The 1,153,433-nt window shown below is 39.1% G+C and overlaps 1 protein-coding gene and 1 long non-coding RNA gene across 2 annotated transcripts; both read right to left on the bottom strand.

The window, feature by feature from the left end:
* Window positions 1–208,048: 208,048 nt before the first annotated feature.
* Window positions 208,049–723,389, bottom strand: LOC133271673 (uncharacterized). The gene is made up of 5 exons (XR_009744216.1): window positions 723,105–723,389; window positions 513,577–513,626; window positions 362,956–363,042; window positions 218,456–218,510; window positions 208,049–208,515 (listed from the first exon to the last, which is right to left on the bottom strand). It is a non-coding gene; the product is annotated as an uncharacterized LOC133271673 (long non-coding RNA).
* Window positions 571,106–572,005, bottom strand: LOC133271730 (taste receptor type 2 member 40-like). Its single transcript, XM_061458164.1, has one exon. It carries the CDS (start codon window positions 572,003–572,005, stop codon window positions 571,106–571,108), a length of 900 nt encoding a protein of 299 aa, XP_061314148.1.
* Window positions 723,390–1,153,433: the final 430,044 nt, after the last annotated feature.

The following is a 1,153,433-nucleotide window of genomic DNA, read 5'->3' as shown; positions in this document are numbered from 1 at the left end:
GACTTTTAGTTGATATATCCTTTCTGTCCATTAACCTCCTTCCTTCTCCCCTTGAAGGATTGCCATGGTCCCTTGCTGCTGATCTGGCATTCCATACAAGATGAGTGCATCAGTACAAAACAGAATGGAGCTTAATCTACTATTTGCAGATAAAAATGATTCTATTCCACAAGTAAATCACCATTACAATAGAGGTTCAATACACTTATTAAGCAACACTAGCCCAGGGCTTTGAGCATTCAGGTATAATGCTATCAGCCTGATTGCCTAGGGAGTACAAATATATTAACAACTAATAGGGCTATTGACCTCCTGTCCCAGGAATGAAATAATTCCAATTCTTCAATTCTGCTCTAATTGTCATAATTAAGAACTCTTTTCCTCCTTCCTTGACATTCACAGGGAGCACATGTATGTACCGAAGAGAAAGACATGTACATACTTGCTTGGTAAAGCTGGAGGGGTAATAATAAGAACACAGCAAGTTGGCAACTGGTATGCAATGAGTAGTTCACCAATATATTTCTTCATAGAAGAAATTGAGTTTAAGAAGTTCCTTGCCTGCTTTATCTGTGGTGATACACTGCTGCCCTCATCCAAGTGCTTACTCCTGTTGCGCTGACAAAAATACCTGTGAATCCTACAAGCTAATATGGGCCAAAGAAAGGACTCATGTAATGTAAAACATTATTTTTATACTTTTATTTTTTTCCTTTTAGGTTTTACTCATTTTCATTAGCTGGACCTGATTTACAAGATTTAAAAGGTATAAAAAGAATCTGACATGCTAGTTATAAACTACAAATACATGTCTGCTGTTTGCCATATTGGTTTTGATCAAGATATGACTTGCTTCAGTTTCAGGGTTAGGATAAATATATGGAGATGTTTATATGCATTTTATATATATAATAAAACACACTCTTTCTTCCTTGGTTATTCCTTATTATTTAACTTCATAAAGTAAAACAGACCCATTTTTTATGAACTATATGAACTATTCTATCTTGACAATAAACTGCAGAGTCCTTTTAAAGAAGATGTTAATCACAGGTCATCTTCCAATGTGCTTATTAAGGTTTTCTAACAGCCACCTTCACAGCTGACTTCACAATTTTCTCCTGTATTATGCCACAGGCTGCATTTGGCTTGGAACTTCCCAGCAGAACCTGAGAATAAGACTTTTTTCATAGGTAGGCTTTTTAACTGCAGGAATGGTTTTCCATGTCTGGAAAGAATTGACCCATTTGTCACCTCGTTTTTCCATGCAGCTAATGGATTTATACATTCACAAAAACCCTGAACAAACCAGAAACTTCACAATGATGGATGAAAGGCAGGTTTACATGGGTGCTCTCTCCTGACCATTTCTTTCAGAGAAATCTTCCCATTTGAAAGAAAAGGGCAAGAGAAGAGAGAATGCAATTGAAAGAAGTTCCTTTCCTCCAAGCTGGAAATCATAGAATTATAGAGCAAAAACATTAGCCTAGAGTAGTCTTATAATTACCACTTTATTTGAGATACCCTTCAGCCTCATTCGAGAGATGTCTCCTATTATGATTACTGTCACCCACTGGCCATTTCCAGTGTCCAAGAGAGTTTTGAAGCCAAAAGTGGGATATTCAGATGTAGAAGAATGTTGCTGAAGAAACCTAGACACCTGCTATGGTGATGATAAAGACATATAATCCTGTCCAGTTATAAATAACTAGATAATTTATTGTCGTGGTTTAAACCCAGTCAGGTAACTTGTTCACTCACTCCCAGTGAGTGGTGCCAAGCTGACAACAATCAAGGTCCGTGTTCGTCTCCCCCCCCCCTCCCTGCACCGGGGCTCTCCCCTTCCCCGCTCCCGGAGGAACGGGGAGGAGGATCGAGAGAGTGCAACTCCTACGGGTTGAGACAAGAACAGTCCAGCAACAAATCACCACTGCTACTATCAGCTAAAACAATGATAAGGGAAAATAACAAGGGAAGAGAATACGATACCACCGGCCAAGAAAACGAGTTCCACCCGGAAGCTCCTGTCCTTCCGGGTAACTCCCAGTTACCCCCCACCTCGGGCATGACGTGCTGTGGTATGGAATACCTCCCCGGCTAGCCCGGGTCAGGCGCCCCGTCTCTGCTTCCTCACAGCTTCCCCTCCTCCCTGGCAGAGCATGAGCCTCACAGAGTCCTTGGTCAGGGTAAACATCACTTAGCAACAACCGAAAACATCGGCTTCACCAACGCTGTTCTCAAAACTAGAAGTCAAAACACAGCACTGCACCAGCTAACACAAAGGAAAAAACATGACTGCTACTGCTGAACCCAGGACATTATCCACCCCTTATTCCATACCATTCACGTCGTGCTCAGATCCCACATTTTCAATACACCATCGCTCTCCCACATATATACATCCATATACATACAGACCAAGAGGAAAAAATCATTTTCTTAGTGCATGGACCAATCCCTATAATGCTGCCGAGTCCATTCGGTCCATGATGTTCCAAGTTCATTCTCTGTTGGGATGATGGCTGGAGGGAAGTCAGGGCCAGTCGCTGGTGACCTGGAGACATCTAGTTGATGGGCTATAAAAGCATTACACAGCAGGCAACAGCATACAATTGAGTTCACTGGCTGTTTTCCCCTAAAATCAAATCCCCTTGAGGTATACATCGGACTTCCCCATCTTCCCGCATTACCCACCAAGTATATCCAGGTCCCTGAGCAAAAGCAATCCCACGAGTGGGTTTGCCTTTACCTGAAGCAGGAATAACCCAGACTGTCTTCCCCAGCAAATTCTTCATATGCACCACGGGAACTTTGTCCCCCTCTACAATATGTAAAAGTTCTGACTGGGCTGGGCCGGCCCTGTTGGCAGATCCTCTGGTGTTGACCAACCAGGTGGCCTTTGGTAAATGTGTATCCCAATGCTTGAAAGTTCCCCCACCCATCGCTCTCAGTGTAGTTTTTAACAGCCCATTGTACCGTTCGATTTTCCCAGAGGCTGGTGCATGGTAGGGGATGTGATATACCCACTCAATGCCATGCTCTTTGGCCCAAATATCTATAAGGTTATTCCGGAAATGAGTCCCATTGTCTGACTCAATTCTCTCTGGGGTGCCGTGTCGCCACAAAATCTGTTTCTCAAGGCCCAGGATGGTGTTCCGGGCAGTGGCATGGGGCACAGCGTATGTTTCCAGCCACCCGGTGGTTGCTTCCACCATGGTAAGCACATGGCGCTTGCCTTGGCGGGTTGGTGGCAGTGTGATATAGTCAATCTGCCAGGCCTCCCCATATTTATACTTCAACCATCGTCCTCCATACCAAAGAGGCTTTAACCGCTTGGCTTGTTTAATTGCAGCACATGTTTCACACTCATGAATAACCTGGGCAATAGTGTCCATTGTTAAGTCCACCCCTCGATCACGGGCCCACCTGTATGTTGCATCTCTGCCTTGATGGCCTGAAGTGTCATGGGCCCACCGGGCCAAAAATAATTCACCTTTATGTTGCCAATCTAAGTCCATCTGAGCCACTTCAATCTTAGCCGCTTTATCCACTTGTTGGTTGTTCTGGTGTTCCTCAGTGGCCCGACTCTTGGGTACATGGGCATCTACATGACGTACCTTCACCACCAGGTTCTGCACCCGGGCAGCAATATCTTTCCACAGTGCAGCAGCCCAGATGGGTTTACCTCTGCGTTGCCAGTTGCTCTGCTTCCATTGCTTCAACCACCCCCACAGGGCATTTGCCACCATCCATGAGTCAGTATAGAGATAAAGTACTGGCCACTTTTCTCGTTCAGCAATGTCCAGGGCCAGCTGGATGGCTTTCACCTCGGCAAACTGACTCGATTCACCCTCTCCTTCAGCAGTTTCTGCAACTTGTCGTGCAGGACTCCATACAGCTGCCTTCCATCTCCGATGCCTTCCCACAATACGGCAAGAGCCATCAGTAAACAAGGCATACTGCTTTTCACTTTCTGACAGTTTATTATATGGTGGGGCCTCTTCAGCACGCACCACCTCCTCCTCTGGTGACATTCCGAAATCTTTGCCCTCTGGCCAGTCCATGATGACTTCTAGAATGCCTGGACGACTGGGATTTCCTATTCGAGTTCGTTGTGTAATTAGTGCAGCCCATTTACTCCATGTAGCATCAGTTGCATGATGTGTAGAGGAGACCCTGCCTTTGAACATCCAGCCCAGCACGGGCAGCCGGGGTGCCAGGAGGAGCTGTGCTTCAGTGCCAATCACTTCCGAAGCAGCTCGAACCCCTTCATAGGCTGCCAGTATCTCTTTCTCAGTTGGGGTATAGCTGGCCTCAGATCCTTTGTATCCCCGACTCCAAAAGCCGAGGGGTCGACCTCGAGTCTCCCCTGGAGCTTTCTGCCAGAGGCTCCAGGTAGGACCGTTCTCCCCAGCTGCAGTGTACAGCACATTTTTTACATCTGGTCCGGTTCGGACTGGTCCAAGGGCTACTGCATGAACTATCTCGCGTTTAATTTGCTCAAAGGCTTGTTGCTGCTCAGGGCCCCATTTAAAATCATTCTTCTTCCGGGTCACATGATAGAGAGGGCTTACAATCGAACTGTAATTTGGGATGTGCATTCTCCAGAACCCCACTGCACCCAAGAAAGCTTGCGTTTCTTTCTTATTAGTTGGTGGAGACATTGCTGTTATCTTGTTGATCACATCTGTGGGGATCTGTCTACGTCCATCTTGCCATTTTATTCCCAAAAATTGTATCTCCTGTGCAGGTCCCTTGACCTTACTCCGTTTTATGGCAAAACCGGCTTTCAGCAGGATTTGGATTATTTTCCTCCCTTTCTCAAAGACTTCTTCCGCTGTATCGCCCCACACAATAATGTCATCAATGTATTGCAGGTGTTCTGGAGCTTGCCCCTGTTCCAGTGCAGTCTGGATCAGTCCATGGCAAATGGTAGGGCTGTGTTTCCACCCCTGGGGCAGTCGGTTCCAAGTGAACTGGACACCCCTCCAAGTAAAAGCAAACTGTGGCCTGCACTCTGCTGCCAAAGGAATGGAGAAAAATGCATTGGCAATATCAATCGTGGCATACCACTTGGCTGCTTTTGACTCTAGCTCATACTGAAGTTCTAGCATGTCCGGTACGGCAGCACTCAATGGTGGTGTGACTTCATTCAGGCCACGATAGTCTACTGTTAGTCTCCATTCTCCATTAGACTTTCGCACTGGCCATATGGGGCTATTGAAGGGTGAGCGGGTCCTGCTGATCACCCCCTGACTCTCCAGTCTACGGATCAGCTGATGGATGGGAATCAGGGAGTCTCGGTTGGTGCGATATTGCCGCCGGTGCACTGTTGTGGTCGCAATTGGCACTTGTTGTTCTTCAACTTTCAGCAACCCCACAGCAGAGGGATCTTCTGAGAGACCAGGCAAGGTGGACAGCTGCTCAATTTCCTCAGTCTCCAAAGCAGCAATACCAAAAGCCCACCGGTACCCTTTTGGGTCTTTGAAGTACCCTCTCTTGAGGTAGTCTATGCCGAGGATGCATGGAGCCTCTGGACCAGTCACAATAGGGTGCTTTTGCCACTCCCTCCCAGTCAGGCTGATTTCAGCCTCCAGCACAGTCAACTCTTGGGATCCTCCTGTTACTCCAGAAATATAGATGGGTTCCACCCCTTGACAGCTTGATGGCATCAGGGTACACTGTGCACCGGTATCTACTAGAGCCTTATACTTCTGTGGGACTGATGTGCCAGGCCATCTGATCCACACAGTCCAGTAAATCCGATTGTCCCCTACCTCCACCTGGCTGGAGGCAGGGCCCCTCTAATGGTCGTCACAGCATTGGACACTTAAGTCGTGTTGAAAGGGATTATTCTTCGTTATCACAGGAGCTGGAGTAAAATCAGCTCTTCCACTCCATCTGGGAAACTGCTCACCAGAAACTGAAGCCGTAGCTCTCATGGGACGATCAGTCTTGGCCCTTGCTCCCCTCTTCAGTTCACTCACCCGTTCCTCCAAAGCTGAAGTAGGTTTTCCATCCCACTTTGTCATGTCTTCTCCGTGATCCAGCAGGTAAAACCATAGGGTACCCCGTGGCGTATACCTTCTGTATCTCCTCTCTTGAACAATAGGACGTCTTTTGTTAATAGCTGAGACGCGTGTTGGTACCCGTGAGGAGCTGGATAAATCAGATACATCGTCCCTCAATTTGTCGAGGTCCTGGGACAGTTTTTTCACAGCTGAGATGATGGAAGGAGTGAGATTGTCTTCGAACTCTCGGAGTTTATGAACCATTTCATCCACTGTTAGTGGTACTATGTCATTCCAGGTCACTGTTGCCAATGAATGGGCATATGATGACGGTGCATTCCGTGTAAGTTTTCGCCACATGGGTCGTGTACATTCAACTTCATCTGGATCTATAGGTGTATCCCCGTTATTCGGCTTGATGTGATAGATCATCTCTACGATGGCCGATTCCCTCAGAGACTGGATGCCTTTGTCTATAGTAGTCCACTTGGCCGAACGACTCGTAACATCGTCCTTGTACGGAAACCTTTCTTTCACAGCTGCCAAGAGCCTCCTCCAAAGGCTGAGGGACTTTTTCTCTCTTGCAATTGCTTTGTCAATTCCCCCTTCTCTAGCAAGTGATCCCAGCTGCTTGGCTTCTGTACCTTCTAGTTCGTGACCATCGGCCCCATTGTCCCAGCATCGGAGTAACCAGGTGATGATGTGCTCCCCTGGTTGACGGGTAAAATCTTTTCGCATATTCCGCAGCTCGGTTGAGGTTCGAGGTCGAGAAGTTACCTCTTCTTCTTCTTCTTCGTCATGTGAGGATGACTCCTGATCAGATTCTGGACCGGGTGGTGAATTCATTGGTTCTTCATCTCGCTTCACCCTTTTTGCCTCCTTTTTGCTTGTTCTCTTGCGTACAGGGGCAACCGATATTGGTACGAATTGGTCCTCTGGTTTGGCTGCAGTGATTATCACTGTGGTTTGAGTAGCGGCTGTACTTGTTGCTGGGGGTGGTGTAGCTACCGTGCTTGGAGCTGGGGTAACCGCGCTGTCTGTTGCAGTTGAAGTTTGAGCAGCTGCTGTACTTGCCACTGGGGTAGCTGCGCAGTTCATTGCAGCCAAAGTTTGAGTAGCGACTGTCGCTTTGCCCTCAAATCCGCCGACATTCTTTTCCTTTTGAAGGTGCTGGATAGTGTTGAACAAGGCCCTGTAAGCATAGGCCAAGCCCCAGCACGTTGCCGTGATTTGTCCATCTCTGGTATGGCCAGAATGACCACACACCTCATTTAAGTGTTTTACTAATTCTTCTGGATTTTGCAGTTGTTCGGTAGTGAAATTCCAAAATACTGGGGGGGCCCACTGACCTAGATACTTGCCCATACTATCCCACACACCCTGCCACTCATGGCTGTCCAGCCTCTGGGAAAATCTCTCGGTCCTCCTACATCGTCGTTTGACCCCAGACAAGACCCAAACCTGAATCTGCTTAACTCTTGAAATCAGTAGTGGGCAAAACACACTCTGTATGCGTGTTAGCATGGTGACTCCCATCACCATCAGCAAACAAGTCTCAAGAGCATTAAAAGGCCATTTAAAAAATTCGAAACTCTCAAATGTAAATGGTCTGGGGGGACGACTAGGAGGGTAAAAGGATGTCTCCTTCACAGGTTGAGCACCTGAGAAGGAGAAAAAAGATGTGTAATTGCTAAGCACCTCCATCATATACCTCCCAAAGTATAAAGGTGGTGACCACACTGGGAACATAAGCCAGATCAGTTTCATGATCAATGATTCTATTGTATTACAAGTCATTACCATAAAGTACAATGGGATAAAAACCTTAGCCCAAGCCCCACACTTGAAAAACACTAATACAGCCAATACCGGATGGACGTAAGATATGGTATACTGAAACTGTGAGATCAAGAGGAAAAACCTTGAGAGCCAATAAATCAGCATTGTGACGAGTGACTATCAATCCAGTCAGATCTGTTCTTATCTCAACCCCTCGTGCCCCACGTTGGGCGCCAAAAAGAACTGTCGTGGTTTAAACCCAGTCAGGTAACTTGTTCACTCACTCCCAGTGAGTGGTGCCAAGCTGACAACAATCAAGGTCCGTGTTCGTCTCCCCCCCCCCTCCCTGCACCGGGGCTCTCCCCTTCCCCGCTCCCGGAGGAACGGGGAGGAGGATCGAGAGAGTGCAACTCCTACGGGTTGAGACAAGAACAGTCCAGCAACAAATCACCACTGCTACTATCAGCTAAAACAATGATAAGGGAAAATAACAAGGGAAGAGAATACGATACCACCGGCCAAGAAAACGAGTTCCACCCGGAAGCTCCTGTCCTTCCGGGTAACTCCCAGTTACCCCCCACCTCGGGCATGACGTGCTGTGGTATGGAATACCTCCCCGGCTAGCCCGGGTCAGGCGCCCCGTCTCTGCTTCCTCACAGCTTCCCCTCCTCCCTGGCAGAGCATGAGCCTCACAGAGTCCTTGGTCAGGGTAAACATCACTTAGCAACAACCGAAAACATCGGCTTCACCAACGCTGTTCTCAAAACTAGAAGTCAAAACACAGCACTGCACCAGCTAACACAAAGGAAAAAACATGACTGCTACTGCTGAACCCAGGACATTTATCATGTTTTAAATAGGCAGGAGTAGATAAACTTGAATCAGGAGGATGGCTGAGAGCTAAGAAATAAGAAAGGTGGTTTTCCGTCTTTTCTGATTTATTCCTTTATTTTAATGGGCCAGGTAACATATAACATGGTAGAGGCAACACCTCTGAGCAGGACCTCAATGATGGAGGTGAAGCCAGTTTTGTCTCGTAGTTTACCAAATCTCAAAGTTGATGAATGGGGATTGATTTATTAAGTCACCCAGTCTGTTCTCCAGTACTTCACAGTTAGTTCCAACAGTGTTTCTGTGTGCCTAATGGATAAATACAGTTCAGTGAAGTTTATTCATGAAACAGAAAGTAAGCTCAGCATTTTTATTCCAAGTAGTATGTGAAAAACTCCTGCATAACAGAATTCAGATTTTATTTGGCAGGAACAGGACCCAAGAGGACTCATTTGCTAACCTTTGTAGCACACCCTCTCTTTCACACAAGTGACAGGAATGAGATAGTTAATGCAATCCTTGCTTTATGCTGAAAAATAGCAGCATTTTTAACAATGCACAAAGGGCCAATTTCAATCACAACTGCATGTCCCAGACCAGCACGTATTATACAATAAAGATTGATTTTAAAAGTTTTAGAAGTCTATATTTTTGGAACAGGAAAGAAGAAACAATCAAAACCCAAATCTAAAAATAACTGCATTTTCTGGGTATGTGCAGACACAACAAGAGTCGTGGGGTGCAAGTTTATCAGTTGCTGTGTTTTGCTTCCTTTGGTGTAAAAGGTGTCAAACAAAAAGAAGACAATTACAGACTTGAATGTTTATCCTCAAAATGGACAATCTTGAGTGAATGTAAAATGATTGAAAAGACGATATATAAACTGTTTAAATTTAAAGATTGTTGTTTTTTTTTTTTTCTAAGGGTAGAGGAATGGAATAACTAAAATATAGCAAAAAATCTGTCTCAGTTTGTGGAGTTATTTTTAAAGCATGTAAACATTTCAGGGTCTGCTACACTGAAAATAAAACTCTCAGAGGACAAACACTAGATCATTATGTAAAATAAGGTACTGAGAAACATCAGAGAAGAACAAGTGGGAAACACATTAACAACATGAAAAAGAAAGCCCCTTTTTATCTCATTTCTTTGCTTTCAATACTTAATGAAATAATTTTTCCCTTCAGATCTGCAAACCAAAGGGATTTCAAAAAGTTCTGGATCTCTATAGTTTCAGGTGTGTTGTGTGAATAAATAGAATCATAGAATCATAGAATCATGGAATGGTTTGGGTTGGAAAGGACCTTAAGATCATCTAATAACAAACCCCTTCTATGAGCAGGGACACCTCACACTAAACAATGTCACTCTAGAATCTGAAGTGTAGGTTTAGGATACCTGTAAGTACCATTTTGTATTTCTAATTCTTGGTTTTATTGATCAGTAACCGTGAAACAATCAAAATAATGATAAGGACTTATTACCTAACCAGCAAATTCTTAAGTATTGTATCGCTTTACAAAGTATTTTAAGGCCATAAAGGGATGGAGTAGAAATGAAATTTGTGATTCTTTCTCCTTTTCTAATCATCACGAACTCTCAAATTTTAACCATATGGTTATTTGGAGAGAGGACACATTTGATCATCATCTCTTCTTTGTTCCTCAAGTGGAAGCAGCATTTTTATTGCCTCCAGAGCCTTCCTTTTCATGCTTATACACAATAAAAAGACCATTATTTTTCATGCTCTATGACATGTAGCACGCTTTATACAACAGCCATATCATCTAACTTTGGTCTGCAAAGAACAGTGTGACCAAATCAGAGACCAGAGTATACCTACAGCAAGTATACTTCAAATTTATCTTGAGAAGGAGACACTTGACAGCAAAGTAAGGTCATTGGAGAAAACAAGAAGTTTCTACATGTTGGTTGTGTTACTTATTTTAAATACCATATTGCTTGTAATAATGTTAGTCCCATCAATTACAAAATTAGTAAGGACTGAGGATGTGTTCTTGCACTGCTGTTAGGGACTTATCAAGCATACTTAGCAGAACACATAGCTTAAGTCAGACAGACAATAACCAGACAATTCCTCAAAAGGATGCAAATTAGGAAATAATTCTGGAAATCCAGACATATAAAACCCTCACTGACATTACAGCTCCTGGATTTAATCCAACCCAGTAAGAATATCACCCATTCATCCCCAAAGAACACGGAGAAAGAGATTTGGACGTAAGTTTTTGCTGTTCTTGCAAGTAAGAATGAGTATGGGAGCTGATGAGTGTGTAAAGTTCAGGGAGCTGCCCCAAATATGTTACTTTTTCATCTTGCATGGTAGAACTTAGTTCAATACACAGTCAGAACACTGTGCTGAAGGATGTTCTGGGACACCTGAGCTAGGACAAGAGATGTTGACTTACTCCTTTAACTTGTTTTATTTATCCTATTCCCTTTTATTTCCTTTTATTCTGCCCTCCACCACCAATAGGTTGGAAAGGACTCTGAGCAAGTAAAAGGGATCACCAAGAAGACAGAGAAACATCTTGCATATAGGAAGCTAGACTCCAGGAGAAGTCCTTCATCCATCCTTCAGGCCAGCTGGCTGTGTGTCACTCAATCACCCGGACTGTCAAATATATAGGCAGCCCAAAGCATCCCTTAGTGATTTTTAGTGCAATGTGATAATTGCCTCATTTCTGGACAACTTGTTCTGGAAATCTTTGGAAGGGTTTTAAAAACAGAAGGGGATTAGATATAGATGTAGATATAGATATATAGATATATTTTAAAGAATATTTTTAAACAGGGTTTTTTTCTGTTTTGCCAGAAACAAAATGTAGAGAAGAGACATCCCAGTATGCAGTGGAAGAAACAGCAATCAAAATGTGTGGAATTCTTGTTTTACAAGAGAGTGTGCATAGGCCCCCTCAGCCAATTTAAGGGGTGTAGTCTACAGTTTGGAATCCTGAATAAAAGGAGAATTAAATAACATATTCAGTTTCAGACACCCATTTATGGTGTAACACTGAATAATATTTTTTGTTGTATGTGTTGACATCTATTTGACATATGGAGATACATTTATATACATTTGTTATTCATCACTGCAGAAGATAGTTGCGTACATTTGAATAAAAGAAATACACAAACCAATTTCCACTTAAAATAGTTCTAAGTGGGATTTTGCATCTTTTTGGTATCTTTTGTATTAATAACCCAGTGGTAAAACTAGTAAATCTACAGCTGTAAACAATGTATTTTTTGTTCTCATCCATACCGAAAGGAACACAATGGAGGAAATAATGTAGGAATATAATTCTTGTTTCAGTCATGGAGTTACACTGAGAAAATACAAGAATTTCTTGTTTGGGCATTAAGTATTCTTATCCTGTCAATCTTCTGGAAATGAAAAAGGTGTGCAATAGGTGTTAGAAATTAAAGCCATTTCATATAATTATTGAATGTGCCACTCCATTCTGAGAAGGGTGCAGCATTAAATGGGCTTTGTTTGATATTAATCAAACTTTCCTACCTGAAATACTTTCTAAATCCAATGGCTCCAGCCTGCACAAGTTCAGCTGTCATTCAAATTCAGTCTATGGGAAGATATGTCTCTATTTTTTTTGACTATATGATTACTGTATATGGAACAAGAGAAAGTTTCACGGAAATATAATGTAATTAAATGAGATGAAAGATGGAATAAAGCTGTTGGAGATAATAAAGGTATATCATTCAATACCTCATATGTTCTCTGTCATGGAAACTCTGCATTTGAAAGAAAAATGATGATTTACTAAGAGTTACATTCTTCATTTGCTAAAGCAGCATTGTACTCTTACTGTGCATGCCATATAGATGAAACTCAGCAAAAGGAGAAAACAAACGGGAACAAAAGTTTCAGTGGCAGAATCTCTTCTATATTGCTTTAATAGGACATTGCATAAAGGTCTGCATTGCAGAAGATCAGTGTCCTTTACAAAAATCAAGCATCTGAAAATGTGAAGAGGTTGCTATAAATCACCTGCTTTTCACTGAAGGCAAGTTTTCACAGGAAAGAAAATGTTAATAATGCAAGTGAAGTGGATTTTGTTGATTTACATCCTTTGAGAATCACAAAGAAACAGATTATGGCAACGGCATTGCCATACATACCACAGGGAATTTTTCCTTCACTTTCTATTTTTTCCCATCCCAGTGAAACTAAGCAAAAATCTGCTAATTTTCTTTCCCTGACTGAAAGCAAGTGTAAGGACAAGATGAAACAAATACAATATAGATTTGAGTTGCCTTTTCCTGCAGAAGGAGAGAAAAATTCTTTTCCTACTTAGTGGTCTAAAATCAACCTGACACTCCTGGGGTGGGGTGCGTGAATAAATCATCTCATGCCCATAGAAATAGAGCACATAAAAATGAAGCACATATAAACGAAGCAAATGAAAGAACAAGTGTGCACTCTGTCCTTCAGTTGCAGAGGTAAAGATAATGGACTGCATGCTATTTCTTTGTGGTTCTCCTCCATTTCAGAGTTCATATCCTTTTACCCGGCTCTGTGCTCTCTAAAATCATTTTAATGCATCAAATTGCTGTTCTTTGTCTGTAAGTTGCTTAGGGACAACTGAGATCATAGCACCTTCATTAGTGCTACTCCCTACAGCATACAAGTTCCAGCTCATGGAATGCAGAAATGACCAGTCCCCCTCCTCCCATACTCACAGCATGGCTCAAATTTTTATATTAAAGTTCCATTTATAAAATTAATTAAAGTTATAACTCTAGCACAGGAAATTGAGGATGTTAATAAATGAGATGGCTGGAGAAATTCCATGCAAATAGTTTTCTCTTATTCAGTACTATTCAGAGAAAAACAGTTAAATGTGAAATAATATCAACTTGGACAAAATTGTATTGTATGGTAGTGTACAGGAAATAAATCACTTAAAAATGTTATAATAAGACTTTTGATTTCTTGGAACAAAGAACTTTCATAATTTAAAAGCTTTTTTTTTTAGGATGAATATTGTATTACAAATGAAGAAATATTAAAAATATGAAATATCAAAATGGAATTATTAAACCAATCTGTTAAATCTATAAAGGGAATTCTACTCTAACTTCAGTTGAAAGTATTTTGATATCTTAACATTCTACTACTGAACAGAAATCCATCCTTTCACCTTGCTTAGCTGTCTTCATTCTAACTTAACCATATGAACATATGGAAAACATAGTATATACCCTGATTACATTACACCTGTTAGTAGGATTCCTTGTCCTGGAAGTTTATTCTCCTCCTGATATTTTCTTCATAGTCTCCACAACTTTTTGGTCATCTCACTGGCTCCCCTTGTCTTTCCATCCCTGCTCTTTTGCCTGTTTACTGCTCTTTTTAACACCATCATTCCACTTGTGTTTCATTTTGTGAAGGTATTTTCCAAATAAGTGTAAAATTAATGCAAGCAGAATTATGGCATTTTGCCATACTTATGCCTTGGGCGATGTGGTCTAGTGGAAGGTGTCCCTGCCCATGGGAGGCAGTTGGAACTGGATGAGTTTTAAGGTGCTTTCCAGCCCAAACTAGTCTGTGATCCTGTAATTGTATATAATATTCCACATCTTCCATTAACCTTTTTCCTGCTCTTCTGTTTAGATTGTGAGAAACTTAGGGCATGAACGGAAATCTTCCTGTCTTACCAGTGCCCAGGACAGCAGAGGTATACATTTGTCTGGTTGCTCCAAAAGTTGTTGTGTAGCAAATATAGTAATAAATAACAACATCACTCTACACCATTTTATCATTACCTAGAGAAGATCATTACCTAGAGCAGTAATTTTATTCACATTTTTAAGACAAAGTTTCTAAGAAATCCTTTCTTCCTTTTAGAATTAAAATTCCCAATCCAAAAATACAAATTCATGGTAAGCAATAAGACAACTGCAAAAGAATAAAAGCTTTGATTTACTCACAGGTGAAATTTTCATGTCTATATTTGCTTATGTTTCGTTTTAATTGCATTGTTCTTGTATGACTCCTCCAGTTTTCAAACCTAATATTCCTCCAAATTCTGCAGCAACTCTGCAGACTGACTATCCCAATAGATACGTTGTCATAATGGGATTAACAGCCTTTCCCCTCTGTCACACCAGTTCAAACACAGCTAAGGTCAATAATGACAAAATGTGGTCATCATTTTCTAATAGCTTTGGTTTAAATTAAGTGAGTCAGTGGTCCCAAGGCAGTTCCCATCAGTAGAGTGAGCATATAAATACAGTGAACATCACTGCTGTCACTCGCAGGAGACAAAAGTATGAGTGGACTGATATAAGGAATAACTTGCTCCTTTACTTCGCTAAGCAAGCTCTCCAGGTGCGGAGCAAGGTATGGAGCAAACGGAGAGCAATGTCTCTTGTCCACTTGTGCTTAAATCCCTCTGTGAAGAAGCTCAGTTTTCATTACACAGATGTGACAACTTAAAACTTTTCACAGGGAAAAGAGATCAGAAGGGAAATAACAGGTAAACCAATCCATGAAGTGTTACTTCATTTTTCTGGTTATTAAAAAAGACGTATCTTTGTAGACTGGTTAATTCTGTGTTTGTACATGGAAACTTGAGACAAGTCCTTGCCAGAAAGTTCAGCCGTGGGACTGAAATGCCAAAAGCCTAACAAGTGTTTGGATCTCTGGTTACAGGCTGAGTTTACTCCTAGCAGAAATTAAATATGCCTTTAAAAAAACCTTTACTATGAAAAATTGACTGTGGAGATCAGAACATAGAATAAATATTATTCTGGGGCACTTTCTCAAATTACCATTAGAAGATAATGGGAGTAAAACAACCAACCTAGAAAAGATATTATTTCCCTTTGGACAGCAATCTGGCTTTTTATTCTCCTTTGATCACAGCCCACTTTACATGTACAGAGTATATGCCTGGACTGGGGACAGGAATCTTTCCATCAGTCATAATTCTCTCACTATTTAAGGCATGGGAATGTCAAACTGAGAGTTACAACTGCTATGGAGGTATCACCATAACAAAAAGACTTCTCTTATTTAACTGTTACGTGTGGTTTGGTGGGAGTAGTTGGTCTTACCCAAAGGGAATCAATAGGTAAGGTGATAAAATGCAAAATGTCTAATCTGATCTGTCCTTTGTGAAATATCTGCTTTTCTTAACATAGGAAGTGAAATAGATGTAATTGTGGCTTCAGTGAAGTGCGTCATAAACCGTTATATGTGTAATTGATGTAGAAATTGGAAGAAATTAAAAGGTAAGCAAAGGGCTTAATAAAGACAATTTGGGAGAGAAAACAAGAAAGAATGTCCAGAACTGCCTGAAAAAAGCTTTGTTAATGATCTTGGCACCAGAGGTTAAATGTGAGCTCACAGAATTTACTGCTGATTCAAAGCTGGACAGTAGTGCACAAACAAAATCTAAGTATCATGAGAGAATTATTAGAATAAAGGAGGAAAAAAATAGAAATGAAACGAAATTTAGGATGCCAAATAGCCAGGAATAAGTAATCAAAATTTCTTGAATGAACTAGAAGCTTTTTGCTTAGAAATGGCACAAGAAAACCTTAGTTTTTAGCAGACTAAAATGCTTGCCTTATTTTATCAAGCTAAGTAGAGAATGACTAGGGAATATGATTTCTTTTTATAAAGGCATCATGAGCAAAAAATAATTATCTCAGCTGAAGTGAGGCTGGTTAAAGAAAAAAAAACATAAATTCCCCATAAATTTGGGTGTATTCAGTTTTTTTTTTTCTTTTTTTGTTTGGTTGTTTCTTTTAATTTAATATACTGTCATGGTTTTGGCTGGGATAGAGTTCATTTTCTTCCTAGTAGCTGGTGCAATGCTGTGGTCTGGATTTAGCCTGAGAATAATGTTAACACATCAGTGTTTTAGTTGTTGTTCAGTAGCAATTATCCTGATCAAGAAGCTCTCCATCTCTCATGCTCTGTCAGTGAGGAGGGGCACAAGAAGCTGGGAAGGAGCAGAGACAGGACACTTGATCCACACTAACCAAAAAGGTATTCCATACCATAGAACGTCATACTCAGTATGGGGGCAGTTGTCTGGGAGGCACCAATGATTGCTCAGGTACAGGCCAGGTATCTGTCAGAAGGTGGTGAGCAATTGTATTGTGCATCATTTGTCTTCTTGGGGTTTACTCCTCTCTTTCTTTTTCCCTTTAATTACATTATTATTACTATTATTATTAGTATTAATAATAGTATTAACTTTATTTTAACCATTAAACTGTTTTTATCTCAACCCACAGGGCTTCACCTTTTTTAATTCTCTTCCCCATCCCACCAGTGGTGGGGCACTGGGCAAGCAAGAAGCTGCATGGTATTTAAGTTGCTGGCTGGCGTTAAACCACAACAGGTTGCTACGCTAATTTAGTAATACAGAAAGGACACTAATAAATGCACTTTTTAAGACTAACACTGCAGCAGATACATATTCTGTTGCTATTTCTGCCTCTGAAATGCATATTCATCATGTTTTAAGACTCGCTTTATTTCCCACCATGTAGATGCACTTAATTAAAATACCTAATTTAAAGAGACTCATAGTTTACTAATATTTTATGCATATTAATATTAATGTGGGAGCTTAAATTTATGGAAAAAAAAAAATCAACTCAGAAAAGTTTGGGAAGCAGTGATTGCACAAGGGACTAACCACTTCAGATGATCTTTTCAGCTGCAAAACACTGGTCGTACCAAAAACCTGTTTACGAAACACTGAGATCACTATCCTGTGACGTAGTGTTTTCATATGTACCTTGGGCTAATATACAAAATTAAAACCTCTTTTTAAAATATCTTCAAATATTATTTTTACAGGTTTGTTATCTTTCCTATATTCAAAAGAAGGGGGTGTTGAGGTATAGATATTCCCCTGCAAGTAAATCTATTCCTTCCTATCTTAATCTTTCCAAAACCTTATCTTCTTATTTCACATTAATAGCAGCTCTTAAAAAAAACAACTCAGGGATTTATTTTTTTTTTTTCAATTTTAATGAATTCTCAGACCTATTTGGCAATATAAAGTAAACAGACATGGATAATATAACTACTGATGCTGTTTTCCAGATGATTCAACTGCAGGGAGAAGTCTCATGGGAGACAGCATTTACATACAGTGATGACTATGATTAATATTTTCTTGTTTTGGTTTAATAACATAGTAATTTCTGTATTTCACAGGGATACCTGAAAGAAGATGATGATTGGTACAGCATTATTGCCTTGTTCTGTATATCCTTGATCTTAAAGGATAAATGTCCCTTGAAAGGTGATTGAATGAAGAATCATTAATGGAAGTTATGAGAGCTAATCAGACTGTCAGTCTGCATTTTTTGGTGTCCAGAAAATGAAAAGCAAGCAAGACACTTACTAGAACAAGTGAGACATGCTTTTTACTGTGATAAAGATGCAATCCAATACAAATCTACTGAATGTCATCTTCTCTTGGAGTCAGAATGACATCTCTATTCTCTGCACTTTTAATCCTGAGGCACCTCACAGCAGCAACTGTCAAACTTGTGCTAATTCAAAAAAAGCCCTGGAGGTGAAAACGTTTGACAGCCTCTCTCACTTATCCAAATGAAAAATCAGGTTATTTCCCTTCACCAACCTTTTTGTCCACTTCTGTACACACTTCTGTCAATTTGGCTGTCATTTTCTTTGTCATTGATTCCCCCTAATTTTTCAAATTTAAGATTCTTTTTCCTCTGCCATTAGGGATTCAAATATAATTATCTATAGTGCAACACAAGACAAGGTGTGAATCACTTTGCACAAAATGTGAAAGTACCTTATTTTAAAGCTGTAGATCTCATTGAAAAAGAAGAAAACAGCCTCAATCCTAGCTCTGTTTTGCAGGAGGTCTCCCTGTTTCCTGAATACGTTAATTTACATAATTAACATTACACTTAAAGTCAAGCAAAGATTAAGTAGATTTGTTATTGCCAGAGAAAATGAGAAACAATCTTCAAGAGCTTGGCTGGTCTCAGGTTCTAATTCATTCTGTACTGGGTCTCTATTAGCTATTATAAAGGCATGAAATCTGGGCTAGTCCTTTAAATATCATGCATTTATGGTCATTTTGCACCTCTGTTGCTATGAACATAGTTAATTTCATAGCAGAAATTAAATATGCAGAATAATTGCTTAATCACTCTAAAGGATTTAAGGTCATCAAGTCACAAGATCATGCCTTTCGTAAATTACAAGTCATTGGGTCTCACTCAAAGACCCAGAGACTCTCATTACAGAGAAGTTTGTCAGTGTCACGTAATGTGGGATGACATGGAAAGCCCCAAGCAAATTTTAACCAAATTAGTGTGGCTGTGACATGTGGTGCAAACATTCTAAGGTGGGTCCCAAAACCACTGCATATGCAATGAACCCTAAGTGAAAAGTCTGTCATCAAAAAGATATTGGCATACAGCTGCAGTCCTGTATTTGGAGATGGCTTAGGCATCACAGCAGTGCAGCATGTGTGCAGCCTCATATTCTTCTTCTCATGGACCAGGTCTGAGCAGGCACAGAACAAGAAAGGCCAAACTACCACCTATTCTTAAGGCCCCTGTCATGGCTGGGATATGATTTGAATAGGTGCTTAGGTAACAGTCATACAGTCATATCTCAAAGTTCCACAATTGAACAATTAAATTACTTTATATCGAAATCACTTAATTTATCAATAAAAATAATTGCTTTAAGAAGTCTGAAAACAACGTGAGGCCTGGAAAGGAAACAAATTTTTGTGTTTCTCTTGCATCTTAATCAAAAAATCAAGATTCAGTAGGACAAATTTGGCCAAGTTCCCCAGCTACTGAGTGAAGTCTGACAACTCAGACAGATATAGTTGTATGTATGCATAAGACTTAAGGGAGAATCTCATATCTAAGACGTCCTTGTTGGGGATGATAAGATAGAAGCAAACTGCATACATTTTCACAAACCCTACTGGTTTCTTTTTCTTTTATGAGTAATTTTTGTCATAGCCTATCTAGATTGACTATGGAGGAATGAACTAATTATTAACACAGCTTCACATTATTATTTTCAGAAGATCCTTTAAAGAACTTTCATTCACAGATCAGTGACATCAAAAGAAGTGAGATTATCCATGAAACACAATGAGCTCTGGATCATATTCCATGTGTACAATCTTGTTTGTAAGGTTGATATTAAGCTGTGAAGAGCAGGACTAAATTCACCATCTTAGAGCCAGTAGGTTATCTCCAAAAGGATGTCATGGCTCTGATTCATTCATGAAACAAGGTTCACACAATCTGTTATGTATTACAGTTTGCCTGGCTAGGTTTTCTTGTTTGTATCATGGCCAAGACATTTCAGTGTTCCTGTTCCTTTGAGACCCTCTGTTTAAGATATGAGTGATTTCTAATCCAGATAGTTATTACTGTAATTAATCAATTGCCAATCATCTATTAATAAACCCACCACTGAAAGTCTTGGTCTAGGGGTCAGGATTAACTTTGCATCTTGCATTTTGCTCCTCTGGACCTACCACAGGAAATAAACGGGGATAAGAGAAGCAGGGTAAGAGTTTTCTGTAGCCATCTCATTCCAGGCAACCTTCCACCAAGGAAATGATATATTTTGTTGGTCGAAGTGAAATTCATAGTGCACAAGGGAATGTCTCCATTGGGCAACCTGGTTCTCTTTCACTGACACAGTTATTTACCTTCCGTTTGTTGTTTCCAAGTGAAGGATGAATTAATATTCTCACCCTTTAAAACAGACTGCTGAGAAGATGCATCATTCTGCATAGATGATTCTTGCCTTTGGAAATCAAACTGGTTTATAAGGAGGAGTTCTAAAACAAATCATCTTTCCTGTGTGTGAGGCTGTATGTGCAATGCATTCATGGCACTGAGCAGTGTACTAACATTTATGTCACATTTTAACTCTCTTTTTAACTGCCGGAACCATAACACTCCTTGATTCACTGCCATTCTTATATTTCAAGGAGTAGTAGAGTCCTTGAGGAGACCATTCAGGCTGAGCCCTTGTGCAGAGGAGCAGCATTACTGCACATCATCCTGCACCTGCAACCTTAATATCCTCTTCTTGACGTCAAGGCGATTACCCATTCTGTGTATATGAAAATCCATGAGGATTTATCATTTGCCTGGAAATGTATGTTTTGGCCTAGGATAACTAAGCACAGAATCTTGATTTTTTTTTTTCCCAGAATAACACGATTTGAAGAACAACTAAGACAAATAGTACTGATTTTCTCATTTTATTTTATAAATACCTCACAAATGTCACATTCCTGATCTGCATGTACTATCAGTTTTGAAATTCAAATGATAGAACTCATAGAAGAATAAAAAAACCACCCTAATTCTACTCAATACACAAGTCTAATATCACCCCAGCTACCAAAGGCTGATAGAATTTAAATTTTTCTGCATAATTTTGTTATTTCATTCCTCTGCCAAATTTGCACAGAGAGAGTAGAAGCAAAGCTGTCAAACTCCTTCTTCAGCACTGGCAACCAAACTGGGACCAGAGCCCAAGTAATGTCACGGCACTTACAACTGGGACCATAAATCCAAGATGAATTTGATTGTAGAAGTGAGGTTAACTGCCAGAAGGGCAACTGCAACTCGAGAGTAAAACTGAGGTATCACCATACAAGGGATGTTTTACATTTTCTTCGTTTGAGGTGTCATGTGGATATGTTGACAGATAACCTGGAGCTGTGATAAGAAGTATTTATTTGACCATTTAGAAGTCACTAACATCCTTGCGTCACACGTTGCTGTTTCTTACATATTGTTATAGATGTATTCTTCACAATTCCTGGCGAAACAGTACTTCATAATCTTGATTTGGTAACTAAAATCTCAAATAATGGAAAAGAATTGCCAGGTTTCTAAGGATCTTTCCCAACATCACAGTGTCCACAGTCTTACAAGGGTAATACTATGAACTTTCACTGAATTTAGGATCTTACGTTAGTTATTTGCCTAAGCAACACCTAAGTCTTGCCAGTTGAACCATCTTTTCAGAATAACTGAGGTAGAATTTAAATGATAAATGGTAGATTTGAGAAAAAGACTTCAAGCGCAATGAGAAAAATGATTTAATAGCACTAAAATAAGGGGGAAGCTTGTCATTGTCTTGCTTCTGGTATAACAGAGGCAGTAGGTTTTAGTGAAGTAGTCCAGACTAGAAACATCACAATAGCTTATATTACTTCACTGTGAACATTTCTATCAACACAGCTTACTCAGTTTATGAATACAACAGGGCCCTGTATTCTCGATATTGCCTACATTATAACGACAGTGCAAAACAATATATTTTGCCTAAAGTCTTCTCACTCTTCTTAGCTACATCTTCCAGATCTTTCAGATCTTCTGGAATTATGAGATATAATGTGTTTAAAATAAAGATCGTCCATTTCAGTGAAGTCGTCTGTGCCAAGCACTCTCCATTCTAAAGCTGATTTGCTGATCAACTGTATAAAATAATTACTGGTTTTGTAGCATGTTTTAGTTTTCTTTCAGGCAGTTTGGATATTCATTGCCAAAGAAGCTGCTTAAAACTACAGAATCCTTATGGGGTTTATTCACCACTAAGTCTTATTTTCTCAAGTAAATTAATGATTTGCTATTCCTAGAGACTTTACTGTGCTTATCACTGCATTAACTTGAATCCAAAAAAATCACACTAAGCCATTTTTCAACCCCTGACAAAAATAGCCTAGAGACATTCTGGTGAATGAAGGTCTTGAGGGAGAAAAGGCAAGTATATTTTGAATAATGGACATGTACTCAGTTAGCTTCCAGTATAACTGTCAGAGGTTACTGCTAGCATTCAGAATCAGCCCTCCTTTTTACAGACAATTGTGAGAACATAGTGAGAGATGACATTGAGCAGATCCGCATAAAGAAATGCCGTGTTTAGCTGTTAAGATTTTTGACTTCGTTGTGAAAATTGCCTGGGTATCAATTCACATTGGCATTGTGTAGCTGACACTTGGGAGATTGGTTTAAGAAATCCAGCAAATGCTTTCACCAGGCAAGAAAGAAACATCTCAGAGATCTGTCTCTGATGGAGGAGAGAGTGCAAATGAGAGAAAAGGTTTTGTGATGTACAGGTATTCACTTAATAAAGCCAGAACCTGGAAAAAAGGCAAAACTGAAGGACAGTGTTGAGCAACTATCAGCCAAAAACAAAAAGAAAGAAAAAGGTATGTTTTTTTCCACAGAAAAGGAATATTGTATCCTCTTTTTTTCTTCCATGATGTAGCAGTTAAAAGTCACACTAAACCAGATCTCTGGCAGTCTAATACAGTTGGAGATAGTTTTCCAATAGAAACCAGCTTTGTGATGGATATTAACAAGAGTCAAAGAGCTGAAGTGGGAAGAACAGGTGGTTTGAAGGCCATGTCTTTAATTTAAAGATTCCTAGGGAAAAAAAAAGTCTTTGATCAGCTGATCTTTGATTTCATACAGCCCCCATCTGTCAACATCCTCCTTCTTGCTTGGTTGGTCAAATACATTTCCAATTTGCGGCGCAGATTAAATGGGCAGGTTCACTTTAACCACCACAAAATCCATCACGTGTGGACTGAAGCACTGGGGCCACAGCTGCTGTTATTTGTTCTGAGGGACAGCACAAAGATGCTTGCCATACGGACACTGAGCACAACGGCGGTACCCTGTTGCCAGAGTACCATCTGAATTAAATAACTACAAAAAAGCAACCACAAGACATTGAGTCCTGAGGGATTTGGCAAGAAACTGATGCTGGGTAAAGACTTTTAAAGTTTTTAAATAACATTTTCCTCTCCACATACTTTTACCTCCCCTCTTGCGTTTCATCTAACAGGCCTAGGGATACTGAAAGCTCCTTGTAGCAAAAACTCTTGCTACATGTGTGTTCGATGGGTGGTACAACACCTTGTTTCTCTGGGCTGTACTGTAATGGGAAGATTAGTTCCTGAGCTACCACATGTCAGACAGAGTGAAATAAGCAGCACCTCATACAGACTAGCAACGATACGCAAATTTCAAGACATGTGGACAGCTACAAAGTCATAAGATTGGCATAACATCGAAAAAGAGGTGACTGCAACTTGGACTTCACCTACTGCATTCATGCAGAGATTGTGATGCATGCTCTGAGCACAAGCTGAAAAACATCAAAGAAAAGGTCAGAGAAGCACTTGAAAATAAGGAGGAAAAAAAGCCACCAGTGCTTCTGGCACCTCTGGAATATTTCCCTGAAACATTTAATAAGCAGCAATAATTAGGAGTTAAATATTTTGATGTAATGCAACAGACAACAGGACAAATGCATCTTCACTCGAATGTTCTTACAATTGTCTTGTAGGGATCCTGCCTAATTTGCTGCTTAGTAATTCCCAAACATCCAATGACAGCAAGATTTATTTCCTGTGTTACAATTTCCTTGAATTGTAGCTAGGAAGAGCAGCTGGGTCTAAGGAACTTGTCAAATTTGAAAATTACATTGTCCTGCATGAGGAGAAATAACAGCTTGAGAAAGTTGGGGCTGTTCAGCCTGGAGAAGAGAAGCTGCGTGGAGACCTCAGAGCAGCTTCCAGTGTCTGAGGGGGTCTAAAAGGATGCTGGAGAGGGCCTCTTCATTAGGGACTCTATTGATAGGACAAGGGATGATGGGTTCAAACTGAAACAGGGGAAGTTCAAGTTAGAAATAAGGAAGATGTTCTTTATTGTGAGGGTGGTGAGGGGCTGGCACAGCCTTCTCAAAGAAGTGGTAGATGCTGAGACAAGGGGGAGAGCAAAATTACAAAATGAAATATATAAACCTTTAGAATCAGTTTTAAGTAATGTTAAGTTTAATGGCTTTGTAACAGTAGCAATGGAAAATTACTGAGGTGCATGATACACAGAAAAAATGTAGACTACAGCTAGAGAACATACTGAGAATTCTTGTACGAGATAAATCATTATAGTCGATATAGTTTTAAGAAAAACAGTCTAGAAGAACAGGACACAGGGATAAGGAGTATCTGGGAATGGCAGGTGTCCAGGCTGGGCTACAGTTAAACTAACTGATAAGTAGGAGGACAGGAGGATTATTATGTCTCTGGTGCTAATGAACCAATTAAGTTGGTATAAGCATCTACTGTGCATGCTCCAAAGGCGGCCAGAAGTGATGAAGATTGTTGGAAGAAGTAAACGACCCTCAGAGACCACCACCACAATTCTGTATGCATACCGGGAACTTTCTGGAAAATTATGTAATCCATATGTAACCTCATGAATATGTATGCATGCCCAGGGACTATATAAGGACGGCTTGTGTAGCAATAAGCGGACACACATTAGGAGGAGCTATCCCCCGTGTCTCCTGACGCCGCAATAAAGAAAGCTTGTCAGCTTGAAGACTTTGTTGGCAAGTTTGTTTCTGGAGTTTTCTCCAAATCAATGCCCCATCCATGGCAGTGTTCAAGGCCAGGTTGGATGGAGTCTTGGATGACATGGTCTAGTGTGAGTCTAGGTTGTTGGAACTGGATCATCATAAGGTCCTTTCCAACCCTAACTATTCCATGATTCTGTGTTTAATAATATCCCTGATTCTTCTGTTCTTTATCATGTTTTCTTTCTTTTGGCTATTGTAGTCAATAAAATGAAAATATAACCAAAATCCACTGAAATGAAAACAAATTACAGAGGTGACTGTGAACAAATACTGTAATTCAGATTTATTTTAGTATATGATATGGTTGTTTTCTTTTTTTCATGAGATATACAATAACTTTTCATGTGGATCTGGTTTCAACAATGTAGTTTGGATATACTGCAAGAATGACTGAGGAGATTAAATGTATTCTATCCCTCAAATCAAATTAAATGTATTCAGAAATTAAGACCGAAAAAATAATAATCATGTATTCTGAGAATCTAACTGGAACACTGAAAAATGAAATGGTCTAATTCATGTGTCTCTTACGGTTTGTAGCATTTAATGTTTCCCTTCCAAGTTAATTAGTGGTATTTGGAATAGAATACAATTAGAAATACAACCTAAAATGCAAAGAAAGGCCCATATGATTGCTTTACAATTCAGAGAATTATCTGTATAATCCCTTGTCTATTTTCACCCTTGTGGCTTGGTAAATAATTTCTTTGTCATTTCATACACATGCCCTGATTAACAAAGGATTGATTATTTCCTAAAACAGTTTTGTAATTAATACCAAAGTCACATCCCATCCCCCTTGTTGATCCTTGCCTCTACATGTTTCTGATAAAATATAATTGTCTTAATTCTCTCTGGATTGATTAGGTATAATGTTCAAAGGGGAATCTACTTTATTACTGACCTAACATACCTTTGTTAATAAGAATTTTTTTACTCTGCACTTCAAAGATGAAAGTTTCTTAATTAACAGCAGAAGCTTTACTGAACCTAGTCTATTACAGTCACATTGCCTTTTCCTGGGGCTCTATTATTTTCTTTATTAACAAAATCCATTTGAGATAAAGGCTTGAAAATAATATTTAGACACAATGAAAAGCACACCACCTAATACCACTCATACTTTTAAAATCAAAGTTTAAGAACTAGAGGTTTGATGTAATGAAGAACATTTCAAATCTGTTCTTGGAGTGGAGTTCACCACTTAACTTCCATTTGGAGGATTTAAATGGGACTTGAGTGGTGCACATGCCTCCAGATCTGCAGGGGGCAAATTTCACCCTTAATCAAGGCAGTTTTCACTACGCTATATGAAAAGTGATATTTGCTACCTCTGAAAATTTCTCTCATTTTTGTTTTCCTCAATAATGTGCTATTTTTAAGGTTACATTTCTGGTAGTCAAGGTCAAGAAAAAGTATTTGCCAGGAATAAAACTATGCTGTAACCATTTAAGCTATTGTAGTTTAACAGTCAAAACATTTCATAGTATGCCACAATATTTTGTATAATCCACCAACATGGAAAATCTGCCCAGAAACCCTATAAATAACTTATATTTATCCATATTGATATTTGCTTGGCTATTTGTGGTATCTGAAGATTACATAAGCATTAATGGCCCATATTTAACTACTGCTACTTTAGTATTGTCAACGCCCACTATAAAATACGAAGAGAAATAAAAGCCAAATGATGCTCCTTATGATCATCTGTTGACATAGGAATATTTGATTTAAGTGCATCAGCAACACACATTCACTCTGAAACAAACTACTGAAAAACTGAAGCCTGGGGAATCACAGAAACATAGAATAGTTTGGTTGGAAAGGACCTTAAGATCATCTAGTTCCAACCCTTAATAGACATGAAGTAAAGTTCTCAGAGGTAATACCTGTTTTCCAATACACAATATTGGCAGCTCTACTCACTGACATTAATATTAATTAGATGTGCAAAAGATTGCAAGGAGCATTAGCCATCACTGTGCCATTGAAGCCATCCTAAATTTGATGACTGACACTAACCTGTACATCTCAGAACTTGGTTGAATTATGATCTCCCATTTTGATATGCAAATATGAGGGAGAGAAACCTGAAATCCTCAGGACTGAAGTAGTTAAGTGTTTAGTAATTTTATTCTGATACTGTTGAAAGAGTTGCCAACAGGTTTTAAAAAGTTGTCCTTCTGGGAACATAAAGAAGAGAGAGCTGTTTGAAAATGAATTTTTATTAGTTTAGAAAGACGACTATTGAGCTTCCCTGAGAGAACTGAACAGATTCTTTATTGCTGAACATTTCTATGAAATACTACATTTTTTATACATTTTTTTCCTTTTTTTTTTACTTGAAGAGCATTAAAAAGCAAGGAAAGAATAAAACAAATATTCACTGAAAGGAGCTGTAATGTACTGGTTATGACATTAACTGTATATTTCATAACTAGGAATGCATGTTAGATATCTACAAAAATCAAAAGAAATTTTGGAAAATTGAAGACATTTGGAATGCCAGTGAAATCGATCAGAAAAATTAAATAAAATGTATAAAACTTCCTCTGGTTTTGGAAAAGGAAAATATTTTGAGAGTATTAAAGATACAGATGGATGCATTATTCATATGTAGTTTGGTCACAGGATTTGCCTTCTTTTATCTCTTGGAGTACATGATAGCACAGAAAATCACTTTGTTTTGTTTTTTCTTCTTCTTCTTCCAGGGTTTTGAATTTCAACTACCTCTATATCACCGGTGTATTTTAATTTAGACAGCACACGAACAAAGTGGAAAAAGTTTGGGGAGGCAGCACCTCAACAAAAAAGAAACTGGAGGTTAAGAAAGATACCCAATGTTGTGGTTTAAACTCTATCAGCCACGCAGTCTCACTCACTCACTCCCTCCCTTCTTCCCTCCCCCCTGCTCCTCGAGAGATGGGGAGGAGAATCGAAAGAATTTAACTCCCAAGGGCTGAGATAAGAACAGTCCAGTAACTAAGGTATAACACAAATCACTGCTGCTACCACCAATAATAATAATAAGGGAAATAACAAGGGAAGAGAATATGATACCACCTGTTGACCAAGCCCAACCGAGCAGTGAGTGCCCTTCCGGGTAACTCTCAGTTACATCCTGGGCATGATGTGCTGTGGTATGGAATACCTTTTTGTCTAGTTTGGGTCAGGTGTCCTGTCTCTGCTTCATCCCGGCTTCTCCTCCTCCCTGGCAGAGCATGAGACTCAGAAAGTCCTTGGTCAGACTAAACATTTGAGCAGTAACTAAAAACATTGGCGTTATCAACACTGTTCCCAGGCTGAAAGTCAAAACCACAGAATTGCACCAGCTACTAAGAAGGAGAAAAAATAACTGCTACTGCTGAACCCAGGACAGACAAGTACAAAGGTATGCTGTCACACATAGAGAAAAGCAACTTCAGACCATAAACAAATTCAGAAGGGTTATAACTAGATGACATGAAACAAGTTCAAGTCCAGGCAATGGCTTTATAGTTGCCTGGTCTGCTATATCAAGTTGTGATCGTGAGTTCGAAGAAAACGTTAAAACACTTAGATAGTATCCAGAAGAAAAAAAAACAAAGGAATTTATCTCTAAATTGGAGAAACAACAATTTGATAGGTGGACCACTCAGTGGATAAAGAACTGGCTGGCTGGCTGCACACAAAGAGTTGTGGTCAATGGCTCAATGTCCGGCTGGAGGCCAGTAATGAGTGGTGTCCCTCAGGGATCGGTGTTGGTACCGGTCTTGTTCAACATCTTCGTTGCTGACCTGGACAGTGGGATTGAGTGCGCCCTCAGCAAGTTTGCCGATGACACCAAGCTGTGTGGTTCGGTTGATACCCTGGAGGGAAGGAATGCCGTCCAGAGGGACCTTGACACACTTGTGAGGTGGGCTGATGCCAACCTCATGAAGTTTAACCATGCCAAGTGCAAGGTCCTACACCTGGGTCAGAACAATCCCAGGCACAGCTACAGGCTGGGCAGAGAAGAGATTCAGAGCAGCCCTGTGGAGAAGGACTTGGGGGTGTTGGTCGATGGGAAAAAGAACACAAGACAGCTTCAGTGTGCGCTTGCAGCCCAGAAAGCCACCTGTATCCTGGGCTGCATCAAAAGGAGCGTGACCAGCAGGTCAAAGGAGGTGATCGTGCCCCTCTACTCTGCTCTCGTGAGACCTCACCTGGAGCATTGTGTGCAGTTCTGGTGTCCTCAACATAAAAAGGACATGGAACTGTTGGAACAAGTCCAGAGGAGGCCCATGAGGATGATCAGGGGATTGAAGCACCTCCTGTATGAAGACAGGCTGAGGAAGTTGGGGCTGTTCAGCCTGGAGAAGAGAAGGCTGCGTGGAGACCTCATAGCAGCCTTCCAGTATCTGAAGGAGGCCTATAAGGATGCTGAGAGGGGACTCTTCATTACGGACTGTAGTCACAGGACAAGGGGTGATGGGTTAAAACTTAAACAGGGGAAGTTTAGACTGGATATAAGGAGGAAATTCTTTACTGTGAGGGTGGTGAGGCACTGGAATGGGTTGCCCAGGGAAGCTGTGAATGCTGGCGGTGTTCAAGGCCAGGTTGGGCAGAGCCTTGGGTGACATAGTTTAATGTGAGGTGTTTCTGCACATGGCAGGGGGTTGGAACTGAATGATCTTAAGGTCCTTTCCAACCCTAACTATTCTATGATTTTATGAATAAAAACCTTGTCTCCAAAAATCAGCATGCTTGAGTCTATGTAAGGAAAACCTGCATAGAGACATCTGAATGATCTTCATATACTTTAAAGGCTCCACAGAAAAACAGATAATAAAATATTCTGAATACCTACTGGGAAGAGAAGGGCTGCAATGGGGTTAAACTGCAACAGAGGTGGTCTAGGTCAGGTAGCACGAAGAAATCTTTCTAATGATGAGAATAATTAAACATTGACATCTCCAAGGAAGGTAATAATCGAATTCCTACCACTTGAGTTTTCAAGACAGGATAAAAAGGTAGCAGATGTCAACAGGTCAGTATGACTCTACCCTGTGGCCACGGAGATCAAATGATTATTGGAGTCTTCTTCTACATGTATCCGAACTCGACTAATCTAGGACATTACCCCTGTAACTTTATAGGCATCATTTTTTGTGAAGATGCTCATTAACAACCTCAAAACACAGGATGTGAAACTATTTCTGTTGCTGAGAGACAGCTAGACAATAATGTCTCCTTTTATGAATCTCTTCAGGCAGTGACAGAAAGGTAAGGACACTGCAGACAGTAGCAGTAGTGCAATTTTCTTAGGTTTCTGGAAAGACAGAAAACCAGAATGTATGTTTTTCTTGCCTTGAAACCATTCATCAGCCAGTGGCTGTACAGAAGATGATCTACTCTTAGATGTGATGAGAAACTGAATTGAAAATAATCTTCCATTGTGTTTTCTCTACAGGAACAATTGAATACAATTAGTGCAGTGCATGTGCCAAGGCCAAGGGATACTATCTGATGGCCTCAGTAGAAAAGGGAAGGTCACCAAGAAGAGAAACTGTTAAAAAATGCTGAAGTCAGGATCATCAGCATTACTCCTTACTAGGTTTATAATTTGGAACTATTCATCGGTCATGTTGGTATTCAGGCTTTTGACCAAGAACTCTGCCATAAATTAAGAAAGATATATGTTGCTGGAATCTAATTTTAAAAGATATTAACAGCCAAAGGTTGTTGCTGTCTGCTCAACAACTGTAGGAGAGCAGAATGTAATTCACTTGCTGTGAGTAATTCATCATAGGAACAATATTACACGTTACAAAAAGATGAAATAGGTTTTCAGGTACAAAACACAGAATTTCAAAACTTAAGACTCAAAAGTTTATTTGAGCTTAACAGGTCATAGAGACATGAAAAATACCTATTTATTACCAGTTTGATTCAATGCCTTTTCAAGGAGTTGTAAATACTTCATCTCAGGCTCAACTATGACAGACAAAATCTCTTTCCATACTGAGAATGGCAATGCTACTATTGCTTTCAGTCCCTTCAGGTCAAGTCCAAACGTGACTGCATTTGTTTTACATGTTGAGGTGGGTTTTATCTTGCTTAATTTCAAGTTTATAATACAATTCCTAAGCCCCTAATTCCACAATTTAGTCAGTGGTGGAATAATCTACACAGTAAATGGAGTCCAGAGAGAGATTCAGCTGATTTACTAGTGGGCGCTTGATTTGGTTGCTCTATAGCAGTACCTTATAACAGCAGTACCATTTAAGATGGCTTGGGGTGTCTCAAGCAGTACTATTTGAGATGCCTTGGGATGTCCCATCTGACCTCCACCTGCAAGTCCAGAAAGGCAGGGTCTTCTCTTCATGGCCGTGACCTCTCTAAATATCTTGAATAGCCTAGAGTATCTCCAAGTGCCTATATGTAAGCAACTGAACTGAGTATCAGGTGTTCAGTTTATGGAAACGTCTCTGAAGTCAACTGACTAGGCCTCCACTGTTCGTAATGGAAGATTAGACACCTGTCTTCTCTTCAGGCACCTCTATTGCTGGAATCCAAGTATAGATGAAATAATTTTCACATGTTGTGCATTAATTCTAACCTCCAAATGGCTGTTAACATTTTTCCTGGAAGTCCTTCTATTTTTACCACCCCTCCCCACCCCAGGTCAGTATAGGCTAAAACTGTTGACCCTGTGAGCACATTGAAAACCCCTTGATTAAGGCTTTTGCCTTAGGGGAGAAGCAGGTTATTGGGCAAGGGCTATATTATATTGTGCAGCTGAGTCTCTTTCAATTTACTTTTACATCAGTCAACCATTACTCGTTGCTCTTAATAACTTTCATGTGCACCAAGAGAGATTTTGATGAGCATAATTCTTAAAAAAATAATAACAGTGAAGTGAAATAAATAAAGAATTAAATGAATGAGGATGTCATGCTGAAAATGATCTATTGAGGATGACGTATACCATAATGGGGAAATCAGATACTGATTTCTTATATTGTTAAAACAAAATGACTCCTCCCCAGTCATGTAAAGTAATCTGAGGCTTCAGAAGCCTGAACTTAACATATGAGGTTTCCTTTATTAACATTTAGGTTGAATAAGAGAAAATCTTTCCACTGATGAGTCAGTAGCATCCTCTCAGTCAACAGGCATAGTAAGAGTCCTGTCACAAAGATTATCACAAGAATTGTTGCAAAGATTACTTAAAATTGTGTCAGGCTAAGCACTGCTGAATGTACTACACGGAAAAAGTGTGTACCAATGAATAATGATAATCTTTTTCAGGTAAGTGTCATTCTCTCAGTACTCAAACACATGAACACGCTTAACCTTCTGTGGCCTCAATAACCTCACTGAGATTTATCCCATATGTAAATGTTTCCAAGATCAAAGAATAATTATTTTAAGTTGAAAAACTGAGAACAAGACAATGATAAAACATAAACAAGAAATGGGGGCAAAGGAAGGAAACATTACAAAACAAAGATGTTATGTGTTTGGCATCAGTTCATACATGTCTTTGTGATTCATTCATTTTATAAGCATATTCATCTTCATATAAACATAGTTTTTCCTTAAGCAGAATATATTTGAACTGCTTTTGGTATGTGACAGTTAATATTAAAACATGATTGTTGTAGCTTCAAACTATTTAATAGCAATTCTTGTCTGACATTATTGTCATACTCCTGTTCACCCTATGGACTTCATTATTTACCATCTAATTTTTCACTCTATCTTTTTACAGCTTCACTTGTGAACAACAGTTCTTACGTATTCCTCTTTCTGTCTTGTCCCTATGATTTTTTTCCCATTCATTCATATGTAAGATAAGAAACTGAGCAAAACAGAAAAAGCAGTGTGTGAAAGTTACTGTGTCCTAAGAGGAGAACCAAAGTGTACAGATACAGAGGTAGGTATAAGGATTCAAGATATATATGCACATAAATGATCATTGTACAGAAATACAAGTACTCACACAAAGAAGAACACTCCTTACATTATTTTCAACATCACATTGCAAATGTGTATATGCATATACTATATAAATATTTTAAGATATTACTTTGGTGATATGCGAAAACTCCATTTCAACAGTAAGGGAAGAATCGACTCCTTTGAATTTCTAGTCTGCCTTCTGGAAACAATTATTTCCAGCATGTACAGACAATAATGGGACTCAAGCACTGAGTGGTATGCCACATTGTACAAGACAGTATGATAATGTACATCACCCTGTGCATTCTCTTCTTAATTATTAGTATTGCACATTACAACCGGGTCATATAATTTTCTAATGATGGTAGAGCCAGGAAGGGGAGATAGCAAACATAAAAAGTCTCGATATTCTGTAGGTGTCTCATAAAACAGTATATACATGTATTACAAATCACAATTTTAAGATTTATTTCTAGTTTTATCTTCTTTGTGGATTAACAGTGTTCAAATCTTTTATAGATTTATGATTCACACATATTGAAACAGTCTGAAGAGGCAACAAAACCCTTAAGGAATCACCCATACAGTAACCATTTCCCCAATTTGACACAGTCTCTTTTACAAAAGCCATTATATATGTCAAACATCTGTTCTTTCATTCCATCTTCAATCCCAGCTGCTCTGTGTTAAGGAAGAGTCTATGAACTGAATCTACACCTACAGTTTCTTGAAAATTAAAATGTTATGCTTCATATGCTATGGGTATCAATGGCATCTTTCTGAGAGGTTAACGGGACTACTAAAATGAGACTCCTCATAACTGCTAATGCATTAAAGAGGAGAAATATTTAGTACCATAGTGCAACAGAAGCGCATACATACTATATACCAGATTTTGTCTTCAAATGACCAGAAAAGGCTCAAATACAATAGAGTTCCAAAATACAGCAACAATTTGCACAGCTGTTCATTTTCTAAAGGACCACATAGCGCAGGATAACCGAGGTGAAGAAAGGCTAGAACATTTGTACCATTGACACTGGATGGCAGGCCAATGCCTCAGAAACCCCCTTGAAGCTGATGCCAAGGCAGTTTTCTGTGATACATGTGGTGTATGAGGTAGTCACATCAAGTGAGGTAATGTCTAGAATCCAAGTCTACCATTTCTGGGCACTCAACTGCTGTATGATAAAATGGAAATCACATAACAAGCTTTTTAAACTTCCTCAGTGGCCTGGGAATTAGAAAACTACTTGCCCACCCAATATGAACTTGCAAGAGCCCTGCAGGCAGAAAACAAGCATTTTGAAGCACTCAAGATAAGTTACCAATAAAGTAGAATATTAAAAGAAGGTATGTGCATTAGATTTAGACACATTTGAAGTTAGGTAGCCCTAGAAAGTGAGTGAACTGGACTGGTTGCTGATTGCTGGTACCCTTAGGTACCCTTCTGTGGGGACTGAGGTGCAAAGAACCTTCTTGGAAGAGTACAGGAAGAGGAAATCCTACCTGCCCAAGCCGATAGAACCCACTGATGGGATGGGTGGCTCAGGTGATAAGGGGAAAGCAATGGATATGGTTTCTCTTCACTTTCGTGAAGTTTTCTGCCCTACCTCACACAGCATCTTTATGGACAAACTGAGGATGTACAGCCTAGAAAACTGAAGACTAAATGAATTGCCAGGCTCAACAGGAAGGGACTTCAGTGGACCAAAGACCGCTGGAGCCCAGTCACCAGTAGTGAACCCCAGAGGTGAATAACAGGGTCAGTACCATTTAATACTTTCATTAATGATCTGGACTTTGAGACAGGCTGAAGAAATGGGCAAAAAAGGATCTCATGAAGGTCCACAAAAGGAAATGCCAAGTCCTATACCTGGAAAGAAATAATATTAGGCACCAAGAGAGGCTGGAAGCCAAGTGGACATAGAGCAGCTTTGCAGAAGTGGACCTGGTGGTACTGATAGATACCAAGTTAAGCATAAGCCAGCAATGAACCCTGGTGAGAAAGAGAACCAAAAGCCTCCTGGGCTGGACCAGAAGGAGCATTTCCAGCAAGTGGAGGGAGATTACATTTCCTCTTTGTGCAGCCCTAGTGAGAGATATCTGGAGGGCTGTGTCCAGAATTGGCTGAACTTTTTACTGTGATGGTGATCCACCACTGGAACAGAAGGTTGTGGTTTCCATTCTTTGAGACATCCAAAAGACAATTTCTTAGACACAGCCTTGGGTATCCTGCTTTACATGACTTCCTTTAGTAAGGAAATGTACCATAGACTTCCTGAGGTACTTTCCAAAAAGTCTGTGATATTATGTTCAGCTTTTTCCCTGTCCTGATTCAGATTAATTTCTGGAATAAATTCAAATGAGTGAGAAGGTTTTATCTTAACATTCAAGAAGTAAAGCATCAAAGGCTCCAGAGACTGAGAAATGCAATACAAGGTGAAAGGCACTCTGGAATCTAGATTTTGTAAAGACTCTTATGCTGAGACTGAAAGCACATGAAGAAGTATTGGTAGGTCTTTGCATTCCACAAACAAATTATGCTGTTACACCCACCATCTAATTCTTACCCAAATCTTATATTATGATTCAGGATCCATTGAAAGTCTGGTAACAGTTTCCAGGAAATATCCTCTATTTTATATTTGCTGCACTACATCAAATGGATGAGCAGTTCCATAGACACTTATTAAGAGCCAGGCACTGAATAACACCAAAAGTAGAAATAATTGTTAGCAGAGTCCTTGATATATTGCTTCAGGAAATAATCATTTGTTACGTCAGTCATTCCACATGCCATCAGCCAGTATCTCAAAGGTTTCTCCATAATTGTTAGGGAGGCTGAAATCACCCATAATCACAATCTTACCCGTCTCCCTTATCTGATCATATAGTATTTCATTCTCCTGCCTTTCCTGTCATGTTAGTCTCTTGCAGACCCCTGCTATTAGGCCTTAAAACACTATCTATGAGCTCAATCCAATTGATTCTCTGGAGTTACAGTTCTTTTATGTGCCTTTTATTTCTTCACAGAGAAGGGCAAATCTTCTATTGCACATCTTTTCTTTGAAACATCCTATAATCATCTATTCAACATTAAACTTTGTTTTCAGGGGAAAAAAAATCCCTAAAAAAGAAAAAAACCCAAGGCTCTCTCTGTACTGTCCTTTCCATGCATTTTCAGGCATATAAATTGTTAATAAACTGCTACTCGTTAAAACATGTTTACGTCAGCAGTTTACTTTTGCATTTTAACATGTTCCACATCATGCAGTTTTAGCTTGATTCCATAAGCTGAGGCATTAATGGGATATATACATGCGTATGTGTGCTTGTCTGTGTGTCTGCATGTTTACACGACTGTATGTCAATTTGTCTTCCAACTGTTTTGGGCCATCTTTCTGATTTCAAAGTGAGTTCAACAGTTATAAAGGGATCTGAAAAAAAAGAGTTTTCTTTACATTTCAGGAATCATGGAATCATAGAACCATTTGGGTTGGAAAGACCCTTAAGATCACCCAGTTCCAACCCCCCCTGCATGGGCAGGGACCCCTCACATTAGACCAAGTCACCCAAGGTTCTGTCCAACCTGGCCTTGAACACCGCTAGGGAGATATCTTTTCTAATGCTTCTACTCAAAGTTGCATAAGCTTAACCTACAACATAACAAAGAATCTACAAATGGGAGATACCATGGAAACCTGCACTAAATTCTGCTGCCAGCACTTAATACTTCTGAGTTAGTTATCATACTTTGCTTTATTTTCATTACCAGATTTCACTCTTTTTCCTCTTTCCCTTCATTTTTTGCTAAAAATTGATTGAAAAGAAATGTAAAGAACATTGTAACAAAAATGTTAAGTATGTTTTCCCCAGGACTTTCTAAGGGAAAAAGCCAAGAAAACAACAGATTCTTTTTCATACCCCCTTATCCCACTGTCGTTGTTTTTCAGTTTCTTTCTGTCAAGGACACAGACAGTCCTTTCTGATGCTGGCAGCTTTTAAGCTGCATGCAAACAGTGCAATGCGATTGCTGAGGGAGGGTATGGCAAAGCACTGCCAATCACTTTAAGTTCATATCAGTTATATGCTTTAGATACTGTCAGAAAGCAGTAATCTAACACAAAGATAATGCCATTTTAGGTACACTTGGACTGTAGTAATTGATCTCCTCTTAGCATACAGATCTATAAGCAGAAAAGATATAAATTGCATTTGTTGTCTCCTGCATTCTTTTGAGAGATCGCATACTACAGATGATCTTAAGGCCCTTTCCAACCTTAACTAGCCTATCATTCTGTGATTCTATATGTGAAGCTAACACAATTGTCATGGCACACAGCTGAGGTTTCTCCCTTGAAGGCACCTCTTGGTGCTCCACTGGCTCCTCAGACCTTCTCTGAAGTCCTTCAAAGACATGCAAAAGAGCAATGTATGCATGGAGACCTGATGTGGTGCTGGGGGAGTCAGTTTGTTTCTGAAACAGCACAGAAAGATTTTCAAAGTGCTGTCTATACTCAGATACCCTGTTCTCAGTTATTTCATCCACCTCTTGCTACAATGCACCTTGTATGCTGAGTGCCTTGGGTCAGCTTTAAATCTGGGACTTCTATCTATCATGCATGGTGTACATACTCTTCCAGGGAATTCAGTCCCATAGTGTGTGAATGTCAGCTCAAGTCAGCCTAAGGCTATTACATGGAATTTAAATCTGGAGATAAACAAGACAGAGACACAGGCAGAGGAGAGGGTGCCTAGTTTAGGTTTTCCATAGATTTGTGATAATCTCTGAGTTTGGTCATAAAACACTGCATTTAAAGAATTCAGTTGAGATTTTACATTGCTACGTGCCTGCTTTTCCTTTTGTTTGCCATATCAACTATCTGACCAAGGCACATGACCTAATCTGTTCAATAACTACTTGGATGAACTTACCATCCTCATATTCAACACCTTCAAGAGGAACTGTTTACCTTTGCTTAAGTAAAACTAAACCCTTTTGTCTCTTGAAAGGTATCAAATAAATTATAAATCACTAGAATGCTGAGATTCTCTTTCTCCTGTGGCTCCTCCATCTGTTGCTATGAGAAAAATAAACAATGAGCAACTTGAACCTGATATAGTTCCTCCAGTCTTGGAAAAATCCAAAAAGCCCAGAATTACATACAGATTAATTATTAAAAGTAATACTATACAGTACTGTCATAGAATCATGGAATGGTTTGGGCTGGAAGAAACCCAAAAGCTCATCCAGTTCCAAGCCCCTGCTATGGGCAGGGACACCTCTCACTACAGCAGGCTGCTCCAAGCCCCTGTGTCCAACCTGCCCTTGAACACTGCCAGGGATGGGGCAGCCACAGCTTCTCTGGGCACCCTGTGCCAGCGCCTCAGCACCCTCACATGGAAGAACTTCTGCCTAAGAGCCCATCTCAATCTCCCCTCTGGCAGGTTAAAGCCATTCCCCTTTGTCCTATCACTACGTACTGTAGAATATTTTTCAGACAAAACATGTCTTGAAAAGCTTTTGGAAGTTGTACCACTCACCTTAGAGATCCAAATAATAGCAGTTGAAAGGAGAGAGCAAAAGGGCAAGAGATAACAAGTGAATAATAAAAGTTTCAGACAGAGTTTACGTAAGGATGGAAAAGCAGGGTATGATGCAAGGAGCATTTGAAACAACTGGAGCAACAAAACGTAGAGGCAAACTCTAGAAAGACACCAGAGGCAGGCACCACAGAGATGATAAAGGGCAGACACTTGGGGGAACAATGCTAAAGTACTCTGATATCAATAAAAAGTTAGACTGTTCCCTATGGGCTTGCTCTTTTAACAGTGCTGGAAATGTGCAAGTAGTTTTGTTGGAAGAATATGTCACCTAAATGGTAAATATTTTAAGTATTCCTCCAAATTGTAACATTTTCCCATAGTAATACAGAATTATGGGGAGCTTTCTTGCAGAAAGAAAAAAACCATGAAACCTGTTGAAATCCAGATTTTTGCTAAACATTTTTAATTTACTCAGCTTGTAGTAATGCAATAAAAATTAGTTCCGCATGCTGTGAAATTTATGAGGACCAGGATAAAAGCCATCTCACCTAAATCATGCAACCACAGCAGAGATTCTGACATCTGAGCTAGCCACCAAGAGGTCTTTTTATAGTCACTGAAGAGAAACAGACAATTTTGGGTCATGATTCATCTCTCTCTGGCCATCTAAAATAGGTCAGATGAATGGTGCCCTGAACTGATTGATTGTTTTTGCTCATACAGAGGACAGTTTATTTGGACTTCAGCACCTACACTAAAAAGATCTGCAGGTAGATGAGCTTAAATTTCTCTTAGGCATCACATGCTACATGAATTGCTTGTTTCCCTCATTATATACTCCCTGAGACAGCAGAATTTCTAGGGGGCTGTCTCGTGTTTGAATGCACATTTGGGCAGGATTCAAGGAATAACAAGGGAAAAACGTGTCTTGGATGAGTTCTAGTACTGTTTTTAACATGGTTTTCAATGCAAAAAAGGTTGCCTGACTCACACATGGGCTTGATGAACTGTCTACATATCTGAATTTTTAATGTTAATCAAACTGCTTTCCTATCACAATACAATATCTGATCATTGCAGAGCCTAATTTGACATCTGTCTAACTCTGCTGACAGTCACAGCTCTGGAGTTAACAGCGGGGTGCACGAGAAAAGACCCATTAGGTAGGATAAAATAATTACTGATGACAGACATTTTCATTTTAGTCTGTGGCCTGTTGCCTTGGTACTGATTTTCTCAGGTTCAGTTGTCAATTAATAAAATAAGGGGGGTTTGGGGTGTTTTTAAGATAGTTTGAATGGTTTAAATTACATTTACTTCCTTAGGTTTCCACACTGACAATAAACGGAATAGTCTTGATAAAATCTCTTTTTAAAAGGATTGGATACTTTTAATCCTGAGACTGCTTGAACAGACTTCATTATAATTTGTCTTATATTCATTAGGTATGTGTGGTAAAGGGAATACTGGCGTTCAGAAGCTACATCTGAAATGATTTAATCAAACCTTAAGACAAGGATTTCTGACAAAAAAGATTTGCCTTTTCAGGTATGGACTGTTATACTCTCTACTTGCATACAGGAAAGTGCTTTGGGATGTTGGTCTCGTTGCATATAAATACATAATCACTAATGATAAAGCTAGACATTGCAGCATCCATGAACCCAAGACCTCTTTTATGTCAGTCTCCACATCTTCCTATCACTATACGGTTAAGCTCTGACAGACAGGCTGCACAATCCAAAACAATAATCCAAAATGATGCTGTGCATATTAAGAGCATTTATTGATCATTAGATGCATACAATGACCTAGGTAAGAGTCCTGTTCTAAAGTGTTTGATGTTGTAGCCAGAGTTACTTGGGGTGATCTGTGCCTTTCTTTGTGTGGCACACAAAGGGAAGTAATTTGTGGAGTGGGTATATTTCAGTCCTCTTCTTCCTTCAAGTTAACCGTTCAGAGAGGAGTATTCATTCAGTCCATACCTATATTGAGCAAATATCCTTAAGGATAAAATTATAAACCCCTGATTGGAATGTGAAAAGCACTACCTTGCCTGCTGTCAGTGAGGACACGAGATAGGCTTCAGCCTGATTCATCTTCAACATATCACCAGTGAACATCAAATTAAGGTCATAGAGAGAAGATTTAGCTAGAATTCTGGTATTTATCAACAGGCAATTCAGCTTCTACTGCAGAGAAACTAATGCCACATGTAGGCATAACTACCACTAGACTCTCAGTTTGACTTTTCAGAGAGAACATTATGGATTTTGTGATTTAAATTTCCTCTGACATTTTTTATTACATGGTTTTGAAAAAAAAAAATGCCAAAAGGTAAGAAGAGAACAATGAGCAGTGTCAGAAAAATGGAGGATGTCAGGAAAGAGGCAGTGCTTTGGGTTTAAAGGGGAAAAAAATCTCCGCCACTTTACGTATTAGAATGGTGTGCATTAAATGTTACTTAAGGGGAAAGTAAACAAGGTTTCTCAGCTATTATTAAGGCTGCAAGACAGAGCAACTGATAATGATGGCAAACTTAATTCTGTGTTTCAATTCACTGAATCAGACAGGGACCCTCCTGTCATCATGTAAAAAATGTCTATGTGACAGTTAATTGACAGTGGTCTTACTGCTTCTCAGAGGAAAAAAGAAGTCATTGGAATCCCTCATAATGAAATGTGATAGGCAACCTAAATGTACTGATTGCTACCATCTTCCCCTACAACTGATTATATTTGTGGGATTGTTTGAATATGGCTTATAATGAGAAATCAACTCAACCCTGACAACAGAAAGACATTAGTTTCTCTTTAGTTAACCTTTGAATGTTTTGAATTATTACATAGAGAGATATTCAATTGTCATGCATGCAGGTCAGATCCTTGCTTTTCTTATTTTGTCAGTCGTTTACAGTGAATCAACTTTATACCTATTGGGTTTTTTAAACTACTGTGGGAATAATTAAATCAAACTGTCTCCCTGTCTCCTCCCATGCAGGACTGTGTAACAAAAGTGTGTTTGCTGTATAATCCATATTATTTCCAAAGCTACTTTAAGCAATGCAATTCTGCACAGAGGGTTTCTTAGAAGTGTTTTTCAAGCCCTTCCAACTTTCCGTAGGAAAGTAATGTATTTTATAACGTGTATCAATGCATATCTGGTATTTCAATATATAAACAGAAGCTTTGTTGTGGATGTTACCTCACTACCCAGTTTTCGAAAGACAGCTGCTTTGTAATTTGAGGTTTTGTGCATTTCACAGGCTAGAAGTATGAAGCTATTGTAAAACTAGATGTATGGATTTCTCCCTGGAATCTCTGATTTTTCAAGGCTATGAAAACCTTTCAAAAAATACACCTCTTTTTTAACCAAGCCTTTAAAGAACACCTTCTCAATAACAAAAATATAACAAAACATAAATTGCACAGATTACACACAATCTTTTTTAATTCACGCTTTAGGGTCACTTTAACTACCAGGTAATACCAAAATCTGACAGATGCTTTTGTAATATACTGGCCTCGACATCAGAGCAATGTGGGAGTCTATCACTTCAGTCAGAGGTAGACACCTCAAGACGAGAGTTGCAGCAGAGATTTACTGTTCTTATCTAGAAATCTGCTGTTGATGTTGTAGTACCTCCACAGAACTGTTAGTTTTGTTCCAGTTTAATAGCATCAATGCATGAATTTTAAGGCTGAGGACATTAGAGTGGCTTAACTGCTTAACTGAGAGAATATATATTAGGTCCACCTCTTAAAACTGAGCGATAATATGGAAGAAAGAGAAGAAAAATTGAAAAGGATGTTCAGATGTAATTTATTTCAAATACCTTGACAATTCAATTTTATTTTGTCATTGTTCTCAAACCACTCACTGAAAGCTTTTGTCTATATTTCTAATGTTATTATCAGTTTTAAAAGAACAAGCAGAAGCTATAATGTTGTGTGATCATATGTTCTGAAGAATTTTCTTATCTGGGTGGGAGTAGAAAGACAAACTAATGACTGAGTTGTGGTAGTCTCCTTCACCAGGAGTTACAGTGGTAGTCAAATAGAACATATGCCAATAAGAAAGATCTTTTTCATTACTGAATATGACAATTTCTTATCCTTGTTTTTATTACTGCTGTAGTAGCTTAGTGTTTCATTGAACACCCATGTAAACTTATTGAATAAATAATAATCAGCCAATCTGCAAGTCAATTTAAAGTATAAGATGGTAAACTTCCATACTGGGTCCCAAATCCTCCCTGCAACAAGAAGAAAACTCAAATCCAACTTTATTAAAACAGAACTACCTCTCATAGCAACGCTAGTGGGTGCAATTGTAATATTATATTAACGAGCTGTGGGAATTGATGTTTTTAGGATTCCTATCCTCTCAGCTTTGATCCATTAGTGGGTATGGATTCAGTGGGAGTTAGCACAATTGGAAAAAGCTTCCTAAGTGGAAAATTGATCCTGGTAAGTGCTAGCTTACTTGCTTGACACATTAATGTTCCCTGGTTTAGTGCTTTGAACTTTTGCTCTGTGATAATACAAGTCAAAGTCCCACTTGGGATGTTGAACTTTCAGTAAAGACTTAGAGTGAGCGTGGGGGATCTGTCATTCCTTTACATTTTAATTAAAAGGCAAAGCTGAAGCTAATGGAGAAAATATAATGAAATTATCGTGATCATCATCTACCTCTGGATCTAACTAGGAAATAGACCTTTTCTGTCACTTAGTCAAGGGAATGGTTGGCTAGGGAGTTAAAACAGGCGCTGACAAGTATTGAAAGGTGCTACATCCAAAGTCTGAGCTTTTTAGTCACTGTCTCCCTTTTTGCCAAGAAAAAATAAATCCAATGACTTTGAACAGTTTGCACCTCGAGCACTGATTAATCAGATAGAATATAAATAAAATGAAATAAATTGTTAGTTTCAAGAGCACCTTCCAGACTAATTAAATGATTCCCATAGAACTTCTGGGACATGGGCAATTAAGTGATTTCCCCAATAGATAATTTGGAAAAGTTGAGTAGAGGCAAGAAGTAGGAAAAGGCACCCAGGGAATCAATGCTAATGATAATGTGGAACTTCCTCAGGCCCCATCCTGTGCTTAGATTACTTGAGTGATACTGAATCTACAGAGAAAAACTGCATTTACCTAGGTTATTAAACAAGCCATCTACCAGGAGGAAAATAATACCCCTCAAACCCCATTTCTAAACTCAGTATAACACATAATTTAGCCCTGTAATAGGAGAATGTTTTGAACCCCATTTGAGGTTAGTATTGATCACCGCGCAGGTATCACTTGTAATTTAACACAGAAGCACAAGACACATTGTGTGCCTGCACAAGCTTTCAAATATGGATTCATATGAAGATCTATGGGGATGAAAATTTTCTGCTTAAAAATATTACACAAATTTGAGGACAAAAAGTTACAAAGGTTCCAAATTACTTTACAAGATCAATTTGAACTTTTGTTTTCCAGTTGTTAAGGAATGCACCATAAATCACCAAGGTTCCAGTTTGCTTTGCAGACTCTTTAAGTCTGGATAAGCCTTTGACCTTCTGGATGTTTGTCCAAGCTGAGCTTGAGGGTTTTCTATACCTCATAGACGTGCTACTGCATGAAAAGGAAATAGATTTTGAATCTATTGGCCACTGCAAGCTTGTATTTCTATGTGTAAAATGGTCAATGTTGAATGATTACAACTTAGTAACATAAGCACTGGTACCTTTTCTTATCTTCCTAGAAAGATGACGAGAGCAAATGAAAATAATTACGTGCAATTAATATTGTGCACAGCATTTGGTGTATCATCAATTCCAAAAAGACAAATAAATCCCTCATGGATTTGAAGGCTTAGCCTTGTTTTTAATGTCAATTTTTCGTCTTAAATAATGTCTTTCAGCAGACAGACATAACTGTTGATGTGCTGCTCTCCTCACAACTGCTTTTCCTACACTGAAGCCAAGAGCTCAGAAACAGGCTCTAATTAGATTTCTTTCATATTTATAGCCACTTTCCAGAGTTGTCTCATCTGATAATCTGTTGCCAAGCTCATAAAATTCATTTGACTCCCATTGCTCTAGAAATTGGTGGATATTGTAAACAAAAATGACAAACTAGTCGGATCCCAGGAAAAATGTCTGAGCAAAAAGACTGGGGGAGGAAAATCAACTAAAATAAGTCTCTTCCTTCCTTTATTTTAACATTAGATCCTAGGGCAATATGAGTTCAATCATGCTACCAGTTGTGTGGAAGGGCTGGAAGCAGCACCATGTGCTGCGGGACTAACCTGTAGCTATCAGCTCCTTGGTCACAGCAGCTTGGCATTGCCTGATTTTCAGCCTGTGTGAAATCTCATCAAATTCAATGAGAAATGGTCCACAATTACATGGACCACTGCCTCAACACTAAAACTGGCTTCCTGCTACCAATCAAGACCTCTTCCGGAGCGTCGCCCATTTGACATACATAAATACCCAGGATTATCACCCAGTTTAGGCAGCTCAACTTTATCTAGTATTTATTATCAAGCTTTTGGGGAGCATGGGGAAGAGTTTGCTCCAATAACTTCAGAGATCCTGTTAAAGAGAGACAATTTACTATATGTTTAATCCGTAACTTCTCAGCAGAATATAGTTGTACCTTTAAGTCTATGATCAAAACTAAACTAGTATTTATAACTTTTGCTAAACTGTTCTAAGATTGGATATATAACTAGTGTTCAATGCCCAGGTAAATACTTCCTCAACCAAAACCCTCTGGTGCTGTTTACAGTGATACTTAGGCAAAGCCTACTTTGCCTCAGGTGGTACCTATCTGAAAAATTAACTGGGTTCCCAAACAGTGGATTTAGGACCTCCCAAAGGAGAACTGGTCCCACAGCATTATGAATCGTGATCAGACACATCCTTTCATTCCTCCTTTTCATCCCAGAAACTTAACTCAGGCCCTTGCTATTGCCTGTTTAAGTGAAATAAAATGAATAAATAACAGAAAACAATCTGGAAGTCCTCTGCCCTCCGCTCCCAACTAATATTTGCTCACATTATCTGACAGAAAGGCCAAATAGAGAGAAAATGAATTCCTGGTATCTGATAAGTAAGTGGGATTTATTTACACAAATTTGTTTAATTCTGATCTCCTGCTTGTCTGCTGGTTCATCTGCTCTATTTCACTCATTTCATGCAGCAGAGGGTTTTTCAATTATAAATCTGGGCAGCACAGTGTATTTGAGCATTCTGTCAGCTTGATTTGTTTTTACGCCCATAATGAATTTTAAACTCTCTCCTCAAAAGTCATCACGTATGATTTGGAAATAGAACTTCTCTGGGTTGTTTTCTTTTGCTGGGATTACAAATAACCGGAAAACTGGGAAAAGTCTGAAGATAACTAAATCAACCATACAGGAGCTGGTGATGAATCCCAATAGACTGAGAAGAGTAAGGAGCCCCTTCTCATGCTCTTTATTTTACTCTCTGTCCTCAGTCTCCTCCTTCTCTTTCGTATCTAATCCATTTTATCTATTAACCCGTCTTTGATCATTGCTTATATGCTATGTTGCATGTGGCATTTGTTGCTTGTAGCACTCTGTGAGAAGGTAAGCAACACTTAGCTTAAATAGTCACAAACTGAGCCTGATGATTTCAGTCAATGGAAACCAGGCTACAATCACAAAAGGCAGCAAAATCACCCTTGGGAAAGAGCAGGGCAAAGTGTCTACAGCTTTGACTGGATAAAGGGGCCTCATCTAGGATGCAGCTACCCCAAGCTGAGAAGGGAATAACATCAGGACAGTTTCTCCTGGAGAAGACCAGGATTGGGCTCTCCAAAGGAAACGGGAATATTTTCCCATGTCCTTTCTCTCAAGCTTCAGGAAGAATGGAAAGTACATGTATGTATAAATACATACTGTTGTAGGACTATTCCCTAAGTAAGGATTACTCAAGATCTAGAGATGTATTTACAATGTATGTCAAAAATCTGTCAAAGAACTGAAGCAAAGAGCTTCATCAACAGCAAATAATTAAAACACAGCTTCTAAGCAATATTTATGCTGCTTCTGAAGTCTTTTAGCTTCCTGTGCAAACCTCAATGGTACCTTATAAGCACACAATCTCCTCAAATAAATACCGAAATCCTTTGTCTATGTAATATTTCTCTCACAAGCCTTCTATAGGATGAAGGCTAAGAGAATGAAATACTAGTGAATATGCAGGACAACCTGACCCGTTAAATCCCACACTGGCAATCTGACAATGTCCTCGTGTTCCCTGCACCTGACAAACAAGGATGTGTTTTTCTAGCTAGACCTGTTAAATGTGTTGACGACCTTAAGCAGCAGAAAACACACTGCTGTTTTGAACGCTGGGACATTCCCAGGACAATTGCCACTAAGTGGCTAGCAACCTGAATGTCAGGACAAGTCTGTAAGAAATCAGAGATCAGCAAACATTCAATACTTACTGGCTGGGAAATGGATAGCTGAGAGCTTTGAGAAATCAGGTAATTCACCAGAACTACTCTCTTGTCAATAAAAAAGTACTTATGATGACAAGATACTTTGCTACACTCTAATACTATCATACCTTTAGCATTAGGTTTGCTTAAGGCTTGGGTAGCAGAGGGGCTACAAGGATGGTTTCTGTGTGACAGAAACTTCCCCCATGTCCAATAGAACCAATGCTAGCTGGATCCAAGAGGAACCCACTACTGGCCAAGGCTGAGCCCATCAGTACCAGTAATAGTGCCCCGGGGATATGATGTTTAAGATGGAAAAAAATGCACAAAAAGCTGTAGCTGGAGAAAGGAGTGAGACTACATGGGAGAAATAGCCTGCAGACACCAAGGTCAGTGAAGAAGAAAGGAGGAGGTGCTCCAAGCACCTGAGCAGAGATTCCTCTGCAGCCCGTGGTGCAGCCCACGGTGAGGCAGGCTGTGCCCCTGCAGCCCCCAGAGGTCCACAGTGGAGCAGATCTCCACCCAGCCCATGGAAAGGACCCATGCTGGAGCAGCCTGTTCCAGAAGGATGCACCCCATGGAAGGGACCCACACTGGAGTAGTCCATGAAAAACTGCAGCCCATGAGAAGGACTCACATTTGAGGACTTCATGGAGGACTGTCTCCTGTGGCCCCACCCTGGAGCAGTGGAAGAGTGTGAGGAGTCATCCCATGAGGAGGAAGGAGCAGCAGAGACAACATGTGATGAACCAACCACAGCCCCCATTCCCTGTATCCCATGCCACTAGAGGGGAGGAGGTAGAGTGCTTGGGGTGAATTACACCCAGAAAGAAGGGAGGGGTGGGAAGAACGTGTTTTTAAGACTTGTTTTTTTATATCTCCTTATGTTACTCTGATTTGATAGCTACTAAATTAAAATAATTTGCACAAACAGAGGCTGTTTTGCCTATGATGGTATTTAGTGAGTGATCTCTCCCTGTCCTTATCTCAATCCATGAGCCTCTCCTTATATTTTCTCTCCCCTATCCAGCTGAGGAGGGAAGTGGCTTTAGTGGGCAACTGGCATCCAGCCAGGCTCAATCCACCACGGTTGGTCAAAAATCATAGAAACATAGAATAGTTAGGGTTGGAAAGGACCTCAAGATCATCCAGTTCCAACACTCTTGCCATGAGCAGGGACATCTCACACTAAACAATCTCACCCAAGGCTCTGTCCCACCTGGCCTTGAACACTGCCAGGAATGGAGCATTCACAACTTCCTTGGGCAACCCATTCCAGTGCCTCACCGCCCTTACAGTAAAGAACTTTTTCTTATATCCAATCTAAACTTCCCCTGTTTAAGTTTTAACCCACTATCCCTTGTCCTATCACTACAGTCCCTAATGAAGAGTCCCTCTCCAGCATCCCTATAGGCCCCCTTCAGATACTGGAAGCTGCTCTGAGGTCTCCATGCAGCCTTCTCTTCTCCAGGCTCAACAGCCCCAACTTCCTCAGCCTGTCTTCATACAGGAGGTGCTCCAGCTCCTGATCATCCTCGTGGCCTCCTCTGGACTTGTTCCAACAGTTCCATGTCCTTTTTATGTTGAGGACACCAGAACTGCACACAATACTCCAGGTGAGGTCTCACAAGAGCAGAGCAGAGGTGCAGGATCACCTCCTTCGACCTGCTGGTCACGCTCCTTTTGATGCAGCCCAGGATACGGTTGCTTTCTGGGCTGCGAGCTCACACTGAAGCTGGCTCATGTTCATTTTCTCATCGACCAACAGCCCCAAGTTCTTCTCCACAGGGCTGAAAAAATAAGTAGCTTCTCTCTTCATTGTGACAGAGGTAACAGCAGTCTACTCAAATCTGGACATATTTTAGTGGTTTACTGCATACATCCTAAAAATACTGACATATTTCAATCTCTGTCTTTCCATATAACTTTGAGTTTCTGAATGTGCATATGAATAATTGAAAACATGGTCTGCAGATTACTGAGCTCTGAAGGCTTTATTTTATTTTCCTGAGTTGCGTCACTACTTTAGCCTTTATAGGAGTTCTCAATATCATTCTTATTGTAACCATGCAAGACTTTGCTGGCTCTCTGATGAGCTTTGCTCATGTTATGATCCTTCCTGCCCTCTTGTCACTAACCCATCATGCTTCTTTCTTGCTGCTCCAATTAAAGCAATGGCCACAGGGAAATAAGGGAAACCAGTGCTCCTTGGAGTGTTGGAGGAAGGGAGAAAGGCAGGAAATTTGGACTGAGGAGCTCTGTGATGCCCAGATTCCACTACAAACAGCAGAAAGGAGCTTGCCCTCTTCTTCTAGGGCAACACTTGCTGGGACTTTGGTTTAAGGTTCTGGAAGTGTGGGCAGCACAGTGAGTTAACATGTCCTGACTGCTACATCACAGATGCCCTCCAGCTAAGCCAGGAAAGAAAACATTACAGAGACATGTCCACCTTGAGTCCGTGCCACTTTTCACAAAGGAGAAAAGAAGGCTCCTTTCACAGCCTGAAAATCCCTGGATTGCCAAAAGACCATAGGTGGCTTAACTGATAACATTAGGTGATTAATTTTTAGGTACAGTTACCTGACTGGAATCCCACTGCTACCAAATGAGCAAACTCAGGTCAAGAGAGGACGGTGTGAGTGAAGGCCTGTTTCAACAGACCCTTGTTTGCAATAGGACTTTCATTTACCTTGAGAACAGATGAAAGGAGCACGTTTTAAGCCTGCCAGAGGAAGAAAGGGCCTGTCAGCAAATGTGCAAATAAAAGCTTAGATGCATCCTGACAGCAAGAGATAAGTGACCTTGTCACTCTTTGATTTTTTTTTTCACTAATAAAATACATTTCAAATATATTCAGGATAGAAGCACTTATTCTGTAGGACAAGATAGCACTCTACCTGCAAAAACAAATATAGGACTTCTATGATGATATTGAAGTATCCCTTATAGATGCATTAACACATGGACGAAAGGTAGATGGATCGACCCCTCCAAAAAATGAATTGGTACAAGGTAATCAGGAGGCCCCCAAAATACAATATAACTGAGCCAACCAACATGGGGCAAGGTGCTTAGATGAGAAACAAGACACAGCTCAGGACAGGAACAAGGTTTGCAAAACATCCAGGGATGCAGTAAGACGAATAGAAGCAGAAAATTCACTTTATAACACAGAATAAGCCTTCCCCTCCCATTCTCCAAGGCTTTCAACTCCAAGACAGATCCCCAAATTTTTCTCTTTGTGAGCATTGTTCAAATGAAAAATTCCTTCATTTGGTCCTTATTTCCTTAGCTGCCCAGTTGCAAGTGTGCTTTGACAGGTACTCTAGCTCTGCTCAACATGTGTCCAAAGTGCTAATATCATTTTTTTCTGGACAACTTGTGGGAATAGGGGTCAATGAACCATCTGATAAAACCTGGCATGAAGTATACATTCAATCCATTTAGCGCCTTATTTTACAGAAGAACTAGCTTTTGAATGCATGTAGACACCAGTCTGTACTTTGGGTAAGTTTCCTGCTTTAATATTCATACATTAAGATGGAAATGATATTTTAATTAAAATGTTAGTTTGATCTTACCTAAGTTGGTAAATGCAGCTACTGCTCCATTACTTCATGGTACGATTTTGTTCCCAAACTATTAAAATTAAAAAATGTGAATATTTTTATGAATTAAAATTTAACTCGTTAAATTGCTCAGGCAGCTCTGAGGTGGGATTTGCTGGTTTTCTTATTAGGCTTGCCTTCTATTTGGCTATTTAACTATCACTATGATGCTGGGCTGTAGTTCACACCAAAACTCATCTGGTAAACACTAGAAGTCTCCACAGATGTTTGCACCAGAGCTAATAATCATGTTCAACACCTTTTATGATTAGGAGAGAGAAGCAGGCACTTGAATGGCATGACTCTTCACATCCAGAACAGGGCAGCCATAAGAGATCCTATTTCTGTTCGTTACACTGAAAAGGGCTCAGCTGCAGACATCCACGTTGTTGACATCTAAGAGTAACTGAATAATCCATGAGCTCCCCTTCAGCAGAGACACTATGGCCTGCAGAAATGACTTTAACATCTTTTACCATTTTCCCAAATGATGAAATTAAGACCTGATTTAGGTCAAATCAAAGGTCCAGTTGGATCCATATTCTTCTTTATGACCTGAATACTTTTATTGCTTTCTATGCATATCTGTTAGTTTTGAAGTTAAAGAGTTCCTAAAGTATAAAGCTGTTGGAACTTCCACAGCTGAAATGTCTTCAATGAATGTAGTCAAGAAGATAAATGTTTTAGTCTTAAATGGAGAGTATGGATTCGTTTTTCTTATCTCTGTTACTGAAAGTGCTATAAGCGGATTTTCCAGAATGGTGCTATAAAAACAAAAGTTGATTGATTAATTCAAAGCCTACAGCTAGGAAATGTTTTCCAGGAATACTTAAAGGAAATGCATGATGGTCTATGAATAGCAGCAATTTAATGCATGAAAAATGATGGCCAAATTTACAGGGATCTGATACACTCGGTTATGCCAGTGACAGATATGATAAAATGGTAACATTTTTCTATAGTCATTCCTTCCTGCTATGCTGAATCAGAAGATGAAGGTATCAGAACTGCAGACTGCCTCGGTGAGATTCCCTAATTATACCTTTCAAATGTTTAAGTCTATAGAACCATGTGAGTGTGTGTGCAAAACTACATGAAAAGGTTGACTTCAGCTTGCAGCAAACTCACTAAAAACCAGCCCCACTAAAAGGAAAGTATCTATCAGTCTACTATTTGTCACTACAGTATTTTTGCCAAAGCTTAATGAAAGCAAGGAAAGTTTGTCTTTTGATTTCAGAGCTCTTTGAAACAGGGTGTATCTTTTCCTAAAACAATCAGCGCCTAAACAAAACAAGAGAGGAGTGTTACTGGTTTCGTGTCATATACTTAAGTGGTAGGTTAGAAATGAAATGCTAACAGAACAAGAAACTTCAGGGAGTTTACCTAGGCAAAAAATGACAAGGATAATGCAAAAACCTCCCTGAATTGTTCTCTTCCTGGTGTTGTCGTGCCTCCTAGGATATTGTTCCTGTAGCTGTATTTTTTACTCTTCTACCTATCTATATACTTCAGTTGGCAGGTTTAGATATGCCCACCATTCGTTATTCTCCTGAATCATAATAACTTGCTTCTAATGTAAAAGGTTGTCCCTTTTGGCCTTGCTGAGCTATAAAAGAAGCACAACTCCTGGCTCACTGACTTCACCCTCCCACTATCAAAAGCACAACTTATTTTTGAGGTCTTTTAGAAATATACTGAACTTGGTTTAATTCTGTCCAGTGATAATACTACAGCTCCAGAACCTCAGCCTTCTAAAGGTTAGACATCATCTTTTAATTGCCAGCTTAAATATATTAATGATCAATTTATACCAAGATATTTTTTTGTGTCAGTTAAACAGACCCTTTTCCTTCCTAACATAAACACATTCTTTGATGTATTGAAAAGTTCATAGCACTAGTCTGGTTATCTGAACTCAGACTTATGTGCATACTGTAATGAATATAGTTATATTCCAAATATTTGTAATGCATGAGGGAATATTCACTACCATTTACAGTGAACAGAGAAATGAGAATGTTTTTAGTCAAATCCCGTGTGCTTACCGTAGAAGAATATATATATATATATATGTATTAAATCAAAACTCCAGGAGAAAGAGAAAAAAAAACCACAAAAAATGAAGCCATTTATTCTTTAGTGTACTTCACTCCACAGGAAAACTCTTTGTCAGGCTTATTGATATGGGTGAATAAAGGTTTAAGAACAAACACTGTCTTCTGGTATGACATTATTTCATGGTTAGTTAACAACATGATGGGCATTGAGGAAACACTAGGATATACAGCCATCTAAAAATGTACCTACAAATACATAATACAGTTCTCTTCCCCGTCTTCATATTCTTTTCTTATTTATGCCATAGTTTTTTTTTTTTTCCTTTACTTTCTTGGTAGTGCTGTAGATGTCTGGATATGAAACAGGATTTTTTTATTTCCCTTTTTATGATAAACTGTGCTAACTTTAAGCTGATGTTTGTCATAATGAGGAATAGGAAATCACTCCTTCTTCTTACTGGTATTACTGCAATTCTTTGAATTACTGTCCGTTCCTGAGGCAATGTGTCTTAATCTGATTATTTAAAATGACACCATTAGGTGTGAATGTATAGGCTCAGGAAATGAAAGGATGTACAACATGTCATGATTAGACTTTCAGATGCTCCTGGCAACATGCAGGTTTAAAACCTTTTGCATCTTTCCCTTCACAGATATAATGCAATTCTCCTGGAGTCCAATGTAACAGATGCTTAACACAGATGTCTTAGGCTACTTTTATAAAAAGAAAATCCATGACAATATAAAACAGAAAATCCATGATAATAAAGCAGAAATCAGAACCTTAAAATATCTACTGAAAGTCTGATTTTGGTAATAGTAAAGATGACACTTCAGTGAGGCTCATTCTGAAAATACTGCTGACCATGTTAACCACAATTACTTCACTCTTTCCCACTCCCCTCCTATGCATGTTTCATTTGATGCACCTATAACCTCTGGTTTAGGCTATGAAGACTTTCTAGACAAGGGTAGTACTTTGTTTTATGTACATGCCCTGGGCTGAGCTGTAACAGCTATTTTAGCACTTAGAATTTTGGGGGGATATAACAGGAAGCATGAGGAAGAACCTTTCTGAAAATGAGGCATCAGACTTGACTTTTCCTTGTGCTATAGATCTGAAAACAAAAAATGCACTGAGAATACAAAAACCTGAGTTGTTTCACAACCATTGCACGTACATATTTCTTGCACAGCCATGCTGGACTGCTTGGATCATGGGTCAGGTGTCAATGGCTATAAGAAAAAAGAGCAGAGAGGCTGTTACAGGGGGAAAAACTGGCTTTTGGCACCCATTCACTTTGTAAATCTTTGATAGAATAGATGATATTCATGGCCTTGGTGCTAATGCTTGCTCTTTGCTGCGCTGACTGCATACTGAAAGGTATGAGTTAGTTTAAGCTTGTCAAGTTGTTCCCTCTACAGAAAACAAAGCAAAGAAATGCAATTTATTTCATCTTAGGTATCTCAAGTAAGAGAAGAAGAATACTAGCCTTAGTTTTTAACTCAGAAAGCAGAGAAAGTCAGGAATACTGCACTAGACATTTTATCAACCGCAGATCTAAACGATACCTTTATTATTTATGGCCAAAATTTTATTATAGATATATATATATACACACATATATATTTATTTCAAGTTAGACATTGTTTATAAGTTATTAACATATTATTAATAGCTTAGCTGTTGTCTTTAAAGAATTCTCAAGTTAGCTGGTGTAATGATGCTGTGTAAGATTTGTACACAAAGTAAAGCTAAGAGCAGAAAAATTGCTCTTAACCAGGTCTCGTGCTTTATTGTCATGCAAGGTAAAGCTTAGAAGCTACAAGGTTAATTACTATAATTTGGAAAAAGACAGTATAGGTAAAATGCAGATGCTGTAATATCTATGTAATTAACTTGTAATTGCAGCATAATTGCACAGTGGTTTTGCTTTGCAGTAGATTGCTAAGCTGAATTTATACAGTTACTTATGATTGGGTTAATTATACAGATTTTGACATCATACTAAATTTAGTTTTGTGACAAACTTCCTTCAAATTATCAAATAGGGAGTGCATATTCTTTTCCATTTCCTCCTCAGAACATTTAACTGTATTTGCATGTCCCATGTAGACAGCATGCACAAGTTGCAGTAAGTTAAACATGGATCCTAAGAGGTTTTACTTTATACATTATGCATGATTTCTCATAGCATACCACTCATACAAAATACGTATCACTTGGGCTGATAAAGCTGTAAGCAAAAGAAGGAAGACTAAAACCTACAGGCAAAAAATATTGCCATGAAATGCAATTAACTACACAACAGAAATAATAATCAAGTCACTTCAGAGAAATAGCAGAAGTGACAATCACCCAGTGTCTCATGTGCTCTGATACCCAGATACAGAGACTGATGGACAGCTGCATCACTACTTGTACTATCACTTGTACTACAGAGGAAACAAACCCTCCTAAGCATTTTCTCTTAATGTAATAGTCATCTCAGGGGTAAGGGTAAGGAGAAAAGAGCATGCTATCCCTTGAGCAAATAACAAAACCTACAAGTTGGCTTCAGAAGCTTAGCAAAATGCTGGAACAGCTAAGGAGAAGTTTTAGTGTTAATTCATATTTTATTCATGCAACTACTTGTTTATTCAACATTTTGGGCTAAATATTCTTTTCCTCTCTGTGGAGTGATAAAGCTGCTTCTGATCAGAGTAAGGAAGTCTTCTGTCATGATTGTGTTGAGTCCTAAAACTGAGCTCCTTCAAAAACAGCTGACAAAGCAATTCCCCAAGATGTTCAGCAGGTCACAGTGTTGTGCCTTTAACTTTAGGGCTCAGGTTAATTAGAGAAATATAGACATCTGAGGGCATGTGATGCTCACCTGCAAGACTCTCTGGCTTGTGTCAATGCAGCAACGAGTAAGCATAAGCACCAGAGCCATGAATATCTATTCCATTAACCTGAATGTGCTCAGACTATCCTTGGGAAGAGGCCAGTTAGCATTAAACCACCTGCTGCATTGCATTAAACCTAGTTAGCCTCCTGCATCCACACTGCATGCTGGGAACCATCCTTAGCTGTGCTAATTCCCCAATACTGCCTGAAAGTTGTTTGACAGAGTGTGATTTGGTCAGCACAAAACTAACCAGCGTGTGCTAATTCTTCCCATTGTTATTATATGCATAATATATAGTAGACACTACAATACTATTTATTGACACAGTAAATCATAGAATCATAGAACAGTTAGGGTATTCTATCTTATAAAGAAATTCCATGTTCTGGGGTACAAAGCCAACAGTGTAAGTGTGATATGCAGTCTTAGTTAGTTATAACTAAGGAAACAATTCTTTAACACTTTCTTTGGTAGAAACTGAAATGCCTAACAATGAACAGCTCAAGGAGGTATTTGCGTAGGATATTCACTCATCAAATAATGGAACTCTCAAATTCAGCACCAACATACTCAAACAGACTAAGTCATCTGTGCAAATCATGTAATCTGGCACTTAACAAAAGCTGAGATTTGCAAATTGTGTTTTTTTTTTCTAGAATACTAAGTGCATCTGCAGCAGCAGTGAGAGTCTGGTGGGTGCCAACGGCACTGGTGCACAGGGAAACTCGTGATGCAGTTTGAGCCAGCAGCATTGGCAAGGTATTGGCATCATGAGGTTTTAATAGTAATAGTCCACACAAAAAAAAATAAGAAGAAAAAACCAGGGCGAAAGCTCAGTGGAGACTCCTATGCATTTTAATTACTGTACCCAGGGTTTCCATCTAAAGTTTCCATAGGAACCCAGTGCAAAAGCAGCATTATTTATCACGTTTGAGCCCACTATGAAGCTGAGCTTGTACTTTTAGCTATCTTGAAGTTAACTTTGGAAATACCTTGGTTTGGAGGAAGCAAGGCCCCCTGAAACACTCCATCTGTCAGAGTGAATATATAGGTCCTCTTTGCTATCATTTAAGTATTTTAAAGAAGAAAGAAATCTGAAAATCAGAAACTTATGAAAAAGCTGCCCTTTGAAGAAAGGAAAATGCAGATAGATAAGACATTATTGCCGAACAAACTGCATTCGTGAGCAGCACTGTAACTGATGTCTCCTTTTAAGTGCAGTCATCACCTTCTCCTGTCACATCACACAGACACAAGGAAATAAACAGGCATTAGAAACCTGATTTTCTATCCGGCAGTAATAACGTTAGCCACCTTTAAACATTTTCTCTTTCATAGAAGAAGATTCAGTACATTCTTATAACTTTTTACCCGAATTGAAATTCTATAAAACAGGGCTCCATTTGCCCAAAAGAAGTAGCAATAGCTATTAAATATCTATTAGACTAGGATGCTGCTGAAATTCAGAGGCAAGAAGTGGCATCATTTGACCTACAGCTCAATAATGTCCTAGCAGTTAGACACTCAATTATCCTGCTTAACTGTATCATAGCAAGAATTTACCAAGCACACCATGAAAATATCATGATGAAGCCGCATATTGAAAATACCCAAATTCTTGACAGGAAAATAGGATGCGAAAGCATCAGAAAAAGCTGATATTACATCCTAACCTAAGGATCTGTCCCAGCATACCTTATTTAACTAACTTTACAGACTTAATCATAGAATAGCTAGTATTGGAAAGGACCTTAAGATCGTCTAATTCAACCCCTCGCCATGGGCAGGGACTCTTCACATGAAACCATGTCACCCAAGGCTCTGACCAACCTGGCCTTGAACACTGCCAGGGATGGAGCATTTGTACTTCATAAATACAAATGTAGCAAAAGGGCTGTTATCTTCAGCTAATTCCCTTTCCTTTTTTTTTTTTTTTTATCCTTTTTTTTTTCTTCTGTGTGCACACACACACGATGGGTTCGGTTCCAGATATTGATCTGATACTGCCACTCTCCATATCTTCTTAAGTATAGAAAATGACAACTAAAAAGCTACCATTAGAACTAAACAGCGTATGAACAAACCTCATGAAGAGAAGCACAACAAAAATTCCCTTAGAAAGTACACTCAGAAGGCTTTTGAATCGCATGTACAACAATGGAACAAATGAGAACATAGCACATCTTTGTTAATATAATCAAGTCTCTTATCTGTGCAAAATTTCATATAAAATTCAAGGGAGACAATGACATTGCACATATACTGTGATTTGATGTAATATCTGAGATGCACCTAGTACAACATACCAATTATCATAATGAAGGTTTTTTTATATCTATATTATTTATAATGCTACTGCTGCATAATGAATGTAGGAAGCTAGAAAGGACTAACTAGGTCATAAAGTGCAATTCTAGATACTATCAGAAAATCACGATGTAGATGTTTCACAGTGGAAGAAATGACAGACTGCTACAGTGAGGCTGATAAACAAAGCAGTCAGCTGGATAGGTGATCTGCTGGCTGCTGTGACATGCTCTCTGATTTTATCACACCACCAATAAACAAGGTTGTTTTTCTGGGGAGATGACTTACTTTAGCTCAGTTTTAAATGCCATACAGCTAGTTCATTGCCCTGCCATATCTGAAATCACCGTTTCTGCTAATAGCCACCAAATTAAGTAACAAAAAAGAAAAAAAAAAAAAAAACAAAAAACAAATGAAAAGGCCCATCATAAACCCCCAAACCTTCAGTTATCCTATTTGGAAGTTGGCTGCCATCCATCAAACTGCGGCTCACTAGTCCCTCCTTATTCAGCAAGAAACAGAAAGATAAGTTTGAGTGCCTTACAATGTGCTTAAAGGATTGCTGAACAAGGGATTGGCTTGATTGCCTCCCTTAATGCTTTTCTGAAGTGGCCTGGATAGATTCAGGTATTTTAACACACTGAAGGCCTGACCTTCTCTGGCCACTTCAGAAAGAGACCAAGGAAGCCAGTTTTTTTGTACAAGACCACAGAAGTTAAATCTGGCTTCCAGTCATGCAAAAGCCAGTTCTCCAAAACCGGTCATCTTCGAGGGCATCTCGATACCTCTTTAACTGCAAAAGCATCACTTGTAACCAATACAGAAAAAGGAAACATGACCATTCAGGCCTGTTGTTAAACTCATTTTTGAATGGAGTTGAATGTTGAATAAACACTGTTCAAAGAGAGATTTTTCTTAATTCTGACTAGATATAAAGAAAAAAAATGATATATTTGTTATGGAAAGGATGCTGACTGCAGCTCAATTTCGGTCAAACTAGCTTGTTTTGCCAAAACTTCTTGTTTAATTTCTGTTTCATTCAGTACTGTATACATTTTAACTCTTCCCAGAAAATTATGTTCCCCTCTTAATGCATAAAACTATCTTGAAGCCAAAATAAATATGTTTTTTCTAAGCTTCTGGGTTTCAAATAAAGAGTACTTTCTCGTAGAAAATGGTTCCATCTATATTTTCTTTGCCAAATCATCACAATGTCATCAGTATGCTATATTGGTAGCCTGGTGTGGGAAGGACCGCAGCTCCATACAGGGTCCATTCCCTTTGGGTCACGATTAGCCTTTGGAAAAGCTTTGAAAAAGCAGCTGCTTAATTTCACAGGGCACAATGACCACAAATGTTGTTGGCCCTAACGTGGGGAGTACATTCAGAGGAGACTTCTTGCATCAGGGAAATAAAATCCATAACATGACCCTAGATAATACCAATATGAGAACAACTTCTACTTGATAAATAGATAATGATTACAGAAAGATAGCTTATTGTACAGCAAACAAAACTGTGCTGAACTGTTATATATAAACTAAAGAAAGTTCTTGCTCAGATAAAACATAGACAAAGCCAGAAGACAGCCTGAAGACATGAGTTTTATTGTTACTGGGTTCCAAATATCAAACAGGCTGTGGTTTAGAATGATTTTACAGAACTGCAGGGGATCACCTCTGGAGAAAGGTATCCTTGAATTACTTGTGCATCTGATAGGTTCCTTTCCTCATTTGCATTGCCCATTCTGTCAGTGGCCATGTTCTTAGGAAGAACTACAGACATCTCTGAAGTGTAACATGGTTTGTTTTGTAATGGACCAGATGGCATCCAGTGACAGATACATTCAAGCAATGCATTCCCAGAAGAGGACACTTCTGTTCCTCTGACAGTACCTGAATGACATACACTATCCATAGCTTCATTAAAACATCCAGAGAACCTCTAGCAGTTGCATGCAAAACTGTTTGTTTCTGTTCAGTAAGAAAAAAAAGTCATTTAGTGGTGTTTTCTTTTTTTTTTTTTTGTTATTTTATTAGGTTTTTTTGTTGTTGTTTTGTTTGTTTGTTTTGATTTGGGTTTGTTGTCATTTTCATCTTAAAAGGGAAGAGGATAAAAAGATTCTTGGTCATTTCCCTGGAAAGGGCACCTGTAAAGTCACGTCTTCCATCAATCCCAATCAGCCTGGATGTATTGTACTACAACTAAGCTTTATTTGGTGATCCAACCTTTATCTTAAAACAATCAGGTGTTATGATTACATGTGTACTATATTTAGTGACATCTGATTAGGATCTCAGTGAACAGGCTGTGTTTTCTTGTCTTGCCTTGCCTCGCCTCTAGCAAAAATCAAAGCGCTGTCATTCACAGTTACAGTTGGGATTCAGGATTTTTAGAAGCCTGGCAATAAAACATATTGAGGCTTGAATACATTCCTTCCATTTGTGGCTGAATGCCTTCTAATCATAAAAAATCCTCTAAATAGTCTCTACCAGAATAAAATAGGGTTTTGTTTAAAGTCCGAAATGGTTTTTATTTTGGGAATCGTGTGTTATTTTAGTTCCATAGTTCTGATCCTGTTCCATATTCAGAAGCAATTTATTTCTTAAGGAAGGTCTAACTTAAGCTCAGGGTTTAAGAAAATAATCAGCTGCAGTTTGTATGATTCTGCTGAATGCTATTTCAGGTGGGCAGGCAGGGACTGTGCTCAAACCCCGGAGGTTACAGCCATTTTATAGAGATTACTTTTTAACCACTCTTTGAAAGCAGCATTTTATAAATCTCTGATATTTCACTAGTTCACCCAGCTAACAAGAAAGATTTTGTTTCTGCAAAAAGGAAATTGTTCCAATTCTCATCCTATAATTAAAACCACATTTTGTTCTGCTCTCAGACTTTCAGAGGGTCTCATTCTGTGTCCCATTAAATATGAGGTTGCAAACTTAGCCTTCTGTCTCTTCCATGATAATACCAGTTTGCCATTCAAACTTCTACAGTAAGAGCCAGAAGTTACTCGCATGTTACTTGAAAGAAATAAAGTAGCATGTGTTAGAAATAGTGGATTTAAATCTATGCTTAATTTTAGTAACCTAAGTCCAATAAGTTGAGAGTAAATTGGTGTGAAGATTGTATAATGAACATAAAAACCAGGCAGAATGATGCTTTGATATGTTTACACTCAAAGCAACATTTTCAGTTTCACACATTACTTGTACATTACCAGATATCACAATGCTGTGAAGAACAGATAATTCAGAAGCTGTGGATATAGTTCAACAAGGAATGACAGTTTGTTTTCTCACACAGAAATACAGAAACGTTATCTAAAATGTAGGCATATGCTTTGAAATACAGAGTAATAGAAAAAGATTCTCAGCACCTGCTAACAACTGTTGGGATGCTTGGGTTAGATCTTGGATATAATCTGTCAATTTTCATCAGTCAAGTTAGCTTAAACTTCAAGGTGTAATGAAATGTGATCAACAAAATTAAATACAGTAACATAATATAGCAGCAAAAATTTCTTTATGATAGTGGGTAAAGAAACTGCAGTTTTGGTTTAACTCAGAAAATATTTCTTAATATTTGGAGTATTTTTAGGATACAACATGGTCTTTGCTGAAGGTTTTTGGCTGTTCTCATACAAATTTAAAATGGCATGACTAGGGCATTTTGAGCTGTTGAATTACTGAGGATTTAATTTGCAATTAAATAAGGAAAAAGAAACTGATCATCTCCAACTTTGTGTAAAAATTGCGTTCCACCATCCTATTAATACAGATTGCAGCCTACAGACCATATAGAGGTGCATAGTATCGCTCATATTTAAACACATTTACACCTACGTAAACCTAGATAGTTTTGTTAGAGATTTTAATTGAACAAGGATGACAGATTTCTTGACCAGACTTTCACAAAAACTTCATTATTTTATTGTGAAGCCAAAACTTTAATGAACTTGTGCCCTGACATCCCCTAATACAGTAATGAGAACCATGCTAACACCACCCAGAGAAGTTGATCCCAGACAACCGCAGCCAGAAAAACAGAGCTCCCTCTAATTCAGCTGTAAAAAGATTAAATCTACAAGATTCACCTCAAAACAGGTAAGTCTTTTGTGTGATAGAAATAACCTGTTCAGTTTTGGTCACATCTTGCTTATCTCCAGATATTGTTCAGTAAGTACCACTGATGTTTTATTACTATGTCTATGTATATTTGCATACAATACTTAAAACGTTTCTTTAGGACATGTGAACAGCGTTTCAGTTGTATAATAATTGCTTAATAATCACCTGCTTTTCTGATCAGTAAATAAGTGACTGATGTAAAGAAAAACAACACTCCTACATCTTTTCTCTCATACCAGTGCACTGCAATCTGTGGCTGTGATGAGTTATACAGAAGACTGAGCAGGCTGTTAACTAGCTCCATGCTACACATGCTGGTGGTAATCTCACCACACAAAGCGCAAGAGGTTGGTAAATCCGTTTGTTTCTGAGTGCTGGACTCCCATCAATCCTGTCCTTATCTTAGATTTAATCATCTGATTTGATTCAAAATGCTGCTTACAGAGAGGATCAGCAAAAGCGCTTACGAGAGATAGCCAGCTCTGCTCGTGCTGGGTTTTGTTAGTATTTGTGCACTTCACTCCCTTAAAATACTCCAACTTTATGTTTGTGACTCCATGCCTCTGGAAAGAAGTGAATAATTTTGTCTTGACACATGAACATTACCTATTCAAATCTAAGATATACAAGAAAATGCACCTCAGTGGAAAACGATGCAACCTAGAGATCAATGCTTAAATTAGTTGTCGGGTAGAGGGACCAAAAGCTTGTAAATCCCATGAGTCTTCTTTTCTCAGAGTGGGAGTTAAGGGTCCTAGGTTATATAGCTGTTTTTGAATTTCATGACATCTATAGACTGTTCAAAATCCAGATTTAGATCCTCAGGCCTTACAATTCCTGCAGGGTGAATTTTCTTATAAAGAAAAGGAATTGTTTTCTGTAGAAAGGCAATCTCTTCCCGCAGGCTGGCACAATTTAAATCTACGATGCATCTCTAACAGCAAACCAAAGAAGCCCACAGGTGCTGTTTTAGCTAAATAAGCTGCTGTAACAACAAACTCCTTATTGCATTAAAAAATGCAGCAAACTACCTTGAGTTTATAAATGAAATATAAATACAGAAAGAGAATCTCAGAGACCACTTCTTGAGATGTGAGATGCTGCAAGACTATGAAATTGTATAAAATTTGATGTTTTCTCTTTCTTACCTTAATTATAGCTTTCCATTGATGGCCCAGAAGCAAAGAACATCCCTTGTTTCAAAGCGAAGGAATATATCCATCCTAAGAGAAGAAAAAAGGAAAAAATTGGGAAAAGGCCTGGCTCCTGTTCAGAGCCAGAGGAAAGGATGTTTAATTGTATGTGCTATGAGTAAATCATAGTTATATGAAGCATTTAATGAGTTAAACTGAGAAGCAAATGCAACAGGACTGAATACTCTCCGTGTGTCACTGATTCAAACAGCTTTTAGAACATCACCATCCTTTTACATCATTCATTTATACAGCAGATTTCTGGCCTGCTATTCACATGCCATAACAGTACAATTATTTTAAACATAGTGTATTGCACTATAAAAGAAATTGATATATTTGCCTATGATGAGGTCCACGAGACTCTATTCCTTAGCCAAAATATAGAATTAGTGTTATATACACTCAAAGGAAAATGCTGGTCCATGTATACATAACTATTAAAACATGTATCTTTAAATATGAATGTTCACCTTTGCTATCCATCCCATTTCCACCAGGCCAGCAAAGATCCTCCATCACTTAGGGGTGTAATACTTAGCATTCACCACACACCACACCAGGCCAGCAAAGATCCTCCATCACTTAGGGGTGTAATACTTGGCATTCACCACACACAAACATGTATTACACACATACATATAGTTATAAATGTATACATACATTTAAGATGGCAATACAGAAAGGAAGGAAATGTAAAGCTGAAATATTTATTTCAAACAGGGATCTTTCTGATATTATTGCACCTTCACAAACTGCCAAACCACTGTAGCAGATGGCCTTGTTACCAGAACAGAAAGGGAGATCTGATGCATTGTTTTCACAAATCTTTTTGGTTATATATATGAGTGTAAGGAGGGTGGAATATAGATGATTTTCCACCTTGTTTTGTATCTGCTGGACAGATATACAACGAGGAGCAATCAGTTGCTGGCTCTAGAACCACAGGGGTGAAGAGGACAGAAGAGGACAACAAACTCGCCTGCCTACAGGCTCACCTGCTTTTAACACTTAGTCCCATATTCTGGCTAACTGCATTATAAACACACTGATTGTTTTCTCTTTTGTGGAGCAGAAGAGTATTTGCTGTTTTCCCTGAAATTCTCAGAGCAGAACCAAGTCCTTTAGTTTTGGCTATTTATGGAGTCAACATCATAGGAGCACTTATTTCCTATGAAGTCTTAGAAATCATATTAGGTTATCTGCTGTCATTTATGGCTGAAATAGGAGGTTTTGGTGCTGCTGACTCTAAACCTACATCTGATCTGGGACGTGGCCTTAAACCTAACCATCGCAGTGCCTGAGTTTTAATGCTTATCTAGAAGTAAGCCAGTCCTCCCAGTAGTTTAGGCTCAGTCGCCACCTTCATAGCAATGCTGGACACACAACATAAATTCACAGGTAAAGACTTCTTGAAGTGGTTGGCTCCAGCTCGTTCTGCCCGTTTCCCAGCTGTCTGCTTTAAGCAGCAGGCTACTGAAACCCAGCAGTGACAGTATAAAAATGCCCCAAAGACAAACTGCCTGAAAAAAGCAGCAGCTGCAGTTTAAAGTGACAATATTTGTCACTGAAGTTATGTCGATTGTCCTTCACACTTAAAGGGACGAGCCTATGTGTTGCCTTTGCTTTCAAGAGGAGGGTGATGAAGGAAAAAAAAAGACAAACCTGTAAAAACATGTGTCTAGAGAAATAGATTTCCTTTATGGAAAAATTGCAAATATTTTTTTTTCTCCTTATAATTTTACTTATTTGACATTCTTATTCTGAGTTCTTTGTATTTGCACTGCATGTATGAATCATGACTGTGTCAAGTGAGTACTTCTGACTCAGATTAGTAGTCTGAAGATTAGGGTTGGCTGAGTTCAGTTGGAAAAAGAGAAACCCTGATATAGTCGCATGCTAAGATACTACTAATACATAGTAGATACCAATACATACTAATACATAGCAAATACTAATACACAGTAATAGACAGTAGATACCAATACATCCCCATAGAATCTTTCTGCATTTGGCTCAATTTTCCTCCTACTAGCATTTGCACGGTTACTGACTTCTTTTATTCATTACCTGAAAAGATGCAATGTAACATTCAGGAAAATATGTAAGCCAGAAAGCCATCTCACTAGAATGTATTATTTATCTTGCCCTAACACAAATCCTAAACAAGAACAAGGATAGGAACACACACTTAGGAATGTGATAGAGTTATAACAATTTCATGAGTTACAGCTTATCAGTGGAGTTGCTATGAATTACTGTTTGCATAATTTTCAGCTCCCCTCTCCTTGCAGGTTAATGTAAAACTTCAAATGTGAGAGAGGATGCTTTAACTAAACCAGCTTGACTTTGAACATAGTATGCCTATGGTGAATATGCTGGCAGTTATGATGGCTTCGCTAAGAGAAAGGTGTGTTTTGTTAAGACAAAGTAACTGAAGCCTGCAACTAAAGGGAACATCATGGATTTTTCCACCATGGATTTCCGTGAAACTACTCCAGCTTGCACTAATACGAAAGAATGGGCTGAAAATGACTTATGAAATCAAGGGGGTTTTCCTTCTTTAATTTCTACCATTACATTTTCTTCTCTTTAATTTCTGCTACTCTGACAGTGCTTTCCTCTTTCTACTTGCTCTTAAAAGTTGACCTTAGTTGCTTCTTGCACTGCAGGGACTACACAGCTGTGCACCAGTTTAATGTTAATGAGTAAAAGGCTCTATTTAACAATAATTAAATGGGCACATGCAATTGATGAGCACTTGGGGGAAGAATGCAGTTCTTTAACTCAGAGAAAAATCAAACCCTTGACCTGGGTTTGGATCAGGAAAAGCTGAAAACTAAATTGAGAAATAAATTTCTATCAGAGCAGCTCAGGAGAAAAAAAAAAAAACCAAACCCTAAAAAATTAAAAAATTAAATAGAATAATTTTGAAAACCTCTGCCTAAACTTCTTGTTTTACCTGCAACTATGGAGTCCTTCCTGGAACACAAGATAGTGCTTCCAGGATTTGCATTCACACAGTATATCAGAGTTAAAGAAGAGATGAAACTAAGAACAAACATGGAAGTGTAACCCTATCTTTACAAGGAACAGCTACTAAATTCAATTGTCCAGAAAAGTGGCAAACTCCTATACCCTGCTTCTGATCTCATTCTAGCCTCCTTGCTTCTTCTGATCATTTTCAACATTCTCTTAGAGTAGGCCTTTCACTTGTGAGGCATTTTGTCATGTAATAAAGAGCAATTACCAAGTAAATCATGGTGAGACTGAACCAAGCAAACTGGACTTGGGTCATTCCTCTTCTTTCCCCCAGGTAAACTTCTTGTAGGGCACAAAGAAGTGACTCTGCTGGTATGTCTTTAACTTCCTTTGTACAACGGTAAAATATATGAATTGCCTTAATACTGAGTACTACAAATCAGAGATCATAAGGTACTCACTCAATGTAGACTGCAGTACCTATCTGATCTCATGAGCCCTGTAATATAGACACTTGTGAGAAAAAGGAAGAAGAAAATGTGTTATGTTTCATGCTGTATGTGTGAAGTTTTCAGTTGATGATCTCTTCCCACAACTCCCAGATCACACTTTTTCAGAGCAGTGGAAACCTTTAATTTACAGACAAACTGTGCCTGCCATAAGACCTTTGCACATAAGGTCTTAGTGCAAAGCAAAAGCTCCAGCATTGAACAAGTGCCAGGGACGGTCTACCTCAGGTTTCTCACTGTGGCTTCAACCATGGTTGATGATGAACCTTCCTAAATGTATGAGTTAGAAGGGGTAAAATCCAGTCTTCTCATCAGCAGCCCATAGTACAGTACATCACTGCAGCTCCATGACTAGAAATCTTCAACACCATGGCAAATTAGTTCAAACAGTATTTCAGGTTCTTTCCCTATAAGCCTTAGCTATGTAGGTTCTTTCTCCATAAGCCAACCAGCTCTATAAGAGAAGCCTTGAAGACATTCAAGGTGCCATTTTTTTTTTGCATCATGATATTGGATAAATGGCAAATACCAGCCCCAGGAAACCACAGTGTTTGTAAGAAACACCTTTCTCCCAGTCTGCTTTCCACTTTTTTTGCCCTAATTCTCTTTGGAAAGTTGAATAAGAAGAAGCAACTTTCTCTTGCTAAGCCATATGTTTAAGTTAGAGCCCATCTAGTTTTCTGTTCTCTCTGCTATGATGTTTTCAGATTGACAGACTGGAAATAAAATTAAAATGGATCACTATAGAACACCCAATGTTATTTGGCCCATAATGCAGGTTAAAAATACCTTAACTTTAGATCTGATTATTAAGTACACTAAAATCATCTGTTTAATAAACTTCCCTTTGCAATTATTTTTCTTCATAGTCAGATGAACATTTGGCATTACACTGCATTTCTCCATTACATTACATTCTTGCTGCTCCAGTTTAGTCACAATCATTAGCGGATAAACCCTATTACATATGCTGCTATAAGCATCTCAGTGCTGAAGCTGGGAATCTAGGTCAATTTTTTCACTCAAAAGTGAATCAAATTTCTTTCTGATGATATTGGAAAGTGTGATAAGGAAATACTCTAGTCCATACCTTGGTAAACTTCAACAGACTCCTAAACCTTGATCAGCATTACTAACCCATAGCATGAAATCACACACTTCTGTGTGCAGCAACTACTAATAAATGTTCATCCAGCTAATGCATCATTACAGGTTGTGGCTTATCAACTCTAGGAACAACATGCCACTCTCATTTATGTCTGTGTACTTCCAAACTCTTTCATCTCTATGACCAGGCAGGAATGTGAGACAGAATTCAGTCCCATGAGTCTATTTCACAGGGGAATTACATAAGTAAATGAATATCACTGAAAACACAGATTAAAAGAATCTGAAATGAGGTGTTAAAAACTCGCTGCTCTCCTGTGCAGTTTCAGCAGCTTCCCTCTATTAGACTCTTGGTCTGAATATCTTAACAAAAATAGCATTCCTATGAGGTCACTGTGATTCTAGACATGAAATCACTATCTAGGGTTCATAGTGCCTTATGGAGGGCTGCAGAATAACTTCTGGATTTCACTAATTTCATTTAATACTACTATCTTGTTAAAAAGCTTGATGAACTGTACAGGCCAGCACTGTTCTGCCTTACATTTACAACTTTTTAATCCTTGGCCAGTCCATAGGATCAAACAGATGCATATAAAACCTTTGCTATTACTCAAAATGAAGACAGGTTACACATTCGGAATTACTGATACATCTGATGCTGTCTAGATTATAGGATAATCTGGTCAAGTGGCTTGGTTTTCCCCTATTTCTGCCCTTATTGATGGTGCAAGGAGCACAATACCACTGTACTTTGGCTTCTTTCTTAGTAGAATGGGTAGAAAGCAATCTCCCTGCTATCCCTTGTGCCATTCTTTGAGGTCTTCTGATGAAAAGTACTAAAATAAGCACTATGTATTATTCATATATTAATTCACTCTGGCATATTGGTTTCATTTAAGTGCACTGGGAAATCAACATCAAAGAAATACAGAGTTACACACAGTGAATACACTTGGTGGTGGAGCAGGCCAGGCTTGACACAGCTCTGAAAAGCAAATAAAAACTGAGCATAGAAACTCTGTCATCTCCTTGTGACCAGAAAAAAAAACAAATAAAAGGCCTTATAATATTTTTTCTACAGCTTTTGAGACAGTCTTGTGCAGCTTAGTAGCAAATTAGACTCTATTAATAGTATTTTGTATGGCAGCCCAAAATATGTATGGAAATAAATGAATTAAGAAAGTGACGGTCCTGGAGAAAACATTCAGTGATTAAGAGCACATGGCTTCCTTGGCTTTTAGCCTGAGTTTTTAGGGGCACTTACATGCTGCTTTTCTCTTTCAGTCTTCAAAATATCTTCAGTGGGACACCCAAAATCTGACTACTTCAAAGTCCCACATCACTTCTGATGGAACAAACTAACAACATAAGAATTTAAAAAAAAACCTCTTTCTTATTAATTCACTGGGGTTTCTCTTTAGAAGTATTTATTTCACCATTTAAAAAAAAATATATATTTATAAAGTAATATTTCTTTTGTTTTTCCTCATGTCTCTCCATCACTTTGAAAGACTTCTTTCATATACACATATAAAATGAAACATTCTGAACTCTGGGGCTAAAAGCAGAAATTCACCAGGCGGCATTGAGCTATTCCCCAAAATTTTATAGCATAATTTCCTATAGTGAACATTGAAGCTTAAACTCTTGATTCCATAAACAAAGTGCAGTATATGTGCACTGAGGGAAGACAATTCATAGTCATTTTGTCAGCAAGATTGTTACAGTAAAGACCTAAGCAACACTTCATCTACCTGTCACTTGTCTTGAAAGGGCAGATTACTTTTTCTTCAATCTTGGCACATCCAATTAAGGTAGACTTACAAGCCAGGCAGGTGCAAAGTGCAAGCCAGCACTTGTTCACATTAGCAATTATCAATGGAAAAAATACATAAGTGCTGAGGCTTGGCACAACAGTTACCCTGGCAACCGTTAGCACTCAGAGCCTCAGCAGAGACTAACATGACAGTTTGACATCTTTTCCCATAAAAAAAAAAAGGATGATTGCGTTCTCTCTTTCTCGCTGTGATTTTCTTTTCCCCTTCCTCTCTTTCCATGTTGTTTCTCCAAAGCTCTCAGCAGTGACCCTGCCTGTTTAACTCTCATTGCTCACCTATCAGTGTGTAGGGCGCTGAACTGAACTACCCTCCTCTGCCAGCCATTAGAGCATCCTCTGTGGAAACCAAGCATGTTTACTGTTTACCTGGCCAAGCCTGAAGAGCAGGAAGGAAGGGTAGAGAAGCTGCACTGACCCAAGATAACCACAGACCTGCTGGCTAAGATGAGTTCACCCAGTGTTATCCTTCTTTTATGCTGGAATATCTAGTAGGGCACACCATTCATCTGTGGCAACTTGCCTTAAGATATTGGCCCTCTGGCTTATGCATGGACCTTTGCAAACACTTCTCTCTCTTTACTCACTAACTTCTCAAACAGAAAGAGAAATTCAACCAGAAGCTGAATATGTTTACTTTGTGTATAGAGGAAAAAAGAAATCATCATTTCCACCAAGAAATCCAGTCCAAGCAAGCTCTGCAGAAAGTACAACTTCGGAATATAATCATAGAATCATAGAATAGTTAGGGTTGGAAAGAACCTTAAAATCATCTAGTTCTAACCCCCCTGCCGTGGCCAGGGACACCTTACACTAAACCATGTCACCCAAGGCTCTGTCCAGCCTGGCCTTGAACATTGCCAGGGATGGAGCATTCACAGTTTCACTGGGCAGCCCATTCCAGTGCCTCACCACCCTCACAGTAAAGAACTTCTTATATCCAATCTAAACTTCCCCTGTATAAGTTTGAACCCGTTACCCCTTGTCCTGTCACCATAGTCCCTGATGAAGAGTCCCCTCCCAGCATCCCTATAGGCCCCCTTCAGATACTGGAAGCTGCTCTGAGGTCTCCACGCAGCCTTCTCTTCTCCAGGCTGAACAGCCCCAACTTTTTCAGCCTATCTTCATACGGGAGGTGCTCCAGTCCCCTGATCATCCTCATGGCCTCCTCTGGACTTGTTCCAACAGTTCCATGTCCTTTTTACGTTGAGGACACCAGAACTGCACACAATACTCCAGGTGAGGTCTCACAAGAGCACAGCAGAGGGGCAGGATCACCTCCTTCGACCTGCTGGTCACGCTCCCTTTGATGCAGCCCAGGCTTTCTGTGCTGCGAGCGCACACTGCTGCCACATGTTAGGTTTCTCATTGACCAGCACCCCGAAGTCCTTTTCTGCAGGGCAGAGCAGAGCCTGCCTTTCAATAAATAGCCTTTGTGGACAGAAGAGCTTGAAAAAGGCTCCGAATCATTTTGGAATAGGCTTTGCCCTGGGGGATGCTTGTGGACTAAGTTGTTTTAATTGGTTGACTGTGTTAGCTATCAATTCTATTGTCATTTTTATGTCAACTAGATCTAAAGATTGATATGCCTACATCAATATTTTGTTATTTAATGACTGTTTCAGTTAAGGTTTACCTGAATTGCCCATTGCTGCTGCTTGGGAGCTATTTCTATATGTTCCAGTTGAAGGATGCCTACAAGGAAGACGAAGACTCCTTTTTTACGAGAGATCACATGGAAAAGACAAGTGGTGATGGGCACAAGTTACTCCTGGGGAGGTTCCAACTGGACACAGGAGGAAAATTTTTCCCAACGAGGAAATTCAGCCATTGGGATAATCTCCCCAGGGAAGTAGCGGGCTCCCCAGTGTTGGACACTGTGAATATTGGGCTGGACAGGGTGCTGGGACATCTAGTCTAAGTCATGCTTTGCCTAAAGATATTGAACCAGATGATCCTTGAGGTCCCTTCTAAGCTGGTATTCTATGATTCTATGATTCTTTTTTTTGTTTTTAATGTTCCTTTTCTAGGCAGTCTTTTGACAGCCACTGTTTTTCTTCAGTCTTACTTTCTTTTTATTTTTTTTCCACATCTTTCAATTTTAGAAAGATAAAATCTTACAGATCTGGATCTCTCTTTTATTTTCAGTGGTTTATTTTCTCCCCTCTTCCTCCTTTGATGTATGTCGTTTTTGTCCTTCAGCTTACCGTGTTGTCACTCACTGTCATCTCCAAATGGAGAAAAGTGGAAGGACTTGGGATAGTTGTCTTCTTTTCTGAGTGAAGGGAGACAGCACTTGAGAAGCTGGGCATACAAGAAAGGTTTCATGGTGAAATTGAGCTGTTGGTCTGTTCCTTACTCTTTGATTCTAGACAAACTGAACACATACTCTCAAAGATATGCACAAAATCAAAGTAAACATCTCCCAGTGTTTACAAGAAAATTCTGCATTTGCTTATTATTGCATATGCTGCAACCTTAGACCTCACAGAGAGGAGGCTTTGGCTTTGGAATAACATTGACCTGAAAACTCAAGATGCAGAGCCAAATCTTACTGCTTAAGTTCCTGTGATCTGCTCCCACTAGCAAACAGAATCCAAGCTTTAATTCTGTCAGCAGGATGAAGGCATACTGAAGAAAGGTAATAAACCATTCTAAAACATTAAACAATCTTTCACAGCTAGGAAGTCTGACAATTTTGACCAGCATTCAATTTAATGGAATGTTTCTAATCATGAACAAGAAACAAAGTCATACTTCCTCTGGTACAGTCGCATTGATTAGAAAGGTGAACCAATAAACATGACTACTTTCAGATTCTGGGGCCAGCAGTACCCTGTTCCTCTCCCTGCTCTTCTGTGGCTTGCATTGCAATCAATTCCACCACAACATAATTTAATTTAAAATCATGATTCTATAAGTACTTCAGAAGCAGTTACAGCCATTCAGTCAGAGAAAGGTCATGTTAACATAAATATTGAAAAGAATGATAATTACTTAAGAAAACCAGCAAAACACATTAAAGAGAAATGAAGCACTTTTTAAATGTTAACATCTTCATTCAGAAATGTTTGCATTGCATTTGATGGTTCCATTTTCAATGAGCATTCCAATGAAAAAAATAAATTACTGAACAAAATTATGGAAGAGAATTACAACTAAAAATGACTTTGTGGATGTTTCACCATCTTGAGAGAAAATGAATTGTCTGAACCGCATTCGATGCAACTGAATTCAAATGGTCCAAGCATGACTTGCTGCAGAGTAAAGCAAAGTACTCTTTTATTAAGAGGAAAACACTATCTTTTGGTGATCATTCATAATTTAAAATTTGGGGTGTTTGAAGTAGTTACAACAAATCTAATTGTTTCTCTAAATTTTCCAACCTGTGTCAGATTGGATAAAGGTAAGAATACCATAGCAACATTACCAACCCCATAGCCTGAAATACACTGTTACTGCTTCTCATAGTATTGTTTTCCATGTAATCCAGACTTGATATCAAGAAACACACACTTAATGGCACATTCAAAACTCCCAAACAGGCTAAGCTTGTTGTTGTTGTTTCAGGGTGACTTCCACCTTACAGTATATGCTTTTCAAGTTTAATTTTGATGGTTTTATCTTCATTAAACACATTACAAGAAACCTTAGTACTTTTGTCATGTATTTCTGGTTTTACACATACTGAGTTCATTTTTCTTCTCACTTATAGCTGTTGCCATTTGTATACATTCACTTTTAAGAGCAATTTTAGAGTAAAAACCCTAAAATTGCCTCCCAGGAAAATGTGAATTGTTCCAGTTAGGTTTGTAATCTACCAAGACACCACAACCAAAGTCAGAGTGCAACACTACTGCAGCAGTAGCACCACAGTTGTCGAAACAAGGTCATTGTTATACAGCTAAACAGGGGTGAAAAAGTAAAAGGACAGACAGAAACACAGAACAATAAAGAAGTGGGCTTGTAACTTAACTTTTCTTGTTCTTTTATTCTTGGTGTATTTGCCACAATATAAAGCCATCCAGTTTAACCTGCACAAATATCAGGGCAAGGAAATACTTCTGGGTTTGTGTAGTTTTGAGTCAAAAGGAAGGGGTGATTGGTAACACAGAAGTCAGATATCAGGAAGAAGTGGTTAAGAAATCGTGCGAAGAAAGTTTAACTAAGAATTCCTTCCTTAATTACAACCTCCTACACCCTTCTTTAAAATGCAAATGCATCTACTAAAGTCAATTTACTTCCAAAGGGCTGTCAGGTGAGACCACCCTTATTTGCCGGGACCTGGGAACCTGAATTTTAAAGGAAAAAAGCAGAAGGAATTTCAGAGAGCTTGGAGCTTTAAGTGTATATAAAATAGCCTGACAAAAATGTGTTCCTGTGGTTTTTCATTCCCAGGGGTCAGGCTCTCTTGCTCTCATGCAGCATGTCTGCCAACAATGTAATGTCAGCAGACATCAGTATGGGCATCACAACAGGAGCATGAGAGTTGCTTGCCAGTTGTTGTAAACAGCAGGGCTGTGATACTAGCAAGCAAAATCCCAGTTATCAGAAAGTCCAGCTACCAGTAACGATCCTTCTCTCTAAGCTCTTACATCCAAATTTTATCAAAAAAGGACAAACAAAAGGTGCACAAAATTATAATGAAGACATGGAGCAGCAGCAGCAGAAGCAATAAAAGCCTTATCAAAAGTGTGGCTGTATTTTTCCCCAAGCAAAAAGCTGATTTGGGGTTTGACCAGATTATGTCTCATGACAACACAACTAAAGCCATAAAGGTTAGCAAAAAATGTACTTCTACTTTTCAACTGAAATCAATTCAATTTGGGATGGAATTGATCCCAGATTCAATCCCAAATTTCTCAGCTCTGCTGGTACTGGGAAATAGGGTATGTCTGTCCCTGGGAAAAACTGGAAAAGCAGAACTTGATAGGAAACAGTGTTTAAAAACAAGATGTAAAGCAATTATTCCTTGATAACGTACACAAAACATGGGAAAAAACTTTTCCTGGTCTATGTTCTGGCCCTTTCTATAAACCTCTCTGGGGGAGAGGCCACAGCTTCCCAAGCAACCTAGTCTTGTGTTTTGCTTTCCTGTCAGATATGTCTCCCAGAAGTTTCACCTAGACCTGTCTGATGCAAAGAACCCTTTGCTTCTTACTTTATTCATTGAGGACAAAGAGAACGTTTTACTCCTTTTCCCTTTGAAGGTCTTTTCTGCATATTTGGAGATGATTACCCTGTCTTCCTTCAGTCTTTCTCATCTCTAGACTAAACAGTCTCAGCTCTTTCAGGGATTACACTGATTTCATAATGTCTGGTTGCTGTTTTTGGAATTTGAACGAACTCAACAGATGTATAATGATGCTAGGCTGACCCAACAAAGTCTTTGAAATGTAAATATGCTTTACACGCTAGTATTTGTTGATTCTTGCAGAGGAAATTCCTGTTGACTAATACTGATAAAAATAGCAAAGAACAAATGGTGTGAACTGACATGAGTAACGCTGGTCAGTAGCTTATCATATTAACTTAGTGAATCAGAACTATTTTTACTACATGTCAGAGGTCAACTCTTTGGGTGCTATCATTCCTTAGCTCAACAACATTTGATGGCCAATATATAAGCAATGTTCAAAAAAGGAACTATTTTAGGTCTCCCTTTCATGTGTTCATCTATTTCTGGTATGACAGAATCATAAAATCTCCTGAAGAAAAGATTTGTCAATGGCATCTAATTCCCTCCTGAGAACTGGCTTGGAGTGACGATATAGACCCTTAAAACCTTGGCTTTTACGCTCATTTTAATATCAGGATTTGGTGTCTGCACAAGCCATTTGATATGGGGAAGAAGTCTTTTTCCAAGGGGATTGACTATGCACACAACAACTTAAATCTGTGAAAATGAATCAACTGAGTCAGCTGCCGATGACTGCAAAAATGGTCTGGATGTTTTATACTGTTACCTTTTCAAGCAGGAGCTTGAAATTAGGAGAATTATAGCAAAACTGTCATTGAGGAGAGATCGACTGCCTGGAATTTGCAACGCAAACCTATTCTTATCCCTTATGCAGGAGAAAGATAAGTGTGTGCGTGGAGGGAAAATTAACGGCCATAAGAGTTCTCTCCCAGTTGCAGTTTCATCTTATTTATTGTTGCTATTTATTTATATATATATATTTAAAAGCTTAAATGATTTGTTAGCTATGCATCAAGCTAACCCATATAAATGCATGTTTTATTGCAACTGCTACAGCTTTTAATATTCTTTATTATTATCCTTTTAGCACCCAGAAACTAGTACCATGCTTTAAGACTTCACTATGCAAGACTCTGTATGAGCCAGAGAAAGGCAGATTCTGCCCCACAGGGCTCAGAATATAGGATTTTGAAAGGATGAGGCATGTGAGCAGACATCAAGAGGGACCGGGTGAGGTGACAAGGTGATGTAAAAGTCAGTATGTTTACTTGAAGAAGCAAACTTTGCAGCAGAAATAGGAGAGTCAGTGCAGAATAGAGTACAGGGAGAGGTCTGTCTCTTCTGCTGCTTCTTTGTGCTTTGTGTCACATTTGCTTGTTGCTTTGTGGCTTCAGATAAAGCCCTATCCTGTGACTGGCTCGTCCTGGGCTCCTCACTACATCTGTATGAAACCAATGATAGAAAGAAGACAAATTGCTTCCAATACAGACAAGCTCTTGATTCACCTGGCATCCTGGGGAGACTTTTGCAGTCAGATGAAAACATAGATACAAATACCTTAGATTACAATTACCAGCATCTGCCTTGCACTTTGAGCATTTATCCCCTAAATGAAAAAATATAAAATCAGCAAAAGGACTACAAAACCTCCACAGCCTTAAATGATCAAAGGAAAAAAAAAAACAAAACAGACAAATAAAAAGAGGCATATAGCTGGTTAACAGATGCAGGCTGGAAAAGCAAGCACTCTCCTGAAACGCCTCATATAAAACACCTGTCATCTGCTTCTTCTTTTCATACTATGGAAGTTCTAGCCTGGATTCTGTGTCTTGATTGTCATGACACAAGAAGTGATGATTTATTAGCTGCTCTTGACCTGTCTGAGTCTTTGAAAGTTAAAGCTAGCATCCTGGTTTCCAATGACTCTCGCAGAAACATGCATTCCCTGTTTTACAGTTTCTGATGTGTAGTCCATTGGCAGATGTGTTGGTTGGTGTTCAATGTTTTATTCAGATGGACTTTGTGTATGCCTACATATATGCTGCAATCATGTAGTATCTCAGTAAACCATCCCAGGGTCTGAGGTCAGCTGAAGTGGTTTCAAAAGTAGCTGATGGACAGAAAAACATAATAAGTGCTGGTAACTTGTGTCCTCAACGAATGGCCTCCCAGCTATACAATTTAATCCACTTCATCACCCCTCTGACCTCTCTCCAGCACCATCAAGGGTTACGAGTTAACAAAATAACAAAGCATTTACAGAGGTGCCATTTAACTACACCTATTCTATGCTAAATTTTAGGAGATGACCTTCACAAGGTCATCTGTTCAATAAGAGAGAAGGTAAAATGAAACAACAGCCTCGTGAGATGTATGGGGAGCAATTAAACATTAAAATTACTGTCTGTTGTCCAAAAGAATAGTATATGCACTTGACTGAATGGCGCAAACTATGGATAGAAGCACTATTGTTGATTTGGGGGAAGGTATGATAAAAGTGTATCATACGTTATCAAAAATAGCGTGCTGCAAGCTGTGGTTGGGGTCTTCCATCCTACTGATCATGCTGCCTCTACAAGCCAAAAGTACAGGGGCTGCCAAGACTTGCATTTGTTACCATCTAGATGCTTATTGTGTTGAAATACATACTTTTGTAGTTTATAAAAGGCACTCTGCATTACTATTTGATTTTGCTTAAGTCAAAAGAGCCCATGTCACTCTGGAAACCAGAGGTGTTCACATGAAGCATTTACACGTAGAAGAGGAAGGTGTCAAACTCATATTCTCTAGACAAGGCTATAGACTGTGGAGTTAGTATTCATCTCCTAAAGCACAGTCCAAACCATGTCAGCAAGATAATACCCCAGCTACCATGACAGTCAATCTAGTTGTTGTAACTTAGGTACCTAGTGGCATTTGAGATGTTCTGGGCTGTCCCATGTGATCTCAAGCAGCCATTCCATAAAGGTGAAGATATACCCTGTGAGAAGAAGATGATTTCAGTTTCAGAAATGATGCTGATACCTACACTTTGACACCTGAATTGTGTCTTCTTGGTTGTATTGACTCTCCATTGACTGAAATGATAAATATCTAGCATGCAGGTAGACACTTGTCTATAGTATAGACACATAACCGACATCTGAAAGTAGTTAGCTGAATCTGAAGCCACACTGGGTGATAAGCAGAAACTGCTTTAGTTTATTGTTGGAAAAAAGCCTTCATCTGAGAGAAGCCATTTACCAGCTGAACAGTTGAACCATTGTGACTGAAACTAAGTGATAACAAAGCAATGAAAAAAATTCAGTACAATGCAAAAGGCAGATAGACTTGGACAGTATCTATGAATGATGTTATGACAATACCAGAGCTAACCTGAGATACTTAAACCAGAACCTGAACCAGTCTAGAGACAAAAAAAAAAAAAAAACATCCAAATTCAAATGAAAATAAAGCTACTGAACAATGGAACAGAAATTATTGGATGCTGCCTAGAGATACAGTTAGATTGACCTTGCTCTGTCCTTGAAAATAACAGACTTTGCAGCAGAAGATGACAAAAAAAGCTGTTTGGGTGGAAGAGAAGATTAAACTCCTTGAACTCTCAACCCATCTAAAGCTTTGCCACCAGATGATTGCCTAAGTTTCTCTAGAAATGCACATTTTTAAAGCAGTTATGGCTATCTCATGTTTTTTTTCTGTTCAGTCTATAGCTGAATTACCTGGAAAATAGAGAGATTGTAGACCACTAGCTTAGGTTGAATACCTGGTATTTGGAGCGTGGTGAGCTGAATCTCACTCTAAATTGGAGAGACTTGGATTTAATTTTTTCACTATACTTAAAGCATCTAATTTAGGGCTGGATGCCCATTTCAGTGGACAATGATTGTAGAAGATCTAAGAGTGCACTCCATTATGCTGCAGTTCATTTTCTGATCAGTATGGGCAGTCTGTCTAATGTAGATTATTGCTACATTACAATGCTATCGTAATGGATAAATATAAAAACATTATTAAATGTATAAAGATTAAGGTAATGGAGACTGCCTTGGCACATTAGCCAGGTGGCATGATGAATTTACATGAAAATCAATGCAAATATTAAAGTAGAGTATGCTTTAAACTGGAATGTTACTCAACTTCTGCTGTCTATGGTAGGAGACACAGACATACCGTAATTGTTTAATCTCATAATCTTGGTCTTTTTTGCATACTCTGTTCTCATTACTATAAAATCTCAACAGCAGTTTTGGATTTACTATACACTTAAAATCCTCTGTGAACCAAATCCAACTCCTCTGCTCAGCCAATCAGTTGAAACTGCTGTCATTTTGCTACTCTTTTTCCTTGCCTTAAGTCTAGTACTTAAAGTACATAGTAATGGTAACCTGCCATTCTTGAAGCATCTGAGGGAGACTTGAAGGGAAGAAACATTATATCTTCTAAGTCAGGTCTGTAGCCATTCTAGAGATTTGTATTATCTTGTAATTTTAATGGTGCAGATCCCTTATCTAGTCTGCTCCATATCTTTAGTGAGGCACACAAATGTTTGCCAAAGGACTTTCCTATTTTCTTTGCTACTTTCCTTAGAAATATAGAGTCTAACCAAATACTTCAACAGTTTTTAGTTGCTCTAATTACTCTATTATCTGCTGTTGGGCAACAGGAGATCTTTCAAACATCTTAATACTCACAAAGGAGGGACAAGTTATGGTAACACATCTGAGGGAAATTAATGACCAGTTGAGGTCCTCAGTGACATCAAACTAAATCTTATCTGTGTCATTCAGAGGTTGGGATTTTGCAGTCTTGACTGTTAAGAGATGACAACTCATGCAGATGCTGTTCTTCTACTTTACATCTGGAAATTCTGGGAATACACATAGTGTTCTAGTACACATTTGTACTTAATTCACCTGGGTCGACTGTGCTGGACAAAGACATAAATGAGGCTTTCAGTGACAGAAATCTGTATTATCTGCTGTATCGTTATGTGTTTGGAAACCAGTCAACACAAGGTATCCCAAAAGCTGGCACGCAAGTCTATACATATTTTGACCATCCCATGTCATTCTCTTCACAAAATGCCTGAAACTATGCACATGCTAGAGATGCTAAATCTTCTCTTTTAGCTGATTAGTGGTGCAAGTTTAAAGCACACTGTCATAAATCATCGTCACACATGTGTTTTCTGGAATTATGCTTCTGGGAATGGTTTCAACAAAAGGCATAATCCTCCATATAAAGAACACAAAAAGAAGAAGAGGAAAAAACCCTACAACAATTAAAAATTCCAGCCCTATTGCATTTGCCAACTTTGTTTTCAAAAAAGCCTACTATGCTTTGTTTTAATTCTGTTGTGGAAAGTGTTGAAATTGAGCTTGATAGACCCAGCTCAATTCCCAGCCATCGCCTTGTCATCACATGTGACAGGACTGTGGGACTTCCTCACTCTTCTGTTGTGGGAAGGTCTTTCCTGAAAGGAATGTCCTGGATGGAGATGGAGGCACGGCTGTGACACTCTGTAAGAATAGAAGCCACAACTAATTGTGGTAGAAAAATGCACTCTTCCATGGTCACTGGCTTTCTCTTTTGTTCCAGTCTTCAGGACATTCCAATCTTTGAGAGGTTTTACATTTAACAACTTCCATAATGTATTATCAACTCTTGTCTCTGTGGCAGAGCTCACAAAACCTTGGTTTCTTGGGGATTTCATCTTGTGGTATGTCTGTTTCCAAAAAAAAAATCACTGTGTTACTGCCACATAAGTGTGCCTTATTGCCCTCATGGGAACCCTCATGGAAGAGAGATTTGCATAGTGTCTGGGCAGTAGGAAAGTCTTCATTTGATGTTCATGATTTATTAGACACAAGAAAATTCACTCCGAGATCAGCAAGGTGCATGCTCTGGAGTGTGAGTGGAAAGTGATGGTTTTCCTGTGATTACAGCATTCATGATGCCTTCTTGTGTGCGAACCCATTGGTCTCTAATAAGGGCTGCAGTACTTGTTTTAGGACATGCAAGTGGCAAGTTTCATAGTCTTAACCTGTTAGTTCAATTGACACTGTAAGAACAAAAAGCTAGCTTTCAAATTCCATACACGTTCTTTAGAGGAAGCTCACTTCAAAATAGATACAGGTAAAGAGAATTAAAGATTAAACACAGTGATCTCTTAAATAGTTTGAAGAAAAGAATGACTCCTGCCTGTGGAAAGCAATGAGAGCAGGAAGGAAAGGGATGATGCTGACTACTGATAAATATCAATAAAATCAAGCATCATATAGGAAAGGATAAGTGGATGATGACTTTTAATTATTTCCTTTAACAGGGAAACCAGACTGGTGCCAATCTCATGACAAGACATCAGGTTTAATAAGCAAAAGAAAACAGTTATTGATGTATACTCTATAGTTACAGTTTAAAGCTGTGTTATGATGGGCCAAAAAGTGTAATTGAGTTAAGACACAGACCAGAGAAATTCATGTAGCTGTCAAAGATCAGAGTTTGGACATGATTTCTATCTTTGGAAGTTTCAAGATGCTGACAGCCAGAAGCTGGGAAATTAATAATCCCTCTATACATGCCCTATTTCTCATTTTCATCTTTAGATGACTGTCACTGCCTGTTTATAGTGACAGAATTTTGGCTTGGTGAACCCCACAGTTTGACACAGGGTGATGACTCTCATGTTCTTTAGCTAACAGATTCACTTAATAAAACAGTGAGAACATTGACGATTTCTAGCTCCAAAGTGCTCCTTGTGAGTGTGAAATGCTGTAATTTAATGTGCACCTTCATTTCAGATGGGCCATGCAGCAGTACTGGCAAGCTCTCTCACAGCTGGGCGTAACTTGGATACCTAGAAGAGTCAATTGGTGTAGTTATTCATTTTGCTTTTTTTCTTCTTGGGCTTTTAATGCCTACTTCTGTCAGTTTGGTTAAATATGCATTTAATAGACATATCTTAAGTTAACTGCAGATGATGCATGACCCCTTCAAAGGGAAATTCTCTGTAGGTGGTCTTCTGTGTTGCAAAATGCAATTAGATGAACATTTCCCCTATCTGAAAGCAGCATACCCCCAACCGTTAAGGCGCATTAGCAGCTAAGAAAAGGAGAAAGAATGTCTCTTCCCAAAGGGAAGGCAAGGTGGAAAAATAATAGGAAGATGAGGATACACCACCAGTGAGGCAGGGGGAAGGCTTTTGCGATAGTAATGAAAAAGAGCTGAAATGATTGTCTATCAAACTACGTGCACCACTGCAGTGAGGTAGCCTGGTACTCATCTTTCTGCCTCCTCCTTTTCCTCCAGCTCACTGAGGTCATTCTCTTCCTGGTGGCAGCCACAAGTAGCAGAGCTGAAGCTTATCTCCAATCTCTGGGTCAGTCATTGTGGCCCCAGTTGCTGTAGCTCTCCCTTTCTTCAAGTCTAAAATTTACTAATATATACATATACATATAACAGCTACAAACTTTTCCTTTTTTACTGAATCTGCAGCCCTATCTTAATTTTCCAACTGGACAATTCATGAGAAATTTTTTTGAACTTCTTTTCATTAGTATTTTTCTCTCTTGAAATTTCAAATTTCCACTTTCCAAGGTTCTTTTCTGTAATGGGGCAGTGAATAATGAGAATTTATTTCCCTTTCCATAAGTAATTAATAAACAAAAAGATACCACTCTCCTACTAAATCAATAGATTAATAGAACATTTTCTTCCTGGCAGCTATAAAAGAAATGTGAATTAATGCAATGTAATTCTCAGAAAATAAATATATTAGCCACTTGAAATAATGTTACATATACAATAGGGAACTGGGAGCAGCTCCTGGGCTCTCTACAGGAAAGCAATGGGTGTTGTGGTAATGCAGAGGTGCCTTTGCTTTTTAGAGAACACTTTCAGTAATATACTGGTATATATGAAACATGCTTGCCAACTGTGTAATCAATCAGCTTTAATGGTCAATTAAGAAAGACCCATCTTATACTTTCTGTGGTTCACCTGATGGAAACAGAAGTTGAAGCAAGGATAAATGGTCAAGCAATATATCTTGGAGAACTGGAGGTTCTTCAGAGTATTTGCTATAATTCTAAGTGTATGGCAAGGGCTGTGCACCAAAGGAGTGAGGGTATGGGAAGCCCAAGGGCTAAGTCAGTTCAGGGAAAAAGGAGATAACAGAATCAGACTTTATATATGCAGTGACCAGACTTGGGTTTTAAAGTGCACTGGAGAGAAGATTTGAAATGAGAAAAAATGTGTTTGCATGGGAAATACAATGCCATAGCGCTGAGAGGTATTAAAGGGCAAGAGGGAGAGAATGCAATCTCTCCAGTCAAAATTGGAATCTTGAAGCAATAACAGTAGGCAAACATGTTCAGTAAACAATTAGGGACAGGACCAAAAATAACTTAAAAACAATTAACAATCCATATGAACTCGAAAATAGAAACACAAAGTGGAAGAAGGAAAAGGAAACAATTAATTGTGCCTAGAAGAAAGAAAAGAAATATTAAATAATGAAACCAGAGCAATAAAAATAAGATGTTTAGATTATGATTCCTGTTTTCCTTTAGAGTTGTACACAGTGAGAATAGTTCACACGCTCAGGTAATCAAAAATGCTCCTGAGCAGAATAACTAAGAGCTTGGTCTAAATTAACCATCAAAACTTGACAAAGGGACAGAGTCCTTGAAGACTGACCATCATATTTGAGAAATCATGGCAGTCAGGTGAAGTTCCCGATGACTGGAGAAAGGGAAATATAACCCCCATTTTCAAGAAAGGAAAATGGATGACCTGGGGAATTACAGACCAGTCAGTCTCACCTCTGTGCCTGGCAAAATCTTGGAGCAGATTCTCCTGGAAGGCATGCTAAGGCACATGAAAATCAACAAGGTGCTTGGTGACAGCCAGCATGGCTTCACTAAGGGGAAATCCTGCCTGACCAATTTGGTGGCCTTCTATGATGGAGCTACAGAACTGATGGACAGGGGTAGAGCAGTTGATGTCATCTACCTGGACTTGTGCAATATATGTCCCATATAACATCCTTGTCTCTAAATTGGAGCGACATCAATTTGATGTATGGACCACTCAGTGGATAAAGAACTGGCTGGATGGCCGCACACAAAGAGCTGTGGTCAATGGCTCAATGTCCAGCTGGAGACCAGTAACGAGTGGTGTCCCTCAGGGATCGGTGTTGGGACCGGTCTTGTTTAACATCTTTGTCACTGACATGGACAGTCGGATTGAGTGCACCCTCAACAAGTTTGCCGATGACACCAAGCTGTGTGGTTCAGTTGATAGGCTGGAGGGAAGGAATGCCATCCAGAGGGACCTGAACACGCTTGTGAGGTGGGCTGATGCCAACCTCATGAAGTTTAACCATGCCAAGTGCAAGGTCCTACACCTGGGTCGGAGCAATCCCAGGCACAGCTACAGGTTGGGCAGAGAAGAGATTCAGAGCAGCCCTGCAGAGGAGGACTTGGGGGTGTTGGTTGAGGAGAAAATGAACATGAGCCGGCTTCAGTGTGTGCTCACAGCCCAGAAAGCAACCGTATCCTGGGCTGCATCAAAAGGAGCGTGACCAGCAGGTCAAAGGAGGTGATCCTGCCCCTCTACTCTGCTCTCGTGAGACCTCACCTGGAGTATTGTGTGCAGTTCTGGTGTCCTCAACATAAAAAGGACATGGAACTGTTGGAACAAGTCCAGAGGAGGCCACGAAGATGATCAAGGGCTGAAGCAGCTCCCGTAAGAAGATAGATTGAGAAAGTTAGGGCTGTTCAGCCTGGAGAAGAGAAGGCTGCGCGGAGACCTCATAGCAGCCTTCCAGTATCTGAAGGGGAGCTATAGGGATGCTGGGAAGGGACTATTCACTTGGGAATGTAGTGACAGGACAAGGGGTGATGGGTTAAAACTTAAACAGGGGAAGTTTAGATTGGATATAAGGAGGAAGTTCTTTACTGTAAGTAAGGGTGGTGAGGGACTGTAATGGGTTGCCCAGGGAAGTTGTGAATGCTCCATCCCTGGCGGACTTCAAGGTCAAATTGCACAGAGCATTGGGTGACATGGTTTAGTGTGAGGTGTCCCTGCCCATGGCAGGGGGCTTGGCATTGGGTGGTCTTAAGGTCCTTTCCAACCCTAACTATTCTATGATTCTAAGACAGGTCCAGAAAATGCTGTAATCAGTATGCAGCTGTGCTACAAAGGCTGGCACACTGTTAGGATGTGAAGGGAGGAAGAATCAGATTCTCATTTGAAGTCAGTTTAAAGGGGAGAAGCAAAGCAAGGAGTCTGCAATTTGGATTTTTATTTTTGGAAGACTAAATGTTTCAAAACCTTGAATTCCAGTGTAGGAAGAGTGACAGTAAAAATCAGGTATCTGGTGAGTAGAAATGTTTCATTTAAAAAAGGAAGATATAATGCTGCACTCTGATTTAAAGCCATTTCCACTGTATATTCAAGTACAAAGTAAAACAGAAGAAGTGAAAAAAAACAGAAGCAGCATATTTTGAAGTGGAAAAATCTAAGCACTCCAATACAGTCAAACTGAAACCTTTGCACTCACCAATGTATGTCTCCCTCTGAGCACTGCCCTTGCCCTCAGTTCTAACCTCCCCATGCTTGTTTCAGAGCAAAACATCAAAAGCAACAAGATTTCCTCTTGAACAGCCTGAAGCAGCTTCCTGCTTGCTTCTTGATGTCTCCAACCCCACCTGGAGGCATCCAACCTTCTCTGGTCGTGCCATCAGGAACCCACACAACTAGTCAAAGCTTTCTGGTTTTGCTCCAGCTCCCAGATGTCTGCATCCCTTTGAGCCTTAGCCTCAAATAGCTTCATGTTTCTCTTTACCTTTCTGTAAAATGGGTATTTCATAACCTACATTTAAAGTGCTTCTGAAGGAATACGACTTTCTTGTAAAGTATCATAGGAGCAAAATATGATATGTACTTGCACACATCTGTGGTCATGTATGACTAGATGCACATATACACTTGTACCATCACAAAATGTTACAGATAATGGCTAAATGACAAGAAATTGGGAATATCACTAACAGGATCATTTTAGCAGATGAATGACTATGCTAATACATAACTACACAAATCAGTGTTGACACTTGGATATGGTTATCTGGCTATCAGATCTGACTTGCACATTAGAAAATGAACTTGAAATAGGATCTAGAATAACTTGGGTGAAGATCAAGGAACCAAGATTATGCTATTGACTTGACTAACATAAAGCAGCAGCAATTATGAAGTTTTCCTGTTTAAAAAACATAAGTCTTGTAGCAAAAACTAAAAAGACAGAAAAAAAATATATAAAAAAAGAACTTGCTTTAGCTAGTTGACCAGGAAAAAGATTTGAAAATTACTGCAAAAAGGTCCCTAAAGCTCACTCAAAATTGCAGTGGAAAAGGAAACCAAAGCGCAGGTCATATTTAGGGACCACAATAGATACCATAGAAGATAGATAGTGGTTCTGCTACAATAATAATTCAACACCAGTTTCCTGATAAACTCAAGCTTTACCCATAATCAGTTGCCCCAACATACACCAAAAGACGAGAAGCATTTTTAAAGGACATGGTATAGAGCAGACACAATTTCAGTCAAAATATTGCCTTTTAGAGAAGCCAGATTACAGTGAAATATACCCAAGTACTGTCCCCATCCTGTTCTAGCTGAGGGAACTAAGAGAGATTTATCTGTAAAATGCTGATGAGGGAGATTGATAAGCATGCACTTGGGAGGAAAATCCGCAGATTAAATCACCAGGAAGCTGCAATCAAAGCATCCGAGGCTGTGCAGTTAAGGGTGCCGCTTTCAGCACTACTTCCTTTGTAGCCACACCAACTCTCTAATGCTGCGTGTTCCCAGGCTGTTGAACCAACACCCAAAAGGCAGCAGAAGAGAATAACTAGATACAGACATAGAAAGAACCTGAAGGCAAAGACAGTGATTGCAGAAGTTGCAATTTACACACTTTCTATGTACTCTTTCCATCACATCATAGTTCAAGTCTGCTCAGGACACTTCCAGGAACCCACTACTTTAAGAGACTTCTCTTTAGGGACTGTAGCGATAGGACAAGTGGGAACGGGTTTAAACTAAAGTAGGGGAAGTTCAGGTTAGATATCAGAAGGAAGTTCTTTACTGTGAGGGTGGTAAGATCCTGACACAGGTTGCCCAGAGTGGTAAATGAGAGTCCACCCCTGACAGTGTTCAAGGCCAGGCTGGACAGGGTCTTGGGTGACATGGTCTAGGTGTGAGGCATCCCTGCCCACAGCAGGGGGTAGGATCTGGATGACCTTAAGGTAATTTCCAGCCCAAGCTATTCTATGAATCTATGAGTCTATGATTCTATGATCTCCCTCATTAGGAAAGCACAAGTGACCAGCTTGCAATGGGATAAATCTGGATATCAGGTGTCTATCATGAACCTGAGCTGGTCAGCATCAGTGGGGGAATACAGTAGTGTACATATGTGTGTATATCTGGAGGAAAAGATACTCAAACCCCATTCATTTTGCACACACTCAGCATTTAGCAATAGCTAAATTAGACGACAGGAAATTTGAAATATCAAAACATTGCAAGTAAATTCACACTGATAAGAGGAGATGATCAGCTGGATGCTAAGCGATACTAATCTCAAGTGTGGAACAGGTTTTGCTTTATTTTTCTGGCAGTATGTTCCTCTGTTTCCATTTTAATGGGAATTTTCATATGCTTAAAATGAGTCACCAATTCTTTTCTTTTTTTCCCTCTTGCATAAAATTCTACTGAATTATAAATGCAAGCAGAAAATTTAATTTTATTCACTCTCAGCTCTCAGATTAGCAGCAATGAGACACAATCAGGAATGATACAGTTGGGATAACAGCTTCTTTGGGTATTTTTATTTGTCCCTTACCTCAGGCTATTGCTCTTCAAAGTTGCAGGATATTGTGGCAATAATGAAAAGTATTGGATCTTTCACAGCCCACTGGACTAGGTGCTTATACAAATCTCACCATCAACAAGAGAAAGAATTGTTGCTGTAGTTCAATCCATCTCAAAGTAAAATACAGATATTAATGAAGCCACAGCACAAGCAAATAAAGTAGTTTTAAAGTAGCTTCAATACCATTGGAAATGGGCATGTGTGACTCAAAAATATTATGCATAGCACAACATTTTCCTGCCTAACTAAAAGAGAACAAAGAGAAAGCATGGCAAAGATTATTGCCATGCAGTAATAGATTGTCTGTTTAAGTGAAAGGGTTTCTTTCAAAATCTGCGCTTCATTTCTTAGGAGCTAAATCCACAACAAATTAAGGCTGTGCTTGGCTTTAAGCATGTCTTACTCATTCAGATACTTCATTCCTGTAGTGAACAGAACCTAATGTCGCTTTAATTATGTGCTTTGCCTTCCTCCCAGATAATACTAGACCTTGGTTATTCTGGTGGTGGGGAAATAACCAAACAACCCCCAAACTATATTCATTTTCTTTATGCCTCCCTGTTTCATTTACAGCGTCATTTGTCTCTGTGATGATGCAGCAAAAATAAAGCCTTGTTTGGCTAGTTTGCATTGCACCTTGCTGCGCCAGAAAGACACTCTGTGCTTTCCTCCTGATTTACAGTATCTCTTCTCGTCCCACTACATCAATCACTGCATCTCTCACCACTGAAGGAACAGTAAAGGAAGAAGATGTAAAAGCAGAGGTTGGGGAGGAGGGTTAAAACCAAACTGCCATGCAAAGAATGGCTGGTGTTCAATTTCTGCCTGCAGAGATGGGGAGATAAAATCTGGCATGTGAGGTGTCTTAGCTGTGAATGACTGTTCTAACTTCATTAAACTGCGATTACTGGATTCAGGGTGGAAATGATGCCTCCTTTAAGGGAACATATAATCACTAACAGAGCTTTTTCCCTAAAGGGAAATCTGTATGACAAATAGCTTGTAAGATAAGTGTGGTATTTCTGTAGTAATTCTATGTTGTCCTCAACAGTCCAAAAGTAAACGCAGGTAGCTATAAGGTAGATGAAATACAAGCCTGACATTTCAGCTGGTTATTAGCTACGTGCAGGATATGCAGAACATGCCCGAAATACAGATGGTCCCTGCTTCTGCGGGCTTGCAAAACATCAGTTCTCATTCCCACATGGAACTATGGACCGAATGTTGCTCTTGATCTATGCCTTACATTTTAAGTCAACTTTTCTTTCCCACTGTGGTATTGCCATTTCCAATTAAAGGCATTTTATGCTAAAACATCAATTTTTCAGTTTCCGTTCTCTGCCAATCACTTTTCCCTCACAACAGTTAACATCTGCTTTCTTACTGCTTTGCTTCTTTAAAAACTAATTATGGGTTTGGACAATATTCCCAGTGCAGATATCCTTTCCCATCTGAAACACAGTGGAAATGCAGCTCTGGCTCAAAGATTTGGAGCTCAGACGAGAAGTGGAAAGTCAAGACATAAACATGCTTGAACTTCAAGTGCATTTTGTTTTCCCAGCGTTGTTTTCAGTCTTACATGAGTTTTAGCTTTGCTGATTCCAATAGAAGTACTTCTGGCTTACACTATCATAAGGGAAAAAGGAAATAAAGATTAATGTAAAAAGCACAAAAAAAGTCTAAGATGATCTGTTACCTATACGGTCAAACCTTGGAATCTTTTCTTGATACTTAGTAATCCAGTATTTTATTGAAATGATACCGCTTTGGATAAAGTAAAAATTAAGTAAGTAATTCCAAGATTTGCATACATATACACACACTCTGGACAATGTTTTTCTCCCTGCCTACAATAAAGAGGAAATCATAGTAATTTTTTCAACTGTTTTGTTTTCCCTAGCTCTTCTATTCTTTTTAATTGACATTTCCAATATGTTACTTAGAAATTTAAGTATAAGTCAAAGAAAACCATTAACTTGTTTTTAGTCCCTCTCTTCCTCTCTCCCATGCATATGCATAGATACATAGGATACCTGTGTAAAAAACCAGCCCAATTAGGAATATGGAATAAACTTAATCAACTAAAAGAATGTCAAAATTCACAGTAAAAAACAAAATTCTAGGATGTGAACTACATGATATTTTGTTTGTCTGTGCTTAGGCAACTACTTATGTGACTTTTATGTGTCATTTATAAGAAGAAACTGTCATAGTGTCCTCTAAGGCCAGGTTGGGCAGAGCCTTAGGTGATATGGTTTAGTGTGAGGTGTCCCTGACCATGGCAGGGGGGTTGGAACTAGGTGATCTTAAGGTTCTTTCCAACCCTAACTATTCTATGATTCTATTTTAATATTGAGAAGTAGGAACTTGACTTAGGAACTAATAATAGAAAGAACTATTATTTTGTAGAAATAATATTATGAACTACTCAGTTTAGGATAATGAGCCATATCTGACCCTCAACTTGGGGCTTCTGAGCTCAGCCTATGGGATCACAACAGTAAGTGGTACAACTATAGTAAAATGCTGGCTTAATAAGAATTTGTATTGCTAAATAATAAGGACTCTGGGACAAAACAGCTCTGACTGGCTTGTGTCCACACTGCTCAGGAGCAGCCCCCTTCAGAGGAGATTTTTCTTGGCTAGAGTTAACTGGAGCAGAGCAAAGAGCCTGGAAGAAAGCTAACAGTTTTGCAGTGGGCAGACTGAAGGTCCAGACTTGCTCCCTGGCTTTCTGCACAGAAGTTCAGAGGTGGCCTTCCAAAATGGTTCCTTCCAACGAGCAAATCATAGTGACCCCACTAATAAACCAAAAGGGAAAACAGCATCTGTACCTCCCATGTTGCACTTGGCAATGCTGTAGACCCCAAAATGGTTCATTTGGAGCAGTGCCAGACAAGGAACTGGAAAGAACAGTTGACTCAGTAATAGAGAATGTGTGATTTATATGCAGCCTATCCCAATATTAACAAAAATAAGAGCTCAATAATTTGAAAGCTGGGGAAGGAGAGAAAGGGAAAAGGTGAAAAGCACGGAGTACTTGTTAATCAAAAGCACAAGAGGTGAGCAGTCATGGTAGAGATTATGGTAGATGAGAGCCTGTGACAAGGCAAAGAGAAATTGGCCAAGCGGAGCAGCTCAGCATCTGTAGAAGATAAGAAGAAATATACCTTGAAAGGCTACAGATGGTTGAGAGGGAAAGCAGAGGAAAAATAACAAAAGAAGGGAGATCCATTACACCAGAAACATACTTTATGTCCATGTTGTACATGTTTTGACTGGAAAAGGCCTTCAGGCTGTCATTTGATAACACTTCACCACTGAACTCACAATCCTGACACTGTGTTTTTTGATCCATATGACCCTGAGCAGGTAGAAAGATTAGAATTGTGCTTGTGTTAAAATGAAATTTCCCTTCCTAAAGCATATGTTTAAGCCCTAACTCAGTTTGCTTAACATTCAAATGTTTTCTGTGAATTCTTTTGCCTCCAAGGCTTAGCCATGCTTTTCAAGACAGTTCCCTTAAGCAACTGATTTGTGGAGACTTAAGAGCTGTGAAGCAGAAAGTTAGAGCTTTACGTAGTATCAGTCACACAAGTTCATAGCAAGTCCATTAAGCCCTCTTCTCCATGGATCCTCATCTTAGACCTAACCCACCACCGTGTCCCTCCCATTCTACACTAGCATAACCTTAATGACATCAGTGGGGAGTCGATGATGGAAAAGGGATTCATGCAGTTAAATTTCACTCTGCAGACTTGCTCTTACAATGCGTGCCGGAGTCATTATGAAAATGATGGATTGTGACTAATCCTCAGGAAACTTTGGTATTCATAGTCCTCCAGCCACATATTTCTTTTTATACACAGTTAAAATTGCAGGTGTTCTCCCTGTAAGTAAAACATATTAATGTCTGTCTTTAATTTCTCCAGGACATGTTGGCTGTTATCCCTGTACTTAGGTCGAGTAGGAGTAATGCCTGGGCGCTGTTGATCATACAAAGGTGTTTTAATGTCTGTAATGGTGTGAAAAGGCGGTGGTGCTCTGAGAAGTGCAGTTAGTTGGAATTCTTGCTAGTTGAAATATCAGAAGACAGGTAAGGTAGCCTTGACACAGTGGAAAGTGGGTTTTGCTTTTGTTTGTTTTATACAGCATCATGTGTGTTTTCTGGGTTAGAGCATGATTAGGAAATACCTTCATAACAAATTATAAGGTAGCGTGGATATTTGGCTTATCAAGAGATGACAGACAAAGTGATGTAGATGGCTAAATCTGGATGTCTCAGTATGCCTATAGGAGAGCTAGATTCCTAATTTCTCATTATATTTGGTGGTGACAATAGAAGGAGCCTAGAGAACTGCTCAGCTCACTCTAATATAGACGCATTCAGCTAGGCTCCACTGACTGCATTAACTAGCTCTCCATTAACTAGAAAAGTGAATTAAGTGTGTCTAGTTCAACACCTGCTCCTAGATGTCTACAATCCAGAGCTAAGTCCCAGGCCAACAGTGTGATGCTGCAATTAAAGTGATATGAATGCACTGATGTTTAATTAGTGGGATAAACAGTGGGATAATCCTGTTCTTGCAAGCCAAGAAGGCTGTGGGTATAGAAGAGATGTCAAATTATTAACAAGGTTTTCCACTGCAAGAATGCTTTTCTAAAACCAACAATAAAGACTGGTAATTGCATGCTCTCCATTTCCACCCAAGTAAGCCTAAAACTTGCTATAATAACTGTAATAGGACTGGACACCATCTAACCTAGTAGAACTAACAAGTGCTAAATTAAGGCTTGAGCAAATCCGATCATCAGCACAATTGGCATATTGAGAAAAGAATGAAGATTATAGTCCACAGTGTAGATATCCACGTCTGAAATATGGGTTAGACACTAACTGCTGTAGTGGTTATATGTATTAGGGCAGCTATTATTTCAATTCACCCAGTAATATTATAATACATCTGTTTGCCCTGGGGAATTTGGTACATAACAGCTTGTTACCTATTGATTCTTTGAGAAAAGGAAAAAGCTAGCTTTAAACGAATCTAATATTATGTCTAGAATCACAGATATGAATTATTGGGAATCTTTAAAGGGAAAAACTTACCTAGTTCAGTTCTAATAAGCAGTCTATTTGTACTAAGGATAGCGTGTGTATATATATGAAGTATTGCAGATATGATGGGATACAGAAAAGAAAAAGAAAAATAGTTTTGACTTAAATATAAACTGATTGAATTAATTTATAAAAGGTTTATTGTTTCATTTAACTTTCCTAACAATATTTCTAGAAAGAATTCAAGGCTTTCCTTTGCCTACATCCTATTCTGTACATCAACTGTTATTTTCTTTTTTGCATGTTCATGGCAAGAGAAGATTTAGCAACTATGGCATTTGTTTCAGTAGTCAATATACTTCTAGGCTGAAGACCAAAGAAGGAACTGGGAAATATCCCACAGCCATAAATATTTGTTCTCTGACAATGAGCCTGGGATGGTACATATGCTCATTCAGGACAGGTACACCTCTTTAGCTTTGCATTTATCTCTTGCGTAATCAGTGGCTGAGGACACCGAGACATTGAAGAACAAAAGAGGAAAATGAACTCAACAAGTCTGGAATAGCAAATTAAAGAGGGCCATACAGCTGGGGAAGGAAGGGAACTCTCCAGCATACATTTCTGTGATCATTTATGCGTTCAGTGACAGACAAGAAGCTAGCACACACCTGGAATAAAATATCAAAGGCAAAGAATATCAGTTGGAAATTGTCCTTAGAATGCTGAGGATGTGTTCTTATAAAAACTGATTATCTTCTAGGGAGCTAAGATAAATAATGCAAATAAGATCAAACGAAAGGATAACAATGACCACCAGTAGCACCTTCAAGCACAACTTCTGTTTCATTTTGCTCAGACTGTGGACAAAAAGGCAAAGGGAGGGAGGGAAGGTATGTCTGCTACTCCTCCACTTGGTGACAAGAATTAACAGGTAAATCATGACTTCACTTGTTTTGGTTGTGGAAAACCAGAAGCAGACACCTGGAGGTGACTCACTTGTAAGCTGGCTGGCAGTTACTAGTGAAAATCCCATGGCCATGTTAACAATTGGGAAAAAAACAGGAGAATGAACCATAACTGCTTTTTTATTTATTTTTTTTTTTCCAGATAAATTTATCAGGAATCCAAATTTTAAACAAAACAAGGTACGAGAACTGCAGTTTTGTGTAACACAGACAAGAATAATATAATAATCAGGACTGAGTTCAGAGTATTTATATCAGGATGACTTCATGGGGACAGCAGAGCAATGCAAGACCACAGTATCATAATCATTTTTGGTTCAGGACCCTTAAAGGAGCAAGAATAAATAAGGTCAGGCCTCCTGGGCTGGATCAAGCATGAACATAAAAGGTTCATCAGTATGGATCTAAGAAACTTTCTCAGGGAATTGGTCTTTATTCTGAAAAATGAATGTTGGAATCTATGTCTTAGCTTAGGTCAAGATTGCCAAATAGAATATTAAAGTGGGAAAAAGGAACTGTCATAGGTTGGATATAAGGAAGAAGTTCCTCATTGTGAGGATGGTGAGGCACCGGAATGGGTTGTCCCAGAGAAGCTGTGGCTGCCCCATCCCTGGCAGTGCTCAAGGCCAGGTTGGACATAGCCATGTGTGACATGGTCAAGTGTGATGTGTCCCTGCTAATGGCAGGGGGGCTGGAACTAAATGATCTTAAGATCCTTTCCAACCCAAACCATTCTGTGATTCTATGATTCTTAATCAGGCACTAACATGGGGTGTAGGCAGTGGCTGTCAAGGACGCTTCACTGGGAACAAAGATGTCAGCTAAAGCCATGGTCCTCCTGACAAGGTGGCATTTCTGAGGTGCTCTGTAGTGGGAAACCCAGATCCTCTCACAGTCGTATTAAATATTGATATCGACATTATATATAGGTACAATATATGTAATATTATTTTATATACTATATCTGTATATAATATTATATTAAATACAGTACTCACTGTGCTAAGAAAAATAAATGAAAAGGGTATTTTTTTTAAGCCCTTTTACTTCAGAGAGGAGAGTGATCACTGCCAGTCTCTCTATGCACTGAAACATTCAGTACAGCAAGAAACACCCTCAACAGCAGCAGGCGAAAGCAGTTCTCATCTGAACACGGCACAGCTCAAACCAGGCTGGTGCACAACCCTTCTTTCAGACAGGAAAATCAAACCTTGATTTCACACTTTACCAGACTGGAAGACAAATGAGCAATCAAAGGGAGAAAATACCCAGAACCCTGAATGTTGTTATTTTGGTGTCACTTTGCAGAGTGTAGTCTCATTTAAGAATTTGCAACAATCCCTGTTATCGCTGTATTGCATGCAACTCTTACTTTCTGCTCTATTAGGACATATTTCTGTGTTATGCAGCTGTCTAAAATCTGCTTTTGCTTTAAAGACAGATGCAAACAGCTGTTTAATGAAGCTGTCATTTCCTTATCTTCTCCATTTCTGCAGTCTGATTATTTCTAAGTGCTGCTCTGTCTCTTAGAGACGCTTCTTGTAAGAAGACTAAGTCACATTTTCTTCTGTATTTCTAATATTTATGTCAACTTGGGAAAAATATCCTCTCAACTTTAAATCTTTAGAAATATAAAAAGAAAAAACAAAGCGAGGGAATAAGTTGATACATTAGACATTAAATCTGATGTGATGTTTTACAAGTTTGATCTCACAAGGAGCATGTTGTCAAAGGAAATTCTACAGCTTGTTCACATGCTCATGAACTGAATGCTATTTCACTGCTTGATGGAAGCAATTTAGAATAATATGTTAAAATGCCATATATCATTGGCGAGCAGTTTTCTCTGATACCTGCTGCATACAGTCTAGACTGATTTTAAAAGACGCTGTCAGTTACTGCTATAGTCTAGTACTCCTCAAGTTGACATATTCTGAATGGCAGATTGAGGCTAAGAGTGAAATACATTTAAATGTGAAGATAAAAGAAAGGCGGAAAAAAAAGAATGAAATTGCAGAGAGATTCAGGCAGTATCTAAAAAGCATTCAGGTCTACAAATTGCAATCAGGATGAGAGCCATAAGAAGCCTACTAAAGCAAGGCCAGATAAGTTATATGTAAAACCCTGAGTGAGTGAGTGATATGTGCGTGCCATCTGCTTTCCAAAAGGTATAGTTGAGCAGTTGTAAGAAAGCAAGCTATACTGCGAGAAAGCGATAAAGTTTGATTTTCAGTTTAGGATTAGTGTTGAGGTCTTTTTTTCTGTTGAGAGAATGTGAGCATAAGCTTTGAAATTCCATTTTGCTATAACTTGGACTCACAGTGTGTTCCCAACTTTAAGAATTCTATTTGAATTACAAGCTTTGAAGCAGAAATGAGCCAAGGGAAAAAATCATACATGAAAACTGGATTCTTTCTAAGTAATCAGTGGCTCCCCAATTAGATGCAGATGGTTATTGCTTTTGGGTGGCCACAATCACACTGTCATTGGGTGCTGTCAGCAAAATAAATCAGTAATACAGTTATGCCTCTATCTCCCAAGTGCTCTGGGACATGTAGATGCAATTCCTGTCACCAGCAGTCATTCAAACATTCCAGAGTACTCACAGATTAATTAAATCAGTTTTTCCACGTTTCCTATATTTCAGCTAAGCTCCGCATCAATACATAGAGAAGTCCTGATGGGATCCACTCTCATATATTTTCCCATCATGAGTGCAGGCAGGCTGCAGCAGAAAAGCCTCTCCCATTCCCAGCTCCTTTTCCATTGTTGCCAAATCCCTCCCCTCCTTTAGCCAATATGCTCTTTTCTGATTTTCATGGGACATACACAATCTGGAACACTGATTTTACCCACAATATCAGTAATTCTTATTATCCTGCTGTTTATCTGATTATTCCAATCCTGCAGTATAGCAAACAGTTGTAATCCCAGTGAAGATACTGAGATTACTCAAGGTGAGTGGTTAAAACAGGGGCTTATCTTCATTGTCTTCTTTCTATGCAAACTTGAGGCCAATATGATCTGCAGGCAGCCCCTCCCCACTGAAAAACCAGAACAACAAAATCAACCTCTTAAATACTGCAATAGTATTGAGTAAAATGGGTATGTGTACACACTGGCATATATTACTGGGAAAGATCTGAAAACTAGAAACCCAAATATTTCATTGTCTATTTGTGTGTGTGTGTTTGTGTGTGATGAGACTAGGAAGAGTACTATGAAATTATATACAGTTAATGGCTAACACAATGAAAAGATATTTGCCTATGCAATGAATTGGGACTCATTTGGCTTACGATACATGATATATTTGGCTGCTGCTACATGGCAGGGCTTAAACCCCTTTGGCTCAATTTTTAGGTCTAGGAATTAGATATCTAAAGCAAAAATAATCTACCCCCTTTCCTCCCCTGTAGTCAGTGGAGATAAGGAGTCACTTTCAGAGTGTGATCTGTCTGACCTGTTCTGATCATGTGTTTTGGATAAGACACTTTAAAAGTGATTGTCCCTCTCCTTGAACTTTAAAGGCAACATGAGGGAACAGCTCGGATGCAAGCATCCGTAGGTTGTTCAGATGACTTCTATTGCAGGTCATCATCTAGGTTAATGTTACTGTAAACTGATGTCCTGATGAATGGAGATATTAAAGATCTTGTACTAGGAAAATTATGGCTTGCAATTTCTTAGACCTTAAATTTGATTTAACTGATACAACAGCATCAAAGAATTATATATAAGAACTGCTCAGAAATACATATATATATTACTAAGACCATTCTTAATAAATTGCTAAGGTTTTATAATGTCTATTAATATATTAAGTAATATTTTATTTTCTTTAACTATTCAGAATATTTTAAAATTAAATCTCCAAATTTTCTATTGAAGTAAGGGTGGGGGTGTTAAAAATGGAGAGTTACTGATAACACAGCTTTCCCTAAAGAACTTTATCAGTAAATGCATAGTACATTTCAATAAATGCAAAATACATTTACATGGCAGGCTACAAAGCAAGCATCAAGATAAGTCCCATGCATGGAAATAGATGATGACAATCCCACAGACAGGAACAGAGTTGTGACTTTATCCCCAGATCGCAGTGAAGCACTTACATTAACATAATATACCCCTAAGTATGCAATTACATCATCATAGCAGACTCCTTAACTCCCTCCCCATTATTAAATGGTTCCTAAATTTTACTTAGCAGTATTTTGCTGAACACGATGAATAAAACGGTCTGTGCTTTACTGACTTATTGGCATAGAATTTTCTTATTGACATGTTTCATGAGAACTGAGAAAGTTTTTGAAATTAAATTATGAAACAAATGGAACTTATGAAAGCAAGAGCTAGAAGAATTAAAAATACAGTTTTACAAGGCAAACTGTAGAAAGGTGCTGACAATGGAAAGAGAAGATTTGTGGCTAGGGCCTTTTTCAGAGGCCCAGATATATGCTGATGCTCATTAACACGTAAGTGGTCTGGCCTATACTCTCCATAGGTTTATTCTCGCCTGTACCATATGTTTCCCGGAAGACTTTCAACAGACCATTTTCATGCCTTGATTTCCACTCTGGATTTTCTTGATGGTGCTGTTAGGCACGACATACGTATATGTCTGAGGAATTTGGTTGCTAAATTCACAGAGCATTTAGAAACGGAGAACCTTTATGAACTACCTAGAAAGAGGTGTACATCCAGACTCTGGTGTTATTCTACCAGTTATAGCCCCACTCATCCCCCAGTAGACTCATTTTAGCTGAGAGCTTATTTCAAATCAGTAAAGAGATTGAAAAAAAAGGACTGGATTAAAAGAGAGTATTTAAATTATTTTTCATTCTGCTCTCATCAATCAGAAGGAGTCTCTTACTAGAAATATTCCTACTGGGAAACGAATGTGGTTAAGTTATTTGTTCATAAATATGCTGCAATAAAAGTAAGAAAATTATATCTTTAAGTCCTTTGAAGATGCTGACATATCTAAAGAGTGGGAATTGCTCAGCAGGGGAGTTTAGGGGAATACATCTATGAGTATCCCCAGTAATATGTACAACAGCTTTCAATGACACGCTACATTTACTCTTTTATTAGTCATCCTTCTTGTATGTCAGAAACTTGTAACACTTCAGTTACCAGTTAAGTATTCAAAATTTGCATCTGTTTGAATTTCTGTTGTCTATTTTTGCAGTCATTGGTTTTATTTTCTGCAGGGGTGGGAGGCAGTAGGTCACTATATAACATTTATAAATACTGAAATAAACATCTCAGTACAGAAATAGACTACATTTTACACTGTGCCATATTAGCACAACCACATCTTTTAAACTGTTACTGGGAAAACTTATAAAATTGTCAATTTAATATTTCAAGTAAAATCTGGAAAAGGGAAAGATACATGATTAGATTTATATCAGTTTATATCCTTGCCTTCCCCACTAAGGGTGTCAAAGCAGAGCAATCAGTTCCATTTTGGTTTACAAGAACTAAGGAAAAGCAAAGTCTACGTGGCCTTCCAGGTAGCTAAAACTAAGCCACAAACACTGGGCAGAAGGGTTGCCTTGCATGGTGTCCTGGGTTCAGCAGTAGCAGTCATGTTTCTCCTTTGTGGTAGCTGGTGCAGTGCTGTGTTTTGACTTCCAGCCTGGGAACAGTGTTGGTGAAGCCGATAGTTTCGGTTGTTGCTAAGTGATGTTTACCCTGACCAAGGACTTTGGGGGGCTCATGCTCCGCCAGGGAGGAGGGGAAGCCGTGAGGAAGCAGAGACAGGACGCCTGACCCAGGCTAGCCAGGGAGGTATTCCATACCACAGCACGTCATGCCCGGGGTGGGGGGTAACTGGGAGTTACCCGGAAGGACACGGGCTTCCGGGTGGGACTCATTTCTTGGCCGGTGGTATCGTATTCTCTTCCCTTGTTATTTTCTCTTATTGTTGTCGTTGGTAGTAGCAGTGGCGATTTGTGTTGTACATTGGTTGCTGGACTGCTCTTGTCTCAACCCGTGGGAGTTGCACTCTTTTGATCCTTCTCCCCGTTCCTCTGGGAGGAGGGAAGGGGAGAGCCCCCAGGGTGGGGGGGGCCTCAATTGCTCTCGGCCCGGCACCACTCACTGGGAGTGAGTGAACAAGCTGTCTGACTAGGGTATAAACCATGACACATGGTCTCAGACTCTTATTTGTGGTAGTGCCTCTCAACTTCTCCCTTAGACTGTACAGTCACTGCTCAAGATAACTCTTGGAAACTGACAGTCCCAACATCAGTAAAGAATTAGTGCACAGCTTTGACAAAGGGCACATCAGTAACTCACATCTCTGAGCCACTAACTCAGACTGGGAAGTGGTTTCACTACACTTTTAGGTTACTTTGCTCAGACAAATCTTGAAGGTTTTGGTTGGACATTCCTCCAAATCTTACAGTTTTATAAAGGAAACTATTTCTCTTATCACTTCCAGCCACTCTTCAATCCAGGGCTGTATTTTCTGTAGGAGCAAGAAGCAAATATTCAGAGTTTCACAAGTGGGCACCTTATTCCTGAGTGGTGTCGGTACTGTGGGTTTAGCAAGTAAAGCCTGAGGCTTCTTCTGTATTTGTTCGATGACCAGCTGATCCATTGCAATGGCTTGTCTCATCATTTCCCATCTGGTATCTATTTTCTTGGCTAGTTAAGACAGCATGTGGTTTACTTTTGCACATGTTCCTTGTTCTTTTTTTATCAGAAAGGACACAGTGTCATAATAATAAGAATGAAAAAATAACTGCAATTCTCCCAAAACTGAGAACGCTGATCTCTTAACTAACAGATTCTATTGGCTTAATTTGTCTAAGATACTCTGCGGTTTGGTCCTGCTGACAGTGCTGGGGATTTTCCAGATGCAGAGGATTAAGAAGTCTTGGACAGCATTGCCATCTCCTGCAGTTTTTACTAGGAAACCTATAGAGCTGACATTACTGAACAGCCCAGGTCTTGGAGTCACGTGAAAATCTGATCTACTTTAAAAAGTAGTTTTATCTATGGAGTAAACAGGCAGTACTGCCTCTTAGAGTACCTCTTAAAAGGTACCTCTTAAGGGCTTTCTGAAAAGGTCTAAAGCAAAGGGTCCAGAATGCATTCCAGAAGGCATTATCACTATGACAATTGCAAATAACAAAACTACGTATGTTGTGTCAACTTTTGCTGTCCCCTTTCTTTTTTTTAGACTAGAAATCAAAAAAAAAACTTCCTGTAAAAATTACTGCTATTGTTTGTTCCTTCACCAACCAGATTCAGTATAGTCACCATGTTGGCTCAGACTCCTTATCCACGTTAGTTCTGCATCCCAAGATCCGCACTAGCCAGTGCTTGTTAACTGGGCAATGTTTTAGTTTCCTACAACCATTCAGAAAGAAACAAGAAAAAAACTACAAACAAAACCCTAAAAAACCCATAAACAACCCCATAAAAACCTAACTTCAGTCAAAATATGGTAGTTCAATTTTTTCTTCAGACTTCTTGAAAGTCATGAGCACATATGTCACTTTAAATCACCAGGAGAGAAAAAAAAAGAAAGCACCAATTTTGTCCAAAACAATGAGTAATTTAGTAACAAAAACTAGGTCCATGTTAATGAGCATCTTGTTAAAAAAAAAAACCCACATGTTTTTATTAACTTGTATTTCTTACTCCAGGGGAAGATACAAGGAATCTAGACGGAGTCATATGCAGGACTCAAGAAACACACTAACAAGTTTTGGCTCTCTAATCACTTAAATTGTGATGGCTGCTATTTTCAGTAAGTTTTCAAGACAGAATTACAGCTGGTGACCATTTGTTCTCTACAATCTGTGGAAATATAAATAAAAAACAACAAACTGCTTGTCTGAAACCTCAAATGCCAAGAGAGAATGGAGGATGCCACAAACCAGTATTTACAACACTAATGAGGTGGCAATGACTACTAGCTCAACGTGGCTTATTTAAGAGTCGGTTCGCAGCTGGTAATGTGATTTTATAACAAAAAAAACTACACAAAATTACAAAAATTATGTACATAAAAATTTAACAGGAAATTCCTGACATTGATGCTTTACAAACGTCTCAAAATGAAAATTTCATGAAAAATTCCTAATATTAATGTTTTTCAAACTTCTCAAGAAGCATTCCGTTATCATTTTATTTCTAGAGTGAGTGCTGGTTCCTTTGTACTTGGTTTCTTGGGCATCCAGATTTGCCTACATTAAAAATTAGGTCTTAATATGGTGTTGAAACTGAGTACATGTGAATCATACCATATAAACTTGTGCAAACAGAACTATTATAGAGGAATAATAGATTTGAGTTCAGAATTTTCTTACAGGTTTTCAAAAGTTAAAGTTTGTCTCATAATTACCAAATCCTTCCTCACACGCTCATGGTTAGTTCCTTCACTTTGTTTTTGCAACTTACTTTTAAGAAGTCCTGCTAACATAATCATGTCCAGTAAATAACATCTAAAAGGAAGCAGGTGCCACGAGTAAAGAACTTCCAGTCTCACAGTAGCTGAAGTGGAAATGGTTTTGGTCAGGATATTTGAATATGTTGGGAGGAGATAAACTGGGAGATAAAGCAGGTATTTTCAGTAAAACATTTCCAGATCCGCTTTGGGATCTTTCAAACAGCTGAGATATTGTTCTCTTTAACTCTCTTTCCGCTATTTCTTTCATCATTATCTGTGTAAAAGAATATTTGCTATGTGAGAACATGGATGAAATAAACTGTTTTTTTTTCATGCTTGAGAACGATGCCAGAAAAACATCCATGGAAACTAAGACCTTATTAATCCACACAGCAGATGCAGACAGGCTGAAATAGGAAACTCACTTCAGTCTCTCACTGTACCTTGCAAGGGATTAATATTAAATCATTAAAAACCCAACAAACAAGAACCAAAAATACCAAACCAAAAATAACTCCAAGAACATCTGATCTAGCCATTTACTGCTTTAAATATGTGCAAAGGTTTATGTCTGGCCTGACAATAAATGTAAGCAGAATTCCTCAGTGCAACCAGACTTAGTTGATATTCTCTTTCAGACACCCTAAAAAAACATTATAATTCTACCTTCTAAGGAGTCAAGCTGTGAGCAATATAATTTTCAAAATGGGAAAGAAGGGTATACATTGGTTATAGGTAACCTGCTCTCATATCTTCAGAAATCAGCCAAGATGATGAGCTATGGCCTTCCTCATTACAACATAAAATCAGATTTACCTCTGCCAAAAGAAATAGTAACACTTCACATTTATATAGCTTTTTACCTCTTAAAGCTTTTTAGAAATATTAACTAATTACAGGCAGAATTTTGAAGTTTTCTGAAAAGAATACCACAAACTAAAAATTCTATGAAGGGGAAATAAAATACGTACAAGGAAAAGGATCTTATGTATACTTATTCATACTTAGAAAATTACTTGCAGAGAAAACAACAAAGATCAACAGCACTCACATCAACCCTGTTACAACAATGTATTTAATATTTACAATTGCCCTGTAATTATTTCTCATCAAAAGAATCTGGTCATGAGGTTATCAAAAGGGTGACCTGACATGGTGCTTTTACCAAAAGAAATTTGATTTGGTCATTCAGGATGGGTTGTTTGGATCTTTTTTTTTTCAAGTCAGAGTTTCATTTATCTATGTGTGAGCCATTTGCTGTAGTGAAGAACAACTTTGCCAGTACAGTTTAGTGGTTTAACTGCTCTTTTAAATCACTGGTGTGGTTTAATGCTCTATGATGGACAAGCCTTCCAAGCAGAAGTATTAAAGGCAGAACTAAACTGTTAGGGCAATAATTTGTGATAAAAATTGAACTATCTCAGCCAACAGGTGGCATCCTCCAGAAATGTTCCAAATGATCATTTGGAAGCAACATTCATAAGGAAATTCTGGGGTTAGAAAGAACTTTGTTGTGGTTATTTTTTCTTTTACGTGTAAGTAGATTTATATTTCTTATTAGTGTCTCTTATTCCATCATAAACACTATCTACCTGCTAAGGGGTTCTGTAATAAAAAAGCTCTCATTTACTTTTTTTTAATGTAGTGGAGTGTTATAATATTTTTAGTTATTTATACCCTTCTTCCTGTTCACATCTTTGAAAGCAGGCCGAAGGAATATCATTTACATTTATATTTCTTCCTCAATCTTCCCACTACCATACTCTCATAATTGCAATTAAAATATGTTTAAAACAGAAAAGAGATTCCATTTGTTAAATAAGTAGACTTATCAATCATAGTCTTCATCCTAAACCTTTAGGTGTTAGAATGTGGCTGGGCATTTAGTACTAAAAGTAGGTTCCTCAGGTACTTCATGCTTAAATCCAGCAGTGCTATAGTTCATGTGGATGGGAATAGCAGTATTTATGGCTTGGGTCAGGCTAATATCCAGCTAGAAGGAAGTGATTTTCTAACCTGACAGATGTCTTATTCGTACATGCTGCTATATGAAAGAGCAACATCTGTATCCAGAAACATTTCTAAGACATTAATTCATTGTAAGCCTGTGTCTTCAGCCAAAGTAAACTGTTACTTTCCTGAAATTTCCTTTGCTTGTCACATTAATCTCTCTCTTGCTTAGGTTCACCCAAATATTCTTTGCTTAGAGATCAGTCTTATTTGAGCATTACTTTATGTCAGTTATGACATGGTTGCATCTGCTGAAAGACTGAGAGTCACTTTGCCTTATGTACTTCAGTCAGATACATTTGTCTGGGAATCTAAGGGGGTACTTGGTCTATTTCCATAAAGCCAGTATAGATATATCTAACCTTAGGTACTGCAAGAAGGATGATATTTATCAAACTTTAGCATAAGAAGAAACCAAGTCAAAGGGAAACAAAAACCAATGTACATCTATTTGCCTCTTTTCCTTGAATCAAGACACCCCCCCCCCAGTCGCCAAAACTGTAATGTGCTAGTGATGCGATGCTATTACAATTGCTACCAGACAAAAGAAAGGAAAGGTTTTAGGAAGTATGTGAAGATTTTGGTTTTACTCATTTCCCCTGTTTCTTGAATGCAAGCTCTGGGCAGGAGCTACATAAATTCTTGTCTATTAGACAGCACCAGAGTTTCTGAACATCTTGCAGATGTTACGAGTTCAACTGCTCACAAAGACACTAATGAAGTAAAATTCCTGTCTATTCACTGCAAGTTCTATTTCCATAATCCTATATAATTCTAAGTAGAAAGACAGGAACAATGTAAAATAAACCCTATCAGCCTTACAGTTGGGCAACCTTACTGTAGGGTTATGTTTTTCTTTTGAATGACATGAACCTTCTACTGAAAATATAGTTTTGGGTGGTTTTTTTTTCCCCAGAAAAGTTTTAATTTATCTCCAAGCCATTGATGTGTTTGCTCAGAGCTGAATCTACACCAAAGAAATACAATATAAGGGTATGGAACAGCTGTCCCAAGCTCTATTCTTGATTTAGTAATTTCAGCAGTCAAAATTGCTACTGGAGACAAAAAAAAATCCCAAGATGGACTTGGAGCTGCAGGAATTATCCAATCATGAAGCCTGACAGATGCTTTATTTCTTGGTCAGAAGCAAATCTGCGGTCATCAGTTTGAGAAACACAATGTTTTGATGCTATGCAAATACAGCTTTTGTATTATCCACAGGGAACTGCACTGGCAGAGAGCTACAGTGTGTTTCAGTATACATTCTTTTCCATTGTTCTTTATGATAAAATATTTTATAGATCCAGTTGAATGGTTATCCACTACCAAAATGTGGGGGAAAATATTTTTATTTACAAAAACTGGAAACATATTTCTCTCACAATTTCCAGTTATGGACACAAAGTGAGGAAAAATCTATTTCTCGGTGTAAAGATTTTCTTCAGATTCAGAAAAACACAGAAAATGCAGAAAAATGAGAAAAAAATGGTTATTTGCATTAATTCCATTGTACCTTAGTAAATTCCATAGTACCTTGAATACCATTAATTACATGGTACAAATTTTGGGCCATAAGTAGTTGCTAACAAATGGTTTCCAGATTCCAGTGAGCTCAAAGATGCTTCTTTTTGTGTGATCTTCATGTGTGGTATACAGGGGAAAAAAAAATCAGAAGAACCTATGAGAAAGAAGAGGATATGCTGTGCAGACGATTTTCTCAAGGAAACTGAAAAACTAAAGTCATAATGTTAATAAGGCCACGTTAATGCCATTGAGCATAATATCCTTGGGGGTATTAAGTGTAGACACCTCCTCCTTTTTCCAATTTGCTCAGCCTTACTTTGACTTTGCTTTGGAAAAAAACATAGATATATCACCTAATCCACTACTGAGAGCTTATCACACGTAGAACATTTAATATTCATTTTTATGTAGTTAGCATCAGCTCTTACAGGACACAAAGCTGGTTTCACTGAAGTTGTGTGTTCTCTAATCTAGGATGACAGAGGACTTTTAGCATGATCCTGCATGACTCAACGCAGCAGGAGTTTCAACACTGACTTAAATGGAATGGGATCCATGAATCTGAGTTAGAAAAATACTTCAGTATATCTTTAGTCTCTCTCTGGTTAGGAAATAATGCAATTAAACATTGTTCCTCCTCCTGTGAGGGTACTTCTCGTGATTTGGGATTTATCCGTTCCCACTAGTCATACCGTTAACAGCCAGAAACTCTCATCACTTCACGTCATATTGGGTGTTCTATAAACACACACACAAAAGCAAAACCAAACCCACAAACCTGACTGCTTATTCTCAGAGTTTTACAAGATATAAATCTTATATTATTTACCCTCATATTGTACATATCATTGTACATCTCCAGCACATTAGTGGTGTTAGAGACTGAGGGCACAGACACCTATGAGAGTTCTCAAACTACAAATGCCTACATTCTATTTCATTTTTCCACTGATACTAAGAGCAAAGATTATCATGATTTGAGCAATGAAAACCTAGACAAAAAGCTGCAAGGAAAATCAATTTAAATCCCCAAAGTCTGAACAAACTACAATATACAGAAAAAATAAGAAAGAAAAAGGGAGGAAAACAAAGAATTCCTAGCCTTTTTTTCTTTATCTGCTTGACAATGGGGCTATCCAGGTACCATACACTTCACATAGTGTGAAAACCTACTGATTATTGGGGAGACTGGCATTTGCAATAATACAAACCAGCTCTGCGTCATAATTGCTGCTGCTGCAATTAGCCGTTTCCAAACAATATGCTTCAGTGAACAATTTCTGCAAAGTTTTAATGACCCTTTCTATTCCCACCCATTTTTTTCTGCTTCCTTATGCTCTGTTATGTCATGCTATGTACAGTTCTGTTCTCTTGCGTTGTTATGTTGTGTTATTTTCTGCCCTTGTAGCCCTTTGGGGATGTATAATGAGAATAGCACCATGAAAGATAAAGCAGAAAATACAAAGTTGTGAGCGTAGGTTTAGGTAAAGTGACAGCTGCCATCAGAGATAAGGTAATTCTACTAAAAGGCTCCAGCAGAGATTAAAAACTAGCCACATTGCCAAGCTGCCAAAGAAAGAAAAAGGGTTGTTTCTAGGTGTTTTACTCTGCTGTTTTTTCCTCCTTTTGGTGGGTGTAGGGAGGGCTGGTGAAGTTGGTAAAGAATTTATCCTCTTCTTTAACTTACATGCCCTTATCAATAGCTGGGGATGGGGCAAACAAAAAATTCCACTTTTCTTTTAAAGTATATAGCTTCATTTCTCTGCAGTTGTTCTCCATGCCCAGCAAGATCTTGCTTTTTCTTGTCCTGCCCCATGGAAAAACAAAGCACAAGAAAGAAAGAATCACAGCACACAAATGTGGTGGAATTTAAAATGCACATTATCCCTTTGTGAGTCATAGAATCCCAGAATGGTTTGGGTTGGAAAGGACCTTAAGATCATTCAATTCCAACCCCCTGCCATGGGCAGGGACACCTCACTCTAGATCATGTCGCCCAAGGCTCTGTCCCATCTGGCCTTGAACAAGGCAAGTGATGGAGCATCTACCACTTTGTGAGTGTTTAAAAATAAAATAAATAGACCTATTGAAAAGAAATCCATGAACAAAATCCCCATTAGTTATTCCACATTTGGCTGAATTAATGACTTCCCTTTCGGTCTCCCTTATCTTCCAAATAAAATATGAACACCAATCAGTTATTACACATTTATGTGGCTCTTGCCCACCTCACTCTTCTTACAGAACAGCTTGAATCATACAACCTGCCTGGACGCTGGATAGTTAAATCTGTAATATCGTTCAAGAAAAGACAGTCCAAGGACGAGATTTGAGAACATAACACTTCTTGTGAGATCTTGGGTAAATGTGTTATCCACATCTATCTCCATCTTTCCATTTGTACAATCAAGATAAAACACCCCTGCCTGGACCATCCTCTGCTGTGCAGATTGATTTTTAGAAGAGGCAAAAAAAGTAAAAGGTGACTCATAAAACACACTGATGACAAAGTCGCTGCTTGCTGAATATATATTTACAACTCCTGCAGGTAGTTCACTGTGAGCCATCTCTGGGTTTTTTGCAATGCTCCTGCTGTAGCAGATTCAGTAGCCTTACACCTCTATACTCCCCGCTAGCTAGTGATTCATGCATCCTTAACAGGGATTAATAACCTGGAAGTTCAAGCTGCAGCAGATAAATACTGCAAAGGGAAACAGCAAACTGATTAAGTTAATTGGTGCTGATCTGCCCATCAGTGTAATTGGCTAGGATTTTCACTTTGAAGACAGAAACTTTAAGCAGCCACATTAAAAGACCAAATTACCTTGGAATAATAATTACTAAGAATGCTTAAAACACAATAAAATCTAACTTTGATCCAATTTGAATACTGTGAAGTTAGACTCTGATAGGAAGGAGCAATTAATACACACTCTAAGGGGCAAACTCAAGGCAATGAAGATGACTGTGCTGTCTGGAATCCTCTTAACTTTAAATCCCTAAATACTATTACCTCAAAATCTCCTGATTTTTGTTTTTTTTTTGTGGTTTGTTTTCCCTATGCTCTTCTATTATTCAGACATTTTACTATTATCTTAAGTACTATGCCTGCTCTTGTACACTGCTGCCAAGGAATCATAAAATCATAGAATAGTTAGGGTTGGAAAAGACCTTAAGATCATCTAGTTACAACCCACTGCCATGGGCAGGGACACTTCACATTAGACCATGTCTCCCAAGGCTCCATCCAACTTGGCCATGAGCACTGCCAGGGATGGAGCATTCACAGCTTCCTTGGGCAACCCATTCCAGTGCTTCACCACCCTCACAGGGAAGAGGTTCTTCCTTATATCTAACCTGAGCTTCCCCTGTGTATGTGTGAACCCATCATCTCTTGTCCTATAGCTATGGTCTTTGATGAAGAGTCTCTCTCCAGCATCCTTGTAGCCCCCTTCAGATACTGGAAGCTGCTCTGAGGTCTCCATGCAGCCTTCTCTTCTCCAGGCTGAACAGCCCAAACTTTCTCAGCCTGTCTTCATATGGGAAGTGCCGCAGCCCCCCGATCATCCTCGTGGCCCTCCTCTGGACTTGCTCATGTACTTTATCTACCCATCACAGATGAATGTCTGTGAAACTAACATTTTTCCATAGTTTTTTAATACAGAATTTTACTACAACAAATATGTATGCATTTGATTCTGAGGTACCTCATCCATAAAGAACACTGACCTGAAGTCCACCTTAGTTGGGAACTCTGACCTGTTAGACAAATAAGACCCCTTGATTACCAAGGCCAGGTTGGACAAAGCCTTGGGTGACATGGACTAGTGTCAGGTGTCCCTGCCCATGGCAGGGGGGTTGGAGCTGGATTTTAAGGTCCTTTCCAACTCCTAACTATTCTATGATACTCTATGATATTCCCTGCAGTTTTGTCCAAGGTGGACATCACGTACACCTGTGTACACACTCAGAATGATAACCGACTGAATAGCATTTGTAAAAGGTCATTTTGGGGTGATGTAAACAAAAAAACAAAATTCAAAGAAATGGAGCACTCCAATGAAGAGACCAATTTAGTACTCTTGTGCTTCAGAAAATTAGCCACTCCACTGCCGCCATTGGAGTAGTTTTCAAGTGGGCAAACACCTGGATGGCACATTCAGAAGGCAAATTTAACCATATTTAGCTGTCACAGCTCTAAACCCAAGTATTTTCCTCTTTTTCTTTTCATTTTAAATGAGTAAATTACTGAAATGACCTGTTTGCCCATTTTAATTCATCTAATATAAAAATCACAGCATTATCCAGCCAGCTTGTGCTTTAAACATACGCACATATATATACATATATGTATATATGTATATACATTATATGTAAATATATATAATCATATACATATATATATGATTTAATCTTATTCTTAAACCCACAAGTCTACATTATGTATCTGGTGATAGGACAGTCCCATCTTTTCTAACTTTAAGGAAATGTAGAAGATGGGGAAAAGCTGCTATGGGCAATATCTTCTGCTGAGACACATGATTACACATCTGACAGACTTGAACTGGAATAGTATCCCCAGGCAACCAAACCTATTAACCTTTTTCCAGCAGCTGGCTACATCTAAAAAGCTCAGGAGTTATCAATTTATACATTTGTACAGTCCTCAATGAAATGGAAGTGGAGTGATTCGAAAGGAAAATCATGTGCTGATCTACAATGTAATATTAATGGCCAGGCTTGGGAGAAATTGTGCAGAAATATCAGCATGACTACCCTGAATTAGGCATTTGAAGATAATTAAGGCAAAAATAGTATTTACAGATTGCTGGATATCCTCTCAGATGATGTGAATGTGTGTAGATGGTGGAAGTATGATAAAGAAAGATGCAACCAGATGTTTCAGGAATGGCAACTCGGGAAAAGTAGTCAAAAAACTAAACCAGTGTAACTATATATATGTAAAATATGTAGTTCAGAAGTTCTAGGCTGTTAGATGTACTGACATACAAGTAAGCATTTTAAAAAGAGCTTTGCATACTGCAGTGACATGACTACAGTAAAGAAAAAGGGTGACTCACGTGCTAAAGGATGAAACCTTACCCATATTTTTAATGTTATCATCATGACAGGACAACGGTTGATGGGTTTAAACTTAAACAAGGGAAGTTCAGATTGGATATAAGGAAGAAGTTCTTTACTGTGAGGGTGGTGAGGAACTGGAACAGGTTTCCCAGAGAAGTGATAAATGCTCAATCTGTGGCAGTGTTCAAGGCCAGGCTGGAGAAAGCCTTGGGCAACCTGGTCTAGTGTGAGCTGTCCCTGTCCAAGGCAGGGGGTTGAAACTGGATGATCTTAAGGTCCTTTCCAACCCAAATATTTGATGATTCTATTTCACATCACACATGCAAACAAAGGGAAAATTTAGTGAAACAAATGGCAAATCATAAGTGTTCAGAATTAAGGGTAGTTTAATACTAAGCTTTTTCTGAATATAATTAAGTGCTGATAAGAGAGAAATCCATATATGGTTTTGTTTTCCTTCCTTTTCCCAAGCTTTTCCTTTCCTTTCACTTCTTCATGCCTTGCATACATCTCTGAAAATGAATCATAAAGCTGAAGAAATCCAGCAAGGAGCAAACAATAGCCTTACCCATTGTGTCAGTCAAACCAGTCATGCTCCTGGTATTTCTGAGCAGGTTTTTTTTGGGGGGGTCCATTCTTCTTTTTTTATGACAGCTGATTATCAGCTCTGATTATCATTTGTATTCTTTGCTGCTAACAGCTGTCAGGCTTCTTATTCTCAGTACAGATGATCTCAAATAGCTAGCAAAGGCCTATCAAATCAGTTTTTGAAGTCTGAAGAGCAAGAGATCTGCATGTGGCACTCACACTTGCAGACGTCTGAATGCAGAAATTGATATTCTTAAGAATGGAAGAATGCTGGTAGGCAAAAGTGAGTATCTACCATGCCTTTAGTGATGAGGTCTTTCTGCCTTTCTACCCACAGTGCCAGGACACCAGCCCATCTTCTTTGGACCTTCATGCAGCCATAAGCACTGCAGCAAAATGCTACGTTTAAGTCTATAATCCACAGGATATATAAGATAAAAGCACTGTAAAGAATCGGTCTGGGCCTTAGTTCCTTAAAACAGGAGAACCTGGGAAAAAGCATCAGAAAGAAATGATGGCCTGGGGGCAATAAATTCCCTTCTTGCTATCTTACTGCTCACAAAAGGAAAGAGGCCTCTGATGATTCATACAGAGGAAAATGATGAGTTACAACTCTGATTACAGCAAACCTGCTGTATATTAACAGATGCGGTGTTATCAAGCATAGCAGAGACCACAGAGATGCTATGTGCTGTACATCTATACTGGTGAAATCTATACTGAGTCCTGCCATTATTATTCCCAAGTAACACCGCACACACCTAAGCCTGTTTCACATCTCTGTTCACTACAGACAGACTACAGTCAGTGTAAATACCAGTAGTTAAACTGACTCATTAAAGGTGGTGCAGAGATGCTTCAGCCAGCTCTGGACATTCTAGTTCTTGAAGAAAATCTGTGTTGAAGCAGCAATGACTTCATACTTTGGCTCAGTACTGAAGCTGCCCTAAAATCTGTTATATATTCAAGATTACATATATATATATATGTACATATATATGTAATCTGTTACATATTCAAGAGACCAGCATTTTTACACACAGTGGTGATAAAAAAAACTAAGCATGAAGTTATGGTATAAACACTACATAATATATAAGCATTAGGTTTAGATTAGCAATAACCTGGCAACTGTACTGGCATTTACGACATTGGGTGGACATGGAAAACTACGTTTTTCCTCTCCTATATTCTTTTAGCACTGACTATATATAAAAGATACAGCAAGGAACTTATGCATAGATGCCCACATTTCTTCTAATGACCCCAATAAATCACCGCCTGCAAATGATGAAACCCTACAGCAAATCAAAAACAATATATGTCACATGTTTTGTGTCACTGTCCCCACATCTAACCCAACAGATCACTGTGTTCTTAGACCAGTCCTTTAATCTGTGTTTCTATTTCATGCTCACACGTTAATGGACCTGAATGAAACTGCAGTGAAATAGAAAATAGTTTGCTATCATTCTGAAATATTCCTGCATTAAAAACATTTAACATAATGATGCCATAAAAGAACTGATGTAGGACTGCTGCAAAGCTGGAACACAGATTTTTTGTGATCACATCGCCTATATTACTTAGATGATACCTTGAGGGTGCTTCCCGTTTATGAAGTGACAACCATTTCCTAAGCTATATAACTCCCAGGCTTATTATGCAAGGACACAAATATTCTAGCGTAACAACATGAACTCAACGAAGTCTTGGTCCTTCTTTTCATAATTGATCATACCTTCTTCCATTCTTTATTCTCACATTGCTACAGAGATTGTGTCCCTATTGTTCAGAAAAGTTGGGCAACACAGAAAGAAAGAGACAGATTTTACTTTGCATTTGATTTAAGAGGTCCATGGAACAAGCTGCATAATGCTGCAGCACATACAAGGTTTGCTGGCTGAAGCAAACCTGTGTATAAAGCCACATATTACTGAAAACAGATGTACAAATTCTGGAATAAAAGAACCTGATCCTTTAGGGGTGCGAGGGATATTTGGAAAAATGGCTTTTATGGAGCCTAAGATGATTACAACTTTCTACTTCACATCTGAGTTTAAGGCATTACATGGTAAGTTAAAGTTCAATTTAATATATACAAAATAATTCTATCTAGTGAAGACTATGATGATTTCTTGGAGGAAAAGGTGTTTTCCAGAGAACAACCCTGATTTATCTTTGCATCATGAGTACACTTACACATTCAACTCTTTCCTTCTGTTCCATATGATACAAGAAGAGAAAGAATTCCAAACTAAGGTATGGTAGTGAATTTTTCACCCATATGTACACTTAAAATACACTTTCTACATTTTCCATTAAAAAAAAACCAAAACTTCAGAAGTTCTATGATGAAGAAATGCTTTAACCATTACAAGGAATCCTTTACCTTTATATATTTATCAGACTTCCAGGAAATGTTTATAATGAACATTATTTCAGTGTGCCTAGTTATTCCCTCTTGAAAAGTATCTTACTCTCTAGCTTCAGGTAGGAACACTGAAACCAGGTTGCTGGATATCAGTACCAGTAGCAATACCGAGCCCCATCTTCAGTGGACTTCAGACAAACAACCTGAAAACATCTCAGGGTGTTTTCTGTGGCTGCTGATCTGAAATCCTGCAGGCTAAGGACTCACAAGGCCACATCCTCCCATGTCTGCTGCTGTCTGCCTTTCTGCCCACAGAAAGGTCTGAGCAGGAGACTTTCATGCCTCATTTAAAGGGATAGGATGCTGAATGTTGTTTCTGTTTTAGAGGCTCTGCTGTAGCTCTCCCGTAGACAAGCACAATACAAGACACAGAACTCAGTTGCAGAATGTCATTTCACTTTAATACTTAATGTCAAAAACTCAAAGTGTCTTTTATGTCTATACTGTATAATCATTCAGCTTTTCAATGTGCCTACATTACAGAAAAAAATATACAGGGACTTTTATAAGAGTAAATAGTGACAGGACAAGGAGGAATATTTAACCTGACAGGGGGAGATTTAGATTAGATGCAAGGAGGAAGTTCCTCCCTGTGAGGGTGCTGAGGCGCTGGCACAGGGTGCCCAGAGAAGCTGTGGCTGCCCCATCCCTGGCAGTGTTCAAGGCCAGGTTGGACACAGGGGCTTGGAGCAAGCTGCTCTAGTGGAAGGTGTCGCTGACCACGGGGTTGTTACTGGATGAGCTTTAAGGTCCCTTCAACTCAAACCAATCTGTGATAATTCTCTCTCTTTCACCATAGTATGAATTACAATCTTTTAAGTTATACCAGCCCAGGAAGCACTTTTTCCTTTTCCTTTTTTCTGTGGGAAAGTTTACTCGTCCCACCTTTTTAATTTGAAGGGCATGAAAATGTAGTGCAGATATTTGTTCCCAGGGTAGACTTCCTTCTCAGCATACAGTGATGTGAAACTGAGCACTCATTTGATTATAAATTCACTCAGAGGAATTGCAAAAAGAATTCCCCACCAAAGCTCAAGCTGGCTTAAATTGAAACCTAAATCATTCTCCGTTAACAACAGTTTTCCCTTAGGAAATGCACCTGCCAGGCTAGCTTGCATGTGAGTGGATGAGTCCTGAAGACCGGCAGCAATAAAGTCACACTCAGATGCATTGGCTGCTCTGCTCCTTTGCTTCCTAAGTGAACTGCCAAGACACTTCAGCATCGGACACATGATCTGAATCTAAGGCAGGCAGGTAAAATTTCAATCCCAACTGCGAATGCCACAGTGGAAAAGCAGCAAAACCAGGATAAAAATAGTCCATTAAAACAAGAACTCGTAGTTATAAAACAGCAACTTAGCCTGGTAGCCATCTGGTTTGTGTGTAAGCTTTTTGGCAAGCCTGAAAGAAACAATAGTGTTTCCAAATCTCCCAAATGAACTTTGATAATATATACTAACTTCAAATAGGAAAGCAGGGGTTTAAATCAAGAAGGCTGTTTTGCGGCAAGACAGCCCAAGTTCTGTGTCATTAGCTCTGAGAACCACTACATTAAAATGAATAAGGGTAAAATCTCATTTTGTTCTAGCGCCCCGTCTGGGAATTTTGCTGCAGAGAAGTCTTGTGATGCTCAGGCCCTAACTAAGAGCTGGATTAATGAAGAAAACAGAAATAAATCACGGCAGCTTCATTGCAACATAAGCAATCCCTGTGCTGACATTCCAAGATACAAACTCCCCTTGACAAGAGCCTAAAGTAAGATAGAGTTAACAAATCCACTGAAATTAGGTGGAGTTATCTGATGGAATGAGTTTATGGGCTGAAGCAGAAACATTTCAGGTGCAGCCCACTGAACCATTGTAGGCATGTTCTCAATAGGTCTGAGAAATTTCCCTAAAGTGCCCATGTTTTTCAAGGGATGATACATACAGATTAATGGGATTACTGCAGATGTAATAATCTCCAATAAATATAATGAATACTAGCATTAGTATCAACATTGTAAAATACAATGATTTACAGGTTTGGTTTGCGGGCATTTTATTAGATTCCTTAAGAACAAATTGATTTATAGATTCATGGGATAAAACTGCTCAAACCTCTAAGTAAAATGCAGCTGGGTTTATGAATAAAAATAATAGGTATAAATTAACTCCCTAAGCTAAAATAGACTCATTTAAAATGAGAAAACAGCTAAGCGAAGTTGTGAGTAGACAACAGGTCCCAATACTATGAAAGAAAATAGACAAAAATACACTTCTGAGCTAAAATTGCAGGGACTCTGAAGCCACATGAAGGAAATATGAACTAATGTGCAGTTATGCCTTTGAAAAGGCATGCCAGGAGAAAGAACAGAAGTGTACAAATGAAGTTTACTTAAAGAAATAAGTTTGGCCAAAGTAATCATCCTAAATTGTAGCAGTAAGTGCAAACACAAAAGCGTGTTGACAGGCACATAAACCTTCAGTCTTCAGGATTTAGGGCAATTGTGTTGGGGCAGCCAATTGGTAACTATTAAGAGCAAGGTCTAAATGCTACCTTGAGGTAGTTTTTCTCTGGAAGTGTCTGGACAGGTGTTACGAAAGGTCTCCTGTGGTAGATCTGGACAGTCATATGCCTCAATTGGATGCTTATATGCCAACTCCAGCCCAACACAAGTCAAGAGGTATGCAGTGAGCATCATTAGCACGCCACTGAGCTAAGATGTGGGACAGTTAATATAACTTGTTGGGCTGATATAAATTGAGTGGATTTCTTTGGTATAACTTGTGCACCAAGCAGGCAGTCACCAGCTGATGCATGACCATATGCATGTGAAAGTATAGAATATCATCAGGTATTGACCATAACCAGTAAAACTTTTCAACTATCCTGGATGTAGGATAGACTATTCTTTTCCTGTCCCTTTCTTTCCTCACTCACTGGCAATCTGAATGAGAACTGCTGGATACAAGAAAAATATAGTTGTTGGACAGTTATTAAGCCCCAGGCAGTGGCAGGAAGGTGGTTATAAATCAAAGAGTCTTCTGGCAAGTCAAAACATACTTTAGTAAAAGAAAAGGAGGCACTTATACTGCTGTGCAAGGAAGCAGATGTGTACACTGCTGTGATGCTGGAGAAACCAACTGCCTATAGAAAGTGCTATATCACACGGTAGCCAAAGAGGCTCAGTGGCTGGATTAACCTTGACCCAGATTAGTTGTGGTTAACCTCAGCTGCAGGAGGGTCTAAGCCTCTGTGAGACTCTCCTGCAGGCACCACTGTTGCTGTCAGGGTGATATAAGTGAGTATCTATGTGAAGGACTTCTAAGGAAATGCTAGGTGAAGGCCCCCATGGTAGCTGTCAGAGACCTCAAGACCCTTTCTCATTTGCACACAGACATCAAGACTACAATCCATTGTTCGTTTTCCCCAAACTGCCCATTTGGCCCAGGAGGCCAAGACCCCGTTTGACAACTCTTATCTCAAAACTGAGTAGAGATGGGATTTTTTTGCCAACTCTTCTAGTTGTGTGAATGCAAGTGGCACTATGCTGGGTTGGTGCAGTTACTGCAATCATCAGCCTTGTTCCTGGCAAGCTTGAAGCATGTAGAAAGGTATTATTGTAAGGAGCTGTAAACTTACATATTGAGAGTTTGATGCTTAAGTACTGGAAATTCAGTATAGAGCATAGAGATCTACAAAATGGAGAGGTGTATCTGATAGAGATTTCCCATGCAGTTAGGGAAGAGGTGCAGAGACTTTTAGGATACCTAAAAATGGTTGAATGAACTACACTGAGGAAATATCCCTTTCTTTACCTTGACTGGTGGCCACACTGCAGAGGTCTAAAATGCCCCTGGATATTTCCAACATCAACAATTTTTGAAAGCTCTGGATTTCTTTTTGTCTGTCTTAAAAGTATTGAGAACATAATCCTGGGACTACTTAGCTTACTTTATCTTCTTTGTAATAGACTTCATTTTCTGAAATGTACTTTCAAATCGATTTCTGCCACTAGTCACTTAAAGTAAATATGATATTTGTGGAAAGTAATTATTCACTGTTGGTACAGCACATGTCTAGGATCATTCTTTTATTTAAATGAGATTTTAAATTATTTGTTAACTGAGTGATTGCACAATATTACTGGCTAATGACCTTAAAGAAGATAAGGTTCTGCTTAAAGGGACAAGAGAGTAGGATGTTTTAGTCAAGGAAACAGAGAAGATGGCTGTCTTCCTCCAAAACAGAGTCAAAGGAGGCAGTAGTTAATGTACTACTGATTAACATTAGGGCCCAAAATCTTCATGTATTTCTCAAAATACAGTGAGTTCAGACATTTTTCTATGAGCAATTCTATTGCAACAAACCTCTACTATTTGTTGTTGGCCATTTTGTGTATTGGGTTTGGCTCAGACAGCATGAATTTTCATCATAATCACTGGTATGGAGCTATGTTTTGTAGAAACAGAATAAGGGGCAATGAGTTTAAAACAGAGTAAGTTTAGGTCAGATACAAGTTCTTTGCTATGAGAAGTTCTTTACTTGTGACATTTAAGACAAACATGTTGTACCAGTGTGCATAGACGGGGTTAGGAAAACTGAAGCTGACCTGGACTTTAATCTGGTGAGGAATTTGAAAGGCAACAAGTGGGGCTTCTGTAGGTATTTCAGGAACAAAGACAAAAGGAAGGAAAATATCTGCCCACTGCTGAATAGGCAAGGGACCTGGTGGCAAAGGACGTACATAGGAAAAAGCAGTGTTCTCAACTCTTTCTCTTTGGTAAGCCTTGCCTTAGGAATCCCAGGTCCTTCAGACAAGTGGAAAAGTCTGGAGCAAGGAAGACTTATACACTGGTTATAGAATATTTAAACAAACTGAGAGTACTCAAGTTCATGGGACCTGATGGGATGCACCCATGAGAGCTGAGGGACCTGGTGAATGTCATTGCAAGGGTACTCTATCTTTGTAGAACTGGCAATTAGGAGGAGATCTCGAGGATGCCCCATCTGCAGCAGTGCTGGACAGAGCCTCGGGCAATATGGTCTAGTGTGAGGCGTCCCTGTCCATGGCAGGAGGCTGGAACTAAATGATCTTAAGGTTCTTTCCAACCCTAACTGTTCTATGTTTCTGTGTGAAGAAAGCAAATATATCCAAACAGCTGTTTCAAAACATAACAGTGATTTTTAATGAATTCTAATCCATTCCACAGTACCAGTCACCTATACATTTGCAAAAGTCTGACCAGGCATTTAAAAACCTGTGAGCATCGCTTTTGATGAAACTCAGTATATAGTACTGTCATATGCTTAATATATATATTAATATAGAACAGAATCATAGAACAGAATAGTTAGGGTTGGAAATGACCTTCAGATCATCCAGTTCCAATCCCCCTGCCATGGGCAGGGACACCTCACACTAAACCATCTCACTCAAGGCTTTGTCCAACCTGGTCTTGAACACTGCCAGGCATGGAGCATTCACAACCTCCCTGGGCAATATACTTAATAACTATATGCTAACTTAATAACTATATACTTAATAACTTATTATACTTATATATTCACCATATATAATATATATACTTAATAACGCTGTCATATACTTCATCATTTCTGAAACTTCAGAAAGAGAAACAAATGACCCAAGCAAGTTCCCACACTGATTATAATCAAGCTGCTCTCCCAGCATGATTCAAAGCCAGGAATAAAGGAGAGCTAATCATGTGGCATGACGAAACCAAACTATGCTTATCTTTGCCTGGAAGCTACAAAAGCGATTGCACTCACTGGGTATTTTCACAGTCCAGAAGCCACAATAGGCTGCAACAGCTTACATTTATTGGGAAAACTAGTCATCTTTGTCAGATTGCTCCCATAAATGAAGTAAACAAATTGGTGGCATCTTCACAGCTTTTTGACAAGGAATAGGAAGCAAATCATAAATATTTGCTTTAAGAAATTGCACTTTTTTTTTTTTTATTTTGATCCCTTAAGTTTATTTTTTTTCTTGAAACCAAAATGCTTTCAATAATTCACAAACTGTATGGCAGAAGCAGTGCTAAAGGCATTTTATTCCTTATATTTGTTCAAATACATTGAAAAAAGCCATTTTTAGTGATTTTTTCTTCTTATTGCCATGTTTGTCCCGTGTATTATGATGCATGACACTAAAATATCATGTTTCTTTTAAATTTAAATTACAGCTCAGAGCAGATATTCAAACATAATACATTATCCTTGTAAAAATGAAAAAAAAACAAGCTATTATTGTTTCCATCCCATCAAAGACAAAACAAGGAGCAGTGCAGAAGTGAGCAATTAACAATCTAATCTGGCCACTGCAATCTAATGGAATGAATTAATTTTAACATGTCCGTTTCTTTCTAACATAAGTAGGCATTTTAAAACAAATGATGAAAGCTCACCAGGCACGAAGCTATTTATTGCGTGACATTAACATATCTTTCTTCTCTCCCCTTATGCCTTCGATTTAAAAGGAAACAGAGGTGAATGAATGAGGCAAAGAAAATGCAGTATGCATCAGCTTGGATTCTGATTTTTCCACTCACAGCTAATTACTCAGAGAGTAACCCTGCTTCTTTATATGAGAATACGTAAAGGATGGAAAATGATATCTTCCAGTAGGCAATTGAGGAATAATACCAGCGTATTTCTTTCTGCATGAAGTTATCTGCTCATAAGATTCTCTTATGAAGCACCTGCCATAGCCTGTTTTCTGGCATGTAGCTCACTTGGCATTATTTTTTGGCTTCAAGGTCACTCTGTTATCGCTAACTGTATCATCTTCTGTACTGCAAATATGTTCTCTTTACACAATTTAACCCCAGTATTGCAAAGCTTACAGGATAGTTTCTGATCATAGAATCAAAGAAGAGTTAGAGTTGGAAAAGACCTTAAGATCATCCAGTCCCAATCCCCCTCTCATGGGCATGCTCAAAGATTATTACAGTTAATGGCAGTTAAGTATGTAAGGAGTAAGTAAGGAATACTTTGGTCTTTTGCTGTATGGCTATTTACCCTTAATGGCTATTTACTTAGAGAGTTAGATATTTTCACTTGGGTGTTTGGAAACATAATCTATCCTTAACTTAATAATAAGGTTTGGGATGTATAATAGGGTTTTGAATGTGCATCTGAAGAATGACCTACTCTTTGTTTGGCTGATTAAGTTGCCTGCGACAGGTCACGCAAAGCAACAATGTTATGGGATAAAAGCATGTTACATGACCAAAGAAGTCCTATTTTCCACCAAGATGGTAATTTTAGTTCTTGTCATAAATTTCCAGAAGTAGAAAAGATTGTTGACATTGATTCTGCATATTTGCCATTATTATATCATCCTACTGATTGATCTCTTATACTCCCTGAGCCTTTCCTGGACTGTTTCGTTGTTAGGATCAGTAATTTTCTCAAGGCCATTTAACTCAGATTTCTATTTATCTTATTTGGAAAACATTTTCTCTCCCAATTGCTGTAAGATGACATTTGTTTCAGAATGTATTATCTTAGTAGGAGCATTTATTGATGGTTATTTGATAGACTGCTGTGCAGTGACACTAATAAGAGCAATGGGGGTAGGTAACTGCTGACAGCTTATACACCAGAGGAAAACATGACGGAATAAAATACTGGATATTAGACAAAACAAAGGAATTAAGAAATTCTGCAATCAGAAGCAGAGAACTCTTGGACAGAGTAGATAAGTACAGTCCAGACAATGTTCTTTTTCCAGCAGATCTCACCATTCACATGAACTGATTACAACAGAGACCTTTAAGTTTTGGTCTGGTTTTGGCTGGGTTTAGAGTTCATTTTCTTCACAGTAGCTAGTATGGAGCTAAGGTTTGGATTTGTGCTGGAAACTACTAATAATTCAGAGATGTTTTAGCTGCTGCTGAACGGTGTTTACACAGAGTCAAGGCCTTTTCTGCACCTCACACCACCATACCAGCGAGTGGGCTAGCAGTGCACAAGGAGTTGGGATGGGACATGGCCAGGACAGCTGACTCCCACTGACCCAAGCGATATTCCAAACCACAGGATGTCATGCGTATCATGTAAAGCTGGGGGAAAAAAGAAGGAAGAGGGGAATGTTGGGAATGATGGTGTTTGTCTTCCCACATCACCATTCGGGATGATGAAGCCTGTCATGGAGATGGCTGAACACCTGATGTTCAACTGAGATAGCCTGACATGGAAAGTATTAAATGAATCCCTTGTTTTGCTTTGCTTGTGCACACAGCTTTTGCTTTATCTAATAACAGTTAGGATCATAGAATCATAGGATGGTTTGGGTTAGAAAGGACCTTAAAGCTCATCCAGTTCCAACCTCTGCCACAGGCAGGGACCCCTTCCACTAGAGCAGCTTGCTCCAAGCCCCCGTGTCCAACTTGCCCCTGAACACTGGCAGGGATGGGGCAGCCACAGCTTCTCTGGGCACCCTGTGCCAGCACCTCAGCACCCTCACAGGGAAGAACTGCTCAAGATCTCATCTCAGTCTTCCCCCTGTCAGGTTAAAGATACTACTCCTCGCCCTAGTTGGGGGATGAAATATTTGAAATGTGTCTGAGGAAAAAAGGATAAAAAAGAACCCTGAAAAGCATTGTGAAATGTTTTAAAGCAGTGAATGGGAATGGCAGCTTTAATTTAATCACAGATATTAGATGATCAAAGTCCAGACTGATTTTCAACTGGGCAGCTGCAGGTCTTTCTATGGAAAAGACTGGATCATATTTTGAATCCACAACTATAGGCCTGGCCATATGACTAAGATTACAGTTTACCTTTTCTACTCTGATGACAATACAAGCCTAGAACAAAAAGAAAAAGACGGTAAAAAAAATACAACATTTATAACAGTTATGCTGTTGTTATTATGCTGTTATCATTGATTCCCAAATTCCCTGATACCTTATCGACCTACTAAACATTAGTTGGAAAAAATATGTTTAACTGATCTCAAGGCTAGAAAAGACCTTCATGATTCTTCAGTCGAGGTGCCTGAAGAATGTAGATGACAGAAATTCATGGACTAAGCTGAGGATGTTATTCACCTCTTTTTCCATGTCTTCTCTGATTCTCTCTTTCTTCCCTTCTGTTAACCCCATGCCTTCTCATTCTACTTGTTTCATTCCTTACATCAGACACTACACCAAATACTAATGATCAGCTGTTCATTAATAAACGATGACATCTGAGTGTGTGAAAGAAGCACAGAGAGTGGGGCCACATCTTTCAGCTACCTGTAGAGCTAGAATGACTGTACTGCAGGTAAGTACATCCATTTTCCTTTGCAACAATAAGGGCTGGAATGCTTTAAATTTATTCATTACCTATGTATTTATTTTTTAACACGTATGTAATTTGGGCCAGCCACTGGGAAAGATTAAATGAGGTTAATGCCTGACCTACCTGTTTTGCAGTGTTCAGTTACAACAGATGGGTCTCATATCCAGCTCACTTAAATTGCTGTGACTTGTTGATGAAATTATAGATGTCAAAACTGGCCAAGAATCAGACCGATTTTTCCTAAGACATCATAGCATTCTCCAGTGATATCAGTATCCAAAAACACTAACACGTTCCTCAGCAAATTAATTCCTGCTGGAGACAAAATAAGTTTTTGTCTAAGTGTTTAAGTGAAATGAACTAGACTGCTTCTTCATTCTCATCCTCATATTTTGAGCATCATATATCTTATTAAATCTAAGGTTATCTAACTAATAACAAGGAAATGGTGATCTCATCATCTGCTAGTCCAGAGGAGCAGAACTGTATTGAATCTTATAAGAGGAGTAATATTCATACAATCATAGGTCTGGGTTGGAAACGACCTTGAAGACCACCTAATTCCAACCCCCTGCTATGAGCAGGGACACCTTCTACCAGAGCAGGTTGCTCCAAGCCATGTCCAACGAGGCCCTGAACACTGTCAGGGATGGAGCAGCCACAGCTTCTCAGGGCAATCTGTGCCATGGCCTCACCACCTGAGGCATATTCTTGTAAGAAAGAGCATAGGCTGATGCACAGGTAGATAAATAGCATGATATAAGGTTTGTTTAGATAAATAAAAGCAACAACAGGGCCATGTTTTATCTTATTTTCACCTTCCCAAACTACCCACAAGATCACCTGTTTATATCAGTTCTCTCTCTCATGGCCAGGGTATCTTGATAAAGCAAGGTAAGGATGATCTGATGCTTAAAATACTGCACAATTCAAATGAAAGCTTAGAAAACTGTTCTGTTTTGAAGCTCTGTTTGGTGTTAACGTTCTAGATGCCTTGTTCTCCTTTTAGAGACTGCTACAGAAACAAATAGACTAAATGGCAACACACGAACACACAAATCTCATGTAGACTACAAGTGCAGCAAGAAGGCTGCAGTCTTCTGATACCAAAGCAAAGAACGTGATTGCAAGAAAGGACTGTAATGAGAGAGACTGTGAACACAGAACTTTATGTACAAAAGATACAGGCAAAAATGGCTAAAAACAGGGCTGGTGCAAACAATCTGCAAATGGCTTCCTGTATATATGGAGATGATCCCATGTGAGAAGTATACAAGGTACCAAGAGAGAAAAGAAATAGCAAAGGCATATAAGAACACAATGAGACTTATTTTTCCCCTTGTGATTAGATAAGAGTGTCTCAGGAAAGGCAGCTCCGTTCTCCAGAGGGGAAGAAAGCAAAAAAAAAGAGGGGAAAAAAAAGGAAACATTATGGCAGAAGAAATACAATAGTTCCAAATCTTTATGATCCTTAAAACAGACACCACCACCTTCAGTATTTGCCTGCCTCTAGCACTAGATTATTACTTAAATATAAGTAGTTTTATTGCTTGCTTGAAGAACAGAGGGCACTGAAACTAATACTTTCAATGATATATGCAGCTGTCCAGAGTCCAGAAATATTATTGCTGGGCTAAGGAAATAGAAGGAAAAAAAGACCTGATTTTTCATTAAGAGGCAAGTCTCCTTTTGGTGTCTTCATCCCATTTAAATCTGCCAGAAGGTTTCAGGTATCAAGGAATCTGTTCATTATTTTATTTTCCTTTTTCTTATTGTTAATCAGTGATTATTATAGATTATTATATGAATATTATTATATATATTATTATATATTCTATATTTTATATGTATATTCTATATAAATTATGTATAGCTGATTCCAAAAGGCAGTTTCTCTACATATCTTCTCTGTTCACTTATATGATGTGCCAAGGGATACATCATTTTGTTCTCAGTGCTTTCTGGAAAACATCCAGAGCACAGAAGTAGCTGGAAGTGGAAAGAGCAGAAAACTGTGATGAAAACTTTAATGTCTGGTAAAAAAAAGATACTTGAAATCTCTAAAACCACTTGAGTGGCAGTGGACCCAACCACTTCTTACAAGTGATATGGGCAGAAAGCCCATAAAGTTTCTGGACTTGTAACATAGACACAGGCCATCCTATTCTGGCTCCACCAAAGACATTGGGTCTCCAAAGTAGTAAAGATTTGTTGAAGGGTTTAGGATGCAGCCTGACCCTGAAAAACTAGCTGTTGTCTGTACACCGGATATCAGCCAGCTGTTATTCTGGATCTGTGCTGGCAAATTTACTTGCCTGGGTCAACCTGAGTTCAGTGAATGGTGTGTAGATATATTCATTAACTGCAAAATTCGTCAAAACACCCCTATTTTTATGTTTTCCCACCACTTCAGCCAATTTTGAAAATGGCTGTGAAAAATCAAGTGTTTTAACTATTCAGTTGTCAGACTCTGACGTGATTTTGGACAAGGCCAGCTCCCTTCCAAGGAGTGTCCAGACAGATCAGGAACTAGAATAGGCCAGGAACCATTCCCAGGAGGTAGTCTGAATGCAGTTTTGGGATACAAAGGCACATTTAATATGTTAATGTAGATCTATTTTATTTGACCTTTGTCAAAGCCATTGCTTCTTCCATTTTCCTTTCTGTAAAATATAATAATAGGAGTCTTCCAACTCTCCAAAATATACATATGCATCCCTAAACAGCTGGCTGATACATAGCTGAGGTGGAAATAGGAAAGTAAAGGTGATTTATATCACTTGAACATGTGGGTTTTCAAGTTAACTGCTTGTAAACACACATTTGAAAGCAGGGAAGAGCTAAGCCTTTCTGAAGACCGCATCCTATTCCCTGTTTGTCAGTTTTCTAACATCAACAGAAACAGTGGCACCAACATTTCTGTCCCTGTCAGCTACCTGCACTAACAGAGCTGCTGTATCAATAGCTGGGGAAGTCTATGGATGTTCTGGAAGGCACTAAGGAATTCCAAACTTTGCTATGAATAATAAAGAACCACGCACATTTTTGCCTGCTGCTGGCTTTTTCTGAGGTCTGCATATCATGTTTCTTAACAAGATTAAAAAGGATGTGTTGTTTATAAAATAAGCTTGTCCCACATGACAGGTTCTCAACCAGCAGGACTAAAGATAAACAGTCTGTGCTGAATCTAGAGGAAAAAAGCACCAAGAAGTGTGTTTTCTGTAGGTTTGCTCCACAGCTGCCTGACACTTTCTACTTGCACATGCTACAGGCAAACATGGAAAAAAAGAGCAAACCCAGATGTACCTCTGGGCATCCCTGACACATAAAGCAGAATGCAAAGGTAGCTGTTTGAATACTTCTGGATATCTTTACATTGGCTTATATCGTGATTTCTTAAAATATATGTATTCAAGACAAATTCCCTTTTACATACACTGCACCTCACCCATTGCCCACCTGGATATGTCAGGGGAAGAGGTGCTGCTCCTCGCTATGTATGGATTCCAGGACTCTCCTGACCCATTACTGATCATAAAATCGTAGAATAATTGGAGTTGGAAAAGAACTTAACATTGCCTAGTTCCAACCTCTCTGCCACAGGCAGGGACACCTCTCACTAAACCACGTCATCCAAGACTCCATCCAACCTGGTCGTGAACACTGCCAGAGACGGATCATTTACCACTTCTCTGGGCACCCTGTGCCAGTGCCTCACCACCCTCACAGTGAAGAACTTCCTCCTTATATCCAACCTAAACTTCCCCTGTTTAAGTTTGAACCCATCACCCTTTGTCCTATCACTACAGTCCCTAGCGAAGAGTCCCTCCCCAGCATCCTTGCAGCCCCCTTTAGATACTGGAAGCTGCTCTGAGGTCTCCACGCACCTAGTGGCTAATAAAAATCAAGCCCCCACCTTTAAACCCACTGAACAAGAAGCAGTGTCCACTGGTGCTAGCAGCCTTTTACAAATTTATGTTGTACATGTTCTACACGCGTCTCAGTTATTACAAGCTGCCTGCTTCCATCAACAACAGTAATTGCAACCTATTTCTATCAAGTCCCTTGAATTGGCACGTCTCAGCAATGCCCCAGAAGGAAGGCTACTCCAACTACTGTATGTGTTCCTGTGCCTTATGAATCAACTTTATGATTTTAATTTTGAAACTGTTATTAAAGAGACAGATTGCATTTAATAACAATTTTACTATTGCCTGCTGCTGTTACCAGCAAGCAATAAAGCAAGCTGAAATTAAAACAGGAATCCACTGCTAGGAGGCAAGCACATACAGAGGGTGGCAGTTGTTGTTCTAACCTCCATAAAATATCGGCAGGCATAGTATTTCTGTCATTGTGGTGTTTATTCTTGTGGCTACAAAACCAAGCTGCAACGTCCTGGGAGTCATTTTTCCAATTAAACACAAAATCCCCTTTCTCTGGCTCTGTTCCGTACTTACGATTATCATGTAGACTCTCTGCATGAATCTTGCACACTCAGGTCCATGCATGCCCAAACTGTCTTTGTTATTTTTGCATGTGGTTTTGCTCACTATTCAACAGAAATACAGGATTTACTACAACAGAATGAATTTCTGAGAGGTTGGTGCTATAGATAGTGATATTCTGTCGATCACAGAGGTTCTGAATTAGCATTTCTGCATTGGCCATACCTCAGCACTAAATTATATAATGGAAAAGGTTTGTCAGAGAACATTCTATTGTCACAAATCATTTCATTGCTTAATCCATATGTGAGCACTAATTTCCTGGTACATTAGATAATTATTATTAGAACCGCTGATAATGTTTATCTTTACATGCTGCGTGGTGACCTCATAGCAGCTTTCCAGTATCTGAAGGGGGCCTACAAGGATGCTGCCTAGGGGCTCTGCATCAGGGACTGTAGTGATAGGACAAGGGGTGATGGGTTTAAACTGAAACAGGGGAAGTTCAGGTTACATATAAGGAAGAAGTTCTTCCCTGTGAGGGTGGTGAGGCACTGGCACTGGTTGCCCAAAGAAGTGGTAAATACCCCACCCCTGGCAGTGTTCAAAGCCAGGCTGGACAGAGCCTTGGGTGACATGGTCTAGAATGAGGTGTCCCTGCTCATGGCAGGGGATCTGGAACTAAATGATCTTAAGGTCCTTTCCACCCAAATATTCTATGATTCAGAATATTTGATAATCTTCAAGAGGCTTGGTTTACCTGGAATATATAAGGATTAACAGACTTCTATGAAAATCTAAGATGAAAGATTTTATGGAATAAGTTTCCCTCAAGGTTACTGCAATGTTATTATCAGGTTAAGAGTAAGATCTAGGAAGTCCAGTTTGGTTTGTTTTCACATCAGGGTAGAATTGAGCAATGATATGGTTTTGGCTGAAGTCAACTCATTATCTCCCAAGCAGTATCCAAAAATGGCTGGGGACTTAGCACAGGTAAAGACCAATTGCGAACATCAGCTGATGTGTTAATACCTTGCTCGGAGTGTAAAAGTGTTTGACAGTATGGACAAAGGTCATTCTGTATTTATTGGTTAGAGCACCAGAGGATGGTCCTGAGATGATTTAAATGCTTAGAAATTATTCAGTCACAGAGTCTTTACATGGTGTTGTCCCATTAAAACCTCACTTTATTTCATGCATTTTGAGAGTAGCAAAAAGTCAGTTTGTAATCACTGGGAAATAAGAAATGAGCCTTGCTAAGTGCTGCATTCTGTAGGGTCTAAAAGGTGAGCTAAAGAAATATAGCTCTTTGTTGTTGTTTAATCCCTGTAGAACCCTAATCATCACTGTCCTGTGGACAGATATATTAAGCAACTAATGCACTACAGAAAGCCTCGAGCTTAACTCTAAGTGTCCAGTGCTACACACAGCTATAGAAAATTAAATACTTCTGGATAGTGAACTACCTGATAGCCATGACTGGGGACCACTGCTCTCAGGGTGAGGCAGCCTGATCTTCACACAATATCAAACAGCTCTGGGGATGCTGTGACTTCCAGAAGCCTTAGAAGGATTTAAGGTGAAAGGGAAACTTGCACATGAGTGATACAGCTAAAATTGAATGGAAGACTTCTTTTGTAGTCAGAGGCATGAACAAAGAGTGGCAGAAAAGTGCAGTGGAGGTTAACCAGAATCTCCTTTCTCCATTTGTGACCTCAATCCCCTGCTTCATTTGGGAAAGAGATGGTGTTTCATAACTGCTGCTGCAATGGAGAATTCTTAAACTTGAGCTGCAATGTTACCGAAAGATTAATGCAAGGAAGAGCTGTTCCTTTAAAGCAAGACACTGATCTCCTGTGCTTCTGTATATGCATATATATGACTTTTAATTTCCCATTCTCTGTTTGCCTATAATAAAATTTCAATTAGAGAAAAAGAGGAGAAGGCTTCTGTTTGCATGTGCATTTGAGTAATTAGTGAGAATAGGAAGGGGATGCAAGATAGTTTAATAGGGGATTTAGCAAAATATTATTTTCTTTCAGTTTGCCTAACAATGGAAATAGCTCTTTAAGCAAATATGAATTACTATACTTGAATAATTTGTGTACAATTTTATTTGTGAGTCAGGATTAAAATATGTAAATATTCTAAATGCCATTCTTCAAAAGGGAGAAACTTGCATTCACAGAAACCCTTCATTCACTTGGAAATTGAGATGACACAATGTGGTATGATAACAGGAACTTGCAGTGCTGCAGTTGCTTAAAACTGAAAGGCAGAAAAGAAATGCGTCTTTTGATTCTTCTGTTGTTCTGGTTCTTTTTGACAACAGGACATCTTTCCTTTGTGTGAGAAAAGCTAGGGTGACTCTGATGTCCCAGTCGGCACCACTTTGTTCATTGGCTTTTGCTGCTTTCAGGGTGAAGGTAATTCCAAAGAGAGAGATCTAATAACCACAGAATGCAATGGGAGTTCTTTAAATTGACATCCATAGGTGCTGGATCAAATCTTATTTTAAATGAGTGGCAAATAGCCAGGCAAATCCCTGAATCAGTAGGTTGTGGTGTAAAGCCAGCTTTGGCAGTCTCTTGAAGAGATGCATCTACTGGGGTCAGCAGGTCCTACCTCACATGACAAATTCAGCAGCTGGCAGAATGAGCTTGGTTGAGACAGATTAGATTTACTAAAGGTCCTTGAAAGCAAAGGTTTTGTGGTTTTCATTCATGTTTTCCAGTAGAGCTGATGAGACCCTTACCAAACAAAGCACTCAGGAGAAAGGGAAAGACTGCAACATATAATTACTACTCAGGGCACCAACATATCTTCAATCCAAATTGTGCAATAAAGATACATTACATTAAAGCATTGAAACAGTAGGGGGATGTTCAGTGAAGCTACTTGTGCAGTCTTAATTGCTCATTCTAATTCCTTCTCTGCCTGCATGGCCGTGTTCCCTTCCAATAGAAACTAGACTGGAAGGAGATGATGCGACAGGTCTCTGATATGTTATTTACCCAGGCTGTACTTCCAGACTTAAGGAATGCTTCCAGTTCCAGCCCTGTAAATATGACAGTCACATTGCTCTTACCAAACCATGCTAAGCCAGTAAGTGATACAGGGCATATATCCTTCAATTTTCAACTGCTTTCTGGGCTGAATATGGTACTGCGCATATTGATCAGCTCAATCCACCAACAAACACTTGAGTATTTCAGACAAAAAAGTGTTCTTCACTGTACTGCACTGACAATTTGGGCCATGTCTGCAAACATAATCCTTTAAATTAAAGGCAAGCCTCACTACTGCGTGGCAAAGATGGATGCAAACTGCTCATGTGTTCTGTGCTAAATTAACTGCTTCCAAAAGACTGAAAAGGAAGTTTCCTACTGATTGCAATGGGGTAGCAATAAAATCTTGGGTTTCATTGGCTTGGGGTTGCTTTTTAGAATGTCATTTATAAGTATGTATTTTCCTCTTAAGGGAGAGAAATCAGGTATTCTGTTGAAGGGGTTCAAAGACTGAGAGATGCTGACTGCAACCATGAGATGGGGAGCAATAAAAGAAATGAAATCCATGACATGGCACTGTTGTTCCTAAGAACAAGAAATTAAAGTTTCCCTAAGAACAAGAAATCAAACATATTTAAATGTTATCTAAAATCCATTCACAGGCAGATTGGTTGAGAAAAATCTGCCACTTGCTGGGATAGCAAGTTGTGGGAGACATGAGTCATACCTCTGTATCTTGCTAGTGGAACAGTGCTGCAGCAAGCAGCTTCACCAGCTGAGATACTGATTAACAGGTGACTTACAAACAGATGTAGTACAAAATCACCTCTCAATGTTAATACCAGAAGATACCAAACGCCCTTGAGCAAGACAAGTCTTGCACACAGCAGGCGCCTCGTGTCATTCTATGACAGGTTTATGTAAGGGTTTCATAGAGACTTGAACATAGCGGCACACCTTCATGCTCAAAGCTCAAGTGGCAACGAGTCCCAGCCATGCTGAAGCACATAGCAAGTCTGTGCTCACACAAAATGGAAAACCCATAGGATAAAATACTCAAGCTGAAGTAAGCAGCTTCAAATTCAAGAAGAGAGAAAGAGAGAAAAGGAAAGAGGGAAGGGAGAAAGGAACAGAGGAAGGGAAGGAGGCAGGGAAGAAGGAAGGGAGGGAAAAAAGGAGGGAAGAAGGAAGGGAAAAAGGAAGGGAAGAAAGGAATTTTCTCCTCCATTATTTTAGATCTGTACACCAGCACAACTCTTAACCCATATGGTTTGGGTGTTGTTGGGACTGATCTTTCCTAGTCTGGCCACAAACAAGAATAGCAATGCAATAAGCACGTTACACTGGTCATGGAGACCTTACCTTCTCGTTTTCCTAGATATTCCTTCATCAAGATACAGTCATGAGGCCTGTCTTGACTATTTTGTGATTGTCTGTCACTGTCTTGAATGAAGGCAGGACTTCCCTGGAGTTCCCCTACAGAGCCTGATTTTTTCAGTGTATATAATGTCTAAATTGCATTAAGCTTTCCTTAGCAAAGGATTTATCTGTAACACATGGTGCGCCTGTGTAGCAAAATTCAGCAGCTTTGATTGTGAGAAGAAGAAAACTCAACCAAACCAATCCTGACCTCACTATATCAAAACGGTGCTGCTCAGCCCATCCAGAAAGTATGTGTGGCTTTAAAGCTTTACTATTGAGGCCAGGTTCTCCAAGAAACTTACCATAGTTTCAGTAAACAAGATAATCAAAAATAGAATGGTATCTTCTATGTCACGTTTATGCTATTTTGTGAAGTGGATAAGGCAACAAACTATTATATCTCTATCAGAATGAATTCAAGGCTACGGTGACCTCTGTACAAAGACTGGAATAGGAAAAACATGCAATAATGTTCAGAGGCCTGATCAAAAATGTCTTTGATATTTGAAGGGAAGTGATAAGAAATTCTGTTCATATATTAACAAAGGCCAACCAAAGTCCAGCTCATGATACTGCCCTTAGCAGGACAATGCTGAGGGTGCTGCTTGCACCAAGGACGCCAAACCCACTTCTCATAAAGGAAGAGATAATCTCTAGGTGTAATCAACAGTTAGAAAGAGGATACGGATTATGACTTAAAAAGCAGGATAGTCATCACTGATTTAAGTCTTTGAGCTGTATTTTCCATATTCGAATTTAACAGGTATCCCTCCTTCCTGCCTTGCTCCTCATAGTCTTTACATCTTCAGGTTAGAGACTGAAGTGAGACACTTCAGCCCTGTGAACATCTGTAGGGCAGAGAAGAGGATAAGTGGAGTTACTAGGACACTTAGAACTGCTGGATTTAGAATACATGTCATACTGGTGTGGACTACACAGCTCAAAGGGTTGTTAAGATGGGTAAGCAATAGATGTGTATATATATTTATTTTACCCATAGTGGAAGGTAAAACAATAAAACATTCTCAGCATCATGAGAACGGCCATGAAACCGCATCATCATTGCTCAGACAGCTCCTCAAGGGACCTCTCACAGATCTCAGGGGTGTCCGTGCACTTGTACTGACACCTGGTGGCAAAAAACGAACAAGAAGAAACTGAATAAAGATGGCTGGGATTGTGAAAATAACCAGTTTCCAGGTTATTTTACATGTCCACGATGAACATTATGTTGATCGGATGCATTCTGGCACCTACTCTTTCTGAAGCTTGCATTGAGTTCCTTTAAAAGTCATTTGGCAAGACAAACACACACATTCTGTTGAGTAAAACTCTGAGACTGGTGGTTATGTTTCTCATTTTCCGTATTATCAAATCACAAATACTTGTGAGCAAGGTGAGATGGATTGCAACAGTTCTGATCAAGAGACCCAGCTCCCCCTTTTCCCGCCACTGGTACACTTAGCAGTATTTACAATACCATGTTTGTAGAGCAACCTTTCTGAAATACTTGCATGTATTTTTCCAAAGGCTGAATCCCAAACCTTTGTCACAGATTACACGTTGTATTCTCTATTTCTTGGGTTGTTGTTTTTTTCTTTCCCATAATTAAATTGAACTTGGGATTCTGAGACTGATGGTTTCTTCTCATTGGAGAAGCAGCAAAATGATGCCTGAGAATATACTAAGGGTAGTTTAAATTATATATTGGCAGTGGAGCTGGAACAAACCCAGTCATAGAGTGCTTGCAAATTTTCAGTGCATTCCCACCACTGTTTCCTAGGAAGCTACTAAAATCTAATTCCATGTGTAGAGGAATAAGTAAAGGGTTGTGCCCATGAAATCACCTTTCCTCCTAAATGTGAGATATGTGTCCTATTCAATAACTTCTGCCATAATTATAGAAGCATTTACCCTTTGGTAAATAATTAATTTCAGCTTGCTCCAACAGTGGCTACTTAATGTAATATATGCTGTGCAAAACTAAAAATGACATCTGTCTCTCTTGTTCAGAAACAAAATCCGACACAATTAATAATTCATTGGACTTTCATCAGCACTGTCAAAACTGAAAGGCTGGTGTGAATTTGAACCACTACTGAGCACATTTGTTTTTCTGAGCTGCTATATTCTATAGAATGATTGTAAGCTCCACGGAGAAAGGAGTATTTTCTGACTGAAGTTTGTGAGATGGTTATTGCATGGTGTATGAACAGTGTAAAACATCGCTGCTGAACATGTAAATAATCATTACATGTTACAAGTGTTCAATGCCAGGCTGGACAGGGCCTTAAGTGACTTGATCTAGTGGAAGGTGTCTCTGCCCGTGGCAGGGGAGGTTGGAAACAGATGATTGTAAGGTCCTTTCCAACCCAAACCATTCTGTGATTCTATGATCCTAACATTTAACAACCACCAGATTCCATTTAGAAATAACCTTATTTTCCACTGTATCTAGGTTTATAAAGAATTGGGTCTAGTATTAGCTCTCATAATGAGCTGAAACTGTAGCTAATTAAATCTACTAACTTAGTACCTTTTCTAAGAAATATATGCACATAAAATGTTAAAGGAAACAGGAAAAAAATACACACCTCTTATTGTAAGTGAGCAAACAAAAAAAGCAGTTTTTTGACCAAGGAATCACAAAACAGATTATATATCCCAACTAAAACCCTTATCACAAAAGCTCAGTGCAACCATCTTCTTGTTTACTCTGTGTTTTACCAGGGAAAATGAAGGACGATAAAATGATGTGACGCAAACGTCAAGGAAGTTCAGCTAACAGATATTTACCTTGCTTTGCTTCTCCCCACCCAACTCATTTTTGGGCTGTAAGGAAAAACACTGGGAAATTAAATAATTTGTGACCTGGATTAAAATGCTGACATTAAACACAGTACTTTTATGTTTTAAGTAATTTTTACTGTCAGAATTTACATTAGCAGGTACAGAGCAGAGAAGTTTGCAATAACAAAAGCATCTGAAGACTAAGAATTTGCTCATGTTTGGAGTTGTATGTACAGGCAAGTATATGCAATTTATGCTCATGAAAACAATGTAAGTGGAAGGTCTAAATTCCACATATTACAGGCCTCAGTCACACACATGGCCATATCCTACATCTCTATATCTTCATCAGCAGCAGTTTAAACTATTCCTAACTCTGTAGAGCCAGTGATCTGAGTCACTGCTCCATCTGTACCATCCTTGTGGAAATGTCAGTGGCAGATGCTGCTAGTTAAACAGGATTTAAGTTAAAGGATTTAGAACAAGATATCAAAATACTTAGCAGTGATTTCAGCTGGCTCCTGCTCTCCTTGGAGTGTATGTATTTTGGAGTTACCCCAGAATACCATTTCCTTTATGTCATCTGTGGGAAACGCAAAGTTCCTGTCAATCCTTGTGGGATGAAAGGTTGACACTTTAGAGACTTGCATGCTTGATGGTCTATCAGAGCTTCAGTAATTAAAAATCAAACGTGAAACACTGGTGGGAATAGTATAATCTCCTCCAACACTTGGGAAGGGACTCCTAGTGAAAAGAGGTGGCTCTTTGTGGACAATCAGAATGGTAATGCTGCCTTGTGAGCAAACCTAGAGGACAACATAACCTCTGGGCCTGTGGCACTGGATAGCACTGGGGACATCCCAACAATGTGTCTCAGTCCAGAAACCTCCATTACACGGCCCCTCTGAGTTTCTTCTAACAGTGTTGGGATGCAGCAAGTGTTTTGTGCTGTTGCTGCGGGAGAGGAGGACATTGGAGCAGACATTTCCACCTTCCAGGAGAGCATCCTAACCACCATTGCTGAGGCTACTGTAGCTTGTCAAAATGAGATCTCGCTATATAGGGGAGCAGCAGATGGAATCCGGAAACCCTACTCTTGCAGGCATGTCATACATCGAGGCACAAAACTCATTCTCTTTTCTGCCAATCCAGTGAGTATAAAACTGTATTCCAGTAATCCTGGATTCCCAGGTTGTCCTAAAATTGTGTTTGTTCAGTGATGTACACATGGGTAAGACTGCTTCTGAGGAAGAGCTTAAGAAACTTTCCACAGCCACCACAAAGATAAAAACAACCCATAGCATCACTCTTGCAGATTTTACTGCCGGACACATTCTGAATGTACATACATATCGTTGCATTAAAGTCCATAGGCAGAGTTACACCCTGCAGTTAAGCTATTTTAATTGGCTTTCCCATTGCTGACAGCAATCGTAGGATCACCAGGATCTTTCACTTCCCTTACATGCCTAAAGAAATGTAAACTTCTTTGAAGTCCAAAAGCTTTTAGTACAGGGACACAGATGCTGGAGTTGTGTTGTTATGGCTCTTCAAGCAAGTTGGAGATGCCCGAGTGGGATATTCAGCACTCAGTGTGAATTAGCACAAGACTGGGAGTCAAGAACTATATGATCCTGAAGAGGTTATTTAGAAACCTTTGTGTTGTTTTCTCATTGGGAAAACTGTCTCCCTCGTTACAAAGATGTTTCTTTCAAAAGCATTAAGCACTTATCTAGAAAGCACTTTAGGTTCATTTTATTTTAATGAAATCTCTTTCACCTTTACAATACCTAAAGGCTCTGCACCTTTCCTTGTGTTGTTAACCCTGGCTCTTTTAGATCTGTAGTGCTGTAAAACCATGGAGAAGATTCTTTTAAGAATAAGGATTTTCAGAAAGTAGCATTAATAAGGTACTTGTAGGAATTCATTATTTCCTCAACTGTACCTGTGTTATTTCTGTTTCAGAGCTATAAGATGCACTTCCACTGATATTCTTTTGGTATGACTCTATGTTTTTATCTACTGAAAGTGCTGCAAGACAGAGATCTCTCCGGAAAGAGAACTGAACATGTCAAGTTTTTTATACGATGATGTATGTAACAAGGATCTTTTCTCTCCTAAATATAAGTACATTATTCCCCCTTCACTAATAGAAATTCCACTCGCACATCAAGGAACAGAAGACAAACTTGTAACATTAATAAAATCTTATATAAACAGATTTTTACCTGTAAGGAATCCCTAAAGTTTTACGCAATCCCCATGTCATTTATTCGACAGCTATTATTGATAGACCAGGCAGGAAGAACAGGCAATATTTAGCAGTTCCTAGTAGGAATCCACAAGGATATCAGAGCTTGTGGCTTTACCATTTCATATGAAGCCCTCAGTTCAGAGGAAGTATATGTAAAATCATTCCAACAGGTTTATAATTATTGCCCCTTTCTTTCTAATTTTAAAGTTAATTGCTAGCCTGGAAACAAGGCCTCCCTTCCAAGGGCAAGAAGAAATGAGATCGCACCTGTGCACATTCACGTTATCATCAGTGATACTTTCATTTATCCAAATTGAACAGTTTGGGGAGGAAAGATTAAGGGTTTCCCTTGGAATTCTGTGTAGCTCAATGGGCAAGGTGATTTGTTGCAAAACCGGACTTTGAGTGGCAACAAGTTCAGTAGAGCCTAAAATCTGTACGTCTGCACACGAGCGTAAGTATCCATGAGACAGGGTCACCATGCAAAGGCAGAGTTCCTCTTGCAATAGTCTCCTACATGTCCAGAACATGTCAGGCGAATCATGTGTTCTTTTTGACTTATGCATGAGGTGTCTTCTGAGGCAAAAGATACTTGGCAGCCAGAAGAAGAATACAAGGAACAGAAAGAAGTGTCTGTGAGCTTTACAGGACTCGGTTTAGGGGCAACTCTACTGTCATGGTTAGGATGCTTTGGACTTTACTAAAATGTAAGTTAGGCAACACTCGTTTAAAAAAGTCTTTTTTTGTAGATCCAGCCACAACTGCTCAAAGGTGGATTTTCACCTCGAAGAGAGACTGGAGAAGAGGTTGTGGAGGTGAATACAAATAAATACTAATATTACAGGGAAAAGACAGTGCTTGATACGGCCTTACAGAGGTTCAGAGTGTGGATATTTTTAAAGCCAGTACAAATACCTGCATTGCTTTGACTACGGCCTGGAGATTTCTGCTTCAGCAACTGGAGAGCAGGCAGCTGTTAATTCAAAGTTAATTCAAACAGCCAGAGCCCTGACTATTTACTGAAAGGAGTCTGGAGCATTTGAAGCAGGACTGAGATTCTTCTTACAGCTTTGCACTGCCCTTGTAACACACACTACACATAACAGCCATGTCATAGGATGGTTTGGGTTGGAAAGAACCTTAAGATCATACACTTCCAACCCCCTGCCATGGGCAGGGACACCACACACTACACCACTGTCACCCAAGACTCTGTCCAACCTGGCCTTGAGCACTTCCAGGGATGGAGCATTTACCACTTCTTCGGGCAACCCGTTCCAGTGCCTCACCACCCTCACAGTAAAGAACTTCTTCCTTAAATCTGACCTGAACTTCCCATGTTTTAGTTTGAGCCCATCCCCCCTTGTCCTATCACTGCAGTCCCTAATGTCACATGAGCCTAGATTCAGTCTGGAAATGATCAGAAGCAACCATGTTTTGATGTGTCTCAAATTATAGAAATGTCACTTTCCCACTGGAGCCTTATGTTTAAACATGAATAGAAACAAAAAAAAAACCAAAAAAAAACCAGAAAAAAACAAAAAGAAGGAAAAGCTAGAAGAAAAACACCAGTTGGTTTAGATTTTAATATTTCTTTTTTGTTTGCAATTGTCGATGGCTTTCAAATACCGTTTATAATATCATCAGCTATTTACAGTGCTTTCTGAGTGAATTTAAACTCTGCTTTAATTGTACTTGCTTTGCAAATTGACAATTGCCGTTGACATTTGCAAATTTATGGCTATTTGTGTGGTGACATACTCATAAAATAGCCCTGTGGTTTATGTGACATTTTACCATAGCTGTAATTGTTTAAGAGGGCTTTTGTGCCTAAAAGCTTGTCAGATTTTTCCCAAGCATACCCGTCAGCTTAATCTAAGATCACAGAATTTGGGTTTACAATAGTTGAGGTTGAAGAGACCTCTGAAAATCATCTCATCCAACCCAGTGCACAAAGCAGGGTCAGCTAGAGCCAGTTTTTCAGGCCTGTGAGCAGCTGGGTTTTGAACATCTCCAGGAATGTAACATCTGTAATTTCACTGGGAAACTTGTTCCACTCTTTTACCACCCTCACAGTAAAAACGTCTTTTTCTTATGTTTAACAGAAGTTTCGCATGTTTCAGTTTGCACCCCCTGAACCTTTTACTGTCACTGGACACCACTGAGAAAAGTCTGTCTCTGTTACTCCCCTCCATTACATTTTTATATGCATTGACAAGACACCCCTGAGTTTTCTTTCCTCCTGGCTGAACACTCCCAGGTTTCTTAACCTCTCCTTGCATGCCAGATGCTCCAGTCCCTTAATATTCTTCATGTTCTTGGCTGGCCTCACTCCAGATGTGTCTTACCAGGACTTATTGGGGGGAAGGATCATCATCATCATTAGGCAATACTCTGCCTAATGCAGCCCAGAAGGCTACCGACTTTCTTTACCATGAATGGGACATGGACAACACTGTGTCCATCTGGACCCAAGGGTCCTCTTCTACACAAATGTAGATGCTTTGGAGAGGCATCCAGTCATGCTGATTTCACAGATGCTTGAAGTTTCTCCATCATGCCGTCCTCTATGCACTTTTTAATGTGAACGTGCTTAGGTTTAAACTTAAGGCAGATTCAGCTAGGATACAAGGCAGAGGGTGAGGGTGTGAGACACTGCTGTGAGGGTGTTGAGACACTGGCACAGGTGGCCCAAAGAAGGCGTAAATGCTCCATCCCTAGCAGTATTCAAGGCTGTGTTGGACAGAGCCTTGGGTGACATGGTCTAGTGTGAGGAATCCCTGCCCATGGCAGGGAGTTGGAACTGGATAATTTTAAGGTCGTTTTCAATCCTAACTATTCTATGATTCTATGAAATGGAATCCCTTCAGCCTCATTTCGCTGATTACATCTCCCTCACCCACATCACCCTTTACTTTCCAACCCAATCCATCTCTTCTTCACTTGACTGTTTGTCATCTCCCTCCCTTATTGTTCCTAATTTAACCCACCCTCACCAGCCTGGCAGGACTGTTAGGAAACATGATGTTGCCCTGCTTAGTAAGGCACCTTCCTCATTAGCTTTCCTGTGTTCTATGATGCTGGACCTACAATCCAAAAAATATTCTCTTAGAATATAAACCCTGAATGATGCTGAAGCATGAACTAACCTGAGACACTTGAGGATGTGGTCGTAATAGTTATGCATAACTAATGTAAATTTGGTGGGAGGGATTTTTAATGAATCTGTAAATTCAAGGAGTAAGTACTCTGCCTGAAGAATGGCAAACATAATAGGCTACACAAAAAGGGAAAATAAAGGTGATCCCTGCAATTACAGGACTCTAAATTTGACGTGCTTTGTAAAGTATTACAACAGTTCTTGAAAGAAAGAATAATTAAGGACATAGAGACAAAGGAAAGCGAGTAAATTACCCACATGGTTTTATCAAAGGTGTCAGCTGAACCTAACACCTGTATTTTTTTTAAGCACTGGTATCTTAGATATGGTGATGCAGTGGATTTAATACATGTACGTTTGCAAAAAAGAAAAGAAAACCCAAAACCCCCAAATATTACCTATGGTTTCCCACAGGAAATTACTGCTCAAGGAGAAGATGATGAACTTTAATAGAAGAATAGTAAGCTAATAACGAGCTGGCTAAAGAGACTGTAACAGCTTACATTAAAAGGGGTAAATTGGACAGGCAAAGCACTGCTACTTGTATTCTTTAGTCATCAGTATGAGACCGGTTCCGCTTAATTTACCAATGAACTAGAAAACAAAGAAGTAGGTAAGCGTTCATCAAAACTTCTGGCTGGTAAAATTGGAAGGCACTGCCAATATTAAGGAGGACTAACTTAAAGCAAATTGGTGAAGCCTGTTGAAAAGTCTAGATAGGGAATGACATTTAAGAATGCAGGTAGAAAAGTCATGAACTTCAGTATCAACAGGGAAGACACTAATTGAAGGCAGAAGATAAACTACCTGCAGGTTAGTGTCCTGCCTTGACCTTGTCTTCATGGGCCCACGCCTATCACCATGGACGTGCCTCCTGATGCCCACTGCTATGGGGCAGAGCTTGCCTTGTGGCTGGCCTCCTGATATGAGCATGGTGGGACAGATCCTGTCTATGAGACCCTACTCTGTCCCCTTTTGCAGCCCCCAGGAAACCACTGTCTCTCATGGCACCCTGACCCTGAATTGTAGTATTGAGCATAATTCTGGTCCATCATGGTCATTAAATCAGCTTTATCAGTAAATGGTATATTTATGTCTTTTTGACACTTTTGATAGTTTCTAAGGAGGTAAAATTACAACAAATGTTGTATGTCTCCAATAACAATTACAAAGTTTGGGGATTTTTTTGTGCATTCAGGATTTAGTTGTCTCCCCTTTCCATAGCTTTTCTTCAATGGTAAGGGCTAAAGATGCATTCTGAAAATCAATCTTGGGCTGATGAAGAGTCTAACACTTGTGGTTCTAACAAACATAAGAGTGAAATATCACAAAACTCAGGATAAGAAACATAAGAATTGACCACATAACATTTTTCTCTTGTTTAATCTGAGTCAAATCAAGTCCAGTAGCTCAGTCTCACCCACTGATATACAGTGTACAACACTGATACATTTGCATATAGCAAGGAATAGCACTCATTTGACAGGTGATAATATCAGGGTCTTACTCGAGATGTACAAATGTGGGTGTGCAATCAGGCTCAGCCTCAGAAGAGTGAGATTAAATTCTAAATGACTATGCAGGTAAACCACATGAGACAAGCTGCCAATTTACACATTAGAAACCATCAGAAGGAAAATTTGCACAACTTTCCATTTTCCATTCCAGCCAAATTCAGAAAGGCCAGGTATGGAAGATCCAAATCACCTTGAGATTCAGCCAGCTTTCATGAGCATCTCAGCCAATTTTTTATACTCAAGTTATTTCAGTAATACCAGAGATGTTTACTCCACAGAATAATTATTGCTTTTTACCTTGGTCCAAAACTCATTCCCATTTTCACTCAATCAGAATGTGTGTTAAAAACGAAGCCTGTTTGTTAAAACCACAAGTAAAGTTGTGCATCAGTGAAAATTATGTAAATGTCTTACAGTTTAAATAGTCATCCTCTAAAACCTGTTTTGCATATACCAAACTCATTTCACTTCAGAAGAGTCATTGGATTTTAATCAAACTTCTCAATCCTCAGTGGGATTTGAACCACAAAACTGAGCTGCAAGGGTTTGCATCTTGCATTAAACCTGAGGACATATCCAGTCCAAAACATTCTCTCCTATCAAAGCACGGAATTTTGCAATGGGATCAGGAAATTGCATGACAATCTTTATTCACAAAGCAAATTCAGATGCCTAGCACAGGTACAACTCCATGCTGCAATGGTTTAACCTTTGTGTTACTCTGTGTGCCAATCTCGTCTTCTCATTTACATCTCCTCTCTCTCAAGTCAGAGAAGCTGGAGAGCTAGAGAGGGTACCCAGACAAAGAGAAAGCCCTGGAAGAGGTCAGCTTTTCAAATTTGCCTATTACCTCCTGCAAAATATACACGAGATTTAAACTGTGATGAGTAATTCTGATGAAGATTGCAATACAAAGAGGAAATGAACAATACAAATTTGTTCTCATGATGAAGATAATAATGAGAGGACAAAATAATACAAACACACTGTAAAGTCATTACAAATTTAACTCTTATGGTCTGCATAAGATGTACTAGGGGTGGACATGGTATTTTATAACATCAAGTCCATTTAATTTGCCCTAGAATATGAATCCACAATCCAAGATTTAATTCAAATTCTGGCAGAATTCTTGACTCTTTGATTACAATTTCCATTACCTGCATTTCCTAGCTGTTGATTTGCACTTATTGCTATCAAGTTCTTTGCTTTTCTACTCATTACATATAATTGCTACTTTCACTTTTCCTCTTATTATGTTTTTAGCCTGGATTTCTACAGGAAAAAGCTTCTGTAATCACTCTGTGATTGTGTGCTTGTAGAGGGAATATGCTTCAGGTATTGTTAAATAAAAATATTTTCAACCCATAGGTCATCCTGAAATATATTTGACATCTACATAAGGGTTTCACGGAAATTTGCATAGAAGCTAGGCCATCATTAAGAGAAAAACTGGTTTATGCATGCATTTCTTATTAGATACCAGAAAATCTCCACTGTAGAACACCTTCCTGAATGACCTTTGAGAAAAGCTTCAATCAGAGATCACAGTATTTGATACAATGTCCTGGAGAAACCAAGTTTCATGAGGTCAACTGCTTCTAGCTGAGGGAAACTTCTTTTGAAGGTGCAGAAAAATATAGAGTTTTTTTTTAGTGTATATAAGCGAAAAGCTTTCAACACATCTTATACATTTTAGAAGAAGTCTTATCTTGTCTAACTCTATCCTATATCATACCATGACAGGTACCACTGCAGCTTTGGAGCCAGAGACCACCTCCAGGTGCATCCTAACAGAAACTTTGTAGGAAGCACATATTAAACATTTTAAAATAGAAGAGCCTTTTTATCCGTGTTTCTCAGTCTGGAAGAGCAGCTTACAAATCACAGAATGGTTTGGGTTGGAAAAGACCTCAGGATTATCTAGTTCCAACCCCCCTGCCATGGGCAGGGATGCCTTACACTGCATGTTGCTGTACTGGGTTTAAGAAGCGAGGGTTTGTTCATGAGGGGGGGTGAAGGGCTGACCTCTGAGAGAAGTGAAGCTTGTTTTGTCTGTCTTGGCAATTGGCGATCAACATCAAGGTTATCTTGCCCCACAAGCTTTTTCTTGCTATTTTCTCCCCATGTTCTGCAGAGGAAGGGCAGTAAGACAGAAGTTTGCTCAGCCGCCAGCCAAGGTTAACCCAGCACAAGCCTTCTCTCATGATCAGTCTGGAAGAAATTATGGTTTCTAGGAAGTGTTCATAAATACCCAAAATTACAAAGTATAATCAATCCCAGTCATCCCTGAGATGGGTTTACACCCTACCCATCCCCAACAATCATGTTCATACATATATATATAAACTGCTTGCACCTTTTTAATATAGGCCTCTCAAAATAGACACTGATTTATTTTATGTACTGTGGTTCTATATGTATACCAACAAAATGTAATTAAACTGCTGAACACTTCAATTCTAATAGACAAACCTAAAGGTTCGATGTGTAATTAAGTCAAGTCCTACTATAGGTTTTTCTACAAGTGTTAACACAACCCTAATATCCGTAACCTGTTGCTACAAATTTGGTGTATTCTGTATTGAGCAGTGGGAAGAATTGTACCTGGCCACATCAGCATGGTAAAACAGGAAATAGTAATTTTAAGAGTCAGGTTATTTACTCTGTTACATGAAAGTGCATCACTACATTACTTTACATAGATAAGGTCTAGCGATACTGGACAGAAAAGTTGTTGCTGAGCCACCGAATCCAGTCTTTCTGCCATTATCATGGCGTACCACATCACACAGTTTTGGGGAGTTTGGTTGTTTTGGTTTATGCTTTTTGCTCTCAATCAGGTTTTGTTTCCAATATACAACAAAATACTGTCCTCCTGACATTAGTGCTAGTCCTACCACTGACTTCAATGGACCACTTTCAGATTCAGAAATGCATGGAGAAATAATAAGAGGAATGAGATAGGAAAAATAGTATTTACTGCAAAACCATTTCAAAAATAAAAAATAAATATAAATGGGAATTTAATGAACATAAAAACGAACAAATAAATTTATAAGAAATGTAAAATCAGGTTTCATATCATTGTTCTGAGTAATACAGAGACAAGGAAGAGAAACGGTGAAAAGTGGTGTTTGAACACAATTATTTTTCAGGTGTCCTTAAAACCCTAACCAAAACAGACACAATGTAAGCTTTAGAATTACCACAATGAAAATTACTTGTTTTGCAAAGTATAATTACGATCCTATCCCTGAACTTAGAAGACAAACAAAACCAGAAGAGACCTAGAATGTATAATAAAAGAGATTGCAAAAACAAAACAGAATGCTGTTTAAGCATCTCATGTGAAGATGATACTTTATCACATTCACAAGTGTAATTACTTCCTTACTTTGAAACTAGTCCTTTCTCAGCAAGCTGTACCTCAGCGAGAAATAGGAATTATAAGTTAACCAACATTTTTGCCTTAAGAAGAGTAAAACATGTAGAATACCTATTGGTCAGCAACTGCCCTCTGTGTATAAGATGACTAAATCTTCTTCATGGTATTCCTTCTCTCACAGAAATACAACTTCTGTGCCAGAAATAAGATTTTAGCTCCTAAGCTTGCCTGAATTCACGTTCATTATCTGAATACGGGGCTTCAAACATCCTTCAGAAGCTTTCCTTGTTTTGCTTTGTTTTTTTCCCTTCCTATTGTTATTGCATTGTTATTAAATAAAAGAAAGTCTTAAATACTTAAACTCTAATATAAATAGTACTACAGAACATTAATATAATCTGCACAAGTACTCTGGAAGGTTGCAAGTTCCTCATCCTGTCAACATTCTCATAATATATAGAAATAAGATGCAGGGATAAGGAACGGATGCTTCAAGAATTGCATCTAAAAATCTGTGCTTCCATGGTTGGTACACCATGATGAAGGTAGTCAGGCACTTGGGAATTGCTAGCCACACCTGCAGTAGGATCCCAAAGAAAGAAGTAGATAAGAGAGAGAGAACAAGGATGATGGGTCCTCCTTTGAGATTAGTATCTTAAGTGTTCATTAACTTATCTTCATTCTCTGGCCCAAAGATTCCCAAAGTGCCAAAGACTTTAGGAGGTTCACAGACTCATTTGTTCTGTATCATTGTTTTGCTTCAAAACAATCAGTATAGAATCGTAGAATCATATGATGGTTTGGGTTGGAAAAGACATTAAGATCATCTACTTACAACCCCACTGGTGTGCTCCCTGGAGGAGGAAATGAGGTGCTGTGTGACTGTAGTAAGCAGCATGCTTCAGTCACTTGTTGCAGCCTTTGCAATCAAGTGCAAATTGTGGGTGCCTGGAGGCCATTCTAACTGGGGAAACACAACCAGTACGCCTTGGAGAGGCATAGAAAACCGTCTTGTAACTACACTTCTCTTGTCTGCTACACTAGGGTTTTTTCTTCCAAGCCTGCAATAAACAAAACCAGCCCTATTTACCTCTTACCTTTACCCATTAGACCCAAGTAAAATATCTAATTTCATGTAAGTGAGGAGTGAATCAGGCCCACTACAAGCTCCATAAATCCCCAGAAACCCAAGCAAAGTGTAATTTAGTACAAAACTAGGCCTTTTACAATCGCATACCAAGTTTTATACATTTCAAGACCCTGATTCCCTACTGCATTACTTAGCAATACTGCTGTCAAACAGCAGGAGCATGGCTGAGAGTCATTCCCTAGGTGTTGTGTTAGCTCCATAAAACATGCCTTAACAACTCAGCCCCTAACACTTTTGTAGCACCATGTGCTACAGAATGGAGAGAGACACTGAGGGCCAGCAGGTCGGCATTAATAATTTCCTCATGGACATTATGAAGCGATATCACTGATATTGGTTAAATAGCTCACAGACACAACCAGTATGACAGGAGAAGTCTCCCCAGTGTTAGACCAGATCCTTTAATGGAACTGTCAAATATGTTGTCTGACTCCTTGCTGCCTGGCACCTTGATTAGCCATTTGTACCATGAGCTTAGCCGCTGTAAACAGCCATATAATCAGACCTCACCATTCATACTAGGGTAATATTTTATAGCAGTAGCTGCAATGGAAAGAGCTGCAGGTTCAGGCATTACAAGCTTGTACAATCTTTCCCTTTTACCTACAAGATAAATGGAAGAATAGAGCAGAACAATTTGTGTTTAATCATATGAGAGCCACTGTAGCTCTCTAGTGATTTAACTCCTTCCTTCTAAGCAAACTGTGTTGAACATATGCTAAAACTGCAGCATCACTGATGTTATTCTTAATTGTCTCCTCTGTTACTAAAAAGTCTCTTTATGAGCACTGCTGTGCTGTACAAGGTACTCAGACTCTCAAGCCCCATGCTGGGCTATTCCACTACCTGTTTATTATATGTAATTAGAGAATGCAATACTGACTTGAAATTGCTGGAATGCCTTGAAAAGCACAAATATAGTACTTCTCTGCTTCTGAGCACATAGGCAGCAAGTTCTCTAATTTTCTTAATTCTTAGCCCTTTTTTGTTGTTATTTCTTCTTTTTTGTTCATCAAATGAACATGAATCTCTACAGGAATAAGAAATGTTCGCTTTATGTGCAAGCTTTCATTTCTGGCAGAAAGCTAACAGGAAAACATCACACTTGTGAGAGTAAGAGTACAGAAGCGCACCTATATTCCTGTATTTAACTTTGTTCAGAGCAAACATAATGAGAAATGGATGCATAAGAGAATGTAATGAGTTAGGCAGGTTTGCAGGGTTTCTAAGAAACCATTTTAGATAACCTAGAATTATGTGTAAAAAATATAAGGGTACAGAGCTGCAAGAGCTCCAGAAGACTTTTAATTTAACAGCCAGATATATACACTTTGGTATATATAGTGGCATATGCAGTGAGAGCCTAAAGTGGATAAAGATGTAATCCTGATATCTTTATGACCTGCTTAACATGCCCATAACAGTGTAAAGGACATATAGTCAATCTCTGAGATGTCTGCACATTTATGTGTGTGAATGTGAAGACAGCATAGGAATATTTCCAGTGGAATTCTGTGGGGATATATGGATATCCCATATGTTTGACAGAAGGACACCTCCAACAGGAGCAGTCTGTAGGAGCAGGATCTGTATAGCGATGCATCATTTAGACAGTTAAATGCAGACAAGTAAGGAGAGATGAATGGCATAGAACAAGTGTTTGATCACTTGTAGAAGGATGCACTCTATCAGACACTTATAAAAACCCTCTGATAAGGAATATAAGCAATATTGCTCTTACATGAGGCCAATTTTCAACATTTTTTCTCCTGATTGTGGATATTCATGCACATTCATGATTTTCTGATATCATTTCTTACTTTCTAGCACAGTTACAAGATACCAAATGCAGTCTTTGTGTTCTTTGGCCATAAGTTTTTCCCCTCTGGTTCATAGCAGTGATTGATTCCTGATGTCACAAGTCAAATGCCGAAGGTTCTTTCAGAAACTAGCAATGCAACTGCATACACAAAGCTATGCACCAAGCACTGTCAGAAAACTAAAATGGCAGAAATAAATGAGGTCCAAAATAAAACTTTACAAGGATGTGAAGTTACATTCTCCTTATGCAAGTGATGCATATTATGACTCCAAGAGCAAAAGACTCTTCAAAGCGCTGTACGTCAGCAAAACTCTCTTAGTTCCACAAAACACAGACCACCACCACTATAGGAGTCCTGCTGTAGATCCAAACTCTTCTGTCTTTTTCCTTTCAAGACATGTAACTCACAGGTGTGTAATATGGCAGAAGAATTCCACCTTTGATGTCATCAAGAAGTGAGATCACCTTTCCTCATCCCTGGAAGTCTTCAAGTCCAGGCTGGGTGGGACTTTGAAAAACCTGCTCTAGCAGAAGGTGTCCGGGTCCACGGCAAGAGGTTGGAACTGGATGAGCTTTACAGTCTCTTCCAACACAAACCATTCTATGGTTCTATGGTTTTTGTCAGCAACATTTTAACACCCAGTTCATATGGACATGATAGGATACCACACAGTGTACAAATTCCCTATTTGTTTCCTTTTCCTATGCCTTAATATTGTCTATGTAGGGATTTCAACCTCACAGCTCCTATAAAATAGTCTTCCCATATATCTTCAGCTCATATAGTAGAATGACTTAAACATCTATGACCTCTCCATGCCACTGGAATATTATTTCCATTAGGTTTTTTTTTTTCAGTATTACATAATTGGTTGCTGAGGAATCTATAAAAATATAAGGAAGGAGGAAACACCATAGAGCTGAATCAAAATGACAGAATATATATTATTATTTCAAGCAGTGAAATTTTGTTTACAGGGTGTCAAAAAGTTAGTGTCCTCAACATAAGGAGGACATGGAGATGTTGCAGCAAGTCAAGAGTAGGCCACGAGGATGCTCAGGGGCTGGAGCACCTCCTGTATGTAGACAGGCTGAGAAAATTGGGGCTGTTCAACCTGGAGAAGAGAAGCTGCTTGGAGACCTCAAAGGAGCTTTCCAGTGTCTGAAGGGGGCTGCAAGGGTGTTGGAGAAGGACCCTTCATCAGGGACTGTAGTGATAGCACAAGGGGTGATGGGTTCAAACTGAAACAGGGAAAGTTCAGGCTAGATATAAGGAAGAAGTTCTTCCCTGTGAGGGTGAGGCACTGGAACAGGTTGCCCAAAGAAGTTGTGAATGCTCCATCCCTGGCAGTGCTCAAGACCAGGCTGGACGAGACCTTGGGCGACATGGTCTAGTGTGAGGTGTCCCTGCCCATGGCAGGAGGGTTGGAACTGAATGATCTTAAGGTACTTTCCAGCCCCAAAATTCTATGATTCTGTTCCATCAAAAGAATCATTACAACTTCTTATTCTCAAGATCCATATTCACTAACAAAACCTTTCTCTTTGCAGTCAGTCCTCAGAAAAATTTTTAGAAAGGAAGATGTTTAGTTTAGGGTCTGATCCTGAAGAGTGCTTAGGTTTCCAGATGAAAAATAAAAGAATACCAAAGCCTGGTAAAAAATTGTCTAGATATGCATCTCATTAGTGTCTAAACATGAGCTGGATTCTAAAATCCAGAGTCAGCCAAGTTTAGAAAGGAAAAGGCCACATTAATTCAACACTGAATCCAAGCTTAAAGGCTAGTTTTTTCTGGACTTCAAGTAAAGCAAAGGAAAAACTTGACAGTTTCAGATGTATTTTTCTGTAAGTTTGAGCTCTTTAAAGTTCATCTCACATAGATGACTAAGTGGCGGAAGGTTGATTTGCAATCTTTTCAGCTGCCAACTGTTTCCCTCATGAGGCTTTTTTTCTCTCTTTTCCTTCTGGGTTTTTTTTTCCCCTTTTCCTTTTTCTTCTCTTGTTTTTATTTTTTCCCCTGCCAGATTGTACAAATCAATGCTTATTCCAAACATGAAAAGCATTGTTTTGAAAACCAGTTAAGGTTGCCAAGGAAACTACAGTGTTGTCACTCACACATCATTTACAAAACCTATGCATTTTATGGCAAGGAAATGAATAGTTAAAGACATTATAAATCTTATACTGCAAAACAATGAACACATGAATTATTTTCCTTGGGAATATCAAAATGGAAAGGCAAGACCTTTGTTCCTAAGAATCCAAGAACATGGGGTTTTCTCTTGCAACCTAGCGGTAAATTCCTTTTAGCTATAAACTATGAATAAATGTTATTTCTAAGTTTCAGCAAGCCAGAAATACATTCAGAAGAACTTAGAAATTCAGTGGTTTAAAGAAAATGACCACCCAGCTAGAGAGAGGCCTTCTTTGCTTTGTTCAGGAATGCTGTGAATATGCTTCGATTATGAAAATTAAGCCCAAGGCTTCTCAAGCTGTGCAGCCAAATTGGGCTGCCCATGTTTGGCTTAAATTAGAGCCCACACTAGAAAATATTGATAATTGTGACTGATCATATTTCCACTGAAATAGCCAGTGAAAGAAAAATCTGACTGACTTCAAAGAGAGAAATGTTATGCCCACACTTCCTACCAAAATCTTTGACAGCAAGATTAATTCCAAATGCAGCAACATTTTCCATTGCTGTAGGGCAGTAGTTAAACTACTGTGATTGTCGAAGACAATGTTATAGGAGGAGGAGAAAAATCACATTTTAACCATTACCGTGTTTATGGAAGGACTAATGCTTTTTTGTTATAGTTCTGAAGAATATGCACAACCCTCAAAGTCTTTGTTACACCATTTCTCATGTTTCCCAGATGTTTGCTAAGTGAAAAAAAAAGTTTTCCTATGAAATTCTCCCTAACACTTCTCCACATTTCATTCCCATATCCCAAACTTGGTTAAAAAAAAAAAATCTTTTCAAATTCAGCTCTTTCCTACATATTTGCTTCCATCCAATCTCAGCTGTTGAACTCCTCTACTTCTAACCTTATTCCTTTAAACTCTTTCTGCTGTATTCAGTCTTGGTTTTTAACATCAAATACAAACAACTGAGCCTTTACCCCAACCTTTGCTCTATTTAGCTTTCAGCTTTAACCTCCTTCAAAAAATTATTAGAAAACAGATCATCTTTTACCAAGACAGACATTCTACTTGCTGGACTCTTTGACATAACCTGAAATTTGAGTAATGTCAACAACAAGTGGAGCTTGTACACAGTGATATGAGGTGTAGTGTTACCTGTGGTAGCCTAATTACCAGCTGCACTATAGTTCTATGAATCATTGCACCCTTAAGTTTCTACTTTGGTTTGTTTTCATATCTGACTTTCTGAGGACTCAACAGAATCACAGAATAGTTAAGGACACTAAGATCATCCAATTCCAAACCCCTGCCATGGACAGGGACACCTCACACTAGACCATGTTGCCCAAGGCTCTGTCCAACCTGGCCTTGAACACTGCCAGGGGTGGAGCATTTACTACTAATTTGGCCAACTGTTCCAGTGCCTCACCACCATCACAGTAAAGAACTTCTTCCTTATATCTAACTTCCAAACAGTAATATTTCTATCCAAGCAGAGGTAGGATGATGTGTTTCTTATGTTGAAGGGGACTTACCAATAGGCTTTGGCAGTAATGGTGGACAAATATAGACAACAGCTTCTGGGGGTCTTACATTTCTGTTGTAATAGAGGTCAACAGCAGAGCCATTCATCATAGTGTTGTATTATAATTTATGGGGGCTGCTGAGTGGTGGGAGCCTGCAGAAGGACTCCCTGGAGTCAAAAGTGCTGAGACCATGGTAGCTAGATCTTAGGATCTTAAACTGTTAGGGTTGGAAAGGACCTTAAGATCATCCCCTGGTGGTTTGAATGAGGCAGTAATTTGCACTTTATTTTATTTAGGTTTATTCTTTTTAAGTGTTACTGCCATTATCTCAGAACTTTAAAAACCATAATTGACATTAATTTGTTAATTTAGAGCATTTGGAGGCAGTTTTGTTGAAGAAGTACTTACAGTACATTTCTAGGCCGGAGCAAGACCTGAAGTTAATGATAATTCTCAGTGGCGTGCATCAACTTTTAAATTGGCAATTAGCATCACAAAAGACAACGTTGCTCACCAGACATGTACATAAACTGAGTGTTGACCTAAACCTGCAATGCATCATGAGAATGATGCCATTTTCCTATCTTTGAAGTGTCTTCATAAATAATGTGCTTATTTGCGCTTAACCTCCACCCCAAAGAGACAAACAGAAGCCAAACTTCTGCTTACTGTTTGTTCAGCTCTTCCATAGTCTGTAGAAGGAGATCAGGGCATCTCTGCAGAAAGATGCTTTAGCAGTGCTTTCTGCCCTGTGTGCTAATATGCATAACCCTTAGATGCCAGAGTAAAAAAAAAAAATAAAAAAAAATAAGCTGTTGATAATGGAGTTTTCTACATGACAATGAAGATTACAGATCACAGTAATTGATTTGTGGAGAGTTAGAAGAATGAATGTAGAAAACAGGATAAATAAGAGCGAATAATGTTGAAAAAGGCTCAGCGCCGAAAAAAAAATACAACACAGCAATTAAAAATACTGGATGCAAAGTATAAATGTCAAATAAATTAACTGGATATACACTGTCCTTCTGAATATGAAATCACAGAATGGGTTGGGCTGGAAGGACCTTTAAAGGTCATCTAGTGCAACCCCCCCCCTGCAATGAGCAGGGTCATGTTCAATTAGATCAGGTCGCTGAGAGCCCCGTACAAGCTGACCTTGAATGTCTCCATGGATGGGCATCTACCATCTTTCTGGGCAACCTGTGCCAGTGTTTTATCATCCTCATGGTAAAAAATTTCTTCCTTACTTCTAGCCTGAGAACTGCTACTGCAAAGTTTAGTTTCAGCTCATGAATCCTGGTGCACAAGAATAGGAAAGTGTCTAGTAAACACGTTTCTACATCCAGTAGAAGCATTGGTTCATATATCTCATATGTACATACATTTTTGGTTATGAATTGCCACTGCCTGTACCAGGAGATTCCTCTCCCAAAGTTGCATAAGGAAAAAAGAAATCAAGTATCGAGCCTGGAAAATGAATTTAAGAGAGTTTTAAGAGAAATTCCTGAGTTCTTCCAAATGCACATCTACTTAGATGGAGTCTTGACACATGGAGCTATGGAATGAATTATCAATAGCACTTTACATTCATTCGCTCTGGATTTGTTTGATCAATGCAAATGAAGTGCTGCATTGTGCAAAAGGCAATGCAGCTGTCAGCAGTGATGTATTTAGTAGAGGAAAGTCAATAGAGATATGTGAAATGTTACTGAGTGATATATATTTCACCAGATTCTTGAGTTATTCAATCTGTACTTTACACACAGGCACTGTATATATCAAAAAGGTGGTCCTGAGAGTAAGGTGTTGAGCTGGGACTGAAGGAGATCTGACTTTAGCTGCTGGTTTCACTGCATGTATATCTTTATGTTGGTCATTCAGGCCTAGTTCCACAAAGACACTTTTCAAGCATCAGAATCCCTGAGTTATATAAGTATCACCATAATAGAATATTTCATGTTACATATGGGAAGGGTTCTACTGAATTGTTTCGCTTTTTCTTCTCTACTGTACAGTACATGGAGTATTTCATATTACTGGGCCATCTTTCTTTCCAGCATTTATTTTTATTTTGTAATATTTGTATTTAAGAGTACTTTGAACAGCTTTCTGTGGAACTTTATGTAGACTGTTGTGGTTCAACCCCAGACAGCAACAAACTACAGCACAACCACTCACTTACCTCTCCCCCTGCTCCACAGTGGGACAGGAAAAAGAACTGGAAAATGGTAAAAGCCCATAAATTGAGATAAGAATAGTTTAATAATTTAAATAAAAGGAGAAAAATAATAATAATAATAATAATACAAGAGATAACTAAATGAGACAAATAAAACCCAAGCAAAACAAGTGATACACAGTAGAACTGCTCACCACCTGCTAACCGATGCCCAGCTCAATCACAACATCAATCCCTCCATTCCAGGTGACTCCCCCAGGTGTCTATACTGAGCATGATGTGCTGTGGCATGGAATACCCCTTTGGTTAGTTTGGATCAGATGTCCTGTTTCTGCTCCCTTGCAAATTCCCATGCACCTCTTCACTGGCAATGCATGGGAGACTGAACAGTCCTTGATCAGGGTAAGTGTTACTGAGCAACAACTAAACCATCAGTGTATTATCAGCATTATTCTTACACTAAATAAAAAAACACAGCACTATACCAGTACCTAGAAGGAAAATTAACTCTATTCCAGCAGAAACCAGGACAAGATAGAATCAAAAGCAATGAAGCACATGAGGCTGCTGTCAAATTAGGCATTTAAAGCTAACAATGGGAATTGAAAGCCACCTATAAACATCTTGCCAACCTATAGCCAGTTCCTTGTTGACTCAAAGAGGAAGCTTTGCACTTTGAGTAAATAAAACATAATGACGATAAACACACAAATAGAGACATATTCTCTGAATTAGCTGCTGAAATTATTTAGTAAAGCTTCAACTAACCCAAAGTCCTAGCATTTTGCACAAGAAACCTACGTGTCCTGCTGGGTATTTGCAAGGTTTCTGCAGAAAAAACAGTAACAATTTTGGTTGCCATTTGTGGAATGGACAGTATTACTTTTCTTAATATATAGTGAGGTGACCTAAAATAAGCTATAATCTTGGCTTCCTATAGTTTGTATGGAAAAAAAACTCGTACAAGTAAGGCTTCAACTGATGGAATGTGTTGTGTTATTTCTTCCCGTTGAGTAATGAGTTTGTCTGGGCAGCTGCCTTACAAACGGTGCCTAAGGATATATGGGAAGGCTTCTGCCACAGAAGAATTTACTAATGTTAAAACTTCAACATATTTCATTTAGTACAAGTGAAAAGGGTCTGTCGTTGTCTCAGTGCATCTGAAGAATATTTAATTGCTCATCACAAACAGTAAAGGACAGCTGTTTGAAAACAATGAAAGTGATGGAGAAAAAAAGCATAAACTTCTTGTTATACAGGATTTGAAATACAACAATACCCCTGGTGACATGATTTCTGTATTTTTATCCAAAATACACATTGCAATTTTCAACAATTTAAATTAATGTATAGAAAAGTAAGTTTAAGGAAATAAAAATGCAATATACTTTATAAACATCTCAAGAGAAGATAAATACAAATGCCACAGAAAATGTCATGAGGCAAGAGAAATGTTGTATGAACCAACATTTTGTCATCAAAATCAGCATTATGAACACAAACATGTTTTGCAATGCCTGCTCTATAAGTTGTAGTAACAGATGTGAATTTACTGAAGGAATTTAAAGTAGTTAATCTTTTAGGCTGTCCTGCAGTTACTGGTGTTGCAATATTCACCCTCATATAGAGTGATGCAACAATAGCCATGTGCTACTGCCTCTCAGAAGATCCGTTTGGCACTATGGTCTTCTGTAACCCCCACCCTTAAATAAACTCAGTGTAATGACAGGATAAGGGGTAAGGACTTTAAACTCAGAGACGGTAGATTTAGATTAGATCTTAGGAAGAAGTTCTTCCCTTTGAGGGTGCTGAGGCGTTGGCACAGGGTGCCCAGAGGAGCTGCGGTTGCCCCATCCCTGGCAGTGTCAAAGACCAGGTTGGACACAGGGGCTTGGAGCAAGCTGCTCTAGTGGAAGGGGTCCCTGCCCATGGCAGAGGTTGGAACTGGCTGAGCTTTAAGGTCCGTTTCAACTCAAACCAATCTATGATTCCGCAATTCTATGTTTCTATGATTTTACCCCTTTAAAAGAATACCCAAACTGGTGGAATCTCATTGGTAAATATTTGTCTACTAAGCTTTAACATCCATTCAGCTTCAATGAATAAATAAAGAATTACACTTACTACATGCAATGTTAAAGAATTTCATCTTATGCCAGCTTTAGCAAAAATGCAAAATATTCTAGCTGTATTCAGGCTCTTCAGCACAACCCAGTTAAATATACATTTGACATGGTACCCATTAATCTTAAAAGCACAGTCTTGAGTTACTCAATCTTGTGGCATAATGGATTCTTTTCCTACACCTTGGACGAGCAATCACACGGAGATTGACTTTCTTCATTTAGCGAAATAGATTTATCTGAGCCATGTTTCAAATGACTAGATTAAGTAGGGCAACGTGAGCTTTTATGTGTGAAGAAAAATCCATTTAATAGAACTGTTCCTTTGATTTTAGAGTGAGAATTGTTATCAAAACACTGGACTCTTCCCTCTGCAGGTTTTTTTGGTTTTGTTATAATGATATAGACAGTCTTATCTGCCTGTACAGCAATTGAGGGTATTAATACTCCTGTGACATGTCTGCAATAAAATATGTTCTTGAACAGAAGAGACAAAGAGACTCCCTACATGAGGCCGGTTGCGTACTATGGTATGAGTGGTGATGAAGACAGTGAAGAAATGCCCTTTTGTTATTATGTCACAGACATGATTTTCATGAAGGATTAATTCATTAAAAACAAAAAGACATTTTCTTTACTTGTTCATAATTAATTATGGGAGGACAAAGGTTCTGTGCAATAGAAAAGTGTAATTAGCTTGCAGCAGGGAATTTAACCACTCTATTGCACTGTGGAGGTGTTAGACAGTCACTCCCTAGCCTGTGTGTATTCTGGAGCCCTCTGCTGAACCAAAGGAAAACCTCTCAGCTCTGTCAAGACCCTATTAAGGTAATAGACAATGCAATGACATTTTATCAAGAGAAGAATCTCAAGGGAAAGAAAAAGAAAGTTCCTTGAGATTTCCCCTGAGCCTTTCACAGAAGAGTTGGGAAATCTGTATTTATTAATTCAAGATGAGTCTAATACACTTCATTTCAGATTACACGTGGATTTTGATTTAAAATGTGATCACAAGAGATATTCTGCTTTGTACATAAGGACTCTATTAGAATCTTTTCTAATACAATTTGAACACAAACAGTAGTTACTTTTCCTAAGATTATAATTTTTCCTTGAATTCACCATTCAAAGCAGATTATACTAAAATACATGGGATTTTCCTTTTATTTGTTTTTTTTTCCATAATGTTAGAATAGAGAAAAATCAATCCGTTTCTCATCCAACATTGCAGAACGCTCTTAGAGCAGTAAACATGGCACTCAGCTCAGAGTTCAGTTTCCTGAGCTCTGACCCATGTTGTTGTTGAAACAGTTGGTTTGTGTGGAAAATAGATTCCAGCATGTTAGACCTCAACTTTGAAAGGACTTCTAGTCCATCTTCTACTGTAGTGTAAACATTGCCTGACGTGTGGTAGACATGAGAACACTTAAAGGACTGTTCAGTCATAAAACTGGAACTTTAAGGCTTTGTAGCACATGAGAAGGTAGGAAGCACTGAACATTTCTACATCCTGTTCCTTATGATTTTCTCTTGCCTTTCTAGATTTTGGAGTTCTAAAAAAAGACTTTTGTGGGATCTCTGGGAAGAAGGTATTTAGCATATTATCACATCCACATGGGCTGGAGAAAATACAGAAGGAAGCAGTCAATCCATGACCATCTAAAAGAATAGTTCTGGAATCAAGAGACCACAAATAATTACCTATTCTGACATAAAATGTGACTCCAAATGAATTCATAACATCTGAGTGTTAGTACAGTTGCCTTCCCCACCCCCCCCAGAAGAAAACCTATCTGCATCTTGTTAGGTCCCTGTTCTTCCTGACTAAGTGGAGCTCGTGATTCTGTAAATTCCAGGGTGTTCCAAACATCCAAGGGAAGGAGCAATCCTGCATCAGAAGTGATAATATTGGTGTGTCTTGATTCCAAGTAGAAAATTATCAATGATTCTAGAGAACAGCCAAACAGAGAGAAGGAACTGTTTCTAAAACAACCAGTTTCTTTTTCCTGACTTGTTAAATTACATTAATATTTTTTTGTCGTATAAGTCAGATACTAAAAGTCAATAAGTCAGCTATTAAATCTTATTCACAGCCTCTAAGATGGAAACTACCGTAATGCTGTATTCTAAAACAGCACAAAAATTACTCTCTTGTAATATTTTATTCATTACTAGGAGAATGTTATTACCTAGTAGAATACAAAGTGCCAGATAACACTTGGTTTTCTTCAAATCTTACACTATTAAGTCAATAAAGAACAATCTGAATAAATGATTTATGCTTCTAGTTAAGAAAACCTCCAGCAACATTACCATAAGCCTAGAAATATATGAGGAAATCATCATTGCTTCAAGTGTGTATCTATATCATCATCAGGTTTTCTTTTTAATTCTTTCTTTAAAGTACTGATGGAATCTAAACCTACTTGGTTGACAAAATGTGATAGCATTGTATGTCTGGGGGAAACTTGGGTTTTGGAACAAATGGATAAAACAGCCATTGTACTCAGAAAGGCTTAATAGTATCTTAAACATGTATGAAGTACTGTGTCTAAAGGCATTTCTAAAACTAATCTAAAAGTGTCTGCAACCACTCTGAAACCATGGCTGTTTTGGGAATGTAAATTCACCAGAGTGATATCTCAACCCAAAGCTATTTATCAATGGAAAATAACAAGAACCTCATATTGCAGCTCCCCTACTGTACAGGTATGTCATTGCACAACACCAGTACATCAGAAGAAGTAAAGCGATTTTAATACAGTGATGATCTGACCCACATGATCAAATTAAATTGTAATTTAACAATTGAGATGTAAGAATAAAGCTGAAGATCAAGAAAACTGAAAAATATGAAGCAGCAGCTTATATTATCTGTGGTGAGCAATAAATAAATGGTTTGGATGACAACTGAGGCATAGTTATTATTATCCCAGTTAATGACATTCATGATTTGAAAGAAAAACACACTTTGAACATGATTGACCATGAAGGTATCATCACACCTGCAATGGCTGACCAAAGTAGGCATCTGTCATTTTCACATTTTTCTTTCTGTACTCGACAATCCTCCTCTTATTTACATCTAAGATCTAATTCAGATGGTTTGGTTTAAAAAATAACACTGACTGCACTAACTATAAATATATGGAACTAACTGTAAAGGCTTTAGGGAAAAAAAAAAGACTATAATTAGATAAGCTTTCCTTTCCCAGATCAGCAAAATACCATTTCAGGGGGTTTCACTAGTCCAGGAATAACATTTGCTTTTTTCAAGACCTATGCTGCTGCCTCATGAGGTCCTGTGCTAAAGAAAAACTCAACTCATAGATACTTCTTGATAATAGCCTTTGTAATGATGACCCTAATAAAATGAGATATATTTCTTTAAATGATATACACCAGTCTCTAAGGTTTATTGCTCAGCACTGTCTTGCACTTTGGGTGAAGTCTGATTCATCATAAAGAATCCAGTTATAACCCACAGAATGTAATATTGTTGACCACTGGTCTGACACGATTCTCTGCATATGTAGATAGATAATATTGAGATTTGATCTCCCTTTCCTCAAATTAGACAGCTCATAAGGAGAACAGTTTTAATTTTTTCTTCTTTTTTAATGTTTGGAAGGACAATTCTAAAGAGTCCTTCAGATTTCCAGAAGGACAGATCACCCTTGGAAGTTTCTCTCTTTTACCATTGATTAAACAGCTTGTGAAATCCCCATTCTTGGAGGTACTCAGAACTTGACCAGACCATGCTCTGATCAACACAATCTAATTTCTGAGATCCAACTTTGAAAAAGGACCTATCCTGATTGGTTTTGGAGGGTGGGGGTTGATCAGATGACATCCAGTTTAAATTGTGATTCTATTTTTCATTCTTTGCACTGCAGTAAGCATATAATGACAGGCAGGCTGAACCTGAAACTTTGAGTGGAACATATAACCCAGAAACCTAAATCTGCAGGAAAAGGAAGAAGGTAATTGTTTTCCTTAATAGGCAATACTTTATTACTGTCACTTAACTGTAGTTAGGGGTGGAATGTCTTTAAATCATACACTTGAATGCTCTTAGCATCACAATAGCGTACATGGTCAGAAAGATCATATACTACCTTTCCTTTGCAATAGTAATGAGAAGTCTTTTTGCAGAGAACACTATTGTCTGTATAAATTATTCACCAGCAGAGTAGGCTGTATATAGATTTCTTAAAAGGAATATTTCATTAATATGACAAATTGAATCTTTAGCCATGAAACGCTTAGTTACCACAATGAATTTAGATGGGAAAGACGCACCATTTCACACTGTGGCAGTGTATTCAGTAGAACTATTTAAAACTCCCAGAATCCAAGCATCCTGTGGTTTAAGCATGTATAGTCCAAGTATTAATTAATTTAATTTTATGTTACTATTAGTTTTCCTGTCATATAATAGAATAAAGATAAGTATCTGTTGACTTAATTTCTGTTCTGTTTTTTTTTTTTTATCCAAATGGACTTTTATACTGAATTTAGAACATTGGAGTCATTGACTGTATTTATTAATTTGATATGAAAAAAGACAATGAGATTAAAAAAAAAAAGTAATATGGAATTGCTGCCTTATATGTGGCTATTATTACCCAGTCACCTTAAATTTCAGTACCTATGACAATGCCCCGATTTACTTAGTGATCTGCTTGTAGCACCAGCTATGAATGGAACAGTGGCATTCTTGGAACTTTAATGAATTTAGTTCTTCAGAAACCAAATATTCTTTTTTACTATTATTACTTCTCGTCATTTTAAGCTGTGCATAGTTCAGCTATCCATAAACCAGCACCGTTTTGGTAATTCACCATGCGTTTATTCTCATTTCCTCCAAAAATGAAGGAAACTCCATTTGCAAGCATCTTTTTTTCAAGTTGAAACCACTGCATTTGGTGGCAGCTTAGATTGTATGTCAGCATATAAATCAGTTCCAATGACTTAATTAAAAATGGTAGCTGTGCATACTGCCATATTCAGCCCACATGTAGTCCCATGCTCATCTCCTCAATTTATATCAGTGCAGCAGTATACTGACAGTTTTCTAAAGTTTAATCAAGCAATGCTTCCTCGGCATTCGCAGATGTTAGATGAAACAGGAACATTAATGGAAAAAGCTTTTACTACTACTATTAAATGAAGTTTCATTTGCTTTTTTTGAAGGCGTTTTAAGGGTGTTCTGTATATTCTGATTTAAGGAGCACTCAGCACTCCAGTGTTTTTATCATGCAGGTTTTGTGTAACAATTTGCAAGTCTCTGAAAAGGTTTGCTGCTTCTGATATAACGTGTCATTGTTCGCTTCCATCTGACGCGCTGCTAATTTAAATATTTTACCCATGAAACGCAGGTCAAGGTGTAGTGTTAATTACAAAGCCCCCATTGTTATTGCCTTTGAAAAAACTCTGTCATAGAGAAAAAGATGAAAGGCAATGCAGCTGGCAACCAAATAGCATGAAAACACTGTTTTCCTTCTTCAAAGGCCTTGCTTACAAAATGTAAGGTCACTGTGGTTGGAATTGAAAATACAAGCACAATAAGGGAGCCCCAAGGAATCACTCTGAAAGCAAACTAAACTTCAATTAAATGCCTTTTTTTCTTTCCATTTCTTTTTTCCTCCCTGTTTTGTTTTGTTCTTTTTTTTCTTCCTGGAATAAGAGCAATTGGAAAACTCGTGGAACAAAACTAAACTTCACATCCATTTCCAAGGTGTTTTATGTAGATACATATGCAGTGCATTACAGTTATCAGTTCGGGAAAATAAACAGTGACAAGGCTTGGAACTGTAAGTTTTGCCTCATATCCATGGCTTCAAATCTGATGGCACAGTCATTTGAAAGCCTTCAGAATTGTTTGCCTCTGTCGGCTGAACTCTAACAGAAATCAGTATTCTGATTATACAGCAAGTTAAATTATCTGTTAGAGCTAAACACTCACCAAATAATCAACCTCTTTCTTCTTTGATTGGCCATAGCAGCAGATTAAGCTGCTAATATAGAAAAAGACAGATGTCAATCACTGCAGCATCTCAGCAATCTGCTAATGACTAAGCTTATGCACTCAAATAATCCTGCTTATTTTAATGGTAAGGGGTGGAAAAGCTGAAAGAAAAACTGAGTAGAGCAATGAATTGCTTATTTTAAAAGATGTGATTTTAGCATATATCTATTTTTTATACCATCTTGTGCTTGACTGCATATCATTTTTATTACCACTGTGGTAATTTTACTTAAAAAAAGAAAAAGAAACAAAACCAAAACCACAAAAAAAAAAAAAGACAAACCAAAACCACCGCAAAAGTAACAAAACAAACCCGAAACATCTCGAACTTTTTTTGAAATATAAGAAAACGTAGTTTTGTCTTCTCCTACTTAACGATTTTTAAAGAGAAGCAATGGATTAAAGTCAGGATTCCCACTTTTGATAGTCAACATAAGCTTTTTATAGAATCACAGATTAGTTTCAGTTGGGAGGGACCTTAAAGCTCATCCAGTTCTAACTCCTGACATGGGCAGGGATACCTTCCACTACAGCAGGTTACTCCCAGCCCAATCCAACCTGGCCTTTTAGTACCAAAAGAATACACACGCCCCTAGCAGAGGGATTATTCAGTTGAAGTGTAGTGAGTAGGATGTTGGAAGCAGTAACACCACTAGCCCCATGCTTCTATAACACAGCTGCAGCAACAATAAGCCATTGTCACCTCCTTCTGTATGTTTTATGGACTTTTCCTGCAGCACTACAGATGCTCAGAACTTTGTACATGACCACATTACACACGAGTATTTAGACATATGTGTATTTGTATTATGCAGGGCTCTGCAGCCACTTAGTAGGAAATATTGCCCAACAGAAGAAGGTTTAAACATTGCTGATGCACAGGGGCCTGATTATGGGCTGTGCATGGGCTCACTATCTGCTGTTAGTCCAGAGAACCAAGTCTTCTTCCAAGGATATATGCTGAACTGAGCTAGCCTCGTTGGCCAGCCTCAGGTCCTTCATCTACTCTGCATAGGACAGGAAACGTTTCCAGTCTCTGATCTAATGATTCCTTCGGTCAAATGACTTCCAAGCCAACTCATAAGTTATCTTAAGTATGCGGATGAGAACACTGGACTCCTCCTCACAGCTGAGTGGCTTTATCATTTCATACTGTAGCCTCCTTCTGCTTGAACAGAAATTCAGAGGAGACTCATTGACATATTCTTTTGATTCATGGGTCTGCATTCCACTTTAGCCTCCTTTTAGGTGGTAGGATCACTCTGCATAAGTAATCTATTATATAGAGTATCTATCTCTCTATGTAAATATTACATATTTATATGGCTCCAACTAATTGTACTCAGAAAGAGAAAGGTAATAAACCAAACTAGAATGAATTACTTACACACTTCTAAACACAAACTTCCCAAAGCTCAGATCTGAAGTCTTAGTTACATGCCTAAAATATCTCCAAAATATGAACCTTATGATCCACCTCCCTGCGGTTATACAAAAATATACAGAGTAGGGGATTACACACAATAGAGCCACATAAAGTGGGTTCTTCATGCTATAGCCACATAGGGATTAGGTATTTCCCCACCCTCCCATCCCCAAACTTTCACAGTTAAGAAAGGGAAAAACATAAAGATATCACTTAACTCTAGTGGGGTGCATTAACCCCACTGTAGTTTTTTCTCCTTAGTAAGGTAGACCAAGTAGCAAACTTGCTGTCTTAGACCAAGTATTAGTTAAGGCGAGTCAGGGTTTTACATGTTCAGTTTTCCCTTCTCTAAGCTCATGACCCCCATGCAAAGTCATCATCTACCTATATTCCTATTCCATAGCCTCATCATGCAAGAATAAGGTCATAAACACTGTGTGATCACATCACAAACATTAACTCATGTGTTCTTTAATATTTGAGGCAAATTTCAACCAGATATACAGTTGGGTGTATTTATCCAATTATATCTACTCAAACTATATGCATACATATACATGTATGTGTGTGTGGCTACTCTTTCTACACACAAAATATACTAAGACTTACCAAAAATATTCTGCAAACAGGAAAAAAAACTTTTTGTTAGTTTATTTTCCCTGGCCTGGTCCAATACAGGAGTGAAAGTCCTTGTTTTCTTTTTCTCGTGGGAGCAAGAAGCTCTGAATTCACAGCATGCCTCACAGAGAATGAGCCAATTCCCTGTCAGATGACTGTAAATATCAGACTCTGGCAGAGAATTTAGGGTGCAGGAAGACATGAATTTCTCTAGAAACTCCCTTTACACAGAAAGGCAGGGTTGTAGGAAAGTCAAAAGAACAACAGCATATTATCAGAAGGTGGGAAAGCTAAGTTTGAATGGAAAGATCTGACAAACATAAGATTGGACTGGCAACACATTTCCCAAGATAACAGAATCATCCAACCTGGAAAAGCAATTTCAAGGCAAAAGGGGTTTAGCTGTTTTAGAAGTGAAATGCACCAACTAGGAGGTTGGAAATAGTAATGCCATTAACTCTAAATTTCTTTGACAGCAATAGCATCCGATTAGGCCTCTCATTGTGTACATTTTACCAACTTACCCCATAGTACCACAGATGCTTAGACGTTCACATATCATCAAATTCCTCAGGAGTTTATCATTATTGAATCTCCAGACACTGCCTGCAGCCCCAGTTGCTACCAGGTCTCTCCACATCCTGAAACTGTCTTTATCTGCTCACTTTCCTCCTAGATTGGTATCACTTGTTGACAATTGAACTGACATAGGGGGAACATCCCTAGCAAAGAACAGCATAAAGAAGGCGGCTGCCTTAAGGAGATGAGTTGGTCTAAATGTCACAGAGGAACTCAAAAAATCTCCAGTTTATCTCAACCTCCCTTTTTTGGTACTAAGTCATTTCCTTTTAAATAATGATAAAATCAGCATCAATGACCACAGCTGAAAAACCTGATGGAGTGAAGCTATCAGTTACTGTCAACTACCCAGCCTGGTTCACAACTGTGCTGTGTTCATCCTTCCTTGGAGTGAGCCAGTGATGTTTTCAGCTATAAAGAATGAAGGGAGGTGAGAATCTCAGAGCCTCTTGACTTTTTAGATTGTGTTATACTGCTCTGTCTCTTAATTACTAGTTAAGTGGAAGCTGATTAATGCTATGAAATCTGAAGCTTAATAGAGATAAACCAAATGCTATGCATAAAATGAAAAAGCAGTGAAAGCTCAAAAATGCACTAAATCTTCTTTGCTATGAATAAGTAACCCCAGGCCCTGCGTCGTCATTAAGTGTCCTTAAAGATTTCAGTACTGATTTATTTGATTTTCAGTTAAAATTAGGCAATCAATATTTTCCCCTAGGTGGTTGCTTAAGGCCACTTTTATTGCAGATCCAATTCACTCAACTTCTCTAAAGAATGTATTATGAATTAGAATCATAGAATGGTTAGGGCTGGAAAGGACCTTAAGGCCACGCAGTTGCAACCCCCCTGCCATGGGCAGGGACACCTCACACTAAACCATCTCACCCAAGGCTTCATCCAGCCTGGTCTTGAACACTGCCAGGGACGAAGCATTCACAGCCTCCCTGGGCAACCCATTCCAGTGCCTCACCACTCTAACAGGAAAGAATTTCCTCCTTATATCCAATCTAAACTTCCCCTGTTTCAGTTTGAACCCGTTACCCCTTGTCCTATCACTACAGTCTCTAATGAAGAGTCCCTCTCCAGCATCCCTGTAGCCCCCCTTCAGACACTGGAAGGCTGCTCTGAGGTCTCCACACAGTCTTCTCTTCTCCAGGCTGAACAGCCCCAACTTTCTCAGCCTATCTTCATATGGGATCATCCTCATGGTCCTTCTTTGGACTTGTTCCAACAGTTCCATGTCCTTTTTATGTTGAGGACACCAGAACTGCACACAATACTCCAGGTGAGGTCTCACAAGAGCAGAGTAGAAGGTCAGGATCACCTCCTTTGACCTGCTGGTCACACTGCTTTTGATGCAGTCGAGGATACAATTGGCATGTTATATTTGGAAATTATGGTTCTGGTTCTTTTCTAATCTACTCTGAATTTAACTCTTTCAGATGGACATATTGGTATTTCATGTCTGCTTATGTTTATTTCTTCTTTACAACATAAAATACCGGTTATTTGGCTTAAAACAAGAGTATGTGGGTTGTATCATCTGGTTTTCGCTATACAGAAAATCCAATTAGGTGATGGCAATTTTTCCCTTTGCAAGCTATGAATACTTGGAATATCTTCCCTTGTAACAAACCAGAAACTATTACCAAACGTCTGCAAACATAATTCCTTCCATTTGAACAACGACATATGCAAAACAAATTAAGATTCCTTATGGCTTTTTGAACATTCTTAACTGGAAAGCTAAATTCTTCCTTATATTTCTACTTATTTGTATGTTCCCTCAAATGCAGAACACCGAAATAAGTAAGCAGTTAGAGTAGATAACTTTCCTCCCTTCAACACTCAAAGTCATATTAAATTCCAGGAATGGTTTCATATAATGCAGCTAAAAGACTGACTGCGTGAAGATTTCAGGGTCAAACTCTAATGCTGTTTAGCTGACTTTCATTTCTCTTATTTCTAAGTTCACATTAAGTAATTAACTACTTAAATAATTGCTTCATTTGAATACTTAAATTTTAATATTAATCAATTCAGTCATTTTTAAGAAATATAACACTCAAATTGAGATTCAAACGTGACACCCAAGCAATTTATTAAGTAATTAAAATTACTACTAGATGTGACAAATTACACACTTTAAATAATTCGATTAAAATGTGATTACACTCAGTCTAAAATATTAAACTACCCTACACATTCTGCCATTAAGTAATATATAAATAAATGTATAAATAAACAAGCCCCCCAAAACCAACCATGAATATTTAGGTTCTATCTTGCTATTGCCTTTGGTGCTAAGAGTTTGAGGATTTAGGTTCTTGCCATGGATTTCACTTCTTTGAGGCAGCAAAGTTTTCTGCTGATCAACAATGGAAAATGCAAACAACATTTCAAATGAGAAATACCAAAATGCTTTGTGTTGGTTTTGGCTGGGATAGTGATAGTTTCCTTCACAGTAGCTGGTATGGGGCTGTGTTTTAGGTTTGTGGTGGAAGTAGTGCTGATCACACATGGGTGTTTTCATTATCAATAAGCAGTGCTTATACACAGCCAAGGCCTTTTCTGCTCCTCACACCACTCCACCAGCAAGTAGGCTGAGGCTGCACAAGGAGTTGGGAGGGGACACAGCCAGGACAGCTGACCCCAACTGACCCAAGGGATATCCCAGACCATAGGATGCCACACTCAGCATGTAAAGCTGGAGGAAGAAGAAGGAAGGGAGGATGCTGGGAGTGATGGCATTTCCTCTTCCCAAGTCACCATTACCCATGTCCTGAGATGACTGAGCACCTGTGTGCCAATGGGAAGTGGTGAATTGTTTTGCTTTGCTTGCATGTAAAGCTTTTCTTTTATCTATTAAACTATCTTTATCTCAACCCATGAATTTACTTATTTTTACTGTTCTTATTCTCCCCCTCATCCTGTTGTGAGGAGTGAGCAAGCAGCTGCATGGTGCTTAGTTGCTGGCTGGGGTTAAACCATGACATGCACCAAGAGCTTCCTTACTACAGCCTGCTGTTCCCCTAACAACACATGTTGTGTTGTGGATCCCAAAATGGACTGGTACCCAAACTGCTGATTTCACAGGTCAGAGACTCTGAAAATGAGCAAAACTAACAGACCAAAGGAGATAAGAATAAAGTTCCATGTATTTCATATATATTTATCACTAATCACTATTGAAAATGAGCCACACTTAGTCTGTGTGAGCTGCAGAGGTGAGAAGTAGTTGTGGAGCTACTTGAAGCAGAAAAGGAAGCTTCACAGTAAGCACTTTCTGCAGCCTCTCCACTCGTGGCTGTACTGCTGTGAGGTTAATGATCTGGAGTCTGAACTTCTTCCTCAGCTGCTAGCTGAACTGATTATGGCTGAGATACACAAACAGGTAGATTTAACTGTAGGGCGATTTTCATAACAGCTGCTAAACATGTGAATACACCGGCTGGGATTCAGCTCACTGAACTTTACTTGCTGAAAATGAACTTTCTTTAAAGCAGTTGTATGGGTTTTCTCTATGTGCAGGCACACCTGGGCCATGGTTTGTCTCATCTTGCAATACCATACAACAACAGGAGCAGCCATGATGGCAAACAAACAGCTCCCTAGTTTGCTCCCTGATTGTACACCTTGTTGAATGCTATATTCCCCAAACAATTCTTTTTTGAGCAAAGTAACTAATTAGCCCTAAGAAGAAGCTTGGACATAGTTATACAGAGGGTTTTCCATAGGTCTTGCACAGTAGAGGTACAAGTTCTGCCTTGTGCACTCAAATGATTGCTCAGTACTTGTCCAGGAGCCCATACTCATCGGTGCCAAGTCAGGACACTCTCCAAGGCAAGGAATACATGAGCACCAGGCTGTAGAAACATCACTCTGGCAGACTAAGAAATAGCCCTCCTTGTCTTTAGGCACATGTGTGTTTTGTGATGGAGGGTTTAATGCTTCAGGAGAGGCCAGGTCATAGACAAGTTGCTAGTCTGTTAGCTAGCTCTGCACAGTGTAATTATCAGGATCTTTACAACACTTGGCCTTGGAGTCAGGAGTTACCCCTTCTGGGTAACTGTCATAGATCCAGAGGGAAGAGAGAAGGTTTTTCTCTGAAAAGAGTTTATAAAACTATGTTAGTTTAGATGCTCAATGTCTATATAACCTAGTTAAAAGCAGAGCTTCTTACCTTGGCATCCAGAGGGAACCGGATCATAATCCTCAGATTTCTCCTCCCTCTAAATTAGTTCATGAAGCACAACAAAAAACTCTCCCCACAAATAACATGAGCTGGATCACACAGAACACAGGTCAGGAACCATTTAGCACTATAATGTCCAACAATGGTCTGCCGTGTTTGTTGTCTGACCAGTTACTGCTCAGAACTGAGTGAAATGAAGCACTGGGGAAAGAGCAAAGGGAAGTTCAATTTGCATTTTAATCTGCAGCTTTACAAGCAAGCCAGTTCTTTAGGATTTGGTAAGGACAATAAAAGCTTTGTGCATGTATATGAATGTATATGTGAACACATATGTAGTCTAAATTCTACATAGAATCATAGAATAGTTAGGGTTAGAAAGGATCTTAAGATCATCCAGTTCCAACCCCCCTGCCATGGGCAGGGACACCTCACACTAAACCACGGCACCTAAGGCTCTGTCCAACCTGGCCTTGAACACTCAGAGATGGAGCATTCACAACTTCCCTGGGCAACCCATTCCAGCACCTCACCACCCTTACAGTAAAGAACTTCCTCCTTATATCCAATCTAAACTTCCCCTGTTTCAGTTTTAACTCATTATCCCTTGTCCTGTCACTACAGTCTCTAATGATGAGTTGTGGAGACAGTGTTCTCACGGGAGAATGGATAATTGGTATATGAACTCTGAATAATCCCAAAAGATACAGCAAGGCCGTAAAAGGCCCGAGGAAGCTAAAGCAAGCAAGATAAGAAGAAGCTGGAATTCACTGAGTTATGAGAACTGTGGACTGTTGGCAAGCTTTCGAGGTCAAGTTCTCACACCTGTGCTTAACCAACTATATATGTTAGTCACTAAGGGTCTTCAAGACATGTATCCAATCATAATATGCCAAATCACTGTAAGTGCATGTAAGAAATAGTATATAAGCGGTTAAGGCTTAGCAATAAAGGGCTTTGGTCTGATCTTATTGATCTCTGACTGAGTCCATATATTTTCTGTGGCAAAGAGTCCCTCCCCAGCATCCTTACAAACCCCCTTATAAGTATTTCTCTGCATGAATTTGTGTATACACATATGTTTGTATATAATTATAGGCATATGCATTTATATATAATTATATATAAATTTAAATAAATATATTTGATTTTGTGAAGGGGTTTTTCAGAGGAATTCTACAGATTCCACAAATTCTTGTATTACCCTATGTCTAGCATTGGTGTTGACTTTCTGCCTTGAATAAGAGTAAATATACAGATATTGCTCTTATTCTACTAGAAAATTCTAAGGAAAATGACAAGAAATTACAGGAAATAACCAAATTAATTGAAATCTAAGGACTTCAGCTGGATCTCTAAGGTTGCCTGATTATACTTCAAGTACCAGCTTTAGTTGGGATTTCACCACTGCAAATGATCTCAGAGCTAGATGCATTTTCTTCCATTTACCCCCATGTTCTAATACTTGTAATAACATGTAGGTACATGAAGGAGGCTCCCAGAAGGCATGAAAGATGTTTTAGTAGTGTGAAGGAAAAGACAGTTTGGAAGGGTCTTAGCAGGTGAAGAATGTCTTTGTTCATTGTGCAGGTGACATCACATTGCATGGTTTAGTGTGAAGTGTCCCTGCCCATGGCAGGGAAGTTGGAACTGGATGATCCTAAGGTCCTTTCCAACTCTATCTTTTCTATGATTCTATGATTCTATGTAGTTACTTGACTTCAATCTTGATAAGGAAAATATTTGTCCAAAAGGTATTTATACTTTCATTCTGGGGAAAAGAACTGTGAAAAAGGTGGGGGCTATTGCTTTACGAAAGTCCTTCCCTCAAGTAATTTCTGTTTACATTCAGACCAAGCTTGCGGTTGTTCTTTTGCTTGACAACCTTCCATTTAAATACGTGACTGTGCTGTCAACTACTTTAGGTATTTCTAAACAGCTTTATTTTCACCTGATAACAATAGTAATTTCTTTCTCTTAGGCTCTGTTCTCTCCTCAATTTTATCAGCTTTCCTCAATTGAGTTGTTGAGGTTAGTCTTATGTTGAACAATGTGAATAAAGGAAAAATTGCCATTATTACCCTGTTGTGACATAATGAAACAGATGCCTATATTGAAATTCCAACATACTACAGTATAAGTGACGGTACAATAAGTTGATTGCAATAGTCATAATATAGGGACACTCTGCTAGGTATATCTGCATAGAGCAACAAAGCACTTTGGTAAAGATTTCTGAGATAACACCTAGCCTGTAAAATATGTCTGTGAGTTTGTAGTCCAATCCCAGACCCCAAAATCAAAATACCAAGCCAGTGCTGTACCTAACTACCTAATACAATAATTTTTGCCTCTCAGCAGAGATAATGAGTTGAGGTGCAACTCTACCAACAAGACCATAAATGCTTGTAGTTCCAAGCCTACATCTCCCTAAAGGTAAATCTTTTGCATAGATGGAAATCTGGTGATGTCAGGGTGTTGATGGAGCTTATTTACATTGAATCCTCAGTAATAAAAATACTTAGACTCAAAGAAGTGGTAAATGCTCCACTTCTGGCAGTGTTCAAGGCCAGGTTGGACAGAGACTGGGGTGACATGATCTAGGGTGAGGCATCCCCGCCCATAGCAGAGGGATTGGAACTTAAGGTTCCAGGCTGAAGCTTAAGGTCCTTTCCAATCCAAACATTCTATGATTCTAAGATTCTGTATTATTTAAATGAGACTATTCCCACCAAATTTCATACATTATACTCTACCTTTAGGGTGACGATCTCATTGGAAACATACTAAAATATTAATTTGAGTTTGAGGCCAGAGTTTCACCTGAAGCTTCAATATCTTCTGTATTTGCCTCCAAAATTTTTAAGTTTAGAAAGTTAACAGTAAATAAAAACTTCTAGAGCATATATTACGGACATTGTTCTATTTATTTATGTAAAATTAATAACTGAGAGTTCAGCCAGTCCTTAGATTCAGCTTATTGCTGAATGAAGAATGATGGAGTATCAAAGCTATGATGCTGGAATAGTTACAGCATCATAATTGTGACATCAGTGAAGCATGAATGCTGTCTAATTCTCATAATTGAAGCTCTGGCAATTATGCTGTCATTTCATTTATAGTAACACGTTCGGTCGAGGTATCCAGGTTCTGTAGGTTAAATCAAGATTTACTTTTCTGCAGTCATTTCAATAAAACCATACACTTTGCCACATACCTGCCATTTAAGTGTGATTAGTGAGTGATTTGCACAGGCAGGAGGCATTCTGCAGGAATGGTGACAACAGCAATTTGAAATCTAGCCCGATCCTCATTCTCTGAGGTATGTCATAACAATAAGCCTGGAAGATTCTTTCCCACCCTTTGGTTTATTTAGATGATATAAACATCCTTTTGCCTACTCATTGCAGAAATGCAAAATCACATCAAGCTTTTTCATACCAGTAGCAACGAAACCTCATAATTATCTCAGCGCTGATTATTATGGAGTGAGTGTGTTGGGCAGAACTCCAGTGAAGTGCTGTCCTATGAAAAAAACACCATCACAGAAAGCATTACCTTGGTGTTTATTTGATTGCTTGAAAAGAGGTGTTTTACTTTGTGATGAGGTAACAGCAGTTACTGTGCTCAGGCCACAAACAGAAACAGAAAGGCTAATTTTTAAAGGATGTTTCTAGATTTTTATAGGGAGGTATTAGAGCTGTGACCTTTTATAGGATGACTATAAAATGCTAATATGTATCATCTCACTGTTCTCTAGTCATCCTTTTACCTCTGTGGTGTCTTGTTGCTTTCTTGCTTGGCTTACAAATGGATACTAGCTCTTCATTATAGGTTTTATGCAAAGCTGAGCACATAGGATTTGTGATCTCTCACTGTAGTTCCTAGGTAATATCACCACAAAACACTTTGGCAGATTAAGGCATTTATATTTTCAATATACCCTGTTTCATCTTGAAAATAAGCCTGAACATCTTTGGAAAGCTGCTCTTAATAGGGTCAGAGTGTTTGTTGTTCACTGTAGTTACCTGAGTCAAAGTGTAATATGGTTAGTAAGAGTTACAGGGGATCAGGAAATGCCTACTAATTGGATTTACAGTGGTAAATTGTATTCTTGAGCTCTAACTTCAGGCAACCTGAGGTTGACTTCACTGTTTCACCATTTTTCAGGATGATGGAATTAATTTCCTGATGTTGTGAGAGCTATAAATTGTTGCTGGAAATACAGAGACACATCTTATGCAGATGTAAGAGTTGTGACATCAGAGGAAGAAACAAGGCAAGGCCAGAAAATAAGAGGTTCCTACAAGTAAAGGCATTTCAGAGTCCAAGTGAACACTTAGGAACCCTTAATAACTTAAGGAGAGAAAAGAAGACAATAGAAAAAAAAAATGTTAAATGTAAATGCTATGATCTTTAACTTCTATCTTCCGTATGGAAGTGGTAAATAGGAAATTGAATCTGTGTTATTTTAGATGCATTTGTCTAAGGTCAGTGTTATGATGATGAACCCAATTAAAATCTTATGTCTGAAGTCTATTGTTTTTTCCATACAGTGCTCATTCCAGTTCCTGCTAAAGCAGAACTTTAATTTTTCATCCCTACTCAGTAACAGGAGGTAACACTGGGATAAGACTAAACCAAATAATCATAGAATCACTTAAAACCTTCGAGTCCAACCATTAACCCAGCACTTCCAAGCCCACTATACCATGTCTCAAAGTGCCACATCTACGTATCTCTTCAATACCTCCAGGGATGGTAACTTCACCACTTACCTGGGCTACCTGTTCTAATGCTTAACCCTTTTGGGAAAGAAAGTTTCCCTGACACCAGATCTAAACCTGCCCTGGTGCAAATTGAGAACATTTCCTCTTGTCCTTTCACTTGTTATTTAGGAGAAGAGATTGTCCCCCCCTTGCTAAAACCTCCTTACAGGGAGTTGTAGGGAGCCTCAGGGGCTTCCCTGAGCCTCCTTTTCTCCAGGATAAACAACCCCAGTTCCCTCAGCCATTCTTCATAGGACTTGTCCTCCAGACCCTTCACCAGCTCTGCTGCCCTTCTCTGGACCCACTCCAGCCCCTCAATGTCTCTCTTGAAGGGCCCAGACATGAACACAGGACTCGAGGTGCAGCCTCACCACTGCCAAGTACAGGGGGACATTCACTGCCCTCGTCCTGCTGGCCACACTATTTCTCACACAGTGTAACATAAGAAGTCCAAAGTACAGTTCCTCTCATCCTAAATCAGTATCCTAATGAAGTCAGGCTGGATGTGCATCTAATTGTTCCTATTCTCTCCACTAGTTCTGATGACATAGTGGGCAGTAAAGCAGGTAAGATGAGAATCACCCAACATTTTGCTGAGGGCATTGCTATGTTTGATTTAAAGCAAGGATCTGAGTGGTGATTTTAGAAATGCTGTTTCTAAAGTAAGAGAAATATGTCTCCAAGATGCTCTTTTAGCAGACACATGCTAATTTCTGCTCAGGTGTCCAAAATGATAGGATGGTTGGGTTAGCACCTGACCAAAAAACCTGAACTTTAAGAAGAAAAACAGTCAGAAGTACCACAGGCTTTAGGTTATAGGTGAGGTAGCTGTGAAGGAGGATGAAACAATATGTAACTAAAGCGTAAGAAAAGGAAAAGAAGAAGGGAAAAATACCTAAGGTGAAATGACCTGACTCAGTCGAACAGGGATTAAATGCAGAAGAGTGTAAATTTGATACTAACCCTAACCATTCTATGCTACAAGTGTCCCTTGTATCAGATGGCAGAAAGCAAAGGAATTTTAAAGCTTTTGTAAGGGAAAAAGTATATTGGTTAAACTAAGATGTTCCTCTAATAACAGTGAGGAAAGCAGGAACTGTTTCTTGAAAGCACCAATACCACATAAATTCAGTGATAGTTAAATGAAGGGAAATAGGCACAGTTTCCATTTCTGTGTTTTGCAAGTGTTCGAAACAAAGCGACCCTGCAAGTAGTAACTGCCAGAACAGGATTTGTACATTAGCCCTGAGTACAAACTGCAACCTACTCTCTGTTATTTTTCTTTGTTTTTTTTGGAGGGGTGGGAGATTTTAACCTTGCTTTTCCATTGTGCCTTTAGAGCTATCTTAGTAACTGAATTTGTTTGCTCGAATGATCACAAAGACTAAATCCTAACATGCCTGAAAACTAAGTGATTTTTTTTAAGTACAGACACTTCAGATTTCAAATCATGTATATGTCATTCAAAGATGAATACAAGTTTGTTAGTCCAATCAGGGAGAAAAACTCATGCCTAATAATCTATGTCTAGGAAAGTATAGCATTTCCTTTTAAATCTGAAACGCCTTCATTGCAGCTGCACACAATTCTCACCTACCAATAACCGTTTTTTCAAGCATGTATTATAGAGATGACATGTAAGCATTTCAAACAAATATTATTGGAGAGATTTAGGAACAGAATAACAGGAATCTGTAAATTATGAAGTTTATTGAGAATTATAATACCAATAGGCATTTACTTATTCTTATTGACAGAATAGCTTGTTTTGTTTTGCTTAATGAAAATGCCAGCATGTTCCCATACAAAAAAAAAAACAGAAATCAGAATGCTCTGTAAACCTCTAATTGGGTTTGCATGATAGAGTCCAGCAGTTATATGCCCCCCCCAAAAAACCCACCAGTGGCTAAAACACAGCACAGGATTTCTGTCTTACATGAAAGACAGCAATGTGAGTTCATCAAAGTTGCTTATGATTGCTATTGATTTATCTGCTTGATGTGAACATGCACAGCCACTGACTTGCTTAGTTAATTGTTACTGCAGCAGGATGAGATATCAAAGTGGTAGCTAATAAACACCAGCATAATTTAGGACTAGATGTAGCATATATTATACAGAAACACTGCAGTGGAGGAGAAAAGGCAGAACAGCAGCTGTTTTGTGCACAACACAGTGGGGAGCAGGCACTCAATTGTAGGAGAGTGGCAGCAGTGAAATCCTCTTTTAGAATCTGATCCAATTGACACAGTTGCTTTGATGGACCTCAAGCACGAATGAAAGGACCTAATACTGATGGCTTCTATCTTAATATCTAGACTCCATTGTATGGGGGTTTTCTGTGTCTACAGAATCATAGATTCATAGAATAGTTTGGGTCAGAAGGCACTTTTAAAGGATATTTAGTCCAACCCCCTGCAATGAGCAGGAACCAGCCCGACCTCCATTGTTTCCAGGGATGGGGCATCTACCACCTCTCTGGACAACCTCTTTCTGTGTTTTACCACCCTCATCATAAAACAGTTCATCCTTATATCTAGTTTGAATCTATTCTCTTTCAGTTTAAAACCATTACCCCTTGTCCTATCACTACAGGCCCTACTAAAAAGCCTGTCATGAAACCAATTTAGACTGACTTAAGCAGAAGTACCCAAATCATAGAATCAAGCAGGGCATGTGTTCCAGAGATGAAAGATTTGATTTCCCAGAATCCAGGATGGAGGAAGATCATCTGTCCCTCAATATGACCCAATCTTGCTGTATCCTCATCTTACCATGTACTGCTATTGCCTGGTCCACATCACATCTAACATCTATTGAAGATGAATGAACTACGTACATTAGTCTCTTTGATGCGTTTGTGATAAATTCAATAGATCATGTATGTATTCGTATGAAAGTGGGGGGTGAGTGGGGAAGTGTGTGGGGGGGTGTTAATGTGCATAAAATCCACATACTGAAGTTTATATTACATCTGTCAATCTGATTAATTTATCTTATGTGCAGCGTCCATCTGAGTTTTTCAGTCAAATTAAGGAAAAAGGCAGATATTTAAAGGGTTCTTTCTTCTTCCTTTTCCCTTATCTTTTTCCTGTGTGGTCAGAAGGTGACTGTGCCTCAACGCATTAACATTTCTAAAACTGAGCTTCAGCAACTCGGGGAAAAAGAGTTTCTAAAAACAGGTATCTTGATTAAATATTGAGTGTAATAAGAAAAAGATGAAAAACAAATCCCATGGAAACCTTAGGAAGAAAAGGAGAACTTATGCCCAATGTAGCTCCAGCTTGAGCCTAGATCTGATTCAATGATCCAAGACATCTTGCCTAAAGATCAGGTTATTGTACACTCGTGAAAGCTGCAGACATGTTCTGATTGTGTTTTAGCTGGATGAATTGCAGGCAGACAACCTCTGGAGTTTTCTCTTTATACACCCGTCTCCAAGAACAGTAACAGATTTATTAATCCTTGCACTGCTATGATTTTACTTTTAAAGTTGTTGAGAGATTTCTGAATGCTGGAGAGACATTATTTCATTTGTAAAACTGGGGATGTATTTGATAAAACACCACAGTGTTGTTGGTCAGAAATTCACAACACTTCATACAAAACTGGGGAAACTCAGGAGCAGGCAGAAGAATTTACCACCAAGTTATACGAACTGCTCACAGCAGCAGGCATCTTCAAGTAGTAAGAGTTAATGAATGGCTTTTTGGCATGCAGTGTGCATTGTGCCTGAAACTCAACAGTCTCTATCAAATTGCAATAAATGGGTCTAAAATAACACAGTTAAGCCCTGACCTTGAGTCTCGACTACCTGAGTGGTCCATCTGAGTTGAACCACCTCGAGTGGCTCTTGTCACCAGGCTGACCCCAGCCCTCAGGAAGATCCTGCAGGAGATCTTTCTTTTAACAAATGACCTCATTCCAAATACACAATTAATACCGAAGGCACCAGTCAAGCACTTTGACAACATGGACCTTTCTGTACAGTAACGAAAGCTTTGGTATCACCACTCCAGTAGGTTACTGTGTTTGAAGAGGGTCAAAGAATAGACAGATAAGCTACTGATTAATAAGACAGTAAAAGCAGAAGGTGTAATGTTATGTAATGGACAGCCTTAATTTTCACTTTAAGGGTAAAAGGACCAAATCTGATCCTCATACTAACAGAATGCAGCAGAAGTCCTCTGCTCTGTGTCACTTTTTTTTAAGACTACACCTGAAACTGCTTTATGTTTATTATCTTTTTAACTGTCTTAAGTAGAAGCTAATCCTTCAGGAACAATTGTTGCCTAGCAATTATAATTCCCCTGTAATTTAGTGAGCACACAGGTTCTAATTATGCACAAATTATTTTTGAATCCTCGTGTTGGTTCTTTTTATCATTGTATCTTCATTAGTAGTGGGCCTAAATTGGGGTGCAAGCTAAATTTTTTCCCTTCTTTTTAGTGTAGGGATAAGTCAAATTAGGACTCAAATATCTGCCACAGGAACACAGAGAGTTTGCTCCTTGATCTGGGTCAGTCAGCATTTAGTTTTCTGAAAAGGAACCACAAGGTTGTCAAAGCTGTCTGTCTTCCAAGAAGTAATGACATCTTGCTTGCTGGACCCATGGTGTCTTAGGCTTTCCACTTCTGGGGAAAGAATTTGCTTTCTGCCATGGAAGGTTCAATATGTCAGTTCAATAACACATACAGAGAGAAGTATACCATGTATAGAAAGGAGATAAAATCATATTTATCTTGTTTCTCTTGGAACCCAGACCATTATTACCTTAAAGGATAGACACAGTACAAGGTGTATGTGTATGGGTACACAATATCTAGTGTTAGGTATCTAAAGAGGCTTAAACAGGTTGTCATCCACAACCACAAGGTATGAAAAGCTGCCTTTTTTCCACTGGCTGTAGAATGGGAGAAGAGACAGTAGCATCCTTTAACATTCAGGCTGTTTTAATATATGGAGCTCACCAACCCACAGGTCTTCTGGGTAAGATAATAAGAATGTAATGCAAGCACTTTCTCTGTCTTCCTGAGGTGCATCACACATACTCTACCTAACATGGTTTAAGCCCACTAGGCAGCTAACCCCCACACAGCCCCTTGCTCCCTGGTGGGATGGAAATGGGAATCAGAAGGTAGAAGTCAGAAAACTCATGCACTGAGATAAAGACAGTTTAATAAGTAAAGCAAAAGCTGTGCATGCCAGCAAAGCAAAAGAAGGAATTCATTTACCACTTCCCACAGGCAGGCTGGTGTTCAGCTATGTCCAGGAAACCAGGGCTTCATCACACATACTTGGGAATACAGGCACCAGCACTCCAAGCATCCCCTTTCCTCCTTCTTTACCCAGCTTTTATTGCTGAGCAAAATGTCATTTGGTTTGGGAGATACAGATAGAGATAGATAGATATAGATCATAAAATCATAGAATCATAGAATAGTTAGGGTTGGAAAGGACCTTAAGATCATCAAGTTCCAACCCCCCTGCCATGGGCAGGGACACCTCCCACTAAACCATATCACCCAAGGCCTAATCCAACCTGGTCTTGAATACTGCCAGGGAGGGAGCATTCACAACCTCCCTGGATGATATAGATTATGTAGATATGTATATATACACACAGATACAGTTAGATACACATAGGTAGATACAGATATAATTATGTAGATATATAGATATAGATACAGATCAATAGATATACAGATAGGTAGATATATAGATGATATAGATATGGATGTCTGACTCTTTGGGTTGGTTGGGGTCAGCTGCCCCAGCTGTTTCCCCAGTTCTTGTGCACCACCAGCTTACTCATTACTGAGGCAGCATGCAAAGCAGAAAAGGCCTTGGTGCTGTGAAAGCACTGCTGAGCAACTGCTAGAATCTCTCTTGTGTTATGAACACTGTTTTCAGCAAAAAATCCACAGCATAGCACCGTATGAGCTACTGTGAAGACAAGTATCGTTATCCCAGCCAAAACAAATGCAGTACATTTAAAAGAAAAGAAGAACCTTTAATCTTTTAACTCTGCTCCTGTGAAAACTTAATAGGATAATAATCATCCCCTGAATTCCTGAATTTAGTTAACTGGGCATTAAGTATATGCTGTAAGTCCAACAATGTCCCGAATTTCTAAACTATCCTTATGCCATTATATAAATTGATGGCACATCCTCCCTTGAATCCTGCGCTCAATTCTGGTCATACCATCTCAAAGCAAGAGATAACGGAAGTAGAAAAGGTCTGCAGTAGGGCAGTGAAAATTATCTGAGGCATGAAAAGACTGCCGTGCGAAGGCAGATGAAAATGTTCAGGGCTGTTTAATTTCAGAGTTAAGTCAAAGTTGGATGTTAGAGGGGTTTATTAAATCAGAGATGTCATGCAAGTCAGCTGAGTGTTTCTATTTACTCCTTCATATAATGCCAAAGGGAAATATAAAGGAAAAAATATTTCTATCATCCAAAATGAAGAATAAATTTTGTACAACACAGTTCAGAAAGAAACCAAGGAATTTGCTGTGCCGAGCTACCAAATGGCTCAGAAACAGAGCTCCAGTACTCTGAGAAATTAATATAATAGATTTAGTGACATTGGACAATATAAAAGTGGGAAGAATAAGAAAGAACAGAGAAAATATAGGACTGAGTAAATTAGGGACCTTCCTAAGGCTCATCCAGGCTCTCAGCCACTCTCAGCTTCACACATATGATATGTACAAGCTGTGCCTTGTTTATGCTTTTCAGCTATTTGCACACAATTAGAGAGTGCATCTGGTAGAAGTAAACCACAGATGTTGAGTTCTACTATTCTTGCCTCTTAAGTCATTGCCATCATACTAATAAGTCTGTTGCTGGGCTTTATATATTCTTTAACCACTGTTGTTTAGAAAGAGATTTTCACCTCCTTACAGCCTTCTGTGTTACATTTGCCATCCCAGCTTACTCAAACTGATCAACAAAATTTACTTCTAAATCTCTTTAAAATATAAAACCCCTTTGAAACAGATAGAGCCTGACTCAAACAAAACAGCAGGAATTCTCTTATGCAATGATGCCCTAGTTATACTTCTCTTGAATACCAAGGTACAGGTATGTTAGGGCTCAGCCATCATTTTGAAAAAGAACAGTTTTGAGGCAGCTTACACATCCACAGATTCAACCAAATTACTGCGCCTTAAATATATTTGTACCATTCTCTTAGAATAAGGTAACAGCTTCCCAAAAGAGACTCTCAACTGATTAACTCAATATTTGGCTTCAAGTGAGCAAAATAAAAAGACTGAGAGAAGAGAGAATGGTGGCTTGAATGGCAACATATTGCCTATAACTATATAAAAAAGATGTATCCCACGTATGCATCTTCTCATTACCCAGATCTTAAAAACAAACTCAAATACCCTTTATCAATCATACTTATTGCAGCTAGTTTAATTTCCAGTGATGGTGATGGTTAAGACTCAATTAATCAAGATTCAGTCTTGAGGAATTACTGCACTGGGTTTTGTGAAGAGGCAGACAAATAGGCAGAGCCATGACATGAACAGTTCTAGAAAGGTGCTTATTATTTCCAGAAGCGATTGCATAACTGAAAGGTGCATGTTCTAACTTTCAGCTTGTTCTTTTATCTTACTTTAACCTTAATAATTAATTCCCTTTTCTTCATTTGGTACATTTGGAAAGCTGTTATATAAACGTTAGTTGTTGTGTTTCACATAAATTAATTAACAGAATGTTTTTATTGAAAGTTGAAAACATACTGTGAATGACAAGTCATAAAGCACATGGCAAGATTAGTCAGAAATCAACCGCGTTATACCGAAAAGGTACACCTCTAATGTGGAATACTAATTAAAATAGAGAACGTCTTAGAACAGAAAACACAAATAGAAAACTGTGAAAAAAAAATTGTGTTTTACTTTTCTGTGCTAGAAAAATACCCACTTTAAGGGCAAGACCAGTCTCAGCATACCACGAGGGGAAGCACTGATGACAGAACAAGCATTACAGCCAATAGCCCAAGTGCAGCACAGCATATATGTGGTATACTACCCTAAGACATGAACATCCCTCTGTGGTAGTTCATGACATGACATGTTAGACACACAGTGTCTAACAGGTTATTAGGAGCTAGGGCAGGGATCTCATGTTGCTATAGAGAAAGCAAGAAACAGCAGCCTTCCAGTAAATGAAGAAAACCCTTAAAACATCAGCTGGATCAGTGGGAGAAAGTTTGTTGAGCACTATCAATGAATTAAGTTTACTTATTTTACTGGGATAATGCAATTATATTGTATATTGCAGTAGCAGTAGCTTTTAAACAAAAATGGAAGTTAGAATGACTAGGAAAAGACCCGAGTTCTCATCAATATATTTGCTATCACTCAGGGGAATATTCTTACACTCTTATCAGTAACTAAGGTTAAGGTACTGCATTTGCTTTAATAGGATTTGGGATTGTTCACTGCTGTCCATGGATAAACTATTAATGTTTCTAACAACCCTGGGCCAAAAATAATTCACATGGTCATTGAGCTGCTTGCAGAATACTGAAGTAAGACTTCCAGATAATTTTGGGAATAAATTACTAACACTTAGAATTTACAGCCACACTCAGAGGTGCAATTTCTGTTAACAGCCTCCTACAAGGAAAAATATAAAAGCAACTGTAGCTGTCATAACCATTTGTAGCCAAGCTTCCTATAGAGGTGTCCTGATAATCAAGGATTCTGCCTCTTCAAATATTCATTTTGATACATTTAAGCCTGTCTACCACTTCCAAAGAAAGCTGACTGAATGGATGACACGTCAAAGATAAGCAGGAGCGATGGGAGAAGAAAGAGATATTCAAGTGGCCATGCTGAGGCCAAGGCAGCAGCCTGAACTTACTAGGTTCCAGAACATCCATAGCAGCTCAAGCTCTTACAAATATACCAGTTTCAGGTGCTTCAGAGTTCACTCATTACTGAAAAAGTAACTTAAAAATGAGTCATCAAGCAGCAGGAAATCAGGCTCTGCTCACGAGTTTGGGTGCTCATTCTACTACTTGCATTTCTATTTTATTTTCTGTTTTCCTGCATTTCATTCTCTTTTTTTTTTGACTTTATTTTATTCTCTATTCCAAACTATCAACCGTTTCTTTCCACCATTTAGTTATGTTTACACATCATGCAATCCTGCCTACAAATATCCACTAATGAGACATTAATAATGAGATACTGATAGTGTTTCATGGACTGATTCACCCACCATTCCTCAGCTGAAGCATTTCAATAACTGGAGAGTTAATAGGAAGGAAAAAAAATCAAAGATCAAATATGACAAAAGGTTTGCTGAAGGAGCTCCTTCAGGAGGCAGGATGGATGATGCATGTAAAGCTCATTATGAACTTCTAAGTTGTCTTATTAAAGGAAGAACAAACAAGTGACTGCTGTAGCAGAGCACAAATCACACTGTACAGGCTGGCTTAGTGCGCTGTAGAATTTCTGAGCTGTAATAAAACATGGGGGTTTAGGTACATTTTTTTCTCCTCATGGATTTTACAAGAAATGTGTGACAAATAATCCCCAGATTTGACTTTTAAAACAGCACGTTAGCTCAGGGAAATGCTTTTGTGAGAAACTGGAGGAAGCAGAGTTACAATTGACATTGCCTGCCCTGTCAAATCTTTTCTGTGTTTATATTAAAAGCATAGAAACCTAGTAGCTGCAAGGAAGATTTTGCTTTGTTTTTTTGTTTTTTTCTGGTTTTGTTTTCCTAGTGTTACATGAAGTTTCTCAGAAGGATTTTACGCATTACAAGATGTTTCTAACATATGCATCGCCTTACATTGCTGCACCCTTTATGTTCACTAAAGAGAGAACCTACAGCTGTTTTACAATGCAGACGACAGACACATATCTGGCAGTCAGTATTACAGCTGCTTCCAGAAGGGATTTGCACTGCTTTCTATGTTGAATTAATAGGTGAGTTTGTGAAGATATTGCATACAAGCTAGTAAAGGGGGCCTTGTAGGATGAATAAGAGGGAGTTTAGAAAACCTCTTGAAACTGGTTAGAAAAGACTTTTTCACTCATGACTATTGCTTCAGCAGGAAAAAAAAGTCAAAAAACATTCATCAAGATTCCATTCTGTCTTAATGTACTTCATTATGTGTTCCCTTATAATGTTGGCTTTCTCTGGCAGAATCTGCCTCTGGCCACAAGATTTTGCAGGGATAAAACTGATATGTGCCTATAAACACTTGACCTTATCTGACTGCACCATGTCAAACACTGCAATTTGTGTGAGGATGTCTGCATGTGTGATTCATTGTATGCATAAACTACCACATATTATATTTGTCCTGAAGATAAAGAGAACAACTGCAAAGCTAGGTCGTGAAAAAAAAACCTAATGAAGAAGTGTCATGCTAGATTGAAAGCATTAGTAAGTCATTACCGTTGTAGCTGTAATTACTATCAGTTTCTTCAAGTACCATGATTTGATTTCTAATTTCTTTTTCTGAACAAAGGTCCAACTAATATATAATCAGTTAAAAACCCTTGAAGAAAACTGAGGCTACCATGAGCTCAATTAATCTTCATGTTCCCTGCACTCTTGGGAAGTTTATATTTCCTACTGAAAACCCCACACATCAAATTCCGGTAGTTTCTGATTCATTCTTTATTTAATTTACATGGGATTTAAAGCTCTACAAAGGCCCATTTATCCCTTAAGACCCATTTAACCCCACCAGGGTAAATCTTACCCTTAAGGCATGACATCTAAATAAAGCTATCTTTTCCTTATTCAGATTTTCTCTTACATCTGTGAGAGTTACAGAACTAGGCTCTGTTTTTCCAAATGCTAGACAGTTTTAGATACAGAGTCCAGGAAATTTAACAAAAGGCAAGGTGTTTTTCTTTCTTTAGTTTCAGGAAGTTTTCACACCATCTATCTCTAGGTTTCTAATGGAGGAGATTACACAAAATTAGATGATCCTCTGCACAGCTAGTGGAAAAATATGCTTCTCTTGATCCTGGTTTGGAACACCTATTTGAAGCTCCCACTGTTTAGGGCAAGTCCTAGTGCTCAACTAATGCTGAGCATCAGCAGGAAACGTGTTGCAAGCAGAAGAGAAAACATCATTTGCCACAGTATAAAAGACACATGTACCCACACACTGGGTCTGATCTGTCCTCCTCATCTCAAGAGAGATGTTGTGGAATTAGGAAAAGATGCAGAGTAGCTTAATCTAAATGATCAAGTGGATGGAACGATTGCCCTGAGAGGAGAGTAGAGCTCTGGACAGAAGAAGGCTGAGGAGGAGCACTGATCATGGTTTACAAAGTCAAAAGGGAGAAGATGAGAGGAATGCAAAACTGCTTGTTTGAGTGTATTGTTGGGTTTGTTTTGTTTTTCACCCAAAACTCACAATACAAGAAAGATGACACACTTGCAGGAGATTAGTTTTTAAGCAGATAACTGATACTCCTCCTTACACAAAGTGAACCTCCAAAACCTGATGTCAAGAGAAACTGGTATAAAAAGACTCAAAACCCCCCACACATACATCACACCCATTAAAAGAAACTGAAAAGTCAGTGGTGTAACCTCTAATATCTCAAAACCTACAATTCTGGATGCTGGAGAAATGCAAGGGAAGTGGACGGCAGACAGTGATCAGGATTTGATGCTTTGCATAAGCACCTTCCCTTATTGCCTCTCTTGGAAGCCAAATACAGGTTTAGATGGTCATTTCTTACTTTCTATTTATCAAATCTTATTAATCAAACTTATTTCAGAAATAGAAGTGAAGTATGCTTATGAATGACTGGCAACTGAGGAAAATGAAGTTCCCTGACAGTAGTTTTGCCTCTGACCTTTCCTCTAGAAAGTCCATAAGGAATATGTGAGAGAAATTAATGATTATGTTTAAATATCTCATTGGATACCAGTGCTTTTACATTAGGGGTTAAATGGCTGTGTATAAAACATTTCACAGAATGCTTGGCCATTTCTGTGTATTTATTGCATAGTATTGGCAGTTAACACCCATTTATGACATGATGCATTTAAGATATCTACCTTAAGACTCACTGAATCAAAGCCTGAAAGTGCCTATTTGTCTCCATTGAGAGTAAGATGTGGATTACTAGGTCTGACGTAGACATTCACACTGGAGATTGTTGCAGTGAGGTGAGATGAACCATAACAATTCAGTTTAAACAGATGCTGATTTAACTGGATAGACTGTCACTCCTTGCTTTGGAAAATACAGTTAGTTTATTCTGTTGGAAGAAAACGCACAAGCATACGAAAGAAAATAATCATATCGAATCAACCAAATTCCCATCAAGCCCAGGATCCATCTCCAAAGAAGCCATTAGTAGATGACCAGAGTACTTCAACAACCATTTCTAATAGCCTGTGTCTTGGACAACAACTTGACGACCTTGAGAATCACAAGAGTAATGTTTGTGCTCAATAGTGCTGTAAAGTTTGCATCTATGAATTAGACCACAGAAATATCCACCCTTTGCCATTCCTGTAAGAGCATATAATATATGAATGTAGTCTATACTGTATCCTGGTGTAGGGTCTGGGACTACTACAGCTTTTTGGAGCACCTTGAACTCTCTGCCCTGGTCAAAACCCGAGTTAAGGTCTTTAAGCCAAAGAAAGCATTTATGCGGTTTTAGTATCATTTCATTGATGGTTTCTATCTTTATTTTTCTGTTCCAAGGGGCTTAGTGAAGAAATAGACACCATAGCAAATCCAATTCTTTCACTTTCTTGTTTCATCGATGTTGCTGTTTAACCCCAGCCAGCAACTAAGCTCAGAGGGTTGTGATCAGTGGCACAGAGTCTAGTTGGAGATCTGTAACTGGGTCTCAACTATTGTCCCCCAAGAGTCAATACCGGTGGATGAGCCTGATGATCCCTCTGACCTCAACCATTCTATGATTCTTTAATAGACAAAGCAAAAGCTGGACATGCGACCAAAGCAAAACAAGGGATTCATTCACCACTTCCCATGTTCAGGCATGCGTTCAGTCATCTCCAGGACAGGCTCCATCTGACGTAACGGTGACTTGGGAAGACAAACACCATCACTCCAAACATACCCCTGTCCTCCTTCTTCCCTCAGCTTTATGTGCTGAGCATGACATCAGGCAGTATGGGATACCCCTTGGGTCAATTGGGGTCAGCTGTCCTGGCTGTGTCCCTTCTCAGCTCCTTATGCACCCCCAGCCCACTTGCTGGTGGGGTGGGGTGAAGAGCAGAAAAGGCCTTGATTTCACATAATGTCAGTATCATACTATTATATTTTAAAAGAATAAAATACAAATCCTAGGGGGTTGCATTTTCTTGTGTATTTACATGACTTATGCACTATAAAATGTATCACTATAACATTATCACAACCAGTACACACACGCAGTATCCATGCCCTTTATCAATTCTTCATTTCTTTTGTGAAGCTTCTATTAGGAAGCAAATATTTCAGAATGCTCAGATTTTTTCTGAATCACTGAACTAAAAAGAATACAGTTTGATTTAGGATTCAAAAAGCTTTATCTTTTCTGACTGTTATTCAACTGAATAATGTAGAAGATCTTTAAGTTGTAAAAATCACAAAAGGTAGAAGAAAAAAAAAAGTGGGGTGATCACACTTTGTGGTTTTCTAGCTTTTTTTTTGAGGGGAAAAGATGCCATGAAATAACCTTTCTGATTTAATTAGTTTGGATCACAACTGGAAAGCACAGCAGGAAAGAAAAACACTACATTTAATAATGAGAACTTTTTTGACAAAAGGTTCAAATTTGAGAGATTAAGTAGACAAAGAAGTAGCTTTTCAGCTTTCTTTTCCCATTGCAAGTCACTGCTCCTTTATTATTTCTCACTTTATTATTATTATAACAAATGATTATGAATAGGAGCACCTGTTTCACTATGGCTAAACACGGTCCTTCTGTTTCTGTTCTACTCCTATTACTTTGAAGATATTCCCTTAGATCATTATTGTCTGCTGGCCTGAAAATGCTGAATTAAGTAAGTTAGCTATGCTTTTTAACAAGAATTACTCAAAGAGACAGTAATGGATCCCTACGTACATATCTGCTAATCCACATTTAAATTATCATGACCCACCCATAGTCATACTGGAGAAGATACAGGTTTGCTTCTCAAAACTATTCTACTGTATCAGTTGTCAGTCTCACCTCCCAAGTGACAAGTGACAGGACAAGAGAAAACAACCTCAAGTTGCACCAGTGGATGTTTAGATTGGGTATTGGTTAAAATTCCTTCCCAAAAGGGTTGTCAAGCATTGAAACAGGCTGCCCAGTGCAGTGGTTGAGTCACTATCCCTGAAGGTATTTAAAAGACATGTAGATGTGACACATGGGGACATGTTTTTTTGGGGGACTTGGCAGTGCTCGGTTAATGATTAGACCTGATCTTAAAGGTCTCTCCCAGTGTAAACTATTCTATGATTCCAGTGTTCTAATTTTGACTTCAAAAAGAATTAAGTTACTATTAAGCAATGAGTATCAACTTGTCACAATTCATTAGAAATTATAAGAACAGATACAGTACGGAATAGTCACAATTGGAAAAAGCTTCTGTACTCCTGCAATAGGTGAAGTTTTCATCCATTTAATATTTATCAGTACAAAAATATAAACACTCATTAAAATCTCATGTAATTCATCAGTAAAAAATATAAACATTCATTAAAATCTCATGTAGTTCATTTAGCAGATTATGAATGGTAGGTAGAACTCCTACTGCCTCAATACAATATTTGTTAAATATTGTCCTATTCTTGGTCTCCACGAACTAATCACGAGTCTGTTTCATTATATATACAGGCATATTCATCATGTCACAAACGCTGTTACGTGAAACCTGTAAATATGTGCAGGCATGATTCTAACAAATTTGTATATAACATATTGCACAACTGCACAATGTTTGGAATTTATTGTTTCCCAAAAATTGAAGAAAACTTTGAGAGAAACTGTTGGAAAAATAAATTAAAAGAAAAAAAAAAGAACAAACTTGGATTTTATAACAATTTTTACAGCAGCTAAGTACATGCAAGCTACATGACAAGAGGCCAAATCAAATGTCCATGTAGTTCAATAGCTTTTTTCCACTTGTGACCTGGAGCTAAAGCTTATGAAATGATCATTTCCTAAGCCAAAAGATATAACTGATTCTTTCTGTAATGCCCTCTTCTACATTCCAGAAGTAAATAGTTTAAAAGCTTCTTGGGAATTGTAAGTTTTAAGATCCACCAATGGGATTTGTCTATTCATAGTTTCAAGGGTGAAGGGTAGATCCTATTTATCCTGAGAAGTGATAAATCTACATTTCCTGCAGCTTTGTGGACCTCATTTATGACCCTATCAACCAGCCTTCACTCGTCTCTTTTTCTAAGTGAAGAATGCTTATCAATTTCCTTCATGCAAGCAGTTCCATTCTTCTGATTCTGCATGCCATTATTCTCACTACTCTTCAATTTCTTCTGATTTTTGTTATAACAGTATGGCTAGTTCATGTGCATTAAAAATTCATACAAGGAACCATCCAATGAAATAGAGATGTTCCTTTGTTCTCTACACCTTTTCTAATTATGGCTTAATATTCTCTCTTCTGACCATATCAAAAACTGACATTAGTCTTAAAGAAATACCTACAGCAATCCCGAGATCTCTTTCCTGAGTATTAATGACTAATTTAGATTTCCTCATTAAATACATATTGCTAAAGGGTCCTTGATTCTTTATTTTCCTGTGTATTGATAATTTTGTGCTTTTCAACATAAAAGCAGCCAAAAAGCCACAAAAATTTGAAATCTACAGAACAGCACAATATGCTTCACAAGAATTTGGGCACAATTCATACAAGATGAAGAATGAGTAAGCAGACAATTATTTATGAGGTGCAGAACCTGGTAGAGGTAAGCTAAAGGCAAAATTAAACCTGTGCTTTAGAAAAAAGCGTTCAGTATATATAAGAAAAATATCTACTGTCTATTAAATGGAGAAAGTTGTCAATAACAAGGTAGGTAAGTTAGAATTGTTTGATAAATATTCTGTTCTCTATTTGTAAAAAGATAATCAGGATAAAATTCTGCAATACAATCTAATGTTTTCCATTCCATTAGTAACCAAGGAAGATGTTAAACTTCCATTAGTAATACCTATTTATTACCAGGAAGGTTGGATAACAATTTACATCTGACTTTTGCACAAAGGACCATTTTTAATTAGTGCCCTGAGACATAAATAGCTCCTAATGACATTCTGAAAATGCTTAGGGCTGAAGACCATCTCATTTTACTGGAGAGAGGTGCCCATGTACTTAAAATAAATCTGATGAGCATATACCTGCATTTTACACGCCTAAATACTTTACAATTCTAATTAAAAATCTTTTGCAACTAATAATTACAGAATTAACTCATCCCTTCTGGTGGCTAAATTGAACACCTGCCTTTAATTATGATGCCTTGGGAAAGAGAAACAGCCTGAAGATTACAGGATTGTAGCATCGGAAATGCAGTGTTGCATGAGTACATTTTGTTTAAATAAAACCATCTTATCAGACAAGTGCCCAATTATCATTTGTATCAGAAAATATTTAATTTTACTCTTATTTGCTTTCATCAAACATTAATTTCAGTGCAGGTAATGGGGAAAAGCAGTGATCCTGAAAGCAGAAATCTCAGTTATAGATGATTTAGAAGCTTTCGGGAAATCAAAATTACTTCTCTCCTGATTGAAATTATTTCTGTTTTCTGATTATGCTTGTAAAATCTGGGCAAATGCTCAGAAACATCATCCTGTAGTAACTGGTGAGTAAGCTATCATAGTAAGAAGTGTACTACAGAATAGAAACTGATTATAACAAAACAAAGCAACTTAACAACCCCAAGCACTGTTGTGAAAAGCTGAGTAAAAAGTACTCACAACATTTGGCCAATGGAGTTGTCATTTTAATACATCCTAGGAAATCTTAATAATACCTGATTTTTTGGAAATCAAAAGATGGGTGAAGAGTCCTATCAAACGGAAATCACTTACTCCTTCTATATGGTGTGGTGGGCTGGATAGATAGAATCACAGAACAGTTAGGGTTGGAAAGGACCTTAAGATAATCTAGTTCCAACCCCCCTGCCATGCGGAGCAAGATGAAATACAAGATGCCTTGTATTAAAGTAACATGCTCAGTGTGTTTGTTACACCATGAACATTGTCACTTTTTAATAAGAATATATGAGAATGACTTTTGAAAACCTTTATTTCAGCTTAAATTATGTGCATCACTAGTGACTGTCATAGGTTGACAGAATTATAGGCTACATCTGTAATATCTCAAAAGTAAAAACTAGAGCTCGAACTTGGCATTGGCAAACAACCATGTACATGATTGTGTTGTTAATACAGACCCTCTCATGTGCACATAAAACAACAGATCGGAAGGGACCTCTGGAGGTTGTCCAGTCCAACTTCTCACTTGGAGAAATGCCAATTTATATGTTAAAACACTTTGCCTGGGGCCTCGTCCAGCTGAGTTCTGAAAACCAGCAAGACTGAAGATTGCACAACTTCTCTGGGCTCTTTTTTGGTGCTCACTCTCATTGTGATTGTTTTCCCCCTTTATATTTAACCAGAATTTTCCTTTTTGCACATTTTTTTCACAGTCTTTTGCCCTTTACTATGTGCCTCTGAGAAGAGCCTTGCTTCTTCATCTCTATAGCTCTCCCTTAAGTATCCTAAGACAGAAGTCGTTCTCTTGTCACAGCCTCTTCCTATATATCTTAAATCCTTTTGTTTCCCTTGCCATGCTGGGCTGCATTTACTGATGTAGGCCATCACTTGCAATGACAGGATCTCTAGACATCATGCTTTTAGTTGTGACTAACATCCACACATCCTTCATTTGGGAAAGTGCAATTTAGATACAAGACAACACTTTATGATTGTAAAATTCTATTAGGACATCTGAATGAGAGCAGAAAGCATATTTTGTTGCTTCTAAGTTAAAATTATTTGACTTTCACCTCAGACCAGATATCTTAGCTTTGAAACACTAAACATTATTAAGCTATGTAAATGTCCTTTGCAGTGTTCAGCTTTGCTTCTGTGTCAGCTGTCTCCTAATTTTCCCTTAACTCTCCACTCTATTCAGCCATGGACTTCTTGCTTTATTGTTCAATGCTTTGATTTCTACTACTGTGAACCCTCTATTCTTCCCCCTTGTCCTTCCTTCTTCTAGAAAGTTTGGAATACTGAATCAAAGGTTATAAATTCAATATAAAAATATATTGAAGAGGTTTTGTGTTATTTCAGTAATTCATTACTACCATGAAAATGAGGAATATGAGGAGATCTCAGACCAGCCTTCCAATTTCTGAAGGGGGCCTACAAGGATGCTGCAGAGGGACAAGGGAAGTTCAGGTTAGATATAAGGAAGAAGTTCTTTACTGTGAGGGTGGTGAGGCACTGGCACGGGTTGCCCAGAGAAGTGATAAATGCTCCATCCCTGGCAGTTTTGAAGGCCAGGTTGGATGGAGCCTTTGGTGACATGGTCTAGTGTGAGGTAACCCTGCCAATGCCAGGGGCATTGGAACTGAATGATCTTAAATTCCCTTTCAACCCAAACTGTTCTATGATTCTATGTTCTATGAATAGTCTATAAAAATAATATTAAAACCAGAAACCAAGACAAAAGAATATTCTAACCAAAGATGAAGCGACCTATATTTCACCATTTGATGTTATATTGGTAAATCAGCTAATCTGCAGAATAAACACAAAACTTATAACAAATGTTTCATCCACCACTTCAAACCTACAGGAGTAGCTGATAATAATCTGAATCAAGATTTGAATTTGACTATTGTTTAACATCTTAAATAATAATAACAAATCGCTGAATGTTAAAATTTAAGTGTGAAAGATTCAAAATCAGGGCAATGATCATGTCTCAGTGACACTTCTAGTTAATAAGTAGGATCTTGATCTGTAGTTTTTAATTTAGCTTAATGTGACTGTGCTAAAGATGGCATACCTGGCCCTGTGCAGCTGTCCTTCAGCACTAGAGAATCCCTGGATGATGAGGAATGCTTGAAAAGACACTTTTAATTAAATCATCCCCCATGAGAGGGAAAAAGTTTGTCCTCAAACCCAGGAAATTCCAGCTGTCGGCATGGAGGGATTACTTGCAAAAAGTACACACTAGACAGCTGTTGAAATCCAAGTTTACTCCTGAGCTGCGTATTTAAGGTTTACAACATAAATGAAGATTTAGTCCATTGTCTTTATGCAATCTCATCCTTCAGTGACAACCCAGAGAGCTGCCACCTGAGCTCAAAGAAACAGACAAACAAAAGCATTGAAACAACAGGTTTGTAAGGATATGACAGGAGCTGGATTTGGGATGTGAGACCTCACTCTTATGGAAGGTCAAATTTGCTGGGGTAAATTCCTTGGTTCTTTTTGGTTTGTGTCGTACCTACCTCAGGCACATCACCCCCTTTCACAAGGTCACTTTGAACTAAATCGCTAGTGAACTGCAGTTAGAGAAATGGAAGGAAAGTAAGAAACTGCTTCAAAACTTGTTGACCTACAGAAAGTGATGAGCATTGCAGCACACGGGGGTTCGAACTACATGATCTTAAGGTCCTTTCTAACCCTAACCAGTTTATGATGGCAGTAGAGCGAACACAATGCAAAGTTTCAGTAGAGAAACCCAAAAGGAAACGTAGGAAAACTGATTACTACTGGAAATCAGTAGGTGTAACATACTGCTCTTCCTTCAAACAAAGCCACAGCACACTATGAAAGAAATCCCAATTATTAAACCTCATTACAAAAAAGCATAAATCACCACAGGTTTTTATTTCTAAATCCAAACTCTTAAGAAAAAGAATAATTAAAGTCCACACAGACCATTCTGCTGCAGCCTACCTGAAATATGACATTGATTTCCAGGGTATCATAGAGCCTGACAAAAATTAATGCTCAGTAAGAAGCTTAGAGAGAGGAGACTGAACTGAGGGCTAACAATATTTATTTGTGAGATGTCCCAGTTATGTTTAGCTTTATCCAAAGGGTAAAGGCTTTTCATCTAATTTTTCCTCCTAGTAAGGTTAAGGTAAGGTGAAGACCTTGAATCAGCAATACACTTAATAGCAGGTTTAAAATATCTTTGTAACTTAGGGATGGATTTTGGCTTCTGTTTGTGAATTTTGCTGAATTAAAAAGAAAATTATAGGAGTACTTAAGAATGTATGAAGTTATGAAGGGGTCAGAGTATCATGGGGTACCATGGAGAAAATATTTAGGATGTCAAATAAAATTTACATAAGAAGGAGAAAATGTTGAATATGGAAAAAGAGCATGGAAAAAATCAGAATATAAGACATAATATTTGATAATCTTTAAAGCAGGATATTAAGGCAATGGGAAATATTTTATTCTGCACGGAAAAGTAATACTCTAATATTAAAACATTCCTTTCTTCAGATTAAATGATATATAATTAACTGTAGTGATTACATCTACAGATATAGACAACACCGAATTCATACAGTTTTGTATTAATTAAATAGGAGCTGCTATACTCTGGAATTTACTCTGAAGACTGAATGGAAGACTAAACAGGCACAGATATGGGGAGTGTTAATGTGACCCCCTGAAGAGATACAGATGGGTGAATTTTGGACACTGAGTACCGAGTCAGTCTAGTCTGTGTTTATAACTTGACAAAACTCCATCTCAAAACCAAATGCTGCTGACTAGTGGTTTCTGTATCCTTACTACCTTGAGATGACCGTTCCCACTTCACTGCTAAAATGATTTGTAATCTCCTAATTTCCATATACCTTCAGGGTTAGAATTACTGACAGCTAAGCACTACTCACAGCTGCCTTGGGGCAGCCTGGAAGGCACCAGAAGCTAAATAACCTCCAGCTTACCCAAAGATTGTTTTTCCATAGTTATTTTTGTTTCCTGTCCTGGGTTCAGCAGTAGCAGTCATGTTTCTCCTCCTTGGTAGCTGGTGCAGTGCAGTGTTTTGACTTTCGGCTCGGGAACAGAGCTGATAGAGATGTTTTGGTTTGGCCAAGGACTTTGTGAGCCTCATGCTCTGCCAGGGGGGAGGGGAAGCCAGGAGGAAGCAGAGACAGGACACCTGACCCAAACTGACCAAAGAGCTATTCCATACCACAGCACGTCATGCCCAGGATGTAACTGGGAGTTAGCCGGAGGGGCTGGGAGACTGCAGGGTTGGAGGAGGTATCGGTCGGAGCTTGGTCGGGCTTGGGGGGCGAGTTATCGGTCAGCGGGTGGTGAGGTGTTGTATTCTGTTCCCTCGTTATTTCCTTTATCATTATTATCATTGGTGGCAGCAGTAGTGATTTGTGTTATACCTTAGTTACTAAACTGTTCTTATCTCAACCCGTGGGAGTTGCATTCTTTTGATTCTCCTCTCCGTCCCTCCGAGAGCAGGGGGAGGGCAAGAAAGGGGGGGAAGTGAGTGAACGAGTTACCTGACTGGGTTTAAACCACGACATTTCCCTTCTCTATCTAGGATATCAGAGATACTCGTTGTTTTGAATGCACAGTGAGCAAACTGTTCTGGCTGTTAGGCTTTTATAGGGAGATTGAGGTAGGCTCTGTGAGCCCAAGTTAAAGGGACTGATGCAGTGTGAAATTAGAGTTGTAAGTGATTAACACAATGGGAAAGTTCTGCCCTATAACTCTTCAATGACCTTCAGCTCTGATATGTAAATGTCTGGTAAAACTGATCAAGGAAACTTTGTACAGCTAAGATGGAAATTCTCTCTCACAGGGAACACAAATTATTCAAGCATTTCTCAGATCTGCATTTACCACTCAGCTACCTCGGCCTTCTTCCCTCACAGGTTTTGTTTTCTGCTTCTTTGGAAGGCATTGCTTGCTCTGTCTGAGGTAGTAAGACCTTTCCAAGAAGACATGCCCATTTCATTTTTGAATATTCTTCCATCAGCCACTGTAGTTTGATGATGAATTTACTGCAGCAAATACCTTTGATTTTGGACGTTTTAAAGAGGCAAACCCTTCCTTCTGTATCAACAGAAGATTATCATATAATCATAGAGTAGTTAAAGTTGGAAAGGACCTTAAAATCATCTAATTCCAACCCCGTACTGTGGGCAGGGACACCTCAACGCTAGACCATATTGCCCAAGGCTCTGCCCAGCCTGGTCTTGAACACTGCCAGGGATGGAGCATTCACAACTTCCCTGGGCAACCCATTCCAGTGCCTCACCACCCTCACAGCAAAGAATATATAAATAAAACATATATATATATATATATGCATAGATATACATATCATTTTATACACCTGAGTTCTCATGCTGACTCCATATACCTTGTTTTAAATCTAGTGCAGAGAACAGCAGGACTCTCCTTGACTTCTTTCAGATGGCAATAGGGATTTGATTTTTCTATGGAAGTGCATTAGGTATAAACCCCCACAAAAATGCAGCAAGCTTGGCACCCTCTTATGGCTCCCTACTTCCTGAGATGTCCTGAAATATTGATATGTGCATTAAACATGCAAACACTGACCTAATGGTGGTGTGAAAAAGCAAGCGCAGCCAAGGCTGCAACATGGAGTCTTTGAATGGGTCCATGGACACTATTACCATACTGAAGCCAAGCAATTTCTATTCAAAACCAGAGTTTTCTATAGCAAAATGTTAACTAGGTGGGTGCAAGAAGATAAACTGCTAAATTAAAATGGCTTCAAAGAGTAGAGTCTGAATATAAAACCAAATTCAGATTTCATTAAAGTGATCAGGAAAATATTGTTTCTAACACAATAATGGTACAGTCTGGGCTGAATTTAAACAGTGACCTTTTGTGTAAGTAGACTGTGCAATGCAACAGTTATTTAAGTGCATTGTAATGTTAAAAACACCTTCCCTTCTACGGTGATTTAAATCCTACAGAAAAACATGTTCAGTAAAAGCATGATTTCAGTTAAACAATTGTTCCTTCTCCTTCACTTTCATCACCACTGATAGCATAATAATAATCAGGAAGAAGATACAAAGGTAAAGCAGAGCTTTTAAGAAGCTAAATCACACAAAGTAATAGTACTTTCTGCGTCTGTCCCTTTTTACTAACATTTTTTATTACCCATAAACAACAGCACTTGTGAAGAAATCAGTAAATATTGTGAAGGTGTTTCCATAAACATTCATTCACCATCAAATACATCCATGCTGTTATTTCTTGCCATGGTGGGCATACTCTCACAGACAACTGTGTATTAGTATAATGCTGGAGGAAAGGTAATTTTCAGGTTCCTCAATTTGCCTTAGAATAAAAAGAATTTAAAGGAAATCAAACAGCTTTCCCACAGGCTTACTGACCAATGAGTAATAGTGAAATTATCAGGTGATTTATGGAATAACTCATAACTATGTATAAACACTATGATAAACCTACACAGTGAAATGCACATGAATAAAATGTACTTGGCTAAGCAATAAATAAAGGAAAATAACAACCTGCTGGGTCTCAAGCACAAATACAAGCTGGGAGGATAAGGACTTGGAGCTGCTGGTTGATGAGGAGCACCCCGTGACCCAGCTTCAGTGTGTGCTTTACCTCAGAGCACCCCCGTGTGCTGGGTTACAGCCCCAGATCATGAGCAGCAGCTCAGGGAGGGGATGCTGCCCCTCTGCTGTGCTCTGGGGAGACCCCCCCTGCAGTCCTGATCCAGCTCTGGGGCAGCAGCACAAGAGGGACGTGGAGCTGTTGGAGCGAGTCCAGAGGAGGCCATGGAGATGCTGTGAGGGCTGGAGCAGCTCTGCTCTGGAGCCAGGCTGAGAGAGCTGGGCTGGGTCAGCCTGGAGAAGAGAAGGCTCCTGAAGGGGAGACCTGAGAGCAGCTCCAGTGCCTAAAGGGGCTGCAGGAAACCTGGAGAGGGGCTTTGAACAAGGGCCTGTAGGGACAGGCCAAGGGGAATGGCTTGAACCTGCCTGAGGGGAGACTGAGATGAGCTCTTAGGCAGAAGCTCTTCCCTGTGAGGGTGCTGAGGCACTGGCACAGGGTGCCCAGAGAAGCTGTGGCTGCCCCATCCCTGGCAGTGTTCAAGGCCAGGTTGAACACAGGGGCTTGGAGCAAGCTGCTCTAGTGGAAGGTGTCCCTGCCTGTGGCAGGGGGTTGGAACTAGATGAGCTTTAAGGATGCTTCCAACCCAAAACATTCTATGATTGTATGATTCTATCTTTTTTTTTTAGTTCAAATTCAGTTATGCAGTTCTCAGGCAACAAAACACAATGCAGGTGCATTTGTGTTGAAAGCAGTCACCATGGCACGTATGATGAAAGGAAATGAAGGATAAGAGACCAAGACAAAACCTTTCACAAATGGAATGACAGTATTTGAGTCCAAAGAAGCCTTGGGTGCTATAACTCCTCACAGAATAAACATTGCTTACTAGCTTTGTCCCTTTACATGCAAGATATAATCAGCTGTGACTGCCTCCATGTCCCCAGCGTACAAAGGTAATGATCATCCCCCCCTCCAAGTACCATGTCCTCTATGATTTGTTCCCACAATAACACTCTTCTACACGAGTTTGTGTCTCACAACACTACAAGTCAACCACTACAATGGGAGGTCACAGAAAGACAAATTTACCTTAGTAATCAGATGCTTTAGGACATGGTGGCACATCTAGCATCTTCAGACCCATTTTTATCAAAGGCATAGCTGGGTTTATTCAGACCATCCCACTTTAGATCATGGGATGCACTCAAAATCCAACCCAAAAAGTGTCAGTCTCCCTAAAGTGACTGAACGGGGATCCTGCAGAAGCCACATCCCTGATGTGCAGTTTAGCTGCCTAATAGTTGCATATCTTGTTTCCCAGGACAGCAACTATGAATTTAATAGCACAACAATTTATGAGACGATGAACATTCCACCTGGTCAAAAGTAAGTTTGAAGAGAAATAAAATCACTTCTAAGTTCAGAATCAGAAGCCCTTCCTCCCTTCATCAGCCGCACTTTAGCTTCAACGTAATAACTCACTGTGTTGGACCAGCAAAAGTAGGAAACTTTTGCATTAGGTTTCCCAGCTAAGCCGATATTTTCAGATGAAACATCAGGGCAGAAATTTAATCCTGATGCACACTGCTAAGCTGGGTATTTCTGAGCCAAGTCCTATGCCACACAAGTTTCACAGTCACTATGTCAAACACAAAGCGCTGATGCTCTGGCAGCTTTTGATGCGTGCTGCCCGGGACTGAGCTTCTGGTCGTCCAGGATGCAATCTGGGAGCACACCTGCTAAACAGCAAGCTCCAACATCTCAATATGTCCCCCAGTTCTCTGTTTCACTTCTCTTCCTCCTGACTGATCTGATATTCCTTCTATTCCCCAGTTAATGCTTTAAAATGAAACAGTGCTACGTCCTCCACTCCTACTTTAACCTAATTGAAGCTAGTAATAACATTAAAGTATGTATACATTTTCTTCACAGTGTTTTGGCTTTTCTCAGTACCTTAGCTTCCTACATAAATTTGTAATTTCTTCTAAAAGATGTAGTAATTGGCAATGAGCACATTATCATGACTATTCCTGCACACAAAAGCTTGAAAAAACAATAGGTAGGAGGTAAAACAAAACTAGCAGATGATTATTGAAACTGGACCCTAATATCTGCTGATTATTTTTCTGATGCCATTAGTTCTATCCCTTCAATTCTACTGACGTGATTAGTTACTTGTGCTTTCAACTAGGGAATTTAAGAAAGAGGAGGTCAGTCCTCAAATATTTTCTTTCTTATTAGAGACTACAGAGATAATCCAGAATTTATAGAGTTTTTTGGGCTTTGAGGGAGTAGCTACTGATGGATGAAATGTTTTGTGTATTGGAAAGGCAAGGGAAAGAGACAGAATAGAGCAATGCAGTTCTGCACAGTCTCTTAAGCAGAAAACATAAATGTCTGGTTATTATTTCTGATTTGCTTTCAACTCTTCAACTCAAGTGTAAAGATGCTACAGAAAGATTAAGCCTTAGAATTGTCTGTCTCAGATGTTACAGATGTAAACGTATTTCATTAAAGGAGGAATATGTTTAAATAGGAGAAGTAATCCAGTAAAATCTCAGCTCACAGACATCAATGGAAGCTTTCACATTGCTTTCAGTGGAGCCAAATTTCCACCAAGTCATTTCATTTAAACATCGAGTCAAACCCACTTTCTTTTTTCTCATGTCTCTGTATTTCAGTAAAAAACGAGTCACTGAAGCTCACTGAACAAAGAATTATTGAAAGTCCAAATGAATCTCATTCAACTCTGTAGCTGTGTCAGTGAGACTGAAAAACAGGTTTGGAAAATTCCCTACATCTTGTTAGCACTATTATTCACTGTAGCCCCTAGATGGTGCTGCTACAAACAGTCTTGCAAGTCAATCAAATGTAGGCAATTAAACCTAGCAAAAAAAAAACTATTTATGACTTGTGTGTATTTTAAAATAGCATTTACCTTGTTCTTTACCTGAAAGTCTGTGCTTAATATTCTGGGGTTGTTTTGATTCCATGTGCAACCAATGTGCAAAAGTCATGCTAATGAAAATAATATTAAACGATGTTAAAATTGTCAAACTACACCAGAAATGGGAAAATAGCTGCATCAACTTATGAATCCCATTTAGCATTACAGAATGGTTATAAGGCATAACTGGCTAAAAGCTCCCACTGCAGTTTTTCTAAGGGTAGGATTGACCTCGTCTCACTCTCAGAGAGGGGTTAGGTCCATACTCGTACACCAGAGTTTATATATCTCTATACGAACTTCAGGCACTGTATTTCAGCTAGTGCTCCAATGGCATGCAACATGGTCTAGTGTGAGGTATCCCTGCCCATGGCAGGGGTTTGGAACTAGATGATCTAATGGTCTTTCCCAACCCAAACCATTCTATGATTCTTTTAAATTTACTTGCAATCATCTCAAAAGAGAACAGCATGCAAAGAAACCAACTTGTAACCATGTTCCTTGTAGACAGCTTTAGGATAAGACACTGTCACAGTCAAAGAAAGTTAAAGAAAGGAGAGATCTTTGCATTGCAGAAGATAACTCATTTTCCATGGCTGGCTATAAGGTTAGATTGATTAGGTAACAAACCATCTGTAAAGGAAAGAGTGTGTTAGTATTTGCCAGCAATAATTGAGGCATCACAAATTTATGTCAGAAAAAGCCATTCAGGGGAAGTCCCAGCTGATAATCCTTTGGTATATACATTATTCACCTGCACACAGTGAATGCAAAACAAATGGAAGATATTCTTTTCTTAGCTGAAGCATTTTTATAGCTGGTTATCCTTATTTTTACTGGTTATCCTTACTCAAGGTACTGGGGGGAAAAAAGGTCTACTGTATTAAGATCCATCATCCACAGGTTCTTTATTTTATACCACTGCCTCAGAACACCAGAGGCTGTAAGTCATAGTTGTCATCAGTGTCTTAGAATACCTGACAGGTTTCTCTATTCTTTTTCCAGTAACATTTTGACTTTTTGGCATTTCTGTTCTGATGTGTGAGCATGTAGGTGAATGAGAAAATCGTAAGATAAGACTGAGCATCAAGAGCAAAGGACAGCAGTTGAGCCTCTTACTTCCCATCTATAAATGGATAAGGCAGTCTGAGGATGATTTGGTAGCATACCTACCATATAAAATACAAAAATGTACCAGTAGCTAACATGCATATAACTAGATAACTCAATCACCTATACAATTGAGGAAAAAAATCCCTAATATTAAAAAGCACAGATATTTAAATAATAATGGTATTAAAAGAAAGAGAAACATCATGAAGAATAAGACTCATTCAGGACGTAGATCTGAGAGGTCTGAACATCTCATATCTAACAGGAAATACAGATGGCATCAAGCGCCAAAGGAAGGAAAATGTCTAAGAAATCTACACAAACATCCTACTTTTACAGGCTGAGTGAAAAGAAAACTATCATGTCACACAGCCCATCTCTACCGAACCCACCCATATGAATAAGGATCAATTCTGGAAAGCTAAAAAAAATAAAAGGAAAACTAAAAGTGTCTGTAAAATTCCTTTTTGTTGTTGCTGTTGTATGTCCTGATGTAATTTCCATGATTTTAGGCATTGTTACCTTTGCTTGTTCTTAAATTTTCCATAACAGACTTGCAGCCCCACTTAGAAGGGAAGTGAAAGACAGGAAGATATGAGTAAAAGTGACAGGAACATGCCAAAACTCAAAGGATACTTCATGCAGCATCCATACAAAGGTTTTTAAAGCATTTTCTAAAGGCTAACCTGTCTCTAGTCCCTTCTCCACATTGACTATAATGTTATCCAAAAGAAGGTCATTCTAGGTGAGCAAAGGGCAAAGCACCAGAAATATTTCTTTGCAGTATGATGGGTAACATAGATCATGTTTTCCGCGTATCAGGATGTATTGTGTGAGATGAAGATATATCAATATACACGCAGCCAATTCTGAGCTAGAGCAGCATCACAGCTTCCCTCAGGGGAGCCCTCTCCAAAGAACATGGAGAACATTTCCTGGCTATGTCTCCTGGAGCAGGCTGGACCACATGTCAGTCAGAGTCAGAGCATCATTAAGCATGTAATCTGTGCTGAGTAGTAAAGTTTAACATTCCCAGCATAACCCCACAAACTGTTGTTAAGACCATGCAAAGAAAACCCAGCCTGGCTCCCAGGTAATCCATACCAGTGCAGAGATGCAGATAATCATAAAATCATAGAACCAGCTAGGTCAAAAAAGACCTTTAAGTTCATTAAGTCCCTCTACAAGCTTCCTTGAGAAGGCGAAACACAGGACAGAGCATGACTGACTGTCTTGTTATCCCATCTCTTGTATTTTGCAGAATCGAGGTCTACACACATAGCACAATTTAGTATTGCACTCCAATATGTCAAACCAGCAAACACAATGAGACCTGATCACATTCAGCTAGGGGTTTTCACTTCTTGAGCTCTTCCTGTTTTGTCTGCAGTGTGCACCCTATAAAGCATACATCTTTGGGGTTAAGCGGATTGCACTCCAGCAATAATACCACAGCTACTGCATGGTGCTGCAGGCAGGGTGCAGTGTGGGTGAGTTACAGTGTGAGAGGGCTAGAGTGCTTCAGGTCAAAGCTCTGCTTTCACCTTTCCCCTGTGTTATGGCTTCAGCTAGGGCCAGCATTGAATATGCAGAGAGGAGTAAAAGGCAGGTCTGTTATAAAGTGATCTTTTTCCTACACCTCTCAAATTCTAGGAATCAACAGGGTTTAGGATTTCCTAGATAAGAGGTAAGGCCAGTTATAAGGATATAAGATTTAAGATATTTTTGTTAACGTTAGTGATACAACAGAATTAAATGTAGGTCTATGTCCCATCATTAGGAGGCCTGGTTTTCCATGTTAATTTTTGACACTATAGGAAGCCTTTTTCTCCTATATTAATTTTTGAGTCTTAAGTGTGACTGGCTCCTTATTAATGACAGGAAAAAGATGTTACACACGTGGCCACGTGCATGAAAGAGCAAATTTTCAGGGTGGGACTATCCAGTGGAAGATTTTGACAGCCAGCTACAAATACTATTTCAGGTTGAAGCACCTTACCTCCCTCCACATTTTGTAACACTGAGCAGATGAAGCTCTGTGTCCACAGTCGTAACTCCTTTCTGTCTGTTAGGATTATTAAGCAGTTCCTACCTTCCTGTATTAGCTGCCAAACCTGAAAAGAACTCTTTGAGTCATACAGCTGCACTTTGATACCTGTATACTCAACCTCCACAATGCCGCTAACCAAAACCTAAAGATGGTTAAGGATAGGCTCATGAGATGCTGACATCCTCCAAAGTGAAAGAAAAAAGAGCTGCTCCCACAAACATTAGATGTGGTCCTAAAGCAGTATGTAGTTCCCTTTACAGAAAGCCCACCTGAGCTCAGGTGAGATACTTATTCTCATACGAGCTGTTCACTTTGTGTACGGAAACACATGGCATACTGAGTTCAAAGCCAGGAATATGATTTTACCCGAACACACTAAGGAAGGATTAGTGTTGGAGTCTGTGTTTGTGACAGCATTTATAAAATGAAATCAAATTGTTATTACTTGGTGTTTGTAGAGTAAAAAGGAAAATACATTAGGTTTTAAAGTGATGGGGTCAGACTCTTAAATACAGACATCTAAATTACACATCACACTCCAAAATAAACCCCCATTGGTGTATACAATCTGAATATATGAACGTGTACGTATTGGTTTTAATCTTATTTACATACGTACAGTGTTCTTTAGGATTATACATGTTATGTGTTCAGAAGACCTTCTTCCCTCATCTGCCTAGGTATTGTACTGCACTTACTGTCTACTACATGTTAAAGGATATCAGTATCTCTACTCTGTTCTGCTGGTCCCTCTCTGACAAGAACATATTAAGCCTCTAAACCACTCAAATGGGAACCCTAAAGCTCAGATGGGCATATGAAAATAAGAAGAATAAATCTCCTAGCTCATATGGTACAATGGGATCATTCAGGGAAGAAAATGTGTTTTTTCTTTCCCAAAGCTCCAAATGGATATCCTGTCATACATGTAGACCTGGCATTGGGTCTACAAGACCAGAGTCATTAAATACCAAAAGGTAACCCAGATTCCAATCAGTCCAATCAAGTTGAAAGTGTGAAAGAACCAGGAACTCCAAATCTAGTATCAAGACAGCATCTAATAGCTACACTGTCCGTGCCCCCTTGGCTTATACAATATGAATATCATTTCAACATAATTGCAGCAAAGAGTATCAGGAATCTGATGTAATTCAGAATAGTAAGAGGGACTCAATGTGTAAGAATGTGTAAGATTTTACTCCTGTAATTCAAATTATGAGCACTTAGTGTGGCTGCATAATATTCACTTTTGATAGAGGAAAACTAGAACTTTCAAGAAAGAGTTAAGTAGATATTCTAAGCCGAAGTTGGAATACCCTATGAGACAATTCATAACACCAGTGCTTAAATCTTTGGTTTAACATGTTAGTCAAATACAAACCTGGAGCAAATAGAAAATCAGATCTATTTCTTGTGGTCAAAGCTTTTCAGGAAAAGAGTACAAAAGAATGATTTATCAGCACATTCTGGAGACCACGGGAAAACACTCGGGTAGCACAGTATGACACTAGCTTTTTAGCATCAATAGCTTAATAAAATGTCACTTTACACTACATGCAACAGGCACACCTATTATTTTAAAATCCAGTTTGCCTCAGCTCTTGTTTACCTACCAGTAAGCTCTAACTTGGAACAGTACAAAGACTAAAACAATGAATATAAAGATTCCATTAAATCTGAGTGGTTAAAAGGTTTTGGTAAACTGCATTACATTAAATTACTGTGATTATTGCATGTACAAAAGCAAATCTGCAGCTGTTTTAAATGGGCCTGTGCTAACAGACACCACTGGAAGACTGGATAGATAGACCCTGTGCAAATGACACAGCCCTTGTGGCTGTTTATCTTCAGTAAATGTGCTAAATAAACAAGTGGCAACTGTTTAATATGTAAGAACTTTCTTTTCACTGTCTTTTAAAATAAACTGGAATGCTCATTAGGGAACCTAAACTGAGATGTGTTAATAGGAGTGTCACATTTTCAGGCGATAGCTCGACCATTAGCTCATGTCACTGATACAAATCTATTTGTTAAGCTACATTCTAATTCTGAAAGAACATGAAACCCTAATAGCAATAAGCCTTCTTGTAAATAAGCTGTTTATTTGTGACTAGGGAGAATGGGGGGATGCAAATCATGTCTTGTTAAAATGATTTTGGACTTTCTTACTGTTTTCTGAAATTTAAACTATCCCAGGATTATGTGTTCTGGGATATTTTGTCCAACAAATACATTCTGAAAGCAGCTGCTAGTACACATGCAATATCAACAATCATGCTTCATTTTCTGTGCCAGTGGACTTGCAGAAGGGCTAACCTCAATTAAGGGTGTAAGCTTCTAAAACAATATTGGAGGAGACATCAAGCAGTCAAATTCCTGCCTGTGAATGCCCATTATGGAATCTGAAATCACTGCATTTCAAATGAGACCATATCTCATGTAATTCCAACAAAGTATACAAGAACACAGATTTCTGAAACTCCCTAACTTTCTGTTCCCAACCATATATATTTGATTATATATATTTAAATGAAAGAACTTCTTCTGGCATGGAATGTCAAATTTGCCTACCAACCGAATCCCCTTGGTTTGCTGGCAGAAGAAAGATCAGTATAAAACAAACAAATAAATGGATTGATAATTGATTAAATTTAAATTAATTGATCTCGATATCTGGACCCTGAGAATATAAATTACCCTTGATTGCCTTGACCAGCCTCACCTGGGGCTGTTGGAGTGAGTTCAGAGGAGGCCATGGAGATGCTGCAAGGGCTGAAGCAGTTCTGCTCTGGAGCCAGGCTGAGAGAGCTGGGCTGGTTCAGCCTGGAGAAGAGAAGGCTCCTTAAGGGGAGACCTGAGAGCAGCTCCACTGCCTAAAGGGGGGCTTATAAGAAAGATGGGGACAGACCCTTAGAAGTGCCTGTTGCAATATGACAAGGGGCAATGGCTTTGTAATAGCCTTAAACTGAAAGATGATAGATTTAGATTAGATATTAGCAAGAAATCTTCCCTCTGAGGGTAGTGAGGCACTGGCACAGGTTGCCCAGAGAAGTTCTGGATGCTCCATCCCTGGCAGTTTCCAAGGTCATGTTGGACAGGGCTTTGAGAAACCTGGATTGGTGAAAGACATCCTTGCTGGTGGGGGGGGGGATAGACTAAATGAAGTTTAAGGTCTCTTCCAACCTAAACTATTCCATGATTCTATGCCATGCAATGCAAGAGTGGCACATTCACTTATGTGCTTCATCTGAGAATATTACTTGAAAAATGGAAATGATGTAACTCCCCTGGTACCTGCCCTCCACTGAAGTAGTCTGGTTTGTGCATCAGTTCTTCATTATAAGGCACAACATCCGAGATTTACTGCATTTTCAGTCGGTTCAAGTATCTCATAATCTTACACAGTGATAAATATAATTTTTTAATTAAATCAACTCTTTGGAATACTTTGAATCCTGTGTAAATTCTGTGAAAAATTCTTCCTGTGTCTCAACACTCAACATAGCTTAAGGCTTCTTCTCAGACTCTAAGCTTTGAACAGAGGATGAATGCAACATCAGTTTAAATCACTGCACTGATTAAAAAGAACATTTGGTTATGTTCAACTTCAGCTGTTTAGATGCCACTGGACAGCTCAAGTGGCCATTCTGCAGCTAGAAGAAGCTCTGTGTTGATTTGCCAGGCCGATGCTTCTCATACTGAAGAAACAGGCTGAATCAGTGAGACATGATTCATAATTGGGGTGTTTAGCTATGTCTTTCATTGTATCATTTCTTAAGCTAGATATAGGATAGATATGATTACTTTTTCAGATAAAATATTGTGGTTCTGCACATACATATTCAAGCGCAGATCAGTCTGTTTGCAGAAGAAAAACACAAAATATTTCTATTTAAGAGAATAATACTAAAGAGAAAAATACCGATAAACGAGTTAGCTCTTTTGTCTGAGATATTCCTCTACATCCAGCCACTTTAGTGCATCACTGCAGGGAATGTCAACAGGGAGTTCTGACTTTTGAGGGAATTTACAGAGACAGAAAAGATGAGTGAATAAGTTTAAACTCAGCCTTGTACTATAGAGTCAGAGGGATGAATTAAGAGATAACCCCCCCCTCTTAAATCTTGTTCCTTCTCTCTTGCTCCTGCTGCAGTTATATATGTTTAGCGGCTGCATTACTCTTTAACAACTGCAATGCAACTGTGGCAGGATCTGCGTTTTCACCTTTTTTTTTTTTACCTTTTAATCCACACATGTAATTAAAGGGATGGAAAAGTTATCTGCATGGCTTTCTGCTTTTCCTTTCCTCTTCTTTGATTCATCCTACCTCCAGAGGCTATCAAAGAGTAGATAGAACTGAGATGTTTTAAAAGACCCCTGGAAAGTTCTCTGCTTCCTAACACCACTGTACAAATGTTTCCTTATGCATATTTCCTGCACTGACTCCATTTATTCTTTTCACCAGCAGTGGTACACATTATCAGTTAATATACTGTGTGCCTTTCTGTCAGGATGAGATGAATGAACTCCTCAACTTTATGCTAGGAAACATCCAACAACAATTTAGGACACCCAGACCGATTCCATCCCCCTGCCCTCTCCTTTTCCTTTCAATCTGCACAGAAAACGTGTTGGAGTAATCTTTTTCTTAGGGACTGATGGCATCTCCAAGGCTGAGAAGGGCTGGAAACTACAATCAGCATTTGGCTTTCATGAACCCCTTGAGAGCCATTTCTGTCACACATGAAATGAACAACAAATAGTACAAGCGCTTGTCTTAGAATAGTCTTTGTGGAGGTGACAAGTCTATTGCAACAATGCAGGGCAAGCAGCATGGGCATGCCCCCTTGAAGTGCAATTTGAATTCTCTGTTGGTAAGAATCAGCATTGTTTTATCTGACTTCAGTGGAGCTATTCCTGCTGAAGGCTGCTGAGCTTCTGGCCAGCAGTTTCCAATTGTTTGATTTGATGGTAATTTTGGAATCAGAGATGTACATGGATGGTCCACAGAGCTTTCCCTTCCATTTCAGTAAATCCTTTAGTAAACTTGAATAGAATTCCTGGAAAAAACAAGAATTCGGTATACTGACTGTTGCTATCCTGCAGATTTACATAGGAACACAATGCACTACTCTCCCTAGGTACTCATTTGATATAGTCATGAAGCAATACACCCCAGAAATATCTTTTTTTTTCTGTCATATTTATAGCAATTTTGTCAAATAGTGAATTTAAATCATTTGAGTTGATTACTGCTGGTTTGTGAAAACACACAGTTTGACGTATTCGCAAGTTTCAATTACTGTATGGGGAATGTAATTATGTGGAGTACAAAGCTCCAGGGGAAGCTGTGTTTGCTAAATATACCTTGTCTGAAATGCAGTGATTCTTTACTTTTTTCCCCCAAATTTGAAAATATAATAAACTGTGTCAATGAATTATCATCCAGCAGATCCTGTATTTAAAAGCTGAGTAGACTAAGTAGAAAGAGGAAAAAGTAATTCAATTTTGGCTTATTTTTTTCCAGCCACTGTTCAAGACCCTCCCTGAGTACTTACTTACTCAGTAGAGGTTTAAAGTGCAACATCATTTGTTCCAAAGTAAGTCTTTGTAACAAGAAACTTGTGTGTACAGTTTTGGTGTCCTCAAAATAAGAAGGACATGCAGCTGCTGGAGCAAATCCAGAGGATGCCATGAGGATGATCGGAGCTGAAGCACCCACAATATGAAGATAGGCTGAGAAAGTTGGGGCTGTTCAGCTTGAAGAAGAGAAGGCTGCGTGGAGACCTCATAGCAGCCTTCCAGTATCTGAAGGGGGCTACAAGGATGCTGGAGAGGGACTCTTCATTAGGGACTGTAATGATAGGACAAGGGGTAATGGGTTCAAACTGAAACAAGGGAAGTTTACATGGGATATAAGGAAGAAGTTCTTTACTTTGAGGGTAATGAGGCACTGGAACAGGTTGCCCAAAGAAGTGGTAAATGCTCCATCCCAGGTAGCGTTCAAGGCCAGTTTGGACAGAGCCTTGGGCAACATGGTTTAGTGTGTGTTGTCCCTGCCAATGGCAGGGGCTTGGAAGTGGATGATCTTAGGGTCCTTTCCAACCCTAACTATTCTATGATTCTATGATTCTGCAATAATGGTAAATTTTCAGCTGGTTCATTAAGATCTCTTTAGGAGTCATTTTCTTAAAGGTATTGTAGTGGGTTTAGTGGCCAGACAAAAAAGCAAATTATCACCTCATCATCAAGTCCTGTCACCTATGACTGTAGAAAAACTACAGCAAATGTATTGTCTTCTACATTTATTCTCCCAAATCCCACACAGCCCAGAACTTCCATAACAAATCATGGACAGAATGTGCTACAGAAAAGGAGCCAGAGGGCTGCTGTCTATGAAAGCTAGGAGGGGATGGAAGTCAGCATTTTACCATGGTGCTGATCCCAGTGTTTATAGTACATTTCCCTTCTGTCCTTGTGAGACGTTGCTTGTTAGCCCCAGTGCCGCAAACACTGGCATAAATAGCTGTATTACTGTGAGCTCTGCAGCTCCATCCACAGAACTTCCCATATGGAAATGATGATTAAAATTTATGTTATGCTTTTAAATACACAATGTTTCAGAGCTGTTAAATCTGATCCTCCCTAAAGCATCTTTGTGTGTTTCATTTGCATCTCACAAAAAACAGATCAACATTAAAATCCATTTTATTTGGGCTGCTGTGATAATCCCAAATAACCCTAAATTCTTTCTGTTCATATTTGCTCACATTCATGGCTTTGGAAACTCCTTAGCCTTTAGATGCCTTTCCTTGGTAGTGAAGCTGTTTTCATATCTAGTTTGGGAGGCATATCTGTTTATTTGCTTGTTCAACAGTTGCGTGTCCTTTCTACAGTGCCATTTATCAAACCAATTCCAACCATTAAAGTTTCAAATTTCCTTCTTCCTGAAGAGCTTAAAAATATTTTTTTGTCAGGTTTGACAGTGATTTCATTTGAACTTCTGCTTTAAAGGACCAGTCAGAGCATTCTTTAATATCTGGGTAAATAGTACTTTCATACCCACAATAGGACATTTTAGTCCTGATTAACTGGAGTTACGTAAGAAGTGAGAGAAAGCTTTGTTTTTGCAGTAACTTATGTATGCTTCAGGTCTAATCCATTGCAAGGCAGCATCTTCCTATTGTCCTTCATGACTAAACTTACTGTATATTTACCTAATATATACTCTTAGAAAGGAATCAGGGTGCCATGTGAGTTTCTAATGTAAGCACTGTACCCCAGTATAGTTCTGTAAGTATGTTGATCTCATGTACTGGTGGTGTGCTTTGAAAAAGATCATCATAATAGGAAATCCAAACTGGAAAGTGAAATCTATAATAAGACCATTTAATTTGAGGAACCTCTGAATTAGATTCAAAATATGGCTAGAAACAATGTCTCACCTCTTGACTGTTTCTTACATAACATAGATTTTTGCTATTTGTTTTAATCTGTTTGTATGAATTCGAATGAGAGTGGAGTCTATATAAATGAGAATATACTTCCTTTCCTGAAGATGAGAGCATGGTTTACATACAAATATAAATAAACTTCCTCGTTCAGACATGTGGAAATTACAGTAACATAGAATGATCTGCATGAAGAGACAAGGAACTGGTGCCACTTTCATTTACAAAGAATATTAGTCCACATAATGCAATTAGTGCAAATAATGACCTGACTACATGATCTTCACACTCACCTTTTCTCACATGGTAGTCTTTTTCCACTAATTTAGATTGCTGAATAATTACTTAAACACGGAGCAATGAATACATAAGATGTGTGTTTCTTGGTTTCTAATAAACACAATAAACAAATTGATACTTGAGAATTAAAGGAGCTGAATGAGCTGCTGCATGGTACTTAGCTATTATCTGTGCTTAAACCACAATTCTGCCCCATCCCTGGCAGTGTTCAAGGCCAGGTTGGACTGGGCTTGGAGCAACCTTGTTTACTGGAATGTGTCCCTGCCTGTGTCAGGGAGTTGGAACTGGATGTGCTTTAAGGTCCCTTCCATGCAAACCATCCTAAGATCCAATGAAGAGGTCCAAGATGTCAGTAATTTCCTGAATCTATTGAAGGCTTCTTGAAGACTGCTGAACCAAAGTCAACATCCTGTTTCTTTCCTCCAAATATCATTATATCTGTATTGCAGAAGTTTCCTTTATCATATTCTCCAAGGCAACACAAATACCAAGTGTGTCCAAAAAGGAAAACTCGTTCTTTGCCTTGGGAAAATCTCAGGTTCCTGACTGAGTGGAAATAGCTGCAGTTCACCACGCTGTCAACCACTGTCAATAATCCCAGCAGCAAAGCTCTTCAGGCGGTGACTCACAGATGAAGAAGCTTTTTCATCACAGGACTTCCAGTAGGGTTCTAACTACAGCTCACATCAATCAAAACACATTAGTTATAGATTTATACATTGCACATTTCTAAATGAAAAACAACCCAGCTCAGGTTAATTCACTGTTACTCTTCACTCTTGTGTCAGAAAAAAAAGTAGGTTTTTTTTCCAGTGGTACAAAACACTGATTTATCTGCCTGTATGGTTAAGTAAAAATTCATCAGAGATTTTTTGCTTTTCCTTTTATACAAGCTCCTTCTCTTCGTAACTGTGGACACAGATCTTATATCTAGGAATTTCCCCTCCTCTCCTGTCTTCAGGTCCTTACTAGCAGCTAGAGAGCCTGGCTCCTCTGTAATGGATGCCCACTTTTTTTGTTGTTTTATTATTACATTACAGTCGTTGGTATGTAACAACAGCATCAAGTGTAATGTTATTGGAAGATCACGTCATGGCTTTTACTTTAAAGGATCTACTGAGTTAATTGAACAATGATGTCAAATACTAAGCTAACTGCACATTTTAATTAACAAGAAATAGATGTTATAAATAATGAATTACCTTAGAGGCATAAATCATGTAATAACTTGAAGCTTAGAGATCAATATACACAAAAAGAGATGTGAGTGTTGAAAAAAAAAGAAAGGTTTAAAAATAGATAAAATTTTTGCTATACATGGGATAAATCCATATTTAACCTCCCTGACTGCTAAAAGCACTTCTGCTACTGAATAACCAGGCTCTTTATGTGAGATGAATTGATAAACCCAGTTTATCTTTTCGGATCCTTGAATTAGAGAACGGTTTTCGAGAGACTTCTGTTCAGCAAAAGAAAGGTCTGAAGGAATTGCATAGCTACAACATCTCTAGTGAACACAATTGTTACTAAAATGTCTTTAAAAAGATAAAAACAAGGCTAACCATTGCAACAATTAATAGATGTGCACCAGGTCTCAAGAATAACAGGTGTTTCATTTTAGAATCCACCCCTATTTGAATTGCAGCTAAAACCCACTCAAGTCACTGGAAGCTTTGAATTTGCATCATGAACTTTATAACATGCCCATGAACAATCCTCTTGGTTTCAAATTGATTTCATCTAATTTAAGGCAGCTGAAATGGCCACACTTGGACCCAGTTACAAACTGTTACAGAGAATGGTTTTTATACTTTTCTTTATGGTAGAGCTGTGACATTTCTAAATAATCCTAAACCAGATGTGAATCCCCCACAGACTTGCAGAAAAATGTGATATATATGTTGTACTAAGCTACCAAGATCTATTCACTGCTGCCACAGTTCAAAGGGAGACATTATTCAATTAATACATACACTGCCATCACAGGCTATCAAAGAAAGAAAGAACTTAAGCATTTGAAAGAAAAAATGAAATATTTTTGGTTATTTACTCAAGGTAATAATATTTAACAGGATACAGCACTATCAACAAAACCTGAGAACATTTGCATTGAAGAACTGAATGGGGAGAGTGGGATTCTAACTACTATTGAAAAGTCCAGCTGCTTCAGTTTAAAGGCCAAATTGCTCTGCTAAGTGCAAATGGAATAGTAAAGCTGAGACTCTTTGCAGCAGAATGATTTAAGATGTTTACAACAGGAGAATAAAACCCCTATTTGATCAACACATGTCTCAAGTAGGGTTTTTCTGAACCCACTTTTACTGGTCTCTATAAGAAGTAATGGTCACACATCAAACTTAGTAAAAATCATCCATTTTTTAGCTATTGAAGCTCAAAAAAAATTAAGCAAAAGTGCTACTATAAATAGGTTGAATCTAGACCAGATCTCCTAGTTAAGACAGTTGAGGTGGTGCGTGCCCATGCTGACGAATGCAACAATATGGAAACAAACAATGTTCCAACAATGTAGAAAGTGGAGATAACAGAGAGAGTCCCTTCAAATGTTAATCTTCCTTTGAAATATAATTAGGATTTTAAATTCCCGATTAACTGTAGATTAATCAACAACTCTAGATTCACCCTTCACAAAATCTGAAACATCTAATGGAAATCTCTGAGCAGTTTTCAAGGCGAAGCAAGGATTCTTTAATTGTATTAATAAGGTAACACATTTGAATCTGAAAGTTTGGGGTTTGTCAACAAAAGGTGATTACATTTGATAGTGAAAGTTCAAATGCAGTCTTGGAATGCAACTTCATGCACAGGAAGACAAAGAGATTTGACGTTTTCCACTCCCTTTAAGTTCATTTGAGAACTGTGTTTGAGAACCTGTAAAAAGTCATTCTCTGGAATTCTTTTAAGCCCCCTTAAGGTATTGAAAGACTGCTGTAAGATTTCTTCCTCTTCCCCTTTTCTCTTTCCTTTGGGTTGAACTTGAATTTGGTTTTCAGCACCAGACCAAAGACTTTCCCCCTTTACTTGTTTCCAATCTCTCACTTGGCCCTAGACCTCAGTAAGTGATCCGATTTAATCTGAGTGCAAGTGCTAACCACTAAAGACACAGTTAACAACAATGCTTAACAACAACAAAACTACAAGGCATCTCTTATTTAAAGACTGTGGTAGCAGAGAGTCAGCATGTCTCAGCAGTGTTAGGAGCCTGTCCTGATGTGGTCTGGTCTATGAATAAGTTTTCAACAGCAAGGGATGAGTTAGAATTTAAACTCTGTATCTGACGCACGTTACATACAATTGTGTATATAGGCAGGTCTGGCTCAACCACCCTCCTTGTACAAATTAGAACATCTTCCAAATTTCATAATATAAGATAATCTATAATATAAAAATATAAAATATTATATAATTTTAATTATATATATAATAATATATAGCATATATAATTAATACATATAATAATCTATAACATAATAGTGATATAGATTATCTGCCCAACCTAGATTTACTCTTTGATGGAGAACAGTTTTTGACTACAAAAATTCAGGTGAAATTCAGATCTCATCCTCTGCTTTAAGATAAGTAATTTCTAACCATTTATCTTTTTTTTTTTTGCAGCACAGAAATGAACATTCACATTTAGGCCCTGCAATGGGGATCAAAACCATTTGTGTTTAGGATCCTTAGATTTTGCACAGATTTATGCTTCTGGTTCCCAAATGAGCACAGGTAATAATCAGTGGCTTATTAGAAAGATTCAAGAAACAACATGTCTTTTCAATCTGCCTACAAGGTCAAAAAAGCATCCAGCAGTATTTAATATACGTACACAAGCTTGATGTATTGAAGTGCTGCGTTTTTTTTTACTATGTTAACAGTTTGATTAGGATATCAATTAAACATGACTACGTAGTTAAGATTCCCATCTCCAAATGCAGCTGCAGCAAGTAACCGGACCTGTAATCAAAGCAGTGTTATAATTTAGCGCTGATGAGGAAAACAATATCCGTCAGAAGGGAATGACAGAAAGGAGGCAGCTGCTTTCATATCATTTTAGTGTCCATTTCTTTAATGAGCCTGAGGAGACAATTCCCTGCTGACTATTCATTAATTAATGGAATTTATGAGAAGAGCTATCAGCATGCAAACAAGTAGAGAGCAGGTGATGACAGGCTCCTGTTTGCAGGGAATGACAATATTTAGGAAAGGAAGCTTCTGAATAAAGTAAATGATCTAATGGGATATTAAACTAAACACTAAGTTCTCAATTCTTCAGATGGACAGCAATGAAGTGTGGCTTACAGCTTAATGGAAGTATATTATTCAATTCAACCTCTGAAATACCCATGGGCAGATCAGGAAGAAAGGAGGTAGCAACCCAGAGGATTCAGCCGATGGTTCTTTCCCATTCTTAGTGAATAGCAGCATTTTGCCCTGATTTGTATGCATTAATAAACAGTTGGATAGATCCTTCCAGGAAACACTATCTCCTTCCACCTTGGTCTTTCAAAGTCATTGCAGTGGCTTGCCCTTTTCTTCAAAGTCTGAGATGCCTTGAGTGAGTTTTGCAAGACAAACCAAACTTTTTCCCAGCCACAAAGATCTCAGGGTACAGAGCAGACTGTGCCAAAATCAACCTGCAGAGATTAATAGAGAGAAGACAATATCACAGCACTGGGCATCAGCCACCCTTGTATCAGACTAGAGACCCTTTGCATATGTATGGCATTGTAGGGTAGCTGAGATTGCACAATTGGTTGTAGTCTCATGGTATCAGTTCACAAAGCCTTTTCACAACTTGAATTCATGTAATATTAAAGACCCTCAGGCCAGATTCTAGTTCATCCTCTTTGTTCTGATCAGAAAGTGTAAAGTAGCTGGATTTAGACACATTTGTACTGAAGAAAACTCCCTATAATGCTGATTCTGTCCATTTTCTACTGGGGGATTTTGTGTAGTTTGTGTGAGGGATATAGTGGAGCTGAGGTCTGCAAGCACGAGCTCCTTAAAAGCTTGATATTAGCAGCATATGTCAGAGCAGCCATAAGTCCTCTGTCAACAGGACAGGCTGAGGCAGCAGAGGCTGGACATGAGAGATAGACTCCTATTGTAAAAGCTCCAAACAGCATCACAACATGTTTTGGGGATTTACATTAGAAAGGCCATAGTGACAATCACACTTGTACAATATGCCACCCTGAAAGTCTGTACCGCAGATACTTGCATCTCTTGCATATGCAGCAGCTAAACAGAAGGATTTCATTCTTGACACTCTATACCACACATAAGCTGTTCCACATATGTTCACAGGATGGGTAGCTATAGCACGTGTTTCTTCTACTAAAATATCTAAATGTCAGGCACGTTACACATTTTTCTCAATGGCTCTTCTATTGAATGATGGAGAAACAACCAGCCAACAGAAAGAGTTGCGCAATTTTATCCAGGGTCATAAAGAATGACTTAATGCAAAACATATCTGGAATGCATCATGAAAGAAGCAAAAAAACATGGCAATCAATAAGAGAAAATATGGAACTCAGGAAGCTCCTCTCCCTTTATATGATATTGCTCTATCAAAAATGTAATATTGTGGTGGAGGGAAAAAGGATTTCAGTACCATCATGGAGACATGGGTAAATAGGGATAACACATAGATAATAAAATCCTGGATTCCATTGTAAGTATATATGAAGCTATGTCTTTAATTTGTCTATTAAATATTCTTACTTTTATTGCTTACATCTCTTTGCATTTTTTTCTAAAACCTGTAGCTCCAGGAATTCTATAAAAACCTAATTTTTGATTATAACATAGATTACAATTCAAATAATAATAATAAGAAGAAACACCAAAAAAACACCAAAATCAAACCAGAAAGGTGAAGTAAAAATGTGTATTTTAAAACATTGCCTTAATATTCAAACCAGTCTCCTGTTTCTGTTTGATTTCTTTTGTATTGCAAAGGGAATTCTGCTCAACCCCTTTTCCTGACTCCTTGGAATGGCAGTACCAGCTTTCTGCAGGAAAGGACTGTAGTTATACATCATCCTTCTGCTTGTGTGAAATTCACAGATTGGCTTCAGCCTGGTTGAAGACTTCAAAGTTATTTCAGTGCAATCATGAAACAACAGAAACTAATAAGAGTAATTAACAAGTAAGCAAATTATAGTAGTCCCCTTCGCACTTCATTCATGCAGAACTATGTAGTAGAGAATGGAAGCCTGTTTTGTTTCACTGCAAAATACGCCATTGACTTCTACTAATCTGCATCTTACTTGGCTCAGCCATTTTATTCGTGGGATATCAAACCACATGCTGGTAATTACAGTCAGTCAGATTGAACTTTGGCTTTAATATTTCAATGACAGTGTTTGAACATTTTGACCATTTATCTCCTTTCATGGCTGGAAATGTCCAATGCCATCTTTAATCCAGCCGCTAGTGAAAATACGGCACATAGGAAACCATATGTCTTTCAAATTAGCTGACATGGGTATTATAGCAATAGTATCTATCAGAAAAGATGAGTGGACTGTCCAAGGCAACACATAGCAGACCCTGCTGAAAGCCTGCCAAACCATTACAAGATCTCCCCGTACCCAAGATGGCAAAACTAGCAGAAGTTTAGAGTGATGATTTCCAAAGGAACCTGAGACAAATCCATATGCATATCAAAAGAATTCCATCACTTAAGTTATAACCAAAACCATATCAAGATTAATAGCTAAGACGGGAGAGGTGGTGTTTTTAACAAGAGAAATAAACAAAAGTACTGTTTTCCACTTGTTTTCTTTTTTTACCATTGAACTCATCAGCTGAGCAGCTCTTTCACACCTGCATGGCCTGACTGTGCTGACAATCTGGTCAGTACAATGGGAGTGGAGCAGCAATCGACATACAAATGGGTAGTGGATAAGGAAACCCCATCCTTCCCTATCTCACAGTCTGCAGGTGCACACAGTACACAAGAGTACCCTGATGGTACTCGAACAATTTAGCTGGCGTACATAAACTGTGCCATAACCTCCAAAATCAGCTCACCTGCTTGTACCACACTAACAGCTTTATCCACTCCTTTCATTTGACATTTTTAATTCTCACACAACCTATCTCTCCCACACAACAAAGTCATCCATAAACAATGAATTCTTAGTTGATTTTGTACTCAGTTTTACATCAAATTTGATGACAAGTTTTTAAAACATACATTGTCCACATCTAGTGCTCTTACCTCAATAAAGCCAGCAGGACGTCTGAACAAATCCTATGAAAATCAAACCAACTTCCTAAGGAGAAAAAGAGAAAAAGGCATATATATATCTGTAGATAAAGACTGTGATCAAAACTATGAGTGTGGCATATATGAAAATAGCCAGTCTGATGAGAACATTGTATGCCAGCAATACATCAAGATGCACAGCCTCCTCCCCATCCTTTAGTTAACGGCATCTTTAGATGAGTATTTTCACATTTGCTGCTAATATTAATTTTCTTGTCCCAAGTCTGATCTGAATATGAATCTTGCATATATATGGCATCAGAAACAGCAGAGGAAATTAATAATGATTGAAATGCTTGCTGGTCTTATCTTTTATGATATGAGTAATCGGACAACTGATTTCAAAACAACAGCTGAACCTTCTCTCTGTATTTCTAGAAGATTTTGTTGTTGTTCCATGGCTTTTATCATCATTCATCATTTTATTTTCATATTTACTGAGGGCCTGGGACTAATGCATCTAAAAACTTCAGATTCTTAGAGGCTAAAATAAGAATTAATATTAAGTTAAAAGTATTAAAAATAATTATCTTACTGTACTTCATACCATTTTAAGACAATCAGTAAAAAATAAAGGCATATAACTCCAAGACTGATGAAAGATCAACCTGTTGCCATTACTACTCAGGTTTTAGTCATGATATAAGAGGAAGAGGAAACTGAATAAAGTTGAAGGAAAGAAGATGTAAAACTTTTTAAGAAACTTACTTCTTTGTAAGCTTCTTATCAAGCTTCTAAAACTGATTGCTACACAATATGTCTGAAACCAGACAGGACCATCAAAACAGTTAGGAAAGAAGCTTCATGTCTGGCTTCAGAGAAAAGTAAAAATCAATGTGCTTTAAGCTGAGCAGAGCAGAGCTGAGCAGAGCTGAGCAGAGCTGCTCTCTGACAAATTCTTTCAGTTCTGATAGGAGAACTTCTCACTCAGATACCTTGGCCTCCTTCTTCCTATGATGAAATGACCAAAAGAAGTATTGCAAGAACCAGTTTTGAGGTTTTTATACTAGTGCTACTAGGTTTGTTGTCAATGATTTAGACATGCATCACTGATTTTTCTTGGATGGATAAAAAACCTAAAAGTAAGAAATTGAATTATCATTTCTTAACCTTCAGTTTAATTTCACAGATACAACCTAAGAGACTGAGAGCATGGGTCCGTAAAAGCAAACTGTATTGTACTTCCTGCCCTAGTTATTATAGAATAAACATCTAAGTTACAGCATCCATTTCAAGACCCTTTTATAACATATATCTCCTGGTAAGCAGTAGCTAAATACAAACTGCAATCTTGACCTCCTCAGATTTACTGCCCAGAGATAGATCCAAATTCCTGCTTCCCCTTTCACTCCTCATTTTGCTTTAATTTAATTGTGCAATTCAGAAATACCTTACTAGCACCCTCTTACAAAGCTGAAGACCCCAGTCAAAAGATTTCTCTGATGTCACCCTTTACCTTCCCACACAAGTTGTGATGCCCGTTTGTCACTTACAGCGTGTTAAGTGTGCTAAGGCATTGATTTCTGGCAGCTGCACCATGGAGAAACAGTAATTAAAGGGAACATGAGCAAGAAGGATATTAAAGCTACAACTGTAACCCATAAAATATCCTGAGGAAGGAAGTTGTGGGAAAAGCACATTCACCAGAAAGGTTTCTCCAGTTATATTAACTGCAGGAGGAGGAGGAGGAGGTAAGACCACAACTGATGTATTTGAAACAGATGTGGATGGGAATTAAGCTCTAAACACATTTCTCTAGGGAGTAAAGATGGCATTGACCACGTTCTCCCTATTTTATCTAAGGCTGGCTGCATTTTTTGTTTTGCTTTTCAGTTTCAGGGTTTTTTTTTTCCATTTTCAGCTTCTAAAGGAAGATAAGGGGCTGTCAAACAAACAAGCAAACAATACACCTTTTCTATCATTCCTTTTTAAGATTCCTGTTATTAGAATTGTAAATCCTGCAGGCCATTCACTCAAGAGGGATCAGCAGGTGCTGTATATATGAAATCTGCAATGCTTTTGTTTGATTTTCAACATAAAAAAGTAATTTAGTGTAGATCACAGATTTAACCAGTAAGAGATGAAAAATAGTCCAATCAGTCCTCCAACACTGCAGTTCTGTATTCTGTGGCTGAATAATGAGATTCTTCCAACTCAACACTAGAATTTACAATTTACACTGGTGTGTAAATTCCAGGTCACTATTCCAGCCATTCCCTTAAGTTTATTTTTAGCATGGGTATAACATTTTAATGATTATGTCAAAATAAATTCTGATTTCACACAGATCAAGTGAATACACCTTATGAATCAGCTTTGGAGGCAGCAAACTTAGTCCACTCTTCTTTAGTGATGCGAAAAGGGGTAACGGGTTCAAACTGAAACAGGGGAAGTTTAGGCTAGGTATAAGGAAGAAGTTCTTTACCGTGGGTGAGGTGAGGTGCTGGCACAGGTTACACAGAGAAGTGGTAAATGCTCCATCCCTGGCAGTGTTCAAGGCCAGATTGGACAGAGCCTTGGGCGACATGGTTTAGTGTGAGGTATCCTGTCCATGGCAGGGGATTGGAACTGGATGATCTTAAGGTCCTTTCCAACCCTGACTATTCTATGATTCTAGTTGTTTGTAAGAAACAGGGTAGTCTCATCAGGAAAACTTGCTATCTATCATTTCCACTTCCTGACTCATGTAAATGAATGTTTATATGTGTTTTAGCCAACATATGTTTATAACCAGTAAGCTCCATAACCCTAGTATTTACCATAGCTTTCCATTCAAATGCATTTATTGATTTCAGTTGCTTTACTCCCAGTTCGCCCTGATGCTACTGGGAAGAGAATCATGTTCATAGCTGTTATGATGATTTGGGATATTTTCATATAGATGTGAAACAAAACACTGCTGTGTCCAATTTGACATAATTTATGCCTCATGTTATTATTTTTCCTTCTTTTCCATCTATCACAAATGCACATGACTTATTGGAAACGTTAGTTCTTGGGAAGAAATACCCCTCATAAATTCCACTAAGTAACAAACCATTTCAAGTGGCTGTATATTTGAGTAGCTCATAAATATGCCAGATTTCAGCACTGGATTTACTATATTTCTAACTTTCCAACAGATTGGCCATAGTTTCAAAGGTTTCATCTGAAGTCGTCTGGCCTGTTTAAAGGACACAATGTACTTAACTATTCAAAAAGGCACTCGATCCCATGAATGCACTTTCCTAATAATGGGACAGTCATTTTCCAGGCCAGTAAAAAGCTATTACTCACTGGAACACAAACAGATTGTGAGAGGGAACGCTCATGCTGATGGCTGGCAGCCTGACAGAGGGAAAAGGGAAATATGGCCCTTTCCTGAATTAAGTTGCATTGACTCTATCTGTTCCAAACATTTGACTCAACTCCTTTCATCTCATGATACTTATGACAATAATAGGATAACAGATTTATGTCATGAAGGCACTGACCTTTGTCAGAGGGAACATTTTGACAGGAAAAGATGTGATATGCTGCTACGCTCGATAATTTTGACAATGACTGACAGTGTGGCTGCATAGCGACATGGTAAAGCTTATGCTTATGTTTTTACATTGTCATCCTTGGATTAACTCCTGGAGTTTTTTAGTGTATGTGATCACACAAAACTTTTCTACTGAAACTGTTATATGCAAACAATTTATGCCACTGGGAAGCCTTGATTGACCCCACACCCATACAAGTAACTTGTGCTCTAAGGAAAGATGCTGCTTCTCTTCTTCACTCCAGGATGAGGATATTCTCACTTACGAAAGGCTAGTTTATATTGCCTACTTTGCTGTTGAATGTTGTATATTAACAATGAACATTTGATTCTGCCCATTCTTCTGTTGAAGAGCTGGATTTGATGGAAAGTGAGAAATTTTAACTTTGAGAAAAGAGGTGTTAGTGCATGGAGTTTGAATACTTAGGATATAATCAATATATGGATGAAATTATTTTTGCTTCTCTTCAGGATTGGTTTAGTAGCAATGTAGCAAAGAATCCCATTCATAATAAAAAGTCATAGAGTAGTTAGACAAGGTGAAATGGAAAGACTCACAGAAAAAGCCATTTGTCCAAAGATAGGGTGCAAATGTTCAGTATCTTTTTTGGTATTAGAAGTTATAACTTCCAATGTACACTTGAGTAGTCAAAATGAAGTGTTCATACTGCCCATTTTTCCTACTTGAGTAATGACCTCTTATTCTGAAGGGACTGCTGTATTCATACAGCATGTGGCATTCAACTCTTTTTGGTCTAGCATGAAGAGTATCTTCAGTGCTGTGCAGTGCAAAAAGGACTGACAGTCTCTGCCCTAGAGGATCTTATCTTGCAGACTCTTACACGTGAGTAATTTCATTCACTTGGACTTTATTTCTGTTCCCAGTGAAATCACTGGTGAAATTCCCGCTAACTCCAGCAGAGCAGGATCAAAACCAAGAATATTAACACTGAACTTATGTGAGAGCTTTCAGAGAACAAATCAAACCAAAATATAATCAAAGCAATGAAAACTTGTTTTCCATCTTTCACCTTCCGTGATTTAGGTATACAATTGCCTAGGTGTAGCATCACTTTTCATTCAGCTCTCTGAGTGACATATAATGAGGTTTCATTGTTCACTATGACACTTTGACAAATGTTGTGTTACTATTGCTCTTAAGAGTGACTATACAAAACAGCCTCACTCAGGAAGCACAGCGAAAGTATGGTGAGAATCCAAATGAATTATGCATGAAACACGAGAAAGGAAGCAAATGTTAACTAATTTGAAAAATGGGTCAAAATCATGACAATTTTGTCAGTAACAAGTGAAGTAATTTTTCTATTATATTAATCAGCTATGTCCCTTCTGCTAGACTGATTTGCAGAGCAGAAAAGGTCATTTTCCAGGCAGATGGGGAAATTTCCAAGCAGAGGGGAATTCAGCTTCTACATGCCAGATATAATGAGAACCAATAAATTAGGTAAAGCTCCTGTTTACCTAAGCTGAAATATTGATGGCCAAGCCCATGAGAATGCTAATGTCTAGATTCATCTTTCTTTTACGTCTTGAAATTCAGAGCACAGTAACACGCGTTGTGATAGATCTATATATCACTAACACAGTAACATTAGAAAAGATACCAATCACAGAAAGCAAATATAATGCATCTGAATAATATCCATTACTTGCACACAAATTTCACTTCTGTCAGCTAAGAACCCGGATGTAAAGCAATACTAACAACAAACTTTATGGCTTAAAGTATTGAGAGCAGATTAGGAGATCTTTTCACTTTTATGTTACCAGTGACTAGAAGTTGGTATTCAAGCTATGTGACATGATCCAGTGGTCTCCATCCAGTTCCCAGATTGTGATGCCATATGACTCCTTCATATGGCAGTGTAATCCAGGCACAAGGATTATAACAAACTTTTCAAGACAGAAAGGTACCATATGACAGAAAATAGCAAGTTTAATAGCATAAGTTAAGAGAAGTGATCTATATAACTAAAGGCCCTTAACTCCAGCTTCTGAAGAAGGTGTTCTGATGGAAAGAATTATTTAAGTCATGAAAACAAGCAGAAATTAGGTGAAAATACAATGCATATTTATCACCAGAGCATTGTATGACAATCTGGTAATTCAGACAAACAAAATGACCTTTAAGAACCTCTAGGCTCAATCCCAAAAGCACATCAACATATGTAGGGGAAATCAGATATAATGTTTTTCTTATAAATTTGTGTATAACTGCACAACTATGCAGCCAATGGCAGGATAACCTGTAAAACTGGAGTATGGTGGTGGATGGATACCAGGATGGACACCCATGTGGAACATGTCTAGATGGACAGCATGTGTATGGATAGAACGCATCGAGTTCTGCAAATGTGATAAAGCCAGTTGAGAATTTTTGGGTCAGGATCAGAGGGGAGGTCACAAGAAAAAAGGAAGCTGCGTCATGCATCTGTTATAGACAGTCTAATCAAAAAGAGGTAATGAATGAATCCCCCTTGGAATATCCTGATCACTTCTCTTTGGTTCTTATGGAAGACTTTAACCACATTTGCTAGGAGGGTTGTCACACATCAGGGCTCAGGAGTAGCTTTCACTGCACAAAACTGCATGTGGCATAAGAAATAACTGGGATCTGGATCTGCTACTCATGAATGTAATACTGATTCAGGGATGTAATATAATGAATGTGATAATATTCAGGGATGTGACAGTTGGCTGCAGTGACCTTGAGATCATAGCATTTAAAATGCTGAGAGAACTGAAAAAAGTGAGTAGCAGAATGTAGGCGTTTCAGGCTTCAGGAGATCAAACTACCGTTTTTCAGACAGCTGTTAGGCAAGATCCCATGGGAAAATGTTCCAAAGGGCAAAAAAGCCCAGGAATTCAGGCTGATCTGGTTCAAAAACACCAAGTTGCACCTGCATCAGGCAATCTCAAGAACAACTACAGGATGAGAGCAGCCCTGAGGAGAAAGACTTGGAGATGTTGGTTGACAAAAAGTGAAGTATAACATCTTGGCAGGAAAAATGTTGAGAAGGCAATTTGCAAGTAAGATTGAATATTGTATAACGTGGTGGGATACAAGCTATTTTGATCTAAACCTCTGAGTCTCGGTATAGCTCGTTTGCATTGACCTGTTATCTTAATGCTGAGCTAGTAAAACTCCTGGGAATTCTCCTTCTGTAAGGAAAATCCTAGCTGGCAGAGAAAGCAAATATTACTGGCTTTGCTCCAGGGTACTGAAGAGAAGACCACTTCCAGAGCACGGGTGAGAAGCTGAAATAACTCATTATAATGGATACTGGTTTTGACATTAATGAAGAAGACTACCAACTCTCTAAGTGCTTAGTGCTTAACTACGTTGAGTAATGAGACTACTGAAAATAGATACGCATTTCACACTTTGAGGCAAAAGTTTCAGAATCACTGTTTTTTGGAAATCTTTGTATTTATGAGAATAAATTGATACTATGAGATTATGCTAAAGGGAAAACTATCAATATTACTTTATTACTTATACGAATTATTTCTTCTGTAAGTTGCATTGTTTTCCATAGCAGTAACTGAAATGTGACACCGGATTCTGATATTCTGAAAACTATATAAGTGTCATAATTACTAAAGTATTTGTTATGAATAACATGGTTTTCTGAGACCAGAATTTACTTCATGTATTTCCAGTCTTCAATAGCAAGGGAGAATTGACTCTAGCAGAGAAAGAAACAATATAATCAGCATTTTAAAGGACATCCCCTTTGAAACTACATATTTCTAAACATTCAGCATCACATTTCATAAAGCACACTTATTAGATGAGACTAATGAGAAAACCATGAAAAGTCTATAAGCCATTTATGTGGATTTTCTTAGGACATGCTGCTGAATTCTAGACAAACTTTATCCTCCTAATAAATTTTATTTATGAATAATGTCAGCTTATAAAATACTGCACCACTTTCAGTACAGCCTGGAGACTAAAAAGCTTCTTCTGCCATTTATATTCAGTCTAGTTCTGGATTCCAGATGAAATTCCAGGCTGGAAGATTTATACAATGTACACAGAGTGCATTAATCCACTGCACTACAAAGTCCATTAATTTTGAATACTGCTATCAATTGCACTACATGACATGGTGATAACTACATTATTACCTTTATAAAAATGCCTTTCCTGATACTGAGGGCCTCATATTTACTCTCTGGATACTTTGTGCAGTTTTGCACATGCACAGGGGCAGACAGAAATCTCACACATGCATGTATGTTATGTATTTCATTAATATTTGTAACATTTTTATTATCATAATATTAAGATGCTCATTTAATTAAATTAGAGATCCATCATAGAATCATAGAATAGTTAGGGTTGGAAGGACCTTAAGATCATCCAGTTCCAACTCCCCTGCCATGGGCAGGGACACCTCACACTAAACCATCTCACCCAAGGCTCTGTCCAACCTGACCTTGAACACTGCCAGGGATGGAGCATTTACCACTTCCCTGGGCAACCCATTCCAACGCCTCACCACCCTTACAGTAAAGAATTTCCTCTTTACATCCAGTCTAAACTTCCCTTTTGAAGTTTCAACCCATTACCCCTTGTCCTGTCACTACAGTCCCTAATGAACAGTCCCTCTCCAGCATCCCTATAGGACCCCTTCGGATACTGGAAGGCCGCTATGAGGTCTCCACGCAGCCTTCTCTTCTCCAGGATGAACAGACCCAACTTCCTCAGCCTGTCTTCATACGGGAGGTGCTCCAGCCCCTGATCATCCTCGTGGCCTCCTCTGGACTTGTTCCAACAGTTCCATGTCCTTTTTATGTTGAGGACACCAGAACTGCACACAATACTCCAGGTGAGGTCTCACAAGAGCAGAGTAGAGGGGCAGGATCACCTCCTTCAACCTGCTGGTCACGCTCCTTCTGATGCAGCCCAGGATACGGTTGGCTTTCTGGGCTGCTGCAAGCGCACACTAAAGCCTGCTCATGTTCGTTTTCTCCTCAACCAACACCCCCAAGTCCTTCTCCACAGGGCTTCTCTGAATCTCTTCTCTGCCCAACCTGTAGCTGTGCCTGGGATTGCTCTGACCCAGGTGTAGGACCTTGCACTTGGCATGGTTAAACAACTTCATGAGGTTGGCATCAGCCCACCTCACAAGCATGTCAAGGTCCCTCTGGATGACATTCCTTCCCTTCAGGGTATCATCTTTTTCATTTGTTTGTTTTTACTGTTAAACATTGTAAATTAGATTATCCATAAATGAAAACTAATGCAATTTATTGCCAACAATAGAATCATAGAATCACAGAATGGTTTGTGTTGGAAAGAATCTTAAGATTGTCCAGTTCCAAAACCCTTTGCCATGGGCAGGCGCACCTCATGCTAGACAATGTCACTCAAGGCTCTGTCCAACCTGGCCTTGAACACTGCCAGGGATGGAGCATTTATCACTTCTGAAAGGATCACGCTATGGATCTAAGGACAAATGCTGGTTCTACTGAACCACTCAATTTCATGCAGTCAAGATGTGCTTTTCAGGTTTAGAAGAGAAGCACAAATTGTTTAGATTCAGATACTTATAGCATTTATCTCAAATGACAAGGGGAGAAAAGGGCCAAAGCATGTAAGTGTGTAAATCAGCTAACTGAACATGATCGGATGGATCTCTTAAAGGATTTTATTTTTTCCGTTTTTTTTTGATTGGAAGGTGGTTAAATACTGGGGCGGGATTTCCAGGTGGGCTGCAAAACCTTTACCTTTGGGTGTGTTCAAGACTTCACTAGAGACAGTCCTGAGCAACCTGATCTAACTAGACCTGCTTTGAGCAGATAGTTGGACTAGAAGCCTAAATTATTCTCTGATTCTGTGACTTTAGAAGAGCTCATATTGCCATCTTCAGCTAGCAAATATGTGCTTATGGACAAGAGAAGGCTGTGTGCAGATCTCAGGGTGGCCTTCCAGTACCTGAAGGGGGCTAATAAGGATGCTGGAGAGGGACTCCTCATCAGGGACTGTAGAGTCAGGACAAGGGGTGATGAGTTCAAACTGAAACAGGAGAAGTTCAGGTTGGATGTAAGGAAGAAGTTCTTTACTGTGAGAATGATGAGGCACTGGAATGGGTTGCCCAAGTAAGTGGTAAATTCTCTATCCCTGGCAGTGTTCAAGGCCAGGTTGGACAGAGCCTTGGGTGACACGGTTTAGTGTGAGGTGTCCCTGCCCACGTCAGGGGGTTGGAACTGGATGATCTTAAGGTCCTTTCAAACACAAACCATTCTATAATTCTATGATATGCAATGATAGAATAAGATATAAGGTAAAACACAGGAAATACAACACAAATATAAAGAAAAACTTCTCTACCATGATGATAAACAAGCACTGTGAAATAGGACAAGCGGAATTGTGACATTCCATGCTTGGAGGTATTCAGATCATGGCTGAAAAAGGTCTTGAACTACCTGATCTAATTCTGAAGTCAGCCTGGCCTCCATCAACCTTAAGGTGTTTTCCAGATGAAATCACTGAATGATTCTGAATGTATAGTTACCTTAAATTTCATGCTTTTTAGATGTTTGTATGAGAAGTTGTCTCCAGGAACTCCACAGTTTTATACATATATATATATGTATATATATACACACAAATATCAACGTTTGCTTGCAAAACATCCCAGGGAAACATTTTTTCCTTTCCCCAAACATATGTATTCTGCGTATTATTTTACAGCAATTTGTGATTAATGATGGTATCTGCAAAGTCCCTCTGAGAATGTGGCTGCATATATGATCAAACCCACACAGCGCATTGGCAGGAATTAACCATAGATTTTTGTTCCACTTGTCAATGAGACAGAATTAGTGACGCTGGGAATAATCAATGGTTATACCTACAAAAATGAAATCTGCAGGTTTTTCTCTGCTTTCTGTACTTAAACTGTATGACAGATTTTCTGTGACCTCTTTGGCATGTTTAAAGTGATTTAAATGCTTTCTGTCCATTGAACAGAGTACTTTAAAAGAAGGTGTTACATACCATGGCAGGGGGGTTGGACCTAGAAGATTTTTAAGCTCCCCTCCAACCCAAACCATTCTATGACATTTAGATGATGTCTGAAGGGACCTCCTTCATATTACTTCTACTACTGATATAAATTTTAATATCAAATTTATTTTCATTTATAGCAGTCTGAACTTGATGTAATACAAACGACTGCAGTGAATTTACCCTGGACTTTTGGCGAGGAGAGGCTCTGACCCTTGAAGATCATTGAAGTTGCTCCAAATTTACCTCACAGTAATATGTCAGAGAACGAATCTGAGATTTGTTTACAAGAGTATAAAAGGCTAAGTTTGCAGAGGACAATACAAGGCCCAATTTAATTAACATCAGTAACATCCCGGAGAAAATGTTGGCTGGGCTTTTATTTGCTGAGAACATTTTCTGTACAAGCTGGATGAATTCTTGGAAGAAAGAAGAGCACAAAATCCCATTTACAGCACTAAGAGTTCATTGTCATATCTCTGACACACTTCTATTAAAGTATTAAATACAGCTCAGCTTTTAATGACACTTTCAACAAAGAACTGCCAGTTCAAATAGCCATACTGAGGGTCTTGTGTGTTATTATTTTTCCTGTGCCATCTCCCATAGCATAAAATATTACTTATCATGTAGCAACCTCAACAGCTATTAAAAACCCATCTGAAACAAATAATGAAATGAGGCAGCTACACCTGTTTATTATGTCCATTTACATATGGCATTGGCTACCAATCCCACACACTTTTGGGGGCAGAAAAAAAAAACTTGTTAATTTAATGACTAAACAATAAATTTTGCTCATTTTTAGTAGTGTAACATCTAAAAAACACCCTCCAAGCCAGAACTTGGAGAAATTTATTTTCACATTATTCACAGTGAATTGCTCATGGTATTAATTACACAACAACGACGCTGAATCCATTGCTTTTTAAGGCCCACTATGCCCAGTACCCTGATCTTCCTTTTACTTTTGTAATATATCACTAGGGACTGTAGTTATAGGACAAGGGGAATGGGTTTAAACTGAAACGGAAAGTTCAGGTTGTGAGACAGTGGAATGAGTTGCCCAAGGAAGCTGTGAATGCTCCATCCCTGTCAGTTTTCAAGGCCAGGTTAGACAGAGCCTTGGGCTACATGGTCTAATGTGAGGTGTCCCTGTCCATGGCAGGGGGCTGGAACTGGATGATCTTAAGGTCCTTTCCAACTCAAACTACTCTGTGATTCTATGAAAATATCATAGTTTTAATACAGAGCAGGATATGTACAAGCTGTCATGATCTGAAGCAGTCCCTAAGAATATCTATTGAGACACAGCTAACAATGCTCAATGCTAGGAGCCTATCAATGGATGAAAAAAAATCACTACCTAATGAGATGTGTTGATAAGGCAAGAGAAATTAAGGAACTTAAAAAAAAGCTCTAGATAGCTACATTCTGCTTTAATCAACTTGTAGTTTAATTTTTCTGCTGGAATCAATGGCGTTCTTTATCAGAGTATACTTGGTATAGTTCTTAACTTATAGTAGATGCTGCAATATAAACCAAGTGTTGTATTTTTAAGGGTTAACCCTACTGGTTGTGTATTGGAGGGAAGATGAAGTTCCTGAGCCCTATTCAAACTCTTTCCATCCCTCCTCATTTAGATAGCATGAGCTAAGAGGAACCACAGTGTAGCGAGCATGAAGATTTATGAAGTCTCACATTTAGAGGAAAACACATTTCAGACATGAACAGCCCACATTCCTTACACAGTGATGGGAAAATTGAGGTTTGCTGGTTACAAAAAGTCTCAGAGATGTTTATGTCAGTTGCTCAGACATCATAATCTATGTTGCTGGAGCCTGAAACATAAATATCACAATTTACTAAGAACTTGAACTGTCAGGACTTGGATTTGAGCTTTGTCTCTTATGTGTGCGCTTGTAACAGTAAGGAAGATGAACCATTTAAATGGATATAACACCTATCATCACACTAATCAGACACGTGGAAAATTTAGACAAGCTACTGAACATCCATGTCCCTCTTCCAAGCATCAAACTGAAAAGCTGAGAAAAAGATAAGGTTAATCAAAAAATGCTCAGTTTACTTAGGTATAGGTTAAGCCATCCTTGAAATTAGCATAGGTCTAAGACAACATTAGTAGGGCCATAGAATAATAGCTAATAGCTCTCATGAGAAAAAGGGAAACATATAAGTCACTGCCTGTGGTTAGTTTTGGGGATGGCTATTATAATGTGTGAAAAGATCAGTAGTGCTTCTGGTACAGAACTGAGAATTTTCAAGAGTTTTCATTTCTGTGTTGTTTCAATTCTTCATTGAGAATCAGGACAGAGGGGGTGACAGTATTCTGTGTTGCCTTATTGTCAGTGGGGTGTTTCTGCTCTCTTTTGATTGCCTGAGTTCCTCCTGCTGTGCAGGTGTTGCTTGGTTTGTCTCATGTTGTTACCATGAGGACAACTGCTACCTAGGATGAAATCTGTTACATCCCAGGACATGCAAATGCAAGACCCATAAACGCTGACGTTTCTATTCTGATGTTATTTAGGGTGGTTGTCACGGAGAGCTGGTGGCATTAAACTCTAATGTCACAAAGCTATAAAAAAAGTCTCTTATTTACTAGGAAATAATTACTTTATCAACTTTCCTTAGTAACATCCCATAGACACTGTTTTTTTCTCCTGCAATTGATACACATCTAATTAAACCACAATCAATTGTTCCTGGCTTGAACTGAGGTTTGTATCTGAAGTAGAAGCAAGAAATTTCAAAGAAGGCCTCGTGTGCCTGACAACTCAGCTGATGTTTCACTTCTAAGAACTGGTCTTGTGTAAAATAAGACCTCTAACTGCAAACCTTATCTCACTAATATCCTTGAACTTATATCCAGAGCAGGCAACAAAGCTGCTAAAAGGGCTGGAAGGCACGTCCTGTGAGGAGATGATGATTTCTTCTCCCTGATATCCCATGACAGGACATGTGGGAATGGTCCAAATCTGCAACAAGGGAGGTTTGGACTGGACATTAGAAAGCATTTCTTTGCCAACAGGATGGTCAAACACTGCAATAGGCAGTCATAGAGGTGGTCAATGAACCTGTCGGTGTTTTAAGATGCATTTGGAAAATGCTCTTAACAACATGTTTTATATTTGTCAACTTGGTTCCAGTCCTGAAGAGGACAGGTAGTTAGACTAGGTGGTAACTGTAGTTCCTGTCCAACTGAACTAGTCTAGTCTACTCAGTCTGGTCTGATCTATTACAGTCTATTCTATTCTAGTGTATCTTATTCCAGTCTAATCCTATCCTATTGTGTCCTGTATTGTCCTGTCCTATCCTAGCCTGATTGTTATTAAATGTATTCAGATGGCATTCTGCAAATTTACAGCATCTTATTCCTGTCCTAGCCTTTTACAGCCATCATCTTCCTGTTTGCCTACACCCTTTTCCACTACATTTGCAAAGAGAAACCCATAAGGTTTTATATTTTCACCAATTTCCAGGCAGCAACCAGTGTTACTGAAACTAAGCTCCATAGCTAAATTAATTCTCATAAACTATATGTGCTTTACTAGTAAAGATTTTTTTCTGTTTGGGAGGTCTGTGCTATTTCCTCTCTCCTCATCCAAAAACCCTGCAGCACATTCCGAATTGTTATTCTTACAAAAGGTTCAACGTCAATGTGATTAAATCCTTCTTTTCCTGTGCAATACACTTGATACAGCAGCACATCTACTTCCAGCTTCTCAGCTATGCTTTAACAAATGAGATTCTTGTTAAAGTTATGCTTTTAATTATTTTAAATGTTTAAAATATATTAGGGATTTTCAGTTTTCCTTTTTCTCTTGGCTGTCAGAACTGCTTCTGTCAAAAAATCTCATGTAATTAACTCATAATATTATTTCATTTATTTATATATTTTGCTTGGGAGTTAGATTAAAACACTTGCAATTCATACTCTCAGACTAATATAAACTGAGTAACCTTCCACAGATTTCAGGGCTCAAACGTATCCTAAAATGTTTAATGGCATATTTTTACACAGTGTTTATTTAATTGGAATTTTATAGATTAAAAAAATATGTATTAAGCTAGCAGAAAGGTGGTCTGGTTTAAAGGTATCAAATTATGCCATAGAGAAACAGAAGAGAAATTAGCCTGTGAAGTATTATTAAATTTACCTTATTATGTTTCAGTTCTTTAAAGCGTGTCTATGATCTTTAATAATATATATATCTATTGCTCTAATAATCTCTTATCATACACTTTCAAAAGAAGGACAATGAAAAATATTATGTTACTTAAGAATCTGACTCAACATTAAAAAAACATAGAGAGTTTTACTAACCTATATTTGTTTTTGCCATCAGTGTTCAAAGAACCTTTTAAAACTCCATAGTCAAAGGAACAAGCATGTTATTCTTCTATATTTCTCCCTCATGTTTATATGCCAGTGTCATAAAAAAAAATATGCCTTTCCTGGAAATCCAGTTGTGACTGCCATAAAATTGGAGTTGGGACATCGTCCACTTCCAAGGATCTTGATTTGACACAGAAAATTGGTCAGATTAGTTTTATCTTAACAGTGTTGCTTTCCTTCCAAGTCATCCAAAGGGCCCAGATTGATGAGCTGGGGTAGGACACCTACATTTTAAATAAGTGAATCGGATGAGATGCATTTCCATAAACTATTTGCTAAGGGCAAGGTAGGAAACGTCTGTCTATTTTTCAGAATAGACAAATAATGATGGATCCCTTGGTTTCTTGGTACTTAATCTCAAAACATCCCCAATTGTACTCTCTGAGGTAATTATTCCACTCACTAAGTATATTGGGTGCCTGCAAACCTGCCTCTGGAAAGCATTTTTTTTTGTTTGCCATTCAACAACTGGCAACCATTTTAACACTTCAACTTTTGTAGAAGATCAGTTTTGCTTTAGCAAATAAAGGGATAGGTTTTGTAAGATTAATGACTTTGACCCCATCAAATGGGATTCAAAGTGCCATTACTTCACTGCAGTGTTATTACAAATTTGTGCAGAAGGAAACTGGTTTGTCGTATTCAGTATAAAAGACAATAGCAGACCAGTCAGAAATATTTCCATTTTGTCAGGACTCATTCCTAATTTATCATAGATTATTTTTAAGAGCCCTAAAAATGCTTTAATACAGATTGGTTCCACATTTTTGTACCTGATTGACAAGATCAAAGACTATCAGATAGAGAAATGTTAGCTGAGTATAATCTGCTTAAATATAAAACAAGACATCAAAATTCAGTGCTCTACCTTAGTTAAGCAAGGTGCAAGCAGCCTCACTCTCTCCCTCTGGAGTGCACAGACGATGTCCTGAGACCCAAGTACTGGAAGCAACTAAAATGTTTCTGAATTAAAAACCCTATTCCCCCCTATATTTAATTGTTCTCTGTAGGTCATTAACAAGAGTTGCACTACCCAGGGAGAGGTAGTACTTGTCATTCCCATACTCAACTCTACATCATGTTGTACTGTTGCTTCCAGTAGTGAGCTGAGGAAGTGGACAGTAGAACCAGGGATCATTAGTTAAGCAGTAATCCTAAATTAAGCAGGTTCCTAAGTCAAGCTCATCTGAAAGCAAATTCTATAACACTAATGCTATCAGAAGTATTTAGTTTTGTCTTTTTGAACTAGTTTTAAGTCAGTTAATTATGTTTTAGTTTTATAGCTAACAGATGTGTAAGAGTTCTGCATTATCAGTTATGGAAGTAATGTTATTTCCCACCTATATGGTAGGTTCAACTGGTTCAACTGAGAATAGGTATGATGCTGACAAAAATCACAGAAATGGGCTACTTATGAATCCCAGAATTGTTGAGAATGAAAGGAATATCTTGACATTGTCTAGACCAACCTCACTACTCAAGACAAGGTCAAATAGAACAGGTTGCCCAGGACCGTGCCAAGTTGACTTCTGGATATTGCCACAGATGGAGATACTATTTTTTGGGATTGGTTAAAGATCTGATGTGATTGGTGGACCATACGCTTCTACTTATGTATACTGCTATACAGTGTCTGGGTTTATCTCAGTGATTTGCAGATAGGAAGAAAGAAGGCTTGTGGCAGCTATCCATGAACAAGCACTGAAGTACTGCTGAAAACTACTATCAGAACAAGATGCTTTGAACCCTACTTTGTAGTACTCCTGCATAATTGCCATTGTTGGGAATGATCCAGTTTTTAGACATAAGTGAGAACAGAATCTTAGGGTTAAGGGCAATGAAAAGTAGATGAAAAATACAGTGGTCAAGGAGACCTGAGAATCTGTCAGTTCCAAAGGATTTTAGCATTTTAGTCTACTTTTTTGGAACAATGGATTGTGGTTTTTTTTTGTTTGATGTTGTAATTTAATTGCTGAATTAAAAAAAAAGAAAGGAAAAGGGAAAAAAAAAGGAAAATTGAAAGAAAAAGAGAAGGAAAGGGAAAAGAAGGAAGCAACCAGCATATACCATCCTTCATCCTTTCGCCACAGGGAAAGATTGCAAATACTCAGATTGTCCCAGGCACAGGAAAGCTGCTAGCACAGAGGGCAGTAGAGCTCAGATGTCAACAAACCACAAGGACTCTGATCTAGAAGGTCACTTGAGCATGCAGTATAAATTCAACTAAATGGAGACTGGAAGGCCATTAAAACCAGTAGGGGACATAGAAGTGCCAATTTCTGATGTGTTTAAATAGATGCTGAGCACTACGATAGTATTCCCAGTCAGGGAGTTCCTAAACGTCTGAGGGATCCAACCTCTCCACTGGGGACTTACTTCCCCTCACTTAGTATCTTTTATAAATTGGGGATGACAGCATTGCCTACATCCTTTGTCTGAAGTCAAGGCTCCTCAGGACAGCAGTACCTCTCTAGCACATAAATTCTGGATAACACCAAACAGAATGGAGGTAGTCTCTGAATGTAGATACTCATAGAATCATAGAATAGTTAGGGTTGGAAAGGACTTTAAGATCACCCAGTTCCAACCGCCCTGCTGTGGGTAGGGACACCTCACTCTAAACCATGTCACCCAAGGCTCTGTCCAACCTGGCCTTGAACACTGCCAGGGATGGAGCATTCACAACTTCCCTGGACAGCCCATTCCAGTGCCTCACCACCCTCACAGTAAAAAAACTTCTTCCTTATATCCAATCTAAACTTCCACTGTTTCAGTTTGAACCCATTACCCCTTGTCCTGTCACTACAGTCCCTAATGAAGAGTCCCTCCCCAGGATCTTTATATGTACTCACTGCTTAATGAAATATAAGTTTAGGATCCTGTTAGCCAAAAAACTCTTCCTGTAGCTCTAATACACCAACATTTCATTCTGTTATTGAAGTTTGCTTATTTGTAGTGTATGAAGAATTTAGAATGTAAATGTGATATTTACCTTTGCTTTCATATGGCTTTAATAATAACTGCTAAACTGCAAATCTACTGTACATGGGAATCAATTCTTATACCCTCACAGTAATGACTATAAAATAAGGAACATAAAATCACACAGCTAGATACACAGTAATTACAAGTAATTCATCTTCATCTGCAGCCTTCACAGCAAAGGTGTCAGTTTGGGCTTAAAGAGCTTAGGTAGATCAGTAGCTGAGAGATATTTGAGCCCTTCCTGCCTGTTTTATTTATGCTTCCATTAAACATAAACCAGTAAACAATTTGTAATTGCATAAATAAGACACACTTCCATTGTTAATAGTGCATTTCTAACAAATAAAATACAGAGACAACATTCTAAAGTATTTGCTAATAGCTGGATGAATTGAGCAACATTCTCTAAATTTTCTAAGTACTACCCAGCAAGCACAAATATAAAGGTACGTCCTCAAACAAAAACCAGGGATGGACTGAAATACCCTACTAATCTACCTCAGGCAAAAGCCTGTCTGAACAGATGGGCTTTTCTCTATGCCTTCAGGTTTTGCTGCATTACTGGTGGAAATTAGTTCCAGAGGGGAGAGATTTCCCTTGAGAATTTGTCAACACCTGCCCCAAGATATTAAAATCAGTAGCACAGAAAGAAAAAAGCTTTTCCCCAGAAAACTGGGACCTAAAGCATCTTAGAGAGTAGCATGAGTTATTGGCATGTGGTTTGCAGGGGGCTCTCTGGAGCTGTAATGACAGCTTTTGCTGTCTACATCTAATTCTTCCTCTGCAAGCGGTGTGGGAGAAGCTGTCCTGAGCAATGTGCTCACGACTGTTCTCTTTTCACAGCATGAAACCCCAAGACCAGCCAGAATTAGTGGAAGAGACTGCTAAGAAATTTCAGGAGCTGAGAAATGTGGATAGAAACGCTGGAAATTAGGTTCAGAGAAGCTGCATACTGCCACAAAGAGAGGAACTAATTTCTCTAAAATAAAAGTACTTCTAGTGCCCCAGCTGTAAGTTTTAATAATTGGTGTAGTATATAGCAGCCATTTGTCTTAGTCCTTGATCCTGTGAAGACTCATGGGGTTTGCCTATTTGCTTAAAGATAAAATGTAAGTGGAAGCTGTTGGTCTTTTATGCGCATCTGCCTGAGGCATTTATGTTGAAGCAGAATTATTTATCTCTTCCTTTTAGTTTTTCACCAAAGTTTTCATTATACAAACATGGTCCTACTGCTCATTTTATGTACAAGTTATTCTGAGCGTGATACCATGTTAATTAATGGCTTTCACAAAAAGGGAAGGCCATAACCAATTAGGGCTCTATCAAAAAGCATTTTAAAGCAAATACAATCAGAGCAACTTTTCAGAAAATCAACTCCTTTTCAGTAAATGCTGTATTGATTTTACAGCTTCGCATGCATATTGTGTCACTTAGAGAAAATGTCTATTCCAAGTGTCTGCCTACTCCTTGCAAACACGCTTCTGAAAAGCTAAATAGTTTGCCAAGGTCTGGTCTACTTTATTTACATTACAAGTTGTCAACAGCAGTAGGTGGCAATCAGCATGGGACCAAAAAAAAAGAGGCACTTTGAGAGCAAATATAAAATGGTGAATGAAGATGGTGTTTGCATTCAAGAAGAAAATAGGCTGTGAATGAACTGGACTGAAAACCAGAGGCAATACTTGAGATCGATTCTGACTTTTATTAGCTCATTATGAGGGTGAAACAGCATTTTCAGTCTTAGTAGAGTTCACTACTCACCCTATTTAAGAGGCTGTAGAATTTAAGAGAGAATGATGTGCGTTTTATGATAATGTGAGCTCTGTGGTCTGGCTGCCTAAGAAAAGTGGCACCATTGTATGTGGCTGAGTACCAGATTCCACAGCAGCAGAAGTTACTGTTACTCTGGAAGTGTCTCCAAGCTGCATGGGGTCAAACCCAGGTCTTGTATGAGTAGAAAAAACAGAGCCCACGTGATGAGGGTAAGCACTTCAAATAGAAGAAACCATGATACAAATGTCTGGTGTACCTAAGTGGGATCAGGGACGTGAAACTGGGGAATATCCCATGTGCCAGGTAAGTATTCAGGCACCTAAGCCATCAGCTATGCAGGCTAACAAAGTTGGGGTTGTTCAACCTGAAGAACAGATCAGCCTTCCAGTACCTCAAGGGGGCCCTACAAGGATGCTGGAAAGAGACTCTTCATCGGGGTCTGTAGTGATAGGACAAGGGGTGATGGGTTCAAAGTGAAACAGGGGAAGCTCAGCTTAGATATAAGGAAAAAGTTCTTTACTGTGAGGGTGATGAGGCACTGGAATAGGTTGCTCAAAGAAGTGGTGAATTGCTCCATCCCTGGTAGTGTTCCAGGATAAGCTGGACAGAGCCTTGGGCAGCACAGTCTAGTGTGAGGTGTCCCTGCCCGTGGCACGGGGTTGGAACTGGATGATCTTAAAGTCCTTTCCAACCCTAACTATTCTATGATTCAATGATTCTATGACACATTTCTATCATATTCTGTGAGTTTGAAAATGAAGAAATGAAGCAGAGAACTCTTTTCATCTCTGCCATTTCGCACTGTAGGGGACAAAGCAGCATACTCAAAGCAAGGCTTAGCTTAGTGCCATGTTAAAGAGCTATCTTATTTTAAAAGTAGGAAACAGAAGGTTGGATTTTAACCATAAATTGAAGTTTTGAAGCCATACCATTCAACTTCCATGGTCTTTTCTTCCTCACTCTTAACCTCACAATATAGGCTTTATTCTCGCTTCACTTTTTTATTTGCTTTAAACCAAAATGTAACTCTGCTGGCTTTGGTGGGCTCATTCCTGAGTTATACCCTGGAGTAATGAAGCAAATGACAACCCAATATAGAACATATGTTTGTGCAGAGCAAATTCCACATTGGCCTGCATCCTGCATAATTGCATTGAAGTCAATCTAACCTGTGTGTTATTGAAGATTTTTTTTTTTTGCGTGAAAGTAAAATAAAATGAAAGAGCCCATGTCTAGCTTTCTGTTTTATCCTCAGCCAAATGCGTAGACAGCTTGCATTTGCCAGCATTCTCAGAAAGAGCCTAAAGGGACCTGTTTGCCAACATTTGATTCCCTGGCAGCAAGCTTTTCGTACTTCTGTTAATTAGCCAGCACAGGGTATTTTCAGTTTCTCTGGAATACTCTAGCCAAGGGCAGATTCTATGGACACACATCAGAAAAAAAAGCCACTGACTCTACAGAAATACATTGAATACTCCCATACTCATTGCTTGAAGGACTGGAACAGATGCGCTGTAGAGAGCAGTCCAGGAACACAGATTTTTATGTATGGTTTTATCACAGTTTAACAATCCTATAGCGGCATTTGTTTGACTTGCCAAGCAGAAGGCAGTGGTTTCATCTGTATCGGGCACTGAGGCAGAGCAGCTTGTTTGTTAGATATTATAAACAAATATGCTACAATGAAAGCATCCTTTAATTTAATAGAAGCAGGGCTAATTTTGTGGCAGAGCAGCCTGAAATATCAGCACTTATTTAATGGAGACAGAGATGCAGAAACACGCACATCCTAGGATGCAGACACCTCCTTCCACACAAAATTAGCTGAACTCCTGAACTACTAGCCAATAGCACTCTGTTGTTAGTGACATGGGAATTTAAATATACTGTCTAATAATCACAAAGAACACAAGGTATGGGAAAATCATGAGTATATTTAATGGGAAAAAAAAATCAGACACAACTTTTTGTTAATTTCTCAGAAATTACATCTCTTTAGTATACTGAAATCTGATCTCAGTACATTGAATCATAGAAAGCAATATATATAGGATAAAACTTGACATTAAAGTGTTGTACAACAGCTGAAATGCCTCCCAAAGATTCAGACATCTAAAAATGACCAAATCAAGTAAGCCCACTAAATTTCCCCCAAAATGATTAAAGTTCAGTGGATTGCAGGAAAACAATAAATTGCCTTCTACACGGTGAAAGCACACCTGCTAACATTATTGATATGTCAGTGCTATCTGGTTTTCAATGACTGTTATCTGAGCAGCAATGTTCTCTTCAGAGGATTAAATAGAGAGAAAAGAAAATCTTTGAAAGATTTAGAATCTCTTAGAAAATAATCATGGTGAAATGGAGGTTTCTAAAACGTGCATTTAAAACAATCCTAAAACGAGACAATTTATTCTGGTCCATGTCTTCCCACTCTCCCTGTGAGAAAAGCATATGCTGAATATTCCATATTTCTGTATCCAAAAGAGAAAAATATATGTTTTTTAATAAAATCCGCTCTCTTCTGTATGCACATTTTCAAATACCTGCCATTTTTTTTTCCTGTAATCAGATTTTAATCTGAAGCTACTTTTCAACACATCAAATACAAAGGGGCCAATCATCACTTCCAAGTTAATGCAATTTTGCAACCAAACTGTTGCAAACTTGATGCCATTTTTCCGATCACTATCATGCTCTAATGAATTTATTCCAACTGATTAATGTTTTCTTCCACCTTTTTTTTCCCTAAAGGAATTTTGCAGACAGGAGTGAATATCAGACACTACAAATCATAGAATAGTTAGGGTTGGAAAGGACCTTAAGATCATCCAGTTCCAACTCCCCTGCCATAGGACACATAACTTTGTAAGAGCAGTGATTTTCTGAGAAAGAGAGACTGCGATATACACAAGTGTACTTAGCTCTATGTCAAATATAAGGAGTCATGGTATTTCACCTTATTGCACATCTGTTTGAGAGCTAGAGGTGAAAAGCAATATACGGAAGCATACACCATAACAGGCCAATGAACCAACTAAGATTTTGACTTTGACAGTGACCTATAAAAGTGCTTCAGAAGGGGATCTAGCATCTTCCTGACACACTTAGTGAAAGAACATGTACACAGAAGAATTTTCCTTACTGTCATCATACTGCTGGTTAAAAAGTATGAGTTTTATTTTAAACAGTTACATGAAATCAATAAAGAACAATTAACTAAAGAACAAAACGTGTTCAAGAGAAAGCACAAAATCTATTTTGTCTTTGATTTATAACTCATTTGTATCAATTAAAATCAAGGAGTTTGAACTTCAAAGATTTCAGATAGAGCATTTCTACAATGTCTAGAAAAGACAAAATATTAAAATCATAGAACGGTTTGGGTTGGAAAGGAACTTAAGATCACCCAGTTCCAACCCCCCTGCCATAGACAGGGATGCTTTATTCTATACAGTGTAACCCAAGTCCAACCTAGCCTCAAACACTGCAAGGGATGGAGCTGAACCCTGAGCGTTTTGTGGCTTTCAGCAACTCATTTTCCTTCCCCTTCAACGTGCTGTATCAGCAGCACTCTCCATTGATAATTACCAGAGTCCTGGCCCTGGAGTCCAGCTGAGGTTGCAGAAACTTTCAGCAAGTTCGGGGACAATGGCCTGAGGGAAAGCTCAGAGGCTTTTTTTTCTGTTTAATTTTGCCTCTTTTTATTATTAAGATTTAACTGAGCTTTGTTTCAGAGTAGTGGACTGTGAAACTAGGATGGGAAGATTAGACTTTGCTAGGGAAAAGATATGGATGAAATATTACTATGACAAGGTTGTGTAGATAGTTTGTGATGTGTGAAATGAAATCCCTACTCTATGTGCCTAGGCAATGCAATTAGTGCTATCCTGGTCAGGCATTTCTTGTTAGAACTGAAAAATGTCCCAGCTTTTGGCTGTCAAGATTTGTGTGTGCTCCCTGGCTCTGCCCATCAGCCTAGGCAGAAGACAAAAGTTGACTAGGATTATGTCTGACTGAAAACAAAGAAAGGGTTGAAAAGATGATAAAAAATAATCATAATTAAAAAAAAACCCTTTTAAAATTCTTTAAGAACTGAAAACAGAATTAAAATCAGGGTCTCCAAAATCTGAATTTCTAGTCAACACATGGTAAGCCCATGACTCAATTCTTAGGGCAGCCTAGAGAGACAGAGAGAAATATAACCTACAAAGAAATAAAACACAAACCTAAGTGGGAACTAGCCCAGAAAGGCACTGTGCATTCTATGTTCATCAGAACATCTTGAAATAAGATCTGTCATGAATAATTTAATTCAAAGGGTTAAGGTTAGACGAAGAGAACATGTACTTTGGTCAGAATAAAGGTTAAATTTTTGTCCTGTGTAAGTGATGCATTTCTGTGCCTTTATCTTTGCTTTATTGTAAATAATATATATTGAACAAATGAACAATCAGAAAAGCCTTTTCATAACACAGATCCTCAGAAATACACGCTATATCCCCTTTATCTGAAGACATTTAAATATGGATCATCCTGCCTGTTTCTTTCTTTTGCAACATCTTCTCAGACACCTGGATTAGAAATTATCTGCGAAAAACTACATTTTCCTTTGTGCAATGCCTACATCAAGAGAGCTCTGATTCATTTTGAAACCTCCAATTGGATTACTGCTACTAATAATTCTTATTACAAGTTTTAAGAGTAGTATTACCTATAGATTAATATAATTGCATTGTAGGTTTAGACACTTTGAACTGAACTAGATCTCAGGGACTGTGATCAACCTAACACAAACTGTTCCTCATTTTGGCTGTATCTTCAAGATAGGTGGACCACTCAGTGGATAAAGAACTGGCTGGATGGCAGCATACAAAGAGTTGTGGTCAATGGCTCAATGTCCAGCTGGAGACCAGTAACGAATGGTGTCCGTCAGGGATCAGTGTTGGGACCAGCCTTGTTTAACATCTTTGTCGCTGACATGGACAGTGGGATTGAGTGCGCCTTCAGCAAGTTTGCCGATGACACCAAGCTGTGTGGTTCGGTTGATATGCTGGAGGGAAGGAATGCCATCCAGAGGGACCTTGACATGCTTGTGAGGTGGGCTGATGCCAACCTCATGAAGTTGTTTAACCATGCCAAGTGCAAGGTCCTACAGCTGGGTCGGAGCAATCCCAGGCACAGCTACAGGTTGGGCAGAGAAGAGATTCAAAGCAGCCCAGTGGAGAAGGACTTGGGGGTGTTGGTAGAGGAGAAAATGAACATGAGCAGGCTACATTGCATGCTCGCAGCCCAGAAAGCCAACCGTATCCTGGGCTGCATCAGAAGGAGCGTGACCAGCAGGTCGAAGGAGGTGATCCTGCCCCTCTACTCTGCTCTCGTGAGACCTCACCTGGAGTATTGTGTGCAGTTCTGGTGTCCTCAACATAAAAAGGACATGGAACTGTTGGAACAAGTCCAGAGGAGGCCACGAGGATGATCAGGGGACTGGAGCACCTCCTGTATGAAGACAGGCTGAGAAAGTTGGGGCTGTTCAGCCTGAAGAAGAGAAGGCTGCGTGCAGCCTTCCAGTATCTGAAGGGGGCCTATAGGGATGCTGGAGAAGGACTCTTCATTAGAGACTGCAGTGACAGGACAAGGGGTGATGGGTTCAAACTTAAACAGGGGAAGTTTAGATTGGATATAAGGAAGAAATTCTTCCCTGTAAGGGTGGTGAGGTGCTGGAATGGGTTGCCCAGGGAAGTTGTGAGTGCTCCATCCCTGGGGGTGTTCAAGGCCAGGTTGGATGGAGCCTTGGGTGAGATGGTTTAGTGTGAGGTGTCCCTGCCCATGGCAGGGGAGTTGGAACTGGATGATCTTAAGGTCCTTTCCAACCCAAACTATTCTATGATTCTATGAATGCTAGAAGGGAAGCTGGAGTGTGGTAAGTCTCTAATGACTCACTGGGAATAACCCTGAATTCCAAAACAGGAGGAAACGCAGTTCAAAGCCATTTCAAAACTGGAAAACTAATAAACATTCACATGAATCTTGCTTTGGGAATTAATTGCACAGGTCTTTGAAAGAAGTATTACTACTGAAACTACTACTGTGGAATAGTAATATTTATAAGGAGGAAAAGCTGTTTGACATGGGATTACAAACGTTAATCTAACACAGGTTCCTACTGTGGCATACTTACCAGCTAGTTGAACAAATCTTTTACAAGGAACTATTTGCAAGCTTGTGACCTTTTTCTGTCTTTTCATTCCCATTTCACTAAAATTATCAATCTGAATACATCAAAGAACCTCTCAGCAATCTGATAAGCTCAAACTACATATTGAATAGAGGAAGCATTGATTGGAAAAGGAAAAGTAATTTCTTAGATGTTCTACTCTGCAAGGATTTTGTGTCTAGCAGGAGTTTAAGAATTGATATGTACTCAATGGAAATATGTTCTACGCAAAGAATAAAAGATTCAATCAACAGGTTGTTGATTGTATGTTAATTGCGGGGTTTGTACTTTGCAAATGCTTTACAAACAAAGATTTTAAACATGTAAACTAAAGCTAGCTAAAATGTTCTTTGATTCAAGTGAAATTCAACAGTATTGAGTGTTTCATAAAAGCTTTTTGTTTTCTTTGCCTTTTTTTCCCGAGAAATTACTAACATTTGTTAGGGAAGAAAAAAAAACAACAAATACAACAACAAACAAAACAAACCAACATTCTCTAAGTAGCTAAAAATTGAGAAATGTTGATTTTTTAAGCCCTAAAGTGGTTTTGATTGGGTTTCTCTGCTGTATCTCAGGGAAATCGCCATTCAAACCATCACTCTTATAGGACTGTTTCCTTCAAAATGCCAAACAATCTTATAACTAGCAATGAATACAATTCATTCTCTCACTGCCTCTTGATCTTTTCTAAATCCTTCCTTTCCTGTATCTTACGTTACAGGCTTTCCCTTCAGTGACTCATAGGGGAAAGCTACAGACTGCATGTGATAAACCCTATATAAACTGTTAGTTTCAAGAGTTAAGGTCTCACTAGGGGACACCACAAGTCTTTTATGCATAGCTTCTCAGTGCCATCAAATAAGCCTGTATATCCTTTCAGCTAATCACATGTAGGTGTTTACTTCTAGAAGAACAGCATCATTCTCTGAACTGAGGCCACTGGTCATACTGTCCTTCTATGTTTTCTTCAAAAGACCAATATTTCTGCAGAGCAATTCACCCTGCCTCTCTCAGAATCCTATTTTAGGATGGAACTAGTCAGTTTCTGAAGGTGCCGTTCTTTCAATCAGTTGTAACGACTAGTTTAGAATAATGTACAATTTAAACAGCTGGAATTATATGAGGTTTATTCCATCTCCAGTCTATGATGCCTGTTAAAACAGCTATCAATGTGGTCTTGTGGCAGTTGCAAACAGTACAGCAGGGAACTCTGAGGTTGTTCTAACTTATGCTGACTGATTGGGAGCAGGTTGACACAAGCAAATTGTGAATGCTCCATCCCTGGCAGAGTTCAAGGCCAGGCTGAACAGAGTCTTGGGTGAGATGGCATAGTGTGTGGGTGTCCCTGCCCACGGCAGTGGGTTGGAACTGGATGATCTTAAAGTCCTTTCCAACCCAAACCATTCAATGGTTCTATGATTCCATTAAACTAACGCCCAGTTTTGGGAGAGCCCAGGCTGAGAGGAGAAAGGAAAGATACTGAACTAAACTTCTGGATCTGTGATAACATAGTATGAATAGATTTTTGGTTTTATTTTATATCAGTCACTGCCTTCATATTACATATTTCTGAGGTCACTGGCAATGTGGGGTAGATTTTAACTCATGTTAAAAGGTTTAACATCTCAGTAACACTCCCCTGGGCCTCACTATGTTTAGCTTTTTAGCATTCAGACTTGTTTTTCTGTTTTCCACTTTTTTCATATTTGTTTATTAGCATTGCAAATGTGTTTATAGTACAAAGCTTACAACTTCTTTCACTGTGCTTCGGGATTGTCTCGAAGGTGTCTATAATTATGTGAAAACAGACTTCTTTTAACAGTTCTTGTTTCAAGAACAGAAAGCATTTTCTGAAATGGAAGGTTCCAAAGGGACTCGTGTTTTTTGAGTGATAAATTACATGACACTTGCATTATACATTTCGCAGCACACCTTGTTTTGTGTTGCTGAAAGATAAGATTGTCTTTTCATTTAAAATATATATATTTTAAGACACATGAATACATAAGGGCAGAGCATAGGTTTGGCGTAATTAACTGCTGTTTTAAGTTGTCCCCGTGTCTCATGTTTAAGAACTGTTGAAAGATTATTTCCCATGGCATGTTGCCTGAAGTACATTTTATTTTAAATGCAGATATAAATAAATGGCTGGTTTTTCCTCTGTAGTCTTTTAAGAAGCTGACAGAGTTCCTAACAAAATGTTTTCACCTCTACCTAAAAGCTGTAAATATTTAGGGAGCAGCCAAAATAAAAGTAGAACAATTACTGTAGTAAACAAAAGCTGAAGTAATATTATTATTAATGCAAAAGTACTTATTAAAAGGTCTGACTTGAATAAATAGCCACAGAATCACAGAATCATAGAATAGTTTGGGTTGGAAGATCATCCAGTTCCAACCCCCCTGCCGTGGGCAGGGACACCTCATAATAAACCATCTCACCCAAGGCTCCATCCAACCTGGCCTTGAGCACCGCCAGGGGTGGAGCATTCACAGCTTTTTGGGCAACCAGTTCCAGCACCTCACCACCTTCACAATAAGGAATTTCTTCCTAATATCTAACCTAAACTTACCCTGTTTAAGTTTGAACCCATTACCCCTTGTCCTATCACTACAGTCCTTAATGAAGTGTCCCTCTCCAGCATCCTTGTAGGCCCCCTAATGTTCAAGTTGTAGAAGTTTTATTTTATCTAAAATAAATACTTTTATCTAAATATCATTACAGGCCCTGCAAACAAAGAAAACTAAAGTGTGAGAAAGAAAAAAAAAATGACAGATTATTCTTTCAAAAATGAAATGATGGTATTCATCTGAAGACAGAAAGCAGACGGATGGCTCAGGTGTATTTGACCTACCCACTGTTGTTGTTCTGTTTCCTGGCTACTAGAAAAATATTAAAATACATAAAATGTATATGGCAATGGGGCTTGGTAGATAGAGTTTGTCTGCTCAGTCAGGAGCTATTTATTTAAACATCTCTTGAGACTGAAGTATTGGATCATCTAAGAAAGTAGATTAGAATCAGCAGCGTGTTTCTCTCTCCTTCATGTATCCTGCTTTTATCAATGAAGTCTTTATTAAAGAGTTTGTGTGTGTTTTTAAAGTATTGAGGAAAAATAAATAACTTATATTTGTGAGATCTAATGCAAAACCTCAGAATCACAGAATGGTTTGGCTTGGAAAGGACCTTAAGCTCATCCAGTTCCAACCCCCCTGCCATGGGCAGGGCACCTCACACTAGACCATGTTGCCCAAGGAAGGCTCTGTCCAACTTGGCCTTGAAAACTGCCAGGGGTGGAGCATTTACCACTTCTTTGGGCTTACCACCCCCTGAAAATATTTAAATGCTCCTTGGGTGAGGCAATAGCTGTTAATATGATTGGTCAGTGACCGATCCACCCTACTTAAACCTACAGACTGTCTCAGACTGTCTTGTTTTCCTTTCTAATGGCTGGAGTTTGCATCGTTATGAGGTTATGAAGGTAACTGCAATGACAAATCATGAAATTTCCTTGAAAGTCTTGAATTGAGATTTGTAATTCAGTCAAAATAAAAGTGTGGAATATTCATACCAATAAATTTCATATTACCACTACTGGCTACTGCATTTATAAACATACATTTATTATAATGATGGATGGCTTCTTTTGCAAATTACTAAATTACTATGATATTAATGCACAACCCTTATGCTATGAAAATCAAAACCCTTCAAATCCTCTCAGCCTCCTCCCCTCCCACCAAAAAAGACCAAAATTAAAAAAAAACAATAGCTTCTCAATATTCATACATGTAACAACATGCTTAAAATGACTGCTGTACTTTTCTGCTAAATAATACCAAGATACACACTTTCCTGACAGTTTGGTTATAAGTTCAGAAACAGAAAACTTTCTGGATTTTTTCTGTTAGAATTATTCCCAATGGGAAATTAAATATGAGAAAAAACAGAGCAAGTCAACACGTGTGAGCTCTGGAGACTCTGGTACATAAGGTGGATCTTCCCTATGGCCAGGGTTTAACTTTTTCTCCTTGGTGAACATAAGTTGATTTCAGACTGTTTTTTCAGCCTGCCAGGTCCATCTGACTGACAGCACAACCGTGTGGTTTATCAGCCACTTCTCCCAGCTTTGTACCATCCACAAACTTCCTAGGGATGAACTGTGCTCCATCATCTAGGTCATGAATGAAGACAAAAAACTGGCCCCAGTAGCAGCCTCTGGGGTATACCAGTCATTACAGACATCCATGGGATTTTGTGCCATTGCCAAGTGTTTCAAGCCCAGCAGTTCAGTCAGTTTTCAGCCCACTTTGTGGTCCACATATCTGCCCATGCTTAATCAGTTTGTCTTTGAGGATGTTACAGAAGGCAGAGTGGAAAGCATAGCAAAGTCAAGATGAACTATTCCTGAACCACTTCTGTCTCCTTTTCCTGTTATCTAGACTCAAAATTGCTTAACTGAATTCCTGGCTATACCATATATTTGCCGTTTTGTCAAGATAACTATTTAAGAAAAAATAAGCATTTTGGTATTATAGGACATGTAAGCACCCAGAAAATTATTTTACTGCTTAACTGGATTGCAAGAATTACATAGGTTTTTAATATTTATCTGCAAAGGTTTAAGTCCATGGGTACATGTGCACAAGTCCATGGGTCCTGATGAGATCCATCCATCTGTCCTGAAGGAGCTGGCAAATGAAGTTGCGAAGCCACTGGCCATCATATTTGAGAAATCATGGCAGTCAGGTGAAGTTCCCGATGACTGAAAAAAGGGAAATATAACCCCCATTTTAAAGAAGGGGAAAATGGATGACCCGGGGAATTACAGACCAGTCAGTCTCACCTCTGTGCCTGGCAAAATCTTGGAGCAGATTCTCCTGGAAGGCATGCTAAGGCATATGAAAATCAACAAGGTGCTTGGTGACAGCCAGCATGGCTTCACTAAGGGGAAATCCTGCCTGACCAGTTTGGTGACCTTCTATGATGGGGCTACAGAACTCATGGACAGGGGTAGAGAAGTTGATGTCATCTACCTGGACTTGTGCAAAGCGTTCAACACTGTCCCACATGACATCCTTGTCCCTAAATTGGAGAGACATCAATTAGATGGATGGACCACTCAGTGGATAAAGAACTGGCTGGATGGCCGCACACAAAGAGTTGTGGTCAATGGCTCAATGTCCAGCTGGAGACCAGTAACGAGTGGTGTCCCTCAGGGATCGGTGTTGGGACCAGTCTTGTTTAACATCTTTGTCCCTGACATGGAGTGGGATTGAGTGCGCCCTCAGCAAGTTTGCCGATGACACCAAGCTGTGTGGTTCAGTTGATAGGCTGGAGGGAAGGAATGTCATCCAGAGGGACTTTGACACGCTTGTGAGGTGGGCTGATGCCAACCTCATGAGGTTTAACCATGACAAGGGCAAGGTCCTACAGCTGGGTCAGAGCAATCCCAGGCACAGCTACAGGTTGGGCAGAGAAGAGATTCAGAGCAGCCCTGTGGAGAAGGACTTGGTGGTGTTGGTAGAGGAGAAAATGAACATGAGCCAGCAGTGTGCGCTCGCAGCCCAGAAAGCCAACCGTATCCTGGGCTGCGTCAGAAGGAGCGTGACCAGCAGGTTGAAGGAGGTGATCCTGCCCCTCTACTCTGCTCTTGTGAGACTTCACCTGAAGCATTGTGTGCAGTTCTGGTGTCCTCAGCATAAAAAGGACATGGAACTGTTGGAACAAGTCCAGAGAAGAGCCACAAGGATGATCAGGGGACTGGAGCACCTCCTGTATGAAGACAGGCTGAGGAAGTTGGGGCTGTTCATCCTGGAGAAGAGAAGGCTGCGTGGAGACCTCATAGGGGCCTTCCAGTATCTGAAGGGGGCCCTATAGGGATGCTGGGGAGGGACTATTCATTAGAGACTGTAGTGGTAGGACAAGGGGTAACGGGTTCAAACTTAAACAGGGGAAGTTTAGGTTGGATTTAAGAAGGAAATTCTTTCCTGTTAGGGTGGTGAGGCACTGGAATGGGTTGCCCAGGGAAGTTGTGAATGCTCCATCCCTGGCAGTGTTCAAGACCAGGTTGGACAAGGCCTTGGGTGGCATGGTTTAGTGTGAGGTGTCCCTGCCCACGGCAGGGGGTTGTCACTGGATGATCTTAAGGTCCTTTCCAATCCTAACTATTCTATGATTCTAAGATGTGAGATTCAAGACACTTTATCAATGCATATGCAGCTTTGATCACGATTCATACTGGTTTGTGGGTAAATCTCTCACTGTAATGAGCTGTCACACTTCTTAATGTGTGCTCTTTAGGAAAACAAATTTCTGTGAGATATCTCTCTAAACCTACCATTACTGATGTGAATTACTGTATACAGCAGAATAAATACATTAAGAACAAAAATCTGTCATTCATACACCTCGGTCTCTTTTTTCACTGCCCTTTTTAGAATGGCACGGAACCCAGATTGAATAGCCCCGTATCTCTGTTCTCTTGTGTGATCTTGTTTGTTATTTCCACATACATTTTACTTGAGAATGCTTATAATTGTAGTGTTAGAATAATCTATCTTCCCCTGAAAATGCAGTGCATTGTGAAGCAGTGTGGAAATGTATAACAAGATCTGACTGCCATTGAAAGTAAAAATAACTGTTGATATTGTTGGTTGTAGCCACAACCCTTTTCCTCTGAACATCTTTGATTATCCATATCTGAAGAGCAGTCAAGATACAGAAGACCAAAATCTGGTCTTGGTAACACTGATTTTAATACAGCGTAACTGTACTGCATTTAAGTGTTCTTAACAAAAGAGCTGAACTTTAATTTGGTTTCCACATACAAAATAAAATGTTTTTCAGTAGCAACCTGTTAGGAATCCCAAAGCCTCACCCTTTTTTTTTTCCCCACTCCTTTGATTCATTCCTTCAAAGTATGTTTATTTATGCATTCACAGCTCATTTTGCATTTCTCATTGGGATATCATTCAAGCGTAAGTCAAGCTCTGACACGTACAGTCAGATGGTTTAATAGAAAAGATTACTTAAATACCAAAAGAACTGATTAAAGCAAAGCCCTGGTGGATTTCCCAGTAAATATTTTTAGAACATTACTCATAGCTTATAACGTGTTGTTAAGAACCGTAGACACTGATGGGCTGTGGGATAGATGAAGTTCAGCAACTCAGGCAAAAACTGGACAAAAGAATTCCTGAACCCAGATGTCTGTTCACATAGATCAGAGCTTTCGTTCTCTTCCTTTTTCATTGGCAGGACCTGGAAGATAACTTTTTTCTGTTCCTTCCTGAATATGGGAATTCCTGCTTCTCCAGGTGGTGGACCAGATCCCAAGCCCATACACTAGCATAAGCAGAGAATTGCTGACTTACCCTACCAGTTCTATCTCTCAGGAAGAGCAAAATTCATATTTCAGCTGTATGCCACAAAGTGACTGGAAAGAAAAAGGGCAGTTAAAGAGCAAAGTTGTACAGGACATGTAGGTACTTCTGTTGGTTCCAACATTGCTCCCATCTAAAAACACCATCAGCAGCCAGCCCAGAAGCAAACTATTTAGTAAGTGCTACCCACACTGAGTTCAGTGCTGGCATATGAACTTTTCAGATCACAGGATTTATCAAGCCTTTTGCTGGGAGACTAGTCAAAACAGACCTTGTTCTTTATGATTTGAGGTTTCTCTTCAATTCTTTTCTCATCTTTTATGTATAAAAATTGCTACGGACATAGATTTCAAACCTATACAAACCAAGTCACTAGAAAAATGGTGTGAGGGAAAAGAGCATAGGAAAGTCCTTTCTAAACAGGATCAGAAGTTTGTATATTTGTGTATTCTGTTTTACTGTGTCAAATAGCAAGTAACTGCAAAAGAGCCTAAGAATAAGACACAAATATGACAATGTTTTCACAGTATATTTCTCTAGTGATTTCAAATAATCTATAGCTTGGAGAGTTTTTGCACTGCTGCTATATTTTATTTATTAGGTCTGAAGATATTTCTTTTCTTACGAATCTAATTGCCTTTTCAACAAAGCTACTGGCACAAGTTTCTGTGGCATTGAGTTCCACAGCTACACTATATATTTTTATTACAGCACATCTGGTTTGATTTAACTTGTCTACTGAATAAGAACATCCAGATTCAGTTATTTCACATACATTTTTCTATACACGTTATGGTTTCATGGTACTCTATCATGCATATACTTCTATATGCATGATACATGTTATGATTTCATGGTACTCTATCATGCATATACTTCATGGGCTTGTTCAGTCCAGAAAACTGGTCAGTTTAGTTCCTTTTGACTCTTCACTACTTAAACTTGGAAGCTATTCAGTATTTGGGATTGACTCATCCCCCTTTAGCTTTATCTGAATTTACAAGGAGCATCTGTCTGACAAATGAGTTCAGTAAAGCACAAGCAATCAGGGAATTTGACTATAATAGAAAACAGAACATTCTGAAACTGGGATATGAATAAATATAGATAATGTATAAAATTACACAAACACGTACACACGCCAGAATAATTTTCTAGTAGATTAAATGGGACTTTTAAATGCATTGCATCATTCCTAAATTCTGCAAGACCAACTGGACCTTCTGATCTGCAGTACAAATAGCTTTGTCTCAAAACAGCTCATATTGGTTAAAATACAGAGACCTTAGCTTGAGAAACAATTTCACTATGATGATTCTCATTTAAATAAGGGACACTGAAGGATGGAATTCAAATGATTTTATGACCAACTTTGAATCTGAGTTTAGACTAGTTCTTAGAGGAAAGTCATGACTTTAACTTCCCATGCATATTGCAGGTTTATGGGATGAAATTCAAGAGCAACTGGAATATGTTACTGAAAAATAATGTATGTTTGCCACATACTGTGGTGCTCCTAAACCGATCATTCAAGCATGGACTCTCACAATTCTGAGCCATGTGGATAGGCACTTATGAGATATGTGGATTGACTTGAGGTCCACTGGAAGAAATTACCATGTCTGATGTAGTCATGTAGAATGTGCCAGCTGGTTGAACTCAGTATGAACTTGGATCTCTTTACTAAATCTTTGCTTTGGGAAAAATCAGAGACATAAAACTTGAAAAGGATTTATAAATCATAACTTTTAAATATGACAGCAGGATTTATAAAGCTGATTATTATGGCAGGATTTCAGAGCACATTTATAGCCTAAATCAGATATATCTCAAGGGTAAAATACAGTGAGGTAGCTGTAATCTTTCTATTTAGAGATTTTTAACATGATTTGTAGGTCTGCCATTGGATTATTCTATCTTATTTGAGAAGCCAAAGAATGGCAGATGAGTCTGTGAGTTTTTAGATACACTTTTGAAGAAGTCAGCTGGTTTAGAAATTATTTTAACTAAATATGTTCTTTTAAATAAAAGTTGCAAATTAAAACACATTCCTGCACATTGATTCAGAAGATTTATAAATCAAAACAGAGGTAATCTTTAAGAAAAAACATGTCCCGAAAACACTTATTGTTTCAATGTTCCCATGTTTAAAACTATCTGGCTTATTTCTCTGATCATCTCTTAGTTTGAGACAGAAATGAAATGCATGTGTGTTCACTCCAGTTACAGTCCAAACCATGAATCTCACTTTCATTATAAATGTAATTATGCATTAGGACACTAATTTCAATTAATGTTAACTGAGTTCCCAGAATACTGGAGCAGAGAGAGGAAATATTCCCTGACCTCTCATGAAAACACTTCATGCTACTATTTCTATATGGGCTTGTAGATTTTGCATATAACACATTTTTACCCTATTTCCATATCAATTCTATCTTATAAAGGGAATGGACCCTATTCTGTTACAGGGTTTAAAGTGAAATATCACTAGTTTAAAGTGAAATGTCAGCAGAGCTATGAGAAGATGAGTGGCCGAAGAGGAGTTTATAAAATCATAGAGTTTCAGCTTTTGGGTTTTAAGCCCACAGAATATGATAGAAACATATCATAGAATCATAGTTAGGATTGAAAAGGACCTTAAGATCATCCAGTTTCAACCCCCTGCCATGGGCAAGAATGCCTCACACTAAACCATATCACCCAAGGCTCTGTCCAATCCAGCTTTGAAAACTGCCAGAGACGAAACATTCACCCCTTTTTTGGGCACCCTGTGCTAGTGCCTCACCACCCTCACAGTAAAGAACTTCTTCCTTATATCCAACCTGAACTCCCCCTATTTCAGTTTTAACCTGTTACCCCTTGTCCTGTCACTACAGTCCCTGATGAAGAGTCCCTCTCCAGCATCCTTATAAGCCCAATGTACTAATTATAATGAATCTGCTGTGACACTGCAGCCAAGTCACTTTCTCTGTACCATTGTTCATCTTCTCAATTTGTACTTCTTTCATCTATTTGGATGAAAAGATATATCTCCCCTTATAGGACAGACATTGTCTTTCATACATTTGTGTATGAACATTTATGCGCTGACATAAAACAAAAATAAACAATTGTATTAAACATTCTGCATTCAACTGAACTTTGAAACGGGTCAAAATCTTTGGCTGATGAATTAGTCTGCAGCAGATAAACTCGCTTTCTGCAATAGCAGATAATTCTTATCTTGAACAAGTTGTAATATCAGCCAATATTATCATTATCACACTTCAAAAATAGGAGATAGCTGAAAGAAAGTAATTTAAAAACAAATAAAGTGAACTCAAAAAGTGTGGCAGCAGCCTGCAAGAGTAATTATGGAGCTCTACAGTCAATATTGCCTCTGTATATCTCGGCTGGTTGATTGACTGGTAAAAATATTTTTAGCTACTTCTGTCATTTTAAATTTATAAGTATTTTTCTTTTCTTTCCACATATACTTTGTATTGCTTCATTTGTGTTCCAAACATTCTTTTTCCTACTGAGATCCTCATCTGGCAAAATAAGTAATTGTAGACCAAGCATTAAGAAGAACATTACTGTTTCTTTTTGTTATGAGGTACAAAACCACTTCTGTGAAGCTGGGTGTGTGCAGAACTAGGTGGGAAATAGCTTCAAACAATCACCCATGTAGCTCAGCCAGTGTGGTGGTGTCAGGGCAAAACCCAAAACTTTCAGGGCTGCCAGTAGACATACAAAAACGATCCTGATTTCAGTGACACAGTCTCCTGCTGTAGAGGTGTCAGACATGGGTTTAAATCCATGATTAAAAGAAGAAAAAAAGAAGGAGAAAAAAAGAAAAAAACAAAGGGAAAATAAATAAAAGCAGCCTCTGAATGTGGGTTGCCTTTTGTCGTGGTTTAAAACCAGGCAGAGGGCTCATTCACTCACTTCCCCCCTTCTTTCCCTCCCCCTACTCCTGAAGGGACAGAGAGGAGAATCGAAAAGAATGCAACTCCCACGGGTTGAGATAGGAAGAGTTTAGTAACTAAGGTATAACAGAGATCACTACTGCTACCACCAGTAATAACCATGATAAAGGAAATAACAAGGGAAGAGAATACAACACCTCACCACCAGCCGACTGATAACTCACCCCCCCAGCCTGACCAAGCTCTGACTGATACCTCCTCCAACCCTGCCGTCTACCAGCCCTTCCGGCTAAGTCCCAGTTACATCCTGAGCATGATGTGCTGTGGTATGGAATACCTCTTTGGTCAGTTTGGGTCAGGTGTCCTGTCTCTGCTTCCTCCCAGCTTCCTGTCCTCCCTGGCAGAGCATGAGGCTCACAAAGTCCTTGGCCAAACCAAAACATCCTTGTTACCAGCTCTGTTCCCAGGCCGAAAGTCAAAACACAGCACTGCACCAGCTACCAAGAAGAAGAAAAATGACTGCTACTGCTGAACCCAGGACACCTTTCCTAGTCATAGAATTATAGAGTGATTTGGGTTGGAAAGGACCTTAAGATCATCCAATTCCATCCCCCTGCTATGAGCAGGGATGCTTCACAGTAGACCATGGCACCCAAGGCTCTGTCCAACCTGGCCTTGAACACTGCCAGGGATGAAGCATTTACCACTTTTTTAGGCAACCTGTGCCAGGGCCTCACCACCCTCACAGTAAAGAGCTTCTTCCTTATACCTTACCTTGTTATTCAAAAATCTGGTATGGGATGGGGCTTGGAGTGTAATTTCTCTACCTTGGTAAAACCTAAAAATTACTAAGGACACAAAAAAAGACCAGTATGAAAGAGTTGTTTGTTTGAGGTTTTTTCCCCCCTTCTTTTCATCTCAACTAAAGGTGTTATTTGAATGTGACTTAATCATCAAATTGTCAGCAATAACACAAAATGTCTTGAAAAGATTCATCCACAAATTCAGATTCAGAACTTCAGATTGTATCAAAACTAGATGTTACTGCATCCAGTTCTGAAGAAGGGCTTCTCATAAGCCCTGCAAGAGGGAAAACTACAAAAAGCTGAAGTGCTCCATTAGTTCATGCATCAAGATACAGAGAAGTCCCAGCTAAGAGAAAGTACCATTAGCTTAATCTAACAATGTGCGGGGTGGATACAATTCAGTGACAATACCCATAAAGAAAGTATAAATGTCCTTAAGTAAAAGATGGTCTGCACTGGCTTGGGAAGCACTGCTGGGGTGTTTAAGACTTTAGCTCATTGACTTGAAGACCAGTGTCTCTCAGCATGGCCCAGTTTTATCAGCTGCAGAGCTGAATCGATTAGGAATTCCCAGTACATGCATACACCATGCAGTAGAGTACAGGAATGAGCTGTGATGTTGATTTGCTCTAATGGAGGAAGTGCTCCTGCAGTGGGAACTCTCCAGTGGTTACCACCAAACTACTGTAAATTATAATTTTGGCAAGAACACTGACTTATACCTCAAAAGACAGGGTACCAAAGGAGATTTGCTCACTTCTGGACTTGTGTTTTATTTGTTTGCTCTTCTCCTTTAAGTAATGTTAAATGCAGCGAAGGCAAATCAATGAAAGGAAATTTACTCTTTGCAAAGAGTTGCTCTTTCATTACTGGCACTATTAAGTGTAATAAGATAATCAGAAAATTTTCTTGAATGTTTGGAAAATATTTTATATCACTTTTGAGAAAGTCTGATTTGGAAGATTACATTAAAAAAAAATTTGTTAAATACTAATGAAATGCAGAATATACATCGGGTACTGCAAGCTATATACCAGGACCCAAATGAACTTGCGTGACATCGCTGTACTGGATTCAAAGCATGATGCTACTGGTGTTAAACATAATTCAAGGACAACTTCAACCTGCTCAGTGAGTTAGGTGATTATGTTTTCTATTTAGCATTACTATTAAATAGTTAGATGAGAAATAAACTGCAACCTAAACTTTTACAAAACATTGAAAAGACAAAATCTCTCTCTGGATACATATGTTTTAGATAGACTAAAAATAACTCTGAGGAAGAGCAGTTTTCATTATGCCAAAACCCTTCTTAGGCCACTATAGAAACAGGAATCATAATGGTGAAAAAAAAGGTATCTCTAAAAAGATAACTCAACTATCATCAATAAAGCTGTTAAACACAAAGGTTGTTCTTTTATTGGTAGAATGCCTGCACTAGTTGTTTGCCGTTTCTTTTTTTCACAGTAGAACAAGGTTTATACCTCTTAACCCATTATAATAATAATAATTATCATTAAACATTTTCACTACAGGAAGCACCAGGTGGTCAATAAAGATCAGGTTCTATTGTTTGCAGTACAGAGAAGTAACAAGACAAGACTTGTTTTCCAGAGACCTCATCATATGAGTGGATTAAACTAAATCTATACTAATACGTTAAAAAGCACAAAGAAAGATTCCCATGCACTGGAATTCAACTGCTTATGTTGTGAAATTGTCAGAGGGGTCTTTAGTATGTTTCTGGACAGATGCAGGTAGCATTCTTCAAAATGTTCCTGAAGTATAGATCAGGAGTATGAGCCAGAGGCTATTCACTTGACATGCTCGAACGATAGACCCATGAAAACCTCATGGAGTTCAACAAGGCCACGTGCAAGGTCCTGCACATGGCTCAGGGCAATCCTAAGCACAACACAGGCTGGGAGGAGAATGGATTACAAGAAGGACTTGGATTACTGGTTGACAAAGAGCTCAACATGTCCCAGCAGTGTGTGCTTGAACCCAGAACAGACACCCCCCTCTCCCATGTGTTGGGCTGCACCCCTATAGCATGAGCAACAGGTTAAGGGAGGGTATTCTCCCCCTCCGCTGCACTCTGGGAGACCCCCCCTGCAACCCTGATCCAGCTCTGGGGTAGGAGCACAAGAGAGATGTGGAACTGTTGGAACAAGGCCAGAGGAGGCCATGGAGATGCTGCGAGGGCTGGAGCAGCTCTGCTCTGGAGCCAGGCTGAGAGAGCTGGGCTGGGTCAGCCTGGAGAAGAGAAGGCTCCTGAAGGGGAGACCTTAGAGCAGCTCCGGTGCCTAAAGGGGCTGCAGGAAAGCTGGAGAGGGGCTTTGGACAAGGGCCTGTAGGGACAGGCCAAGGGGAATGGCTTTAACCTGCCAGAGGGAAGATTCAGGTTAGATATTAGGAAGAAATACTTTACTATGCCAGTGTTGAGACCCTGGCACAGGATGCCCAGAGAAGTTGTGGCTGCCCCATCCCTGGAAGTGTTCAAAGAAGCCTTGAACAGCCTGGTCCAGTGGAAGGTGTCCCTGCCCATGACCAAGAGTTGGAACTGGATGAGCTTTAAGGTCCCTTCCAACCCAAACAAGTCTGAGATTATGTGACTCCATATTTTAACTTAGAAATATATTTTTAAAAGGTACATCTGCAATGGCCATGCAGTAACATAGTTAAGCACAGATTCTACTTTAATGATATTTCCATTGAAATAGTCCTGTTGAACTCAGTAAATCTCCTCAGTCTCTAAAATAGAAGAGATTTCAGAAGTTCTTTCTAAATAAAGGACAAAGAGGACCAGTCTTAACTTTTTTCTAAATACCTGATGGTGAAGTAGGTTATGACATTTGTTACACTTGGTGGTTATTCTTACTTTCTCACTTAGCTTAGCATGGCATGACTACTTTGGGATTGCCTGCATTAGAGAGCAAAATTCTTCCCTTTGTATCTTATTGTCTAAGGCAATAATAGTGGATTTACCACTTGAAAAGCGGGTAATTTCTATGAATGAGACACGGACAACTGTACAAGTTCTGCAGTTGAAAACATAAAATCCACTTGCATGATTAACATAAAATAACGCATATTTTTTAGCATGGGAGACACAAGAAAAGATTTAACTTATTAAACTGAAATGAGATCAAGTTCCATTTCCTGCCATTTCCTAGTTCTAACAGTTAATGGAAGGAAAACTAATTTAATTAAACTTCAAGACAGGCTAATCCAATAACATCATGAAATGGATTTACCTTGACTACGTGTCAGGAATCTTCTCCCAACCTGCTCCTCTGAAATGAACCTCATCTTAACATTCCTACAAATTCTTTTACTAGAGTCACGCAGGATTCGGACTGGAGGGTCCTGCTGATTCACCAGTTTTTATGGAGATGCATCTCTGATTTTAGGGCCATGTGGCTATGGGGACTCTTCTAATGACAAAGAATGACTCTTGCAGGAATACATCACAAAGATGGTTGAAATGATACGATCATTCCAGCCCAGAAAATTATAGCAGCTCAGTGACCTTTACAGGCTCTGAAGTATGATTTCTAGGCAGATCTACACAACTATCCACATCCTCCTTTTGTTCCTCTAGACTGCATTGCGTCACTCTGTGACATCTGTAACTTGTTATACAAATAGTTTTGTTGTATCTGGAAAGAGTTTCTGTACATGTAGAAGATTTTATAAATGGAGAACTTAGCCCATATATGAATGATGAATAACAGGAATAGACAGGTTGCAGTTACTTCATTCTCACAGAGTAAAACTGGCTGTATGTCTTACCTTTGCTACATACTTTATGGTAACTTTCCACAACATCTTTTTTTCTGTCTTTAAGGAATACAAAATTATGATATTACTACAAAACACCTATTACTTAGTATGATGGAAACACCATTGTCTTAAACATAGAGCAGTATCGATACTTACAAAGTATATACTACTTATAAGCATAGAGCAGGACTGCTACTTATAAAATACATAAAGTAAAAGCATTCCTGGTACCCCAAACCACAAAATTCAGGTGTATAACACATGACAATAGGATAACATAGTGGCTACTCGCTGTGCACAATGGCTGTGTTTACTACTAGAAGACCAAGAACTTTCTTGTATAATATAGGAGTCAGTAGGTGCAAAGACATCTAATACCTCCATTATATACGTATATTATAGTAATATATTACTATACATATAATACATGAATATATTAATTGGAAACACAAAACAACAAACAAAAATCCACGTTTAAAACATGATTATTTCTTAGTAACTAAAGGCAAGCAAGAAACAAAACCATATAGGTACTCACACCACTAGTTCATGTATTTCCTAAATGAGACAGATTAAAATAATGAAAAATGCTGTTTTTTGCCCAGTAATCTTGACAAACATAGGTGAAAGCTATGGCCCTGCATAGAGTACATGGATTCCACCAGCCCTAGGAAGGTTAAAATCAGCAGCGCCATCCCTATTTTGTTTGTGTAACTTATCTCAATCTACTAATGCTTGCAAAGCATTTGTGAAATCCAATCATTGCAAACACAACATGAAAATAACCTAGTTGGTTCTTCTATTGGTGTTAAAAAAACTGTGCCCTTTCTCTGACCCACTGTGAATACCATCATATTCAAATGAGAACAAATACTTAGGAGGCAGCTTTGGAGGCACTGATGTAAGGATAGTGGATAAACGCTAGCAAATAGGTATTTAGGCTTGTGTCAGCTGTTTTGTCACACAATGAGCAGAAGGAGAAAAAAAATCATACAGAACCACTGAGAATGTGGGATCAGAGGAACAGCAGGCCCCTAGTGATGTTTTACAATGATAGATAAATGCTGATATTATCAATAGGAATTAAAAAGGTAAAAGAGAAAAGAAAAAGACAGAAAAGAAAGAGGAGTGAAGTAGGTTTGCAAAAGGTATTGAGTACTTATTCCAATTACTATGCTACTCAGAAAAAAGAGGGGTTTATCTTAAAATGAAAAAGAAAGCTTAGAAGGAAGGCCAGTTTGGATGGGGCTTTGAGCAACCTGGTGTAGTGGAAGGTGTCCCTGCCCATGGCAAGGGGCTGGAACTGGAATAGCTTTAAGGTTCCTCCCAACCCAAACCATTCTACGACTTTAAAATTGAAGAAGAGCAGCAGACAAGAATCACTTGTGTTCTGGAAGGAGAATTTATTAAACTCATTTAGAATAAAATAAATAAAAAGTAAAATAAAATATAAAGAGTAAAGTAAAATATAAAAAGTAAAGTAAAATAAAATATAAAAGCAAAGTAAAAAAACTAAACAAAACATACAAGTCTGGTAGGTACACTATAGTTGAATCTATATTAAAAATTAGTATAGTATCACATGGCATCATGATTAGAATTTTTAGAAAGTTTTATGCGAGGTGAATGGATTAAGTCCTATGGTAGAGGGATTAAATCTTCCTTTACTAACAGAGTGCAATATGCAATTGTTAATTTTGTGCAAGAGGAACTTTTTACACAAGGTCACCCAATAACAGCATTCTTGTTCCAATGCTGTTTAATATTCCTGCTCTTGGTTTAGATAAGAATATAAAAATATTTCCAATTAAGTGAATGGATAACACAAAAAAAAAACACTGGGACTGTATAAACATGAAGGAAGCTTCGTTGCCGCTATGAGACACTCTGAGCTTCCAAGCCCAGTGATCACAACCCAAGGAAACGTTATGATAAAGATTTGTGTAAATAAATACATTGGGAAACAAAGCAAAGCATCTTCTAGTTGGGAGATTATGGCTTGGACTGAAAATACTGTGCAGGAAAAAAGGGTTGGATCATGACTGGTGAGAACTTAAAGTGCAAGTAGCTGATCCACCTAAAGGACTGGCAGATGAACACCTCATTGTGTGTGAACCAGACTCCACTGCAAGAACCAAGCTTTAATGCACATATTTATCCTAAATTAAGTTAAATTACATGGCCACAATTGAGTGTAGAAATGAAACCTAGAGATTATATGTCACCTACAGGTTAACCACCTAGTATTCTGATTCCCACAGCAGTTAATGGAGGTAGTAAATCTGCCTCCAGATTTGTGTAATGAGGACTTCTGTATAATCCTGAGCTTCCGTGTTTAAAACCAATGAACCTTGTATAAGTCCCCTCTTTGTGCAGAAGAAAATGCAACATGAACTTGTTTGTATTTCTTCATTTGTAGATGAGGTTCTAGGAACCATTTCTGTGATGACTGTCAGCTTATTTACAACTGCACACCAGATGGGGTTCCTCCCAGTGTATCCTGACACACGAAAGGATGCATTTGCAGTTTGTGATGTAAAAAGTAGATTCCCTTAAGAGCTGATAAAAATCCTTATGACAGGGAATAGACGGAATTGCCAAACCGAGATGAAGTGTTTTTCTCTCCACTTGTAAGGAGTACACATAAACTACATACATAGAAACTTAGTGTTGAAATATGCATTCTGTATAGTTCTGATTGCAACCTCTTCTGAAATGTTTAAAAGTTACAGTCTTTCAATACATTATCTTTCATATTGTGAATATGCTCCTTTGCAAAAAGTCCTTCTCAAAAAAAGAGAGAGGTGGAGTAGAGGGGTGTTTTTCTTCTAAATCACTTATCTCTGACTTTCATTAAAAAGAATTCTAGATGTCAAATAACCGTGTAACATCCTCTGTTGAAGAAAAGCCTTCTTTCTATCTAAAGACTTTAATGATGACTTTAAGGATTCATTTCATAGAAATAAAGCACCTTGTTTCCCTGAAATCTTTTCTTGAACTAGCATCCTCTTTTTCAAGAATGCTTTCTACTGCTGCACTATAATAGCTTTAGAGTATCATAGATGATTGACTTTTTTTTATCTGTGAATTCAAATCATACAGTGTAAAGTTCTTGTTACCTATTTACTGAATTTATCTTTCATTATACTGAAATGTTTTTAGTTTGTATGTCCTGATACTCACGCATTCTTAAGCATGACAGCAACCATAAGGTTGAAATACTGAAGGACATCAAAGAAGCGAATGTGAAATGCTCATATCTTCAAGCACTTAAAGCATAGGACAGGTAATAAAGCAGAGGACAAATAAAACAAGTAATAGGAAAGCAGCTAGATGCATCTCTGAAGGAGACTGAAAATAACACTGAAGCTTACAAACACAGGGAAATGGGGGCACTGAATGCAACTAAACTGATCTTACTGAAACTATGTTTTCCACTGGAACAGATTGATTTGCAGAAAGCAGAATATTTGCAATTCTTTTTTTCAGTCACACAGCAGTTTCCAGGAAAGGTTTGTTGGAACTTCCTTCAGGAAGTGGGACGCTGACATTTCAAATCCTGAGTTACAGCATTACTGTAGATGAATTCTTGAACCACATGCTTGCTGATATCCTTTTTAACATGTGATTTAGGTACCTGCCTTCTGCAAAGCATGAGCTTTTGGTTTACTGTTTAACTGTTTTGCTTTGCCTTCCCAAGAACATTTCCTTATGTTGTTAAGATAACAACAATAACAAGATAACTACATGCCTTTAGTACAGCCCTACCTGGTACCACCTACACGGGGCAGATGTCATTGGAAATGTCACCATTCAGCCAAGAATGTCTCAAGTCTCAAAACTCATTTACAAGTGCAAGCACCCAATAATCTTTTTTTTTTAGGTTAAATTTTGTTTAGTGTTGCTAAGAGACGCTATTAAAAATTATTACACCTAAACCACCTCAGTCTGCTCAGTTCTGCTCTGCAGGCAGGAAATTATTTGCATGAGATTTTTACAGACCTTTAGGATACTGAATACACACAGACAAAGGACCTAAAAATAGATGTCTTCATTACTGAAACATGAGCCTCACATGACAGCTGTAAAGGAAGGCTAAGCTGTTGGGGGAATCTAATACATTTGAAATTTTCACTCACAGTACCACGTAAAATTCCAGCTATTTAAAAACAAAAAAAAAAAACAAACAACTATGAACATGGTCCACATGGGCATTTTTGGAGTTAAGTGAGTTATGACTGAAGCTCATTTATGATCACTGTGAAAGTCTTCTATAAGATCCTGCACCGCTAAAAATACCTTCATGCCGACATTGGTGTCACGAAGTTGGAAAAGAATGGAAATTATGGATATTATCACAGGCCAATAGTTAAGCTGGTTCTTGGCTGTGGAGTAATTCTAAAGTCTAAAGCACACTAAATGTCATATTAACTTACTGGAAGATATCACAAAAATACTACGTTGTTTCTCCATTTCTGGTCAGAACATAGATACACATTCCCGATGTTCAGAATTTCCTATGTACCTGAGGCCTTCTTCAAGAAGGTAAGACACGTGAGTGTTAGGAAGGACAGTCAAGTAGTGCAATTTGTTTCATATTCCTATAATTTCAAAGCTCAATAACTAGTTGCAAAAGCACTTGTAATACTTTGACTAACCCTGAACATGGCTAATGTGAGATTATGGAGGATGTCAAAGTGTTATCAGTGTTCAAGTGTTAAAAGCACCTTGGTCCAGAGAAAATTTATTCCAACCGTAAAAAAAAAAAAACACTCTAGTCTTATCAGGTAAACTACTTTGGGGGCTTCATTGCAGGCATTTCCTTATTGTCGGGAAAACACCAATACTTGTCTCCTCACTGAAACACCTCGACTGCTTCTCGACGCATTTGTAAAGCTTTCCGTGGTTAAATACTATTTTCCATAGGCATCTTCCACAAAGAGAACTGCTCTAAGAAACCCACGACTTGATGGAGATAATAAAATATAGTGAAATAAATGATTACATCCATAAAACTGGTCATGACCTCATTAGTGGTTGTAGGACAGAAACTGGAAGACAGTTGTCAGCTCAGAAAATCACCAGCTATAGAAGGGTGCAAGAAGACCTTATTGTGGCCTTTCAGTACTTAAAAGTGGCTTACAAGAAAGATGGGGAGATACTTCTTACCAGGGCCTGTTGCGATAGGACAAGGGGTGATGGTTTTTAAAAGAGGGACATTCAGTCTAGATGTGGAAGGAATTTTTTTATCCTGAGGGTAGTAAAAAATTGCCACAGGTTGCCCAGAGAGGTTGTGGATGCATCATCCTTGGAGATGTTCAAGGCCAGGCTGGATGTGGTTCTCAGCAACCTGGTATAGCTAAAGATATCCCTGCTCATTGCAGGGGAGTTGGACTACATGAAATTTGAAGGTCCCTTCTTACCCAAACTATTCTATGATTCTATGAAAGTTATATGTCAGACCTCAAGGTGTTCCCAAATATCAAACATTTTCCATGCAGCCTTAGCTGGGAGTCCTCCTTCTCCAAGAGACAAAGATGACCCTTTTGTACACTTATTTTATGACAGCTTAAAGGAAAATTAGGAATTTGTGGTAGCAGAACTTTAGCTCCCATAAGGAGCAATGGTTTAAAATGTAATGGTTTAAAAGGGAAATATTGTCCCCCTAACCAAAATATTTCAGTTTTGAATCTTCATTTTCTACAGTCTTTGTTTACCACAAAAGCTCCAAGAAATTGAGAACTCAGTTTTCCTTTAAAAAATAGCAGGAAAACTTTCAGCCAGTTAATTTTATCTTGTGCAGCTATTCATAATGTTTAAGGCAAACAATGGCTACTGTAAATGGAGAAATTATTACAAAACTCATTCTGGATTTGAATGCTAAATTAAGACATAATATGTAGAAATAATAGAATAGTACACTACAGGTGAGTAGAAGTATGGGTCCATTCCTACAAAATATGTTGCCAAGGGAAGTTGTGAATGTTCCATCCCTGACAGTGTTCAAGGCCAGGTTGGACAGAGCCTTGGGTGATATGGTTTAGTGGGAAGTGTCCCTGCCTATGGCAGGGGGGCTGGAACTAGATGATCTTAAGTTCCTTTCCAACCCTACCTATTCTATGATTCTATAATAAGCCCAGCAACGCAGGACCTGCCAGTCATGTAAACGAAGACATGACAAAAAGCAGAGGCATCACACCATAAGTGATGTCTCTTCAGGTCCTTCTATTCTGCTCTTCATCGGAAAGATCTGAATACATTGCAGGGTTAGCCACTGTTTGCTCCTTTCACTATAAATGTTCATGTAGAGGGCTTGCAAGAGAACCACAAGCATTAGTGAAATAAAACATTAGTCATCTGTCCTCTCCCTGGTAGAATCTGACTGATTTATCCCTTGAAATCTAGTATGGATTAGTTCAAATAGAACTGACAGCATCAGCCATCTGTGAACAGTCCAACAATGTCTAACTCCTCTGACCTTTTCTTGCAGTAGCAACTACCTTGGCAATTCTAGTCAAACCTCATCAGAGCCTTTACCCAGCTCCCACACATGCTCTAAATCAATCAGATCCAGTAAAGGCAACATTAGCCTGTGTGTTTCCTTCTCTGGTGCTCTAGCTTCTTCTTTGGGCACTTCATCCATCATTAACACATTTATTGCAGAGGAGACTGGGTAGCTCTGAAGGTTATTAATGGATGACTGAACTTTTTAGGTCAGATATGACAGATTTTCAGAACAGATTAGTGGCAGTTCAGCTACAGACCGCAGAAAAAGAGTTGTTCTCTAGATCAAGAATATTTGCAGTGTAGGGTCCTCCCAGGGGTCTTAAAGTAGGTGAGCCAAGGATGGCAGGAATAAATTGTGGTTTCTTGTAGAAGGACTAATAAGTTTGGTAATAACAGACAGGTCTTACAGAGCAGGTCTTCACGGTTAATTTTCCATTAGTCATGATGGAAAATGCAAGTGACTGTTGTTTATATCTTCCTGAGAGACTTTTCATCAGGGACGGCAGTGACAAGACAAGGGGTGATGGGTTTAAACTGAAACAGGGGAAGTTCAAGTCAGATGTAAGGAAGAAGTTCTTTACTGGAACAGGTTGCCCAAAGAAGTGATAAATGCTCTATCCCTGGCAGTGTTCAAGGCCAGGCTAGACAAAGCCTTGAGCAACATGGTTTAATGTGAAGCGCCCCTGCTTGTGGTGGGGGGTTGGAACTGGATGGTCTTAACATCCTTTCCAACCCAAACCATTCTGTGTTTCTATGATTTTATATTCTCTTTTCATACAACCTTCTCCAGCATAGTGCATGGTTTGATTACAGATTCTGGGAGATATAATTAGAAAACAAAAACAACAAATATATTAAGGTCACTTATCTAAAAAAGATGTCACTAATTGCTGACTGTTTGTGCCCAAATGATACTATTAAATTTAAAGAGGAGCCTCTCATTCATTTGCTCCACTAATGTAATGTTTTATTTATCAAACAATGGACTTGATCAACATGCTTGTAGAGCAGGAGTGGAGCTCACTCCTAGAGAAAATGACAGAAAGTCTCTATTAATCTCATTTATAAAATATTTGTTTGAAACAAATTGTTTGAATATAAGTTAACATTTTTGTTAAAAGCTGTGGTAGATCTTGGTACTGGATACAATTGATTTTTATGTTTAACTTTGAGAGATAATTATCAGTAAAATATTTTATAAATATAAAAATTCAGCTAATATTTGATGCATGCGTAAACTCACTTTCTCACACATGAAAGTCATTCTGTATATAATCATAGAATAGTTAGGGTTGGAAAGGACCTTAAGATCATCTAGTTCCAGCTCTTGTGCCATGCGCAGGGACACCTCACACTAGACCATGTTGCCCAAGACGCCGTCCAACCTGGACTTGAACACTGCCAGGGATGATGTATATGTGTAAATCTACATTTTCATGCACAGAAGAATGCAGATTTACATATGTATCCTATGCGATTCTGTATCTGTGTGCTTATATGTGTGTTAGCAATTGGGAAAACATTCCTCTGAAATACTTGCTTGTCTGGACAAGAAGTATCCAAACATACGCATGAGCTGGTGAATCCAGAGGGGACTCAAGTGTTTCAACTTCCTCGGGGCAGACACAGATGTACTTCGGTTTACAAATTTACCCTTCCATTCTCCATTTATTTGATATTAGGGAAATTCTCATAGGATAACAAGGAACACAGGCATATAAAGGAAAATCATCAAAAATGTTATATAATTAGGTGGATTTTGTGTGACTGGGTAAGAAACTGTTAATAGTTTCAATTATGTTTCTCTGGTGCTCATCACCATAGTATCTCAGTCTAACAAACATTAACGAAATTTCTATGTTCTTAATGCCCTTATGGGATAGTAACCGTACAGAACAAAAAGAAATAAGTAAATAAAGCCCCTTCATTCTTTAGATCATCTTTTGAAAAGGTCTTTACTCATTTAGTTAAGGATATAAATCACAAGCATCCACCTGTTTCCTACAAAGGACTGACTCTTATAATGACACATGGTCATTATCCACTGAAGGCCTTTGATTTATTCATCTGTCTTAGCCCTCTAAAATACAGAGGTGCTACTATTCCTATTTTATGAAGTTTTTAAGTGGTTGGTTCAAGGTGACTCAGGAAAACAGTACGCCACCTTACCAAAAATGGTTTAACAGGTCCCTTAAAAGAGGGAGTATGGAGCACTTTTGAGGAGATGGTGCATGAAATCATAACTGAAGCATTACTTCTGATAATGGTACTGACCTTTTGTAAGCACTGTGATAAAACTGAACAGGAACTGGAAAATATCTGCAAGAATCACAACTCACCTTGAGAATACTTCTTCTAGATGTCCATTATCTATATTCTAATGTATAACCCTATTCAGCACAAGCTGCCCCCAAAGAGGATACAGGAAAGAGCAAGACAAGTATGGAAATGTGCTGATTTAGTATTATGACTATGCAGCCTTCATATGAATTATTCCTATGGTCCCTTAAAGATGCTCATTTTGCTATGTTATTCTTGCTTGGAGACAACCTGCTGAAAAAATTGCTTTGAACATTATATAGCAAATAAAAGTCCAGACAGGCAGACTGTGCACAGTGATATAGTTCTGGACCTATGATATTCATAGAATCACAGAATGGCTTGGGTTGGAAGGGACCTTAAAAGGTCATTTTTTTCATGACAAACATGAAAAGTCTCATAATGTAAGATTTGGTTTGTTTTCTTTTAATCTATTGGGGTTCGGGTTGCTTAGGTTTTGTTTTCTTTTACCCCCCATAAATACATCTTATTCCTGTTAGTTCTCATCCAATCCTTATAAAGCAGGAGAAATCTTGTCCTAGGCTTTATAAACTCAAAAGCATAGAAAAAGCAAGGAGACAAAAGTAATTTTGTAGTTTCACAAGGCACACTCTTTATAGCCCTTCATTCTTGCTGCTATAAAAGGTCTGTTGGAAGCTTTTTTTAGCAGTGTCACTATAAAACATTATCAAATGGCTTAATGCAGCAAAAATTTTAAGTCGCTCCAAGCAGAATTGCTTATGCATCCTGTTCAATCAACACCCCAGTTATTTATCTCAAAGTCTACTGTACTCTAATACAATGAAGTGAAATGTTTCTTCGGATGATTTTGGGAATGACGAAAGGTAACTTTCCCTTTTCCCTCAGAGAACAGTGTGTCTGTTCAGACACTACTTCCCCCAAAATAACTAAAATGCACTCAATTAGAAGAGAAACCGCAGCTTAATATTCTCTCTCTCCTCTCTAAAGTTTTCACTGTGGAGGGGCGAAGAGGTTTTCTCTGCTTTGGACAAGGTAGAGAATACATACAATAGGAAAGGTGCAGACACATCTACCACAAAATACACAGAAGAATTGGCATCGGTTTCTAAGATAAAAGTCTATTATTTCAATATATGGCTTTGTGCAAGGGATTATGGAACTTTTTTCAACATATAGCAGCCTTCCAGTATCTGAAGGGGGCCTATAGGGATGCTGGAGAGGGGAGGGACTCCTCATTAGAGACTGTAGTGAAAGGACGAGTGGTAAAGGGTTAAAACTTAAACAGGAGAAGTTTAGGTTGGATACAAGAAGGAAATTCTTTCCTGTTAGGGTGGTGACGCACTGGAATGGGTTGCCCAGGGAAGCTGTGAATACTCCATCCCTGGCAGTGCTCAAGGCCAGGTTGGACGAGGCCTTGGGTGATATGGTTTAGTGTAAGGTGTCCCTGCCCACAGCAGGGAGGTTGGAACTGGATGATCTTAAGGTCCTTTCCAACCCTAACGATTCTATGATTCTATTCTATGATTCTATATACCATGTGAGAAGGATATGGACTTTTGGAAACGCCCCGTTACTCCCCAAGTTCATATGAAGCCTATGCAAATATAGTTTCTGATTTAATGAATATTTGATTTGACCAATACAGTTATTCTTGCCTCTGAAGAACTTCATCTGAGGACAACTTCATTTGTCAAATTTGCAGGTATCCTAATGAGTAATGAAATCCATATTGTCTTTACATCCTAGGTGACAAAGAGTTTACAAAGACTTGACAAAGCAGACTTCTAAACTTCCTCAGCAGCTTGCCTTTAGCGCTTTGGTAGTCAAACACTGCACAGATTTACAAAGTACTGCATTTCCAATAGGACTACGAAAACATAGATTGAGCTGAATATTTAAGGGGGCAATTTTAAGTAAAAGATGAGTTCAAAGTAGCTTTGAGGTGTTGCACATTCCTGTTCTTGGCTCTCCCACCAGTTTTCCACGTGTAGCCCAAGAAAGTCACAAAACAGCAAGACCTGAATCTACAGCACTCACCACATTTTTGTTTTCGAGCAAAAAGAAGCCTTGTATTAACAGGGCTCCTCTGTATGCCAACCATTCAGAGTTGGTATGGCTGCTATATATGCTTGTGATTACTGGATTTGAGCTAGGCAAGAGAAAGAATAAATCTAACTTAGTCAGATGCATAAAACACCCAGTGTCCAGCGACAGCATAAGGAGCAATGGCCATAAACTAAACCACAGGAAGTTTCACCCCAACACGAAGAACTTCTTTATGTTGAAAGGGGCACAGCCCTGGAACAGGCTGTGCAGGGTAGCTGTGAAACCTCCATCTCTGGAGACTTTCAAAACCCATCATGGACATGTCCCTGTGTGACCTGCTCTAGGTGGAGCAGGAGCAGCTTGGCAGGAGGTTGGACTGGATGACCTCCAGAGGTCCCTTCCAACCCTAATGATTCTGCGGTTCTCTGAAATACACTTGTTAAGTGCATGGTTAGATTTACTTTTCCTTTATTCATTTGGGAAGGAAACATTCTAAGAACTACTAAATCATTAAATAGTAGAAATATAAAACCAAACTGACAGCATCTCTTTAAATGAACCTGGTTTGAAATTTAGGATTTTATGCCAGAATGCAGTATTTCCTCTGTACATCAAATTGAGTTACACTTTCAGTGTCACATTTTACCTGCACATCTTGAGCTGACTCCTTTTCAGAGTTCTCCAAGTTGCACATGAGACTGGAAGTCCTGGTTCTGGCAGGGACAGAGCTGATAGAGATGATCTGTTCTGGACTTAGCATGAGAATAATATTGATAACACATTGATGTTTTAGTTGTTGCTAAGTAGTGTTTATCCAAGGGCTTTGCAGCTTCTCATGCCTTGCCAGAAAGAAAGCTGGAGGGCACAAGACGTTGGGAGGAGACACAGCCAGGACAGCTGACCCTAACTCACCCAAGTGGTATTTTATACCATAGCACATCATGCTCAGTATATAAACCACAGGAAAGCTGGCTGGGGGCCATTGCTTTGGAACTGTCTAGGTGTTGGTCAGTAGGTGGTGAGCAATTGCACTGTGCATCACTTGGCTTGCGTATTCTAATTCTTATTATCATTGTTTTCTTCCTATTCATTAAGCTGTCTTTATCTCAGCCCACAAGTTGTCTCTTTCTTTTATTCTTAGAATCATAGAATCGTAGAATGGTTAGGGTTAGAAAGGAACTTAAGATCATCCAGCTCCAACCCCGCTGCCATGGGCAGGGACACCTCACACTAAACCATGTCATCCAAGGCTCTGTTCAACCTGGCCTTGAACACTGCCAGGAATGGAGCATTCACAACCTCCCTGGGCAACCCATTCCAGTGCCTCACCACCCTCACAGTAAAGAACTTCCTCCTTATATCCAATCTAAACTTCCCCTGTTTAAGTTTGAACCCATTACCCATTGTCCAAATACCCCAAAGATTAAAAACACTTTGGTGATGCTTGGTCTGTAATTGCAACAACCTGGATTTTATTTCCCAAGGTCTGAGGCTCAACAGTGCTGATAAAGACAGAGGCAAAGAAAGCATTGAGAACCTCTGCATTTTCGGTGTTATTGGTAACTAATTCCCCTCTCCTGCTTAACAGCAGGCTAATATTTTCCTTCTATTTCTGCTTGTTGTTTACATACCTAACGAACCCTTTCTTGTAGTTTTGCATGTCTCTGGCCAATTTGAGCTGAACTTTTGCTTTTCTAACTGCATCTCTGCACATCCTAGCAATGCCCTCGTAGTTCTCAACATGTATTCATCGGCTTTTTCATCTCTAGTATGCTTCTTTTTTGGTTTGAGCAGACTCTTCCCAGTTCTGTTTGGAGGGGCTCTGTAGGGCTTAGTTACCAGCTGGAATTTAACCATGACACTAAGCTATATATTTCATTAATGGGAGCTGAGAACTTCTGTTGTTCTGAAAGGGAAAATACTGTTAAGAGCTTGGACATCAGAACATGACTTATAGCTGCTGTGTGCAAAATTTGCATTGCATTTTTATCCTTGAAATGATTCTCTCTGTGCTCTCAAAGAGCTACAAATTCATATCTGACAGCCTAATATCAGCCGTGATAGCCTTCATTTGGCCACACTCCTTTGGACAGGGTAATTAATGTAAGCATATGAGAAACCATAATTGACATTCTGATCAATAAATGTCTGCTTGGCAAACTTGCAAACGACATTGAAGTGGGTTCCCGGGAGCTATTCAAATATCAGCAGAGGGGCACAACACGTGAATGCTTTCAGCCTCTCTGCTACGGTACAGTTGGCCATTAGGAATCAAATATTTTTATCATCATCTTCTCACAGCAACTGCTGCAATGGTTTCTACCTGAATAAAACAGCTCACACAAGTTTTATCATTAAAATAATATGCAGACATACATTAGTATAATGAAATGGGGTTTGGTTGCTGTTTAACTCTGGGTTACAACAGCCAAATTATAAAGCAAAATCATTAAAAGAAGGAAGCACTCTGCTATTCTGGCTGATGATGTAATCTTTTCTCCCCTGGGACAGTGAATTCCCAGCATACTACAGCCAATATATCCCACAGAACACCTATTTTAATCTTGATTCTGCCCATGAGAACTTAAAGGCACAAATATCCATTCTTAAGATCTAAAGGAGATGCATGATTCTCTCTAATGCATATTTTTCATCAAAGGGTATTAATTTAGTTTTAAAACTGGCCACCTGTTGTTTGTAATGTAACAAAAAGGATTTTGGGAAAGGTAGGTTTAAAAGATGAAATAGCAGCGTACATCCAAACTTGACTAAAACACTGGTATAACAGCATTAAACAATCCAACCCTCTGATCTTTCCGGGTACACTGAAAGGTAACCAAGAGACTTCAAATTCTGATCATTGTCAATCATGCCCATATCCAGAACAACTCCAGTGGTTTTAACGAAATTATACTGAAAAAAAAAACAAATATGGTGTATTATACAACTTTGGATTGTGACTCTAGGAAAGCACCTAAGTACAGTGTTAGGCCTCCTTTGTAAGCATGTTGGCTTTGGCTAAGATAGTTAATTTTCTTCACAGTAGCTATGTTTTGGATTTGTGCTGAAAACAGTGTCGACAGAGATCTTCTTTACATCCCTGAGCAGCGCTTGCACAGAGTCAAGGCCTTTTATGCTCCTCACACCACCCCACCAGTGAATGGGCTAGGGGTGCACAAAGATTGATTTGTGAGGGGACAGAACTGGAAGAGCTGATCCCAGCTGACCCCAGGGATATCCTGCACCATAGGATGTCAGCTCAGCATGGGGGGAGAAGGAGGACATTGGAGTGATGGAATTTGTCTTCCTAAGTCACCATTGTATAGGATGAAGCCCCACTTCCCTGGGATGCCTGACCACCTGCCTACTGATGGGCACAGATGAAAGAATGGCTTCTTTTGCTTTGCTTGCACACACAGCTTTGCTTTGCTTGTCTTCCCTGTCTTTATGTCAACCCAAGTCTTAAATTGTCTTTATCTCACCCTGAAAGTTTTCTCACTTTTACCCTTCCAATTCTGACCTCCATCCAAGTGGGGGGCAATAAACCCTTATCTGCCAGCTGTGGTTAAATCACAGCAGTAACTACCTAAATGTTTGTTAAATCAGGGCCCTGACTGATTTACTCAAGATCACACTGTGAATAAATACTCAGCAGGGAACCCAGACACGACAATAACTTAATTGCACTTGAAACAAATGAATAATGCTATATATATTCTTCTCTGCTGTGAACCTGCACCTTAAATCAAACTGCTGCATTTGATAGGAACAGAGACTTCTTTTCTACAGCACATAGTGACACAGAGAGCAGCTGCATAATATACTGGATAAAAAAATTGTTCTCTTAGTATGTAATTCCAATGCTTTACAACATACAGGGTTACTTTTTTTTTCCTTATATACGTGTGTGTGTCTTCCAGGAACAAGGACATAAAGGAAAACTCAGGAAATACACCAGGTCAAATCCCAGGCTGCTCTTTAGCAGCAGGAAAAGCTGAGGGCATAAGCAGGATAAAAGCTATGCACAGCAGAGAGGTGTTCATGACTTGCACAGTCTCAGCAGACCTCTGTGCTGAGATTCCTTTGCTTTCCATACAATCTCAACCTGGTATCAAACATACAAATGGTCAAGGAAGCAGTTGTTTTGGGGATGCTGAAATCACACAGGATAAAACAACAATCAGACAGATGGAAAATACATAGAGCAGAATTTGACTAAAGGCATAAGCTTGTCCTGAAGCAGTCTGGGAAGTGTGGGAAAAAGGAATATAGAGCCACAGATGAAGAGAGGTTTGGGGATCCCTCTGGGTGATGCTCAGGCTCTAAGGGTTAAAGAGTTGGTTGCAGAAAGGCAAATGAAGTAACCACACATAACAGAGAAAAGGAATGCAGTGTTACTTACTAGGCATTTATCAATGTCTCAGAAGGTCTGCTGGCCTTCCTGGGACTAGGAAATCAAGAGTCTCCTTCCTCTTAGATTATTAGTGCAAAATGGCTGGTGTCTCAGCCTTTACAGGGTCACTAAATCCCAAAACCCGAGTCTGCTGCCGGAGCTCTTAAATTCCAATAAATCGAGAAAATTGACATTCCTAAAAATAGGGTTTTACCTATCCTGAAATAATTACAGCCCAGGAGAATTAGAAGCATTAAGCATACATGAAGCCTCGTGATGCCCCTGGGGTATGATTCATCTTGCAATAACCCCACCTCTTGCCTGTCTTATCCCAGCTAATCACCAACTATCTCCCAGTTTCTCTGCCTCCCTATTCTTTACCCCTCTTCCTCTCCCTGTAGGGGATTACCTATAAAACCAAAAGCTGATAAAGAGAAATAGGAACAATAGTTTACAAAAAAAAAAAAAACAATTGTTCCATTTCTGGTGGAAAAGTTTCTGGGACTTATAGAGAAAGAACATCCCCAAATGCTTCTCTGTCTCCTTGTTATCAATCTCACAGCTCTGAAATGATTTAGGCATGGTTGGGAGTAAATACAGAAAATAGTAACAAATGAAGGATTGAAAAATGGTAATGTAAGAGATGGGGAAAACTAATTGGAGTTTCATTCTAAAGAGGAATGAATGCTGACTTCAATGGGAAACAGTGGCAATAAATACTTTTTAAAAAAATCTTGTCTGCAGAGGGGCCGAGTTTCTTCAGAAATTGAAGATTTCCATGGAAGGAGATATATTTTTATTTCTCTTATCTGAAGGAAGCCTATAGCTTTTATGAGCCAGCAGTGTGTGTTCACAGCCCAGAAAGCCAACGGTATCCTGGGCTGCATCAAAAGGAGCATGACCAGCAGGTCGAAGGAGGTGATCCTGTCCCTCTACTCTGCTCTCGTGAGACCTCACCTGGAGTATTGTGTGCAGTTTCGGTGTCCTCAACATCAAAAGGACATGGAACTGTTGGAACAAGTCCAGAGAAGGGCCACGAGGATGATCAGGGGACTGGAGCACCTCCTGTATGAAGACAGGCTGAGGAAGTTGGGGCTGTTCATCCTGGAGAAGAGAAGGCTGCGTGGAGACCTCATAGCAGCCTTCCAGTATCTGAAGGGGGCCTATAGGGATGCTGGGGAGGGACTCTTCATTAGGGACTGTAATGATAGGACAAGGGGTAACGGGTTAAACTTAAACAAGGGAAGTTTAGATTGTATATAAAGAAGAAATTCTTTACTGTAAGGGTGGCGAGGCACTGGAATGGGTTGCCCAGGGAAGTTGTGAATGCTCCATCCCTGGCGGTGTTCAAGGCCAGGTTGGACAAGGCCTTGGGTGGCATGGTTTAGTGTGAGGTGTCCCTGCCCATGGCAGGGTAGTTGGAACTGGATGATCTTGGGGTCCATTCCCACCCCAACTACTCTATTATTCTATGTTTCAGAACAGAGGACAACTTCGAAAATATTAGGGCTGGTCTTTAAGGTCAGTCCCTCTCTATGCTGGCAAGTGGCACAGCATAGGTACAGCATCTTATACCGGAGAGCCAAATGAATTGCTGTGATTTTTGTGACTACCGGTTCCACTTAAAAAGTTAATGAATAGAAAGACATGACTTTTGACTACTGGCTGGGAACATAACTGGTCAGCAGCATCAGCAATCAGTTAACATGTATTTCTCCAAATTCTCTCAGAGAGTTGTTCAACTGCTTGCTTATGAAACAGAGTGCAACACTACAATGCCATAAAGCAAAACTGCTGCTTGCAGTCTAACTTAATTCTGAAGGGATCAGAGGATCAAAAATTACACTTTCATCATATAAGGTAAAGACAGCCAGCCTTATCTTAAAGACAGCAGTGAATCTCCTTGGTATATGTCCTAAACTGGAAATCCACAGTTGTCTGTTACGGTGATTTGGTACTTGCCTCTAAACTACCTGCCAGTGGCTATGGAGGCAAGTGGCCACAGTGACTAGAAGCAAGATACTGCATTAGATAAACTTATAATCTGATAGACAATGATCATATTTTTCCTAAGAAAAATTAATTTTGTACATATTCATCAGCTCAGCTGGCTGCAAGAACTTAAGAACTTATTATTACTGTAATATTAAAAGATATCTAATTAAATCCATCCACTCCCTTTAATATCACATATAATAATTAATTTAGTGTTGCACAAAATTGTTACATTTCTGAGTGCTAATTCAAAAGCTAACTTTTGTCTTCTCTGGCTCTTTCTTATCCTCACCCACGTTTATAAAGAAGTATTGGCAAAGTGTTTTTCTAAGTTGTTAATTAGACCACTGTGTACAGAATATTATTCCTTCATTACAGGAAATTACAAGAATGCTTTTTTCCAGCAGAGAAAAAAAGAGTGACTTCAATGCACACCTTCCTCTCTTGCTTGCTTTAGGAATAGTTTCCAAAACCCAAAAGGAACAAGAAAGTAGTAACATCGATAACGCAATGACTTCTTTGCAGCTGGACCTGAATAATCAAGAAGTTATGACTGAACTCAAGCTGAGACTTAGCCATGTATGTTCAATCGCCACATATCAGATGAATATATTACTTGTTTATATGCTCTGACTTTCAACCAGAACGGTTAAGTAATGACACCTCATTAAATTAGGAAGAAGACAGTCCATTCCTGTTTCTGGAACCTCCTACAAGCCTTTGTGAATAAGGCTGGGAGTAAAGTAACAACTCTGAGACACTGGCATTTACACTAACTTCAATATTTAAAGGTAATGTCTAATGCAAGAGAGTTTCCCTCTACCAACAACTGAAAAGGCAGTAAATAAATTCATAATCTAAGAAACCATAGATGAAGAAAGGTGTGTTTTTTTCTGAAGATAACAGTGCATATGAGCCCTGCATTTATACCCAGATTTAAAACCAGTTGATAGATAAGGTCCTATTAAACAACATTCACATATTAAACACATAACATGTGGCCCAGTCTGAGTTTGTGAGGATGTGCCAGAAAGGTTATGTCCTAAGAACTTCCTTTCCCTATCCATTCATATCAACATTTCCTTTCACATGTCTTTCTTTTCCCCACCAAGAAAGTAGAGATAAAGTGGTGGAACACTTGAAATAAGACTTGGAAGTTCATAAACTAGAATACAAAATAGAACCAGTTTGGAATAGCACAGAATTTTGAAGGGCTGATTATTAGAGGTCACCAATCCAAGTCTAAATGTCAGTGTGAGAAGTGACTCTTATTACCAACATGTTGGACAACTTCTGCATTAAAAGTGAAGGCAGAGAGTGCAAAACAAGTAATTCCTCTGTGATGGAGACCTTTTCTAAAAAGGAACCGAGTTTTGTTGCTTGGGGGGTAGAGAGACAGAAGGGATATCTTTTCACTTATAGGAGGTGGGTTTCTTGTCCTAAACATCCGAGGTTCCTCAGCATTCCCAGAAGCTTATAAAATCCTTCACAATCATTTGACTGTGTGTTGGATTATCCCAAAAGACAGGAATGTGCAGGGAAAAAAATGGTATTAAGCAAAAAAGTCCAAAGAGATTTCTAATGGTTATCTTATAAACTTTGGGATAGCTGCATTATTTTAATAAAGCATAGGACAAAACTTATTTAATGAATTGTAAAATGAATGCCCAAGTCAGGGGTTCAAACTAAAACAGAGGAAATTCAGGTTAGACATAAGGAAGAAGTTCTTTACTGTGAGGGTGGTGAGGCACTGGCACAGGTTGCCCAAACAAATGATAAACGCCCAATCCTTGGCAGTGTTCAAGGCCAAGTTGGACTGAGCCTTGGGTGACATGGTCTAGCGTGAACTGTCCCTGCCCATGGCAGAGGGTTTGTACTGGATGATCTTAAGCTCCTTTCCAACCCTAACTATTCTATGACTCTATGAAGTCTCAACATATGATTTTTGTAAGAGCACATATTAAGTAGTCACTTGGAGCTGTGTTCTTAGACTTTCCCCTAAAATAACCTTCCCTTAACATTTTTATGTACAAAGATTTTATTAGGGCTTAAGTGAGTTAACAACTGGAAAAGAGAAAATCAGTAGTCGATCAGGAAAAAGTAACAATATATAAACAGGATTACCTTGAGTAACCAGGAGCAGCATCTCAGTTCAGAAAACCCTCTGCATGCCTAACCCATTCAAGTGTTAATTCTACCTCAGGAGGAAGAACAGAATTAGTACTGGATCAGTCTGCACAAAGTGCTAAGTGCAGCTGAAGCGAGCCTAGAGATTTTAAGAGAAAAGCAATGTTATGAATTGATAAATTTCACAGCTACCTCTTCTTTTAGATGTGCTAGCTGTGTACAAAGATTAGAGTTTTAGGAAGGATTTATAAAGCCCAAGGAGTCAAACAGTTGTTCAGATCCATTGGATGCTTTTGAAAACCTCAGCCGTAACTGTTTCTTTTTCAACAGGGTTGTGTGCTATGCTCTGTTTACATTCTGAAATCATTGATGGAAAAACACTGTTTATTTTGGGCCAGAGTTAAGGCTGCATTAGTATGATGAAATATGTATTTCCATCTGTTTGATCAGAATAATCCTCTTCCATCTATAATGCATTCAGCATCAGCATTATGATATCTTTAGCCATTAATTCCCCTGACATCAAGTGTTTGGGATTTAAATATGAGGCAGCAAATTAGTGCATAGCTACACTTAGTAAGTACATTTAGGTTTTAGCAAAATTCTTTGGGTTTTTTTTGCTATTGGAATTTCACAGATTTTGTTGCTTTCCTTATATTAAAGAATGATAAACCAGTTTATTGATTTAAAAAAGGCTGATGTAACTGTGATGATAAGGCATATTTTATTCCCTCTTCCAGTTTTGAGGTCACCTCTGGAGGAGTCCTTAGGTTAAGAAGCACCGCCTGCAAGTGTAAAACTGGTTTGCACCAACAGGACTGCAATACCAAGAAAATATTCATCTCATCAGCATCAATCCTTTTCATGTTGAAAGATTTCATCAGTAGCACAATCTCTTCTCCATTGCTACCATTATACAACTTTAGTGTAGACATGTGACAGTGCAGATACCTTCCCATCTCACCTCTCCAAAACACTCTTAATGATATCTTTGCTCTCCAACTTTAGGAGCCACCTTCCTTCTTAGGAGAGGGACTACTCATTTTACTTCTTTATATTTATTTTCAAGCCGCTGTCATAAGACAGGATTTTCCCAATTTACTGACTCAGTTTTCTTCCCTTTCTTTTCTTCCATTACTTAACTGCATTACAATCAACCTCTACACGTCTTTAAACACAGCTTCAAACTTTCCTAAGCTGCTCTGCTGTAATTTCCTCCTTGCTTCCCATTTGCTTCTATTCACCTTGTCTCTTTTCTTGATTCTCCTGCTGTCCTGATTTTTTTTTCCTGTTGGTATCCTTCACCACAGATGTTTAACACCTTTCAATGGAAAATCTACCCTCCTACAGACCAAAATCTTGTGCAATTTACCAAAAATATAGGATAGGAATGAAATCTAAAAACCCAACTGACTCTAACTTCCACATGGTCACAGAAAAGTCCTCTTGTTTATTCTGAAAACAAAACAAAACCTATCACTCAAAGGCCTTTTCCCCAGAAATCATTGGCATTTATAATTCAGTCTCTGCATTGAAGGACATAGAAAAGTCACATCATTATGTGAGGTTTTGAAATCTATGTCATTTTTGCATTAATTGTAGTTAACAGAATGGTTCTCTAGCTTTGGATCATGTTCTTAGCACAGTCCTGGCAAAAATAAGAAGCTGCATAACTCATTGGTAGGATTTTTGTGTTTCATTTTTTCACGGTGTAAAGGAGGCCTTTTGTGATTTTAACAACCCATCTGCTCCTTGCCAGAGGCCATGAAGCTGCAATGAGTCTGGCCCCCAAAACAAGTTGCAATTCCCTTTCTAGTCTACCTGAAGCATAGACAGCGTCATCAATAATGTCAGCACAGTAATGGGCTGTGTTAGTTAACTTCTGCTTCTCTGCAAGCTGACTGGCTATGAGCTGGGCAAAGATCTTAATGTTGTCCATAAAGAACAGCTATTAAAAAAATACTCTGTTGACAGTATTAGTGTTTTAAACTAATAAAGGTAAGCTTTATCAGAACAAAGTATCATATTCTGTCCTTCCACTGGAAGATAATCCTATCTAAAATAATTACTTTAATGTAGCTCCCAAGATTTCCAGTGCCATCTTTTATGGATTTAATTAACGGTCATTGTTGTAGGCGACCAATTTTTACTGGTCTCTTGGGTAATGGCTTAAGACAGGATTCACTTTGCCAGACCAGGTAGGTCAGACTTGCAGGGTTAAAGATAATTGTTAGTCTCCTTTTGAAGAGGGGCACTACCAAGGAATAAAAGATAGGTTTGTGAACATAGCTAAGAGACGACATGTTAATTGTCTATTATTCAAACTAAAGCACATTGCTTGCTTATTAAGTCCACACTAAAGAAACAAAATGGATGCACATATGGAGGGGGTCAGAAATTTTACAACCCTCCCTCTCAAACTGTATGCCACAATATTATATTTGCTTAGTTTACAAAAGCAACTCAATCTAAATGCAACTCCCCTTTAAAAACATCACTTTACAAAAATTCTACTTACTCTTGTGATAGGAAAATAAACTAGCTTAGTTAAATATGATTATTAAAATACTAGACCAAATATTGCCTATTATTATTGTGTCAATCTTCTCAGCAAAAACTAGACAAGTATGCATTTTGCCTAGGCAATTAAATTTTCACAACCATTTCTTCAGCACTGACTTGTGTTTGTTTATAAAGACTAAATATTAGGTGTTACTTATATACTTCTGAGATGATAGAAGATGTAACAATCCAGACCCTGTCATGTACTGACTGAAGAAAACACTGAAATTCCTCTGTCATGGCTATCCAGCTCAGGAAAAGGAGTATCATACATCTAGCATACAGATTCACCAGTTACATAAGGGCTCAGTAGAAGGTGGTAACTGTATTAGGAAGCCATGAGGAGAAACATATAACATCTACATAACTTACGATTAGCAAAATGCAACTGAATCCAGTACCTTGCAGTCAGATCTTTGAGTTCAAATGCCTTTTCTCTTGGTTTGAAAGTCTTAAAACTCCACCTAAATGTCATTTCATTCACATGTGCTCCAGGTTGCATCTCACCCTAAGCTTCTAAGAAACGTCAGAGCATTTACATAATGTGCCTCACTGGCACCTAATATTCTCTGTCCTTAGCAGGCCAGTGTTGGTATTTGACTTTGCTTTTGTAAGCTTGCTTCCTGCATTTAACACTAACTGTGCAGATCTTCTGTTCAGTGAATGAAATAAACGCTTGAATCTCAACAGAAACACCAACAAGTATCACAAGAGAACAGTAACTGACAGAGAAGGAACATGTGGACGAATGCTACAGGCAGCTGGCTTCTGACATGCTTTTATCCTCAAAATGAGAACTAAACCACTGGCAAAGTCTTCCAGTTGGTGAAGGAGCCAACTTGGAAAGTTTCCCTATATGAAACATGTTGCTTACAGCATGAAACAGGAAACCTAAGCGGATGGTCTGCACTATAATTACGTTTGAACGATAACCACTCGTGGCTTGATCACCAACTAATTTTGTCCAACTTGGAACTTGCCATAAACTCAAAAGCCTTCCAGTGTTGCTTCAACTGTGAGGAATATGTTCTGTTCTGCTGGAAAATAAGAACCTCTGCTCCAAAAACAGCAGGTCAAATTCCCTGCCGACATAACTCTACTAATTTCAAGGAAGTCGTACTGGAAGAGAAATTGACCAAGAAAGCCTAAATGAGAATTTAAATTAGATGTGAGACTTCAGTAAAGCTTTCTAACTTTTTCCTTCCCGTCACTCTCCAGGGACTACATCCTCAGCAGGTATAAATTACTATAGTAGCACTAATTTCCAACTGAGCCATGACAATTTGCACAGATTGAGGAAGTAACTAGGTAGCAATATACCTTTCCAGGATTGAATAGAGGAACTCTTCACAGTGCTGTCAGAAGAAGCTGCATTTTGTTAATGTGAGGTAGAGAGAACTGCAGGACACATACTTTCACAATGCTATCAGTTAATAGCATTGAAAATTAATCTCATTTTAGAGAAATTAAATGGTCTTTTGATTTCCCATGAATGACCTTCCTAGGTAAGATCACAAGCCTGCCTAATCCAGTATCCTGTTGCAAGCTATAATGAAAAGTGAAGATGTGGTAAAGAATTGGAGCAAGAGGGTAAACTTCTAGCTATCCTTCCCCAGAAGGATTTTGCAGATTCCAATAATGTGGGGTCCAGGAACAGGTCAGGCCAGAGGAGGTAATACAGTGGAATCATGGTACTTCTAAGCAGAAAAAAAACTCTAATCAGGATGAATATATATAATTAATTTTCTACAATTCAAACACTGTAGAATTCTTATTTTACTGCATGCTTTCAAAGTTACTTATTTTTACGTCTTGCGGTTTCTTCCAGACATATGATAACAGAAAACAGCATTTGGCATGAGAATGTTATTGAAAATGGTGGATGCAATTAACTGATGTTACTGACATACTTGAACCAAATGAAAATTCAAACTAAGTTAACACAACACAAGATTGATTATGAAGTCCTTTCTCTCTGTTTCAGTGTTATTACCATTTTATGTTAACAAGTACTTTTTAGGTAACATGTAATTAACAGTGCCTATCAAGCTGCTTAACCATCTAAAATTTTTGGGAAAAAGAAAGACAAAGCCTCCCCCAAAATCCAGTACGCTTAAAAGTGTTGAACTCAGGTAATTAATATGTGTATCAGTCTTAATGTTTCCTGCAGTGATTGTCATCTGTTCCGTATCTTTTGGCCTTTCTAAGGCATACTTTCACAAAGTTTGCAGGTTTGGATATCCATCATACCCTTTGTAGGTTCTATTTTGTGGGAGTTCAATAGACAGCAGTGGCCTGTGAACAGGATGACTAAGATTTCTCCAGGTTAGTGAAAATTAGATATACAAATGATTGTAAAATTTGATAAACACAGTACCACAGGTAACATGATGCATAATCAGTAAAGGGAAAACTGTGGGCAAAATGAACTAGTGGATTGGGGAAGGGATTCTTTGTGTTCTGTTTTGCTTTTTCCATTTTACATTGTAAGCTCACTTGCAACAGCTCAGTATATTTAGGAATTTTAGAGTGAAAAAGTTGTCTCTAACAAGAAAAACACAGTTAATAATGGTAGATGGCTTTGGAAACAAAACCTGAAGACCACTGTTATTCGTGGCAAAGAAGTGCATGACTATGGAGGGCAGTGAGATAGTGAAGTGTGAGAACTACTTGTCTGAATTAATTCTGCTGATTTTAACTATGTAACATTCTGCCAGATTTTTCTTTCCTTTGGAAAAATAAGAAAATACATATTCAGTAGATACAATTTACTTAATTCACTTTCCGTTCGACAGCCCAACAGCTGTATTTAAACAAAACTCAATGAAAATGGAGAGAAAAAAATATATAGGCCCTCATACACTGATAATAAATGAGAGTAGAAAAATGTATTGTCTGTGTTAATATTGCTTTATGAGTTAACATCACTGGGGCTTGACAAGCTTTTGAAAGGTTACAGTCAAAAAAAAGAAGTTACTTCCATCAAGGAATGCACAGCTTGCTGAAAAACATATAATAAAACAGTTGTAAGTGAAGGTAAAGGAAAATATTGTACCTGATGCTGCATGACAGTCACTGAATGATGTTCACATTTGCTTTAAAGTGTTGTAGCGAGATAGTATGCTATTTTCTGATGTACTTTTAGAAAAGTACTTTGGAATTAAGATCTTGCTGTGCTGTTTCAGCTATTTGGGTTTCCATACAATTTTAGGCCAAGCACCCAGGATTCATTATATAGGTAGTATTAGATCTATAATGCCTTACCCCTTGCTCAGAAAAAACTTCCTCTTGGCCAGTATTATTTGTCAATGGGCGATTATTGCCATCAATTATTTTCCTACTGAAATTAAAAATTCACTGCCGACTGGAAGGACTTTACATTTAGAAGGTCTTCAGCAGTGCTGGCAAATAAAATAGCTTTCACTGGAAGACTGCTAACAGGAACAGAAAAATGAATATGCTGCTTGCTGTATCATTGTTGTTTGTGTGTCTAGGGCTGTATTGTACATCAGAATACAAAAATACTGTATTTTAGCATGCAAAATATAATTGAAATTTGTTTAATTAAAGAATAAATTATACTTGTTCATGTTCAAAAGGGAAAATAAAATGAAGCATTGTAGAGGACTCGCTGATCTGCACAATGACAGAAGTCCTTAACTGACCTATGGTTAAATGGCACTCATCTACTTCCAGAGGAAATGGGCTGTGCTGTAGGTCTGCAGTATATTTCAAAATACTTCGTTTTTCCTGCAAGATATATATGAAATATGCATTCTGTTGACTGGTAGCACAATCAGGAGGACATATTTTGACAGCTAAATGTCAAATTTAAATGTGACTTTCTTTTTAGTACTCTGGAATTTTGTCTCTTTTTCTTCTGCAAGTACAATATAACCCTACTGAAGGTTTTAAATATCCCACATGGCTTACCCGTAATATATCATTCACTGCATCTAGATAAGTGTCAGCATGTACATTAAGTGTAAGTTGAACGTGCTGCTCTGTTATGATGTATTGTCTCAGGACTGTCTTCAGACTTCATCTGATGGTAATTGTATCGATTACAGCTGGAATGCATAGACCAAGGAAATTCAAGGGACTAGGGACTTCTTGTCAGAGGGAATGGAGCATATTTCATGTTTAAATGGCAAAGGCAGTTAAAATGTTTAACTTTGCATGAAATTTTGTTTGGAGGAAGCTTTGACTCTACGGTTTTAGTGGCTAATTAGGAAAAATCTGTTAGAAGATATTACTCTGCAGTTTTATAGTGCTCATTACTGAAGGGTTTCCAAGCACTATACAACTACTGGACTGGTTCCCCAGTTAGCAGGAACTGCTTTCATGCACAGATTTCATGGAATTATTTTAATGGACTTGTAACAACATTATAACACATTTAAGAGACCATCCTGATGTCAGTCTGCTTGGTATCATTATGCCCATCTTACAGAAAAGTGGAATGAGGGAGAAAAAGAAAGCAATATTAATTCACCTGGGTTTAGGGCTGGGATTCAGTTTAAGATTAAAACATCTAAAGTTAATGGGATCCCATATGGGGCTTAGTTACACACACATATAACACTTAGAACGCCCTAGGATACCAAGTATTCACAGGGAACTGACACAGGAGTGACGAGAGAGTTACCTATTTAAATGGTACCCAATAACGATGAACATCAAAGGTACTAGACACATGTTTGTGATGCGATTATTCACTACAGATACCTTCTGTACACTAAGCTGAATTACCTTCTGGATGCTACTGACTATATGCTTGATGCAGTTGCCCAAATGCACACATCTTGTGCCAATTCGGCTGCCCTTGGGGCTTCCATCTGGCACACAGCTGACACTGCAAAGTCTAAGCCTCCCTTGGTCTCTGTCATTTCTGACAGCTCCTACAGGTTTCCTGGACATCCTAAGGCAATTCAATTGGTTGTTTTGCATTTTGCAGTTGACACCTGTCTTAGACGAAGACATCTGCATTTAGTACCTGGAGCTTAATCCCATCCTAGCTGTTTACATTTGAGGCAGCCAGTTTGAAATCACTTTGCAGTTAATGGAGAGGAATAATCACATTTGGAACACAAATCATCTGTACAGCTTACACATCTACCATATGAAGAGAAGGATCTCAAGTCATAGAAATTGTGTCCCACTTGACTAAAACATCATCATAATTCTCTGACGGCTAAACATCTTCCCTGTGTGACCTGCTATTTGAAGCGAAGAAATGTCTACCATAAACCGTACAGTAACACAAAGAAGGAAAACAAAACCAAAGAGAATCTATAAGGGTCCTACTAAAAGTAGATGAAAGGAAGCTGAACACATAAGTACCTGTGGCAGCAGTATGGCCCAGGAAATGAGGATAGACTTTAGAATAATACAGTGACTACAAATACAAATGAAGAATTCTATATGCAGCTTCAGAAGTTACTACCTGCATTTCAAAGCTAAAGGTGTGTTTGCCTGTCTGAAAGCTCATTTTATTTGTTTCTGAGTATGACCTAGTAAAATATATTAGGTTTCCCTGAAAGCTTTGTCTCACTGAATAATTTTTCAATCAGCAACAAGGTATTATACCTAAGAAAACAGACCTTAAAGCTTTACAGAATGGTCAATCAATTGCATAACCTTCATAGCTAGCCTGTCTGAAAGTTTAAACCCTTTCTGCTCGAGATGCCTGTAAGATCCAAGATAAGCATGACCAGATTCTTCATTACATTTGCCTAGGTCTGTCTTGTCATGATGTTGTTATGATTACATTCGATGTTTGTCCTTACCTCCTTGCTTCTGTGATAAAAAGTTGGAATGTAGATAGTGTATGGGGAACACCATTTTCAAATTAGACCTCTTTGTTCACACCAAAGCAATAGTAATTATGTTATTTTCCATGTTATTCAAAACACCGTCTTGTTCTTACAATACAGTGCACCTTAAAAGACTCATTGCAGGGTTTATGTGAGGTCTGACTCTAAGACTGGTCAAACCACAAAACATTTCTTCAAGGAAATTAAACCCCATAATTATTGACATCCTGGAAGACAAATGGCTCCAAAGGCTTGCAGCTGATCAATTGCTATAGACTAAATCACACAACATTTGCTTATATTTCAGTTACGTTCTGTCTTCAAAAGTGAAATGTGTATTTCCAGATCTTTAATTATGCTTTACCTACCAGCTCAGAAATTATTCAGCATTGAAGACTATGCAGTAAGGTTGTGGTACCCAACTTTCTAGTAAGTAATGAAAAGAATATGATATATACAGACTCTTAATTTGCAGGGCTATGGAGAATCTCCATCCTTCAGTGGATGAGGGGAAAACATAGTGACAAAGACAAGGGAAATGCTGAGGTTCTTAATCTCTTTAGTCCTTAATAGTTAAGATCAGTTGGTCTCCAGGTACCCAACCCCCTGACCTAGAAGACATGGCAGAGGGACAGAATGAAGCCCCCTGATCCAAGGGGAAACAGTCAGCCGCCCACTATACCACATAGGCACACACAATTCTATAGGGCTGGGAGGGATCCATACAAGGATCAAGGTTGTTAAGCACACAAACAGTCTGCCCAGGGAAGTGGCGGAGTCAGCGTCCCTGGAGGTACTGAAAAGATGTGCAGATGTGGCACTTAAGGACATGGCTTCATGGTGGTCTTGTCAGTTTGCCCTGGTTTCAGCTGGGATAAAGTTAATTTTCTTCCTAGTGTAGCTGGTACAGTGCTGTGCTTTGACTCAATGATCTTGTCCTGGGTTCAGCAGTAGCAGTCATTTTTTCTCCTTCTTGGTAGCTGGTGCAGTGCAGTGTTTTGACTTTCAGCTCGGGAACAGAGCTGATAACAAGGATGTTTTGGTTTGGCCAAGGACTTTGTGAGCCTCATGCTCTGCCAGGGAGGAAGGGAAGCCGGGAGGAAGCAGGGACAGGACACCTGACCCAAATTGACCAAAGAGGTATTCCATACCACAGCACGTCATGCCCAGGATGTAACTGGGAGTGAGCCGGAAGGGCTGGGAGACTGCGGGGTTGGAGGAGGTATTGGTCGGAGCTTGGTCGGGCTTGGGGGGCGAGTTATCGGTCGGCTGGTGGTGAGGTGTTGTATTCTCTTCCCTTGTTATTTCTTTCATCATTATTATCACTAGTGGTAGCAGTAGTGATTTGTGTTATACCTTAGTTACTAAACTGTTCTTATCTCAACCCATGGGAGTTGCATCCTTTTGATTCTCCTCTCCGTCCCTCCGAGAGCAGGGGGAGGGCAAGAAAGGGGGGGAAGTGAACAAATGAGTTACTTGACTGGGTTTAAACCACGACAGTTCTTAAAGTCTTTTCCAACCTGAACTATACTATGATTCTATGACAATAATTTTAAGATTAGCTCAGCATCTCAGGCATTTTCTTTCTGTATTTTATAGGCAAGTAGAATCTCCTTTGAATATACAATAAACAAAGTCTTGGTGCTATCTCGGAATGAAAAACAGAACAGGCTTGAACCATGTTAAAGAAGATTAAAATTATATTGAAAACACATGGGAAGATAAAATGTCAACATTATTATCGTAGGTTGCTTAGGATATACATTAAGAGGAAAGCCAGAGGTAGGAAGCCCAAAATGAATATATGTAAATATGCAGAAAAACCTATTCTTTGGGCACATCCTCAAGTCTGTTCTGATGGATGTTGTTTCCACTTTACTTTGTGGATCTTTTCCCTACCACAGAAAGCTTGGCTGAGATTTAACCTGCCTAGTTTTAAGCATCAACATTATAAACATCTACATGCGGTACAGTAACATGCTGAGGGTGCCTGACATGCTGAGGTCATTCACATCAATCACCTTCTTTGACTTTAAAGGTAGCATAGAATGATTAGCATACATAGTAGATATCTGAATTTCATCACATGAATCCCACCCTAAATAATAAGACTAACCACAGTACATATAAAATACCCAATTTATGAAAAGCAACAAAAAAGTAAAAATCACTGAAATGAAAAGCTATAGGTGTTCTTATTTGGAAAAGAGGCCATTGTACATCTGTTCAAACTGGTGTATGCTGTGAATATTGTGTCAGCTGTCAGCCTGTGGGTTTATCTGTTGGTTGCATTCAGTAGAATGCCCATAACAGCCAAAGGCGAGTAAACCCTGAGGGAACAGGCAACAATCAGGGGACAGAATCTGCTAGGTACTGAGAACTCATTTAAACCCATAAAAGTTTAGAACACACAAGGTTAGTGTTTCAGTACCTAGCACTGAGTGCATGATCAGCAGAGATGGTCTAGGAAGGAAGGTTGTAATTTGAACCTGTTATAAGCCAATAAAGGTCCAGAATTACTCTCTCACTACTGCTATTTTATGTCTTTGGTTCCAACTTGCTAAGCACCAGTCTAATTTGAGTTTGACCGATTTATCTTTTCCAGTCATTAGTAGCCCAGCAACAATGTGGAGTACATTTACAAAGAAGTTTGCTCCTTCCCATGTTCTTTAGGAAGGGTTGAAAGAACAAAGATGAAGCAATTAACAAGGAAGAAATAAAACAGTGTGTTTTTTATCTCCCAAACACTAACAAAACTACATCATCTAAAACTAAGATGGGGAGAAAAAAGTTTCAAAGGGAGAGTAAAATAAAACTAATTCCCACCCTAGTCTTAGTGGGAAAAAAAAAGAAACAAGAAAGCATGTCACTGCAGGCCACAAGGAGATTCCCTCCAGCTTTGGAACTCATTATTTTTCAGCTTAATATTTTGTTGTGGTTTTTTTTTAATTACAAAATACTTAAAAATCTGCAATAAAAACCATAAAATGGTCAGTTCCTAAAATACTTTGAATCCAGGCATGTATAGCACTCAAAGGTTTTCGCTTGTTCCCATCAGTTTGTTTAATATCACTCAGTTGGTTTATCTGATAAATGATAACTTGTGAATCACCACAATTTTATCATACACCTGACACTTAACTCTCCAAAAAGCATAGAACACTTGAAAATACTGCTTTTGTGTCTTCCGGCTCTGAACATTGGTACTGATCACTTGCTTCTTTATCTAAAACACAGTCTGAGACAGAAAGAACCAAGAATGATACCAAAATAAAAAGTGAATATATAAAAATATATTTATATATATTAAATATAAAAATATAAGTTAATATAAAATGCAATACTCTATGAACATCACATGAAATCCTTAAGCACATCAGGAATTACTGGCTTTTTTAACTAGTCTGGTATTGTATTTTAAAAGGATCTTACAACTTGGTAGTGATATACTTACAATTGTCTGTTCTGCTAATCTTAGAATAGTAGAAATGGGTAATTACTAAGCAAAAGCTTCTACCCTTCTTTTGTGTATTGCCATTAAATAAAACTTTGGAGAGTGTCTGTTCCTAAAAGACTCTCTGACTAAAAGTCAGATATTTCCATTGACATCTTGACGATACAAGCCTACATTTTTTACTAAGTTTACTGGTGCCTGCTAAAAGACTACTGTGAAGCAGACAGCGACAGTTACCATGGACTTGAATAAATAACTAGCTTGTTAGCAATAAACGCCTCTTACTGCAATCACTTTTATACTCCCATGAGCTACAAGTAGGATAATGTATTTTCTAACAAGAAATTAGAAAATGCAGGTCTCATTATTATAATGCAATAAAATTCAGTGTCAATAAATATGAAAATTGCAAGAACAAGGAAAGTCTTCCAATGGTTTTGCTTCGGAAGACAACTGAAAAGGCTCTTCATCTAAGCATATATGAAATTCTCACAACTAATATCGTCACATGCAGGGAAAAATAACAACTCAAAGACTGGTATGAAACGCCAATTTCATACCAAAAAGCTTTCTTGGTATGAAACAGTTGGACTTGATCTTAAAGGTCTTCCCTAATCTAGTTGATTCTATGAATCTATGTAAAGTTCCATTTATTTTCTTTAAAACCCTACATCTTTAAGTGTCTTTTCGAAATTTGAGAGCCAGATTGATCTTTAGAACACATACATCTCCTAATTTTTAAAGACCGAGTGACATTTTCTTTCTATCTGACAGGCACGGGAAAATCTTCTGTAGGCTTTTAGGACTTTGAGATGGAAGAACCAATGCATCTGGTGATGGCAATCACTCCTCACAGTTCTTACACTAAGAAATTCAGGAGTCAACCCCCACTATTATCTCATCCTAGCACGTAACAGCAGAGGTACTTTTAGTTCTGAACTGTACTAGAAGATAAATGCCAAAAGCCCCTCTGGCAGCCTTTGTGGCACTGGTCTTACCAAGGTCCCCTCAATCTGTTCCTTGAACAGGGCTCAATCAGTGCTTCTGTCAGCAGAAGACATCAGAACCTGCCACTCAACACAGCACTTCTGTTTTATCTTGCTGCTAATTTAATTCTCCAAATGATAAATCAGCTAAAGACTGATAAAAGGCAGATTAACCTTTAAAACTACTACTAGGAGCTGCTGGTTACCTTACTGAAGTTCATGAATCTTTACTAGAATTAACATCACACATACAAAGCTTTTGTTACCATTATATAGAATACGTACATATTGTTACATGCCTGCACCACAAAAATCTTTTTCCAATATTTCCTTCAAATTTTGAAGAAGATTGTTTTTTTTTGCATTATTTTCTTATTTGTATTTTAATTTACTGAGGGAGGGAGCTTGAGAGAAAACACATTCTCTTTTCTTTAAAGCATAAATACCCCCTTGGCAATCATATCTACAATATACTGTAGAGCAACATAAATGCAGGTATCTTTTATTCCTGCCTCTGAAAAACATACTTATTTATGTTGTACCCTTCCAAGTGACATCTATGTCAAATGACTTCCTTTAGCTTAAAAGGGCTGAAACTGAAGTGCTGATTATTAACCCTCATACTAAATTGCTGCTGACTGACTTTGCTTTTCAATCAGCCTTTTCTCTAGAAGAGCTGCTGATGAAGCCTGACTAAAGACTTTGACAGCTACTCTATTTAAAAATAATTCTATTTATATACTATATGATCATATTTATGGATACACGTGACAGAACCCGATTTCTTGTAATTAGTGAATCTTGCATGAGAACAGGACTTTGCTGTTTCTGTATTTTCCCTTCAGTAAAATCTCAGATACAAAACAGAAGACTCTTCCTCTCTCAAGCCATCATTATTTCAAATGCTTCAGTAAAAGAGAATGATAGTGATAACTACCAGTGGGGATGCAGATACAAAAATAGACATACAGGGCAAAAAGGAAGGGGTAAAGTAAATTCTGTTTTCAGATCTACAATTAATCTGTAGCAAAAAACTGCTTGATAATATGAAAAAGATGGGCAAGTTAGGAGAGTTTGTTACCTTTTTCTTGTTTCTCAAACTTTGTTTTTCTGCTTCACATCTGGTCCACAAGATCTGTATGATGGTACCGAAAACCATTATACTGTGTCCTCCCTGGGTTCAGCTGTAGCAGTCATTTCTCTCCTTCCTTGTAGCTGGTGCAGTGCTGTGTTTTCAACTGTAGGCTGAGAACAGCATTGCTAACACACTGATGTTTTGAGTTGTGGCTAAGTAATGCTTACTCCTATCAAGGACTTTTCAGTCTCCTTCTCTGCCAGCTAGGAGGCGCATTGGAAGCCAGGAAGAAGCAGAGACAGGACACCCGACCCAAACTAACCAAAGGGGTATTCCATACCACAGCATGTCACGCTCAGGATAGAAACTGGGGGGAGTTACCCCAGAGGCTCAAATCACTGCTCATTTTGGGCTGGGTATCGGTCAGTGGGTGGTGAGCTGTTGTATTCTATTCCCTTGTTATATCCCTTATCATTACTATTATTGGTGTCAGCAGCCGTGGTTTGTGTTATACCTTAGTTACTGGACTGTTCTTATCTCAACCCGTGGGAGTTACATTCTGTCAATTCTTCTTCCCATCCCTCCATGAGCTGGGTGGGGGGAGAAAGAGGAGAGTGAGCAAGCAGCTGTGTTGTTCTCGGTTACCAGCTGAGCTTAATCCATGACAAGGTCTCAAATACTTGGGTTCAGGAAATAAATTCATAGCCCTTAGTTTAGCAACAGTGTTCCCTGTACAGTACATGGAGGAAGTGAGAGAACTAAGAAAAAATTGTTTCCTGACAAACAGCTCAACTAAATTAGCTTATCAGGAATGTTTAAGAATTGGTTGTATCTTATCTTTCTCTTATAGTAAAAGGTCGTTAATATACCAAAAATGAAAGGAAAAAAAACACCAACAGCAAGATTCAACAAACAGAGCTGGAAGCTAGAAATGATGAAGCATGAACACCAATACACTGAAAGTATTGATCGTTAACAAGGAAAATAACCCGAGACATTATGCCTTTCCACTTGTGAGTCTTGAGACCAAGTCTAGATGTCTTTCTAAAGGATATGCCCATCAAGAACCTCCAGATTAAAATCTAAGTGATCTGACCAGACTACTCTGCCTTAATTTCTTACATGTATATTCTGAATTTCAACCTTTCTGAACTCAATGGAAGAATTTTGTTGAATGCACTGGGACCGTTGTTACTCCTGTAAATTAAGAAGACTCCTGTGCCTGCATAGACTTCTACTGAATAGAGAATATTAATTACAGTATAATTAGATAGAGAAAGGAGAGGAGGGTACATATGTGCAACGTGGTAAAATTACATTCATTCTTCCACAAAATGGTAAAAAAAGCTCCTTTTCATATGTTATATGATGAAAAAAAACAATTATTGAGGGAATATAGATAGATTTATTGATATAAAATAAGAGGTGATTTCATTTGGCCAATCCGATTTTAACATCGGAAAGATTCAAAGATCAGTGTACTACCGATTACTATTAAATTTATAAAGAATATTTGAATAGGTGTGCATTTTGGAAGGCAACAAATAAGGATTTTGGTGTGGTGCTTCTTGGCTTTTTGAAGGTCAGAAGTATTTGTAATGAAAATAGAACTGTGTGCAGAATTGCATGGTCATGGGAAGGGTATCAAGACTTGAAATTTGCTTGGATCGAGTCCTTTTCATCTAAGTTTTGTCTTTTAACACGCAAATGACTTGGCATAAAGATACTTGACTGGTGAATCTTAATACATTTGGTTAGATTAACAAATCACTATGGTTCCTTTCTGTGAGAATTCAGATGTTTTATAACATCACAGATAGAACACAGGGAGACATTCCCAAAATACATCATGAAACACGTTTTCATGGACAAAGATCATCAAAATTGTTTGCACGATTTAAATTCAATTTTATTGCCTATTCCACATCCTACCAGAATAGTACTCATCTAAGAAGCACCCAAGTTCCGGATACCTGACTACAAATAAAGATGAAAGCGTAGCCTGTTGGCATTTGGCATGTCATTTACTATGAAAGTTCCATCAACATACATGTTTTGTTAAAACATATGGGAAATGAGTAACTTCATGCACATGATTCTCATTAATTTTGTCAACCACGAACAATTAAAACAAGAATATATGTACAATGAATATTTTAAAAAAGAATGAAAATCATGAACAGAAAAAAACCAAACTTACTTTTCCATAGTCTTTAGTACATAATTAAAACACTTCATTTGTTTTACCATATTGTAGAAGAAGCATAAAAGCAATTAAAAGCACTTATGTTTTCTATTAGAAAATATCAGGCAACTGTTAAAACCAAAGATTTTTGAAATCATTTTTATATTGAAACACGGGGAAAAATATTTTTGTAACTTCTTATGTCCGCACAATTTAATTTTTATTTTAGAAATTCTATTATTCAAACCTTTTTAGGACTTTATATGCATCCACTATCTACACCGAGAATAGAGGTTCGCATATAACTTTCCTTTCTATGGCTATCAGCTAGAGCTAATAAAACTGAAGAATAGTGTGAAAAGGTGTGTGGAGACTCATGGTGATGTGACAACAAGGGAAATGACAAAATATGCCCATGCTCCTCTACCTGTGTCAAAGTGTTTTGAAGGAATGACCAAACTTCTGCCTATGCAAATACACACACATGTAAAGCCACAATATATTTTGCCAGTTTTAGTGAGCTAAGAGGACTGGGTATCTCTAGGCATACAGACTATCAGTGACTGTCAGTTATGGTTGCCCTGGATGCCCCAGTTCTTTCAGAAACCTTAACTTGGGTTATTTGTAAGTCTCCAGTGCTACTAACAGCCTTTCTGCAGCCAAGCGAGGGAGCTGCACTTGACATACTGCATCAGACATGGCTCGTCAGCCTCAAGTCAGTCACTGCAGTCTTAATAGGAAAACAGTTGATGGTTACAGTGTTCTGTCTTTGAGACTTTCTGCTGTTTCTTACAGCCATTTTGTCTCTTGCACAAGGCCTGGCCAGCTAGCCAGATGGTCATAATATCTGATAAATGTTTTCAGTGAATAAAGTGGATACTGCTGTGCACTGGCAACTGAGCATCTGATGTCAAAAGTAATCTGTGCATGCAGATTAACTAGGAGAGAGGGAAGTATAATTGCCGGACAGAGAAAAACAAGGGGTGGGGGGTGGGGGGTGTGATTCTACAAGAATGATAATGATAAAGAGATGAAATACCCCCCCCTCCCCCCACATGAATAGAGATTGCAAAGAACACTGTCATTTCCCAGAGAAATTAAACAAGCAAAAGGGGATCATAATAGTGTTAAAAAACAAATGCTGTGTGACACAAGGAATGGGGACTACTGATCCCCCTTGGCATAAAAAGGCCCTTCAATCAAACAAGAAGGGACAATTGCTGGTTATTTCTAGACAATGAATAATTAGGCTGTGCATTACACAGCTGCATGATACAAAGGGAGACTGGACAGTTATATGACTAACAACACAACTGACTTAATGATCCAAGTTTTGGGTGGTGACATGAAAACCCATAATTTAAACCAGTGCCTGTTAGCTATTAATAGAAAGTCTTTTGGAAGTAAGCAGGCTTTATCTTTTTTTTCTGCATATATTTTTTGTAGCTACTCCTCTGAAGCTATTATTGAAGACAATAGAAGACAAGATGAACCATGTATTTGATACCTTATGAATTGTACTACAGCCTATTTCACTAAAGTATGTGATAGTCTTCTGATTTTGGGTACTGTTCATCGCGAATATAGTGTCTTGGGAACAAGATGTAAAATGATCTAGTTCTGGTAGAATTATGCAGAACCTAATAATCTGCTATTAAGTCTCACACTCAAACTCTTAACTGCTCATCCAGTATCAGAGACATGAATATTCCCAGAAGCAGTACTTTCTGCCATAAATTTTATAACTAACAGGGAGTGCATGTGCTAGACATGCAGAAACCAAGCCTTAAAGGTTTTCACAGTCCTCCTTTTACAGCTTAATGGGCTGACACTTCTACAGTGCTTACCACTGTCCTGCTTTGACCTCCAGGCCAGTGCAGTTAGCTCCTGATTTGCTGTCTGGTGTTGTCCAGAAGAAGTCAACTTCTGTACTGCCTACACACTTCAGACACACTGTAAAGAGAGCCAGTGTGGGAAAGCTGAGCACAGTCTTAATAAAGTCTGCTATTTTTCCTGTTATTGCTGATATTTCCACATTCCAGCAGTTCCAGGAACTGTTTCGCATACCAATTCACATGACAGTGTAGTGTAGCTTTTCCCAAATACTTCTGTTCCTGCAACAACTCTTGTTCAGCAGCAGTTTATGAGCCAGAAAGCATCCAGGAGATGCAGGGCAGAAGATTCACCATTTCAGGGGGATATGTTACCATTCACAAGCCATGCACTTGCTAGACAGCAGTCATGCTGCCATTGCTTGCTCAAAAGCAACAGAGCGGTCTAGATCCCTGAGGATTAGTAAGACCTTTGGACAGTGAAGTGCTTACTAAGTTGACAGGACCATACACCATGCTGGTTTAACTCTGTAGGGGTTCAGCAGGCATCAGTCCTGTAGAGTTAATCAACTGGCAAGCTTCCACAGTGCTCTTGTCCTTGAGTAACCACAAATGCTTTTCTTAGGCCTTATTCCTTAAAGCAGCCTTGCCGTGGGGAAGGATTTGAGCCTCTTTCACAAATGCAAGGAGAATTAGCTCTCTACTACAGCATTTGCAGGTGGTTTCAGTGAGGTTCATCTCAGGGGACAGAGTGGCTGAAGCAGAGTTTATTAGGGCTTTATTACAGGTCGTATTTTTAATCCTTCCTGATCCAAGGAAAGCTCACTGAAATATCACAGAAAGTACCAGCATGTTAATATCCATTACCTCTCTATAGAACACCTTTGGTCAGCACTGCACAAGCTCGTGTTTATCACTTAGATAGGTTGCTCAGGGAAGTTGTGGAGTCCCCCTCAGTAGGGATATCCAAAAGTTGTCTGGAGATGGTCTTGGGTAACCAGCTCTAGGTGGCCCTTCCTATGGGTTGGACAAGATGACTTCCAAACTCAAGCACTGAGATTCTATAAAAGCAATGACATTGCAGTGAATTACAACAGTTTACTTCTAATCAGCATTTATGATTAGAACATACTGGGGTTTTATCATCACCTTTTACTGTCTAGGTGATGACTGCCCCAAAGCTAGAGCCCAATGTCAGAGTCAGTGCCAAGACCCCTCAGCCTTGTAAGGCTAAGGCCAGATTAATGATGCTAAGAGTTGCCTCTGTCACACTGGTGGTTATAGGAGCAGGGCAGAACCATGCTGTACATCCCTTTCCACAATAGCCGACTGCACATGCATTGCCATTCAGTTGTACAATGCTCCTACACAAAGCCAACATTTTACCCTCCCTGAAGCAGGTAAAAACCATCTCAGTAGCTGGGAACCTGTTCTTTCCCCTGTTGACTTCTGCCCAGAAGAAAAAGGTCTGCAGGAAGGGGACAACTACTGCTCATAAAGATGACTTCCAATTCAACTTCTTCAGACAGAAGGGTAGCAAACCAAGTGGGTAGCCCTGAACAACTAAGCCCTACAGGCAAGGACAACTTATACAATGGCACAAAAATTACTGAGCCACACAGGTAATAATGTACAAAAGTGGTATTTGCTCCACACTGACAGTTACCTAGAACCAAGAAGTGGAGACAGTATTGTTTTATAATGGCAACATCCAAACTGCACTTTTTAACCAGTAATTTAAAGTCCAGAAAGCATGAAGGCATTCCATCTTCTGTACAATTGCTCTAATCAAAACCACATTTTCATATATATCTATATGCATAAAAAAGAAGGATTGAGATCTCTTAGGATCACATCCTGTCTATTATGCAAAAATCAATATGTTTTTGTACAAAATATTTGGAACAATGTTCTCATTAAACAGCAATCATCTGGGACAAGTTTGTTTTGAAAGGATGAAATGCACAGGTTTCCTTGATGGGAACGTATCTCTCAGTAATTTGGCGCAGGATTGAAATATCTAATGACTACTTTGTTGAGTTGTTTTGCAACAATGGAAAGCTACATTGAATATAGTGTAATCGAGTGTTCTGGGCTGGGATCAAACAGCCTGGATTCACCCTATGTCCTCTGACCTGCTGTGTGATTCTAACCAAGATGCTTTGCTTCCCCATGCCTCTCCTTCTAGACATCATTCCATGTCATCACATGTTTTGTTCACTTTCCCATCTATCCCACCTGCTGTCTTGTTTCACACGCCATAGTATTTATAATAAAACCCACCATTTTTAGGGTATAAATCCATTTTCTTTTGCAAAGTAAACATAGTCCAGATAGAGTTCTAAAGCCCATTAGTAATCATCCATCATGAATTACAAAAATATACACCTAACGAGATATAAACAGAGTATAACAATATATAATATATATAACAACATATATATATTGGGGCGTATGGGAAGTAGTGTACTTTCAGGGGCAAACTGGGCAGGGAGGAAGGAGAGAAAAAGAGTTTCTTCCATGCTTTTAAAGATTTTATAACATGCCTTAAACAAGACCTTGATTTCAGTAGGAAATGGGTGTTATTGTAATATAAGTAGTACGTACCATTAATTATACAATCTAAAAGTTACTATCCAGATTTAGTATTTTTAGGCTATAAATGTGGTCCTGGTGACTATTAAAGCATTTAGAATTAGCTGCAAGAGCAGTTTTGGCCATCGACTGGAAAACTTCCAGAAAGGTCCCTATAAATAAACAGTTCTATAAATCATGGCATCTTCCCTCTATGGAAGGATGTGCCATTATGAGAAGCAATGCCAGTAGCAAATAGCTAGGAAAATGACATTTATTTATTAAATGGAAACGACACCAAAAAATACATTATACGTGCTTAAACCTTGCCTATTTTTTTATTAGTGATCCCTTCTGCTGTAAAAAAAAAATATAGCTTTTCTTGGAGGAATGCATTATAAACATGTTAATTTTGTATTGATTTTTATTTTATCATGTTTATGACCTTAAACAGTGTTGGGAGCACAAGTATAGCTCTATATCCTGGGCTTTAAATGTTTATTGCAGGAGTGCACAAGTACTACTCTAGGCTATCTACATCTGCCTCAAGAAGATCAATACCACAATGGAAAGTAATAGTGATTCTTTGGTTTTCACGGTATGTCTACATAGGTCAACAGGATGGGATTTGAAGGATCATGGCAAAAAGCACTGCATATATCCCAAAGAAGCTGTGCTGCAGCATAAACACTGACGAGTTGTGAAAAGCCCACATTATTTTTACCCCAGATTACCAAAGCAAAGATACAAATAAAGTATTAGTGGGGGAAAAGCAGCAAGTTTATTATCTGCAACAAGTTCTCATAAGTCCTACACATAGCAGAAGGACTTTAATAATGCAAAGGCCTCAGTGCCTGAAAAGCTTTCAGCATGACTGACACAGTGATATGTGTTGTAAAAGCACAATTACCTGTGAACATATCAAGTCTGATCAAGCTCTTTTCATCCTTGGTTCTGAATACAAGGAGTTGTTTGTCTATACACCTTTCCCAGTAATACATCCTTTTCACAACAGCACATGTCAAAATGAATGCATCCTCAACAAGTGTATGCACACACATATAAAAAAGCTTTTCTAAAGACCGTTTGTGGCAGGGATTTGGGGCCATGGAGCAGCAGCAGCAGCACACAAGCTGGGTGTTTCAGTCAAAACCTAGGCATTAGGTCAGGTCATGTGTTTAGACTTAAAGTGGTGGAGATTATGACAGACCATGGAACCAGAGCTCTTGTTTGACTGCAGAAGAGTAAAGTCAAAGCTTCCTTGGCCAAACTGGAGGAGACTGGAGCTTACCCTACAGAACCTAATCAACCATCACCACCTCTCCAACCTTTATCCAACCCCAGCAAGCTCTGGCACCAGCTAAGACAGGATTTATCAATCTTCCACTTATCCATAGCCTCTCTTAACTTCACCTCAAGAAGTGAAGCGATAACAAATCTCCCCGTTCACACCAGCAGAACTCCACATTGCACCCCATGAGCTACATTTCTCTCTAATATACTGGTCAGCCTGTGAGATATCCTGAGGGCACTGAAGCAGCAAATGCAGGCAGCCCAGCAGCATATAAGAAGGTCAGAAAGAGCACAAAGAGTAGAGGAAGACACATTCAGCATAACCTCACTTGCCCAAAGATGTCAAGAACACCTCTAGAAGGTAAGGGAAAGGGAAAGAGACAGTCATAATCTACTGTTTGTTACCACCTCAGTGTCATCTGCCATCCCACCAAGTTTGATTCTTGCTCTTCAGTGAGAGCCCTGGTGATCATTACCCTTTGCACCAAAGGCAAAAAAATTACATGGGTACTAGCTGGAACATTTGGGAATGGTGATGAGGACTGTTCATGCAGTTGCTGAAGATTCTGGTCCTTACTCTTCCAGCTGAGAGGGAGAAACTCTTCTGCAATCAAGAGAGGTTTTGCAAGGCTCAGCCAGCATCATCTACTCAGAGAGCATTTATGACAGCATGACCAACCACCCACTTGCAGGAAGCTTATCAACTGTGTATTTCCACATGGCATGCAAAAGAACAACGGCAAACTTTGTTCTGCGCTGACCAGGTATGGTAACATTAAGCAGCAGCACAAGTGTAGGCAGCCTTCCTGACAGACAGGTAACCAAATGCCATGAAAGGCTAAGTCCTGGCATGGAAACAAGCAGTAAATTCAGCCTGAAAAAAATTCAGAGTAATTGGGCATTACAACTTCTCCCGCAGAACCAAGTTTCACCGAGACCTCCAGAACATACTACAAGGCCTGTACTGAAATAAGTTCACAGCTGCACTGAATTATACTGAAGATCATTCCAAACACTGCTCATATATTTCAGAAATGGACCCAAAGTAAAGACCAGGTGGATTCTTAGCAGGAGAGCTCCCTTTTTAGAGGGAAATGGATGTTGGCAAAGAGACATTATCTGGATGGCGGTTAAGGAGACCTCGACCATCCTGACCACAGCCAACTTGCCTATCTTAAACTAGCTAATCTTTAACCAGTAGGTTTCAAAGACCACAGTTTCGGAATCTGTGAAAAATCAATTTTTTTTTTTAGCTTAAATAAGAGCTCCCAAAACTTTGCTCAGCTATTGCAAAGTTGTGGTGACAGCTTATAGCAGAAAGCCTCAATTCTGCTTCTCTGCATCTTCCAGTTCTGCACTGAGGACACATTTCAAACAGCTTGAGCTCAGCTCCTGCATCCATACACTTCCTCTGTCTGGGACAGAGCAATACTATTGAGAAAGTGCAAGAAAACAAGCTGTAAAGAAGCTTTGGAACATTGGTAACAAGTCTTCAAGAGTTCTCTGCAAACCTCATTTAAAGGTCCCTTGCAACCCAAACCTTTCTATGTGCTTCTATGATATTCTGCATACAAGTTACCAAACCCTACTCAACCTGCCTTTGTCCAATGACCAAACCAGGAGCTTGGCAGGAGAGGGGAACTGGGTGACAGTGCCATGATATTGCTCATGAATCATGAGGAACAAGACAGATAGCATCTGGAACAGAGAAAAAGGGAGGACTCCATCTCAGAACAGAAATGAATCTTGATTCTACTTTCTAAAGGTAATGACACTAGAAAGAAAAAAAAAAAACACAATGCAACCACACACCAAACAGAAAAACAAACAAAATCCTACCATCAGCTCCATAAGACAAATGAAAATGCAGCATGGCACTTTTAATGACAAACTGCTGAAAGCTATCCTGTTCTAAGAGTAGATATTCAGGGACATACCTTTATTTTGGACAGCTTCAGGCTATATGTCTATTGGGGATATTTTGCACACAGACCAGACTAGAAATAATCCAGGGTAAAAATTTGAAATGCTTAAAGCACATACATTATATTTTTGGTACCACTTTTTTCAATCTACTTGATCTGCTCTTGCTGTGATAATGAAAGCAAAGCCAGGCCATCAGTCTAAGATGTTGGGCATCGCTTTCTGCTCACTGGCTAGCTCTCAGGCTTAGCCTTTGAAAGAACCAACTAGTTCTCTCTGAAGATAAAGTCAGAAGTATTTCAGATGATCCTCTTACCCTCCCACACCCCTAAGAAGTGACCCATGGTGCTTCTTCCTCTCAAAAATCCCATTTATCTGCTGGGCCACAATCCACACATACAAGATGTACATTTGGCTTTATCAAATCTGTCACTGCTGGCAAGTTATGGCAGAGGACTTAACCTTTTTGGAGCACACTTTGAGCTGAAAAAGTATAAGATGTCCTCCAAGTTCACTCACTAGGACCTGGAGGAGATCCATGCCAGGTGCTCTATGGCATGAGCACACACTTCATGCTCCACAAGGAGCTACACACCGAGTGTGTGCAAGCATGCAATTCTGCACCATGACATGAATAGCTCAGTTACAGATACCATTAGCCATGTCAATGCTTGCTGCCTTCTTATGCTTCTTGTCTTCATCTTCCTACTTAAGTAACTGCAGCAACATCAAACAATCCCTACACACCCACAAAGAACTATTTCTAAATACCCGAGTTTCAGGAAGAGGCTCCAGTGATCTATTTCTAAGGGATTAATCATTTCTCCTATTTTCCAGTCTGGAAAGGAGGGACAATTTTCACTTCAGTTTGCACAGCTAGTATTTCAGTAACTCTACACACCAAAATTCAAATTTTAACTCAGTTCCTATATGTAAAAGTTTCGCATCGTTTAAAAAGGCCTTACATGAAAGTCTTTAGTGTATGAAACCTTAGTGTTTCACATAAGGTAGACACTATTTTTATCCATGTATACTGCCCACACAGAACTTAACTTGCCAACACTATTCTTTTGCTGAGTTCACTCACGTTTAACCACGTGATTTAATTTGCAAGAAATCAAAATAGACACATTAAAATCATTACTGTGGCAGGGAACTCTTTTCTAATCACTTTGCAGGAGCCCATGCTTTTCATGCTTTTTCATTGATGGTCACTCAATGGGCAAGTGAAAAAGCAGGGGAACCTCTTGAGGAAAAAGTGTAATTTCAGTGCCAACATCTCTCCTAATAAGTACCTTGCAATTTTACACAGAAGCCGGGCACCATAATGAATGTCCAATAAAACAAAATTGCTGTATAAACTGCACAAGCAGGCATTTGAAGAGGCTCTGAGTGGATGGATACTTGCCAAGAGCAAGTAACAGGGGAAACAAAACACCCAATGATACTTCAGTGAAGTGTTTGCATGGGGTTGGACTGTCAAGTTCTGTGCACTGAAAGATTTGCCATTCTGTTGAACTTGCTGCAGCTGCATGACCTGATGGCAGGAGAAGATGCTCTGCATGCCCAGTGTTGATTCCCCCCAGCTTCAGCTGATTACTTCACCAATCAGTCAGATGCAATTTACAATCAGTTTTAAGATTGCTCATCATTTTCTACAACTGGCATGCTGACTCTTTGACAGAAAACCAAATTATGGCCCATAGCAATCAACAACATAAGCCAGTTTTGAGCCTGCTCCCTTTGTTAAGCAGTGACTTGTAGGGCTCTTTCTCATCCTCGAAAAGTTGGCCACCCTTTAACAATGGAAATGGACACAATGGAAGTTCAGAAACACTCACAGCATGAGTTATTGGATACATATATGCTTACCGCAGTATCTACACTTAAGGCAACAGTGATAAATTGAACCTTCCTACACCAGCTCCATTGTTTCCCAATAGAACAGAAAAAAAGCAAACTGCTCTAAGCAGCAGCTTGAGAAACAATAGTGGGGTATCTCTGACTCCCTTGGCTGGAAGCCATCTTCCAGCAGTCTTGGTTGGAAGAGTATTTCAATTTTCTTTAATCTCATATACCATAGTACCCAGTAATGGTCATGATGGATGCTATTAAGTGCATGAGCTGATGCTTTCAGACAATCTAGCCCAAGACTTCGCAGAGAAGAGGCCCAATAGTCACACCCTCACCCCTTTAGCAAAACTACTAGTATGTCCCTACAGCTAGAATTAAAATATTAACATCTTGAGTACAACTGAGTTTATCACTCTTTCCTTACAATATCATACTCTTAGCACAAATGCCCCATGAAACAATAGCAACCCGAAGTGGTTACCCTGCCAAAAAAACTGGCAAACTCACATTAGAAGCAATCATTGTGAAAAGGTGCTTCTATATTTGATCAGGATAGGGTTTTTTTTAGGACTTTAAATTGTTTTACATCTACACAGTGATAAATTCATGGTACTTTCTTCTACTGCATTCAAGCTGTGGCTTATTCACTGTGTAAGGAGCCTGCATTCTTTGAAAGGGGATTTTCAGCTAAACTGTTGGTTAACAAGCAAACAAGCATCTTTGCTATTTCACCTAGTTTCTTATCCCTTTTTTCTTGATTCTTTATTTGCTCTGTTTAGGAACCCTCCTCCAAGCCCTAATGATTCAGATTACTTAACTGATTACTTTGTGGTTTAACCCCAACTAGCAACTAAGTACCACACAGCTGCTTGTTCACTTCTCCCACCATAGGATGGGAAGGAAAATCATAAGAAAAGTTAAATGTCATAGGTGGAGATAAGAACAGCTTATAAATTAAATAAAATCAATAATAATAATTGTAATGAAAAAGGAGGCAACAAAGAGAGGTATAAAACCTGCTAGAGGAAAGTGATGCACATTACAATTGCTTGCCACCCACTGACCAACACCCAGCCCAGCCCTGGGCAATGACTGGCCCCTCCTGGCCAACTCTCCCCAGTTTCTGAGTACAGTGTTCTGTGGTATGGAATACCCTTTTGTCTAGTGCGGGTCAGGGGTCCCGTCTCTGCTCCCTCCCACCTTCTCATGCCCCTTCTCTCTGGCAAAGCATGAGAGACTGAACAGTCCTTGATCATGGTAAGCACTACCGAGCAGCAACTAAAACACTGGTGTGTTATCAGCACTGTTCTCAGGCTAAATCCGAAAACACATCACTGCACCAGCTACTGGGAAGAAAATTAACTCTATCCCAGCCAAAACCAGGACACTTCTTCAAAAGAAATCAAGGTTCTGACAGAGAAGGCAGAAGATTCATATCACTTAATTGTACCTTAGCTCTCTGATCTGCTTTTAGAATCCTGGCAACGCAGGAAATTCCTTGCGCAGTGAACCTCAATTACGTGGCAGACTACCCCAAACCAGTCAGACTGAAGCCAAAAACCTATTCAGGCTCACTAAACCAATTTGATACACTGGTAAGTATTTGGGACATCTGCTTTATTTGCTGCAGTTGCTTCAAGCTGGAGGTATGCCAGGTAGAGGTCTCTCATCACACTCCTTCACCTTATGTATGCAAAAACACACTCCTTCAATGTGTGTATATATATATAAGGCTCGAGAGAAGCAGAGCATGAGGATGCTTCAAACACTGAAGGAAGCTCCAGCAACTCCTGCCTTCCCAAACATCAGCAATAGCAATAGCAGCTGTGGCAATGGTCAATCAGATATTTGTCTAACAGAATGTTAAGCTGCTTTTCTTTACAATTATTATGTAGTTGACTGTTTCAGATTTTTTTGTGTAATTGCCTTATTTGAAAAGGAATTCATTATTATCTCTGCATTTAAGATAATTTCTCTGATCACCATATGGACAGGATTTGTTAAAAAAACCACCCCTACAATGAAATATGTTTTAGAAAACAGCACCTTATTTGTTTGAAGAAGAGGTGCAGTAGAAGAAGAAAATATCCTTTGTTTTTTATCATTAGTTTGCCCAGATATTTTAATCAGTTTCATCCACTGGCTTAACTTGAGCTGGAGATTTTTAATAGAATTATGCCGAAGTCATGCGATGCTTTGAAAAATTAGTGTTTTCTAAAACCAAATAAATCACACCTAAAAATCCCCTGCAAGAACGGGAATCTTGTTACTGCAGGCAAGAATTGAAAATAAAGCATTCAAGTCCCTATGACAAAGCTTCTAAATCTAACTGGTAGAGGAAGTCTAATAACAGAACAAAAGAAAAAAATGGAAAGGAGATGTTGCCACAGAGGAAAGGCTGTATTGTTTCTGTAACAGCATTTGAAAATGTTCATAGTATTTACAAAGAGGTTTGGTATTTAAAGAATAGCTCAGAAAGTCAGGCTGGTTGAATTATTTCCCTGTCCTTCATATTCTTTAGTGGTATGATCTTGGGCAGATCAGTCAGCATTTCTACGTCTCTGCTTCCTACAGGTAGGACAGAAATGCTTCTCTTAAGTGTAAAAAAGCCACATACACTTAAAGACACCTCAGAATAAGAGTAGTAAACTCCCTATCAATGTAACATAACTCAACCTGTCAATTTAAGCTAGGTAATGGTTTAGCCAACCTTGCCTCAGTCATAATGTAGAAGATGCACCTACCCATTAGGAGAACACCTTTGCAGTCATATCAGTCCTGCTGTTACCTCACCTAAAACAACTACTCAAAGGGGAACTGAAAAATAGTATCTCTCAGATCTGAATGTTCAAGAGTCTTTGCCTGCTGTTTTCCAACGATCAATTTCTGGATCAAGAGAATATCACACCAGATGCATCTTTTCTGTATACAGCCAGCCTGCTGTCCTGCCCCCTCTCAGAAGACGATCATTGCCCTGACACAGGAGTTAGATACAAGTATTAAAGAGTATTAAAGTGCTAAAGAGTTTTTAGATTTGTACATCTTAAATGTAATTAAAAAAAAAACAAAATGTGGGCTCATGCTAAATTTCTATAACAATGAGTATTCCCGTTTCTGTATTAGTAGTTATCGCATCAAAAGCGACGTTAATACACAATTTCTCAGTACAACAGTACAATGTAAAGCTATCCAATCCTCAACATGCAAGTCAGTGCTGAGTGTTATCTCCTAACTCTGTACTTCACTGTCCAAGTGTTTCAACATGCAATATGTTTTTTTTATAACCCTAGAGAATGAGTTCCTTTGTTCCACAACCTTTCAAGGGGTGGAGATGATGGGACAGGATAGGATGTCTATACTACATCAACTACATCATTTTCCAGATCAACTCAATCTTATTATTTATACTGCAGGTAGTGTTATAAACAGGCCAAAAAACTATTGACATCAGTAATAATTCTACATCTCCTACACTCTGCACTCAAGTCTGTTCCCACCTTAAGGCTTTTAACACTATTTTTCTTTCAATCCATGTACCCCTGAGGCATCTGAGAAGCACTCCTTGAAGGTTGCTCCAGGATCAACCCAATGCTAAAGCAACATTTCACCCTCACCCATCCAATCCTTAGCTCCTTGTAATTTGAAGTCTGAACCAGAAGGCATTCAGCTTCTACTTTACCCATTCAAGCATGAAAAGGTGCAATCACTGCAGGAAGCTGAGCATCCTTGTCAGAATCAGCAGGAGCCTTTACCCTTAAAAGGTTACCATCAGGCCACTGTCACTTAACCTGGACTCCAGCACACCCTGATGGGTTCCCTGGTGTCCTGGCAATGCCTCAGTCATATTCAACAAGGCTAAGAGACTTCACGTTAAAAATTTTCATTGGTGAGCATTGGCTCATGTTCTGCTGGACTTGGTGTACTTGATTATGATTAAGAAGTGGGGGCAGCAGACTCTTTATCAAATATAGCTTTTTAATGATTTTCATCCAAATACAGGCTTTTTACCAGCTTATGCATAAACCCCCTGCTCCTTAACATTCACCACAACACTCTTAGCATTTATTGTGTAATGGAAAAGGTGTTTATTGTTGGGATGAAACAGATGATGTGGCCATCTATGAAGACGGATCTCAGATACAAAACAGGATGAGACATCTATCCTTCCAAGATCCAGAAAACACTAGATTTCCCCCACCTTGACTGTGGCTTTGAGATATTTTTATGTGTTCAAAATTTGATTAAATGTTATTTGTTCTTTTTAAACAAAAGTCATTGAAATTGGTTCATTGGAGAACAGGATCTCAAATGCAAACGAGACTTTTCCATTTGCACTCATTAAATGCAAATCATTTCTGGTGAATTCTTTGCTTATTATAATATAAAAAGTAGAATCATTCAGTTTTTTTTTTTCCAAATCCTAGCCATCTACTGAATTTTAGTTAGCAAAGTTTTCAAAAAGTATTTGAGTAGCACAGACAAAATTCCACATATCAATAGTGTAACATTTTGGCTGTGGTTCAGTTTGCTTTTTCTGGTGCATATTACCTGAATGATTTTAGGTTGGTTTGTCCAAAAGAATAAAGTCTTTTATGCAACTAATTATATAAGGCTTGTAGTTGAAATTCCTGTAGAGCAAAATAGCAGAATAGAGATTAAGAAAGTGCTAAAGTTGAAAAAAAACAAACACCCATGGAAAGATGCATGAGGCAAAAAAAAAAATTAATGAATGGATTTCTCAAATTTTCAGTTCAAGAAGAAATCACCTATTTCCCCTGCCCCACAAAATGCAGTTCCAACAAACACACTGAAGTCAGGAAAACCATTTTCTACTGACAGCTTACTGAAAGGAAGGTTACTCATGCAGGGGAAGAAGCAAGAATGAAAACAAGCAAGTCCTTTGCAGATGAATGTATAAACAAAACAACTTACAGGTAGAGGTAAATTTGATAGAAATCAAACCTACTCAGAAAGAAATGTTAATTAAAATCAATATGTGGTTTGTGAAAATGTTTGAAAGACCTAAATAATTACAACACTTGATGTTGTTGTCTTAAAGGAAAGTAGAAAGGTCAGCTAAGTAAATTGTCTTAATGTGAACAATCAGGAGTAGAAGCTACAGCTTTTAAACGTGTTTGAGTAGTACAAAGACAAGTGTGAGAAAGTAAATTATTCAATGTCAAGTAAATTAAACTCAGAAGGGAGAGCCCTGTACAAATTGACATTTCTTGAAACACACCTCATGCAAACCCCTAACAAAGCAAATTACCAGTAAAATGAAAATTGATAGTTTGCTTGGCTCAACTGATTTGTCATCCCATACTGTGGAAAAGTACATCCTAATTCTCAAGTGCAGTGGCAATTAACAAAGACACAAGGCACATTGAACCATGTAAAGGAAAATACTGTTAGTCCCTAGGGAGTTAAAGGGCATCCTTTTATTTGCAGTTTCCCAATCAGTTTTGGATGAGGCACAGAGAGCTGGGAGATAAAGGATGATGGGATTTTGTTCTCTCAATATAGAAACATAATCATCCTTTAAGAGGGCTTTTGCTTTTCACTGTCTAGCCTTCTTCTAACGTTTAGCCCTGCGCACACCAAACTATCCCACCTACCATATTCTCACTCTGATGGATTAACACACTCAGGGGAATACAAGACTTGATTGATAACAACAGGATGTCAGCATTACTTTTAATAGCTTAAATTGGTATAACCTCTCTTTTGTACCAGTTTCACACACACACACAGAGGAGTCTTTTAGCCAGACCATACTCTAACTTCTGCTACCTGGTATCATTTAGGAAAAAGCCATTGAAAAATACCGACTTAGCTATGTCTTTCTTTGAAGGAAGACTGCTTATATTCAAGCCTGTGAATCCCTTGGTACATTTGAGTTTCAAGAGCTTTATGAACACAGAGTTAGTACACAGAACACACACAAACCATGACTATATTCTGCAGTAAAAAATGATCTATGCTTGTCTCACCAGGTATGATTTTTTTAATGCAAAAAAAAATATTATCCCTTTCAGCTGAAGACTATCGCACTTACTACATATGCACTGTGGAAAAGCACTGTATCAGTTACAGCTCATAAAACACCCACCTATACAGGAGTGAAGATCAGGATATTTAGGCTACGTTTAGAAAGCACGGCCTGTGAATTCAGTGGTGTGCCCTGCTGTCCTACACTACTGGAAATGTAGGACTCCCACTAAAGGAGCTGCTGAAGCACTCAGGACTCCCAAGCTTTTCTCTACACCTTGACCTCAGAAGATGTAAGACGCAGCAACTAGGAAGCAGCCCACTTCGAAAACCTGATGTTGATCCCTGTCATGAATTCCAACACTTGATTCTGCTATTGCAAGACCAGGCAAGACAGTTTGTTACTCACACTTCAAGCTTTGATTAAAAACAGGTATCCTTACTTTGGAGAAGGGGAAATTCAGCATCAAAAAATACTCATGCTTGAGACCTCACCTGGAGTATTGTGTGCAGTTCTGGTGTCCTCAACGTAAAAAGGACATGGAACTGTTGGAGCAAGTCCAGAAGAGGGTCACAAGGATGGGATGATCAGGGGACTGGAGCACCTCCTGTATGAAGACAGGCTGAGGAAGTTGGGGCTGTTCAGCCTGGAGAAGAGAAGGCTGCGTGGAGACCTCATAGCAGCCTTCCACTATCTGAAGGGGGCCTGTAGGGATGCTGGGAGTGGACTCTTCATTAGGGACTGTAGTGAGAGAACAAGGGGCGATGGGTTAAAATTTAAACAGGGGAAGTTTAGATTGGACATAGGGAAGAAATTCTTTCTTGTTAAGGTGGTGAGGCACTGGAATGGGTTGCCCAGGGAGGTTGTGAATGCTCCATCCCCAACAGTGTTCAAGGCCAGGTTGGACAGAGCCTTGGGTGAGATGGTTTAGTCTGAGGTGTCCCTGCCCATGGCAGGGGGTTAAAATTGGATGATCCTTTCCAACCCTAACTATTCTATGATTCCAAGATTCTAAATTTCCCCTCGTGGATCTATTGAATTGTTGCACAGCATCTTGTTGACCAGCATGTTAAAATGCCAATTTGTTGTTTAGAATGTTGGAAGTAAAAAGCCAAATCAATATAAGGAAATGTCACTCCTTCGATTAAATAGTTATAGTTGCTTACCGAGTACTGGAAAGAATTAATTACCACAATAAAATGAAGGTTGATTTCTGTTGTTTTTTTTTCTCAGAAAACAGGTGATTTACTCCAGAAGATGTTCCACACTTGAGCTATATAAAAGAGGCTTCATTTCTAAAAATAACATACTTTAAACAAAATTATGAGTGCTTCTAATCTGTGAGGAAAGGGGAAGTCTTTTCAAACACTTCAGTCAAAGCATTCCAACAGTCCCTAGTTTGAACACCATATTCATTTATAACAGATTTCTGCCTTCACATGGCAGGTGTTTTATAAGATACAACTTTCTGTGGAAGTGCCACAGAATTGATCTATACGTTGTTAAAAAATCTCCTGAGCAAGAGTGTAAGAGATTTAGGGCAGGATAGAGAAAATATACCCTAGCAACCATCAGCAACAAAACACAAGCCAACAAAACCACCAACTTGGCTAATAAAAGAGAAACAAGAATTTCACCTCTCAGAATGATTCAGTGCAAGAAAACACAGATAGCAAGATGCAAAAGAAAACAAAGAGCCAGAGTGACACAGGCGATTTTTTCTTTACCTGAAGCGGGAAGTGAGGGCACCTGGATTCTCATTTCTTGAGGTTTAATTCTGGACAAACCACATAACCAACCCTGACACAAAACCCAGTTGCGTCTTACTTGCCTCCTCCCAAAGACCTACTTCTTTCTTGCCCTTTTCATAGGAAGAGCTGAAGCACTTCTCCTGTGAAAACAGGTGAGAGAGTTGGGCTTGTTCAGCCTGGAGAAAAGAAGGCTCCTTAAGGAGAGACCTTAGAGCTGCTCCAGTGCTGAAAGGGGCTACACAGGGGCTTGGAGCAACCTGCTCCAGTGGAAGGGGTCCCTGATCATGGCAGGGGCTGGAACTAGATTAGGTTTAAGGCCCCTTCTAACACAAAACACCCTATGCTGTAGTATTCCCTGAAGAAACTATCAAATTTAGATGGAACTGTCAGTCTCTAAATTTACTTGGCAGAAGTAGGAAAACTTCAGTGTTCTCACAAGCCTTTTCTTCATGGAAAGATTATAAATTCCCATCACATCCCCCATTGTCCAGAAAATACCATGGAACTTTACCAGCAATCAGGAATATCCGGAAGGAGGTGAAACTCACCATATAGCAAAACACAGGGGAAAAAAGCCAACAGCAAATATCTGAACACCAAATGCATACCATGAAGGAGCAACACCTTGATTTTTGATGTGCCAGAGCACTCTCAAAGCCACAAAAGAACCAAACATGCCAAGCTAATAAATACTGAAAGCAGGTTTGTATCTTATTATATCTTTTAGGTCTATTTTCAGGCACATTTAAGTGCTTAATAGCAACTCTATTTGTATATTTGAACTCACTGCTACATATCTCAGCACTTGAGAGCTCTGAGAAACAAGCCCTACATATTGATTCTGTGATTATTTCTTAATAAACAATTATGTACCATAAAACAGAAGTAACATGGTATAAATACAGACTACCAAATATGTTAAAGTTCAACAAAAAGTTACATCCATGAAAGTTCAGCTGTATTTCAAAAAGAACTGAAACAGATCCTTTCCTAGGTCAAAAGGACAGAGGTCTACCAAAGTTTTCAGACTTAATTGTATAAGAACTCAAAGATATCAATCACAAACACTAGAAGATATCCCTTTTTACTCCAACAAGGCTTCTTAACCAGGAGTCAGGCACCTTGTTACTTCTTTACCTTCATCTATTACTTCTAAGCATGCAGTAATACTAACTTTAATAAGAATATTATCAACATAGTCACAAACCTTCCAGACTGGGTTTCCACCACAAGGATGTGCAAGCATGAGTGATAAGTTATCACAACTCAGGCAGGGGTGACAACATGACCACCAAGCATGTCTTCCTAGCATACCTGAGCAAGGAGATCCAACCCAGGCTCTGCAGAGCTTCCAGTAGGCACATTCCACCAACAGCCATCACACAAAGGAGAGGTAACAAGTCACACCTGACATCAAGGACTGCTAAAGACCAGAGCTGAACACACTTGTAACATAGGTCAAATCCCAGGGCTGAGCTTAAATGAGACTCCTGACCAATGGGCAGAGGGTGATTGGGTGGGGGTCCCAGGTGAGCTTTGTCAGGTTAATGAAACTCCATGAATACTCTTAGGGCCCCTGAAAACACTTACTCAAGTGCAAGAGGTTTAAATCAGTATACACAAGAGACAGCTTGTTTCATGGTGTATCAGATTGATGACCTTTACTAGAGGTCTGTCTTACGTAGATGTATTTTCCATCATTATTCACTACCACTCCACAAAACCTTGCATATTGGCTTCTTAAGATTCCAAATACCCACACATCTATGGACAAGAATGATTTGCACAGCTTCACTCCCAACATCTGTGAATAAGCCTATGTAATGCAGCATTTTGGTATAACAATTCCAACACACAAGGACAATGTTATTTCATTCCATTTTCCAAACCTAGCTGCACAAAACCTCAGACGCTTATTTTCAAATGAAAAACACAGTAACTTGCAGAACATTTAATATGAAGAAAATCTATTTGGTTATTTATCACCCTGCTGAAGACACTGGCATTTCATTTGCATAAGATTTTTAGACATCTATTATGCCTTTGCCACTTTTAAAGAAGAGAAAAAGTATATACTGTTCTCATTTAAATTGTTCCAATCTCCTGCTCTTTCATTACAGATATGTTTCCTGTTTTGTTCATGTTGAGGAAAGCTGTGATTGATTGGAGGGTGCTATCTTCATTCTCAGACCTTAGAGTAATTAACCCTGAAACACACAATCAAGGCTTTCAAATTAGTGTGTCATAGCATAGGTCTGTATTTCTGAAAATGCTGTACCCATTACCCTACAGTTATCCTTGACATTTCATTAACAGTGGTCACAAATATATAAAGAGGGAGAATGAGCTTGCTTACACTTATTTTTATGAGAAGATCCCATTCTTTACATTTCAGCCCATTTTGATCATCATAGTTTAGTATGTTTCGGCTTTTCTGCCTGAACAGCAGCAGAGAGCTGCAGGCTTGATACCTGCCTCTGAAGGGCATGGTGGTGAACCAGCCACATCTGGAAGTCACACATCACTGAAGTAGTGCTCTCTGATGCCCTTAAGGTTCACATATGTGCACTAGCATGCATATGCAATTCCCAGCTCACATCTGGCTTACAGCTGGCCATAAACCATCTATCTGTGGGATGTATTACCCAGTAATCAGACTGTTCTGAGATACAGGGGTCTAACATACTGGTCAATGGCGGACACCATAACTCCTTAGATTAGGAGGCTGAGATTCAGCTATTACTCTGTAGTGCGTACGAAGGCACTGACGACATCAGGCAAGCAAGAGTTCATAACCTTAAGTAGCAATACTGATTCTTTATAGAAAGCAGCTGGTGATATTATGCTCTGCAGGACAGCTAAACAATGTGAAAATGAGAAATTTTGGGGGTTTGGGTTTTGTATACACACATACATACATATATATATGTGTGTCTGTTTTTTTATCTTTCAACCTACACTATGATAACAGCAGGACTAATCAGAGGATTAGTATGTTATTGCTTTGGAAAGCTCAGTGTATACATTTGCAATTCTGAACAGCTTGCAGTGGTCTAACTATGAAATTCAGAGATACTGTCAGCTTTGGTGAAGGTTAAAATGTATAACAAAGAGAACCCTGCTTTTTCTGTCACTTCTGGGTGTTTCAGGTTTGTTCCATGCAGGCTGAAAGTGTACAGTCTACTTAATTCCTAAAACTGAAGCTATTTATTAATATTAATAGTTATTACAAGACTGTTTCTGGAATGAGGAACCCTGTTGTTAATGATCTGAATCTCTCAATTTTTATCAAACTTTCCAGAGAAATATAGCATTAGAAACCAGTCATCCACCATTAGCTTCTTGGTAGTTTCCTATGAAATACCTCATAGGTATTTCTCACAGGAAATTACTCTTACTATAATGATGGGATACAACATAAGTGAAACACTTGTTTGTACTGCAGAAGGGCTCTGGTGGGTGTAAGAGTTCGCCTTTCACATATTGTAAGTTTGCCTAGTGAGTTGGCTTGTTGGGAGCCTGAAATGAAGAAGAGGAGTAGTTGAATAGGGAGCATGAAGGGCCATCAGACATACAAACAACCTGTAGCCAAACAGAGCATCATCCTTCTTTTTGTTTTTGCAACACCTTTTATACAGCTCGATAGGCTAAAATTCCTTATCTGTAATCATCCTACAATACCGATATGATTCCGATTCATTCAATGCTCCTGTAAAAGTTGAAGCTAGTACATTCTTCACGTCTGAGGAGTGAAGACTCCCCTTGAAATTCCTGTTCTAAAGAACAGAAGGAGAAGCAAAAATAAATGGAAGGAAAAAAAAAAAGAGGGAGAGGTGTGGAAAAAACATAAAATATTATTCCTATTCCTATACCAACCAGCTCGACAGAGCTGAAGATCAAAAGGGGTTTTTATGAACTATAAACATGACAAGGGTAATGGGCTGTGCCTGGCCTCATGAAAGCCGTGTAAGGGGCATTAAGAGTTGCTGCACTTTGAGATAACATGTTGGGAAAAAAAGGGAGTTTAAAGAAGTGAGACAGTAAGCCAATTAATGCTGTAATGGGAATGGTGAAAGACAGCATAGTAGCACCAACTTCTGATGTCGGACAAAAGCAAGTTGGACTGGCAAAACAACAGGGCAATCTGCAGGTGTCTTCACAGACCCAAAGCTCTTGTTCATCAGTTTTCCAGACAAGTATGTTTTTAATAGAAGAAGTCTTACTCATACCTTTTAGAAGGCAGTGAACACATTAAAGAAACTAGCTGTAATTTGTCATTTTCTGTCCATTTTCATGAGTTAAGTGAGGATAATAGGAACTGATAAGAGAGCCAGTTAGTAAAATTTGAAAATCATAGAATTACCATTTATCCTGATTCCTTGTCTGAGGCTGTCAAGAAAAGAGCTTTTGCTGATCACAGAATGTTAGTTAGCTTAAGAGATATTGCAGTTTGTTGATGTTCATTAACTCTAAAGGGTTAACTCTAATCAAAAAGTTAAATTACACTCATTATCATAGAATCATGAACTCACAGAATGGTGAGGGTTAGAAAAAACCTTAAGATCGTCAGGCTCATATACTTATCTTCAAAGGTTCCTATAACACTGCATTTTGCTCAGCTTTATATATTGCATGGTTACTCAACATTTAAGTCTCTTCAGATTTAAGGGCTAAAGGAATTTTATTCACACTTCGTACTGAAAGAACAGTCACTATCAAAGTGTTTTATACTGCTAATGTTTACTGCACCACATCATGGCTTCTCTAATACTTTTGGTATTAACACACCCTAAATCACTTTTCACCTTTCAAATTGTTTGTGTTTGCATTGATTTTGCAAGTACTTTACCAATAATTTCTCGTTTGAAGACCTCAGGAGGTACTAAACAGCATTTCAAGAACACCACATCTAGCACGTATTAAGTCATGTATTCATGGTTTTGCTTTGCTTGAACGGATCCTGCACTGTTTTATGGAATGAAGCTAATGAAAATTAAGAACAAATTTGTATCAAACTAGCAAATCGTGCTGGGAAGTACTAAAGTTGGTAACATTTGAGAACAAACTGAAAGATAGAATGTAATCATAGAATAGTTAGGGTTGGAAAGGACCTTAAGATCATCTAGTTCCAACCCCCGTGCCATGGGCAGGGACACCTCACGCTAAATCATCTCACCCAAGGCTTCATCCAACCTGGTCTTGAACACTGCCAGGTCCTTTCCACAAAACCTCTGTCAACTATTTAAAAGCCCAGACATTTTAACCTATGTTAATCACAGTGATATTTGAAATCTTGTTTTGCAAGGTCTGATACAGCTTTGGAGACACTGATAACAATCTAAAGCAACATCCATTGAATTGCATGTTTGATTGATTATCTGGAAAAATTAGGGGAAAGCTTTTTGTGGACTGCAAACAAAAACGTTTCAGACCTCAGACAGCTTCAGAGGCACTAGTCTCTGCAGGTGCAGGGATTACAAAAAACAGAATGGAAAGGAGACATAGACAAAGTCAGTGGAAAGAAAACTAGGCATGGTGACAAGGGAGAAGGATAATGACAAGAGGTTTTGCAAATGCAAAAGTTTGAAGGAGTCCTTTGCATAACACCTAGAGACAAAGGCTGTCTCAGACATATGAGATCCCTGCAGGTATTAGCCACCTAAAGTATATATCTCAGTGCTTGCTGTATGATGCTTCTAGCAGTGAAGATATTAGAAAGAGTGTAGAAAGGATATCCAAAGACCCTCAAGGCAAACCAAACCCAGTCTAGAAGTACTATGGATAAATGGGGGTTTTACACCATGGGAGAGCCTTCAAGAGAAAAGGTCTAATCTAGCCTATTTCTTTAAAATATTCCAAAATCTGCATGTGTCTAAATTGCACTAATAAGCTCATGAAAGTGACTTCACAACTTTTAGAATTTAGCTGCCCTCTGAACTACAGGGCTTGGATGGACCATGTGGGGTATGTGTTATGTGTTATGTGCTACTTTGGTGATACTCCTGTACAGAGCTTCTCAAATGAATGGTCATTGAACTCTTACCCCTCCAAGTCACCCCCAAAACCATACAGCAATACTACTTTGTCATTTTAGTACGCTACTGGAGGATGGAAGTGGAGATGGACGATATTTATCTTCTTGAATATATGAATTGAACGTGTGAATTGAAATATGAGAAAATGCTTCAGGCATGGCTCTGTTCTGAATGTATCCTAACTATTTAATCTATCCCATTGCATCAAAGACCATCATATATGCTAGGAGTGTTCTGCTGTGCTGTCAGATGCCTCTGCCCTGCCACCCTGAGGATGCTGAACTTGCTGAAGATGGTTAGTAGAGTCATCTCCACACAAATTATCCCTTTTACTACATAAAACCTCTGGTGAAAATTATTCTTCTTATTTCTACATCTCACTTTTCACTTGCTCGGAGACCTTGACCTCTGTTTATAAAGCAGAATATCGGAAATCCATCAATTACATAGAGGGTTTATGCGGCCAGATCCAATGGTGTGACTCCGCATGTTAATGCTTTACATTAATTTAACAAAAACCCTTCAGTCACTATGGTTTTTGCTCAAGGCAAAGCATTTTAGAATAAAATAATTAAGCTTGAAATTCATGCCAATGGAAACACATGAGAGAAGCTCTTTTCTAACTTGGCTACAAGTAATTGGTGTCTTGTTCTTCTTTGCTGTTTTTTCTCATTTACCTCTTAAAACACAATGTAGCATCATTAAATCTGCTCCATTGGTATCTGCAGTTTTAACAGCATGTTAAGCTGTATTTCCATGAAGTAAATGTAAAGCTTTTAATTTTCTGTTCCTCACTGCAGTTATTAAGTCTCAGAGGACTATCCCGTGTCATCTTTTCCCACATAGTGTAGCAACTTACCCTGCAAATGCTGGCATTTTTTGTTTATTATTTATTTTATTAAAGATTTCAGTGAACTATTGCATTATAAGAGAAAAGCTAGAAGAGTTTGGCCTGAGTGCATGGAAATCAGCTTTTCTTTCGCAATAAGAACAATTTGCATTTTTCAGAGGGTTGCTCTTTGTGTTTTGTAGGTTTTTTTTTGTGGATTGTTTTGGTCAGAGAGCTATTTAAAAAATCAAGTTAGAGGTTGCTGAAAACTTTTCAGAAGAACAGTTTTGAGTTAAAACACCTGCACAGCACTGCTTGAATCAAAATGGGTTTATATCAACATTTCTCTTCAATCACGTTTTCAATCTTGAGTGTCATTGTTTGCAGCCTGTGCTGACACAGTAATATGGCTTATTTCAACTTCTTTTTTTCAATAGTTTTTGTTCTGAATTTTATATAATTATTATATATATATATAATCTTAAATTGCAATGTCATATAAAGCATTTGCTTGACCACTCCATTTTCCCTTACAGAAATCCTGCACCTAGAAAAAGAAGTGTGAAACAGAAAAGAAACAGTTACCCTGACAGCTAATAAAGAAAAACATTTCAATTATGAGCAATGTTGAAAGAGAGAGAGCAAACTAAGCTGAGACTGTCAGGGTCACATCCCCTGTCATGGCTCAAAGCTACAATAAGGTCATCTGTGATGTGAAGAAGTCTCATGGAAAAGGGATGCCTTTTAAAGGTCTACAAAAGAAACACTGACCGGTGTGATTGCTGTGACAGAGCAGTTAAATGTTCTTGATGATGAACGAATGAATAGTGACATACAACATTAAAAAGATGTCAGCATGATCTTCCATAGGAAGGTCATAGGATGGTTAGTTTGCTGCAACCCAGTCGAATCAATTACTACAGCCCACTTCAGAGGTCAGCTCCTTGCCCTCACCATGATCCAGACCTAAACTGCAACACTACACGCAGGGAAATTGAGTGGTCTGTGACCAGTGTGAGGATTGCCTAACAAACCACTCTATGAGCAAAGATGTCAGTGTGGCACCAGACAACACACTGCGAGGACTGGAAAGCACAAAATTAATCGGGAGGCACCAAAAATGATGAGCAGGATGGCTCTTGATCTTCTCCAGATCCCACATTGTATGTGTGTGTGATATGGTCATCAACCACAATCCTTAAATATTAACTTGTCCTCATAAAGCGTTCGACACTGTCCCACACAACATCCTTGTCTCTAAATTGTAGAGACATCAATCTGATGGATGGACCACTCGGTGGATAAAGAACTGGCTGGATGGCCGCACACAAAGAGTTGTGGTCAATGGCTCAATGTCCGGCTGGAGACCAGTAATGAGTGGTGTCCCTCAGGGATGGGTGTTGGGACCGGTCTTGTTCAACATCTTTGTTGCTGACATGGAGTGGGATTGAGTGCGCCTTCAGCATGTTTGCCAATGGCACCAAGCTGTGTGGTTCGGCTGATACCCTGGGGGGACAAATGCCATCCAGAGGGATCTCGACACACTTGAGAGGTGGGCTGATGCCAACCTCATGAAGTTTAACCATGCCAAGTGCAAGGTCCTACACCTGGGTTGGAGCAATCCCAGGCACAGCTACAGGTTGGGCAGAGAAGAGATTCAGAGCAGCCCTGTGGAGAAGGACTTGGGGGTGTTGGTTGATGAGAAAATGAACATGAGCCGGCTTCAGTGTGTGCTCACAGCCCAGAAAGCAACCGTATCCTGGGCTGCATCAAAAGGAGCGTGACCAGCAGGTTGAAGGAGGTGATCCTTCCCCTCTACTCTGCTCTTGTGAGACCTCACCTGGAGCATTGTGTGCAGTTCTGGTGTGCTCAACATAAAAAGGACATGGAACTGTTGGAACAAGTCCAGAGGAGGCCACGAGGATGATCAGGGGACTGGAGCACCTCCCGTATGAAGACAGGTTGAGGAAGTTGGGGCTGTTCATCCTGGAGAAGAGAAGGCTGTGTGGAGACCTCCTAGCAGCCTTCCAGTATCTGAAGGGGGTCTATAGGGATGCTGGGGAGGGACTGTTCATTAGAGACTGTAGTAACAGGACAAGGGGTAACAGGTTAAAACTTCAACAGGGGAAGTTTAGATTGGGTATAAGAAGGAAATTCTTTCCTGTTAGGGTGGCGAGGCACTGGAATGGGTTGCCCAGGGAGGCTGTGAATGCTCCATCCCTGGGGGCGTTCAAGGCCAGGTTGGACAAGGCCTTGTGTGGTATGATTTAGCATAAGGTGTCCCTGCCCACAGCACGGGGGTTGGAACTGAATGATCTTAAGGTCCTTTCCAACCCTAATTATTCTATGAAATTTTCACAGGATTATAAACTAAAGCTTTAGTATTTCAACTGCATCACATTTTTTACCACATTTCAGCCATCCCTTCTGAGATATGGTCCCCAGACACCTTTGAATTATTAAAGATAGAAAACAGGAGCCTCACAATGTTGTATGTGTCATTCAATACCATTTACAACTTAGATACAAACTGAGCTTACTTGGCACGCTTGCTGGCAGGCAAGATGCTATTTTCCTAGCCAGGTCCTTGATCCTTTCAAAGGAAAAGAAAAACCCAGAGCTTGAGTTTTTAGCTGAAGCTAATTTCTAAACCTTTTGCTACTAAAGCAATGTGCATGCTAAAGTACTGCAAAATGCTCAGTAACACTGAAGTAATCAGGAATTTCAGAAGCTGTTCCTCATTCATGCTGAATGAAAACTGTCAGTCATGCATGGCTTTTGTAACCAGGCTTAAAGCATAAAGAGCTGAGGAATACATGTGCAATTTGTGTGTCCACTGTGTCTGCCAGGATTTAGAAGTGCCATGTAAAAAGCAGCTACTCTCTCCCCCAAGGATGTATATATTGAATTATTAATAACACAAATGCTTCCCTGCACTATTATTTTCTATCAGTACTTTTGCATAATTATCAGAGCTCTTTCACTGCCAGTTTTTTAAAGCTCAGCCATGCTGTGTATAAGCAAAGAGAACATTGCAAATGCAGTCTTTGGGAATACAAATTGTGAGCTGAGTGTGGATTTGCTGACACACAATGAAAAATCTCTGTCTAGATGTGGTAGTATTGATAGATAAAAGCTACCATGCAATGGAATAAGAAAATCCTAATCTACAGTTCTTTAATAAAAATATGCACTAAGGCATATTTTTAAGTGCAGTTTTAAAAATGCGTTATTCATTCATGTATTAATATAGAAAAAGTAAAATGTAACTATTGTAAAGTACATTTAAAGTACACAGTGTACTTACTGGATAATGAAGCTATCCATAGCGTAACTAGGAAATACATCCTGGGGTGATCTGCAAACCTGCACTGATTTTTCTCTCCTTCTTAACTACCTTCACCACCATTTACCTTAACAGTCAAAAAGGCATTTAAACTAGAAGGAACTTCTCAGTGTTGCTCAGTTTACGTCTCAGCTTGGTATATTTAATGTTTTCTTTCCTTACTACAGATGAACCTGAAGGAGAAACAATAGCTTCACAATCCTGATTTCAGCAGATTGTGCACCTACAAGAGTAATAACAAATATTGCAAAAAATTAAATGGCACTAAAGAAGCTTGTGATGACTGTGTTAGCAGGAACACACTAGTCATCCACATTTCACAGTAACATTCAACCGAAGCATCAGGTACCATCTTTCCCTTGGGCATGCTCAGCATCAAGTGTTCTTCAGTTGCTGATTGGTTGGTCAGGCAGCCCATTTGCTCATTAATGTAACCACATTTTTTATTGGTCTATAGCTTTTACTATCTTAAAATAAATAGGATGCAAAACCAGAAATAAAATACTAAGCATTTGAATTGTACAGGGGGTTATATCTTCACGGCCTCAAATGATCAATATATGCTTAAAGTAGTTTGGTGGTTTAAGTATCATTCTTTGGATGAAAATGAAAACTAAACTGTTGAGAGAAGACGTGAATTCCCTTGAGCAAAGTTTGTCAGCTTCAGCTAGGTTGTGATGAGCTGGGTGTGCTCAGCCCTTCTTGAGCTTCAATGTTGTTGATATAACCTTGTCCTACAAACATCATTTTCCTTCCAGAGCTGTAACTTGAAGAGAACCAATGGAAGAAGTGCAGTCAGGCTATGCAGGTTTCCCTGACTGGCATTTGGATGCTGGAGAGTCACTCCTTATCAGGGACTGTAGTGACAGGACAAGGGGTAATGGGTCCAAACTTAAACAGGGGAGATTTGAGTTGGACACAAGGGAGAAGTTCTTTACTGTGAGGGTGCTGAGGCACTGGCACAAGTTGCCCAAGGAAGCTGTGGCTGCCCATCCCTTACAGTGTTCAAGGCCAGGTTGGAGAGGGCTTGGAGCAGCCTAATGTAGTGTGTGGTGTCCCTGCCCATGGCAGGAGGGTTGGAACTGGATGATCATAATGTCCTTTCCACCCCAAACCATTCTATGATTCTATGATTCTATGATTCTATGACTCTATGAATATATACAAGCGGAGGAACCATTCAGATGTTTTAACTCTGCCATTTACAGTTTCCACCGTTCATTTCAAATCATTCATCAGACACATTTCTCCTAGTTCTTGCAGACACTCAGCTTGTGGAAATACAAATCCCACAAGGCCAGGGAAAGAATGTTGGAGTAACGAGTATATCTAATTTTGTTTTCTGTGTTTTAAAAGTATCATAACTCCAGTGGCACTCTAGTGAAAGCCATATGCGTCTAAACACAGTGTCTGTGGAAAACACATTAAAACCTAAATAAGCCACAGACAGAAATAGGCATCAAACAGATTTGGAAAGCAGAAAGGAAAGCCGATGAGTTACATGCAGGTTTTCCCTCGTAAAACTGAGCGCTGTGTTTGAATGCTGGCCAATGCACTCTGTTTCAGCTGATCCTTGCACCTTAAGATCATTTGTTATTTTTACAAACTCCAGGTATGCATCTCTTTAGCAATACACAATCCTCAGTACAAAACAGGATGGGTATCATGCTGCTCCTGGTGACTTAAAAGTTCAGTGGGATTTTTTTCTCCCTGCTTCTTAAATTCACAATCTAGTTGAACGGATATAAATCCTGAGCTTATATCCACAGGACTCTTACCACTCTGTTGCTCAGACTAGTTAATAAACATACATTTTAACTAATATATGAGAGGGGAATATTTGTGTCCCAGAGATTTAAAAACTTGATCCTTCGTAGAAATTTCATGATCCAAACCTCCCGGAGTCATGATAAAACCCTGTTGTGCTTAATCTCACACATGTTCACAAAAAATTACAAGAAAGACTCTGGAAGAAACTTCCTGAAAATAGAAGTTTAGCTTTTGAAACAAGTTTGGTGTTAGGGGAAGGTTGTTTGGTTTGGTTTGTTTTTCTTTTATTCTATGGATCACTTTAACCTTCTGAATGTAAAAATATACAGCCCAGTTATAATCCTCATGAAAAAAATCTGTGGAAGGTGTTTGCATTGGCACGAGATTTTCTTTACAGTGAATTCCCAAATCAAGTCTTTGGTTTTCTCCCCTTTTTTCTGTGATAAATCATTCTTCAAAAACACATCTGGAACTGTTGTTCCACTGTTACTTAGTGGCAGAATGTCCTTAGGGTTTTGTGATGGTGCACTGCCCAGAAGCAGCATATCCTGCTTCAACGCTACACTACTACCTTCTTCCTATGACTCAGAAGAGGTTTTATTTGGTGGGGATAAGTAGATGCTTTGAATGAATCACTTATTAAACAGATAGAATTTGGGGTTAGGTCTGAAATAATTTACAAATTCAGACTGAATTTAAGAGATAAATCATTGCAGACTGAGGGAAAATAATCCTAACCAGCCAAAAAAGCCAACCCAACACTTCAAAAGTAATTTTCAAAATGAGCAAAGCTTATTATTCTACCCAGTAGCCTACTGAACAAGACCCTTACCTGTGCCTACAAGAGATATATGTTCTAAACCTGAATGTCTCAAACCTACACTTGGCACTACTTTATGTGATTTTCTGGATAAGGCAGCTTCTATTACTTTCTTTGAGGCTAACAAAATTCAGTATGACTTGGGATAGAATTAATGATCTGATAATAAATATACCAGTGGGGATAGCCAGGTTTCAGTATCTCCTTTTTTTCTATGGAATACTAGATTTTCCTGAAATCCATGTGGCTAATTCACTTTCTTTACTGCAATAATTTTGCTCAGTTCCATAAAATTTTGAATAAATAAAAACAGAGGTATTAAATTTTCTAAGGAAAAACCCAAAATGGATAAAGAAAACCTTGTTGTTTATTTCTGTCTTTTCAATCTGAAGTTTGTGATAGAATCAGGTAGAAGACTTCAAATCAAATTATAATGTTTTGGTGAAGGACTGTGATTTCTTTGGGTTTATTATAAGTCTGTAAAGCACAAAGGATACGTTTGATGACAGGAAACCAACAAAGAAGCACCTAATATATTTTGCTGCAATATAGGATCCACAGATATCTGGCAGCTAATACTGATTTCCAGACAGTATTGTCTTGATGAAGAATTGACAGTAATTCCATCTCTGTTATCTGATGCTGAAAAGCTCTTGAAATCAAAAAGACAGACTTTAGGTGAATCTTTTTAATTATTCTGAGTGGGGAACAAAGTCTGCTTTTCTTTATCTTGCTGTTAAGTCAAGGCCTGGATACTTGCTGGTTGCTTGGTTCAATGACTGCTTCATGGAAAACTTCATTTATTTATTTATCTTTGAGTTTGCAATGAGGTATATTAAGAAAGAGATGGAAACAATTCTCCTACCCCATTGTTAGAATAAATTAGGCAGATGCAAGAAATGAAGCTTGTGTTGGAAGGAACAGATAAACTGAAATGGGTTGGAAACCTGGTAGAATTTGGGAAGGATATGTCTGGTTTTGATGCATTTTATGAGAAAACTATTAAAAAGGGCAGTTTCAGCTAGTCTCATTACAACTTTTTAGCACACCATTAAAGTATGTTTGGTTCTGATTTGATGTGAAATAAAATCAAAACTCGTGTTCCATTAAAGCAGAAATTTTGTTAGAAAAGTCAATGATGTTGTTATATATAAGAAAAGTTTCTCTTCCCAACTTTCTGTGACCTCTCTATATTTCTAGACTTGTAATTAATTAACTTCATTCCATTCTCCACCTCTAAAATGGGGTGGTTGGCAGTAACCTAACGTAAGAGACGCTTACAAGCAGCACAGAGAAGTAAGTCATCTAAGTACACAAACATCTAGGTACACTGCACTTACAAAAACATTTAATGGGAAACCTAAATCCAATCTAAGAAATTCGACTTCTGAGTTGAAAGTCTAATTAATCTTTACATTCATAACTGTTCCAAGGCCTCAAGGGGTTGGGGAATGGCAGATGGTAGTTTTCACCACTGTTATCGGCAGTCATCTTGAACACTGACGGACAGTTTCTGTAGGCTATTTTTCCCCTTTTCTTAATTACTCAGGTTTTGTGAAGTGGCCTTTTTTCTTTAAGCAATCAAGGGGTATTTCTTAGAGAAAACAGACATACATTGGTACAGATGCAGGAAGAAAAGATAAGCACAGTGCAAAACACTTCTTAATGTATCACATGGAACTGTTTTCCAAAATCTTTAAAAATAAAATAAAAGGCCAAAGATACATAGGGGTTAAAAAAAGAACAAGGAGATAGGAAGAATTTAGTAGAGGCAGGATGTCCTTCTGGGGAGATGAAATATATCCTCATCTATCAGCCTTCTGATCAGCCTTACTTTTCTTCCCCTTTTCCCTGGAGGGAAATAGGAGATTTGCTCTGCTAAAACCCATGTGTTTCACTGATAAGTAATGCTTACCTTGTCTCACCACTCACTGCTCTCGCTGCTTTAATGGTGCAGCTGTTTATTCTGTTTCCACTGCAGGGAAACAAAGACTTTGGTTAAATTTCCTTTGATGTCCTAATTTAAGCACCTTTCATTAAATGCTTGCATTTAGTAAGCAAAAGAGAAATCACCAATGAATTTTATTCTTGCTATGTTAGTGCATAAATAAGAAAACTCTTTGCAAATCAGATACTCCTTTCACAATTAGAAGGAATCTTGCCTGTACTCTAGTTGCCTCACCAGCAGACAAAGTAGCCAAAAGTAATGCTATGTACAGGCAAAAACTGTAATTTTCCCTTTTTTCCTATAAGTATTAGAGAGAACAGACAGGACATTTCCCAATGCTTTGAACTACTTCTTTCTTATAATGCACAAACTATTACACAGCTTCCAAACCTCTGTATAAATTCAACCTTTCCCAAGGCTGAGACATTTTGTTCTAATTTTAATTTAATTGTGCATTTTCTCTAATAATTACACATGTATTTTGTAATTTAAAAGGAACTCAATAATCAACTCTATTCTTCTGTATGAAATCGACATTCCATCCGTGGCAGCACAAAACAGTTGTCACCATGCATACTTGTGGCTTATTTCTGTTCAAAGACACAGGTTTCTCCCATCTGGTTTTCAAACTCGTTGTAACGTCATTATGCTTTACCATGGGAAAAGCCTACAAATCATGCTGAAATCTGAAATCAGGTTTTATGTGACTTTTATTGAGCAGGATAATGGATAACAATTAAAATGCCACAAACTTGTCTCAAGTGAGGCAATAATAATAATGGAGTACAAGCTCTCAAAAAATGATGTGTGGAAGGACTTAACCTGAAAAACAAACCAAACTACTAAGTGCTCTTTGTGTTTTGCTTCCTTGAGCTGCAATTACTTTGCTAAGTTGAAGAAGAGAAACCACAGCAATGCTGACCCTATGAGATATTAAACAGAGATGATTGCACTCAGCTTTTCTCCTGGCTGGACCTGGTGACAGCTGTGGCAGCCTTGCCTCTGTTGGGTTGCCGGATTAAACAGTTCCTAACAATCTGCCTTAGTTTGAGTGGTTTCATGGTTCTTTTGAAGTTTGGTGCCCAGCAGGGGTTTTCAAAGACTTTGTAGGAATAGTCTGTGTCTTGGAAAGTCATATAAACCGTATAAAAACTTGCAAAACCGCATAAAAACTGCAAATAATGAAGAGAAATTTTCAGGCTTTTAACTCTAAAACACACTTTTATTACATGTATGGATTCACAGAAACACAGAATAGTTAGAGCTGGAAAGGACCTTAAGATCATCTATATTCAGTATGTCCTTCATGATTGTTCATACACAAAACGATTTAATTGTCCTTATACAAGCAGGAAAGCAGATAATCCCAATCCTCCAGAGATTTCAGTATAAAACTGTTATAATTTAGATGACAGGGGATAATGTGAGAGACTAAAGGTAAACAATACTGCATGGTAGAATGACTTTTACTGTTAGAAACAGCATTTTTAATGCTAAAATCATAGAATAGTCAAGGTTGGAAGTGGCCTCCAAATTTTGTGGGGAAGGCAGCCTAGATGTGATTAACTGGCACCTATTTGTTTCATTCAAACCACTTTCTAGAAGGGCTAAAATCATTCAATGACAACTCCAAGATAGATCAACAGATGCTCTGGAGTAATTCAGTACTTTGTATATTTCATTATACAGCTTAAGCAGTAAGCATGAAACTAGAAAACTTTAAAATGAAAGGCTGCAGGGAATCTAATAATGTCTACATTATTTCAACCATTACCAGGATACTGCCTCATAAACACTGGTTTTATTATCTGCAAAGAGGACACATTTTGATTTCAACAATAACAAAATTTCCCAGAACTCATATTCAGGTATTTTGGGAGGAGAAGTTAAGTTTATTAAATTTTAAATCACAGTTTTTCTGCCATGTTATTGTATTAATTATTCCTTTAACTATTTTACTTCTTAAAGCTTTCCAGAACTGTCATACCTTTCATTAAAGCTGCAGCTTAATTGACCTTAAAATATTTAACATGAATAAAAACTTCCTTGGCAATGAAAATGATTGAAAATGAAAAATTAATTTAAATAGTCTTGGATGTGCACAGGGTGTTACATGGACCGTAGACTGGATAAACAGGACAAAAAACAAAGTATGCTTAAATGGCACTATTATGTCTTTAAAGTTTGCTTGTCAGTTCATTACATCAGGGATTGTGTTAGGCTGCCTCTCCTCATTTGATCCAAGTAGAAATTTGTTTTACATCAAGAGTTGTGTCTTTAATTAACCTGTAAGAAAGGCATGGATCTGTTGGAGCAAGTCCAGAGTAGCCCATGAGGATGATCAGGGGCTGGAGCACCTCCCGTATGAAGACAGGCTGAGAACATTTGGGCTGTTCAGTCTGGCGAAGAGAAGCTGCGTGGAGACCTCACAACATCTTCCAGTATCTGAAGGAGGCTACAGGAATGCTGGAGAGGGACTATCCAGATCAGGGACTGTAGTGATAGGACAAGTGGAATGGGTTCAAACTGAATCAGGGGAAGTTCAGGTTGGATATAAGGAAGAAGTTCTTTACTGTGAGGGTGCTGAGGCACTGGCACTGGTTCCTCAAAGAAGTGATCATTTCTCCATCCCCAGCAGTGTTCAAGGCCAGGCTGGACGGAATTTTGGGTGATATCGCCTAGTGTGTGGTATCCCTGTCCATGGCAGGGTGTTGGAACTGGATGATCTTAAGGTCCTTTCCAATCCTAACCATTCTATGATTCTATGATAAGGGGTTCTTATCAAGGCTTTGTTTAATTTCATTGCTTAGTAATGAACAGGGGCATAAATATCACTCACAGCATTAAACTGTGAATTTCACATTTGGCAGTGAGGACAGGTGAGTAATGCAAAAAGGTCCAGAGAGATCCAGGTAAATCAGGAAGTGTCCTGATTCTACCTCAATATTTGGGGCCCAGGGAAATATTCCTTCTGACTTAAGGCTTCTGTGAGTCTGAAAGATGGTTAATACCTTACTAAGCATGCAGTGTCTGCTCATGGTCCTATAAAAGCTTCAACTAGACTTCTAAATACTGATTAGTCCAACATTATTCTTGGGCAGTGCATGTAGTTCAATATAGTAAGAAAATAATCTTATCTTGTTTTATCCAAGAGTCAATCCAAGTCAGTCCAAGTTGTTCATGCAAAGGTCTTTTATCCTTAATAGTAGAGGAATAAAAGGCCCCTTTGAGGTGTGACTTGTCCCACCATCAGAGAGATGCTCTACTTGACAGGAGTGACTCACCCACTACAGGGGTTAATGTCACTCTGTTGATTTAAGTGGGAATTTCTAGTATATGGCAGCATGCTGTGTTTAATAATGGGTAGATTTGTTATTACACAACACCAAATAATGTTCTTTTAGCTATTTAATAAGTGGACCTAAAAGTACTTTCTATTTATACAGCACATTTCTCAAAGGAGGAAGGGAGGGTGGTTAATTTAAAAACACTGTTATTGTCAATATTTCTCCCAAATTACTTTTATGACTTCAAAGTAAAACAAAACACAAAAACCCAAAACAAACCAAAAAACAAACCTAATGCAAAGACATCTCTCTGACTGATATTCTGTTTTGACAATTTCACTCAACTCCTCAAAGGAAATGTGTTTTGTTTTTCTCCCCAGAGGACACAAATCTGGCCCAGGTTTGCAGGGCAAATTCTCCCATGTTCAGTCCAGCCCTTTACTTTATAATGATCGATCCTCTTAATATGTTTTTCTTTCCTTAATAATGAAAACGAGATGTGTTCATGGGGAAAAAGAAAAAACAAACATTTTAGTTTCATGGGTCACTTAGGGGAGAACATCAGAATGAGACTAGATCCTTTATTTAGGGATTTATTTCATTCAATAATCATTTAATAGAAAATGCATAAACATTGTTTGAATCATTTGCTGTTATTTAGGAGTTTTCTACTTTAAATCAGGAAACCACTATCTACTTGCATATTTGAGACTCGAGTATGTGCTGCAACCACTGGGTATACTCACAATAAAAAATGTGAATAACTGCTCATACTCTATCTAAATTTCTTGACAGTCAGGCAATGAATGAGCATCAACCACATTTAGAGCCAGGGTATACCCCTGGCTCTGAAACAGCTCAGTGAAAAAGCTCAGTGGCTGCATCATCAAACCCACAGCAGATCCCTGCCTGAGAGGATGCACCTTGAGGATGTATCAGATGCTAAACTGCTCATTTGATTCCAGCCAGGTTTCAGCTTTATTTGTCTCATGACATTTGCAGGTGAACCCTTGCTGAACTGTTTACCCTTACCAAGGTAAATCTCCCTCTGTCTCTGCTGAGGGGAAATGAAGATTCTTTTCCTCATGTAAGACAAACAGCAGCATCTCTGTCCCATCCTCCACATCCTGGGAAACAAAGCAATCATTTCTGCTATTACACTTGCCATCAGCACAGCACAAGTCTGCCAGCTTGCCCTTTTCACCTCTCCCAGCTTTCTAGTTTCTTGTCTGAATGCACTTCATCATTTCCAAATTTTCCTTTTGGTGGCTTCAATACTCAAATAACTGTTTGCAATGCACATGTAGTAACGCCGGTTCTCCATTCAATGGTTTTTCTTCATTTTCTGAGGAAAAAATAGGATTTCATTACATATCTATTCATCTGTGTGCTTGGTGAAATGGAATATTATTCCAGGCAGAATCTGGGCTATGTGATTTGTTTATTTGTTGGAGAGAAAAAGTGGAGATGGATAGGTGATTAGAAGGCATTTTGGAAGGAAGGTTTAATATGTCATTATAAGTATCCATTTAATGGACACTTTAAATCTCCAATAAAAATTTATATTATATATAGACTGTTTAAAAGTATTTCAGGGTTATATTAAAAATCAGAATTAAATAATGTTAAAGTGTTCAGATGAAAAGCTAACTGAATTCAAAACTACAAGATGATGCTTGCTTTTTGTTAACCCATAAACCCCATTCCTCGACATTAAGTGCTTTCATGTTGTAAAAGAGGTGATAAAAAGTAATGTAATGTAAGGTTTTGCACTTTTCTTTCTTTTTGCTGCTGTTCTTTTTCAGAAAGCATAAAGGAAATTTTTCTGACACCAGGAATACTGTTTCAGCTCTGCTCTTGTTGTCAGTGACCGCACTTTTGCCTAAAGCAGTCGGGCTGTTCAGCCTGGAGAAGGCTACGTGAAGAACTCATAGCAGCCTCCTAGTATTTGAAGGGGGCCTATAGGGATGCTGGGGAGGGACTCTTCATTAGGGACTGTAGCGATAGGAGAAGGGGTAACAGTTTCAAACTTAAATAGGGGAAGTTTAGACTGGATATAAGGAAGAAGTTCTTTACTGTAAGGGTGGTGAGGCACTGGAATGGGTTGCCCAGGGAAGTTATGAATGCTCCATCCCTGGAGGTGTTCAAGGCCAAGTTGAGCAGAGCCTTGGGTGACATGGTTTAGTGCGACATGTCCCTGTCCATGGCAGGAGGGGTAGAACTGGATGATCTTAAGGTCCTTTCCAACCCTAACTATTCTATGATCATCAGTTGATAGAAGAAATGAGGAGTGCAGTTTACAGGAGAGAAGAAAGAAGACCTTTCTTTAGTCTGGACACATTTAGAATCACTGCCATTGAGGACAAGAAGAGACCGCAGACATTCTGATGGACACATTTCCAACCAGAAATTCTTGTTGTAGATTTTACTCCACCACTGATACTGAAATAAAACCCCAACTGCCTCCTGGAAAAATTGATTCAGCATCATGGTTGATGATCTGATATGCAAGGTGTGAATTGTAGGAACCACTGGAGATGCTGGGATGTGTGAGAAGAAAGGAGGAGGAATCAGGCTATGCCTGAAATAAGTAAAGTATCATCAGAATTAACTATTTTCTTCCAAGGATGCTTTGTGTTTTTGTGTGAGAACTGCAATAAATGAGTTGATTGAATAACTAGATAAATAAAGCAAGATGGGGGTGGAAATAGCAGTATGTTCTTAACATATCTTCCAATCTTCAGAAACATCCTATTGTAACTTCATCTGTCTTTGGTTTGCTGCAGTATTAATGCTTTCTATATTAGGTAAGATTTAAAAACCTACAGTCCTGAAGAAGTATCCAGTGGTAATGAAAAAATAAAGTTATTCTTATAGGTAATTAAAGAATCATGATAAGATTTTACAATAAATTCTGAAGATGAAAACAAATTTCCAAATTTGTTGATGAAAGGAAACTTTTAATATTGTTTGGGGATATTTCTTTTCATTTTAAGTTTACTTTCAAAATAAAATGCAAGTTCTAAAATCTTTTTTTATTAGTTTAGTACTAGATTTAAACTGTACTATAAAATGTAAAAGAATCAGTTAAAAAAATCCAACCGCATACTAATTAAAGTCATATTTCTAGATGTTGGAAAAACACATATTACACTGTGGAAAAGCAGTGATTAACCAAGATACTTTTGTTAGCTTACATATTTTCATGACATGGATGCATCCTTATTTTGGAGTGACAGCACAGCTGCATGGCCAATTATGCATTCCAGGGTTACAAGTACATGTTCCAGTTTGCAAGAACCAATAAGGGACCTGATAAAAGGGACCATGGGTCAAGAGGGGGATTTTCAACTCTCCTTTGAAAATACGCACCTCATTTTCACAGATTGTTGTTGTCTTCCCTCCCCTTTCCCGCCCCATAGACACCCAGGGATAACAGTCTATATTTAAGTCAGTATAAATAAATAATAATGACGCTATAAAGGGTAGACAGACATTATTTCCAATACATTAAGTTGGCTGCAGTATGTTATTAATACTCACACACACATAAAAGGAAAACCAAAAGAAAATAAAAGGTTATTTTGGGATGAAGGGAATGGAAAAAAGATCAGGGAAGCTACAAACCACGAATATTCCTAAAAAATCTGTGGCTTTCTGTGTGAAACAATTATAATCATAATTTTATATTCCAATGTGTTGGCTTTTATTTGTTGTATAAGAAATTTAGTTGATGTAGTCATGTAATTAAAAATCAACTTTTCATAGTCTTATTAGTGAAATTAATGCTAATACAACATAATGACATATTACTGCTAAAATAGAATGTTTTTTGTATTAACATGATAATGGCATTTGTGAGTATACTGAACATCATGAAATGTTGCATAAAGCAACCAAAACTTCAAGTCTCTCTGGGTTCACTTGTGTGTGTCTGTGTATACACAAAAGAGGAGGATTTTCCCATGATTTCCCCATTTTCATTTGGAAGTTTCTGGCACCCTGTGGCTGACTCCTTCAAAAAGACCTTCCAAAATACATTAATTAAAAGAAAGAAAGAAAAATAAAAGCTTATTTCAATAAATGGGCTGACTCATCCCATATAAAGCCAAGAACTTTTGAAGTCTTTCTAGAGGTGGGATCTTGCGGTCATCATTGTGTCAGACATGAGAGGCAGTAGATGCGGCTGCTTCTGTGGATGGGTATCCATATACCTCATGTCTGTTTTTATTCCTTTCCTTTCTCTTTTCTCATCTCCATTTTACCCTTTTTTTCAATGGATATCTTTCAAGGGAAGCTTAATTCCTTTCCCTGTAAGTCCCCTTTTCTCTCTGTGCCCAAGTGGATGGTAAATATATGCTCCCAGGATAAACATATGCACAATGGCAGGGTACCTACCTGAATCCTGTGGCTCCCCCTTGGAGAACTAAGATTTGAACTCTTTTAACGTCTGCAGCTATTAGAAAATGCTACAGCAAAATCTGAAATGGCATTTGTTACTTTTATATCCCAAGTATAGTATTTACACCTGAACATGCACGTGGTAATTGGTCACAGAGACTACTCTCTACGCAGATTTGAACAGGGCAAGCTAACTGTCTTTATGTAATAGTCAGCAAATGAATTGCTCATTTCATTTTAGGATTGTGGCTTGCTTTAGTATCTCAAACCACACATAAGGAGAAGAAATTAACCTAAATTGTAGCCACTGACTTGTCTTTGTAAGTCACTGAATAATTTTTTTCACTACAAATATCATAAAGGTGAAAACACTGATTTTTTTTTTTTTTTCATAAGAAAACTCCAATAAATCCTCTTGTTTTGAGCTTCTCCCAGGTATGAAATCTCTGCAGAGAAAACTTGTGTAGCTTAATTTCCCACTGTGTTTTCCTCATGTGCATTTTGCTTCTGGAAGTCTGGGTTGGTGCATGTGAAGCAGTGGTTCTCCTTCATCTAAGTTAATTGAGTAAGATCTAGCAAATTAAATTTGCTTTAAACACAGTTTTAGATCAGTTATCTAGTTATCTGGGTGACCTAATGAATGCTTAGTATATATAGTAAAGATATGAAGGAGGAAGCAAATTAAGGTTGACACAGAAACTCAGTATGTGTATCGTAAAATGGTTTAACAAGATTGCTTTTACTGTATTTTCATCAACTCTTTCAGGAGAAATTACAAAGTTTAACAGACTTACAAAAGGTGCCACTTTATTGAATTACATAAGAAAAAGAAAAAACAGTCCTCATAAGCAGCCCTGTTTCAGGCCATATGTTTCCTCTGAAAATGCTATAATGTTTTGGTAAGAGACGTTTGGGTTGCTAAAGGTCTTTAAGCCAGGCTGGCCTTGTAACTTTCTTGAACACAGTGCTTTACTGTGTTTTTTTAGGGTAAAGGAAATAAGTGCAAGAAAATTCCAAATGAAAAGGACATAAAGGATATCTCATTTGCCTAGAATTTATGACACCATCTGAAAGTCTGCTAAACAGAGGATGAACTCAAATAGCAAAGACAGGATTAAGAGAAATATTATAAGATGGAGAGGAATTAAAGAGAAGGGAAAATGAAAGCTACTGGGTTGGAAAGAACTTATTGGAATACCTCAAGGTCCAGTCTGGAAATAACCTAATTTAATATTTCTAATCAGAGCATGACCTAAAATAGTTTGTTAGTCATATCTGCAAAAAGATGCAAAATGAGAAAGCATCCTCAATACAAAGAAGGGGGAACATTGTGCAAGATTAACTGAATTATAAAGCCTGCAATAAGAGAAATGGGGTGAAATTTAGCAGTATAAATAACAAGGTTTATTTTTGAATAGAAAATGAGGTAGAGATCCCAACACTGAGAGAAAACCCTGAGATCCTAAATACAGTGCTGTATTTTGATTTCTCACATTTAGCAACAATTAATTCAAACCACAATAAGTATAGGAAGGGGCTACTAGTAAATAGTATGATATCTATAAGATTACTATTTGCTAGTACATAGATGGGGAAAAATGAAAATGTAAAAGGTTGAACAAAAAGCCATAAAATAGAATATCCTCAGAGGACATGATGTCTTGCCATATAAACAGATGTGTCAGGGGAGTAAACACCCGAGATGTAAATGAACTACTTCCATTTAAAAGCCAAGAACAATATTTGGCACAGAAAGAAGACTGATGTAACCAATCTGCACACATTTAGGATGGAAATTAGAAAAAGATTTCTATCAAGGGAACAAAATTCTGGGAGAGCTTTCCAGAAGCACAAGAGAAGAGAATAAAATATAATCAACTTTGCGAGAGATTTTACAATGCAGATAACTGGTTTATGACTACATGTGATTGCCTGGCGCAATATATGACTAGACCTGAAGTCCTGTAGCCTGCATTGCTGAGTGTTAAAGCTCTTGTAGCAGCATCAGATTTATTATGGAATGATAGAATTGTTTGGGTTGGAAAGGACCTTAAGATCATCCAGTTCCAAGCCCCTACCATGGGCAGGGACATCTCACCCTAGACCATTACCACCTAAGTCTCTGTCCAACCTGGCCTTGAACACCGCCAGAGATGGTGCATTTACCACTTCTTTGGGCAGGGAGTAAAATTCAGTCCAAAGTCCAAAAAGTAACCATTTGCAAAATAGATGTACACGGTTGCACTAACTTCCAGCTATGAGCTGTCATCAGCCAGTTCTGATGTTAGGAAGGGGAGTGAGTTTGGCTTTCCTCTTGGTTTCCGTGGTTCTTTTTCCCCCTGTACTTTCTTCTTCCTTCCTGAGAACACAAGCACTCAGGTCAGTGTGTAGTAAAACAGTCTGTTAACCAACTTGGATTAAAATAAGCCAGCTCTGAGTGTGTTTGTGTTTAAATGGGATCAGTTCCCCAGAACACTATACTAGTTAATTATTCAAGTGTTCACCAGCTTCTGGCAAATGAAATTGCTTGTGGAGTTATTGAGCTAGATTATATTTGCAGTTCTGTTGTCCAGTTCCTTTCAGAAGTGGTTAATTTATCCAAAATGATTTCAGATTAATATAGGTTGCTTTACACTGTATCTAACCAACTCAATTTACTTCTCACAAAACCCTTCTTGAAAAGTGCCCATAAATCAGAACGTCATTATATTTGGAAATGAACTGCCAACTGCTGTAACACAAATCTTTCCGTTCTGGGTCTCGAGAGCTTGCAGCATTTGAGGTTCAGATACGGTGTCAACATGGTCAACAATGAATAAATAAAAGAAGAAAAATGGTATTTTAATGTTACGGCATGATGAGACCTACTGAGAGTGACCAACCAGGACCTTGCTAAAGTTGCACTGAGCTCAATCAATGAAATCAGATGTTTTAGCAGCAGACTCTGCAGTGTGGTTGTTGGGCAAGCCCAACTGGACTGACTGCATGTCGGCTATTTTTCAAAGTGACAGAAATAGTAATGGATCATCTGGAATGCTATTATTTAGTACTAATGACTGATTGTTTGGAGATGGAAGAAAAATCAATTATGACAGCTGTGAGAGCTGCTGCCCCTATTCCATTATTCCAAAAATAAATAGCAAAGCTGCCTGGGAAGATAGGAAATAAGCTAGCATTCCCTGTGAGAGGCAAAAGTTACAGGCAAAGAAGCAACTCGAACTTGTGTTTACTGCGTGTAAACGATGGCAGAGCCCCAAGGTGGAAGCAGAAGTCCTTGAACTACTGGAAAAAAACCACAACTTTTCCTATGTGTATTGCAAGTGATCAACCCTTTCCAACCCCAACTATTCTATGATCCTAACATGCCTTCTCTCTCCAGACAGTTGGACAACTTTTCCTTGAGCATCAAGCTTTGGGTTTTTTGGGAAACCTTCATGCCTGATCCAAGAAAAACAGCAGCTGGGATGACATGATGGGTGAGACGCTATTATATTTGGTCCATTCTATTTGGACTGATAGGAATTTAAGGAACAGCAAAGGTTTATAAATCAGCAGAAACATAATTTAAAATAAAAAGTAATTCTATTAAAATACTGACAGAAAGCCACACACATTTGTCAGCTGAGACCCCATATAGGACTGTTCTTACTCTAAGACTAGAGAATGTGTTGCTTGGGGCAGGAAGTCCATGCAACTAAATACAGCTAAAAGCCAAACGAAAAACAGTTTCAACAAAGATAGGACGCAGCATGTTGCTCTCCTCTAAAAAGACTACAGTTAAAGTAAACTAAAGACTCCTAGGGGTTTTTACATGTATCAATATGCATATAGATAGATAGTCAAGTACAGATAGATATGTAGGTATTGATACAGGCATAGACATAGAGGTAGACATAGATACCAGAGTCATTTGAAGACATCCCAATTCAATCTCATCTCATCTCAACTTCCACCTGTTTCCCAGGACTGAGAAAACCCTTATTCTTTCCCTGAGAACAGAAGGAAATGTGAGGAAGAAGCCATCGAGCTGGATTGTGTCAAAGATGACATCTGAGTTCTGAGTGTTGGTTACCTCCTTATGACCTCCTCATGACCTCCTCAGACCCAAAAGACTGTTGTCTTGGTCAATAACAGTATACTGCTCTCTGTGCTTCACTTCACTTTTTCTGTCCTGCCTGTGCAGAGGAAGAGGAGGAGGAGAATGCACAATGGATTGTGTGTGCAGGCCACCATGTAATGTCCACTTATTCATGGGAGTCTGCAGCTATGAGAAGTTCTATATGTAGTGCATGAACTTGTTTGGAGAACAAAACATGTATGTATAGTCAGAACCTCCACAAGACTGGTCTAGCATCCACTGATTGAGCTGAGACCCTCCTCTTAATATTAACACATTTTGACCAGTGTCTAAACGTACTGTTCAGACATGAAGAAACAAATTGCAATAGAAGTTAAGACAGCTAACCGGGTGACCATTATAAATAGCAAAAGAATAGGACAGGGAAGAGAGAATATGCTAAAAATAATGTTTATAAAATTTCATGAAATGTAGCAAGTTTAATTTGTGAATTCATTACTCCAGTGACAAGTGCTAACACATCAGTTGTATTAATGTATCACAAAACTCGACACAAATTGAAGGAGACTAAACTTCCCATTATCTAAAACTCCCCTGGTAATGGAACATGATTATTAAAGACAGTTGCTAATACGTCTTACTATGAATTTATCTGGGAGCTAGTGCCTTTGATTACCAATTGAAATCAGTGGTTTAGTTACGTTAGTTCAGTTCTATATGACAGCACAGCCAAGAGGAGTCTTACCACTAAAGTCAAGGGCAGCACCAGAAGGACACTGGTTTAGCTATAGCACTTTTTGAGGGAGTTATTGAAAACTTTAATGAGCATAATATATAAGATAATGATGGGAAAAGAATTCTGGAAGGATTCAAAAACTCATGGTATAGTTATCACAGCAATCTCTTCAGAAATAGATGGAACTGACTTTACAACATCTGCCAAGCCTGGAACTACTTAAGTCTTTCTGGCAAACTCACCTGGTTGGCAAATGACATATCATTTGGGGGGGAGATGTATCCTAACCTCATAATTCTTATTATAGGGACAGCAGGAGGTCACAACTAGCTCACTATATGGAACTAAATTTGTTACAAAATATGAAAACTGGGGCTATTCCCTACCCCAGTTTATGATTTCCAGTTATGGAAATCATAAAGAAATGAGGGATATTTTTCACAGTATAAAACTATATAATGTTGTTACAACGTGGAAAGAGAAAAGTTAGAGTATTTTATTTCTTTGGCAGGAGACCAATGGTATCCAAAGTAAAACAGAGTAATTTATTCATTGATCTTGGGTCCTTCTGTTGCCCATAAGGTCTGACAGACAATAGAAGCCCAATGATGGTTAAGACAGGAGAATCTGACAAAGAATACAGGGGAATGCGCAGTGCAGCTTCATAGCTAGAAATAAGTATTCTGCAGGCCTGCTGAGGACACCATTGGACATAGAATCATAGAATAGTTAGGGTTGGAAAGGACCTTAAGATCATCAAGTTCCAACCCCCCTGCCATAGGCAGGGACACCTCGCACTAAACCATGTCGCCCAAGGCTCTGTCCATGAAAAACATCAAAGACATCTTTGAAGACAAACAGTTAATAACCAAGGACAGCTGCAGATCTCTTGCAAGCCTTCAGTTCCAGCTAGCATGAGAGATCAAGCTCCTTCTTCAATATAATTTTCTTGCTCCTAACTTTTTTTGAAGTCATTTGTCATGCTGTGACAAGCTATAGATAGGTTACTGAGGACTTATGATTTTATCAGCTAAATATAATTATGGCAATTATAGTCCAGGTTTTCTTACAGCAAACAAAAGGCAATTGTCTTCTGGCTAGAATATGCTAAAATTTGAACCCCTAACTGAACTGACAATTTAAAATAATCTACTTGATATTAATTCGCTGTATTTTCCATTTTCAGTAAAATCACAAGTTTTTCTCAACATACAGAATCTTGCCATGCTTTTATTGTCATAATGTTTGCATTAAAAATGCCTATTTGTCTAGATTTCGGAAATAAATCATATTTAAGCTTTAGCAAACTGGGATGTTGAAAATGTTGAACTGCAGAAATATTGCAACATGAAGCAGCCTTTCCTCTTGCTCATCTGTTTGATGGAATTAGTGCACATTTGCAACCACTTTTGTGAAAAGGAATTTTTTCAGTGAATAAAATAAACAGACAACATTTTGGAGATGTTGTCTATTATGTTTGTATATTATAGAATTTGTAAATTCTATAAGCCCTGGCCATATGTTTAATGTCATTTATTAGTACTGTGTGTCTCAGTGGTCTGGTTGGAAACAAACTAAAAGTTATTACATTGTAGTGCAGTTCCTATTCCTAGCTCCTCTTCTAGGGTGAGCATTTGGGGACCAGATTAATCCATCTTACTTTATAAACCTGATCTATTCACTACCATACAAATGTATTCACCTCATATGTATAATAAGACAGAACACAGGAATGTCCTGAAGACTGCATCTCAAGCAGAATACTCAGACTCAAAACAAGAAAGTGCAGACATACCACAGGCTCTAAAATACAAGCCAAAGGTCTTGGCAGGAAAAAATTGGCAAAAGGGCAAAAAAATGGCCTGAAAAAGTGTTACTAGTTCTCACTATGATATTGAATTCTATGTTATATGGTGCAGAAAGAGCTCTGCTGTGATTGCTGGGGAAGAAAAATTAAACTGGAAATATTAATCTTAAAAAATTAGCATCCAGATGAAAAATAATTAATCAGATGTCTACATTTAGAAGCAGCAACAATGATAAACTGTTAGGAATTCAATAGGAATTGATGGAATAATAAAATATGGAAAAGACTATGCAAAATTAGAGGCAACAGAGCGGAAATAACCAAAATCAGATGTTGATAAGGATGTATTCATGCAACACACTTCTTTGGTCTGCCACTCTAAACACCACATGTAATTTGTGGTAAATACAATGCAAGATGCTGCATATTTGCACAGCAAACATAAATAAGATGTAAAGCTTCACCCTCATTTTAGCTAGAGTCAGATGAGCATTCCTTGGATAAAGCAAAACCTTGAACAAATTCTTATGCTCAAAATCCCTTGGGTTGGCAGAAGCAAGTTGTTAGGAAAGCAATTTCAAACCATACATATTCATTTATGGATATATATGCGCAGAATATGTTAGAATATCATATTCTACTGGCTAAGCATTACATTTACGTCAGATCAACATTAATGAGGGTTTGAGGGTCACCAAAGTATCATTATCAGATCTTGGCCTGGCAAGTATCTAAAAATGTTTGGTGTCAGCACAGATTGATTTCATAGCCATCTTGTAAGGATACTTGATGCTAAAACATTCTTATTATGCACTCTATGAACATTTCTAATCTAACAAATCAGCGCATTGCAGGGCTTATTGCCTTATTACCCATTTACAAAATCATGATCCTTCTCCTATGTTCAAGGTAAACCCTGACATGAGATATTACATATAATTATGGTATATAAATGATAAAACTCTTAATCAGCTAGGTCTCTCAAGAGCCTGATTGCTTCTGCCTACTTAATGAGAAGCTTTAATATAGGCAACAGAGGAGCGTGTCTAAATATACACCCTTAGGGAAGAATATTTTTCCACACAAAGGTTTTGATCACAATTTATCTCTGAGAGATTTTCAGGGGCCATAAACAGGATGGAGAAGGGTAGGTTTGTTTCAGGAGTTCATGTGAAATTTGGATTTTAATTTCCCATCTACTACTGAGTGAAAGCCAAAAGCCAGTTTGCGATTCAAGTGTTCCAAATGGACAAGTTGGCTACAAGATCAACCTGAATCTGTGGAGATGGAAAAAAACAGAAGGGATCAAGATACAGAAAATGCTTTCTTTCAGCTTATACCTTCCTTGATATTGAGTCAGAATCATTGAATAGGTTTGGGCTGGAAATGACCTTAAAATCATCTAGTTCTAACCCCTCTGCCATGGGCAGGGACACCCAAGACTCTGTCCTTGCTTCACTAAAACCCTCACAGGCTAAGTTACGTGGTTGGCTTATAGGATATTTTGTTTACATCTGCTTCTTCTGATGTAAAGTCATACTGCTTCTCCTAAGAGTAATCAGAGGTTTTTGAGATGAATCAGAGTTTTTTACACTTTTACAACCAAAACCAAAGTGATGCGCATGGCATCTTCAAGCTCTTTAAGCTGTTTGCATGCTCCTTTGAGAACTGCAGAAGTCCTAGGCATGGTGTATGAGGTTTGAATACAGGGAAGAAAGGCTAGGAATGATCCAGGGGCTCAGAATGATCATTTTGATTGAGGTGCCCAGTCACTTGTACATGGCGTGGTCAGAGTTAATGTTAGACAAACCTGCATGCTATGCTGAACTGCTGGAGCAACTGGTATTGCTCACTGGCAGTCTTTGTGGAGAGAAAACTGCAAGTTAGCCTGGTTTCATCTACAGTATGGTCTCTTTTGCAATTTAAATAGCCTGTATGATTGATTTTCTGAGTTCCAACCTTACTTGGGTTGTTTTGCTGTAAACCCAGTTCTTTTAAAGAATGTTTCATCTACCTTAGGAGGAAAAGTGGGTGAAAAGGAAAAAAGAACAACAAAGAAAGAAAAAAAAAATCATCATGTCACAATCTGCGTCAGAGCTTTCTTTTTTTTTCCCCTGAAAAAGAGCAGAAGGATCAAATGTCAGAAGCTTCCAAGAATAATCCCATGATTGATAGGGATACAAGTTGATGGTTGTCAATCTTAACAAGGAGGTAACAAGATTGCTGTGTTTCATAGCCAAATTTTCTTTCCCTGTAGGCAATCAGCAGCATCCGAAGGATGCTTTCAAATGCATGTTTGAGAAAATAAACGATCTGCAAACCTGCATTTCTTTCAGGATTAATACTGGAAGTCTCAATGCCATTATTGTGCAGCTAGAAAGCTGAAAAGATTGTGAGGTAAACCCCTTCTCTCTCTATTGTGGCTGCAGTCAGGGAACTGCTTTTGCACTACAGATGTTGTGGACATGCCTACAGTGTTTTCCTGGTGTTTTTATTGGAGGCATAAGGAGGTAGCAATGAAGCTTCACCCATGTATTCTGCTAGCTTAACCATGTCGGGGTTTCACCCTGATCAGCAATATGGGAGGTGACACTTCCCAGTTTGATTTGCTAGCATATTCCTTCCTATAATTCATCCCGTTTCCAGTGAGAGATGGTTTCAAACACTGCTCAGTCTAGTTTGAAATATTTTGAAACACTGAGAATTCCCTGGAAAGAAGATTTCACAGACTAATAATTTTCCTAGTATGTACAAGTCAGCAGGTATTCCAATTACATTTTTCTTTCCTCAGTTCCACATCTCTTAAACTGTGTCTAATAAGCAGCACTCCTCTGATGTACAATACTTCTCATCATGGGATATTGTAGAGCTGAAACAAACATTAACTAGTTTGCGAGACCTCAGCGGAGCTGGAATTTAAATATAACAGTTGAGTGCGATGAATAGATATGAGAGTTTCAAGGGAAAATATTACTAGCAAGAGTATTTAATAGCAAGAAAATATTCCTGGAAAAAATGCTGGAAACTAGGAACAAATATCTATTTTTTGTTGCTGAAAATTTTTCTTCAGGGGATTTTGATTAAATTACTTACACTTTGTACAGAGTGGATGCCTGGAGTTGAAAGAATTTCACGTGTTTCCAAAGAGAAAAAACTGGATTTAATGTAATTTTGGTATAAAATTCTAATGAAAAATCCCAGTGATCCTGAGCTTAGGTGCCTTCCTGAACATGTCAGAAAGAGTATGTGCACTGTAGAGGCTAGGAAGCCAAAGCTGGGTCTGTGTCCACACATACCAGAAAAGGAAGAGAATGAGCCACAAGAACCAATTAGCTCAATGACACACAAATGCACCTTCCTAAGCTTCTGCTGTATGAAAGATGCACAAGAGTATGAAGCATGCACAAGAGTATGAAGTATGGATGCATTGCATAAAAGCAAAACTAACTCAGGGGTCTTTGCTCTGACCTCACCGGTGTTAGAACACCCAGAAGAACTTGGTAACATAACTGACAATAAAGTATAGGAAGAGGTGTAGGTGTCCTTACTTTCAATAACATTGGTTAAACTCTTCCCCAGAGGAGCAGTAAAAGGTTTGACTGAAGAAGGAATTATTCCATGTATGGACATAATGATGCTGACAGCTTGGACATTACAGCAGTCAATAGAGATGTCTTGGAAGACACTTAAATATCTTCTTTTCCTCCCATTACCTCTGAATTGGTCTTTCCAGTATTCATTCCTCCAGGGTACATTAACGGGACCCCTCTGCAGACTCAGCAAGATAACACTACACTGGGCTGGCATTTCCCAAACAACCTTCTTAAATATGTATATGAAAAATAGAAACTGAAGTTTGGAGGTCACCCATCTGCTCTAGGTGTGGGATCCCCTGGTATGGACATCAGCTCCCAACACTGCTTCTGTGTAGAAGACCTTTAAATGCAGCTGATTGCTCCCAAGCCGTACAAGCAAGGACTCAACTCTTTAGTGAGTTATCTAATCCCTGGGATTACCTGTTTATGCTTCAGGAGATAAAACTGTTAGCACCACCACTGCCCATAAATGTCATTAGCTTTAATTAAAGGAAAACAGATAAGGATCCCAATAATGAACTGTAGTGCTCCAGTTAATAAAATAGATTGTATCTCCCTCTGTACTGTTGCTTCCATGAAGTAGTTTCATTTCTATTTAAAGTACAGATTACAGATTAGAAAAGAAGATAAGGAAACTATTTTGCTTCTACAGATAAAGTTCAGGTGTCACCCATCTTTTCTCCTTTACTTCTCCTAGGTGTCCGAATACAGAATCAGGCAGAGCATTCAGCAGCAGATGACGCATTGCAAGTAATTTCCTGCTCATCAAATTACTCTTCACAGGATATTAAAATTACACGTAATTAGACTTGTTTCTCCGAGATTACAGTTCTACTGCTCTGCACATTATTTCTATCTCTTCATTTGTTACAACACCTCAAACTAGTGCTGATCATTCCACAGATCTTGTAAACACCCCCTATGGCACTTACATATTTGTCTTTCTTTTCTCTAGTCCACACATGTCAACAAAAGTGTTACCATTGGCTTCTGTAAACTACAAATCAGTTTTCATGATCAAATGCTAGTCTTCCAATCATTTTAATCTAAATGGCATTTGATTAAAGCAGGTACAGTAGATAGAGAATGAAGCAGACTCTCCTTTGTTCTTTCTACAGCAAATGTTCAAGCTTCCACACGCATTTCAGAGTGAGTAATAAAAACAACCCCCAAAATTTCTAGAGGAAAAAACATGTCTGTCAACATGAGTTTTAAATGCAGCCTTAAAGAAGAGCAGAGTGAATGTTTCTTATTGAACAAGAAGTATTCCCTCTCCACTGGAAATCAGGGTGCTCACTGAAAAGAAAGTGCTCAACATTTTCAAGTTAACCAATCCAAATATCTCAAATCAGCAATGATAAAATCTGTGACTAACAGAACTCTCTGAATCTGCACTGCTGATTTTTAACAGGTAGGGGAGCAATACTGAAAGATCTGTGGGGATCTATTGTGGCAGTAACTAAGAAAAGATAAATAAGTTTTAATTAGGCTATTTAGTTTCAATTCAGTCTCGAACACAATCATATAAAACAATATGGGACGCCAAGCACAAAAGCTCATATTGATAATGAAATCAAAGCCACGTAAATGGTTTTATGTCTGTCACATGCTGTCACACAATATTATTGTTCTTTTATGAGATCAGAAGTTTGGTTTATACAGAAATACTGGGTAGAATCCCTCAGGATGTTCAAATAAAGCCTTATGTAAAATAAAATAAGTGACAAAATATAAAATCCAGTGACAAAATCATTAGATTTCTAAATGTCACCTACAACTAAGAACCATCAACCACTGAGAGTGCTTGAATGGGATGTCTCAGAGAGTTTATCTCAGCTTAGTGTTATTCATTGCATTATCAAGTCTGTGCAACAAAACATAAAACAACAGCAGGTAGAATTTGCAGATGAATGAGTAATTAAAGCTTGGCAAGTGGGGCTTATTTAAACAGTGCCATTTTGAGGCATATGAAAAACTGATCATTTATGAACAATTACTATTAGCTACATTTTCAAGTTAAAAAAGACCCCAGAATCCTCATATTTAGTGAGTTCAAGAGGTCATTAGGGTTCAAAAAAGCCCTGTAGACCCTGGTATATAATTTGTTGAATTCTGCTGTATATACTTGAAAGAGAAAAGTGAACATTCAAAACAGCTTGAGAGAAAGTGGAAATACAAAGCAAAATACACCCCACCATGGACTGATGGACACACCTTATAATGAGAAACTAGCAAGTTCTATTTAAAAGTTAAACTACTTCTATGTAGTAGTCTGTGATCTCTAACAAATAGTACAGTGAAGAGATTTCTGACAGCTGATTATTCTTCACAAAAAGAAAAACAAGAAACATTGGTAAATTTTACCAACTGAAAACTGATCTTAAACGCAAGGATGTGATAGACAGGTTGCACATATTTTCACAAGAGTAAATACCACCTGTGACTCCCTGTTGAATAGCTTCAGTGCCTCGATAGCCTTCAAGAAGTTATAATCCACCTCAAATATACTTACAGGCTTACTTCAGAAAAGCTTGTGTAAGACATTTAGGCACATTAATGAAAGGATTAGATCAGATGTTTGTGAGGGTTCTTTCTAGGCTTAGTTTCACTAATCTATATAAACTGAGTGGTCTGACAGATGTCCTGAATGCTACCAAATTCAACATGAAGGGGTGAAAAAAATGAGATTTTGTGACAAAGTTATATGTTCTAAGGTAGATCTCTATCTCTGAACTAGTCATCCATCATCTGCTTAGATGAAATGAAAGAAACAGGGACAACAGGACATGTTTTAACTCAGTGACTCCATGATGATGCAAGAACGTTAAAACATCTAGCCCACCTGCAGAGGTCTGCGCCATAAATCAGAGAATCACAGAATCCTAGACTGGTTTGGGTTGTAAGGGACCTTAAAGTTCATCCAGTTCCAGTCCCCTGCCATGGACAGGGACACCTTCCACTAGAGCAGGTTGCTCCAAGCCCTGTCCAACCTGGCCTTGAACACTGCCAGGGATGGGCCAGCCACAGCTTCTCTGGGCACCCTGTGCCAGCGCCTCACCATTCTCACAGGATAGAACATCTTCCTAAGACATAATCTGAATCTACCCTGTAAATACATACAAATCTGTTACATGAAGCGCCCCTTCCAGTCAGAGAGTCTAACAGCTATGATGGAAGGATAGATGGGATGAAGACAGCACTCAAGACCAAGGTTTCAGGAAGAAACTATTCACTGCATGAAACCATGATGGCTTCTAACAGATGTGATATTGGTTCTGAAACTTGTCCGTGCTGGGGACAGAATCCAGCAAATATGTTCATGTCTTCCAAATCTGCCATTTCATAATCATTTGGAGCATCAAGATGCTGACCCTGAAGTTGGGCTTACTTATTGTTTTCAAGGTTATCTCACTGACCTTCAGTGCAGAAAACATTCTTCAAGGAACTTCAGCTACTGGAGGATAGCTTTTCAACTCCATTCCTGACAGTGCTCAAGGCCAGGTTGGACAGAGCCTTGGGTGACATGGTTTATTGTGAGGTGTCCCCCCCCATAGCAAGGGGGTTGGAACTAGATGATTTTAAGATCCTTTCCAACCCTAACTGTTCTATGATTCTATGAAGTAGTGCCTACACAGCCTCGATCAAGATACCAGTTCATAAAAGTAATTAAAGACTTGAAATGACATGGTTTCAAAATTCAGAGAATCAATCATTACTCTCAGGACTGCTCCTATGTTCTGCAAATAAATACTTCTAAAGCATTTATTTATGTGAGTTTTCATGTTTTATCAGTGATGGATCCATGAGTTTATCTCTCATTCTTCTAGTCTCTCAAGAAGCTGCTATTTACACAGACTAATTGACAAAGCCATAGCAGTAAAATGGTGTCAGTCTAACATTCTCACACAGTTTTATGGTTGGCCTTTCTATTATGACAAATTGCCATGCTTAAGGATAATGAGAGAATTAATTTCAAGTGGCATATTAAGCACGTGGAAAAGCCAAAGTTATCGTAACTTAACATTTATGGTCACACGCACTGCACAGCTCTCCATCTGTATCATTGTGAACTGGCAAAGTTACATAAAGAAATCCAGTCGCAAAACATAGCAATCTTTCCTGCGGTTTCCCTAAGGAGTTGATGTGGTCCATGTTGATCAGGTAAAAAATTACAACTCACAGAAACACACGAGAATGAGTTAAAAATCCCTAAGTATCATTCCAGACAACTACATTAATTGAACACTGCCATGATCCAAATTCAGGCATTTGCTAAGGTTACCCGAAGTATTCAGACACCAACATCACATTAAATTCATTTCATGGACAGTGATAAGCTTTAACCCTTATCTATTTGAATATTCAAAATAGCCATGAAATCCTAGAGAAATTAAAATGCATTTCTAACATTAATAAGTGTTCTTAAAAATCGACCTTGCTTACAGTTGTGAACACAGAAAAAACCCAAAGATATGAAATAGAAATCTAGATAAATTGTACTCTGTTTTCATGGAGCCTGATAATTTGCTGGACCAGTAATTTGGCAAACCCCATCACAAACAGGGAAAACATCTAAATATATGCAAAATGCCACAACATACATCAAAACATGCACGTTTTCACTCAATCATGGTAAAATGATTTTAAAAGGGAAAAATCTTTTAAAATAAATAAATATATTTTTATTAAATTATAATACATAATATAAAATGACACACATATGGGGGCTTTGATTCATCACTGTGTTTTGAATTTAGATTTAAAAGAACACTAAACCAAGATCAGAGTAGAAATGATCCATATCTGTGCTGTCACTGGAAATGTTTCTGTTTGTGGTAGATGCATACATTTATGTGTGGGCTTTGTTGATGCAACACCTTTATCATTAATTCTTTTTATTCCTCTTCAGTCAGTCATTCATTTATTCTCATGGTGCTTAATCTCTGAAGTGCCAAAATCACATTGGAAAGAACAATTCAAGCTACAAGGTTGTACCTTTATTTTCCCCCTGCAGATATATGAAGGGAAACAATGTACCAGTAATGAAACACACGTGTTTTCATTAGGTTTGAGAAGTTTATCATTAACTAATTAGACTTTAACTAGAAAACAAAGAAAGAACTTTGTTTCTTTGTTCTTAAATTGTAGAAGTACAGCTGGTTAAGGTACTAATTTTCAGGCTTTTGGATCACCTTCTGTGGTGGATATCCTAGTACCCCGTGGCAGGATGTAGATGAAGGGGAATCATAGAATGAGGGGTCATTTAGGCTACAGAGGGAATTTGAAGGTCACTTCATAGTACTGAAAATCCCCAAACTGGACGTATTTTGTAAGATGTCCTCTCATGAGTGCTGAATAGTTGGAAACAGGCACTTCCCCTTCCGTGCTGCGTATACTCTTACTAGGGCAGCCCATGGTTTTGTTGGCCTTCACTACTGTGAGGGCACACTGATGGCTGGTGGATTCTCCACAGCAAACACCTGGTCCTCTTCTATAAAGCTACCATTTCATTTCAGTTCCTAACTTGTAGGGGTGCACAAGGTTATTCAATCTCAGCTACATAAGTCTACATTGAATTTCATGAGGTTTCTGACAGCCCACTGAAGCTCCTCAAGATGAGAGCCCTCCAGCACATCAATTGCTCCCTACAGCTTGATACAGGCTTTTCCATCATTCCAGTTGTTAATAAAGACAGGAATTAATTCACAAGCAGAAGCTTTGTGTTGCTCTCAAGTCATCCTTTGGACAATCTAAGCTTCAGCTGCCTTTTGGAGGGCTACAAGGGCACATGTACCCAACTAAGCCACAGTTCAGAGACACAACACTTGAGTTTTGCCCATACACTCCAGAGATAACTGTGTACAATTAAAAGAATATGCAACTGCTTAGCAACTCACAAGTGGTACATAGAAGAAGAGTAAGGATGACTCTAGTGAAGAAGGACTTTAGGAATAATGCCCCAGAAAAATACAAGATTCCTAAGACAAGAAGGAAAAAATCCTGAAGAAGCAAAAATCCTGAAAGCCACACTAAACCAGAGGCCATAAAATAAAGGAGACATCCCATCCTTACAGGTAAAGAGCTGAAAACAGAACACATTGAGTATATGATTAAAAACACATCTGAAAAGCCCTAGTAGCATGGTAATACGGTTTCACAGGATAGAAATTTGTCACACATACTTGAAATGCTCCATTGCATTGAATAAGTTGGCAGTCCAGATGCTAGAAGCCTTTTTTTAGACTTTAAAGACAGGGAGAGCAGGAAAATCTTTCAGAAAATGACTGAAACTTTGCCTTGTGAAGGCAAGTCAAGGGAGATTAGACTCCTAACATGAATGCCTGAACAAGTTAATCCTGGGGTCATCTAACCTAAACACCCGAACCACCTTTTCATAATCATTCATCTATTCCCACTCATGGCCCCCTTTCACCTAAAGGTGACGTACACATTCTTCACAACTGTTTTAGAAGAAGTGAACTTTAAAACTTGCTCCATGTAGCAACAACACATATAACAAATGTGCAACTTCAACCAGCATGAAAGATACAGGAGCTTCTTCTGAAATCCTGCCATGAAAATTAAGTTTCTGAATTTTTCAATTGGAATTTCTACTTTATTTAAAAAAAAATAACAATGGGATTTATAAGATTGGGAAATCAAGGTTTTAATTAGTGTCATTATTATTATTATTATTATTTACTCTGGGTGCCATCTTTAAAACTAAATTTTTAATAACATTTAAAACTCATAGCCTAAGGGAAATAATTTTTTCAAGAGGAGTTCAAAGGTTTAATGTTAAAGACTTTGAAGTATGATTTGATGCCTTTCCTTATAGAAAATTAGGTGTTTAAAGAAAAATATTATATGAAAGTTAAAATACTATCGAGAACGAAATACGGAGCCCAGCACCAAAACAAGGCTGGAGGATGGGGAAGTAAAACTCAGCTATGACTATGCTTTTGTGAGGTTTCCTCCTCTGTTTTCTAAATTGTAACAAAACAAACATGTTTGAAACCAGCAAACATGTTCCCAAATCTTCACAATCAGGCTGAAAATATTACAGTTTAGGAATGTGAGAGGGAAAAGCTACCGTGACTTCACCTTCAAGTGAAAGTTAGGCAAAACTTTGACCTTGGGACCATTATCCCTCCCCTCCATCCATGGCCAATGTCCAGCCCATATCTGTTATGGTGGAAATCCATCAGTGAATGTGGAAATACACTCAATGATGAGGTATTGTAAGGCTTTGGTAGGTTGTATCCCATTCTACGTAATATAGTTAGGCTGACTATAAGTCTCTGTCTTGCACTAAGTTTTCTCAGAGGCTTCTTATTTGACCAACTTTCAGCAGGTATTCAGTCACTAATGGCAGTTCTGCATTTCAAATGCTGCCTTTATTCCTCAGGATAAGGTCACTGTTATTTATGACAGAAAGAGAATTATTTCATGTTTCAAACCCCTTTCCAGAAAATTGCTGAACCACTTGGATTTAAACTGTCTGTAGGAGTATGCATTCATTGTCAGCTATTGATGTCCTATCTTTTTCCCAGAACAGAGTCCCACTAATTAAAGTTTTCGCATGCCATAAATAAATGAAACCAGACCTTTAAGAGATTTATCTGGCAACTTATTTAATAGCTTTCAGATGTCCTAGAAACATTTAGTCAGTCCATTCCAGAGTTGATCTACACTCTAAAAGAAACAAAACAGACTTCAGTTATCATGATACTGCTCACATTCATGTGAAGCAGGCTGGATGACTGTATATTGCCCAAAATAATAACAACAGTATAAAAATGATAATACAAAAAAAGATAGACACCTGCTTTGAGTTGAATGATGAAATATTAAATGTGTGCTCAGAGAGAAAATAGAAAATGTGAATTACCCTTCATATTTTCTTGTCTCTCATATTGACTGTTGCATTATTTAAAGTAATAATTATTTGACAAACTTTGATGGCAAAAGGGATTTCACAGCATTCATGAGAGTGGTAGTGAGCATGCATCAAAAGCCAGTGCACTGCTGTTTAGTTCCAAGATTTATGTACGGTCTCTTCCCCCTCCCCTTCACTTTCTACTTTGCAAATAACTGACTCTCTAGAATGGATTATCCACAAATCTGTTAGCACAAGAACAGCAGGAATGCCTGAAAAACAAGTGTAAATCCTGGAGAGACTGCCACATCTCTCCTTTATTTGAACTGCTAGGAAAAGCTATGCAAATAGTGGTAAATAAATGAGAGATTTCAGTGCTTATTCAGAGCTAAAACCAGTCGACAAACAGATGGTTGAAGACATGAAGATGAGTTCAAGCATAGAAAAGGAAATCATTTTGGTCAGTTGGATTCATACTGTTCCCATAAAAGGACTGCATAACCAAAGATAAACAAAGTAATACTAAAGAATATATTAATAGCAGGCTAACACATTGCTTAATTTATGAAATTATTATATTCTTTCATTTGCTGTCTAAATTTCTGCACATTAAACAGGCAAAGTCATTGTTTTCAGCAGAACTGGGCAACTCCATCTTTAAAAGCAAGATATAAATAAAAGACTTGGCCTTACGAAGACAGGCTGAGAAAGGTGGGGCTGTTCAGTCTGGAGAAGAGCAATGAGGAGACCTTACAGCAGCTTCCAGTATCTGAAGGGGGCTACAAGGATGCTGGAGAGGGACTATCCAGATCAGGGACTGTAATGATAGGACAAGGGGGAATGGGTTCAAACTGAAACAGAAGTTCAGGTCAGATATAAGGAAGAAGTTCTTTACTGTGATGGTGCTGAAGCACTAGCACAGGTTGCCCAAAGATGTGATAATTTCGCCATCCCTGGCAGTGTTCAGTGCCAGGTTGGATGGAGTCCTGGGTGACGTGGTCTAGTGTGAGGTGTCCCTGTCCATGGTAGGGTGTTTGGAACCAGGTGATCTTAAGGTCCTTTCCAACCCAAACTGTCCTGTGATTCTATTTGCAGGGTTGTTTGTTTTGGTTTTTTTTTGCCATTGGGGATTTTTTTGTTTGCTTGCTTGCTTGTTTTTCAACTAAAAATAGTTAAATCCTTTGAGGTAACTGACAACAATTTCGTATTTTTTGTTGTTTTGTTTCTTTTTACTTTCTCCAGGCATAAAATAATGAAGGAGGAAAAGGGAAGAAAACGAAGAGAAGAAGGAGAGCACAAACCAGAGTAGTAGAAGCAGACCCATTCCATCTCTTTTGGAATTAGAAGGAACAACCTGTGTTTCCATTTAAGTCAGCAGACTTCCTGTCTAAATCCCTTATTATTTCTGAATAACAAATCTTTTCCATAGAAAAGTAGTATTAACAAATAATTTCAGGGTTTTTTTTCCATGAAAAAGTTTTTGTTCTTTTAGAGCAAGGTATTAGACATGCTAGAAAATATGCTATTCCTAAATTTTTCTTCTTCAACACATGCAACACAAAAACAACTAAATATTCGGCTTTTTAGCAAAAACAAAATAAAAATAGATTTTCAACCCAACCTTTTCTTGATGGAAAAATATCAACATTTTTTTCCTCTTTCTATTAGCAGGCTTTTTTCATCCTGTTTACCCTCCTGGGTCTATTCCAGATGGAAACAAGTAGGATAATCAACAAATAAAACTGCTCATCATGGCTGCCAGGCTTTAAATATTAAAATCCAGACCAGTGAGGGAAATTATGTGTGCACATGTAAGTGTGCATGACTAAGTCCAATGTCGCAAATATTGCCCAGGCTATGTAGTGCTACTTTATGCCTGAACATTACCCAACACACCTGGCATTCAACATAGTGTGCAGCCGCGATTTATCCACAAGTTTGCCATAGTCACTTTTGTGGTTAACATAACCCACTATATAGACATAAATTTACTTTCTGTAACTGCAACCAGTTGCTGATAAAAAGAAAATATAAGGGAAAGTTATATATGGAAAGCATAGCTAGTATGGGGTGTGAATGTATCAAGCAGAACAACCCAGATCACATTAAGGTCTGGCAGCTCTCCCATTCAGTTCTCTGCTAGTGAGCGTAATTTGATATGGGGGACATAAGCAACTGATTAAGAGTTTGCATCTCACACCAATCTTCCATTACAAATATCTATGAGAATCTACTGTATGTTGAAGAAATTCCAAGATATCTTGTGTAAGTTGATGAAATTCGTTGAACGGACTTTGGAGTAACTGAAGACAAGCCAAATGATGATCTCAGAAGACCTTATGTAAACCTTAATGGCTTCTCTAGAATAACCTCAAGTTTATACCAGTGCCACATAGATCAGAATTTCATATTAAGTTTCACATTTTTCAACACAAAATCATCCAAGAAAAAAGATCTATTTCTTTTGATCACCCCCTAACAAACTGTACTATTATTTTCCAAACTCATCTTAGCTCTGCATCCTCTTTTGCAAGGCCAGAGAGGAGGATGGGTTAGACAATTTGCTTCAGCATTGAGTGGCTCAAGTATGCAAAGCAAAATGGGATACATGCTCTTCTTCCTAGACCTCTCCCATGCTGTTTCTCATGACTATGTTAAAGAATGATGGAAATAAACAGCAAAAGATGCATTTCTGTCTCAGTGAGATTAACCAAATTCAATTATTCTGCCCACAACATTTCAGGGAATGCAATAAAAGCAAAAGCATAAACCAGACACATGTCACCAAAGCTATAATATACAGTTACTCAGCACCCTGCTGTGCGACATTCTAACCGCAAGTAATCTACCAGCACAGATTGCAATAACGGGATAATGTTTTTACTATCTTTTTCCCAGTAGAAAAGTTCATGCTTCTCTGATCATCTTACAAAAGGGCAAGATTGTCTACAAAGAAGGTCAAGTTTGTCTCTTTTTCAAGCATGCTATTGCTTTGGCCATTCAGCACAGAATTTCAACTAAGTAAGCAGATTTAAAGACAAGCATGTGTCTTTACTCCTCTACTGCTGCATGCATAATGGTTCTCATTGTACTCAGGATCACCATTTTACCTCATCTATTTCTAGAATGTTTTGAGAGATGCTCTGAGCTCAGAGTGGTGCTACATAAAACTGTCTCCCCACTCTAAGGGTAGCTGACAATTTAAGCAATATAGCATGAGTGCTGGGTATTGAAAAGAAAGATAAATCAGTGGTTAGAAGGAGAATCCAGCAGAGGGGATTGTGTGGTCTCTTCTCAGGTTTCCTTGTGCCTTGGTGGCTGACTGCAAGGAATTTGTATGGAAAAATTAGTTGTGGTTTCAGCAATGGAAGACTTCAAAATATGTCCCTGCACTTTCTATCGCCTACAGAGTTCACTGGATTTTTCTGAATGGTCAGCAAAGGGGAGAAATACAGCTCCTCTCTCCAATGAAAGCATCAGCTAGTAGACGTTGCTTCCATTCCCACTGTGCCATGGTGCCTCCCCAGTGTCCTTCATCCTTCCTCACTGCTCAGCACCTAATGTTCAGATATTCTGCATTGGAAATCTTTGTATCCCACGATGACTATAAAGTATCAACAGATTTCTTTTCATGCTTATTTCCCCATGTAATCTCTGAGAAATAAAAGGCAAATCTGAATCCACTTCTGTATTGTTCTTCAACCCCCTATTGCTCCCTCCATGTTCCCTTTGGACTTTTAAGAATGAAGACTATATGCATCAGATTCCTTTCAGTAAAGCCTTAGATTTTAGAATACAAAAGAGAAGTTAGAGGACTATGGCAACTGTCATGGTTTAAGCCCAGCCAGTAACTCAGAACTATGTAGGGGCTCACTCACTCCCCTGCTTTCCTCCCCCCTGCTCCCAAAGGAGTGGGGAGGAGAATCAAAAGAATGTAACTCCCACAGGTTGAGATAAGAACAGTCGGGTAACTAAATATAACACAAATCACTACTGTTACCACCAATAATAGTAATTATAAGGGAAATAACAAGGGAAGAGAATACAACCGCTCATCACCTGCTGACTGATACCCAGTCTGAGTCAAACAGTGATCTAACCCTTCCGGGTAACTGCCCCCAGTTTGTATAGTGGTATGGAATGCCATACCATTGCGCTGTGGTATGGAATACCTCTTTGGCTAGGTTGGGTAAGGTGTCCTGTCTCTGCTTCCTTCCGGGTTCCCCTCCTCCCTTGCAGAGCATGAGACTCACAAAGTCCTTGGTCAGAGTAAACATTACTGAGCAGCAACTAAAAACGTCAGTGTTATCGGCGCTGTTTCCAGACCAAAAGTCAAAACCACAGCACTTCACCAGCGACTAAGGAGGAGAAAAATGACTGCTACTGATGAACCAAGGACAGTAACACAACATAATTCAGTACTCTTCTGCAATGGAATGCATCTCTTTCTGAAATAAAGCAAGTCCTTATAAATTGAAAGGAGGAAGGAAGGATAAAAGATAGAGAGAATATGACCATAACTTTAACTGAGACATAGAAAACCCACAGAGCAAGAAAAAAAAAAACTCAAGAAGAAGCAGAAAAATCTCCAGTATAAAAGACGTTTTTCTCTCCCCTGGCAGCACAGCATATTATGTGTGCTGGAGAGAGATGCAACTTCAGCTTTGCTTCAGTAGCTGTAGCTTCATCTTTGACAAATTCAAGAAATACAGACCAAGACTGGTGACATTGTAAGGGTGAAATTACGGAGCATAAAGCATTTGGAATGAATATTGTTCCTGACTTGCATTGGAGTATTAAAAGTGTAAAAAAAAGTTACAGTTTGTCTGGTGCCTGGCATTTTTCTCCCTCTGGGACATCCTCATCATCAGTGACAGCACAACGACCTTGTATGAGAATTTTTAGTGGAACGGTGGAGTCAAAGGGTACAGTGTTCATTCAAATGCAGTTGTAAGTCAATTACATATGCTTGTGCTTGCCTAGATTGCTTCATCAATGTTCACATTAATTGCATACAAAAGCTGTTTTCCTTATCAGTTTTTTTTAACTTACTTGAAAAGAGCAGAAGCCTTCCTGGTGTATGAGTCACTACTATACACTGTCAACTAGCAAAAGACAAGGAAAGAGAAAAAAACATTTTGCCATTCTTCAGCACTGCATTAGTTTCAGAGCTCCCAATTAACACCATTGTCATAAAAGTAAATGCCAGCTTCTGTGAAGAGTTTTATGTATTAGCCTTTTGCTCATTTCAATACTCATTTATAAGGGAAAGTATGAAGTGTGACAGTCACATAAAAGAGCATGTGGCAAAGCATTGTAAGAACAAAAATTAAGCTGCAGGAACTGGACATTAGCCTCCTTCAGAAATATACTGTATAATAACATGGATTTCTCTAGCAACCTGCACTTCATTTAAGGCATTCAGCTTCAGCTGTTGTCTGACAAGTATGAAAATGTTAAGATAATTTTGTTGAGACTCTAGAAATAAGAAACATCCACAAATCATAAGTTATGTCTGTAAGTCTTGGCCAGAACAGTTAAACCTTTTCCGCACACCCATAATATTGGTCCCTTTTGCCTTGACTTCATTTAGCTTCTCTCCTTGCTATTCCAGAGCCTTATTTTCATACCTGTATAATCATATGTCTAACCATAGTTGTTTATTTAGTGATTGCAGTAATACAACCTTAATATATTGAATGTGATTACTGAATCAAAGACGACTCTTTTCTCCTGAGGGAACATCTCTTAATAAGAGGGCTGCTTGCCCTTCTGGATAATCTGAATATTTCGACAGCATGTCACCTTTTATTTACTCTCATGTTGCTAATCTGTAGTGGTGATGACATAGAAGTGTGTGCCTTTGGTTTGAAAACCAATCCTGTATTACAACTTTATGATTTCTACACGTGATCTTTTAGAATTACAAACCCAGTTAAAAGTAAGAATAAATCATGATGAACCCATAAACTCAATCAAGAACTGAGTAAACATTTTGTTTAGTTTTGTTTTTTTATAGACTAATCTTTAATTTGGTATCGTAGTTTGTTTTAATGTGTTTAATTGCTATTAAAAGTGTTTGACTGCATCAACATGCAATGCAAAAATTAACTCTAATTAGTTTTCTTCTATTTACAACCAATAAAGTCTTCCCCTTTCTTGAGATACAAAACCAGTTGGAAGTCCCGGCACTGCATTTTGTGATGGGAATTTAATTATTAGTACAGCTAAATGTTCCTTTCTGACATACATTACAGCTTCCCAATATGTTTTTAGTCTCAAATCCATACTTCTGGCTATAGTAGCACCTCTTTTTTGTCAGCAGATCACAAGGATTGCTATAGCACTCAGAAATAAATTGCTAAGTCCAACATGAATGGCTAAAAAGCAAAAGATGATCAATACTGTGTTCCTGAGAACTTAACAGTGCTTTGGATCTTGCTTCCAGCATAGGTCCTGCTCCTAAGAAATATCTCTTGGCCACAAGCCTTCTACCAAAAGAAGTACCAAAATGCCTCTTAAGAAGATGCCACTCACTTTGCAAACAGAATTTATTTAGGAACTGCTGTCCTCTACAGAAATAGGAAGTAGTAAAGTTTTTAACAGAAAAACTTTTTGTTTTCCTTCCATTACTCTTTAAGGATCCACATTCTTTTCCACATTTGTTTACCATGAGATACCGGTGATCACAGTGACTAACTAGGTGTCTAGTCATATCCATGAGCATACTACTACACAAAGGCAAGGAAGGATGACCCATCTATAACTACCTCTAAGATTTTTCCATATTAGGAACAAGACAATGCCGTAACAGTTATTACTACATTGGCAACACTCTTTTTATACATAAAGATGAAAATAACATATTTTTATGTATAGCTTATCTACATATATAGATAAAGAAAAGGGTGCTGGTATTTCTTCATCAAGTTCTGTTTAGGACAGAGATATGATGTGACAAAGGAAGAAGCAACTTATCTGACATACTTCGATTGTTAAGTTTACTCCCAGTTGGAGCAATTTTCTATGTTTCCCTCAAGGCAGATTGCAAGGTACTGTCCTAGATAACATAAGAATAAACATTTCTTTCTCATTGAGTTAGAAATATGTTCTTTAAATACAGATAGAAGCTTTAGAGTACTAAAAGCAGAAGAGGTACTGCTCAGTGGCTTCATTAGGAATGACTGGATTCTCTGGCTGTCAACATGCCTAGTTACTTGCACTGAAGAAACTAACAGATTCCTGTTTGCCATGTTGTTTGCAGAGACATAAGCTAATGTGAAGAATAAACATTTCCTTTGCACATTTTACTTGTTAATCTTTCAAGTTCATTTCAGGTACTTATGCTGTTGTCATTTTCCATAGTCAAGCTGGAATGAAGCCAAGTGATTCACTTGTGCGTAGGTTTAGAATTTCTTTTTCTTTTCAAGACAAAAAGCAAAGAATATTGTTTCTAAACTAATAGAAGAGCATCAGAAATTCTAATTTCCCAACTAAATTGGTCCTAGAATACAATGAAATTTACATTTTAATGTAATTCTATAAAATTTAAATTATACATTTAAAAAAAAAAATCTGCAAAATACAGAATGTTTTATTTCTCATTTCAGAAAAAAGCACCAAAACAACAGAAAAAACAAACACACAAAACCAGACAAAGCAAAATAGTTAACAATTTGATTCTTCCCTCCCATTGCAGATACTTCTAATTCAAAATTGACCTTATTTTGCGTGGTTTAGGTCACTAAACAGCCGTGGTAACATGGTAACAGTCATGGGTATCTTCCAACAAAATCCAGTCTAAGATTCTATATGTTCTAACTATGAAACAAGTCTACATTTAATTCTTTATTCACTAGAAAATTAGATTTTTTTTTCTTTTCAAATTTCAGCAGATGAAATAACTGAAATTTTCCACCAAATACATGTAACTCCATGAACCAACCTTGATTAACTGATGGAACACAAAAAAGGCTTGAGTAAATTAAAAAATAAAACTGTCACACATAAAGTTATATGAAAAACTGCATATTCATGAACCTGAGATAATACCCTGAAAGTCCAGCTGAAGAGAGCAGAGATAAAGCACCTTTGGTGGACACCGGGTGTCCAGCCAAGGTCAACCCACCACATATACAATAGCAGCATTTAGACTGAAGACCTGTCTGAATAAACCAGACACACTCTGAAGACATCGGTATGTTCGATATTGCACAAACTATTCCACTAGATGAAGTAATGGCATAGCTGGAGCCATGTAGTAATATGATAGATTAGGATCCCGACCAGGCAGTGGAAAGGAGAATGAGATCATTGTTCAGCTACCCATTTTACCTTAGCTTATAGGATGCTTTTCATACTGTTTTCCTCAGTGGGGTTAACTTGCAAATACAGTTTATGTTCTCTCTGTGCTCACCTACCCTTCTGACAGGAGCTTTACACGCCAATAAATTTTTCCTCTTTCCTATCTATCTTCCCTTTTGTGCTCTACCCAAAATTGTAAGATGACTCTATCTGTACTGCTGATAGAGTTTATAGTGCTCCAATGTTGTCAAGTGAATTATGGCATGTTTTGACCAGAGTTTTTATCCATTACATTGTCTAATAAGTTAAAATCTCAGTGTAGTCAAATAGTATGAAGTGTTCCTTTTAACTTTTCATATAGTCTCTGTGAAGGGTCTTGAAATGCAGAATCAGATCGCAGCATGACTGTTATAGACTAAATGTATCCCTTTGGTTCTGTATTCATCTTTTCCCCCCCCTATGCAAAACTCAATTAACAAGTACTTATCTGACTGTTACAATTATTTTGGTACTTAAGTGGAGGATATAAATGAATATTTTTCTAGGACGAATAGTATAGAGGTTTGCTAGTGATCTGAACAACATTATAGAGGTAGAAACATAACGCTTCAGAATTTCAAAGGTGAGCTTATTTTGTTTCTTTAAATATGCAAGTGTCACTCCTACTCCTGGTTTTAGAACAAGAAAAGACAAACACTTCACTGGTACCTTTCTGAAAATTCTATACAACAGCAGAAGAGAGTTCAACATAAAATCCTTGAGTTAAGTGGAGGGAGACATGTTGCTACCCATTTCAGTAAGAAATGCAACTGAAAAATCAATCCAAGATGGATCAGAGAAAACAACCCAACAGCAGCTAAAAATTATTTGATAGAAGTTACCAAACTAGGGATTTTTTACTTAATTAAAAAGTGTTTTTTAAAAAAGCTAAAGAAGAGAGGCATTTATTTAAGAAATTAAAAAGGAAAATTCATTAAAACAAAAGGGTGTCTCAATCAACTTTGTGTTCCTTGCCTCAGAAGTTAGAATTGGTTTGTGGTCCCAGTCTAGGTACAGCTGTGACTTTCAGGAAGAAAGGTTTGAAAAGCAAAGAAGAACTTACCTATGTCACCAGTTCCGTAACTTCATCAGTCACGTCTTTGCTTCAAAGTCATTGACAGATTAATGTTGTCTGGAGGAATACAGTGTCCTGTAATGACAAGTTATAAATCATATAGAACAGGAATCTATCATGTTCAAACAATAAAAGCATAGAATAGCCCAAACTGGGATCCAGAAAATTGGGTTCATCTGCCGTTTCTACACAGATGCCTACAAGGCATATATTACATTTGTGTATTGTATCTACATAACTAAGAAGTGGAAAGAAAATTTACACTGTAATATAGGTAAAATATATTCAAAGGTTAAGTTTTAACCTTGACATTAAATTGCTTATTTTTTTTACAAGTGCTGAAGGAAGCTGAATAATCCAATTAACATATTATAATATCTCTCATTTTTACATGTCATGCCATGATTTTGAGATCAGGTATCTTGAACTCTTATTGTCATTTTGATATAAAGTCCAAATTCTTCTCCTGCCATGATAGTATATAAAGATCATAGAATCATAGAATGGTTTGGGTTGGAAGGCACCTTAAAACTCACCCAGTTCCAACCCCGTGCCACAAGAAGGGACACCTTCTACTAGACCAGGTTGCTCAAAGTGCCATCCAGGTTGTCCATTAAAAAAAACAACTGAATTTAATTGGATCTCTGCTTTCCTACAATTAGTTCCAAGTAAAGAGCAACTTCTTACAGTGTTTGCACAAATTGTGGGTAAAATGGATAATACTAGCTATATTAATGACATGTTATATATTGTGTCAAGTTTAACACAAGAGACCTTGAAAACAATAATGTTAATTTCTCACTTCCAATATCAAGAGATATCAACAACGGGTAAGAGACTAGATATAAAAAATATAGCATGAGCCTAGAGAGAAAAAAGAACAGGGTACGGATCTCTGCAATAGTTTAACTGATATAGGGGACTCTTCTTTCTAATTCTCATCTGAGATTTTAACATTGGTCTTTGACATTTATGTTAAGTGCTCCAACAGGGAGTTGATTAAATATTAGGGGCTGAAATTCAGCAGTTCATCTGTCTGCCTCTTACACACATGTTATGGAAATTGAATTCTGGGCTGCAGAAACCTGCCAGGATAAAAGTTTTGTTAGAAACGACTTATTTAAATGGAGAACTTTGTCTTAGTGGAAACAAATTTTCTTCAATGGGAAAAGTTGTCAGGAAATTTACAACCAGCTTTAAAAATGAAGCTTCAACTGATCCCAAACCTCAAGGCATTCTAATTGAACTTCAAATAACTGTAATTAAGATTTGGCAAGACCTCTACATTCGTGACAAGCGTGGTACAAGCAAAGTTCTTCCTTTTAGATTTCCAGAACAATCATAGGGTTACAGCAGACCCTCCCTTTCTCCCCCCATCTATCTTGTTGAATGATCAATTTGGTTTTTGAAACCTCCACTAACATCTCATTGTCTATCTAGGAGTCTTTAATATTACTGCAGAACTAACCCTGTAAGCCCAGAACTACAGAGTTGTAGAATGTTTTAGGTTGGAGGTCAACTAATCCAACCTCAGATCAGGTCCTGCTGTGAAATCTTTCAAACTCAGCTGCTTTTATGGTACAGTACTCTACAGATTTCATGAACAGTCCATTTATATTGTGCACACATTTGATCACAGAGCACACATACTACTTCACTATTTTGCAAGTATAATGCGTCACAGGATTAAGAGAAAAATGAAGTACTGAAGCACAGAAGAGAATATTAGCAACCAAGGAGAAGAATTATTGTAGCCTTTAAAAGTTTAATCAAAATTATCTTGAGACTCACGAAACACTCCCCAGGTCCATTTGGGACTTTGGGAAAAAAACTCTAGATTTCTTTTCCAAAATAAAGTACATTTTTCCCATGTTTCAACCAAATTATTTAGATTATTCGTTGGCTTGTTGGCTTTCTGTCAGTATTTCGCTGTTGGTTTTGACCATATAGAAATTCTAGAGCTGCTATGCCGCTACATATCATCATCACCTTCAGATGATACCTTTAATTAGAAAGGAAAAAAATGGTTCTTATGTCTTCATGAACACTTGCATTCCATCTTATTACATAGGCTAATAAATCTGGATATATTTCACATAGTAAATTGTTTTCCAGGTACTTTTATCATTGTACAGTTCTAGAATACTCCCAACCATACAGATTAAGTTTTGCAGTGTATTTTCATTTCTTATGTAACTGCCAGATACTAAATATGCACAGTTTTATCAAAAATAAGAAAATAAGAACAATAAGAAAAGTATCAGGTTCCAGAGGAAATATTAGAATATTGATTAGGAAGATGAAAAGTGAATTTGGGCAGCACCAATAAGTAGAATCTACATGTTTTATTATTTCCATTGAGTAAAGAGGACATGCACAGAATACAAGCTAGAAGAATTATTCTGTACTATTTTGGGAATTGTATGGCTAGTATTTCTTCTTCAATTTTCTCACATTTTGGAAAGAAGCTTATTTTCCTTCTTTCCATAATCATTGAAATAACTCTGAGCAAACTGCTGTGCATCATATCGTAATGTGCAGGCATTTACAACTACTAAAAACAGTACCACCCATAGAGAAGACTGCTGTTGAATTATGTAAGAGCAAGCCACATATTTCAGCCTGAGCGAGGAAAGGAAGAGCCATGCCGGGTATTAAGAAAACATATCAGGTTCAGAGGTCTGTAATTAATCTTGTCAGTACATGACGCAGGCTAACCTCTGTGCAAGAACACAGTATCTTGGCACATTTCACATCTGTGAATGCAGAGCCAACCATGGACATCTGGGATTTGAATCTGTCAAAGTGATTGGACATAGTCTTGGTCAAGTTCTTGAATATTATACTGCATTCTTAGACATATTAAATATTTACATCATTGGCTCATAAATGCACAGAAAACAGGCAAATGGAATGCATTTTTATTAGCTACGAGGAATAATACATGCATTTCTAGATGAGAGTTCCATTGTGCTATGAGTGGAAGCAGAGAAATTTGCTCTGTGGTTGATCACAGTGTGTCTGATTGATGGACAGAAAAGTCAATATAGCACACATAAATGCATTTTTAAAACAACATTGTCCTTGTTTTATGCAACCAGTGCAATAGCATAATTGAATACATTTACTTCTAAAACCTGTTAACACTCAAGATGCGTGTAGCGAAATTGACTGAAAACAAATGAAAATAGATTAGTTTCTTTTATTGACCTTGACAAATGTACAAATACAACACAGGATGATTATGATGATCCTCATGCAAACAAAAACTATAACCACACACGCTGCAAAGGCCACTGCCATTGACAGAGCTCTCCCCATTGATTACATGAAGCCTTCATTGAGAAGTCCAACAGCAGGTATTTTTCAAGGAAATTGTTTGCAATGATTAGAGAGACCTGAATTTCCCTTTGCTGTTTCATGAAAGAAGCATTTTGACTGAAAATATAAGTGACTAGTTTAAGTTCCTTAATGGGAACAAATAGGTACCTCAACAGGACCATTCATACTTAGAATTTTCTATTGATTTAAGCAGTCTGCATCAGAGGCAACCTAAAAGATAGGGTTAGGGAAGGCATCAAACTGCTGGTGGCTGAAGGGAGATGTCAAGAATGCCACTCATTCTACCTGTACTAATTTATTCAGTAAAGGTACATTTAAAATGATACAGCTTGCATGTATCAATAAGTTTTTTTTTTCCTGAAGATCATTAATCTGTAAGTCAAGTTTGCACCAAAAAAACTCTGAAAGTTCTAAGTATTTCCATCAAAAGTTTTACTTCTAGCAGAAAGCAAAACTATTTAAAAAGAAAAAAACAAAAGAAGTATAAAAGCATGGAATAAGCATTCAGTTTCTCTCATCCTTTAAAACTTTATATTCTAGTATAAAATAAACTATAACAACTTATGTAGCTTTTATCAAAGTATGATGTTTTGATTGAGTCTTTAATCTTCCTTCTAAAATCAAATACAGTTTACAAATCTTGAAATCATTGCCAAAGCTCTAACTTTCAGAGTACATAAGGATTTCTTGTGGTGATGTTCTGGACATGGCTGTAAGGTGGACTTCTAAATGCCATGTTATTCTTCAGTGTCTTGGGTAAATTATCTCAAGACATTCAGCTTCCCACATGACATACATGGTGTTTTTGAGTTTTTACCCATACATGGATCCAATGAAACAGTATAAGCCTCTACTCAGACATTCAAGATCTGTGTAAAGTAGAAAAGTAATTTTATAGCTTTCTAAATCAGTCAGCAAGATGGTAGGATCAGACTTTCCTGGTCCTCTAAGATTTCATGCAAAGGTAACATTTGTGACCGATCCTGATAGCTGTAGCCCTTGAGCACATAATAAGTCATCTGAGACAAAATCAATCTTTTTAGATGAACTCCATCCTTCAGGACTGACAACCTTATAGAACAGGTTTCTATTTAAAGTTCTTAGGTGCCATTTTCTCCAGTTCTAATAGAGATAATAAAGTGAAAAGCGAAAAAGGGAAGGTAATTACCACTATCCTTTCTCAGCTTTTAAAACCAGTTATGGAAGTGCAATTTACTGCCTGTTCCAATTATTACAGTGATTCTTGGTTACAACCTTGCACGTACAAATATTTAGATTAATTTCATAATTTGGGGAAGTAATAATTCACTTCACAAGCAATGACACATTTTTACATCAAGATTAGAACTGAACCTTGAGTTGAATTCTCTTGCTTGCTCTCACTGGTTTCGTGGAAGTACAATTTCAGTTTCCTTGACACATTGGTCTGGACAGTCACACTCAATAAGAACAGAGGAACTCTAATAGCGTGAATAACATAAATCTCATTTTTTACAAATCAGACACTTTCATTTATCATTAAGTTAGACCACTGCATTTTGGACTAGATAAGGGGCAAGGAAAGAGGGAGATTTGAGGAACAGCCCAGATCCTGTGTTCAAAGAAGCACAGAGGATGCAGTAAAGCTTTTGTTAGCAAACCCATCAGTTTGCCAATCACTCCTGCCCATAGTTAGCAATGCTCTCAAGTTCAGAAGGAAAAGCCTGAATATAGAAAGTTATCCAAGTATTAAAGTGATGTCAGAGACCCCACATTTGTTTGAGCTCTAAGCTGCCCAAATGTCACATCAAAAACTCTCCAAGCCTTAAAACCATTTTGTTTTGTGGGAGAGATTTTAATGGCCCAATTTCTTGCTTCCACAAACATGTTTAATAGCTTCTGAATTTCTGAACACAGAAAAATACACTTAATGACCTAAGACAGCAATTTAAATAACAGTTTTAAACTTTAGCCTGCTCTCTACTGTTTCTTAGCAATTTAATTGAAGACTTCTTACCTCATTAATTATTAAATGAATGTGTTTTCCTTATAGCTTGGGAATCTTACTGACACAGCCTACTGGAATCTAAAAGTTGCAGCTACCTTGCACATGGTGATAAAAAGAAGTTACAAATTGCAGAGCTGACATTGTTTTACAGGACAAGTATTTCCAAGTGAGATTGCTTGTTCACGCCAGTGATCAAGGAGCTCCAATAGCATGAGAGCTCCAATAGCATGGGGTAAGTCTTGATTTAGATTTAGACCTCATAGGAGTCTTCCAGTATCTGAAGGGGGCCTATAGGGATGCTGGGGAGGGACTCTTCATTAGGGACTCTAGTGACAGGACAAGGGGGAATGGGTTAAAACTTAAACAGGGGAAGTTTATATTGGATATAAGGAGGAAGTTCTTTACTGTTAGGGTGGTGAGGCACTGGAATGGGTTGCCCAGGGAGGTTGTGAATGCTCCATACCTGGCAGTGTTCAAGGCCAGGTTGGACAGAGCCCTGGGTGAAATGGTTTAGTGTGAGGTGCCCCTGCCCATGGCAGGGAGGCTGGAGATAGACAATCTTGATGTCCTTTCCAATCCCAACTACTCTATGATTCTATGGTGCTATGATTTTAGGAACGGCAACTCTTTATTCTGTGCATGAAGTAGACAGCTGTACTGTAGAGAGATGGACTTCAAAGTCATCATATGTAGAACTGATTTTCAAACAGAATAATTGTAAAATGTATATATGCACAGTTTAATAGAGGTGCACTATATTTTTGCAAAGTGAATCGGTTTCTCTGTTCAGTGCTATAGTTTTGAGCATTTCCACTGAAGCTGGGTAAGTCACTGAAACAGAATCCTACAAGCAGCTCTTTAGATTCCTTTGTTTTTCATGTAGATGGTGTGTTTTTTCTAGTAAACTGGTAACTGGCGAAACAAGGAAATCAGATAATATTCTTCACACTTTTGCTACATACCCATCTAAATTACAGGTCACTTTAAGCATAGATTTCTGGCAAAAGAGGAGCCAGAGATAAGAGGATGTGGTTTCTTCATCGGCTTCAAAGTCCTTGTGAAAGGTTGCTAGTTTACAGACACAGAAAATTTGTAGTCAGGCAGCACCTCTGTAAGAACCATATATATATATATATATGTATATGAGTGTTATACACTGAACCTATTCTTTTTCCCTTTTTGGAGGGAAGACATATTAAAATAAATAATATTGCATGTTATGACATGATGTTCTCTCTTAGTAACTAATCTTCTTATCCCCAGCTCCTCATTTAACAAAATGGGCTATGTCATGACAAAAAGTAAAAAACCCTTTAGGAATCATGTGGCACAATACAATACAGGATACAATACAGCTTTACCTAAGGGACATGAGCAACCTTTTATAATTTAATATCATCCTAAGTACCCTTTGAGATCCCAAATCCATTTTGCAAGGCACTGCATGAATAGACTTTCAGTATATGCAGTTTGAGACACTTCGTGACCCAGAAACCGTGTACTCCAAATAGAAGGAGACATAGGAGCAATAATACATAATACTACGGTTATTGCTACATAGTAACTCAGCTGTGGAATTGGAACAAGCACCAGTTGTATCAGCTCAGATCAAAAGACATTCACTCTTACTTGGACATGTAATAAAGGGCGTACACTAGGAAACAGTCTAAACTAGCGCAGCTACGGCAATACTTTTCTACAAACAGTCATCCAGCCTCCTATGCATCAAGGACTTGCTGAGCCACAGGTGATGTTTTTGTGTTTAATATCCCTGGATTCATTTTTTTCTTCAATAAATTAGTCCAAATGAATCACTTTAAAGGCCACATAACCTTTAGAAATACGCATTCCCAACACCCGGATGAGTACTACATAAGCTAAGGAGAACTGCTGTAGATATGAGTACAGTATCACCCTGGGATTTCAGTACCTTAAAGACAGAAGAGCAGGACTCTGCCTGCTGGTAACTGATGATTCTTCCGTTCCCTCAAGTGCCTGAATCCCTCCTCACTATGTTATGCAAAGCACCTCCTTAGTAGTACTTAATGTGATGATACAGCCAAGGATCACACTTGCACTGTAGCTGATGTTGAACCTTTTAATACTTAAAGAGTATCTGGAATACTTCCCAGACATCTGGCCATCTAATTTAGATTCTGGTGAATAGGTTTTCACTGGGATGTTACAAGGATGATTAAGAACCTTAGTACCAATACTACACCACTTCCACTCTCTGTCAAACCACCTTGGGCTCTACTGTAAAGAAAAGCAGGCAGATGGCTGGATGGTCAACAAATGCGTGACAAGACACTTCCTGTAGATATTTGCAGTTTAACATGTGCTAGTGTTTATCCACCTGTAGAACAAGCCACCTGCCAGTTGTTTGAGTGATATGACTGGCTAAGCATTGCTAAGCACTCAAATAACAACAGCAATAATACTGCCGGAAGGAAAAAAAAAAAGCTGTATACAAGGTATGCACACAGACAGAAAGAGCAAATATACACGGAGAAGAAAGCAATCTTATGCTAGCAAAATATTTATTCATGGCATGCATTATCTGCACAATTCAGAAGCACATACACCACTACCACATTACACAATTTGCTGACAAGATGTAGAAAAGGCTATAACACTACAGTGTCGATGCGCTTTCTTCATTGCTATGCAGAGGTAGAAGTACACGCATACATTTTCAAAACTAGTTATAGAACTGATTGTCAGCAATTCATTCTCTAGCATTTCTGCTGCATATCCTTCATTCAATTAACCCCAGAGCCATCAGCATTTGGAGGTAAATGTGAAAACATCATCTTTGCAAAATGCAGTGGAAGCAGATATCATTTAGTAATACATTGGTCTACAACAGTAATGATACCTCAGTACAAACATCAACTGGCCTGAAATCATAAACAGACCTGTGACATTAGGCAATTCTCCTTGTTCTATTACAGATTAGGTGTGTGTACAAGGCTTTAAAAATCCTCCCAGTTCCTATTTTGGAGAAAATTTATTGAATTCTCTCCATGGTCTTTTTGAATTAACTTTGAAACTTTAATTACATGAACCATTTTTATTTGTATTAATAAAATTCTGTATCTGTATTCATAAAAGCAGAAGCAATTTTATTTCCAGTCATTTTTCCTCAGCATTTCAACATTAGTGGTGATGTTACCAGATCATAATTGCTATTCGCTACCTAAGAGATGTGTAAACAAGCATTTTTTTTGAGTAGGTGGTGTATAGCAGTATTAACAGCTTCCTTTCAAGGGTAAGCAAGGTATGTCAGCCTGAGTAAGTAAATCATTGACACCTTCTTCCAAAACCCTAGTTTCAATATCCCCCTTGTACTGCTATGTCCCATATCATGGTCCAAAATCCCTTGTGCTAGAGTACATAAACATTACATATTCTTCGTTTAGATATTTTCTGCACTCACAGCGCATGCAAATATTAACGGGCTGATGCTCAGTGACAAACCTGGGACACTTCTCCCTATTTCTTTTCAGATTGCATTGAAGATAAAATGAACACTGCCTATCTCCACTCTTTCCTTAGAATAAGGAAAATTACAGACAGAAAAATGCCTAAGAGACATTTAGTACTAAAAGCTGAGTGCTATAGCAGTCTGCAAAGCAGATGTTGGGGTTTCTCCCGTGACATCAAATCAAACACAGTGCATACAGGTTCATTTAGATCTTCATTACCATAATCTTTGTTTGATACAGGTGCCCTGTGCCAAGAATGCAAGTTGTTCAGCTCCCAGAATCAGGCACCTGCAATATGTTCAAATGAAATCTTGAGAAGCATAGGAAAACTAAACAGTTGTTTGCAGGCATTTTCTCTTTTTTTTACTATTACTATTACTATTACTATTACTATTACTATTACTATTACTACTACTACTACTACTATTACTGCTACTACTACTACTGCTACTATTACTACTGCTACTCCTGTTACTATTATGTGGTCGTTAATTCTACCCACTCTTGCAGAGAGCCTTCTTAGCTACAATTCTCTACCAGTAGTTTTCTTTCTAAACCCTATTGTACTTTATTCATTACTACACTCAAAGCTACCAGTCCAGACATTATTATGTTTTAGAACTGTGCTGATGATTTTCCTCAACTCTCTGAATTCAGAGGTACGGGGGGGGAAACACTTGGCTGCATTGCTAAGTTTATTGCAGTGCAGAAGGTTGTGAGGCACAGAAAGGGTACGATCACATTGTTTCTTTTCCTCTCAGTTTTAGACCTTTTTCACCAAACTATGAGAGCAGGATTATGCAGCTGCTGGAGCTCCCCAGTCAGAGGGAAGTCTCTCTGCATTTTTATTCTGCACATTTCTGTTAGCAGATGCTTGGCTCAGTACACATTATGCTGTGTGGATCAAACCGCAGCAAACAGGTCTTAAATAGAATTACCAGTTGCTCATCACCACTGGAGAGGTCTTCGGTTACTAACAACTTCCATATATGTTAGCTCTACCCAGTCGTAACAGACTCCTCCAAATAAAGAGAGGATTACCTAATATGGATCTGCTGCCTGTCAAACTCTAGCACAGGTCAGACTGAAATAGCAGAGGTGCAACTCTTTGAAATGTGGGTCTTAAAATGAGATTGAAATAATACTATTTTGCTAAAGTACTAGGATATTCACATTAGCAACACAGCAGTATGAAAAAAATAGCTTAAAAACCTGAAGTCTCTCCTCAAAGGAAGGGATGAGGGAGCTGGGTCTTCTTAGCCTGAAAAGACTGAGAAGTGGTCTTACCAACACATACAAATATCTTTAGGGAGTGTGTCAAGAGGATGGGGCCAGACTCTTTTCAGTGGTGACAGGATAAGGGGCAACAGGCACAAACTGAAACTCAGGAAGTTCCACGTGGAAAAACTTCTTTACTTTGGGGGTAGCAGAGCACTGAACAGGCTGCCCAGAGAGGTTGTGGAGTCTCCTTGTGGCATGGTCTGAGGCTGGCCCAGGCCAGCAACATTTGGTGATGCCCAACAGAGGCAGAAGAGCCCCCCTACACCACCCACTACAAATCCCCCAGGAGCTGGCCTTGGACACACAGTTCACCCAATAGGTGCTCTTGGATACTTGTTCTTTCTGGGTACCTCACCCCTAGAGAAAACTACATACACACACACACAAAATCAGCCTGAGGGGTATCACACCTGGACAATGCTCATACTCTTATTATCTAATACAGTGCAATTTGTTAAGTAAATGTTAAAAAGATATGTCTTGTGTATATAGCAACAAACAAAATAAGAGTTCAAGTCATAAACATCAGCTACAGGGGGAAAATATAATTAGATAATATAAGCATGAGCGTCTGAATTTGTTTCAGACTCAGAGAGTTGCTATTAAAATTCTTCAAGAAAGAAAAGTATTTACGATAATGAAAAACATATTGCAAATGTTCTAGTTGCATTTGTTTACTACTTTCACAAACTACTCCAAAGAACTCATTAATGGGAACTAATTGGAACAGGTTTTGTGTCCATGTCCAGTTTCTTCTATAATTGCTGAAGTCACTGATTTGGCATGAAACAGCTCCTATTTAATCTGTTTGATTAAAAAGGACACTTTCTCTTGCTGTACTCAGTGGAGTGGAAATGAATTGTTCGCTGTCATGCACCAGGCTGTTTCCCTAAACCGAAGGATTAGGCAAATTTAATCAAGGAGTCTTGAGGACTCTTCCCTCCCTCTATTTCCTTCATACCATGAGGTGAAACACTGTACTGATTATGAGACATCTTTTTAGTTTTTTGATTACATGAGTTAATTGGACTATCAGGCTGGACTGAATTTATCCAAATAAATTCTTCAGTAGATTATTTTCATGTAATCATGTTCCTTATTTGAAAAGAGAATGCAAATTCCTTTGTCTTAAGGGAAAGCACAATGCAGAATTGAGCTTCTTACACAACATGAAAAGGCGTTTCCTTCATGGATATCCCTTCTTTCGTGATGAAAATGAAATGTGTGGGGCTGGAGAGCCCTGGTCTGCTACTGTTTGACAAATGATTTAAATACTAACAACTGCATGAAGTGGGAGAAAACTACTAGGTTTACTTGGCAGTGCACTGTACCAGTGGTACGGGCTGCAAACCTTCAGGGAGCATGGAGCGGTCAGGCCTGAAGAAGTTGTGAGGTTATCATCAGAGCGATTCAGCAAATCTACAACACAGTGAACAAGCAGACTCAGGCTTCAGGTGTGCTATTTATACACAAAGACCATGCACTGCAAAGCACTCAGGGGAAGAAAAAGCTTCCACACAAAGTTCTGCAGCAGGATATGCCCGAGACATTGTAATAAATCTGCTCCTAGTACCTGTGCGCTTCTGGGATGCTCTTGGGACTCTGAAGTCCTCTGCAGACAGCTTGTCTTTATGTTCTTACAGCTCTGCCCTGTACCGTCCTCCCTCCTCCTGCACTATGTTTTCACTTGGGAACACAAACAGTAAGGCTGAGGCTGCACAGCAGCTTTCTGTGGTAGAATTTCATACAAAAAGGTCCAAATCACTACCATTAACACGAGTAAGTGCATGACACTGCATCACTGCAATCACCACTTGTGCACATCACCTCTGAAATATGGAATAGGTGATCAGGCCTATTAGGGTGGGTGGAATAGCAAAACTATAACACTTTCAACCAACTTTATCTTGTTTGTTCGCTTTTCCCCTTGAACTTACCCTTCTGGTAAATTAATAGGTGGGGATTTTTTTCTAGCAAACAGACACAGACTACATTTTCCCAGATGGAATGGTTCTCCTTCATTTTTCCCTCTTCCCCCAAAACAAGTCATGATTTCCATGCCTAAAAATCACAATTGCAGGTCCATGATGCATGGACTTACATCCAGAAATCCATGCAAAGCAAACACAATGTAATTTTAAGAGGTGAGATGCCTGTAGCAGAGATGTGGGACCTAGCAGTTAACATCCCAAGCATGAATTAGAAAGGAGTTAATGTTATTTCTGGCAGAATGCCTCTGCCTCAGCCTGATTTGATAAATCACTTTCTCCTCTTAAAATAAAAGGCCTTATCTTGACTTTAAAGATTCAATTTACTCCAGTGTGTCAAATGTACTCAGAATATCACCTCTCCTTTTTCAAGCAGCTTATCAGTACCCCAGACACTGACTCCTGGAGACAAGAAGTCTGCAGTATTCAAGCTGACTCATTCCTGAATGGGACTAAAATTCAAGCTTTCTAGGAACTGTGGTTACATTTGTTTCATTGGAGATAGAGGGGCCAATAGACCACAAAGCTGAGGATCCTGGGACACCCATCTAAACCACTGTCACACTTTCCAGAAAGAAGGGGCTAGAAGCAGAGACAGATTTAGTAAAGCAACCCCATTCTCTTCTGAGCACTCAGGGTATTTTTCATCCCTTTGCAGGAAATGTGGTCACAGACTGTTCTGATGCGTTGTGTTTTGTTCCACATTATTTGCAGGATGACTTGATTGTGTACACTAATCCTGACAACTGGGAACTGTTTCATTAGAATCATAGAATCACAGAATGGTTTGGGTTGGAAAGGACATTAAGATCATCCAGTTCCAACCCCCTGCCATGGGCAGGGACATCACACGCTAAGCCATGGCACCCATGCTTGGCTGTTATTACACAGCATTCATTCCCTTGGGAAGCCACCTCAGGCTCCTCCTTGCAAAGCTTTTTGCATAGATGCATCTTCCATGAACCTATCCAATCACAGTTTATTTGTAGAGTTAGATAAAAAAGAGAAGACTTTATCTCTTATCCCCAGAAATGCCTTTTTGCCTAAAGGTGTGAACAGAAGATAAACTGTAACCAGTTTTCCTGTTCAATAAAGGTACCAATTCCGCAGCGCATCCCCTGTTAGTGAGATTCCTTCTGAGAGAGGCATTAACAGTTTTCTATCCCTGTCCTTGTTTTTCCCCATCCTGACAAATTCCTCTCATGAGCTATTTTTCTCCTCTTTGTGCTCTTTGGATCCCTAAGAAAACCAGGAGCAGAACCCCATTAAGGTGTCAAGTCATGCCGGAAAGTGACGCTTAGTATGTCCAGTTGGGTACTTGTAGGTATCTCTGGGAAGCTACATCTCACGTGAGATGGAATAGCTACAGCTTCTGCCTATTCCAAATCAAGTAGAAGAAGGAAATGCTCATGGCTTTTAAACCCCCCAAAAGAAACCTTATCTCAATGCAGTCACAAGCCAAACTCTGCAACTTTAGCAACGAGCTGTGATATTGTATAAGTTAAAGTGCACTAGTGTTATTCTTATAGTTGCAGAAATGATTTCTCTTAAGAGCCCCCCCCCCCCCGCCCCGGACACCCTTGCGGGAAATGAAGCTGAATGAGTTTTCAGTAATAAGCCAGTGGGCTACAGTTTGTGTTGCACTGAATCTCTCCTGCTTTATTTTTTATCTGTTTTTAGGGCAAATTTGACTCCTAGACCTTCTGCAATTCCACCAAAATCAATCGGGCTGCCTGATGAGCAATTCTGAGTTGAATTTAAACCTCTGAGACACAAGTGATCCCTAACTAATTAACCTACAAACATTATTGTGCATTGACAATTTGCCAAGGTACAGTCTGTATTGAAGATCTAAATCCATCAACAATTATGAAGTTTTCTCTTTCTTGGTTAAATCTGTATTCTCAGGTACAAGCCTTCTCCCAAAATCAGTGAACCAGCATACAACAGTGACAAGCAAATTTTGTTATAAACCTCAATACCATTCCTGCCTTATCTCTGCACATGCACAGTATTTAGCAGTGAAGCAGTGAAGAGGCATCTACGACCACAGACTCATCTGTTTAACACTGACCACACCATCAACAAGACCAGTGAAACCTCGGTGATTTGAGGAAGGATCACTGAGAGCATCAGTCAAAAGTGATGGTGCTGCAGGAAGTACTTTCACAGGCACAACCTGATTCTGAAAAAGGATCCCCTTGTCACCTTTACAGACTGAAAGACAATTGTGTAGGTGTTTAAAAGGTAGAGGAGGGGAAAGGGAAACAGCACTTTCAATATGATAAAGGTAGATATTTAGTATGGCGCATAGTATAAGTCAATGGCACTTTTTTACTAAAATGGTTTTCAGTGACTGCTCTTTTAGTGTGAAAAATAATAGCTGTAGAACCCTAGGGTTTTTATAATGTTGATAACTCTCTACATGAAGACCTCACTTCTTTTAAATTGCGACATACTTGTTTTCACCAAGAAAACCGCTATTGAGTACCACTCACTTCAACCCTTTAAAAACTCCTTTCGATGCAAGCCCATTTCCAGTTTCCAGCATCCACATTCAGATCCATCACTCCTTTTAGTTTTGACTCTGCTGTTGAAAACAGAATTATTATATTTTAATTGACAGAAATGAGGATACCAGTTGCATCTGTTAAATATTTGCTAAGTGCTCAGTATGCGAATTGAATGCAAGTAACCTCTGGTTTTGGTCTATTTAATCTCTGAAGTTGTTTTTTGGGTATGAACAATGCAAAGTGATTCCTCTCTTCCTATTGAGCAACTTTAAGCAACATTCCAACATCTGGGGTCCAAAACTTTTAGACGTTTAAGAAATCTAATAAACTGGTATCCATTTTTTCTTTACCTTCATTTTTTATTTTCCTCATAAAATACGATTTCCTGAAAGTTCTCCTAGTTCGCAGTTGTGACTTTTTATTTATTCAATTGGCAAAAAGAGCCATTCTGATTTAACCTTTTATTTGACATGGACCATGTGTTATACTTTGTTTCAAATCAGTCTAAAGATCTGTCTTTTGGGGGGGGTGTTTGTTGTTGGTTGGGTACTTTTTCCCCTAAGGAAAGTTATAGACAATAAGAATAGAGGAAATGTGAACAGTTAGTCCAATTCTGTAATGATGCTATGCTTCAGAGCTTGTCTAGCTGTTCTTGCCTAGACCTTATAATAAGAAGGCTGGGTCAGAATAGACAATGAAGGAATGCCATTTTTTCTTTAAAATACCATTTTTAAACCAGATAACTGCGTAGGCAAGACCTAAAGCTTGACAATTCTGGACCTCTGTTTGCACAACTGAAACCAGTCTGAATTTTGGCACTATCCAAAACCAATAGTTTAAAATGATTTCATATCTCTGATCTTTGCACTGCTAAGCAATAAAATGTTTCTTTGGTATTGCTGATCTACATTTACATTACATGCCTAACTCTGAAGTGTGTAATAGCTTATTAGTGCATCTTTCTCCCAGGTTTTCTGATACAACAGTCCCCCTAATGCCAAATGTAGCCGTTTTCAATATTTATACAAGTTCCCCTTGAATTACCATCTTTTGCCCCCAAGTTTGAGAAGGGGGAGGTGAGAAAAGAAGAAAACAAACAATAATAATCAGGGGAAGACTGTTAATACAGTTTTGCAAGAGTATTAAACTCCAATAAAATATTTACAGAGGATAAGCAATGCTTTTGGTACTCTATGCAATTTACATTACAAGTAGAAGCAACTAATCTTCCACACATGCTGGTTTGTAATCGCGAAGCACGCACACACCAATGGAAGGGAACAGAGTTTTCATTATGAAACTATTTAAAAATAAATGTGTGAATATAAATGATCTATTTGTATCCAAGCTCCAGTAGATCTAAAATGAAAGCCAAAAAGCAAGATGGTGTTGAACAATATTGCTTTCAAGAACTGATTTATGTTGGGTTTTGGTACTAAAGTTATTCCCAGCTTATGAGTCCTGCAAAAGAACAGCAACAATCTCAGCCTAACAACAATGAAGATTTCTGCTTACTTAAATGGCTACTTACTTAATTTTCTTTTTAACAGTGTTGCTGATACCAATTAAACACAAGTGCACATTAACTGCTATATAGATGCTATTAGTTTTTCTTTTCCAGTTGGTAGCTCAAGACGAAAAGCCAGGCTGCAGTTGTAAAGATTACTGTGTAAGTACATGATTTTTCAGCTTGCTGACAATTTGGAGCAAGTGAGAATAAAATTATTTCAGTTGGCATAAACATATGCTAAACTGATACACATATTTTACCAGACACCAAATTTAAAACTAAAGCAGCTCACATTTTCAAATGAATGCAGTTTCTGTTTGACCTTACAAATGTTTTGATTTTAGGCACTTCTTAATTTAGAAGGGTAAAAAAAAGATAAGAAAAGCTGTGAAAAATTAGATATTCTGGGACAAAAGGAAGCATTTCACATACAAAAATAGGGTTGCTCACTTCTATCCAGTTTTGCCATATTTCTCTTCAATTTACACCAAAAAAATCACAGAATCATAGAAGGGTTGGAAGGGAACTTTACAGACCATCTATTCTAATCCCCCTTGCCATGAACAGTCACATCTTTCTCTAGATCATATGCTTGGGTCCATGTCCAAGGGGAGGTCAGCAATGAGTGGTGTTTCTCAAGGGTCAGTATTGGGACTGGCACTGCTCAACATCTTTGTCAGTGACATGGACAGTGGGATTGAGTGCACCCTCAGCAAGTTTGCTGATGACACCAAGCTGTGTGGTTTGGTTGATACACTGGAGGGAAGGAATGCCATCCAGAGGAATCTGGACAGGCTGGAGAGATGGGCTAGTGCAAACCTCATGAAGTTCAACAAGGCCAAGTGCAAGATCCTGGACCTTGATCAGGGCAATCCCAAGCACAAATACAGGTTGGACAGAGAACGGACTGAGAGCAGCCCTGAGGACAAGGACTTGGGGCTGTTGGCTGTTGAAAAGTTCAACCTGACAAAGCAGCGTTCACTTGCAGCCTAGAAACCACCTATGTCCTGGGCTGCATCAAAAGGAGCATGAGAAGCAGGTTGAGAGAGGGGATTCTCCCCTTCTACTCTGTTCTGGTGAGACCCTACTTGGAGTCCTGTGTTCAGGTCTGGAGTCTCCAACATAAGCACATGTAGATGCTTGAGGGAGTCCATTGGGCCACAAAGATACCCAGAGGGCTGGAGTAGCTCTCCTGCGAAAACAGGGTGAGAGAGTTGCAACTTTTCAGCCAGGAGAAAAGAAGGATCTGGGGAGACCTTATTGTGGCTCTTCAATACCTTAAGGAGTATTGAAACCTGAAGGTTTCTGCAACAGGGCAGGGAAATTGTACTGCTGATGACAGAGTGTAAAGATTTAATACTGGTTTTAGATGATCCAGATTTGATTTTTCCCTGCTGGAAGCTACCCAGGAGCTCAGCAGGTTCACTGCTTTGCTGGCTTTTAGGCCTACCATCATTTTACTGAGACAGCTTTTGAGTGGCGCTGACCCAGCTGTGTATCTGAAGATCTACACAATCACAGGTATGAACCTCCAACGTTTGTGCTAACAATCACTTTCCAAATACAGCCTTGGCTTTAAAGTGGACAACACTGATATTTTTCTTATGTTAGTTTCCCTTTCACTTGGGCCAAAATACAGAAAATCTCCTAGCCTTGATATAAGCTTTACAGGCTCTCACTTCAATGCCTTCCCGTTTCACTCAATGCAAAAGGAAGTTTTTCTGAAAAGAAAAGGTAACACGAGCATGTTCTAGGGTCTTTTGCCTGAAATTGCATTTGTCATCAAAAAAGACATTTCCTTTAGCCAGAACTGGCTGTTCTTTCCCAAGTATGTATTATTCACTTTTTGTGCACTGAACCCCACAAAGTCCTGTGAACAACAAAATCCCACTGGGAAAAGCCTGCTCCAGAATCTCCCTAGCATCATCAGACGAGCACATTTTCCAATCCATTAGTAGTCAGGGATACTTTCCTATACTACAAGTTTTCCTTTATGGAGATAAAGCTACAGTGAACACTTTATTTAAAGAGGTTTATTTCCCCTATTTTTTCTTTTTCCATTGTATACATAAGTGCCAAATGTTTGCTGGCAATAAAAATAACAAACAAACAAACCGCCTAAACTGTATGGAATAGAAAAGGGGATAATTGCCCTTTTTAGTCATATAAATGAGTGGTTGTCTTGCTACAGGGAAGAGATAAACTAGACTGGAAAAGACAAAGTAGACTGGAATTCATTTCCACCTCCCGTGGTGAAATCTTTTATTGTTGTTTTTCTGTGCTACAGTGGTGGTATACAAAGCCTAAGTCACAACAAAGCAATAACGCTGCATTGATGTGTTCCCAGAATTGAAGCCATAGCGAGCAACACTACTTACTGACAGGCCCCAATTCAAGTCTTCTTACAGCCCTCTGGGCATTTCCAGACTAAATAGCTTTGAAAAGGGGAACAGCACATTAGGAGCCCCTCTGAGACAATCTGAGTAGAGTTACTGCATAAAAAAAACAGTTTAAATTATGGTAATAGAGCTGCGAGCTGCAAAGAAATTATTTATCAGAAGTAGTGCAAGACCCTCGAGTTTATGCATTTTTTACATCACTCTTCCATTCCCTCGCTGCAGTCTTGGGTCTCTCCAACAAACCTCTATATGCCACCAGCAAAAGGAATCAGTCATTTGTAACATCTCTGCTTTTACCAGCTGTGGTCTTTAATGCCATTCACACCAGGGCTTCTCTGTTCCCATGAGTTCATCAAACCACTCTTTGTGCCCAGAGTGCATCAAAGCCCTCAGTGCAATCCCAGCAGAGCAATGACACTGTTTGAACAACGAGAGGCAGATGAAATAGACCATGTCCTCACTGCTGAGACATGCATGGTAAAGTGCTTCAAAGGAATTGCTTCAAATGCCTACATGGGTGCCATGTAACTTGGGAAGATAATTCTTAAATGTTTGGGAACAAGGACTAGCTTTTCACTGCATGTTAATAGTTAAGAACTTGACCTTGGAGCACCAACTGTAGTATGAAACAACAATTGGCCAATCTCAGGCTTCTCCCAGTGAATACATAGGCATCAGCCACCTTCATGGATCAGACAAACAAAAGAGCAATACCAAGAAAAGAGTGGGGAGGGGGAAAATATATGTATAAAGAATCTAAATTGACCTCAAAAATGTTTAATTGGCTTGGTGCTGGGACAACTATACAGCAGTCTCATCGGTTACTTCTCTTCCTGATTATGAGAATGTTCACTGGAGAATGCTTCTGCTGGCAACAACTTGGGTTTAAAGGAAATAAAATTACATTGTCTCCAGCCCCAATTTCATTCTCTCTTGATTTCACAGAGTGCTCAGCTGTCTGAAGGAAGGAGAAGGCTCAACAGAACACCATCTGAGATGGCTGAATGGTATTGCTATGATGGGAAGAGGTTTGCATTCAAAATTTCATCAAGACGGACTGCTGCAAGGCAAGATGTGATTCCTGTCTTGCTAACACAAGCTCAAATCAGCAGGAAGCCAATAAATTCAATAGACTATCAAAAGCAATGGGGTTAGACCCACATTAAATGTGTGTGAAAATCAGTGGGAGGAGATAATGGCTCAACACACCTTTGTGTACATTTAAACTCACCATTCGCGAAAATACCACGCGTGAGAAAAATCAAAGATAATCTCAGATTATAAATGGGTCCATTTAGTTTTGACATTAAAAGGTAGGTGTCATCTTCCTGGCTTTTAGATCTCTAATACTTCCATTCTGCTTTTCAATAATTCATAGCCTTTCAAAGTTTATTGAATTGTTCAAGACTATTCACCCCTTCTTTTCCATCCTTTTATTTTAGTTCTAAAATGTGTGTGTGCGTACATGCTCAGGAAGAAATGTAAAAGAGCTGCTTAGCATTTGAAGGGGTGCTACAAACAGTTATTTCAGGCCTTTTGTTCTAAAATGAAATAAAAAGCCAAGGGAGGAGGTTTTTCACATTTGTTTCAGAAGAGTTTTTATCGCTCAGGTTTAAGAGAAAGATTTTTTCCCTTGGCATAAGCCATCATCTATCTGTGGTGCTGCTCTAATTTACACCACCTGAGGATTGGAAGTGACATAAAGTGAGCAACTAAAAAGAAAGAGACCACACGTGACTAACATCTGTCACATCGCTTAATATACTGTTCAAGAAATGAGGTGACAAGAATTGGTGTAGTGCCAAAAAACAGAGCAGGAGAAAAGCTTCAACTTCGTAACTTGCTGCATGTTCATTCCTCCTACAACTGCTTTAGAAAAGCAGCAAATACAGAAATTGCTCTTAATACTAGCAGAAAATTGACAGTTTCATTGTATCTTTAAAAATGGACCACTGCAAGTGAGTTTACAGAGCAGCTTCTGCAATTTCATGCAGCCCAAGGATCTCTTCCAGGATCTTTCTCGTGGTAACTTGTATTGTCAACTTCTATTGACTCATAAAGAGACTGCAAAATCAAGTGTTGGATACAATAAGAACACGGGGACAGTGCATACATGCAATGGCATGCTGAAGGGGAGACCCACAAGCAAAACTCACCTCCTTACTTTGGGGAAGCTATGTGCAGAAAGCAGTCTCAGGGTCCGTATACCAATGTAGAACATTGCACAGGACACCCCGCACATTGCTTTCGAAATTAAACCTTAATCTTATGGATACTACAGGAAAAGGATTATAGAAGTTTAACTGGATATTCCAGAAGTCTCATAACCCCAAGAGTCTGCAGGCAGAAATCAATGTGTTGATCACTGAAGCCGTTACTCTCCTAATTTCAGCATCTATAGTGCAATACTTAGTGTTCATACGTTGTTAGCAGGAGTTATAAATGTAACACTACATGGTACAGTTTCTCATAAAGCAATGTATGAAGTTGTACAGTATGTCCCCTTAAGAGTTCTAATAGAAACATGAACACTGAAGCATAAATATGTAATTAAGATTCATGGTACTTGTACTAGTAACTGCAGATGTATATTTTGAAGTAAATATATCATTTTAGCCTTAAATCTTGTTGAGGATGGAAGATATCCCTCACTGACCTGACACAAAATTCCATATCCATTGATGGAGTAGATGAACTTTATAGGTCCTTTCCAAACCAAACTATTCTATAACTGTATGATACAATGTCATGAGTCTTAAAAATAATTTAAAGGGTCATCTTAGCAAGTGTCAATCTGCTTAGCATATACTGCAACGGGGACCAACGTGTGCCAGCACAGAAAGGTTGAATAGACTGGTCTGAGATCTGCTGCCATGAAAATCAGAGAAGAGGGGTCCTTAGGAAATCATTCGAACTGGGAAAAGATTCTTACATGTAATTCTTTTTTTTTTGCTTCTTTTTTACTTTTTCTCCATTTTTCTTTCTTTCAGGAGCAGGAAGGGAAAGCAAAGAAAAATAGGGTATGCTCAGCACAGGGGGACTAGACAAGTCTTGCAGCTGATAACCCAAAAGAAGACAATGCCTGTTTTGCTGCATTTAAAATTCTACATCACAGGGTAGAGAATAGAGGATCTGTGTGTGTGCGTGTGTGTTGTCATTTACTCCTAGAAGAGCACTTAGACTCTTTCTACACTGCAGCAACAAGGACTCATCAATAAACCATAATGAAAATAAGAAGGTGTGTAAATGTTCCTGGGGGACAACTGCTTGTTGGCCGACAGGAAGTATCCGTCTCTTATACAACATTGTGCAGTATTTTTTTCATGCATCATATGAAAAACAATGGAAAGAAATCCTGGTTAGCATTACTTGGACAAATGTCAGAACTATTTCATATATAATTTTCTCCTAAATAATTTCCCTTAGGAGAAAAACTCTAAAACCTATTTGCTCAATATGAATCTGGAGAGCATTATTAATTGCAGGGTCAAATCAGCCACAAAAATCTCATCATTCTTAAAATACTGCAGAAATGATTAATTTATTCATACAACCATAGAATCACAGAATAGTTTGGGTTGGAAAGGACCTTAATATCATTTAGTTCCAATCCCCTGTCATGGGTAAGCATGCCTCACACTAGACTATGTCACCCAAGTCTCTGTCCAACCTGGCTTCAAACACTACCAGGGATGAAGCATTTACCATTTCTTCAGGCAACCTGCGCCTTACCATCCTCATAGTAAAGAACTTCTTCCTTATGTCTAACCTGAACTTCCCCTGTTTAAATTTGAACCCATCACCCCTTGTCCTATTGCTGCAGTCCCTGATGAAGAGGTCTGTTGACTGAAATCCTGAAGAAAACTGATTTGAGTGACACCCATGGTTATTTGGCCATAACCCTGCTATGAAAGAAGAACTATAGAAACATGGCTCTTACTACTCCAAAGTCACAGAATTGTAGAATCTCATAGTTTGAAAAAGAAATTCAAGATCATCAAGTCCAACCTTTAACCCAGGACTGCCAAGTCCACCACTAAACCTGTCTCTGAAGCCACAGAACTAGCATGATGGGCAGAACAAAAAGCAGATAGTATGTTGAAAGTAAATCTATAGAGAAAGACAAATAATCCAATACAGAAGAATCAATTATTTCAGTCTGACACACATATTGCTGAGCATCATTAATCAACTTCCCAGACTTTCAGAGGCATGCTGGGTCCATGACAGTGATACAAAGTGTTGTCCTCTATCTCCTGATCCACCCATACGGTATTCATGGTTTCACAGTGTCCTGGGTTCAGATCCCAAAATCACAGACAGATACCCTCACCAGCAAAATATAGGTATGTATTACATGTAGCAATTTTCCTTTCAACACCCCATGACTGAGCAATGCTATTTTGATGCACTTCTTTTATAACAGAGTATGGGTGCCCTTCTCCAGGCTGTTCTGACCAGACTGTTCAACAGATAGCAAGAAAAACTCATATATGTCCTCAGCAGCTCACCCATATGCAGCTTGAAAAGAGGAGGCAGAAAGCTACGGTAACATGACAGAATCCATTACTAGCTTTTAATCGTGATAGTGATGCAGAGATGAGCCATGAGCACAGCTGTATGTGCCTTCGGGAGAACACTTTGCCCAGCTCTGGTTCAGAAACAGATCATTAAAAGTAAATCAATATAACCTGCCATTCTTCTTCGCTCTGTCCTCTTTCTGAAAACTAATCAGCAGCACAGCAATGGATATTGAGAGCTATATTCTGGCTGAACCTATTCACATCACACTGAAAAGCAGAAGAAACCAGCAGCAGCAAAAAAAAAAAAAGGAGGATTTATTCTTTCTAAAGAAAGTGAGGGTAAAAAGTCACTTGCAATGAAAATTATCATGCTCTTTCTGGCTATGAATACCACAATGTGCCAACCTGTATCAGTTATTTTTGTGCAGGAAGAAAGAGCCAGGGCTAGATTTTATTTTGCTAGTTCAAGTATTTGAAGTGTGCATATAATACTGTTTCCATGTTTGTGTATCATTAGTAATATTCTGTGTCCATAATAATCAATCACATCCATTATTTGTGATGCATAGTAAATTAGTAGTGTCATAAATAATTGTTCTTTTACCTACTTTTTGTTCTTTTTCCTGCTTTACCTGCTTTTTTTGAAGAGACTAGGTGGTTGTGCAAAATACCTATCTGACAGTACTGCGCTGAATCTCAGAGCCCTGAATGTCAAGTCCCTGCCCCAGCCATAGAAGTCTCCTTATCTTCCGGATCTTGTGATCCTACAAAGCTGTCCGTTGCTCCGAGACAGACATTTTTACCCTACAGGAGAAAGATGATTCAGCAGAAGATGTAATAAACTTTCAAAGTTACTCAGTGAACAAGCTCTGAAGTTCTCGAGAGCCGCACCAGCCCTACTGGAAGAGCAAGCCAGGGAACTTTTCAGTAAATAATGTCACAGTTGAGGGAAGAATAATTCTAAAAAACTAATAAAAATTGCTTGTCAAAGCTATGTGGAAATGAAATTCAATAGTGTGCCTTGATGGTCCCGAGAACAAGCTTCTGTATCCTGAAATAGACTCCTGGCAGCCCTGCCCAAGCAAGTGTATTTCCACTCTGGGTTCCTCGCGGGTCTCACCCTCAACTCATCTGCAATCTGCTCGGTGATGCTCAGCGGACTCACACCACTAGCTGCAGGCATTCTAAGACAGGAAGTTTCTTGGAAGGCAGATTGGTGGGTGACCTGGCAGGGAACCAGGCAGGTTTGCTATCAGCCTGGCTTCTCTTGGAATCGACATGCTCCCAGGGAACGCTTCATTTTGACAAATCGGCTTTTTTCCAATGGAAAACGTTCTGTCGGCAGATTTCTGCCCACTTCTGCTGCGTCTTCATCCCTGCCACTCTGCCCTGATGGGATAATTTGACTGCTGAGTTTAGCACAGATCGGCCACTCTTCCCTCCAGGCGTTGATGTTGAACTTGATCTTCCCCTACCCCTGCTTTTAAGCAATGTCTGTAGGATGTGACATAGGAAAAATACTGTACTTGTCTGACAACTTCTTTTTACGCTACCTTTCTGGAATATTGGCTACGGAAGAAGCCTACAAGTTGTGTTTTGTCCCTTCACAATGTTGATGAGCTTGTGTGTAAGAGAACAGAGGTTGGGGGTGACACTTGTTTACAGTCTCTGGTGTAACACGCTATCGCTTAGATGTAATAAAATGCGAGTGCATTATTTTTAAATACTGCAGCAGGTTTAATTACTGCTCCTTGCAAAAATAAATGCCACTTGCTACCACAATTATCGGGTACAATAGCAGACATCAAGCACTCTGCTGTTCACACAGTTTTAATGAGAAGCAGTTACTTCATTCAGGTTCCCTTTTTCCTCTAAAATACAATTAGCAAACAGTGATTAGTTGAGCCAGTTCCAAATTTTATTCAAATGAAAGCAATTTGGCTGTTTTGCAGGTCCAATAGGTGATAGTTTCTGAAGTCCCTAAAAGAATTAATTGCATGTTTCTACCCAAACATGTTCTCGGGAGGGGAAAGATAAAAGTTCTCTTTGATACAAAGGCTTGTTTTTGACAGTGCAAATTATTTTGCTATAAAAGCATAGCCAGGACCAGCCTACAAGACTGCCTGAGAAATCTGTATCTGCACCAGAACTTTTCTTTTCTTTGGAGAAAATACTGTCCCTTACAATGAAAATTGTTCCTCTTCAACATAACATGACATGGTGTCCTGGGTTCAGCACTAGCAGTCATTTTTCTCTTTCTTAGTAGCTCTTGCAGTGCTGTATTTTTGACTCTCAGGCTGGGAACAGCGCTGATAACGCCGATGTTTTCAGTTGCTGCTCAGTAACGTTTACTCTGACCGAGGACTTTCTGAGTCTCATGCTCTGCCAGGGAGGAGGGGAAACCAGGAGGAAGCAGAGACAGGACACCTGACCCAACCTAGCCAAAGAGGTATTCCATACCACAGCACATTGTGCCCACTATATAAACTAGGGGCAGTTGCCTGGAAGGGTTAGATCACTGCTTGACTCGGGCTGGGTATCAGTCGGCGGGTGATGAGCAGTTGTATTCTCTTCCCTTGTTATTTCCCTTATCACTATTATTATTGGTGGCAGCTGCAGTGGTTTGTGTTATACCTTAGTTACTGCACTGTTCTTATCTCAACCCGTGGGAGTTACATTCTTTCGATTCTCTTCCCCATCCCTCTGGGAGCTGGGGAGGAGGAATGGGGGGGGAGTGAGCAAGCGGCTACGTGGCAGCTGAGCTTAAACCATGACGCATGGTTCAATGTGAGGTGTCCCTACCCATGGCAGGTGGGCTGGAACTGGATGATCTTAAGGTCCTTTCCAACCATAACTATTCCATGATTCTATGATTCTATAACCACGCATCTGAAACCCTCCAGCTGCTGACATTGTAATAAACTTCATATAAATAACAATGATTTTTAATAGTGATTTTTAAGTTATGCCCCAATCCTGAAAGGAAATATTCATATGCATTCTAATAATTTCTAGCAACTGATAAATCAGTGACAGGTTTCTACGGATGTTATTTTCTTATCTTCTTTGCAAAGCACTTGGCTGGAGATCTCAGCTTCACAGTAAGTACAGAACATCACTGCAGTTTAATTTTCAAACGAGTTCAGACCCAGAAACTGTGGCAGCATAGAGATAATTCTGATGGCAGGATTAATGGCTTCAGCTCCTACCCAGAGCAAGCAGAAAGCTTTCTATTTATAACTGCATTATTTCCATACCATTTATTATTTCTCAGGTATCCCAAAACATAAAATTCTGAAGAAGAAACTGCAAAATACAAGTAACCAAGAATACAAGGGCTTCAAAATGCTAAAAACAGTAACTCCTCCAAACCTCCCATGGACTACTTCCACAAGCCTAATGGGGTCAATAAAAATCCCATTGTATTTTGTGCAAGAATAAGACTGTTTTCTTTGGAGTCCTGGCCAAATTCAAATTACATTTAGCTTACCTGGACGTCTCCCTGAAGCATTAATAGGATGTGGTTTTCTTCACTTTCTGTCCTAAATTGCTGTAAAGTGCACTATTAAACAGCTGCCCAAACCTGGCTATGTTTTATGGGTGAGCAAAATAATAATGGAACTGTACACAGCACACATAAGCAAGCAGTAGGCATGCTACCCAGGTGCTAAAACACTGTCATCAGAGGGTGTTATTAGCTGTGGGGATTGACCACCAGCTGTCCCATAACAGATACAATAAGAAATAATAATAAATGCAAGGTTTTCTTTGTGATTAAGGATATGTTACTTGTTTGCATTGAAATTTATCCCAGGATTTGCTTGTGACTCTGCTTGCATGACAACTAAGCCAACAAAGGCTCACTGAAGTAAAAAGCGGGTCTGTTTTTCTATGCTTTTCTCCTCCATAGAGCCACAAAAGCACTGATCTCCATTCAGCTCCCAGCGAGCACGAAAACTCATTGCGCACAGTTGAAAAGTGTGACATAAAAATGCTACTTTTTGATGGTATTCTTACTGGATCGTGCCTCTGTTGCAATGAAGGCTACAGCTAGAGTTGCAATAACCAAATTGCAATAGCCAAGTACTGCTTTCCCTCAGTGTATCCACTCATCCTTCTTGGACTTCCACTCTCAAGTCACGTCTCAGGTTTTGCAATTTACACAGATGTATGAAATAAAGGCCCATCAAATGCTCAGAGATTTGTCTTTTGTTTTTCTAGTCCTCATCACACATTAATGACACTCGCAGACACGGCTTTGACTGTTTTCCCTTTCTTCCTCCTCCACTCCCCCTATTTCATGTTGCACAAAGAGCTGTGAAACAAAGACTCATCAAAGTCATCATTACACTACATTTATCTGCATGGAACTGCCCTTCTCATCTATTAGCCTTTTTAAACATTCCAAGTCCTTGTGTGGCTGGATTCCCTCTCATTCTTTTGGCTTCCTTGTTACTGACTATTTCTGCAGTTGCCCTCCTCCTCCTTTCCCCATTCTTGATTTTTTCTGAGCCAAATAGCACTGTGCATAATCTTCCATTTGTTTGAATTCAAATAAAACAGCACTTTCTGTTATTGATAGCAAAATTAAAATTTTAAATGACTTATTGTTTGCATTGATTTTCATATGTACAACTTATTAGTCCCTTTTTTCCACTTTCAAAGAGTGAAAAAGCTTTGCTGGTCAAACATTTAACTGTATTTTTTAATAAAGTGTAAATAGGAAACGAACATTCTCTGTTTCAATTTCTTTGCATCAGATTAAATGCAGAAACCACTTTACAGAAGTCTTTTGCAATAGATCATAGGCTCTTACAGGTGAAGAGCAAGAAGTTAGTAGTGAAAAAGCAGAATTTTTATATATATATAAAATAAAAATTATATATACATACACACACACTGGTACTGTTGCCCAGATTCTCTCATAGTCCATCAAAAGGAGAATATCCCAAAATTATTGTCTCCCATGACTGAGCAGCTCCTCCATGGAATGCTGATGCACTGGCTTTTGACAAGCTGCCTTTTAAGACCTTTGCCATCTTTTGGCATCCTTCTCCTAGGACATCCTAATTCTCCTAGAGATATTCCCTGCTCCACATTTACTCCCTGCAATTGGGTATTTTTACATATTTATAAAATCCCCCCTTGAGCTTTTTCTTCTCCAGGCTCATCAGTCACAACCCTCAGCTGCTCCTCGTATGTCAGGTGCTCCAGTGCCTTAAGCTGTCTTCATGGCCCTTCACAGGACATGCTCTGACATGTCCATGTCTCTCTTGTACTGGGGGGATCAGCTTGGATTAAGCATCCCAGATGTGTCTCATGGGACCTTAGCAGAAAATCGTAGTATCACAAAATACCAGGTTGGAAGGGACCTCAAGGATCGTCTGGTCCGACCTTTCTTGGCAAAGCATGACCTAGACTAGATGTCCCAGCACTCCATACAGCCAAATTAAAGTAGTATCCAAAAAAAGGATCACCTCCCTCAACCTGCTGGAAATGCTCTGTCTACTGCAATCAAGGAGGCTTATGTGCCTTTGCATGAATGTGCATTCCTCACTCATGGTCAGCTTGGTGACCCTCTGCACCTCCAGGTCCTTCTCTGCCAAGATGCTTCTAGCTGGTTGGTACCCAGGCTGTCCTGGTGCCTAGGGTTATTCTTTCCCCAGGAACAGGAATTGGCATTTCCTTTTGCTGGGCTTCATGAGATGTTAGAATACTTTCAGCAACGTATTGGCAATGTTAGACTTTTTTTAACTCAGCCTTTTTGGTAAAACACATTGGAGTTAATTCTAGTTCCATTTAACAAAAAAATGCCCAGCAACAAGAACAGAATCTGTAGCTTTGGAGGTGACATACAGAATTGAAGCAGTGTGTAATAGGATTGTGACTGGTCACTTCTAGTCTGATAGAACATACATGCTGTGTTGCATTCTCCACAAGTCGAGGCAGACATACATTTGGAAGATCACTACAAAGGATTGTGAACATCAAGCCCAGCATCTGCTGACACAGTGATGTCCGCAATGCAAGGCTGAGATGTACCACTCAGAAACACAACAGCCACAACAAAAATACAACCTACCGCTGACTTGAAGCAAGGATATAGACATAATGTCCTTGTCCTAAAGTCTGTTATCACACTCCAAAAGATCCTTTCACAGTGCTGCTTTAATTCAAGGCTTTGAGCCTCATCAGTGATTTTTGGCTAGAGCCAAAAGCACAGGTCAGTTATTGCTACATGCTGATGCTTCCTTGTGAAAAAGGAAAAGGTTACAAACCAAGGCTGCTGAAATAACAACCAGAGCACATAAAATAAGATAATATAATTATTTCTTTCCACCGATCTGTTTGGTTTTGCTGTGCTATTTTGTAACCTACAGGCAGCCAAAATGTGCAGGATTGATACCATCTGCATTCTTAGTGGAAGTCCCATGGGTTTTCCCTTTCTCTGCATGGATGACAGGAATCCCAGACTGCTGTCACAGAGGGTGCTAAGGCTCCACAGCTCTGGGGAAGCTCCAGCACCCTTTCACTTGCATACTGCAGTTTGAGTGAGATGGTTTCTTTCCAGCATTAAACGAATACAGAGAATGTGGTAGGAACAGAATTATGCCTAAAAGGAAGATGTTTTGTCTGTGTATCCAGCTTGCTTGTCAATAATTAAACGTGTTTATAAGCTCACCAATTTCATTTGCTCACATTCAGACTTTAAAAAACATGACTGTTTCTAAAATGTTTGTGAATTTTTCAGGCTACTCTTTTTCCCCCGCATTGCTTAATAAAGCTTAATAGCTCTTCTCAAATTAAACTAAATTAATATGCCAGCTGTACCCAGTTTTGAGCACACAAAACCCCCAACGGTTTATAATAAATTAATACATACAGTTATGGTACATCTTAACATGAAACTCTCATTTGCATGTTGGATGCCAGAATCTATTAGTTTTGCTTCATAGTTCTTACATTAAGTTTATCTCAAGACATCACTCTTCCTGCCAATAAGTACAATTAACTACATATTAATTTGCCCTAAGTGGATTTTCATATTCTGGTTTGTAACCGATGGATGCATGTTTACTAGAGAACTGTTCTAAAGTCTAATATTTTCTTATTGCCCCAATACACTTGTAATCCCTCTCCCCTGTGGGCTTCCATTATGCAGCTGTGATTTGCATTGATTATTTTTGCAGTTTAGGACCTCTAACAGCTAACACAGCCACTGTCTGCATTTAAACGGGCATTGGTTCCGTTGCCATATGAACTCCAGGCTTGACTACAATTGTGTACACACATGTTTTAAGAATCAGCATCTCAGCAGCAACCTCTCATTTTCATTTGCCATCAACTAAAAAGAAACACTGAAATCACGGGTAGTCTGAGACGTTTACTGAGCTTTAAGTTCTAGCAGAGACCAGACATGAAGGCATCGTGACTACTTACAGGGCAGATGTCTTCCAAGATTAGGATGAAAAAATCAGACCCTCTGCATTGCTTAGTATTTCATCTCTGGGTTCCATTTCAGACAGGGATGTCTAGGGCAGTTTCTCATATTGTAAAATACAGTGTTTGGCTCTCAGCTTCTGTGCCATAACTGCCTGACTGGCATGGATGTCTCTCAGATTCTATGATGATTCTCAGATGGCACTGAGCAATCATGTGTGGGCAGCGAAGTTATCAGTGGGTGAAAAGGTGATTAAGGGTAAAAGTCAGCCTGAGACAGACATCTTAATTTGTGTCCAAGTTCCCACTACAGTCAAAAGAGGGTTATTTATCAGAGATTAATTTGCCTAAAAGTAGGTCATTGATGTTATTTTAGAAATAGTGGGCTGCCTCAGATGATCATTCAGTGTAACATCTACCAGCCGTCTAAGGTGCATCTAAGCAAGTGTGTACCTAGCTTAGATAACTAAGGGAATCTAGAGTGAGTGTCATGTTCATGTATCTGAATACCAGCTACTGATGCTGTTCAGCTCTACGCTCCATTGGCTAGACTGATGTAATGGGGGCTGGCTGGGATGGCATTAACTTTCTCCATAGAAGCCCTTACAGTGTTCTGCTTTGCTTTTTTAACCAGAATGGTCTCGATGACACAGATCTTGATGACACATCAGTGTTTTGGCATCTGCTGAGCAGGGTTCCATAGCATCAAGGCTGCCTCTCCAGTCCCCCCACCCCCAATGACCGGTAGAATGGGGATGGACAAAAGATTGACAGGACATAGGCAGGATGGCTGACCCAAAGGGACCAAAGTGGTATTCCATATAATATGACATCATGTTCAGCAATAAAAGCTAATAGAAAGGACAAGGAGTGGGAATATTAACTATTTAAGCATTTGTCTTCCAATGCAACTGCTACACTTACTGAGGTCCTGCTTCCCAGGAAATGCCTGGACATCGCCCACTGATGGGAAGTAGAGAATAAATCTTTTTTGCTTTGCTTTGCTTTCATGTGCAGCCTTTGCTTTTCTTTATTAAACTGCCTTTAAATCAACCCATGAGTTTTTAATCTTATTTCTCCCCCTGTCCTGCCGAGGAGGAAAAGCGATAGAGCAGCTCGGTGGGCATCTGGAGGCCAGCCAAGGTCAACCCACATCAACTGAGTGTGTACTGGCATGTAGAAATTTAAATGCAAGCCTACAGCACTAGGGGTCCAAATACCTTCAGAGATTTAGCTAAAAGCTTTATGTGGTATGTATGCAAAAGATGTGTTAAAGCTCTATAAATACATATCTATGACACACATATGCACCTATAGATGTGTATATATATATATATATGTATCAATAGAGAAATAATACTTTAAATTAACCAGATTTAACTAAAAGCTGTATGTGCTGCATATGCTAAAGGTATATGTATTAAAGCTCTATAAATACTTATCTATAATATACATACACACCGATAGGCATATATATATGTACATATGTATCACTAGAGAAGTAGATCTTTAAATTGACCAGAACCTTACATGCCTAGAAATGTCCATTTTGATAGAACAGTGCTAATAAAAATATTCCCCACACACCATAATTATGCTATACCCACATGCAATACCTGGGAGTCCATACAGGGTATTAGCAGTTTAGTGTCACCTTTTCCAAATATTCTAAACAGAATACTATATAATGAAAGTATTTTTGTGACGCTTAATCCCTATCAAATGTGCCTCACTTCCTTTACAGGTTATAATATTCCTACATATCCATCAGCTATCTTTGAAAGCTTCGTGACAGCTATAAAAGATAGGGGCAGTCAAACAAATTAAATACAATTAGTCTATTTTTTTTTGAGTATTAGCTTTCAGTGACAATGAATTTTCCATTGTATCATTATTGGGAAAAGTATCTATAATACAGTTACAATGCTGCCACTTCTTTTTATGGGAATGACAGAAAACATTAAGTCAAAACTAAACTGTATGGATTCGCCCAAGATGTAACTGTGATTAGGATATATTAAGCATTTCAGGAGAAGTAATGCCTAATTCATTAAACAATTAGACAGCTTAATACTTGTTCCAAATATTGCATCATATCTCTAATGGTTTATGAATTTTCAGCATCAAGATCAGCAACTTTCTACTCTATAGAGGGCTCAAGGCAACTCTTCTGGAAGAATAGGCATGTCTGCAGGATTCCCTGGAGACTTCAAGAAAAGCTATGCCTTTTCTGGGGAGCCAGCAAGCCACAAGGAATTAAATATGTGATTCAACAGCTGATATTGCAGAGCTGTTAAACAGCAACATCGTAGTAAATATTTTGCCTATTCAACAGTTTTATATGGTGGGTTGTATTTGAAGGTTTTAGTCCACCCATCTGTAGAGAACGAAACTGGACTTTAAGGAATAGGACCAACACTGGCCTGACAAACAACCTAACAAATCTGGGGAGGATCCAAGAAAATCTTTGTGTTTCTATTCCCTGATCCAGTGACTTCTTATGTACTTAGAGGGAGTCATCAGGTAAAATAGCATCAGAATAAGCCACTGGGACCAAAACTTCCTTGTGAAGGTGGCCCAGTTTCAAACGACTTCCAAACCAGACTCCAGGTTCCCTCACTTCTCCTGATCCCATAAATTTGTTTCCATTTTGTTAGCAGCCAGATCCATAAAACTTGTCGAGAATGCAATCACCATTTGCAGCTTTTGGATGTGCACTTTACAGACACATGTGAATCTTCTCAGATTAAGAATGATATTAGATCATGATACTTTTGTTCCTTCCAATAAGTGTGAAGAACAAGATATTGATCCAGAGAAGGCATCTTCATCAGGGACTGTAGTGATAGGACAAGGGGTAATGGGTTCAAACTTAAAAAGGGGAGATTTACATTAGATATAAGGAAGAAATTCTGTACTATGAGAGTGGTGAGACATTAGAACAGGCTGTCCAAGCAAGCCATGAATGCTGCATCCCTGGCAGTGCTCAAGCCCAGGTTAAAGATCAGCCTTGAGGAACCTGCTCTAGTGGAAAGTGTCTCTACGTTCCTTCTAGACCACAGGAAATGGTCTTATTTTCTACCATCCCTCTGTTTGGTAACTTTATTATCAGTGTCTCAGGTGAGGGCAGCTGGGTGTCATCACCTCAGAGAGACTGGCCAAGAATGAGTTACAGTAGGAAGATGGGAAAACACGACACTTTTGGTCAGGCTCACCTACACAAGTAAAAGACAGAACTTTTGGTGGAAGCTCATCAGGCTTTACTAAGACTTACCAAGAAAGAAGTAGTTATACTTGGGTAGCTCCTACATGATGAGATTTCTAATCTCATCATCTCTTCTAATAGCAGCAACCATTGAAAAGGACTGTTGACCTTTGGTATCTATTACCTATAAATGCTCAAAGATCTCCAAGGTGGAAGTAATACACCCCTTCCAAAACAACATAAGCTGTTGTGATCATATTGATGTTATTCTCCACTTAGTCATTGCTTTCCCACAGTCATCTGGGTTTCGCACTAATCACTCTTTTCATGGCCCATGTGGTTGAAGGGTTAAGCCCTTCAAGCAGACATGGTCATTCTGCAGTTAGGAGGTCTACATACTGTTAGTTACCTTGCAAAATAGCTACTGGGCAATCCAGTAGACATATCTGTTAAGTTAGGAGGTATATTCAGAAAGAATGAGATTTTCAGCATGACAGCAGTATTTCATGAGAAATTTAAAGGATGACAGAGGATATATTGAAGGACTTCCTTTCTGAGCCTTGGCAGCAGATTCTTTCTATTCTGGAACATCTGCTCATTCTGTGGTGTTTAATATCTATACAGATGGATCTTTTATAAATCAGAATAGAAAATTAGTCACATGCCTTCTAAATTTCACATGTTTTGACATGACAAAGGTGAATAAAAATGCTATCTGTTTGTTATAGCCATACAAATGTCACTGTATATAAATTGTACACAGCAAAAATATAGGTTTGAAGCTAGCAGGTAGGACAATGGAATCTAGTAATCTTGTAGCCTATATTCCTTGCCATTATCATGATTCAAGGGATGCACAGGACTGCATATAAAAATAAATTGCTGTCTCTATTGAAGTGAATATTTAAAGTGAAAGGTTTCCCAAAAAATACTAATGGCCTACCTGTGATCAAACCAATATAACTGGCCTTGTTCCAACACTTTGTATAGCTTGAGTTTTCCCCTAAACCACTAAATTTCATCTGAATAATAATAACTCTTTCAACACCAGAAATGTGATTTTTAAGACTTCCACTGATCCTCTAGGGAACAAAAACACTTCACATGCCATGCGCCTAAATGCAACAGTTTGAATTTTAATCAACCAATATTTGCAAGGAAATGAAATGCAATCTAAAGAGCAGGATTTTTTTCAAAGGAGTTATTTGCAGAATAATAAGGCTTACTGGGAAATCCAATGTGCTCTGGGAAAACCAGCAAACAGGAGAGAAATTCACTGAATGGAATATTCATTATTTGCTTAACTTTAGTCACCTCTCAAATTCTGCTACATGAGGGAAGCACCTTTTAGTGTCCATTGACATTAGACAAACCCCATTAACACAACAAGCCTTCAGTTTTAGGCACATTTCATAGACAAGCACCAAACCCCATTAACACAACAAGCCTTCAGTTTTAGGCACATTTCATAGACAAGCACCAGACTGAGGTTAGTGCGTGAGACACCCTTCACAGTTGTGGTCTCCAGCTTTGTATCTTTTGTGACAGAGGACCATGATTAATGCAGCATCTTCCACAATCTGACTGCTCAAAAGAGATGGGAAAAGCTAAGTGATTTCCTGGCCCAATGGAAATATTTTATTAGCTCCCATCCTACCTCTATTTTCCAATAAAGATGAGCTTTTTAAGATTAGTTTTCCAAACTACTTCTACTAAAGAGCTGCTTCAAAATTCGACTCCTCTAATGAACTCCTTCCAGCTTTTTTCTCTTTTCTTTTCATGAGCTGTTTGTATCTATTTGTTCTCTTTCCAGTGCTGTGCTTTAGTTTATCTTCTACTTTTCTTGCTGTCCTTAACTTCCTGATTTACACTCTGCTGTGCTGGGCTGAGCACATTCATATCAAAAGGCTTCAAATTAGCAAAGCATTAAATTCTGCATTTAATTTTAATGTGGAAGAGACATGTCTAAGTTAGAAATTAAGTACATAAAGCTTCATATGGATAAACTGAAATGGGGGGGGTGTGTTTGGGCAAAATTTTATCTGACAGTTATGCCTTTTCAAGTACCTGTTTAATCCAAATCCACACAGAATCACAGAATAGTTAGGGTTGGAAAGGACCTTAAGATCATCAAGTTCCAACCCCCCTGCCATGGGCAGGGACACCTCACCCTAAACAATCTCACCCAAAGTATATCATATCCCCATAGACGTGAACATATCTTTAATTCCTCTTTTTTGTTCCCCATAATACCGCTGTTTGTATAGAGGCATCTAAACCAAGCTTCAAATGAAGCTAGCTCATTGGCTGGAGTGGCTGGAATATCTCTTCATTGCTATAAGCATTTATTATAGGTGCTGCAACTGACTTGGAGTGCTGGGATGAAATGATGCCCCCCTTCCCCAACACATCTGGTTTAAAGCTTTCTTGACCAGCCTGGCAAGCCTCCCACCAAAACAGCTCTTCCATTTAAAACAGCTCCACCAGCCTCCAGTAGACCTGGCCTCCCAAATTGAATCCCATGTTCTAAATACTCAAACTCGTGACTGGCACCACTGTTCTAACCATTTGTTAACCTGGCAAATCTGCCAAGTTAATACATTGCAAACTTGTGTCAATACCCACACCATTGCAAGGAGAAATAATATACAAGGATCATATTTTATTTTATGGATTTTTTTAAATGCTTTGCATTTGGGCTAAATTCTCCCATTGGATTATATGACTAAAGGCTCATCTCCATGAATACAAAGGGGCACAGAGGGATGGTGGTAGGCACATGGTTCCAAATAACCCCATCAGAGACATGAGCCCCTTGTCCTGATCCTTCCCAGGGCTGTTAAAGGAAGCCTTAGCCCATGGGCTGTGGGTGACACACAGCACCATGGGGCCAGAGGACAGCATCTTACAGGCTGATGGGGTCACTGCCTATTAGGGTGGTGCCTATTATTCCCCTTGAAGGGGAACAAGATCTGGGGACTGCACAAGATTTACAATGGAATGTCTATTGGAGAAACTAAAGGTGTGGACAGAAGGGAGCAGAGAAACAAATGTGAGAAAACAGATACGGGAGAAAAAGGGCCAGTAGTCTGCAAACAGTGCATGTGTGTGGCAGTGCCTATGGACATAGTATATCCTGTCTTCTCACCTAACTCCATTTCCAGATATTTTCTTGGGTGAGAGGCTTTCTACTCTGCATGTGTCCAGCTATCGGGCAGACTGGGTGCCTAGTCCCAGCTGCCAGGGGAATTGACACTGCATGTATGTGTATATATATGTGTTTTCCACTAACAGACCTTGATCTTGAAGAGCTGGAGGATTAGGCTCTGATTGTGTTTGTGTGAGTGCTGTGTTTCCTTCTGTGTTGATAACATATGCATAAATGCATCAAATATATGTGTATCTCTGTGTGTGCCTGTATGGAATAACCATTCAGCTTCACACCTGCCTGCACCTGGGAACAGAGCTGTAGCAGCCTAATCTCTCTCAGGCCACTGAGTTAAGAAACTTCCACAGGTCTTTGATTTACCTTTAAGAAATGTGCAAAATAATCAAAATAGCAAAGGGGGAAAAAATATGTGACATCTTCAAGGACTAAGGAAGGCATTGGAAAAAGGTAAATGTGGTTTTGTTTGAGATATTCAATTTGACATCGTTTTCTTTAAATAGTTAAATTTGTCCAACATTATGTGTTCAAAAGCCAGACAAACCCAGTATTTTCATCAAAAGACACTGAGCACAGTATATGTGTATGCATACGAGCAGAAAGGCTAAAATGAATACACTGTGGGTTGGACACACATCTACCTGATGGATGCTGGGAGAAACAGGAGCAAGTGTTCTTGCACTGCATGACCCTGAGTAACTGCAGCACTGGACATAGGGGCGATTACAGCCTCTGCAACCCCTGGAGCAAATCTGCACCTACAGGCACCAATTCATTACTGACCCACCAGAGCTTTTAAATATCTGGCTTGGCAAGAATAGCAGCATTTGTACCATATATGTCACTTTACTAAAGTGAAGAGATGCTATAGAGGCTGTTAGGCACCCACCAGGTTTCTATACATTAAACATACACGCAAGGTGCTCAAGGAAGCTACATCGCTACTGCAGTTTTGCAGTGTCAAAAGTTGTCATGTAGCAAATAGGGGACAAAACGGGAAAACCATTAGTAATGGTGCCATCTTGTGTTGGAAATCTGGAACTGTTGCATCATTTTTTGTTGTGACAATCCATTCGTAACCAACTTTATGAAGCTGGAGACTGCAGCCGGAGTTTATGTTGATAGAGAAATAAGGTTTTGAGCCTTTATTCTGCAAAACCGTTTCTGTTTCAACACTGTGTTTCAAATGAATGTTAGGGATGATTAATCTAAATGGAATAAGAGAGTACTAGCTGTGATTTTCTCAGTCTCCCAAGTCAGAAGTCTTTACCCACATTGTATTTCTGTATGTATTTTAAGCTGTGTGTAGCATTCCGAATCTAAACTGCATAGAAATTTTACTGCAATGGATGGGATAAACTTTTCAAAAGAGAAAGCCAAGTAAATTTAAAATGTTAGAATATCAGGAAGCACCTAAAAATTGCATGAATGTTTCCCTCCTTTTCCTCATTCCTAATATGACATTAAAAAAAGGGTAAACTCTTTCAAACAAAATAAAGCTGCCAATTTAGCACCAGGGCTATCTGGAAGCAAAGAGACAGGAAGTCACAAACACTACTTGCTTTTATGAAGCTGATTTTTTTTTTGCTTTAGGCTTAAAAGATGCAAACTGTGCAAAGAACTATGAAAAAATCTCGGCATCCAGATAAGCTCCATCGTATATGCGAAAAAATCAAAGATATTTCAATTTACACAAATATCACCCAGAACACTGAGAGATCTGGCCAAAGTAAAGGTATACTTTTTGGGTACATTTTCAATATTTTTTTTATCCCAGAATGTGAAATATTTTCCATTTGAACATTATGTCATAATTTGCACTTATCTTTGTCGTGCAAACACCAGCTTCAGAATCTAAAAACATACGAACAGCTTGACCTTAAATATGAATGTAACCAGATCTCAATGGAAATAGCTTGAGGTCTATTTTATTTAAATGCCTACTATTCAGCACAATATTTCAGTTGTATTAATTGCCCTGTGTGACAGATAACGTTGCATCAGCTATTGGAAAATAAACAAACACCCAAATCAGCTTTCCTTAAGACCTTAAAATAAATAGTTACTTGCTAAAATTTATAATGACACAAATTTGTCGCATACAGCTTGCTGATGGATTCAGGGAAAGAAAGAACAGCTTATATAGCTTTTTTTTTTAATGTTAGCTGTTGAGGTTTGAATTGCAAATCTCTGCATGCAAAATATTTTACAATAACTGCTGAGCTGCAACATAACCTAAAGGAGGTTTTCAGTGTGGCAATAAGAAAGTATGTTATCCTTGGTCTGACCATATACTCCAGTTGGACAGAATTCAGTTAGCATTTGGCTGGGCAGTATTCTCATTTTGCATGGAGTAAAACCTGACCACTTGGAAACCACAGGCTTTAATTTAGCTCTTTTCTACTGTTGCTAGATACACTTGGTGTATCCTTGCCATCAATGTTTTATTTAAATATGCATTATAAAACCCAATCCATTTTTCTATTAATATTAATAAGAACGTGATTGCAACAACTATGGAGCAATCCACACGAGTTGGTTTCAGTGACAGCAGCCTTGATCAACTGCTTCCCTATCACTCTCACAGGTGCTTCTGGTTATTTTTCCATAATGCTCTCAGGGCATGGGGAAAAACCTGTCTTGCAAGTGATTAACCTGATATTTTCCCTTTTCTTAAAGCTGTCATAACATCTACAGGTTGCTTCAGCTTGCCAGTGGGTAAAAAACTGATGAGTATTACTCCAGCATGTACTGCAAATGCTGCTTATTAGTGCCAAATCCCCTTACTCCATCCCAGTTTGACCCAGTACTCACCAGCTCCCAGGTCCACAAATTCCTTTAGTCCCTTTGTCTGTCTATGGAGGGACTGCCTTTGCACTTTAAAATGTGGCTAACACTCTCAATTAAAAGTGCAAATTAAGAAGGAACAGTTTAAGGCACGGTTTAGTTCTGTGTTTGGGGTTTTTATTCTTTTCCTTTTCTTGAAGGGTTGATGTTTTAAGGGCCCCTCCACCTTTCCCACAGGTCTGAATTTCCAGCAGCTTTCATGGATGCGCCTCCTGGATTCTTGTTCTACTCCCAGCTCTGCTCTTTAGCAGTTATCCTTTTTATTTTTCTGCCTCTTAGATTTATTTCAGTAAACTCACCCACACTGGTACCTAGCAGAATATATTCAGGGGATCTGTTTATATTTATAACCTATTTCCAGACCAGAAACACAAAACCAAGGGGTCATATTTTTATGTAACTAAGTTACGTTCTGATTTTGAAGCTGTGATTCACTTTTTGTCAGGCTATAAATGAAAACTACATTTGCAGATAGACTATATTTTGTGAGTTATGGCTAAAAAAAGTGGTTATTTGGAATGTTTTGTACACCACCATTTGCGGGGGGAAACTGAAGCTTGTGTTACTTTAAATAAATTATAAGCAAGATATTTAAAGTCTTTCCTTGAGAAAACAAACAGACAAAGAAACAAGACTAAATACAAGAAGCAGTAAAGATCACCTCAATACTATGGCATGATAGAATTCATTAACTAACTGCTAGCATTTGACCATGCAACCTGGAGGAAGCCGCTTAAATTCAGACACTCAAGATACGGAAGTTCAGTGTTTCTTGGTGCTTCAAGACCTGTCTGGTTTCAGTAGGCAGGAAATGTTTAGAAATTACAGGTGTTTGGATGCCTGGAGCCTTTTCATAACTCCCCAGCATCTCTAAGACAAAGAAGAGGTTAAATAAATACATTCAGTACTCAGATAGTGCCTGCTGAAACACACCTCAACATCAACATGAATGCTTTTGTAAAGAAAGCAAAGAATGACTCAGAAAATTTGGGCTTTCTAAGCTGCCTTGAGAAATTCATTCAAGGAGAAAGAACTGAAAAATCAATATTCGAATGTAGATAGATATGCATGTGAAAAGATATTTTCACGTCTTCTACAAGTGGACCTGAAGTCATTCCCCAGGAGGAATGTTGCATGCCTACATGCTTGCGATGTAGCCCAAGGAGATTTAGCAGACATCATGCACTAACCTCCCTCTATACTTCACTGCAGCCCCCAAAGTCCACATCTTCTATTCCTGCTTCCTCAAGCTGTAACTCCAAATGAACTTCATTCAGTGGTTTTGCAACTGATAGATGCTGCGAAGAAATGCATTGGCAGAAATCCTGCTCTGCAGATACTTGAAATGCCTGTTTTCCTTAAGCCCAGGTAGGACATCACTCTTCTTGACTGCAAAAACCCAAAATCTATGAGTTTTACAGCAGCAGAAGGAATAACATTATTGTTCTTCATGTGATCAAAGTCAGAAAGATAAACCAACAGATATCGGGCATACGGTGAAAAGACTGAAGTGAAGGTGTATGTACAAGGCCAGTATTTTTCTTCTCAAAGTCTTTTGCATTTAAAGAATAAATTGTGGCAACCCTCTTTGCCACTAAACTATTGGAGGATGCAAGCTCTTGATGCGGTGAAATGTGTTAAAGTATCAGCCTGCTGACTCACGGCTACATTGCATCGAAAGGGTCTAAATATTTTATGAAGCATAAAACGAGCAATGAACTGTGTAGCACTTCAACACTTGCTTACGATTCCAGCAACTGGGACCTAAAGCACAGCAAATCTTTAAAAGGGGGAAGAGAGGGAGGGAAAGAAGAAACACCCTAAAACCTAGTACCACTGGCTAATAGCTCCTACAAAGCATTCTGACTCAGTCCATAGAGAAGCAAACCCTAGAAGATGATAGTAAGAGGTTGCAAGGTGGCAGAAGAACCTTATATTAGAACTACAGCATAAAACAAATTTACTGGTTTCGGGCAGTTTTTGTGTCATCAGACTGCAATTCCCCTGAGTCTTAGGGCAAAGTATACCAGGGAAGACACAGGCAGCTCTGGTGAAGATTTGGTGCAATGTACACAAGTTTCTTTGGGCAACAAACCATGCCAGAAGCCATAAAGTTTCATGTTGCTTTCTTTGATTGCCATCACTATGGTGACTGAGATCAAGGTAATAAACTGGGTGCAGACAGCACTTCATAAGTGAGTGTTTTTAGCTTAGCCTACTTGAGAAACATACTGCAGCACAATTTTGGATTTGGTTTCCCCTTTTGATGTTTTTGACGGGTCTTTTCAAGTAACCAAATGATCAAAATCACTCTGTGTCTGACATTTCTGATACAGTCCCAAATCCCTGTTTTCACTGTGTGCTTCAGCCAAGTATTACACTAAGCTCTGCAGCTCTGTGGCAAATTAGGATCCAATCATCCACCTGAGTTTCAATTGCCAGCTCTGCTGTAATTAGCCACAAAATTCTTTAGTCAAAATCACACCAAATGACTCCAGATAGAACTCCCCCCTCAATCTGTGTCCGGTAAGGACTTTTTCCTAACTATGCTTTTAACATCATCTGCAGAACTTGATAATGAATAACAAAACCATGGACTTAGAAACATGGACTAATGTAATTTGGAAAACAGCATTGCCTAATGCTCTCAGCCTCCTAATATTATATCCTTGCCATCTTGGTGGTTCTTTATTGAACTTTCTCCAATATATTAAATCCTGTCTACTACAGAACCCAAATTGAGGAAAATACTGGAGATGAAGTCTGAGGAGGGATGAGTGGAAGGAACTGTGTGCATAAAAACAGTGGCTACCCAACGAAGAATCAGAAAACCAGCCAAAACCAAACTATCCTAAAAAAAGATGGAAGCTTGAAGCTGTAGTTCTTCTACAGTCGTAGGAAAGCACAACTTACATCCTTAAGGGAAGCACAGTATGAAAATTTATACCAGCTAAACAAACCCAAAACCAAATAAATCACTAAATAATTATTTTTAATCAATATTTTTTAACTTTTTTTTTTAAACCAATATTTACATCTAACACTCTGATCATGGGAAGCTAGGAAAGGAGAATGAATATGCAGAAGATCTACTGTAAATACATCAGGGGCTCAGTTCCCAGCTCTCATGGCTACAGCTGGCAAAACCAGCCCTTTCCTGATGCTGCTTACCTGAACAGCAGAGTCCGTTTGGCTGCAGAAATCCCACTGTAACCAATATTTTGATTGACATCTGAAGACTGATTTGGCTCTGGATGGGTAAGGTGTCTCACAGACTTCCTCCTCACTTGGCATGCTGGTGCTGCAGTATGACAAACTAGCCCATCCTTTAGAATATGTCTAGATATCTGACTTGTGTTTGCTTTGCAGTTGTGTATAGACATGCACTGTGTACAGCCAGTGATGGGGATATAAATTATCCTCTGAGGAAGAATATATGTTATATTTTTTGTATTTTTCCCCCTCATATTTCAGATTTCAATACAAACAAATAGATGTGAACCTGGTTGGTCTGTAGCAGGTTAAAAGGCTGCACTCTGCTGTTCAAAAACGATAATGTGCAACGTTCCTAAAAATCAATCTATTCTTGAATGCTTCCTTTCTTTATGCAACTAAATTTGCATATCCTGCAGCTGAAAAAGGCATAATTAGTAATTTGTGATTAATTTAAGCAGGAGCAGCTATAAAAATCTTAGGTATTTACATAGTTCTCATAAATTAGAGTCACAAACTGTAATTTGTGAAATTGAAATTCTGCTAAAAGCTTGAATTTACATAGATGTTCAGATGTTAAAGTGTTGACGAGCATTTTAAAATCAACACTGCTGGCACATTCATAATTCATGCCAGTGAGCTGGAAGGCTTGTTTGGGAAGTTATTTGGACAGTAAAATTGTGATGGCCAGGAAGAAACTGCAGTTGTAATCACTCTCAACCAAAGAAAACATACATCTTCTTTTAAGAGTTAAAGATGATTCTATGGAAGATCTGCATGCATGACCCTTGTCAAAAGCAGATACTGAACTGGTGGATGTTGTATAGCATCTCAAGCTGATTCTATGGTCCTGATTCATATGTGTTATTTATAAGCAAAGAGATTGGGAAATGGGTGCAAAACCCTTTCTGGACATTTCAACCCTTTGTACATGATGGAAGTTTGCAGATGAAGACACCAAACGAGGTGCTCACGTCGAGAATGGAACATGTAAAATGTAAAAAATCAAACCTGTCTCATCTTAAGATTTGTGCCCGTGCATCTGAATTCAGATTGAAAGGTCATATTAAGGCCTGGGAAAGCTCTTTTCTATAATGTTGCAACTGTCAGTGGTACTAATGCAAATAGCGACATGGTTAATGGACTGAAAGAGAAACATCAATGCCAGGTCACCCATTAGCTGACATAAGTCAGCAGAGATCTACAGCTAGCTTTATGTCCTCTAAGAGTCTGTCATCTAATGCACTCAAGAAAAACCCTAAATTTTACTTCTTAGCCCTGAATATCAAGAGCCTCCTGGACAGATGAGTGATTTTATTTTTTGTCTTCAAATAACACCCTATGTAACTAGACATGACTAACAGGTGGCTATTCGTTCTAACATTTGTACATTTATGGAGTAGTAAGGTACCATGGAGTTTCCTTCTAAAATGTCAACACGGTTCTGGAAGGGAGGAAGTGGATATAAGAGTTTTGAAGTATTCCTGCTGTATGGATAAACTAACTGTGGCAAAAGCGGGAAAGGTGAAACACCTAATCAATGATTAGTGATAGCAGCAGATAGGCTGTTCTGATGACTATCTGCAGAAATCTCTGTGAAAACACCTTTAGGTGGTACTGCTATTTATCCACACAGAACAGGTGAGGCAGCATCCTCTCTCTTGACTCAGCAGAGGATTGAACAACATTGCCTAGATTCATCTCACTTGGACTGAAGTGCCGACACTGGGAACAGTGTTGCTTCTAGTACAGTGAAAGGTGAAGACAGACCACTCTAGTACAGTTAAGATCACAAGCAGGCTGAAACTCCTTTTTTAATCTCTCGCAGAGAATCCAGGTGCCTAAAGGCTGGACCAACACCATTGTCCTTCAAAGTAAAACAAGAAGTATGAACTCTTGCCCTACTTTGTAAACCTTTCTTTCAAGTTTTTCACCCCTTTTTGACCTTATTTCTTGAAAAGCTTCATAGGCACATCTGTGGCTGGACAGGGTGCTGGGCCATCTAGTCTAGGTCATGCTTTTGCTAAGAGAGGTTGGACCAGATGATCCTTGAGGTCCCTTCCAACTTGGGATTCCGTGATTCTATGATCCTGTGATTCTATTATCTCCATATATTCTAAGCTTTTAAAATGCGATGCAACTTTATATCTATCTTTTTATGCCTATTGATATTTATTATCTATTTTATTGTATTGCCCAGCTCAAGCTTGATGACATTCTGCTAACACTGCACCCATGTCCATGCCTATATCCAGAGGCAAACTTCCAACAGGATAATCTCTCTCTAGGGCTCCATTCCTGCCTAAGTGCTGTGCCAGAGCCTTTGCAACCCCCAGCAGCTGCACGGTAATCTATCCCTACTGAATACATACGAGTTTGTGCCTGACTCCATCCCAAAAAGCACTGAAGCTGTTGTTTGCGTACTAAAGTCCCATCAGTGTTTACTTGAATCTGATACCCTTTAACATTACACCTCGAGTATGAGCTAAGGCAATGCCCTGGAAATGCATTGTAACAGTAAAGTCCTAATTGATCCAACACTATGGATGAGTATCTTTCCAGCCGAAGGGCAGTGCAGTCCAGTGCTGCGCACTGCAGTATTTATCATGGCGTCACTGAAATCCAGCAAAATAAAGTCTTCAACCAGAATGACAGGTTAGAAAGCTGACACAATGGAATCCTTGTTTAACCAAGTATCAGTGGGGTTAAGCTACCCATAAGGTTTAACAGATGTATGTGACAGCAGCCAAGCTGCTGATCGTAGGTGCTGAGACTATGTCAATAAAAGCAGAAATTCAATAGAGGGAAATATATAACATTCGACATAATTTTCAATGTAGTAATTGTCTTATTTTATTTGATTTTATTTACAAAGTATTACATTGCCTTTCTTACTCTGTGGCACTTCAGCTGAGATTGAGTCCCACAACCTAGGGTACTGTAAGCTCCTTAGAGAACAGCAAATTATGTTATCAGTGCTTAATTTTCGTGCACAGCTTGCACAGTGCCTAGCTCTTCTTAGAAGAGAAGCTGAGTTATTTGCTACTGCAAAGCATGCTGTTGATAATGATTAGAGTTGATGCATGCTCGTATTTTCACCCCTACCAATAAAGCCCAGCTCCCATGCATTTAACTGTTCACATCTCCACAGTGATCTGCTTTATAAAATGCCAGGCACCCAGGAGTTTCCTCAGAATTCAGCAGAAGCAGTACTCAGCAGCTCTGAAAATAGGTTTTGAAACCAGAATAATCATATAATCTAACATTTTTCATCCTATTGGTCCCATAAAATGTGTTTAGATCCCTACAAAAGCTTTTAGAGGCTTTCTTACAGACATCTGTACCTTTAGAGAAATGAATATTGTCTCTGTTTCTTAACATTTACACTATTAAATACTGCTACAAGGATCTAGGAACATATTAAAATTTTTGTGTATATTTCTTGGGGGTTGCATTGCATTAACTGGCTTTTGCATCATTTGAGTTGTGAGTTTCACATAGTCAAAACAGTACAAATTTATCACCTTTTTTTAGTTCTTGTGACTTAAATGCAGTGGTCAAAACCAGCTTGCCAGAGGTTAAAGACTGTTCTGATAAGAAGTTAGGACTTTTGGAAATGTTTTTTATAAAGAAAAGAATGTATAACATACAATATAGAGTGACAAACATGTTATTCAGTTTAAGAAATCTACAATGGACCCATTTCCTTGGGTGAAATAGTCAACACTCAATAAGAACTAAATAATATCTGTGTACTATTTATGTGTCCATATATCATCGCATCATAGCTATTTTTAAGTCACTGTTATAGTGACTTATTATTTATCTGGAGGACCATTAAATGTGTCAGTGATTACAGCAAGAAGGAGATTAACCAAATTTCCATCAGGAATGGTTTAGACTGAGCTGATCTTGGGAGGGAAAGGGGGTAGATATAGGAAAAATGGTCACTGGAAGTCTGTTTATTAATAACTATGTTTCTATTAACATATTTTAATAATGCGAAACAGATCAGTGTATGAATACCATGCTCATATATATCCCTTTATATATGAGATTCTCTTCTTTTCTGTAGGCACCCAAAAGGCAGATGGTTTCAGTGAGTAATGTACATTAAAGTTTTAATGCTCAACTGGTAAGAGCTGGCACTTGCAGTTGTGCTGGTGATGAAGTTTAGCATACAAGACCACACAGCTAATGATAAATGTGCTTACAAAACATATTAATTGACATATATTCCTGCCTGCTCTGAATCCATCACATTGTCAATACCTAGCTTTGCCTCTTATCCCAGGCGCAGATTATATTAACAGCCTCAATTCATATTCTTCTATCTCTAGTACCTCTGATGAACAAGCAGTGAATAAAATTGTACTGTTGAAATGCAACAGCAATTTGGCTGTAGCATTTGTGGTGCCAGACAAATGTCTGAGCTTTTGTAAGATTATTGGACCCAAAGAAGCATTTTAGGGCTGTACCTGGTGAAACGCACGTGGTGTTAGCATCTAAGGAAGGCAAAGAAAAACACTTCTGTACAAAAACTAAACAAAACTGGAAAAGCTCTGGTGCAATCTTAAGGTCAGTGCAGGTTCATTGTGTTAGATGCAACTGTTTTCTTAATAAGGTGTACGCACCAATATCACTGCCCTTAATTTATGTCTCATACTTGCAAATCTAAATCAATATCCAAATACAGTCACTCCAGCAGGAGTTTGCTCGATCCCTAACCAGAAAACTCCATCTCCATTCAGTCTTCCCACTCAGCACGTCGTATCTTGAGTACTGCGCACAGTAACCATACCCTCCTTCAATATGCTCATCTTTTTCATTCGATATTATTATTTTTAACTTAAAATTAAAACCTTTTGGGCTCTGTCCCTAGATTAACGAATGCTGACATCCTCCACCTCTGAGTAGCCATTCTTATTGTCTAGGTCCTACCAAAGATTACAGTTACAATATTTTTCTCTCCAGATTCCAACTCTTTGCACTTGCTTCTGCTCTTGGGAACATTAGACAATCTCATCTTAATTGGTCATATGCTACCTTTTAAAGGTCATACCCATGATTCTTATTCACTCGAGAGCAATTCTTTTAAAGGGCAGGCCTGGGTGCAGATTTATCATCATGTTCCTATATTATTGCTGGATGGGAAATAAGAGAAAACACAAGCAATCCTATAGGGAAGTCAGCTGTGAGAAGACTTCCAATCCATAAGACTCTCAGCTGAGTTCCAGACAGTTTTTCAGGGAATGATCCAGACTCCTAAATTCTTCTCCATGCTTTGAAACTTTGGACATTTATGCCTAGGCACATGAATTCACTTTTATGAAAGTGATATTACATCCCAGAGCTGACTTCTTATCTGTCAATCAAGCAGTTCTTTTAATAATATTTGAAAATACGAAAGGGCATTTATTTATCCTTTGAAAGAAGTAATTTAGGTCTCAGCAGATGATTTGCATATGTCACCAGTTTAACTAAGCAAGGATTAGCAAATTAAAATGCAATTAGGTTTTTTTGCATAATTTGTCAAAATTATATGCTTTATGTGAGTGATAGGTGGGTGGCAAAGCTTTTAATACAAAGTGTATTCCAAAAGTTCCTCTGACTTTGCAGGGACTTGGGTGGAAAAGTAACTTTATTTTATCATTTTCTTTTTGTGGGTACAGGTCTGTCAGAAACTCCAGGTTAATGTAGAGAATTAGACAATAATTTATCATGTTTGTGTAAACTGTAAGACAATTTACTTTTCTCTAGGAGCACTTTAGGATCTTATCCCCCAAAAGCTTAGAGTTTCATCAGGCTAGACAGCTTGTTAGACAAACAGAAAAGAAATGCCATTACCATCTTACTAGTGGAAAACTATCACCCAAAGGGATTATGCAACTTGGTCAAAGTCATGTAACAAAAACCAGGTGGAACTGGATTTTCTGGGTCTCAGAGCAGCTCCTCCACTGCAGTCAGTGCCTTCAAACTCACCTCAGACTGACATTCCCTCAGTCACTGCAACTCATTCAGGTTCGTGCCACATTCAGAACTATACAAACAGGTGATTTAGGCTATGTCATCAAAACAAGTTTATGCAGTATTAAAAATATATAAATTTATGATTTTATATAGTAATCTGATGGGATATCAAAATAATGGAACAGCAAAGAAATGTTTTGGTAAATCTTATGTGAGCTGTCTGTATTTGGTTACCCTTCCTAGAAACTGCTTCATCTCACATATGTGTGTTCTCTGTTTAACGTTGACATGAGATTCCATAAAAAGGCACAACTGTAAGGCAGACAAAAGGAGAAGGCTCCGGTTCTTATTAGTCACACAGTCATAGAGCATCTTCTACATTGTAGAACAGCATAATGCGGGGTACTTCTGCAGAGGCTTCTTAAATTTGACTAATGAACTGCCATACAAGCAAGTTTCCAGTATTAACGTCATCTACACATTAGTCAGCTGATCCACCTGAAAATTAAGGTATGCTTGATATTAGGGCTCTTAAAGCATCAAATGTTGAAAGTACTACAAAGAGGTCCAGGGAAGCCTCACTATATTCAGTCTTTATTCACTGAAAAATGCTTATTGTTCACAGTAATGCATCTACTCGATACTTGCATGGCATCATTTTGAGACCATAGGGAGAAATGCATGATGCCTTTGAAAAAAGAAAGAATAGATGGAAATCAGCTTGGGCTCATGGCCTGATCCAAGATGCATAGGAGGTCAATGGAGCATGCACTGATTTTAGTGGATTTAGGCTGTGTTCTATGATGAAAGGAACAAGGGACTACTCTACAGAAACAGTCCCAAATATTACATATTTTAGCACAGGACAAAGTGCAAGGATAAAGCTGATGGCTCATTTTCTTGATTTGCTGCCACCATATCTCCATTGGGAAGGGATGCTGTATTAATTCAACCCAGGTTCTACAAAAAACACAACTGACAGGAAACAGCAAAAAAGGTTTCAATGTTTTTCATTGGCTAGCATCCCCAGGGGACATCCTAAGAGCTTTCTGTCTACTTAGGTATGGAAGTGAGAGAACACCAGCCACAGTTACTGTATGTCCACACTGATCCAGCCAGCAGCTGTAGACAAGCAGGTGTTCCTACCTGTTTTAAACTGATAAAAGTAAAACAATGGTCTTCTTCTGAAACACATTATATTATTACATGGGCTAGATTTGCTAATCCAGAAAGCCTCCTTTGGCCTTAAACATCAGTGTAAATAGCTTAGACTCGCACATAAGTTTTGGCTGATTGGAATATGAGGAAATTTCAAGTATAGTTTGTAATGTGGTACTGTGAAAATGCCTTGTATGCATCTAGGAGTAAGATTCAGATTTACCCAGGCTAGAAGCATGAGACATATCTCCTAAAATAACTATTCACTTGCTAAGGGTTCCACTGAGGCTTGAAGGATGACAGAGTGCCATTATAAATAAGCTGCTGTCTGCTCAGCTTTGGATGACAAATTTAGGTGCTACAATGCTTTGCCTTTTGCAATACATCATTTTCTTAACGCATGCAGTGCTTTAAGCAAAACTCTGCTCAGGTGCTAACAATCCACAGGACAATTAACAGAAGTAGGACAATTGTATCTGACAGTTCTAGAATCATACAAACCCTGCTGAGTTCCCCAAATAATAGTGGCAAGTGAACCAGAGCCATTGTATGTTTGGTATTTGTAATTTAAAGGATAACTTGCATTTCCTGATGTGGGACGGCGCTAGTAATTATATTTTCTCAAAGATGCCTATTTTCAGTGCTGGAAAGGGATAAAGAAGTTGTGGTTGGAGAAGGGAAAATAAAGGTTTTTAAAAGGGCCACCAGAGACAGCAGTCCCATATGGCTCCTTGTGCAAGAAATGGTATTGTGGCCACTTTGTAGCAGGGCACCAGTTCTCACTTAGATTAGAATCATAGGATCAAACAACATCAGGTACTTCAGCATCTGGCAGTTTAAATAATAACTTGCACAAGGTGCAGAGGCTGCTTTCTAAGATATTTCCGCTCTGGAATAAAATGCACAAGCAATCCTCTCTTTTCCTCTCCCCTATGCTCACTAGCATTGCATACAGGAGACCAAGGGACTGTATGCAGTTGCTACACCCTAACCAAAACCAGAACACTTAAAAGGAGAAGAACAGGTATAGACCCTGAGCTTCTGGCTCAGGGCTGTCCTGGTGGGCAGACTGATAGGCCTACAACCCACAGAGATGCAGCTCAGTTCAAGACTTAGGCTTTTACTGTTTTTCTATAGACAAGCACTTTGACTTTAAGCAACAGGTTACTTAATGTCATGCTTTGAGCCTTACTCCGAAATACCCACATCTCATGCGCCACAACAGGAATTAACATTTTCACAAGGGTCACAGGGGATCACTGTCCTTAGAGTTACTCAAGTTCTTCACTGCACCTAAATAACTGTATTTGGGTGCATGATCCTTCAGTAGCTCCTGTCCACCTAAAAGGAATATAAAAGTGTTACTGGCACATCATCTCTATGTCCACAGTCAAACACACGCTTAAAGTCCTCTTTCTCAAGGAAGCATTTAACACAGTAAGATTAGGAATACAAGGGAAAAGAAGGGAAGGGAAGAAAAATGCTAGAAAATGTTTTCAAGTCATATATCAGAAGGTATGTCTGAAACTGGTGAAGGGCAGCTCATCCATGGGCAATGTAGAATGAGTTTATAAATACACAAAAAGGACAGAGTAGTTTATATACTTTGAGAAGTGCACACATTTAAATAAAACAATAAATAAGTTAACAGTCAAATCAGATATATCTCTTGACTGACCAAAAATGAGTAGAAACATTTTTTTGGACTGAAACCCCAAGAATATATAAGAATTCTTCATCACAAGATAAGAAAAGATCTGGTAAAACCGTAATAAACTAAGATATGTTAAGAGTTGTGAGAACAGGAAACACAGTAAAACTAGAGGACATCAATTACCCTCAGTAACTATGTAGATGTCACATCACAGTATGACAATGAAACTGTACCTTAGGTATTTTAAGTAACTTAAGGGATCAGGTAGTTAAGAATACCAAAGGGAAAAAGCAGCACTTGACTTGATCCAGGATAGAAGGAATTGATCTAAAATATTATTAAAGAACATCTTTGTTACAGTGCATGTAAGTTGTTAAAAGTTAAAAATCCTCATAAGTAAATCAAGAACTAAAATCTACTGAAAGAACTCTTAATTTCAAAAAGGGTAACTGATGCACAGGCTTGTCACAAAGGAACTAGGGGCTAAAAGGGTTATGGACATCACTGTCTGCACTCTAAGCAAGCGTTATGTCAGTCAGAAAGTTGTATAGCAATCAAAAAACACTATAGAAAGACCATAAAATGAAATAAATTAAAAGTCAGTAAGATGGGACAGAAGGACAAAGGAGGCTGTATAAAGTTATGACATTCCTCAAGAAAGCTATGCTCACATTCAATCAAGGACACAAATATAAGCAGGAAAAACATAAAGGCCAACCCAGTTCTGAAAATGAATTTGCTAAAGGCATAAAAACTCAAGTAGTTTAGTTGCTTGGTTTTGGTTTTCAAACACACCCAAAGCAGAAAGTTCTTCTGCTAGCTGCTAGAACCAGTAAGCAATACAGGTATCAAAGAAGCACAGATAGGTTGACAGTATAATACTGATCAGAGCTAGTGGATAACTATAAAATATGATCAACAATAGGTAAAAAGAAACAGACTATGCCAAACGCAGGTATGTTGTTATCGCTTGTCTTCTTGGCTAGCCAAAGCCTTCTGATAAATCTCCCATTAATGATTCCTACAGATTTCCTACAGAGACTAAGCTTCTGTCATACAGGAAAAAAAAAAAAAAATAAAAGATCTTCTAAATTAATATAACTAGGTGAAAATACAGAAAACAAAGTTTAGAGATAGATTATCAGCTTTGAGATCATAGGGAAAGTCCCACAGGGACTAGAGACCACTAGAATATTAGAGACTTGTGCAAGTAACTTACGTTGGTTGACATCTTCATAAACTACCTAGGAAGCAATAATGATGCAATAAAGATTGCTGATCAAACTAAGCCCTTTAGAGTAATAAAACTGAAAAACTGATTGAGAACTGCAGAAGAAAAACCATGATAATAAGAGTACCATTTATCTGACCAAATCTGCGCATCTGCAGCACATGGAGGCCTTTGTTCCCTTTCTACAATAGATGGAAGGAAACAGGTAGGTTCATGGAGTCATTTATCTCACTGTAATGCAAGGTGGGATAAATCATCCCTTAAAAATGGCAGTTTGTTTCCACATTGATTATAAAGAGAGCCAATGATAAGGACCTCAGATGTCACCAGATGAATCTCACCTTGAAAGACCTGGACATAAAATGTCAAAGAGACGCATGGGATAAACCTGACTTTGCATACAAAACATGGAGTATCACCTAGCTATTACCACTCATTAAAGCTGCACTGGTCACAGTGCTCATATAATGTGTTCAATAGCAAGCTTGATATCATAATTAGCTAAGTTTTATCTATTCCTATGGAAATCCGGTGGTTCTGAAAGAACACAGTACCTGGCTAGGTCAGGCTAAAAGGTAAGTTACCACAGGCACAGGTTCACTTTTTCTTTGGCTAATAGTGATTTGAAGAGGAATATTGTTCTAATGAATTCTGTAGATCCCATTAGATTTACTAGAGCTGTATCCATAGAGCTTAATATCACACTGCTTGCTAGAAGTGGTTTTGTGTACACCTTGCACTTCACATCACTAACTCCATGATCAGACATCTGTGTTTCCTAGAACATTTCTTTACTGACCAGATAAGAGACCACATGCTGAGGTGTCTTCCCTTGCCGCCCTGCTCCTGGCAGGGGAAACTGGATAGAGATAAATTCCCATCTTTCCCTCTGCCAGAGACTGTTTTACCCACAGGTTGACAGATATCTGTATGGAGACTCCAGAAACGATGCGCACTTGTGACTGACCCTTGTCACAGCAGGGCAGCAGCCAGACATGATGATGCTCTTGCAATGGAGGGAACAATACTAACAGGTTATCAGCTCAGTAGGCAAAGAGCATTCAAGAGATGACCAGAAGAAGGAAGCAGATAAAAGGAATGTGTAGTCTGTTTAGTGAAGGCTGTGCTTCCTCCAGAGTAACAGCAATGTCTTTTCCTTTTGTTTTTTTTTCCATTTGAGTTTGATCACAACCTGTGCAGATGTTGTTTCATGCTTCAGGTGTTTAAACTGACTAATTTTAAGGATGTCTATGGGGCATGCATCTTTTAGCACTCTGAGCAGCTTTTCACACTTCTTTTCTCTATAGGCTCTGGGAAATACTGCTTTACACTTGAAGATGCTTTTGTTAAGTGGCCTGGGAGCAGGAATTCTGTCTTGCCATTTTAGTAAATTTAGACTTAGATGAAAATAAGGAAGCCTTGAGAAAGACAGTTTTTCCAATTTTAGAAACCTATCATATATTTTCTTTCTGATTAGTTAACATGAACAGCATGGATAATTCACAATTGAACTACATATGTTAAAAAGCTCTTTCATCAAACTGGATTTATGAAAACAATTAACTTAGTGAAAGATAAGGGAAAAAAGTTTTATCAGGACACAGTCAGAAAGAACTACACAGTCAGAACTCTTACACTGAAACAAAACAGAGATGCATTAACTTTTCTAGGAGTATTAAAAAATCTAAATAAATTTCAGTGATGGTGTTAATAAATAATTTACAACATATGAGTAATAATTATACCTATAAAAAAGCAGTTGAGAGGAAATACCAAGTGAGTGGAGATAGATAATCAGTTTGGGGTCAGAAAATGACTGCTATGTGGCTGGAGACTGAACTGGCAGTGACTTTAGCAGCAACTCTGAAGTAGAGAGCTGTTCTGAAAGGTGTTGGTCCTCAAGTTTGGTGGATATAAATTTTATATAAGAATCAAATTTGTCAAAGGAATAGAACATAAAGTCAACAGATGGCGGTGGGAAAGAGAAGGAGGAATCAAGACTAAATTTCTCTCTTCATAGAATCATAGAATGGTTTGGGTTGGAAGGGACCTTAAAGCTCATCCAGTTCCAACTCCCTGCCATGGGCAGGGATGCCTTCCACTAGGAGCAGGTTGCTCAAAGTCCTTCCAACCTGGACTTAAAAACCTTCAGGGATGCCATATCCAGAACTTCTCTGGGCAACCTGTGCCAGTGTTTCACCACTCTCAAAGTGAAGATTTTTTTCTCCCAGTACCTGATCTAAATCTACCATTTTTCAGCTTGAAACCATTACCCCTTGTCCTGCCACTACATGCCTTAAAGAAGTTACACTGCCAGTGGTGAACACAGCTTTCTGGGCTGTGAGCACACACTGGCAGCTCATGTAAAATCTCTTGTCAATCAACACTCTCATGTCCTTCTCTTCAGAGCTGCTCTCCATCCAGTCTCCACTTGACCTGTAGCTATGCCCTGACCCAGATGTAGGACTTTGCACTTGGCAGTGTAGAACTTCATGAGGTTGGCACTGGCCCACCTCTCAAGCATGTCAAGGTCCCTCTGGATGACATCCCTTCCCTCCATCATGTCATCTGAACCATACAGCTTGGTGGCATCAACAAACTTGCTGAGGGTGCACTTGATCCCACTGTCCATGATGCCAATAAAGACAGTGAACAGGATCGGTCCCAACACAACCCTCTGAGGACCACTGCTCATCACAGGTCTCCAATTGGACATCATGACATTGACAATATCTGAGTGTGACCATCCAGCCAACTTATCCACTCAGTGGTTCACCCATCAAATCCTTGCCTCTCCAACGTCTTTTCTATCAAACTTCTGTGTGCTTCTCCTTGGGAAATTAAAAATAACAGAGTACTTCTGCTTTATGCTTCAGCTTTAGACTCTGCATATGCCACTGGTTGCATGGCCCCACTTTAATGTTGATCTAATACTGATATAAATCTCAGTATTCCTCACAACTGCTTACACGTCCTCAAGGACTGATTAAGAGTACATTATTTCCCAGCAAAAATTATCTTTAACTACTTGTCATAATAAAGACAAATAATCTACAGGACTGCTAATCCAATCCATTATATGGAATAGGATCAAGCATATAAAACCACCTTCACAATTTAATGTCAACACCTATTCCTGAAACTCTTTAATGAAGAAAGTCCCTCAATGTTATTGTACTGGCAATGCATTAGTTTAATACATTCCTTCATCATTAAAATTCCTGTATAAATAAACAACAGTTTTTTCTTCTTTTCTCCTTTGGGCCATGGAGAACAATGAAGTCCTCTCTACAAAAGAAAAGATGCTCAACTTTCCAGGAAAAAAAGATATATAATCCAAGTGTTTCCATTTAGGCCATGTCTTCTCTTGTTGATCATTGATGGTTGGTCTCCTCTGCCCTATCTATTACTTGTCTACACCTGTGCTAAGGTATGTTTCCCAACATTTGACAGAGTATTTAAGTGCCAACTGAAGCAGAATAATTACTTTAGACCTCTCTGAAAGTCTTATATTTTTATTCTTAAATGTATTTCATGTTACTCACAAAGCTATGCCAATAAATAAAAGCAGAATAATTACTTTTGACCTCCTGAAATTCCTGTTAATATATCTGTATCCACAATTCACCTCACTTCCAATGATATCACATTAAATTAATCTGTATCAGAATTTTGGTTTGGATGAGTAGCTGAGAAATGGATTTCCAGGCATTTGTGTTTATTGTGGGTTTTTTTCATTCTCTTAGAATGAAACTCACTGAAAGCTTTGCCCAGGAGCACATTTAAGCACCAGTGCTTCAGCTGGCTTTAAGATCACAGAAAGGAATAATCTAGCCCCTCCTGGAAACATTTTTTGTGTTGACTTTGAGTCTTCAGCATTTTTTTCTCCTTCAAAATCATTTATTCTGGGCTGCGCTACTTGTTGACGTGAACACAGCAGCTATTTTGGACTTTTGCTTGTTTCAGGAATATAGGCATATTCGTATCAACATCCTCTCCAGTCTGAAATAATCCTACATCAAAGCTCTACTGGGGATCCATGTTTAAATGACTTAGTGTTACAATGGAAGTTGATGGCAGAATGGTGGCTTGAACACAAATACCCCAAATCATAAGCTGCTAGCTCATCCTTCTCTTTGTCACACTAGCAAATGAGACCTTGGGGGGGGAGGGGATAGGGTTGTTTTGTTTTCCTCCCTCAGTGCTGTCAGATAAAATCAGGTAGTCATATCCCACATGATGATCTGTTATTGCAGGGAATATGCCTTGATTGACACAGGTTTTTGCTATTAATTAGCTTTATTGTAATCTTTCTTACTGTTGAAAAGCACTTCCCCTCCTTTTTAATGTATTATTAATTTTGGTCTACTTTCTATATCAGGAGACCAAGATTCAGTTATTTGAAATAATATTTTAATCGAGAATCTTCCATATACATAGTTGTGCTGGACCAGTCTTTTATTAGTCAGGTACCGTTAGGCTACTGCAACAATAATCTGATTTTACAATATAATATAAGCTGGAGGAAAAGTAACATTAAGTGTTGTTTGTCAGAAAGAGTGATCTTTATTAGCTCTGACCTTTCTCGAAGCCAACACAATAAAAAGGTGAGCGTCATATTTACACTTGCAAAGATTAGTTTTGCTTACAGTAAGCAAAAGATGAGTATCTCGGGGGGGGTTGGGGGGGGTGTTCAAATTCTCGTTGGAAATAATTGAATCTCATTACCAAGCATGCTCTGTGAAGCTCTTATGATTTGCCTCAATTGACTATTAAAAGCATGTTCCTACTTAGAGCACTACCTTTCCAACCTCTGCTGCTACATAGTACTAGTGAATTGACCTTTTGTGAAGACTTAAAGTACCATGTAATTAACTTTTTTCTATGTACAGAGTTAAGACTTAATGAAACTGGGAGGTTAAATGTCAATATGTCCTTTCCAAGTTTTTCTATATTACAGTTCTTGGCTTTCAGATGTTAATGATACACTTTCTGTACCCATTTGTTTCTACAAACAAAAAAAAAAAACATAGCAAATTTGCACTGCAGTGCACAACGCAGTCCAATTTCACTCTCTGAACAACCCCAGTCATCAAAGAATAACTCTGAAATGCAAAGCAATAAGCTGTGCTGGAGGTTATTTTATGATCCTGATCCAAAATCCATTGTAGTGATGGAAACATATTGTACTTGAGGTCGCATGGGTTCTGCATATGCAGTCCTGTACAGTTTCAGAGCAGCTGTGTAAGACCTCTAGATGGTCATCAACATCTTTTTGTAAGACCAGGAGTTGATTTGCACACTTCTGAAGCAAAGTGATTACCCTAGAAATAGTCATGCATAGATAGCAATTTCATCAGTGGTTTAAAGCCTTATTAATGGGTTGAGTGAATATTGTTTTCCGCATATCTGAGTGATACTCGAATCTCCCATTTCTCACATCATTTTTTCCATTCAGTTTCAAGATCTCTCCCTGACTGTAGTACTTATAAGGTACAAATGGGTACAAATGCTCATATGTTTAGCAGGGCACTCTTGGTTCAACTAGGAACAAGTTTAATCAAACACATTGAGAGTTGCTTCCTCTTGTGCACCACAGAAGCTGAATGCATTGCTTGATTGAATTAGACCCATAAATATTACCTTTTAAACTGCAGATGCTATTGTGTTCATATCAACTTAATAAACCTCCTGTACCTAGACTGTGATGCCTAAATTGACATGCACAGAGCTTAACAGATAATTCTAATAAAGACAGTGAAGAAAGATCACATTTCTAGGACAATTTTGCACATAGTTTTTTGTTTTTAAATTCCAATGACTAATACATGGAACTAGAATTAATGAGATCCACACTCCTATCTTACCAGCTGGTTCTCCTCACATATTTTATAATATATAGCAGTGATTTTTATCCACATCTCACCCTAAAAAATCCCACAAAAAACATGATGCAGAGCTTGCCAGACCAGAGCCAAACCCACTTTTCATATGCATCAGGACAGCAATTGAAAGTGTACACAGAAATCAGGAGCAGTGAGTTGTTACAATGGACGATTTAAAGCCACCTAGGAGGCAACAGGATACAGACCAGAAAGCAAAGGGTAGACAATAATCTGCCTAGTCCCCTTGACTTCATAGAATGAAGTGACCTTCTGAAAAAAAGAAGAAATAAAAGAAACAGATTTCTGAAACAGCTAGAAAGGAAATGTTAAATTGCATGGAAATTGTGCTTCAAATATCTTCTAGCCCATGGTGCCACAACATATGAAAAGGCCAATTGCTTCAAAATACAGCCTTCCGTGTTTCCAGGGAAAACGGCTTTTATTATAAACAGCAGTGGGGAAATGGTTTTGGGAACCTTTACAATACAATATTCACACACCTGTCTCCAGCATATGAATCAAGTCCCAGCAATAATTACAAAGTGTTAGGGAAATAATATTGCAAATTATAGCTAATACATTGCTTATTGGCTCCTGGAATTGCAGCATCCAGAGGGATGTTGACAGGTTTGAGGTCCCACTGCTTATCATATTATCATATGCTCTGGAGCCAGGCTGAGAGAGTTGGGCTGGTTCAGCCTGGAGAAGGCCCCTTAAGGGGAGACCTTAGAGCAGCTCCAGTGCCTGAAGGGGCTCCAGGAAACCTGGAGAGGGGCTTTGGACAAGGGCCTGTAGGGAGAGACCAAGGGGAATGGCTTTAACCTGCCAGAGGGGAGATTGAGATGAGCTCTTAGGCAGAAGCTCTTCCCTGTGAGGGTGCTGAGGTGCTGGCACAGGGTGCCCAGAGAAGCTGTGGCTGCCCCATCCCTGGCAGTGTTCAGGGCAAGGTTGTATGGCGCTTGGAGCAAGCTGCTCTAGTGGAAGGTGTTCCCTGCCCATGGCAGGGGGTTGGACCTGGATGAGCTTTAATGTCCCTTTAACCCCAACCAGTCTGATTCTGCGAATCTATGAGATTACTTCTGGGTTAGAAGACTCTGGACGTCCAATACCTATGTACTAGGCAGAACACAATGTCTCATGCAAGAGGAATCCTATGCCCTTCTTTCTTTCAGAAAGACGTCCATTCAGTTTGAAGCTTAGCGCTTTTTTCTGACATTGAGCTTGATACATTTAATGGTTTGGCTCGCAATTTACATCTTACCTGTGCATTTCTTTCTGTTCTATGCAAATAATCATGCCAATGGTGAGAGTTAGAGACCATTAAGGACACAGGCATTCTGTAATCCTTTATTTTAGGCCAGAATCTAAGGAGAGGTTCCATGCTACATGAAGGTTCTGATGGAGACCTCAGATACGACACTAAAAAGCAAAGAGTCTAATACATAATTGAAGGATTCTTTTCCATTCGTCCCTGACTTCATTCCCCAAGGTTGAGATGCAGCTTTTACATTCAGTCTAATCTCATTCAGTCAGTAGTTAAATACCAAGCCCTCCTAAACCAGGTGACAATGATGAGGTTACAGATTTTGAGACAGGAGGTATCTGTTAACTTTCACAACAAAGTGACAGTGTCTACAAGGGACAGTTAAACAGAAATGAAAGAAGTGCTTGTGTCAGAAACTAATGCCACATTTCTAGACACAATGTGAAGGAAGTTTACATTGCATCAGAAAAGATATTCTGGATTTCTGGAAGTGTTTGGTTTTGTGTTTGGCTTCTTTTTTCTTATTTGTTTTACTCAAGCAAAAAGTCCAAATGAAACAAAAATCTTCAAGCATTGCTATCTATTTCTATCTGTTTCTACTCTCTCAGAAGAGACATATGAATATTAAAATTAATCTTCTACCAGTTAAAAAAATATAAGCAGCAAGTGACTATAAGCATATGATTTATATACAGAGGCATAGTATTTATAGACGTCATAAGCTCAGACTGCAAAGCAGACAAACCAGGTCATATATAACATAAGTGCAGTCAAGGAAGATCCCAACACGTACTGTAGTCTGACCCTTTTTTATTCCCATTTACCTACTGAAAATTTGAACTTTTACGTAAATTAATCCATAAACTCTTCCAGTTTTTCTCCCATAAATCAAACTTCATTGTCAGAAATATTTTGCTTTAAGGTCACATTGCATCAATGCAAACAAAGGAATGTTCTTATTTCTGTGTTCCTGAAGGAAAACTGCTGTAGAATATTGTGCCTTATTCTCTTTATTGATCTAGTGGAAATCTTCAAGAACTTCTTTTGAATGTCACTAATTCCTTATTTGAATATGAATTATAAAGGTCTAATAAATCTGTTGGAAGTGAACTTAAAAACCCAACTTGATATAAGTAACCTACAAGAGAAACAAGAAAGCCAGGCAGTGAAAAAATTATACCAAACATTATCTCTGACAGAGCAATTTTCATCTCTACATGTGAAAATTCATTACAAAGGAAGTTAATTATCATTATTACCACTTTCCTTTCAGATTGGCAAGCTTAGTCAGAAAAAAAAAGATTCTATAACTCAACAGAGATCCAAGCAGAAAAGTGAGGGGAAGAACCTGTGTCTCTCTCTGAATACCTGCTTGTTTGTTTGTAACTCGGCCAACCATGAAATAACAGAATGAGATTTGGGGAATGGAAATGTAGCAGTCAGCCCATCACAGCACACATGTCAAAGCACGTCCAAAGTGGCCACCTTTACTTATACCCCTCCATCTTTCCTATGTCTGAAGCGCCAGCTGAAAGAGGAGGCCACAGGGGCTGGTTTACAGTATTGTACTTGGGCCAGCTTTTGATAAAACTGTGCAGATAATACTCAGAAATGGAATAAAAAGGCTTATTCTTGGAAATGTTAGTGATTTTCTTTGTGTTATATATAGCTTCCCTTTATATTTCACTTGTAATGTGCAAAACGTTCTTGATTGTGATTTTAAATCAGTTGCTGCATCTCTCTAATTTCCTCTGCACAATTGCATGGTGTTGCATAGCTTAAAAGATCAAAAGCTACATATGAAAGGATAGAATAAACCTACTGGCTTTTTTCCTGCAAGTTCAGCAGTAATAACTTTTCTTGATGCCATTCCTTAGACAAGAGAATTGTTTCTTCAGAGATTAATAGCACCCAATAATACAAAGCCACAAGCACAGGTGGTATCAGAAAACACAGACTCCCAAACCATCCTGGTTCTGAGCATTTATGTTGCCTCTTCTACTTTTAACTGTCTTTTGTGGACTGGGAATTGTTCACAGTGTAGTTACAAAGGCAACTTTCCTTCTGCAAAGCCATGAGATGCTGCAGTCTTCTAAAAACTGTCAGAAACCGCTTAGCAAGAACTTTGGGGTTTGTTCTCATTGAAATGTAGTTTCAATAAAAGTCTTACAATTAAACACCAGGTTGTAAGTAGACCTCAATTATGTCTGTGTAGGTCTGCCTGTGAGTAGAGACACAATGTAAAAGAGATTTACATTGACCCCAATTTACTTTGTTAGTAGATCTCTTCAGAACAAATCTCTTCACTTCACTTGGTGTCCCTTCCCAAGAGACTTTTCTTTCTAGCTCTCTTTCCTTCTTTCTCTGGTTGCTTTTGTCTTCTTTTTCACCTGTTTTTCACATCTTTCTTTGTCCCACCATTTTCTCCTTCTCTCATTCATCTCACTGACATACTTTCATTAACATCGCACCACACACTGTCAGATGGCACGCTACCACTGCTCATCATGTTATTGAAGCAGTAGCACTACTTTTAATCTTTCTGTAAAAACTTTTGTGAAGAAAATGTTCTCATGTTCTGAGGGAATCAAATTGCTCTGTAAACTGTGACTGTCATGACTCGTGTACTCTGATATTCATATCTGCTGATATTAATAATACTCATAAGTCACACAAAATACTACTGCAGACTCAGATCTTAGAACAACCCTGGAATTGTCCGCTGTATGGGCACAAATGTTCCATATTCATGTTAGTACCATGGAGATCACTTGGGCTTTCTCACCACTTTCTTATAATCCAGGTCTTTTTTGGAAGAAGCAAGGAAAAATTATCAAAATACTCACGCTAGGTGATGATAAGAAGCAGAACAGCTCGAGCTCTTGTCACATCAACTGAGCATCCAGGCACTTTCATCATCAGACTGAAGCTAAGCTTTACTCGATCGCCTGTTAACAACATTTATAAGCTCCTTAAACACTCTGAGGTGTACAACAGAGTATGATTTTGAGAAAGACACTTTTCAAATTGTGTCTAGCTACGAATCAAGCAGCTTATGAAGGGTTCAGCAGTGACTTCGGTAATCAATATACTGCTCTTGTGAGCAAAGACTTTTGATGAGAAAGTCTCATTACTGGGGGAAAACATCTGTTCCTGAGAGCAACTCAGGCTTCAGGAAGAAATACTACAAAAGGTAGCAATCTATAAAAGTTTCATTATTCAAGAATCTTTTATTTCATTATATTTCTCTACCTTGACCCAGGCACACACAAGTTCCGTTGTTTGTTCTCTGATAGTGTCAGCAGGTGGCATTTCAAGAATAAGCTGAGAAATTAGTGCACTCCCACAGGCCCATACCAGCAATTCCTATAGCTCATCCAAAATAAGGGCGATTTTGAGGGGTGTTTTTAGTTCAGTTTTTTTCTGGAGCTTATCCTCTGGCTTCATGGTCCCACCTAAGTAACATAGTATGCCTGCAATAGGGAAGAAATATTTGAAACATACTGACAAAGGTATTTTATTGGAAAGTACCTTCTCATATATTCCAGCTACCACTAGCTAACATTTGTGGACTGTACATCTACTGTCAAGAAGGGAGCATGCAATGGCGACAGAAGAACAGGGACATTGTGTTGAAGAATCTGGAAGAGAAGGGAAGCTCTGTTGCTTTTAAAAAGCAAGATAGTCATTTAAAGGATATTTAAGCTAATTAAATGTAGCATTTGGGGGAAAAATTAACCACTAGGAAAACCATATGGATAATCATAAATGAGATTCAAATACTAATTGCAGTAATAGAAGTTCACTTAAATCTCATAATCAATTTTATTGAGCCTATGTGAAGAATAAACATAGTCTGCACTTTTAGAAGTTGACAGCAAGAAGTTCACACCCCCAGTCCAACCCTCACTGTTCACTGCTTCCAATTTACTCATCTCAGTGAGGCAATTAACCACAAACCCACAAACAGCTGTACTAGCACAAGAGAGACTGAGGCAAACAGCATCGTAGGAAGACAGGACTGTAGAAATATCCTGAACTGTCTTTGTATGCAAAGTGAGCATCTTGTGAAACTATAGCCATAGAGGAATTTCAGTTATGGTGATAAATTGTCTTTACTGGCTGCCTGCATCCTGATATGAAGCCTGTAATGCTGAGATAGCTCTACACCTCATAGTCTGATTCAGGAAAGGCAAACGTTAAAGACAAGAGTGTTATCATAAACCCTCTACTGTCTCCTGAGCACATCCTGGGGCTCTGTTTATACGTACTGGGCTGGAGTTAATTTTCTTCACAGCAAACATATCCATTTCCTATGAAGAATTTCTTTAAAATCAGTTTTCCCATTCTGTTTTGTGCCTGCACTCCATGTCTTTATCCAGTCACTCAAACTCTCCATTTGCAGAAGGATTCATGATCAAGTTCATCAGAACAGTGATCTTCCACAGCAAGTGCAATGATGGGCAAGATGATGATCAGAGCAGGAGCTCTGAAACTTTCAGACTGCACCATTTTAGAAAAGAAGAAACCATCTTCTCTTTTGATATTTTTAAGTGACAGTACTCTTGGTGTTACGAGCTGCAGAGATCCTGGTCCTTCCACTAGTGAGGTTAGGTTTCCTTCGGTAGACTTCCCCAGGGGCCCTTCATTCAAGGGACTTCCTTCGCTGATGTTTCTATATGGAATAAGGTTGGTTGTAATCACTCATCTTTCTGTGGGTATCCAGTGGTTTAATGGGGTAAAGAAGTTAAGAGCAAATGAACAGAATTCTTTCTGGCTCCTCATATGTAGACATCTATAAGGAAAATCCTAATTTTAGGCTCCCATATAAAGATGCAACAGACACGTTGTCACATCCTAAAATAGATGTTTAAAAGAGACCAGGTGAAAAATGTATTGCTAATTCTTCCTAAAACAGCTCCAAAGCAAGTCTACTTAAAAATTGAAGGTATTTTCATCCCACATGATAAACTACATATGATGAATATCTGCATTTTATTTACTGAGAGGATCAAATTATTTGGCTGAACTTTAAAAGCAAAACCATATCTGATAGCTTGTTTTAAAGCCCTGTCCAGAATGGCTTTTAAGCTTTAAAGAACTAAAATCCTTCTCTAATAAATATCCCTGGGACTTCAGTTTACACTGTACTGAATTGTTGGCTTAAAAAGCAGTGCTTTCTGAACTGCAAGCTGAAATCCAAGTGCTCCTTTAGGGTCAACATCTCCCCCATGCAATGTGTCAGCATTCCTGTTCAAAATCAGCAATAGCTCAGTGTATATATACAGTAGCAAGGGCAAAATTGAACCTTGTATGAGTGCTGTGAATCATATTTAGTGTAATATGCACTGATTCAAATAGTAACGCTTCATTACCAGAAGAATCTGAAACACAGTTTTGAATATTTATCTAGATCTTTGTATCTTGTGTAAAACCAGCACGGCACCAGCTCACACACAATGTTCAAACTAACTTTGCTCTTTTATTATTCAACCACCGTATGCAGTTATAGTTTTAACTTATTCCTTTCATCTGTATCACACTCATCAAGAGAAAAATATCTGGGGACTCATGAGGGAATTGTGTTTTTTTCCACCACCAGCTATTTTAAAAGTAAATATTTCCCCTAGATAATAAAATGAAAACAAAACAAAACAACTTCTAAACACTTTTAATAGGCAAAGTAGCAATGCAGCATTTTCTTAAAGGCTGGCACTATAAAATCCCATAGTAAGCCCAAAATAACCCAAGATTTGTATATGACATTACTTATTTTTTCTCCTTAATGCAGTAGCATCAGAGTGTCAGGGTATCCTGACACATGCTCTGAACTTCTAGAAAGGATTTCACAGTTTGAAGGGAAGGGAAGTTAATGGTTTGTGATAAAGTGTTTGTTATTACACTGCAATGAGATTTTGTTTCTGTTTTTTTTCAAACTATCTCAAACAATAAATGCCCACATAAGTGGCTTATATCTTAACCAACCCACTGCTCTTGAGATGTTTCTATGGGAGTCGTTAGCTCTTTCATGTTTCAGAAAATACTGACATTAATATGACAGTCTCTCCATTCATTTCCTCCTTCCTTGAGTCATAATTGCTTTTCACTTACTCCATTTCATAACTGAACCATAAGCATTAAAGGAGTTCTTGCCAGCAATTCACCTATGCATTGACCTGGTGTTCTCAGAATCTCTCCATTTCTGTTAGACCCTCCAAGTGACAGAAAAGCTTTCACCTTCTATCAGTCTCTGCCAGTGATCCTTTATCACCACCTTCAGAAACAAGCATTGTATCTATAGTTTGGATTTATACAGCTTTCAGCTCCCAAACGTGGGACCAGGTCTCTTGAAGGACATCTTTTGTCTTCTTGTATGAAGATCAGCCAGTAGAACCATCACACAATAGATCTATCTACTATGTCAATAAGGCATTTATTTGGGCACTGTTTTTCAATTAACATGACAAAGTTTTCTTTACATTTATGGTGTCACGTAAATGCCTGCCAGTGATGAAGAGAAACGGTTGCTTGATCGTGGTTTCTAAAAGTCTACATGGGAGAAATACTTTTTTATAGCAAAGGGGGTTTTAATCTAGGAAGGAGAAAAAAATGAAACTACAGGAACTAATTTCAGGCTAGAAATGATGACAGGAGTTTGCTGCTTAAATTATTAAAAGCACATCATGCATCTTTCAGCACTTGAGATCAAGACTGAATACGTACTTCAACACATGGAAGTGTGCTTTGCTAAACTCTGAGCTTGAAAGGGGAATGTTGGGATGGACATATGTTCCTGTGCTGTCATTGAAGCAAGTTCAATAACCAGGATGGTTCCTTTTGATCTCAAATTGTTCAAAGAACAGAACTACAGTAAAAGATAAACCCGAATGTCAGTATAACCTATAAATAACCCTGTCACAATTTTGATTTGCCAAATTTGTTTTTTCTTTTGCCAATAAAATAGGTTTCTTTAGCCATAAAATGAACAAAAAAAGAAAACCAAACAACACTATTTTCTTGTACAACTCATTTTGAGTTTTGTTGTTAAATTACCTAAGTGAGAATAATGACTGGTAATTCCATACGTCTGTTACGGCATTTGCAATATTGACTCATTTTTGATTTTACACAGCAAGGATGAAAGCTTAAAAATAAGAAAAAACACTGAATGCCAGTTCAGCCTGGAGAAGAACACCCTGCTGTCAGCCTGTGAGAATTTGTCCCGGTTTTGGGAAGGCTGATGGAAAACTCTCCAGAAGGTAGTCAAATCTTATAGTCTGATCATGAGCCTTGGGTTCTCCATTCTGCTGATACCTAGCATCACTTTATTAGAATGTGATCAGTGCAGACATAAACAACTCTTAAATTGGTAACTTGTTTAAAAGGACCAAAATCTCCAGTTGGTTCTCTTGCTTTGGATCTCCTGTGTTAACTTGGTGTGATAAACCAGGGTGGGATGTCATTGCACAGAACAAAGAGTAGAGGTCCCTATGCAGTGATTAATCTCATTAATTCATTATGAAATAGGTTAGAGAAAAGAAAGATCAACAAACTGTTGTCTGTCTCAGTTCACATCTCACGAGGGTAATAATTGCTGGTTCATAATTATCCTTCTTTAATGTGATATGAAAAAACTCCAGTGTTTTAGGGAAGATCAGAGTTGGGAAGGAATCCTTCTTTGAATGAAAAATGTCATTTTATAAACATGTAGAAAACAATGTGAAAACTCTGATATTATGCAGACATTAAAAACTTCTCCAGACATAGAGTTTATTGTATAAAAATACCTAAATGAAAAGCATTTTGGAGAGAATTTCTTCCCCAGTACTAATAAACTCTAGAGTTAACAGACATGAGAACTATTCCTTATGGCAACATAAAAAGAATGCTCCTGAAGGGTCTGGTTCTCCCTCCTTCTGACCAATCCGCCTCTCTAAATGTAACACTTGATTTCACACACAGAGCTAGTTTAAAGTTTGTAAAGTTTTAAAAGTTTTCAGAACAAGAAACTTTCAAAAAGTTGCAAATAGCAACCAAAAGTAATCTTATGTGAGCCCCTTTCAATTTTATATATTCAGAAGTTTTCTAGGCACTTGGAATGGCAATTCATGAAATCACAGTAATAAATATTGAAGAGAAAAATATTGGAAAAAACCCTCTGGCAGGGGCAGGTCAAGAAATAATTTCACAAACCATCAGCTCGAGATTTGAAAACAAAAATGACCATACCAAATCTGCACTATGAATCTGCTTCTGAATCAACAAAGTGAATCAAGAGGAAATCCAAACATACAAAGACACAGAAGAAAAAACTATTTCATCTAAGTTTCTGAAACAGAATTTATGATATAACCTCTTCATTTTAAATAACTGCTTTCTTCTTTTCCTTCTTAAAATAGCTGGTTTCTATGATTCTATAGTTTCATTCTACAATTTCTACGAGGTCTTTCATCATACACTCAGCTCAGACATTTGTCTATGTAAACACAGAAAGAGGCATAGATATATATGCTTATGATTCCTTAGAACAGTTAATAGAAGGACTGATAACAGCTTGCAATGTCACTACCTCTCTCCCTAAATTTTTGACACTATTTAAACATTATAATATAATCTGGTTATTCAATTGCCTTTTGTAAAGAATTTCATAAACTGAAACCTTTACCATACAGATATTCTACATCTTGGAACAGGGAGACTAAGGATTTTTTTGATGGAAAAACAAACTCCACTTGCAGGAAGAGATGAGACAATTGGTGGAACTATTATATATATGAAGCATTTTCATTAAAGAATCCGATTTCTGGTTCAATCTCTGCCAAAAAGAAGGATTATTATTTTTCTTCCCTTTTCCTTTTCATTTCTGACTAAAACCACAATATTTTTGCTTTCCTATTACTACTTCATGGTTCCACATCTTAATTTGCTAACCATATGCTCAAATCAGCAGATGTTTCTCCTCCTGAGCTCAGTCTGTAAATATCTCAGCAGTGTCAAAAGAGCTGTACACCAGAAGTACTAACTAAACTAAATGTAATAGTATCCGATAAAACCCCTAACATTCAAATTCCTAGGTTATTTTTATTATCATTTCATAGCTATTATTAATCAAAATGTATCAGAAATAGAAACTATAAGCGTGGCCTCAGAATTTTAAATTCTCCTTGTTCCCAGCATCTGATCCTGTTTATTCTGTCATGGACTTTAAAACCGAAATCCTAGAGTTTCTTAACAGGCCATTCATGCTCAGCACACTCCTTTGGGGGATTGTTTTTACACCATTTCTGACCTTGCATACTAGGCCTGTCACATCTGTCTTATCCCTATCAATATGCTAAAGTATGTATTTAACATTTCACCCTTGTTTCCCTTTACCCTGTTTCACTCCCTTTGAGCCAACAATCTGTATGTAGCTGTAGTAGCTGGCTCACTGCATTATTTAGTTTTGTTTGCTTCATCAGTGTGCTGGAGAGCATACTGATGTGCATGGCTTACAGTTCTAATTCCTGACTTGTATCTCTTCATGTATATATTTTAGAGTGGTGACCATGTCCTCAGGGATTTTTAAGTATTATTGGTTTCCAAAATGCTATTCTTTTTTAGGCAAATCACAAGCGAGTCTAACACAGTAGTTCGTATACTTACCTACATAAGATGAAAATGATGATGGTATAACACCTTCAAACATCTTCACTTTTGTCTTGAGTTACTGACATGCAGTAAGAAACATCTTACCCCCAAATTCACTGAGGTTTTGCATTTTATTTCTTTGCATTTTGGATACTTCTGTACTGATGGTCATATTCTGCAAGTTCTCAGTTCAAGAAAGCCACATTCGATTTTATTACTAGAAACACTCTTATCCCAAGACCATGAAGTGTATACAACTGAAAATATATTTACGTATATGATTCTCTGTGAGACTGGATTCTCCAGTTGCTATAAGGGATGCCGGACCCCATTCCTCACCTATATAATATCCTGCCAGGTACATTAGAACATAAATGATATTGTTCTGTCAGGACCCTTTTAATCAATCTAAAGTTCTACCAGCAGCTCTGTTTGCTTTAAAATGTGCATGGTAGATGGCAAGGATAACTTCAAAAGTGGCATATATCATGATGCTTTAATCTATGCCATAGTCTTAAAGTCTGTTTAACATAAAACGTAAGGATATTCTAAGATATCCAGAATCTAGTCTTGAATATATTTGAATTTCTTTAATGGTCCAGGAAGGTTATAAGATGGTAGGGGGGGAAGGAAAATAGAGGCAGATGGACCTTGATGAATGCAGGAGAACAACCAAGCAATGTTTCTAAGGGTTTCTAAAGTTCAAAGTTTCTATAAGAAGTGACACGTTATTTGTTTCATTCAACAGCAACCCTGTTGCCTTCATTCCCATTTGAATGCCTCAGCAATCCAGGTAGGTTTTATGTTAACCTTTTCCTGGTCATTTAGCTGTTGTTAGCCATGCCTGCATGGAAAACCAAGCTAACCTTCCAGTGAAAATTTCTCTCTTCTCTAACCCCCTGTTGCTGGGTTTGTTTTTGGCGGCTTTTTTCTGTTTGGTTGTGGGGTTTTGTTTGTTTGTTTGGGAGGTTTTTAACTCTATTATTGAGACACAAACAAAGCTGCCATCATTTGGTCATTGAGAACTAAGCAGATGGTAGAGAACTATGTTATGATAATGATACTATCTAAAGACATCAACTTGTCAGCATATCTTGGCAAAACCTCTATTTTAGAATCGGAACATGTCCTTCAAAACCTTATGTATAACTGGCATTTTTCATTAGTTGGGAGTTGAAGGCATCCAGCTCTGACTGGGGAAAAACAACCGTGCACGCCAATAGGTAAATGCTGGGTCACCATCTTACTTATTTGAATATTGCAGTAGGCTCAGCTGAGCTGAATTGAGCTGAAGTTTTGTACATATTACAAAGAGTTTGAAAATCTTAATGAAAAGGAACTTTTTTTCCCTGCACCTCCAAGTACCTCACAAAATAGAGCTCTGATCAATAATTAAGGATATAAGAATAGATTTGACAGAACTAATAAACAGCATTCATGTGAAAGGTGCTGTTCTTTCTTCTTGGAGTCATTAACGGCCACAGATTTTCCTCCTCATTCATGACATGTGCATCAATAATCAACCCACTCATGAAAAAAACCCAACAAAACCCAATATACAGTTAAATACACAATATTTCATCTATCACAAAAGATTATACTTTGCCAGGAAGAGAAACCATCAGCAAGCTTAGAAATGACAAATACAATTCAGTTTATTCACAGTGAGATGAGCAGTTCACTTTTGGCAGTTTCAGGTTATTGAACTGAAGAAAATGGACACAGTTCCTTTCAAAGCTAAGAAATGCTATTTGACAGGTGATTAACATGACAATCAAAATAAGCAAGTAAAAGAAAAGGACACAAAAACTGGAATTGGATGGATCAAAACTTTTATGATATTTCTAACCTTGTAAGTCAACGGTCAGAGCTTGCAGTCCACTGGGGTTTAGATGGGTGACAAGGACCTAAACCGAGTAACAATGAAAAATAGTGGGAGAATAGAGGATTTGGTCATCATGAGATTAATTCCTTTGACAAGTATAATGTTTTCCATATCTTAAGTTTCATGGTTGTGCATTTTTGGTGTAATTACCTTTCTACAATAAGGTTTGAGGAATTTTCAGACCATGTGCACTAGACATTGATTGTGATAAAATGCACACTTCACCTCATAATCACAGGCAATTAAGAGGGCAACTATTTTAATACAGAAGGACTTACATATATTTAATATCCCAAATGTAAATAAACAGAAATAAGTAGTTTTAATCTAGTTTGGTGTTCTCAGTCTCCTGAGAGACTGCAATATGCACTTCTTCCGGGGTAGAAATGGAAACATTTTAATGATAATTTTATATCTTGTTATGAGCATTTCATCTCTTTAATGACATGACCACCATGTAATTAATGCTAACTAAAATAGAACCCTCTAACTCATCAGCTGCAGATCGAAAATAAAACCAAAAGGATGATGCTGGCTGACATACTTGGCAGTCCTCGGGTTAAAGATTGGACTTAATGATATTCAAGGTCTTTTCCAACCTAGTTGATTCTATGATTGTATGATTTTATGACATTGACCCTAAAAAAGCTGTTATACATTATCCACCATCTGATAACTTACCTCTCCAGCACCTATATCTGATAACAAAATCAACTTTTTTCTTTACTCAGTTTTGTTACTATCCTGGTCTTCATTTTCTGACATTCACTCATCTGGTGGCTTGACCGTCACTCAACTGCTCAACAGCTGAGTTACCTGTATCCTATTAACTGGCATCTCAGTTCACCTCTGATGGGGTTTGATACCGAAATACTAACGACAAGAAGAGACATTTACCCAGGCATCTATTTCTGTACTAAAAGACAAATAAAAAATAAGACAAGAAAGCCGAAGGCAGCTACACGTAGATAAAATTATTGAACTCTTGATGTAACTGGAGCCTTACCTGAGGGCAAAATAGCAATACTGAATGTATTTTTACTGTTCCTATGAAGAACTTTAGAGAGGTGAAATAATGTCACATTCTTACCCAGTACCATGAGTCAATGCGAGTGCACCTTTCAGACTTGGTGAGGGGTGGGACACACTGTGGGCTGCTGGAAATACAGTCTTTGGCTTTTACAGGATTCACCATGAAATATTTAGGAGAGTATTCAAAGGTAAAGAAAGGGAGGGGTAAAGGTAAACAAATGTGGGGAAATAGAGGGAAAACAGGAAAAAAGGATGGTTGCATGTGAGCAAGTTGCTGGTCAGTATCATGCCTTGCAGCTGGTAGGTGCAGACTTTCCTGTCTTTAAAATGAGCTCAATTTCCAGCTGTTTTCTTGGGTGAGGAGCTCTCTATTCTGCATGTGTGCATGTGTGTGGGGCTCCTAAGTGTTACTGAATGTGGTAGGACCTGGGGTCATAGGGGCCCATGTGTCTGTGGTACCACTGGAGTAACTGGGGTGACTACAGCATGTGCATATCATACGGGTGTGTATATGTCTGTGAGTGATCACTGGCAACCATCAAGCCAGACCAGGTGGCAAGTAGGGTTTGACACCTGCAAGCCTGGGTTGGCTACAGGAGGGACCCAAGCGCTATAGGAGGGACCAGGGAGTCCCAGCCAGCAGCTGTGGGGTCTGGGGTTCAAAGGAGAGACCTGTTTGCATGCACTAGGCACTGTGCAACTAAAGGAGAGGCAATCTAGGGAACACTGCTTTGCAGTGTTATCTATGGCCATTTACCAGAGGGTCCACAGTGGGTGTGTGTATGTGAGAAGTGGGGCTGCATCCTCAGAAGCTCATTTGTTCAGGTGCCAGTAAAAGGGGAGAGAGATCTGCTTGAGCTTCTTTAGTTGTGAAAGCATTTTCTCTAGTAGACCAGGTGTCCATATATGATTTGCAATACTTTATCTTTCTATGGTATGACCGTAGTTTTATATAAACAAAAATAACTACCACTTATTCCATGTACAAAGAGATACCTAATGACTGTAACGTTGATGTAGTGTAGAGAAACACAAGCTTGGTATGATAGCAGAGGCCTTGAGAAAGGGGAGACACACAGCATGGCACAGAGAAGCAAAAATAAAGAGATAGGCACAGGGTGGCATTAATGGCAGCTCACCCACAGTTAGTTGAAAAAACATAGATCTGGAGCTGGACAAAACTGGGTTTCAGGGTAACAAAGAGAATGAAGTCATATCTGACATAGGTACCATACACAGTAAACCTGTATGTAATATGAAGCTGCAGGCAGATGAAGAGGGCAAGGAAAAGGAAGCCATCAACATGAACATTGGTGGACTCCAGATACTATTTGCTACAACACCCTCCCTAACAACCACCGCCAGAATTAAACTGCCAATCCTGGGTTCCAGAGGAGCAGGGGAAGAGTAAGCACACTACCAGGACAAAGCATAGAGAATGAGAAGTGTGTTTTAACTGCATAATTCCTTCTTTTTCTGTAACATTTAGATCCCAATAAATACCAATTCCTGGATTTGATTTTTGAGATTTCACTTATACAAACTATAAATTCTTGGGTTTACACCTATAGTAAAAAAATGTCCTTGCTTTTTTCCCACAAACAAAACTTTCAGCATAACATTCTCACATTGAAGTTACTGCAATTACTGAATTACATTGGCTGGAATGAAATCTGTATTGTGCCCAAAACATGGCATATGATTTGGGCATGATTCCCAAGAAACCCAACCAAAGCATGAAGGAGAATTAATCTTCTAAAAGCCCAGCAAGACACGCAATAGTAACTACAGGAGAAGCACTGTAAGAGTGATATTTCTCATGAGGTGCAACACTAATTTTAAATTTGATCTAGAGGCAAGATTTTCAACTCATCTTTAACTAGGCATCAATTTTACAGATGTAGTGTTGTAGACAGAAATAACTACAGATACTTTTTATGCTTGCTGTGATACAAGGAACCAAAATCAACTAAGTAGCTCATGTAAAGCACAGCAAAAGGAACACTAATATAAACGGAGAACACAAGAATGGGTGAGCCATGGATAAGGACAGGTTTAGCTCATTCAGACCTTTTAACACAGTATCTTTTCACCTGAAGACAGAAGCTGCCAGTGTTTTGCTCTCGCCTTTGAAAACAACTGTCAGTGGCATGAGATTTAAAGCACCATTCCTTATTTGAAATGCTGGCACTACTCATGTGCACGCTCTCCATCCATTGTACCAACAAAGTAAAAATGGGTGAAATGCAGAAGACAATGATGATTTCCTTAAATGAATATATTTAACTTATATTGCAGTTCATTAAGGGCATGCCAAAAGGAGTTATTCAGGCTCAGCTGAAGGTTGGTAAAATTTTGTGAAAAGAGGAAATGGCTTCCTTGAATGTTCCTGCTTGGTCACTTGTCCCCATCTAATCATGTCCTTAATACTTGTTAAAAGTTATTAGGTCTCCATATAAGTGGCAACAACTGATTTACTCATAACAACTCACATATTCAGTCCTAGTCAAAGATAATGGTTTAGACACTTGATTGAATTTTCTGAGTAAACACAGACATCTTGTGCCATCTGAAATGCTCTTGCTTCCAGCTGTCACTTAGGGGACGTGTAAAGGGTCTTTCCTAAACCCAATGTTGCGTTTGCCAACCCATGCAGGTGCCTCAGATACATCAGGATACCCCTTAGCGTACTTAAAAATGTCATTACATACTAGTGTTTAGGCACCTTAATTACTCCCACCTGGTCTCAAATCACTTAATGGGAATGAATGACAACTGATACCATCAGAATAAAGCCCCGGAAAATTATTATTTCTGGAGCTGAATCCTGTGCTCTCAGCTACAACTCCATGTTTTAGGAAAGATGCCAGTGAAATCACCAAAATTATATCAATAAGACCAGGATTTTATCTTGGAATTCTAAAATAATTATTTTCAGGATGTTTTCCTTCATAGGCTACTTCAGTTCTTGTTTTTCTGCAGGTCAGCATATTGCTCTGAGTCGTAAGTCCTTTATATCCTTTCATTTCTTGCAAAGCTTTCAAACAAACAACAGTTCTTTTCCCTGCTCTCTTTCTCTCCAGAAGTACATCTACATATATTTTCCAAGGCTATTATCTGCCTCTTTGCTTTCAGAGGTCTGTTAATCTATTTTTGCTGCTACTGAACTTGCTTCTTTCAAACATATCCTCTGCAGGATATTACACAATGAAAGAGAAAAAGAAAACTCACATCACATACAGTAAGACCAGTAGGAAAAATGTGTGTGTCATCAGCTCACTGCATGCTCTTTAACAGGCACCTTTTACCATACTAGGTGATGTCAGTGTCAACAACTCATAACTTGTATATGGGTAGTCAGGTGAACATAAATATGGTTTTATAGCCTCTCCACTGCAAGCTCAAAGAAATCACCCTAGATGTGGACTAAAAGACTGAAATTTCTATATAGGTGCTTATTCTTGCTGTAGTGCCGAGACAAGGGTTAAAAGGATAGGAGATGTAACTCTTGTGTGTTTGTGTGTGTAATAATTATTAATGTTATTGTTATTATATTTTAATATCATACCTACACTAATAGTCCTTTAAAGTACCCAGGAAAAGTCAAAACTTAATTTTATACCAGTCTACATAAGCAAAAGAAGCTCCAAGTTTCCAAACCTTACCCTTGAATACGGTAAGAAAGAAAAACCTGTGAAGAAGAAAGCATAATGAATTACCATTATATTCTGCATTCAGCAACAAAGAGTTTCAGAGTTAAGGATGTGAAAAAAGTGGAAAAAAAGTTTTTAAATATATGTGAAAAAATATATGTCACGGTTGTGAAATGAACACTGTTCTATCAGTCCTGCAAAGACGAAGATGATACAAACCTCATACCCATTACAACAGCCCAAACCATATTGTTAAAATAATAACAATATAATAATAATAACGTTATTTAACAGTAATAATAATTTTGCTGAATCTTTCAGCAGGAAGCTGGACATGAGTATGCTTTCCCATCTGGTCTAATAACCAAGTGTTTCCTCCCTGAGGTATAAGCACTTCAGCTCACTTCTTTTTCCTCCATTTTTGCCTGAGGCTGTGAACTGTGATAAAATACATGGAACAGGGATTTTGTCTTATCTTTTTCAAATATGGCAGGTTGACATGCACAACATGTGCGCCCTCATCCACATTGATGGATTCATGCAAATGTTCATGTATTAATCTCATTAGTATCTAATTTGATAGCAAAAGTCATAACAATTTTCAGCAGTGCAAAATTCCTGGAAAAACTGAATGTTGAGCAAAAATAGACCAAGCAAAAGGCAACTTCATACATCAGTCAATTTAATGGAAATATGGTATTTGTCCTAGTCTCTATTGAAAGCTGTAGTTGATCTTCTGCCAAAGTCAACACGGTGTCAATTTCACTTGAGGCTGACATCGCATTGCTATGTAATCCTTATTTTTCCGTTCCTATCCCTTTTCATTCATGAGCTGTCACACTGGAATTATTCCTCCCTTAATCTTTTTATTGAGTAATAGCTGGTCATTACTGTGAAACTGTGAATTGTGGTTGTCTGGAAGTGAAATATCATTTTTCCCTTGCTCTGTTTTTGATTCGAGTGATACATGCCTTTCCATACACTTAGGAAACAGTTGTTCAGGAAATCTTGGCATAATCTCTATTCCATTCCAAAACAGGGAAGTGGTGGTTGTTTTGAAGTACCTCTACTAGAGATCCCAATAAAACTTCTGACTGCTCTGTCAAGACACCCCAAAGAGCCTTGTGAGCATGTCTGCTTGTTTCTAAACATCACAGCACACCTGAATGGGCCAGATTCTTAGCATGGCACTGGCAACCTTAATTCTCCTGAAATCAATGAACCTCTAATCATATATGCTAAATAGGAATTAGTTAGAAAAGCACCCCTTCTAATACTACAGATCTCAGAACAGCAACATCAACTGAAGTATCTTAAATAAGACTTTTGCATTAAAAACATGTAATTGTGATTGTATTAAAAGTAGGCATGTATTCTAGCCTTGTCACACAACTCCTTGTACCAACAACAAGTGAGACTCCATACTGGATATGAGGTTACCACATAAAAGATGTTTTAAAAAAGCAGAAGTGATGCACTATTGTCAGCCAATATATTTTGAGGAGTTTGTGTGTGCTTTCCAAAGTAATGACCTCAACCTATATGAAAAGCATGAACTACCTTTTTTTTTTAACATGGACTTTAAGTAAATTCTGTTTTGAAGGGAAAAGAAATTCTTATCTTGAGAAGAAGTGCACAAAGTTAGACGGAAAAAGGGTGACAAATGCTTTTAATGGCAGGGAAGGTGTCTTAGGGACATCTTATTCCCTGCACCAAGCACATGCTAAGTGGTTTCAAGTTAGTCACTGTGACCGGGAGAGAGTCTGGAGTCAAGAAGAAGGAAATTATATGGTGAGAAAAGTGTCCCAAAAGCACTTGTAAATGATGTAAATTAATGCTGAAAGCTTCACTAATAACCCAGGCCAACATATCCTTCCACTCAGCTACTAGAAAGAGAGAAGTTTTTGTATCACCAGGCTTTTTTAAATGTCACATTTGATAATAATGAAGAGGTGCAGGATTTACTGAAAATGCATAAATTACATCTCAGTGTAGAGGAATAGGGTCTTGTTCTGAACTGCATCCTACACAGACCGTATCAGCGCAAATTGTGCAAAATGCTTAAAGCAGAGTAGTGGGGCTTGATCTTTAAAGTGCCTGAATCCTTCAGAAGAGTTTTAATCATCACTAACTCTGAAGTATGTGCACAAAAAGGAGGGGAAAAGCAAGAACACAGTGCCAGGCAAAGGTATTTGAGTGGCTTCTGAACTAGCTCAGCCAGAAGGAGCTGTTTTTGTGATACTTCACTCAGTAAAATTAGAGCCTGCAAAAGTGTTTTGGGACATGAGATTATTCAATTCAGATAAACTGCTTCTGGCATCCCAGCTAGCAAAATAGAACAATTTGTGTTTGGAATAACAATAGCTCTCAGAGCTTCAATTATCTCATAGCATGTTCAGAGTCTCAAATTCACATTGACTATCAAACTATACATTAAGCTGTCTCAACTCTTTTTCTGGTTCAAGTACGTTGCTTATGATTAGTACCTACAATATATTATGTACATACAGCTCCAGACTGAAAGTTTTTTTTTCAAAATATATATCCAATAAAATAAAACTTCAGTAAAATTATACAATTTACAGGAAAATAAATGTTGAATATATTCAATGATACAGATGGTAATTTAAACCAGCAGAGCCTCAGTTATAAAGAAAAAGCTTTGATCTATCAATGATTTTTACAGCCTGACATGACACACAGGGCAATGTGAAAGCCCATCTCTACAATCTAAATGGAAAATCTGTAATATCAAAGTTTCATCTTTTATCGCCAATAAGCGTAGTTCATAAGATGTTAATTAGAATTAAAGTGTTCCAAAACAAAAGTGGGAATTCATTCCTCTTTCCCTGATTCAACATCAGACACTAATATGGTTAAAGCTCTTCATGATCTTTATAAATGGAAATAAACATGACATAATGGAAAACCAACTTTTGAAAGTGTTTATTTTCATTGTTCTCCTGGAACAGCTTGAGGTGAGCCTGACCTTGAAGAGCTTCCTAGGGGAAGAACTACTGGCCAAGGAGGCCACTGCTGAGCCATAGCTGCTGAACTCAATAAGCACCAAAGGGTGTTGATGACTGTGGTGTGGGAGCAGTTATAATACAAAACTCAGAGAGACAATAGTTATCGGTACTGGTGAGGCCAGGAAGATGAGCAACCACTGAGGAAATTATATGCTCCATTTATGGAGAAGAGATTAATATGCTCAAGAGTTAGACTTGTCTGAGCCTGGACAAGAAACTAAGAGTAGACTGAAACTGAAGCAGGGAGAAGTTACAGATTGAGACAGTGTTTAAAAAAATTATTGGCAATCCCAGACAATGGAACAAAATTTGTGCTGTTGTGAACTGAACCTTGCAGGAAGGGTCAGGTCCCTCATGTATTCTTCACTAGGAAAGGGTAGAACAGGTTTATATTAAAACCAGGATGCTGAGATTCTACAGTTATATTCTTATTTTATGTATATCGGTCTCCTGTTACTTCAATATAGTAAGAAAATCCTGCCCCATATATTAATGTATTAATAATCTAGCAAATGATCATTTCCATTTTGCAGCAAGACAGCAGAAACAGTGAAGCTAAGCATCCAAATTCACACCAACAACCATATCCAGATTGCTAGTTTCTTAATGACAAGACTGATGCCTTAATCACTTTTCTTCCCTGATTTCCATTTCTCCGTATGCCACATTTTATGACCATCATCAAGTCCCTTGACTTATGTGTGCCATCATTTAACCATCCATCATTTAAAATATTTGCTTCACAAAGGCTGCTGGAGGGAGACATTCCATGAATCATTAAATAGTTTCATTGAAAATCACTCCAAACACTACTGTTATTATTAGCTGTATTAATAATGATTAGTAATGGGCATTAGAACAGATATTTGTAGTCCTCACAGTTCTTTTCACTAAAAAGCATCTGTCTTTCAGAGAACTAATGTTGAAAGTTTTCAGGTGGCCTTAATGATATACATTTATACTGAGGTGATAATGGACCATAAAGCAAAGTTCTCCAAGATGCTATATCTTTAGTGTAAAATGTTAGCTTTGTATTTCCAAGACAAGTTTAAGACAGTAAAAATAAGTGTTTAATAAGTGTTAGACATATAAATATGTTTCTTGCTTTCTGGAAACCTGTAGTAATGTATGATTCATTAAAACCAAATCAGTAACGTGTAATAAATGAAGCTCAGGTATTAGAGAAATTATAAGAGATATCATAAAGTATTTTTCTCTTGACATACAGGCACAGAGCACACAACAGCAATATAAATATAGAGGGGTTAAAATGCAATTGTTCTATGGAACAGGACTTGTTTTTTTTTAATATGATTTGCTCTGTCTAAATAAGCTCAGATTTTGCATTGCAGCAAGCAAACTTCTCCTTTAAGCACCATCAATAAAACTTCCAGCTGACCTTTTCACGCCTTCTATAAGGAAGCTAAATGTTACCCACTTTTCACATTCAATAAAAACTATTACTGTGTTCTAGTTCAATGCCTATCTGTGTCATCATGGGGGAAAGTCACTTTGCACTATGTGTTAATCTTGCCTTTAAAGTTCATTTCCAAGCTTTTGGGTTGCTAAATCTGTCACTTTGGTTTATTCATGAGCCCCACGTTGAGTGTGACAAAGTACCTTGAAGTTCATCTGAAGGTCTTCAGACGTTTCGGCCTTCACATCTATTTGTCATGAGTTTTTTTCATTTTTAAGAAATAGTCAAAAGCAACCAGAGGATATTCTGCTTTTAGCATAATGTCAGTCAGAACTGTATTGAGTGTCAATAAAAATTGATGGTTATTCAGGCCCAAACTTCAGCTGGTGCAAAGTGATATAGTAGTACTTGTCTTCAGTAGAGCTATATTCCCCAGCAAAGAATAACTGGACACTTCCGAGGTATCTCTGAATAATGATCCTGGTCAACATTTTCAGTGACTAAAGTCAAGGTGCAAAGTTTGAATCTTCCTCAGATAATCTGTATCTTCATCAGATTTTCCTTTGATAAGACCCTCTATCAGCCTCTGGTGATCTTAATAGTAACACATTGCACATGAGCATCTTTCTAAACAAAATACTCATAAGAACACTGATGATACGATTTTTTTTTTGTTAATGCAAATTATGGCTGAAGACACAAAGGGTTAAAAGCTAAATCAGAAACTCATAGAATCATTCAAAGATTTGGATTGGAAGGGGCCTTAAATCTCACCCAGTTCCAACCCCCTGCCACAGACAGGGACACCTTCCAATAGACCAGGTTGCTCCAAGGCCCATCTAACCTGGCCTTGAGCACTGTCAAGGATAGGGCAGCCACAGCTTCTCCATGCAATCAGTTCCAATGTCTCACAATCCTTATAATAAAAAGTAATTTATTTCTTTTATCTACCTTCTTCCCTTTAAAAACTGCTGTCCCTTTTCTTTTCACTACAGGGCTTGGTAAAAAGTCTCCTTCTCTCCTATAAGCCCCCTTTGTACGTTCAAAAGACATAATAAGGACTCCCTGGAGCCTTACAGGAACAAGATAAACAAAGATTTTATGTTCACCGGAGGCAGGATTCCTCTCATATGGACTGTAGATATCTACTTTTCAGCTACTTGCCCTATTTTCCCTTTATACCAATGAAAAGAAATAGGTGTCTTTAAACATACCTAGTTTTGATGTGTATTTTTGGCTGAGATAAATCACACCCTAGAAGTGTCTATATTTCTTACGGACTGTAAGAGAAACCATTATAACTATCTCCCACCTTGGAAGCTCTTCCATTTCATCCGTTAGTAGTTAAAGGTAGGTTTCAGAAAAGTTAAAAACTATGGAAAAGTCTCTTTTTCTCTGGAGCTTTAAGATTCCTCCTCCTGCTCTATAGCAGGAAGCCTTTTAGAGCTGTTTGTTATAAGTTAGCTATAAGAAGACCTTTGACAATTTTTTGTGTAATTACAATATTGCTCAAAAGATGCTGTGTTAAAATCACAAAAGCACTGACAATTCATATCTCAAGTTCTTAAGACTCTTATAACAATGTAGAGACATCCTAGCTTACATTCTCCTAAAATACCATCCCAATATCATTCTATTAATTCATTTGATTGAAATTGTTTCTATCATACACGACGTGCAGTAAAATATAGGAAGAAGTTCAAAAGATTTCTTAGAAGTACAAACTAGGAGTAGTTAATATCTCAGGTGTTTGCATTTCAGTTGTTTAGTTAAACAGTCAGAGATATCCTGAAAGCTGCAAAGAATGATATGTCCCAAGACGAAGGATGAAACAACATAAATCTTCTAGAATATCTAAATCTATGTGAATGCTTATGAAATAAGAATTCTATTGAAATATTTTTTTGGAAGTCTGTTACATGGTGAATGGAGAACATATTTCCCAACACTTTCTTTTACATGCGATAATTAATTTGAATTCAATTGTACTGATTACTGAACTTTGATTGGAGTTGCAAAGGATACTCCACTTCAATGGGCTCTGTGAAACTTTATCTCCATATGAAGATCCTTCCTGACATCCAACCCCTCACCTTCATCCACGAATCCTAAGGATGGCAGCATGAGTCACTTACGAGACACTGGATCCAGCCCATGTGCAGAAGAAGCAAGTGAGACAGGCAATGTGCATGCATAGAGACTCCTGATGAAACTTAAAATCAATAGGGCAAGGCATAAAAACTTCTGTATATGTATGTGCAGATGGAAGATTTAGATTTCAGATAGAAAAGCTGCTTTTTATATTTCCCCTCATTTAAACTCTTGATTCCCTTTGGAAGCAAAAATAAACAAACATCCTTGTTCTCTGTCACTGGGTAGAAATGTCAATGTTTCCTTCTGCAAAGGCTACCTGTGCCTTGACATTTACTCCATGTACCCAAACGCAGATGACATGCCCCTTAGGAAAAGTCAGTTAAAGGAAAGACAGAAAGGCAGAATCAGAAAATGTTGTATCTACGATCCTTCAGTGTGTGTGTAACTGCCTTTTAGTACAAAACAGAAGTCTGAACGCATCAGGTTTCTGAGAAACACTCTCCCTTTGGTCCATACAGAGCTACAGAAGAGCGGAACCTGACTCCTTTTGTACTTAGTTTTCCCCTCTCTGAAAGCACCTTCATAAATTGTTGATTTGGAGGTGGACTCAAGCATGTACTAACAATATCAAAAAGAAAATACCAAAGTTGTGTTAAATGCCCTAAATATAGGAATTTTTTAACTAGTTTACTCCAAAGAGCACTGAACAAACCAACTACCAAACCAGTGTTCAAATAAATTATGAAAAATATAAGCACTTCTTATGTGCACAATAGAAGGTTTTTTTTCTTCTTTTCATAGAAGTCCAGTGTCTGATAACTTAAGAAATGTTAACCATAGTTACATTGTAATCATATTTTCATCAACATACAGGGCCTTGAGCAATCTGGTCTAGTGGAAGGCTTCCTTGCCTGAGGCAGAGGGCTTGAACTGGATGGGCTGTAAGATCCCTTCTAACCCAAACCGTTCTATAATTCTATGAGCAGTAGCTGGCTAATGTCAGACAAAGCTAAAAGAGATATTCATTATTTCAAAGAGTGTGATGAGCATCAGTAAAACCATCATCTAAGACTAAAATTTATTTCTCTTATTTTAGCAGCATGGGCAGTATAGAAAGAAAATTCTCTTACCTCATGTTATATAGCATTATGGAAATAAATAATAGCAGTTTCTCCCCAGTAGACTAAGGCAGCTCGTGCAACTGAAACTGGCAACTTAATATCAGATGTCTCAATGCAAAATTTCATCCAGGTGCCCCAAAAAGGGCAGTTTCAAGTTAAAACACAAATGGCAGATCTGGATGGGATTTCCAACAAACCCATCCAGTCTTAATGGTGATGTTTTGGAAAATCCTTGGCTATTTACTCCTCCCTGTAGCTCAAAAATTCATTCTTTTCCTTTCCTCCCTTCCTCAGCTAATTTTTTTTAAGGGCTGATTTAAAATGCTGAGTCACATGTATCTTACATTTTCCATCCTCTTTACCTCCTCTAGTATAAATCAAAATAAACCTTGAGTAGTCCTCTATAAAGAAATACATCACCCTCCTTGTTCCTGTGGCATTAGTCAGAGTGGCTGCAGTGAGGTTGTGCCAAATTTACAGGCTCAACTCCCTTTTCTTGTACCACATCGAGGAAGGCACTGTGGTAATACAACATTACAGCTTCTCTGCTTAGTTCCAAGAGACAGTTTAACTATTTCAGTTGCAGAGGGGGAAAAAGCTGCTTTAACTTCATTATTATCCACTAAATATTATACAGATTTAAATAACAGATCCACGCTTTTTGAGTCCTCAAAAACGATTATAAGCAACAGAAGACACTAATAGTATTAAAACTATTTAAAGGTTATTAAAGCAACCAGTGATGTGTTACATGTATCGCTCATGGAGCGGTTCATCCTGCCTAACCACAGACATCTGAAAGGTATGTGTCTCTGCCTAAGATGGTCACTAGATGTTCTTTATATCATTAGTGGGGAAAAGTAGGTTCTTGCACTGTGTAATCTGGCCAAATTTTTCAGGCACACTCTAAGAATTACGTGAAGGACATCCTAGGATTGCTGCGTTTCTTAACTGGATTCTCAAAAAGGCGTATAGAGGCATCAACACTTGGTCGACTTACAACTTCAGACTTTGAGAAGAAGGGAAACTCCTCCATTCCCCTCCAAAACTACCACAGTCCCAAAAGAACATCTCTAGGACCTTAACATGGCCTCACTCTAACTTCTGGATACAAAGCAGTCAATGCCACAAGAGCCATTGAAACAAAATCTATATATTGTATCATGAATGATGACACAATGGGGCACAGGCATTTGCTCACAAAATAGGAACACATACGGTTCATATACAAGCCATCAGCTGAATTGATATGGCTGTCTTTATCTTCTGTATCACAGCTTTCCTTCCCTAGTATCAGATCATCTCACAGATGCAGAACACAGTGTTTTCATTGTCTTCCATTGAGTCTCAGAAATAGAAACAAAGAAGTATGAAGGCCATGGGTTACATGTGTAACATTTGCAAGTACATTTTTGGTTACTTAGTTACAAATGCACATCTGAACATGAACAAAAGATTGCAAATGTTGCAATGTTTGGCCTGTTTCCTCACATATTTCCACCATAATAAAACAGAGTTCAGATTTTCTGGATCACCAGGAAACTTTGGGGAATTTTCTGGGAGTGAAGAAACAAAACTAAAAGCCAAACCAGGTGAAAAAATATGAAAGCAAAACCGGATGGACATGAGGTTGTGAACATCATCTAGAGGTTGCCGCAAATCTTCATACATCTGGAGCTGTTGTAGTTTAACCCCAGTCATTAAGTAAGCACCACAGAGCTGCTTGATTGCTCCCCCTCAGTCGGATGGAAGAGAGAATCAAAAGAACGGAAATGAGAAGCTGAGATAAGAACAGCTTAATAAGTGAAACAAAAGTCATAAGCAAAGCCAAACAAGGGATTCATTCACCACTTCCCATGGTCAGGCACGTGTTCAGCCATCTCCAGGACAGCTCCTTCACACGTAATGGTGACTTAGGAGACAGCCACCATCACTTCCAATGCTCCCTCTTCCTTTATCTTCTCCCAGCTTTATATGCTGAGCATAACATCACGGAGTACAGAATATCCCTTGGGTCAGTTGAGGTCAGCTGTCTTCGCTGCGTCTCCTCCTAGCTCCTTGTGCACCCACAGCCTACTCACTGATGGGGCGGTATGAGGAGAAGGAAAGTCCTTGACTCTGTATAAGCGCTGCTCAGCAATAGCAAAAACATCCCTATGTGATCATCACTGTTTCAGCACAAATCCAAACCATAGCCCCATACCAGCTACTATGAGGAAAATTAGCCATCCCAACAAAAACAGCACAAGAGTATATTCAGTTGGGTGCAACATCCTAGTTGTGTTACTATTTCAATAAGAATTTGATTTCTTATATAACATTAACACTTTGCTTAAAGATATCAGACTTATCAAAGAAATATTTATCATGTTTTCAGGTTTCTCTTTAACTTCCTGTAGCTCCAGTAACAGTGTAGTAAAGTGTAAAGAATTAGTAAAATTAGTTCCTTGACAACTAAAGAATTACATCCTTTTGTCCGTAGCCCCATTCCTAATCATTCAGAACAGAGAAGCTATACTTCAGAAACAGCAGATAGAGAAAAAGCTCAAAGTGTCATTCCACTTGCCTACTTCATGTCATTCAAGTGGCTTAGAGGAGAAAAGCAGTAACATCTTTCCCAGTGGTGCTCGCTTCTGCAGCTGCAGAATGCAATGCAAACAGTAATGAAAGTATTTCCACAGCTCATGCTTCGTGTGGCATGTACATAAAAATACCCCAAAGATTAAAAACATTTTGGTGACAGTTGGTTTATAATTGCAACAACCTGTCTTTTAACTCCCAAGGTCTGAGGCTCAACAGTGCTGATAAAGACAGAGGCAAAGAAAGCATTGAGAACCTCTGCCTTTTCAGTGTTATTGGTAACTAATTCCCCTCTCCTGCTTAACAGCAGGCTAATATTTTCCTTCTGTTTCTGCTTGTTGTTTACATACCTAAAGAACCCTTTCTTGTAGTTTTACATGTCTCTGGCCAATTTGAGCTGAGCTTTTGCTTTACTAACTACATCTCTGCACATCCTAGCAATGCCCTCATAGTTCTCAACATGTATTCATCTGCTTTTTCATCTCTATTATGCTTTTCTTTGGTTTGAGCAGACGCAGAACTTGCCGTTAAGCCAAAGCAGTCTGTTCCTCTGTCTACTTATAATCACAGGATCATAGAACAGTTTGGGTTGGAAGGGACCTTCAAAGGTCATCTAGTCCAACATGCTGCAAAGAGCAGCAACGTCTTCATCTAGATCACATTGCCATAACCACATCCAGCCTGGTCTTGAATGTATCCAGGGATGGTGCATCAACCACCACTCTGGGCAGCCTGTGCCAGTGTTTTACCAACCTTATTGTAAAGTGTTTTTTCCTCACATCCAGCCAGAATCTCCCCTCTTTTAGTTTAAAACCATCACCCTTCATCCTATTGCAACAGACTGTAATAAAAAGTCTTTCCCCATCTTTCTTATAGGCCTTTTTAAGAACTGAAAGACCTAAGTACTTCCCTTCCCTTTAAAGGCAATGAAATACTTTTGTGCTTCCAACAGTGTTCCTGAAATTCTCCCAGCACTCTCTAGCTACTTTATCCTCCATAGAAGCTTCCCATGGAATACTTCCCTTAGCTATTATAAAATCTAAACCCTTTGACTTAGAAGTTAGTTCAGCATTCTCAGCTGGATCCCAAACTCCACAATGTCACGATCACTGTAGCCAATGCCATCAGTAACTGAGATGGATAGAATAATAATAAAGGAATATATCATGAAATGCATCAGATTTCTACTAAGCCTGATAAACTAAGATTTGTGCAGATAAAAAGTTCATAGCAGATGTCCAGGGTGGAGAAATTCAAGCAAACAGCATTTGAGAACATAAATAACAACTGAAAATAGTAAGTTAAAGAGAGAAATTTCATATGACCATCTATTATGACTATGTCATGAGCTGCATCAATAAATAGAAGATCCCTCTGCTGAAGTTAAGAGCATAATACATTCTGATCTGTGCTTATCTCACACAAAATCTGTCAGCAAGTCCCCAGAAGATATTCTCTCAAGTACCACTAAAGACTTTAGCAAAGGCTTTCCTCTCCTTTTATTAAGGTTTTTAAAACGTTATTTTCCTCCAGAATTAGAAATCTTGCATGTAAAGACACTTTAAAGGATCACAGGTCGAGATGTCTCTGGTGGATCTCATTTTACAGACAACCACCTACATCTGTGAGGGTAAACAGATAAGCTACTAATGTCTGCTTCTCAAGTTGTAAAAATAAGCCATTTAAAAGTATCTCTGAAGAGGTTTACTATTTTACTGATATTTAGCAGTTACAGCAATGGTCTTAAAGCTCTTATAAATTGCAAAAACCTACAGTAGAAGTATTCCGAAGCCTCAAGTATTTATTTTGGTCATATCAAGAAGTTACAACCGAATACAAATGTACACATAAATAAACTAGGCTTCAAATAAAACTTGGCTAATACATTGACATTTTCTCTTAATGATGTTTCCCATTAAAACCATATAAACTTAAAAACCAAATCCAGATCTACCTAGCTGTCAAAGTTTTAGTGATCACTGTCAAATCTTTAAGAATAGGAATGCTCATTTTTAAGGCATGAGATCATTATGCACATTTTCAAGCCTAAGTGCTGTCAACTTTGAACAGTACAATGCAGAACAGACCATGGAAAGAGGGATGTTTGCTATCTTTGACATCCCGTAACAAATAGTAGCTCTATACTAGTTATTGCTACTGTTATTTCTGTTCACTTAGTCCATGCCTGCAGAAAAGTTCCCAAGGCTGTATGAGATGATCCCACAGAGAGGTGGTAGCAAAGAGCTTTATCCATGTCTTTCTTTCAGTTCTTGTGACTGACTAAAGAAGGGAATGGATTCAATACTCTAGTGCCCACAAGAGGTGTCATGTACCACAGCACGTATCGTGAGACCCCATTTTGTAAACTGAAGAATACTCTCAAGTAATGTGACAACATGCAACACTTCCCTCTTCATCAAAGCTATTCATCAAATGATATTTCCCCCAAAACATGGAAAATGGCTTTTTTGAGGAATGAATTGCCAGTATTTTTGCCTAGCCTCTGTCTCCCCGCTAAGTACACAATTTGGTTGCAATCCGTCTGAAGCACCCAGATGATCTCCGGTACTTCAGCAAATGTCAAAGCTAAAAATGAATGAAACACAGCTGAAGGTCAGCCCATATACACTTGTCCCTGGTAATGGCTGCTGGAGAAGACAGTTCAGAAGTCTCCAGGAACAGTCAATCACAGGAAAAGCAGATGGCTTAGTCCTTCTTAGGCAGAGACCTTGCCTTATATTATAAGGTATAACTGCACAAACCCACATAAAATGGCTATGACAAGTAACCATTTCTCAAGAGCTCTGCCATTTCTGATTATTATTTCTTTCCTTACAGAGCACTGAGTTTGCACTGCTAAAAACATTCACAGCCTCCTCGAGTGGACCTGCCCCTCCCCAATATCTGATGGCTTTTACATTAGTATTATTCAGTTCAGCATTGTGCTTCCACAGATTTCAATTATTTTTTTTCCAAGATCTTTCTGTGCTCAAGAGATTACAAGAAACGAGCATAAACGTGCAATTACAATGCTAGATGAATGAGACCAGTTTTGGTATTTTGGCCTAAATGACCCTTCATTGCAATTGTTCCAGGGAATGAATTGCTTCTTAATGTTTGTTAAATGCCACTGATAGAAGCCTAGGGTGCAGCTGTATATAGCAGAGAGTGAAAATGATTTAATGTTTCAAAACTACCTGGAATTCACACTGTGGCTGACTTTCTCAAATCGATTTTTGACAAAGTTATTCAACGTTATGTGCTAAGACTGTGTTATGCCATCTGCTCTGGAGTCTGCCATTGTGGACTGGTTCTGCTGTGTGCTTGCAGACAACGACACATACCCGATCATCATCGGACAACACATACCCGATCTCATCAGCTACACAATCTTCTGTGCAACAGGAAGATTTAAAATGCAAACAGACTGAAGAAGAACAAGTATCAGAAGAGAAAGAGCTGGTAGGAGGCATTATTTAGCCTTGAAGATAATGACAACAGCAAAGATTTAAATGTCAGATAAGCTGCTATCAAAGTTAACTGGATTCATGAAAGTTATCTAAGACCAGCTGAAATACATTATGAAAGGCCAACACTGTATTCACTTGTCCATTTGGGCAGAACAAGAGTGAGTCTACTGAAGTTTATTAATGTTAACACTACTGAAATGTGAACTTGGATTCACATCTCTGCTTCTACTGATGTAGATAGTTCATCTTTCCCTCAGTTATCAGAACCCTTTGGTTTGCATCTGACTCTTCCCAGATACTTCTATAATTATGTTTGCAAACAGTGAATCAATTAAAAAATCACTGTTCTTTTTAAAAAGCATTTGATCAGGTCAAGCTGTGAGAAATACACTGTGAGTTTTGTCCTATTACCCTGCTGCACCGGCTATCTGTCTTGCTTACTATTTCACATTCATAGTGACAGTGTGAACTGGGATTGTAAAGGCCCCCACACAAAACGAGCCCTTGAGCTCTATGAAAACTTGGACTGTTTAAAGAGATACAGATAGGAGGAAAAACATAAAACTATGAAGGTGAAGTCATTTGTCCAACAGATGACAGCATCGGATTAACTTCACAAGACCTGCGATTGAACTGGAGGGCTGTCTCCAAGTATGTTTTTCCTTCCTTTTAGTCTCAAACCTCATCCTGCTTGCAAATAGGGGAATGTTCTTCAAAGCAGCTCAAAAATACCTCGGGATGTACAAGTTTTGGAAAAAAAAACTTCTAAAAACCAAATTGTTGACTTGATCTAAGACTGAATTCCTCACACAATTAATAGCTACAACAGTAAAACAACATCATGCCACTTTAGAGATATATAGTGCCTATAATCCTTCATCAAGAATACCTTGCATCTTAAACTGCTTTTACCAATCTGGCTCTCTATACAGAAGACAATGTTATGCAATGGCATAAAAGTTTTATTACAACAAATCTGAAATGGCCAAGTGAATTACGCTGCCCAGACCGAACTTCTCCCAATAAAACTCTTTATAACTCCATCCTGTATTTTGCTTAAGCCTCGCATTTTATAGAAAAACTATTTTAGGGGAATTTTTATAGAGCCTTAAAAAAATGCATTGGCACCACAATTTGTATTTCTATGCCTGTAAAATCCAGGCTACCTTGATATGATACATCTAACTATACTGTCAATAAGAAAGAAAGCAAGCAAGAAAGCATTGATTTTCTTAAGGCCTGTAGAAAACATTTAAGATCATTTTAGTCCAGATTCTATGCTTTCCTTCTGGTGTAAATAGAGAAGTAATGCTTCTCATGTCAACAGAAAGATACTAGTGAAGAATGGGAAAAAGAGAAGGATCAGTCCTTTTAATATAAATCAAAATGTCACTCCTGTTTTAAGGTTCAATATTTCATCATCTGCCCGGTTTCTAAATAAATGCTGCATAACACTTGATATAACTGAAAAGCCGAAATTCCCATCTCCCCAATGAAACAGACAACCTCTTTCTAACCCTGACAATTCTCAGGAGATTGAACCTTAAAATTATCAGTAGAAAAGGACTGAATACTGCATTAATAGAACTTTTAGCAATATAATTGCCAAGCTCTACTTTTAGCAGACTCACCACTGAGGAAAGAAAAGGGAAGCAAGGGAAAAAGATGGGTAAAAAAGACTAAGAAATAAACCCACCACCCCCATATTAAAAGGTAGAAGGTATATGTTGAAAATCTGGATTATATCTGTGCACACACGTACATGATAGTTTTTAATAGGGGATGTACATTGGCAGACAAAGGGGCAGAACTTGAGCGGGCTTTTAGATGTAACATTATCTTTTTTAGTGTTCAGGTACTAAAACATGCAAAGTGCCACTTCATAGAGAGACGGCTGTACATTGCAGTACAAGAATGAGTTGAACAGAAGGAAAAGAAGCTGGAAAATAACTACAATTTATTTAATGTTCCTTTGATATGTTTTTTGCCAACTATTCTTTTACATTTACTTTTACATTTCTACTCAGCCAGGTCTCAGGGTAGGATGCCCTCCCCAGATATTTATTTCAATGCTGAGCGGGAGTTTTTATTTTCAGCTTCTATCACAGGGAAAAATGTGGTTTGGGGAGGTCCAGAACTTCTCTCGTCATGGATGCAGAACCACTACCTGTGCTATGGAGCCATGGTACTACCAGACTGTACATTACACTTCATTAGTCCATTGTACTTGATAATATTTCACCATTTATTTTTTTCTTCAGAAGGCCCCATAGAATTCATTACACAATGCTGTCTGTAGCCTACTATTCTTTCAATGAGAAACATACAAGACAGTACATTAGCATTAAAATCCTACCAAGGAATGAAGCTGGGGAGAAGAGACCAGCAGCAAGTGCAGTGACCCAACAGATCTAATTCCTGAAATTAAAGTCATATCAGGTTCTCCAAAACACAGGGTTCAATGTTTCACATGTGTGACAGAAGACTGTAATCAAGATATCCTCATTCCAGGGTGTACTAGAGTCTTGTTTTCAATGTAACTGGTATTTGTGGGCATGGATGTATGACCTGATATGGGCCATTGCCTATACTTGACAGGGACTGTACTGAGAGGTCAAGGGGTGATGGGTTAAAAATGAAGCAGGGGAGATTCAGGTTAGATATAAAGAAGACGTTCTTTACAGGATGCCCAGAGAAGCTGTGGCTGCCCCATACCTGGCAGTATTCAAGGCCCCTGGACACAGGGGCTTGGAGCAACCTGGTCTAGAGGAAGGTGTGCCTGCCTATGGCAGGGGGGTGGAACTGGATGAGCTTTAAGGTCCCTTCCAACCCAAACCAGCCTGAGATTCTATGATTCTATTATATACTCCATAAATGGCAGAAATAATGTCCTGTTATTTTGCTGCTAAGCACACAACAAAATCCCCTACAGAAGCACTGTGGAGCAAGATATGTATCATCATTCCAACTTTGCACATGTCATGCCATAAAACAAAAAAAAGAGGAAACATATTTTAAATACCTATATTTAACTATCTGAGATCCTATCTGTCCAAAAAAATGTTCCCCAACTTTGATTTTGTTACGCTGCTTGTGATATTTTATGAATTTAGACAAAGATTATCTAAATGCTGCCTTAATTCCAGATAAAATGTACCTATCTGTGTGAATATAGGACAAAGGAGAGACATCAGTCAAAGGCTGCAATGACTTAGGAAATGACCAAACAGATGACTAGTTAATGATGTAAAAAATTTCATAATTTGCCCTTAAACAGAAGATCAGGTGTGTATATACTGATGTATGTATGTGGAAAAGATCTATCAGAGTAATCTCTACCACCTACAGTGAAGTCTCTATGTCCACACTGAACAAGCAGATGACAGCAGCCACAACAGATCAGTTTTGGGGGATAAAACCAGAAGAGAAACAAAGCATCTCCACACTGCTGAATTAAGGTCAGACAGTGTATGCTTCTGCTTAGAGTGCAAATATACCATTAACAGTACCAGCAGACATGGTATATGCAACTTCAGCTGACTGTTGCCAAGTGCCGTACCGTGGAAGCACTCCAAGTCCCAGTTGGGTTATGTGTTTATGAATTCAGCAGCGCAAGCTACTTAGGAAAATAAAAGCAAAATTCAAACCAGGGAAAATGCAATCACAAAAACAAGCTAAAACTGTTCACTGCTGATCAGAAGTGCATTAATTCAAATGAAAATGTGTTATATTACAGGCACTAAACAAAGACTATCAACATCCTGGAGGTTTTCTGCATTAACAAACTAAGCTGCAACAAGACCTTGCCAGCAGAGAATGCATCTGGTTTGTAGCCAGCTTTTAAATTAATAAATCAACTGTCACGTAATTGTGACTCCTACTTGAACAACAGCTCCAATTAATTTTGTATCGGTTCCCAGTGCAGAGGTGAGGTCAAGGTATCTTTTGGCTGCATGCCTAAATTTAAACACCAGACAATCTCATCCTTCCGGTTAAAAATAATCAATATTAGCAATTTATCATAATTTGCCTTGTGGTGCACACTTGTACTGTTTAATCAAGTGTCCTGCCTGATTTGTTTGTTCACAGTTGCGTGAAAGACAGTCACTGAACATGAACATTTTTCTTTCTCTCACAGCATCACTACAGTGCCGGCTGCCCCTTGATACATGCTCTGAGTTCCTGGATGACACATGCATATTGGCAGAGACTGAAACGAGGCACTGCTCTAAAGGTCTCATGATAAATGAATTATTCTTGGCAACATGTTCCCTGATGAAAAGTAAATAAATAGATACATAGATAGATAGATAGATTAACTGAATTTGAATAAATAAATTTAAATAAGTAAATAAATCCCCCCAAAACACCCAAAAAAAGCCAACCAAAACCAACCAATCTCTTGGATTAGAACCAACCAACTTGGATTAGAAACTTTCTTATCTTAAATGTAAATCAATCTTCAATGAGATTTAGTGGTAGAGTAGCAAAGGCTGTCAAAGTTATCAACTGTGACTTTTTACAGTTAAAGTATGAGTACAACATTTCTGCTTAAGAGATTGTCAGTTCACTGTAATGGTGTATAGAGACTCTTTAAGGATCAGGAAAGAAGCTAGCTCAGCTCTTTGATGAAATGGCCAAAGAGTATGATTTCCAACTCAGGAATTTAACTTTGTCCCAGCCCAGGGTGAGAGAGTTAGATGAGGCACAGAATAACTTATTTCATCTCATTTCTCCTGCAGAAGTGCCCCAGAAGCAGTTCTGTATCAGAGTTGGCTGAGGGACATACTAGGGCATGGCCATGGACGCTGTCCAGTTTGAAGCCCTTTGAGAGTAATTCTCTTGAATGTCTTTTGGGTATGGGCTTTTTTGGTTTGGAAACTGAACTGTGGAGAAAGGAAGGGCGAATGCTCTGGTATTGCCCTGATATGAATCCTGGACATAGGTAGAATCTATCCTTAGATCTAGGAACTAGTAAAAACTACCAAGTTCAGTTAAAGACATAGCTAGGAAGACTTCATGGGTAAAGCAGCTCTACTCTAACAGAAGAGCTATCATCAGATGTATGAAATGCAGGCTTGTCTGACCTTCTATGGTTAGTCTGATAAATACAATTTAAGCACTTTTTCATTAGAGTGGCAGTAAGCATCCCTGCCTGTGTCCTAAAGGAGGAGTAGCCTAGATTCACTCAGTTGAAACCTGAATAACTGAGATTGTGCAGAGAATTAGAAGCTGTTCACTGTAGTGTCTTGCAGTTTGTCTAGGCATTGAAAGCTCTGTTACATGTCCAGGAACAGAGGCAGCTGCAGTGGTGGTAGATGGGATATACACAAGTATCTCATAGTGTAAATTAATTTCTCCATTACAGAAACACCAATATTGGTGGTTGTGTAGGTATGTGACCACAAAATATCCTCCAAAAATGGGATTGTACCTCCATGACCAGATATCTCTGCTGTTGCTATAATCCAAATTCCAGGTGCAGTACTCAAGCACACTAAGAAAGTGGTCCAAGAGAAACAGGAAGCAAAAAATGTTAGCAAAAACTCGTCAAAATCCAGCTTTTATTGTATTTTTATGTGAAATGGTACATTTCCCCTATTTGCCACTCTAAGCCGTTTTTCGGGAAGCAGGTCGGGAGTTGGTTCTTTTAACTCTCTCTTGTGGATTTCAAAATATTCATATTTTTTGAAAAAGATAGTGTTAGCAAGAGGTTAAGCATCCATAGATATGCTCCTGTTTATGCATCCCTCTGTGAAGGCATCTTTCCAAGTTTCCCAGCATTCCCTTGTTTTAGATGAGGATGATTGCCGGTGGCACCATGCCATCAATGGGTTGAGCCTGAAAGCCATCCAAGGTCAATGCTGTTCTATTCTGGAAAAATATGTGCTATATTTTACCCTCTGAAGTTAATTTGCACAAGCTACTAATACTATAAGTTAGGGCAGATAGTCTGGAAAGCATCTGTGAGCATCTGAGGAGATGCAGCTTTACTAAAAAGAAGTGTAATATAGTAGATGAACATGGTGAATGTTGGCTTTCATTAAACTGTGTGTCTGTTTATTACATGCTCTACATGCTACACTAAAGCCAAAACAAAGCATCAGCTATACTCATAGCTGGGAACTAATAAAGACAGTAATTTGCAGGACACTACACTTACATCTTTCCATTCTAAATCACTGTAAATCATTCAACTCCTTTTGACTGCATCTAAAGATTAATTTTAACCAAAAAGCTTCTGCAAGTACTATTCTAGGTTTATCTTACCTGCGGAAAGCTTTATAAAATATATCTCTAATGCCAACAGTTAGGGGAAATTCATGGTTTACATGCCTGAACAGACGTCATAGCAACCCATAATTTTCCAGATGTCTCTAAGATCAGTGGTAATGTGAGGGTATTAAGGCATAATGATTCCTTAGAAGCAACAAACTGGATGAAGTGCATGTGAAAATATCAAAGCTAAGTCCATCTAAAAGGGCTGGAGAGTGTTCGTAAAAGCACAAGAAAATTATATATATATATATATATATATATATATATAATCTTAAAAAGTTTTGAGTTTGATTAGTGTAAAGAAAGCTCAGAATTATTCACAAATAAAAAAATACCTAGGACAGAGGAGTATAAGGATGTTTTTAGAGATCAGTCTTTCATTATAAGATTAGCTCAGAACTACTGAGGTCTAGGAGAAGGGTATCTCCTTCACAGCCGTGATTTGGAGGAGCAGCCACTTGCATAAGGCACAATTAGAGACTGCTGGCTGGATTTTGGTCATAGCCACTGAAGAATTCACAGCAATGAAATTAAGGAGGGGAAATGCAGCCAAGAAATGTATTATTTTTGTTCGTATCTGGACATCTTTTCTGATACCTTTAAATTAAAAAAAGAGCTTTGCTCAGAAAACTGTAAAGTCTTTCTGTCCTTTCCATTTCTTAGCTTTTCACAGCTAAAGCAGAAAACCAAAGCATCCAGAGACTTGGAGCTTTGGTCACTCTGGTCACTTATGGGCATGAGATATTCATGGGCTGCTTGGCAGCATTCCAGTCCCATGCAGAAGTAGCATCCCTGGGGTTTTTATCACAAACAGGCTGCAGATCATCCAGAGATGATCACTGGAACCTGCTGAGATCCAGACACTATAATAGCTACAAACACAATGCACTGAGGCCCAAACACAGCAGTTTGGTCAGCCTTCATCCTAGAGGGCTTAATCTCTGGTAGACCTTGCAGGAAATAATTCTTCATCTTTTAGTGCATTTTGTACCCTGTCAGTAAAAATCTGCACTGGTCTAGATCTTGAATGACAGCCAACCATGTCATTTCTGCTTGTGAAGCTAACTCCCAGGAAAACATAGATGTTTCAAAGTCTGTGCCTCAACAAAGGCTCAGCCACGCAGTTTGTACCAATAAACCTGCATTGATGGGCAAAGGCTTTCAGGCTGTACTAGGAAAGGAGCAGTTTCTATGAACCATCTTTTTGCTGCCTATTCAATTCCACATACCTTTGCTCAAACCAGCAACAGCAAACAGGTTCACCAGGTAAAGAAAACAGGGCAGTATATGCAAGTTTAATATGAAACCCACGTCTACATTTGAAAATGAAGATATAATCTGGAATGGTGGACTTTTAAATCTGCACAAAAAATGAGCATATAAAGCCATTTTCCTTCATAGTTGCTTTTCTTTTTATAGATATAGGACCTGTCTGAAGCAAAGTGAGAGTTTTTCCATTTCAGTGGGCTTTAGATTACAACCGTAATACACAGAGCGAGCATATGCCCTTTATAATAGAGGGATAAAAACTACATCCAGAGAGCAAGATGACGTTGGAATCTCTGTGCAAGAAAATTCCTATTATACTCTTTTCACTAATAATTCATTGATTCTTTTAATGAGATCTGCAGATGATAAGGAAAAGACATTCTTTTCACTGATGACAAAGCAATTTTAAACATTAACATGCCCTATACTACATCCAAAAGGAAAGACACATTCACAAACTTCTTCTCATAGATATGTCTCTTCCCCTAGGCTTGAACACTAAATCACAAGATTCACAAACCAAGGCTGCATCTGATTATTAACAATCAGGAGAACATGACATACTGTGGATTTCTGTACCAAAGCACTCAGCTGTGCTCTGTCTGAGCCATTAACCTGCTGAACATGATTGTATTATTAATACTAGACATTTCTCTCAGTGCTGCTTGTAACCCTGAAACATAAATTAAACCATAGAGATTTCTAAAGACTTCGGGATTTAGGAGGTGAAGATCATATTGAAGGAATGTACCACAGAAAACACAAGAAGGAATTCAGAAGCAAATGCAAAAGATGCATTACTGGTTAAACAGAGGAAAGGTACTTCAGAAGCCATGTTATCAGGAGACTGAAAAGCTCTACCTACCGTGAGAGATTTAAGCAGTAAAAATATGTATTTACTTTTGTTCTTATTATTCCTCAAGTTCATCAGCTGAATATTTGCCATGTGAGCAGTGGGATGTAAACATTACTTAAAATGTCAAACTACACAAAATGTTTCTATGCCTGTGCTGTTAAAAATACTAAGGTGCTAGATCATCTGTTCAAATCATGATCTGATCACCATATCCATAGCCTCTGATTTGTGTAAGAGTTTCTCCTTATGCTCCCATCATTTGATTGGGGGTATATGTGCTTGTGTTATTACATTCAACCTTATCTTTTCACATATCCAAGGCATTAACATAAAATCACTGTTCTTGACTGAACGTTTTCAGAAGTGGATTAAGTCCCTTCCATTGGGTCAGCATCAGATGAAGGCAATGTTTGTGATGTGCTGTTATGCTGCTTTTCAAGTATCTTTGCTCAGAGTACTTTTTAATCCATGCTGTTCTCGTATTCACTCCTGCAGAGTGGACAAGTGTCCCTTGATATGTTAAAGTACGCTATTAAGGGCATTATCCAAATGCCTCTAAAACACTGACAGGCTTGGAGCACCAACCACCTCCCAGGAAGCCTTTTCTGGTGTTTGACCACCCCTTCAGTAAAGGAATGCTTCCTAATGTCCAGTGTAAACCTCCTGGTACACCTTGGAACCATTGCCACACATATGACTGTATACCAGGGATCAGCAACCGCCTCTCCACTTCTTCCTTGAGGTCACCCATTAGCCTCCATTTCTCCAAGCTAAACAAACCCAAAGTCCTTAGCTTCTCATTACAGGACATGCCTTCCAGCCCTTTCACCAGCTTCGTTGCCCACCTCTGGATGCATTCTAGGACCTTAACCTTCTTTTCAAGCAGTGGGGCCCAGAACTACACACAGCACTCTTGGTGATGTTGCACCAACACTAAAAACTGGGATAACCACCTCTTTTGGTCATGCTCTCTTTGATGCACCCCAGGATGCACTTTGCCCTCTTGGCCAGCCGGGCACACTGCTGACTCCTACTGTGCATGCTGCCGACCATCACCCCAGATCCCTTCCTGCAGGACTGTTCTCCAGCTGCTCCCCTCCCAGTTTAAACTTGTGCCTCGTGTTACTTCATCCCAGGCACAGAATATGGCTCTTCATCCCATTAAGCATAGTCCAGTTCTAGTGTTGACCTCAAGCAGTCTGGTTGGATTTCAGTTTGAGCTCCAGGTAGTTATCCTTTGTACTGCTGGCCAAGTACATAATTTAAGAGGTACTTTTAGCCCCTCCACATACAAAATTACTCTTGACATAATTACACCTGAAATAATGTTTTATTAGTTCTGCTACTTGAGTATATCCTGGACAAATCCTCACTAGTGCTGGCATGAGATGCTCACATCAGTTCTTACATCAAGAAGTGGAGGGGAGGGAAATCCTGTGATTATAATGAAACAAGGGAAATTAAGAGACTTCAATCAAGATTTCTTATTCAGATGCTGTCTCTTTAGGACACTTGCCCCTGGAGTATTTCAGAAATCCCTGGGAATACAGGGAAGGGCTGGAATACAGCACAGGTTGCAAGTCACTGCGGTTACTGTGGGCTTTTTCAGAGCAAAGCTGCAAGTTATTCGTCTGCTGATGTTTTTAAAGAAGTTCCATGTTGCGAAGACTGCTCTGCAGGGAATATAATTCATCCTGTGGCTGTATGAACTCTTCTCTGCTGGATACACAATGGGGTGAGTGAGCACCTGCAGTGCTTGCTGCAGCACAGACAAATATACGCCTCACAACGATGCTGCTGCATTAATAATGTGTATATGAGATTTAGGAAAGAAAAAGATTTGTGCAAACATGAAGAAATCCGCTCGAAGAAAATGCTAATTCTGACAGGCTTCTGAGGTTGCCCTTAGGGAAACAGTGAATATATTCATAAGACATTATATCTCGGATGTTTAAGGCCACTACTCTGAATACTGGCGAAATCAACTAATTGTCTGGGACAGTGAAACAAATTTGCCATGACAGGCTAAAACGTAATAACTTGTTTACTAAAATTTGGAAGTTTACATTGAACGAGTTGCCAGATGAATAAGAAATAAATCAGGCAGGAAGAGCTTATTATGATGGATGCCTCCTGTAGGGCACAAGCACCATCATCTGGAAAAGTGCTGTCTTCAGGCTTTACGAGAGCTTGGGAAAAAACATCTATAGATAGGACTTACGCCATAGTCAGCATGCCTGGCAGTCAGGCACGTACAAAGCTTTATGACTGGAAGACTTCTCAGTTTGTCTGCAGACACTGAAATAGTAGAAAATCCCCAGATAAATGTATTTGCCATCAGCAGCAACTTTTTATTCATTTTCATAACTCTTCCTGAGGTGCGAAGTTCCTGTTGCTCTTGCAGCTAACTTCTGGTCAGCTTTCCTGTCAACCTATTCAGTATCCCTGAAATTTTGTGCTATGGGTAGTGACTCTTTAGTTGAAAGAAAGATTAAGCTCTGATTACTGACCATTGTGCTTATGTAATAACCGCCCCCCCCAGAATAAGGTTATGTCAGATAAGCCGTTATCTAAACTTCTTTTAGCTGACCAAACCTGCAGGACTCTAACATAACAACCTGACGTTTTGTGGATGTTTTTAAAGATCATGCAGTGCTTTCTGATGTGATTCCTTATAACTTATTTTCCTTCTGCCACTCTGATTTCCAGCCCCATGACAGTTGTATGGTGTAGATAAACTTAGCCCTTTTGATAGGCTTCTCGTTCCTGTTATACAGAATCATAGAATCATAATTCATCAAGTCAAACCATTAACCTAGCAATGCCAAATCCACCACTAAACCATGTCCCTGTGTGCCACACCTGCAAATACCTCCAGGTATGGTGGCTCTACCACCTCCCTGGGTAGCCTGTTCCAAAGTTGAACAGACTGGGAGTGATGAACAACCTGTCTGCACCTTATTCTCAAAAATGGCAATTGTTGGTCTGAAGCAATTGTACTGCTGCTGTATGCAGAAGCATGTATTTGAGTAAGCAAACCTAAGGCCAAAGAACCAAAAGCAGTGACTAAAGAAATTATTGAAGATATTCTTGTGTGAAGATTTGCAATGAAGATGAGACTTATTCAAATACTGAACAAGTGAGCATCCAAGGAAGATTTCTCTAAGGAAGAGAGAAAAATCTGAGTGTTTCTTTTCAGGCTGCTAACACTTATGAAGTTAAGTAGACTTTTAAAGCCAGAAGATTCTAAGAGCCATATATTTTAAGGTCAACATCATGGCCTGGCAGAGTCACATATTCCTCTAATAACTCTTAAGTCTATATGAGAAATTATTGCCTTTAGTCAATGTATATATACTGAAAATGTTGTAAGACAATACAGAGTGGAAAAATTTAATACAATATCTTGGGGATATTACATTTCCATATACTCTAGTGATAATATACTTTCCTCATCACTTTGATTATAAGGATCCCTAAGCATGTGATGAATGCTTTTAAGCAGAAACATGGTTTTCAGAAAGACATACAGAATCACCATTGTACTGGAACAATTCCCGTTTTAATTTGAGCTCTAATGTAATAGCTGAGAACACTCCTGTCTTATCTCTAATTCAAATGTCCTCTCACTTTCTTATATCCTCATTATGGGAAAGTGAGAAGCATTTGCTAAAGAGCTTTTTCTAAAATACTTAGGGAAGTCTGAAGAAGGCTTTCAATACAATCTCCCTGAAATTTAGCCACATTCTTTACAAAGCAAATAGTAAAGGTAACAACATCTCTTGCCTTATAAAATGACTTTACTTGCCAGTATGGCTTCTTAAGGGAATAGTTCTGGATAGTTCTATATGTGTTTACTTTTAGAAGGCCCAGAGTTACTGGCTGACTAAACTCATAACTAAAACTAAAACATACACAATAGCAAAGGGAAGAAAACTGTTCTGATTTACTTTGACTTATTATATGTAGTTTGAGGCTGTCATACACTCTATACTTGGAGATTTTCAGAAATGCATCTATACTGTTCATTCTTAAACACAGTGGATATTGTCATCATATTTTGGATGGCTGAAACATATGAGGCATCTTCAGATAAATCCTTACAGCAGAGAGCCAGAAGGGTGATAAAGATGAGGGTGCGATGAGGTTAAAAATAAAAATTAATATTTAATATTCATTTCTGGAAAATGAAGAGGTTTTTTTTAAAATTAAAGGCTTAAAACTGTTATGTCAGTTTCCTAAAATAAAAAATAAACCAAATGAAATATTTCACTATACACAGGTTCATGTCGTTAGAATAGAACCATGAACGTTCACTTGCCCTTGCTCTTTAATAAGCTACAAGAAACTTGCTTGTTCCTGCCTTCAGCCGCATCTCCATGAATAAATATGTCCACATTAGCTCTTGTGAAAACAAAAAAGGCAAACATCAAAAAGGAAGCTACAATCAGTGCAGAGAACCAACCCTGCAGAGACCCTTGATTTCTTTCTGCAAGATCCTGTTACAAAGCTTCTTAAAAATGCCAAGTTTCATACAATCACTGAACATGGAGCCAAGGCTCATAGCAGCCTTCCAGTACCTGAAGGGGGCCTACAAGGATGCTGGAGATGGACTATACATTAGGGACTGTAGCAACAGGACAAAGGGTGATGGGTTCAAACTGAAACAGGCAATTCAGGTTGGATATAAAGAAGAAGTTTTTTACTGTGAGGGTGGTGAGGCACTGACACAGGTTGCCCAGAGACATGGTGAATGCTCCACCCCTGGCAGTGTTCAAGGCCGTATCAGACAGAGTATTGGTTGACATGATCTAGTGTGAGGTGTCCCTTCCGATGATAGGGGGGTTGGAACTGGATGATCTTAAGGTCCTTTCCAACACAAACCATTCTGTGATTCTATGATTTTATGCATTACCCTACGGTTTTAAGGCTCTTTGGCTTAGATTATGACAGTGAACAACAATCATTACAGTTCACAGAGGAGTTTCGCATAGAGGCGTTCAGACAGATTAATTCTGCACTCATTCAAACTTGAAATAAACCATACCAAGCACACACAAAGCAATATATTGTCTCCTCTTGTCTAAAGGTCACTGGTGCACCTCCGTTAAGACATCTGAAGCAATCCTAACAAAGTTGTCATACTTTCAAGTCATATTTACTGGACCTAATCTTCTTTGAACCATGTCACTGCTGCTGGAATAAACAGGGACATGGTTGTCAAGGACTTTTAATTTTCAGTGACAGCTGTCAAAGGGCCTTTCTTAGACACCAGTCATATTTGAGATAAGAAAATAGAGTTTCAGGCTGCATGCTGGCCGCAGAACACGAGCAGTTGTGATTGCATACAGTCTCATTTCCCCAGTTTAATTTGAAATCGCAAATGGTAAATTGGATTTTATGGTTGAAATAAGATAGAAACAGAGACCAATTATCTCAGTTTATTTATTATTTTTATCAATCAGTGTTTATTTTATAAATTAACTGACACATTGCCGTAGCTCAAATCAGTGAGATCGGACTTGTTTTTATAACTTCAATCTCATATGCACTTTGAAAAAGGAACAATAGACTATACAAAATCAAAGCCAAGGCTGTGGGGTATCAGTTAGGTTTGTAAGGTCTCCCCAAGGAAATGATTCATGGTGCATTGAAATAAAGTGACAGATGACTATTCACCTCAAAGGGTTTTGATTTATGGTCCTAGAACTGTTTCCATGAACCATAGGGAAGGTACATGATGCAGGATTTTGCTACAGGCTCAAAGACTGGTGCATGAAGCTGGGGAAAGCTCTTGAGCTCATTCATCTTCTATCCTTAGTATGGGAAATAAGGGAAGTAGGGCCATTTTGGGACAAAAAATTGGGGGAAAAAAAGAGAATTCAAATGAGGTAATGCAAAGCAAGTTTTTGATGGCTATGAAATAAGAGGGTTTTAGTCTCATCCCTCACCTTCTGTCTCTTGTCATTCATTTTTCTCCTTTTCAGCTGACTGCATCACTTCTAGGTTTTCAAAGTAATTACTAGTTTTTGAAGGACTTCAGATATACATCACAGAGGCAAAGATATAAGAAAGACTGAAAGAGACCAACAGAGCAGTCCTGAAGGAAGGATGGACAAAAGTACTTTCTACAGCTCAGAGTTAATTGTTCTGGGAGAAGAAGAGGCAGCATTATCCTTAAGGCTCAGTGCTCCTCAGACCACATATCTGAAACAATTCTCCGTTCTACGGAAGACCTTCCTGGCTATGGCTCCAATGACCTTATACTGGAGCAGGGAAATATTCACATCTACATTCTTTCCACAGCTTAGTTCTTCTCTTTATATTCCATAGAAAAAGTGCCTCTGAGCCTCAAAAGGAGCTGTGGAAACCGAGGTCTCAGAAGAATCACTCAGACGTTACAGTGCCCAGCCTAGAATAAAAAGAGACAGGCATTCTGGCAGACACAACTGACTTTAATGTCTAAGTCAAGCTATAGATCGATCAAGACTAGAATTTGCATATATGCAACTGAACAAAGTCATCTATTTGAAATGCAAGTTCTAAATCCAACTTTAAAGGCAAAATTATTCTTTAGCTAACAGCCTAAAATACAGTAAAATATAAGCTTCTAAGGACAAATACAGATGATATATGTTTTAGGTGAGATATTGACTGAAACTCTAATGAGAAAATCAAAGTCCAAGTTTGGTCTGTTTTCCCAGAAGCTCTGTTTACAAAGATCAGAAGGAGACTTCAGTCCAATACAGTTCTAAGAACACTGTTACGCTCATAGTAAAAAAGAAGAAAAAAAAACCCAAATGCTATTTATTGTTTTTAAATCAGGGTTGTAGTTTTAGGTTTCAAATCTTAGGCTGCTTTCTCAGTGTTAGAAGGAGCCCTCTCCATCCATAACACAGATAAATATCTTTTAGGACTTTTGCACCCACCTCCAAAGGCTCAACTATTAACCAGTCTTTGAGACTGATGTCTGACTGATCATTCATTAGGAAGAACACAGATAATTATCCATCTCATCTGATGTCAGCTGAATGAAGTTCAGTGTCCTGTCCAGGCTAGTCAATGAGGCCACTATTAAAGTGAAGAGAAACTTAAAAACAACTCTGGAGAGTTATTCATTTCAGTCTTGGATCGGTATTTGAGGTGAACAGGATGAACAGGATGAACAGTTTTCTGAATGTGTCTGTTTCTCTCACGAATATATAGGAAGTTCAACAACCAGGCTAGACCAGATACCAACCATTTATATCCAAGGTGAGCCAAGACCTGCTGAACATCACAAAGATGCCCAGTGCTGAGGAGTCAAGTGATTAAAGCTATTCTATCTCTCTATCCCTGCTTCACTATATAGATACTGACTAGAAATACTCCCACACTGCTTACTGCCTGTATCAGATTTAAGACCATAGATTGCATGTCTTCACATGTCCTAAGCATTTATCAGTGAAAAAAAAATCAACCCCACTGCTCTAGTAATACTATTAGAGGTTTTATATATAAACCATGATCATGATATTTGTTGTATTATAAAATTAATGGAAATGCACATCACTGTGAGTCCCTAGGGCACATGCACAAAGACAGTAAAATTGTATTTAATTCCCATTAATTCCTAACAGATTTAGTTAAATATTAAATGTGTATATATCTATAGTGTAATATACATATACATTACACCATGTTCATTATGGAGTTTGTGGGTTTTGTCTGTGAATGTAACACATAATCCTGTGGTTACCAGACACTAAGTCTTTTGGTCAATCTTTCTTCTTAGTCTTCTATCAGTTTAGTGCTTTGATTTTGTCCAAATGCGACTACTGAGCCAATTTCTGTAACAAAAAGCATGCTGATACCATGGCAGCAGAAAGCAAGCTATCAAAAGTCACTTCAGTAAACTCCATTAATTTGTCACATTCTGCAGAAGGTATATTTTGCTCTTCTTTATGTATGGGGGAGGAAGGCTTTTGACTCTACAGAACTATTTGCTCCCTCAGGATGAAGCTGAACACCCATTTAGTTTCACAGGGCTGACTGAGGTGTCTTCATTCTGCAGGCTTCAATGAAATCTAGCTGTTAAGTGCACATATGCATTCAGAGACCCAAATCCCATAGTATATTTAGTGCTGTTCAAACTGTTAAGTTACAGAAACCAGAATTTCTTTGCAACCTATATTAGCTCTTGCCCTGGGGAAAATGTTACTAACTCAAAGCTCTCATCTCATCTGCTTATCTATTCATGGTTTTGTGTTTTATTTTGGGTGTTTTGTTTTGTTTCGGCTGCTTTAGTAAGATAACCTCTTCTCTTATAAGGCTTTGATCTGTTACCATTCACCAACCACAAGCTGGAAGAAGATGAAGATGACATTTGCATTCTGAAATGTTTCTAATAGCTTTTTTACTATCAGAGAATAAGAGTAGTGTTTGGTATGCAGACTATCTCATGGTTTTAGTTCTTTCTTCAATTTTGCTGGGACAATTTTGAGTATATTTTCTCAGGAAGAAAGATAAAACCCCAGAAATGATAGTCTTTTAAGAATAGTCCTAATAATTCTAAAGTATAATCCTCAATGAGATCATTACATGTTATATTCAGTGATGGATTGACTAGCTATTTTTGTGTTTATACATAAAGTTTCTGTATTCCAAAACATTGGGCTATTTTGCAAATGAATGAAGTCAAAAGTGTATTCTGGATAGACTCACATACTTTTGGCATTGTTTAGAAGATTTTCCAAATGTAAATAAGATATTGAGCTTCTTATTTGCCTTTACCTGTGTGCATTTCAAAACAACCAGTAAGCAAGACCATACTTTATTCTTCTGGGACAGTTGTGTTGAATTACTGCCACACTGCGCAGCACTCCGATATAACACTCCAGAGTAATAAAAGGTAAGGAGTGCTCTTTAGCTATTCACAGAAGTAAAGGGAATTAGTAAGTCACCATAGGACAGGTATATTGCTATGAACTACCATAACCAAGACCTGTTTGGTATGCAGTATGCTATAAAGGTGTCTGAAACTCAACAAACTCCCAATTGATCTCCTATACTTTATAATACAGGCAACCACTCTAATTACACTACTGAGAAGTGTAAGATATACAATTATACCTTTTTGATAATAACCCTACAGAGTCTGTTTGTGAAGACAGAAAGAAAACTGAGAACATACAGTATAAATTAAGGGGTGTAAACTCAATCTTCATGATTATATGAATTACTACTAATCACTTTTCATAAAGAACCATTGCAGTGTTATAATGCTTTTAAAGCAACACAACTGCAAAACAATTACAATTGTGCTAAAAGTATGCTAAAAGGATACCATTAAATCCACCAAGTCCAGCACTCAGAAATTACCATTTGTGGCACTACACTTTGCACACAATAGGCTTAGTTTATATGAGTTCGACTACTTTTCCCCAGAACCCATGCACAGGTTAGACAGTTCTCAACACAAGGGCCTAAGCAGCCTAAGATAACTTTGAAATTGGCCTTGCTGTGAACGGGGAATTAAATTACATGACACCCCAAGATTCCTTCTAATTTAAATTATTCTATCGTTCTTTGCAGTACTTTTTCTCCAATCTTATTCTGGTTGTAAAACTCTAGATTTTATTATAAACTCACATTTCAAATAACCACGCTTCCTATTATGATACCCTCATTATTCCACTTTTATACATGGGAGATCAAAAATAGAAACATAGCCAAGACTAAAAGAGATACATGCAAGAGAACGAGGGGAATTAATTTATCTCCAGGTAATATCATACCTACTGTTTAAACCACACTCAGCTCCAATATACTTTATAGTAGCTTTAAAACCAGCTCTGCTTTTAAAAGCTGAATAGCCCCAGGGTCCTCCTTTTGGAAGGCAACAGCATGCTTTTACAGATCTGTTACGCTTCTGAAAATTGTCTTCCATAGAGTTATGCAGTGGTCAGAGCTTCCAATTCACAATGCCAAGAAGCTCCAGTTTCTTTCTTTCATGTTTTAGGGATTTCCTGGCAGCTGCATCCCTACATCACTGTATTCTCCAAGCCCAGTCAAAACTAACCAGAAACTCTGATTCAGGATAAATTTCAGCTAGATAAATAATCATTACAGTGAGTGATCAGATTCATACTGATGGGAGTCCAGTGAAAAACACTAGAAAGCTTTAAGAATGGGAAGCTTCGCCAAGAAAGTAAGCAAGCCTCCAAGTCTTTCCAGCATCCTCTTGGCAGAATCATTTGCCTCTTTTGCTATTCACTATTCTTATAAAACTCAAATATTTAGTTCAAAATTATCATCTTCATATATTTGCATGAGTGCAATATCTGCATACATCTATATTATGTTTTTTAGAAGAATTTTAGTTCTACTTAGAATCAGAACAACACTGAGAAAAGTTAACTACAACTGCAGCATCATTTTTCAAGGCTCTGTGAAGGAATGCAAAAATTGACAAGTAGCTTCTATCTTTATTGTCTCATGTCCCTCACCAATGAGAGATCATTGGCCTCTTGAAATGACCTGCTCTTCAACAATGCCACTCTATATCAGGTTTATGTGGAGCAAAATTAGCTTTAAAACTTTAGCACTTAGATCTAATCTCCTTTTAACTTCATACTAGAGGTTTGTAGCCTAACCTAAATTAATTCTTTTATGTATCTGTTCAAATCCTCAGAGCAATGAGATGGCACTTGTGCATTCCCTTCATTGATCTTTCGTAACATGGTATTGAAGGTGTGGCTCGTTGCCTTCTTATGATAGAAAACCATGTTGAATCTTTCATTGTCCATGGCCTGCTGGGATACACCTGCAGACTCCTACATGAAGGGAGCCAAATATAGTGCAATCCTCATCCAAACTGTTTAAGTAGAGAGACTCTTTGAACAACTGGCTGAGCCTGTATGTCCTTACAGAATGAATGAGCAGGCTTATTCCAGAAGTGACTGTGCAAGCGAACCAGGAAGAAGCTTGCTATATGGGTCACCAGAGGACAAAGGATTTGGAAAAGGCCAGGAAAAAAACAGAGCACCTATTCAGATCTTGAATATATTTGTCCTAAAAATAGACAATTGTGAGCTCCTTTACATGCTGCTGAGATTTATTAATTATAGAAGATGAGTTTAAACCAAGTAACCTGGAAGTATTTTAGGGGTTTCTATTGACTTAGCAAGGTCTGACTCAGGTCTAACTTTACACTGCAAATTTAATATTACCACCACAGAATTCACTTAATTTTTTACAAGTCTGATTTGGTTATAGTAAGTAAAAAAGATTCACCAGGGTATACAAGTACATGCAGAATCTTATGTTCTGTAACCCAAGTAAAACATGACCTCCCCACAGAAAGGTTTATAAATGTTTTATAAGAGAGAGCCAAAGGTTTTCATAACTCATTTTGCATATGCGCAACATGAGAAATACTGATGTCATGCTGCAAAAGGTACAGAGATATGAATAAGCAATTATCTTAATTATCTTTTTTACTTAAACAACTTCTCATGTCACTTAAAAGCCTACTCTAGCTTCCTTTTCATCGTGCCGTCAAAATACGTTCTTTCATTTGCTCAAATCTGAGAGTTTGTTAACCTACTGACCAGCTGAAATGCACTTTTAACTACATCTAACTATATTTTTTATTAAGAATTTATCAGTATACTCACCCTGCCTTCACACAAGAGAAATATTAACTCTTTACGGCTGAGAAGGTTCACTAGCCCTTCATCAGTGCACATGTGCCTTTCACTCTAAATCTTTCTCATTCCCTCAAAATGTGCCTAATGTTCTCCACCATTAACCCAAAGAATCCATAGATCTTTAATTCAGCATCTTGTACTATAGACATCAATTATGTATTTGTATCCAAGACACTTCTGATTAATAATTCAATACAAGTTCAGGCTGTGCAGCTTGTATATGAACAAGGTCAGTGCTCAAAAGGGTAGTCTCAAGAAGAAGTGACACTAAAACAGAATACAGTAGCCTTAGCAGCCTTATGTAGGTAGAGATTGTGGAACTTTTTCTTCACTGAGCTTTATCCATTGCAAACTACTGACAAACACTGTGCTAATAACACATGTTGAAGAGCTTTAAAATACTTAAAACAATTAGAATCACAAAAGATTGTAATCTAAATATGTCATCACACATTTTGGGTTTCTTTTGTTTTGTTTTCCCTGCGTTTGTGGCTGGGTTTTGTCTTGCTTTGTTTCTGGCTTTTTTGAAGCCATCAAGAGGACTGATTCAAGGAATGGTACCAGAATGTTCTATTAAGGTAGTCCCTGATCATAGGTAGAAAAGAGGAGGGTGAATATACAAGCATACGTTCCCACTTCCAAAATTAGTCTAATCTTTGGTTTTAGAAATCAGGTGCAACTGCAAGTGAAATGGAGTAAAGACATCTGAGATGAAGGTACACAGTGTAATACACAGGGTATGTATTAGGTGCACAGTATTTAAGCTCAGAAGGGATTTTAGAACTCATTTTCACATGCCAGCACGCGACATTTTGTCCAGGTACCTCTGCATTAGCACAAGCATCTAAACTGTCAGTAAATGTAATCTTAAAACAGCAGGAATGGATGTAAAACATAAGGGGACGCAGACTGCTAAAGGAAGGCAACTGCATCACTGCAGTAGCCACTGTTAATTGTCATCAGAAGGAGACAACAAAAACCTAAACCAGATCTGATCAGTGGTATGAAGAGTTGCTCAGCTATGAATAGCTGATGATAATTATTCTAGTTAACATATTTAGATGAGCAATCATCTATAAATTGTCTATGACTGGCAACTGTGAACAACTGTATATATGTGAACAGATTCAGTGTCTTGAGGATCACAGAACTAAACCAAATTCCAGGTTTTACAGAATGATCAGTCTGTGGCTGTCAGAGGAGCAGTCTCAGGAGCAGTCCTATGCTCCTGGTTTTTGCCCAGCCCCATGCACATACAGGTTCTTCATTCATTTCACTTTTATGCCAGGTTTAATCTGCTGATGGAAGAGTTTCTCTTGACTGATACCAGCAATGAGTACAAAGGGAATGAGTCCTGCTCTCCACAGTTAGTAAAACAAAATAAGCATGAAGAGCAGTAAATAAAGTTTCATAAATATTTGCCATTTATTCATTTTCAGAACTCTTCCTTTTCACTTTGGTTTTGCCTGAACCAAAGGCCAGCAAAGTCACCTGGCTCTAAGTACCTGCAAGGGATCTGGACAAAATAAATCCCTATGGCTCCTACAGGAACATAAGAATGGAATTATCCATCTATAAAGTTTATTGGTCCATGGCATCTTTTTGGGAATTTTCAAATTTCCAGACAGTTTCCAGGTCATTTTAAGATTGAATCATTTATTTTTCTTTATTACCTGTCCCTCAAGGCCCAAATGTACTGTTTTGCTTTCATGCATTTAAATTATTGTATTAATAGCAATAAAGAGTATTTAATGCCCCCTGCTAAAAATTAAAAAAAAAAAACACACACATAAAAAGAAGCCAGTAAAAAAACCCGAAAAGAACCTCAAATATTTACTGTTAGACTGTAGAAGAAATTCAGACCGAGTTTCAGTCCCTCTGAAGGTACTTTAGAGAGCAGCGTAAGTGTAGAAAGGTCTAAGTTGAAGGGTTTAATTATTTATGCTCAACTCTCTTCCAGAAAGGGAAAACCAGAATGAACTAGGAGGAAAAAAAATATGAAAGAAGGCAAATAAATAGTACTGCAAAAAAAAAAAACACTTACTTGGAGTTTATATGGCTGATGTTCTTTAACTAACAAAGAGCATCCTTAGACCTGCTGGCCCCATAACTAAGCGAATTTGTCATGATTTCAGAAATACACTTTATTATAAAATATACCAAGCCTTTCTGCCTTCTCCAATCCCACTGCCCAAAGGGAGCTAGTAAGTGTAGCTCTTTGTGTTATGCTTCAGCAATTCACACAGCATTTTAATTCCTCCTTTGGTCTCACAAAGAAAAAAACATACATGTATTTTATTGAGGGATGGGAGGAGGAGGAGGAGACTAAGAAGAACATAAAGAATGGCTGAAGGGAAAACAGAGCAATAGCTGGAATAGACATCCAGAAAAAGCAACTGTCATTTAAAAGAGACACTACAACTGAGAGGCCAGGCAAAGGAACAGTTTACTATTATTAACAACCGATAACATTTTGGTGATTATAAAAATATCTTTATTATAAGCTGCAAATTTCCAGACCCTTGGTAGAAACAGATGAAATAGAACTGCAACAAGACTAGTATTTCAAACACAAGGCAGGAACACAAGATGATTTTGAGTTATTATTATCTCCACAAACAAGGATTAGAGCCCATCACAGTCAGAAATTTTGCAGGACTTGTGAGACCCAAAGGAAATATCCCAAGAAAGATAACACATTGATATTGCATAATTTCATTATGTACCTACTTCTAGAAGAAAAGTATAATTTTTTTGCCATTTGGAGAAAACAGTAGAATATTTAATTTAACCTGGTCTTTCTGTTAATATAACACTGGAAGGCTGTAACATTAGCAGATCTCAGAAAGTCAATTTTTGTGCAACAGAATTACACTTAATAGGCATGAAAATGACCTGTATCATCTACTAAGTGTGTCTGGTCTAGTTATTAAGTTTCCAAGTCAATATGTGTAAAAAAAATGCTTATCTTTTTACAAAGAGGAATCAATTCCTTTCATGTGCTCTGAGCCCTCAGAGGTTAATTAGAAAGTGGAAAGAATGAAAACTAATCTTCTATTTTTTATGAGAGTGTGTTATTGTTTTTCATAACAGCAGTGCATCTCAAACTGGCTTGTTTAAAGACTACAGCTGTGAATAACAGTGCTATAGGCACCAAAAACTATCTTAGGGAAACAAGGCCACTCACAACTTGGGTGAAGCCAGAACTGGGGCAGTCAAAAACCCAGAGTAGGTGTGAATTTACAGAAAAGATAAAGTTTGATAATAAGTTAAATACTTTCTGATGTCAGTTCTGCCCCTTACAACTTAAGAAAGCACGTTCTTTTTTAATATAAAAACTAAATGTTTTCTACAGCTGAAAGTATCGCAGGAAGGTAACATTACCTCTGTAGCTGGTCTCTTTAAAAATCAATGGAAATCATATAAATAAAGCAATCACCAGTAAATAAAAAGGGGTGCAACTTTTGAAAGAGAAAACACAGCTAAAAAAATGAAACTATAAAGGCAGCCAAATCCTCTGGGTTTTAATACTGATGGCCTGCAGCCATACTACCTCGTGTTATGATCTTAGAGTCTCTTAGGACAAGCAAGGTCAGAACTTGGTGATGACTCAAACAGGACACCTACAAAGTAAATTCAGGTTCTGCAAGTCAGTGACACCAATTCAGAAGCAAGGACTTTTCTTATGTCTTGAGCATTCAATCATTGCCACAGGCATGGTCATAGGGGTCATTCTTCCCCTGGGAAGTGCTGCTTTCTGAACAGTTATAAAACTGCAGTCCTGACTACTTGAGGGCATTAAGAAAATCATGTCAGTCCTTAAAGTGCAGAGGCATTAACCTTGCCAGCCTGTCCAGGTTTCAATCAGATATTAAGTATTTCAGGCTGTTTTCCCTGATTAAATACATATTCTATTCACCTCTTTTCTAAAGAAGATCTTTATTGTTGCTCTCCAGATGCACACACACTTGATAACAAACATACCTTTGGGCATTATCTGGTTTAAAGATTCTTTGTAAGCAAAACCCAACATATTTTGGTGAGAGGAGTAAAAAAATTACACAAATAATCACTAATGATATTCCAGTTTTACTACTATTTTCATGCAGAATTTTATTTGGTATTTTACTCTATGAGTGATTTTCAGTGGTGCTTTGAAGATACAAATGATTACTGTAGTGCTCTCTTAGCGTGCTTTCTGATTCAACTTTTAATCTTCTTTCTATGTCATTTCCTACATTTAGAGTCTTTTTGCTTTCCTGGTGTAGTGGGGACTTTTTCCAGATCTGTCTTCAGAAACCACTTCCTTAAGACTCGCCAATGGCGATATTTTGACTAGCTCTATTTAAGTCTTATGGGACTGGTTCCAAAAAGCCCCAGAATGCCTTTGTCCCATTTCCCTTTGTCCCATTTCCTTACAGTGAGGCTTAGGTTTCCAAATGCTAGGTGGTTTCAATTCAGACTGCCTATTACACTACTTAATTTGGGCACCAGAACTGCTAGTTTCAAAGTTGGAGGTAGTAATGAGCAATCTGTACAGCTCTAGACACAGGCAAAATCCTAGCTCAAGGGTCATGTTCAAGTATATGAATATGATGCCAAAGCCAGAAGAACTACCCAGCTGGAATCCACTGTTAGATTGTTATGGTTAAATAAGAAGAATCTTTTCTAGTTTTCATCCCTTTGTGCATCATGAGAACTTAAATTTCCTCTGAATTAACATCACTTAAATGCACACTTGGACTATGTGGTTTCCTCACAGTTTCAAACCTAAAACTGAGCATAGAAGATGAAAATGAGGGAACCAAACGTCAGAGCTGTTTTGCATAAGGCAAATCCTTTCCTCTTTACAATTCTCTCATTCTGATGAAGGCCCTTTACATAAATAACAGTCATTCCCCCAGTGCAGCTGATTTTTTCTGCAGAAGTCTAATTTTCCACACCTTTTATTTCGATTTGTTTTCTCAAAAGATCCTCAGCTAATTCTCTTGTAGAATCATTGTAATTACGTCATGAAAACATCACATGAAACAGTGTCAAATGACACAACTATCGTATCTTGTAGTCAAGATATGACATCTATTTTTTCTGCCCTATGCATAGAATATGCTGTCCTATCTCCGAAAGAATCAGTTTTTACTCTATTTGTCCTTGGGAAACCCTTACTGAGTGTTTGTCCTTTCCTCGTCTTTATTTGTCATTGTGTTTTCTTTCTTTTTCTCTTATTCCCTTAGGCTCTTCCAAACCATTTGTTTTGTTCCATGTCTCAGTTAGTTTCCAGGAATCAACAACTGAGCAGCTGTGAACTCAGTCTGAGCACGGCTCCTTCTTGTTGAAGTCAACAGAACTGAAACTGGTACGTAAGTGCTTTTCTGAGTAGAAATGGACAATGACAACAGAGCAAGTGTCTGTAGTAAGGACTTTTGGGAAAATGACAAGATGTTAGGCTTTTTCTCACGGGACTCCCTGTCTGGTGGCTACTACAAAACCATTTCATATATTTACCCGCAGCTAAGAAAAAGTGCTGTCTTTATGGACCAGTGTTTAAATATTGTCGGGACCGTAAAATAATAAGGAAATTACAGTCAGAGTCTGATTTGCAGTCCAAAATAAGATGTTACAAATCAAGAAAATACATATGAGAATAACAAACGCTATGTCTATACTATAGAACTTCAAAAGCAGTAACTCAGAGCTACATTTTGGGTCATCATGTCACTGAGGACACTTGAGAAACAATATGATCTTTGGGTATAGAATAACTAGCAGAATACCCCCCTGTGATAGATGGAAACCTGGTTCTAATTTCCTGACAAAATTAATCCATGGCCAGGATCTGTGCTAGTAGAGATTTCAGCTCTGCTGACAATACATATAGAATCATAGAACACTTAGGGTTGGAAAGGACCTTAAGATCACCTAGTTCCAACCCCCAATGTAATATTCCAGTGTGTGTTTCCTTGTTTGATTTTTTTTTTCTAAATGAAATAAACTGATATTTGAAAAAATATATCATACTAGGTAGCAGTATTAAATAAACACTAAAAACGTTTATGGGAAAATGGGTGGACTCGTCTCCCACCACTTAGTATTTTAAAAGTAAAATTATAGTATCTGCCTTAAAACTGCATTTTAACCTAGTGTCTGTGTTCATGAAGGGAGGGCTAAACAGTCGGATGTGATCATCTCTTTGGCTAAGGAACTTTTTAATCTCTCAATTTTCCTATTAGTCACTGCTTTCCAGAGTCTCAGAGAAAACAGAATCATCTGCACTGCCTCCCTCATATGTATAAGATTTGAAGATCTGCACTTCATAGGCTCCCTAGGAGGATTATGACATTTCTTTCCTTCTTTCACCTTCTAAATTTAATATATACATATTTTGAGGCTGATCTCTGCCAGCTTTGGAATTGGCTTGTATTAGAGCACATCAGCAAGTGCACACTCTTGCAGCATCAAAAACTGACTGTTTCTGGTGCTTGGCTACTGTCATTCTGTCTGGGCCAAGCTGACACGCTGGATCCAGAAAACATCTACTGTCAGTTCTGGGGCAGTTTGTTGGCAGAAAGGGGAAGGGGGGTTGCTTTCCTTTGTAACTTGAAGAAGATACCAGCTCCTATGGGCAGACCATATCTGATACATCCTCATCTGCTCCAAGTATTTCAGGTACTGTAGCATTTAAAGCTTACCTAAGTCCTGTCTGTAACGTGCATCTTTTGGCTGCAAGGACTCAGATTACTAGGTCTAAATAAAATCTGTTGCTTGGTGTATCGTATTTTGATGAAGCTGTCAACATGAAATACCTGGGAAAGAAACCTTCTACCCTTTAACTCAGCAAAAATTCGTTGAAAATACTGTGTAGAGATACACAGTGGATTCTCATCTTTGGTTTTGATGAGAAACCTGATTAAATCCAACTCTGGTTTAAAATAACATGAAGCATCATATCACATTACTAACATTGCAGAATGTGAGCAGTCCAGTCCAACTTGTAGAGGAAATTTGTGGGAGCTTCCCTTGAGGGTTGTAGTCCTATCCTGAGTACATGCAATATGTCACACAAATGTATCTTGGTGAAAGACCGAAAACCCCACATTACTATTCTTTACATATGAAAATATACGATAAATTGCATAAGCCCTCTTTAATAATCCAAAAGACACTGAACACGTCTTTTAGCATATTTTTTTAATATAACTCAGTTTGCCCATTTCTTTGGCTAATCAAAAGTGTTTCAACTGACTTCAGTGGAGCCATGGTAATTTATGCCATCCTAACAATATGATTTCTTCTGCCCTAAGTGGTCAGTTCTGCAGTTGGATCTGATAGTCACGTCTCATAGTCATCTTATTCCACACCATATATATTACAGTTGGTCTGCCAACTGTGAGAGCTAAAGAGAGGAAAACAGGGAGTGTCCTGGGTTCAGCAGTAGCAGTCATGTTTCTCCTCCTTGGTAGCTGGTGCAGTGCAGTGTTTTGACTTTCGGCTCGGGAACAGAGCTGATAGAGATGTTTTGGTTTGGCCAAGGACTTTGTGAGCCTCATGCTCTGCCAGGGAGGAGGGGAAGCTGGGAGGAAGCAGAGACAGGACACCTGACCCAAACTGACCAAAGAGGTATTCCATACCACAGCACGTCATGCCCAGGATGTAACTGGGAGTTAGCCGGAAGGGCTGGGAGACTGCAGGGTTGGAGGAGGTATCGGTCGGAGCTTGGTCGGGCTTGGGGGGCGAGTTATCGGTCAGCTGGTGCTGAGGTGTTGTATTCTCTTCCCTTGTTATTTCCTTTATCATTATTATCATTGGTGGTAGCAGTAGTGATTTGTGTTATACCTTAGTTACTAAACTGTTCTTATCTCAACCCGTGGGAGTTGCATTCTTTTGATTCTCCTCTCCGTCCCTCCGAGAGCGGGGGGAGGGCCAGAAAGGGGGGGAAGTGAGCGAACGAATTACCTGACTGGGTTTAAACCACGACAGGGAGGAAGAGAGAAGAAGATGAAGGAATGAGAGAGAGGGAGTAAAGGAGAAGTAAGGAAGGGATTTATTGGTGTCTCACAGAAGATGACTGAAATACAAACTGAAATGTTAAACATATTGAAATAAGTTATGTTGTACTAAAAATCAAGTGTCCTAATAGAGGAAGTGTTAACATTTCACATTTACCCATCTTTTTAGCTCTGGAGAAGGTTTCAGTTTCCTACTTCATGTGCCCCAAACTAGTGTGAGGTCTCACATTTCATGGCCTAAAGATTAATACTGTTTGGTGTTAGCTTGAATTTATAATAAGCTAGCAGCTAAAATACCCCTTTATATAATGTGTTGTGGATCAGGAGGGTAGGCTCAAATTACAGTTTCATAATTAATATTTCATTTTAATTAACACGGGCAAGCCTCATATTTTTTACATGCCACAAAGATAATCAAGTGAGAAAAACACCTGACTTTTGAATCCTATGATCCTGGTAACATTCTATCTCTTATTTTCCACTACATTTTTTTCTTCGTCTTCTTTACCTCTTGCCCTGGGTTCAGCAGTAGCAGTCATTTTTCTCCTTCTTAGTAGCTGGTGCAGCACTGTGTTTTTGACTCTCAGCCTGGGAACAGCGCTGATAACACCGATGTTTTTAGTTGCTGCTCAGTAACGTTTACTCTGGACAAGGACTTTCTGAGTCTCATGCTCTGCCAGGGAGGAGGGGAAGCCAGGAGGAAGCAGAGACAGGACACCTGACCCAAACTAGCCAAAGAGGTATTCCATACCACAGCACGTCATGCCCAGTATATAAACTGGGGGCAGTTACCCGGAAGGGCTAGATCACTGCTGGGGTCAGGTTGGGTATCAGTCAGTGGGTGGTGAGTGGTTGTATTCTCGTCCCTTGTTATTTCTCTTATCATTATTATTATTGGTGGCAGCAGTAGTGATTTGTGTTATACCTTAGTTACTGCACTGTTCTTATCTCAGCCCGTGGGAGTTATATTCTTTTGATTCTCCTCCCCATCCCTCCAGGAGCTGGGGGGAGGAAGCAGGCAGAGCGAGCAAACAGCTGTGTGGTTTCTGGGTTGCTGGCTGGGCTTTAAACCACAAAAGTGCTATACAATCTTTTATCTGAAAACACATACTTTTAATTAGGACATATTGCTGGCAAATCTGTTGGAAGTCTGAAACATGAAGACACAAGCATATAGAAGCCAGGAATTTTAGATTTGGGTTTGCAACTGTTGTTTTTTGCAGCCAACACTCCACCTGGGACTGAGGCTATTATGTTGTCTGTTGGAGTTGGGATACCCTGATATGACTGTAGAGTCTGGAGGAGGAGGAAGCTGGCATTAGTTATTTCACACAGGTTTCTGAAAGGTCATCATCTGTATAAAGCAGGTTTCCATAGTCAAGAACAAGACAAATATGGCTAGTGTAAGTCATACCCTGAAGGATAAGTCTCTAAGAAATCAGATACAAATTTCTCTCTGAATATCTTTAGACCTTTATCTTCAACTGGACACCCACATTTTAAATGGTAAAAGTTGGCTGAGATAAATCTCACTCAAAATATTTATCTTCACTATGCCAAATCCTCACATATGTGTTATCCTGACATTGCACTGCTGAACCTAACTTTGCTTGCTTTGACAAAACATCTGAGAATCTTGCAGAATTTAAGTAGCAAACATTGGTGTTTGGTAAACATACATCCCATGCCCTAAATGTTAGATATCTCTGAATTATTATTGGCAAACTAAGAGATCAGAAAATTCCCAAATAAACCCTAAGGAAGAAAAGCCAGATCCTGGTACTCCTAATCATCGGGGGGAATAGTATCATTGTCTCAAGAATCAGAGAATCATAGAATAATTAGGGTTGGAAAGGACCGTAAGATAATCCAGTTCCAACCCCTGCTATGGGCAGGGACACCTCACACTAAATCATGTCACCAAGGCTCTGTCCAACCTGGCCTTGAACACTGCCAGGGACTGGGCATTTATCACTTGTCTCTGGGCAACCCGTTCCAGTTCCTCACCACCCTCACAGTAAAGAACTTCCCCTTATATCTAACCTGAGCTTACCCTGTTTCAGTTTGAGCCCATTACCCCTTGTCCTGTCACTACAGTCCCTGATGAAGAGTCCCTCTCCAGGATTCTTGTAGCCCCCTTCAGATACTGGAAGTTAAAGAAGTCAGCAGAAATACTTATGGAGTAAAAGAGAACTGAGTGGCAGAATAGTAAAGCAGAATCTGGACTTTTGGATTTAAAACTGAGACATCAAAACTGAGAGCCTATGACATTTAAGCAATGAGAAGCTCACAGCAAATCATGGAGCAGTCAGAGCCAGCTCTCCCAGTAGGATTGCTCCAGTACAAAATCAATTTGTCCTGTTTGCAAGAGTTCACCATCTCACGGTGCTTAGGAGGCATGCTATTTTTCTCATCTGCCAAGAATGTACCGTGAGTTACAGGTAAACTGCTTTGGGTCACCTCTTTTGAAGTGCCAAGTACCCTCAGTGCTGCTTTGTAACAAGCAGAACCTGACTAGAATGCAAACCTGTTATTTTCTTATGCTCTCTGTGCAGTTTGGAAAACAACAGCATGGTCCCCAAGCACATTGGCAGATGAATGGCACCAGAGCGCTCTCTTGGCAATGCATATCTCTGTTAGGGCCTGAAACTCTTTGAACAATTCAGCTGTCAGGTTGGAGCAGATGAGCCAGCCGTTATCCTGCTCAAACCCACAGGCTTGATTAGCACCTGCACTGTCGCTTTTTTATCTGCAAGGAAGCAACAAACCTGTTCAACATCTGCGTAGCTCAAAGTATACCCTGTGGTGTATCTCAGCATCCTGTTATTATAGAGAGCAATACTCAGCGAGCACAGCACAAGTCTAATGAACTGCTTAATGCTTCTGTCGTCAGAGATGACTTTCTGGTGTCTACAAGAACTTCCAAAGTATTTCTTTCCCCATGGGATGCAGTGACAGGTCTTTCACTTAACTCTGAATGAGTCTGAACTGGAGTCACAAGACATGTACCGGATTTGTGAACAGCACCAGGTTAAACCAAACAAGACTAATTAACACATGTGCGTTGCTATGATGAAATGGCATATACCTTCTGCAAAACACATTAAGGTCTACACATGGTAATGCAATGAACTCTGTTGACACAGCACCCCAGTTTCTTACAGAAAAACATAACTGTACTGTAGGCAGTTAAGGAGTTTCATGGTTACAGCTGCACAGAACAATTCCCTTTCCTAAATTAGCTATTTCAGAAAAATATTTAAGGATTTAGTAAAATGAAATCTATGCATAGATTTACTGTAGTCCAAATAAATAATGACACTCTGTGAATAACCATTATGATAACAATATGATATTATGATACTATAACAGTTGGATTGTATAAGTTGACTGGTTTGCAGCTTTCCTTAAGAAAATAGTTCACATATTTCCTACAAATCTCTACTCATGGCAATGAGGTACTCATATATTAGTAAAAGAGTTTACAAAAGGTGTTAAGGTTTTCTTTCTTTATAAAATATTGGTAAATGCCCAAATAATAAAAAATAAAAATAAAAAATAAATTAAAAAAAAAAGTCTCTTCCCTAAGGTACTACAAATTGTTGGCTTGTTTCCTGGGAAGAAAAAAAAAACTCAGAAGGTGAAAAAAAATGGTCACATATAACGTAAATTGGTCATTCAGAGGTTTCAGCTCGGATTTTCTCTAAATTGCTCTGCAGCAAAAGCCATTCAAAGCCATGGAAATGCCATTTCCGTTAGATTTGTAGGGAAGTCTCAGATTTAACTCCTACAGTGAGAAGAGAAAATTACTGTACAGTGCGGGGTTTTTGAGCCAAGTTCCTTACAGTGTCCATTATTTGATTTCTTTTGTAGCAATTTTAACATTGCTATTACACTGATTTCTGGAATAGGCAACTCATAGTCCCTACAGGTCAGAAAAAATTGTACTTCATGTTATTCTAAAATAGCCTAAGAAGTTTAATCATTCCATTTCCTTATATGCTGCAATACTCTGTAATTCAATATGGGATTTACCATCTTTGGGCTCACACTAAGGAACACATAAATCCCTAATCAGAAAATCTAGACCCTAGAAATTGTGAATTTCAGAAGCAACGGTTATATGACTTTCAGATGCACAAGGATGTTTCACAAAGAATTATCCTTCCACAGTGGAAATGTTTTAAGGGTAGCAAATACATTTGACACTTCTTTACACTTCTCTGCATTGAAGAAGTCCATCTCATCACCTCTTTAAAGTTGTAAACTGATGTAACTTTGTAATTCTCAAGTCTTCCGTAATTTACTCAATCCTACATCAAATCAGTCTGTTTATTTTTATAGCATATTGGAAAGCCGCACATAGGTATTGGTGTTGTAATTCTGACACAGTACAGAATAGTTTCAGGAATAATGTGCAAGACTGTAGTACTCTAAGAAAACCCCACTAATGGTCTTTCCCGTAGTTGTAAACTTAAATTGCCACAGTATACTAACAGAAATTTGCATATAGCAAATGACATTTTTCCTATTACTTACTAAATTGCACTGTGTGTCTGAAGCCAGCCATAAGAAAAACACACTTTAATTGTCAATTTAAGTGGGATTACTGTGATATTGTTTCTAAAACCCAATGTAGGCCCTTCTAATAGAATTCATAACAGCGCAGATGTACATTCTTATTTGAGATGAAATTGCTTGTAAACTATTCTGCTCCAAACAAAAGGTTTCTATTTATGTTACTTGCTTACTTGAACAATGGTGGAACAATTTGGAAGTCTAGCAAACTTATCTCCTAATGTGTTATTAGGCTTTTCCATCTCTACAAACATTAATCTAAAGCAGGTACATGCACTGTTTCAAGCTGTGATTCTGTTTCTCGCCATTTCATGGTGATATATGTAAACTGCAGCCTTTGCCATCTCTAGCAGATTTTTCTTAAAGCTTCTCACAAGCTTTATTGATGTTATGAAGATCTATCTATGACACTCTCCATATGGTCCTTGACTCCTGTCCTTTTGAAAGGACGCAGTAAACCACATACTTCAGTCAGTTAGAATCAGAATCTTTCAGGTTGGAAAACACCTTTAAGATCTTTAACCTAGCACTGCCAAGTACACCGCTGAACAGTGTCATTAACGCCACTCTACAAGTCTTTTAAATATCTCCAGGGATGGTGACTTCAACACTTCCCTGGACAGCCTGCTCCAATGTTTGACAACCCTTTTAGGGAAGAAATGTTACTTTCTCTTCTTCCCATTAGCTTAATAATTCCAGGTTCATCACAGTGTTGCAAGAAGAATTTCATTACTGTTCTCCACATGGAGTAATTCTGAAGCTCCTGAACACCACAGACCTCAAGGCAAAACCTATTAACAATAACTGGTCTCAACAAGAGATTCTACATCTGAGAACTCAATGACATATGTCAGCAAGAACAATAAAACAGTGATTCACAAACTTTTCAAAAAGAAAAAGACCCAATCATATAGCACTTCTCTGCAAAAGCCTTACTCAGATATGAACAGTATTCTGAAACCCAGTAGATAATAACTACAGTCAAAGCAGTGAACTATAGCACAATGCGTAGTGCTTAGAAGAAACATGTCACCTGTGCTTAGACTGCACAATAGATCTACAACACCAAATGAATGCAATCTGTATCTCAAAAAGGTTTAAGCTCTTCTCCCACCATTTAGCTCTGCTCAGACTCAGTAGAGTTTTCTCCGGACAGTATCAAATGAGAACACAGAGAGCTCAGACCTCTTTCTAGCAGAACAGTATTTCATATTGTTCTGTATTAGGTTCTTTGATCTTTCAAGTTCTAGATTCTATGACCCAGTATGTGAAACACTAAGACAAGATCTCGTGGAAGAGGCAGAGAAAAGAGATAGACAAGATATTCAGAATGGCTTTAAGGAATAGTAATGTAACTGAAAATCAAGTCCTTCAGAGTCAGGTAATGGATCATTTGCAGTAATATGGCACAAACAGCCCAACAAACAAAAAGCATGAGCTCTCCCACCACGGGCCATTAGAATTTATCATACACAATTCATTTACAATGTGGTTCTCCAAGGTCTTCCCATAAATTGCATAAATGCTTCAGACCAGGTCTTTTCGCTTTTTTAATTCAGAACCCCAGGAAATGTTTCCTTTCCAGGAGATTCTGCTTCCTTTAAATTACCTTTTCCATATTGGTAGTGTGCAGTAGAGAACAGACAGCAGTGGGAAAAATCGGAATGCAACTACAGCTATACCTGAACAAAGCGTATGCTACTGGTAAACATCTTCCTTCCTAGTTAAATCTGTTAACCCGATTTATGCTCAGAGCAATAGGTAAGTGCAGGTTAAAAAAGTAACTAATTTCCTGTTGTCAAACCTTCATTGAATACGGTATTTGTAGAACTAAGCCAAAATCAAGTTCAACAACACTCACCTGAGCACTAGGCAACTATTATCACAGCTAAACCAACCCAAATCCTCCCAGTCCCAGTACAGACAGCTCCCTGCTGGCTGTCTTCATTCCCATTGAGGGTCTTCCTGATAGATGGATCTGCAAAAGTCTGCAGTTGCTTCCAACTGATTTGTCAGCCATGTGAACTGTTGCCTTCTGAGGGCAGCTGCTTTCATGCTGCCAGAGGATATTGGGTTCTTGCTCAAGACAATCCTGTCCTATACCTGATTTTCCTGACCAGGTAAGACAGTTTACATCACTCTAGACTACAGATAAACTGTAGATTATATGAATTCAAGGGAGTCTGAGCTCAAGCTATAGTAAGAAAGTAAAGGGATGCCCTTAAGTACCGGTTCTCCCTTGTAATAGAGCAATATTTAAATATATTTCAAGGGGCATGTGAAAATAAAGTACTTTAAAGACTAAAATGTCCTGGAATTTAATAACAGAGATTCTATGCATAACAGGAAGATATTTAAACAAAACAACTTCTCTTACAGGATACTAAGGTTTTTAGTTGGGGAGGAGGAGGAAACTTATACCACTCTTAATATTAGCAGGAAAAAAATATCTCCTTTCTGGTTTTAAAAAATAAACACAGAGTCTGAGATCTCAAAAGACCTGAGAAAGAAGAATCGAAAATAATAGGAACTCTATTAATATCTCCAGATATTTGCTGGGCTTTTAGAAATCAAGCCAGATTGCCAGTCTTGCAGAAACTGGGTGCCAAAGACAACTCGATCAACAATGACATACATTTAGCAGAGATTTGAGTGGTCCTTTGCAGTAGATTTAGCTCTTATGGGATGCCAGCGCTCTCCACCTGACCCGAGAGTAACAAATCTCACACATCTGCCTCAGGTTTGGGGTCTATCATAAGGAATCTCCTAGTTTCAAGCAAGGTGGCAAGGTAAGAGAAACCATATCATGCTCTGTTGCCTCAGCCATATTCCATGAACAGGTTGTTACTATACTTGGAATTGAAAATCAGAGAGATATCTTACCATGAAACATGTGGGAAATACTGGATTTCCTGTAGTTACAGCTGTCAGCCATACTAATTTCAAGATGTTCAGTGTTTAGTGTGTCACTCACTTATTATTATTTAAAGGATCAAGCTTATAGCACTAAAAAGTACATAGAGTAATAAAACTGCTTTTGAGGTTGATTAAATACCTCAGTAGAATAGATGTTCGTTCCCTTGAGGACTTGTACAAAGAGACCAAGACTAGATGAAAAGAAAGGATTTAATCAACATTATTTCAGGATAGGAGCTAATTTCCTATAGGGACTGATCCCTTTCATACTATCAGCACGTTCCCTTTGTGTAGAAACTTTTCATATCATTCACATAATCTTTCTCATCTATGAACTTTTACTGTCATAAAGACAACCCAGAGAGTTTTCCATTTTCCTCCTCTCTCTTTCTTTCTTTCTTGTAATTCATGTTCAAATACTTTTGACTGTAGCAGTTCTGAAGAAATTCATTAAGAAATTGTTGCATTTTGAATAAATGCTAAAAGCAGGTGAAGGATGTTTGTTCTCAGGTGATGAAAGAACCCCAAGAGAATCTTTCAAAATCTAACAGTTTGGGGGGAAGAAAACAATACTTTTAAACTCAGAAGCCTCTCATCTTTTAGGATGGCAGGAAATTCAGGTTAGATATAAGGAAGAAGTTCTTTTGTGTGAGGGTGGTGAGGCACTGACACAGGTTGCCCAAAGAAGTGCTAAATGCTCCATCCCTGGCAGTGTTCAAGGCCAGGTTGGGCAAAACCTTGGGTGACATGGTCTAGTGCGAGGCATCCCTGCCCATGGCAGAGGGTTGGAACTGGATGATCTTAAGATCCTTTCCACCTCTAACTATTCTATGATTCTACTATTCTATGATTGAATAGAGAGAATAAATGGAAAAGCACTTGGTTTAATTTGCTTACACTTAATGCTGACGTTTCTCCAAGGCAGATGTTTTCAAAAGACAAGGGGGAAAAAGCAGATGAGAAACTAAATTGCTCAGCCAAAGAGCTATACAAATTACAAATTGTGAGTCAAACTCTTGAGTTTTCTTAAAAGCTCTCAGATGCTATCACTGGATATGATCCAGCTGTAAGTCAAACTGACAGAGTAATTTCATCTCCTGCTTGCCCATGCCTCAATTACAGCTGCAAAGACCAGTCTCCCTGCCATTTTGTAACTACATTCCAGGTTGCAAAACTGAACTTCGGTACTGGATATTGACTTTGAACATTGCATACAAACTGCAGAGTGTGCAACACATAACAGAAGTGAAGCATAGAGTATTTTGCCCATGCTCCACTGGCTCTCAATTAAAAAAGGCTCAAACCCAATTCAGTGTGGCTGTTTTAATCTTCAGGGCTGAGGCACCAAGAATTCACTCCTTCCTTTGTGAGTCATCTAGACAGATGGAAGACAGGGCACAACTCTGAATCAGAAATGGCTTAGTGGAGGAATGCAGAGAGTGTAACTCCTTATCACAAGAAAACAGAGTCAGCCTCAGCCTGGCACTCTTTGGAGCAGAACACTCCTCCTCCTTCTCCCCTTGAACAAATTATGGCACAATAATGAAGGCTAGCTGCTTGACAAGGGAAGGGACACAATGGAGAGGGAGGGGAAAAGCAACTGAAAAAGAATAAGTGAATCAAATAAAAGGACAAGATGGTCCCTTTCTGGCAGAGTCTGTGCAGTTCTTAATTTTGTGGCAGTGGTTTAGTAAAGTTATGATGAAGGAGGTCTTAAAGAAACCAAACCAGATGTGCACAGGCTATCTGAACACCATAGTTCATAGTGAGGAACAAGAGAGATAGATATATCTCTATCTCAGATGAGAAAGCATTTTTCTTTCCTCCTTTATAAATGTGAGACTTTCAGTGCCTCACTGATCCTACCCAGTATTTGGCACTGTACATTACAAGATCTCATACTCCTATTATCCAGTGAAATAGGATCTATATTCAAATTATACAAAGGGATTGTATTAGTTACCTATTTAACTCACAAAGAATTGTAGTTTGCTCAAGATAAATTTATGATCTTCCAAATAAATAAAAATATCTTGCTGTGAATCTTAAGGTATTTTTGAACCCAAGCAGCAAAGAATAGTTATGTATTGAATATAATTATAGTTCTAAATTATATCTTGAATTATTGATGTAAAATTGACCCACACAGTGCACATCTAATAACAAGTTCCTATCATCTATACATACTAGTTAATACACCCTAACAATGTATTAACAGAAGAGTAGATGAAACTGTAAATTCAATCTTTTTATCACACTATATTTTATTATAATCCATTATTTTGCCATGTACAAGGTCAAACCTGAAAGTTACTCAGCATTAGTTTAACCAGGTTGCAGCACACAGAAGAGTTTCCAGACCATCTCCAACTTTAAAACAATTAGCCTCAGCAAATCTATCAGAATCAAGGAAAATGTTTTCTTGTGGTCTCCCCTGAGTTACAGAAACCACAAAAGCGATAAGATTAGTGAAATGAACACAGCACTAACCGTCTTTGATGACTGCATTTCTTTAGCGTGAAAACTACTTAGAAATGTGTCTTTTTTTTTGCTATGCTAGCAAGGAACTAAATTTTCTTTCATTTTATTGGCATATAAACAGAATCACAACAACTGCTTCATTAGCATCTCCTGATCAGATCCTGCTCTGAGCTTGCGGGGTTGCCAACTGGGAAAAACAAAACAAGAGAAAAAGCAACTGGGCACTAAGAAACACCAAAACCCTGCAACATTCCAGAGCTAAAACCTGCTTTTTGAGTTACAAATTAACAAGATCACTCTGGAGCCACTGAAGAATGATAAATATGATCACAGTATAAAGTACTGTGCAAATGGGAAAGTAACTTGCAGACACCAAAGCACTCTAATTAATATACAGCTGTGAAGATGTTACTGAAGATTGCGCTTTCATATCTCTGCCTTTGCAAATATGTATCTAGTTTTGCATATAATGCATATATATGTGTATATAAATTACTTTTTGTGTATACCTTATATGGAAAACTTTTATTGTATAACTTATATATATACCTGAATTTGCGTTCGACACTGTCCCACATGGCATCCTTGTCTCTAAATTGGAGCGACATCAATTTGATGGATGGACCACCCGGTGGATAAAGAACTGGCTGGATGGCCGCACACAAAGAGTTGTGGTCAATGGCTCAATGTCCGGCTGGAGACCAGTAACGAGTGGTGTCCCTCGGGGATCGGTGTTGGGACCGGTCTTGTTCAACATCTTCGTCGCTGACATGGACAGTGGGATTGAATGCGCCCTCAGCAAGTTTGCTGATGACACCAAGCTGTGTGGTTCGGTTGATACCCTGGAGGGAAGGAATGCCATCCAGAGGGACCTTGACACACTTGTGAGGTGGGCTGATGCCAACCTCATGAAGTTTAACCATGCCAAGTGCAAGGTCCTACAGCTGGGTCAGAGCAATCCCAGGCACAGCTACAGGTTGGGCAGAGAAGAGATTCAGAGCAGCCCTGCAGAGAAGGACTTGGGGGTGTTGCTCGATGAGAAAATGAACGTGAGCCGGCTTCAGTGTGTGCTCACAGCCCAGAAAGCAACCGTATCCTGGGCTGCATCAAAAGGAGCGTGACCAGCAAGTCAAAGGAGGTGATCCTGCCCCTCTACTCTGCTCTTATGATACCTGACTTAGAGTATTGTGCTCAGTTCTGGTGTCCTCAGCATAAAAAGGACATGGAACTGTTGGAACAAGTCCAGAGGAGGGCCACAAGGATGATGAGGGGACTGGAGCACCTCCCGTATGAAGACAGACTGAGAAAGTTGGGGCTGTTCATCCTGGAGAAGAGAAGGCTGTGTGGAGACCTCATAGCAGCCTTCCAGTATCTGAAGGGGGCCTATAGGGATGCTGGAGAAGGACTCTTCATTAGAGACTGTAGTGACAGGACAAGGGGTAACGGGTTAAAACTTAAACAGGGGAAGTTTAGGTTGGATATAAGAAGGAAATTCTTTCCTGTTAGGGTGGTGAGGCACTGGAATGGGTTGCCCAGGGAGGTTGTGAATGCTCCATCCCTGGGGGTGCTCAAGACCAGGTTGGACGGGGCCTTGGGTGATATGATTTAACGTAAGGTGTCCCTGCCCACGGCAGGGAAGTTGGAACTAGGTGATCTTAAGGTCCTTTCCAACCGTAACGATTCTATGATTCTATGTTATTTGAGTATGCTGCTGCATTAGAAGCATTTAATATTCTGTACTCAAATTATAGCTCAGTTTTTTGAGGCATAATAGTATTGTATAGTGCCCAGTTACTAATACTCCAGAGACCTTACAGCTCAAAGAAGGCAAAGACGTGAATTCAAGCAGGTGAAAATATCAGAGAGAGAATCAGCTTATGGGACTTCTTCACACCATCAATGAATGTGACATGGACACAGGTGACACCACCTGCACCTTATGCAGGTGAGCTTCTTGCCAGTTCTTTTTCTCTTTAGTAATCACAACACTCTTTAGGCTACATTTTATAAAGAGGTGATGATGGGGAAAAGATCTGATAAGACACATTTATTCTGGAGTTTCTCAGCATTATCAACCTCATTCGGTTCTGATGAGCATGCAATTGGGTCTGGGAGAGTTTATCTGCAATGCATTGGTTGTGTGTAGGTCTTTTCCAGCTCACCACTGCAGCTACCAAGACTGCAAGACCAGCAATGCAACAGGGTTGTGAAAGTCTGGGGAGCCACAGACTGAAACAAACCCCTTTTTTTTCTCCACTTAATAACTTTCCTTTGGAGAGCAGCAGTGAAATTGCTCGGCCTTTTGGCCACTCCACAAATGCCTGATCAGTTTGATTTCTCATATTACCTCGTGGACTGAAGTGAAATTGGTGAGATTCAGGACAATTCAGTCAGCAGTTACTGGGCTTTTGAAGTCCAACAGAGTGATGCAGTGTATTAGAGCATGAGCAAAGATGACTGGGATTACCTGCCCTTTCAGAAAAGCCACAATTCCTTGTGGCTAATAGTGAAACAATGTGAAATATCACCTGTATGACTTTTTGGTCTATTTGATGAAAAGGCATTTCCAAAGACAAAATGGCTTACAGAAAGAAATTAGGCTTCCTAGCCATTGTGAACTGCAACTATTTTATTGTCTGCATCTCCAGCAATAAACCATACCCTGGGACTCTATTCACTGGGGAAGGCAGACAATGTATATGGATTAAATATTTCTGCACAAATAGCAAACCCCGTCACTGCACCAAAGTTTGTCTTATGTATATGCCACAATATTTCATTAGTTCTCAGGCAAAAGCCTAAATGCCCGTTTCTCCCCCAGCTGTAGGATTTCCCCTTGGAAATATTATCCATAATTACAGGAAAATGTATTTATCATCTCAAAAAATGCAGGATAAAAAAGCTGACAAGTAGCACATAAATCCCTGTGTAATACTTTGCTCATAAAAGTACATGCACAAACACACGGAGACGGTTTGGCCAAACTGTATGTAATACACTGCTGCAGGATCAAACAGATGTCTGTATAGCAACTCTATGCTTTTCTGTGCTCCTTCTGAAGTTGAAGTTATTTCTGACAGTAGTAGTTCTATTTTTCTGTAAGGAGCCCTATGAACAGAGATTGTGGTGATAGCACAGGAAAAATAACCAGTTGGCTTTCTTTAAGCTTCAAGTCCTCTGCAGTGTGATACAATTTAGCCTGGTCTTATTATAGAGCTGATTTAATCTGGGACAGATTCTGGCTTGTTGTGTAGCAGAGAAATAGGAACTAATTATTTTATGAGTGTTAATTCCCAAAAGCTCACATTTCTTTCAATCTCCCTTTCAGGCAATTGTCAGAAGTTGTCACTTCTTATTTTGAGAGCCCTGCAAATAATTTATAGTAGCATTTGCAACCTATAAATTACCATAGCACTTGGTTTAAAGAAAATAAACCACTAAACCAATAAACTATTGAGAGCTGTCCAAGGCATTTGCAAAGAAGGGTATCTTGCAGTTAAATTTCTCCAGTGACCTTCTACAGTGAAGCTCCATGCTACATAAATCAGGAGAAATCACTTGGATATAAAGAGGAATGTTGTGATATATGGTAACTAGAAAAATTATTTGTAAAGAGAGCCATCTGGGAAAATGTCTTCTGCATGTTTCCCTATAAATAACTAGATATTTTGCATCATGGAGACAAATAAAGACTTACGCTCTCAGTCAGAATTCTCAGACCTGAGATCTCTGTCAACCTCTTCTTTTTATAGTAATGAATTGATTTTCAATTGGAAATGAACAGTGTTCCTTCACCTTGATTTAGGGAATGTGACAAAACCAGGAAACTCAGAAGGTTCTCCTGGGTTTTAAAGTAAATAGTCTGATTTATAGCCTTTGAGGCTATCCACAGAAACTTATTCCCATAACTGCCATAATTTCACACATATTTATCCAATGCTGGTGTAGGAGAGTCTTCCAAGTTATTCACTATTCTGTTAATTTGACTGGCTCTCACTGCATTTTCCTGATGGATCTTAGAAGTTAAAGTCTTGGCACAAAATTAAACCAAAAGGGAGGGGGCTCTGGAAATCCTGGACTGCAGAAATGGAACTGGAATAACTGAATATTGCTGGCTGCTGAAATCAAGAGAATTTGAACCTCATATCCAAATATAAACAGGTTAGATCCTTCCTAAGGTATTGTTCTGATAGAGAGTATGAAGGGAAGATATCATACATTATATATGATAGCTATATCTCAGATAGTAACATTGGGAGTATCTTTTATGAATATCGGTTTTTTTTTTCGGGGGGGGGGGCAGAGGGGGGTTGTTTGCTTCTCAACTAAGATGAGGCTGATGTTCTATTAGGATTGCAATTAGCATGGCACAGGCTTTTAGAAGTAGGTCCATCCCTATGCATCTGGGCACAATTAATTACTGCTCCAGGCAGAGAAAAATAAGTATTTCAAACTGCTTCATACGATTACAAACCAGAGACAAGAATTTAATCTTGTCTATAGAATAAATAACAGGAGTCCTTAGAGTCAGAAGTTAATAAAACAGAAGTTCAACAAAACACTGCACATTCTTTGTTTGCATCAAATTAGTTGCCTACCTACCTCTAGCGATCTTGGTTTAAAATTTGATAAGATACAAAGAAAAGGCAGTTTCTGCTTTGATGGTGCTGGTAGTCCTGATCAGTTTTGTACTTTCCATATAGATTTCATTTTAGTAAGCAAAACCTGCCTCTGTCTCTAACGGGATCCTGCAGCATGATATGTGTTTCAAACCCAAAAACCCCCACCTATCTACTTTGCAGATGGAGAAAGGCACAGGTTACAACACGAGAGGTTATTACTGCTGAGATTGTGGCTATTTCTCTACATGGATAGCTATGAACCTATGAAAGCAACTCCTGGATGCCCTGTTTTCATGTAAATGTCCCCAGTGATAATGGATTGTGCAGCAGAGCCTTTGGCCAAGGCACAAAGACATAAAGCAAATCCCCCGCTCTTCTATCATGCTGACATCTGAAGCACCCAGCAGAGCAAAAGAGAAAGTGGCTTGTAAACAAATTACTTCTTCATTTATTATCTGGGCAAAAATGTAATGGAAGAGAGAAGGGAAGAAATATTAGGTAGTATTTTGGGGCCAGCTGCTGCTGTCGTGCGAGGCTTGGCTGATTTTGAGTGAGATACAGAGCAAGAGCTCAGTTCTTGCCCTGCTTCCCCATGCTTTTTCTAGATTTCTATAGAAGCAATGCTGAGGCTGTGGGGGGTGAAGTACAGCCTGAGTCCTGACTTGCCAAGGGGATAGTGACATCCTTTCTCTGGGATGGGTCATGATAGAAGTGACATTTGATGCTCACTGCTCTGGTTGGAAAGTGTTTCGTGGTGCTCCCATCCCCAGGGAATGGGAGTGGTAGCTCATAGGGTACTGGATGGGGCTTGGAGCAACCTGGTCTAGTGGAAGGTGTCCCTCCCAGTGGCAGAGGGTTGGAACTGGATGATCTTAAGGTCCTTTCCAACCCAAACCATTCTATGATGCTATGATTTGAGGGGTTCAGACTTCAGCAAGCTGGGTATGGATGGAGGGTTAGCACTGCAGCTACCTGAACACACAAAAACACCCCCTATATACCCAAGCAGGCTGTACAGAAACAGGCTTTTTGGGCAGTCAAAAGCACCTTCAATCAATCCTTTTCTTTAGGGTCCCCATTTAGCTTCCAACATGCACATCCAAAAGCTGTTATTTCACACGCACCATCTCTACTCTTAGTGATTTTTTGGGGCTGAGATTTACATTCATGTTTCAGAGCTATGTTAGGCCATATGTGCTGTCCATAAGGTGTCTCTGAAACCTGCAAGTGTGTCCTCAATCTGAAAAAGGGAAAAGACAGTTTACAGAGTTCCCAGCTGTCCAAGAGAGTGGTGCAAGCATTTTAATCACTGCTAAAGCTCACATGAACATGAACCACCAAATCGCTTTGGGCACTATGCAAAAGAGCTAATTTACATCAGCAAAACATATAGCCTAAAAGATTAAATCAGGTAACTGTTGCCTGTGGGATGGGAGACTGCTCCTGCCTCAGTTTTCTGTGTGATGGCTCCAGTGTTGTGAAAGCACATGGTATTCAAAAGTGTGCTTTCAACCCTAACAACACTCAATGAGATACTTTCAGGAATAACTGCTGTCCTTGTAATCAAGGAAGCTTACTAAGCTCAAACACCCATTTATCATATCATTAACTCTGTGCCCACTTTCATAAAGAGGAAAGCAGCCTTATGAGGGGGACTCACTGCGGAATTAAAGCTCAAACTGTTGTCCATTGTTCATTTGCTACAGTTACACAGGTTCCTGGTGACATTCAGCTAATGAATTTTCTTGATGATTAACTACCCATTATATGTGGCCATTGTAATGGAAAAGTATTAGCTCCCTTACAAGTGAGCTCGTTGTGTCATTACCACAAGTGAGCTGGCTTTGTCTTTCTTTGACTCCTCCACCTCCCTTTTCTTATACTAAGCCAAAGCAAAGCAAAGCCTGGGGAAATAGCAACAAAATTCAACCATTTGCTGAAAAGAAAACTCTGCTCTGCTGAGCAATAAAATGTATTTAGATGCAGCTTTTTCATTAGCTGTTGAATTAGAAGAAAAAGTTAAATGCAGACATGGGTGTAAAATAGCTCCTTTTTTGGAGTTTTTACTTTTATTTTCATTGTAATTACAGACAGCGTGATTAAGTCAAAAAGGAAAAAGGAAAAACAACGTGTACACTTTGTAGACATATTTCTCTGAGAACAGGTCTTGTAATTAACTGTGAATGTTCTCTTCCTTTGCCCGCTTTCAATGCAGTTCACATCCTGAGCGCGCTCTGCTGTTGCTTAAACTGCACTGACATCTTGTGGCACTGAATTAGTAGGATCCTAAAGGCAGAATTATAAACCCTCGTAAAATGCGAGTTCCCTTGTTTGCCTTCATGCAAGTGCTGCTCTCGTTAACTCTGGAGCTGGTCAGTGTTCAGTTTGCAATCAGAGGAGGTGTGTGTTATGCATGTAGGGCATGAACGCTGTGGCATGTGTTAAGAGATGCATTTACCACTACAAACATAGGTATTGATGTGAGAAGCTACCCACAGCTCTGTGGATACTCAAGAGCATTCACCAGGGCAGTGAAGCTGCTTTAAGACTGGGGTTATTCTGACAAAAACTACCTGAAACTTTGAGACATCATAACACCATAAGATTGTTTCCTGTACAAGTAGGTGTATGTGAAGGTTGTTGACTACAAAGCCCATGTGGGTAAGCATGCACACTCACACCCTCTCTCACACACATGCACTAAGAGAGAATACCATTAATTTCCGACCTGGTATTTTATCACCTTGACAACAGCAAAGCATTTAGAATAACTTCAGGCCTTTTCATCACTGAAAATGGAGACAAGATACTGGCAGCAATCATCAGCTGAATAAAGATTTCCTCATGAAAGTCCATGTACAGAATAGAGAATTCAGCATCAAATTAGGCTCCAATAAACTCCAAAGGAATATATTTTTCATCTTTTCAAAAGTCAGGGAAATAGTTTATGATGTAGAGCTTATTGGAGGCAAAGTGAAAAGCAAACTACTGCTATGTAAAAAGTAGGTTTCAAGTAGCTGCAGCAGGTTTTTTGTCTTTGTATTCTTCCCCCACTGAATGCTCCTAAATCCTGTAAGGATTATCAGAAGTTGTATACTCATATCAAAAGAAACTGCATCTCCCTGGGAAACCACAAGAACATAAGCATAGACTTAAGCACTTAAGATGAAGCAAGTTTCCATCAAACCTATATTTGTGTTATCCGCTATTGCAGCATCTGAAAATTCCTTGTAAATAACTTTCTTTTAGCTGCACAAGACCCTTTGGAGATGAAGAAATATTATTATACTTATTTTAGAGACGGAGAATTGAAGCAGAGGAAAATTAAGCGGGTTGTCTAACAGGAGAGAAAAGGATGTGAGCAAGAAGGCTGAGAGAAAAAGGATGTGAAGTGAGGACTTTAAATGAAGGAATCAGACAAAGGTGAGCTAACCAGCCCCTGAGTTAGCTGGCACATTGTTTGCCAGCTCAGTTTTCCCTCCCATTGACTCTTCATATAAACTGTCTAATATATCTGATCAAGTGACATGCTCTGTGGGGTCTGCACAGATGCTGAAAAAAATGGAATCAAAATTAATTCCCATTGGGAAACTAAGGAAAAATAAAGGGAATACAAACTGACTGAAGTAAAACACAGTAGTTTGATTCCTGAAAGTTTTGATTTCCCAAAGTACTTGGCTTTGGGAAAAGATCTTTTTTTAAGCACATTTTCTGACTTCTGCTTTCAGTTCTCTGCATATCAACTGTATTTGAACTTTTGTGTGAGGTTTCTGTACGTGTAACAGAAACTCTGCTTTATTTCTATGTGTTCTTGAAGAAAGCAAATAATGATGACTAATGGACTTTATCAGCCCATGGGACTGAGATTTTAGCAAATAATTCTTTACATCCACAATGCCAAATATTGATTATTTGTGCATGGGTCTTTTCCTCCCCTGAACCATACTACATAGCAATACTGCTAAGAATAGCAAAATTAAATTAGGCCAATTACTTTCTTAATTGTTGCCATGCTTAGTTTTTAGGGTTGATTTAGCTTTTTTGCTTCCATATTCCAGACAGAGCAGCCAGTGAAGGCATCTGTTAGCATCTCTGAGACACAGCTTAATGGGACCTGTGGTACTTAATGCAGTATGGACAATTTTCTAATACAGATCATACAAGCAGCTGATAAAGTATATCTGTTATTGCATGGGAATATGGCATCATTGGAATGTGTCTTATAAAACAAGACCTTTTATGAAGTACAAATCCTCTGGCTTGCAAAGAGGCTTTCATCCATTCCCAAGGATGAAATCAGAAAAATTCTATAAAGATCTTGGGCAATATTTCAACAACATAATATTGAAATGGTGATAATCTTCATATATTGGTGTGTTGATTTACAGAAGTCTGACATTCCAATAAAGTTCTCCCGAGACACAATTATATTATTTTTTTATTTATCCTCTAGTGTTTTCATTCCTTACTGCCACTAAAAGTTCTTTATCTCACTCCATGATTTTCAGTTCACCTGTTTCCACTTAAACAACTCACCAATTATAATAAGAAACAGTAAGATAAGGTTGCACTATATAATCTGCTTTAACAAGTTTAACTAAGGTGATAACACAATTTTAAGTTAGAAACAGGAAAACCTTACTTTGACCACTTCTTTATATTTAACTGTTTGTCTGGACAAATTTGGAGTCCTGCATGTGGGAGTTAAACATCTCCCACTCCCAAATATGACTGGTTGGGGATTGACTGCCCTAGCAGTTCTGCAGAAGAGTCTTGGTACACGAGCCAGCAACGTGCCCTGGCAACAAAGAGCAGCAGCCTCCAGAGCAATAACAGCAGGAGCAGATCCACAAGATCCCTCTATATTTTAGTACTTGTGACATCATACATAGGCACTGCACCCACTTTTGTGCACCCCAGTGAAGAAAAGACACTGACAAATTGCAGTGAGTTCATTCAAGAGCCACACAGGTGGCTGGGGATGGAGCACTTGCCCTGTGAACAGATGGGCTTGTTCAGCCTGGAGAAGGGACAGCTTTGGAGACACCTAACAGCAATGCCCCAGGGCCTACAAGGAGGTCATCAAGATGCCAGGACCAGCTCTTCACAACATCGCAGTGCAGGGACATGAGACATTAGCTTGACTTCATGATGAAGACTAAAATAATGAGCAGGTCGCCCAGAAGAGTTGCGAGACCTCAATCCCAGGAGATTTTCAAAACCCAGCTGCACAGTGCTGTAAATAACATTGTTGATCTTGTTTTGAGTGGGTGGTTTCCAAAGGTCCATTCCAAATTGAATGACTCTGTGATTCTATAGATACAATATTTTTTACTCGCCTTTCACCACTTGCTTAAAAAACCCTATTCTGCAGTAACTCTCAGTAACCACATTTACAACTTTTTGTTGATATTTTTTAGATGGAAATACACTGAATTGCTCTAAAAAAGCCAAGATATTGAACAGAATAACCAATACTTTAGGTAATACTCAGCAAAGTAACCATACATTTCAGTGCTGATTTTGTAGCAAATAAGTTTTCAGATAGCAGGGTCTCTTCAGAAGACAATGCCTTCTTATGGTGACTTCAGTTGCTGGTATGCTTGGAAGTGTAAGTATATAGAGGCAACTGACTGCTTTGGTTTTGGCTTGGTTTGGGTTTTACCTATTTTTTTATTTATGACATGATCACACTTCAACAACTATCTTAAAGAATTATAAAGATCGGAAGAAGAAATTCATTTTGGACCTCCCTTATCTCTTCTTGCAGAAATACAGAAGTAAACCAGGCTATAAAAGCAGGGGTGGTAAAATAACTACAAAGCTATTCATGCAGAAGAGATTTCAAGAGACTGATTTATTTATAGTTAGAATTTTCTAACTAGAAAGATCCCTTTTGCAAGAAAAGGGATGCCAAAAACCCAGAAGGAAGGTTGATTTTGCATTGCAAAGCAACCCTAACCAACCTACTTAAGTTCATCTTGGGTCTTGGAAGCCTGTGTTCCTCTATGTGTTTGATGTAGATTCCTTGGAAGAAATTAAAATCTATGCCAAGGGGAAACCTCATCTGCTTTAGACTTCTACTGAGGTCTGAAATCAGTGGGACGTATTTTATCTGTCTTTATTTCATGCTGAGTAAAATTCTTACATGTTTCTAGCTTTCACTACACATATTTTTGGAGTGTACTTATTCCACATTACATTGGGTAATTCTTAAAGGTACCACTGCTCCACACAGACTGACATTATCCTATACTTATATCATTGCTTCTCTCAACAAGACAGCTTTAATCCATCATTTCTCCCAATCTACCAGAATACATTGCATACTATTTTCAAAGAGATTAAATTAGGTTATTAAGTATGTTATTTGCTATGTACTTTTAGTCTAGTTTAACAACATGAATGTTCCTGTTTGCTACTACTAAATAGCTTTTAGTGCTATTATAAGGATGTTTCTAAGAAATGTAAAAAAAGTCAACATAAGGTCATAATAAACTGGAAAGACATTCATTATGCTCTTAATTTACTCCAATTAATATCATATTTCAGGCTTACAGCTAAAATAACAGGGAAAAATAATTTGTTCTTGTGAATACAAACATCAGTGGGTTTTAGAGAGGTAGTTTTAATATTTTTGCATTTTTCCCCAAGCATTGATATTATTTTCATTCCACTCAATTAGATATTGTTTCATTATGGAATGAAGGCCACAGGCACTGGCAGTGGTGTTTTATTCATTACTCCCTCAAAGACAAAGATTCGATCATCCGGAGATCTGATATCCTGAGGAAATGGTTCAAACATTTACTGTAACGTGTGCCTGAAGAGACCTTTTAGAACACACTTTACCAGAAGATTTTGGTTTCCCAATTTGCCACAGTCCAGCTTGCTGCACCACTGCCAACTGATTCTACGTAAAAGCACATTTGATTGAAGTATAGAAGGTTTTTATGAATGACAAATATATTCCAACAAAAATTATACTTGTGAAGATAATGGCTCAAAAGTTAAAAGGGGGTGCAAGAATAAAGAAAAACAACAGAAAACCAAAGATGCTCACTGTATGGATCCCCAGGATTTGTCTTATCACAGTGAACTACCATCAGACTCTAAGATAACTTATCAGAAGTTGGGAGGAATTCAATGAACTTGATTAAAATTGTCTGGTTTTGCAGGCATCACATTTCTTGTCTATTGTGATATCTTAACAGACAGAATTGTAAAATCATCTGCTTGTTTTCCCATAAAGAATTGTATTTTCTTTTGGCAGTCATGTTTCCCAAATTAGTGTCTTGTGTTAGAAAACATTTTCAAGCAGCAGTCCTAAACCAACAAATTTTTACAGTGACTAAATTACATCGTTTTTCTTAAATGATGTTTGCATCATCATGATGGTTGCATCATCATATCCTCTATAATTATAAAATTCAGTGGATAGAGAGGCCGTTTTGAGACTAGTTGATAGTACAGAAACTTCTGTTTGCTGAAGGTTATGTCTGATGAAGGTTTTGGAGTGGGGTTTTTTTGTTCTGTGTTTTTGGTGGGTTTCGGTGGTTGGTGCTTTTTTGAGATACTAGAGCAGTTTCTCAAAATATTAGTCTGCAGGAGTCAGCCATGCAGTTTCACACAAGTAATGAAAGGAGGCATCAGCCAAGCAAGGATCCAATTTGTAAAAGCCTTCACTTTATCACACCGCCCTAGAAGGATGCTCTATGAAGTGACTACATGAGCCATTCATAATAAATGACCCCGAGGGGAAAGTGATTAATCATTTTTGCAGTTGTTAGTTTTGCAAGGTGAAACACATCCCAGTGGAAGAAGATTGCTTTACTGATACATATTTAGAGGCATGAACTCAGTGGCCAAAGTAGTTGGGTATAAAATCTAGAGGTATGAAACTTACATCAAGAAACTTATTTGTAAAAGGACGGCTGTGGAGGCTTCTTTTTAAAGCACAAATGAGCATTAGAAAAGAGTGATCTGTTCTGGCACATACATGAACTGGTCATATGGTTGATATATGCAAGAAGCCTAGGATCACAACAAGCAGATGGCATGCAAAACACTTCCTTTTTTGCTCTACTTCCCAAAGGAGAAAACAATTGACACACAAGATATGCCATGACATATTGTCGCTGTCTGCTCTGCATTTAGCTGGAATATTTCATAACATGGTTTGCTTGAAATGGAATGCTATAAACCAGTCTTGAGCACAAAGGTCTCCCCAACAAATTTTCCTTGGTTTCTCTTTGCTTTCTACTTTCTTATAGCAGGTTAGTCATTTTGGACAAAGTTTTTACTGCTGTCAACTCAGATACCAGCTTATACTGCACAAACTTCATGGTTACTCTCTCCCAGCAGCCTTTTGCAGTGGTTCATAACCACTCACCTCACACAATGGAAGCATAACATGAGACATAAATCCACTTGTGTATCTAATCCTAAGTGATAAGCAAGACATATATAACACGTGCAACTAGGCCTTCTATTACATATAATGACTAGAACTGAACAGGATCTGAACACAATGACAGTCAACCTGCATCATCAGCTTCAGCAGGAGCTGACTTCCACCTGCTACATCTGGAAACATCATGAAGAAGTGGTTGAGGGAAAAGAGCACTGATATTGTTTCTAATCTAAAGCAAGCACAATGAATGACTCAGTAATATTCATGGGCGTTAATACTCCATGATTACTTGAGTATTACAGCAAATGGGTTTAATCTTCTGGCTAGATGAGTTTCTGCCAAAGTTCCCATGAGCTTCTAAGAGAAACCACATGCTGATTTTCTCTTCCAGAGGCATGGAGTACCATTTAAGATGCTTGACTGTATTACATAATATACTGAATATTAGCCAGGTATCGTGCAGATTTTTAGAAGTATACCATAAACATTTCTTTAACAATGCAATTGTTCCACTAATCTGTCTAACAAATGAATACTTTATACAGTTTCTGTTTCCTTATAATAGAGCATTTCTAGTTGTTCAGGTTCTTCCCTGAAATCCTGGATAGTGAGATACTGTATTTCACTAATGCCTATTGAATACCTTCATCCATATTCCCCCCTAATTGGAACTTAATGTGTTTGTTATTTATAGCTTATGCTTGTCTCACTGCATCCTGATATTATTACTGTTATTATTAATCCCTTCATCATGTAACAGTAATATGTGATACATCAAAGTCATCTGTTATCAGTCTGTAATTGTTACTCCCTAAAGTGCTGCCTTTTACCTCTGATAAAAGTCCTGCATTAAATTTTCTTCTGGTAAGATCCTTTAAGCCAGTATTTTGACTAAAGAGTGCTACAAATGACCAATGATGAGATCTTTCTGTTTTAATCCCAGTCATTAATCTCTTATCTGTAAGTAGGCAGTTTTTCTATTTTAATTGTAATTCTGTTTAATGTGTTACAAATACACAGGGTAGAAGTGACTGGGTATTTTTTCCTGTGCATTAAAGCACTTCTAAATGCACAATGAGATTATCTGTTAGATTTCTACATTTGTACATTTCAGTGAAGACACTAGTGAGAGAAAGCACAACCTACATTATCTTAGTCATATAATTTATTGTGTCTATGAGCTGTTTGGGGCTTATTTCCCCAATCAAAAATTGAGACAGAAATAGAACTTTTTCCCCAACTTTTGTCTGATTTTTTTATTTAGACTAGGAGGTCTTTGCGAGAGTAGGATCTTATTATTACATCTAAATATCTTAGGCCTCTTTTTCTTACCGGACCCCTACAGATCTTTTTAATACAAAATATATGGCATTAATAATACAAAACTAATGAAATGCATCATCACTTAAATGCAGCACATGACAGTGACATTGATGCAGCTTTATCATTATCATGATAGTGTCTGTAGAAATAAGTTATTAAAGCCAATTAATAGAAATGGTAATCTGGGATGTTTTTCATGCCATTAAAGCAAAGTCTGCATAACTAAAGAATACATTTTAATAATTTTACAAATAATACATATTGAAAGTCATTGGAAATAGGATTAAGACATGGCTACAGAACGTCAAAACAGCCATTTATGTATCAGTTTCAAAATTCTTGCCTTTGTTTTCAAGGTCCTGCATAGCTTATTCAGCTTATTAAGAAGAAGGTTGAAAGGTGACCTGATGACTTTGTTGAAGCACATTAATAATGATGCCTACTTTGGGGACGTTCTGCTTGACAAATGCCTAACAAAGCCATTTATAACAGTGGAAGTTGGAAAATTAACTTTTGAAGTATTTTACCACAGTAAAATAGAGTTTTGGGGAGTAAGAGAATTATAGTATTTAATATTTAACCAAGATAAGTTGAGACAGAAGCCTCAGCATCCTATTGTTTTGTGAAAAAAAAAAAAAAATCAAAGGCAAATGTTGCACACAACTTCAAAGAAAGGTTGAAGAGACAATGCAAGGAACCACAGACTGGTCATCCTCACCCCAGTCCCTGGGAAAACCATGGAGGTGATTCCTCCTGGAACACATTTCAGTGTACGCAAAGGAAGAGGCAATCAGGTCAGCACAGTTTTGCCCTCCATAACTCATAGTTGACCCAACTGATTGCCCTCTATGATAAAAATGGTAGGATCTCTGGATGAGCAGAGTGCTGGCTGTCACTTACCTTGTCTTCAGCAAGGCTTTTGGCCCTGTCCTCTTCCTTGGAGGCTTTCAAGTCTCTTTCTGAACTTGATTTCAATCCAAGGTTGACCAGTCTTTGAGGAGGAGACTGGGCAAGAGACCTTCTGAGCTCCCACCAAGCCTGAGCTATCCTGTGATTCTCATTATGTTCTTGTTCCACAAGAGGACTGAGATCTAATATGGACTGGATCACCCTTCTCCAATGCCTGTAAAGACAGTCACTACACTCTTAATTTAAGGGAGTTCAGTGTAGTGCCCAAGTTAGGTGGGATGTACACAGGAAAATCGAGGCAGTCCCTAAGAATGAATTAAATTGTGTTACGATTTTATTCAGCTACTAGTAAGTTTTCTACAGTTTGAGAGGTGAGAGTCAAGCTAGACTGTAGCAAGTGCTCATTCTAGACTTGGTGATTATAACTCCTATTTTGCATGTCTCCCCATAGACCACGATTTCCAGGTTTCTTTTAAAACACTGATGCTACTCGCAGATCTGTTCTAGTTCATATCTCACAGGGTGGAGAACGAGCGCAAAGGAAGACCTAACAATAGGCCAGTGAAAAACAAAACCTGTTTCCCAGATTTATTTCCATATTAGAGGTGCAATGTTACATATTAAACAATTTTAAGCACAGATAAAATATAACTGATTATAACTGGGATTATATTTTCCAGTGTCTTCTTGTTTTCTTGTTGAAAGAAGTTATGGAGAGAACACCAGGAAAAAAACACCAAAACCTTATCATCAAAATGTCTTGCGGGTTTGTCATTTCAATTCAGTTTTGTACTTTCATAACACAGGACAATCATTGCAGATTAGGATTTGTCATCACAAGCTCTGTATGAGCTGCACAACAATTACCTTGTTACACAAGCATCACAAGGTTTGCTAGTGCCTTAGGCAAGAATCCCTCGTGCTGTGTCATTGTGCCTTATCATAAATTATACTCATTAACAGTGTATGAATAACTGTGGTTTGCAGTGATGACAAAAGACCCAGATGATATTATATGTTATTTAGAATCTTACTATCTCTTTACCTATCTCCTGCTGGACATCCAAAGGCCTAATAAATCATATTAAATGGTTTATTTTTCAGTTAGTAGTTGTTCCTAATTATGTTCAGTTTACAGATCCTTCCCCAATGTATTAGAAGCATGTTATGAAAAGTCCTGGTCATGCAACTAAAAGGGAAGCAACAAGAAAGGCAGCAGTAGCAAGGACTAGGACTCAGGAGCGTTGAGCACTTTCTTACAGTCTCTATCCTATTAATCTTTGCGTTCCCACTGGTCCTCCCCTCTGGAGAAAGGATTAGTTAATGAGATATTAGGGCCTTAAAATTAGTAGTCCTAATTAGAACTTCCCAACCCCCCAAAAAACACACTAAGAAGCAATCAGGATTCCCTGGTAAGAGCTTACTTCTTCCAAAGGTTTATGACTTTGCAATTAAGATACAACTGCAGAACAGATTAGACAAAAAATGAATAGTTTTTCTAGAGCATGGTATATGTACTGAGTTCTGAATGCGGAACTGCCGCTTGATTTGAAATGTTCTTTGTATTGTCTTCCCAGTATAATGCTAAATCCCAATCTCAAATTAAATATATACACAGCAAACAGTAGAGCTCATTTAGCTGCTTCATAGAATGTTATTGGACTAGATTCTTGCTTAAATAGCATAGAATCATTAAATGCTTAAGGTTGGAAGAGATCTTAAAACTCATCTAGTTTCAATCCCCTGCCACGGGCAGGGACCCCTTCCACTACAGCAGGTTGCTCCAAGCCCTGTCCAGCCTGACCTGTCCAGAAATATTACTGACAATTACATTGCAAGTTATTTACAGAAAAGAACATTCATAAAGAACACAGGGCACCCAACTCTTTTCAAACTAGAATTGATCCTAGACAAATCTCAGTCATCCAGACTGACAGCCAGGTCAATGTTTGTTGTCTCAAAAAAAAACCATCATAAGGAACTTTTCAGATTAGCTAGAAAGGCAGAAAATGTGCCTTAGAGAGTTCTAACCCCAAAATGACTGTGAAGTTTTAGTAAGCCATCACATTATACCCGTAGTGTTTTTATCTACACATCAACTATCCTTGCTTCTTTAAAATTAGTGGAAATAATTACACCAGAAGAAGTTGGCATTTTCCCTTTTCCAAAGTATATTATTTGAAAGTATATTCTACTGTAAATATTATTTCATATACATTGATCAATAGACTTAGTTTTCTGCTGCTTTTCATTGGTAAGACTCAACATGCATTAGCTGCACCTAGCACTTTTTATGTCAAATACTGCTAACAATTCTTCTTTCCACTACTTTTTGTGAATGTGATAAAGAAGCAGGAGGCTATAATGTCTATTTCCACTGCTAACATAGATTCACAAACTCACACACAGCACTGAATTTGTCTCTTCTAAGTTGCCGCTGATTGATTACATTATTTTCCTTCTTGAATGTACTGTATAGGGTAGGTAATGTCTATAGAGTCATCCTGAGTATCAGAAAGATGTGTAACATTGTTTTGATCCTTCTTTAATGTTGTGTTTTTAATGAGTTAAACTCATTTCATCATCATCTCTAATCTAGTTGGGATCATCCATGAAAGCTGCTCACAGATGCTTGCAGATGTATCAGAAAATCACCTCATTCCACTTATAAAATAAAATCTCTGTATATATTTTTTGAGAAACAGACCGTTTCCTTGGGAAAAACATTCCAAAGCTGGTTGTGTCTCTATAACCATAGAGGTATCTAGGTTATAGAGAATGGGAGCAGAATTCACTCTATCTATAAAGAAATGGGAGTCAGGTTCCACAGAGATGCACAGCAAGAGACAATGCTGACAGGTTGAAACAGGAGAAATTTCAACTGGCTCTAAAGAAAAAATGGTTCACCATGAGAGAGATGATAATACTGGACAAATCCCCTAAGACACGCAAAACTCCCCTAGACAAAGCATTGAACAACCAGATCTGTCTTTGAAGTTAGTCCTGAGAGTACCACTTTGGGAACAGATGATTTCCAGAGTCCCTAAACTCTTATAATAGAATGCCCGAGTTTGTGTTTACCCACCTACCCTAAAATCTCATTATTTTGAGCTATTAGCAATAAAATGGTTCAAAGCCTTTACTGAAGGGACAAAAACCTAACAAGTGATTGGCAAATGTTAGAGATAGATGGAGATGTAGAACATACTTCACCAGACAAAAGTAAGTTAGAAACAAACTGAAAACTGAACTTGATGGTCCAAGGTTAATACAAAAATACTAGAACCCATCATGATCACTAGAGATATTTCCTCTGTTTCTGCAAAAACATCACAGAAGTCCATACAAGTCCTAAATCTCTCAGTAAAATTAGTTTCAAATCTTAGTATTTTTTTGTTAGAAAGATTATTAGAAATATATTCTAATATTATATTTTCTATGCAAATATATACTAATATTTTTAACTGAAATGTTATGAGTGATGTATCAGAAACTTCACTCTTTTTAGCTTATAAAGGGTGAATTTCTACCATATTATATTCAAAAATGCTTTGGAGAAGTTAAGCCATCTAAAGAAAACACAACCATTAACAATTTACACAAAACAAATACAGTTCTTAAAAGACAATGCATTTTGAGAGAAACTGCAAATTTCTGTTCCAACATGAACTTACAAATGCCTTAAAAATATATACAAGAGCTGGTAATGTTCAAGCATAAATGAAGAGAACCTGGGAGTGTTATGAATATAGTGACATGATTAAAGACAGCAAAATACCGTGTCATGTTTATGAGCCTAACTGTTAGAAGGAAGGCTTCAGAATTGCCCCGTTTATCTGAGGAGTCAGTGGGAAGGATGAAGCAAATCCAGAGAGCAATTGTTTGTCTCACCAAGCGGGTATGGGGAGAGGTGATCTTTTACAGTAGTCTGCATGGTTCACAGGAGAAACCACATGCTCTCCAGAGGTGAAAAAATGGAACAGCAACTATTGTAAACTTCCCTAAAACTGTGTCATGAAGAACAAAAGTTTTGGCAAGTTCTTATTCTTATATAAAACAGTAAGTAGGAGAAGAAAAGGAGAAGGTAAAGAAAAAAAGAGGAAAGAAACCAGAGAAATAGGATCACCAGCGCGTGTATCCAGTGATGTCTTCTCTCTTTCAGTTGTAGCCCTTGGAGTCCTCATGGTCCTCGTGGTCCTCGTGGTCCTCGTGGTCCTCATGGTCCCTGAGCCCGCCACAGTCTGGGATGGAGGGATGCACGCCAAGTGGTCGAGCAGCTGCTGCCCTTTTATAGGGCCAGGCTCTCTTGGACCACTCCGATGGTACAGACTCATCCGCAGGGGACCTGTTGAGCCCCATACCCAGCTCACGTTGTGCCCCGACAGGTGCCCCAGTGTCTGCGCCGCTATCTCCGGGCAGGTCGTTGCCGGGGCAGTTGATATTCACGGCCTCAGGGCAGGCATCACAGGGAAGCATCCCCAGCGCTGGTGGAGCAGGATCCCTGCCCTGCCCCCTTGCCGTTTGCCCAAGCGATAACGAGCCCTCAGTGACGTCTTTTGAGTTGTTTTGAGATGAACCCAGGAGGGGTCTCTTGACCATCACAGCAATTCACACCAGAGATGGTTCTCTAGACCCAGAAGCTAAGAATCATTACTCCTCATTTAGGATTTCTATGTTAGTTGAAATGAATCCAGGCTTAACTTACCGTGAGGAATAGCTTTTTTCTACTTCAAGAACTGAAATGAGCAGAACAAGCATAAAGCAACTCCAGAAATACTAATGGGATAAAAGCTGAAATGGTTACCTAGTTACACAAAAATTATTGGCAAGAGCCCTACGATATTATTCAGTAAAATTATACCATTAAAAGTATGTGAGTACAGCTATAACAGAAATGTGTGACAATAGCAAAGGCTATAATCTGAAGCTAACCCTTTATCTAAGTCCATACCTATGTGTGCATCTCCATTAGCAAATGGAATGCATCAAGGGCCATTCTGCACTGCAGAGAGCAAGACCCACAGCACACTTCACCATGCATTTCTTTAGAGAAATAGGATGATTTCTAACATGCTGCCAGCTGAGAGCAGCCTGTGCTTTGTGATATTCTTCAGGCCATGGTGGACATTTGTTGGGAGCAAACAACACACAACAAAGTACATGGCACAGCCCAGGCCCTTTCTAGCTTAATAATACAGATGGCTCATAAAACTTAGTTTGAAAGGAAGTGCTTGTATAGAGATTGTTGAATTGGGATGATGCACTGCCACAGCTTTCTCTATACTACACTGGATGAAGTTAAGGGTGGGGGAGATGATCTGTGGTATTAGCTTTGGATACATCGCTAATCAGGTCCTAGATGTTGGTCAACCAGGTAGGAAGATTAAGGCTCAGTGTCCTCACATAAACAGCACTCTTTCAAAGGAACTTTTTTATTCTGGTTTGGCAACGTTTTCTGTTCCTTCCTAAAGTCTTTTGTAAGCTGTGTTCCAGGGGAATAGCTTCCTCATATAAAGGCACTGCAGCTGCACTGGGGCCCAGTACCTGTATATAAACTGGAGGTGAGCACGGAGTAGGCTGGAGAGAGGCAGAGACCAAGCCAATAACAGTATATTATTCACTGCTTGATTTGATTTCTGGTCAGTGGTATGATTTCCCCAGAATGAACTGTGACATTTCCTACAGCTGCGTCCTCAGCATATAAAACAGTGTTCTGCTAACCTGGGACTGCCACAAGGGAAAATGTTTGCCAGCTCTAGCTCTGTACACAATGTAAGAAAGAAAAGAATCCAATTCAACTACGTGATACAGTTCAATCATAACGATCCCCTTTCAGGATAACAGAAAGAACAATGCATTTAGAAATGCTTGGTGAAGCCCCACTCTTGTTATCATTCAATAGTTTGATGCAAACATAATCTGTTCTCAATATGAGTTTAAAATTGCAATCTTATTTTGTACAGATGCTGAACTTAATAGAAAAACAAGGTTAAAACCAGCATCATCCTGATGTTGTTTCTATGTGTGCTTTAATAGTGCCACCTGTGTTACCTTCCTTTTCAGTTTATTTTTTCACGTGAATATAATTTTATTCCTTTGATTTGGTTGACTGCCTTCATCAATCATTTCACTAGGAAAAGGGTTCTTAAAAGACGAATAAAACAATTGGGATTTTGAATAAAAATGCCCCCTAATTGAAGCAATTTCATAGAAGTAGTTCTATTGGGTGTTTGTATGGCATATTGCATCTGGTTTGTTTTTCTGGCATTCATTTAAAATAGGGTACATCTCTCACAGCAAAGTCACATAATGCTATCTTATGCAAATATTTTGTCACAAATCCATAGGCAAGCTAATTTGATGGTCCTTATATGGCATATAAACAATTTTGAATTAACATCTCGTGATGACAGATATCTCGAGTTACAGGTGCAAGAGAAGCTTAAAAGAACTGTTTTTGTACCCTGGCATGCTAACATGCAGTATTGTGTATTAAACTGCAGAAACAAGTTGCTGAATACCTGTTCAGCTTCTCATTTATTATTAATTATTTCATTTGCTAGGCTTTTTAGAAGTTGTTTCTGTTGAATAATAAGATAATGATTTAATGGTCTATATTTTACTTTCCATTGCATCAGCATAACAAAACACAGTAAAAACGATATAGTGATAAATGGCTAAATCCCTCAGTGCTAACTCTGGTAGAAGAATTTCTGTTGGAGATAATAGGGATAGTTTCAGTAGAGTAATTAAATACATTAACACTCCTCAAATTGTGTGTCAACTTTAAAGCAGAAAGACCCAGCTGCAATTGAAGTGGACAGAGAGTTTTTCTTTACATTGGATGTAAGACAACCTGGTCCTGAAAAACACTCTGACACCTCGGCAGCATCTCTAAAAAACACCAGATTTGGAATTCTGCATGTGTACCATAGCACTGACACCACATAAATTTCTGCCAGTACAGAGTATGAGTTTTGGGAATGACAGATGAACTGCACTGCTGAGAGAAGTTATGCAGCCTCATTTCCAACATGTTCAATTGACCTAAAACCGAGGTATGTTGAAAAGGAAGAAGGTAAAAGCTAAACTGTTTTCCTCTAGTGTAGACACCCATTTGCAAGGGTGAAGATTCTCTTTTGAAACCATGATTGAATTCATACAATGAATTGAATCAATGCTTGGATTAAATTGAATGTTATTATGGTATTAAAAGAACAATCCAAGGGAAACGTTGAAACATAACAAATTGAAAGTATTAAACAATAATAACTTAAAACAAAAGGACTTACCAATCTGTCAGTAGTATTTTAATGCCAGTTTTCTTAACAGCAATGGGAACCTGTGGAAAGAGGAAGCAAAGAGATTTCTCTCAGTGGCTTTATACAGCAAGGTAGGAATCAGGGGAGGGTGGCAGTGAATCAGATGCCTCAGGTCAGTGGAGTAGCCTCCAGCACACCAGTGCAGCTTCCTGAGTCCTCTGGTATGATACAGATTTACACCAGAAGTGCATCTGAGAGCAAGTATTAGTGCACATATTCATGGTTTTGCAGTCTTTTCTTTACATATCATATCTTTATGGTATGTAAGCTATACATTTTATAAACTATAATAAAATGTCACTAAACTATGCAAAATTTCTTAATTTATGTGAGATAGACATAATCTTTTCTGTTAGAAAAAATAAAGGCAATTGACTAATTGCCCATAATCATAGGAGATGTGGGGCAAGCCATAGAATCATAGAAGCATAGAATAGTTTGGATAGGAAGGAACTCTAAGGATCATCTAGTTCCAGCCCTCCTCCCATAGGGGTAAATCACAAATCTTGATTCAAGTTCTATTTGTTAGCTTCTATTTATCAGGCAAATTCAATAAAAATATATTAAACGCAGTAAGACTTTTATGGGCTTGTTGTCATAGTTTAACCCAGCAGGCAGCTAAACACCACCCAGCAGCTCACTCACTTCCCCATCTCAGTGGGACACAGGAGAGAATCAGGAAACAAAGTAAAATCTACGGGTTGAGCTAAATAAGACATAAATGGAAGGGATAATAACTACAACATAATCATCAACAACATCATCATCATCAACAACAATAACAGCAAGAGAATAGTAATAGAATTGTGATGATTATTATGATGGTAGAATTAGAACATACAGCACAAGTGATGTGCAGTGCAGTTGCTCACCACCCACTGGCCAATGCCCAGCCAGTTCCCAAGCAGGAGTCCTGGCCAGTTTTCCCCCTAGTTGATATGCTGACCTTAACATCGTATGGTATGGAATATCCCTCTGGCTAGTTATCGTAACAGTGAGACTTTCCGGGCCCATAGGATATATGCAGTTCTACTGGGTCTAATCTCTTATTCTCATCTCTTTAGGCATCATTCAATTCTCCACAAAGCTGTTGATAGACTGCTAATTATTTTTATTGGAAAATTAATTATAATAATAATAAAAATAAGATTCCAAAAAGATGGTTAGCATTAGTTTCTTAGTCGTGCACAGATATCCCAGAGAGAATCAAGCTGTTCCTTTGTTTTCTATAGAGTTCTTCTATTCAAAAACTGATCAGCTTAACCAAAATTGATGTGACAGATAAGAAATCACAGCTAAATTCAACATGGCTTTAGGCTGCAGTGAAATATTTAAATTAACTGAAACAAAATTAATGAGGCCAGTGAAGATTCTAAATGCTATTAGACTAAAATGACAATTATTTGTAAATGCAATGGTACAAAGGCTGTTACATGAGAAGATGAAATTTTCTATGTATGGGCGGGTTAAGTAACATGAAATGATTATGACACTTTAAATAGTGACACCAGTAAAAAATGGCACCTCACACAATGTAATCTCAGCTCTGTTTTCCTTTAATACCACTCACTGCATCAGGCCTGTATTCTGTGTAGAGAGGCTTAATATTTTATCAGAAGAAATCCCCCTCAGTCTCCTTCACAAGCAGATAATGACAGGAAATATTCCTAACAGCATTAGTCATCCACAAACACTGGTAAGTACTATGGGATTTTATCCCAACATCATTTTATGCTGCTGTGATTCAGAACTTTAATGAATTAGATTGCATTTCTGGTAGGAGGCTCTATGGGAGAAGAATGTCAAATAAATATCTACTTAAACTGTATTTTTTTGAGCTTTTTACTATTTCTTCCCTTCAAACAAGCTGATCACTTCCTAAAACCAGACAGATAAACATAACCAATTCATGTAAATAACACATTTTTTTCTGGCTGCTAACCTAAGTGCTAAACTTTGATTCGTTATTACTAATTACTACTAGTAATAACTAATTCATTATTTCTAATCAGGATCAGAGACACCAAATTTAAGGACAACATCAGTCTGAGGTTTTTATTCTGGTTTATATCTACTATCCATTATATTTTAATTTCAAAACCTACTCTGAAGTTGTATTTCCTTACCAGATGGTTGTGGTTCTGTGGTATTATCAATCTGGATTTCTCTGCAACTCACACCAAGCAGTTCTTTCCATTTTTACCCCCACTACATAGTTATTTCCAAAGAAAACTACTGCTTATTTTCAGCGTGGCTAGCCACGCACTGAAACTGATGGAGCAGGAGTAGAATCAAACAGAGGGAAGAACCATCTAATAAAATAGAACAGCTATGAATGGAGGCATGAAGGGCAGAAGGAGAGAACTTAGACAAAAATTAAGGAAAGTTAAAAACATTGAGGGACAGCTGGTTTATCGATGGACAGTGGGATACTTCCCAAAAGGAAGCTGACCAGACACATGGAGTTCCCAAGAGGAAGCTGACCAGACATATGGAGTTCTCAAAAGCAGAGCAGAAAATAGCCACATAAAGTTTTATTGAACAGTCTTGTTCCCCAAAAATTGGCCTAAATGTCCAAAGAGTGTTTTCTGTCTCTGTTTTGACCTATTATGAATATAATTAATAATAAAAAAGTATTAGCAGAATTAGCAGAATTAGCTTCTGCTGTCATAGAATCATAGAATAGTTTGGGTTGGAAAGGACTTGAAGATCATCCAGTTCCAACCCCCTGCCATTTGAAGAGACATCTCACACTAGACCATGTCACACCATGTCGCCATGCCCCTCCAACCTCTCCTTGAGCACTGCCAGTAATGGAGCATTCATGTCAAATCATGAAGAGTCTCTCTTTTGCTGAGTACTCAGTAAAGGCATGGAAAGGGTGGTTCTGAAGTACTTCTTGATTATTACTGTTATTAAATGTAACTCAGACGAAACAAATGTGTAGTGCCACCACTTTGTCTTCTCTTTCAGCTTCTGGATTGTGTCTCACATTTAGCTGTTAGTAGGAATTGTCATCCTGTCTATTCATGCAGACATATTTTCCCAATATACCATAAGCATTATTGGGATGTTCAAGTCAAACTTATCACTCCTTTGCCTTCTTCTGCAAATGCTGATGTTTCACCACTAGTGAAAAACATATTCTTCCTGTAAATTTGCGATTACTAAAATAGTCTCTGTTCGAGCTAAGTAGGAGCTAGGACTGAGTTATATATTGATGTTACACAAGGTTCATAGCTAAAATAGCCACATCAAAAATGTGTTATAAAGTTTAAATAGAGGAAGTTGCATTTGGCCCATTTCAGTGATGAGGAAACAGCCAGTTGGATGGAGTGATCACATTCAAGGTTAATATATCACGAAGAAGGATATTCGACTCTCTCTGTGCAAGAGAGTCCATTAAAAAGGCAGGAGTACAACTCCAGCTCCAAGTAGCGTGCAGAGTTATGCACCAATACTAGTTCTGCTTTGAATGGTCTACTGTTTTATCAACAGCACTACATCTGAAGTTTCTTAGCCACACATAAGAAGTATTTAAATACAGAAATAGGGAATTTTACAGCTAGAAATATGCTATATTTCAGTTTGCTGATAGAACCTTGAATCAGTCTCCATGTGCATGCATATTATGAAGCTCCTAAATCACACTAAATGAGCCTCGTTCAGTTCACAGAACAAACAAGGGTAAGAAAGTACAGTTACTTTTGTAGAGGCAAAATTATTTCATTGACGTTTTCAGATCACTCATCCAGCCTGCTGTGCAGGCAGAAGAGTGCATTATCTGTTTACCTGGCTATTCTGAATCTCTGAAGACATTTTGATGATGGTAGGAAAGCTCCAAGCAGTCATTCATTTCTTAAACTATGTAATCCAGAGATCAGCTCAAAGGAGTGGGATTCATTTCACCTGCCCCTAGCCACATAAAATTTAGGCTTTTAATGTAAACCACCTTCTAATGTCTTTCTATAAGCAATGGAGATAGAATGAAACTTCCAGATTCAATTCTAAAATAAGATAAATGAAGGACTATCTGTACAAGCCTGTCTCACCATGATTGCTTAGACAAGACCCTTAAACTTTCTATCGTTAATAAGACAAGATTGATTCTACTTCAGAATACACAGATCTCACTTTCCTTCCATGTTCTACCATGTATTCGTAAGGGAGCATTAAGTGTCCCAATGAAAATGAATTGTAGGCTTTTTCATAAAGAGAGAGCAATAGATGTGCTCGTAAAACCATGCTGGAAAAGTGAGGAAGTCCTGGTCCATTTGTCAGCAAGGGGCATGGCTATTCCACTATATAACAGCTATTTGGTGTTAAAATTAAAACTGAATAATCATCTCTAGTGAAAAGAGTATGTAATTATTACTAATCAGACAGTCAATGATCCTGGTGTAAGCCTATTGTAGGCTGTCAGTGCTATAGAAGCACACAGATGTAAAATTAAATGCAAATGTATCAATGCATAACAAGTAAAAGGAGGGCTTCTCCATAGCATTTCTAATATACATAAATAATTAACAGCCCATTACTAGCTAATTAGAAATAATGATAAACTGTTTAACAAATCCTCAGATTTCAAAGGGGGAGAAAAGGTGTGTAGCCATGAGTTTTGCTAAAAGCCCAGTCAGTTTCCAGTTACAGGTCAAATTGCCTGCAGATTAAATTGGGTTGCTCATGCATGACCTCAGTTCCTCGCCACTAAGCTGCTGTGCCACCACACAGCAGCCCTCAGGAGAGGAGAGTATAGCCATAGGGACAGGCTTCCAACATTTTTGTCACATCCAAGAAGGTAACATATACTTTCAGGATGACTGTGTTGACAAAACTGCACCTGAGTAAGGGAAAAACCATTTCTTAGATGCCTAAGATCCATATAATAACCCAATAAACCCAATAATACTTGCAATAACCCAAGTGGCATTCAAGAAACATAAAGTCTCCATTTAACAGTAAAAGTTTTATGGTGTGGGGATGCCTCTGATCAAACCCAGGAATTGCATCAAATGAATGATGTGGCATAGACAGTGGTTGTTTCGATGTTATGTATCATATCACAAGTTTTGATGCGATTCATTTAATCAACAGCAGGCTTTGTTCTTCAAATCAAAATATTGGCCTAGAAACATCCCTGTCAGAAAGGTGTAAAAAAAATTACGAAGTATGCTCTTTGCATTTACTAATACAGGAGTAGCCTATTTTAAATTGATGACCTTCAAAGTCTACACAAGAATGAGGAAATGCAGAGTGAAAATCAGCTGCCCACAGCAGGTATGATAACGTGTAATTTGATGCAAGAAATTGCTTCAACTTAGCACATACAAGCTCATAGGGAACAGCTTATGTAAACAACAGAGAAAAGGAAGAAAGCAAAACATGTTGAGACCTACTATTAAGGAACAGCACTTTAGCAAGGTACAACACAAGTCTAAAATCACAGAAATTAATATTTTCTTTAGTCATGTACTATCTGACCAAATCTCCTTCATAGCTTTGGTTATGTATAGGTATAGCTTTGGTTATGTATAGGTATGCAAATATTTGTAGGCTTGTACCTCCAAGCAGAGATTCCCGTCCCCTTATTCATTGAAGTGAGTGGGAAGACATTGATTCTCTGCCAGCAGGGCTTATAATGGAATGGCAGCAGACCCCAGTTGACATGAAGCAGATGTAAAGGCCACTTCTGCAAAGTACTATGACACGTAAAGCGTGATTTATCTCACTTTGGTTTTGATGTCCTTAAAAAAGGCACCTCCATTTGGCTGAATCCCCTGATTCTCCACTATTCACACTGGAGAGAAACAGGCACTTTCAGAGCTCGACTACCTCAACTACCTTAAACAGGCGTTTCTCACCTTGGGCTCAGGCAAATCTGTTCCCACTTTTATTTTTAATCTTTCTATGTTTCCCAGTCTAAAAGAGCAGCTGCATCGCCTGCAAAGCAGCAGACAGAAATAGATGTGGACTGCCAAAAGCTTATGACTGTTTTACATTTATTTATTTCCTCCCACCACTGCAAATAAAACACCCTAGTGTTGTTACCCTCAATTCAATAATCAATGCTGATCCAACAGCAGGCACTTTTATGGTTTTTGTGGCAGCCTCTTCAGCAAAAGTAACTCTCATTCTCAAAAACATTTTTAAAGGACTTGAAATGGAGCTTCACATTGGATTTTCACCCTTTTACTTTTCATTAGACTTTTAGTTCTTTCATGCACTAAATCTGGTTCTGCTCCTTGAAGCAGCAATGTTATCTTGCCAATGGAAGTGTTGTTTACACTTTCTTCCTTCCTCTTTTGCAAGCATTCAAGGAAAAGATACAAATACCTTATAAAGAAAATGCTTCCTTGGGAGTAAAGTCTGTACCCATGTAGTGGGTTTTATTCCAAGTGAGGTTAATTCTCCAACCTAGGGATTTCTGGAGGTTTCTTCTTACGGCTGTATAAACTTTTACACAGATGTGTTTGATGCTTTGATTGCTTTGGATTTTTATTTGTTTAGTTGTGGTTTCTTGGCTGATATTTTGGGATATATGTCTAATTGATATTTTTTGTTGTTTCACATAGGCTTTATGTGTTGTTTCACATAAATGCTCCTTTAATATGTCCTTGTTTCCAGGGCTGGGTAACTCACAGCAGGACCTTGGGGATTGCAAGTTCACCTCACTCTGTAAGCCCTCATGCATTTCTGGAGCATTTTACTTTAAGAAATAGAAAATAATTGGTCCCTTTTGGTATTTTTCCCACACCATGAAATACACATACCCATCTTTTTTGTCTATAAGAGGATTATTTCTTGTTATTGGCCTAGTCATCCTCCTCTTCATTATCATCAAGGTAGCTGGAGGTTTTTGCTGAAATGCCTGTGCGTAACCAGCTTACTGCCAGAAGATGAGAGAAAAATTCTCACCCTGAATACTTTTCAGTCCTCTAAGAAAGAGCAGGGGAGGAAATGGTTGAAACAGGAGGACTGGGGCATGTTTCAACTGCAGATCTAATGTAGCATAGGAAGATGTGAGCTTGCTTTAAACAGGCTGTCTCAGGGACTAGAGCAGTTTGGCCACAAGCACGTGGAGAAGACCATGAGCTAATTTTCTCTATTGAGAAGTAAAGCACATTAGCCCACATGTTGCTCACTGCTTCCTTGGCTCAACTGTTTGCAGTACGATGAGCAGCACCACAGTGCTGGCCAAGCTTACTGCCAATAGAAAATCACATATATCCAAGCACAGATAGGAAGAAGCCCTACTGCTGAATCCTGTTTTCTTGGTGGGAAATGTTCAGAAGGATCTGTCAGGCTGCAGGGATCTGAAGAACAAATGCAGTCGGTGTGTTAAAGAAATGCCTTTGCCCTTAGTGATCTCTAGGGCCTGATCGTGCAGCAAGCTCCACGTGGTGGTTCTCCCCATTACAGGACCTTAGTCAAGATAGCAAGTGCTTTCAGCAGGCAAAGCACAGGTGTACTGTGAACTTATACTAAAAGTACCCATCTGCCAAACAGCTGTTTGAAGCTGAAAAACCGGGGAGAAATCCAGGCAGATTTTGCCAATCTTTAGTGTTGCAGTTTTAAGTCTTTGGGCAGCTCCATAACTACAGTCAACTGTTGATTTCTCTCTAGCTGCTGTAATTGGTAAGCCCCCCCCCCCCCCCCCCCCCCCGTTATCTCTTGATCTTTAGTTATTACTTCTTGATTAACAAAAAATTCAGACAAAAAAGGTATTTTCTATTTCAAGGATAAACTTTTGTATCTTTGAGCTATTAAGTATGTTCAATATCACTGATTTGCTGCTCTCTCTCAGAAAATAGCCCCTGCCTTAGTAATGCACAGGCGTAATAATGTAGCTTTTTCACACTTTGTCTTTCAAGGGAATATTTAAACAATAAATGACTGTCCTAAAGGACTCATAAATTTCAAGGCTGCAAGGGACCATTAAACCATGACATATAAATGCCACATTTTCACCTAGTAAATTTGTATGTAGCCCCATTAATTATATTTAATTTAATCATTATACCAGAAAGGCACCCATTTTTGATTTAAAAACAGTGAGATGTAGAGAATTCACTACTTAATGCCATTTTTAGTGCCCTATGGCAGTGACTTCTAAATGGGTACAACTAAATATCAATTCTGCCTTGTGCAACATCATCTTGTGTGCATTGTTTCCTTTACAGATCTTGAGTACATTGCATTACCAATCAAACAAAGTTTAGTGTGAAGACTGTAAGTAACTTTGCGGTCCCCAGTTTCAAAAACACAGTAAAAATGGGATTATGTATGTTGGTTATTCTCCTTTTTAATACTTAAAGTTTTTACTGGTTGTTCTGTTGGGGCTTTTTTCCCATGGGTTGTTTAAAATTTCTACTTTATAATTCAACTCTTCAGAAAATGAAATCTGCTGGTACCAGACTGGGTGAGGGCAATCCCAGGCACAGCTACAGGTTGGGCAGAGAAGAGATTCAAAGCAGCCCTGCGGAGAAGGACTTGGGGGTGTTGGTTGATGGGAAAATGAACATGAGCCGGCTTCAGTGTGCGCTTGCAGCCCAGAAAGACAACCGTATCCTGGGCTGCATCAAAAGGAGTGTGACCAGCAGGGCAAAGGAGGGGATCCTGCCCCTATACTCTGCCCTTGTGAGACCTCACCTGGAGTATTGTGTGCAGTTCTGGTGTCCTCAACATAAAAAGGACATGGGACTGTTGGAGCAAGTCCAGAGGAGGCCACGAGGATGATCAGGGGACTGGAGCACCTCCTGTATGAAAACAGGCTGAGGAAGTTGGGGCTGTTCAGCCTGGAGAAGAGAAGGCTGCGTGGAGACCTCCAAGCAACCTTCCAGTATCTGAAGGGGGGCTATAGGGATGCTGGGGAGGGACTCTTCATTAGGGACTGTAGTGATAGGACAAGGGGTAATGGGTTAAAATTTAAACAGGGGAAGTTTAGGTTGGATATAAGGAAGAAATTCTTTACTGTGAGGGTGGTGAGGCACTGGAATAGGTTGCCCAAGGATTGTTATGAATGCTCCATCCCTGCAGTGTTCAAGGCAAGGCAAGCCTTGAGTGACCTAATCTAATGGCAGGTGTCCCTGCCCATGGCAGGGGGGTTGAAACTGGATGATCTTAGGGTCCTTTCCAACCCAAACCATTCTATGATACTATGAAAATAACCCGATTGACTCTGTAAAACCTGTACCCTTTATTCTGGTAATATTAACATGCTTACTCATTGATTATTCACAGTATTCATTAATAGAGCCCAGGGGCCACTTTTGAGATTAGCAATGTGCTATATTTCATTTTCTATCACAGATGGGACAAAGCTTCTGCTGCTAAAGAGTTTTTATCTAGATACACAAGGCAGCACTGAGATGTGTTATCTAGATCTTGGAAGAATGGACAATGAGGGAATTAAGTAACCAACAGACTTCACACTAAAGCAGAGTAAGTTACTTTTTTTTGTATTCTGCCTCATTGCTGCAGCATTTGAATACCTTAAAATCTTTAGATAGGGTAGTGTCTCTACACAGTTCATGTGCTTGGTGAAGATGCACAACTGTCCTCATTTTTTTGCAGAGAAAGAGAAGTGGGAGAGAGCAAAAGCAAGCAAAGATAGGACCAATTGTCTGAACAAGAAGCTACTTTAAGAGATGTGAAGTTTCTATAGTGACCTTAAGAAAAATATGTTGCTGAGCTGCTCCAGGGCATTAGCTATTAATGTATGTAACACACGTCACAAGACTGGAACAAATATCTTTTTCATCTGCTTTGCATTACACCCGCTGTTAAAAACTGGCAGTTGTATTACAAATATTTCTTATTTTCTTCATTTGTAGCTAAATTCATAAATCTCAGTAACTATAAATGTATTTCAAGGTCAGAGTTACTATAATAACCCATTCATTTTGTTTTCCTTTCACTAAATCCATTATCTGAACAAATCATTAGGTGACCTTTTTAGTTACAGCAATTCAATAAAACTTACATTAGATGGAGTTTCAGGAACATTAGTCTAATGTGCTTTAAAAGATCACCTTCTCTGAGCGATATAATAAGTTTGTGTGAAAAGCATAAAGCATGTAATATGTAATAAAATCTGGCCTTTAATGAACCATCTAGAAAAACTGACTTGTGTTATAATTTAACAGAAAACCTTCCTTAATTAATGGATAAGAATCCAACAGTAGCTGCTGAATGTTACTTTTGATTATAGATTCAGCTTGTTTTTCTTTGTGAATGTATGCTCCTGATTTATGCTGCTCAAGAAATTATAGTTTAAATGACCTTGGTTACAGGAGTAATACGCTCTGAAAAGCAATACTTAGAGCTAATTAAAAGGGCTCTCTGATTAGTAGTTAGTACCAATTGCACTAAGATACTGCATAATTTTCCAAAGTGGTAGTCATTCAAGATTGTAAATCTAATAAACGCTCTTAGATATTTGATGGAAGCTGATTTTCTTCAACAGACACAAGACTAGAAAACACCTCATGGCCAGAGAGATAAACAATAGATAAAACAGCTCAAACTACCAAGCAGGAAATTTGTGTCAGGGAAGATTTTACAGGCTCACTGAAATCCTTGATTTCCACTAAGACTGTAAGGCAGCAATCTGATTCTCCTTGCATTTAAAACAGGAATTATCAGTTAAAAACCAGCTGGAAATACTTACATTTTGTTTTTTCAAGACAAGTGCCAAGAAGAAAGCTAGGTTAACTTTAATTTTGAATCAGTCTAGATAGGTGGGTATGCAGTAATAAATTTTCACCAGTCCAGCATCAGTAATTAGTCATTTCTCCTGCAAATGTATGCACACAGGAATAGAAGCCAATTTGAGAAAAGGTCAGGATACATCAAAATATTGAGGAAATATAAGAAAGTTCCTATTGTTATTAGGGTTTATTGAGCAGGCCTGCATTCAAGCAGGCAGTGGGCATTTAATTTAGCTCCACAAGTACTTGTGTGTTAGTCACCCATTAAACGTACCGGGTCCCTATAAGCTTTTCAGCATCTTCTCTTTGTTCCTCAGCCACAGTAGTTATTTCCTTTTCCCAGTTACTACCTCTACCATTCATTTTACATAGATTCTATAAAAATACGCACAAAATTATAGGATGCATGAAGGAATTTTTTTTAAATTTAGAATTAAAACCAATTTTTAATTGCAGTATTGCAAATAATGTATCATCGGTAGATGACATGTAAAGAAATAGTCTCAATATAAAAACTAAATATGTTCAGTTATATCTGAAATAACCTCAAGTTATTTTCAGGTTGCACTTTTAGTTATTAATTTGCTGAACAACATTATAAGTTTAGGTTCACCATGGGGCCATATTGCTTCCAACAACAGATACACATTTCTTTGGTTCTGTGGTGAACCCAATTATATAAGTTACAATTCATCATTTGAGCTTACCCACAGGCCACTTCCAAATCACCAAGCAGTGCCTTTAGCTAGCAACATTATACCCCTTTGAATGCCCTATCAATAACTTATCCACTACATTTTTGTATACCATACTCATTTGAAAATCAAAAGAAGAAGAACATGGGTTATTCTTATGTATGGATTTGATAGGACAAATCAAACTGCCTGGTTTATTTTCCTATCGGTAGTCAATAGCTATTAATTAAACAAAGAATGCTCTGTTTTCAGTTAGAGATCTAGTTCATAACCTTCTTTTGCCCTAAGAAAGCTTTGATGTATGGCTTCTCAGGTAGCCTTCTGTGTCATTTTTCCTTCTACATATTGTGCTATTCTTGTGGGTTTGCTTGCTATTATCATGCAAAATATTGAAATACGCTAAATGATCTGTTAAGTTTACCTTGATGTACTGATTAATTAAAGAGATTTAAAGAATTGATTACTAAATAACTACCAGTGATGTATGGCTATTTTTCTTGAGTGAAGAACTACCAATCCACATATGTAATATAAACAGCATTTGCTTCATCCCCTGCTTCCGATGTATTTTCCCAGACCATAGGCAATCCAGTATAAAATTAATTGGCAATGTCTTATTATCTAAGCTATCTCTATTTTCCATTAATATCTAAAATATTCATATAATTTCACATCATTCTCTTTTAACTCATTAGAGAATTAATACATCATAGCCAGAAGTTCTCGTTTTTTTCTTTTTCTTCCTTGTTCCTAATAATAGCAATTTCAATTAGAAAAATAATGGTCTCCTTTAACTATTTTCTAAGTCAACCATTTTTCCCTTGTTAGATAAATTCCTTAAGATTATTAATTTGTGTAGACAACAATAATGAAAAGCTGCATCATTTTAATTATATTTATTCTCCCTAGGCAACTAGGCAGTTAATTGTTTGAATTACTGTTAAAAAAAAATGTTAAGTAACAGGAATGCCAGCATTGCCAATGACTTCAATGGGAGCAGTACTGAGCTCATAATTGGTTCTTTAATTGCAAAACTCACTCACAAGGCCTGTGAGCTTTTTAAATTTCACTTAAGTCTTTAAGACTGTTTAATGAGTCTTCTGCATTATAGAGGCTTTGAGGCAGCCAACATATTTCCGCTACATAAAGTGTATTTGATACATGTTTTTATGCTGGGTTTGGTGGAATAGATGTTCTCCTACATTTCTGAAGGCTGAGAAACACACCGAGCATTCATAAACAGTGCAACATATTGCAAACTAGTCATGGTTATTGGTTAACAGTACAAACAGTTTTCCAGTCTTCACGTCACTGTGGCAGAGAGCAACACGACATATGCTTTTGTACTCATATCTGTGAATTTTCAAGGTGGTTGCCACACAGCAGTAATTCAGTGCTGGTTCGCAATTCTTTATATTCATTCATAATAGAAAAATAGGAAAATTCTTTACTTTAATAGTTGAATAATTATTGAGATAACTGCAGTGGTACTCATGCATATATGCTTTGCATTAACTTGCCCACAGGACTGAGATGTCATTGAGTTAGGAACAACAAGTGCTTTTTGGGCACAAGTCAACCCTTTGGTATTGCTTTGTTGAGTTCCTTGTAGGAAATACTTTTTATCAACTCTTCCTTCAGAAAACTCTAGTCATCAAAATTGACATTTTACTATTGCATCTTTAACCTTTTTGGATTATCTTTCTCCTGGTACACCGGGATTTCTATTAAAAAGGAAAGCCAGGGAATGATATGCTATTTTCCCAATAATTTAGTAATTTTACACCAATAAGAAATAGATTCTCCAAACTGTTATATTCACTGATACAAATTTGACAAACTGGATTCATGATATCCTAGGCAAGTGCTGCAGGCAAGAGGTTACTAGGAAGGTATTCTTCTTTTTAGTTATAAGAGAAGAAAATTATAATGGAAAAGGTCTTAAATAATTTCACTTTGGAAAATAAGAAAAATCTCAGAATTTCAAAAACAAATGAGGGTAAAAATATCTGTCCTGGTTTCCACTTATAGTTCAATTGCAATAATGTCGTAGCTTGAATGAAATAAATGAGGATTAGCACAGTACATAGCATCTATAATAACTATCAGCAACTAACTATTAGCAGCTAACTTTAAAGCTGCATCCTCAAAAATATTCTTGCAGGAAGAATTCCGATATTACCTTTCAGCTGTAACCAAACAAGAGAAGAACCATAATGCTTGTCCAATATGAACACAACCTGCTTAAAAGCATTCTGAGATATTTTTCCATTAACCTCATTTTTGTCATTGGAATAAATTGGACACACACATGGTTTGGAGAATGCATTGACAATTTAGGTTCTACAAATAGTTGCATATATAACAGAGGTGCCAGGGAAACAAACGTTACCATCCTCAAAGACTTTGCAATTGTTGATCCAAAACGCAAAGTGTTTGGCAACTTAAGGGATGAAGCTGTATTTACTAATTTTCTATCTGGGAGGTTAAATAGGAAGGAATCAGCTCTGAAACATATGCAAGTAGTCTGGCTTACCCACTTTTGTAAGTCCCCAAACAGCTGGCGTGGAGAAAACCTACTGTTGTGTGTTGCTGAACCATTGCTGGGGATGAGGAAGAACAAAGTCAGTAATAGTTTCCAAAGATCTCTCTTGTAACTATATGAAATAAGTCTCTTTGGGAAAATTCTCCATGTGGCCTGGCCTTTTACTGGAATCGAGAATGATTAGGGCTTTTAACAAATGCCATAGTGACTAACGATCCCTACAGGCTGATGGAAATTAATTTCTGAAGCTCATATTAAGAAGCGGATAGGCTTTAGAGGGGTTGAGAACACCCACTTGGACATCAAAGAAAGAGAAAATCCTGGTGTAATTGGCAGAGAAAAAACGAAGCATGAAGACGTGATGGTGATGGAAAGGTAGGGAGAATATATACAATTTACAACTTTGAATGCAAACTCGGGAAGCTGGGATTTGGTTTATATGTCAATTGTACATTTAGAGACAAGCACATAGATGAAACAGGAGGCACTACAGTAAAGTGACAGTGATTTGACTAAGCTGGACAGGGTCAAGTCAATATCAGAGGGCATAGTATTGATACAGATGAGGCAGGAGGCAGGAAGTTGCAGCAGAGATCAAGTCCTTCTCTATGTAGCAGCATGGGGGCTTACTTCAGAAACCAGCCTAATTCATAAGAAGACCTCCTCCAAAGATAACTGCAGGGAAGGCCAGACCTTGAATGTGTTGAGCCATCTGTGTTTGTTACACAGTCCTAATGAAGACAGATACAGACATGTTTTATTCACTAAGACCAATTGCACATTGAATCACTGGAAAAGTGCTGCTGGTTGGGGTGTTTATGGGGGTTTTGTTGTAAAAAAAAAACAAACCCAAAAGCCAAAAATCAACAACAAAAGAAACAAACAAAGAACATCTGCAGAATAGCAACTTCAATTTCACTTCTGTGACTTCCATATCAGACACGCTGGCTAAAGTTACACCACACAGATCACAAGTGAAACTCCTGCAGTTTATTTCCCACCTAATCTCTCAGTGCATTCTGTAACTTGCAGCAATAAAAGCATTTTTTTATGTAACAGTCCACTAGATTCAATAATCTTTATGCTTGCCAAATGGTATGGTTCTTGCTTTCCTTCTGTCTTTCTCTACTTCTTCCTTCTGCTGTTTTCTACTTTCATGTCCCACAGTTTGCTGTCTGTGTATGATGACTATGATATTTCCTACAATTCTGTACATCTTTTGGACCATGCTAAAATACCAGCTATTGATAACTAGTCCAAAAACACTGTCATTACCTCATAGTATGTATATGTGTTCAGAGCTTTCTGAGTTGCACCTTCGCTACCTCCTGAGGTTTCCAGGAAGCAGAATTAAACAAGAAATATCAGAGGCAAGAATTTTAGAGAATATTTCTCCCACTCAATACATACTTCATAGCTTTGCTCTTCAGTTATCGCTATCTAGAGAATCATTTCTTCCTGTATTCACTCGCTCAAATACAAATACCAAGGTTTCTAAAATGTCAGGACAGAACTGGGCCTTTTATTACTGACAGCACACAAGTGCCTGTTTCTAGGTTATAGCAGTACTTCCACACCTGGATTTAGTACTGATGCCAAAACACTTTGCAGCAATAAAGCCTTTAATTCACAACTTTGAGAATGCCATTTGAGCAATGTGTATCTGAATTAGGTAGAATAACAGACTAATTTAGATTGGTAGGAAACTATGATGTCAGCTACGGCAGCCTTTGCTCCAAGTACAGCTCATTTCAACTTTAGGTGGAGTTGCTCAGGGCCTTTTCCACTTCAAATTCTGAATTATTTCCACAGCTGGAGATGCACAGACTCTGTGGGAGATTCTTCCTTCCTTTTTCCCTGCTGTGATTTGTGCCTCTTGCTTCCCATCCTTTCACTGTCTCCCTCAGAGCCTGGCTCTGCTTTCTGTCTGCCCCGCTATTGGGTGTTTGAAGACAGTGACAAAACCTCCCCATTACCATCTGTTTTCAGACTGATCAAACCTGGATCCCTCAGCCACTCCTTGTACGTTATGTACTCAAGCCCTTCAGCCAGCTGGACTTGCCCCAGTTAGTCAATTTGTCTCTTATGCTGAGAAGACCCAACATAAGCAGGACTCCAGATGCAGCCTCACAAGTATCAGAGAGTAAAATAATATTTTCCTGCAACCAACCGGCTATGCTTTTGCATATACAGACCACTATGGAGTTAGCTTTCATCATCAAGAGCCCAATGTGACCTGTATTCAGTTTGTTGTCCACCAGAATTCCCAGGACCTTATAAAGGAGATGATTTCTAGCCAGTTGTCTCCCATTCTGTATTATTGTATGGGACTGACTCCAGATACAGAGCTTTGCGCTTACTTTTGTTAAACTTCATGCGGTTTCTGTCAGCCTATTTGTCGTGGTTTAAACCCAGTCAGGTAATTCATTCACTCACTTCCCCCCCCTTTCTTGCCCTCCCCCTGCTCTCGGAGGGAGGGAGAGGAGAATTGAAAAGAATGCAACTCCCACGGGTTGAGATAAGAACAGTTTAGTAACTAAGGTATAACACAAATCACTACTGCTACCACCAATGATAATAATGATAAAGGAAATAACAAGGGAACAGAATACAACACCTCAGCACCAGCTGACCGATAACTCGCCCCCCAAGCCCGACCAAGCTCCGACCGATACCTCCTCCAACCCTGCAGTCTCCCAGCCCTTCCGGCTAACTCCCAGTTACATCCTGGGCATGACGTGCTGTGGTATGGAATACCTCTTTGGTCAGTTTGGGTCAGCTGTCCTGTCTCTGCTTCCTCCTGGCTTCCCTTCCCCCCTGGCAGAGCATGAGGCTCACAAAGTCCTTGGCCAAACCAAAACATCCTTGTTATCAGCTCTGTTCCCGAGCTGAAAGTCAAAACACTGCACTACACCAGCTACCAAGAAGGAGAAAAATGACTGCTACTGCTGAACCCAGGACACTATTCCTAAAGCTTGCCAAGATCCCTTTGAAGAGCAGCCCTGCCCTCCAGTATATTAAGTATTCTCCCCAATTTGATGTTATCCATGAGCCTGCTGAAACTGGTTTCTGTCCTGTGGTCTAGATCACTGATGATGAGTGACAGAACAGTGTCAGCTCTTGAGGCTGGTACTGGTGCCACGTGTAACTGGCCACCAGCAAGACTTTGAGTCCTTAATCATTACCCTCTATCCAACTTGTTCTTCATCACTTGCTCATTTGCTTATCAGGAAATACAAAATGGCTCTGAATTGCTCTAAACTGTTTTTTTGATTGTCACTATGTTGATATTTCTTGCTTTGGATTGCTATTTACCTGGGTCATAATTCTGTCTTTGAACTTGAATTTTCAGTTCCTGACACATATTTAAACATTTATGTCTATATGAAAAGTAGGAAGAACAGAAAGTTCTATTTCACTAATTGGCTCCTGAAGATACCGTAGACAACAAACACCCTTTCCTCTTTCCCTAATGCTAATGTCTTATCCCTAAGAACTTCTGCTATTCTCTTTGTAGCTCTAGCAGTGCCTTGTTTTCCTGTTTCATAATGATTACCTGCTGCTTTTTTTCATCAGGTTGTCTCACCTGGAACAGAGAACACATACTGCTTATTTTAATTAAGGATAAATGAAGTACTATGCATTTTCTATTTGATCCAGTCTGGTAACAATCAGGGCAATTGACCCCTCAGTTTTGTACCTGGGGGGACACTGCTTCAGGGCAGTACATTTGCCTCCAAAAGTGAGGCAAAAGACAGCTCTAAGACAGAGGGGGGGAATGGTATCATTTGGAATGATAATGAAATTATGGGTCTGGATAAACAAGTTCACACAAGACCATCACACATTTTTTGGAAGCTTTCCATGAACCGTCAGATATTAATGTTTTAAGTCAAAAGATGCTGTATTACATCTCCCAAGCTTAGTAGTAGATAATATTTTCCTCTAAAGAAGACAAAGCTTTTCTTTTCCCTTTTGCCCTCCACCCAGAGAGATCCAAGGTCTATTCTTGAATTGCAGTGTAAAGGGCATTAAGTTATCAGTCAAAGCAATCGGTCCGTATACCGAAAGTTACGTTTTGCTGGAAAAGATATTACATGAGGTAAGAGATTTCTTTGAATACTCTTTTATGTGTACCCATGCAAATTTTCTATGTCACAAACAGCTTAAGAAAGCTGCTGATGAAAAATAACCCAGAAAAGAAAGTCTACCAACACCTGCCTTCCATAGGTTTGTAGCATATTTATACCCCTCCACAAAGATCAGGCACACCAACCCACCCTGCTTAGTATCCCATATATGTAAATCAAGAGGTGGAGAGTCTGATTTACACATTAAATCAAAAGAAAGTATTTTCAGCCTAAAACAGGGCTATTGCCTGCTGCATAAACTTGGGTCAGACCACAGTTTTTCACTGCAGTGACAAAACTCCTGTCTTCAACAGTGGGTTCACATGCTAATGTCAGCTGTCCACCCCAGAAGGGAGGCATCGTACTAGTCCTCCATAAATATTGACTTTCCACCTTTGAGTAGGAATACTAAAATAAGCCAGTGCAAATAAAAATGCTAATATTTTCCTCAGAAATCAGAAACAAAACCAAACAAAAACATCTCCAAAACCTAAACAAAACAAAAAACTTCACTTGATTGTCCAAGTTTCAGGTCACAAGCAAATGTTAGCAAAGGTGGAACAACGAACCACTGGATACTCCATGGAGTGGAGATACACACGTGTAGCTGCTACTGGAACAGTTTTAAGGGGAGCTGTGGCAATACGATATCCCCAAAATATTTTGTGAGCCAGTCCTGTCAGACAGTCTTAGTCCTTAACAGCACATTTCTGACTGAAGTTCTTATTTTTCTACCTGATCACCTTTTTATTTGGTTTATTAATGTTGGACTATTCTCTAGATAAGTCTACAGGGATTACTTCTTAAAATGCCACCTGCTCTAATGTTGGGAATGAAGTTTCTATTCATGAATTGTTCACTGCTGTCTGTAGAAACTTCCTCTTCACTCTAGGGCTACACAGTGAAGAAAATAAACATGACTCTAGGGCAATTGGAGAGGAAAGTCCCAATATCTTTCACCAAGCAAGGCGAAGATGTAGGAGACTTCAGTTTGAAAGCCTGTTCTGAACATCCTGATTGTAGAACTCAACATAAATTATAATTTCAGCATTAAAATCTGCTGGAAAAAAATTTTGGTCCTTAAATATATGAAGACTGCAATGGAAAACTTAGGAATTAAAGTTTTCCCTCTGGAAAGCATTTATAGGACCACTACAAGGATACTGAATCAAGGACCAGCATCATCCCTGGAAGATGAACACATCAGGATTATGAAGAAGTCATAAGAAACAAATCAAGAATTGGAAAACAGCCACTTAGAATATGGATTTTCAGGAGTATGTCTTATTAAGGTGGGAAGTCTCTTCCTCAGGTACTGTAGTGATTGGACAAGGGGTAATGGGTTCAAACTTAAACAAGGGGAGATTTTTATTAGATATAAGGAAGAAGCTCTTCCCTCTGAGGGTGCTGAGGCTCTGGCACAGGGTGCCCAGAGAAGCTGTGGCTGCCCCATCCCTGGCAGTGTTCAAGGTCAATTTAGATGGGGCTTGGAGCAACCTCCTGTAACGGAAGGAGTCCCTGACCATGGCAGGGGATTGGAACCGGATGAGCTTTTAGGTCACAGAATCGCAGAATCAACTAGGTTGCAAAAGACATTTAAGATCATCAAGTCAAGCCTTTAACCCCAGACTGCTAAAACCACCACTACACCACGTCACTAACAGTCTCATCTACATGGGTTTTGAACACTTCCAGGGACAGTGATTCCACCACTACCCTCGGCAGCCTGTTCCGATACCTAACTACACTTTCAGTGAAGAAATTTTTCCTAATAAATATGCAGTCTAAAACTCCCCTGGAGCATCCTGAGGCCATTTCCTCTTGTCCTATCACTTGTTACTTGTGAGAAGAGTCCAGCCACCTTCTCTCTCCACCCTCCTTTCAAATAGTTGTAGAGAGATAAGGTCCCCCTTGAGCTTTCTCTTCTCCAGACTAAACAACCCCAGTTCCCTCAGCCTTTCCTTGTAAGACTTGTGCTGTAGGTAAGGGTTAAAACTTGAACAGGGGAAGTTTAGATTGGATAGAAGGAGGAAATGCTTTCCTGTTAGGGTGGTGAGGCACTGGAATAGGTTGTCCAGGGAGGTTGTGAATGCTCCATCCCTGGCAGTGTTCAAGACCAGGTTGGACAAGGCGTTGGGTGATATGATTTAGCATAAGGTGTCCCTGCCCATGGCAGGGGGGTTGGAACTGGATGATCTTAAGGTCCTTTCCAACCCCAATTATTCTATGATTCTACACCAGCTTTTTTGGACCTGCTCCAGCACCTCACTATCTCCGTTGTAACGAGGGGCCCAGAACTGAACACAGTATTCAAGGTGCAGCCTCACCAGTGCCGAGAGAGATAATTTATCATAGAAAACACATTTCCAATCCAACCCAAACCATTCTGGGATACTATGATTCTAAGTGAATCAGGCATTCCATACTGTTAGTGTTAAGGAAGATACCTGATAATAGTGGCAGGTCTTTCAATCTTGCTGACAATAGCTAAAAGATGTAATTTTTCTAGCAATAAGAATACTTAGAACAGGTTATGAGCAAAAAGCCTTGGCTTTTCCTGGAATTATTAAAGTCAGGTTATTCATAACAGGAATATAGAGATCATAGAAACAGGATTAAAACATACACACTGTAAATCACAGATGGATGATATCTTGGCCAAAGGTCATACTTAATCTTGAATATACAAATCATAAAAGCCTTGTGCATTTCTTGCACATCATCACTTTTTGTTCCAGTTTTCTACAGTACATATGCAACACTTCAGCCCATTGTGGATAGACAGGGTTATGTCTGCCCTTAGCTATTGTAGTCCATGTAGTTTAAATCTGATTAAATTGAATGTGGATTACATCTGAGCCTTGAAATTCATAAATATCTGATCTTTAGAAGAGTATTTAATCAAGAGACTATCTTCAAGCACATATTTAAGAGTTCAGAATTAGTCTGAAGGTAATATTAGAAAATTAGTCAGAGATAGGCTCTTGGCTCAAATACTGACATTAACAGTGACAGGATGACATTTCAGTTTGAGCCATTAACCAGTCTCGGACAAGGGAAAATTATGAGGAGATGAAAAGCAAAAGGAACATCAATAGGAAATACGTAAGTCTCTTTGATTTTCATCAGAACCTATTTTGAAACAAAGAAAAAAAAAACCACTTGTGTCTACACTAAACTGGTAGCACTTTTCCCCTAATCTAAGATGTGAAACAAAAAAGTCTGATACTTGTACAACCAAATATACTAGAAGATGATGCTCTTTTTTTATGTTATTATTATTTTTCCCCTCCTCCTTTTTTTTTTTTTTTTGGTCAGGTATTACCCCTGAAGGTTTCCCTATGGAATAATCACATAACTGTTTGGGATACAATGCACATACTAAACACATACGCATACAGTACACATAACTATTTTGGATACTAATTTGTACACCATGTCACCAAGCCATATTTTTCATCAGCATGTGTCAGACATTGATTCCTGCTCCTGCAGCTAAACTGCATGCAGGGGTCCATGCAAGTACTTTATAATCTGTCCTGATCCAAGTCCAGTTACCACCAACTTCTTTCAACAGTGGTGGAAACTAAGACATAGAAGCAGACTAAGAGTATTTGTGTTGTCCAGCATTGCAGTTTGGATGAAAAGACTGTAAGGTATTAAACTCTTTCAGTCAAACACAGAAGGAAGCATCAAACTGCCTGTTCAGCCAACTGAAAGCTTAAAGAAGGCTTTCATATGACTTGATAGCCATTAACTTGTATTAATTTAAGAAGTGAAAGGTAGCAATTTACACTACGAAACAGTGGGACACGGGTGATGAATAATCTGACTGCAGTTCTAAGGGGAATTTCTCTATTTGAAAAAAAATACTTATTCACACCAGAATTTGGCAGGACATTAGAGTTAATCACCACTATTCTTCATATAATCTTTTATGATCACAAACAGTCACGACCTCCAATTTACATCTCATTTACAAGACGGCATCTTTTATCAGCATGGGACTTCCTACCACGCTCTCAACTACTAAATGATTAAAGACTTATTCTTGCGGTACCTGGATTTCCTCAATCTAACCTTACTTACATCTGCTGCAATTACAACATGAAGATGCGTAGCCTATGCTTGCAGAAAAACAAGGATGTGTTTACACTTCAGGAGGGTTTTTTTCCTTCAAGAAGCTAAAATTGAACCTTAGGAGGGAGAACAGCCTCTTCTGCTTTCCTTCTGGTAAAATATGACAAAAAACACTAGTGCTGGTCTCTGTCTACGAAGCACTCTCCGAGGAAGCAGATGAACAGACCAGATGTACACAGCTTGTCTGATACCTTGCTGCTTCAATAATTTTCATTACAGTAATTGTTGCTTAATGCTGGTATAATTTGTTGCTCAAAGGAAACAGTTCTTGTTTCCTTTAATGCCATTACAATGATGTCTGCCTGCTCTTTTCCTGAATGACCAAGGCCCTCTCCTACCCACAGAGCAGCTTGGAGGTGAAGCTGGCTTTACAACCCTGAAAGAAAGCAGAAAGCCAGGGACGTCTGAGCATGGGGTCACTGTGAAAAGCCATGAAAACACGGATAGCCCTAAGCCTGCACAGCTCATGCTGTGCATCAGCAGACATCAACAACTGGCAACTCTTGGAGTAGCAGTCGTATATTTACATGGCATGCAACTCCTTTTCATTGACAGCTCAATTTGATTAGTGGTAGCGAGTGATTGAGATGCTATTTGCATAAAATACACTTTGCTCTGAAAGTAATTTTATGTACACAAGATGCTCATGCTTTAGAAATAAGGCTTGTAAGGCTATTTTTATTAGGAAAGAATATCCAAATAGAAGTAACAATATACACATATAGTGTGCGTATATCTCCTCCCCCTCAATTTAAGCTCTTTTCAGATGTTTAAAGGCCGTTTTGTTGCTACTGAAATCTTCCATTTCAGCTCATGGCATGAGAATTTTAACGAACATACTATTCTAAGTGGTTGTGTGATTTGAGGACCAAGTAGGATTTCTTTCCTGGTTTGGATGAGGCTCAGGATTTTGTCACTCTACAACATCCCTTAGAGTTTATCTGTGACAGCATGGAACCAGTGATTGTTCCAGACAAAGACTAGTGAAACTAACCCCAAAAATAACGAATCACTCAATACACTCATGAGACTTTTATTCTGATAGTCTTTGCAGGCTGATGCATCCCTTCTATCCTGTATCTGTCTTGGAAATCCTCTTTTGAGCAAAATATTCTTTCCTTAAAACTAAATCCATATCTTAGACATAGGTACTAAATACAATAAACCTGTATCTTATACCTACTTACAGCCCAGTACAATGCCCTTTTCCTCTCTTACTGCTGTGCTCCTGTAATGCAGCATTACAGAAGACATAAAGAAGAGTATGAGAGAGGAAACATACACAGTTAGCAAGGACATCATTTGTTGGAAAACTCCTTCACTACATGCTAGTGCACAGCTCTCCCTTAATACACTATTTCCACCAACTAGATGCTTGCCTATAAGGCAAAAGGGAAATTGGAGTTTATCAGATGAGAAAATTGGACACAGAAGAAGATAAAAGCAAAAGGCTGATGCTGAGAAGGAAGCATCTAAGACAACTTCTGTGGATAGCACCGGGAAGTGTGACGTTATTCCTGCTAATGGGCAGTTCTCCTCTTATTTTTTAGGCTTAGAAAGCTATTAAATGCTTTAGCGGCAGAAAGGACCACTAGTAACTATTAAACATGATACTAAAGTCCTGTTTACTGGCAAAGCTACAGTATGGGGACAAGACAGACCTTTGATCAATTTAGTGCATGACTGTGTGGAGATCTGTATGTTCTCATTAGGAAGGAAAGATCACACCAGAATTGGAGATAAACACATTAATGCTTTATTTGATCTTCATTTCAACCCACAAAGCACCAATTTTACTAAGGAGCTGTCTTGTCAAGCAGTATTCTTGAACAATGTAAAAACCCCACAACTCCTCAAACGCAGTCAGGGACTTGGTGCACTAGTGAATGCAGAACAAATGAAATCTAATAAAACAGATAGTACTGAATTAAACAATTGCTGCTGCATGAATGGAGTCATATATACAAGCTCAAGTAGTGTGGTTTGGGTCATTTGAGATCTCACATATGAAATATTTCCTCTGCTGTTAGCCATATGTATGTTTACTGCAGTGCTTTCCTGCACACTAGATTAGCTACAGGAGAATGATAAACATGAATGTTATTTTAAAAGATTAATCTCTTCAACCTATAAAAGCCATGAACTTCAAAGTTAATACAGGCTTGACAATCTGTCACTTACAAGCTTGCCCTTACTCCCATTCCCAAAAGAAGAGCATTGTCTCATATTTAGATATGGGATTTATCTGGCTTCTTAAATTGTTGGGAGAATATTTCCATTATATAAATAGCATTTTTGCATACAAATACTGGTCATTCCTTGGTTCGGTGCCCAGAAAAGATATCCCCCGTAGCGCTCTGATTTGCTTAACAGGTGGTCTTTTAAGCACACTGCCCCCTTTCATCACACCGTAACCTTCAGTAAATCAGGATAATTTACAATGTAAGTTCTGCACTTGGAAAGCTGCTGCTGGAACAGAAAATTCCAATGCGATGTGGCGGAATTCTGCGAACCGCAGTGCAACAATGTGAATTGCCAAATTTGAAATGAATGAGCCTTGTAATGCCTCAGGCGCAACGTTTTAGTGGCTGAAGAATTTGACATTACATGCATTTTGAGTATCTATAATCCTATAGTTAGCCTGACAGCAGAGGACCTCTGTGCAATAACAGTATCTACACAAAGGAAACTATACTGATTATATGCAGCAAAGAAAGTAAGCTTTGAAACTGAGACTCTCTATTACATAGTTGTAACATGCTGTTAGTGGAATCAGTTTTTAGGTGACCCATATATTCTGTATTTTCCTGCTGAGACCCTCAAGAGATTTCATGCTTAAATATCTCAGCTCTTCAAGAAGGGAGAAGGACTCCAGCAGGTTGAGTTTTCTTTCAGGCATGCAGATTCCTGGGAGGAACGGGTACACTGAAGACATTGGAGTTGGAGCCAACATAAATGAAAACACCATAAGGCAATTAAATTCCATGAAGAATGGGGATAATTTTGTCTAAAGGACAACTGGGAAATCTCCATCAGCTCTGTAACCTATACAAAACTCACCTCTTCCCTGTTCTCCTGTGAAATAACTTTAGCTCACAGTTTCTCTGGGCAATAGCATTCCATTATTGTGAAGTTTGTATTTAAGGACAAAACAGAATCATACAAACTTAGAAGATGCACAGATAGAATTATTCACATTTTTCCCTTCAGAACAAGCATGGAGTACAGAAACACTTTTATCCCCATAGATGATGTTTGGGTTTGGAGTTTAATACCCAAATCCCAGCTAAATTCAAGGAACTGTCTGAAGCACCTAAGGCAACCCTGCAGCTGTACCAAGTTACAGTCAGAGCAGAGAATCAGTCAGAGCCAAAGGACAGTTCAGCACATCTATTCTCACTGCTGATTGCAGAAGAAGTCTAGAGTGACTGCATAACATATGAGATATGTTTTGTAGCTAATGGTGTTTTCATCTTCAGAAAAATCTCTTGCCTCCTAGAAGTAAAGTTAGGCAGATGTGGACTTCAAAGGTCCACAAGTGAGATGAGAAATGCACTATGAGGTGGTCATCGATTGATGCCACAATCTAGAATTGGTGAGAAGCTCGCCCTAGAGTAAATTTAGGTGAAGAGGTAAGATGAAAGAAAGAGCAGCTGCCCTCCAAGTTGCATAATTTGCCTATTTTCCATCCTTAACAAAAAATTTCTTTATCATGAGGGCTTGAAAGAGCTAAAGCAAAGCGTATGACAGGCAAAAGTCTGCTTAGATTTATTTTATCCCTCAGCATTATGCTAAAGACACACCTCTTTTTCCTAACTGTACATTAATAGCTACACCTCAACATAACTTTTTATTTCTCCAAATAAAATCAATTCTGCATGTTCTGCTTCTTCTTCAACCAGAGCTGGGCTGAGTGGGCTATTCCAACACTAAAAAAGAGAGCACTCTGGATGCAGGGGTGTCTCTGCTGGTGTAATAGTGTTTTACTCCCTGTTTCATTGTGCTTTGGCACTGATAGTTGGAAGACACCATGTATATGAAAAATCATGAAAATAAATTGGAAGATGACAAATATCAGGTTCAGTGCAATCAATACATAAGACAAGAATTGCAGCATCATTTCCAACCGGGATAAAATATAAAAACTAAAAGAAAAACACAAAAAAAATACTTGTTGCAGCAGGTAAAAAGCAATAACTACATGATAAGAATTGTCCCTGCTCAAATCCTCTATGAATGGGTACCAAATATAGCCACAGATGCTGGGTGAATTGCATGAGGAATGAGAAGAAAAGATAACTAAAATATCATCTAAATAAACAAACAAATATAAGCATCCTACCACAAGAAGAGTAAAGGGAATGTTTCTCTTGAAGGAAAATACAGGAACATAAAGAAATGCCAGTAGAAAGAAAGACCAACGGGCCCTGATTCAAGGTAATTTTGTTTTTATGGCCAAGTCTCCTGTTTTAACTCATGAAGGAAGTTGATGGTTACTCTTTTACTTACATATTGTTGGTGGGTTTTGACTGCTCCTTTACCTGTAGAGATGGATCTCAGAGTTGTATAAACTGCTTCTGTGCTAAGCCAGGTTCCATTAAAGTCCTCCTTCAGTACTAAAGGCTGTATTGCGTCTTATTTATCGTTGGTTTGACCCCACATAGTGCTAACAGTGTAATAAGTAAGGACTAGTTTTTTACTGTCTTGTCACAGAACCCTTATTTGGAAAAAAAAAAATCAATTAAAAAATTAATTGCATATTTAATCATATTAACAAGTGTTTAGATGTCGCGTTGGAACTGAGTGGTTGTTGGTTGACTTGGAGGTATTGGTTGATGAGAAACAACATGAGCCAGGTTCAGTGTGCGCTTGCAGCCCAGAAACTAGCTGTCTTGTGCTGCATCAAAAGGAGCGTGACCAGCAGCTTGAGGGAGGTGATCCTGCCCCTCTACTCTACTCTTGTGAGACCTCACTTGGAGTATTGTGTGCAGTTCTGGTGTCCTGATGGTGAGACACTGGAAGAGGTTGCCCAGAGAAGTGGTAAATCATAAAATCATAGAACAGTTAGGGTTGGAAAGGACCTTAATAACATCCAGTTCCAACCCCCCTGCCATGGGCAGGGGCACCTCACACTAAACCATGTCACTCAAGGCTCTGTGCAACATGGCCTTGAACACTGCCAGGGATGGAGCATTCACAACCTCCCTGGGCAACACATTCTAGTGCCTCACCACCCTGACAGTAAAGAATTTCCTCCTTATATCCAATCTAAACTTCCCCTGTTTAAGTTTTAACCCATTACCCCTTGTCCTATCACTACAGTCCCTAATGAAGAGTCCCTCCCCAGCATCCCTATAGGCCACTTTCAGATACTGGAAGGCTGCTAGGAGGTCTCCATGCAGCTTCTCTTCTCCAGGCTGAACAGCCCCAACTTCCTCAGCCTGTCTCCATACAGAAGGTGCTCCAGTCCCCTGATCGTCCTCGTGGCCTCCTCTGGACTTGTTCCAACAGTTCCATGTCCTTTTTATGTTCCTTCCCTGTCAGTGTTCAAAGCCATGCTGGACAGAGCCTTAGGCAACATGCTCTAGTGTGAAACATCCCTTCCCACGGCATAGGGGTTGGGACTGGATGATTTTAATATCCTTTCCAACTCAAACCATTCTGCGATTCTATGATTCTGTGACTCTATGATTCTGTGACTTATTTTTCATCTGTTCACAAATCCAGTTGTTTTAGATGCCTGAAGAGATTCCTCAAAGCTGCTATGTAGCTAGATCCCAGTACTAACCATACAATTTCAATTATTAAATTAGAATAAATGCTTAGGAAACAAGTGAATAAATGATAGAAGAAGGCCCAGACCATCTGAGTCTCTGCAGACTCTTGTTGGATGCAGTGGGTATTTGATTAGGACCCAAAACAATTAACAGCATAACTCCCAAATCAGCACAAAAGGTGCACAGCATGTAATATTTGTGTCAGCCGTCTTTATTCACCTGCTGACTTTTCTTAGCTCTGCTACTTTTTATATGTGATTTTCATTGAGTTACATCACTGGAAAATAATCAGCTGGGTGTATTTTACCTTAAATTCTCTCTGGCCTCGAAACCCCTGTGCTGCACACAAAGAACACAGGTAGGCTACCAGCCATCCCAGAGCCAGCAATAAGGAGAGAAAGATGACTTCTATACTCGAACAAGGCATGTATCTGACCCAGGTGCCTGGTGCCACTGTCTTCATTGTGGATAATTGCTGTTCATCTGATGATTTTTCTCTTTCATCTCGACAGACTAAACTCACAGGCACTGATCTTAGATGCTGCATCTACCTTTTTCCAACTCCTTCAAACTCTGTAGTTTGTAGAGATGCCATTTACAGACAGTGACTTACTAGGAAGAGCAGTCCCCATGCACCTTAATGTAATCCAGTGGTGTCACTTCCCTCTTCCTCCCCACTGCACCATACTGGGGGAGGTCAAGCAAAATAAAGTCATACCTAAGGACAGTAGCAAGCAAATTCAAAGATATTGTGCAGATCAGAAACCAGGCTCTAAAAGCCCATGCTGGCTTTGCTTGCTGAAACAATGTCATGGCTTGAGCTGCAGCGGGGCATTCATTACACTCATTATCTACTAAATCTTTACAACTATGAAAGGCAAGCTGTTAACACTGCCATCCTTCACCTTAAGCCAAGACACAGACACCAATTTGAGGACTAATACATTTTAACACATTTCATTTGAAAATGTATAAATATGTACGGATATTTCACTATCAACTTCTGCAACTAATTTGGTAAAGAATATAAAGAATTGGATTGTGGAGGCTTTTCGCTCATGGATAGGATCAGGTTATATGTTATATAGCTAGTGACTTGCCTAACAAGATAGCTAGATGGTGCTGCAACACGCTTGTTGCGATGTAGTTTTACTGCTGGTTACACGTTTTGCAATAGGGTGTTTTATCTCTCTGGTTGCCTAAAACTACAATATTTATGTACATTTTCATCCAGTAACTTCCTGAAAAAATTCCTGGGAGGTTTGGAAAACTTTCTTCTTCCTATTCTAAAAATGAGATATTTGAGATGGAGAAATGAAGGGACTATGATCAATCAGATTTTTTTGAGTCACAGATGAGTGTGTGAGCCACAGGGTTATCTATCCTTTCTGAAGTTTGCCTCTGGAGCAAAATCCATCAGTTTACCCATGAGCCATGTTAAACAGGAATTTAGATCTGAGAAAATGGGAATTCAGGAGTTAAACTGATTGCATGCTATAAATCTAGGCATCTGAAATATAGGTAACAATTAGGAGTATTGTGTGAATATTAACTAATAATATTTAAATACAATTAAAAATATATATAACCTGTCACCCTTTTTTCAACCTTGTACTTATTTAAAGAAGAAGTGGAGAATGAGTTTAAAAAGAAACCCAGATTACAGGTAACATTGTCTTTTCAATACTAAACTTTACTTGGTGAAGTGTTACCAAGTAAACAGATTTCATTTTGTCCCCATTAGAGTCTTTCTTGGAGAAGGCAGCTTACAATGTAAATGAAATAGTTAACCTGGAAGTGAGGAGTATTTGAAACAATCAAACAAATGTATTTGCATACACTGCATTCATGCGTGTCAGGAATAGTCTTTGCTAAACTCATAGTAATCTGCTTCTCTCGGCCACTACATGAAGTCAGCCTCATTATTTACACCACCTCCTGCTGCGAAGCTGCTCTGCATTAATGAATTAACTCTGTTTTCTTTCTTTAGTGTTTTCAGATGTCTTCTGTTATAAACAGAAATGTAAAAATCCAGTATTTTTATCAAACTGAGTTCACTTTGGGAGAGACTTAAATAAGTGATGAAATCTTCAAAGGCTCATCGAGGGTGTGCAGCATAAAAAGCAGCAAGAGTGACCTGCTCTGAGCAGCAATCTTCTCCATGTGCAATTCCCATCTGCATCTTGTGTCTGGAAATTCATGGATGTCTGTGTCCCACACTGCTGTTGTCTGCCACCCTACCCAGTTTTACGGAGAGTTGGAGGTGTGAGATCTAAGAGCTTGTTCCTAAGTAATCTACTGAGCTTGAGAGCGCAGAGTCCCACGCTGTGGTCTCTGGTTGTAATTCAATCTCTGAGAACTGCAGACAGACTGTGATTTTTAGTAAGGGCTTTTTTACCTGGTTGCACTATTAAAGTTTTTAATAACAGGCAAGATTTTGTTTGCCAGATGAGTGAGGAAATGCCCCCAAACCTGGGATACTACCTTGCTTGACCCTTAATTCTTGAAAGGAACATCTGTTTCTAGAAGGAACATTGTCTATACTGAGATTGTTTCTTTACCAATCTACAAAGGCAAAGCTGGAGCAGATGGCTCCCAGAAGACTAGCTAGGGAATCTACATATTGCTCTTATTCACACAGGCAGTTTGAGCTATATCTACCCAAATGTGACAGAAGAACACCTTCCACAGATTTTCCTTTTTCCCTGTATTTTGTGTTTTCCAGCTTCTGCTTGCCTAAAGTGCAGGGACTGTGCACTTCATCACAAGAGCCTTGCATCCTTTCTGCTTTCTTTTATGATTGTGAGGGTCTGTGAGGCTCCTTGTGCACCTCATTCAGTGCAAGCACTATGGTGACCAGTAACCTGGACCGCTTGCTCAGCGTCAACACAGAGGCAGAGAGGGAGGCAGGCATACAACACAACAAACTGCTGAGGAAGGATTTGTGACTGCTCTCCCACCCTGATCTAGTGGAAGGTGTCCCTGCCATAGCAGGGGGTTGGAAGCGGATGATTTTTAAGGTCTCTTTCAACCCAAACCATTCTATAATTCTATGAAGTTCCCTTTCTATATATCTTGTTTTTCACAAACACTGGTACCTGTAAAGGTGAAAGAGCTTACCACCAGTGGAAAACAGGCACAAAACTTTCTAAACCACATAGAGTATTTTTGCTTTGGCAACGGATAACAGCAGATACTTGAAGGGAAGATGTTAGTGTGATGTGAAATTATGAAACTTGTCCCATTAGGAAGAACCTGCGTGATGTTGCTTTTTTTGTTTTCTGATTGGTTTTATTTTCCTTATTTTTAAGTCCTTGTTTCACTTTCCTATTAAAAATGTCTAAATCCTTACAGTAACTTGTTAAACTCCTCAGTTCTCTGGACATTTTCCTACAGCCAGGTACTGACAGCTGCTTCCCAGGTTCACCCATGCTCCTTGCCAGGGATGCATGAACCAGATCCAACTTAGAGACATTTCAAACATGCTTAATGACCTTTCTGTCTCAGCAGGGCTCATTAGCTTCGGTACAGGCTGGCTGCTGGACTGGAATGGCCTCACGCCTGGCCAGGTTGCACAATGGACAGAGCAGGGCATCACAATTTGACCAAAACAAGAAGTAAAGTTTTCTGTGCTTTCTGATACAGAGCAGATGTTTTCTTTCATGGGTGCTAAGAAATGCCACCTTCAGGGCAGAAAGCAAGGTTTACCTAATAAAACACAGGGATTTTTTCAATGACGGTATCCATTCAATCACCTGTTAGAATTGAAGGGACTGGAAAGACAGATGGCGATTTCTCCTTTCAGCTCCTGCAGAGATTTGGGCTCTAGGCTATGGACTTCATAAAGTAATTTCCACAGGTGATGAAATGTTCTCCTTGTCAAAACAAGGCTTTTTTTCTTCACAGATGATTAGCTGGCAATTTGGCTAGCAGATGCTGAGTGATAGGATCTCACAAATCAGCAAATCCTGCCTTTCCCTATCCACACCTGTTCTGCTATCACCCTGATGAGTGCTGAGCCTGAATGTGATTAAATTTAAATACCTCCCTCAGGTGCTTATGAAAAAGAAAAAGCAAAACACCACCGGTTTTGAGAAGTAATGCTCTGGCTCAGAAAGGGGCAAATTGAGCTGCGGGAAAGCAGCATCTTGGCTTTTTAAAAGTTCATTTGATCCTGCTGTTTATACCTCCCCTGGAGCCCCATCACCCCGGGGTTTCTGACATCTCAGTTGGTGGGTTTTTAAGAGCTGGAGATATCAGATGGATTATAAACTGCAATTCTGGTGGCTTTGTATAAGCTTGCCCCTAGCAAAAGAAGGACACAAGCCATATTGCTCCTTAGAAAATATACAGCAGCTAGAACTCCTGATTTCCAAACGTTTACATAGTTATCTTATTAAAGGCTTATTTTGGAAAGAATAAAATTCAGATTTTTTTCCCAAATATACTAACATTTTGTTCCAATTTCTGAATTTCACTAAAAAATGCCTGTTATTCAATAGCATGCAAATTTAAACTTAATGGTGTGGCTTTCATTATACATATTTCAGAAAAGCATATGAATATGGAAGCCATATCTTAGCTCCCAAATCCTAGCAACATACTTATCCTCAATTCCTTTGCATTGCTAACAGGGTATCATTTATTAGAAAAGTAGCTTCAAGCTACTTAGAAAGTTTATGTCTTTGAAATGAAAGGATTTGGACAACTTGCAGAAGTTTGAGTTAAACAGCTCAAAAATACACCATATTTTTATCTTCCTAAGCAAATATAACAAGTCTGTTATCCTGTGCTCTCTTGATTCCATTACAGAGATATCAGTGGAGTTACAGTGGTATTAGATTGGAGTAACCAAGTGGTGAATTAGGTCCTGTATATTTCATTACAGCAGCATAAAGCAGGTGCAATGTGCGTATGGTTCTCTGATAACATGACCATTGAAAGAGAAAATACATTCATTCTAGTAGTCTATTTTTCATTGGTGGTGTATATATATATATATATATATATATATATACGCTTCATATTGGGAAATAAAAAAGTTTATAAAGCTGCTATCACAGTGAGCTCACTCTGGTCATGATTTATATCAAAGTATTTTCAGAAGACTCTGTACTGCATTAGGTGGAGGCACACCATAAAAACATACTTCAATTGGAACAATTTGCTCAGCTTTTTAAGTCAGCTCAGTGCTGGACTCATGTGCAAGTTCATTTACATCTTCAAATTTCTCCACATGTGCAGATGAATTCTTCTGCTTTATCAGGAGTCACATATAAACTTGTACGAGAAACACTGGTGAAAGCCCCTGATTGTCAAATCTCAGGCCATGTGCTCAGTGCTAACCCTTCCTTTCTGCTACCAGCCTGGAAATGGACCCTTTGTCAGGGTCTGTAGTGATAGGACATGGGGTGATGGGTGCAAACTGAAGCAGAGGAAATTCAAGTTAGATATAAGGAAGAAGTTCTTTACTGTAAGGGTTGTGAGGCACTGGAATGGGTTGCCCAAGGAAGCTGTGAATGCTCCATCCCTGCAGTGTTCAAGGCCAGGCTGGACAGAGCCTTGGGTGACATGGTTTAGTGTGAGGCATCCCTGCCCACAATAGGGGGGTTGGAACTGGATGGTCTTAAGGTCTTTTCCAACCCTAACTATTCTATGATTCTACTTTGTAACCGTGCCAGAGCTTACGTGGTTCTGGTCACCTCCTGACTTTACATGTTTCATTGCTAGTTTGTCCTTTGGAGTTCAAAGGCTTTTTCTCCTATCTTCTCTTTTATTTTATAATTTTGATTGCATTTTGTATTTTCACCATTTTCATTAGAATTTTATGCCAAGTTGCCACTACTTTACTTCCATATTCCTGGCCAGAGGAAGATGTGTGAACTCCATGAGACTATTGGCTGCATTATCTCGATCTGAGAAAATGTGTGAAGCCTCTTTGTGACTTGAGGCACAAGAAAAGGTCAAGACAAAGAACAATGGCTAAGAACAAAAGTGTAACTCTTTATCTAGCGTGAGGCGTCCCTGCCTATGGCAGGGGGGCTGGAACTGGATCATCTTAAGGTCCTTTTCCAACACTAACTATTCTGTGATTCTATGATTCTGTGTAAGTTATACAATGGGAGAGTGGCAGATAAGTAAAAACTTTCCACAGTGAAAGATTAAAGGTGTTATGGTTTAGAAACCTCTACCTAAGTATTTGTAAAATGCCTAATAAACAAATTATCCGATAGAAATATATAAACAAATAGCAGAGCTGCTTGGAAATTTTCCATCAGTGAAAAAATACATCTTCTATAAAATAACCATTTTCTGTGGAAAATTGCCTGTGAAACTGACATTTTCCATTAGAAAAGAATCTAAGTTTCTATTTATTAAACTGAGAAAAATGGTTTTGAATCAGTAAATAAATTGTTTAAATAGATAGCTATCTACCAGTGCCATGGTCTACTGATCTGAAGTTCAAGATGAGGTAAGCAGCATGATAAGGATAATGCTTTTTATTATTTCTTTTTAATTTAATGCCTAAAATAAGTGAAGATTGGAGAGGGAAGAATATATATCTTTGAATGAATTGCTGGGCTGAGCTGTCTGATCAAGGCACAACAACTGGGTCTCTATTTTCTTGTGCATTCTTCTTCTCTTTCTATGTTTACTTCAGAAATCCCACTCTCAAAATAAAACCCTTGTGACCTGTAGAGAATGTCACATCTGAAAACCTTTACCCAGGCTTTTCTGCAGTCTATAACAACTATGTATTGCCCATACTTCTTCACAATGTCACACTGAGGGATAAGAGGAAACAAAAAGACTATCTTTATGGAGTACTTAAGGGAGCTTTGCAAACCCATTGTAGACAGACTCAGGCTCTTCTTGCCACTGTCCCAGGCCAGCTGGGTGGCAGCCAGATCTAGAAGCTACACCTGCAACAGCATGTCGCTGCGCTTGAGCTAATTAACTTTCTCAGCAAGATAAATTAGCTCGAGCACATCTGTACAACATCTACGTGGCTGAAATGAATTCATCTGCAGGAAAAAACTGGCCCTTGGGTAAGCATGGGTTAAAACATAACTAATTATGGATTCCCCTGTCTTAAAACACTGATCCCTGGTGAGAAAAGCCTGAAAAACAAAGGCAGTTTTTATCAGGGAGACAGTGGTATCCATATACACCAGAAATTTAACACTTACACCCCTGGGAAAACCTCTCTGAATGTTATTTGCCTCTGGCACAAAGCATTGACAGTGCCTGTAACACCACCAAGCCTGGCTACCCAGCACTCTTGACACACAAGAACATGATGTATACCATGCCTGTCCTTGGAGATCCCACCAGGTAAAAAGTATCGCAGCTGTCAGTGCCTGGCAGATATACAAAGCCTTCTTCATCCCTGCTCTAATCTTTCTTAAAGATTCTTTGTATTTATAAGCTCCTGGTTCAAGGTTATTGTTAATTGCCATGCAATTAGCACAATAGCTTCTGGTTGTCTTGAAACACAGGCAGAAAGAGATCGCATCTGCCTATTATTAACTCTGTAGGCAAACCTCAAAGTGTCTGTGCACAAACACACCTAAGAGGCTCGAAAGAGTAAGGGAAGGAAAAGCTTTCCTACAATCAATGCCACTTTTGCTTTCTGTCATCAGAACACAGCTGTCATAGCATACATCACTGCTTTTACTCTTTCCTTCTCAGCCTGCTCCTCTTCCTGCATTCCTTTACCAGACTTCCCTCTACTACAGACGTAATGAGCAGTGTTTGATGAAGTAATCATCAGGCAAGGAGGTGACAGAGTCTGGTCATGTCCAGAGACCACAGCTGAAAAATATTCTTTTATCAAGAAAACATCACAATGTGGGAGGGGAAAGTGTCTTTCTTTACTCCATAACACATTTGGTCATCTTTGAGCAACAGAAGACTAAAGAGTTGTTGACTGCTCAGCAACCTGCTCTTTTCCTTAGCATTTTGTTTTGGTAAACCAGTTATTTACAGTGTTTGTACAAATAGAATAGGGTGGGGTTTTATTCCCTTGATAGTAAATACACAAAATAACACTCTCATCAATCTGGCTAAGTCTGTTCGTCCTGCTTTCAGCCCCACAATGACCTTTTCATGCTGACGGAGTAACGTGCCCCTTACATGGTTTGTAACAGATATAGATTGCTTATCTTCCCCGTCTGCTTGATGACATACTGATTATTAGCACCATGAGAACTATCTCCTTGTGATCAATTAATCATCTGTCATAATTGTTCAGTAGCTAAATAATTATTAATTTTGGGTGCTTGCGATAGTGAAGGTTGACAATGTTAGAGAGGAGAACGTGTTCCCTTTGCTTGACTGGGGACTTGGGTCTGAAAATCTTATAGAAACAGATACATGTCAAGGCATTTTATCCTTCTGTAATTTGGATTCTAATAACTGCTTTCAGGGAATATATCAAAGTATTCATTAGGTGTCAGCTGCTGAGAGAAACTGATAATGGGAAAGCAATGCCTTTCTTGGGAACACTGATAGTTTGAAGGCTGTCACAAACAATCCCCGCTGTGCTGTCCTACTTCAGTAGTAGGATTCGTGAGTAAAATTATTTATCTTCTCTCACTACTCAATGACCTATTTGCAAAGAATTAATCAGATTTATTATCTCCTGCTAGTTATCAGTGAACGCAGATCAGTGTTTGAAAGCATCTAACTCATCAGAGGTAACAATGCTGAATTAGGTTTTGACATAGCCTTCTACTCCAGCAGAAAACTCTTCTTCTTGTCCTATAGGGAGCCTCATCTGGGAATGTGGCAGGACACAATGACTGCCTTTGTCCCTTTAGATCTCTAATTTGACCTGTCACTGGATATCATGTTAGGGAATTCATAGCAAAGGAGAATTCTGGTTCAGCATCATTATATACCGAAGTGCTCGGAAGATAATAGTCAACCACATTATGAATTAATGGAGAAGCATGTGATAAGAAAACTGACTTTACCACGTTTTGCTAACTCGTAGAATCTAGACCTGTATATAAGTGTGATAGTACTATGTAAATAGCGATATCTGTGGCATTATACCCCCCAAATTGTTTCCATTTAGAGAAGCTTTACACTTAAAGGTTTCCTTTATAACTTGCAAAAGCCAAGTTTACCTTTCTGTTCTTTTAATTCATTAAAAAAGCACCTCCCCCCCCGCCCCAAACCAAACAGAAACCCTACATTTTACTCAATAGGAAATACCTTAGAACACTAGTTCTTCACTTTGAATATATATTCTAAGTGCAGTGTTTGGAGGCAGAGGCAAGTAGGTTTTCTAAGTAAGCATTGTTGTGGTGCAGATTCTGAAGATGGTATTCCTAGTCCTGATTCCTACTGCTATTCCAAAGGACTACTAATCCTTTGAATGCCATGTATAACAATATTACATTTTGGAGGTGGGGTGCTGTTCCCTTACTCTGCTCTGCACTCTCAACAAGAAAGGTAAGATTCATGGCGCACAAGCTAGGGCTTCAGAACAGACTTATGACTCATCTAGTAGGCAAACAATTTTCTGCTCCCTGATCTGAAAGAAGTGTTTTGTAAAATGAAGGGACAAGTGATCTGTGACCAAGAGAATTATGCTTCTAATTCACAAAACCTCTATTTTTTCAGCATTCTGTAATTGCTGGAGAAAAGAAACGGTAATGAAACTTTGACATTTTGGGTATTGGTCACTGAGATTAGGCAAAACAGTCTTGAAAGTTTATCCAGTAAACAATTGTTTGGTTTTGGCTTTTATTTTTTCAATTATAAGAAATGAAGCAACTACTGTAATATTCGTGAATGCTATCCCTGTAATTTGGAAAGAGAGTGAAACATTCTTGGACACATATAACAACATCCTGTTGCTTCCCAAATTCTCAAGATTAACCTTGTAACTGTTGTAGTTTCAAATAAGGGCTTAGTTATCCTAAAGATAACCAATTCTTTATATTTTCATGCATTTGCATTTATGCTTCACATAAAAACTCAGAGGTTTGTGGTTGCATTTTAAATGAAACCATGACTTCACAGTTGCATTACTAATATTACTGAAAAAGAATGACATTATGGAGCTCTTTGAATGACCAGTCCAGTTAGGTAGGCATCTGATTACACAAAATAGGGTCCCAAAAAGTGCAGTGGTTTCTATTCTCTTGAACAAAAAGCATTTGTCTCTCAAGGTCTTGGAAATAAAGCATTAATGAGTGCTACTATAGAACAAATACGTTTTATTCTGAAAACCTATCAGGTTATTACTATTTCAGTACAAACATATAGCATGACTTCTATATTATTTACTCAGTAAATGATGTTAGAAAATAACTGCTTTGTGAGAAATGAGTTGTTAAAATACTCTCTCAAATGATAGTAGTTAATTTCACATTTAATGATAACACTTACATGTAAAAACCATACGAAAGCAAAATATTTATGTTCTGTTGTGTTGCCTCTTGAATAAATGACTCTTCTTAAAGACCAGCTTGAGGATCACATGTATGCAGCTGCCAAGCTTGACCAAAAATAATTCAGCTTGATTAATGGTCTTTGACTGCAGAAACTAATGATATGCTTTCAAAAAATGTTAACTCTCAGGAACTGTGGGTCTAGCTCTCTGAGATTCTTTCATTTCTGTATATTTACATTTGATAGCTGACATTTCTAATGCTGCACAATTGCTACAGAATGGACTCCTCTACAAAATATGAAGCTTAAGTCAAGATCATATCTTCAATTCCTTTGCATTTTGGGCACTCCCCAGATTCATTCAGATTTAGATCAGATTGGATTTTATTATAGCAGCTTCCTCCTTTTTCCTTTGAAGTTCTTCCTTTTCTCCCAGTTGTTTCCATCTATAATTTTACAGGCAGATGTTGGTACGTTATGCTGAAACTATGTAAATGAATTAGTAAATTAGGCTGCATTTGTTGAAACTAGGTAGGCTGTCACAACAAAATTCTCCTACTGGTCTGCAAACTCTACAGTAGGAAGAACAAATAAAAATGGAACCAGCACCTTCTGAAGAGAGTTTATATAAAGCCTTAAAATAAATGAATCGTAAGTCATGCAATCCCTCTTCAAAATTTACTTTCAAAATTTACTTTCAAAATCACCATTATTAAAGAGTAAATCAAGGTCAGCTTCAAATTCTGAGGAGTTTTGGCTTTTTGGACCTTGCAGAACATTGCATCTCAGGTTAGTAGTGTGCTTGCAAGCAAGATTTTCAGCTTTCCATTTCTGATCCTACCTTTGACCTGTATAACTGGGAAAAATTCTTGGAAAGCAAAGAAAGATAGATACTTAGAACAGTTACAAGATTCATCTCATCTGCTCTTACAAATCATAGAATCATAGAATCATAGATTAGTTAGGGTTGGAAAGGACCTTAAGATCATCCAGTTCCAACACCCCTGACATGGGCAGGGACACCTCACACTAAACCATGTCACTCAAGGCTCTGTCCAACCTGTCCTTGAACACTGCTAGGGATGGAGCATTCGCAGCTTCCCTGAGCAACCCATTCCAGTGCCTCACTACCCTGACAGTAAAGAATTTCTTCCTTATGTCCAATCTAAACTTCCCCTGTTGAAGTTTTAACCCATTACCCCTTGTCCTGTCACTACAGCCCCTAATGAAGAGTCCCTCCCCAGCATCCCTATAGGCCCCCTTCAGATATTGGAAGGCTGCTATGAGGTCTCCACGCAGCCTTCTCTTCTCCAGGCTCAACAGCCCCAACTTCCTCAGCCTGTCTTCATACAGGAGGTGCTCCAGTCCCTGATCATCCTCGTGGCCTCCTCTGGACTTGTTCCAACAGTTCCATGTCCTTTTCATGTTGAGGACACCAGAACTGCACACAATACTCCAGGTGAGGTCTCACAAGAGCAGAGTAGAGGGGCAGGATCACCTCCTTTGACCTGCTGGTCACGCTCCTTTTGATACAGAGGTATCTTAAATCACTTAGCAGTACACAGTGGAAACCTGAATTGTACCCTGGAAATGCTCCTTTTTGATCACTTTATTTCAGATTTAAATACGTGTATTGGGTGATTTGACTCCACTTCATTACAATGTCATTCTTTCCCAATATTTGAGATAATAGTTAACTACTCAGAAGCATGTAGAGTTGGGTCTAAATGCATGGAGAATCTTTACATGTTTTTCACAAGTGCATGTCCTTTTATCTCTGTTAGATATTATTTAATAGATATGATCATAATACCAGATAAAATTCATGTATTTGAACTGTTTTTTAATACATAATGATAGCTGATTATTAGAATTGATACTGACTGTAATGGTATTGATTTTATTTTTCTTTTAGGGAAAATTTTCCTGGGAATTATTTTCTTGTTTTTTTTTCCAGGAAAAGAAGGTTATTGTTTGCTCTGTGTTACAAGTCACTCTCTCTTACCTAACTGTTATTCAGTGATACAGTGCTGTGTGGTATTCTGAGTTGCTGAAGTATGGGAATAACGAGGCCCACCTAACCTAAAACTCAGTAGTGTGGTATGAAATTGTTTTATAGTATTTGCTATAATGGACCATCAATCACATGAAAGTGATTTTGTAACTCCTACATTGCTTCTGGCAGCTAACTTTTTTATAAGAAAGTTTAGATCACTTAAACATTCACGTAGCCTGGTCTTCATAGACTGCTGGGATTACATTTCACGGTAGAATTATGCTATATTACTTGTGCCATAGAGATAAAATCTTTTCAAGCTTTCTCAAATGCTTGATGCAGTGGATAAAGTATTTATTTATATATTTATCGCCAGTCAACTTCTTTTCAGTTTAACTTGTTTGGACAATTTACTCATCTGTATGAATACAGATACTTCAACATTACCTTAGTATCTGACAGTCACTGTTATTATTCTTATTATGTATTGTTGATAGCTAATCCTAAGACGTTTTCATGCAAGTTGTGGCAACAGAGAAATATTGAGTATTTCTTGCTTTTCAAGGTCAGAACACAAATCACATATTGTGTGCAGGGTAGGGTTTACAGTGGAGGCAGTGTCTTTTAGTAGACTGATGGGTGTATATGGAAGAGAATGGCTAGACCTTGGACACATAAATTATTCTTCAGACAACTGTGACTGTCACAACACCATGTTCCACTTGCACAAAATTCACAATCGTTCAGCAAAATATATTGTGCCAATATGTACATTAAGTTTTCAGTACGGCCAGGGCAGAATTCTCAGGGTTAATTCTCTCAGGAAAACTTGTTCCCATTGTTATTTACAGAGCTTGAGCTTTCTGTAGATCTCCTTGCCTATAAAAATATTTTCATCAGAAAGCTAGCACAATGACAATAAACAAGGTTGGAAAGTACATTAAAATACCCCAGCTTAAACTTCTATTTATACAGCATTAATAAATGCCCAGGTGGCTTGAATCCCCTTTGCATTGTTAAATCAGTGCAGCAAATGACAGAGAACAAGGGGAAAATGAAAGGCATTTCTACAGAAGTAAAAGTGTACTCAAGACAATTATCCCCCAACAAGTGGACATGACTAGATAGCTATTCTGAATTGTTACAGCTTTGCAACATTCTCAAGGATAATTCCATATTTTACTCTTTCTTGAGTCATATTTTAAGCCTTTGTGGAAATGGATTTTTGCAAGACCTACTTAAGATCTTCATGAATAACTCTGGACACAAAGCCAGTTTTGGGTATCTCTTTGGAACTTAGGTAGATTGTATCCACTTATGTTTTAAATCTACAGTTCCAAGCCTTCTGAATAGGCTTTGCCCAACCCTAGAGATCTCCACGTCTTATGGACAAATAGTCACCCGCTTGTTAAGTGTATGTAAGAATACCATGCTCCTTCCAGGACTGAAATTGACACTCCTTTTGCGTAAGTTTTGTGATTGATTATGAAAAATATGATTGATTATAAGGAAAAAAAAAAGCACAAAATTTTGTGTTACCAAATCTCAGAGAAGGCAAAGTTTAAAGTATTGTTTTGTAGCTTAAACTAACAATTTTTTTTGTTTGTGGGGTAAGTTTGGGTGGGTTTTGGTTGCTTTTTGTTTTTTTAAACCTTACAGTCATATATTTTAATTCATCAAGAATACAAGTGTTCTGATTTTATTCAAACAATTTAAAAGTAAAACAAATGTTCCTGGATGCTAATATAATGACGATGTATTAAAACCCTCCATTATAATGATCTTATTTGTGTATTATTGTCTAAAACCAGTATTCAGTATTTTGCACTACTGATATAGTGTGATACTTTTGCCAATCTGGACTATATGAAGTTAAAATCTACAGAATAAAAGCATTTCCTATGTTGCTATGAAAAATGTTTTATAATAAGAGGTGGGCTGTACTAACACCTTTAATTAGTTTAGCTTGATTATTGCCTCCTCAAGTCAGTCAGCTAGAAGTCAACGTTAACATTTTAGATACAATGAATGAACTGATGACAAAATATGGAAGTAAAACAGGCTCCAGCTGAGCTGTGCACAAGAGGCTGACAGGTTGGCAGAATCTGTCAGTTTAAACTTCTAACAAGTGAAGAACATTCCTAGATAGCTTTATAAGGGGTTAGTTCATCTCAAAAAGAATGGATGGTATCACAGCTGCTCTGAGAATTTACCATGAATCCATGCATCAAACAGGTACATATAAAGGTCTTTTGCAACAGCTGATTCCATGATTTTATGATACAAAGCTTTATTATATCTGACTTTGCTGGTGTGGTCAGTAGAATAACTCAGTCCCGATGCACTTTGAGTCTGGATGAGAACTAGTTGGCTGCAGTTCAGTCTAGACAAGTATAGATTTAGGTTATATTGGATTCTGGGGAGAAGACACTAGCAGAGCAACTGAAGATCACCATATTCTCACTCTTAACTGAAAGCCTGTTACTACCACTTAGAAAGGGCTAACCCCAAGGCTGTGGACATCAGTGGACTTTTTTCATTGCTTTTTTTGTGGATTTAAGCAAGGATGGCTCTCTGATGAATTAAGAATGATCATCTTGGCACTGACATTATTAAATATATTAATATGAAATATATTCTTGTGTCATTGACACAATCTTTACTAATAGAAAATAATAATAAAAAAAAAATCTACTGTCAATTGAGTAGAATATGTCAACTATGAGGAACTGGATGACCACAGAGGACAATGTGGTTGAAGTTGAATGGACCTCTGGAGATCTAGTCTGTTCTCCCTGCTCAGAGCAGACTGAGCCAAAGCAGCTTGCTCAGGGCTGTGTGTAGTTGGGTTTGAGTATCTCCAGGCATGGAGACTCCACGTGTCTGGCCAGCCTCGCTGGAAATGAGTTTTCATCTTACCGTTAAGTTGAATTTCTTGTACATTGTGTCCATTGACTCCAGTCCTGACACTGAGCACCACTGAGAAGGGTCTGGTGTCATCTTTTTAACTCCTCCCCACCAGGTTTTATACACATTCATAAGTTTCCCCTTGGGCCTTCTCCAGGCTGAGCATTCTCTGTTCTCTCAGCCTAACTTTGTATGGAAGATGCTCCAGTCCCTGAATTATCCTGCCTCCATCTGGTGGGCTCATTCCAGTATGCTTATATCTGTTTTCTGCAGACGAGCCCAGAAAGGGACACAGCACTCTTAGATGTGTCCCACTAGGGCTCAATAGAGGGGAAGGATCACCTCACTCAACCTGCTGGTATTGGTCTTCTTAATGTGGACGAGGAAGCTGATGACCCTCTGGGGAAAAGATGGGAAAGTAGAAAGGAGGAAAGGTATCATGGTTAGAGGATAGGCGCTGCTTGTAACATTAGAGACATTTTGTATGGTACAGCTTGCAAGCTACAAATCTTACTTTACTATATGATGGACTGTATGTAGTATGCACATATAGATTTTGTATGATTGCTAAACTTGTTCTATTGTCAGATCAAAAGAAGTGCCAATAGCTTCCTTCTGCTTTCTCCACTAGTGCCTGAATTGCTTTCCTAGTTATGCAACACTGCAGCAGGGTTTGGTTGTTACTGTGCATACCCTCTTGTACATGAAGGATATATGCAAGTAGCTAGGATAGATGCAAATAAATAGGAAAGGCTTTTATCAGTCACTTTGAGATAAGCCTTTTTTTATTGTCAGAATGATAAGTTAAAAAGAGTATAGATACAAAGAATGGCTAGAAAACATCCTGACCCTTTGATGGCAACAGCAGTTGTTGCTCCTGGACAGGGAAACAGCCTGTGCAGGAGCACTAGTACTTTCCACAGATCAAAACTCAACTCTCTCCTGATTTTCCTGAAGAATTTAAAGTAATAGCAAGTATCATGTAACTGCCAGGGCAGTCTGCATTCAATTTCTTGCTCCAGACTTTGCCTCAGGAAGGAAATGAGCCTTGGTGAAATGTCATTTTGTTCATTGTATCTGATCAGTTTCATGTAAAGGTTTGCCTGGCCACAATCACTTTGGATTAAATCATTTCATTCAATACAATCACATGTACAATCTTACCTGGTGCAAAGCTTCACGGTTGAAATTATCCTGCAGGTATTTTTTTAAGGGGCAGACTTACTCCAGAGCTGCACTAGATGCTCCATGCAGGGCTGTTTTTAAGTGTGCCCTAATGCTAGATTTACTGTATTGTTCAGTGAGCAACCGAAGCATTCACCTATCCTGACCTGACATTTAAAGATGCTTTCATCAGCTTGACCTGAAAGTTAGGTTGTCTGCAATCCCTTGAAGTTCTTCCTCAAAATTAATCTGTGACAAGGACAGGAAGATAGCTATCAATGGTACTGACATGCCCCAGGTATTCTTCTCTCTCTCCACAGAAGCAAAATCCAGTGTACTAGATATGCTGGTATCGATCCTTAGAGTTAAAGCCAGGCTAACATGAAAATTAACCTGTTCAAGGAAGAGTCAGATCTCCTTCACTGCATGATAACTGAACTGTCTCCAAGTGTATTCAGCTTTCTCATTTGTTTCTGAGCATATACAAGTTTATTTTAAGAATGCTGTGATATTTTATTCAATCATTTTATCACTATATCCACGTATTTCTTCATCCTCCATATCCCTCAGCTAAACACATTGTAATTATAAAGATTTTTGACTTAGAAATGTGAAAATATCTTAGGGGGAGGCACCTCTTTAGTGGCTGACAACATAATTTTCTTAGTTATTTTATTAGATTAACTACTAAATTGATAATCTATTACAGTATTTGCTGAATGCTTTTGACCACCAGACGTCTTTCAAGGATTTGTCTATATGTGCTTGATTTCTGATTCTGTGATGTGTGTCATGTATGGATTCAGTTTAACTAAAGATTATTGGCAGACTGTTGGCTACAGTAACTTGTTCCAGCTCCAGTAGTTTGCATAGAGTTGTTTGCACAGAATATAAGTGACACTAATTGAGCTTGTGTGATGTGCTCAGAAGTGTGAAAGTAACAGCATTTTATAAAGAAAAATATGGTTTTGTTGCTAATGGTCATATAATGCATAGTAATGTCTTGGCTCTCTAAATTTTATGGCAAAAATACCACTTCCTTCCCTAATGTCAGGACTTCTGTCAAGATAACTTTCTGTAGTAAATGATCTTATCACAGTGTTGCTCACTGAGATATGGGTCGCATTGCACAAAAAATTGGAAAAAGAATAGTAACTGTCAGATACAGACGTAAGCCACATGACGAATATGGCAAGTTAAAAAATATGCTATCTCATTCATATCTCTATTCATCAGAAAAAAAAAAGGAAAAAGAAGGAATGTGATACTCTTTTAAGTGGTTGTTCATTCATAAAGAACAGAACTTTTCTCTACTTCACCCACCACTGCCTGCTTTTCTGTTCCTCCACCTTTGAAGGTTTGTGCCCTGTGCTGCTCTACAGCTGCAGGTGTTGATAACCTCATCTCAGCACATTGTGCTTCAGGTTCATTTTCCAAACAAAGCAAGTTGGGGCAACAACACTGCACTGATGTGATGTGCCTGGGCAAATCTTAGTCAAAGATCAAGAAACTTGAGAGTAGATGCTTTCTGTCTCTGCAGGGTCTGAGTCTACCCTGAAGACTCTCTTCAAAGGTAGAGAAGTACTATAGTCCCCTTTCACAGACAGAAAAAAACATCAGATTTCCAAGTTTTTCTATTGCTGAGATATCACTGAATGGTAATTTCCATGTAGATAGCCATAAAAAAAAGATTGTTCACAGCCCTCTGAAACATAAGAAGCCTGTGACAAAGGCACACGAAAGAAACACGAAGTATCACCCTTATTTTCATACCATAGGAACAGCCACTAAACCCCTGGCACCCATCTCCATGGTGGGCAGGGTTGTAAAACCTTAAATCACCCGAATTATACAGTAAGCACACATTTAATCCTTGGAGGGCTGGGCTTCTGCACACAGGTATTTTTTACATTCAGCTCTCAAAGATGAGGAGTGAAGGAATTAACCTGGGGGATAAAGCAGAAATGCGTCTTGATCCCCAAATCTCTAGCTGCATCCAGAAGGAAAGGAGCTGTAATGAGAGTCTGCTTGTGATGCTGTTGAGAGAGCCTGAATATTTGAAGACATAACCTGACTGCTACTTCTTTGTCTTGCTTTGTTTTCACTGAACTGAAAGCAGCAAAATAGTGGTCAGGAATAGGTTTTGTAATAAACTCTTAACAGTAAAGATATTTCTTTGCATTTCTTCCTTGGAGAATATGGCAAAGAATGATATTATGAAAGAGTAAATTGATTTAAGTAGGTTCTGAAGGTGAGCAGCAGAGTTTTGTCTTGTGAATCTGTTGTACAGGGACAGCAGCTGTAATACAATGGGTTAAACTTGAGCCTAGGAGACTGCAAGCTCCAGTCTGCTCCTTGAATCCTCCCCTTGACAACGACATCAGTTTGCCCTGGAGGGTGGACCCTCTCTGAACATCAATGACCTGCTTTATCTGTACAACAGGGGAGCAAAGCTGGTATCTAAATCTCAACAAGCAGCAGGAAATCAAAATTATTAACAAAACTGGGTTTTGTCAGAGATTTTCTTTATCACATCTTTCTTTCCCCACCTGTATTTGAATATATGATAACTGCATTTAATGAAGGAAAAAAGAAATACCTTTTCTAGAACACAGAGTTTTGGTTTGAGGATTCTTTGGGGTTTTAACTATTTTTTGTTTTGGCTGGAGACAAAATATTCAGGACTTTCCTGAGGATCTGATACGTAGGTACATTCCTCTCTGTTTTACTTGAACTTTGTGTTCACAGTAGTCATCTTTTCACTTAGAATCCCTACTTTTCCACTCGCTTTTTAGGCTGCCCTGTTACTGCCTCATTTTTTCAAAGAACCTTCTACTTCCAAAATCCTCTCTTGGGTTTTATATTCACACATAACAACAAAGGAGAGACTTTTCTTGTAGATCACTTTAGCAGTCATTGTTAAGAATGATTACAGAATGTCAGCAAAATGGGAGATTCTCATTTACACTGCAGTACTAAGCCTCATCCAATTCTATGTATGCCTGATACAGCTCTTTTATTCAAGGCTGTGCTCAACAACCGTATTTCTCAGTTCTCAAGCTCATGGAAAGGTTTACCCTGTATTGCTGACTTAAAGTCTGTGGCTTCTCAACTTCTCTTTTAGTAATAATAACAAATAAGGCCTGTGGATTAACTGGAAATACAATTAAGTCGGGATTTTTTTTCAGAATCAGCAGAGAGAATTGGACCCCCCAAAATAAAAAAGGTATTCAGGTGGAAAGAAAGAATATTGTTGTGTCCTTTTATCCCTATTCTTCCACCGATCCGCTTGTATCACAGTCACTTTCTCACCCGCTATGGCCATATTCTTGCAGATCTACCCATAACCCCATTGACTATGAAAAACCTAAGGAAAAAGCTAGGCTAGAATACAAGAGTAATGGATGCTGCTCACCAGGAAAAAAATGAGCCATGTGCCTGACTAATCTTGTGACCATGTAGGATCCCACTGTGTGTATTGAGTTTGACTCTGGAGAGCAAGAATCTATTTCTCAGAGCCTGAGAGTTGTAATGGTGATTGGAATTTACACCGGCGTATGTGGCTATAATGACAAATTAGTCTTTCACTCTGCGTATCATTTGGAGCAGAAGAACACCTGTATAAAAAATACAACCTCATGTTGAGTTGCAGCATAGCTTAAAAGTCCTCACATGGTAGCTAATCCATCACAATTTAATGTACTTTGCTCCAGGGGTTTAGTTACACTTGCAGATAAAATAAGGAGCTTGTTCCTAGTCTAATTTTGTCTTTCTTTATCTCCCAGGTACTGTACCTTATTGTGCTCCTCTCTACTTATTTAAAAAGCCTTTTCCCATCAGAGAACTTTTCTCTATGCAGGAGATACTCTTGACTCTCTTTTTGATAAGATTCATACATAGCCCTAGTTGCTTCAGTCTTTCAGTCTTCTATGGAAAGATGTTCCTGATGTTTAGTCAATCAACCTCCTTTCTGAACCTTTCATTTCCCTGGTCCACCCCAAAATAATTCTGCACAAAGTGTGATGTCTTCAGAGCACAACAGTAGTAATCAGTGAACCATGGGGAGCAGGAACATACCACCACCACTCTTTCATTCCATCTCTTTACCATATTCTAATCTCAGTTGTTTTCCTGTCTTTAATCAGCCAAAATGTCACCGATGGAAAAGAGCTGATTGAAGAGAAACCTCACAAGATTTAAACTCTTAGGTTTCTGTGTGTTCTCATCAAAATTTGGCATGTGAAAATAAACAGCACATCCAGGCTGAGCTATATGGCTGAAGAGTATAGGGTTTATTTGTCTGGTTTTTTTTTAAGCTTCCTGATATATATAGAAAATACTCAAAAGAAGTTTCTCTCTCAAAGCTCTTTGGGGACTTTGTTGAAAGGCAAGAAAATCAATTGTTTATATAGCAATATCATTTCATTCCAGGCATGGGATGAAGCACATAGTTATTTAACAATAAATCTGCTTCTTTGAAATGTAGGTGAAGAAAACAAAACTAAGCAATAAAATATTTTGCATCTATACATCAAATTCTATGCACTGCTTTCAAACAACTTTAAAGTGGTGGATGAAAAGCTTTTTCTTACTGCAGGGCAATGAAGCACAGAGATTGTTAATGAATTATCATAAGCCACACAGATAAAAGTTCTAAACTGAGATGAACCTAAGGTAAGAGTTCCTCTTGCCCTATTTACAGTGCTTTTTCACAGAACCTACTAAACCTTGTGAGGATCAGAGCTACTTTAATTCTTTTTAAATTCAGTCTGGAAAGAAGTTATTCCATAGCAATGTTTGTTGAATAATGTATTTGGATGAAGACTGCTCAACCAGCTCTATGAATGTACAATGTTTGAAACTGAATGTGAATATACAGTGCAAGAAGCTCAAATACTGGAAGTAGTTCATGGGGCTGCTCAGTGGGCTGTTCACAGCATGCAATTATTTTTCAAGCCCCATGACAGCAAGGTGTATGATCACAACAACATCAGTTCAATGCAAAAGATGATTTTCTAAAGGAATCGTGAAAGTTGGTTTATAAGTAACTATACTAAACCCAAAGCTCTGATGGGAAAAAAATGCCTTGAGTGTGGTATTTGCCTTGCTATTTTGATACTAGATTTAACCATTTAAATCTTGAAAACTCAAGAGCTTCCAGCCAAGAGCTTAAAGAAAGCAGTGGATTGCATCATTAAATTAAATATAGAATTATATGTAATTAATGCCCCAGAAATAAGTGAGGAGAACATCCTGCATATTCACTAATTTTGTGTCACTTTGTGTCACTAACTTTTTCCTCAAAATATGGGTGTACAAGAACAAGGGCAGCACCAGAGGCTTTCCTACTATTTTTATTTGCACTAATTTGTATCACATTCTACTTAGAATTCACCCCTCAAAATGAGGAAGGCACTGGACAAGAATTTCCTGCATGATGGTGACTTAAAGAAAGACAGCAACACTGAATCAGTGGTTCATTTTAGATTTGTAATAAGCTGAGTACAGACTATTCGAACTAGAAGCAGTGATCCCTAAAGACAATGCAGGTAATCTTGGTGATTTAGCTGTCACAGTTGAATAACAGCAGTGTGATATCAAATAGAAAACTAAGAACTTGCAAGGAAAGGGAAAAAGGCAGAAATTAGATGATGTTTTCATGCACATTTGTCCTGGAAATGCTGGGGTTGAAGTCTTTCTCTCTCCTCCTTCTGATAAGTTTGAGGACAGAGATAGTTGGGTAGATTACATCAAAATGGAATGATGAAAGGGAAGAAAATCCTAATGGTGTTCAGTAGAACAATATCAAGAGCTGAGGAACCTTATCATCTGCCACCCTGAAGTCTGTGAAATGGTTCATTACTGAAAAAGTAAAAGCTAAAATAAGCCAAAGTATGAGTAGAATTGACAGAGGAGACCAGCAATACTCCCCTTTTGAGAATAATCCAAGAGTTCTCAGTTTTTCTCAGAACAACAGTTTGTAGCTAGAGATGTTCACACAGGTGAAGATGTTCAAACAGAACAAAAATCCAAAACCAAACAGAACCAAAAACTGGTAACCATCTTGTCCCTTAACCTGGTAACTCATGCAGGCCTTTTTCTACAGTCAGCAAGAAAAAAGAGGTGTTTCTGGAAGCTTCCACAAGGCCAGCCTGAGACTTTATCCTTTTCCCCCTGAGTCTGGAAAGAAAATCAAGGCACCTCCATGCCAATTAGATGCAGCAGGCCAAGGGATGGTGAAGAAGGAGAATTGTGGGTCAACCCACCACCAACACCTATTGAAACTTTCCCTTCCCAGTCCCTTGGTCTACTGCCTACATACATTATGAACTTTTATACAAGTGCTCAAGCAATTGCAAAACCAAAGCAATATCTGAGTTTTCATTTAATTTCCAAAAGAGAATGTTTTGGAGCTGCCTTTTGGAATTATTGCAGACTGACTGCAGTAAGTGCCAGGAGGCAGTGGACCTAAGTTCTTACCTCTTTACAGCTTCAGAGAACTTGAGCTAAGAGATATTATATCTCTCTATAGCTGGGAATACTTTCAGGAAGATTTCTCTCCATCCCTCTTGCTTGAGCAGAACCATGGTACATGAAAATGCACAAGCTTGCAAAGAAAGAATGAAAAAGGAGACTGGCTACAGCTGAGGTCCAAACATGACCTAAGAATGACAAAGAAATAAAGGTTTTAGATGATGTCTTTTCTTTTTCTTACAGAATTTAGCTGAGAGATTGATATCTAATTATTGAGCAGGGTCAAGTATGTTGCTCTAATGCGTCCAATAACAGTATTTCAAATTCTTAGAGGTGACCCAGCGTATCTCAAACAAGACAAACACAATTTCTTTGTCCATAAACACTCGGATTATACCTACAAGACACATTAGGTGACTGTACTTCTGTTGGTTGAACACCTGTATATAAAAATTCATCATGTATTTCTCACAATTTACCAAATGAGGTCAACAAAAACCTATTCACAATTCCTGTTATATGTCTTTCTTGGGGGGATTCAGCTGGTCCTCAGTCAAAAATAAAAAGTTTATTTCCTTCTGTTCTGATAGTGAGAGCTCATTATAGTAGATAGAATTCTATTATCTTCTTTAAGAGAATGAGCATGATTATAAATACTTACTTTTTCCAGATGTTTCTCAGGATGCAACTATGCCAAATAATTTTAATCCTAATCACACATCTTATACATACAGTGTTTGAATAATCTTCCACATTGCTGTTTGTCTATATGCAGCTACGTTTTCTCTCTTCAATTTATTTCTTATCTTAAGCCTAAGCAATGACAATATTTGGATGGTTGTGTCTACTCTAGAAGGGAAACAAACAGTGTAAACATAGGAATGAACAAAAATATTTGATGGGGATTAAAATTGAAGGGAGAAAAGAGAAAGAAAAAAGGATTTAAGAATAAACTTAAAGGAGACAGGGGAAAAGGAGAAAGAAAATAAATGGCAAACTGTATAAGAAAAATAGATCAGCATTGGGGTAAAAGAAAGGAAATGATGGGGAAAAGACAGCAAAGCAGAACTGACTGAATTGGGATTTGAAAAGGAAACTCTAGATATAGAATCATAGAATCCTAGAATGGTTTGGGTTGAAAGGGACCTTAAATCTCATCCAGTTCCAACCCCTGCCATGGGCAGGGACACCTTCCACTAGAGCAGCTTGCTCCAAGCCCCTGTGTCCAACCTGGCCTTGAACACTGCCAGGGATGGGGCAGCCACAGCTTCTCTGGGCACCCTGTGCCAGCGCCTCAGCACCTTCACAGGGAAGAGCTTCTGCCTAAGAGCTCAGCTCAATCTCCCCTCTGGCAGGTTAAAGCCATTCCCCTTGGCCTGTCCCTACAGGCCCTTGTCCAAAGCTTCTCTCCAGATTTCTTGTAGCCCCTTTAGGCACTGGAGCTGCTCTAAGGTTTCCCCTTAAGGAGCCCTCTCTTCTCCAGGCTGAACAATCCCAACTCTCTCAGCCTGTCTCCACAAGAGAGGTGCTCCAGCCCTTGGAGCATCATATCTGATAAAATATCTCAAGGTTTCATCATGTGGGATTTTTTTTTCACCACCTTCACAAGAAAAGGGAGGGGTCTTGTTTGTAATGTTGTCACAGAAGAAAAAGTATAGATCTGCCAAAACCGATAAACTATCTTGTAATGTGTGCTCATTAGAGTAAAATAAATATGGGAATGTACCCAGCTTGCTTTTATTATCATGCATTTGCAATGACAGCAACAACACAGTCAAAACCAGCCAAGATTTTAGAGGAAATGCTAGGAAAAAGGGGTGATAAATGAGGAATTAAAGTTTCTTGGTTTCTAGAAAGGAAAAAAAGACTCCAAAAGTGAAGAGAAAAAATAAAAGATATAAAGCTAGGAAAAAATTGAAATGCCCAAATGACACTGGGGGAGGGTGGAAGAGAGTGAAAGGCAATAAAAAAATCTAGTTTAATCACCTACCAATCAATTTTTTAATTTATGAATTTGCTCATCCATGTTAATCTCATCACAATATCACATCTGAGTGCCTAAAGGCCAGAAAGGGTTTAATTTCACCCCTCCTACCTAAGAGGCAACTGGGGGATGATGATATCAAGTTATTATTCCTGTTTAGCAGCTTGCCGCTGCTTTTCCTGCGATAACCAAAAACCTAATCTGCAATGGAGCATTCGGTGCATGGATTCTAATTCAGCAATATCTGCTTTTGGAAGGGTGTACCATTGCCCAGGGTTGTTTACCTGCACTGTGAAAAGAGACCAGCCAAATTCAATGACACAGATCTGTACGACCTCTTCTCTCCATTCTCAAAAGCCCACATAAATTGCATTATAACCACCATCTATACTACTGCTTTGTTTTCTAATGATAAACTGTTGTCTCTGTCCTTACACACAGATAGGCTGAATGCTAGAGAAGAGATATGGCCTCTCAGGGTGGAGATGAACAAAGTTTCAGGGATAGTACAAAACCCTCTGATCTCTGAAATGCTTGTGAGTGTCAAGAATTCTGGTTATGAGAGTGTCCATGCTTCTTCATTGTATCTTGCCCAGTAATTAATACCCATTATCATTACTTTGGCCAATGTAAAGCTCTTTTGAGTCATTAAAAATGCATAGGGAATGGCAAAGACAAGTGGCAGTTTAAAAATAATTACTTTAGCTAGAAAGTTATACTTGGATGCAATTAATTTATTTTTTCAATATTCATGGTAGTCAAAACCAGTTACACATTCATTTAGAAACCAAACCCTTTTTTTTCTTTTTGCTTTTGTTTCTTCTTTTATTCTCCTTTTTTCCTTTTTTTTTCTTGCATATTTGCTATTTTTTAGTAACCCTTAAGACTCACATTTGTATGAAGAGTTTATCTAACAAATCCATGAACAGTATTATTTGAGCACCTAAGTTCCAATGACCTCCCATAGAGATGCCCTCCAATGAGAAATAAAAGGATAAGAAATATTGAGGGGAAGAGGGATTAGCTTCAAGAAGTATTTTCTAACGTTGAAGAAACTGTCCTTGTGATATTTATGAAGGCTGAGCATTACAATAGGGAAGACAACAAATAAACAGAGATAAAAGTAATCCCAGTTCGTAATCCTATTATAAACTCTTTCAGGAGGTAGAACTTTTCTCCAGACCTTGCAGGAAGGTGGGAAGCCATCTTCATCTTCATTGACACTTATTTTAATCTTGAAATGAACCAAAATTAATCAGAATAAATTAGCACCATGGTGTTGTCATGTGCAAAGAAGGTCAAAGGCTTCATGATCACTGATAGAAAACTGGCAACAGAGAAAATGAGAGCTTTAGTGGTGTTCATAAGAACATCTGTTCTGGGATCCCTGGAGCTGGCAGTGCTGCCTCCTCTATCTCTGCTGAGGGGTAATTAGCACCATGGAGAACACCAAACTAACAGAAGAGAGATTAATATTAGGGATATTGGAGTTCATTATCCACCACCCAGCTGCTGGTTTCTTCAGGTACAGACTGCGATTAATCCAGGCCAAAGGAAAGACACAGCAATGATAGCAGCAGCTGAAACCCAGAATACCTGTGGTAGCTCTCATTTCTGATTGACATGCTTGAAGACAGGTAAAGAAAACTTAGCCAGCTTCATGAAGATGCTACTGCGATTTTAATCAGAAGTCGCTTAATTCCTGCACAGCAAAATACTGCTTTTCCTGGACAAAGAACCGTGATGAATTTTGGCTTAGAAAAGCAAGCACCATGACAGTAAAAAGATAGAAAGTTGGAGGAGGAGGTTTGGTTTTCATGTATGACATTATGAACAACTGCAGTAATCACATTTTTTATCATCCTTATGATGATCATGGTGCTGCCATATAGCTACTGGACTTACATGAACTAGAGGCAGTATTTTCTCATTCATGCTGCCTACATTTCATGTAAGTCACAAAGTTCCATGGGAAACGTACTAGTGAACTGACTCTTAATTTCAATCACTATATAAACACTTCTTAGACAATGACATGTCAACAACTTCTTTTTGTATTTTCTTTTGTGCCAAAATAATAAACACCAAAACATTCATCAGATTTAATTATTTGCTTTCTGGGATAAATGAGATATAGAATCCAGCTCGTTGTAACTTAGAATCATAGAATCATAGAATAGTTAGGGTTGGAAAGGACCTTATGATCATCTAGTTCCAACCCCCTGCTATGGGCAGGGACACCTCATGCTAAACCATGTCACCCAAGGCTCTGTCCAGCCTGGCCTTGAACACTGCCAGGGATGGAGTATAAACTTGGTGCATAATATTTGGTTGTAAAATAATAATCAGAATGCCTTTTTAAAATGTACCAGAAAAAGAAGGCTAGATTTGCAGAGAATACAGATAATGATTTTAGGAAGGGGAAGGTTGAAATCCAAAGAGCAGGGCAAGATCAGAAAATAAATGGGAAGCTCTATCTACTGTTGAAGAAGACATGAAAATAAATTGAAGCTTAGGAGAAGGATGGAAAGGGAAAGGACAAAACTAACAATTTATTTACCAATTCAGTTATTTTTAAAATTCTAATTCATGTACCCGTCTATCTCACTCTGTGCTGTGTGTAACAAGACTTTCATCAATACAATATAAAGACATCAAGTGCTTGAGCTTTGCCCTCCTCTTCCCTGGAAGCACTGAAGGATATTTTATTAATCATTGCTCCTGCTTCAGATCTCCCCTTCCTGAAGGTAAGGAGGCAGTGAAAAAGCTGAGCAGGGGTCATTATTTTCACACTTGTCTTTGATCCCTTTCCCTCAGACTCCCACTAGAAATTGGTTTAGAAATAACTAAAGAAAAAATAAGCTCATTGGGGAAATGAATTTTATCAGAGCTTCCTGATGAGGTTAAAATATAACCCAAACACCACTACCAACACCACCCTTCCCCCAAAAATCCCCCAATAAAACCATCAACAAGGGATCCCTCATTTCTTTCAGGAGGATTTCTTTTCACGATGTTGCCAGCTGGAGAAAGGACCAAAAGAACTGCTGTGTGACTCTTCTAATCTTGGTCCATGTTGGCAGGGCATGCAGAAGCAGAGCAGGGTGGTGCCGTGGCATGAGCACAGCGGTTCCCATCTGCTTCCCTGGAGAACTACACAAGGCAGGGCTCTCAAGGGACTTCTGGGTCTCTCTTCATGCAGCACTGGATGTTACAGTAGTTTTAGTTTTACTGTATGTTGTACTGCACCTCCAAAAGATGTGTTTATGGGTTTAGTCATCCTCTTCTCCTGCTATGCAGTTTTATCCCACTGCTCACACATGCCAATGGTCATATCACTTCATATCACACAGTGCATTCATTTATGTCTCCTATTAATATGTATTTCATTGCAGAAAGTACTTTAAGATACCAGTTAAAAGCATTATATTCATTCTTTATTTAATATTGTCAAAATAATAACTTCAAAGCATTTTATAAGGGTATTACTCAAATGATTCCAACACTGAAGGTGATACAGTCCAAGACTAAGTGAATCACACTGCTCATTAATTTTATAGATGGGACTGAAACTTTCACTAGAGTGATTTATACTCTAATGTTATCTAAATTCCTATAGAGGGGATATACAGCATAAAAAATCTCAGCTGATCTGAGAACTTCAGAGTAGAATCATCTAACAAATTATTTGGTAAAACATGACAGGATGTGTTGAACATATTTCATCAACTACATGCAAAGTTTCACAGTAACATAAAATATTAAAAGAGAACAGGCTTAGAAACAGCTCCCAACTCAAAGCTGCAGCAAATCATGTACAAAGGCAAATTTTTCATCACAGTGGTCAACTTGATGAGATTTTCTACAGTGGACAGATAGATCGAGGTGCATACATCTATTTACATTGTAATAACCACCCTTAGTAATCTACTTTCAGGAAAAACAAACAAATAAGCTGGAATCCTAACACAAAGAAACCTGATTCAGAATGTAATTTGATTACATTAATTGGTTGCATGTTTCCAAATCTGAATTTTCCCTTAGGTTATCTTTTAGTTAGTTTTTCATGTTTTGAGGCATATTCTGTTTGTATGTCACAGCAGCCATGGTTTGTACATGTGTTTAAGCCAATTTTAAGCTTCTCAGATGAAAGATCCTTTGGCAGAGAACTGATATTTGTGAGTTCTGAAAATTTTGTCTCTGTTTTAGCCCCATTTTCCTAAAATCAAAGCTATCATAAAACTGTCTTAAACTGAGAATTTGAAATCACAAAGCATCCTGTACTTGGTTTATCATTTTAGCGCATTGTTTCCTTTCAGTGCATTGTTATTATCACTCTATACTAAATAAGACTGAGAGAGCAAGAGTGGTGTAGAAGAAAAGGCAAAAATGTATGCTATTTCAGATGCTCTGAAATGTTAAGGTAGTCAAATCACAGGAATCTATAGAAGCTTAAAGTTCTTGATTAAGAAAAAAGACAGTGAAAAAATACATGCTTTAAAGTCTTGATTCCAGATCTGTTACTGGAGAGTGTTTCTCTCAAGCTGTAATATGGGGCTTAAAGTCATATTTTACAAATGGCACTTTAACTGATGGCAGAAGATACTAACCACCAATTTCAGTTTTGAATTCACTATAGTCAGGATAATAAAGTGGATGGAAGGGTATGCCCCAGCTACAACTTTCACAACATCTTTACTTTGAGAAGTGGACAGTATCAGCAGAATTTGAGCTATGAAAGTGCAAAGATGTAGGATCAAGAAAGAAACAATAGATTTAATGGCAGTTATGTGAACATCTATCAAAGGATCCCTGAAATTATCTACATAAGATTTCATCTTGTGTGTCTCCATAGAGAAGTAATTAATAGGGATGGGGTAACCAGAGAGTACCAGAGGGAAAAAGCAACCTGCACAGTAAAGAAGCAGCAGGTAGAGATGTGAATGATCCCAGTCAGTGATATGTGCTGTCCTACTTTCTCTACAGCTCCCAGTTGAGCTGCAGAGGTAAGTGCTGGGTGCAAACCATAGTAAAGGAAGAGAAGTCACAGAAGAAGTCTCTGATGATCTTAGAAGAAGCCATGGGACCATCCCAGCTATTCTGAGCTTGATTTCTAAGAGCAGCCATTGGGTGACATTGATTATTTTTACACAGTACAGTGCACACAGCCAGGTACTGAACCACAAACTGGCATGGTTTACAAACGTCCATACAGCACCAAAAGCTTTGTGTACAGAAGCCAACCTAAACACATCCACAAAGTAGAGGCTATGAATGTGCATCAGTATGGTCACCTGCAAGATAAATCTTGATGTGCTCAGAAAGGTCAAGATCATATCAGTGGAATAAAGATTTTTGCTTTTGATCCAGTAAATGATATTAACAGCTGCAATAAACCCATTTCCAAAAAATTCAACAGCAACTTCAATAGCTACAATAGTTATTGAAATCGTAAGAACTGGTGACAACATATCTTGCTGGTTTGGTCTCCTCTGACTGGTTATCCTGTGGAGCTGTGAAAGCAGTTGAGCAGACCTGATGGCATCTGACTAGCTCCAGCTCCAGCTCCAGCCTGCTAACCTTATATCTAGGAGCAAAAAGACACCTGGAAATCATAGTGGAAAATGACTGTTCTTCCTGAATGTGCAAACCAGAGAATGATTCAATAATTAATTCTTTTCTTATATGCACAAGATTTGCCTATTGCTTTTCCTTAGGGATGTGGGATAGCCAGCTGAATTTATCTCCCCATCTTTTGCCCAATTATTTATATTCCTACCTAGAATGACAGAAAACTCTCTGACTCTCTGGTTACAACTGTGCCTGACAATGTGGATGGGGATGCACCATGCAACTCAACACAGGCAAAAGCATATGTCAGGAGACAAGAGCTCTTAAGTGTTAACTAGTATCTTTAATACTGCGATGAACGTCTATCAATTATAACTAGATCAATTAGTTGCAACCATTGTAACATGGAGAAAATTATACAGCCTCCAGCCCTATTCTAGAGGAGCACTCCAGATGACAAAGATGTATTTATCCAAGCATTATTGCTCCATATAGTTGATCATTTATATGTTAGATCTTGTGTTAATCACATAAATGAGATCAAAAAATGTTGTGGAAAAACAAACAAATTAAACTAAGATTACATTGACAAGTTTACTTTTTCTATCGTGTTTCACCAAAGGTATTCACAAGAGTAGAAAAAAACACCACTTCTAAGGAAAAAAATTATAAAGGAAGTATAACTCAATGACTACTGTGTAGTTTGAAGCTATATGTATGAAGCTTCCTGTACACAGGGTATGCATTGCATAATTACAGTTAGTTACCTCCAAATGTAGTCATTAAGTTATTCAAGGGAATGTAACAATATTACTTTATTTTTATGCACTTATAAAAAACAGAGTGGCAATTATAAAGCAGAAGAAACTACAATGGAGGATACAATCTAGAAAAATGCATGACTAGAATTAAGTCTCATTTGTTCCAACAAAGAATTTAAGAGAAACTCAAATTGAATATTTACCTATCCATTTCATTTTCCTCTAAGCAAGGCCAAAAAATGGGAATGACTACTTGAGACACAAAGGAACATTCCTTCCTTGAGGACTCCACCAGCTCCTTCAGAAGGAAGCCATCACACAACCCATGCACCCTGGAAGCATTTAAGTCTTCGTGACTCAGGTAAAAGAAACAGCCTGTCCCTTAATTCTGTCAGTGACCTATGTCTAATGTGCTATTATGTTCATGGGTTCTCCAGAGGATAATAAGTCCCATCATGGATGCTGGTGACACATGCCTCCAAGCACCAAGATAGGAAAAGCCAATTTATTGGCAACAGCAACCTGATGCTGGCTCCAGATAGTGATCAGGTTGTCAAATAGACATTATCATAATCTCATCTCCTGCTATTCAGCTCCTTGAATTCTCTTGTTGTCCTGCTTACCCATTTTAAGATAAGGTTGCCACATTAGTGCTCTTCAGTCGACTTCCTTTTGAGCTACAGAGTTAATGGTCATGATCAGAATGGGTTTAATAAGCAAAGGAGACACAAGAGACCCTAGAATATGTCAGAGTTCCTTGAATTTATTTATCCTCTGGGAGAGGATTTGGGCGAATTTAAAAAAGTACCTGAACCACGAAGTAAAGCAGAGACCAGTAATTCTTAAGAATAATTACAGGACAATGTTAGCATGATGCAAATAGTAAATACTGGAGAGAAGTGTCTGAATTTATACAACATTTTGCCTTGCAAGATAAATCTTGCTGTATGCAAAGAAGTCAGATTCGGTTCATGGGATAGCATCTTTCTTCTTTTGATTCATGTATTCTAATTAGCAATGGTAATAAATGCACTTCACAGTCCCCACAACAATTTTAATTGCTGAAGTAGTTAGAGACATTATTACAGCAGAGCAAACAGTTTCTGACTGTTGTAAAACACTGCTTGTTCAGCTTATACAGAAATCCATGGAACAGCGATTAACTGGTATCTGGTTAATCTTTTGGCATTTTACTGTAAGCAAGAAGCATATAAATGTGATATGGGAAGATTTATTTCTGGCATTGTTCAGAGAGATGCATATCTTGGAAATGTCATTGTTGAATCATAAAATCATAGAATCAAAGAATAGTTAGGGTTGGAATCATCCAACTATAGTCACTGTTTCACAGGTTTTAGTGAAAATCAGTTGTCTGTAGCTGGATTTGGGTTAGAAAAAGTTCAAACATGTTCAATAGGACTGGCTTTTCCTTCTCATAAAGTAATTGCTACTATTTCTTGAAGAAAGCTTTGATGTTGGCTTGACATGACAGGTACTCAGACTGCCACCACCCTTCATTATCTTCACTCATCTCTCTACATGATGAAATGTGTATTTTGGTGCCCTCATCAACACCAATCCAAATTTTGGATCAGATTTCAAAAGGTAAAGCTTTGTAATGTGATAGCTCTAGCACATTCAGAAAACAAACCAAAACCAAACCCAGCATGTTACAGGTGGAATCTAGAAAGCCTGTACAGCTTAACTCCCTGCAAATCTGAGAGCCAGCATTCCAACCTCATGGAGACATGGACTTGAAAGAGCTAGTTCATGTCTCAGAGTGAAATGAACACGAGATTAGGGTGTTTATCTGAACTTGAGTGTGGGGGAGCACTCAAAATCCTAGCAATTTAAATTTAACCTAATATTCTATTTTTGCAACAGCAGAGCTGGCCATATTCTCCCGTGTAACAGGGTTTGGATGACCAGCATAGGTATTGATAGTGTGTCTGAATTGTAGATCTCATAAGTCGTAAACCAGGAGTACCCTATTATCAACCCAATTGCAATGCTGGGATCCTGCAGTCTCCCTCCTGTCTCCTATCTAAAAGCAAAAAAAGAAAATACCCAGCTGTAATCCTGGAATTTCATTTTGGGATTATACCTGGAGAAAAAAGTCTTGGAAGAGTTTCAACTTGTTACCCACATTCTACTGATGTTACGTGTTTATGTTTGACAACTGCTACCCGTGTGCTGACTGCTAGTGTGTTATTCTCCTACAACTAAATTAGAGGACTTGCGAAAACATCCAGGAACTCAAGAATGAATATTACCTTGGCAGTAAACATTCATATTCCTAATAAAATGAGACAGAGAGATGAGAATAACTTACTCTTGTTTGCTCATACTGTGTGGTAGGAAAAAGCAACGAACAATGGTTTGCTTTGAATTGGACGAAGGACACTGCTTTGCAGGCAATTAGAATACAGATTTACAAGAGCTACATGACATTTGTTCACCACTACACCATGAACTTCTTAGCAAATAAGCTTTTTACAATCTGTATGAAATTGTACACAGCATTTATAAAGCATTGTATCATAAAGTCCAGCTCTGATAGAAATCTCTGAGCACCAGCATAAGTCAGTGACATGCTACAAGATCCGTAGAGTAAAAGAGTTGAATAGGACAAACCCAGGGAGCATACCTCTTGTATAAGAGGCAAAAACAGGCCTACAAAAGAAAACTTGAAAATAAGATTATATAGGAGAACCATCGACATGTGCTTAAGAAATATGCGCAGAAGCAGCATTCTTGTCTCTATGAGCAGCTGTTTACATCTGTGACACTTTACAAGATGGTTTATCAAGTGTTCCTCACATATTTGATAAGATATTTGTGAACCTTAATAAAATACCCAGTATCTGGTAAACAACAATAAATTATGCTGCCATTTAACACATTCCTGACTTCATACTGTACAAAGAAATAATGTTGCAAAATATCTCAGAAATGTGTGTGAAAAGGTGATAATCTATTTTATCATTAATTTGCAAGTTGTCACACTGCTGTCATTATTGTAACGGAGGTAATGCACTGTTAATTTCAGTGCAACACATTTTATATTTATCTTTAGCAGAAAAACATTGTCAAAATGGAAGACCCATCAGACACAGTTAATGGAAAGATTCCTCTGAAATACTTGCAAGAGGTCAAAAGAGACCAAACAATATAACAATGAAAAGGAAAATGCAACTTCAATTTTAAGTTAGAATGTACATACACCTCAAAAGGAAAGAGCAGGCAACAAGCTAGTGATTATCAGTTGCTCCTTGCCATGAACAGAAACAGTTTAATATACACTTTGTTAACTCAAGACAGTACTTGCAAAGATGAGTTTATGGCTTACACCATTCAAAGTATGAAAAGAAATGTGTTCACTTTCCAAGTAATAGCTGGATGCTACCTGTACTACTTCCTCTCATTTCCTCCTTCCATTCTCCTCTAATTTATGTCTTCCATTGCCTAAGAGGAACACCTTGAATACACTTGAGATTAATATAATTCCCTCCCAATTCCTCTTTTCCACAGGGCCTTACCAAGACCTTGCCCCATATCAGTTTGAGACAAGATCTCTCACCTCTCCATATGTAAATTCAATTAATAAAAGAACCATCTTCCCACCTCTACTTAGGCCTTCCTCAGTCTCAGATAAAGGGCTACTCAAAGTTTTCTCTACTTTAGGGATGAATATTGTATTAGCTGGGCCAACAGTAAAGCTTTTTGTTTTCATCTCCATATCAATATTATGAATTATCACTGTCTGCTGCACGGTTGCATCCTTCTCTGATCCTCGTTACTCTGACTGAAAAAGGTACTCTGGGCTGATTTAGTTTCATTCTATATTTCACAACATCATGTCAGAAAGTTTGAGTTATAAATTGCAATAATCATTGGTTTCGAGGGAAAACCTTTTCATGGAAGCATATTGATCCTCAAGTTTGTTTCAATATTATATTTTTTTTTTCTGCCCTTATTAAAATAAGTAAAGACTTTTAAACATGGCTGAATAATTTAAACTTCTTAATTTGCCATTTTCATGGGGGTTTCTTTGCACTCAGCTGAAGACCTACAAAAATTTTAGTGATCATACATAACACTTAGAAGAAAAATCTCTAATTACATGAGTCAGAGTAATAGACCGTGGTAAACCTGCACTGCCTGGGGGTCACAGTGATATTTTATGCTTTGAGAAAAAACAATGATGAAGCACCAGGTGGACTGCAACTTCAACGTTTTTTCTTGTGAAACCAGGGGAAAAAAGTGGTGGAAAACCTAATGATGGCAGGAAATTGATAGATAAAGCAAATCATAAGGAAGATAAGGTGTGTTAAATATTCCTCTTTCTAGGCTACAAATACTTTGGAAGTCCTTGTCTCCATATCCTAGTGTTTTCAGACTTTAGAATAACCACTGACCAGTATCTACTTTCAAGGAATCTAATACTAATGTAGTTTGGCAAGACTTTCCCCAATAATGACATGTCCTGCTTTTCACAGTCACTGCATACAGTGGAATGGAGTTGTTTACTGAGCTAAATTACTCAAGAATCACACTTTCTATAAAACAAGATTAAATAAAGACAATGCATTTGGTTACTGTATTAAAGAAAAAGTTAAAAGATTTCATTAAAATAAGACAAAAAATTTGCAAAATTATACTATAATTACCAAGCTTGTGTTGGACAATACACTTTTCCTGATTGGTCCAGCCTCTCAACAGATTTAGGAGATTTTCCTTTCTATTTTCTCCTCCTCCAGGGATGCTTTATCCTGAAGTCTGTCTGGCTACTCTGTTGCTAAAATTGGAATTGCTTTTCATGTGTTTCTTAAAAAGCCCAAAGGGTTAGAAAACTGCTTCTCACTTCTTTTTCTCCAAGACATAACTGCAGAAACAGCTCTCTTATTTTCCAGGTCCATTACATTTTATGGTTAGTGTATTCCTTTTCACCCAGCTGGATTTTTCTGTTCACAAAGTTGTCAAAGACTACAGTGAAACTTCATGCACAGTGGTCATTGCACGAGACTCAACACTTGGCAATTCATGTTTAGCTTTACTCAGAGAACACATACATATTTCTAATGCAGGTGCCAGACTTTGGAGCATATTTTATTGTCTTGTGTTAGATTTCAAATACCTTTGCCATCACCAACAGTTATCCATTTCAAGATCCCAGTTTGGAAATACCATTCTTCAAACTTGTCCTTATTCATGATGTGAAGGCAGATATGCTACAAGGCTCCACAAAGAGCCATCTCATTTTACAGCAGCAGCTGGAAGCAACACAGGATGCTTTTACATATATAGGCATCTAAATGAACTCCTACTCTGAGACTGAAGGTCACTGGCTGAGGTGACCTCCAGTAGCTGTTAGGTCTCTATCAAGTTCTGAGGTATATCTGCCAGCTCTCTACTGATACCTGGAAATACCTGTAGCTGATGGCACTAGTCTACCACATTTGGCGAGTAAAGGAAGCCCCAGGGACTAGAAATGAGTCCCTTTTATTTTGTCATTGGATATATTTGAATCCCAAATGGACTTAGGAACCAAGAATTAGAAAAGCTACTGATTTTAAAAAGTTGAATCCACTCTTATATAAACTACATTTAATAATGTATCAAAAAAAAGCCTATTTATAATTGGGGTTAGGATTTCGGTTTGATTTTTGTCTTCCTTTCTTTTTCATAATACTGCCTTTTAAATCTTTAAAAACATGTTGATGTTAAAAAGTTATCCTCGATTTCCAAATGCACCCGGAATACAAATTTACCTAGTGGCAGTGCTTTTTAATGTTTAGGTGAAGTAGTTCTGTTTAAACTGCTTTATATATAATTTTACATTTTAAAATATGGTCTTTTCAATCCTTTTATGGATGCTCCTATACAGTTTGTAAGCAACAGCTGAATTCAGCAAATAGTACTGTGTTTCCTGTTGCAATGAATCTACCAGATGGAAGCACGCAGTTATAAAAGCATTATGTGGTGATTACATTGAAGACTGTAACATTGAGATGTTGCATAGACAACCTTAAATGAGTATTTGTTAATTATAAAACTTTAAGTGCTTACTTTTGCCAGCTCTACACCTTTAATGTAAATGTGCCTTTATATAGTGCATATAAGTACAAAGACCACAATACCACTTGCAGGCCGTCACCATTTCAGCACCATTAGCAAGCAGCCTTACACTGATCTGATGCTGGATTCACTTGTGTTTGTACAACCAGTGTGCCTTTTTGACAGCTGACTGCAATTCAAATCCCTTTGTCAATACTCTACACCACCTGTGATGCAAATTTGAACTAATCCTGATTTTCATTGCTTACTTACACTTTTTGAGTAATGCAAGTGACACATGTCACAGCAAATCCTGCTCACTGTGGAAGTCAGCAATATTTCTGGCACTGCCTTTAGGAGAGAGAAAATGTTATCTCTTCATAAAGATTCACACAAGGTATCTCTCCTTGTTCCTACCTCTGTATGAAAAAAACAAAAGTCAATAGTTTGATGATCTTTTGGGGGGGTTTGATGCGCACATTGAAATTACAGCTTCTGTGCAACAGTGGAGTTGGGTCCACTTGACTTTTTTAGTCCAGGTTCCCAGCTATAAAAATAATAAGAAATCCTCTTCAGTTCAATCTCTTATTTATTTTGCAGTTAAGTAGATGTCACATTGTTGTGAGCATTGCTTGGGATAGCACAGTCCATTACCAACATGCCTGGGTCCAGATATTGTTTCTCAATATCCTATCAGCTTTTTAAATTTGCATTAGTTTTCGTTAATGTTACTTTGTGTGATTACTATAGCAAGGGGTGAATGATGCATGAAATAAAAAGCTGTCAAATCCTTGAGAAAGTGCTCAGCACAATGACACATGTCTGCTTACTGTATTCAAAGAGTTCAAATGACATTCTTCTCAAGTGAGAAGCACTGAAACAAATGAGTGTCACTTCATAGGAGTGACTTGGAACATATTAAAAACCACAAAAATCTTGTGTAGATTTTTCCTATGCTTTGGGAAACACAAAATCAATTTATCCTGTTGTGAATTAATTTCTGCATATGGATGTTTCCTGGGGAAGTTGTAATCAGGATTCCGTAAAATGGAGTACTAACTAAACTCTTCAGTGTGGAAAATTCGACAATTCTGGACCATACGACCTGTAGGCATGTAAAAATCTCTTACGTAGGGAAGGTCAATAGGATAATGATTTACTGCCTTTTCCAGTGCAGGAAATAGGTGGCATCAAATGAAAGGAGAGTTGAAAGCAAGCAGAAGAAGATGGTTTTTGACATAACACATAGGGAAGATGTGAGCCTTCTTGTCAGAAGATACTGTGAGTGTTAAAATTCTGCATAGATTCAAAGGATGAATGGAGGAGCCCATAGGAATGAAATCAGTTGGGTGTTACTTAAATACATAAACCCCCTTTGCGGTTCACATCGTCCTATAAAAGTTTAATGCCTGGGATAGTATCAGGAAAAAGTAGAATTTATGTTTGCTCAGTTGACACAATCTTCCCCAGGCTCTCTGTTGCCATCAAAAAGGGGTCACTGGGCAGACGGACCTTTGGTCCCAACCAGTACAACTGAATCAATCTTAGTGAGTTGTGCTGTCTCATGATGCCTTTCACTGTACGTTTTATGAATTATGATAATTCTTTCATGGCTTTGATTATGTTCAACTACAAAATACTGCCCCCATGCCACAGCTGTAATTATTTGTGTCAGTGAAGCACTTGGATCCCAGAAAAGAATTGAATCCCATTGTGCCAAAAGCTGTGAATACGTGGCCAGCAGTAAGAGCGGTTTTGTCGCATGTAGCATAAGGATAAAATTAGCTCCAACCACAATTTTATTGGATCCAGAATGACTATTCAGAAGGACTCACATTGCTGTTTCAACTCATGACTCTTCATACACAGTAATAAAGCAGAAACACAGGTTCAGATTCAGTTGTATCACTTTCACATGACTAACACAGTAAAATGAGTCCACTTGTTCTTGGTTTACAGTGTAGTAAACAAGAGAATAAACTTCATATCAGAAATGACAATTAGTTATTCACTTCACTCCCACTTAGAATAACTGTTATAAGTGCTTTTTATAGCAAAACTCCTCATTCTTCTTTTAGATCCTGACTGTAATTTCTGATGTTGTTCAACTATTTTGTTTTTACCTATACTATGCAGATCTGACTAAATCAAAGAAGGTGAAGTTTGGCTTTCCCTGGGAAGAGTAGAAGGTTTAAAATATCAGTATCTTTGTGACAGATTTCATATTACCTGACTTTAACTTTTTTAAATTATTATTATTTAGGAGGAGGAGAAAGAAGGAACAATGCAAAAATATTATCATTTTGGCAAATTCTGAACATCAAAACTGTGATTACATTTAATGAATGGATCTGATTGTCAATATTTTCTCAATGCACCTCGGTCACACATTGACGATTTATTAATTTAAAGTGGAATAAGGGTGCATTTCAGTGCTACAGCTGAGACAGTGCAACATCTCCCTGTAGCGGAGAACGAGCCATCCTGCTCCTACCAGCTGCTGCTGGTTTGCTTGTGCCAGATCTGGTACCCGGTGGTCTCTATCAGGAGTTGTTTTGTTTCACTGCACTGATGGAAAATCAACACACCAAAACAAGCGTGCTCATTCCGCATACTTAGCATATTAAATCAGCTCAGTGAAAGCACAAAGACGAGTGCCAGGGGCAGCTCTTATGTGGTGGGAGAAGAGTTGGGGAGGGTCTGGGAGGAAAGAGGGCTAAACTGCTCTTTACATACACAGCAAATAATTAGGTGGATAGAACTGTACTACATAGATACACAGAAACAGGGTTCCGGCAGGTTGCAGTGCAATCCTCACAGTATTTCATAAACAATTTCACATACTAATTAAAAATTTTATCTAAGGATCCCATGGGGCCCAGAGAAGAAAATGCTCTGGATGAAGACACCAGGTTGTTTTGATTATTTTGCTGTAGGGCCAGGGATCCATCATGTGTACTAAGCAGCTTAGGCCAATATATTCACATTCTGGATCGATTGAAAATAGCTTTATTTGTAAAGAAACTATTAAACACCGGTTTAAGGCTAACACTTATAGACTCATCAGTCTGTTATTCTAGACTCATCTATCTATTCTGTGATCGAAGTTGGTCAAATACTGGTCTACATTTAAAAGCTTATTTATGCAAGTTTTGAAATAGTGTTATTTCACCAATCCCGTAGTTTAATATTGACTTTACTGAATAAAATGCATATCAGAAGTCACAGGAATGCTGCTTCTCCCCTTCTTTCTGTCACTCTTAGACAGACACGGAGTGATTTAAAGAGTAACTTTTCTACATGTATTGCGTTGAGATTTCAATCAACTCAAAATTTGTGGACTGAGGGCTTCTAGACTTCTTTTGTGAGAGACTATCAGCATTTCTGATATAAGCTATAGTTATCACCAACCCACAGGTTCGCTTGAAACTCAGACAGCTGGAAGATTATATTTATTTTTTCCCCTTTTCTGCACCTTGATCATGAATATGATTCTACCACATCTCCTTCATTCAGGGAAGAGCTTGTGTCTGACTATTGTAGTTGTCATCGGTGATCAAATCACAGCAGCTACATTCTGCTCTTCAACTCCCACCTCCCCTCTCTGGCTGAGCAAGAGAGTCAGTATGATGACTAAGGGCAGTAAAACTCAATTTCTCATTCTGCTGTGCTTCACCAGCCTGCCTTGTTATTTTTAAGTCTCTCCCCTATATGGTGGCATGCTCTTGTCCCCCTATTTCAGTGTCTTCCAGGGGAGTATTTACATGCTTCTCCGATACCACGTTGCCCCCTAGTGACAAATACTTCACTTCTCTCATGCTTCACTCTAGCTCTTGCAGTGCTGACTTCTTTTCTTGCAGCGTTCCCAGTTATTTGGGTCCAGGGTTTTCATTTGTGTTTAGCTGGGTTTTACAACATGCTCTTTTCTATGCTGGAAAAATGTTTCTTAATGCAATTCCCCTGGGATCTGAGTTGAGTCAGGCTCATTTTGGCTGCAGTCTGCAAGAAGCACCCAAGTTTCTGTGCTGCTCTCAACCACAGCTTCTTATATATGATGGGCTGAGTTCACCCAGTCAGGATTTATGCCACAGGGCTTTGTCATTTCAGAAATGACCAGTGACTTTGCCTCCATCAGCATGATGGCAGTCATGATATCTGATGATATTACATGACATTGCACACCAGTGATAATTGGTATGTAGAAAATTCATAGCAAAAGGGAAGGCATAGCAATGGTGGGGGAAAAGATGTTGATCTAATCCCATTCTCTAATCTAATAATCTAATTCCTCCACCTTGCTTTCCTAATATCAGTACCGCAGTGATAATTGGCAAGACATTCTTCCATGCACTAATAGAAGGGTTTGGAAATGTGAATCAAGAAACTGCCTGGATGATGTGGGGGTTTGAGCTCTCACCCTAAGAGCTTGGTGGATTCCTCATGCTACAAAGCTTGAACAGCTCCTGAGTATCCTGGATAGAAGAAAGGGATGAGGGTTGATGAGCAATTTTATTTAGGCCAGCAAAGGATTTTTAGTCCTGGATGTACTTACAGCACCAGACTGAAGTGGAGGAGACCTCTGATAACTTCTCACCTCTTCACTTGTGACTAAGGAAGGATCGTGCTCCATGTGCTTCTCATGCTCCTTAATATAGTTGACTCTCAATGTCACTCTCGCCCAGTCTTTGTAGGAAGGAGGGAAGGCCCCAAAATGCTACCGTGGCAACTACAGATTATTTCTGTGTTTAAAAGAGCATGTATAAATTAGAAAACACTGGAGGCAGAATGTCACCTGTAGCTCCTGATAAGTTTACTAGGATGGGTTAAACTCTGACTTTGGCTTTAACTGAGTTCATCCAGGTGCTTTCCACTTAATGTCTGTTTAACAGGCTTTTATAAAAACAACAGAGAGATCTCCTGTGCTCATTAGAAATGACGTGGCAGGAGCTGATCACTATTCCTTCTGCATAAAGAAATAATTCGGATTCTACTCTAAGATGAGAATTTGCACAGCTTCTTTCACTTAGGGCTCTAATTCAACATAATTCTGCACATTAAGGTAATGGTCTTTGCTTTGGTTTTGTTTCATTTAGTTTCCAAAGGTGGTAACTTCTATTGAGACTTCCAAAAGCACCATCACCAATACATGCAATGACTGGACTACACAATCCCTCAGAAAAACTGCTATATGGGCTCTGAGCAGCTCCAAAGTGTGCCATTCGGTTAATGAAATAGAATTCATTCTTGCTTGGCTTGGACTCTCTGTTTCACTTTTGTTCCATGATCACCTTTTAGACCCACTGTTATATGAATGGGCTTCACAAGTTTTGAGGCTAGTGGTGAGCATTAGCAGAAACCACTATATACATTAACATACCAGTTCCACACTAGTGTGGAATCAGCAGGATGGAGAGCACATGGATTTTCAGATCCTGAACATGAGGGAGAGCAAAGTATTTAAGATTTCCAGGAATAGGCTCTGTAACTTTTCATTATGACCCAACAAGCAATCATCTCAGTGATCTGTACCAAGGCAGTCTTAACTAACAGCTACTGGCGTTTGGGTTGTTCTGGCTTTGGTGGTTGGTTTGTTTATTAAAAGAAATAATAAAGGTAGATCTCCTAGTGTATGATTGTTTTTCATTGGCTTATTCTGGGGGAAAACAACAGATGTATAAACTAAGACTTCCTAGGACTGTGGAAGAGTTGCTTTAATGTACTAGTAATCTGAAGTCACCACCTGATGAAAATGGACAGTAACCTCTGCTGTCATTGGTAGACAAGGAACAGCTGCCCGGCACAAGTGGTCTTGAAATCTATACACAGTACATTATTAAGGAGGGTTTGCCTACAGTACAGAGTGACTTTATACACAGCCTCTCTGCTCCTGGTTACTTTTCTTCATTACAACATTAATGTCACCTTTTCCCATTAATCTGGGCAGCCTTCTAGTTTCAGAAATCTGATATACAACTATATTGTTTCTGAGGTAAAAGGTACTAATGGCAGTCCTGAAAAAGATATGCAACTGAAAACAACATGAGCTGTTGCCAATTTCTAAACTTCTCTGCTGGTTTGCTGCATAACATTATTCTCTGTGCCACGACATTTACTCCTGCTCCTGAAGGAGATGCTGCATGGGGTTGCCAAGGATGCTATCAGAGAACAGCACCATTAATGACTCCACATGGACTCTACCAGACAGGAAATTTAACATTGTTTGCAGTCACCAGACCATAGTTCTTGGAGGAAAACTGGATGGTGGCAACAGCAAAGAAACACAAAAATCCCAGCCCTCTGCCTGGAAGGGAGACAAACATTTTCATGAGCATAGGAATTAATATGGAAGTGTTGTAGAACTGGGGCTTAGGCAAATCTGTTTTCCCAAACAGATTCATCCATCCTTAATCAGCAGCCCCAGCTGTCCCTGCTGGGAAAGTCTTCATCTCTTTTTCTGCTTGTCCCTGGCTCTGATGAACCCGCATTTTCAAAAGTAATTACCTCATGAAGAGTATCCAAACACCCAGAAATACTGAGAATTGCTAATTCAGTGCCAGCTACACTGATTGACCATGCTGAAAGTGCCGCTTCAGCTCAGCAAGTCTTGTGGTGACAAGGGAAGCCAGGTCTTTGCCAACAGGGACAGGCTACTCAGGAGCTGGGTAGGGAAGTGGTGGCTGTCTCTTTATGAAATGCAGATAGAGGACACTGTCTCAAGCTACACATTAGAGAAGTGCAATGTAAGAGAAAGAAAACTCTGTGTGTGTGTATGCAAGGACAGTAGCAGCTATGGACACACCTGATCATGTAACACACCACTAAGCAGCTGGAAAATAAATGCTTTTCTTTACTGCAAAGTATTTTTAGTGGCAACACTCAAGTATTTCTTGAAATAATAAGCTGATTTGCAGCTGATCAGTGGCCTTGGTTGAATTTAACTTATCGTTCCATAACAGAGATATATTAGAATAAGAAAGTAGTCTACAACACTAAAATCAAATTGCATTGCAACCAAGGGATGTTTAATCATGAATTGAAATATTGTCTCCTTTCCACAGTACTTTACCATTGCCAGAAGCCATGCCTACCCTTTTCAATAAGCTATTTCAAGATGGCCTGTTACAGCTGATAAACATCCAAGTGACTTTGGGTCACTTCTTCGAGTGTTGTTTCCTGTATATTAAAATTAAGGTAATCTATAGTTGAAGTACTATTGATGTCTACTCTTTACCTAACATTATGCACAACATTAAGATACATTATCTTTCATCTTGAAGGATCTCAAAGTGCAGTACACTCTGTAACTGAAATTACTTATTCTCCACTGAAACTCAGCTGTCATTGAGAGAAGAAAATACTTGTTAATTCATTCTGCTCTTACCTCTGTGTGAGCTACAGGGAGCTTCTCTAATTTTGAGCTTTTATCAGTGCTGTCTATGCATTATTATTTTATTAAGATTGAAGTGGGTAAGCACTAGTACCTTACACAAATATCTGACATCCTTTTATTCATTAAGAATGAGTCATTCTATATTTCTTATTACCATCATTGTTCCAGCACTTAAATGTGGCTAATAATAGCAAAATGCAGCTTCACCGTGCATCTAACATGATGAAAACACAGTAGAATAGTAGCAGGTATCTCTGACATTAACTGTTAACAACATATGTACTGTTTTGCCTCAGATACCCTGGTGTCGAATCCAGTTCTGCAAGCAGAGTACATTAATTTTGTCCAGTGAATGAATACATGCATCAGTTAAGCTGCGTATATCCTCTTTTCTGCTTGAGGGTCTGCTGGGAGTAGTCCTGCAGTGAAATCTGTCTGGGAGAGCTATCCCAGTTATATAATAGGAGATATCATGGCACATGGCCAACTTACCCACTCCTTTGCATCTGCATGGTGGGATTTACATGTCTGTAAAGTGCATGGTAAAACACTGCTAAATCCCTTTGTCTAGATGAAACGACAGTGAATGAAGTGCAATAATACAGCCTACTCAGTAGCCCAGCTAATTGCAGTTAATACATGTAAGGCAGTTTTGCTTTCATCGACATCTTCTGAATATCATTAATCTCAATGGGAAATGGGCAGTATTGCCTGTGAGGTTTATACGGCCAGAGTAGGCAAACACTTTAAATCAAATTGCAGCTCAGAATATGATGGTATCGTCTGCTCTTATTTCTATTGTTTGAGCGTGATCTGCACAGTTATTATCACCTCACAGAGGCTCAGGCACCGCATCGTGGAATTTGCATGAAAACAACAGCTGTCAAACAACAGTAATTGCAAGAAAGTACCAGGGTGAAAAGAGGCAGCTATGAATTCTCTTTGGCAAAACTAGTGAATTCATCAGAATTAGCTTCTTCATGACCAAATGGGATAGAATCACATCTACAAGCATGTGGGTCCTCCAAGTACATAAAAGTTAGCATTAATTAAAATGCTTATTTTCCATCTGTACTTTGCAATCCATTTCTATCCAGTCTGCTCTATGTGTGCACTCCAGCAGAAACTTTGCAATCCAGGCATTTCCATTAAGATCCTCTTTTTCAATAACAAGATGTGGCACTCAAAGAACAGTCACAGCTGGAAGTAGGAGACATCATCACTGTGGGTGCAAGTAGCCATTTGCATGCCTCTAAGATGGTTATGTAGAGAATCAGCTAAAATACCTCAAGGACCACTGAACTCCTGGCAGTGGCCATTGGGGATGTTATGCTTATATGATCAGTCATAAAAGGAGACATCCTTGGTGCCCCTAGTAAAGCAGAAATGGTGACAGCAAACAAAGGGTGTACAAATGGACCCTTGCAGCCATTCCCTGGTGTACTTGTGCTGGTAACTTAACCGAAATGACAGATGTGGAAAGATGGGCTTGGATTTCTTCCATCACATCTTTAAGACATAACTTCATATTTGTTCACTGACAATTTAGGTACCTCCATTACAATTTATCAGTGAGACCAGGTGAATATCAAGTTGTTTGGATTTTGTTGCTCTTTTTCTTTCAATTTGCATGGCTTATAATATTTACATGCTTATAATAGCTACACTTTATAGTGGATCAGGATTTATACGCATTTAAATGAAACACAGTAGGATGCTTGAGGAGGTAAGAGGCAACAACTTAAAATGGATATCTAACAGAAGCTACCAGAAGTTTCAAATGGGTCTGATAATCCTTTTATACTAAATTCTGCCTCTGATACTTTTCATTATGCTTATTGAATATCCTTTTATTTCTATTTATTTTCTTTTTATAATTCTATTTTATGTATTGCATTTATTATCTTCTAGTAGTACAGAATCATACCAATAAGAATTTGTGAACAGATAGATAGTCCAGACTGTGCTGGGAACCAGCAACTGAAGTCTCTACTTCAGCCTAAATTCAGGCTGCAAGCTTCTTTTCTGGCTGGAAAAATTTGAGTTCTCCAAGGGAAGACAATGGATAATCATATCTTCCTGATGTGACCACCACAAAGAGGGGTAGGTGAAGGTAGCAACTAGTCCTTCCTGCAGAGAAGATTACTCTCGAGGAGGAGGTGCCATCCTGACTTGTAGCAGTTATACACCAGACCCAGCTACTGTATTGCTTGCAGTATGATAGATATAACTTCAAGGAAATTCTGGATAAAGCATGAACAATAACTGAGATACAGTAGTAAATGTGGGTACTATAGAAACATTGTACAAAAAACAGTCCCATCAAAGAACGTGTTCAGTCAGCTGAGCTACAGCATATTGACTACCTCCATCAGCAAAATCATGATAGCTGAGCATGTGCATATCACTGGATTTCTGTTTTGAGGGGTAAAACACATTAACTCAAACCTCTATTTTTGGCAGAACAATATTGTGAGACCAGGGTAAAATCAGAGTACATGCTCGAGTAGTTTCTGCTGTAGTGTATTGTTCATTTAGGGCCCAATAATCCACCAGACTCCCCTTACCTGACCATATCTGAGCCTTATATCAGTTCACAAGCCAGTGTTCTTTTTCAGGACATGATCTTTAAAGCCTATGTGCACAAAAGGGTAGCATTTTCATTGCTTGTGGGAAGTTTTGTGCATCTGCAAACAGTGCATATAGCTTGCTACACATGCACATACAGCCACTTGCCTCAGGCCACTAAAGTAGTAGTGCATCCATACTCTTTTTCCATGATGCTCAGAAGTTGCTGTTCTGTCCATCAGTTTTCCAGATTCATTCTATCAACTGGATTTAACTCCACATATTGTTTAAGCTTAATAAAGTTTGGTTTTGCAGGGCAAACAGGTCTCAGATCTGGAATGTGTTCAGGATCTAAAGGCAACACAATCTTTTATTGCTCAAAAGGTTGATGTCCTTCTGGAATAGCTGTGCTTTGCCCAGGGAAGCCGTGGCTGCCCCATCCCTGGCAGTGTTCAAGGCCAGGTTGGACATAGGGGCTTGGAGCAAGCTGCTCTAGTGGAAGGTGTCCCTGCCCGTGGCAGGGTAGGTGGAACTGGATGAGTTTTAAGGTCCCTTCCAATAAAAAGCGTTCTGTGATCTTACGACTATTCCCACCTTAGTGAAATCCCATAAACCCGACCTAACAGCTTTCACCTATATAGTGTCACATGAAGCAGTTTGCACCAAGCAATTGGACTTCCACAAACCGTATGTGGCCAGTGTCGCATTTTAAGTTAAATTCAATCAATAAATAAATAAATAGATAAATAAAATCAGAACACTGTTTTTTAAGGCTTAGTACACCTAAAAATTCTCCCTTAATTTCCTATGAACAGCATCAGTTTTTTCCATACCTGAAGTTTAATACAATGGATTTGTTTAAATCCCATCCCAATTTCAATCCTTTTTCTTTACAATATCCTAATCTTGCCTGTTTTGTACAGTCCTGTTTTCTCTTATGTTTTAATTGCTCCTCTTTTGCGTAATAAAAAGTGAGATCGCTAAGCTCCCATGTCTGTCTTTGCTACTCCAGCAGTCTGCTTGCAATTCCAGCGAGCCCCACGCATCTGTCTCCTAGGGCTTAAATTAATTTCTCTTTGACTTAACACCAAGAGGAAAAAGCCCGATCCTCATGCTCAGGCCAAGCTGGCACAATCAGTCCAAAAAAACCCTCTTTTTATCTTTATTGGTGTTTACTTCAGGCAGCAAGCACTAAAACCAAAGCTATGATCCTCGATGCCAAAGGCTCAAAACACAGCTCCAGCAAGCACTGAGATGCTTAGTATCTGTGTCAGCTATGAAAGATACATGTGTGAGGAGTAAGGTTGTTCTGTGAGCAAAGTTAAAGTGGGTTTTGATCATCTGATCAAAGAGCACTGTAAATCAACATAGGCTTTAATGTAGTGAATATAAAGTTTTGTTCCTTCATGAGTGGAAATGACTTGCAGTATGTAGGGCAGGGCTGTTTATAACATCAGTGCACTGTTTCAATTGTCATTATGCACTCTGTGCTGGGAGGCTTCAAAACAGTAAAAAAGCACTTGCAAATAAATATCCTTTCAACTCTGAGTGAGCTTCACCTGCTTAGTCAGGAACGGGAAATCTGTGTTTCTAAAACTAAAAGATTAAGCTTTAATTTTGATGGGATAGAGTTTTTCATTGGCTAAAATTAAGAGACCCTCGTGACATGTGAAGTCCATTTAAGCACCTAAAGACTTCTAAATAGGGTCTATCTCATCTCTGCTCAAGAGAGCTTTCTATTTTGTGTGGTAGACCTGCAAGATGTGTTGCAGGAATTGAACACTGCAAATGCTTTTCTCTCCCTCATGACTAAAGAAGAAAGTTATAGTGATCCGTGTAGATGGAGTAGATGATTGGCCACATTTAGCCATTGCGACCTGCACATTTGACCTTCTCAGAGAGCATGGTTCTGGCTGCTAATACATTCTCTCTGGAGAAGAGAAGGCTGCATGGAGACCTCATAGCAGCCTTCCAGTATCTGAAGGGGGCCTATAATGGTGCTGGGGAGGGACTCTTCCTTAGGGACTGTAGGGATAGGAAAAAGGGTAATGGGTTAAAACTTAAACAGGGGAAGTTTAGATTGGATATAAGAAGAAGTTCTTTGCTGTAAGGGTGATGAGGCACTGGAATAGGTTGCCTAGGGAACTTGTGAATGCTTCATCCCTGGTGGTGTTCAAGGCGAGGTTGAACAGAACCTTGGGTGACGTGGTTTAGTGTGAGGTGTCCCTGCCCATGGCAGGGGTGTTGGAACTGGATGATCATAAGGTCCTTTCCAACCCTAACTGTTCTATGATTCTATCAGTGACAGGCATGACTCTCCAGGGATGACTTAATGTACCAATGACGGGGTGCCCCCAAGCTGGCTGCCAGGACCTTGCTTAGATTCAGAGCAGGGTTTGGCATGGGGAAATTTACCCATGCACATGCAGAGACTTATTATTGCAGAGGAACCACACATCCAAATTTCTATGTCAATTGTAATGGCACAGTAAGAGGTTGCATAAACCCTTAATGTGATGCACCATGTTCACGTGTACTCTGCCTTTCTCATTCAGATAGAATCCTACAACGTAAAGCAAAATGCAGTCAGGATCCATGAAAGAAAATAATGTTTAGGAACCTCATACAGGCCTTCACGTTGCTCCACAGCATGAGTTGTGCATGCAGCACCATGTGCTAGAGGTCTAACTCACAGTGTTATGACCAAGGTCTCTCTCAGTCATGCATGAATTACTCAGAGAATTTCAGCTGCCTAACGACTGTTCTACCAGTGTTAATGCCTGTGGGAGAAATTGTTTGGAAAAGCAGAACATAAAAAGAAAGACATTTTTTTGCTTTTAATGTAACAAAAAGTTATTCTAAATGGTGAACAACACAAACTCCATATACAGAATAGAGAGGTGGATTATCAAACAAAAGGAACAGGAAAATTATTTGGACACTAAGTTTTAAACAAAATCAATGAATCCCTATACTGAAAATAAGCTGTTTTATTGCTGCAGAGTTTACTTTGATGTCTTCAGTTCATGCGTTTATGACTGAAATGAAACAGGAAACACCTACCCCAAATCGAAATGCATTATAATATCTGTTCTTTGAATTAACTTCTCCATGTGCTATTTCCACGTCTAAATATCCAAAAGAACATGGGTCATTTTGGAAATCTCACTAGCTAACAAAAGGAAAACAAAGAAAATGAAGACACAAAAAAATTGAGGTTCTACATTGTACTTTATGTAACTATAGCCTCATTTTGCAACTCTAATTTTGATGGCCTCACTAAGATTTATAAGTTATATGTAAAATACATGACAATTTTTTTACCAAGTGGTTTGTAATTTGGGGTGTTCAGAAAAGACTAGCAGCAAAGCACTCCTTTACTGCTGTCATATCACAGGAGGAGTCTGTTCAGTTAGGTGAATCTAGCATGTACATTTCCATCTGCATACTCTGCTGGACCAAATTTTGGTGTATTTACCTCTAATGTGCAGACAGTAAGAAAATGGAACCAGGAATAACATGCCTACAAGCATATATGTGTATGTATACATAGGAATTGCATTAGGATTGGATGCTATTTCCTTAAATATGGACTCTAGCTTTAAACCTCTGCTGACGGGCACAAACAGAAGCCAAAGCCCTCTGCTTTAGTTTGAATGTCCAGTCGCTATCTGATGTACAAATAAACCAAATCTCAATGGCCTATTACTGACTGTGTACTTAGCCTGGATCAGCTCCAGAATATGGTTATCTAATTATTGTGGCCAAAGTAGAGTGTGAATACAAGGCTTGCAGTAATAAATTATAGATCCATTACAGCCTCTCTTGAAGTAACTCTCTTTTCAACTGACTTTCACCAGTCCTAAATTAGCCTGTAAGACAAACACAGTAAGAATAAAACAGGAGAAAAAAATTACTTATATTTTTAGGGTTTGCAAACGCTTTTATCAAGTTGTTGTTTTTTAGTGAAAAGGTTTTCATTTAAAGTATTCCTGACCATCCCCCTTGGTGTGACAAGAGATGTGGAGTTTAAGTTATAAACAGGATATAAGGATGAAATCATCATTTCAACGTGGTCTTTTTGCATAGTTAAGATAATCAGGACCTGGTTGGTAGGTAGCTTAAGATACTGCACGAAATGATCACATAGCACCTTGAGACAGTTGTATATAGGAATTCAGCAGAACAATGTTTTTGGAAGTCTTGTTCAGCCCTGCTGGAGATACCATTACAAAGGCATTTGCAACAGAGACTCATCACCACCCACAGGACATTATCCTGTGCAAAGATCACACCACCTTAGGGGCATTTTCAGCACCATTCTCTCCATGAGTGTCTGTGCAACATCTAAACACATTTACTTTTGTCTCGAGGTGCATGCCTTCAATATGGTTCATGTGCAGTCACACCAGCCTGTGTTCAGTCATGTGGGAAGTTATGTTTTACTTGCTCCATAGTGTTTCTTTTACAGAAATCCATATAAAAGCTCAGGTGAAGTACAACAATCTGCCTCAGTCAGCCTTGCTGTGAAATCAAAAGCAAAGGCACTGAAGAGCTTTGTAAATATCTTTCATCCCATCTGATTTCAAATACTTGGGGTTTCTTTTAATTCTTAACTCACTGGTTGCTTTAAGCATCTTAAAACACTTTAAAAAAAGAAAATTAACTCCAATATTTCTAGAGTACTAAAGAGTATTTTTGTCTATGATCATCTTAGAGTTTCAAGGATGCACGCAATAAGAAATAATGGTAAAATCAAGGTGGGAGAAATTGCCTGGGTAATAGTCTTTTTAGTTGGCATTATAAGCCTTCAGACCTGCAAATGGAATAGTAGAATAGAGTTCCTGCTGGAACCCAAGACTAGATTGCTTAAGTGGGTAGTTCCTAGTTTGTTAAAAAAGTAAATGAGAATATGCCCTTTTTGACACACAGGAAGAAAACTGGGAGCTTTGCTTTTAAGAATTTCATTTGGTTAATTTTATATTGGATGGAATGATCTAATTTAATATGAATCTGTTGCATTCTCTACTAATTGATTTTTTTAGCAGTTTGACTCATGAGCAACATTTTAATGAGTTTTAACATAATTAAGTCCATAATGACTGCATAGTGTAGACTTAATACAAAGTTTCACAAAGCATAGTGTCCATGTGAAAGACCTGCAGTGAATAAGAGCCTCTAATCCTTGCAAGATTGATCCAAACAAATTTTTAGGTTCGATATTAATTGGGTTTGCTTTTCCTGATTTTTAGCTAATTGGACAAGGACTCATTAGGAAATCTTTTCCTATGCATCCTATTTATTATTCAGTATTGAGTATTTTATAGAATCATATTAAACTTGTCATAGTTTTCCTTTAAGGGACATGGACATCTTAAAAACAGACGTCCACAGAATGCTGTTCACAGAAGACTTACATATTAAATGCCATAAACGTTAAATAATTAAAGAGGGAAAACAATAGTCTTTTTAATTCACAGCCTTCTATCAGATGCTGATAAGATGCAGCCAATGAATTCAAAGAACAAAAGACCCATTTAGAAACCTTTCTGACACCCACCATTTTGAGATTATAAATGGGACAAACCAATGCAAAGGTACACAAGAGGACAATTAGATAATGGCCAGCCAAGTTTTTTTTCTATAAATACAGAAAATGAGCTTGTATTGAAACTATTAAGAACTTCTGAATACAGTTGCATTCTTCTGGCTTACTGATACATGGAACACCAGATCCCTTTCAATAAACAAAACTGCTTTCCCTAGTCTCTTGCACAGAACACCTTCCATTTCATGTGTGTCAGAAATACAAAATGTGTCAGTCATGCCAGTTTACCCATGGCTTCCCCAACCCTTTTGCATGGTAGCGCTTCTTAGATTTTAACTCTAACTACAGCAAAAAGGAAACCTTGAACTCTCCTTTGCAGGGGAGGGAAATAAGAAAGTCTATGACACCATCACCCCTGGGTTGGCCAGTATGGGTGGCTCACTGGGACAGTTTCTGTCAACCAGAATGCTGATGTTAAGATGAATTGTCCTTCTAAATTGCAGCATCATTTAATACTAAAGCAGTTACCTCATCCTTTTCTTTGGACTGTGACTAAAGGCATAAGGTAGCCCCTGGTGAAGATGACACAATATTTGTGACTTAGGAGTTTTAAAGCACACACTGCAAAGTGTAGTGCAGGTCCAGATCCAGTGGCATCACAGCCATGTCAATGGGATACTATGCCTTGGGTATTAAGTATAACTCAAAGGCCAGAGTTCATTGGCACATACAGCATCACATTAACTTAGCTGTTCCTTCTCTGGTCCTAAGGCTAGCTGTCCAGCAACACCCAGATTAATATTTGTATAGCTTTGTGCTGCTCCCTGATCCCTGATAAAACGATACATTCAGAGTCAGAATTCAGTGTGTTTCAATCTGATATCTGGACATACGCTTAAACTACACCATATAAAAATTTAATATAAGGAACCTCAAGCAAAATACACATTATTATCATGGCACCAACATTATATTTCTTCTGAATTCCAATTACCTAAAATATACCTTTAAACCTGTTACTATGTGTATGCGCTAATATATAAAGAAATATGTTATATTGAAATATGATACATATACATACATATTCTTATATATGATACAGATACACACATATTCTTTCTTTAGAATCTTATTGCATTTTTATGACATATACTTGGGGAGGTTTTGGTAAAGAAAGCACTAAAGAATATTTAGTCAATATAGAAATTTCCTAGCTTCACATATATTCCACTTTATATCATTTTTGATCGGACTGACAAGTCCCCTATACATATATATTTAGTTAGTTAGTTAATTAGTTAGTTAGTTAGTTAGTTAGTTAGTTAGTTAGTTAATTAGTTAAAGCAGAAAAAGAACCTTGCTGTGAACACGCAGAGATAGAAATAGAAATTTGCATTAGAACCTGCACATGGAAACTGGTACAGAGAGTTTTCACAGTCTGGATCATTGCAGATGCTAGGAAGAGTCAGCTCTGTACGTGGAGATTTTTTGCATCTGCATGTGTTTGATCCACTATCTATTCCCTCATGAGATTGAAGCTACAGAAATACCCATATCTGTTTTCCCTTTACAGCCCCCGGGCATGAATTCATGAAGCATTCTCCGTTGCACAGATTGGCTGCTCAGATTGTTCTCTGAGGACAGGATTTAGACTCAGCTGAACTTTTCATGCAGTGTGCAATTTATAAAAAAGAATTGGCTTTCAAAATAAATTATTGCTCTATGTTAGAAAAATAGAAATATGGTGAGCTCTTATCTGGCCTGCCTATATATTGACATGGCCTCTATGAGTATTTATGCTGGATTAATTGGCCCTGCGTGTGCAAAATTCTGGAATAGATATTGCAAGTGAGAGGTATAGTATATCTAATAAAAGGCAGGGAATCTGATTACGATGGAGAAAGCAAGGATCTGAATGCAAAAGTTATACACTGCTCCTGCTTAATATGGGAAGTTTGACCTTCCCACTTAGAAAACTATTTTTTTTCTCAAAATCAATGTTGAAAAAATCTTAAACCAGCTGTCTTATCCTACCAATATGTATAAAAAACTATTGGATACTTTTACACTGTTAAATTGTTTAGGACAAAGATTCTTTCAGGCATAAGACCTGTTGCATAGACTGGCCACATCCGTAGTACCTAACATTTGGCCCTGGATCTTCTCTGAGGTGCAAGTGCTGCTGTAGCCCATAGAGGATTTTCATAAAATGAATCTGGAGTCATGCATTGTGTCCTCTGAGAAGGAAGCTGGACTAGATGACCTGCAGATAATTCCAACCTGAATTGTCCTATGATCTCATAGTGTTATAAGGTGTGCTAGGATAACCTCGTCATGTAAAGTATAAAGGAAGATTTGATATGATGAAATGAGACAAATTTAGTGCAGGTTTGTTCTTTTTTTGCCTTTTTGTCTTTTTTGGTTTTTTGTTTTTTCAGATTGCTTTTGGAAATTTTTATTGGTGTAACTTCTTCCATGTAAAATATCTTAGCATTATGTTGGGCAGACTGGTCAGCATCACTGTGGTGACAGAAACAGTTATGTATTAGGACTGATTAAGGGTCCAGTGTTTGAACTAGCATCTTTACTCTTAACATAGTATATTCAGGCATGAAGACTGCTTTCTTATTAAGGTAATAAAAAAAAGAAGGAATAAGGAAAAAGAGCAATAGAAATAATAGTGTTCTCAGAGTGAAATGGTGAAATGTACACTTTACAGAAACAAAGAGGAAAGTTAATCTAATGGTTCTTTCTCTAATGGCTATGAAACTATTAATGGAAAATTTAATACACAGAATGTGTAAATTATCTAAAATTATGTTAATATATTAGTTTGTTCTCATATGACACCAAATACACTCTACTGCCAGTTCTTTGATGACCACAAATTTTAGGTGCTTCAAAGAAAAAGAACTATTGTTGCCATAATTTTTATCCTTTTCTTATTTTAATATATCCACTTTTTTTTTTCTTTTTTTGTTTAAATTGATGTATTTTTTTTCTGCCACTGTCTGTCAAAAGATGGCATCTTTGTCTGAAAGGAAGATGAGGTGCGACAGAAGATGCTGTTGAAAAATCTGTCACAAACAATTCAAAGAAAACAGAAATGTTCAACATATTTTTGTTTAACTGCAACAAAATAGGAAGGAAAAGGCATCTATTTGAAGAATAGACTGGAAAGTTCCTCAATTCTGAGAAATGAGCATGAGTATTTTTGACACAATCAGCTGACTTGCAAGCAAGGGTCCTAAGAAAACTAGCTGAAGGAGATGTCTGAAATCAAGTTTTTAATTTGTAATGGTATATTGGTAAATTTTAATTGGTAAACTGGTGATCTGAAAACACCTCCAGGGATTTATAATAATCAATGTAATTACCTTGTCTGAAGAGACGTAAATCAGGGAACTGTGAACTTGTTTAACTGATATCAATACTGTGACTAAAGTTGTGTTTAATTAATGATCCTACCAAAAAAGAACTAAAGGTTTAAAAAAATCCTAATGTTTCTGAGCATTATGAACAGCATATTTCATAAGGAGATGTTTTGTTGCATCAATCTGTTAGAGAGCTAGTTCAGTAAATAAACCATTTTAATGTTCTCTAGTTGAGTTCTTCTGCAGCTTTCAGATAAAATTGTATTTAAAAATTACACCAAGAGCTCACACTGTAATATATTTTAGGAATTAACCCATAATAGATCAACATTGTTTATCTAACTATGTTGATTGCCACTTCCACTTGTCAAGTGCAGCTACGACAGAACAGACTTTCTGTAACATGCACCAAGGCAGTTTTAGCAGGTCTAAAGTATTGGGATTTAGTCCAATCCACAGCATTTTGTGTGAACTGCCCACCAACAGAAAAGATGATCTTTACTGATGACATATGCAGGGGTTATACATCTTTGTAAAACAACTGAAAGAAGGGCAGGTCACTGTTTCAGAGAGTTAACTGATCTACTCCCAGTTCAGAGAAAAATGATGCAATCTACATAAGTGAATAGGACCGGAAAAACCCACTACAAAACCTGGGGAGTTGTGGAGGAAAGGTATTCATTGAAGTCCTATTTAAGACATATATATACAGTGCACATTTAAGACATATTATACAGTGTAAAACTAAAAAGCTTTACAATTTCATATCAACATGGAAAAGCAGTTACTATGGGTAGGCGTTAATCTTATTTTCAGTCAGCAACCTTATATTGAAATGATGTATCTTTGGGAAACATCCTCTAACTTGGCCCATTCATGGCAGTTCTTGAGATCTATTAAATTCTATGTGGACTTGCTAAGATTGCAGTTGCCTTTCTTGCTTCTTAATTCTCACATTGTCTTTATGAAAACACTAATTACCTATATACTGCATGTTCCCAGTGTCACACACAATCTTCAGACTCTTTACCAGAATACAGGGCAACTGGTTATATTTGCTGTATGCTTTCAGGGTTTTGTGGTGAAGAGTGGTTGAGTTGAGTAAAAGCATCCAGTGCTGGTTGTAGATGATGGAATTGAATAGAATATTGGAGTTCTTATTAGTTCTGTTTATTTTAACAAAGCACAACAACTTCTATTTGCTGTTGACTACATCATGTGCAGATGTCTTCAGTCAGAACAACAGCCTGATTTAGGATCAGGAAGATTTTCTTCCTAATCAAAATGTCCAAAATCCTAAATATTTTTGTTGCAGGCACTTTACTTATCAGAACCTGATGATATCTTTGACAATATGAATTCCTCAACTACCAAGGAAACTTCAGAGCAGGAACAGGCCCACATAAGTCGCTTGCTTCTACAGGCAGAAACCATACAATACCTTTCATACACTTTGCAGACTTTATCTGCAAAACTGTTGTGTTTTGTTCCACTTTTATTATTCCTAAACTGTCAAAAAATATTATGAAGAAACCATAGTTAGAAATAAGATATTAGAAAAATTAAAGTTGGAGAGGGTATCTGGAGGTCATTCGATCCAACTCCTGATCAGGGTCAATGAGAACAAGTTTCTCTGATCTTTGTCCAGTCAGGCTTTGAAAATCTCAAGGATGAAGATCCCACAGGCTTTCTCAACCACTGTTTAAATGTGGTTTATATAGTTTAATACATCTTTCTTAAACACATATCACTGTACTTGAGATGACGTCTTCTAAGAGTCTTGTACAATTAGCTTTGCGCAATCTGTGTTAAAGATTACTTTTAGGTCCTAGGAGCATGTTTGACTTTTTCAGTTGAATTATATTGAAACTTGAACAGTCTCTCACTGGTGAACTCCTATGACCTCTTCTACATTTTTCTAACTAATGTATTCCTAGACAACAGAGGACAGATTTGAATCTAGGCTTCCAATTTGATTTTATACTATCCACTTGCAATTTATAAATTCATCCTGTTCCTATTCTGCTCTCAAGGTCAGTTAGTTCTTTCACTCTGATGAAGCAATACCTTTCTGTCCTCCATATGATGCTTCCCAATTTTTGCTTCCCTGCCTAGATCATAAATAAAAACATTAAACATGGCTATTCCCAAATTGATTTTTGAGAAATTTCAGTTGCAGCCTCCTTCTAGGCGAACATTTCCCCTTCAGTTGAGTTTGCTGTCAACTCCCCACTTTTAGAGTTTCTACAGTAAGTACTATCACCTTGATCCTAAATAATAGCTCAAATGTGCTTTCATGCCAAATCCTTTCTTTTCCATTTACCAGTATATTTTTTTGCCTATTAATTTATTTTCAGTAAAAGCCATCTAGTGGGATATACTCTACCCCCAAGAAGCTCATACTGCATTGCCTCCTATTTTTTTCTATGCAATGTCAGTCATTTTTCTTTCAAAATGTTTGAACTGGTGGCTTGCTGGCTTTGTGTTTTAGTAGCTTATTATATTGTTGGAAAGCTGCAATTAAAAAAAAAAAGTAGTGGGCTCAATATGCAGTTATTTGATATATCAGAAGTAAAGCTACTAATTCAGTAGTGGCTTCCAGCATAAATTCTGTGAAAGTGTGAAAACCAAGAAAGAGCTTGGAAAGATGCTGAGGATGAGGTTAATGCTTCTTACACAAAACAAAACAGGAGAAGAGCTTTAGTGCCTCCTGCAAACTTCATTTACAAATTAACAGCTATTGGTATCTGAGAGCTTTTTAAAGAAAAAAATGTTAAAAGAAAACTTCAAAAGAAAACTGAGTTTCTTTCTCAAATGTTCTGTTTGGTCTTACCTTTCAACTGCTTCCAATCATTCTGTATTCCAGAATATCTACATTTCCACCACAAAATAAACCTGTCAAAATATGGCCACAAAATAGTATAAAAAATACAAAACACATTCCTGCTGTACTTTCTCTGTTTCAGAAAGCAGATTAGTGTCAGTTCAACAGAATCACTGTTAGATGAGTGAGCTGAGACTGGGGGTTTTTAAATTCTCAAGACTATTACTTTGTAAGGTTGACATGCTAACATTTTGCCCCAGTTTATTGTACATGCTGTTAACATTCCCTGCTGAATCGTCAAGATCAAGAGGTACAAATGTAAAAAGAAAGAAAACGCTCTGTCTTGCAACATCTATGCCTCTGTTTCATATATTCAAGTTTAGCAAAGTGAATAAGCAACTGGAAGTACATAATCTAAATAATTCTCCTTTTATTCTGATTGTGAAATTTCCAAGAAACAAGAATCTCCAGTCTTGGAAATATTTATTCTTAACTTTAAAGTGCTTAAGAGTCCCAGTGAAGCCAGCAGAGGTACTTACAATACTTTGGACTAAATATGTGTGTTTCCCTATGAGATCTGTAATAGGAAGGAGTTAAAATACCTTTGGTGTAGAATTCCTGTTCAGTAAATTGCCTAATAGATTCAACAACATAGCTCATGCTATTGTCGCACCTAGTGCAAATCACATATTTTCCTCCAAATTGTGATTAAGATTGTGTTTATTTGGTATGTAAGTAATCGCAGCCTGAATCAATTTCTGGTTATTTAACTCATACAAATAACTAGATAATTGCATAAACACCACAGTAGGCAGAAACTGTCATGCATATACGTAACATATGCACACCCTGCAGAGCATCTGGCCTTCAGTACAAGTACATAAACTGCAAATCCCACTAAGTCACAAAGCTGATCTATATCACAAGAACAGAAGAATAAAGAGCAATGCACACACTGGAGTGACAGTGTAGCGATTGCCCCTGAGAAGCTGTCAATACAAAAATTGGATTTTATTATTTGAACATTCAAATACTGTATTCATTTTCTCATGTATCCTGCTATCAAACTCTTATGTCCCGAACAGTCCTGGAAAGGGAACTGAGATTGCCTTTTGTATTTGAAGAACCTGCCCTCCCCATATAATCCCTATAACACACCTTCATCTCCACCACCTATTTTCTACTCAGTCCTAATTATTCTTTTTCTCTGACCACAATGAGGGCAGCAGGTGCTTCCCACATCCCTTTCTTCTAAAGCATTGTGTTTTGCTTCACTTCTTACTGAAGAGGGAGAGAGCGAGACAATTTCAAGGAGATAATGCATTTGACCTCTCTGTTAATATTCAAGATGCTGGTCAAGAAGGTTAGGAGCAAGAACCAGCTTTCTTTCACACCCCTTAGCTCATTCCACAAATTAATAACATCATACTGTGAACAGCCTAGACCCTGTATAATGAATGCTAGCCGTAGTTCCTGCTGGCTGATTCCGAGGATGCATTTATTTTTCTCATTATCTTACACACAATCTCCCAGCTATTGTCTGCTACCCCTGCTCACTCAGGAAACCTCAGAAAGTGCTAAAGATGTCAAGAAGCAATAAGCTTCATTTATTTTTATGGCCTTCATCAGCACTTTCTTTTTTGCTTAAAGGCCTATAATAGAATCCACTGATTAGAATCAGCACCATATCAGAATATAGATATGATAGTCCTTTCCTGAAGGTGAATGGGCTACTGAAGGACACTTTCTCCATTTGATGCTTCTAGAGGATACTGAAGCTAAACAAAATTAATTGTGTTATTTTGTTTCTTCTCTTCTTTCTCCTTCTTGCTACTCTCCCAGACATTTGGAAATTGATTAACTAAAACATTAAGGAAGATAATCGTAAAAAGTCCAACTAATTAAAATAAAACTATTCAACTGAAACAATACCACAAGATAAGCAACTGGATTTGATAGCTCTTAATAAAATGGTACAAATGAACAGAGAAATTCCATTTGTTAAATGCCATATTTACCACAAAATTAAATAAAGAAGCAAATAATTGAATTCTGTTAGACTTTTTCACTTTAATTTCATCCACTTAGTTACAGGCCAATGTTTGATAAATAGCTCTCTGTTCTCTTCCATGAACAGGTCTGACCTGAAAAATGTTCTGTTTTCAAACCCCAGGTATATAAATGCCATACGAACACTGAAAAAGAAGAATTAGTTTCTCCTTAGAGCACATCTGTTCTTCATAGACAATCACAAGTGAAGGTTAGCACACTTCTAGCCCATTTCTAGTCAACAGTTTCAGTTTATTACAAATTTGACAGTACTTTTGCATTAGAATTACTGGCACAAGGAAAAGGACAGAGACAAGACTGCCCAAAAAAAGGATATGTGGGTGCTTACAGTGTAACCACCATTCTTTATCAGTTCTTACACCTATATGTGATTTAAAATTGTTGCTTTGTATCTAGAAAGAAAATTCAAAAGACTTCCCAAAGACTTCCTCAGTGATAGATAACAACATCCATACAACCAGTTTATATGGAACAGGCGGTGTACTTTCATTATACTCTTCTTATTCTGTTTTACCTTTCTTTGAGAGGCATTACCTCCAGGTCATGTTGTTTCCAAGCTTTTTCTAGGTAAACCTGTGGTGTGCAGATTTATTGGCAGCATAGGAAATTTCCTGCTTTTGAGCGTTGTCTCGTTTCTGAAGAGGTAAGATTCAGGCTAATAGAGGGACTAATATTTTAAGAGTAGGGTTTTTCTTCAAAGAAAGAAGGCACTCTGATATGAGAAATTTTCCATCCTAAGACTGCCCATGTAGAGGTGTACAAGAACTATTCTCTCTCAGTAAAACTCAATATATGGTGGACTTTTTAAGCATGCAGCTGGCATCTCATATATACAGCACTCTATAGTGTACTTTCACAGGCGTGAAGTGTTGTTTTGTCTGGATAATCAGGGAAAGACGGGAAGTTACTTCAGAAGAATAACAAAACAGCAATCTTACGTGACATGAACAGATTTACTACACTTTCACAGAGACTACTTCACATTAAGACCAAGGTTTAGGAATTATATGGAAATCACATTTACAAAAAACTCACATACACATATACTGAATATATGTCCTACATATACTGAAAGAGGGACTCCGCATTAGGGACTGTAGTGATAGGACAAGGGGTAATGGGTTCAAACTTAAACAGGGGAAGTTTAGATTGGATATTGGGAAGAAGATCTTTACTGTTAGGCTGGGGAGGCACTGGAATGGGTTGCCCAAGAAAGCTGTGAATGCTCCATCCCTGGCAGTGTTCAAAGCCAGGTTGCACGGAGCTTTGGGCGACACGGTTTAGTGTGAGGTGTCTCTGCCCATGGCAGGGGTGTTGGAACTGGATTATCTTAAGGTCCTTTCCAACCCTAGCTATTCTATGATTCTGTGATTCTATGATACTAAATCCATCACACTGAAAAAAATATCAGAAAAATGTGTTACTGTACTTGAATCATCCAGTGTAAGTTTTCGTTCATGCAGAACTAATAATTATCTATGTAAAGAAAAGAAAGAAGCTGCTTATTGATGCCTAGGACTATTTTACAAACCAGTGTCCTATAACAGTGATTTACTGTACTAAATGCAGCTTTGACTGGAATGGGCTTTCATAATTTTTGTGTGTTCATTATAGGTAACCAGCTTTGTCCTTTCTAGATGTGGCTTGGGATACGCATGCTTAATAACATATTAAAAATGAGCAAAATAGTATGTAAGAAGTTACTAAAATCATGCTGAGCTGAAACAGTAAAAAAAAATGGGAAATCAGTAAATGCAATCACTCTTCACAAAAGATGTAAGAGGAAGCTGCATCAGCTCAATAGCACAAGGGGACAATTTCTCTCAAAACCTTGTTTATCCTCTGTGACAGCTTTCACAAAGGGATATGGAATATTTACAGCCAGCTAATGGAAGTGGTCAAGCATGTACGATTTCCTTGTTCCAAGGAAGTGGCCTATAAAGAGGTCTGCCCACATCTCTGGCACGGAGATAAGCAGAGCAGATAAAAGACTAAACACCATGTTTGGACACCTCAGCCATTAGATGTACCTGTAGAAATGCAAGCCTACAGGCATGCACACACTCACACAAACAAGCATCACTGTGCACAGATAGCAGTGAAGAAATATAGTCCATTGTTACAGCAGGATAGGCTTTCAGGGGTTATTATCTATGACAACCCTGAGCTCTTTATCAAGGGCCAAAGTCTTCTACCTTGCCACATTAGTAAGCGTTGCTTCTAGAAATAGCTCTTGTTTCCTTGCTCATGAGAGCTATACCACTCAAGTATATTGAGTGTGTTGAACTCTGGCACACTGTGTTTAAAGCTGTTTAAAGCTGCTTCTTCTGCCATTGGATTTTACTTTTTTTATATGGTTTATACTTCTATTGGTGCTCTCCAGCATAAGACTTTTTAAGATACTGGCATAGCTGATGTTTATATCTAAAGAAAATCGATTTCTCCCTTTCTTGCCAACCTTGCAAATATACTGCTGGCCACTTGAAAGATGCAGATCATGTTCTTCCACATTCACTACCCATTAATACAGCCAAACAGGTATTGTGAGCAACCCCGAAGCACTCCTCAAAATGCAGTGTAGATGGTTGAAACAGTGAACTCAACCTTATAATGCACATGGGTGCATTCTGGGGGAATTCTAATTCCTCATTCTCATTTCTCTTCCTTGCTCTGTTATGCACATGGTCACACTAGGAATGTGCTGTCATTGTAGCCAATCTCTAGTTCACAACAAAGTTGAAATGCAAAGGTTGAGTGCTAAAGCTGCTCACCTTGCCTGAACAAGCTACTTTTTATCAGTTGAGAGAATTAAGAGGCCCGTAAGCATCCTGCATGGATGTGTGACCTAATAGAAATAAGAAAACCAAACTTTGGTGTGAGAGATTATTTTACTAGGAAAAACAAGCATTGTACCAGGATACACTGCAATGTGCAGAGAAATCTCTTCAAGCAGCTTTGACCAGAAATATTCTAATTCTCTGTAAGGGTGTTATCCATTGCATTCACAAAATATTCAGAACTTTGGATAATTTCTGCTTTTATGTGGTTTTCTTAAAGATTTCATTCTAGATAGATGATTGGGGAGGAATAAAAACACAATGAGCAGAGTTTACACTTTTACAATTCAGGGATAAAAAACTCCTTAAATTCTTACTATTCCTACTTAGAGAATGCTTTCCTAGGCAGAAAGACAGACAGATAAATAGTTTTCCTGATATATTTAAGGTAATAATAAATTAGACAGATTGAATAGTTCAAGGTATAAATGAAGGTGGCATAGAACAGATTGAAATACAGTACATTCCAAGTTCCTCTTAAAGCATAAGCAGAGATTTTAAAGCATAAGCAAGAGATTTTCAATCTGTAAAATAGGCCTTGTGATGCAATACACTTAAAGGAAAGTTAATAAATAAAAGTGTGAGATTCAACAGTGACTTTTAGAAACTGTACGAAGGACCCAGATTGCATGTAAATCACCTGAAAGCACTGAGCACTACAACTGATGTCAGCCATCTCTTTCGTATTCAGAATCATTAATCTCTTGGACATGACAAATCTTTTTAGCAGAAGGGAATAAATTCAAGATAATAAGTTTTAAAGTAATGAATAACTCTTGCCTATGAAGTGCTTTAATGACTCTCCTTGTCAGAATTCAGATTTTATTATTAACTCTACAGAATGGAAGCAGCCTGGAGAGATAAAGTTACAAATCAATTTCACTGCTCTTTCATAACGAGTCACTAATTGACCTCAATTTCTGATGGAGTCACATATTTCCTCCCATACTTTATTTTAATGATGTGTATATCAAGGTTTTAGCGACTGGTCATAAAGGAATTTATTTTAACTCTGTGTTGTCTTGCATAGGCTTTTAATGACAGAAATAAAAATAACTTTAAAAGCAATAACTTTAATGGTTGGGATGCATTTTTAAGCCCTTTTATAGTGCAGATGATCATCATTTTGTTAAAATATGTGCTTGATTTATCTACTTTAAAATAAGAAAAAGTTATAGTGAAGAAAGAACATTCAGATTCTCCATAAAACACTAATGATACAGACTATAAAACATTTTACTTAACTTTCACAGGGTCTTGAAAAGAAATGACATTAGAATTAACAAATGGCTGTGGCAAAACGCTGTTTACTACACCCTGTGTACTTGTGAAGTAGATCCTTACAGTTTCAAGGTATATGGGTAATGAATAGTGAATTCCACTGCATCAGATTTTTATCTGTCAGAAGGTCAAACACTTTTCCACATGTCATTGGGTGTTTGACATACTATAAAATGAAAATATCTGGCCCCTCCTAAACCAGAGAAAACCTAATGCAAACGCAGATGCTTTAAATAGAATTATTGCACTAGTCACATCTGAGATTATAAGGTAAAAAGGCAAGTATAGGCTTTCAGAGGTCATTTGAGGGTGCATTCACTTTGCACCTCTTTCTTCAACAGAGAAGAGGAGAATGAAGGGAGTGGAGAAGAGTAAGGAGACTGCAGGTCCATTTGCTTATTCACACCAAGCTTTCTACTTGGTGGCCACGGTCCATCTCCATAGGTCTGACATCGCCCACAGGAGATATCCATTAGGGTCTGTACACTAATGACTACATTGCTCTGCTGCACCAGATGGAATGGCAGTAAAGCACTGGTTTCAGTTATGTATGGGCATGTGCATGTGTACTGGGGACATCTGCTGCTGGCTATACCTGGGAACACAGCTGGGCTTTAGGGGCCTGGCACAGAAGGAAGAGCCAAGGTCTGTAGAGTTGAAGAGCACCAATTTCACACATTGTGTCATGTAACGAAAGCAAGAAAATCAAAATTTTACTAAATACTTATATCCAAGCCTAAACACGTATCAAATACTCTAATTCAGCCATGAACGTTCAGTGCTGATAATTTTTCACTCCTGTTGCTAGAAAAGACCAGCTCTACGGATCATAAACATTTCAAACCTATATTACATTAAGTCAGACATATAATGATATATTTTAACCATCAAATCTATGCAATTACTGTTGCAACTCAGTTGTTTTGTCCACACATGTTTAATGAGAAGTAACCTATCCCCCAAAAAGAGGGGAAAAAGCCCCAACAGAACACACCACAAAAAACTTCCAAAGGCAAATGCAAATATATCTACCATACAGGCATTTTTAGAAAACAATATTAAGCTTTTCCACATTCCATTATTTCATAATGACACCAAAGCATATATTATCCAGATAAACAGAGCCATATCTGTTCACAACAAAATTCAGAGTGTGTTCCTTTCATTGTCTTTACTTGCTATAGTCCTGTCATCGAATATTTTTCTGTATTTTTCCACCAAGTATTAACTCTGATGTCAGTGATGGTGGTAAACAGTGGGCAGGGAAATAAATCGGATTCTTTACTTCACTTGTGAAGTACACAATATCTCTGTGTTTGTTGGGACAAAGCTGTCTGTTCTTTTCTAAGAATTGCACACCCCCATCCCCCCCCAAAAAATAATCATAGAATCATAGGGTTGGAAAGGACCTTAAGATCATCCAGTTCCAAATCCCTGCCATGGGCAGGGACACCTCACACTAGACCATGTCACCCAAGGCTTCATCCAACCTGCCCTTGAACACTGCCAGGGAGGAAGCATTCACAACAATCCTTGGGCAACCCATTACAATGCCTCACCACCCTTACAGTGAAGAACTTCTTCCTTATATCCAACCTAAACTTCCCCTGTTTAAGTTTGAACCCGTTACTCCTTGTCCTATCACTACAGTCCCTAATGAAGAGTCCCTCCCCAGCATCCCTATAGGCCCCCTTCAGATGCTGGAAGGCTGCTATGAGGTCTCCACGCAGCCTTCCCTTCTCCAGGCTGAACAGACCCAACTTCCTCGGCCTGTCTTCATACAGGAGCTGCTCCAGCCCCTGATCATCCTCGGGGCTTCCTCTGGACTTGTTCCAACAGTTCCATGTCCTTTTTATGTTGAGGACACTAGAACTGCACACAATGCTCCAGGTGAGGTCTCACAAGAGCAGAGTAGAGGGGCAGGATCACCTCCTTTGACCTGCTGGTCACGCTCCTTTTGATGCAGCCCAGGATACGGTTGCTTTCTGGGCTGTGAGCGCACACTGAAGCCGGCTCACGTTCATTTTCTCATCAACCAACACCCCCAAGTCCTTCTCCTTGGGCTGCTCTGAATCTCTTCTCTGCCCAACCTGTAGCTGTGCCTGGGATTGCCCTCACCCAGGTGTAGGACCTTGCACTTGGCATGGTTAAACTTCATGAGGCTGGATTCAGCCCACCTCACAAGCGTGTCAAGGTCCCTCTGGAAAAATAATCTAGCAGTACCTATTTGATTGAAAGATAATGCAGGCTTAACTGTCATAAGGACAGATTTGACATGCAGTACCTGAAAAAAAAGGAAAACTTAATGTAAAGAAAAAAGAAAGAATAAGACAGACGTATAAAGCACTCATTATTTGTGCCAGAACATTTAGTTCTAAATTAATACAAGTCAGTGTGAAATAATGCAACAGCTGCAGCATAGGAACATGTGGGAAAGCTAAAAATTGCCACGGGAGAGAATGAAAAAAAGAAATATGAAAGCTTTTTGACTTTAAAGAATCCTATGAGAGCAAAAACTCCACTCAGTAAAAATTATTGGGCTATTTTCACATAAATGCTTCTATTTTTTAGAGGACAAAACACCGAAAGAACAATTTTCTCAAGCATAGTAAACCTCTTCTCACTTCTTCTTATGCTACTGTGTCAAAGGGTACCCACCACACACTGATGGAAAAGCAGGAAAATGATAAAATCATGGCTCTGTTACCTTACATGGCAACGTTTGGCAATGTGAAGGAACAGTCGTGGTTTAGCCCAGGACAAGCAAACAAATGTCAAGATCTGGCTTGTGTTGAATCTTGCAATCATGTTTTAAGTTATTTAAATAGAATTTACTTAATTTAAATAGAATTTAAGTAGAAGTTACTTAAATAGAATAGGTGTTTGCCTTTAGCTGTATTAGACGCCAGTTTAGATCTCTCCCTTTACAGAATGACCATCAGAAACACTCTTCTCCCAGATTGCAGCCAGCCTGGAACAACCACTTGTGTTCTGTCATCACTGGAATTTACAAGTCTTTTGATGTGTCACATCCCTGCTGAAAGCCCTAGTGCAATCAAGCCCTACTTATGAAGAAAAGCAAGTCCAAAGTAAACCTTTTCACAGCTTTAAGTACCTTCTAAAGATGCTTCAAGGGCCTACGATTAATCTGAGATGCAGTCAAGTGAGGTTGCTATTTAGGTAACTATTATGTTAATTATATATCCCCATATATGCATCTACATATCTACAACCCTAAATGCTCTTCATGTTGCTTTTCTTCTTGTAGATCTGTTTGTTTTCCTTTCTTTTTCTGTACCATCTTGTTCATGTAAAGAAAGAATAAACCCCAGAGGTTGCCTGGACATATTGATTTCATACACACATCATTTATATAAATATGTATGCTTGTGTGGTGCTTGCGTGTGTGCATGTGTTCAAAAAAATCAAGTCGAGCACACTTTGAAGCATTCTTGAGCACTACATCTTTAACAAGAGTATAGGCAGTAATAGGCATAAAGTAGTAGTTGGCTTTTGCTCCATGCTCCATTTTTCCTCCTTATATATTAAAAATGTATTAAGATGTTTAAATTGCAACCTCAAATAACAGAAATGATGTATAACACAAACTTCAGCTCAGCTTCCATAAGTGTGTGCATTTGCATGAACTCAAGTTACACATTTGGAGATTTATTACCCATAGGACTTTGCCTCATTTAAATAACAGTCAGTTATTCCCAGTTTCTCTGTGCATCTCATTTGGTGTATGTGCCAGACATTATTTAACACAAACAATTTAAATCTCTCAACAGTTCAGCATCATTAGTTTCTTAATGGGTGCATGGATGGATGACAGACAGCAGGAGAAAGGAAGGTTGTAGACAAGGCGATGCTAGAAGGGCCCAAGCAATGCATAGGCAGAACACTGATGGTAGGTAGCGTGAGGGGCTTTATGTGACTAGGACAGGACAGGGTAGAATAGGCCAGAATAGAATAGAACAGGACAGAATATGATAGAACAGAACAGAACAAAACTTGACTGTCTCTGTTAGAAGGGACCTATAATGCTCACCTTGTTCAACTGCATGACCACTTAAGGGCTGATCTTAACGCACTATTAAGAGCATTGCCCAAATCCCTCTTCAATACTGACAAACCTGGGACATCAACCACCTCTTTAGGAAGTCTTTTTCAGTGTAGTAAAGAAATGATTCTTAATGTCCAGTCTGAACCTTCCTTGTGCAGCTCGGAACCATTCCCCTGTGTCGTGTCACTGGATACCCAGGAGAAAAGAGCATCATCTCCCTCTCCATTTCCCCTCCTCAGGAAGCTGTAGAAGCAATGAGGTTGCCCCTCAAAGAAGACCCTGCCTGAAGCAGGAATAACAACAGCTCCTAAAACTGGGGAGCTGGAGCAAGGTTTTGTTTCCTTTGAGTTTGAAGATAGCTTTGGGCCAGGTAAAGTTCACACTTCAGTGAAGACAATTTTCCTTTCAGCAGCTTTAAACACACATGCACACAAATGGATTCTCACAGAAAGCTGCAAAATGCATTCTATGTGTTTATTTTAGGTCATGATTTCAGAACTTGTGTTTTTTTGCAGATCTGACTCACGAGTTTTTAATACAGAGGTTACTTGCTGTAAGGTATGTGCTTTCTGTTCACATCAGGTGAAGTGACAAATTGATGTTAGCCATTGCTGTAGCACTGGAATTACCCATGACCACAAAACGTGCCTAACACAAAAATCATATGCTCACCTGAACAGCACTGTATATAATCACGTATTTAAGGCACATTAATACAAACCAAAATATTTATGTTAAGCACAGCTGAGAATGTTTAAATTAAGTAAAATGGGAGTTTATACCTACAAATTCTAATCTCAAGTAAAATACTTTCTAGAGACCTTTTAATACTTTATTACTTAATTATGTGAAGAATTCAATTGTGTCTTTTTTTTTTTTCCCTAAATCTTATATTTCAAAATTATGGTAATATAGCATTAATCTTTTCTCTTGCTGTCCCTTTCTTAAGGATTTAAAACTATTTAGTGATCCCAGTTAACGTGCTTGGGATTTTGGTGTGCGTTTGCTTGTTTTTTAATATATCTAATCCTCATACGTAGCATTTTTGTGGGATTTTTTTCCAATGTCTTTCTATAGTACATTCATTGATAATGTTAACAACATTTGTATGGAAACAGATATTTCACAACTTTGATGTGTGTTTAAAAATCAAGAAAATATAATTTAAGGGGGGAACATAAGGTATGGGATACACAGTCTTGTAAACAAATCTTGCTGACTTGGAGCTGATGATTGTCTAAAGTCTATAAGCACAGTGCAAGGAATTCATCTCAGGTTCAGACACCTATGATATATTTTTTGAAGCCTTCCTTCATTATTAGGTCAGTGAAATGGGCACTTCACCCATCTTCTGCAGACACTTACATTAGGGTGAGCTGAAGCATGCCTTACAAGGCTTATTTTTCTCCACAGAAGAAGAGATGCTTGGGAGACTGCCTGAGATGTAGACATCTGCATTACAGTCAGACAAGACGGATTACATCCAGCACCCCTAGAGTGCTTTTGGATCTTTATGATTTCTTATCTTTAAACAAAAAATAACCCTAATTTTGAAAAACCCACTGAGTTTCCCAACTACAGACACTTGGGAAATTTTCCAGTGTAGATTCTAATTTTCAGGTGCATCCAATGGCATGAATTACAAACGAGTCACCGGTCAATATGCACAGGAGCATTTTCAACTGATAGGTCAACCTATATTTAAAAGGCAGTATTGTGTCTGGATCCATGGAAAGCTATACTCAACATTAGATTTTCCCTTGAAGCCTGTCTCTGTAGTATTGATAAGAAATATGAACACTGTGTGTGAGTGAGCCATTCAGTTCGGCAATTCAGTAGCCTCATGCAAATTTAAAGCCAGCTGGATTTACTTTGGTTTGTGGGGCTACTGGTTTGCACCAGCTCACAAGGGAGCTGCCTGCTGCCCTGCCAAAAGCAGTGCTTGATACTACTAGAGACAAGATTGTCCTTTAGGGAAGGAATGGACAGCTCCATGAAGGTGTTCCTCTTCAGGGAAGGATAGCTACTCCTACCCAGGTGAAGAAACTAAAACCTTCACACAAACCCCTCCTATAATCACACACTGACAGAATGAGAAATAAGCCCAGTTCATCTTTAAACATACTCTTTAGCTGTGCATCACTAAGAAATCTAGCTGCAACGTGTATGTTTATGTTCCTGCCAAATATTGGCCACATGAGTTATACAGATTTCCTGTTTTAGCCAAACAGGTCACAAAAATAAGAAAAAGGATGGCCTCATATATTAAGGGTGCTGTGGATATTTTATCCACAAAGAAACCTACAGGTGCTTTTTACATCTACTTCTTCAGGCATGGTGGATATAGAATCATAGAATCATAGAATAGTTAGGATTGGAAAGGATCTTAAGATCATCCAGTTTCAACCCCCTGCCATGGGCAGAGATGCCTCACGCTAGACCATGTTACCCATATGCTTGGGAACAGCCCAGCCCTAAGGCTGGCTGACACAGAGAGCCCGGATTTTAGCGTGCTAGTAAAACCTCAGCCTGCAGACAACGAGTCTGCACGGAATGTGCCTCCTGGGTGAGGTCCCTGGAAGGATCCTGCTTCTAAACTGAGCTCAGGAGCTATTTAAGGGGGTACGAGCTGGCAAGGGCAAAAAACCTGCAAGGAACTGCTTGAGCAATTTCGCAGTCTGTGCAGTCACATTCCCATGCCCAGCAATGTTCTCTGGCTCTGTCTAATTTACTGCCATAGATAGAGCCAGACCATCTTTCATCTTAAAAGGTGAATCAATCTTCCATCATCGGGATGTTCCTGTCATACAGAGGGAGGAGGTGAGAGGATGTATGTCCTGTAAAGTGTAATAGCCATGAAAAGGAAGAGCCCTTGCCAGGGTATTCTGTAATGAAAGCTTTACTGAGGCAGTAGCCAACACTGTCTTAATGTTCATTGCTCAGTCTGATTAGGAAAAAGATCAAGATGATATCTTGCAGACACCTGTATATCTGGAAATGCTACCCAGACTGTATTACATCTTCATAAACATTTGTATGATGTTAAACACAGAGCACAGCCCTGTGGTACTATAAGAGGACAGATTTTAATAGCATCTCCAAAATAACGTATTCTGTAAGTAATATACTCCTACAAAAGGCCTAGAAGATCTTATCAATATAACAATCGTTGCCTTCTCATATTCATTCATCACACTTATGTTCATTACAGAGAAGGAGGAAAAACCAATCATTTTTATAGCACTTGCTGAGGGTTAAAACATTGTGATTTATAAACTGAAGAAGTAGGAAAAGGTGGAATTTCAAAGTTGCAGGACAACAAAGCAGAAGCATTTATATGCACTGACAACTCCTCTATATGAAAGCAACTCAGCACCTGCCGCAGCCTTCATTTATTTGCCTTAAATTTATTTGATGCCATAATTTCTGAAGAAGTTGCATGCTCTCCAGTACTCCCACAGGCCCCATCACTTTTCTTCAATCATATTTCTCAGTTTGGTAATGTTTTTTTGTGGAAATACGTTAAAATGGATGTGATTCCCATTAACCCTTTATAATTAGCGTGAAATCAAATTTCGAGTTGACTTCTGTCTTATACTCCTAATGTAAAATTCAGCATTTGCTGCATTGCCTCAGCAAGAAACTGAAAGTTAAAAATAAGGTAACTGACACTAGAAACAAAACAAAACCCCCCAAATTGGGACTGTACTGCATCATCTATTCCATTTCCAGTCTGAAAATAACAATGATAGTAATTTTGCACAGATTAGTTTCTGGAGTACCAAGCTCCATCCTATCCCCTCCCTTTCCTTCCTTTTAAAATGAAGTTAAGGAATTACATGCTAGAATTATAGGAAGAAATATACCAATTGGCCAAAAGCAATTGGCTGATGGATGTTTGGAGGTCTCGACAAAATTAGTGTTCAGTAAGAGATCGGAGTATATCCAGGTGCTTTATATTCTTCCTGAACAGCACTGGTTTATATCAATGTGGGTAATGAAATCTCAGATTATTTTCCTGCACAACACGGCTGACCTATCACAAAAGGAAATTTAACACAATCATGTTTGTTCTGCAGAGGCAGGAAACTTCATTGGGAGGCAGAGAAGGAAAGCAGGGATGCAAAATGTCCTGGTATGAAGGGTGAGGCCCAGAAGTGCCTCGCACATCCTGGGGCTTATTGTATAGTTGGTGACCTCCAGTTGGCATGGTGGATACATGGAGGGTGCAGTCCAGTTTCTCCTCTCTTTGTCCTTCTGTGTCTCACCAGCTTTTCATCAGGATGTGGCTGGGCCATGGGAAAGTGCACCAAAGATATCCCAGAGCTGGGCAGTTGAGGTAAACACCAAACACCCACCACAAAGCACATGTCATAAATCCTACAATGGTTTGGGTTGGAAAGGACCTTAAGGCCATCTTGTTCCAACTCCCCTACCATTGGCAGGATGCTTATCAAGAGTAAGACTGCGTAGTGCTGTATGTCATGACTCCAGAAGAACTTATCACTGAAGCTCTAAGCATCCTTTTTGCCTGCTCTGTCAAAAGGGAACAGACACAAAGTTTTGGTACATAACAGTGCATAAATAATAAGGAACAGTAAAGAATGCTTATTATTTTATCTCCTTAATAGTTAAGATTAACTCCTAAGGATAACTACCCTTGTATTAATTTCTTAAAAGGGGTTTGGTAGCAATCTCAAAAACAATTTATTTATTGTTTTGATGTTTTGAGTACTAACAAAGGAATAAATTCTCCAACTAAATTTTTTAGTAGCTGCATTTTGACAGGTGTCTTTTCCAGACTGTATTACTACAACACGTCAGTTGCAGGCAGGTCTCATTACCCAATGATACAAGAGATTATCTGTAGAGAATCATAGAATCCTAGAGTCATAGAATGGTCTGGGTTAGAAAGGACCTTAAGATCATCAAGTTCCAACCCCCTGCCATGGGCACGGACACCTCACACTAAACCATGTCACCCAAGGTTCTGCCCAACCTTGAACACTGCCAGGGATGGAGCATTTACCACTTACCTGTTCCAGTGCCTCACTACCCTCACAGTAAAGAACTTCTTCCTTATATCTAACCTAAATTTCCCTTGTCCTATTGCTACAGGCCCATGAAGAGAATAGCAGCCTCTGTGCCAGAAACATCTCCCTGTTTGAATTGCAGGTGAGCAGGAACACATAAACTTTGTGTTCTCCCAGTAACCGAGCAGAGTGCTCAAAGTTTCCATCCAAATTATACCCTTAAAAGAGGGAGCACCGGCCAGATCTGGAAGTGAGATGTTCTTCAGAGCTGTGCAGCAGCCTCACTGCGAGCAGCTTTGCAGAAACCGCCTGCTGCCACCTCCCTGCTGCTCCATGGATGAGTTTCAGGGCTGTCAGTCAGCATTCTCATTTGCATTGCTCACAGATGTCCCTGGAAAGCCATGCATCTCGGGACCATTTTTATGACACAGGATGTGAAATGAGTGTTCTGTGATTTTAAATTAAACATCTGCAGATTTTCTGAGGTATCTAGATTTTGAGAAATCCTGCTTCCATTTACAAGTCAATTCAGTTGAGTTCATTCAGATTCTACAAGAGCATTGAAGATCTTTATGTCTTGCAAGAACATAAACTGCCATAAATCAAGTAGAACATGCAACTCTGGCCACTTTGAAGAAGATCAGATATAGCAGGAAAGAAACGAATATTATTACTTCAGAATATATTCTGGTAAAAGCAGAAACAGTGCAGCCCTAATAGTTTTCAAATTGCCGTGCATATTTATCAGATTTATTTTTTGTTGTCTTTGTAGCAAATTATAGTGTTTCAATTTTGCAGCCTTTCTCTTAATTAGCATCAGGACAGTTTCTATATCTTCAGATAGGAAACAGGCCTAAATTTATCCTTAATATATGGATACAAGTAATTAATGTTGGTACATATCAGTGACTCCAGAGAAAAAAAAATCACCAGGGTTCATACACTTTATCTAAACCTGTATATTTTAAAGGCAAGTCCTCAAAAATTTCTTCATTTCCCTCCCAGATTCCGTGCTCATGTTTTATGTATTCAGAATATGCCACGATTATCTTTTTTTGTTCAATAAACTCCCCATATATATTCAGGGATATGTTGCAATGGGGTTAAAGATTGTGTTATTCATATTATTTGTAGTTATGTACAATACTTAGCAAACTAAAACTCAAGGCACACTAATGCTGTTTTGTTATTACAAGAATAAGCTCTGGTGACTGCTCTAATTTGACTATAGGTGTAAGAATCACTCATTAAAATCGAAAGTCAGACTCAAAGCAAGCACAAACTTTCATTATGCAAACATGAAATGGACTGGAAAGGCTGATGAGGGTATAAGCATTCCCCAGATTTCGACAGAAACCAATCTACTTCTGACATAGGCCTTCTTCAGGGAATTTCACCCATCTATAATAAAGACCTTATTTACTGATACCCTAGTACTTGTTAGGCTGAAGAATCATGAAAATGTAGTAAAAGAATATGGTAAATCTCAGGCATAACTTATTTCTTAACTTAATGGTATATTTAACTCAATGATAACTATTGTCCTTGTTCTTCTCAAATTGAACGCACAGTTTTCGCCAGCATTATATACTCAATGTATACTTACAACTGACAGAGTAAAGGAGACTTGTAGGTAGATTTAATGTTCCTTTCATATGACTGGTTTATGTTCCACAGAATTAATTCTTCTGCTTTCTTTAAATCTAAATTCACATAGAGTCATAGTTTAAATGGACATCCCTGAAAAAAAAAAATGGAGCAGGGACAGATTTGGGTGATTTTCCCAGCTTTGAACTGGACACGGTTTAACTGCCGATGACTTTAAGCCAATCATCTGCCTTCCAAATTATCAATTTCTTAAATTGATAATTTTAAGATGAGAAAGTAGCCAAGTAAGTACAGAAACAACCTCAAAAGTTCACCTTGTTCATCTTTCCATTTTGAGAAAACTTCACTTACACTGTGAAAGTCTCCAAGATGTGTTTATAATATCACAAAATCATACAATGGTTTTGGTTGAAAGGGACCTTAAAGCTTACCCAGTTCCAGTTCCACCCCCCTGCATGGACAGGAACAACCTCCACTAGAGCAGGTTGCTCCAAGCCCCATCCAGCCTAGCCTTGAACGCTGCCAGGTATGGGGCAGCCCCAGCTTCTCTGGGCGCCCTGTACCAAGGCCTCGTCACCCTCACAGGGAAGAATTTCTTCCTACTATCTGATTTAAATCTACCCTCTTTCAGTTTAAAGCCATTCCCACTTGTCCTATCCCTACATGTCCTCTTAAAATGTTCCCCTCCAGCTTTCTTTTAGGCCCCTTTAGGTACTGGAAGGTTACTCTAATGTCTCTCTGAAGCCTTCTCTTCTATTCTTTATCCTACAGTGTTAAAAGCTTCCAAAACCTACTTTGTTAATCTGAGGATGATGGGACATCTTGTCTACTGGTAAAAGTGGTTTAAAAGTTACTAATTAAAATAACTCTACAATAACTATAATCTTAGATGTCATGATAAAGTTTGTATTATAAATTTTATATAAAGTGGCCCAAGGGACAACTGTTGAATATTGGAAAGCTCAAAAACTTTGGGATGGAATCCCAAAGCATTCACTATCAGCTGCAGACTTAATTATCTTGTTTTTATTCTTCCACAGTTGCTGGAAAAACTTAGGAAATAACAAATTAAAGTCCATGGTAAGTTTCAGAGTAGCATCAATTTCAGTACAGATTGTGATCTTGGCAATAAGGCGTCACTAATCCACATCTGTTCAGGATAGGAATATAGCGGTGTTGGAAATGCTTTGCTCCTGTGTTTGTTTGATATTTGCCTTGGGAATGTGAGAATACATTTGCATTTTCTAGGAGGAATATAATATGAATAAAGAATAGTTTTTCACTAAGCAGAGTTGTAAAATAAAGCTTAATAAGGGGAAGACTTTTCCTAGCCGTGGTACCTATCAGCATGCAAGTGAGCTCATCTGTTAAGGAAAGGTGTACAACATGTGTTCAAACTATCAAACTATCACATGTTTAATCTGAAACTTTATTACAAATCTGGCATAAATTGCCTTTCTTATGAGATATGGCATGACCTCCATCTCCTGAGAACCCAAAATGAATTCATGGACAGCCACGTACATTCTAATTAATGCTGTATGAGACTGTAATTTAGGGAGCCTTACACAATGTGATAGCATGAAAAATCAGTCTGAGCTTTTAAATAAGATTTAGGATAAATCAGTATAAAATCAATATATTTTAAAAATACTAACATTGCTTTCTTAAGGATACTTGGCATTTATAATGGAGATTGCACAAAATAATGATGGTTTTTCATTGTTTTTGCAAACCAATCTGTATAAAGTGAAAAAGATAGCTTGAGACACAAAACTGCAAGACAAGAATGCCTAATACTTCCAGCACTGAATTTCTTTGTGGCCTTTATGTAAGTCACAATTTGATGAATAGGTAAACACTAATTCTTGGCATGGGAGGATTAAACCAAAACCATTTGCCGAAGCACTAGGGTCTACCTTCTTCACTGTAATTATGGCAGCTTTATTATGAATATCTGCAGAATCAATATGAAAGTACACCCCTATGCGTTATTAAATGTCAGCTTTTCCCATAAAGAGAATTTAAGTCTCAATTTAGTAAAGTACTTCAGCATATACATAACTTTAAGCAAGAGTAGTTCTGCTAGCTACATAGCAAGAGGCAAGCTAATCAAATTTAAACATTAACTGAAACCTGTCCTGAAATGGGCAATAATAGATTGCATAGTTTGCACAGTACATCTTTTATTGGTAATCTCTAGTCACTTTGCAAAAGACAAAGGTACAGTTATGACTCTTACAGGTGAGAGGACTCACACAGAGACAAAGTGATTTGGCCTAGGTTATTTCTAGATCACTTGTGGAATTGTGGAGGCATGTCAGACCAATGTGGAAGGCACAGTTTGGTTATCCACCCAGTGGTCCATGATGCTTAACGAAATTATAACAACAGACAGCACTACTGTCTTACCCTAAAATTGCTTTTATGGTAGATTACTATATTGTGAGAGGAATATTTCATCCAAGGGTAACAGTATACACCAGGTGTAACCACACTTTTTCTACTACATGTACAAACATAACTTCTAATTAGTGGTTATTATGTTAAATACAATCTCTAGAACATGACAGATTTTATCAATATCTCAGTAAGGATACCCAAATAGAGTGAAGACCTAGTTAAACAGATTTCTTGCTCTTATTATCATATCCTTTGTAGCCATCTAGACTCTCAAACTCCCGAGATAGAGAAATAGTGTTATTACTTTTGAAATACATAGTTATTTATTTTTTATAGAAGACAACTAAACTACTTAGGAAAAAAGAAACTAAAAAACCCCAGGTGTCATAAAAATTACATGGAGAAAATACAGATCTCTGTAACCATTCAGCTCATTGTAGACTTCTTATGGATTTCATGGAGGAGGAACTCTATGACACAGTGTGTCCTAACCTAAAACGGGTCAGAGGGTTTGACCTATGTCTCGCAGCTGAACACAAAACAAGCTTAAGGTGAAAACGTAGAAATCTATGCTGTAAAAATCTAAAGGTAGAGTGACAACACATCTGACTTTTACAGATACTTCAAAGATGCAGCCTCAAAGTTTTTCCATGACTACTTAGAGGTTTCTGAACAGCAGAAACCCCTTCATTTGCATTGGCAATAAGTTTATATTTTAATTTATAGGAATGTGTAAGGTCATACATGGAGTCTGAATCCTAGATCCCAGGATAGTATCACCATCTTCACCACACAATAGCCCCAAGATTTGTCTCCTCCCACTCTAAATCACCTTTCCTCTCTCTATGACCCTATTTAAAATGTCATAGGCCAGAGGTCCTAATTTTCTGCTCAGGTTTTGACCAGCTACAGAACTTGGTAGTTATACTGGTAACAGATTCATGTAGAGATGGCTTGAAGTGGAGAAGAATGAAAGAACCTTAATGCCTCTAATTCTCCAAAATGAATAGCCAAAGTAATTGGTGAGGATGACAAAAGGAGGGAAGAAAGAGACTTAACCCTTTCTCAAAGGAAAAGAAGTCAGTAACTGTAAAAAGAAGTCAGTAACTGTAAACTTTTGCACTGAACTTTACTTTCTGCGCATGGGGCGGTGATATTTATCATTAATTCACTAAAATAATTTTATACTTAAAAGGGGAGAAGGGCAGAGAATGATGACACAACCCAGTATAACTCCTGAAGTATGCGTAACAAATACATTCATTCATTCCAGAATGTGAATATTAACCTAGAAAGCACAGATGGCCTATATCTAACGGACCAGTTAAACAGGGCTTGAGCTTGTACCCTAGCAGGCTCATGTCTGGCTTACAGGTCCAGCTCAATCATGCGTCTTAATGCTTTCAGAAGGTTTTAAGGATATATCAACACAAAATAACACAACATGACACAGAGCATGTGTTTATACTACTAAAGGGAAACCCAAATGATACCATTTCTGACCTTAGTCTCATGTTTGAACATGTGATTTCTCTTAGCAACATTTACCAGGACACTGCATCCCAAGTAGAGAACATACTTCTCAAGTCCCTCTAATTATAATAACAGACATTATACACAAGCTGAAATAGCCACCTTGGTCTTAGATCTAAGGTAGTCTCATTGGCACTTGTTCAACGGTGTCTGCACTCATTCATTTGTCCTAGAAATGCTATTTGACTGATCTGAATTTCTTCAGATCCAGATTGCTTGTTAAAGGATAGTATCTGAGCATCCAAATGCTATTGTCAAAATAAACATGGAGGATTAGATACACATAGGAACTGTGATAATGGAGGCAGTATAAATAATGAAAATAAATACTTGAACTATAAATTTTAATCTCTTTCAGTAAACATCATTAAAGTAAAAACTCTACTTACATTTACCAAGAGTCACTTTAATCCATTCCTTCAAAAAATTAAATATGTCATTTTTATATACTTCAAAGGCAGCTTTTACTTGTAAAGATTCCTTAATACAAACTATTGAAGAAAAGGGAATGGATTTTTAAATCAATTCAGAGTAATATGAACTCAAATTCCAAAGATATAAATGTGGACATAATGCAACCACTAGTAACTGTTATTTTACTAATTAAAACCCTTCAGCCACCCCCAGGGATTGTCTATCACCCTTAAAAAATACTGAAGCTGAAAAATGTTTTCATTGACATTTTATCCTGAAATGTCAGACTTTAAAATGAAGTATTAATTCTATAGACATACGAGTAGGTTAAAAATTAAAAAATAAAAGTTTCAATTGACAAAACAGATGAAAAAAAAAAATTTTTGAAACTGTGTTTCAGAGTTTTCCTTCTCTCTACACGACATGTCACAATACATAGAATCATGGAATCACAGAATGGTTTGGATTGTAAAGGACCTTAAGATCATTCAGTTCCAAGCCCCTGCCATGGGCAGGGACACCTCACACTAAACCATGTCACCCAAGGCTCTGTCCAACCTGGCCTTGAGAACCACCACTGATGGAGCATTCGCAGCTTCCCTGGGCAGCCCATTTCAGTGCCTCACCACCCTTACAGTAAAGAATTTCCTCTTTATATCCAACCTAACCTTCCCCTGTTTCTGTTTGAACCTGTTACCCCTTGTCCTATCACTACAGTACTACTCCAGCCCCTGAGTGCTACTAGACTCAGGTAGTTCTTCTATGCAATCCTACTTATAGACTAGAAATGTCCACAAAATTTGTTTTATGTGAACAATATAAGGGATTTTTTCAATGTCAATATTTCATACCTCTTTTCTGAGAAAAATTTAGACTCAGGTATGTCTTACTTGCTTCTTACATGTATACAATGTCAAATGAAGTTTCTTCACAATGGTGAATTCACCTAGGCTCGTCTTACCTGTAGGTTGACATTATGGAAGTTTTTAACCCCTTTCTATAGCAAGGGATTGCTTTCTTTCTCCTCCAGTGTTCAGCAATTCATCCAGTTTACCTTTTTCATCTGCCATAGCGTCCCTGCATGCACTGACCTTTGAAGCATGAGCTGGAACAAATTTATGAGCAGAGGAAGGGAATGTTGTGCTCTCTATACTATACATTTGTCCTGGTTTCATGTGGGATAGAGTTAATTTTCTTCCTAATATCTGGTGCAGTGCTGTGGCTTGGCTTTAGTCTGAGAACAACACTGGTAACACACCAATGATGTTTTAGTTGTTGCTCAGTAGCACTTACCCTCATCAAGGACTTTTCAGTCTCTCCTGTTCTGCCAGTGAGGAGGGGCAGAAGAAGCCAGGAGGGAGCAGAGACAGGACATCAGGCCTGAACTAGCCAAAGGGATTTTCCATACCACGGTACTTCATATTGTGCTTTCTTTGCCTTGGTTTGTACTGGTAAAACCAGCCTTCAAGAGGAGAAGTCTGGAACAAGGAAGACTTACCTGTGTTAGAAAAGGATCAGGTTAGGGAGCATTTAAATTAACAAGACATGAACAAGACCCTGCAACCTGATGAGATGCGCCCACAAGTGCTGATAGAGCTGGTCAGTGTCATTGCAAAGCTACTTTTGACTATCTTTTAAAGGGCATAACAGATGGAGGAGGTTCCTGAAGGCTGGAAGAATGCAAGTACCCCCCTGTCTTTCACCTCTGAGGCTCTGCATAGATCTGATCATGTGGAGGTCACTCATTCATTCATCTCTGACCTACACAGCCCCCTATGAAAGGGGAGAGTCCAGAGAAGACTTGTTTTGGAATGAGAAGTCATTGTCTGAACCCACGCTGTTACATCCTACCACTAATAGAGCCAGCTCTTAAAACTGCAAGTTAGCTGTTTGTAGTTTCTTGTAAATCATTATTTGTTTGAATACATTTTCTCTCCTTTGATTTTTTACCTTGCCTTTACGCTTTATCTTATGCTTTTCTTTTTCAGTTAGAAGGGGAAAAGAGGAAGGATCACTCTAGTGCTCATTCCAAAGAACATTATTATCAATGTGAAAGGGATTTTGATGCACACAGCTGCAATAAGAGAGTTATATCCCTTCTCCATCATCCATATTGCAGTTATTCAGTATGCAGAGAAACCTGACAAGAGGAAATGAATTGACCCAAAATGTCTTTATCTTCATTACAATGAAGCCCATTTTTCACTCACATAAACAAATATACAGCTCTGCATGAAGGTATTTTCTTCAGAATGTACCCACTGCAGAAGAGAGGGTTAAGTGCTCGGGATTTGTTTTGTTTTCTTTTAGGGATTTGTTTCCATCATAAATCCATAGAGGAGCTCCAAAGTGACTAAACACACAGTGCAGTTACCATGTTGAGAAATTCAACACACACATGAACAGTATTTTGTTAAGAAATCAGCCTCTGCTCCTTAGCTACTCAAAGGGGCAGAATGGTGGTCCCTTTACAGCTGGACCATTCTTTGTTGCAGCCACAAAACTATGTGGTGCAAAGCAGATGATTCAGTTAAAAAGTTAGTGGAAATATGGCTATGGAAAGTGTCTATTCACTCCCCTTCTCCCTCATGTAGACAGCAGCAAAGCTCACTTACTATAAATAAAAATAGAAAGAAAATAAGACACAAACAAGCAAACCTAAACACAGCCATAAAATTTGGAACTTTGGTATGGAAACTGTATTAGCACTGTATTAGTATACCATTGCGTACATAATTCAATTGTGAAATGCCTTAGGATGAAATATAATTAAGTACGCTACAGCTTAAGGTTGCTTGGTACATAACAAATCCAGGCAGTTTCAGAATTTCCAAGTCCCTAGGTATTGCCTCCACCAAGCCTGAAACAATTCACTTGTCATGGAAAATCATATGCCATAGCGGATGCTAAATAGGTAGTGAGAGGGATTGTTACACCAGACAGCAGAAAGGAAAACAGAGGTGAAGGAGGATTTTGCACCAGGGAATTAAATGTGTAATTTTTTACAGAACGTCTGTTATTGCTCAAGAAGCTTAGCATTGTGTCTGTTGCTGCTTTGTGCATCTTACCTGGTGTGAATCCTGCTAAATGGATTTTGTTAAACAGCCTTGTATGGCGTTCTAGAAATCGCCCTAACAAAACGAAAGCAAGCATCTGCATTGGGAAACAAATAAGATGCCAAGGAACTTCCCCCAAATCGACATTTTTTGGTGCTTATTTGTGCTTTAACATAATAGGTACATATATGTATACATATGTAATCACTCCTTTTTAGGTTAGCAATAATTTTATAGAGCAAAAGAGAGTCCTTTTAAATAAATTTTCAAGTTTTTTTGACATGTATTCCAGTGTAATGTGGTTTCCCTTATGGGAAAATACCATCAGTTCTTCCATTCTTGGCACAAAACCCCGGAAATATGTTGCAAGCAAAATCCTGTGGGTTAACTTTTCTTAGGAATTAACACATTTAAGTAAAAAACTGCTTAACAAAGAGAAAAACCATGACTAAGTAATGATAATAAGGTCCCAGTATAAAGTACCCAAAACGAAACCTGAACAACTCCTGCATTTTCACCTTGTTGCAGTTTTAATACCTACAACTATTTTCCTGGTGACACTATGCTGTCACCTACTGGTTACAGAATCCCTTTTTAAAGTATAGTCATTTGAAGAAATATAAGAAGCAAAAGGATTTGCTTTGGAAGATTTGGAACAACTTTTTCACTAGTGAAAACTCATACAATTTTCTTTGAAATCAGTGGAATTTGGCTAGTTTACAGCAGCTGGGTGCCTAGTGCTGGCTGCAAGAGAGAAGGTTTGATGTACTTTACCACCAAATCCCTTGTGGTGTCTCACCTTAAAATTCATCATGGGGTATAAGCTTTCATATTAAAATGGCTTGCCTCCACAGATTTTTCCTGCTGTGAATCCCTATCGCTTTAATGCATGGAATAAAGCCCACCCTGGGACTGGTTACTGAAGGGCTGGCTCTATTAATTAACAGCATTTAAAGACTAGGACCTCTGTTAAAGCCTAAAACCTCTGTTAAAGACTAAAACTTCTGCTTAAGACTAAAAGCTTGCTTTTCCTTCCTTTTTTTTTGTGTGTCCTCTACTATATAGGGTCATCCTGGCTGGCTGTCACATCCCTATTGCAACCCTGGCATTCAGCCGCAAGCTCTCCTTTGCTGGTTCAGCTCATGGGGTGACTGCATGTTTGTGCCATATGTTTCTGATTACCGAGCAGTCATGCCTCCTGTTCAACATGGTCCTGTGCTGATGGTCTGGACTCACTGCCCTCTGGGAAGAGGACTGTGAATCAGCCCTCATAAAATCATGTTGCTCCAGTGTACATGGGACTCCCTGAGCAAGGCAAAGGGGAGGGATCAGTGAAACCTCCAGACTATGGCTAAAGGAAACAATAATAGGAGAGCATTTGTAGAGTTTGAAGCCACTTGGAGAAGCAGGATCAGATATTTGCTGCCCATGATCCTGCTCAGAGGATGTACATCGTAACCCACATCTCTAACAACCTGCCACTGCAAAATCAAACCCTAGAGGGGACTGATCCTTAAGTCAACTCTGGAATTACAAGTGTGCATCCTCCTGTCTTCTGAGCTTTGCCCCATCTGTTATTACTCCAGCCACTATCTCCTCCCATTACTTGTTTCTCAAAAACATTTGCACTGGAATGTAGGAAAGGGACATTCGTTTTTCTGCTTTTTTTTACAAACATACAGAAACACACAGCTATCACTAGAGATTTATTTTATTATCCCATCATGCGCTTTCCTACCATAATGTTTATCAACTTCTTGGCTTCCTGGCCATCTCTCCAGTGAGCTGCTTTCCAATTGCCCTGTATTGATGACAGTACCACACATGGAGAGTAGCTGAAGAAACAGCCTTTTCAACACAGCAGCAGGGCAGAAAAGATGCATTACTCGAACAGTTTACCCAGCCCTCAGCTTCGTTAATATGATGAGCTTTGAGCCAACACAAGACACAAGATATACTTGGCAAGTCATGCACACTTCCTAAAGAAAAATATTTAAGGCATTGAAATAACTAATCTTCCTTTGTGTTGCTAAAAAATAGCTATTTATTTTTCAGTGCACTTCATGTTTTTCCTAAGATGCAATCATAAAATTTAGGACTAAAATAGAGCTATAATCTGTGCAGAATTTGCATGGCAATGAATCTCGTTCATCAGCCAAATACCTGTGGTTAGCTACCCTTTTTTTGCCATCTGGAGTATGATTTCCTGATTTACACATTTAAACAGGATCTCCCTCTGTGTTTGGAGACACACCTTAGGGCAGGGTACCACTTCTTTCAGGCAGTGACAGAAATGTGAACACAATTGTAACTGTTTTTAGATAGAACATTAGTGCTCAAATATTAGCTGTATGGTCTTCACTTTTGTTCACCAGAAGGGAAAAGCCTGTACATATCAGCAATTTACATGTATCAGCTAATCTCAGAATGCCTTAAGAAACTCTGGTCCTTATTTTGATACGCTATTTGTATCAGTTTTGATGTGTTAGATTTCATCAGTTGTGAATCCAAAAATGATAATCCTACCAAAAGAATAATAAAAACATTACTTCCTTCTTCATTCTCTGTCTTATGTCTACACAATAAAAAGAAAATTACATCAATCGATCAATCAATCAAATACTTTGTAACAGAAAAGGTATAGTGTTATTATTTTGTAAAAATACAATAAATGCATCAATAGTATTTAGAGCAAAGTAAAAATAGTTGAAGGGCAATATATGGTCAATTCATACCCACAAATTCAACCAAACAGACCAGATCTATAAATAATGGTTTATGTGATAGAGCAACTCCGCTTTCCTCTGTTGTCAAAGGACAGCATTTAGTGTAAAGAGTACCATAGCTCACAGGGTTGTGCTTAATCTCAAGTAGAAATCTTTTACCACATTGAAATTTGTGCAAATGTTTTATAGGGATCAAGATGAACTCCAACCTTCAAAACAGGACCTACATCTTGGAAAAATACAGACTTATTCTTTCAAGGCGAGGTATAATTTTGAAACACTTTCTCTTCTGTGTTTACATGTGTTACCAACGCTTGTTTAAAGTGAATATCAATTTTGAGAACTCAGTGACAGATTGCAATGAAGGATGCTTTTAGGGCATATGTATATACATGCATGCATATATATATATATACGTATGACATATTTTAGGGATATAATTTCTAATGGGATTACGTCAAACTCCCCGAGGAGGAAACAAACCCTTCTTATTTCTGATTATCAACTAAAAATCTGACATTCCAAAAGGCAAAATGCTAAACCTACCAAAACAGTAAATGAGATATTTTTGTTCAAATCTTCTTTTATTGGAGATGAATATCTGGAGTGTGTGAAATTCCCCATAACAAAGCTCTCAGCCCCCCGTCCAATCAAGGTACTCAAAATACTAATCTTAAAGCCAACTTACTCATGGGACAGGTAAAATTTACAGCTATTCAAAGTTTAAAAAAATGAACAAGTCCTAAATACCATTTTTCTGGAGCCATAATCTGGTCAAGTTGTTAAACTTCATGGAAGAAGTACGGGATGAAGTAGTACAGACTCTTTTACTGAGGAATTCAAAACTAGATCACCTTAATGGGTATTTCTGGCTTTTATAGTCCATAAATCTATTATATGAGAATGAAAATGTTTTAGCTCATATCACCTGATAAAATACTGAAATCCTTCTCTTAGCTCAGGTGCTTTGAACCAGGAGTTTTTGTGAGAGAAATGAAAGACGGATGGATTTTTAGTGATATGATGACCAGGTTTAAAAGTAAAGAGATGTTTATGTTTGAGACAGGTAATGTGAATCAAGGTCAAGGCTTTAAACTGTAAAGCTCGAAGTTCTTTTTATAAGGGATAAAAAATAGCTGTACTTTCTTTTTGAAGTTATGGCAGAGTGTGTTTTTTGGGAAAAAAAAAAATAGAGGGGGAAAAGGACAAAATTTAATCACTCAAAGATTGTTTAAAAGGAAATTAATGTGCAGGTATGAATCTTTAAGAAAACAAGGGAATTTGCTATTGGAAGAGCTGCAAATTATCATAATAATGAAACTAAAAGGCTTTAGTCAGAGAATGATGTCACTACAAAGAGGATGCTACTTCATGGTTGTCAAATGGGGCTGAAAAACCCGAATATCTTCAACACAGCAAAATGTAAAGCCCAGAAATGGTGATTTACTGAGAGCAGGTCTTTGAAAGAAATGGTGGCCACTTTGTTGGACTGACCCAAACCCAAGACTTCTGGTTCAGAGTATGTCATGATTTTAAATATTAGAAGGCTTTATGCAAATTTGCAAGGAAACAAGCCTTTAGAAAACAAGAAAGAGAGAGATAGGGAAGCCCCAGAATGGACCGTATTAAGCAGCAGAGCCCCCAGGTGCAACTTCTATACTGCGTGACCCAGAGCAGGACTTGGTCTTAGAACTGAGACAAAATTCATGTGAACTCTATAATCTGGCATATGTTTTGGTAATGGAACTATCCATATTTCTCTCCTACCATGGGGCACATATTCTGCCCTTGATTTCAGAATAGAAAAAGCTGTCCAAACAAATACATATTCACAGTGTCCAGTCCAACACCAGTCTTTTTTTTTATCCTGTGTATGGGGGAGTCTGAACAATCTTGGCAATACGGCTTGGACAGATGATACAATACGACTGGGAGTATACACAGCATATATGAATGTAATGTCTGAAACTGCCTGACAAAGTGTTTTCCCCAAAACTGATAACACAGAAAGGAAATTAAAATGACAAAGTTGCATAAATCAACCACCAGTCATATTAAACCATATTACCAAGTGTCTTTCTAAGCCAGGAATGAGTCTGCCTGAAGAGTAAAAGAAGTATGAAAATTTGTGACTATGGAAAGATGTATTGGAGTGGCAGTCAAGCTAAGAGCAACACTTCCAGAAGTTATCCTATTGGTATCATGATCTCCACCCAAAGCCTGGTAGAGCATCCTCCCTGCCAGATACCATGATGAACCTGCACCCTGCTGATGGGCTGACAGTGCAGGGATAACAAGAACATCCTGGGGTGTGAGGATGTCAGTGTATGAGGGGACCTTTCTTATCAAGAGGTAGATGAGCAGATTGTTAAAGCAACATAGGCGTATGTGAAGCTGGAGCATTAATGGCACCTATGGAAGAGGTGAGCAAGTAGGAGATGTATTTCCAATGTGTGGTTGCAACCTATGCTTTGGTGGGGCAATGTGCATGTAACTGTGTGTGATTACAGGTTATGGGGAATTAGTTGCAGAATGATGGTTTGAAACTTGTGCTTATTAACATACTGTAAGCATCCGGTAACATGATGTGTCTGTTGGATTGCTGATATTGATCCTGGATGTATGGTTCACTGATTGCCAGTTAATTACATGTTGCTAATACAGCAATACAGCACTTTGATTCTGATCTAATGCAAATCACGTGAGCAGTTTTGACTGCATCACCAGTCTTCAAAGTGCACAGAGCAGTCAGTGCTCTAAAAGTGTTAACAATACACTTTCCAGATCTTTTCCAGAAGGTTAAATAAATTCGAGATCCATGGGAACTCAGTATTGCAAGAAGAGAAGACTCTTGGGTTATTAATTTAAACTAGTCAAGTTCATTAAAAGCACTGGCTATAATTTTCTATCTATGTGCTACAGAGCAAAAGTGAAGCTCTTTTTAACAGGAATACAACTGAAGTTCATGCGTCTGCTTAATTCTGTTGGCTTAGGCTCAACTGATGGTCTGTTTTTCTGGCACCACACCATTTTTCTCTAAGCAAAATATAAAGAAGATGTAGATCTGTGCACAAAGAAATGGCAGCTTTCTGACAGCAGCTTTCATTCTCTGCACACGATCTACTGCACTCAGCACATCTTGTGGAAAAGAGTAGGCGGTCAAAGGGTTGATGCATAGAGAACTGACACTATTTGGTAAAGCCGCTGAATTAATAAAACTTTAATATTCTTCAATGAATCTAATGCTCTGAGCACAATATTACTTCTAATGTTCTTTTTTTGTTCAGTAGCTTCATTTCACATCATCACTGGTCTAATATCAAATAACCTTGATATTAGTTAATAACAGTTTAGCTGGGCTCCCAGGACTGGAACTAAAATATGAAATGAACATTTTCTTGCACTTATGAATCTCTGAGATTGGAGATTGCCCTTGTCATTCCCTGTGTGTTTTCCCTGACTTAAAAAACTTGAACTGTTAAAGCAGCAAACAACTTTGTGACCTGAAGTGAACTGTCTGTGAAGAAGCCATGTGTCAGAAAAGTGTGAAAACAGCGGTGTACATCAGTCTCATCAGTAATAGTTAACATATATCCAGGTACACCACAAAGAATCATACAATCATAGAATCACAGGATCATAGAATCATAGAATAGTTAGGGTTGGAAAGGACCTTAAGATCATCAAGTTCCAAACCCCTGCCACGGGCAGGGACACCTCACACTAGACCATGTCACCCAAGGCTCTGTCCAACCTGGCCTTGAACACTGCCAGGGATGGAGCATTTATCACTTCTTTGTGCAGCCCATTCCAGTGCCTCCCCAGCCTCACAGTAAAGAACTTCTTCCTTATATCTAACCTGAACTTTTCCCTGTTTGAACCCATTACCCCTTGTCCTATCACTACAGTTCCTGATGAAGAATATTAAAAAATACAATTAAGCATGTGCTGTCTCCTTTGTGAAACTGAAAAATAAGGCACTGCAAAAAGAGGGTTGAAAGATTTGCGTTGCACACTATTTCCAAACATTTTAAATTTATCATATAAGTAGTGCATGTTTTCATATTTTTTATTTTCAGTTTTTACTACTGTGCCATTACTGTAATTATTAAAAAAAAAAAATAAATCTTAAAACCCTTCCCAAAGTAATTCCATGCATGTTGAATTTTATCTGTGATCTACCTATGGAATACATTAACTTGGGGAAAAAGTTTGTAACGAGTAACATTACATAAATTAGAAAGCTGCTTAGCAACAGGGTGCACAGCTCTTACCTCTCTACCTTAAAAAAGGCAAGGCAGTGATCTCAACTACTGCAAACCTACGAATGTGACCTCAGTGGCATGCAAGAGAGCAGAATGCTTTCTGAAGAGATAATGATTACAGACAAGTTAATGACTGAGAAATAGGCTTGCTGAAAGCTGATTGTACAGACTTAATCAGTATCATGGATAAATATCATATTTTTGAAATATATTTTGTATAATATTGTGACAAAGGAAGTGCAGTAGATCTAGACTCTTCCAAAGCAGTTAGCAGGAAAATCCATTTATTAGAAAAGGACAAAACTCTTAATCGTATAAAGGGATGATTGCAAAGAAGACTAGAAAAATGATGATGAAATGGCAACCTTGGTAAAAGGGATATTACCAGAGAAGCTTTTCAAGGCTCATCTTTTTCTGGTAATATGGGTACAAAATGACAGTTACAATAAAATTTGCAGATGCCAAACTACATCAGCATTTCTCTGTAAGAGAAAAAGTGTCAAGTGGTAGGGAAAGTACTGAAATTTAAGTATTAGTTTGACATGAGAACTCATTTAAGTAAATTTAAGCTGGAAATGAAGAAGAGATTTATATCCAGAGGAATACAAAGCTGAAAGAGATCACCTCATTTTACAGTGTACAGAACAAACTGAACCCATTGCACAGCACACATTGGAAAATGGAGGAAAAACTAACAACTGTATTTTAAGTTTTCAAAATTGCAGCCCCACAATAATGCATCACTAACACTTTGAATCAGACTCTGAAACTGCTAACCAGTGATTCATTCAAACACTTGTTTCATTAATAACCTGAGAGAGATGTTTCCTCATTGGGCTGTGATTAGGAAGTTCCTATGCTTGCATAGTTCAAATTAAGATCATAATTTTGAATTAGCACAATTGCAATAAATTACTCAAAAAAAGATGCATTTTTTCTCCCTGTTAAACTCTGACATGATTTCAAATCTTGTTTTCTTTTTTTTCCCCTGCTTAAATATAAACACATCTTGCAGAAGAGGAAGAAAATGCTATTTTGATCTACAAGATCATCACAATAACACAAAGATCTTTGAAGGTAAAGAAGAGTAATAAATATCATGAGATTCAATGGCCTAATCCAGCTCTCTGGATTATCCTATGATCATAAAGAGCAATAGAACCCTTACCCTAACTTTGCAAGAACATTATAAACTCAATTTTATTACCTAAGTATATTGATTGCTTATCATTGAGGCACACTTTGATATGCGGAACATCCATTCCACAGCCTGAGTGACACAAGCCAAGGCCTACAAATGAACCTTGCCCTGAAGGACTGGCACTTGTGAGTGAGATGGAGTATCCCAGAGCATCTCATATAATAACAGATAACTCTTTGGACAACTGAACCCATCCTTATGTGTCTGTTGTTCTGCTTGAGCTCTATCATGGTTCGTGGAAGACAGCCCTATGTATTACAACACTTTGCTGCCAATAAAGTTGTAGGTAACAGAGATCATCTACATGCTTTAGGTTTTCAAATAAAATGGTAGGTGACTAGACAAAATGAAATCTCTCTCAAGGTGCATATGTCAGGATATGGATTGTATGGAAAACTCCCACTGCGGTGTTCTCAGGAATGTTAGATATTGTTTTATAAGCATTGTTTCCTGGTTTCTCCTTGCATCCCAGTGTCTCTGCTTTGCCAGTCTTGTCTTTAATCATTTTTTTTCTTCTGGCTTTTGATCCACACTCTGTTCATAGTTCCCAGTTTCAGCTTCCAATTCTTCTTTTCTTCTTCCCTTTAATTATTAACTTCTCTTCAAATATTTAGTAATGTATTTCTAACTCTGAGATTTTCTGCTTTTATTGTCTGGCTCGATGTAGTCAGAGGGGACAACATCTCCACCCAGGTCCTACCCCTTCTCCCTTCCAATGAGACCCCCCCCCCCCCCCCAGTTAATGATAAATTAGTTCCCATAGTTTCCTTGCTCCATCTTCTGTTTGTTTGGTTTGCCTTTACTTTAATATAGGCTAAGCAGTGCCCCATGTGCATAGACATGGATGAATTTTTAGGGAATTACCCTCACCAGGTATGTCTGAGAATAGTTTTAATCTGGTTTTATATTTAGCTAATTTTTCTCAGATTCTCTTAGGTGCAACTGATTTCCTTTTATCCTCCCAGATTTAAAATGCTTGAACTAAAACACCTAAAACAAGAAAGGGGAAAAATAGACAAATGTCTGAAAATTTAAAATCCATGCTCCCCTAACTGTGTTCCTGTAAAGAGTTTGATTAATTTTTAAAAATAATCGTTGATCTTGGAGAGCAAAATGAGAGGCTGTGTGAAAATCTGTCATGCTACTAAACACATCTATTAACCAGCATTGAAAAGATTGGGTGTGGAGTGTGTGCTGATCGGATTAAACAAACAGCCCCAAAGTAATCTTGTTTCTATTTATAAATAAGGGGGGGGGGGGGGGGGGGGAAGAGAGGAGGAACGAATGCAAATCCATATATCCAGCAGTCTTTGGATTGTTCTAGCAACTTCAAGTCCTTGGAAAAGAGTTAATATTTATCAGCTTTCAGTTGCTGCATTGCACTGTGCTCTGACTTCATATTTCTTGTGCTGCTCTTCTCATTTTTACCTTATCGATCTTAGTGAAATAACATGAAAGGCAAAAGGGTAGCAACCCTTCATAGCCATTTCCTCTCTTTTTTATCTCAGAGTATTTGGTGTCTCATGATCTTCACACTCCTTCCTGTTGCTCAGCCATGTAAAGGATACATAAAAATACCAAGCACTTGAATGTCCCTTGTACCAGATAAAGGAGTAAACAAACACATCACCTCACAGCTCTGCAGGGTGTGATTCTGCACCACTTCCCTGATAACAAATTAGACTACAATGGACTTAAGGTGAGAGTTAACTGCAAGGATTGCATCTGAAGTTCAAGCTTTAAATTAACAGTTAAAAAATGATCATACAAGCTATCAAGTGTTTTGAATCTGCAGTCCTTGAGCTGTCAATCTGGTGAGAAATGAATCACTGATAGAAAAACTTCTTGCATTTCTGTTTTTAGTCACTGCTGGAAGCTTAACAATAACAGCATCACCTACCAAGTTATTTTCATGTGTTGTCCTGCCCAGACACTGAAATAAATGAATTAAAAGAGACTGTATTTCAGTATCAGCCTAAAAACCTTTGTTTTAAAGGCAATTCTAAAGCTGGAAAAAAAATTTGATTTTTTTTTCCTTGGGTTTCATTTTTATTGAGTTAAACAGGTCAATAGGAACAAACTCTTAACATCATAGGGTTGGAGAAGACATTCCAGGGACAGCAAATACAGGGAAATCTTGTGCAAGAATCTAGACTTCCTATTTCTCTGATCTGGTGGAGGAGATGCCACATGTCAGTTCAAGTGAGGACGCAGTGGGGCATATAATGGGGATGTGGCAGCTCTCTCCTCATTTGAAAGTGCTGGGAGCTAGGCACCGAGGAGAAAGTAACCTTCAGGAACTGTGTGGGTCTTACTGCAGGATGTAGAGTTCTGTTGTTATTGCCCATGGACTTTCCTGTGCAAGGTCTATCACAACATGCAGTAGGACAGAAACTGCAGTGCATGTAGCAAATATATTTAGTTCCTTGTACCCTTGTAGCTTTGAGGAATAATGCAAGTGATATCTCACAACTGCTACTTCTTTAAAGGTAAGAAAATTAGGAAATTAACTGTAAATGGAGAACCTGAAATTTGATCCACTTATCAAATGGCTTATTTTTAACCAAAATAGTTCTCCTTTTGTGGTAGCCTTGAATAGCTGAGGGTACATGCATACACATATCATGCTCTGTACATTGTACATAGTACATTCTCTATATATTGTATATACAATGTTCAAATTAAGCTTTTTTGTTTTATCGCAAGTATCAGTAACTCCAAGTATCAGTGCATAATCTAATTGTAAGACCTTATATAAGACATACGTATATTACTTAGAAGGTGCTATACATATTATAACTATAATTCTGTATTATTTCTAAGATATGAAGATCCAGTCAAACTAATTTTAGTGGGAACATAGTTTCCAATTCCCTTAAACGTTCAGGAAAATTAATGGGAAATTTGATTTTGATGGCAATGAGGATCTTTCTTACAACTTTGAGGGAAAGAAAGGGTGGAAATGGGGAATAGGGGAATGAAGAAAGTTTTCTCTTGTTTTCAATTTCACTACAATGCTAATGTGTAAAACACTGAGAATAAGCTTCTTTTATTTAGAGACTAATATTTTCAATTAAAGGGTTATGCTTCTGCCTATTGATCTCAGTTTACTTGAGTCAAGATTTTGCCCATTATGTTACCTGAACTACATTCTAGGTTAAGGCAAAAATAAAAGTACATCCCTCTAAGCCATTTGCAATTCAAATGGGAAACTTCCAACAAAACTGCGGTGCATCAACCCAGAACAAACAACTCATCAAACCCCATAAACATGGCATGATCCCAGTAATGAAAAATGAGCTTTGCAACAGCCTGTAATTAGCATGGGAATGACAGGCATATTCCAAACCTTTCTGAACATATGGGTAATTATTGAAGAGCTATGACAGTAATGCATCAACACACCGATCCATCTTACTGTGGTTCTACGTTCTGGCTGCCTTTTAGTGGTTCTTAGCATGACATTCACTAATTTGGTGGAAACCTCATCACCCAAGAGCAATGATAGGGTTTTACCCATAATGAGAAGGAAAATTCTAAGAATCATCACTTAAAAAGTGTTGAGATTCCAGATAAGCACCCTAAAATATTTTATGTTTCTAACCTGCAATTTTCCCAACCTTATAATTCATTGGTGGGGATTTTCAAATTTCTGCAATAACAGGTGTTTGCCTATAATTCTGCAATAAAAGAGTGGAAGAGGGGAAAGAAAGAAGACCTGTACAAAATAAGACAAAGATGACAACTGTGGACTTCATCAAGAGCTTTACAATTGTAAACTTACTGCCCCAGATGCTTTTGGATCTCTGAAAGATGGAAATTATTAATGCCTTGTATTATGGCAGCATCTTGAGGAGAAACCTTAGTGATGAGTTTGGAAGCTCTGAATGAGCCAAACAGCACCTAGTAGAAAAGCATATCCATTATTACTACCTACTTAGAAAACTGTCATACAGGAGGACAAATTGTCATTGATCTGTTTATTAATGGCTACAGAAATAATCTTATCCTGCCATCAATATTCAAATTTTATTTATACTTACCAGCTAATTAGGTTTTTTTGCAATGGTATTGGAAGACAGAGATTAAAATGGATACTGAAATAAGAATCCCTAAGTCTAATTAATCAAACTTTTCACTCTAAAACTCTTTTCTACAACCACTAAAGCTTAAAAAGCGGCTTCCAGTTTGACTTTCATTTTAGATATGTAGAAATGGGGGTAGAGACAGAGGGGGGAGTGAAGAGGGAAATAGAAAGGCTGGGGATGATATTCACCTTCACACAAACACTTCTCCTAGTCTAAGCTATATAGCAGAAGAAAAGACAAGAGTGAGCTGACATCAGTCATCCTGATGGATCTTTAGTTTTTATTCATTGTTCTATTGATCCCTTTCAGCATTATTTCACAGGTAGATTGCAACAAAAGTAATTTCTTATTATGTCTCCATTTTAACTCATAAAACATATGACACAATAGGTTTTGAATGAAGGACAGGTTCCCTACGAGAGAGAAAAAAAAACAGGTAAAAGCACAGATTTATTGATCTCTCCTTCAATAATAATGATTATAATCTAAACAAGCACTATTGCCTTAATAAATTATTCAGCTCTCCCTCTTCCAACTGGATGCACTTCAAAAAGGAAAAGTTCGATCACTAAATGCTGAAAATACTGTCTTCTTCATGCAATGAGCCATGAAAATGTTAAAACCACGTTAAATAATAGCATATTTAACAGAAACAGAGTAGCATATTTAACAGAAACAGAAATACTTTGGCCCAAAGCCCAGCTGACCACAACCGGGGAAAGAAAACAACATATGTCCTGGGAAAGAAGGGAAGAGATTTTGTCATCTTTTTGCATTTTCTAGGCAAATCTAAGGGTACCTTTTTCCCTACTCTGCCATGTTTTCTCTTACAATGGAGCAATGACAACTGTTCTCATAACTGTAACTTTCTCATCTGTATGAGAATATATTGCTGTGAGTTAAACTGGAGGCTTACCCTCATTTATCAAGAGTCTTCATTTCACTCCAAAGCTCAGGAATGTTTCATTATCAAGGCATTTTCTGCCTAGGGCTGCTCCTGAGATATCCTGCTCTGAAGCAGAGATTTCTGGAACAAGGAGTAATGTCCACAGATACAAAGCTGGCAAAGGACCAGTTTGTTGATCAGCTTAAGATCTTGTCACTTGGTTTTAATTTGTTGAAACTTCCATGCTGCTGTTTCATTCAAGGCTCCTGATAAGATTAACATATACTATAGGTTCACAAAGAATGAGATACACACCACAGAAAGTAATCCTTTATGCTTAGTATGCTTATATATTCTAAAGATCTGAATATTTCCTCCTTTTGAATAAAAGCTTGAAGAAAGAGCAGGAAGATGGGCATAAAAGAGATGATAACATTTCTAGACAGTGACGATATATTGAAATGTTTCACATAACTACTCTCATATTAACCTCTATGCCATAGCTATAGTACATAATTACGTATCTGGATTGTTAGGGAAACACTTGTCTACCAAGATGCCACTAGCTGAAGATAGGAGCGGATAGAGGCTTAAGTCATTTAAAGTAAGATTAATGATTTAAACTATAAAGATCTGACATTAACTTTCCATAAAGGTCAAAAGAATCATATAAGCAACAAATTTCCCTTATGATTATAATTCATGTCCCTCTAAATCAAGGGCAATGTTTAAAAGCATGCATGCCTAGCTTTATATAACCTGAAAACAAATTTTTGAATAAGAGTACTTAAGAGAAGTTACCTTACTTTATGGAAGTAATTAGCTGAGATATTTGATAGATTAACCAGATGAGGTGATATTTCTACAGACTGATAAAAGCAATGTTTGCTGTTAGTGGGTTTTGGTGTATTTGTGTTTGCGTGTCAAGGTTTTGGTATCAGGGGGAACTACAGGGATAGTTTCCATGAGAAGCTGCTGGAAGTTTCCCCCATATACAATAGAGCCAATGCCAGTTAACTCCAAGACAGACCCACCACTGGCAAAGGCTGAGCCCATCAGAGACAATGGTAGTAGCACCCCTGGGATAATGTATTTAAGAAGTGAAAAACAAACCTGCTCAACATCAGGAAGAGAATTTGGGAGTAAAGTTGAGCCCAGGAAGAAGGAGGTGGGGGGGGGAAAGCTGTTTCAGGGTTTTTTTTATTTCTCATTATCCTACTCTGGTTTCATTGGTGATAAATTAAACTAATTTATCTGTTTTGCCTGTGATGGTTATTGCTGAGTGATCTCTCCCTCATCTCAGCCCATTAGCCCTTCATCATACTTTTCCCTCTGCTGTCCATCTGAGGAGGAGTGATAGAGCAGCTTTGGTGGGCACTGGGCATCCAGCCAAGGTCAACCCACCACATTTGGAAACTATTCTTGTTATTTGAAGTCAGTGCTATCAAATGCAAGTGTAGTTTGCTTTAAGCATCAGAGAAGTCCCCAGAGTGAATCTTTCTGTTTAAAACACTCAGAACCTGCTCCTTCAAGTTTGATGTACAATAAATTCAAACTCATTGTAAAACAAGAATTTATACAGTTTTAAATTCCTCCTTTTGAAACAGTCACAACACCCTTCTGACACTAAAATCAGCAGGGCATAAACAAATATTCCCTCTCAAAACCAAACTGCATCAGTGTTTCACAATCTGTTGTGATGCGTACTAAAATAGCTTCACTTACAAAGAGCAGCAAACATGTAACAGGTGTATGACTTTAACAGCATGTAATGCAATAAAGCATTTAAATCTCATTTCATATACACAGTGCTTTACAGTGTGCACATGTGCTCCATGTGCAACTTGTTCTGATCTTTAAGTCTGTCAGAATTGATCTCAAGTTTAAACAGATTCTTGTAAAACACAAGTGGCCACAAAAGGCCAGCTCTAATTCAGCATAGCATATTCTCCTTTCTCCTGGAGGCAGATCCTAGATGACCAAACCAGACAGCTCATCTCCATAATATTTGCCCAAACACCTTCCAGCTAGCCCCATATAAATGCCACCTTACATGGAAATAAAATGTGCTACAACTGATTTCAAGGTGCTCTCTAGCTTCACTTCTCCTGGTAGGGATTGATAGACAGAAGCAATTGACTTTCTAAAATTATAGTGATCAAAACTGGAAAGAAAAAAAAGAAGAAAGAGAAAAAAGCCTCAGTATAGTTGTTCTTTTCTTGAAATACAAACCCCTTTGAATTTGCAGATATTTTCCCATATTCCAACCAGGACCAACTGTCTTTGCAATGCTATTGTTACTGGGTTTTTGTGACAGGCATACTCAGAGTAGGCTGATAGTCAGATACTATAGAAATCCTACTTAATCTGTGGGCAGATTACATATAACATAGATTTTATGGCATATGAAACGCTTGCTTCCCTTGGAGCAAACAGCTTCCATATATGATTCAAAACAATAGATGGCCCTAGCCATCAGAGAGCAGTGAGGATCCATTTCATAGCAATGAAGGCAGAAAAAGAATCCTCTACTTATAACATGAAATTATTTTTGCTTATGAATAGTAATAGAGGGTGGGGTGGCCTGTGATAGCAGGGAACTGTATTTGTTGTAAGGTTTCTTCCCTGAAAATAGAAGCTTTGTTGTCGGCTCCAGTATGTACCTGATGTGTAGAGCATGTTTTTGCTGCAACTCTTTTAACAACCAGATCTATTTGAAGATGTCCCTTCTCATTGCAGGGGGGTTGGATTAGATGACTTTTGAAGGTCCCTTCCAACCCAAACTATTCTATGAGTCTATGATTTATTATGAATCATGGCATATTCAAAAATTTGCAAGCCCTGAACCAATTAGATTGACACTCCATGGTTAAAAGAAACACTTAAATGAAGAGTGTCAGTATAAATTCAGAATGACAAAGCTGTTATGTGAATCCTCTACAGTGAAGATAGTAACATTACAAAGCTGGCTACTTCTACACCTAGTTTTATGTCTGTTATTCAACACTGCCTCATCCCCCAGGATGTTCTTTCAAAGCCAGTTCTAAAATGCATACGACTGCATCTTAGATATTTGAGCCCTGAAATTCAAATGCAGCCAAGGAGAGATACTGCCTGGAAGATTCCTCAAGGGGAGCATGCAATTATCCAGAGTGAAAAGCAGGATAGGAAGATATTGACAGACCTGGACTATTGAATTTAGGAGTAACTGGGCAGGCCATGATATTGACTCTCAATAAAGTTTTCACTCAGGGCAAGATTTAATCTGTGAGAAAACCAATCTTAATGTAAAGACATATGATTTAATTGTTTGCCCAACAGAATACCTCAAGGCACAAAAGTAAAGTGAACATCCTCAACCTCACTGAACAAGCACAGATTCAAGTTTTGAGTCACTGTTGCTCTTTCTCTCTAGCACACACCTTCTCAGCCTATGTGAATTTCTGCCCAGCAGTTAGGCCATAGAATTGCAAATGGGACTCTGATTTCTACATACAATCTGGCACCTCACAGTAAATATTTTATACTTTGCATATGTTTTTCTAAGAGAAAGGATTTAATAAGACAGTATTTTAGAATTGAAATATGTTTCAGATTTTAACACATATTACCAGCAAAATTTGCGTGCTTTTTAAGAGAAGACATGGATTATCCCTTACTGGAAAAGAAAGTAAATCAAACCAAAGATCTTTGTCCTGGTTAATCCTGCAGGTTTACAATGGTGTTAGGAATGGAGAGCAGACCTTCCAAGTCAATCAAACCCTACAGTTATCTCTGACTCTCAGGTAAAATTGCTTCCCTTAAAGCCATGCAACATTTTGCACAAGAAAAAAAAAATCACATTTGACAATACTATAAAATTTGAAATTACAGATTTACACATATTAAAGCATTATAAAATATTTTTCAAAATGAGTGATCAATAAATGCAATTTTTGGACTAGAAAATCCTGACGTTTCCATTTTGCCTGTGTGTACATTGGTGTACACTACTAAGAGTAAAAGGACAGGAAGCCACTACTAGCAGAGTACACGGTTCTTCCAGATTTTGAAAGGGGAGAGTTAATTGCCCAGATGCTGAATAGAGTCACACCTACTTGCAGAAAGAAGGTCAAAAAAGAGGTAAAGTCCAAAACACCATCTTTGTATTACATATTATCTGTAAGGCAAAAAGTAGAAGGCATTCCTGAAACATCAAGTTAGCATCCTTGGATTCTCCCCTTATGCACCCCATCTTCTTCTCTAACACTGTGGTGAATTTAGGCAACCTTGGAGACAAGTGTCTTTCTAGGATGCAACAAGACTCCAGTGCCTAGGCCTCCTTCTAAATCTAAGGTAAAATGTTTGGCTTAATGTTACAAGAAAGCTGAGGAAAAACAAAGTCTTCAAAAAAAGAAGAACCATTTGAATGGGTTGCTATGTATTGGCAAGCTGTTGGATCAGCTCTTTTCTGCATAGATTATTTCAGAAGATGGGAAAGAGTCAATAAGCTTCCACAGTGAGCTGTTTTACAATATATAATCTGACTTTGTTTTCCTTACTTCAATTTGGAAAGGAGAACTGTAAGGTTATTTGGAATGGCTTTAGAAATTTCAGTGATTCATAAACTGCCAGTGTGAGGAATCTGGATTTATTATGGAGAACTAGGTTGGTTTCTGCCCAGAACAACCCCCTGTTTTATGTCCAGGAAAATCAACTTGAGGCTTGGAACCTTTGTAAACTATTTATTGAAAAATTGTTTATGCACAAAGACATGCTGTATACCCATGAATGCCTACCAGAACAAAAGACTCATTCAAATAATAAAGAAACAAACAATTTTATGGGTAAAAATGCTTTCATTTGAAAAGCAAACTATGATGATGAAAAAGATATCTTATAGTGACTAAACATAGTAGGTTTCCAAGCCAGCACTATATCTTATGTTTTTCTTGCTTTTGTTTTGTTTCATTTAACAGAAGTAGAACTTAAATCAAATTCAGGAGATGCATGGAGAACAGTAATAGTATACACAGTAACCTTGCCATCCAAAGATTTGCTTCCCCTAGCTGTCTCATTCTAAGACGTATCTGTCTAGCACTGCAAAGAACAAAACAGTTCAGTGAAGAAATTTAATCTTTACTCAGCCAACTAAATCCGAAAAGATATTTACTGTGAGAGTGGTGAGGCCCTGGAACAGGCTGCTCAAGGAAGTTATGGATGCTCCATCCCTGGTAGTGTTCAAGGCCTGGCTGAACGGGGCTTGGGGCAACTTGGTCTAGCGCTGGGCGGGGGGGTTCCTTGTCCATGGCGGGGGATTGGAACTATGTCATCTTGAGGTCCTATGCAACCCAAACCGTTCTATGAATCTATGATTCTATGATCTAGAAGACCTCGTTGAAGTGTTTAAATTGACACAGAGAAAAATTAAAGGAGATCATCTTATCCACTTTTTACAGTCAAGTAAACAAGTTAGTTTGGTATCATTGTTCATTGTAACGGTAAATTTACAGAAAAACAAAGAGGAAACATTTATTGATGTACAGAGAATTTGGTCACCTTGAGGAGTTTGCCATTTAGACTGGTCCTAAGCAAATGCTTCACATGGACTGAGAACATGGGTGTGAGGTGTAAATGGTAAAAGGTGTGAATAAGAATTTTATACTTTATACATTCACTAGATGAAACTTCAGGCACAGTTTCCTGCATCAAAGGGATTTAGGAAGAGTGTCTTTCACAAATACTCCTACTCCTTTCCTCTGCCTCATGTTCCTCAATAAGTCTTCACAGATAGATAAGAGCCAATTGCCACTGTTAAGATAGATAAGAGCCAAAAGCTGATATCACAGTTGCAGTCATTTATAATAACATCATTCAGGCCTAACTAGATGCAGTTGTGAAGGACTGAGCTACATGCAGTTGGTTTGGATATTCTTAAAACATTTGCTTCTGTTCTTGAGGTTTCAGATGCAGCAGAGTCAACCACCTCAGATTTGTTTGCAAATTACAGGGCAGTTATGCCTCTGAAAAGCTATTTAACTTGTGCCTTATGTATCCCCTTACATGCCAGGGGATGAAGAAATGTTTTCATGAATGAACTTCTAGCTCTTAGCAGCAATTGGGCCTTACAGACCCTCTACCTTTCAGAAAATACTACAAAGATTTAGCCACATTTGGAATTCCTGAACATATAGAGGAGGTTTAAATACTCAGTTCAGGTATAGCAGGGAAAGACTAGAATAAAGAATTAACTTTCAAGAGAAAATAGAATTAGATTTGACTAGAGAATGGGAGTCCTACTTCAAGGAAAGTTTATTCGTGAATTCCTTTTCATCCACTCCATTACAAAGACCATTGCTATGAACAAAGCTTCCTCCAAGCAAAATTTGCCATTTTAATGCTTTCTAAATCTTAAAAGTTCCAATTCTGGCTTTATGTAGTTGTTAAAAATATATTAAAGGGCAAATTTTTGATGTGAAATCTTTGTTTTGAAGTTTTTAAGGTGGCGATTTTTAAGGTGGAAAGTGTGAAAACTCTGAAAGTATGAAAAAAACTTCATTCTAACAATAGGTTAGGATAGTCTAGAAGAATGATGACTCTCTCTTGAACAGCGTAGTTTTCACCAGAGTTGTATTTACCCCCAACACACCATTTTCGGTCCTAATGCAATCCTAAATTTTAGGATGATATTATCAACTACATGTTCTGGTGTCCTCAACATAAAAAGGACATGAAACTGCTGGAACAAGTCCAGAGGAGGTCACAGGGCTGATCAGGGGAGTGGAGCACCTCCTGTATGAAGATAGGCTGAGAAAGTTGGGGCTGTTCATCCTGGAGAAGAGAAGGCTGCGTGGAGACCTCATAGCAGCCTTCCAGTATCTGAAGGGGGCCTATAGGGATGCTGGAGAGGGACTCTTCATTAGAGACTGTAGTGACAGGACAAGGGGTAACGGGTTCAAACTTCAACAGGAGAAGTTTAGGTTGGATATAAGGAGGAAGTTCTTTCCTGTTAGGGTGGTGAGGCACTGGAATGGGTTGCCCAAGGAAGCTGTGAACTCTCCATCCCTGGTGGTGTTCAAGTCCAGGTTGGACAGAGCCTTGGACAACATGGTTTAGTGTGAGGTGTCCTTGCCCATGTCAGGGGGTTGGAACTGGATGATCTTAAGGTCCTTTCCAACCCTAACTGTTCTATGATTCTATGATTCATGTTGTATATTGATCCAGAGAAATGACCAGTTAGATGTATTGCTTTCCATTTATGCACATACATAACATCTTTTCATATAATTGCAAATTAAATATTAACAGCATTTTTACCTTAGGGAGTTAACAGCATCATATAAACAAATTTAAATCTTAGAAACTAATAGTGTGCTTAATGGAAATAATCAGTCTTTTTTAACACTAGCTATGACCTGCAATTTGGAATTCAGAACACTAATCTGTTCTTGTTTTTTGTGACAGTTCTTTGGTTTTTTAGAAACATTTGCTGAAATTATTTTATTTTTTACAAGGAGAAAATAAATGAAAGAAAATGATAACAGAGCAGCCAACGATATGAAGAATAAAGGTTGTGGCATCTCCAAAATTGTTTTATACAAAATATATATAAAAATTATACAAAAAAATATATACAAAATTATACTTATTTAACTTGCCCATCCAAATGGAATTTTCAAGAGAAATTTAGTTCATGTTCCTTTTCTGTGTAAAGTTCACTTGAATGATGCTGGATCACTGGCAAACCCTGTTCATTTTCAATTCAGTATCTTTGGTTTATGCCATATTGGTTGGTTTCTCTGTGATTTGTGTATTGCAAATAAAATCATGGCTTTTCCTTTTGAATAGAGGTCAGAATACTTAGGAATGTTTGTTTTCACACTGGAGAGATGGGATGTTGGTTTATTTCCTTTTCATAGGTACCTGGGATTTTATTACTTGAGCTGTGGTTTTCCAGACAGAACCTCATCATTGATGTTTGGCTATGCCCAATACTCCACAGCAGTGAGTGTGGAGGGTACTGAAAAGCGAGGCATCCCTGCGTAGCAAGCCTTGAAATCTTTTGCTTGAATGCATAATGCCAATCACTTATATTCACTTTCTTTTGGCTGAGATTAAGATAGCACAAAGTGAAATCAAAAGGTCAACTTCTAGTCATAAGCCTGGAAGCAGCTCTCCCATCATAAACACCACAGGATATTACCAATTAGTCATCAGATAATATAAGGATAACTTGTAGAGTGTCTACTACAAGTGACCTGTTTCTCAAGGAAAAAAAAAAGCTCACATGCTATCACCTCTGGCTTCCTTAGCCCTTAGGAATCTGGCAAGTTTCCATGTGCAAAGCAGAAAAACACAGGGACTATGCAAGACTTCATTTTTTTTCTATTATGGGTGTAAATGTACTTTATACTCCCTCTAGTACGCTTCAGTCAGAAAAAGCACATTTTCCATCTAGTTTTGGTTGCTCTATGTTTTCCCTTTTCAAGGCCCTAGAAATTAATGTGGTGCAGGCTTTAGCTATTCTTACTGCATGGTCAGTGAGGAGCTTTTATACCTCTCTTTTTACAGATGGACATTAATGCTTAGAGATTTTAATGAAAACTAACTAAACATATCAACCTCCTTGGGTCACCAGCTGATGTATACATACCTATTTGTTTTTAGCAAAGGTATCCTTTTTGCAGTAGGACTTCTGTTCAGACAACTATTCCAACCACATCTAGATGCAGCTCTGGGTGCAGCACCAACATAGACTCAGAATGGGTGCCCGGAAAAGGAAAACTCTGCTTGTAATAGCAAACTTTGAATGGATGAAAAAAATTATCAATACTCCATGGAAAATTTCCTTCTGTTAGGAACAGAAACTGGCTCTTTAGATTGTAATATATCCCACTCTTCTTTCACCATATGTCTTTAAACCTCTGGGTGAATAAAGGTGGGATTTTGTAGTAACAGGCTTTCTGATCACCCCAGATCATCTACAGAGGACGTGTAGCCTGCAAACCAATGAGTGCTAGGACAGGGCAAAAGGAAGAAATTATTATTTCATAGCACAAACACCCAATGGGTCTGAAAAGCACTCAGTTGCACATCCAAGTTAACAGGAGTCATCAAATTCTCACATATCAGCTCTGTGCCTGTGAAATCTTTCCAGATGAGATTTAACATAGAATCATAGAATAGAATCATAGAATAGTTTGGGTTGGAAAGGACCTTAAGATCATCCAGTTCCAACCCCCCTGACATGGGCAGGGACACCTCACACTAAACCATGCCACCCAAGTCTCTGTCCAAACTGGCCTTGAACACCACCAAGGATGGAGCATTCGCAACTTCCCTGGGCAACCCATTCCAGTGCCTCAGCACCCTTACAGTAAAGAAATTCCTCCTTATGTCCAATCTAAACTTCCCCTGCTAAAGATTTAACCCGCTACCCCTTGTCCTATCACTACAGTCCCTAATGAAGAGTCCATCCCCAGCATCCCTATAGCCCTCCTTCAGGTACTGGAAGCTGCTCTGAGGTCTCCACGCAGCCTTCTCTTCTCCAGGCTGAACAGCCCCAACTTCCTCAGCCTGTCTTCATACAGGAGGTGCTCCAGTCCCCTGATCATCCTCGTGGCCTCCTCTGGACTTGTTCCAACAGTTCCATGTCCTTTTCATGTTGAGGACACCAGAACTGCACACAATGCTCCAGGTGAGGTCTCACAAGAGCAGAGTAGAGGGGCAGGATCACCTCCTTCGACCTGCTGGTCACGCTCCTTCTGATGCAGCCCAGGATACGCTTGGCTTTCTGGGCTGGGAGCGCACACTGAAGCCAGCTCATGTTCATTTTCTCATCAATCAACACCCCAAGTCCTTCCCTGCAGGGCTGCTCTGAATCTCTTCTCTGCCCAACCTGTAGCTGTGCCTGGGATTGCTCCAACCCAGGTGTAGGACCTTGCACTTGGCATGGTTAAACTTCATGGGGTTGGCATCAGCCCACCTTACAAGTGTGTCAAGGTCCCTCTGGATGGCATCCCTTCCCTCCAGTGTATCACCCGAATACATGACTGTCCTTAAACCTTTTTCATCACAGACTTAGCCAAACGGAATTGTTTCACATTTGTCAGGGGTTAACATTGCATGCGCAGACCATAGCAAAGGTTTAGCAAGTATATGGTAACCCATTAAGGCAATTAGCATACCCTTACTTGAGCATGTGTCTAAGCTGGTTGCACAAGAAATCTTAAGTATTGCACAGCTTTACTTTGGAGAGCTCAGTGTTTTTATAAATTAGCAGAAATATATATTGTATACACACACTTATTCATTTTATTACTGCTGATCAAATGGCAACACTTACGAGAAGTAAAGCAAATCAAATGCAATTTGAGGACTCATCTATTTCTACTCCACTCAAACCAAATCAGCCTGTTGAGAATTGCAGGGATCGTATGGATAATTAGCATTGTGATTGTTATATTTGTTTCTTTATGAGACTGTAATGTGTTGTTTCTCCCCCTCTTCTTCTATCCCTCTTGATATTTTAATATGAATTATTTAGTCAAAAACACTTTAGTGAATCTGTGAGAGTAAATGAATTGTAAACTATCCACCCACTTCGTCCCTTTGTTTGTATTATTAGCTATGACTGTATTCATTAATACAGATTGTTTCTCTGTGAAGGAGAATGACTGATGTTGCAGTTGCATCTGTAGACACTCAAAAGCTTTTAGTGCAGTATAGAAAGCGGATCTAACCCCAGAGGATCTTCTAGTGCAAAGTACACAGCCAAGGCATATCAATTAATTGTGCATGTCACACAGGATTCTGACCAGCAGCGTTGTTTATTTTTCTTTTGGAGCTTCTTTTGTTAACAGCATTTAGTCAGGAAGAATTTGGATGGCTTATCTTCTCAACTCACTGCAAAGGAGCTAGTTCATCATGCTAAAAGTCTTCACTTTTCCCAAGCATCTTTCCACAGTTGAAGAGTTGTTAAGTGATTTTTCTTAATAGTTTTGAAAATTCAGTTTAATTAGAGGATGATATTGTACAAGTGTGCACCTTTGAGGAAAGTCTGAGAATATCAAAACAGAGAATCCCAGTGAAATTTGTTTCCAAGAGGACTAAAGGACTCTGATTTTGCACTGTGAAGCCCAAGTGTTCACTGCTGATCTGGAATGTGGCTGAAGCCAAGGGATGTGTAAGTGAGGCAATAAGTATTTCTTTTTCACATTGAATTGTGTTGTCTGGCTACTGTTATTTCCATTTAACAGAAGTTTTAAGCTTGAGCTCTGTTACAAGACTGAATTCAAGTTCAGTTTCAAAGGTCTCCAGCATACTGTGCGTTCAAATCTATCTGTAGGAAAACAGGAAAACCAGTCACCTTTTATTTAAGCACATACTTACCTCTTATCATATTGCAATGATATTTGGAGTAATTTGTATGTTGTTAGGGTCAGTGATGATCCATTTCAGACAAAAACCTGCTGAGAATGAAGAAATGCAGAGACTTTGGGTCCTGGACACTTCTGAACCCTCAGATATTTCAAATTTAAGTACTGAAATATTTGCTTTTTGTTGAAATTTGACAAAACTGTTTTAAAATGCGCCAAAGTACCTGAAGAACTTATGTCACTTCCACAAACACAAGTAAATGATGCAGTTCTACCTGGACAAGATTTTTAGCAAAGAGGAAAACTTTTCAGCTTAAAATTAATCTTTTTTCTCCTCTCATCCCCAGGCTTTTGGGGTTCATGACATTACATTTTATTATGAGTCTTGCAATACTGAGGAAAGTCTGGAAGAAGCAAGCACCTTACGGTACAGGATATTTATGTCCTTTCAGTACCAATACCTACAAACTTTGGTGGACACTATGAAAACATCAAAATCACAGAATCATAGAATAGTTAGGGTTGGAAAAGACCTTAAGATCATCCAGTTCCAACCCCTCTGCCATAGGCAGGGACACCTCCCACTAAACCATGCCACCCAAGGCTTCGTCCAACCTGGCCTTGAACACTGCCAGTGGTGGAGCATTCACAGCTTCCCTGGGCAACCCATTCCAGTGCCTCACCATCCTCACAGTAAAGAATTTCTTCCTTATATCCAATCTAAACTTCCTTTGTTTAAGTTTGAACCCGTTACCCCTTGTCCTATCACTACAGTCCCTGATGAAGAGTCCTGAAGAGTTTCTGTACTATACTTAAAAAGCATATTTTGAATTTATGTCTGCAATAAAAACAATATAAAAGTAACAAAATGAAGAAACCCCCCATATTTTCACATGTCCACAATGCATTTTAAAGATTTAACCATACTCCATTATTAACTTCTAGCTATACAAAGAGAACCAGTAGTTCTGCATGGCAACAACAGCAGTGATAAAGCTGTATAGTTTTGTTCAGAAAATGTACTGCTCATTTCCAGGACCATACTGAAGGAAACAGAACTGACCCAATACATAAATAACAAAATTCCACACACACCATGAGAAAAAGAAAGCAAAACCCCAACATCCAACAATAAAACAAATGACTGTTTGTCAAAGGCAAAGCAACATAGAGTCTGATTGTAGAATTATTTAGAAAATGCCTGAAAAGCAACTGTAAATATAAACCAAGATTGAAAGAGAGTTTCCATTGAAAAGAGAAAAAGACTGCAGAAACTTGATGGTTTGTTTCTGTAGGAGCTGTTCATATCTTAGAGACAAAGCAACCAGCATAAAAACCTAAGAGGAGCTCAGAGCTATGCTACAGTCAACCCTGCCAAGCTTCATGCACAGCTCGTTCTGCTCATTTTCACTTCCACAGATAAGCTCTGATGCTCCCAGTCACTACTCCAAATGTTCCTCTCTCTTTTTTCACATGATCACATACACAATACTGTTCACTGGAGTTCAGTTAAATAAACAAAGTGCTCACAAAACTGAAACCTAGAACAGTTTTCATTGAGGATGCTGCTGCAGGGCCCCATAACTCCTCATGTATATAGTAACAGTTTTGCAATGGTTTGAGAACTATTCTCTGTTTTGCTATTTACCCTTACAATTATCCTAGCTCCTCGGTATCTGTAACTCTACACTGTGTGTAAATTTGATGGCGGTCATTCTTGGACAAAGACATAGCAATGACCCTCATTACAAGTCTTTCTCCTCTGTTTTTCTTTTTTATTTGCACCATTGCTGCCTTTTTTCCTTTCTTGTTTTCACCAGTTGTCTTGTGTCCTTTAAATTTAACAGGTCTGACTGCAATACGAAAACTTGATCAAAAGGGCTGATCACTGCCTTGGCACAGAAGCCTGCTGGCCTACCAGTATTCCAATTTGGAATGATAGGGCTGCATTTTCTGTAGCCATGCAATTTGACTGTCATGTTCTTTAATGGCTAGCTATACAGTATCAGAAAAATTCAGTCCAATGTATTTCAGTTAAATGCATTATAGTAGGGACCAATAAACGCATGAACTCTAATTATACACTAGGTAGTACTTAGTTGACTTTTACAGCAAGAAAACAGGAAAAAGGCTTATAGAAGCCAGAAAAAATGTAAAGGAGATTTTCATGTCTCATCAGTTACATAGAGATAAAATGCAAATTCCCCTTCACACCCAAGAAAATTGAACATAATAGACATTCTGTCGTCACATCCTATCTGCAGTAATTATTCTTAGAATGTTTTTGGCCATCGTATCTCAGTTTATGCCAATTTTTTAAGATGCAGATAGAATTATTGTTTATGTTAAACTTGAAATGTCTTGTAATTCTCACTGCCACAACTACAGAAAGATATGAATCTACAAGCTTTTATTCATGTAACTGCAAAGAGCACCTTTACCATAACCAAATATTGAACTAAGATCTCCAAGGCAGAAAGGAAGAGCTTCTTCCTTTTGACCGTTGTAATAAATGTCCAGGTTTAATGAATAAGTGCTAAAACGATGCCAACACCTTCAGCAGTTATAGTCAGTGGCATTATGGAATCTACTGGCAAGCTGAGTGAGAATGAACCAACTCAAAATGCTTAGGAGATGATAGTCTCTCCTATGTGCTCAGTCATCTCTGGATTCAGAATCATCAAGTTTCCCCTGGAGATAGGAATATAAACCAGTCCTTATTTACAGATCATATCTGGAAAATAGGAAATAATTTATCCTAAACTAATACTCAGCAATACATGTACTAGCTAGATTATTCTAAAATACTTCCTGCCCTAGCCAGCCTCTACATTTTTGTTTGTTTTGGAAGAATTAAATATTCCATGAGAGATGGAAAAATAAAGGAATCCAGAAAATATTGGATATTTGTCAATTTATATTATATATTTATTGAATCTGAACTGACCTCCAGAACTCTTCTTTCCTACATGCTTTAATTAAAAAGCTATAGAATTAGCTACACTGCCACATTTTCTCTTTTCCTAGAAGGTATATTTACTGTTTATCCAAAGCAAAGTCTTCATTTGGAAGGAATGAGTGATCCAGTTATCAGAATACTGATGAAAGCACAATGGTAACATTTCCTGACTAATAGGAGATACAAACACAAACAATTCAGGCAGAAATCAGAACTGCTTCACAGTGTTTCAGGTGAATTACTGATTTCTAGGACACTGGATGATGGATATGAGAAAAGCTGTGCTTGTGGTTTACCAGGGTTCAATCCATGCGACATATGATGCCATGTGGTTTGCATCCTTTGGGTACAACACCTGAAGAAACATCTACTGTATGAATGCCCAAAGAACACCAAATACACTTCACTAGTGTAAGCATTAGATACCTAAAGGCATGGCCAGACCAGATCTGTAAATACAAAGGAGACCATTAAAAAATATATCTCCCTGGAGACACGACCTGCTTCCAGTTTTAGAGCATAGGAAAAGGAGAGGATAAGAATTTTGGCTTTGTCATCCATGGGTACAGATACACAAGATGCTGTTTTTTTTGTTTTGTCAAGCTAAAAAATTCAGTTATGTAGGTAATAGCAGAGTCTAAGCACCAAGGTGGAAAGATACACCTTGGTGGATGAGACACTAAGTTCATCAGGGGCCAGCCAAATAAAGTTTTGAGGTCTGTGACCACGAAGCAGAGATGTTTGACTGATGCTTCTTGCCTTTATATAAAATGATATATGAAACTGTATGACTCCATATCTATAAGAGGTATTCCAACAATTTTCACGTAGTTACTAGTAGCTAAGAATGAAAGCTCTGAAATGATTTTCAAACCCATTCCCTATTTTCCCCAAAACAACTTGAATCATAATTGCAAAAGACTGGACACCTGCTCACCTTGAAATGTAGATTACAGCTACCAAATTTAATGGGAAAATTCCTGTTGTTTTTAACAATTCCCTTGGGACTTCAAGGTTCTTTGAACTGTTCTACCTCTAATATATTCATAACAGTAACTTCAAAAGACTTTTAATCATGATTATCAATTTTTCTAGAGGAAAAAAGAAAAAGCTTGCAAGAGCTACAAGATAAATCTTGGAGCTGTAGTATCTTTTGATATTATTGATTTGAATCAGACAGCAAGAGGCACATTTCCCCATTACTAATACAACTGTGAGGCAGCACTTTTATATAACAGATTCCTTAATAATTTGAATTAGAGGAGGGAAAGCAGTAAGTATGCCTTCTAACTCTAATGAAAAATAATAATGTGCTGCTTCTCAGCTGAATTAATATGAATAAGCATTTAAAGGATTACTAAGTGTCATTTTGAAATCATTACCCTGATCAGCATACATTAGTTTGCACACAACTTGAAAAATAAGATAAGCCAAAATTCTTGGTCAAAAGTAAAGCCTACATTTCTTCATAATAATGAAAGAAAATTGAGAGTTGCAGCAGTCAGGTTTATTTGCTAAATTCACCGATTATAGAATTCACATGACCTTAGTTACTTTGTCTTGCAGTCTTTTATCACACAAAATTTTCACTTAGATGTCCTTACACATCTCAAAAATGAAAATTTAAGCTTTTAAGCCTGTAGATTTGTTCAGGTGAAAAATCTTGGAGGTTGTGATGGGCTTTTTGTTACATCAGGTGGACAATACTTCTTACAATGAAACACCGATCTCCAGCTGAAAGCTACATATACTGTAGGTCAAAGATTGTTTTGTGTAAAAGCCAATTTCAGTAGTAAAATATATTCTAGAAAGAAGGTGAAATAAATGGTTGTGGAAATAAAATTAATATAATCAGAAATGTAGCCCAATTGGTAGCAAAAACGTAGCCTATTTGGTTTCTCCTCTTTATGAAACTGAAAACCACTCATGTGATTTACTATCTTTCCCAGAACTAAAGAAGTGCTTTTCAGTAATGTATGATTTAATGTGCATTTAAATAGACAAACTCTCCCAACCAGCTGAGATTAGTTCAGGGTCTGTTGAACAGAGCATAGTTGTTAAACAATGTTCTGAATAAGAACTTGGATTTAATCCTTTAAAATGTACCTTTTGCTCTTGGTGAAATTTGAAGCCTATTTTTCTTCTCCTTACTAGCTAATTATCCTTTTCTAATTTTGTTAACAAATCAACTTAATAATAGACTCAACTGTTTACCAAACCAAGGAAGCAGTTCAAGAAAGTCTGTTAAATGGTGCTCAATTTGGAACATGTGAATAATAAGGATCTCAAGCATTGTTTTAAGAGAAAATAAATTCAGTAGGTAAGAAAGAGAGCATGACATTTTGCATGAAAGCAGGGAAGGTTGAATTTTATCTCTCAGAGGAAATAAACAGATGTGCCTAATACATAAACAGGATCAGTCTCATGGGTATTTCTGATGAAACTAGAGGAAGTAAAAACAAGAGAAAGAATCAAATATGTCCTTTGCATTGTTTTTGCTGAAATATGAAAGTATTGATGTGCTAACATCCTAAGTCTGTTCTCAGGATATTTGCTTCCAAATAATGTGATTTATTTCACAAAACCTTGGGTTGGGAGAGACCCCTAGAGGTCATCTAGTTCAAATTCATGCCCAAAACAAGTCCATTTAAGGTTACTCAGGACCTTGTCCACTCTAATTCAGGGTATCTTGGAAGAAGGATATGCCATTGCCTTAGCCATATGAATTAGTATTTGGGGGCATGAAGGCTGGAATTCACTTAATCTTACATATTAATTTTTAATGGGAATCTATAATCAATAGTTTTAAGAACCATTTTCACTGATGCATTAATAAAAAAGTCAGAGTAATTCCCAAACTTATTCCAGCTACTTTAAAAGACATAAGGTTGGCAATGATATTGTGTTGTCTCTAGGGTTACAATCAACTTTGATACTGATTTAATCACGTAAAGTAAAATAAAATAATCATAGGGGAGATTCAATCACGTTTGTCCACCTAGCCACTGCAGGTTTCACCTTCATTACCTGTTTCTCAGTGCCCTGATTGCTGCAGTTTACCCACTTGTTAACTACCTGTGTCCCATAGATTCTCAATTGAACAAAGGTCCTCTCTCTTTTCTTGCAACTACAGCCCTCACATAAAATTCTTCTTTTCCTTTTTCTTATGTTCAGAAATGTTTTCTAGTTCAGAAATGTCAAAATAATATTTGGAAAGTTGATGGTGAATATAAAACATCCTTCTCCTGAGGGCTGATACATCTCCCTTTACAGTTAATGATGAGACTCCCATTGACCTCCATCATCAAAATTAAATGTTTAGTCATAAATTAGCCTTTTAATTACTCCTCATTATTCAGTCATTTCAGCCCCTTAATCATGAGCTGTTTCCAGCCCGTTCCATGAACAGCTGCCAATTTGACTAAGGTTTTTTTTCTGTTGTCTGGTTTCCTCACTAGTTGTTGACAGGAATGGTCTATACACTATTTCAGATGCTGAATACTACCCAGAGAAAACCAAAGAAACCTGATCCACCCCTGGCAACATTCAAGGACAGTCTGGATGGAGTCTTGGGTACATGGTCTAGTGTGAGGCGTCTCTGCCTATGGCAGGGGGTAGGAACTGGATGATCTTAAGGTCCTTTCCAACCCAAACCATTCTATGATTCTATGATTCTATTATTAAGGATGTGACACCTCTTCATACACAGCTCTCCATCTTCTTTTCTGTAGTGTCACACTGCAAGCTACTGCTCAAACTAATTTACCACTGATGCTATTTGGTCTCTCTTGGCAGTACTGTGGTATCTAGACCCGAAGACTTCAGGTTCTTTATCTAGTGTCAGTTTTTGCAAACTAAAGACACCAGTTCAGGAGACAGCTTAGGAGTTGCACAAGTGAGCACAGATGTCACCTGTGAGCATGAACTTCAAGCCAATGCCACCACACCATTTGCATGTGCTGATTGAAGTTTAATACAATTTTTCATAATTCAACCTTTCTAGCCACTTTTAAGGTGGGGGTAAATTACATTTAGGGTCCTGTCATGTGTTTGCAAGGAAGGCAAGTACCCTCTTCATCGTTTTTGTTCACTTATTTTTTACCACAGTGTTACCACATTGTCTGCCAGGGTTCAGATGGTTTGAGTTAGAAATGCAAGACATTATTATACCTGGAGGCTTAGGAGCCTGCTCAAGTTCTCATATTTTATTTTATTAACCTGTTGGAAATCAATCCTAATTTACTGGAATTTTCCCCTTTTCATTTTGCACATGGCCCACTGTCCTTCCCATCCCATTCTTCAAAATGTCAATGAAAGTGTCCTTATAGCACTAAAAATGGGACTGTTTTCATGTTAAGGACTTTTATCCTATGCATAAAGACTCAGGTCTCCCTGAAGTGGCAGTACCTTCTCCATAAACAGTGAACCTACACAACAGGCTGGTGCAGCAAGAATATCATATCTAATTTAAACCACAGGTGGAATTCAGATCAGCAAAATATAATTATCTGAACCAAAGCTCTTCCAGGACAATTGGGTTATCTCCTGCTCTCACAGAAGCTGGCATGGGATCATTAGTGACCACATGTAGTCAGAACCTCATTTTCCATCTCATCTGAAAGGTATCACCTCCAGCAGTACACAGCCAACACACATGCTGGGGCACAGATAGTCTATTAACGGATATGTTGAAAGTACCCCTCATAGCACCTTGCTGTTTGTTGGGTGCCTCTTCCAGCATGACCCTGATTATGTGCCTGCAGGTGAGTAATTTATATGCTGTATTGGATTTCTGGGCCTGTGCCTGCAGCAGCTTCTGTTCTCTTAAAATAGCACCTCTTCCTTAAACCTATTCCCTCTGCTCTGTGAGTTCTCTATCCGGCACCTAAGGAATATAGGAATCTGATCATTGCAGAGAATCCTAAACAAAATCCTGTCTTGTAAAGGTGTTTCATAAGTTATTCTGCAGTCATAAAAGTATGGTCAAAATTGCATGGTGTTGCTAGAACATAATCACTTATTCCAAAGATGTCTTTAGTCAGTATATAATCCATACTCCCACTTTCCACATCCCACATTCCACTCTTTCCACGTTCCCACAGTAGGTTCCACATCCACTGGCAATCAAGTAGTTAAAAATTAAGGTTATCTTTTTTTCAGACATCATATCCCTGTGAATTCCTGATTTCAGGCAATGACTGTACCAATTACCTAGTTACTTGGGTGCTCATATATCCAGAATGTGGTGTTTAATTAGAGCTATTCAACCTATTGGATATTTGCACTGGTAGAGAAAGAGGAAGATTGAAAAACAAAACAAAAAAGCCCATGCAATCCCCAAGGCAGGTTGAAAGGGTTGAATGAAGCACATCTTTTTCCTCACACACTCCTGTGCTCCTGTGAATTTGATGCAGTTGTCAAACAATGTCACTTTGACACATGGTAGCACCAGATAATCAGATTACAATGAAAAACAATAAAAAGGGAATTGAGCTGGGTCATTCCTGACCCACTGTCATTCACCCTGGGGATCTTTCAAAGGTATCTGATGACAGTGCAGCCAGAGGGCGATGTCCTTGAATAACTCAGCAGCTGCATCAAATAAAAGTCAGCTCTGCTTTCATTCCGTTGCAGTATTTTCCATGCAAATCTCATGCCTGCTGTACATTTGTCCTTCCCCGACACTTACCCTTTGTTAGCCTTAAAGTGGAGGAAAACTATAGATGTGAAAGTGCAAAAACTATTCTCATCACTAGGAAAATGCAAGAGGGTTTTATTTGCCTTAATAAATGGGTATCAGCCCTTAGGTTATTGAAAAAAAAATCAAGATATTTCTGCTAATTCTGGATTTACTCAGGGATGTGTTTTTCTCTCAGCAGTGCAAAGAATTTCTACCTCATTGGGTATGCAACAAAGGTGGGGAATTCTGCATATTTTTATTAAGAAGTGAATTTGGGCCCTTTCTAGGGTGTCAATCAAAATCGTATTCTCAAATCTGCATTTTTTTCAAGTAGTTTTGCTTAAAGCCCCACACCTCCCACAAGTAACACGTCTGAAAACCAACATCCAAGTATTAATATAAAACCCCAACCCCACTCTGTTCCTATTTTCATCTGTGTGAAAGTCATTGTTATGTCTGATATTTTTGCATAGTCAAGCAAGTTCAGGTTAGACATAAGGAAGAAATTCTTTATCATGATGGTGGTGAGGCACTGGAATGAGTTGCACAAGGAAGATGTGAATTCTCCATCCCTGGCAGTGTTCAAAGCCAGGATGGATGGAGCCTTGAGTGACATGGTTTAGTGTGAGGTGTCCCTGCCCATGCCAGGGGGTTGGAACTGGATGATCTTAAGGTCCTTTCCAACCCTAACTATTCTATGATTCTATGATTCTATTATTCTAACTCCCCACCCACAAAGCCGCAGGCATGGCAAAACAGCTGCTGCTGATTTAGCCAGAATCATTTATCCAAGCATCATTGAGGTTGGGTCCCTGGGGAAATGCCCTTGCTGTATAGTGGTTTCTTCTGTCCCACACCTGAGTGTCTCAGAACTGTCTGTTTTAACCTCAGGTTGAAATTGCCTAAAGCAATTTGGGATGATCCTTGGATTTCCAGTATAGTAAACAGTTTGTAAAAGAAACTAAACTTACAAAACTCTGAATGATCTAGGATCACAGGATGAAAGAAAAGATAAAAGAAAAATACCATGTACTATATTCCCAGGAGAACAAGGAACTGCTTTCTCCAGTCTATGATCTTAAGGCTTTCTTTTTCTAGTTTAAACTAGTTAAACCAGCAGTTTTCCCCCTTACGCTATTAAATCTTATTGATGAGAAATGAGAATTTTTCTATTTTCCATTTACCCTGCCACCAATATTTCCTCTTTTCTTCATCACATAACCTTCATTGCAACTCCTTTTGATACTTTAATATTCTTACTTCTAGGTGGCCTGTAAGACATGTCATGTATTCCACCACTTCTCTTATTTCTAAACACCTTTTATTTTATTCATACAGATGCTAACAATTTATTCCATAACCATTGCCTTCTGCTTTCTGTAACAAGAGTTTGTTGACCTTGACTCTATGTAATATATCCTCAAATAGGTACTTAGCCCCTAGCTATGTCACTAGAAAGTATACAGAATGTAGATCTAAACCTCTTTTTCTTGCTGATCACATGGTTGAATAAAGAGAAACTGAGTGACAGCTGCATCAGAGCTTACTTCCTTAGTTTACCTCTGTAAATGTCCAATTTTTGTATATGCTACAGCTCAATGATCATTTTCAAAGGAAAATGTCGTTTGGAAAATTGATTAACTTCTCATTCGATACTTCAGAAAGATTTTTTTTTTCTTTAATAAATCACGTTTTTTCATTTCTCAATTATCTTTTTCCAGATCCTTCTCGTAAGTACAGAGCTTATGTTTTACTGGCAAGGAGCACTTCCAAGTCCCCACTGTTTCTTACCTCCTGTGCACTTCGTAAAGGCAGCTTTTCCATGCAGAGTATACCTGGGAGATGGTTCAGGTAAGCCTTTTCTATTAAAGATCATTGAGGGAAAATATGTTGGATACATCAGGAGGGATTTAGTAATCTCTGAAATTTTTGTTCAAATTGGAATCCAATGCAATTTTTTAGGTGTTAGGTATTTGGTCAAACCTTATACATTTCTAATTTTCCATTTCTCAGCTTATTTAATAAGAATATCATTATAGATAACTAATGGATTGTTGGATTGATTTAACGATAATCAATTAGCTGGATTTATTTAACAGTACAACGCAAACTGGAGATCACTAGAGACTGAATCTCCTTCATGAAGAGATGTCAGTCACACCTGGACACAACCAGGTCTTGCATATGAAGTTGTGCTCTCTGCATAACACGCCTCATGACAAAGAGATAGTTTCTGGCCAGTGTTAAATCCTCTCAGAGGCAACAGTTTTAAGCTGGAAGAGGGGAGGTTTAGCTTGGACATAGGTAAGATGTTTTTATACTGACTGTAGTGAGGCCCTGGCATACGGTGCCCAGAGAAGCTGTGGCTGCTCTGTCCCTGGAAGTGTTCAAGGCCAGGTTGGATGGGGCTTTGAGCAACCTGGTCTAGTGGAAGGTGTCCCTGCCCGTGAGAAGGTCGATGGACTATATGATTTTTAAGGACCCTTCCAACCCAAAGCATTCTATGATTCTGTGACTAATGTCACTATTCTAACTAGCCTAAGGGTTCTGCAGTTGGTAAAATTCCTGCATCTTCACATGTATTCCCCAGACCCCCAGTATAACTTCTTTGCTGTACTGTTTGGTTGTTCTCAGAATTTCTCTATCCTAGCCTTAGTTCCCAAATATCTTTGTGAATTTGTGTTTCTTCAACCATTTTCCACTGCCCACCCTAAAGAGCTCAAATTGTCTCTTTTACCTTCCCCTGTTATTTGCAATTGACATACTGTTATGCAGTGAAAATTTGAATGCAGTTCAATTTTTATTCCTATTTATCCACAAGCAACATAATGCTTTTCAGTCTTCTTTTAAAGTGTTTTTTCTTGCTGTTCTCTGCCACATGAATGTCAGTCCTCATACTTGCACACCTGTAAACAGATATTGCTTTATGAGAATTGTCATAATGAAATAGGGAAGCAATTTCGTGTTTTGTGGTGCTTTAACCTCTTATCTCCATCTCATAAACTGGTTCAGGAAAAATTCAAAACAAATTAAAGCACAAACCTATTCATACACATTCAAAAAGGAATTAAGGAATGTTTAAAGTGAAATGAATCCCATGTGGCAGAATTGTACAATGGTTGACCTCATAGAGCCTAGTGTTTCCTAGGAAGCTTTTATGTTTTATTATGCAAATCTACAGGAACATGAATTGTTGACCAAATAGTGTCTTTTGAAGCTGCTGTCAAGTCAATGAATACTTAGGAGCTCACTGTGTGCATGATTGATGAAGCAGACAGTAAGAGCTTCTTGGGAGCACTATTGTCTATTGTGCCAAGGGATCCTGGTGCTCATACATGCATAAGTTATCTTTTTAATTTGCTCATAAATTCATATGCCATCTTTTCTTAGAAATTTGTTTTTCTTTTCATTAATCTGATAACTCAATGCACTTCCATTTGTTTCTTGTAAACTATCAACAGAAGAATGGCATGATAGGACTCTATTTAAACAAAAGCACTCTCAGAAATAATGGGAACTCACTTTTTTTTCACAGAAAATCAAGAAGTTTCAAAGCATGTATTCCAAGAGGCCTGGAAATTAGATGATAAGTGTTATACTTCAACATCACAAATTACCCAAGTACGCACTCAGAGTTTTCCGCATGCTAAATCAGAAGTGTCAAAGGCATTACTTCTTTCTCATATAGCATCCTGAAAGGTTTATGTTGATTTGCTCTTTCCTGCAAACCATGTAATATGCAGTGTTAAGAACAGGGCCTGGCCTGCAGCAAAGAGCTGTTTGCTTTCTCTCAACTGCTTCATTCTGGGCCAGATTGGAAGGACCGAAGAGAGGACCCTTCCACCTCTTCATAAGGGCAACAGAAGATGCTCAGTTTGGGGAGGATCTCTGGAAGATAGAAGATAAAGTTTGGGAACATGCAGTAAGAAGGAGGGTGGTAGTATGAACAGGGATAAGGAGTTCCTGACAGGAGTAGGCATCAGATGGGCTAAAACGTAAAAGTTTATCCTAAGGTTGCAGAAGTGGTTATTGAGAATTTCTTGCAAGAGTATGAGCCGCAGAAAGCTGTTAGTTTGAGAACAAGCCTGTAGAGAACCCACTTTTAATCATTTGTGCACGGACACAAATTGAATTGCAAGAAACTGCTTAAACATACGAAAAGAGCCTTTTTTTTTTTTTTATTTTTCCTTGTAATTGCAATTGGCATTGGGATAGCTTTCCCAGCAAGGCTGTGGGGTCTCCATCCTTGGAGATAAACGAAACCTGACTATGTATATGTCCCTGGACAACCTGCTCTAGCTGAGCATGCTTTGAGCATGGTTATGGACTGGATGATCTCCAGAAATGCTCTCCATCCTCTACTATACTGTAATTCTATGATTTGCACAGAAAACTGAGGCAAAATTCTTGTTTTTAATATATAAGCTGTCCCTGTCCTATTTTCTCTATGTCAAGGATTTGTGGGTAGGTTGTGTTCCAGTAGGAGTCAGGTTTAGAGATTCACAGCCCTCTTGGGAGCAGTTATGCTAATTTATGAATATCGTACACTGTTGTTTAGAATACTTTTGTTAAATTCTGCTTTAGGTTTATGCAGATCTGTTTTAAAGACCTCTTTTCTCATTTTAAATATTTTTTGTACAGTGTGGCTCTTTATTCTAAGACTTTAATAGAAAACAGCAACAGATCCTTAAATGCATCAATGCTATCTGGCACCTATAATTAGCTCCTGCAGGGAGCAACATTATCATTACTCTAACTAATAAACTATGTTTCCCTACCTGAGCCTACAGTGTCCATTTGATAATGCCAGTAATGTTAATCTGTGACAGCCACCCTCGTGTTCTTTCAATATCTGTTTACTAAGGTTCCTCATTGAAGCCTGCTATGATTGTTGACATGCATTATAATGTCAGCTTAATTAATAAACTAAAATGTACATTCTCATACATGCTTAGAACTCTGCAGTGTTTCCTTTAGGTAACTGATAGCAACATAAACCAAATGCTTAACGTGTACTATCAAGAGAAAGGCAGGAGGAAATTTGAGGGTTTCCTTTCAGTCACTTTCTAGCAGTTGATAAGGTGATATTTTACACTATGAACTCCAGTTTTGGAGCAGATTAGACATTTTTTTCAAGATTAATCGATGTTCAGTTAGGAATTGCTGCTAGAAGTCCCTTTCTTTATCATTTCCACATTATTTCCACATTTTAGTGATAGATGAATCAATGGGAAATGCAGATAGGAAAGTCAGATGCTACCTGTTGTTCATATCATCATTAATAAGTTAAAAACAAAGAAAAGAGCACTTTATAGGTAATAACAAGATATTCATAAATGCTCGGGAGTTAAACTTTGATCAAGATAATCAACTGAAGACATGAAAAATGCTTACTGTTCTATGCAGCTCACATTTTCCTAGCAGTATCATGCCATTAGTGTGTGCTATTGGGAAGAGCAGAGTAACAGATTGCTCAGAAGAGGATGAGTACATTGACTTGTACCATAACCTTGATATATTTCTAATACTCTTTCGCTTCAGAATTGTAATCCTAAGCATCTTCTTGTATAGATTTATAACTTTCAGCAGGAAAATATATATAGTTATATGTAAAAAGATGGAAAAACATGATATTTGTCAGGAAAAGAAAGTAAGTTGAGAACATATCATGCAAATGAAGACCTGGTGTGAAGGTGCATTAAATGAGCAAACTCCTTACTGGATGCACTACAACTGTCAGCAAATAAGAAATGCTTTATGTTCTTCAGCAATATATTACAACTCAGAGCGTGAAACAAAACCAGTCAAGACACTGAAAAGCGTTTTGCTGAAGTGTTTGGCATAATGAATTTTTCCCTGTACTTTGACTCCAATAGCAAATTTTTCAGTTCCAATCTTATTTTACATGTCCAGCAAATTAGCTAAAGAGTAGGGAAAAAACTCTGTAAGGAAGCTTGCAAAGGACTTGTCTGAATCCTGCTGCACATATTTCTGTTGTTTTGTTTTGACAGAGTGACTATCATTCCTTTTCAATCCAGAAAATGAAAACTACATGTGCAATTCATCAGAGTTTCAATTGAGCAATGTCAGTGATTTTTTCAGGTGCTTTTAACTTTGTCTGCTTTAACTTTAGCCCCTTTCCTCTCATAACACAACAGAAAGAGTAATTTAGCTTATTTCATCTAATGATTTTCAGTCATTTACTCCTGAGCAGTCCTTAATTACAACTGGAGTAGCAGTGCCATAAAACTGTGAATACTACGACTTGTAAGCATTCTTTTGTGATGACACTATCACTATTTGGAAACTCATTCTTTCTTTTGTGTTAGATGAATTTCAAAATTTGAGTGCAGAATTAAGTGCTCAATCTCAAACTGTAGAAACTCAGCAAAACCGTGTTTAGTAAAGTAACTGAAGGAAATAAAATGTCAGACTGAACACAATTATGGCCTTATACCTTTGCGAGTAAATTCCCATTTGCTTCACTGGAAATTCTGATGAATCACAATGATGCTGAAGAGCCACCGGCTAACATCCAGCAGTTCACATTTATGCACAGACAACTAAACACAGAGGTTAAAGAACCACACACTAAATTGCTTTCTTCACTTCTGAATGTTCAAATGCTGAAAAGCATTACTCAAGTATGTTTCTTAATAAAACATTAATAAATCTGAACACTGTCAAAATATTAAAAATGGGAACACCTTTCTTCAAAATACTTTCTTATTCTAAGACAGGAAACTGAACCTTAGGCAATCATTTCATTATGGGTCTTATAAAAACAAGTGCATCTTTATTACCTTGAAACAACAACTTAAGTCATGTGGTACTGCAATTTATACCTTCAGAGAGTACCATCTGGTGTTAAAAATCCAATACTACAAAGACTGACACCACTTTCATCTGCTTAAATGCCTTTAAGATTTGTGATTTTTATCTGATTAAACTTCACTTTTTTTTCTGGGCTACTGACAATGACAACTTCCTCCTGTCTATTGCAAGGAAAATGATTTTATTGAGACAGTAATACATATGCACAAGATGTTGTTGTAAGAGCCTGGAAGAGTCTTATAGGAAAGAGATATAGGAAGAGATATATCAACATGGCTATTTCTGGAATAGTCTGGAATAGTTAGGGAGATGTTATTTCAAACTTTTTAGGCATTTAATAATTCAGCAAGAATAGAAATTGTTATTTCAAATCATAGTTGTTACCAGAGTTGCTACACTGATGAATTTACCATAGTTTGGTGGTTTTGATTGATTTGAGAACTCCCACCGAACCCATGACTTTGAAACACATACTAAATTTCACATTTGTTTTTGTCTTCTCTTTCTTTTGTCTTTTTACCTCAAATCACAATGACAGCATACCACGCAGCATGTTGTTGTACAGAAGTGCTACCAACTTCATTGATTAGGAATATACCAGGCTACATTGGCAGGTACAGGTGGTTAGCAGTGTGGCTGTTCAGAACATGAACCCCACAACTCCACAGACCTAACCTGATAGCTTCTCTATACTTATTTTATTGAAAGAATTCACATCAAACAAAATAATTACCTAATACTCTGTGTGGAACATTCAGTGCAGGGTTGTGCTCACACACTTCCAAGAAATGATATCTTTTGTTTTTAAAATGGGTTGATATCACCAATCTTCCAATTGGCTTGCTATGTGCTAACAGCATCACCATTGTAAGGTGTTTATCTGCATCCTTCATTTAATGGAGTGACATCAGTGCACATCTTTATAATCTGGCTTATGGTCACAGTTTGGCAGTTTAGGACTGGTTTCTGCTCAGGAGGAAGGGTCGTTTTGCTCTTGGAAAATAACATTATCAACCACTAAAAATGGTTGGTTGCTCTGTCCAGTCTGTGCAGGTATTTTGAGATAAACCTTGCTCTTGCTTCTAGCAGCATGTGTATAGAGGGATGATGCTCATCTCACCAACTATGGGTACTTGCCTATTATTTTCCTTCTGTTAGATAACAAGGACATCTAAAGCACAGGATGTATGAGTAAATTATGGCTTTCCACTGAGAAAGAAAGGTACCTAGGACTCTAGCTCACGTAAAGATGTCTGCAACAGTATCCTCTATATTTACTACCCATGTCTTCCCTGAATTTTTAGGCAGGCAGTTTTTCTTCTGTTTGTTACTTTCTAAGACGGATATAACAGATGGTATTATTTTTTGTCTGCATTATGTTCCTATTCTATTCCTGTCGATATGCACACTTATGAATGAATTCCAGGCTGTCAGCCTTGCAGAACACTGCGAAGAACATGAGTATTACAAATAGGTACTGATACTCATTGGCATCATTTGTTCATTTATCTCAAAGCAATCATAGTGCATTCAGCTAACATGTACATACATACCAAATTAATAGGCAGCCTGCCACACATCAATCAAAACTGTAATATATCTTTTCCTCGCAGCTATTCCACTCTCCCACAAATCTGCTCCCTCACTTAAATCAACTCATGCCCCTGACACATAGTGGAAATGCATCTAAAGGTGAATTTAGTGCTTGAAAATCTGTGTTGTGTTAAAGTCATTTTGCAGAACGCTGATTATCTCTTTTTTTTTATACTTAGGACCTGCCCAGCAAGAAAACCTTTTGCTGTGCAATACAGACCTATGCTTGTTTGAAAGGCAACTGTCTGTTCAACAATATAGCCATGTTCTGTTTATGAACAAGTTTCATCTGAATATTTTACTTGATTTGTACTTAGCTGAGAAAACAGGCACAATTATATAGCACAGGGGTTCCCTGAAGGTGGGTTCTGAATAACTAAAGCTCCAGTTCTTGCTAAAGGTAGCACATTTTACTGTATAAAATTCTAGAAGCAGGATTATGTGGCTGATCTAACTCCTACTTTACTATTTCTTGGTAGCTCTCCCAGGAGGAAACTGCAGCTCAAAGAGTTCTTGATCATTTATTTTCCTCTCTATTTTTTTTTCCACATATACCTGCTCAGTGGGAGTTATTTTTCCTGACCAAATGATGAGTCTAATTTATCGCTCTTACATCTAGAAGTCAAGGATCATCCTATTCGACATTCTTCATACTTATCTCTTCCAAAAGAAAAGTATAGAGGTATGCATCATGCTAGCTATACAGGATTTAAGTACAATACTGTTCATTCTTGCTCACAGTCTTGCAGGAAAATTCTAGGGCAGAATGGTTTTGATTTGGCTTCAGATAATTTTGAAAGGGTTTGGCCATCTGGCCTAATATCTACCCAAGATTCAGGAGATATCTAATGCAATTTAGCTAATCAGGTATGGATTTATACACCTGAATTATCACCTCTTTATAGTTGCCAGAGAGAAATGGGAAATTCTGTAGTAAAATTAACCTTATCTCCTTGAAACAGATATTTAAAAATCTTTTCATTGACCATGGAGATTTACAAGAATGGGCAATAGAGGGTAATGAGGATATTACCACAGATTTGTAATACAGATCCCAAACCTCCCATATTTTCTCAGTTTTGCCTTTAAAAAGTTGCTTTTTCCGTGTATTTCCCCAGTAATTTGTAGCACCATTTTTTTACTCAATGATGTGAGGTCTCTTCCTCTAAATTTTCCACTAAAAACACCATGATAAATACCTTCAGTGCCTGTAGTCTGGCCATGCTTTGTGGAATAGTGTATATTCTTGCTTATACCTACTCATTCTTTAATTTACTTTAACAAGGGTCCTATGTTCTTTACTGGGTTTGATGCTATAGGAAACTCTGTTCTGGTGATAGATAAGTTTTGTGTATCCTCCTAGAGCAAAAGTCTCTCCTGTTGTCAGATTCCCTTGCAAGGAGTTGAATGATTTGGGATGTAGTCTTTGATTATCTTCTTCCTGTAGCATTAACAGGGTGCAGCTTCAGGCATGGTTAGTTCCCCAGGCCTTATCCTAAGACAAATGCCAAAATAATAATAGAACAGCTTCTCATGTCACTTTTTCTCATTTTTATTAAAATGTCATCCAAAACCATATGCTTTTTCCCCCTTGCCTCTCCCACTTAATTTTTCTCTATTATTTACCCTATGACTAAATTCTTCATTAATTCTGGGTACATTGCGTTTACACATTGTTTTGTTTCATGCTGCCGTCTGTCTCATTCTGCTAGGTGAAGCACTTGGGAACAAGAGCTTCCATCAGAGTCCACTGCTTAGAAAAAGGCTGTGTTGTGCTGGTGCAATACTCAGCTTGTAAAATACATCATTCTACACAAACTATACACATACCAGAGAAACAGAGGTGTAAACACTCTTTAGCAAAAACCAAGAATTCGTATTGGTGTGTCTGTTGCAGGGAAGAGCAGAAAGCTGAAAAAAACCTAGGTCTCTTGACTATATTTCATGCAATTAACTAAGATAAGATCTTTAAGAGCATTGTAAATGTGATTGAATAGGTTCAGGATTCTAAATAAGGCTCCTTTTATTACTGATTTCTAATGCTTAATGATTTTGTCAAGTTTTTGCATGACATGACAACTGTTCCCCCCCCTTTTCAGACGTTTCTCCATTTCTATGTTTGTACATGATTGCACTGCTGACCTTTAAAAAGAACTGGATTACAGGAGTGCATTAATAACTTATGTAAAGATGTACCGTCATTCAGCTGTGTGCATTTCTAGTTCTTTAGGAAGCCATGTGTAATGAAATATGTGATGGATTAATATTGCCAATGTCACAGTTTAAAAAATTCTCTCCTTCTTGCATGCCCCATCTCTTTCACCTTATAAAAATGCAAGGAAGGAAAAACTTTATCTGTTACCATTGAGAAGAGAGAAGTTTTACTCAAAGCTGATTCCTTTACAATCAGAAGTCCAACTGCCTGATCTTACCTGAGCTACATATGATCAACAGGTGGAAGGAGGTGATCCTGCCACTTTACACCGCTCTCGTGAGACCTCACGTGGAATATTTTGTGCAGTTCTGGTGTCCTCAACATAAAAAGAACATGGAACTGTTGGAGCGAGTCCAGAGGAGGCCAGGAGGATGATTGGGGGCTGGAGCACCTCCCGTATGAAGACAGGCTGAGAAAGTTGGGGCTGTTCAGCCTGGAGAAGAGAAGGCTGTGTGGAGACCTCAGAGCAGCTTCCAGTATTTGAAGGGGCCCTATAGGGATGCTGGGGAGGGACTCTTCATTACGGACTGTAGTGATAGGACAAGGGGTAACGGGTTCAAACTTAAACAGGGTAAGTTTAGATTGAATATAAGGAGGAAATTCTTTCCTGTTAGGGTGGTGAGGCACTGGAATGGGTTGCCCAGGGAAGCTGTGAACTCTCCGTCCCTGGCGGTGCTCAGGGTCAGGTTGGACAGAGCCTTGGGTCTTGGGTGACATGGTTTAGTGTGAGGTGTCCTTGCCCATAGCAGGGGGGTTGGAACTGGATGATCTTAAGGTCCTTTCCAACCCAAACTATTCTATGGTTCTAACAACAAATGTGTAGGAAGAGATCCCTGTTCTCATGTCTTCAGAAGGAAGCCTTTGTCTTGGAAAAACACAGGACTAATCTTCATAAACATGGGTTCCATTCTTGCCCCTGGGAGGTGGTGTAACCTCAGGGAAGACACCTTAGTTCTCAGTTTTTTTGCTTGCAGTCCATTTACACTGTAGCTCCTTTTAAATAGGTGGTAGTCCTTTATAGCCTTTGCATTGTGAATATTTGGATGATACTTCTGCAAGACTATTGGCAGTATGATGTCTCAAATAACATCTGAAAAGAGCACATATATTTCAATTTTATTTTCTTGTTAAACCTCAAAAGACCCAATGGCCAGTTAACCATTGGTTTTATTTGTTCTTTAGAGAGCGTTCAGATTGATAACTGCCATACTCAACGTGTGCCATTATAGAAAACTAACATGACAGTTAATTAGCTTTGTGAACCTCTCACAAGTATTTCATCATTTAAAGCTATTTGTGTATTTCATGTTTTGCACATGGAGCCTGGAGGTATTTGCTTGAAGTGTTCAGGGAGTTGGAAGCTGAGAAAAAACCCTAAATTTATAACCAATGTCAGCAAGTTTATTCTTCATCATTGCTGTTTGACTGTAGCTATAGATAGGAGGAGAGAAATTAAGGATGGAATACAGTGTGCAGATGGGTTAGTGCAATGGCAGCCTGGAACTGATAGCCTCCTGGTGCTCATAGTCTTCCTGAAGCCATTAGGGTAGGTCTTTCGAGGAAATTGGGCAGAATTGGAGGAAAATATATGACTGTACCTTCTAAGAGAGGGAAATGAAACCTGCCTGTCCCGTAACTTAAGCAATTTTAAGTAGTACAAGAGCATTCATAAAAAGAAATAGAGTGGGCCAGGGAAGAGAGAATATCAGGATCAAAAGAAGTAGTCTGAAGCAAAGAGACAGTATTTCAGACACTAGCAGATCATATTTATGGCTGAATGAGCTTGTTTTGGTTGGGATAAATTCAGTTTTCTTCCCTGTAGCTGATATGGGCTATGTTCGATTTGTGCTGAAAACAGTATTGATCACACAGGGATGTTTCAGCTATTGCTGAGCAGAACTTAAATGAGTCAAGGCCTTTCCTGCTGCTCACACCACTCCACCAGCAAGTGGGCTGGGAGCGCAGAAGGAGTCAGGAGGACACACAGCCAGGACAGCTGACCTTAACTGACCCAAGGGTTATCCCCTACCATAGGATGTCACGCTCAGTATATAAAGCTTGGGGAAAATGAAGGAAGGGGGGAAGCTGGGAGTGGTGACATTTGTCTTCCCAAGTCACCATTACTCATGATATAGCCCTGCTGTTCTGCAGACCGCTGAATACTTGCCTGACCATGGGAAGTGGTGAATAAGTCCCTTGTTTAGTTTTGCTTGTGTGTGCATATTTTGCTTTATCTGTTAAACTGTCTTTATCTCAACCCATGAGTTTCCCCCCTCCTACCTTTCTGATTCTCTTCCCTACCCCACTGGAGGTATTTGAGCAAGGGACTGTGTGGGACTTGGTTGCCAGCTGGGGTTAAACTGCAACACTGAGTTACTGCAGTGAAAGAATATAGTACTTCCAGGGATTAGGAAATGTGCAAATGAGAATGGAAACAAGCAGCTCAAGGGACAAGATAGAACTGCAGCTTAAAATGTGAATAGCCAAAGAAAAATCTTTCAGGGAGAGCATTTTTAAAGCACACTCATGGGCTGTCTTCACTGGTATGTCAAACAAGATCAGACCTAAGCAATGATGCATTCCTGCATGTACCTAGGTCTATATATAAGGTCAGAGAGCATAACCTACATGTTTGGAATAATGACTGATATTTTTAATGGTGATCTGGAAAAGAATTAGTCAATCATTTCAATCAGAATTTCAAATATTAAACCCAGAAAAGACTAGTCATGTTTGTGGAAGAATTGGGATGATCCGATAAATCAAATACCACTATTTTAATCTATCTACCAGAACTGAAGGAGATCCTAGCTCTAGATGAAGACAGACAAACCATCTTTGCAAAACATGTAATTATGTTGTGGAAGGCAGTGACTGTGGAAAGGATGTGTTTTGCTGGTATCTAAGAAACTAGTATGGTTTCCTTCTGTACTACTGTAATAATCAAGGCTAATGCAGGATTTGACACAAAGACATTTTATGATAAAATAATCCTTTTTTTCCCCTTTATGCACTGCAGTGAAATTATGTTTTTGCACAGCTATGTAGTGAATAATAGAAGTCAGTTATTCCACACACCGATTTCTCTGTTAAACTTTCCTTCAGTCAAACACCAGGGGATTTCTCAGTAAAACATGCAAGATTTAGTGTTGGTGTTTGCACTGAGATGATGGAGAGAAAGAGCTCATCCTGGAGACTCTGGCTCATTGATAGTTCTTGTTAAAATGATATGAGAAAGTAGATACATTGGAATAAATATCGTTACTTCGTTGGAAAGTAATGTGTTTACAAGCACAGGACACAGAAAGATGTGTACTCATTTTATTTTATGAGGGGAAGATGCAGAAAAAGCAGAATGGTTGTCACCCAACTAAAAGAAAGCTGAAGCAAGCAGAGAGGCGAACAAATACTTAAACCATGTCTGTCACCAAATCCTTTTGTAAGATTATGACTTTTTTGAGTATGTCTGTATTTTCCAACATATACTAGCAAGATGAGAGCATTCAGTTCTTATTACCTTTGCAACAGATAACCATCTCTGGCAGTGTTCGAGGCCGGGTTGGATGGGGTTTTGAGAAACCTGGTCTAGTGGAAGGTGTCCCTGCCTGTGGTAGGGGGTTGGAACTGGATGAGCTTTAAAGTCCTTTCTAACCCAAACCATTTCATGATTCTATGATTTTACCACTCTTTTTCTATCCCCACTGTGTAAAGAACTTTTGCAGTGATGCTGTACTGAACCGATACTGTCAAAGAACTGTTTTACTTCTAAACATTAGTGTTGTCTGCAGTCTTCCTAACTAATTACAGGAATCTGTAACCATAAATAGCATTGGGTCTTTTTCTGCTACAATGTCATTTATAAAATACTTCTGAATTTTCTTCCCTTCCAAACTTTGCTGTTTTGTGTCAGCCAACCTCCTGTACATGAGTATGGTTTCACTGAGCTTATTGGAATTCTATCAAATCCTGTCATCCGAAAATTGGCTATGCAGTTGGCTTTCATTCAGTCTGGATATAGTCAGTCTGGCTTTCATTGACTCCAGCTCATTTTATGTAGGGCTTCGGCATTAGCAGGTTAAGCATTTACACCTTGCCCTCTTGAAACCTCTGCTGCTTTCTCAAAGCCTTAATTATCTGACTCCTGGACTGTGATACGTACAGTATATTAAGCTTTGCATCTCTACAAATGTTATGAATTCAATAGTGTGAGATCAAATAATTCAGTATTTAAACAGATTTCACTAGTCAATTACCCAATAAAGGTGTGGATTTACATTCATGCTGGAACATGGTCTATAAATGCAAAATTACCTTTATGTATATCAGAGGAATGAAACCATTAAAGAAATATAAATGTAAAATTCTTTCTTGATAAGTTTAACACCAGAGATCTTTGTGACCAAACAGAGAAAAATGAATGAGACTATGCCTTTCAAAAAACTTTATAATAAGATAGATAATCCTAATGTTATCAAAGGATATTTCACTCAATTAGGGCTGCTTCCACACAGTAAACAGACATTCAAAGGTGTCTCTTTACCAGTTGCACCAGATTATTTAACAGATTCTACACAAAGTGAAAACATAAAAACATAGCCCAAGACAAAGCAAACCACTCTCGACTTTTTCTGTGGTCTCCTTGGATTCAAAGCAAACTTTTCTTTTGCTACTACTTGGATATGAGCAGTAAAGTAGTTGTTTTTTTTTTAACTGCATGCAATCTGTTCCTTTATATGACCCTTCTTTGGAAACACCCGTTTTATTAAATAAGTTGGAAGTTAATTGCAGTCATTATAATCTCCTTAGATTCTTTATAGTTTAATTTATGTTTGTGCATGCAGCTGTTGGGATTGACTGAAAAAGCACAAACCCACACAGCCTTACACAGCATTCTCTTGATTAAGAACTGATGTCTCCTAAAGTAACAATAATGGATGAAGGTGGGGGCATCTACAGACAAAAGACCATATGCCTGAGATGCAAGCAATGCTCAGAAGGCACCAGAAAGGTTTCTAAAGTAATGAAGAAAGAGCTTTATTGTCAAGTAATTACTTAAGAGAGATGAAAACAAATTCATGCTATTGAAGCAACTCAGCCACTCATGAGAGTAAGTAGGTGTAGCAGACATGCCATTCTTTCTTGTGCTTCTTAACAGGAAGGAGAAAAAATAGACCTTTACACAGTGACAAATCACTATGAAGCATAGAAAAGATAAAAGAAAAAGCAGCAAGTGGCATATGTAGTGTAATTAGGAAGAGTTCACACTGTGCAGACAGCAAGCCAAATTCTACCCTTAGTGACAGACATGAAACTCCTCTGGAGGGTAGCCAGCAGTAAATTTTTAATGCCTCCAACCTGTACCTCCTGTCTCAGTCTGCAGTACCACTGAGTCATGCTAACTTTTCCCAAAACATGGTTGTCTTCTGAATGAAAGCATTCTTGAACCCTGCGTTCTGGAGTCTGCTTTCCACTGCTTCCTTGTTATGCAACACCCTGCCTTTTACTGGCAAGCTCTCCAGATTTCTCTGCCTTTTCACCCCCTAGAGATGCCTAAACAGTAAATTCACACTAATAACATTGGGTTTAATAGTATTTCTAAAATACCTCGAGGCCTCACCACTACTGAAATAGAGTCAAGTCGACGAGAAACTTAACATGAGCCAGCAGTGTGCACTCGCAGCCCAGAAAGCCAACCGTATCCTGGGCTGCATCAAAAAGAACGTGACCAGCAGGTCGAAGGAGGTGATCCTGCCCCTCTACTCTGCTCTCCTGAGACCTCACCTGGAGCATTGTGTGCAGTTCTGGTGTCCTCAACATAAAAAGGACATGGAACTGTTAGAACAAGTCCAGAGGAGGCCATGAGGATGATCAGGGGCTGGAGCACCTCCCGTATGGAGCCAGGCTGAGGAAGTTGGGGCTGTTCAGCCTGGAGAAGAGAAGGCTGCGTGGAGACCTCATAGCAGCCTTCCAGTACCTGAAGGGGGCCTATAAAGATGTTGGGGAGATACTCTTCATTAGGGACTGTAGTGATAGGACAAGGGATAACAGGTTCAAACTTAAACAGGGGAAGTTTAGGTTGGATATAAGGAGGAAGTTCTTTACTGTAAGGGTGGTGAGGCAGTGGAATGGGTTGCCTAGGGACGTTGTGAACTCTCCGTTCCTGGCGGTGTTCAAGGCCAGGTTGGATGAAACCTTGGGTGCCATGGTTTAGTGTGAGGTGTCCCAGCCCATGTCAGGGGGGTTGGAACTGGATGATCTTAAGGTCCTTTCCAACCCTGACTATTCTATGATTCTAAGTAATTGATGGCCTTAAACAACCGTGGGATTTCTTACATAAAGATCTGGATCAAAACACATGCTCGACTATCTGCCTTCCCACAGTTGCTTTAAAGCCATTAGTATTCTGGATCACATTTTCTCCTAATGTAAAGTGGTGGGGTCTCCTACAGCGTGCGTGAGTGACCTCATGGCAGAACACAGTTGTTCATGACTCTAGGTGCTCAGCCATCTCCAGGACTAGTTCCACCACATCCAATGCTGACTTGTGAAAACAAATGGCATTAGTTAAAATGTCCCCCCTTCCCCTCTTCCCCCATCTTATATATTGAGCATGACATCCTATGGAATGGGATAACCCTTGGATCAGTTGGAGTCAGCTGGCCTGGCTGTGTGTCCTCCTGACTCCTTGTACACCCCCAGCCCACTTGCTGGTGGGGTGGTGTGAGGAGCAGAAAACACCTTGACTCTGTGTAAACACTGCTCAGCAGTAGCTAAATTATCCCTGTGTGATCAATACTGTTTCCAGCACAACCCAGAACACAACCCCATACCAGCTTCTGAGAAGAAAATTAACTCTATTCCAACCAAACCCATCACACTTTGAAAATCACTTTACATTGTTTATGTACTTCCTTAGGAGCATAAATAATCCAGTCTGAGGGCAGAGGGGAAAGGGAGAGGCAAAGCAGTGAATGTAGATGTTTCGTATTTATTGGCCAGATTAGCTCAGAACTGTGTTTTGTCACAGAAAGAACAAGCCTGTGCACCAGACTTATTACTTCTTTCTGCTTATATCACTTCTTGATTTTATCACTATCCCTCAGGATTCATCCCATGCTCGAAGACTTTGTTTCCTGAAGTAATGTCAACTGATGCGCTAGCACTATTGTGTGATAACGCAAGTTCAAGTTTTATCTTGGTTAAATCTCCCCTGCTTCTGCCACTTCTTTTTCAGACAGTTCTGTTTTTGTTTGTGATACCTGTCTCTCCTCCCTACACTGATGTTGCATTTACCTCCTTGTGTTTCTCTCCGCCTTTCCACTTTCACATAATCTCAGAAGTGCATATGTTCCAACTGTTAATCCTTGAGCATTTTCAGCCATAAAATCTGTGATAGAATTGTAAGATCTGAATACATCATGTGCCTGTAAATCTATACAAAAATGCTAAATACCCGACCTGAAATGCATCTGTCATCAACCTTTTGATGATATCGCAATATGTTGATATAGGATATTGCAATATCCTTTTGCAATATTTACCCCTAAAAATACTTTGGCTTGTAGCTGTCAAAGTGCCCATTATGAGGTCTAATGAGCCTCCACATGTGAACATAAAGTCAAGGTGAAGAACCAAAGGATGGGAAGGAAAGGTAGGTCCATACAGGGAGTGTTGATAAGTAGCCAACAAATTACTTCTGATTAGCAGGAAGGGTACTACAAGGTGATACTTTAAGTAAGTGCTCCATTAACATTAACATAGACAATTCTATGTCCTACTCCATCTTCAGCCTTTCCCTTCCTTATGTCCTGGTGTTGATTATGGGATCAGATGCTCAGTAATACTTAACTCCCGTTAAAATCACAAATCTCTGAAAATATGCACCTCAAATGAGAATTCCTGAGTTTCTGCTCACCAGTAAACTTCACACAATCCCATATACAGGAGAGCTTTGAAGACTGTGCACAGAGCAGATGGATTTGCCAAGGCAACCCCGCCAAGTGGGGGTTATTTTGTTGTTTTGAATGCATGTATTCTCTTAAGGTTCTATAGGACTCCACAAAACCATAACAATGTATGTTCTTTTTATGATGCATGTTTTAATTAAACATTTCCAGCTCAATGAATGAATTCTGCATAATCTCTCTAGACAATTGAGCTCTGCATCCTTAATTGCTGTGCTATAGGTCAAGTAGATGATAGCATATTTGCTCTAGTGGAAATAAAGAATTTACTCCTTGTTTCAAGCATTCAGGTCCTCTTCATAAGCAAGGGTAAAAATCTCCACAGTATTAAAACAGTATAATTAGATAATTGTTGCATTCAAAACTATTTGCCTCAGATTAAATAAAACCCTAAATAATTTCAGTTTCTGCACCTGTTAATTGGCAACTTTTTTGTGTGTTTCATTTAAACATAATGCTAGGACCAATTCAGAATTTTAACCTCTGGGACTCCATTTGTTATGTGCTGGTTCCTTAGAGACCTAAAGCAATTAAAAGTAAATCGAATTTATAGCTTAATCCTTCCCTGAGAAGTACAGGACAAAAATTATTAGAGATTTCCAGAAGTTTTCTTTTTTTAGAACACTCCTGTTCACCGACTCCAACAAAACTTTTCCTACTTGCACCAGCAGTAAACTCACTCCTTCCAGTGTAAATAACTCATTGTTTTCCTCTTATTGTCAGCTTTGCACAAATCAGCCTACTGCTATTTCCCATTTAAATACTGACTTTGAAGGGTACAGTGAAAGTCATTATGTTATGTATATGCATATTCATTCTATTAATGTTTAAGGTGGACCTTACTATGATCAATTATAGCCCCCTAGAAATAGTAGTATATGCGCTAAATGTTTAGATTTTAAAATGGACATTTTTTCTCCTCTGTTGGTTTGTGGTAGTTGAAAATACAAAACCAATAAGAATCACATGAAATAACCATCTTTTGTCTTCCTTTACAATCAATGCAGGATAAATAAGTAAATTAAGGCAGAATTCATCTGGCCTAATTTAGATGCCAACATCAAGATGAGATGAGCATGGAAACAGGCTGCCCAGGGAGGTGGTTAAGTTACCATCCCTGGAGGTGTTTAGTAGTCATACAGATGTGGCACTTAATGACATGTTTTAATGGTGGACTTGGCAGTGCTAGGTTAATGATTGGACTCAGTGATCTTAAAGGTCTTTTTCAGTATAAATGATTCTATGATTCTCTTCTATGAATCCCAACCCAGAAGAAATGGTTACTTCCCAGCCTGGTATCTCTAGATATGATGCTTATGTCTGTTTGGCAAAAATGAACATGATTCATAAACTTTCAAGCCACAGAAAATGGAAATGGAAATGTTATTTTTCTTTTTCTTCTAAATGTAGCTCCATGCAAGAGGGATATAAAAGCAAAGGATGTAGGAAATCCTTGTTGCGCAGTCTCTTGTTCAGAATTGAAGTAAAGATGCATTTATAGGTGACTACCCCATTCCAAGAGGGTCCTACTCTCTTTAGTAAACTAAATTATATGAATGTTGGCACTAAAAAATGCTTTTTAAATTGCTCTAATAAAACAGTTACAGAAAAGTTTATGCTGTTTGAGGTATTTTAGCTATCCTTCAGAGAGAATTATTGAAATCATATAAAAATAAGTAAAAGATGGAAGTTGATTACACTGAGTTATACATTAACATTTAAGCAATGCAGGAAAGTTATACAGAATATGAATGATATCTCTGGAAAACTGTATGCAGAATCATGTGATAAAGAATAAAATGTCCATGTTTTAACCATAACAGGAACAAAATAAATCCTAGAAATGACTTACATTCATTACTAGCTAAGGGGGATGAGACAATGAGAAGGCAGAAACATTCTTTTCATTGTGTGTTTGACACTTGGTGTATTTGGCAGGAGGGTGGGTAAGGTTTTCATGCAAATTCATGCAAATGGAGTCATTATTTTTTTCCAGTGTTAGCTAAAGAAAACTCCAAAGTTACCTACTGTTGTTGTACACTGAAAAACTGCTTTTGCAGATAACTTGGAGATGCAATGCTAATTTTTTTAGGTGAATTGAAAGAAAACCAATTTTCTATATATTTTTAAAAGATCAGGTGGGATGATTTGGCAATTACAGGCTGACTGGCCTAAAACGTTCTCTAAAAATAGAAGTCACTGGAACAGAAATCTTGTCTAGTCAATGTAAGTCTGCACAATATGTTAGAAAAATAAGTCATCAAGCAAACTTCACAGGGCTTTTGTAAATGTTATTGACAAAGATAATTGCAACGGCACAGTACATTTAGATTTCTCTGCTGGATTTAAGTAGCACACCCTTTTGTATGATCACAATGCCATTAAGGGGACAAAAGCAGATAAAATGTTATTTATAGAATCATAGAATCATAGATTATTAATGATTAATAAGGAGGTTATTGGATTATATGTGTTCCGGTGTAGGAGGTGGCAGAACATAGTGTAGGTTGTGATCATAATAACACGCATGAATTTACTTCTTCCTACAAAGCTTCACCTATTTTGCTATGGAAGAATACAGAGAATAGGCGCATTAACACCGCAGTGTGTAATCTCTGAACAGTGGATGGGTCCCCTGGGGATTTAAAAACCACAAAACTTAATTAGCTCATAAATTAAAATTATTTCTAACCAGGTCTTTAAACAACTGTTTACTGATGTCAGACAATTTCTTCCTCAAAAGGAACCATAAATAAGATCTCCAAGGATGATATATCTTCAAAATACTTTAGTTGAATGGAGTTCTTTTTTCCACTTTCATTATTCACTACTGAATTTCTCCTTTGACAGAGGCTGAAATTTTGTCCCTTGCAACAAACCTCAAGGAGGCAGCTTTCTCTGTAAATGTCTGGCCTCCTCCGTTATTCTCAATGTACTGAATCTATTAGCAACGAAAGTGGGTTCTTTCTTGACTTAATCCTCTTTGGTATTTTCCTCTTCTGCTTAAAACCATCAGTCTCCTTGCTCTCTAAAACAAGTTGATTTCATTCCTGTTTGTTGCATTTGAAAGTAAAAGATAACTTTTCTAGACACTGATTCTGTTCATTCTCCCAGTCAAAATAATGGATAATAGCTGCTGTTTGTACCAAACCAAAGCCTCAAAAGCCACTTATGCTTGCTTGCTGCATGTATAAATAATAACACTCAATTTAAAGAAGGTCCTATGTGAGCTTTTTACTACTCGCCCAATATAATGCTAATTGCTTTTGAAGTAGTAGAAAGTTGTATTTCTTGGAAAAAATATAATAGATTCCTTTCCCACGAAATAGTCACAAGTATTTATATCAAAACATCAGGTAACTGATGGAGTGCCTACATTTCTTCTACTCCAGTGTGTCCCTCATATCTCTTGCTTGTGGCTGTCTTCCTCTGCACAATTTGGTTCTGTTTCCAAACCTTTATGCAAATTCTAACGTAATTAATGTGGTGGCTTGTTAATGCCATGAAAGCAGGAATGCTTTCTGCTGTCTGGTCTCTTTGTCCCTGATACAGAAGCTTTTCCCATGCGTTGTGCAGTTACAACAGTCTCCTAAAAATCTGTGATTATTTTTTTTTTACAGCTTCATAGAATCATAAAATCACAGAATAGTTTGTGCTGGAAAGGACCTTAAGATCATTCAGTTCCAACCTTCTGCCATCATCAGGAAAGCCTCACCCTAGACCATGTCACCAAGGACTCTGTTCAATCTGGCCTTGAACACTGCCAAGGATGGAGAATTTATCATTTCTTTGGGCAACCTGTCATAGTGCCTCAGCACTCTCACAGGAAAGAACATCCTCCTCATATCTAACATTAACTTCCTGTGTTTTAAGTTTTAACCTATTGCACCTTGTTCTATTGCTACAGTCCCTGTTGAAGAGTCCCTCTCCAGCACTGTTATAGGTCCCCTTCAGACACTGGAAGGCTGCTATAAGGTCTCCAAGCACCTTCTCTTCTCCAGGCTGAACAGCCCAACTTTCTCAGCCTGTGTTTGTATAGGAAGTGCTCCAGCCCCTGATCTTCCTCATGGCCTCCTCTGGATTTGCTCCAACAGCTCCATGTCTTTTATGTTTAGAAACAAGACTCTACATGAACTCATTAGCAATAAATCTCACATGGTTAAGCCAAGCCAGTTTCTGTAGACAATATCTTGTCAAGTGTCACATACAGAACATCTCATTATTGCAGCTTTTAACTGTTACCCAGACGACAGATTACTAATTTTGTGTTGTCACCTGGTTGACTCCCACACATGCTGAATCATTACAAAAGCTGTCCCACAAAGCACCCCAAAGCATGGGCATGTGCTGTCACTGTCTCCTCTAGTGGAAATTCATTGATCAGAGAAAACGGGTAGATCACTGAACTCCAAGAAAAGGGAAATTAATTTTTACCAATGGATCAAACAAGATTCAGCTTCATTGAATTGTAATTATTTTTCCAATTTTGCTTTCACTTGTGCTTCCTTTTACATTAGAACCCACTTCTATGTAAATGAATGATGTTATGCAAGATAAGTTCATTTGTCCATGTCAGGATGAGCTGAGAGCTGGTAGAGGATGCGTCTCACCATCCTAGCCCCCAGCAAGTAAGTAGCACAGATTTGGAAATGCTACCAGATTCAACCAAAAGCCCAGGCAAGATCATGCAAATTCAAGATCATGCCATGAAGCCAATCCACAGGTCAGAGTCCAGATCAGCTGGGCCCATGGGCAGACATGGGCATATTTGTGAGGGATCTGGACACAGGCATACCCACAACACACTTTTGTCAGGGACTGGCAGGGATGAAACAGGGCTCCTGGGACCATTGTGCAAAGCATGCAGGAGAAGGCTCTTAGTGAAGATGATTAGTGACAGCAAGGGCTATTAATACCCATTTGAATCTGGGTGATGATCTTTTACCTATATATCCATCTAGACTACTTCCTTACTGCTTTATCCAAGTGATGGAATTCCTCAAATGACAAATTTTCTGAAACTAGCCAGCATTCATAGTGAAAAGGAAATCCTTTAACAGAAGCATAAGGCCTTAGCACTAACACATTTGAGCCCAATGTACTGGGCTTGTTTAACCTGGAGAAGACATGGTTAGGGAACCTAACATCAGCTGTCCAGTAACAAAGAGAAGGTTACCGAAAAGCAAAGACACTGCATTAAATTCCAGAAGAAGAGAAATAATAGTCATAAATCAAAGTGGTTTGGTCCTAGTGGGATACAGGGAGAAGAATTCCTACTATAAGAATAATTAAGCACTGGAATGGTTGCATAATGTTGTGCAGTCTCCATCCTTGGAGTCCCAGTCAGACAAAGATTTGAGCATCCTTTGAGTTAACCATTATTTGAGCAGGGGGTTTGACAAAAGTCCTCTTGAGGTCCCTCAAAATCTGAGCGACCCCCATTTACCCCCATTCACGTGGGTAAATGATGCTGGCTTTTTGTTCTTTAGCTGCCTAAAATTCACCATTCTGAAACAGTTTTAACTTCACTTTGCTCCCTTCCCCTTATGCATAATCTCCTACATCTGTTCCATACTAAATTAGGAGTTCAAGGAAAAGAAATGAATGTGTACATTCAGGAGAAAGTGGGAACTACTAGCAGGAGAAGAACTATGTTTAATATATCTTATATTTTAACTATGTATATAGAGAGAGTTTCATTAGCCAGCAAGTAAAGATGAAGGCTTATGAGGAAACCAACACCTAGGTAGAAAATCTCTCCAGAATCAGACCTTACTCAAGGGTAAGGAACTGTTCTAAGTGAGGCCATGTTTTTAACAGAGCCCAGACAGAGCTGAACCCCCAAACTATAGTTAATAAAAGGCTTTGTAGTTTTTCTGCTTCATAGCATGTGAAGTACCCTTCCCTACCTGTGCTTTCATGAATATGAAGTGTTCACACACAACATTGTCTCAAAAATTTGCAAATTGCCAATTTTGGTGCTATCTACAGAACAGAGCAGTGACAGGAAGAACAAAAATGATCTCTTCTAATATGTATTCTTTTGGCCATTATGCAACATATATTAATTATGATGCATTTAAGCTATGACTAAAAGAAATTACCAATGCAAATCATCATTTGCTGCACAGTTCTGGCTTCTGAATGGAGAGACTCACAAACTTGTGGATACAGGTAGGGAGTCTTGTCTTTGTCTTCTGGATTTCTTTCCAGTTATTATTCCATCTCTAGGCTGTAAAATCCTTGCTCTAAAGGCAAAATCACATGCCAAGTCAAAATATCTCTCTTCCCTCCTCTTACTCCTGTCTGTCCCTCACAATTTATTAATCTGTTCTGGTTTATTTACATTGCAAATCATTTGGAGAGTGAAAACAGCAAGGAAAATGAGCAATCCTTGCTTGAAGGGCTTGACAGTGTTCCTATGAGTGATGCATGAGCAGGCAGGAGGTTTCTGAAGAGTGTATGGCATATCAAAGATTTCTTTCCTCTGCAGCGACATAGCACTCATTATCAAAAGACACATGAAACAAGGACCGCTTCACATTTGTGCTGTTAGGCAGATGAATCCAACCAGTTACTCTACTCATTCTTCAAGATTAAAGGGAAATATGATAATATAAAAAGATGATAATGTGTATTCTTTCATAAAGACCAGACTATGGGTATATAGCACATTTTCAAAGACTTTTATAGATGATTGTTTGTTTAGGTCACTATACAATTTCCCCAAATTAAGAAAGAGTAAAGTAGCATATGCAAGAACTCAGCAAAAAGTTTGTGCTGGAATTATGCTTGGGTATCTTCAGAATCCACATTTGATAAACCAATGATGTAAGATTTAAATCATCATTGAGGAGGCTATGTGTCATTATATATTATGTATTCATGGTCTTTACCTAAGATAATAGGACCTTGTATTTTGAAAAGCAATAGTGTCAAGCGGATCTGATTTGTGTGATCGTAGCCCACAGTTCCATAACTTTCCATGGACTATCATAATGCATTTTATGCCATTTACTCTAGGAAAGCTTCAGCTTTTTCTAACTTCTGGTGCCTTTGATGCCATGATTTCTGAAAGATGCACCGCTATTCAGTGATTGATACAGTCTAAAGTCCAGCAGACACCTTTTCCTTCTTCTCCCTATTAACCTCCCCTTTTTGACTGATGTAGGCATTTTGCAGGTTATCATACAGCTTTTATGGCATGTTTAACTTTTTTAATGCACGGAATCAGGCCTTTTGCATATTTAAATATAAATAAATCCATGATTTGTTTCTTATCTATCAGCTTAATGATCAAAACAAGAATTGATGACATTTTCTAGTTCACTCATTAAGCTCACCAAGGGCATTGCTACTCTCTGCCTACCAAGTCTGGGAATTTCAGGAAGTCCCACTGAATTATGGAACAGAGCTGGAGTTTACCTAGCTTCTAACATCAGTGAAGACAGTTCTGGTCAAAGAAATGCAAGCGCACGCAGACGTCTACAAAGAATGAATTGATTTCTTTAAAGTAATTTATAAAATTTCACCCAAACCCTTTCCTATCCATAACTGGGATGTACGGTTACTGCCTAGCTCTGTTCTCCCCCCTTACCTTACTCAGTGTTACTTAACAAGGAACCCTTGGTAAGGCAGCAATTGCTGCATGTCTCTGAATTCTGCAGATGTCAATTTATGTACGTATATATGTATGTATGTATCTATCTGTTTTGCTAGTGTGATCTTACTGGGTCTTATAGAATTTGTCTAGGCATTTCAATTAAAAGCATGTAATATATTGTAATCACTACTGTTCATCTGACCAAGTGAGGAGTGAAAACGGACAAGGGTTATTCATTTGATTGTCTTTGTTTTGGTATATTTACACACCAGGAAAAATTTATTTCAAATTATGTTATTAACTACTGAGTGATAATCATTAATTTCTACTAAGATTGGGCCTGTGTTTGGATTATTTCTTTCTTTAAATCTCTAACCCCTGGAAGCCCTCAAATTCTGGAGTAAAATCAGTAAAAGCTTTTTATTGCTTTCATGGTCCAAGTACGACACAGAAAGCAAAACCATTACCCATGCTTTTTCTATACATATCATACACTTTATTGGAACATAGCACTGTAATTTGGCCAGTCCTATATCTGGAATTCATAAAAACTTAACTGAAAGCCTTCTGGTTAGGTTCCCTTGTTTTGGCATTTAAAATATGAGTAAGAAAATCACAGAAGCTGTGACTTTCAAAAGAGCCAAGAACTGGCCTGGTCTGCTCACTTCAATGTCAGCAGGATGTTTCTTATTGATTTCAACAAAAGGTGAATTAAATTAGTGCTGACTGATCCCTCCAGAAGCAATGCAGTGTCATCTTCTGTTTTGGTTTGGTTATTTCAGCAAAACAGCAAAGCTGATGGCACATTTTGGACTCTGCATACCAAATTTCACATATGAAGCACAGTCTACTGTGCTTCAGTTCTACAGTTTGCTAGCTTTTTTTTCTGATCAAAAATATGTAGTTCTAAATTAAATAATAAATAATTGCAATTAAAGAAAATAGAAGACATTTTGTCAGAATGATGAAAAAAGCATAATAAACCATGAAAGAATATTGCATGTAGTAGATGTATTTACCATCAGGTAGGCAGTCTTGTGTTAAACTCTCCAGATACATTTTATGTAGGTGGCAATACAATGGAGCAGATTTGATGAAATGAAACTTTCTCTGAGAAGTGGGAGTGGAAGCTCTGATCTAATCCATTGAACAAAACAAAGACGTTTTTTTCCAAATCAGATATCTAAAATCTCATATGACAGGTAAAGTTCTCTTGAACCTATTTTAAAAACAGCACCCATTTACTTTGTCTGATAGGAAAAGTTCTGTGATTCATCAGCCAAGACTCTGCCACAGTTTTAGACTACATTTGTTGCCTTATCTGACAATACTATAATACAACTATACTGATATGAAAGTCTTACGATAGATCTAGTGTATTTTTAGTTTCTGCTCATGGAAATGAAATACAGATTCAAGATGATGATGCACAGTACATTTAATGAACTATATAAACTCTCAACGTTGATGAAACAGTATTGGCTAGTTTGTCAAAGGATCTGAACACGAATGTATGGTGCACTCAATATACAGACAGCAGTACCAGTTTTTGCCATGTAAATTAACAGCAATAGCATGGAGCGTCTATTGCAATAAAGACAGAATCTTCTATTTTTCAAATTTAATGTCTCAAAAGAATCATGCTTCAGCTTCTTCACTAACAGTTCTGTGGCAGCAAGCTAAAAGGAAATGCAAGGAAGGAAGCAGGTACCTCAAGCATATTGTGTTTAGACAAAATGATCATAATATTCACTATGAAAAGCTAATTTGTGGAACGTTGCTTTGCAGTCAAACATTAATCATGGAAATATTAACAGAAATCTCAGAACTTGTGGGTAACAACAAGAAAAAAGAAAAAGAAGCAACTACCAAAAGCCCAGAATTTTGCTGGTTCAAGTGTATTTTCATCCATTCTAATGAACCAAAACAACCTCACCCACACGGTGTAATTACTGGAGGATGGGAGTGATGATATCGAGCTTACTTGGTTGTGAGAACACTGGAGAATTACTGTTAGCAGCCCATATGAGACCAGGCCAGGAAATGGAAGGAGTGCTGCCTAAACTTTTAGTTGTAAAACTGAGCTTGCAAAATGAATTGTTAAAGACTAAAGGCAGCTTTTCAAGAATGATATAAAGAGATAGCATCTGCTGTACTGAGAAGTTTAATTTTCAGACATTGCTATAGCTTTGTTTTATACTTTTTTTATTGTTGGACTGGGGGGAATAGTGAGATTTCAAGAGCAGCATGCAAAAGAGCAGGAGGATTGTTCTATGTCTCCAGCAGTCCCCCTCCAACATCAAGTATTCTGTGATTCTTTTAACCTTCATGATGGACTCTAAAACATGAATCTTACAATGACAAACGTGAACTTTACAATTATTTCAGCCATAATAATTCAGAAATCTTCCTAAATATGTAAGAATATTTGATTTTCACATTTCCAGGCTTTTCACCTAATAGTAAAGTTTTTCATAATCAGTACTTACACACAGTCACAGCTTGTCTTTCTTCCTATTCTGTGTGCCTAAATGTGAATTTTGAATGCTGATTAAATATCCATGTTTTCGACTGAAGAAACTTTTTAATATATTGTTATTGTGGAGCAGTTTTCAGATATTATCATGAGGAGGGGGGAGAGTGAAAAGAGCAACATTCTACAGCTGTAAAATATCCATGAGTACTTTTATAAGTGTTGCTCATGTTTTCATCTATTTAAGTTCTACTTTGGCAGCTCATAATCCTGTAAAGGCCCTTTACCTTGAAAAAGGTTATCTGAAAGCCTACACAAATAAAACATACAATAAAAAGGAAGGAGGAAACAACTGAAGAGGTTTACTGAGAGAAGTGGAGCAATCTATAGGGAGTTAGTGTAAGGATGCTGTGGAAATTGGGGGTTGGGCTTACAATGCTTATGCTTCTGCTGCATCTCATTTTTGGTTTGTTTTTAAAGATGACCTGTAGGGTATATGCTTGGAAATAGAGTATCTATATTAGCATTCTAAAGAGACTCACTAACCAAACACACTATCCTACATCATGATTATGGAGTTATCTATGACCATCTGCTTCAGACTCGTTCAAAACTGAAAAAGGAAAAAAATATAATGAACAGAAAAGGGTATGTTGAGAAAAGGTGGGAGAGTCACAAGCATCATCTGTGACAGTTTCTGCTTTGGAAAAAATATGTGCTGGTTGATCAGAGTCTTCTATACAACGTTGAATAGGAATCAGTTATTTATATGTTCAAAATTACAGAACAAAAACCACATATTAAAATATATTGTTTAGAGAGTTACACACTTGTCACTTCTCATTTTTAATCCCTCTAATGGTACTTTTCTTCTGTGAGATGCTAAACTATTCCTTGATTCAAGCCCAGTTTGAATGGAGTTTGGGTGACAGTCTAGTGTGAGGTGCCCCTGCCCATGGCAGGGCGTTGGACCTAAGTGATCTTAAGGTCCTTTCCAACCCAAAGCATTCTATGATTCTGTGATTCTATGATCCTATGATCTCACTTCAGTTCCCAGAAAGTTAAAATAGGCAACTGTCCACTTATGTGAATAAATTCTGTGTTAGCTTTTGTGGTCTCAGTTTCCTTGGGTTTTGTAAAATTGCACCAAAAGTAAAATTGGTTCAATATCTCTAAATGCAAATAAAAATAAAAATGGGCACACATTGTAAATAGTGGAACAGGAGCAATTTGTACAGAAAATCTTTTTTTTCCCCTTCCAGTTGTATCTTGATTCAAACACTACCTGATCAGTTTACAGATAATTATGGTACAGAAAACATACATGCTGTTCAGCTAAGTAGTTCATTCTACAATATGGTATGCATTGTACCAACAAAAGTGCATCCTGTGTGTTAAAGTCCATAAATACTACTGTCAAGAGAAAATAAACACTACCAAAAATTATCACTTTGGTTCTTTGAAGTCATACTGTGCTCCCTACTCTGTTCCTGCTAGAATCACTTTGCACCAGATTAAAGCCAAACAAACCAACCTAATATTTCATCACTGTTCTCATTAGACTGTCACATGCTTTTCTTCCCCCAAATTCCTTTTCAAGATAAATGTATAAATAAAAGCTTCTTTTTAATTTCTTAATGTTTTCTCTATTCAAAACTTCTTCAGATAAGTCATAACAGGGGATTGATATTGGTCTTATCACCATGGGCTCAACTTGATGTCATAAACAGCTCCCATTTTATCCCACTCATTATGTTCTGGAGTACAAGAATGTTGCTGTGCTGTTCTGCTGTAAGCATAAAGGGAGAAAAAAGAAAGACATAGGAAAGTCTCTAAGTATTTACTTAGATTGATCAAAGAAAAGAAAGCAAGGCAGCTCTCATGGATGTGAGAGAGCCACAAATTAACAGAAAAATCAAAACCAGTGATGACACTAAGAAAATGTAGCAGGGTTTTTTATTTTTCTAATGAAAAGAGTGGTTTGAGAATCAATAGCTCTTCCAAAAGCTGAAGCATTCCTTGTGGCAGGTTTATCTACAAAAATTGCAGAGAATCCTTCCTTTATAACATCAGAGTGAGATTTACCTCTTCAAACTGGGATTGGATCCATCTCCTCTATCTTTAGACATGTACACTATAGATACCTGCATCTGAATTTCTTGCCTTAATTTGAACTACTGGAGTGAAATAGGAATGACTCATTTGAGTTATCTTTGTTTTCTACTTTGAGATGGTTTCTACCTAAATTTCATATTTTTTCCTCCATTGAATAAAAAGACATCCTAGGATGAATAACCCAATGTACATACTCCAGATGTACAAAGTTAGGTGAATTGTGTCCCCACCTAACTGGATAAACTTTACTTATTTAACACAAGGTTGTGCAGAATCTAGGCTTGTTGCCTAGGATTTCAGTGTCAATGGAGAAGGTGAAAGGTATTTTTCAACAAGCTATTCTTTCAACTTCTCTTAAGTTCTCAACTCTTCTGAAGGTGTCTAACTCTCTCCACTAGCTATAGAGGTGTGAAAAGGGAGACTGTGGGATGGACATCAAACATTCAGGTGATTAAGATCAGGGTAACATCCACTTTTGCTTTCTGATCAGGAAATTATAAGATGGGTTGGGTTGGAAGGGACCTTAAAATCATCTAATTCCAATCTCCCTGCCAGAAGCAGGGACACCTTCCACTAGACCAAGTTTTTCCAAACCACCATCCAACCTGGCCTTGAGCAGTGCCAGGAATGGGAAAGCCACAGCTTCTCTGGCAACCTGTGCCACCCTTAGAGTGAAGAATGTCTTCCTAATGTCCTATCTAAATTTAGACTCTCTTTAATGGTTTAAAACCTTTCTCCCTTGTCCTATCACTACGTGCTTGTCACTACACGACTAATAACAGACAAGGATTTAGAGCTACGAATAATCTCTCTAAAAAATACTAGGTTTTTAAAATAAGGTTTTTTACCTAGTTTTATTTGGGGTCCTTCATGATAAAGGCATTCATACTGAGTCAGATGACTGTTGCTGCTACTGTAATTTGAAAGTTAAAAAAAAAACAACACTAAAAGAAGCATTGAGCAGAAGTATCGCAAAATCACAGAGTAGTTAAGGTTGACAGGAACCTCTGGAGATCATCTACACCAAAACCCTGACCAGCACAAGGTCAAATAGAGCAGGTTGCTCAAGATGAAAAACAAAGACCAGAGAACAATGCTGCGAATTATAGGAATCCTCCTTTATGACTGGAGATTTAGCCAGCAATGCTACCTGTGACATATGTTTGTTTATTCTGTGGTCAGTCTGGCAATAAATCAGTGTGTCCAGAATGGGAGGAATGTCCTAAGGCAGTGTCCACCCTTATAGTTTTGATGGAGGATGACAACAACATCACTGAAGACTTAATTTGTTTTGACACAATGTAACCACCACTACATCTAATTATGTTGAGGCCAAATAAGCTTTATTGTCTACATTCTTGAAAGCTTAATGAACTCTGTTTAAAATTATATGAAAACCCTCAGCAGGTGTAGATAGATATAAGTCAGTTGTAATGAAAGAATATATAACATTTTCAAAATCTGAATATCAACCTTTCTTTTTCCTTTATCCATGATCCACAGAGAACTGAAACCCACTGGGATGGTGCCTTGAAGTGTGACATGCGACTGTCATATTAATTAGAAACTGAGCTTCAAAATACTCCTTGCTGAACCCAAACAAGTCTAAACAGATCGTTTGGTTTTGTGTTCCCAAAGCGTGTCAGGATGCTTCTGATTTCATTCAAAAGGGAAAGGAGAGATGTTAATTACATGTCCTTTTGTATCTGTTGGTATTAAAAAGATGTGAAGCAATCCTGAAAATATTATCAGACCTATGGCAGACAGAATTATACTCTTTTTATCTGTTGGAAGGCTCTCATGTAGGGGGGAAAAAGTAGTTTCTTTCAACAATATTTTAATTAATTTGATCTACCTGGAATATTTTGTGATCAATATAATTTTCCTATTGCTCAGCATGTCACACATGCATAATGGTTATAGTGCCAAAGTTTCAGCCCTAAAAAAGCGAGTAAGCTTTGTTTTATAGAAACATCAGATATTTCAGGGTTCACATTCATAGAATGATGCCATAGAATGGTTAAAGTTGGAAGGGACCTTGAAAATCATCTAGTTTTAATTCTGGAGTAATATGCCCAATCAAAAATTGTAGAGGTTTTTATGATGTACTCCTTTGCTATTTTTTTTTTTGTTTGTTTGGGTTTCTTTTCCTCTAGAAATCTCCTCATAGAAGGAAAGAAAGAATCCACCAGCTAATTTCAAACTTCATTTTACTTTCAGACACACTGATGTGATCCATGATAAAAACAAAGTCAGACACCAGCTCTAAATTGTGTTTTCTATTAAATGTGTTCTTCCTGTCCTCTTGCTCTTCTGCATGTATAAAACAAACTTTAACACATGAACTGAAGAATTTTTTATTTCCAACTACAGTATTTTATAATCTACTATTGCTACTCTTGTGGAAAGCCTAATGCATCACAACATACATATTTATGTATATATGAATATATATGTACATGTGTTCATGAACAAACTCAAATGCCCTGTCCCCTCTGCTCACGTTTCTCTGCAAAACTCCACTTGCTGTGAAACATCTGTGTATAAAATTTGAATTCATATGATCTGTTTCAAACATATCTAATATGACGTCTTTTGTGGTTGCCATCTGTCATGCAACAACAAAAGTGTTTTTTTCCCCCCAATGGAAAGAAAAAACATGCATAATATCAACAAGGCTCTTCTAAAAAAAGTTAAAAGATCCACAGTAAACACATTCAGTAGAAGTCTCAAAGGAGGTATGATTCTTCCCGAATCTCCATATAAAAAGGCTTTTAAAGTTTACCAACATTTGATTTGAATTATTTAGCTTAAGCTAAACTGATACATTATTCATGTTAAGTGAAGCACATAAATAATGCCAATTTTCTCCCCAAAACTATTTTAGAAGCTAACTTGATGTATCATGCAATTTATAGCTGAGGCTTTACTAAGCAAAACTACGCAAGAAACTTCTGTCCAGTTCAGCAGAAAATGAGTTGACAAGTTATCATATGTGAAGGTGACTGCTAAATATATCCCCTGAACATTAAATATAACCGTCTCAAAAATGCTGCCTTTTGAACACACATATCCAGAAGTACACACACTCTCCCATTAACAAGTTCTGCACCCTGAAGTAATTGATGAGTTACATGCAAGGACTTCAATGTCACTGAACCATTGTCAGCATGTTTGGTAAGTTCTGGTCTTTGTCACCATCTTTTAAGCTACTTAGAAGTATGACCATAATTCATGAAAGCATGTAAGAGATACTGTTATCACTGGAGTACTAAACATGAATAGAATTGGGCAGCTTATTAAAGAGAAAATAATTCTAAAGGCAGAAAATGAGAGTTCTTCATATTAACACGTAGTATGGATCAAGGAATTAATATCTATTTTGAGCCTTCAAGCCAAAATCTCAGAACTGGATACTGTTGTCATTTAAAATTAATCCATCTCTTATGTAGAGCAGCATTCAACTATGCTAGCATTTGAATCAGTAACCATTGTCTACTTCAATTTCTTTATGCATAAAATCAGGGAATATTTTACCTCTGCAGTGCTGTTGTGAAGCAATAAAGTTACCACTAACTGATGCTGTTACTATTTCTGTTTTAGCTGGTTTCCTATTGGCCAGACCAATTGATTTCATTTCTGCATTTTAGATAGTTTCCTCAGAATTACCTAGACAAAAGTCATAGTTGTTTCCTTAATTTACAGTCCCTAAAGACTCATCAATTGCCCTTTTAGCCTCTGCTTTCCTTTTGTCCCTATTTGATTACTAGCACTGACAGAGATGATAAGGAACTATCTAACTCATCTCTTCATTGCATAGAATACCATATTTTTACCCCCTTTTCTCACTCTGACAGAACATTCAGATGTGTCTGTTGTCTCCAACTTTCTTTCCTCTTGTCTTCTCTCATGCTGTGGTGATGATGTGCGTGATATGGATTCAACACCCTTTCCCCTTTAGTACCTCTGCTAAGCCAAACTTCTCCTTTACAAACCTTTATAGTCCCTCATGAAAGGCCCTATTCAGCAATACACTGAAGTATGGTGTTAAGCAGGTGTTTAATTACATATCTGATATAAAGTAAATTTGCCATTTCTCTATTGCGCTTCTGTAACTGTAACTTCCTAATGCATTGATTTACTGAACCTTGGCGGGATGGTCATTTAATTGCAAATTCTCTTCATGTATTTAATCTTTAAGTGGCCCAATCCATACAAAACAAAATTAATTCCAAACATTCACAAGAAATAGAAAACAACACAAACCTTTTCCAAATTTTACATGAGCTATATTGGCAAGTTCAATATAAACATGCAGTCTTGTACACACTTGCTTATCTGGGCTCTGTTACATACTGGATAAACAATTTAGTATCTTGAAAGAAGGACTGTTTCTGTACTATTGCCCACCTGCAAGGATGAAGCAGCAGCACTGTGGTATGAAGGCCTGTGATTTCATAACTTTCACTATAATTTTATATTTTCACAAGCTTGAGTAGCTCTGATCCAGATAATTCAGTGGTCAAAATAATCCTGGAATTCCAGGAATATTTTCCAGGCATTAAGTCTAAACATATTGCAGCTTGCTTAACTATTTCTCTCTGCTTATGGAAAACATGCTTGTAAATATCAAGAATTTGTTCCTCAGAAACGATTTGAACACATATTGGCCATTCTGACAAGAGACAGCACTACCACATGTAGCCTGGATTCAGGAATGCAGCAGTGACAAACAAAGCTTTTGGCAGATCATTATTAAAGGATGACTGATCCTGTGAAGACCATGAGAACAATCTGGGGCATTTCTGCTACAGAAGATGTCTTGGATGCTAAATTTAGGTTGTATAGACAAAGGCTTAAAAGCTATCCTTCTCTGTCTCCTCTTTCTCCTTGTCTTTCTTTTTTCTTTCTCTTTCTTTCATTCTTGCTTTCTCCTTTGCTTTTGGATTTGCTACCTCCTTTTATTCTCTTCTCCTCCTTCTCTTACCTTCCTTCCTTCCTCCCTCCCTCCCTTCCTTCCTTCCTACCTTCTCCTTCCCTCTCCCTTCCTTCCTTCCTTCCTTCCTTCCTTCCTTCCTTCCTTCCTTCCTTCCTTCCTTCCTTCCTTCCTTCCTTCCTTCCTTCCTTCCTTCCTTCCTTCCTTCCTTCCTTCCTTCCTTCCTTCCTTCCTTCCTTCCTCTACTCCAGCTGCAAATGCTGCACTGGCGTAATATGCTGTTTATGATTATCAGGCTTGTCCTGGGCACTGTCCAAAATACCCAGAGTAACCAGCAGATCATGTAACAGAAATTTAACTTGAACTGGGGGAGGAAGAACTGAGAACAGGCATTTTGGGAATTCAAGAGCAGGACACAATCACATAATAAACACCTGCATATTTCACCATACACACAGGTAAATCAGAATGCCTGGCACTAGTAAAAATACAGCCATCCACGAGGAATGTAGAAACGTTGTTCTGAGGTGCTCCGAGACACTTTAACACTAAGCAAGATACAGGGTGAGGACCTTTAAACATGAGGCTCCAGCATCTTTGTTGTAACAGTAATTAATTCAGCAGTCAATGTTTCACTATTCCTTAATGTCAAAAAGCAGCTTCACAGAATGATCAGACTGTCTATAGGAAAATACTAAGTTCTCTTTTCCATTGAAGTGCCTCTCTCTCTAGGTGTGATGTCTTTTCCACCTGAGTGCATCATTAATGGATATTTTCGATAATCCTTGGGAAAGCAGAGGAATTATAAGAAAAAATAAAGTCCTAGTATTTAAAAATGTCTTGGGATTATCAAGTGTTTAAAATCCTTCAAGGAGAAAACATTTATTTGAGAAAGTTCTCAGTTAGAAAGATAAAGGCACATTATTTTAAATGTATCTGAAAGTTGATGCGTATGGGAAAGTGAGTCACCTTTTCCAAAGGACTCTATGAAAACTCTCAGGGAGAGGAGGAGATTAAGTGTATAATAATAAAAACGTTGAGAGAGAAATGTTTCTGCATCTCTTTTATAAAATTTAAGTACTTCTGTGTGGTTTCTTCGAGTCTTGGTAGACTTTTAATGGTGTCTTTTTGGGGAATTTAAGCATCTGAACAGCACAAAGCATATTTCGCAGCACAGAACAAGCCATCCTCTGCATGAGCAAAGATGTACTGCAGTATTTCATTCTGTGCTTTCTTTCAGAGTTAGCTCTAAGAGCTTCACAAAGTCTTTGCAGACAATCTCAAAAAGAAAGGAGAAAACCAGGTGAAATGGAAAGGAAAGAAATTTGGAAAGCTCTGTTGAATCTTATTAAATACAACTTTATCTCTAGGACCAACAGCCCCAAACTACCGTTATAGGCTGCCATATGCCCTTGCTTATGGCATAAAACGTATAAGTGAAGAAAGTATTTAAACTTTTCAGATGATGCATGAAATTGAAAGGCAGATTTTCCTCAGGAACCACAAATAGCAGGATACCTGTACCCTCCCAGCTGGAATTCTCTCAGCAAGCACGTATAGAAACAGGACATGTAGCCAGTCTGTCCTTCACAGCTGTGTGAAACATCTGAGTTGGGAGAATAACAAGAGCATGCAGACAGCAATCTGCCCAAGCTGATAAGAACTGTCAGGCACTTCTGCATGCTCCAAAGTGTGGAGGAAATAGCAGCTGAATCACAGTGCCTGGGGCCAGTCTCTGATGAAAAGCCCTTCTTAGAGGGAGCAGCCATGGTATTCAACCCTCTCACCTGCTTGAACAGAGGGGCTACAGGATAGATGCCTATTGGAAAAGTTTCCCTGGCCCTTACTAACTCAAAAATACTTGTCCAGAGGACTATGTGGAAAAGGTCTATTTGGCATAGCTCAGTGTTATCCAAGGGACCACTGTGTAACTGAACAGAATCAGCACAGGGATTCCACAGCCAGAACCAGCCTGGTTTAGTTCTTCTGTCCATAAAAATAATAACCACTTCCTCTTCCTGATTCCTTTAACAGCTTCTGAGCTGCTGTCTATAATCCTTAGAGCTAACTTCACTCTCTCTAACTTTAGTACAAGCTGCAAATTCCACTCCCCTCACCTTGAATTCACTGGTATGAAGCCTTTGAGACTCCGTTTCATGCATTCTCCAGCACATCATTGATCAGGGTCTCCTTTTTTAACTAAACTGCTGATTGCTTTTGGTTTTCTCATCTGTTCAGCTAACTATGCCTCTCTGAGCCTAAATTTCCCTGCGCAGCTATCTCCTGCAGAGAGAGATTGCCCAGACAAAGGAACAGCTGATATTCTCAAGGAACCAAAGAGAAAAATCAATAAAAATTTCTGTGTGCTTTTTTTCCTTCAATACTTGCATCTTAGTTGGTTCTGTTTCACAAACTCTCTGCTCTGTACTTCAAAGGTAGCTTTCCAGCGCTTTCCTTGAGCTTACAATTCCCTTTTGGACACTGAGACATCTCTTTGCTTGCATTGTCCTCAGTTTGAGGATTTGGGGTAAATATGTTAAGGACCTGGAGTTTCAGAGCTTTTGCCTGTGTCTGTAGTAATACTATCCCCACAGATATTTGTGAAAGAGGATCTTTGTAATGGGCATAACATGGCAGACTAAATATATTCAGCTTTAAGAGCCAAAACTCTACCTGGTGAGTAGCAGTCTCATTTTGTGTCTATATGGCTTATATAGTGCATGTGTGTGAAGGGAATGTGACAAAGATAGAGAACACCTATACTGAATTTCTCTTTATCTCTTTATGCCTTCCTGACACATGAGCTATTTGCCAGTATTTTTAATGGGTTGGGCATCCACCCTGTCTCAAATCATGTCCTGGAGTTCATTGTTGATGAATGCAGCCAACTGAAGAATGGAGATAATTGCAAGGCATCTTTTTCTGAGGCAGTAAGGGGATAAGAATGATTTTCCCATTAAATAGAATGAGTTCATGGGGATTTATTCTTTTTTCCTTTGGGGACCATGTTAGTAATTAGCCCAGGCAGACAAGGCCTAAAACTAACCCAACATCTATTGGAGTGCCAGAAAGATCCAGTTCTATAAAGACCAGTTTCCAGCCTAAGGCAGTCACTAAAACAATGATAAAAACTTTGCCTTAGCTTTCAACTGTCTTTAGTGCTGGGAGAGAACTTGACAGGGCTACAAATGAAGCAGACAGGGAAATATGCAGTTTATTTTTGCGCTGATTTGATTTTTTGCTTTGTGTTGATGTGAAAGATACGCTGACAATGTGATCTTTCCTCATCTATGAAAAGAGAAATGATGCATTTATACACACCTCAGAAAGAAACACAGTGTTTGAGTAAGCTACACCTGTGGCTCTGGGCTGTCCTGTGACACATCTTCTTTCATTATCCATTAATTTAGATAATACTAGAAAGCAAATCTTCTATAGAGCTCTTTATCTTCAAATCTTCAGAAGCCTGGGAGTAAATACAATTCTTTCATTCTACAGATTAAGTTGGCAAGAGACGAAGGGCAGATGTGAAGGACTGTGTGCAGTACAACAGAGAAATATGACTAAATTTTAAGAACTTACTCTTGCAGACTACTGCCTACATTTCCCTGCCTCATCAGACAGCTTACAATAGAAATTCATTTTTAAGCTGTGCAATTTTTGAGAAAACACTAAAAAATAATCTAGATCAGTCTCTCAATTACAATTTCACCTGTAACTAAAAGGCTACATTTAACCACTAAGAGTATGCTCTTAAATAGAGATGTGGTAGATCAACTTAACTATAAGCAGTGTTATCATGATTTTCTCCACCAATAATTAATCTTGTCCTTGAGAAATCAAGCAAGTGAAGGTTCTGCTAGAATTACTGGAATGACTGCATTTCACAGGAGTAATGTGGCTTTAGCATCTTATTTGCTTGATAGCATTGTCCGTTCATTCAGGACCATTTATTATCAATTTCTTGTACAATACTACCATAATAATAGGTAATGTTGTCATCAGTAGAAGCAGCATTGCCACATAACCTCATTATTGCTCTTTGGGGGAACATTAACTCATGTTCTGCTTCTCAGTAAAATCTCTGTCCTTCAGCCTGCTGACAAGAGCTATTTCCTGCAACAGAGCCAGAACTCCTGTTTGTCAACAGCAATTAGTAAGAAGAGAACACACGTGTGTATAAATATACGAATAAAGAATTGCCTAGGGGCAATCTAACACTCCTAAAGTGACAGTTTGCTGTGTTTTGTGCCCCAGTTTATATAAGACTCGCATAGAATCATAGAATCATAGTATGGTCTGAGTTGGAAAGGACCTTGTACCGACCTCCCTGTCATTGGTAGGGACATCTTCCACTAAACCAAGTTGCTCAAAGCCCCATCCAACCTGGCCTTGACCATATTTTCTACCTAAGCCAGCATTCCTTCATTGTGTTAAGGAATTGTGATCCTTCCAAGAGAAAGCTTGTGATGTCTGCAGAAGGGCACTTCGGTTCCTGTATTCATCTTAAAGCTCCTGTAAAGTTTTATAAAGAAGTTAAATACAACCTGAGATGAATTTGATATTCAGAATGGCGACACCTAATTTAGGACGCTAAAGGAGATTAACTAACATCTAAGTGCACTGAAATACTACATTAAATGCAATGAGAATGAAGAACAAATAGAATCTTATTTAGGTTTGCCTTGTGAGAACCATCAGGAGTATCCAAGGAAGAAGTGTGTTGTTGCATTCATATTAGTAGTGGTGATATATGAGACTGACAAAAAGAAGGACCGTGTGATCTTGTAGCGTGCAGTCATACCAGGCTGCTTTTATTTTCAACGAGTAAAGAGAAGCAGCTTGTAAAAATCCTTATTAAAGAATCATCTTTTCTACTGAACTAACTTAAATTAGTCCTAGCTTATGTGACATAAGCTTATTTTGGGGGGATATCAATTGATTTCAGTCGTGGATGATATTTAGCAGTGGTGCTCTGTACCTAGTTTATACAACAGGGAAGAGCTAGTCATTGCACCCGGGAAAATTCCCTTGTAATTTGCTGCCTTCCTGCTTGCTTTAATCCTCATGACCAGTGTTTCATTTAGGAATGGATATTTAGCACACAGTGCTGTTTAAATTTCCTCTTGAGTAAAAAGTCACCTTAAAATCTTCTTAGGCATTTCCACAAATGTAAGAAAAATCCAGAGTTATGAAGATGTGTGCTGTCCTCTGTAAACAGGCTCTGAATTTCAGATCTTTAGATGCTTAACTAGGGAAGATGCATCTAAGTACATTGAAGTACTACTAGGCTGGAATTAAAAATGAATAGCAGGTAGTCTGGTTGCACACTGATGGGAATTGTCAGGTATACAAGGAAGAATCGTCATTATAGGTCTCATGTAGAACAGGAGTCTATATGCACTAAGGAACATTTCATTCTCTTAAAGGGTTTTTTATTCCTACTTTCTCAAGGGAAATATATCTCCAAACTGCTTTCCATAGGTCTGCTTCAAAGTCTGCATTAGGCAGGACCTTTCTGCTACCTGTAAAACTTATCCATAGGTATTCTGGCTTTTTCAAGATATTATTAAGTTTGAAACATATGCACCAAGACTATTTAAATGAGTTGTTAATTAGTCAGTGCTTAAACAACAACACATTTTCTCAGTGTACTGTTCCAATACAAATAACTCAAGCTCTTCCCATCTGTTTGAATCCACCTGTTATCATTATTTTAAACCCACAAAGAAAAGTCTCTAATGAAGGAACCAATTTCATAGTATATGTTCATGCCCAAAACCACAATGATAATACTTTTTTGCTGCTATCATAAGGCACATGTTACGTATTTTCCTTTAGCGTTAATACTATAAATTGATATTTATACCAGAAATTGTTTGCTTTGGGGCAAAGAGAATTTTACATTTTCTGAGGGGGAAGAGATACTGGAAATAAAAATTTCCATATGACCACATGATTTCGTTAAAGTAACTATTTTCACCTATATTTCACTAAATAAGACTCAGCATAATTTACACCAGCATCATGAGATTAGCCTTCTGTATATCTGAGCATCTTCCATAGTATATCATTAAATGTCCTGGATGCAGAAACCTGTAGATGTATTTGTTCTTAGTAAGCATTTTTCCTAAGGAAAGTGATTTAAGGCAGGGAAAACCAGGTAACCTGGGGCAATGGGAAGCACAGTTCTGAGCCAGTATTAGTGTTCTACAGCTTGTTGTTATATCTTAATTCATCCCTCCTATATTTCTCCTTTCTTTTCCCAAAATAAAGTCAATAAAAAGGTAACATTTGAACTGAAATATCAGGTATATAAAAATATACTTTAGTTTATGGGGGGGGGGGGTGAGAGGAGCTGTGCCTCAATGCACATCCATGACTTCACTTGTTTTAATACATGCAGGTATCCAGTGACATCTGAGACGTGCCCACCACCATGGGGCCTCCAGGTTCCAACCTCTATCTCCTGCAGATGCACCAAGTAGCTCTCTCAGTCTGAGGGGTCTCTGACACCAGATACCTCTGTACTGAATAAAAGCCCTGGTCAACACAGCAACAGGACCCAAAGGAAGGTTCAGATGACCAAATGTAGGCGTCTAACACAAGCTTAATCTTTCAGCAGTGGCTATGAGCCTGCTAGAAGAGCACAGCTATGCCCTCCAGTGCTCTGACATAGCATGTTTGTCACTCTAGAGATTTGGCAACCTGCAAATCAGTGAGTGAACTACAAAGGATAGACTTGGAGCATTCAGTGAACTCTGACTGGTGCTGGGCAGGTTAGGTAGCAGCATAAAAATGTAAAGTGAAATGTGTTAGACTGTTTGCATTAATGTAGGTATAAAAAAGGCAGTAAGTGGTACAACAGTCATAACCCAATTTACTTCACTAAAACTGAAAACAGAACTTTACCCTATGATACCAAAAGCATTTCTCAGGATTCGGTGGCACAGAATACCAGATAACTGAGATCCTATTTATATTATTATCCTCTTCCCTTTCCCAGCAAGAGCAAAGTGTATGAGAACATACACCCACAAGATAACACAGTGTTACAGATAAACAATGTACATAAACAAACAGGCACAAAGCTGATCTGTTCCTGGATCTGGGGCTGCTAGAACAGTATTCACAGAAGGAAAGCAATAATCCCACATGCACATGTTCTTACAGTCTGCTGTGGTGGCCAACACTATAGAGATATGAGGTGCTGCCAAGTGAACTCCACACAAAGTTGTTCCTCCATGTGAAATCCCGAAAACATATAATCAACACAAAGAAATTGCATTTGTCTGTTGTGAATCTGACTGGAAGCTTGTATATTTTGTTAAAATGTTGAACCCCTCTTGTTGTAACCTTGCATATATAAACAAGCACATGATACCATTCTGCAGGAAACTGAACATAAGGTCATGAAAATCATGAAAGAAGCCAAATCTTGCCTTTACTTTTCAAGAAGCACCTCTCAATCTCACACCACACAAAGCAGTCAAATGCAGTCTCAGCCTGCATTTCTGACTATTATTTCCCATCAAATTATGACCCTATCACTTTGGAAGGGTTACTCAAGATATTTGTATAAGAGAAACTTAATATTCCTTTCCTTTATGAAGGTGCTAGCCACACACATCTACAGTATTCCTGCTCTGAAACCCTTCCATGTTTCTAGAGTGAGAAATTTAATCATTTCATATGTTTCCGATTATTTAATATCACTTGCAACTGATGCCACAATCACAGACTGTACATTTGGTAAGCCTGATCAATGTATATTGAGCAGTATCAAAAATACCTCTGTCATTTGTTGGTAAGGATGCAATGTGACATATCATCCAGTGGCAGCAGAGACCCGTCATATACTGCTGTTTCTGTTTCAGGATCATTCGGGACTAAGCACCTTGGGTCACTTTTCACTTTGCAGAGGAAGCTTTTTTATTTCTTTGGCAAGCCACATGGGATAAAGGTGCCATTTTACTCAGGCAAATTTTTATAAGCAATTTACAGTTAACTTTGTTGTTTTCTCCAGAGATTCAAAACACAGCTGATCAGAATGAAGAACATTTACATCCTTCATGTTGTTTTACAACATTACCATAATGAACCAAAGAACACTGATTTTGCTATTCCCATCTAACCTGCAATAGGACTGAAGATACAAGCACTGTCATATGCAGAATATGTCCTGCCCCATGGACTTTGTAGCTGAGATTGAGACAGCATGCAGGCAGCAGCAAATAGCAGGGAAAAGTAAAGATGCAGTAACAGCAGTCAGATTGAACAGATAGCGTATGTTTTGACAAGCTAAACTGTTAAACACACTACACAGAGAATAGTCAGACTGCATGAATAGTAGGAGCATTTGTTGTTTTTGCTGTGTTATAGTATATTTACAGGGTGATCTGACATTTAAGAAAAGTTTAAGCTGAACTGAAAGTGCTGTAGGTGTATATAGCACAATGTAGTCCTATCTGACTGGGAACTAATTTGGGTCTAGGAATAGAGGTTGTAGGAGATACTTTGTCCTAGGAGTAATCCTGAAAGGCATTGTAGCTCCAAGAAATACCTTCTGAAGTCAAAATTTGGGCCTAATCTTCCTGGCACTGGGGAATAATCACTTAACTTCAATGGAATACATATATGGAATAGTATATACTATCAAACTGGGTACCTGGGAAGCAAGTTCACACAAACCTCCACCTTCATGGTTGTTTGGATTGTCATCTTTTGGTCATGGGAATAAATTGAGAACAGGTGCTGCCCTCCAGACCGTACATGAACCCCAAATAGGTAAAAATTTACTGCGTTCCACTGGTAAGAAAAAAATAACACACTACTGAATTTCTTGTCCACCTCCATTTTCAAAAGCACCAAGAGGAGAAATCCATGGAATCCACAGAATACCATTACTACTACAGTAATGGTACTCATAGTGGTACCAAGGAATGAGTCCTAAAGTGTCTTCTGTAGCATGGAGTTTCACTAAATTTTAGCCTGCCTTTTTCTGCCACATATACATGTGTCTGGGATTAAAAAAAAAGGAGAATAATTCCACATAAATATTGGAGTCAATCAAGGACTGCAACACACTAACTCTTCTGCTGAATAGGACTTGTGCAAAGCATTTGATACCATCCCTCACAACATCCTTGACTCCAAACTAGAGAGCCATAGACTTGATGGATGGACCATTCAGCAGATAAGGAACTGACTAATGGTCACTCTGTTGTCAATAGCTCAATGTCCAAGTGGAGATTCGTAACAAGTACAGTTCCTTATGGATCTGTATTGGGGCCAGTGATGTTTAACTTCTTTGTCAGTGACATAAACAGCGGGATTGAGTGCACCCTCAGGAAGTTTGCCTACAGCACCAAGCTGTGTGCTGCAGTTCATACACTGGACAGAAGGGATGCCATCCAGAAGGACCTCAACATGCTTTAGAGTTGGGCCTATGCATACCTCATGAAGTCCAACAAGGCCAAGTGCCAGGTTCTGCACGTGGGTTGGGCTAATCCCTAGCACAACTACAGGCTAGGTGGAGACTGGATTGAGAGCAACACTGAACAGAAGGACTTGGAGGTGTTGGTTAACAAGGGGCTCAACATGACTCAGCAATGTGTGATTGCAGCCCAGAAACCTACTGTATCCTGAGCTGCATCAAAACAAGTGTGACCAGCAGGCCAAGGGAAATGATTCCCCTCTTCTAGTTCACTCTTGTGCCCATCGAAATGTTCAAGCCAATTCAAGTTCAAATGTTGCACAGGGCTTTGAGCAACCTGACCTAGCGGAAGGTGTCCCTGCCCTTGGCAAAGGGTTTGGAACTGGATGAGCTTTAAGGTCACTTCCAAACAAAACCACTCTGTGATTCTATGAAATTCTCTAGTATTTTCAGTATCAGGACTATAAAATTTTAGAGTAGACTTTCTTACTGTTATACCCAATGACTGATATTAAGGGCTTCTACACACTCTTACAGTTACTGAAAACCAGTGAAATACATGAACAACAGAAGAAGAAAATCTGAGAATATGTGGACTTTAAATGTTAGTCTTGCTCCCTCAAGAAAACTGATAACTGATAACCACAGTGAGATCCCTTGGGAATCACATGTCTTTCCTACAGTGAGTTTACTAATGTAAAAAGGAAAAAATTTGTGCTAATCCTATTAAAAGAAGCAGAGTGTGGACTGTACCACCTAATCCTGATCCTGATTGAAATGAAATCAGTGTTGAACCTCTGACCGAGAGATTTAATGCAACTGCCACAACTCATTTTAGCTCCTGTGGGCTCTTCAGGTGAAAAGGCAGTTTATACATCAGCCTGTCCTCTAAGCGCATACAAATGGATGAGACAGCCTCCAGAATGATATTTTGGTGAGCCTGAGACATTTTTGGCCCAAATCAGTTTGGGGTACAGGTCAGGGTTAAAAAGGTACTGCTGACCTCTGAGAGCTACAGACTGTGATTTTGAAGTTACACCCTTCAGCTCAGAGCACCCTGTTCTTTAAATATCAGCTACTGAAAAGCAGTAACTAGAAAAATCTTACTTTGTTTTAAACAGCTCCACTTCTTCACCCATCTAAGGTTGCTAAGTTATTACTGAAATTCCTCCCTAGATTCCCTGGAGTATTCTCTTTACGCAAAAGGAAAGAGTTGCCTTAATTTTTCTTGAGGAAAGTGGTGGGGTTTTAGTGTGACCAGTTCCAAACAGAAATTTCCATATGTCATATTTGAATAAGAATCTGCCAGACATGGCAGTAGATGCTTGTAAAATGAAGAAAAAGAAATCGATGGATTTGATTTAAAATTTTGTTTTCTTTTTCTCTCTAAGGAAAATGGTTTCTTGGCTGGAAATCATATGGGATTTTAATTAGCTAAAGTCTTATTAAATGCCTTTTTAGCCCAGCCACTTCAATAAATATTAATTATGAGAAATGAAAAGAGATATAAAAAATGCTTTGCAAAGAGCATAATGGAAAAATGTAAACGTTTGTGGGTTTGGGTTTTTTTTGTTGGGGTATTTTTTGTGCATGTGCCTGCAGAAATGCACACAATGAAGCAAGCTGTTCTGCATCATGGTTTGAGATTATAATGGTATGTTTTAAAACAGAATGTGTCGTAGGATATGCTCCAAGAAATTTTGGGCAAACAAAATGCTTGATGACTCTGGCAGATTACTATAACTTCAAAGAGAAAGTCCATTCCAGTTTAGAAATACTGATGATGAACATGTCACTGGGAAAATATGTCAAATGAATATGTTACAAAATCTAATTTGCATAACTTATAGAGTGCTTTCCAGGCCAAACCTTTCTTTACTCTGCTTACTGAAATTACCTAACTCCACACACCGCAATATTTTGCAGCAACTCTGTTGAGTTAGGGAAAGCAGTCATCTCTGTTTTACAAAGGATAGAAACCCAGATAGACCAATGAAGTTAAAACCATGTAGAAACTCTCTGGCCAGTAAAGTATTTGATCCAGGACCCTAAAATTTGAAATCAAGAACTTCAGTATCTCAATCATTCATTTTTCTCCATTCTAGTAGAGTAATGAATAGGAGCAATTTATGATGAAAATAAACTTACCCCCCCACCTAAAGATTTTTCTGAGTATAATATCATAAGCACAATACATAACAATCAAATCCTACTCTTTAATAAAAATTGAATATTATCCAACGCTAATAACAAAAGCCTGACATTCAGACTCTCACTAGCTGACCACTTGCTCAGTTAAACAGTTTGGGGGCCTAAATTTCAGAAAGTGACTAGTAATGCACCAGTTTTCATGTACCACTTTCCCTCTAGAGAAGCCTGAAATTGATCAGTCAATCACCTCTATTTCAAATTACAGTGTCCCATAGGTGCCTATGCATACATAACTTCCTTGGTATAGAAGCACACAGACCCATAGAAGCAGATAGAGTTTAGGCACCTGAACACCACTACAGTTTTGAATCATCAAGGAGTCATCAAAATTCCACCTAAGGCCTCACTAGTTGTGCTCTGAGGATACTACGTTTACTGCATCAGCTTGAGGTTTGCTCTCGGGCTAGTTCCCAGTTGCAATAGAGGTGGTGCCATGCACTTTTTGAAAACTAAGCACAAATATTCTTGACCTTACAAGATGAATATCAGCCTTAAGACACATACCAGGAACATGCAAAGATGGAGACAGCCTTATAAGTGATTCAGGGTAGTGAGTGGAGCATCTCCACAAGGCTTGAGCTCTTCATTACTGGACAGGGCTGGACTGCATATGCAGGATGGTCTCAAGACCTGCTAGACACTCCAGGCTCCTTATGTCTTGCTATCTTGACAATAGAGCCTGTAACTAAGGAGAATACTGGCTTCAGAAGTCTAGTAATGTTTCTAAAGATCACTAAATTATTTAGCCATTTGAGAACCAATCCCAGTGCTTATGAAGCAGCTAGCAGTAACATAGGCTGTAAATATCTTCTGCAATCAGTTTTATCCCTCTGCATGCCCATTTTTCTTGTGTGTCCTGATTGATATTCAGACAATAGCTTTGCTAGAGATCTCGAAGCACAGAATCTGGATTTCTAAAGATTAGGTTAGGGTTTGGTTCAACCTCCTTCAAAACAAAGCCCTTTTCTGCATGCTGTAGGTGCAATTTTTCAAGCAGTATATATGCTGTGAGGAACTTTGAAGTTAATAAATATTATTGTATCAAATAAAATAAAATAAAGCCTTCTCAGTGAGACAAAGATCAACTTCAGTACTATATAATATATGGCTTTAGCCCCTGGCAGCAAGTTGTAGGAGCTACAGCAGTTGAAAGAAATTTGAGAGCACAGCAGTGGGTTTGGATTACAGAGTATCTAAGCTACAAGAGCAAATTATCTTCAAAAAAGAGGATTTATGAGGTGAAAGAGTTATGTAAATGGTCTTTTAAAACTTTGTAAGAAGAAAAAGTTTTAGTGCATCAGAACTTGATGGAAAAACAGAGGGGCAATTTTTCTTTCTTTGTACTTTACAGCTATTAATAAGATTTGATTTTTGTTTTCTGCCCAATAAAGCATATGAAAAATGGAAAAACTTTAATCCTTTGTTACATGTTATGAGTTTCCATCAAATTCGTGAGTCCTTTTCTGCTGCCTATTACTATGAGAATGAAAGTTGGCAACCTCTGCTTTTGCACTATAACCTTGCTCAAGGTGTGAAAGGAGGAAAATGCAACTGCTCTGGAGGTATTGTGGTTCCCTGTGAAGCAACAGCTAAAAGAGGTAACACATTTGAGCACTGTCAGGAGGGACACTGAGAACAGAAAAGAAGGTGCCATTTGCAACTGCATAAAACCTTAGCTACCATTTATAGATCATCTCTGCAGAACAGGAGTGATATATTAAAGAAGGTATGGATTGGAGTTACAAAAATGACGAAGAGGACAAGCCCATGGCTCTATGAGGAGAGACTAAAGAGTTAAGGACTTCATTTGAGGAGAAAGCTGAGGAAGACTGTTCTAGCTTTGCATCCTAAATGTTGCATATGAATAGACTGCAGAACCACTAATGAACACTCACACAGTACTGCATACACTAAAGGGGCACAGTGCCTAGGATTGGCACTATCAAAGACAGGCTGTTAGCCTAGGTGAGCTATTGCTCTGATGAAGTAGATAAATTCTTATGTTTTCTTCTATGTGAAGGTTGAGACTTTGTGTCCCAATTTCTAAGGAGACATCATAAGGAAAATTGAAGGACAAATCTGTAGTTCTGGTCAGAGTTACAAACTAGAGTAAAATGTATGCACTGGAGTGCTATGTCCTTGCATGTGTGGGAGACATGAACCAACCAAGAACATTCCACTTCTACCAAGGGTCCACACAAAAGAAGTGGTTTTGAACAAACACTTAGTGAAAAACTTTGGATATTTTTCCTACAAAATTTTTACCCCAAGACATGGAGCTGTTGGAGCAAGTCCAGAGGAAGCCACAAGGGTGACCAGGGGCTGGAGAGCCTCCTGTATGAATATAGGCTGAGAAAGTCGGGGCTGTTCAGCCTGGAGAAGAGGAAGCTGCGTGGAGACCTCATAGCAGCTTCTAGTATCTGAAGGGGGCCTACAAGGATGCTGGAGAAGGACTCTTCACCAGGAACTGTAGCAACAGGTAATGGGCTAATGGCCTTAAAGAGGGGAAGTTCAGGTTAGATAAAAGGAAGAAGTTCTTTACTGTGAGGGTGGTGAGGCCCTGGAGCAGGTTGCCTGATGAAGTTGCAAATACTCTATCCCTCATGGTCTTCAAGGCCAGGTTGGATGGGGCTCGGCACAACTTAGTCTTGTGGAAGGTGTCACTGCCCATTGCAGGGGGTCAGAACTGGATGATCTTAAGGTCGTTTCCAACCCAAACCATTCTATGACTCTGTGATCAATGCTTAAGTGTTTAAAAATTTAATGTTAAATTGTAAGATGTCATCTTGAGTTCAATTAGAATTAAAATCAGTGGATCTTTAACTATCCACAGTGGATTTAAAGATTCAGTTTGGACTTTTAATTGTCTCATGAACTCTTGCATTGCTAAGTTTCCTTTCTTTTTTCTAGGAAAAGTGGAGCATGATGTTAAAGAAGGCTCCATGTAAAGGTTCTAAAGAGAAGTTGAAAGAGAGATGGGTGATTTCAGGAATAACAACATTTATTCTGAAAAAAAATATCGTTGTTTAGCATTGAAAACAATGGGCAGCATTTTTTTCATTCATACAATATTATTAAATGCTATTAATATAGAAAAAAAACCCCACTTCATTCGTATTCTAAACTGTTCAAACACTTTTAGCTTGTGATGGCAATAGTTTCTACATGTGAGCAAATAAGGGACTCATTATTACCTGTTAGATCTTTTTTCTTTTTCTCTACAATATGTAGGTCACCTTTCCTCCTCAAAAAGATTTATCAAAACATTTCCAAATGATGGTTCAAGTCTACTGAGAGACACTCAATATTAGTTTAAGGTGAACACAACAAAAAAATAAGTCAACCAAATTAACTGCATTCAGCAAAACCCAGCTTGTTTTTCTGGTTCCCTTCAACAAGCATATAGGTGATTGAATTCCATCTTCCTGAAGCTTTGCAAAAATGTGAAACGTCCATGTCTGAGCCTTCTAAACAGGCATTAGAGAGAGTAATGATTTGATACAAGGCAGGAGATTCTTTGACACAGGAAGGGCAGAATGTTCTTCAAACCCTATGCTATATCTTTTGTATATGAGCAATTAAGTAATGGCTTCTACAATGTTCTGGGTAATATATCTTATGATAAATTGATTTTCAACAGACATATTTAACTAAGGTCTGAGAAGAAATATTTTTTCTTGTCTTCCAGAATTAAATTGTTACTAACTTCTTCAAATTCACTTTTTGACTGCAGAAGAATTGCTCTAGTTTAACAGAGCAGAGAAATAGAAAGATTCCAGTGAGTAGTTATTACTTACCAGTGTTATTCAAGTCTTGCACAAGTATCAAATGTTGCCAGAGGGCATACATAAACAACATTTTAACTTTTTTAACCTAGTGTTAAAAGAAAATACAACTTAAAAACAAGACACACTTGCATAATCAAAATTACAGGTTGCCCTTCAACAAAACTTGTGACCTCTGTTTTTGTCGTGTAACAAATCCTTGTATCCTGTCAATTCAATGTGCATAGCACTGTATGAGACAAGACAAATTGTGAATCGAAATGGAAGATACATACAGTAGTTACTCTTGAAACAGACACCCAGTCTATCCTTTTAAATATCTTATTCAGTAGCATTTTATGCTACAGGGTTAGTGCCCTATGTTCAGCATGTCATTAGGCATCTGCCGTCTCTTGCACAGATATTGACCATTTAAGAAAAGTTAGACGGGAATCCACCAACTCACAAAACCATTTCAGAATTATTCTGTGATTTTATATCTTTCTGAAAATATTTTTAAACTGGAAACAAAAAGAAATAAAGCAGAGCCATGCTACATCCATCCCTGCTCCACAAGTAAATCACAGAAAGAAGCAACCAAGATGGATGGATGCTAAACATCTAGCAGCAGACGAAGGGAACGTTAAAAGGCAAGCAAATATTTTTAAACAGCATTCACTGAGGCAGAACCCTTTCTGAAATTTATTCAATTGTGATTTCAAGCATGAGAACAATAACATAAATGGCTATAGAGTCTCCAGCAGACTAGCTCATTTACAAGAAAAGTGCCCATGGATTCCTGCTTCTTATTTCATTGTTTTTTGTTTTCTCACACTTACCAGTTCATGAGAAAGCATTGATTTTTTTAACAATTCTTTACTTTAAAATATTTATGCTGAATTTTAAAGGATTTTCTGGCAATTAAACATTATTATAATTCGGTTTGGTCTTGCATAAAAAAGAATTGAACATCAACATCAAAAACTGGCAAAATCAGTAAGAAAATGTAGACTCCTAGTTCTGCCTCTAGTCAGGAAACACTTCCTCACTTTTGTAAAGAATAACAGCAATACCTTAAGAACTAACAGTGTTTGCTTATTCAGAAAAAAATCTCTTGCTGTTTTTGCAATCCAGTTAAAAAAAAATAATGCCAGTTCCCTAGTTTTATCGAATTTATGGCTAGACTATGGGGGAATCAACACCACCATTTACTGAATAAGAAAAATCTTGTTGCTTGAAAGTTCAAACTGATGCTGTCAGAAAGACAGTCTTTTCTTCTATTGTACTTAGTGCTACAAGAGCTGCAATGTTGGCGGTTAAGAAACAAACATACTTCATCTGAAGTTTAAAACACAAGCTCCCACCAGACTGCTATATATAACCAACTGTACTGGTAAATTACCAGGTGGATAAAATAGAATAATTACTAACAGTGCATCAAGAAGGACAGACATTTCTCAGTAAATATTTGTATATAAGGAGACTTAATAATGCAGCCCAAAAATATAAAGTGAGTGAAATGCTTTTGACTCCAACCATAACTAGAAACAATATTTAGCAACAGTTGCTAAAACTGAGGGGTTTAAGATAAGCAAATTCAGATTTAATGTAAGCAAATCCAGATAATACTTGTTTAAGAACTTAAAGCATATGGCCAAAAAATTCCCTGAATCACCAATGCCAGCTTTACGATAAATTCTGGAGATCTGGAGGTGTTTGAGAATAAAACCATGCTTTGAAAATATATTCGAAACTATATTTTTTTCATCTGGAAAGCTACAGGTATGCAGATGCAACAGCATGCCAGGCAGAATTATAGACTCATAGAATGGTTTGGATTTGAAGAGACCTTAAAGGTCATCTAGCTCCAGCTACCCTGCCACGGGCAGGGGCACCTTCCACTAGACCAGGTTGCTGGTTAATATAAACCTTAATCAATAGGAATTAAAAGAATGCAGGACTCTTAAAGCTATTTGACATTTGCAGAAAATTAAAGTATATTGGCATTGAGTTGCTTTGTTTACAATTTTGTGTGATGAAAATAATGGCGCTGCTGCAGTATATTTCTGTAATACACTTGACTTGAGACAATGTAATCTCCTGAGTGATGAAGCTTGAACAACTTAACTTTCACATATTAAATGGATTAAAATCTCGTTAAATAATAAGATTCAGAACACAGTTCTAACTTAGAATCATTGTAAACCACCTGCATTTCAAGTAGAAACCCACAGAGATTTTTTTAGTTCTTTTTGGCTTTGTGTCTCTTAATCTTTTCATCAATGGCTTAGAAATAGACATATACATAATAAAGCCACATGTACAAAAGACACTGATTTGATGAGAATAGTAAATAAAGGAGGATGACACATCATTCCTATAGCCTGTAAGCAAACAATATGTATTTCAAATCTAAACCCATACATCAAAGTCAAGAATATATAAAGGCCTTGATAAGGCAGCGGCAGACTCTATCTTGAAAGCTGTGATTCTGAAATGGTCTTAAGATGACCACGGATAATAAATTGAAAATAACTTCCCAAGTATAACTTTGTAGCCAAAAGGGTTAATATGATCCTAGGATTATAAACATGGAAATATTCTGCAAGATAAAAGAACCAAAGCCTATGTCTGTCAAAGTTATAACTCCTGCTGTAATTCTGGCCTCAGTTCTGGTCTCCGTATGTCAAGCAGGTTACTAGCACCCTTGGAAATGATTCAGAAAAGAACCACTGAATGACTGATGGACTGGAAAATATGCAAAAGAGTGAAAAAATAGTTGAGATAAATCCTGTTATTTTATCATATAGACGACAAGGGAGAGACTCTATCACATGCCATATGCACCTATAAAAGAAAGAACTTTTACAACAGATACATCTCCAGTCTAGAAGCCAAATATATTAAAAAGGTTACACATAAAACAGATACATTCAGAATAGAAATAAATCAGAAAAATGATAATGAGGCAAATATGGCCACAGATGATGGATTTTTGTTGTCATTAAAACTAGTTACAATTACGGTGTTTATTCAGTGACTTTTTAATGCATAACATTGCAGGCACTGAATCTGGAAAAAGAAACTTTTCTTTGAACTCATTCAACTTCATGTAACTTACCAGAATATTTAACACTACCAAGTCTACCAGACAGGCTATATCAAAAGTTTTGATCATTTCTACTTGGATAGGAAATCTGTGGAGTATTGTACTTGTGTAAAAGGCAAAGTCTATCCTGACCATTATTTTCTTTTCAGTCTTTTGGCAAATAGATCCAGAAGTGCAGGATTGCAGATTAAAAAGCCATTTCCAGTTAATTCCAGCTTTCTGACCTATGAAAGAAGGAAGATGAATACAACATTTCTTAGAAGGATTCTGATGGGAAACATCAAGTCATATCCTTTAGTGTATTGAATCCAGGAAAATAGTTTTGGACAAAATATTGACAAGAAAAAATATAAGAATATCTTATATGTTATGCCAGCAGTCAGATTCATCCACTTGAACCAGCAGTATCCTGTAATCATCTACTACGTCTCTTACCACCCTCATGAATCTGAAACTGTACATACCACCGCCATGCAAAAAATGCCAGCTGGTTGAGGAGATACTAGGTAGAAGAGTGGACTCTCACTTATTACAGCACATATGGTACATGGTAGAAAACAAAACCATCATGAAAATAAACTTCATCAGAATTTGAAAACTGAGACAAGAGAGTGCTTCTTCATCTTTCTATACATGTAGGAAAGGGACAGAGCTTGTCTGTTTCATTTCTCTTTCAGATTATAGTGGGGTAATCCTATATGTATTTCATGGCCTCACACAGCTATAACAAATCCAAAGTTCTAATGGATAAAAGCTGTGTAGCACCTCTTGACTAAATTTGTCTGCTACAATAGCAGTCTGTTCCTTTTTGTGCAAAATGGTTTTCAAACTCAGCTTTGAAGCAGAAACTTTCCTGATACCATCAAAACTAAAGGGAATTCTCACCTCTCCAACAATTCTGCTCTAGTTTCAGTAAGGTTAAACCTGAATATTTAAAAGTGAATACACTATTTTGCGCTTATTATCACAAGACCAATTCTGAATGGAACTGGCTTTTATTTGCTTCGTTGTTGCTTTTAAGGAAGAAGATTTTGAGACTGATACTTTAGTTTTCAATTTTGAGTTTTTATTATATAGAAGACTCGTATTTTCAAGCTTTGCCTCAACGCTCTGAAGGCTGCAAGCGTTTTTCCCCAATGAAACTTGTGATTCATATGTAATGACTTGCCTCCAGGAGTGAATGCTTTAAGAACAAGCCCATATATCATGGAACATGAAATGTCTGATCAGTTAACTCTTGGGAGAAAGGATGTTGACTGTTCTTATACCTAGAAATGAGCTTATTGTCACCTGTACTTGCTTTCAAGTAGCTTGGAGAATTCTCAACAGCCACCAGTTCTTCACTCACACTTTTCAGCTGTTTCTGAGCATCATTGTTATTTTTAGTGCCCAGGATCAGTCTTCACAAGGTTTATACTCTTTAGCAGAAGCCCACTGTCTTCTGCTCATGCAAAATCATGCATAGGTCAAATGAAGCTCTGTTGCTTGTGCCACACCTAGGTTTAACAAAATCATCATTGAAGTAATTTCTTGCAATACTACACAGAAAAGGACTCAGCATTATACCTCTGAGAAACTTTGCTCTTGCTGAGAATCCTGACCCGAATGATTAAATCTGGTCATCTACATACACTTGCTTGCCAGTGTTTGAAAAGCTGCAGCTGTAACTGTAGTTGCTCAAATATATGAAACTTTAGGTACCTCTGGATCAATCTGGGTACTTAAAAAAAGGTCAAGGTGGCTGAGTAGAGACAGCAGCAAATGAACACCCAGCACCTATGGACCCTGCTCCTCCTCATGCCGTGAGCAATCAAGGGTTTCTTTGCAAAACCTCTCCCCATACCATTCACTTTTCTCTGATGTAAATTATTACTATTAAGAGTGGCATCTCCTACAAAGTGCCTTGGGACTTCTCAGTAAATATCAGAGTGGAAGTTCTGCTTATTCATTATTTTAGACATCCAAAAGTAAAGATATCAGTGTAAATTGACAAGTGTATAGAGTAACGGTAATCAAAATAGTGGAGTGGAATCTGTGTCCTCAGAAAAGTTTGTATCTGGAATAAGATCAAAGTTCATTGTAATAAAAGTGCCCCCCTCAAACATTTGTACAACAATGACTACACAGGCACACATGCAGCAGCCATTATTTCCTCAGCAACAGCAAAAATGCAGTCCCAGCTTTACCCAATACTAGATTTGCCTGATTTTCTCTCTCTTTGAGATGTCATCATGGAAACAGTCTTGATTACTTAATGTTCCTTAAAATGGTTCTAGCTTAGCTAATCAATGCTATTCTGTTGTTAAGCAGGATATTTTTCCTTTGTGAAGCAATATTGATTACCTAATTATTGCCATTAAAAGCACCCCAAACCAACACACATTTAAGCCAGTGATGGCACTGCTGCTGTTAAAGCTCTCACCAGTAATACTATTCTACTTCTATTCAGTTTACAGAGCTTCCCTGTTTTTGAATGTCTTCAGCTCTCTCACTGTCCTAATATTTAGCAACTTTCTCCCTCCCCCAGCTTCCAGCAGCAAATAGTGCAAAATTAATGACAATCAATCAACAGGATCCAACAGCTTGTTCCAGAAAGCAGTGATACAAGACACGAGGAAATGGATGAGGCAGAGAATATAGACACAACACCTGCTTCTAGTTTTTAGAAGTTAAAACTTAATTCCACCTCATTCAAACTTATTTTAGAAAGCAATTGACAGCAGGAAAAATTATAAAATTGGCACGAAATGAAGACTTTGGTGGTGAGAATTAAGAACTTCAAACTGTAAATTAGAATATATATGTGTATCTATATATACTTCTATTGCATCATTAGGAGAATTTGGCTCTACAGCTGTATCTATGATTATTGAAGGATTCTTCTGTTTATATTTAGCCATAAAATTGCACATACTTAAAAGCTCTGATACCTCTTTAGAAAGGGAGCAGCCAAACTGTCTGCGTCTGTAGTCATGGGGTGGTTTAATTCAAAACACTTTGTGGGATTCGCCCTAGATGACAAATCACGGCCTTCTGACTTTTCACTGTGAACTGTGTGTTTTGCAAATCATGAATTGTATATATGATGGCATATATGTTTGTGTGTGTGCATTCCCTCACGTACAGTGTATTATACATATACCTTTTTCAATATTTATATATAGACAATGGAGTTACAGTATTTTTTTCTTTAGTTGGTGCATGGCATATATCATAAACAGTGGGTTCACATTGCAGATACAGTCTGCATAAAAGATGTTCTGTATAACATCAGAGGAGTTTTTTTAAACCCTAGCTGTGCAAATGATGCCTGCATCACCCTCATGGAAGTCCAGTAACTTAAAAAAGGAAAAAAAAATTATGATCTGTGAAAAAGCAATAAAGCCTTTTGGCTCAAACATCACCAGAAAAGCTAAATAGACATGGTCTGACACTTTCTTGGTGAGGTCTGATGTGCTTTCAGGGGTGTGCAGCTTCATGATAAGATGTCAGAGGAACTAGATGGTCTTAAGGTCCTTTCCAACCCTAACCATTCTATGATTCTATGACTTGAAATAATAGCCACAGAAAGTTTTACTCCTATGTGGCCTAAGGTGTGGAAGGTGAAGAGCATTCATGGATGCACCTCAGAGCATGTTAACCAGGGCCTCACTTGTACAAATACATGGCAAGTGATGGTCCTTACATGTACTGCTGAAGACTAGGAACTGCACTAAGTTTTTGTGCCTGAAGGAGACAGAAAGCCCTGACTACATGATGCTTGTTTTGCTTTCTCAACCTCACACACTTCAGCAAGAGGGACAGATGAGACAGACATACTCAGGCTTATAAGCAGTCTAAATACAGACAGGGTAGAGCACAAAAATATAGCAAAAGAGGTCATAAAATAACAAAAATGGAAAGGTTTGCAGCCAGGCAGTGCTAGTAGTTGCAAGACTCATCCTAACAAGCCTCAACAGCAGTTTTCTATATATTCAGTAGAACTGGTTGGTTGATAAGCAATATGAAAGTCAGCAAATTGAATTAAATTAAACTGGTTTAAATTCAAATAAATTCTTTTGATTTTTGAGTTTTGTTTCTGCTGGAAGGACAGATTAAGTAAAAATGTTCGTTTACTGCGATGTGACAGTGTTCTATGGCAACCTTAAAAATGTCTACATTACTACTGACACCAAACAACCTAGAGGATCAACAGGGTACCAGAAAAGGGAATGGATGGAAAGGATGACGAAGAAAGAGGAAACTGTTGCATTTCTTTCTCCTTGGTACAGTTTTTCTTGCCAAGAATGGACTTAAAACTCGATTTGCTTCTTCCTATGGGACCTGGAATACTGCCACATATGTGCTCCTGCTCAGAAGCAGCATCAGCATGCTGGTCACAATCTACTTCAAAAACAAATGAGGTCCAAAAATATCTTCCTCTCTAAACAGGTTGTCTCTGAGTGTGTATGTGTGTGTGTATGCGTGCTTGCATGTGTGATTTATGCAAAATATCCTGTCAAAATATTCTGGTTCATCAAAAGTCTAATTTACATACATTTTTGGGACACTGTAGAGGCTGATTAACATGACGTATCGCAATTCAGAAGGAATGTTGACCGAAGCATTTTAGGAGCCCAGGATGTGGGAGCACGAGGTAGATAAGCATATGGAGCTCAGTGAATGAAACAGGAGGCTGCCTATTCTGCTATGATTTATCTTCTTCAACTTGTGAGAACTCGATGGCTTTTTGAGATAAGAGATTTTGTTTAGAAAAATCTAGTACAATGAAAAAAATCATTATAGAGCTTTCCTTACCCATCTTTGATATGCCCATCGTCCTTCACCTTTTTACAGACACAAGGATTTGGGTTTTATTAAAGAGAAAAACAACATTATAGCCTTATTTATAAATAATAAGTTAAAATATTTAATTAAAAGCCTTTAGATTTTTTTTCCTTTTATCACCTGGATTTAGAGAAACCATAACAACATTCATCCTGCCAAATAAAATTGAACAATGTCTTTTATTAGGTCTTTTAAATTTATGCGATAACTTACCCAAGCATCTGAAGCTAGGTTAATTTTACATTTTCCCATAATTTATTTAATTCCTCTTATTTAATTGGATACTGACATTTCTCCAGAGTCTTAGAATATGAAAGAATCATATAATTGTTCCCTAACTGCTTTCTGCATCACCAAAACAATGTAAATACCACTCTCTTGCCATGTCTGAATCGCCAACTAGTGGAAATGTTTGCTAGTAGCCTTCCTGAAAGGAAATCACCTCATGCATTATTCACACTGCCATAGCTCTGCTAAAAAAAACAGCATTTCACTGCAATAAGTTATTCCTCCTCACCCCCAGCAACATCCACTACAGTTAATTATTGGTTTGCAGAGGTTGATAGCCGAGAGCACAGGAGACAAAGAAGGAAGTACTCACCATCCCAATGTCAAATTATCAGTTGACAGGAGACAGAATTCCATGTTATTATGACATATGTGTTATTGTTTTATAAACTTTTTTTAATGCTTTTTTCCTTTTTATAGCAAATGTTTAATAGCTGCTGATACCCAGATGTCATTCCTGGGAATGAGAATTGGTGGGAGTAGTTCCAATAGGACAGAAAAATGATATTTTGATAAGTTAAGAATTATTGTTCCTCAGGAGATCCCTGGGCCATAGTTCTGTGTTTCTTCATTTCTGTCAGGGTATAATTTTACAATTACCTTCATTAAAACAGCTTGTGATGCCCTAAATCTTTTTTCACCTCTACAAGCCCTTTGAGTACATCCAAGCAGTGGCACTTTACCCCGCTTTCACTTCAGGCATTCATTCATAAATATTTCGGTTCAAATGCCAGGTGGCTTTTGGACCATTTGCTGTGATGGTCTTAACATGAATCCTTAGTTTAGATATAGGTGTACCTGAATGTTAATCATCGAGCCTACGTCAAGTAAGCACTGTTATTCCTTTTAGTTCAGTGGAGAGAGACAACCTTTCTAATAAAGGAAGATGTATTCAGTTAAGCTATCCTTCACGTCTAATAGAGAAGGATTGGATCTTTGCAAGAAGCAACTGATGGCAGCAGATACTCTGCCATTTTTATCTGAGTGACCGTTAGGGCTCTTTTGTGTTTCTTAATGTGGAATGCAGTGTTACAAGATGCTGCAGTATGTGCTCTGTGCCCTCCTTTCCACCGCAGAAGGACTCACGTCTCCCATAGGTGCTGCATTGTATCCTCCCTATGGATACTTAGCACTAGAAGGCAAAGCTCCCATTTTAGCCAATAATGATCTGATCAATAGAGTCATCAAAGCCTACAAAACTATTTAGATGACTGGACAGATGCTTGTTTTTAGGTTTAATCTGGAGCTGTGTCCCACATCTGGCTTCTGATTATTCTATCATCAAGGTAGCCCAAAGGCTAAGCAGAAAGAGATATAATGAGAGGGACAGCTCAGGCAGTGCTAGATGACAGATGAACTGTATCACAGTCTGGCACTTGGATGTGGTTTTTTAATTGCCATTTCAACAGGGTTTGGGTATACCGATCATGTGAGATAAAGGAGTGGGACTTGCTGCTCATTCCCATATGTTCAGGTTAGAAACCCACTTAAGCCAAAATGATCAAGAGATGTTCTGGAGACAATTTTATTATATGATATTTCTTTTAACAATTTACATTCAACTGGCATCACATAGCGACAAAATCCGAGAGTAAAAGGAGGGAGTCACAAGCATTGTGTTGCCTCAAGTTGAGTTTCTGACAAGATTTCTGCTGAGGAAGCAGCAGAAAGTTACCTGCTAAGGATAGTATTGTGGTTAGTCTCTGGATATGATATGAAATTAACACTGCTATCAGCTGCCGGAGTGTTTCTTTAGGCTATGCAGCAGATGTGTTCCTCCATGAATACAAGTCTTCTGTCTCCATCTCACAGAGGCATAGCAAGGTTGCAGACAGATTGGCACTCACTGCAAATGGATGCAATGCTTTTTCTATCTAGGAGGTGAAGATTCCTGATAACTTATTAAGTTCCTTGGATGCCACTCTTTTTTACCCCTGCAGTTTGCATGAAGGCACCCATGAGGTCCCACTGGCCAGCTCTGCTGCTCGCTGTCACCACTGGGTGTCTCACCGACCAGCTTTTTGAAGATGAGGACAGGGATGATCATTGCTGTGGCTGCACAGGGATGGAAGGAGAAATTCAAGCATCAATGGCAGCTTATGAGAAGATAGGACTGGATCTACAAGTTACAGGGAGAAACACAACTACCTGACATCCAGCCTCCAAATGGGATGTGGACACCAACTCAGGGTTTAAAACTTCCCTTCATTATTGCAGCTGCATTTCCAAAACTTATTTCTGACTAAAGACACAGCCTAGAAGAATGGAAACCTGTTCTCCCTCCAACAGGTTAATTCTTTTCTTTCATATGTACATCATCTTGGCTTCATGCTTTGCATGACCATGTGAATGATGTGGAATATTGTTCCACTTAAGAGTTCAAATTGATGCTATTGATCATGCAATCAGTTAATTAGCTCTGAATGGGCTAACGGGGATGGAGAAAAGTTCTCCTGATAGCAGACAATGCCTGGAACCACACATTTTTATGGCGTTACCTTGCAGAAAAGCACCTCACTGAAGCAGCATTAAGAAAAGACAAATTAAATAGGAGAGTAGTAGCCAGGGGAGTCTTCAAGTTAATCCAGCATGTTGCTGTAAAAAGGCTTCCCATCTGGATCCTAGTTTGCTACAGTGTTGATGCTTCATGGCATTTTCCTTCCCTTCATCTTTATTTTCGGGTATCACTCACGAGAGAGCTGGAAAACCTGCGCAGTACCCCAGTGCTGCAGTGTGTGTGTGATATAAGATGCTGTGTGGTACCCCAGTGTTGCAGTGTATCTGTGATATAGGATGCTTTCAGAAATCCCTGCTAAAGTGTGTAAAAGACAACTGTCTTCTACAACAACTTTGCATCTCTTTGTGCACCAGTAGCTTCTCATAGACTCACAGCCATGGAGTAGTGGTCATAGCAGAAGTGTTGGCCCTCCAAAAGTACATCAAATCAGGCTCCCTCTATTTCCAGGCAGAAGGGTGGATGCTGTGTCACCCTTGTCAATCACTCCAGATTCAGGTAACTTCACTAAGCTTTTGCGAGCTGCTTCAAATCCCCCTCTTTACCTCTGGAACAGAGAAGCAGCAGCTAAAGGGACCTCTTTGCATACAATACCTCAAAACACTAGAGGGCCAGTTGGCTTGGTAAGCACAGTGCTGGGGCTGAGAGAATGTAACTTAAAACAGCTCTGGATGCTGGCTCAGTGCAGAAGAGAAACACACTGGCAATTGTATTTTATGTGATCCACAAATCTGCTCTGAACAGGCTCAAGGGTGAGGTGGCCAAGAGGGCAAAATGAATTACCTCTTGCCTCCTCCGATGTAGTGGTGGAGGTTGGGAAGGAGCCTGACACATATATTCAAGCAGGAGAAGAGACTTTGTATTGTCTTAAAGGGAAGTAAACAGAGAGGTTTTGTTTTGTCGGGGTTTTTTTCTCCTAGGCTTTGCTGAGGGGAAAGATAAAAGGTGTTTGCTCTCAAATACCTGCAGTTGTCATTGTACACAAGACAGTTATTTGTTCCTACTAAGTGAAAAGAAAAATTCTCCATTTTAACTACTTTTCCTGGAATAAAACCTTTAAAGGAAAAGAGACAGGTCCTTGGGTCACAGAAATTCAAACAGCACTAAGGGAAAGTGAGATTTTATACCAGTTTGCACCCATGTAAACAACTTCTGTTCCTGTAAACAACTTCCTACTGTTTTCAGGAGGGAAGTCTGATTTCCTCTCCCTGGAAACAGAATCTGACCCATCCAATCGGGGTGGTTTTTTCTCATATGTATTTAAATGTATTTGATGCCTGCAGTCCCTGCATATCCCTAGCCACAGCACACTATATCTACTGTGACGGGGGAATAACCAAGTAAAACAACAGAAAGTTTTCACCTAAGCAGCAGGCTGATTCATCTGTCATTAAAAATGACAGATGAAAGGGACAGACAGTTTGTCCCCATCCCTTAAGAAGGAGACACTGACAGCCCACTGCAGGCTGAGGGCTGGAGCATCACAGCTCTCCGGCCAGGCTGACCTTGCCACCGGTGAGCAGCATGGTCCAGCCTGAGTGAGGACAGACTGCCAAAGATGTGACCCTGGACATCAGGAAGCTTAGATTCACTTTAAGCACACATGGATAGCTCTGCTTGTAGCACTTCACAGAGGCAGGTACGCTGCAGCTCCTGACACTTCCCAGATGCTGGGAGGGTTTTTAAGGAAATCATCACAACCAGCCTCAAGAGGGTTTCTGAGGGGTTTTTATATGTCACAGTTCCTGTCTGGGTGCTTTATTCTGCTGTGTAGTTACTGAGATCTGCAGCATGACCCGTTAATATGATATTTTTAGTAATGCAGAAGTCATTGAGATCTACAGGCAGCCAGGATTAGTTAAGTTTTTTTAGACGAATTATCTCTAGAAACACACGCACATGCACACACACTGCCTCTGTATTTTCAAGACCATTCTATTTCTACCTGCAGGGGAGGACCATCTCTGCTGCTTGTACAGTTTTGATAAATGACTATCAATCAGGGGAATTTTCCTAGGGGGAGATCAGTCAAATCACTTTCCATCCTTAAAGTACACGAGGCTTGTGGTGGGCTTCTCTGTCCCTAGCAACATCCCGAAATAAGTTTTTAGTCAGTGCAAATACAGGATGTACCGAGTTAAAATTTAATCATCATAACATTAGCAGTTTCTCGGATATGCTCAAAGGAAACTGGATAGCATTAGGGAAATAACGTCCCATGAGAGAGCAGTATGAGCTGTACTTCATTTTCATTGCTGATGACCTGTTAGCAAAAGAATCCACAAGTATAAGCAACAGACCAAGTTGGCTGCGAGTAAATAAGAGGTAGGGTCAGCTCTTTACTGCAGTACATGCTTGTCTGTATTATGTTTATTTGAGGAAACATAAGTTGCTTATCACAGTACCTGAACCTGCAGAATTCTTTGATCTAAGATCCCATCCCCTTGAAAAGTCAGAATTATCATAAAAAACCTTTGGAGCAAAAAACCAAACACTATGAATATTCATTCTCTTCACAGCTGTTACATTTATGGAAATGCAATAACAGCAAACTTCTTGGATTTGGCAAAGACTTTCTACCAGATGAATACATGCCAGTAAAAGAACTTAAGTGAAATGAAAAGCCTGGCTCACTCCTCTTCTCTAAAGAAGTGTGCTGCAGTCCAGAGCATTTTGAAAGTTAATGAAAGAGTCTCCTTTTTTTCAGGTTTCAAAACATGCATGCAGATTTCAGCTGGCAGGGCATCCACAGACCGTATTTAATAAACACATCAATTTGGAAGCAATGTTCCATGTCCACAGTTAAACAGCTGGTGAATGGAATTTTTGCCCTGTTAGAAATAACAGCAGTCTATTTGCTTGTGATACAGAATGCAGTCAGAGCTGTCCTCTTCCCTGAAAGTTTAATCCGGTCATATAATTTTACCCTTTAACAAACAGTCTGCATGGTTAAATAAGGGCAGTGGGGTAAAAAAAGTTACCTGTCCATTTATTTCTATTGCTTTGATTTGTTAAAGCCCTGCTCCAGCAGCTTTCAGTGGAAAACTGCAGAGACCAGGAACGTCTGCAAGTGAGATGCACAGACAGAAACATTCAGCACAAGATGCAAGGTAAAGAAGATTGCAACCTACCTTCAGCAGGGCTCTCCTTCCTTCCCAGCCAGCCAGCTCTCACGAATGTACAATACTGATGGGACGAGGAAAGTAATTGTAAATGGACTACTGATAAGTGGATTCACGAAACCCGATGTGACAGCAGGGTGTCACTAGGTCCTTTTTAAACTTGCCTCCAGTGCTGTCTTCCAGTTCCTCCAGACAGAATTAGACAGTTGCTGCCAGGATCAGAGCTGAAGAAGCAAGGGTGCTTTTTGACTGCAGTTGCTAATGCTCCACTTTCAGGGAAAGCGCAGAAGTATGTGTGTGCCTGCACTAACTGCACACACTCACCAGCCTGCTACAAGCACGGAGATGTGATATGCATACTGAAAGAGCTGTGCAGGGAGGAGTAGTTCCGAAGCACACCCAAGCCCGTTCTGCTAGTAATTGCACCCTACTGACCTCCCTGAGCTGGATCACTGCAGTATAATTCATCAATAAGTCTATCATTCAATAAGCAATGGATCTGAAATTGTGCATAAGGGGAGGGGAGAGGAGGGGACAAATGCAGCTTTAAGCTTTCAAACAGCAAACTTTCAAGATAGCTGGTTTACATTTCTCTGCCCTTAATGTTCCCCCTGCAAATGTCATGGTCCACAGGTGAAGGCAATTGGATTTATTTTTAATTAATAATCTGAAAGAGGATTTCTTTAGCCATGATAAAACACATTTTTAACAGGAGTCCTTAATGAGAACTATTATTATTCTAGGGGCTATAGAAGTACCAACAGATCCCAGCTGTGAAGGTGGCCCCATAGAGCAAGGTGGTGTACTGACTCACCCTAAAAAATAGAACTTACAGTCAGATTCGTGATGACAAATGCAAGAAATACCAGTATCTTTACTTTTCATGGGATAAAATGAGGTTCAGAGAGGGAAGAGCTATGCCCAAGGTCACACATGGAATTTAAAAAGAGATCTCCTACACTGTGCCCCAGTTTCTTGCAATAAACCCAGACTGCTTCTGTAGACACAAATGACCATAACTTGAAGCAGCCCAGGCTGCTGCCAACAGCAATCTTTGGCATGAACCAAAGTGGCAACTGTTCACTTTCTGTCTTCATATCTTCTTTTTAAATGCAACATTTTCACATGAATTTGACCATGGAAACTTGACAGGTAATTCTGTTGGATTGTGCTCCAGCCTCCTCCTGGAAAAGTGAGCTGTCACATTAGCTTGCACACCTTCTTAAGCAAAACTGTAGGATTAAAATTGCTTTGGGTAGTCAAGCTCTACCTTATCTCTATTGAAAGATGTTCTTCTAGATTCCACAGTGGGGAATTGACATGATGGGGGGAAATAACATAAAATGAGTAATCAGCACCAGGGTCTAACAGCACTGGAACGGTTCTGGAGATCATCCTTCCCAGGACTGGCTGTATCCTGCTTTATCTGTGAGTTGTGATCAGATCACAGCTCAAGGTGGTGTGGCTGCAGGCCATAAAGATAAACAATAGGATGTGAAAAATCTTCCTAGACTCCTCCAGAGTAGCAACATGTCTGCAGGGAGTATTTTCTGGGTTAAGGGAAGGGTTTCTTTTTGGCTATTACTATTTGCAGACTACTGGACAGAACAAACAGCCCTGAGTCCATAGTGTTTGCAGCCTTAATGAACAAGCAGTACAAGACGGACACACTGTAGCAGAGCTTGCAAAATGCAGTAACATTAAAAAAATACACTAAAAATACTTTAAAAACCCCTACACATCTTTATTATAAATATATTATTCTTAAATACAATTGCAGCATCCCAGTAAAATCACTCAGTGTTCAGGTCTACATTGATGTTACTGAGAATTTTCATTCTCCAAATTCAGATTCTCCCTTTTCCAAATTCAGGGAGAAGAATTAGGTCCCTGAAAACCAGTTTTGGAAATCCAGCAGGAATAGTTCCATCAACTGTTTCCAGAGATGCTAAAAATGCCTAATTTAATTTGATTCTCTATCAGACTTAGCTGAAAGCAAACACTTCAGCTCTTACCCTTGCATTCTGGACAGTTGTGTTTTTATGTTTTACTTTTTTTTAACTCCAGAAAATGAAGCACTCGAGAAAGCTCCAAACTCATAAACATTTAATCAAACAGGCAATACACAAGACCAGGACTAGGCCTGGAAGCAAAATCACCACTTATGAAGTTTGAGTTTTTATGGATATCTGAAATGTTCACATTACGTAAGGCTGAGCTTATCTAAAGACTGGCATCTAGAGATGCAAATAAGTGTTGGATAGAGTGAAATGGATAACTTTATAGGTGAGGAAAGATCTGCACAGAAGCATTTTGGACACCTGGGAATGCTGCAAGGAACTAGGATCATGAAGAATGAGAATATTGTGGGTGGGATAAGAGATGCTTACAATGGGTATATGTGCCGTGTGGACAGGAGTACATCTACACATAGCATAGTGGTGAAACGTGAATCTTTCTGTCCTCCACTGTCCCCAGAAGTCATATGAAGGGTGGAAGTTCTATCCTCCCTCTGAGCTGATTGTCCTCTCCAGGAAAATCCATTCCCAATTAGTGCTGCTCATCCTGCCTGAACTCAAGAGTTGATGTAAATTTATGTGGATATTGTCAGCATGGCACCATGCTCAGGGCAGTTAATGTTGCCTCTCAGTAATGTAGACTCACCCAGGCTCAGTGCCAGGCTAATCACGTCATGGATCAATGTTGTTCTGCTTATCGTTACAGCTTGAAATAATCAAGCAAACAAAAACAGTTAAAAAAAAGGGAATAAAAGAGAAAGAAAAATCTGAGAATTGGGTATCATGGCATGTTAACTTGGGTTCACAAAGGATTCTAGGAGTTCTGGGATTTTTGCCAAATCTACAAGAATCTGACAATACTTACAAGTCATACTAAACAGTAAATAAACTACTAGTGATTTTAGGAAAAAAAAAACACCACCAAACAACTCTAAACACTCATTGAATCAATATTTCTTTACAGAATAAGCAAACACTCTAAAAATTCTTTTCTTTCCTTTTCTTTCCCTTCAAGGTAGGCATTTTTCATGAAAAGGAGCAAATATCCCACTCTAGAGCAAAACCGTATCGTGCTGGTGCACAAATGTATATTGTGCCGTGATATGGAAAGATCCCTATCATTGCTCCATAGAATATTTAGCAAACCAGTGACAACAGCAGCTCCCTACAATCTTCCTTCAAAGCACATAGCATTTTCCCTGCAAATATGTTATATCTGAGATGAGTAAAAGAAAAAAAAATGTGTGTTCTCATTGTTTTTAAACAAATAAGCAATGCATCAAAAAGGCAAATCATTTCATCAAGGTTTTCTTTTAAAAACTTAACTTACTTGTTTTGGATGCTTAATTTCAGACAGTTTTTTTGAACCATGATTTTACAGAAACACCTGCCTGGAAATCAAAATCTTCCAAAACAGTGCAAATAAGGCACCCAAGACAGCACTGGTGTTAAAAATGTTGACTTTTAAACTTGTTATGTTGGACGGCTTCAAATATATATATATATATATATATATATAAACACAATTATATCCCAAATAAGGTGTCTTTTCTCAAATCTCCTTAATAAGTAAGATCTGGAATTTACATAGGAAACAAAAGAACAAGGTATCCCCACTCCTGATTCTTCATTAACATTAGGCTAAACCAATCTCAAATGAGTATGTTAGGAAATGTACTTGGGGCTAAAATAAATTAATAATAAGAAAAAGGGTGGATTAAAGGTCACTAGTGATGTTTAATAACAACCTATATAGAATCATAAAATGGGTTGGGCTGGAAAGGACCTTAAGATCATCCAGTTCCAATGCCCCTGCCACGGGCAGGGACACCACACACTAGACCATGTCACCCAAGAGTCCATCCAACCTGGCCTTGAACACTGCCAGGGGTGGAGCATATAAGTTAGTCTACAGTGGGAGACCAAGAAAAGGTAAAAACTAGTTGAATAACAGCCTTTTATAGCTAATTTTGTTTTGTTGGAAGATTCAAGGCTAAAGGAGATTTGGAAGATTGTATAGCAGCAAACCATTTTTTGAAAACTGAAGAAGGAATAAAACAAACCCTTGAAGCTGTAAGTAACTGGAAGTAGAGGTCATATAGAATTTATATAAGACTCATCAAATCCAGAGTCTATGATTTTTGGATATTTCCTAATTGAGTATTCCATGGCTGTTCTAATACCCTCTTAATATAAACCAAAAAGACTAATGTTTTTAAAACAATGTGGCAAGTAGGTTATCTGCAGTTTCAAATGTTTATTTTTTTGAAGGGCCTTTATTTTTGTCATTCCATAGTATCCAGTCTTTTTTTGTCTGTAGTGTAGCTCGCTCTTCCTTCTGTTCAAACTAGACCCTTCCATCCTCTCAGCTCCCATGAAAATCTCAGGTATAATATTTAGAGGTGACCTTGCACATGTTCAATTAAAAAAACATTAAAGCCTCCCAGCTAGGAATATTTCCTCTTTCAAGACCAAACCAACACATGTCTATAAAAACAATATTTTCAGTATTTGTTGAATATATAATGTGTGAAGGGGTCCTGACACCTTCCCTAAGTCATAGAAAGTGATTTTCTGCAAAGATGCAATGATTCCCAGAGCAAACATGCTCAGGACAGAGCTAAGAACAACAACAGCAGTCACTTCAGGTGGTAAAATACCTGGAAATCAAAAATCTCTCTTAAGAAGAAAACCCTTCTATATAATACATCCTTTTCATTTGTTTGTGTGTAAATACAGGTATGCATAATTCCATTCGGGAAAACTGGGGATGAGTATATATATATGTACGCATATACATACATGTGTGTGTGCACACATATGTATTTAATTTGTATACAAGTATCTCACATATGTGTGTGTTTATGCATGTATGTGCATGTATATAACATATGAGTGCATGTTTTCAAATAATCTCCCGAACTGACATTTTGATATTTGTTAACTTGCCTTACAGCAATGCGGAAATATTATTGCCTGAGAATAGATGGTATTTAAGAACTTAAAGCCCATATCTTGATACTATATTGCTGTTAGCATTCCACATTTCACATTCTAAAGATATTGACTTTTTCTCCTCATACTTTCAGAATGAGGGCATATGAATGTCATTTGAGCTAGGCTGTGTATTTAACCTAGAAGACACATTTTTTTCTTTAACACTGAACATTAATAATTTACCCTCTAAGATATTAGAATAGCATCAAATTCCACCTATATTTTTGCAAGATTTGTATGTGACAGCTAGTCTTCCAAGCTCTTTGCGTGAGCAAAGTTCTTTGAATGTGGTCTATACATAAGAAATCGTGCTTTCTTAGGTTATGAATAATAAGTGATTTTAATACTATATTTGAGTTTTCAGTAACATTTGTATTTATGAAAATTAGTGCCTGACAAAGACCTGTGAATTGGAATTCACACCAAAAGTCAAACATTAAAAAAAAGAAGATATAAAGAGAATGTGATGTGACTGCTTGATTACTTTGTCATTCTTTTTCTCTGCGCTTATATTTTGCAGTCTCCATTTTAAAGTCAAGGTGAAAGTCAATTCAGACTGAAGTCACATGGATAAAGAAGCTGTAATTTAGAGAACCATTTCTGATCTCATTCACAACTAGCTTCAAAGAGGCATAATGCTTCAGCTTTCCTATATGACACTGTGTCTTCTCCAACAAGAACTGATGAAAAACCAGGTACCGTTCATTACTAATGAAGATGGGTCACAGTCCTAAAGTAGTTGTCCATTTATGAATATCTTCTACAAGTTCTTATTTCTGATTTAAAGTAGCTTCTCTGAAGCAACCAACAGCAAGGGATTTTTTATTCTGCATTTGCCTTAACTAACGTCCATCAACATATGTTTTCCTGAGTAAGGCAGCCATTAGAGGCATAAATGTCAGATGAAGAAGATACTAGATCCTACATCCTCTTTAACAATGACGCGCACGCCCATCTGTCTCTTCAACCTCTCTTTGAACCTTTTTCTATGCTTTTGAGATGAAAACTGGACAACATTACTATTGAAGAATTACTGTATTGGGCTGTGAAATCCCATGTGTGTATCTGTTTAATTAAAAATGTAGATAGTAAGAATATGAGGAGTTTTGGTGTATATACAAACTTTCAAAAGGTTCATTGATTAGGGAGCAGAGATCCCACTGAGGTGTAAGGAGATGTGCTCGTAAGTCATGCGAGCTCTCTAATATGCACATCTTAATTACCCATGCTTAAACTAGTTATTAAACAGAGATTGAATTTGAAACCTGGCAAAGTACATGATCTTTCAAAAATATTTTCTTCCATGTACATCATTCAAACAACAAATTTTAATGCTTTTCTCTCAAATACCTTTTTGGGAAGTAAAATGTAAGCAAAAGTTTGCTCCCTTATCCCTAATAGTCAGAAAATGCTACTGTCTCCAGCCACACTAATTCAGGTGAAAGCAAGCACATCTTGGTGAACAATAGCCTTTACTGCCAATTCTAACTTTGCACTGGAGTTGTATGTGCATGTTCGGGGGGGGAAGGTTCTCCCGACCCAATTTAACTTTGAAAAGTTGGATGAGATCACAACCCCAGGCTTTAAGTAATTCAATATGCTACAGAGCTAAAAACACTTGATCTGTGTCTGCCTTGCACTATAAATAAAAGGTTGACCATACTTATTCTCTGACTTTGTTTCTCAGTCGTGTTCCATGACTCCTTAATCTAATGGGCATTTTCATCCCAAAGGAAAAAAATTCCAAACATTTAACCAGAACCTCCTCTTAAAAAGCAGTAACCACACTTATGGTGACTGTTATTGGAACACAAATATGGAAATCCTGGCATTCAAACTCATGGTATGAAACCTACCAATTCTATTGCCACAGATTGATAAGCTGCAATAGAGTATTTCATACATTGAGAATCATTCCACAGTCACCATCATTTCTTTTTATATACGTTTATATGTAGTTTCAAACAGCACAAATATTCCCAGCACCAATGGATAACCATAGAATTCTATTTTACTGGTGGCCATGTTAGATCTAGATTCAGCATTTTTTTATGCATTTGATTTCTTTTAAGCACGAGACTATTCTCATTGCCTTCAGTGGATAAGGGAAGTATTAATGGGAAGCATAACTGAGTTGGTGTAAACACTGCTGGGTCAGGGGAAAGAGGCAGCCATAGCATAGTTAGTGAGGTGCTAATTTGATAATGTGGTGAGAAACAGAGCTAAGTACAGAGGAAGGGCAAGAGGCTTAGATAACTAGAACAAATGTGAGTGCTGAGCTCTAGGAACAGATATAAGAGGCAAAAAATGGACTCAAAGCTAGTTTGATGTAGTAAATCGTTACACTGGAAGAGCTAAAGGAAATGGAAAAGACAGTGTTGTAGACTACTACAGAAACTCCCAGACTGGACTTGTCTGATGACTCCTTCATTAAAGCCAAAGGAAAAACACCTACAAGGCTCTTCTGAAAAGCAAGTTGAGAAAACCAAGCCTAGTCTTTTTGTGGCCTAAATGTGAGACAATTATTTGACAGTAATGTTGTGTCATTGATATTGAGAATTGCTATTCTAAAGATGCAAGAACCAGTCCAGTCCATGCTCTTTAAACATGATGCTTAGACTCCTTGAGTGGGTTTAAGACTCCCCTCTATGAAAAAACTGGGCAGCCAGAGTGCTACCATGCAGAACATAAAGCCATTTCCAGTGTGCCCATGTTACACAGCCCAGCAAGTGGGAGGCAGGCTTGGAGTAAAAGTTTTCAGAAGTGGTTGGGTCTTATACTCCCTGTCATGCAGACATTTCTTCCTTTCTTTTAATTTTGGGGTACAAAAGCAGACCTTGGTCAAAAGACTTCAGAAAAATGAAGGAAAACATTATGTAAATTCTGGTTTTTGTTTTGTTTTGCTGAGAGTTTGGTAAGATTCTAGACTGCCTGCAGAGAAGAAACATGGAGGCTTCACTGGTCTGAGACACTTCAAACAGAGCTGGAAAGGCATGATCAAGAGTATTCAGCCCCAGGAAAGGACTGGGTAAATGGGTATGTACTGCCAACCTCCAGTTAAATTTATTTGAAATATCCCTGTTCATGAAGATTCATGCCCTGTTGCTAAGCAGCAAATCTGTGCTTTCCTGGTTCACCCTTGTCTCAGAAAGGACCAGAGCGATGCCTTGTTTGCCATCGAGGAACTCCAGAGATCAATTAGCTTTCTGGGCTGCCCTAGGTATAGCTTTACAGTGCTCAAAGTTAAGCATATCCATGAAATCAGACACTTGTTCCTATTTGTTTTGACCTGGCAAACAGAGCTCAGCTGAAAGGAAAGAAAAACAAGTTAGAGAAGTGTTGACAGGGGAGGGTTCTTATTCTTAAATATGTCACAATATCTGTCCTCAGACTATTTTTTTCCTCCTGGGAATTGTAAAAGGGGGTTGTTAAAAGCTATTTTATAGAATTATAGAATAGTTAGGGTTGGAAAGGACCTTACCATCCAGTTCCACCCCCCCGCCATGCACAGGGACACCTCACCTTAGGCTCTGTTCAACCTGGCATTGAACACTACCAGGCATGGAGCATTTACCACTTCTCTGGGCAGCCTATTCCAGTGCCTCACCACCCTCACAGTAAGGAGCTTCTTCCTCATATCTAACCTGAACTTTCCTTGTTAATTTTGAACCCATCACCCCTTATCCTGTTGTTACAGTCCCTGGCAAAGGGTCCCTCTCCAGCAGCCTTACAGGTCCCTTCAGATACTGGAAGGTAGCAACCTTCCTATGCAGAAGGCTGTGTGCTATTCTTGTACTTAGGAAGGGGGTTACTGATGGATGCACCATGTAGTAGGAGCATAGTCAGTGTAGCATTGAAAATTCCAGCCAGGGTCCTATCCGATTTCCACAGCAAGCAGAGGATAGATTCTGACTTTGCCCAAACGAATCCATCACTGGACTTTCAGGTTTCAGGTCCCTACCACTGCATCGCAGACCAGACTGCTTCTTCAGGGTAAAAGTTTTAAGACTTTCGCTTAGTAACTGCATGGAAAATGGGCAGTGATTTGTCATAGTTTCTGGAGGCCTTGCCAAAACAATATCCCTACAGCTTCTATTTTATGCCGTCCTTCTTCTGAGAAATGTCATAAAGAAACGCAGGTATGCATCCAAAAGAAAATATTTGTGACTCACTCCAAACTCACCTCTATGTCACAGGGATTCATTCTCATGAAACTGCCCTCTAATTGGTTTTTAAGGGTCTTTTCCTGACAGGAAAAACACCAACAAGAGCTCACTGTATTTATGTGAGAAAAGGACAAGAAAGAGAGGTATAAAACCAAGGTAGCTTGCAGAAGAAAGAAAACAACCTAGTAAATTTCCAAATATCGCCAGCCTGGTAAGAAGATCCCAGAAAAGCTTTTAGTTAAGTGACCACAGATATCATCATCTGCATCCATAAAACCTGGAAAAGACAAAAAGAAGGAGAAATCATTTGTTTCCCATAAGAATAAGAACTAATGAGTTCTGGTTTTCTACAACCTGTGTCTGGTGGCCAATTGCTAGACTTGGCTGGAGGGGATTTTCCACAGCTGGTCATTTACATGGCATCTTGCTCATTTTATATCTGTTGTTTAGTAATTTATGAGCTGATGCTGAAGTCTTCCCCTCAACCAGATATTATATAGAGAGGATTTGTAAAATTTCTCCCCCTTCTTACAAACCCATCTTTACAAAACTTATATTGACTTCATTACCTCTGATCCCTTCTAAACTACTATCAAATCTGGCTAAAAGCAAGCCAATGAATTCATAACCAACAACAAACATGGATGTTTGTAAGTATGCACAAATATACTATGGGCAGAGTAAGAAAACCTTAAGGGAGCATTAGAGAAGGAGGAAGAGGTGACAAAGACTGCACATCCTCATGAAAGGGAGGATGTCCAGCTCTGAGACTGATATTTGAGAGGCTGAGGATCCATCAGGCTAATCAGGGCTTAGAAGATACTCATTTCAGAAATGGCTGTGGGAATGACAGAAAACACAGCAGTTCTTAACAGCAGTTTCTACCAAAGAAGACAACATGGCCCTGACTCACATATGCAGAGTAGGAGTCCATAGCGTTGAAAAAGCATCGAAATATTTCAATCAGGCACAGAGATTTCATATTAGCTACCTGCATATGGTGCAAACAGGAGATTCAGACACTTGCAGTTCATATTTGTCTTATGAAAAAAAATGAATCTAAAAAACTTTAAGGTTTTTTTTTCCACTTTTCTTCCAGAAGAGAAAAATAGACTGTAGCCTTCAAATGGCATAAAAATTGAATGTTATACTTGAGCCAGTACAATCTTATCACTCAGGGAATATTCAAAGCTGGGAAAAGTGTATGGCCATCTACTCCTAGACCTGGATGCTGAGTCAATGCTAGCTGGCGTTTCTTCTCTGTGCCTAAAACACTGGAAGGATGGGTAAAACAGGCGTTTTCCAAGACAGAAGGATAAATCCAATCAGTTTTATTTGCCCTGTGGGCTAGAAGTGTGGGGAGGAGTGTAGAGCAATGTAAGAATTTCCACATCTGGGAGTGGTATAATAATAACATCATTGGAAAACAAGGAGATGTATTACATCCAGGTTACCGGACATGAAGTCTTAGGCTGCCTTACACCAAGCAGGTTGCATAGCATGGGCTTTATAGCCTTGTGCTATAGGAGTCTATGATTCTAGTGTCCTGCCTGGCTGCAACATATAGTAGTTAGGGCTAAGGCTTCTTGTAAACTCACATTTGTCTAACTGCACAGAAGGGGTAGTTACTACAGAAGGCCCTGCAAGTGTATTACTAAAATGATTTTACTAGACATGAGAAACACATCACATATATATATATATTCACATATATCATGCATTTCCTTCTGTTATATGTTTCTGTTTGGCAAGAGGTTGAATCTTCTATGCCTTCACATGGGAGCCTACCTTGATGTTTCTACTATACCAATGCCCAAAGATCGTGGCCACAGTGTACATACAGGCTTCTTAACAGGACATTCATGTCATTTATTTTACTTAACCAAGGTGCCTAGGAGCTCTCAAATCTCTGTAGCTCCCCTCTATAGCGAGCAGAAAGAGATAGGTTCCTTGAGAGGCTGATTTATTCAGAGGGAATAAATCACACATTTGTCAGGACCTCAGCTGGAGCGCCCTGAATTCTCTTCCCTGAGAGAAAATAACTTTCTGGAAAAATTGGAGTCTTGTCAGGAGATAGGGGGAAGTGCTCAAAATGGCACCGTCAGGTTGGGGAAAAAAAAAAAAAAAAGGACAAATCAAACCATTTCTGCTCAACCCCCTGAATGTTTTGACTCCAAACAAACCTGTAACCTGTTTAGTTCCAAATTATGCATTTGCAGTGCCTTTCAGGAGCCATGGTTCAGGCGCTCCACATCCCTAACTTCGTTTTTGGGATGAATTCCCTGACATAATGCATCACAGTTCTCAGTCTTGGTAGGAGGAGGTAATGCATCAAATATGAGCTGAACATCTGTCATGCATTAGGGGAGATAAAGTCCTGGCTGTATAATAGAAAGAGACCAAAAGTAACAGGAACTAAAGTTTTTATGACAAATAGGGCTGGATTCATTTAATCTAATTTTAGATATCTGCAGTGTAGATGTCCACATTTGAACTAGTCATCTAGACTCTATTTATAGGCAATGAGACAGAAACAACCACTTTTAGAGTGAGATTCATTTCATTGTAGACATCTATAACTGGTCAGGTGATTCCTCTATTAATTGAATGTAAGGAAAAGCCGGGGACCTTGCGCAGTAAGGATCATAATTAGGTGAAGGGAATCTCATTCATTGGGTCAACATTCACAGGAGAATATTTCCTTTTCTTTTTTTGGAATTGTTCCATCTAGGAATAATTCTGTAAAGGAAAAGCAGAAACTTTCTCTGCAGATAACATTCTATTCAGGAAGAGTGTGTCTAATCATAGACTCATTCTTTGGTCTTCTACACCTTCAGGTAAAAACATGAGGATTATTTTCCTTTCTCCATCAGCCAGGCCTACAAACACACACTTAGGTATAAGAGTAACGCTGTGTTCTTTCCAGATTGTGCATTATTATTACTATTATTTTTATTATTATTATTAAAAGGAATTCTAATTACAAGCATAGAATCATAGAATAGAATCATAGAATAGTTAGGGTTGGAAAGGACCTTAAGATCATCCAGTTCCAACCCCCTGCCATGGGCAGGGAGACCTCACACTAAACCATGGCACCCAAGGCTCTGTCCAACCTGGCCTTGAACACTGCCAGGGATGAAGCATTCACAACTTCCCTAGGCAACCCATTCCAGTACCTCACCACCCTCACAGTAAAGAATTTCTTCCTTATATCCAATCTAAACTTCCCCTGTTTAAGTTTTAATCCGTTACCTCTTGTCCTATCACTGCAGTCCCTAACGAATAGCCCCTCCCCAGCATCCCTATAGCCCCCCTTCAGATACTGGAAGGCTGCTATGAGGTCTCCACACAGCTTCTCTTCCCCAGGCTGAACAGCCCCAACTTTCTCAGCCTATCTTAAGATTTAAAAGTTTAACAGATGACCTTTATTACTATCCTGTAGTGGGTCAAATATTCTTACTGTAAGACAGAACAATCTAATCAGTGTTTTGGCAGTTCACTTGCCTGTTTATCACTAGCCCATGGGAAACACTATTTTCCTTCATGTAGGTAACCACCCCCACTTGGTTGCCCTCAGTATTTCCCTAATTTCTGGAACAGCAGATGTTTGACAAGTCACGAAGAGGCTGTGTGATCTTGAATCAATCATTCATTTTCATTGTGATGCTATGTCTAAAAAGAGCTAGCTGTCTGAAGGCTAATTTGGGGATAAGTTCTGCAACCTGGAGAAAAGAACGCTCTGGAGAGACTGAGGAGCAACCTTACAGTACCTAAAGGGGACGACAAGAAAGTTGGAGGGGACATTTTACAAAGGCATGTACGAATAGGACAAAGGGGAACAGCTTTAAACTGACAGAGGGGAGATTTACATTAGATATATTAAATATTTGGAAGAAGTTCTTCCCTGTGAGGGTGCTGAGGTGGTGGCACAGGGTGCCCAGAGAAGCTGTGGCTGCCCCATCCCTGGCAGTGTTCAAGGCCAGGTTGGACACAGGGGCTTGGAGCAAGCTGCTCTAGTGGAAGGTGTCCCTGCCAGTGGCAGGGGATTGGAACTGGAAGAGCTTTGAGGTCCCTTCCAAACCAAACCAATCTGTAATTCTATGATAAAACTATCAATATTTATTATCCCACTATTCTATTCTATGTATGCTATTCCATACATGAAAGAAGACCCTGGTTTTTAATAAAAATTTCTATATCATAAGACAGACCTAAAGAGACATTTACTAGGTTTTGGTGTTATTTTTTCTCAGAAATAGTCAATTTCTAAATGTCCCTTATTGCAAATTCTCTTAAACCTTAAAGTTATTCAAATTCAAATAAAACAAGGTCCAAAGAGGTACTCATTGCAATTCAAGGGAAGAGGCCTGTATCCTGTCTAATTTTGTTTCTTTTTACATCTATACCTATTTATCTCATTTCAGAACCCAAGGTCCTTTTCAGGAATAATGAGCCTCCCTTGTGTTAGGGAAAATGCATTTCAGTCTATTGCCTTTCCCCAAGATTTTAGAGTTGCATCACGTGATGAAAAGTAATCTTAGGAGATGGAGTGACAAACTTTGAGTCCACTCAGCTTTGGTATCAGAAATAACCTCTGTTTAAATTAATTATAAATTCACAAATTCTCACTTATACTGATCTGATTTAGAGTCCTTAAGCCAGAGATCTCATGACACCTCACCCCCTCCGCTTCTGCAGTGTTTCTTCCCAAACATTGATTTGGGGTTAAAGCACTAAACAAATCCTGAAAGAATCTCTAAGTAAATCTGACATTAGACTTCTCTTTATTAATATATAAATCAATAAGCATAAAGGAAAACATTGACTAATAACAGGAAAAATGTTATAAAGCAGATATCTTAATTACAACCTCAATTAAAATTACCCTTCAGCTCTGGATGACCTCTTCCATGTAAATCACTAGATAAACTCTAGCCTTCTATAACTCAGAAAGAGCACAAGTCCTTCAAATTACCAGTAATGAGACTGGTATTTTTCATAATCTCTGACATACTATCTAGAAGTAAAGGCCATAGAACTGGAATGGACATCTGAGCCATTAAGCTCAGCATCCTGATATTGCAATAACCATGCTGTATAAATCTTTCATAAAATTATTAAGATGTGTCATAGAACTAGGTTTTGCCCATATCAGAAAGTTTTTCAGGCTCTAGCTGCTCTGTTTCATGTCAGGCTATGCCTATTTATTTTTGTTTCAGACCTGCATTAAGACCTTGAACGTAAATCCTCTCCTTTCCCTTGTTCTGATTCCTCTGGTACATTAAAAGTATTTTCCAACCTTATATCAACCAATACAGCTGATACCAAATATCTGTCTCTCTCCTGTGCTATTGACGTTATTAACACAGGGAGTTGTAAGAACAGGCTTTTTCTCTTTGAGACTCTTGCTTTCTTTCTTTTGATGTTACTTGGTATACTTCCGTCATTCGTTCACAGTTACATGCAAAGCTACTCTAGTCAAGTCCTGGACTTTTATATTCTTTCCTTCATTAATCTTTACTAGCAGATTTCCTCAGACATGTTGATCTAGGTGCTGCAATAAACACACTTCATAGATTACTCCCAGTGAATACATGAAGACATTGTTGTGGCTACAGCTATGGTAAGCAGATATTAACCCTGCAGGCTTAGAACACCATACAACCAGCTATGAAATCATCTCCCTTCTTCCAGAACTCAAAAATATATGGTGCACCTGGAGAGTGCCAGGCTAAAAGTAATATACTGCTGATTCATGCCACTTAAAATTTATTTCAACTTTGGTAATGAACTCTATGTATGCATGTAGGAGATAAGCCAAGCTTCAGAACACAGACTGATATTACTTATGCATTTATATGCAGGAATATCTCAGAACTCCAGTATTTTATGATACGAACTAAGAAAAACAGACATAAAAAAAAAAGGAGCTCAGACATAAATTTTTCTTTGTATCTAAGAATGGAAAGGAAATGGTAAGGCAAATTCAAGCACTATGGCAGCCTATGGTCTCCTCTTGATTTTTAGCAGATCTTAAGTTTAATGTAGACATCATTCTAAACAAAGACTGAGGGAGCATAACAAAATTGATGTCATGAGCATGATGAGCCATACAGGAAAAAACACAATAGGTTTTTGGGGAACCTTAGTCACTTTTCCTAAGATTTGCAGGTTCAAGAACTGGAACTTTGGTTGCAGCCCAGGTCATGGATCACGGACTGGTTTGGGTCAGAAGGGAACTTAGAGCTCATCCAGTTCCAAACCCTTCCACAGGCAGGGACACCTTCCACTAGAATAGGTTGCTTCAAGCCCCGTCCAAGCTGTCCTTGAACAATGCCAGGGATGGGGCAGCCACAGCTTCTTTGGGCACCCTGTGCCAGTGCCTCACCACCCTCACAGGAGAGAATTTTTTCCTTATATCTGGACTCAGTCTCCCCTCTGGCAGGTTAAAGTCATTCCCCCTTTTTCTATCCCTACAGGCCGTTGTAAAAAGTTTTCCTCCAGGTTTCTTGTAGCCCCTTTAGGCACTGGACATGCTCTAAGGTCTCCCCTTCAGGAGCCTTCTCTTGTCCAGGCTGACCCAGCCCAGCTCTCTCAGCCTGGCTCCAGAGCAGAGCTGCTCCAGCCCTGGCAGCAGCTCCCTGGCCTCCTCTGGACTCTCTCCAGCAGCTCCTTGTCCTTCTTATGTTGGGGACCCTAGAGCTGGATGCAGTTCTCCATAGAGTGGAGTAGAGGAGGAGAATCCTCTCCCTTGACCTGCTGGTCACGTTCCTTTTGATGCAGCCCAGGATACAGCTGGTTTCTGGGCTCAAGCACGCAATGCTGGGCCATGTTGAGCTTCCCATCAACCAACACCCCCAAGTCCTTCTCCTCAGGGTTACTCTCAATCCATTCTCCTTCCAGCCTGTATTTGACTGCCTGTGGTTGGGATTGCCCTGACACAGGTTCAGGACCTTGCACTTGGGCTTGTTGAACTTCATGAGGTTGGCGTTGACCCACCTCACAAGCGTGTCAAGGTCCCTTCGGATGGCATCCCTTCCCTCCAGCATGTCAACCACACCACACTGTTTGTGTCAGTAGCAAATTTAGGAGAGGGTGCTCTCAATCCCACTGTCCAAATTGCCAACAAGGATGGTAAACTGCACCAGTCCTAATACTGACCAGTCCAGTTACACCCCTGCACTATGCTCATAGCTATGGGAATGTTATACACAGATTTGTGTACTACATGCTGTTGTTTAGATCCTTTGAACCGAAAGTGCAACTGTATACATTGTGCAGCTCTATCATTTATTATTGTTATACCTAACCCACTGGGAGCTCTTAGCACTCACTGTTGCTTGTATTATTATGTAGTCTTCTTTACACTACTGCTTTTTTCCTTGCTGCTTGACTTACCTCATTCTTGTAATTAAAATCTCTTTTGATTCCATTTGGCATTTCACCGTCTGCACACAAGGAAATTCCTTGGAACTGGCCTGCCTGTGACTTCACACTGTCCATTAATTAAACTGGGTTTTAATCGGAGATTCTTAATCAGCCTTAATTTTCTGACTACAAGGTGGTTGGGTCTGCAGTCTCTTCCCCAGTGACTTCTTAAAGGATGGCTGCACAAATGAAAACTGACTGCACAAATGAGATTTCAGGGTTTCATATTTATTCCTTTGCAATAATTCCTTATCAGATTTGCTCCATTTACAACAACAGCCATTATTTTCCTAGATGCTACTTAGGCAGATATTACCTGGAATCCAGAATTCAAGCTGTGTCCTTTGCATATGCATTTTCCATATAGAAAAGCAGGAAGCAAGGCAAACAAAGCAAAACAAAATGAAACAAAACCAGTTTCAAGAGACATTGTGGAGGAAGAAAACCCTTTGTTCCTGTTTTTGTGTCAGCATGGAAGTCTTTTACAAAAAAGTTCTGGATTTGAGCAGAAACCTCCTGCAAACTTTTCTTTTGGAGGCTGAAAACTTTATATAAAACATGGAAAGTGATGCTGAATAATGTTGCAATAAAAAAAAGTTCAGCACATTATCACCTGAAAATAGATTTTTCCAGGTAACTTCTTTTCCTTTACATGATTTAGAGTTTAATCCACTGGAGTGATGGCAGCTTTATATCGTACTAAGAAGGCTACTTGACAGATGATTTGATCAGGGTGGAATCTCACTGTAGCTGCTTTAATCCTACAGACAAAGAAAAATTATAAAAGGAATAATACATTGGGTACGTTCTTGGTTGAGAGGTATCAGTATCCAGAGAAAACTCCGCACTCTTGGGTTGTCTTCCCAGCTATGTGATGCTGAATAAATAAGTTCCATTCTATTCCCACTGTTCGTCCCCCTTCTGCTCTGCCTTCATCTTGCATTTTGTATTGTGAGCTCCTCGATGTATTTTCTTTAGCTTGTTTACACATTTGTAAATGTGTAAACACAATTCATTATTCAGGTTTATAGAAACTATTCTATAGTGAGTCATTATTATTTTCCGATTCTATTTCTTTAAACAACTGCATTTTAAAGGGCTGTAAAGAAAAAAGTTCTAAGAATGTCTAAACCACTCCATAATTGATTATATTGTCCATCTATACCATTATGTCCCGGTTTTCCATATAAGAATTCTTGGTCCATATAGAAGTTGTTTGCCATCTCTTTCCAGCAGACTGCCTGACCAACTTATAGGCAAATCCTATCCCAACTTTTTCAGCACTCATTTTTTCATGAGTGATGTGAATGCATTACAGTTCTGTTGGTGAGAGTTTCACACATTCTGTTCTGAAAAGACATCTAACCCTCCCACCTCTTCTTTGTAATGAAACTTCAACTGATGTCAGTGAATGACAGAAATGCATTTCCTTCTCCTGACCTTTACTTCATGCCTGGGATACTGGCTGTTATATTCCAGGTAAATCTTGTTTTCATTCCAGCTGCCAGTGGGAAAATGCTGAAATTCACCCCCCCCGTACATTACATTTGATATTAAAGACACAGTAAATAGCAGCAATCTGATCACTGTGGCTCAGATTCCTTCTTTCCACCCCAGAGGTCCTGTGTTTGAAACTCTGGGAGTGGTCATATAAAATGTTCAAGTAATAAATCTGAGCAAGACAGGCTCAAGAATAAAAGAGAGAGAATAGTTTTAGGATTTCAGACTTGGATTCAGTTTCTTGCCATGCCCATAACTTATTCTTTAGGATTGTGAGACTCACAGAGAAAGGGTCAGGCAGTCTGCTTGTGTCTATGCTGGTTCAATAAGTAATCATAGAATTATAGAATACCTTGAAAGATCACCTGGTCCAAACTTTCATGGTAAAGGGAGCCTAAATGAGATCATCTATCACCCTTTCCGATTGCATCTTGAAAACCTCCAGTGATGGGACCCCACCATATCCCTTGGGAGGTTATTCCAGTGAACGGTTGTTCTTACCCTAAAAAAATTCTTTCTTATGTTGAGGTTAAACTTTTTCTGGTACAACTTTTACTCATTTCCCCTTGTTTTCTCTGTGTGGTTCTTTGTGAGGATACAGACTTCATCCTCTTTTTAGTACCAAAGTCCCTGAGACTTCTCTTCTCCAGGCTGAAATGGCTTAACTCTCGTAGTCTTTCTCATAGACCCCCATCCCATATCTCCTTTGTAGGAGGCAGCTGTGGGACTAAATACATTCTAAATTATAAAGTGCTTGAATACTACTCCAGAAAGTATGAGATGAAAGAGTTCATTTAAACTCTGGTCCTAACTGTTGTGTGTGGCAAGATACTTGCACCATGAAGCAGCCTTGCACTTCAACTACATCCGACATATATCCACCTTACTCTCCCTCCATTTGGTGCTGTTTTCAGGGCTATAAATTATGGACTATGGCTTAGCAGTTGGAGGTCAGGAGCTTTATTATGTGGGGCATGATCTTTAATAGCTGCCTCCTGTGGTGCAGGGAGCAGTCGGGGGAAGGAAGGTGTTTAAGAAATGCTCATTACATTATCACATTGCTGTAGGTGGTGGGGTAAAGAGTACATTGATACAGCCTTGTATTAGCACATTGAATGGGGGTCAGCTCAAAGAAAAAAGAAAGAAAGTTCAAAACCAGTGGGGATTATATGGATGTCAGAAAAAAATCAGCCCTCACGCTGTCTGTGAACAGGAGGAGATGTGAAATGTGGGTAACGTGGCTTATTGCACATGTCAGCGGCAGAATTAACACTGAATTGCACATCATAAAGATACGGATCATTGGCAGGATACTCAAAGAATACCGGTGGCTTTATTGATGTCATTGTTCTCTTCCTCCTATTTCCCCAATGTCTAAACTCAGGACTATCTCATTAAACCAAGTCTTTTCAGGGAACGCCGGGGAGTATGAGAGTACAAAAAATTGATAGTAAAACAAGAACTACCAACTGGAACCATCAAAATCATTATCAGGAAAGGTTTCAAATGCCGCAAGTATAACAGGGACAGTTCCGAGTGCTAATGAGCATCCAGATAGGACAGGAATTTTCTCACCCCCTGAGGAAGGATCAAAACTAATCTGACAAACTCAGTGTGCTGCAGCATTGGAGGAAGAATGCTCATGAAAAGGTCCACAGGTGTCAGAGAAAGAAAATCTGTTAAAGTACGCCTAAAACTCAGACAAAGTCAGAGCTGGGGCAGTAATACATACACACACACACACGCACACACATGCACATATATGTATGTATATGCATAGATATATATACAGATAAAAATGCATTATAAATCTGTGCAGACTGTTTTCTGTAATACACATTAATAAAGACCGCACTTTATAATCAAAGATTTTAACTGGGTTATATGAAAAGAGGAAAAATAAAGAATACCTTCCCTGTTGCCAGCTTACTTGTAGCTTCTTCTTCCATATTTTCAGTACTTACTGATTGCATTCGCATAGCATGGGAATCATCTGTTCAGATGTGGCTGTTCACTGCGTTCATGTCAGTTTAGTACTTCAAGCCGCTAGACCTCCATATCTCTTGCAGGATCTTCCACTCTCTTACTGCAGTGACTTCCCTGTGGCAGGACTTGTCTAAGCAAGCCAAAATCCCATGGAAAGTTATCTTTCACTACAGCAAAGGTTCTTCTCTCTCGTTTATGACCTATTATTGTTAAACATCCTGATGCTGAGGCTTTTGCCATCTGAGATCCCAACTTGGCGCCTGAAGCTGTTGACTGCTAACCATCTTTTCTCATAATGGTCCTCCATCATGAAGCAGCAAGACCTGTATGTGCATAAGAAAATCTTCCCAGTGTCATGCTCAGAGAAGACTCTGTAGGGCAGTTGTTTCAGAACTGCTTTTTTTTCGCCTTCCAACTTCTTCCCTACACACATACACTCTCATATGAAATTCATAGTGGAGCACAGTACACTACAATGTCTCTAAGCATCTTCCACCCTTTTTACCCTGTTCCATCATCCTCCACTTTCCTCTCTGCAGCGCACGTAAACTGAGATCAGCAGAGACTGCTTTATCTGCACTGAAGTCACAGGTGTTGTCTCTATTTTTGTACCTAAGGCCTTTTAATTTTTCTCATCCTAATCATAAAGAAGCAAAAAAAAATTGTAGACATATGATTGACCTAGCAATTCTGCCAGGAATGTGTAGTACTACACAAATAAATTGACAGTTACCCATAGACCTCCATGGATCAAATGTTCCAGCTCAAATCAAAAAGGATTATTCACGCACTTTGGATTTCCAAAGCTTTTTTATATGCTGTCACTGATCAGGATTATGTTCTTGATTCTTGTGACTTAAAATGAAGCTTATCCCCAAACTTTATCTGGGGGAAGGAGGCAAACAAAATAAACCACAGAAAAACCCTCCAAAACCCTTCAAACAAAACCCTCCTCCAAGCCAATCAAACCAACCAACCAAACCTTAAGAAAAAAAGAAAGAAAACTAAACAAAACTTTGGAATTGAATGCAGTGAATGTGTTCTTGAATACATTTATTTAGTATTCATCCAGTTCCCATACTGACAGGGAAAAACAGCTACTTCCACTACACAACATTGTATAGAAGCACCAGTTTTTATTTCAGAGAATAAAGCCGCTCTGTTGGAATATTTGCTATAGTTGAGCATACTTTTCTTAAGCACTACTAGACATAAAAGTATAGCTTCTAAATTGTATATTCTCCTCTTAGCCAATATCTTCCCATCTGGTAATTCACACAAACCTGCTTGTCAAAACTACAATAACTTTATCTAAAGAGTGTTGGTGTAACCCCTGAAAGCCTTCACTATTACCATTCATTTTATAAACTGTCATATAGTTTATATAATGTCTATATAGAAGTAAGTGCTGCTCCTGTGATTCATTGTAAGATGATCTTCTCATTTTCAGGAGAATGTGTGCTGCCTTTCAAATGTTCTTACTGTATGTGGTTGTCCAAATATTATATTATTTTGGAAACAAGCTTCTTTTTTACTGGTCCAATATGCTTGGCAATTATAACACAGATGCTTTCCACATTTGCTTTATTAAGATGTAAGATCTGGCTGAAATGGGTACAATATTCAGTATTTCCTTGCTCTTCTGCTAAGTCCGAATTATTCTTATTATAAAATAAAGTAGATTCATGCTTTTATAAAGGTAAATTGTGAGTTGAAGTCAGAGGATGTTTTATCAAGGAAAAGTTTTCCTGGATGGCTCAATTTTATCTTATATTTGATCAATTTGTATCTAGAAGTAGCATTCAAAAATACATTTTCTTTCAAAATTGTATTTAAGTCACAGTCTGAAATGCTCATGACAGTTGACATTTAGGTACAATGAAAATCAAGGGGGGAAATTTGCAAAATATAGATATGGAAAACATTGACAAATCTAAGTTTTCCATTTTTTGCATGAAAACTGCACTGCAACAGCTGCAGCTGCCAGCCAGAAATCTTGTGCATCCCACTCTAAGTGTTCATGCATTATTTGTGCCTGTCATGTTCCAACAGACATTTTATCTGATGCCATTGATGCACCAAACGTGTACCTAAGATAGAGGTTGTGTCTTCATGTCTCCTGCTCTTTCTATTAGTACATCTTAGCACATACAGAACTCCACGAGTCTTTATTTTGTCATGTAGCTGCTTGATTTTTACTAAAATTGACTTCCCACGCAGAAGTTTGAGATATGTTTCTCTCCTGGCATTAAGATCGCTGTTTTTCTGCCTTATGATTGTGTTGATAGCGCTCTTTCAAGCACGGCTGTTCTTTCAGTCAAAAAAGGCTGACCTCTCTATTTTGACAGGCCTGTTCTTGCACCTAGGAACATCAAAACAGTAGAAGGGTACTCCTGACAATGGAAGGAAATGTAGTCTTCTGAATCCTACAAAAGACTGAAAGTGCACAATAAATAGCATCCCTCAATGTCATCTCCAAGAGCACATTTCACTGGCTTCAGTCATTCTTCCCTCAACCACAGAGCCCTAATGGTGGTAAATAAACATGTGCCATTACACCGTGAGAAGCAGAAGCTCAGAGCTATTAAGTAGCTGCACAGGAGCTGTGCCCCAGTGTTTATAATTGAAGCCGTGATTTCTACATGACAGTCCATGGCTCCAAGCATACAAGATTGTTTTCTTCTTCCATATAGCAGGATAAAGTGCCTTAACTGACACTGATCCATAAGGTTGATGCCACATAGAATTAAGAAAGACTGGTAGGAAGGTGTAAAATTCCTATCCCAGAAGTTCAGAGTACTTCTCCATGGGTTTTAGGAGCAGAGGAACCAGGGAATAACTGAGAGCTTTAGTAGATGATGCTGACAGCACCGGTGAAATAGGGAAGCAATACTCTGAATTTGGACACAACTTGAGTGAAGCAGTCTTGGTATCAGACAAACCAAAGTGATGCAAATGTGCCACAGTCATGAAAACTTGCTTACCTGGCCTTGCAAAAAGGCTTGGATTTCTTAATCTTTGCTGTTTCTCTTTCTTCTATACCCTTATCCCCTTTTTGGCTTTTCTTTTCTCCCTCTCTCAAGAAAAAACACATAGAAATGCCAAGGTTGCAGTAAAGAAAAGCAAGTATTCTAGATAGGAAATATTTGCTTCCCAATCAGATCTTCACATTAAAAAAACAAACAAACAAAAAAAAAAATAAATTATTACAGTGAAAGCATTTACCTAGAAAGAGTGGTGAGAAAATAGAAGTAAAATCAAAAAACTTACCCGAGCTGACTTTTGATGTATGAATAACTGTAGGTACTCCTGCCCATTGGATACCAAGTACCATACAAGGGAAAAGGTGCCTCATAAGAATCATTTCTCGCAACATGCTGTGACAATGCCAAAGCAGATGCTCATTTCAGAGGAGGCCCCAAGCCTATTTCAGCTCCTTCCTAAAGACAGGACTCACCAGAAGCAATAAAGCACCATTGAGCCTTGACTGCACTGAACCCAGCTCAGTGTAAAAGGTGTTCAAAGAACACAACAGTACAAGCAAATTTCACAGAGCTGAGAAACTACCATCCTGATTGAAAACGGTTTGAAGTCAATAAAAATCTCTGCAGTGACTTGAAAAGGCTGAGTACAAAGCCTTCAATGTATAATTTCTGCTGGAGATATTTGAAGATTTAGGAGCTCTGTAGGGAAGACAAGACTGGAAAGGATCCCTTAGGTCATCAAGTCCGGTCACACATTATTTCTGATATCTCATTCTATGCCCTCTTTCATTACCATATCACTCTCTATCTGTGAATGTCAGAACAAAGGTGCAACAGCCCAGTATTCCTGTGATGAAGAGGAAAAGGCACAAGAGGTAATAGAATTGGTCTCTTTAAAGCCAGTTAAATATTTAACCTACAGTGAAACTGAAAATGAGTTGCTTATGATCACTCTTATGAGGCTCATCGTATTCATGTTAAACACCTAGTGACAGCTGGGAAACCTGGAAAAGGAAGATATTTGCATAGAATTTACTGAGTGAAACTGAGTAAATAACTACACAAATCAGGATGCAAAAGATGGGAGAAAGAAAAGATAATTTTTTCTTGGATATGTCAGTGCTGCACAGTTAAAAGACATGAAAAGCAAGGGAAACTGTCTCCAAAGTCAGCTGATTTGGCTCTAAGCTCAGAAAAGGGAATAGGACTGCTGAATAAGAAGAAGCTAATTTTACAGTCTTCTGTTTTTCGCTGTAAAATAGTAAATTAAAGGATTTATGAGCAAAGATTAGGGGCATATATGCATTATTTTCAACTGAGTGTTTTTTCATTAAAAAAAAACTAAACCAACTAAACAAATAAACCAATGGCTAATTTATATTATCTGATGCATTTATTACATCAGTGGAGAAATATAATCCCAATTCTAAGAACAAAGGCATAATTTAACACATCTTACTTCAAAAATAGTATATTTTGTATGAAGTTCTTGTGGTTTTTAAACCTCTTTTTCACCAGTAGGTTTCCCTTTTCTACATCTGTCATTCTTTTCTTTGGGTAGATATTACATACCCTAAAAAAAGACAAATGAAAGATTCATAATGGGTCATTTATAGAACCACATTTTCATCTTCTTCTCTTTGCAGTTATATATGAAACTTCATTTTCTCAATTTTTCATGGAAAATTCTTGGGAAGGTATTTTGTTTGCCAGATTTCTCATGAAGATATCTGGTGCTTAAAATTCAGGTCTGGTTGTGAGTTACAAGACTGTATCCTGTCACTGAAGCAATGAAGCTCTAAGAGTTAGATTTGCAGTGTATATCTACTCATTCAAAATTTGCCCATTACCAACATATATGTTTTATCCAGGCATTTTGGCAAATGTTCTTGTAACATTTTGGGGAGTCACCAGATGGCACTAAAACATTGTAAGGTGCCAAAAACTCATTACATTTCTTGTCAACAAATGTATCACTTTGCAATAAAATAATTTTCTCTCTATTTCAGATGCAACTTGGACTAGTGTCTCCTTTAAATTCCACTGAGCTAGAGACACTGGCACATGCTCATTGATACAGAGAGCAGCAGGATGAAGTCAAGGATATAGGTATACCATCCAAATCCATTACTCCAACAAAATTATTTTTATCACAATTTTAACCTAGGGATTATATTCCTTTTCTGGAAATCTGTTTCTATTAAAGAAAAAGGGCCAGTTTACTACATCAGTACAGGCTCAACCTGTTCCCAAAGATGCTCTTGCCCTTTCCTTGGTGACTTCAGTTCCAAGTCTATCTTTTCTTCTCATCTCCACTGTGCAAGGGAAATATTGAATACTTGAGATACTGCTATACTGTTTAACATGAAGCTGTACCTTCCTTCATATCCACAGCTCTCAATGACTGACCAAAAATTCCCCTGTTGCACTTTCCTGTGTTCAACAGTGAAAAAAATCTCCTACTTAAAGGTGGATTGAAGAAAAATGAAAACAATTTAAGTTTTATACAGAGATTTTAAAATATCACAGAAGTCTTTGGCAAAACATTGTATTAAATTTATGCACTGTAATTTGGTATCTAATCTTATGTTGTAATTTCTTTACTCTTTTGCAAACCCTTTCACTACCATATAATTTTAAATCTTTTCCTATATAGATTCATATCCTACCCTCTCTGTGTAAATAAAATCAAATATTTACACAATTTTCCTTATTATCTGAATGTATGTAGTTGTTCATAGTCTTTTTTTAAAGAATGACTGACAAATATTAAAAGAATCTGTCCAGATCTACTTCAGAGGCAAATACTTAAGTTGAGGGACTGTATCATGTGTATATAGTCCTCCTAGGATAACTCAGAGAAGAAATGCAGTAGCATAAGTAATATTGAGTTTTAGGAAAACTCCACTTGACATGCTGGAATCTCCTAGCCGAGCAACATTCATTTTGATAAGATATTTGTTTTATGTTCTCCCCTTCCGAGCATGGTAAGGACAGAGCAGTGAGTAGAACAAGCACAGTAGTTTGTCCTAAGGTCTTTGTTTTGGGAGTCTAAAGTGGGGAGGAGAAGGTTTTTCAAGTTAATAAGGTTTTTTTCACTGAAATCTGCTGCAACCTTCCTAAGACCCTTTGGTGAGGGGATTTTGCAAAGGGCAAGGAGAGAATTCAGTTTAGTATTACTGCACTCACCACTTTTGGCTCTGCATGAGTCAAAGTACTCCGAAAGTTCAAGGGAAACTCTTGACATAATGCCCTGGGGATAGTAACAGTGATCCTGAAACAGCTAACTGTAGCAGGTAGCGAGTGGCTACCTAGAGAGGAATTTCATCTCTAAGATTCATGACAGGATGGACCCTGCCCCAGAGCTTACAGCTGCACTTGCTTACAAACTGTCCCATAAAGCCAAAGTGTCCCAGAGCCATTCCCTGATCTCCCTGTTCTCATCTCAGGGTGAGTACAAGGCCATAATCTGGCAGCAGTCCGATATCCATTCATCACATTCTGAGTTTCTACATTACCTCATGAGCAAAGTAAAGAGGCAACATATTTTTCCCCAGAGAAAATTCACTGTGTGATTGATGGAGCTTCACAAATGCACCCTCCAGAAAGCATCCAATCAGTTAAAGAACTCCCACAACCAACCACAGTAACCTTGAAGTATTTTGGAATATTTGATAAATCTCTCTCCCACCCTCAGCTTATTTTATTTTCATGAAAAATCATGACTAGAAACTTTGCTTAAAGTTGGGTAAGTGCTTTACAGACCTTCCATCAGGTACTTCGAAGTTGCTGTTAGACTGGATTTCTCTAAAGCAAAGATTGCCTTTAAAGAGCTGTCACCTCCAGCAGTGCTTTTACAGTGTAGAAAAACACCTCCTGGAAGAAACCCCCTCTGTGGCCTTCTGTTTCATCTTCCCATTTGTGCTTTCTACTGCAGGTGGAATTACTGATTGTTGTTTTGCTCCTACAGATGCAACTCTTACAGTCTAAATATGGCAGCACTGAAGCAGTTCATAAACATTAATTAATGTGTCCTCATTACATCCCTCCGAGGAGAGTGATGATAGAGTGGTGAAGGTGTCTTGGTATGGATCCAGAGGTGTGAGTTCATACCTCTCCCTGGACTCATTCCAAGCATAACTCCCAGTCAGCTCGGCTATAAATGAGTACCAGAGCACTGGGGCTGAGGAAATCAAAGGCATCTGGATGGGATATTAGGCACATCACTCCCCTGTGGGACGTTAGCAACAGAAACTGTTGTCCTTGCCCAGATGAACACAATTAGCCCCTGTGACGGTTTCTATCCACCATGTACAGAGGTGCAGATATCACCCCTCTGACAAGAACATCTGGGACAAAGAGGGAAGAAGACCCAGATCTTGAAAGGGGTTTGAAGCTCTAAATCCCTGTAAGCTCAGTGGCCATTAGACACATAAACCCTTTGACTATTTTCTTATAAGTGTTTGTCTCAGTTCTGCAGCTGAAAAGAAAATTGACTCATAAGTCCAGTCAATTGGGATATTTATTTACTCATCTGCAAATCTTTACTCAAAAGATTTATCCCACTGTGTCAAAGAAGAATGTCTTGAAAATACATATGCATTGTCACACAACCAGGAATAAAGTTTGTTTTGTCATATGAGATGAAAGCTAATAAATGCTGCTTTGCATTCACTGTCAGTTGTATTCATTATTCTTATTAAAAGATCCAAAATAGTTTTCAACATGGGACAAGACAATCACTGCATTCAAGAAACTCATAAGGGGTTTATAAACAGTAATTAATTAAATCAATGTAAATTATAATACGTCTGTATAGGTGGGAAACTGAGGTACAGAACTCACTGTACCAATAAAAGCATCACTTAACTGATGCCCAAATGGAAATAAAAAGAGCTGTTACCGATCTCTTGTCCTGTACTCTAATCACCAAACCCATTTCCTCCTAATAAATAATTGAAATTGTTTTTATTTTAATGACATATAAAGAAATAAAAATCTGTTTAGGTCGCCCCAAGGTGAGGGGAGATAAAAAGGCAATGCAAATACATGGCCTCTGACTTTCCTCTAAGGGCTTCATTGTACTCTACAAACAATACAATGGAAATTTTGAAAATTAAATGCTCCATCATTAGCTAAATAGGCAGAAATAACTGTCTACATGACAAATAACATGTTCTGGCAGCATCATTTAAAGACCAAACTACACTGAAAAGTATCTCCCTTTATCAGATATTTTTTGGACTCTGCTAGATGCGCTGGAAACAGTGAAGCAATAAATACATCAAAATATGGAGGTAAACAAAATCATAAAACATCCAACACGACAGCTGATACACCCACGAGCACATAAATATTTATGAAGCAACAGGTACTTCTGAAACACCCAGCAGGTTTGATTGGATTGAGCAGTCCAATCAAAGCATTGCATGTTCACATGATTAAGGAAAGAGAAGTTATATGGCAGGGAAAGGAAACAGTGGATTTTCAGTGTATTTCAATTAGCTTTAATGCTTTTAAACTTCCCAGTGCCAAAAAAACATGCAGTCCCCATTGTGATTTGAACACAAAATTATCAGTCTCTAGGTAGAATATTCCAAAGGAAATTTCAAGAAACCCAGTACATTTCTGAATGTCATCTAAACTGTTCATTCACATTTATAATACTTTTTTTCTAGCTTACACTCCCAGACAAATCTCTGAACATATTTTTGAATAGCAGCAGCAGAAGCCCTCAAAAAATTTTAACTCAAATACAGGCGTTTGAGAGCATCCTTTTTTAGCTTTCACTTAAAAAAGAATTATCCACGGTATTCGCTTGACATTGATAGCTTTGTCCATCTGGATGGAGATCCTCAATCTCTTCTTTCTAACAGATGTTTGTGTAGGTAGGCCAAAGATATATGGCTGGGAACTCTTGCCTTTGTTATATATAAAATAAGACAACAACAACAGTTTGCAAACTTTTAAAAGCTTTATGTAATGAGATTCCTATTGAATAAACATCGAAGTTGAACAGAATGGGATAGATCTGTATGTTCCCTTAACAATTTTCTGATATTTCCAAATTTAAAGACCATAAGTGTCACTAAATCAGACTATTTAGTAGAGTCTTGTATTTATTTACGTATTGAACATACAAGATATTAGACATCCTTTTTCTGGTGACCACCAATAGGACATGAGGAAATGGAACTAAGCTGTTTGGGGAAGTTCAGATTGGACATTAGAAAAAAGTTCTTCACCGAGTAGGTGGTCAGTGATAGGAACAGGCTCCCTGGTGACATGGTCATAGCAATAGGCCTGTCAGAGTTCAAGAAGCATCTGGACAATGCCATATGATTTAAGTTTAGGCAGCCCAGTGAGGAGCAGTGAGTTAGACTCAATGATCCATATGGCTTCTTTCCAACTGGAGGTATTTTATGATTCAGTGTTACACCATGTCCTGTAAAGACCCCAGCAACTTGTTTCTAAAGCACATTTTTCAGAAAGTTCCATAGCCTTATTCAAAAACACTAAAGGGTGAAGAATTCAGTACTTTCTCTTGTACCTTGATGTCATCAAACTAAAATTAGTCATCTCTTTCAGTGCCCCCTCAGAAGCAGGAACAATGTTGTTGAAGGCTGCCTAAGGAACTGAACAAAGTAGAATAAACCAGTGAAAAAAAGATATGGCTTCTGTAATTCTGCACTTTCGACTTAGCCTTCCTAAAATCTACTGCTTAGTGTTATTAATAATGTTCTTTATTAGGAGCTAAACTCCTTTTACTAAGAATATGAGCCTAGATATATTGATGCAGACCTGTAGCTTCAGGGCCGGAGTAGATTTTACATGTAATAGGTGTTACAATAACACAAAAGATAGCTAAGATACACAGGTTGAGATCTACTGATCTTTCCCTCTCCTCAATACCACAGTGACCCAGCATTGTGATTCAAGATTTCTAAATCCTGTATCTATGTATGAAACTGAGCTGCTTTTTGCTCATCCTGCTCCGGCCAAAGGTCTCAAAGGAAGCATCACACCTAAAATGATCTGTAATCAATGCACATTATGATATTGTGTAAATATTGAATGCTTTCCCATCAGTGTGGAATGTATTTAGAGTTGCATGCACAGTTTTCATTCAGAATTCATTTCCATCACAGGAATGAGCTGAAATACTGTAGATTTTCTTGCATAAAATGACAGCTTGTACTTATTTTTGAGGACTGCTAATTCCATCTCTAGATAAAATGCACAACAGATAACTAGTCTTACCATATTTTGCCTTAATAGACACATTATTTGATGGATAAGAGCAAAATTTGTAAATTAGTTTTCTCTGGTATTCAACCACCTCTTTCATGTGAGATCTGAATATAAATAGAAGGATGGAGTCTGCAGCCCTTATTTGTTCCATGTAGCCTTTGCAGAACTAGTACTGGCATTATGCTCTTCTGTGATGTCCCAATGGCCTTATCTGTACACTCATTCCAGTACAATTTTGGCATTGTTTCAATGAAATCAAGGGGCAGAACTTACTGTTGTTATAACTTTAACTTTAGTAAACAGAGAATATCCTGAATGAAGCTTTGCAGATTCTGATATTTTTTTATAGATTTCAGAATCTGGACCAAATTATGAATCAAACTGAGACATCACATGAAATTAATCCTTCCCCAGGACTTTTTGTCTCAGGATGTTAGTTCTGAGTCTTTATTCTCTCTGCACACTGCAGGATGCTTCACCTTGGGTCATTTTGTTTTGAAGGGCTCTAGTTAGTATATCACCATGGGTTTTCTAAACACTATCTTTAGCCCTGTAGATCACTTGCAGCAGCAGGAGGCCCCCATGCTCCCCAGCTTGGCTGAATATACTCTTTTTAACACTTCAGCAGCCCTTCAAGGAGACTTCCAAAGACAAACAAATTAGTGTGGGAGGTGAGACACTAAATTCAAGTATCTGTAGTAATAAGCCATGCTTCCATGGGACTGATCCTGCCTGGTACCGAGTACCTGAAAATAAGCTTTTGGGTGTTCAGGCAGGTCATAGCTTGTCTCTTTACAGAAGCCAAGAAGCAAAATACTGATATATGTGACTCCCTTTTTAATTATTCATTTAAGTTTTGTCTAAGAGACTCACCATGTCTGTCAGATCCACTGAACTTCACTAAATGACTGAAGAAGAAGGTTAGATTCAGTACCTCCAGATGTAGGTTTAGCGTTGAATACATTACATGGCCAGGTGTTGTTGATCTCTTCCTAGGGTGTGTGACCAATTAATAAAAATAGCTGCAAGAGTGTAGTTCATTAGAGCTGCAGGTCTTGTTAACCTACTCTTGGCTGGCAAAATGGTAGGCACTAAATTCCATGAAAGGGTTGTGAATGGAGGACAGAGGGAACAGCTTCCATCCAGCACCTCTGCATTGCACAGCGCATTTACCTGGGCTGTCAGGAGAAGGGGTCTGCATGCTAGGGACTGCTCACAAGCTGTACTTCCCAAAAGGGGTACTCTCAGATTCAAATCTCCGGAAGAACAATGATGCTTAGGATAGGATGGGATGGGATAGGATAGGATAGGATAGGATAGGATGGAATATAGAGTAGAGTAGTGTAGTGCAGAGTAGTGTTGAGTAGAGTAGAGTAGGGTAGAGTAGGGTAAGACAGGATAGGATAAGGTAAAATAGGATAGGATAGGATAAAATATTTAAATATGCCAATGCACTAAAATCTGTCTGTCCTACCATGGCTCCTGTCTTAGATGTTTACAGCTCTGATAGCCTCCCTCTGAACAGCAGCCATTCTGTGTAAAGCTCAGGATGCTTGCTTTGAGAGCCATAGGGCAGTGTTCTTTCTATGTGTTACTGCTGCCTTTTATATATATATATGTGTGTGTGTGTGTTTGTAGTGACAGGAATGACATCCAGCCAAATATCAGATGAAAAACCCAAGGATATAAATCATTTGCAAGTGAAATCATTGGGGGAGGGAGAAAAAGGGGTCCACAGAGACTTGTTTATTTAAGCAGTAACTGCTCTAAGGCAGTGTCATCTCAGCCGTGGGATTTAAAATGGGAGTGCTGCTTTGTGGTTATATATACTGCTTAAATGTCACCTTTTATTCATCATGTTTATTTTACATCTAAACTAATACTAGATCTTCTGCATAAAGGCAAAAATAAAGCATTTAAAAAAGGAAATCTTGGGGCTATATGTTGACAGCTTACATGGAGAATAAGTAAATATTCTTTACCAGAGTATTATATTTATCAAGTGTATCTTGATTTTACTAGAATCTTACAGTAATAAAGCACTTTTATTCAAGGAACTCCTTAAACATTCTTTATCTAGAAAAAGGATTAAATTATAGTGTGCTGAAGCTGTATCTGTGAAGGTAAGATGAATGTAGAGTTGCTTCAAGATTAATGCAGGTTTTAAAACAATTTACAGTCCAAGAAAGTATTAGCACACACTAAAAATTCTATTAAAAACTAAACAAGACAGTAATATCATACAGAGTACAAAGGAAAACAAGACCTGTGAAAAGAAAAAAAACAGATTTGGGGTTTCAATAAAAAAAATCTTTGATGCTTTGAAGAAGTAATATGCAGATTATTGAATTTTTGCAAGATCTTGATGTTTTATAGAGTCATGCTTAGAACCTTCTCCATTTCCTGGGTCATCACTATAGTAAAAATGTTGTAATGCAGTGGCCTTCTTTACACAAGTTATGATCTCTGCTGGACTGTAGAAGACATGAAACAATACATTTTGGCTCATGGTAAAATTAGAAGTAGTGGTTCATTAACCTCAAAATAAAAAAAAGAAAACAAACACCCCATTGTCCTAGATGATGACATAAAATGAAGGTAACCGTTATGAAATATGACGTACTCTTCACTTAATAGCTATGCTCAGCATTTGAAGAAGAGGTAACTTGCAGGGGCATCCATACCACTTAAATGTGAGATTTGTGCAGTGTAGACAACCAGATGTGAATCAGCCAGTCTCACCTCCCTTTGCACTCAGAGAAAAGAAAGATGCACAAATGGAATGTCACTTGGACATCAGTTTTAAGATGACACAAACAGTGTGTTAAAGATCCTCCATGGGCTATATTGGGAACCTAGACAACTAGCTCAGTTGTATAGCTATGACTTTCGACCTGAGTATACCTACAATAAATCTAAAGAAATTTTTCTAAGCCATCTACTGCAAATCTAGCCAACCTGCCTGCTGTCCTGTTGTTTATACGTGTCTATAAGACATAAAGATTTACAGTACAGCAAAGAAGACATCGCAGCCAGTATTCTCATCTATCTCCTGTGATATTAGAATTACCTCAAACACCTTATTCATAATATTCAAATTATTAATTTCAGATCACAGTAAATACAGGAGAAAATTCTATGGAACTGATGGAATTCTATTGAAAAATTTCATAATAGGAAGTATTTTGTGTTCTTCTAGGTAGAAAATTTTATCTCTTACTTACAAAACAAGACTAACTCTTTAATATGTAATTAAATAAGTCACTGATCATTTTTTGCACAACCAGGGATTCACTGGTTATATTTCTCAATTCTAAATTAGGTTATAGTGGTCAGTCTATAGCAGCCAGTAACCAGAAGTCAAGAAAAATCAAACGTATGGCTTCACAACCAAAATGTGTATTGATTCCATGCCCAGGTCATTACTACTGCTGTAGCTTTAGGTTGTACTACACAGATGGTTAATTGGCTAAGAAGCAGGGAACAGAGTGGAGTGAGGAAACACTTTTCTATGTAGCTCACAGTCACACCTGAGTAAGGTTATTGTCAATGCACTGATTGATCTAGGACACCTAGGTGTAAGTGTCCACACATCTGAAGGGCTCTTCTGCCCACAGGTTTCATTTCCAGTTGGCTGGGTCAAGGCCAACACAACTAGGGAGTTCTCTGCATTTGATGTCTCTGCCTAGTACTGGTGACATGACAGTACTACATGGACAGATGGGTTACAACACCACTACGAAGCTGGTCATGACATGCCTAACCTGTCCTTATTGCTGGTAAGTGCATGCTGGGGTTCTTCCTCAGAGGTTGTATGGATACAAGCTTTCTCTGCTGGTGTGCTCCTCAGATAATCTCAAGGTTGTACCTTAACATGACTTCTCATTTGTAGTCTGTACTCATGAAGAGACTATTTAGAATGCAGCAAAGGGCCAGAAAACCTTTCTAGAATGCACACATACCTACTGAAAGTGCCAAACAACTACAGTAATAGTAGCTAGGGTGCAAAATTAACATTAAGATCCATCTCATGATTTTGAAAGTGATTTTACTTATGGGACAGTAAATCCATTCTGAAAGATGCTCAGATTTTTATTTGATAAAATCTTTTCTCACTGAGGTATTTAATTCAATAATTTTATTGTCAGCCTCATGCTACACATTTATTAGGATTTTATTCCCCCAGAGAACAGTCTCTTCTCTATGCAGCAATTTGCTGCTGTAGTAGTTTATCAGAGAGATATGCCTAAATATTTGTTATCTGTGCATGTTTTGTATGGCAGTACCATGCAGATACTCACTAGCAAGAACTGAGGAGAAAGCAAGGTTTTACTCAGCTATATATGAGCAAAAGAAGTGGATTAATGAACAAAAATGACAACTGCTAGATTTCAACCAACTTGTTGTACTTTAATGAAAAGATTTTGTGAGGAACTAAAAATTGTGGAGAAGTTGCAACCTACCTAATATTTCACTGGGCTAGTTCATGTTTCCAAGTGAAGCTTGGAGTTAATGGTTAACAGTTAATTGTTATTAGAGGATATATTTGCTCCTTAAGGTCCTCACCACGGATTTTTTTTACTGTTTGTACCCCTCTTTTTGTCAAAATTTTATGCAATAACTTTTAAACTTTGCAAGTATCACCAGGGTGTTGTAACAAAGATTTCCAGAGCTTCACATCAAGCCATACAAAGACGTACATTCAATTATTAATTTTAAACATGCCACCTTATTTAGTGGCCCAACTTTTTATAATGAAAGAGACAATGAGCAGCCATTTTCCTGTAAACTCCCTTTGATTTTGTAGACCTCTGTCATAAAAGACCTTTCAAAGAATTTTGCCAGAGTGAAGACCCCAGGTGTACTTGGGGTACCCCTCATACAGAAGTTGTTTCACTTCTTTAATAACCTGAGAAAGGAATCCTTTCCTAAAAACTTTTTCAGCTTTACCAAATACTTGCCAAATGATTTTTCATTTATCTTTTGAAAATAAGGAAGCAAAAAGGGGAAATAAACTTATGTGGTATTTTCATACACAAATGTATGGTGGATTTCCACATTTGTCTTGTTCCCTGTTCCTTTCCTAGTGTTTGATTTGACAGTTAATGGCTGATATTTGTATAGAAATGCTTGCCTACTATACCACCAAGATTTCATTCCTGAATGGTAATCACCAGCTTGTAGCGCTTTACTATGGTTATAAAGTTAAGACTGGTTTTGTCTTGATTTATTTTACATCTGCCTACACTGAAATTTATCTACTTTGCGCTGGGTTTGCACGGCAAGGTTTTGGTTGCAGAGGGAGCTCCAGGGAGGGGTTCTGATGGGGCAGCCTGTGGTGAGGCAGGCTATCCCCCTTCAGACCATGGAAGTCCATGATGGAGCAGATATCCACCTGCAGACCATGGAGGACCCCACTGCAGAGCAGCCTGCCCCTGAAGGACTATACCCCATGGAAGGAACCCACGCAGTAGCAGTTCATGAAGAACTGCAGCCATGGGGAGGACTCACATTGGAGATGTTCATGGAGGACTGTCTCTTGTGAGAGAGATCCCATACTACAGCAGGGAAAGAGTGTGAGGAATTGTCCTCAGAGCAGGAAGGAGCAGCAGAAACAACATCTTGACAACATTAACCATAGCCCCATTGCCCATCTCCCTGCACCACTAGAAGGGAGGAGGTAGAGAATTCAGGAGTGAAGTTGAGCCTGGGAAGAAGGGAAGGGGGGGGGGGGGGGGGGGAGGTGTTTTGAGATTTTGGTTTATTTCTCATTACCTTACTCTGATTTGACTGGAAATCAATTAGATTTTCTTTTTTTTTCCCTGAGACAGTAATTGCCAAGTGATCTCCCTGTCCTCATCTCAACCCTTGGGCTTTTCATTATGCTTTCTTTCCCCAGTCCAGCTGAGGAGGGCAGTGACAGAGTGGCTTCGGTGGGCACCTGGCGGCTAGCCAGGGTCAACCCACCACACTACCACATCATTACTCTTGTAACACTTAGCAGTTGGCCTTGAATAATTTAGGACTACTAGCAACATTTTTCACCTCACTCTTCACACTTCTCCTAATCACTAATTTGTTGAAGAGCAGGGTCCCTGCACAGCTTCTTTTGGTCATGCAACCACCTGATCTCATCTTCTCTGTCCTTTTAGCCGTTTCTTTGCATATTACTGTTGGCCTGGTTTCTCTGAGCATCTCTGGCAAGAAGCCTTGTTGACAAGTCTGGAAATCCACATAAATGCCAGCAGCTACTATTGCATATGAAGCCCATTAGTAGGATTTAATAAATGCATAAGGCTTAAAATGATTCCTATTTTAGGGGATGCTGAGCACACAGCCAGTACCCATATAGGATAAACATTTGTATCACTCTGCTTTGTAAAAGTACTAATTGTTTATAAGCAACTTACTATTTTATGTTGAGGAAGATAAAAATCCTATTTCAATGAAGTAATTCCTAGTAGAAATGCTGATTCTGCACAAATACTGACCAAGAAGTCTTTGTTTACTTTTTAGCAAGCTAGAGTATTCATTAAACACAGTAGTTATAAAAGACCATACATATGCATTACAGTTTGACTAAAGCTTACCTTAGATTAAATCAATCCCTGGTCTGGATGTGCCCCAGAAGAATCTGATGAGCAGTATGCTTTCAAGAGCATCTACCCCACTCCTTTGTGGACTTCTGAAAAATGAAATAGATGTTTCAGTACTGTGTAAAAGCCAAGATTCAATCATAGAATCATAGAATCAGAGAATCATAGAATAGTTAGGGTTGGAAAGGACCTTAAGATCATCAAGTTCCAACCACCCTCCATGGGCAGGGACACCTCACACTAAACCATATCACCCAAGGCCTTGTTCAACCTGGTCTTGAACACTGCCATAGATGGAGCATTCACGACCTCCCTGGGCAAGCCATTCCAGTGCCTCAGCACCGTAACAGGAAAGAATTTCTTCCTTATATCCAATCTAAACTTCCCCTGTTGAAGTTTTAACCCGTTACCCCTTGTCCTATCACTACAGTCCCTAATGAAGAGTCCCTCTCCAGCATCCCTATAGGCCCCCTTCAGATACTGGAAGGCTGCTATGAGGTCTCCACGCAGCCTTCTCTTCTCCAGGCTGAACACCCACAACTTCCTCAGCCTGTCTTCATACGGGAGGTGCTCCAGTCCCCTGATCATCCTCGTGGCCCTTCTCTGGACTTGTTCCAACAGTTCCATGTCCTTTTTATGTTGAGGACACCAGAACTGCACACAACACTCCAGGTGAGGTCTCACAAGAGCAGAGTAAAGATTCTGTAGCCTGTGTTCCTATGACAGCCTAGAATGAATGATTAACAGATTTTATTTTAAGTCTCATACTTAAAAATGCCATTGGTTTCACAAATGCAGGACATAAGAGGCAGCAATCAGTAAGCTTAAATGCAGTAAACATAAAATAAAAGACATCACAGTAAAAGCATCCATGCAAGATGCAAGTGTATTGATTTTACAGTAACGGAAAAAAGGAGTAACGTTTTCTGAGGCTAGTTTCTGAATACTGGAACGAGACAACCTCCATCTCTCTCTTTTCCTAATTTGATCCAATTCTATGCCGACCATTATTGTAGAACTCTTCAATACAGCCCTCTGCCTTACCTGGATGATTGACACGTATTCTCTTTCACAATGGAAAGATCTTCATAAGGAAAGAGAACACTCAGTTATGTATAATATAAGGTCAACTCTTCTTATCCTTTCCAACATTCTCCCACCATCAAAAGAAACAAGATAAATAGCATTTTTTTTTTCTCCTTCTGTAATGCAAGAGTAAAATACATTCTTTGGGTTCCCTTTTCTATTTCATTGTAAAGAGAAATTGCCCAAGGTTCAAACTTTCAAACTGGGGTGCAGATAAGTTTGGATAAGGATTTCAACCTCAGAGAATTGAATTAGGAATTAAAATGAATTAGAGGTAAGATAACATATGTTATTCCCCCATTTTGGTATAAAAGGGCGAAAAAATTTCTTGTGATCACATTGGAGGTGTAACTTGTCATTCACGTCTGGCTTAAGCACACTGTATCTGGATTATGAAACCACTCCTGGCTGATACAGATTTATAAAGGGTGCATATTCCAGATTGGTGGGACTTGACTGGCTTTTTGAAGGCTCATGAATATGGATTAACCCTAAACCCTCTAGAATCTTTGGATTTAGGTGGATTCTTTGTTCACCTAATTAAGCAAAAAGTGATTAACTTTCATATGAGAAGGTAGGCAATAAACATAGATTTGATGGGAAGCTCACAGGGCAAGAACAGAACCTAAAGAGGACAGAACAGGGCAGAACATTTAGAGGGTAAATGCTAACAGGGGGGAATTTCAGTAGAAGATGAGAGATGAACAGAAGGTCTACAATCCTCTTGGTGCATGTTACCAGAAAAACTTGGAGTTATGCCCAGGAATCCGGAATCTTTCCTACTTTTTCACAAAAAAAAAAAAGAAGAGATCCTGGAGAAGAAGACAATATGTGATCAGGAAATTAAAACTGTATCAGAACTTCTATGCATACAAGTTTGCAATACACAGTTATGGATTTTGTTTATATTTCAGCTTTCTTGAGAGGAAATGAAAAAAAGATAACAAAAATATAAGAAGTAAGAGATTTACAGAAGTTTCTGTTCTCTGTGATCAGTATAAGAATAAGGGGCTATCTGATTATAGTATTGTGAGAAATCACCATGGTCCTAGACAGCAGAAATTGTTTCTGTAGGACATTGCTGAGGTCAGGGCTTTAGCACATCCCAACAAAGGCTGTATTTTTCAATAGATTTTGGAAGGACACTCAAGCACTACAAGAAAGCACAAGACATAGGTAAGTATTCCTCAAGCAATCCCTCCGGGTCTCAGGTTTTGCTATGTATTTAATATCATATTTACTTCTTGCATAACTCCATTTTTCTTCAGCTCTTTGATGCTCGCCACTACCAATCTGAAATAGTTTTCTTTTCAATTATAAAATAAAGATAAAATAAATATAAAATTATTTTTATATTTGCTCAGCACTTATAACTGGAAAATTGTATGGAAATTAGTGCCCTGAGTCAAAGCTGAAAACTTCCCTTTCAGAAGAACTCTGACCTTTCCTTTTTTTAATTGACATTTTGAGTTATAAATAAATAAATAAACACAAACAATTTCTTATGGGAAAATATCAAGAAACAAAATAACTTGGCTTGGCTCTTACTCAAATTTTATGTTATTTTGGTATCTATGAACGATATAAAAATGTTAAAATTTTTACTATTATGTCCCTGTATGCTTTGCATAATTGGATGGACATATCATATCCACTGTGCTAATAAATGTTATTTTAAATGCTAATTAGTTTTGAAATTCATATTCTAGTGGATAAATTGGTGATCTTAATGGCCATTTCTCATTGAAACCTTTAAACTTATTTTTGTGATAATTAATTTAGGAAAATTAATCTGTTAGCGTTGATGAGCCAACAATTTCTATTTAGAAAATTGATCCATAGTCCAGTTCAGCATCAGCTGCCAAGCTACAAATCTAATGGACCTTTTGGAGTAACTCCAGAGGAGGCCACAGAAATCCTCTGAGGGCTGGAGCAGCTCTGCTCTGGAGCCAGGCTGAGAGAGCTGGATTGGTTCAGCCTGGAGAAGAGAAGGCTCCTTAAGGGGAGACCTTAGAGCAGCTCCCAGTGCTAAGGAAAGTTATTGGCTTTATTTGGGCTGATAGCTACTGGAACACAAAATTGTGGTATCACAAGTGAGAGAAGCATTGCTACTTTGCACATATTTAGTGTAAGCTTTGTTGTAACTGACACTCCAGTCCTCAGCTTAAAATATTTTTCCACAAATGATCAACAGTTAGCCATCAGGTTAAAGGACAGAAACCAAGTAACCATGCGTCATGAGTTTTCCAGCTGTAACTTTGAATAATGAGTATTTATAGAGAAGTTAGAGGAAAAAATTGGAATCTGAAAAGTATTAGAGAAACAGTTATTACAGCAAAAGGAAAACCATGAGAAGTTACAGTGCTAATTAATTTAAATTGATGTTCTAATTTAAATGGCAGAGTACCTAATATATAGATATATGATGAAGTATAACAAAGGAAACGGTTCAGTATTGCTATGTACAGGGTATCAGAAACACATTTTAAGAGAAAAAATGTGGGTGGTTAAGAATATGGGAATTTGGGAAAGGAAATCCCTGAAATTCACACCAATTCTTGCTGTCTAACTACTCTTATCTTGCCCAAAAAAAATGCAAATAATTCAAGCTTTTGGTTATTTCTTTGTCTTTTGTGAAAACCAGATTTTTGTTGCTTTGCATGGCTTTGAAATAAAAAAAATCTAAAGTTATATTATCGAGGGGTTTATTGATGTAATAACACCTGCAATAAACTTTAATAAGAAGACTGAATTTACCATATCACAGATTATTAATTCTAGCATGTTGTATAACTAAAGCATGTCAGATTAGACTGCACAAGACATATATTTTGTTTAAATGCTGTCGTCATGGCTTATGAAAAAATACTCTTCTTCTCAGTTTGATAAGGTAAAATTTGCTTATAAAGATTTTTAAAAGATACTTGATGCCATATACTAGCAATTAATTCATTCATCCATCATCACCCAAAATAGAACAGAAATTCTCTCACACCAGTATTCAACAATACAAATCCCCAGATGTACATAGGGTCCCATCAGAGATTCATTCAGTTATTACCTGCCAGGAATACATTAATTCTGTATTATCTACTAGCATGAACATAAGTACGGCTCCTTCTGATGTATATGGAAACCACAGACTATCCATCTCTATTCCCTTCTTTCTCCTGTTTCCATCGATCTACTACTTAAACGCATCGTTTTTTATCTATGTTGCCAAGCTTAGCTTGCTTTCACAGGTCTTATTTTACAAGGCATAAATTACTCTTTAGCCCACATCATATATTTGTTTGAGAAATTTCATAATATTAATCTTTTCTACAGTTCAGTTTATATTCCACATCAATATCTTGCAATAACATCTGGAAAGGAATTGGGGCTGATGTTGCATCTCCTGTGGAAACTATACAGACCTGAGGTAATGTGTATGTCTACTGACCTCAATGCAGACACATAAAATTTACACCACTGCTTAATCTCTGGGTCCCGCAAAGAAGCAAGTCCAGGGGATTAAGTTTAAAGAAGAAGTAGGCTGTTAATAAACATGGAGTTAAGCAAACTTACGCTGTTAAAACTCAGGTGAGTCAATCTCCTTGGGCAAAAAGGTTAAAAGGAATTGACGGGATCCTTCTCCTTTTGTTTTAGAAACTCTATATCTGAACAACTAATAGCAAACAAGATGTTGCAACCTCCTCCTTTTTTTTGTTCACACACACTTGTTTCCTGCATTCTCCCTTTCATTTTCTTTAAAACACAACAAAGAAAAGGAAAAATAAAGTAGAAGCTTTCAAATTTCCTTTGTCACGTACACACAATTTTTACAGTTGTTCAGTTACTAGCTATTGTTAGTGTTGAACCAGTACAGGGAGATAGTCATCTGTAATGTTTCTATTTTTAAACATTATATGCATTGCAGATAGTCATTAACAGGAACAGGAATTAAATTGTTGCATTAATAGGCTGGATGAGGCCTTGGGTGATATGATTTAGCGTTAGGTGTCCCTGCCCACGGCAGGGGGGTTGGAACTGGATGATCTTAAGGTCCTTTCCAACCCTAACGATTCTATGATTCTATGATGGGACAAAATGGGCACAGGGCTCTTTGTAAAAGCATTTATTATTGTGCTTCAGTTTTTACCAAAAGAAGTTCTTGAGACAAAACAAGTTCCATGAAGAGGTGAGCACAAGTAAAAGGAGAGGTATTATGGGATTAAAAAGCACTGCATTATAAGAGTTCTTAAGGTGACAGTTTACTCTGGGTGTTACATTTATGACGTTATTTATTTATATAGTGCTATTTACAATGTTTAACAGATATCCACACAGAAACTGTCACTGACCCACGTATTAGCTTTTTCATTTATAAATTTTAATGATATGGACTATGGTTCACAACCCTAATTAGAATGCATAAAGATCTTGAATACATTGATTCCTGGAAGACGGTGGTTAAAACAAACAGATGGAATGGGAGTGAGTCAATGAACTTCTTCCATCCTCAGTCCTTTAATCCTTGTTAATTCACTTGTACCAAAGTCTTACTGCAGTTTCAAGGTCCTGTCTCAATGTTGCCAACAATCTGCATTGAAGGAAGGACCTGTAAAACTATCCAAAAATGTCCCAAGCTTGTCTAACAAATGCTACCTTCCTTTTCCCTCTGTTATATTTGAATTACCTTTCTTTTCCCTCACCACGAGGCCAGAGACGTGGGTTACAACAGGATCCTGGGTCCTCCCTCGTGCTTTTCCACATTCAAAGCAAATAAAATATTGCCGTTCAAGGTATGACATCACCCATTGCACCATAACCTACAAGTACAATGGGGCAGAATAGGGTTCTGCTTAGTAGGAACAACTGACTTATAGATAAGATCCTAGGCATGGATTATTTCCGTAACTGAATTCTGCATTTACAGTTTAGACTAAATATTTCCAGAATTAGATCCAGTTTTCTTTCAGTTAATAACAAATTTGGAGTCTGTTTTTGTGGCTGAGTAACACATAATCATCAGGGGTTTACAAATAGAAGATGTGAGGTCTAATGCTGTGTAAAACTTTGTGAAAACATGGGAGACACACAACCACGCTTGCATGAAAAATTAAATAGAGGACGAGGAGTGCTGTACCTGGTGTATCTGACAGATCAGCTAACACTGTCTCAGCATATTCTGACCCACACAGTGAGAGCTCTCAAACTCAACCAGAACAGTATGAACCCTGATAGTGCTGTTTATGCTCCACAGAATTCAGTGTAACTTTAAGTTTCATCACAAAGCACAATCCCGCTCTGTTCTCTTACCCACAGCTGCAGGTTGTGTGGGATTTAATAGCTGTTCAGCTGCAAGGTGAGTCAGTTGAGCTTGATGCTCAAATGAAAAGCCTGGTTTAGCTTGATTATTTTTCCATCATACCAGTGAATTGAAGTATTTCACTGCATGATTGGCCTTTAAAATCTTAAAGGGGGTTTGTAAAGAAGATGAGGGCATGATTTTTAGCATGATCTGTGGTGATGGGACAAGGGGTTATGGTTTTAAACTACAAGAGAATAGATTCACACTAGTAGAAACTTTTTAAAATGAGGGTGGTGAAACACTGGACCAGGTGCCCAGGGAGGTGGTAGATGCACCAACCATGAAAGTGTTCAAGGCCAGGTTGAACGGGGCTTAGAGCAAACTGATCTAGTTGCTTATGGCAAGGGGATTGAACTAGATGGCTTTTAAAGGTCCCTTCCAACACAAACTATGATTCTATGATTGCTAAATATATTGCCAGAGAAGCTCCTGAAACATGGAAATGGGAAGAGGGATTGGAAAGGGGTTAGAAGAAGCCTTCCACTGAAGTGCAGCAGATTTAGTGTATTGTGAACATACCCTCTGAGTAGTGTTCATCAGTTGCTAACCTGTGCACTGTCAAAGCCCTGCAACACTTAATATCTGCTTGTCCTCTTATGCTTTCCTATACAGCCCAGGATTTCTCTGGACACCATCTTTCTATTTTATTTATTCCCTGTTTCTCAAGCAGAACTCAAGCACTAGGTCAGATAAACTGCTGGCGTTCAAAATCTGCATTCATAGGCAACTTATGGTATATCACATGTTAGTCACCCATAAGTTCAATTATGAGTGACTCTTAGAGAGCCTGGTGTGTTGGTTGCTCAGGAATATCCCTTTTGTGCTAGGAGAGACACCCCCAGTGCTAAGAAGGAAAATTAATCCTTGAATAACTTTTTCACTTGACGTTTAACTCCTGTGTGGGATGGATCTTAGTTCTATGCCACAAGCTGAAGTCGTGGTCTTAAAGAAGATAAACAGTTAAGGCAGAACGAGATTCCTTATGGCAGGCTGTATAAAATACTTTCATTTTTTTTCATTTTATGCTTTTTCTATTTAATTTTATCAACTAATTAACCTTAATGAAAAGGGGATACTTTGCTAAAGATGCACATGCCTTACTGTTGCAAATAAGAGCAATTAGCTACAATGCTTTGATATCTAGGGACACACAAGCAATAAGGCCCATGTTTTTAGAGGCATTTAGGCATCTAGACATGCAAAATTGTGACTCAGGAGGGTAGTTTGTGAGTGCTGAGGCAGTGAACTTCCTTTGATCTAAGTGACAGTTAAGCACTGGACGGTCTCAATTCTTTACTTGAAATTTAGCAGTCATATGAAGAATTTCATGGGAAAACAGGTTCAAATCAACCAGAATTTCAGGAAAAAAATATCAATTTCAATAAATATTTTTATAACACCTGTGTATTTTTGGCCCTTGGAAGAAAGGGGGAGAAGAGGGGACCAGAAACATCTCTTTCTGTGTAAAATCCCAGTTGGTCTGAGCACTGCATTCAGTAACTGTTTCACTGAATTGTGACTATGAGTGTCACAGCAAACTGCAGTGTGGTACATAGCTCAGGGCTCCCTTCTCTGCTGACTGCCCTTATCTGTGGCTCTCAACTTGCAAAATGACATGTCCTTGTCCTGTGGCACTGAATGCTTTTCCTCTCTCAATCCTGGGAATGATATGTGGTGAGCAGTGATGCTCTGAGTCCAGCCTTTGGTGGTCCACTGGCAAGGTCGGACTGGCTGTGGTTAAAATAGCAGCCATCCAGTATCTGAAGGGGGGCTATAGGGATCCTGGGGATGAACTGTTCATTAGGGGCTGTAGTGACAGGACAAGGGGTAACGGATTAAAACTTAGGAAAAGTTTAGATTGGATATAAGGAAGAAATTCTTTTCTGTAAGGGTGGTGAGGCACTGGAATGGGTTGCCCAGGGAGGTTGTGAATGCTCCATCCCTGGCAGTGTTCAAGACCAGATTGGACGAGGCCTTGGGTGACATGGTTTAGTGTGAGGTGTCCCTGCCCATGGCAGGGAGGTTGGAACTGGATGATCTTAAGGTCCTTTCCAACCCTAACTATTCTATGATTCTATGTTTCTATGATTATTCAGAGTGTGAAACACTTAACCACATTTCCCATATCTGGATGAGGTGTCTGCACACACTTCCACAACTGCCCAAATTTCTCATCACTCTAAAACTTTTAATAACGGTTTCCTTTAATCCCTCCTTTTGGATCATCTAAAGTTTATGTGGAATTTGTTAAATTACCAGAACCAAAGATCAAGATAATTCAGCAGCTCTAACACCAGGCTTTCTGCTAGTGAGAGAAATGCCGGCATTCTCACCCCTTTCATGATATTTTTTTGCAATGAACTGCATTAACCAGAGTCTTAAATTTCTCACCCTTTTTTCCCAATATTAGGTTGCTTCTCTAGACCCATCTCCTGGAATGCTGAGGATAAAAGATTTCTCAGATCTCTGCATACAAAGGCAAAAACAGATTCGAGGATTTCCACAGGCCATGACAGACTTTTAATGATGAAATATCTGCCAAAATGGACTATTGGCACCTCATCCACTGCATTTCACAAATCTAGACCTCCATTTTTAAAAATAACATAACGTAAAATAAATTAGTCAAGATAATTTTTAACAACAGTCCCAAAGCAGCCTTAAGTAGTGAGTTTGGCTGATAAGAACCATTTATCCCCGGAGGTAAGATAAAGGTCTTATTTCTCTGTCTCTAAACACAGAATGATCACAATGCTGGCACATTTAAAATGTCACTGCAAAGGAAAAATCAAGTAGGTACAAAATTTGAAAGCAGTGCATTTCATTTCAGCTCCTTTGCCTGCAGCTCAGCTCCTGTTTCCCACAGCAGGACTCAGGAGTAAAGCAATTCCAGAGGAGACCTGAATTCTTGCAAAATCTGTCCTTTGCCTGTTTGGCTTCAAGGTCTAGTTTTCGGTTTCAATAATCAGAAAATTTAGTTCAGATTCCCTGAACTAATTGCTGACAGATAACAGTTGATTTTTCCCCAAATCACATAACGAACCAAGACAAGAGGAAGACTGAAGCTCTCGTGTGGAAATCACTTTTGAGAATCCCCTTTCCTGAATTTTGTAAATTGTGTGAATAATCTATATCTTACTTGCTTCTTTTCATGGGCCCTAGTTATTGTGCTGGAGAACAGAGCAAACAGATGACCCTTATATGTGGTGTCCATGTTATTCATGATATTGTGGTGCTCAGTGGAGCTCCCTGAACATGTTCACACAGTGCTCCATGCGGGGCAAAGTACGTTTTTATGTAGATAGCTTCTAGTTTGTTCTTTATTCCTTTCTCTGAGAATAATTTCTGTATATTTTTACTTATGTATTCAAGCTGAACAGATGGATTCAAGGAATTATTTATCAGCCCTATGGTCTCACACCCCAGTGGCTGGAATGAGTTCAGAATCCATCATTTTGTATATGAGGCTACAATTGTTTTACACATACATTGTTTTGCATTTATCTATATTTATTTTTATCTGCCATGTTCTCATCCAGCCACTGAATCTCATAAGGGCCTTCTGCAATTTGTCACAATGGACTTCATCCTTTCTGCCCTAAAGAACTCTGCATCGTCAGCAAACTTTGTCACAACACATCCCCTTTTCCAGGTCATTTATGATTGTTAAACAGCAGGTCCAAGAACAGCTTCACTGTTGACCTTCCTCTATGGAGAGGGCTGATCATTTATTTACCCCTGTTCAGTAATCCCGAGCTTACAACCCTGCCTATTTTTTTTTTCATTAGGATGCAACTTTCCTGGGTTTTTTATTAATACCTGTTTAATTCTAAAAAGATCTGTTTTAACTTTGTTCCTTAGACATTCCTACTTTTTCTCAAGTCCATTGAGAATACATGGCGTATACAGGCACTGCATTTTCCATGCAGTGTCCCTCAAAAGTCTCTATGTTACATGTTTAATTTTGTCTTAACTTTTTTAGTTTCTATTTAACAAATGTCCTCATTTTTATATAGACCCTCTTTTGTAATTTTAGCACAACTGCATTGATTTTTTTTTTTTCCTTTGTTGTTTATCTGGGGAATTCTAACTGTCCTGAAATATATTTTCAGCATTTTAGTTACAAAAATATTTTAATCATTATGGAAAAAAAGGTTTCAATGATCTGCCTTCTAGAGCCCAGACAGAAATCGCAATGACAAACCTCAGCAAGATAACTAGGGAAGAGGAGGGATGTAGGAGGTTTGCCTGCTGAGTGTATTTGTGTACACTCAGCAGGCAAAAGCAAGAGCAAATAGATGGATATACCTGCAACACCCTGTGGACCAGAGTATGAGTGAAACTGGAGTTCCTGCCCTTCAAATATCAAGACTGGAAACTAAAGTCTGGGAACTAAACTGTTACATTAGTACAGCGTATACAAAAGAGATGAAACAGTTGTGCTGAGTCCCTGAGAGCAATGTTGTCCCACAGGAATCACCCTTTATTTCAACCATGGTATACCAGGTTGGAAGGGACCTCAAGGATCACCTGGTTTAGCCTTTCTTGGCAAAACCTTATTTTTTGGTACGTCAAGTCCACACTCTTTTGATGTGGATCACTATCTGTCTGTTGTATGGCTTTTCTTTAGATTATCAATGTTTTTATCAGGGATTGTGTGGTTTTATATATTTATTTATTTATTATTTTGTATTTCCATTGTGAAGATCCAGATCATGACCAATGTTAGCAGGCACTGCTGTAATAACATAAATACTCCTGAAGTGGGCCAGAGATGTGAGTCTCCTGAAATGTGGGCCCCAAATGCTAAAAGAATTACTTTCTTTGGAATATCTTTTTTGCTTTTAACCTTATTTCAAAGAGGACCCATATGGAATGTAAGTCAATTTTTTACTGTAGGGTGAATCTTGACTCTGTATCATCTGTATCTCCCCATGAAGTCCTGAGTAACTTCCATTTGGACAAAAGCGAAACAAATACTATTAAAAGCAGCTTTACTATAATACACAGTTGTGGCATTAAGTAATATTCCTTCAACTTTTGGTAAGCTAAAATCATTTATACTCCAGAAGTGTTCCCTTTCAGAAAAAGTATAACTGGCTCCATCTGTTCCTACTACTGTGGATGCAAACCCCATTTACTGATGAAAACATAGCCCCAAATAAAAAGCAAAATACCAAGTACAAAATAAATTTGTTTGGCCTTAAAGGAATTGTCTCCTTTTTGAAAACCTCATACTGAGCAAACAAAAGCAAAAGTATCTGTTGATGTAATATTTATCACTCAAATCAGTAATGTTGCAGTGATCAAAGAAAATATATTTACCAGTAGGGTGCTGCGTATAGATGTTGTTAGAGTTTGAAAGCAGAAACAGTAAAATATTGAATCTTGAATATAATTTTAATACATTAGACTCATTTGACAACAGCTCTGCCCTGTTAAAACTCTAGTAGAAATGAAAATATTAAAGTAAGTAAGGACCAAAAGAATATCTTCTGAAGGAATATTCTTTTCTAAAGAAAGACAGATAAGGCTTTGCAATATTATGCTTTCATGAAAATTTAGCAATTTCTATGCTATGACAAAACAACAAAAAAGAAATATCTTTTCTTTGAACTTTTGCTTTCATTTTATGCAATCAAAATGTATCAACATTTAGTAAAGAACAAGGAACTCTTTCCAAAGGATACACTCAGTTTCTGACTCACCATGGTAGATAAACCTCAACCAACTCTTGATTTAGTGTTTCCTCTGCTTCAAACACCTTTTCCAGAGACGGCAAGTGAGAATTTGTTTACAGCAGCATTTACCTTTTTGGATATGAGGCCTTGATGGTAAAGAAAACTTGATGAGTCAAGGGGAAATATTGGGTTTGCCCCTATTTATCTAGAAGTATTTAACACAGAGATTTCTCCAGACCTACAGTTTTGGGGTTGTTTTTTTTTTCATCTACCTTTTCTGTAAGCTAAAATCTGGTACTCGGTGAGAGGAAGAGGCAGAGTTTGCATGTGAGAATGTGAACTTGTTCTGAGTAATATTTATTGTTCTTTTTAATCACTAATAAATAGATTTCATAGAGAATCAACTACCCTGACTACCTTCACCTCTCCTTGCGCTCAAATGAACTGAGAATATCTTCTCAGATCGTTATTTTCAAGCTGACACTGCCCATCTTTCCAGCTTCATGTCAGGCAGTCATTATGCCTTTAACTTTCCAGGAGTTTTAACTTCATAAACATAGTGATATTCTCTTGTTTCACCCTTCAAGTTGCCATTGTTTTGTTTCTCTGAGTTTGATCACTGAATGGAATGAGAATTGCGTTCATTTGGTAGAGATTGAGTAAATTCTTTTAGCAGTACACTGATGTCCTAGAATCATAACCTTACAGAGAGTATCTGTGGGGGGGATTTGACCCTCAGGGTCTAGGCCACAAACTGAAAACATTGAAGCAGCTGCAGTGGAAATACCCAGAGGTTATAACATTGGAAAGATTGTAATTTCTGCAGTTCCAATCATAATTACAGGTGCTTACCAATTGCAAGGCTGAATGACCCAATGTCTCCTCTTCACACTCCTGTTTACCCAGATTCTAGCAAAGCTAAGCACTAGTTCAGTGCTGCAAAGTTGTTAACCTAGATCTCAGGATATTTTTTAATCAGAGAAAAACCTATAATCATGACACAACTCCAAAGTTCCAAAGTTCCAGTAAGTCAGGAATCTGATAAATTTCATTAGCAGCAAACTGTGATGACACTGAGTCAAGATAGGCAGAGCCAGGTATTTCTTCATACTTTATCTCTTTTCACTCCCATTCAAGAAAACAGTAAGGATGCTGCTACACTTGCCAAACAACGACCCAAGATATCCATAGGATTTTTACAAAGATTTATTGTTCCCTCTGGTTTCCTTGATATTTTATCTCTCCAGTCACAAACAAGACTGGAGTATCCAAGTTTCAGTGCAACTTTCCCCATACTTCATTGATTCTATTATTACTGAGAAAGTCATATCACTTCCATTCAAAATGCCATCATAATCCAGAGTAGTTGAAACAATTTAATCTCTTTCTAGAACAGAAATTCAAGTAATAGATCCTGGCTCCACATGTTTAATACAGCTTTCTATTTTACCCTAATAATTATAACTAGAAGTTGCCACTTCTTTTTGGATGGATCAGAGCTTTTTATTCAAGTTTTTAAAGTACCTCTTTGTCTGGTGGTTGTTCCTAAATCCAATCCTTTTACTCTTTTCCTCTGTCTTCCAGATAATTCCAGAAACTAATGTTTGACCATGCATTGGTGGTTCAAAGAGGATTCGTTTCCTTATACACTGAGAGCAAAATATTCTTACTCTGATGTCAGTTGATTTCACACCCATTTTTCGTTGGGCAGATCTGTTATTAACTTCATCCACCATAGTTACATGAAAACAACTGTAAGAGGCATAGTACCATAGCTATGGAGCATCTTTTTATTTTGCTTTACAATGCTCCTGAGGAGCAGCATTGCCTTCAGTTTAGGGAGGCACCACTCCTGAAAAGCTAAACATTCACCTAACATTACACAGGAAGCATGTGGTACAGCACATAGTTTATCCTTTACATCCTAAACCTGAATTAGAAACCTAACCATCCTTTCTTTCATAGCATACAGGTCATGGCTAAGGAAAATGTTCTGTCATTAAATTTCCAAGCTTACAGCAAATAATGTTAAACATAGTGTGTGATTTCAATTTGTTTCTGAAGACTAAGACTATGAGGCTCTTAATCTTACTGTAATTAAGGGATGGATAAGTAGATGAGCCACAAGATGTGAAAGAGGAAGAAAAGGAGCATGGGCTTACTTTTCCATAATGATGGAGAAATAGAGCCAACACAATTTGTCCCTCTTCAGCACCTGATGATATTGCATCCATTAGAACTGAAGTGGATGGCAGGAACTTATGGGGAGTTCCTTGCAGCATCAAGTCCTGTGGCATCAAGTTCTCTACAGTCTGCTACCTTCTTATGAGAAGGCTTCCCTTTGCCCAAGCAAACAAAACCATTCTACACTATTTTATGGCGTCTTTGATGCCATTTTGTCTCTAGGAAAGGCACTTAAACCAAAGGTACCTGTTTATCTGAATACTTCCTAATGTCACAGCACGCACACTGGGGATATGATTACATGCCTTCTGTTCTCCTCCCCAGGAATGGTAGGAAGGCTCATGCTATCTTCTCATAGGTTTCAGGAGAAGCTACAGTAAAACAAACAAAATGCAGGCTTTACATGGAGATACCCTGAAGTGCAATGCCTGATGTGTTGCTGGTTCACATTGTCTGGTGTGGCACAAGAGAAGAGCTACATGCATTTATCCAGGATGCAGAAGCGCAGTGAGGGGTATGTATCATACCAAATACACACTGTCAAGTGGCTGTCTTTCCAAAATAGACAGCCACAGTCATGGGGTTTGTTTCTAACTGCATGTTTTTTCTTTTAATTTCTTCTTCATGTTACCATGAGTTAATTAAATGTTTGTTACTCACCTGTAAAATTCATTTTGATTTATGATATGAATTTTCAGTGCTCTGAGCTACCACAAGAGCATCCAAACAAGTTCTGAAGCAACATCTACTTACTTCTTGTTTTTCCATATGGTTATTGATGATTTCTATTTATTTATTTCTTCTCCTACACCATGCTTAATGAGTAAAATCCCATTCTTAAAATGTTGCTAAATGACACAACTGGCAGTCTAAGAAGCCTGGGAATCTGAAAAATGAAAGCACAGCCAATAACATTTAGCTAATGTCTTCAAAAGGGAAGCACAAGGCAACGAAGAAAGAATCTACCTGTTGGACCCTTCTTTGAAATGGACCTCAGTACCCTCTTTCTCAGCAAGCAAGCTCTGCCAGTGCATAGAAAAGAGTTTTAAGACTGTATCATAATGCATATATACAAAAGGGATAAGTGCTCTTCTAATGACCTAAGGCAGTGACAAATTACTTCATTCTCCTGCCTAAGCTCCAACTCAGCTTTAGCAGCCACTGCACTGGAGAACACCATCAAAGCTTCAGGCATTTCATGATGCACACTTCACTGCTGAGGAAGCAGTGGCCTTTTGAAAACCATAGTCCCCCTTGATCTCTGATATCCAAAAAGAGACCTTTTCATAAATCCCTGAACAGGGATTAGAATGATGCATGGAGTAAAAGAAAAAGAAAAAAAAAGTCTTCTATCTTTTTATCCTCCAAAAATGCCATTTAAGATTGAATAGAACTTGTCACGAATCTCAAGTTTTAGTGACGAGATGTGAAGTTTTATAAATTACACACTTTAATTTTGTTAAGAGAAAACTTTATTTTTAAACTGACTTCATTCACTGAAAATGATGCAATGAGCATAAAAAAAGAATATGGGTTTCTTGGTGTTTTGATGAGTTAAACTGAAAAAATATCATTTGGGGTCAACTAGAAATAAATGTGAGTATTTTGGTGTGTTTCTCATCTATATCTATAATAAACACCAAAGATCAGTGAGCTCAGTAATTTTTGTGTTGCAGTTATACCTTCAGCTTCTTTTTTCTCCTTTTTTTTTCCTATTTCCTTCCATTTTACTACATTTTTTCCATATTTCCCCTTTTTTGCTGCTTTTTTTGCCTCCCCTCACAGACTCTTTCTGCTTTTTCTATGTAAACAGAACGTAAGCAATGCCTCAATCCAAGTTTTTGAACTCTCTGTTCGATCTAAGCCATATATCAGGAAAAACAAGCCCTTTACCCCATCCTTCTTCAAGCACTGCATTGCTGCTGCAGTAGAATTACATTATGTAACTGAGACTGGTAAAAAGCAGTTAACACTGGAAAAGAAGTTTCTGAATAATAACACAGACCTAATAACATCATGCTGACAGATCCTGATTGACAGAAAGAGACAGGTCCTTCCATTAAAAGAAAACATAAAAGCTAGTGAAGATGACAGTGGTAATAATACTGTAAAGCTCAGCTTCTGGCCCTTTACATTTTAGAGATACAAAAGTCTGTGACTTTTTTACATATATATATTTATATATTTTAGAGTTGAAACATGTAGCCTAATTAACTGCTTACCCTCAAAGGAACTTACCTAGCATTTGTATTAAAGCTTTTTCACTCCATTTTCACCTGCCTTTCTGGAGTATCAAAGATGGGGAAAAGCAAGGGACAAGAAAGCCAGTTAATCCCTCGATAGTCTTCCAGCATCAAAGTAGGGCTTACGTGACCTCAAAAGAAACTTAATAGGACAAATATCAAGAAACCTAAACCTAGGCCAGTGCAAAACAGTTTAAGTAGCCATATATACATGTATATATGGATAGAGATAAATTACAATCCTGTCTCTGATCAGTTGTATACTCATATTTGCATAAAAATTGTTGTCTTTGTGTATATCATCATATCTCTTGGTGATAGGCAGAAATGGTTAACTGCTGGAAAAATGCCATTTTTCCACCTCCTAAATGAAACATTTTGATTTATTTTGTGTGTTGAAGTAACACTTAGTTGCTAAATTGAGCTAATTTTAGGCAACCAATTGACAAATTGCATGCCCTCTGCACTCCATTGACAGATTGCATTTATACCTGCCCACATTTTATGCGCAGTATTATTTTTATCAAGGCATGAGGCATTGTGTTGTATTAAATAGTGTCTTTAGGCTACTTGTAGGCCAACTGTTATCCACTCCTGGCTGTATTCAGAGTGGAACTGAATTGTTACTCCTTTCTGCCTCAGTTTCCCCTTTCCCTATTCAGAGTATGATCCTGAGAGCACAGATTAACTTTCAATATGTATTTCAATAACACTTGTCACCAAAGAGGCTCAGTTTTGGCTGACACACTACTTCCTGATATCCTCTGAACGTTCTAATATCCTTGAGTATTCTGAATCTCCAAAATACTGCTATTGACAACTGGGCTGGAAATACTTATTCCATAAATCAAAATCATAACATAAGCAAAGGGCTTGCCATAAATACACTCATGTCTGCTTCTCTCCCTCCTCAACTCAAAGATGAAGGGAGAAAAGATCGTGTTTGCACTATGCTCAGAGTGCCAATAAATTTGGATTATGCAGTTCCAGCTGGGGTCTGAATTACAAACCTGAAATGCCCCTCCAACAGCAGCATCTTGTTAGTACTGATGGAGCACCAACATTTCCTTTATCTTAGCTGGCCCATCATGGAAGCACAGCTGAGTATCTCTCTTTCTGTGATGCTTTTAATTGCACTTGCAGAACTCACTTGAATGAGGTAGAGTCCTCCTTTTTTCTGTAGAGGATCTAATGAATTAGAAAAACCAGTTTGAAACCTGGCTTGCAAAGTGGGATCTGGTGCTTTGTGTAATTCACACCACCCAAGTTTTACCCTCAGATTGTTGCTCAACACATTTTAAACTTAGGTCTTCTTCTGGCAGACCTAATGTCACCACTGAAGGTATCCAAGAAACAGTATAAAGGCTGAAATCAAAAGCTTCTCTCTCCAGTGATGCTTTAGGTCACTTAAGTACATCAATAAGTCATTTATGTGGCAGTGCAGCCACTTCATCCCTGATACAAGTGGGCTCTGGACCTGCTCCCTTGAAAAGATCTAAGGAACAAATGGGGCAATACAGACTTCCAAAGCATACTTCTCATTGGCAAATTTTTAGACATATTTATAAGTTTAAATCAGAAGAAAACAAAACCTGGAACAGAACAATTTTGGTTTCTGCATAAAGAAGTATCCAGATCACAAGGCTAGAGACTTTTATCTCCTGTCCTGCGTCCCTGAGTCTGTCTCTGCGAGCTGCAAGCCTTCAATGTGAAAGATTATAAAGGGTCTCTCAAATAAAACACCATGATCAGGAAATTCTCTTGGGATATGGAGCTCTAGGTCTAAACCCCCCTAGCTGTGAAATACCTGCACCTTCTTCTTCCTAAGCAAATGTCCAGGAGCATTGCTGTATGTGAAGGGCAAACCCACTAGGCATTTGGAAAACTTCAGTATGCCCTTACAAGAGATAAGCAGATACAGAACACAGGACACTTTAAAGGCTTTTTTTTAATGTGATAGATGAAATTCATGTGCATTTCAGGCCAGAGGATTTATGACACGTTCTTTATGGCTGTTGACACAGAACTTCAAGCAGAGAATATATTCATCGTTAAAGAATAAGTGATATTGGAAATGTTTCTTGAGACATAAATACTTCACAGACTTTTCTCCTAAAACAAACAGGGCTCACATTCATTTCTCAAGTGTGGCTGGAGTCGTCAGAGCTGAAAGACCTTCATAGCTGGTACTGGCCTGGAGATAAAATATGGTTCTTCAGACACTGAGAAGCTTGGACCTCATTGCATGACTGAATGAAGACCTTCCAGGTAGCAAGACAACAAAGTCAAGTCCTGACCCTACAAAGAGCAGAGAGCTCGTAAAATGCATGTGGCGCAGACATATGCATCTGCATTGGGGTATCTGAGGGACCCCCTTTAACATATTGCAAGAGTACTGTTAAAGGATTCATTTATTTTCTCTAAATATTATCAAAGCTTATCTCTCAGATCTCCACTTCAGAGTGATAAGAAGTAATTACCCTTTACAGGGGCCTTCCGAGCCTGATCTACTAGACATTTTTCCCTTTCTTCTGCAATTCGGCCAATATCAACTTAAAGTAGGAAGGAAATCCCAAACCCTTGTTGCAACAGGAGTCAACGAACCCATTTGGTTTGTTTGGCACTCTCCCTTGGATCCCACCCTCCCATGTGGATATTTTAGGGATGAATTGGCAGCAAACAATTGGTAGTTACTGGTAGGAGTACTGCTACTGCTTCTAATCAGGAACTTGAAGTTCCTCCAGGAACTTGTCCTGGATTCCTGGCAACGATTTTGTTATTCAGTGACAAATTTGGGATAAAGGAAAAAACAAACATGAAAAATGTTTTTGGAATTTGCCTTATTCTACTCTCCATTGTCATCAAAATGTTACTTCATCTGTTCAGGTCCATATACTTCCCATTTTGGGAAATTGCAGGACTACAGTGTTAGCTCCCAAATTCAAAGGATTAAACATATCAGAATGTTTCAGCGAGGTTGAACATCTTGACTGTGAAACATAAATCAGTATGCTTCATAAGATTAATATGAATTTAATTGAACCAGCAGAAAATATGGCAGAAGAATAATGCACAGAATGTCACAGCTGTTAATTCTTACTCTCTTGTGCTTGATCCAATTCTCACTCAAAAGGAGTCTTTCCAATTAGTTTAGCAGAAGATGGATTGGACCCACAGGGTTGATCCAAATTACAATGAGGTGCCCAGAAAACCTTTGCTGATTTCTGTAAGCAGTAAATAAGCTCCTTATTTAGTATAAATAAAATTGGTACTGAAATGGATTGAAGTGGTGGACAGGCTTTCCGTTGGTCTTTGGAGAAAACTGAATTTTATTTTAGATTTCTCTTTCCAAATTGATCAGTTACATAAAAACAAGCATCATTGTTCAGAATTCAATGCATTTTGTAACAAAACCTGGCAAAGATTCCATTTTTATCAGAAAGAAAATCAATTTTCCAAATTTGAAAGAGAAAAATGTTCCAATAATTGCAAAGACTGGTGAAAATCTAAGTTAAAAACTCTCATTGAAACTTCCCTTACATATCCATCAGTCTAAGCTTAATTAGGTAAACTACTTTTTGTCTCTCTGCTTTTTAGCTGAGATAACCTAGAACAACAATTCTTAACAGAAACATAAAAGAGGATGGTGAAAGTTGGAAGGATCAGTATTTGGAAAGTTGGAATCTGATCTTATTTTGTCTTTTGTGCACAAAACTTTGAGCAAGAATCAATCAAACAGACTTAGATGTTTACAAATGTCTCTGTCTTAATAGATCAATTTGCCTGCATACATTTTATAGGCAGAGAAAATACAGGAATTTGTGGAACATTAGTCATCTGAGCTGTTTTACATTTACCTTAGAAAAGAGCTTAATTATATCTCCATAGTGCCTAATTCTCCCTAATAAAGGCTTTTTAGAGAGGCTGCTTAGGTTTAGATATCCATATCCACATGTGTAAACCCTATTCAGGATAGACTCCTCCACCTTTTTCATTGTTTTATTCCTCTCTCTTCTCAGACGTTCACCTGCTCAAGACAGGCATATATTTAGTTGAAGAGAAACTTTATCTTGCTGAGCTTTACAGAGTCAATATTCTCAGACTCCATACTCTGAAATATCTACAGAGATTCAGCAGAAGTATTATTTCTTTCCACAAAGGACATTCCACTGCTTTTCCAGTTGTGTCACTTGGATACAGCTATTGCTAGCTTTTAGGCTTTCCTCTAACTTTACTATGATCAGAGAATCATGTTGGTTTTCCTCAGGATCTCAGTCGTAGGGCTGTTGTCCAGCTGTGCTATATTGCCCTACTAGAACTATATAACCAAGTTCTGCCCCTAAATTAGCGACAAACTATTGAGAAGTATGTTACCTCTTGCGGTCAGTGCGCTTGTCCTTTTTCTCCCCTTTCCAGGGTGCTCACATCAGCTGAGCTGTGCTGGTGGAAAGATGTTATGTCATTCAACTTCTCAGCTACCTCTTCCTCCATTGGTATATACTGCACTTGCTTTTCTTTTCCAAGCCTTTACCTTGTGCTTTGGGGACATAGTTCCAGAAATCTCCCCAAAGCACAAGAGTGCCAATGTATATGAAGAATAACTCATTAAAGAGTAGGTTGTGTAGAGTACAAAGCCACGTAGGGGAGCATGTACCTCCTGAAGAATTCCTACTTCTTAGCTCTGGATGTTTGCAGCATGTAAGTACCCTATACTGCATCATAAAAAGGTATAGATCCCCCTGCACCATTAATGTTTACTTGCTTCCTTCCAGCAAAAGCATCTAAACCCCTGGACACTCTGGCTTTTTACCCATACTCATCTTCACATTAAGTTTTACAGCAAAAGTCATCTTCATTGGTCATTAAGGCTGAATCAGTGGTATTGCCCACAAGTTAGAGATGGCAATGATGTACACTGTGCAACTGTCTACTTGTGTTGTATCTGTGATTAACTGTATGGTGAGGAAGGAGTTATTCTTCTATCCCTTTCCCTATCAACCTATTTTATAGGAACGGAATCTATTTATTCAGCCTCTTTCACACCACATCAACTTAAGCCTTCCCTGACCACGTAATAGATCTTTTCCAAGTCTAATTTCTGAGATTTATTTGCCGATGCCTATGGCAAAGGAGGAGCAAAGCAGCAAGAATGATATATGACTGTTGAAAAGCTGGATTTCAATGCTAGTCATGTTTGAGCATTTTATTGCTGGATAATAATAACTTTTTATGAGCGTTTGGAGAGAACATATGTCTCATCACCCTGCTCCTCACAGGGTGGAACTGTAAACAAAATATTTTATATGGATACTTGCTATAAAATTTAAAATAAATCAAGTTCCTCTCTTACCCTGGTTAAACATACCCTTGCCACAGGTTGGTTTCAGTTCTCCAGGATAAACTTCCCAGATCAAACGCCAGTTACATAGATTTCAAACCCAGTCTTAGCTTTTATATTGTGAAAGGCCTTAAAGCTTTTGTGGGTTTTCTGGAGAAGTAGGGCTTATTGATTCAGGCACAGAAATGAACTCATATCTACCTCTTGCACTGTAGATGGCTTAGAGTATGGGCAAAGGAACTCTTATCTGTTTGCCCCTGCCTGAGTAGCAATCTGTTATCACAATTCATTTTCTGGCCTGGCCATCATGTGGTGGAGCAAAGCAAATTCCATCTCAAGTCAACTGTGAAATCTCAGTATAGCCAAAGGACTCTGATCCAAAGCTCTTCGAAGTCCAAATTCAGCTTCCCTTGGCTTCGATGGCATCTTAATCAAAACTCTATTTCACTGCTTTTACTTATCCAGAGTTCTCTTGGATTCTGAATTTAACTCTGTGAAAATGCAGGTATAGACCAAAGCATGATTTACCTCTACCAGTGATAGCTCTGGTTCCTACTTAGAAAAACATCTAGATTATTTTGACTGACCTCTTTCAGATGGAAAGGTAAGAGTTGACTTTGAGGGCTGCCACATTGGTCTCAGGTCCAAAAGGGATACATCTATCTTGATTTAGTTTAAACAAAGTCAATACTTGAAAGTTCTTAAATTAAAGGTTTTGCTGGCTCAGATTCAATCTGTTTAACTTTAGGCATGTATCTAATGAGCTTAATTGGTATAAGTTCCACATATAAATAATTGACAAATACAAGCCTCTCTAGAGGGCAATGGAGACCTGTTAAGATCCTAATTGCTTACTGATGGTTCCTATCTGTCTACAATAACTATATGGAGTTAGTAGAGTGATGACAGTGTAAGCACCTCAAGCTGATGCCCAGGTTTTCATGGGACAGCCCTGGCTGCAATTTTAGATTTGTCATCAGCAGGCATTAGACAGGAATCAATCTGTTTCCCTTCTGAGGGAGCAGCAACAAGGGGTTGGATTGAAAAAAAAAAAAATCCAACAAAATCAGGAATCATTTCAGCTATTCCTTCAGAAAATAAAAAAATAGTTTCTGGCTAAATCGTAGAATCATAGAATGGTTTGGGTTGGAAAGGACCTTAAGATAAACTGCCTGTCATGGGCAAGGGCAACTTCCACTAGAGCAGCTTGCTCCAAGTCCCAGTGTCCAACATGGCCTTGAACACTGCCACAGATGGGACAGCCACAGCTTCTCTGGGCACCCTGTGCCAGCCCCTGAGCACCCTCACAGGGCAGAACTTCTAATATCTAACCTAAACCTCCCCTTTGGGCTATCATTACATATCCTTGTCAAAAATCCCTCTTCAGATTTCTTGTAGACCCTCTAGGAACTAGGAGCTTCTCTAAGGTCTCTCCTTAAGGAGCCTTCTCTTCTCCAGGCTGAACCAGCCCAGCTCTCTCCAGAGCAGAGCTCCTCCAGCCCTTGCAGCATCACCATGGCCTCCTCTGGACTTGCTTGATCAGGTTCATGTGCCTCTTGTGTTGGGAGTCCCACAGCTGGATGTAGTTCTCCAAGGAGGGGTCCAAAAAGAACAGAGTAGAGGGAGAGAATCTTCTCCCTTGACCTGATGGGCAGTCACCTTCCTTTTGATGCAGCCCAGGATGGTGCAGCTTTCTGGGTTACAAGCAAACATTCCCATGTCATGTTGATCTTCTTATCAGTTAACACTTACAAGTCCTTCTCTTCAGGACTGCTCTCAATCCGTTCTCCTCCCAGCCTGTATTTCTGCTTGGGATTGCCCCAACCCAGGTTCAGGCTATGCACTTGGCCTGGTTGAAATTCATGTCACCTGTTCCTGCTATAATGTTGCCTGTCCCTACCCTCCCTTTAATGTGACCCATAATCACTGAGTCAGCTCCTCATCCACCCATAGGCAGAGCTCCATGCATTCCAGATAGTCACTGATGCAGAAGGCAACACCCTCTACCTCATTTCCCCTGCCCGTACTTCCTAAAGAGCCTCTATCCTTTCATTCCAATGCTGTAGTCACAGTATTCGTCCCACCACATCTCTGTGATGCCAATAAGATCATCGCCCTGCAGGCATGAGCATGTGCCTAACCCCTCTTGTTTATTCACCATGCTATGTGTATTTGCACAGAGGCATTGAAGTTTGGCCCCAGTGAAGCTGGATAACTGGCTGGAGTGCCTGGAATTCCTTTGTTCTGCTCTTGAGATGCTCTCCTGCATAACTTCTACCCTAAAACAAGCTCTGAGGGAACTCCACAGCCAGGGTCTTCTACATAGAATCCTGAACTCTCAATTGCGGAAGAGAAGGTACGGTGTTGTAGCATACATGATGTCTGAGAATAAAGCCTGCAGAGAAGAGTAGGCAAGGCATTGCTGCTGGCTGCAACTCATAAGAAACTCGGTAGGACAATTTAACATTGATTTATTTTTCAAGTTTTGTATCTTATATTTAGCCATTTCTCTCAGATATGAAATATTCTGCCACTTTTTCATTTTATTTTCCTTCTTGCCATAAGCCCTACATCTATGGTGACAGAATCCTGACTGTTGCTCATCAAAAGGATTTCTACAGCAAAAGAGACATTTCTGTTCTGTTGTTCCTTGTTTCCACTCAAAGCACTAACAAAAGCAGAATAGTGAATTCCTACGTACGTGTAATGACATTCTTCCTATAAAAATGAATATACAGCACAGTTCTAGCTTTCTAACAGCTACAAACTGGTTTTATATTGATATCCTAATATATCCTCGGCATTTTTCATCAATTCTCAACAACAAGCTGTGTCCTACACTGATGTTATTTTGTTCTAATCTCCACTGGGAGCAGAGTAACGTGATGTGCAAAGAAGATCAAAGTCTCTGCTGTGTCCATTTTTACATTGAAATCCCATTTCAATGCTGCCAAGAATCTAGGAAAATTGTGGAAAGCTGTATACTGAAAGACTGAAAATTCAAGCGCAAGGGAGGCAGATGGATGATCAGTGACGTGGATGAAGGGATAGAGTGCCTCCTCAGCAAGTTTGCTGATGATATGAGGCTGGGAGGAACGGCTGGTACCCCAAAGTGCTGTGCCGTCCTTCAGGAGGATCTAGACAACCTGGAGAGATCAGCAAAAAGGAAACATTAGGAATTATCAAAGGCAAGTGCAGTGTTCTGCACTTTGGGAGGTATAACCCCATGAACTACATCAGGTTGAGGGATGATCTGCTGGAAATCAGCTCTTCAGAGAAGGACTTGGTGGTCGTGGTGGACACAAAACTGTCCATGATCCAGCAATGTGCCCTTGTGGACAAGAAGGTCAATGGTATTGTGGGGTGCATTAGCAAGTCAAGGAAGGAAATTGTCCCTCTCTAGTCAACCCTGGCGATGTCTCACCAGGAAACTGTATCCAGTTCTGGACTCCAAAACAAGAAAGACAACAGGTATAAACTGAAACACTGGAAGTTCCACCTGAACACAAGGAAGAACATCTTCACTGTGAGGGTGACTGAACCCTGGAGAAGAGAACTTGTGGCTCTTGAATATCCCTGGAGATATATAAGAGCCATCATGACTCAATCCTGAGTAATGTGCTCTAGGTGACACTGCTTGAGCATGGAGGTTGGACTAGATGATCCCCAGTGTTTCCTTCCAGTCTCAACCATCCTTTGATTATGTGAAGAAGAGAAACTGTTTGTTCCCTTGACTTCATTCTTAGCTCTTTTCCTTAATCATACCTAAATTCTGGTATTTGTCTTGTTTTGATTTTGCATATAGATTAACTGCAGTAAATTCAAGACCAAACCTATCAGGGTAAGAACATGTGGATATGCAGTTTATTTAAGCCTAAACTGTGCAATTTGGAACCAGTAAAACCTTCAGGAATCCCTAAAAATTGTTATCATCAAGTGTTCACTAATCTGAAGTAAAGATGCAAAATCTGCATCTCATTTTCTTTTCGCACTAGATACAGAATCATAAACCCAAGGAGCTTATAGTGAGGAGACACCATGTTGGTTTTCTTGGTCATTTCCTCTGGCATCCCATAAAGTACTTCACTAAAAGTTTCTAAAGCCACCATGTTCCATGCAACTGAAAAGTAAATTTATAATCCCCTCAGATAAACTAATCTGCTGGGAAACATTTTTCTATGGTTAGTAACCCCATCCTGGGTAAAATCTGAGGTACTCTGAGGAACTTTGCATTTTCCCCACTGAATTCTTCCATTTGCCCAAACCTTCCCTGTTATTACCCACATATAATTATTATAATGAGACTACTTGAAGTGGAAGGATGAAACAACCTCTTAATGTGTTTTCTTAAAGGTATTTGCTGTATTTTCCCCCAAAGTTTTGCAGGCTTTTTTCATAATGGGCATTAGCATCTCTTAATCAGGCTGCTAAAAATAGTTAAAATACATTAAATACATGAAAATGTATTAAACCCCATACATTTAGGAAACTTGAATGATAATGTGGTGATAAAATTTTCAAGGAAAGCAAGACAGTCTAGCTTCACTGACATCAGTACAACTGTACTGATTTATATCAGCTAAAGGACTGGACCAATATGTTAAATCCAAACACAACATGAATTTTATGTGTATGTGGTCAAAACATTACTCTGTTGTGCTGCAGTGCTTGTATGCCAGTGTATACATATGTAGTTCCTATTTGATTGCACAACAGTGAACCTGCTCACGACGTTTCAGCAGGCTTTATTATTTGGTGACTAGAATGAATTTGAAACTATATGCAGTGTGTTTGAGCTACAAACTGCTGATGATTCAGCTTGGCTTTTCTGTTTCTATTGCTGTTGCAAGAGGTATGTGAGAAAAATCAACAGTTTATCTCAGAAGGAAAAGGAAATATCTTTTCAACTCACTAAACTGTGCTTATATGAACTGTCTGATATGGTTGTGAAAGCTTATAACTGATCACAATAAGCAACCTTTGTCGTTAGAATTCTACATCAAAGTCAAAGAACGGGATTCATGAAGCTAACAATTTTCAGATCACCCCCTCCACTCCTGGATTAATGTTATAAATGACCTTTCAGGAAGACTCCTGTGACTCCGTGACAGTCACACAAGCCAGAGAACTTCTCTCCTGCATTTGAGTTGAGCAATATCAGGTTACTGACTAATCCTGACCTATCATTAATCACTGCAGAGCCAGCCACAGGAAAAATATTAGCAATGAGATAGAAAAGTCTGGAAGGAAAGAGGCTGTGATGCCTGACAGAAGCAGAAGTAAGTGCTCTGGCAGGCTGTTCAGCTTTGGAAAGCCTTCTTTGTCTAGCCATGCTCTCACAGCAGAGAGGATCAATAGAGAAAAATCAAATGCATTATCTTTGTTTACATCCTAGGCACAACAGTGTGAAAATCCTCACCAGGCTAAGGAGCCTGATGGCGTGTGATGGATGCCCTGTTTAAATGATGCCTTTGAAAGCTTTCACAACGCTCTGACAGAGGGCTCACTGGAGAATAAATGACTTTCCTTTAAATTACAAGAGCCTGGGTTGAGAAGACAGACAGTGTGAATATTGCACTGTAAATCCAATATATTCAGCTGTTTCTGGTGCTAAAGAGCAATTCCTAATGGTGAAAACACGTTCGAGATTGTCTTTGACCCAAGGAAGTTTTGGTTATCAGTAATGAGAAAGCTACAACATTTTATTTTGAATTATTTTTTCTACTTACAGAATAGGCTTGCAATAAACAATAGAAATGTGCTTCAGGCTTGAATGTGCTATGCTAGCAATCCATATAAAAATAATGCATAAAAATCCAATGAAGCACTCAAGTGTGCATTGTGTATTATTCTTAAGTGCATACTGACAGTGTACCAATACAGCTATTTGGTATATTAAGTGTGTTATGAAGCTTTGGAATAATAGATGAAATATCTGCAGATGGCAATATTACATAAAAATAGCTTTTCTTTAGATAAAATACCAATATTTCATGCAAAGTATGTGGGGTTATTGGTAAAGAATAGTTTAATCTTTTTGTAAAATGTGCACACTCATGTTCTTCACTATATATTACCAAGTTAAGGGTAAAGAAAATCTCTTTATAATAAAGTAGGTGGACTGGCAGAAACACTCTCTCTTGTGGGTCTCTGGTGGTTAAGTCAACCCATGCTAAGCAAGAAGAGCTCTTTCACCTCCAGGCTGGACCTATATACGATTACATTGAGATTACCAGATACCATACCTGGAAAATCACTTTCAAGAGAGCTCAGCCACCACTTGTACATCAAAATAAAGAGCTGATTTGGAAAATGAACCCTAAACATACGGGGTTTGGCAAGGTATTTATGTTCCCTGCTGAGGTGACTGCTTCTTAAAGCTACTACACTGAACAACCATGGTGGAAACAATGCTTCATGGTGTAGTGGCTTTCAAAGACCAGATTCACTAAAGGGCTGTGAAAGATCCCATTATGGAGAAGACAGCAAATCAAATGGAAGTTTTCTACTTTGAGAACTCTTCTCTAAACTCTTTAGGAGCTCTATTTTTTTTTAACAGTAAAACAATCTATATATTCTCTTTCCTATGGTTTTTTGATGATAATAATAACTTGCTAGTGGCTACCTTAAAGGTTTGGAAGTTCTTTTAGAGCACCATAATCTGTGCAACATATATCCATGTGCCACATCTATCATGTATCGCCCTGACTGCCATTTTGTATAAGGGAAACTGAGGAAGAAAGACACGGAGAACTCACAGGAATTACATAAAATCAGAAAATATTAGTCAAAAAAGTGAAAAAAAAAAGAATTACTCCCATGGATAGATTATTCAGCACTCATGTGACCTTATACTGCTGTAATTTCCTGGAAAAAGGAACAAACCACAATGAACTGAAGTTGCTTTAGTACCCAATTACTATGTGCAAACCCAGGATTTTGTGTTCACTTCTTGTTGGATTTTCATTGATTGCCCAAATGAGCTGCTCAGAGTCACCACAGAAAGATGTCATAATATGAAACTGGAAAATATGGGGGGAGTTTTGTTTGTTTTTTTTTTATTTTTCCCCATTATTTCTTTCTTTTTTCTATCAGTCTCATGGAGTTTGAGGAAAAACTTGTCCAAAATTTGGCTAAAGAATGTCAAGGTGCTGTATGGAAAAGGAATGCTACTCATGAAAGATGGAGACTGACATTTTCATTTGACCTTTACTTCCCTGCTCTTACTCTCTGGGAGTTTAAACATTCTCCAACCACCGATCAACTTTGTCCTGAAAAAAAAACCCAAGCCCCTTAGTAAATGAATTTTTTCTTTAATCACTTTGTCCCTTGCCTGAAGTCACACAATCAAGAATAAAACAGTGGATTTTGGAGATGTTATTAATATACCCCAAAATCTCTGAGTCATTAAAAAGTCAGTATAAGTGGGTAAACCTCAGTTCAGCATAAAACTCACAAGAAATTGTCAGTCGTTGACTTTATATTTTTTAATAATCTTAGGGTTTTTTCAGTTATGCATATCAGAGTGCACATTAATTTGTTAAAAATCCACCCTCAGTCAAACACATGCTCTGAAGACCAGAGCATTTTCATAGAATCATAGAATCACAGAATCATAGAATAGTTTGCATTGGGAAAGACCTTCAAAGGTCATCTAATTCAAACCCTTGAAATGAGAAGGGTCATCAGGTTGTTTCCTGCTCTTCAATTTTCACTTAGGTCACAGGATGGACCAGAACCCTAATCCTAATTTTTAAATTCTCTGTTGGACCTCACAATCCACTTTAGAGTTGACATCAGCATTCTCAGCCTAAGTATGAGAAAGCCAAACTATGTAATGTGCTGACTCTGGCAACCTTTATGCGTTGCTATCCTAATGGAATTATTGAAAATGGAATTGGGTGTCTCCATTTTAATCAAAGGTGAAAGCGAGACAAGTTGGGAAGGAGTGGGAATGATCTGTGCAATGTGTTGACTCCTGCAAATCCTGATCCATAATTATATTCCTTTCTATGAGAGTTATTTGAATTCACTTCGTAGGCAGAGCACATCATTTCTAAAAAAAAGAAAATATAAATTTACAATGGAAGGTAATGGGGTGTTAATAAAATATAAATCTGGTGGCTGTTGTGGCTCATGGATAGTAAATCAGACAATTATTGCTCTGAATGTTTCACTGAAAAATAAAAAGCTGTTGTTTTTGGAAGTATTTGCTTAAACTGTATTATTTGGTTTGCTTAGAATTTGAAGAGCTATTATATTGGAAAAGGAGTTTTTAAAGCCAAGAATTGAAAAGGTTTGAGTCCTGAATTATGGGAGACAAAAAGAAGACCCCCGTCAAGCAATGCAGTCTAATGATCTTAGATGATGGTCTGCCTAAATAGTATGTGTTTTTTAGCTCTCTGTGATGCTGTGATCATAGCTGTGTTTGCCAGTAAATGCCTTTGCAAAATCGTGAAAGTTTAAGTGTGGGATTAAAGAAAAAGTAAGGAAATGAAGGTTACAAACACAGTGTTAGGTCTTAGTTTGTTTTTCTCATCAATTGGCCAGAGAATTGACAGCAAGACGTGGTGCTTACAGTTGAGAAACTGAGTGATGCTGGGATCTGAGGGTGTTACCCATAGCTTTGTCTCCTAGCTATCAGAGAGCCCTATTATGTTCATAAGAAATTCTTCAGTCCTTCAGCCTATTTGTACCAATTTGGCAACTTGAATTTTCATTCAGATTTGTTTGAAAATGTATTAAAGTCACCATAAACTGAAAGAGCAGATGTATTTCTTCATATGCAGTTGCAGTCTAGCTTTTTTTTGTTTTAATAATATATGAAAGTAATCTTTTCAAACTCAGCATTTCTGAATGAGGAGCCATGCCAAGGGTATTTCCACCCTGAGAATTCTGGTATACTGTTGTTTCTGTGTATATTAATGAATATAACAGGGAGGATTTATCATAAGAGTGTGTAAAAGTGCTACACTGTCAAATCTTTTATGGAGTATGAAATTGTAAGTGTCAACACAGTAATAGTAAGATGGGGGTTGTAGTATAGTAAGAATGACCAAAATCAATAAATACACACAACTGTCTGGATGCACCATAAAAACAGAGTTCACAATGTTGCCTCTCCACACCAAAATGAAAATAAACCAGAGAACAGGAGATAAACAGCTATGATATTTTAGGGTCCAGCATCAACATCCAAGCAATGTGTGTTGGTATTGGAGCGTTGCCTATAGCAAAACGCAGACTGAAAGCTCTTTGAAGACAACGTGATGCCTTCTTTTGGACTATGTGTTTAAAAAGAGAAACAAAATGTGAGACATTCTACACCAGTTTTACTCTTAAATCAGTCTTAAAGTTCAAAGTCTCATTCCACTAATGCATTTGCCTGTCTACAGAAACAGTGGAGCTGAAACAAGCCTTTGCTTACTCTCTATTTCAATACCAAGTAGTTTCTGTGGCACTACAGTCCCCTGTCCTGGCACAGAGCATGAACATTGCACAGTGCAGAGGAACTCTTCAAAACCTTTGTTGATTAGCCTTTATTAATTGCATGATGAGGGTCTCTAAGAAAAGTGAATCAGTATCCCATGAAGCTAAACTTGAAAAAATTAAAGTCTAGATATTGCAATTGGGAAGTAACTGTTAAAAAGTCCTGACAAGCACATGATAGTGCATGTAATATTCTTTTAATGTGTGGAATATATATTTTTTTGTGCTACATGTATTTGTAATATATACAATATGTGATAATTTTTGAAACAAAAACGTGACACCCCATGCTTCCATTTTTACGTATTCCATTTCAGGTGGACAAAATGCAGATCTTCAAGTCTTATGACTTCTTGTGAAAATGCTGCTTGTCAGGACCCCTACCACCAACCTTTTTTTAGCACAAATTTAATTCAAATGCAAGAGCAATGACAGTATTTGCTGTCTTAAAGTTGGATATGTGTACAAATATTTTGCTGAATATGTGTTTCATTTTGCAGTGCTTCACCAGGGATCTAACACACATTCAAAGGACAGAATATCCTAAGGTGTGCAATGGTACAAACTAATTGCATTTTACCAGGGTATATTCACACAATTTAAACAAAACTCATCCTATGAATGAGGTCTTGTAGAAAAATGACTTCAATGGGTTAAATTTGGAATAATGGGAGCTAAAGATATTCTCAATGTTTAGGGGCTCATTTCTTAATGTTGGGTGGTTATAATTAAACTTCCATAGGCAATTGTTTCATTCCATTTCCTCCATCTCACTACTGCCCTTAGATAAATTGAAAATCTCTTTGAGTATGAGTATAGAATTCAAACATGGTGTAAGCTGAGAAACCTTCTTTCCCTTCTAATGCATAAAAATGGAGGAATGACATTCATCCATTGCCTTCAACGGAATTAATCTGAGAATTCAGAACACAGGAACTCAAATCTATTTTTCCATATACTCCACAATCTTAGCTTGGGTTTCTTAAACCTGTGCAAAAAAATTCTTCATAAGCAGAAATGCTGAAAACAAAAATCACATTCACAGTTATTCCACTTATAATGCCAAAATAAATAACAAATATTTTCCTCACTAAAGAATTCAAAGCAGAATTACAAATATCCTGTACAAGAGAGACTGCTCAGCTCAGTCTACCACTGGTGATTTCTGTCTTTGCATCTGGGCAGGAGCTGGTAAGGTTTGTTTAATTATTACTTACACTATAATATAGTCCACAGAGAAAAATTAATTGCAAAATGTATCCATCTTACAGGGAAAGTAATATCAGCGAGGATAAAAGCTGAAGCTTTTCCAATTAAAGCTGCTGTCAGTAAAGTGCAGAATGTGATTGCAAATGCAAAAAAGCAGTTTAACTTTAGCTCTCCTGCAAATACACCGTGGATTGGGTATGTGAACACCATCTGTCCAAATACTGGCCAAGCTGATCTTTTTAATAATTATATAGACTCAAACACAGCCACCATGACATGCAGTGTAATCTTGCTTCAAGGTTCTTTGAAGACAAGCAAAACCTCTACATATCCATAGAGGACAAAGTTCTGAGTCACTTTCTGAATGTTTATTCAACCCACTTCTACTGAATTTGTTGGTTGCTCGTCTGAATATGGACTCAAAAGAAGTGATGTTAGAGGAGTAGCAGAGTTATCTGCAGTGCTCTTAAACCATAGAATCATAGAATCATAGAATAGTTAAGGTTGGAAAGGACCTTAAGATCATCTAGTTCCAACCCCCCTGCCATGGGCAGGGACACCTTACGCTAAATCATATCCCCCAAGGCCTTGTCCAACCTGGTCTTGAACACTGCCAGGGATGGAGCATAATCTCATTTAGTCCCAAGAAAGAACAGGCTCCATATTTTTAATATCCATGTTAGAGGCATTAATTCCCCTAACACCCATATTGCCATTTTGACATTATAAATATGGTGTGATTTATTAGTTAGCTGATTTATTAGTTTTTAATCAAATGTGTTCTGAAGAAAGCAAGCTACTGGACCAAATAGAAAGTTATTGGCTCTTTTAAGTCAAAATTTATTCAGAAATGGTCATGAAAAGTAGTGCCTGGCTTCTTTAGAAAAGTAACAAACTGATTGCTGCTATTACTTTAATGTGTTACTGGAGTTGTTGCTAACCTGCCTGCTGCCTTCATATATCCTTTAATGAGTAAACAATAAAGCTGTCGCAGTAAGAAACCTTCTTCTGCAATGTTGTAAAACCAGGAAATTCGTCTGTTAAAAAAAATATCCTTTTGCATAAAATCAAGGGAATGTAAGCAATCTGACATCATCATTTACCTGGTGAGGCCATTATCCAGTTGCAAAAAGCAGCAATGCTATCTCTCCATCATTATACTGTAGAATAAGGGCAGAAAAGCTTTGCAAAGGACTTCACTTATCACTTGCTCTTCACCCATTATCTTGATTAAATTATTAAAATGATCTTGATGTAATTCTGGGATTACTTTTTGTTCACCAACAGTTTAAGGCTTCTAACGCATACATTGCTTTTCTGTATTTTCAAGGTATTTCAGTAGTATTGCACATCTTCCTTCCCAATCCCACTACACAGTACTGTGGAAATAAATTAACAAAAACAGCTGGGGCATAACCTCCAATCTTATACATAATTTATATGGTTCCATAATTAATAGCTGTGTCTTAGACACAAATTAGTCATCCTAAGTAATGAGACTTTTCTTAAGAAAAATGTGTTTAATCTCACAGCAATGCTTCCAACCCTAACTATTTTATGATTCTATGTCATTTGAAGGTATTTATTCCTTTTAAATGACCAGTATGTAAAAATATTTCATAAGCACCACCAGTTTTTAATCCTTTTAAAATTATTTTTATATACTTGTTTTCATGTGTGATGGTTCCATCTTTCTTTTGTTGGTTATTCTCTCTTTTATTGCAAATAAAAATATGTTTGGATAAATTGCACATAAAGTTGCTTATTGCTGCTTAAATCTGCTGGAGGTTTAAAAAGAACATACCCTACAGCAATTCTCATTCAAACTGGGTGAAGATCCCACCTCTTGTTAAAATCTGTGCTTTATATCTTCTACACCAGCATCATGCAGCACAGACAATAAACAGAATGACCCTGAAACTCAGGAGAGGTTTTGCTGTGTTATAGCTGCTGTTCATTGACATAGATCCAGCAAGCATGAAACTGTGTTTGTTTACAGGTCATGAAGGCTGAAGACACTGCTGAATTTTTCATTTTCAGCTCCTTTTTTCATTTACAGATATGAGAACGCCCCATGGAATGAACTGTACGTGACTGAGACACTGGGTCAATATATAGACTAGTAAATAAAGCAAGCTGCAGACAGTCCTTCGACCTGAGGCCACTCAGTGTGGTACAGCTTATGTAAATGTATTTAAAACCAGGGAGGCCTCTTTCCTTGTTTATGGGAAAAGTTATTGCCCCTGGGTTGTTCTTGAAGAAGTGATGAGAGATTATTATCCATCATCAGCAAAAAGCCATGCCAGAGGCCAGTGCTCGCACCCCACTTGTGTTTTATTAATTAGTATAGAGTTAGTCAAAGGATTTTGGGTTAGGAACCTGACTGACATGCTAGGGTAGCACGATCAGTGATTCCTGCCCCAAAGAGCACAAGACTGAATGTGAATGCAGTTGGTTTCCCAGTGGAAGGGGCTGCAGATCCTTCTTTGGTTGCAGGAGTGAGAAAAAGCAGGAATGTATAAGCTCTCTGCTGAGGAAGTTTAAAACACATGTCTCCAAAGGGACATAATAACACATAGTCTTGAACGGAACAGTTTAGTTAGTGCACATTTTGGTTTATGAAAAGCAAACATGTTCTATATATACACTCATTCTATATTCTTTCATCTCCAAAGGCACATCTGAGTAAACTTTTCTGCTTGGAAACCAGCGTAACTGCGGTTATGGTGCATGGATCTCTGACCTCTGTCACCTTGTACAAAGTACTGCTTTAGCTCATACGAAACAGCAAGATTTTCTGATTTATGATTTGGGTTAGTTTCTGAGTGTGCACCACAAATACATGAGCATTTAAACAGCTACAGAAAAGTGAATCATACTCATGGGAAGTGGTTGAGCTGGATCACTGAAATCAGCAATCGCTTTGGAAAAATGACAGACAATAAGTAGAGCTAACTAACACTAAATACTGTCCATAATCATTTCCTGACCCACCACATTTTAAATACCTTGTTTTGCAACTGCTGACTGCTAAAAAATCAGCAAAGCCAAACAAATAGAATAACTTATTTCAAGAGGTTTTTCCACCGTGCCTGATTTTTTGCCCATTGAAGTCAATAGCAAAATTATCTTGGATTTAAAGGGCACAGGATTAGGTCATTAGTGTCTCCTAATCCATTTGTCCTAAACCTCCTGGAAAGAGACAAGTGCTGTAAGTGTAGAAGAGAAGGCATTTGTTTTAATTTTGCTTATTTGAGGTAACAAAATCTGGCACCAAATGCATTTGTGTGTCTGGGCATAATTATTCTCCTTTCAAAGAACTGCTATTTCTCTCTCGCCTCAGGACCATTAAGGTGTTAAGTACAAAGACGCTGCTTGATGGAAGCAGGCTCCAGACAGTCTGAGATGTGAAGAATCAGCCTGGTGAGAGTTACCACATCAGACTGTTGATTAAACAAAGGTAACTCAGTACCCTATCACCAACAGGGAGTGCGAGGAGGGGTGGGAGAAAAAGAACAGATGATACAAGTGGAAAGAGACAGAAAACCCTACCCCTCCTGTTCTTCACAAAATTGTTTCCCATTCATTTTCTTCTCCCTTAACCTCTCTCAAGTCTGAAGTTTAATATTTCTATTGAATGTAATCACAGCTTTGGTTGTCTGCTACAATTTATAAGGTAGAGATATGCAAAGACAGGAGCTGGCTGGAAGGTTTCCATATCAATAGCTGCTCTGAAAGCATGAGCATGGGTTTGCAGCACTGCCACCCACACCCTCCACCTACTCTCCCATTAGGTGACAAGGACAATCAGTCACCTCATCACAAAAACAGACTCAAGAAAGATTCCTCTATCTTCACAATAAATTGACCTGGATATTAAAATGCAAATCTGTCATCATAAACCTCTGGAAATCCACTTGGATAATAGCAACAAATGTACAGGTAACTTAAGGTTTTGAATAATGAATTTGAAAATAATATTTTGAAAGTTTTTCCCCCCCTTTTTACCAGCTTTCCATTAATTTGCTGTATCCTTCAATAACATCTGTAGGCTAACCTGTGGCAAGTGGGAGAAAAGGAAAGAAAAGAAACAGTCAGATGCTCTGGAGCTGTAAATCAGGACATGACCAGATGGCTGCAATTGAAGCAGTCTAACTTGACCTTGCCTGCTAATACTGGACATTTGTGCTGTCACCTCCTGTGGTATCTTACCTGGGGTGTTTTTCTGGATTGAACAAGGCAGTATTCACAGCTGGATATGTATGATGCCTGAGGCACCCCAGCTATCCGCTCTGGAATGTCTCAGTCAATCTGTGCAGAAGGTCTAAAAAGAAATGTTAAAGATATATTGAACTGAAAAGAAAAATTTAAATTTCCCCATAGGAAAAAAAAACCTTCATAATTTGCAAAACCGGGCTTTTAACTTATATACATGAGGGACGGTACTGTTTTTAAGACATAATTTTAAGTCAAATAAAGCTTTATATCAGAAACACACTGGGAAGGGATTTAACCATCTTTCATGATGAGTTGTTTTGCTGTTTTGTGTGTCTGTGGTCACAAAGAGTGACTTTTTGGCTTAAATATAGCTGTGGTTGTGAGAGGCTGGTGGTAAGCAGCTTCTTCTCTTCTTTTACAAGAACTGATAGAAAAGTAAGCACATATCATATGAGTGGAGGTCAAAAGGCTATTGCCAAGATCATGTTAGATCTTCTGTTAAAAAGTTTATAACCCAGATAAAAATCTATTTTTACCACGATAAAACCCAGCTAGACAGATCTCATACCTACAGATTGTTTCTGATAACCTTTGGAAACAGCTGTCCATCTGGACTAATTTTAGCTCGCATGGAATGCTGCAAGAATCCATATCCATGGAATGACTTTCAGTATCTGACTCTAAATCAGTTAAGTTCTGCTATTCCTTTTCCCTTTCACTTTCTATTCCTTCTCTTTTCACTGCAAACTGTATTAAAGACAGCAATGTAATTAGTTCTGAAATCACATCAAGAGATAAGTAACCCTTTCCTGGCTGTTTTTCATGTTAACATTACAGACCCTCTGATTTCTGATTAATTATGGTACTTAGAAGTCCCATCAGTAATGTACAAGATACCATGCCTCCAAAAATATCTGTCTTCCTTGCAATCACAAAGGTTGTTAAAGGAAATGGAGAAAAATATGGACCTGAAGAAACATAAAATCAAGACAGGGAGGAGAAGGGAAGTGAAGGATAAGGTGGGGAGGGAGCTCTGGCATGTGAAAGGTACTTAGGAAATTTGGACCTCAACTGTGTTTAGAAACAATGGATATTATAATTTTTAGCCAGGAGCTCTATGTGCTTTTTACTGGCAAGTTTAGAATAAGGAAAACAATGAGTTCACTTGCAAAATATTATTCTCTTTGATTCATCAGGAAAGCAACTCTACAAACAGTTTTCATTGTTTCCCAGGAGAAAATAGGTCTCTGTAGGTTTTTATCAAGTAAAAGCCATCTTTTCTCCTTAGCACTTTCCATCGTTAAGTCATCAGCCCATCATAACAAGGACAATGTGAGGTGCTGAAATCATGGAATGCAGGCTGGGATCCCACAAACCAGAAGTGTGTTCTCAACATGCTGTGGAGTGAACCAGTCGAGCAAAGACCAGCAGCATACCTGTGCTGCTGAAAGCTGATTGATAACTGGGGTAGATTATTTATAGCAAGCTTTATGATATGACTTTTCATAGGACTTCTTGCAGGAGAATACAAACACTGCTCATTATTTTTTCTCGTCCTGAACCAAGGTCCCACATCTTGAATGCTATTGTTAGTGTGGATAAAGATCCTATTCTCAAGAAACAGCACCCTCTGGCAAACCTGTTTCTCCCTCTGTGGATGAGATCTTATTTCACTTGGCTTGTGAAAAGCCATCAGTACCCAACCTTGAAGGAAGAAAGAGTGGGCAACTCAGGAGGGCTACAGGGACGTAGTGAGGTTATGAAGGGAGAAAATTAGAAGGTCTAAAGCCACTCCAGAACTGATTCTGGCCATTTTCATAAAAAAAAAAAAAAAAAAAAGAAAAATCCAAATTAAAGACATTTCCAGAAATCTATTAACTACAAAAGGGAGGTTAAGAAGAATCTCCATCCTTCATTGGATATGAGGGGAAACACAGTGAAAAAGGATGAGAAAATGTCTGAGGTACATAATGTAATCTTTGCCTCAGTCTTTAACAGTAAGACCAGTTGCTGCCAGCATAATCCAAGGTGAAATAGTCAGCCACCTGCTATACTACTCAGACACACACAAATCTATGGGGCTGGATGGGATTCATCTGAGGATACTGAATAAGCTGGCAGAATTATTCACTGAGCCACTTTCCATCACTGCCTGTCTCCAGGAAAAAAAGAAAAGATTATATTTCAGTGATTAGTAAAATTGAGATAAATAGAAGGAAGGATCTGAAATCAAATCTTACGGTTTGTATTTCCTTTCAAGCGGTGTGAGTTTTATGAACTTTGCAGTCTATGGAGATGGAGTCACTTGCAGTTAGCTCTTCTGCCGTTCAGCCTCCCTGGGTGCTTTGCCACAGAGAATTCCAAATAGTCTCACTCTCCTCATAAACAAAGCAGAGAAATCTTTCCACAGAGGGAGCTACACTTGCTTCATCTACAGCTTTAGGGTAACACTATGCACTTTGTTGTTTCTGTTTTAATTTTTTCCCCCTAAAACTGTCTAGATAAGAGACACTGCAATTCTATAGATCATGAAAAGAGTAAATCTTATCTTTCTCTTCCCAAATTGTGTATATCTATGCATATAGAATTTATGCAGAATAAGTGTTTCTATTATTCTTTCTGTATGATTTACAGTGGGCTCATTCTACTCCTAAAAAGTGATTGTGCCAGACAGTGTACAGTGTCACGATAGACTCATGTGAAGATATGTAGATAGTAGAAAGCTGTAGAAAGAAGATTTCTTAGCAGCATATTTAGGAGTCAGGAACAACCATGAGGAGGGTAAGTAATTTGGCTAAGTTTATCCAGGTAATCTTAGTGAAAAGCTGAGACCTGTAGCTAGATCCTTAGCTTAAGAAACACTCTCATCCTATATTCAATCTCCATTTCTCTCATGTCTGTACCATTGGTTAGTCTCTGTGAAAACAGCTAAGCCTTGAAATGTGTCTTGGCCTACTGTGCTGGCACCATTCCAGTAATTAGGCTGGTGCTAGAGGCCTGCAGTTTGACTTTAGAATGCTGTTATGCTAGGGGTGTAAGTATTGTTACATAAAGAACAGTCATCATTTAAAAAGTAAAAGAAAACCAAAACCAAAACAAAACAAAAAGTAAGAAAAAAACCTTAAAAAAAAAAATCTAAAATCACCCCAAACCCAAACACATAACTGGTGGAAATCGAAATAAAATAGTAAAAGAATATTTGCTCAGCAACTCATTTCACTAATCAATGAACAACACCTGAAGGCCATCCACCAACCAGTAAAAATCAATTTGGAAGATGGTCTCCAACTCATATACCTGATCCACCGTTGCCCAAGGCAGTGGTAGCATAACCCTACCTTTGTGGGTACCTGACCATGGAGAACCTCCAGGGACACTTGAGATTAAGCTTGCATGGCCAGAGCTGACAAGGTCAGCATCCTGCTCTTCCTGACCTCCAACAACCACCACTCCAGCAAACAGGGGAACTGGAAATAGAGGTAACCATATTTCTGCAACTGTTCCACACATTAATAATCGCTGTCACAGAGACAATGATCAAAACCTCCTTCACATAGGTACTGCTCTTGCACAGTATATAATGCATGTGATTAGTCTGTCCTGACTGAACCTGTGACAAATGGATGCAAGTGATCAAAGTTTTGACTGGCATACTCAGCATTCTTCACCAAAAATATGAACAAATGTCTAATTAAATATTGAAATTAAATTAATGAATTAGAACATGTCACTTGAGGAACTCAGCATCACTCATAAATGGATATTTCATTCTGAAATGATGTATCTTATTATTGAAAACCACAGGAAAGTTAAGAAAAAACATTATTTTATGGAGAAAAAACAAACTATTGCCCCATAAAAAGTGTGAGGCATTAATACTGATTCTGGACAAACAGTTGCTATGCTTTGTCAGATGTTTTAGGCTACATTTTTCTCCAGCTGGTGTAGACTTACCTAAGGTATCTATACAATCGCAATTAAAGTTTTAATGGCTCTCTTTTACAGAACCTCCTCTAAATTCAAAGTATTTTTACTAATATTTTTCCAACATTGCCCAAGATTTTATGTAACAGCCTTTGGCAATGTAGAGTAAACTTGGTGGGTTTTTATGAGTAGATCTGTCCTAACATTCATAGATGAAACGCTGCATAAGAGAGAACAGCAAGAGGCTATGTCTGCAGTGAAGCCTCACTTCGAATAAACCTGGATAATGAATCAAGTTTTTTCCTTCAGGAGATTCTTCTCTTCAAACTGCCTGTCCAAACAGTACCTTCTGATTCAACAGAGAGATGTTCTTTATATTCATACGAAGGGCTCAGAGCACATAAATCATCCAAGACTGACATTTCACACAACTTTAACCACTTTGGTTTGCCTCTAAGTCTAAGACAATGAGCTAAGATCATCCAAAAGTCAGTAGCATGGACAAGGAATTTCTAAAGGATGCTTAACTGCTTGCTAAAATAGGTATGCAGCTCTGTAAATACTTTTATCGACTAAGGACTAGTCTATGGACCTATCTAGGTAGTCAATCTATAGCTGAGGTCAGGTGTAACAATCCCACCTTAAAATGATTTTAAAATCCTACATGCAGACCTCTACTGCTGTGGATGATTAGTGGCATAAAAATGTAACTCTTAGGGTCTCTGGTGGTGTCTGCAAAGCTGCCATTTGGAAAACTAACAAACATCTTTTTACTTGAAAACAGAATGTGTTTGATATGGAAATTATTGACAACAGACTCTCATTGCTATTTTTACAGAGTAACATTTCCAAAGCAGACTCTGCTTTAGCAAGTAAATAGATTACAGGCTGAAATTAAAGATGTTGCAGATATATTTGTACATGAAAAAGCTGATAAGCCCAAAGATACAAGGTTTGGGTCCTGCAAATATTTTGATAAGCACTCTCTACCCTTCACAAAATAACATCAACTTGCTTTTCTAGGTAATTCCTTGAAATATTGCCTCTCCTATTTAGAAATAGTATTATGTCAGCACCATGGTAGCCTTATTAAAAGGGCTGCAAATAAAAGTATTCTTATTATGAAGAAATCAGCCTAAATTATGCTGAATTCTGATTCATCAGTCAACTGCGTCAGCATCTACAAAGACTAAAGGCACTTCCTAGTGTTTAAAATGTCACCGATCTCATGAATACAACTGCTTCAATATGAACATCTGCCATTCGCAGAACCCCTTCCGAAGGCCACTCTTAGCTCAAGGGTTCCTGGAGAGTCAGGTAAGGGCACTTTTGCTTCCCTAAGAATGAGGGGGTGAGGTAAAGCTGCCTTTGTCAGCAGAAGTGGGGAAGAAAGAGCAAACTTGTGTAAGAAAACAGGAAAAAACAGTCCAGGAAAGTCTTGCTTGGAACACCACTTCACTGCCAGGGTGGTCAGTGGAGGGGAAGATGCGGAGATTTAGTCAGATTTCCTTGTTTGTAGCATTTAGACACCTTCTAACTTGCCTTTAAATCTGAATTTTCTCAAAAGCAAAAGAAAGTGGGTAACCTCCTGGAAGTCTTCTGTATGGGCATGGAGAAACTTTCAGATTCTCTGGAATACTGTTTCTTCTGGTTCCTCCACAATTTTAAACACTGAACTGTAGATGGAAAAGAAAATACCGTTCAAAAGGTAATTCCATGGAAATACCTATATTTGAGTGGATCAGTCTGATAGGCTTGTTTTCTAAGTATAGCAAGATCGCTTTTAAATATAAGTCCCTTTGAATGCACAGCTATTAAAGACAGCTGATGTTCAGTAACCTTTGCATAAAAATGTCTTTGGATGTATAACAAAATTTAGCTCAGTTGTGTATAGTTATAGACATGATTAAAACTTTGAGTACAAACATCCTTAAAATTCAAGAGTTTACTCCCAGGCTTAATGTAATTGCAAGTCTTAACCCCAGAACACTTACTGAAATCCCTGCCATAGGTTAGTGCAAAATCACAGTAACTAAATGTAACTAAATAGAATTTTAGCATTAAGACTGCACAAGTGCTAAATCTGATGCTAGACCTTCAATTTTAATTAATAGAAATAAAATTCTATAAGACACAAGTGATGAAAATAACTGAAGGAGTTTACATCATTTCACTGGCTGCGTGCATACTTTTTAAGTGCTCTGCCTATAAAGCTGGGTAACACATGGCACTGAATCTAACAGCATCATCTCATTTTTCATAACCAATTTGGATTTAATGTGATAAGTAATATGTATATATGCAAATCAGAGTTCTTATAAATGAAAAAATGCATAATAATCTTTACTTAAATAAGTTAAGAAAAACACACCTGATGCTGTTTTCCTACACATAGCATTTTGCTGCAAGTAAAATTAGACAAACAAGATGTTTCCAGTAGCACTGCATTTTACAGATAATTTATTTTCCAAGCATTAATGCCAAGCCCCAGCAAGCTCTCTTATCTGATATGTATTATCCATTACCATTTCTATTCAGGCTTTTTTCCTCTCACTGCAAGTATCTTAATCATGAAGATTGTCTTCTTCCCATAAACCCTCCAAGTTGTCATTGAATTTGAATATAAATGTTTTAAAGTATTTAGTTTGAGCTGCCATTTCAATAAGTTTGAACAGTTACATGTCCTTATTGATCTCTCATAATACTGATATTTAAATCCTTTATTTCTTCAGCATTCACAGTAGATAATCATTATCAAGATGTATGACAAACACTGACAAAAACCTGAAGAAATAAAAATACTAGAAAGTGGCACTGAGATGGAGTAGAACTTTCCAGACATTTTTTAATCAAACCTAAAAAAAAAAAATAATAAATAAACAAAATCCATTTGCTCATCCTGAATGATTTTGTTTCATTTCACATCTCTAGGTTTTTACAGACTTTCATTAAGTTTAAAACAGAGTGTGGAGGGAGTTCTTCCTGCCTTCCTGGTGTCTCTGTTCCAGCAATTGAAGACTTTGAAGTTCTTTAACATTGATATTCTCGGTAATTGCTCAAGTGGTAAAAATTGTGATGAAACCATAAATATACATGAAGTGTTCCATGATTCAGGGAATTTCTAATTCACCAGAAATTTAAAAGATATTCCGATCCAGAATGAAAGTGAACCAAATCCAAGTGTATATTTTTTAACAAACAGGAAAACTAAATCATCATCTCATTCTCATTTGAGAAGAAAAAGAATTGTACAATAGTGTTCAGTTGAAGAAACTTTGGAAATCTTATTGTAGCTTTTGGAACCATAGTATTTGACATAGATTGCAGAGAAATAAATAGGAAGAAAGGATTAGCTGAAAGACGAAGAGATGGTTTTATTGATTTTAACTGGAAGTTCTTCTACATACCCTTTTAAAAAGAAAAAAAAGCAGACATACTACCAAGACATACAGTCTACTGCATTATACAAGAAAGAAAGGCCAAATATGGGTCTGTTATAAGAAAGTAATAGGTGGGGCTGATGCAAAGTCTTCAGAGGTAAAGAGAGAAGTCACAGTAGAGTTTGGAGATGATGACAAGAACATACCCTGTCCTGATGACTTGAGGGAGTGAATGTTGAAAGGAACAAACTGAGGGATATTCGTACAAAAGTAGATCATCCTGCAATAGCAGTTAGATGAGAAAGGTTTATATGAAGAAGGTGAAAAGCAGACATAAAGCGAAGGTTTTGCAATAAATATATTTGAATTTTGAAATTTGCAATTGAGGTAACCCAATGAAGAATGCTAACACAAAGTTTCAGAAACATGGCCCTGAAGTGCACTTCAGGGTGTGAAAGAATAGACTCAAACCCGTAATACTTTTACATATGATCAAAGTTGAGCGTGTGTGAACTAACAGCATCCTTGCAATTAAGTAATAGAGTATCGGAGCTCAGTCAGTCATAATCTTGGCCCAGATTCTGCATTCACATAGACTGGCCCAGCCAAGGAGGGTGCAATCACTCACGCTGTCCAGATCCCTTTTCTTTTCTGCTAAACTGTTCCAGAAGTGAATATATGCAAAATGCGGTAAAAGATTCAAGGTACTCCTTCACATCTTTCACATGTGTTCCAGTAATATTATCCACTTTAAATATTAATACTGTCAGTATCTATGAGATATAAAATGCAGGAAAATCATCTTCATTATAAGACTTCGGAAATATTTTATGAGATAATCCCATGAACCAATGCTGAAATATTGGCTTCTCTGTATTTAATGAGGTAAGGTTATTTTTCTGGTGTGAGATAGGAAGTGTTGTCTAAGGAAAGAAGGAAAAATCTCTTGCATATTTTAACTTAAAGACATAAAGATATGGAGAATATGATTGAGAAGTGGTGGTTTATTAAGTTTGCACTTGACTTCTGAGTTTCTGTTACTCACTGCATGTGGTCTCATGGTCTGCTCCACTGTTGAGGTAAAGAGATCTAATCTCGTGTATTTTACCTCGCAACTGAATTTCATTAGATGTAAAGATAATTACAATGATTTCTCCAATGGGGGATAATCCTGCACATCACCCTAGTCATATCAGTTTAGACTTCTATATGATTTAACAAACACTCCTATCATAAAAGCTAAAATAAACAGGTAAAAGACAAGATACTCCATTCAGCATAGATGCATGTTGTCCTAGCTCTAGGGAAGGAATTATAGTTCGATGCCTTGCATAATAACCCCTTAGCATCTCAACTGACGAGCCTCCGAAGTGGCAGATTCATTTACTTTAATGTTCAGTTGTCCATTCTTCAGCTTCTGATGGCTCCATGCATAGGCTGCGTGTCCCTTTTTGCAAAGTCAGTTTCTCTAATTTAAAATTCTTCTAGTTATTTCCCCCTTCTCTCTTAGTGTTCCCTCTGCATGTTGACATTAATAAAGAAATAAAAGTGGGGTAGCAGAGTAGAGAATTAAAACCTACTGAAGATGAGTTGGAGAACAGTTATATACATGTTTTACTGGGCTGAAAAGTGTGTGAGCCAAAAATGCAAACCCAGTCTATTTCCTTGGAAGACATTTTATTATTCACAGTAGATAAGCAGGTTCTGATTATTATGTTTGGGTAGGATTTTCACGTACACTTTCCATATATTATTACTCAAAGTTTTATCTAACTGTGGCACATAATTGTATTCAACAGGCATCTGGAAAATGTCTGTAGGAGTTAAAGTTTGTCTAAGTGAAAAATTGATTATTCTTCTAGATGAAGGTGTTAACTTTTCTTTTTTTTTCCCTGAGTCTTCACAGTAAAATCTCTTGGGACAGCTGATAAAAAGAATTTGAAGTGTCTAATCTATAGACTTACAAAGAACTTCAAATAACCTGAACAAGAAGTCATAACTCACAGAGGATGAAGAAAATTGTCTACATTTAAAATAATGAATCAGACTTTTTTTTAACTTTTATATAAGTTTGACAGGTTTACAGAGATTTTTAAAATTGCACAACTGATTTGGTCTTTTTATTAAATTTTCTTCTCTTTTCTTAGAAACTGTGATTTAGTCTAATATATTGTCATGATCCCCAGCAGAATGATAAATGCCCATAGCTCCTTATCCATAATGTTCAATAGTGGGGGTCATTTATTTTCAAAAGATGACAAGCCATGTTGCAGAAAGGAAGAGTCTCTTCCATGCCAAGCTGATTTTATTCAACATTTCTTTAGGTTTCTTCTCTTCTGTTCAAGGCACTAGCTTAGAAAACAATCATGCCTTCAGTCATCAGCAACATTTATTTTCATGCAATCATATTCATTTTCATAGCTCACAGTGTCAGCTTAGGTCCAGATTTTCCAAGAGACTCACTCAGGTACCATTACACTCAGCATTATCTTACTAGCTAGGTTTTAGACACAGCTCTGCAAATGAAATTCATAACCTCAAATGGGCAATTCCTTATATACTGGAGTTGAGTAGAGTTCACTGCTTATTTTCACAACCCCTTACACACTGAACTGACAACGCTCAACAGTAAACACTAAAAGGAAAACTTTGTCTGGCAGTCAACACCATGTACAAACAGGCAAAGACCATCATTGCATCACTCCACAAAAACACAGGACATTTCCCTTTGCACAGATGACTGACTCAGGTTATCATCATCACCTCACTCCCCCTGAGTTCTAAGCATGGAGCTAGTAGCATAGATTCAGTTCTATCTTCAGCCTGGCATGGCTTGAACCATACTTCTACTCTTCCTACAAGTTCTTTAATCACACCCAGTTAGAGTTCACTGCAGTATCAAAATTTCTATCTTTCTTGACATTCTAAAGCCATAATAATCATCTGGAGCAAGGAAGAATTTTGACAGAATTGACCCAAATTATAAACAGTTAGCAAAACTTTGACCATTTTAACTTCCAGTTAAATGTCCGATACTGAGAAGTAGCTCCATCATTCCTTAATTAATTTGACTTATGCTGGGAAAAAAAGCAACATAACTTAATAAGAATCTTTATGTTCCTATATCTCGTATACATGCATTTTAAGTTTGAATACATATATCCTGAATTTGGTCTGGTGTCATATAATTTGATTTTATATTGACAATATTTCAAGATCCCAGCTGTTAACTTTAATAAATTCTGGGGCCATAAAAACCAGATTCAGAATAAGAGACATTTGTTACTTATTCTGACATTTGTCTCCCAACCCAAAGCATTCTTTTTTTAATTGTACATTTTGGGAAGATATGCTGGCTAGAATAACTTTTTGCTTACATTTGAAATATGACTTTGCCAGCATCCTTCAGGCTCACCTCAAATAGTTAACTCCTAGTCAAATAATACCCTGCTCTGAAAGCCTTTGATATGGTAATAAAGCAATGTTATTTCAGACTTGAGTTCAGATTAACGTACAGTAATTACTCACAAACGCAGACGAGGTTCTTTCAGTTTTGCTGCCCCTATTTACAGATCAAAGGCACGGCTTAGCCCTGACATCAAAGGTGCAATTTAACCTCTTGAATTTTACCACAAAGAATAAACCTGAGTTAAAATTAAAATAATTTTTAATTGTCAGTTAAGAAAAACAAACCAAAACTTCATGGTCAAGTAGTCAAAGGCAGCAACTCTGCAGGTTCAAAGTAGCAACAAGAGTAAATCCTGGCCTACAAGTAGGAAAACACAGGCTAGATTCTTAGTAGGGCTAGCCTACTAGATAAGCTCCACTATGTGTGGTGGACTAAAATCTATGTGCATCCATGTGTTCTCTCCTGCCCTACAGTGTGAGCCAGTTGTGATGAAGAGTTGTTGCTCGACCTTTTTTAGCTGGACTTAATGCAGTGAGTTCCTGATCAATGACAAGACCCTGGCGCACTACCACAGTAATTGTAATGCATTCTAGTAACCAATGATAACTTTTTGAGCTATTAGAGAGCTGTGCTTTAATTTTCAAAGCCAACGAACCAAATTCGGATTGTACTATATATTCCACTCATACAAAAGAGCTATTTGTTTTATCTGAGTCAGATTCTTTTCCTCCTTTGAAACTATTTCACATGTAATAAGAGCATTTTTTCACAGTCTCATTGTCTTGCAAAAGCTCTTATTTGTTGGCAAGGAAATAGTTTGGAAATCTTTCTTTTCTGAGACAAATGTGGGTTTTTTTCTATTTTGCCCTAGAGACATATAGTAAAAAACATGCCCAAGGAACTAGAAAGCCAGTACATATTTCCATTCAGCTTGTGTTAAAGATATTGGATTGCTATAGAAGATGTCAGGCACTATTTGTTGCTTTGCATTCAGAGTAGCAACATTGGTTGTGATGAACTCTGTATGGCCATATTATTCTCTGTATACACTCAGAAGCTTTGTACAGTAATATTATGTGTCATATACCTCATTTCTGGCTGGAGCTAATACTGATGAGCAAGAACACTACAACTTAGTAAGTCAGAAAAGATACCAAGATACCAAGGTTTATATTTCCAAGTAAAAGAATACCTCTCACTAATGCAAAACCTGCTAGATGAAATTCCATCTTCTATTTAAAAGAAATCTCTCAGTCCTTCAATGGGATTCAGTCTTCAGGTTTTTAGACACGCATCTTATGTACAGGACCTTTGAAGTGGCACTCTTCTGTCACATGTGGGAATCTTTGTACACAGTCTTTGTATAGGAAAACTAGTAAGGTCTAGCTTGAAGCTTATCTCTGCATTCTAGGTCAATTTTTAAATAGCAACTGGTAGAAGTCCTCTTCTAACATGAGGGTGTAGACCCTGCACTGCCAAAATATGTACCAAAACAATGAAGACTGGTGCAGAACTGAAAACAAAGATATAATTTCAGGTTGCACTGCCCAGAAAATCTCTATTAGGGCAAAAATCTTTACCAGAATGTCAATGGGAATTCACTACTGACAAAATTAGGAGCTGGATCAACCTTTTCTGTATAAGCACCAATTGAACTGGTGGTCACCCAAATCTGTACATGTAAGAAACCCTCTGAAGCAGCCCCATATTGCTTAGTGTGTTTTCCAGAAGGGGATGATCAATACCAGTAATTTCAGCACTCCCCCATGTTAGAATATACTGATATGACTTAGAAAGCATCAGTCCCTTATTTCATTTTGAATTCCCAGAGCAGAGCAACAATTTGGTAAAAGATGAGCTGAAAGATATTCAGACCTGAAGACATTTTCACCAGATCTATGGGTTCATCAGCTCCCATGCAAGCGCTGCCAGATGCCATCAAGAAAAATGATACACATATATATTATATACTATCTATCTACTATCTACCATATACTACATAATGTATACTATCTATGGTATCATATATAATATATAACATAACATATATATATAATTTATATTATATAATATCTATTATAGAAGTAACTTTACATTATATATTATATAATATATAATATAATCAAAGTTGCATTTCATTCATCTCTTCTCTAACCCGCTTCCGTCCAAAGAGAAACACAGTCATATAGGCTAGAAATAACTCTTCGGTTTTACTGCCTTTGTAGGCAAGGGAAGAAAAAAATCATAATTACATGTCAATGGGCATAAAATAGAGGCGAAACCTTTTTCCATAAAGTTGAGAATTTCTGCAAAAGAAATGCCAAATACTCCTTGGGGACAGGCTGTGGGGTGATTTCTTACAGGAAGGGGATGAGGCACATGACACATGGATTAATCTGAATAAGAAATTATTCACTGTGCTAAAGGAAACAATGAAGATAAGTATAAAATCAGGGTGACTGGTTTTGCCATATTGCTTTTGTGGTCCAGTTTTCTTTAATGCAAAAACATGTATGTTTCTAATGCTTATTTTCTTCTCAAGTTGGGCTGAAAGAGTTCATAAGTGCACACTTATGAAATGTGATACGATTTGACAGATTTAGCAATTTAGCAGAAGGTCATAAAAACACCAGAGTTTCTTCATATGCCTCTTAAGCTCTCAAGCACCAATATTTCATACCTTCATGAGACTGAAGAATAATGTTTGTGGTCTGGTCATTTGAGAACAGCATTTATAATAAAATTTAGGTCCAAAATATTTATTTATTTAGTGAAATCTTTTACAATAAAAGATAATAATATCTAGTTAAAAAGAATGAATAAATTAAAGCCTCTAATGGACTGTCAGGTAAAATATCTTCAGAAACACAAGAACAGAGGAATTATTAAGTCTGTTTTCTAGTTTTAGGTTACAGTTCCTGTGATTTGTATTTGTCACATGGAGTTTGTATAAAATGTAAACCACATCCATATAACAACCACTCCCAGTGGAAATAATAGCATCATCCCAGCAAATATGAAAGCTGTCTTCATCATAACATATGATAGCCCCAATGAGCCATCAAGGAGACTGAAATTTTATTCTACAGCACCAGTTGCTCACAAGTGAGTTTGATCGCACAAACTGGACCTTTAGAGCATATTCTTTTCAGACCACATGCCAAATCAAACAGCTCAAATACAGTGGAGACATAGGACTGGGAAGGATCCAAACCTAAATCAATTGCCCAGTGATTAATATCACTTAACCTATGTATATCTTTTCTCCCAAATGAATGTGAACCAGCTTATCTTCCTATTTCTGATTTTAGGTCAGCTTTACCCAGAGCTATAGCACATAGGATAGCAACAATCCTATTCATTCTCTATCTATGTCCAGCAACTTTGCACAGGCTTCCAGCCTTGAGAAAATTAGCCCAGCCTTTCCCAACCATAGCTACACTATGCCATATATGTCCCATATAAACAGTTTGAGCACAGCAAATGAGAGGTCATTTGACTTAACCCAGGAGACTTATGTAAACTAAATGGGTATGATACAAGATGCATCATGCTAATCAGATTTCTATATAACTTTCAGATATGGATTTAGTACTTATTCCATGTAATGCCAAAGACTGGATTATGTCCAACGCCTCTTGGTAGAGAAGTGAGAAGGGAGAAGAGAGATTATTTTGCTTATTTCTACATATGATTTCAGGTATAATGTAGTACGTTTAAAAAAAAAAGAATTATCTTGTAATATAAAGAAAAGGAAAAAGGAAAAGGAAAAAAAAACCAAAATCTTCACCACATTCCCTAGTATGCTTCCAATTTCTTGTGTGATCTTCAGCAGTTTCAGCCTCCCTCAGTTTCTACTCAGTTTCACCTCAGTTTTAATCTGTAAAAATAGCATTAGATATTTTTCTTCACAGGAACACGATAAGACTTTTAAAGCAGATAGAAAGCATTAGATAAAAAGAGACAGAAAGATGCAGATTACTGTTAGCGGAGCTGTTTTCATTTCTAGGTACCTTCCCCTTCATTGCTTCTGCCACTGTTTTCTCTTTTCCTCATCAGAATGAAACTACAGGGCATAAGAAGAAATCTTCCCCCAGCAGTTCTGTCTCATGACTTTGCAGTGTTTCATTTGTTTGTTTATTCACTTTCACAGAGTCTTTCTGATGGAAATCAAGTCCAGGCTGTTTCCTCTTAGACAAGGTAGCTCTGCAGTGCATTTTTTAGTGTCTTTGTTATGCCAGATATGTGGGCTTGAAAAGAGCTGCCATTGGGCTGATTGAATCGTCTGGAAGAGAGTTAAAATGTGCCCTGTGCTGATTAGGCCAGCCAGTGTCAATGACAGAGTAAGAGCAAAAGATTTAGCGTCAGAGAAATTGCAAGGTTTACCTGGGAGAAGTGGAGCGCTCAGCACTATTTGCTTTTAAGCAACAAATATTTTGCTCTAACATTGCTGAGCACATCATACATTTACAGTTGTACTATGCTGGGGCATGCACATGTATATTTCATGCTGCACGCTCTAACTGACTTGCAATGTTTGTAATAACCTGATTTTTCTGGCTAGATTGAAACAAAGCCGCAAGATTGAAAACTAGACAGCCCGGCGAGAATAACTCATGGAGCAGTTCTGGAATAGGTTCTGTCCTCACAGAGGTCACCATTCTCAAAGGACACAACCTCAGAGCATCCCTTGAGCAAGTCATAGTAAGAAACGCTATAGCAGTGAGAAAACCATATTTATGCCATAATACAATGGTAGCTCAGACAAATGCCCCTGAGTCTGCTGAGTTCACTCAAAACGTTAATGCTAAGCAGAAAGCAGACACAACAGGGAGTATTCTCACTGTCTAACTTTAGGTTCCTAGAGTCATCAGGGAAGGTTACACTCCCTATTTACATGTTCTGAATATTTCTCTGGAGGACAGTCCTGTTGTCTTTAGAGGGATCATGGAGTGTCTCCTTGGGCATTTTCTAGGATGGCAATTTTGATTAGAATCAATATTCATGGCATGGATATCAAAAAAGTAACTCAGAAATGTTTGCGTTTTTTGTACACCCAGTTGTTAAGACAAACACAGACATTTCACCTCCACATCATAGCAGAGGCACTGCAGAAGGCTGCCTGTGAAGGTTCACCACCCAGCATGAGGAACCAGGAGGCCTGTGGCACAATACACTCAATCACATAACGTTCAGCAGTGTGACAATGACACATTGCTGGTCTCTCTTCTGCCAGTCACCTTTTTCCTCAGAGACAATTTGCGGCTTTTTACACATGGAGGCAAAAGCAAGTTGTGGGATCTTGGGATTTCTCAAGAAGGCAGCTGGGTACAACACTCATCAGCCAAGGGGCAAGACTCCTGAGATTGCTAGATGTGCAGTCCGCTTCCCCGGTCTAATGCCATTAAACAGCAGAGGGATGATTACTTACAGTCTTTATGAGCATTCACTAGAAGTCTGTGTGCAGTCAGTGACCAGAATCTCTTATGAAACTGTGGGCAAACAAGTGGGCAGTCATAAGGACATGGTGGATATGTCAGGGAAAGCAGCATTTCCAGATGCAGGAACAGTATTAACTCAGATTCCTTCTTCCTATCTCCTCTTTCAGCTTTTCCATGGCACATGTGGTGAAATTATTCCACTAGCATTGATGGCAGAAGATGGTTTGGTCAAGAAACATGTACTTCTTTACAGTTTCTTCCATGTGATGGATTGTACTCTTCGTTGTTATTGCAAAAATCAGCTGAAAGGCACCACACTTCTCTTCCTTTAATGATACACCACTTCTGGTTCCTTGTTTCAGGAGTCAAATTTCATAATAGCAGAGGCAGAAAACTGATATTTTCAGGGCAATGTTGACAGAGACCCCAAGTCCCTTAGCAACATTTGCTACTGCAGGGATTGAAAACAGTGGCATTGTTCTCAATCCCTGTTCTTGTGTTCTTATCTTGGTTCAGGTATTTGGTGCTGTATTATCAGCTTCAAGTTTTCTATAGGGTGATGGAAAGTATTTTGCATTCTCTGGTGTCAAACAAACACCCTAGACTACTTTCCATTTCCACCTAAACTGCTATTTACTACTTGTTCTCATACAGTTTTGTGGATTGCTACCTCCTACTCCCATGAGACAGTGCCTCCTTCTGCTTTGATGCAACATTGTGAGATAGGCTTAAATATCATCAAAATTCACCTCACAAGTATGTATAGATTTGATGGAAACTTAAAAAAATTACATATGTGCTTTCAAAACCGTTTGCACTAAGATAACTTATCCTATCACAGCATTCCTGAGTTTTGCTATAGACAGACCATAGAATTTCTAATTACAGCTTTCACAGCTACTGTAATGTGCACCTGTGACTGTTGTTTTTAATGTTATTGCATTAATACATGGCAAGGAAACAGTATACTTCACTTCTCCAAGCTTTAAATGAAAAGACTACAGCTGAGAGTCAGGCTGAAGATGGAATTTCATTGGTTATGGTATGAATTCATAATATCCTGGACAGTTAACAATCTAAAGGGACAGGGCAGACCAAGGATAGGAGAACAGCTATCACAGAGAGGTGAGATGTGTTGTTCAAAGTGATGTATAAGGTTATTGGTTGAGCCAGAAATAGAACTTGGGTGCTGACCTATTTGGAGAAGGTCATGGGATGACAAAGCCTATAACCCCTTCTTCTCCCTGCCACATCAGAACTCTTCAGTTTAACATACCATAGCAGCTTTCCAGCTTCTCTTCATCTCATATTCAGATTGAAACCAAGTTCTTAAACACCCCAGATCAGCCTTCCATTACACATTATCCCCAGTGTCTCAGCCCACATCAGTATCTTCATGTGGTAAGGACACGGAGAAAGGAGAGCTGCAAGCCTGTGAAATCAGCTAGATTTACAGACTAATTGTTGATTGTTCCATTTCCAGAATGTTTAGCCTGCATGGGAGCATCATGAATATATTAGAGATGATACTTTGGTCAGGGTGTTGTGTTAAGACATTTTGACTGCTCCCCAGTACCTGAGCTTCCTTGGGAAAACCACACAGCACTTCCACTGTGCCGCTCACATATCCTAAATAACAACACTGAGCTGTGCTTGAAATTAAGAGTGACAGAATAATTTAGTAGCAATGTGGGATGCGATTAACTGTAATGAGATGACACCGACCAAAATGAAATTCTGAATTGAATGATTTCCTAATAACAGCAAGGCTATTGGAATGCAGGACTAACCCTCCATATGAAATGCTTCACTTTTTCAGTCATTTATCTCATTGCAATCACCTGAATGAAAGTTAGGGAGGGATAAGAGATTGAAAAAGGATTGTGGCATGGCTGGTATGCACAGTGGAGAGTCTGAGTGTCTTAAATAATTGTTTTAATGAATAACCAGGATGTGTTTAAAAACATGGTGCCGCCTTCTTACCCAGCCATACAATTCATAACACGCAGTGGCACCAGTCCAGGGAGACACACAGGAGGTAAGTGGGAACAAAAGAAGAACAACCAAAACCAGTAACTGCTCACAGAGACAGAACCAAAGCATCGCAACCAATGGATCTTTAACAGTAATGGACGCAAAGCAAAGGGAGCAAGTGGGGTGGTACTGCCTGCCAAAATGGCAAGATTCCTACATCAGTGATGACGTGTGTCCAATGTCTCTTGTGGACGACAATATGAGATTTCAGGCGTCCTGTGGGTCCTTTTTATTCCAGAACTAAAGGCAAATGAAGGAAATTGTAACTCCAGCATCTACATGCAAATTTGGAAACACTGGAGATGCTCCATTAATTGACAGGGTGGGCTGTGGGATGTCTGACCCTACATGACTGGAGAGACTGCTGAGAGAAAGATTTCACCCTGGAACAAAAAAAGAACCTAACCAACTGTCTGGGAGAAAGCTCTAAACAATGCTAATCATTGGTTCAGAACAAATATGGTCAAACAAAAGGTCAGAGACACAGTTAGTAAGTAGAATCAGACTGACCAGAAAGAATCCAGTTTATAGGTAATGATGTGCTGGTTTTGACTGGAATAAAGTTAATTTTCTTCATAGAAACTGGTCTGTGTTTGGATTTGTGCTGAAAACGGTGTTGACCACACAGGGATGTTTTTGTTATTGCTGAGCAGCTCTTACACAGACTCAAGGCCTTTTCTGCTCCTCACACAACCCCATCACCGGGTGGGCTGGGGGTGCACAAGGGAATGGGTGTGGACACAGGCAGGACAGCTGACCCCAACTGACACAAAGGATATCCCACACTACAGGATGTCAAGCTCAGCATGTAAAACTGGGGAAGAAGACGGAAGGGGGGAACTTTGTAGTCACGGTATTTGTCTTCCCAAGTCACCATTGAGCATGATGGAGCCCTGCTGTCCTGGAGATGGCTGAACACCTGTGTGCCAACGGGAAGTAGCAAATGAATTCCTTGTTTTGCTTTGCTTGCATGCAAGAGTTCAAACTTAAACAGGGGAAGTTTAGATTGGATATAAGGAAGAAGTCCTTTACTGTGAGGGTGGTGAGGCACTGGAATGGGTTGCCCAGAGAAGTGGTAGATGCTCAACCCTGGCAGTATTCAAGGCCAGATCAGAGAGAGCCTCGGACGACATGGTCTAGTGTGAGGTTTCCCTGTCCATGGCAGGGATGTTGGAACTGGATAATCTTAAGGTCCTTTCCAACCCAAACCATTCTATGATTCTATGGCTTTTGCTTTACTTGCTAAACTGTCTTTGTCTCAACCCACAGATTTTCTCACATTTACTCTTCCAGTTCTCTCCCCCATCCCATCAGAGGAGGAGTGAATAAGTAGGTATGTGGGGCTTGACTCCCAGCTGGGATTAAACCAGAACAAATGGAAAGCAATATGAAGGAAGAAAGAAAGTGCCCAGACAGAAAACAGCCATGGGAGGTAATGGACTGCAGGAGTGTGGGCAAAGCAAGTAGGATATGTCACAGCTCAGGATTAAAAAACCTTCCTGGAGAAGAGAAGGATGGTGTCAGTGTATGATGGAGTTCTTGCTACTGTGTGATGAGATGGATGGTAACTGACTCACAGAAGGTACTGGAAACGAGAACAGCATCACAGATGGAAATACAGCAACATTTGTTAGGAGAAATCTGGCTAGTTGCTAATGAACTCCTGAAAATCCTTGTGAGAAAAAAAGGTAAATTTGAAAACAAGAAAATTTGAATCTATGAAAACTAGGTTTTTTTTTTTTCCTTTTTCTTTTAAAGAGTAAGGGAGCAATGAAAGCTGTTTCACAATGTCTGCAGGGCAACAACTGAAATATGCCTATTCAGCTTCTTTTGGCACAAAGAGGCTGATCTGATCTACTTTGAAATCTTAATGACCATTAAGGGTTGCTGAATATTGGAGTAACAATGCTAGACTAAAAGCTTTTTTCTGGAAAACTAGGAAAGAAATGAAAGAGTAAGTTTGAAAAAGTAGGAGAATAAATAGAAAGAGGTACTTCTGTTTTAACATAGTTAAAAGTAAATAAAATAGCTGTTCCCAGAATTTGATGTACTTTCCTTACATAAAAAATAAAGGGGCATCTGAAGCATCACCTGCTGCATTTTCTATTTGCTAAACTGAAAAAGCAAACCATCTCTACTGTCAAGTAGAAAGTGCATTAAGAGGGAAAGAACAAAGAATGATGAAAGTATTTACTGATGAAACAGGTTCAGCTTAAACCTAAAAATGTCATTTCTCTCTGTTAATTAAATCCTTAAAAGTTATTGGTTTTTAAAGAATATTAATTAGAGAATCCTTGAGAGAGAAGACACTGAGTGTTGCACCTCAGATGAGAGAGATTTCCAATGTACAGCTGATTCTCACATTTCAGTGACAAAATGAACCCAAGGCAAAACATTCCCAAAAATATTCTTGCTCCACAGATCTTATTCTAAACAGGGAGACAATTTTCCAAATCACATATGCAAAATTGGAGAACAGCAAAGGTAAAGAAAACAGGTGCCACATAGTTTCACCATGCCCATTAACCTGGCTTTCCAGGACTCTACCATTGCAGACATACATCAAGTATTGCCCAGCTGCTGCAGGCAACCTGCTTCTGTAGGCTTCTGCTGTTTATGTGACCTGTAGCTACAACTGCTTATCCTGTTTTCTTTTTTCTCTTCTTCTGTTACATCTAACCTCATGTAAGCAGTTGTAAACTGAAGCTTTTGCAAACGTAAGGTCATTCCCACTAAAGGGCAACGATACCTGCTGCTACCTAATTTTTCCTACACAGGCATTTTTGGTAGGTACATACTGGGATACATAGGTATCCCAGTGGTGATACCTTCAGCTTCTTGCATTGGTAGACACAGCTATGTGATTGGGAGTTTTATGTATTTGCTTCTCCATGGCTTTTATATCTGACATGCTGGCTAGGTGATGTAGGTGAGAGTTTATGCCTTATCCTTCATGAGTAATATACAAACCTCCTGGGTATTTTGGTTTGTCTACTACTGAGAGGATACATTTACTACAAAACATTCTGGACATTTCTTTTTGATAAAGTGATCTTATTAGTCCAGAAAATTCCATGTAAGCACAACGATTCCTATCTACTTATGCTGTTCTCTTCCATAGCATTTTCTTGTGGTTTTAAATTTTCACTCCCTCCAATGAAAATTGGTTCAAATGATGTCAATCAGATTTAATTTTGAAGTAGCTCTTCTGGTGCCCAGGAACACTTCTGTTCATTTAGATTTTGAAGGTCATATTTTTCCCATCAATGATTCAAAACGTTTGTAATTCAACATATCTAGCTAGGATGAAATCATTCTTGATTGTCCTTTACATCTGTGGAAAGGCGTTCATTTAAGTAATGTTTGAATTAGCAGTAGAAGACACATTAATGTGAAGAAAATTGTCGGCTCCTACTCCTCCTTGAAAACACATAGCTAGATCTTTAGATCTAGATCTTCCAAGATATTTAGTCTTGTTCCCACCAAGGATAATTTGAATTTCTATGTTAACCAACTTTTACAACCTTCAGTGTTTCTTTCAGAGGAATGAAAGCACCTAAATGGTTTACGAATACCTAAGAGTCTTCTGAGAATTTGAAGTTTAAACTTTGTTTCTCATTTATCCATACAAAAATTGGGCAAAGAAAAGACCTGAGCTGGAGATAGATCAGACCTCAAATTTTATGTTTAATTATTTTTTTTTTCACATATGTTAGAAATTACGCAATGCTTATTTCAATGTGAAATTAATTTTAATCAAGACATTATAGAACCTTAAAGAAGGGTCTATAATGATTTGACTGTCAGAACTTTAATATGGAAAAGCAGATGGATGTCACTGAAATACACTGTTTCTTAGGTGGAAAGTAACCTGGTAACGGTTTTGAGCAGCCCCTTTAATTTACATATTTATGTACTGCATTTTAATTTTGCTGGTGTTTCATAGGTCTAATTTCACACTTCCCTCCATCAGCTTTGTTCTCTGTTTGTAATTAGAAATTCCAGTAATCTGTTCTCCTACTTCCTTTCTGGGGTACCAATAAAACCTCCATCTGTGTTAAAAAATTAATATTGATGTGCAGATTGAGTATAAAAATGTACCTAGACCAGCTTCAAACAAGTCCTGGTGATTTCATTAAATCTTTTTAACAGCCACTGTCAGTGGGAAATCTGTGTTCTCAGAGAAAATGACTTGCTGTATTTCTTCAAAATCATTATTTGACTTCTAAAGCAAAACAGCCCCAAGCTAAAATAGTAGACAATTAGTTTTCCCACAATCATATTAAGACTTGTCAGCTACGATCCTTTATGGGACATGCAGTAGATGTAGCCTGTTTTGCTTTCAAACAAAAAATTTCACTTAGTAGGTTAGTTTTACTGATTGTTCTATTACAAAAAGCTTGTATACACACTGTTTCAGAGATTGCTTTAAGGCTTCTATCTTTGAGTGGGAAAAGGATTATACTGGTCAAAGGACTTTTATGTCCCTTTTTTTTAGATTATTAGGAATACTAACTGAACTGTGATTAAAGCAATCAAGCATTACAAACGCAGTAGCTGGCACAGGTTGAAATGGAATCTGGAAAACTCTTGTGATTTATTCAGGGTGCTTGCCACAATCTGTGCATTTGATCAGGAGAGAAATTCAGATTGCCTCCTCTCCATTTCAAGTTGGGAAATGTATGTAATATATCCCTATGGAGGAGTAAGTAATATGTCAGACTACAGGTCAGGTAGCAAATGCATGAAGTCTCTCCAAAAGTTTTCTGGATAACACAAATGCATTGTTTTCCTCAGTAATAATAGGGAAGCTAATACAATACTAATAGAGCTAGGACTGTATATATAAGTTATCATGAAGTAGCAGAGTGTGGATTTAAAAGTACATCAGTTCCCAGGAAGCACACTTTTATCCTGAGAGATAAGAGAGAGAGAGAAAGTGAGAGGTTGCTCAGGGTTATTGCCATGGTGTAAATGCCCTGGCTTTCTTTATGACAGCTTGTTTGGGTTGCTACATGACAGTTTATCGATTAGAAACAATAAGCATCTTGCTTAAACTGGTCACCAAGTATCCTTCTACCATTAGCAGGCAGGTGAGATCCCATAACAAGTCATGAGAAAAGTCTATTTACCTTCCTATCTTAGTTTTACCATTGTTTGCAACAGAGTAGTATGAATAGGGGGAACCTGCAGCAACATTTCCCCAAAATATTCTCCCACTTTCCAGCCCTTTCTGTCCCAGTGGCCTGTACCTTTGTTTGTATCCTGCATGGGGTTTTCTTCCAGGAATATGTCCAGTATGTTCTTGAACTCATGTAAACTTTTAGTATATTTAATGTCATGTGAGGTAGAGTTCCTGCGTGTAACCACCTCTCATGAAGGATCAAACTCTCCATGTCATAGTCAAAGACTCTTTAAGGCATTTCTTTTCCTGGCCTGATATGTTCAATTCTTCCATCAGTGGAAGCCACTCCATACCTTGATTCAGCATCTGCATTGTCCTTCTCGGAATTTTCCTCAGTTGTCTCGTATCTGTTTTGAGATGGGGGAGCATAACTGAAAACAAGATAGAGATAAACAGTGGATTCATACAGTGAATAACGGAACCATCTGTCCGTCAAGACATTATCTCAGTTATTGTGTTTGTAAAACATATGATACAACCAGGCTCTGATCTACCTTCTGACAACACACACTATTGTAATATAAGTAATAATAATTAAATGTAAAAGGGGTCTGATGACACATAACTCATAAAGGGTGCTCTAGTACTGAAATTAGATTTGTGAACATCTAGAAAAATATGAGATAGATACATTTTGAAAAGCACAACCATTTATTTAACACATATTGCAAGTATTTGGGCTGTGTTTAGAAACACTACTTTTATCAGTTTCGAAGTATTCATTTAAAGGGATTTCTGCTACTGAAGGGATTATTTTTGTTTTCCAATCTAGGTACAAAAATGGCAGGTGACTATCTTAGGACTGCAAGATGATAGTTTTGTAGTCATCTCTCTGGCAAGGACTTGGTTATTCCTGAGGGCCCCCTACGGCATTATGATACAAACTGCATTTGTCAATACATCATTGATAATACATAGAATCGAAGGGTAAGCCTGAAGGTTTCATGGCTTGGAAAGCACAATAAATCTGCTTTGTGTATATGCATGAGTACACCTGGATTCTCTTAGACTTGTCTCTGCAAGATACGCCTGTAAATTGAGGTGATAATAAGAAGCATAGACCTGACACACAAACCTCACTAGTTCATTCATGAGTGTTCAACAGTCCTCTGAAGTTAAAAGGAAATGCTTAATCTGTTCAGAAATACTGGCATTGTCAAGATGTGAAAATCTGAAATATAAGTATACTAAGAAATATGACAGCTATAATAACACTGGAAGTGACATATATCAAAAAAGAGAAAGACGCATTAAAATCTGAATATGTTTCTGGCCAAGAATGTTTGCAACTGTCCTGGGTTCAGCAGTAGCAGTCATGTTTCTCCTTCGTGGTAGCTGGTGCAGTGCTGTGTTTTGACTTCCAGCCTGGGAACAGTGCTGGCGATACCGATGTTTTCAGTTGTTGCTAAGTGATGTTTACCCTGACCAAGGACTTTGTGAGGCTCACACACTGCCCGGGAGGAGGGGAAGTCGTGAGGAAGCAGAGATGGGACGCCTGACCCGGGCTAGCCAGGGAGGTATTCCATACCACAGCACGTCATGCCCGGGGTGGGGGGTAACTGGGAGTTACCCGGAAGGACACAGGCTTCCGGGTGGGACTCATTTCTTGGCCAGTGGTATTGTATTCTCTTCCCTTGTTATTTTCTCTTATTGTTGTCATTGGTAGTAGCAGTGGTGATTTGTGTTGTACATTGGTTGCTGGACTGCTCTTGTCTCAACCTGTGGGAGTTGCACTCTTTCGATCCTCCTCCCCGTTCCCCCGGGAGCGGGTAAGGGGAGAGCCCCGGGGTGGGGGGGGCCCTCGATTGCTCTCAGCCTGGCACCACTCACTGGGAGTGAGTGAGCAAGCTGTCTGGCTAGGGTATAAACCATGACAGCAACCTTTTTGAGGGCTACTCAAGGAGAAGTTTTAAACTGTATTTGCTGCATTTTAGCCAGGAGAAATATATCATGTTTAAAACAGTGAAGAAAATATATTACTGAAACAGCAAAAATCTCATTTAGATGTAATTTACAACCACAGAAAAGTTAAAAAGCGTTCTTCTTTCAGTTCTGACAAACAGTCACAACTGTGGGTACTCTCCAAGAATATAGTAGACACATTCATACACATATATTGCTCCATAGTAGGCAGATTTTCTTTTACTAAGGTTGATTGCTGAAGTAACTTGCAAAACACTGTTTGTAGTTTGTGTGCTATTCCTCAGCAGCAATGGGGTTGCTGAAAGTTGCAGGGGTTAATTCCAGTAGAACAAATGCTTGGAGAGGATATTTATAGTGCAGTTGCTGGTGTTTATTGTCTAGCGATGTCGGAAAAAACTTAGCACTTAGGCAGCCGAGGGAGCTCCTTCAATGCCTCAGGAAGAAAAAAAAAGCTCATATTTTATAAAAAGTATCATAATAAGTGTTCCACATATTATCACAGCATTATACACCAGAGAGCATCCTGCTTCAAGCTATCACATCTGTCTACCATGTTAGCTGTCCTTACTCAGTTTGTTGAATTCATCAGCAAGAGCATGCTACTCCCACACTGAGCTTTCCAAGCCTTTCTTCAGGAACTCAGTGCAACCTGTTGGGATGTTTTTCTATGTGATAATGTGAGGTGCCTGAGAAAGGAGGCAGAGGGAGCTAAAATGTCCCTCTGGATGGAAGTACACACTGAAGGGTTTGCGTCCAAACAACATCAATTCACAATAAAATCATTTAGTGGATTTCAAAGGCCTAATGTGAAACACCAATTTTTAAAGATGCTTTTGGTCAACTGATTCATGGTAATTCTACAGTCACAGAAGAACATACCCAAGTTTTGTGAGGTTCATGAGTTCTTGTGAAGTTCAGCTTTTCTCCGTAATCAGAAGAAAATGACATATTTTTCCCCAAAGTGGCTCCTCTCTCCTTCCAAGAAAATAATTTCAATCTTGTACAATTCCGTTAAGAATCGGAATTCAAATGTGTAGAATTATTTTATCTATTTAATTGATTTAAGTTAGCTGCAGAAGCTGGTAATATTCATTTTACAGTTAAAGTTGTAAGCTAGTATTGATATAATAGAATCACAGAATAGTTAGGGTTGGAAAGGACCTTAAGATCATTCAGTTCCAACCCCTCTGCCATAGGCAGGGACACCTCCCACTAAACCATGTCACCCAAGGCTCTGTCCAACCTGGCCTTGAAACACCACCAGGGATGGAGCATTCACAGCTCCACTGGGCAACCCATTCCAGTGCCTCACCACCCTTACAGTAAAGAACTTCTTCCTTATATCCAATCTAAACTTCCCCTGTTTAAGTTTTAACCCGTTACCCCTTGTCCTGTCACTACAGTCCCTAATGAAGAGTCCCTCCACAGCATCCCTATAGCCCCCCATCAGATACTGGAAGCTGCTCTGAGGTCTCCACGCAGCCTTCTTCTCTCCAGGCTGAACAGCCCCAACTTCCTCAGCCTGTCTCCATACAGGAAGTGCTCCAGTCCCCTGATCATCCTTGTGGCCTCCTCTGGACTTGTTCCACAGTTCCATGTCCTTCTTATGTTGAGGACACCGGAACTGCACACAATACTCCAGGTGAGGTCTCACAAGAGCAGAGCAGAACAGAGGGGCAGGATCACCTCCTTCGACCTGCTGATCACGCTCCTTTTGATGCAGCCTAGGATATGGTTGGTTTTCTAGGCTGGAGCTCACACTGCTGGCTCATGTTCATGTTCATCAACCAGCACCCCCAAGTCCTTCTCCACAGTGCTGCTCTGAATCTCTTCTCTGCCTAACCTGTAGCTGTGCCAAATATCCACCGTTAATAATGGATGACTGAAACAAAGCATCTCAGAAATTAGGAATGACCAGTTTGCTTGTCTTTTTTAAGAGTGAGCTGAATAAAAATGAAACTGGACAAATACTTCTTTGCCAATATACATACACTGGGAAATGCAGTATGTGTTTAGGTCTTTATTTCAGAATTGCTGAATAACTTCAAGAACTCATTAACCAATGCACTTTTCACTAGCTCCCTGTTAATCAAAAGTAACATTTTTTCATAGGAAATCTCTGAACTTGGGAAACAAGCACAGTATAATCACTTAAAGCTATGTTTACAATGCAATAAACTATTAAAATAAAAAACAATTCTAAGTTGGAGAAAAAAAAGTTGATCTAAGAGTGTAAAAATACTACATTTAATGAAAACCAAGTTAAAAAATGGTATTCTTTTGGTCACTTTACAACTAGTAATGTCTCCTACTCTAGACACCTAATTTAGCATACAATGAATCTCAGCAGCTCACAGTGTTCAAGTGGGGCCCAAATGTCACTGAACTGGAATCTGGGAAAATGCACTGCAATAATGAATGTAAAGGAAACATGTCCATGCATTCATGATTCGGCAATTCATACTTTTAATGGATTTATCACATTATAGCCTTATTTCTTTATCAGCTGTAGGAAAGGAAGAAATTCGAAACTTTGTTGAAGCATTCTGTATTCTGACTGCTCCACAGAGAATGGACATTGTTACATGTCATATGAACTTGGTATTTCTAAAAGCACATTGAAATTAACAGCAAATTTTATTCCTTTATTAGAGGTAATTTTCTTTTCACAATAGCTTCCATATCAACTACAAATTCAGTGCTGCACCTTCTTTCAGATATGTAGCTTTGTATGATCTAGTGAACGAAGTCAATCAGGAAATAAATGTTTTTGCCTATAAAGGAGGTGCACATTTATTACTGCTTTCTAGTTCAGCAACACAGACAGTTAAATCCATGTGTCACAGCCACAATACAAATTGTGTGCTGCAAAGCCCCAATATTAGTCCAAGGAGACATCTGGTAAACAGTTCTTCCTTAGTATAGAGGCATTTTCTTATTTATCTTTTAATCTACCTACACCACCCCCCCTACCTCACCACCCTCCCCACCCCCCCCCAATCTTCTTTAAGCATCTTTGAGGAAAAAGTATTGTGATATTTTCTGCACTTTTTCCTTAGAACATATTGGACATTTTTGCTCACAACAAATTCTGGGAGGTATTCATAGATGGTCTTATGAAGTGAGCTATATAGTCAAGGAAATAACTTCCTTACCTAGACTTCCAGCATGGCATGCACACAGCGCGGCAGTCAACAATAGGCTTTAAGTCTTATGCATGTGACTGGGAAGAAATCAATATACAATGAAAGCTGATGGAGATTACTCACCTCTACTAATCCTAAAGAAGGGATGAACAGGAAGGCTGTCTAGCCAAGGTAAAATTGTAATTTTAACAGGTTACATTAAATAGTAAGAAGGTAACTATAACTGGCATCCTTTGTACTTTGCCAGGTCTAATAAAATGGATTTACCATCTCCATCCACATATATACAAAATGTGTTAATTGTAGATATAATAAAATTTAATAATATAATAATTATATTATTATAATATATTCATCTATTATATAAAATATAATAAAAATATTTTATTTAGGATATGTATTGGTAAGTAAATTTAGAGGTTCAAATTCACAGATAATTTTCTCAGAGACATCCCATTCTACAGGATATTGCACAAACTTCTAACAAGAGACTGGCTGTGCCACAGGGAGATTAGATTTTAAACAAAAAAAAAAAACCCAGACTGTGTTAAAGTCACAGTGACATCCCTCTTATCTTTCAGCATAGCAGGAGCAGGCCTAAGAATAGCGCCCAGGACATATGGAAGGATAGATTTCAATAACTCTGAATACATCTATCCCAGGTTTTTCTAAATACAGCTACTCAAGGTTTTTCTTTCCTCATTTGCATCTACTATGGCATTCATTGTTTAATACATTGGAGAAGATTAAGAGCTTTCCTAGAGTTACCAGGGTGGCTTTATGTCTGGATTGATTTAGTTTATTTAAATGATGCTTACAATGCAATAAAGAAACCATTTAGCCTGAAAACAAGAATCTTAGATAATATTTGTACAGGAGATTTAAGGTGACAGACTGAGAGAACAAGCTTTGCTACCTAATATCCTTCTATTTATCTAGTCTTTAATACAACATACAAAGGCACTATTGCAACCCAAATGAAAAACTTTTGGAGTCACCATGAACCCCCAAAGTATTATTGCTTTGTTGAAGCTTCCAAACAGGGTCAAAATTTAATATGAAATCTGAAAGTGAAAATCAGTCTTTTTTTTTTTTCTCTCTATAAGCAACAGAGGGAAACCATGACAGACAGAGCATTTTTTGCTCTCCGTTCAGCCAAGTCTTCAGCCACATTGAGACCTATGTCCGAATTTGAAATCCAATGCAGCATTCGGGTGAGAATTTTCCATATTTAAGGAGGGTATTAGATAAGTTTGTCAGCATGCAGGAGTAAAACACATTTAGAAGCTGTTCCATAACTACAAAATTACCTAAGTTTTCCTTACACCTTTTTCTTTTACTAGGAAGCACAAAAGCTATTAGAAGCAATCTTCATCTGAGCATCAAGATCTCTTCAATTTCTTATTTTCATACATATCTTTCATGGAACTTAGTCTGATGTTTTATTTTCATTTGAAAAAGCAAGTAATTTTGCCTGCCTTTCATAATTGGATTATTTTAGCTATGCCATTGGAGAGATTTTATTTTCCAGAGAGTAAGTGTTTAATTTACCCGTGGCACGATTTAATTTCTTATAAATCCTAGAGGATCTAGAGCTTTTATGACTCTTTTCCAAAGAAGATACATCAATCAGTGTGGCATCACTAACTAGACTATGATATTTTCAAAAAGATTATTAGTGGTCAGGGAAATCAAATGCTCTCTATCTTGTTGAGGGCATCCCACCTTCTATTAGGAGTATCATTAGGTTTATTAAATGGCTTCTCCAAACTTTTGACGTGAAGGATGTCCTTCATTAAGAAAGGGTTACAGTGTCCTTTATCAGAGGAAGTGTAGTCTTGCAGATTATATGATAAAAATTGCATGTGATTTGACCATGTTGAATGATCAGAATTTTCCTTGGTGTAAAGACGTGACTTTTTTTATAACTAAGAAATATTCCATTCACAGGCAAAGATTAGGGGTTTGATTCAGTGGTGTTGCAATAGTGTTATGTTGGCATACACCAGCAAATTGAAATGATATCTCTACTCCCAGGAAGCGTAGCACATAGCAATGAAAAATATTCTTTTTAAGGAAATTTGCATGAAATATCAGTAAAGCTGAGATTTGACTGGCAGCATTTCCTATTGAAGAGGCAACTACTGCTTCTAATAAGGGTTATACAAAAGTGGTTTTTCAAACTCTGGAGGGAAACCTAGTAATTTCAAAGTTCTCTTAAAATGTATAAGAGTTTTGGAGACTTACTGGTCAGCATGTGAAAATGCTTTATAGTTTCTCTTCCTAAATTTGCTCTGCATCATACTGGAAGGTCTCACTCAGGCAGCAGGGAATTAAACCGTGTTTCCAAACTCAAGATGAGCATTTGTGTTTTCAAACTAGCAACCTCACCCTCAAAATCAGCTTTCTTCAGGGACATTCATCTCAGTAACTTTAGCAACTGGTAATACAGATGACTTCATTTGATACAGTTACTCTGGGCTTCTTGAGGAGAGGAGGAGACTCAAAATGCTTTTAAAAACATCATTTGTTTGAGCCATTTTACACATTTCTGTTTGGGTAAGTGAAAATGCATTCTGCAAGCATTCATTTTTCATCCATTGACTGCAAAGTAGTTCTACTGATTGCAGTTCTTCCAAGTTGAATAAACATCTAACAACAGATGCCTACATTTTCCCTTAGGATTTACAGGAGGAGCATCAACCTTTTCTCATTCTCATTCAGTATTTGTTTGGTAGCAGGGCAGGTTTGCAATGCCATTTGCATAAATTCGTATCTCACTTTCTCACTTGCAGGTTTGTAATTTACAGAGTGCATTAGAAAATTCTCAGCAGACAAATCCAGGCAAAGACTTGAGGATCATCCCTGCTCAAATTCGAAAAGCCAGTCTTGCAACATCAGACGCGCATAGCTCAATCTTTACATTTCCAATAATGTCGCAGGAAGAAGTAAGGGAAAAGCTGGAAGCTGAATCCAAATTCCTTGCATATCTTAATGTAGTTAGGTAATCTGGATATTTAAGTCATTTTCCATGTAAATACAGGTAATAATTGGGTAGGTATAACCGAACGAATGCAGGAAGCAGGGGTAGATATAAGTCTCAATTTTTTGGTTCTGTCAAAAATATGGAATCTTTTTCAAGATGGCATGAAATTAGGAGGTTAATAGTATGTAAGCCCTGGATTTTTCTCACAGAGACCAGGTAGTCATAAAGAAAGATGCTTTTCCCCTGAATTGAGCATCTTTTCACTTCACTCAGAATATCCCCCATCAAAGCATATCTTCTAAATGAATTAATTGTTGCCAGCTTTGATTTCTGCATGCTGAAGTGTTTGTTTTAATTTCGCTTCTCTCTAGAGCACAAAATCTCTTATTCTTCCCCCAGTTAAGAAGAATTGGCTTTGAAACAATTGCACAAAAAAAACGCCAGGCTATTGAAAAAGAGCATCTTAAATGCAAAAGTTCTGCAAAGAAGGATCTCTGATAATGGAAACAGGCACTGCAGGCGATTAAAAGCTGAAAGCACCAGGGAAAAAGCAAATTAACCGAACTTCTGGAGTGAACAGACGTGATCTTTAGAGTTTAGAAATATGATTTCCCCTTTTTTACTCCCTAATGAAACACACAGGCAGGACCCTAACAGCCTACTTTATTTTTCACATATTTTGTTTGGAGGTACAAGTGCTTCTTTCTGTGGTTTATATTGAAGACATCCACAGACTTGTCCAGAAAATACAGGCTGTTCTGAATACCCTTGACATGGTTAGGACTAACACTCAACAGCCGTCTGATGCCCTGGTAAAGAAGATCTCTGCTGGTACTGCTAGGAAGAAGCGGCGGATCGTAGTAGTAGGGGACTCTACACTGAAAGGGACAGAAGCACTCGTATGCCAGCCAGACCCCATCTCAAGGGAGGTGTGTTGCCTACAGGGGGCATGCATCAGGGATGTGGCAGAGAGGCTGCCTGCTCTAATAAGTCCCACGGACTATTACCCACTCCTGGTGATCCATGTGGGTGCTAGAGATATAGATAGTAGTAGTATGGGGAACACAAAGAAGGACTACAGAGCCCCGGGGGAGGTGGTTAGGAGCTCTGGAGCTCAGGTGGTCTTTTCATCAATTCTCCAGGGTACAGGGGAGGACCTAAAAAAAGCTAGGAGGATTGGCCAGGTTAGTAACTGGTTAAAAGGGTGGTGTCATAGTCAGGGGTTTGCATGTCTTGAACACGGGACCCAAGCTTGTAGGCCAGGTCTAGTGGGGGCTGGTGGAGCTGCTCTGATAAAGAAGGGAAAGAGCAGTTTTGATAGAAGGCTTGCCAGACTGGTCAAGGAGGCTTTAAACTAGATGTGTCGGGGGAGGGGGGCATCGTTCCATCCCAACACACCCAGTCAGTTGCCAGCACCTATAATAAATGCTTGGAGCAATGTAGAGATATCCCAGCTGCTCCAGCCAATGAGCCGGCTTCAGTTGGAGCTCAGCTCTGATGCCTCTATACAAATGCCCATAGCATGGGGAGCAAACAAGAGGAATTAGAGATGTGTGCACATCTACGGGGGGATGATATAACAGGCATCACAGAAACATGGTGGGATGGCTCCTATGACTGAAGTGTTGGAATGGAAGGTTACAGGCTCTTTAGAAAAGACAGGCCTGGCAGGCAGGGAGGAGGAGCTGCCCTTTATGTTAGGGATAGGCTGGAGAGTATGGAACTCTGTCTGGGGACAGGTGAGCAGTCCACAAAGAGTTTGTGGATCAGGGTTAAAGGGAATATAGCTATGGGAGACGTTGCTGTGGGCATCTGTTACAGACCTCCTGATCAAGGAGAACCTGCGGATGAAGCACTCCATAGACAGATAGGAAAAGCCCCTTGTTCTCATGGGTCACTTCAACCAGCCTGACACCTGTTGGAAGGATGGTACAGCCCGGCACAAGCAATCCAGGAGGTTCCTCGATTGTGTGGAAGACAGCTTACTTCTGCAAGTAATAGAGGAGCTGACAAGGAGAGGTGCCGTGCTTGACCTCGTGCTCACCAACAGGGAAGGGCTCGTTGGAAATGTGACGCTCCAGGGCAGCCTTGGATGCAGCAATCATGAGACTTGAGATCCTCAGGAGAGTGAGAAGAGCGTGCAACAAGCTCACTGCAATGGACTTCAAAAGAGCAGGCTTTGGCCTCTTCAGAAACCTACTTTGGAAGGTTCCAGGGGATACAGCCGTAGAGGGCAGGGGGGCCCAAGACTGTTGGTTGATATTCAAGGATCACCTGATACAAGTTCAGGAGTGTTGCATCCCGACCAGAAGGAAGGGCAGCAGGAGGGCCAGGAGACCTCCTTGGATGGATAAGGAGCTCCTGGGGAAAGTTCAAATGAAAAAAGAGGAAAGCAAGCACAGCGTGGAAGCAAGCACAGGCGGCATGGAAAGAGTACAGGGATGTTGTCCAGGAAGCTAGGGACCAGGTTAGGAAAGCTAAGGCCCAGTTAGAATTAAACTTAGCTAGAGGTATTAAAGATAACAGGAAGGGATTCTACAGGTATATAACAAATGAAAAGCAGACTAGGGAGAATGTAGCCCCTCAGGAAACTCTCGGGAGAACTGGCTACACAGGATTTGGAGAAGGCTGAGGTTCTGAATGACTTCTTTGCCTCGGTCTTCACTGGCAAAGGCTCTGACCAAACCACCCAAGCTTCGGAAGGCAGATGCAGGACTGTGAGAATGAAGACCTTGCGCCCACTGTAGGAGAGGAACTGGTTCGAGACGATATTAAAAATCTGAACGTGCACAAGTCCATGGGACCTGATGAGATCCATCCGCAGGTCCTGAAGGAGCTGGTGAATGAAGTTGCTAAGACACTGGCCATCATATTTGAGAAATCATGGCAGTCAGGTGAAGTTCCCGATGACTGGAGAAAGGGAAATATAACCCCCATTTTCAAGAAGGGGAAAATGGATGATCTGGGGAATTACAGACCAGTCAGTCTCACCTCTGTGCCTGGCAAAATCTGGGAGCAGATTCTCCTGGATGGCATGCTAAGACACATGAAAATCAACAAGGTGCTTGGTGACAGCCAGCATGGCTTCGCTAAGGGGAAATCCTGCCTGACCAATTTGGTGGCCTTCTATGATGGGGCTACAGAAGTGATGGACAGGGGTAGAGCAGTTGATGGCATCTACCTGGACTTGTGCAAAGTGTTCGACACTATCCCACACGACATCCTTGTCTCTAAATTGGAGAGAAATCAGTTTGATGGATGGACCACTCGGTGGATAAAGAACTGGCTGGATGGCCGCACGCAAAGAGTTGTGGTCAATGGCTCAATGTCCGGCTGGAGACCAGTAACAAGTGGTGTCCCTCAGGGATCGATGTTGGGACCGGTCTTGTTCAACATCTTTGTCACTGACATGGACAGTGGGATTGAGTGCGCCCTCAGCAAGTTTGCAGATGACACCAAGCTGTGTGGTTTGGTTGATACCCTGGAGGGAAGGAATGCCATCCAGAGGGACCTTGACACACTTGTGAGGTGGGCTGATGCCAACCTCATGAAGTTTAACCATGCCAAGTGCAAGGTCCTACAGCTGGGTCGGAGCAACCCCAGGCACAGCTACAGGTTGGGCAGAGAAGAGATTCAGAGCAGCCCTGCAGAGAAGGACTTGGGGGTGCTGGTTGATGAGAAAATGAACATGAATTGGTTTCAGTGTGCGCTCACAGCCCAGAGAGCCAACCGTATCCTGGGCTGCACCAAAAGGAGCGTGACCAGCAGGTCGAAGGAGGTGATCCTGCCCCTCTACTCTGCTCTTGTGAGACCTCACCTGGAGCATTGTGTGCAGTTCTGGTGTCCTCAACATAAAAAGGACATGGAACTGTTGGAACAAGTCCAGAGAAGGGCCACGAGGATGATCAGGGGACTGGAGCACCTCCTGTATGAAGACAGGCTGAGGAAGTTGGGGCTGTTCAGCCTGGAGAAGAGAAGGCTGCGTGGAGACCTCAGAGCAGCCTTCCAGTATCTGAAGGGGGCCTGTAGGGATGCTGGAGAGGGACTCTTCATTACGGACTGTAGTGACAGGACAAGGGGTAACGGGTTAAAACTTAGGGGAAGTTTAGATTGGATATAAGAAGGAAATTCTTTCCTGTTAGGGTGGTGAGGCACTGGAATGGGTTGCCCAGGGAGGTTGTGAATGCTCCATCTATGGCAGTGCTCAAGGCCAGGTTGAACCAGGCCTTGGGTGATATGATTTAGCCTAAGGTGTCCCTGCCCATGGCAGGGGGGTTGGAATTAGATGGTCTTAAGGTCCTTTCCAAGCCTAAGTATTCTATGATTCCGATTCTATGATTTTGTACAATCACTATTATTGATTATAAATAAAATATGATTATTAGAGAGAGAGAGCAAACAAAAGTGGAGAATTACATTAACTCAGTGAAAATATTTTCACTGTCTCCTCAGTGACTATTGTTATCAAACAGTTTCATCAACAGAAGGGTTTTAGCCAGCTCATCTTCTATAAGCCTTATAGCAAATGCTGATCTGACAATCTGACACCAAGGAAAAAAAAGATGGAACTTTTTAGCCCTGGAGGTAGAGATTGCTTATAATACCGCCTTTATTATTGCCTTCAGTTAAGTTTGAGCAATTCACTATGTAGTACAAGCTTAGACCAAAAGGTCATGTTAACTTCCAGATCTTACTAGCCTATATTTGCAAAGACAGAAGAGTGAACATTCAAGAAGTTAAAAGTTTTTAAAACTAAGCTAAGTCAAGGTTATATCTCCAGTAAAGAATACTTTGAAATAAACTTATACTTTCCTATTCTAAGCCTACCAATATAAATCACAGCAGTTGTGCTGAAAAGGACCTGGAAGTCCTGGAAGACCGAAGGTTAATTATGAGACAGCCCTGTGCCCTGACAGTGGAGACAGCCAGCATGATCCTGGACTGTAGCAGCAAGAACATGGAGATTGACTCATCGTCTCTTTCTAGCACTTGTTAGACCACAGCGAGATTACATCCAACTTTGGTACTGCAGTACTAAAAGGAGGGTGATAAACAGAAACAGGACTGTAGGGGACTGGAGCATTTGCAACTCTGAGGATAGAGACCTGGTCTTATCGAGCCAAGGGGCACCTAACAGCAGGCCCTCAATATCTATGGGGAAGACATCAAGCAGACAGATCCAGGTTCTTCACCATGGTGTATAACGACTTCAGAGTATAATGATTTCAGTATAACATTATCTGTGTGTGCCTTTTTTTCAGCTTTTCCACACTAGGAAGCTTTTGTTTTATATTCCATTTTTCAGGCATTACACACGGCTACATGGCAATATTGTCAATATGCATAAAACTATATGAAAATTGTTTCTTTTCAATTCACTTGTTCAAAACTTTCTGGAATATTGTGTGACAGAACAGTTACATCAATATCAGGTTAGATATGCTATGTTGGCATGTGGCATCCATAAAGTCAGCACAAGTTTTCAACTATTTTCTACCAATATTTCATAATAAAGAGTATTCTTTTGGTTCACAGTCTCATGAGGTCCTAAAAAAAAGTAAATAAACAGACTCATGGTCTTTATGAAAAGACAATAAAATGTGACTGGGAAGCTTTAAAATTCACTGTATTTTTGGCAGCTTTTCTTCCATTTACAACCAGTTCAATACATCACTTCTGAAGATGACATTTGTTTTTTCCCCAGCAAACAAAACCAGAAAGCTCCAAGCACCTCGATCATAAATTTGTTTTTCTCTTTATCTCGAGCTCCACTTGAAACTTTATTGTCTGACAGTTGCATCTCCCTCATTACCAATGATTTTCTGGTATCGTTTTAGAGCTGACTTTGTTCTGACACATAAGATCAGAAAAGCCTGAGCCTAAATGCCTAAGTCATAAATTTTAACTGTCCTTCAGTTTAAATGCTTCCTGAAGACTGTTCTCCATTCAGTGATTTGCAGATGCCTTCCCCCACCTTTTCCCCACTGTTATTACATTGCCCTCTAGAAATGCTGACAAAGGTTGGCTGCATGAGTTCACCCTGTGTCAGCCTTTCGTACTGTTCCAAGTTGAAACGTTTCTATTGTCATTACCAAGAAAGATTCAACATATGTAGATGCATATTCTACACATTATTATGCTTCCAGCAACCAAATCATTCCCTTTTGTCATGCTGTCAGGTTTTTCAAGGCCAGTAGAAAGCATCAGTCTGTGTGTAAGACCCAATTCACCATGTGTGACATAGAGGCTGTAGGAAATGAAATGCACTTCCTAGGGTGTCAGTAGGCAGCTCTTGACCTCCAGACACTGCATGGAGCAGGAAGAAGGGATCCCCAAACCCAAGAATGTTCTAAGGATCTATTGGCCAAACAAACTGTATGAACAGGGTTATTATGGTGAACCTATGCAGAAGATGGATCTAGGGCAAAAGGCAACTGCTTCTGACTGAGTAGTCTCATGGCAAGAACCTAGTGTATTAAGGATCAATACTTGCTATCATTACCACCCCAGGGAAGTGGTAGACACCCCAGTGTCAGACACTTTAACGGTTTGGATGAGCAGGGTGTTACATCCAGTCTAGGTCACGCTTTGCCAGGAAAGGATGGACCAGGTGATCCTTGAAGTACCTTCCAACCTGGTGTTCTATGATTCAGAGATTCTATGATTTTATGATTCTATGCTTCTATCATTCTTGGAGGAGGGCTAATCCAGTGTTAGACCTCTGTGGAGGTTCTTTAACTCACTGATATATGTCACTTGTGATGTGAAGTGCAGTCTAGTGCATTCTTGATCTTGTCTGCTGAGAGTTTAATTTATACTAGCAAAATAATAAACACAGGACAAAATAAATGCAACAATCACAAGTTACTTTGTAAAGTAATAAGGTAGGGACAGCTAGAGACATGTACAGGAATGATGGGGTAATGGGAATATTTGAGAGAGGGGTTTTTAGACAATGAAAATATTCAGGAAAAAAGATAGGAGCAAGAATAGTAAAGGTCAAGAGTATGGAGAGCAGGGATTAAGTGATGTATGAGAGAATCAGAGATGGGGTGCAAGGAGATTTGTCCCCATGGCAGCGGGTTGATACTGGATGATCTTAAGGTCCTTTCCAATCCAAACCATTCTACAATTCTATGATTCTGTGAGATCAACAAAAAATGAACAGAAAGGGGGGACAAGGAGAGGCAAGTAAAGAGAAATGGTGAGTGAAGCCATAGCTCAGACACAGTAACACTTATTGGCCTTTGTGAAACTTCTTTTTGCAGGCTAGAGAAATAGAGTTTGAAACGCAGAAATGGTATCCCACCTGACTGGTAGGAGTAGTGTTAATACGAATATTATGACTATTTGTGATGCGGTAGCAGGCAAGAGCATCACTGAGAATCTGATACTGTGAATAGTGCAGATAAAATAACAAAACAGGCACTACTGCCATAGATAGCTCCTGGTTGGCCCAGATACAGCAGACACCAAGATAACATAAATAAAACTGGCAGAATTGAGGAGGAAAGCAGCAATCACAGCTACTGACTGGTCCAGTGACTCAGAAACAAATTCTGTTCACTGTAGAAAACTTTCACAAGGTGATGTATAACTGGACACGGTGTTTCTTTATCCCTATTACTTTGCAGAGAGTATCATCCTACTGGGCTAACTCCCCATCTCCTACTCCTCATAGACCTACAGGCTCTCTGCAAATTATTTCTATTTGTCCTGTTAATAATTTCTGACCCATAGCTGAAAAAAGCAAAAAACTTTTGACAGCTCTGGAACAACACAGACCCAAGCAGGTCCTGCCCTGCAATCTCTGACATGGATTTCTCCACTCTATGAAGTTCTCATGGTGCTACAAGCTACAGGAAAGTACTTTCTTACAACAGGAAATATAGGAGAAAAAGGGCCCTTATACTCCTGCAGGAATAGAAATGAATGACATTAATGACACTTTCAGCCTCATGCAAAAAATCTTAAGTTTCCATATATATATATGAAGTTGGAAAATATTTGCATCAGCCCAGTTCATGTAGAAATAGTATAAAATATTAACAAGTTTTACAGCATTTCACTTTTAATTTAAGGAAAAAGCCATTTTTTCCCCTAAAATATAACAATTCAAATCATAGAGGAAAAGAAATATCCCCTTTGGACACCTCAAACAAGACTCCTCTACTCACTCACATGTTATTAGCCATTAAAAACAATAAACTAAAATCAAGCAGTACTTTACAAGAGGGAGATACTGCTTCTGTAGTCACCTAATGTACCATTTAAGACAACTGATTCTTACCACTGCTTATCGTATTGCAGCTGAACAAATGATTTGCGTGCCTGAATTTACTACAGGCACATTATCCATAGACCTCATCTTACCTCAGAGAACCTTCTTCATTTCCTCTAAAAAGCAGAGAAACCTTTCAAGGACACAGGCTTATAATGTCACTTTCCATTGTAAAGATAGTTGCATGAAAACTGTTTTTTCTAGGGAGAATTAGATGCTTTTTTGACTCTTTGCAATGATTTGGTATCATGCAAACCTCATGGAGATCGATGGCTTTTCTTTCGAAAAGTGCATTAATACACAATCTCAACTCAAGTAAAGTGAAAGGTTGAATGTCAAAGTTTGCCACTTGCAGAGATGGTCAAGGCTTCATTTTTGTCAAATACACTATTAAATGTCTAAATACACTACTTCCTACCTAATATTTTCAGGGTGTTTATCACCACGAATCTGCAACACTAGCTATCTGATTTACGCATTCAGAAGCAAAAGTCTGAAATTTGACCTGAAGCACTGCTTTCAGGGAATTTCTTTGGTATCATACAGTGTGCTACCCTTATTCAAAACTTACAGAGGTCTAACTTCTTTATTTGACAACTAAAGCAATTTAGGAGGTTTTCAGGATATAGAATCATAAACTCATAGAATAGTTAGGGTTGGAAAGGACCTTAAGATCATCCAGTTCCAATCCCTTGCCATGGGCAGGGACACCTCACACTAAACCATGCCACCCAAGGCTCGGTCCAACCTGGCCTTGGGCACCACCAGGGATGGAGCATTCACAACTTCCCCAGGCAACCCACCCCAGTGCCTCACCACCTTAACAGTAAAGAACTTCTTCCTTATATCCAATCTAAACTTCCCCTGTTTAAATTTGAACCCATTACCTCTTGTCTTATCACTACAGTCCCTAATGAAGAGTCCCTCCCCAGATTCCCTATAGGCCCCCTTCAGATACTGGAAGGCTGCTCTGAGGTCTCCACGCAGCCTTCTCTTCTCCAGGCTGAACAGCCCCAACTTCCTCAGCCTGTCTTCATACAGGAGGTGCTCCAGTCCCCTGATCATCCTCATGGCCCTTCTCTGGACTTGTTCCAACAGTTCCATGTCCTTTTTATGTTGAGGACACCAGAACTGCAGACAATACTCCAGGTGAGGTCTCACAAGAGCAGAGCAGAGGGGCAGGATCACCTCCTTCGACCTGCTGGTCACGCTCCTTTTGATGCAGCCCAGGATACGGTTGCTTTCTGGGCTGTGAGCACACACTGAAGCTGGCTCATATTCATTTTCTCATCAACCAACACCCCCAAGTCCTTCTCTGCAGGGCTGCTCTGAATCTCTTCTCTGCCCAACCTGTAGCTGTGCCTGGGATTGCTCCAACCCAGCTGTAGGACCTTGCACTTGGCATGGTTAAACCTCATGAGGTTAGCATCAGCCCACCTCACAAGCGTGTCAAGGTCCCTCTGGATGGCATTCCTTCCCTCCAGGGTATCAACCGAACCACACAGCTTGGTATCATCAGCAAACTTGCTGAGGGCTCACTCAATCCCACTGTCCATGTCAGCGACAAAGATGTTAAACAAGACCGGTCCCAACACCAATCCCTGAGGGACACCACTCGTTACTGGTCTCCAGCTTGACATTGAGCCATTGACCACAACTCTTTGTGTGAGGCCATCCAGCCAGTTCTTTATCCACCGAGTGGTCCATCCATCAAATTGATGTCTCTCCAATTTAGAGACAAGGATGTCATGTGGGACAGTGTCAAACGCTTTACACAAGTCCAGGTAGATGACATCAACTGCTCTACCCCTGTCCATCAGTTCTGTAGCTCCATCATAGAAGGCCACCAAATTGGTCAGGCAGGATTTCCCCTTAGTGAAGCCATGCCGGCTGTCACCAAGCACCTTGTTGATTTTCATGTGCCTTAGCATGCCTTCCAGGAGAATCTGCTCCAAGACTTTGCCAGGCACAGAGGTGAGACTGACTGGTGACTGGTCTGTAAGAAGCACAGAATATCATAGGAGCACAGAACGGTTTGGGCTGGAAATGACCTTAGGATCATCCAGTTCCAATACTTCTTCCATGGGCAGGGACACCTCCTATTAGACCATGTTGCTCAAAGTTCATCCAGGCCTTCAACACTGCCAGGGGTGGAGCATTCACCACTTCCTTAGGCAACCAGTTCCAGTGCCTTACCACCCTCACAGCAAAGAATTTTCTCCTTATATCTGGCCTAAATCTCCCCTTTTAAGTTTGAAGCCATTGCCTCTTGTCCTAAATGTGGTGATATAAATAGACATCCCAGTTAGGCATAAAGCCATGTGACAGAAAGGATTCTGTGATGAATGAAAAGGTATATATTTCATGTGGACTATCATGCCACACTTTAAAAATGACAGAATAGGAACTTGTCCAGAGAGTGATGCAGAAGGTTAACTTTTGCTGGTGAAAAGTTATGCAAGAAAAGCTGGTGCAAGACAAAATGTGGGTAACTCTTTGAAAGAAGAGGCCAGATATTAGCAGGTTTGTATTAAAACGAAGAATGATAATATAAGCTTCCATCCATTCCTTAATATTAAGAGCTGAGATTAGGTCTCAAGCTTCTTCTAGAGACAAGGAGAAGCAACAAGCACCTCCAGGACTGATTCAATCCATTGCTCTTCACAGATATGGGTAAGCGCGGTCTCAGGTCTCACCTGGGTCACAGGAGCAATGTATTCATGTTTGGAGAAAGTTCTATTGTTTAAGGAGGATGAAATGCAGACGGTTGTAAAAGGTCAAATTCCCTCACCTGACCATGCGGTATACTCTTGGCAGTTTGGATTATTACTCCAGAAATCTGGCATTTCACCCCATCTGATGTAATTTCTAAATAGATGCCTGGGACTAGAAAAATCCCCATTTCACTAATCCTATGTCACGTTATCCCAAGTTAGATGGCTCAATTAAATGTCTAGTACAGTAAATGTTATCTAAGAGGCAGAAAATGTGAGATGTGTTCTTTGTAAAACCACATAAAAACCTAAGTTTGTTTCCAAGGACAGAAATTCAGTGATATCAAAACACCATTGTGTTTAGCTTTTCAAACACATGGGTACTTATTAGTCACCTTTGTGAATTTACATAATATAGGGTTTCCTAATTGCTTCCCTAATCTCAAGAGATGGGTGCAAGGGTATAACCTGAGGCACACCGTTAACGCCATAGAGGTCAAACAGAGCATCACAGTAAAATGTAGGCAGTGATATTTGTATCTATGCATTCACTCCTCCTAATTTAACCTCAATAATAGAGTATGTTGATACCTTTCAAACATTCAAGCAACCAGGGCTTGTCCTACATTTCTGTGTACACTTTGGAAATCAGCATTGAAATATGAAGATGCTGTCCCCCATACAAAAGAAATAATCACCTGATTCACCCAGTGGCACAGTTCCCTGTTTAGAAGTGTCCTGGGTTCAGCAGTAGCAGTCATGTTTTTCCTTTGTGTTAACTGGTGCAGTGCTGTGTTTTGACTTCTAGTTTGAGAGCAGCGTTGGTGAAGCCGATGTTTTCGGTTGTTGCTAAGTGATGTTTACCTTGACCAAGGACTCTGTGAGGCTCATGCTCTGCCAGGGAGGAGGGGAAGCTGTGAGGAGGCAGAGACGGGGCGCCTGACCCGGGCTAGCCGGGGAGGTATTCCATACCACAGCACGTCATGCCCGGGGTGGGGGGTAACTGGGAGTTACCCGGAAGGACAGGGGCTTCCGGGTGGAACTCGTTTTCTTGGCCGGTGGTATCGTATTCTCTTCCCTTGTTATTTTCCCTTATCATTGTTTTAGCTGATAGTAGCGGTGGTGATTTGTTGCTGGACTGTTCTTGTCTCAACCCGTAGGAGTTGCACTCTCTCGATCCTCCTCCCCGTTCCTCCGGGAGCGGGGAAGGGGAGAGCCCCGGTGCAGGGAGGGGGGGGAGACGAACACGGACCTTGATTGTTGTCAGCTCGGCACCACTCACTGGGAGTGAGTGAACAAGTTACCTGACTGGGTTTAAACCACGACAGTTCTTTTTTGGCGCCCAACGTGGGGCTCGAAGGGGTTGAGATAAGAACAGATCTGACTGGATTGATAGTCACTCGTCACAATGCTGATTTATTGGCTCTCAAGGTTTTTCCTCTTGATCTCACAGTTTCAGTATACCATATCTTACGTCCATCCGGTATTGGCTGTATTAGTGTTTTTCAAGTGTGGGGCTTGGGCTAAGGTTTTTATCCCATTGTACTTTATGGTAATGACTTGTAATACAATAGAATCGTTGATCATGAAACTGATCTGGTTTATGTTCCCAGTGTGGTCACCACCTTTATACTTTGGGAGGTATATGATGGAGGTGCTTAGCAATTACACATCTTTTTTCTCCTTCTCAGGTGCTCAACCTGTGAAGGAGACATCCTTTTACCCTCCTAGTCGTCCCCCCAGACCATTTACATTTGAGAGTTTTGAATTTTTTAAATGGCCTTTTAATGCTCTTGAGACTTGTTTACTGATGGTGATGGGAATCACCTTGCTAACACGCATACAGAGTGTGTTTTGCCCACTACTGATTTCAAGAATTAAGCAGATTCAGGTTTGGGTCTTGTCTGGGGTCAAACGACGATGTAGGAGGACCGAGAGATTTTCCCAGAGGCTGGACAGCCATGAGTGGCAGGGTGTGTGGGATAGTATGGGCAAGTATCTAGGTCAGTGGGCCCCTCCAGTATTTTGGAATTTCACTACCGAACAACTGCAAAATCCAGAAGAATTAGTAAAACACTTAAATGAGGTGTGTGGTCATTCTGGCCATACCAGAGATGGACAAATCACGGCAACGTGCTGGGGCTTGGCCTATGCTTACAGGGCCTTGTTCAACACTATCCAGCACCTTCAAAAGGAAAAGAATGTCGGCGGATTTGAGGGCAAAGTGACAGTCGCTACTCAAACTTTGGCTGCAATGAACTGCGCAGCTACCCCAGTGGCAAGTACAGCAGCTGCTCAAACTTCAACTGCAACAGACAGCGCGGTTACCCCAGCTCCAAGCACAGTAGCTACACCACCCCCAGCAACAAGTACAGTCGCCACTCAAACCACAGTGATAATCACTGCAGCCAAACCAGAGGACCAATTCGTACCAATATCAGTTGCCCCTGTACGCAAGAGAACAAGCAAAAAGGAGGCAAAAAGGGTGAAGCGAGATGAAGAACCAATGAATTCACCACCCGGTCCAGAATCTGATCAGGAGTCATCCTCACATGACGAAGAAGAAGAAGAAGAGGTAACTTCTCGAACTCGGACCTCAACCGAGCTGCGGAATATGCGAAAAGATTTTACCCGTCAACCAGGGGAGCACATCATCACCTGGTTACTCCGATGCTGGGACAATGGGGCCGATGGTCACGAACTAGAAGGTACAGAAGCCAAGCAGCTGGGATCACTTGCTAGAGAAGGGGGAATTGACAAAGCAATTGCAAGAGAGAAAAAGTCCCTCAGCCTTTGGAGGAGGCTCTTGGCAGCTGTGAAAGAAAGGTTTCCGTACAAGGACGATGTTACGAGTCGTTCGGCCAAGTGGACTACTATAGACAAAGGCATCCAGTCTCTGAGGGAATCGGCCATCGTAGAGATGATCTATCACATCAAGCCGAATAACGGGGATACACCTATAGATCCAGATGAAGTTGAATGTACACGACCCATGTGGCGAAAACTTACACGGAATGCACCGTCATCATATGCCCATTCATTGGCAACAGTGACCTGGAATGACATAGTACCACTAACAGTGGATGAAATGGTTCATAAACTCCGAGAGTTCGAAGACAATCTCACTCCTTCCATCGTCTCAGCTGTGAAAAAACTGTCCCAGGACCTCGACAAATTGAGGGACGATGTATCTGATTTATCCAGCTCCTCACGTGTACCAACACGCGTCTCAGCTATTAACAAAAGACGTCCTATTGTTCAAGAGAGGAGATACAGAAGGTATACGCCACGGGGTACCCTATGGTTTTACCTGCTGGATCACGGAGAAGACATGACAAAGTGGGATGGAAAACCTACTTCAGCTTTGGAGGAACGGGTGAGTGAACTGAAGAGGGGAGCAAGGGCCAAGACTGATCGTCCCATGAGAGCTACGGCTTCAGTCTCTGGTGAGCAGTTTCCCAGATGGAGTGGAAGAGCTGATTTTACTCCAGCTCCTGTGATAAGGAAGAATAATCCCTTTCAACACGACTTAAGTGTCCAATGCTGTGACGACCATTAGAGGGGCCCTGCCTCCAGCCAGGTGGAGGTAGGGGACAATCGGATTTACTGGACTGTGTGGATCAGATGGCCTGGCACATCAGTCCCACAGAAGTATAAGGCTCTAGTAGATACCGGTGCACAGTGTACCCTGATGCCATCAAGCTGTCAAGGGGTGGAACCCATCTATATTTCTGGAGTAACAGGAGGATCCCAAGAGTTGACTGTGCTGGAGGCTGAAATCAGCCTGACTGGGAGGGAGTGGCAAAAGCACCCTATTGTGACTGGTCCAGAGGCTCCATGCATCCTCGGCATAGACTACCTCAAGAGAGGGTACTTCAAAGACCCAAAAGGGTACCGGTGGGCTTTTGGTATTGCTGCTTTGGAGACTGAGGAAATTGAGCAGCTGTCCACCTTGCCTGGTCTCTCAGAAGATCCCTCTGCTGTGGGGTTGCTGAAAGTTGAAGAACAACAAGTGCCAATTGCGACCACAACAGTGCACCGGCGGCAATATCGCACCAACCGAGACTCCCTGATTCCCATCCATCAGCTGATCCGTAGACTGGAGAGTCAGGGGGTGATCAGCAGGACCCGCTCACCCTTCAATAGCCCCATATGGCCAGTGCGAAAGTCTAATGGAGAATGGAGACTAACAGTAGACTATCGTGGCCTGAATGAAGTCACACCACCATTGAGTGCTGCCGTACCGGACATGCTAGAACTTCAGTATGAACTAGAGTCAAAAGCAGCCAAGTGGTATGCCACGATTGATATTGCCAATGCATTTTTCTCCATTCCTTTGGCAGCAGAGTGCAGGCCACAGTTTGCTTTTACTTGGAGGGGTGTCCAGTTCACTTGGAACCGACTGCCCCAGGGGTGGAAACACAGCCCTACCATTTGCCATGGACTGATCCAGACTGCACTGGAACAGGGGCAAGCTCCAGAACACCTGCAATACATTGATGACATTATTGTGTGGGGCGATACAGCGGAAGAAGTCTTTGAGAAAGGGAGGAAAATAATCCAAATCCTGCTGAAAGCCGGTTTTGCCATAAAACGGAGTAAGGTCAAGGGACCTGCACAGGAGATTCAATTTTTGGGAATAAAATGGCAAGATGGACGTAGACAGATCCCCACAGATGTGATCAACAAGATAACAGCAATGTCTCCACCAACTAATAAGAAAGAAACGCAAGCTTTCTTGGGTGCAGTGGGGTTCTGGAGAATGCACATCCCAAATTACAGTTCGATTGTAAGCCCTCTCTATCATGTGACCCGGAAGAAGAATGATTTTAAATGGGGCCCTGAGCAGCAACAAGCCTTTGAGCAAATTAAACACGAGATAGTTCATGCAGTAGCCCTTGGACCTGTCCGGACCGGGCCAGATGTAAAAAATGTGCTGTACACTGCAGCTGGGGAGAACGGTCCTACCTGGAGCCTCTGGCAGAAAGCTCCAGGGGAGACTCGAGGTCGACCCCTCGGCTTTTGGAGTCGGGGATACAAAGGATCTGAGGCCAGCTATACCCCAACTGAGAAAGAGATACTGGCAGCCTATGAAGGGGTTCGAGCTGCTTCGGAAGTGATTGGCACTGAAGCACAGCTCCTCCTGGCACCCCGGCTGCCCGTGCTGGGCTGGATGTTCAAAGGCAGGGTCTCCTCTACACATCATGCAACTGATGCTACATGGAGTAAATGGGCTGCACTAATTACACAACGAACTCGAATAGGAAATCCCAGTCGTCCAGGCATTCTAGAAGTCATCATGGACTGGCCAGAGGGCAAAGATTTCGGAATGTCACCAGAGGAGGAGGTGGTGCGTGCTGAAGAGGCCCCACCATATAATAAACTGTCAGAAAGTGAAAAGCAGTATGCCTTGTTTACTGATGGCTCTTGCCGTATTGTGGGAAAGCATCGGAGATGGAAGGCAGCTGTATGGAGTCCTGGACGACAAGTTGCAGAAACTGCTGAAGGAGAGGGTGAATCGAGTCAATTTGCCGAGGTGAAAGCCATCCAGCTGGCCCTGGACATTGCTGAACGAGAAAAGTGGCCAGTACTTTATCTCTATACTGACTCATGGATGGTGGCAAATGCCCTGTGGGGGTGGTTGAAGCAATGGAAGCAGAGCAACTGGCAACGCAGAGGTAAACCCATCTGGGCTGCTGCACTGTGGAAAGATATTGCTGCCCGGGTGCAGAACCTGGTGGTGAAGGTACGTCATGTAGATGCCCATGTACCCAAGAGTCGGGCCACTGAGGAACACCAGAACAACCAACAAGTGGATAAAGCGGCTAAGATTGAAGTGGCTCAGATGGACTTAGATTGGCAACATAAAGGTGAATTATTTCTGGCCCGGTGGGCCCATGACACTTCAGGCCATCAGGGCAGAGATGCAACATACAGATGGGCCCGTGACCGAGGGGTGGACTTAACAATGGACACTATTGCCCAGGTTATTCATGAGTGTGAAACATGTGCTGCAATTAAACAAGCCAAGCGGTTAAAGCCTCTTTGGTATGGAGGACGATGGTTGAAGTATAAATATGGGGAGGCCTGGCAGATTGACTATATCACACTGCCACCAACCCGCCAAGGCAAGCGCCATGTGCTTACCATGGTGGAAGCAACCACCGGGTGGCTGGAAACATACGCTGTGCCCCATGCCACTGCCCGGAACACTATCCTGGGACTTGAGAAACAGATTTTGTGGCGACACGGCACCCCAGAGAGAATTGAATCAGACAATGGGACTCATTTCCGGAATAACCTTATAGATATTTGGGCCAAAGAGCATGGCATTGAGTGGGTATATCACATCCCCTACCATGCACCAGCCTCTGGGAAAATCGAACGGTACAATGGGCTGTTAAAAACTACACTGAGAGCGATGGGTGGGGGAACTTTCAAGCATTGGGATACACATTTACCAAAGGCCACCTGGTTGGTCAACACCAGAGGATCTGCCAACAGGGCTGGCCCAGCCCAGTCAGAACTTTTACATATTGTAGAGGGGGACAAAGTTCCTGTGGTGCATATGAAGAATTTGCTGGGGAAGACAGTCTGGGTTATTCCTGCTTCAGGTAAAGGCAAACCCACTCGTGGGATTGCTTTTGCTCAGGGACCTGGATATACTTGGTGGGTAATGCGGGAAGATGGGGAAGTCCGATGTATACCTCAAGGGGATTTGATTTTAGGGGAAAACAGCCAGTGAACTCAATTGTATACTGTTGCCTGCTGTGTAATGCTTTTATAGCCCATCAACTAGATGTCTCCAGGTCACCAGCGACTGGCCCTGACTTCCTTCCAGCCATCATCCCAACAGAGAATGAACTTGGAACATCATGGACCGAATGGACTCGGCAGCATTATAGGGATTGGTCCATGCACTAAGAAAATGATTTTTTTTCCTCTTGGTCTGTATGTATATGGATGTATATATGTGGGAGAGCGATGGTGTATTGAAAATGTGGGATCTGAGCACGACGTGAATGGTATGGAATAAGGGGTGGATAATGTCCTGGGTTCAGCAGTAGCAGTCATGTTTTTCCTTTGTGTTAACTGGTGCAGTGCTGTGTTTTGACTTCTAGTTTGAGAGCAGCGTTGGTGAAGCCGATGTTTTCGGTTGTTGCTAAGTGATGTTTACCTTGACCAAGGACTCTGTGAGGCTCATGCTCTGCCAGGGAGGAGGGGAAGCTGTGAGGAGGCAGAGACGGGGCGCCTGACCCGGGCTAGCCGGGGAGGTATTCCATACCACAGCACGTCATGCCCGGGGTGGGGGGTAACTGGGAGTTACCCGGAAGGACAGGGGCTTCCGGGTGGAACTCGTTTTCTTGGCCGGTGGTATCGTATTCTCTTCCCTTGTTATTTTCCCTTATCATTGTTTTAGCTGATAGTAGCGGTGGTGATTTGTTGCTGGACTGTTCTTGTCTCAACCCGTAGGAGTTGCACTCTCTCGATCCTCCTCCCCGTTCCTCCGGGAGCGGGGAAGGGGAGAGCCCCGGTGCAGGGAGGGGGGGGAGACGAACACGGACCTTGATTGTTGTCAGCTCGGCACCACTCACTGGGAGTGAGTGAACAAGTTACCTGACTGGGTTTAAACCACGACAAGAAGAAAGCTCTAAGGTAAAGTACTGATGTCTTTCATCAAAGCAAATTCCCATGGAAGTCAAGGGAAATTCTGCCAGATGAAGGACTAAATAAAAAACTCAGGTTCCGCCCCCTACTGCGTATAACTTGTGATTTATGTACTGTTTCTACCAAAAAGATGCACTTCATGGATCCTTTGATTCAATACCGCATGCCATCTTATTCCAGTTATTTTAAGAAGTGATCTGTGTAATGTTAACATGATGAACTTAAATGGGGAAAAACACTGGATGTCCGCCAAGAATTTGAAGAGAGAGGCACTCATTTTCATAAGTGCTTGACAGCAGCTAGAATCTTTTTAAGTTGTCCTCAAGGGCCATGTGTACCATGGCTTAAAGACTGGGAAGGAGTGGGGTGGGGCTAAAATGTAAAAGTTTCACTCTCACCAGAATAGGCTCTACATGAGGAAAATGTCCAAAGGTCTCAAGGTGACTTAGGACATGTCTGACAATTGTTTCCTTGGACATCTGCTTGGACATCTTTGGGCTTCTCAGAGGTTCAGTTCAGTAGAAATGAAATGAATTTACAAAGTTACTTGGAAGTAGTTTCTAACTACTCCTTTGTTTCCATCAGATCACATATATAAAGTCATTGAAAATCATGTGTGTATTCATTTTTGTACAATACTCCTAAATCTGGTTGGCAGTACCTGAGTACCCCTGGAAATCCTATTCTGGAAAGAAGGGTATCTCAGTAGTTTTCCTTTCATCGCTTTGGAAGATTTTTTTCTTACCACGAACTTTGTTCTGTTGCTTCTACTTCTACGTATCTTTTTCTTTCCTCTGAAGGATCTAGTACTACACGTAGTATTGGCTGGTGCTGAAGAAAGGTTGCTAGAGTTGGCCATAAGTCTGATCCAGTCTGGCAGTTTCTGTGATTCTACCAAAGAAATAAGGATATATTTGAAAATCTGGCAATTGGGTTCATCTCATATCATACTATGCATTTTTAGCTAAATATGAGTATTACAAGAGCACTTTTCTCACTACTGGTCATCATGGAGGTTTTAGACCACGACATGCTACTTCACTTTTTTGTTGGTTTGCTGGGCAGGGTGCGTGTGTGGGGGGAAGCTTTGGTTGTTTGAGGAGGGTTTTTATGTTGAAATTTAGATAATTTAGGAAATTCTATCATTCATAAGATCTGATTTTTACAAAACTGAGAAAAAAACCAAAATGTTGTATTAGGACAACATGTTCCCTTTTGAAAAAGTTAAGAATGCTGAAAAAAGTGCTCTTTTGAAAATCTTGAGATGTACTGTCTGTATAAAAAAAATACATTATATAATACATGTAAGCCTATATTTCCTTTGATTCTTTTTAGACCTAAAAAGGGAACATCTTATGTAACATATATCTGCAGAAGTAGATTATCTTTTTTTGTTTCATAGGCTGTTTGGAGGAGAACTCCCTTTTCACCATAATTACATAGTGAAAAATTGGAACACTGCATGATTAAAAACATTTCTTTTATTTTTTTAACAAAATTATTTCTCCCCAGATGCTAAACAGAATTTGATCTGTATATAGAAATTTTACTTTAGATCATCTTTAACTATCTATGTATGGATTCCATATGAGTGCTCTAGCCAGGAAGAACATTCTGATCAGAGGTATGCGGTAAACGACAACTTCAGAATTAAATGTGTCAAGACTGAATCTTCTTACTCATTTTCTAAATGACATTAGTGAAGATTGTCTTGCTATTCTATAGGTTAGAATATTTTAAATTTAAATCTCACCACCTCTTTTGGATAAATAAAGCTGATTACAATCTAGAGATTGCACTTCCTTAATAAAAATTCAAGTCCACGAAGCGACAGCTTGTTTTTCTTTTAAAATAGGACAACAAACAGTTGATGTTATTTCCTGTTTTAAAACTATATAAGCTATAAAATTCTTCAACATAACACATTCTTGTAAGGATTATTAGACAGCTAATGACACTGATTTTTTAGTCTTATTTTGATAAAGGAAATCTCTTACCTCATAGCAGTAAGTAACTTAAGGGTTTTTATAATTTTCTACTGCATTATTAATGGTTTGTACTGATTTAGCACTTAGAAGACTCAGTCAGAGACTTAGATTTGTTTAGCTAGATAGATGCGTTGCAAAAAAGAGAATGAAACATAGACTGTATTCACAACAGCTTGTGGTACAAGATCAAGCATTGTTCTCATACGTTTTCATGTTCTTACTGTACTGTATCCACAACAGCTTGTGGTACAAACATTGTTCTCATGTTTTCATCCTTTTACTGTTCATTGTGCTAATTATTCTTATATAATTAGGAATTTTTTCATCAATTTATTGAAGAGAAATAGATTAGCAATTGGAAGAACTGTGAAAACAAATATATTGAATTTGTTTCCAGTGAGTGTTATTTTAGATTTTCTATGTTAACTTCAAATTCAGATAAAATATTATGCTACCAAAAAGTAATGAACATGTAACAAACAGCATGTTCTTAATATTTGCTGTTCTCAAAAGCTAAAATGAGTTACATTTATTAAAAAAAATGCTAACAGTTATTGAGGTAATATTTTGATAACATTTTTATTTCTTTCAAGATATTGTAAAATTCGAACACCCAAAATGTATCTTAAAACAAATTTAAAAAGCCCCACATAAAAACCTTTCTAGGCTATTATAGTAAGATTTTTGCCAACAATAATACGAAAAGGTATCATCCCGTTCAAATAGGCAAGATTATTATGGCATAGAAAATGAATTGGAAGAGACAGTGACCTAAAAATAAGACAGCAAAAGGAACCAAATTCACATCTGGCTCTTTTATTTAACTGAACATCCTTGAGTAAGACACTTCTCCCATACTTCTCCATCTGCAAAGAAAGGATAGTGATGATGATCTTAATTTCAAAGTGCTTTCAAATTACAGACAAAACATGCTATACAAAGTCTGAAGTGTGAGGGTGTCCCCTTTTGAGTCAAAGTCCAGTGACAGTGGAAACACAGGACCCCCCTAAGGTCATTAATGTTAATTTGCAGAATATGCATAAAAGATATCAGGACCTGCCTCACAGCAACAGTAAGCAATAACATAAACATAACATTGATTTCCCATGGTTGGCCTAAGTGTTATTTTAAGATACATACAATGTTCCTTTAGAACTTTGAAAGAAGAGCCCATTGAAATTCTTCTCTAGTTACCACTGAGAGTTTTAGCTGGTCTTATCTGTTACATCTTCATGAGAAGATTTAAATAAAATGGCTGACTGGAATAATGAATTTCTCTGAATACATTGACATTTCATAAATGTGACCTATGCTAAAATCAAGACAGTGGTCAGAGAACTGAGATGACATTAACAATTGTAGTCTTTGTTCTATAAATAGACAGAAAACATGTTAAAAAACAACCTTTAATTAACACCAGCTAAATATCAACTTTATTAAAGCTTTGTGACATTAAATAAAAAATTAGGTTTGGTCTTCTTCTGGAACAAATGAAAAATAAAATTATTTGCCACTGCTACCCAGAAAGGGAGATGAAGTGTAGGGAAAACCTACCAGATCTGCAGGATGTCTTTGAATGAGCAATTACAAAAAGTGCACTAAACTCCCAGTAGCTCTGGAAGAAGAACATGTATTTAGAATAGCAGATGACTAACCAGCTACACTTCCCTTGGAAAACCGCTCCAATCACTGCAAAATCATGGCCAACAAATGAGAAAACAGAAGGATGATACTGAGCAAACCCTAGGAGCTTAATTAATATAAGTCATGAAGAATGGGGGAATGCTGCTCTTTTCAGGAAAAAAACCTGTGCCAGGTTTTGAGAGTGGACAATTTGAGAGTCTGATATGCTATTAATACTATTACAAGCAGCTAATCGTTTACTGCCACCTACAGAGGTGATCTCACAGATCCACACTGATGGGGAAGTTTTATGTGTATAGTGTCACAGGGGTACTTTACTGGTCAGATCTTGTTCCCTCCAATACCAGAGGGAATCCTACCAGTCACTTCAACAAATGCAGAATCATTCTGCTAAATTTATGAGCCATTAGTTTGGCCCTGCACAGGAGAGTTAGCCTGCTATATTATTATCCCAGTGCCAAAGACCACTGAAGAAAACTAAAAAGTACCTTGCACATTTATATGAATATTTGTTTTAATTTGATAAAGGACTAGAACATTTCCCCCTCCCCCCCCCCCCAGTTTTTCTTCAGTTTTTCTTTTTTTGAATAGAAAATACACTAGGAATCACACTTGCAAATAATATCTTCCAAAAAAATCCTCACACCAATAGTAAAGTCTGCTAGAATTTTCAGAGATCCTGAAACCTTAGGTGTTTGTGTTAGTAGTAATGACAATATCAACATCCTTGTTACAGCCTATTGCAGCTTGCAAGAAAGGACTAAGAAGATCTAAATTTGCATTCATAACCTTTTAGGCAAAATTGTTTGTGGAGGGGAACTAAAGGATACCACTCTCACAGATGGTGTAGAAATAAACCCCCTGAAGACTGAGGGATGGAGACAGAGAGACACCAGAATCACAGAATCATAGAATGGTTTGGGTTGGAAGGGACCATAATGCTCATCTCACTCCAACCCCATGCCACAGGCAGGGACACCTTCTACAACATAAAGGCAGAAGCAGTTGCCAGTTCAATCAGAGAATACTGAGCTTCATGATGGCACTTGCCAACACTATGGAGTGCTCCATACAGAAAAGATATGGACCTGTTAAAGTGGGTCCAAAGAAGGGCCACAAAAGTGATCAGAGGCATGGAGCAACTCTCCTATGAGGAAAGTCTGAGAGAGTTGGGGTTGTTTAGCCTCAAGAAGAGGCTGTCTCTGTGGACACTTTATTGTGGCCTTCTAGCTCTTATAAGGGGCCTATAAGAAAGATGGTAAGAGAGTTTTTAGCAAGACCTGTTGCAATAGGATGAGGGGTGGTGATTGTTTTAAACTAAAAGAGGGGAAATTCAGGCTGGATGTGAGGAAAAAAATCTTAATAATGAGGGTGTTAAAACACCAGTATAAGTTGCCAGGAGAGGTGATGGATGCACCATCCCTGGAGGCATTCAAGGCCAGGCTGGATGTGGTTCTGGGCACCCTGATCTAGTTGAAGATGTCCTGCTCATTGCAAGGGGTTGGACTGGATGACATTTGAAGGTACCTTCCAACTGTTCAGCCTGGGAAAGAGAAGTCTGCGTGGAGACCTCATAGCAGCCTTCCAGTATCTGAAGGGGGCCTATAGAGATGCTGGGGAGGGACTCTTCATTAGGGACTGTAGTGATAGGACAAGGGGTAATGGGTTCAAGCTTCAACAGGGGCAGTTTAGGTTGGATATAAGGAGGAAATTCTTTTCTGTTAGGGTGGTGAGGCACTGGAATGGGTTGCCCAGGGAGGTTGTGAATGCTTCATCCTTGGCAGTGTTCAAGACCAGGTTGGACGAAGCCTTGGGAGAGATGGTTTAGTGTGGCGTGTCCCTGCCCATGGCAGGGGGGTGGAACTGGATGATCTTAAGATCCTTTCCAACCCTAACTATTCTATGATTCCATGATTCTATGAACTTAAACTATTCCATGATTCTTTAACCCTATTAATACAACGAAGCCACACACCCTTCTTAACTGAGCTGTGGAAAAGGGCCAAAGTCCCCTTAATGTCCAGTTGTAAATCTGTTTGCATTACCAAACCCAACAGCAACAGCATTTCTTCCCAAGAATGAGCAGTTATGTGCACACTAAGGAAAAATTGCATGAAAGATATGTATACCAGCACCATCTAGTGATGTCTGCCAAATCATTGGTTCTGTGTTATTCATAACTCAGAAGAAAGCTCCCTAGCTGTATGCATGCCTGCACCAGCATGCCCATGAACACCACGATCTTTGAGGTGCTTTTGAATTTTGTCTCATAATCTCATTTTTGTACACCACAGGCTTGCATGTTTTCAGTGATCTTTCATCAAAATACAGGAAAAAATATCTGCCTCTACTGAAACATAAGTGGTTGAGAAAAGTACAGCTTGAAGTGGTGTAGCATTGTACTATCATGACAACTAAAGTGTTGTCTGTGTACCTCAGAGTTTCTTGACTGGAAGCAAGCTAGTGAAACATTTATTCGTGTGCTATTAATTAGGAGAGGCCTGATGATAGCTCTGAAAGCTGTTTCAGGTTTATGAAGACCTTGAGCATTCACACTGATCAATAATGAGATTTTGGACTTTCATTTTGATTTACCTGAATTTTCTGTTACAAAAGCAGCTGCCTCATTATCTGGAGCACCATTCATTTCTTTTTATCCAACGGTGACATTACATGACAAAAAAAAGGGGGGGGGGGGGGCGGGACATAAATCTATGAAGTCTTTAAAAGCATTATCTCATAATAAACAAAAGCACTGCATTCCACATTTCAGAAGGCTCAGCAGGCATGATGCTATAAGAAGAGAAAACATATGTAGATCAGAGCTGACACATCAAAGCTAATACTGCAAACAAAATTCTTCCGAGTACTTAGGGATGCTGGTCTGGTAAAAACAAACATTCAAATATAAGTTTTCACAGAATCCTAGAATGATTTGGGTTGGAAGGGAACTCAAAGCTCACCCAGTTCCAACCCCTGCCATGGGCAGGGACACCTTATACTAGAGCAGCTTGCTCCAAGCCCCTTAAAACCTGGCTTTGAACACTGCCATGGATGGGGCAGCCACAGCTTCCCTGGGCATCCTGTGCCAGCGCCTCAGCACCTTCATAGGGAAGAACTTCTGCCTCATCTAAATCTCCCCTTTTCTTCATGTATGAAAGAGTGTTGAAAGTGGATGAACACTAACACAGGATATAAAGTATGAAGCATTTTATGATAGAAGAAATTAGCTCAAATGGAAGGCTTAACAAGACTAAAGCAGCACAGAAAAGAAAATATAATAATATAGTGGTTTATAATAATAAAATGGCAAATATAATAATAATTTGATAATTATTATCACTATAATAATTCATTGCTATGTATTATTATGCTAATATAATAACATTGGATAATAAAATATTCACATTTAATAATATAATAATAATTATTTATTATTCCAATCTGAAACCATCATTACAGCCTCAACAACTGTGCTGTCCACTAACATTCTTTTCACTAGAAGTTAGTTACCATCATAGCCTATTTGCACTGTACTGGTTTAGAGCAATCCACGTGAGTTAAGGAGATAAAAATCTGTGTTTGCCACCTAAGTATTCAAGTTATCACAACTTAAATGACAAAATTATCCTGCTGAGGTTTGCAGCTCCCTGTACAATCAACAGAGAGAGATACATTCCTCTGGAAAATGATTCAGAGCATGTAAATTACCTATGTATGATGTTATGAACGTACAGCTGCTACTGGTAAATATTGGATCCACCTGAAGAGTCTTACTCTCTAAATAAAATGGTGATAAGGAGAAAACTTGGGACCAGTCTTTGAAGGATAAGGCCAGTGCTCTAGAAAGTTGAAGGTTCCACCTTTTCTTTACATGCATGTTCATACAAAAAGCTAAGAAATCATTAAGAGCAAGGCACCTTGTTCTTAATGTCCTCTTGTGCACCCTGCCAAGGTTTGTGTCTGCCATGCAGCACAGCAGCTGTTCTTCCAAAGAAGTGAGCAGGAAAGGGATACAAATGATTGCCCTAACCTTTCTCTTCTATGCAATGAGCATTATTATTTTATTGTTGTTGTTTTTTGTATGGAAAGAATTGAATTTCACCTTTCCACCTGTATCAACATGCGTTTCTCCCTAGACACCTGATTAACTTGGGAAGGAAAGGGATTTTGTAAGGGGGAAGTATCACCACATGTCTAATTGCCATGCACCTAGCCACATTTGAAGACATGATACTGGGCTAGCTAGACATATGGTCTCATCCTGTAGACTTGTACTCATCATCACACAATCCCAAGCCTTTCTCCCTGAGTCTCTTGCCCTTTTCTCCTGCATAAGGGTGAAGGAGGCCACCAAAGAACGGCACTTCTACCTATATATCCAAGTACAGGTTTTTTTCACTGGCAAAGAGAAGAAGAAAGCCTTTAGATTTTAACTTTTTTTTCTTTTTTCATTTTTTCTGTAAAAGTAGCTTGAAACCAGATGGGATCATAAAGATAAAAGAAGTTCCATTAAGTACCAGCAGAGATGCTATTAGTATGCAAATGGACAGATGTTTTCTTAGAAAAGAGATAAAAGAGATAAAAGGTGTCAGGAGAATAAATAGATCCCTTTTTTTCCGGTGTAGAATCCAACACAGAAATGACCAATAGGATAAAACAAATTAGCAAAGGAAGAGGTTTATAAAGTCATTTTAGAAGTCTTGGCAACATTGACTTGGGTATTTCAGAAAGCTTCTATTAAAAGTTTCTTTAATAGCCATGTATATACCGGTCTTCCTGAGTGAAGAAGAGATGTTTGCTAGATAATGGCTTTTCACACTCAGTAAAACAGTTTCAAGGAAAAATAAAGTGCCACAATACTTCATGCATGTTCATTCAGTAGAAAACAAATCTGGTCACTATTATCTTCAACCAGCTACTTGAGTCATGAACAACAGTCAAACAGACTTTTCTAAAGAGAATACCTTTAAGCCACACATGCATTTATTTATGTTAATCTAGATATGTCAGAAAGCCATTATCATGTCTGTATCTCAAGTCCTGCAATACTACCTGATGTTTTTGTTTGTTCTTAATTAAATCTATTCAGGTCTGAACTTGAGAAAAGTCTCTATTACTACACAAAGGAGCCTCCTATCTATAAGGCGATAACTGTTCCAAGATGAAAATACTCAGAGGATTTATAGGTTATAAAGCATAGCATTATTACACTGTATGAAAAACAAAAGTGGTGGTTTTTTTCTCCTTCAGAAAGCAAGAAGCACCTTGTAACCAATTGTGTTGTGCCATTAGCTGTCTGCCTTTTGTTCTGACTGCAGATGCAAAATGAACTACTTTATTCAGGGAAATGGCTCTACTGACACTTACCCACATGCTATGCTGTTTGCAAGATCACTGCAAGAAGTGATAGTCTGTTGATATGTACCCAAATCCTGTAAGCAGATCAGCAACTGTAAGAACTGCACAGAAACCTGTGGTTGGGGATTTATATAGTGATGACCAGGGTTTCCAAAGAAAAGCAGTACAGTGGGGCTGGCCCCTGGACAGTCATAGAGATGTACTACAATTTTGTTTGAAAAGGACATTGCACAACTTACGTTATATATATGTCTGATCTTCAGACACTGTCTTTACAACACCTGTAAACCATTAACAAAGATATAAATTTCAGTTTCTCAGCACAATGTGTGTACTTACATCGCTTCACAGAATATAACTCCTGGGGACATTGTATTTGGATGCATTCAAAAATATGAGACTAGTTCAGCAAATTTTATTGGATAAGCTTTGGATACAACTAGCACTGCCAAAACCACCTAGTCGATGGATTAAACTTGCCTCGTTTAGGAAACTCTTGTAAAACAAGAGGAAAATTCAGGGGAAAAGTCTGCTAAAAAAACTGTGGAAAGTTCTTGTTTCTACTGAGCTTGCTACCTGTGCTTATGATCCTGCCTTAATCCGTGGAACAGGCTCAGGCAGTTACTTTGTGCCACTCACTATAAACATGATGGGCTGGAATATTCCCCTGGTACAGAGCTCTCAGGGACTCCAGACTTGATCTTTCTGCCATCTAACTCATAAGACAAAGGAAGGGTCAAGTAGGGGACACTGTAGAAAGAAAAAAAGTAGATTTGAGACTTTTTAAAACTACATTTCCACCATTGGCTGAATTATCAATTCCAGAGATAAAATATTATTGATATTTGAAACATTTTTAATTTCATATTTATTTAATTTCTCTTTTCACTCTATGATTCTATGAAAGAGACATCTACTGTTATAGAATTGTTGAATCATAGAATAGTTTAGGTTGGAAAGGGCCTTAATTAGATGAAATTCTTGTCTTGATTACATCCCATTTGGTGTTATGCTCACAGCACTCACTAATGATAAATCAGCTTGTAGCACTCTGAACTGCTGACATTAAGCCCCAAAGGGTTTAGAATTTGCTTCCTCAAACTGGACTCATTTTAAAAGTAGCATCACAGAGATAACATGTGTCTTTCAGTCATACTCTTGTTAGCGTCTTTGCAGTGAACTGGTACGTGTTGGTTCACATTGATGTATATCAGGTCAGACCCTTTTTTCTCAGGACTGGTAAAGCTCCCACAGCCTTTGTCTCAGAGAACCTGTGAGAGTCAGTCCAAAAAAACTAGGTCCTGGTGGTCACAAGTGGCTTGAGTCAGCAGTATTACCAAGAGTATGGGTGTGCAGGCAAATAGGATAGTGGTGGTGTCAGTAGGTTGTTGATATCCATAGCTCAAAATAATCTATCTTCTAATAAAAGCTTAGCAACTACTTATAATGCATAGTTAGCAAGTCTGCTTGCAATAGTTATTAATAATTTATGAATCCTTTGTAATTCTCATATAAAGGAAATCTTAAATAAAAATGTACCTGTTTCTTTATTAAAGAACATTAAGAGGTCCTGCAGCGAGATGAGTTTCTTAGTGTGGTATTAAATAAGCACATGGAGACAAATTCTGTATCAGAAGTCTGTCACATATTTACTAAAAAGCATGTATATTTTTAATCTCTGTTTCCCAGAGAACTGAGGTGCAGAGACATGCAAACTGCCTCTGCTGTGTACCTGATCATATGTTCCAGTTCCTAAACCCAGACCTTGCTGTGTTAGACCATTAGGTCTTTCCAAAGAGCCATCTAAATCTCCTGGACATTTGTCAGGAGTAATTAGTTTGATTTCTTTTCTTAATATTTGGCATCATACCCAACCTTAATTAAATGCAAAGTGCAAAAACAAATCAGTGTAGAGCAAAATCCAGGATTTCCCTCATTTTTTATCCCAGCTTGCTGGATCTTTGGCTTATGACCTTTACATTCCTCTCTCAACAGCCTCCTAGCTTCTAATGAAAGCCTCAAGAGCTCCCTTCCACCTTGCTTTTCCATCACAGCCTGCTAGACTAGTGACTAGGGTATTCCCTGAGGAAGCATGGCTTTAATCCCACTCTGTCTCAAAAGGCAGTCTTTGGTAGGAACTGCTACCAGAGCAGTAATGATCTGGGCAGCAGGCTACCAGATATACTAACAAATAGCTGCTGAACTCAGAACAGGGGGAACCTGCTGCTTCTGGACCTGACCATATTGAGAGGTCCTCTCTAACAAGTAGATATCATGCAAATCAGGGTCACTGGTGACACCATGTTCCCTCACTGTGCAGTTTTTAATGAAAATAACAGTGACTGATGTGTTTTCTGTAAAACTCAGAGCTTCCCCAGTGGATTAGACATAGTCTGAGTATACACTTGGGGAAATAGGACTGTTTGGAGACATTCTCTGTCTGAATCATGACAAAATTCGGCATTCATGGCTATGAGCATGCCAGGATTCCTACCATTAGGCACTGAACTACCACCAAATGATGCGGTCCTGTGTGAAAACACTGGTGTTAGGAGCTGGACCTGTTACACTGAATTGGTATTCTCCTTAAGTGTTCTTCATTTTCTAATAAACTAACCAAAGGTACATTTAAATTAGAGGAAATCCCGGCAGTCTTAGTGGAAGATGCTATTGTCAGACCCACATCTCTACATCCCCCACCTCCTCCTCTTTGCTATTTTCAAGGTAGGGAGCAGTGTATTAGCTATGCTTTGAAGCCATCAGCATAACCTAAGGTTTTCAGAATATATTTGGTTACTTTTTTAGAGATTAGTATGTTCTGGTTAATATCAAATGAAACTTGATTAAAATGATGTTTATGCTGAAGTTGTAGGATGACACCTTTTCCTCTGCATTGTACAAGAGGTCAGACTTATCTTTAGCTATCAGGATCTTCTGGAACTATGTAAGTTCTGTGTCACCCCAGCTTCAACATTCACCTGTTGATGAGTCTTGGTGGCCATGCTGTCTATCACTGAAATACTTGCAGTCTTAACTGCAATAGACAACACTGAAAGCAATAAAATGTAAGGAAATTGTAAATAGTGCAGTGTAATTTCTGTGTTCAGTAGCAGAAAAAGAGAAAATATGAACATTTTTTTCCTAATACACTGTGGATGGTGAAATTGGAAATTTATTTGCTCTTTTATAAAAAATACCCAAACAGGTAAATATCATCAAATTCTCTTTGCTTAAAAGAAATCCCACTGGTGTACCGAGTTATTAAATCTAATTAATGTATATGTATGATTCAGTTGAAAATATTCACATTTCAGAACCAAGGATAACAAGCATTGGCATCACAATCAATGGTTCAGGTTACCATGTACAGGGCAGTCTGTGGGCAAGAAAAAAAATGGTAATATAGAACAGACAGCAGTAGGTTAAGACAAAGAGCCTGGACTAGGCAAGAGTGTGCGAATCAGTGGGAATCAGCAGATCCTCTATCCAAGAGACCTCTAAACTAGTATAAATAGGAAGATAGAGCACATTAAGAAATCCTTCTGAATTTAGATCTGGTTTACATCACAGTTTAGCTGCTCATAGCATCAGGGACCTAATTTCCCACACAGAAGTTGTGTTCATGTTAATTTATATGTTTTTACCTTCATTAAAGTTCCAATTTGACAGGACTTTTCAACATCTCTGTATTGGAAATACTTAAGGTTCTGCTTAAGTTTAAGCATAAACCTAAGTCATCTTAAAAACTAGGAAGATTTAGGTGTGAGCATAACTCATTGTTACACTGATAAAGCCTTAATGGATCACAGGATTTATCTAAAGTGGATTAAGTCAATAGAGAGACCTCTGTTGATTGAAATGGTTTGTAGGTCAGGGTCTAGGCACATTGTGATTTTTCTTCCCACACTTTATATAGGCGCTGCAGTACTTTCAGTTTTGCCAAATCCACTTTGCGTGCTACCTTCATGAATAGAAATCTTAATTCAAAAAAACCTAACCAGGTGCTATTTCTTTTTTGCCAGGAAACTGCCACAAGTCTCCAAGTACCACAGCACGGGGCTGAAAATGTTAAATTCTTGTAAGAACAAAAAAGAAATATATCAGCAGTTAGGGCTGAAGTCCCTTTCTCGCAGTCTCCAGAAATTACCACTTCACGTACTCACTAAATGTTTTCAAACTGAGTATTTTATTCCATATCTCCATTTAAACCAATTTGACTAACATCGTTAAAGAGGTCTAAAAGTTACTTAGCATTACAAGAAAGTTGCTTAGTGAGAGCTTACTTATATACTTACCTACATACCTATATACCTATGATGTGTCTTCTATAAAGGCTGCAAACATTAAAAAGTAGCTTATATTTTAATAATAAATTAAAACACAAAACAAGCCTCTATTTATTCATTACATTGTATTTTCATTTTATAATATTTTATCCCCCATTTCCATAAGAAAAGTTGAAGTCAATAGTAATTCCACAGAAAAAAAATATCTTAACTAAAAAGTCTTAAAATTGACAGACCATTTTCCCTGCTGATTGCATCTTGTGTGAAGTTCTTTGTGCTGAATGTGCAATTGAATTCTTCACTGCAGACGATATATTTGCATCCATAGACAGGTTGAAAAAGAATGTTTTGGCATGAGTTTGTAATTAGTTCTCCTTTGGCCAAATTTGTTCTCACTTGTGCTGGTCATCAATTTTGCTATTCTCAAATTATAGTGAGGAAAATGAAGGAAGAAATCTGTTCTCCTAATTCTGTCCTCATTTTCATACTTTATTGACAAACTACCTGCAACAATCAAGACTTTATTGAGTTTCCCTTGCCTGTGATTTCCTGAGTTTTATTAGTAGCAATTTTGTAGAGGCCTAGATTTGATTTCTTTTACCATTCCCAAATTCTAAGAGGGAAGGAAATCCACACTGAAACACTTGTTAGATGGCACTCAGATGCAGAGTTCCCACAGTGATTTGAACATATTTTCATTTTACCCTTGCAGCTTTTCATCTCCTTGGGTTTCAAGAAATATGTCAGGTTTCCACCAGACCTCTTCAACACTGGAACTTGCAGTGTGATCTAAGAAGAATTTTCGTTTTAGGCCTCAGACTTAAGACTCTCCGAAATTGGAAAATGCATCAATATTAGTTGTAGGACTGCAGCTCCAATTCCCAGGGTTATTTCTGGATGGTTTGCTTTTTAAAAAAAAGCTTTTCATGTCTACATTTTTATTCTTCTTGCAGTTAACATTTTAAAAAGCACAAGTCAAACACACAAACATCCAGTAAATGCTTGCATACTCATAGAATCGTAGAATCATAGAATAGTTAGGGTTGGAAAGGACCTCAAGAACGTCTAGTTCCATGGGCAGGAACACCTCACACTAAACTGTGTCACCCAAGGCTCTGTCCAAAGTTGTCATAATTCCCCCAATGACAGAATCAGAGATTTGTTTCACATTCCAGGGTCTCTAGCTATGTAGGGCATCAGAACAGAAAAGCTAAACATGTTTTGGGAGAAATAATGTGCTAGGTGGATAGTGCAACCCACAGGCAAACAAAGGAAATACAAAAAAACATCACAAGTGACAAACTTCATGTTTGGCTGCAAGTGGAAAGGAAAATGGAAGCCCATGTTAAAGAGTTGGAAGAGTTAAAGAATCACATAAGGTCAGCGGTGTGGTTTTTTGGGATTTTATACAGTTAGGATCTGATGTACTTTTCCTCAGTAAACAGCATTATACTTCTGATGGCAGTGAGCAAAACATCTGGAGCTTGAGTTCAGCTCAGACAGTAACTCAAGAATATGGTTGGGCCTATCTACAACTAAAGCACTGAGGTTTACTTGCACACAACTGGGGAGGAATGCCAAGACTAGAAAGGAAAATGACCCTTAAGCCTTCTCCTCTCTGAACTGAATCAGTCTGATTCCTTCAGCTTCCCCTCACGTGGCTTATGCTTTTGTCCCCTAACTATTTTGTTGATGCTCCTCTTGATTCCCTCCAGTATGTCAGTGTCTTTCTTGTACTACTGAGTCCAAGCCCAGACATAATGTCTCCCATGTGTTCATACAAGGGCCAAATAGAGGAAATAACCACTTCCCTCAACCTACTGGCTATGATGCTCCTAATGCAGTGTGGTATGTCATTAGCTCTCATCACTGCAGAGGCATCACTTTGTAGTCAACACATGTAGTATATTTGTATATTGAATAGGTTATACCTTCTGAATGCAATAAAAGATTGGAAAATCAGGCTGACAGCCTTGTTAAAATCAAAGTAAATGAAATCCACTGACCCACCATTACCTGCATAGTCAGTTGTCTCCCTGTAGAAGGTGCAACCTGTCTTTGGTCAGCTCATGCTGACTGTTCACTGCTGCTTCAGTGAACATCCTTCACATGTTTGGATGCAGCTTTTAGGATGATTTGCTACATAAACTTCACAGGGACTAAAGTGAAAGTTAGAGTTCCCCAGATCCTCCTTTTTGATAAATGACACTTTATTTACCTGTTTCCATTTGTCACAAATTTGCCCTGACTCTTTTGACCATTCAAAGATGATGATAGAGAGTGGCCTTGCCATGACGTTGGTCAGCTGCCTCAACACTCTTCGATGCACCTCATTTGGTTCAATTATCTGCTTAATTTGAACTCCTGAACTGGGATGCAGAGGCTAATATTAGACATTTTCCTTAGTAAACCCACATTTATAAATTTACTATATGACCTTAGCCTTCACCACATTGCTTTTCCTAAGCTGCATCTGTTCCATCCTGTTAGCAAGTTTCAATCACTGTTCTTGTAGCTGTTTGCATTTCTTCAAAACTGCCATTACCTGACCTCTTGTGTAGATGTAGGATTAATTTCCAGCCTTTGGAAATGTGCAACTCATCTGAAAAATTTGACTGGAAAATTCTGTATTCCTTCTTCTATATTATAAAGAAGGTGCACACTTGCAAATCAGATAAACCACAGCCAAACCTCTTTGTCCTCCCCAGTCATACATCCATGTCCTTTCTTGTCCTCTGAGGCCACAAACATCATCTCATTTATAGTCCACTAAGCCATTAAATTCCACAATTAGTAGGGTTCTGGTTCTTTCCTTCCTTTCATTCTTTTAACTGTTAATGTCACACCACAAGTACGCTCACATTAAGGCTGTTTATTCACTGAACTGAAAAATCGATATGTTCACATCTATTTGACAAGCTTAATTTGAGCAATTTCATATATCTAAGAAGGCAACTTTTCATACAGTGCTTTCCACACCTGAACCTCAGATTGGAATAAAACCCCATGGAAGAAAACCTTATCATTATTTTTAGCTTTCAGATAGCTAACGTGAGCCACAGATGCTTACTGAAGTACACCAGCAGGTCAGAAGCAGAGCAAGGGTGGTAGCAGAGTCTAAATACTCACCCCAGTGTTATTTCCCTAAGCTAACTTAAAGTAACTCTCCTTAAAAGCTTGCCAAAGCACATAAAAACATTGGGTTTGAATTTTCAGCCTGCACACCATGTTCTCTATATCAATTGCAAAAACTGCTATTTGAAAGGTATTTTGAGCAGAGAAACTTTTTTCCTAGTGTTTATAAAGCATCTACATTATAAGTAATCTAGATACGACAGAAATAACACATCAGTGTCCTTGACAGAATTTCTTCCATTACCAGTACCAACCAGAATCAGAAAACAAGTAAACATGAAACAAAATATTAACCAGCAAATATGTCTTCTTATTTTAATTGCATTAACCAAAAAAGTCAATTATTTCTATGAATAAAGAAAGGTTTCCTTTTCTGCCTGTAACATGAAGAACAAATGAACTTTAATTTACACTACACTACACACTAGATTGCAAGTAAGAATTCTATGATCTCACCTGAGTTTATTCTGCACTTGACTGTCAGCTATGGAGGTAGGTAGCCAACACACCAAGAAAACTTCGTGGATCTGAACATGAGAAACAGCTCTGTAAAATCCACATCTTTTGTGTGATCAGCTGATCCCATACCAGCCGCTGTGACACACAGATCATCAATGTAAAATTATACAGAACATTGCTTACATATAGTTTTAGGACCAGAAAAGAACTATGAAGAGATCAGAGGTAAGCTAATGAAATATTACTAAGACCAGCTCAAGGCAACACTGTACATGGAAGAGCTAGAACTCACATAATGTTTTAGGTGCTATGTGCTTTTGGCAAAGCCCAGGGACAGAAATGGGTTGAAATCACCCATTGGAAGAAATAGAAGTAAACTGCACTGAAAATTGAAGTTCTATGTTACATTAATAATAGTATTACAGCAGAATCCATAATTATAAAACTTCAACAATAAAAAATAATGTTCCTCCCATGCTGTCTTATCACAAGCTTGCATGACAACATAAATCATCATTTTGCATATTTTGCTCTGTGGCTCAGCTACTTCTTTTGGTACAAACCTGCACAAGACCACTGATTTTTTTCATACATCTTAGACATTTATCATGCCTTTTCTTATTTGAATAATTTCTAAGAAAAAGAATCCAAATATATCCAAACTAAAAAGGATGGAATGCATAATTTTTAAAATGTTCATTTCTACTTACAAGAAACTAGGACCTTTCTCTATGCAACAAAATCTGCTCATACTTACTTGACTGAAAAACACGACTCTTCCAAAGATATGAAGAACTTTATGATAGAATTTTTTTCCTCCCTTTTTTTCCGTTTAATTTAGTGGCTCATAATCAGGAATTGGATAGCTATGAAAATATACTCTACAAATTAAATGTGTCAAAGGCCACTTCCTGGCTGGCCAGCCTGTCTCTTTATTTGAATGCACATTCCCACTCATCTTACAATCACAGAGCACATTAATTACCTTTGGAGGAGTTTATTGTTGAAGGTAATCAGACTACTAATCTCTAAAGTGTTTGCTAAGGTTCCTGGGCAAAAAGGACGCAAGAAACTGTCACTATAGCTTTGCCACAAAAAAAAATCCAAACCTTTGTCTTATGGATTACATATTTGATTACACCATAGCTATTTATGAGCCTGATCCTAATGGTTATAAATTTGTGAAGTTTATTTATTTTTTAATGAGAAATCTTAATGAGAAAATAGATCTCGTTCTTGTTTAACTTATATACAACATACAAATTCTTTCTTCCCACTGAATAACATTAATGCTTCTTTCAACTAGAAAACCCCTTGACTAGATTATCAGATTTTTACTTACAGTAGGTTAGAATTGGTGTTTTCCTTACACCAAAATCATCATTTACAAAGAAAAGGAAGCAGTCCGTTTTTCACCCTTCTAACTTCTATTACATTTCTAAAAGAGTTTTATAAGCTCCGCTTAAATCACAGCTGATTTAGGGAGAGAGACGCTTTGGTAGGACTTTCAAGATTAGAGCCCTCTGCATGAATGTGTCAGGGTTTACTTCGGAGCACTTGGGCTTTGAAACCATTTATTGAAGGTCTTTCAAGGATCACCTGCTGCAAGCTCAGGAGTGTTGCACCCCAACCAGAAGGAAGCGCAGCAGGAGGGCCAGGAGACCTCCTTGGATGGATGAGGAGCTCCTGAGGAAAATTCAAATGAAAAAAGAGGCTTATAATACGTGGAAGCAAGGACAGATGGCATGGGAAGGGTACAGGGATGTTGTCCGGGAAGCTAGGGACCAGGTTAGGAAAGCTAAGGCCCAGTTAGAATTAACCTTAGCAAGAGGTATTAAGATAACAGGAAGGGATTCTACAGGTACATAACAAATAAAAAACAGACTAGGGAGAATGTAGGCCCCCTCAGGAAGCTCTCAGGAGAACTGGCTACACAGGATTTGGAGAAGGCTGAGGTTCTGAATGACTTCTTTGCCTTGGTCTTCCCTGCAAAGGCTCTGACCAAACCACCCAAGTCTTGGAAGGCAGATGCAGGGACTGTGAGAATGAAGACCTTGAGCCCACTGTAGGAGAGGAACTGGTTCGAGACCATCTTAAACATCTGAACGTGCACAAGTCCATGGGTCCTGATGAAATCCACCCGCAGGTCCTGAAGGAGCTGGCAAATGAAGTTGTGAAGCCACTGGCCATCATATTTGAGAAATCATGGCAGTCAGGTGAAGTTCCCGATGACTGGAGAAAGGGAAATATAACCCCCATTTTCAAGAAGGGGAAAATGGATGACCTGGGGAATTACAGACCAGTCAGTCTCACCTCTGTGCCTGGCAAAATCTGGGAGCAGATTCTCCTGGATGGCATGCTAAGGCACATGAAAATCAACAAGGTGCTTGGTGACAGCCAGCATGGCTTCACTAAGGGGAAATCCTGTCTGACCAATTTAATGAACTTCTATGATGGGGCTACAGAAGTGATGGACAGAGGTAGAGCAGTTGACGTCATCTACCAGCACTTGTGTAAAGTATTTGACACTCTCCCACATGACATCCTTGTCTCTAAATTGGAGAGAAATCAGTTTGATGGATGGACCACTCGGTAGATAAAGAACTGGATGGATGGCCGCACACAAAGAGTTGTGGTCAATGGCTCATTGTCCAGCTGGAGACCAGTAACGAGTGGTGTCCCTCAGGGATGGGTGTTGGGACCGGTCTTGTTCAACATCTTTGTCGCTGACATGGACAGTGGGATTGAGTGAGCCCTCAGCAAGTTTGCCAATGACACCAAGCTGTGTGGTTCGGTTGATACTCTGGAGGGAAGGAATGCCATCCAGAGGGACCTTGACACACTTGTGAGGTGGGCTGATGCCAACCTCATGAGGTTTAACCATGCCAAGTGCAAGGTCCTACACCTGGGTGGGAGCAATCCCAGGCACAGCTACAGGTTGGGCAGAGAAGAGATTCAGAGCAGCCCTGCGGAGAAGGACTTGGGGGTGCTGGTCAATGAGAAAATGAACATGAGCAAGCAGTGTGCGCTTACAGCCCAGAAAGCCAAGCGTATCCTGGGCTGCATCAAAAGGAGCGTGACCAGCAGGTCGAAGGAGGTGATCCTGCCCCTCTACTCTGCTCTTGTGAGACCTCACCTGGAGCATTGTGTGCAGTTCTGGTGTCCTCAACATAAAAAGGACATGGAACTGTTGGAACAAGTCCAGAGGAGGCCACGAGATTGATCAGGGGACTGGAGCACCTCCCGTATGAAGACAGGCTGAGGAAGTTGGGGCTGTTCAGCCTGGAGAAGAGAAGGCTGCGTGGAGACCTCATAGCAGCCTTCCAGTATCTGAAGGGGGCCTATAGGGATGCTGGGGAGGGACTCTTCATTAGGGACTGTAGTGATAGGACAAGGGGTAATGGGTTCAAACTTCAACAGGGGAAGTTTAGATTGGATATAAGGAGGAAATTCTTTTCTGTGAGAGTGGTGAGGCACTGGAATGGGTTGCCCAGGGAAGTTGTGAATGCTCCATCCCTGGCAGTGTTCAAGGCCAGGTTGGACGACGCCTTGGGTGATATGATTTAGCGTAAGGAGTCCCTGCCCACAGCAGGGGGTTGGAACTATATGATCTTAAGGTCCTTTCCAACCCTAACAATTCTATGATTCTATGATTCTATGATACATAATGAAGGCATTGTTAACTGAAAGAAAAACAGTTAAAAAAAAAGAGAAAGATATATTTATTATCAAATTAGGTAGCAGAACACAGACCTATACTGTAGGAAAACAATGCTGCAAGGACACATAACAAACTTCTGGGCTAGAAAGTCATCTGTTTCTTGCAAAATTAATGTTTAGGTCTATTGTCAAGGTTTATACATCAGCATTAACAATTCAGTATCTGTTTAACCTTTCTGTATTCATTACTGCCACTGGCATCTCAGGACCCTTGGTGGATTGTTCCAGCAATGGCAGTCGAGACAAAGAGAACAGTCGCAGAACAGTCCTGTAGTCTCTCAGCTCAGGCTATTTCTCTTTGTGGTGATATTTTCCTCTTTGAAAATAAATCCCAGAAGTCACCAGCCTTCAGGGACCCAATTAATTTAAGAAACTGAGAGAGGTTTCACTCTGAGGTGCTGTCACACACATGAAGGATCTTCTTTAATTTCACCTTCAAAACCACTTCAGCTTTAGTTCAAGCTGGGTCAGAGGGGAGAAAAGAATCTTATAGTTTGTTCTGACCTCATTTTCCCTCCGTCTCTGTCCTGAAAGTACAACCAAGCTTCTAGCAGGGGTTTGGTTCCATTTCACTGGAGAAGTCAAGGACTCAAACCAAGATGAGACTAACTTCTCACCTCTGGTTGTTCCTTCCAGGTCTGTGCCATGCCACAATGAATAGAAAGATGAAGAGCTCCCATCTTTGCATCTCTCTGTGGTTAAAGAAATAATATTATTAGAGTACCAAATAACTTTAGAGTAGTGTAAGACAAACTACCAATAACACTTCTATTCTTACAATATATGTGCACCTATAATATTCTGAAAAGAAAATACTGAATGTTAAACTATAACATAAATATATAATATGGAGCAAGTAGGTCATGATCTGATTTGAGGAGGCCAGTCAGCTATGCATCCTTCATGGAACACAGCATAACAATCAGTGAGAAAAGTGAGTTGGGAAGAGAGGAAAGGAAGAATTTTCCAGCTTCAGTGGTCTTCAAACAAATCTATGAATCAAATCTGTAAAACAGTCACCTGCCATCCTAGCTGTCAATCAGATAAAACATTATTACTGAAACTTGTTTTCAATTTTTTTCCCTCTAGAGTTTTGTCTTCCCAACATAGTAAATCAGAAGATTCTAAACACTTAGAACTAAAATTTACTAAAAAACTAATTACTTAAAGCTAAATAAAATAAATCTGATATTATTTGACAGGCTTTACCAGGGCTGCAGGTGGCATTCACATACCTGTTCAGGTCCTATGTTCAGTCACTCTATAGAATGATTCCATATAACCAGTTTTTCATTTTTGAAAGAAGATATGAAATATTTTAGTCAATATACTTTAAAAATGCCAACAGGCATCCAGTAAACACATTCAACAAAGCAAAGCCTGGTATTTTACTTAGAATTGGCACACAGATATACAAGGAGAAATAAACTGTTTCTGAAAGAATACAGAACTGAACTTAACTAATCCTTTTTCTGCATCCTTCCATGCTGCAGGACTACTCAGGATGTAGTGTAAGGCGCATCTCAGAAGTACGTACATGGATCATGAAGAGGTGTAAGAGAGCAGCATCAGATGTTGTACAGTACCAGTTTCAGGTATGTAAGTAATTCCCAAGAAAGACTCTAGAAACAGTCTGAATATTAATCTTTAAGGAAAAAAACCTTTAACACTGATCAAAAATCAGAGGGGATGCAATAAGTAGAGAATGAGCATTTCATGTAGACTGTAGAGGAAGGTGACTTTCTCAGATGAGTATTTCTACAGAATAAAGCATCCCTGCAATTCATTGCTCCTTCTTTATGATTTTAAAATACCTTGTTTTCAGCATCCTCACAGATGCCATGTTTAGCTATAACACAAAAATTTACTTTTAATGCTGAATCATATGTTCAGGAAAACTTCAGGTACTCTGAAATTGTCACAGTTACATATGCAGCTAATGTGAAAACATTTGACAACCACTGCTTTGACTCCTTCCTCTAATTAAGCCCTCCTGGGTTTCTATCTGGAATCCACAGCTGGTAAGAATCAAGGAAACCAACAGAAAGGAGAAAAAAAAACAAATAAAAAATCTAAAACACCAAATAAAGGTCAAACTCATAATTATTTACCATCATTATTTACATTTTTTTTCACATTATCATAGAATAACAGTGAAAAGATCTTATACTTTAATTTTTACCTAAATACAATGAAGATGTAATAACACAAGTATACAGAAGCTCATTCTTTGCTGTTACTGCAACTGTGTGTAAACCTTTGATAAAGAGACTGAAGAATGGACGGTAATCATGGTACACGTGGCAGTTGCAGTGGTGTTTATTTCTTCCTTGATGAACAGCTGCTATAGTACTTCGCACCATTAAAATTGTTTAGTTAGTTTCTTAAATGCTAAAAGCAATTTCTGCGGGGAATTAATTGCCTCTCTAAAAGCTTTAATGATTTTCTGCTTATTTTCCATTTCAGAAATACTTTCACCAGCTATAGATTGAAGCCCAACTCTTAGAGTCCCAAAATTATGCATTGACAATGACAGGTTGCTAAAATTCTGCTTATCCAGCAGTATGAATTTCATTGCAATAGCTCAAATTCCTGCTAAAGGCATGCCTCTCTCTGCAGGCAGGAGAGTAATCAAGGCAGGAGTGGGGGGAGAAATCCAACCCTGCCATCTGGTTGAAGAAATTTACCGTTCTGAAGAGAAAGGACAGCATGATCAACGCAGCTTTTGTTGTGAGATGAACCCATGAACAATTCATTAGCTGTGTACTCTGTGTTGAAGGATATCTCAAAATCTCTTTTGGGATATATCCTTAGGCTAAAACTGCTAGGTTATATTTTTCTGGATCAAGTGGAATCACAGCTTTGACCAGCTTTATTTTAGCGGAAACTTCTGTCTTGTGTTCGAAAGAGTATAATGATTAACACTCCTTCCATTTAGCACAGCTCTTGACAAGTTCACAGCAGTCTTCAAGGTCTGCTTTTTAATTATCTGAGCTGCAGCTAACATTTCCCTAGGAATCAAGCCAGAAGAAACATCTGACAAAATAATAAAACCACAGATAAACCCAAACGAAAGTTCACATTTGGTTCCACAGTTATTTGAATTAAGACTTTGAAACTAATGTTAGGTATTATGACCCTTTTGTGAATCACAGAAGCATAGAATCATAGAATAGTTAGGGTTGGAAAGGACTTTAAGATCATCCAGTTCCAACCCCCTGCCATGGGCAGAGACAGCTCACACTAAACCATGTGACCTAAGACTCCATCCAACCTGGCCTTGAACACTGCCAGGGATGGAGCATTCATAACATCCTTGAGCCACCTGTGTCAGTGCCTCACCATCCTCACAGTAAAGAGCTTCTTCATTATATCCAACCTGAACTTCCCCTTTTTAAGTTTAAACCCATTCCCCCTTGTCCTGTCGCTACAGCCCCTAATTTCCTCTTCCTGTATGTTTAAAAATGCAGACTAAAAAAACCAAGATGGGTGCAGACAGGACATGTAGGAAGGAGAACCTCAGTGGCTGGTACAGTGAGTAATATCCTCCCAGCGCCACTGGTACAACTGCAAAGTAGTTAATGATTTTGTAGATACGTTTTCAAAGAAATCCCTTTACAGAAGCTTCGACATAGGCAAACACTTAGTTCTGCAATGCCACCTCCCCCAAGCATGAGAGAAACCATAAACACTGTATTTTGAAGAGTTAATAAACTGAAGATGAGAAATAGAATTATGGACAAAATGAGATATCAATTCAAACTTAAACAGCAAATCAGATCAGCAGGATAAGTAATAATATGAAAGGATCTGAACAAGTCTGCAGTTCAGTATTAGAAGAAAGACTGTAGTTTAAAGCACTCAAGCCTTTTGCAATAAAAACTATAAGGCATTGGTTTGTGGCACACAAAATGTTTTCTCTAAAAAACTAAAATGTGAGAGATCCAAAAGGAATACTTGTGATAGTTGGGATGGAAGAATTAAATTTTAGTGGCAAATTTCTCTAAATTTAACCTAGTGGAGCACTTCTATAATATGATTTTTCCTATGATTTTCACGTATTATTTTGCAATTGGCTGCCTACTGTTAAATACGTTTTCAGGGTTTTGACATATTTATTACACTAACTAAATAAAAACCTTTTAACAGTCCTTCAAAGAAAGAAAGAACTTGTATTCATCAACACAGTCAGGTTGGACAGAGATGAAGAGCCAACTTCAGCTGTTTCTTAAGAGATCCAAACATAGCTAAGACATCCCTAAATTCCCACTATCAATAAAGACATCAGTACAGTCCTGGAATCTGGAGAGATAAACAGCTAGAAGGACAGGCCTCATTTTCTTATCTATAGGCACCTTAGATAACCTAGATCACCATAGGCAGCCTAGATGCCTTAGGGTATCTAGGATATTTCAACTGGTTGGCCAATATGGGAATAGGACTTCTGGGAGACCCATATACTTTCTGATGCAGCAGCTGGAGACCAAGTAAGAAGTCCCGGAGTACCAATAGTGTAATTACCTATGTTTAGACATCTGAATCCTACTTTTCAGGAGTTGGATTGCTCTTAAGGATCTGCTAATTGCATTAACAGGTAGGAGTCTGATTATGACACATCTGAGGCATTTGCTTGAGTGAAGTCAGCAGCTCTCAAAGTCAAACACCAGGCTGATAGTAGTGACCCTACTGTAAAAAAACCTCTCTTGATTTTCTTATCCTATAGTTTCTTTAGACCTTCAGGTGGACAAGGGTTTCCATTTAACAAATTCAAATTCTCAGTGTTAAAAGCCAAGCTATGGAATCAGTTTAGGAGAATTATTTCTGCACAATTACATGCTGTGCAGCCATTTGTGAAAGTGTAAAGTCAGCTTAAAGCAGGGAAATTGATATGTCACCATCTATTGATAGCGGTTCTAATAGAAGACAAAGGACAAAAATCAGATTTATGTAAATGCTACTGTTCTCCTTTAGCAAAAAAGTGAAACTTGTAAGGCTCTATTTCTTTATACTTGGTGAAGTACTTACGTCTTATACACTATAGAGAGGTCTGGTTTAGGAATAAGAAACATAAAATGACAACTGCAGAAAGAATATCTATGGATTATTCAATTCATGCAATATTATAAATGTTATAAATTCAGAGCAAAACATAAAATTGATACTTTTCTTTTGTTAGTGTCTTCAATGATGAAATTATTTACTTGTACCTCCCAATTGATTTGCAGTTTTTCTCACCAGGATCCTTGACCTCTTCTCTCACCTTGAAGACTCTACTACTTTGTAAGTACTCCAGTGAAACAAAGAGGAATATATGGCAGATTTAATGGTATAGACAATATAACTTTGCCTATAATAAATGTGTACAGTACTCTGCAATTTCTGTCATCAATGGGCACCCTGAAAACATTGTTCTCCAAAGGGGTGAAACTCACTCCAGTATGAAACAACAGAACAAGTTACTACGAACACTTAACTTCCTATTTCATGACACTCACTTTCTTGGTTAGTCTCACATAGCTAGCAAATATTCTCTTTCATTTGAAGAACAAGAAAGACATGAACAACAGCTACCAAAATTTCAACACATTTGACTGCAAATTTACTTTAAAGCTGCCTTGAGGAAAATAGATTATCTAGTGCTCCTCCATCCAAGCTCACAGCAAGAAAACTTTAATGTTATTCTTAGCAGATGTTTGGCTAAATCATTCCTTAAATTATGCAGATTTTGCTACTTCTATTGACATTCTTTAGCTAGTCTACCAGAAATGTTTTCTTAATTCCCAATCTAAATCTCTCTTGCTGAATATTAAGCTTATTCTTGTCTTGGATGACAGAATAAGGAATACAGTTATTAAACATGAAAATGTCAATACAAAGCTTGAAGGAACTGTAAATGTTTTGGAACCCAGAGAATAATTTACTAATTTCTATTTTGCAGCTTATCTGAAAATGGTTGTCATCTCTTTCTGCAGTCTCTCTTTTCCTAAGCTAATTTCCTCATCTTTCCATATTTCCTCATTTTTCAAGACATTTGATCATGTTCTCTACTCTTGCTGGTTAGCACACACCTTTTTTGATATCGGAATGCCTCCAACTCCAAGTAAAGGGCTTACTAGTACCAAGTAATCAGATTAATCCATGTGTCTATTGCAAGAATACTCTTATTTAATATAGTGCTTGTCATTATCACTTGATTCAAATTGAGATACATTGTAGGGAAAGATATTTTTGTCTAAAATGACTGCCTAACCTTGTCCTTTATTCTGTTCCACTAAAAAATTCTGCCTAAAAATTTGCTATTCTTCCTAAATTATACACTTAATAACTGTCTTCTCTTTTCTGTTACCCAAATCATAACAAAATTGCTGAAATATACTAAAAAGGAAAAAAAAAAATCCCTCAGAAACCACACAAACCTCTACCCTAGTATTTCCAACCACTTTCACCTAGTAGCTAAATCCATGCCATGGTGCTCACTCTTGCTGCTTAGAATGGTTTAAATTACTTCCAAGAGGTCTTGATTTGTAATTGCACCTTAATCTGAGACGGTCATTACCTGCTAGCTGTCCATCAGCAGCTGAAAAACAATTCCATAAAGTCCAAAAAATAATTTTTCTTTGTGCAACCAATAAATATTCTTGTCAGCTACTACATTTCTTTGGATTTGGATCCAGGAGTAAAAGATAAGGTTAGATTTAAATCTTTTTAACAACTTTAATTAGTACATCTCCTTCACATAAATGTGATACAGACATACTGATCATGAGCTGGAATGTCTATATGCAAAGGTAATACAACTCATCATCACCAAAAGTGAGATTTATGTAAGTTTTGCACTGAGTAGGTGGCATTAATGTTTCCAGAAACATTTCAAATGTCCTTTTAAAACCAATCAAAGGTTGTCCTGATGCATCCATTAAATTAGAGGCTGAAAAATTTGTTCCTTACACTGTTGTCAGGAGCATATTGCATGCAGGGATTGAAATATATTTGATTGGCTCCTCAATGTGTAGCTTCACTTCAAGCAACAATTCTAGAGCACAGATAATTGGTGCCCTGCAGCTTTCCCCACTGAAAATCAATTGAATGTCCATTATGTTTCAATTGTCTTAAAGTGGGAAACCTACAGGGTTTTGTTGGCTAGTGTTTTTTTAATATTACCTTTTCCACTAGAGAATAAAAGTTTTAAATGCTTTTCCCTAGGTAAGCTACTAGCAACATGGGAAAATAATCAATTCAAACAATCTGCTCTCCATGAAACCCCCTTCCCAAAAGGGCAAGAAATCTCTGTATTGTGCTGATTTTCTCATACTTCCAAGCCTTGCCTCAGTCACCATGGTCTGCAGCTATTTTTGCAATGTGCTCTCCACCTCGTACTTCATCTGGAAATGGTTTTCTATGTGATTATTCACAGCAGCAAACGCTGTAGCCAGTAGCAACACATATGTAGAGTAATGCACTACTTCAAGTCTGTACATCTTAAAAGGCAAAGAAAACGCATTTATTTTAGTGTTCATCAGTTTACAATCGAGTTTCCCAGCCAAACTCCTTTATCCAGCCAAATCATGTGGCCATGTAAAAATGAATGTAGAATAGACTGAAACAAGGTAAGGTGAAGTTTTGTATCACTACTTGGTATTTTCTTTCTCTATTTACGGCAACTGCTTTCACCTTATTAAACTGCACAAGAAATGACATGCATGCTGACTTCTTACTCTTCTTTAACCACAAACAGTCAGTACTGGAGAAGGTTCTTATAGTCTTCGGGGGAAAGTTGGAAGAATGTAGCCCCATGTAATCAAACACAGATTTACCAAGCAGAGGTATACAACCATGGCCTTCCTTATTTTAGTGACAGCCTTTGGAAACAGAGCACAGTGATATTTACCCAACTTGCCAGAACAAACACTGGTGGCATTTGGGAAATAAAGGGGTAAAGGGAAAACTAGTGCTTTATTAAATCAGATCCATTGAATGGAATTGCTCTTTGAATTGAAGACTCTTTCATTAGCAGCAGCCTCCCATGCCTTATTCTGATATTACTACGACTTTAGAAAAGTCAGGGGAAAGGAAAGCATTATTTTAAGCCTTAATCAGGTGCCAGAATAAAATATTTCTAGGGAAAACAAAAATGGTGAACAATGTTGAAAGGAATGTTCCAACAATGTGCTTCTGAAACTTTCCCTTTATTTTTTTTTTTCATATTTACTGAAACTATACAGACTTGATCCATCTCTCCCTTCAAGTTATAAGAATTTCTTTTCCTTAGCTTTTAAAAAAAGGCCATTTTCAAAGCTTCTTCATTGATCAAATTTATGATCTGAAATACCACAGAATGTTGATGTTCTAGAAGAATACAGAGTTATATTACTCCTGATCTCTAAACAATTTCTGACATTTTAAGCAACACAGTTCAAAAGTAAAAGGTCTCAGCACCACTATAAAACGCTGCTCAAAAGTACTTACACGCCAACAGCATCAAATGTCCCCCAACGCTTTCCAATTTAAAGAGGCATCATCTTTGACTCTAAAAGCTTAATTTAACATTTTCAAGTTACAACTCATATTTTAAATGCATTCTCCCCATGTAATGCTGAAGAGTTCTATCAAACATATGCCTCCACAAACTTCATATATGTGCCAAATTCCAAATTTAATTCACAAAGTATAACCAATGACACAGTAATGGGTGTTACATTAATATAGCTATAGAAACAACATTACATTAATTAGAGCTCTGTAAATGCTGTAATTAAGACATTCAGTGACAGCTGCCTTTCCTGTCCCTTAGCTTCACCAAGAAGTCTCTCAGCACTACTTATTTTGGAATCGTCAGCTGCATGGATACAGGAAGAGCCATCTGTTGGCATTTTTTAAATGTTAACTGACAGAGGTTCCAAACAATTGCTCCTAATACTTTTGTAAAAAAATCAAAATAACATGAATTAGTTTTTATAGTTCTGTGTCTGGCTTTGGCAGAATTTATGTCATTAGCACTTAAAAATGAATGCATCTTTTCCTCCAGATCTTACTGATGTACTCTAGCGACATAATATCAGAATAATACCATTGCCTCACATGCATAGGTAATGCACTTTACCTTTTGGTCATATTTGTAAAGCTTTATTACCCAAAAGAGGTATGGTCATCTACCAAAGGTCTATAAAGCCATTTTGTGGATACTTGTTCTTTATTGTCAAATCAAAGTTTATTTTTCCTCATATTTGGGACTTCCATGGGTTCAATGCAGATCATTTTGATACTGGTATACGTGACCTTTTTTTCTCTTCTGTAACCTTAATATCTTCTTAACCAGACTACCCTTCACATACAGAACATGCAGAAAACTGCCAACTATCTTCTATATGAGAGTTTTTGTTTTCATATTCTAATTTTTTGCTTATCTCAATAGACTTTGGATCTTGCTTTCCAGGACAGGTCCCACTCCCCTAAATATATCATTTCTACTCTGTTAATTTAATCCCACCATGCAAAGCCATTTCCTTAGGAATGAGATTTCTCCCTCTTTGCTGTTTTCACCCTCCAAACAATCTTTCTCTTATCAGACCTGAAGGAATAATGAATTCAGTGAATTTTACATTTTTCCCTGTGTCAGCAAGCAGATGGCAAAATTCTCAAACTCATTCATCATTTGAAATTATATTGGAAGAGCCTTCAGCTTTGCTGTGTGGGAGCTACATGAATGACAGACGTTCTGCACATCCACATTATCAACTGAGTTAACTCCATGCTTAACTCATGTGTCCCACTTTCCCAGTCATCAATACTACAAAGACATTCATTGTTTCCTGAAAAGCTACAGTTTGTTAAACTAGCTGTATACTAAGGAAAAGCTTTGCTGTAACTCAGGGATAGTTTGTTTAAGGACAATTTACAACAGTCAGTCTGGCTAAGATAGCATCACATCTGCTTTCTTATACTCTATCCATAGGATTTGGCTGCAAACTGGTTTAAGCACAGTGAAGTTCCACCCAGTCAGTCAACACATAAACTCAGCCCTATGTGAGAAAAACAATGTTCTGATGGACTGCAGCTCAGATATCTTATAATTTCAGACTCTGCAATGAAAATAAAAATGCCCAAAATAGTATTCATACCCTAGGGCCACAGGGAGCTCAGAAAGAAATCTAAGAAGTTTCAAGGTCGTCTTGTATAAAGCATGTTGGGCTATACTACTGCTAAGTTTACAGAGCTTGTAAAGATGTGGGATACAACCTCTGCATCGCTTTACCTCAAGTGAAGGCATTTAATATTGTAGATGTAGCCATTAAGGCTCAAACACAAGAATCGTCTCCCTCATCCAAGGAAATGTTTTGTGTAATTTGACAGTGTAGCTCCTTAGGTGGAAGAAGAGCAACTTCCCTGCTTTTCCACTGATAGAAAGTGGGACAGCACTGGGAGCATGTATTTGCGTTACTTTAGACTTTTACTCTTCCAGAAACAGAGAAAGGGAAGCCTGTACTTTCTAAGGTGACTTTTGAGTCAGTATAACTGGTTAGAACTGTGCCCAAAGATGCAATGGAGTCTTTAAAGAACTTCATTAATAAAAAATCAATAAAGCATGAATAAATCACTATGTCAAATAATTCTGCTGAAATATAACAGCTACTTTGCATGTCTAAGCATATCACAAATTGCTTGTAAATCTGATGCTGTGGTGTTTACAGCAACTTCTGAGTTTTAGCAGCTTGGGGCACTCTAAGGAGAGATTTTTTTAAGAGGCTAATAAATAGAATGAAAAAGATGCCAATAATCTCAGATTTTCAGTGTTGACTCCTATATTAAAAGCTAAACACATGAATTTTGGGGGAGATGGATTCCCTAAAAAATATGGGGAGATTTATTCATCATAGGACAAGCAGGAGACATAGGGAACCAATAAGCTTTTTGTTGTAGACTATGGAACTAGGGAACCAATAGACTAGGGAACCAATAAGATTTTTGTTGTAGAAGAATGTACCTCAAATCCAAAACCAGTCTGGGAGTTGCATTATCTAGCACTAACCATCCTGAATTTCTGTGTCAGTATCTAAGCTCTTTGCCTTAGGCTAGCTCTGAAAGAGCTAATGCATTTACTCTAAACTGCCTTTCATGCTTTGTCTCGTTATTTAGAACAAGCCCTTATGAAGTACAAATCCCAAACTAATTCTTTTCCTTCATTAAGGAGTTTGAACCTGCTCCTCAAGAGGTTAACTCCTATACCATGTAGGAGGTCAACATTTCATCAGTATTTCCTTAGCCAGTGACTTTTTAGCATAAAATATAAGAACCTTAAAGAAAGAACTAGATTGAGCTATAAACACTACTTGAACTATAAGGTTACAGAATTATGTTCATCCTCTTAGGTTTAGGGAAACCTATATAAGCCATGGAGACCAATACTGCTTCTCTCCTACAGGTGTCTATACTCTCTCTTTGTTGATGAACAGAACTGTACTTTGCAAATTGGGTGATATTGGTTCAAAACTGAAAATAGGCTGCTGAGATGAGTACTCTGATCCCTACACTACTGTGTTAAAAACGGGATACTATGGGGTTTGTGGGCTGGGATGTGTTTTGGTTTCATTCGTTTTTTTTAGTTCAAGCTAAGTTAGAGGAGGAATGTCTTTTCTCTGATTCTGAGACAGGACCTAGACGTCAAAGAAATGTGGTTGCTCACACTTTCAACTCTGGTCCATTTCTGGTCATGGTGAAACAGAACTCCGAATTTCCGAGAAACTTGCTGAAAACCTGGATGTCCATAGGTATCTATGTTGCCTGACTTCTACACCTGAGCTGGCTGTACATGATTAAGGGTAATTTTTAATTGCAGTTATCAAATCTTGTCATTAAGTGTGAACAGAGGAGCTATGGAGACTCAGAACTGTTCATAAACAGATTGATTAGATTTGTCTATTTTCCCTCAAACGAACTCATTGGTAGCGTTCTGTTTGAACTACACTGCAGATATATTACTTCAGTGACTTCTTTCAAAGTTAGAGATTTCAACATCCTTTAAAATGTTCTAGGAATGAATCCTGTTGCATATGGTGTCTGGAATCATAGAATCATAGAATAGTTAGGGTTGGAAAGTACCTTAAGATCATCTAGTTCCAGGCCATTTGCCATGGGCAGGGACACCTCCCAATAAACCATGTCACCCAAGGCTCTGTCCAACCTGGCCTTGAACACCACCAGGGATGGATCATTCACGATTTCTTTGTACTTTTTATTAGCAGAGTTACAAGCACTCAGAAACAAAGGGGTTTCATCAAATTACATGCCATTGGATCAAAACTACTAAATCAATAAACCACTGTGTTAAAAAATAGAAAATTCTTCAGTAAGATTTATGTCAAAGAGTCAGCATTGTTTCCATCAAAACAAGCAATCAAGTGAATGTAACAAACACACCACAATTTTTATGAGCTTCCATTTTCAACTGATTTATTTATGTTTAAAAATGGAGTTTTGCAATGTAGCTCCATTATGCCCTGAAAAGCATTGGTAAATCAACAATTCACAATAGTAATAAAAGCAAAATTTTTACATATTTGTGAAACTTCCCTCATAAGGTTTAATTATTTAATTATTTTTTTTAAGCTTACATTTTGAGACTTTTTAAGTATCTGAAAAAGAAAATCAATGTCATTAAGAAAAACTGGGTTTTTGCTGGTCAATGGTACAAGAAGGAGAGGGGACTATAATGTAAAGGGAAAACTTTGCACCCGATCAATTAAAGATTTCAGGAAAGTCTAAGCATAAATGGAAACTCATTAATACGTCCACTAGCACGATCAGATCATTAGATCCCAACCATTTGAAGTATTTTGCGGCAGTGTTCTGGGACTTAAGTTTGAAAACTTTCGTAAACAGTAGAAAAATGTAGAAAATGTCTTTCTACTGAGAGAGTCTTGACTATGTGAGTAAGGAATACTTGTATGAGTATTTGCATTTTCATACATATTAATGACGCTTTCAGAGGACTGAAAGTCCCCACCCCATGACAGCAAAAACTGATTATATTGGAACTAAACCTGAAGATCATTTTCTTTTCTAATTCTATTCTTTCTTCCTGAGAGGAAACCTGAGGACACCAGAACTGATGAAAGAGATTAAATGGGTTTAGTCTTGCTTTGCAGAGCAACTGTTAGGGATTCCAGATTTTACTGTTGGTATTAAACATATGCCAACGAAACAGGAAGGTGACAGAGCACTGTCCTTGAGGGATTAATGGATAATTTAAGAATAATTATCCTTTCAATTCACAAGGCTGAAAGAAGAAACCTTTTAATCAAATAGGGAAAACTTGGTAAATTATTTGACATGTTCTGTTGGTTTAGGCTAGACTGTACCACAAAGAATCTGTAATATTATACAAAAGAAACGCATACAAGATCAACTGAGATAATCCAGAATTTTTATTGACTGTAGTTGAAGCAGATGCTTAGAAGAAGGTGTGAAAAATTAAAAATAGATAGAAGGGGAAAAATAAATGTAGCCTCTGCACTCTGCTGCATCCATGTTTTCAGCAAATAACATTGTTCCTGCAGCACAGCACGCTGCATCCTTTGTGATTCCTTCTGGCATTAATTAGAATATGCCCAACACAGTCTGATAAACAGAAGCATATCACCCCTTTTGTAAGTCTTCTTAAATTCTGAATTCAGTGAAAAAAAAAAAAAACAACAAGTTGCTACATTTCCACAAAACCATCTAAAATAAGGAAATGTTTGGTCCAGGAGAATGGCACTTAATCTCTCATTCCCCAGCTCAGAAAATTTGCAAGTGAATAAGCAGTGAAAAAGAGACATGGAGACATTCCTACCCCTTCTTTATACCTAATTCTTTAGATGTTTTTTAATAATGTTTCAACACAGTTTTGTGAAATTAATACTCTGAGAAAATGTTTGGCTTTTGATGCATTAGCCCTTATAATGGAAAACTCTTGCATTGGAAAATTTCACCAGCACAATTTACTCTAGTTAAAATATCTAATATAGAAAATTTTTGTACAGCTGCGCTAGAGTGAATTAGATCCTGACTTACTATACATGTTTTGTGTTTTAGTTTGGTTTTTCTGGGGGGAGGTTTAAATCTCTTTAAGCTTAACTGGGCATATTTATAAAGGAAGTCAGCAAGCTTATCTTAAAATCTTTGGTGCATTCACTGGTTTTAAATCCATTGACTTCCTTACTATCCTTCTGATATCTCTGATCTTTCTGATATCCTTCTGAAATTCAGTTCTAAACCAAAAGCATGAAGGAAAAGACAGTGAAAGATTTAATAATTTCCTAAATTTTGTCAAGGAAAATATTCTGTGCTTCTGAAAGTGTTTATGTCAAAAGCTTCAGGGAGATTTCAGCTGGATTTTTTCATGAGGTAAAGAAAATCAAACTGCTTGAGTTTTCCACAGTAAATGAAGCAGTAAATGACTACTCAATCAAAGAATCAGAGAATCAGAATTAAAGAAACAGAATAGTTTGGGTAAGAAGGGACCTTCAAAGATCATCTAGTCCAACCCCCCTGCAATGAGAAGGGACATCTTCAAATACATCAAGTTGCTCAGAATCACATCCAGACTGGCTTTGAATGCTTCCAGGGACAGGATATCTACCACCCTCTGGGCAACCCGTGCCAGTATTTTACCACCCTCATCGAAAAAATCCTTTTACTCACATCCAGCCTGAATCTCCCCTTTTTAGTTTAAAGCCATCACCCCTCATCCTATCACAACAGGCCCTGCTAAGAAGTCTCTCCCCGTCTTTCTTATAGGCTCTTTTTATGTACTGAAAGGCCACTAATGCTACAATTAACATTCCATTTAATGGAATGGCTAACAAAATCTGAAGAATTGAGGTCCAAAAGCATCAACTCTTGCTCCAGGCAACTCTAAATTCTATGAACATGCAAACTGCACTGTAAGCTAAACAATTCTTTTATAATTTAGGAAATGAATAGTGCATAAAAAGCTATACAAGATGCAGGGTGCACTACAGGAAGAGAAGAAGACACTTTTGTTCTTAATTTAAAGTAGTCTTTGCATCTAAATCTTTACCAATTTTTGGAAGAAACAGAAAAATTGCATAAAGATTATTTTCCTTCCCCATTTGACTGATACGAAGCTTAGCTAATATCCAAAAGAAAAAGTGCTTGTCCAGCGAATTGAGTCACCAACCCAGTGCAATAGAGAGTAGAACTCCATCACTTCCTGAAAGGTTCAGTGAGCACATTGTTCACCTTCAGACACTAGCACCTAGCAATGTTTAAATTTCTTCATCTTCATTTCTTTAGAGCTCAATTACCATCCCTAAAAATGTGTTAAATCTGATCTTAAATATACATTGGAATACATGCATAATGATTGTGAGGTCTTCAGACACCACAATAATGAGATCCATAAAAATATGAAGTCTACAGAAGTGCCTCAGCTATTTTCTCTCCTTACATTCTCCAGGACTTCATTAATAAATATTAACGCCATTTTAATACTTAAACATGTTCTACTGTGTATTTCTTATACTTTCTGCCTTGGCATCTAAGCTTTCCTTGAGAAATTATAATGAATTTCTAAAGACTTCCTCAGCACATTGTCGCAGACCAAGCAAACTGTCACTATTTCCCCTTTTACTGCTTCTTCCTCTATATCCACAAAATTCCATCCAGAATGCAGGTAATTGACAGCTGGTTCGTTCAATTAGAGCTGTGCAGTTTGAAGAAAGTTGTCTTATAGCTGTTATAGAACTGAACAGGAAAAAGCCACAAAACATAAAAAACCTTTTTTTTCACAGATTTGCAATAAAGTAGCACATTCATTAGAATTTATATTTAATAATTATTTCTAGAACTGTTCTGCCACTAAGCAGCTCTTAGGAATTTCTGCTCTACAGAATGAACTGAAAAACTATTTCTTTTCTTAACAATTGGTTATTTCTTACCAATTTTAAAAATTAGTTGCCTCTATTTCTTAGACATCATTAAAAATGCAGGGTCCTGTTTCCAGCTTGATGTGAGGCTGTACATAAAAACTTTCTAAGCTGTGTAGCTATGATATATTTTATTTGTGCCCATATTATTGCAAAGATTTGTAACACATTTTTATCTCTTCAAATTAAGCAGTTATAACCTAATTTGCAGATAGCCCAACTGTTCAAGAATTTAGTTAAAAGTTTAATGAACAACACTCTCTTCTACAAGCCATGAAAAACCCTACTGTTACTGTCATTTGTTACTGAACATTTCAGAATCTTTACTTTTGTAATACCTATTAACACAGAAAGTCTAGGATATCTCCAAAGAAGAGCTAAGTATTATATGTATTAGAAATACTTTATATATATATATATATAAAAAATTAAACATTTCTATTTCATAGACTATAATATAGTCTACTTCGTTAACTGTGGAAGACTCCTACATCATTTCCATCCACCAGCTGGGCAACTTCCTGCACTTCTATAGCTCCATTTATATAGATAAATAACCCAGGAACAATTTGGGGTGCCTCCTCATAGTTAAATGTTTTAGCTTTTCTAATTCAAGTACCAGAACAGGATGCTTTGGAGACCGTCTTTTGTTTTAATGTTTCAGATGGAGATATTTTTGTCCAAATTATGCTAAACTATATGTTTAATAGTAAAAAATATCAAGAGCATAAATTAAGGTGACCCAGATTAATTTATTAATGTAGACAAATGGGAAGAATACTTTTAATGTCCTCATAGCCATTCGGTGAGACTGAAAAATTCAGCTGAAAAATTGTTGAAGTTATGAATCAGATTTCGTAATTAACTCAGAAACAAATACATTTCATCTCGGAATTGTTTCAGTTCCAGTTGGTTGGCTTACAAAATGTGCATGAGCTTTATTCTAGAGAACAGGGAACTATCTAGGAAACATATCCGTTGAGCAGCATGGGTACTGATGCTCCCTGAACTGAAGGTAGAAAAGAACAGATGTCTTCTTCCATAACTCACTGACAGGAATTTCACAGAGCCACTTTTCTTACAGCATACAAAGAATTGAAAAGTCAGTGGGCTTGAGGAAGATCCAAAGATCTTGGTAGTGCACTAAAGAAGGTAAAATGCCTGGATTTGCATCCAAGATAAGGAGGTATGATCATGAGATATATGGCCAGAAACTGCTGAATTAATACAAAGTGAAAGAAGCGCAATGGCACAGAATCTCAAGGCAATCAGCAGCAATTAACAAGCAATCCTGCACACAGAGGAAACCATTCCCCCACTAAGTGTTGATCATTTCATATCCATTTAGAAGATCTCTGGAGCCAGCAGTGAATCACAGCAAAATGATGCTGATCAGACGTGGGTTCTGCAATGAATTAGTTTCTGATCGAAAGGATCAATGTGCTTTGCAAGGGATTGTTATCTCCCACACAGCAAGTTTTCGGTATTATTTGGTATCCAGTGGAGATGCTGAACAAAATCTGTTTAGTTAAACAGATGATAAGATTTGTTAACATAGCTTTTATTGGATTTGCTAAACTACCTAAACATACTTATAGAATTAGCAATTTCAGCAAAATACGCTGAAGTAAAAAAATCTCTAATTAGAAATGTCTGGTTTTAAATTCTCAGAGAAAATAAAAACATAGCAGAGTCTGGAAGATGAAATTTTCCTTCTTGTAAAAATGCAGAACAGCAGAACTTTCCACAAAAACATCCCAGCGCCATCATCAGTGGTATTTTGATGAAGTTACAGAACCAGATGAACACCCCATACTACATGTGGTACAGAGAAAAATGTATGATACTACATATGATACAGACACATAAGATACATCATTCATGTCATCTAGAGATTTCTTCTGCTCCAATAGAGAGGAATGCATTATACGCACATACTGTTAAATAACTCACTGTCTTAAGAGTGGCATAGGGCTCGACAGTCACTCCAGTCTGGTTGCCTTATCCTATATTACACGGTTCACCTTTGCTGGAAATGATATGAAGAAAACTAATTCAAATAGGAAGCACAGCCCTGATCTGAGGCAAGACTCATCATTGTCAAAATGTTCCAAGTGCAGAAAGAAGAGTTTATTGGATATCTCAAGTGAAAACACAGTTCACAGGAGATTTCCAAATGAAAGCAGTGTGACTGCATTCCTCAAGATTGAGGATACTTTTCATTTTATAGCTACATACACAAAATGGCATTTAAAGGAGACCCAAACAAAGAAATCAGTGGTGATAAAGAATATACAAGTGAGTGAGAGCTTGAATGAAATACACATAGTCCTAGACCAGAGCTGGACGCATCCAGGGAATTCCGTGACTAACTGAGCCTGCTCAAAGACAGCGTTATACATATCTGTTTGACTAGATACACCAGTGATAAATGCTCAAATAAACAGAAAAACAGAAGGGTGGGATTCCAGTAGGAGCATATTTGAAGTCTAGAACAAAAGCAACCTGACCTGTTGCAATGGTGCAACATCAGAGAATGTAAAATTAGCACCCTCCTGCCTTGCAGAAAGCCTGGAAGAAAAAATCAGGAAACATGAGGACTAACAATATAAAATCAACAGAAGTCTGTGGCTGTCCTCAGGACAGGCAGTAAAGTACTAGGATTTAGCTCTCAAGGCAGATTTACCATGGGAAAAGGTAACTAATGGTCCATAGCTCCTCTGACATTATAAATTCTCATGTAACGTAGTGCATTAACTTCTAGTGGGGCACTCACCATAAAACCTTCCTGTCATTACAGAGGCATCCTTCCCATGTACCCCACCATGGTGAAGTGACATCCATTCCTAGGTGTTAATCTGAGAACTGTAATGCCACTGAGCATTGTGTTCATCATCCACAGGCTTTGAAATATGCTGAAACCTCAAAGTACAAGCGTAGTCTAAAAATTCTTAGCATTCTCAAGTTCTGGGAATTGGACTGAGTCAATAAGATATATTTATAATTCAGGTACCTTGAGCATTAGTCACATTTGCTCTTGCTCTACCAATTTTTGCTCAATTTTTAATAACTCATTAGACTTTGATCAATTTCAAGGTCATTTCCCTTGAGTAATCTGAAGACTTTGTCACCAGCTTTCCAGATGCCATTATACTCAGCCTCAGAAAAACAATTTATTAGTTAGCCTGTGAAATGGTGAATATCTTTCAAATACTCAGCACCTTGTACATTGAGAATGACTTGTGTCAGCCCAAACCATTCCCCCAGAGAGATCCATAAAAAAGGTCTTGTTGTAGCTGTGATAATCCAGGTAAAGAATTACCAGAATTTTTCTGTAGATAACATAAGGAGGAGCTGAACAGAAACATAAGAGACAGAAACTTTCAACACCATACGGAATCTTTTGAGGGTTGATAAAAATAAGTGGCACACTCCACAGGATCGCCACCAAATGCCACGATCCCTGAATTTTGATTTTTGTGATTGTCCCTAGAGGATAAATATAACTTCTACAGTCTTCTGCACTGCCTGAGTCTGTTCAGGACTAGAAATGGATTTGACGTTATATCCATCTTCTTCCCTCTATACCAACACATCCAGAATAATGTAGCAAGTTTTCCATGATTCTCTGATGACAGACATATAACTGACTAAGAATCCTTTATTTTAACTTGGGCGCTAATCCAATACACTCCACATATCCAAGGTGCATTCTCAACAATCTTTCTCCGGTGAGTACACCAAACATTCTAACTATGCACTGTTCATGTTTACTTTGTCCTATTCGGAGCTGTGCTTACTATAAGAACCAAGAAGAACTGATGCACTTCCATGAACTTAAAAGCTCAGTACTCTAGCATTTCAAAATGGAATGCTTCAATGAGTTGTCTCCTTTTGTCTCAAGGACATGTGTTGTACATCAAACATATAGATATGTTAAATTAATGCGCTACCATGATTTCCAGCATCTGTTTTGTCCATTAATTACGTTTGCTGACAAATTAAATACCTTGGCTAAAAAACATAATACAAAGCCCTTTTAAAAGTGTATCTTGTTTTCCCCTTGGTGATGTCTTGCTTTATTGGCTAAAATTTGGAGTAAAGCCTAAGTGTTTTCTGTAGGACACAAAGTTCTGGAAAACAGAAAAAGCAAATTACTTGCATGTTCTGAATCTTTCTCACACTTAGTGCTTTGTTCTTCAAAATGTCCTTCTTAGTAAATGTTTTGCTTTCCTTTCCCCCCAATTAACCTCAGAAAAGTGAAATTAAGTTCAATGAACTAATGAGTTGGACCTCATACAATTCCATTTAAATTCCAAGGTTTCCCTTTTGAGAGTATCAGGTTTTATTCTTTATCTAGTAATTGATATTATCCTCAGTGGTGCAATAACTTCATAGTTTCATCTTTTGACTCAGATAAGAAATAGAAAGTTCCTGAGAAGTATTTTATTGCTTAGCACAGAACATAAAAATCTGAATTTGGAATAAGGTCAAAATTCTAAAGCTGAAAAGCTCTTTCTGAAGCACTGTGTAAGCATAGATACATCCAAACGCAGTTGGAACTGCATTGTTTGTCTTCATGTTTCTCTAAGTATATAAAATTTTCTTTACACACATACTCAGAAGTCCTTCATTGTTACTCATGTTGGCTGCGCCACTTGTCTCTTCATACCTAAACTAAGGATTAGAAACTGAAAATTAGTGCACTCAAGCTTCTTGAAAGTACCCATCTAAAAAATATGATACTAAATACTGCTAGGAGAAGTTTCTTCATAAAATCCAGCAGTAGGTTTTCTTTCTTTTAAAAAAACTGCTAATGTGACATGTTATCTTTATCACTAAATCGCATCTTATTTTTACAAGCAGCCATGGAGAATGTGGAAAACATGTTTTTACATTTATATGCTCCGATTATAGGAATACTTTGCAAATGTTAGTATAGATGGACAATTGTCCTATTTTTAGCTTTGTGTATGTATTTTGTACTAAACATGAATCCCTCAAAGATCCTTTGGAAATAAGAACCCAACACAACCATTCCAAAACATGCGCCTTACTTGCACAGCTAATGAATCAGACTTCTAATGGTGTTCCCTCCTTACAACCATAGCTGCTAGCATTTGCCTTCTGTTTCACAGCTTAATGTCCCCTTCTCTTCTCTTAATTTTATCATGATCTCCTGTACAAGACTAAAAATTTTACCTTCTCTTTCAGAACAATAAACTTCAAATGTTACCTGTTTCAGTACAAATTCACAATGCAAGTGGCATACTTCTAGTTTATTTAAAAATGAAGAGGTGGTTCAGTGAGGAGGTTGGTGTATTTATGGAGTAAACCGCTATATACCATAAGTTACTTAAAGTATTTTAGGAAGTCTTAACAAGGACAAATAGCTCAAAGAGGAAACTGGTTAAATCCAAAAATGTGTCTTTCATTTCTAATTTAGCAGTAAGTGTAATCAGTCACTATTATAAACCGCCAGGGCCTATGATATCATCTCTATTACCCCATGTTTTCAGAACAAGACTATGGGTGGTCGTATAAGCATAATCAGATAAAAAATTTTGGTCTCCATAGAGAATTAAATAATATTAAATTCTACAACTGGATTTACAGAGGAGGGCAGACAAGGTCTCTTATTTCTGTCCCCATAGTCCATGGAGCCCTACATATAGTGTTGACCTGTGCTGACACTGAATGGAAGACTTGCTGCTAAACGTAATGTCACTATAGCTGAATTCAACAGTTTAAGTTGAGTTAGAATGAGTGATTATTCTATAATCAGAGAGTACCTGTTGTCCCTCTGCCCCCCATTTATAAACGCAGTCCTCAACCAAATTGATTTTTTAATTTCATTAAAGGTGCAAGTAAATCATACAGCACTACCTGAATCAAGACTAGTTACCTTACACCTTTCTTCTTTTTGTCTCACTTGTAAAATAGGTTTGCCCATACTTATCTACAAGAAGGCATTCACTTGAGGCTTTGAAATATTTAGGAATCTTCAGAATATTCTACACATGGATGAATGAGTTAATTCCCTTTTAAAATCACTACATCAGAGACAATATCTCATTACAAGAAAAAAGTCACTGTAATGCCACCATAATCTCTTTAAGGGATATTTCTTAATCTTGCCCTGATCTTGCAAAATCAGCCATACATAAAAGCGAACAGGCACACATGTAATACCGCCAATTAACAAAGAACATCTTTTCCAAAAGGGGAATGTTACCAGCTCGTAATTCTTATGCTAATACAACTTTATTTGAGTTGTTCTAACCATGTATTACAACATTTAAATTGAAGGCCAGAATGTACTTCAGTCTGGTATTTCTCTGAACAGTAGTGACTGTAATAAGCAATAATCTCTGATACATTACTCATGCTGAGTATAAGTTGATTACATCCTAAAAATGTACAATGCTATATGTTAGAGGTATTTGCCACTACAGAACCGCACCCAACTTCATTTGACATAGCACAGAACATAGAATTTTTCATGATTTAAAACTGAAGGCACCAACAAACCGCTTGGCAGGGAGATTGCCTTGGTGGTAAAAACAGGGAATCAGAACCTGGGTTCAAAAAACTTAAAGAAGTATTTAATTTAAACTTATATTAGTTCACTGATCTCTGAAATAGATTATCCTCTGCGAGCAGATGAGAGCAGTTCTTAAAACCATCTTTGGGCAGCTTTATCTTGAATTTCTATCTAGAGAAGGTTTTCAAGTCAATATTCGTCAAAGAGCTATAGGCATTAAGGAGCTCAGTACTGCAGTTCCTGAGATGTTAGGAATTCACATTTGGCATGAGAATTGCAAGGTTGAGGTCTATTCTTAATGTACCTTCTTAGGCTCCTTATCACATTGTGCAAGAACTAGTGTTCAATGCTGTTGGAATGGAGCCTTTGACCTACCAAGGATAAAAGCTGAAAGGGAGGACTTCCTGTTAGAAAATTGGGCTTCAGGACTTGAAAACTGCTGTTAAACGTGGAGCCTGCAGCTGTATCCTCTCTTGGAATCATAGGATCATGGAATCATAGAATAGTTATGGTTGGAAAGGACCTTAAGATTACCTAGTTAAAACCCCCTGCCATGGGCAGGGACACCTCACACTAGACCATGTCACCCAAGGCCTCATCCAACTTGGCCTTGAACACTGCCAGGGATGGAGCATTCACAGCTTCCTTGGGCAACCCATTCCAGTGCCTCACCACCCTAACAGTAAAGAACTTCCTCCTTATATCTAGTCTAAACTTGCCCTGTTTAAGTTTGAACCCATTGCCCCTTGTCCTACCACTGCAGTCCTTAATGAAGAGTCCCTCCCCAGCGTCCTTATAGGCTTCCTTTAGATACTGGAAGGCTGCTATGAGATCTCCACGCAGCCTTCTCTCCTCCATCCTGAACAGGCTGGGCTGCGAGCTCACACTGAAGCCGGCCCATGTTCATTTTCTCATTAACCAACACCCCCAAGTCCTTCTCCACACGGCTGCTCTGAATCTCTTCTCTGCCCAACCTGTAGCTGTGCCTGGGATTGCTCCCACCCAGCTGTAGGACCTTGCACTTGGCATGGTTAAACCTCATGAGGTTGGCATCAGCCCACCTCACAAGTGTGTCAAGGTCCCTCTGGATGGCATTCCTTCCATCCAGGGTATCAACCGAACCACACAGCTTGGTGTCATCGGCAAACTTGCTGAGGGCGCACTCAATCCCACTGTCCATGTCAGCGACAAAGATGTTGAACAAGACCGGTCCCAACATCGATCCCTGAGGGACACCACTCGTTACTGGTCTCCAGCCAGACATTGAGCCATTGACCACAACTCTTTGTGTGTGACCATCCAGCCAGTTCTTTATCCACCGAGTGGTCCATCCATCTAATTGATGTCTCACCAATTTAGAGACAAGGATGTCGTGTGGGACAGTGTCGAACGCTTTGCACAAGTCCAGGTAGATGCCATCAACTGCTCTACCCCTGTCCATCACTTCTGTAGCCCTGTCAATGAAGGCCACCAAATTGGTCAGGCAGGATTTCCCCTTAGTGAAGCCATGCTGGCTGTCACCAAGCACCTTGTTGTTTTTCATGTGCCTTAGCATGCCATCCAGGAGAATCTGCTCCAAGATTTTGGCAGGCACAGAGGTGAGACTGACTGGTCTGTAATTCCCCGGGTCATCCATTTTCCCCTTCTTGAAAATGGGGGTTATATTTCCCTTTCTCCAGTCATCGGGAACTTCACCTGACTACCATGATTTCTCAAATATGATGGCCAGTGTCTTAGCAACTTCATTTGCCAGCTCCTTCAGGACCTGTGGATGGATTTCATCAGGACCCATGGACTTGTGCGCGTTCAGGTTTTTATTTGCAGTGTAATTATAGAATCCCTTCCTGTTATCTTTCACATCCCTAGCCAAGTTTATTTCTAACTGGGCCTTAGCTTTCCTAACCTGGTCCCTAGCTTCCCAGACAACATCCCTGTATTCTTCCCAAGCAGCTTTTCCTTGCTTCCACCTTTCATAAGCCTCTTTTTTCCCTCGAAGTTTCCTCAGTAGATCCTCATCCATCCAAGGAGGTCTCCTTGCCCTTCTGCTGCACTTTCTTCTAGTCGGGACTCAGCACTCTCTTTTTATTGATGTTATCCTTTCTTTCATCCTGAAGGACTCTCCTGCATAGGGTGGCAGTGGTAAGGGGAAGTTCTTACTCAGAAAAAGTATTCATTTAGGAACTTTTCTATTTGATGTTACTGCATTTAATTTCTTGTATTAATAAACATGTCTCCACATCCTTCAGTCTTGTCATCTTAGTAACAGTTGTTTCCAAACAGAATGTCCTAATGTGCAAAAAATATGCTGCATTACACTAAGTCATGACTTGAGTCAGCAGGTAGTGGTATGCTAATACAATATCACCATTGATTTTCCAAGCTATTCCAGTACAATGCATTTAGTACACACACAGCTATTGTCAATATATGCCAAATTGGCAACATTGCACCAATTTGATCAAGAAAAATGAACGAATTATTAAATGACTAGAATATGCAATAGCAATATGCTTAGGCTTTATAGAATTTAATTAAATGATTTCACAGCAACTTTCTGTGACCATATATCCTAGTTTCAGCTAAAATGGAGTTTTAGCTGATGGACTGGGAGTGCACAAGGTGTTGATGGGGGGGGACAGTTAGGGCAGCTGATCCCAGCTGACTCAGGGCATATTCTACAGTATATGATGTCATGCTTAGCACATAAAGCTGGGGGAAGAGGAAGGAGGGGGATGATGCTCAGAGTGATCATGTTTTTCTTCCCAACTGGTCATTATGCATAATGGAACCTCATTTTCCTGGACATGTGTGAACAGCTTTCCCTTGTTTTGATTTGCTTGTGTGCACAGCTTCTGCTTTAGATATTGAACTGCCTTTATCTCAACCCATGAGTTTTGTCACTTTTACTCTTCAGATTATCTTCCCCATCCTACCAGGGGTAAGTGAGCAAGTGGCTGTGTGGGGCTTAGTTGCAGCTGGAATGAAACTACAAGAGTCCTTTCTGGCATTCAGTGCGGGGCTCAAAGTGTTTCAGATGAAGATAGGTTTGACTGGAATGTACTAGATCTAATCTATAGCTGTTATTGTGGTCTAGCTATTAATTGTCAGTCTGCTGTGCTTCTCATGGGGTTTGCTTGCCATGCTGTATATAAGCCAAGTGACTGCTAGTGGCTGCTTTTTGCTTTCACTGCTTGCTGTACTGCTGTGCTGCTCATCATCTGACTGATGTGCCTGGGAACATTTTGGTAACTGCAATGGCAATGCTGTTATTCAGGGCATCACTGCTGTGTGATGCTGTACTGTACAGGATGGATCTCCAATGTGAACTCAAGTCAAAGGGACTGTGACCTGTGGATGAGTCCATGTGGCAGCAGGACATCCTGAAGCATCTGTAGCCCATGCCAGAAGAGGTAGATCTTTAAGTCTTTGGTGTCTGAATAATTGCTTCTCTCACGTATTCTTACTCTCCTCTCTCAGCAGCTGATGCGCAGTATCTCAACTGTGTTATCCCAGAGGCACTACCTCTGGCACTCATGGGCTCAGCCTTGGCCTGCAGTGGGCCTATCTTGGAGCTGGCTGGAACAGGCTCTGTCTGACATTCTGACATGGGTGCAGATTCTGTTGTCTTCTCTCAGGAGCCACCCCTGCATCCTTGCTACCAAAACCTTGCCTCATAAACCCAAAATGACTGCTTGTGAAAGCTAACACCCTAAAGGCTAACACGCTCAAAGGACTGATTACAACACAAAACTCAAATCAACATGCAAGTGACATCACCCACTTAGATAAAAAGATTTAATGATTGAAGTCCTCAGTCCGGAGTAAAAAAAGCTTTGGTTTCATGTTCTTCTCAGTCTGAGGAGACCCAGACATAATCCTCTGCAACTTAATGGTACCGTAAAGCTCATCATCAAGTTGTTGCCTGAGTAGAGCTGTGTCCATGTCTGCTACTGAAGTGTAACTCCAAGAAACAAACAGTGCAAGAATTGTGGGCAGAAGAAAGAGCATGAAGTGGGCCAGGGGACAGGAGAACTTTTATACTGAATCAAACCAGAGGATAAGCCAGCCCCATGGCTAGTGGTATACACTTAGAGAAGGAATATCAAAAATCAATCATGTACAAGGTGATTCTAGATGCTGTCTTCCTTCTTACTCACCGCCGGTACTTTCTGCTATCCCCTTATCCAAGACTTTGCCAGTTTGGGAATGTTCAGAACTCCACCTGATCAGTCACATGATTCAATTAGTTTTCACCTTTGTAAAAAATAAATTGAAAAAAAAACAAACCCAAACCCCAAAACCAACCAAAACACCTAAAAAAACCCAAACCACCAAACTGCTTCCTGATGCTTTAGCTGCATGGCTCCTAGTATTGTATGCTATACCTCCTTCACATTATTCCTAATTTCATGAATCTCAAAAATGAAGATTTCTAGTTTTCTTTTCCATCAGAACCTGTTCCTTTTTGTATTTTCTTTTTGACTGTGCCTTTATTTTGTCTACTTTGTCATTTCCCTTGCCTTTGCAATAGGGATTGGATTAGCTGATCTCCAGATGTCTCTTCCAACCCTAATGCTGCTGTGATTCTGTGAGTTTGGAGATAAGACAACGAAAACAAGACATGGGTTTAACGATCCAATGTCTCAGTCAGTGCATTTATTTCGGTTTTACTACTATAACACATTAAAACAAATAAAATTAAAAACCCAGTAATACTGACTCAGAGCTAATACTTACATAGGTAGACTTAGGCTTAATTTGCCATATGCAGTGAGATGCTTCGCAGAGCAGAGAAAAGATTCTATGGTTTTATCCCTGTTTAGAAGATTATCTTTTTGCCCAGTGACTAGTATAAAACACATCAAAATAAGAATGCAGAAAGCTTCATTTTGTCTAAAGAAGGGAGGCTTCAATATACATCTCCTTTTAAACTGCTAAGTTTTCCTTTTAAAACTATGGCTATTGTGAAAACCTCCTTGAAGTAATTAATGCTCTCCACATATTGTGTATACAAGTCAGGCTTCTTGAGGAGACAATATTCCAGGTTTTCTTGAGTTAAGAATAATAGGAATTATCACACCTGCGTCTAACTGTGTTTTTTCCCCAAAGTCACACAAGAAGTAGCAGAACAACTCAAATGCAGAATATCTGGGAGAACTGAACACAAGGTTATATGGGAATGTGTAAAAACGAGTGCAAAATGCATCTTCAGTCAGGTAGCACAGAATTGAACTCCCTGGCACTTTTGGCCATGTGCTGATTTAGCAATTTATGAAGTTAAACCCTATAGGAGAATTCATTAATTTCTATAATGTAAATTATTTCCTCAGAAGTGTATTTCCCATAAGTGAGATGGTTTTGCTGGGGCCATGAATAAATCAGTAGTGAAATAATCTTTATAGGCAGTGCTAAAAAAACCTGACTCGGGGGGAAATTTGAACATAAATAACAGAGAAAAAGTTTACAGAAAAAAAACCCACACAAACTCATTAAAAATACATTTATATTATGGAAAAAAAAAAAGAACAATCTGCCTAAGCCCAAACTTGCAGATCTGACATTCATTGTATTGATCAAACCCCTGTTTTTCAGGGAAATGTTTGATAATATTATTTTGACATAAATTCAACAACCGACAGGACACAGTGAGATCTTGAAGGTCTAACATGCAGGTTTGAGGCTTCAATCAAGAAAAGAATGATGACCAGCATTTTCTTGAGTGACAAATGACTTGAGCGCTTATCTAGAGACACCTTGAAGGGAACCACTAGATGAGAGGAAACAGCATCTTCTGAAAATACTCTTTTCAGGGTGCTACAAAAGTGGCACCACAAATAAGGGCTGCTTAGCTCACTCTTCAGAATCTGCCTGTGCATTCTGCATTTATGCAGTTACCCTTACATGTATGTTAGTACAGAAGACAGGTTGTGTTGGTGTTCCTTTGCCTTAAATGAGCTTTCAAGGTTATGAGCATGTTTCCGTGGAAAAAAAAAACAACATAACCCCCCCCAAAGCCCCCCCCCAAACAAACACCCTCAAAACAAAACAAAACACATCACTAACAAATAAGAATGAGACAAAAAGCTTTTTTCTTCCTCAAAGATACTCAACTATGTGATTCCTGTTAGCTACATGCCAAGAAGGTCTGGATATCTGATGGCTCTCAAGATCACAGAACTGTTTCTTTAGGCTCCTGTGGTCACTCCACACATGCTGCAGTTCACAGCTTTTAGTACTGTGTTTGTGCTCAGGAAAGCTGCTTGGACAAGGAGCAGTAGGTCTGACAGTCTTTCTTTATTTGCAGTGCTCTCTTCCCCAAATTGGTCTTATTTCATCGTTCAGTCAAAAAGAGCAATAGTTAACATTAAGTACAAGTATTTTGGAGCAGAGCTTACACAATGGTGACTATCATTGCCTTCCTTCATCAGCTAGAGTACTACTATATATATTTCTGTTTATGTGTACCTCAAACTGAGTTTTTCAGGGTAAACAACATATTCTTACAGTATTTAAAATGCTAAAACCTTATTATCTGATCATAGAATCATGGAATCACAGAATAGTTAGGGTTAGAAAGTACCTTAAGATCATCCAGTTCCAACCCCCCTGCCATGGGCAGGGACACCTCACACTAAACCATATCACCCAAGGCCTTGTCCAACCTGGTCTTGAACACTGCCAGGGATGGAGCATTCACAACCTCCCTGGGCAACCCATTCCAGTGTCTCACCACCCTAACAGTAAAGAACTTCTTCCTTATATCCAATCTAAACTTCCCCTGTTTAAGTTTTAACCCGTTACCCCTTGTCCTATCACTACAGTCCCTAATGAAGAGTCCCTCCTATAACTTTATCTATACTTGTAGAAACAAAATATAAATAAATATAAAGGTATGTGGGACATGACTGAAAATACTCTGTTATTAACACAGCCCAGCACTTCCTTTTATAAGAACCTCGTTTTAATAGGTTATAACTACCTTACCTTTCAAGTGTTTGACAAAGTCAGAGCAGTTGAATTTATTTTTCCTTGTTTTCTTCTGCATGCAGGGGTATTTCATGGAGGTTCAGGATCTTTTGGTGCTTGCTCAAGCATCTGACCCTATTTACCAGTGACTGAACACAACATCACTAGTGTCCCTACAGAATGGCTGAACTCACACTTCCCTTATAATGGCTTTCCATTAGTCCTCACCCTTGCCATTCCTCACTCTTGATACATGATGTTGTCTCAATGAACTGCAGTATTTTAAGTGAGCATTGTCCACTCCTGTGCACTGAATAAGGGACAAGCCTTTAAGAGAAAAATACCATTGTTGTACAAGTATGAATAGAGAAAAAAAAAAGCAGAATTATTTAGCCAGGCAGGCTTATTCCTGGAATCTCGTAACTTCTGGGAGCTTGGATTGTCAATCTTAGTGCTACTTGTGCAGCCTTTGTGTGCAGCCTATTTTATATAGGTCTGATTCTGATTCAACTATACCTTGGGCTACAAGCCAAAGTGAGGTGCAGGTCAATCAACTGCTTTTATTTCACCTGAATTAAACCACACTATTTTCCAATAATAGAGGTAGAATGCAAGACCTGATTATGTTTTCACGTCATATATATGTGTACTGAGCATATCTGCCTTTGTAACACCTAAAGCAAAATATGTGTTGAGAATGATTTTTACATTATGTGTGGCTGTTAAAAAGTTCAATTTATTTATGTTTGGTGTTAATTATGAAATGGTACATAGCCACATTAAGTTTAATTAGCAGAATCCCTGAAGTCATCAGCTTTTCAGTCATTACTTCATTTTTGCAGTAAAAATGCCTATTAAATGTGGTTTCTGATAGGCATACATAAAGAAACTATAAAGGGTGTGGGAGACAAATCGATGAAATAAATATTTACAGAGGATTAAGGTCTGTAAATTATGTATCTTCCAAAGAACATAACTTTCCTGTCAAACATCCTATTGATCTTAAGCTCCTTAACTCTTCTTTCTCCCTGGTGAATATATTGTAATGAGAAATAGAGTATCAGAGTTTTAGGGACATCTTAGCTCTCAGACAGCAATCTTCATTGGTTCTGTGTGGATACCAGGAAGAACTTGGAAACTTGCAAGAAAGGCAGTACTGACAATATACGTTTTAGTATTCTGAATTGTTCAAGAGTAACCAGTAAGACCTGATTCCCCTGTGTCAAACTAAATAGTCATTCCTCTCATTACTGTCACATTCCCCTCTGGAGTTTTATCATTGGCCCACAGCTCTGCTTCCTGAATTTCATGGTAGCCTGAAAAAAGTTTGGAAAAGTCAGCTAAAACACTTGGAAATGAGCCTTGGCCTGCATGAATATGGACACTGGGTTTGCTCATTTTCAATTACTGTGAAATTCACACCAAGTGAGAAGTCTAGGCTCTCTACAGTCAATGGACACAGCTGCATGTTTCCAAAGGGAGAGTCACAGCATTTAGTTCAGGCAGTGATTATAGTCTATAAAGTCTGCACAATGCTGGTCTGCAAGGTGCCAAAATCCATGCATAAGCACTTTGTGCTTCCATTCATGCTGTGCTTTCTGTCAGTGAGATTCCAGAAGTAAAGCAACAAATCCCTGTGATCAGTGATGTCTAAAAACATATCTGGTATCCTTCATTTGAAGTTTGACTTCCTCGAGTTCTGAGCTATCAGGAAGCCAGACAACGACACCAGCAAAGTTCTAAACCTGAGATAAAAGCCCTATTTAGTATTGCTATCATATTTACTACAGTTTTGTAGCTTCCACTTCAGAGAATGTTTGCATCCAGCTTGCTTGGTGTGAGCCGGAGTGAAAACACATACGCTTGACAAAGACAAGAGCAGTCATCCCTAAAGTTGTTGCTCAATCTGATAACATCAAAAGGAAACTCACACCAGGCCGTTTCACTAGCAGCCAGTGTATATATCTATAGGAAAACTGAGCGCTGATTCATATTCTTCACATTCCAAAGTGAGGAAAAAGTGGCTAACATGCTGTAGCATTTTGTGCAGTCATATTTAGAGTTTTGCTTATTCTGTGACTGAAATTGGAAATACTCTTCTTGTTCTCAGACACTGAGCAGTGTTCCTTTGCTCTATCAGTATTAAGGTTGGTATGAACTGCTTTTTATGTCTCCTTGTAGAGGAGCAGGTCTAACTTCACTGGTCACATAAAGATCTATAGGGACTACAGAAAGGTGGAAATCAGTTCTTCAAATTCAGATTTATCTAAAAAGTTATGAGCCCAGTAGGGAGGTAAAGTGGGCATGATTGTTTAGCCATCACATGTGTCGTGGTTTAAACCCAGTCAGGTAACTCGTTCACTCACTTCCCCCCCCTTTCTTGCCCTCCCCCTACTCCCGGAGGGACGGAGAGGAGAATCGAAAAGAATGCAACTCCCACAGGTTGAGATAAGAACAGTTTAGTAACTAAGGTATAACACAAATCACTACTGCTACCACCAATGATAATAATGATAAAGGAAATAACAAGGGAAGAGAGTACAACACCTCAGCACCAGCCGACCGATAACTCGCCCCCCAAGCCCGACCAAGCACCGACCCATACCTCCTCCAACCCTGCAGTCTCCCAGCCCTTCCGGCTAACTCCCAGTTACATCCTGGGCATGACGTGCTGTGGTATGGAATACCTCTTTGGTCAGTTTGGGTCAGGTGTCCTGTCTCTGCTTCCTCCCAGCTTCCCCTCCTCCCTGGCAGAGCATGAGGCTCACAAAGTCCTTGGCCAAACCAAAACATCACTATCAGTTCTGTTCCCAGGCCGAAAGTCAAAACACAGCACTGCACCAGCTACCAAGAAGAAGAAACATGACTGCTACTGCTGAACCCAGGACAACATGCCTCAAAGCATATAGACTACTCCCAGTCACACAGACATTTCCAGCCCCTAAAACTCTTTAGCGTACCTTCAAATATTGAGACCACACAGGTTAAACATATCCAAAAAGTGTCACTTCTTTATCTACAATGGGGCATTGACATTTGTGTTTCCATTTCTGAGAAAATTTCACTCTAGCCAATGTATTAGTCTCCAGATCTGGAGCCATTAAAAAATCCTTTTGTTCTAACTACAAAAAAATGCAGAATCTGAGAAAGGAGAAAGTTTCCTTCTTCGTGAAAGCAGCCTCTCTCCATGACAAGGTTATAGATATCACTTTCTCTATGGATCTGCATAGGCTTACTTTTCTCTTTGGCAGTATATGATTTAGAAGGCCATGACTCCTGGACAGAACTTTAATCAAGCTTTGAACACGTACTGACAAAAGAACATAATCCTCTTTCTACTTAAGCACACAGCAAAAATGTGGTCTTTTTCAGGGCTCAGTAGCTAATTATTAGCAGAATATGTTTAAATACAATAAGTTGTTGTACATGCCTTGGAATTCAATGAAACCTAATAAGCAAAATGAGGTTCTTTTATGTAAACTAATCACTTACAGTTAAGCTATCTTTGTAATATCTTCACTGCATTATTCCACTGACAGTAAATTGCTCCTTTCAGTGTAGGCAATATTTCTCAGCTCTCACACATTGTAAATCATGTTTTCTTCTCAATCTGCCAGTTTTACTTTGAACAATTGTGCTGAAGTGTATGCCACAATTCACATTCCATATATTAGCCTCCTATCAACTGCTGCTTTAACCACACAATTCCTACCTTCCAGTTTCAGCTTCATATTTATGTATCTTGTCAGCTGGGAAAACAAATACCCTGAATCACTTCCACGCCAAAAGCAGAAGAATATTACATTGGATAACACTGTCAGTAGCACCTTGGGATTTTTGACATGATTTCTATTGACCAACACCAGAACAGTTGTTAATGATTTTGATAACTAATAATAGATCCTATTTCTGAGGCCTAAGGAAATGTCTTTACGTATTATTAGACTGTGTTTACTTTGAAGCACGACAATCATTGCAAAGAACACCCTGTTAGGTACCAAATTCCTTTTATTGGTTTATGATGGAATGTTCTTGTTTCTTATTTGCATTCCTCAGCTGACTAGAATTATGTATAGTTTGATACTGACCTGAACAAAATCCAGAAAATTCACTAGATTTACAGAAAAGAAGCTCCATTTAAGGATTTAGCAGACTTTAGTTATCACTAGGAAAAGAAAAGAAAGCAAATACCTCATAGTTGGACAGAATTACATTTCAGAAGTCTTCAATTTCCTTTGACATGCATGAAAAAATTGACTAAGCCCTCAAAACTAAGGAGCATCTATGATTACGGTAATTATAGATGGGAAGACAAGAACTCAGTTTCTTAAAGGTCTGCTGCATGGGCATATTTAGTGATCTCATATGTTTTTAACACCTCTATTTGGACAGAGATGGAAAACTGGTATAAAGAGCTGTAGACTAAAGTCACATTAGATTGTATTGAGTTAGTTGAAATGTTACCCCTTTGAAGAATTTTTCTTCTTTTGACTATATATCAAACACTGATTTATCATTTACAATTTTACTATTGAAACTCCATATCTTCAATCATGAAACTGATGAGTGATAAAACAGACATGATTCTTTTCAAAGAACGTATATATTAAAAATGGAATATGGAACATGAACTAATGGAATTCCCTGCCCCAGCCAATCCTCCTAGAAATATCAGGCATTTTAAGTCCAACATCAACTTAATTTCTGCCTGATGAAGTATGAATATTCAAAGATTTTATTCTTCCATCTGCACAAAAAGAAACCTAATCTCTATTTGAGCCTTAAAAGTTATGATGTATGGATAGCTTCCACAAATATTTACTTTCATTGTTATATTTTATTTCCAGTGTGAATGTTTGGAGTTTTAGCTCTAGCTTCCAGTCACTGGAATTGAGACTGCTCAAGCCACCTCTAAACTCTCACGCATAACAGTAGAATGCTAGAATATCCTGAGCTGGAAGGGATCGAAGAGGACCATTGAGTCCAACCCCTGACTCTACACAGTCCAATCTAAAAGCTAAACCACGTATCTAAGAGCATTATCCAAATGCTTCTAGAGCATTGACAGGCTTGAGGTCATGACTGCTTCCCTGGGAAGCTTATTCCAATACTTGACTACCTTCTCAGTGAAGAAATTTTTCCTAATGGAAAAAGTGTCCCACCTTTTTTATTCTCTCTTGTTAGGTACTTATATACACTGACAAGATCTCTCCTGAACCTTCAAACTAAATAATCCCAGATCACTCAGCCTCCTTTTCTAATGTATATGTTCCAATCCCTCAACTATCTTAGTAATGTCAAGTAACCAGATAACAGCTTCTGAAGACACAAGTTTGTGTGCAGTCATACCTCTGGTCCACCCTGTTCCTCTCAACAGCAACAATAGCAGCTCTAGAGTCAATGGAGATACATGAGGAGCTATTTGACTGTCTGCAGAAGTGGTTTTCTAGCACTCCTGGAAGAAAAAGTGATCATTTTTGGTATGGTTTGTATGTTCAGAAGTAATAAAATGCTATTTGGCATGAGGGGTTGACACTGGCTGGCAGAGGGTTGACCCCACTCAGTCACTTGTTTACTGTCCCCCAGGGGAATGGGGGAGAGAATGAGAAGAGGAAAGGCAAAGACAACTCATGGGATGAGATAAAGACAGTTTAATAAGCAAATAGGAAGAAAGGAAGGAAGGAAGGAAGGAAGGAAGGAAGGAGGGAGGGAGGGAGGGAGGGAGGGAGGGAGGGAGGGAAGGAAGGAAGGAAGGAAGGGAGGGAGGGAGGGAGGGAGGGAAGGAAGGAAGGAAGGAAGGAAGGAAGGAAGGAAGGAAGGAAGGAAAGAAAGAAAGAAAGAAAGAAAGAAAGGAAAGAAAGAAAGAAAGAGAAAGAAAGAAAGAAAGAAAGAAAGAAAGAAAGAAAGAGAAAGAAAGAAAGGAAAGAAAGAAAGAAAGAAAGAAAGAAAGAAAGAAAGAAAGAAAGAAAGAAAGAAAGAAAGAAAGAAAGAAAGAAAGAAAGAAAGAAAGAAAGAAAGAAAGAAAGAAAGAAAGAAAAGAGCAAAGTGAGTGATACAAAGGCAATTGCTCACCATCTCCCACAAGTAAACAGATGCCCAGACAGTCCCCATGCAGTGACTACCTACTCAAGCACCACCACCTTCATACTTTTTTTATTGCTGAGTATGACATTAAATGGCATGAAGTATCTCTTCTTTGGTAAGTTTGGATGAACTGCACTGCTTTCTTCCTCACCTACCTTTTTCAATACCCCCAGGGAAGGGGTATTCCCACTGGGGAAGCAGAGTGAAAAATAGAAAAGGCCTTGACACTATGCAATAATTAAAACCCAGCACAGGGAGCCTCTGACCTTTGAACACAAAACTCAAGAGCCCACACCTAAGTGTTTGAAAAACAATAACCTGGAGACTTTTCTCAGGGGGCTGAGTTTTAACAAATAATTTCTCAATGTTACCTGAAAAAAACATTCCCTGGAAGGTGCCTCAAATCTTACATCAGAATTTCTCTTTCCTTCTAAGAATCCTTGAAAAAAATATACTTTCTAAAATGAATTGATGCTTTCAATAATCTGACCCTCATTTAATTCCCTAGATTTTTAGCTATTCTGACAAACCCAGGAAAGCCTGCAAAACCCTTCCTATCCAAATAAAACAATTTAATTTATTGTTAATTAGCAGAGAACCATGAGAGGCTAATATCCCACATACATCTTACTTTGGCCTCATGCTGCCATCCTGCGCAAGATAAATTCTACCCATCAGTGCAATTTTATCAATGACTCTTACTCTTAATAATCACATCAGGACTTTACAGGATTAAACATGAGCCAAAAAATAACAGCATGAATGCCATCTTGCTGCAATACTGAGCCTGATACAGCGATGTGCTGTCTTTATGGAAGATGCAAAGCATCTTGGCTATTAAAAGGCAATAATGGAAGGGTTACCCAAAGAAAAGATTTTGATATAGTATTATAAAACTCCTGAAAGATGATAAAGTTCAGCTAAGAGGGTCATAATCCAGAAATTCTCTTGGTAAATTACCAAGTCTGAGTATTCCGTCTAGTCAAAGACCTTAGAAACCTATGCCCCTCCCTAGAGATATCTCTAACATTACAAACATGAGTATTATCAAAAAGAAATATGAAAAATGGAGACCCACAAAAGTAGCCTCTTGTGGGGCCTCTCCAGTAAGTCTAACACTGGTAAATGCTTATTTACTCTTCCTAGAGGACTATACCACAGGTTATTAATCCTTAAGATGAACTACCCCATCAAAAGGAGGAAAAATTTCTCCCCTTTTCCTTTATTTTTTGGAGGACCCCACTTCTCTGAAACTCAATTTTAATTGGAGTCAGAGTAAATCCTCAGATGCAATTACAAAAATAGACTGTCAAGATAATGATAGAAATTATTCTTTTTCATCAAAACATGGCATATATTTCTCCCTGGTGAAGCATTTAGGGAAGACTAATGACAAAGAAACCAGCAGGTCATGTCTTTGCAGTATCTAGATGTTCTTTCTAGATAGCAGACTTTTCTAGATCTCTTCCCAAAGTTCTGTTCTATATAAATCACCAAAGGCATTAAGATGAACTGAGATTTCATTACAGCTCCTCTACCAGGAAGCATTTACAGATAAATAACATTTTAGAATTGTCAGGTTCAGAGTCTTTTCTTAAAATACTTTTTTTCATTTCATTGTGTTCAAAAATGCTCAGATGGGAGCAACAATTTTCCTTGCACCTTTTCTAATCAAATAATATGCACGCTTCTTAACCTCTTCAGGTCACAGTTAATTTATGATCATGATGAATGCAGACAGCATTGCCTTCCTTCTACACACTCCTGAGATTTACCACATGAGGTATTTTTAAGTATAAATCCCTTAACATCTGCCTTAATTTAGTAGATAAGATCATTAACAGCCATTATATCTAATCAACATCTAATCCTTGTAGAAGGGATTCATTAGCAGAATGAAATGGGAGCAGAAGCCCACTAATGATAAATGTTTATTTTCTTTGAATAAATTTCCGCTAGGGAAGAACTGGCAGCACTTTAAAAACTCTTCCAGAACAGCCTTAGATTGCATATTGAGCGATCACCCTCAAGCAGTAGGTCATTAAGGATGTGATGTTTGCTTTTGTATCTGTAAACACAAAACAGATTCTTCACAAAACAGAGAAAAGGATCAGAGTTAAGACCAGTTAGGGCAAGGTTTTGCTTGTGGTGTCATCTGGAGTACAACGAAGATGATACTGGTGTGCTTTTCATTGTATGTGGAGATGCAGGACCACATACCATAGCAATGACATTCCTGAGGTCTATATGGAAGAAAGAGAAGAATGTGACTGAAGAGCTACGAGATTTCTGTGTCCTTTAAACTCACCGGGTACACTTTCTGAAATGCCTGGCCTTGGGCTTCTACTTTTTCAAGTTAAATTGCATAGGCTTCTGACTGTTATATTAGAATATGAATCATAGTAACAATATATTAATGGTTTATATGTCAGGATGGAGTGGTTTGGAGTCATTTCATGGCTGAGGAGAAGAAACACAGTGGTAAAGGCAAGCTTCTGCCTGCCAAACCCCAAATTTTGAGGTTTTTGTTGTTATTTTAGATTAGCTGAAGGAAGAGGCAAGGCTTAAAACCAGTAGTCCTAAGAAAGTCTCTAAATAATTCAACACTTACTGAGGACTTGTTCTAAGCTATTCATCGCCTCATGACTTTTTTCCAGGCAAATGGTTACAACAATCCTAAATTGCAAAGTAGCTCCAAATTATTTAAAAGGCTTTCAAATTATTTAAAAGTAGGCATAAGAATTTTCCTACTGTTCAGATTCTGATCTAAGGATGCTCAAGCATTTATTTCTCCTATATTGCATTCTGTTTACTTCTACAAGTGTGGAAATTACTCCTGTACTTTAGCCACTTGTATAAGCAGCCTTCTACCAAACCTGCACCCATCTGTCGGCTGAACAGAGAGAATCTGAATGTTAAACACATCCTGATCCTCAGAGAATCTATGCATTAATTAGTTTTGCATGTTTAACCTCTAAGATGCACTCACAAACTATTGTCCTTCTGTTTCTGGAGTTTGGTCAATTTTTGCATTCAAGTTACATTGAATGGAACACATCAGTGAAGATAGGGAATCCAGACCTGACAGTGACTATTTCTCCAAAAGTATCTGTGTATATGTATCTTTGGGATACATAACAAAGCTGTGATTCCGTCTTTATAGCCTCATCAATGCGTGATTTCTGTGCAGTTGTAACTGCAACAGAAAGTATGTCAAACTGCCCCATCCTGGCCTGACTACAAGTCAGCAATCTCAGTGCAAGTCATAAGCATCAACCATTTCAGTCTGGAAAGGGCACACAGAATCCACAATTACTATTTCATAGCATGAGCATCATTAAGCTAGTGTATAAAAGCCAGGCCCTGATTAGAAATGAGTGTAGCTTTGACTGTTGTGTATTGTTTTGAATTTAAAACTTAGCATTTCGATGTGCTTAAATCAAACTTACCAGAACAGAGCTTTCAGACAACTTGTGTGCAGTTGGAAAAAACTAAGTGGTCCAGGATAGGAAATAGATGCCTTATTTTATAGTTTAGCAGCAAGAGATGTCTCCTACACTGTGCTTGGTGGGATAGAATCATAGAATCATTGATTCATAGAATAGTTTGGGTTGGAAGGGACCTTTAAAGGTCGCATAGTCCAACCCTACCCCTGCAATGAGTAGGGACATCTTGAACTAGATCAGGTTGCTCAGACTTCTATCCAACCAGACCTTGAAAGTTTTCAGGGATGAGGCAGCTACTACTTCTCTGGGCAACCTGTGCCGGTGCCTTGCCACCCTCATTGTGGTTATATACCTAACATAAATCTATCCTCTTTGAGTTTAGTGCCTTTACCCACTGTCCTAATCTCAACAAGCCCTGCTAAAAAGTCTGTCCCTGTCTTTCTCATAGGCCCCCTTACAGTACTGGAAAACTGCTCTAAGGTCTCCCTGGAGGTTTTTCCAGGTTGAACAAGCCCAGCTCTCTGTCTCAGTAGCAGAGCTGCTCCAGCCCTGAGATCATCTTTGTGACAGTCTTCAGGACTCACTCCAACAGATCCATGACCTTATGTGTGAGGCCCCAGAACTGCACACAGTACTCCGGTTGGGGTCTCACAAGAGCAGAGTATAGGGGCATAATCACCTCCCTTGACTTGTTGGTCATGCTTCTTTGGATGCAGCCCAGGGTAAGGTTGGCTTTATGGGTCAGAAGTGCACATTGACAGCTCACGTCCAGCTTTTCGAACACCTGCAAGTCCTTCCTCCACAGGGCGGTTTTCAATCCCTTCATCACCCAATGTGTATTGATATACAGGGTTGCCCCATCCCACCACATGCAGGACCTTGCACTTGGCCTTATTGAACCTCATGAGGATCACATGGACCCACTTCTTCTGCTTGCCCAGATTCCTCTCCATGGCATCCTGTCCCTCAGGTATGTCAACTGCACCACTCAGTTTTGTGTCATCAGAAAACTTGCTGAGGATGCACTTGGTTCCACTGTCTATGTCACTGATGAAGATATTAAACAGTGTTGGTCAAAGCATGGACCTCTGAGGGGCACCACTTGTCACTGACCTCCGTCTGGACATTGAGCATTGACCACTACCATCTGAATGCAACCATGAGCACAATCAAATCATTTTCCTAGCAAGAAGAGCAAACGCTCTTTTCTGAATAGACAAAAAATATAAGTGCTTACGTTGGCCTAAAAATGGCTTTGGTGGCAGCCTGGACATCACTGTAGACACCAGTGGCTCATCTCCTGCTCAGATTTCTTCATTCACACAGCAGTATTCTGAATTTTTACCTGTATCTCTCAACCTCAGGGATTTTCAGAGTTCACCAAAAGTAAATTAACCCAAATCTTTTGAAAACACTTCAGAATTTTGTCATGAAATCTAAACCTGAGGCATATTTAGTACTTGCCCTTTATATTTGTCCTTTCACATCACGTTAATCTTCCCACACCCCTCATTTTGCATACTTATCTCTGTCTTTTTTATTTTGTTTTATTGTTGAACTCTAGAATCCATACAGGAATTTCACTAACGTGGGGTTTGACGTACTCAGAAAAGCCCTGTCAATTTGGGGGATATTTTATTAATCTCTTTTTTCAGCTGTGATAACACTCAATGAACAAGATGAGCAGCCCTAGAGATAATTTTTACAGTGATATATGCAGCTACAGATAGGACTTAACATCAAGGTCAGGAAAATTCACACAATCTGTTTGAGAATATAATGTAAAATTGAACTCATAAATAGACTTTGAGAAAAAAGTGAACAGAGATGAATAGCGAGACGTGCATGCTCATTTGTCCTAAAGATCTATTCCATATTGACCCCCATGCAGGAAAACCCTTCTCAAGACATGAGATGAGTCTGCATCAAATTCTCCCATTTGGGATTTTGTGTCTATCCTTTCCCCAAGCTAGCATTAGTTCTCTGTCCATATGGATCCTTGAAAGCTGTTGTTAATGCTGGTCAATGAAGGTCTGTCTATGTCTTTTCTCCTTTAGAAGGCAAAAGCTAAATGCTGATGCACTATGAAAGGCCTTGCTCAATTCATGTAAATGAGGAACAGGGAGGGGCCATGGGAAGCATTCCCTCCAACTCAGGGTGAAGGACTGTGAAGCAGAGTGCTTGGATAGGCAAAAATCAATGTCTTCTTCAGGGTTATAACAGTGACTGTGTAAGTGAGCATCAGATCATCGAAACACTTTTCTTTCTTATATTTAATTTGTTAGTGGACCAATAATGTAATTAATAATGTCCTACTTTCCCATGAAAAAGTCTTACCTAGGGAGAACAGATGAGGAGAAACATTTACTACAGGCATTACTTAGTATATTTTAAAAGATCATATTAACTCCAATACAGTCATATTCCTGGGATAAGAAAAGTCAGATTTTCAAGAAATATGTGATTTAAGTACACATGTTGAAATTCTTGCTGGATTAGAGCATGCAGATTGCCACTCATCACAAAGGAGGCAGCTCCTAGTGCCTCCTACTTGATGTGGCTATCTTTTACTGCAACACCTGTCACACGGATGTAGCATAATTAACAAAGCCTAGATGAAGATTAATTAAAAAGGTACTTTGATATCTAAATACACTTCCATTAATTCAGCCTAATCCCTTTACTCCCTTGCATCCCACAAGACTTTAATACAGAACTTTAGGCCTCTCAGGAGAGTACCTAAGCAGGGTTCTCACCTTCCACCACAAACTGCATATGGATTAACATACACATATGTATGTTGAATGTTCTGCATGCTAAATGGGTAGGAGCCCAAAGCCAGCAAGGGGAAGCAATGAGCACTTGCGTGATCCTGAATAGGTCCCTGTCTGTCGTAACTCAGTGTGTCATGTCTTCTACGCAAGACATAAAATAAGTGGAGAGCACAAGGATGCCTCAGTCTGTTCTAAATGGTTTAATTCAACACATCAAGATTTCATAATATATGTGAAAAGACAGAGACTAATACAGAATATATTGAAGCTGGTGTCTGAAATCCAGAGTGTGCCAGAGTCAAAAGCAAAAACCTTTAGTCTTCATTGGACCACATCAGTTTTCACTTTGGATGGAATCCTTGACTAGACAATGGGTAGCATATTTGCAACTGGTCATCATCTTCTCCTGTGCACGGCATGCTGGTACACATACTGTTTAGGGTCCTTCATCCTGAGTTGGAGGGAGTGTTACCCATGGCCCCTTCCTCTTTCCCATTTACATGAGCTGAGCAGGGCCTTCGTAGTGCAACAGATACATGTATACCTACAACAAAGTACAGCTACACTAGAGCAAAGACAGTGGGGAAACCACATGTTGTCATTTCTACTAACAGCCATGGGAAACATTTCAAGTGCTAAAACCAGGCTGCGAAGTTAGGGAAAATTAGCATCAAGTCAGCATAATTTAGAGTATATTGATAGCTGCAGTCCTCACTTTCAAGGAGCTGCCCACCACTCACTTGCTTTATTTCACTCATATTAAATGGACAACAGGTTAATCCACTGTATCGCTTTTCCACCTACTTCACTGTTACTGCCAAATCAATTTCTGCCAGTAAGGTTTGTTTCACTCACATGCCTCCAGGTGCTTATTTATACTTGGGACTTGTGCTTTTTGTTGTTATTGCTCGTTTTGCCCCGAGCAAGTTATTTTGGTTGCCGAAGCAATGCGGTGCTATAGAGGGAGTACTAAAACCCAGAATGCAAATGAAAGAACAGGTACGTTGCATACTGCAGCTAAAGTTTGAACACAAGTTTTACTGCTCATGCCTCTAGTTTTCAGGAGGGGAGGGAGAGGATGGAGGTTAAATTCAAGCAAAACCATTATTTTCTGCATACAAACCATGTGGGACCAAATGCTGCCACCTTCATTCTTCTGGAGTAAGTCTGATCAAGTATGCAGCATGCACCAAAGGAGAGTCAGGTTATGCCTTAGGCACAGCCCTGAGGAAGGAGTGCAAACAAGGGATCCAAAGGCTATGAACTGCTCTGAGAAGGTTAATTATTTCTTTCACTCTTCTTCATTGTTTTTACTTTGGAATTACAGGGGTATACAATACAACAGGAAAATAACTCCACTGCACAACGTGGATGAGCTGGAGTTGGAGGAGATCTAGTGTTGATTTTTAATTCTGGGGTGGTAGTTTGACCTTTGCTGGTGGCCAGACGCCCACCAGCAATTCTCTCAATCCTCTCCTCAACAGGAGAGCAGGAGATAATAGGATGAAAATGTTTCTGAGTCAAGATAAAGACAGGGAGATTATTCACCATATATTGTCATGGGCAAAACCGAGTCAAACTTTGAGTAGGCACAAATGAAACCATCTTCCCACCATCCCCGCTTCTTCTCAGGCTTAACTTCACTTCACTAACCTTCTACCTCTTCCTCCCCGAGTGGCACAAGGATCATGGGGGATGAGGTTTGTGGTCATTTCATGACGCTTCAGCTCTGCTTCTCCTTCCTACTCATGTTATTCCCTTGTTTCCAGCACGGGGTCCCTCCCATGAGATAGAGTACTTCTCAGACTTCTCCATCATGGGTCCTTCCCATGGTCTGCAGTTCATCATGAATTGCTCCAGCATAGGTCCTTTCCACGGGTTGTGGTCTCCTTCAGGAACAGACTGCTCCAGTGTAGATCCCACATGGATCACAGTTCCTTCCAGAAATCCTGTTCCTGTGTGGACTCCTCTCCATGGGCTGCAGCCTCCTTCAGGGAGCATCCACTTGCTCCAGTGTGGGGTCTTCCATAGGCTGCAGTGTGGGTCACAGTGTGGTCCTCCATGGGGTGCAGGGCAACAACCCCATAGTCTTCACTACAGGTTGCAGGGGAATCTCTTCTCCAGTGCCTGGAACACTTCCTCCTCTTCCTCTTCACTGCCTTGGTTTCTGAAGGGCTGTTTGTCTCACTTTTTTTTCCACTCCTTTCTCTCACTGTTGCTGTAGTGTCTTCCACCCTTCCTTTAACATGCTATCACAGATGTGCCATCTCAGTTTTGAGAAGTGGTGGGTCCATCTCGGAGCTGGGTGAAACTGGATGTCTGATGTGGGGACAGCCCCTGGTGTCTTCTCATAGAGGTCACTTTTACAGTTCCCTCCCCACTATCAAAAACCTTGCCACGTAAACACAATACATCTGGTAAAGCGAACTGACCTGGATATGCGAAGTATATGGAGAAACAAAGAAAGAGACATAGTGACCTGTGAAGAGGTGGGTTTGGCTTGTAAATATCGTTTGGTTCTCTGACTCAGATCTGTGACTGCACGTTTTAATCAGTGCAAAGAGTGAGCTGAATCCAGCTTGCTCTTGCCTTTCACTCATAGAAGAAACTGTGCCAAGAGGGTGAATGGCCCCAGCATTCATTTGGCCTGGCCAGCTAGCAGATTGCCAAGCAATTCCTGCCCACAGCTGGGGAGTTAGCTTGGGCCAAAACCCATTCCCAACAGACAGTCTAATTAGAAAGAGTTTTGTAGGGAAAGAATGTTTAATAGTATAAATAAACCACACTATGCCAGTTGGGCTTGGCTCCAGAGAAAAGTCCTGGGCAAGTGTAATTTATTCATATAAAACATAGCTAGTAAGAACGTGTGAAAGAGAAATGAATGAGCACATCTCTTGGCCATTCACATGCATTTCATCAACTAAGATTGACATACTTCATCCACCACTTTTTTCTCCTTCAACAAAGAGCAAGAAACATAGAAATGTGCTTCCTATATTCAACTTACTCACTGAGATTGCTTGAGGAATCAAGAAAAGATTGCTTAAGGAATCCAGGCTTTGCATTCATTGTATATCCCTGGCTGCTCTCAAAAGTGTGCTGGAAAGCCATAGCTGAAACTGGATGCCTGTGTCATATATCATCACACATAACACTACTAGCATCAGTGTAAATAGGAGACTCAGCTGAGACCATTGTACCACTCAAGGTTTGGGGCTGTCTGAACACAGCTTGCAGAGAAATGACACACTTGAGACTGTCGAGAAGCAGCAGCATTGGTTAAGAAACATCTCTGATGCTGAAAGTAAGACACCAGAGGCTAGAATAATCAGCATACAGGGCCTGGTTTGCTTAGTATACCTGAAATGAGCACAGCAACTCAAACCAAGAATGATTCATTTGCAACCTTGACTTTACAGTATTCAACACTTTTTGGACAGGAGTGAATTCATTCTGCAGTGGAGTTTGCTCTCACCAGGATTTATGTGAATCCATGCTTAATTACTGCAGTACTGGCAGTCCTCCAGCTCACATCCCACAGTCCTGCTTCCTACCTGAAGCTATTGATGGCTATGTATGCACAAATATACAAAAGGGACCAGGTACCATACTCTGATGCATAGACTAACTGTTTCAGCACACCCTGAGCCAGAACAGATAAACTTCTCTATATTCCCAGCACAGAACCCCAAAATCCAAGCTGATTGTTGAAGTAGACCCCATGCTAACCCTTTAACTGTGCCTGAGTTCTGCTTAAGTGAGCTGACGCTCACCAAAGCCATGCCAGGCTAGCAAGCCATAGGGATGTCATGGAAACCTTGTGCCTTGGCAATGTTACTTTACTAATATAGATGTAAACCTTTCATGCTTCATTGTTCTGGAGCTGGTCAGCCTGAAGTGGAATAGTCTGGTGAAGAATGCAGGAGGATCTGTGTTTTTTCCTCAAACCTACATTGATATAGGCAGTGCTCACGGTGTAGACAGAACCATCATCCATTACTGATAAGCAAAAAAACCCTAGTATCACGCTGGAAGGAAACTACCTACTGATAACCATGATTTCTAAGGCAGCCTTTCTGAATTACAGCTCTTATGTGATTTATATAGACCTAAGAAGTTCCCTTCTGGTCAGAAAATTATGCTTAGTTTTAAAATTACATTTTAGCTTGCATCTTCTTGCAAATTTCATAATTACTTTTATTTTAGCTTTAGATTTTGTTTTTAATCATCTTTCTCCCAGAGAGGCCTGGGCCTTTTAGACTGTGGATACCTTCTAGAAACACACTACATTTTCTCAGTATACTTCAATATGATAAATGTTAATTAGACCCTAAATCTCAAGAAATGTACTTCGGTATTTTAATCCTGGAAGAATTTCCTAAAGGAAGAATCTCCCTAAAGGAGGCCTGCAAGAAAACTGGAGAGGGACTTTTGACAAGGGCATGTAGGGACAGGACAAGGGGGAGATTGAGATGAGCTCTTAGGCAGAAGCTCTTCCCTGTGAGGGTGCTGAGGCGCTGGCACAGGGTGCCCAGAGAAGCTGTGGCTGCCCCATCCCTGGCAGTGTTCAAGGCCAGGTTGGACACAGGGGCTTGGAGCAAGCTGCTCTAGTGGAAGGTGTCCCTGCCCACGGCAGGGGTTGGAACTGGATGAGCTTTAAGGTCCCTTCTAACCCAAACCATTCTGTGATTCTATGAATTCTGATTGAGATGGAAGATTTTACGTCCAAGGAGATTTAAGTAACACATTGGTATTCTGTGTTCTGTTCTTCTGCCTTTGATTTAAACCTTCAGTGTAAAGCAAATAAAAGATGCAGAATCCTAGTTAAAGAAATTTGTCTCCTACTATGGTTGTTTGAAGTTCTAATTTTTAAAAAATAAGGTTTTATTAAGTAAGGGAAAATGATTTATGGCAGCAGATCCTTTTTGTTACAGTACAAAGCTGCAATAGCTTTCGGAACTCTTAACTGCTCTACAAAATTGTACTTCTAGTAAAGATGCAAAAGTTGAAGGCTGACTTTTTTAAACCCAAGTCATTAGATGCTTTCTTTACCAGCATTTTACCTGACTGCTTTTAATTCCACAGAGTTGATATATGATAGTGAAGTCTAGCACACAATAAATTTCATCCTGAGTGGACAGAGGTGCTGTCAGGTCTTATCATCTTTAGAATGAAGGCAGAGGACCCTGGCACAATTCACTCCTAATTGAATTTTACTCTCCACTGAACACTCTACTGAAGTTCACCGTCGCTGGCAGCAGAGACCCCGAGGCTGTGGTGCTACACCTGAAACACCCAACGATCCTTCCACACTTCTGTAAACATTCTGTATCTTATCACATCATCAAAGTTCCAGGCTTTATTATTAACTCCCTGAGGATAAAGCAGGCACATTGTATGTTGCTTCTGGATCTAGATAAATGGTGAGTGCAGACTGAACCTTTCTAAATTCAAGACTTACTTGCTTTAAATTATGGATGGTGACAGAAACCTCAAGGACAAGTACATAGTATTAAAGATTTACACATCTCCACTAAGCTGCTATAAATAGGTAATTGAAAACTGTATTTTGTTCGACTTTTGAGAACTAAGAAAATATGCATCCAATTGAAAGAGGGCAATAAAATAGTAAACGTACTTGGGGTGGTTAAAAATTAGTTCTAAAATCATAATTTATGTAGATTATGACAGCATCACTTCTTCATACATGGAAGGAGGGGGCAAATGACCATTTACAAAGCACTCTCAATCAACTGCTTCCTTAACCTTCTCCTCTGCTCTGATGCCTGTGTTAACCAAATGGGAAGCTGGTTGTGACTGTTAACAATGTTCTTAGTATTTTCACCATTACCCTGTGTTGCCAGTGTCTCATGTGCACTTGCTTTAATTTCATATTTAGGCTGTACTTTCTTATGGCAGGAAAAGTTGAAGTCACAGATTTTGTGCAGCAAAGTGACACCAAATTCTCATGGTTATTGCAGTAACAAGTCGCCACAAACAACTGTTACCAATGAGGAGGAAGCTGATGTGATCCTTCTCCATGAACACGGAGGAGCATACATAGCAGTAAGGTACTGTTTACATATGAGTCACAATGTGCTCGAAAGGACCTCTGGATCTCATCAGGGTCAGCTAGAGCAGGTTGCTGAGGGCTATGTCATCAGGTTTCTAATATCTTCACTGACAGAGACTCCACACCCTCTCTGGGCAGCCAATTCCAGTCTGAACACTCACACTATAAAAACAAGTTTTTCCTGTGTTTCAGTGGTATTTCCTGTGTTCCAGTTTGTGGCCGAAGTCTCTTGTCCTGTCACTGGACTCTTGACTACTCTGCACTTGTTTCAGACTTTCCCATAAGTCTCAGAGACCAGGGATTCCTGAAGGAAAATCATCCTAGTAAAGAGCAAAGAAAAGAAGGTATTGAGTACCATTTACATGCCCTTTGTCACAGGGTTCTTTGTCCCATTCAGCAGCTGGCCCACATTTTCCCTGCTCTTCTTTTTCTGCTTTTATACCAGCAGAAGTCCTTGTTTCTCTTCATATCCCTCACCAGATTCAGCTCCATCTTGGCTTTCCTAAGTCCATCCCTGCAAGCTTTGCGTAAAGTCTTCATATTCTTCCTGAGTTATTTGTCCCTACTTCAACCTCTTATATGCTTCCTTTTTATAGTCCACTTTTACCAGGAGCTCTTTGTTCATCACGGGAGGTCCTGCCACTTCTGAATGACCTCCTGCTCAAAGGGATCGTCTTGAACTTGGAGGAGGTGATCCTTGACAATCCACTGACTCTTCTGATCTAACTCTTCTCTCTAAGGCAGTATACCCTGTTATTCTTCTAAGCAGTCCAAAGTCTGTTCTAAAATCCAGTATTGTGGTCTTGCTATTTGCTCTGTCCTCTCTTCTCAGGATCCCAAACTCCACCATTCCATGGTCACAGCAGCCAGGTCTGCCCCAGCCTTCATATCCCAACCAGTTCTTCCTTGTCTATAAACCCAGAAATCTATTGAGATAAAAACTTAAAAAATAAAACCGATCTTCTACGGATGGAGACAGCAGCTCCAAGCTGAGTCTGAAGAGATTCAGTATTCTGTGTGAATCTGACACAGAGAATCTACAATGCAGGCTGACCTCTGCAATACACAGGGAGCTGGCTTGGATTCTGGCATAAGGAAAAGTTGCCATTTCCAACAGAAAAAAACATTATAGGATGATGTTAACTGAAATATGAACCATAGTGCTTCTGGCATGCCTTATGGGCTTCACATCACTGGAATTAGCACTCAGGATAATCCTGTAACATTGCCAAGTAACTCCTTTGAAACTGTTTACGAGAAAAGTATTCTTCCAATCTTTTTTTTCCTCATTTCTATTTGAATAATTTGTTCAAGGCTTCATACGAGGATATAGAGAAACATTCAAAATCTAACTATGGGTTCCATTTCCTCACACAGTCAATGGAATGATTAATAATGTAGAAGTGGATTTTAAAACAACATTAAGTTTAGTGCTTTAAGAAAACAGTTTTTTACAGTCTGAACTCAAAGTACCATTTTTTATCATAGAAAGCCTTTTTTATAACATCATTTTCAAAGAATTGGAATAAATTTTCCCTCTTTCTTTGCAGAGATTCTTAAGTAATTAGTCTTGGAAGCAAGCCTAGATAGTTCTGACCTTGAAAAAAATCATTCATTGTAAGTAAAAGAAAATGTTTCACACAGATAAATAGAAAATTGCTTTTAGGAAAGAGATTTTATCAGCTGATGCTGAAAACGTGATCATTTTGGACTAAGGGTAAAGAAACACATACAGATTAGTTGTGTTTTCCAAGATCACCAGTGGTCAGCTTGTTCAACAGAAGTCAACACTGGTCTCACTTTCTTGACAACTTTTCCTTTGCTGATGGTGGTTATATATTGTTATAAATGAAGATCCTCAGCAGAATGGCACAGAAGGTAACGGGCTTGCAGTTTTTGTAAGAGAAAAGCAAAAGCGCAGACAGGCAATATGTTAGCAAAGATGGGTTGTGCCTGTCAGGGCTTTTAATCCATCAAAATGTAAAGAGTAAATTGGTAAAAGCAAACACTGGAAAGGTTGTAAGGCTCTAAATCTTACCTGTTACTTTGTTCGTATTGTTCTTATGCCTACTGTATGTCTTTCTTCATGTGCTTTATAGCAAGATTAAGTAAAGCAGACACAGACCTTTTCTTAAGATCCTACACAAATTGATTGGGATCTTGAATCTGGGGATATCAGAGAAAGTAATGTAGCTTTTTACAATTATTATCAACAAGAAGGCAAAGGAAAAGCTGTTACTTCCTGTTGGAGGCCACCAACAATTTGCCGTCAGCAAAGGAAGAAGGAAAGACTGAAGGGACTGATTAGGACTTGGTGATCTTAATGCCGCTCTCACTTGAAGAAATTTGTGGGAAGAAGGATCTTATTCAAGAAAGCCTTTCATGACAAAAGCCTCTCATGAAAAATGACTACAAAACTCTAGACAACTTTAATGTTTGAGAAGTAGAAACTGACATAAAATTATCTTTTCAGTTTCCACAGCTGTCTCAACAAAATCTTTAACTATTTACACAGCCTTCATAGGGATGTAAATCGTTAATAGCCATAACAATATTTGACGCACTTATAAATCTCAGTAAGCTCATATTTTAAAACAATTCCAGGTGCTTGCATAAGAGAAATTGTCTAAAAATAATTGTTATTTTGATAATTACCCAAATCGCATGAGTTTCTGCCCCCAAAATGTACACCTTGTTTTATTAGATTGCTTTTTCAGATCGTAACTGGTGGACAAAAAGAAGGCCAAGAGAGATAATAAAAAGCAGATGACCAAAAAGTTGGTACATTCACATTCCTTAGCCAGTTAAGAAAACTGATCACAACAGTCAACCTGGTTTTGCTTTACTTGGTAGCACTTCTATTAAATATGAGAAGAGAGTACTGAGGAATAATTTTCTGGATAAAATGGCTACCTAGACAATTTTAATTCTAAGGATACTTTAAGCTGTTTTTCATTAGGTGTCTTTCCTCCTCACCTCTTGTACAGCCACATTTTTCTGTGACTGTCTTCTGATTTTTTGCATCAAATCACATCATTAATCACCAGTGCAAGTCTGCAACTTGCCTAACTCAGTAGAGCTGATGCCTCGAGGCATGACATAAATATCAACCAACAAGAAGTTTTTGCATCATGAGATTGACATTGTCCAGCATTCTAATGAAGAAGCCACTGGGTTTGTAAATAGAAATGCACAAGACCAAAGGAATACAGTTTTCCATTTGCAAGTAAACAGGCTTCTGCGGCATAAAACATGTGGTGTTGGTCACAGGGAAAAGTGAACTGACTCACAACAGATAAAGAACATTATTGGGGAAAAATCACTTCTCATTGTTTTCCACACTAGATATATCACAATTGGCCATCATAAATACAGACCTTTGCTCCATAGAGTACTACTTCTTTGCTCCCAATGTTTGAAATGAAAGCACTGTGCCCTCCATGGTTATGCAACAAATTTTAATTCACAGAAAAAAAAAAGGCTACAACCAGCTTTATTCTGAGTTAAATCCTGACAGATGTTGAGGATTCTTAATTCCCACTGATGTCAATGGAACTCAGGATAACTCAGTGTTTGGCACCAAGCATTCCATGCCAAAGAGTCAATGGCGTCTCTGGCACTACATATTCAAGATATCATTAATGCTGATACACAGAGCCAGCAATTGGCCTGTGCACTTCCCAAGCTTCATTTTGGCTGCTCCAATCACCATCCTGGCAGGCGCTGAAGTTGTTTCGCAGGAAATGGTTCTGGAAATCAGTGTATCCAACTAGTCATCCAAGGGGCATCAGACACTGGCTGGGTACATTCAGAACTAGACCACAGAGCTGATGATCTTTTCTTAAAGAGGTCAGTAATGTACATTCATCACACACTATCTGCTGTTTAAGATTTGGGTCATAGTTTATGACTTCACAGAGAAAATGCCATTAGTCCAAAAATGTCATACTACGTCAATACCAAGGGAGTAAGCACAAACAAAAATGATACAGTAAGAGTTTAAGATTAATAATGGATGAGGAAGTTTTCTTCCATCTGAAGAACATCAGTAGTATTAGGAGAATCCCCTTTCATTTTCCAAATACAAACCTTTTATAAAGTCATTTTAAAGCTGAGATGGATTCTCCAACCCCAAAATAACCTAGCAATTTAATACATCAGTTTCCACAATCTAGGAGGAGATATTAACTACAGAGCTATAGAGTTGGTCTCTTACAAGCCAAATGACTCTGTGATTTGCACAAAGTGAAACCACTCCTGTAGGCAAGCCTGGAAAGGGAGCCTGGTTAGCCTGCAGTGATTATGCCTTTTACTTGCCTGGGAGCAGACCTATATTCAGGTATAGCCAATGCAGCATTTTGTGATGAAAATCCATTTCATGGAAGTATTGCTTTAATCATGAAGGTCTTCTGACTGTACAAGAAGGAAAAGGATGTTTCTAAGAGCGACGAGACAGAACACACCAATTCCCATATACCTAAATCCACTGTAGAGAAAGCAGGTCTTGTTTTAAAATGAACTAGCTGGTTAGGCTGATGACTTCCCAGAGGTCTCCAGTTTACCTTAAGTTGCAAACTTAATGAACTGTGAAATTTTCCATTAGATCTGGTAGAACAGAGGCAGTAACACATTTATTTTCACCTATTGAAGGTGAAATCTTTTGAACAGAGGACCTGTTAAAAACTTAGGACAAATGCGGGTGTTACCAACTGCCAAAGTTTCTTGTACATTAAACTATCTTGATAAATTCAGTATTTCTTCTAAATACTCCATTGTTCAAATCAAATTTACTTTCTTCACTTTTTATGTGGAGTATTCAGACTTTGTACTGAGCAACACTATTTTTGGAACATTTCGTTATTGCAGATAGTTGATTTTGTAAAGAAATTGTCACATCTGAGACCCTAAACCAATGTACAGTTTTGCTTGTCAATGTTGCTAAATTTAACTTAGCTCTCCAGAGATTAAATGCAGATTCATTAAGTTGCTGCACGCTTTTATCCATACCCGTGTTCCTGAAAGATTTCTCATTTATTACAAAGAAAACATGGATAATTGTTAATTAGAAAGTGCATACAAATGTGATAAGATTTAATTAACTCAAACAAAACCTTTAATAAAAAGATTTAGTTGTTCTTTTTTTTTTCCTTCTGGTTTTTTTCTCCCCCTTGGGAAAAAAGTTCAAGACTAGGTTTGCAAAAGCCCTGTTACCCTTCAGGGTTTGACCTTCAAATACATCCCTTCAAAACAGACCAAATAAAAAGTAAAAAGAATCTCACACTGTAGTTGAAAATCTTAAAGCCTGTACATCAAAATTTGCTGGAAGATCTTAACTAAATGTGTTTTTCATCAGAAAATGTTTTTTCAATAAGTATGTTGGTTTTGGTTGGGATAAAATTAATTTTCTTAGTAGTAGCAACAATGGAGCTGTGTTTTGGATTTGTGCTGGAAATGCTATTAATCACACAGGATGTTTTAGCTACTGCTGAGCAGCGCTTACACTGTCAAGGCATTTTCTGCTCCTCACAGCGAGTGGGATGGGAATGCACAAGGAGCTGGGATGGGACACAGCCAGGACAGCTAACCCCAGCTGACCCAAGGGATATCCCAGATCATAGGGTGTCATAACAGTACAGGGGGAGGAGGAAGGAGGGAACATTTGGAGTGATGGTGTTTGTCTTCCCAAGTCACCGTTACATGTGATGGAGATGGCTGAACACCTGCCTGCCAAAGGGAAGTGGTGAATGAATACCTTGTTTTGCTTTGCTTGCCACACACAGCTTTTGCTTTACTTATTGAACTGTCTTTATCTCAACCCACAGATTTTCTTTTACTCTTCACATTCTCTATCTTATCCCACCAGAGGTGAAGTGAGTGTGTGGCTCTGTGAGGCTCGGTTGCCAACTGGGGTTAAACCACAACAAAAAAAGTGTTTAAGGAAAAAAGCAAGTCGATATTTATAACATTTCCTGGGAAAAAAATAAATAAAATAAAATGGTTTTGTATCTTGGAAAGGCTGGAAATTTACTTTTCATGTAAAATGTTCGTTCTCACATTGATTTTTGTTTAGTTTTGTTTTGTAGTTTATATCCTGACTCAGCAACAATCACATTGCACTGAATCTCTGTCAAGTCAAGTTAATACCAATTATGCTCTCTGTTCCCATTGACCTCTGTATATTCAGGAATATGAAGGATCAGGATGTAAAATAATCCAAAGTAGGTAATAGGATCCTAACATTTGGGACTCAAAGTTTGCATTTCTGCAACTCAGGTTGTATTGTGCAGATACAACATAATTAATAGAATAACAAGATAACATTAAAGATAAATTACCTTTTAAATTAAGAGCTCAAAATTTCATTATAATTCAGTGTACAATTTAGGCTTAAATGTCTGAAAACTGAGAAGCAGGAAAAAAAAAAATATATATATATGAATTGCCCATAAAAGTGGAAGAGTTTGAAAGATTTCAGATTAATGGATGCCATAAAATCAAAACTTCCTTTATCCAACACTTTATATATAAAAATTACCAATTCTTCCTGGCAAGCCTCAGATATTCTAGGAGGAGCCATATATTTTCTCTGCAGAAGAGCTGCTGAAAAATAAAGACGTGAAAGATTTACTGAAGGTCTCTCAGGCTGTTTCATGTGTTTCTCTCTTTCACGTAAAGTTTTGATGGTGAAACTTACATTGTATTAGGTTTACCTGTATCTACCACTTATTGATTACAAGTTCATCCAAGTGCTCAGTTTTGGGGTAAAAATTCTGCCTAAAATACATTTGGATATGTGCTGTAACCCAAACATAACAAGTGACACTCTAGGCCATCATATATATATATACACATATATATATTGCAACAGCTATAGAAATAAATATAAAATTAAGAATACAAAAAGGACTCAAGACAGTATATGTCAAGCAGGTCAATGAGATTATAAGACATGCTGGTTTTGTAGCACATGCTGGGGAAGAAAAGCAGCAAGAAAGAGTTTAATTTGAAATAGCAGAGACTGGGCTTTCAAACAAATGCTATGTGCAGGTTTGATGATAGAACCCACCACTTGTAACACAGCAAAGCAGAACTCAGTTGATCTTGGGCATCCACCATCATAAGGTACAAGTGCCTCACCCTCCTGCAGGTAGAGTAAATTAGATAGAAAGATCAGGCTTACACAATCACTCCCTTTGAAACCCTCATCAGTGCCTTAGGAGTGAGAGAATGTCCTTTCCCTTTAGCTGAAATATCTTACATGTTATAATTGCTGCCCTATTGTGATTAATATTGTGTCCGTGCCTAGTATGTTGGGTTTGTGTCAGGGTATCAACTGCAAAATTAGAAAGGATGGTAAAGCATCCAGTGAAACTCTCTCTTCTGCTCATGCTCTCTTCAAAACACCCTGCAAATCTGCATAAAAGTCACAATAAAAACCAGAATTCAAGTGCTCAAAGATGCACATTCCCTGTTTACCATTTCTCACATTTCTAGAAAAGCCATGCACATTACTACCCTAATAACTATGTGACTTTGAGCACCATAATATAAAACATCTGTGTCCACTCCCACAGTGACCAATAAGAGCTAATTTTCTATAGCCAGGACAAATTATCATCTTCAAGGATGACAGCATCTGTCTCTGTGATGTATAAACATGTCTTCCCCTTTGGCCTCAGAGAAGATTCATTGGAGCAAGGCAGCAGAAACAGGGGCATTACAGCAAGGATACCCCTTGTGGAAAACCAGCTGTTAGCTATTTATCTTTGTATGGCCAAGCAGCTTTTATCCAAGATACAGCTGTTCCTTCCTTTCCTCCTTATTAGCTACACCTGCCTCAAGCAGATGAGTGTGATTGTTAAATGCTTTCCTCAGTATTTAAAGTTTTATACCTGTTCTTAGTGTTCCCTTGTTCTCACAGGCAGTAGTTTAAAGATGCTGTCAATTTATCTTCATGGTAAAAAAGAGACAGGCTTGTTTTTATTTTTCATAGAGATGAATGAATAAAATATTCCTTTTTTTATTTTCTTAAGGTATCACAAATCTGGGCAAGACGTCTTCCATCATACCATGAATTCTTAATGCAGCTGTAACATTATATGACCTCAAAATTTTTTCCAGGACTGAGATTTCTTAAAGGAAACGTGCTCCTAAACATATGTTGCAACGTTCTCCCTCTTTATATAAAACTCAGCTAAACATTTAGTGGCCAATTGCACCAATTACAGTGCCATTTTTCTCTGCAGATGACAGCATTGGCTTTTGGAAGCCCAGAGGCAGACAGAGTATATTTTCTACCCAGCCATATGCAGTCATATACTGGATACATGAAGTCTTCACAATTGCTTCCATCCTACCCTTCCTCATAAGTGTTCTTAAGTCCTCTGCACTGCATACTTACATAATTTAGCAAGATCTCTTCCAGCAGCACCTAAAGGCCCCACTGAAAGTTTAAGTTCTTTTCCCACTGTTGTATAAATATGTATTAAGAGATTGCAATCTACACAAAGTTTGGAGCTGGGAACAGGCAGATCTGATAATAGACCACCAGTGTCCCACTCAGTGCCCTTTTTGCTGTTCTGTCTCATACATGGTTGATTCACAGGTGTTGTAACATTTATACCTGAAGTCACTGAAACATGTTTGGAAAAACTGCCTGACATATTCAGCTTCCTAATGGCACAAAACACACAGTGGCAGCTCTGTTATCCTCAGGTTTCAGCTTTGCCTCCTCACTCAATCATCAGCCACAGGGTGTCTGAAATGCCATCCAACACACACAGTGGTTGATGAGTACATGGAGAGTAAGCAGCAACAGCAAAAATTCACACAACATGAAAGCTTCTTTCGGCTCAACAGGCAGATGAGCAAAAGCAATCCCTGAAACACAGCTGAGGTTTCCCTTGACTACACACCAGACATGTACAAATCTAGCTTATTCACAAGTGGGACTGCCCATAGCCATGAGCACCCCAGGGAACTGGAGACTATATGAGCTTGGCCTTGTGTGATGTTCTCCATGTTTTCATGGCAACATGGGCACAACCTGTCCCCTTTCATTTGCCCTCCTCAAAGCAGCAACAGTGTCCATCAAGGGCAGCTTCCCCTTCCTCCTGACACCATTTTTTGGCTGGCTGCAACTCCACACTTGCCAAAGATCCCAAAAGCTGCAAGACAGCCTTGTCTATCACCAACTTCATTCATCAGCACATGATTTCTGTTGTGCTCAGGAAAGACATGAGGTGATAACTGCAAATCATTCCAATAGATAAGCAGGCGAAGTAGTGTCTGGTAATTCATCTAACCCACTTCTTGGAATTAAAAGGTCTTTCTTGTAGATTGAGAATAAATTAATCATGAATCTATAAAGCAGAGAACACTGGTAAACTCAAAGAGAATAACGAGTACATGACAGGAAGCAGAGCATATCATATGCAAGGATGTATTTGCTCATTAAGCACTACACATAAATATGCAATTCTTTTCTGAAGGACGTGAAGGATAGGCTGTAGGTGGAAAATACTAAAGAGTAACAAACAAACATTTGCTTTTATTGAGCCACCCATATTCTTTCTTGTAAAAATAGATGCATACAGACAGAGAAACAAGCCAAAAAATGGGGGCAGAGGCAAGTGCACAACATATTCACAAAGATTTAAATAAGGGATGTTTGGCCATTTGGGAGATGAAGGTTGTCTGAAATTCTTCATCTAATTAGGAAAGGATTTCAGCAGCAATTCAATTATTTAATATAATTTACATTCATTTTTCTTCAAGAATGGAAAGGGGAAGGGAGATAAATTACTGTTTTTCTTCCCTCTACCACTTGTGCTCCCCACAGCCATCTGGATGCAGTGCAAAGAGACTCCCAAGGCTGCCTGTGCTCTTTGGCCACATACTAATACCACTTTTATGTGCCTTATTATCAACTCTCTTGTTTCTTTCTGGTCATCTTCTATATTGATTCTTAGTACCGGGCATGCTGGAGCATACTTTTATTTGCAAACTTCTAAATTACATCACCTGGGGAGACTCTGACTTCTATGCTGAATACTCCTTATTCTGAAGAAAAGCTTTTGTGCCTCTTCATACATCAACTGTGGAGGGCCGTGTGCTTGGCTATTTGTAATTGGCAGCTGGTATCATTTCAGAATCCGATGTAGGATTGAGTGACAATCAGCTAATGAGGTTAGAGCCTCTGGGGTCTTGCTCATCTCTCCAGAGCCACAGCAGTGTAATAGGTTGCAGAGAGTGGTTATGAAATCATTCGCTGTTCTACCTTCCTCTTACTTGTACAAATGAAAATTTCTCTCTGCTGTAGCAAAAAATACCATCAAAATACTGTCTGGTTTTGAAGAGGTGTGCAGCTCTTCATCAAATAGAATGGGCCTGCTCTATGCCTTACTGTACAGAATAAGGCATGGATTCCATCTTGTTACTAATGTAAATTAAAAGCTTATAGAGTGTCTGGAATCAGCTTTCCCAGAATGGCCATCTCTTGGAGTCCTAGAGACCAAAATGTGATGTCAGGGTTGTTATAAAAGGCTGTGTAAAATGTAGCTATTTCTCATTGTTTCAGTATACCTATTTTTTCAGTCTAGGTTGCTTTAACATGAAATGTAGCTTTTTAAGACAGAAAGTTGTTATTATTATGGACTTAAAACCAACTGCAGCTTTTTGTCTTCTCTGCAAGATTTGAGGAGCAGTGAACTCATCCACCATGTTTCCTCAACTCCCCTCTATTTTTTAGACTTCTTCCTGATATAATCACCTGTAGTCTCAAGCACATCTCTCTGGTTTGGATGCTATCTTCAGCTTTTTAGGGTTTTTTTAGTTTTCAAGTTTGAGTTACATGAAGGTTATAGAGGAACAACATCACAGTGAGCATAAACCTGCCTTTGCTTCTTGTTTATATATCCCTTCCTCTTTGCTGTGTGCCCATCACTGTTCATGCACAATTAGCATCATTATGTTCTGCTAAATGTTCTTGCATTTACAGACCTATGTTTATGGCTACTGCATAAGTTACTTTAGTCATCTGTCTGCCTTTTTTTCTCTCAAATTCTTGATCCTTGGAATGCCAGATCACATCTTAACCCTATTCTGGTACTTAAGCCAACTGCCTGTTAACCTTTTGATAGCCAGACTAGTTTCTTAATGACCAAGTAAGAACCAGGAACATTATTCCATGTCATCCAAATGCCCATTTCAATTCACTACTATTTAGGAAAGAAAAAACCAAAACACAAACCACCCTCCTCCCACCAAGAAAACAACAGAAAACCCAGTTGGCAGAGTATTTCTTCAGTCTCTGAACTCTTTTAATGAAATACATGGTGACTGCACTCACTAGACCAAAACGAAAGGCATAGAATTATTATGAAGAGGTTGAAAAATTATCCTACTAACATCCTTTCAAGTGGTGTGATAAAGAGTGTTCTTTCAATCTCCGAGAACCAGGCATGGCCTGAAAACCTATAGGGATTGTTTCCAACACATGAATGTTATTCTTCTGGTTTTAATGAAGGTCAAATTGTCATTTTATCGTTTTAAATTTACATTTGATACTTCCTATCTATAATGTGTTTGGTACATTACACCATAGAGAAACTGAACATTCACAAGGACATTCAGGCAGTCTTAATCTAAAATTTTTCTATCATTGTTTCTAGCCAGTAAAACTACCAGTTTTACTCATCTTAGTAGAGAAACAGCTTTCAGATGATCACCAATAAGGCAGCTGTCAGACCATTGCTCTTAAAGCATTTCTTTCACAACCGCCAAGACAAAAGAGCAGACATTAAAACCACCACTGTCACTCAGGTTCAACCCCACTTGTTACAGAGCAGAAACATCTTTGAAAGCAAAAGCAGAAGTATCCTGAGTGAAAACCACCTGATTTGAGTTACCTGTAGTGGGTAACTCCGTTATCTGGAGCCTATAAAAGTCAAACAAAATCAAGGCATGGGGAAGGAAACGCACACTCTTATTTCCTCTGCGTAGATGAAAGTGTTACAAGCATAGAGCTAGGTCTCTAATAACCATATCTACTAAGGATAAGCAAGTATGAGAGGGCAAATTCTACACATTCAAGTTGCTTCTACTGTTCTCTGTTTCTTTGTTTTAGAAAATAACAAAGACCCATAAAACATTGCAAAAAAAAAGAAGCCCAACTTGTATTTCAGCGTCTACCAGTCATCACCCCTAAGCTTATTTATAAGTGGCATAGTAAGTGTCTGCTGAGTCCACCTACTATGACATTTAGAAACTAGTCATGATGTGAAAGTCCAGAGAAGCAAACTCACACCCAAAGGATGCTTCAAATAACAGCAGCGATGGCTGGAAAACAAAAGGTGGCAGATGGAGCACGTGGAGTTAATATAAGGAAATGGATCTTAGAGACCTTGGGAAACCCTTTAACACCCTTCACAGAAAGGATGGTTACCCCACAAAATATTTCTATGAGGCTTTTGGTACCAAAGGAACTGTGCAGCACTGCAGCCATCCTGTTTGCCTTCCACTTTGCCCTGTCAATGGACCTGAGTGGCCACAAGTACCGAGATCTTCTTTGCAGCAGAGGCTGGATGGTCTTCCAATGCTTGGGAACTTTTCTTCCAAGTATCATTTAAGAAACCTCCCAGTGGATACTTTGGCTAACTATGTAATATACTAATAAATGTATATTTATTTTTGCATCTCTCCTTATACACACCAGAAGATCTAGAAGACCATGTTGCTCATGGTTGATTGAATTAGTACTTGGGGAATTGGGTCTGGCAGGTTACACAGCTGCCTGCAGGGTGGAAGTACTCAATTAGCAACATGCTAATGAATGCACAAAAGCCATGTTTTCTCATTTTCACCTTTTACCCTTTGCCCAATTTCAGGGGATAAAACAGGCCAGATATAATTTTTGTCAGGACAGGATTAATAGCTTGAGTTCACACATCCAACATAGGGTTGTTTTTGTTGCCTCACTAAGTACAAACTACTTAGTGCTCTTGTTTCTAGTAGTTCATATGGTTTAAGTATTTGAAATATTGAGATTTATTTAATGGATCATTGCATTTTCACATTTTAGTAAATTCATTTTTGCTGTTTCACTCTATAAGAGTCAATGAGTTCTCTTTGCAATCAAAATTTGTCTTACAACCCTGCAAAACTAAAGTACATTTCTGTGCCAGTTACCTTGCAAGTCATATTAGGAAATCTTTTTGGTTTAGTCCTTTTCTATTTGCATTTCTTTCCTGTATAATATCTTTACAGGGTTGATCTATAATGTTGGTAAGAAACCCAAAGCGAGTCACATGGCTGGGTTCAGTGCTACCATTGATAAAACTGCTGTATTTAATGGTGGCTGCATTGGGCATCAGGAAGTGGTATGTGCATCCTGTGTAAAATAACATATTCAGCAATAAATAGTTAGAAAACCAAGTAGTGGGCAGATTATAGTCAAGGTTTCTCTGTAAAACAAAATTTGTGTTGGGGAAAGCCAAACTGGTTTTGCGGCATCTATTACTACACAGTGTTTTCCTATGATCTTGTTGCTAGGGTCATTCACAGTGCAAACATTATTTCCGCTTAAAAGACACAGAGCTTATGAATACACTAGAAGGGAAGAGGGAGTATTCTTTTCCTTTCTTATATAGAAGTGGAAGCTCGCTCAGCAAAAGGAGTGATGAGATTACAACTGATTTATTTCTCTGCTATGGAGATATCAAGACTATTTAAAACTCATAAAATTGGATTGTGGTGAAATATTATTTTTATGTAGGTGGTATTTCAAGATACCCCATTTCTGCCCATCTCAGTAAGTAATTGTTATCCAAGACTATTACTATAAAATTAATTGGAAAAAGGGAAAAAAAAGATTAGAAAAATGATCATCCTTGTCTGAGTGACTGGAAAGAGATGACTTCCTTTTTTTACACAATAAATGTTTTTCTTTGATGAGCAATGAGAAAAGATGCTGATGAACAATGTTTCTCTTCTCTGATTCATTTTCCAAATAAGTTTCTCAAAGAAGCTTCATGCTGCTCTAAAATAATGCAGAACATCATACTAAATAATGACTAATAAAAAGGTATCACCTGTGTCTGCAACTACAGCATAAGCTAGTTGTTTGACTGCAAAGAATTATTATAAGGATACCTCAATAACAATATGGGACACTTGGATTACTGGATATTACTTGGATATAAGGAGGAAGTTCTTTCCTGTTAGGGTGGTGAGGCACTGGAATAGGTTTCTCAGGGAGGTTGTGAATGCTCCATCCCTGGCAGTGTTCAAGACCAGGTTGGACAAAGCCTTCGTGAGATGGTTTAGTGTGAGGTGTCCCTGCCCATGGCAGGGGGGTTGGAACTGGATGATCTTACCCTAACGATTCTATGATTTTATTCTATGATACTATGAAAAGGATCAAAACAAACCAAACTTTTTGTACTTATATCCTGCACATTCTTCTTTAGTGACTGGTCCATATGTCCAATAAAAGAGAGATACCTAAAAGTTAGGAACGATGAGGTGAAGATGAAAATGGGAAGTTACACTGATAGCTTTCTGCATATAACACTATATAAAAAACTCTGGTTCTTTCAGAATTTGGAAGAAGTTTTTGATTCACCTTCAGGCTCATTCAAGCATTCTCACCTTTCAATTTAAAAGGCATACATTATGCAGGTTTCAATTAAATTATATTTTTCAGAGGAGGAAAATAAAATAGCTGCTATTCACATCTGTGATTATACTCCACAGTTAGAATTCACCTGAGAGTCATAGCCAAAGAAGAAATATTGAAGTTAGAGATTTATCTGCATCTGTCCCTATACTAAATACCTCCTCAGAATGAAATAAATACTGCCAGGGAGTATAACCAAAACAACAAATGGAGCAGCCTGCAGGAAAAAAAAAAGATCAGACTCAAAAATTGAATGTTTGAGGTTAAGTACTGAAGAAATCCCTGCTTAGGCTATGGGAAATGACTACTTCAGATAACACATGACTCAGTGCTCATGGACAAGTGGCACAGCTATCAAGTGAATGAGCTTTACAGATGCAGAACAACCTGAGGTTAGAACATTCGAAAGCCCTGAGCCGTGAAGCTGGGCAAGGTTAAACACTGAATTAGGGTCACCCGTTCATTCTCTGCATCACATTCCTGGCCTGTCACCCTTGGCCATTTTTTCTAGATAAAGATTCTCTACACTTCTGAAATTTTACTGGAATAAAGAATCACAGAATCACAGAATGGTTTGGGTTAGAAGGGGCCTTAAAGCTCATCCAGTTCCAATCCCCTGCCATGGGCAGGGACACCTTCCACTAGAGCAGGTTGCTCCAAGCCCCATTCAACCTGGCCTTGAACACTGCCAGGGATGGGGCAGCCACAGCTTCTCTGGGCACCCTGTGTCAGCACCTCAGCACCCTCACAGGGAAGAGCTTCTGCCTAAGAGCTCAGCTCAGTCTCCCCCTTGTCCTGTCCCTGCAGGCCCTTGTCAAAAATTCCCCTCCAGGTTTCTTGTGCCCCCCTTAGATACTGGAAGACAATTATAAGGTCTCCCTGGAGCCTTCTCTTCTCCAGGCTGAACAAGCCCAGCTCTCTCAGCCTGTCTGCTGGAGTCCTTGCTTTGCTTGTCCCAAACTCCAGTCATGGGTCGGCAGCTTTCTTGGAGATTCAATTTTCTTCTGCAAGCCAAAATGCAGCTAAATTGGGATGGACTTGCCTTCTCAAAAGAAATACTGAGCAGTTAGCAAGAACTCTGTATTTTGTTAGCATTAGCTAATCACTGTAGTGCTCTGCCCTGTCTAGCCTCATTTTATCCTTGCAACATATCAGCGACTCAGGATGCGTGCAGGACTTAGGAGTCAGAAGCACACATATAATGGGGATTCAGCAGTTTGGCTGCAAGCCTTCTTCAGTCCACCGGAACACACTGCCTCTCATCACTAGAAATGGGAAGGCTTTGTGCCAGGAATACTGACACATCGGCTAATGACTGTGCTGAGCCACACACCACTGGTTTGAACTTACACTCACTGAAGCCAGTGTTAAAGCTCTCCTGGTTACAGCATGACTGTCTAAAAAAATAATGCAAAAGCTCAGATAGCATAGCCTGTTTGCACTTGTAGTATCAGCATGGTACTATGTCTTAGCTTTTCAAAATACACCCACTTCTGCATACTAAATGAAGAAGGAAGAGAAACCAGGGCTGTACTCAGAGAAGGCATTTACCTGAACAAACCTATTAAAACTTCACAAAGTAGGGGTACTTTTACAGCCTCCATATTTGGCAGCATTTGATTTTAAGTTACAAGTGGACAGACTTGCATCAAGTCATCCCAATCCTGTTCTTCATATTCAGGTTTCATTTTCTGCCACTTCTCTTTAATGAACTTGGAAGTTCATCAAATTTCACAGGAGTTGTAATTTTCCTCACATAACAAAAAAATCTCCCCAAGACATAGAAAGGAGACATCTTTGCATTTAGACTAAAATAAGTATTCAGAATCAGTATTTGCCTTCCTTGTGCTGTCTAATTACCGTGATTAGGTCTGGTGTGTGGTTTCACTGTTCATTAAAAGTTTTGATCTGTTTTTATGACATAGATGTCTTCCTAATGCTTTTCTTTCAAAGCTAAATTCTGAGAATTTAGCACCCAACGGACAGCCCCTTGCTGCTTTCAGTATTTTTTCATCAATAGTCTCATTGATCTGTGTAAATACTTGCTCATCAGGAGTAAGAGGACTCTTACATAGTTATGATTTTCAAAGTGATTCATTGCTTAAGCAGCAAAGGGACACGTTCAGATATCCTGCCACTGGTGTTACTGTCCTCAGTACCTCCACTGAGACTGAGACCTGTGGTGATGAAATATTTAACCCAAGTATTGGTGTCAGAACCTGGCCCTTGGTACGTTAAAGGGCTCCAAAATGCATCCGTCCCTGCATTAATGTAAAAGGAATGTGGGAGTGGGCAAAGCAATCCAGTGCAGAGGGGGAGCCCTTTCCTACCAGTTGCTTCCAGGACAGATTGTCCTGAGGCAAGAAGAAGCAAAGATGTTTTCTCATCGCCATTCATGTTTTCTACAGGTCCAGAAGGAAAAATCACAAATGAAAGAGTAGTTCTCCAGGTCCCATGGAGTTAAAAGTCTAAGTGGACCTTCAGCACATGTGATATATCATTAGGTTGTACCGTCAGGTCTGACTATCTTGTACTGCAGCTAATATCATTCCACAGAGAGCAACTGCTTTTCCAGACACATGGAATACCCTCTGGAAAAAAAAACAGATTGCTGCTCTTAGAAAGGCTGTGCCCAGTATCCTCTTCAAAACAGGGTGGGAATTTGACAGCTGCTAGAGAAGACCCCATACTGAGACCTTCTGAAATCTCTGCTCTTCGCTGGTGGGTCAAAGTCGTATCAGCTGGCACCCAGGGCTCAGGACCTATGGGCCTTGAAACAGAACTGATTATAGATATGTGCACCTCCATAAATAAATCTGGTAAATCATGTCCCCATGTGCATTGTCCAGATGTTTACTGGGGGAGGTGATTTGTAGTTATACTTGGGATTTGTGCTGGAGCTATTGTGGCACAACTGTCTGCAGCAAAAAGCAACAGCTACATTTCCACTTTCATCCATTTTAGTGGCCAGACCATAACTGGACAGCTGAACCCATAACTTCATAGTATCTATCTGCTGATCCTGCAACTTGATCTTCCTAGTGCTTTCTCTCTGTACTGAGGTTTTGGCTCATGACATTTTCCTTTGTCTGTTTAATGAGGTGCAATATATCCCTCTTTTGCTGACTCCTGTAAGGATGAGCAAAGGGAAACTCACTCATCAGGTCAGAGAGGCAGCAGGCACAAGAGGGAATAGGTGCAGGAAGTCAATCTCAAAGCTTCCACAGATATGGAGGAAGATTAACAACATCAGGCAGGCTAATGTATTTCAAGCACCACTTAGTAGCAACCCATAACCATTACTGAACATACTGAATGAGATTTTTACAGGAAGCAATTCATTCATTTCCTAGGTTTTGGTCTTTCTGAAGAAGAGAAAAGGGGTTATGAAAGTCACTATATAGGGATGAGCAGCATCAGGATAAAATACCCACAAAACCTCCCTCCTCTTTCCGTCAAATGACTCATATCAATGCAATTGCATTTTGCCAAAGTGCCTTGTAAGTGAGATGGGACTTTCAGAGACAACATTTTAAACTGATAAAAAAACATAAACCTAAAATACCCATTTTGTTTGTCCATTTTAAGTTGGCCTCTCAGGAGACATACTAGACTTGTGGAAAGCACACCCAAAACTACAAGCAATGTGCAAGGGCTGGATGAAGTGACACCAAAGAAGTCCATGTATTTAGGAGGAATTAAGGGACATCTGGCTACACAGAGGGATGTCAGGAGTATCCCACAACAATGAAATAAAATTAGTTTAAGAAAGAAATAATCAGCCCTAGAATTTCAAAGGAAATCTCCCAGAAGTTCTCCTTTTCTTTTGTGCCAAGGAAGAGTTGAATCTGAACAGAGTAATTTAAATGTTTTGGCAAAACAAGGTACTTATACTTCAGAACCATATTTACAGAGCAGAACAGAAACAATACCAGTGGACTTGGAGAGCTCTTATTAATAATAGTAGATAGATAAAATATGCAGTGTGTGTATACATATTTTAACTACTCAAATATGTTTTAAAAATAAAGCTAATGGAACTAAGCTGCATAGTACATCTCAGCAAGAGCTTGTCTGGGGGAGCCACTTTCAAGATGTAACATGCAGATTATGGAAGACAAAAGCTAGCACAGATAGAAAAGGCTAGGCATGCTTCACTTTGAATAGATGTGGATTTTTCTTTCCAATGTATTGTATTTCTGTACTACTTCCATGCTAAATCTTCAGCCTTCTCTGTTCAGTTCTCTGGAGCAGCTCCACAGTTACAAATATTTTCCAAAAAGCAGAAGTTTCTGCTACTCAAATGAATGTATAACCCAGCAAACCCAGCACTCAAGCTTTGCTGCAAATTTGGTCCATGTTACAGGCAGCAACGAAGCAGAGAAAATAATTACATATATCGAATGCTTGGTTGCATAATGTAGCCTATGTCCCTATGGTATAGTATGACCTACAAAGCAGATCCACCTGTTGTCTAATATCCTCATAGTGCAGAACCGTTACACCTCCTTGATTTAAAATTAAGTGGAAATTTCAGCATGTACTTAATTGTTCCAAAGAAAATAGCGAAATCAGCAGAAGAACTTGAAGTAGAAATGATGAGCATAGTTATTTCATCTGACTTTATACTTCTGTTTTCCTCAGACTGCAAAATCCCCTGTGAATGGTATGTATATTCCTACTCTAATAAATAAATTCATAAATAAGTTAATAAATAATGATCCTATCTTAGATAAGCATATGCACATGATCATGAGTTAGCCACCCACAACCACATTGGGGTCTTCTGATTGCCCAAGACCATTGCAAGTCTGGGAAACACAGGCTAACAGCATTGCCAGCTTCACACCACTGCCTGGGAAAGGAAGGGGCCATTGATCACGAGCCAACGGGAATTCCCACACTTGAACTAAGTGTCCCAAAATAGTATTGCAGTTATCTGCCTTGATTCATTCTGTGCCCTTAAAACCATGCAAAATGCAAACAGAGTGAGTTGCAGTGTCTTTTTAAAACAAATCATGGTCGCTCCCAACCTGCGTGAAGCCTTCCTAGGGAAGCAGTTGTGAGAGCAGATGGTGTCCTTTTGATAATCCAGGTTGCAGAAATGGCAATGAAGCGGTGTGAATATTGTGTAGAAGTTGTAAATGTCACAGCCTGTTACTGCCTGGGCACCTGTACGGAGCAGGTGTCAGTGCTGTAAAGAATGTCCATCCTGAAATGGGTAGGAGGAAATGACTGCTGCTTCCTTTGGTTACCTGGCTTGCGCTGACGTTGGGCAATGGAGCAGTCAGGAAGGGTTAAACCATTCATCAAATCCAACTGAATGACAAATAGATTTCTTTTCAGAAAGGAAAGGAACAAAAAATGTGCTGCAGGTGAGCACAAACAGTGCCTCCAGCTCAGCCAGCTCCAGTGCAGGCCACTCTGCAAATGATGCTGCTCTCTGATGCAGTATCAAACCAGGAATGTTTGGAGAAAGATTTTCTTACCTGTGGAACGAATAATATGGGGTATTACCTTTGCTTTTTACTTCTTCAACACATATTCAAACCCTGCAGTGATGAAAGGTCTGTAATATATACCATGCTATGCCATGCGATAAAATTCAAGATGCTGAACATTTAATTCTAGAGATCAGAAGCTGCTTGTAACTCACACTTGGTCAGCTAATCCCCTGCATGAGGCAAAATACCTTTCTAAGCCCCAAATTAAACTCCCAAATGATTGTTTATGTGCTTTTCTCTTATGTTTGTGTGTTTGCCTTGTGATACCAGATGTATCACTGAATATGGCTGAATGCTGTAAGACCTGCTTTATTTCATGTATGAAAGAGACAAGAGGGCTAAATAAACTTTGGATTGACTTAAAAGAGCACAGGTCTGTCAAAGGTAATACAACCACAAAGATACTCATGAAGGGAAAGTCATCACCTGAGTTTTCTTCAGTGTTGCTTTTGGGTTGTTTCAGTAGCAGCAATGATGTTTAGGAGTCTTACTGCTCTAATTTTTCTAGTTATTCTTTGTAGTTTGTAAGATATTCATATTTCTGCTTTTAAGATATTCATATTCATAATTGCACAAGATGTAGTTTCTTTTCAGGACAGGGTTATTTTTAGGATGCTTGAAGAAAAACATTGGATGAGCCCCGGTTGCAAATCAGACAGTGTGCTATTAGCAAGGCATAGGGCAGTTTTCTCCTTTCAATTTGGGTGCTGTGTAACTTAAGGATCACAAGCTGATTAATTAAGGACTAGACAGGACTGTGTTCATGCATTTAACAAAAAATCATGACTGGGAGGATATGAATTTTACTAAAACTTCTAAATTTACTGTATTTGCAGCCACTAGATGCCACTCTGTGCTGCGGGAAGGTCCCAGAGACAATGTCTGGTTTCAAGCTATGTGGAAGTCTGTTCTTTTTCCCCTCTAGGTAAACATCTTCTGTAAGCTCCCCGTTATACTTTGCTGTAGTATGAATGGCTCAGAAAAGCAGAATTAACTCTCAGAAGTTAAATTTTGTTTCTTCGTTTTTGAAGAGTTTGTTCTGCAGGTTCAAGCCCTAATACTGTGGAGGAATAAAACAGGGAGAGGCATAAAATATGTAACCGTAGCTTGCTTACTAAGCATGGCATTACTAAATCAATACAATTATTTTTTTTCAGCTAAGCAGCTGAAAGGGATATGTAGGAACACTAAAATTTAAATCAACATCTTATTGATAGACAAAAGTGCTGATGGTGCAAGGGGAATACAAACCAATCAACAGACTAATTGGTATCAAGAAAAATGCTAATAGCTTCTCGTTATCACAACTACAACATATCTATTAGAAAGGACTGTATCTCTATCTTCACCTGCTCATTAGAATGGTGCATCTCTTATTAACATTCAATTAGAAGAAATCCTGGGAAGACAGGTTGAGAGAGCTGCACTGCTAGTGCAGCTCCCAGTGCCTAAAGGGGCTGACAAGAAATCTGGAGAGGAGCTTTTGACAATGAACTGCACGGACAGGACAAGGGGGAATGGCTTTAACCTGAAAGAAGGGGATTTAAATTAGATATAAGGAACAAATTCTTCCCTGTGAGGGTGCTGAGGCGCTGGCACAGGGTGCCCAGAGAAGCTGTGGCTGCCCCATCCCTGGCAATGTTCAAAGCCAGGTTGTACAGGGCTTGGAGCAACTTGGTCTACTGGAAGGTGTCCCTGCCCGTGGCTGGAACTAGATGAAATTTAAAGTCCCTTCAACCCAAAATACTCCATGATTCAATGATTCTATTATATTTTCTCATTATACTTTGTATTTCAGGTCTTCATAGCCCAACTCTCCCATGTCCTTCTTTTGCTCTAGTAGCTTTCCATAGATAATAATGCAGCCTCTAAGAGCTAGCTTGATTCCTCTTCTCTCTCACATTCAATAAAAGCTCTGCAAGCCAAATGACATCCTTCCTGCTGTTTTCATTGTTGCCAGCAAAAAAGGTTTGTATGGCTATAGCTGAATGCAAGTGTCCAGCAGCCGTGAATTTCATGCAGGAACTACTATCAGGAGCACGACAAAAAAAAATATGTAACTATTTTCAAGGGAAAGAGAGATAAATTCCAACCATGGTCTTCCAACTTTCAACTTTCATACCAGCTCCTGCCTAAAAATCCCTTTCAAGATCTCAGGGTTAAAAATGTGGTCTTTTCTCTCCACCACCCTTGCAAAACAAGAGGATGCCATAACAACCAAGAGAGACTGTACTGACTGGTACTAGTGGCAGATCTTAGCACTCTCTGTTGTAACCAGTATAATTGATTTTGTTGCTTTCATGCCATTATGCCTGCAGTACACTCACCAGTATTCCAGAAACCCATAATTCTATCTCTGCTCACTCCTCAGACTCAGTGAATGTACAAAACCAGCAATTGAACTGGTTCTCTCATGGCATCTGGATTGGATGTTAGGCCCTCTATTTAAAAATTCCCCGGCTGCCTAATTCATTCCTCACTTAACACACCTCAGTTTGAAGTACATAGTTACAGGCATCTAACATATTACCTCTGCATAAGACCACAGCTTACATCTAAACCAGGCACACACAAGGTCATTAATGTAAGATGTAAGAGGAGCTGCTATAAAAGTTAGGAACTTAGCAGCGATGAAGCAGTGATCATAGTCTTCACCATTAACACCTCACCAGAAGAAACAGGTCCTGAATTATTTTCTTCCATCTACCTGAAGCATGCAAGTTGTCACACAGTAAGAAAACTCTTCAGACATACAGTGGAAGAGTGCCTTAAGTAAGAACGTTTTGCTCAGTTTTAGATAGTCCAGTTGTTAAAACTATCACCGATACTTTCCTTATTTACAATTGCTTATGATTAATGACACATAAAAAAGCCAACTGATTAAGGCCAGGTTGGACAGAGCCTTGGGTGAGATGGTTTTGTGTGAGATGTCCCTGCCCATGGCAGGGGGGTTGGAACTGGATAATCTTAAGGTCCTTTCCAACCCAAACCATTCTATGATTCTGTGATTCTATCCTATGTTTTTTAATCATGGTAATGGCATACTTCCATCTAGTCAGCCTCAGAGGTTTCAATGCATATTCAGTAAGGCTACAGACACTCAAATTACCTAAACAGGTTTGCTTAAGTAGAACTGTCATCTACTGCTTATGGCCCAGCCTTCACAGATGCTCAGCCTGATCTTCAGTTTAGATGCCACACCATGAGGACATCATCAATTACTGATTGTCTTGAACACCACCAAGAGACATTCCAGTTTCTGGGATATAAATTATTCCAATTCAATGGAAATTGATTCCAAAAGCATATGAAAAGTTAATACTGTTCTCAGTACAGGACAATAAATCATTATCTTTGGATAACACTGATTCTCAAACAAGCCCCTTATTCTCATCAAATATGGTTCTGAATTCCTTTGCTTAAGGAGCCTTAAGCTATCCACACTACATGAACTCACATGAAATGCAATACATTCTTTAAAGCTGCACTGGTAAGGTTCTGCTACTGGCCTACAACCTTCCTGTCAGCCTCTGCTGAAGCTGCCAAATGAGTCTCCAAGGAGCTATCAAGGGTGTTAAACTGCTTCATCAATTCTGAGTGCCTACAACCCCCTGTGGAGCACAGTTGAGCTCCTGCAGTGAATTATGATCCTTCACTAAAAAGAGCATGCACATTTGGAAAGCCTTTCCACACAGCATGACTTTGCTTATGGACATTGCTTATGTGCATGTCTCCATTCCCAGACTTCTGTACAGCCAGGAACTTTCGACACCCAAGAAGGACTGGTAAAATGAACTCTTCCCTAATATTTCATGCTTAACAAAAGAGCTATGAGCAATTAATGCTAACCCCAACTGAATCAAGGCAGCATTCAAAGACAAAAACACCTTAAAACATAATAAAGTCCAAGGAACTAAAGACATCCAGTCTTGATGTATTTATTCATAGCCATAGCCAATTTACATTCAGTTCCAATCTTGGTGCAATATGGATTCAAACTAAGACTAGGAAATAAAGCCACATATGGAAGAATTTATAATTTCTCTATATAAATGAATTTCCCTTGGCACCTCTGGAACCTTCAGAGTTGCCCGAAAGAAGTGATAGGCAGGAATCTGCTAAAATTCCTAAAAATATTCATAATGTTCCCATCACTTCTGATCAGGTCTTTTCCTGCAAGAGCTGAGTCGTTCACCAATGGAGTTACGCAAGGACCAGATTTCCCTTTTATACCTTTTAATGTGCACATGGAAGCACCAAATGGATCTGATCTCAAGTGACATTCATGTATAGATGAAGAACAGGGACTATGTTTGTATACAGAGTTCCTTCACAGCTGCAGGCTGCACAATCATTCCTGAAAAGAGCCACTGGTTGGATCAGATCAGCTAATGGGAATGTACGTTTGGCTGAAGTCAAATCCCAGTGAGAGGTTTGATACAGGTGGGCAACTATGGCCGTAAGACAGTCTGTGATACTGAAAATCATCACATGTGTTGGTAACAATAGCACTGCTGGATTTCTGTCTGTTATTATCAGTGCTATAAAGCTGCATCTTCCTATTTTTATCAGATTTCTTTACCTAGGATATTCTGGCTGATCCTGATGAATACTGGGGAAGAATCACCAGGAGATGCCCTGGAGGGGATCAGAGCTGGAAAAATAATGAGTCATTATAACAATGCTACCATTTCTTTCTTTCCCTTACAGGAGTGAGTTTAGCACTTGCAGATCCCAGGACAGCTGTATTTTATAGGAGCAACCTTTTCCCCCAACATTGGACTTTTTATTCCTGAAGGTGGCACCCCACTTATTACCACATGACTGGGTTAGATGACGAGTCTCTCCAAATAATTAATGCTATAATTTGTTCTTGGTGGTACCACAGCAAGAGGTGAAACTTTCAGCATTTCTAGGACTCCAGGTAGCACTTCAACTTCTCATTAGTGAATGTCTGGTTAAAGTAGTTAGTGCATTGTTTAAGTTAGACACCTTCCTTTCCCTTCTTCTGTATTAATCTTATCCACATTATCAGCATACTTATTAAAAGTACCTGATTCCATATAAAACCCAGTGTAATTTGGATTCGTATTCTAAAAAGTATCTGGTGGATGATCATCGCCTCTATCAATAAATCAAACCTGTCTTTGCTCTTCCATACAATTTAGACCAAATTTAAAGTCTCAAATTTTATTCTTTAAACACCCTCCATAACAGAGACCACAGAGACTCAGAGGTGATAAGAGCTTTACAGGGACCACCAAATCCACAACAGAGCTTTGCTGGCTCAGCTGAGTTCTCCAAAGAGGAAGATGACACTTTCTGAGGCCTGTATTTAAGCATCTGGAACTCAGAATAAATGTCAGGTGTAAAGTCATTGTAGTGGCAACACTTTTGACTTGACTGCAAAGCTAATAATATATAACTTATATATTCAAGTAAGTACATATATTAATGGAGTGCATATTTTAACTGCTGTTTGTGTGTCCAGTTTAGAAAGTTTCATTATTCACCTTAATTTAGTTAAGTATATTTCAGAAGTAGAAACTAACTCCTACCATTAAACTAAATGGTGAAAATAAGATACTAGTTTCAGTAATCTTTGTACACTCAAGTAGTAGGGAATAACTGAACTTCAACCTTTATTCCCTGTTTTGACTCCTACGATTCATTCATTGACCTAGCATTCTGGAAACTCATGTAGATCTGCCAGCTCATCATCAACACGCACGTAGACACATTTCTAATTAATTCACTTTATTGATTTAAAGTTTACCAAAAAAAAGTAAATTCCTTGGAACCTAAAAGGTTTATTGCTATTATTTCAATTTTTGTCTGTTCCAGGCAAATTTTACCATAAGCAAAGGCTCATAAGCTTTGATTCAAAAGATATAACCACCATGCAAGATTGCAAAAGAAGGAAAATATGAGTCTGTGCAGCAGCTCTTGCTTTAGTTAAAAGTATTTTTAATGACTTCATCCTTCATGGTTGCCCAAAGCACCCTGTGAAATAAACCTTTAACTCTTACATCGTTTCTGTCTTAAGGGTAATGAGCCATATGTGAAGACATCTGCAATGCCTGAAAAGAATGATCATTAATTAGAGAAAAGACAGGACGCTTTCTGATTGCTGATATGGGCTGGGAGGTGTGTGAGTGTGTGGGGAATAAAGCCTTTCAAAAAGTCACTGGAATTGAGAAAGAAACTTCGTGCTTTAGTTTGCAAGATGTGAAAACTGCAGGTATGATTTTTATCCCTTGCATGTGCTGCGGAGTAAAAGTGCTGCACTGTGAGAATGAGACACCAGAGAGGAGACAGAGAGCCAAGAGAAGGGAATTATGTGAAAAAAGGCTAAGACAACAGCATATGTTGTTTGTATAAAAACCTCTTTCTAACTTATCCAGAAGGTCTGAAAGAAGACCCGAAAGCAGGGCACGGATTGTAGGTTTAACATCTTTTCCCTGCTCTAATTGCCCCAGATTTACAAATTACAAGGTCAGGCACTCTAATCTTGCAGCTTTCTCTGGAGCTTGGTGTCTCCTCCTGGCTGAACATCCATTTTAAGTCACCTTCATTTACACCTTTGTGTGCCACTGTCTGGTGTCAGGCACATCACACCGCAGGGACAGCCCTATCTGTCTTCTCAATGAAGCACGTGAAGCATGTACCTGCAGGACAGTGGGGTTTTTTGTACAAATTTGTGATTTCTTCATTGGTAGCAATCCCTGGATTTTTCCTGGCTTGGAGAAACCCAGCTGGAAGTGCTTTGCAATTGAAAGACCAGAATGTACGCACAGGATAGAGAAAATAACTTACATGGAGAAGTGGAAAGAATGATTCATGCCAGACCAAGATAAGAGGAATGAATCATCACCTTGCTGATCTCTCCCCATTGATCATAAAGGGAAATGAGACAGCTAGTTCAGAACAGATGCCTGACTTTTAGACTCCTGAAGTCAGATGACTGTAATCCCTGTCAAGCTTGAGAGATGAGTGGTTTAGGGCCCTAAGTTCTACATGTTCTCAGAGGTAGCTCTAGGACAGAAGTCTGTCTTACACCCAGGTTTAGTGCTGTTGGACTCTGTCTCTTGGTTTTTATCATGAAGACCTACTTGGCTGTTATATTCTCTGAGGGGGCTTTATTTGCCAGGAAACTTGCACTTTTTATACATGTTCAAGGACCGTCCTCCATCCTTTCTAACAGCTGCATATACAAATATCACTGACTTCTACAGGATTTCTGCCCTACTGCTATTTCTATATAGGTTTGTATTTCCTAACTGATATGAAAGCAAACAAATCAAGGTTATGTACATAGCATTTACACATTTGGTGTGCTAATTGATCAGTTAATACCATACTCCCTCCTAGTATGAGAAAGTATGCAAGGTGCAGACTGACACATGCACAACAGACTTGATACCCATGTACAGGAGTAAAAAGGCACAAATTGCACATAAATCATCTTGAATTTGCGTGGCTCTGAGTCTGAAATAATAAACTGTTGTTATATCACATCTACATGAGAGCTGCTTGATGTCACATCACTTTGTAACATGGAGCGCAAGTGCTCGAGTCATTCATTTCCAGCTAGACAGATAGCTGAAGCATATCTTTTTGCAGCTGAAACAAGCCCTCAAGACTGTCATTTCATCCTATTTTGTTGCCATTATACTGTTATAATGTACAGTGTCTTATGGTTTCCTTTCAGTGACCCAAGAAATTATACTTCAGTGATTACCATGTACTGTTGAAGACTTCACAGGGAGGGAATAAATAGAAACTTTAGTAAGGTTTCTTCTTCCTTTATTTTAAAGAAGCACTTGTTGATAGGGGTTTCCAATGAATCAGTGCTCTAGACTTTTTAAGGAAATACAACTTGTCCTTAATTCCCAGTGTTTTGATACCTATTTAAATGGAAGCTGTGGGCTTCATAAACAAGTGCTCTCTGATTTTTCTCAGTCTTTTCAGCTGAGGAACTTGGCCCCATGCACTTAGTCTGCTCCTCAGGTAAGCCTACCCCTGGAAGCATGACAACCACTAAATGAGGATTTAGATGCATTCTGGGAGTTGTGGAGCATAAGCCCTTGGCAGATGGAGACGGCATCTGAACAATTCTGTCAGATTCGAGACAGGATTATGATTAATGTATATACATGACCCATGGAAATTAGAAAGAATATTTGAAACAAAAATAAATAAGAAATGCCATCAAAAAACCTCTGATGCTGTTGTTAACTTTGATTACCTAAATGGTCTTCTACCGAGTTCTTCAGAAACAGAGTGTTCTGTTGAAGAGTCATTTCATTTTTCCAACTGAGGAGGATAATGGTAACTCAAGACATTATCAGGCACACTATGTTCACTGTTTAGGACATTGGATTTATTGACTGCTTCCATCTTGAAAGTAACAGACACAACAGCACTGTGCATATCATAACAGCTCCTCAAAAGAATTCATCATTGGATAAGGGGGGTGTAAGGGTGTACTGCTATTTCTTTAGTCATCAGTCATTCAAAGCTGTAAATAAACTGTTCGCAGCATATTAAGAATCACTGTGTGCTTAGACAATGCTGACACTTGTACTCTTGGAAAGAAAATTAATCTGATCATGCTACTCAGTATTGACACCCTAGTGACTAACATGGAGGAAATCACAGCTATCAGCCAAAGGGGTAGACTTCAGGTGACATTTGGAATTCAGAAAAACACACAGAAAATAAATGCCTCTCTTTAACTGCTAGGAGAAGATTGCTTTAAATGAAGGGGTTTGTTCCAAACAACAGCTTGGCTATTTCTGATTTTTAGGAGGAAAATCTGTTTCCTTTTACTTGAAAAACTTACGGATCATAGCCCAGCCCTCAGTGACAGATGCTGATAACACACAAACTGCAGCTGACAGAAATTCTCATCATAAGAAAATATGTTATGACTAAGATATCCATCCTGCCCACACTTTTTTGTAGCCTTAACTTGTAACACGCAAACATTTTGATGTTTGTAGCATTAAGGTCCAAGTTTAACCGAGTTGTTTTCTTTCCTTTCAGTAGCACAGCCTGTTTGGCGTTTCCATGCATGTGTAACTAGGGACAGCAGAAGCTGAGTTATGAGTTGCAGGGACAAGAGATAAGCAGTTGGTGATTTTCAGGCTTGAGGTTGCAAGCCTGGAAACATCAACAGAAGCAGGATTGTAATCTTGAAAGCAGTCAAAAGCAGAAAAAGAACTGGGAGGTTACTAAAATAAGCTTTGAATTTTGCCTCAAAAGGGATGTGATAAAACTTCCTATTTATACCTTCCAAACACCTTTGTAAAGGAAGTTAACGTGTTTATCATTGCACATCTGGAGAAACAGGCTCCTGAAGCAAAACAGCCCTGACTGATTATATTCAGAATTGCACTCTTGGATTTCAAATGCAGGTATTCCTGATATGCCCCTCTGGGACAACAGGGCTGATCACTGCATAAAGATTCACCTCACCTATCCAAGCAAGCAGACGTGTCCTCCTTAGTCCTCTTTCAGGAAGTCAAGACAATCTTGCCTAGCTATTGAGAAAAGATGACCTGTTTTGTCAACAGCTACTTTTGGACATTGGGATTTTATCCTCATACAAACACCTGCTTTTCTTGCTGCCCAGCTCTTCCACAGGAGCAGTCATTTTCCTTCTCCTCTTCCTCTTCCTCACGCAAGCTATCTCTTTCCCATTTTTTTCTCACAGCCACCCTTCCTTCTCCCTTGCCATGATCCCCCATACTCAGCTTTTTCTGTATAGGTAAGACAGCATTTATTGATGGAAATTTTAAGAAGTTAATTTAAATGTACTTCATTTATTAGAAAAAAACCATGGTGAAAAGGTAAATGTCTTTAATTTGAAATGGGTACCTGCCCTTGTGACACCGGGATATCAAAGACAGACAAACATGAGGCTAACAGCATCCCATCCATCCTGTGTGCTGCTGGTGTGCCTTCACAACTCTTGCCCCATGGTTGCACTAGAGGTTTTGGCATATCTCTTATAGAATCATCTTAAAAACCCCCTGGGAGGATGAGGGGAAAAGCTCCACTTCCCTTTTCCTAAAATATTACGATACTCTGATTCATCCCTTGTTGCCCTAAGAATGATAAAATTGCCTAAATGTATGTGCTTCACATGATGTTTTTCTTCCCAGTCTCATCAGCAGGAGCAATGTGGGCCAATTTCCTCCCCATCTCCAGCAACTGAACCATAAACTGGCAAGCTCACCAAATGAGGGAACATAAGTGTAATTGCACTGAATTGACAGGACATCACACACAGCAAAGTTCAAGTTCAAGGGCGGAAACATTAATGACAGCAGCGTGTATATATAGCGACAGTAATTTTTGATCAGGAATAGGATGCAGAGATGTTTTAATTGCCATACTTAATGTTATACACGCCGTGCTACATTTAACCTATTTGAAAGCCAGTGTGCCAGTGTTAGAACATTAATAAATTGCTGCTGCATGTGGTTCTAGTTGAAAGGAGAATATGATTCTCAGCTCAGGCTGCACTTTACGAATACTCATCATTTATTTACCCAGGGAAACAACGCTTCCCCTATTAACTTTTCCTGTGCTCCAATAAAGGTTACACAATTATTTCTTCTCAAGGTGAGTCACCTCAAGCCCCAGTAATGTTTTCATGTTTTCTTTTAATTGAAGAGAAACCAGAGCAGGCAGAAGTTTGCTTAACCTTCAGGACACAGTAATGTCTATCTATGTCTTTCTTGCGGCTCAGAGATCACACGTCCTGTTGGTTCATCTCTAATGGGCAGCTGTCACTGACTGTACCTTTAATGTTCTTCTCCTAATGGAAAGCAATTAAGGGCAATATATTTTGAAAGGACCAGCCAAAGGGCTGGATTATGACTTAGGACTGATTTTCAGCCAGTACTTGCAAAACGCTTAAAATTGGCAGGGAAAAAAGGAAGATTAAACCCAGACGTGATCAATGTGATATGAGAAATCCTGTCCACAGAAAATAACTGCAGAACCTGATGGGCTTTGATATAATAAAGGCTCCGTATAACTGCTGTTCAGTGTAGGTACATTTCAAACCTACATCTAAGCTTTATGTTCATGTTCTGATCCTAAATCATTTACTGCCATGAGACAACATGCATAGTCTGTGCTCACAGAAGACCACAGTGTCGTTAATATTCAGGTGCTGAAGAGTGTTCACAGAGTTATGTGTTTATTCACTTTGCCAGTTTCTGAAGGGATAAAATCTCTGGTCCTGCTCCTTATATAGCTGGTTCCATTTGCATGCACACACCACCTAATCTGAAGAGTCATTTAGTACAGGAATGTTTGAATGACAGCTTCAAATTTTACTCTCTTGCTTTTATTCTAGCTGTTATCAAACATGCCTCTATACAAATTAACAGGGACCAATTAGCAGGAGCTTCAGATAAGCCTTTATGCGTTTGATTGTATAGCAAAGAAATTAAATGACTGATGTTTTATCTTGAAGTTACAAACCCAAAATGCCTAACTGTTGTAATAAAAGCACATTTCTATCCTCACAGGACTGACACGTTTAGAATATCATTGTAATTACTGTTTAAAAGGGTGGAAGTTAAAGCAAAGAATGTACATAGCAGTGAGCTTGTTCTGCAGAAGTCTGATAGATACATTATGAATACAAAACAATAAATGTACATAAATGAAGAAATATTACTAGAGAAGCTGTCACATGATTCTCCCTTGTTTCCTTGATTTTCCACACATTACCTTGGAAATGGCATATTAAGATCTACATTTGTTTAACTCTTTCAACAGTGGCAAAGACAGGACACCCACAGAATCATTTCATCATAGAATCCCAGACTGATTTGGGTTGGATGGACCTTAAAGCTCATCCAGTTCCAACACCCTGCCATGGGCAGGGACACCTTCCACTAGAGCAGCTTGCTCCAAGCCCTGTATCCAACCTGGCCTTGAACACTGCCAGGGATGGGGCAGCCACAGCTTCTCTGGGCACCCTGTGCCAGCACCTCAGCACCCTCACAGGGAAAAGTTTCTGCCTAAGATCTGACCTAAACCTCCCCTTTGTTAGAAGAAGACTAAAATCAGAAAACTGAACAGAAACATCGTCATCAGGTATAAATTTACTGCCACATTTATACTTGCAGCTTGTTTTCTTCTGTACTCAGATGTGCTTATTTGACTTACTATCTTCTATTCATCATTCAAAGACCCATACATGTAATGGAATATGGGTATTCTTGGCAGTGACAATACTTGCAACTGACTCTCATGGCTGGTGCAACAGAACAATTCAATTCACTTTGTTTTCCCTCTCACTCACTGATGTGTATCTCAGAGTTTGCAGAGGAGGTCTTTGGCCTCTTGAAAACCACTTTTTTCTGCCATCGATTTCCTGATCTCAACTCAGTTATACAGTAAGGCAAGAAGTCACTGTGTTACAGAAACATCCATCTCCATAATTCCTGTTATGGAGAGCTATGTCACGTTTTATCTTTGTAGACAGTTTCATGAAGGTGGATGACAAAGGTTTGACACATTTTTAAGCAGGCATGACTGACACTACAGTGGGCAACACAAAGCAACAACAAAAGTCAATCAATCAAAAGAAACCAAAACATATCAAATGGAGAAAGGTCAAGAAGAGCAATAGGAAAGATCAGGGGTCTGGAATACCCTATGAGGAAAGACAATAAATCTGTGATGAGAAGACAGAAAGCAACAGCTTTAAACCACCAGAATGATCCAGGCCAGACCTGCTAAAGCATTGTAAAGGTAAAGTTCACAGAGCCCGGAAAAGATTTGTCTGGGGAGATGGCAAAACCCCCAACACTTCAAGTCTCAAAAGCACACTGCACAAACATCTGTCAAGAAGAACAGATGTATTACTGACACTGCCTTCAAGGTATGATGGGCTTTTTCCGGGCTGTTTCATAAGATTTTTTAGTATAGTACTTCATTTCTTAAGGCAAACAGACACATTCTCATCTAAATGGCACAGAAAATAATAGCAAGTTAGATGTACAAGAAGAACAAACACGGCTTAAGAATAGTTAGAAATTAATTTCATAGTAATTACTAGGTAGACGGAGGTACTAAAAATGTAAGCATGAATCTTAATAAATTAAATTATCTTTAGAAATGAATAAATCTACCAAGTAATTATCTGTTCTGATGAAAACACCTCTTTTTTTCTTTAAACAAAATACAGATAATTAAAAATAATAACTTGGAGAACACTGAGATGGGAAAAAAACATTATGAGCAGAAAGAGCTGTATCTATACTAATAAATCAAATGTTCCTGGTCCTGAAATCTACTGGCACAGAATGGTCATTCTCTTACCCTACAAAACTGAACATCTGTGAGTGGACTCCCTCTTGGAAATGGTCTTTGGCAAGAAAAGTAAAATTCCGAAGCTGTTCTGGATTTATGCTACTACAGAAGAATAAATACCTAGGCCTGGAAGGCACTAACCATGGTGTCTATTTGGGTCATAGTGGTAAGATTACAGTCCCTGAAGAACATACAGCACAAAGGGGAAATGCAGCTTGGATGTTGCCTTTGCAACCTGAGATTAAAAAGAATTACATGAATTCTGTCTCCTGAACTACAAAAGGGAGAAAAGGAGTCATATGCAGTCTCTGAATGAACCCAACGCTTCATGTCTTAAAGGTAAATAAATAGAACAATAAAAGCATGCAAGCGCATGTCATTGGTGTTCCCAGGATGCTCCCTGTGTTTCCTTTTGGCTAGCCCTACACTAAGACAATTAAACTGTGGAAAGTATTAAGTACGTGAGTGTGACTGAACTTTAGTTTGTATGGATTTGGGTTAGTACGCTTTGGGTCTATTCTGTTGCAATATGGTAAATATTAGCAAGCACCAGCCATTGGTGTAGAAACCAGAAAAACTGGTTAGTGTCTAATCTCACGTCCCAGGAACTGTCTTTAATTATTATAATAATATATTCTAATTATAATCTTTAATTTTACTGATAGGTGATTGAATTGGATTAAAAGCTGAGGTTTTGTTCTCCTCTCCTGATTGACAAGCACCTTGCACACACAGCATCGATAATAAGAGTTTCCTGCATTCAGAATGAGGGTAGATAAGCCAGGGGACATAAAGGAAAAGGAACAAGCCCTCTTAGCTGCCAGCTCCCCAGTAGTGCCTTTCAGGATGGAAGCTCTTGGGTTTCCCTTCTCAGCAGTGTAAGTCTCACTCTCTTCCTGAAGCAGTGGAAATGTCCTGCTTTACATTCAAGCAGAAGTTCAAATCCTGGTATTACCTGTCATGCAGTCTGTGAATATTTTCTTCCCATGCCTTGTAGGAGCACTGAACTCAGAAAATTACAAGGGGAAAATTCCATAGTAAGTGAAGCCATGCTGCAATATCTAATGAGAACACAGCCTTTATTCTGATAAAAGTTCTTTGTGTTACTCTTTTATTAAGAGGGACCATGCCAGTTCCTCTGTACACATGGCAGATCAGAAGGAGCTTTTATAATGCAAAGCCTCAGAGTATGTTCTGAATGTACCTGGCATTGCTCTGAATTTGTACTACCTACTGTTCCTCTTCATCTCAATCAAAGAAAATATCTCTGAACAAAGATTAATGAAAATCATTATTAAGGTGATTATTCGCAGAGATTACTTTTGCGGCTAGTGTCTGAGGCATTCATAATGCTGTGTTTATGGATGAGAGCCATTTCATTAAACTCACACACACAAACACAATTTCTCTTTTTTAAGATTAGGAACCAGCCTTAAATTAAAGGGACAAATTCTGGCATCCTGGGTACAACTGTTGTTCCATTCCCTTCATTTAAAGGAAAAAGATAAAATCCAGTAAAATTATTTCCTAATTCTAGGCAGAAATGAGTCACTGATCATGAAAGATCTCTCTGCAATGTTTATTTTATCACACTTATTGAAATCAAAATTATTCACATCCCACTTTATGGTGAAAAGCCTGGGAGGTCCTTAAAATAACTTACCTTCAATCTGGTATCTGAGAGGGTTATACACCAGACATGATTTAATTTACACCCAGAGAAAGCTTTGCCATTTATGGCCCATTTAATTGCACACTTGCCAGTCACAGAGTTCAATTGGAAAGACCTTTTTTTTTGCTGTTTTCAGCAATTTTTATTCCCAGGTAGTACAACAGGCACATAACCACCAGTCATTTCTACTGTAATGACCACAACCATCGCTGATGCAATTATGAGACACATCTTGCTTGACTTTAGATATCATTCTGTACATCTGTGTTAGTCACTCTAGGATCCATTTCACAAAGACCGAGTGTGAATTGCCTTATATGCTTCAGATATCTATTTTAGGATGAATCTTGCCCAGAATTTCCTCTCTCATTCCTCTGAGACACTGCAGAAATAGAAAATTAGGAAAGCTGAATCGCACCCTGTGTCTGCTGGAAGACCTTCGTGCAGAAGATGCACCACAAAACCTCCCAAGACCTAACATACACAATTTCCGATCAGAATACCCATGTGAGCTGACTTAAGAGCCCTTGCTGCCTTCTCTCAAGCCCTCATTCCTCTCCCTGCTGGAATTTTGATGATTAACTCTTCTAAACTGTCCAAATATATCCGTCAAAAACATGACTTGTAGCAAAAGTAATCCAACACAAAGACCTCTCAAATTAGTGGAAAGTAAGTGTTGTTTTCTCACAGGTATGTTACGAACGTTTCTTAAACATGAATAGCCTTGTTTGAATGGAGCCAGAAAATAAAGATCAAGATTATGATGGCCTGCAGTCTATCATAACAAGAACATGTGGCTGAGACAGAAATTAAGTCCTAATCTTCTTCCAGTAGAAAGCAGGGGTATAATGAAACAAAATACTATAGATACAAGGCCATACCCTTAGATGATACCGTTTTTGGTCTTCTAAGCATACACTGATTTAGAGCCATTGCAAAGCAGCTCAGCAGTGTCTTTCTTCCTCAAGAAAAAGGGGCTAGACAGGACAAAAGCTCTTGACAAGAGTCAAGTTTGCTACTGCTGCTGCTACAGGGTGCAAATACCAGTACAGCTATTGCTGCTGCAAGGGGTAATCATGATCCTATGCAGTCTGTAGCCACCAACACACCCTGACCTCTTTCTCAGCCTTTCACATAGCTTGAGAGCAATGGTTTCCATTGACTGTATGTGCTGCTGATATCTGCTGATGAAACTAATCTTGATCCTGATGTCCCCTATGTAATACCTGGGATGAGCTCCAGAGCATGGCTCCATGATCTGTTTACCTCTTGTCCACCATGTAGCAATAGATGAGTTGTAATAACTAATAGGAGCATTTTGGAAATGCAATTATTCAGTGGGATTTATTGTTAATTAAATGTGCCATTGGATATATGCATTAGGTAAGTGCTAACAAAATCTGTGAAGCATGATCCTTATATAATTTTACAATGTTACTATAAATTTAAGAAAGACAGATCATTGCTGTATTATAAATTGCAATACCTATAAAAGATGGAGAGACTGAACAAGATTTGGGGTTATTTCTCCAATAATGCTGTGAATTAACTGTGGGAATACAAGAGGCAATTCATCAAAATACAAACCACACACTCAAGCAAGGGTATATATTCTTTTAAAGCTTAACCCAAAGCCCATCAGAATTCAACAGCAGGCTTTCTATTGACTTCAGGAGGCTCTCGATGCAGACTTAAAGGAAAATTCATGGCTTAACTGGAAGGCTGCTTACAAGGTGGTATAAAGTTGTAAGTTGGAATAATGTATGTTCATCCCTTACGAATAAAATACTTTCTTTCACAACTTACATGTTTTAATATGCTATGTTTCAGCTCAGTGCTTTCATCTTTCCTAACCTAAACAGGAAAAAAAAGATTTTTCTTTTAAAATTGTGAAATATTTTCCATGGTAAATACTGGCCACATAAATTTTGGAGTATCGGTCAGCTGGTGCTGAGGTGTTGTATTCTCTTCCCTTGTTATTTCCTTTATCATTATTATCATTGGTGGTAGCAGTAGTGATTTGTGTTATACCTTAGTTACTAAACTGTTCTTATCTCAACCCGTGGGAGTTGCATTCTTTTCAATTCTCCTCTCCATCCCTCCGAGAGCAGGGGGAGGGCAAGAAAGGGGGGGGGGAGTGAGCGAACGAATTACCTGACTGGGTTTAAACCACGACACTGTGCCATTCTCATGTGCAACAATGCACTTCTTCCCCAAAGTGAGTGTTATTGTGGAGGAACGACCTAAACATTCAAGAATTGTGGCATTTCCCATCAAAAGAAGAAAAAAATCCCACTTTCTGTTACAGCTCTGTCATCTGCACAATTCTTTGCATGTTCTTTTATGTCATTCTGTCATGTCTCCACACATATTTGTGAAAACCTTGATGCCTCCTCCCTGCTTCATCATCAAGAAGAGATCATCTGGAGATGAAGAAGTGGACAAGAATTTTCCCTACATCAGTAGCCTAGATGAGGAGGGGATGGGGGGGAAGTCTCCAGCGTGTCCCAGAGAAGATAAATCGGAAGTGCCATCTGGTTGTCAGCCATGGTAATTCCTTCAAGGAGATGAGTGCTGCATTTTTTATTAGCGAAAACCAGACTCTTGCACTCTGGAGCTTAAACATGACTTTAAAACCTGAGTGAGGCTTTGTGCTCTGCGCTGCTTATTTATATGGAACTTGCACAGTTGTAGACCACATCTGCTGGTAAAACAAAATGTATTAATTCTCACTGCAGTATGTAAAACGGAGCTTTGTGAAGTGCCTTTTACTGAAAGCCTGGAGAAATGAAATCCTTCTATCATGCATAGAACAAACACTGCAGATGTAGTGTGAGCAACAGGTCACCTGCCCTGCCTTACCCCAAGAGATCCCAGAGCCATTTGCTTGGTCAGTCTTCCTTCCTTCTGCTGATTCCACCTCCTTCATTAATGGTCCTAAGTAATAGCATGCTCTGAGATGCAGTTGCTTGTCCTACACAGAGAATATTACTTGAATCATTTCATATCTCCCACTAAAAATGACCCCTAAGAGCAGAAACTAATGATGACTTCAAATTAACTCCCTGTATGAGGGAACACAGCCTTTAAAACTTCTCAGAAAAAGCTTTTTTATTTAAGTTTTGCCAGACTGCATAAACAAAGACAATCTCAGACAAACAATAGGAAACATCAGAAGAGAATTTTTCTTAGATACCCAAGGAAACCAATTGAAAGCATTGTGAATACGTATAAAGAAACTGTCTGAGTACTTGAAGGAAGAGTTTGCTGCACAAACGTTTCTCTTGTTATTCAGTCTAAAGAAACTTGACAAAATATATTCAGAAAAAGGTTTTGTCTAGTAAGAATCACAAAGAGGGTGATATATTGTAGGATAACAAATTTATCCATCAAGCTAAGAGTACCAAACTGCAGAGCCTTGCAGCAGCAGGAGCATGGATAAAAAAGCACTATATTCAGTACATCAACATAGGAGATGGATGCCCCATCTCTGTCAGTGTTCAAGACCAAATTGTATGGGGCTTGGAGCAACCTGCTCTAGTGGAAGGTGTGCCTGCCTGTGGCAGAGGGTTGGAATTGGGTGAGCTTTAAGGTCCTTTCCAACCCAAACCATTTTCTGATTCTATGATATGGTTTAGTGTGAGGTTGTGAATGCTCCATCCCAGGTGATGCTCAAGGCTAGGTTAGACAGAGCCTTGTGTGGCATGGTTTAGTGTGAGGTGTCCATGCCCATGGCAGGGGGGTTGGAAATGAATGATCTTAAGGTCCTTTCCAGCCCTAACTATTCTATGATTCTATGATTCTGTTTACAGAAATTATGCCTAAACTCTTGATATTTAAATAAATGCCAGGGACACTTCCATGTTCTGAATGCTGTTGTGATGTTAGCCTGGAAGGCCTGATGAGGGGTCTTTCCACCTGGTTCAAGATGGTGAAAGGGTGCTCCTTACCTTGTCTCCCTGAAGTCGACTCTTTAGTACTTTATTTCCTGAATTATCCCAAGATAATTCAGATTTGCCATTGAGAACAGCAGAGACAGAACTTTCCAGGCCAGGAAGCCAACAGGTTACATTCAGGAGAGACCAGTGATGCACTGGCTCTTAATAATGATAGAATTCTGGTGGCATAAGAATTTCTATTTAGCTTTGACGGCTTCCCTTACAAAGCCTAAGCAGTTATAAAAGGTTGGATTTACTCTAGGAGGAATACTACCCTATAGGATGCTTGTATTCTTGATGCTAAACTAAGCCCTCATCCCAGTGCTGTTGAGCAGGGCACAGTGAGGCACCCCAGAAAAAACAGTGCTACTTTCTTCAGTTCTGCCCATCAAGTGGTCCCATCAAGCCTTATAGGAGAGACTGGTGCCACTCACATCAGAATGTCATTTATTTATCTATGACCCAGTCACACAAAGCAAAATCTCAGCCCGTTCCTCATACTGTCCCTTCCAAGATCCTGGAATGTTAGAAAGACTGAGCTTGCAATGCTCAGTTTAAGGAATTATCCCTTCTGCTCTGCTGGACATCAACAATAATCTGGTTAAGACTTGCCACTAGAAGACACTTTTCCTAAGTAGACAGCTACAATATCAACCCTCAGAAAAGCTTTTGCAATCTACTGGAGGAACATCCACAGATTTGACATGAAACCACTGGTGCTGAGTTGGAACTTTAGGTACTGTGAGGGTGGACCAGTTTGCTCCTTTTGATGCGTCTGCTCTCACAAGAATGAGACACCTTCAGTTTCTTCCACCTACCAAAATTAGTCTGAAAACTAAACCATGCATTAAAGGAAAAGCAAAATTTATTTGATTAAGTTGAAAAGTGATCCTGCCCCTCTACTCTGCTCTCATGAGACCTCACCTGGAGTATTGTGTGCAGTTCTGGTGTCCTCAACATATAAAGGACATGGAACTGTTGGAACAAGTCCAGAGGAGGCCACGAGGATGATCAGGGGACTGGAGCACCTCCCGTATGAAGACAGGCTGAGGAAGTTGGGGCTGTTCAGCCTGGAGAAGAGAAGGCTGCGTGGAGACCTCATAGCAGCCTTCCAGTATCTGAAGGGGGCCTATAGGGATGCTGGGGAGGGACTCTTCATTAGGGACTGTAGTGATAGGACAAGGGGCAATGGGTTAAAACTTAAACAGGGGAAGTTTAGATTGGATATAAGGAAGAAGCTCTTTCCTGTGAGGGTGGTGAGGCACTGGAATGGGTTTCCCAGAGAAGTTCTGAATGCTCCATCCCTGGCAGTGTTCAAGGCCAGGTTGGACAGAGCCTTGGGTGACATGGTTTAGTGTGAGGTGTCCCTGCCCAGGGCAGGGGGGGGTGGAACTGGATGATCTTAAGTTCCTTTCCAACCCTAACTATTCTATGATTCTATGAAAAAATTAAGAAATGGGTAATTATATTTTAAATGGATACATAGATATGAATGAAATTATGATGGGTAGTTGAAGATGCCCCTGCTTATTGCAGAGGGGTAGGACTAGCTGACTTTTAAAGGTCCCTCCCAACACAAACCATTCTGTGATTCTATGATTTTATCCAAACTTCAACGCTTCACCCAGAAACCTGCTATTTCTTACTTAGCGTGTAAAGATGTTTAAGAAATGCTGATGTCTCTTAGAAATCTTCCTGTCCACAGAAGGATTCTTAATCCAGAACACTGAACAACCAGACATTCCCTGAAAGTAATTGGAAATGATTCAAAAATAAGGAAAATTATGTTCTTTACATACTTCTGGAATCTGCTGTTGCAGAAGGTGGGGGAGGATGGTAGCATTAACAAGTTCAAAAATGTTGAGGCAAATTTACAGCAGCAGCTCCAAAAACAAAAATGGGAACTAGGAAGGAATGGTAGCCACCAATGATCACAGCTGTTGCAGGGACTGTGAGGGAAAAGGACTGCAGAAGGTATCCAGGCTCACATGCTAACCCTCAGTAGCATCTCCTATTGCCACTGAGGGATAGAGTATCAGGCTAGACAGACTCGCCATCTGGGTATTTGCCCTGCCATTACAAGTAACTGGACATTATCTAATGATGAAAGCAAGGCCTATGAATACACTTGATGTTTACCTTGATTGTAAAGAGTTTATTTACTCACTGAAGATTAATTCACCCCTAAAACCATGAATTCTGAGTTTAAACTTTAATATATAACACTGTAGCATGCATGTTGAAGACTGTATTTTATACAAACATAGCAAGAGCAACAACAAAAGCATCTCCTTGCTCTCCTTACTCTTGAAATACACTCCCCCAGGTTCCAGGCAAGCTTATCAAGTAAGTAGGAGCACATCTCATTACTTCTTACTGCACTGCTAGATTGAACAAAATAATACACAATTTAGCCCCCAGTCATCTTTAAGCTGGCAAGTGTGAATTCGGATAAATTCTGGTGGAAGAGAAGAACTTTAGTTGATAAACAGAGAGAAACTTTCAGACAGTATCCTTCAGGAGGAACAGAAATGTAAACTCAGTGCAGAAGTCTGCTGCTGGGAGTTTCATTTTAATCAGTCATTTTCTTCTTGTTTTTATTTGCAGAGCAGTTCTGAACAAATTGAAAAGTGTTTTTCCCCCTTCAGTGCAGGCTGAGTTCCTACCACTTCCATTGTAAAGGAGAATTCAATTTTGCAGTGATAACTTTGAGAATACACAGATAAGGCACTTGTGGGAAGGGGGAGAGGGAGTAGAATGACTACCAGGCATGAATAGAAAGTACTTAGAAAATACAGGAAAAAGAGTAATTGTCAGCTGCATTTTACATACCAAAACCAGACATTTTTCTCCAATCTACAATCTTCAGGCAGAGAGAAAGTAGTGAGCTTTGCTGATGCTAATTTCATCTCTTCATTGTTTTGGAAAGATGCATTCACATTTTCTGTGATGTGGATAAGCAGGGCTAGACAGCATACGGAGAGAGATAACATAAGCGCTGAGCTCTGTTGAACCTCGGCAGCTTTCTGGTTTTAATCTCAATTTATTGTCCAAACCCTATCTCTCTAATGGTCAGGATAAATCCAGATTTAGATAAAAAATGTATGGGCTCAATTGAAGCTCCATTTGAGGCTGGATGCTGTGTTCAGGGGTGGAAGCAGCATCAGCTTTAGCAGGGAGATGGGGAAGTTTGAAACTGCAGACACGGCTCTTGTCAGTGTGCAACATGAGACAGCTGTGACTGAGTATGGATGGCTTATGACGCAGAATAAGCATGGACAAAAGGACAGCCATGCTGGGTCAGCTATCTTAGCATCCTGTCGTTAGAAGAGGACAGCAGCAGATGCCTGGGGAGGAGGATACAGACAGGGGTACTGTACAGGAATACAATGACAATTGTATTGATGTTAGTCCTCTGCTCCTCAAGATCTTTCAATTTAAAGAAAGCCTGAGGCTGACCCATTTTGTTCATCAGCCCCCAGTTGTTATTCCAGGAGCTCATGCAGTCACCTTCTCTTTGCAGTTTCAACACAGACAACACTTCAGGACCTTAATTCTCTTTGTATAGCAAAACATCGGTTGATACGCTGGAGGGAAGGAATGCCATCCAGAGGGACCTTGACACGCTTGTGAGGTGGGCTGATGACAACCTTATGAAGTTTAACCATGCCAAGTGCAAGGTCCTACACCTGGGTCGGAGTAATCCCAGGAAAAGAAGAGATTCAGAGCAGCCCTGTGGAGAAGGACTTGGGGGTGTTGGTCGATGAGAAACTGAACAAGAACCAGCTTCAGTGCGTGCTCACAGCCCAGAAAGCCAACTGTATCCTGGGCTGCATCAAAAGGAGCGTGACCAGCAGGTCGAAGGAGGTGATCCTGCCCCTCTACTCTGCTCTTGTGAGACCTCACCTGGAGCATTGTGTGCAGTTATGATGTCCTCAACATAATAAGGACATGGAACCGTTGGAACAAGTCCAGAGGAGGCCATGAGCATGATCAGGGGACTGGAACACCTCCCGTATGAAGACAGGCTGAGGAAGTTGGGGCTGTTCAGCCTGGAGAAGAGAAGGCTGCGTGGAGACCTCATAGCAGCCTTCCAATAGGGAAGTTTAGATTGGATATAAGGAAAAAGTTCTTTACTGTAAGGGTGGTGAGGCACTGGAATGGGTTGCCCAGGGAGGTTGTGAATGCTCCATCCCTGGCAGTGTTCAAGACCAGGTTGGACAGAGCCTTGGGTGACATGGTTTAGTGTGAGGTGTCCCTGCCCATGGCAGGGCGGTGGAACTGGATGACCTTAAGGTCCTTTCCAGCCCTAACTATTCTGTGATTCTGTGATTCTGTGAAATCTGCATCCCACAATTGATAACATTTGTTACTGTTCACTTGGTGAATTCTGCTGGTATTATACCTTTGAAACAGAGAACAGAACTGCACACAGAATATAAGATTCATGCACACCAGCATTTTATATAGTGATATAATAATATTTTCTCTTTTATTCTCTTTCTTAACAATTCTTATTATTCATTTTGCATATTTTTACCAGAGCTATGCACTGAGTTCAATAAACTTGCATATTAGAACCCCAAGATCTCATTTCTGAGTAACAGCAGTTAGCTCAGAGGCCATCATTTTATATGTGAAATTTGGATTGTTTTTTCCCTGCATATGTCATTTTACATTTATCTGTCCTGAATTTCATCTGCCACTTAATCACCAAGTCTTTTAGCCTCTAACAATCCTTCTGCAGTTCTCCACAGTTGGTTCTCACTTTTAACTCAGCGACTTAGAATTCCCACTCTCCCAGGGCATACCTATGCTTATTCTTTCAACCTTGGAATAAAACACCCACAAATTTTGATCAAGTTGAGAAGAATAATGAAGCTTTGTGTTACAGGTTTCCCTCTAGATTTTGTATATTTACATGAACGCCTGCAAACCTTTGAACCTCTGAAAAGTTACACAAATAGTGCTGCTCATGGGGAAAAGAAGCGAGAAAGAAAAGGGGAGTTGGTGAGACACAGCAGATTTGATTATCAGGAATATAAACATTATTCTCTATAGAGGATAACCTAGACAGTGGATTTCATTATAGTCTCCTGTATTAGCTATATTCATGCCATGACACTTGACATCATTGTACAGGCATCCTATATTAATGGTCTAAATCAGTTTGTTATTATTTATGGGTTAAAACTTAAACCCATAAGTTTAGATTGGATATAAGGAAGAAGTTCTTTACTGTGAGGGTGATGAGGTACTGGAATGGGTTGTCCAAGGAAGCTGTGAATGCTCCATCCCTGGTGGTGTTCAAGGCCAGGTTGGACAGAGCCTTGGGTGACATGGGTTAGTGTGAGGTGTCCCTGCTCAGGGCAGGAGGGGGTGGAACTGGATGATCTTAAGGCCCTTTCCAACCCTAACTGTTCTGTGATTCTGCGATTCTATGATTATTATCATTTCTGCTCTGGCAGAGCTAAGAATGTACTAGGATGCAAGATCCAGCCCTGAAGGGTTACAATCCAATACCCTGATTTAAGAAAGCAGTTAAGGATGTGTAGTTCTTGTCACCTGGTTAAGTTCTTCCCTAAATGTCTGTTTCCTAGAGTCATGGCTATCACTGCTTTAAGGTTTGATCTGAAATCCATAAATTGCATTTAAACAGATGGGAAAGGAAAAATGTTTTAATAGCCTTTAACCATCACAGTCTCCAGGCCTGTCACACTCAGTGCTCAGTGACATTAGAGTAACTCCAAACTGTACCTAGAGATGCTCCTTAATTAAGCCACAAGAAAGCAAACAAACAAGCAAACAAGAAGAGGGCTGACAACACGCCATTCATGCTTTGAGAAATGCAGTCAAATTGCGTGTAATGCTTTACTGCTTTGAATGCAGGCATTTGCCTTCAAAAGTTGGAAACCTGTTATTCTGTAAATCTTCTTATTAATTGTATTTCATTTTGAATGCAAAGCCAGGCCAGCATCAATTTATTTCACTCGACTGCATCAGCCCTGTAATGTTATTCTTCAGTTTTACTTTCAATCTGGCTCGGACTGATAACGCTTTCTGGTCGATGAAAAGGCAGAGGTTGTTACCAAAAGTAATGGTATATTATAAAGCTGCTCTAGTCCAACAATTAAGGGCATTTTATTATGTCATAAAGCCAGCGTTATTTTTTTCACTGCAGCCGCACAACATTAATTTGGATGCTAATTTACACATGATATATTATTGATGAGGCAAAAATGCATTTGTTTTTATCAAGCTCAAAAATCATGTATCCTTTAATATATTAATAATCAGAGTCCTGAGAATGCTGTAATGTGATCTACCTTAATTGAGACAAAATGCATACATAGCTATTGATTAGATTCAGCTTTTGGGGTGGTCCTTCCTGAGCTGAGTGGTATGGAAAGGCATTAGCATGAACAGAAGGTAGAAGTAACCTTCTGTTCTATACAGTATTAGAAGAAGTGAGTACTTACCAGCACTGCATTGAGCAGCATGACTAACAAGAGCTTATTCTCACCGCTGCTATTGAGTCTAAGAAATGTATGAAGGGGAGAGGTTAAATTATCACTGGCAGGTGTCCTGGTGAAGGTACATCATGTAGATGCCCATGTACTCAAGAGTCGGGCCACTGAGGAACACCAGAACAACCAACAAGTGGATAAAGCGGCTAAGATTGAAGTGGCTCAGATGGACTTAGATTAGCAACATAAAGGTGAATTATTTTTGTCCTGGTGGGCCCATGACACTTCAGGCCATCAGGGCAGAGATGCAACATATAGATGGGCCCGTGACCGAGGGGTGGACTTAACAATGGACACTATTGCCCAGGTTATTCATGAGTGTGAAACATGTGCTGCAATTAAACAAGCCAAGCGGTTAAAGCCTCTTTGGTATGGAGGACGATGGTTGAAGTATAAATATGGGGAGGCCTGGCAGATTGACTATATCACACTGCCACCAACCCGCCAAGGCAAGCGCCATGTGCTTACCATGGTGGAAGCAACCACCGGGTGGCTGGAAACATACGCTGTGCCCCATGCCACTGCCCGGAACACTATCCTGGGCCTTGAGAAACAGATTTTGTGGCGACACGGCACCCCAGAGAGAATTGAGTCAGACAATGGGACTCATTTCCGGAATAACCTTATAGATATTTGGGCCAAAGAGTATGGCACTGAGTGGGTATATCACATCCCCTACCATGCACCAGCCTCTGGGAAAATCGAACAGTACAATGGGCTGTTAAAAACTACACTGAGAGCGATGGGTGGGGGAACTTTCAAGCATTGGGATACACACTTACCAAAGGCCACCTGGTTGGTCAACACCAGAGGATCTGCCAACAGGGCCGGCCCAGCCCAGTCAGAACTTTTACATATTGTAGAGGGGGACAAAGTTCCCGTGGTGCATATGAAGAATTTGCTGGGGAAGACAGTCTGGGTAATTCCTGCTTCAGGTAAAAGCAAACCCACTCGTGGGATTGCTTTTGCTCAGGGACCTGGATATACTTGGTGGGTAATGCGGGAAGATGGGGAAGTCCGATGTATACCTCAACGGGATTTGATTTTAGGGGAAAACAGCCAGTGAACTCAACTGTATGCTGTTGCCTGCTGTGTAATGCTTTTATAGCCCATCAACTAGATGTCTCCAGGTCACCAGCGACTGGCCCTGACTTCCCTCCAGCCATCATCCCAACAGAGAATGAACTTTGAACATCATGGACCTAAGGACTCGGCAGCATTATAGGGATTGGTCCATGCACTAAGAAAATGATCTTTTCCTCTTGGTCTATATGTATATGGATGTATATATATGGGAGAGCGATGGTGTATTGAAAATGTGGGATGTGATCACGACGTGAATGGTATGGGATAAGGGGTGGATAATGTCCTGGGTTCAGCAGTAGCAGTCATGTTTTTTCCTTTGTGCTAGCTGGTGCAGTGCTGTGTTTTGACTTCCAGCCTGAGAACAGTGTTGGTGAAGTTGATGTTTTCAGTTGTTGCTAAGTGATGTTTACCCTGACCAAGGACTTTGTGAGGCTCATGCTCCGCCAGGGAGGAGGGGAAGCCGTGAGGAAGCAGAGATGGGGCCCCTGACCAGGGCTAGCCAGGGAGGTATTCCATACCACAGCACGTCATGCCTGGGGTGGGGGGTAACTGGGAGTTACCTGGAAGGACACGGGCTTCCGGGTGGAACTCGTTTTCTTGGCCGGTGGTATCGTATTCTCTTCCCTTGTTATTTTCCCTTATCATTGTTGTAGTTGATAGTAGCGGTGGTGATTTGTTGCTGGACTGTTCTTGTCTCAACCCGTAGGAGTTGCACTCTTTCGATCCTCCTCCCCGTTCCTCCGGGAGCGGGGAAGCGGAGAGCCCCGGTGGGAGAGGGAGGGACGGACCTCGATTGTTGTCAGCTTGGCACCACTCACTGGGAGTGAGTGAACAAGTTACCTGACTGGGTTTAAACCACGACAGCAGGAATCTGTTATTGTTTTTAGGTGCACATTTCACTTGCTCCGCATTAAAGACTTACAGTTGAACAAACGCATCTGGCATTGGGAGTAGAAAGAAAATCTTTGTTTCCTGTAAGAGCTCCCTGCTCAGTTTTAGCCTTGCCCTAAGAAAAATGCTTCTTGCACAGGGGAACTTTGAAAGTTATAAAGTTGTGCTGTCTCTGAGAATCAGAGCTTTTCTGGAGCCTCCAGTGACACTTTAGTTAAACAGTAGACAGATCATAGCTGTGCAGATTTCCTTTGAATTTGATTCAGCATCCAGTGGAAAGCCTGAAAGAGTGCAGAGGGTTTGAGAGAGTATTATACCCTTACTGAAGCCTTCTGAGTGGCAAAAACTATGACTAAGTGCATACATCAAGGATTCATTGGAAAATTTAGGAACTGAAATTTATAGTTAGGTCTTTAAGACATCTGAACAACTCTTCATAGTTGTCATTAATGATAGCTACCTAGCTGTTTTGGTTAGATGTGAGCTGGTAACACTAAAATCCAGCTTCATAACAGCATCAAAAGCCAACAGGAATTCTGGAAAAAAAAATATTCCTGCTTCATAATTTTATTCATCACAACAGTTTTGAAAATTAAGTAGATTTTCTCTTTTTCTAGTGAGGGGATAAGTAAAGTCCTACTGCAGAATGTCTGCTTCTGAATTAGCTCCCCAAAGGTAATTCTTAGAGACAAGCTGCTGAATGAGATGGAGGACTAGCCTGATTCACTGGGACACTTTCACTATTTCAAAAGCTAGAATGATCTTTAGCTCATTAGGGAGTTATTTGCATCTGTCAAAGACTCGTCCTGTGGTAAAGACAAAGAACTCATAGCCTGGGAGACGTTTTTACTGTTCTAAATTATTCTATAGACCTCCACCATGATCTTTGTTAGGTCACAAATTAGGCCTCATTTCCCCATCCCTCATCCTTTTCAAATGGTGATAATAATACTTACTTACCTCAGAGACTGCAGTAGGTCTTCATAACCCAGAATCTGTAAAATACCAATAGTCCAAAAGTGAAAAAATCCCTAGAGAAATACAGGCTGTCATTGAGCACCCTTGAAATTAAACCTGATGGGACAAAAGAAAAGACTAATAACCAAAAAAGCACTGTCCTGGCTCACACAGGTATGGCCAAAGTAAGGAATGTCTTTTAAAGTCAGAAGTAATAAATAAATAAATTAATAATTAAAGATATTGCTTTTATCTCTGGAAACAAATTATCATGGTGATACGCAGTGATAATGTCACTGAGTTCTGCATCATTTATACCACTGGATGGCAAGCTATTTGTTAATAACCGCCTGCTGTTGTGGAATCCCCTGACAGAGGGCCATATGTGCCGCAAGATCTCAGGCACTCAAGTGAATGATTGGAGATATGCAGTGCAAAATTCCCTTGTGAGTCATGTATTTCTTCGTGTGGGTTTTCATTTTCCTCATTCTCCCATTTCACCTAAGTCTGCTTTAAAATCACATAAGTTCTTAAAAGATCTTTAGGTATTAAGGGAGAGAGACTACCTATGCTATCCTGGTACCAACCTTGTCCATTAAATGGAAAAAAAGTTTAAAAAGCAATAGCCAAGGTATCAGAGATACAGGAGTAAGATCAGGTTATTTGGATTTTGAAGTTAATCCAATAATGGCTAAGAAGACACTTCTCCAAAGAGTTTTTGACCTTGCAACCCTTACTCCTGTGCAGGCATGCAGATGGAAAAAGGACACAGACTTGAAGAACTGCTTTGAAGAAGCCACTCACACAGAGGGAGCTGCAAGGCATTAAATGAAGTTGTTTCTACTGCCCGTGTTTGAAAAGGAGACCCACAGCACCAGCAGGAAGTCTGTGATCAGTGTGGTTGAGGGCTTCAGTGCACAGGACATAGACTTGTGTTTGAAGGGACCTTGCCAACCAGCTGCTCAGCCACTGTCTCTGATGCTGGCTCTGTTAAGTGTACAGTGAATGTGACACTTCACACGTGGTGCTCACATTGGCTGTACAGTGATGCTCCTCAGCCTGTGCAGTAAGGCCAAGCTCTATGTCATGGTCACACTGAGATCATCTGCTTTGAATGTGGAATGAGACAAGGTCCTTGTTCTCTTCAGAGGAAGCCATAACTTCTCATTACATAGAATCACAGAATCAACCAGGTTGGAAAAGACCTTTAAGTTCATCAAGTCCAACCTTTACCCCAGGACACCAAGTCCACCACTAAACTGTGTCACTAAGGGCCTCATCCACATACAGAGCTGCATGATGCAGTTGTTGCCACCACTGCGTGTTAGATCCTCCTTCTTCCAGAGACTGTAAGTCTAGGTCTGGGCATCTCAAAGTTTCATTACTCCATGCAATGAAACATCTGCCTTGCACAATGAGAGTAACAGAAGACACTAACCAGTGAGGAAGAACACAGTAGAGGAAGGATCCAGAGATGTGCATGAATACTGTGGTAAAGGCAAAAGCTGCAGTCAGACCTACAACAGATAGTGCATCATTTTGGTTTTTTTTAGTCCTTCCTATGTTCAGCTCCATCATATAGTGGTGTAGGCTATCCTTTCAGTACCCTGGCAACTATCACACCCTGTCATCCAGTCTGATGACTTCTGTAAATTAGGTGTGAAATAGCCATTGGGAAAGTGTGAATATTGTCTGGGATTGAATTTACTCATTTGTGTCTGTGCTGTCCATGATCGCCAGTATTTTTTTCTTAATTTTAACCTGTCTTATTCTTACCCCTGCTTTTATGTTAATCTTACCATTTTTTTCCTAAAAATAGCTTATTCTTTCTAAATCTCATTTAGGCCATGATTGCATTTCTTCCCTAGCATTTTAGATGAAGGGGAACATTAATTTATCCATCTGAGCATTAGACAGCTCTAGTCCAGAGTGAGACTCAGTTTGACTGAACTGCCAACCAACTAAAGGCTGTGACCTTCATCTGCCTCAGGCATAACCCAAGAATAATTGATTTTAAAGTGGGCTCCTTGCAAATGTGAAATTAAACAGCATGACCTCTTTTGAGGTAACCTTGCTCTTTGAAAGATGGTCATGTCTCCATTTGATCATCTCTTTAATCCTTGTCTGAAATTTTTCATGAGGATTGTGTCACACCATAGGAAACACAGTGGACTCAGCAATGGAAATGGTGCCTACACATTCAAAATGGGCCATAAGGAAGAAAGTATGCCTTCATATACACCATCATTCCAACTTCACCTGCCACAACTGACAATATGTTGAGAGTTAGTTTTGAAAATAATTAGTACTTCCCACATGCAGGGCTTTGAAGACATCTGGAATTCAATTTTGTGGGTAATAAGGAGCCACAGGGGATATCTATAGCACTCTGATGCTTTCTTTGAGGAAATGTAAAAAGGATTTCTGATAATAACTCCATCTGAGAGTTCACAATCATTTGAAGACCTTTTATAAATAATGAAATATGATAAATTATTCTATTACCTGCTAAATAGCACTTTGGTGAAAATAAGTTTTGGTGTCCTTTTTGGTGACAATTTGAGAATAGAACCTGATAAAACACCAGAAGAATGTATGTCGTGGAAATGGATAAGACGGTTTTTTGATGATAAGGATTTAGCCTCTAAATTTCTCACTGACTCTTTGTCAATAACTCTACAACTCTTTTCAAAATGCCAGTGTTCAGCTCTTGTTTGATGCCAGCAACCTAATAGGAGACATCAATAATTATTGTATTACACAAAATGCAGGAAAGAACAGGAAATGCAAATGGACACACAAAATTTTCATGCCCTTCTCACGCATTTTCTTAGTATACCAGCATACAGTACAGGGCAATTTTGGTTTTAGTAGCAAAATTTTACAGTTAGATGCTGATCTGGGGTAAATAAGAGAATATTCAGTTGGAACAGACCTACATGGTCATCTAGTTCAACTGCATTGGGAGATCAACAGAGCTTACTTCTGTGGTAAGCACAATGTCACTGACAAATCCTTAAACTTGTATGAAGATTATATTGCCCAGCTATTTATAGCTTCTCTTATAAATATTGAAGTTACCACAAGAACTCATGCTGAATATTTAACATAGTTGTAATAAAGATAACTCAGCATAATTGTGAATCCGGGTGATTCATAAATTAGAAAAAAAAATGTTGTGATGTAAAGTAAAAAAATTATTATATTTCTTCTCCAAATTCTATTAAATATGGAAGGAATTGTGTTTTTCTCTCTGTCAGTCTGGGTATGTTTATGATCAAAATATCTTTATTTCTTTTATTTTACTTATTGTTTGTTTGAAGCCAGGATGATCCATGGCAAAAACGTTTTCCCAAAACCCAGTAAATTATTCACTGATTGGGTGCCCAGTAGCATGATAAAGACAGAAGCTAAAATCCATGCTGAATTTGGTTATTTAAAGCTGTGTTCCATGTAGTTGTTGCTATTTAACCTCACCAGGCAACTAAGAACCACATAGTTGCTCACTCACACCCCTTAACAGGATAAGTGACAGAATCAGAAGTGTAAAAGTGAAAACTTGTGGGTTGAGATAAAGACAGTTTAAGAAGGCAAAAGCTGCACACACAAGCAAAGCAAAACAAGGACTTAATTCACCACTTCCGATTGTCAGACAGGTGTTCAGCCATCTCCAGGGAAGCAGGGCTCCATCACACATAATGGTGACCTGGGAAGACAAATGCCATCACTCCAAACATCCCCCCTTCCTTCTTCTTTGTGCTGAGAAATGACGTTGCATAGTTTGGTCATTGGGGTCAGCTGTCCGGGCTGTGTTCCTTCCCAACTCCTCCTGCACCCTCAACAACTTGCTGGTGGGGTGGTGTGAGGAGCAGGAAACACCTTGACTCGTGTAATTGCTCAGTGACAGGGAAAACATCCCTCTGTGATCAACACTGTTTCCAGAACAAATCCAAAACACAACCCCATACCAGCTACAATGAAGGAAATTAATTCTACCCCAGCCAAAGCCAGCACGGTAGTTCATCTTGAAAATTCACTGCTGAAGAATCCCAGAGTGCTCGTATCCAATCTATATTGCAGAGTTAGTCAGCAATTCAGAAGAATTCATTTTGCAGTTGATTCAATCAGAAGTGCTACCAGGGAGTAAGAAAGCAGAAGGAAATTGCATCTACCTTCACTAAGTAATTGACTGAACAACACACATTTCAGCATAATCCACTTAAAATATAATTAAACTTGCCAGACACCAGCCCTTCTATTTTCAGTGGTGCTTTTATGGGCAACAAAATGATTCACTCTTCTTTAATAAACTATCTACTTGAAAACATGTTTGTTTGTAACATACCCAGAAGCAACATCAACTTATGTGCATCTTCTTGAACTGGCTGAGGGCAAACCTTGAACTCCTTTGACATCTTTATTTTGATCTGTTAATGTGCATGCTTTTGCTGGTATGTTAGCTCCTTTTAGATGAGTGTTTCCAAACAGCAGGAAATTCAGTTGTAGATTGAGAGACCAGCATTACCTACGTGTGGGTGTCCTCCAGTGAGCTGGGTTTCTGAGCTCTCCTTACACTCTAGCCTATCTTCTATTTAATATAATGAAGAGTCATGGTAGAAATTTAGCCCACTCTACAGTATACCTGTATTAGTTGAATTACTTTCTATTATTCACAGACAACAATGAAAAGCTTGTCACCTAAGACATAGGCAGATGTAAATATAGAAGCTTTTATCTAGAATTGAATCTTCCCTTGCAATTTAATACGATTTCAAACAGACTGTCAAGTCAAAGTAGAGTAGTCCTTCCTGATAACATCAAATACAAGTGTCCACACGTGAACCGCAGAATAAGAGATACTTCCAGACATGTACCAGGAAGGATCTGTGATCCACTCAGGCAGGAGGATAGAGGTGGATGCTAGACCATTTCCTATTCTCATGGCCAAGAATGTAGGCAACAAGATGAAATTCACAAGTCAGATTAAACAATTGGGTGCTGAGGTTCAGCCCCAGAAGCTGTGTGATTTCACGTCATGCTCATGTCTATCCGTAGAGCAAAGCAGAGTGATCTAAATGAGTAAGCTTTAATCCCATTAACACAGTGCTCTGCAAGTGTTAACCTGTCCTGATTCTCCTACCAGGGTAATCACAGCAGGACGTGTGTTACTGACATACCCTCAGCCTTTGGGTCACTAAGTCTAAGACAGTATCCAGCACATGGCTGATCCTTTAGTCAGTGTTTCAGCCAACTAAAAGCAAGGGACTGCAACATACATACCCAGTAAATCCTCTCGAAACCACTTTCAAAATCCCAAGGATAAAAGACCTTCAGATTTGTTTTGCTCACTCTGTGTTTTCAACTTTTAGATTCCTTTGGGGTTTCCACTTCTTTCCTTCCCGTGTGCATTCTTCTCCATAAACCAAGTACTGTACTCAAATGTTAGAAGCTAGAAAAAGCTTTTTAACGATCTATTGAGAGTGAAATGAATAATTTAAGATTTACAATAGCTTTAAATTGGTTTTGCATGTTGTAGGATGTAAACTGCATTACAGAGGGAGGATTTGTTCTCTTTCTGTTTGCTTGCAGTGAAATGATACAAAATCCTGTCTCATATTTTCTTTGTGTTAATTGGGGATTTAACTATTGCTTCCTTTGCTTACAGTGATGTACATAAAAGCCCTTAAAATCCATTTAATTTGTGCTGAGTGGATTTGGTCAATTACACTAGTAATCTTTCTATTAATAAGCATGTGAAAGGAAGACTATTCTGCATGTAAATTAATAGAGCTAATCAGTTGTCCTCCCATTGTAATACACATGACAGGATTTGGCAGTACTTCAATAGGAAGTAAAAGTTTTGTGGCTTGTGTCCAGGATCACATTTTTGCAGCCTACACACAGATTGGAAATTGAGGCTATCTCCACATCCTGTTAAAATGTCCAGAGTTCATCTGGTCACAATCTAAACATCAGCTCATTAGGGCTTTTGTTTGCAAGAAATCTCAAAGTGGGAATTGTAATGACTGTACTGTTTTGAAGCTGATTAAGAGTATTCTTTTTTGTAACAGCACTTACCAGTGCTATAGGGATAAGACCCTATAGTTTGGTTTTGAGGATGAAAAACTAGATCCAAACAAGGCAACATAGGAAAACAGAGACTATATTGCTCCATGTAACTGGGTCTCATCACATCATCTCACTAGTACTACTACTCAATCCAGTATTTTGTTTCACAGCAAAAGGCAGTTTTAGAAGCAGCATGCTGTACTTTATTAAATAACAAAGAAGTAGTTTGTCCATGGTGGGTTTGACCTTAGCTGGACACCAGGTGCCCACCAAAGCTGCTCTATCACTCCCCCTCCTCAGCTGGACAGGGGAGAGAAAATACCACAAAAGGCTCATGTGTTGAGATAAGGACATGGAGATCACTCACCAATTACAGGCAAAATATATTCAACTCAGGGAAATGAATTAATCTATAATCAATTAAATCGGAGTAGGATGAGAAAGAAAACCAAACCTTAAAACATCTCCCCCCCCACCCTTCCCTTCCTTCCAGGCTCGACTTCACACCCAGATTCTGTCTCCTTCCACCAGTGGTGCAGAGGAACGGGAATAGGGGTTGTTGTCAGCTCATCATACGTTTCTGCTGCTCCTCCCTCTTCAGGAGAGGACTACTCACACTCTTCTGTTCCATTGTGGCATCCCTCCCACTGGAAACAGTCCTCCATGAGCTTCTCCAATGTGAGTCCTCCCCATGGGTGTAGTTATTCATGAACAAGGGACCCACACTGGAGCAGTCTGTTCCTGAACGACTACACCCTATGGAACACCTAATTACCCATCTACATTTGCACAGTTGAATTTCCCCCCTTCTTTACAGTCATACAAACTGTGTGCCAGTAATGTCCACTTTTCTCCATTGACTGCAGAGGAAAGCATGAGGCTGAGTTCAGATGGAAACAGCAACTTGGTAGATCCTAAACCAAGTCTAATGGATTTCACCTATGTTGGCTGCACACACAGACACCTGCATTCAAGATGTGTTGGATGTGGTTTAGTGTGAGGCACCCCTGCCCATGGCAGGGGTTGAAACTAGGTGATCTTAAGGTCCTTTCTAACCCAAAACATTCTGGAACCATAGATGTTTTTATGACATAACGTGCACACCACGTGCGGCTGATCCATCTGGACTTTCTATGTGTCTCACAGGTCAGATTAGAGCAACTACATGTAAAAAAATCCAAGCCATATGTAAAAAATTATATTCAGGTCAATTCTACGGACAGAAAAGTAGGACATAGCTGCAAAAACTTGGTTGTGTGACAGCTTAGGGCGTGATATTTGTGGCTGCACTAACTATGACCTTAACAGAAGTTTAAGTCCATATTTCTGCAATGAGGAAGATCAGGACTCACACAACTGAGAACTAAAATGAGGGAGATGCACAGAGCAAAGTTGTAATTTAAATTATGAGTTAAATGCCACTTCGAATTTTCAGTCACCCTCAGATACTGACCCTGCTTCCTGCTCACGTTAATCATTTCTGCAAGAAAGAAAAGGAGCAGATTCTAAAGACTGTGTCTCTGGCAGTTTCAGGTAATTCAAAGCATTAGCACACTGTTGAAAATCTATATCTTATCTTTTATTGACATGCAACTGATGTGAAAGAATGTCATTTGCATTCAGGCAGCAAACATTAAGCAAACAGTGAATTGGGGACAACAGGTTCTGCTCTTTATAAGGTCAGAGAGTGCCTTCTATACAAATAGATACAGAAGATCAGTGACTCGTAATTCCTCCATTTCTATTCTGAGCAGACCTGATTTCTAGTCAGATTCACAGAGGTGCTGACTATGCACAACTTAAAGTCCACTGAGACACACGTGCTCAGTCAATCTACCTCATCTCTGGGTTTTGTTGGCTTATTGAAATAACTTCTTATTCTGCAACTCCCATTTCAGAAGCAGCTAAACTTCATCAGAGATAATAAAATCAGCGATTTGCACAATAGTATGCAAAACCTATTGGGTAAAGCTAATTGGTTTTTAGTCATTAAAAATTGCTGCCCATCCCATTCTTTATTTTCGTTAGCTTCAAAATAGCTTTATTAAAAGATTTGATTCGCATTGCCAGTGCTGAGCAGACAGCTCTCTTCTTTCATGTCTCCTTAACAAGGTATAACTTTAAATAAACCAGAAGTGCATAACAATGTTACGGATAAACTTGTGCAAGGAAACAAAGAGAAAATTCAACATGAAATTGAAGCTACTGGAATAGTTTTTCTATAGGAGACCTAATTCTAATTAGGATTTTGTCATAATAAAAAAGTTAAAAGACCCAGCAAAGCAAAATGTGAAAAAGCAGAGAGACAAGATAAAAATAAAGAGTTTGCAGAGCATAGCTCCTCAGGACCTTCATTTATTTGATGATATCCAGGAGGAACAACAGCCCCCTGAAAAGAGCTGTCAGTGACAGCAACATATGCAGGGATTCTGATCACTGATAGCAACTGAGTTAACACATAATTATAAAGATAATATTATTGAACCCAGTCAAGTCTGATAAGCAGTTGGAATTCCATTCATGTCATCAAGATGGATTTTAGTATCCTTTTAATTCAATTTCCCTTTCCTGTTATTGTGGTTCATTTTATTGAAGTTAAACTACTGTAAAACTAGGCTCATGCAGGGCAACTTAAGCCTCAGTATCATTGTTCCTCCCTCTGATAATTGTTTCCATAATTGTTCTTGTCATTATAGTAGATGATCTGCAAAGAAGAAGGGAAAAAAAAAGGTTGTGTCCTTTCCTGCTACTTTATAAGGCATGATGATAGCTTCATAAAATTTTATTACATTACTATACCAAGACTATAGCACCATTCCCATACTTTACTACCACGCCAAGAGTTGGAAGTTGAACTCAGACAAATTCAGCGTTGAAATAAGATGCAATTTGCTAGCACTGAAGGCAGGGAAACATATGAATGATTTGTTGGGGAGGGCTAAAGAAATAGAAGTGAAATGACCCTGTTCCTGCATACTTCAGAATCTCTCGGGTCCAGTCGCCTCAGATTTCAGAGATGAAATTATACAACTTTCTGTATTTCTATCTTTTCAAGGTAACCCTTGAGCCATAATATGGGAGACATTGGCCCATGCCTGTGATGGAGTAATTGTTCTATTCCAGTATCTGTACTGGAATACCTCAGCCTGTGAGGTTGCTGTCTGTACTGCCTTGTCTTCTTAACACTTGTGAGACTGTACTAAGGTAGGACTTACAATATGACCGCAGGCCTAAGCATTTCCTGCAGATGTAAGAATAAATGCACATAATTTAGTTCTTGGAGGAGGAAGGGGGTAGGTGTTTGCGCCTTGTTGTTATAGGCACATACAACGCAACCACACTATGTCAGTGGAGAGATTCATCTAGCCCGAGGTTGTTGTCAGTCCTTGCCAAAACTAGTTACATAGGGAAGAATGCAGAAAGCAAGCAAAAAAACAACAGTGTTATGCTGTCTTGCATAGCAGTTTCACCATAGCTCTATAGCAATAGTCCTTTTCTCTGTAGCACTCAGATTGAAGCTATCTCAGGTATCTGTTTGATGTTACCTGTTCAACTATCCATACTGCCAGCCCGAGTCAGAAACAATCCTCCATTGCTTCAGTATAGTTAAGGTCTTGGTAGATAGTTTTGCTTCCATGTGCTTCATGGGTTATGTTTTATCTACTGAAATGGGACATTTCTAACCTAATTGATTTGGTGTCCTTAAGGTCATTTGGCATTACCATCAGTTAGTGTCTCTTTTTCTGTATATGAGATTTACATTTGACCAAACTAAAGTGTTTGGTTTAACTGTAGCCTTAACCTAGGGAAGCTGGATTAAAATAATGGTTTATCAATATTGGTCGTAAATGGTCCCTTCTAGACTTAAATTTTGTGATAATATCCTAATGTTATTCTGCTTATGTATTGGGTGCTTTTGACAAGGTTTTGGTAAGGGGCAAGGGGGTGCTGCAGGTGGTGCTGCTGTGAGAAGAGGATATGTCCCTATGATGGGCAGAGCCTGTTGCAGCTGGCTCCAAGACAGACCGGGCACTGCCCAAAGCTGAGCCCATCGACAACCCTGGTGTGATAATGTATTGAGGAAAGCATAAAAAATGAGAAGAGTGAGGAAAAAAATGTACGAAAACCAGCTCTGCAGACACCAGGGTCAGAGAAGAAGGAGGGGAGGAGGTGCAGAGATTCCCCTGTAACCAATGGAGAAGACCCGTTTTTTCCCTGCAGTCAACAGAAGAACGTGAGAACATATTGGAGCAGATACCAACACTGCATGTCATGGAGAAGTCCATGCCACAGCAGATGGATGTGCCTTGAAGGACGATGAATGGAGGAGGAGGCTACTGACAGGACCTCCAGCACATAGAGAAGAGTCCACACTGCAGCAGGTTTTGTAGCAAGACCCAAGACTCTGTGGAGGATCCAGACTTGAGCAGTCTGCTCCTAAAGAACTGCAGCCCATGGGAAGGAACCACTTTGGAACAGCTCATGAAGGACTGCCTCCTTTGGGAAAGAGCCTATACTGGAGGAGGGAATAAGTGTGAGGAGGAAGAAGCAGCTGAGACAAAGTGTTATGAACTGACTGTAATCATCCATTCTCTGTCCCCATTCCCCGTCCCCCCATGCTTCTTAAGGGGCAGAAAAATTAAATAGAAGATATAGGAACAAAAGGGTGAATCTGGGCCTGAGAAGAAGGAGCAGTTGGAGCACGTCGCAAAGATGATCAGAGGGCTGAAGCACCTCTGCTGTTGTCCTTGTTCTGCTGCAGAGGGCACAGCCAAACCACAGTGGTCCTTGTTTAGCACTTTCCCAAAAGAGTCAGTCCCAAAAGAAGAAAACAATTCTGAAAGCTTATGAGTGATATAACCATGTGCAAAATATTGTGCCCCGTGTGGGAGCAACATTCCCACTTCACCTCTCACAAAGATACAGGTCCCTGAAGTTCTCTGCTTGTCCCCACTCCACCTGTCTATATTATTCTGAAAGCTGAGCAAATGCAAAAGCAATCAGTTCTTAAAGCCTATCTTACCTTCTTTTGCACAATAAACAGCATTTTTGATGTTGGCAAAAAGAGAGAGAACAAAACAATCCTTTCATCTTCTTCCATAAAAGCCACATTATAACTTTTTTTCATGTCTTTTTTCTTCTTTTTTTCATGCCTTTTTTCTTTAACTGCACACACCCCACACACCCCGCACACCCCCCCCCCCCCGCAGTCCCTGAGGAATCGGCAGTGTTTTCTTCATAAGCAGATCTCAACACAGACTTGAAAATGTCACTGTTAACAATGAATTATCCCAGATGTACAGAGAGCACTGTGGTCATCAATAGCTCTTTCTGTAAGCCCTCAAGGCTCTGAACCACTGATAAAAGGGAAAGCAAGGGGAGAAAAGGAGTATGCAGTAAATAAATTTGACTAGTATTAAGAATTTAACATGCAGGCTGGCACAATCAACTGACTAAAGCAATATATCAGATGTGGAATGGGCTGCCATTCAGTTCACTCTCACTCTACCTCATTCCTGACATTTGCTAAAAGTGACAGTATCTAATAGATTTGTCAGTCTGAACAGTTTTGCTTTCAAGCTAAAGGTAGAAAATTCAGTTCATTTTAGAACGACAAACACCTCAGTTTTGAAGTTTCTAGCATTAATTATTAACAGGCATTGTTACCAGCTTAAGAAACAGGATAAATGAAAAAGTATTATTAATATAAATGCACGTGGTTTAGATATTTTATTGCAAGCTTCAGCTGAAACTGCTAGAGGAGTCAAATAGCATCTTTAAATTTCAAGGCTATGTTTCACAACTGTCTTTTCCCTTAAATCATTTACTTGTTTAAACACATCCAGACACTTGAAACAGCAACTTTGAACTAATAGAAACCACTTTGCTTGTTACAGTATTTTGTTCCAGAAGACATTAAGAAATTTCAATAACTCTGCTAATTAATAATGCCCCAGTGTCTCAACTGGTGGGTGTGAAAGCACTCTATGAAGGAAAATATATTAATATTCTTATTTTACAGAAAATGTTAAATTCAGATATGAAAACTATTGCATGGCAGAGGAATAAGAACATGAAGCACAGTATGAGGTCCATTCAGCAGCACTGGGGATTTTCCCCATAATAAATTGGAGGTGAAAACAAAGTTAGATGCAACGAATAAATGAAAATAGAATGGTTACAGAATTCTAGGTATAAATTCAGAGGGAAAAAATACAGAATGATATACAAAATAAACAAGTAAAAACTCTCTGTAAACACTTTTTCACTAAGAGAATAAACCAAGAAACATTTGATTCAATGAATCTATCACTACGAGGGAGAAACATCTGATGTGTTTCTTGCATCAGTCTTCTGTTAAAAAGTTAAATATGTTCAGACATCTAACACAAGCAGAACAGGAGAATAAATTTAGTATTTTTTAGAACCATAGATGCTCTCAAGTGTGTTGGACTAAATGATGTCTCTTCAGTATTTAGAGAACCACCTTGAGATCTCACAGAAAATGAGCAAATTTGTGGAAGACTGAAAAAAGAAAATTGAAGTGATCGTCTTTAAGGTAGGGCAAAAGGATGAGTAGGGGAGATTTAAGTCACAAGAAAGTACCATCATAAATAAACTGTCTGTAAATACTCAGATGAGAAGAGGAAGAAAATATTTGTTTTAGAGACAGAGACTTCCCATTTACAAACAAAGAAAAAGTGGCAGATAACCCTTACTTGATTTTAGCCTGACTTTCATGTTGTTCGACAAAGTGTTCTCAGAAGGAAGATTAAGAGAGGCCTGTAGCTTGCACGTAGAGGTGGCTGCAAATCATATTCAAAGAGTAGTTATCATGGGTTTTCCTGCAAAGTGGAATGATGCATAAGGTGCAGTTCTCAAGGACTTTGTCTTTAGCCTAATACTCTTATATATGTGCTCAAAGGAATACGGACTATGTTTTTAAATACACAGATGACACTAAGCTGCATTGGAAGGCAGGACTAAAATTCCAAAGGGAGAAATTGTTTGGAGAAGAAAAAACAAAACAAAGCGAAACAAAACTCTGATGGAATGCAATGAGAACACTTAGAGGACAGATGTATAACCAACAAAATAAAAACAGATTGAGGAAAAGATGGCTTAGGTAACCAGTAACCCAGGAAAAAAAATATGTGATTCTAGTGGATCACTACTGGCTGTATGTATATGAATGGTGTAGTGAAATACCTACAGGTTTATGTGTATAATGTACATGAGTTAACCCTTCCACTGCACTCACTGCTGATAAGATCTCTAATAAAACCTTGTTTTCAGTTATGACTATTGAACATCAGGAGAAGTATGGGTGAATTAGAGATTGCTGAGAAGAAAGTACAGTTATTAGCAATCTAGAAGCCATGATCTATAACAAAATATTGAAGAAATAGTGATCTTATTGTCTAGAGCAGAGTGGACTGACAGATAGCATCATAATTGTCCTCAAAGCCTCGAAGTCCTGCATATTGCCATGATATCCATGATACATAGCACATAAATTAAGGAATGAAACTGCAGCCAGGAAATAAAAATAGATTTAGACACTACAGTAGGTCAGTGAGGACAGTGAAGCTTTGGTGTAGCAGCTTTTGCAGTCCCAACCATCAGCCCATATTAAGAATAAATTAAACAAAGAGCCCTCAGAATGACATAAGAATAGCTGATCACACTTTGGGGCAGTTAGATGGACTAGAGATTTTCTGCAATTCTTTTAATGGGTTATTTTTCTGTGACTCTGACAAGGGGAAAGACTTATTAAGAAGCTTCCAAAGGCACCTAAATTTATCAGGAACTTTTGAGAATCCAATTCAGGAGGTTACAAAGTCTGATATTATCTTCTTCATCTGGTAAGGTAAAAGTTTTATTATAGGTATCACCACCAATAACTACAAAGGAAAAGCTTTGAAGAATGATTTTCAAATATCCAGATGAGAATAATTGTTTCCAGTATAGCTCTGCAACTACTGGGATTGATACTGAATATATGGCTGTTGATTTTCCTTTCCAAAGAATGTTGTTATACCCTTGAAAGTGCATCCTTGTTGAGCCTAGTAATGGTTCACTTGCATTTGCAGCATTGTGAGTTCCCTTAGAATTATGCTGTTGCATTTCACTATAATAATCTTACTTGTGATAACACAAGATCCTGGGGCAAGACCTCCACATCAGGTCTCCCCCAGATATTAGCCCTTGTTAATGTCTCCCTAGGCCTGTGGAATCCAAATCCATGGGAAACATAATGTCTGGAAGTCTGGGACTGATTTTGCTTACATATTTCTCCCCTTCTTTGCTCTCACTTGAGACGTCACATCTCAAATTAGGATCTTGCTGTTCTGCTGTCATTGTGCCTTCATTTAGTCAGTCACAGTAATATCCTTTCTTTTCATGCCTGTTTCCAGCTCCCTACACAATTCCTGAGCTTATTTGCAATAGGAGAAGACTGTAAATTTAAAAGCTTTCCATTCCTGGGGTGTCTTGGACTGCTCCAACTACACAAAGAGGCTGAGTGCCCTCAGTTCCCAGGGAGAGCCAACAGCAATCAGCCACATGGAGGTATTTTTATTATAATTCTCTTCAAGTATATGTGTGTGAGAATCATACAGCACAGATGCAGGGCCAAAAATAAATACTCCTGGCTGAAAACCTCTCCCATTGCTAACTGTGTATGGTTTGGTTTTGAGGATTTTCCCCCTTCTTTTCCTTTAAAGTAGAACTAAAGACTGAGATTCAGTGCCAGCAACAGAGATTGTGCAAAATCATTTTCCATGTTAGAGCATATGCTTAAACTGGGAAGAAATAAAACAGAATGCACTTTCATTAACACTTTCAATCTGACTTTATAATCTCTTGCCATACACATAGGAACTACACTGCCAAGAAAGCTGGATAAAAGTCTGATTAGGTTAGGGTGGCTGGTGTTGTGAGCAGTCTTGAAGGTCAACTTTGAACCAGCATCTGGAGTGACGTTTATGTACATAACCCTACAGGCAAGAAGAAGAAATGGATGGAAAACTTAGGATAGATAAAAACACAATATTAGTAACTGTTCTGATAGAGCTGGGGGAAGCTGGAGCCAATGTCCAACCAGACAGCAAACAGAAAGCTGTCATCAGGAGGACATAAGGTACATAGATCAGGTGGAGGTACTTTACAGACCTCTTCCTCTGAATACCAATTGGAAGGCATAGAAATGCTTGTGGAGATGGTTTGTTGAGGGTTGCGAGTCAAAGACTAGGGAAGGGAAGGTGGTCTGTTGCCAGTCTCATGAAGTTCAACCAAACCAAGTGCAAGGTCACTTCAATACCTGGGTTGGAGCAATCCCAGGCACAGCTGCAGGTTGGGCAGAGAAGAGATTCAGAGCAGCCCTGCAGAGAAGGACTTGGGGGTGTCGGTTGATAAGAAAATGAACATGAGCCAGCTTCAGTGTGCACTTGCAGCCCAGAAAGCCAACCCTATCCTGGGCTGCATCAAAAGGAGCATGACCAGCAGGTCGAAGGTGGTGATCTTGCTCCTCTACTCTGCTCTCGTGAGACCTCACCTGGAGTATTGTGTGCAGTTCTGGTGTCCTCAACATAAAAAGAACATGGAACTGTTGGAACAAGTCCAGAGGAGGCCACGAGGATGATCAGGGGACTGGAGCACCTCCCATATGAAGACAGGCTGAGAAAAGAAGCTGTGTGGAAACCTCATAGCAACCTTCCAGTATCTGAAGGGGACCTACAGGAATGCTGGTGAGGGACTATTCATCAGAGACTGTAGCAACAGGACAAGAGGTAATGGGGTCAAACTGAAACAGGAAAGTTTAGGTTAGATATAAGGAAGAATGGGGATTGGAATGGGTTGCCCAGGGAATCTGTGAATGCTCCACACCTGGCGGTGTTCAAGGCCAGGTTGGACAGAGCCTTGGGTGGCATGGGTTAGTGTGAGGTGTCCCTGCCCATGGCAGGGGGGTTGGACCTAAATGATCTTAAGGTCCTTTCCAACCCTAAGTATTCTGTGATTCTAAGAAGTTCTTTACTGGGAGGGTGGTGAGGCACTGGAATGGGTTGTGCAATGAAGTGGTAAATGCTCAACCCTTGCACTGTTCAAAGGACAGAGCCTTGGGTGACATGGTCTAGTGGAAGGTGTCCCTGCCCATGGAAGGAGGTTGGAACTGGATGATCTTAAGGTCCTTTCCAACCCAAATCATTCTATGATTCTAAGACTATAAACTGCTATATTTTTCTGCATATAAAGTTATGCAGAAATTAAAAAAAAAGAATATAATTAGGTGATAAGTTCAAAAATTCTATTATGGGAAAAGAGAAAAGCAATCTGTATATAAAGCCAAGAACTTATTGTTACTATAATTGAAATCTTAACAGGCTCATTAAAAAGTTATTATTAGTCTATATCAAATAATAACTGGAGTTCATGGCTTCTGTCTGGTCAGGGGAGAGTGGAAGGGTATAGAGCATCCCAAGTTCTTCACTGGGAGTATGATGCTAATGCTGATGACTCCTTCCTGCTTGGGATTTGCTTGGAGTGGGTTTTTGTTTGCTAACACTCTTTTACAACTTCCTTTTCCTTCATTGGCTGGCAAGTTTGTATTACATGCAAATTTAGTACATAACTGCAGTTTTGTGGATGTTGCATACTTGTTCTCGTTGTTATCCTTCAATCCAGTTTTGTCCAGCTCTTGATCTGAATTTCTTTAACAGATCATGGCTGAGCTGTTTACGTTGTTGGAGTTTGCACTACCTGTCTGTACCCTATTAAACCAAGTTAGAACAAAGCTATAGTCAGGTCAGGACAAGTTCAGACAAACTAAGCCTGACGAGCTTCCGTCCCACAGCCTTACAAACTCAGTGCAAAGCCTGTGATCTATTACTAGCAAGGGCAACACAGTATTACTTGGCTGCAAGAATGCACTCTCTAAATTCGTTGTTTTTCAAAATCGTCCTACATTCTGTTTAAGACAATTTGATGGCAAGCTATATGATCCCTATTAACTATGCTCATATTAAAAGAGTTCCATTTTTCATATTGTACAAGCTGCATAAGCATAGCATGTTCTAAATGCATCATCTGCTCTCAAATTTCAGCAGTTCAGGTCCCTCCCAAGTGAGCTATATCATGAATTACGTACTATTGAGAATATACAGCTAGAGATCCTGTTTTAGTTATCCATTCTAGTATTAGCTGACTGTAATGACCTCGGAATTCTCTGCACAACATGCAGAATCAGTTTTAGCATGCAAATATGTAAATTAACAAGGTCAACTTCTGCTTTTCTGGCAAGGCAAAGGATGGGAGAAAGAGATCTTAGGAAATGAGTGGCAGCATGATCACACTGACACACAAACCAGTGTAAGAGTGGTAAGCTGTCTCTGTAGTCATTATTAGCGGATAGCTTCCCTCATTGCATTAGTAGACATGCTAAAAGCATAGTCATGCATTCAAGGAAGACTGATTTCCTAACCTTGGGGCTTTCTCCCTAGTTTGATACTATTTCTAGCATCAGATCCCTACAGAAAGTGAAACCACTACCAGAATAAAATCACTTTGGGTCAACTAGTTATCCCCTGCCTGAACTTGGACTACAGGACTCCTCCAAAGGTAGGTAGTTGAGCACTTGGGTGCTCCAGTCAGTGTGTGCTGACAAGCTGCCTAGTAAGATGGAGAGCAAAGACTGAAGAAGCCAAGCACAAGGAGACTTTTGCACTTCCCCCTATATTGAGGTTATGTTTGTTTTAAAATGCATATATAAAGAAAAATGCTACCAACTTTTCCTTGATTATTTATATCAATATGATCCTTACAAATTTAAATTTGCAGGATCTGTTTTAGTCTAGACACTGAGAGATAACAAACAGCTCACTGGTGAGTGCAGTCTAACAGTCTGTATACTTGGCAGAAGATGTTATGTCTTCCTCATGGCTTCCTTCGTAATTGCAGAACCACAGAGTCCTAAAAGACATAGGGGAAGGACAATTAGATTACCTAATTTATTGCTGTTACTGTTGGGACCTTTTTTTGGCATACAAGTTCTGGTCCTTTTTTTGGTTCCATTTGGTTTTGTCCCATCTTGTCTTCTTCTTGTCTTGAGGGATATCTAGTCTAACAGATAAACTCTATCAGGTTAACTCTTCTGTTACCTGTTATCTACATAAATTTTCTCGGGTTCCATATCATACACCTCAGTCTCCCCTGCCACGTTATTAAACTACTAAGTGGTAAATTATTATTCATGCAAATACTCATAAATGTAAACCCATCTTTTATTCACTGCTCATAGCAGAATGACCACTGCTCTTCAGTGAGACATTTTGGTGTGGACTTTTGAATATGACTTGGAACAAAACAAACAAATAAATGAGATGTGGACACATTGCTCAAAGGGAAAACAATTGCTATCTAGAATATCACACCAGGACTGCCAGAATGAAGGAGATTTATCAGTCTTGTGTCCAGCAGCTGGATTATGGTTATGTTGCAAGAGGAATTGCCGCTTATTTTCAGGACCCATACTGGGAGTATAGTTGCTGCAGCAGAGTGTTAGAATTGAATGAAGAATCATAGAATCATAGAATAATTAGGGTTGAAGAATGCCTTAATGTATTCATCTTCTTTTTTAGGGAATGGAGAATTGTAGGCTCCTATGCCTGAGATCAAGAACTGCAGCCAGGTTATGTATGCAGAAAACATTCAAATTCAAAAGCACAGAAGAAGAAATGAAGGGAAAGAAGATTTTTGAGCTGAAACACATGAGAAGAAGCTGCTCTCTCTGGCTGGAAAAAGAGGTGAGTCAAATCCATGAGGCAATTGAACTACTAGATAAGATAGATGGAAAAAAAAATAAAAAGAAAAGAAAAAAAGAAATTTGATGGATTTTAAAGTCTTGGAGGTTTGTACAACTTCTTGTCATCATTGGCAGCCTCTTGACATCAGTAAAACTGTGCTTGGCCTTATTTCTTTAAGTCAACAAAGCACCAGCAGTCACAAAGGTTAATGCATTTTCTATTCCTGAGCAAAATTTATAGTGCAGGATTGTGGAGGTAGACTGACAGAGTGAAGAATTGGTCGTGATTTGCAGTGACTGAAAATCTGGAGAATTAAAGAATTTAACAATTTCATTTATTATATATATATAGAAAAGCATTTATACTAGCTTTAGGCTATAATTGGCACACCTGAATGAGCATCTCCTTTATGTCTTTTTAAACCTGTAAATTCAAAACCTGACTATTCTGATTAGGAAGTATTTTGCCTGTGCTTTGATCAGGAATGTATGAGTGTAGCAGACCACAAACACAAATCCAGCAGTTCATGGGCTCAATCTGGTTTTCAGAGCAATAGATCTAATCCATAGGCTGTTTGTTACCACAGTTTTGGTGACTTTAGGGTTTGTTTCCCTTTTTAAATGCAAAGAGGCTCAGAAATCAGCAGAATGGATCATGCGTTACATGAATCGTTCTAGCAGCCTATTTCTTGATTTACCCTTTCCTGTACCCTGACATTTCCCCAATTTCTGCAGCTTATCATCCATCCATCAGCAGATGACTAGAAAGCATTTGTCTCATGATCAATATGCAGGCATTCATTATCTTTTAGTATGCATTTCTTTTCTTATATGAGGGAAAAAGTTCATAAGGGAATCAAATTATGGGGAATCCCAATACAACCTGTCATAAAACCACCCATCATGTAGAGGGGGATGCTTGTCTTGTGGTCATAGGATCATTACAACTCCAGTAGCACGCCAATGTTGATGAATCTTGTCCAAACTGTATGTGTTTTCCTCATACAAGCGAATGTAATCCCAGCATATAACAGTAGCTGCTTACAGCTTCCTAAACTGAAAGACAACCTTTCTGATCATGAAACTGAGAAAGAATTTGTGTGAAGCTTTTGTTACTTAGCCAGGTTGCCTAGTACAGAATTAATGACACCTTTAGTAACCACATTTTGAAAGACCTTCCTCAGCGCCACACTAAAATCACTGTTATGCAGTATATCTGTTGCTATGACAGACGTAGCAGAAGCTCTTCAGAAAGCTATATGCTACAATCATAATGTTTATGTATTCTTTGTGTCGTTGGTTCTATGATTCTATTTATTAGAATTGTGGGATCATAAAGAATCCTTGCTTATAGCTGTGGATGTAGCATTAGTTTATTAACTTTAAAATACTTTTCCTTACAAAGCCAATAGCTCTACTAAAGAGGCACCTTTTGAAACTATTAAAATAATCAGTGACAATGATACTCTGAAGAAAAACAGGAAATTATATTATTATTTATAGTAGTGTTCTAAACACTCTTGTTAAGCTTCAGGTTTTGCGTCAGTTCCGTGCAAAGATCTTTAATTTTAAGGGCTTTTGTTTCTCTCAACTTTCAGGTTATCAGAGTAAACTGAGATTTATTTTCTTTATGCTTGCCTGAATCAGCTTACCTTCGGCTGAGGAAAGCACTATCTTTATCTTTGGGTTGCTCTAGATATTTCTCTTCTGATTTCGAGAAGACCTTATTATTATTCACTTCCCTACAAGCCACAATCCCATACCTTTGTAGGCACCTTAAAAATCACACAGAGGTGCGGTGCTTTCTAAAATTAGCCTCCACTCTATGCGGCTTCAGCAGAGTGTTAATTGTTTGGTTTTCTTCCCACTTTATACATAGGGAAATGGGACAAAGAGGCAGTGATGCCTGAGTGTAATCTTAAGAGGCACTGAGACATGTCTATCCCATTTAAAAAAGGTTTTGTGCCTAAGGAAGGGAGCACAAACTCTTTGATCAAGTAACATGATGTTGCTATTAAACCAGATTTTATCAATCAGGGCACAACTTACTCTTTACCTATAGATCCTGAGCTATTGACATTACCAGGGTCTACACAGGCCAGCCGACTGGTAATAGGGTCAAATTAAAACTAGCTTCAATAACCATTGGCTTTGAAACACCCTCATATAAAACTATCTCCAACAGCTCTCTACAGATTCCTAGAGTCATCCAGCAGTCTAGAGATTACCTGTAGCTGAAAAGCAAAGTGACCACTGAAAGCAAGTGCCTTTTAAGAATCAAATCCATGGAGATAGGAAGCCAGAGCACCCTGAAAGCCTAGGTATAGAAACCGATTGTCCTATTCATTCAAAATCTGCTCAGGTGGAATTTGACTGGGTGATGAGCTGGGCCTTCCAATCCAAACCATTCTGTAAGTCTGTGAACAACAAAAGGCTAAAGAAATTAGAATCATAGAATCATAGAATAGTTAGGGTTGGAAAGGACCTTAAGATCATCCAGTTCCAACCCCCTGCCATGGGCAGGGACACCTCATACTAAACCATGCCACCCAAGGCTCTCTCCAGCCTGGCCTTGAACACCATCAGGGATGGAGCATTCACAGCCTCCCTGGGCAACCCATTCCAGTGCCTCACCACCCTTACAGTAAAGAACTTCCTCCTTATATCCAATCTAAACTTCCCCTGTTTAACTTTTAACCCATTACCCCTTGTCCTATTATCACAGTCCCTAATGAAGAGTCCTTCCCAGCATCTTTGTAGGCACCCTTCAGAGAGTGGAAGTCTGCTATGAGGTCTTAAATTACTTTAACCAGTGCCATTCCTTAGAACGAGCTCATAACTGACCTAATTCATGATACCTATGTTGGAAAGGGGTTACTGTATAGTAAGGCTGACAGTGGACTCTTTTGATCGTCTTGCTATTTTGCAGTGGATTTGGCTGTGTAGCTCATTGTTTCTGGTAGCCTTAAATAACTCCTAAAATGGCTCAGCCAAACAAAGCAGTTAAGAGCTGATCTGGGCTCCCTTGCCCACAAAGGTGAGTTGACAGTTTTTACAGCCTTGGACTACCCAAGGTTTCAGAAGTGCAATAGATTCGAGAGAAGTCTTGAAAATTCTCACCTGTAATTATGGTAAGTACTCCAACGTTTCCAAATGGTTCAGTGCATAAGCAATACCTTGATGGGGCTACTTTATCACTCCTTTGAAACTGATCCTGTTCAATAGAGCTGATAAAATCAGTCAATCTGATTCATTATCACTTCTCCTTTTTTTTGGCCAATGATTCCTGAATATATTTCATTAGTTCAAACTGTTCTTCAGAAATATCTCCCTGACTCTAGATTTCATTTACTCTGGGTAAAATTGGCAGCTTTCCAGGACAAAATCCGACCACCAGTCAAATTCCAGTGAAGCCAGGAGCTCTGTGCTGTACAGCTGGTCCTTTAGATCACACAGGGGTTTTTCTGTGCTCCACACCATTTGGTTATAATTTCAGCAAAGGATAACAAGTGTAAGATATTCCATTTTCATCAATGCCTACATTCATATACAAACATGAGTATAAGCAGCAACAGCAACTATTAACTAAATGGATAAACAAGAACACATTTACAAATGTTTTTGTGAGCACTAAGAGGAAGACCCAGCAAACATAACCAAAACCAGAATTCAAATTAACAATACATATCACTATCAGGTGTTCATTAAGGTTATCTGGAAGAATACTTACTAATGAGTTATTTGAGACCACATGCGTACACCCTGTGAATTCAACAATAAAATCCTGTCATTATATTTTGCCCACCATTAATAGTCATTCCCTTTTTATTATATCTCATAATTTCTGAGAGTCTGGAGTAGTGCTATTAATAATATTATTAATAAAATATACTGACTATTTTAATGTCATTAATAAAACATATAAAGGATTTATTAATAAGGTGTCTGAGAGTCCATACACATCCATTAAGAGTCACCAATGACAACGTATGATCCTATTACATTCTGTTCGGCTTTAATAATCTTCTTTTCAAGTAACCTGTAATTCAGGAATTACAATTGAAATTTCAATAGAATTAATTATTTACCTGATATTTGAAATTACATGGCACTTAGCAATATATTAACAATCACTGTATCTGTGAAATATCATGGCTGGTACTTAATGGTGATCAAGTGTTTCTAATTCTCTTTATGTGTTATTTCCTTCTATTATTTTCTAATAAAGCTAACCTGCCACCACATTTGTATCAGAGCTAGGCCCATTTCTGTTATGCAGACAGATCTAGCGAGGACCTCAAAACTTTATCCTTAACTCTCTGTTAACTAAAACGCTTTCCCAGGGCAGTCAGGAATGAGTTCAAGCCATAAGGCATTAGGTCACTGATATTTTGAGTATATTTGGAAGAATAGTGAACAAATCTCAGTACTGAAAGGGGTCATTAACTAAGACTTAGATGCAATGATATTCTAATATCATTTGTCAGAAGGACTTTGCTGCACTTTACAGTGAAAGAAGGGGAAAATCTAAACCAAAAATTTCTCTCCTGAATAGTACTACATTTGAGTCACAATCTGCCCTGTAAAGACACCAAAAGTCTAGTTAACCAAAAGGCTTTTATATTCACACTACCCATGTAAAAATCTCTGTTAATATTTCCTTCAGCTCAGAGCTTCACATATCACAGAGGGCCTAAAATTGATATTTCTCCCCAGGAAGTGGTCTCAAGACACAGACAGTTCATGGGTGGGTAAGTAATTCCTCATGGAGAATTCATTATAAACCTGAGATGTTGACTTACATTACATTCTTCTCTACAATCTCTACAGAAAAGCCTGACTACTTGTTCAGAGTCACAAGTTTGACCACATAATGTAACCCAGACCTGAACTCTGCTGTATCCTCAGTTTAACTACCCACTTTGAAATAAGTAAACAAGCAAAAATCATGGAATACAGATATACAATTCCTTCTTATACATCCTTCTGTAAAATGAGAAATGTTGAGATACCTGAAGAAGAAAGGGTCCTAAAATTTCTTATCTTGACCAACCATTCAACATGCATCAATGATTTCACACACAGATACACATAAACGCTCTGGAGAAAGCAGGTACAATGAAGATACTCATAGAATCATAGAATCATAGAATGATTTAGGCTGGAAAGGACCATAAATCTCATCTAGTTGCACCCCCCCTGCCACAGGCAGGGGCACCTTCCACTAGAGCAGGTTGCTCAAAGCCCCGTCCAAGCTGTCCACTGCCAGGGATGGGGCAGCCACAGCTTCTCTGGGCACCCTGTGCCAGCATCTCAGCACCCTCACAGGGAAGAATTTTTTCCCAATATCTAATTTAAATCCACTCTTTTTCAGCTTAAAGCTGTTCTCTCTTGTCCTGTCACTATAACCCTCTCCAAATTTCTTGGCAGCCCCCTTTAAGCACTGGAGCTGCTCTAAGGTCTCCCCTTAAGGAGCCTTCTCTTCTCCAGGCTCAACAAGCCCAGCTCTCTCAGCCTGGCTCCAGAGTAGAGCTGCTCCAGCCCTCGGGGCACCTCTTTGACCTCATCTGCACTTGCACAAACAGGTCCACATCGCTCCTGTGTTGCGGGCCCCAGAGCCAAACACAGTATTTTAAAGCAGGAGCAGGTTTCTTGTGGAAATGTTTGCCCAAGCAGAAGGCAAACCTTAATGCTAAGACCTTACAGTGGATCGGATTGTTAATTATACAATATAGACATGACTTTGACTAAGTAAGGTCTAATGGCCTGTGACAACCCTGACTGCAACAAATGTTCTTCTCTGGGGTTATTATAAGTCTACTCTGTTTTTTTCTCTATGAGCATTCTATTGAGATTAAAGGCATTTAGTTAATTCATTATTCCAATGATTATTGATACTTTGCTCCTCCTACATCATAAAATTAAAAGCTCATCATACTGGTACCCAAGCCCAACACTTAATTAAAAGAGATAATCAATTCAATATACCTACTCTTACTACTTAACACATCCTAACACACGTGATGGAGGAATTACAAATAAGCAATTATCCACCACAAACAGGTAAAGAAAAATGGTACATACATTCATTTTGTTTCTTGTCGCAGGATGACTGAGCTGCTATGTTACGGGAGATTTGTTTTACTTTCTACTGATTATAGGATGTGTCACTATAATACAGATGGCACACTTAGCTGGCCAGCTTCACAAATTGGGATAATAGAGTGAGCTGGTTGAACAGACCCGAAGTATACAAATAGATGCCAATATTTTATCTGGATGGATTTCTGTCAGCTAATGAATTGACCTGAGTGCAGAGTAGATAAAATATAAACCCAGACATGTTTGGATACTCCCAGTTCTTCATGATACAGATAAGGAGGTATTTTTAAAACATTGATAATTCCAACTCAAGGAAGTTTAATTGCAACATTAAGTTTAATAGGTTAACAGAAAAGTGCTCAACAAATCCTACAGGAAAAGGGTAATCAATAGCTTATTCTGGCAATTAATTGATGATATCATTCACTTTTACTAAAAATTATTTGCATATTATTACAAGAAAATATGCAAAATGTATGCTTACAGACCCAGAGTCTAAATAGTGTGAATCTGTAGGTATGAATGAACAACACTGGCAACATATTTAACTGAAGCATCCCAAGACACTTCTTAAGGGAAGTTCTCTGGATCAGCCTCATCTCCTGAATCTGCTCATAGAAAGTCAGCATTTTTCCTTCAAGTGAATTCAGGCAGCTCTTATTGCAGCAAATTGAACTGTCCCTTCGTTCATAGAATGCCTGCACACCTGCAGGAGTTAAACACAGGAGTTAAACTCAGGAGTTTACCAGGAGTTAAACCACAACTTCATCTACTACCTCTGGAAATCATGTTTCACGGGGCCTATGCTGGGACCGGGCATGGCAATAAGCTACATAAGGACTATCTTCTCCAGTGAGCAATTTGTTCCCTCTTATCTCATCATCTGGTATATCCATAGGGGTTGCCTCTGCTATGAGGTTACCATAACCTTACAACAGATTACAGAGCTTAGTGTGAGCTCCATTCTTTCTTCAACAGCTGCTTAAAGCGCCCCTTTCAGCTTGAACTATTCCAAATGCCAAACGATGACTCTACAAACTCTTGCTTCCATAGTGTTTTGGGTAAAGAAATGGTTTCATTTTATAAATATCCCTGCCAAAGATAGTGGTACAGAAGATGAAGATAGTGGTAACACAGAAATATCAGCACAGCCCAACACATTCAGGACCTTCCACACATGCCATGTCTCAGAACTGTGTGGATCAGCTAGAAAGAGGAATGAATTTAAATGGCAGAGATATAATGAGTCTCTGATTTGTTCCTATTCTGAAAATACTGCAATTCCTACCTTGGTTTCTCTGCTCTTCTTTCCCTTTGTCCAAGAAGGACTTCACCCGAAGCCCACAAAAGCCAACATAACATTTTCTGTTGCTGTAAGTGCTCTTTGTGTAAAAATCTGAGCAAAAACCACATCCCTGATCAAACCTCTCTGAGCCCTACAAAGAGCAATTACAATGTAGATAACACATTGCTGTTTCTAATTGTTCATTATCATAGCATTATAGATATAATGGCTGGATATTTTCCTCCTTCTCTGCTGATGTTGCTATGTCAGTCAAATATCCCTATAGCTAATTATGCAGACATATTTCAGTCTGATTAAAACTCACATCACTGTAATTGAAAAACATCAGTGGCAATGTTCTGAAGGGAGACAACATTCCATGTATTTTTAATAGCTGTAGGTGGTAGTTTCTTTACTGCAGTTACCTCATGTTTCCCATAATAAGGTCCTGCTTCCAGGTAATTCTGACCTTGTTGAACTTCTAGGGCTTAGATTTTACATGCCAGGTGACTAACTCTCATTTTTCTGGAAGTGAGACAATGTGATTCTGTTTAATTAATTTGAAAACGCATGTATGTATCACGGAATGGAGGTTGTACTTGCAAATGTAATCCTGACTTTGAAATGAGTGGCCTTGTGCTCTTTTAATGCAGTTTGCCTGTGGTTCTCTTATCTTTCTCTGCAGAAGCAAAGATCTCAAGGGCACACAGTCCTCTGCTTGAACACTGTCCTGCATGACTGTTTCTGATGGGAGGATCTGCAGGCTTCTCTGCTCTGTGTTGAAGGACCAGCAGGGCTCACCTCCTCATCTTAAACCAGTGGGTCTTGGAATAAAGGAGGATTTTGATACCTGGTAAGAGAAAAGCCAGGCAACCTCATTTTACAGACCCGTCTGTGACAGAAACTCCTTTAGAAATCCCTTTTAAGGAGATGCTTCCCAAAGCTTTAAATGTTCAACTGAGTGTTGATAGTCTTATCTCCCATAGTTAATATGAATGACTGTCCTTTTTAATCAACCAAGCATTTATCACTGAAGATGTGTCGAATTAAGGAGAAATGGCTGATAAATGACTCTGCCTGTCTGTCTCTTAGAATCATTTGAAAAGGAAGAGGGATTATTCTCTGTATTCTTAGATTAATTGACACATTTGCTGCTATTAATTTAGGTAGCTATGATGTCACAAAGACATTTGTCAATAACATTGTCAGTGAAGGCTGGTGGAATATAGTTAAACATGGTTATGAAGACATAGCCCACACATGCTTACAGAGCCTTTAGCGAATATCAAACAGGAGGGGCAAGAAAGTTCTCATTGCTCATGGTTATGTGTGACTGGCTTATGAAAACAAAGAATCAGGGATTATTGCAGTGTTTAATCAGTCTCAGAGGTATCTCACTACTTTAACTTTACTTTTTTACTTTTTTTTTTTTTACTTTACTTTACTTGACCTTACCTTACTTCATTTTACAAGTCTGCTCAAAACCAGCTGCCAGAATGGGAAGCAAGAGGTGTAAGAATAGAGAGTATCAGGAAGGAAAAGATCACCTACACCTCTGAGACTCTGGCTATAACACTGTCCTGGGTTCAGCAGCAGCAGTCATGTTTTTCCTTTGTGTTAGCTGGTGCAGTGCTGTGTTTTGACTTCCAGCCTGGGAACAGCGCTGGTGACACCGATGTTATCGGTTGTTGCTAAGTGATGTTTACCCTGACCGAGGACTTTGTGAGGCTCATGCTCTGCCAGGGAGGAGGGGAAGCCGTGATGAAGCAGAGATGGGACGCCTGACCCGGGCTAGCCAGGGAGGTATTTCATACCACAGCACGTCATGCCCGGGGTGGGGGGTAACTGGGAGTTACCCGGAAGGACACGGGCTTCTGGGTGGGACTCGTTTCTTAGCCGGTGGTATTGTATTCTCTTCCCTTGTTATTTTCCCTTATCATTGTTTTAGCTGATAGTAGCGGTGGTGATTTGTTGCTGGACTGTTCTTGTCTCAACCCGTAGGAGTTGCACTCTTTCGATCCTCCTCCCCGTTCCTCCGGGAGCAGGGAAGGGGAGAGCCCCGGTGTGGGAGGGGGGGGACGGCCCTCGATTGTTGTCAGCTCGGCACCACTCACTGGGAGTGAGTGAACAAGTTACCTGACTGGGTTTAAACCACGACAAACACCCACATTCGCTTCCTTTCACGTGTGTCACTTACTTTTGACCTACTCTGTATAATCATTCCCTTTACCCCCCCTATTCTCTGTCACAGTACTGTTTTGTCACTCCCCAGAAGTGGCTCCATTACAGTGGCAATTACTATCCAGTGTGGTTACTAGCAGTCTGACTTAACTATTTGAATGAGTTGGGTAAACACTGCCAATTGTGGTCGTTTGGATGATAGCAATTTCCTTTGCAGGAGTTTAATTGCTACAGAAATATGTCCCTTCCTTGGACTTCCAGGCTTCACTTTCCTTTCCCATTCCCCAGCTGATTCCTCCTGATAAATTGTTTATGGTGTATCTGCCGGTCGAAGAAACAATATGAAATTGAAAGGAGTGGGTTTTGCCTCTTGCAGATAAGCCAAATCCTTCAAGGAATGAATAATGAGTCACAGCGGATGCCAGGCATTCATGACCATTGCCAGAAATGTAACTGCAAAGAAGTGATAGGCATACTCTTGGATGCAAAATTATTTTACATTTCCCCCTTCTTATATATGGTTGAAAAAAAGAAAAGAAATAGTCCTCTGACAGGAGAAGGAATCGCTGGAGAAGTGGGAAAAGCTCTGCAGAATATTGTATTCAAAGCACTGTTTCTATTTCTGCATCCCATCTGTGGAGATGGGTCAAAGAGAGGCAAAGAACATAAATCCTGTGCAGTCTAAGAACCTGAAAGCAAATGTCAGACATCCGCTAAGCTGCCAAGCTTGAGCGTAAGATCTGCCTCCATGATGATTCTCTCTCTCCTCAGTGATTTTCAGTGTTTTCTTTAAAGCTCCAGCTCTAGAATTAACTCTGAAGCAATGAAAGACAACAATCTGTATAATAGAACAGAAAGGTTTGAAAATGTGAACCATCTGCAACCTGAAAGTTCAAAGCCACTGGATAAATTGAATCAACCTATCAATAAACTGGGGTTTTGGTTGTTTTGGTTTGTTTTTTGCCTTTTTTTTTTCTTTTAATTATATAATTTTTATATAACTAGATAAACCCAGTGGTCAGGTATTTGAAGTGTTTCTTGCCCTGTCAGGATAATATTTTAGTGTCCTCCAGCAATCTTAATAACCCACTTCAGGCCACTTTTGCCATGATCTTTTCTCAATGCTTCACCATTTCTCAAAAATTCAGACCTAACTCAGCTTTTAAACCTTTCCACTGTTCATTCCTGGGATACCTTGCCCACCTACTTCCATGAATCCAAGCCTGAGCTAACACACACACAGAGTTTTTCCCTACCAAAAACATCCTTACCTGGTTAAAACAAGTTTCACCAAGGAAAAAATGACCATTCCACTAAATGCAGTGAGGAGTTTTAATGCTGTTTAAGGTGCTACATGAATCCACAATGCTGTTGGTTTTTGAGAGAAAGGAAAATTCTGTGTCATCAGCCTGACTTAAAAGTCTTTTAGCTTAACCTAAGACTATTCTTGTCTCACTGACATGTATGTGTATTTGTAGATGACCCAACTATATCAAAGTTATAACACCCTTGAGACTCTTTGTGTACCAAGAAGATTACTAGCTAAGTAAAGAACTCCTATAAAGTAAAGGACTTGTACTTCCCTTGACAAGGAAATCAGCACCCAGGGAGTAAATAGCTTGTCCAAGTCCATACAAACAAATGGATTCAAGCTCTGCATAATCCCAGCTCAGCCTCCCTTAGAAATTCATAGTTAGATCGGAAATGTTGTTGGCCCAACTCAGAGAGCAGATCTGACACTGTTCATGGGTAAACAGCAGCAGCAAAATCTCTTGCTGACTTTTCCCACTCAGCCACCTCTGTTATTGTTTCCAGAATCATCCCCCCAAAAGGAAAGTCACATCTCTTCTATTATATGACAAATAGAGATACATAAGGCAGAGGAGTATTCAAGCTTTCATTCTCACTGCCTCTCAATATGGTGTCCTAACCTGATACTCACTTTTTGTCCCAGTCTAGTATCTCGTCTTTCCCATCCCCACAGATGCACTCATCCTGCAGACCCTTACTCTGAGATAATTCTTTCTCCAAACCCATTTGATTATCTGTATTGCCAGAGTCAGTGTTATATCACATACTGTACTTTTCTACTTATTACAAACCTGGCTGATAGCTGTGGAAAGCCTTATGCATTTATATGCAGATGACACTTCTATTTTCACTGAAGGATGAGGTTTCCTCTCTTTCTAATTCCCTTTCCTATAAAACAGCAAATGTGATCATCTGACTTAATGAGCATCTTTTCCTTCACAAGGCTTGATAAAAGAAAGTTTAGCTTAGACCTTGGATTTCTTTCCCTATTCAAAATATTTCTTTTGCAGAATATGAACTACTGAATTTTCAGGGCTAGAAGATGTGTAGATCTTAGATATGATTATTGATATTTGTTACAGGTATTTATAGAATCATAGAATCATAGAATAGTCAGGGTTGGAAAGGACCTTAAGATCATTTAGGTCCAACCCCCCTGCCATGGGCAGGGACACCTCACACTAACCCATGCCACCCAAGGCTCTGTCCAACCTGGCCTTGAACACCGCCAGGGATGGAATATTCACAACATTCCAGTGCCTCACCACCCTAACAGGAAAGAACTTCGTTCATGGGAACACTTAGAGCTTGGAGATCCTTGGTGTGTGCAAGAGACTCAGCTCTACATGATAAATTCATGGCCTAAGTTGCAAGCAACTTGACCTGTCCAAAGAGTAAAGCTAGAAGCAGCAATTACTTGATGTTATCAATAGTGTTTGGATTATGGTGTATCACAATCCTTCCAACATTTTATGTTTAATTCTATTGTATAACTTCCTACATTGTCAATCAGCAATAACAATCATTTTGAATATTAGGAATGAAAGGCTATTGAAAAAAAGGTTTTCACTCTTCCAATTTTTTTCACGTGTAAAATTGACTAACTAAAAAAAATGTTCATTTCTGCATTTGATGTAACCTTAACATCAGGACAAAACCTAAATCTTCAGTTCTGTCTAGGGAATCTTTAAAATATAGTCATCACAAAGGCAGGAATATTGAATTTGATCCTATGGAATTCTGTGGTTGAAAAATATATGATGAAATTAACCATTTATAGAAAACATTGAGAGTACACTAAGAGCACACTAGTGTCCATGAGGTGCATAGACATGCTGCATTATGAAAGCTTCAAGAAAATGGCTCATGCTAACAAATATCAGTAATATTCTCAAACCTGCACTTCGAGATGGCCTGGAAAAACAAAGTGAAGATGTTCCAAGTGTTAATAAAAAAGAACTTTTATCAAATTATCCAGCTGATGTAATCCTGCACTTATTTAGGCTCACAACTTCATGATGTTTCTTTGCTGCATAACCTTTCTCAGTAGAATCACCCTTCCAGTAGTACAGAACCATTTGTGCATGACCTGCACAAATACAGCGGAAGCATGAAGGCAACCTCATCAAGTTTTTTGACTTAAAGAGTATAAATCTTATATTTCATGTCTGACTTCCATATGTTTTCTATCCCTGCTCAGTGATTCATGGGTTCTCCTCAAAACCTGTGAAGTACATCTACATTACTCACTGGAGTAATCTGTACTATTAATATGCCTTTTTTCTGCAGGAGAGAGTTTTAGGCATATGTGTCTTCTTGGATACCTTTATGCCAATATTTTATTTTAGGTAACTTGTTTGCATTAGGTTTTTGTATTAGGAACTTCGGTTAACGATGAAGATTGGCTAATAATCAGGATGGAGACAGTGGAATGAATCTCTCTAATCACAATGATACAAGTAAACGGGTTGGTTTTAAGGCTTTCTGATTTATTTCCTGAAAATGTAGTGTTCCTTGTCTACATATAGACTTCTTTTTTCTAGAGAAAGATCAGTCTGTGAGGAGAAAAAGAGTGCAAAGAAATCCTGTAAAGTGTTTTGGTAATCATGTAAAGGTCTTGCCCCTTCTAGTCCGAATATGATTGCAGTGGATCATATAGACTGTCAGCTACTGAGAATAAGCTTAGTCCCCCTGTGTCACTAAATTAAACAGCTTGGAGTCAGAGAAGGTTTTGAAATTGAGTTTTTCAACAGAAAAAAAAAAAAGGAAAAAAATTAAAAACCAAGGAAAACAGCTGAAGGAGTAGTGCTTAAAGTGAAGCTGATGCAATGGTAACAAACAACAGAACCTTTCACAAGTGACTGGATGCAAGGCCTGTGCTGAGATACAAAAAGGAAAAGCAAATTCTGAGAATTTCTTCAGAGTTAGGTGAGGTCCCTTAACCCCAATTATATTTAACAGCCACTGAATTTTGTCAAGATAATTATACCAGTGGTCTTCAACGTTTCTACTGTACCTGAACAATTTCCAGATGCCTTCTTGCTTCTCAGCACCTTGGTATTCTTTGGCCATTGGTCAAAAATTTATTAATTAATTTCATATTGTTCAAATTCACTTAATTCATCAAAATACAATTTAAAAATGGGGTCATGTCTATTAAACTGCTCAACTTTTCTGTTTTTCTTTTCTACATTGATGTCTGGCTTTCTTACGTGTGTTTTTATTTAGCACCAAAGATTGATCTTACTGATAGTAAGAGGTAAAACACACTCACAGTGCAATAAGTTATAGAGAAAAAAGCAGTACATGCAATGTTTAGAAAATAACAGGCTAGATTTAGACCCCAAAATGTCTACATTTTAAGTGTCTGCAGTTAGGTAGGACAAACTTTGCAGACCAAATTCAACAAGTCATTTCAAGAGGAAATGAGGGATTGAAAAAAAAATTACAAACCAAAGTATTTTGCTAAATCTGTGCCTCTGTTGAATTTAGTATCATTTCTGCATTAAATAGTCTACTTATTAAACAGTCCTTCTTAATAAACAAGTTTCATACGTGAGAGATAAGGTCCCTGCTATAGTTCTGTCATGACCTACAATAGTTTAGGGTCCTGACATATTCATAATATGACCTAAAAAAAAAAATAATTACTTTGAATCTCAAACATTTCAGATCACATTCAGACTCAAGACTGCAGTCATGGTATTAGTGATTTCCTCAAGACTGCAATTTCTCTATAGAAGTGTATCTCACAAATTTCAGGTACCTACATGGAAAAAGTCATTTGTTCATACTGAGTGTCAGATTAACTTTTATTTATACTTTTTTTATAAAAAAAACTTATGAAAAAGCACAGGTTTTAGAGTTCTAAATTCAAAGTTTTACTTTTTGTGAATTTGTAAGTTATCACAATCAGTCGTACTGATACTGTGTCTTTTCTGCTCCCTATGACATCACTGAAACCCAAGGTTGACATCAAACTTGAAAGGTGCATTCAGTCCTTGAAGGAGAGTTTCTGCTTTGCTGCAGGGGACTTATGATAATGTCCTGGGTTCAGCAGTAGCAGTCATGTTTCTCCTCCTTGGTAGCTGGTGCAGTGCTGTGTTTTGACTTTCGGTTCGGGAACAGAGCTGATAGAGATGTTTTGGTTTGGCCAAGGACTTTGTGAGCCTCATGCTCTGCCAGGGAGGAGGGGAAGCCAGGAGGAAGCAGAGACAGGACACCTGACCCAAACTGACCAAAGAGGTATTCCATACCACAGGACGTCATGCCCAGGATGTAACTGGGAGTTAGCCGGAAGGGCTGGGAGACTGCGGGGTTGGAGGAGGTATGGGTCGGAGCTTGGTCGGGCTTGGGGGGCGAGTTATCGGTCAGCGGGTGGTGAGGTGTTGTATTCTGTTCCCTTGTTATTTCCTTTATCATTATTATCATTGGTGGTAGCAGTAGTGATTTGTGTTATACCTTAGTTACTAAACTGTTCTTATCTCAACCCGTGGGAGTTGCATTCTTTTGATTCTCCTCTCCGTCCCTCCGAGAGCAGGGGGAGGGCAAGAAAGGGGGGGGAAGTGAGCGAACGAATTACCTGACTGGGTTTAAACCACGACAGTTAACTATCATGTAATTTTGGTTCTGATACAGTCTGTTTTTTTAATTTTCTGTAAGCATGAATAAATTTAATTTATTAGGGATGTTTTACCCATACATTGAGATCTTCAAAATCAATATAGTTATTTCTTTCCAGTAAGAGAAGCTTTGCATTCTTCCCACTGTTCCTTGAAATGGTTTGACAGCAGCTAGAAATCTTGCAATGTAAGGAATCTAGCAGGAGGAGAATGAGGAGTAACTCATAATTGGGTAAGAATTTGTGATTATGAGTGTCTTCATCACCTACTTTTCCAGCAGATTCAATCATTAACATTGGGCAATTGAGCAATGCCACACATTTCCTATATTATAAAGGATATTTAACTAAATTTTTCCAATAATTTAATAATTAATTATTTAACTAAAATGATTCTGAACTTAGAAGAAAAAAAAGCTTGCTTTTCTCAATTCCTTTACCCCCACTGATGAGCCAATCTTCACAATGCAAGCTGTAGAGTCAGTTCATTTCTAATGATGGTCTAAAAGGCCAGAAAGGCAACTGGGCACATGCTCTGCAGCCTGTTCAAGAACATACATAAGCAGACTCATTGCCTCAGGAGCACAGTGTTCAGAATTTGTGTGAGGGAAGGGTATTTGGAGTTGTGATACCGATCAATATCAGTGTAATTAAAATTCTCCATGATTAAAATTCCTCTAACCTTGCAAACTTTTTTTTAATCAGCCTTTCTTGATCTATTTTGTCTCACTGCCATGTAATCTATGTGACTCTGTCCAAGAATAATCTGACTTTATGCATCACCTTGAGCTTTTTGTTCATATCATCTGTGCTGCCTCAGCTCTAAATACCAATATAATTTCTTGGCTCACAGACATATTGCAATTCTCAGCTCCCAGTCATCTTCTTCTTGCTGCTTTCTTTTGTTCACAGCTTTGTCATACCCTATATTTTGGAATTTAAAATTCCATTTTTTTTTCCCCTGGTTCTGCATTGTCCCTATTGTTCCCATAATGTTATGCATATCAGTATCTGAGCTGAATAACTGATTAGAAATGATACAAAGTCCAGTGCAGAAGACTTGATTGCTTTCCTCTCCACAAAGGAAGAAGCATCTGCATTACAATTAACCAAATAAGTGCATTGAGATTAAGCAAGTGAGATATATTCAGTCTATCTTCCAATAGTAGGTATTTACTCTAAGGCAGTCATTTAGATTCTCTGAACAAACAACCCAGAAAGGCACCTCAGGGGGGTGAGATGCATCATATGCTTTGGGTATATATTACATGTCCATGAACAGGGACTTGTACATACCTATAAATTACATCAAAAGACCAAAGGACATCTAGTATGAATTTATTACAAAGCATAATTGTCCCTGTTGGAACAGTTGTTGTCCCTAAAACGACAGCACTGTTTCAAATAGACAAGGTACTTAAAGTGGCTTTCACTAGCTAACTTGGGAAATCCTTGTTAGCGTTTGTGCAATAATTTGGCACCTGGTACATAGAATCATAGAATCATAGAATAGTTAGGGTTGGAAAGGACCTTAAGATCATCTAGTTCCCGTGGGCAGGGACACCTTATGCTAAATCATATCACCCAAGGCCTTGTCCAACCTGGCTTTGAACACTGCCAGGGATGGAGCATTCACAACCTCCCTGGGCAACCCATTCCAGTGCCTCACCACCCTAACAGGAAAGAATTTCCTTCTTATACCCAATCCAAACTTCCCCTGTTTAAGTTTTAACCCGTTACCCCTTGTCCTGTCACTACAGTCTCTAATGAAGAGACCCTCTCCAGCATCCCTATAGGCCCCCTTCAGATACTGGAAGGCTGCTATGAGGTCTCCACGCAGCCTTCTCTTCTCCAGGCTGAACAGCCCCAACTTCCTCAGCCTGTCTTCATACAGGAGGTACTCCAGTCCCCTGATCATCCTCGTGGCCCTTCTCTGGACTTGTTCCAACAGTTCCATGTCCTTTTTATGTTGAGGACACCAGAACTGCACACAATGCTCCAGGTGAGGTCTCACAAGAGCAGAGTAGAGGGGCAGGATCACCACCTTTGACCTGATGGTCACGCTCCTTTTGATGCAGCCCAGGATACGGTTGGCTTTCTGGGCTGCAAGCGCACACTGAAGCCGGCTCATGTTCATTTTCTCATTGACCAACACCCCCAAGTCCTTCTCCGCAGGGCTGCTCTGAATCTCTTCTCTGCCCAACCTGTAGCTGTGCCTGGGATTGCTCCGACCCAGCTGTAGGACCTTGCACTTGGCATGGTTAAACCTCATGAGGTTGGCATCAGCCCACCTCACAAGCGTGTCAAGGTCCCTCTGGATGGCATTCCTTCCCTCCAGGGTATCAACCGAACCACACAGCTTGGTGTCATCCGCAAACTTGCTGAGGGCGCACTCAATCCCACTGTCTATGTCAGTGACAAAGATGTTGAACAAGACCGGTCCCAACACCGATCCCTGAGGGACACCACTCGTTACTGGTCTCCAGCCAGACATTGAGCCATTGACCACAACTCTTTGTGTGCGCCCCCCTAGGGCTGTATCCCATGGAACCTTCCGAAGCAGGTTCCTGAAGAGGCCAAAGTCTGCTCTTTTGAGGTCCAGGGCAGTGAGCTTGCTGCACGCTCTTCTCACTGTCCTGAGGATCTCAAATTCGAGCATCTCGTGATCGCTGCATCCAAGGCTGCCCTGGAGCGTCACATTTCCAACGAGCCCTTCCCTGTTGGTGAGCACGAGGTCAAGCATGGCACCTCTCCTTGTCGGCTCCTCTATTACTTGCAGAAGGAAGTTGTCTTCTACACAATCAAGGAACCTCCTGGATTGCTTGTGCCGGGCCGTACCGTCCTTCCAACAGATGTTAGGCTGGTTGAAATCACCATGAGAACAAGGGCCTGTGAGTGTGAGGCTTTTCCTATCTGCCTATGGAGTGCTTCATCTGCAGGTTCTCCTTGATCAGGAGGTCTGTAACAGATCCCCACAGTAATGTCTCCCATAGCTATATTCCCTTTAACCCTGACCCACAAACTCTCTGTGGACTGCTCACCTGTCCCCAGACACAGTTCCATACTCTCCAGCCTATCCCTAACACAAAGGGCAACTCCCCCTCCCTGCCTGCCAGGCCTGTCCTTCCTAAAGAGCCTGTAACCTTCCATCCCAACACTCCAGTCATAGGAGCCATCCCACCATGTTTCGGCAATGCCTGTTATATCATCCCCCCGTAGATGTGCACACATCTCTAATTCCTCTTGTTTGTTCCCCATGAGACAGTGCTTAAAAACTTTTTCACTTATGATGTTTTTACACAGGGTCTGGTGTTTTCAGAGCAGGAAGTGGATTGGTATCAAGCAATGAACGTGTGTTAGGCCAACTTAAAGTCATAAGACATGGGACTACAGGAAAAGGAAAGATGCTTTTATCAGTGTTACAGTTAAAGTCTCTCCTGGCTGAACTTCATTCTACCTTTGCTTCTCCCAGATATCTTTTAGGTAATACTAGGAAAGCCTTAGCCATCCAACTTTTATGTAAATCCAACATAAGCCTCAAAACTTTCACAGTGACAGCTGTAGCCAGGGCAACCTCACCTTAAATAACAGTGCAGTCCTATGTACTAAAATACTTGAACCAGTCAAGTGCTGAAAAGTCTCAATTGTTCACACAAAAATATTGGTACTTCTTAACCTAGCCCTGTCGGTGAAGCAGCCCTATATCTCTGAAAAATCATAGTATCATTATTTCAGTTCAGTAGATCACAGAGGTTACAATCCCATCAATCATCAGAATAACTACTCTGAGGTCCTGTATGTTTCAACTCTCCATGGAGCACAGCAATTTGTGTCTGGTATATCAAATTTTCAGCAATGTATCCAGACTTAAATCAAAGACATCTAAAGATGAGGACAGCTTTATTTCCATGAGGAGTACACCACTCCTCCATGTTTAATAAACCTTATTTCCTCCTTGTTTCTCATTTAAGTCTGCTGGCTTCAAATTCCAATCTAGGGTCTCATGAAGCCAACTCTGATACAGTAAAACATAAATTGTTACTCAATGTTTTATTCCTAAATAACATAATCAAACCCTTCCATCATTTTGACAGACAGATCCAGTTAACGCCTCTCAATATTCACTCCTTCAATATTCCTTGTGATGCTTCTCCATCCTCTCCAATTTTATCAGCATTTTTGACTGTGGACATTGAGTTTCATACAGCATGAAGTTCTGTCCAAAACCAAAATCACTTCTTCACTGCAGTTATTCATCCAAAGACTGCCTTTCTCCAAAGGTTCATTCTAGGAGCTCATGTTCAGTTGCTTACCCATTATAATCATTGAAAGTACCTTACTTTTTAACTCATTGACATAAAGCAGTGAGCTCTTGCAATGAGCAACACAGACAAATGTGAAGAAATGTTTCATTGTTCATATGTCATGTGTGGCATTCAAGGTAGGTATCTAGATCTGAGCAGTCATTTAGGCCTATCATTCAATGACATAGGCATGCCCAGAGGCAATAAATATAGTTTTTTTATGTGTGTGGTGGAAAATCGTATGAATTCTATTCCAGAAATGCCCATAGACCATGAAGACTACTCCTAGTCACCTTGCAAGGTTAAGAAGTTGGTGTTGAATAAAGTCTCTCACATTTTGGCTCTCTTACTTCTTATTCTCTTACCTCTACTCATGGACCATTATGCTGTTTATCTGAAAATGACCATTCCTTGGCAAAGAGATTCCTTTTACAGGGTAAAAGGGCTTTCAGGACTGCATAAAATATTTACATGAGGGGGCACAGCATCAAAGCACAGGGTCTGATTAAAGACAGAAATCTTTAAGCCTCTGTTGGAGTAACCTGGAAAATTAATGAATGGTCTCACAGTGCTTGACTACATGGCTGAACCTGCTGTAATAATCAAAGGCATCAAATGCTCAGCTTCTGTTGAGCAGTGATTTGTTTCTCTCTAAATAAAAATCATACGAAGCAGAAGCAAGTGCTTGAGTTCATTTATGTATATACATATGCAAGTGTGCATAGAATGCTCCTGCACATGAGCTCAGCACCTCCCAAGTACTTAAAGTCCCAGCTTCCAGATGGGAGATTACTTAATAATTTTAATTAACAAAGCTGATAAAATGTCACAGAAACAATGCATTTTAAACAGCATTTACAGATGGGATCAATAAATTGGGCTGCTTTTATTGAAGTGCCTAAAAAAGGAATTTAGAAATTGGCAGTCGAGGCATACAAAGACAAATTCAATGATTCAGGGATTGAAGGCGTATCAGCCTTGGCTACTTTTCTTTAAAATCTGTACATCACTAGCACTGGCTCCACATGAGAATGACTGAGACTTCAATACTGCTGTATATAGCTGGAGATAAAATCCGTATACAGCTAGAATATGTCACAGCTTTCCTGCTGCAACAAAGCACTGAAACAATGGTATATCTGCTTTAAATTGAGATTCATCTCACCTAAATTTAAGGCATCTAAAGTGAGATTAGTTAGATTAATTAGAATAGTTAGATTAGTTGTCAGACATTTGGGCACCTACGCCTAGGTGAAGTTAATTCTGTGATGCTAAATACCCACAATTTAGTTCTGAGCACAAAAAGAAAGATAATGGTACAATTCTACTTGTGCTCTTCTGGTAACAGGGAGTGGGAAATGGGCCTTGCCCTTGGTTTTAAGTTAGTATCAAGGATTCGGTTTCTTCCGATATGTATTTTCTTCTATAAGATAAGCATCTATAAGACAGGAATTTCAGCATTGAACCTCTATGATGGTGTGTCAGACTCTCAGGAAGAGAGTGGAATTATTCATTTTTCTCACCCCACAGCAAGCTATGTCATGCATACTGTCATGTTACTGCTTACATTCTGTAAAGACTGAGCAACACCACTGTCACTGGGACATTTCCTGTATTACCTGCCTTGAAACTAATAAGAGAAAAGAAGAAGTCAGAGGTGGAAAGAAGAGGTCATTACCAGGCCTTAAAATGAAGAAATAAGAGAGCATTATGGAAATTGGGCTTTGAGCATACAGGGAGAGTGAAGATATTAGAAAACTCAGCTGCCTGAAGGCCAGGCAGGATGCAGAGAGAATGATGTTTATACAACTAACCACATAGTATCAGGATGCTAGGAGCACTGCACTGAAGCTGTGCTTTGCCTGGGCTAATTGGTCCTGCTGAGAAATTCCATCCTACCATCATTAAATGCCTCCACTTCCTAAGCCAGCTTGTTCAGAGCATCCAATGCAGACATACCTCCCTGTCCCTAGAGAAGTATGCAAGTTAATGCCTGTACCTCAGGAAGAAGCTTTATCTTGTTGAGCTCAGAGCAAAGCAGGAGATTAGATGAGAGTAACTGCACTCTGGTTTGTAATTTTGTTTTCTGCAATTTTGTTTTCTCAAATGTATTGCTTAATTGCTTGTTCTGTGTTCGCCCCCGTAGGTAGCTAAGCACTACACAGCCCCATGCTCACTCCACTCCCTCCACCCGCAGTGGGCTGGGGAAGAGCAAAAGCAGGAAAACTTGGGAGCTGAGATAAAATAAAATGTTTAATAAGTGAAGGTTACATGGAAGGAGAGAGAAAGAAAACAAAACAAAACAAGCAATGCAAAGGCAATCCTTTACCACCTCTCACAGGCAGACCAATGCCCTGCTAGCTCCCAAGAAAAAATAGCCCCACTAACCTTCCTAAAACTCCCTTTTCCCTTTTTATTGCTGACCATGACATTATACAGCGTGGACTATCTCTTTGCTTAGTTCAGATCATCTGCCTGGTTGTGGCCATTCCCAACCTATTGCACAACCTCCAGAGTTTTCACTGAGTGGTGTAGAGTGAGAAACAGAGAAGTTCCTCATGTAGTGCAAATACTGTTCAGCAATAGCTAGAATATTAGTGTGTTATCAGTATTGCTGCTGTCACAAATCTAAAACACAGAACTACCTAATCTGCTTTGAAGAAAGTAACTCTATCCCAGCAAGGTCCAGTACGCTGCTGAATAAAATACTTCAAGAGTAGGCTCTTGGTCAGATGCTTTTGATGGAGGTGAGTCATTATAGCACACACAAATACAGAGAGATCTGCAGCTTGGCAAGCCAAACCTCCTGTGATTTATTCCTTGCAGCACAAGGGGTCTCATTATCTTTGTATGTATTACAGTGAGTTATAATTTCAGATCTCTGTCACAAAAGTTTTTAAGTTTACATACAACCAAGTTGGATGGAAGTAAAGAAAAGCAAAAAAAGTTACCTGATCAACTGAACAAAACCATATAAAATAATCCATCCTACTTTTTAAAGCAGAAAACAGACTCCATTCCTCTCTCTGTCAGCAGCACAAGGGTAAGATTCTTTCCTCAGACATAGACTAAGATTGTTGCACACTCCATTGTACTTCTAGTGCCCTGGTAGGCATGTTTGCCTTTGAGGTTAAATTCCCAGACTGCCTACACTGCCAACCCCTCAGAGTATCCTCTGAGGGATACTGAAAGCATTTGATGAGAAGTATCAAGTGCAAATCTGCAGGAGTACTTAGCCCTTCTCTGTGAACAGTCCTATGGCTATCCTGAGCTCGCCTCATCTGACAGCACCTTATTCCAAAGGCTGTCTTTTCATGCTGTGCCTCAGTAGCCCTGACTCCCAACCAATAATTCTTGTCTTAGAGTCTATAGCATGGTTCTCTTTTTTATAATACAGAATCATAGAATCATAGAACATTTTGGGTTGGAAGGGACCTTCAAAGTTCATCTAGTCCAACCTGCAATGAGGAGGGACATCTTCAACTAGACCAGTTGCCCAGAACCACATCCAGCCTGGCCTGTGTTTTATAACTCTCATTGGATAAGATTTCTTCTTCATGCCCAATGTGAACGTCCCCTCTTTTAGTTTAAAAACATTCGAGCCATGTTATCACAGAAGGCCCTGCTAAAAAGTCTCTCCCCATCTTTCTTATAGGCCCCTTTTAAGAACTAAAATGCCACAATAAGGTCTTCCCAGAGCCTTCTCTTCTCCAGGCTGAATAACCTCAACTTCCTCAGCCTTTCCTCATAGGAGAGGTGCTCCAGCCCTCTGATCACTTTTGTGGCTCTTCTCTGGACCTTCTGTAACAGATCCATGTCTTCCCTGCAATGAGGACTCCAGAGCTGGATGCAGTACTCCAGGTGGGAGTCACACCAGAGCAGTGCCACCATAATTAGCCAACTGAACTCTGGGTAATGATAAGTACCTACAGTCCTTTCATCCCCTTCCCTGTTCACAGAACATAAGGGAAGACAATTCCTCAAAACCAGGTGACACGGCGTAGACTTTATCACAGATTTGACTGAGATGTGCAGTGTTGGAGCACACAGAAAACCGCTTTTACCAATACTTTATGAACGCTGGCCACCCAAGCACAGAGAACACGCTGAGTATCTTGCCTGGTGTCTATGCCAGAAAAGGCAAACTTATCAATATCAGAACTGTATGTCATATATCAAAAAAGAATACTGACACCTCGCATGTTGCTATGAAGGTTGACCTATGTTATCTGGAAAAATATTTCATATGTGATCACACCAGTCCTGAAGAGGTGTCCCAGCAGATGGCTTGACAAGCACTCAGACCCACATACACAAAAGCTGAGACTGTACTGCTAAATATGACAGTGCTTGTGAAAACTTAAAGGCAATGGAATAGGATTGTCTACATTGTTAGGACAGACCATGACATAGCTTTTGGAAAAGGGCACCTAGCATTGTCCGGAACATTTCCTTTTCATCAGTATAAACCAGAGACTATTTTTGATCCTGTAGACAGGCTGCCACCATTTGGAGGCCAAGATAATTTATTCACATAGACATTGATCATTCTATGTCAGTTGTTCTCACAGATTGGCCATGGAGTCTCACACATCTAATTTACTAGAATAAACATAGCTAAAGCACCAAAGCTGGATGATGGCAGTGTTTAGGAGCTCAACCATGTTTTCAGGAGGCAGCTAGAAATAGAATGAGTAAATGGAGCATTTCAATCCTGTGCCCAGTTTTCTACCTGGAAAATATGGCTAATAATACCCATTTCCCTTTTAAAATGGGGACTTACAAGACTGAAAGTAAAGGAAGAGCTCTGAAAATTACAATATGCATGTTGAAAGTATGATTTGTTCAACAGTATTACCCAGTTAGTGTTATTGACATTAATGTTACTAGACAAAGAAAAAGGTGCTTGAATATACAGAGCAGGAACTAAACCACTTAGAAATTAAAAATACATTCACAGAAAGCCCTAACAAATGACAATTATGTCCCAGACAATGTAGACATTCATTTGAGCAAATCAAAGAGTAGCCCACAAGTCAAGTAACAATTGAATTAAGATACCAATCACCATTTCTATTAAGTTTTTTAAGATTACATGACAAAGTTTAAGAGAACATTCCAGTATAATGTGAAATATTATTCTTATTGCTACATCTAATTACAAAGAGGTGTAAATCACTTGGTCTAGACGTTAAAAAAACCCTGCTTCAAATAGATAATATTAAAAATTAAGAAGAGGTATGCAGCTCCCATATGAATGGATTATACAGCCAGCAATTTTTAAAGTCACTGTGAAAGAAGTTCTACTGAAAACTTTCATTTCTTCTTTCCTTAGCATTCCTATGGAGACGAGGCTGGGATAAGGACAGTTCGGCACATCAGCCCATGGTTTACAGCCAGACAGGACAGGGTTGTGGTAGGGCTGCAAACCACCATTCTGCAGCATCTCTAGGGAAGGAACTAATGGCCCTGTGCTGGTCTGAAACAGGGTCCTTGTCATCCAGCTCTGGGGCCCCAACATAAGTACATGGACCTGCTTGAGAGAGTCCAGAAGAGTCCATGAAAATGCTCCAAGGGCTGGAGCAGCTCTGCTCTGGAGCCAGGCTGAAAGAGCTGGGCTGGTTCAGTCTGGAGAAGGCTCCTTAAGGGGAAACCTTAGAGCAGCTCCAGTGCCTAAAGGGGCTACAAGAAACCTGGAGAGGGGCTTTGGACAAGGGCCTGTAGGGACAGGCCAAGGGGAATGGCTTTAACCTGCCAGAGGGGAGACTGAGATGAGCTCTTAGGCAGAAGCTCTTCCCTGTGAGGGTGCTGAGGCGCTGGCCCAGGGTGCCCAGAGACGCTGTGGCTGCCCCATCCCTGGCAGTGTTCAAGGCCAGGCTGGACACAGGGGCTTGGAGCAAGCTGCTCTAGTGGAAGGTGTCCCTGCCCGTGGCAGGGGTTGGAACTGGATGAGCTTTAAGGTCCCTTCCAAACCAAACCATTCTCTCATTGTATGATTCTATGTCTCAATATCAATTACACAGATTTAAGTGCTTTTGAATATAGGTTGTTTTTACTCTCACTGAAGTGAGGAGAACTTCTCAGGTATTTAAAGCACTAGGCTAGATCACGATGGGATAAAAGAACTTTATCCCTTACATGATTCTCTGTCACACAGCATACTGCAGTTGAATAGTAATGATATCATTAATTTTTAGGACTTCAGCATTTTTGTAAATTAATTTGGCCTCTCTGTCTTGGGAAGCAAAGGGCAGAGAGGGAGTCCTTAAATACTGATGAAGTTTTAATAGATGATGAGAGCCTTCATTGGTGGAAAAACACTTAGCTGGTTTATACTGTATTCAAGACATCCCCATGTCACTTTCACTTCTGAAGTCTGAAGTCTGATGGTGCTCTGAAATAGGATGCGACATTAAAATCTGTGAGATGAAGTTGAATGTTTTCTGTTTTCCATTTCCCTCAGTCTGAATAAATTACCAGCATAATAACATTACTTTTTTTTTAACTGACTTAAAGACCAATGTCAAGCCCAAAGTCTGGGGCTTTGTTTATTTTTAACTAATTCCAGTCCACATTGGCAAATCTGCCTTTAATTGTGTCCTTGTTAACCTACAGAAAAGTTCCCATTCACTTCCTCAGCTAACAGATAGTCAGTGGTGTTCCTGGTAAGTCACTATCCTTTCCTGGACAATTTTGTGAGATTTTTAGTAGAAATGTAGGATCAAGCAAGTGAATCTAATGTGTCATTTCAGGGATAGCATTAGTATATTCTCCTCATCCTGCTTTTATAGACTAGCAAATTTGGCAGGTGAAAGCCATTGACTTAGCACATTTGTACAAGATTGGTGGGCATTTGGAAATCCCAGACTTGTCCATTGCACACATGCAGATCATTGCTGTAGCTCACGTGTCACTGCATGTAGGACCTTGCATGTGCAAGAAGCAGTAAATATATATTAGAATCTACTCAAGGTCCATAAGTCTAACAAACTCATTGTGTGTCAAGTCCAGTGCTCATGTACATGCCAAATTGATGGGTAATGTATAGAAGATTTTATACATTCAGAGGATAGCAAAATTGGTATCTGGGACATTAAGAAGGTTTAAAAGAATATTCCAGTATAATGTGAAATATTGTTCTTATTGCTACATCTAATTATAAAGAGGGTTTGTTAAACGTTGTAACAGGCTTCCTAGGGAGGTGGTCAATGCCCCATCATGTTGGTGTTTCAGAGGCATTTGGACAATGGCTTTAATAATTTGCTTTAACTTTTGCTCAGCCCTGAAGTAGTCAAGCAGTTGGACTAGATTATCATTGTAGGTCACTTCTAACTGGAAATACTCTACTCTATTCTGTCCTAGACTAGTCGAGTCTAATCTAGTCAAGCAAATAACATGAAAATGAGATTAAACATGGAAAAAGCAAAGAACTGGAGAAGACTTTGGGCTTTAAGGAGCTGAATTTGTATGAACCTTTGTGGTACCCAATTTCCAGGTTCCCACAGCTTCAATGACATAACCAGGACATGGTCCCAGACAACCTGTTCTAGCTGACCCTGTTTCAGCTGATATATTGGACTAGGTGATTGAGCAAGGTCCTTTCCAACCTAAGCAAGTCTGTCAAGTCTTTTATAAGCAATTCCACAATAAGTCTTGGTGAGGTCTTTTTAATGGGAGCCACGTGTTCAGTTTTGCATAGTTACATACGTACCCAGCAAAGTCTGGCTGATGGAGGACGAACTGATTCTGCCTTGACAGCTTGACACTGTTCACTACTGGAAAAGCCAGGAGAAGAAAGGATGATGAGGAGGAATGTGTGTTAATGAAACTTGCTCCAAAGAATCTGGGAAGACTCCCTGCATGCACAGAGTTGCATACCCATGCCGTTTTGATTAGTAAATAGTAGAAGAGGTAGAGAAAAAATGGATGTACTTAATCTTGGAGAGAAAATGAGTTGCTATGCCCTTTGCCATAAAAGCCTCCACCCCTGGAAACTTCCTACACTTCTGCTGGAGTATATTAGTAATATTTATCTCCATTCAGGTGCCACAGTTAGGCCCAAGATCCTGTTTAGGCCAACCACAATAAAAGTAAAATGTAGCATCCCCTACAGCACCTAAGTTCAAGAAAGAAATTAGATGTTCCTGATAGCCTTTTACCCAGAGCCATTAATTACAGAGTACCACTATAAGATAAATGTAATGTAAGTACCAAGACTACTTCTTCTTATGGACACTGCAGGGAACTGGTATAGTTTCCTGTAGAGAAAAGTTTGAATGAATGATCCTTCTCTTGAACTCAGGCTTCACAGTAGGCATCAAACTCTGAGTTAGGCAGGAGAAGAGTTGGCCTGAACAAAATTCGTTTTCTCTAGAGGGTGAGCTTATCTCTAATCAAATTACAAGGAAAGCACACTTGCTTTGGGTCATGAGGTGGAGAATGAGTTCTTGTATTCAGTGAAGTGATTTGATGCATTGGCTCAGTCCAGTCTCCTATTCTATTGTTGAAGTGTAAGTATTATGTTACCATGTATAATATGAGAGGCAGATGGAAAATCCCACTTGCAAACAAACCTATGGGACAAAAGAGCATCCTGAAGATTTTCTGGTCTAAATTTCTGGAACCACGACAGAAAGCTGGTCCTTCCATTTATAAGCATCAGCAAAGACCAAATTGCCCTGGAGGTGGCTGCATTTCAGCTGCGGGGAGCAATACTGTATATGACAGATGCACACATTGCCCTCAGTGAAAGAAATGGGTATGAACAATTGCTGAAGGGTGTACAGTGATGTTTTTTAACTGCTGAAAAACAAAAAATGAGAAAAAACTAAATTGTTAGATAGGAATTAATTGAAATAGCCTGATGGTTCCATGAGAGCTTGAGAGTTTTACATATCTGATGTCTATAAGGCCCCACTTGGAACTATGGTATAAAGAGACTCAAAGAAAAATGCAAAATGCTATTATTATTCCGATTATCTTTTCTAGGGCATTATTTTATTCACATTTCTGAACTGTTTCAATTTGCCATGAAGTTAACCATCCCTATTTGTTTTTGAATGATAAATTAATTGGTACTGAGAACCTCTGACCTATTTTCTTCTGTTATTTGTAATATTTTTAATCTGAGTCATGTCACTCTGGACAACCACCTAAGAATAACCTGAAACAGCAGGTACTGTATTTCACCAGACGCTTATCTCCCCCCTGCCTACCTCTTCTTAAAAAGAAGCAGGACTGAAAATGGGATTTGATTACAAAAGGAATCAATCCGTAACCTAGCAAAAAGCACCTCCTCCGCAATTAACATAGCCCTGCTGTTTCACCCTAATTAATGATCATCTGTAACTTATTCTTTCTGCAGCTTTGCCCTTCTAAATGAGTGAAAAATGACAGGAAACCATTGGAAAGCTGTTTGCTATTAGAGAATTATAGAAGAAACTGGATAGACTCATTTAAAGCCCCTAGTAATAGTCTCATAGGTCTCAAGAAAATATTGTCATTCAATTTAAAGAGGTTTTTATTTGATCCAGGTGCAGCTGGATATCAGAGCAGTAATGTAAACACAACAATCTATTGTTAAAAGTGGAGGCGTTTTAATTTCTTTGCAGATGATATAAACCTGGATTTTCTGTTTAACTGGCAGGATAATAAGCAGGCAACTGTGGGAAGCAATCATTAATGTGCTGAAATATGGAAATAAGACTCATGCATAGAGAGAGGGTGGAAACGTAGTCCCAGGGTGAAGGACTGGATTCATGATCTGGGCTTGATTTCTGCCTCTGCTGCAGGCAGAATTCTCTGTCTACGGAGAGAAAATACAGATATTTCCTTTCCTTTCACATTTTGTCTATGTATGGTTGAAAAGCTGAAAACCAAGGACCATCTCTCATCTTTTGCACGTGCATAATCCAGGGATTATGGGACCTTGCTTGCCATGCAAATGCATATATATGAACATATGCTATTGATACAGAGGTAAAAGTAAAGTGTAAATTGAGAGCAGGTACATCACCAGGCACTTGAAAAACTGGGTCAGGCAAAAAGTCATAATTCTTAGGAATGCAAAAACACGTTAGCAGAAGTTTTATAACATTTGATGCCTCACAACAAGGAATGATGGAAACAGTTTGACTCAGTACACTTATTAACCTTGCAAGCTCATATTTTACTGCAATAGCTGTTTTCATCACTGAGAAAATGATGTATATGTGCAGCTGAAGGAAGTGTTTAAATTAGTGGAAGCTAAGAATGATTTTTGCATATGTAAAAGACATGCATCAATTCCTAAATAATATTTTAGGAAAAGCTATGTAAATTCATTTCTATTAATTGCCGCTTTTGAGAAATCAGGCCCAAATATACCCATTATAAGGAAAGTTTTCCAATGTTCCTGTTTTTCACATGAGAAAATAATTTGGCTGGGAAAGTAATTTATCTGAATCTTCGAAGTTTAATTTATGGCATACACATGGGGTTTTTTCCAAAGTACTATTATCCCAGCCCTGAATTTTAATAAGATGGAGCACAGTGCTGACTTTTATTTTTGATTGTAGTTCAGATAATTAAGATTACTTCAACATTTTAGACAAAACCACTGATAAGACCAGCAATATATATGGAAATGGGATTTCAATTTTTTGCTGATTTTATTTCTTCTAGGTAACAGCAAAGCTCAAGTTCTAAGCTCACTTGCTTCATATCATGAAGCACACTAAAAATATGTTTCCATTTCACTTTTCTATATAAATAGATTAATCTTATTTGATTTAGAGCAGTTTGCATATGGCCTTGGAGGGCAGCTCATGTCCCCAAATTGTAGTAGTGGAAATGCTCTGCTACAACCCTAACAAACTTGCACTGTGAAGAGAAATACAGAAAGAATTAACGTTGAAGGATATGGTTCAGGGTTTAGGTACTAATGCGGAAAAAAAAGGTGAGGTTCTGGCTTCTTTTCTCTATTTACCACATACTTTCTGTACATGTGTAGACACATCATTTAAACCCAGGTTTTAAGGGCTGCATCAAAAGGAGTGTGACCAGCAGGTCGAAGGAGGTGATCCTGCCCCTCTACTCTGCTCTTGTGAGACCTCACCTGGAGCATTGTGTGCAGTTCTGGTGTCCTCAACATAAAAAGGACATGGAACTGTTGGAACAAGTCCAGATGAGGCCACAAGGATGATCAGGGGACTGGAGCACCTCCTGTATGAAGACAGGCTGAGGAAGTTGGGGCTGTTCAGCCTGGAGAAGAGAAGGCTGCGTGGAGACCTCATAGCAGCCTTCCAGTATCTGAAGGGGCCTCTAGGGATGCTTCGGAGGGACTCTTCATTAGGGACTGTAGTGACAGGACAAGGGGTAATGGGTTAAAACGTAAACAGGGGATGTTTAGATTTGATATAAGGAAGAAGTTCTTTACTGTGAGGGTGGTGAGGCATTGGAATAGGTTTCCCAGGGAAGCTGTGAATGCTCTATCCCTGGCCGTGTTCAAGGCCAGGTTGGAGAGAGCCTTAGGTGACATGGTTTAGTGTGAGGTGTCCCTGCCTGTGGCAGGGGGGCTGGAACTGGATGATCTTAAGGTCCTTTCCCACCCTAACTATTCTATGATTCTATGATTATTTCTTTTTCAGATTGTGTCCCTGTGCCTTGCAAAGCTGAAAACTTAGATGTCAAAAAGTTCTCCTTGCATTGACTCTGCGCTTTAAAGGAAATACACTACAGAGCTCCCCAGCCCACTGCCCTGGACCATAACAGTGACAGACATGGTGTTTTCTTTAGTGTGTCTTTGGAAAAAAAATCTTTATACGTTCAGTCAGTGTCCAGAACTGGGGACACTGTGCAACTGCATTCATCAGTAAGGCTGTGACTATAAACATCTGTCCAGGATACACTGGCACCTCCGGAATACAGTCACCACAAAAATGCTGAAACAATCCTAAAACAATTTGTCCCAGCCTAACTCTCAGTCTCCCAAGCAGTTCTTGGACATAATTTGCTTGTTGAGACACAGAGGGGACCATTTCTGAAAAGCAATTTGCAGGAAACCACCCTGTTTCTGAAGCCAAGAGAATTCATCAGCTCATATGTTTGTGACTGCTGGTCTGCATGACCACAAACGTTTCCAAACCTGTTTCCCTGTGGGTACATCCCCACTCCTTAAGTAAAGAGAACCAAGAAAGAATATTAAGCATTGGACCCTGATTCTCCATACTGGTTAATTATTTTCTCACTCCATGGCTGTTTTGGACCCCTTTGTGTAGTGCCCTCTAAGGCAGACCTGTTTTGCAGATCTGATGCGAGCCCATCTGTACTATTCAGTCTTGATCAGTCACTGACCTCTTGTATTTAGCAGTGTTGACATTCCCAGTGAAGCCCTTGACAGTCCAAGAGGAATAGCATGGACAGTGGCTCTCAATGGCAGTTTGTTTTTAATGTGCTTGAGCCAACTGGAGGATGGGATGCAGTTACCCTACTAGTCCACCAAATATGTCCAGAAGGAAGATCTCCAAACACTGACTGCCAACTAACCCCTGAAGTTCTGAAAAAGTCCATACACGTTAGGTTTCCTCCCAAGCATTCCCTCAAAATGTCCACTCCTGAGCTATTCATGATGCTCAGCACCATCTCACACCAAAATACTGTCTAAATACCTGGTTAGACCTTTCTCTTTATAGACTGTTTTAGCATACTGGCTCACTGCACAGTTGTCAGACCATGTGCTGCACACTTATAAGCAGATTTGGTTTTAAAACAGGAGTCAGTCCAAAATTCTTTTAATCAGAAATCAGTGCATTTCCTTAGACAGACCCAACTTCAACTAAATCTTGTGCCCAAGGGAATTTTCACCCACTTTTTGACTTCAGACTATATAGGAGAAAGGTTTTCTCAGTCCTTTCAGTGGGAATTTTCTAAAACAGAAAACATGGACTGAACTAAGTCTCTCCACATCCTTCTGTAAGAGCATACAGCCTGACCCCAGTCTTATTTTCAGTGGACACTTCACACACAGTATCTAGCATACAGAGAGACACAGAGGTGCTGGAGTGGGTATTCTCTGCAGTGCCCTTCCAAAGGGCAATGAAGCCTAGAGTACAAATCTGATGGGGAATGGCTAAGGGAACTGGGGGTATTTAGTCTGGAGAAGGCTCGTGGGGGACCTTTTTGGTCTCTGCATCTACCTGACACGAGTATGGATCCAGGAGGTGGCTGGCCTCTGCTCACAAAACTTGGGTCAGTATCAGATTATTTCCTGCATAACAAACTTGTGCAAAGAGGCATCATCCCTATTCAACAAGCCCCCAGTATTTTTAGAGTATTTCACGTAGTTATTCTTCTCTCTTTACAGATACTGGGGGTATTTTCCCTACCAAGGAATCATGGACCTCCTCACCAGTATCCCATCCGTATTCACACAACCTACTTTGCAAACAAGTAAAGTGCTCAGGAGCAGCCTTGGATTGACTGACAAAAAAAAACTTGAAGAGGGAAACTTGGATGTGTTTGTCTTCAGCTTTTTGTCATGTTTGATATATCAGTCATGTGTCAAGCAGAAATTGATATACCCCACCTCATCACCAGATACCTCAAGACTTCTGCTTCCTAAAGTGGATGTGTTGAGCTAAGTAACAGCTCACAAGCAGGACAAAAAGTGTAGAGATCACTCTACTCAGGTTATTTATACTTAGCTGGTGTTAAGTTCCTCTTGGTTTACAGCGATAAAACTGAGAACAGAACAGAGGGCATATGACAAAACATTCCCTTTTTACTCCAGTATTGACATCTCTTGGTTGTTGCTTGTGATGTAGTAAATATAGCAGAATTCTAGAAGCTGATCATTAGCAGGATAAACTTTGCATCGGTAGACCAAAGGCCTCTTTGGCATGTCACTGTGGCATTGCAATAAGTGCAGCTTGGATGAAACAAGCTATGCAGGTGAACTTAGCCAAGAGAGCAAGCTGTGACCCCTTTTTTTCCTAATACCACCCTGCCAACAGCTAATATTGACTTTGTGTGCAAATAGAACGGCTGTTCAATTCTTATCCTATTTGTTTTAATAATATCCACTGTTTACTAGGAACCCTTAAAGTGATACCGAGGAGCTGAATATTGAGACTGGGCTCAGTGCTGACCCTGTGATGGGAAACTGGATGCTATGAAAACATGCATTTTTCACACTTAATGCTAAAATATCACAAGATTTTGAAAAATAAGACCGTTATATTTGTTTCCATATTCACTGAAAGAGTAACCTGATAATCTCTAGCTCAGCAGAAGGGATGGACGGATGGATGGATGGATGGATGGATGGATGGATGGATGGATGGATGGATGTGGATGGACGGACAAAACACACCCAGAAAATGACTGCCACTTTGGCTATTAAGGCAGTGTCCCTTGTAGCAACATTGAGCTTCTAGAAGCACTGAAGTGAGAAGTGCTTTGATTACTTTGATTAATTCCTTCCTGATCTGGAAAGCCAGTTTTTCTGAACATTCCAATCTCTGTCCTATAAATTGTAGACACTACAATGTTTCTTTGAGATTTTATCAGCTTTGGTTATACGTATTATCAGGTTTTTGAGGTGGGGATTGTCTTTAACAGTATACATATACCATATTTAGCAGAGAGCCGAGTGCCACCAAAGTACATTGCTTAATAAGAGCAACTGCTTACACCTACTATTGTGTAGCAGAAGGCTCCTTCCCCTTAAGCAATAACTATCCAATAGGCAAAACTTTAAACTCTTTTGTCCTTCTACCTGGAAGATTTTACCACAAGAAAGCGATATATGGTTTAAAACTCACGCAGACTGAAATAAATCTCTGCATTCACTGGCTCTTTTATTCATGTTTAAAGTCTCTTAACTTTGTGCCGTGTAAATTTAAACATTTTAGAAGGAAAAATCAGGTCCAAGTTTTCAAAAGCCACTTTGTCTTATCTATTTGCCTTTAAAAATCAGTTTGTTACCTGACTTCATTGTTAGGATGCTATTTACTTTGACAACATCTTTTAAAATTGATTGGATGATTTGGTTTTATTCAAAGGCAGATGTGTGTTTGCCCTAATGTTTTCTGTTTCTTTGGGGAGTTTTTATCTGGAGCGTAATTTCTATTCATTTTAAAATCACATTTGTTAAGTCTTTTCTCAACTAAACCACAGCAGGGAGAAAACAGCTGCTTACGTGCAAAGAAACAAAACCAGAATACAAAAACAGTGCAACTGGGAGTAAGTGGGCACTAAAGCGGATTGATAGACTTCCTTTGAAGAGAGATTCTGGAAGGAGGAGAGAACTTTTCTTTTGCATTGAGTTGCTTTACCCAGATCAAAGGCAGAAAAGAACCGTGTGCTAGAATTATCTGTGTGAAGAGCACTGTATTCAAAAGTCAGTCATTAGCACACAACTGATTAATTGTGCTGCCTTCAAACAATGGCTCAAACTACCTGGGTTTGATGGCTATAAATTCGTTCCTACCCTTCATGAAACATGGGATCAGATACGATGCTTTAGGTGAGGGAGAAAGCATTTCTCTGAGTATGACATAGTTTCCCCCCACACACAAAATGATTTCCCTAGAACCATTTTGTTACATACTTTCCCAGTTATAACCTGCATGTTTTGTTTTCCTAGAACCACACAGTGACCCTGGGTATTTTGGTGATGTTAGCCACATATAATTCCAGTTAATCACTGTCCATGTCTGCTCCAATTAATAGGATGTTCCCAGGAACACTGAAGACAGCTGACACTGACATACAGGTCCAGCAAGTCCAGGGCAGGGCCATGAAGACAGTCAGGAAGCTTGAACATGTGAAATACAAGGAGAAACTGCAGGATGTGGGTTTATTCAGCATGGAGAAAAGAAGGCTTATGAAGAGTCTTTCTGTTGTCTTATTGCAAAGTGTTATAGCGACCGAATGAGAGGGTGGAGCAGAGATGTAGCTTCTCTTGTTTCTTAGAACACAGCAATAGCACAAAAGGTGCTGTGACACCAAAAGCTCTGATTAGTTATGAGAGACAATAAATTCACCATGAGCACGGTCAAAATTATGCAAAAGGTCCAAAGAGGGAATGAAGCATCCACCCCTGTAGAAGTTCAGACTGTAACTTGGAAGGGCCCTGAGCAAACTGCTCTTAACTGGCCTTGCTTTGAGCACTGGGATTGGCTTGAGACCTCCAGAGGCCACTTCCAACTAACAGCTATTCTGTGATTTTCTGACTGTATGATCGCCAGCCCTTGAAGCACTGCAGAAGTTGTTTCACTGTTGGACAGCAGAAATTTGAGTTATATTTACATTCAGATTTACATATTTACATTTAGATTACACCAGATTGACTGGGTGCCAAGGCACATACTTAAACAAATTAATCTGATATTCAAACCTATTGTTTATCCTCTCCCTCACTAAAAGAAGAAATACAGCATTGAGAATATTGAGAAATACACATTGAGAATGTGCTCAAAGTACAGTTTGATTTACTGACACAAAAATTCTCCAAAATGGGGTCATTCTTATTGACAGGGCTCCCTCTTCCTTGCCACTCAGGCCTCCTTCACTGGTGAATATTAAAATGAATAAATTAAACATTAAAAGTAAAGAAAATCATAGCCAATAACTCAAAACCAAGAACTGTATGGCACATACACACACAAAGTAATAGACAAAACTCAGAAGTCATGAAACGAGATGCTTCAGCAGTTATCGGCACATTAAATTATGACATGAAGAGCTGCAATGGAAAAGAAAACAGCCACACAAAAAAGCACGAGACCTTTATCACCTAACAAAACCAGGATAATGGAGAGACTGTATCTGGGGAGTATTGCACACAGCTCATGACTGTTAGCCAACCAAAGACCCATGCTGCATACTGGGCACATGCCATGAGGCTGACTAACAAATAAAATGCACATAACTGCTTAGCTAAGCTTCATGGTAACAGAAATGGCCACACAAATATTGGCTGCATTCAGCATGGGATCAGCAAGAGTGAATGTGATCAAGTTCACTGGGGTTTAGAACTTCCAAAGGGAGAAGGAGGGCGGAAGCACCAACTCATCAACTAAATTGGCAAGCAGCAAACCCGAGACAGACAGTGTGTGTCATTGGCTATACCAGCAGTTCAGCTGTTTACTGGAGGATGCCATTAATGGCCAAACCAACACACCAACATGCAGGTGTCTATTTTTTGTTCTCTGTTTCAAAGGTGAGGGTGAGTCAGGCCAGCTCTTCCTGTAAATCTCATTGCATTCCATATCTTCTATTGGAGAAAATGCGTTCTGTTCCATAAGAGACTTTCTTCCCAACAGCTCGGCAAAAGACAAAGACTAAAAGCCTGTAGATGTTAATCACTGACCCAAGCTATAGCCATATTCTCCGCTGGCCTTGGATCAAAGTTCATTCTCTGCTTCCATGCCCACTGTTTAAGTGGACATGCACATTCAAGAGTGAGCATAAGCTGATCTCTGGAGTTCTTTGGTGTCGAAGAGACTGAGAAGAGCCTGGGATCCCCAGTGTTAACAGAGATGGTACTCTGCGCTCACAGGAAACCTGGGCTGTGTATTCCCAAGATGATTTTTCTCAGTATGGTTTACAGCCACAGTAAGAAAAGAATACAGAGAGAGAAAGAAAGCCAACCAGAGTGTTTAGCATGCTTAAGATAACTTTAAAATGTGTTTTCACCCTCAACATATCCCATGTAATTCACCCAGGGCCATGCAGAAATTTGGTTGCAGATCTAAGAATTAGACCAGGCATGAGACACATGTAAAATTATGACCTTTTCCCAAAGGAAAAGAATACCATCAACTGTACACTGCAGCTGAATTTGTTCCATTTATCTCTGTAGATCAACCCACACCAACAGGGATATATTAACAAGTTTGTCAATGCCTGGCCCAAGAGCATTACACAGCTGTTCTTCAGAACAATGGTGAAAATTTAAGCAACACTTGGGCAGAATTTTCAATACATCCCGGTGTTTGTCTTTCTTCCAATCATTATCTCTTTTCCATTATGCTATTTCCTTTGTTCCCTCATTTATGCTCAGCTGGTCTTTCACTCTCCATTCCTGTTTTGGCATCGTTATTGTTATTACTTTTTCAGTATTTATCTTCTCCTACCACCTCTCATCTGGGCTATTTATATTGCCCTTTGTTTTATTCTCCTTTTCTGGACTGGTCTTGCAATAAGAGATGACTGCACAGCAGCGGAATCTTTCATCTCAATGTTCAGTCAGTAAACAAAACTGTTGAGCTGACTCTCTGGAGTCCCGGGTGTTTTTTTCTCCCCATCAAACAGAACAAAGTAAAACAGGGCAGATTTCCTCAGATAAGCCTCAGAGCTCTGTCATCTGCCAGGACACTCCTCATAAATTCTTCTGCATGGGTCTTCTACATGCTTTGCAATCATAACTCCCTGGTTTGCCTTGTTCAATTACTCTGGCTTGATATTGTTGTGCTGTCCACACATCATATAATTTTATTTCTTGCCATTTCATAGTCTCAAAAATACATTTAATGATATTTCCTTCCTTTGTAAAGCACACGAGTACATATTCAGGTAAAAAACACTGGAGTTTCATTTTTTAGTAAGTTCCAAAAGACTTTAAGCAATACGTATAATCAGACTGAAAGTATTTAGCATTTAAGTTTTTTAAAAGGAAATTCCAGTCAGTTCCTACAGGTAAAACTGGGCATTTCAGCTGTTTAACATGTTTGTTTTCAGTTGCATCCAAAAAGTGCTACCTACAGAAATCCAGTATTCCTTTTCTTTTCTTGCTTATGGATTTCGGAGACAAAAGAGAGATTGCATGAATGCCAACTATTTTTTTCTGTTATTCTCCTGACAGATTGCTTTTTAAGAAGCTAAAATTTCAAGAAATGTGTGAAATAAAGCTCCAAGTCAAATGACAGGGTTATGGCCCTACAGATCTGACATCTTACAGCTTGCGCTCAGGGGTCATAGTTGTAGACACTTTCCCTTCTTGATTAAGTTTTTCTGCTTATTATGTTTTACCATTTCATGCAAAAGAAGTTTCCTTCTTCCGTTCTTTTTTAGTCTGTTTATGAAAGAAATACACCATTTCCTGACCAGAAAACCCAATTTAGACTTGGTGAGAAATTAGGGCTGATTGGCATTTGATTTTGTGTTTTAAGCCTCCTTTCTGGATATCCGGCTCAATGGGAAACCATCCAAGGAGCTTCCACTAGTCCTACTTGCATGACAGCTGCTTGACTCACCCATTGGTTGGCTTCCCACCAATGCTTCTAGGAGACAGCCATGGAGAAAGGTCACTTGAGAGCATCCTGATATGTGGAGGTGAAAAAAGCCACTCATACACCAAGGTAGCTGAATATCACATTGGGAAGAGAACACAGCAGCCTCCAGGCAGGTTGGGGAATCAATTGGTTAAATATTTGACATTTTTTGGTAGCTTAAAACTGAAGCAAATCACAGCCAAGAGTCTTGAAATAAATTTCCAAGATCTCCAGAATTCTCATGACTGCTAAAAACATACCTGTCATGGTTTAAACTCAGCCATGCAGTCTCTCTCTCACTCCCTCTCTTCCTCCCCCCCCCCATCTCCCGGAGGGATGGGAAGGAGAATGGAAAGAATGTAACTCCCATGGTTTGAGATGAGAACAGTCCAGTAACTAAGGTATAACACAAACCACTGCTGCTGCCACCAATGATAATAATGATAAGGGAAATAACAAGGGAAGAGAATACAACTGCTCACCACCCTCCGACCAATACCCTGCCCGACCCCAGCAGTTATCTAGCCCTTCCAGGTAACTGCCCCCAGTTTATATCCTGGGCATGACATGCTGTGATATGGAATACCTCTTTGGCTAGTTTGGGTCAGGTGTCCTGTCTGCTTCCTCCTGGCTTCCCCTCCTCCCTGGCAGAGCATGAGACTCAGAAAGTCCTTGGTCAGAGTAAACATTACTGAGCAGCAACTAAAAACATCGGTGTTATCAGCGCTATTCCCAGGCTGAGAGTCAAAAACACAGCACTGCACCAGCTACTAAGAAGGAGAAAAACGACTGCTACTGCTGAACCCAGGACAATACCTGAAGGGGCATTAGTACAGAGCAAGTCTTACTTCTGGGTGATATTCAAAGAGGAAGAAGGGATAACCTAGGTAACTACAGGCCAGTTAATTTGATTTCACTCTCCAGCAGAGAAATCCTAAAGCTGATATGGGATTCAATTAATGAAAATTAAAGGTAGAAATGTAATTTACACCAGTCAATACAGTTTTATAAGAACAGCTCATGAAACAAAATTGATTTTCTTATTTGATTTAATCAAGTATGTGCAGTTGATAATATATTCACTAAGGTGTTTGATTTGGTGTTATGTGACAGATGAAAAAATTAACTCTTTACAGTATCACTGCTGCACATATTAAATGATTTAAAAACAAGCTTATTAGATGATTTAAAAACAGGCTGGCTGATCCACAAGAGAGATGTCAATGACTAAATGCCATCATCAAGTGCAGGTGTTTCTGAAAGGATTCTGCTGGATTTGTGTTATGTGAATCTTACCTACAAATGAAGATCTCTTCAGACTTGGAAAACAGCAACTAGGGAGAGTTGCAAGCAGGTCTCCATGAACTTGTAGAAGTCTGAGGGTGAAAAGGGAAATCATAGAACCATAGAATCACAGAGTGCTTTGGGTTGGGAAGGACCTTAAGGTCATCCAGTTCCAACCCACTGCCATGGGCAGCGATGTCTCACCCTAGACCATGTTGCTCAAAGCTTTGTCCAACCTGGCCTTGAACACTGTAAAGGATGGGGCATTTATCATTTCTTTGGGCAACCTGTGCCAGCGCCTCACAACCCTCACAGTAAAGAACTTCTTCCTTATATCTAACCTGATCTTCCCCCAAGTTTGAAACTTGTCCTATCACTGCAATCCCTGATGACGAGACTACAATCCCTGATGAATTTCCTTCCAAAGAATTTCTTTCTTTGTACAAACTCTGAGAGAGTGTCAATAAGTTATAAAAGAAAATACATCACTAGTTTTGTCCACTTCCAGTTATAACATGTAATAGAAAATTACACTGTCTACAGAAAAGGGACACAAAAAACCTTGTATCCTAAACAGTGATGCTTTAGCAGTATTTGAAGGAACTGATCTAGGTATCAGTAACTAAAGAGCTTTCTGATCCATCTGGAAGACTAAATCACATATCGTCATATCAATCATAGAATCATAGAATAGTTAGGGTTGGAAAGGACCTTAAGATCATCCAGTTCCAACCCCCCTGCCATGGGCAGGGACACCTCACTCTAAACCATGGCACCCAAGGCTCTGTCCAACCTGGACTTGAGCACTGCCAGGGATGGAGCATTCACAACTTTCCTGGGCAACCCATTCCACCTCCTTCGACCTGCTGGTCATGCTCCTTTTGATGCAGCCCAGGATACGGTTGGCTTTCTGGGCTGCAAGCGCACACTGAAGCCGGCTCATGTTCATTTTCTCATCAACCAACACCCCCAAGTCCTTCTCCGCAGGGCTGCTTTGAATCTCTTCTCTGCCCAACCTGTAGCTGTGCCTGGGATTGCTCCGACCCAGCTGCAGGACCTTGCACTTGTCATGGTTAAACTTCATGAGGTTGGCATCAGCCCACCTCACAAGCGTGTCAAGGTCCCTCTGGATGGCATTCCTTCCCACCAGGGTATCAACCAAACCACACAGCTTGGTGTCATTGGCAAACTTGCTGAGGGCGCACTCAATCCCACTGTCCATGTCAGCGACAAAGGTGTTGAACAAGACCGATCAAAACACCAATCCCTGAGGAACACCACTCATTACTGATCATTATCAATATTAAAACTGGTCAATATCAATAATTGTTCACAACTCGGTAATAGCAAGTCTGATGACCCAAAGCAGTGGTGGTTTCTCCATCCTCTAGTATTAGCAGAAAATACTAGATACATTCCTCAAGGCTTTGTTCAGGCAAACAATTGTGCCTCCACAGTTAAACTTTATGTACAAGTTATAACATGGGGAGAAATTGGCTTTTCCACTTCAAATGCTGGGGCAGCTCACATAAAATAGTTGAGGCATATTTGCACAGTACAGGATAACATAGAGAATGAAGATACTTAAAAGTTGTTTGGCTTGGGAGAAATACACAACCTCAGGCAAACCCTTAGGTGATATAAGCTGTATATTACTTCCACAAGCAAAGGTATTTGGATGTCTCACTTAATATGTTTCAAAAAGTTTCTATGCAGTTTGGATAAAGTCTCAAGTACTAACTGGCTTTTTAAGTGTGGTGCAGAAAGACTGAACAGAAACCACCAAGCATGAGACTGAGGTTTGAATGGACGTCTCAAATCTCACCATCATTTTACCAAAGATCCTTCTAAAAATGAACTCCTGGTAAAGGCATAGATCATAATTTGTTAGAAAGAAACTCCAGTTACATTATTTGCAGCTGTAGGATGCTTAAAAGGCAAACGTTTTTCAGCAAATAACCTTTCAGCTGATTCTGTTTCTTTCTGCCATATCAATGCTCTGTGCTTAAGAATTCTCTGCTGTTCTCAGATTAATACCACCCAGCCTATTGCTAATAAAAAAATCTTTCTCCTTTGCCCTTTTTAAGCTGAAGCTTATGCAAATTACATCCAAAGAGATACCCTTTGGATTAAGATTCCCCACTGATGGATGGGTAATTCGCTTTCTCCGTGGCAGGTAATGCCACCCTCACACTTGAACACTGGTTCAATTTTCTCAATCTTCAGTAATGATGATATCTGTTAGCCTGATTTTATCCAAGCACTGTGCAAGGATTTTGTTATTCTACAGAGCTTACCCATCTGATCTTTGCAGATACTCTCGCAGCTTGTAAGTGCAACACCACTACAATGGTGTTGAATACACGTTAGATTTCATAAATAAAGTCTTGCTTTCCATGGCAACTATGGGATAGTGTGAGTTAATCAACAGATCCCCAAAAGCCACAAAGGCAGAAGAGTCATGGCAGTTCATTGGAACAAGGCAGGGAAACATTTACCATGAATTCACCAGGTGTCATTCCAGGCTGCCATCTGCAGCCTGTAAAATATTATCCGTGCAGCCATAAAGGACCAGTTGATGGCTTATTACCCTATATCCATAAGAAAGAAGTGTTTTGACAATTGTGTTTGTTCTGTGACTTTTTTCATATGTGAAGAATATTCCTCTTAGAACACTCTCAGAGATGCCCAGACTTCATTCAAAACGGGGGAATGCCAATACCTAAATGCTCAAAGCCACTCTATGACAGCAATGAAATCTCTGCTATGGGTCCATCATTTTCAGAAGAGAAACATGGCATATGGCCTTTTTTCTTGGGATGTGCAAAAGTTTCCCTTTCATATAACGAACTGCCAGAACTCTGGCACTGAAGCAACCAGGTTAAAGATTTCACTTACTCTTTCTTCAGTCCTTCCTTTGTGCTGGACAATCTAGAAGCAATAATTGTCCCAAGTGGTCTCCCATGCATGGATCTGCATTCCCCAGATAAAGCCAGTGGAAAGATTCCCTTTTTGCCTTCCCCACTGCTAGTCCATTCCATAGGAATTGAATAATTGCTGGTTTAAATTATTACTATTTAAATCAACATAGCTTCTAGAGTTCCCAATCACAGTTAAGAGCCTGTTGGATCTGGGACTTTTCAAACTTACAGAAAGAGTCTATCCCTTTGCACAGATTTCACAATTCCAATCGATATAAGAGGAGCAGAGCAGAAGAGAAGTGAATGAGTAAGTGAATATGTAATTCAGCAGGTTGAACTAAATCACAGGTCTCTCTTGTTCTCCAAACCATTGCATATCCATCAGCCAGAGCTCTACTAAAGTGCTTAATGTTCAGTTTTGTGAATTCCTGTGGAAACCACTGTCAAAAGTGGGAAAAGCCTTCTGAATACAAATGGTCTTTCTTCTCTTTAATAACAAAATAACCCAGTTGGGTAGAATGGCTCCCAAAATATATCATTGATGCCTTTCAGAAGTAGTACAGGGATTTAAATACTTTCAATAGCTTCAAATAATACTGTTGGCCGTTGTTGTGTGGCTCTGATAGCTGTCAGAACTTTTAAAAAGTAAGACTTGAATTTTGGCATTGTGCTTTGTACACAGAATCCACCTGCTTGCCAATGCAAGGGAAAAGGAAAGGAAAGAGGAAAGGAAAGAGGAAAGGAAAATGGAAAGGAAAAGGAATGTAAAATCACATGTATTACACTTACAATGAATGCCGTCACCCCTAGAGACCTTGAGGAATCATAGGAGGACACCTCACATCTATTGTGAGAGAGGTAGGAGAACCTCTCTACCATCTCAAAGGTGGAGACATTTGGAGGTACTCAATAATGAGAGCAACATGAGAGCCTATAGCTTTGCTTTCATTCTGAGAAAAGAAATGAGACACGTGCCTCTTGGGAAGCTAGGCAGTAGCTCATATCAAAGCTTTAATGTGCTATGCAAGTTCCAACAAAAGACCTTCTTCACAGAAATGAAGACTGGAGGCCACAAAGGAAAAAAAGAAACAGTGGAATCTAAAACTAAAAGTTCAGTGCTTATCCTAAAATGGGATGTATTTTTACTTTCATAGGTTGAGAATTTCCAGGCACAAAAGCCAGCAGACCTGGGCACTACAGGTGCATATATACATATCCATGATAGGAAATGCTCACACACCAAAAGCTTCAGTTAAGAAAGAAGCCAACTCTTCTTATCTTTTTCTTTATATTTCCTTATCTTTGCTGTTCCCCCTCAAGGACAGCAATTTGTGAACCCAGCATTAAAGATAAAGGAGCTCAAAAGCTTTTGCTAGATAAGGTGTCCCCAAAGCTTGATGTATTAATGTCTGTCTCAGAATATGTTACCCTTTCATTCACACAGAAATGAGCAAATCCACCTCTCCTTCAAAGTGAAATGGACCCCGTCTCTCATTAACATGGCATTTTGTGGCACACTGCAGGTATCATCCCACTTACAAGGGAATGTCATATTGCGATAATGTAGTCATTAATATTAATTATAAAGAACTGTATTAATGAAAATTAATGGCAAGTTATTTATCTTCTTTTAAAACTGTATCAGATAGAAATGAGGAATATGGCTAGCAATATATATGATGACCCTGGAGCATCATCTGATGGAGCATCAGATCTCACCCATCATCTGGGGCTCAGGGAGCCTAACAAACATCTGCCTGATTTGTTCTGCTCCCCTGTTCCAGACTGATTTCTACATAGCAATGGAAGGAGAGAGCATTATGTCATCTCCATTTTTACTTTCAAGCTCAAGACATCATGTGGCATTATGAACTTGAACTTGAGGAACATTGGCCTGGAGTTAATCTGAACCCAAGTTTTCTATAACCATTACAAAGGGAAATACAAATATTCGTAGACTCACTGAAGGTTTTTTTGTTAAACCATAGATCCCAGTAATGAAAGAATAAACAACCAGCAACTGTATTTATGAGCCCATTAAAGGAACCATCTTAGGAAACTGCAGTTAAAGTCTGTTTATCATTGCTTCTGTATACTGCTTCCAGAAGCTTAACTTTAATGAGCTATAAAAAGGAAAACAAACTATTTCTAAACAATTCTCACAATTTAAATAATAATTAACAAATAAATCTAGCAACTATAAAGAAAATAGCAAGTAAGAGATGGAGCTCTACGAGAGGGTGTGTGCCTAACTCTGAACGAGGGAGCACAAGCTCAAACTCAGCACAGACAAGAACCAATGCATTGATTCCCACAGGGTTGCATCAACTCAGTGCAGCTAGAGCCAGGTGACAGCCTGCTCTTGTGGAGATCCATAGGCAGAATAAGACTGAAAAGTGGAGGAAAGACTCCAGGTCTGGATTCAGAGAGGGCACACATGAGACCAGAAGTACCATCCTGCTCCCAATGTAGATTTCCTGAACCATGGACAAGGCATAGTGACCCCCGCCTTCTGGTCTACCTCAGATCCACTTACCCTTCACAGCCTTTAGTCCAGCTTTGAACTGCTCCCAATCCATCCTGAGTATATTCCTTAATTTTGCAGTTTCCAGCAGAAATTCTGAAATAGACAGGACTGTAGAGCACACACAGATTCCCCCTGTCTTGAGCCAAGAATGAACCACTCTATAGCTTGGACAGACATTGTGCTTATTAGCCCTTGAATTATTTTTTTTGCCTATGAATTAGACAGGCTGTAAAGGTGATAGTGGGAGCCTCATGAAGTTGAACAAGGCCAAGTGCAAGGTCCTGAACCTGGGTTAGCACAATCCCAAGCACAAACACAGGCTGGGGGAAACTGGATTGAGAGCAGCCCTGAGGAGAAGAACTTGGGGGTGTTGGTCGACGAGAAGCTCCTCATGACCCAGATTCAGTGTGCACTTGAACCCAGAACCCTCTGGGTTAACCTGACACTTGATAACTTCACTTTATATCCTCTTGTACCTGAGAGATACAATAAGCAGTGTTTTCATAGCTGTCTTCTGGAAGTTATAAAGTTCAATAACATTTGAAGTCACCTTAGTCTTAGCATTAATGGGCTGGGATGGTTTTTGTGCAGTGGCTGGAAATAGACATTTCTCTTAGCAAAAGGTGGTCTTATCAATACCAAAGTTAGTGGTTGACTTCAACTGCTTTTGCTAATAGAATTAGCAAAAAGGGCATACAACACAAGGGAACAAATTTACTTCTCAGACCTCAGGCGTAGCTTAGCCCCTGTGTAGAGAATAACATAATATGAAATTCAGCCTACAGGTTATATTTCAGTTATTCTCCTCTTCACAAATTCCTACTGCCTATCTTAAGCATTCCTTGTTACAGTATGCTGTTTTGAGATCATCACACTCCTCATCAGCTGTCTTCATTTGTTTGTGAATCTGGACCTTAGTCTATTTTGACCTCTTTGTAAACTTTACTGGGTACTTTTTCGCCTCTTTTGGTACCTTAATATTTGCAAAAGTGTGACCTCAAAGTGTTGGCCTAATTCCATTCCTACACAAATCAGTGCCAACCAAAATACTCAGAAAAGAATCAAGTAATTCTTATCTCCCCTGAAGCAGCAGTAACAAAAGCACTGTTGAAGCATTAACAAGTACATCTCTGGCTTATATTACAGGGGAAAGAACACATAATGTAGCAGGCTGGGAAGGAACATAAAATAGATGATCACGTTAACATTAAAGCAGATTGAATAAGTCACAGAACATTAAATTACTTTGTCTGGTTTTGTACGCTCCTCAGGTGCTGCTGGGCTGAAACCCATATGGGACAATTCAGTTTTCCAGGGAAAATGCTGCAGCATTGAAAGTTCAAATTTACACAGCCCTGTGGGATCTGAGACTCTGTAGCATTCAAAACACTGATTTTGTACCTGAATAATGTGGATATTCAGTGAGTGAGGTGTCTTTCTCTTTACACTAATGAGTCTTTGTATTTACAAGGCATGCTCCTTGAGAACAAGTCCATAAGATGCTACTTATGCTGAATATTATGCCACCAGGGAACAGTATAATGCAAAGTTCAATTGCAAATGAGGTTTCAAAAGGCAAGGCATTTCTGTCATGTCATCAGATATAGGGATAATGAAAAAACATTTACAACCACCTAGATAACAGTGCTCCTTTTGAGCTGTTTCACTCACTGCTGCTATGCACATTGTCTTGAGTTTGTCAGTTTGATTGTCACTTGTTGGTTCTCAGATATTAAGAACCAGATTTATGTCTGTAACTGTTATTTTAGCTCTTCATTCCCAGTAGGAATAAGAAGTAGCTAAGTGCTTAGCTCCTAAAGGAGTTCTATACAAACACGGCTCTGTAGACCTCAGTTTTAACCTTTTAGCTTTAAAATAAAAAGAGGCAATCTATGTATTGAACCTGATAAAAATATTGTTTGAGTGCACCCACACTGAAAGCACTGAGAGGCTTAAAAAGCTATTAGTTTTGTTGTAGAAATTGGTAGTGCATCATCTTCAAGGAATGGAAAGCACAGTTCGCAGCTTCAAATAGTGACACAATGAACTCCAAGCAATCTTGAACTGAGGGTCATAAAGGAATTACATAAGGCTCAGATTGCTTAGTTCATACTCTTTGGATGCCCCAGCATTTACTCCAGAATGCACTGCATGATATCATAAATGCTATAATATAATTATAACTAAAAGATTTGTCTTATATGATGGAGAAGGCCAAGACTGTTGTTCTGCTTGATTTCTAATGGGTTCTGCATAAAGGAGCAGAATTAAAGGTATTATTGCATGCATTTTGCTTAAGCAAAGAAACTAAATACCAGGGTTTGAATACAAATGTGATATTTTTATTATTTAAAAAAAAAAAAAACAAAAACCTCAGAAAGACTGATTTTTTTTAGCAGCTTCAGTTGTTTTCAACTTGTTTTTCCAGTGCCATGCTTTCTATCACACCACAGCTTCATGTGAAACGAATCAACAATAAACCCCATATTTCTTGTTCCAAAACAGAGGTTACATTTAAAACAGATAAATTACATTTATACTAGATTTAGACTGATAAATAGCACCAGAAAGTGTCCTCAGGGGCTGGAATTCAATCAGTTACACATACAGGTAACCTGCTACAGCAATCCCCAGCCATGCTTTTGACACCAGCCTGATTAGTGCTCACCTGAGAAGTGTTCAGGAGTTAACACACACCAGGAATCATTCTCACTAGAGTTTGGATGCAGACACCTTGTAATGGAGGGTAAGAGGTTTTCATATTATGTACTTGACTCAGCTCATGCCAATCGCTCTAATCACCAAAAAACAACCCACAACATACTTAATGTACTAGTAGATAGGTAGCCACAGAGTTCAGATATCAAAGATATATAGCGACAAACATAAATTATCTTGTTGCAGAATATTGTATATATATTTTATAAAGTTTTCTATAAATTTTATATATATAAGAAACATTTGGATTCTGTGATCAGAAGACAGTTGTTAACATAACCAGTGCCCTGAGACTAGATTTTAATTGAGTATCCTTATCTGATTCCTTTCCACTGTCAAAGAATTCCTGTATAAGAAAAAAATAGTCTGTGTTGATACGTAGTTAAGCAAGAGATATAGTAACTGTGAAATGGTGTGTACATGTAAGTTATTTAAAGGGTGTTATTGCTGCGATCAACATTGCAGACTTTGGAGTGTGTTGTCTTCAGACGACTTTTCCGTCTCTTCAGTTTCGATGAATACATTTCAGTGTCAATAGTTCTTAGGGTATTAGGGGTTTTCCTATGAAGTCCCAACCTTTAGAAGCCTTTGATCACATGAAAATCTCAATTTCAGTGTTGATAATGGATTTTTCTAACTCTTCTGATTTCAGGGAAAAAGTAATGAAAATGCAAGCCTTGAAATCTTCAGAGCTGTTAAGAAATAGCAGGGATCTGCTACCTAATCATGATTCTTACATAACTCGAAGCTCAAGGTGTGAGAGGAAATGTGATGTTATTTATGAATGTCTAGGCTGCCCAAGTATATGATGTGGCTGAGATTGTATGCTGGTATTAATTTACATGTCAACATTAGCTTACATGTTACCATTCTTTAATTCCCTAGGTTAGCATGTGAACAAAAATACTGATAATCAGCTGGCAAAACAAATAGACAAAACTGCTATTATTTAAATAATAGCTGTGAATTCTATAACCACATTGAAAGAAACTCAAAAGAATTTTGGAGAAAGTGATTTTTACTGCACATCCTCAGTGAAGGCTTCCTCTTGGCTTTCATGCCACACTAGCCATTCTTTAATTCCCTAGGTTAGCATGTGAACAAAAATGTTGATAAACAGCAAACAAATAGACAAAACTTATTATTTAAGCAGTTCATCTGCTGTGGCATCATTTGTTAAACAAATCCCTTTGCACATTCCAAATATCTCTTGAGAAAATGCCTCTTTCCTTTGCTTCTACGCTACCATTAACTGACTGACCATGTAATAAGCATGAAAGTCAAGTAATTATATGCTTGATTACTGAGTAATATTTTCCTGAGCTGCACTACAAATCCACTCAGTTCATATTATTGCTTATTACCACATTCTGTAGGTACTAATTCACTGTGTGTATGTGTAGGTACATACGTACGTAGCTTCGCATCACCAGCTAGAAGAAATAGTAGCAGCCTACTGCCCAGGATGCATCAGTTGCCTCACATCATGAAACATTTATAAGTATATAGTTTATCTTCTTATCTATAAGGGACTGCACCCCACCAGCTGCTCTGCCCCCTCTGCCAGCTACTTGCAGTGTGTCCCTGAGCTGTCTCCCATGCTTTCTTGACTACCATTGATGTAGCCTGTAAAGGCTCCAGTGGCACAGATGCTATTTAAATGGATACACACTTATTCTTTGAAAAGCTTCCCATCTTTGACCAGGAATCATTAGCTATCTCTGTGCTAATTGCTTTTTCCTTTATTACAGTATCTTTAATCATAAGACTCTTCCCTAGTCCACATCTCCCTACCACCCCACTTGCACAGATGCAGGCTGGGTTAGGTGGGGAACATACTAAGTGTAAAGATCCACCTCTGTTCAGAACAAAACTATTGCTCACATCTTTTATGTGAAGGCTTTGATGGGCAAATTTTCTTTATCCTTTAGTTTTACAATATTCTCGCTGAAATATCCGGTTTTCTTTATGTGATATGCTTTCATTAATATAACTTTGTCATTCCTGTATTGTTTGCACTTTGCAAACCCAGCTCCTCTCACGAGCTACCATAAGAATCAAGGATATGAATATTGTCTTTTGATAAAAGACTATCTGGTTCATCCTTTGAGCTTTTAGACTTCTGAAATTTGTGCAAGAACATATATATTTGGTCTTGGTCTGGTTACTTGAGTGCTCTGCTTAAATAGGTCCTTATTTCTTGAAATTGCTCATCTTTGCTTCTTCTTTGCTCCATCTCATTTTATGAACCTCTGTACCAATTTTATTTGAATATAAATTTTTTATATCATCTTTGTGATGTAGATTACCTCAAACCTAAAATATTCCCTTCTTCCTAATAACAGGACACCTCTCCTCTGTAACTGTTTCCTTTGACTGGCCCTGCACCCTACACACATTATTCAATGAAGTTCAGAAAGCAACAAAGGTTATTAGTTAGTATTTACTACCCTGTGTTTAAATTGGTTTCCAAGTCGTCTCTCTTACTCATTTTCATCACCATCTATTCCTAGCACTCTCCAGCTTTGTGTTTTATGCTGACATTTTCCTTCTTGTTAGCAACCGAAAGCCTTCTAGAGTGACTGTTCTCTGTCCTAAAGGAATCACTCATGTCTCTGCTTCCCTGATCTCCTCCAGATGGTCCCTCCAAAGCTCAGAAGAGAATATTCTGGCTTTGGGGGAGAACAGAATGCTCTTGTTGTGTGTTCAGATACTTTGAGGGAAGCATTAGAACTGTTCTGTGGAGTTTAAAGTCGTTTCCAGTTTCGTATGCATGGTGAGAAATACTTTCATTTGCAAGGCTTGAATGTTTTGCACTGTACAGGTCACGCAGCACATAAGGGCACACAACAAGTATTTAATGAATTTAATTTGATCCTCTCTGACACAGCATTTTTATATTGCAGGACTTTCCTGCTATTACACAATTGTACATGTGCATATGTGGAAGATAATCCAGTTACTTAAGAAGACAATTATTTTGATGCAGCCGAGGCGTGCCCGTGTTTGGCAAGCTGGCACAGAGAAGGGCAGAATCTCAGCAACTTTCATAGAGTTATACCAATTTACACCATGTAAAATTACTGTCAGTGCCTTCTGGGGAATAAGAGACCAACGCCGAGTTCTAGTCTGACCTTTCCAGGAAGAGCATGATGAAAGATTTATTCCTTCCGGAATTCTAATTGGTTTCTATTGGTGACCTTCCTGGATAATGGCAATGTTTTACTCAGACTTTACAATGCTTTCAAGTAGGGAATTCCTTTGCTGCACTGACACAACAATGGAATTCTAATCTGCAGGCAAACTCCAGCCCTTTTTTTCTCAAGAATTTCATGCTGAAATCTTGAATAAGAGGATTTTGATTGTGATTTTTTTTTTTCCATAGTTGCTTTATCTCTTACTCCTAAATCCTGAGAAAAATTACCAAAACACGGGTCAGAGCAGGTTCAGAGAAGTGCCTGATGAAGGAGAAAAAGCCTACCAAGATTTAAAAAAGCATATGAGTAGATGATGTACTGCTAGTAGCCAGCTATTTTTTTGGCTACACATGTATTAACCTTGTTCCACGTGCCTGGCACGAAGCTTAGCCTCTATCATGCATCCTTAGTGTCTCCAGGATTCAGGACCCAGGATTCTCCATTATTTTTGCATTAGAGTTAGGGTGCTCTGGAATGGATCAGCTTTATTGCTCAGATACACCCTCTTGTGAATCTTCTCACTATTTATTATGAAGCTGCCTGATTCTTTAGGTACTTAGGGTTGATCCAGAAACATTCCTACTTACAACCTTCTTGATCCAGTCCATAAATATTAAGCTTTTTCTCTGGATATAGTACCTGCATTGCTTTCTGCAAGTCTGCCCCATCTGAAAATGAAAGTTGTAAGGTAACATATTCCTTTTTGTTACCTTTTCCACATCAGTATTATCCGACTCTCTGTAAAACCTCTGTCGTTATGGTTTATCACTACACGCACAAAAGCAAAGACGGAGAATAAAAAGAACATGGATTTCTGTAACTCAGGATGTGAAAACTAAGTGTTTAATCTACCAGCCAAGAATCTGATTCTTCTCCACACTGTTGTCACCTCTTAAATAACAATATTTTTCTCTCCACTTATCAGCTAAAAGTGTGAAAATTTACTACCCATTATTGCATGCAAAGACACCACACGGAGGTAAAATTAAATTGTTCCATGAAAGAGAGAGGTCTCTAATGATCAATAGCAAAGACCAGAGGGGTTTACTTTGAGTGCAATTCCCCACAAAGAAAAGTTTATCATGTTTAACAGGTAGGAAAAAGCACATTATTTTAAGTAAGATTTTAGGATATAAGGAAGAAGTTCTTTACTATTAGGGTGGTGAGGCACTGGAATGGGTTGCCCAAGGAAACTGAATGCTCCATCCCTGGCAGTGCTCAAGGCCAGGTTGGACAGAGCCTTGGGTGACATGGTTTAGTGTGAAGTGTCCCTGCCCATGGCAGGGGGGTTGGAACTGGATGATCCTAAGGTCCTTTCCAGCCCTAAATATTCTATGATTCTATGATTCTATATCTGAACACTGGTATTAATTAATTGAAAGAATATCCTTAGAGGTTCACAATTAGCTCTATAACTTTCTAGAAATGAGGGAGCATGACTGAGACTACAAAGTGAAAAGAGAAAGTTACAGAATCACAGGATAACTAACTCAGGTTATGTGAGGCCTTAGGAAGTCTCTAGTCCAAATTTCTGCTGGAAGCGTGGCGACCTATGAAATCAGACCATGTTGCTTAGACCAGCCTGGTCTAGTGGAAGGTGTCCCTGCCCATGGCAGGGGGTTGAAACTGGATGAGCTTTAAGGTCCCTTCCAATCCAAACCATTGTATGATTCTAAGTTTTACTGTGAGGGTTGTCAGCCACTGGAGTAGGTTGTCCAGAAAGGTTATGGAATTTCCATCTGTGGAGACTACAAACAGCCCTGAAAAACCTGCTCTATCTTATTCCATTTTGAAGTGTTCAAGACCATGGACATGATGACAGGACCCTGAAAAAACTGCTTTGTCTGACATTGCTTGGAGATCTTCAAGACCAAGAACCTCAAGAGGTCCCTTGCAGCCCCCATGATTCCTTATTTTACTGTTATAAACAAACAAAAAAAAAGAATCCTTGATATTGTCTTTTTCCGGGCCAATGAATCTTCTTTCTCCAGCTGAAATGTGAAGAAAAGATTGGATATTGTAGACTATGGGATTTTTGTTTAAAACATTAGATTTGTCTTCTTTTTTTCTCCCTCACTGATTCATAGTATATTTGGAAAACATTTTTACTGACATTTTCTGAAGGTGAGTTTGTTCCATATCATTCTACCATGACCCCATTTCGTGTTATCCAGAACAAAATCTCTAAACAAAATCTAAACTCCTATCCTTTGTATATTACTTCTCATTTTTACCATTCATTTCAGTTGTAAAATACGTGGCTTCCTGCCAGCATTATTGTGCCAGCGTCCCATTTGAATGTTAAGCAGGCAACAATGATGCACTATAATTACAGTGCTTGAAATGATTGGAAATAAATTGGCACTCCAATTATAGATGCATGAAAGAGGCTCCAGTATATCACAGTCAGTCCATTAATTTCCAAAATAGCTCAGGCGATCTCACTATTTTAGTGACATTCGTTATTCACTGCTGCAATGAATCACAGCGAACAGCAGGGCCTGGAAATTAACAAGTTGAAGGACATTGGAAAACAAAAGAACTTAAAACATTCAATGTTACTTTGCGCCCTGAAGAGAAAATAACCTCCAAAAGCAATATTGAGACCTATTTGCTGCATTTCGAGAAAGAAAATGTTAACGCAGTTTTTGGTCTCGCCTAATGTCTTCTGTCAATTTACACAGTATTCCGACTGAGCAGGGAAATGATTTGATGGAAATCTGCACAGTAAACACATCCACATTTCTACAGTGTACTACAAATATTTTAATGGGAAAGCCAGGACTGTAAATATAAATACTGCATGTTACGTTTTCTTATCTCAGCAGGCTACTGCTCTCAGGATAACACATTGTTAAGTTCTTATTGGTAAAGCAGTCCAGATGCTACAAGAATTGGCCTGTGACAAACATCTATGTCAAATTCAGTCTCTACAGAAACTTCTTTAATATTTCCTGTGCACAGGTTCATTCCAATTGCCCCTTTAGGTCAATCTGATCCAGTGCTGTGAAAGGTTACTGGCAACCCATCATTAGCCCAGTTTCAAAGAATCATAGAATAGTTAGGGTTGGAAAGGAACTTAAGGTTTCTCTAAGGCTGCACCTACAGTCACCAGAATAAAGGAAAAAGAGGGAAGGAATAACATCACTGAAGAAGAGAGGAGAAATGAAGACTGCTTCTGCCCAGGCATCTACCAATGGCCCTGTAGCTGGTTTCTACCAGCTCTGCGTATAGTCAAGGTGGGGAGCTGGAGAGAAATATATAAGCTCCAGCCTTCTAGGGTACTTCACCCACTGTACAATTCAGTCTCTTCAATTAATCACAGACAGCCTGAAAACTCAAATATTTTCAATCGTATCTTCCATTGTTCACTGGAAAGGGTGGGTCACAGGACAGCAACAGTCCCTTGCATTAGGACAATTCCTCTAGGCACTGGAAATAAAGGTCAACATCTGAGCACCCCAAACACTCCTGTAGAGCTAAAACTTTCAAAGGGAATTTTAAACTAGAATAAATATTTATAAAAAATTAAAATTAACTTCAAAGAATGCCTAATAAAACCTAAAGCTAGTCATTACTGCCAAGTCATCAGGGCCTGAAAATACAATTTAAATAGTAGTAATTCCCCACTGCTCTTTCAAGGATTTGCAATTATGTCACTCCAGATTAATAAGCAACCAATGAAACAAAAAATTTTAACAGATGTTCTATGTGGTTTCTTAAAATAACTGAAAATATCAAACGCAATCAGTCCCGTTCACCCTCCGGTATTCTGGAGGAGATTCCTGACAGGAAAAAAGTTTGAGCATTTAACTTCTTTCTTATGCATTTATGCCTTTTCCCAACTTTGTGAGAATCTTTAGTATTTGGAATTAAAATGGCTTTTGCAAATATCATTTTCTGTTATCTTGTTCCATTACCCATGACAAGATGAAGGTAACTATGATGGCTGTTCATAGGTGACAGAACTGAAAATTCCAGCTGGTTCTAGAAATTACTCAAGACAAGGATCTCCAATTTAGTCATCTTTAGTTCACATCAATTGAAGATGGGAAAAAGGAAGTTGAAAAGGAGAAGAAAAGGGAGAGGAAGAGGAAAAAAAGGAAAGGGAAGGAAAAAAGTTAAGACTCTCAATTCTATACCACTCCATTCAAGTCTTGAGTTTAAGGAAAGTACATAGGTCATTGTGTCTATCACCAATTTGCCTAACTCTTTTTTATATCTCTATTTTGGGCTAGTACTATGTCTGTTGCCATGAGTTGCAGCATTTAATAAGGCACTGTGAAACAATGCACTTCCTTATTTTGCTTAAACCTGTTAACTTATTTTGCCGGACAACTCTCATTTTCATCTTGAAAAAGGAAAGAAAACCTTAACAATAAATGTTGTCTCTTTTAATTTTGGCTGTTGTAAATGTGTATGATTTAATTCATACTTTTATCTGTCGTCTATTTAATTCTGAAGTAACCGAAGTACCTGCAGATGAATCCAGGTTAAAATGACCATTTGATTTTTCAGAAGCAACCTAACATATTGAAAATGGCCACAAGACATAATGTGATTTCATAACACTTCCTATTTCTTTTCCTAATTGAAAAATAATGAAAAAAAACAAACCAACATATTTTGCTCATATTTCACTCTGATAAACACAGAAAATTTAAAATAGAGTCTTATTTTAAGATATCTTGTTGGCAAGAAAGTTAGAGAAATGACTTCATTTCGAGGGCCTCATTTAACATTTCAGCATTGAACCAAATTTCACGGTTTTCTTCTGCTGTCTCTGAGATAAGCCACAAAACCAGCACAAAACCTACAGCCAGTGTCTAGCCACTGGTTAAGAGCCTTGCGCTGTCTTCAGGTTCAGAAGAAACAGTCCTTAATCTCCCCTTTAAGAAGACAAAACGCTCTACTAGTAAGTGGAAAGGGTAGTCAACTTCCTAACCCCTTTAAAGGTGCAAATCAAACACTCATTAAAGTGCTACACAGTGAATTATTCAGTACATGTTTTGCGCTATTCAGGGAGGATGCCGTCTGTCCTCAAATCAAATAGATTTGATTTAGAAGCAGCAGTGATTCCCGAGAGACAAGTTAATGATGAATTACGGAGTCTGGAACAATATTTTCTACAGACCAGAGCACTGGCATGGGAAATGCTAAAAAGTAATTCTGTTATCTATAATTGAGTGAATTTTTAATCATCATCTTGATCTAAATCCTCTTCATCAGTAATGTTCTCATGATTTTGATTTTTTCTCTCCAAATTCAAATGTACATATTTGAATTTTAAACCAGAAGAATTAAGTTTAAGATTTTCTCTATTACTATCTAGTGTTAAAATGCATGGGTTTGTTTCCTGATTTCTGTCAAGAAACTATTATTTCATTCTCATAAATATAGTATGCAAATCTGAAGCTTAGATCAAGCACAAAATTAATGTCACTGTGTTGTATGTAAACTTTCCTATAAAACTTCTGTAATGTATTTTATCACAAAACCTGAATACACCTTGGAATCGTGAGTATTACAACACTGCAATGCACTACACTGCAATTGTGAGATCTACAACACTACAATGGAACAAGTGAAATGACTGAGATAAGACGGGAAGTCTGATTTGTAAACTTTACAGAGGAATTTGAAGGGAACAAGGAAAAATAGAATTCAGATTCATAAAGAATTTAATAACAGAAATCTAAACAATACCTACAAAGTTTTATGGAAAAAAACGAACTTTTCAAACAAGCTTGCATGCTGTCCTTGATGAAATTCTATGTGTGATTAACAAATGGAACCGCGTTGATCAGACTACATTGGATGTTTACATCAAACATAACAAATTTGTACAGTAGTGAGAGGAAAAAAACCACCTAAGCTGATTGCAAATTGTCTGGCAGATCACAAAAAGCAGCTTTTGCCAAGGAAACACCTTAATGAGGTTCTGCAGAAATCAGGGTAAAACTAGGTTTTTCAGTATTTTCATCATGTTTTTAAAGAAACCATAAAAACATTGTTTATAACACTAGCAGGAGGCACACTGTGCTAAAGCATACTGAAAAAGGATGTGCAAATGAAGACTGCTTCAGATATTTTTGTTAGGGCTGTTTGAATGCAGGTGCATACAAAGATATACATCAAGAAATAAAAGGCCATATTGATAGGAATGGGAGCTGAAAAGCTTCTGTTTCTCTGAGAGACTGGGGGTTCATCACAGACCAATGAGGTATGGAAACATTGTGTTTAAAAATCTGCTTTACAGCTTTGAGCTCTTCAAAATCTCTTCTTTAGCAGTTCAGAAAGCTTGACTCCAGCAGTACAGCTCATCTCTCATAGGAGTCAATGCAAAATCCACTATCAAATTTGGTGAGCATCGAATCAAATCAAAGCGAGCACTTTACATTTATTGAAGTGCAGTACAAACATTAACTAATTGGACCTTTATCACTAGAAACTTCTTTGAGAGGGGAAAAATGAAAACATCATCTTCTTAATAGTCACTGCTTGCCCCAGCCTTTCACACTAAATCTGAAATCCCAGGGCTAAAATGAAAAAGCTTTTTATTTTTAACATTTCATTCTCTGTTCCATCAACTTGGATCAATGTGTTTGGAGAAGGTCACTGTCATATTACCAACTTTTTAGATGTACAATTTAAGCCTAATTAAGGGTTTGATGGAACTCTCTCAGTAAAATGAACTCATTCAAATGGGAGATAATTTAAGATCATTCACTAAGGACCTTTTCTTCTTCCATACAGAACATGAAATTTTTATTTCCTCTTACAATATGAATTAAATGTGACAAAAGAAGTGTGGGGTTTGTTCCAAAGTCAGGGATTTATATAAAAGGTACAAGTTCATACTACCTTTTCCATCATAGTACCATGAATTATGTTTCTAGCAAATTTACAGAACTTTAACATATTATAACTTTCTTAAAATAACTTTCATTCTCCTTGCTATCTGTTGATTTTGGTATCTTGTTAGCTTCCTTGTCCAGAACTATTTGACAATCTCATACGATTCTTATTAAAAGTGGTATCGCAGAGAAAAGAGCAATTACCATATGATAGTTAGTGGGGTTTTTGTCTGCCTGGAAGGTCTTAGACTAAGATAACATTTAAATCTGAATGCTGCTAAACTCTGTTAACCTCCCTGTTTGCTTACCTCCCTGCAAAACCATTTGCAGACTCCTATTTATTCAGCATTCATCACCAAACTGCCTGACCCAGCATATTGCTTCTCTGCCAGATTGCTTATTTTGACTTCTGAGAACTATTCTATGATGATTTTGAGAACCTGTTCCTGATTTTGTGTAAACTGTGGACTCCTATTCCCACTCACAAATGTTATATGTTATCACAGCATGTTACAAGACAGAATTTGAACCCTTTGATTCCTGTACGCCAGTTATATTGTCATGAAATGCTAATCTCTGAGATCACAGGTTTGGGGGGATCCCTTCAATACTAAGAGATAAGAAGTCCTTGATGTCTGGGAGAACATCTTGAGATATGCTGAAGAATGGTGATTATATATGGTCAAGTTGGATGGGGCTCTGAGCAACCTGATGTAGTTGATGTCCCTGCTCATTGCAGGGGGTTGGAATTAGATGACCTTTAAAGGACCCTTCCAACCCAAACCATTCTATGCATCTATGATTTGATATGAGAAGGTTTGACTTGGAGGTGGAGCTGGAACAGCTGACTACTTTGTAGAAGGCAACCCAGTGCCCTTCAGCAGGTGGCAGTCAAACCTGCAGTACTTAAGCTACTAACAGACAGAAGCAGAGAACAAACAGCAAAAGGAATATAATTTATGTAAGTCTTGCACGGAAATAGCATTTTATGCAAGTCATGTAAATACATGACCCTTTCTCAAACATGTCCCAGAAATCAATTCACCGGCAGAATATTGAGTCAAATGCAGTTTTGGTCTGAATAATTTGTATATTCTTACATTATATTTAAAACTGAAATACTGTAGCTGCCTGGGAGAGCACTGTAAGGCTGCCTCAGTGCAGACTCAGCTGGATTAGCATGCACCCCTTGTCACATTTTTGTTTCTACTTGTTGACATATGAAAACGTTACATGTGGAAACAGGGGTATCAGTGAAATACGCAGAATTAGGCTCCAGGGAGACCTTAGAGCAGCCTTCCAGTACCTAAAGGGGCTGACAAGAAACCTGGAAAATTAGTTTTTACATGGGCATGTAGTGACAAGAAAAGGGAGAATGACCTTAACCTGAAAGAAGGGATATTTAGATTAGACATTGGGAACAAACTCTTCCTGTGAGGGTGCTGAGGCGCTGGCACAGGGTGTCCAGAGGAGCTGTGGCTGCCCCATCCCTGGCAGTGCTCAAGGCCAGGCTGGACACAGGGGCTTGGAGCAACCTGCTCTAGTGGTAGGTGTCCCTGCTTATGGCCAGGGGCTGGAACTGGATGACTTTTAAGGTCCCTTCAACCCAAACCATTCTACGATTCTATGATTCTATATGTTAATATACATATAGTATATTTTATATATCCTCAAAATACATGTTAGATAAGTGAGCATTCATAAAATTTTAAATGTTTCATTTAAATTCGCCAAATCTAGAAGGCTGCTCCTAAGCCTTTGATCTTGTAGTTGACTTACCAATTGCTTACCACATACAGCACAGGCTTCAGAGGCTTCTTCAGAGTCAACTATAAATGTACATATAATGCCTGTGCAACACTGAAATAAACACGAACTTAAGTGGGTTCTCTTCCATGCCAAACAAGTAGAGGGGAATCTCCATTTCAGACCTGGTTTACAGCTTTCTGATTTGATTTCTGAGTGCTTATCCTGAGCCTTGCCTTGCAAAAGCAGCAAAAGCAGCTTATGCTGCAGCATTGGCAGTTCTCATCCCTGTGTGATGTTCATGGTCCTCACTAAGGTCTTTGCAGTGCAGATCTAAAGCCTGTGTGGGATTGGTCCCATCATGAGCCATGCTAAAATGATCTCCCCCACTTCCTGGGAAAGGAAAGACTTAGTCTGACATTATAAAATATGCAGGAAGCAACATTTACTCATTGCTATTAGGCTGGGATAAATGCGATATCCCATATTCTTCAACTCTGGGTGCAATTCTATTTTTTTTCCTCAGAAATTGAATTCTGTAGCTCTGGTTAGTTTCAAATAAGGCAAATTTTAGTTTCTAAGTACATACATGCACACTTAATGAGAGAATATAATTGATGGTTTATTTGTTTTCAGCAAATTAAATGAGAAGAAGAAAATAATTGTTACCCAAATGCTTTTAAATGAGTTATACAGGGTCATTACATTTCAGTTAAACTAAATTCCTCTGTTTTCCCTCTTTTCTTCCCTGTCAGAAGGCCTGATTCAGAGTACAGTCAAGCCAAGAAGGATCACTCCATGCATACCAGGTCCATTACTGCAGTATTTGAATATCTTAACTGAAAATTACCATCACTCTCTGAGAGGCTGAGTTAGCTTCTATGGAGATCATCTACCTTTTAGGTAAATCTCTCCACTTTGTAAACACTACCAGGACAGCAAGGACATATTCTGAAGTACCCATTAAAATCTCTTTGCATTTCACCTCACAATTAAATACAACCAGATAATTGTACCTTTGCAAATGCCAACACCTTACAGTGTTTAAGACAGCTCCCATCTTTCCAGTACTCATCTGAAATGAAGCTGAACACTAAACAACTGAGGTTACAAGAACAACACCTCTTTCTAAATCACTGAAAGAGGACAGAATTCTAGAGAAAGTATATTTATTCACTATTTCTATGCAGTTATCATTAGCACTATATAGTAATGAGAAGTGAAGGCTGCGTGGAGACCTCATAGCAGCCTTCCAGTATCTGAAGTGGGGCTATAGGGCTGCTGCAGAGGGGCTATTCATTAGGGACTGTAGTGATAGGAGAAGGGGTAATGGGTTAAAACTTAAACAGGGGAAGCTTAGATTGGATATGAGGCAGAAGTTCTTTACTGTAAGGGTGGTGAGGCACTGGAATGGGTTGCCCAGGGAAGTTGTGAATGCTCCATCCCTGGCAGTGTTCAAGGCCAGGTTGGACAGAGCCTTGGATGACATGGTTTAGTGTGAGGTGTCCTTGCCATGGCAGGGAGGCTGGAACTAGATGATCTTGAGGTCCTTTCCAACCCAAACTATTCTTTGGCTGTATATGGAGGCATGAGACGCTTACACTATGGTTCATGGAAAATCAGTAGCAGATGATTTATAGTCCCCTATTCTAAATACTATCCCCACGTTACTTCTGATACAGGCATTTCAAATGTTCGGCTGTTACCGCTTACTTGTTCCTTTCATAAGTTTATGAAGTCCTTGATCTGGAGGTCACTAAACAAATATGAGAGCTTTGAGTTCAAATGCAATGTAACGGGGAGTTAATTTTCACTGCCCTGTCTCAAGATTAATCAGCTGAGGACAAAGATGAATTAAACAATGTATTAACAGACTGATATAGCAATGTAGAAGCTATATTTATCTATGTCTGAAACCGTCCACTCCAACAGCTTTATTTGAATTCATTTTCTCCAGCTGGAATAACACTTACAGTGAACTTGGTTCCTGAACATCAGATAGAGTCACCCACATTATACCCAGCAGCACTGAATGAACCAATAACCAGCAGAAGTTTCCTCTAATGCTGGCTTTGCCTCAGCTAGAGAAAGAGAGAATTAAGCAGATTTGCGATACCTTATTTACTGAAGTGCCAAATGCCATCACAAACCAGAACTAATTTAATTTGATACACCTTCCAATCTCTACAAAACTCATTCAAGTGGGAAATAGCCTCTTTAGGTCAGGGATCAGGGGCATGCTGAGGACCTACTCTGCTGTGCAACTGCTGAAGCTATCACACTTCTCAAGTATAAGTTGTTCAGCAGCTTTGTGAACGTCTAGTAAAGTCTGAAAACAAAAGAAACCAGCAGTAGAGGGAGAGGCATGGGTTATGATTTCTCAGTTTCAAAGTTGTTGAGTTTTCACCTATCCCATAACTTTGATACAGATTTGAATTACCTGGCACTTTCTCAAATCATCTATATAGATAGTGAAAAAAAGAATGAAAAATCCAGCTTGCTGCCTTTGATAAAAAAAAAACAAAACATAGAAATTCCCTTGAGAGATCCCACAAGCCACTATATTTCCTCCTTATAAACAGGGAAGCTGTGCCTCATGAGAGACTGAGAAGTATAGCGCAGACAGAAGTTGGGGTTCAGTCAGAGAACTTGAACCTAGCACAGGAATGAATGGAAACGTTAGATGCTCATTCTTTGTTTTGAAACAAAATTTACTTCAGAGGTTATCACATTATTTATTGAAAAGGCATTCTGATGGAAATCTTTTTATTCAACTCTAACTAAGAAGGTATATAACCATCTTGCCCATTCCTGTAGCACCATTCAACTTTTAACATCAAAAACCTTTACCGAAGTGCAAACCAGGGAAATTTTAGGTCAGGTCACATTCTCCAGAGAAACCATGGCACAGTGGGAAGCAGATTAACATTGTTCCTGTGGAGCACTGGCTGATATCAGATGCATCCCCACCTTTTTCCATAGGGCAGTCCTGCATGTTCCCCAGCTCTGTAGCTCCTCCTGCAAGACACAGCTGGAGAGAAGATCAAAGGGTATGTCTCACATTGGAGAAGTTCAAGGAGGACTGTCTCCTGGTGGAGGGACCCTGCACTGGAGCAGGGGAAGAGTGTGAAGAGTCATCCCATGAGGAGGAAGGAGCAGCAGAGACAATGTGTGGTGAACTGACCACAACTCCCATTCCCCATCCCTCTGCAACACTAGGGAGGAAGATGTAGAGAACGTGGGAGTGAAGTTGAGGCTGGGAAGAAGGGAGGGGAGAGGGGAGGGTGTTTTTAAGATTTGGGTTTATTTCTCATTATCCTACTCTGATTTGATTGGTAATAAATTAAACTGATTCCCCCTAGTCAAGTCTGGTTTGCCCATGAATTGCTAAGTGATTTCCCTGTCCTTATCTCAAAACATGAGTCTTTTATTGTGTTTTCTCTCCACTGTCCAGCTGAGAAGGAGAGTGATTGAGCAGCTGTGGTGGGCACCCCTTGTCCAGTCAAGATCAACCCAATACAAGCACCTAAATGTCTGTGAAAGAGCCTTGACTTGCATGAGCAAGCTTGAGTAGGCAGTCATGAGTGCTGTGTCCAGTGCACATCACCTTCATTCCAAATATAGGATAATGGCCTGGCATTGCATTTTGGCACGTTTGCCTCTACACCTCTACCTTACCATTTTAGATTATTTAGAGTTGTATTTTCTTTGTGCTTTTGTTGTTGCACATTATTGCAGAAGGGAACTGTCAAAAATGTTTGCTGTTATATTAATTCTGCTCTCACAGAAGTAAGTGGGGTCAGGAAAAACCCCTAGAAAATAAGTTTTCAGGAAAATAAGTGTCATTCCTAGAGTTTTTACAAGTCGTGATTAGGATGTGAGTATCTGGGTACTAGCTACAAGCATCTACAGAGTGGTATCAACACAAAAGCAACTACCTAAAGAAATAGGCTCTGACCCGCAAAAATGTGTACTCTGCCTCTCAAGTACTAAATAATATTACTAAAATCAATGCAAAACTTTGATTTCAATGTTTCTTCTTGGCATTTTTAAAGGGAACAGTTTTTACCATTTTGATACGCTCTCATCAAGGCTGCAATAAGTGGGAAGTGTTAATGGAGACAGCACTGGAGTGAGATACATTCATACGTTAGGATGATGCTGTGTGGAGTTTATAAACATTTTACCCTGGCCTTAACCCCAGAAATGGTTGTATTTCAGTAGTGTGAAATTATTCTACATACATAGTACTTTCTTTAGTGCTACCTCTATCACTGGTTAACTGGTTTTTAAAAAGAGAAAAATGTTCTTTTTCTGTTGATGTGTTTTTTATAAAGAAAGTAGAAAGAATCTCAACAGGCAAACAAAAAGCACTTGAGAGATCATGCACTTAGATATGTGTGTGCTGAAAATATCTAGTTAGAAGTTCTACTTTTTTCTATTGTCTGTTCCTAGAGGTACAAGAGAAAAATACTTAAACCCAGCTCACTGAACAGAATGATTCTTTCTTTAAAGCTAGATTTTTCCACTTTCTGTAAATCCTTTTTTACTCATATGAATTAATTATCCATAGATAGGAATAAGAGGAAAGATGTTCCTATTCAACAGCATGACATAATCACAATGGAACTAGAAATTGAAAGGATAAATCTTGTAATGAATGGTGACATGCTTTATACGCATGTAAGTACTACAGAAAAGATATTAACATTCCCCTGTTTTAATAAGTCTTGATCCTGATACAACTGAGACTTCAGAAGCCCAGTTGCAATCCTTCCAGAAATACTACAAAATCAAACTCTGATGCCATTAACTTCTCCATGGGCAAGTTTTATGCCCAGATTTTTTCTTCCTGGGGAGTTAACTGAAAGACTTAGAATATTATGAAGAGCTAGGCCAGCCTGTGAGGCTAAGTTCTGCCACAAGCACATGTTACATGCAGGTGATTGTATTGTATTTATGGAAACTCTTAAATCATTCCCATGTGGCCCAGGCTGGTTATTTTTTTCCACTGCAGAGTCAAGTTAACAGCAAATTGCCATCCCCTCCTTTAATGGTACTTAGGAATTAAAGAGGAAAGAGAGCCAAAGAGATGGTAATTATTCATTCACCTCAGAAAGAAGAAATGAGCACACAGCACTTAATCCCCTGCATCAACATGAAACATCTAGAGAGGCCACACTGCAGAGTAAGCTGAAGGAACTTCCTTCTCCTTCATGGCCTGGAGGGAGCACAGTAACTAAACCACAACTAGAAGACATAATTCCGTGCACAGAAACTGGATAGATCCCCCAATACTCCAAAGAACACCGAGTCTCCATTGAGATCAATACTGAAGTTGGATTTCAGGCTCCTGCTATGAGTGGTGCTACCTTTACCTACAGCATCTCTCCAGCTGATTACCTGCCTGACACCAAGGCATGTGTCAGCCTGGTGTGATCCTTCAGCTATCACACTTCCACCACATGGCTTAATCCAGAAGACGCATCCCAGATGGGTTTATAAGTAGTTAAATAATGAATGGATTGACTGTTGATGTATTTATTAGAAACAATAGCTCATGGGAATTCCTATCTCTGCCTCAACCATCTCTTCAACCATCACTACTAGGAAACAATTTATTATGTCATTTCTGCCTTTTCCCTGCCTGCTATTCCACTGCCAACTCAGCCTGTATGGGGGTACAGGTTCACTGCAGCACAGCTCTGCCCTCTCTAGTTGTGTCCGTACTATCAAATAAAAGAGACTGGGATCACTCTTTGACCCTGAAGCCAAATGGCATCAATCAGCATACACCTAAAATTTCACAGCTCTTGGCCCTGGATCTCTTCTAGACTCCCTGGAGTGTCTTTAAGACCTCAGACATGGTTATTATTTTGCTCTTTGTCTGTCCAAAATGTCCAAAACAAAAGGAGGCTTTGTCACGGCCCACCACAGTAGAGAATAAAAAGGTATGGATGCTACATGTGCCCTTAGGCACATTGTGAAGACATGTAGAGGTATTTGAGAGCATAAGAACTGCAAAGATAGTCCCAAAGAACTCCATAGACTGGAGTTGTTCATATTTCTCTATAGACATATGTCCATATGTCTCTATAGACATGGACTTGTCCATATTTTTGACTAAGAATAGTACCTGGCAACTTGCACTAAATGAGCAGAGCCAAACCTTGATTTGGACAATTGACACAAGCTCATCTACTAACCCTATCTCATTTAGGTTGTTGTTTTATGTAGCCTTATGCTATTTTTACACTAAGAAACTAAACAGTGCCTGAGCACATTCGCTGGCCAATAATGCAACTAGCTGGCACCATCTGGCAATAAATGTAATATTAAAAATCCTCTTCCCTTCAGAAAAGGGTAGTCATAGCAAAAACAACTTCATGAGACATTTTATGGACTGCACTAACTCCTGAACCTCTTAGACTAGTTGGGAAAGTTAAACTGCACCAGAGGTTTCTTAGCAGAATAGCAATCAAGTTGTGTAACACTGGCCCAGGACTTGGCTCTGTTTTAATTGCAGTAGAAGACTCCTGGCTCCCATTGCAATCTAATTTATAGCTACTGTGAGAAACAGTGGTGAGGGGACAGGGAGAAAAGGGAATTATTACACGTGTGGATATTGCTCTTAGCTAAATGGTAAAAAAAAAATATCCTACAGTTCTTCCAACATTTGGAGCTAAATTTGTCAAATTGCTAAACCCACTGTCTATCCTGCTCTTTAAGCACTGCACCCCTAAACATTTTAATATAGCTCTTTTCTACCAAAGGCATTATTTGGTGTAAGTGATAAAGTGACACATTAGGTAGCCTTGTAAATATACATTTGAAGAATCCTGGCTGTCATAAAATAACCAAGCTGTCATATTGCAAAGTCAGAATGAAGCAAGGTGGTTAACTGAAATGCAGCTCCCATGAAGAATTTTCTTGTCACTCTGTATGGGGAGGCATCTGCTGCAAATGCAGACTCTCATGTCAACAGACACTTTGATCGCACAATGATTTATGTCAGCCATCAAACATCTGAGTGGTAACCACACATCTGTCACCAGGACAATGTGGCATAAAAGGGAATTTAATTGCTTTTGGATTATAAATAAAATGAACACTGCAGGAATAAATTACGAGATCACTGTTAATTTGTCGATTGTGCTATCAAGTGCAAGAAAAACTGTTGGGCATAAAAAAACAAAGTTATTTTTTGCTCCCATGAGGTGTAACTAGGAATGTTTTAATAATAAATGTCAAAAAACTCTTTGGTAGGTACATACAAGCTGAAAAAAAAGTCAGTGTTGATGAATCTGGCACGTCTGTCTCATTTAATCAACTTTTGTAGGTGCTAATGGAGGAAACAATCTGCGATAAAGGACTTGTGAAAGTCAGCTATTAAATATATATTTAGTATATGGATCAGCTTCTCCTGTTTTCTTCCTCCCACACATTATTTAACACTGATGCCTTGGAAGAGAACCATTTCTGAGAGAAAACATGCTGCGTACTCACCACCACAGGAGCTTAATTTGTGTGCAATGTCCAACCAAACTGTGGGTGTTTAGCCCTGGTGGGTTGACCTTGACTGGAGGCCAGTTCCCACCAAAGCTACTTTATCACTCCCCTCCTCAACTGGGCAGGGGAGAGAAAATATCATGAAAGGCTTGTGGGTGAAGATAACGACAGGGAGATCACTCACCAATTACCATTAGGGGCAAAACAGACTGAACTTGGGGAAATCATTATCAATCAAATCAGATCAGGATAATGAGAAATAAACCCAATCTTAAAAACACCTCCCCCAAACCTTTTCCTTCATCCTATGCTTAACTTTACTCCTGAATTCTCTACCTCATTTGTCCTCAGCTGTGCAGGGGGACAGGGAATGGGAGTTTCAGTCAGTTGCCCTAGGGCTGCCCTAGGGTACCTGAGAAATCTACATAGGGTTGGCAGAGATGACTCATGACTGCTTGCCTTCTGGATTAGCAACTGAAGACAAGACAGGGCACCAAAATGACACCAGATGCTGATGTATGGGAACTGACTCTAGCCCCTACTCAGTAACATCAAGCCCATCACTATTCCTTGGCATGGAAGGAGCCCATTCTTCAGGTTCATTCCTCAGGTTCTGCAAAGCACCCTACAGTTTTATCTACAGAGACATACCATAACTGATCTTTTCTTAATCAAAGGAATGGACAAAATGATCTCCCAAGGTCCCTTTCTGAGTCTTGGCTGAGCAAGTGGCAAATGGACTTCGACACTGTCCTCCTGCATGGCTGTTTTCCTAACACTGGTTCAGTTGTCTCCTGCACATCTGTCCAGCCTCCACTGAAAGCTAGAGGTGAGAAAGTCACCTGTGACACTTTCTTTCATTCTCCATTTTAACGATGGGAGCACAGCACTCCTAATCCTAATCCTTTCCACAGGTACTCCTTGCACTGCGCTCAGACAGAAGTAACTTAGCTCAGTAATCACACATTTTAAAACAAAGCATTTCTCTTCAAGCACTGAGGTATCAGTAGCACCTCTGGCTTCACATGATGTTAAATTTGAGGATGGAATTCATTATTACTTCTTTTTTTACTCACCGGCCCTAATGAATAATAACAATGTGATGTATTGCCAGCTTTGTTGGTAGAAGCGCCTGGCAAGACTGATATCCCAAGCTATGCAAATACAATAGGAGAAAACCTTTGCAGTCGTCTCTTTTGAAGGGCGAGTTGAAAGTAGAAATCACTGTGATCTCTCTGGGAACTTTACCAGCCCAACAACAGAACTGTGAAACATTGCAGTTAAGATCCCCCAAAAGGAACAGGCAGTCTTTTTGAAGAAGTCCTTTTGTTCCTCTTCCTACTCCTTTCATACTATTCAGACATGATAGCCCCCTTTGCAGCCATTTCTCATTCTTGCTATAGGACTTCAATATGCCAAAGCTATTCAATGTTCATCTGGAGATACAGGCTGACAAACATCACAAAAACATTTAGGATAGGCCTATTTGGAGGATGTACAAAATTATACACAGTTGCTACACCTAACGGCAGATACAGCCTCAGTCTCACTGAAAAATGTGTAACCACTGTTGTGCCATGGTAGGGAGTATGTCTACTCCAACAGAAAATGCTGGAAGAGGTTAAACTGATTGTAACATGGCAAAAGAAGAAAGGCAGTAGGCTGGGAGCCAGAGGACGTGAAATCACTTGGAAAACCTGACAAAGAAAGTGTTCAGCTTTTGGCTGGGGTAGAGTTAATTTTGTCCACAGTAGCTGGTATGGGGATGAGTTTTGGATTTGTGCTGAAAACAGTGTTGACCACACAGGGATGTTTTTGCTGCTGCTGAGCAGTGCTTGCACAGAGTCAAGGTCTTGTGTGCTCCTCACACCACTTCACCAGTGAGTGGGATGGGGGTGCACAAGAAGCTGGGATGTGACACAGCCAGGACAGCTGATCCCAACTGACCCAAGGGATATTTCAGACCATATCACATAGATGGGTGTTCATCCATCCTCCAGGACAGCAGGGCTCCATCATGCATAACTCTTACTTGGGAAGACAAACACCATCACTCTGAATTTCCTCACTTCGTTTTTCTTCCGCCAGCTTTACATGCTGAGCATGATGCAAATGGAAAATGAACTCTACATAGAACAATGCTTGGTTTAAAAAATAATCATAATCCATGTGCCTCTGAGCCAGGACACAGCAGCTATCTCTCTTTTCTGAAAACGCATTAATGCGCTCTTTGAATTTACTTCTTCAGTAAAATTATAAGCCTAAACTTAATCATCTGCCTTGCACCTTATGAGGGCTTTCCTTTAACATTGGTTACACAGGGAACTTACTTAGAATAATAAGTTCAGATGGAGATAGAGCTCAGTGAGAAAATATAAACACTATGCATTTATCTTGAGAACTTTATGTACAAACTGTGTGTGAGCTTTGCAGCACGTAAATGTTCAGGCAAGGTTTCTGAGAAATCACTGCTTAGAATTGAAAGACTGAAACAGGCCTCAGTCCTGCATCATAAATGGCAAACCTTATTCTAGAAATGGGACAAAATTTAGAAGAGGGAATGGGTTCTTTTTGCTTAAACTTCATGGGATTTTGTTTAAATTCCATGTTGACATTCAGGCAAAAATTTCCTAATTAATATGATAAGTTTTTCCACAATGTCATGGTTTAGACCCAGCCGGTAACTCAGCACCACGCTTGCTCATCCCCTCTTTTCTCTCCCACTGTGCGGGAGAATCGAAAGAATGTAAAACCCATGGATTGATATAAGAACAGTTTAATAACTAAAGTATAATACTGCTACTAATGACAATAAGGGAAATAACAAGGGGAGAGAATATAAAACTAAAAGGAAAAGGAAAAACGATGAGCACAAGTGATGCACAATACAATTGCTCACCACATGCTGACCAATACCCAGCCAGACCAGAGCAGCAATCAGTCCCTTCTGGGTAGCTCTCCCCAGTTTATACAGTGGGAATGACATGCTGTGGTATGGAATACCCCTTTGGCTAGTTTGGGTCAGGTGTCCTGTCTGCTTCCTCCTGGTTTCTTGTGCCCCTCCTCACTGGCAGAGCATGAGACTGAAAAGTTCTTGATCAGGGTAAGTGCTACTGAGCAACAGCTAAAACACCGATGCTTTATCAGCTTTCCTAACCTGACCCTGGACGCTTGGACAATTTCTCTGTATTCCTCCCAGGCTACTTGTCCTTGCTTCTACCCTCTGTAGGATTTTCCACACTGAGCTCTTAAATAAGAACTAAGTTCCATGCTGAGTTCTTAAATAAGCAGCTCCCTCATCACTCAGTCAAGCAAAAGAATGCCTAGGGAAATCTTCAGACCACAGTCAAAGATCTTCCAGGAAGATCTGAAGTCAATACTGTGATATAAATCCCAGAACATTCCAATAGTCTCTGTCAGATGTGAATCAATTCCATGTCATCAGCAGCTAAACATCTCTGGAAAAAGGACACAGGTCATATCATTTCATATAGATATGACAACGGTAGTTAGATCTGGTTCATGCAGCCAGTTTTTCAAAGTTTAATGTTATTTCTCAGCTGCCAGGTTAAAAATGTGTATTGATTTTAACTGAAGCCAAACATCCTAAAAGGACTAATTAATCCCTGAAATCAGAATGCTTGTACTTGGACTTCCCTTCTGGTTCTCCACTCACTTCACCTATCTCATGACCCTTTTAATTACTGCATTTTAGCAACAGAACCACAAGTGAACAATTAAGGTTAAATACACAGACCAAAATCAAGACGTTTTTAAGACATGTGCACAACTTGAAATACGAGGTACAATGACAAGAAATTATTTTTCAGTTAGATCTGTCTTTAAATTCATCCCTAAATTACAGTAGAAACGTATGGACATACAGTGATTAAAGTCTGGGAAAATGGGATTACATTATAGAAATGCATAAATATTTTATTATTTCTTCATACTTCTGTAGCATTTTATTTCTTGAAAGCAACACCCAGCACTGACAAAATAATACGCATGCAGAGAAGATGACATGAGTGACACTGAGCTAAGCAGATATTATATCCATGACCCTCCAGGAATGCTGGTTAAGTCGCTGTATTTCCATGTTATCCTTCCCTAGGTAAGAGATTTTAATGAGCCTTACACAGAAGAATAATCCAGGGACAAATACACCTTGTGCTACACTCAACTCCAGGAATTCAATGAGGAAAAGTTATGATGTAATATAGCTAGGCTTTAATTATGTGGCAGACTGAGTAGTTTACCAGGTGTCTATTTTGCTAACAGCTAGAGATCCTTGGAAGGAAATCCTACCAGCTTCCTTTTAGCTGTAAAGATTATAGCAATTTATCAGATGAGAACAGCCACTTGCATCTTTTCTTCTCTCATTACCTGGTAGAGGGCCTAATGGCAACATATTGAAGGAGGCCTGAGGGTCTGCAAACACACTAGACATGTTTTGACATGTTGGCATAATGCAGAGGACCTGATATGCTTGAGCTCTTGCTTGCAGGAATGAAAACAGCATGCAAAATGGGCAAGTCTCATTATGACCATGAGCTCACACCCAAGCTTCAGCTGAAACTGTAAACAAAGCCTGTATTTTAGGGCCAGAAGAAACTAATACAGTCTTCTAATGTGCTTCCTGAAGCATACAGACCCCAGAATGTTAATAATCAGGTTTTTCATATGCAAAAGCCTGCAATTCAATTAGCTCAAAGACTTTAGAAAGACATCTCTTCTTGAGTTAAAGGCAGACATTCATGATTTACCATTCCCCTTAGTAAGGATCAGAAGGCTATTCAATCTTACTGAGAAAAACAGGTTTGCATCTCACTTCCTAATTAAATAGTTCTCATTTCAGCTGCCAGTTCATGTGCCATTGCTCTACAAAAGTAGAAAACATTAGAAAAATAGAGTGTGCCCCTGTGGTACAGCCTCTTTGCAACTATTATGACTCTTTGCAAACCTTCAAGGTAATTTTCAAAGTAAAAGCCATCACAGTATTCCTGTTAGGGTTAGCAAAACTCTCATGTAGTTAAACCTCTTCTGCTTGTGTCATTTCTATGTATAATAATGCTTCATCTGTCTTTGCCATGACACCAGGTGAACAGTAACTTCTTTCAAGATTGACTGTAGACCTCAGTTCTGGTAAAAGAAGCTTTTTAGTCATGCTTATTATACTTCAGAAAAGCCAAGTGAGTTTATTCACCCTTTCTTTCACTCATGATGAAGGCAGAGGAAGCAGGATTTCATAATAGAAAAGACTAGTAATCAATTCTTCACCCTAATCTCAGAAGTCAGGTTGCTAGAAAAGAATTTTCATATCAAGAAGGTTGTTTCAGCCAAGTTTAAAAGACAGAAAAAAAAATCTTTCTCTTAAAATAACATTGTGAGCAACTTTTCCATTTTCACTGTGAGGACAGAAGGCAGAAAGAAGTCATCAAGAACAATCATACGTAGTTCACAACAGCGCAATGCTCCTGCCACCATCAAAGCAAAAATGATAGGTCGTTAAACTCTCAAAGTAGGAAGATCTTGTTCTGGTGACAGCTGCTCTATTGTGTAATGCACTGAGGAAGATGCCATTAAGTGTAATTAAACAAAAGCCCTAAAACATAAGGAACGAGAGCTTTTTTTTTCTCAAGATAAAACTCTCTGTGCAGACACAAAATTATCACCCATCACACCCATCCTCTCCTTTTCCCCTAAGGAAAACAGACAGATGTCCAACTGGCAGGGAGTACGAAGAGTGTTACAGTCTCAATTTGCTTTACGCTACCTCTTTCTAATCCCATTCATGCCCTTTTCCATCATTTTCCACTTTCTGTGTGTTTCCCTGTTTCCCAGGCTGCTGCTTCTCCTTCTCATGCTCCCTAAGAGCTTGTTTCTCCCCTCTTCTCAAAAATGATTCCTCCTTGCCTACCTGGATGGGTATTTTTCTGTATCATCCCCCTTTATCTCCTATATATTATCCCCATTCCCCATTTGTATACCTGCCTTCTGGACACTTGTTCCCTAATAGTAGATCCAGTTCCTTAGTTAGCTTCACTTCTCTCTAAAGAGGTGGGGTTCCTTAGATCCCTAGTTCTGACCAAATCAGGGGCCAAATCAGTTGAGACTTTCTGTTTTCCTTCTTTGTTCCTTTCTTAAAGGGAAATGGTTTGTAGTTTTTGTAATTATCTTAGTTCTAATCCTTTTTACATGTGGATTCAGGTTAAAACTCTTTCAACCACCTTTCTTAAATTACAGAGCAATCACTTGCAGCTTCCTACTACAGTTCACTTCTGTTGGTGACCTTCACAGAGAGCACAGAATCAGTGGTTGGAAGGGACCTCTGGAGATCATCTAGCCCAACCCACCTGCCAAGGCAGCTCTGAACTTAGTTTTTCTCTTTATCTCAGAGTAGTCTTCATCAGTTCTGACTTGCAATACTTTGAAATCAAAGGATGGGAATAAAACACTCCTGTCTGCATCAGTCATTCTCCTCCAAATTCTTCACAACTTAAAGACACCTTGCTTAGAAACAGAAGCATGTCATTCACTTCGAATGTCTTCTTATTTAAACCTCTTTCTATTACACTCTTGAACTCTCCTGATCATCGATGCCCTAATACTTCCCTGGCAGTCCCTGCCTGTATCCAAAGAGAACATTCTTTACGCTTCGTACAAAGGAAATCAGATCTGTGGTAACATCAGTCTGAATAGTCAGCCTGCATAATAGCACCATTACTTAAAGCCTAACTTGTGTATCAGTGTGTGTGTGTAAGTAAAAATCTTAGGCAAACAATTTTGTCATCTGCAAGAAGAATCCTGGCTTCATGTCTGCGAGGTGAATGGATTCCCACAGTGCTACTATTTTAGAAGCTAGATTTAATGAAGACACAAAATTCCACATAGTTAGAATTATGGGTGGGCTATATTTTACGTATCTTCAGTCTTTAACTGTTTAGCATCCAGTCCTTTTTCCCTCTGTAGTCTTTGAGTGTTCTCATCTAAAGTAGATTCTTATCCTGGGACGGGATGAATCACCTTCAACACATTTGCACTGACTGCAAAGGTTATGGAAGGTTCCACCTTCTTCTCATTCTCCACCTCCTTCTCTAACTAACTCTCATGTTAATCAGAGTGTACCTGGCTTTCCCTACTGCTTTGATCCAGTTTTGAGCCTATCAGAATTTGAAAATCACAGCAAGCCATGACAATAAAATTCCAGAAACCCCTGGAAAAACATCTGGAGTTTTGAGGTACAGCTTTCCCTCTTTTGTCCCCTTCGGATGTTAATGGGCAGCTTTAGATAGTCCTGTATGACCTCTCCCTCCCCCAACAAGCTTATGCATTTCAAAACATATGTGACCTGCTTTCACCATGCAGAAATCATTCAGGCATTTTCCATCCATAGCTACAGAGCTTGTCGTAGTATGTAGATAGATCGTTAGATCGATAATAAACATGCATCTGAACTTGAGGCCCCCAGCCTACAGTGTTGGTGGTTGCTCTCTGATATCAAACATTTTCTCTTGCCAAGTTGCCTTATCTGGAAAGCAACCCAACAGACTGCTTTTGGAAAGCATGGATAAAAATACAGAGATAATATTTACTTCCAAGGGAAGATGGTCACACAGGGGAACTCAATCAACTTGCATATGTTTAGATTTTAAAGAATTAAGAGCAGCTCTGCAAGGACTAGAAGGCTGATTATGCCTGGCTCTTCCTCTTCCAGAAACCACTGGAGACAAGCTTACAGCTGTGTCTAAACTAATATCCAAACAAAGTATATGCAGAGAATTAAGAAGAGTCTTGGCCTCAAACCAGATGAACCATGAAATTGGCACTGCTGGCATAGGAGTGCCAAAAGTTCCCCCAACAGCAGATTGACAGCAAAGTCTACCTTGAGCTCTTCTCCCAGGCTCCATTCCCAGCCGAGTGGCATATGTCATTAGGAAGTAAGCAAGCTTCCAAGGTACTTCAGCAGGGAGCCTGGCTCCATTTTTCCTTCTGCCTCAGCATCACTGCAGGCAACAGGTAAGCCCAGCTATTGAGAAGAAGATGAAGGACTCCAGAGACTTGTTTTGCTCCTCTTCCTGGGTCAGAAAGCATGGAAACAGGCACAAACCCAAGCTGACCAAGGGATCAAGGTCACAGCCACCTGATGCTGGAGTACTGCATCTACTCAAAGTGACTGAAGGAGGAGAGCCTCTCATTGCAACTGAAATTATCCACTTTACTGAGAAGGTTTGAGCCAACCCTACACATAGATACACATCTGCAGTATTAAACTTCATCTGCACCACAGAAGAGCTGAAAATCAGGCACATATGATAAAAAATTAAAATTGAGGGTGTATTGCTCACCAGAGAGGTTAAATATTTAGAATAAGGAAAGACATCTGATTGCATGGATTTCTCAGAGAACAGCACCTTGAAGAGTAACGTAAAAATTCAACTACACTATCACCAGGAGGACTCATAATATTGAAATAGATTGACCCAAAACTTAACAATAGACAACAGCACAACATATTGCTATGGTAAATACTGCTCAAAAGCTTCACGGAAAGGTAAGACTTTGAGCAACTCACACGAGCAAGCTGTATCTAAGGGATCTGATTTTAATGTGTAGATAATACATCTTGTTCATACAGGAGCTGTATCTAAGGGATCTGATTTTAATGTGTAGATAATACATCTTGTTCATACAGGACTGCAGGGACTAAGCCCAGACATCCTGTCCTGGGGATGGTATGCATAACCCACTGGGTAAAATTACTGCAAACTGCTCACCTGAAAACTCAAGCAGATAGTAATGCAATATTTACAAATACTCTGGATTTTCTCCAAAGTGGAGGTAGACTTGAGTTAATTTTTGTTTCTTATAAAGCTATATTTATACAGCTTGTGCTGTTTTTTCTCTTTAATTCACCATCGGAAAACACACGTAAAACATTACCATTAAACAACAAAAAATACCTGTGCTTGCTTTATTAACATCAAATTCACTTCCACAGAACCCACTGAATTAAAACAGAAGACTGCTTCACAACTCATGGACATCTCAACCACCCTTTAGCATGATAAGGAAAAGGTGAAACAGCAATACTTTTAAGTATATTGCTGTAGTATTGGTAGTAATTCAAGCTTTCTTGCTAATAATATACTTCTAAACGTACTGCCTCAGTGGGAGCCATTACTATTCAAATAACATTGTGCAGTGTTATTCTTTTTGAATAACATTCATTTTGAATTGTGATTGTACCAGGAATTATTTCAAATTCAATTCTGTTCATGCTGCAAACCTGGTACTTCAGTTAGTTGTGTGCATAAAACTCTCTGTACATGTATACAAGAAGTGGGAGGTTTTTCAAAGGAACGGAGCATTAGCCTCACCAACTGAGAGTCAGCTCTCAGATCAGCAAAGGCTGGAGGCAGAGAGCATAGAGGGCTCTCAAATAAATCATTAAATGACCTTCTGTCCAGGCAGTATCTCTGCATTGACCAGGTCTCCCTGAAATGTTAGCAAGAGAACTGCCCCAAAATAGTTCTTTAACTTAGTGACAAAAACCATCTCTTATTTTCCTTACTGAAGACTAAACACTACCAGTCTGCATTCCTTTAAACGCATTCCAAGAAAGTCCCATAAAAATAGAAAAGTTCTAATTTTTGTCCCTGCTAGTTTTTGTAAACTTATAAAAAGCATGAATTCCAGCTGAAGATGCTGTGTGATGATGCCTCAATCCTCCTGCATTCAGCACAAATCCTCCTGGCACCTGGATGAAAACCCAAGTCATTGCTAGCACATAATACAACTCTAGCGTGGCAGTTCTAGCTGATCTTCAGGGCACTAAAGCACTACAGGGGATGGAGGAGAGGAAGAGGGGAACCAAGGGTGAAGAAAACTGGTTCAGGTTAAGACTAATTCTATGTTACCTGAGAGCTGTCTTGATGCCATACATGAGGAAATGTATCTTCCCAGGCTGGTTATAAGGATTCATAATGTACACCAAGCAGTGGTTTGGATTACAGAAAGCTTTCCTTTCTTTTTCTTTTAAGCAAAACACACTTTGTTGCCTGTAAGTTTGCAATTCTGTAATAAGTTTGCTTAAATAATCTCAAACAATAAAATATTCAATAAAATGGACTTTCGCTTTGGTTAAACAGCAGCTGATGCTCCTGTTAGAGTGAAGAAAGCAAACAGATTTGGTTCAGTATTGCCTCACGCACAGTGACAGTAACGCTGCATCCTCAGCAACAGTAAGCACCAGGTAATGCTTATCCAAGTGTTAAAAACCTCAAGACAGAGCTGTAATGTTATTTTTCATCACAATCTAAGCCTCTTAGGAAGGACTGCTTCTATGTTGGTGCCAATTCCCATCAGAGAAAATGACTTCATGTATTTTCACCAAATAAAATGCCTGACCTTTCACTTAGTGAATTTCATGCCTGTAGGAACAAGACACAACCTTAAACACAGGCAGGATGAACACTGCCTCATGCTAGCGCTCAGTATATCCTCAGGCAACATGGTCTGAAAGCAGTACATACGAACTCAAGTATAGTTGCATTTGTATTGTCCAGGGACTAATTTAGACTTTCTTCTTAGCTTTTTCTTTTCGATCAACAGTTCACAACAAGCCCCAGGAAGCAATTCTAAGCAACAGCAGGATGGTCATCTTCAGGTGCATTTTAATGGCTCACACTGAAATTCTGCTATCGATATATATTTACCTGCAGACTTTTTATGTCAAAATAGGGGGGTTTGCAGCAATACAAAAGTAATGGTGACTAATAAGCGGACCATCAGATGTCTTCCATGGCTACGTCTGTAGTACGCATATATCCACAGCACTGTTCACCTATTCCATTAGTTGAAACAGCTGGTTTTGGGCAGTAGCAACACCAACATTCTCCAGGTGTCTGTATTACTTCAATACATCTTTTCTTAACGTATCACAGCAATGTTCATCCACCAGGTATGTTTTAATTTGCTCTTTTTATTCTTTCTTCTTACCTTCGACCTTCCACCATATGAAACTGGGGCATAAAAAATGCCTTTACTGGAAGAGAAACACGGTCATGGTTCCTGTGCTTTCCTTGTAGGAGAGCCTAATATGTGTTTTTTCTCTCAGTCATTTGTACAGGTAGCTGCAAAAGGGTACAAACTCTTCCAAGGCAGGAAGGAATGTATGGTAATGGTAGTATTAGTCTAGGCTTGTTTGAAAAGGCCTGTCAGCACCACTTTAAATTTAACACTGTATTGTCAAAAGTGAACCAATACTCCAAATGAAGTGGTTTTGCTCCTCTTTTCACTGATCTTTCCCTCTCCTGGCTCTTAGGGAGATTCTTTCCTTTTGCCCTAACATCTACAAGTGTGGAAACCCTCACAAAGCTCCCTGGGAAGGTGAAGCTGTCAGGGTCTGCACGGAGAAAGGTAAAAGAAAATCATGCTCTGTGTCAAGCTGGTTTTCTTCACTAACACAGGTTTTGTTATTTGCTTTTAACACAGCGAGGTAACTACATTACCAAGTTAACAAGTTGGAGATGTATCTATTATTGTTCTACCATTCTTTTAGCCTTCTTTTTTGCAGAACCTGATTCTAGAACACGCAAAACTTGACAGCTTCTTATTCATGGCATGCAAAAGTCAACATTTATAGAAGTAATGTTATTCCAAATATGCAATGCTTAAGTAAAAAGGCCCTTTCATTTCAGTAGATGTCTTACCTGCATGCTCAGCAGTGAATCACTGAGCCCAGTCTGTTTCAATATATTTGGCAATAAATTGTGGGTTCAGCCTCTGGATACCTGATGAACCTTCTTCTGTCTCTGATTTAGAGGCAATTCTCCCAACTCTCAGTAATTCACATTCAAGTCTTTAGCCCCAGAAGTCCACAATTCAGCCCACAGGAGACAAAATTAAGCTATTCAGATAATGAATGCTCAGTTCTAAATTTGAGGTGATCACGGTCTCTATTGTTTGAAAAAGCTTCATAAGCCAGGATGAAGTTTGTAATCTTCTGCTCTGTGTCTGATCCCTAGATAATCTGAGTCATTTACAGCCAATGATACAGGAATATAGATCAAGCCCATGAGGCTTGTTGGTCAAGATGTAGTCGCCACCAATACTGATGCTAAATGATCGCACATTCAAAACATATTCTAAATTTGCTATTATTTTGAACATGCCAAAGTTGCTGCTCTTCATGTCAGTTCCTAACTAGTTCCTGAACCATTTCTCATCAGGGATGAGTTCAGTAGGCAGTTAAAGTGAGTTTCCACTCTCAAACTTTATCTATTTTGTACTTATAAAGAGCAAAATAATATTGCCATAATTTTTCGGTAGGGAAAATCTCATTTTGTGAACATAAGTCACAAATGATTTCACAGGTTTTGTTCAAACTTTAAAAGAAAATTCACCTTCAGGCACCACTTAATCACAGGGAAATTTCACTTGAAAAAGAAGGGAATTTTTTGAAATGTATCTGTTTGAATGTAATAGAGGCAGCACTGGTGCCGACTGACATGCATTGTTAAAGAATTTCATTAAGTCAAGGTCTCAAGCATATTATTTCATAAGCAGGCTGAATTTGTTGCAAAATCTATAGTCATCTTTTGTGTAATACATTCAACTTCTTACAAAGAAACAGCTATAGAATAGAATCTGCTAGAAAGTTCCTTTAAATCTTACCAGGAAGAGAAGCTTTTCTAATCCTGATGCTTATTTTGCGTTAAGAGTCATGCCCTGAAGACATGTGCACAGAGCATAAAGAATGGTTGAGTTAAATTGAAGGTGAAAAAACTCACTACTTTTCCCAATTATTAAACGAGAGAGACGGTAATTTTTGTACCTCGTCTGCCAGTTATACCAAATATCAAGCTTTCCAATTTCCTTAGGCTAAAGGAGGAATCAGTGTTAAATAACTGTATCCAGGGAAACAAAACAACCTAGACATAACATTAATTCCCTGATGCCCCTGGAGGTAATGTTCAAGCTCCTAGTGTAGTGGCCAGAGACCTTAAGCCAGCTGACCCCTCTGAAAGGAAATCTTGGGTAATTGTGCACCACAAAGTTTTCATTCAGAAGGAAATGACAGAAGAAATGTGATAAAACACCCAATCTAAGAGAACCTGATGTTTAATAATGCATAAAGATGAACCTCTTTAGTTTAATTTCCCCTAATTTTAGCTGTTTAAAATTCAGGTTCAAGCCTAATGAAGGATTTCTCTATGAAGGTCAGTGCTTCAGTAAGCAGTTTAACCTATTCCAAGTTTGTTGTCATCAAAACTCTTCAGAGTGGAATTCATCGCCAGCACAGATGGATTTGGATTACATGTCCAAGAAGGATGGTACAAAGGAATATGTTTTTTCACAACTACTACTGAGACAAGTTCAGGGATTGAACAGCATCTTTTCTAAAAAAATACCAGGTTCTTAAAAATTCCCATGGAAAATTCCAAAAAGGCCATATTTATCAAGAAAAAAGAATTTGAAAGAAACTGGGGAGGAAATCAAATGGCCAGAAGTTTTTGATCATTTGTATTCAGTTGAGTTCATGCCCTGGATAAATGCAACCAGGATGTCTCTCTAGTTAAGTCAGAAATGCAGGATTTAAATACAACCATCCCTAAGCATGGACCACAATATAAAACTTATCCAGTCCCAAAGGATCTGCAGAGTATCCACAACAACCTGTTTCCATCTGCATCTCCATATACAGGACACCACAAAAAGCTCCAGATTTGTGAAGACAAGTGCAGTTATACTTGCTGTATGGATACATACGTGCTGTCAGATATGTAAGGGCAGGTATGGATGCATAGTTGTGAGGAGCCATCTCTAAGGACGGGGCAGAGGAGCAGAAGTCACTTATCCTAGGCTTCATTCCTTAGTCTGGCACTGATATAGTAGGTCACTCTCCTTCCAGTACCCTGTTTCCTCATTATAAAATGAGTATAGATATATCACTACAGATTGGCAATGCCTCACAGGGGTATTCCTTGTGAGTTGCAATTAAGCAAAGTCTGTAAAATATATTGTGATAGTATCAAGGAAGCTGATACATGAAAGCAAAACAGCTCTATGAAGCATCAGGCAGACAAAAATTGAATGGTTTATACATGTATTAAAAACAGGTCTTAAAAAATCAAATGTCTGTTGTCCAAAAGATATACTGTGAAGCATGAATTATCTCCAGCCATTTTCACTTTATCATGTGTAAAACAGAAAGATTTTGAATGTAAGAGAAACGTACTATGCTCACATGGCTCTAAAGTAATCTGAAAGCAGACATCAAGGTTCATCTAATTTGTTAAGAAAACTATTTGTTACCTATTGGTGTGAAAATCATGTTTACTGCTTATATTGCCTGAGGCAAAACATGAAGATTCAAAGTTAATTTTCTTTCATAAATAAAACATTGCAGAAATCTTCAGTGCACTGTACTTGGAACACAGGCTCGAGTGTTGGTGTATGGATGCCATCTACTGGGTAGGACTTAACCATGGAAACCTGTAGGGTTTCATTCTCTGACAAGCATCCCTGCAATCCAGGTAAGTGACTGTGTATATGTTTCATAATTCCAAACACATTGTGTATAATGTACCTTGTTTCCCACTTTCTGGGGTGCAGCTACCTTTCTCTGTCTTCAAAACGTTATCGCTGCTATTAAATACGTGGTACTTAAGGAAAGACAATTTCTCCCTTTCAGCAACGCAGGCCAAGAAACCTGAATAATAATTGTATCACAAGAAGAAACCAACACTTGAATGCTTCAGAAGATGAATACATAAGGCCATTATATTAAAGAGGAGCTCAGTAAATTGTATTTATAAATGAAGTCGATGTGATTTATAAAGCATGAAACTGAGCCTTGATTGGAATTCCCTGCTAAGATGCACACTGTGTGTACATAGGCTGGGGGTGAGCAAAGCTCTTGAATATTTGGGTATTTTTAAGGATCCAGTAACTTCATTGATTTGAAGCACACTATTCACCAGCTAAAATGCATACTTTCATACTCTGAGTAACTGCCACAATTCCATTTAATGCTCAGCAGTAGTAAATTCATGGGTTATTCTAGAAGATTATAAAAAAAAATACAGTTTTTTATGGTTTTTAAATGGGAAATTGTATATCTCCTGACATCACAAAGTGGAAAGCTGTTTGCAGCCAGCATAGGACAGGGACGTTTGCCATCATCCACTTCTTTGGAGTGGTCCAATCTACCGTATCACACCATCTCCTAATGTGAGTAGAGTCCTCAAACCACAGGAGCATGCCTATGTCCTTAACCTGTGAGTGTACATATTGAGACATCAAGCAGAATAAAGACCCAAATGTGTGAAGTGCTAAATACCTTTGGCAAATTGTCTTCAGCCCTTCATTGAGAGAATGGGACTTTAAAACTGTGCACATGGCACTTGATCATTGGATCCAACCAAGGTCCTAAGCTCAGCAAGTCTTTTCCTTTAGAGCTGAAAGGAAATAGTAAATTGCATTTCTGTGAGTGTAACAAAGTAGTTATCTAAAGGGAGACTAACATAGGCTTGTCAGTACTGAGCACAAGTGAAGGGAAAAGGAAAGATGAAACATTAGACCCCAAAAAGAAGAAAAATCCTGAGATTACACAGCACTGAGAAAGATCTGAGATGGATGAAAACACTCAGGCTGTATTTATAAGGAGTACGTCTTTGTCTGACAAGACTACCTGTACTTTTCCAAGGGTGTAACAGAAAGCAGGCAAGGATAGTATGCTGGAGGTAATCTGATTTGATTAGAGAGAGTCATTTGACGAAGAACTACACAATAAGTAAGAAAATTCCACACATTGTCCTTGAATGTTTGGAGGACAGTAGGCCTATTTGACCATGGTCTTATGGTCCAAAGGGGAAAGAAATGGCAAGAGAAACAGCATCATAGACTTAAACCTGCTTCCAGGTGAATCATAAGAAAAATGCAATGAGAGCAAAAATAAATCTCTAAAAGGAAATGTAATCTATGCAGTATAGAAGTCCACAACCATGAGCAGGAACCAGCTAATACTTGGATGACTGCATTCACATACCTATTCCAAAAGACATAGAAATATATTCTGAGTTTCAAATATGTTCTGAGTTTCAACGCATTCAATAGTGAATCCATGCAGTCCTAAAAGATCTGCAGTTTTTTAGATGAAATATGTGCTCTGATTTGAGCATGAGATAGTCATGAGACCTGATAATGCAATAAATGGAACTTAGAATCACAGAATAGTTTGGTCTGGAAAGGACATTCAAAAACCATCTAGTACATCCCTCCTGCAATGAGCAGGGACATCTTCAACTAGATCAGGCTGCCCAGAACCACATTCAGCCTGGCCTTGAATGTCTCCAGGGCTGGTGCATCCACCACCTCTCTGGGGAACCTGTGCCAGTGTTTTACCACCCTCATTGTAAAGAATTTCTTTCTTACATCCAGCCTGAATATCCCTTCTTTTAGTTTAAAACCATCACCACTCATCCCATCACAACAGGCCGTGATAAGAAGTCTCTCCCCATCTTTCTGAGAGGCCCTTTTTAAGAACTGACAGGCTGCAATAAGGTCTCCCCAGAGTCTTCTCCAGGCTGAATAACCCCAACTTTCTTGGCCTTTTCTCATAGGAGAGGTGCTCCATCCTTCTGATCATTTTTTGTGGCCCTTCTCTGAACTGTCTCTAACAGATCCATGTCTTTCCTGTACTCAGGGCTCCAGAACTGCAGCTCTCTAGGTGGAGTCTCACTAGAGTAGAGGGGTAGAATCACCTTCCTCGTCCTGCTGGTCATGCTCCTTTGGATGCAGCCTGACACGACTGGCCTTCTGGGCTGCGAGTGCCTTCATGAGCATTTATAGACATGCCAGCTCATGTCTCTAAATGGTTAGACGGCAATGACACCAATAAAGAATTAACTCCATCATAGCCAAAACCAGGCAGGTTATCAAATCATGTTCACAGTGAAGGAGACAGAATATTGTCCTCAATATAAGCACCACTGGTAATAAATAAGTTATTCTGGAACTGGAAAAAATGTGAGGTTTCAGGCTTCATGTGGGCCTGTCAGCTGACATGACATTCACCTATCATTACAGCATCACACTGCTTAATATAAGAGTGTCTTAAGCCTTAGCAGAGATTTCTTGGCCCTGCCATAATAGCAAAGGCTGTTATTCATCTGATTTTCTCAGCTGTGGTTCATTGGTAAAAAGTAACTCAAAAGGAAATGCAGGTTCCTCCATAGTTCTGAAGCATGATTTCCTTCTAGGGCTAACTGGACCAATTCTGGGTTCTCCTCAAAATGAGCATCAATATTATATGTGGCAATTTTACTGAAGTTTTCTGTAGCTCCATTTACTGGATTCCAAAGTGCAACAAAATGAAACTTTGGGATTTTTAAACTCACAGAATAGAATCATTTTACAACAGTCCAGAACAAAAAAAAAAATCTTATAAGCCATTCAATGTCATGATCACAAAAATCCACAAGTAATTCTTTGTTTCGGTATAAACATTTGCAGTGTTCCGTGCATAACCAGTTGCCAGTATGAAATATTTCCTATCTAATTGTTACCAAATGGTTTTAAAATAAAAATGGTGCATTCTACTTCAGTGTCAGACCCCTCTTTCGCAGCAGCAGAAGCTCTGGACAAACCTGTGTGAAATACCAGTTTACAGACTTTTCTCTTTGTTTCCTTTGAGAAGTAAGTATCTGTCTTTCTGAAGGTTATCCGCAAAGTCAGGCAGGTAGATCTATATTCTTTAACGCTAACGCTGTGGTCATCTGGCTAGGGTGAGCTTGCTCCACATCTTCTATTTTCTAAGCACGTGTGTTTCAAATCTCATTCTTTCAGCAATGCATCAGAAAAAAAGTGAGGCAAATTGGCATGGGTTTAATTTTGGCTTAATGCATCTATTGCTTTACCTTGAAAAATAAGGCATTTTAGATGGCAAATATGAGCAGCCGATGTAAAAGGGCTTGTAAGCATTCTGCAGTATAGTCACTGCAAAGCTTTTGCAATTGCCAAATATTTCATTAAACATTTTTTAACAGGCCTGTTTTGCTTGTACTGCATAAATAAAGAGGTATTTTATATGCTGCTTTAAGTAATGGGGCATATATATTCTGTAACTAGATAGAGTTCCCCTGGGGAAATACCAGGTAGCTTCATAGTAATCACATTTCCCATAGAGTACTTGGTAATTACTAATTATTCTTAATGAGATCAAAAGTAATTGCTATGTAACCTTCAACCATGGTTTAGACATTGAGAAATTACGTATGTCATCATAATTTACTCTTTAATTGCAACTACCTTGCTATTGCATGCATTTTGCCGTGTAGCTGGATGCTCGGTAGTTACCAAGCAAATAAAAAGTCATCTGGTCATATTTATAGCCCAGATCACTTACTCTTATATAAGCAGGTACATCAGAAGCAACGTTCACTGCCAGATTCCCTGTAGTGGACCATTTTTGTTCTCAGTTCTGCTGCATCCCATTGCACAGCCAAGATTTGCAGCCACAACAAGCAGGGCATGAGGCCACTGCTTCTGCTCAGTGTCCTGCAAAGGACAGTGCATGTTATAGATCTGACCCGGCTCCCCCTGGTACAATGGGAAATTGTTGGTATCTTTAGTGGTATCTGTATAAAACCCGATATTTTCTTGTTACAGCCAGTCAGTTCGTTTGGCAAAGGGACACACGCTATTGTAATGTCTCTTTTGATTTCTTATGGTCCAGATGTATTTGTGATCGGAGTTTGCAGCTTCCCTGTGTACAATATCTTGACAATAGGGTCTTCTGCATGCTGCTTATTCTACAAGATATATTCTCAAAGCTTTGAAAACTCTCCCCCTTGATTGTTGTAATACACATTTTGGGAGCTTTGATGCTTAATCTGGATCTTTAATCTTCCTTTCTTCTCAGCTACCTCTAATGTCCTCCATTCCTCACATCCCTTTATGTCAGATGTAACTTCTTTTATTCCAGTCGTTCCATAATTTCTACTTAACACAGCTACTGAACCTGTTGTACATCAGGTCAGCTTTCTTACCTTTGGTGCTCAAAGGTCTTGGTCACACGTCTCCCTCTTTAATCTTTTTTCCCTGTGTCACAAATAGCAAGTAGAAACGAATCTTCTCATCAAAACCAAAAAACCCATCACAGTGCTTACATTCAAAGCAAACCAGTAGCTCACGAAGTGTTACTAGAAATGATGAAACTGCTGACCCAAATTTGCACAATCTGTTCCTATTTTATTTTCCTTTACCCAGTGAAGGGAGGGTGCATTTTTTCCTCATCTGCTCATTATGGTTTATATTTTAGCCTGGAAGCTCTCTGGAGTAAGGGCTGTCATTTACAATATGCCTCTGAGGGTCAATACAACCTTGATGACAAAAAGGTTCTAAGCCAATTGTAGATTTTCTGTAGCCCTGCACTGATGATTTGGCAATTCTCATTATCATCAGATAATACCATTGTCATGCATGTGAATGTCACACAAGGTGCTCAACACAGATCACATAATTAGAGACGTTTTCTTCTTATTTTTCTCTTTTTCTTTTCTGAACACAGTTATGTATTTCTTTTCTATAAACTGCTACATTTCAAAGAGCTGCTTTGATCTATGTATATCTACATACATTTTCCCACTGCTACTGTTTTATTATTAGCTTTGTACACTTTCATGTGTCTTTATCTACTCTATTACTTAAGATGCTACTGTGTAAACTTTCTTCAAAGTAAATATTAGTCATTAGATTCATGAGGATTCTTTAGGTTAGGAGAACCCTGGAAAAGACAAAATTCTGATTCATCTTCTAGATACGTGTTGAAAATAGGCGATTATCCTTCCCAAGGAACTTCAGAGGGAATCAGGAAAATTAATTTAGGCTGGATACCTACCTTTCAGATGGTTATACCAGGAGGAGAATGTATTTGTTTTACCTGAGAGAAGGCAGGTATCCTTCATAAGTCATATCAGTAAAGACACTACACTAATGATTAGCTCAAGAAACGTCTCTGTATCTGATCTTTATAATGAAGAAAAATGTTATTATGGAAAACAGTGACTGCACATTACAGCTTGATGCAGTCTGAATGGGCTGAAGAAGTGAACTTTTGGGCTACCCACATGCTGGAAGAATTGTATTTCATGCAGTGCAAATTCAAGTGCAGGCTCAGTCCCATGATGTCTCACAGCAGTCTAAGGCCACTCCATTGCTTTCCACTTGAAAGAGCAGGCTTCATCAGAAATAAGCAAAATTGCTTATTTTCAGCATAAACCACCTAACAGTAGGACTGGGCAAACACTCTTTGCATGCAAATCAATTGCAGGCAGATTTCATGCAATAAGGAAATCCCAGCCCATCCAAAGCCTTCACTCTTGCAATCTCCTGGAGTGCTTTGAATCAGTTTATGGCAGCTTCGCACAATTTTCATGACATTAACTGCTGTAAAGTGAACTAAAACCATTACAGAAATGACCACACCAAATCAGCTGAGGGTAGCAGAGGACTGCTGCAGACTTAAAGAGCTCTGACCTACAGCTGCCCAGCTGCTGCTGTGAGGATATTACCACCCTCCATACTGTTATGTGTCCCAGTGCCTTGTCACCTTTGCTACTGAGCCACACTGTTTGGTTATTGAAGAAATATCTGACACTGAGATGTATGTAATGAATCAGGGAAACCTTTCCTTTTCCAGTCTCCTTTTTAAAGAGGAAAAGTCCGTGTGTTCAACAGTTTTCAGCAAGAGATGAAAATAGCAGTTTAAGATGCAGGAAACTGAGCTCTTACACTGTTACCTTGAAGAATCTGAACAGGAGGATTTTGGTTTCTAAAACTTTGCTTTCTGCTCCTTTCCCTTTGCCTTAGGTTTCACTGTAGCTAAGGATGTCACATCAGTGGTCTGACACCACCACCTACATTTCCATTTTAGACTTGACAAGCAGCGTGACCAGCAGGTCAGCTGGGGGGGGGTCCTCCCCCTCTACTCCACTTTAGTGAGACCCCCCCCCTGCAGTACTGCATTCAGGTCTGGGGCCTCAGCATAAGAAGGAGCTGTTGGAACAAGTCCAGAGGAAGCCACAAAGATGCCCGTAGGGCTGAAGAACCTCTGCTAGGGAGACAAGCTGAGAGAGCTGGGCTTGTTGAGGATAGAGAAGGCTCTGGGGAGACCTTATTGTGGCCCTTCAGTACTCAAAGGGGGCCTACAAGAAAGATGGGATGAACAGTCAGTAGGACCTGTTGCACTAGGACAAGGGGTAGTGGTTTTAAACTAAAAAAGGATAGATTCAGACTAGATATAAGGAAGAAACTTTTTATGGCGAGGGTGGCAAGGCACTGGAACATGCTGCCCTGAGAAGTGGTAGATGTCCCATACCTGGTAGTGTTCAAGGTCACGTTGGATGGGCATCTCAGCAACCAGATCTAGTTGAGCACATCCCTGTTCATTGCAGGAGGGGTTTGGAAGCAGATAATCTTCAAAAGTCCCTTCCAAACCAAACCAGTCTATGATTCTATGATTTTACTCATTTTATTATTGCTGCTTTTTATCATTATATGTTGATGCCCCTAGAGTCAATCTGTGCACATTTATAGATATACCACAATATAATACACCCTCTGCAACTGGCATATTTTTGCCCTTTCTCATATTGAAGTATCTAAATCAAAACAGCTACTCAATTCCAGCAGTGTAAGAAATGTAGAAACAGGAATCAGAGAGCTTTGATTGTAAGGTTATACCAAGAAAAAGGAACAAAAGTATTCTATGAGTGTGACTTTTTGTGAGACTTTACTGTTCCGAACAAAAATGTGTTCTTCGGAAGGAAGCATCATCATGTGGCACTTTTCATACTGCCTGTGCAGTGCTGTGACATGACCATGAGCAGAAAGATGCAGGAACATACAAAAGCAGTGCTGTTATGCAGCTGGCTGAAACTTATTAGCAGAACCATTTGTTTCTCTTAATAGAACCTTATTCTTTCTGGACTGCTTAAGATCCAGTGGCAATAGCATAAGCTAATGGCTATTCTTTAGGGCATGGTCTAGTGCGAAGCATCCCTGCCCCATGGCAGGGGGTTTGGAACTGGATGATCTTAAGGTCCTTTCCAACCCAAACCATTCTATGATTCTATGACAATAGCTGGAACAGAGCAGAAAATCAAGGGGCAATTTCTCTGCTTATGGGGATGTATTTTTTTGGCTGGGGAATAGAAAATCAACAGGGACCAGCAGATTTTGCTGACTGTTGCCCCACAGAGACTGGTTGCCCTATGTATTTTACACAGACCAACTGGTTACTCCTTGTATTTGGCAGCAAATCCTTCAGGGAGAGAGTCAAAGAACTTGCTCGGGGGGAAATCTTAGAAGGAACTGAGCAGAGTCCCTCCAAAATTGCTGCTGAGACAAGAGCCTTTCCTTTCCACTCTAGTGCCGCAGTCCTTACTGCTATCACAGCAGTAAAGTGGTAAACAAGTTACTTCTACAAAAGAGATGGATAGGAATTAAAATATTTAAATCACCCAGCTGTCCATGGGGACCTCATTAGTAGCCAGTTTGCCTGTGTAAATACCACATATCAGAAAGCCATCGTGTTATTTCCTCGCTTGCGATACAAACGCTGCTGTGCCGTGACACTACATAAACCCCAACAAACCTGTTGCAAACAGACTAGTTGAGATTTCCTGAACAGCACGAAAGAAGCCCAAAAGCTGACAGAATAGCTCAAGTGGTAGTGAGCAAAACAGAGCCGGATTCTACCAGTTTCTGCCTTTTCAAGGGGTCTTTTCTTAGGGAGATGGATACAGTAACCCCAAAACTACTTATTATTCTCTTACTAACTGACCACTTCTTTTGAAATCAAAACAAATTAAAACCTTTCTTGTTCTTATAAGTTAAAATTATATAGACTATGGCCAACATTATCTTTAATGCCTTTATTTCTGTATTTTCAAAAGCTGCCTTAAAAGGATTAAACTGACATTTTCCAAAGGTGACATGCCTTGGCCTGGGTCCATTCCCAACGCTACATGAGTGCTAACTGACTTCTTGAGAAAGAAAATGCTGAAAGGGATAGAGTTAATTCTGATTCTTTTGGCTTTCCTTCTTTCTCATTCAGAAATGAAAATTAAAGACAAAAACTGTGTGCAGTTCTGGTGTCCTCAACATAAAAAGGACATGGAACTGTTGGAACAAGTCCAGAGAAGGGCCACGAGGATGATCAGGGGACTGGAGCACCTCCTGTATGAAGACAGGCTGAGGAAGTTGGGGCTGTTCAGCCTGGAGAAGAGAAGGCTGCATGGAGACCTTATAGCAGCCTTCCAGTATCTGAAGGGGGCCTACAGGGATGCTGGGGAGGGACTCTTCATTAGGGACTGTAGTGACAGGACAAGGGGTAAGGGGTTAAAACGTAAACAGGGGAAGTTTAGAATGGATATAAGGAGGAAATTCTTTCCTGTTAGGGTGGTGAGGCACTGGAATGGGGTGCCCAGGGAGGTTGTGAATGCTCCATCCCTGGCAGTGTTCAAGACCAGGTTGGATGAAGCCTTGGGTGATATGATTTAGCATGAGGTGTCCCTGCCCATGGCAGGGGGTTTAGAACTGGATGATCTTAAGGTCCTTTCCAACCCTAACCATTCTATGGTTCTATGATTCTATCCACATGCAGAAGGTTTAGAAACTACCTGCTGTTCGGTGACCACTGAATGCTTTCCAAATTCCCAAATTCTCATTTGAAGCAAATCTTGTCTCAAAACTCATCATGCTATAATATTTTCAGTCTAATGAATAATTCTGTTTATGAAATGGGAGTCCAGAATAACTTACAGGTAACTTTAGGTGAGATTTAGGGAGCTGAGTATATGTCGCGTGAAATGAACTCTCCTCCATCTCCTGCACTGTTTCTGCTGATACCCTTATGAAGTGTGGTTTTCTATTCCTTTTCCCTGGATTACTTTAAAAGGGTAGGGCAGAAGATTCAGATCTAGTTTCATCTCTTCTGCAGTGGAATATTCAGGTCTTAGCAGTGTGACATTTGCTACTGGATCACTGCTGGTGGACTCCATCTAACCTGACTTCAGCCATCTACCTACTTCAAGTGAGTGATCTGTATCTAAAGGTCAGAGAAATGCACTTGCAAAGGATGACTCCAGTCACCTCTCCTTTACACCCAGCTCAGGACAAGATGAACCATCCTCTTCAGCTACTTATCCCCCACTGACAAGAGAAGCTAAAGAGCTTGTACAGAAATCAAAGTGTCTATGCAGGTGAGATGCCTGTTCATTCACAGTAGATTTAACTTGTGCAGTTTCCTCAGTGATACACTATCATGCCTGAATTTGCACCTCCAAGCTTAAGGACTGTACAGTAAAATGCTAAAGGGGGGCTTTGAAAAAATCACTTCAAAAGACCTTTAAAAAGTCTGAATTATTTTTCCTGCCACTAACTTCCCTTGATTTCCCACCAACACCCATGAAATTTGCAAAGGCTGCCTATCTCTTCTGCATGCTTAATATATTCTTCTCTCCTCCAAAGCACCTGTATCATACACAGAAATGTGTTTTTATAAACAACTCAGCAGTCAGCAGGAGGTGAGATGATAGCTAGCTGGTGAGGCTCCAGTTAAAGAGAAGATATTGCAACATTACAGGAGATGGAGTCAGATGAGCCTAACTCCAGGAGGGCTTTGATTTTTATCCTGATAGTTCTCTGTCTCTGCATGGTTTTGTGTAAAACACCATAAGAAAAAGGAAAGATAAAGCTGCAGTGTAGGACAAGAACTTTGGGAGGTTTTAGTATTGTGTTTGTAGGAAGAATCTCATCCAGAAGCTATTATAGTTTACCTAGCCTGCTGGCCATCAGAAGAGATTGAGAGTGGATAATGAACAATTGATACCCGCCAACTTTGTTGCACTGGTTTTCCAGTCTGTTGTGCTAATACTACTACTAAAAAAAATCAAATCAAAAAGCAAAGCTGACTTTTTTTCTCCACTGCAATCAAATGAGCAGTCTTAAAAGCAAAAGCTGGTTGGCACTTTTTCATATTCACAGTGTCCTCAGCCCGACAAGACAAGCTAGAAAACAAATGTTGAAAAGGACACCTTGAGAAGAGTTTCAAAGACTATTATCTTTTACAATCCATGCCATGCAATTTAGGTATTTAATTAAACTCTGTGCATCTGTATGTGTGAGTATCCCATGAAGCATTTGGAATACTTCATCTTATTGGTGAAATATGTATTCTTTCATATCTACCTCATTCCCCATTAGCAGCATCCCTCATTAGTACTGAGGAAAAGGAGGTGTATTGCAGCGTTCTAACCACTACTCCTCTTTGGGTTTGTATAGACATTCCTCAGGGGACTTACTGACATCAATTCCACTGCAAACATGAGAAAAGAAAATGCTATTTTTCTTCAAATAACCTTTTTCTTCAAAGCTGTACCTCTGACTTCAGCACTTTACCAAGATAAACAGCTTCATTACTGATAAAGGCAATGGTGTTTGCTTGGGTGGGAAAGAAATGAGAAGGGAGATATAACAAACATCAAGCCAGTTTAGCCACTTAGTTTTAATGCTATTATCTCCTCCACTCATTCTCCTCTGCTGCAAGATAACATTTCCTAGTAAAAACAACCCATTTCATCTATCACAGTGGGGATAACGCAAAGTTTCTGCACTATTTAAATGGCAACAACCCCCCAAAAACCCTAGAAATTTAAAAAAAAGCAGGTGGGACTTTAGTGGTGCGGAGTCTTGTGCTGCAAGATTTGCTTTCACCCTACAAGAGATTAAATGACCAGAACAGAAGGATGCTCTAACAAAGAAATGGTTGTAAGGTAAAGGTGCCAAGTTAGGCTTGAGGAAGTTCTCGATTCAGCAATCTGTCACCTATGCACCCTTGGGAAAATCACCTGATTTCATCCTACAGATACGCAAGTGGCACAGGCATGCAGGGTAATACTTTAAAAGGGCTCTATTCTTACTAAAATAAACAGGCTTTTTATTAAAGCTGCTATTTGAAGAGCTGTTTCAGGGCCAAACATTGCAGCAGAGACTTATTATTATTTTTCTGGTGCTTTTCCAAGCAGTTCCCTTTTAACATCTGTGCTTTTTCTTCAGAAACCTGTGCTACTTGCAGACTGAACTTTAAATATATGAGGCATCTCTGTGATTCCTCTGTTCAAAGTATCTGTTTATTTCTAACACATTACTCTTGCCCTTCACACTGTCCTGGTAAAAGCATTTGCTCAGATCTCAGTTCCCTTTGGAGTGGTAGATGTTACTCCTTAGTTTCCCCTTTGTGAAATGTGTATTCTAATACACGCTCTCCCAACTTCAGTTATTCACATCTGTGTGGACTGCAAATTCTTTAAGGCAAGATCTCTGCTTCCTATTCAATGATGGAACAGTGAAAGTGTTCACCTACTTTTGGTTGACTTGGTGCCACTGGTACTTCAATACAAATCCTAAAATAAAAGCAATGTTTATTAAATTACTTTGGAACTCTCAAGGGCAGATAGGGGAGCAGAGTAATAAAGAACATAAGAGTAAACTAACAAGGTGAGATTCACTGTGAGACTCAAAAATAATACACATCCCCAATACTGAATGGGGCAGAGAAACCTAAAATGTCCCAGTGAGTGAATGCACTTACTGAGGCTTGGTACAATCTGATGATAGAGGATACCAAGCATAGATGCCATGTGCAACAGCACCTGAGGGCAAATGCATAAAGGATCTTTCTGGATGTCAGTGCAGCAACTGTAGCTGGGATACCAAAGGCATCTGTAGGCAATGTATATCAGAAAGATTTTGGCAAAAAATGGAAAGGATTCACAGAGTAGCACTTACAATAATTAACAGGCACAAAGGATTCATTTGCTAAGGAAGGTTAAAAGAGCTAACTATAACCTAGATAGTTATAGCTGTGGTAAAAGAGAAAAGGACAGAATAATAAGAAATTCTATTGCTTGTCATAGCTAATGCTGGTGTGTTCTGCTGAAATTCCAAATAGGACACATGTATTTTCAAACACCCATGCACTAATGTGCTTTCATTGCCTGGGGGCTGAAAATGCCTTGGGGCTTAAACTGTCTTTCTTGTTCTAAATCTGTCAAAGGCCCCATAGGGTGGCATCCTTGGGAGTTATTGATGTGGCTTCTTTCCTTTGCCAGCTACGCCCACCTGAAACCAGTCAAAAAAGAGACCAGGAATGGGTTTGCAAGGATGTGTAACAGCAATAACAAGCTTGCTGTGCATGCAGTACAAATGCTAATGCGTGGGCAATGAGAAGCAACGGAACAAGCGTTAAAATAGTGTAATGATAGCAAACATCATTCCCAAGGCACTGCTCCCAGGACACTGGTCCCAGATGGAATGTGTTGTCAATGTGAATCCCACAGGCTTTCCCTCTGAGAAAAGCACAGCATAAATGATCTGTCAATGGAAAATATTGTGTCCCAACAGCAGGAACATGGCAACACAATGGCAGTACATCATGTATGCCATTTCATAGAATCATAGAATCAGCAGGGTTGGAAAAGACCTTTAAGACCATCAAGTCCAACCATTACCCAAGGACTGCCAAGGCCACCACTAAACCATGTCACTGAGGGCCTCATCTACATGGTTTGTGAACACTTCCAGGGATGGTGAAACCACCACTGCCCTGGGCAGCCTGGTCCAATATCTATTTCCAACAAATAAGGGAGAACGGACCATGAGCAGCAACCCCAACTAAGATTTATGGAGCCTGAAACAAGCAATGCTCTTAAGCAAAGGCCCACCAACTGATAGTGACTATAAAGGTCACAGTCTTTCGCACTTGCTACTGCAGGCCATTAGAACAATGTGCAACATGAGTGGCTCTGAATGCCTTCCTGCTGCTGAAATACAGATGAGGAAAGAGCAATGGGTGGTTGATGCTGCACTGATTTCAATAAAACTGATGTGATGATCAGTTCATGATAGAGGAAGACATAATTGAATTATTAGCTTAGGTGGCATCTCTAGCTGTGTTTTGAAGAGTCCATGCCAAGCAGAAGGAGCCTGATGCTACTTGGACAAACAGAAAAGAAACAAAACACCCACCCTGAAATACCAAATTATTCATACAAGTTATCTCTAACAGAAAGTTGTCCATCTGATACCTCAAAATAGAATATTCACAGCCTACACATTTAGCTCAGAGCACACCAAATTATCCTCATTTTTCTGAAGCAATCATGTAGATACACAGCAGTTTGTGAGGTCAGTTGTGTATGCATTACTTCAATTCATCTAGGTAAATGCTATCCTCATTATCCAATGTAAAGCCTCTTAGCTGATTGAACTGACAACCACAAGTTAAAGTACGAAAACACAGCAGCAGGGAGTTTTGTAGAATGATCATAGAATGGTTTGGGTTGGAAGGGACCTTAAAGCTCATTGAGTTCCAACTCCCTACCATGGGCAGGGACACCTTCCACTAGAGCAGCTTGCCTCAAGCTCCGTCCAACCTGACCTTGAGCACTGCTAGGGATGGGGCAGCCACAGCTTCTCTGGGCACCCTGTGCCAGCGCCTCAGCACCCTCACAGGGAAGAGTCTTTTCCCAATATCTAATCTAAATGTATCTTATTTCAGCTTAAAGCCATTCCCCCTTGTCCTGTCACTATATGCACCTGTAAAGTCCCTCTCCAGACTTCTTGAGTCTCGTGACCTTTGTTCCCTGTGGATCACCACTATACCAATTACACAGTGTTGTTGCATGCACATTATTAACTGGTGCACAGCAGCTGAGTGTGTGCTTCATTTCACTGGTCTCGATGTATGCTATCCACTACACTGTGCTCCCCAACCTGCAGGAGAGCAGTGTTATAACTATACTTCATTATTGCCCAAGTAGAGAAACTAATGACACAAAGCATCATTAAAAACCTTCACTGGGCCTTCAAGTATCTTGTAGCTTTCAGCAAATTCATGGTAAGACATAGAGGTAAGGATTTTGCTAATAAGTACAGGGCCCTTTTTCTGCCTTCAAGGGCAGTTTGCATGGCAAATGAACCCCTCTTCCATGACAAACCAACATGGTCCCATCTACCCTGCCTGATGCAAATAGCCCAGGCATTGTCTAGGAGAGCACTGGATTGCATGAGCCAAAACCAGAGTAGGAACCCTGTAAAACACGGAACTGTATAGACAGGGATGGAGCAGCATTGAAGCCCATGACTTGGCTCTCCAGTTCACTTCTATAGACAAAACCTGACAAATAGATGCCTGGATTCCTTATGGACTGTACTCTGGGACTGTGTGCATGCTATAGACTAAAAGGAATCACACCTGCAGGGAGCAGCCAGAAGATCCTGGAAGCTTGGGGTTCACCAGCAACAGTCCTGTAAGTAAAAGAAATAAAAGATCAGTGATTCAGACTGAAACCAAATGGCATTAAAAGTGTAATTAAACTCAGAATTCCAGGTAACTAGGAATTGTGGTTGTCAGCAAAATCTACCTTGATTCTCTTCCCTGCTACGAAGAAGACAATATTAGCACCACTAGAGATACTCTAAAGCTTGCAAATGAGTTTAAGTCATGCAAAGAAACAACTTCCAGCTGAGATGTTTGACCTAGGTCAATGCAGGGAAAAACTCCCATTAGTCTGCCTTCTAAACAAGGAGCCTGCTTCAGGCTCAGCTGCAGTAATAATTCATAGCCTGTGCAGTCAGCCCAGCCACCATGTGGAGGGGAAATTGCACACTAGTGGAAAAAAGGCACTAGTATATACACAGATGTCTTTGTGTAACTTCTCTGCCAAGCCTTGACTGGCAGTCACAGGGCCCAGGCTCAGCTTCTGCAGTCTCAGTAGTGACTTGAACCATAACTAAGAAACCCAGATCTCTGATTACTCACTAAGCCATAGTCCTTCACCTGTAAGTGATGATTTATGTGGCTAAAAACAGCAGACTTCTATTTACAGAAGAAAGAAACAAGAGGGCACAGGGGACAACACAAAGAAGCACCTATTCCTTTTCCAACTTATCCTTAAAACTGTCCTCTTGGACTTTTGATAACACAATTACTTCTCTTGATGAGCCATGCAGCTGTGTTCCATCTCCTCTAACGGCCCATGTAGAGTTTGTTTCTGCCATATTTCTTTCCTCTTTGGTTTTGGCTCCCCTTCTATCTGTGAAAGATTTATTCCATTCACTTTTTATTCTAATACTAAAGTGCTTCAGTATCAAAGATTTACCCAAAGGACCCTTAAATGGCTGTCATAGCAGCCTCATTTGTCATAGCAATGTCACTCTGCACCTCTCACACACATTCTGCAGGGGAAAAGCAGGATGACTACAGCAGTGCCTGCAGTTGTACTATTTACTGTGTTTGGAATAAAAAAGTAATATTTTTACTTACTATTGATCTGATTGATTTTCCTTTCTCTGCACAAGACTTAAATCCTCTGCCATTTTTTTTCTGACTGAAACACATTGAATGCATTGGCTGCTCCTGGAGGCATCCAGCAGACTCCATGCTCTCATTGAAGAGTTTCTGGACATCACTTATTCCATGACACAGAGTTTTTGAGCTACCACTGCTTGCGACAATTGTGAGTGAGAAACCTGGTGTCTCTCTTGCTCACAGCAGCAGCTGTGTAGCAGTAAGTCAGTGATAACTGTGAGACTGGGGAAGACAAACCCTGTAATTGCTGGGAAGATGATGAAACCTTTATGTGATGACAAAGACTACATTTAACACTAACACTTGCTCAAAGCAGAACATTCCCTCCAAAGTAGGAAACCAGAAGCAAAGAAGCAAGTTTGAAGGATAGGATATTTTGTCAGACAACGCAAAAGAATTTTGAAGGGGAAAATAGATAATTAAGTTCTTTTCACATAATCCCAGATGTCCAATGTAGGCACCTACATCTGAGCTAGACTATATACTTAGACTAGATTTTAGTTAATAGAACATCCTTTAATATTAATATATGTTAATAGGAAAATGTTTCTTCCTAAGCTAGACAAAGGGAAATAACTTTAAACAAGCCTATCATCTCCTTCACTGTATCAGAGCCCAGAGTAGCTGGCTTTCTTGTGGTAGGAGAGAAAGATCCGGCTCTAAAACACTCTCTCTGGTAACCCACATGGATTCAGTTTCCACAGATATTTCCTGGATTAGTTTTATAATTTATGAGTTTTGACAATTAAAAGGGATGAAAACCAGAACAGATCAGAAGACACTTTATTCTCTCCTCCAGAAGTTAGACTAAGTGAAAATAAGCAAACAATGTGAAATAATGGACTGAAAACCAAACATGTCCCTATAAAATAAAATCTCAGCACCACATGGGAGAGGTAGCTGTGCTGTCTCAAGCCATCCCCCTCTTCTGTGACCCAATCACCCTTACCAGACAGCATCTTCCAGGATTGCATTTGTGGAGTATAGGTGCTCTTCTGTATTGCATTGTGTTCAAAATCCCCTTGGTGGTTAATCAAAACTTGGTTTTCATTGACAATCAGTTTTCACACAATTTCTTCTATCCTTTTTCTCAGTCTCAGCTTATTCTCCTAAACCACTTGTCTTGCTTAGTGCCCCATGGCCACATCACAGGTCTTTCTCAAGCCTTCAACAGTGATAAATAATGACAGTGATAACTGTCTCTGAAGTTCTTCAAAAATAGAGTGAAGTCATACCCAGCCACTCTCTGCGTGGAGGAAGGAAGGAGAAAAGCTTTGAAGCCACATGTCACCTCCCAATACAACCTGCACACTGTCCTAAGAGAGTGGTTATGGGTGGGAGGGCTACAGAACCCCTTTCCCTAAGAACTTTGTCTTAACCCTTCCAATGCAGTAGCTGGCTACTTAGAAAACAAAGTATTCTGGCAAATGGCAAAGTCCACTTGATAGATAAGAAAAGCAAGGGTTATCTTTGCTGAACATTCCCCAGCTAGCTTAGGATGTATAATTAAACTTGAGGATGCAGCCCAATATTTCCTCTCATAGAGCAAGATACATGGCAGCTGAACAAGACTGCATTGCTGTGATTCATACCTTACTGTCTTCATCCAGCAGGACCAGAAAACTAACCATCCTTCATGGTTTAGCTACTCACCTGCTTCAAGGGTAATGCTGTGCATGGTATATTCGTATTACTTAGAGTCCAATTATCAGTGATAACGGGAAACCTTTGCAGTTCTGCCAGGGCCACTCTCATTGGTGTATGCACAGCCAAAGAAAAGTAGCCACTCTAGAGCAGCTCCATTGTTTGGGAAGCTGGTCCAGAGATAAAGGAGACAGCACCTCCTCTGGGTTCTCAGCTCAGTTTCTCCATGATGTTTTCTGCTTTTGACACCTATGACTGTCAAAGACCATTATATAGAGCTCATAATACTACTATGATGTTGTCTGGGACAGCCCCACTGGCTTTCTGTGGCAGTATATGTGCCAGAAGAAAGTATCAGTGACTTTTGTGTAGATCCAGATTTATTAAAGCAAGCTCTGAACGTACTATCTCAATTGACCTCCCCAGAAGAGACACACAGGAGATGTCTTTTATTGTAGATCTCAGTACATTTTCAGTATGTGATGGACTTCTAAAATATCCAGTCTTTCCCACCTCAACTGCAACACAGAAAACTGAGCTACAGAATTCAGGCATCTTCAAGAATAACCATCTGCAGGGAGGAGGTATATTTTGATTTAAGTGCTTTGATTTAATTGAAAAGTAGGATGTAATTCCTCTGGGAGATATGGTCTAGTCCTTCTGTGGCTGCTTCTAACCTTTTCTCAGATTTATATGTCCCCTTAGAGCAGGTCACAAATCCACCTAGAATCCATGCACAGATCCCCAGTACTGTTTATCCAGCCTCCATCATAGAGAGGTTCGGGTTGGAAGGGACCACAAAGCTCTTCCAGTTCCAACCCCCTGCCATGGGCAGGGACATCTTCCACTAGAGCAGCTTGCTCCAAGCCCCTGTGTCCAACCTGGCCTTGAACACTGCCAGGGATGGGGCAGCCACAGCTCCTCTGGTTACCCTGTTCCAGCACCTCAGCACCCTCACAGTAAAGAACTTCTTCCTTATATCTAACCTGAACTTCCCCTGTTTGAACCCATTACCTTTTGTCCTATCACTACAATCCCTGCTGAAGAGAAATCTCCCACCCTGGGCCTCTCCAGATTCTGGTCTCCACCTTCTTACTGGCTAGTTCAGCTTGAAGTTCACTAGCAAATCACCCACATACACTCAGAGAAGAGAGCAAGGTCACACAGAAAATAGTAAGAAATTGAGTTTTTAAAGAAGATAGGAGAGATCACAGTGATCAGGATAATTTTGTTTCCTTTCTTACCTTAAATACAAAATTCTAGGTTTAATCACTTCAAGGGTACAATTGAGTGGCTTCATCAGTTGCCCAGTGATTGGTGACAGGTCTTTGTTAGTGGCTCTATTATCCTTATTACAATGTATGCATCTGTCTGTTTAATTATGTTTTTTCCTGTGCCTTGCCTTTTATGCTGAACACCCATTAACCAGATGGCCTTGAAAACCAGTTGCCATTACAAATAACACATATGAGGAGAAACTGAAATATTAGAAGTAATCTGTAACCTAATGACATCTTTCTACTGTCCCTTATGTCGCCCAACTAGCACACTACAGCTGCTAAAGAACTCACAAGATATCTCTCTAATCATGACCTAAATAGGACATGTCAAATACCCATTCAATGTGATTAAGATATTCCTAAATCATGACAGATAGTAGAGGAGAAAAAGAAGGAAATCTGGGTATACCAAGATGAAACCAGACAGCAGCAGGTACTACATGTATTGTAAAGGAACCATTACAATAACTCTATTTTTCACTTTAATATGCTACATGGAATATGTAATTGCTGTTATTTGTGGTTGCTACTGATCCCTCTTGTGCCTAATTTGCTGGATTATGGCTGTGCATGTGTCCATGTGTGTGCGTGTGTTTGTAGAAGAGTTTTTGAGCCAAGCATCCTAGAAAAATTACTATAATAAGCCCTGACAGAAACGTAACTGGCTCTGCTGAGTCAGCTCCTTTGCCCTTGATTTGCTGTTTCAACCTTGTAAGCAGAGGTTTACAGAGGCCACGCCAGAACAATCTCATTCTGATTTCGTTATAGTTATCTAGATAGAAGTTTGAAGGGATGTCTGCATGGAAGCAAACATTAGCAATCATACGGAGAATATATAAGGAGAGGATTAATATTTATGCCTGAGCTCACTGTGGAAATGATATACTGCATTCAAATAGGGTAAACTTTGCAGGTGAGAAGCTGATCTCAGATATTCTCATACAAACTAAGATGACTGACAAATTCAGATACGTTTGTATAAATGAAATCAACATAGAATCAAAATATTAGCTGACAATTTTACTGGTATTAGCTTGATATTTTCTTACAAGTCATTAGTAATGATTCTGCATGGCATTGAGAGGGGAGCAGATTCCTTGAGATCCCACTGTATGCAACAAACCATGGTGTTTCCCACTGATAACAGCATTTTGAGATACCTGCACTGAAGCCCCCAGCATGCAGCACAGCAGCACGGATCCCCAAATATGTGAACATGCTTGAGAGGAACAGCTCTGCAGGCACCGAGGTCACTGCAGAAGGAGGCAGGAGGTGTTCCAGGCACTGGACAGAGATTCCACTGCAGTGCTTGGTATCCCATGGAGGTCCATGGTGGAACACCTGCAGCCCATGGAGCACCCCATGCTGGAGCAGGGGGATGCCTGAAAGAGGCTGTGATCCAATGGGAAGCCCTGCTGGAGCAGCCTGTTCCTGAAGGATGCCTTCCACAGAAAGGACCCACACAGGAGCAGTCCATTAAGAGCTGCATCCTGTAGTGATGACTTACATTGGAGAAGTTCATGGAGGACAGTCTCTCATGGGAGGGACCCCACACTGGAGCATGGGAAGAGTATGAGGAGTCCTGCCCTGAGGAGGAAGGAGTGGCGAAGACAATGCGTGATAAACTGACCACAATGGCATTCCCCATCCTCCTGTACCACTCGAAGGCAAGAGGCAGAGAAAATTGGGAGTGAAGTTGAGCCTGGGAAGAAGGGAAGGGTGGGGGGAAGGTGTTTTAAGATTTGATTTTATTTCTCATTTTCCTACTCTGATTTGATTGGCAATAAATTAATCTCCCTGAGTCATCTGCTTGCCCATGATGAGTGATCTCCCTGTCCTTATCTCAACCCACGAGCCTTTCATTACATTTTCTCTCTCCTGTCCAGCTGAGGAGGGCAGTGACAGAGCAGCTTTGGTGGGCACCTGGTGCCCAATCAGGCTCAACCCACCACACTAGTACACATGACATGGGTATGCAAGTACTCTTAAAAGTAGATAAATGGTGTAGATTTTCTCCCGTTACCTGTTTGTCTCCCTTTAGAACCCCATAAATATTAATGGGTAAAGATGATAAGATGAGCCCTTCATCCTTACAAGTACAATTGCTCTTCTATCAATGTCATGAGAGGAAGCTCAGAACCACTTTGCTGATGTTGGCTTTTCACAAGATTAAGCCCAGGAACGGGTACAGCTCGGCTGTAGAACTGTACCAGTGGTAATAGTAAGTAGGGAGAAAATGAGTCCACACCACTCTCAAACTATTAATATCACTGATATTCTAAGAACACAATTACATGAGGTATTCTCTCAAAGTCAGTTTTGCATCTATTTTCTAAATATCACTGTATATTTACTGTTTCAGCTTCATCTCCATATGGAGATGAAAGCAGAAATTTTCCCAACTCAACAAAATGAGGAATAACTGTTTGCTTGCATCAAATCAATTATTCAATAGCAAATACACAATGGAGATGATAGATAAATGAAAATATCTACTTCTGTGGCATGATATGCTCTTAGGAGAGCAGACCAGCTGGCCAATATGCACAGCTCTGAAGCTGCCCATTGAGACACACCAGCTCACAACAGCCCAAGCACTTGTATCATTTGTTATTTTCATGTTCAGGTCATGAGGGACCATAGCTTTTATTGGCATCTCCTGGTAAAAATGCATTGCAGCCCCAAGTCTAAGCAGTCCAAAGGGTCTTCTATGCAGGTTTATGAGCTGAAGGGTTTTGGGGGGCAAAATAAATAAGCCAGAAGGTGCTAAACTACACTGCCTGTCAGTCTTCTTGAGCTGCAGCTTTTTGATCAGATCTTGTCAGTCCTTTTTAAAGACCTCAGCATGAGACATAGGTAAGACATAGTACCCCCAGGAGGCTTCATAAGAACATATATACAAACCAGACAGGAGCTTCATCCTTCATTCTCTACATCCTCCCTACCCACCACCCTGAAATAGCAGTATAACATGGACAAATTGACAATGCTAACCCAACTGTACAGAATATCAGTCATACTAAGACAAACTTTCATACCAGTTTCTGCCCTCAGCCATTAAGATGCCTGCAGAAGCAACTGTCTTGTGATTAAAATTATACATGCCACAGGTCACAGGGGAGACCTTTGTTCATCTGCGTAGACATGATTTTGTGTAATAGTGTCTCAAATGGCAAAGGAGAAAACATGTCATATAGGCTTTTATTTAGCCCAAATGCTGTTAAATTATTCAGGTCATTATTAAAATATGAAAAAAGACTCAAACAGAAAAAAATACTTAAATTTTTAAACAGAGAGCATTTTAAACTCTTTGTTTGGATGGAATACATCATTCCAGAGTGGCTTTTAGCAGTAAAAAGGTCAGGATTCCAACACGGGTGAAATACTAAAGTACATGCATTGAAATATAGAATACCAAAAATAAAAGTGATAAACTCTAAATAATCTGTTTCAATTTCATTAAATAATTGACAGATTAAACAAGACACTCAACAGTAATTCTCCTGCGGCACTAGTGATGCTCAGGAAGAATTCACATTGAATTGACAGTGGACGTTAGCCATCTAGTCTAAGCTGATTTTCCTCTCTCCATTGTCAGCAGGGAGAAACAGGTGCTTCCAGATGGTGATTTCTTCTTTCTACCTTAAGGGATAATGTACCCTCTGCAGCCTCCTTTTCTCTTTTGACTGTAGAACTTTTAGTGTCTAGACTACATATTAGACTCTTCGTTTACATTTTAGACAGTCAAAGTAATCTGATGTAAATCATAAGTGTACTTATAAGAAATGCCACCACAAACACAGCAACTTGATGTAGTGCCCATTGACCAGTTTAATTAGAAGTTATTTAACTTAGAAGTTATCTAGAACTTCAGCTGTCACTGAGACTAGGATCAAGTGAATAACTGTTTTTTCCCATTAAGTGGCAAAAGCAAAAAGAGACACAGGTCAAGCAAAGTCAAATATCGGATTTATTTTAGTTTAGATCCAAACCAAGACTTTGAATTTTCTATGATTAAAAAATGTTTCAAATTGAACAAAACATTTCACTCAGTGATAGAGGAAATGAACTTTGAAAGGATATGGGAAGAAGTGGTTTGTGTTACAGACTGCCTGGACAAGGGTAAGTAACACATGAGGCTTTCTGCAAACTAACTGAAGCTCATATCCATGTGTGGTTTCAACCATCCTCTCCTCCAACATGGCACTGAGGAAGCAATTCATAAAGTCGCTGAGCTAACACTGGTAGCAATCTGTTGATGCAAACGATGTAGAACTGCTCCATTAATTGAGGAATTGATTCTGGGCCTATCAAACCACATAGAGAAACCCGTACCATTTGCAATGCATGAAGAACTCAACAAAAGGAATAATCCCATTTTGGGAAAGACCCTGAAACAGTAAAAACGTGTTTTTCAAACAAACTATATCACAGGAATATCTGGAATACGGATCCCTTCTTCCATACTGAACAGTCTCAAGATACAGCAAGTGATAGACTGTGTTACTGTTTTTTTGCTGAATGCCTGGCTCAAATCAAAATTACTTTTATGAGGTAGAGAAAATTATTAATTTTTATTATGATAGTGCCAAAATGAAGCTAAATCAGTTTGTACAAATGATGTCACGGTAGTTCCATTGCAAAATGTACATGAATTTCTCTAAAATATTTTGGATTTGTAGAGTTATCATTTCCTTTATTGTTTGGGTTTTTTTTTCCTCCTTTTCTCATGTGGTAGGATGACCCACATATATATGACATAACCCTGCATGAATTTTCTTATCTCCAGTCTTCTTTCTTACAACTTTCACAATACAACTTTCATATTAAAATAAAAAGGAAAAAAACACTTCAAACAGGAATATGATTTTTACAGACTGCTATTCTTTAATAGAGACTCACGGAAACACTGTTGTAAGTATAGGCTTTTCCTGACAAGAGAGCAGATAAAAACTAAAACCACACGATTCTTGCAATTGTGTACTGACTGTGAAAAGACTAAACATTGCTAGCTTCCGAAATGTCATAATTCATGTCTTGTTCATGCGTAATACTCAAAGAACCTCGCCACTTCTAAATGTATTTAAACCCACTTTTAAAGCTCTTCTCCCCTTCATAATTGCATTAGCAGAGGTTCAAGGAGACATAGCTATTCTTAGGTGAAGGGTATGATATCAGTTGCCTGATGAAAGAGCAATTAATGATGGTTATGTTCAGTTCTTGATGTTAAAGAGGGCCCTGCTCTCATTTACATCAATATTAGCCAGGAAAAACTCCAGTGAAATGATAAAAATTAGTCTGATTTTGTCAGTTAAGTGCTTTTTCTCTTCCTTGTTCCTGTCATATTTTTGTACAAGTCATGCCTGGTAGTTGATGAAGTTGTTTTGGTGATTACTCCATTTTGGTTGGACTTCAGATCATTACTTTGTGGTTTCGTCATAGTCACAGATACTTAAACTCACTTAGATTGCTTTAGTAACCATTAGTTGTTAAGAAGAATAACATTGCTGTTATTATATTCTAATGATATTTCCATTTTCTTCCACAATATGGAAGAAAAAAAAAATATCTAGCTTATAATTATTATGAAGTATTCAGATTGTCATTTCAATCACAAAACTTCAGTGACTACCCTGCACAAGAACCCTTTTTAACTGTCCTCTCAAAGGCTGCAAACCTCATCACCCAAAATGACTCCCCAAAAAGGAGCATTTCTGACTCAAAAATAGAGCATCACTTCCTTAGTACTTGAAGTCCATCTCCTAAACTCTTGTCATCCTCAATTACTCTGACTTTTTAAGATGACACTACACCATCTGTCCTTCCTGTAGTTGACAGCTAAGAGGATAAACTAAGGTGACTAGCAAGGAGAGACCAGCAATCCTTCCAGCATTGATGATATGGATTCACTGTTATCCATAGGCAGGGTGAGGTAAGCACACAGGCCAACATGCAGAAACTCCAGTCAGCCACCATGGTCTTGGAATTACAAACCAGTAATGAATGTTCTTCACCAGCAAGAGCAGTTTTTGTTTTCCAGATCACATCAGCTTGGTTTGAGCTTTATGCAACTTAGTCATATGTTTCAACATATAGGTAGAAGAAACACTAAGGGAGAAGAGGAAGCATGTCCATCACCAACTGACTCATAAGACCTTTTAATGACTGTTGCTACTTTGTACTAATCCCATCCTTCCTGCCTCTCTTTTCCATATATATGGCCTCTATAGTCATAATGCTTTATCTAAATCTTTGTATAGACTTCTATAAGCCACATAAATATCTTATTGCAAGCATATGCAACAAAATCTTTCAGCAAGATCCAGGTAGAAATGGCATGTAATATTTAATAGGGAAAAACTTTTGGAATAGCTTATTTAAGGAAATGGTGGATTCTTTATCACATAAAATCTTAAATTATGTTGGGGTTTACTTTCAAAAAGTATACATTTACTCAGATGGTGTTCCTGGCATGGAAAGGAGAAAATTCATAATAATTATTTCATCTTAAGTAATTATGAGTATTATAAAAATAATATCTTAAAAACCTACCTACTCCCCAAGCATCTTAAGGACTTGTTGGTATGGAAGAAACTCATCCGCGATGAGTATAGGAGAGGTTTAGCCCATACAACCCATAGATTCAACTACTGGCTCTAGCAGCTCCACTGGCAAGATGGGCTTGTCTCCAAACCTCCTATCTTTCCTCTTCCACTGTCTTCCAAGCACACAAATTGGGGTTGTTTGAGAGGGTTTTGTTTTGTGTGTTGGTTGGGGTTTTTCCTATTGTGGATTCTACAGCTGCTTATTGGAAAACATTTTGTGGCTTATGATGCAAGCAGATGTTGTGCAGGAGAGTTAATGCTTTCTGAATACTCCTGAAATAAATCTCACTTAAAGCTTCACATACACCCAAAATCTCTTTTTACAGGCTGTCTCTATTCATTTCCAAGATCTTCAGACACCACCTCTGCTCCAGACTCAGTCCTAGTAGGTGGGATATCAAGGGTCCATTTTCAAGCACACTTTCCCATTACTGCCAGCCTTTTTTCACCACACACAATGGTCATTTTAAACCCAAACCCATCCCTGGACGGTGAAGCACTCACTATCTTCAGATGTCAGTCCCTCAATAGTTTACAGTAGTCCTCAGACATGGTTACTTACCCAACACATTAAAGCTGCTCTGTCTTTGTTCCTAACATATTTGTATTTTTGTACTCATTTTGTCCCCTCTCCAGTGATTAAGGAAAAGAAATGTTTTAATCATTTATGAACTTGAAACCCAGCCTGCAAGCAAATGCTTGGCCTTGCATGGCTTCTAAATATAGCTCACTAATTTCTGACCTTTTGTATAATCTAAATCAATGTCCATGAAAAGCTGGTTTGATATACCTTGATACAGAATCTTCGCTTAATTTTTGCCTCAGTTGAGTTGCTGCACCACTTTTTTCTACAGCAAAGTCAGCCAAGGTGATTCCAGGGCTTAAAGTAGGCAGGTGCCATAAACCTCTAATACTGCAGGGTTCAATCCTTCCCGCAGGCATTTATGTCAACCTCACCACAGGCACATCCTTAAAAAATCTGAAAAGAATTCACAGATAAAGAAGCTTCACTTGATTTCCACATTATGGAAAGAGCACAAATACAAGGAAAACTATGCTAGATAAACCAAATGAATGTCTGCCCTTTCTCTTCTTTAAAGAAGAATTTGGGTTAAAATTGCTTTCTTTTCCGTAAGATTTGTGTGCACATTCTCCTCAGTAAAGTATATTGTATATCACAGTATGAGTGAATTCTACAAGTAGGTCACATTTAATGAGAAAAAGTGCTATTTTTTTTCTTTCCTTTTTAATCTAAAGATAGCAGAAAGTAGGATGTCACCAAAAATAATCTTTCTGATCATGATGGTTGTCTTTCCATTGGTTTTGGACAATGTGTTTAAAAAGTAACACCCATCTTACCTCCATCATTAGGAAAACTTCACTAAAATAACCTCAATAGCACATGGGTAAAGTTTCTGGCTTTTGACAAAAAAGTAAAACTGAGTTTCCAAAGTAAAAGTGTGCTGATCTGCCCGTTATTAAGCTGAGTAGCAAACTCTGAAAACACCTCTTTAAGATACAGAGCCCTATTCAGTATTCACTCCTATGTATTCTCACAAGTATTAAGAGAATTGCACAGCTTACTTTCCCTACATCTGAATGTGCCTTTTAGATTGTACCATTGTATCCCCCTTCTTTTAATTTTCTTGACTGCCAGACAAGGAAGATAATTGCACAGAGATGGATCCCTGAGATACCTGATGGACCAGACATAGCTGGTGTTGAGAATATAAAATTCAGGAGGAAAGAGAGAGAGATTATTTTTACCGTAGTTTATTTATTTCTCTGTCTCAATGCATGGGAAAACAATATCTATTTGTTTGATTTTCCTTTTATAATTTCTCATTAGCCCCTTAATTTTTCTGCAAATATAATTCTGACCATCTCTCATTACTAATCCTGTTTGTTCTACTTACATAGAACAGAGTGAACAGATCCTGGCTGCCATGGTCCACAGCTAATATCCAGCATTCATTCCCCTCCTGCATACAGCTGGCATTAAAATCCATGTATCCAGCTCTCTTGGTTTCCCTTATTGCTAGTACACAAGGTATCAAGGGGAAAAGTATGGACAGCCAAGTGTTGTTCCCCACATTCATGTCCACACTGAAAATCAGCAGCTACAAATGTGATAGCTGGTAGGCCATGCCTGAACCAGCTTTGAGGCATAGATTCTGGAATGGAGGACAGTTTGTTTGACTTTGATTATGCCTCTTAAAAGAGGGATTAGGCTGGAATGCAAGTAGCTACAGGTTATTCTTGAAGGAGAAGGGAGTATTGCTTTTCCCAACCCTCCATTAGCTTTCTTGTTTAAGGAGGTTCCCATACTTATGGTTTCAAAACCACATAAAAAACATAAGCCAATGTAATTTGTTCAAGGCCATAGTTTGCAGGCAACCTAGAAGAGATGACTAGCCGAATTGAGAAGAGATGGTTGGGTGTAGCACAAGCTGTGGGACACAGGAACAGGAGTTTCTGCCCCTGGAGCTATTCAAAACCAAGCTGGACATTGCTCTGGAAAGCCTGCTCTAGCAGACCTTGTTTGAGGAGAGGGATTGGGCTAAGCAGTGTCCAGACTTTATTTGCACCCTTATGTATTCTGTGATGCTGTGAAGATGTAGACGTGTATGTAGACATGTGAGCTAACCCATTTATCTCGCTGTGGAACTGTCACAAGGCTCTAGAAACTTAAGATCAGTTTTCACAGAGAGACTGATGGTCGAGCAGATGACATTCCACACAGGGAATATTACAAGGAATGTTGAACTACACTATCTTTTATTACATAATACAATCTTACAACTATTGCCAGCAATATTCTTACTATTATTTTAACACTAGAACTTTAACAATCCTGCAGAACCATGACTGCTGATGCCATCAGTATGGCAACACCCCAGAAGTCATGCTCCTGTATGCTGAATGAGTGATGGCTCTGCTAGTCATCACTCATTAAGCCACGATGATTCCTGAGCATCTGAGCACCACAGATCTGGGGGTACTCTCTCACTGATCTAGCCCAGAGTCCACATGCATAGCTTCTCTGTATCAGGCACACAGTGAAGGCAGGTTTCTCCTCTTCTCCTCTCCAACTGGCAGTCAGGTCTATGACAGCTCTCCTTTGGAAAAATATTCCCAAAAATGATCTGCCACTGCTTGTGCTTTTATCAGTAATCTCTGGTCTAGGCATCACAGAGGTCTCCCAACCAGATATGGTTCATCCATCTTGCCATATGACTTTCCATCATCACCAGTCTCTAACTGACCATACCTCTCCAATATTAGTACCTACCAATCACCCTAAAGGTTAACAGTTTTGTTTTTTATACCAAGAACCTCTTTTAGCTTCCATTTTATACATCAATCTACTTAAAACTCAAGAGTTTTCTTCTTATAACAATAAAGGTTACAATTTGCACCCTTTTCTCTGGCTGACCACAGGCATCAAAGAAAGAACCATGTGGACTCAGATTCTCCATGATCAAAACCTGCAAGGCACTATTTTATTTGGCTGACAAGAAGAGGCAGAACTACAGATTGGATAGCAGTCTCATAACTGTTGTCTCTTCTCATGCTGCAGACACTAAGCATCAGGATGATGGACAAGGAAGACGTTTTCCCTGAGGCATACTTCCTGTTACCGAGTAGAGGTTCAGAGCTTTAGGAAAGCACTATAAAGTTTCTAAACCTGAGACATATTTCCTCATGGGTATCCAAAAATCAAAAAGCATCCAAATGCAACTCTTCTTCTGGCCGTAAAATGCATTGCAAGTGAAAATATAAAAGCTCCTATTCAAATTCTTGCCTTTGTGTAGGTGAAGAAACTTTCTACTACAACAGAAGAGCACAAAGGCTGACACTTAAAGGCAGTTCAAACAGTTCATGTGATTTATCCCATTCACAGTAAACCACCCGGCTGCATTCAGAACACCGTGAAGACCCAAATTAGGCTGCCATTGCTGGTACATCTCACTGCCCTTTGCAGTTCTGCTCACACATTGATCTCTGCTGGAGATTCAGTGACACGATATTTCCCTGCAGGATCAATAACGGCGCCCACATAGGTGTCTGTGCACCACATTGTGTAAGCAGCTTTCAGCTCCATTCAGCTCTCACGTAGACCTCTACGTAACTACATGGATTTAAATCAAAGGGAGCTGTTGGTGAGAAGCAAACAGGAAACAACACAATGACAGAAACAGAAGTTCTCAAGGGAGCTAAAAGTGGAGGAGCTGTTAACTGGAAATGTTCATGGGTGGCACCATTAACCTTTTCCAGACATGAACCTAGGAGAGAAAGGATTTTAATACCTTAACCAATCCTGCAGTGCTGGGCAGTATTCCAGTAGATGCAAAGGGTAAATCAAACAGGCACATTCTAATAGAAAACAGGTTAGAAACTGCAGCAGGCAGCCCTGTGTAGACTGTCTATTTGATACTTTGCCTTAGAAAAGCTAGGTTTTGTTCTAAGATAAATGACACTTATTTGGATCTGACAGATTAATAGATGGGGAAGGAGGAGGATAGGGGATCACTCTATCCTCAAGTATCAGTTTAAAATTGGAATGACCACAGAAACGGTATGTTCAGCTGTATCTCTGCTGGGAATGACAGGATTTGGAACAACATTTATTGGTTAATGCTACCGTGTCAGTTTAGCTCTGACTTTATTGGCTTTTCACATCCAACTTTCGTGTCCTGATTAGTTCCTAGACCATTTCAAAGGTAACCAGCTTGGTCCTTCCCAGACAAAGCCTTGACTATAACTGAGGACTGTTGACTCCAGCAAACTCAATTACAGGTAGTATAGAATAAAACTAAATAATATAGATTGATCCAAACCAGAGTACTGCAATGCTACCCCAGAAAGCCTTGCTCCCTCAAGTGTCTGCACAGCCTCTCAACCCATGCTCTGGGATATACTTGCCACAGAATGGCAAGCTATGAGGCTATGACAGAGGCATCGCTTCATTTCAGGCTCCTTGAGCTGAAAAACTATTAATTACTGATCATCATTTGCAAATACAACCAATTCTCTCTTAAAAACACCTGTGCTATAGAGCATCTGCAGGAGCTACTCTCATCCCCTGTCTTTGAGGTTAGGAAATACCTCCTTGGGAGGAGCTATCTAACAGTGTAAATGTCATCTTAGATGTCAGCAAGTCTTTAACTTGCTGCAAAAGTTCCTCTCAAGTCAAGAGTAGCAAAAGACATTTGAAATCAAGGTCCTTTCAAAACCTATTCCATGGATTCTGTGGGTACATTCTATTTCAGACTCCTCTTGTATACATGGTGCAAGTATAAGAAAAAAACAGTATATATTATAGAATACATTAAATACACAGTGTGAAACATGTCAGATTATTTTTATCCCATCACAAGTGCCCCTTTTAATTGGGGGATTGGGAAGGGGGAACAAGAATAGGAACAAAGTTTATGCATGCAGAAGAGAAATAAAGTGAAAACTGATCACAAGAACCTTGCCAAGCCTTCTGTCTCTATGGATTCTCCATAAAGAAGGGACCAAAACTGTATGTTCCTACCAAAACAAGGAAAAAAAGGAAAGAGATGATATCAAAGCAGTGAGACTGGGATGGGCTGCCTTCTGGATAAGGGGAAGAGCTAAGGAGAGGAGGGCACTACAGCTCTGGTTCCAAAGACTCTGCCCTCAACAGTCCCTGCACTGCACCCTTTGACCTTTGCCAGACTTCTCCATGATGCCCAGTAACAGTCTGAGAAGCAACAGGCATGACATGAAATACAGAAAATTCCATTCAAACACTAAGAAAAACTAATTTCACTGTATTCAAGCATGGAAATGAATTACCCAGAGAGGTTCTGGAGTCTCCACCCTGCTTCAGATGACCTTTGAGCATCTGTGGAGTATTGTGTGCAGTTCAGGTGTCCTCAACATAAAAGGGACATGGAACTGTTGGAACAAGTCCAGAGGAGGCCACGAGGATGATCGGGGGACTGGAGCACCTCCTGTATGAAGACAGGCTGAGAAAGTTGGGGCTGTTCAGCCTGGAGAAGACAAGGCTGCGTGGAGACCTCATAGCAGCTTCCAGTGTCTGAAGGGGGCCTATAGGGATGCTGGGGAGGGACTCTTCATTAGGGACTGTAGTGATAGGACAAGGAGTAATGGGTTCAAACTTAAACAAAGGGAAGTTTAGATTGGATATAAAGAAGTTCTTTACCATAAGTTGGGTGAGGCACTGGAATGGGTTGCCCAGGGAAGTTGTGAATGCTCCATCCCTGGCAGTGTTCAAGGCCAGGTTGGACAGAGCCTTGGGTGACATGGTTTAGTGTGAGGTGTCCCTGCCCATGGCAGGGGGGTTGGAACTGGATGATCTTAAGGTCCTTTCCAACCCTAACTATGCTCTGATTCTATGATGTCCTGAGGCCTCTTCCAGCTGTGGTTCACCATCTCACAGGTCACGTACCTGTAGATTTGTTAAGCAATGTGAAGAAATTAAAACTGGTAAAATCCATTTTACTACCTCAAGTTTATAAATTTGAAGGCATAGGAAGGCATTTTGGAAGATACAGCTCTCACAAAATGATAAATGAATATATTTCTCACTGAACAAAATGAACAGCACAATGACTTCAGGGTTTTTCCAAATCAGATGAAACAGTTACATGTTCCAAGTACACAATTTCACCATCTTTCTCAGCAACAAACCTACTAAATATGTCTATTTGGATTACCTCTGTCACTCGGTTTTCAGTAATGTTTAAGGCCAGGAGCCCTCCTGTGTTACTTGAAACCAGTGTTGAAGGGCTCAAGATGCGATATAAAGTGAACAGTCTCTTACATACTCCATAAATTCTCCCAGCTGTTTAACCCAGGATGTGTGACAATCTGTTTATGATTGCCTGAAATCACCCCTCTTCTCTTGTGTCTCTTTGCTGGGCCTCACATTCAATGTCAACAGAAAATCCACCATTTACCATTGCAGAAAAAAACATAGTTAACTACTCAAGAGTGTGAAAATTCCAACATTTCCATTTTCCTAGGCAATTTTCTTGGAATTACCAATGGGTTATGTTCTTTTAGAGGTCAGAGAAGAAACTGATATTTGTTCTCATATCTTTCCAAATTGCTTCTTTTGAAGCATCTAATTCTTTTTAAGCTCAAAAGTCATCAATGGGACATCATTATAGAGCTACAGGTTTGTCTTCTGCTAACAGTTATTAATTTCTAAAGATGCCCATAGGATTACGATTACAAGCAGCTTTCATTGAAGGAGTCTAGTCCATTTTACCATATCATGATCGTTCTCCTTGGAAACAAGTCCAGAAAAGGTGTCATTTGATTGCATATTCTGGAGGACAATCTGGAACTGCAGGATCAGTGAAAGAAACAAATTCAACATGTAAGAACTCAGTACAGAGCACACCTGCCCTATGAATGTGAGGAAAAGCATCCCTCTGCCTACGGTGCAGAAACATGTGGGGATGTGCATCTTTCCACTGGACAGCATCTGAGATCCATCTTACTGGCTATAGAGACACCATCACAGACTACAGTCAGCAGCAGAAATAAAAGGCAATGTAACTTAAGGCTCTGGGGAACTATGATAAGGTACTTGTAGGGGTTTTGCATAGTCAGGGAAATTCTGTACTAATCTGTGAGCAGGCTTCAAGTAAGCCCCAGGTGGAGTCAACCCATCCCACCATCAAGTCAAACAGCTTCAGTGGTGAATAAAATCCATTGACATCTGCAGATCCTCTGCTGCCTTCCTTAACTCTGTGCATCTATCGGCTCTTAGACAAGGTCACAGAAATTGGGTATGAGCTTGGGTGAGCCCTTGAGCCTTTCCCTAAGGGAAATGTTCCCTAAGGGAACACACAACATGAATTCCATCATCCATCACTTGAGCTTTAGCTGCTCTCCCTCAGCTATGCCTCAGTACGATCTGATCACAGGTACCTTTGCTGTTTGCCTGATAACATCAGTTTGAGCAATCACACTATTCAAAGAGCTGCCTAAGGACCAAAACTGGACAAGGGAACAGGCCAGATTGCCACACCACTGAGCACATATGAAAAAGAGAAGAGGGAACTAACCTATTAGTCCACATGTTTCCTCCTTCTGCACAGGATAGACTACGTTTGTGTTAGTGAGTAGCCCAAGGGCAGATACCTGGAGAGAAACAACTGGTGATAAGGACCAGCACTCACACGTACTCTGTTAGTGAGACTAACATCAGCCTAGCTCTAGTCTGCTCCTCTGAACTGAAGGTCCATTAACAGTTGGATGCATTTGGGGCGCATCTTGTGGTTACTTTCATACCAAAGAAACCCAATTTGAGCACTTCAAGAGTACTCCACTGTGTGAATAAAAGCACAGTAAAGGGGATGATACAGATACAAAAGCTCCTGACACAAACTAAAACACCAATATAGGTGCACCTAAGACAACATGTACTCTCGAGTTACAACTGTGGCTGTGTCTATTTGGTAGCTGACCTGTGTATTTATGTCTATTTTATTTATTTATTATTTATGTTATTGATAATATTTATTATGATGATGATTCATGTGTACTTTAACCTGAACCTCTGTCAGAGCACTGCAAAACTTAAAAGCCTGTGCTATGAATTCATGTCCACATGGCTCCATGGGAGGGAGGACAAAACTCATGTCTCATTTTATCAGCTGGTAAAAGGGAAGAGCAGACACGTTGCTCTTCAATGCAGAGAAACAGAGGGGGCGAATGAAAATCAGTGCTTGGCATCTCAAATGATGTCCCCTGTTTTGCATTGCTCTCTGCAGATGCACACGCCTTACATTACTCTATTATAAATGTTCTGCCTATTTTATGTGGTGTTATCCTAAAATCATAGAATTATAGAATCATAAAATAGTTATGGTTGGAAAGGACCTTAAGATCATTTAGGTCCAATCCCCTGCCATGGGCAGGGACACCTCACACTAAACCATGTCACTCAAGGCTCTGTCCAACCTGGCCTTGAACACTGCCAGGGATGGAGCATTCACAACCTCCCTGGGCAACCCATTCCAGTGCCTCACCACCCTCACAGTAAAGAACTTTCTCCTTACACCCAACCTAAACTTCCCCTGTTTAAGTTCGAACCCATTACCCCTTGTCATATCACTACTAATTTACAAGCTGAGGAAAATATCACTGCCTTCAGTGCATAGAACATAGCTTGAGCAGGAGCGGCATTATCCCCATTTCACTGAGACAGATACGGAATTTACAATGTCAGTGTTTTTCAAACAGTAGTAAATTCATTTCTTAAAATTGAGTTTCTCAGGTACAAAACAACTCCAAAACCTTGCTCCAGAGTACAAGGAAGTTATATCTGTAACACTTTTGGAGACAATGTGATTTCTTGGTTTGGAATCTAGTTTCCTGTTTCATAAACGTAACCTTATGGCATTTTGTTTTAAGCTAATTTCATTTGGAAAACTGATGTCAATTAAAAGAATGAAATTAAATATAGCAGTTCAGCTACCAGCATATGGTACATTTTATTCTGAGTCAAAGGAAGGTTTCTATAGCATGGAAGTGAGTGATGGTTCCATGCCAAAGTTCCCACACTGATTCCAGGTTTCCAGCCTGTCGTTTCATCACACCACTGCTCCTTTGAGAGCAGGCTGGACTTAACACCATAGCTACTAAGGGAGACTAAGGAGCAAAATGCCCAGAGCACACTGGCTGAGCAATATGCCATGTGGGCAAGTTCCAGCAGCATTTCTCCATGAGAATCAGCATACTGGGAACATACTTTAAATGCTGTGAGGATGAAAAAACGTACAGATATATACATATATGTACATATATGTGTTCCCAGGTACAGCACCTCTTAAGATTCTTTCTAAACTGAGTAGATATTTAGAATTCAAATTGGAATATGGACCTGTTTGGTATCTATGCACCGTCAAACAGGTGAGGAAGCACTGTCAAAGCACCAACACCTCAAGAATACCAGAGGCAAATCATCTTATATTCCTCTATTTACTATGACAGAAGAACACTTATTATTCCACACAAAACTTTCCACATGACCTAGGACACATGATAGACATTACACCCTCAGACCCAAGCGTAATTCCATATTAGAATCACAGAATAGTTTGGGTCGGAAAGGACCTTAAGATCATCCAGTTCCAACCCCCTGCCATGGGCAGGGACACCTCACACTAAACCATGGCACCCAAGGCTCTGTCCAAACTGGCCTTGGACACCACCAGGGATGGAGCATTCACAGCTTCCCTGGGAAACCCATTCCAGTGCCTCACCACCCTTACAGTAAAGAACTTCTTCCTTATATCCAATCTAAACTTCCCCTGTTTAAGTTTTAACCCATTATCTTTCTTCAATCTTCCCATAGAAAGATTGTTTTGTGGTCAAGATAGAATCACAAAAGCATTTTACTGCTTTTCTTCATTTTAAAAGAACTTGATTCTGTGAAGAAAAGTGAAAACAATTCACTCTACATTGGGCAGTTTTGCTCAGTATGTGGCCAGAAAGTGGAAAATTCATGCTCACTGTGAACCTAACTGGAAAATTCTATACTTCTGCATTCCCAGAAGGACAAACCTGTATCACACAGCCATTAATGTTCACCACAATAAATTCTGCAATTCCACAGTTTTGTTGTGCAAATTACAGTCAGCTTTCTCCACTCCTCATATTTGTAGTGGTTGAATAGAACCTGGGCTTTAACATGAATACCACTTCCCTTACCTATGCTGACTTCAATACCCAAGTACCTGCTTGAAAAGTAATATAAGTCAGCAGAAAAGCAGACTACAGAATATAGAATCATAGAATAGTTAGGGTTGGAAAGGACCTTAAGATCATCCAGTTCCAACCCTGCCATGGGCAGTGACACCTCACACTAAACCATGCCACCCAAGGCTCTGTCCAACCCGGCCTTGAACACTGCCAGGGATGGAGCATTCACAGTTTCCCTGGGCAACCCATTCCAGTTCCTCACCATCTTTATAGTAAAGAACTTCTTCCTTATACCCAATATGATCATCATATTATGACCTCTTTGAATTCTAATGAATTAGAAGAATTTATGTGTGGTCCTTGTCTCTTTGAAGCAATGTTCATTGAGAAATTCTCATCTACCCACAACCCATTTCTATACATAATCCCTGTTTTCTGTCCTGGAGCTGTTTTGTGGGGGTTGAGTTTTTCAGACAACAAATTCTCACTCAAAAATTCCAATTTACAAACATAAAAGCACCAAAAAAACACATGTACTCAATGAAAATTTCTGAAAGGCCACTCACGGCTGAGATTCAATTTACAGTAAATATCAGGGAGAAAGAAACCAGGAAATTTCTTCAAAGAGGCTTCAAAAAGCCAGTAAGAGCTGTAAACACAGAGGAAAACACCGCTGGCGAGGAATTATCTTCACTCTATGCTACTGAAAGCTGGGACATACACTGAAGAGAGAGCTCTCCAAATACACTCAATTTCTACACTCCTCCACTGGCAATAGCTATTGGAGACCACTATTGGAGACCATGCATTGTCCACATTTATGTTCAGTAGCCCAGGGAGAAGGCATTTAGCCAAGAGGCAAAATAATTAGGTTCAGGTGGTTGATTCAAATTAGGCAGAGCAGGGCTACAAATATCTTCCATGCTATCTCTAGCCAAAGTCCTTTCTCCCAGTAACCACCATTTCCATACATTTCCAAACTATTATTTCACCAGGTTGAGTAAATACTATAACTTATCCTGATGGGAGCAATGCAAGCCAAAATTAACCTGGATTATACATGATACATTATACTTTAACTCATAAAAGAAGAAGCCATGTAGCATAGATGAATGTATAAGGAATTTATGGTGGGTTTAGATCTCTCTGTAACAGAAATATAAGCCCAGTATAATGGGCTGAATTTAAACAGTTTTTCTTTTGAACTGGTCAATTAAAACATATATGCAAAAGAGTATCAATATATGGAAGAGAAAAGGCTATTCTTCTAATCAAATTTCTTCTGCATGTCAGCAATACTTTGTGTTGTATCTAAATTCTAAGCTTGAAATTATTCAGGGAATGGTTAAATAATGCAATGCATCAAATCCATTTTAAAATGAACTGCATTTTTGACTTCTCAGACACTGCAAATTATTCTCAGTTGTAATTTACAATAGGCAAGTGCTAATTTACCTAACCCATATTTTATGAATATGTATTGACTAATTGTAAGTCCATGGATCAGGGTAAATAAATATATGATTTATATTCCAGCAAGTCACACAATCAATTTTCAATCTACTGCCTCAAATACAGTATCAGACTGTGAGAGGTTTATTTGCATTGACACGAGATGCCATAGCCCTGTGAACTGCCAAATGTAAATATGAAACATTATTCAACAGCAGATCATGCCCAGCAGTAACATCCACAGCAAAACCTCAGGATGTCAGCGGCCCATCTGCTGCTGCTTGACTGCAAATTGAACACAACTCTAATCTGAGCAGGCCAGTCTTCACACAGGATCAGTGTAGTGGTGATTTCCTTTCCTATGGTGCCTCCTAATTCAACACTTCCTCTGCTCCCCTACCTGGAGAGGAGAGCAGCGCTGCTGCCATTAGGTAATGGCAGAAAAAGATGGGACTGTGCCCTCTGCATACTTGGACCCGGCTTTTTGAGTCACAATCATTGTTAAGAGCAGTTAATCAAGCTTTCAAATTAAAGCAAAAGGTCTGTCCTGCCTCTTTTTTGAGTGCTGGGGCTCGTCTTAAACAAGGCTGCATCAAGGGTTTTATTGCTGATAGAGGTTCCAAATCACTGGCTGCTTTCTGCACTCTATTCTCTACCATTAACATTGTTCAATTAAATAGAAGACGTTCAAATAACATTCCATGTTGAAGTACTCCTGACCTTTTCATTTACCAGGCACCTTGAGGCTCACTTTTTTTCTCCGAAACTAAACCTTCACACTGAGAAAACCAGTCCAAGAGAATCCCTTGGCTGCTTTGCACGAGCCTGTTTCAGCATCCTGTACAGAACCAGATTTCCCAGTCTGTACAGATGTCCCTTCCTTCATGTGGCTTCATTTTTACCTCCTGTTGATGAGCCTCTGAAGGATGACTGAACTGTGATCTGGGTTTACATTTTCACCACTTAACAACAGGCAGTTTTCCTTATGGTAATAATAAATATCAGGAATATTCAAGAGGAGTTACTTGTGTGTGGCACTACCTTCAGAGCATTGCTTCTTCCCATCTTTTTTTCTTTTTCCTTTTTTTTTTTAACTTCTCTGAAGGCATTTTTTTGATTGGAGAAAAGGAAATAAATCACTTTTCAAGCCACAGTCACATGTGAGTCAAATGGTGAAACTCACTTGCCTGAATATGGGTTCATAATGCTACTGTAAGTGCTCCAGGCTATCATAGAATCATAGAATCACAGAATAGTTTTGGTTGGAAAGGACCCTAAGATCATCCAGTTCCAACCCCCCTGCATTGGGCAGGGACACCACTAAACCATGGCACCCAAGGCTCTGTCCAACCTGGCCTTCAACACCGCCAAGGATGGAGCATTCACAACCTCCCTGGGCAACCCATTCCAGTGCCTCACCACCCTTACAGGAAAGAATTTCTTCCTTATATCCAATCTAAACTTCCCCTAAGTTTTAACCCATCACCCCTTGTCCTGTCACTACAGTCCCTAATGAAGAGACCCTCCGCAGCATCCTTATAGCCCCCCTTCAGATACTGGAAGGCTGCTATGATGTAAGTTACACAGAGACTCTCTGCCCCCCACATCAGGAGAGGGGTGGAAAGGCAGCCTCAAATATTTCAGGTGTCCCCAAACCTCTTTAATTGCAGAATGAAAGTGCACCACAATTCATAGAAATCAACAGAAACCTGAAATCTATAAACCTGATGGATGAGATCAATCGGAACAGAAGCAGTTAAATGCACCAGATACTCTCGGTCGTTCATTCAGCTATGGCAGTAAAGGTGTCTCACATGATGATAACTCTGATTCACTCAATAACTATTTTCCTACTAGCAGCTTTAGAGCTGTTTAATGATGTTGTTATACCCACAAGACCACCTGTCAATGAAGGGGAAAACAATGAAAGTGATGAGGTGGTGGAGTGAGACAAGGAAGATACGTTCATTAGAGATGCAAGAAGGCAGCTGGTGTTATTGGACATAAAAAGTAGGTTGGGGAACCTTGTTAAAAGTTATGCAGTCTCCTGAAAGAACTACTGAACAAAGCAGCAAAAAAGTTTGGTGGTGTAGGAAAGGATTGGCAATCACAGACATCCTTTAATTGTACTTCAACTGACGGGAAATACCGTCAAAAGATTAAATCACAGTTTTAATTGCTACTAAGAAAAGACTCATTAAAAACAAGCTTCCGGTTTCATTTCTTGAGTCAGTGTTGGGGTTCAGCAGCAATCTGAATAGAGTCTGCAGGCTGGAGTTAATTATTTGCATTAGCATTTCAGATGAGCTTCCATGTAAATCCCAGCTCTTTAGTGTGCTATGGACGTTGACAAAAAGTAAGTTAAATGCTTGATCTCCTTGATAGGATCCTAGATTATGTCATTCAATAGGTAGCCAACAGCATGGGGATTGAATGACACAGGCTTTTGAAAACAGCTCTGGGGTCTAATTAATTGGGACAAATTGTCCAAAGCAGCTTGGCATTGAGGAAGGAGGGCAGACTCGGAGAGAAATGACAGATGGATACAGCAGAGAAGAGAGACAGAAAGACCTTTGCTGCTCTTGAATGGCTCAGCCTAAAGGCCACTCTCACTCCACCAAAAGGATATTTGCATCATGGTTTTGTGAATCACTGTTATTTATGTGTCACCTAAATGTCTGTATTTGCAACTCCATATGCCCAGAGCTTAATGCCACATGGGTGATCAGACCCAAAACACAGTAAGTTTTAATGGTACTTGGGTGTACAGTCGGGACTGACCAGGTTGGTTTACCTTCAAGTTGCACCCCAGTACCTAAGCTGTTTGTGGTTTCCGGAAGGGTCCTGAGCACCATCAAGCAATAGACAAGAGTCAGCCACTGTGGGACATATCCTGTAACTGACAGAAGAGGACAGAGACCCCCTAAGAGGTAGCCTGAAGGCTCCTGACGAGGGGAATCTCGTCCTTGGCAAAGTCTGGTACTAGACTGCAGTGTCTTCCCGCAGGATGGGGACACCATGCCATGCACTATTGCCACACATACCTGTGACTATAAGCATTTTGGGTATTCAAGTCCCTTTATTGTCCTGGCAGTTTGGTTTCAAGCCATGACACCCACTGTGCAGGTCTGAGAGACATCCTGTTCCCACAGGTTGCTTAGGCCCCCTTGTAAACAGCTGAATATATCAACATTAACAGAGACAGAGGATGATCAGCAGCATACTGATAAACTAAGACACATAAACTGTGGTTTATGTATGCCTGGCATGCACAAACATCTGGTATGCACAAACATCACTTTAAATTCAGACAATATAATCAGAAGTCAATGAGATCCCAGTGATTTTGAGGCTGGCAGAAAGCACTTAGTGCTTCCTAGAACTTGACCATACACCACAAGGCATGTCCAAGCACTGACAATTAGTCTTACCTCACCTTCAGCTATTTTGTCTTTACTTCCACAAATACTGCATGGACCACTCGGTGGATAAAGAACTGGCTGGATGGCCGCACACAGAGAATTGTGGTCAATGGCTCAATGTCCGGCTGGAGACCAGTAACGAGTGGTGTCCCTCAGGGATCGGGGTTGGGACCAATCTTGTTCAACATCTTTGTTGCTGACATGGACAGTGGGATTGAGTGCGCCCTCAGCAAGTTTGCGGATGACACCAAGCTGTGTGGTTCGGTTGATACCCTGGAGGGAAGGAATGCCATCCAGAGGGACCTTGACACGCTTGTGAGGTGGGCTGATGCCAACCTCATGACGTTTAACCATGCCAAGTGCAAGGTCCTACACCTGGGTCGAAGCAATCCCAGGCACAGCTACAGGTTGGGCAGAGAAGAGATTCAGAGCAGCCCTGTGGAGAAGGACTTGGGGGTGTTGGTCGATGAGAAAATGAACATGAGCCGGCTTCAGTGTGAGCTTGCAGCCCAGAAAGCCAACCGTATCCTGGGCTGCATCAAAAGGAGCGTGACCAGCAGGTCAAAGGAGGTGATCCTGCCCCTCTACTCTGCTCTTGTGATACCTCACCTGGAGTATTGTGTGCAGTTCTGGTGTCTTCAACATAAAAAGGACATGGAACTGTTGGAACAACTCCAGAGGAGGGCCATGAGGATGATCAGGGGACTGGAGCACCTCCTGTATGAAGACAGGCTGAGGAAGTTGGGTCTGTTCAGCCTGGAGAAGAGAAGGCTGCGTGGAGACCTCATAGCAGCCTTCCAGTATCTGAAGGGGGCCTATAGGGATGCTGGGGAGGGACTCTTCATTAGGGACTGTAGTGATAGGACAAGGGGTAAGGGGTTAAAACTTCAACAGGGGAAGTTTAGATTGGATATAAGGAAGAAATTTTTTACTGTAAGGACGGTGAGGCACTGGAATGGGTTGCCCAGGGAGGTTGTGAATGCCCTATCCCTGGCAGTGTTCAAGGCCAGTTTGGACAGAGCCTTGGGTGACATGGTTTAGTGTGAGGTGTCCCTGCCCAATGCAGGGGGGTTGGAACTGAATGATCTTAAGGTCCTTTCCAACCCTAACTATTCTGTGATTCTATGACTCTAAGTAAGAACACTTGGAAAATACCAAACCATCTGCTGACCTAATCCCATAGGCTGTAGTAGAATTTCTTCCAGTAGAGAATTTGGCTGAGCAACGTTTGGCACATCCAGTCATACATCAGTGCTGCAGGACACTCACACAAGTTTTCTGAAGTTGTGCCTTATGAATGCTTATCACTGACTCAGGAAGCAACTACAACACAGCGTAGCCATGGTTCAGTCTGTGAAGATGTATACCCTGTCTCATACCCCCCAGGGCCTCTAAGATCTGATTTGACATTGACATCTTTCACTGTCATCACACCAACTGGCTATTCAGTTCCGTTCTGCACTGTTTTCCCCAGGTATGACCAGGCTGCTGCTAGGTCCCTCTGAAGCCATCTCTTCACTAGGCTGAACAACACATGCTCCCTTAGTCCTTCCTCACAGAGCAAGTGCTCCAGCCCCTCACCATGGTGGGGGCCATCATACAAGTTCATCAATATCCTTCTTATACTGACAGACCTAAAACTGGACACAACATTCCATGTGTGCTCTAATGAGTGTTGAGTGACGATCACCTTCCTTGATTTATGATGTTCCTGCTGGTACTGCCCAGGATGCTGTTGACTCTTATTCCAAAAGAAAAAACTGGGAAAGGCAACTAAAATAAGAGTTCACCCTTTGTCAAAGATGCATTCCCCTATCTGTCACAAACTCCATATACACAGCTAGAATGCTTAGTCACAACTATCAATAATTAAGCAGTGCAGAACAAGTAGTTTGCAAACACCATACACAAACTACAATATCTGCAGATGTATGAAATTTACCATACTCACAAAAGGCATAAAAGAGACAGAAACTCAACAAATCACTTCCTACAGAATAGTTCATGCAGATGTACCAGAAATCATAGCCCATAACAGCAATTTCCTGAATAACGTGTTGTTTTAATGGGTAAATACTTTATTTGATGTCAGCTAATGGCATTGTGACTTCTATAGCTGCCCTCAGAAGCACAGCTGTACAAACAGAACTGTTTCAAGAACGCAACTACACAAACATAGAATGCTGTTCATTGGAGATTCTCAAAACACTTCCATTACCATTAGATAACTGCTACTTTACTCCCACAGTAGGTCAGTACAGAGAATGCAAAGATCCTGTGCACCTGCTCTCACAAAGTCCAGCCTCTACAAAAAATGAACCTTGCAGGAAGAGGAAAAAGGGAATCACCACGGTTAGATGGTACATAAGCAAACAGTGAGCCTGTTTCTGAATGAGATCTATAGTTTGAATTTACAGAATGCCTGTCATTTTCACAGTATTTGTAAAGCTGTTGTGCTTGTATCTCTAAACGTCATTGTGAGGCAGAGAACTACCTCTGTCCTGTGTTTACAAGACATATAATACAGCTAAAGGGTAAAGCCACAGAGAAACTTGGGCACCTGATTGACACTGAACTTAATCCCACTTTAGTTACTGACTAACTTTGGAGACCCCCTATGGTCTAAGTAAGTTGGGTTTCTGTCAGACAACTTTCCAGTTTCCTTTTTAAATAGCTCCATCTTGGCATGGCTTGGCAGCTCTATAGCTATCTTGCATCCAAGTTTTCTCAGGATTTTAAGTCCAAACCCTTAAACAGCCTAACAACATCTTTATCAATTCAATCCAAGACATAGAATCATAGAAACATAGAATAGTTAGGGTTGGAAAGCACCTTAAGATCATCTGCTTTTACTGTTCTGCATATGCAAAAATCAACAATACCGTTCAATTAGACACTGACTTATGGGTGCAGTTCTACCCTCCTCCAAAGGTAATGCTGTTACTGATTCTGTTCCATCAGTGATTTATGTTGTGGCATGTTGCTAGGACAATCTTACTCCTTCCCATAGTTATACCGATTGAATGACGACTTAGGCATCTCTGTGCTCTGTTGCTCACCAGTCAACTGCATGAGGACACCAAACATCTGCAGCTGAGCAAGAAATTCAGGTCTCACAGGGTTTGCATTAATGAACTAACCATTTTTTTTCATCCTACTGCAGTTCCAGATGCAAAATGCCAGTGCTTCTATTTCTATGACAATTCAGAAACCCAGGGGAGTGAGTTGATTTCAAAGTGAAAAGGGTGTTTGAGGTTTTCTCTATTCCTTTATTACTTCAGGGGGGAAAAAACTATTCTCCATCACCAAAAAAGATTTAAACAGTAAGCTTTATTAACACGCTTTATGAAGCCTATTGTTAGAACCTGAGTACCGATGCTGTGATTTCCCTTGATCGCTGTTACAGGAGATGTCAGCTAATGCCAAGTAGTTGCCTGTGCTTTTGCCAACTACTACAGAGCTATAATAGTTCCAGCATATTGTGAAAAATGCATGTTTTATTTAGATTTCTTATCCCAAGAGTGAAAAATATGTATTCATTAAAATGTAATTTCCTCAGTCTATGCCATGGGCTATTAAAAATAAGTTCTACATGATTTAATTATGCTTTTGAGGTAATAGGTACATAGAAAGCTTTAAAGCTTACTTTGCTTAATAAGCTTTCATCTACATGATCAGTTGTGCGCATTGACATCTCCTAAAGTATAAACCTTTTTCTTTTGAGCCTGAAAAACAACCCCTTTGTTAATACACTTGATGTACAAGATATGGCTTATTTCCTAAAATCTAGTGAGGGTTTCTCCCTCTACAAAATTATTTGTTTAGTAGCCACTGACTGATAGGACAACAAGAATTTGGCCATCCGTTTCAGAACACAATTCATATAATGTAACCATCCACATGGAGACCTAATGCTCTTCTTGTAACAATCCTTTAGGCCTCATCTATACACAAACTTAATTACATTAAACTGGCAAAGGGAAATCCTTGCCACGAGGCTTACAAAGGTAGGCAATAATTTTCATTAAAGTACATCTTTTTGGAAAACTTTATGATATTGTATTTCCTATCATCAAAATCTACAGGAAAATATTATGCTGAGGGTGTTTAATTGGAAGAGGTTATTGCATTTAATTAAACTGACCCTAATATTGGATAACTCTCCCCTGTCTGTAGTTATCTGAAATGCAGGTGTCTACTGTAAAGTAATTGACTAAAGCTCTAATGTCAACACAGAAAGATGAGACTCTTCAAAGGGTAATTAATTCCTCTGCTAAGACAGGAAGGATGAATCACCCTCTGGAAATACCTTTTTCCATCAACGGTACTTTCTCATCTGTGGTATTCTCATTACCACAGGATGCTGCGGAGGCCCAGAGAAAAGGCACTAATGCGTTTAAAAGCCCTACACTAATTCATGGAGAATGGGTGCAATAAGCAGATGGTCTGAAAATAGTCAGCAGCTCAGGAAGTCCATAAACAGTATATCTGGAAGGTGGGAAGTATCCTTTTGTATATTCCCTACTTCTTATACTCTAAACATCTGGCACCAGCCTCTTAAAACAGAATCCAAGATTAGATGGTTTGTTGGTCCAATCCAGAGGGGTAGCTCCTTCGTTCTAAAATTAACTTAAATCCTCAGTCCACATACACATTCCCCTTAAAAAAAAGAAACTGCGTGTTACACAAATATGAGGTATTTTTCATTATATAAAGGGATTCTATTCTATTTAGCATTAAGACACCTTATTTTACTCCAAGATAATTTTTGGTCTTAAATGTGGCTATTTTGTGTCACCCTTATAATGCATTCTCGTTATAAGCAGTAATTTGCAGAAAATTATTTCTGTGTTTTCTAACAATATTTCCAAAAGATCAAAAAGCTTTGTTTGGATGTAATATTGTTACCTACTGTTTGTACCTCTGATACACAAGGTATCTGTAATCAGTCATTCAAACCTAAGGCTCAGTTTCTGTGGAAGGCATTCTATAGCACGTTCAATGAATAATCAAACACATAGTGAGAGCATGAGCATGTTTTTATCTTAAAATATGATTTCAGTAAAAACATGCCTGATAATAATAATATATTTAGAATAGGGCATTACTAGACGTGCTCTGCAGGAACACAGCATTATACCCACCTTCCACTTTTTCTTACCGTCATTTTCAGTATCAGACCTATTGTTTCCCGTGTCTCATTGGCTATGTTAACTTTGCAGGACTCCAATTACATTTCCAACTACATGGGCATGGTTTTAAAGTAGTGGTTTAAGAAACTTGTATGTGTTCTAAAGACATTTTTTAGACAGTAACTATTGAATTATAGGAGGTCATCAGGACCAAACTAGTGGAAAAAAAAGACCTTAAGTCATAAAGTCAGAAGGAAACAGCATCTTTTCAGTCTGAAAGTAACAAGACTTGGATGCTATAGTGGAGTTGAGGACCATTTGGTGAGAAACATTCAAATCCCTGAGTCTCACTCTCCTGATACTTTGGGGGGTATAGGGCAGTGTTTCTGATCAAAGGGCATGGTTGGTGGCCATGGATATGACATGAACTTCCCATGCCTGAGACAATCTTTTCGGAGGCTCTAAAGATAAAATGCTATAAACTGAGCTGACTACAGCAGCATCCCTAGAGGAGACAAGTGGCTTTCAAAGTTACCTTCTTTATTGAAAATATCATTGCCACTCTGACATTTCTGTTCAATAATCAGTGGGTTATTTTTACACTCCAGAGGGACTTTCTTCTAACACACAAAACTTCCTGCTAAAGCCTCTTGGGTTTAGGTCCTAAAATTACTTGCAACTTCAGTTTGCTACTTGTAGCACTGCATCTCCAGAGCCTTGCAGACACTAAAACATTTGTGGGGTAGGAACTGTCTGTGAAAACAGACCCAATGTCTTTTATCAACTTTGCCAGGTAATTATATTCCTTTTCAGAATGCTTGTGAAAGCTCTAAAGCTGCTGTAGGATCCAGGAAATATGTCTGCTCTTCTGGATTCAAACTCTACTGGTTAAATAGTTATGCAGTCCTAGATGAGTTTCTATGGTAGGTGAAGCCATTTCATTAATATGGGATACATGCAATAACCAGAGTTACCCATCCTCTGGTAACTAATTACTTTCCCACAGAAAAGCAGTCAGTGTGACCTTGTAGCTCACAGAGAAAACTGTGTTCCAGAAGTAAGCATTTTAAATCACATATATAAATTTGTCCTGGTTTAAACCCAGTCAGGTAATTCGTTCGCTCACTTCCCCCCCTTTCTTGCCCTCCCCCTGCTCTCGGAGGGACGGAGAGGAGAATCAAAAGAATGCAACTCCCACGGGTTGAGATAAGAACAGTTTAGTAACTAAGGTATAACACAAATCACTACTGCTATCACCAATGATAATAAAATAAAGGAAATAACAAGGGAGCAGAATACAACACCTCAGCACCCACTGACCGATAACTCGCCCCCCAAGCCCGACCAAGCTCCGACCGATGCCTCCTCCAACCCTGCAGTCTCCCAGCCCTTCCGGCCCACTCCCAGTTACATCCTGGGCATGACGTGCTGTGGTATGGAATACCTCTTTGGTCAGTTTGGGTCAGGTGTCCTGTCTCTGCTTCCTCCCGGCTTCCCCTCCTCCCTGGCAGAGCATGAGGCTCACAAAGTCCTTGGCCAAACCAAAACATCTCTATCAGCTCTGTTCCCGAGCCGAAAGTCAAAACACTGCACTGCACCAGCTACCAAGGAGGAGAAACATGACTGCTACTGCTGAACCCAGGACATTATCCACCCCTTATTCCATACCATTCACGTCATGCTCAGATCCCACATTTTCAATATACCATCACTCTTATCTCGGTGCACTCTTATCTTAGTGCATGGACCAGTCCCTATAAAGCTGCTGCGTCCATCTGGTTCCTGATGTCAGGCTCCATCTCTTGTAACAGTCTTTCAGAGCAGGAGAGACTGTGTGCAGTGTTCACACTCGTGAATAACCTGGGCAATAGTGTCCATTGTTAAGTCCACCCCTTGATCATGAGTCCATCTCTGTGTTGCATCTCTGCTCTGATGGCCTGAAGTGCCATGGGCCCACCAGGCTTAAAATAATTCACTGTCCCCTTAAGCAGTTTCTGCAGCTTGTTGCTGGGGACTCCATACAGCTGCCTTCCATCTCCGACGCTTCCAAAGCACTGGAGGGGCCCAGTGGACTAGATACTTGCCCATACTGTCCCACACACCCTGACACTCATGACTGTCCAGCCTTGGGGAAAATCTCTTGGTCCCCCCATATCGTCGTCTAACCCCAGACAAGACCCAAACCTGACTCTGCTTAACTTTTGAGATCAGACAAAATGGTGGTGGGTAGAACACAGTCTGTGTGTGTGCCAACATGCTGATCCCCACCACAATCAGCAGGCAGGTCCCAAGGATACCCAAAGGCCATTCGAAACCTTCAGAACTCTCAGTTGATGCTGCTGTGCTTGTCACTGGGGCTGGTGTAGCTGCTGTGCTTGCCGGCTCTCCCACCACCGGCTTCTCTTTTCCTGAGTCCAGCTCTTCCTCCTCTGCCTTGCTGGGAAATGCTGCGTGGTCTCCTGCATCCTCCTGGGGCTCGGCGGGTGGCTGCCGGGGAATGCTCTCGGCCGTCGCGGAGCTGGGCTCCTCCGCGGGGCTGGGCTCGGCCGCGGGGCTCGGCTCCTCCGCGGGGCTCGGCTCCTCCGCGGGGCTCGGCTCTTCCGCGGGGCTCGGCTCCTCCGCCGCCTTATCCCGCTGCTCGGCAGCCGCCTCCTTCTGCTCCTCGACCGCCCCGGCCTCCTCCACCGGCAGCCGTCCCCCCGCGGCCTCCGGCCCCGCTCCCGCCGCCGCTTGGTCCCCGGGGCCGCTCTCCCGGGCCGCTTCAGCAGCCGCCGGCTCCCGGGGCCGCTCCCCCTCAGTTCCCCGCAGCCTCACGAAGATGGAGAGTAGGGCGAGGGCCAGGACGGCGAAGAGCAGCCGGACGGCCAGGTACAAGTCCACGGCCACGTCCGTCCCGCCCTGCTGCTGGAGCCCCCCCGTATTACAAGCCATTGCCATAAAGCACAGTGAGACAAGAACCTTAGCCCAGGCCCCACACTTGATAAACACTATCACAGCAAATACCGGCTCTACGTAAGTTACAACGGTCTGAAGCTGTGAGATCAAGAAGAACAACTCTGATACCCAATAAATCGTCATTGTGATGAGTGACTATTAATCCAGTCAAATCTGTCGTTATCTCAACCCTTCGTGCCCCACGTTGGGCGCCAAAAAGAACTGTCCTGGTTTAAACCCAGTCAGGTAATTCGTTCGCTCACTTCCCCCCCTTTCTTGCCCTCCCCCTGCTCTCGGAGGGACGGAGAGGAGAATCAAAAGAATGCAACTCCCACGGGTTGAGATAAGAACAGTTTAGTAACTAAGGTATAACACAAATCACTACTGCTATCACCAATGATAATAAAATAAAGGAAATAACAAGGGAGCAGAATACAACACCTCAGCACCCACTGACCGATAACTCGCCCCCCAAGCCCGACCAAGCTCCGACCGATGCCTCCTCCAACCCTGCAGTCTCCCAGCCCTTCCGGCCCACTCCCAGTTACATCCTGGGCATGACGTGCTGTGGTATGGAATACCTCTTTGGTCAGTTTGGGTCAGGTGTCCTGTCTCTGCTTCCTCCCGGCTTCCCCTCCTCCCTGGCAGAGCATGAGGCTCACAAAGTCCTTGGCCAAACCAAAACATCTCTATCAGCTCTGTTCCCGAGCCGAAAGTCAAAACACTGCACTGCACCAGCTACCAAGGAGGAGAAACATGACTGCTACTGCTGAACCCAGGACAAAATTACACCACATAGATCTCATTTTAATGGAGGCAGCACACTCTATTCTCACAAAGGATCAGTGAAAAGATGTCGAAACCTCAATATGGCTTAGGGTTCACGTAACATTGTCCAAAATGTTTATGTGTCTTTGAAACCCAAGCCCTAATTTCAAGTCATCTAGGCCATCTTCAAACACAAAGCCATTGCGAAGTGAACCGGGGTGAGAACATAAAGCACAACTATTCTGCAGTCTGTCATTTATTTACCTTTCCTGTTGCCTCAACAGTGTTTCTGTTGCTGGACTGAAATTAGTAAGATACCTAGTGTCATTTCTCAATGCTAATGGCATTATTCCAGACTACAGCTAAGGTTCTTTTTATTTAATGATTGGCACTCTGTTTAGGAATCCTATATTAAAAGTCTTCTCTAATCAATAAAGAAAGACCTCAGAAGAAGACTCTGCTTGGCTTGAACTGCCTTTTGTCTTTGCCTTACCTCTGACTACCCAGGGAGCTCTGCAACCCCTAAGGTCCCCTCCAACCTGGTATTGAGGAACCTTCCAACCTGGTATTCTATTTAGCCTAGAGAAGAGAAGGCTGCGTGGAGACCTCATAGCAGCCTTCCAGTATGCGAAGGAGGCCTACAGGATTGCTGGAGACAAACTCTTCATCAGGGACTGTAGTGATAGGACAAAGGGTAACGGATTTAAACTTAAACAGGGGAAGTTTAGATTGGATATAAGGAAGAAGTTCTTACTGTAAGAGTGGTGAGGCACTGGAATGGGTTGCCCAAGGAAGTGGTAAATGCTCCATCCCTGGCAGTGCTCAAGGCCAGGCTGGACAGAATCATGAATCATGGGTGACATGGTCTAGTGTGAGACCTGCCTGCCCATGGCAGGGGGTTGGAACTGGATGATCTTAAAGTCCTTTCCAACCCAAACTATTCTATGATTCTATGAACCCAGCTCATAACTTTACTAACTATCTGACCATGAGTGTACTTCTTTGCAGCTTAGTTTAAGCCAAAATCAGATTGACCACAAGTAGCACTATCCTTGTTTGTAAAAGGGAATCCAATGCCTGAGTCACTATGATGTTTTGAATGATATTTGAGGGATTAGAGAAACAGACGCTTCCCTGTGGGGCATAAACTGAGAGTAGATTAGGCAGAAAGACTGATCGGGATAGACAAAACCAAGAAAGTCATTTTGAATTAGATGCACCAAAATTCCCAAACATTCATTACACATTTCCTGTCATCTAATGCTGAAATCTTTCCAAGCAAAATCTAAGCTTTTCCGGGTCTGATGAACAGTGACTTTCAGGTCTGTTAGCTTCAATTGCGACATCCTTTGGAAGACTGCAAATGTGAGTATTTGATATTCCTTCTCTGATGATACCAGCGTTTTTCTTCAATTTCATTATTCTTAGCTTTGGTTAATGGTAAGTTCATAGCAGAACTCACAAAAGGTGAAGCCAGTAATGAAAAAGATAGATAACAGTTAAAAAAGAACCATAAAATGAAGAATAAAGTATATAATGTGTAGGTAACTTATGACTAACTCAATACTATGCATTCCTTTTACATGAGAATTATCTACATCAAAAAAAAAGAAAAAAGAACATCATTCTTCATAAAATTAGGAACTCGGAAACTAACAGCAAATTAAAATGTCCTTTTTAACTTTAATTCACTCACGTGCAAATGCAGATATATATGCACATACAGATATACACAGTTCAATTCCTTGGTCACATATCTTTGGTTAAATTGCTCCAGCCAGGATCATCTCTTGTGTTTCATTACAGGTTCCCTGATCAAACCTGACTCGTCACCTCATCTCTCTGAACGTCTTTCTGTCTTACCTGGTTTCTTTACGGCTTCTGTTTTCTCACCCCAGCCTAATTCTGCCAGGCTGGTTGCCAAGTTTTCATCACATTTGAAGACTTCCTCAGTACAAGTCTCTTCCTTAATTCACCAGGGTCAACCCCACACCTTGAGTCTATTCCTTTCTTTCCGCTACCACTGTGTTTTCACTGGGATGCACACTAGAGCTCAGCTTGAACATGCAGTTACAGGCAAAACTGAGCCGTACCACTGTGACCTCTTCCTCCAATGCACAAATCCCCCGTGCATTTAGGGTTACACAAAGAGTGATGGAGGTCAGATGGAGACTGTTAGCTAGTGAAGGACCATAACAACACAGAAGAGAAGGAACAGGGATGTGTAGGTCTAGACTGGGGTTAAGAAGAGTCAACACAATGCAGCAAACTTCCCTGAGCTTAAACAGCTATCTGCATAATTGGAAATGAAGAATAATTTGCAATGTATACAAGGAGTTAAGTTAAGTTAGAGCACTTCATTTAAAATGTAATTACTTCCTACTGCAGATCAGTTTGGGTGCTGTAATTCTGCAAAGAAACATTGACTCGCTCTCACCTTTCAGGGACCTTTTCACATTTTTTGGTTAATTTTGTTTGGCTTGTCAAAGGCTGGATTATTAATAATATTCTAATGTGGCAGGTGCATGTTTGTGTGTGGGAAGGTGTCATTTTAAAGTGACAGCTGAACCTTTTGCTGAAATATAAGGTTTCCTCCCAGGAGAAGGGGATCTGATCTCTTCTTTTTTCTCTGGCTATGGTATACTCTATGATAGAAGATGTTAATATTAGAAGTGGAACAGATGGCTCAGATTGAGATTGGGGGCACAGCTACAACTCAGAGATGGGGAAACAGACTCAGAAAGGAGCCAACAAGAGCAGCAAATTCAATTAAGAGGTTCATTTTGAGGAAGCAGGTGTGTGGGTTTTATTATTGAGACCTCCACATTCTCATTTAGAGTAACCCATTTATGAGGCTTGCTATGAACTTGTCTAACCCTGTTGCTGGCATTTTACTACCTATGCCTACTTGAAAGGAATTTTAAATGTCATTGGGCAGCTCTTGCTCTCTCTTCCTCTCTTTGGTTACATCTGAGAGCCTGACAGCTCTATTTCACTGGACGAGCTGACAAGCCTGTGACTCTTATTAGACACAGTAGCATAGAGATGTGTTGGGATGTTTCTGAATGGACAGCTCAGTCCCATATTGCTGCCATTATTATTAAGCACAGAAAGTGCCAAGCTTATGTTTGACAAATTTTCAGCAACATCACGATGTGGTGTAACTAACATATTATAAAATCAAAATCATAGAATCATAGAACCATAGAATAGTTAGGGTTGGAAAGGACCTTAACATCATCCAGTTACAACTCCCTGCCATGGGCAGGGACACCTCACACTAAAGCATGTCACCCAAATCCTCCTAGGAACAGACAGTCTGCAGCGCTGTGGAAGATTCAGCTGCTTTTTCCTGACCCCTATGACTCTCCTAGGCACTATTCTGGCTAAAATATCATTCAAAGCTTTTAAAAAGATAGGCCTGAACACTGACTGGCTGATCAATTCCAAACGCAATACCCAACAAACCAGATGATATGTGCTGTTTCATAAAATAACACAAAGTTCATCTTAAAAAAAGTGATTCACCCAAATTTAAACAGCTCTTAAAGCCTTGCTCTCATTCTCTGCCCAGGTTTATGAATTTTGCTAATTTCATTCTGCTTTCCACTGCTTCCAGACAAGCTCCTTCTGCAGGCATTTCTGTGTTCATAGTTACATCTCCTTGCATGTTGTCCATAAATGCTGGGAGTTTCTTCTTAACCCATGTACAAGTGCCCAGTTGTGGTTGGGTATTTGTAAAACACTTGAACAGTGTTCAAAGCAAATCCTCTCCTCCTCATCCCTTTGCGGTCCCTCTCAGCGTCATCCCCACAGGCAGAATCTACATGTTGCTTTCTACAGCAGATCCTGAAAGTAACCAAATGTGGATTATGGAGGGATAAGGAGAGAAAAAAAATCCAAGGCTTAAAACTCCTTCCTAAGAACTACTTACCAGCATCCTTGAGAGAAGCAGAAATGGTCTGTGACAGCAGAAGCACAAGATACAGCACCATGTACCTGATACATGCATTGCACTTCCTGAACTGAATCAGGATTCAGATACACACACAGGAAAATCAGGAGAGCAGCAAAACAACTTTGTGTCCCTTCAGACAGAAGCAGCTGTAATCTCATCCTTCAGTTCTTATTCAGGCAGAGCTTCCCAAATCCAGACTCATAGCTGCTGCTCCAGATTCACTATTGTCACCTAGCTGGTTTATGGTGCTTTTGTGACATGAAGCAGCCGTGCAGCCAGCTTTATGGTGTCACTGTCCATATGCAACCCACATAGCTGCGGAAGAAAACTCAATTTGATAAGAAATCTGAAGATGTAACTCATCTAATTAGATTCTCACCTCCATCACGACTCACACTGAATCATGAAACACAAGTGCTCTTGACTCAGCTTCTTGACTCTAGATTCTGTAACACAGTGACTAACTGTCTATCCCACAGGCATCAAATGTGAGACCCAAGAGAATGAAAACATCTCCAGGGTCTCCTCAACCTTCAGCCACTTGTGGTTGAAGATAAACTAAAAGATGCCTTGAAATGAGTACATCAATAGCTTTAAATTGTTCCAAACCACGCGATCTGTGTCCTCTCACCTAAGCAAAGCACTCCATGCCCTTTAATGATTTTTGACTGCTTGTTAAATCAAAGGGGCAAATATGAGTCCTTTGACACCAAGCGCACTTGTGTTGTCCTGTTGAAATGCCACATGATGATGGTACAAGCCGTTAAGACAAAGTGATTGACACAGCATCCTAACTACGCTCCCAGGTCCTCTTTCTGAGACAATCAATTTGGTGTCCTCATTAAATTTCACTCTTTTTGTACCTTATATTAGTTGAAAGAGACAGTCTACAGTGTCCTTGAACTGAAGGTATTTAAAGCTCATTCTCGTGGACAGGATCCTGATCAGATGAGAGTGAGACCTGCTGCAAGCTGTCAAAAGGAAGGAGAAGAAGTGAGAGGAAATTATCCACCTCAGAGCTGGCTGAGGGACACTGAGATCTTCAAAAGGGTGCCAAGTCCTTTTTATGTGGTATTAGACAGACTCCAGCAGCATCCAGTAGTCAGTAATGTAAGGAATGACACAGTCATGCTCTGAAAACCAGAATGTGCTGGCACATAAAGGCATCACAGTGGCAAGGCTAAATTTACTGCTTGGCTGCTTCTCTACTTGCTAGTAATAAATTACCATGTTAATAACCCTTTATACTTATCCTATTGGAGATTATATGATTACTGATAAAACTTTTAACTGCATTAGCAACACTACACTAATTGCATTAACTGGCGTAATAAAGTTAACATTTAAACACAGTGCCTTTGATACAAACACGGTAAGATTGCACATCTCATTAAGATTAATATTGTTGGAATAATGTCACACTATTTTTATCCAAGGCAGTATTACCAAGCAACCATGACCCCCTGACTTAGCATTCGATATTAGGTAACAGGATTAAAGCAGCCCTTTTCAGATGCAAACAAAAAGGCAAACTTAAAGCAGAAGTTAATCAACCAAGGACATTTTAAGTCCTATAAGATCTTTACCCTGAAAGAGACTGTACCAATGTACATGTCCCAGGAAGCCTGAAACAGCAGATTAGGATATGTTAGTCTGAGCAGCTGGCAAACACCATTTTCCTCATATTTATTCCTAGTTCTACATGACCTTTGACAAGTAACACTGCCTCATTCTGTGCTCACATCTACTTCAACTTGCAGGAGACCTTCATCAAACCAGGATTAGAAGGAAACTGAGAAACTGGTCAAACCATTTATTTCTACACTGCCCTCCCACCATAAAAATAATACAGGAGCAGTGAGTTTAGCATAAAATTTGGCCCACAGCCCTGCGCTTAACAGGATGAGTCTAGGAATGGAGAGGGAAATGTGTATCAAAGCCAAACCAGCAAAGATTGTCCAGTAAGAGAGAGGGAGTTCCTACAAGGGCATGTGGCGATAGAAGAAGGGGAATGACTTCAAACTTACAGAAGGGGGATTGAGATGAGCTCTTAGGCAGAAGTTCTTTACTGTGAGGGCGCTGAGGCGCTGGCACAGGGTGCCCAGAGAAGCTGTGGCTGCCCCATCCCTGGCAGTGTTCAAGGCCAGGTTGGACAAGGCCAGCTTGGAGCAAGCTGCTCTAGTGGAAGGGGTCCCTGCCCGTGGCAGGGTGTTGGAACTGGATGAGCTTTAAGGTCCCTTCCAACCCAAACCATTCTGTGATTCTGTGATAATTTAGTGGTATCCTGTGAATAAGCAGTAGATACAATGATGATGTTTGGTCAAGAGGTGAGAAAGACGATGGGGTCTAGATTATGATGTCCTCTCGTGATTCTTGACTCCACACCCACAGTGTGCTCCAGACAGCTCTGGGCCAAGGCTGTCCCATCCTCAGTGCATGGGCCACTCACAACCCAATCTGAGCCGCATGGCTCGTCACCTCCGAAGTCCAAGCTTTGAACATAGGAACCAAACATAAGATCTCAACAATCCTCACCCTGGGCACGAACAGAGCAGCCTCCTGTTCTCATTAGCTATGTCAAGTTTTTACTGTGAGTACTGGTCCTTGCACTGCAGTTCCTCCTTTGGTACAACAAGAAATGCAGCACCTATTTACTTTGTCACAGTGCTGTGAGTGGAATTGCAATATGGATTGCAGGTGCCCCAATGGAACACCTCAACAACAAATGTGCTGAATAACTAGGCAAGAGAAATACTGTTTTCTTTGAGGACAGCCATATTTTTAGCTGAATGTTGCCTTAAAAATACCTGACCTTTTTGGCCTGCCAAATAGCTGCACTAAAGCAAGTGCAATTTCTTTCAATAAAGCTCTGAATGGAACAACATTAAAATCCAATATTTATTCATGTTACAGCACAGTTATTTGATATGTAATAAGCATTAAGGGAAATATAACTCTGTAGTTGATGAATCTAAACTTTGCTCTATAGCTCAAATCTCTGGAGGAGACATTTGACATTTAATTTGAGAGGCAAGGTAGCCTGATGGAGAAAAAAAGCTTGTCCATGTCGATTGTAAAAAAAGCATTGGTGCATTTTATTTGATATGGTGGATGTGCTTAGCTTTATTTTCACATTTTAATAAGCTCATCTCATAAAAGTCTAATGAAAATAGGAAGATCATCTATCATAAGAACAGACAGGTACAGATTTTTGTCTCTGGATTCTTGTGTAGAAGAAAACCAGTTTTCTTCCTACTGATATAAATAAATGTAAATTGAAGAGTATGAAATTGCCTAAAACATCACAACTTGCTAAAGGGAAACCGTGATTCCTAAATGCCAATATTAGATTACTCAAAGAAGCTGAATCTTCATGATGCATAATTCTAAGATGACAATAACATCATTTTCAGTCTGCATTTTTATCACTGTAATAATATTGTAATGTCTGTCATGTCAATGCAATAGTCAGCTCAGTGGCAAAGAAAATGTTGCTCTTCAGCTACAAGTCCTATCTTTTTGATGTGGTCAAGTGAATTTTGCCCTTATGGGTGTAATAATTTCACATCCACCTGAGTAAGGGACAGGAGGCAGGACACATAATACATGGAGAACCTTAGAGCAGTCTCAAGAATGATTGTTTGATGGTCCCATCAGGGATCTTTGCCAGGGTAAGTCAAGATGAAGAGAAGCTACCCAGTCTGCACAACTGATTATCTCTCTCTTTATTCCTCTGAGCAACTTCCTCTCTTAGGACTGCTTTATCCCATTTTCATTGCCAGCATTACAATGACCTCCCATCCCTTTCACAGAGGGGGACCAGAGGCACAGAAGGAGCCTGGGGCATCTGCTCTACTGCTTATAAAAGCACCCTAGAGTGTGGTCATCCCGACCTCAGCTTCAGCTGTGTCAGACCCATACCTATTGCACCCCTACAAGTGACCCTTGGATTTCCTGAGTTCAATGATACTGACACCGTAGTTCAAATCCTGCCTAGAGGATCTAAAAACAGTTCCAGACATTACCACAGCCACAGGGACCCCAGCTAGAAGTAGTAATTCTGGCTGGAAATATTACCCTCAAGTAGTCACATGTGCCAACCTACTGCCTCTAGTCTCTCCATAGGTGAGAATTTCACTCCACAAACACTGCTCAGAGATCATATTCTAATGAACCGCTTCTTTGCTTGTGCTCATACTGCCTTGGTGCTATATTGATTGATTACATTAGTTCTTGGGGGGGTGGGGGGTTCGGTATAGCAGTATTGTAAATCCAAGCATTTTATAGGAATCACTTGAGCTGATCAATAAAAAAACTCAGCTGTCATCTTCAGGAAGATCCAGTAACTCCTGGTTCTGTCTTTCAATAGTAAACCAAGAGTGTTCTTGATCACCTGATTAGAGAATCTCCCTCTTTTGGGAGTCTACAATCTCTTACCCGTTTGTTAGCTATAACCAAGTATGGAAAATCGACTCGTCACATTAAATTTCTATGTGTCAGTTTAATGCAATAAATAGATAATGGTTGGATTTCACATTGATTGTACCACTCTTGCTCACAGTAAGAACTGTTAGCACATTTATTCCTTCTGATTGGTAAGATAAGGTGGCCTGTGATGGCCAGGACTGTATTCTTACAATGTTAAATCAATAACTGTAGGTATCAGGGATTGTAGGTATTGGTTGATGCCATCTCCTCAGTCACTCCTGTTCCTCAGCATGACCCCTGTATGAAGAGTAGTGCTAGGGCTGCATCTTTCTTCTGCCTGCACTGTCACATCAGCTCAAGTGTACTTGTGAGAGCACCATGACATCTGCTAGTGACAAGCCCCCAAACAGCATAGAGGACAGCATTTAGAGCCAAACTTGAGAATCCTTATACCAAGGCAGCATTAATGTCCTGCTAACATCTGAGTTCAGCTGGCTCCTCATGTCTGGTCCCCGTTTTGAAGAACAGGTTCAACTATTACTGTAACGAGAATGCTTCAGCAAATGGAAGGTACTGGGGTTCAAGAGCAGGGAAGGGTGTATGAATTAAGGAGTGCTGACAGATACAAAAAGAGACCCTATATCTGAACTCTAACCCCTGGTCACAAGCATACCTCATTTATGTGTGTACGAGCTCCAGTGTTCTTTTTTCCAGGCACTCTTCAAGTTGTCCTCATCAGCTTTTTCTCATCAGCTCCTAATTATTCCTCACCTCCTATGAACTCCTCCCTAATTACTCTTTCCCTGTCTCTCCAGGGCTTCTGGAAGAATGACAATGCCATTTGCAAATGTGAAGTGACTCTGAGCTCTAAAGCTAACCTTTAGTCCACTTCTCTGTTCCTCCAAGGTTTTTACTTCCTTAGGAAGTCTAAATATAAAAGTCAGATAACTAAAGACCATTCTTCTCAAGTTGCCTTGAGGATGAAGAGGTAGACTGCACAACAAGCCTGGGAGGAGCTGATTGCATTTCTGTCATATTTAGACTGAAACAGTGTGGGTAAATGCTTATTCCTGTAAAGAGGTTACAGAAATCAGAGTGCCAAGAGGCCAGTGACATTCCTCTACCCACCTTCTCTAACCTCTTCACCTTGCAAAGGGAAAAGTGTCTCAGGACTAATCATTTCCTTCTGTTGCATCTGTCCATATATCTCAGTTTCAGTTTCTTTTCAGACCTGAACTTCCTAATGTCACACTTCTTTTTCTCCCCAGAGTGACACTGACATGGAAGATACCCAGATACTTCATCCTTCTCCCTCACCTAGTAAAGAGCTTCTGAGAGCCCATTGCCCTTGCTACTGCTCACGAACAGCAGTAAGATTTACTTCAGCCCTCCCTGCTTCACTGCTTCCACTTCAATTGGATCAGGTCCACTGAGTCTTTTTTCCTAAGAGGAGACCAAAATAATCTGTTTACTTTAAATGGATCAAGCTGTGTTCCTGCATCTATGAGCAGTGTCATCATAGTTTGGCTGGGCTTCTTCCTCATGTTCTTCTGGACTAGAATACCGCTGACAATCATTCCAGTTACTACCAGTCTGTCTGGCAGCCCATAATCCTCTTCAGGCACCTCTTGCACATGAATCCTGAGCCACCATCTTTTTCATGAACCATTGAAAGCAATTCCATTGCCATTCTTTGTTTCTGTTTCTATTCTTCTTGTTCTCTCTTTGGTCTTCATTGACTTCCATCCGCCAATATGTGAACTTAGTAGGCAGATACTGATGAATAAGTAACAGACAGCCAAGGAGCAGGCTTGGATATTGGATCCCATCTGTTTACTTTGAGCAACCCAAATAACTCCCTTTCCAAGACAAACTGCAGGAACAGTCTGGAAAGTCTTTCCCTGCAAGCACAGCTTCTAAATGGCAGCAGGAGTGAGATTGCACCAGCTTTGGTTCCTCCACCCTAGAGTCTTCCAACAGTATTTCAGCAGGCTTCCCCACTTCCAGATTTCCTCTATCAGTTTAAGGCCATTCCCTCTTGTTATAGAGCTGCCCCAGTAGCTATTGCATTGAATATATTGCTGTGGAGAGTTCATGTACGCGTAACATCTAGTGTAGCAGATGAGTGGTACAGTCCAAGAACCCATGAATGTCAGTAACTGGGCCAAGCTTCACCTCTTTAGGACAAAAACACATCTTTCAAATATATGCATCTTCTAAGTGCTGTGTAGTCAGCACTCAAACAGCCCAGAAACATTTATAGGCACCACACAGCTATTTCCATACATATCACCTTGTTGTAAGCTTGAAGGAAACATCAAAAAGGTGCTCAAAAAGCAATTTTGGATATATCCAAGATTAAGATGAGTGGGTCTTTCAACAAGCAATCCCCTCCTTACACTAATCATTTTAGCAACAGACAGACCCAAATACAAGAGATAGCCCTCTCCAGTTAATACAGATGCTATTCTGTATTCACAGAGGAAAATAGCAAACGTAGGTAAAAATGTTGGTTTGACACAGGTCATTTCTTAAGCCACTTTTGCTCCTCTCAGATTAGGTGTCACAAGTGAAGGACATGGCTGGACAGACAGGTTGGACTGATTAAATTGCCACATACCTCTAATACATTAATACATTCTCTGCAGGAGAAGCAGAGTGGCAAGGTTGCTGTCACTGGTGATGTTTCATTCTGTGTGGCCACAAATGAAGCCCCTGAGGATGTCAAGGAATAAACACGAGGACATAAAGCAGGGGAGCATGTGTTATGCATGCAAAAGTAGGACAAAGCAGTTATTAGTCAAGGACTTAACTGTAGGGACATAAACGATGGTACTCAATGATCGTTATAGATCCCTTCCAATTTGACATATTCCATGATTCTGTGATTCCTCCCTTAGGACCTAGTTCTCTCCCCCTTTGGTTTGGAATAAATCATTTGCTTTAAATCAAAATGGGTACAAGCCACACTCACAGAAGTCTGACAGGTCACCACCATAGACTCCATCTAAAATTTCATTCATATTAATTTTCCTGACCCTTGCAGAACAGAAGGACAAGACCGAGAACAGCCCTTGTGACTTCCTTTCATATTGAAGGCAAAGATAAATAGAGCACAAAAGATCTGGAACTTGGGTTCAACTAAAATAAGCCTTACAAATGAGAAAACTTATATGCCTTCTGAAAGCAAAATAAAACAAAACCCCATGTGCAGTAATTCTGCAAGGTGGGTTTAAACAGTCTTTCAAAGTTCGGATACAGATTTCTCAAAGGATTTCTTCCTTCCATCCTGATCTTAACCAGAAACAAAACCTATACATGCCTAATAAGTACGTCATGCACATCTGTTCAATCAATAATCACGGTTAGAACGCACCGTTCTCGTTTCTGTTTTCAATTATATGGTCGAATGAGAGGAATGGAGATGCCCAGCCTCATCCACCTCTTCCTTAAGTTATTTTTGTGCCAGCAGAAATCCTCTGAGCCTGAGGATTCACTCTTAACTGTCATCATAATAAGACCTCCAAACCTTACTTATTTCCCGCTTACAACAACTAGCACGAAAGCAAAATCCTACCTCATCCCTTACCTTCTATCTCTAAAACGATTATCAGATTTGGGAGGAATCTTTTCCACGTGGGTAACTAAAATCAGCAAACACACAACTGGAGCAATTTGAGCTGAGCAACAGTTGTGTAGTAGTAGTAGTAGTAGTAGTAGTCGTAGTAGTAATAGTAGAGACATTTAGGGCATGCTTGTACTCATGTGTGTAACAGCTGTGTTTGCTCTATAGTGAGCCAGCCAGACATGTATCTGTGACAACATATTGCCCAAGCAAGTAGTGTTCACTTGCTATTTACATTTCCAATTTGGAACTTAGTGTCAAAAAAGGGATGAATCCTGGTTTTGGCTCCATCTAGAGCCACAGATTTGTGCCAGTGTCAGCACAGACGTGTGCCGTGCATGGACGTCTCCCTGAGCTTGATCATTCAGCTACTTTGGATGATGGATCTAACAGAAATTAAACTTTGGTCTGAATTCACTGTGGCATTAGTTCCTTCTTTTTATGTGTCTTAGCAGCTTCCACCATGGATCTGAATATCACTGTTTACATTATCCTTTCTCCATCTCATGAGCAGTCCAAACGATAACCCTCAGTAGACTATGAAAGGATTCCCACTGGCTGCAGCCAACCTCAGGAAAGCTGTCTGTAGTATTCAAACACTTCCTGGACTATATTCTTTAGCCACCATTCCTTTCAGGTTTTTATTACTGCAAACATTATCTTCTAGTCCCCGATATTTTAAATTTGCTTTGAAGCTCTGGAGAACAGAAAGCACAACGTGCTAATCTGGCTGGCCTCCCAGACACAAGCTCTCCCTAGTCCTGTGCTTGAAAGCTACTAAGCTTTAAGTTTGTTCTAAGAGAGAGCAAAGGTTGAATGTGCAATTATTCTAGTTAGCTGCAGCCTGACATCTTTTTCTATTCTGTTTCTTTTATCCTAGGGCTCTCACAGTTTTTATTTTAAACAAATAGCTTCTATAGGAGAAATAACTCCCCGCAGCATCAGAAGAAACAAGATGCTCTTAACCCATAACAGGAGGGAAGATGAAACATATCTATTCACAAAACAGCACAGTTGAATGAGGCTCACAGTTCCAGACCCCGTCTAACAGCCACTTGAATTTTGCATTACTTAAAATAGAGAAACTCAGAGCAATTTACTGCCCTCCCTCTATCAGCTTTCTGTGATGTTGGAAGGCTGCACTTTCCTTTGAGTCGCGAAACAAAGATGAGCAACAAGATGCTCTATACACCAAAGTGTGCCTGTTTAGGGCGCCTGTTCACACCAAACTACAAAGGGATGCCCTGTTTCTGACTTCTACTGAGTTTAAAACATAGAGGGGGTTAGTAACTCATAGGGAACAGAAACAGCTGACTCATTGTTTCAGGTACATCTTCAGCAATCAATTAATTGCCTGATCAATGAAGCATGATCTAGGAAGCTTAATTGAAGAGAATGAGTGCTCAAGAAGCACACATCTCCAGGGGGGTACCACAGCCTGTAAAGTTAACAGCCTCTGGAAATGCAGCTGCCTCATTTGATTGAGGAGGGGAAAACGGTGTGAAACTAGATATAAGGACATCATGGATAAATGACATCCAGAGTGATACCCTTCAACAGGGAGGCTTCAGGCTGAGAATTTATTGACACCCACTGGCTTCGGTGGCAAGAGTGCTAACACATACATGTTCTATTTGGAATGCAACAGCAGGAAGGCATGAATTTTTTATCGTGCCATCACAAAGATGAAGATGATTTTCCTGAAAGGAACAATGCTCTTTTAAAGAATAAAGAACAATCTCCCCATAGGTTGTGGGGCTTTTTCTGCTTAGTTATAATCTTGTTACAACTACCTGTTAGTAACCATGAGAAACCAGTTGAATCAGACACTTTTTGTATTAGGCAGAAGGGGGCAGAGATTTTAATGTCACCGGGACTACTGGAAGTCTGATTATGCCCTTGTGCATACATGCTATACACTTTAGAATGAATGAAGTAACTGTCTTCGAACCATAAAAAACCCTCCAGCAGAACATCTCACCTAACACTGATACCAGCATACTCTGAAATTCTGGCTTTTTGTCTGTTCTCAGAGGTGCATGCCAGTTGCTCCATGTGGATTCCATGTAAGACTTACACATGCACAATGCAACTGAGAACCCAGTTTGAGAGGCTTGGACCTGAAACCTGAGTTAAGATTCCTAAAGGATGCTACAGATCCCATGGTGGCTTTATGTACTTCAGAAAACAGCAGTGGGCATAGAGTTCATATGCCCCCAAGAAGTCAACCCTTATGTCCAAAGATCATTGCTGGGGAATATATGCTGGGGGGCTACAGGGTTGCTAGGGAGGGACTCTTCATTAGGGACTGTAGTGATAGGACAAGGGGTAATGGGTTAAAACTTAAACAGGGAAAGTTTAGATTGGATATAAGGAAGTTCTTTACTGTAAGGGTGGGGAGGCACTGGAATGGGTTGCCCAAGGTTGTTGTGAATGCTCCATCCCTGGCAGTGTTCAAGGCTAGGCTGGACAGAGCCTTGGGTGACATGGTTTAGTGTGAGGTGTCCCTGCCCATGGCAGGGGGGTTCAAACTGGATGATCTTAAGGTCCTTTCCAACCCTAACTATTCTATGATTCTATGATTCTAATATCCAGTGCTGAGGAGAAGGAGTCTGGCCCAATCCCTCTCTCTGTCTTGGCACCTACAATCACTCCTTCCAAAGGTGATTCTTTCTTTCAGCAGATGACTGCTGTCTCTGTCCTACAGCTCAAAGGTTAGACTATGCACCACAAGGAGAGAAAGTGATAAAGGTGGACAGAAAATGACTGCAACAGAGTGACTGGAATCCTAACCAAGATCATTTTCATTCTGCATGTGAATATGCTCCTAAGAGTGCACTGACCATTAATCCCTTGATACAGCATCTAAGCCTTTGGCTACCCAATATAACATGTGGGGTGTGCTATCTTTAGCAGTTGCACTTTAAAAGAAAGCAAATAGAGAAGTATTTTGTATGCATTTTGGAGTTCATTTAACTCACCCACCTCAGTGGGCTTCCAGAAGACTTCTCTGGGTTTAGTTCCCTACCATACTATACTATTCCTATTGTTTGGAGTTGAAGATCCAGCTGCACAAGCAGTCTGGACTGAGGAAAGGGCAATATTCTCTGAATTTAAAATACTTTGAATTCAAACAGAGCTGTGGTTAGCGGGTTAATAAACCACAGCAGGGTTAGCAAGATGTTTTTATCAGAACTTTGAACCTGGTATTTTACTTTTGCATACGTCCTGCTTGCAGTGTTCAGTCCTGTACCTGAGTTAGCCTCTACTTGACAGAGGCAAGAGCATGCTTAGAAAATCCAAGGCATCCCATGTTCTCATCCTAACCCACCCAGAGCTTGCCGTACAGCCTAAGCCAGTCAGTCTATGATTCTATATCCCACAGTGAAACCAAGTTTGTCAAAATTGCATTTTTTTACATTAATCACAGACCAAGGACGACAGCAGGGACAGTGACCACAGCTCAGCTAACATACAGTGATGTGTTAAACAACTGAAGCATCAATCACGAATCATCATGTTGAGATATGTTTAACCATGCCAAGTGCAAGGTCCTACACCTGGGTCAGAGCAATCCCAGGCACAGCTACAGGTTGGGCAGAGAAGAGATTCAGAGCAGCCCTGCGGAGAAGGACTTGGGGGTGCTTGGTTGATGAGAAAATGAACATGAGCCGGCAGCGTGCACTTGCAGCCCAGAAAGCCAACCGTATCCTGGGCTGCATCAAAAGGAGCGTGACCAGCAGGTCGAAGGAGGTGATCCTGCCCCTCTACTCTGCTCTTGTGAGACCTCACCTGGAGCATTGTGTGCAGTTCTGGTGTCCTCAACATAAAAAGGACATGGAACTGTTGGAACAAGTCCAGAGGAGGCCACGAGGATGATCAGGGGACTGGAGCACCTCCTGTATGAAGACAGGCTGAGGAAGTTGGGGCTGTTCAGCCTGGAGAAGAGAAGGCTGCATGGAGACCTCATAGCAGCCTTCCAGTATCTGAAGGGGGCCTATAGGGATGCTGGGGAGGGACTCTTCATTAGCGACTGTAGTGATAGGACAAGGGGTAATGGGTTAAAACTTAAACAGGGGAATCTTAGATTGAATATAAGGAAGAGGGTCTTTATTGTGAGGGCTGTGAGGCACTGGAATGGGTTGCCCGAGGAAGTTGTGAATGCTTCATCCCTGGCAGTGTTCAAGTCCAGGTTGGACAGAGCCTTGGGTGACATGGTTTAGTGTGAGGTGTCCCTGCCCATGGCAGGGGAGTTGGAACTGAATGATCTTAAGGTCCTTTCCAACCCTAATTATTCTATGATTCTATAATACGCATTGTGTGTCTTTTTGTTTCAGCCACGTTGGGTAAAAGTGCAGTTCTTTTATACTCCTGATGGTCCTAAGGCCTAATATAGTTTGTTATGCTCAAAATTCTGTTTATGATAAAAAGGAAGCATGCCTGCTACATACAAGGCCAAGAACCTATTGTTAATATAACCAAAATCTTGACAGTATAGTTACTATTAGTCCAGACCTAATTATTACAGGAAAAAGAATACTTCCATGCAAAAAAAGGTCTCATAGTAATCATAATAATACAATTTAAATTGTCATATACATACACATCTTAATTGTTACCCCTTTTCCTGATGTCATTCTAGCCCTTACCCTGCTCTTCTGGGTCACAGCGTTGGTAGTTTCATTCCAGAGGTGGGAACAGGGCATGTTAAGGCAAGCCATCAGCATCTGGATTCCTTGGCTGGGAGAATTATTGTTTTCATATTGATGATTTCTTTTTCCTCTCTTTAGGATCCATATGGGATTTATGGATCCGTTTGAGGATCCATTTGATATGTTTTTCAACATGCTTTTACATCTTGATCTTTTTTATAATGCCTGCAGTTCAATTTACTATTACATTAATACACCTGAATTTAGTATACATTATGCCTTTTACATATATTAGATACATGTTCATTGTTCTCTTTGCTATCCCTAAAACTAAGTTTGATCAGCTCCAGGTCTGCATTTATTTTAACAGACCGTGGCAGAGTTGTTTATAGCTGTTGGGTCTGCAGTGCCTCATCTCTTGTCATCCCCTACCTGTGTTCCTCCATATCCTGCGTCTCACTTCTCTGCTCTCCTACCAGCCTCATATTTCTCTATACTCCATCACTGCATTAAAGTCATAAAACCATAGAGGTACAATAGAAAGACAAACAGAAGTAAAACAAATTGGCCGTAGACACCAGGTCAATTAGAAGAATTGCTGTTGCAGCTACAGCCAGTAAAACAAAAGCTCAGGTGGGTCAGGAAGAGTTCAGACAAAGCAAACCTGACCCTCCTCAGTCCTGCAGCCTTGCAAGTTCAGCACAAAGCTTATGGCCTGTTACCAGCAAGGGCAATACCATAGTGCGGGTCTCTACAGCTACAGTTTTCACAGGTATTTTATTCATTTATTTAATTTATTTTATAATTTGATTATATTAATATATTTATTTAATTGATGATTAATATGATTTTATTATAATAATATAATATTTATTATATTATACCCAAACAAGTGGGAAATGCTCCATCCCTGGCAGTGTTCAAGGCCAGACTGGATGGAATCTTGGGCAACATGGTCTAGAGTGAGGCATCCCTGACCATGGCAGGGGGGTGGAACTGGATAATCTTAAGGTCCTTTCCAACTCAAACCATTCTGTGAATCTATGTCTCAGACCCCTTTTGATTGCTGGTAGCCACGTAGCCACACCTTACTGCCTCTAGCTAGAGATATAAAGTGAATGAAGTGAGGAAAATATGAAAGGAAATGCTTGGCTTACTTTGATTACCTTGCACGTTTTTACCAGGCAGGATTTGTTAGGGAAGAAGGAAATCTGATGTGCAAGAGGTAATGGTTCCAAGATATTAATACCAGCTAAGCTTTTTTCTGTGCCATTTCTAGTCAATGGCTTCAATCATGCAAGCACTAACTGAAGTACTTAGCATCATACATTCAAGTGGTCCTAAAGAGTAGTTATGGCTTCTTCAAGCAAAGCTAAAAAGGCACTTCATTCCCAACGGCTGGCTGATCCTCAGCTCCTACTTCAAGGTGATGCCAGCAGGGAGCACGATGCCTCCATCCGGGTCCTGTGCCACCATTCCCTTCTCTACTAACAGCTAACAGGATCACAAGACAAGAGATACCTTGCAATCCTCTATCAGAAAAGGCATCTAGACTCAAGAGACTGTGACTGGGCTGTGAGCCAGGGTGAAAGAGCTACATGCTGACTTGCTCAGGGCTACCAAAAGCCCAGGCAGTCCCTAACATGAACACATCACCTCGCTATTCCTCTGCCCAGGCTGACTCCTCTCGGCATTTAAGACTTTTCCCGTGGTAAATAAAGGGCTGTTACACAGAGCGTGAGGTATTGACTGTCAGAGTAAATTAAAATTAAAGGAGGCCCAATTAACACGTGTTGCTTTTGCTAGTTTTATTTCTGAACAAACACGCTGAAATGATGACAAACCTGTGCACGCTGCTTAAGTAGAAATCAATACAGACAGAAAGTCTTATTTGCGACTGAAATGGCAACGGTAGCTTTCTTTTAGGAAAGCCCAGCAGAGGATGTGTGGCATAGGTACTTAAAAACATAGCTCCAAAAGCATCACTTCAAACACAGCTATCAAGCTGTTTTACCTACCTGTGCATTCTCCTAGGGACTTCTTAACCTTATGGGTTAACATCATGGTGCCTACACAGATTACTTTTGCCAAGCTGACATCAACATAATATCATGTCATCATTATTGAGCATCTGAACCTTTCACTTCATTACTAACCCACTCCAGCTCCAGTCCAGAACCGAGATATTATAACTGAACAAAAATCTCCTATCTTCACTTTGCCTTTTTAACCGATAACAGAGGTCACTTGAAACTTGCTGGAATGGGATGACTTCTTTCTCTCAGCACCCCTTTAATTCAAGCACATTTCTTCGGCTTAATGTTTCTCTGCCTGCATTTCTGCATAATTAAAGCACTTCAGTGTGCTCAACAAAGTTAATAATATCCATTTATCTTGGGTAAACTGGCAAATGTCCAGTTATCACCCACTAGCTTCTACCAGCAGTCCCAATCTCCCTTCTGTTTTTTCATCAAACACACTGGAAGTTGAGCCTGGATACTACAGCAGGTAGTAAAATAGTAATAAATACATCCTCAGGAAGCTGTGGCTGTAAGGACTCCATTGCCTACAAAGTCTATTGTAAATTATGCATTGCTGTTTAGTATCCTTGACATTTTTAGTAAGTGCAATAAAACACCTTTATAGACTTGGAAAGAACTGTATGTCAGCTCGAGGGAAAAAAAAAGAACAAATGAAAGACATAATTGTTTTATCTACAATAGATTTCTTTAGTAGATTACTACTGAAATGTACAGACTTTTTGCCAGCCAGCTAGGCAGGATTAAAACCTGGAAGGCTCCATATGTCATTCAGCCAGCCATTAGATTAGAAAATAAGGTGCAGAAAGGAAAACCAAAGGAAACTGCAACTGCAAAGTGCGGAGCTACAGCAAGGAGTTACATTTGCCACCATTGTAAAAGTAAACAGGAGGATAGGAGGGTGAGCAGGTATCCATCAGCGCCTCTCCACAAGTCAATCAGCATCACCTAAATTCCCAGAAACTTTTCTGTGCCAAAACCTAAAGTTTTGAGCAAGATAAAATATTACTTAGAACCAGAAGTAAGAAACTAGCTAACAGATAGACCTTTCTACCTGCTCTAAAGCACAAGGAGCTGTGCTTTAGATCGCATTCCATAGGTGATCACATTCCATAGGTGATTACATTCCAAAGGACCTCTCTACTGTTATGGTCAGGGCTGCACTGAAGTTCTATAAAGCACATTTTCATTTGCACGCATGATGTGGGGCTGCATTTTCGCATCTACTGTTAACTACAGGCATCAATCTGACTGCATCGTTTCCAGCTACCTGATAACAAGAGCAAAGCAAGCAGCTAGAAATCCAGATCACTGCATTTTCCTTGTGCTTATGGTCTTTTCGGTTTTGCTGACATTGGAGTAAAACAAATGATGAGATTATTACACATTAAATCAGTTCTCGGTATCTTTCCTGGGTAACTTTATGTTTACCATATCTTAAATGTCACCCACAAATTCACTCTTTTGGGCCCCAAAATGCCTGTGTAATAGAGTTCAAATTGTGAAACTGAACCTCAGCTGTACTAATAAAAGTTATACCTTGAAGATGTTTTCCTCTATTCCCTGTAGAGGAAAAATCACCTTGACTTCTCCTGCTGCAGTAATTTCTTATACTCCTGTGGAACACTCCTTGGAGAACACTGTCTTTGAGACAGCACAATGTCCAGTCAAAAAAGCCCACCCGTTCTTCTACATAGCTTTTTCCTCCCCTATTATTTCTCTTCTGATTAATCATAGAATCATAGAATAGTTAGGGCTGGAAAGGACCTTAAGATCATCCAGTTTGAACCCCCCTGCCATGGGCAGGGACACCTCACACTAAACCATGTCACCCAAGGCTCTGTCCAACCCAGCCTTGAACATCACCAGGGATGGAGCATTCACAACTTCCTTGGGCAACCCAAGCCCTCCAGATCTGAGGTTTTCACACAGTCACCCCTCTGAGTCTGCAGACAAAGCACAAAGGAAGATTTCTATTGCATCAGAATCCTTTCTGGTACCTGGGTGACAGGGAACCCCGATTCCTTCAAGAAGAGCATCTTTCTAAGGTGCTGCCCATGGAAACATCAACCTCCTTACATCTCACCCAAAAGAAGGTCATTATTTACCTGCAATACCATGTTGAGCAGGAAGGACATTGTGAAATGCCTTATTGATCATAGGCTCCAAGAGCACTACGTCAGCACCAGAAAGAATTCCGATGTGACCTGCAAATATCTTGCTTATACCGTATTTGCATCCATAAGAGGGACATTCATACAAGACGCACATATTTCATGCTGCCCTCCACACCACACACCCATTGGGATTTAAAAGATTCCCAAGAAAAATCCCAACTTGAATTTACTTCAAAAGTCAAGGTCTGAAGGAAAAGTGTTGGATTTTCTTGAGCTTCTGCTTTATGATGGTAACAATCTGTCTGTATGGCTTCGGAATCATAAAACCATAGAATCATAGAATCAACAAGGCTGGAAAAGACCTTTAAGACCATCAAGTCAAATTGTTACAGCAGGAATGCCCAGTCCACCACTAACCCATGTTACTAAGGGCCTCATCTACACGTTTTCTGAACCCATCCAGGGACAGTGACTCCTATAATGCCTCCCTGGGAAGCCTGTTCCAATGCCTGACTAAACAGGCATTGATCTTATGAACACTGCCTCTCTTACAGGCCAGTAGGACCCAAAAGCAAGCTGCCACCAAGATAATCCATGACCCCCACAGCAAGCAGGGAGCCTTCGAACAAAGGACAGCAATGTCCAGCAGAATCAAAGATGAAGTAAGCACAAGGTAGGGACAATGTCAGCTCCTCACCTGAGTAACAGCCATAGCAAGCAGCCAATCTGCACTGAATTTTGGAGCAATTTCCCTGCTTGCTGTCGGACTCCAAACCAAGCTGGACACACCAGCTCCCATTCAAACCCATTATATTCATCATAGTGCTTGCCATATCAAACTAATCACCCAGATGATGAATCCAGGCTTGTTCACATCCTCATGGCCTGGCATTTTGAGTTGGATGGATACAGGCAGGGCAGCGACCAGATGCTCAAACTGAGCCCCTTCCTACACGCATCCTTTCCTCCAGTCGGATATAATTATCCATAAGGATATGGAAGCTGCATTCACTAACAAAACCAGACCATGAACCCCTCTCTGTTACAGCAAGACTAAAGAAAAATGACTCATCTATCATGGTTGTTTTCAGAATCAAATAAATGCCAGATACTCCTAACAAATGGCCTGCATTAAGCAGTTAAACCTGGATGTCTAGTGTCACTCAGCAATGATTTTGTTTTGTTCATGCATTTCTTCCCCTTGACGATGTGTTTTGGATGACCTGACGATCTGCTCTCCAATGAAATGAAAGCTCTTCACTTTAATTTCCATTTTCAATTGCTTTAAGTTTGTATGTTACTAAAGATAAAAACCGGTTATTATTTGAAACGTTTTTTCCTCAGAGAAATGTGTTTTGCCTTAAAATAAGTCATTTGAAATTATGACTCTCTATATTAGATATATTAGACTGAAGTCTAAGCCAATATAACTAAATGCACTGGGCACTGGTGAGGTTGCGCCTCAAATCCTGTGCTCAGTTCTGGGCCCCTCACTACAAGAGACATTGAGGTGCTGGAGCGGGGCCAGAGAAGGGAATGGAGCTGGTGAAGGGTCTGGAGAGTAAGTTTTATGAGTCATGGCTGAGGGACCTGGCATGGTTTAGTTTGGAGAAGAGAAGGCTCGGGGGGGGACCTTATCACTCTCTACAACTGCCTGAAAGGAGTGAGATGAGGTCCGTCTCTTCTCCCAAATAACAACGGATGGGACAAACGGCCTCAAGCTGCACCAGAGGAGGTTTAGATGAAGATGAGGAACAATTTCTTCACAGAGAGAGTGCTCAGACATTGGAACAGGCTGCCCAGGGCAGTGCTGCAGTCACCGTCCCTGGAGGTATTTAGAAGACATATGATGCTTGAGGATGCGGTTTAGTGGTGGACTTGGCAGTGGCAGGTTAATGGTTGGGTTCAATGATCTTAAAGGTCTTTTCCAACCTAAATTATTCTATGATTCTGAAATAAATGTTTTCTGCTTATATTTTTATAGAAAAACAAACCGACTTCTTACATGAAACTAGAATATTCTCAAGTTATAAAACTATTTTTTACATTTGGACTCTCTTTTCTGGGTGCACATATCAATTTTCCAAAGAAAACAAAAATAACTTAATCAAGTATCATTTCAATAATTATTTGTTTCTAAATATGGGTAGAAAAAGTAGAACAGTTTCTCTTCTTCCTCTTGTTTGGAACAACAGATACCATCAAAGCAGAAGAGATCCAGTAGTTTTAAAATCATAAGGGGCATGATGACAAGAAATAACAAGATTTGCTAGCTAATGAATGTAATATTTCACTTATTAAAAAATGTTTTGAATATGAAACCTTTTTCATTAACTTCTTTCCCTGATATATGTAGCAGGCTGAAGGTGGCTTTATTAGATTAATCATTAAAATGTTTCTGTGCATTTAATTGAATTTTATTCCCATTTAAATGTAATTTGACACAAATTGCACACAGAACATTAATCATCTGATAGAAAGGAAATGTATTATCCATCATCTTATATAGTGAAAATACGAGACATAAAGAGCAGAATAAGTATATGTCAAGCTATGTTACTACTTACTGTCACATACAAGACCCCAGACATTTATCTATATAGATATAGCTATATGTCTCTGTATCTAGTCTTGGTTACCAAAAAGATACCAAATTTATTCTAAATATCTATTCATTCCCAAATCAAGATGTTTTTATGGTTGTTTGTCAGTAAGGACTAAGCTATCTTTGGTAAAATAATTATAATTATAAATTCAAAACAATATTATAATAGATTATTTAAATCAAAGCTCCCCTTACTGATTTCAGTTATTATTAGAATTGGCAATTTACATCACTTTGAATTAAACTAATTCAGTCAAACAAGGACACTTTTTTGTCCTGAAAAATGTTCTAAAAGTTTTACAGAAAATTGAATAACAATATTATCTACTCAAAAAATCCCAACAAAATAACACAGGTTAGTTAGAATCTGTATATCTTTGTATAAAATATGCCGTGTAAAACAAACCCCCCCTATTTCTGTTCAAGTGAACATATTCCAGATCCAGGGTGTTGGATGTTCTAGAAGACTCTGAGTCCTCCTTTGTCCTCTGTATAAGGTAATATTTTCTACTTGAAATTTTATTGAATATATATTTTCTTTTGAAAGATGGATCTAAGGTAGAATAAGAGAATTTAGAAACGAGTTATAACTTGATTTTTCCCAGGCTGCAGTGGAATAGAATTATTCAAATGAGAGTAATCAATTGTGCCTGTGCCCAAGGTCAGGTCTGGTACAAGCAGTTGGAGCTTTAACATCTATATCTGACCCTTATTTTCATAACTTCAGCATCTGACTAGACTTGGTACCAGGGTTGTTAAGGGAGGACCATCTACAGGTCTCTGCTCAGTGCAGCAGCAGCTCCCTGGGATGGTCAAACTGGCTTTGGATGGCAGCTTCCCACTGTTGCCACACCCATCACCTCTAGATTTTCAGCCTCTGTACAATGAAGGTTCTCACTATGAGCAGAAAAATGGCTTGTGGACAAAAAAAAGGACATACACCATGCTGTTCAGCAAAGGTTTGCCTTACATCTTGTACTACTTTAGGTCTTCTACTACTCCTTAGGTCTTAGGTCTTGTACTATTGCTGCTAAAGAGCTCAATGAAGGATGACGGTTTAAAATAAGCACATGCCACTATGCTGGAAGGGCCTATACATTGGGTCTGAAAATAAGACAGTAATGGCAAGAGCAAGGCAAACAGTATTAGGAGACATAAGCAGGAAAACACTGAGAACACCTCCCATGGTGATAGATTCAGCTGATCTGTTCTCTCACTCTGCATTTCAGGAAAGATGTACACCTTTGAACAAAGTGCAATAAAAAGAACCCAAGGTCAAGAAAAGAGAAAAAGAGTTGAGGGATATTTAGCCTGGGAACAAAGCAGGGTGGTAACCAGTTCACCCATCCATTTCTAACCCCATTCTGGACTCAACATCCTGGGAGTTACAGATACGCTGCCCAACAGGGAGACCATTCATGTTGCAACATTCTGTAATTCCCAGCAAAGCACCAATAAACCAAGGTAAGATTTACCTGATCAAACACAAACACTACAGTGCAAGCACATTACAGCCTCTTCTGAAATCCACTGCAGCCTAAGCAGAGGTCCGTGTTTGCTCCTGAGAAGCATGATCTACAAATGCTGCACTGCCTAGAAGGGGAACCCAGGGCAGTCAGCTTGGGCGTAAGCTCTTAAATGGTAGATATCTTCACAGTTGAAGTGAATCTCACTCTACCTTACTCAGGAGAGCAGTACAAGAAGAGAGACTCTTTGAGATTACATCTGTCAAAGGCACTGTATTTTTCTGTTAGTATGAGAAAAATGCATATTCAGCTGCGCTGACACATGAAGCACTTTCCATTTGCAATACAGCCGATAGCAGTGTCAATTAGCTAAATACAATTAATAAACAGAAAGAAATTGTGACTTAACCAGGATTCAAGAAAACTCTAGGATGGAATACGTGGTTCATTTTCTATTAAGGAAGTATCGCCCAAGTAGTATGAGATGTGCTAAAATGAATGTTAGCTTAAATATCTTCCAAGTTAATAAGCTCCAGTGTTTCAGAGCAGAAAAGCCTGATCTGCTGGGAGTTAAACAGCAGTGCTGCTTATCTGAGAGACATATTGCTAAGTGGAACAAATAAGAAGAAAGTCAGAAAGGATCTGAAGACATTACAGAAATATTGGGCTTGCTGCTAAAGGAAATAAAGCTTATTGTCCTTCAAACAGACAAAATATAGCAGTTTAGTCTTTTAGACCAAAATGTGACGTCCAGCTATCAGTTCATCTGGCATACATAAATTAGTGTCCATTTCAGCCTCTTCTCTCTGAGAGTGACCACTGCAGCCAGATGCACACTGAAATCAAAATCCAACATTTACTTAGCAAAGCATTTCAGAATCATCACTTTTCATTTCTTAACTGTGGAGGGGACTGCATCCTGAAGAAAACATGGTTTAATAATCTCATGGGATGAATAAGAATAATCTTCATCTTGTGCTTACCTGTCCTCATTGAGGGTTAGAAAGAGTCAGCATGGAAAAGTGGATCAAATCCAATGACTGTAGTAAGAGACAAGGAAGGATCTGTTTTGAATGCATAGTGCCACTCAGACCCTCATCTGAGCAACAGAGGGTCATACCCATGATTTTTGGCTGAAAGCAATACAGATGCTTAGAAAAAGACTTTTAAAAACAGGGAAGCAATCATACAATCACAGACTGGTTAGGGTTGGAAAGGACCTTAAGATCATCCAGTTCCAACCCCCTGCCATGGGCAGGGATGCCTCATACTAGATCACATTGCCCAAGGCTCTGTCCAGACTGGTCTGGAACACTGCCAGGGATGAAGCATTTACCACTTCTCTGACAACCTGTGCCAGGGCCTCACCACCTTGACAGTAAAGAACTGTAGCGATCTTTCCCTGGCATATCTTCTCCACTTTGGATTCCCTTGGACTTTCAGTGAGGGGGAATTCTCACAGCAGTGTTTGCCATTTGCAATGTGCTCTTTGACAGCCACCAAAGGATCCCTTTTCCTTTAATTCCTTTTATCTCTTTTTTAAAATTCTTCATTTTTTGGGCATCTAAAACAAGTTGGGGCAATGACTCAACATTTTAGTTTTGCACTTTGTTTGCTTTTAAAACTATTATCTGGCAATTTTATTGGGTGTCTCTTTGAATTCTTGTGCTGCAGAAGATAGAGACTCATCATTTTCCAGCCTCTCAGTGCAGAACCGTCTGCCTCTGGAGACACCTTCTGAGCATCCCTATTTACTGAGCACAACACAGCCTTACCTGACCACCTTCCAAAAGCAGCTACTCAGCTCATACTGCTGAACAACCACCACAACAGCTCTACTACAGAGAGCTTAGCAAGAGTACCCAGTGCTACGCAATAGGTGAGCTGTGCAACACAAATTACGCTGAGTTATGTTCTTTCTGCAGATGACTATAAAATTATATAGGGCTCTCTCCAAAAGGGACTTTCCTTCTGCAATGAACACAAATGTGTGCCATGAATCAAGAGGACAAAGATGAAACTGATTCTTAATAGCTAATTGCTTCACAGGGGAGAGATCACCTTTGTGGGGAAAAAAGGGCCTGTAAATTTAATATAAAGCCAATACCTCTCAAAGCCTTCATATAGAACTGAGGAGAGGATTACTCTCCTCATACAGTATTCTGTGTGCTTCCTTCCTAATGTCTTGCAGGTAAGCTAGCCAGCTGTTTCCCAAGCTCAGGATGTATCCCAGCTGCGTCTGAGTTTCTTCCAGGACACAGTTTCATTCTGTGATGCAACATAAAGTCAAACAGCTCCAAAATACCATTTTTCTTCAGTACCTGTTCTTTTCATAGATGCTCTTTCTAGCCATTTTAGGGAAAACATGGCCACTGCTCTCTGAGTGATATTCATGATTACTACTGGTGTGTCTGGCCGTGGGGGAGGAGGGACAGCAGCAGAGCATGACCCCCAGGGACTGTGACCATCATCTCAGACCTCTGTTGCTCTTCTCCACTCTGCAATCCCATGGGCATAGTCACAGACCAGGACAGAGGTCATCATCTGCTGATGTAGCATTTTGGTAACTAAATTCTATGTGCAGAGGCCGGGGACCAACCATGGGGATTGTGAGGGTGCTGAGGCGCTGGCACAGGGTGCCCAGAGGAGCTGTGGCTGCCCCATCCCTGGCAGTGTTCAAGGCCAGGTTGGACACAGGGACTTGGAGCAACCTGCTCTAGTGGAAGGTGTCCCTGCCTATGGCAGGGGCTGGAAGTGGAGGAGCCTTAAGGTCCTTTCAAAGCCAACGCATTCTATAATTCTCTATGGCATAAGCATAATGTGAGGTAAGTCCAACACACTGCTTTATGTATGAAAATTCCATGGAAAGGCTTTCCAAAGGTGGAAACAGACAGCCAAGGCAGAAGTCCAAACCTCTCCTAAGGCTGTCATATTTTGTGATAGACTTTGGGGACAAACAGTGCGTTGTGGTTATTGCTCTTGCCAATACCCCTGGGGGGGCTGATAGCTTTCCAAGACGATCCTCCAAGCAGAAGCTGAGATATCTGCTCTCCAAGCCAAGAACGTCAGAACTTGTGATGATGTTCAATTACAGTAGCTGCATTTCCATTACGTCTAACGTCTAATGTAGACATAATTGATTTGTCTTCACTATATTTATGCATGCAGCAGCACAGTTACTCAATTGCTCCACTCTCCTCGGCTCAGATAAAAAGCTTATCGCAATACATGCCTCAGACATTAAAGAGCATCTTTAAGAACTATTTTTAAGAAGACAGGGATTATTTCTACATGTTTTTCAGAATCAGGTACTCCTGGTGCCCTTATAGTAACAGCTCAGAGCAGTCTACACCCTGCACAGAAAACAATGCCCAGAAGATGACACGTGTCCAGACATTTCAGAGACAGAGTTCACAGCTTGTCAGAATGTCTCAATAGAGGGGCTTTGTCAGGAAAAGCTGAAGCACCAAAATCAAAACTTTACACAACCAGGCTGAGAAAGTTGGGGCTGTTCAGCCTGGAGAAGAGAAGGCTGCGTGGAGACCTCAGAGCAGCTTCCAGTGTCTGAAGGGGGCCTACAGGGATGCAGAGGAGGGACTCTTCATCAGGGACTGTATTGACAGGACAAGGGGTAATGGGTTCAAACTGAAACAGGGGAAGTTTAGACAGGATATAAGGAAGAAGTTCTTTACCATGAGGGTGGTGAGGCACTGGAATGGGTTGCCCAGGGAGGTTGTGAATGCTCCATCCGTGGCGGTGTTCAAGGCCAGGTTGGACGAAGCCTTGGGTGACATGATTTAGTGTCAGGTGTCCCTGCCCATGGCAGGGGGGTTGGAACTGGATGATCTTTAAGGTCCTTTCCAACCCTAACTATTCTATGATTCTATCTTCCTGTTTTCATGAAACATTTTGGTCAGGAGGGGCTCCTCAGCTGCATGACTGAGGTTTTACCTAAGGAAAAGGCCAAATAAGGGGTGTTCTGCCTGATAAGGTGGGGGTTTTATTACAGTCAAGACCTAGGATTTGACCTTGGCTCACTTCAGTGCCAAACATAGAATCATAGAATAGTTAGGGTTGGAAAGGACCTTCAGATCATCCAGTTCCAACCCCCCCTGACATGGCCAGGGACACCTCACATTAAACCGTGTCACCCAAGGCTCTGTCCAATGTTTAATAGACATTGGAATGTAGCACCAAGTTGGACCAATGAATAGGTATTCACATACAGCCAAGCCACTCCTGCTCAAGGTATTGTTGAGCAGGAGTTCAGAAACCCACAGACTAAACCAATAATGTTTCCTTGCCTGTTCCTCAAATGGCAGCCTCAATCATTGAGAGAAGGAACCATTGCCATCTTTGCCTGCAGACAAGGAGTTGAGGTAACATGAATGCCCAGATGTTGTTCTTCACCCTAGAGCACATTGCTGGGTTCTCTGCCTCAGAATTCGCCCCCCACAACACAATGGGGACTCCATTCCCATGGGGAATCTCCCATGGGCTGCAGATTAAATTAATCACGTAGATGAAGAATGTACACTGCTTCACTTGAAATGCTTTTTTTCCAGGCAACCAAGCAGCCTTTTAGTATCTGAAGGGGGCTATATGGATGCTGGGGAGTGACTTTCCATTAGGGACTGTAGTGACAGGACAAGAGGTAATGGGTCAGAACTTAAACAGGCGAAGTTTAGATTGGAGATAAGAAGGGAGTTCTTTCCTGTTAGGGTGGTGAGGCACTGGAATGGGTTGCCCAGGGAGGTTGTGAATGCTCCATCCCTGGCGGTGTTCAAGGCCAGGTTGGACAGAGCCTTGGGTGAGATGGTTTAATGTGAGGTGTCCCTGCCCATGGCAGGGGGGTTGCAACTGGATGATCTTAAGGTGCTTTCCAACCCTAACTATTCTATGATTCTATGTTCCTGGTAAAGGAACTTGAGAGACCCCAGTGCCTAGAGCATACTTACAACACAGTATGGGCAGCCCCAGGTGTGCTTCTGTCCCATCCACCCTTGGTAAGATAACATCAAGGCAGAAATGACATCTTTCCTTTTGGATATGCCAAAATCCTTCCTAGAAGGACCTTAGGCTGCCTATTACAGGGCAGAAAATATTGACAGCCAGTCAGAAGTGAGGTTGAGGCAAGCTGCCAGTAGTGAAACCAATGCTGTAGCTTAGAAGCAGTTTAGGAGTCAGGGAGCACAACAGCTACTGCATGCAAAAAGAACAGCACATTAAAACACATTTAAAATGCTTTATATGGCCTGGAGGGCTGGCTGCCATAACCTCACAAATGCCTGCAAGGAAATCACTCAGCCCCACATCCTCCATAGTGATGGACTTCCCCACTATTGCTCACAAACTGATTTTTCAAGGCTCACCTGCACCCACTGCTTTCCAGGTGGCATTCACACATCCCTGCTTTGGAGAGGACAAACACAAGGACAGAACTGGAATTGCACTTTTCTGCACAGGAAAAGCTGTTATTTCCTAGACTGGGCAAAATGTGTACACATGTTCACCGCTTCCCCTCCATAGGGATGGTGTTTGAAAGAAGCAGGTAAAAAATGAACAGCCAGCAGATCCTTCTGATTGTACTATGCTTTCTAAATTGTCCTCTGCTATTTATTAGCCGTGCTCCAACTGCAGCACAAGGCAGGATGTTCTGTGCAGATAAGGTGTCCAAAATTGCTCAAACCCCATCTTCGTATTGAAAGACGTGTTTTCCTTTGATTTGGCCATTCTGAATGGTCTCCAGCCACTTGAAGATGTTGAAAAGCACCGCAAATGTAAAAAATTACAGCATTTGCTTTAACCATGGAAGCAATTAACTCTCCAGCAGAGTGGAAAACCACTTTTGAGCTGTATTTATTGATGCACAGATTTCACTGTAGTGTGATATTTGAAGACAAATTGCTGTGGCCATAATTAAGACCGTTGAGGAATTGGCAAGTGAAATATAATGATGAAAGACCAGCTCAAAGGGCAAGCGAGTTAGATTGGTCAGGACGATACAATCTATATGACCTCAGTGCCCTATTCCTGCTCATTGATTTCCCAATTAAATATAACTTTTCATTCAATCAGTTAGAATATACTGCAGGTTATTGATGCACTGCTAGTAGGAAAAAGCAATGAAGTAAAGATAAAACATGGGTGAGCACTGTCTCATTTTAACATTTTATCAACCTTAATGGGGTGGTGATGAAGATGATGTTATTCACTTGGATCTTTTTGTCCTTTTTTCATCTCTATTTCTTTTCTTTTAGTTTAAAGTGAACTTACTCTGACTAACCCAGGGCAGACAAAGCCCCTTCCTGGGAGTTACAAGGCCCCTTTTGCTCTCCTTTATTTGAACAGTGCTAAATGCCATTGTCAGTGCTGCGCCTTCACCCCATCTCAGCTAGATGAGAGACAAAGGAGGGAATGCACAGAGACAATGAGAGATGGAGAACAGTTTCTGTACAAGGAGAAATTAAATAGACTTCAGCTTGGAAAAAGGCCAAAAGAATGAGACCATGATAATGGTCTATGAAATGAAAAGTCTTATGGAGATGGTGAATAGCACTGTTTATCCCTGCTCAGCTGAAGGCATCATCTGCAGAAATGAGTTGGAAGGACTGGAGAAAAGGATTTCCAGAAAGAGTACACCTGCACATGGACAAATCTGGCTGGACCAGGATGCTACCAGAGGAAACTGTCTTTGACTAGCTTCCATGTAAAAAGCCAGCAGGTTTGCATGACTTCTTTCTGCTTTATGCTGCTATTCTGAATCAGACCAGCGTGCAACTGACCCATTCTTACTTTTTCCTGGAGTAAGAGAACTCAGAGGGTGGAGAGACTGCCTGATACACATGCCTATGCTCTGTGAAACTGGGCTGCTATCCCATCTGTGGGTGTTACTGCAGCTGGGGATACAAGCAACGCTGCACCAGTTGAAATGGATGCATGCCTCAAGGTTTTAGCCCTGCTGAGCCTTTCAGAACTATGTTGCTCCAGTCTAAAATGCCAGTGGACATTGGTCCTGGTTTCAATCACCATGACAACAGTAGTGATCTAAATGTCATGTACACTGGTGATCTAAAACAGAAAGCAAGGGCTACTCATTCATCCTCATGACCCACGTTACCTTCTGTACATCTAAATGAGATTTAGATTTTCTAGATTCTTTTCCCAAATGTGCCATAAGCTTTGTTACTTCTTGACTGAAATACTTGCAGCCTGATACAAAGTTCACTGCAGCCAGTGCAAATACGTACGTGTCTGACTTTTCCATTCGTGTAATGAAGGTAATAGCTCAGATTTATCTCATCAATAGTCTTACCTGTGTAAACTTGCTGAAGATCATGAGGAGATAAGAGCCACAGAGCTCCAAATGCACAAATAAAATCAATTCTAGAGATCTGGGTGTTCATGCCATCCTGTAGCACCAATGAATCAAAAGCTGGGTAGAAAGGGAACAGCTTTTATAAAAACAAAGGGAAAATATAGACCTGCTCAGGGAACCAGTCACAGCAACTTTTCACACACACAAAAAAATCACAGGACACCATTCCACCAACACCCTTATCAAGGTAACAGGGAAATACCCATCCAAGCGTTCTATTGCAAGAAAAAAGCACCCAGAATAACAGAACCACGAGGACACTCAAGTGGAGCACTGGCATTAAAATGAATAGCTTAATTGCCTGCTGTAATTCATTGGACATAGACAACTGATTGCACAGCTCTCCAAAATTAATTCACGATGACCTTGGAAGGAAACCAGAGAGTGAAGGACTGTCAGGCTTTCTTTTATTGTTTTTTTCCATTGATATATTTCCCAAACTCTTTAGATTTTTTCATGATAGGAGATAATCCTTCTCAGAGCCTCAGATGTCCTGATCTGAAGCCCATCATGATCTATGCTCACACCCTTTTATGCCCCTTTGAGGATCACAACTAAAAGACATAGGTTCACTATAAAAAAAGGTATTAAAAGACTCCAGGGTTTCAGCCTAATTCACTTGACTCTAGATGTCTGCTACACCTGAGCTAATCATCCTGGGTTAGCTTGGTAACAGGTGGAAACAAAGAGGCACTTTATCTTTGTGGGGCATCACATCCTATAGCAAGTATCTAGAATAGCTCAGGTGAAACCACGTGTTTCCTTCCATCAGTTGTAAAGGCAGTCCAGTCTACCAAGTGCAGTGGCTTAGTAGATGTCTACATCTGGTATGGTAGTTGTGATGGATCCTATGGTGTTGCCCCAGGATTCACAGGTGTCTGACAGACCTGGTAATGGACTGATACCTCCCAGGATCCACTTAGAATCATAGAATCATAGCATAGTTAGGGTTGGAAAGGACCTTAAGATAATCCAGTTCCAACTCCCTGCCATGGGCAGGGACACCTCACAGCAGACAATGTTGCTGAAGGCTCTGTTCAACCTGGGCTTGAACACTGCCAGGGATGGAGCATTTACCACTTCTTTGGGCACTGTGTGCCAGTGCCTCAGCACCCTCACGGTAAAGAACTTCTTCCTTATATCTGACCCTAACTACCCCTGTTTCAGTTTTGACCCATCACCCCTTGTCCTATCACTACAGTCCCAGACGAGGAGTCCCTCTGCAGCATCCTTGTAGGCTCCCTTCAGATACAGAAGATACACACTTGCATACTGTTCTCTCATTCCTAACTTCAGGAAAGAAAATGGTGCTGACTCCTGTGACATTTCGACACCGCACTTTCCCATTGAAGCAAAGTCACTTCCCTTTTGAAAATTCCGAATTCCCTTTAGAATCCAATAGGGAGAAAAAATCCACAGAAGAAACAGCATGACAAAGAGGAATCCTTTGGGAATGCATTGCAGAGGTACTGCAGAATGGGTTCAGGAGGAGGCATGATCCTTCTGAATACTTTTTCTTTCTTCTCTGTTTTCTGAGATGAGTTTTAACCAGGGACTTCTCATTTCAGAGCTTGGCAGTAGGAGAAAATTGTCCAGGAAAGCTATTCTGGAGCACAGGGCCAGGGCAGCCCCATGGCTAAGGAGGTGGAAAGCAGCAGTGCCACTACAGCATTTCATTGCAGACTTTTCTGACCCTCTGTAAATACAGGCCAGTCGAAATACACAGGTGGATGATTGCTCTTCTACAGCATCTTCCCTCGTAGGCTCCTTATTGCAAAACATAAGTTTCTATTCCTGAAATGGATTCTGTTCTGGAAGCAAACTAAGTATCTGCAATGAAAGAAAACTTCACTCTGAAACAGGAGTATCTGCATAGTAATCTACTCCAGGATTACGCCAGTGGGAGAGCTGTTCTGCTCATGTTCTCTACCATTTTCCACTGTGTCTGCGCTGAAAACCCTCCCCTCTTCAAATGGCGCTCTCTGATTGCTGTCTAAACTTGCTTTTTCAACAGTGATTCTGCCATCAAAGAAAACACACAAGTTGTTTGTGATTACCTTGGTCAGACTCTTCATATTCTCCTCATTATTTGTGGAGAAAAATGGCTTCTGTGCAGCCTCCTCAGAGATGCAGCATCCTTGTCATCTGTCACAGATTTTCCCTTAATGCCAATGAAGATTTACTGATTTGCATCACTAAAGGGTCTGCCTATTTGTATTTTCCATGGGTCAAAAACAGTGAGAAAACAAGTCTGAAATGAGTCAGTATTTTTGCTGTGCTCAAGTGAGGTGCTTTGAAAACTCACCTGGCGTGGACTCAGTAAGATCTGAGCAGTTCCCCTTGCAATGGATAAACCCTTTTTTATCCCGTCTTTTTTTATTCCCCTTTTTCAAGGGAATTGTCTCTCTGAGGGGATCCTTCCTTAAATGCTGTTGATTCTTAGCTTAGACACATCACATTTGCATAAAAAGCCTTCTCTGATGGGAGTGTGTCACATTGTGCAGGGATCAGGATGATTGTCCAGTCTGGTTTCCTGCACAGTGATCATCTGCTGGAGAAGCCTCTTTAATACATCCAGTGTGGATGCTGAGCTGCAGCATTGCCTGCAGACATCTTGCTTTAAAGACTTCCATACAAATGATCTAACACAGCCCCTACAGAGGCGTTCTGGTAACTAAGTACAAAAACATGTGTTTTATTTCTCCAGAATGCTTCAGTGCAATTTTTGGCTGCATTAGGTAGAGACCATGATCAAGGCACAAACAAATTACCTTTACACCGCTATAAGGTGTTCTGACTTTCCCTACAGAAGTTTCCTCAAATTAATATCAATTTTTCACTGCGTCTCCTGCATCAGCATTCCTCAAACTGGCTTAGCTTTACATTCCTCTCCCAACCCCTTGCTATAAATAGCCAAGTCTCATATATCATTTAAGGAGAATAAAACATTACTCCTTGCATTCATTACCTGATTTTACAGCCTTTCTTGTATGTTAATCAAAGGCATAAAGTGCTGAGGTGCCAAGTGAAAGTTAATATTTTACCATGAACCTCATTTATCTACATTAGCCTGAAACAAGGTAGATCTGTAAATTTGGACATTATTGAATTTAATGACAAAGACCAATTACAACATCTTTGACCATGGACAGGGGTTTGTCAGATGAGCAGGAAAAAGCATCACTTCTTCTTAAGGGAGCTTATAAATGCTGGCTGGCTGGGACTGCCCATCTCGTCCAGTGAATTGATGCACATAAACACTTAAATAGTATTAGTTGTATTTGAAATACAGGCACCACACACACACACAGTTTAAAAGGAGTTTATAATAGAGCAAAGTTATAGTGAGCTCTCTGACCTGGAGTACAAGAGGAAAGAAGAAAGTGTCTTCATGGGAGAGATGCACAGTTTGGCTTCAAAACTGAAAGCAGTTCTGAACTCAGGCTGCTTCATCCTGTGCCCAGTACGCAGATACCAACCAAACTGCTTCATGAGCACTGTAGTAGTGCAGACTGTTAAATACAAAGATTCCCCTCAGCACAAGCATTGCTTTTCTGAAGGAACCTTGGGAAGACATGGACAATAATCTCTCCTGATGGAAACTGCCATATTTTACTGAAGTCAATGGCTACAGACATAAAACATCCTTCAGTTCTGTGCCCTTTCTCCAGAACTGGGCAGGAAGCATTAGTCTGCCCAAATTGCTACTACCAATCCCCCTGGTAAGATGATGGTGTTTGCCTTTGCCAGCAGCCACTTACAGTTTGGCCTGACTGGAATGCAGGTAAGTTCTCCCAAAGAAAAAAGGGGAGTTTTGTACCCTCACTGATTTTCCAGACTTCCATAGAATCATAGAACACTTAGGGTTGGAAAAGACGTTAAGGTCATCCAGTTCCAACCCCCCTGCCATGGGCAGGGACACCTCACACTAAACCATGTCACCCAAGGCTTTGTCCAACCTGGCCTTGAACACTGCCAGGGATGGAGCATTCACAACTTCCTTGGGCAACCCATTCCAGTGCCTCACCATCCTTACAGGAAAGAATTTCCTCCTTATATCCAATCTAAACTTCCCCTGTTTCAGTTTTAACCCATTACCCCTTGTCCTGTCACTACAGTCCCTAATGAAGAGTCCCTCCCCAGCATCCCTATAGGCCCCCTTCAGATACTGGAAGGCTGCTATGAGGTCTCCACGCAGCCTTCTCTTCTCCAGGCTCAACAGCCCAAACTTTCTCCGCCTGTCTTCATACAGAGGTGCTCCAGTCCCTGATCATCCTTGTGGCCTCATCTGGACTTGTTCCAACAGTTCCATGTCCTTTTTATGTTGAGGACATCATAACTGCACACAATGCTCCAGGTGAGGTCTCACAAGAGCAGAGTAGAGGGGCAGGATCACCTCCTTCGACCTGCTGGTCACACTCCTTTTGATGCAGCCCAGGATACCCCATGGGTTTCTGGGTACTATCACAGACTTTGAACTTACCAGTCCTGAATTTACTGCCTGATTTGTCAGAAAACAGTTTAGGGAACAGCAGGCAGCCTGAAGAAGCAAAAAGCTTTAACAGGAGGGGTGAATACCTACAGTTGGGCAGAAGACATAAACCTGGCACATGAGCCAGCATGGCTGGACCTAGAAAACTATGTTCAGACAATACAAACTATGTTTGGATAACACCTTTGGCTGTCATCCATGAAAAAAGTCCATTGAATGAGTGTCTTGCTTACTCTATAAATCAATCCTAACTTTTTCCTTAAGCAGTTGTATGCTAGTTTCTTTTTAATCATGTATACAGGAAAAGGCAGAGCAACTCTAGATGAAATAGAATTAAACTGATGTTAATGACTTTGGGGAAGCCAGACTTGGGCGTTTGAGGTGTTTAAGGAAAGCCATGTTTGGAGAGACAGTCAGACAGGGTAGGTCTCAAACGGGGTTGTGTAATTTTGAGGATTTTACATAACCAAATTGAAATGTCTTTCAAAAAATACATACATAGTGATCTACAGAAAGTAATTTTGCTGTGAAGTTGATTTCAGATTCTAAATGCAGATGAAAATAAAGCATGATAGCACACCCAGACAAGGCTGGTTTGCTTGTAACCCAGACCTTGGAAGGGGGGAACACATGTATGTGGGGAATAGGGGAGCGGGAAGAGAAGAACTGAGGCTTCTTGGCATTAGTTACAAAAAGGTGTCTGGGTCTTTAGTAACATTCCCTAAGGGTCTAGCACTATGGTTTATCTGCTGTATTACTAGTTTTGATCTTAGTTCACTGGTTGCCTGTTAATTACATGGCATTAATACATTTATCAACTGTTTCATCCCGATTATGGTTTAAACTGAACGGAGCCGTTTTTCCCCTGAGATACAGCCAGAACCAGTCTCAACTTGTGGCACAAAGAGCTGGGTTTTAATACGCCAAACCCTGGTATTTTACCACCATCTGCTGGAGATGGAGTGTAATTCACTTATACATTCAGCCTCAGCCCTAAAACTTCCGACTTCATGGACGAAATAATCCTCTTCATAAAGATTCAGAGTTCTTAAAGGCAGCAAGGACTAGGAAGACCTCCATGGAACTCGGGTCCCAAAAAGTCATCAGGTACAGACAGAAATTACACCACCTCCTATATCCTCCTAAAATTAATCTGTCATTGCTAAATCTTTCACTGAACCAAAGTCAGGTACTGCCAAAAGATCACCATCACAGCAAAGGCTTCAAGGCTGTTGGTAAGGGAAATAAAATTCACTGGACAAACAGTGATTTCCTCCCTACCACTGGAAAATGAAAGATCATGCAAGGCCAGCAAGCCAGGTACTTTTTCACCGTCAAACCTGTGACCATCTCTTTCAGTTGCCCTTAAAAGTGTTTCTCAAACCTCAGAAAAGCAGCACTACTGAAAAGGAAACTATATTCTCCCTCCTTCCTGCCCCATGCTGCAAACTAATGCCCTTATTGCTTCCTCCAGCCTCACTATTCCTTCTTTCCCCTTTTATACCTCCTACCATGCCTAAACAGCAGCACTGAGAGCGGGAGAGCTGACTGGATTCATCCTATTTGAATTCCAACATAACTGGGGCTCCCGGGTTAGAAGACTGGACCACCAGGAAGTCTTCTGTAGTTACTGGCAACAAAGACTCTCTTCCAGACGACAAGACTGCCTTAGAGAA

The sequence above is a fragment of the Pezoporus flaviventris genome, unplaced genomic scaffold (assembly GCF_033815535.1).
Source record: "Pezoporus flaviventris isolate CSIRO_AGI_PZ_B2104156 unplaced genomic scaffold, CSIRO_AGI_Pfla_v1 ptg000025l, whole genome shotgun sequence".
Lineage (NCBI taxonomy): Eukaryota > Metazoa > Chordata > Aves > Psittaciformes > Psittacidae > Pezoporus > Pezoporus flaviventris.
The sequence above is the reverse complement of the archived record's forward strand: the minus strand, read 5'-3'. Positions and strand labels throughout refer to the sequence as shown.

What these genes read in the sequence shown, in the direction of transcription:
- LOC133271730 (XM_061458164.1), bottom strand. Translation starts at nt 572,005, where the DNA reads ATGTTGTCACCAGTTCTTACGATTTCAATAACTATTGTAGCTATTGAA.